General features: G+C 43.4%; 5 protein-coding genes, 1 non-coding gene and 3 pseudogenes across 12 annotated transcripts in view; 5 read left to right on the top strand and 4 right to left on the bottom strand.

Moving 5' to 3' along the window:
* Nucleotides 1-3,132, bottom strand: part of LOC124797885 (peroxisomal membrane protein 11B) — a 112,785-nt gene extending 109,653 nt beyond the window's left edge. For 3 of the 4 annotated variants that reach the window (XR_007016893.1, XR_007016892.1, XM_047260983.1), the window contains exons 1-2: nt 2,811-3,132; nt 529-644 (exon numbers count right to left, since the gene is read on the bottom strand). Coding sequence is in view for 2 of the 4 variants with exons in the window: in XM_047260983.1 (XP_047116939.1) it covers nt 529-644; nt 2,811-2,866 (172 nt within the window). In the remaining 2 variants the exon portion in view is untranslated. The remainder of the gene's footprint in view (nt 1-528; nt 645-2,810) is intronic. The other variant, XM_047260982.1, reaches the window with a different exon arrangement.
* A 29-nt stretch (nt 3,133-3,161) lies between these two features.
* LOC124797886 (modifier of protein aggregation 4) lies at nt 3,162-4,850 on the top strand. The gene is made up of 3 exons (XM_047260985.1): nt 3,162-3,313; nt 3,879-4,002; nt 4,296-4,850. Exons 1-3 carry the CDS (start codon nt 3,307-3,309, stop codon nt 4,360-4,362), a joined length of 198 nt encoding a protein of 65 aa, XP_047116941.1. The 5' UTR covers nt 3,162-3,306; the 3' UTR covers nt 4,363-4,850.
* Nucleotides 4,851-32,583: 27,733 nt separating this feature from the next.
* LOC124799267 (glucose-6-phosphate 1-epimerase) lies at nt 32,584-270,765 on the bottom strand. Its single transcript, XM_047262831.1, has 8 exons — nt 270,683-270,765; nt 270,386-270,437; nt 51,760-51,818; nt 51,386-51,542; nt 40,460-40,640; nt 38,554-38,710; nt 35,947-36,098; nt 32,584-32,783 (listed from the first exon to the last, which is right to left on the bottom strand). Exons 1-8 carry the CDS (start codon nt 270,750-270,752, stop codon nt 32,775-32,777), a joined length of 837 nt encoding a protein of 278 aa, XP_047118787.1. The 5' UTR covers nt 270,753-270,765; the 3' UTR covers nt 32,584-32,774.
* A 564-nt stretch (nt 270,766-271,329) lies between these two features.
* LOC124798705 lies at nt 271,330-749,485 on the top strand. Of its 4 annotated transcripts, none has more exons than XM_047262215.1 (2): nt 271,330-271,523; nt 748,640-749,485. In XM_047262215.1, the coding sequence occupies exon 2, from the start codon at nt 748,668-748,670 to the stop codon at nt 749,037-749,039; it is 372 nt and encodes a 123-aa protein (XP_047118171.1). In that variant the 5' UTR covers nt 271,330-271,523; nt 748,640-748,667; the 3' UTR covers nt 749,040-749,485. The 4 variants fall into 4 exon arrangements, with proteins under 4 accessions (XP_047118171.1, XP_047118174.1, XP_047118172.1 ...); XM_047262218.1 differs by lacking the exon at nt 271,330-271,523 and adding an exon at nt 499,322-499,375; XM_047262216.1 differs by lacking the exon at nt 271,330-271,523 and adding an exon at nt 594,805-594,904.
* LOC124798704 lies at nt 289,731-293,636 on the top strand. The gene is made up of 2 exons (XM_047262214.1): nt 289,731-290,893; nt 291,012-293,636. Exons 1-2 carry the CDS (start codon nt 290,716-290,718, stop codon nt 291,224-291,226), a joined length of 393 nt encoding a protein of 130 aa, XP_047118170.1. The 5' UTR covers nt 289,731-290,715; the 3' UTR covers nt 291,227-293,636.
* LOC124799830 lies at nt 417,660-417,777 on the top strand (annotated as a pseudogene).
* A 28,846-nt stretch (nt 749,486-778,331) lies between the features above and the next one.
* Nucleotides 778,332-778,405, top strand: Trnat-ugu. Its single transcript has one exon. It is a non-coding gene; the product is annotated as a tRNA-Thr (tRNA).
* Nucleotides 778,406-969,112: 190,707 nt separating this feature from the next.
* Nucleotides 969,113-969,230, bottom strand: LOC124799657 (annotated as a pseudogene).
* A 77,316-nt stretch (nt 969,231-1,046,546) lies between these two features.
* On the bottom strand, nt 1,046,547-1,046,664 carry LOC124799605 (annotated as a pseudogene).
* Between the last annotated feature and the right edge of the window lie 106,769 nt (nt 1,046,665-1,153,433).

Here is a 1,153,433-nt window from a genome sequence, read left to right on the forward strand (position 1 = left end):
CTCTACCTGGGGAAAATGGAGGAGTATATTATACAAAATATACCTAAGAAAATGTGCACCTTAGCAACTTATCTCTTGATATTACATTAATTGGTTTTGTCAACTCCCAGCCACACTGAAAATTTTCAATCATACCCTTCACCTCCACTACAATACTTTATTAGTATGCAAGGGTGCACTCAGAAATGCACAGGGGAGGGAGGAATTTGCCTATACCCTTCTCAAAGGAAATATCTGGTCATTTACCTTAAATGATTTATGAAATTCATGGAAAACATAAGTGCGGGTGGCAGGACAGATATTTGATCACTGTCCTCCTCACCAACAATCCAGTGTCCTACCACTGGTTCACATCACCCAGTACCTGGTATTACATGATCACCAGATATCACTGAAAAATGACAAGCTCTACAGTGAAACAATGATTTCACAAGCTTGTTACAAACACCATTCATTTGATTATATGTTTATTGATGATTACAATATGAGCTGCATGGTATCTAGGACACCTAAGTGAAAAATACTTACATTTTCTGAAGGAACTAAATGTGTACTCCAGATCCTTTAATCGATCTACTGACTGTTTGCTATGCTGCTTTTCCTGCATATAATGCCAAGCGAATTTGCTCGTATACTGCAGTAACCTGAAAAATTACACTGTCACTCATTCATACATACATACATAGCCTTTTATTAATCCTATCAGGAAGAATAGTCTTTGGGGATGTGGGATGAGTCACATTACACTTTAAATAGCAGGGGCGACCCATGTAGACTACTTCTGTAGGATACAATAGTGGCCAAATTGTTATGGTGAAGCTGTAGTATCAACATGTTTTGAAATTCTGTGTTTGATATACGTTTTACATAACCAGGCCCGATAAAATTGTTCTGATGTGCACGTGGGGCATCTGGCGCTAAGCTTCAGCATTTTTAGAGAGTGTTTAATTATATAGGTTGGCTACAATGACTGACAGCTGAAAACCAGGTGTTTTTGCAGCCCTAGTTACATTATCCACGGTGAATTTTTTTCAGTGTTACAATGAAATGATTGTTGGGGATATTAGCCATCATCTGTTGTTCTATTGCTGATTACTTCAGTGAACTACTTAGAATTAAATCCATGTAACAGATCAGGGGTCAAGTGAGTGATTTAATTCAGTTCACTTGGAGTCATACAATTATATGTTATGTGTAGGAATAAATATGTCATCCACAACAACCACTACTCTTAGGACACTTAGCAGAAAGGTGCAACACACAGCATCAAATTGCTTTCAGACTAGGATTTCACATCAGACAGTGATCAATATTAAAAAACACAAATCCAAAAACTTTGTTGATCAGCAGCAACACACAGGCAGATGTGGAAGAAAACAAACATTGAGCCCTAGAGTTCAGTAAAAATTGACAAAATATCACCATTTCCAATCATAAAGCTACAAGTACACAACTCTCTGTGCAGCTGGATTATTACGGAATGACTGTGTCAGCTAGAACTGGAAGGATAGAGTTGTACAACATTGGCCTGTCAGTGCACACATCCCAACCTAAGCCCAAGATCACTCCAAGAACGGCCTCAAAGCAGTTAAACTGAGGAAAATCCCCACAGAATTGAACTACTGATACTGCCAAATGATGATCTTGAACATTTGTGGATATACTCTATACAACTAGCAAAACTTGCCTATGAATAGGACTGTCACTTAAAGTTTTTAGTGATACAAGGTGTGGTAGTAATAAAAGGCTTAATATTTTCTTTTAGGGGTAGTTCACCAATCAATGTTCTGCATCACAGAGGAAAGCAGCCAGTATGAGAAGAGAAGGGAATCACAGAAGTTTCATCAAAACTGTACACCACACTATGAAGCAACCCACCCCTCTTCAATTATGGTCTGGAGTGTCCCCCCTCCCTCCCCCATGGCTGGTACAGGAAACCTGTACACTTTCATTGTTAAAAGTTCTATGAATCAAGGACAATATTTCAAAGTGTTAAAAGAGAGACTTCTGCAACAGGGTAGGGAATGGTTTAATGGCGAAGACTGTTTTTATGCATGATCGAACACCATGCCACAAAGCAAAGAGTCTGGGAATGCTTTTGGACGAAAATGGTGTCACTGTGCTCCCGTGGCCTGGGAATAGCCCCGACATGCACCCAACCGAAAATGTTTGGGCAGCAGTTAGGATGAAAATCAGATTACGGAAGACACAACAAAGGATGGTTCGATTGAATTCATGATAAAAATGGTTACATGACCCAGGTGTTTAAAACGGCTATAAAATTAGTAGAAAGTACGCCTAAATGCGGCCAAGATGTTAATACAGGCTAATGGAATCCACACTGTAAACTTACACTGAATTTATCATAATTTTCAATAAAATTTGGGCTTCATGCAACTTTATCATAATAATATGGCCACTTCTGTATAACCTATTTACGACTAGTGCAATGCACCCATACTGATAAAAGGCACCGTGAAGCTGAAGTTTTGATCCAACAGTTTAGTTCATACTAAGAAGATATGTAACTTGCACAAACGCCATCAGCTAGTCACATATTTCGAAAGTTTTTTTTAAAAACTTTTGCTAAGTCAACAGAATTTCACATGCTCAGGAGTAATTTTTCGAGTGCCAATATATTCCTCCCTCGCTGGATTTCAAAGGCTCGAAATCCGTTGTCATAATAAATACCATGAACTGTCTACATCTACATACTTGACATTACTTATGCTCTTACTATTTTCGCAAAACTGATTAATGACAAATGTTATAAAATTCGTAAATAGGGCTTAATTAAATGTGTAACTCACCTAACAAGTTTATCGCGGCCGGCTGTTTGCGAATTTAGCTTAACAATTACCTCCATAGCGTACACTACTTTATAAATGAAAAATAAACAGATGAAAAAGACAACTGATGCTTCTAAAATATCCACGACTGTCGTTATTTATATAGCCACAGTAATCTGTTTCAATATCTTATCACCTCAGGACTTTCGACTTCGGTTAGGTTAGCCGGCTACATCGTACAATTTTGGTTTTCATCCGAATCGGACAGATCTTTGACAGTTGTAAACCAACGATATAATACCACCTCAAGCCACCGTCAGCATATCGACGAAGCAACTTCAAACGGAATTGAGGTCGCTACTGTCGTCTTTGCACATATATTTATTGGGCGTTAGATGCCGCGAACGTTATCTTTGGGTAGTGTTTCCAGTACAGTAACGTAGTTGACGTCGGTGGCCTCCAGCCATTAATTTGGTTTTTTTTTCATTACTGCTTGATAGTCGGAGACCAAGTAAAAATGACCCGTAAGTCTAGTTCTGCTTGTTGTTAATATTTCTATCAATTTTCAATTTAAAATTAGTAAATTGTGAAACTCTCACTATGTCTGCAGTACGTTTTGCTAGATCTTTCCACAAAAAGCTTCCGTGGAATGTTTGTGATAGTATACTATTGTTCTTGTGCTTTCAGTTGTATCTGTAATGTGAGGATTTGATTTAATGTGTAGTAAAAGTGAAATAACCTTCTATATAGAAAGCCTTGATTGCGTGTAACTCTCTCACAAATAACTGTTAATGTTGTGAAAGTTGTTGTTCAAGGTCCTACGTCAATGCTACACATTCTTTAGAGTTGTTTACTGAAAGAGGCACTAGATCCTGATTTTGATTTCTGGAGCTGTGAAAATTACTATTAAACGTAGTTTTTATTATAAAGTTTGTAAACTGCATTGCATAGATTCGTTTATGGAGGTACGACGCTAAGCAGATTGGATTGTAGGAAATGAACGCCCGGATTGTAATAAAGATTTTAAAGAGTCTTCAGGTTGGATTTTTTTTATTATTCATGTTATAATATATTTCTGTTGGCGAAAAGGTGGCAACCAGCGTGAATTGGCACGTTTGAAGAACCAGAAGAAAATGCAAGAAATACAAAAGAAGAAAGGTGCAAATGATAAAGATTCTAATAAAGGCCTGTCACTTGAACAGCGCAAACAAAGGTTAGTATCCTGAAATTTGTAATGTGGTTTTTTTTTTTTTTTGTGTTGCGTGGCATTTGTGCTAGTACTTGATACTTCTGTCGTGAGAGTATCAGTAACATACGATTAAAATTTTTGCCAGGCAATCCTTACTACTGTCTTTTGGGAGGTGAGATTTCAAAGAACACTTGCCACCCTGTTGGAATGTTACCAGATCGCTTTCATTCCATTCCAAATAGGAGATAATTTGTATATTGATGAAAACGTTTTTATTGGTTCAAAATGCTCATAAAAGAAACCTTTCACTGTTACAGGGATGCAGAACTTATGCGCCAAAAACAAATGAAAGCCCTTCAAAAGGAGGGTGCTGCTGCCAGTTAAACATAACTATTACTGACATTTCTACATTATTACCAAAAAATTATTTTTTACTAACATTTGATGGCAGGATCTCTTCTTCCAGTGTGATTTGGCATGCTGAGGCAATTGATGGAAATTCGCATTTGTTCTACTTTTATAATAAAAATGACTGTCAAGAAATAAAGATTGCAATAGTGCCTAAAGAAATATGACTCTAAACACATTCGTTTTGTTCTGTGTGCAAGGTGCAGTAAATTCAATAAATATTTAACTGTAAGGAAATATTCCAATTCAATAAAGATATGCACATGTGGATAAGTATAAAAGATTTTTTTTTTTTTTTCTAATGGGTTCATCCTTAAATGCTTTGATAATAGTAGATTTAAAAATGCATTTGTGTAAGTAAGATACCCTACTCATTTTTAATGTAATGTTGGATGTTGTTAATATTGTTTACAAATTCTTTTTATTGTGAGTGTACCAAAAATTAATAAATCTCATTAGTGTTACATGATTGTTGTACTTCGACCCACCTATGGTAAGAAAAAGTAGTAAGATTTTTGTGGAGAGCATTTTCTTTCTCTACTACAAACTGAAAGGAAGATTCATTTACAGTAAACAGTTTTAATCTGCAGAAGCAACTCGTGAATGTTCTGTCTATTGCTAGAGCCTTGCCCTTGAAAAACTCCATTTGTTATAAACTTTTGTTTCTTCGTGACATATGTTTATTCTCGGTGATATTTCAATAATGAAGTATTATTGGTAAGAATAATGATTAAGAGAGGTAATTATGTTGTAATGTGAAGTGATAAACTTTCCAAAACTATTAGCTTTTGTAGTCATTCTTGGAATAAAACTTAATGTTAACACAAGCTGAGAAAGGCAGGTGTCAAAATGTGTTAGTGTAAACCAATAGACAAATAATTTGAACAACTGCATGTTTGCTGTAAGCTGTATACATTCATTATTTATTTTCTACCAGTTTTCGTCGTAGCAGTCATCTTAGAGGAAGGAAAACAAAGTTGTGCATTGGTTGGATATGCAATTCAACTTTCCAGATGACAAATTGAAAACCATCAGATTTACAAAACATTTAGATTCAGACTGTTTTTTATTCATCCAGTGAAAAGTTGAAATGCGTATCCGTATAATGTACAGATTTGTCCCCCTCCCCTCTTTTGAAGCTAGTTCCTACAATTGAAACCAGTAGAAAATAAACAATAAATTTGTACAGCTGATAAAGAATACGCAGTTCTTCAAATTCTGGACAGTTGTATAGAGTCACTTCATTAAACTGAGACATTAATAAGTCTGTAGGTTTTCTTTACTGTGGTGCAAACTCCAGTCGGACGTAATGTAAGAAAAGTGAAATTCTGAAACCGTATAAGCCCAAAATAAACTGAAAACTTACCTTCTGTAACACACTTATAAATTGTGGGACACATTTATTCACTATAAACATGTTTCTATTCTTCCATGTAGGTTCATGGTACGTGTTAGTATGGTCATGTATTATATTACCTGCAGTAGGAAAGAGCACTCTTGTAATAAAAGTAGTACATTTTTCAAATTAGTGGCTTCCCTGCTAATTCTATATGTGAACCTTACTTTGAGTAGTCACAAGGAGTTTATGCATTTTTCTAACACTAGCTTCCCTGTGTTAAGATGTACTGTGACCCACTCTGCTTTCATGACCAGATGTAGGGGATTCATGAATGAAGTGTGGTAGATAGTTACAACCACATTGACCATTCATACTATTTTGGTATCTAAATGGCTGATAGTATTACAAAAAAAACAGTTGGTTTTTTTCCAGATGTACTTTCAATTGCTGTTCCCCTAAAACTGCTTAAAAATTGCATAAGGTATGTCTAAGTTACAACTGATAAGTGATGGCAGGTAACCACTATTTTGAAAGAATAAGAACTTTTTCTGTCTTATAATTTTTGCATAATACTGGCATGACTACATCAAATTTTGTCATTACTATTACTTACATCGTCTGTCTGTTGGTTCGGGTACAGTACAGCTTACTTTCTGGCATTGGACATCTTGAAGTAACACTTTAGCATATTCACGTTCATTTACATTTGCACATTCAGTGTCTTAAGTTGTGACATCATTCTAAGTGCAAGATCAGTGAGTGTGTGTCTCTGCTGTGATGTCCATTATATGGTAGACCAGTGATACTATGCTTTGACTGAGAGACCATAATATCATTTGCTAATAAAAGTGTGCTGTAGGAGAGCTACCCCATAATTGCCTGCTCATTTATGCAGCTTTATGGGCTCCTTTGGGCATCACAGCTGTTACTCATCTTTGAATGTTATGTGCCATTTTGTGTTACAATGGATACTCATATTTTACTCACTGAAAATTTAAATCTATTGTTTTATTGTTAATAGTTCACATGTTTAAGTGAGACCAGTCACTGAGTAGACTTTTTTAAAAAAATGTCCATGAATACCAGAATGCTGTTTGTATCAGCCTTATTGAACAGATGTATACATGCTATAAGAATAGAAGGATGTTTACAATCAATGCCAGTGTTTGTCACACAATTAACAATCCTTGAAAGAGGCATCTTATTCAGGATTGACTAATGTATGTCTTTGCATGTTGTTCTGCCCAAAAATAGAACAGAGGTCACATAGAGATTATTTTTATATTTTCTACTGATATTGTCTGTTGAATTTTATTTAAAATGAGAATTTTCTGTAAGCCCCAATTAACATTTACTTTTTAAGGTATCAGCATGGACCTTAAGTCCTTGAAGATGCTTCTGCAGGAGGTTCAATTACCAAATCTAATGTATTTCTGGTTTATTAGTTTTTCACTATTAAGTGCATTGTTGATATGATCTGCATTTTCATTAAAGATTGTGCTGTGAGACAACGGAGTTTGAAAGATCAAAAATATTGATGGCATTTTTGTCTAGAAGTCGAATACTGAAAGTTATGTCCAAGCACAACTCAAACTGAATTGACTCTTTATTTAGATAGGTTCTAAATATGTTCGTTAACATGGTTTATATGTTGAGTCCCCACAGCATAAACAGCAGTTGCTGGAGGTATGTGATGAACAAATTTCCGACCAACAATGTTCACACATATTCAATGGGTAACGTGTCATATGAACAAATGGAAGCAGTGGTATTCAGCACACTGTGGAGGAAGTTGTTCTTGTACATTCCTCACAATTGGTTAGGCATTGTTGTAATAAATTGTGGCCTGAAGGAGGAAATAAATAATAATATCCTTTGAATGGTATGCCACAATAGTGGATCAGGAAACACAACACTTGTAATACTGAAAGTTTTCAGGTCGCCAGTGGAAAATCTCCCAATTTAAAACAAAAAAAAAAAAAAATCTAGTTGTTATATCAACAAAGCTAATTAAAAAGTGTTCTTATAATTTAATAAAATCCAAAATTATTTACATGGCCTGTCATTTATCACTGGAACACCATGATTGTCTCAAATGTGTTAAAGTTAACTGTCATTATAAGAAAAAGAAGTAAGAAACACCATAAAAATCTATTCATTCTTACTTAACCATCTTTCTCAAAACTTTAGGAAAAAACTTGACCATCTGACCTCAAATATTTAAGAAAAACTGAATTTTCTGGATAGAGCAATACTAAAATAAGGGAAAGGCAACCATCCGCCTATAGCAGATGGATATGTAGAGCACAGTCACTCATAGCAAACAGCATTCATTCTAGCTATTGAGCTATTTTTCTAGCAATAGTTCATAAAGATCAGGTACTCAAAAGCTAGACTGTGAATGCTGATTTCTGTTATGTTACTTTGCTCCACGCATTGATCCGCTATAGGTGTATGGTTACCTTTTCTTTATTTTACATATTGACCTCAAATAGTGTATTGTCCATGTCACGATTTAGATTTCACATGGATTTCAGTATTATAAAAACATGTTTATACATACAACAAATTTACTTAATTTATTTGCCCAATAAATTATAATGGTTTCACTTGTTACAGGTTTTGACAGTGTGAATCACATCCTTTTAAGCAAGTGAGAAGGGTGCAAAATGGTTTTCATCAAATCTCTCTTCATGAAAATGTTAAAATCCTGATTCCACTGGAACTGTAAACTATTTTGTCAAAAACTCAAATTTGTCATGACAAATACAGTGGGCAAAAGAATATTTACACCTTTTACAAAAACCATACTGCTGTTATAAGAGTCAAAAGGAAAGAGTGTTGTGAGGCAAGGATGTAGTCGATCCCTTGTGTCATTTAATCTGCATGTAGAGTCAACAATAAAAGAAACAGAAGAAATATGAAAAGTGAATTGCAGTTCATGGAGAAGAAATGAAAGCTTTAAAAGTTTTGATGATGTCTGTCGGAGATGGCAAAGGAGGTGGGAGATCAGTTGGCTAACATCTTGAAAAGGGACTATAAGCTGAAAATCAATATAAATAAAATGGGAGCAATATGGTGTAGTCAAATTAAGCCAGGTGGTACCGGGAGAATCATATTACGAAGTGATATGCTGGAAGTAGTAGATTAGTTTAGTTACTTGTACCGCAGAGTAACGGGCAACAGCAGAAGTAAGAAGGATATTGAATGCAGATTGACAACAGCACAAGCTTACCTAAAAAAAAAGAGACATGTTAACATCACACCTAAGTTTAAATGTTAAGATGTCTTTTTGGGACATATGTATCTGAAGCTTAGCCTCTATTGAACTGAAATGTGGACAATAAGCAGTACAACCAGAAGGGAAGGGAAGATTTTGAAATGTGGTGGTATGGAACAATGCTGAAGAGTAGTTTGATAGGCCAGGTAACTAATGAAGAGATACTAGGTCAAATTGGTGAGAATAGAGATGTACTGCATAACCTGACTACAAGAAAGAATAGACTGGTATGACACACTTTCAGACACCAAGAAATAGTCAATTCAGTAACAGAGGGAAGAGAGGTTAGAATTGTAGGAGACTGAAGCTTGAATAATAGATGCAAGTAGGTATGCTGAGATGAAGGGACTTGCAAGGGATTTACTAGTGTAGGAAGCTAAATCACACCAATCTTCACACAGTAACAACAGTTTTCTTTCATTGCACTAACAGACTGTCATTATCATAATGTAATGTTACTACACATGAATGAACTTGGGAGGCTTGGATATTTAAAAGAGAATAAAATATCTACCATTTATACATTGTATACCATTTCCCACTGATCAACATAGAAATTTCCTAACCCAAATTTAACATAGTACTTTTTTTTTTAACTAACTACTGCTTGGAAATAAAAATAAAAAAGTAGACTTTCCTTAGCAATATTATTTTTACATGAAAGGCTTTACTTTATTGCTCTTTTCCACATAATTACTACCTATATTAAGGCACTTATTGTATCATACAACTAGCTTTGAATACCATCCTCGTAGAAATCTTATGCCTGAGCAAAACTTTCAACAATTTGAACGTTCTTTAATTGCATGAAACAAACTTCTTGGCACTTGAGGAAACTCCTCACACAAAGTAGAAATCATAAAGCATAAAAGGTCTGTTCACTCTCACTTTTTCATCAACTTTCCACACTTAGTTGTCAGTAATGACTGAAGCTCTCCCACTTCATTCCTCATTGTGCACACTTGCACAGTCATCTTTAAAAGCTCTCACCTATTTTCATACCATGCAATCGCTCATAAGTGCCGTGTGTGCTTTGTGCAACTGTTGCACAATGTTTCAATTATCGAAAGTTATGCTCAGGTGGCATATTTCTATGAGAGTAGTATTTGAAAGCTGGTTGTAAGATATGGTAAGTGACAATATTGATGGGGATTATGTAGAAAAGCAGACTGAAGTGTAGGCTTCCATGTAGAAATAAAATTGCTAAGAAATGTCCACTTGTTTTATTTTTATTTACTCAAAAAACATGCCTTTGTGATTTCACAACTGACATCGTCATCTTAAACATAGGGGAATTACACATCCGCCTGTTTGGTCTTCACAAAGGGTGTATCCATTTTCTTCCTTGTTTGACCCATTGCCCTCTTTCCTTTCAGGCTGTAGTTAAGGATTTTCTTGGCTAGTCTCTTATTTCTCATTCTATTCACATGTTGTTTCCATCTGTGTCTGTATTCTGTTATATCCTCATTAATGGCATGTACATTCAACTCTGCTTTAATGTTTTTGTTTATTGTCCCACTATTGTGAAGCCTGAAATTCATTAAAATGCAGCTGACTTAGAAACATTTTATCAATGAATATTGGACAATGTTCTTTTATGTCGTCATTGGACAAGTCACATACTAGGTTGGACATAGCTTGAAATTTACATAAGCAATACTATCTTCTTTATACATTTGCCAGTGGTTTTATGAAGTGTGAAACCTTTTGCATTGGTGGTGGCTTATTTGAAGATGATTCAGTAAGTTCCCCTGTTTGAAGACTGGTGTTGCTAATTCCAGCTGGTGTTGCAGTCATGTGCCACCCCCTGTTACGTAAAACTAGAACAATAATGACTCTGATTAATAGTTTGTTTATGGCAGCTACTTCAGCCAGCTGTTCTACATGGTTTTTGCCAAGATAGAAAGTACAGCATCATTCAGTAATTATCTTTTTACATCTGGATGGGAAACATTATCAGTTTATGAGACCAGAGCAGCTACTTTTCAATCAAGTAGCACCTCAATTTGCCTCACAAGGGCTGAGTGCAGTCCACTTTCCAAAAGTGCTTGGCAGATCCAGATGGGCACCCATCTGAGTGCTAGCCAAGCCCAACAGCACTTAACTGCTTAACTTTGGTGAGCTGACCTGTCAATTATCATTGCGGCAAGGCCAATGACAATCCTGTAAACCCTACCTTGGTTATTTTCAAACTTGACCAGTATGGTGCTAGGGGCATTGCCCTATAATTGTTCAAATCCTAGTTGTGGAACATAAAGCAAAGAGTCAGCATTACTGTAAGTGAGGAAAATAACTAGAAAATAACATCCCAGTGTTCCACAAGGCTCCATAGTAGACCCAGCCCTATTTCTGTTCTCTGCAAATGATTTACCAGCAAATATTAGCTAAGCATCAGTACTGTTTTCAGACAGTACTTCTGTGTTAATTGAAAGCAGAATGCAGAAAAAATTTATGAATCATTGGGCGGTATCCTTAGTTCCTTATAAACCTGATTTCAGCTGAATGGGTTGAGTCTAACACATGATGAATCTAAACATGATATAATTCACACTCAAACAGTCAAAAAGTAAGCAGATTATAATTATTCAGAGCAACTAATATAAGGAAGAAAAACACTCAGTCAAATTTTAAGGATTACATATGGATAAAAATTTGAGCTGACAGGCACACTTTGAGTACCTAGCTAACAAACTGAGCAATTTTGCATTGAGACTGTTACCTTTTCATATACAGAACAGGAAGCTTTTGAGGGAAATTACTTTGTTCACATACTTGACACAAGAAACAAAGAAAGAGCTTCTCACCCACTACCTCATACTGTATACAAGGAAATGAAAATGTATTGTTGATGGAGATGAATTCACGTCCTCTGAAAAGAAAGCTACACGAGGCACAAGTACTGAAATGCTATTACTTAATGATGAACTCATGCAGGACGAACTGGTAATTTGAGTGCGATACAACTTATTACATATCCCATTAAATATATAAATATGTTCACTGAAATTTCATTTTAATGTTATAATACTATTTATTAGTGTAACAATTATTGTAATTGTAAGATAAATGTTTGACATGTCTCCTGGTTGCAGACCAGTTGTATTGCAAGTGTGAGTCATGATATGAATAAATCACAATTCATATCTCAGCTTCTTCACTACACCTGGTCTTTACTCTTTTCATCCAGGTTATTTATCTGACCAGTGCATTGTTCATAACCCCAGCAATGTTTTTATTACTTTTACATTCAGTGATTTAGACTTAACTATGTACTATGTTCAGCTGCCCGCCTCTCTCTCTCTCTCTCTCTCTCTCTCTCTCTCTCTCTCTCTCTCTCTCTCTCTCATATAGAATAGTAATAAAACATATTATTATAAATGGAAACTCCAGGTTGGAATATCAACAATATTAGGAAAAGGATAGATTGCTACTCACCGTATAGATGACCCATTGATTTACAAACAGGCACAACGAAAAGACTTTTGCACATTATAGCTTTCACCAAAAACGTATTCAGCCAAGAAAACACACACACATTCACACAACCAAGCACATGACCGCTACCACTAGCAGATGAGACTTTCACATGAGTAGCAATCTGGAGTGGGTTAGGGAAGTGGGAGGGACAGCAGGGTATGGGTGATAGAAAAGAAGAGCGCTGTCTGGTGGGGTGTGCAGGGACTAGATCGTGGCGTGATGAGACTGCCAGGTGCAGTGTCGGGAGGTGGGATGTGGGGCAAGAAGCAGGGAGCAGAAAAGGAGAGGAGCAGGGTAGGAGAAAGGATGGGTGATATACAGTGAGCGTGGGGGTGTGAAAAAGGAGGAGGTGATGGGATGGGACAGATACTGTTGGGTGGAGTTTGTGGGGACAGTAGGTTACCATACGTTGAGGCTGGGATAATTTTGGGAGTGGAGAATGTGTTGTATGGATAACGCTCATCTATGGAGTTCCGAAAAGGTGGTGCAACGGTTGTAGCAGAGCTGGTATATGAGATGACTGCTTTCACAGGTGGCCCGGTGCAGCCATGTTGTATAACTTCTCTGCTGCAATCATTGCACAACTTGTTATGTTGGTATGACTACGAACCAGCTATCCACTGAGATGATTGGCCAATGCCGAACAGTGGCCAATCATCTCAGTGGCACAACATGCAGCGGAATATAGCATGCTTGGTTTCAATGGCTGCTTCACAACCTAGGCCATCTCGATCCTCCCCCCCCCCCCCCTCCCCCCGCCCCTCCCCCACATTGCCAGCCCTGCAAAACTGCACAAAAGTGAGTTATCCTTGCAACACATTCTCTGCTCCCGAAATTATTCCACCCTCAATTGACAGTAACCTATTGATTCCCGCCCCGCCCTCCGCCCAACAGTATCTGCCCCATCGTTTCACCTCCTCCCATTTTAAATTACCTCACCCTCTTTGTGTGCTACCCTTTGCATTTACCCACCCATTGTTTCCCTTTCCCTCCTCCTCTCCTTTTCCACTCCCTGTCTTTTTCCCCCACACCCCACCTCCCGACACTATGCCTGGCGGTCTTGTCAAGCCGTGATCTAGTCCCTGCACGCTGTGCCAGACAGCACTCTTCTCTTTCCCCATCCATACACTGCTTTCTCTTCGCCTTCCCTCTGCCACTACAGATTGCTATTCACGCACAGTTGCATCCCAGTCGGAGCTGCCGGTTGTAGTGGTCATGTGTGCATTAGGTGTGCTTGCTTGTGTGAATGTGTGTTTGTGTTTGTTTTCTTTGCTGAAGAAGGCTTTGGCCAAAAGCTGTAATGTGTAACAGTCTTTTTGTCGTACCTGCCTGCAACTCAACGGGTCATCTTTATGGTGAGTAACAATCTATTCTTTTCCTAACATTGTTGAAAACATATGATTGCACATTCAGAAAATTCTTCTACGGAGTAGGAGTTGTCAAGAAAATATGATTTGTGTTTTAAGTTAATTTTATTATCTATGAAATACTGTAAATCACTGGGTAGCTGATTAAATGTTCTTATGTTTGAATATTTTACTTCTTTCTGAGCCACATTAATGCTGAGTGGCTAACAGTCTAAGTCATTCTAGTATTAGAATGTGTGTTTTATTATTATTTCTATGAATCGTACTGTTGGTTTTGAATTGTGATTGACTGTTGACCACAACCTTCCTAATGGAGTAAATTTACTGTGACTATCTACAAAATGTTGTAGAGTGGATACCGTATTTTACCTTTAGTATATGGTTTAGTGATTGAAAATAGGGGAAGTCAGTCAACTTTTTGACATTTTCATCTCCAAAATCAGATGATATCCATAATGCAAAAATTGCAGAGATTAGATATTTAGAATATCAGCAGCATGTAACTTCTGATCCTGTGTAAACACTGAAGAATTTAGAATATCCTGTTTCATTTATAAATTTACCCTTGTGCATCTTTTATGATGGTTTGGTCTTACATAATCAATCATGAGGCCTGGACAAGCCACAGAAAATATCATCATTTGGCAGTATCTCTTTCTCTTAAATTTTGTATACTCTGATTCACGAATTCAGAAATTGCACATTCTCTGGAGAGACCATTTTGAAACCCAAATTGTGACTAAGTATCTTATTCAGGTTGTCATGCTTCTTGCATACATAAACTTTTCCAGCAACTTCAAGCGGGAGGTAAGTAATTACCAATATCTGTCTTTCTTATAAAGGGGTCTGACAATAGCACATCACAGTCAGCCTACAGATATATCCTATGATAGTGGGATATTGCATGTGCAACTGAATACATTGCTTATACGTGTAGAACAGATTTTTTGTAATTTACTTGAGATATGTTAAATCCTGGCATTTGCTTATGGTGCTGTGGATCTTGGTGACATCCTGATACTTCCAAATTTCTTTAGAATGTAAAGAAAATTGAGCTGGTGGTGAATGGTGATGAATCAAAACATCTCGTGTCACGCTCTCCTTCCCTCCACTGTTGTTAATGGACATACCTTTGAACCAGTTCAAGAGTTGAAGTACTTGGGATCCACAGCCTTATAGACTAATGAAAATGAAGTGACAGAGGAAGTGCACCCCAAATAATAAATGATAATTGCTTGTTATTTAGCCTGAACAATTTATTCATGTCACATCTGATATCACAGAGGAATAAGGTTCAGCTGTACATGACATTAAAATGGCCAGTACTTTTATATGATTGTTTAACCTGTGTGACATCAGCAACAACAGAAGAAGGAATCTGCACCTTTGAGTAGTATCTGCAATAACTTGGAAGGTAAATGGGAGCAAAGAAAGAAAGATGACCTATCCCAGCAGTTTGGAAAGCCACACACTGGTCAAAAATTAGGGCAGAAGAGGCTACAGTGGTTTGGTCACATCTTTAGAGCCGATGTGTTCCTCCCTAACCAAGTCCTCCATTCTCAACTTGCTGAAAAATGTCTAAGGATGCAATGAAAGGCTCGAGCACTGACAATCCTCAAACAAGCATAGCTGACAGTGGTGGAAAATGAAGATAGAGATTTGAGCTTTTTGTAATGTGTGTCTGTAAAATTTGTGTAGTGTGTATTTACTATTATTTTCATTCTGCAGTGTGTTTTTTTCTTTTGTTTCTGCTTTGTGCCTTAAAGGCCCATTAATGTGATAAATGATGATAATGATGACCTGATTGCTATAATTTTTTGTTTGGCAGTTTTCGGTAATAACAAAGTCCTCACATTCTTTAACTGCTTTCCCAGTTTCCCTTTTAAATACTGATCATATTCTTGTAGATTTAATTTTATTATCAAACAATGGAAAATCCAGAATGGAATGTAACAATATTATGAGAAGAAAAACTGCTACACACCATGTAGCAGAGATGCTGAGTCACAGATAGACACAACAAAAAAAACAATTAAAGCTTTCAGCCATGGGCCTTTGTCAACAATACACACACATATGCGCGTGCACACACACCCACGCAAATGCAACTCACACACACGAAATGCACTCTCAGGCAACTGAAACGACATAGCATCTCCATTATGTGGTGAGTAGCAACTTTCCTTCTCATAATATAAATTTAGTAACTTCAGCCATTATGCAGAGCTTTAATTTTTTTAAACACTTTCATTAAGGCAGCAAATTATTTCTTGCAACATGAAATCAGTCCTATTTCTCTGTTTGTCTTAATCATTTCCTGTGATTTCCTTTTCGTTTCACATGATGATTTGATTCCTTCTGTAATCTAAGGTGTTTTGATGTTTTATTACTGCCATATTTTGTTTTCTTGGGAAAGCTGCTGCTGAAGAATGATATAAATACATTAAACTTGGAATTGACTGGTGTCAAATTATACACATCTCAGCCCAGCCTGCAGGGCTGCCTTTGAACTTTGTCAGTTTAACATTAATTACTCTGTTTTCCATTGTGTACTACATTCCTTTGTAATTCTGTTGGGAAATTCCAAATCATTTCTTCCAGAATATTTAATTGTAAATAATTGTTCCAGTGCCAGCTAGTTTTTATGATCACAGGTTTACAACTTTTGATCTAAGCAAGAAGTACACATTAATGATTTTCTACTCTCCGAATATGCTGTGTGTCATTTTGTTTGGTGGCAACTCTCTTTAAAGACTTGTACATAACAACACCTCCTCAGTCCCACAATTCACTACATTGATTCAATGAACTGCTATTAGGGTATTCACTTGTCTGTCAAAGTCATCTGACTTCAGTCATACTGATTACATCTAGGTAGCAGTGAGTGTTACACTTGCCATGGACTCTTGCTCAGCCGATCTCTGTGATGCTAACTTGTGCAATCTAGGAGAGTGATAACAGCTGTTATGGATCAGAATGACTCTTCACTAGCCTTCTGTGTCCTGTAGAGTCACTGCCAATACACGTTGCTTCAATGATCGGAGTTAAGGGAGTGGTGCTATATGATACTTGGGAAGTGTGTGTATCACAATTGTTAACATAGCTTATAATTTCATCAAATTTGTGACCTGCTTATGTTTGTAGCTCTACAGACAGTGAGGCATCAAGTCACATCAATAACTAAGAAATTATGAAACTGAATTGCTAGCCAGTACTTACCTTTAAGAGGTGAAATGTGTAGAATTGCTGATACACATACGAAAGTAAAACAGACACACTACCCAGCTTTTGGAACTAATAGTTCCTTTCTTCAGGAATAGAGATGGATATTTTATTTTGTTTTATTTTATTTATTAACATTACAGAGTGACCCCATCACCTTGGTAACTATAGTGGGTTGTTTGCTACTACAAACCAGCCAATTTCCAGAATTTTGTTAATTTTATTGTTTTTTAATAATTAAATTGTTAATTAAAAAGAAAACAAAATAAAAAAAACATGAGATACATAAAGCACGACTTGGAAAAGGAAAGAAAAAATTTTACTATATTCTTAAGAAGAAAAAATACACAAAACGAAAGATTTAAATAGCAAAGGATGCCCCTTTACGTGGCTGTTTTAAGTGGGAGGGCTTCGATAAACATTTTGAGCCTGTTTCACCTGAATTAGCATATTCTATTCTACTACAGCTACTACTATATGTATATATGTTGTGATGTTAACTCTATGTAATTTACTATTTTTTACTACAATTGCTTCCTCCAATTAACTGCGCTGTAAGCAGGAGAGGAACCTCAGGAGCTGACCTCGAGCTTTGTCTCCACGTAGAGCACTTATTGTCGATGTTGTGCACTTGTGTTAGTGTATTTACATCTTATTATACTGCATATGTACATTTATGCACAATTTTATAAAGTTAATGATTTACAGTTTGCATTTTGTACATTTCACAAATTACACAATTGCATATTTGAAAACAATGATACAAATAACTAAATAATTACTTGTTTTACTTGCATAAAGAGAAAATTCATTGTTTTACTTCTATTACCAACTTATTTTTAAATTCCATGTATGTATTACTCATAGTAATGTTGCAGTCATGAGATCTGCTACTATGCCATATACGTATCTGGCAATATTGGAGTGTTCGTGCCATCATCTGTGCCTATATGTTCACCTGTTTCCAAATCAGTGTTTGGATCTCTTTAGTCCCATGCATCATCTACATCTATACTCCGCAAGCCACCTGACGGTGTCTGGTGGAGGGTACCTTGAGTACCTCTATCGGTTCTCCCTTCTATTCCAGTCACGTATTGTGATTTTATCCTCATGGTCTCTTCGCAAGATATATGTAGGAGGGAGCAATATACTGCTTGACTCCTCGGTGAAGGTATGTTCTCGAAACTTCAACAAAAGCCCATACCAAGCAACTGCAGAGTCTTCCACCGGAGTTTATCCATCACCTCCGTAATGCTTTCGTGATTACTAAATGATCCTGTAACGAAGTGCACTGCTCTCCGTTGGATCTTCTCTATGTCTTCTATCAACCTATCTGGTATGGATCCCACACCAGTGAGCAGTATTAAAGCGGTGGGCAAACAAGTGTACTGTAACCTACTTCATTTGTTTTCGGCCTGCATTTCCTTAGGATTCTTCCAATGAACCTGTCTGGCATCTGCTTTACCAAGAATTAATTTTATATGGTCATTCCATTTTAAATCACTCCTAATGCCTACTCCCAGATAATTTATGGAATTAACTGCTTCCAGTTGCTGACCTGCTATATTGTAGCTAAATGATAAAAGGATCTTTCTTCCTATGTACTTGCAGCACATTACACTTGTCTACATTGAGATTCAATTGCCATTTCCTGCACCATGCGTCAATTCGTTGCACATCCTCCTGCATTCCAGTACAATTTTCCATTGTTACAACCTCACGATATACTACAGCATCATCCGCAAAAAGCCTCAGTGAACTTCCGGTGTTATCCACAAGGTCATTTATGTATATTGTGAACAGCAACGGTCCTATGACACTCCCCCCCGGGACACACGAAATCACTCTTACTTCGGAAGACTTCTCTCCACTGAGAATGACATGCTGCATTCTGTTATCTAGGAACTCTTCAATCCAATCACACAATTGGTCTGATAGTTCATATGCTCTTACTTTGTTCGTTGAATGACTGGGGAACTGTATCAAACGCCTTGCAGAAGTCAAGAAACACGGCATCTACCTGGGAACCCCTGTCTATGGCCCTCTGAGTCTCGTGGATGAATAGCGCGAGCTGGGTTTCACACGATCGTCTTTTTCAAAACCCATGCTGATTCCTACAGAGTAGATTTCTAGTCTCCAGAAAAGTCATTATACTCGAACATAATACGTGTTCCAAAATTCTACAACTGATCGACGTTAGAGATATAGGTCTATAGTTCTGCACATCTGTTCGACGCCCCTTCTTGAAAACGGGGATGACCTGTGCCCTTTTCCAATCTTTTGGAACACTATGCTCTTCTAGAGACCTATGGTACACCTCTGCAAGAAGGGGGGCAATTTCCTTCACATACTCTGTGTAAAATCGAACTGGTATCCCATCAGGTCCAGTGGCCTTTCCTCTTTTGAGCGATTTTAATTGTTTTTCTATCCCTCTGTCATCTATTTCGATATCTACCATTTTGTCATCTGTGCGACAATCTAGAGAAGGAACTACAGTGCAGTCTTCCTCTGTGAAACAGCTTTGGAAAAAGACATTTAGTATTTCGGCCTTTAGTCTGTCATCCTCTGTGCTGTACCATTTTGGTCACGGAGTGTCTGGACATTTTGTTTTGATCCACCTACCGCTTTAACATAAGACCAAAATTTCTTAGGGTTTTCTGCCAAGTCCATACATAGAACTTTACTTTTGAATTCGTTGAACGCCTCTCACATAGCCCTCCCCACACTACATTTCGCTTCATATAATTTTTGTTTGTCTGCAAGGCTTTGGCTATGTTTATGTTTTCTGTGAAGTTCCCTTTGCTTCTGTAGCAGTTTTCTAACACGGTTCCTGTACCACGGTGGCTCTTTTCCATCTCTTACGATCTTTCTTGGCACATACTCATCTAATGCATATTGTACGATGGTTTTGAACTTTGTCCACTGATCCTCAACACTCTCTGTACTTGAGATAAAACTTTTGTGTTGAGCCGTCAAGTACTCTGAAATCTGCTTTTTGTCACTTTTGCTAAACAGAAAAATCTTCCTATTTTTTTTTAATATTTCTATTTACAGTTGAAATCACTGATGATGCTGTAACCGCTTTATGATCGCTGATTCCCTGTTCTGCGTTAACTGTTTCATATAGTTCGGGTCTGTTTGTCACCAGAAGGTCTAATATCTTATCATCAGGAGTCGGTTCTCTGTTTAACTGCACAAGGTAGTTTTCAGATAATGCACTTAAAAAAATTCATTGGATTCTTTGTCCCTGCCACCTGTTATAATCGTTTGAGTCTCCCAGTCTATATGTGATAAATTAAAATCCTCACCCAAAACTATAACATGATCAGGAAATCTAATCAAAATATTTTCCTTCAGGTGTTCTTCCACAACAGCTGCTGAGCCAGGGGACCTATAGAGACATCCAATTACCATGTTTGAGTCTGCTTTAACCGTGCCCTTCACTGAAATTATTTCACATTTTGGATCTCCGTCAATTTCCTTCGATACTATTGCACTTTTTATCGCTATAAACACACCTCCTCCTTCACTTTCCATACTGTCTCTGCGGTATACATTCCAATCTGAGTTTAGAATTTCATTACTGTTTACATCTGCTTTCAGCCAACTTCCCGTCCCTAGTACTATGTGGGCATTATGATCGTTCATTAATGAGAGCAGTTCTGGGACATTTCTATAGACGATCCTGCAGTTTACTTTTACCACACTAATATTGTCATTCTCTGTTATGTTTTGCCTACTGCTATCTTGTCGCGTCTCAGGAGGCATCTTGTCGGGCCTAGTGAGGGAATTCTCTAACCTAAAAAACTCACATGTGCACTCCACATGTAATCCGCTACCCTTGTAGCCGCTTACTGCGTGTAGTGCATGCCTGACCTATTCAGGGGGACCCTACAGTTCTCCACCGATAGCGGAGGTTGAGAAATTTGCACCCCAAATCTCCGCAGAATCATCTGAGCTGCTGGTTTAAGCCTTCCAATTGGCTCTAAACCAGAGGACCGCGATCGGTTCTTGGAACGACACTACAAATAGTTAGCTCAGATTCCACCCCATGAGCGAGACTTTCCACCTTCACCAACTCCACCAACTACCTGTATGAACTGAGGATGACCTCTGAACCCAGACGGCAGGAGTCATTGGTGCCGACATGAGCAACAATTTGCAGTGCGGTGCACCCAGTGCTCTCTATCGCCACTGGGAGGGCCTCCTCCACATCTCGGATGAGACCCCCCCCCCCCCCCCCCCGCACGCCAACAGAGTTAACACTGGCCTTCTTCCCCAACCTTTCTGCTATCTCCCTAAGGCGCTCCAACACCTGCCCAATGTTGGAGCTCCCAATCACTAATAAACCCGTCCCCCCATGTGCCTGCTCGGACCTTGCTGAAGGAGCGGCCACATGTCCACTCACAGGCAGAGCGGGCATTGCCACACAGCCAGCCTCCACATTGACCCTCGGCCTGGTGTGACACGAACGCCGTTGAACCCGCCACTCGCCTTGGGGAGAGAGTGGCCCAACTGCACCCGGTACCTGTGAAGATGTCTCGACAGCAGGGACCGTGGGTGAAGCTTGTTAACACCTTGGATGTACCATGTGACGCAGCAGACTCCCCACTGCCGCTACACTCCGAGGCAGCAGCGTGAAGATGGCTGACCATGGCCATCAGCACTCTCAGCTGTTCACAAACAGTGGCCAGCTCCTCCTGCGTCCGTTCACAGCAGTCACACATCCTATCCATCCTAAGAAATCAATTTACTGTAGAGAGTTAAGTAATCAACTTTTAACTAGACTGCTATTCACTAAAGGCGGCTGATAGCTGACTAAACTGTGGTTACTAGACACTTCTTGTTGGAAACAATGAAAATAAGCACTGTCTGTCTCTGGACTGTATTCAAAACAAACACGAAATCTATGGAACACTATTACTAGTACTCGAAAATTAAAGCTTCCTAAAAGCAGAAACACATGGAAAAAGAAATGACAAGTAAGAAAAACACGGTTAATACTTAAAAGCTTGCTGCAAAGGAGGTGTGAAGCAGACAGCAGTTACGATGACACTGGCAGTCATGCTGTGGTGTACGGTGTGTTTCAGGTCGTGATCTGGTATGTGGTCGTCGCTCTTATAAGCCTTGTGTAGCGCTCATGATATTTCGTCAACGATGTAATTAAGCATGCTTCAGTTATCAGGGTCTCTTAAAGCTTGATTTTTGATGTGTGTGTGTGTGTGTGTGGTGTGCGCGTAGGTGCATGCGTGCACCACGTTTTAGTGTTATGTGTTCGGGGGGACCCACACTGCCCAAAATGGCCAAAGTGGTGCAAGTGTGTTGGGTAAGGGCCATGGTCCTTCAGGATACGTCCCATACCATGACTTGGGTCAAAGTGTCTGAGCCTCAACTGTTCCCAGATGTTTGGGAAGAAGGAGAAAACCCAACAGCCCTTGTCAGACATTTCCCATTCTCTTTGCCATGTCTCGACCTCCCAAAAGTTTAATTGGTATTTTTCTGTTATATGCTCCCCTGTTATATAACTTATCCAGTCTTCCTCTTTTCAGCCATGCTCTGTGTCTAATGGTTATGTCAACAGAGTATGTTGCAAGTGCAACAGTAGGAGTTCTACTACGGTCACGGTGTCAAGTGCCCCTGGCATTCAGAGCAATACACCTCCTTGTCCATGCCCCACAATGGTTTTTTGGATTGTGAGTGAGACTCAATGCATCCAGGCACTTGCTGTGAAATACATTACGGATTTAAAGAGGGCTATATGATGCATTCACAGTTTCTGTAATGTGTTGAGTTTAGTGTGGCAAGTTGGTGCATTAGTCTTGTCATGTTTTCAGTTGTAAGTCTTACGTGCTCACCGAATGTGTGTGCTAGTGTTGTTCAGCTTAATGATGGGTTTCTCTGCAAGGCCCTTTGATCAATAAATATACTGCCTTGTATGCCATAATTCTGAGCTTGTTATGCATGTACCAGTCACATGTTTTTATAAGTAGTTGTGTAGCATTGTTTTCAAGTTACACTCTCGAGTTTGCAGTTATTACTACTAGAAAATCGTCAGCATAGGCTACTGTAGCCTTCACCCTATCTTCTTTGTTCAGATTGTTTAGGAGCCGTTCTATAGCAATATACCAGAAAATTAGCCCCCAGATGGAGCCTTGTGGGCATCATTTTGTTATTTTCTTGATAACTTTCTGTGTTCATGCTTGCCATTGCACAAACCTATCTTTGCAGTAATCAAGTAAGCTATTGTATAAGACTGTCGGTGTCTGCATCTCTCGTAGCTGTCCGAACAAGGCAGGCCACCAGAGATTGTCGAAGGTGCTTGCTAAATAGGGGTAATACGGAGAAGATTAAAAAGGAAGGGTAAGATGAGAGGGACCCATGTGCAGTGAGGACAAGGACAGACAAAGATGAAAGGGGATGGCATCACGGAGAGTAACTCAAAGATAGTGGTACTTTGGTAAGCAATGTGCCAGCTTCAGTCCAGAGACGATCAGGAGAGAGTGAGAGCATTAGTTAAACCATCTTACCAATTATCTGAGCAATTTTGGTCTTCACAACATTCTATGTCATTCACTGTAATGATCCAAGTATGACATTGTAGCCCAGAAGGCAGATATCATTTGCTCCAACATGCGCCGCTGTCTGCCGTTTGTTGCACCCTGTTCCCTCAGTGTTTGCCGGAACAGCCTCTTCAACATCATGAGAGAGACCACAAGACACACACAGACTGTCCAAAGTGATCCTTCCCATTTCTTGTTGCAATTTCCCTAAGCAGTACCAGTACTTGCTGTTCATTCAAACTGCCAGTGATTAACAAACCCTTGCTGTTTCGCACTTCCCTCCCCCTTAACAATGGACACACCAGGTTTCCCACCAGGAGAAGTATGTTCCACTGGCTCAGTTTCAGTGAAAGACAGTACCTCAGACCTATTGGTTTGAGGGATGGGTGTAATACCCTGAGACTCCCTGGTCCCTCTTCTCCCCCCCCCCCCCCAATCCCTGAGCTGTACTTCCTGTAGAGAAGACTGTATCAGTAGGAGAGGATGGTTCTTAAGAAATTTTTGATATCTCAGGTACATGTATCTCAATGATCCTCTCTTCACTCCCATTCAAAGCAGGTATCAGTGAAATGAAATGATCATATGGCATTGATGGCCAGGAGTCCCCATCCGGGGAAGTTTGGCTGCTGAGTTGCAAATCTTTTCAGCTAACGCCACATTGGGTGACTTGCATGTTGTTGTTGTTGATGAAATGATGATGAGGAAAACACAACACCCAGTCTCCGAGTGGAGAAAATCACTGCCCTGGTCAGGAATTGAACCCGGGCCCGCAGCATGGCAGTCAGACTATGCAGTCATTCAGCCGAGGGGCGGACAATGCTTCCCCCCCCCCCCCCCCCTTTTTCCCTCACGACAGTACATTTTTGGATGTGTTATGCTGCAAGTTCCCTCCTTTAAGAACTGAAAGGATTAAGAAACCCAGGATAAAAATTTACTGATTCGCAGAAGATATTTTAACTTTGAGCCACACCCATATTTTCTTTCTGGAATCATGCTCACATAACAAATTTGAGAATAGTGAAAATTTATGATAAATGCAGACAATAAACACTGCTATAGAAAGGGGAAACTAAATGAAACACACTGCAACTGTTGTAATACACACTGAACACACTATCACACCACAGTTGTCAACTTCGTAATGTTGTGATCAAGCACATGACTAGAACAAAATGACCAACGAGTTGAGTTTGTTTCTTGTTAGAGGACCAAAGGATCTTGATATCAAAACGAAGCACAACTAGCTCAACCCAGTGTGAAACAGCTGATCTCAATTTTTTTTTTTATATTGATTCAGCTGAGCATTTTGAATTTTTGCCTCTATATCAGACAGACATCATTATTGTGCATGATTTTGAAAAGATTGGACAGTGAAATTCACAAAATGAGACCACAGCTGTGGTCCCTACAGCATGACAATTTGCTTGTCCATTCAGCTTTGTAACAAATAAGGCAACCACCCTTTCCCAGCCACTCTTCCCCTCTAAGACCTGGATACATATTACTTTCTTTCTGTTTTCAGGAATAATTTATGTTCAAGGAGATCATTTCAATCAACTGATGACAGTAAGGGAAAAGAAACTGTTACAAGCGATGAAAGCATTTCAGAGCGAACTTTTTAGGATTATAAGACAAAATTAATAAAGGAGGGACTTCATTTGAAAGAAACATGGACTACACTTCTGCAAAGTTAATTCAAATATAAAAGTGTTTCATTTTTGACAGACATCATATTCATTTACAGAAGAGTAAGTAAATATCAGACACAGAATGGTGTGCCACTGTGAAATTACAAATATGAAAAAGTAAATCACTGATGTTAGTATTTAGGTTATGGATTTAAGAGTCCTTGCCTTTGGTGCAGTCACCTATGTCATGCGACAGTTATTATCGATTTCTGAATATGCAGATTTGCAGAGAGAGAATACACACAGTACCAGAAGAATGTAGTCAGCCAGCTCTCTCTCTCTCTCTCTCTCTCTCTCTCTCTCTCTCTCTCTCTCTTTTTCATGCTCAGTTCTCAGATACGTCAATGGTTACCTTTACACCTTCCATTGTTGTATGTTCCCTAATTGTAAGATTAGAGTACATCCTCCTGGGTAACCAAATATTTAATCTCCCTTTTAGTTCCTAAGCTGTTGTTATTCAGATTAAAGATGAAAGAATGTTTGTAGCAATTTCTGTAATGTCTAATTTACATGAACAATTATAATGAGCAATTTTGTGTGAAATAGGTAAGCAGTTACAGAATGTTTAAACTTCTGATGCGATCTTATGGAGATGAAACTCTAGGCTGAAGACAGTATTATCAACAGTCCTCCCAGTTAACTCTCTCATGCTACAGACATGCTCACTGCATTCTGGGCTGTGTGCAGCTTTGTTGTGGCCGTACTGCTTGACAAATGCTGAAACCCATGCTGACAGTGTTCCGGCTACTATGAAATACCTATCATCTAATTTTAAGAAAACTACCTGCTGACAAAATTTGATTTATGCACATCTTAAAGTTGACACCTATGTTCAATAAAGGACTCGATTTCTTTTCGTTACTTGTCATTGTTACTGCACTGCATCAAATTAAGTAAAACATTACAAACTATTTTAAAGAGTTTGCAGAGGTAAAAACACATTGCATAAACTTTGCATACGATTGATTTTAGCTCACACAGTGCATGAAATGTAGATAAGATATTGAAATTTTATTTAAAATTGAGAGCAGAATGATATCTCATTTTGTTCGAATTACCAATTTTTATATTCAGCGGACAGTTGTGTGTGGCGTGCCCATCCAAGTCCTTGTGCATCACGAATCATGTGGTCATAACAACCATCTTACCCCAGAAATGATATCGAAACGATGTTTTTTTGCAAATGATAGCATGTGGTGAGGTTCACATGTTGTATGATAAATATTTGAATTTTTTTATTCACTGAGATATGAAAGTAATTGAATAAAGCAGTGAGAAGTCAGTGGTTCAGGATGCAAACACACTTCACTAGCACTGACACATCCACAGCGCCTGGGGAAGGGCAGACCAGGATATGTACACATATCAACAACAACAAAAGGGTCCAAAAGTAGCTCTAAATCAATGGAAGATGATCTTCAACGACGAAAGCCTTCAATTGATGACCCTCACTCTTACAAAATGAAATATCTTGATTGCACCAAAAAGTCATCTGTCACCTAACTTGCACAATAGTATGGACACACTATGGGTTCATGTCATAGGGGTTAAAGAGAGAGAGTTCCCTGTTTCATAACCAAAGGATCTCCACGCCAAATTAAGCACCATAGTCTCAAGTCAAAGAGATGCTCAGAACTTTTCTTATTTCAGTGGAATTGTGCATTTTAAAATCTTGCCTCAGAGTAGAAAGTGCATCATTTTGAAAAAGACTGCATTAGCAGATTCAAAAAATAAGACCATATCTGTGGTTCCTACATTGTGACAACACACCAACCCACTCAGCTTTGTCAAAAACATGACTGCCCTACCCAGTTCCTTCACACCCCAAGACATTGCTCCATATGATTTTTCTTTCTTCAAGAGTAATATACAGGATATAACAAGCTATGCATGCAAAATTTTTGACGGTTTAGAGGAAATAAAAATAAACATTTTATACGTCAAAAATGTCACAAGTGCACAGTTTCTTTGCTAGTGTCCATGAAGGTTGTGTCATAGACAGGGTTCAAACTACAGTTTGATGAACACTGTTTTAGAGATGTTCCTGAAAATGTTGTCCATTTACACTAATGCAAATTGACATCTGCATGTTAATTATTGTCTGACATGCTCAAAATAACCAGATGTTTCATGAATAATGGTTGCAGCTTCAGCCAAATGGGCAACCAGCTCTTCGGGAGTTCTGGTGTGCCTCTTACACCAAACACTTCACCCCCCACCACCCCACCCCCTGCAGATCCCGTCCGTTCCCCTGCAAATAAGAAATCTGTAGGTCAGCAACATCTCGAACAATATTCTTGATCACCACCTCTTAACACCACTGGCAACAAAACCTTCTAGGACTCCTGGTGAGGAAACACTACACCTTTGACATTTTCATTACACTCAATAAGTGTTTTTTATCATCACAAAACATTCTGAAATTTTTGTATACAGAATTTTGTTTAAAGCCTTTTTTTGCTGAAGGAACAATATCAATACTATTGATAACATTCAGGAAAAAAATTATTGCACGTAATGAAGGGCATTTCAAAAGATCAAAGCCCATACACTGAAGGTTTGATTTGGTTTAACAAAGAACACATAAAGGGAATTATTAAAAAAGAATGTAAATAAATAAATAAATATGCCTTCAGAGTCATTGCCTGTGATGCAGCTTCCAAGGTCAGGCAGAGTGGTTACAACTTTACACGTCTGTACGAAATAGCACCAGTGATATCAGAACCATGTAAAAGAAATAAGCAGTTGGACAAATAAGGAGAAATAAAAGTTTCCATAATTTGATTTATTCTTCTGTTCAGAAAGAAATAGTGTTACCTAGAATTTGTATAAAATTTAAATTATTACTGTTTATTTCAAACTGTCAAAACAGTAGACACTAATGACTTAACATCCCAAAGAGACATTCATTCTCTCAACAGGACATTACGATGTGGTACATTAATGAAAAATTAAAAGAAAGAAATTCTGAAAAAGCTTTATTGCACCAATCCCATCTACATGATCAGAGTCAATTCACCAAAATGAACGCTATCAAACAGATTATTACAATACAGATATTCAGCAATCAAAAACTATAAAATGAAATTTAGCTTTCTGACATGTCCTTATAGAAGTCTTCATGAATTACACAGGTGCAACATCTGCACAAGAAATTGTGTCTCACATGACACACAGAAAAACTTACTTGAGATAACTGTGTATTCTATATTATAAGCATGTAGGTTTCATAGGAGTGGGGAATGTAAACACTATTACTTTAAGAATACCTTCAAATAATGCAGAATTACTGAACAAAATAGATTCCTTCACATTTTGTTGTCTTACACAAAACAAAACAGATTACACTGTTTTGAATGAATGCTGGAGACTAACAACATATGGTATGCTGCGTTATGTATGTATAGTACCCCAATCATCATTTAGTTACCGTGGCACTGATTTCTCAAGCTTCACATTTACATTAAGCACTGTGAGATATTCTACATGTTCTTGCTGTATTACTTACACTACCTTCATGTTCTCCTCTAAAATTTGTGTATACTCACTTCACCAACAATAATTCATTTAAAATCAATATTTTCCCTCATTTATTATCATCCATTCCTCACATACTGCTACAAAAGCTGATGAACGTATCAACAATTTAGAAAATGCCTCTTGCACAATTTCATTCCAACATACACAGAAAATATACAAAATGCCTATTTCTGACAATTACAGCAGGAAAATTAACTTAAAAGCAACAACAAAGATCAATCTTGCTAAGTTTTTAAGCAGTATATTGCTTCAACACTCTCTTTTGTCATGTGCCCCCATCACCTTATTAGATACGAATATTTCCGTTCACAATGCAATGTCTGTCTTTGAGCATGGTAAAGAATAATTATCAGTTTGATTCAGGCGTGCTCAGATACCAATGAGGACCATTATCTTTTTCCTATGGACATAAATAGCACTATTAATAATACATACATATTCTTTTCTGTGCTGCTCTTTTTCTTCTTCCCAAAGAAAAGAACAGCATACAATAATGAATCTTTGTATAACCTTGTCAGAAGTTCATGAACTTTACAGCAAAATAGTACATCACATTCCAGTTCCAATTTTTGTCTTTTAGGTACGGGCAAGAAGCAATTTTGTAGTTTTTTGTTTTCTTTTTTGGGGTTATATGTTGGGTACAAAACTTAAGGCTGACCAAGAAAACTGTATTCCTGGCAACGAGGGCAGCATGGTGCCATACTGTACTTCAGACAGAAATGAGTAGAACACAGTGTACAACCTTTAAGGTATCTACTATTGTCCTCTGTGGTGGAAAAAAGAAAGGACAAAGAAAGGAGGAGGAAGATGAAATACACTTAGCTTACAATGAGGTAATTCCAAAAAACACAGTGTTCTTCCATGCATACATTTTGATTGGTCAGACTATACCAATATATTGTCAGTCAAAATTAATTCTGATGGATAGTTCAAATATTCAGCAAGAAGTTCAATACATTATACACCATGCGACATGGTCAAAATAATTTCAAAAGAACAAACAAAGTTTACCTACAGCTATTTACTGACAACATAGAATCCAAGAGAGCCTCAGCAATCACAAGAGCAAAATCTGTATAAACACTCATACATTAAATTATTGTCTGCCATTACATACTTCAGGCATCCTCCAATAAAACTGTATCTCACAAAAGTATATAGTTATAACAAACTAAAAACAAATATGGATCACATTTCATCAGTCAAGAGCAGCACCAGTCAGCACACTAGCCTCTTTTGGAAACTAGTTAGTACAAAATGAAGATAAAATTAGTATATACTGTTGCTACAGAATTTTAGCAGAATGCTATTAGAGAAATTTCATTCATTCAACTATTTGAGTGTCTCATCTTAAACTTTTCTAAATAGTCAGATTGACATGAGAATATAGTGTATATAAAAATTGAATTCTTTCACACTCTTTGCACCTCTATATCATAAAAGTACAAAATATCTTAATAGGTTATTTATTCATGACTGGAGAGTAACGTGTAATTCTAACAATTATTTCAAATTTAATTATTGCAGAGAGTAGTTTAATCACAGCAGTCAATGATCCGAGTTAAGTTACTAAATTTGTTACCATCAAAAAGAAATATTTGAAACATCTGTATTCAATGCTAAGTATTTAGTAACAGTATTCTTACAGAAATTGATGGTACACATTTCATAAGACTTCAAAATCTGAATGTTTCTACAAGATACTAATAGAGATGCTAGAACACTAACAATAATATTTAATATATATAACATGGAATATTAAACACTATACTATACATCAGTAATAACTGAACAATTTAAGATGTGTATGTTTAGTGAAACAGCAAATGATTTGATAGATTTCATATGAATGTAACAATGATGAATGAGTATGACTGAAATTTATTTAAAGTATGAATTTATTCATGACAGGTTTAACTTTAAAATTTGTATTCTTCAAACCCACATATTTTTGTTTTGTTTCCAATTTTAAAAAGGCATAATTGATTTATTTGTGTATTTTTCCACTTTCCAAAGTCACTGCTTTAATTCATAAAGTTCTGCACATAAAAATGTGTGTGATAAGTCAGTTACTCTTTCCAGAGGGCTGTGATCCCTCAGGTTTTTTTTGGTGCGATCAATTAATAATGTCCTTCCAGGTGTTGGGCCAAGTTTTTTTCCATTTTATGCACCACATTTTGATGACTGACCCAGCCATCTTCTTCAGGTGCAGCGAGTTTTACTATTATGTTTACTCGCTGCCCAGATTTCAAACAGCAACACTCGCAGCACCTGAAGAAGATAGCTGGGTCAGCCATATTAATATTGTACATAAAGTGAAATCAACTTGAAAGAACACCTGGAAGCACTCTATTAACTTTCTTCAGTGGTTCTATGTAGATACAGGTATTCTTTTATGGCAAAACAGCAATTATGTTTGAAATGTGAGAATCATTTTGGTAACATTTTTCATAATAAAAAAAAGAGTTTAAAATATATTTTTCAAAATTCTTCAGCTTGTTGCATTTTTGTTGGAAATCTAAAAATAAATAAATCCATAATTTCAGTGACTGAACTGAAATACTATTCCATATGTTACTTATTTTAGCACATTAACAATCCAAATTGATGCTCAGTATATTCTGAAGTAGCTTAGATGTTAAAGTTAACTGCTGCAACATCAGAAGTGGTTTTTTTGTGAGGGGGAGAGTTCCATTATCAGAAAATAAGGAAAATCTCAAAGAACAGATGACACTACAAAAGTGTTCTGCTGCACACACAGAACAAAATTTTACGAACAAACTTTCACTTCCTGCTATTAACTGAACAGGAATATTGAATAGTCTCTTCTCTATCTCAAATCCCTCTTTGCCACATACAGTAATTTGAAAATTGCTGCTACTGTTTGCATAGATAGGCATCTGCTGACCAACTACTCTGTCTAAAATTTGCATCACAAATGTATCTATACTTTTTTTAAAACACTGAAAGCTGCAGTTTCATATTTCTGAATAAATACAAAATTATGTAACATATTAGTCTTTCTTGTTTTTGCTTCAAATATGTGCACATCAGATATTTAAGTTCTGGAAACTTTAATTTGTCTTTGAATTTAACCATCATGACACACACAATGTGAGCCTACTAAGAAACTTCCGAGTTCACAACTAGTGCACACAAGAGAACAGATTAACACCCAATATGGGAAGGTGGCCATACATAAAATACTCCTCAAACACAACAAATTGCTCTTGTCTTTTACACACACACACATACACACACACACACACACACACACACACACACACACACACACACACACACACACACACACTATACATATGTATTCTCCAAAAATCATTTCAGAGCAATAACTCCTACACTCTAATAAAAAATAATACAACTCCAAGTCCATCGAAGGTAGAAGTGCGATGCACAGCAAACGCAACTCTGCCTTCTCTTAAAGTCACCGTCAGTGGAGGATGGGGGCTACAGGTTGAGTGAACAGATGCTACATGGAGACGCGCACTGGTGTGGGTGGTGCTCAGGGGGCTGCACGCCGGAGCTGGTCTTGCCGTGCTCCAGCAGCAATCTGTGATGCAGCATTTCACCCACATACATGTTGTTCAGAGCCAGCCAAGGGGCACTATGAGGCCACAGGATATCCCCACTAGTGGAGGCTGATGCCTGAGCAACTGCCAACTGCTGCTGCTGCTGCTGCTGTTGTTGTTGTTGCTGTTGCTGCTGGTGGTGGGGGTGATGGTGGTGATGGATCTGCTGCTGTTGCTGCTGATGTTGCAGGTGGGGAAGCTGCAATTGCTGCTGCTGTTGCTGCTGCTGTTGTTGCTGCTGCTGCTGTTGCTGCTGCACATGGTGGCTAGAACGGCTTGATGAACCCCGTCGTCCTCCAGTACCACCTGCAGCCCCGCCCTCCACTCACATCACCTGAACATCAAGACACCAGTAAAAAAAAAAACAGAAGCAAGGTGTGGAACAGTTGAGCTGGTGAAACAAAGAAGGAAAGAGATTCAATGCAATTGTACTGATGGAAGCATGTACAATATTTTATAAATAGGAAGCTAGAAATGAATAATAGTTTGCACCTTCTTGCAAGAAAACAATTTTAAGGTTTGCTAGAGACAAACATATTTCACCACAGTTGTGGAATAGTCAGTGAATGTGTAGTTAATTCCTCTCAAAAGACTTTCTGATTTCCTTTGGCTGCTTATCCACTTCAGTCACACTTTATAATTGTTGTTGTTGTTGTTGTTGTTGTTGACCAGCTCAGCCCTGTTAAATTGTTTATTAACTCTTTTATATGCCTCACTGCTACATTTGTATGGTAACACTAGCAACTATTAACACTAGTGTCCAACATGTCTGGTTAAAGATAAACATAGAATTGTGTTGTTCTGTAAGATGGACCCTGTTATCACTATTTTCTGCAAGAATAGATTTTAAAGTCGAGGAAGATTAAAACCAACAGCTACTGACATATTTGTTCAATTACCGGCTCTTTCCGCTCGTGGACATGCATGCGCGTGCTCACGCACACACACAAGACATTTTAATTTCAGTATGCTTATGTTCTCTAGGGTAAATTGTCAATCCACTCAAAATCTCTAGGGCACACTGTCATTTCCACACAAAATTTAGATGACCTACGAACTTTTGGCATGTGTTCCTTTGTTGATGAAACAGCACATCATGAAATACCGAAAATGCTGTGAATGACTCTACAGCATACTGCATTTCTGACTACACACTGCAATACAAACTGTATACTAGCACAGGAAACTTTTACAGTATGTATACATCACACTAAGACAGAGGACCAACTTTATAGGTACATGATAACACGTAACATGGAAAAATTTTTCCTTGTCTCTTCATCCACTCTGAGAACACTTGAAGTTTGTTGAATTCTTCTTCATTTTATTCTTACTGCTCACTGGGCATGCAATCCAGTTTTAGAGCACATGGCAGTCATCCACTGCTGAAGCAGTTCTGCTGTAACTGTGCAACAGCAATTTCAAAATTTTTACTCTCCTCTTGCGTCCTTGCATTTTGGCACCCCATTGATAAATGAACTATTGGGTGGAAGTTTTTGACTTGCTAAATAATTTTCCACAGGTACAAGCTGTGACAGGAGCTCCAGTACACCTGCAAGTTATGAATGGTGACTGCATCAAGTTAACTTTGCAAAGAGTGAGTTACTGAAGCACTGCGAGGGAAACAGAAGAGCAACACAGTGAATACATCAAGGAAGGAGATGAAAAATTTATCTAGTCATACAAATATAGTAATTCTAGTCTTCGGTCTGGTAGGGTGAAGTCTGACTATTAGGCATGGTGAGGATGTAGGAAGTGCTACATTTTGAATAAATGTGTTCCTTGACCTGTCCCATACAGCTATAGGTAGCCTTCCATGCTGGAATCATCTAACTTTATGTGAGGCTGTACAACAATTATATTGAGTCTTTCCTCACTGTATTTTATAATCTAAGTGTTACTTCGTACATTTTAAAATACCAAATACAAAACAGCACAATTTCATATACACTTTCATTTAGAGATTCCTCACAGTTTGAGTCAATTTAATGTAGACATTGTCTGTACACAGTTTGACCCTGAGTATCTGAAAATGCAGCTAAAGTTTGGAAAGAAGTTATTTGTTTTGTTTTGTTATCCATTGTGGAAATGGCTTATTCTTCACTTTTACAACAGTGGACTCTCACATGGATACTTTCAATGATTTGCAATACGACAGGTGGAAGCCATCCTGACATGTCACGAAGTTTACATCCTAAAACAAGCACATTTACTATACTCTGAACATAAATTGTGATTACTTGGTCTTGAAATTGTGTAATTTAAATAAGTTTGCCCTCATGCTAATACACTGAACACGAAGTGTTACTTGATTACAGATACTTTGCAAGCAGTTGGAATATCACAGACAAGTGCTGTTAACAGTGTTTTTGTAGATCAAGAAGGGATCATTGTCCTTACTTCAAGAAGGAGAATGAAACCGCAGAGGCCACTGGCTAAAATAACTGTATTATTTATGCATATTAAGGAACACCATTTATATATATAATCCTCCAAGTCTACATAACTCAATAGTCACCACATGGCAAAATGTGATACATTAGTTACATTACTTTGTACATCACATGAGGGAACAGCACCGAGTACTTGTCGGTTTGAGTTTTCTCTTGCAGGCAACCGTTAACTTATAGAAACATTGTTTTGGCATGTCATTCAAGAAATCATTGTGCAAGGATTTGATACTGAGGAAGTTAACAATCAGTGCAGTAGTGGCAGAGAGCTGATTGCAAACTTTAATGTTCAAAGCAGATCAGTTTTTGAATTAGAATGGTCAATTTTAGGTTGTGGATTTCCCAATAAGGTTTCAGGTCCTCTGAGCAATGAGAAACAGGAGATCTGTATATGTTAAAGACATTGTCCTTTCTATCTGCTACAAAGCTGGCATCCAATTATCTAATCAGTGGAAATTCATGAGCATATTCATGAGCATGATCTGCTTTGAACATTAAAGTTTGCAATCAGCTCTCTGCCACTAATGCACTTAATTGTTAACTTCCTCAGTATCAAACCCTTGCACAATGATTTCTTGATGAAATGCCAAAACAATGTTTCTATAAGTTAACAGTTGCCTGTAAGAGAAAACTCAGACCGACAGTTACTCAGTGCTGTTGCCTTATGTGATGTATAAAGTAATGTAACTAATGAACCACATTTTGCCCTGTGGTGACTATTGAGTTATGTAGACTTGGAGGATTATATATATATATATATATATATATATATATATATATATATATATATATATATATATATATATATATATATATATATATATATATATAAAAATGGTGTTCTTTAATATGCATGAATAATACAGTTTGGTTTTGTATACAGCACCTTAGTAGTTGCAGGAGAAATCTATGTGATCTATGTTATGAGTAACATGATCATGTAATAGATTAATTGAGTACACACAGTATTTGAAGCAAACTATGAACTACAAAAATTGTGTTATTCCCAAATACACAATAAACTAAGGGAAACATGTTAGAATCTACCTGCAAAATCTGACTTGCTTCAAATGCAGTTCCTGGCAAAAGGATTACAGGACTGGAAACATGGCCAGATTCTACACACACCATGTTAGGAAACTCATCATCTCCAAAATCTGTTATTTCTTTGGCCTTCTCAATCCATGGATTCCACACAACTGGAAATGTAAGAACATAGTCAAACTGTAAAATTTGTTTCATAAAAAGAATAAGAAAATCAAAACTGAAATTTTAAAACATGTAGCCATACAAAATCTTTCAAAACTTTTTTTATGATTAAGCACCTATTTATTTGGTAATGCCTTTCTATTTCACTACTGATTTGGTACACAGGCCAACAAAAAATATTTTGTTTACTTTCTGTTAGATAATAATCTCATGGTTTATATCCGACATCTGTCTTTCTACCCCCACCCCTCTCTCCCACAGGCTTTGTCATAACGTAACTTCATTACAAACTAGAAAATAAGGAAAACACAGATAATAAATGTAATGTAATTTTTCAATATGAACTAAGACTATACCAAATACAAAAATGAAAACTCCTCTTCATTACATATGAATTATGTGCCCATTGTCTGATGTTTCCTTTCCCTCCTCTTCTTAAAGCAAGTGATATAGCTTTTTCTCCAACGAATTGCTTGTTGTATGTCCAGGTGAAGTGATAGACAGTAGCCTCTCAACATATTGATATTCTAGAGTCCCTGATAACTTCTTTTATTCACTTTCATGTCATGATGAAAGACCTCAGCTTCTCCCTCACGGGCATCAAGTAAATTTAGTGTGTGTGTGTGTGTGTGTGTGTGTGTGTGTGTGTGTGTGTGTGTGTGTGTAAGGTGGGAATCAAGACTGTTCAAAAAGTGAATCTCAAGGCTCATCAAATAGCCTCATATCTTGAACTTTTCCCATCTGTTGGCAGCAGCAGAAATATGTTGTGCATCTTTTCTAAGCCTACAAATTTAGTAACAACCTTCGTCAGTGATATCACACCATCCTCTCACAGTTGCTGTCAATTCGGAATCCAAAATCTAACATTTTTCAAATGTCAGGTCCAACAAACATGTCCATTTTCAATTCTCCATCTCTATGGAGGGCTTTCAACATCTGTTTTACTAGGCCCAACCTCTTAAGTAGAGGTAGTAATAGATTTGTTTTAATCAAAATAGGTCTTCCCATACAATGAAGTGGAGGAAGAATAAAAACCATAAGTGCACTGAAGATATGACTGTGCTAGCAGAAACAGAGGAAGACCTCCAGGAAATGACGGAGAATATTGTGATTGTGGATAAAGAATGTGGAAGGAAATTGAATGCTGGCAAGATCAAAGCAATGAGAATCAGCAAAGATGACATGATTACTATATCACAAGATGGAATGGCATTAGAACAGCAGTATTTGGGAAGGTTGATAAGTTCCTGTGGAAGTTGCCCAAAGGAAGTGAGATGCATAATCTCCATGGGAAAGAGAGCATTTGGGGGAGTGAAAGGTTTGTTGGCAGCCTGAAGCATCTCCATTACACCTAGGAAGAGGTTCGCGAAACATTCTGCATTGAGAATGGTGTCTTATGGTTCTGAAATGTGGCCAAATAGACAAAAAGAACAGAAATAGTTAGAAAGTTTTGACATTTGGTTATAGAGAAGAAAGAGGAAAGTGAAAAGGTCCAAAAGAATGGGAAATAAGGAGGTGCTGCACAGGGTAGGAGATGAGAGGAACTTCATGAGGATGATACAGTAGAGGAAAACATTTTGGATGGGACACATATTATGCAGGAATTGTATATGACAGAGAATGATGAGAGGGAGAGTAAAAGGAAAAAGAGGGAGAGGAAGGAGGACAGGAGTGCAAACAGAAATGAAGAGAGGAAAAAGTTACAAGAAAAATCAAGGAGGATGCTCAGGACAGAGATATGTAAGATGGCCAGATGATACCTGCCTGAGGGGCGCTGAAGACCATGCTGTCGTGCGCCCACAAAACCCCTCTACTACTCTACTACTACTCTACCTGCCTGAGGAGAGATTTATAGAGAGAAGGAAACAGTTTGCCCAGTAGTTATGTGCCACCTAATTTTCAGTTTCATACTTTCGTTAATTTAAATAGCATGTGAAATACATACTATTAAAAAAATCACTAAAAATTTCCATTTTCAAATACTGACTGTTAAATGTAAAGAAGTAAATGTTAGGTTATATGGCTCTTTTGTTATCATATTAGGATTCAACATACTAAAAGCTAAAGGAATAAGTCACCTTCATTAAAAATGTTTTTTCATCATTGGCCTGTGTTATAATGTTTTGGATGCCAGCAAAAATTGCAACATCTCATAAAAATATTAACAAATTTAAGACTCTGCTGTAAAAATGTTACAAATTTAACAATTTTTTAAAATTATTTGTTTGCATTGAAGTAGTTACGAAAAACCTGATTACACTTTAAACCATTTTTTAAACTGAGAAACAATGAGTGTGATGCTTGGAATATGCAGAAACTCTAAACACTGGTTTATTACACTGACAGGCTTCTATTAATTTTCTACATTAAAATAATTTCTTCAATACGGAAGTACCTAAGAAACAAAATTCTTAACATTAATTGTGACATTTTCAACTGAAATACCTGTGTCAGGGAAATTATATTTCTGGATTCTCATTTTACGTCCCGAAACTACATTGGTTATTATATGTTCTTGAGGAGTGTTCTGGTATATGCGATCAGTCCATTCTGAAATAGTTACAACATCACGGCCTTCTTGGAAAATGGCACCGTCGCGTGTCTGTTAGGACAAAATACATTAAAAAGTTAAATATTGCAATATGTATGTCATATGTTACCATATGTTACTTTATACATGTGAAGTTCAGTATATGGTCAGTCTATATAGGGTCTAACAAAAGTGTATAGCACAAATTGCAGGACACATTCCTCACACTTAGATCATGAAATTATGTTATATAAACATGGGTCTGGGAATTTTGTTTCCATGTTATAACTCATTTTGTCCAACTCATTAATCATGGGAAACACATAGGAACAGAACATTAAAATAATGGGGAACATGCGTTCTTGGTGATGTCTGGTTATGTTGTGCACTGCCAGTGTTTCGTTTTACATGTCCCTGTTTCCACGTGATGTACATTATTGCTTGTTTACAGGTAAAATCGACTGTTCTAACAATCAGTACGACTGTTGCAAGCACATAGGCTAGTACGTAGAGTTAATCACAGACCTGATTCATGCAATGGCAGTGTACACAAATGCAGAGATGTCAGATGCCCATTTGATGAATGGATTAGCTGATGGCAATGCCACTTGTACTCGATGTTAGTACCGGGAGAGATTTCCAGGATGAAAGTACCCCGACAGGAATATGTTTGAAGTCACTGATCATCGACTTAGAGAACAAGGGGCATTTAAGCCTGATACTTGCAACCATGGGAGCCTCGAAGGACGAGGACACTGCAGTAGGAGATTGCAATTCTTCATGCAATTGACGACAACCCTAGTGTCAGTATAAAACATGTAGCTCCCACACTGAATGTTAACCACACGACTGTCCGGTGTCACATGGGAACCATTTGTATCCACACCATTTATAGTGTGTGAAGGCACTATCAGCAGCTGATTTTCCTGCACAAGTACTCTTATGCAAATAGTTTATTCAACGAAGTGTCAACCCCAATTTTAGTGCAACGGTGCTGTTCACAGATGAGGTGGAGTTTAAAAGAGATGAGATTGTAACTTTTTGTAATTGACATTCTGACAACTGTTGAAACAAGTCATCAACAAAAATTTTCTGTCAGTGTTTGGGCTGGCATTGTTGGGGACTGGTAGGGCTTCACTTTCTGGCACCCACGCTCAACAGAAAAAGTTATCATAATTTCGTACAGAATGTTCTACATGATCCTTTAGCAGATGTGCATTTAGCTGTGCAACAAAACATGTACTTCAGGCAGGATGAAGCAACTCCTCATTTTAGTGTTAATGTCAACTGGCTTCTAAATAACAGATTCAGTGACGGATGGATAAGTAGATATGGACCAATTGCCTGGCCTCCACACTCTCCAGACCTAAATCCACTGGACTTTTATTTGTGGAGGCATTTGAAAGCTATTTTGTATGGAACCTCGGTACAAGATGTTCAGAGTCTCTGTGCCCATATTATGGAAAGCTCCGAAACGATACGCAATACTCCAGGGATACATCATGTCTCCGAGTTTCACTATGACAGCAGGTTGATGCACGTATCAATGCCCACGGAGGGCATATTTAACACCACCTGTAAGAAAGAGTTGCCTGTGGGATGCTGGTGCTTTCTGTTCATGTGGGTTTCCCGTCACTAACGAGTTGGAGAAAATGAGTTGTAACATGGAAACAAAGCATTTCCAGACCCATGTTCATATAACATCATTTCTTAATCTATGTGTGAGGAATGTGTCCTGCAATTTGTGCCACGCAGTTTTGTTACACCCTTTATATCAGCAGCTAAATAGCGCTGAATTCACAACGATGATGCATCTCTTACCTTATCAATGAATGTGCAGCCATGTAACCCCGTAATCTGGCAACGTCGTACATCAGGAACTTTAAAATAAGTATGAAGCAGTAAATTGAAACTGAATGTAAGGTCTTTGCTAGGATTGTATATGCCTATATTGAAATGTAGCTCCTTTTCTCGTAGTATCAGTCTGTATGTGAGGCGAAATCTGAAATGAAAACTACTGCTATGAGATCTTTTACATTCTAACAGAATGTTGTCTATTACTTTTGACCAAAATCTTTTAGAGGACCACAGACAGAGGAGGAAATGAACATTCCAATATTAATGTGTAACATTATAATTTAACAGTTATAATTATACACACACCCAACTTAAATATAAAATATATAATAGATACGGTTCACTCTGGAAGTAGACTTGAAAATCAGTTACTCTAATAACAACCTAATGGATAATTGACATACCAGAAAAAAATGTACATATTAATAATGAAGTCGTGAAACCACTTAAAGTTGGTTGTATGTAGACTTAGTCAATTGAATAAAATAATCTTTCCAAATGCTTGCTTGTTGACCACAATGGCACTAAAATAGAAGCTGATAAAATGAAAGCTGAAATATTAAATTATGTTTTCTAAAATTCCTTCACTGATGATAAACATGCAGTTCCCATGTTTGACCATACTGTGATTTAAAAATAAATGGGGGGCACAAGAAACTGCTCGATAGAGGAAAGCCACAGGATGTGACAGGATGATCACTAAGTTCTATATTGAATATGCTTATTCTGCAAGACATTCAAATTTATAAGAAGTATCATAAGACTCCCCCATATGAAGCATGGACCATGGGCCTTGCCATGGTGGGGTGACTTGCATGCCTCAACAATACAGGTAGCCATGCCATAGGTGTAACCACAATGGAGGGTATATATTGAGATGCCAGACAAACGTGTCATTCCTAAAGAGAGCTAGCAGCCTTTTCAGTAGTAGCAGGCCTTTTAATTAACATCGACCAACATCACGTGGCTGTAATGGTACTGCAAACAGCTGTAAGCAAAGGGAAACTACAACTGTTATCTTTCCTGAGGAGCTATAGCTCTACCGTATGGTTAAATGATGGCATCCTCTTGAGTAAAATATTCTGGAGCTAAAAATTGTCCCTCATTCGGATCTCTGGGTGGAGTACAGAAACATACAACAGACAAGTTAGCACAAATTATAACTCATACAATGTGCAAAATTTTAACTGAAATTTCTTACATGAGAGATCACCCTGTGAATCAGTGACTGTTTGTTCAGAAGTGACTGTCATGTTGCAGTTAATCAGCATTAGGAATTGTGTCAAACTTCAATAACGATCATCTATTGTGACAATTGGATCAAATTGAACTGACTTGTTATTTCCAATAGTTATTGACAGTGCATGTTGTTTTCTTACTGATTTGAATGTTAAGAGTCCAAGAACAGTGATTTAAGAGCTTTATGCAGGAACTGTGTTAACAATTGACTTGCCACATGTTAATAATGGTGTTCAATTTCTTTAGTGTTATGTTACTGCACTCAATCACGATACAGGACATTAATCGAGCGGTAGTATTTGGCTAGCCAATTATCAGTGCATAAACTGTAATTAAGTGAGACTTGATCTGGCCGCAAATTGTAAGTTATTCAACAACAAATTGCAGTTAAAGTGTTTAAACTCCAAACCTGGTGTGGACCACATCATCTGAAATAGCCTACTTTAGACAAACACTTTTCAGCCATATTTGACGGAGGCACAGCTACTGATGGTGCATTTGTAAAGGGAAATACGGCTACACTTCAATGGAGGTTAGAATGTTTTAAAAGAGAAATGTGTAGGTTGAAGTTAAATACAGTGGCAATTAATGGTTTTTGGTGTTAGGAGAATTGGGTAATGCTGGAGTAGGTCTAGTAACAACACTGGTCCAAAAAGTTTTACTTTTTACAGAAATAAAACTAGTGATACTCTAAGATTTAGACGCATCAAACACCAACATCAAGGCTGAAACAGTCTACTACCTTTGGGTTACAAGTAAGTAACATGTTTACATTTCAGAGTCGCCCTTTTGGGACATTATAAGAACTACATGCAAAGGCATTGTGACAAGGTTTCCTCTGCCCTAAGTTAGTGAGGTGGATGCTTCCTGTAGAATGAACAATGCCTTACACATGACTGATGTTTGCACCATACAGTTGCTTGAGCATTATCAAATGTAGAAACCAGATGCAATTTTAATTGTCATTTGTGGCAGCTGTGAGTTGTTGTGCTGATTTAGTTTACCTGGTTTTTTTTGGAAAAAGTGTCGTGGTGGCTGGCAGGGAACGCATGTCAGGTAAAGTGTTGAAATTTAAGAACACTGTTATTGTGTGCTTGTAAGTTTTGACAAATCGTCGCATCTGGAGTAACAAAACTGATACCTTGTGTAACATTTGTGCACATGTTATTTATAGTGCAGGAAGGCAGTCATTAACTACAGCAATGAAACAAACAGATGTCTTGTAATTAGGGTGTATAGCTGGAGACCAAGATAAATCGTTGGCTCCACATATCTGTTGCATGTCACATTCATCTATGCTGAATGCTTGTATCCACAGTAAAAGTATCTCCATGAAGTTCAGTGTGCCCACTATTTGGCATGAACACACAAATGAGGCATCGGATTGCTATTTTTGTATGGTACCTAACTTGAGGAAAGCAGTCAAAGCTGCAGGAAGAGGAATCATCAATACCCTGACATACCATCTGCCATACATACTGTGGCTCATAACAAAGGATTGCCAGTTCCTCTTACCCCACATTTATCACCATTAAGCAGTGACAGCAACAATGCTGAACTGACACATACAGCCAAAATCAAACAGTGTGAACCCAATGGTCTGGTTAGGCAATGAGATCTTCCAAAGTGCAAAGCTGAACTCTTGGCCCCATGACAGCAGCAATGAAACCACCTCATTGATACACGTTTGTGTGTGTTTCAGGAGCATCAGAAAAACTTTAATGTCGTTACATTATTGAAAGCAAAGGCAACATTACACCTCGCAATTACACTGACGGTATGGTATTGATAACAACGATGCCACGGAATAGTTTCTCAAGTTGGCACCATGAGAGACACAGACGACAGCGCCCTCTAGCCGGTGCTGTTGAGGTCTACGAGCTCCACGACTGCTTCAGCCATTTGATCAGGTGCAGCCAGCCAGGGCACTTCACTTCAGCATCGCACCTACGTACAAAGTTATGTAATCGTTTATCACCTTGTTCTTGCACCAGTAAACCACATTCTTGCAGTACCAACTTAAATTACCTTTTCCTGTTCCTACCCATGCACCGCCTCCCAGGCGGGATACAAAAGACGGTTTGTTGAAAGACTGAACATTAAATACAAAGCAGACAATTGGAGACTCTTTATAGATGGTTCAAGAAGAAGCCTGAAGGCAATGCTGTTACACAATAGTAATGAAAGGCTATCTACCCTTGTCACATATACTGCCTTAGGTGAAGAAAGCTTGAGATCCTTTGTAAACCGTTTTGATTACAATAAGCAGGAATGGCTGGTACGTAGAGATTTCAAAGTCATTGTGATGCTGTTTGGTTTGCAAGGGCGTTACACTAAGTTCTGCTGCTATCTGTGGGAGTGGGACTGTTGCACACAAGAGAAACACTACACAACATATATATTTATAAAGCAGAAGAACCTCTAGTGAATTTGAACGTAATTGTTTTCCCACCATTGCACACTAAATTGAGATTGATGACAGAATTTGTTAAGGCCGTGCACAGTAATTAAGCAGCATTTCAGTATTTGTGTAAGAAGTTTCCACAACACAGCACATAGAACAGAAAAGGGATATTCATTGGTGCTCAGGAATGCCAGCTGTTCAGACACACATGTGCGCAATGGAGGAGAGAAATGGAAGAGAAAGCCACGTGGTAGAATTTTGCACAGAGCATAAATTAATTGTAACTAACACTTCGTATACTAATCGCAAAAGAAGGGTGTATATGTGGAAAAGACTTGAAGTAACAGAGGTTTCAGACATCAGTCTGAAACCTCTGTTACTTCAAGTAATGGCAACACTAACACAAATTATTTACAGAAGAATGGAAACGCTGGTGGTAGCCGACCTTGGGAATGATCAGTTTGGACTCTGGAGAAATGTAGGAACATGAGAGGCAATATTTCTCTTAGAAGATAAGTTAAGGAAAGGCAAACCTAAGTTTATAGCATTTGAAGACTTAGATAGAGCTTTTGACAATGTTGACTGGAATATTCTCTTTGAAATTCTGAGGATAGCAGCAGTTAAATACAGGGAGTGAAAGGCTATTTACCACTTCTACAGAAACCAGATGGTAGTTATGAGTCGAGGGGAATGAAAGTGAATCAGTGGTTGAGAAATGAGTGAGAAAGGATTGTAGCCTATCCCTTATGCTATTCAATCTGCACAATGAGCAAGCAGTGAAGGAAACCAGAGAAAAATTTGAAGCAGGAATTAAAGTTCAGGGAGAAGAAACAAAAACTTTGCTATCTCTGAAAGAATTACAATGCCATTGGCAGACCTTGAAGGACTTCGATGAGCAATCGAATGGAATGGACTGTGTCTTGAAAGGCAGATATAAGATGAACATCAACAAAAGCAAAACCAGGGTGATGGAATGTAGTCTAATTAAATCAGGCAGTGATGAGGGAATTAAGTTGAGTAGTAAAATAACTGATGATGGCTAAAGTAGAGAGGATGTAAACTATCGACTGGTAATGGCAAGAAAAGCATTTCTAAAGAACATCAAACAATGGAAAACCAGGATGGAATGTAACAATATATGAGAAGGAAAGTTGCTACTAACCATACAGCGGAGAGGCTGAGTCGCAGATAGGCACAAGAAGAATAAGAGAATTTTTTAATAATAGGAAGTCTTTTCTGAAGGTATTTGTCCGGAGTGTAGGCCTTGTATGACAGTAAAATGTGCACAGTAAACAGATTAGACAGGAAGAGGATAGAGGCTTTTAAAATGCAGTGCTACATAATAGTGCTGAAGATTAGATGGGTAGATCAAGTACCCAACGAGGAAGTGCTGAACACACTTGGGGAGAAAAGAAATTTGTGGCACAATTTGACTAAAAGAAGGATCAGTTGATGCGATATATTTGAGGCACCAAGGGATTACCAATTTAGCATTGAAGGGAAGTGTGGGGTGTAAAAATTATAGAGGGAGACTAAGGGAGAATACAATAAACAGGTTCACAGGATGTAGCTAACAGCAGTTATCCAGAGATGAAAACTGCATTAAACCAATCTTGCGTTGAAGACTGCAACAGTAACAACAACAAAACAACTCTGATGTGCGAACTTATTTCACTCATGACAATTTCTTGTAGAATGACGAAAAACATTATACTCATATCTGTTGACTTTTCTGGAGAGCAGTCACTTCTATGTTGGAATCGACACGATTTCCATAAGAATCTATCAAATGAAATCCCTGTTGTTCTCTTCATTTACGAGATCTATGAGGCAGTTGGTAGTGGAGCTCAGGTTGATTCAGTGTTTCTCGATTTCCAGAAAGCCTTCAATACAGTCACACAGCATCCCTTACAAATCAGAATACATACATATGACCTGTCAGCTAATATCTGCAGCCCTATCAGGCTGTAAAAGGAAGGAACACAGTTGTACACAGGGAGGTGATTTTTAGAAAATACAGAGACACTTGCAGATTGCTTCCCGATTCAAATGCTGGCAGCTGACTTATCGTTTGACAAAATTATTGTGATCAGTAATTGGAATTAGTTGGAGCCTGGAAGTATCTAGGAGTATCCATGTGAGCAATTTAAGGTGACATGACTATGTAAATTTGTAAATATAACCTTGGAGAAGGTCGACACCAGATTCAGATTTAAGAGAAGAAAACTATGCATGTGTACTTCAAATACGAAAGGAATCACAAAACCGTCACTCAACCGCTTGTCCACTGTTTTTCATTGGTCTGGTACATTTACAAAATTGGGTAATGGGAAACCTACAAAAACTTCAGAGAAGAGAACCTTCATTTGCAATGTGGCATTTATCTCCTGTGGGTGTGTCACGTAACAAAAGTCTCCAAGTTTATGAAACAAACTAAGTCAAACATATAATTTAAATAATATATTAACTAACATGATTATCACAGCCCTACAATTAGAGAAACCCGTGACCGTAAAGAGATCTACAGACAGCCTTTAGGCCTGTATCCCATATCCAAATGAAATTGGGACGGTAGGAAATGATACTTGTAAACCATTTATCCTCCATCATGGTGGCTTGTGGAAGACACACAGTAAAACAAATAAACAAAAGATTAAAAATGTCACTGACTGATTCTAGTACAGGATAATTTCCATGTCAATTTATTGCACCCCCCAATCCGATCCATTCACATTTCTTTAAAATTTGGCACATTCTGTGATCCAGATAAGAGACACGAAACTATGGTACCTATTTGCGGATATATATATGATAATTGTGAAGAAAGTTGCAGGTCTACTAAGTTTGAAAATTGTGTGAAATTTACACACACGTTTCAACATAAATGACTGTAATTGTGGTTCTAATCCAGATACAACAATGAAACTTACATAATTGAAAATCTAATGAGTAGAGCTTTACATTGTGTGCAACATGATGGATTTGTAACAGTTTTCACACACAACGTCATTGACCTTTACTTTTCATCTCAAGTATCTCCAAACACACACATTTATTTTATTTCGTCTCTTTAAAGTTTTATATTGTTCTGGTATGTTATTATAAACATGGCACACCAAAGGCTTAATGTCCAAAACTGTATTTCATCTACATCACTACACTAAGCTATTTATCCTATTTTACAGTCCATCAGTTTGCACTCCACTATTCACTATTCTTTCATGAAAGTAACTTGGGAGGGGGGGGGGGGGGGGCAAAGCAATACTGTTACTTATTATCTGTATAATTAATAGTTACAGTAACTTTTTTCTAATGTATTTGTCTTGAGCGTCATTTCAGACACTCACCAGACGAATGTTGTGCAACATCATATTTGTATAAAATTTCTTGCCGTTAGCAATAATCTTAGGACAACTCTTAAGCTACCCATTCACAACCTGAGCGGTGTGCCAACTTGCTCACCAGTCCGCTTGCACACCCTACTGACTGTGGGGGCAACAGCGACTGCTTGGTGGACCCTACCTGCCTGCACTGATGGTGTGTGGCCTGGTAAGTAGCAGTCCCAGCTAGCAGGTAGCTGTTTGGCTTTAAACCAATGCATCTCACTCACACACAGATGAATGGGTCAAGCCAGATCTGCTTAGTGGGGGAGGAGGGGGGAGGGACATGTGGATGGGGGCCTTTAGTCCCAATTTGATTCCACTTTAGTGTCTCTGTGCCATTGTCTTGCCAAATACTTGCCAGTCTTGTCAAGTTTGACTACTGCGTAAGCTGAGAACTCAACCAATACCAGTCACTGACATTCTGACCAATTAGTGAACATTTCTTGTTTTTACCTGACAGAGACTTATTTAACCAAATATCAGTAGCTTGTTTCCTGGATGCGGCTTTTTTTCTCAAACTGCACTATACATGTGCTATGAAGTAGTATTTGGTAGTAGTTCATAAAAAATGGATTTCAAGTCAACATTGTAATTTTTGCAAACTGTTTAGAGAAGGAGGTCACGCACAAATGCAAAAGATTTTGAGGAAAGTTCAGATGCAGGTGGTATACAAGTTTCCTTCAGTGAATTATATGCTGTTAACAGACATACACAGATTTGTTGCCCCATATGATAGTCATTGGTGGGTTGCATATGTCATAATAACATCTACATCTACATCTACATCTATACTCCGCGAGCCACCTTACGGTGTGTGGCGGAGGGTACTTATTGTACCACTATCTGATCCCCCCTTCCCTGTTCCATTCACGAATTGTGCGTGGGAAGAACGACTGCTTGTAAGTCTCCGTATTTGCTCTAATTTCTCGGATCTTTTCGTTGTGATCATTACGCGAGATATATGTGGGCGGTAGTAATATGTTGCCCATCTCTTCCCGGAATGTGCTCTCTCGTAATTTCGATAATAAACCTCTCCGTATTGCGTAACGCCTTTCTTGAAGTGTCCGCCACTGGAGCTTGTTCAGCATCTCCGTAACGCTCTCGCGCTGACTAAATGTCCCCATGACGAATCGCGCTGCTTTTCGCTGGATCATGTCTATCTCTTCTATTAATCCAACCTGTAAAGAAGCAGATGAGCTACAAGCTGGCTTCTTACAGTCACATGGGCCACGCTCATCATTTATGTTTCCTGCCAAACCAAACATTTGTGTTATCAAATAACGTGAAATTCTCACAAGATGGATCCAGAGACGCCAAATGGAAAGACATATTCTCCTTGCATCAGATCTCATGAACATTAACAATTTAACTGAAGACTTGAAATAAGTTGTAACCAATTTTTACTGCATTTTCATTGAAGCTACACTGTAAATGATTTGTAACAACCCTACAATGATGTGGAACATATTTTTGTACAACGTAAGTTATGAATTTTACTTTTCAATTATTTGTATTTCATATTTATGTGCTGCTTTACTGCATTTTGATGTGTAACAATGTAAATAAAATAATTTTTGGGTAAGATGATATCATATTCACAGTAACATACTGGAGGAAAAAAAAAAAAACTGAAGGTGGTGTATTTTGAGATATTCAGTGGTCAAAGGTCAAAATCAAGGACACTGCAAGTAAAAATTCATAGAAATCCAACGTTTTGCACATGGAAGCAGAGCTCTACTCATCAGATTTGCAATGATGTAAGATTAATTGTTGTATATGGGTTATAACTATTACAATAGTCATTGATATTGAGACCGATGCGTAAATTTCACGTCATTTCCGAGCTTAGCTTACCTATAACTTTCTTCATGATTGTCATATACCTCTGCAAATTTGTGGTTTTCCATTTCTTATAAGGAGCATTGCATACCCCAAACTGAGATGAGATGATCAAGTTGAAAACGATACTTTTCTTTGTCGAACTGACATGGAATTAGCCTAAACTAAAAAGGGGTTTCAATGCTAAGCTTCCACAACCTACAGTGTAACACCATTGGTGACTTGTGACTACAGACACGCAATTTTAATGTAAAAACCATTCAAATATTGTAGTTGCTCAATAAACAGTGAGAGAGATACATGTCAGAAATTACTTAGAGCATCCGGAAAACAAAGAAAAAGACAACATGGTAACAGACTAGAGTGGCAGATATAAGTACAATAGCAATGAAAATGAAATGGGGATGGAGTGTACACATGAGGAGATGGTAGGTGGACCAAGGGAATTCTTGGCTGGACTCAAAATGGATAGATAATATTAGGAAATGTATTGGAGCAACATGATTATGTACCATTATAGGTCCTAGTGCATGGAAAAGATTAAGCACAGGAAAGTTTAGGGTTAGCCTTCATCCAGATGATACAATTGACTTTTCAACTTACGAGTTCTATTTACTTCTGCATTAATAACTAAGCTTGATACCACCTCATTTACTTTTTTCTTACTCCTGGTGACTGGATTCACCTGAACCTTCTCCAGACCAAGCTGTAACCACTTTAAAGTGCTATTTCATCAAATCTGCCAAGGCTAACCCTCCTGAAGGACATCTCAGTGTTTAGATGGTCTAATCAAAACCAGGCACTATGAATAAATAAAAGAGCAGATAGTTTACTTTTTGATCATCATACTGTCTCAGTCAGTCATGGTGTGAAATGGTCACACTCTAAATTTTCCTATAGCATAATTAAATTTTTTTGTTGTCTTTAAAGTTTTCTGAGTGTCCCATTAGAATGGTAGAAGTGTCTAAGCTTGGCTAATTTCAAAGTTGGAAGCTTCACTTACGAGTACACAAGGCACATGTTTCTACAGATTTCCTCCTCCTACTGTCATGGTCCTCCCCGTCTACATCACCATATTTCTTGCATATCACAGCATATTTCTTACTTTCTTTGGAGACGTGGGGAACCCCACCCCCATCAGGCATCTACTCATTGTCCATCACATCATATTCCTCAACATCTCAGCTAACTTTGCATGTTACTTTCCCTATGGTTAAGCAGCCCACATTACTGTGATTTACTGCTCCGGGATTTGGATCTTGACTGGTCAAGTATTCTCATTTTTATATATTCCCCACCACTTTGCACTGACACTTCTCTCCTCACTTTTGAAATATTTTAAGTTGAAGTTTAAGATTTGGACTAATTACCACTCCTATAGTTGAGTCAGTGTAAGTTGATCCCTGACCGTTGCAGTGGGTTGGGTGCAACAGCTTTGCGCACCTACCTCAACCAATAATGTAACACGATGTGAATGTCTCTATGGGAATACTTCAGTGTTGTAACACCTCTGCAGACAGCTATTGTTATGACCTGCAGCTGTTTGCACTTCACAGCTGAAAGCAAGCAACAGTGCTGAAAGCTGCCAGGGATCATCTTATGCCGTCTCAACTACAGTGTGTGGATAGCTCTGAAAAATTCCAGTTTTTGAGGGTATGATTGTATTTATCTCAATAAAGTAGTTAATATAGATCAGATTTTAGGACTGCAGGAGGAGAGGCATTTAGGCAGTCCTCCTCCTTGTGGTCCATATGTGAGTGGATCAAGAAGAAACCCTAATAAGTAGTATTCCGGGACATACCCTCTACCATGCACATCATAGTGGTTTGCAGAGAATGGATGCAGATGCACTTCCAGATCCACAACTCCACTGCATGCTCACATTATTGTAGTATGTTCTCAATGCACTGCCGTAAAAGTGGAAACAATTATTTGTGGGACATAATTTCACTGGAAATTAGTTTCCAAGCAATCTTTCTATGCAGAACTCACAATAATAAATTTTGAGACCAAAATTTCACTCACGGGTAGTTCCACATAGACCGAGTGAATTCACTGTCCATAATGGAGAAGATGGCTTCCACATCTCCACTTGGCAGCCTTTCTGGTGCCTTTTCTAAATTCCACCGAACAATACGTGCAAACCCATGCTGGGGGCCGAAGGTCCACTGTCCAAACTGAGCTGTGAATAGAGACAAAATTCTGAAGCATAAGAACTTACGAGATAAGCTTTACTCTATTAATCTCAGTTTCATTTACAGAGTAGTAGCTAGGTAAAATAAAGAAATTTAACAGAATCGATAACTTGCTGCAAAATCCATCACTCTTTCAGAGATACTGGAGTCAAGAGTTTCTATCTAATGTAGAAATTGTTTTAACCTTGTAACAATGATACTTACGAAATACAAAAGGAATGCCACCTCTGATTGGTTTCTTCCCATCAAATATGGCTTGTTTACTGAAATGAAAAGAAAACAAAAACATTAATTTGTTATCACAAATAGGCCATTCACAATTTGACAAAAATAACAATGGCAGGACTAACCCATAAACTACAGTTTTTGTCACATATGATTAATAAATAATAACCACAATGTGGAAGCTTGAAAAGTAATGAAATATGCTACAATCCAAAGAGTAGTTCTCACGAGCCATTAGTGAAACCAAACTATGAAGTTGCAGAGCTCATTTCATGCATAGCTTTGAAACCCTTCCGTAAATCACAAAATGCCTTAACCTGGTGAAAAGCATTGTTTGTAATAAAAATAACTTTGCAACTGAGACTGACTCACTGTATAGTTATGAAATTGCATGTATATCTATTTTGAATCTTTGAACAGTGCATCTGAAACACCAGATATGTTCCATATCATCTACGCAGCATATAAATCGTTTTACATTGTACAGGCGGAACAGCTAATAAGATACGTATAATCCTTTGGTTACAATTGTTTTGCAACATACAATGTTTATCAATAAACAAACAAAATTAACTAGCAAGGAAAGCAAAAGATCAGAATGGATATGCTGTCAGCAAGATTATTCTCTTTCGGTAGTTACATCACAACTCCTCTCTTATACAAATACCAAGTTAGCCACCATATTACAATTTGCATGTAGTTTTGGAAGTGCTTTAACATTTATGGTTCTTGCACTGTCTGCTTATAATTACTTATGATGCTATAACATTGCAAAAATGCTGAAACTTAATTTGTCAATAAATACTCCCACCTTTAAGTGTAAAATGCTTAAGCAGCTCAAGCCAAGACGTGAAATAACTAAAAATGTATTTAACAGGTAAAAAATTCACTCTGTCCCATTATGTAATAAATATAAAGAACAATGAATTCTAGAATTCTACTGTACAGTAGATGAAGTTCTCAACTTGAAATGCACAAGGTGCAGCAGCAAAGACAGGCCACTCCAAACACATCCTCAAGAAGTAAATATATTGGGTTGTGGTTTTTACTACATTCTAGCAGAGATGATGAGGAGAATTTTCTGAACTAACCGAGTAGCTTTACTCTTTACAACTGTCATATTATGTGATTGGCTTTTATCAATGGAAGTGTGCACTTTTTCTGTGGCATTGTAAAAAACTTTCAGGAAGGATTTCAATTATATGACATGTGGATCTTGATTAAAATAATAATAATAATAATAATAATAATAATAGCAGCAGCAACAAAACAGCATCTCAGACCATCGTAGCACTGTCAGGAGAAGAGGGCACACTAATGTGAGTCCATGTTTTGTTTTCTAAATAGCTGCAAGTACGCGGTACCGACACGACATGCCTTGCCCATTCCACACATAGAATTACAGACTTTCTAAATCACTAAACCAGATGTAATCTAACTTAGGTTTGGTTCATATGCTTATTGTAAGGCTCACTTAAATATAAATGTGAACTTTTTTCATTTCATTCTCTTAGTGACGAGAGGAATTACTCGCGCATGAATGGAGATGGAATAGGCACACCCATAGCTGACACTCAGGTACGCCATTTCAGTATCACTGAGTGAACAGTATGTACTAGTGTCAGTTGTGAAACATTTAATTATTCATTTTCTCACCAGTGCACGGGTGAAATCAAGTGACATTTGAACAGATTCCCAACACAATTTGATGATGTTACTCTGAGCAAAACTGAAGTATTAGATTGGTCCCAGAAGTATAGACATGGTCGTGAGAAAGTAGAAAATGCCATTTCTTAATTAGAGTCACTTAAAACAATATTCAAACAGTGTGTGACCTTGTGGAAGGCTACAGTCACATTACTTTTGTTGAGACTGCATGATAGGTGAAGATGTGTATGAACGTGTCCACATCATTTTAGTGGATACGCTTGAATACTACTGGCCATTAAAATTGCTACTCCATGAAGATGACGTCCTACAGACGCAAAATTTAACTGACAGGAAGAAGATGATGTGATATGCAAATGATTAGCTTTTCAGACCATTCACACAAGATTGGAGCCGGTGGCGACATCTACAACGTGCTGACATCAGGAAAGTTTCCAACCGATTTCTCATACACAAACAGCAGTTGACCGGTGTTTCTTGGTGAAACATTGTTGTGATGCCTGATGTAAGGAGGAGAAATGCGTACCAACACGTTTCTGACTTTGATAAAGGTCGTATTGTAGCCTATCACGATTGCCATTTATCTTATCGTGGCATTGCTGCTCGCGTTGGTCAAGATCCAATGACTATTAGCAGAATATGGAATCGGTGGGTTCAGGAGGGTAATACGGAACGCCGTGCTGGATCCCAACGGCCTCGTATAACTAGCAGTCGAGATGACAGGCATCTTATCCACATGGCTGTAACAGATCGTGCAGTCACGTCTCGATCCCTGAGCCAACAGATGGGGACGTTTGCAAGACAACAACCATCTGCACCAACAGTTCGATGACATTTGCAGCAGCATGGACGATCAGCTCTGAGACCATGGCTGCGGTTACCCTTGACGCTGCACCACAGACAGGAGTGCCTGCAATGGTGTACTCAACGATGAACCTGGGTGCATGAATAGCAAAACGCCATTTTTTCAGATGAATCCAGGTTCTGTTTACAGCATCATGATGGTCGCATCTATGTTTGGCGACATCGCGGTGGACGCACACTAGAAGCTTGTATTCATCATCGCCATACTGGCGTATCACCTGGCTTGATGGTATGGGGTGCCATTGGTTACACATCTCGGTCACCTCTTGTTCGCATTGACGGCAGTTTGAACAGTGGGCGCTAAATTTCAGATGTGTTACGACCCGTGGCTCTACCCTACATTTGATCCCTGCAAAACCCTACATTTCAGCAGGATAATGCACGACCGCATGTTGCAGATCCTGTACGGGCCTTTCTGGATACAGAAAATGTTCAACAGCTGCCCTGGCCAGCACTTTCTCCAGATCTCTCACCAACCGAAAATGTCTGATCAATGGTGGCCGAGCAACTGGCTCGTCACGATACGCCAGTAACTACTCTTGATGAACTGTGGTATCCTGTTGAAGCTGCATGGGCAGCTGTATCTGTACATGCCATCCAAGCTCTGTTTGACTCAATGCCTAGGCGTGGTTGTTCTGGGTACTGATTTCTCAGGATCTATGCACCCAAATTGCGTGAAAATGTAATCACATGTCAGTTCTAGTATAATATATTTGTCCAATCAATACCTGTTTATCATCTGCATTTCTTCTTGGTGTGTATATATAAGGGAAACATTCAATAAAGATGATGAGACTTACCAAACATAAGCGCTGGCAGGTCGATAGACACACAAACAAACACAAACATACACACAAAATTCTAGCTTTCGCAACCAACGATTGCTTCATCAGGAAAGAGGGAAGGAGAGGGAAAGACGAAAGGATGTGGGTTTTAAGGGAGAGGGTAAGGAGTCATTCCAATCCTGGGAGCGGAAAGACTTACCTTAGGGGGAAAAAAGGACAGGTATACACTCGCATACACACACATATCCATCCGCACATACACAGACACAAGCAGACATTGCTCGTGTCTGTGTATGTGCGGATGGATGTGTGTGTGTGTGTGTGTGTGTGTGTGTGTATACCTGTCCTTTTTTCCCCCTAAGGTAAGTCTTCCCGCTCCCGCAATTGGAATGACTCCTTACCCTCTCCCTTAAAACCCACATCCTTTCGTCTTTCCCTCTCCTTCCTTCGTTCCTGATGAAGCAACCGTTGGTTGCGAATGCTAGAATTGTGTGTGTATGTTTGGGTGTCTATCGACCTGCCAGTGCTTATGTTTGGAAAGTCTCATCATCTTTGTGTATATATATATATATATATATATATATATATATATATATATATATATATATATATATATATATTCCTGGAAATTGAAATAAGAACACCGTGAATTCATTGTCCCAGGAAGGGGAAACTTTATTGACACATTCCTGGGGTCAGATACATCACATGATCACACTGACAGAACCACAGGCACATAGACACAGGCAACAGAGCATGCACAATGTCGGCACTAGTACAGTGTATATCCACCTTTCGCAGCAATGCAGGCTGCTATTCTCCCATGGAGACGATCGTAGAGATGCTGGATGTAGTCCTGTGGAACGGCTTGCCATGCCATTTCCACCTGGCGCCTCAGTTGGACCAGCGTTCGTGCTGGACGTGCAGACCGCGTGAGACGACGCTTCATCCAGTCCCAAACATGCTCAATGGGGGACAGATCCGGAGATCTTGCTGGCCAGGGTAGTTGACTTACACCTTCTAGAGCACGTTGGGTGGCACGGGATACATGCGGACGGGCATTGTCCTGTTGGAACAGCAAGTTCCCTTGCCGGTCTAGGAATGGTAGAACGATGGGTTCGATGACGGTTTTGATGTACCGTGCACTATTCAGTGTCCCCTCGACGATCACCAGTGGTGTACGGCCAGTGTAGGAGATCGCTCCCCACACCATGATGCCGGGTGTTGGCCCTGTGTGCCTCGGTGGTATGCAGTCCTGATTGTGGCGCTCACCTGCACGGCGCCAAACACGCATACGACCATCATTGGCACCAAGGCAGAAGCGACTCTCATCGCTGAAGACGACACGTCTCCATTCGTCCCTCCATTCACGCCTGTCGCGACACCACTGGAGGCGGGCTGCACGATGTTGGGGCGTGAGCGGAAGACGGCCTAACGGTGTGCGGGACCGTAGCCCAGCTTCATGGAGACGGTTGAGAATGGTCCTCGCCGATACCCCAGGAGCAACAGTGTCCCTAATTTGCTGGGAAGTGGCGGTGCGGTCCCCTACGGCACTGCGTAGGATCCTACGGTCTTGGCGTGCATCCGTGCGTCGCTGCGGTCCGGTCCCAGGTCGACGGGCACGTGCACCTTCCGCCGACCACTGGCGACAACATCGATGTACTGTGGAGACCTCACGCCCCACGTGTTGAGCAATTCGGCGGTACGTCCACCCGGCCTCCCGCATGCCCACTATACGGCCTCGCTTAAAGTCCGTCAACTGCACATACGGTTCACGTCCACGCTGTCGCGGCATGCTACCAGTGTTAAAGACTGCGATGGAGCTCAGTATGCCACGGCAAACTGGCTGACACTGACGGCGGCGGTGCACAAATGCTGCGCAGCTAGCGCCATTCGACGGCCAACACCGCGGTTCCTGGTGTGTCCGCTGTGCCGTGCGTGTGATCATTGCTTGTACAGCCCTCTCGCAGTGTCCGGAGCAAGTATGGTGGGTCTGACACACCAGTGTCAATGTGTTCTTTTTTCCATTTCCAGGAGTATATATATATATATATATATATATAGAGAGAGAGAGAGATCATCAATAAAGCTTATTTGAATGACCCTCGTATTATGACTGCCACATTAAATGCTGAAAATTTTGACCTTGAGCACCGATACATACTACACAGCAATGCAAGCAGGCAATACTACATGCAGAATTTCATCTGGAATTGCAGGACAAGCATGTGTTTCCTTTTAGACCTTTTGCTTTAGCAGTCCAGAGCTGTTAAGCTGGTGAGCATGCACGCCATTTCATGTTTCCCAAATGACCCATTCAACAGTCTCCAAATGTTCTATTTAGCTCAGCAATTTTAAGTGTACAATGGGCAAGACGTCAGTCACATCAGTGCTACATTAATATTTCAAGTGGGATGGCTTCCAACACCTGTGGCAGCATACCTGTTAGCAATTAACCGAAGCACTAAAGAAATTGGTATAGGCAAGCGTATTCAAAAACAGGCAGAATACGGCGTTGCAGTCGGCAACGCCTATATTAGACTACAAGTGTCTGGCGCAGTTGTTAGATCGGTTACTGCTGCTACAATGGCAGGTTATCAAGATTTAAATGAGTTTGAACGAGGTGTTATAGTCGGCGCATGAGCGATGGGACACCGCATCTCCAAGATAGCGATTTCAGAAGTGCACCGTGAATATCACGAATCTGGTGAAACATTATATCACCGCAATACTGCAGCCGGAAAAAGATCCTCCAAGAATGGGACCAACAACAACTGAAGAGAACCGTTCAACCTGACAGAAGTGCAACCCTTCCACAAATTGCTGGAGATTGCAATGCTGTGCCATCAACAAGCGTCAGCATGCGAACCGCTCTACGGAACAACATCGGTATGGGCTTTCGGAGCTGAAAGCCCACTCGTATACCCTTGATGACTGCACGACACAAAGCTTTATGCTTCACCTGGACCCATCAACACCGACATTGGACTGTTGATGACTGGAAACATGTTGCCTGGTCAGACAAGTCTCGTTTCAAACTGTATTGTGCGGATGGACATGTACGAGTATGGAGACAACCTCATGAATTCATGGACCCTGCACGTCAGCAGCTGACTGTTCAAGCTGGTGGAGGCTCTGTAATGGTGTGGGTGTGTACAATTGGAGTGATAGGAGATCCGATATATCTAGATACCACTGTGACAGGTGACGCATACATAAGCATCCTGTCTGACCACCTGCATAGATTCATGTCCAATGTGCATTCCAATGGACTTGGGCAATTGCAGCACGACAAAGAGACAGCCCACACGTCTAGAATTGCTATGGAGTGGTACCAGGAACACTCCTCTGAGTTTAAACACTTCCGCTTGCTGTCAATCTCCCCAAACATGAACATTGAGCATATTTGGGATGCCTTGCAACGCGCTGTTCGCAAGAGATCTCCATCCCCTCGTACTCTTACGGATTTATGGACAGTCCTAAGGATTCATGTCCCTCCAGCACTGCTTCAGACATTAGTCGAGTCCATACCACATCGTGTTGCGGTACTTCTGCATGCTCGCAGTGGTCCTACACAATATTAGGCATGTGTACCAGTTTCTTTGGCTCTTCTGTGTATATACACCAATTAGGCTAAATAGTATGACCACCTGTTTAATTGCGTGTTGTTTCACTTTTTCAGCACAGTAGAGATTCTGCTTGGCATGGATTCTACTATGTCTTGACAGGATTCCAGAAGTATGTGACGCCAGATGTCTATGCACAGGTCAAGCAATTCCAAAAAATTATGGGATGGTCACACAGCTGGTACCCGATATGTGTTCCAGCAGGTACAGATCAGGCATACTTGCTGGCCAAGACATCAATGTGAGTTCACTACAATGCCTCTCTTACCACTGTAGCATATTCTGACATTGCAATACTGAAAGTTATCCTGCTGGAAGTAGTCATTGCTGTAGGGGGATTTCAAGCATGAAGCAATGCTGATGGTCCGCAATAATGTTCCTGTAGCTCACAGCTGTCATGATGACTTCAGTTACTGCCACAGATACCATGGAAGCACAACTCAGGGTACCCATAGCATAATACTTAGGTTAGGTTAGGATAGGTTAGGTTAGGTTGTTTGGGGGAAGAGACCAAACAGCAAGGTCATCAGTCTCATCGGATTAGAGAAGGATAGGAAAGGAAGTCGGCCGTGCCCTTTCAAAGGAACCATCCTGGCATTTGCTTGGAGCGATTTAGGGAAATCACGGAAAACCTAAATCAGGATGGCCGGACGCGGGATTGAACCGTCATCCTCCCGAATGCGAGTCCAGTGTGCTAACCACTGCGCCACCTCACTCGGTCATAGCATAATACTGCCCTCACGGGTCTGCATCTGTGGTGCGGTTTACGTTTCATGTAGTATTTTACCTGGATGATGGCATGTAAGGACCCAACCATCAACCTGGTGTAACAAGTTTTTTCGACAGGCAACTTGTTTCTATTGATCCACAGTGAAAACTCAATGGTGTTGTGCCCAGTATAATTATAACTAACGATGTCATTGGATCAATGCAGGAAGACATTGATCATGTGATGTGTAGCTCCATGTTCAACAATGGCCTTTGAGTGGTGTGCTCCAAAGCACTTGTGCCTGTACCAGTATTGTACTCTGTCATTAGATTTGGCACAGAGCCGGCCGTGGTGGCCGAGCGGTTCTAGGCGCTACAGTCTGGAACCCCGCGACCGCTACGGTCATAGGTTCGAATCATGCCTTGGTCATGGATGTATGTGATGTCCTTAGGTTAGTTAGGTTTAAGTAGTTCTAAGTTCTAGAGGACTGATGACCTCAGAAGTTAAGTCCCATAGTGCTCAGAGCCATTTGGCACAGATAGCTGTCTACCCTGCATTAAACAACAGGGGATCCTCCGAACTCTAGGTTTTGTGATGAAATGTGATCGTCCAATACCATGCAGCTTACTCAGTATTTCACCATCTTTTAACAACTTTCCACAAGCGCTCGCGACAGTAGCATGCCAACCTGCGACGAAACTTGCTGTTTCAGAGATTTTTGTTTCCAGCTACAGGGTCATAACAATGTGCCCTTTCGCTTACATTCTTCCTTTACTGCGTCACTTGCCTGTAACACTACCAAGACATATTCAGTCTCACGGTGGCTAGGGGTATAATGTTTTGGCTCATTAATATACAAACTTGCAGCTATTGAGAGTCTCCTCAATAAAATGAGGTCCATTTTTGTGATTCTTGAAAATCCCGTACCATGCCTTGACAGACCAAGTTGCCCGTTATACATTTCTCTCAGTCAGTATGGATTCACAACTGACAAATAGTGTATACTGTGAAAATTGATTTTCCCATTCTTTGTAAACAATGCTTCATTCTTAAACAAAAACCTTGCACAGAATTGCCAAATCACTTTTCAGTTTTTGTAACCAATTTTGAAAAGCACAGCCATGAAGCTGACAGTGGTTTGTGGAACAGATGAAATGTGTTGGAGCACAGTATTTGCAGTAAACTTAATAAGATGATCCCACTTACACGTTCACAGTATCTCACACTGACATGTGGACTGTGTGTTACAGCCGCTATAATATTAGCTGTATTGCCCTTATCACTTGGCGTTCTTTCACTGGTGTAACTTAATCATTACACTTCCAATTTCTTGATTTTATAAAAATAAGTCTTGCAAAGAGATTGTGAATGCTTGGCATGATCAAGATATCATTCATACATACAACTGCACTACTGTTCTAACAGTCTGGCAACATTTGCAAAATCCATATCCACTTTTTCGATAGTTAGAAACAAAGGGTAGGGAGAGTTTCAATAATATGGTCAAAAAATAAAGTTACCTAATAAGATTTTGTTTGTTTGCAACTACATGTGTGCAGTCCTGGTAAACACTGAAGTCTCTATGCCACAGTACCACAACATGCAGCAAGATCCAAAAACAAAATGATGCAGATCATATGCATTTTATTCATATGGCTGTATGAATATCTATATCATTTTTACAATATATTTCTTTCTTCCTGAGTGGGTTGGAGGTAGCAGTGCAAAATATTGGTATCGGTAACCTGTGACTCAGCAACTCCGCTATATAGTGTGTAGCAACTTTCCTTTTCATAATATCGTTACATTCCATCCTGGATTTTCCATTGTTTGAAAGTTTGTGTATTTAAGTACATGGGAGTCACTTTTCTCAAAATGGAATAAGCACACAAGACATCACGAACAAACCTGAACAAGGTGGGCAAGGAGAAAAAGTAACTGGCTAACTTAACTCCTTGCTATGGAATGACAAAATTACGAAGTGAACAAAGGTCTTGCTGCACATGTAAGTCATAGAGAGTAGGCCTATCACCAAATATGGCACTGAAATATGAGAGCTAATAAAGGGGGAAAATAAACTGATGTCCTTCGAGATGGCTTTTTCGTAAAGATCTTGTTGCATCTCCAGACTACAACACATCAGAAATGAAAGAATATGAGAAATTATGGGAGAAAAAGACACTATTTTTGATGCTAAAGGTAGAAAAATATTGATCTGGTATGGCCGTGTCCTGCAACTGATGGCCAAAAAGGAAAAGCGGAAGACTATGTAGAAGACGGACTCAGTGAATGCAATGAATTCCAGGGGTCTTCAGGAAGAAGATTGGACGGATAGGAAACTGGATGGATTTTAATGATGTGAATGTTCAATTCTTCTGGAACTCTCCAGCTATCAGCATCATGTGACACTTTGTACTGGTTCGTAGTGCTTATGTGATAATTTTACACTAACTCTGTTGATTTCCCATCTTCTAATTCTTCTGCTTGCAGTTTCATGGAATTACAATTACTAACGTTCACATATTAGTCTGCAGTACCACTTTCTCTTGTATTATGACACACACAGCTCATGGCAGTTTATAAGTACGTCCTGAAGTATTAACTGACACGTGTTTAAATCAAATCAAGTGCGACTATTATGTGGAAGATAAATTTTGGATAACTGACTTCTCTACTCTGCAATTCTATTACATGTTAAGAAGTTCCCTTACTCGTCACCTGTAATCTATCCACTTGTAAATGGTGTGTTTGTTAATTAGGAATACACAGCGCAAAAAAGTATCTCTTCTTCAAAGTCACTTAATTGTCTCCTATTGCTATGCACGAGTTTGAAGTTTGGCTCAAAGGTTTCTACAACCTTCTTTTGTAATGTAGCAAAAGCGTGACGGTCTGCAACATCCCCTCATGCTCAAATATGCTCAAACAGCAAGATGTCGACAAATGCGAGAAATACGGCTCAGCTCAGAAGTTTATGTGAGGTTTAAGGTGGTTAACGATGACACGTTGGCACCAAATTTCACCATAATTCTGCCGAACGCCATCATTGACATGTCACACAATGGAAGATCGTTACACCTCCTCCTTATCTACATTTCTCCACTTCTTTTGACGCTTCTGCGCTGGAGGTCAGAACCAAACGTTGAAATCATTGTTTTCTTATAGGTGACTCTGGAAGACATTTCAGACACACTACCACTCACAATCGAAACGAAGAGGAATTTGGAAAGGACATGAAGGGAGTCAATGAAACTAACCCTTTCTTGGGGTGTTTATTTCTTTATATTTCTCGCCTAAGGGGTGTCGAAGGGGTTGCCTGTCCTCAGGGCTGGAGCAGCTAGGGGCACCACTTGGCTTTGGGTGTCGAAGTCTGACAGGAAAATTTTTAACGTGCTCAACAATGGTGCGTGGATGGCACCGAGGGTGTTTTCAAACTGATGACTTTTAGAGGAACTCTACGCCCTTCTATTGATTCAAATGTCAAAGCTGCATCCCTCCGTCATCACACAACAAGACGGCTGGGAAAGCATCAGCATTCTTTTCTGCTTCAGACCACGTTGAAATTTCGTCGAATGATTTTGAACGGTCTCTAGTGGTTCCACCCTGCATTGTTGTTGTTGTTGTTGTGGTCTTCAGTCCTGAGACTGGTTTCGTCCAGTAGAGTATCGTTGAATCGTCATTGTGGGGAGGGGGAGGGGGGGACTGTCAGCAGTGTCTAATGTGGTCGAGACCGCCGCCCTGTTGTTCACTGCACTGTGAACTGTCGTTTTCGACCGCTAGATGCATGGGAATCAACGCCCCAAGGAAAGGTGTGGTTTCTTAATGCCTTTTACGCTACCTCCTGAGCCTTTTCATGTCAATTCCGAGCGGCGGTGTGTCTGAAAGGCTTTCCTCACCCACCCATGAAAAACAGTAATTTCAATGCTGGTCGATTCTGTTTTGACCTCCTTCGCAGAAGCATGAAAAGAAGGGTGAAATGTAGGTAGTAGACCAATTTCCCATCGTATGATGCGCCGACAGCGGCGCTGGGCAGAATTATGGTGAAATTTGGTGCCAATGTGATAGTAACCCGCCTTACACGCCATATGAACTTCTCAGCTCTGGCCTTTTTTCGCGTATGTCGACACTTTGCTGATGGCAGCGTCGCCGAGCCTGGGGGCGAAGTCGCAGACGGCCACGCTTTTGCGCCTTTAGAGGGGAAGGTTGTAAGCACCTTTCTGCCAAATTTCAAACTTATGCGTTGTAATGGAAGACAATTGCGGGAATTCGAAAGAGTGATACTTTCAGAGCACGATACTTCCTACCACAAAAGTTTGAGGTGAAAAAAACATCCCTCTCCTCTCTTTAACTGCCGCAAGCAAGAACACTGATGGAGTGTGAACGAATCTCCGGTAGCTGCCAAAACGAGATAGCAGAAGGCGACCTACATTCTTTTTCCTGTCCTTACCCCGCATGTTCATTTGTATTTGGTAATGTATGGTAAAGGATGGGCTGATGCCCTCCCTGTCACCACGCTTGACTACTCGTGTGGCGTGCTACGGCATTGTGGCGCCAGGATTTCAATGGGTATCAGAAATGCGGTCATGTGCCTACAAACAAACAAAATATTAATTATATTACTTCATTTTTTATTACATTATAATTACCCCTCGTATAAATACTTCCAAGGACACTACACAAATCTGTTCTATTTAGAGTCGGCTAAAGCAGCGTTCTCAAACTGTGTCCGCGGAACACTGGTGTTCCGCTGGAAACATCTACATCTACAGTGGTGGAAATATTTATTGCATCACCATGAATTACGTCGTCTTTTTTGTCTTTTGCAGCAGTTTGCTTCAAGTTATACCAGTCCCATTGCTGCTACACTTTGTTGACATATTGTTGCCTTAATAATCTGACTTCTTCACGCATGTTTTCCAACAATACGCAACTCCTTGTTGCTGCCGTTTGGTTTTACAATCAAACCAGTGTTTATACTGCCATTTTGAGTTGAGACTTTGGTGTGAGAAGATGGGCAGTTCAGCTGAATTAATGCCAGAAAAGAAAGCTGCTATACTTGCTTATTCGTCTGTTGGTCTCAGCACCAGAGAGATAGCCTCTAAGACAGGATTTAATGAGTCTACGATTTCGTGTTTACTGAAGAAATGCAGGGAAAAAGGAAATGTTGATCGTGAGAAAGGAAGAGGTCGGAAAAGGGCTTCTACTGCCAAACAGGGCAGGGTATTGAAAAGGCTTTCGCTTAACGATCGTCGCCTGTCATCAACTGAACTAAAACGAGACTGGGAAGAAATGTGTGACATCTCAGTAACCAGTAGAACTGTAAGAAGAAGACTACTGGAGGTTGGGCTCTCAGCCCGTCGTCCTAGAAGGAAGCCTTTATTGACCAAGATAATGCGACAACAGCGACTAAAATGGGCAAAGGCACATGCGACATGCACACCAGAGATGTGGAACAAAGTAATCTTTTCAGATGAGTCCAAATTTAATCTGCATGGCCCAAATGGAAAAGTGTTCGTACATCGAAGAAAAGGTGAAGTATTTTTGCCATCATGCATAACACATACAGTCAAACACCCACAAGGGCAGATAGTCTGCGGGTGCATTTCCAGTCACGGAATAGGTCATCTGGATTTCATCAATAGCACTGTCAACGCAGATGTCTACATAAGAATACTTGAAATGAAGCTTATGCCAACCATTAGAGACCAGTTTGGAGATGTTTCCAATTGCATTTTTCAGAATAAATCCGTTCCTTGCCATAGAGCTTTGAAGGTGAGTCCTATGACTAATATTTGTACCAAACACGAAGCAGATTACTTTCTTGATTAATTATCACGTACTTCTACATTTCAGGTAAAATCTTTCCTTCGACAGAATGGGGTTCGAGTATTGGAGTGGCATTGAAACAGCCCTGATCTCAATCCTATTGAGAACTGTTGGAAGGTTATGGGAAATTCTATCACCAAAAAGAAGCCACGGAATAAACGTGAGCTGTTGGAGACCCTTGTGCGTGTGTGGTTTCATGAACTGAATGAGAAGTACATCAAAAAGTTAATTCTTTCAATGCCTTCACGATGCCAAGCGGTGATTAAGGCTGGTGGTGGAGCAACAAAGTATTAAATGCAACAGTGTGTTCATATGAGGCAATACAAACACTAAAATCCACCAGTGTTACGTTACAACATTAATATGCAGTGTTTCTTTCAACATTAGTATTCATATTTCAGAATAGCAAACAGAATAGGTGACATATCCACTTACACTCATTTTTCAGGACAGTGTTAAATTATATAAAAAAAAAACATTTTTATAGAAACAAAAATTAAGATTAAAAACAAATTGCAAAAAGTATTGTATATACTCATTTCTGATAGAAATCAAGAGAAATCAGGCAAGTTTGGTTCAGTTATTCAATGATTGTAACAAAAATTGTTAATTGTAAGAGGTGATGCAATAAATATTTCCACCACTGTACATCGATACTCTGTGATCGACCATACGGCGCATGGCGGACGACACCCCGTACTTCTACTAGTCATTTCCTTTCCGGTTCCATTCTCAAACAGAGCGAGGGAAAAACGACTATCTATATGCCTCCGTATGCGCCCTAATTTCTCGCATCTCATCTCCGTGGTCCTTATGCACAACATTCGTTGCAAGCACTTCAATCGTTCTGCAGTCAGCCACAAATGTCGATCCTCTAAATTTTCTCAAGTGCTCCCCGAAAAGAACGTCGCGTTCCCTCAAGGAATTCCCGAAACATGCCTGTAATACTTGCGTGTTGTTCGAACCTCCCAAAACAAATCTAGCAGCCCGTCTCTCAGTTGCTTCGGTATCTTCCTTTAACCCGACTCGCTACGGATCCCAAACATTCAGCGGAAATCAAGAACAGGTCGCACTAGCGCCATATATATTTTCTCCTTTGTCTTCCAACAACCGAAGTCGACTATTCGCCTTCCTTACCACAATCCTAAAATGTGTTAAGTGCTCCGCGAAAACTATTAATAACATGGATTTTTCCGACATTTTGACGGAACTAAGTGTTAAAATTTATTATGATTTCTGTATGATTAGTAACTATGTAAAATTCAAGTAATCATAGAATAATAAAAGTTTTTTTCACGTTTTAAAAATTTTATCAACTTTCAAAATAAACAAGGTGTTCCACGAATGTACTAGGGTTCCCAAATGGTTCCGCCAGAGAAAAAGTTTGGGAGCCCGTGGATTAGAGAGAAACGTTTTCTTACCCTGCAGTCCAAAGTCTCTCTTGCTGCATTCTCTGTTTGTTTTTTTCCCTTCACACATGTTGCAAACACAGCTAAACCGAATAGCGTACTCTCTTGGAAGTTAAGTTAAGCAACGTCAATAAACTCGAAAACTACGTGTACAACAGCACACACTATCGACACGGCGCTAGCAGTCGTACTACGAACCCCTTACTGAAATGACGCCCGTCCCAGTTGCTATTACCAATGTGGATGTCTGTTGGTAGATTCTACGGATCTTTGGTTATTGCTAGTGCGTGGGCATCGACCACAGCAATCATGACGACGACATAAGAATAACACTCCTTGCAGCTTATCTGTAGTGTAGTAGTAGCAGCAGTTGTCAACCGTAAACTGCTTTTACAAGGACACTGGACGCAACGAGGTATTACAATTTAAGAACAACTAAAACGGAGTAATTGGTATACATAGACATTTATGTACTTCAGGGTCTAGTTTGGCAAGGATGAGACAGGCAGTCGGTTGTTGCCTTACAGGAAGAACCACCCCAACATTTGTCTGAAATAATTTAGGAAAACTACGGAAAACCTAAATCAGGAAGGCCGGGTGAAGATTGGAGCCTCCGATCATCCCAAATATAAAGCCACTCCGTCTAAGACAGCAGTATCTCATGTGGTGTATCCCTAGCGTACAAAACTGCTTTGTACATAAATTATTCAATAATGCAACTAGTTCATAATGTAACACTACTCACACTATCAGCTGAATGACGACCATAGCGACGTCATTGGTTTTCATTTTATGTACCGCACTGAAAAAACGTGTCAGCAGCCCTCTATAACGAGTCAGATACTGAGTTCAGAAACAGGATAAAGTCTTAGCTTATACACCGCATAGCTTCGGGAAAAAAACCAACAGAGTGAAAATGTTAGGTGAAACAATAGCCGTTTTATCATAATCATCATCATCATCATCATCATCATCATCATCATTACTACGATGGCCACTACCCAACCACCACGACCACTTATATTTTTGTTACTTTTTTTGCCAGCCACTTAACTATGTTATCTAAGTAATACTTCATTGTACAGAACGTATTGCTTAACAGATACTTTTAATTGCCTTTTTAAATAATTTGCCTGCCAAAAAAGTTAAGCATGCAGGAGGAAGGGAGAAGGAATCGAAATTAAACTTCACGGGTTGAGAGAGTGTGAGATAGTATTTCAGTAATTACACAATAGAGTCAAAATTGCAATGAAATTGGCAGTATGGGCACACATGTAAGTACGATGTTGCACCGCATCTAGCTTGGATACTTGAAATGCTTGGGTTGGGAACGGTATCAAAGCCGTTACATCCTCTCCTGAGGCAAGCTGGCCTGTAACTCTTCCTTGATATTCATGGTACTGGCACTGGGACAGAGATGATGTCCTAGTGAGCACGCACATCTTATATCGGGGTCAGATCTGGGCATCTTTCTGGCTTGCAGAATACCTGGACATCACGCAGACAGTTCATGGAGACACGAGCCATATGCCGTGCGGGATTAGCCGAGCGGTCTCAGGCGCTGCAGTCCTGGACTGTGCACCTGGTCCCGGCGGAGGTTGGAGTCCTGGGGTGTTTGTGTGTTTGTCCTTAGGATAGTTTAGGTTAAGTAGTGTGTAAGCTTAGGGACTGATGACCTTAGCAGTTAAGTCCCATAAGATTTCACACACATTTGAACGAGCCATAAGTCTTGCTGAAAAATGGCAACACGGTACAGTCGCATGAGAAGCAACACATGGGGATACAGGATGCCCGTGACGTACCGTTGTGCAGTCAGATTTCCCTCCATCGCTACCAGCCGTGACCATAAGTCTTACCCGATGGCTCCCAACGTCATGATGCCAGGAGTAACACCGCTGTGCCCCTCTAAAACATTCCCCAGGTCGCGGCTATAATCATGCAGAATTGCGATTAAGCGGCAGTCCATGCTTGGGGGTCACTCCAAACGCAGTAGTTTGTGTTGTGTTAACGACAGCCTAATACAGCTGCCACCAGTCTCCGAGCAAGGCCGCGGGATAACATAGAATGTTTCATGGAGTCAGTAACCTGTTCTCGGATGGCAGGCGTGGTTGTGGAGGTGTTAACATATACTTCTTGGGCAGACGTAGTCGACCGGAACCTTAAGTTCCCGCATAGTCCAACATTGAGCCAGCGTCACGCCCGAGTAACCCACAAATCTGGATATTGCACGATTCGACCAGCCGACCTAATGGCGACATTATGAGGGCCCTTTCAAACTCTGTCAGGTGCTGATAACACCTTCTCACATTAGTAAGCCATCTCTGTGCGCTTCAGTGGTCACTAGACACCTGACACTATTCGCACCGCTTGTATGCCCCACCATGCCTGGGCACAACACAACTGTACTCAGTCATTACACACACTGTGTGTACGAGTACTGGGTGCTTCACATTTGTTGTCTGGCAGTGTAAGCTCTCTAATCTCATTTTATTGTACATTTTTTCCCATTGGCAGGAAATGCTGTTTTAAGTTTTATGTTTATTCTTGCTCGGTGACAAATTTTGTAGCGCGTCACTCCGGTCCTGGCAGTGTCTTCCTTAGGTGCTGGATGCCTACCTGCAAAGACAATTCTCTACCTCTGTTGGCCACGTCAGGTACTTAGCTGCTCTGTGCGGCGCAAAAAGCTAGGAGAAGAATGGAGCAGCGGGGGCGCTCGGCAAAAAGCGTCGGCAGGCGGGCGGGCAGCTCGGAGCACTGGCGCGGCGCGGCCCGGCGCTCAGTTTTTGCGACGCCGACGCCGGCGTCTGCCTGGCCGCTGCCCGGGACAGCGCCCCGGCGGCTGCAGCCGCCCTCGCGCAAAATACGCCCTCAGCGCGACGTCGAGAACAGCCCACCTAGCAGTCCGCCGCTCTCCACAGGCAAAGGAACTCCACAATTCGGAAAATAGCTCTTTTAGTTATGAATAAAACGCTAACACCTGCAACGCATTTGTACTATATATATGTGGTTCGGTACCTCAGGAGTAAACCGCAAAGTTATGGATCCAAAGGCATGGGGTTAGAACCCCTACCAGCCGAAGGATTTTAGTCTCGTTTATTTCTTTCAGCTGCGGAAACAACTGGTAACATGAAGAATACTGAATACAACCGTGGACCGGAGTTCACGTTAAATTGTAGTTTCCTAATAACTGGCTATGTAAGGCCTAATGTCCACTGGGTGCGTAAACTTGCGACAAAGCGTCGTACGTTTCTGCACGTGCGCTGGTAAACCAATCACGTGCATAGGAATGGGAGCTCTACTACTGTGAGCGAAGCGATCGTCTGTTGTAGTGCATCGTCGCGCGCGACCATGCACAAGCTTCAAACTAGTTTGAACTTCACGAGCCAAACGCGCGACCCGGTGACAGAATGCGAGAAGCAAATCAGCCTGGTGCAAGCGTGAAGTTGTTCGTGGGGCCAAAAAAAGCCTCAGTATCACAGAAGGATCTTTACCTGCAAGCTATAGGAGGTGGGAGCAATGGAATTAGAGGAGACAGCTGATTTTCTTTACTCTAGTGTCTTTACATGATTCTCCCTAGTTTGTTCCACATCCCTAAAAAAGAGGTTTTTGTTATATTTAGAGTATTATTACGGTAACAGTACTTGCTGACGTTAAGGAGGAAGTGTAGTCAGTCGAGTTCTCTTCCCCTGTCCGGTAAACTACCCTAAGTAAAAATTAACTAAAGCAGGTATTGGGGCGTGCTAGGGTCACATGCCAAACCTGCTGAGGAATATGCGGGTGCAGCTTCATTGCCAAGTACTTTCTTGGAGCACTTCTGAAAGAATCTAACAAGTTTATGTTTAATTACATTTATTTCTAGACAGCAGAATGCCAGAAGTGTTTTGTAGTAAAAAAAAAAAAATTGTCTTGCCCATCACGCTGGCCCGCGCCCTCTGCAGTCACTTGCGTACGAATTTCGTCGGGGTAAACGGTACGGCAAGGGGTTAAGTTGTTTTCCGTCGAAACAACCCCGATACAATTAGGGAATTTCCATTTGCACCGAAATTTTCTCTTGAGCACTGATAGTGGAAATGGCATTTGCTAATTGTGTAAAACTTCCCATGCCAAACGACAAGTTTTGTGTACGGCCCTCCCAATTGTAACTTTGGACAGTCGAAATGATTAAACCAAAGATTTGAATGACGAACCGGTTGCGAAATACCTATAAAAGGAATCACAGATTGTATCCATAAGTAATAGACATCAGATAACCCTGAAAGACTGGTTCAGGGTGGGGCGGCGGAGGGGAGAAGTGGACTGCGGTAGTCGTCGTGGGGTTGTGGACCACTGCGGCTGCGGCGGGGACGGAGCCTCTCCGTCGTTTCTAGGCCCCCGGTTAACATACAATAAATACATACAATACAGTAGACATCAAAATGGTGTTATCATTTTGTTGCAGTTGCAGAAGAGATGAAGTCTAAGGGGTTTATTTCGGGGAGAAAAAGAAAAATATAACGGTAATAAATCTGGCAAAGACGCGAATATATCTAAACTGTGGCCTCCACGACTCAGATGATCTTCCTGACGGACACCAAAAATCCAAACACCACTCAAAGAATCATTAATTATGAAACGTAAAGCACTATTTTTGATGAAGATACATAAATATCAGGCTGACTTGAATGAAACCTGCCGCAGAGCAGTTTACCAGTAATGGAGATTATACAGATGCTATTCAGACACAGGAGTCACAGCCTGAAACCCAAGCAAAATCTACAATGTAAGACAAGTTTCAAGCTCCAGTGCAAAAAATGTGATTCAGAAGGTAAGTTAGATGGAGAAACTACCTGAAATTGAAAATAAGAAGTTTTCCTTTTTTCATAGAAAGCCCTCACAAAGCAAAGACAGTTATAAATTTTTGGCAAGTGTGTTGCTGCACCTTAGTGAAGTTTCTTCGTCTAGCAAGTCCTGGTACGTCCATTGCATATGCCACATAAAAAGTAAGTCGGAGAGATGCATTGCAGCCTCACTCGCTAAAAGACCGATTACTCTGTTTAGTCAGACGACATCGTGAGCAAAGGACGCGGTGTTGTCGAGCGATAACGTGACGCACAACTGTCGCATACTTCCGCATCCAGTGGACAGCCAGCCTACGTCAATTCACGGGTCCGAGGATGGCACTATGGCAGGGCCGGCCGCGGCGTCCCAAATTTCACGCGGATAGAGTGTGCGAGCCGCGTGCGGGCCACGGCTCGGCCTGTCTCGGCTTTGCACGTTCCTTCCGGAAATACTCTGTGCAGCGCGACATTTAATTTCGTGCTGTTGTGTGGCACTTTTCGATCGGCACAATTCTCTTCAGTTCCGCAGAATCGTGGTGACAGCGCTGTCTACACTTCGCTATTTGTTCGTGGTATGAAGAACGTTCACAGGTCCAGCGGCTGAAGCAGCCCAAAAAGAGGCAGTCTAGTGATTTATTGCCACTATCCTTTACAAATGAATGGGGATGAAAAAAGAAGGGATGGGAACTCTCAATGTGTATTATGCAGTCAGATAACGAATGGGGACTGCAAATTCGCTATGAAACGATACTACAACACCATGCAGAAAGACTGTAAAGATTTAGTTGACAATGAAAGAGCATACAATTACAACGATCGAAGTCGCGAATTTTGCAGGCATTCAGACGAAGAAATTAATGGTATGAACAGGAATTACTGCAAAGTTCGTGAAATCATGGGGCTTACCTAGGACGATTTTTCGATTTTAAACTCGCTATTGTTGAATCTATGACGAAAAAACGGATGAAGGAACGAAAATTGGAACATCAGGAATAGACTGCAGATGCCGCATTTTAAGTGGACTTGACCGCACACTCCCCGCAGTAAGACCTTGAAGGTGAGAGAAAATTATTTCTAATTGTTTCTGATCTGATGAGGATACATGTCAAAAGAAAATCTAATTGTGGAACGGTAAAATTCCAGCAAAAATCACTGCCCATTTCTCTAGGCACACTGACCGTAAAGAAAAAGATGTTTGAACAATTTACTGTGGTCTTGAAAGAACTACAAGGCTAGTTTTCTAAACGTTTTGAGGACACTGCCAACCTTACGTTTCTCTTCGAGCTGTTGTAGAGATTATCTGCCATTTCAGTTGAAAGTGCCCCTGTGTATGTGCGGATATAGCTGATCGATCTGCAGTGTGAATCCAGTTTTAAAGACAAATCCTTCTGCGTTAGAACTGTCCAAGATGTCTACACTTATTCGTCAGGTAGAGTTTCACCGCCTCCTTAATGAGGTTACAAAAGGACTATAATTTGAACAACATCTGTGTGAAAGACCTGTTTTCGATTTTGAAACAAAATAAGTCACGGTTAAGTGGCAATATGTGAGTGAAAATATATGAAATTGTTTGAGTCTGCTCGTATGCCTAAAGCTTCTACCAAACAAATATTGTATCATGTCTTCAGTGTGCCAAAAATAATTGAATATAATTTGTTCTGTTTGTGATCTATGTTGTTCTGAAATGTGAAACATAAAATCAAGTCGTATTCAAAGTGACTGCAATGCCACTTAAATGCAGCACGTTCACAGTTTCACCATCTTCACATTCACACAACGTGGCTGACGCTCGGGGAGGAGGGAGGGGGGTGGCGGAATGTGCAGAGAGACTGAAAACTGCAGCACTCGTGCTACGGCACCGCTCGTGACTCAAAATTCTTCGCCGTATCTGTTTTAGGGATTCCCACTTGAGGTCACGAAGCATCTCTGTAATACTTGTGTGTCGATCGAACCTTCCGGACAAATATAGCAGCATGCCTCTGAATTGCTTCAAAATCTTGCTTTAATCCGACTTCGTGGGTATCCCAAAAACTCAAGTAGTACTCACGAATGGGTCGCACTAGTGTTCTGTATGTTGTTTCTTTTACAGATGAACCTCACTTTTCCAAAACTCTCTCAATAAACCGAAGTCGAGCATTCGCATGCCCTACTACAATCCTTACATGCTTGTTCCATTTCATATTGCTTTGAAACGTAATGTGTGGTATTTAATACACGTAACTACATCAAGCAGCACACTACTAATGCTTTATTTGAACAATATGGGATTGTTTTTGTTACTCATCTGAATTTAACTTACATTTTTCTATCTTTAGAGCTGCTACATTATCGTGTTCAAAACAACCTAAGGGCTGACGACAGCTCACTGGACAAAATACTAGGCGCGCTCATAAAAGAGCACACTGGTCGTTTTGGAACACTGCGGATGGTGTAGAACTCTTACCAGGTGGCTGTTTGACTCTTCACTGTTAACGTAAGATATGGCAGTGAAGTAGTGCGTATGTGCCAGTCTGCTGTATGATAACAGCACACTACGATGAGTTTATGTGGAGACATGACGGAACGGCACAAGGAAGCTACCGTGTTTGGACGTGCCCACCATCGGTGAAACTATCTGATGTGTTGACGTATACAAGCAGACTGTCAATGTGTGTGGCGTACTCAGGCTAATATGTAATACATGTAAAAAGGTCCTAACCGACAGGGATTGGAGACGAGCGTCCTGCTTGTAAATGGTAATCGGTTTAAAACTCGACAGAAATTGCCACTATCTGAACGGAGATCCACATCAGCCAGCTCCTGAACATAGCTAGGAACTTCATCCAGTGGATATTTGGGATCCGGCATCTCGCAAACGGCCACTGCATCACAAAGCACCACATGTTCAATGGCCCCAATAACACACGAACTGGAAGCGTTTAATGCAGTCTGACGAACCGTCATTTCGGTTCTTTTCGAACGATGCAAGCCGTCCACTGCACGGACGGTCCAGTGCAGCGTTTAACCCGCAGTGTGTGGTCGGTGTACTTGACGCCAGAGTTGATTCCGTGGTGTTCTTCGTAACTCATAGGAGGTACTACAAACACGATCCAGGATGTTTAATTGAAAATTCTCGGTGACCAAGTGTTGCCCTTTTTTCAAAATCTTCATGATGAGTAACCAGCGGACACTCTCTTCTTCCTGGTTTGGCGAACACTCGTGCATCTAATCGCACCTCGACTGTCCCGTTACATTCCCGGATTTGAATCGCATAGAAAATATCTGGGTCTATTTGGAATAGTTTGTGGTAAAGTAGCAATCAACATCCTGGCAATGTTGGTAGCTCTATGGGATTTAATCATCAATCAGTAATACCATCACTACAACTGTGATTTATGTTTCATACGGAAAATCTAACTTCACTACAAACAGCGAGCTTGCTTTCCGAGGAGGAAACGTTGGTAGCATCCGCAATGACCCACGAACTGCTTGGTCACTCGTCTTATATCCTGGCACAAAATGGCCCAACACACCAAAAAGGAATGCAACATTGCATTCAAGAATAGCTACGACAAGGCTGCTATACGACAAGGCTGCTACGCACAGGATTGCTTAATTGATAAGGTAGGCAGTGGGCGGTTGCGAAACACACATGTTTTCAAGTATTGCGACTTGTATCGGTTTTCAATTAGTGAGCAATGAGTTCAAGACATAGTTTACCGATTGTAAATGCTGACAACGCATACATATACGACCATAATGTATTATTTTGATGAATGAAAAGTAGAGACGTTTCTACAATTCTGGGGGTGGAGAGCAATCCTTATCCAATAATACTACCAAATATTTCTCTAATGGCAGATACCAAGCTAGGTGGTTCAAATCCCTGTCCGGACATCCAGATTTAGATTTTTTGTGATTCCCCTAACTCGCTTCTGGTTATTGCCGAACTTTCTTGAAAGAGAAGAGCTTGTGCTTCAGCTCCGGTCACCTCGTCGTCGACGGGACGATAAGCCCTAATCTTACTGCCTTCCTTTTGCAATAACAGACACGCGAATGTCCTTTTCCGAAGCAGAGATCCATTACTCCACTAGTGCGTTGCAGCACAACCTGGTGGGAGAGGATTCGGACCATATTAGTGCAAGAACTTTCATCACAATTTTAGAGTTGCAAGGGGGCGAAGAAGGCGGAGAACGTTTTTAGGTCACCCGCATGTTCACAAACTTTCTAGATTAGATGTCGGACTTCTCCGGAAACACAGCACTCGATTGGCCCACCCGTCTGACTGGACGTTACGCTCTGCGATCGCCTTATGTGATATTCGAGAGTGGACTACGCGCCTTCCTGTATTGTACTCCCCTTCTTTTTCACATGCAACATTCTACATAACAAAAACATAATCGCCACACGCGACAGTTCTCTTGTCATACTCATATAAAAGATTCATCCACACGCTTGGAAATATATAGTGAAGCAAGGAGAAGGAAGCTGCCTTGTATTTCAGTACATCCCACGAATACCCTGAAAACGGGTGTGCGTTCAGGGTGACTAGACACGATCATTGATACCCACGGCTCAGCCATGAGTAGCTGGCGTCTGTTTCTGTCGCCCATTGCAGTCCGGACACTTCACTTCAGAACTGGAAAGATGCGCTCCGGAGGCACCATTCCAAGGTGGCTGATGGATCTCACCGCCAGTTGCTATTACAGACGTCGCATGTCGCGCTAAGGTTGCCTGTAATTTACGTCCATCAAGGATATTTCTCTCATAATTTACTTTCTCGGAAAAATAAACGGCCAAAAGAGTCGCCACGCTCCGTGATTCTTATACACGGCTCCGCTGCAGAGGTGCGCTTGAAGCAGCACGCCGTTGTTTCAAGTCATCCGGCATCATCTTGAGCAGCAAACGACGTCAGCCCACTGTTTCGGACAGCTCATAGCGTACCCAACATGATAAAAATATACCATGCACAAGCTGACATTCTGGTGGGTAGCCACGTTGATTAACACGCTTCAACGATGTGCTACATCACTAACTACATTTACCATTAGACGGTGGCTGATACCCAAATTACAGATTAAACATCGTGTCTCGATGAGCCCTTTCATAAACACTTTGCTCTTGTAACCTGTACAGCATCAACAGCAACCGGCAGCTCGCTCGAGCATTGGAGGGTAAAAGGGGTAGGGCGGGGGGGAATAGGTACCTCGCCACAATGAGTAGACTTAACGTGTTTATTTATGTCGTCGCAATCTGTACGATCATATGCTGTACTTACAGCCAAAATGGGTTACAGCATCATTGAAAGAATAAGTATCATTATTTTGTTTGTTCAGGAAGGGAGGAAGACAGATTAATGGAGTAAAACAATAAACGGATAAAAAGGAGACAATTCCTGACAGAAAAATTTTCGCAGAACATTTGCGACGTATTTTTTTAATTTATGAACTTGGTTTGTCCATTCGATGACAATACGTCTTTGACCTTTTTTAACAAAGAAAAAATTACCGATACAGTTAAACTGCGCGTCCGCTCCCGAACAGAAAGGCACGGTTTGGTTGGCAGTAACAATTAGTCCTCGCGAAGCTTCGTGTTAGGCAAATTTTCAGTTCGTATTTTACGTTCATCCAAATTGCAGAACGAGAACTGACAGCGAGATTGTTGTCTCCTATAGAGAATGTAATTAGTCACTTACTAACAGTAACGCCTTACGTTTCTCCGACTAGGATTTCATCGCATTAAAAAAAAAGTAAGTCAACGGAAATTTTTGTCCATGTAAAGTTTGTTACATTTTCCGCTTGTCAATACAGTCACTAACACCGGTAAAAAATCATAACATCATTTACGACATGCTTTCATCACAAAAGCATGTAGTCTCCTTTATCATAACACATTTATCACACCACGACTGCTGCTCACGCCTTACGGCCACCTTCTGGTTCATCCAGCGTACGACAGAATCCTGGACCATTCCATCCTGTAGTTTAAGAGGGACCATCGTTTTACTGCCGGATTTTGAGCGACTTTGGCTGCCACTGCCCTAATGGCAACTTGCTGCGAACTGGCTGAAAAGAACAGAGCTTAAAAGCATCCCATCCTAACTCCTTTGGCTACAAATAAAGCGCGAAAACACTCAAATTCTCTCCAAAGAAATGTTGCGGTGCATCCTTGGCTCCCAATGTAACGTCAGTTCTTAATCATCAAGCTCCGTTTATGACTGCTGTTCACAGTAACATATTGCAAATTTGTAGAATTTAAAACAGTCTCTGATCGTAGAAGTTTCTTTTGTTTCATAACCGGTTTCAATGAGTGTGATCATGCCTTGCTAAATTAAGACACATCTGATGACATTCGCGTAGATGCAAACCGAGGTTATATTCTACAAAATGTAAACAGTGGATCGCTGTGTTCTTCGTTGTGATTATGTCACAATGCTTCTACTGCAAAGACTGTAATTAGTGTCATCGGTTATACCACTTTCTACCAGCACAAATCTCATCACATCTCACACTTAACATTCAGTGGCACTGGCTCAGTGCCACATTTTTTAAATTTTTATTTATTTTTATTTTTATTTATTTTTTTTTTTTTTTTTTTTTGCATCTACCACATGTGGTACGAACTGCACTATGCACACATCTGCTCTTAACTGCATACAGGACAACTATCAAATGAAGAGGAAAACTATATAAATAAAAAATTAAAAACCCATCAGGCATGGATATCGACAGATGCTCTTCAGTTTTCCGATAACCATCGTACTTTTCGCACTTTTGCGAGTTTGTGCAGCGACCTAACGTTGGTACGGCGGGAGGATCCTCGTGCGTTAATCCAGTGGAAACGGAGAATTAATAATTCTGCTTTGTATTTGTATAATGAATGAAATGTTCTGCTCCATTCATTGACTTGATATAGTACCAGAACGTTTTAAAATTTCCCGATACATCTTTCGCCAGGCTCTGGTTGTGGAAAGTTGTAGGCTACGCGTAGCCGTTCTTACAGGATGTCATGTGTAGACAGAGTGTAATTTTATTTTCGAAACATTCTCCGCAAACTGCCATAAAACTAAGTCAGATAGGTCTATGTAGCCATTTTTTCCTTACGTGGTACGTATTATTCTAATGTAGTATTTATCATATGTTGAAGCTTTACAGTAACTAGTTTAATGTTTGCCGGAATTGAACTAAATGCGACTTGTTGGTCACCAACAACCTAGGCGATCATTTTAATTAATAGACTGTAAATATGCTCTTAGTCATTTTAACTTTTCGCTTTTTTTTTGACTGTCATCGCTGCGTTAGCAACATGGCCGACAACCCCATTCTCGCACGAATCATCACAACGAAAAGGAGCGTTCAGCACTATCGGTGTGACTCAAGTTCTCTTTACTTCGTGTAAATTAAATAAAAAATTGTGTTTGTACAGAAATGGAAGCGAAATCTGGGTTTTCCAGCATTTTTTTTGGATCGCTTACGAAATCTCACTGTAAATAATGATATACTGTCGTACAAAAAAAGTAAAACACCAGAAAACGTGGTCGGATGTCAATGTAACATCGTATACGTCACGTTGTCGGCGAGTACGTAAATGATTATAGTCGCAATTCTCTGTGATAGATAGCTGACGGATGTTGGTCGGGGACTAGCAGCAGCCGGACTAGGAAATTACATTCCCATATGTAGGCTGTGTTAAGACTACGATTTAAAAAAAACTGCAGCATTTGGAATGGTGCCGAGGCCGGGAAACACGGACTGGAGATACTGGCGTCGCACTGTGCGTTCTGCTCTACCTAGGATGACCATCGTCGGCGAGTACGGAAGAATGGGACCCCTCTACAGGTCGACGCCTAAGTTTTGAAGAGGCAAACTGGTGTTATTCTCGCTGACACGGTGTGAGGAGCCATCGGGTATGACTTCAAGTCATGGCTGCTAGTGACTGAGGGAAATCTGACTGCACAATGGCACGTCAGTATATCATGCGTCCGCGTGTGTGACCTCTCGTGCGACAGTGTCGTGTTGCCGTTTTTCAACAAGACAATGCTCGTCCATACATGGTACGTGTCTCCTTGAAATGTGTGTGATGTTGAGGTACTCTCCTGGCCAGAAGACGTCCAGATCTGCCCCCGATAGAATATGTGTGTGACCAGCTCGGACATCAGCTCTGTCCCAGTGCAAGTATACAGGGTATAAGGGACCTGTTACTGGTCAGCTCGCCTTAGATGAAGATATAACGGCTTTTCGCCACCCTTTCCAAACCAGTCAGTGCACGTATCCAGGCCACAGGGAGTACGTGATACCGGTAAGCGGGGGTCAGACTGCCAAGTTTTTTGTTATTTTTTGACTATTTTGGAATCACTGAAATAATCCACCACAGCAACGGCCGAGCTCGCGAAAGAGCTTCCTGAGGGCATCCGAGAAGCTCACCATTTCACCGGAGAAGGCGGCTGAAGTAATGGAAGAAGTCGACGCCTCACCTGCGCAGATGGATGCCAGAAGTTGCAGAACTACCACTTGGACACAATGAGAGCTGGCTTGTGTAGAAATCTTTACACACATTACGACCAGGAGTTGGGCGATCCAGAGACAACCTGAGGAGATGGAGCTTCAGTAACCGAAGATACGTCCTGTGATTGTGGACAAGGGCAATCCACAAGCCATATGCTTCAGTGCCCTTTGTGCCCTACATCCTGCACGATGACTGATCTCCTGCAAGCCACTCCAAGCGCCTTGGAGGTTGCAAAGTACTGAGCATATATATATATATATATATATATATATATATATATATATATTGATGTGTATCCCCAACAACGTGTAAAAGGCTCAAATTGCCACGAATGAAAATGTAGTACCAAAACAATCCAAAGAGTTGGCATGCGGTGTAATAGCCACTGCTATTAACATATGTAAGGTTCCGCGCGATTACTCTTCAGTGTTAAGATAAAATGGCGGAGGCAGCAGGTTTGTAACAGTTTGAGTGTGGAAGGAAACGGCGAATCAAAAGGGAAGATGCTGTGGGAGCAATGAGGAAAAAGCTGAAAATGGAGATAATTAATAGATAAGTTCAAGTAATAAATGCATTCCTGCAAAAAGCTCATCCAGCGCAGAAGGGAAGTCTCGTTACTGATCGCTAACCTACACCGTAACTTGGCAGACTGTTTATACTTTAGTTACCAAATGTATTTTTCCAGAAGATGAAAAGAGCATGATATAACACTCAAGACAAAGCCATTTATCGTCAGCAACAGGAATGCATTTGACTTCTTAGGTTTCAAGAAAGCTCCAGAATGTAATATAAGCATAGCAAATCTAAACATATCCGAAGTACAGTGACTTATGGTTGGACAAACATATCCTGCATGTAGTTGAAGCAAGGACAAGCTTAAATGAAACTCAGGTCTGAGAAGGCATCCCTATTTTGAAAAAAGGTGTACAGGGCGTCAAGAAAATGCAACTGCCTGCCCTGGATGTTACGAGCCACATCTGCGAAGAAAAGAAGAATGATATGATTGAAATGGTGTAGTACCTGAAAATGACCACATAGTGTTTTACAAAAGCAGAATGAACCTTTACTGACCAGTGAACTATGGTACTTAAGGCTTTTCATTGCTTTTTCACTTTCAGTAAGTTTTCGTACTATTATGTTTGTAGTTTCCTTTGGACACTAGATCCGTACTATGCTTAGCTTTCAAATAAAACACATTAATAATGCAATTATAATCATTAACTACCTAGTCTACTTAAAACTCACTTTCCTTAAATTCTTGATTTTGGCACTTAGAACCTTTTTTACTTCTAGTTTTCAATTATAATTGTACTCCTATGCTTACAACCTAGCGACTGCCGTTTAAAAAAACATTGATTCTAAAGCATAGTGTTTACTTACGGAGATATAGACACAACTTTCAATTTTCCAGCAGCCTTGTTAATCGATTCTTAATTACGTAGATGTTATGACAAAAGTCTTTAAATCTGCATTAATGAGCTTTATGCAAGCACTTTCACAGAAAAAGAATGTAAATGTCGTATAGCATTGTTGGGTCTCATATCTCACAGGGGGTGTTCAGCCGTACAGAAAATCTGTATTCTCTCAGACTGTTATTAGCAGTTAAATGCCTGCACGTTTTATTAGAATTATGAGAATAACAGTGCTAATGTATCATTATCTGGAAAGTGAGATATTAAGTGGTTGCGGAAGCGAACAAGTTTTCGTAATAGACTACTGTGCTAGCACTGTGTGTAAGTCTGGTCGCCATTAATACGTTGGAAATTTATTAGCGACTTGAGTCACGTACACACATCTGGCATATGCATCGCCAGCAGGTTCGCGAGGCAGCAAGGGCGAAGGGCGCGTTGGCTCCCTACGGGACGACGCACGCAACGACAAAACGGAAGCAGGAGCCAACGGGCAAAATTAAGCGCCACAGCAATAAAACACACCAGTGGCGGACGCCGGGGAGGGCATTTTTCTGTTTTTTTCCCCGCCCTCGCCCGGTGCACTAACGTCTCTTCTGGCGCACCTTTTTTCTCCCACTTGCACACAAGACGGGTGGGTGCGCAGCCAGAAATCATAAGCCGCGAGGGAGCCGGCGCCCAAGGATACTGCGCGAAAAATGACCGCCGAGGAATATCTTGCGCAAACACTGCCGCCCGAGCAGAGGTGTGCGAGCTTTCTGCTCTGGTATAGCGACCTCCAAATCTGCTAGGGCAACAGCAGTCGCCTGGACATGCACCGGTAAGTTACAACAGGAGACAAACTTATTTCGTTAAATTATTTCCATAATGGCTCGCTTGTGATTGTGATTATGTATACACACACGTCGGAGGCAGCATTTCGCTAAAGCTTTGTGGAAGAAACAGCTTTTATTTTGAACTGAATGGGTAAGATGGAGGCATGGCGGCGTTAACATTTTACCATGCAATACAAACTAAAGCAAGTTTCATCTGTTTACAGGGCCACAGCAAAGTTTTGCAAGAAACATCCTTTCTTTTCTACATTTTGCCAATAGTTCCAACTACTATCAGTACATCTTTTGATCACTGGTAACCACACATCTTTATTTTGCGGATAGAGTTATTTATCAAGGCGCTCTATGCAAACCCATCTACGTATGCTTTACCCCCCACATCGCGCTGCTATCAGATTTCTAGGTTATAGTGCTACATTCGTGTGTGTGTGTGTGTGTGTGTGTGTGTGTGTGTGTGTGTGTGTGTGTGAGAGAGAGAGAGAGAGAGAGAGAGAGAGAGAGAGAGAGAGAGAGAGAGAGAGAGGAGGGGGGGGGGGGCAGTTCTTCACCACAGAAGCATCTGTTGAGCCCATCTTCAAAGAAAAATCCCCTCACACCTTCCCAAGGGCGGCAACTGAGGCAGGGCCGCAACGCCACTGATGCCGCGATACTTCTACGAGAAGTAGCATCGGGTCCTGAACAGAACGGTGTAAGCATTTCCTCCAAAGATACACTGCAGCCCCTATACAAGATGATGGGACCTGTTGGGTGGCTCATATGCGGCACTATCTACTAACCACCACACACAAATAGAAAAGCTAATGAAACAGGATATGTGAACCAAACAAACGTGAAAAATACACTGGAGGAAAATCGTGTTTGGTCTACACACTAAAGGGACAGTAGCACCTCAGTAAATATTCCGACTCACAGGAGCTCTACATCTTTGACAACTACGTCTGTTCAGATATGTCTTCACTTCTGGCCGGCAGAAGTGGCCGTGCGGTTAAAGGCGCTGCAGTCTGGAACCGCAAGACTGCTACGGTCGCAGGTTCGAATCCTGCCTCGGGCATGGATGTTTGTGATGTCCTTAGGTTAGTCAGGTTTAACTAGTTCTAAGTTCTAGGGGACTAATGACCTCAGCAGTTGAGTCCCATAGTGCTCAGAGCCATTTGAACCATCTTCACTTCTGGAAATAAGAAACCCACACGGGACAGGATCAGGGCTATACAGTTCGCACTGAAGACTTCATATATATCGTTTTGGGTGCAGCAAGTTCAAATTTTTTACCGTGTGGTGAAGGAACTTCACAGTCTTGATTCCTGGACATTTAAGAACCTCTACGAATTATGATACAAGATGTTCTACATACTATTTGTTCGAGCCTGTCTCTCAGAGTACAACAGCACACAAATATTTCCACTATGGCAAAAGGACAGTGATAAAACAATAGACTCGCACCCGCGAAGAAGATAGGTCGGCCCACCCAGACTTTGGCTTACCTAACGTATGAATACAAATACCGGAATGGTTCCTCTTCAACAGGACACGGCCGATTTTCTTTCCTAACCTTAACTTGTGATCCGTTTTTAGTGTTCTCACGGTCGACGGGACAAACCCTTAACCTCCTGACCTCCTCCCGCCCCTCCCAAATCCTACACTTTAACAAGTTTATCGAAATGGTAACAGAATCACTTTTAAAAGTCCGAAGTGAAGTACATAATTATAATTACAAACTGCAAAGAATAAAAAACAATGTTTCATAAAATTTCGGGCGTGCAGCGGCATAAATGCAGCTTCTTCAAATATTTCGGCTGAATACCGTCCAGCCATATTCAGAGTAAGCCGAGGTGACTAACTCTCCAGCACTTGCTCCGTCCTTTTACACCCGAGGACCGAACCACAGCGTATGCCGGCAAAGATCTTTGGCCGCATACCTGTTATGCAATACATTTTATACATTGAAGGATTACTTAGATAAAACAGAGTAGGGATTTGGTAAAATAATGTTATACAAATACATAATAATAATAATGATTATAAAACATCCAACTTTCCACATAACACCTTCACATTGTTTTTTTCTTCTTTTTTTCCTTTTCTAGAAAAACTCACCCCCAAGCTATGCACTCCACAATACTAACACCTCTTCCTCTTTCTGAGGTCTAAATCTCACTCATAGATGGATGCTGACTCAAGTTTTTCAGGATAGCAAATGGGAACTTGGGGTACAGAAAATGGCACAGAGATCACCAGTGTGTGTGTGTGTGTGTGTGTGTGTGTGTGTGAAGTGTTATGAAACAGTGTGTGTATAGTGCGTGCAGTGACTGGTAGTTAGATATGAGTGAACAGTGTGGCATTACATTATTTAATAAGTTATTTGTAAAAAAAAAAAAGTATTGTATACCAGGAGTAAATCTAATGATTGTCTCTAACTAGAAGTCTGTAAATGTATGTGTATACGAATTAGCTTATTTTAAAAGGCGCCTCGCATGACCAGGGTGACCATGTTGTCTTCGGTATTTACAGACACAGTGGTGATTTACACGGTTGCCTGTTCCCAAGGTGGAGGTCGAAACAGACATCGTACCTCATTTACAACCTGGTATCCCTGACAGTTACTCACTAAAAGCTTCGAAGGTATGCACTTAAATAACTATTTCTCTCGGGCATGAACCAAAGAATACGAGAGAGAACTTTACTGTATGGTTTATCGAAGCGCTCTTTTGGTATTTCGATGTACTTGTGAAGTTGTTCCAGTATTCCATTATAAACGTTTGTGGTTGAGTGAAGAAAAGACGTACAAATTATTCTTGGCCATAGATAATACGAGTTATTTGCAACAGTACATTCTCTAGTAATCATTCCATTCACAACTCTAACGTGCAAAGACACGACCGGGGGACGTGACCAGTAATAAAAGTTTCGCCTCGCTGAAAGACAAATACTGTACACAGGCAACCTAAAAACCGAAATGATATTGCGTGTGGCGATGCTACGCATTTACACGTAATGAGCAGCAGCACTACTCAAGACAAACTGCCCAGGCCTACCTTTTCTAGTAAGACCACAAATACTTCCATAATACGGCTACTGACAGAGTTTAATGAAGAAATAGTAATCCCTGTATTATTGTCAACCAAGTGTACCAGTCGAAATGCAACACAAACTAGTCGATAGTATTAACAATAAATTTGCGTAATGAAGTCCAAAGCTACATCAGAAACCGAGAGAAAACATCCATTCTAAAACAGTTTCGTAGTACTGACGCTACGAGTACATATAGTTGAAAGCGTAGATGTGCTTCAATGCGAAAAGATTAATTATTTCGATGGAATTCGATGCCTAGTCAACGGCAAAAACAAGGTCATGCGAGGAGAATATTCTGAAGTTGGGTTTACCATAAATACATTGTGTTCTTGTTGTGGTCTTCAGTCCAGAGATTGATTTGATCCAGCTCTCCATCCTACTGCATCCTGTGCAGGCCTCTTCATCTCCGAATAACTACTGCAACCTACATCCTCCTGAATATGCTTAGTGTATTCATCTCTTGGTCACCCTCTTACGATTTTTACTCTCCACGCTTCCCTCCAGTACTACATTGGTGATCCCTTGATGCCTCAGAACATGTCCTACCAACCGTTTCCTTCTTCTCCAAGTTGTGCCACAGATTCCTCTTCTCCCCAATTCTATTCAGTACGCCCTCATTAGTTACGTGATCTGCCGATCTAATCTTCAGCATTCTTCTGTAACACCACATTTCGAAAGCTTCTATTCTCTTCTTGTCTACACTGTTTATCGTCCATGTTTCACTTCCATACATGGCTACACAACATACAAATACTTTCAGGAAAAGACTTCCTGATTCTTAAATCTATACTGGATGTTAACAACTTTCTCTTCTTCAGAAATGCTTTCCTTGCCATAGACAATCTACATTTTAGATCCTCTCTACTTCGACCATCATCAGTTATTTTGCTCCCCAAATAACAAAACTCATTTACTACTTTAAGTGTCTCATTTCCTAATCCAATTCCCTAAGCATCGCCTGATTTAATTCGACTACATTCCATTATCCTGGTTTTCTTCTCGTTGATGTTCATCTTATATCCTACTTTCAAGACACTGTTCATTCCGTTCCACTGCTCTTCTAGGTCCTTTGCCGCCTCTGACAGAATTACAATGTCATCGGCAAACCTCAACGTTTTTGGTGCTTCTCCATGGATTTTAATTCCTATTCCAAATTTCTCTTTCGCTCCCTTTACTGCTTGCTCAATATACAGATAGAATAACATCCGAGATAGACTACAACCCTGTCACTCCCTTCTCAACCACTGCTTCCCTTTCGTGCCCCTCGACTCTTACAACTGCCATCTGGTTGTTGTGCAAATTGTAAATAGTCTTTCGCTTCCTGTATTTTACCCCTGCCACCTTCAGAATTTGAGAGGGAGTATTGCAGTCAACATTGTCAAAAGCTTTCTCTAAGTCTAACCTTAGCCTATGTTGTAAGATAAGTCGTAGGGTCAGTATTGCCTCGCCTGTTCCAACATTTCTACGGAACACAAACTGATCTTCCCCGAGGTCGGCTTCTACCAGTTTTTCCATTCGTTTGTAAGGAATTCGTGTTAGTATTTTCCACCCATGACTTATTAAACTGGTAGTTCCGTAATTTTCATACCTGTCAACACCTGAGGTCTTTGGGATTGGAATTATTATCATATATTCTTCTTGTAATCTGGAGGTATTTCGCCTGTCTGATATATCTTGCTCGCCGGATGGAAGAGTTTTAAGAACTTTTAAATACACTACTCTCCTATAGTCTCGTGATAGAACTGCGATGAATAATTTTCATTATCCGACACGATCCTCATCTAACTGAAGAAATAAGTATGTTGTTTGCATTATTACATCAGCCGAACACAATACAAAATTTTGTGTAAATGGAAACATCTCTGTGCACTGAGCTTCTGCAACTCTCTAAGCGTAACAACAACATGACAGCTGCATTATGAGTCAGCAGTACGATACCAGTATAACAATGGCATGCTATCAGAATACCATTTGTTAAAACGCGAACGAAGGACACATACACACTTACTTTCATAGAATCATCCGACTGGAATCACTTACGACTCATTTAGCGGGCGAGTTTCCTGGGCACAGAATATTTTCATATACTAAACGGAGGTGCTCCTTTGCAACCAACGAAAATCTTCATTGTGAGGCACGAAAGTAGACAGCAGATGTGACAACGTAAACTAAAGTTTCATTGCTTTGGAAGGACGACTTTTAGGCATTGAGTACGGGCTAGAGATTAGGAATATGAAATCTTCAAAGTTCGACAATTTATGTACTTTATTATCTGGTTGATAATGTACGTTTTATTTCACTTCTCGTTTGTTCTGTTATGGTGCACCCTCTTAGAGACGGCTAAATTACGACGTATCCATTCTGATACGTAGAAACGCTGATTAAGATCAGTAACAATTTAATTTTTCTTGTTATTTAAAGAACCTGGGCAGATGCTGCCGTTAATTGCAACGTTTATATTACTAAAAGGTTATCGTGGTTCATGGTGCACAATCCCAGTTGCAGGTTGTCTGTCTACCTGCTTCCAGAGGTAACAAATATTTGATTTTCAGTATTTCATATAAGTACTGGCCGAATTTCAAACTTTAAAATGCTGTCGCCGTCTGTTCATTAAGAGGTATAGACTAATGTTAAAGGTTTACCACAGTAAGACAAGTGAAAATCGTAATTTAAGAAAGAAGTTTTACTGTGTGTGTGTGTGTGTGTGTGTGTGTGTGTGTGTGTTAAGTATTTCCAGATGTGTCCACACTTGAGCCGGAATGGCATGCACACTTCCTTTCGTTCGTGCTTTGTTTGGAAGTTGGAATATTACAATACTTTCAGTTAGATCGTCACTCAAATGTGTCACTTAAGGAGATGTTACACGGCTTTCTCCAGCAGTTTAATCGAAATGATGAAATAAGGTAATGCCAGGAATTACGTAACTTAACAATCTTACACCGGCAGTTTATTTGTAATGGGTTAAAAACGTAAAATTAAACGGAAACTCAGGATGTCACAAAAACGAATCACACACTGATCAAATTCACACTCTTGTCCACAGCGGGGAAAGAATCCACGACACTGTTGTGAGATCAACAAACACATACATTGTACTTTGTTTTCAAAAATCACCAAGTCGTCTCTGGGAAAGTCGGTGGGAACTGCAGGCTTTCATGTCGTGGATGTGTTAGAGTGATCACTACCTTCAGGTACGGCGGACGCCCCTCACGTCTGAAACGAAGTCACCCAATCAAAAACGGCATTCGACTCTATTTGCTAGACAGACTTCAATACAACAGCATATTTATTCAGATCTTGCGTGGACATTAACTCCGCTAATTACGATTTTATGGACTTCATGAACAAATGGACCAAGGGAGTTTCACAAGATTGGTGCTTATGCAACCCGGATGGTGCGTACAGAGGAGTTACAGAGTCATGAAAAAAGTCTCGTAGGCAAATACATAATATTATTCCAAACCAAATAAAAAGTTTAAGTCGGTGAAGCTCTGTGCTTTCGTGCGACGATCTATTTTTAAAAGGCTAGAACTGCCTGTGCCATCACGATCAATTTTCAGCTGGACATACCTAGGGAAAATAGGACTGTGGCGATCTGGAAAAAGCACGCACACGAGAGTCCCGCAACAAGGATAATCTTTGAGCCTTGAATGGACAGTGATATCATGCCAGCCATAAGTATAAAAGAAAATTAAAAAAAAAGTATTGAGATGAGCAAAGCAACAGATGAGGGTGTAGCTGCGTTCCCAGAATGCCCTGCGAATGTGTGAGAGGAAGCTCTCGGTCGGTTAGTGGCATCTGCGGGCTTCAGACGCGGACATGCCGATATGTAGCCGGCAAGAGCGGTGTCATCGCAAGGGCTCGCAACGGATGCCGGGAATCCGTGGCAGGCGGCACGGAGAGTGGCCCCCGACGGAACGCGTGGCGTGGGGGTTCCCGCTCATGACAGGACCTCCGGCAAGCGTAAATGCTATGCCGACTGCCGGGCGACCAGATGAAACAGCTAGGTCTACAGATTCCTACCTCTGCATACCAATACCGTACGTTTCGCTAAAAATTCTCACATCCATCTACGTGTCATATTGTACAGTCTACAGTACTTCCATCTTTTTCTTGAATTAAGTTGCTAAGTTTATTTGCCAACAAATGTGGACTTCTTTATTCACTGATACCTATAAAGCAGTGAGTATGTGATTTTTTGAGTGTAAATAGCAGCTCATGTCAGTTCTGAACCAAATGTAATGCTTTTCATCTGGAATTTCTAAATACTTCATTTCGCTGTTTTCACGTTCTTACAGTATTATTAACTGTGCCAAATTCTTCGAAATCTGTAAAATGCTGTTGAAATACCACATAAATGAATACATTCCAGTTCATCGGTTTCCTAGTCAACAAATATGCACGTAATCAGTTGCTTTCCATTTGAACTAATAACTCTTAATACAGCAAACGTAACCTTATTGTGCTGGTACAAAGTGAAGTTCAGCGCGCTGCTTCACAGTTGAACCCCGCTCGAGAACCATGTCTCTTTAAGTGCTACATGTTCAAGTAGAAAACATTAAACAGAAAAAAACTGGCCAGGTGCGATTAGGACTCGAGCACTGAGAGTTCCGTACAGACTTAATTATGTACGTAGGTAGTTCATCCTTTCCGGACAACGGGAATATCTACGATTTTTGCCTGTCATCGGCACTGATACTCTCGAGATATCGGTCTCAGGGATTGTTGTAATTACAGATTTGTAGCAGAATAACAAATGAAAAGACATAGAAACTCACATTTATTATATCGCCAAGCGACTACAGACCTCAGTATGAGACAAATTTCGTAGCTTATCCGTCTACCCACTCCTGAGAAAAAGAATTTTTGAAAGTCCGTCAGACATACAAACGGACAACACAGTGATTCTATAAGGGACTTAAGTGCCGATTTACCGATTGAAGTACAGAACCCTAATCAGTCACGGGCAGAATTCATTCCAGGTATTATGGTGTACATGCCGAAATGTTCGTAGGTACAGGATGACACAGAATAACAGGAATGTTTGAAATGAGTAGTGGCACCCACGGGCAGGTGGCAGCACTGCGGGTTTGTGACAGTCAGCAAGTAAACAGTCTGCAATTTCAGTAATCATGGATCAGTGGAATGGACAATAGCGTGCGTTATCCATAAAAATGTTTTATAAAAACAATGGTAGTTTGTTAGTGGCGCAGAGGGAGTTGCGATGTTTATATAATTTAGGACGTCATGATGTCGTTCCATCGAAACATGCGATAAAATATTGAATTAATAACTTTGAAGAGACTGGATCTGCCCTCAAGAAGAAACCAAGAGGTCAACCAATAAGTGTGCGTTCTCCAGCGAACATTGATTTTGTACGCGAGTCTGTCTTAGCGGAGCTCACGGCGTTTAAATCGTAAGCAAGCAGCAGTAGTTGGAATGTGCGGGGAGAGATTTCGCAGAATTCTTCATCTTGATATAAAATTTCATCCGTACAAACTACATAGGGAGCAACAATTGAAGGACAACGATTACCGGTTACGATAAGGATTGTGTCAACAAATGATAACAAAAATTATACAATGAAAATGAATTTCTAAACAAGTTGTGGAAGTCAGATGAGGCACACTGTCATCTCTCAGGTTATGTGAATAAATATTACTACCGTTACTCGGCAAATACAAATCCTAATGACGTTCATGAGCGCCGTTTACACGCTAGTAAAGTGACAGTATGGTGTGGTGTTTCATCACATGGGATTATCGGACCGTACTCTTTCGCAAATGAACAGGGAAACACAATAACTGTCAATGCCGATCGTTATGTGGAAATGTTACGAACTTTGGTCAGACCTGCACTGAACAACTTTCCAAACGTTCAAGAAGCCTGGTTTCAACAGGACGGAGCGACATCACACACTGCACGGCAATCAATGGCACATGTGCGAGAATTGTTTCGCAACCGTGTCATCTCACGATTCGGTAACATTCCCTGTCCCCCTTGATCGTCAGATTTATCCGTTTGTGATTTTTTCTTGTGGGGCTACCTCAAGAGCAAAGTCAACACGACTTGACCAAGAACCCTGGATGAGTTACAACAGAGAATTCGCGATGCAGTTCACAGTATCCCAGCTGAGATGTTGCAGCGGCCAACGAGGAATCTCAACAGCAGATTTCACGAACGTATTCGTACAGGAGGATGCCATCGAAACGACATAATTTCTACAAAATGATAAATGCCATCAATTTTTCGTAACTGGCGAAGTTGTAAGGTATCAATTACTATGAATGAAATTTCTTTCATTTATCACTTCTAGTTTTATTTGATTGTGGAAATGTTCCCATTTTTCTGTGTCACTCTGTACTTGAGAAAGTACGTTACACATGACGACCCACGATAAGACCGTTGCGCAACAAGATCGGCGCAATGTCAGAAGAGAGTAAAAGTTCCAGGCTCCCTCTTGACACAGTTCTGCTGAGGTACGCGTAACAGGTGCATCACAATGTGGGAATGAAATGGCGAGGCAACTGGATACGTCCTCCATGGTTAACGCTTGCAATTGTGGGCCAAATTGCACATAGGTTCAGCGTGAAATTCTAGCAGTATCAGGACCAAACGCAATATCTTGTCCAGCCGTTGTGAGATAGTTCCAATAATTTGATCTAGGCCGCACAGATGTGGGTGACGTTGATCGCGAAATCCTGATCTTGTACCCCTACGCTTTCCATCTTTTCATCAAGCCGGAAAAACATCTGGGCGAAAGAGATTTTGCAACATCGAGGGCGTTCACACAGCGGTTCTCCAACGGCTCCGGAGCGGTTTTCTATAGTCGCGGATTTGAATGATTGTCAGAACGTTCCGACCATTGTTTACAGGTACTTAATAACTCTGATGAAAAACAGTGTTATGTATCGGAGTCGCTTTGAAGTATGCTGCAGCATACAGCAGAAGATGCTTGATCGGCCGTCACAATGTGTAACTCAACTTTTTGGAGTGTCCTCGTATCTCCAACCTCTCACGGTGTACATTTTCCCACCTTCTCACGAAAAATAACTCTAAACTTCTATGCTGCTGTACAATGTTCTTTAGCCGAATAACAGAGAGGTCTGCAGAACAACACCACATAAACTTACAGCAGTCAGACCAATTTTCTGCACTGATGTCATCAACAATAATGTGGATTGATTTCTGCCGTGAGTCCTTTAACAGACTGTTCAATGTTCTTTTACATGCAATATCCTTATAATTATCTCGCGCGGGAAATTTGAATCTGAAGTAGAAAAGAAACAACGACTACAGCTGAGTTTGAACACGACTTGCATTTCAATACACAAAATTTTTATTTGCAATAATTTAAGACTCATATTTACCTGGTAAAAACCATACGTAACACAGGACTTACGCTAAACCATGTCTGCTTAAATGTCGTTTGCGATGTCTTCTTATTTCAGATCATCTCGGTAATTTTAATTCCCTTGAGAGCTGCTACGAATATACTCCATCCTATCAATTTTTGCAAAGAGCTTACTTCCATTCAAAAATTAGAAGAACTGTTTTATATCATGCTTTTTTCATTTATTACTTAATATGTGATTTATCACAATACCAAATTCATAATTATAAAAATTACAGGCAGTATTATAGCCCTTTTGCATTGTATTCTGGTGCTTCCTCACGCTTATGTGTGTGCTGAACTCTCCAGTAACTGGAAACCTTTCACAAATACTTAGGAGGACGGCGTAGTTTCCCATAAAAATATTTCGGAGAGTTCTGGGGACACATTTTAACTACATCGCCTTAATATACTACAGGAAACAAAAACGACAGAGCTTTGAAATGTACGATTACGTGAATGAGATAAAATTATTTCCTACTATTCATCCCAGTCGGTACAGGGTCTACACAAAGTCCGGGAACACTTTCAATTATTTATTGCACAAGAACCAAACATTGTACAGATATCATACATATGTCATTTTGAAGAGAAATCCTGAAAGATTTTTTTACATGTATACCGCTACAGCGTAGTTTGGTAATTTGCCGATATTCAGCCCTAGTCGCAAACATGGCGAGTTCAGGCGCGGAGCGAGCTTTCTGTGTGTTGGAGTTCGACAAAAACAAGAGTGTTACTGCTGTTGAACGGATGTTTAGAACCGAGTACGGTAAGGAGCCAGCAACAAGGAAAACCCCTTACCACTGGCACAATAAATTCGCTTCGACGGGTTGCTTGTGCCCGGCAAAGAGAAACGGACGTCCCAGTGTGAGCTATGTGAATGAGGAGCGCGTACGAGACATATTCATAAGGAATCCAAAGGAATCGGCGCGTCGTGGATCCCGTGAACTCGAAATGGCTCCAATGACAGTGTGGAAAGTCCCGCGACAGAAGCTGTCTATGAAACCACTCAAATTGCAACTAGTGCAGAAGCTAAATCACGACGACAAAGACAAGCGTTTTGAGTTTTGTTCGCAGTTGCAACAATTGAATGAGGATTGGGATGGCACTGTCGATCGCTTAATTTTTAGCGACGAAGCCACTTTTCCCACTAATGGGAAAGTGAACAGGCATAATTATCGAATCTGGGGTACAAAGCATCCAGACGAATGCAGATAATTTCAGCGAGATTCCCCAAAGGTAAATGTTTCTTGTGGCTTGTCACGTCGAAAACTGTACGGGCCATTCTTCTTCGCCGAGAGCACTGTCACTGGAAATTCCTATTTGGACATGTTACAGCAATGGCTGATGCCTCAAATGGAATCAGACTCTCCGTTCATGTTTCAGCATGATGGGGCTCCATCCCATTTTCACCGTGAAGTTCGAGGGTACCTGAACACGGAGCTGTCGCATCGATGGATCGGCCGTGCTACAGAAGGCGTCAGCTGTTTCATGAAATGGCCACCCCGATCACCAGATCTCACTCCGTGTGACTTTTCTCTGTGGGGACACATTAAAGATCTGGTGTATGTACCGCCTCTACCAAGTGATGTAGCAGAGCTCCGGGAGAGGACACGGGAAGCAACTGCCATAGTCCACAATGCCATGCTGGGACGGGTATGGCAAGAATTTGATTACCGTATTGACGTCTGCCGGGTCACTCATGGCTCGCGTATCGAATGTTTGTAAAAAAGCCTCCAGAATTGCTCTTCAAAATGCAATATGTATGACATCCGAACAATGTTTAGTTCTTGTGCAATAAATAATTGAAAGTGTTCCCCTTTTTGCACTCCATTCTTCTTGGTGTCACGTACAGCGGAAGTTATCTGTCGCTGTAGAGGCAAACCAGTACACGAGTATGGGCTGCTATAATAACGTATTAGGGTATTTTTGGCAGATGCGTGGTCGCGAGAGTTATGCATTAGTATGTTGGTCAGCGACAAAACTACTAATAACTTTAATGGGCAGAACAAAATTCTTAGAATTTTCTGATTCTGTCCCTAATTTCTGTGCATTAATCGAGAGCCTATTTAGCCTACGCAGTCAGCCGCCTTTGAGTTCCCCGTTACCAATATATCTCGCTAATTTCACTGGCTCACATCCGCAGTTTACAATTAGCGCTCTTACTTTTGCACAGCCTCATATGGACATGCGTCTTCCATCCACAGGTGAGAGCAGAGAATTCTGGGACCATACAGCTGTTCTTAACTTCTTTAAACCTCTACTGATTATTTTATAATCGGCTAACAATATCAAATAATCAACAAATCATTAACTGTTGTGTCACATGAACTTAAAGAATGGCCACTAAGCAGTACATGTCGATTTTCTGTAAGATATCCATGAAACTATGAGTTACATTGTAAAAATTTTTTTCTCTTTTTGCATGTGAACTGACAAAAAGGGCACTTCCATAAAGCCCTCTACGAGATCCAATATTCAGTAATGCTAGGGCTAATGAGAGACATGCAAATCGCTGAGATTTTCAGTTAAGTGCTGATGCCTTTAGTTGAATAAACAGTAAAAATCTAAAGACTGTTGTGACCAGTTGAAACTGTGTGCCAGACTGTCACTATAATCCTACCGTAGTTAGTACATTTCCAAAAACGCTACACATGATCGCCTCGTGGACTCACCACAGTTTCTATTTCTCACTTTTTTCCTATCTGCACAAAAATCTATTTTATGGCAAGGTTTTAGTAACGTCCTACCTGCATGGATGGGTTGTTCTCCTCACATCGACGCCAAGAATTCTTTTGAGGATGACTCATTGGCAAACACGAATAACTGGCTTCCGACGAGAGATGGTAAGTTGGCCTGAAGAAACACTTCTTTCAAGAGCACACAAAAATGAATGCACTGTATTAGACAAACAGAACCACATTATCTTACAAAACAGTAGGGAAATGGCACTAAATCGGAAATAATATTTTGAAGAGCTGTAATATATAATATAAAATACCGAAAGACGTTTACAGGAAAGGAAAGATATGACGACTTTCTAAGGTCACACCACTAAAAAGTTATTTCGACTAACCTTGGCAAATACCGAACAACGGAGAAGTCCCAGCATTTTTGTAGATAGCTGAAGAAGTAAAAGCCGTCCTAGTCAAGACTACAGCGTAGCTACCACAGTATTAGGGCCACAGAGCGACTCCGAAAGGTGCATTAACATCATCACACTGCAAACATTAGCACAACGCTGGAACAGTTGCTTGAAGATATACTTCAACAACAGTTCGAGAGCAGAAAAATAAATTATAAATCAGGAATAAAGGATCTCTGTGGATCCAGTAAAGTGACAGTGAAACAAGCCCTTGGACTAACCCTACAGAACCGTTTACAAAAATGAGAGGATATCTACAATACATTACGAGGTGGAGTGGTGACAGATACTCAGAATAATATTAGTGTTATAAACTATTTGCAGGGACCGGGAAGTGATATGTACAGAGAGGAAGAAAGCTGGGATGAAAGCGATGAGGAATTACAATGCTCATTGAAAGCCACTGAAACTACCGTACACTACATTATATAAAAAAATTAAAAAATGGCAAAGTGCGTGTAGGACAGGCGCACTGAGGGTTCCGTACAAACTTAATTATGTATATACATAGCTCATCCATCCTGGGAATCTAGAATCTGAACGATTTTTGGTTGACAGACATCGATACTGGCAAGATATCATATCAGATTCTCTACAGTATTTCCTCATTAGAATAGCTCAGAAATACAATAAGAAGCGAGCAGGAGTCTTTAGTTTATCTATTCGGAGAGAATGGATATAATAAAACGTTTTTTATTTACTAAAACATGGCTGCAACTTACGTACATAATATTATGTTCATCTAATATGTTTTTGACGGATGATGAATGCAATCTATGTTCAAATGGCAAGAAGATATATTTCATGTGGTACAGTTACAAATAAAAAGATTTTTTACTCTACTTGTATTGTAAAACCTTGCTTCATGTCAGATTTTCATGATTTTAGGTCAACGGGAAGTACCCTACAAGTTTTGATGAGTGAGTTTGTAAGTTTCAAAATATGTGACGTAACAAAGGTCGCATCCTTTGATTGCATTGACTCATAAGTTTAAAATGTTTGCATTGCCAGGGGGCCACAGACCTTCACATGGGATAAATTTGAAGTTGATACGTCAACCCGTTCCTGAGGAAACGGATTCTTAACAGACTGACAGACGGACGGACGGACAACAAAGCGATCCTGTAAACGGAAGGTTCCGTTTTTACAGATTGAGGCATAGATCCTTAAAAAATTAAATTAAAAAAATCTTGTTAAGTGGCAGACATTATCATGCTATGTAAGGAGGGGGTAGGGCAATTTAATTGCATGAACAGTTCCACGAAAGGTGACAGCTCACTATCTGAATTATATTTACAAGTACACTGGAAAACTGAAGATGAAAACATTCTTTTGAGAAAAACTGAAGGTTCTGGAGACAGTTTACGTGAACAAACAGATGGTATAATTAAGGAAGGCCGAGATAAGTGGGTGGCTTTAGGATGGGGATTATGGAAGGGCAGACGCGAGGCGCCGCTGCATGACTCGCACATCTGCGGTGCATTACGTGGCAGCATCAGCTTTGCTACACGTATGCTACGTCACTGCCCTCACTGTGCAAGGCAGCTTTTGCGCACAGTGCGCTTACAAATTAGCACACACTTAACCACACAACGTGCTCATAACGTCCTGCATTCACAGCACTTAAATTACCAACTCGTTCATTAAGTTATTGAATTAATTTTAAAACTGCATTATTGCGAAGTTCTCGGTAAAAATAAGCCGCGTCAAGCCAAAGATGAAATTCAAATTTTCAATTATCATCACTGTCACCATTGTAAAGAAATCAAACTTTCAGTTGGTGTGTCTCTGACAGCGGTGACTGACTGCCTCCATTACACTACGGTCCTCTGAGGACCTTGACCTCCTCAATCACATATTTCCAATCGTCTCGGACTTCAGCACGCCTGCGTCACCTCCTCACTCCCACTGCTACAGGCCACTATTTCTGCTGGTCTCGCAGTCCAAGCAGACAATCAGCGAGGTGGCTGATGGGAGCCACCGTAAAGGCGCAATGCCCTTATTGTCACGCCCATCCGCCACTGCGCCGAGTGAGAGCTTGGAATGTACGAAAATATTGCCTGGTGCAAACACTCGTCTTATCTTCGTACGAAGTGTGAGTGTAGTGAATCAGGTGTCTGTGGATCAGTAGTTACGACAAGGACGGAGCGGGACCGCCACCAGCGACGCCCAGTCAAGTCCCACAGAGATAGAATACCGCAGAGAGGCAATACAGCGATCAGAGTGAAGCAGATTGAGCAACCCTCTGCCATGTTTTCGGGAGTCGCAATAATGGGGGATGTGGTACACAATAGTGCGTAAGGAAATTAGGAAACCTAACCTAAAATACTAAATTCAAATTTTCACGTTAAGTTACACATATGGTAGTTGTTTCTGTACTGGTGTGTAAGACAAATGAACAAAATCACCAACAGATAATACTTTTAAACAGTACGCACATGAAATGACATATTCGTGGTTTTACTGCTTTTTTGCGTGCAGTTACACACTGTGCAAACTTTAGGCACGATTTCGAAAAGAAATTCGGCAACTACATATCTTAAAATTCGCACACGTACTACCTCGCTTTTAAAACCACCACAGAATGACGAGTGACTAAAACGAGGAACCCAAATTCGCTTTCGACTGGCATTCGTCTGAAATCGGAAATCGGTCACGTGGCGTTCCACGCTCGTTAATTTTAAGAGGATTCATCGTATTTCGTTGTTTCCGTACTACAACTTGCATGTTATGACAGTACACTGTTTCAGCGCAACGATGCATTGAAGATTTATCACAAACATGTCAGTCTAGGTGCGATCTATTATAATTAAACGCCAGTTAAGGACATATCAACTGTAAAAGCCCTCAGGAGATTCTAAGATGAATTTTCGAAACTGTAACCGATCGCTTTGGTCGTGCGGTTAGTGTAGGCCTGTACTGTGATAGGGCCAGCAAAACAACAAGGGGTACTAGCCCCCTCCTTGAGAAACACGACCACACCATAACACCACAGCGTCCGAATTTTACTGTTGGCACTACACACGCTGGCAGATGACGTTCACTGAGCATTCACCATACCCACATCCTGCCATCGGATCGCCACATTGTGTACCGTGACTCGTCACTCCACACAACGTTTTTCCACTGTTTATTCGTCCAATGTTTACGCTCCTTACACTAAGCGAGGCGTCGTTTGGCATTTACCGGCGTGATGTGCGGTTTATGAGCAGCCGCTCGATCATGAAATCCACGTTTTCTCACCTCCCACCTAACTGTCATAGTAGTTGCAGTATATCTTGATGCCGTTTGGAATTCCTGTGTGATGGTCTGGATAGATGACTACCTATCACACATTACGATCCTCTTAAATTGTCGGCGGTCTCTGTCAGTCAACAGACGAGGTCGGCCTGTACGATTTTGTGTTGTACGTGTCCCTTTACGTTTCCACTTCACTGTCACATCGGAAACAGTGGATGTAGGGATGTTTAGCAATGTGTAAATCTCGCGTACAGATGTATGTCACAGGTGACACCCTATCACATGACCACATTCGAAGTCCGTGTGTTCCGCAGAGCGCCCGATTCTGCTCTCTCACGATCTATAATGACTACTGAGGATGCTGATACGGTGTACCTGGCAGTAGGTGGCAGCACAATGCACCTAATATGAAAAATGTATGTTTTGGAGGGTTGTTCGGATGCTCTTGATCACATAGTGTATAGCAGGCAGTCGATTTTGCTAACGTACGCTTCGAAACGCATTACTTCATTACGTGCTGTAAGCATTTGCCTACTATCTCCAAACATGACTTCTTCTCAGCCTGTATTTATTATGTGTTCTGTACCTGCTTCATCAGTATGCTTAGGCGGCCTCGTAGTAACGTAGTCAATTGGAAATCCAAATAATCCACAACTACAGAAAGCTACTGCTATTTACAAAGCCGAGCATAAGTCATTTCGTGTAAAAGTCTGACCCTTCTGATGAGACTGTTTGTGTGATTGTTTCAGCAGAACTGCCTGAAACTGGTTAAGATCTTCCGCGTACCAGTAAGTGCAATGGAGATGGACTCTGACGATATTATTAACTTTATATTTAATGTTCTAAGGCTAGGTTATGAAATTGTTTTGAAATTATACAAGGTATCGTTGATAACGTGTAACTTTTCGTTCTTCAGAAGACAATAGCGAAAATAGTCGTTAAGTTATTGACACAAAAATCTGGCGGAATCTCGTAAATAACGAGGCCGACGATGTTTACTTTCAGATCGTTAAGACTATGTCGATTGGTGTAGACCTAACAGTTACGTAACATAAACAGGACGTATGCAGGTATGACAAAGCGTCTCATAGCCAACCCCTCGTCTGATAGCCGCATTTGGCGAAGTAATGTAATCAGTTAAGCTCATTACCACCAAATAACTTTTTTGCTATGAGATTGTGACTTCTTATGTTGTGCTGAAACCCATCTAACTTGTCTGCATTTCACGCCACGGAAGAAAAGGAAATGTACTTAAAGTGTAATACTCACCAGATACTCACATACTCTGTGTCGGAATTTCATAGTTGGACCGGTGTTAATTTGTAGAGGAGCTATTGCGGTCCTAGACAAAAATTTGTAGGTCTGATGCACAGGAGCATTTGTACTGTGTGTGGGAGTCAATTCGATGATATGCTCGGTATGCAGAGGAATGTAGGCCAACATTTTTTTTTCTGTTAATCATTATCGTTAACTCTACCAAAGAGTTGAGGCCAATTTGTTGTAGATGGTTCATTGAGGCCACATTCAATTGGAAACATTTGTATTTGTCCATACGGCTGACAACGATGGAAAAACTTCTGTAAAGATCGGTCGGAAATAGAGAAATTGAATAACTGTTGTTTCTGGGACAATTTGGTGCGTCCCTTCAGGCGTGCTACGTCATGCAGCACATTCACTATGTTATCTTGCCGCCTTCGTGCATAAGATAACTAGCAAATGACAACAGAAGTATAATTTATATTATAAGAATTATTGCAAGAGCAGAACAAGCATTCAGAAATAATAATAATTTATTAGAAAATATGCACCTTAATGCGGAAACAAGGAAGAAATCCATCAGATCATTTATTTGGAGCGTTTTAAATTGAGGTTGTGAAAGGTGGACCATGGGGAAGCAAGAAAAGAAAAGGGAAAATAGAAGCATCACAGATGTGGGTATGGAGAAGAGCCACAAAGGGCCCTGGACTGAAAGGAGATCCAATGAACACACACTGAAAGAAGTTAAAGAGAAAAGACATCGGGTAACATAATACAGAGGAAAAAAAACTGAATTAATTTCGCACCTAATTTGATATAACTGTTTCATAAACATGCTAGAAGGAAAAAATCCTGAGGAGAAAACTCCGAAACAGGTCCAGAACATCCATATTACCAAGTGGTATCAGGGGAATGAACTGTAACAGCTGTAACCAAATGGTGTAGATGACGAGGGACAAGGACATCTACATCAACAAGGCGTTGCCTTTAGTATCTAATGATGATGATGATGATGATGATGATGATGGCCGCTTTGACCGAGCGGTTCTAGGCGCTTCAGTCTGGAACCGCGCAACCGCTACGGTCATAGGTTCTAATCCTGCCTCGGGCATGGATGTGTGTGATGTCCTTAGGTTAGTTAGGTTTAAGTAGTTCTAAGTTCTAGGGGATTGATGACCTCAGATGTTAAGTCCCATAGTGCTCATAGCCGTTTGAATTTTGATGATGATGATGATGATGATGATGATGATGCAGTGTGATTGCGGAGTTATTGGTAGCAGCAATCATTACTTTCAAGTTCTCTGTTAAAATGCGTCAAAGGTAAAATTAATGTGCGGATAAACCGCAACGAGTCGCGTATTGTTTGTTATATGTGACTGTATTCGCTCATCAAGCGTGAGTACCCTCAGGTATTCATTGCCCCCATGGCAACACGTTAAAATTAAAGCTCTCCTGGGATCATTAACATTGTCGCACCAGCCGCTGGGGTACCACATCGAGCAGTCAAATCTTCACAGCTGTACACAATCTATGCAGCTGACTTTCCTAACTCTCGATGGTGGAATGAAGGCAACGCCCTAACATGCGACAGAATTAACGAATAAAACAACGACTGTATAATCGGACCGGATTTTCGGCTGCGCAAGTAGAGGATAAGACCTAACCCCACAAAAAGCCAGTTGACACTGTTTCCAAACATAAACGTCGTGATTTTGCAAGCATAGAAACAACAGAAACTAAATATTCGTCTGTGGGGACAAGAATCACCCAACCCAACAAGCACACACAAAATGTCTCATTGCGCTAAATATGGGCTAAATAGGTTGAAACCAGTAAACCCACGATACTGTGAAGAATGTAACTCCTATGCATAAAACAGCTCCAAACTACTAATTACTTTACAAATAAGTTAAAACGTTAAAATTTGAGGTTAAGAATGTAAGCGAGGAAAAGTTTGACAAAGGTTTGAAACTGTGTGTAAATTTTGTTAACAGGCGCTAAATGCTCTCATTCACGAATACTGGATGAATCAAGTCTAGGTATTTGCGCGCCGGGAGTTACGCTGCCTCAACGTATACATGCAGTTTTTAACTGTAATACTTCATGTGGCGTGTTAATCCTTTAACATAAGATTACACATCTTAATCAGTAAATGTTGACAACATTTCAGATGTTTAAATCCGGTCAGTAATTACATGAAACACTGAAAATAAAATTTCTCTTGGCCCCGAAGGCTATTAGAGGTGCACCTTCAATGGGATTAGCCCCTCAGTAATCTACGTATATACTGTGTCTCTACAAATCTCTCCTTCAGCAGGAACCTACTAACTATCCACACTTCAAACACATAAACACGCCCCTCACGTCATTCTCGAAACTGCATCATGCGTTCCACCAGTCACTAGTGTAACAGCACTTAATAACAATCAGACGGTACAAAGCAACAGAACACAAAATGCCTTGGCACAAGACAAACTGTCCCACCACAGGCTTTTCTGTAGGGAGGTTAATCATCATCCTTAAGGGGAATGCCAGGAAAAGAGTATATAAATATATTCCTCTCTACCACCAGCATTACGTACTGTTCGTAACCAATTAGAAGCCATGGGTAAAAACAAAGAGTACCAAAATAGCAGAAAACTGGTTGAAAATGCATCTGCCTTACCACGATCCACCACCTCCTTCAGAGATGGAGTGAAATATTTGTGAAATCAAAATAGGATAACCAGTTTATGGCCCGTAAACATTCCTATATTGATACAAGTCGTTGAAATCTTCACCAAGTGTTCTTCAACAGCCGATCATACCGTTTCTCGTAGCATGTGTAATTAAGGAGGCAGTAGAAGTTCGTCTGCGTTCTGGAAAAGTTTGACATAGATGTCGCTGCGTTATTCGGTAGGACTCAGGTAGAGGGCGACTATATAAGAGGGAGAGGGGGGGTAGGCTGACGAGAGGGAGAGGGAGAGGGAGAGGGAGAAGGAGAGAGAGAGAGAGAGAGAGAGAGAGAGAGAGAGAGAGAGGAGTGTACGCTTAGAGGGGCTGTGACAGATTGTTCACCGAGCTCTGAGGTGCCACACTGTACTGTTATTATCCATACTTTCGTAAGTCGTTGTGTACGAGTAACTAATATGAGGAAGAATTGCCGCATCCAACTGGCGTTCGGAAATCGGTCACGTGGCGTCAGTTGCATGCTGTGTGGTGCGATCTTTGTCTTGACCGCCAAATTCATGAAAGCAGTGTTAAGGGTTCGATGTCAGCCAAATACGTGACAGACAAGACTATAAATGAGTGATGCTTGTTTCAATCACAGCAATTCAAGCTGTGCTCTTGGGAACCTTCCTAATCACACTCCCGGAAATCGCACCATATTCGGAAGTAAACAGCAAAGTAGTTGTGAGGTGCAGGAATATAAATGTCATAAATTAGATTAGATTTCAGTTTAACCACCCCTTTGAATATATATATATATATATATATATATATATATATATATATATATATATATATATATATATATAATAGAAAGAATATAAACGTCATTGTCGGTTGTTTCACTCGCTGCCGTCATCTTTCGTTTCATAATCCTAATGAAGCCACGAAATCGAAGAAAGTCATTCCTGATAGAGCACGTTCTTATATGAAGATATCGAACGTTGCTCAGTATAATTCTGTTACGCGAGTAAGAAAGTCCCAGAGTGAGTTACAAACACCAATATAAAAATAACAATAATAATAATAAAGAAGCGTGTACAAGGACTGAGTGACTTCCTTCCACTCCCCTGTTGCACATCTCTAACCGCACGACCAAAGCGATCGGTTACAGTTTCGAAAATTCATCTTAGAATCTCCTGAGGGCTTTTACAGTTGATATGTCCTTAACTGGCGTTTAATTATAATAGATCGCACCTAGACTGACATGTTTGTGATAAATCTTCAATGCATCGTTGCGCTGAAACAGTGTACTGTCATAACATGCAAGTTGTAGTACGGAAACAACGAAATACGATGAATCCTCTTAAAATTAACGAACGTGGAACGTCACGTGACCGATTTCCGATTTCAGACGAATGCCAGTCGAAAGCGAATTTGGGTTCCTCGTTTTAGTCACTCGTCATTCTGTGGTGGTTTTAAAAGCGAGGTAGTACGTGTGCGAATTTTAAGATATGTAGTTGCCGAATTTCTTTTCACCTGTGACATACGTCTGTACGCGAGATTTACACATTGCTAAACATCCCTACATCCACTGTTTCCGATGTGACAGTGAAGTGGAAACGTAAAGGGACACGTACAACACAAAATCGTACAGGCCGACCTCGTCTGTTGACTGACAGAGACCGCCGACAATTTAAGAGGATCGTAATGTGTGATAGGTAGTCATCTATCCAGACCATCACACAGGAATTCCAAACGGCATCAAGATATACTGCAACTACTATGACAATTAGGTGGGAGGTGAGAAAACGTGGATTTCATGGTCGAGCGGCTGCTCATAAACCGCACATCACGCCGGTAAATGCCAAACGACGCCTCGCTTAGTGTAAGGAGCGTAAACATTGGACGAATAAACAGTGGAAAAACGTTGTGTGGAGTGACGAATCACGGTACACAATGTGGCGATCCGATGGCAAGATGTGGGTATGGTGAATGCTCAGTGAACGTCATCTGCCAGCGTGTGTAGTGCCAACAGTAAAATTCGGACGCTGTGGTGTTATGGTGTGGTCGTGTTTCTCAAGGAGGGGGCTAGTACCCCTTGTTGTTTTGCTGGCCCTATCACAGTACAGTCCTACACTGATGTTTTAAGTAACTTCTTGCTTCCCACTGTTGAAAAGCAATTCGGGGATGGCGACTACGTCTTTCAACACGATCGAGCACCTTTTCACAACCCGCGGCCTGTGGCGGAGTGGTTGTACGACAATAACATCCCTGTAATGGACTGGCCTGCACAGAGTCCTAACCTGAATCCTATAGAACACCTTTGGGATGTTTTGGAACGCCGACTTCGTGCGAGACCTCACCGACATTGATACTTCTCCTCAATGCAGAACTCCGTGAAGAATGGGCTGCCATTCCCCAAGAAATCTTCCAGCAACTGATTGTACGATTGCCTGCGAAAGTGTAAGCTGTCATCAAGGCTAATGGGGGGGCCATACCATACTGAATTCCAGTATTATCGATGGAGGGCGCCACGAACTTGTAAGTCATTTCTAGCCAGGTGTCCGGATACTTTTCGTCACATAGTGTAGGTTTGCAATGTGTTTTGACGCTACGACTTTCATAAGAGAACACTACACATTTCTTATACGCTTCTCGCGGCATTTCATAGTCTGGATTAACTTTTTCCGCACTTCAACTCACTGAACGATGCACATCATTGGATTACGTTAATAACTGACAAATAGCTTGACTTTATCGAACTCTTGAAAATTCGGTCAGTCTCTGATCATCGTGCCCTAAAATTTCCCTGACTAACGAAAAATACCACCGGCAAAAATGTTCCTCGTTGGTGTTCATTAGGTGTACCCAACTGAGTGCAACAAAAATAAACCAACCCCAAAGCTAATAGCATAGTCCTGTCTACTGGAAAAACACTGAACATTACGCCGTCATTGACTGTAGTTACGAAATCATTCTAAAATTTACAATTGCAGTTGTAACAATTCGCGGTTCCCGCAAACTGGTACTGTCAGCATAGAGTCTAAAATAGGACATTTTGTATTTTTTGTATTTACATTCCGCTGGAGACATAATTGTAATTAACTAGGCTAAACTATAAATTATGACTTCCTTTTAATAAAATATGGGACAGCTAAATTTACGCTGGTTTGGTAACAATGTAGCATTTTTCCACCTTTATTGTTCCAGGGTTAACAAATTATAGAGCAATACGAACACTTCAGTTATTTCGCAAGAGGAAACAACTGCAATGAAATACTGGGTACACGATATGAGGATTATGTATCACAAACATTGCGAGAATAAATGATTGGACATCGTGAATACATTGGTCGAAACGAGGTCCGTAGAGTAGACTACATACACACTCAATTGTTGAGCTCATTGCCACACCAAAATTATTCCCCACAGTATGCAAGATATGAGACATGCGAAATACTCTCAAGCTTCAAGAGAATTTAATTCATAATCCAAAGAAGGCAGAAGCTTGTAGAAACAGACCTCAGGAAAGATTAGCGAGTTCCGAAAGAATACAGAAATAGGCGAGGCAATACTGACCGTAGAGTGAATAAAGGCAAATCTACGCTTAAAGTATTTGTAGATTTAGAGAAATCTTCTGATAATGTTGACTGTAATACAGTCTTTGAAATTCTGAAGGTATTCCGAACGAAGGAGCGAAGGGTCATATATAGATTGTACAGATACGAGACTACATGTTTTATAGCCTCTCCCGAAGTTTTATTTTTTTTTTTTTATCTGTACATTGAGCAATGTGTGAAGGAATCCTAGGAGAAATTCGAAAAAGAATTTAATTCCAGGGAGAAGAAATTAAAACGACTTTGTGGGTTGTTTGTGACTGATGACCTTGCAATTCTAGCAGAGACAGCAAAGAACTTTATGAGGGGTCTAACGGAAAGGACAGTGTCTTCAAAAGCGGTTATAAGACGAAAATCAACGGAAATAAACAATAATATTGGAAAGTTGACAAGTTAAATTAGGTGATGGTGAGGAAATTAGATTAAGAAGTAGAACAATAATAGTAGTAGATGAATTACGCTATTTGGGCAGCAAAATAGATATAATGGCCGAAGTAAAAAGAACATGAAATGTTGGCTCAACTGCAAAGAAAACTTTTCTGCAAAAGTAGATAATCTAAAACAAATTGAATTTCAAGAAACCTTTTCTGGCGGTATTCATCTGGAGCGTAGCCTTCTACGGATGTGAAACGTGGGCAATGAAAAAATGAGGAAAGAAGCATGTTTGAGACCAGTGGGTAGGTTGAATAACTAATGAGGCATTAAGGAATCGTCAGTTTAGCACTGAAAGGAATAGGAGAGATGGGGGTGATGGGGGGGTAAAAATTGTAGAGGGAGACCAAGGCCTGACTACAGTACGCAGGTTCAAATGTGTGTAGGCTGCGGTAGTTAATGCAGAAAAGATGCGGTTTGTACAGGATACACTAGCGTGCCGAGCTACATCAAACCAGTTCGCCTCCTGAAAACGTCATTATCACAAACATTACGAACGTGAAACAGAATTCTTCCCACCTATTCGGTTACAGAATACTTATATGACGAGGCGGGCTATATGACACATTATTTCGTTCCAGATAAGCGTCAGTATAGGCGATTACCAAAAATATCATGGTGCGACTATAGGAATAACACAACACCGTTCTATTTCATTCAACCCAAGCTTCTGTCCACACTATGTGGTAATTTGAGAATAAACAGCAGTTTGTTACAGTATAGTAGAATTCCTACGAAATTTGTCCATGGACAAAATACGTAGTGCTCTTTCCAAGTGGACTCACAATATGGAAAAATTCAAATACAGCTGAAGTATATTGGCAAAAACATTCCAGAAAGTATATTCAGCATGGATGCTAGATAGGCTCCAGTCTGATCAGCGACAAATTAAGTTCAACTCTCAGCTTTGCTTCAGATACCGGGACCGCCTCCACAGCTGTGTGGTCAGCGCGGCTGAACGCCATGCCAAGCGGCCTGGGATCGACATCGAGCCGGGTCGAAGATTTTCTCTGCTATGGGACTACGTGTTGTGTGGTCTTCATCATTTCATCCTAATGGAGACGGCCATGTGCCACACTGAAATGTGTGGGGGCACTTGTATTTTAAGAGGCAGAGGTCGAGTTGTGACAGTAAATTTTCGACCTCCCTACCTCGGCCAGTAAGCATGGCGCCATCCCATAAGGGGTTATGGGCATTAAAATCTCCCAAAAGTAGTTTAGGGAGTTGATCATTCAGAGCAGCCAAAATGTTCTGGGGTACTGCACCGTCTGGAGTAAGATATACATTTCAGACAGTTATTCCCTGCGTCGTCCTTATGCTGTCAGAAACAGCTTCAAGAGTGTTTTGAAGGGGCACAGGTTCACTAGATACTGAGTTCAGGACATAGACGCAAACTCCACCTGACACTCTGTTATAGTCACTACAGTTCCTGTAATATCCCTTATAGCTGAGGAGGGCATGTGTTTGCATTGCTGGGAACCACGTTTCCTGGAGGGCAATGCAGAATGTAGGTGTAAAGCCTAACAGTTGCTGTAGCTCAGCCAGGTGGTGAGAAAAACCACCGCAATTCTTTTGGAGGACTACGTGATCGTGAGACTGGGAAGGCATGAAACACTCAATGAGGCAATCTATGCCTCAGGGACACCTGCTGCCACCAGATGAGTACCTGTGCGATCGACATCCATAGTGTCTGAGGGGCCTGCGAGATCTCGGTCCTCAGCAGACGCCAGAATCTCCACCTCATCCTCTGACAGAGCTTATAGGTAGTGGTGGTATGGGTGCCACCGCAGTGTCTTGGTTCTTGACGGTCTCCTTCTTTTTAGGTTTCTCTCGATGCTCCTTAGGTTTGTCCGGCTGGGAAGGCTTCACTGATTGAGTCTCAGGGACTGCGGAGGACTGTGAAGCCCTACAACCAGCTACCTACGGTTGCTTCAGCCACTGGCAGGTGTCAGCTTTGCCACTGGTAGGAACATGGGAAGGGAGTGACCCAAGCGATCCCTTCCTGGCGAGAGGAGCCGAAGAAGACTTACGCTACTCCAGCTGAGAAGTGGGGACTGGCGTCCCCTATGGTGGGGGCTTTGTTGCCCCTGAAGTAGGTTGTGCAGGAGCAACAAGGAGGGAAGCGGCCCCCATCATCAAGGGGGCAGGTGGAGTATGACGGCTAAGAGTCAACTGTACACGGCGGAACGGAAGATGGCAGAACCGTTGTCGTAGCGGCGCGGCGGCGTACGTTGACGTCATATGCACAGGATGTAGCCTCTCACATTTTCTTTCAACCTCAGTGTAGGTCAGTCGGTCCAGGAACTTTTATTACATTATTTTTCTTTCTTTCTGGAGAATCCTGTAGTCTGGCGAGCAAGGCGAATGGTGCTCTCCGCAGTTGACGCGGATGGGAGGCGGGGCACACGGAGTATTGGGATGTGAAGGATGTCCACAAACACGACAGGTGACGCTCGAAGTACAGCGGGAAGACATATGGCCGAACTTCCAGCACTTAAAGCACCGCATCGGGGGAGGGGTATATGGCTTTACGTCACAGTGGTAGACTATCACCTTGACGTTCTCGAGTAATGTGTCACCCTCGAAGACCAAGATGACGGTACCGTTGGCAACCTGATTACCCCTTGGACCCCGGCGATCGCGCAGGACGAAATGGACACCTCGCCGCTCTAAGTTGGAGCGCAGCTCATCGTCAGATTGTAAAAGAAGGTCCCTGTGAAATGTGATACCCTAGACCATATTTAAGCTCTTATAGGGCGTGATGGAAACAGAAACATCCCCCAGATTGTCACAGGCGAGTAATGCCCGTGATCACGACTGACCCTGACCACATTTCGGACAAGCCCTCCACCTCCCAGAACTTTTCTTCTAAATACTCCACAAAAAACTGAGGTTTCATTGACAAGAAAGATTCCCCATCAACTCTAGTACATACGAGGTACCGGGGTGAATAAGCTTCGCTGCCATCCTTATCCTGGTGTTCCTCCCATGGTTTGGCCGGGGGGGGGGGGGGGGGGAGGACGATTTGGGGTCGTATTTCTTAACATTGAAAGACCTTGACCGCTTAGAGACTGCTGGTATTTGACCACCAGCAAGAGATGACGTACTACGCTTCATGGCGTGCCATCCGCCCTGATGCCACCCACTCCGACCAGGGGGCCTCCCCACGGGCATCACCCAGCCGCAGCAAAGGCCACCTGGCAGGATGGCCATTGCCGGGAGACCCGATGCCCCAGGGTGACGGGCATCCACCCCTTGGCATACGTGAGGTCGTTAACGGCGCAGGCATCAGCAGAGCGATCCCGGTGTGGTCAGGGGGCTACTCCCAACAGGGTACATAGCGGTCCCACAGCGGACTGGCTACCGTGTTGGATATCAGGTGCAAACGAGCTAAGAAGTCCATTATTGTCGATAGCGCAGAGAGAGATACTGCACAGAGGATGGAGGAGGAAAACGCACACAGGAGGGTCGCCCAACAGCTGCAGAATGAGCGGAAGTGCAGATCCACGTCGACGAAGGATGCGAGAGGTCTCAGCGCATGATGTACACTATGCACCATGTAAGGCGCCCTTTCCCAATTGGCTCGCTCTTAGGGAAAATTTTTAACAATGGAGGTCAAACCCTACAGGGAACAATCGCCCCCCTTATGACAGGCCGGAATACCTCGGGCCTATTCTAGCCTCCAGACCCGCAGGGGGTAAATTCTGAAGTTTGCCGATGACAATGTAATTCTGTCCGAGAGCAGCTGAAAGGAATGTACAGTGTCTTGAGAGGAGGCTATGTTAGGAACATCAACAAAAGCAAAACAAAAATAATGGAATGTACTCTAATTAAATGAGATGATGCTGTGGGAATTAGATTAGGAAACGAGACAGAAAGAAGTAGATGGGTTTTGCAATTTTGGCAGCAAAATAACTAATGATGGACGAAGTAGAGATGAAACAGAATGTAGACTGGCAAAAGCAAGAAAAGCGTTCCTGAAGAAGAGAAATTTGTTAACATCGAATACACATGTGAGTGTCAGGAAATCTTTTCTGAAAGTGTTTATATGGAATGCAGCCATGTATGGATGTGAAAAATGTCCGATTAATATTTTAGACAGGAAGAGAATACAAGCTTTTGAAATGTGGTGCTACAGAAAAATAGTGAAGATTATATGGTTAGATCACGTACCTAATGTTGAGATACTGACCAGAAATGTGTGGCACAATTTGACTAAAAGAAGCAATCGGATGATTGATTAAGTTCTAATACACCAAGTGATCACCGATTTAATATTGGAGGGAAGTGTGAGGGCCGGCCAGTGTGGCCACGCGGTTAAAGGCGCTTCAGTCTGGAACCGCGCGACCGCTACGCACGCAGGTTCGAATCCTGCCTCGGGCATGGATGTGTGTGATGTCCTTAGGTTAGTTAGGTTTAAGTAGTTCTAAGTTCTAGGGGACTGATGACCTCAGATGTTAAGTCCCATAGTGCTCAGAGCCATTTGAACCATTTTTGAAGTGTGAGGAGTGGAAATTGCAGAGGGAGACCAAAAGATGAATACAGTAAGCGGATTCAGAAAGATGCACGTTGCAGTAGTTATTCGGAGATGAAGAGGATTGCACAGGGTAGAGTAGCATGGACATCTGCATCAAAACAGTCTTTGGACTGAAGACCACAACAAAAAGAACAACAACGTGCAGCATCTCTTCATCGATGCGGCGCTGTTAAATGACTGAAAAAACTGGGCATGTTGCATGGCTTACACGTACTACATAGTCATGTCATGTACAATATTGCAATCCTTACACGTTTAATTGTGCCTTTTGGTGTAGTGGTAAAGACTGGAAACCGAGAGGACGTGGGATCGAATTCCAGTCGAACCACGGAATTTTTTCAGTCTGTCTTTAATCTAGACCTCAGCTCTCATTACATGAAGATTCACCAGACAACAATATGTGATTCATAGGAAATATGATTGTTTTTGTTATGTATTCCACGTTAAACTGTAAGTTCCCTTTCCCTGGTAAGATTACTGGGACAGATTATGTGCACACAAGTCGGACAAGTGGCGTACAACTGAAAGACTTGCCGCAGGTCACTGGTCCTCCCGAAATTATTATTAACAACAATCATTATTTGTGCATAGTCATGCACTTAATGTGTGGTATGAACTTCATTTTAGCTACATATTGCTATTTTCACAAACCTTAGTAAAGGTACGACATTGCAGCGCCTGTGCTGTTCAGTAGTACACTGCCATGTTCCTTCGTGCATGCCTATATTTCAGGAGGAACAGCCACTACCGCCGTTACGAAACGCATGAAATGTATTCGTAGCTGGGAATGTGGACAAGCTTCGCTGTATGATGGATTGTCGGCATTCCATTATAGAGCTGATGGTTGCCCGCATTCGCAACTGCGAAATCATTTAATATAGTTAGTAAATTTGGTAGGATTAAAAAGCAATCTCTCTGCCCATTTGAGTGATTTGAATACGATCTACGCGAACGTATACAATTGCAGAAGTTATCCACTTTTCCCGCATGCCTGTGAACACGTGTGGGTTTACATTTAAGGCAGCTGGCAACGAAAGAATAAACCGTACTAAACTGAAAAAATAACTTCTGCTGTAAAATAAAAACCCAAACTGAAGGCTATCTGTCTGAAAGTGCACAAATGTGAAACCAAAACTGCGTCTGGGTAACAAACACTGCCGTGTTGCTGCATCCCGTGCACTGTAACATGACTGGATCGTCATTGGCATGTTTTCCAAGAGATGGCGACAGGATTTAGCAGCAACGGCCCTCCCGTGGAAATCCCTTGTGTGGGCCAGCGACTAATCCCAAACATACCCAATCGTGATTCATTTTATCAGATACGGCAGATCATTCGATACTGTTGATCCATACCTGTTGGTGTAGCCGAACACCGCATGACTGGAAACGGGGAGGTTATGGGATAAATTCCTGGCGAAACACGGAAATTTTCAATGTGATTTTAATCTATCATCACCTCTCAAAGATGTGGGGAGTCGCCAGGAACGACACGTAGCCCTTTCCCCGAACGGATAACAGTGATGGTGTGCAATAGAAAGACTTGCACTCGGCCATAGAGTCACAAGCGATTATTGTCTCCTGCAGGAACTCTTCCACGAAATGGGAGTGATGTGCACACGCCTTATCGTCTTAAAGACGAACCTACCTGCTAAATTTTCATGGAAGAGCCGGACAATGTTGTTCAAGATCGTGAATCAACACTGCACAGTCCTCCGATTACCATCGACAGCGATGAAAGGCGTCTGATAAACGTTACCGGCCGAAAACGTGACTGAACCATCTCTGTGTGGAACCGCTGAAACGCATGCCTAGGACGTCGCCTGGTATTTGGCAGCCTCCAAGCGTCTGACAATTTCAGCATTTGTCTTTGGAAGAGTACCTGATCCAATGATCCACGTATTCATTTATCCCTTCCTTAGCGTATCATGGAGCTGTGTGCTGTGAAGTTTCTACTGTTGTTTGTAATGGTCGCCTCCAAGCCAAATTTATCATGTGGGGACCGGGCGTGTTGCCTTGGCCGACACAGTATTCTCAGTTGCCTCCAAAATGGCAGCGGGCAGTTTTGTACATTCTCCGTTCTGTAGCTATGAGTCATAATTTGTAGATAGCGGTCGTCGGCTGGTGGTGGTGGTTGTTGTTGGGATGTTTAAGGGGGACTAAACAGCTAAGGTCATCAGTCCCCCATTCCAAAAACAAGCGAGACAAAGTCGCAGAGCAGATAAAACCCCAAGGGGAAGGAGACCGCCCCCCCCCCCAGGTGCTAAAGAACACAAATTAGGCAACGAACACTACAGAAAAGAAGAGTACAGACGAACACCAGACAGAAAGAAATAGAAGAAAAGAAGATGGCCGGAGACTGGTTGACTGACCACGACAACAAAAAAAGGGAAAGAGTCAACCAACCAGCAACAAATATGGAGAGACGCGAGGACAAAAGACACAGAAACGGAAAAGTGCAGGACCCCCCTAAATGGATCCATAAAAAGGACTAGCACGGATAAAATGTAAAACATTGTCAGCCATGGAGGCATCGTCGCATAAAATCAAAGGCAAGGTGCCGGGAAATTAAAAGACTGCCGAAGGGTGCGCAGTCGGGGACACTCCAATAAAATGTGGGCGACCGTCAGCCGGGACCCACACCGACACAGGGGGGGATCCTCCTGACGCAAAAGATGGCCGTGCGTCAGGTATGTATGGCCGATGCGGAGCCGACACAGGATAACAGAGTCCCTGCGAGAAGACCGCAGGGAGGAGCGCCACACATCGGTCGTCTCCTTGACAGCCCGCAGTTTATTAGGCATTGTCAAGCCTCGCCACTCAGCAGACCACATCCCAAGCACCTTACGGCGCAACACCAGCCGCTGATCGGGAGCCGTGAGGCCGATCTCCAAAGCTGGGGCGTCGAGCACCCCTTTGGCCAGCCTGTCAACACGTTCGGCTGGTGGTGGTGACCGCAGCCGCTGCTAACATGCAGATCTTGCACGTTCAGTCTCTCACGAATGCGGTGTACACTGAAGTAACAGAAGTCATGGGATAGCGATCTGCACATACACAGATGGTGGTGGTATCGCGTAAACAAGATATAAAAAGGCAATGCACTGGCGGAGCTATCATTTGTACTGAGGTGATTCATGTGAAAAGGTTTCCGAAGGGATTATGGCCGCACGATGGGAATTAACAGACTTTGAACGGGGAATGATAGTTGGAGCTAGACGCATGGGACAGTCCATTTCGGAAATCTTTCGGAAATTCAGTATTTCGAGATTCACTTTGTCGAGAGAGTGCCTACAATAACAAATTTCAGGCATTACTTCTCACCACGGAGAACGCAATGGCCGACGGCCTTCACTTAACGACCGAGAGCAGAGGGGTTTGTGTAGAGTTGTCAGTGCTAACGAACAAGCAACACTGCGTTAAATAACCACAGAAATCAATATGGGGCATAAGACAATTGTATCCGGTAGGACAGTGCGGTGAAATTTGGCGTTAATGCGCTATGGCAACAGATGACGGACGCGAGTGCTTTTGCTAAGCCTGCAGCACTTCTCCTGGGCTAGGGACCATATTGGTTGGATCGTGGACGACTGGAAAACCGTAGCCTGGTCAAATAAGTCTCGATTTCAGTTGGTAAGAGGTGATTATAGGATTCGAGTGTGGCGCAGATCCCACGACGCCATGCACTCAGGGTTGTCAACAAGGAACTGTGCAGGCTGTTGGTGGTTCCATAATGGTGTGGACTGTATTTACATGGAATGGACCAGGTTCTCAGGTCCAACGGAACCGGTTATTGACTGAAAATGGTTATGTTCGACTCCTTGGAGACCATTTGCAGCCATTCATTGTCTTCGTGCCCCCCTAAGAATGACGTCATGTTGTTCGCGATTGGTTTGAAGAACATTCTGAGCTATTCGAGCGAATGATTTGGCCACTCAGATCGCCAGACATGGATCCCATTTAACATTTATGGGGTCAAATTTTACACCGGCAACACTTTTACAATTACGGACGGCTGTTGAGAGAGCATGGCTGAAGTCCATGCCACGTCAGTTGAAGCATTACGCCGTACGAAAGGAGGTCCTACACGTTATTACAAGGTATTCAGTGACTACTGTCACCTCAAGTGCGCCGATTCGGCGGTAAACTTCCCAGGCTGTCAGCTCCTCATGCAAAGAAGTGACAATGCGTCCACGTTCTATGCTTGAAGTAATCCTGGAAGGCCTGTTCACAGACTGTACAGTGTACCCAAGACGCACTGTCGTCGACGAGGCGCTCTACAGAACTGCTCGGAAAATGCACATTTATTTTGGCCCCACTTGCACAGGAGTCTGTACGAAGCTATTTACTGTGGCCAAAATATTATTGCGGAGATGGTTTCCGACCAAAACAAATCGTAAGAGTGGAGCAAAACATTTTTGAAGAGTTTGCTAGGTAGCTCAATGACACTTTGGGATTTTCTGCGACAGCGAGTGACAAGCTTGAGATTGGAGCCACTCAAGTCGACCGGTGGCATCATCTGGGACTTGTGTTTACCCCAGGATACGTGAACGGAGAGAAAGAGCGTGGAGGTACTTTCGCCCGCGGGGGAGAAAGTGAAAGGAAGGATATATTTATAAGCGTGGCCCGTGGCGGTGGCTGCGGCGAAGGCCGGCTGGGCCCTGGGGCGGGGCGCGGCGGGCAGTGCGGCGCTGCCACAGCGGCGGCGGCGGCTGCTGCACAGTCATTAGACAGCAGAAGGCCGACACACAAAAAACGCCGCCGGCAGCGCCAGCCGGGAGCCGGGAGCCGCCGCCGCCGCTGCAGCCTCCAGCGGAGCCCAGCATGGCGTGCACCAGTTTTTGCGCGTGGCCGGGCGAGCAGCGCAGAGGCGGAGGGTAGCGGCTGCTGCTGCTGGCGGCCTGGTGCCCGCTCGTCAACTGCACGGGCTCGGCGACGCCCCCGCACCCGAGGCCCCGCATTGCCTTACAACTACATAAGTTCTGTTCTGTATTCGACGGCGAGGTGTGGATCGATACTGCTGCACAATTTCGTGCTCAAGTGCACTTACTTTTACAACATTTCATTGTCTGCACAATCCGCAACATCTGGAAATACTATCCTGCTCATATTCAGCAAGCCACCTTACTAGGGTGGCAAACGTCCGGATAAATCTGGAATTGTCCTCGTTTTCATCTCTTTGTCCGGGGTCCGAGCAGGTTTTTATACTGACCTCCTTTCCCGCAAAGTTGACCTTAATAAAATTATATTTGCAATTATTCCCGTTCTACTGCCCTTCTCTTACATACCTTATCTACAAATGGCAGCGCGAGTTTCGATTTTATTCATTTTTCACTACCGATCATGGATCGATCCATAAAATTTCCGTTTCGTATTTTCAGTTCTGGATTCATACTGTCTTGACTTGGCATTATGGGTTTCATGACATGTAATCAGTACTCGTGTGTGGTTCTAGGCGCTCCAGCCCGGAGCCGCGCTGTTGCTACGGTCGCAGGTTCGAATCCTGCCTCGGGCATGGGTGTATGTGATGTCCTTAGGTTAGTTAGGTTTAAGTAGTTCTAAGTTCTAGGGGACTGATGACCACAGCAGCTGAGTCCCATAGTGCACAGAGCCATTTTTTTTATAGTACTCCTGTGTGAGTGTGGTTTCCTGTTTATTCTAACTGAGGGAGTTTTATAAAAAATCTGGCATCAAGAAAGTTCGTAATTACTTTTCTATTTACACTGTCAGAAAGGAACATCATCTGAAAACTAGGTGGTTACCTCTTTTCCCAGGCACTGAAAGGATAGTGGAAATGTAGCCTACTCTGAAATCGTACTTTCTGTCTAAAAGCAAGGCATCAAAGGTAGTTTTACAGTTTTTTGAGAATACGTCAAGTGACGCGTACTTATGGCATATACATTCATTGATGTCTGTGTTAAAATATTTTGCAAATAGAAAAGGAGGACAATTCTGTGCTTGAAATTTTAGATTCTGTGTCTAAGGTGCTTCAAAACGGTTGAAAGTTTGGATCAAAGGTACTCTGATGGTCCAGTATAATTTAAAAGAATTTTCCTGTTTATCTTTTTAGAATTATCTGCGAGCCTACACTTCTACACAAAATTTTATCATCACAGAAGTACCAATAAAACTTTAGGAACGTAAGTTATGTCTGTTGAGTCATTTATTAAACTTGAACGTGTGTTTCTGCGTGCCCTCTTTTTTCTAACTTTCTCCTCCTTTTTGAAGCTGTTTGTCCTCTTGTTTATACGACTGCATTTGGTCACCCTACACCTTACAGTGTTTGATGGCCTAACTATTAGCGTTTCCCTCCTTTCCAGTTTCTATTCGCGAATAGAGCATGAGAAGAAAGATTGTTGGTAAGTTTGTGCGCGAGCTTGAAAAATCTAATTTTACCGTGGTAGTCCTTTCGCGAGATGTACCTAGATGAAAGCAATACATTAGCTTGTTTTTCTAGTTACAGATTCTCTCGGAATTGTTAACAGTATATCACTGTGTGAGTGACAACGGCTCCCTTCTAGCATCTGAATCTGTGGCGAAAAGCACATCTCTTCTCTGGTTTTTCTCTACTTCTTGTACCATCCTATCTAGTACGGGTCCCAGGCCGACGAGCAATATTTAACTATCGGGCGAGCGATGCTGCCTCCTCCGTGGGTGAACTATAAGGTCTGATGATTCTACCAGTGAAGTTTAGCCTGCCAGCTGCCTTGTTTTTACAGAAGTTCGTAACGTTCTTCACAAGGCTAATAAACACAACAGATATACATAAATAGGCGGAAGGACCCATTATTGTTCGATGACGCGATTTTCGAACGATCACTGGAAGCAGTCACGAAATTAAATAATAGACTGTTGCATAAGTTCGTAGCGTTTTTGTTTTGCATATTGCTATTTCGGTCGCTATTGATTTATTTATTGATTATCATTTTCTATTCCTAGTCCACTGTTGCTGTTTGAGTTCTCATTTTGTCATGTGGAGATAGTGAGTGGAGCTGTGAATGCTACAAGGTGGAGTGTCAAGTGGAGAAATTGGAACATTTTCGACATATTCTTCTGTTTGAGTTCAACTTGGAGGTGACAGCAGCGGAGGCAGCCAGAAACATTTGCGCCGTGTATGGGGATAATGCCAGTGGACAGAGCACGGCAAGAAAATGGTTTTCCCGTTCAGGAAAACCTTCGGGATTTGATGAGGATCGTTTAAACATATTGTGGATTAATGTCCACTTCAGTGTACACGATAACCGGCAATTGTGACGAACTGTGATCATTCCACCAGAGTGCGACATTTGCATGCAATGGAGAAGATTCAAAAATTGAGTGCATGGGAACCGCATGCTCTAAACCAAAATCACAAAAATCAGTTGGTGGCCCATAAGTGCATCTCTGCCTGCTCGTCATCAACTGGCTGATGAACACAACCAACCACTCCTATCTTGTTTCCTAAGTGGTGACTTTATGCTGACATAAGACAAAGAAACGGTTGGTTGGGCACAAAGAAGCAGCAAATCCCCGTACAAAGACATGCGGGCATCCACAAAAGATAATTTTATGCATCTGGTGGAACAGCGACGGTGTAGTGTACTACAAACTGCTTCACCGAGATGTCACCATCTCTGCTGATATTTATTGTCGACAACTGAGACGTCTCGCACACGCAATTCAAGAACAACGACCAGGAAGACTGCGTGAAGTGATTCTACTCCACAATAACGCCCGCCCGCATTCTGCTCGTCTGACAAAGAACACTATACAGGAGCGGGTTGGGAAGTCACCCCGCACTCAACTTATTCACTTAAACTTTCGCCATCAGATATTTACTTTTTCCACGCTGTAAGGTATTACATTCAAAGAACTTTCTTTCCGAATGAAAATGCACTCCGCACATAACTCTACGAGTTTTTCGCCTCAAAACCACGTGATATCAATAGTTAACCCAGTGTTGGCACTGTTGTAAACAGTGGGGGAAGAATGTATTATTGATGATCGAAGTCGTTGTTAAGTGTATCTGTAAACTTATCCAAAAGCGCGACGATATTATGCATCAACCCAATGGATGAACTACGGCGAAACGCACTTCGCTTCTTTGGCTTTTGTCAATTTTCTGTATCATTCTGTTTCGTACGCGTCCCAGGCCGACGAGCAATATATACCCATCGAACGAGGCTGTCTCCTTCGTGGGTGAACTACACTTTCTGATAATATTCCAATGAATCTTAGTCTGGAAACTACCTTTCCTGCAATTAGTTTCATGCGGCTATTTCCATTTTCATATGCTCCGTACACAGACTATCAGATATTTAATTATATGACGGCTTGCAATGATCGTTCGAAAACGGCAACAAACAATAATGGGTCCTTCCGCCTCTTTATGCGTAATAGTGTACATCCGTTTATGTTGAGGGCCAATTGCAAATCCACTATCAAGCGACGATCCTCAGCAAGACTTGCAGCAATTTTTTAGCGTTGCAATTTCTCTGTACACAACCGGCATCATCCGCAGACTCATGGAACTTCCACGTTAGCCACATAACGTGGATAGTAACGGTCCTAGAATGCTTCTTTGGGGTACGCCTCAAGTTACATTCACATCTGCACATTTCTCTCCGTCGAGAACGGCATGCATGTTCCATTTGGCAGGAACTACGTTTTTGTTTTTCTCATGTGCTTTTCGAGGGTGGAGCGGCAAAGAAATAGTGTGAAAGTCGTTTCATGAATCCTCTTGCAGACACTTAAGTGTGATTTCATATTCGATGACGAACTACAGTTTCAATTGTTGATATTTATTCCTAAAATTCAACTTAACCGTAACAGGTTGTAGATATACTACCTTAATGAATTAATATTCTACGAGAATAAACAGAAAGGTGTGTGACACTTGTAAGTTCGGGTCGGATAGCCTGAGTTATAAGGTAACAGCTGCAGATAAGCGCGAAATACTGGTTCGAGTCCAGGTTCGACAAAAATTTTCATATGTTGCTTTAGATAGTAGATCTATATCTATCACAGTTAAGTTGAATTTCATGAATAAATTTCAGCTTAAGTGTGAATTGTAGAGTAATCATGTAAATGCCGAAACTCTTCAATCAAACCACGAAGCTTGTGTACTATTCCGTGCGCTCTCATTTTGTTCGATAGGGCTATAGTACTGAACTGAAACTTCCCAGCGGTAAAAAATATGTCTTGCATAGCTATCTAGGTCACCAGAAAAATGTAATCCTCCTCTAAGCTGCACAATAATAATAAACATGCGTAGTCCTCAAGCCACTCCACACTAATATTCTCCGAAGTCCCATTACATTTGCGAAAGAAGCGGGGGAAAAATGGCATTGTGCCTCCATATGAGTCCTGATTCATCACATGGTATTCTCATGATCTCTGTCAGAGATAAACGATGGAGGCAGAAGTAGTTTTAATAGGTTACTCGGTGTACACAAGTTCTATTTTTCTTCTGTTGAACAGTCGTCATCCAGTGCTTTGTGCAAACCCCGAATAACTTTTTAAGAGGGTCCTGCGTCTAAAATGTATTTTGGTTATCGCTCGACAAGAGAACCTAGCACAGTGACCTCTCCTTCGGTTTTCGTCTTACCTAGAACTTTGAGGTCAGAGACCGGACATCAATTTCCTAAAGTGGTGCGACGCGATTTTCAAAATAACTTTACGAAATAGGTTTTGTAGATTAGATGATTTCTGAGCGCTGGTAATTAAGAAACACCTGGAGGTTAATACGCATAGCGTATTCGGATAGTAAACGTGGAGCTGCTGGTTCAAACCTTGCTGACAGCAACTACTAATAAGACTAAGATCTTTTAATGACTATTCGCATAAAAAATGAGAGTCTTAATGGTAAATTAAAATCTGGTACAAAAATTCGAAATATAGAACACAAAAAATACTTTTGTTCTAATGGATAAAATTACAAACTACGTTTTTTTTCTTTTTACTTCTACAGATTAAACAGTACTACTGAAGTGTGTTACCTTTTTTGTTTAGTGAAAAGGAATTTCGTTTGTTTGTAAAACGTGACCATTAATTTACAGCAAAAGATGTTATTTTTATTAAAAATTATTTTATAATAAATAAAGAGTTAAAAATTAAAAAAATATGCTTCTAGCAACACTCGAACCAGAAACTTCATAATAATTATCATCCGACTACGTTACGCGCAGAGCTATCATCGGATTTGTTAATAATCTCCACGTGTTTTATACTTACAGTGTGCGGCAGTCTTCTCTTCTTCAAAGGCGATTTTTTCGAGTTCTTTTGAGAAATGCGTCGTACTGTTTTAGGAAACTGCTGTCGGCTCACTGAGTTTCAAGTCCTTGTAAGCTGAGTGTCCTTCGGAATTCACCTGTCTGCCTGCGTAGACCTATATCTTATTATAATTCCACTCAAATAATGACAAATTTTATCGGTTAGCGAAACGACATCATCTGCTAACAGTCAGCTCGGAACTGCGAGTAACAGTACCTATTAAGCCATACGTAACATGAAAAAAGTCCCCACCAGATATCCTCGGGGATACATAAATTACTTCGAGCCCTTTGGACACTCCCCACTGAGTTTTGCTTGTCAGGAAGTCCACAGGTACATCAGATATTTTTTTTTAAAGGTAAACACATTTAAAACTTTAACAATGTAGAACAACATTGAATCCATAGCTATTGGAATATTTTGCGCAGCAAAAGTAGATCAGTCGCAGTTATGCAATGCACCTAAACGCAAGTCAAGCGGTTCCTACCCCGACAACGGACCATCGGCACTTCCTCTGTAGATAGTCCCATGATCTGTTGAAGTACCATGATGTAACCCAACTGGAATGTACCTCGTTCAAATTACACCAAGACACGAGCTATAGTATACGCTGAAAGCAACGACTCCAGTATCATCTCCCATCACGAAACTTTTCCCTCTGAAAAAGCTGATATTGCCGTAACCTAAGCACCTTTCGTTGCCAGTGGAGATAAGTGAATACGCCTCCTGTCATCATTTAAAGGTTCAGCTCTAGGGTACCACTATATAATTTTTTCCTTTATTATTTTGTTTTATTCATCACGTTCAGCAATAAATGTTAGTACATTTAAATAGTACAATAACAACGACAACAACTGCGACATTACAAGAGTTCTATCATCACCCGCAACAAATTTATATCGGAATGAAGATATTATTTTCAATGCAGAAGCGCCAAACACGAGCGTAGCGCGTCATCGTCGCCACATTATCTCGAAATCCTGCAACGAGGTGAGTTGCAGCCAATGCGGGAATATTAAAAAAGAATGCTAAATGCCATCAGGCTCTCAATTGCAAAAGTAATGTAGTACCTGTCTTCTCTTTAAAACAAAATGATGTTCCAGTGGTAATATTGTAATTTGTCAATCTATGACATTGCCGCCGCAACAACGTCAACACCAGCGGAAAAATTCTCCTATTGGAGAAAAACAAAAGTGAATGTGGTCCTGTTTAAAAGACTGTCTGAAAACTAGGATACCTGCTGCCTCATTCTAGCCTCTTCAACACCATTAAATATTTTCCCAAAAATTTTAGCATGCAAACTTATTCGCACTATTTTTAACATGCAACTCACCTCTCACTCCCATAAGCCCCCCTAACTCGCTAGCACCCACTATTCAATCGCTGTTCAGTCGCTAATACCCATCCAATTCCACTTGTTAATTCTCATTCTGCCCAACTCATTGTCATTATCTGTCTGTCTCCATGTAACTGTCACTGTCTCACAGTCACAGTCTCCATTTTTCTGTCCTACTACTTTCTCTTCTCACTGTCACTGTCTCCCTCTTGTTCTCTCTTACTGCTACTATCTCATTCATTGCTTCCCACTGCTGGTGTCTCTTCTCACTGTTACTACCTCTCTCTTCCTCGTCGTCATTGTCGAAGACTATCTTATCGCTCTCTCGCCCACTTCCTCTCTCTCACCCTGCCATTCTCTTCTTTGCTCTTTCTATAGAACAACCACTGGCTGCTATCCTCCAGTATTTATTACTTCTCCGCCTCTTTCCCGCTGCCACTGTGTCATTTTCTGTCAGCACAAAAAAAGCGCGAAAATGGTAGCACGCCAAAACTTTGAAGGTGCCGAGGGAGGTAGACTGAGGCAGCTGGTACCTCATTTTTCAGTCAGAGTCTTTCAAATAGGGGCATATTATACTTTTTTGTGCTCCTTATGAGTATTTTCCTGCTGGTTCCCTGCTTTTCTCTGCTACAGCAGACATCCCACCCAATTTGTTTCCTGATTATTTGGTAAAAGAGTATTCATATGTGCTCTCATTCACTCAGTACATTAACCATGATAGGCAGATTCTGATTTCAGAAAATAAATATTTTTCTGAAGTGAGCATATTGGTTAATTGCATTTGCATGATGTGAGCCACAACCTATCATAAATGCGCTTTGTTCTGACGGGCCAAGAACGGCAGCCCGAACAGTACTGAAATTTAACAATTGGTGTATCCTGGTTTGGGGATAGTTTGTTTACAATACTATTATGCCCGGACCCCGAACAAGGAGATGACAAGGAGGACATGTCCAGATTTATCCGGACATACGTATGATATCTGTACAATGTTCGCTCCTTCTGCAATAAATAACTGAAAGTGTTCCCGGATTTTATGTACACCCTGCATATTTCTGGGGGCATCGAAACACTTCTTATTCACAAACATTGGTACTATATGCTTGTGGGAAATAAATTTAATGTTATAGAATGATGTTTCTCTCGTTTTCTTGCTACTGTTTTTTTGCATGCAAGTAGAGATACAGGCCGAGTATGCAGGGACACTAAGAGTTAGTCATTCTAGGAGTGAAGTTAGCGCGGCAGTATCAACTTGGCGTAGTCTCGGAAAAACTGTAGTTGAAAAATATTATGGACTTACAATGAACAACAATAACCACTGTAATTTTCATGCGTACATCTTAACTCCCTGTAGGTCTTAAGCGATACTGTTTTCATTGCACGTTGTCACTAATTATTAAGTTGCTTACAAATTAAGGTGGTATTCCAGAGGCTAGGTGTCCAAAGCACAGTTATTATCTACGAGACACTTTATCGGACAGCGTGACATTCCGCTCGGCAAATCATCTGTGCTCAGTGCTTCCACTACTTGGTTTCCACGTTAAACAGTGCGGTCCCAACAGCTGGGTGGATGATCTAACGACATCATATCAGGCAGGCAATGGCCAAAATCATACGGATTAACATTCCTAGTGAAGGACTGTGACGATCAGAACAAGCTAAGGGTCAGTGGGTCTACACTACACCATAGCCAGTGAACAGGTATTACTTCCTAGTACCGTAGAGGTGGTCCTTTGAGGACTGTTTTCTTTTGGTAGATTTCTTGCCTTTCAAGAAGTATACTTCTCATTCATTATACATAGTAAAGAAAAAGTGCAGAGTAACACGAATTACGAGCCTTACTTTGTGATATGTCCTTTCGGCCTACGACTCACTAGCAACAGAAACAAACCTCACATTAATGAGATGGAAGACATCTGCACTCTGACAGATAATCCAAGATAAGAGAGTGTGATTCAGCCGTTTATCAATGGTAACACACAGTGCGCATAAATGAGGACTCATGTTAGAGAGAACTAGGTGGCTACAGGCTGTTACGTGTGAAAGAGATTTAGTAGGGCCCGGTGTGGCAACAGCGATAAACTAACCTCACAATTCAAGTGGAGAGAAAATTAACTCGAGTACAGGGCCCGCAGCGCTACATTTGTAGCAGATCGGGAACCTGATCTACAGATACAACGCCCAACAACAGTGCCGCGTTAACCAGCTACAAACGGTTTCACAACGACGCCAACTTGCTCTGGTCGCTCCCAGGCAGTAGTTCTCCGCGCGATATTCTCACGACGTGAACACTAAGAGGCACTAACCAACAACGACTAACGTGTGTTCCGGCAGGCAACACAATAATCATTAGTTTCGCTTCCGGCACAATTGTGGCGAAAGGAGAAAGACGTTCACTGAAATTACGGATACCTAGAACATGGGAGGAGCAAACTCGTCGAGTTGCCGTGATTCCCCCCCCCCCCCCCCTTCTCCTTGGGTAAGTGGGGCAGGAAAAACAACCTTAATAAAAAAGAAAGAAAAAGGAAACAGATTAACGTTCCGCTGAAGTAAATGCCAGATACCGCACAAGCTAGGTTAAAACAGAAATCTGTCATCTCACTGCGGGAACCAAACCAAAATTCGCCTGACGTACCACCTCTACAGGCTGTTTTTTATTATTTTAAAAGAACACTATTTCAATATTTGCGATCTCGGTTCCTTCGGCATTATCTAGCTACATTACACCGAAAGTTACGTTATCCTTACAGCATGTTAATGAACCACACAGCAGTGCGGGGAAAGCAATAAGTGTTCAGTACGGTCCCAACTATAACAAAATATATGGTTCGTAGGAGCTGCACCTTTCTCATTCCACATATAAACGTCACATCTATGATGCTTGTACCCCTACGTACTACGATCTTGCTGAGCTCTCATCAGGGACACCACCAGCTGTTTTTTCCACACTGTTTTACAGATAACGCGCTGTAAGCGTAACAGTTTTTTCCGTTATGTAGTTTGATGAGGTACAGGGCGGGGAGGGCAAAATTAGCTAAGCCCTAATATTGAAATAAAGCATTTATTTCTATTTTTCTACAGCGGCCTATCCAGGAAACCTACTGAAAAAACTTGTAATAACTAAAGACTTATAATAAGAACTACTATTAACGGAATCTGCTACGTTTCCCAGACACTTCGAATTTCACAGGAAAATACACACTTGACTGATGAATTTTAATGATAAGTCTTTTCCCATTATTATCCGTCTAAATCTATCGTCAAGAAGCAACGTTTCGGTAATTTCAGCTCATTAACTTCAGGCGAAGACTGACTTCGCCGGAAAGGAAGCGTAATAACTGTAGGGAGGACTTTTCGTAAAGCGCTCGCTCTACAGGGGTTGGCTCAATATTTATGCACCATACAGTAGCTATGAGGAAATGTTCTATGCGTATTCTGAATTAGAAGCAGAAGATGACATAACTAGACACACTTATTCACATCGGTTAAGAATTTTTTTTTTTAATGGCTCACTCGTTTACTGTCACATCCAAATGGTCTGCTAATGTTGCCTTGCTCTCCCTTCTGGACAAGTTTTTGATGTACGGTTAGGCTTTATTTGTACATGTAAGTTAGTACTCGGATCACATCTTGCTTACTATCACTGACATGCTCCGCTTACTTCCAGATACAACATCGTAAGCGAGCAGTTAACCTCCACTAACCAAAGATACCACTGATCAAATACAGCTGCCTAGTAAATTAAGTTTGTCTGTGGTTTGACGATGTTGTAGGTCAGGCACACTTTAGCCTCACAGAGTAATAACAGATGAGCACCCGCAAGTTTCACACACGCAGCCTGTCATGTAGATAGTTCCCCACGCTGCCGTTTAATAGCTTTATCTCCTGGCTTGCCAGCTCCGTGTACCTGTCAGCGATTACTTTTTGTAGTATCACTCAGAACAAGAGTAAAAAATGGAGATATACCTTTCTGACTTACATCGTACAAGCAGGCTGGCGTTCAGTCCTGTCAGTTTAGAGCACAGGTGCACATAAGCATACATTGCGTACCTGAAAGAAATTAGAGCTACGTCAACTCAATCTGAGAACGCTGAACATGTGACTCCACTTATTACGTCCACAGTAGCTTATCTGACACAGTAAAATCAAACATGAGACGGCAAAACAACATGTCTGTCAATGAAATACTTCCAACGATAGAAAAAGTTACAATACTAACTACACTTGGAACAGATAAATTCTGACAGTTTTTCTGCATCTAAGAAACTACTTCGTAAACTAGACACAAATCATGCAAAATATTTCTTAAGCACTATATATTTTTGTATTAACAGTGAAGGTTTGTAATGAATGTCACTTTTGACACACAAGCGTCGACAAAGGCTGCTTGTATTATTTTCGTTTACTTATTCAAGCTTTTTGGTACCCGCCAGGTTAGCCGAGAGCGCTAATGCGCTGCTTCCTGGACTCGGGTAGGCGTGCCAGCCCCAGATCGAGTCCGCCCAGAGAATTAACGATGAGGGCCGGTGTTCCGGCCAGCCTGGATGTGGTTATTAGGTGGTTTTCCACATCCCACTAGATGAATACCGGGCAGGTCCCCACGTCCCGCCTCAGTTACACGATTCAAGCTTTTTGGTCTGACTAATTTCGGGCATTAGCGTGCTATGTCTGCTTCTAGAAGACATATAACCAGCGATTATTCAAATTCATTATCTGCGCAGTTGCTTATTACAAAGTCTCTTATGTACAACTTCTTGTATGCATGTGAAAGGAACTGCTACAGAGTTACCGGATTCTGGACGTTATGGCTCGCTCTTAGTAGGATGTTTTCCCACAGCAACATAGATCATACGTTTCAATAGGCACTGACTGCACATGTTCTAGCCGTAGATGATAGGCCCGACAAAGAAGGGAATATTTTTAGGTAGTAAATATAAATATAGCATTTTTACAGTGAAAGCATAATGTTTTATTTCAACTACGTTAACAACAGACGGCAGCAAACATGTAGACACGAAGAATAGAAAAGCGTTAAGGGTTTTCACACACAAAATTTTGAGGGTATCACTTTTCAGCATGCCCTCGTATAAAGTTTATTTCTGCCAATGCTCATATAAATTGCTTAATGCCTGTACTCTCCTTGGCTGAATAATCCTGCAAAGCACCTCAAAAACTTTTGTAATTTTTATTTGAAGAAAACTCTTTTGATTTTGTTTCAAAAGCTACATAATTAAAAGAAATGACTATAGCTGAAGAGAGAGTCAGCCCAGTGCTCTGTGTGGTATGCGGAAACCAATTCACCTATTGCTGTATAAAGAAATTTCTAACTGTATTTCAAAGGGGGCCAGCAGACGTTAAGATTTGGTATGACAATGTCCTAGCCACTGTCCTAACCACGGTTCTGGCAGGAAATGCACATCTGATGAAGTGGTAGATGAAATCTGAGAGACCTACCAAAGAAGCACAGTCAATCAGTTTGCCGAGCATCACGAGAACTAAACGTCCCTCGCTCAGCGGTTCACAAGATATCGCATAAACGACTTCGCTCGCACGTTTACGAAGTTTATGTTAGGCAAGCAGTGATGCAAAACGACTTGCAGTATCACCACGAATTTTCTATCGAGATGTTGGACGGGATCGTGCAAAACCCTAACTATCTACGAATTTTTTTCTTTGACGAGGCAACTTTCACGCGTGTAGGAAGGTTAACCAGCACAACGTTCATATCTGGGGTTCGGAAAAAAACCCACAATTTTTAGGAACATGTCTGAGATAGCGACAGAGTGTGCGCTTTTGAGAAACAGCGTAGTTGGACCATTTTTCCTCATCGAGCAAACAGTAACAAGAACCGTCCACCTGGACGTGCTTGAGCAATTTGCCGTACCGCGTCTTCGCCCCCTCAGCCAATTGTGATCTTCCAGCAGGATAGTGCACCACCGCACTTGAGTATACATGTTAGTGACTTCCTGGACCGAACATTTTCACAACGATGCATAGGACATAATGTACATGTGGCGCCTACTTGACTCCTCTGGCATGAGGTGTTGACAACGACTAACCAGTTGGAACCACTGCAGCCATTAAACAATTTGAGCTTCGACAGAAATAACATTTACAGTAAAAAAAGTGCTCAGTGATGGTCTCTGCCAATAACTTGACGAATATAAACACGGCTGAGAATAATACATTCCAAAGAAGTGCTGACAAATTTGTCACTTGAGGATAATTTTAGTAGACACACTTATATGAACCTATGCCGAAACGGATGTAACCTGCAATGAAACAAGTTTGAAAAAAAAATTTTTAATGTCGTCGCCGTCTCTGACCTTATTTACAGACTCCAGTATTGCAGTTCGGCCTTTATTTATTTATGCATTTATTTCACCTGACTAGATTAGGGCCTTGAACTTATCTCTTACATGTGATCAGACTTCATTAATGAGCAAAAATTAGAGTTTGTTTTGCTCAAGAGCGATATATACGTAATTTTAAAGATAAAAAAAGAAAGTCTGTGGGGGACAGCCAGTAACTGGACCAATGGCCTTACTGCATATAGAGTACCGCCTTTCTTCGCCGCGGCACTTGGAGAGGGAGCGTGTCAGGCACATCGTTCCGACCGGCTTTTACCTCCTGAAAACAGTCCCAACACATTTTATAACAGGGTAATTGGACTTGGGACCGTCCTGGAGGGGCTGGAACGAGGAGAAATCCCCACCCCTAGCCGTGATTGAACTCGGGACCTCCAGGACTCTACCTCCTAGACCAGATTTATAAACATAGCAATAATAATAATAATAACAATTATTATTATAATTATGAAAAATAGAGCAAATATCAGACACGATGAGGAAGAGGAGTTAAATTCTATGGACCAATAAAAAGGGTAGAAGAATACAGGATAACGGAAAGAATTTTTAACTTCTTCAACAGAAAGCCCAAATCACCAATAGTGTCGATGAAAGAAAGTAAAGCAGGCCTGAGGGAAATGGAGGAAGAAACAGGAGAAAAAGAAAGGTGCGAAGCAAAAGCAAAAGGTTTCAAGGGCTACCAGGAGCAAACAAAAAGACAGGTACAATATGGGCGGAAGAAATAAGAGAAAAACATACGGAAAGAATTAAAAGTAACTGGAAGGAAAGAAATGAGATAAGAAAAAATACTTTAGTTACTTCATGTGGTCCTTAGTTGGCCAAATCAATTTTAAAACAATATATTATTAATGTAACAATGTCTACAGTAATTAATATGTGTAATTTAAGCTATTATCAACATTAAGCAATTTCCTCCTTACGTTTGGGTCGAATGTGAGTGGTCACATCCAGAGAAACGTATGGCAACAGTACAAATCAGTGTGGAGAAGAACTTAACTGGACAGTGAAAGTGAAAGAAATAATAGGGGGGGGGGGGGGGGGTCCACTGAGGGCCGAACCGCACAATAACCCTGGGTTCGGTGTGGGGCGGCGGTGGGGTGGGTGGACTGCTGTGGCCTGTTGTGGGGTCGGTGGGGTCGAGAACCACTGAGGGCTACGGCAGGACGAAGCCTCTCCGTCATTTCTAGGTCCCCGGTTTTATACACAATACATACAATTTACGCCCATGTTGGACCATTTGTTGGCTGACCGTGTTCTAGCTCTCCCACCTTCTGTCTCAACTGGTGAAATGCTGAGATGCCGGCAGCCCAGATCTGACCAGGTGCCGTCCGTTCATACTGAGCAGATATTCAGCGTGGGCCAGGCCTGTTAATCGCGGCGACTAACATGAGAAGAACTCCGCAACCCGACTTCGTATGATCGGCAATAGAACGCTTTGGGTTACGTTCGTTCGGTGTTCTGATCTACGAACGACCGAGGTGTACAGTCGTTTTAGGCACGGTCCCACAGTGTGATGCCAACAAACTTGTTTCGATGTCTTGATAGGCGCCCAGAGACAAACGGCCATCACGAACGCCAAGGCAGAATCTGCTCTGGTCACTAAAAACCACTTTGCCCTATTCATCCCTGCAGTTGTGTCTTTCGTTATATCATCGGGACGAGCTACACAGTGAGAAGGTGTCAAAGGAAACCTAGCCTCCTGCTCATCCTCTCCCGATTGCAATACACTGTTCCTGATGCAGTAAGCTGACACTTAGAGGAACACTGGTCTCAATATGTGCCACGGACGCCATTGGAACAGTAAACACATCTAAAATGACTGACAATTTCTCAGGAAGATCTCTGCATGAAATAATAGGGGGGGGGGGGGGTCCACTGAGGGCCGAACCGCACAATAACCCTGGGTTCGGTGTGGGGCGGCGGTGGGGTGGGTGGACTGCTGTGGCCTGTTGTGGGGTCGTGAACCACTGAGGGCTACGGCAGGACGAAGCCTCTCCGTCATTTTGAAGAAGCGCATACAATCTTTACTAACGCAGTACAAAGTTCGAAGCAACAGGTCACTGCCTGTTCATGTGACAGTTCTCAGTCCAGCTTTTCCGCGAAGTGTATGATTCTTAATCCATCCACAATACGTTTCAGTTCCGCATGAGGCTACCTTCCAAACAAATGATTTCAGAAATGACTTCCTAACATTTAAATTAATACTCGGTACTAATAAATTTCTGTTTCCTCAGGAAAAGCTTCGACGCTACTGTCAGTCTACATTATATCCGCTTCACCTCTGACACAAATAGCGAAACTACTTCTTCCAGTGTCTTCATCTCGCAATCTAATTTCCTTCGCATCATGTAATTCGAACCTCTCCATTATCCTAGTTTTAATTTTGACGCTGTTCATCTAATGACCTCATTTCAAACACTATCCGTTGCGTCCAACTGCTCTTTCGAATCTTTGTCTTCTTCCTGAATCATAATTGCTTAAAAAAAAAGAAATTCTGGTTGTCTATAGCGCGCAGAATAATGGAACTAGACTGAATAGCGTGGGGGATGGGAGAAAATCCTGCCTCGTTCTCTTCTCAATCAGTGCCTCTCATGTCCTACAACGCTGGTTTTTGTAAAAGTTTTAGATAACCCTCCGCTCCCTGTATTTTATTCCTGATTCTATCAAATATAAGACTACGACAGTGTAGCATATAAAATAAATGGAAACTGGTAGTAGATCCAGGAATTACATTATGAAACAGTGTCTATTTACACAGTGTCAATCTAAACACACTTCTATTTGCAGACGATTATATATCGATTCAGGTAAGCGAGACAAAGTTACAGCAGTCCTTATATCTTTTAAATAATTTATGTACCGCTTATAATTTTAAAATTCCAGTCAATAAACCGAAAGTGAGGGCTTTTACAGGAAACGATCTAGTCAGATCAAAGATAGTGCTAGAATACAACATTTTAGAACTAGTAACTTATTTAAAACAGTGCCTTGGCTGTGACAAAAATTTTCATGACGACACGGTCATTGAGCAAAAAGTTCGCAAATTACAAGCTGTATGTGAGACAATTCAAAAAACTTTTCATAATGAAATTAGCAAAGAAACGAAAAGTAAACTGTATGCAGCAATTGCTTTAACCACGCTTTTTTATGGCAGCGAAGTCCGGGCTCCTACTCAAAAGCAACTGAGGAAAATACAATCAGCACAAATGAGATTTTTGGAGGAGGAGGAGATTAGAGTTTAACGTCCTATCGATAACGAGGTCATTAGAGACGGAGCAGAAGCTCGGATTAGGGAAGGATGGAGATGAAAGATGGCCGTGCTCTTTCGAAGGTTCAATTCAAATGGCTCTGAGCACTATGAGACTTAACTTCTGAGGTCATCAGTCCCCTAGAACTTAGAACTACTTAAAACTAACTAACCTACACACATCCATGCCCAAGGCAGGATTCGAACCTGTGACCGTAGCGGTCACGCGGTTCCAGACTGCAGCGCCTAGAACCGCACGGCCACTCCGTCCGGTTCCTTTCGAAGGAATCATCCCGACATAAGCCTTAAGCAATTAAGGAGAATAACAGAAAACATAAATCAGGATGGCCGGACGCGGGTTTGAACCGTCGTCCTCCTGACTGCGACTCCAGTGCGCTAACCACTGCGCTACCCCACTTGATGTGAGATTTTTAAGGAGTGGTAAATGGTGTACGAGGGCGAACAGGATACGAAATGAATATTACGAAACAAATGTAAAGTAAGTGCAAAATAAAACATTAAATAAAAAGCAGAATTGGGCCGCGAGGAAATCGCGGAAAACCTAAGTTAGGATGGTCGAACGCGGGTTTGAACCGTCGTCCTCCCGAATGCGAGTCTAGTGTGCTAACAACTGCGCTACTTAGCTCGATGAGTGTGCCCACGTCGCTCGGTCACACGCTGGAGACAACAATGATAACTGAACGGACGAGAACGCTTAATATTCATGAAGTGCAGAAGACTATACCCTCAGAATTTTAAAGAGAGTTTTCCCGTTAACATTGTGAAAATCTTTCGTTAAATCTGCAAATACTGGCCGTGTGGGTCTGAATGTTTTGCAAAGTAATAACTCTGAACATAATGGACATTATTAGTTGCTATTACTGCAAGCACGCAAAACCTGATCAAACTGTAGGCATTTATCGTTAAAAGTGTCTGATAACAGGACACTCACTAATATATTGCAAGTCACATTAAGTGTAGACTTCGTCTACATATACAGGGTGGCGCACGAAATGTGTTACCAATTGTTTCTTTCACAATGCACGAAGCACATTAGATATCCCGCTGGAATCTCCACAGCAGTACCAGCAGACCTTGAAAAAACAAATGAGTTACGAAATGACGTGTAATTCACGATACTGCCGCTAGGAGACTAGTAAGCAGCAATGGCTGATAATGGAAGACTGACGACGCGGCAACGATCGGCAACTGTGTTACTTTTTCATGAAACGAAAAGCCTTATTGTGACTCAGAGGCGTTTTCGACAACAGTTTAATACACGAAGAGTCCCTTGCAAGAAGAATATCCACAGGTTGTACGATAAATTTGTACAGGAAGGAACAGTATTGGAAGCGAAGCGACCTCGACCTAAGCTTGTTTGTTCGCCGGAGAATATTGAAGCGGTACGAGTTGCTGTACAGAGAAGTCCCGGGAAATCGTGTACAAAGGCAGCAGTTCAACTGGGAATATCCAGACGCTCCGTTCAACGCATTCTTAAAAGTGACCTCTATATGTACCCATACAAGATGACCTGTGCACAGAAGCTCACTGAAGAACACAAGCAGCAGAGACTACTGTTTGCTCAGTGGGCGGAGGATAGGGAAGAAACTCTCAACAACGTTTGGTTTTCAGACGAGGCGCATTTTCATTTAGACGGTGTGGTTAACAAACAAAATGTACGCTTTTGGGCCACTGAAAACCCACAAGTGCTTGGGCAGCAGTTTCCAGTCACGGACTTATTGGATAATTTTTCTTTGAAGAAACTGCGAACAGCGAGCGTTATTTGAGCAAGCTTCGCAATAGCTTCTTTCCACAGCTTCTTGCTACTGCCTTGCCCTTCAAGACGCAGTGGTTCGTGCAAGATGGAGCAAAGCCACATACTGCAAACACTGTTGGAGTTTTTACACGAGCATTTCGACATGCGGATCATTTCACTCAGGTTTCCAGGTCGCTTCAATGACGGACAAAATTGGCCCCCCAATAGTCCAGACCTCAATCCATGTGACTTTTTTCTTTGAGGGGACCTAAAGGAAAAATTTTTCCCAAAATGTCCACGTGATTTAATGGAGCTCAGAAGACTTATTCTTCAAGCTTGCAGTGAAATTGCGGAAGACATGTGCCGTAGGGTAATCACTAACTTCACTGTTCGTTTGAAGGAAGTTACGAAACGAAATCGTGGACATATTGAGCATGTGCTGAGTTAGAACAAATCTCCATGGACGGCTCTTCATTGTAGTATATGTTCCTTTCTGATTGTATTGACAATAAAGTTTATATTCAAAAACAAAATGGTAACCCATTTCGTGCGCCACTGTGTACGTATGTTTTTCCGATATGAAGTCCCAGCTCGCTTTGCTGACACAGGTGCCGCATGTATCCTGAGATGCGAATATGAGGGAGATGATCCTAGCTCGTGGCATTTTCATTCGACTGTTCTGACTCCACCCGATTTCTTCTGGTGGATCACGTGAAAAGTCTTCAACACTAGAGAACTGTTTGTCAAGAGGATCTGCTATCAAGAATCACTGCCTTTAAAGAAGCCCTACATCGCAACATGTGTAAATATGGCGTTTCTGAGTTAGTCTTTGCAGGCGTTCATTGAACCATTTCCCGCCAGTGAACAAATTAAATGTAACATTTCGTAGAAGGTGTGACATTACTGCCTTTTCATCGACGCGCCCTTCCACGTTTCGATAACGGTGTCTCGGCGCGAGCGGGAACCTCTGCGCACACGTCAGTGCCAGACAGAAGGAGAGGAGGCAGTACCGGAGTGGCGAGGCGGGGCCCGCGATGGCAGTTTCATTATAAATGGCAGAGACACGGGCAGGCCGGCCGCCGTAAAAAGCGCCACCGGCCCACATTCCCAGATCGGCGAGCGCGGCGCAGCCTCCAAACATTTGCTAATAACGTCTGTCGTCGGATGGCTCAAAGTGAGCCGGCTTCTTGCACGCCGGTAAGTAATTGCAGCGACTGTTCATAAAACAGGGACGGCGTTCTTTTAAATTCATGAATTCGGCCGTAACAAAAGTAACCAGTGTTCGCGTTACCGAGAAGCTGCGCTTCTTTCTTTTTTTTTTTCGGGGTGGACGAAAAAGCCGGTGTAGCTTGTATAACCTTTTACAAAGGGCCGTTCGGGAGGCGCTGCGCCATAAAGCAAGCCGGCGACCGGCCGCGGACAATGGGCGCCCACTTTCACACATGCCGACCAGCCGTCCGAATTACACGGCGCGGCCTTAATCAGGGCAATGTCGAGGGCCCGGCGCAACCCGACATCATGCGCGTCGCAGCTCTTCACGTTCAACGCAAACCGACATCTGTATTCATACTCGGCAATTCACTGTCCGGAACACAACGGAAGAAAGTAAAGAGTTTTCGGAAGAGTCACCATGTGGTGCTACGCACACTGTAGTTCAAAGGAAAGCATCAATGAACTACAGAAAGTAATTTGTATAGAGAGACAACTACGAGTAGTAGTCGGAGATTTAATCATTACCACGTAATGTTAATTTTCTGTTTGTTTCTTTGTAGGAAAATGTAAATTAATGCGGATGAGCGTAACGGTGCAAAGTGTGATGAAATGGATCGAGCATATCTGGCCTGTGGTAGGGAAGGCGATTGGGCGATTTCGGTTTACTGAAAGAATTTTATGAAAGTATGGTTCATCTATAAACGAGAACGTATACAGGAGGCTCGTGCGACGTATTCTTGAATACTGGTCGAGTTTTTGGGATGCACACCAGGTCGGATTGAAGGGGGACATCGAAGTAATTCAGAGTCGGGCTGCTAGATTTGTTACTTGCAGGTACGAACAATGCATAAGTATTACGGAGATGCTTCGGGACCTGAAATGGGAATCTCTGGAGGGAAAACGACGTTCTTTCCGTGGAACACTACTGAGAAAATTTAGAGAACCGGCATTTCAAGCCGCCAAAGGTTCATAGACAGTCGTTTTTCCCTCGCTCTATTTGCAAGTCGAACAGGAAACAGAATGGTTACTAGTGGTACAGGGCATCCTCCGCCGCGTACCGGAAGGTGACTTGCGGAGTATCGATGTAGTTCAGATTACATATCTGCAGTGCTGGTGATATTAAAGACCCCACGCCACACCAGCGCAGCAACGCCGCTAAGGAACCAAAACTTCGTGGCGCAGCCCATCGTTAAAGTAAGGTATCGTGCGGTAACTCTTTTTCTGCAATGCAACGGAAACAAAGCTGAAACTCCCTATGCTCAGTTGGTGGAAATTTGTGACAACAAGGAACCATCATATAATCGTATATGGTGGCGCAGTCCTTTCCAGTGTGGTAAAACAAATCTGAATCAGATAGAAGCAAGTTTTGCAGGCCATCTCTCTGTGAAAAACTGGGAGTCACAGGAGAAATAGAAGCTCTGGTGCTAGAAGATAGCCGTATCATAGTCGAGACGATAGTGTAAAAAGTGAAAAACAGCGATGGATTAGTTTCCAACATGTCATACGACAATTTGAACGTGATCAAATTCACGGCTGCTGGGTTTTGTGACTGCTCACACACAATCAAGAAGTCCGCCGAACTAGGGGGGTAGCGGAAATGTTGCAGCTGTTTCAGGCTAATTCTGATGACTTCTTTAGCCGTCAGGATTGACCTAACACAGTTGCAACATATGCGTTGCTACCTAAAACGAATTACCGTGCGATTCTTTAGTTTTCCAGTAAACAGTCCGATTTTGTTTAGGTCCTCTACAGTTAGAGTAACGAACGATGGCGGATAACTTTAGGCTTGTTCTGCGCACCTACGTCACTCATTCTCAGACACCCAATGAGCGTTCAGTAGTGATCTGAGTGCTCTGCTCTGAATGTCGTGGCCAATGCGAGCATTAAACGTGATCTTAGCGAGTTATGTAGTGAATTTTTATTCCGTTTGTTCCAAGTTGTCATCGCTAATGGTGGCGGTAAGCAACAAATTTTCCATACGCAAGCGAGAGACATGTTTTGCAGGATACAAGCTTCCTTCAAGCGTAAAGCACTTGTATGCGCGTGCGGCACCCGTCGCTTGGAACCGGCAACAATGCAATCCGGGTCCAGCCATCGTTCGTCACTAGGATTATAGCGGCGTTCTACGGTACTGCGACGCGGGGATTTCAGTGTGCACCAGGCCAGCAGATAAGTTCCTTCAAACAAACAAAAAATTAATTATGTAACATAATAATTAAAACTATATGATTACTAGATGTAGTTTCGGTCAAACGATCGTCTTCAAGCCACGGATCAACACTACATCACGTTTAAGGGAGATCCCTTGGCGTCAAATACATGATTGTTCTTAATTGTAGTATCCGTACATAACCGTGCATCTGATAGGTTTTCCAAGTGCCACAAAGTGCAAATATGTATAGTCTATTGCAGTGCTCAACATGTTGTCTGGCCAAGATCGTACTACAGATTTTGTAGTCGATGCAGTAAAGAACGTGCATAATTATTAGTAACTTATTCACGTACGTGAGCTAAACAAAATAACATGATCTACCCGATAGACAATTTTCGGAGTTCCCTATTGTGGAATTTAAGGATGACAAAAAATGTTAAATCTAGATCGACTTCTTTCAAAATGCGAATACCAGCAAAGGTCCGTAACCTTCTACGAAATTATATCATTTCCCGAGTCTTTTTAAATCATGCTATGTGACTATAAAACAATGATGCAGGCATTTCAACAAGAAATTGCATCTTCCAGCATACCTCTTCCCTTGACAGGGCGGAAAAATGACCGTGATTGGCATGTCGAGCACGACACCCAAATAGATTTCCTACCCCCTCCACTATCGCTGGATTTTAATGTTATGGAGCTTTTAGGGTCTGTATTAGCCAAGCAATTAGAGACTGAAACCCTTTCAAATGGCTCAAATGGCTCTGAGCACTATGGGACTTAACATCTTAGGTCATCAGTCCCCTAGAACTTAGAACTACTTAAACCTAACTAACCTAAGGACGTCACACACAACCATGCCCGAGGCAGGATTCGAACCTGCGACCGTCGCAGTCCCGGACTGCAGCGCCTAGAACCGCACGGCCACCACGGCCGGCAAACCCTTTCAAGCATCGGATTTTTTTAATGTCTTGAAAAATCCTACTGATGATAATTCAGATTTGTATGCATTGATCGCCAACGGCCTAGCCGCAGTGGTAAAACCAGTTCCCGTCAGATCACCGAACTTAAGCGCTGTCGGGTTTGGCTACCACTTGGATGGCTGACCGTCCAGGCCTGCCGGCTTCTGTTGGCAAGCGGAGTGCAGTCGGCGCTTGTGAAGCCAGTTGAGGAGCTACTTGAGTGAGAAGTAGCGGATCCGGTCACGAAAACCGACAAAGGTCGAAAGAGTGGTATCTTAACCACATGCCCCTCCATATCCGCATCCAATGACGCTTATCGGCTAAGGAAGACACGGCGGTTGGCGGTAACGATGGGCCTTCTGAGGCCATTAGAATTCGCTGTTTCGAGAATTTTATCGTTCACAATAATTAAGTAGCTTTCTTTCCACGTGGAAGTTGCCTTGTTCCGTGAGTCTCGTACTAGGCTGGGTTTTAGACAGCTACATTTCAACTCGGGATTGGCCACACATATACCAGAACAGAGTGAAATATCGTCGCGAGTTTAAATAATCGATAGTGCCGTTTGCCCATCGTCAGAAGACATGCACCATCATTGGCAATGCTGCATGGGTTCCACTGTCATGTTTTCCATTACCACATCTTTCATCCGCTGCTGCCTGCAGTTTGATACATCAAAATCAAATACCCTCCATGTTAAGAGAACGAGGTTGTGATTACATGGATAAATAATTTGTCTATGTCACGAAACCAAAAGAGACGACGCTTTCAAGATTAATAACTACGAAACAGTTTCGAACGCATTTTCACACACGAGACACAGATTTGCATGTAAACGGATATGAAAATAGGCCAACCTTACTGTGCAATCGAACAAAATAGGTGAATTTGTACATGATTTGCCTAATGGGCAATTGTGGCATGCACTAAGTTACACGGATGTTATAGTACCGGTTTTAGTTGAAGAAAAATGCGCGAAACGTGTAGATATCTGGCACCTGTTAGCTCTTCTACAAGCCGCAGAACACGGACACGTTTTTTACAAACCAACGCATTTCAGCTTTGAGGTTTGAAATGCGTTTAACGAATAATTTAGCAGACCAACGGACTAGCAGTGGGAAAGGTGTATAACGGACACTTCAGTGTCGGGGTTGTACCTTTATCTGTAGCCATTAAAAGAGCGTTGAAACACTACGACTGTGCCAGCCGCGCGGGACCATCCGAGCGGTCTAAGGCGCTACAGTCATGGACTGTGCGGCTAGTCCCGGCGGAGGTTCAAGTCCTCCCTCGGGCATCGGTGTGTGTGTGTTTGTCCTTAGGATAATTTAGGTTAAGTAGTGTGTAAGCTTAGGGACTGATGACCTTAGCGGTTAAGTCCCATAAGATTTCACGCACATTTGAACATTTTTGAACGACCGTGCCATACAGTGACTCCAACACGGATGCCTGTCTTTCGTGGGCAGTGGTCTAGAGATTACGCCTCACGGACCAACGTAGAATTTCAAAATGTCACGGGTTTCTCTTCTTTTTTTCATCTAGCACGCGAACAAGACTTACGCTTTTTCACGAGGTATTTGTACCTTGTCGTCTCTTGTAGTTTTTCATTCTGAATCACCGGGTATAGGTACAATAGCCGTTTACACGACTCTACCTGGTGCCTTATTCATATCATTTTATAATATGTACACTCCTGGAAATTGAAATAAGAACACCGTGAATTCATTGTCCCAGGAAGGGGAAACTTTATTGACACATTCCTGGGGTCAGATACATCACATGATCACACTGACAGAACCACAGGCACATAGACACAGGCAACAGAGAATGCACAATGTCGGCGCTAGTACAGTGTATATCCACCTTTCGCAGCAATGCAGGCTGCTATTCTCCCATGGAGACGATCGTAGAGATGCTGGATGTAGTCCTGTGGAACGGCTTGCCATGCCATTTCCACCTGGCGCCTCAGTTGGACCAGCGTTCGTGCTGGACGTGCAGACCGCGTGAGACGACGCTTCATCCAGTCCCAAACATGCTCAATGGGGGACAGATCCGGAGATCTTGCAGGCCAGGGTAGTTGACTTACACCTTCTAGAGCACGTTGGGTGGCACGGGATACATGCGGACGTGCATTGTCCTGTTGGAACAGCAAGTTCCCTTGCCGGTCTAGGAATGGTAGAACGATGGGTTCGATGACGGTTTGGATGTACCGTGCACTATTCAGTGTCCCCTCGACGATCACCAGTGGTGTACGGCCAGTGTAGGAGATCGCTCCCCACACCATGATGCCGGGCGTTGGCCCTGTGTGCCTCGGTCGTATGCAGTCCTGATTGTGGCGCTCACCTGCACGGCGCCAAACACGCATACGACCATCATTGGCACCAAGGCAGAAGCGACTCTCATCGCTGAAGACGACACGTCTCCATTCATGCCTCCATTCACGCCTGTCGCGACACCACTGGAGGCGGGCTGCACGATGTTGGGGCGTGAGCGGAAGACGGCCTAACGGTGTGCGGGACCGTAACCCAGCTTCATGGAGACGGTTGCGAATGGTCCTCGCCGATACCCCAGGAGCAACAGTGTCCCTAATTTGCTGGGAAGTGGCGGTGCGGTCCCCTACGGCACTGCGTAGGATCCTACGGTCTTGGCGTGCATCCGTGCGTCGCTGCGGTCCGGTCCCAGGTCGACGGGCACGTGCACCTTCCGCCGACCACTGGCGACAACATTGATGTACTGTGGAGACCTCACGCCCCACGTGTTGAGCAATTCGGCGGTACGTCCACCCGGCCTCCCGCATGCCCACTATACGCCCTCGCTCAAAGTCCGTCAACTGCACATACGGTTCACGTCCACGCTGTTGCGGCATGCTACCAGTGTTAAAGACTGCGATGGAGCTCCGTATGCCACGGCAAACTGGCTGACACTGACGGCGGCGGTGCACAAATGCTGCGCAGCTAGCGCCATTCGACGGCCAACACCGCGGTTCCTGGTGTCCGCTGTGCCGTGCGTGTGATCATTGCTTGTACAGCCCTCTCGCAGTGTCCGGAGCAAGTATGGTGGGTCTGACACACCGGTGTCAATGTGTATATCAACTTAGGTAAACACAGCGCGGCGGATTTGTGTCGAGGTCCGGTGAACCGGCCAGTCTGTGGATGGTTTTTAGGCGGTTTTCCATCTCCCTCGGCGAATGCGGGCTGGTTCCCGTTATTCCGCCTCAGTTACACTACGTCGGCAATTGCTGCGCAAACACGTTCTCCACGTACGCGTACACCACCATTACCACGGAAACATAGGGGTTACACTCGTCTGGTGTGAGACGTTCCCCGGGGGGGGGGGGGGGGGGGGGGGGGGGGGTCGACCCGGCGCCGAACCGCACCATAACCCGGAGTTCGGTGTGGAGCGGCGGAGGGGTGAAGTGGACTGCGGTAGTCGTCGTGGGGTTGTGGACCATTGCGGCTGCGGCGGGAATGGAGCCTCTCCGTCGTTTCTAGGTCCCCGGTTAACATACAATACAAATAGGTAAAAACTGCTCCGAGCATTCCCGATTTATGGTTTACATGTCATCTCTCCTTACTGCCGCCTCCGCCTGTAGGGGTTAAATATCAACAAGGTGTTCACCTATCAGTCCAGCAAGCTAGAAAACTGTGGATTCAATACTGACGTCAATAGTTCTCCATTTTTGTTTTACATGCCATCGCCCCTTCACATGTGCTTCCCAGCACTAGGAATGCTAGCAATGGATTATGCCAACGGTAATTTTATTGCAGACTATAGTGGTACACGGACCATGTTTGGGTAAATTGCGTTTCAGAGTTATGCTTGAATGTCAACACCCACATTACCATCCCAACCTCCAACCCCAAAGACAGAGGTGTTTCGGATGTCTTAACCAGTATTTTTTCCTGTTATTAAGCTGTATGTGTACTAAGTTTGGCTGCATTCCACAGTAACGCTTAGAAGTCAGCCCTCCCCCACTACCATACGTCGGAGTACTAGCGATATCCTAGACAGCCTTCCACAGGTGTACTGTAACGAACGAACACACACACACACACACACACACACACACACACACACATACAGGGGGCAAAGACAGTTGACACAATGCGATCTACCACAGACAGCTGAGGACAACTGCACACACACACAGATGCAGACGCGCTGCACGAGAGGCTGCCATCAACAGAAAGAACAGAATCAACAGCAGGGAGTGTCATCTCGGCATACGGGACACGATATTGATCCGCTGTAATGTCATTACCAGTAGGTGGACGCGCGCGCTACGGTAACGTAACGAGCGTGACCGCCAGAGTAATCTGGTTAGCAGCGAGTGCCGGGCGGCGTGAAATTTTTCGGATGCGGGTCCCAGCTTTGGGGACAATCAACTTGTGTCCAGCGGGACTAATCGATAGCCTATTTGACACGGCGCAGCGCGTGCACGCGCGCATTCCGCACCCGCAGCATCCTCGCCGGCGTAGCCCACAGCCTCTGGCGGTGCAGCCAACACCGTTTATTCGCACTGTGCGTCAGTCAATAGGCAATTTTTAAAGTGATAACTGACAGCTTAAGAGTATGTGCACTGGATTCCTAAAAAACGCTGCACCTCTATTTGCCATTAGAAAACGCTCAGGTGAAAATAAACAAGTGACTCTGGTAATGATGGTAAATCTTCAGAGGAATGTGGGTGCCGGGAGGGGAAAAATAACCCTACCAGTGGTATTTGCAATGTCCGTCGGATTACAACGTTAACTGAAGTGAGATTACACCGCTTAAAATGTGCCCTGATAATTCTCTTAGACAAATACACTCCCCTCCCCCTCCCTACACTTACGGAAATACAATAGCAGCCGCGTGGTGCTGTGGTCGCATCATGGTCGCTAACCTCTGCCTCATTGTAATGACATTATCGAGCTATGTGATTTCTTTCTAATCATAATACATTTTGTGTATAGTCTGTCGCACTTTTTGTTCCTGTGCGGCTGGTCCCGGCGGAGGTTCGAGTCCTCCCTCGGACATGGGTGTGTGTGTTTGTCCTTAGGATAATTTAGATTAAGTAGTGTGTAAGCTTAGGGACTGATGACCTTAGCAGTTAAGTCCCATAAGATTCACACTCATTTGAACATTTGAACTTTTTGTTCGAGACATTTCTGCGCAAACTGTCTCAGTTTTCAGTGCATTGTGTCTTGCAACTCTCAAATATCGGCGACCTGCACAATCATTCCTTCGGCATCAGAAGACGTCCTAGTTCACCTGACGTCAGCCATAGCGTGCACACCTGAGACGCTACCCAGACAGATGTGGGCACCGCGGAACTGTCACGGACCTGAGGGCTCTTGCTGGGCCACCGCGACAAAAAGGAACGCTGAACATTACCGCTGTGACCCCAGTTCTATTCACTTAGTGGAAATTACACGAAAAATTTTAAGGCGTAACACCGAACTGCTGAGTTATTCACAGAATGCAACTATTTTAGAAAACTTACTCTGCAGAGGAGCAGAAGCACGCACACACGCGCGCGCGCGCACACACACACACACACACACACACACACACACACACACACACACACACACACATTACAGCAACATAATGTACTAAATTCTTCAAACAGTTTTGTGCCTGAGAGAGGGCAGAAATTAAATTTTAAAATCATATCTCATCAAACTGGAAAATGTTGCCGCTGAAATTAATAATTATCCTCTCGTCAGGTTATACGATACACTCGATACACTTTGTTAGAACGCGATAAACTGAAATACGTAGAAATACCACAAAGTGGTGGGTCTCCCCTCTTCCGTGAAATTTACGGATCAAGGCAGAACGCCCTAAAAACAGGGTCAACAAAACATAGGAATTATGTACCGGTACAATATGTGTCACAACGGACTGTCTGTTTCACCGAGAGGAGTATTTTTTTGTCTCGTTACCAGTTATTGGGTTTCCTATTGGCCGGAGAGAAGTCTAGACTTACGAAAACGTGTGCTTCACTTTTGGTTCATAATCGTCCCTTCTACATATCGGGTGTTGCTGACGATAGGTTATAACGTAAGAAAAGGTCCCCAGCAGTGGGATCAACTTTTTGAAATGTAATGTAGTTTAAGATTCCAAGTACCACACTCTGCTGCCATTCACCTAGTGGTCCCTCGTTTACAAGTAATCGTGAGGCATTTAGAATTTCACATGGTGCCCTTCAGCTATGAAAAGAAAAATTTAACAGACTGTTTGCGCAGTGTTACGTTAAGGTATAGGCCTGATGAACAAGAGGTCACGAGTTCGAATCTCATCAGATGCTTCGGATTTTTTTATTTTTAAATCTTTATCGAAATGACTGGTTATTATTTTATTCAGTTAATTTGGTTCAATGTATTTTTTTGTTTCTGTTCCTTTGTCAAATTATTTTAATCAACATGTTAATTTTTTCAGTTGCTCTCATTTTTTCTTCCCATCATTCATTTTCCTTGATCTTTGTGCATGTGAATTTAATTATTTTCATTTATTTATCATAATATTTAAACAGCTGAAACTGCCGATATATCGGTAAAAAAAATGCTCTATTCATACTGACTGTGCAGTGGTGTCAAAAATGTAATTTTCGTTATAAGATGTACTTTTTTTTAATGGTTAACTTCATATCAACATTCAAAATATTAAGTCCTATTCCACTATGGACAAAGAAACGCAGATAAAGATTCAAACGAAAGAAGGGATTATACATAAAACGAAATCCAAGTAAAATGAGTAACGGAAATACTGAATGTGATAACAAGGACAAAAATGTAGGATGTTAAAATGGAAGAAATTAAATCGAAGTTCATACAGAAAAGTAATTAAAATAACATGCACAAAGACTCCAAGAGGGAAAAGAGTGGTAGGAAGAAAAAATGAGGGAAATTTGAAAAAGGTCATTAAAATGGCGTGAAAAAGGAGCAGAAATAAAAAATTACATTTAAACAGATTGAATAAAAATAATGAGCAAATTCATTTCGATAAAAACAAAACATTTCAAACCACCTGACAAGATTTACCCACGACTTCTTGCACACGATGCCAGTAGCTTAACCGTTACTGCAGAACCAATCCTTTGAATATCCCTTTTCTTAAAGCTGAAGAGAATTAGGTGAAATCTCGATTTTTTTCCTTCGATTACTCGCAAAAGAGCTCCCGCCGCAATGAATGTCTTCAGGGTGTTGAACTTGGGCCCTTAAACTACATCACCATATAGATTATTTCAAAGAGTCGACGCCACCGCTAGGGACCTGTCCTTTTAAGTCTAGCCAACTCTGACGGATGGGTCCTCTAAATAAATGACGTAAGAAATGCAATTCACTTTTTGGAGGAACATAAGATGTAGGTTATTTTCGACATTCACTTTGGGAATTTGTATATACGAAGGTTCAAAAATGGTTCAAATGGCTCTGAGCACTATGGGACTAAACTTCTAAGGTCATCAGTCCCCTAGAACTTAGAACTAATTAAACCTAACTAACCTAAGGACATCACACACATCCATGCCCGAGGCAGGATTCGAACCTGCGACCGTAGCGGTCACGCGGTACCAGACTGTAGCGCCTAGAACCGCTCGGCCACCCCAGCCGGCTATACGAAGGTATTTCAGGAAGTGTGTTACATATATCGTCGAATGCTAAGACCGCTGCGTAAACAGAATGGCGCTTTGTCAGAAGGGAGTACATGTTGCGAGTTTCCTGCACACACAGTTCTGCAGCGGTACGGATAAGAGTGTGCAAGTGACACAGACAGGGTGGCAACTACAAACTTATTACAATGTTGAAGTACGCGGGACAGTACGATTCTTGTTGGGAAAATGTTGAAGTTGCATGTAGATTTGACTAAGTTCTGGCGGTGTGTGGACCAAATTCAATGTCACGCCCAGCCATACTGAAGTGGTGCCAACAATTTGAATATGCCCGCACAGACATGGATGATGCTTATCGAGAACGTGGGCCATCGGCATCAACCACAATCGACAATTTCCACACAATCGGGGCACTGTTTCGCAGCAATCGCAGTCTTTCCCGATTATGAGGACGTTCACGAAGTGTTTCTCTAATGGCTCCGTGACCAAGGAGTGCGTTTCTCTCGAAGAGGAATTTAAACGATTGGTAGAATGTTCCGACCGTTGCTTACGGAGACTTGGTGACTAATGACAAATTTTGTTTTGTACCTGTGTCACTTTGAAGTGTAGCGCAGCTTTCAATAAAGTTACTTGTCCTTCCACAATAATATGTAACTTATTTTTTGAAGCCCCCTCGTAAGAGCTGTTTCACTGAGTACTTCACAACGAAGACACGTCGTTGTCGACTTGCTCATAAGCTGTTACAGAGCCTGACCGCAGTGGCAAGACACCGATCTTGTATTCAGGATGACAGCAAATAAAGTCACCGTCCGGCCATCCAGATTAGGTTTTCCATGACTCCTCTAAATCGTTTAATGCAAATGCCAGGATGGTTTACCTGCAAAGGACACAGCCGATTTCCTTATTCACGCTTTCCCATTCCCAAACTGTCCTGAATCCCTAATAACATGGTCGCAGACGGGAAGTTAAACACAAATATTCCTCCGAAATCATATACCGGATTAACGACTGCTTTTGTTAAGTCTGCCAATCTATGGTTAGTTTCTAGTTGGCTAAGCCAATGCTGCGCTGGTTTCCCACATCAGCTTAAAAAATACAACCCAAAAGTAGTGAGACGCAGAAAAAACACGCAATAGTGCTTCCACAATTCACAACAAATGATGTAATATACTGCCCATCAGATTACATTTCACTGTTGCATTGTCAAGGATATCCGCTCACAGACAGGTGTTAATTCCACGATGTACAAGGGATCATCAAATGCTTACCTTTAATTATTCAAAATACTCCAGTAAAAGGTGAAAATCTGAACGGGGCAAAGCAGGTTAAAAGTGTGACGAAGTTACGATTACATATGAAGGTGTCGGCGAAAGAAAGTGCTAATCTGATTACGTTATCTGTTTTGTAACCGAATGAAATACGCTAACAACATGTAGCTACTTATGTACCACTAAAAAGCATTGTCCACTATATAAATTGTTTTATCTTTTTGTATCTATATTTAGTCTTTGAAGTTAACTGAATATATAATGTGCAGTAATTCAAAAAACTGCTCTTGTGGGTTACGACTCTTCCGCAGACTCCATCCCATTTTTCTTGGTATACGGCGGAGTGTTTCATTAAGAGCACCACTGTTAGATTGAGGTTTTCTTTAAACACAAACACCTCAGCGGTTGCAATCTTCATAACGAAGTAATAGAAATTCGAAGATCAGCATTTGCTCTGCAAATTTTATTATAGATTCCACACACGTTTTATTATATATTCGCCACACGTTATACTAGAGAGATGTCGCTAACTTTCAGCTTTTTCTCTTATTGCACCAACGGCGGAGTTCCATGTCATGGAAAGTGCTCTGTAATCCACCTGGACACCAATTAATAACTGCTGCACTGGTGGACAACTGACATTTTGCATGAATTACGGCAAACTAAACGGAATGGACATAATGAAACTTAAGAACACAACTGTGTTTCACTACAACCATTAATTAAGCGCCATTAGAATATATTACTTGGATGAAATAACACTGTAGCCTTGGCAAAAGAAGTCTTACGAAGCAACCGTATGAATTTTATTACGGACAGCAGATTAAACTTTATTTATCGGAGATGATCAACGAAGGGAAGAGTAGCCGAGAGGCTCATCCGTCTTCGTCATTTTTTGAAATGTTTTCTTCTAAACCATTCGATTCGTAAAAGTGGGACTACTCTTCAGCTTTTATCGTGCCAACTACTTAAGAAGTAAGATGGTTACCGTCTAGCCAGACAAACTCCCACACGTCGTTACAGCAGCTCTCTAGAGCATAATCGGCATTATAATAATTTGAACATTTTTATCTTTAAATTAATCGAACTACAATCACTGATTTTACTTTTACGATTACCAGTTTCAGCAACACTCTACAGCTGTCTTTAGATAATGTTGCAGCATAATGAACCTCGTATCACAGAGTCGCATGCGTAGTCTTATGCGGTAACATTGATCTCAACGTGACGATAGATTACAATTACAATCACAACAGAAGTAATGCCAGAGATTATAGTACAGCTAAATGTAAGAACAAATAAACATTGCTTTTTCCTCCACGACATTTTCCAAAGTACAATGACGTCGCATTTCACAACAGTTTCTTAGACTACATATCTTATATTCAAAGCGTCGTCTTTTGCAAAAAAACTGAAGGAAATGTGCCACATTTACGGCTGTTCGTCATCGGGAAAAACAACTCAGATCTGAACTGTTGAATGAGGACACCAATTACACACAGTTCTTCCTTCCTTATGCCGAAATTTGATGACCCAAATAATTGGTAACTATGGTTCTGGTTCTCTCTCTCTCTCTGTCTGTCTGTCTGTCTGCGTGCGTGCGTGCGTGTGGGGGGGGGGGGGGGGGGGGGGGAGTCTTTACAGCGTCAGCAGTATCCCTCGGGCGTCCTGGCAGTTAATTTCTCGTATACACTGCTTCTAGACACTTTATTCCTTCATACATCTTCGTATGCAAAAATCAAACGCTGTTTGATGTGAATACCTTGATGGCCAAATATCTTTGCCTCTACGGCCAACCCATCCGTTAGGGGTTATTATAGGTTAAAATGTTGGGTGGTTACATCACACTACTGTTATGAATTCCGCACAGCCAACGGAAAGTCCGTTTCTGTTTCAACGAGCATATTTTTCCACTTCCGCCTCTAACAGTTTTTATTGTGCTACATGCAATTCCGGTTCATCCGCCACTGTCAAGCATAAGTTTGAATATCATAGTACGGCATAGAAATTGGTAAAAAATTCATGCACCTGCAAATACAAATCTATTTATCATCCTTTGCGTGTTTATGATAGCAGCCGCCGACTATTGCCATCAAAGGTCACACAGGCCTGCGATGACGTTATTTTTAGCAAGCTCGACGCCGTAGTATGACATCGGATCCTATGCTTCACAATGGCACGTCAGCCAAAAGCGGAAGATGCGGTCATTTAAATGACTGAGTTCTGCCTTTCACTGCTCAAAAGTTGTAGGGCCACGTATATATTACTTATTACACAGCACCGCCCATTTGTGTAAACACGAGTTGATCAACAGTTTCTACTTTTATCTTGCGTTCTTCGCAAGTTACGCATATTGAAAGAAAAGAGAATATGTGGGCGAGATAGAAACCACAGTGTTCCCGAAAAAGTGAATGTATTCCACATAAGTTTTATCTCTGAAATTATTAGTAATAGATCACATGTGTTTTGAAATTTAGTGATTCTAATTACCGTTTCTGTCATCACAAGGATATCTTCATTTTCCGGAAATACTTGCAACAGTTACAACTGTCCAGACGGGCATTTGATGTGTTTCTGATGTACTTTCGAACAAGCTGTAGCTGATTCCAAACTGACTTAGCAGCTGACAAAAGAATGTATCCTATACTCGTACAATCAACGAAATATGAAAGTGGCGCATTAACTCTGACAACAGCTTTCCAAACATTACAAACTGTCACCCTGATACATGCAATCCCAAGCAACAGGGCGGATACAAGAGCGACTTTCAGACAGTTTGGTGTTCAAGAGCATTTTATTATTTGTCATAACGAACATGACGAACAGACCACGATTGCACGTGCGATCAGACATATGGTGCATTGGCTAATAATCTATTTTTGCACCTTTGTGATTTCGCATGAGCCGCTGGTAAGGCACCGTTTTTTTTTAATTTTATTTATTTATTTTTATTAAAAAAGGGTGAGAGAGAGAGTTTCGGACCCCTACCCTGCCACTTGAACTTCGGTATTCCGAGGTTACGCAAAGTCATTTTACATGAATGCAGGGATTGGTTTCTTTGCAATGGGAAAGCCAACAGTCTCTTTCACACTTCTCAAACTGACCTACCACACACTCTCCAATTATCTCGATCTCGTTAAAACATTGCCTGTATTTCTACCAGCATTTTTGGCCCAAACTTTTCGTGAAACTTAGCCTTAGAACAACGGTATTTATTCGAAAACCAAGCGATACAAAATACTCTTTTGCGCAGGGCATACGACTATATGGAGTGATGAAGTTAGCAAGAGGGTACACGGGACAAGGGAGGGCGCTGCCAACTATGCCGATTTGTTTTATAATATCTTGATGGAAGAGACTTACAAATAACTTCCTTTTGTGCGTGGAAAATAGGTAACCTGCTACCGAATGTATCCGTAATACTGACTAAGATAAAGGACGCGTTTAGAATGAAACGGAGATAATTAAACCGTCGCTTGGATTTAATCTCGTCCTACGAATGGATCTACTGGTGCATATATTGACTAACTTACGTGGAACACACCATCGAGTTTATTACATTGTTGAAGAGAACGTACTTCTAGTCGCGACTGTAAATTTCGTTTCGTTAAACTGCAGGCGCTATCTCACGCATTCGCAACTCCTATTGGCCCTCTCCGTGTGAAGTGTAAAGAAGAAGCAACCGCTGTTCTCGTAATTCTAAGAACTGAGACTTTACTTAAGAAAGATGTTATAATCATCTCCAGATATCGTTTTCGGGCAGTTTACACTGATAATAGGCAAAAATGAAAATTTCTGACAAATGTGATGGAGCACAAACCCAGCAGAAAGTAGTCGTCTGTTTCTGATGTCCAGCACAAAGCGACATAAGAAGACCAAGCAGAAGCCCAGTCTGGACGACAGTGAGGCAACTGATGAATCAACGCCGAATCGGTGTATGAAGAGGTCGTTGCTGAATTCCAGGATATTTTACCAGTGCGCAACTGTGTTCTGCCGCTGCACCACTTCCATCGGTATGAGTCGAACTTGCTCCGAGCAAGTAATACAGGTCGAGCTGGGTGATTCCGGTGCTGATTTATGATGTTCATTAAACGCCATGCGAACGAAGTCGCAAACGTTAAGTGACGTCGAAAATTTATGACTTTTTCAAGAACTCTCAGGAATAAATTACGTATATGCAAGTAGCAACTAACAAATACTGCAAAGCTTCCTGCTCTGATGATGGATGAAGTACAAAACGTAACAAGAAGCAGAACGCAGAGATACAGACAGAAGACTCGCCTCTCAAGCCTCAACTACATCGAAATTTTCTTCCTAAAGTATCTTTTAAGTATATTTTATGACGCCTCTCTCAGTTTATTGCCCTCCATCGACGAGGAACAGCAACTCTGATAGATCGGTCCTCCTATACTCTGAAAGCAATTGCAAGGAGACAGTGCCAGCAAAAGCAGAGGATAGAATCTCGTGCACAATTGCGAGCGAGGTAGTCTGAATTCCCCTAACCTTCAGCGATTTGGCACAGCTTAAAATGCTCCGGCATGTACCGATAAAAGTGAAGAAAAATGCTGTTTTCTTATTCGCTCTTTCTACTCAGTGGCTGTTTAAATTCGATTCTGTTTATAGTCTCACTAATAGTAACTTCCTTATTTTGATTTATTTATTTTTCTACAACTTCTGAAAATATGTAAGCACTCTAAAGTAGGTAGTCCAAATGAAATGTTTTAATGGTGGGTGTCTGGAAAAACTTCATATTAAGTTTTAAATTTGTGCGGCAGGCCCAGACATACTTCCGCAGGTACAGCGCTAATTGCACTACTCGAGCTGAACTGACTGATCGACGGAAAGTGTCAATCTTCCACTGGCTGCTTTGCATTTTTTTAATCAAATGACGCTGTATTACTAACCCTTCATATATACAGACGGGAAAAATTCCTCGGTGCATCCAACGTCCCATAACCAGTACTAGTCTCACACTACCATGCGAAAGCTTCTGCGGTATTTGGACGAAATGTGGAAGCTTTGAGTCCGTCTATGAGGAAAACTCGGTAGCGACGATCATATCAAATACATTTAAATGTACGAAGTGTATATTAATCTGTAATTTCGACTCTTCATTCTGACATTTCAATACCTATAATGCCGTGGTGACAGGAGTCCACGGTTTTGCAAAATCACATCACTTCAGCGGTTAGCAGGTGTGGTTTCTATAGTATCCTTCCTCCCCCCCCCCCCCCCTCTATTAACAGCTAGAAGTATGTGGGAGGAAGGACTCAACCCGACGTAAGTCTTAAACGTCGTACCGAAAACCTAAATTCGAGCGTCCGGGTGTGGATTAGTGCTCTGCTCCTCCCGAATGCGAATACAGTGCCTTCACGCCTCTATACCGCCTTCCGACAGAAAAGTAAAATTCTAATATTCCTTCTGATTCTGTTGTCAAGGGTCTTATAACGGAGGTTACAAGAAGACGAATATTATTGGAGAATCACTCTTTCTTCTCTTGCCTGTCTAGTGTCTGCACGAAAACAATGTGGGATTTATGGATCCACCTTTATACAAGAGCTTTCCTTATTTTCCTCTAACCAATTTTCTAACCACGAAGAGCGCCCTCATACCGCAACACCGTCACCTCCGTACTACACATGATGGTAGGTAAAGTTCTCCAGGCATTCACCACGTCCAAACCCTGCCATCAGATTGCCACATGGTGAAGCGTGATTGAAAAACCACTCGCTTTCAATGAGCCGGTGTCCAGTGGCGTCGCTCTTTGCAACATTTCAAGCGTCACTTAGCACAGACTACACAAATGTGTGCCTTATGAAGAGCTGTGCAACGACTGAACTCTTTCTTTTTAACTCTCTATGCACGATCTGTGATTTCGACTCTTCTTTTTACCTTTAAATACCCACAATGCCGTGATGACGGACAGTCATGCTGGACTGCTGGTAGCAATTTGAACTCTTGAGTGATTCCTTCTGCTGATTTAATGCTATTTTTTGCATTCATCCTCCGCAGTGCTCGACGGTTCCTGCCCGTCAGTACGTGAGGTCTGCCTGTCTTGGTATCCCTATGGTTGGAACTTTAATAGTGGCAACTATTTATTTGCATCTCGTACAAAATAGATGTGTGTTTCAAAGTTTTACTGACGTTCAAAGTAGTCAATTAGCATTGTGTATAACCCGTTGCCAGCGATGTGGAAGTCGTAGATACTCTTAGCAGTGCCAGTTGCGTTTACAGTTCGAGCGGTGCGGTCTACTGCCCGACGAATTTGTAGCAGTTCTGAAGCGAATGCCGTGAAGTGTTTCCTTCAGTTTAGAAATGGTTCAAATGGCTCTGAGCACTATGGGACTTAACTTCTGAGGTCATCAGTCCCCTAGAACTTAGAACTACTTAAACCTAACTAACCTAAGGAGATCACAAACATCCATGCCCGAGGCAGGATTCGAACCTGCGACCGCAGCGGTCGCGCGGTTCCAGAATATAGCGCCTAGAACCGCTCGTCCACTTCGGCCGGCTCCTTGAGTTTAGGAATCGAGTTGAACTTACGAGGGCTTAAGTCAGGGTAGTGCAGTAGGTGGTATGGCACTTAGCAGCCCCATCAATCAAACAAATCAGTAACAGCTTGCACTGCACGTGCTTGAGCACTGTCCTGCAAAATGATGGTCAGATACTGCAGAAAGTGTCATCTCTTCTGTCTCTATGCTGTTCATTTGTGGAACACGACCTATGACAAGCTTCGAGACAGAAGTGATGACACTTTCTGCAGCATCTGACCATCATTTTGCAGGACAATGCTCAAGCACATACAGTGCAAGCTGATACTGATTTGTGCGACTGATGGGGCTGCTAAGTGCTATACCACCTACTGCACTCCCCTGACTTAAGCTCTCGTAAGTTCATCTCGATTTCTAAACTGAAGGAAACACTTCACGGCATTCGCTTCAGTACTGGTACAAATTCGTCGGGCAATAGACAGCGCCGCTCGTACTGTCAACACTACTGGCACTGCTAAGAGTGTCCTACAACTTCCACGTAGCTGGCGACGAGTTACACACAATGCTGGTGACCACTTTGAAGGTCAGTAAAACTTTGAAACACGTATCCATTTTGTGCGAGCTGTAAATAAATAGTTGCCACTATTAAAGTTCCAATCCTTGCTATATGCGGCTAGAGTGTGGCAATTTGGCTTCGATTTACTATATAATTGCTCTGGAAGTGTTTTCAGCTGCGTTAATACGCACTATCAGACGTCTTAGTTGCTTGTTGTGGCAGATGGTGGCTGGATAATCATCTATTCGCAAGTTACACCAGCATGCAATATTTGGGTGATGCTGCACGTAGAAACAGGGTTAGAATGAACTTATCTGCCGTAGCCCTGTACACATCTACTGAATGACTTTCTGTTCCTGATAAAGTAGCTGTAAACACTGTTTCACTGGCATCCGAACAAGTTGCAGACCAACGTTCCACTCTGATGTCATCTTTTTACGTTACGTATACCGTGAGAATTAGAGCTGAAATCCGGCAATTCCGGTTATTAGAAACCGATCAGAAGAACTGAGAGTGACAGGTGCAATATGACAAGTGGGACATTCTATTTCGAAAGCTTAAAGACTTTACCTCCACCACGGCCGCGAAGTGAGCTACTATACCTGCTTTAACAATAGTTAACACTAACATACTGAGCGCAAGCGTCCTCGCTACCAAACAGCATTGCTTCAAACAACATCCTCATCCATGACGGACATTTCAGAAAAGAAAAAAAGGAATATTGAATGACGTCTCGAGAAAATCGAGCATTCATTTCGTCATAGTAATTTATGGGAAGAAATAGACCACGCCTTACTCAGTGAAGAAAGTATCCTGGTACACACTTAAGTGATTTTGACAGGCTGCAATTCAGAACGCGTTAAGACCCGTTCATAACTAACTAACATCTTGATTTGCAGAGGTTCAGTTCATCGTACAGGCATCCTGATTTAGGTTTTCCGTCGTACCCCTGAATCACTTAAAGACAATGCTGGGATGGTTCCTTCAAAAAGAACATACTAGATTTTCTCCCCATACGCCAATCCGAGTTTGTGCACCGTCTACAATGACCTCGTCGTCGACGAACCATTAAATCCTAATCAAACTTTTTCTACAACCTAAATCGTTAACCCAAATTTGCCTAGAAAAAAAAAACAGAGATAGGCTACAAAATGGCATAGGAAAGGAACTGATCATTTACTGTGCCTTTAGACCCTGTGGACAGTATCTACGCAAATAACAGGGTTCATTTCATAGGCCGATGTTAGGAAATGGACGATTGTCTTTGAAAGACGTTGTTTACGAGATGCCTCTGGAATACAACGCATTTATGTGGGCAACATGAGTTTGGACAAATAGGGTGCATCGAGCTTTACAAAAATCTCGACACGAATCGTCGCAGGCTTGTTAGACGCATAAGTGTGTAACGGAAATAAAGAAACATTAAAAAAACAAGCGCGGTTTATATTGTGAAATTCCAAAAGCCGAGTTGCAGGGCGGAAAGTGCGAATATTCTTTAGGTGCCAACGTATCGATTCCGTGAAGGCACCAAAGATAAAATTAGACAGCTCGCACAAAAGCACGTAACATTACTGCTCCCACGCTCCGTCTGTGTACGGAACGAAAGCCCGCATCTCGTGGTCGTGCGGTAGCGTTCTCGCTTCCCACGCCCGGGTTCCCGGGTTCGATTCCCGGCGGGGTCAGGGATTTTCTCTGCCTCGTGATGGCTGGGTGTTGTGTGCTGTCCTTAGGTTACTTAGGTTTAAGTAGTTCTAAGTTCTAGGGGACTGATGACCATAGATGTTAAGTCCCATAGTGCTCAGAGCCATTTTTTTGTACGGAACGAAAATAAATTTGAAAATACGGTACAATGACATGTCCGCTCTACCACGTACTTGTGTAGTGAGGACAGATGTGGAGTATGACTTTGAAGCTTGAAATCTGACCACACATTTTTCTGCCTTTCTGAAATGCAACGTCACTACCATACTGAGAACAGCCAAGGGAAAGATGTGTTAATACTAGAGAATCGTTATGTAATCACAGCCGTATGTGTTTGTATCGGTTTTTACTGTTTCAAGACAATCGCTGTAAAACCTAATTGGTTTCTTCCAGAAGAATTATCCATCTATCAGAAATAAACGGAATTATTAATTTTGCCCTTTAAGAGTTCATCAGTACGAGGAGTTACCGCTCACACACAGATCGATTAAATTTTCGCCACCGTGAGATCACGATTACACATTTAAAAAAGAGGAAGAAATAAAGAAAGAACCTTAACTTTTCATTTAACAACTTCGCATTCCAAATAAAGCACGCAGATTAGTTCTGTAACGTATCCAATGTACAACGAACTCTACTTATTTCGGAGGGCAAAACCACACCAATCTGCGGTATTTTCCCTGTTATTCAATTGTTAAAGTTGCGGTCGGGTTTAGGAAGACGTCAACCCGTATCCGTCATTCAGAACACGGCGAGCGCCCGGAGGTTGCTAGCTGCCCTTCCGTGAAACGGTGATCCTGGTGCCCCCCCCCCCCCCCCTCTCTCAGGTAGGCCTATCGAATTACACGCACACACCAAACGATCCGCTCGTTCTTCGCTCTCTAACCCTCACTTCACTTACAAGAGCTTCGCAACTGTGCAGCAAATTGTTGGCATCAGTGCAGGCGCAAAAGGCAGCGTAGAAAAGTTACCATTCCTTTTTAAGTCTGGAGTGAATGGGGTAGTCCTGGGTCTTCACTTATCAGTGGTTTGTTACAATTTTCTCCTCTCATCCTCCTTAAGGGCAAAAGGAAACTTTGACAGCATGGCCATAGCATCATCATCATCATCATCATCATCATTATCATCATTATCATTGTCATCATTATCATTATCATCATCATCATCATCACCATTAGTATCGTCCATCATGTCCATGAATAAAGCTTAGGAAGAAAATACAAACTGTAGGCACTGGTGGCAATAACCAGGTACGTGAAATTTACGTACTTCGAGTGACGCACAAAAAGTGTGCAAAAACTGGAAAAAAAATATTGATCAGCGTTGCCTTTTCCCATTCTCCATAGGCCACACGGACACCCTAACAGCTTATCACATAACGAAGTAAAGATTTGTTGTGATATTTGTTTTTTTTAATTAAATTGTCTTGTATTGCACGACTTTTGTGGTGAAGATGACATCAAATGAATGAACAATTAACTATTAACACTTTACAAGTTACTGGATATCATCAGGAGTCAGAATAATAAAAAAGATGGGGTGATGGGGCGGGGAGAGAAGAGGAAACCCTAATACAAAGCATAGATTCCGATGTACTAGATGCGGCATCCGTAATAGTTCCGTCACAGACCAACTTTTTATAAAATTTGATGTCTGAGGATGGCACATAGTTCCTGGCAAGCTTCATGACCTCTTTATAGTTCTTATATTTAACTGAGGTACTTTACAAAGTTTTTCCTCAGGAGAAGTCCTTAAGATTTTCTGAATGGTGAAATGATAAGCTACGTTGTGATAATTATGCAATACAGCGATCTACCTTCTTGTGATCGGTGGAGTGTTCGAAGAACCTATCCTTTGAAACAGTAAACTGTTCATTATCAGCACTCTTAATGGTGGACCAAAACAGCGTTTTTAGGTGGGACAAGGAGTCTGTACATTATACATACACAGCTGATGAAAGCGCACAAATGACTGCGTCATGTTCTACACCTTTCATACGCCAGAATCTGAGTAGTGTTTGGTGGAACGACAGGTGACGGACATACCTTGTTCTTGCCCTCAACAGCCGACGTCGACTAGTCCATTCCGTACATTAGTCCCATGCGTATCACTCTTGCACCATTCGATCAGCAATTTTCAAACTATGCAGAGGTGGTAAAATTTCGTTTCTGGCCAAAAGTGGACATATCTAGTTATTGCACCAATGCCTTCAATTAGAGGAATTAAATCTTAAAATTTTGGAGAAAATTTTGGCTCTTTCTATGTTACCACAGATAACTGTGACCACTGTAGGACCTCCTAGCGAGACTTAGAACAGCTTGTAACGTGGTTTACAGACTGCCCTTCATGACGGGCGTATACCAATTTCTATTTTGGAAGAACACCCACTTGTCCCAGATACGCCAATGCGTCCACGGTTCAGGGCTTCCAGAGTAGGGAAGTACCGCTAACATCCATTTTGAGAAAGAAGCTGTGAGGTTTTCAGCTATCATACGTATCGTCTCCTCAAGCGAGTGTGCAGACTCTAGTGCGAAATGTTGCACGTCTAAATGTTCGCTAGAAAGAGAAAGGTAACGCAGGGCGTGTTCCAAAGAAACGTGCGTCGGTTCAATAGTACGAGCCGCCCTGTCTGAATGAGTAGCACTGCCAGATCGTTTAACGCAATCCAGAAAGACCCGCACAAAATTTCCAGTTTCACAAATCTCAGTTCGTGGGATCAAACTCTGCCTTGGGCGTGAGTGAGAGTTTTAAGTACACCGATATTGCTTACCGTCCATAGCTGAAAATGTCATGGGGGCGAATGTAGATATTGAACATGTTGAAATATAAGAAGTCTCAGTCTCATATATTTAAAAACAGTATGCAGAACATCCAGGATTCACACCTGTGTCGAAGTTGGTAAACAGCAGTTTATCTCAAATTCACACAAATGTAAGATACTCCAAGTAAATGAAAAAGCATCTAGCTGCACAGCATTAATAATGTCTAGATTAACATGTCGACTAATATGTATAATACAGGGCGCATAAAATAGAATCACCCGATTTTAAAAATCATTGAGACACGTGCGTGACCAACGTCCTGTTGAAAAGAGCAAACACTCGAGTTTTATATGGTTCCCGCTAGGTAGCAGCAGTGTGCGCCCACTGCAGTTTTAGTAAAATTGGTGTCGAGAGCGTTGTGTTTTCTACGTTTTGCGCAGTGCGGGTCAGTAATAACTGTTCAACGTGACTTTCGTACTAGGTAGGCTGTGGCTTTTCCTACAGCACAGAGCATTATACGACGGCATGAACAATTCCCAGAAACAGGTTGTTTGTGTAAAGCCGTCCCCGAGTGTCTGACACAGACGTCGAACGCATCCGCCACAGTTTCACAAGGAGATCGCAGAAATCCGTTTGCCGTGCAGCTAAACAGCTCATCATGGCCCCGATGTCCGTCTGGCGTGTGTTGCGTCGACGTCTACACATGAAACCACCCAAAATTCAGCAACTGCTAGCTCTTCGTGAATGTTCGGTCGCACTGGACCAAATAATTCAGCCTTATATTACTGGCCTCCAAGATGATGGGATCTGCCTGTATGTGATTATTTCTTGTGGGGGTTTATAAAAGACTGTGTGTCTCCGTTACCAACAACAATGAATGAACTGAGATATCGCATAACGGCAGTTGAGGAAGCTGCGATTCAAGGCATGCTCGCTGCAGTGTGGGAACAACCTGAATACCGCATTGACATATGTCGTGCATCTATTGAGGGCATATTTAACACCTATGAAAAGGTATGCAAAAAAGCTTTTTGAGTTTCCCGTTCATCAAAAAACAAAATTCATTGTATACGTTTATTAGTTTCAGAAATATAGACGTGCCAAATCGGATGATTCTTTTTGATACACCCTGTATTATGAAACGTTACTGCTCCTTTGAAAGAACAGCGAAAGCATGATTGCGTCATATTGTAATTCTGGGAAAGGACAGCGCGTATATAAAGGAGACTGCATACAGACACTCGAGCTGAGTACTTCCTAGAGTGTTTGGCATCCTCATGAAGACAAAGCATCTGCAGGAAGGGATTTAAATAATAATAATAATAATAATAATAATAATAATAATAATAATAAAGTGTGCACCAAAAGTTTTAACAGCCTGCTTAGTTCAATCAAAATAACTGGGAGGGGGAAACGTAGAATGACAGTTACCCGGTGAGTAACATCAGCTTACCGGTATCAATATCGTTCCGCGTTTTTCTCTAAGTATGTATCTACGGACAGGCCAAGATGGATTAGGAATCTTGCGAAGACATTCAGTAGCTCCTTATGGACGCGTTGTGCAGTGGCTCCCACTCTAACTTAATTGTATGTGTGTGTATATGGAGGAGGTGGGGGAAGGTGGGACTAGGCGTGTTTGGACGCAGTTACAGATACGTGTGAAAAATTGAAAATCGTAGTCATGTCGTTGCTCCGAAGTTAAGCCACTCACAGCACATCACACAATCCACAAGCCCATTGAGTTATCACTGAACTGTTCTCTCAAAATTACAAATATTTAAATATGAATGAAGTAGTCACTAGGCAGTATAGAGGCGAGAGGTGCAAAGAAAGGAAAGGAAACTATGAGAAATATGACAATGTGGCAGCGAGAAATATAGTGCTTATTTGAAGATGTGAAACGATTATTTGAGAATACGGTAGCGATGGTGACAAATTTTAAATAGTAAAGATTATATAAGTACCTAAATTTTAACATTAGTTTTTTGACATTTGTTGTATTGCCTGCGACAAGTCACTGTCATCTGTCTTGTGTATCTATGAGATGCAACCAAACGTTCTTCGAGTGTCACAGAAGCCCAAGCGACACTCCCCAGTCCAAATCTTTCTCGAACAGCTGATAACTATTACTGTGAACAATAATGAAAAATACATGATGTTTCCAAAAACGAAAGGGACAGAAAATCATAATACTTTACATGCCCCGTAAGTAATTTTTATTGAAGAATGAAAGACTCAGAGTTCAATTCTAAGTAGTCACATCTACGTCTACATGTCTACTCTCCAATTTACATTTAAGTGCTTGGCAGAGGGTTCACAGAAGCGCTTTCTCGACTGATTTATTTTATCATGATGCTCATTTCTCCCTATGTAAGAGAGAGTAAACAAAATATTTTCGCATTCAGAAGAGAAAGATGGTCACTGAGATTTCGTGGAAAGTTCTCCCCGCAACGAAAAACGCCTTTGTTTTAATGATTGCCACTCCAACTCTCATCATATCCGTGACTCTCCCTCCTACTTCGCGATAATACAAAACGAAAAGCCCTCCTCTGAACTTTTTCGATGTCCTCCGTCAGTCCTCTCCGGTAAGGAGCCCAGACCGCACACTACTCCAGAAGAGGACGGGCAAGCGTAGCGTAGAGAGCCTCTCTAGTAAATTGTTAAATCTTCTAAAGGTTTCCCCAATAAAACACAGTCTTTGGTTCATCTTTCCCACAACATTTCCTATCTATGCGATGGTTCCAATTTAAGTTGTTCGTAATTGTGATCACTGGGTGTTTAGCTGAATCTAAAACCTTTAAATTTGTATGATTTGTCATCAACATATTCTACACAATATTTAGCAGAACTTTTTTATAGTTTCTTTCTATAAGGAGTAACGTTTTCGTCTAACGGTATGTAGACTTATGACTTTTTGGTAACGCTCAATGTTAATAGGTTCGTAACAGGGTCGGGCGAAAGTCAGCCGTGTGGAGTAACTGCTGATATCTATCGCGTCTTTTGAAGTGGCTGCAGGTGGACGGCGAGGCTGAAGCACTAAATAACGCAACCATGAACCTTCTCAAATAGCTCTCTGATTCGACACATCTTCTCTCAATGGGCTGCAGTGCAATGCAAGAACGGGTAACAAGATCTACGCATTAATGACGAGAAAACTAAAGCTATCGCTCTTTGAGCGTCATTTCAGCTGTATGCCTTAGTTCTTTCTCGAGTGGTCCGATACAAACAAAATCAATGTACTATACAGGGTGGTCCATTGATAGTGACCGGGCCAAATATCTCACGAAATAAGCATCAAACGAAAAAGCTACAAAGAACGAAACTCGTCTAGCTTGAAGGGGGAAACCAGATGGCGCTATGGTTGGCCCGCTAGATGGCGCTGCCTTAGGTCAAACGGATATCAATTGCGTTTTTTTTTTAAATAGGAACCCCCATTTTTTATTACATACTTGTGTAGTACGTAAAGAAATATGAATGTTTTAGTTGGACCACTTTTTCGCTGTGTGATAGATGGCGCTGTAACAGTCACAAACGTTTAAGTACGTGGTTCACGTAACATTCCGCCAGTGCAGACGGTATTCGCTTCGTGATACATTACCCGTGTTACAATGGACCGTTTACCAATCGCAGATAAGGTCGATATCGTGTTGATGTTTTAGCTGCTGTCGCGGCTAATCTGCACATCAGTAGCAGACAAACTGTACGAGAATCTGGAATCTTAAAAACGTCGGTGTTGAGAATACTACATCACCATCGATTGCACCCGTATCATATTTCTATGCACCAGGAATTGCATGGCGACGACTTTGAACGTCGTGTACAGTTTTGCCACTGGGCACAAGAGAAATTACGGGACGATGACAGATTTTTTGCACGCGTTCTATTTAGCGACGAAGCGTCATTCACCAACAGCGGTAACGTAAACCGCCATAATATGCACTATTGGGCAACGGAACATCCACGATGGCTGCGACAAGTGGAACATCAGCGATCTTGGAGGGTTAATGTATGGTGCGGCATTATGGGAGGAAGGATAATTGGTCCCCATTTTATCGATAGCAATCTAAATGGTGCAATGTATGCTGATGTCCTACGTAATGTTCTACCGATGGTACTACAAGATGTTTCACTGCATGACAGAATGGCGATGTACTTCCAACATGATGGATGTCCGGCACATAGCTCGCGTGCGGTTGAAGCGGTACAGAATAGCATATTTCATGACAGGTGGATTGGTCGTCGAGGCACCATACCATGGCCCGCACGTTCACCGGATCTGATGTCCCCGGATTTCTTTCTGTGGGGAAAGTTGAAGGATATTTGATATCGTGATCTACCGACAACGGCTGACAACATGCGTCAGCGCATTGTTCAAATGGCTCTGAGCACTACGGGACTTAACATCTGTGGTCATCAGTCCCCTAGAACTTAGAACTACTTAAACCTAACTAACCTAAGGACATCACACACAGCGCATTGTCTACGCTTGTGCGAACATTACGGAAGGCGAACTACTCACTGTTGAGAGGAGTGCCGTTACACGTATTGCCAAATACATTGAGGTTGACGGACATCATTTTGAGCATTTATTGCATTAATGTGGTATTTACAGGTAATCACGCTGTAACAGCATGCGTTCTCAGAAATGATAAGTTCACAAAGATACATGTATCACATTGGAACAAGCGTAATAAAATGTTCAAACGTACCTACGTTTTGTATTATAATTTAAAAAACCTACCTGTTACCAACTGTTCGTCTAAAATTGTGAGCCATATGTTTGTGACTATTACAGCGCCATCTATCACAAAACGAAGAAAGTGGTCCAGCTAAAACATTCATATTATTTACGTACTACACGAATATGTAATAAAAAATGGGGGTTCCTATTTAAAAAAAACGCAGTTGATTATCTGTTTGACCTATGGCAGCGCCATCTAGAGGCCCAACAATAGCGCCATCTGATTTCCCCCTTCAAGCTAGACAAGTTTCGTTCTTTGTAGTTTTTTCGTTTGACGCTTATTTCGTGAGATATTTGGCCCGGTCACGATCAATGGACCACCCTGTATACGGTACAAAAGGGTTTTCGCAAAGAGCTCACACTAGAACTTTGAAGTCCATGAAAGTTTCGTAAAAGCGACTGACTGACTTAACATACAAAGAAATACCGTTCAACGCGTCTTTCATTCGATGGCCAGTGTCGACGGAATCCGTCGGTTTGTTTCCCGTTTCAAACAAAATTATTTTTAAATCAGAATTTTACGTACCCATTCGATACAGCGCTATCAAATTAGTCTAGTGCGATATTCGTTTTAATGATACGTTATAACAGGAACACAAGAATAATCAGTACTGCAGCAGCGTGCTCCTGCATGGCGGTAGCTATCAGCGCGGCCAGGGCAGTGCTGTCGCTGCTGGAATACTGGTTACTGGTCGTGTTTTACTCTCGCTCTGAATACACATCGATAAAACTAACATCGCACTAGACTAACCTAGGACCGGTCTATCGGATGGGCAGGTAAAATACCGCTTTAAAAATCATTTTGTTTTTAACGGGAAACAAACAGACGTTTTCCATCGACGCTCGGCGCCGCACGATAGACGTGATGCGCAACATTTGTTTGGGCTGACTCCAGCTACAAGTTGAAAAAACAAAATTGCAAATATCTGTCGAAACACCAGGGAAAATGGGGGCTAACGATTCTTGGGAGAGACACCATCAAAATTATTATGCTATTTCGGTAAAGCTTTCGATGACCAATCAAACGTCAAGATAACGCAGGATCACCTACAACCGAACACATGGACTTCATATACTTCCGGACCATGGAATAAGTTAAGTATAGTAAGCAATATCATAGCGCGAATTATTTCATCGCTCTCACAAACAGAAGTAGTTTGAAATTTTTAAGCGACTGTCACTACTGGAAATACGAAACATGTATATGCTGACATTGTGTATGTAAGCCTTTTTACCTAAGAAGATACTTTCCCCATTGACACAGAACGTTTACCGAATAGGATACAGAACGAAGCAGCGCATTCAGACAGCTCGACTCTGACCAAAAAGATTTTTAAATCCTATTAGCCGAATGCCAAGATGATTTCTTCAAGTCCTTCGTTTATTTTGTTTCCTATCCTTGTCCAACGCAGCTGACAAATAATCTCCGTCGATGGCACATTTTCCTTCCAAAAAGCTTTTGCCTGTAGCAAGGAGCACACGCAGCACAATAATGTTTTAGAGTTTGTATTTTCTAATGCACTGCTATGCGAACTTGACGTTATCACGTCTTAAAGCTAAAGTTTCGTTTCGTTACAAATAACTAGTGTAAAAACTGTGAAGCCGGCCGCTGTGACCGAGCGGCTCTAGGCGCTTCAGTCTGGAACCGCGCGACCACTAAGGTCGCAGGTTCGAATCCTGCCTCGGGCATGGATGTGTGTGATGTCCTTAGGTTAGTTAGGTTTAAGTAGTTCTAAGCTCTAGGGGACTGATGACCTCAGATGTTAAGTCCAATAGTGTTCAGAGCCATTTGAACCAAAAAACTGTGAAGGCAAGATTAGGCTTGATACATCCGCGGGAGACATTTACCTACCTGCTGCCAAACTACTAGGTGGCCGCTCGAAACAGTTTTCACCGTAATTATCTAATTCAAAACGCTGGTCGCTGAACATTCGGGCACGGAAGCGCGCTCCAGCACTCTTCTTTTTTTTTTATGGAGGTTACTCAAAGCCAGACAGCGTCGCTCACATTTATCAACGTCCGACACAGTTCTGCGCTTGCGGATTCTCGGAATTAACATGCACTTAATCGCTTCCGAAATGTGAGGCCGCTAATGGCGGAACCGCACAAGAGCTTACAGAACCCACACGTTTTGACATGGCTCTAGCCGACTCAACCGTAACAAAATGATGTGTTGGTGTACATCCAATAACGAATAAAATACTGTACAACGAATTTAGTTAGGAAATACTTCCTCTTTTCGCCGCTCTTTTGCAACAACTGTACACATCTAAATGATACCTTATTAGTGGCTCTCAAGATCACTAATAGTGAAATGTCATGAGCCACCTTTGTTGAGTATTTTACGTGTCACGTAACATTTCCGAACAGGTATAGACGACTACTCAGAGACGTAATGACGATAATGATACGGTTCCAGTTCGAGCAGCTAAGTTTCAGCTGGCGACGCGTTCTTCCTCTCTCTATCTCTCTCTAAAAAATGGCTCTGAGCACTATGGGACTTAACATGTCATCAGTCTCCTAGAACTTAGAACTACTTAAACCTAACTAACCTAAGGACATCACACACATTCATGCCCGAGGCAGGATTCGAACCTGCGACCGTAGCAGTCGCGCGGTTCCGGACTGAGCGCCTAGAACCGCTAGACCACCGCGGCCGGCTCTCTCTCTCTCTCTCTCTCTCTCTCTCTCTCTCTCTCTCTCTCTCTCTCACCCCCCTTTTTTTGTAACTGAAAACTGATGGGCAGGCCTTCCCAAACACACGTAAATTGATTTGGAAGGACTCATGACACGTTATGAATAATATGGTCATATGACACCAAGCTCGTTTCAGTGTTAATGCATTTTGCGCTTACGCCAGATATCTACAAAATAACGTGAGAATTCCTGCCAGGTGCAGTGCTTTCCGAGAATGGCAAACTTACGAAACAAATACTTTTAACTAGCACTGTGTGATCACAGATTAATCGTCTTGAAAACTTATCAGAATGGAGAGATCTATCATCCAAATTTCTTAACTGCCACGGAGGAACTGGCCGCGTATGATGTTCGAATTTCACTACCCAAAGTTAACGTTAGAGCGGTACACGGTGGTCAGTGTTCTCTCAGGTACTGCAGTGTCCTAACTGGGAAGTGATGTATTGGTGATCAATGGTTTACGAAGATCACTGAACCGGAAGGTACTCGGTTGGCGTCGCTAAAGTGCTGCCCAGACACTGTACTCTGTGATAAGGCATTTCTATCATTTACCTTTAAATGTGCATGGGTTATCAAAAGACTTACGTAAATGCACGTTCGTATCAACACAAAGCAAGCATAGTTACTTAGTGTCATCTCATTCCAATCAGTTACTTGGGAAGTTGTACCCTTTTCAAGGGGGCATTCGGCTTACGCTGTTCCTGGAAACCGGTGGAAACCTACACTATGTGATCAAAAGTACCCGGACACCCCTAAAAACATACGTTTTTCAAATTAGGTGAATTGTTCTGCCACCTACTGGCACGTACTTCATACCAGCGATTTCAGTAGTCAGTAGACATCGTGAGAGCAGAATAATGCACTCCGCGGAATTCACGGACTTCGAAAGTGGTCAGGTGATTGGGTGTCACTTGTACCATACGTCTGTACGCGAGATTTCCACACTCCTGAACAACCCTAGGTCCACTGTTTCTGATGTGATAGTGAAGTGGAAACGTGAAGGGACACGTACAACAGAAAAGCGTTCAGGCCGACCTCGTCTGTTGACTGACAGAGATCACCGACGGTTGAAGAGGGTCGTAATGTGTAATAGGCAAACATCTATCCAGACCATCACACACGAATTCCAAACTGCATCAGGATCCACTACAAGTACTATGACAGTTAGATGGGAGGTGAGAAAACTTTGATTTCATGGTCGAGAGGCTGCTCATAAGCCACAAATCACGCCGCTAAACGCCTTGCTTGGTGTAAGGAGCGTAAACATTGGACGACTGAACTGTGAAATAACGTTGTGTGGAATGACGAATCACGGTGCATTATGTGGCGATCCGATGGCAGGATGTGGGTATGGTGAATGTCTGATGAACGTCATCTGCCAGCGTGTGTAGTGCCAACAGTAAAATTCGGAAGCGGTGGTTTATGGCGTGGTCGTGTTTTTCATGGAGAGGGCTTACACCCCTTGTTTTGGGTGGCAGTATCACAGCACAGGCCTACATTGATGTTTTAAGCAGCTTCTTGCTTCCCACTGTTCAAGAGCAATTCTGGGATGGCAGTTGCGTCTTTCAACACGATCGAGCACCTATTCATAATGTGCACGGCTTGTGGCGGAAGTTGGTACACGACGATAATATCCCTGTAATCGACTGGCCTGCACAGAGTCCCGACCTGAATCCTATAGAACACCTCTGAGATGTTTTGGGACGCCAACTTCATGCCAGGCCTCAACGGCCAACATTTTCAGTGCAGCGTGAAGAACGGGCTGCTATTCCCTGCGAGAGTAGAATCTGTCATCAAGGCTAAGGCTGGCCAACACCACATTACCGACTGAGGGCGCCACGAAGTCTTAAATCATTTTCAGTCAGGTGTTCGGATGCTTTTGATCACATAATTTAATTCTCGATGGCCGGACAGGTTCTGAACAGCTGTCCACTCGATAAATAATCTATTGTCTTACAAATGGAGCAAATTAGTTCTCTTTTCCGATTGTTAGAGGAAACAGAGACGGTTTCAAGAGAGGCATCTCGGTTAAACTGCCACCTTAAAAATAAAGATAATGGTGCAACGTTTCGAGTTCGGTAAACAAGTAGACACTATTACACGGCAACTCACCTGTCGGCCTCCGTTGACTGGTACTAGCGTAGTATCGCTCAAATCTGCGGTCAGCAGTGTCGATGACGGTACAATTAGAAAAGAAAACGTGTACAGTGACGGAATAATCACGGACTTTGCACAAAACTGTCTTGGCAATCGGCTGAAATTTATTTAGAAAACGGATAACAACTTCACATCAAGTACGATTCGACGGAAATTGTAACCACCATTAAATCACATTCATGACAGCAGAGCAATTTCATTCAGATCCAAAGGTCCAAATGAGATATTAATTACCATGTTAATTAATAATACTGCCCCCAGCCCTTGTTTGAAACTTAATATTTTTTAATTACAGTGTGTTCAAAATCTCGCTGACCACCCATAACATTTCAAAATCAACGGGGTTTCCGATAAGACACAATTCGCAAACGAGAGACGATTTTACAGCGTGTTAACGCTCACTTACTGATTAATCCTGAGGCAGTGAGGCAAATACGGCTATTTTATATTTAACTGTACACTTGTTCTTAACGACATTCGAGAAACCTTGAAGATGTGACTATACTGTTAACACGCTTATCATGTTTTGCTGCATAGCGTTGCGCAAGGAGTTGATGACTGGGCTAAATATAATGCGAAGACATCGGGTACAGAAAAGGTCGACTTTTTTTTAGATGGACGTAGGGCAATCGGGGAAAATATCGGCTATGCCGACAGTCTCTCTTTGTGGGAACTCTGAAAATCAGATTTAGCCCCTTTTCAAGATCTCTCGAACGTCCTATTAAAAGTACATACTTCTATTGACGTAACCAAAGCACCTTCAGTATTTCAGCCGATGAAGTCCCGAGCATTAACCACTCGCTTCTTTCTGTGTTAATCGCCTGTATAAAACCTTGTAACGATATCTTTAACAAATTAGGAGTCTCCATGGTAAGTGGAATATGTTGAATGTTTCATAATGACAACAAAGACTTTAATGCGTAATAGGAGGTACCGGGAGTAACACACCAAAAGTAATGATCCATGTCCGCTAACCTCATCTAATGACACGACAGAGCACTGAGAATATGGGGTTCAGCCTGAAACACATGAAAAGCCGCTATGTTACCTTTGTGTTGTGTCCGCTATAAAGCTGGAAACGGATGCTAAACAACTCTTGTAATTCTGTTTCCTTTTAGCGTACATTACACTGAAGGGTGTCTGCTTCTTCAAGCTGCTACTTCACTGATCTGCCTATCGCATTAGGTAATTTGTATTTTTTAGTTACTCATTTGAATCTACTAGAGAGAAATGTCGAATTCTTCGCCATATACTGTCAACTGTGGAGATCTAGACAGTGCAATGTCCACTGGCAACTATGTCGTGAACTGCCAGTCGGATAGCGTACCGGGAATTTCGGTGTTCTGGAAGTGTAATTACTTCTCTTTCTGAAGACAAGTTTCTATCTTTAAATAGTTCCTGCAGGCCCCATCTGCATTGCCATCAAATTTTTCAGGGCAATTTAAAAGGTAGCGCATATAATAAAACAAAGCAGTTCCCGATCTAACTTTATTATTCTGGTAACTTCAGATACCTGCACAAATGTACATATTACATAAATTAGAATACCCTAGGAACGTAGTGGAAATATAAGAGGTACAAATTTTTGTGTCTCATAAATTCGGAAAATATTTGATTCAAGAAGACAATACGGCAAGGGGTCTCAGTGGAAATCACGCCGATCATCAGGATTTCGGAGTGGCAATCACAAATGGGTTTCCCCCATACCAGTTAAACGCTGACTCACCAGCATGCACACACCATTCTCGCTGTAATTAGAGAGAGCGTGAAGTGGCCAGTCGGTGTGTTCCCACGGCCGTCAGCATCTCGTAGCGACCGACTGATACGATGGAATTAGACGCGCGCCTGGGAGGAGAGTACACAAAAGGGCCCGTCCCCGCTCAGCTGCGATGCCTATCTGCGTCTGCCGCGGCCCGCAGGTGCCTTGCCGTTAAGAGCTGCTATCGTTGTTTTACGCTGTCAGTCGACGTACATTCACTTACGGCCGCAAACATTTGCCTGGAAAATTCTACTGAGAGATGCATTTAAGTCGCATATAAAAACAACAACGGTCTATTAACAGACGATGCTCATCGTTCTAATCACATTTCATCTGGCATTTGTTTTACAGTGAACTCACCAGACAATGAACCATCTGCGTCTACTCCAACTGACCAAGCCTGAAGGTAATATGAGAAGTCACAGAAAATATATTTCATTTCTTTCGCGTAACCAGATGAGCGCTTTTCGGCTCTCCCTCGTATAAGGCCAGGGTTTTACACACACACACACACACACACACACACACACAAATTGCACCATAGTTGAACATAATAATAACGATAATAGTAGTTGTTGCTGTTATTTTGTGGTCGTTACTGTTACAAGCTGTGTCTGCAGAGTTCAGTGAACTGTCTCAGGCAATAAAAGATGCGAAGCTACAAACCTTTACTGGTCTCCAAAGTCATCACCACCAGTTTCAAAACCTTGATTGTTAAGCTGTTGGAAATTGTCGGCAAACTCTTGTGGAATCGCTCGAAGCACCGTGATCACGCGTTGGTTATCCGCAACATTTGCTTAGCCTAAGTCATTCTGGGCTCGGAGAAACAAAAAGGAATATGCCGGCGCCAAATTAAATAATAAGGAGTGTGTTTCAGAACTGTCACCTTGCACTGAGCGATTTAATTGCACGAGGATCGCGGGGCGTGGGTGGGCATTGTCGTGGGGGAAGTTCCCCTGACTACTTCTTGTGGAATCGCTCGAAGCACCGTGATCACGCGTTGGTTATCCGCAACATTTGCTTAGCCTAAGTCATTCTGGGCTCGGAGAAACAAAAAGGAATATGCCGGCGCCAAATTAAATAATAAGGAGTGTGTTTCAGAACTGTCACCTTGCACTGAGCGATTTAATTGCACGAGGATCGCGGGGCGTGGGTGGGCATTGTCGTGGGGGAAGTTCCCCTGACTACTTCTGTACAGCTCCGACCGAACCCGCCAGATGCGTTACAGCAGCCGTTTCAAAACTTTCTGCTAAACTTCCGCGCTGGCAGTTTGACCCTCTGATAAATTCAGGATGGGTCATGCCCTAAGGCGATCATCATCATCATCATCAGCATCTTGTATTTTGTCATCCGACTTCTTTTTTAGGTGGCGGGGAAAACGATGACCATGTCATTAACTGTCACTTCGCTTCCCGATCGTATTGGTAGTACCAGGTCTCATCTCCTGTAATGTTTTCCAAGAAATGCGGACGCCGGTCAGACATTTCAATGAAATCTCCAGTCGCTTCCATCTGCCTGCCAGCGCGTGCGGAACAGACCATCTTCGTCCTTTTCAAATGTTAGTGAACAATAGGCAAAGACAGTCAAGCGCTATATTCAACTCTTCTGCTATCAGTCTCAGTCTCAGGGATAGGCGCCGATCATCCGCAAGCAAACGTCGCACTCGTTCAATGTTGTCTGGGATCGTGCTTGTTGACGATCGACTCGTACGTGATGCATCCTCGATACCTTTCTTTGCATTTCTAAGGAGTTTAAACCTATGCTCCATTTTGTGGTGACACAATTTCTCAGACTGATTCCGTTAGTTTGCTCGCAGCGTGTACCACTGCTTCACTTCGGTAATTTGCTTGGTAGGGGGCGCTTCGTGTGTTTCTCACTGCGTAGGCGTGGGACCTCGTCCTAACCAGCGCGGTTCTTAACATGTGGGACCATTCACCGAACTTTCCAGACGCACCTTTTATTTTCACTTTTATTATTATTTATTATTAGTTGAACAGTGACACGGAATCCGCGTTTAACGCGGACTTCCCCAGTGCCTGTCACTGACATGTAGATTCAGATGTATGAGGAAGTCCCAGCATAACAGAACTCGACGTAATTTTCTTCGCTTTTTTTCCTTTTTTCTTTCCCCCAGTGTATTTTGTAACGTAATGACAATGAGTGACAATGAATATCGTGAAATATTTTAAGATTCTACATTTTTTATGTGTAACTGCGTGGACATGGATTATCTAAAGATGTTTTTATTAGATGATGGAGTCGCTCTCCATGAATGTGATGAAACAACGCAAGCGAAGAGTTAATAATAATTGCTGGTAGAGGGCAGCAACAGATCCTTTGGAAACTCATGAGAAGCGAAAGATGACAGGTAATATTATGTAAAATATAAAATTGTATGCTAGGTCTATTTTATTTATTTACATGTGGAAATATTAAGAAGCTATATTTCAGTCAGTAATAAATGTTAAATGATGTGCATTAAACTAGTTTTACTAAAGCCTCATCTCGTAATTTACTTATCAAGAAAACCGAAATTTTTCACATTTTTGCTTGTAAACGAACTTTGAAACAATTTTCATATTAACGCAGTCTTGAGTGTGACGAAGCTGCGTGGGTATCATCGAAGAACAGTTCCACGAAATACGACAGCCTCCTTGCAGTACTGGAACGCTGTGAATAAAGTACGATCAAATGGCACCTTCGTGATTGAGTGTTTGGAGCAGATTAAATACAGCCGTGATTTCATTCATCGTACTTACTAATAGGGCTGGTGCTGACTTGGTATCTCCAAGGTAGCGCTTCTGAAAATGCAGTTGCACCAACTATCTGCGTTAGGAGAATTAGCGCCGACAATATAGTGCTACGATTCTTAAAAGTATATAGGGTATACACATTCCAAACATACTTAACAAATGATGATGACATGACAATACGGCCGGCCGCGGTGACCGAGCGGTTCTAGGCGCTTCAGTCCGGAACCGCGCGACTGCTACGGTCGCAGGTTCGAATCCTGCCTCGGGCATGGATGTGTGTGATGTCCTTAGGTTAGTTAGGTTTACGTAGTTCTAAGTACTAGGGGACTGATGACCTCAGATGTTAAATCCCATAGTGCTCAGAGCCCATTTTTGACATAATACGGAAGTGTTTGGTTCTGCAAACTGCGGTGCTATCATAATGCGGAACAATGCTGCAATCAACATTAGGATATACTACTGCACGCTTTTACGAGAACGGTTGTTAGCGTTCCTGCGCACACACACACAATCAGTACTCTGCGGTTTCCTCATTCACTTTACGTAAATGCTGCGATTGTTTCTTGTATAAAGGTAACTCCTTGCGTTACGTAACTTCAACAGCTCTACAGCTGCGTGTCTCATGCCAAAGCAGCAAACGGGACGTCTGAAGTAGATCCTACCGTCCTTTCGCTTACAGGCGGTTGACGTCAAATAGTTCGTATTACAAGGTCATACGCATGTTAATAGCTCTTAAACTTTATGCAGAAGAAGGAACAGCTGAACAGAAACGTCACAAGTGTGTATTCTGCAACAAAAAGGACACAACTTTTCTACTAATCGTTAATGCGCCCGGCGTCAGAGTTATAAATCTTTCGTTACAGCTCAGCTTTCCGCTAGAGGAATATCGTCGGCTTCTTATACTGTACTCAATCACGGGGTGTAATTCTTTCCGCCGGCCGAGGTGGCCGAGCGGTTCTAGGCGCTACAGTCTGGAACCGCGCGACCGCTACGGTCGCAGGTTCGAATCCTGACTCGGGCATGGATGTGTGTGATGTCCTTAGGTTAGTTAGGTTTAAGTAGTTCTAAGTTCTAGGAGACTGATGACCTTAGAAGTTAAGTCCTACAGTGGTCAGAGCCATTTGAACCATTTTTAATTCTTTCCAGTAAACGAAGTCAAGAGTGCGGCGCTTCCCCAGAGCACCACAAGTCTATCCCTCGTGGTTGCGAACACCCTTCGTCACGTATAAGAGAACCCGACAAGGCCGACAAGTACTCGAAACATAGGCCATGCCATGGGCTCCTATAGAGCACACTGATCAGAACTCATTGTTTCCGCCACATGCAGATCGTGACGAGGGAGATTTGAAAGTAATCCGATCTTAAAATTTATTTTGTATCCAGACGGTGCATCTCCGGGCATGGGTTGGTTATCAAAACTTTATCTACGAAGTCCCCTGTAAAAACTTCAAAAAGCCTTTAACGGGAAATGTGAAACAATTCCATTTTTGTGCCAAATTGTATTTTACTATGAATACTCGCAATTTCAAGGAATTAGTAATAATACATATGCTGTTTTTACTAAAAAAAGTTGTTAATATATTTCGTTTTAATTAATTGGTTTAAAATTTGGAGATCCTCAACAACTTTACGTTTGCCGCCCTCATGTAAGAGTATCAGATACATTTGCAACTAAAATGTTCCTATTTAACCATAGCAGAAACGCACACACACACACACACACAATGGGTTGATAAGAGATCGAAATTATTTATAACGGGAAAGTTCCTGACGAACGTCTGTGACGAGAAATAACATTTCTTGGCTGGTTGACTCGACGAAATTAGATGAGCCACTCACTCTACAATGAACCTGAAAATTTGAAATTCTGTCTACATCTTCGTCTAGAAAACTAGGTCGCCTGTCAAACATAAGGACGCCCTGTGTTCAGTATCTAACATACGGTTATTTAAAACGCACCGCACTTCTACGTCAAAACCCCACCAACTGGTAGAGCCCCTGGCCGCATACATGTGATGGCAAGGCCCCACACACAGTCCTGGCAGGATCAGCCCTCCCACAGTCCTGGCAGGATCAGCCCTCAATACCTGCGTTGCTGGTAGCATGTTTCCCAGGTAGTTTCCGGATAGTTTTACTGAGGAATATTCAACTGTAATTTTATACCTTGAGCCATTCTACTGGCTACTGACATTTGAACTTTCCGCCCAAACCCTTCAACTGTGGCAGCTTTCCGCTCCCTTTAGTTTCCGCATGCTCTAGTACCCAACAGAGTGACTAATTTAGCTAACTACAATCTTGAAACATTTCATCTTCTGCCTATTTTTGCGTAATAATGGGTCATTTGGGCAATACGAACAGACTAGCTACTCATTATTTTAGCGAAAACCTTATCTGATACAGTATTTTCAGGGTCCCATACAGCTCTGCATATATGAACAAATGGTTTTGGGAGGTAGATCTGGAAGGCACAACCGGGAGAAAATCACTGACATCCAACGCTGTCCCTTCACTTTGATCCATCAGTGTAGGCAACAAAAACTGCGGTGCCCGTCAAAATAGAATCAAAAATAAAACAATCAGAATAAAACGCGTGGCTTTTAAAAGCCGTAAATCTAACATTAAATCTAAATCATTAGAGTTCAACACTTCTCAATCACAGGTCGTTTTATTGGAGTAAACCGAAGTGAGTTTGTCTTCACCTGCCATAATTTCACTTGTAGACTAATAAAGAAACGTTACATTGTCCATTCTCGCTTGCAGGTTAAGAAATTCGTGAAGCGCATGGGAGACAGTTACTGGTCGCAAGTGTAACAACGCTGGTCCGCATGTTGTGTGATGTAGACTTGGCCACTGTTTCTATGTTTCGATACAGTGTATCGATACGTGGAACTGTTTCAGTCTTTCGGAACGGCTGTGGTTCACTGTTTCGAAACAGTGGTGTTTCATTCCGCCCCTGTCTCGGATAACCGGACCAGATTCGATCTCGAGCCAGACACAGAAACTGTATCGCTGTTTGCCGGCCGAAGTGGCCGTGCGGTTAAAGGCGCTGCAGTCTGGAACTGCAGGACCGCTACGGTCGCAGGTTCGAATCCTGCCTCGGGCATGGATGTTTGTGATGTCCTTAGGTTAGTTAGGTTTAACTAGTTCTAAGTTCTAGGGGAGTAATGACCTCAGTAGTTGAGTCCCATAGTGCTCAGAGCCATTTTTTTGTATCGCTGTTTCAAAATAAGGCTGTTTCAATCCACCTGTGCTTGGAACGGAATAATTGTATCGAAACAGGGATGTTTCATTCCGCTCTGTGTCGGACGAGATTCGGGTTCGGCACAGGTACTGAAACACAACATACCACTTCATGAAACACTTTCAAGGGTGTCGAAATCTTTTTGACAAGAAATAGCATGAAGCTTAAGATGTCCGAAAATAAAGCTTCGTTTCTAGTTGACTGTCCTATTCCGAAATGGCGCAACATCTGCTTTATAAACACTAACAAAACAATAAAACAACGCATACTATTCACATTCAGAATAATAAATATGTGAAAATCATTCATTTAAATTACGCTTCTCTGTTCATGTACAGTAATCATATTAAGAAACGCAAGTAAGATTACAACATTTTGAATAAAAAAAAGGCGTAGAGTGACAGTTATTAGACATATACATAAATTTGATGTAGGTATAATTGCAAGCAATCTGTCTGACATATCACTGATAGTGTAATGGTGAACGAGAAGGACTGCGAAGAATGGTGAATTTATAGTAACGGTTCGTATCACCTTGAAAGACAAAATTTTTTCTGTTATATTTTGTTATTTATTCGCATTATTTGTGAGTCTATAGTCACTGTGCCTATTATCGACAATGATTCCCTTTGTGTGCATGGACATTAGCAGGATAGGTATATTACTCATACTAACGGAACGTGGGAATCCCAGTAGCATACCCGTTGTTTCCGGAGTTTGCTCCCACCTCCAGTTCCGTTCGTGGTGGTTCTTCTATCTTCAGCTACGGCTGTCCTCAACCAATTGAAAAGTGTGAAAGTCACACGACACGAAAGCAGCGCATTTGCTGCAGGAAATACGAAACTGCCAAGACACCTAGGTGATAGTTTCGTACTTTCTGCGATATGATTAGCGCTCTCGCACCTCATTTGTGTTTATATGGACACACTTATTACAGCAGACATTCAAGATGATAAAATGTGTAGGGATATTAGATTACAAAACACCAACTGTTTCACTGTTTCGAAACAGCGTATCGAAACATTACATTGTACTGTTTCATTTGTTTCGAAACAGTTACGTGTTTCAGTTTGCCCATGTCTAGTGTGATATGGTGTGGTGTGGTGTGGTCATTAGCTGGGAGTCGGCAGTCGGCAGCCCCGCCGGCCTCCCGTTGGCGGGTTCCCACAGCGGCGAGGCCTTGACCGGGGGAATGCGCTGTGAAGGGAAGGGAAGGGAAGGGCCTGGAAGGGGGATGAACATCTGCCTGCCGGCTGCTCCCTTCCCGGCCACATGACCGGCGCGCCTCCGCCACTCTCCAGTCACAGACCAACACGCAATGGTGTTCCTTCTCCACAGGTCCCAGCACCTAACCGAGGACCACCGGCCAGATGAAGCACAATTCATTCAGGCCTCTTGCAGTGTCTATACACCAGTTTTACGTTCATCCAGTCGGTTCCATGGAACCCTTATTGCTACAGTGGAACCAAATCCCCGATCCCGAGTTCCTTTTTCCACTCCACATCCCATTTTTTAGTCTCCCCTTCATAGACTTCTTCTCATTTGAAATAAAAATGAAAAATGGGCTATTTACTGTATAATTAAGACATACTTCTTATTTCTTCAACTGAAGACGCTCCAAAAGCTGAAGTGTCTTTTTTCCTTCTACATTTCTGCCATGGTCACACAGTAATGCTCGTGTCTAACTTGCGATATTTGCTGTAACACCACACATCTCTTTTTCTTTTCAGAAATCTGGTTAGCCGTGCATCATAGTAGACCGTGATCGAAGCGGTGTCCTCCAAAACCTTGGAGACATGTGTAATTTCCTGTCGATGCTGCGTTCATAAGGGCACTAGCAGAAGACATTATGTGAGGAATTCAATATAGTCTTACAGAAGACGCAGTTTCAACTATCGCCGTGAACGAATCAGGAAAACGATGGAGATATTAAGTCTGCACAATGTACGGTTTCCTGACCCTCTCAAATAACAGCCAAATGCCTCAAACAAACACCCATGGCTTAGACGTACTGCGTTATGATTACCTAAAATGTATACTAGCCACCTAAGTACCCCTATGAAAATAAGGTATTTTATTGCGATCAGAGCTATTCTATCCTGGCGCAATTGAATACAAAGAGAAATAATATTAGTGAACTTTGCAGCTGTAGACTGTACGGCCGGCCGGGTGGCCGAGCGGTTCTAGGCGCTACAGTCTGGAACCGCGCGACCGCTACGGTCGTAGGTTCGAATCCTGCCTCGGCATGGGTGTGTGTGATGTCCTTAGGTTAGTTAGGTTTAAGTAGTTCTAAGTTCTAGGGGACTGATGACCTCAGAAGTTAAGTCCCATAGTGCTCAGAGCCAAGCCTGTACAGCACATTTAAAGCTATCAGCTTCATGTAAGGTATGCAAACAAATGTATGCATCCTCTTTACTTTCAAACTTCCTATAAAACTAAAACATTCAGACACGTCGTAAATGAGCAACACAGGATGCCTCAAATCACTTATATATGCTCAACTTTGAACTGTATACAAACTAATGTAGTACTTTGTGCCAAAAATTTCATGGAACTCACACCATGTGCAATAATTTTGTAGAAAGAAAATAAATGTGAGTGAAAACAACGGTGTCTTGCGTATTCCTCTCCAACCGGGAAAAAATATTTCATCGTTCCCCAAATGTTGATTACAAACACCAACGTAAGTGCACTGGATGGCGATACTAGAAGCATTTCCGTGTTAGGTAGAAGATCTGACGTCAGTGTTCAGTCGCAAGCAATAGAAAAATAATTCGAGACAACTGACACTTCACTGTTTCCGTCTTACATGCATCTATAAGCATGACTACACTCACACCGTGTGTTGTACCCGACTGGAAACGCATCCACTCGGCATCGTCACTGATAGCTAAATCGAAACAACAGCTAAAAAACTTTTACATTGAATTTGAAGAAAATTCTCCCCTAATTATTCTTCATTGAACCATATAACAATTACTCTTTGTGGTAGAGGATTTAGCAGGGCGCCATACTGCTACACAGAGGGCGCGAGTTTGACGCCAGGGTTACGAACATCAGATGCTGAGAGACCTTCAGGGAACTGCAATTACGATTTGAACTATCTGAAGATGATTGCTACAAGTTTATTGTACAATTTTTTTTAAATTTTAATAACTTTAACACCGCTGTCTTCTTTCCTTATCATGCCAGGCTTGATAATTAAAGTCCTCTCTACAACTCCTAGAAGCCTGTAATAGGTAGGAACTGTGAAATTTCTTGTGCCATATTTTAATACTATGAATACCCGCATTTTCACGTGATTATCAATTAAAAATAAAAAAATTACTCAAATTAGAAAATTATGATTCAGTATTTGTAAAGTAACATTTTTTTTTTTTATAATAAGCATTTCATTCAAATAAAAGTGCAAAAGGACACTTAGCGATTACAAGGGGAGTATGCTCCAGCTGCGGCTAGCTGTCAAAGTTCGGCATTTGGTTTTGAAGTAACAGTGCTCGCAACTTTTCGAATCCATTTTCTGAGTTGACAAGTTTCCCAATCCATTTTCTGGGCTGACAAATTTCCGAATCCATTTTCTTTCGATTGTTTATGAGAAGTGCAACGCACTGTTTTTGGAGATCAATGTCCGGGTACTGCCTTCATATCTGAAGTGCAGGCCCACAAGGTCCCGTTGTCAGTGGAGCACGAGTCGTCAACAGGTGTTGGTGATGTAACCGCATGTGTGTACTGGAGAAAGATTTAGTCGGTCTCCACGGCGGCAAGGCGTGCCCTGCCCTATGACACCAGCGACCCGGAAACGGCTGCACGCCAGATGTCCCGCTGAGAAATTCCGGAGGGTCGGGAGGGACTCCTCCCACAGCTAGCTGGCAGCTAGGAGCTCCCTGCCGCTGTGCGTCTGGCTTCTACTCACACAGCAATGCGCATGTCCACCACAACAAAATATTCTCTTCAAGGAGTCGGTGAACAGTATCTATAGTTTGTCAAATGATATCAGTAATCAGCGGGAGAGGCGATGCAGTTGTTATCACAAGAACGAATAAGAGTTAAAATCTCAGTTCTGTCACCCTGCTTTATATTTCTGAAGTATCGGGAATCAGTTCTGAGCAGCGTGGCTTGTGGATTGGACTCATTCGGGAGCACGACGATTCAAATCAGCATCCGGCCATCCTGGTTTAGGATTCTACGATTTCCCAAACTCGCTCCAAAAAAATACTGGGATCGTTCCTTTGAAAGGGCACAACCGATATTCTACCCCACCCACAACAAAACAATCCGAACTTGTGTTCCGTCTCTACGGACCTCGTTGTCGACAGAGCGTTAAATCCTAACCTTTATTCTTTGTTCTACCATGCTTGAGGCCACTTTGCGGATTATGTTGACACTGATATTGATCTCCATTGTTACGTTAATTTTAGTTTCGCAAGCGTGTCCAGCTTGTTTTTTACCCCGTTCCTTAGAGTAGCCCAACAGGAAGAAGTCTTTAGACTAAATCGGGAAAACATGGGAACTCAAATCCTCTAGAGATGATTCGATCAACAAAATATTCACTTACGAAATGAATTGTTTACTAGGTGTGTGACAAGTACAATCGACCTGCAGTAACCAACAACAACGTTTTATCTGCGAATAAAACTTTTAATGATTTCTTGATATACAACACTGTTCACTGTAGTTTCAAAGAAAATGGAGTATACTACTCTACGAAGGGATACGGCACATCACACTCAAATTTTCTGACAGAGCAAAAAGGTTTCACGAAAGACACGTAATTTTAGGTTGATCAAACTCTTATGTTTTGACCATTCAAGTATCCACTAACATGAAATCACGCTTTATCAGCGTAGAAACACGGTCTAGTTCTGAGATTCTATGGGTGCCAACAACTGATAGAAACAATGTACATTAAACTAAACGCTTTTATTTATATGGCGCCTTTAATTCCTGCACACCAGGAACATAATCTGTACTAAATTTTGAATTCTGCACCGCTTTCTGATCACTGTGATACGAAATCTGACACTGGACTGAGTCTCCTCTGACTTTTTTCAGGGGAACGCAGCGTCACATCCCTCGCCTAAGCCAGTTTTGAGTCCGTCAAAATGGCCGGTCTCTCGATTCTCTTCTTTTCTATTACTGCCCAGCATTCCCGGAAACGGGCGATTCATTTCGTTGTTGTTGAATTGTTCGGCGTTGCTGCATCTGGATATTTGCCACGAAATGCGTCTACAATACGTACAAAATATTGAAAAAATACGGTTCACAACAAAAACTCGTTGTTCCTGGGAAAACAGCATGTTTACTAACGAGGAGAACAAGCACGTGTCATAACCCGACTTCCAAGAGACTTCACTCAGTGGAAGAGTGGCCAAAATAACCGAACACGTGTCTCGGCTTATCCGTAAATGCTCGACCGTTTCCAAAAAACGACGATCGATGTTTTCGAGGTATTTTTTCCAGACACTTTATGTGCCTTTTACCTTGCGATATCCTCACACGAAATAGGGGTACAATGATTAGCATCACGGCTTCTTATTTTTGCGGTCCTTGTTCGAAACCCGAATATTACTTCTATTTTTGTTTATGACAATATTATGAAAAGCCGCGCGGGATTAGCCGAGCGGTCTGGGGCGCTAGAGTCATGGACTGTGCGGCTGGTCCCGGCGGAGGTTCGAGTCCTCCCTCGGGCATGGGTGTGCGTGTTTGTCCTTTGTATAATTTGGGTTAAGTAGAGTGTAAGCTTAGGAACTCATGACCATAGCAGCTAAGTCCCATAAGATTTCACACACTTTTTTTGAACATTATGAAAAGCATAATTGCTACACACCATACAGCGGAGATGCTGAGTCGCATAAAGGCGCAACAAAAACGCTGGCAGAAAGTAAGCTTTCGGCCAACAAGGCCTTTAATAGGCTTAAAGCTTACTTTCTGACAGTCTTGTTGTTCAAACCTGCGACTCCGCATCTCCGCTATATGATGAGTAGCAACTATCCTTTTCATAAAATTGTCATATCCCACCCTGGACTTTTTTATTTTTATTTTTCATTTATATACCCGTGTCTGCAGGAAGATTATACACGAATGTTCTCCAGTGTATACGAATACAACACTGTCCTTGTTCGGCTACTAAATTGTACGTCAGATGAATGAATTAAAAGAGAGAGAGAGAGAGAATTGTCTGAAATTGTTTTCGGTGAAATTCCTGTACTGTGGTGTATCTTGATTCATAATTGCAAGCGCCAGTTTTCAGAAAATTGATCCGTTATGTATGGTTTGCATCGAAATTATTGCCAACGCGCGAAATCTTCACCAATGTTAACGACTTTTTTTTCCGAGCGAGATTCGTACAAGGAAGCGAAACTGTGACAATCCTGCCTTCGCGCGATGCTCGTGGTGTTCGGAATGTCTGTGTTTCAAATGTTTCTAAGGCGGGCATCGTCCAAGGGAGTGGACCAAATCTTCCTGAAGAATAAAAATACGAATAAAACATAAGAAATAATGTAAAATTGGTATCTCATTGTCATATCAGACTATGAATATTTGTAATCTCTTAACATACCATACACACACATTTTATATAATGAATTTTCGACACTTACTGTGAAATATAGTTTTAATTCTACAATTAATACACCGTCACTGTAACCACTGACTTGGTAAGAAACACTCGTGTATTAACATTCTAAGGACATAGGTAGATAAACGAAAACAATACAAATAAAATACAATAAGGTTTCGAATACGAGGCGCAAAATTAAGAAGTCTTGGCTCGAACCACTGAGCCACCATTTCGTCTGAGGATATCGCATAGTGAAAGGCACATGAAGTAACTCTAAAATACCTCAAACATATTGAATGTAGTTTTTTCAGAAACGGTTGAGTATCTGTGGATAAGCCGAGACACGTGATCGCTTATTTTGACCGCTCTTCTACTGAGCGAAGTCTCTCGGAAATCAGATTATGGCACTTGCCGTGTTCTCGTAAACAATGAACTGTCGGATACTTTAGACGTCATGCGACCTTTACCCCTTACACCGGCGTCTTTGTTTTTTTACTGTTAGCGAGTGTGATGCTATCTTGCGGTGATTGAGCGAGCGCCACCGTATTAAAATACTGCTGCATAAGCGCCCTTGGCGGCAATTCGCACGAAGCGGTTAAATACTCCCAATAGGGGAATGAGCGTAATGAAAAAAAGATGTTCACCAACTCATCAGCAAGAAACAACAAGGAAATATTTCATTTTCCAAACTCTTAAACGAGTGCTGGAAATTTAATTCTGTGATTATCAAGATTCTGGTTTTGTCTAAAGCTTCTCTTTAGTAATTGTAAAAGTGAGAGTGAGTGCCCTTAGGAACACACCTGTATGGAAATTTTCCGAAAGGTCGTTTGACCATGTCGTGCTGTTTTGTCCCACTCGTTTTGTTAAAACATATCTTCTGCAGTATCTCAAAATCAGAAATACATTAAAAGGTGAATATAATGGTTTATGAATTTGTGAAGTTAAAAATATGGCGTGCTGAAATTTAACACGTTGATGATCGTAACGTCAGTAACTGGACGGGATAATACTTTCGGCTCGAGCAAACAGCGACGTCTATAAGGAGTTGTTCAACACTAAACAGGAGGCCTTCTCTACTGGGAGGGGGCCAGCACTGCAATAAACAGATGGAGACACGCGAAGCTGTCAGAAGCACTCCGCAGCGCACGAGATGAAACGCGAAACGGCCTAGCCAAGGATCGCACCCGTTACAGAACCGGTGCCCCGCACGCGAACACGCATCCTGTGTCTCCAAACTCTGCAGGAGTAGCCGTTATTGCCAATTCAACGTGCAACAGACCAGGTAACACCATGACACACCCGTCATACAGCGACCAATTTAAAAACGATATCCGTCCGACACTTACACACTAACTATCTGTATCTGCGCCAGCAAAAGGAACGAAAGCCACACACATCTTCAGTGGAGGTGAATACAAAGTTGAAGTTTCAAGTAGTAGCAGGATTTTCTTGAACAAGACTGACGACCTGGACACAGCTACCGAGTAATGATATCTTTTCCAAGAATCAAGAAGACAAAAGGGACTGAAAAGACAGAAGTTCAACTTTCCGTCCAGGCCTATGTCATTAGAAATGACAAGGAATATACATGTGTTTTCAGTAATCCATCCCAGTATTCACTCTTAAGCCATTCACAATACATATATAAAAATAGAGAGAGAGAGAGAGAGAGAGAGAGAGAGAAAGGCGAGTCGACACAGTTAAGAAACACTAAGACGGCAAGCACAAAAGTGAACAGCATCTTTGGAATCAAAGCGAACAACGTTTTTTTTGTTTTTTTTTTTTTGTTTTTAATGGCTTTACAATCACCTGAGCAAATAGCACACGAAAAATCCGGTGGCATCTGGCTGAAGCAAATGTATCGCCACAATTCGAATACACCAGATGACCCTTTCAGTGTTATCTATACTGTAGTTTACTAAGGTCGGAGAAGCTCTGCAACTTCGCTTTATCGCGTGCCGTGAAGTGTGTGGCAAGGTCACATGCGACCACGCGGAGCTCGTTAAGCGCAAATGTTTCAGCAGTTCACGTCCCATTCTTGTAAGTTACAATGTGTGCAGCTGCTACTTCAAACTCGAGAAGTGCTGCCAGTACGAATCCACCAGGAAAGCAAATCATCTTATTTTTATTCCCGATATGGTAATGCGCGTACATTAGTGTTCCGGAAATAACTTTTCTACGCACTAGTGCGTGGGATGGGGTCTGGTTGGGATCGGTGGACTCTTCTCGAATAAAAACTAATACAATGTGTGAGAATGTAGGCTATATAGGTGATTTCCGTGCATGAAATCATCTCCATCGGCTGAGTAACAATATCCTCTTTGAGCTACATTTCAAATAGTGTCCTACTGATTTCAGAAAGTTTCCTACAAATATTAATGAGTTTCCAGCTTAGCACGGAAAGATGAAGAGTAATTACTTGCGAAGTGTTGCTGTTCCGAGGCTGGCAATCAGAGAAGACGTCATCAAATATACTGTGGGCTGCATATTTACTGCAGAAGGCTGAAGAAATTTAAATTACGTCAAATGCGCAAAATTGTTAAGTAATTCTATTTCGTCAGCAGAAACGCCCAAAGCTTTACTTCTGCCAGTACCTCTGAGGACGGGGCGTGAGTTGTGCTTGGGTAGCTCAGTTGGTAGAGCACTTGCCCGCGAAAGGCAAAGGTCCCGAGTTCGAGTCTGGGTCCGGCACACAGTTTTAATCTGCCAGGAAGTTTCAAATCAGCGCACACTCCGCTGCAGAGTGAAAATGTCATTCTAGAAACGCCCAGACATTGAGGCGTCGTTAAAAAGTATATCCCGTTCCACAGAAAAGAAATTTTAATGTAACAACTGGAACACATATGAATGCAATTTACATCACATAAACCAGCAACTACCTAACTTGGTTTTTCTTTGAAGGTCGTAGCATTCCGTCCTTTTTGGAAGGAGTATATCGCTTTACGTGAGTTTTTGCTTTGTGAAATGTTTCTAATCCCGGACTGAAGGTTGGACAAAGTCTCGCACAATAACGGTAGTTTAATAACGTTAAACATAATTTAGCTCTTTGGGTAACTAATTAACTTCATAGTTTACGAAAACCAGGCTCTGATTGAAATCTTTCTCAAAGACTGCTTCACGACTGTCGTTCCAGAATTCAAAATTAAGCCAGATTCCTAGGTGTAACAACAATTTTCATAACTAGTCGGTTTCTTGGCAGTAAGAATAGCAATAATACGTTCGTTTTGATTTATTTGTACAATTTCGAGTCCGACACGTGAAAGCCTCTGTCTCACATCAGATACAGGGATTGGATAAAAATATGGATACAATGGAAATACAACACAATACCATGCCAAATACGGTGTAGGAAATTCTTTGCCATTCAAAACAGCTTCCACGCCACTCTGAATGGATGAATACAAGTCCTGTATGGTTTTCATGGGAATCTCACACCACTTTTAGAACAAAATATTGGAAAGTTCAGGTAACGATGGAGGTGGTGGTGGCGATGGGTTTGTGGGGCGCTTAACTGCGCAGTCATCAACGTCCGTAAGAAGTCCCAATTTTGACACAGTCCAATTTTGACACAGTCCAATTTTGACACAGTCCAATTTTGACACAATCCAATCTAGCCACTGTCACGAATGATGATGATGATGATGATGATGAAATGATGAGGACAACACAAACACCCAGAACGATGGAGGTGGACAGCAATCACGCACACCTTCTTGAAATAACAACACAAAATTACAGTAATAATGAGATCTGGTAGCTGTGGTTGCCAGGGAAGATGCGACATTCATTCTCGTGCTTACTAAATCAGCCCTGGACAATGTGGGCTGTGGGTACAGGGGCCCTGTCGTCTTGGTACTGTCCCATGGGATGGACCTTATCAGTCAAAATGGTCACATAATCCCCGGCTATTAATGCCATTTTCAGAGTAACCATGAGACTCACGGAATACCACGATAGTCGCTAGTCACAAACATGGCGAGTTCAGGTGCAGAGCGCCGGCCGCGGTGGTCTAGCGGTTCTAGGCGCTCAGTCCGGAGCCGCGCGACTGCTACGGTCGCAGGCTCGAATCCTGCCTCGGGCATGGATGTGTGTGATGTCCTTACACTTAGTTAGGTTTAAGTAGTTCTAAGTTCTAGGGGACTGATGACCATAGATGTTAAGTCCCATAGTGCTCAGAACTATTTGAACCATTTTTCAGGTGCAGAGCGAGCTTTCTGTGTGTTGGAGTTCGACAAAAACATGTGTGTTACAGCTGTTCAATGGATGGTAAGAAGCCACCAACAAGGAAAGCAATTACCACTGGCACAACAAATTCGTTTCGACGGGTTGCTTGTGCCCGGCAAAGAGAAGCTGACGTACCATTGTGAGTGAAGGCATGTGGAGCGCGTACGAGAGACATTTATAAGGAGTCCACAGAAATCGGTGCGTCGTGCATCCCGTGAACTCGAAATGGCTCCAATGACAGAGTGGAAAGTTCTGCGACAGAAGCTGTCTATGAAACCACTCAAATTGCAGCTAGTGCAGAGGCTCTATGACGACGACAAAGACAAGCGCTTTGAGTTTCGTTCGCAGTTGCAACAACTGAATGAGGATGGGGATGGCATTGTTGATCGCTTAATTTTTAACGACGAAGCCACTTTTCACACTAATGGGAAATTGAACAGCCATAATTATCGAATCTGGGGTACAAAGCATTCAGACGAATGCAGTGAATTTGAGCGTGATTCCCCTAAGGTAAATGTTCCTTGTGCCTTGTCACGTCGAAAACTGTACGAGCCATTCTTCTTCGGCGAGAGCACTGTCACTGGATATTCCTATTTGGACATGTTGCAGCAATGGCTGATGCCTCAAATGCAATCGGACTCTCCGTTCATCTTTCAGCAGGATGGGGCACCACCCCAGTTTCATCGTGAAGTTCGTGGGTACCTGAAGACGGAGCTGCCGCCTCGATGGACCGGCCGTGCTACAGAAGGGGACAGCTGTTTCATGAAATAGACACCCCGATCACCAGATCTCACTCCGTGCGACTTTTTTCTGTGGGGACACATTAAAGATCTGGTGTATGTACTGCCTCTACCAAGTGATGTAGCAGAGCTCCGGAAGAGAATACGGGAAGCGACTGCCATAGTCGACGATGCCTTGCTGGGACGGGTATGGCAAGAATTCGATTACCGTCTTGACGTCTGCCGGGTCACTCATGGTTCGCGTATCGAACATTTGTAAAAAAAAAAACTTCCAGAATTGCTCTACAAAATGCAATATGTATGACATCTGTACAATGTATAGTTCTTGTGCAATAAATAACTGAAAAGTGTTCCCGGACTTTATGTTCACCCATGACAAGACCTGCCGTAAGGCAGAATACCATACTACTACTATTCCCCAATCACTATCTGTCACGGTCACTTAAGCACACTTTCGTCCGCTTTGTGATTTAAAAGATGATGTTTTCCCGCTATTCTTGTATGCAGTATGAATCTTTGATACGGTCCCTCTTGAAACACGAAACACTTTGGCTACCTTGATTACCGAAGCACCCGCCATATAAGCACAAACAATTTGTGCACGTTCAAATTCACTTAGCTCCGACACAATACGCTCACTACTACAGAGAATACTGTTCTGACCACGACTAACACCTGCAACATACTGAACAACGTACAGGTGCCGTTAGTGGTCAAACACAACACAACCACCTGTAGTCTTTGACAGCATCTGCATTTATATTCAAGCATTCATTTCTGGTAGTGGTTCCATATTTTCGTCCAACCCCTGTTGTGGCAGTCCTCGCGAAGGAATTTATTATTCACATTTTGAACTAAATGCGAGCTACAGTGCTGAGTTACAATACAAGATCATTATTTGCGTGTTTCATATGCTGCTGAGTCGGATCGCTTAAATGTCTGAGCTATTTAACCACGCAGAGCTCGCGAACACTCAGCACCTGAGTCAACCCTGCCACCTGCTTTCAGTTAAATGGCGACACCTCTCATTTATGCAAATGCGGTATTACAGCCTGTAGCCAATATCGTTAGGTTTTAATATTTTTACATATCAACCACTGACGCCTAAGAAACTGATGTCAAATTGCAAAGTTATGCATTGAAACAACTTTCATGCTAACTTAAAATTAAGTCATTTACTCAAGATGTACAAGTAGGAACGTAAACCAGATAGCCAGCATTATGCAGTTGTTAGCGACGGCCGCTACAAAAAGATACTGTAGTGGATGAAAATGGAATGGAAACTGTATTGTCGAAATCAGGGGAAATGTGGGAATAACACATCGGTGTACTGCTCACGATTTTAGTGTAGTAGTTATCTTTGCCTTCCTCTGGCATGTTATGAAATGTAGAGTTTTAAGCATGTCGCTTGGCTGACTCGTTGCAGCTTTTACATTATTGCCGGGTGTTAACGTTCCTACATATGATTAGAGGATGAAGGAGATAAGAATACATGAAGGAGATAAGAATACATCCACTCTGTGCTCATAGGCAAGCGTATCAACCTCCTTCCCTCCAACTGACATTGCCGGATTTATACCGTGGCGCTGGCGCAAGGACTGGTAATCATGAACGTAACGCCATTATCTCTTCTCTACTTGACCAAGCATTGTTTTAAAAAATTCCATTACCAGAATTCGAACACTTACGTCTCCGATGGGCACCACCGTAGTTGAATGCGTCAGTGGGCTCTACTTAAAAGATTGTTCGGAATGTTGTCTTTTTGAGTCCGAAGATTGCTCTGATTCAGTATACCCGAACCATGTAGCACCGTAACAACTACACTGACGAAAGAAAAAAAAATCTGAAAACCAAGGAGGAGTTGTCTGACGAACGAAAGTTGGTAGGCGTGTTTCTACATCTGAAAGATGACATATATTCAAATTTCGCGCCAGTCGCCTAAGGGTGACGCTAGTAGCGTGACTATGACACAATTCAGATTTGCTTTAAATAGAAGCTCTAAAAGTCGTACGCGTTAGTTACCTTTGAGATTGGACGTGGTGAGTTGATGTTGGTCAAGAATGCCTTTAAGGCGACAAAGATGCCATTATCAACACCTCACTGAGTTTGAACGAGGTCGAGTAATAGAGCTACGAGAAAACTTGGCAGTAATGTAGACACTGTACATGACTGCTAGCAGCGGCGGTCACGGGAACGTACGGTGCAAGAAGACCGGACTCCGGACGGCCACGTGGCACTACCGAGAGTGAAGCCCGTTCGGCGTATGGTTCTGGCACATCGTATTGCATCTGCAGAAGCAATTCGAGCAGCAGTTGGTACCATAGTGATACAAAAAACTGTTACAAGTCGGTTTCTTCAAAGACAGCTCCAAGCCAGACACCCTGCAGCTTACATTCAACTGACCCCAAACTACCGCCTTTTGCGACTTAGTGGTGTCCAGCGAGAGCTCATTGAAGGGCAGCGTGGATAGCTGTTATTTTCCGATGAAAGCTGAGCTGGTCATGCCTCGGGTGCCACTGATGGCCGTCTATCGGTTAGGAGGAAGCCAGATGACGACCTGCAACCAACCTGTCTGTGCGCTAGACACAGTGGATCTACAACTGGTTATCCCACGCACCCTGAATGCAAATTTGTACGTCAATCTGAAGATTCGACATGCCGTGCTGCCATTCACAAACAGCATTCCACCGCGTGTTTTCCAACAGGTTAATGCTCCCAGAATGATGGTAGAGCACTTGCCCGCGAAAGGCAAAGGTCCCGAGTTCGAGTCTCGGTCCGGCACACAGTTTTAATCTTCCAGGAAGTTTCAGATTAATGCTCGCCCACGTATTGCTGCTGTAACCCAACATGCTCTACAGAGTAAATTTTGTGGCCTGCTCCATCACCAGATCTGTCTACAATCGCGCACAGATAGGAAATCATTGAACAACAACTCCATCATCACCCAAAAACAGCATTAACCGTCCCTGTATTATACGGCCAAGTGTAACAGGAATGGAACTCCATCCCACCAAGTGACAGCTGGCACGTGTACAACACAATGCATGCACGTTAATGTGCTTGCATTCAACATTCTGGCGGTTACACTAGTTATTAATGTACAATCATTTCACATTTCCAATGGCTTATTTCGCGCTTTAATTGAACTGTGATCTTGCAATTTAATCACTTAAATATTGCATTCAACATTCTGGCGGTTACACTAGTTATTAATGTACAATCATTTCACATTTCCAATGGCTTATTTCGCGCTTTAATTGAACTGTGATCTTGCAATTTAATCACTTAAATATGATACCCAGACATTTCTTTTTCTGTCGGCGTACGACCTATAGCCACACGAACCTGCGTACTGTAAGTCAAACCCTTGTCCCCCTCGACCATTTAAACACTCGCTTTCTATATTCCAATATCGGAAAATTAATTTTTCCTCGATACCACAGGATATCATATCAACCTTTCACCGCTTTTAGTCAAGCTGTGCCGTAAACTGATTTTCTTCACAATTCGATTCAACACATATTCATGAAGCATTCGATCTCTCATCTAATTTTCAGCATATTTCGAAAGAGTCTATTCTTCTCTTGCCTATGACGTTTACCACCAGCCTTTCACTGAAATATAGAGCTACGTTCCAAAAACAGTTTCAGAAAATACTCTGGAACATTTAAAAATTGATGACATTTTCGGAAACGCTATTCTTGTTTTCTCCAGTCTGCATTTTATGTCGTCTTTACCTCTTCTGTCGTAAATTATTTCGCTGCCCCAAAATCACAACTCATCCACTACTTCTAGGATTCGTCTAATGCCCTCGGCATCCGATTGATTTTATTCGACTACTTTCCACTGTCATTGTTTAACTTTTATTGATGTTCATCTTACAAATCCCTTTTAAGACCCTCGAAGTCCTTTGCGTCTCTTAACTGAATTACGTCATCTACAAACAACTTTTTTTCTTGTCATGGATTTTTTATTCCTCCTTGGTTTCCTTTACAGCTTGACCTGTGTGGAAATTGAATAACATGGATGATAAGCTAGGACACTGTTCCACTTCCTTTTCAACGACCGTTTTCCGATCACGCCCTTTGACTCTTAGACCTACATTTTGTTTTCTGTGAAAGTTGTACAAAAGGCTTCGCTCCTCCTGCTTTATTCCCAGTCACTTTAGATTTCCCAAGCATGTTTCACATTGGTGAAATCAATTTTGTAATATCCGTCGCAAGTAAAAGTTGCGCTAAGGTTTTAAGCAAATGTTTAATTTCATACAGATATGATTAGATTGGTAGATGCGGCACCTTACTGCTGGTTATCGTTGACAGCGTACTGTACTGTCAAATATACCCTGTTGTAGTCACCTGATGGTGGGGTAGAGAAAGCACGAAAGTTACAGCACTTTTTCCATCATTAATTGTTGGGTCTGATGAGCTAGGACGAAGCGCGCGCCTAGAAACCGGGAGATCGTGGGATTGAATCGCCTCCATATCGCATCAGAATGACGCCACTGGCATAGGATGGCACGCGGTCGGCGGGTCCCGATTGTCTCGTCTGGGCCAGAAAGCGGAGCTTTGCTTTGGTTGCTTCAACGATGTGAGGAGTCGCCAGGGACGACAGGCTGGTCGGATTGCACGTCAAACTGCAGGCTCCTTTTCCCTAGTTGGTCAACTGGGGTAAATTAGAGGCACTCAAGTCGCCAAAATCAATTTAAAGACTTGCACCCGGTGACTGAGCACAGGACATCATCATCATCATCATCAACTGTGTTACTAGTGAACTGCATAAATCTGCGAGATACGAGAGATGAGATCGAGGGCGAATGGCAGCAATGAGGGTATCGGATACAGAGGTCAGCTAATTTTCAAGTTCCTGTTTTGCAGAAATGCAGTTTATGAAGACACGTAGTATGCGAGGTACCACTTCCGCAGCTTCACAACAGAATTTGTCACAACGTGGAAAAACAGAATCATCATAAGCCTTTCCCTTAATATCTTCCATGATTATTCTGGTAGCTGCTTGTTTGTCTCTGCACTGTGAAGAATACCACACAGTTCAAAAAATGTTCACCTGAACTACGAAAGCACACACCAGATTTTTGTTGCGAATTGTGCTGAGAACAATGCGGTCCCCTTATTTCTTTCCCATTCTGTCCTTGACGCTCTTTGCCAGTGGTATTGTTCCCGAAACGTGTTCGAATAGCTCGTTTAAGGTGAACTGGCAGCCTTTATTTCCATCTATGTAACTGAATACCTACTCCACTGATTCAAAATTTTCTTCGTCCTCAGAACGTTCCCTTTTTCTCAGTGACTGAGCATACAAAGAACTTTTTATAATAATCCAGGTGATCCTTTGCATTTGGAGTGTGTAGATTCTCAGCAGAGCACATGGTATCTACCCATTCATCTTTCCTGTCTTGTCCAAAGAATGTAATACGCTGTCCGAACTGAATGATCAAACACTGGAAACTTTTCGCCGCAATCGTTCGTATTTTTGTCTTCCATTTTATCGTGCATTCACTGTCAACTGCTTACGCACGAAACACACGGATTTAAAGCTGAATTTCGCTGCAGCTGAACGCAAATGTGGGATTCCGTGTAATGCTGAAAGCTGTTCTCTGAAGGAGCTTCTCGCAAATTCTTAACAGAGTCGGCTCCGGTGTACTCTTTTTCTGCGTGACGCAAGATATTTTTTGTGCCTATCATTTCCAGTGTTTGCCTCTTTTTCCACATAACTTAAATTTACCGATCCATTCCCTTCAGATTCCCGGCGGGGTTAGGGATTTTCACCTGCCTCGAGATGACTGTGTTGTCCACATCATTTCATCATCATTCATGAAAGTGGCGAGACTGAACTGAGCAAAGGTTGGTAATTTGTACGGGCACTGATAACCGCGCAGTTGAGCGCCCCACAAACCAATAATCATCATCATTCCCTTTCAAGTGACCTTTCCGGAAAGAGCGCTTCAACTGCCGTAGAAGATAACTAAGAATCAATTTCCGGTCTAACAGTGTAGAGCAATGTGCAGAGACTTACGGAGATTCTGTCAGTACGTATTCCTTCCATTTACTAGTAACTCAAGTGTAGTGCTAACGCATTTTGTGAAAAAAAAGGGGGGTGTGGTTGGTCGTCACTATTTTACAAGGTGCGCTGTAGAAGGCTTGGTGCAACTGAAACAGCGTGTAGATGCTCCTTGTGACGTTGTGTGGTAGAGAGAAAGGGAGGGACTCGCCTGCTCAATCTTCAATTTTCACGTACACGAATAAGGGAAGCTCTTGACCTAATTCCGGCGACCTGCCCTCACTCACGGTTTTACATTTCATCACCCGCTCCCCGACCCTCATCTACCAAGCCTCTTAATGCGGCTCTATTGCCCTTACGTTAAATATAGCACAAACATTTAAGATTAGTTCTTAACCCACTTCAGTTAACAAACAATTTTACATAACTTAAACACTATTTTTAATAATTTGTCATTTTTCAATCCCCTTAATCTTCCAAATTATTAGGCCTAGAGATGAAATTAACAGGAGCTTTTCTGTAGGGAATTTAATGTAATTTAATATTGTACCGCGACATGTTTGCTCAAGAGGCAGCGGTTTTCGAGTCGTTAACGAAAAACGTTGAAAGTTACTTTCAAACGCCCCCACCAGTCAGGGTTTTTTTTTGGTGTGTTGTTCATGGCACTCTCTCATATCACTGTACAAAAACGTGCGACTTAACTGTTTCAGTGCTGGCGCTAGGCGTTTGACGATAGCCTGTTCGCGTTTGGCCACGCCGATACACTACAGCCCAGCGAATGAACGCACATGGGCAGCAAACTGAATAATTAGCACCTGTATACATGCTCTGCTCTCACATTACACGTATCTTACAAATTTACAAAATATACAGACACCATTAAAGTAGAAATAACGCATAAACACACAAATATGCTCTAAAATACAGGGTGTTTCAAAAAGAATATACGAATTACAAAGTGTTATTTTGCCCAAACTATCGATCACTACGCCTCGGCTCGGCTATTGAAGAAACGAATACATAGTCTAGTTTACATTAATAGACGCTAGATGTCAGTTGTCTTCTGTTTTGCTTGCTAAACGTCATATGTTTAAAACGGCTACTCCGCAGCAGAAATCATTTTGTGTTCTCGAATCTGCGAAATGCATTTCCTTGATTACAGTGCAAAGACGTTTCAGGTTGAGATACCAAATTGATCCTCCGAATGGGTGGAACATTCGCAGATGGTATCGACAGTTTCTAGATACAGGATGTGTATGTAAAGGAAAGAGTCCTGGCCGCCCTCGTGTTCCTGAGGAAAATGTTGCACGAATTCAAACTGCTTTCCAACGTAGACCTTCAAAATCAACTCGTCGTGTTTTGAGACGTCGGTTGGTTATGAAGCCGTACAGGTTACAGTTGTTACAAGCTCTGCGCCCCGGTGTCAAACGCAAACGTGCGGCATTTTGTAACGAGATTCTTGATGCTATTGACAATGATAACACTTTCGCACAACACGTCGTGTTCCGTGATGAAGCGACTTTCCATGTTAGTGGTCAGGTAACAAACACAATGTTCGAATTTGGGGCCTACAGAACCCACATACAGCCACTGAACATGTACGAGATTCGCCCAAAGTCAATGTGTTTTGTGCGATATCCCGATCATCTGTTTACGGTCCATTCTTCTTTGATGGAAACACAGTTAACGATCAGCAGTAGCTCGTCATGTTAGGAAACTGGATGTTTCGGAGGCTGCACGAAGGCAACTTCCATTTTTCAACAAGACGGGGCACCCCCTCACTGGAGTCGCCAAGTGCGTGAATATCTTAATGAAACTCTACCGAACAGCTGGATTGGTCGTCAAGGGAGCTGGCAACTTAGCATGTCTCAGCTGAGCTCCAAGGTCACCGGATTTGACACCCTCTGACTTCTTCTTCTGGAGTTTCGTCAGTGACAACATTTATGTACCACCACTCCCACAGAACCTGGAAGAGTTGAAGCACCAGGTCCGTACTGCCATAACATCAGCTACGAAGGACATGCTTGCCCGAGTATGGCAGGAATTTGAGTATCGATGTGCTGTTGTTCGTCTCGCTAATGGAGGACATACTGAACATCTGGAATCTGAACTTGAGAGGTTCGTGAATATGTGCGTGAAGTTTCATACTCGTATGTCTTAAAAGTTTAATAAATATATGCATTCGAAATAGGTATATTCTTTTTGAAACACCCTGTACTTTCCAGGTCGCTATTTACTCGTTAAACCGCAGATCCTCTCTTAATTGGTCGGGTAAGTTGGCTCACTGATCGCAGAAAAGCGAAAGGCTACGCCTTCTAAGGGGACAATGTCTTCGAAAATCGTGTCGTGCTTAGCTTTGGAGTTAATGACATTATTTTTTATGGTCTCCGATGAAATTTAGATATTTCGTCGATGTATAGTGGTTTGTCGCAAGAATGGTGTCCGCCTCTCCGGCGACTATAAATGAATCACAAACAAAGGGTCCTCATTCCGTGCCAACTTTAGTACAAAAGGTGCATGATGGCCGCGGTGATTAACGATCCGCCACGCACTGGGACTAACTAGCAGCCAGCGAGGGGACCCGGAAGTTGGCTGATGTAAGTCCTCCCCTCTATCGGGATAAGGCGCAGTGACGCCTTAATCTCCCCTCTGAGAAGGGCTGCCCACAGATTTTTCTTTCTCCTCGCAAGATTAGCGAGACATGGACACACCCCCGAATCCCCCAACGAGTCCGCGGACGAAGGGATGTACCCGAATGACGCAGAGGACATTACCGCTGAGCGCGACATTCACGGCAACATGACAACAATCGTCATCCCTTCCTAAGTTGCATTTCTCCTTTGACATGTGGTTGGCGGTTACCTCCCTCAGGCAGAATTTAAGGCCTCCAGTTTCCCTATCATTGGCAGCCTCATCCTTCTATGCACTGTGAAGTCACATCACTATGGACTCCTAACCGTAATTAGCAGGTACACGAGCTGCAAGCACTCTTTCAGGTACCGACAGGTCTGCACGTGTATCTGGAGTCATACCGTAAAAGTACCTCTCACAGATGATTGCTGGCGTGTGGCATTCACTTGAAAGGGAGAACAGTCGAGACGATCTTCAAAAATGTTCAGCCGATTACAGCTCCTAAGAACCAAACATTTTGGTCTCCAGCGAACATTACATACTTTGTATATTCTTGATGTGTGGTTTACTACGCGTCGTATTAAGTGGTAAATATTTTTAACAATCGCCATGGCATTTGAGGGAAACTGGAATCCAACAGATACATGTAATTTTTGATGGATTTATTTAATTTATTAAATACTTATGTTTAACGATTCAAATCTAATCGAAAGATATTACAATTCGTTACCTAATACTACATGACAAACATTTCCTGTATAAAATTAGGTTAGGTAATACAGACTGATGTGAATCGAGCATAAAAATTATACAGATATAGTGTTCTTTTGTAATTAAAAACAAACTGGAAAAAAATTTTAGAACCCAAGAAGAACAATGTGGATTCACGGCTGGGAGATCATGTGTAGACCATATTTTCACATTACGACAGATTTTGGAGAAACATAGGGAAAAATCAAAAAATATAGGATTAATTTTCATAGATCTAGAAAAAGCGTATGATACTGTTCCAAGAAAATTACTTTGGAGAGCACTACATATGGCAAACATAAACCCTTCCTTGATTAAAATAATACAACAGATGTATAAAGATAACATTTGCCAAGTGAAAGTTGGTAATAAACTTTCACAGAAATTTAGAACAAGCAAAGGCCTTTTACAAGGCTGTCCCATGTCACCATCATTATTTAAAATCTATATAGATATTAGCCTTAGAACATGGTCTCGTAAATGTAATAGTATGGGATTAGAAATAAGAGATGGAGTTTACCTACATCATTTATTATTTGCTGATGATCAAGTAGTCGTAGCACAAGATGGGGAGGATGCTAACTATATGTGCAATCAACTAGCAGTAGCATACAAAACTTGGGGTTTGAAGATTAATTACCAAAAAACAGAATACTTGACTAATGATTCAGATGAGCTATACATTGAAGGAAAGAAAATCAAAAAGATAAACACTTCCTGTTATTTGGGATCCATTTTAGAAATCGAGGGAAAATCAGAGTCAGAAATCAATAAAAGAATTAGTAGCGGACGGAGGGTCATTGTGATGCTTAACTCAGTCTTATGGAGCAGGAAAGTAATGAGCAGAACTAAAAAATTAATATACAAATCCATATTAGAGAGTGTGGTTCTGTATGGAACGGAGACCTGGACAATTAACATGAAGCACATTAAAAAATTACAAGCTCTAGAGATGGACTTTTGGAGAAGATCGGCAAGAATCTCCAGGATAGAAAAGATAAGGAACACCGAAGTAATAAGGAGAATGGAAATAAAAGAAAGAATATATGACGTAATGGATAGGAAGAAATTACAGTGGTACGGGCATGTACGACGAATGGAGAAAACCAGAATACCAAAATTGATACTGGAGTGGGAACCGGAGGGGAGAAGAAGAAGAGGACGACCTATGACAACCTGGCTCCAAAATGTACAGCACATAATGAGGAGAATGGGCGCAGAGGAAGAGGACACACAAGATCGAAACACCTGGAGAAATATTTTGAGATTATAGTTTAAGAACTTTTATTGTTTGTATTGTAATTTCCAAGTAAATTATTATGTTGGAGATAAGCCTCTGTAATGAGGGAAAGCTCAAAATAATAAAAAAATAATAGTTTTCTTTTGAATATTTTGTGTACAGAGTTCACATCTGATGAGGAGATGCGAAGTTCTAAATGGATAGTATTCCCTAAATCTACTAGTCCCACTGGGTAGTCTGTTATTAACTGCTACCAGGGAGCCAAAGATTTTATCACTGGCAAGTTCTAGGATTTCTGTATGTTACTTATCAATTCCTTCACCTCTGGCGATATTTGGTAATGTGATAAAAGTCAAGCTGCGAAGTGCTTACAAGTCCACGTTGAAATATATGCCCCATATATAGGGGTTGGTCCATCAGTTAGGAAGTCGGAGGCATGCATGGGAGTATCACCTTCACATGAACCATACCAAGTAAAGCACTGTTGCGTTGAAACCAAGCTGCGGATTGATGACAGTTACCTTACCCGTCAGTCACTAAAATTTATCTAGTAATTTAAATTTTGTATTCATTTTGACATAACATAACCGGGCTAGCGTGGAATGCAACACTAAGTGAAGCATCCAGAATACGTCTACAATCTTAAAACACCGGTCTTCTCTTCTGCAGTTTCCGAAACCAATTTCCACTCCTTTTAAAAGAGTTACATATACATTTTTTCATCCTTTTGAAGAAACGAGCCGAAGCGCCAATCTTCGGTGCGTTTGAGTTGCTTCGAGGGCAGCTGGTATGCGTCAATGCCAGAACAGCGTCCCTTACAGCACGACAAAAAATTTCTCCTCCGGTAACAATAAAAGAAAAATGCTCCGTCCTCTGTGACATGTTTCCGCTAATTACTTCTTATCGTTATCACTGACGGGTGTAATCACAACAGCGATACTTCTTTGTGGGATACGCAGCGTCACGCCTTTTTTTCTTAGAGCATTTGTTTTTACTGACGAACATAGTACAGTTGCTAGTTTTAACGAGCCTGTGTAATTGGTTCCTATTGCTAGGACTTCTGAGAAGGGATACTGTTCGAACTGCTTTATCTAAATGATGCTTCTTACTGTGCAAGAATGTTGCTAAGAAAGGATACTGTCTTCTACATCATATTGCTAGCTTGCTTATCGCTAAGCTTTACATCATTCGTTTTATCTACAAGACTGTGTTAGCTGCTGATTAAGTAGGAACGCTTCACAGACTGCGTTTTCCTCAAGTTGTTTTTTCGCACTTACGAGCCACATCTGGAAATTTAAAATACAAGTTATCTAATCTTTCCACCTAATTTTAATTCTGTTCTTGTCTTCACGACATGCAAAGACAATTTCAACATTTTGTTTTCCGCATGACATAAACGTAAAAATAATTTAATCAATTAATTCGACGAATACACGACGCCCCACGGGACGTGGACGCAAGTAATTTTCATAAAAAGTTCAAGATATCTGAGCACATAAGTTAGTTTGACGTTTCGCATGACGTTGCAGTCGTTAGAGACTGATTGCCGGCTTGGACAGGATAAGGATTAAGTAGGAAAAGGGCCTTGGCTAGCTTACCGGTTCATCTCTGAATTTATTTGAACTTGTACATAGAATTCACATGATATAAGTGCGGTAGCCAGATGTAGCTTTTTAGTTGGCCCTCACGAATAGGGTATCTTGCTGTATTGGAAATGCTCCGAGCTTTTATACTTTACTAGGATAATGCTCTGAGCCTTTATACTTTACTAGGTTACTGAGGCAAAGTTTTTCTTTCAAAAGGTTTTTTGCAACGGTTTTCGAAAATCTAAAGAGAACTAAAATGGCACAACGTTTTGTGAACTATGTTTGGTGACAGAACGTTCGTTCAGTACCAACCCGTTCTGTGATTGCCGTTCAAATCTCAGTGAATCATAATTTTCATCGCCAGTACTTGGTCTGCCGCCGGTTATGCAAAATATCACTAGGCTTTAAGTCAAAGACCCGTCTCAGAATCCAAACATCTCCAGCACGTCTCTTGGAGTCAGAACGGGGATATTAAGATTGGCACGGAGCTTTTTGTTATTTGAGCACAATAGCTTCTGTTCTAGCATCGAGTTTTTAGCATCTCGCTTATCATATGATCGTCATCATAGTTGATGATGACATGATATACACTGCCGGATAATGGTCTTTACTGAACTGCCATGCATTACAGCCTTCCGCGATAAGCATTCATGTTTCTTCTGGAGCTTTGTTAGTGATATTCCACTAGACTGTTCTTTTGGTTTTGAAACCAACGAAAACCATCTACCCATCTGCACAGCTACGCGCCTCGCCCTTCTCCGTTTGTTTTATTACAATCATAATTACGACCTGCAGTCAGCCTGTTCACCGACCCATTGATTAATTTTCAGCCTCTGCTAGTAATAGAGCAGTGATTATGTGCCGCCCACTCTGCCTGAAATTCATAACTTTTGGGGAAGCTTTTGACTCAGTTTCAACAAAAATCGGGTTAACAATCATTGAGAAAGGCAGTACTGATTTACTACGTTAGCATACTGGAAAATATACACATCAATGCTACAACTTCCACTACACTTTATCAGAACTGTAAGAGATTTGTAATACGAAGAGGGGTCGGGCAGATTCCGGATCACCAAAATTATTCTCATCAGAAACAGGTAAAGTTTTCAAACACTTAAACTGGCACATGATGTACAGGGACGCTTCTTACTGAGACATGTCTGAACCACCTTCGTTTTGCAATGAAATTAACTCCAGCGGCGAATAAACAAACTTAATAGAACAAGCAGTAAAGTTGGGCCGAAAATCATTTTTATTAAGACTGTATGTCTAATCACCACAGAAAACTGTACTAATTAACAATGAAGTCATATAAAAAGTCAATGATTTTTTTTCATTGATGACTGCTGAAGACATTGGTCCGATCGACACAAAAGAAAGAAGAAGAGATAATACCGGAAAAGTGCGAGTTAGGACACATACAGGGTGCGTATACAGATATACGTTTTAATGACTGAGTTTGCGACTATCACAATGTGGCAAATGGTCGCTTCTTTTGATTGCACTGACTCGGAAACTTAAATTTTTTATACCGCCAAGGTACCGTACAACTCGCCTCATTATGTGACTTAAATTTCAACTTGCTATCTCTACTCATTCCTGAGAAAAAGGGTCTTAGCAGACGGACAGACAAAGTGATCCTTTATGGGTTCGGTTTGTACCGATTGAGGTACAATAGCCTAAAACCGGATTAAAAATGGCCGAGTATGTTTTTAGCATTTTTTCTCCAGAGTTAAGCTTTTGGTGAATCTGGAAAATAAATTTTACTGTCAATTTGTATTATCAATTTTCGCACGGGGCAGCGATACATGGATTTCAATTAAAAAAGTATAAAAATTTAGCGCTGCTCAAGGAACAAAAAAGATGCACAAATGTGTATATGATGTGCCGAAAGCACTTTTACAAACCAATGAGGCAAGAGCCCTCACACAAAAAAAGAAAGATGTCCATACAAACATATGTGGGAATATAATAGGTTTTTAACCACTGCGCATAGTAATTAATTATTCTGTTTTAAATTACAATTTTTCGTAATTTAGGGGAAGTTCATAGCAAACATGCAGAACAGTTCTCCAACCTCTGTGTGCGTAATATTTGGCTTAAGACGCTGCCGGCCTAATAAAAATGCAGTGCCCTCGCAGTAGCTATTTCGTTCCACGACCTTTGTATTGCCATGTCCTGGAAGGTAGTCACAGAATTGTAATACACCGCCACATCCACTGAGGTCGACTTATCACGCTCATCTTTAATAGAATAATGCGTGTGAGTGAAAAGAATCATGTCAGAGATGACGGTAATATTACGCTGTGGGGCGTGAAAATTTCGAACTAACCGACCACCACCTCGTCACCCGCGATAAAGTTACATCACACTCAGTCTATGTATGGGTGATATAGAGTGGCAGTTGTGTGTACCCTGTACTTGTCTTTTCCGCCCTGTTGCGCGCCTGTGGTTTGTTTTGTTTTTTGGTTGTAATTACATACAGTATTTCTCGTGAGCATGTGACTGCAACCAAAAAAGATCACACCAAATATGCACAATAGTGCGAAACGGGTAACTACAGGACACACACCACTATTACTCTCCACGAAGTATTTGAAAATTAGTAACTCTATCCTAATTCTTACGACTATTTTGCAGATGAGATAGTATCAAGCCATAAAAAGACTGTCCGCCCATTGCCGACAACTTATCACGTTTCACGTAACATTATAGTGACATGATTTAAGTGACAAATGGGCAACCAAGTATACAGACATGGTACAAGAGGGAGAATTTCCTTATTTTAACGTTACGAAATATGTTACAGGGTGGTGAGATAATTGGGCACAACGCCACGAGCTGGGAACCTGGTCACTGACGGTGTATAACGGACTGCCAGTCGAGGATGCTACAGACGCCAAAGAAAAAGATTATCGACGGCCGCCGCTGAAAATGAATTTAACACACAAAAGTAAAGAGACAGTTGTGTGTCTTCTTTGTCTCTAAAATTGTTAATCAACGCCCAGATTTTCTTTAACTGAATCTAAATTTTGATTAAAGATTTTCAAGGTAGTCAGGGATTTGACGACGCACTTGTACGGCTCACGTGAAAATACAAACAGACGGTCTGTTCAAAAAAATTATGGAACTCTGTCCACAAATTTTTTCTGTGGTTACGTTTTATTTATTGTGCATCGTCTGCTACGAAATGCTATACTCAACAATTGTTAACACCGCTCCCAACGCCGTTTCCGCTTCCGGAAGCAGTCTTGGTACGCCTCTTGCTGGATCAAGTGGAGCGCCTTCTGCGGATTTTCTTTTATCTCGTCTATCGTTGCAAATCTTCGTCCACTGAACGGGGTTTTCAACTTTGGAAATAAAAAAAAAAAAGCATCCACAGAGACCAGGTCTGGGGAGTACAGAGGATGAGGCAGCATAGTGATTTCGTTTTTTGTGCAATAGTTACGTACCAACAGGGATTAATGTGCGGGTCCGTTATCGTGATGCAAGAGCCGTGAACTGGCTCGCCACATTTCGCTTCCTTCTCATGTCGAAGGGTCCTGAACGAGGGTCACGTTTAACTAACGTCCAGCCATTTTCAAAAAAATTGTTCAAATGGCTCTGAGCACTATGAGACTTAACATCTGAGGTCATCAGTCCCCTAGAACTTAGAACTACTTAAATCTAACTGACGTAAGGACATCACACACATCCATGCCCGAGGCAGGATTCGAACCTGCGACCGTAGCGGCCGCGCGGTTCCAGACTGAAGCGCCTAGAACCGCTCGGCCACTCCGGCCGGCAATTTAGCAGTTACAAGTACTGATGTGACAGAAGAGCTGCGCTAGATTTATTCTGAGAAAGAGAATTATTCTTTGACTTCTGTGAATTTTTCTACGCGCGCGCTTGAGATTCTGCACTAGTGGAGGGAGGAGCAGAATATTAACGAGGAGAATAATATTAATATTTAACGTCCCATCGAAAGCGAAGTCATTGAAGACGGAGCACAAACTAGGTTTAGGGAAGGATAGCAGATTCAGAAGGATATAGGCTGCAGTAGTTACTAGAAGATGAATAAGCTTGCACAGCATAGAGCAGCACGGAGAGCTGCATCAAACCAGTCTTAGGACTGAAGACCACAACAACAGAGAAGCATAGCGGCCGTGCCCTTTCGAAGGATCAATCCTGGCACTTGCCTTAAGCGATTTAGAGAAATCACGGAAGGCCTAAATCAGGATGGTCAAACGCGGGTTTGAACCGTCGTCCTCCCGAATGTGAGTCCAGTATGTTAACCATTGCGCTAACCCAGTCGGCGTTAGTCAAGTTCTTCTGATTAGACAGAGTTAATCAGGACCCGTTCACAATTTTTTGTTAATCGTTTATGTACGAATGAATTACGTTTTAGTAGTTTAGCTCCTAATTTGTGTTGGTTCCCCTTAAGGCCGTAACTGCAACTAGAAGCCCTCATGTTTCAAGTACCTCGGACGGTGGACACTATTTCCGAAGCAGATACAAGACGGGCTGATAAACCGAACCGGCCAAAGGCATAAATGCGAAATGATCTTTACACATCAACTTTCACAATTTTACAGTTTTTGATGAACAATCAAAATAAAATTAAAAAACGCACACGAGATAGTTTTTAGGCGCGATACACAAGGGCAGCCACGAATTTTTACAAATTTTTTTTACAGAAATAAATCGAGATTCAAAGGTGTCAAGCAGGTCTCGAAATATGTTTGGCTAAACAGAAAAAACTAATTGTGCTTTGTAAGAGGAAGAGTTTAAAAAGCCAAATTTGGATCTGTCACGTTTAGTGTACAACAGACAACAGAATCACTGACGTAGCTTTGCAATAGAACTCGGTGGAAATGAAATAATGGCCGCAATTTAAAAAGCTGGAGTTAACAGTTCGGAGATGTAATCCATAACGATGATATGAGTCGTAACTTTATATAAGAAACAAACAACCAAATACGAGGGGACAACTGGAAATGACGTAAAGCAATACGGCGTCTCCTAAGCGCGTGACATAGAAAGCGATCTTGCGCTTCATTGTCCATGTTCGTACCCACGCTGCAAAAATCGGACGCGTCTAATTTGCGCATTCACGCCTGGGAATGTTCCGCGAGGTGAATTTCTACGTCGTGACATTACAAATCTCCAGATATGCTTTTGTTTTCACGTCCCGTGTAAGGACGGTTTTAGGGAAAACGTGCTGAAAGCAAAGAGTAGCAAAGTATTCGGCGCGTCACCGACGTGAGGAAGCACGAGCTCGTGCATCCCGCCCCTGGCTGGTCGCGCCGCGACGGTGAACACCGGCAGCTCGGCACGGCTCTGCGCTCCCGTCCCCAGCCGGCTCCTTTGGCGTGCCCGGACCCCAGACCCGTCCCTGCAGGACGCCGCGCCAGGGGGTAACTCGACACCTGCGCTAATGAATAAAATATATCCCCGTTACCCTTCTCTTCTGCCGTGACATCCACACGGCTTGTTTGTACGGCCTGTAGGGAAGCCTCTGGATTAGCCCCCTCGGTACGGCACATTGTAAACAGTTTGGGTCACGAGTAGCTCGAATTTTAAAAAAGCAGTTTCAAACTGTTCGGGGTGCCATTCAGCAACCGCGCAGGCGGTGATCGCGGTTGCTGGTGGTGGTATACCGAGGACGTGTGACCCCACCTACAACGCATTCACAAGTCTGTCGACAACGGCGGGTTGCACCTCGTCATACTCCTGTGAAGCACTGCAGTGTAACGATATTCACCCCATAACACAGTTCTGACACCCCATAACACAGTTCTGACCTCAGTGAAGACAGCTTCAGTTACTAATGAAAACCTTGGGCTTTCAGCGTCTCATTCATAGTTCCGATACTGTAAGGTAGCGGCCCTATCTTTCGTCACCTTATATGTCAGGCACTGTATTAGTGCTGAAAGATTATGGGACAGGTTACAAACTGGTACATGTATTCCTAAAGTTATTCTGCACTTATAGTCAAGTTACAGTAAAACTTCAACATCTTAAAGCCAGTATTTGACATAAACGTCAACGCTGCAGAAACAGAAATACAAATGTGTTCGTGATATCGTACCCCACAAATATTCTCAAAAGAACGATTATATTAAATGATTTTTTTTATTCTAACATTTTCAAACACTTATTATTATAAAGCACATGAAAGCCGTGAACCAACAATGTTCTCAAGTTATTTTCAGCTCTGTAAACATGTCAGACATGAATTTTTATGTCTGCCTAGATGAAGGACATGTTTCGTGATAACAATCCAAGCATTTCGTGCAACCAATCTATTTCTCTCTGCTTGCGTTTTTCCATATGAAAAGAGTGAAATATTTATAAACATTAAATAAAATCCATTTTAATAACAGCTCCAAATAGCGTCACCGGGACGAAATTACGAACAACCTCAGATTTATTATAACGTCCGATACAGCAACATAGGCCAAACTTTTGACTATAGCGCCTATACGTCAGAAACTACATCACACGACCGAAATAAAGCCCAATAGTTTAAGACAAATCAGTCCTCATTCTAGGAATGACTGATGCATTAACTCAGCCGGCCGGAGTGGCCGAGCGGTTAAAGGCGCTACAGTCTGGACCCGCACGACCGCTACGGTCGCAGGTTCGAATCCTGCCTCGGGCATGGATGTGTGTGATGTCCTTAGGTTAGTTAAGTTTAAGTAGTTCTAAGTTCTAGGGGACTTATGACCACAGCAGTTGAGTCCCATAGTGCTCAGAGCCATTTTTTTGCATTAACTCGCCTCGGCGTAAAAAGGCGAATTCTCTCGTATACGGAAGCTAAACGAGCTCTCAACGACACAATGAACTGAAGTCACGTATGAACACGCAGTTAAACATTTGTTTCCAACTCGGGGAACTGGAAATTACCAGGTCGGGCGAAATTAATAAACGGGACAGATAACTGAAAATGGGTAGTAGGTTTCAAAACAGTATTTCTAAGGAACTACATGAGATAGAACAATGCGAAGGTCACTGCATACGGAAAATTTTCTGCCCCTGTGTGACACGACAAAAATCAGGGGAATACATTATTTCTTGAAAAAAGCGCAAGTAGCTTGTACAAACTTACTGAATTCATTGACTAAAAAATTCAACGTGCAGGGCCAAAAAGAGTGCCACTGTCTTTTGTATATCTTCAAAGAGAATCACGTTAAGTCTCGTGCGTTGTGAGGCAGCCGACAATGAATATTATCTTGACCACATCTTCCTATTCAATACCCTAACGTAATCTTATTCTGGCAACGTCGGACTTCAATTTGAAATTGAAGCGAAGCGCCTTCTTGCGTGAGATGAAGCCCTTCGAATCACCTTAAGGCTGGTCTATTATTAGGTATGTCATTCTCTTCTGTGGTTTTCACAAAAAAACCACGTACGGAAGTAATACAGATTCATACGGAATTCTTCATTTTTCATAGCCAAGTGTTCTTCCACTTTCTCTCAAAATTACTGGGAAGTTTAACGTTCTCTTGCACTTATACTGTGCTTTCAATAGCTACAAGTTGCAGGGATTCATAATCTGCTTCAGAACATGTACCACTGATCCATAACATTACGGGAATTCAGGTGCAACCAAACTTTGACTGCTGTTAACATTACGGCTGTAAACCGTTCAACCATCCTTGGAGCGAGCCGGAAAGACAGGGAAAGCGCTCCCGTCCCACCTTACATAACGATGGGGCGAGCCAGCTGCGCAAGCGTAAAATGCTTAACACGGTGGAAGAAATACCAAACGGGTGGCAGAGAAATATGCCACCATGATATCTCCACGCAGCTCCCCTCGTCGGAGGTTCGAGTCCTCCCTCGAGCATGGGGGCGTGTGTCGTCCTTAGCGTAAGTTAATTTAAGTTAGATTAAATAGTTTGTAAGCTTAGGTCCCGTAAGACCTTACCACAAATTTCCAATTTCCCCCATGATATCCTTGGTAACGGATGTTTTGTCACAAATACTAAGCGATAGCAGTCAGGTGGCTTACAGGATTTAACTATCGCCAGAGCTGGATTCCACATTTTTTCAGGGTAGTGTTCCCCTGTCGACCAGAAATTGACAACATTCTTCACAGTAGATCTCGCAGTAGCATATACTTCTGCTACTCGTGTGGAATTTCTTCCACTGTGATTCGCCGTGCACGCATGAACAACTGGGTCGCCCTACCATCATTAAAATGGACGGGAGCTGTTTACCCTCAGTCTCTCTGGCTCGCTCCGAAGATATCCCAACGATTTACACCCAAAATATTGGCAGCTTAATTCCCACATTTTTATAGATCAAGAAATACGCCATGAGAACATTTAGACTGCCACATCATTCATTACTTGGGAAATCCTAATCTTTTGCTAGTCTATGATTTAAATGTAAGATAACTTCCGAACTGTGTCAGCAGATACATCTCCGTTCCATCCTCGTCCCGCCATCCTGATTCCGCTTTTTCTTCGAGGACTGTTGTTTGAAAAGGACATGGGTCATTTCCTTCCCCATCTTTTTCATACCCCGCTTTGTGCTCCGCCTCTGCATGTCAAATACGTGTATGCTTAGTACTGTATGGTTGGCAAGTAGTAAGGGAACAGCAGCTACAAACCTACCATTTATACAAAGCCCTGCTTTAACGCCTCCTAACTTCCGACCTCGCGAATGTTAACTAACGACGATAAGAATTCTCATACTACAGTTATGAAGAGCCATCAACACAAATTTACAGCGAACCTGTGTGCTGGTACAGTCGTTACTAGTCACGTACCTGCCTTCTGTCCACGTAACTGCACCTGTGTACACTGTCTTTCAGTGGAATGTAGTCCTCACACTATAAAAGGTACCTCACTTTAGATTCGTACACTCATCTCTTGGAGCTCCTGCTGACTGAACACCTTCCTCGTGAACGCACTAGTCAAATGTTCTCTCGAAGGTGGATAGGGAGACGTCCTGTTTCTGCCTAGCTTATTCACCTGATACGAGCTCAGCTGACTTCGTACTGTGAGGTCATATGAAGAGTGTGTCTTGAAAGGAGGAACTGAGCTGAACATCGACAAAAGCAAAGGGGTAATGGGATGCAGTCTAAATCAGGCGATTCTGAAGTATAGATTAGAAAAGGGGGCACTAAAAGTAGTAGATGAGTTTTGCTATTTGGGCAGCAAAATAATTAATGATGGCCGAAGGAAAGACGGTATAGAATGCAGACTGGCTCTAGTAAGGAAAACATTCCTGAAAATGAAGTTGTTAACATCGAATACAAATTCAAGTTTTAGGCTGTCTTTCCTGAGGGTATTTGGCTTGCGTGCAGCCTCGTATGAAATTAGAATGAGAGTGATAAGCAGTTCAGACAAGAAAAGAAAGATGCTTTTAAAATGTGGTGCTATAAAATAATGCTGAAGATCGTGTAGACACTGGGTGGATAGTGTAACTAATGAGGAGGTACTGAATCGAATTTGGAAGAAAAGATATTTATTGCCCAACTTGATTAAAAGAAGGGATCGATTGTTAGGACAAACTCTGAGGCATCTAGGAATCACCAATTTAGTTTTGGACGGAATTGTGGGGAGTAAAAGTTTTGTAGAGGGAGACCAAGTGATGAATACAGTATGAAAGGGATGTAGGCTGCAGAAGTTATTCGGAGATGATGGTGCTTGTAAAGGGTAGAGTAGCATAAAGAGCCATAGGAAACCAGTTTCGGACTGAAGACCACGGCAACAATGACGACAACTGTTGTTACTGTAGGACCTTGTATACTAATTTTAGTCACAGCTCAATGGAAGCAAGCTGGCAGTATTAATTAAGCAGTTTAAGAAAACAATTTCGATCAGCTGCATTTCTAATGTTAAACAAAATCTGACAACACTGAAACTGACTTGTTTCGAAAGTACAAAATTCGATCTTCAATTTTCAACAGTAAAAAGAGCCAGAACATTAACGAATAAAAGTAAAAATCAGTTTACTTCCCTTGGCAGTCTCCTTGTCAACCACGGTCTCTGTTGTGACCAAACACTATGATGAATTGTGCATCATCCCAGCCCAATAGCACTTGTCACGGCTTTTATCAACTTGTTTTCCCTTTTGTTCAGCGTACCAGCATTAACGCATACACCACAAGCACACATCTGAAGATCAACTGCTTCTACTCATTGATGCTGTCTGAGTCTTCTGATAGTATGTGTCCGAATTTGGAAGCTCCATCTTCGGAAAAGAGTCAGTTTTAATGATTAACATTCTGAGAATGCACGTCAGTAGCACAGCAATGAGTCGGAGTGAATTGCGGACTGAAGAGAAAGTGGAGAAGAATAGAATCGGGATGCTACAAAACGACGTCGAAAATTAAGTCTGTCATTAAGGCAACAACTGAGGAGGTTCTTCGGCGAATCGGTGACGAAATAAATACGTGGAAAACACAAGAAAAGGACAGGGTGATAGATCGCGTATTAACACAACAGGAAAAATTTTGTATGATATAGCGTAGTTTTCACAAACTTTTTTGACACAATTACATCTGAGTGCAATCAGATATTAGTTACTATCCCCCTCTCTCCTTGCCATCATCATCAACAACAACAACAAAACATCGCCTCACTAAATTTTAGAATCAAACAGAATTTTCTTTGAACACATTCATTTATAAAATGACGAAAGATAAACGATATTTAGTTTTTGTAAGTTGTTTTATTAAACCACGAACAAATTAATCCGTGAGACAACTAGTAGTGCTTAACTCTAAGAACATTTTCTTACTGAATGGTTAAGCAATTATCAAGTGCACCGCACATGCTACCTACATCTCCCTCTCAGAAAAGAAAGCTAACTATCGACATCGACGGTAGAGAATAGTTTAAAATACACATGCTGCCTCTTCTTCTTAGCGGCATTTGCCTTACCAACACCCTGCACCCCCATTTAAAATCAACCCAATTAAAATGTGTGCATCACACTTAAACCGTCTGTTTGAAGTCACTCGATTGCTGGACTCCTCGCTTCTGGTAGTAACTGGAATACTTCAGCCTACCACTGCTTTGTGTCTTTCCACTGACACTAATAATAATAATAATAATAATAATAATAATAATTGAGTGTAGGACCTATAGCTGCACTGTAGCCATTAAATAATCTCTTACGTTCTGCCGTCAGGTTGTTTATTCTTCCGATGTGGGTAATGAAGCAATTTCTGATATTTTGCGGGAACTACCTACAACTCATTGTGCGCATTTTCGTGATATATTTAAGTATGTTATGACGTATATGTCTCAGTTTTAGTGTCACAGATGCATTGTGTAACGTATGCGTGTGTAGTGGGTAAATTATGTGAGAAAGATGTTCATACATTAGCTTCACAACCTGTATGTAACCTGTACCACATTGTATCAGGCGTTAATGCTAATATTTGAAGATAAATGCAATTATTTATATTGGGTTCGCGCATAATTTTGTATTGCATATTGGTATTCAGGTTGCTATGCCTTTATTTATCGACTGTCTTTTTTATTTGAAGTCCACTGTAGTTATTTGAGTTTACAAAATTCAGCTGCATATAGTGAGTACAGCTGTGAATGATACAAAATGGAGTTCGAAATGGGGAAATATGAACATTTCCGACATAATCTCCTGAGCTCAATACAGGTGTGACACCACTGGAGACAGCCAAAAAAGTTTGTGCCATACGTGGGGATAGCGTCACTGGGCAGAGCACGGCAACAAATAGTTTTCTAGTTTTAAGGAGGATCGTTGCGACATTAGTGACTTTCCACGTTCAGGAAGACATTCGAGGTTTGATGAAGACTGTTTAAAAGCATTAATCCACAATGATCCACCTCAGTGTACTCAAGAACCGACAAATGTGATGAACTGTGATCATCGTGCGACATTTGCATGCAACGGGGAATGTTCAAAAATCGAGTGTGTGGGTACCGCATGCTCTAACCCAAAATCACAAAATCAGCGGGTGGCCATATGTGCATCTCTGCTTGCTCGTTATCGATTGGCTTGTGAACAACACCGATCATCCGTATCCTGTACCGTTTCTGGTGACGAGAAATGGTGTCTTTACGCTAACGTACGAAAAAGACAGGAATGGTTGAGCCCAAACGAAGCAGCAAATACCCGTACGAAGATCCGTGCGCATCCACAAAAGATTATGTTCTGCAGCTGGTGGAACAGCGACGGTGCGGTGTACCACGAATTACTGCCCCGGGGTGTAACCATAACTGCTGACATCTACTGTCAACGACTGAGAGGTCTAGCAGACGCAGTCCAAGAACAACTACCGGTAAGACTATGTGAAATGATGCCACTCCACGATAATGCCCGCCCTCATTCGCTAGACTGACAAAAGCATTCACTATACAGTAAATGGTTTGGGAAGCCACCTTGTTCGTCTAATCTTGAGCCCCCAGATTTTCACCTTTCCCGCGCTCTACCGAACAACGTTCAATGAACTTCCTTTCCGGATAAAAATGTGCTCTGAAATGGCTCGACGAGTTCTTCGCCTCAAAACCACGTGATTTCTTAAGTCAAGGAATCGAAAAATTACTCCAGCGTTGGAAGACTGTTGTAAATAACGAAGGAGAAAATATTATTCGTGACTAAAGCCTCTTATGTGTGTGTGTTGTGTTTATCAAACTTAGGTGTGTGTTGTGTTTATCAAACTTAGGAAAAATGCTGCGAACTTAAGCACCAACCAAATAGCTTATGTAACCAATATTACAGCCTTACAAAATAGTCATCATAATAACGATCTTTTAAAAGTAATTTAGTTTCTTGACCGAAACAGAATTCAACACTTTTGTTTTCAACCCACAGAAAACTACATTTTATCAAAAATGGTTCAAATGGCTCTGAGCACTATGGGACTTAACTTCTGAGGCCATCAGTTCCCTAGAACTTAGAACTACTTAAACCTAACTAACGTAAGGACATCACCCACCTCCATGCCCGAGGCAGGATTCGAACCTGCGACCGTAGCGGTCGCACAGTTCCAGACTGTAGCGCCTAGAACCGCTCGGCCACCCCGGCCGGCTACATTTTATCTCCCAGGTTGGGAACCACTAGCAAGAGGTATCCGTAGAGCGCAAGAACAACAGGAAAGACAGACTGGAATATGTACAATAACTAGGTAAGATGGTTGTAACTGCTACCCTGAGACAAAAAGCCGTGCCGGTCAGCATAAAACAAGGAAATACCTATATATAGCATTGGCTCCGCTGTGATGAGACAGAATGCGTACATAGTGTTACGCCTGTGTGTTATTTGTAGGCTACCTTCGGAACGACTAGTATTTACTTTCCTCAGGATGCATCGACGCTAATTGTGCGCAAGACGTTTCAGCATTCTTTGTGCGGTGAACATAAAAGATGGTGCGCATTACCTCTTAGAAAGCCCGGCAAAATTAAGATTCTAAGCGATTATCACTTAATGTAAATTATTAGCAGTTTCATAGCAGATCTCAGCGATACGATAAACACATGGAAATGAGAAACCGGGAATACATCGTGGAAGGAAGTGGAGCACGGGAACGAGGCGTCGCGAAAAGCTGTGGAAGAGGGAGAGGGACAGAAGGGAGCCTTTTGTGGCTGGACTCGAGTCTTAACAAAGAGGGTCGGCTCGGCTGCAGGCAGCGGCGCTGGGAGGATGGATCGGGACGGATGGACGCTGGCAGATGTCCCCCCGCCAAGGCCGCGCCTCGCCGCCTCCGGCCACGCCGTGCCCCGGGCGGCTGGGCAAACAACCGACTCACCACCACCTGCCCCGCCGCCCAGTCTACGTACCCATCGCGCAACGTTCCTCCGCATTAGTACGGCCCTACTGGCGCCTTACCACTCTACTGTTTGATTTAAGGTAACTAGCAGCGCTCTCAATTACTCCACCCTCCATAACACTAATGGAAGCCTGGCATTTCGGCTCCACTGTGTTGCTACTTTCGCACTGTGCCTGCCAGAGGTGGGCCGTTCGCGAAGGAACGGATCCAAAAGAGTGCTGAAGAATGGCCTTAAAGTCTCGTTCACTGTTCACTTCCGGTCACCCGCTTCGGTCTCATTCTTCAGGGTGAGGTCATTCGCCGGCCAGGGTGACCGAGCGGTTCTAGGCGCTAGAGTCTGGAACCGCGCGACCGCTACGGTCGCAGGTTCGAATCCTGCCTCGGGCATGGATGTGTGTGATGTCCTTGGGTTAGTTAGGTTTAAGTAGTTCTAAGTTCTAGGGGACTGATGACCTCAGAAGTTAAGTCCCATAGTGCTCAGAGCCTTTTTTTTTTTGAGGTCATTCGTTCCTCGTTTCAGTTCCACCATTCCTCATTCTGTCTCGTTTGGCCAGTCTGATTCTTTTTCGGGTAGTCACTCCTTTCAATTCCAACTTCTTCGTTCGTACCGAGCCGTAGATCATTTCGTCCTATGCGTCCATCCGTTCTTGTTCTTCTTCAACCCGTTCTTGAAATCTCAACTTCTAGTTTCCTGCATACACCGTTCAGCGCTATCAACAGGTAATTTTTAACCCTGATATAATTATATATTACAATCAAAACAAAGTCACAATTCGCCAGAACTCTTTTCTTACACATAATGTCCCAGGTAATTGAGAACAAAGTTACCAACTTTCTTTAGTTCGAAATTCGAATACTTCTGATCGCGCCTGAGTTTAACCAATGTAATATGTTTATCGAAATATTTCAATTTTTTTAAAGTCAATGTTTTGTTGGAATGGAGCACGTGTAACAAGAGTAAGTTTTCAAATAGAAATATATCATGAATTGTCACTTTTAAAAATTTCTGCTTCACTTTTTAAACAATATTCTTCAGTTAAAGGATATGGGCTTACCAAGCAGAGAGAGGAGGAAAGGGGAGGGCAGTGCTTTTCAACATCCGTTCTGAAGTATAGACGGATGTAGTGCCTTAGTTGCGATACTGAGTTCGCATGGAGGAGTTGGGGGATTGGGAGGGTTGGTGAAGTCGCAAAGTTTCTTTCCCGGCTTCCGTATACAGACTTCCCCAAACTTCCGTATACAGACTTCCCCAAACAGATGAAAGCGAAGCCAAGATAATTGTCCAGTCTGAGCTTCTAATCTATATCTAATAAGATCAAGGTAATCACTGATCTGCACTTTAAAAAAATTTTAAACCACAGTTACATTAAAAATTACCTCATGCACATACACGCATGGCATGGAAATATACACGTACTGGTAGATTCAAAAATAAGCTAATAGCTGTATTGATATGGCTACCAAGGCACGTACAGTTGAACACTATCATCTTGACAGCAGTGCTAGCTGCAATGAACAATAACTAAACCCCGCAGTTACCTGATTAAGAAATATAAATGAGAAATTGCCAAGGACGTATCTAAATATCAATGCGAAAATTTTTATCAGTGTGCGAAAACACGCTTGGCTTTCAGATTATCGTAAGGAAACATGCAATGGTCTTATGCTTAAATGATGAGATCTGAAATATTTAAATTTACTTAGTTCATTAGTAAGTCACACTATTCGTAAATGGAGACATATGTTGCAAGAACGTTCTGCCCACCTCTGCTAGGTAGTTAAGATAAAAAACAGAAAGAACTACAGGGATGTGTTGCACTCTTTATTTACTTATTACAAACACCACAGATTGAAATTAAAACGTCTCAGGTTTAGAACTGAATACGGTTGGACTAGACTGATGGGGTTAAAGTGACCAAACCATGAGGTCATCAATCCCTCCATCGCCGGCCAGAGTGGCCGTCGGTTCTAGGCGCTACAGTCTGGAACCGCGAGACCGCTACGGTCGCAGGTTCGAATCCTGCCTCGGGCATGGATGTGTGTAATGTCCTTAGGTTAGTTAGGTTTAAGTAGTTCTAACTTCTAGGGGACTAATGACCTCAGAAGTTAAGTCCCATAGTGCTCAGAGCCATTTTGAATCCCTCCATCCTGTATGCGTCACGCCGAGAAGAGTCCTCAGAGACGAAGGATACAGAAGAAAAATATGAGGAACCCCTACTGTAACTGGAGAGACACAGGATGAGGGTGCTGCTTGTCTGGCAGCAGGTTGGGGATCTACATCTCTCAAGTGGGTGTAGGGGAAACAGTAGGAAGCACCAGGGCAGTGGGTGTAGGCGACCGGCTCTGAGGGCCCAATGTAGAAGGCGTGAATGGCCAGGGTAGCGGTACTAAAGAAAATTACATCGTTGCCGCTATATCAAATGTTATCACATGTACGGGACGCAAATGATCGTATTTCTTCTTGGCCTCCTAGTACTTTAGTCAGAAAGAGTACTGTATTCTAGGTGCTCTTTAAAAAACAGTGAACAGGGAACATATAGTGAAGGATGCCGAAACAGAGGAAAGAGAGTGTCCAAAATCATAAACCAAATCAAAGCATGATCAGCACAAAGAAGACCACCCAATGGAAAGAAAGGGTGGAGAAAACAATAGTAGAAGGATAAACTTGTAGCACAGCAAGCGAAGTACCGCTGCAAGGGTCGGAAGCCCATGTTGGCCAAGCACGTATTCCTAAAAGAGATGTTTGAAGATGTACATACAATGCACACACATGGAAAACAGTGGCTAGTATACAGTAAAGGATTAGCTTCGCGGTAACGTTACATTAACTACAAAATAACGTTCAGAATTATTACTGGCATGTTCTAGTGATTAAATATCTGACGCTTATTTAGTCTCAAACAGTGGCGCTCCAGCAGGAAATGTGTAATTATTGTTACAAGGAAAAGCGAAAATTTATCGGCCTTGTGTGTATTTCGTTCGAATAATATCATGCTTATTTTTGGTTTTACGCCAAACCAAATTTAAAGTCGGTCGATATTTATACAGTATGCGCCTACTTTTCAGCAATTAAGAGACGTTTGGCAAACGAAACGTCTGAACTAATTAAGAAAGAGAAAAGAACGAAAACCGCAAAGTCTCAAAATCATTCAGTACGAATTAAACATCTCTTGGCTCGAGAAGGTGTGTATAAATCAGTAATGTTGGTAGTTTTATGTACCAAGGTGTACCCACCAGAGAATTCCTGTGCTGTTACATTCTCGTGCATCAACGTAAATTAAATGTTGTTCAGTGTGATCTCCGTGCATAGTAAGACAGACTCGAATATCAAATTTGATCCAAGTTTGATTATGCTATAACTCATACTAAGGAAACCACAATACAAACATTATCCAGAGAACTACAACTGTCAGTAATTACGGACAACGGCTCCGAATGGTTTTGCGTATTTATTTACTTAACATCGTCGATACTGAACAGCAAACCTTCTGTATGACATTAAAATGAAGCTAATGAAATAGTGCAAAACACCATTACCTCAACAGTATCAGCTATGGTTAAAACCGGCGTGTTAACAGTACAATGGTTCTACAGCTTCTCATCCATTTATTTATTTATTTATTTGACTTTGTCATCTGAATATTAGGCTACTGACAACCGTTTTCTATTTGTATTACTATATGACAATCCACTAACAAATCGTAATGAGAAGGATCGTGGGAGTAACAAAGCTTTCCACATATGTCGACAAAAGCATTGTTTACGAAGGGGCCTTCGAGTTCTTGCAAACTGCACAGCAATGCGCAATAGATTTTCCACGAATTTGCAGTGGCGTGTACATGTGTGTTTTCGACTAGTAAACAGAACTGTTTATGTAACAGTGGACGCTCCAACACGCAAAAACTGCCCAACTATATAAAATTGGGCGGGATCGTTACTTTTTGTCAGCTGCAGAGGGAATTCTACACAGCAATGCAGCGCGCGCCCGAAGTCCCAATGACGTAATTGGAATGTTCACCGGAAAACACTTCACAGAAGGAAATTTTCTGCGGTAGGCCAGGATTACCACAATTGCGGCCGTTGTGTTGTATCTAGCTCATAAAATACACAATTTTTCTAACAACATACAATTTACAAAAAAAATGTACTTCCATCGCAAGCACATTTCAACAATAGTAGAATGTTAATAAACTTGAAAACTCGCGTGGGATTACCAACTAAGATTGCACGGTGGAAAATCCTAGCACGGGAAATTGTCATTACGAATGTCTAAGTGGAAAAACCCGTGCTATGTTGTTACATAGATAATAAGCAACAGACTTCGTTATCTTGGTAAAGAATTCATCGAGCCCTCGTTTGAGAGAAGGGAAATTTGTACGCACTTAAATGTCATTAGCAAATTTCTCCTTATTGTTAGTACGAAAATCGTAGTAGTTGGGATGATTCTTTTGTTTAGCTATGGATGATGAGCACAGTGAGCGTTCCAAGTTACTTCACGGCAACAGTACTATGTTAACTGCTCAAATCTCTGTTCTGGCGAGATGCATATGGATGAAGTTCAAGTCTAAATCATGTTTTGAAGATTATGTTTAGTAATGTTAGAGTATTAAATAAAATGAAAACTAAGAATTGTCTTGAGAAGACGATAATTTATGCCATAGACCTCATTGTCTTGAAAACACCCACGAGAAATGCTTGCTGTGGCACAAGATTAATTCTGTATTTAATATATGTTTATGTTTGATATGTTTATATCTCTCAGACTAATATACAGGGCCATTATGAAAATGTTGCATGACCACTACTGTAGTAATTATTTGAAAATAAAATGTTTGAATCTTTTAGGACTCTCTCCTTGTTTAACTGACATGATACTTCAGGAGAATTTATACATCTCATGTAATTCAATGACACTCGGGTAATGAAGAAGAAATATGTAAGCGTATCATAGGCATGCGAAATGAAGTTCCTTCTAAGTACGATAGGAGTAAAAAGGGGAGGGAGAGAGAGAGAGAGAGAGAGAGAGAGAGAGAGAGAGAGGATAAGGACTGAAAGGGTAAGGGAAATAGTGAACGAGGTACTGTTGCAGATCAGGATAGAAGCATCGAGGCTATGATGGAGGGATCACTTAAAGTGAATGGAAAACAAAATGATACCCAACGAAATATATTAAATGGAGGTGCAAAGTAAACGACCAAGAGGAAGACCGAGGAATAGATGGCTGAAAGGTGTGGAGAATTGTGTTGAAACAAGAGGCGTGGTCTGGATCAGAGCGAACACAGAAAGATGGTGGGAAAATAGGACGAGATGGTGAGGCATTGCGTTCCAAACAGACCCAGCCTGAGGCTGCAAACTGTTCAATATAATAATGTAACTCGACGTTTTCCTCATTTTCTCGGAATTTTTGTAATATCAAACTTCGTAATACATATGGCGAGTAACTTTTATAATTTTTTTTATTCTTTAACCGAAGAACCCGTTCCACAGACTCAATGCCACTGGCGACTAAAGGAAAAACACTATAAATCTTTTTCTTTCTTTACCTTCTTTGACATACCAGAGACTCCAGAAACATACACGTTTTTTTCCCGTCTACATACATATACAACGATAACCTCTCACCAGAACATTTCGATCATCACTCACCACGAATTTAAATCGATACAACTGTTTCATTAACATCTTTATTACGATAAATGCCTTGCGGGTTGCGTGTTTCCCCTATTCGGTACAATATACAAAGATTTTGGTATTGGTAAAATTATGTAATAAATGTGTAATTTGACACTAACACCTCCTGTAACACCGAATAAGATGATACAGTTTGGTAGTACCGGACTTCATTAAATTACCACCTGGCCATCCAAATTTAGGTAGGTTCTCTTGGAACAGCCACAGCGAAATTTCTGTCCCATCGTCGTTTCTAAGCATATATCCCACCATGCCGTCGACGAAACTTTCAGGTCTAATTTTCGCATCTTTCTTCTTTACCGGAGCTGAAGATCTACCTCGTCTCAGAAAAAAATTCACGTGCTGCCTGCGGCATTCTTCGAGAGCCCAGATAGAACGACATCCGCAAAGGGCAGAGAAGCAACTGACTGCGCACAAGTTACAGCGCGCAATAGGAACTTACGAACAGGCCGTCTTCGATTTTTTCACATTGACAAGATTTGAAAGTCACTGCAAGGAAGACAGTTTCCTACAGCGTTTCTCAAAAACACTCCAAAAATTGACTTAAGATTTATGTGCCCTTTAACTGTTACAAAAATTGTATGTGTTTGTAACAGAGCTCTAGGCTTGCAATTGCGAAGCAGCTGGTACGAGTCTTTCCAGTAGCAACTTATTTATTCATCATCATCATTTAAGACTGATTATGCCTTTCAGCGTTCAGTCTGGAGCATAGCCACCCTTATACAGTTCCTCCATGATCCCCTATTCAGTGCTAACATTGGTGCCTCTTCTGATGTTAAACCTATTACTTCAAAATCATTCTTAACCGAATCCAGGTACCTTCTCCTCAGTCTGCCCCGACTCCTCTTACCCTCTACTGCTGAATCCATGAGTCTCTTGGGTAACCTTGCTTCTCCCATGCGTGTAACATGACCCCACCATCTAAGCCTGTTCGCCCTGACTGCTACATCTATAGAGTTCATTCCCAGTTTTTCTTTGATTTCCTCATTGTGGACACCCTCCTGCCATTGTTCCCATCTACTAGTACCTGCAATCATCCTAGCTACTTTCATATCCGTAACCTCAACCTTGTTGATAAGGTAACCTGAATCCACCCAGCTTTCGCTCCCATACAACAAAGTTGGTCGAAAGATTGAACGGTGCACAGATAACTTAGTCTTGGTACTGACTTCCTTCTTGCAGAAGAGAGTAGATCGTAGCTGAGCGCTCACTGCATTAGCTTTGCTACACCTCGCTTCCACTTCCTTCACTATGTTGCCATCCTGTGAGAATATGCATCCTAAGTACTTGAAACCGTCCACCTGTTCTAACTTTGTTCCTCCTATTTGGCACTCAATCCGTTTACATTTCTTTCCCACTGACATTACTTTCGTTTTGGAGATGCTAATCTTCATACCATAGTCCTTACATTTCTGATCTAGCTCTGAAATATTACTTTGCAAACTTTCAATCGAATCTGCCATCACAACTAAGTCATCCGCATATGCAAGACTGCTTGTTTTGTGTTCACCTATCTTAATCTCACCCAGCCAGTCTATTGTTTTCAACATATGATCCATAAATAATATGAACAACAGTGGAGACAGGCTGCAGCCTTGTCTTACCCCTGAAACTACTCTGAACCATGAACTCAATTTACCGTCAACTCTAACTGCTGCCTGACTATCCGTGTAAAGACCTTTAATTGCTTGCAAAAGTTTGCCTCCTATTCCATAATCTTGTAGAACAGACAATAACTTCCTCCTAGGAACCCGGTCATATGCCTTTTCTAGATCTATAAAGCACAGATACAATTCCCTGTTCCACTCATAACACTTCTCCATTATTTGCCGTAAGCTAAAGATCTGGTCCTGACAGCCTCTAAGAGGCCTAAACCCACACTGATTTTCATCCAATTGGTCCTCAACTAATACTCGCACTTTCCTTTCAACAATACCTGAGAAGATTTTACCCACAACGCTGATTAAAGAGATACCTCTGTAGTTGTTACAATCTTTTCTGTTTCCATGTTTAAAGATTGGTGTGATTACTGCTTTTGTCCAGTCTGATGGAACCTGTCCCGACTCCCAGGCCATTTCAATTATCCTGTGTAGCCATTTAAGACCTGACATTCCACTGTATTTGATGAGTTCCGACTTAATTTCATCCACCCCAGCCGCTTTATTGCACTGCAATCTATTGACCATTTTTTCCACTTCCTCAAATGTGATCCTATTTCCATCATCATTCCTATCCCATTCTACCTCGAAATATGAAACATTACTGATCGCATTTTCACCTACATTGAGCAACTCTTCAAAATATTCCCTCCATCTGCCCAAGGCATCCACAGGATTCACCAGCAGTTTTCCTGACCTGTCCAAAATACTTGTCATTTCCTTCTTACCTCCCTTTCGAAGACTGCTAATTACACTCCATCCCACGATTTCTTCTTGGATGCTGCAATTATCTGTTTGGCTTTGTTTCTTTCTTCAACATAACTTTCTCTGTCTACTTGGGTTCTGGTATGTAGCCATTTTTGATACGCCTTCTTTTTCCTTTTATAGGCTGCCTTGACTGTATCATTCCACCAAGCTGTTTGCTTCATCCTACTTTTACACACTACTGTTCCAAGACATTCTTTAGCCACTTCTAGTACTGTGTCCCTGTACCTTGTCCATTCCTTTTCCAATGACTGTAATTGACTACACTCAACTAACTGGTACCTTTCTGAGATCGCTGTTAGGTACTTGTGCCTGATTTCCTTATCCTGAAGTTTCTCCACTCTTATCCTCCTACATATGGACCTGACCTCCTGCACTTTCGACCTCACAATCCCAATTTCACTGCAGATTAAATAATGATCAGTGTCATCAAAGAATCCCCTGAATACACGTGTGTCCCTCACAGCCTTCCTGAATTCCTGATCTGTTATTATACAGTCAATGACAGATCTGGTTCCCCTGCCTTCCCAAGTATACCGGTGAATGTTCTTATGTTTAAAAAAGGAGTTTGTGATTACTAAGCCCATACTGGCACAGAAATCCAAGAGTTGTTTCCCGTTCCTGTTGGCCTCCATATCCTCTCCAAATTTACCCATAACCTTTTCATACCCTTCTGTTCGATTTCCAATCCTGGCGTTAAAATCACCCATGAGCAGAACACTGTCCTTGTCCTTTACTCTAACAACTACATCACTGAGTGCCTCATAAAAACTATCCATCTTATCTTGATCTGTCCCTTCACAATGCGAATATACTGACACAATCCTAATTTTCTTGCTGGACACTGTCAAATCTATCCACATCAGTCGTTCGTTTACATACCTTATTGCAACTACGCTGGGTTCCATTTCTTTCCTGATGTAAAGCCCTACACCCCATTGTGCTATTCCTGCTTTGACTCCTGACAGGTAGACCTTGTATTCTCCCACTACCTCTTCTTTCTCACCCCTTACCCGAATATCACTAACAGCTAAAACACCCAGCCCCATCTTACTTGCAGCCTCTGCCAGCTCTACCTTCTTCCCAGAGTAGCCCCCTTTGATATTAATAGCTCCCCATCTCATTACCATTTGTTTGCTAAGTCGTATCTTAGGAGTCCCTGGTTTGTCAGTTAGAGGTGGGACTCCGTCACCTCCAAAGGTCCGAGGCATTTTGCTCTGATTGTTGCCAGCATCATATTTAAAGTACCAGGGAAGCAGGTTGCTAACCTTACTTGCCCCGAGTCCCATTGGGTTTTACCCCTAACGGCTAAGGGACTAACCGGTGGATTTGGTAGTCTTTGCCGTATGAGCACAAAGGTGACCACGACTCAGAACATGTCCGAGATGCCCAGCCTTATTCCAAAGTAACTGGTATCCCGACTGTCGGGACCACTTACTTGGCCACTCATACGTTGCCCGTGGTTCATGAACTAGGACATGACTTTTATTTGAATTCTATGTTTATTATCATAATGAAATGATACACTGCCTCCGTAGCCGCATCACCAGGATTCATCTACTGAAAATCACGGCTGGAGGGATTGACGACGTACCACATCGTAGGCAGCACTCTGAACTGACCTAATGTCTAATCCGTGACTAGTGCTTACTTTGTTTCTATAGTAGTTAACAGATATTGAATCGTAATTTTAACAAGCATTTTACAATTACTGACTGGAGCGCCCCCGGTAGCTGAGTGGTCAGCGCGACGGAATGTCAACCCTACGGGCCCGGGTTCGTTTCCCGGCTGGGTCGGTGATTTTCTCCGCTCAGGGACTGGGTGTTGTGTTGTCCTAATCATTATCATTTCATCCCCATCGACGCGCAAGTCGCCAAAGTGGCGTCAAATCTAAAGACTTGCACCAGGCGAACGATCTACCGAATTAGATGCATCAATAATATTGTTCAGCATCTAGAAATATCTTGTTACCGGTAGGTTCGAAAAAGACTCAAGTGTTCCGGAGATGTTTCGATAACTCAAATGGGAATCCCTGGAGAGAAGGCGACGTTCTCCTCGAGAAACACTATTGAGAAAATTTAGAGAAATGGCACTTGAAGCTGATTGCCGAACATACATTGCGGGTAAGGACCACGAAGGCATATAGACAGTCTTTTTTCCCTCGCTCTTTTCGCGAGTGGAACAGGAAAGGAAATGAGTAGTAGTGGTACAGTGTACCCTCCGTCAAGTACCTAACGTGGCTTGCGGAGTATCTATGTAGATGTAGAATATGATATTTTATTTAATGTTTCACATTTTGTAATTTAATTTATTATGAAATAAATTACTAACCACACGAAAAAATAATAAAGCAAATAGATGTAATTTTTATTGAAATATGTAATTAGATATTTGTTAATTAACATTTCGATTTAATAAATATATAATTAAAATCGAAGTAAAAGAAAAAGGACACTTCTACGTCAGTCGAAACAGCGTTTTTTTTTAGGTATTTTTGAGAAGTGAATCGTTCTGCTTTAGGAAACTGATGCACGGGCTCTGTCAGGTACGAAGAGAATCGAAGATAGTCATTCAATAAGGAGCGCCGTGTCAGGAGGACGTAGAGTCTGGACGGAGACGGCGTGGCAGAAGCGACAGTGGCGCGTCCGCCAGGGTTCAGTCGCGGCGTTACGTAATGACGCCTGGGGGCGTCGCGTCCATACGCATCGCAGCACCAGAGACAGTGTCTTTCCGAGGCGCAAAGGGGGCACACGGCCGGGGGGCAAGAAAGCGCCATTCCTGGCCAGCACAAATCACTGTCCAGGCGGCGGACAATACGGACAGGACAAGCATATCTCTGAAGTACAAAAGACTTCCGGTCGACGAGTCAACTTCACAAATGTCTCTACATGATCTTTCACTGCTGTTGAAACTTTTGCAGATACCCAAAATCGATGGATTAAGTAAAGTTTTCGGGAAAACTTTAGTGCTTGTCAGGTTTCATTCCGCAGCGACAACATAAGCCCCCATAAAAAGTTTGTGACTTCCACTAACCATCACGAGAACACCGCTAAACCCCACCTTGGCCTTGATTTTTTGTCATCAGTCTTCTGACTGGTTTGATACAGGCCTTTCTCGTGCCAACGTCGTCATCCCAAAATGGCACTTCTAAACTACCTCCTCAAAGAAGCATTTTGTCTTCCGATCTCCATCTTTCCCTACAGTTTCTATCCTCTACAGCTCCCTCTATAGTCCCATTCACGAACGATGGCGGTTCGCGTGGGTCACGGCACAGACGAGGGTTGCATTGTTGCCGATCCCAAGCGACAGTTGTGGTACCGGCATTCAAGTGCTCTGCACTTGATGTGAGCGTGTACCCTGTAAATTCTGTCTCTCGCTTGCTTATGTCAAATTTGTCTTTTAATGCGACCATCAGCGATCACAACTGACAACAAACGGAATAAAAATTCACTAAATAACTCGCTAAGATAAAGTTAAATGCTCGCGCTAGTTACGTCGTCCACATCAGAGCACTCAGGACATTTAAGAACCATCACACGATGTAGGTGCGCACAACGATACTAAACGTGTCCGCCATCGTTCCTGACTTACTATAGCAGCATGGGCGTACCCTGGTGTCTTCACATATCCTACCATCATCATGTTCTTTCTTATCAGTATTTCCAATATGTTCCGCAGATTATGCGGAGAACCTTTTCATTCCTTGTCTTATCTGTCAATAACAGACTTGATAATGGTCTCAATTCGGCGAGGAAGTGAACCCCCAAGTCTCTTAGGGTATGCTAAATGCAACCGAAGCCACCCAATGACGATTAGATTTTGTGTAGCTAGCAACCTGCGGGGATGTCGATTAACGCGCTTTATCCGTTGTTCCAAATACTCCGCTAGGAACGGATGATATAGCGGGGCATTCGAGGTGTACTGAGGTGCCAAATTGTTCATCAAGAAAGGATGTTATGAGTGCAGACCTGTGAACACGGCTGTTATCTTTATAGATGGGATTGTCCATAGCATACTCGTAATGAATATGTAAAAGGCTGCCGAACACTTGTCACTGAGGACGATTGAACAAGCATCTTCATTCACGTTCACGGTTACCTGAATGAGCGGAAGGAAGCCATAACACGAATGCAATCGAAAGTCATAAAACCAACTCCAGTAGCAGCTACACCCTTCCACCATTGCGGATTACACTGCATATTGTGATGTCCATGCACTCGATGATTGTATCATTTGAAAAGAGGCAAAATTGCGACACGTCGGACAACACTAGATGCCTCTAACCAATTACTGTCTGGTTTCAGTATCTTTTGACCCACTGAAGACGTCCAGTTTCATGTGTCCCCGTGAATAATGATCTTTTCCGAGATACCCGATTTCCGAACGTCCACTACATGCAGTTTACTCAGAAACTGGTTGAGATGGATCCGTGTTCAATAACAGCAATTCCTCTTGCGTGTGATATCGTCTGTTAAGGACAAGGCGTGACGCTCGTCCCCGGCCTTTGTCGTTTAAGATAGTTTTACGGCCACAATCTTAACCCCTGTTACGTGACTGGGAGTGTTACACCATTACTCGTAGACTCATTGTAGAGTCCGAGATAATAACCAACAAATCGGGCAGCTTCTTTTACGGTGTGGAAGCATGAGCACGTCCAATGAAGATAGCTCTTCTCGCATTCTGTCAAGTCTCCACGTCGACCCATCTTACTGGGCTGATTCCAGACACCGACTGGCACATAGACATCACTTCATTGTTATGACAAACGTCAGTGGTGGAATGGCACATGAACGCCTGGTACCAAATCTACGCCATCCACCACGCACTAAAGCGACCAGTGTCCTTTCTTGGGCGGGGGTTTGTGACTAATATTTTGTCCGTTGACTTAAACTTAGAATGTGCTCTGGTAGTTGTATCGATTCAGGGGCAGGCAATGCGCTAAAACTCAACGGTCTCTATATATCCATTCTAATCCTGCCGAAAGCGAATTTGAAAATTACGGATCTTTGGTGTGTTTCTTTGTGTGCTGTAATTATATACACGCTATGATAATTTTTCACTTCATTCATTATTTCAAGTTTTCATACACAAAAACAAGAATTTGAAAAACGTATAATGCCAAACTCATCGAGAGATGTTACGTTGGAAAAAAAACATTGTCTTCTGTAAAAGACGTAGTTTTAAGAATACATATTAAATACGCGAATAAGAAAATGCAACAGCAGGAACTTTCAACCTCAGCAAGACGATTATTAGCGATTACTTTCCATTATGTGTAATCGGGATCTGGCACTCCTGGGAAGTATTATGTACCTCTGAATAGATTCAGATAGTCCTCAATAATATATACATGCCATCATTTTCCTGTATCGCTAAAAAAGGAAGAATGCAGTAAAAATATGGTTTATAAGCTCACTTTACGTTAAGATGGTACGTTCATGAAAGTGTCCAAAAATTACAATTTTCAATTTATTTTTCATTTATTAGTAGAACTCATGGACAGTAAGTTCCCAAAGTTTCAATGATGAAACCACATCCGAAGCGTCTGAAAAATAATTATATGTGTGACGCGACCTTCCTCCCACGACCTCTTTTCGAAGTAACACTTCAATACTAGCATTGTGAGCAACGATTCCGTGGATTATTTTCAAGCAAACATGTACGGGATATATCTAGATGCTGTATTATATATATTCTTTGATTTTATAGATCATATGTGACTCTGTTCCATATCTTAGAAACAATAACAAACCAGCTGGAAGACAGAAAGGGCACTGGTGGACACAACAGACACACAAAGAAGATGACCGACACTCTTCAAGTGGATTATGACGAGGCTATCAGACTAATTCTCCAGCGTGAGTGCCATAAAAAGTGCAGTATGGGCTACACATTTTCACATGATGTCGACAGATGAACATCCCATTCATCAGCCGTGCAACATTAGCTGATGTAAATATCTACAGGCTCAGAGGGATAAGAACCCCTACAATTACAAAGAGAGGCTTCCAAATTGTATCCTGAATGTTGTCCTGAACTTCTAAGAAAGTGTGTTCAAAAAGCCGGAATACAAACGAGCCAATTCACTCATATGGAAACGATGCCCTGACAACCGTTTTCATCTGTCACAGTTGTCAGAATTGCAACTTGTGATGGAAACATAGGGAGGATGAAGGTATTAGAAGGAAAGGGCTTTACGATAGAAAATTTCACTCAAGGCATCTCGATAAAAACAGATTTACAGCGCGCTTCGGCAGCTGAAAACTGTGTTGAGCACCTAGTGAAGGAAAGAACGCAGCAAACAAGAAACCAGAAGAGCAGCCTTGACGGAAAAGAAGACCTTGAGTACAAATGTGGGGCCTTCTGAAGAGGTGACGTAAGAAAAACCTTTATGTTGAACTTTACATTGCCACACCTGAAAACCATGTTTTGCCTACGCAATTATATGTTTTAAAAGTTTATGTACTTTTTCCCCAGAGCATATGAAGACTAAAGTACGAAATTTTGTACAATTATTTCTATAAACCCAATAAATGTTGTCTCAAAAGCAAATTTTGAAATTCTGAGTGTGAGCTCAGATACGAGGCGAAGTGCTTCGAATTACTCATGAATTTTGTATTATATGTACATAATTAAAAATTATTAAAATTCTCCTATTCGATATATTCAAAACACCTCCTGAGAGAAGCTTACTATATATAAAGATATTAAACAGAAAATTTTGTAGAAATCGCTTTAATAGTTTCTGAGAAAAGACATTTTTTGAAATTTTTGAATTCCATAAAAAAGTAATATACAAATTTAATCTAAAGAACTTAACACTAAATGTGTTACTTTCATGGAAAGCATAGCACAAAATTTAATCGTTGTAGCTTCAAAATTATGGTTTTGGTGCAGCTTTTAAGTAGTAGTCTTTTTCATGAATGTGCCCTCTTAAGCTAGTTATTCGTCAACTCGATATCTAATATTCTTCTTGGGTACACTGTCATCTGTATCAAAGTTCAGTACCTTGCTTCTTATTCCTTATTTCATGGAGCAAAGCTCCTTTAAAAGGCAGGTCTTTAAGGAGCATGTACACGCCCCAGTGGAGAGCGACTTCAATCCAAGCCCTGATCCTCGTATATGAAGCGACAGGCACTAGAAACAAATGGCAGCTAAAGATGTAACGTACTTTTCTTTTTTCGACAGAAGGCGGCTCGAAGGCCCTCGCAGCATTTGCCTGCGACTCTCTGGAACGAATACGAAAGAACCAGTATGTCATAGGGGCGTAAATTAAGCACTAATGGGACTTCGCTCTAAGCGTGATTACACGGCAAAATGCCGCCAGAAAAAAAAGAAGATGCAGCTACCGTAAAAACGAAGAGCAAATGCAGTAAAAGCCTGAGGTCTTATTTTTTATGTGTTACCAGCAAGCAATGCGTATTCTTCATTTTTTCTCCAGAGGAACCTGCTCAGACACGTCTCCGTGTTAGCAGAAACGGTTGATAGACAACGGTAAAGCAGGTTGATCTCCCACGAATCTCTCAAAATTAACAAGGAATTTGGAAAAAAAATCACTCGTTGGGTTTGACTTCGTGGTATTATCAGTATTCATAAATCCAGTCACGAAAAAGATACAAAGATGAGGGTACATGCCGTGATCACTAGCGCTATTTGTCCAGGAGAATGCCTTGCGGAAAAAACTGTGTTAACGGGAAAGGAATAGAAATATTCGCCACATATAACCTTGGAGGAAAGAATTCTCGTCACAGATGTCATAGCCAATAGCAATCTCTTGCGGTTCGCTGATAACGTGACTGTCAATGGGTAAATGCATCTACATCGATACTCTACGAATAACTATGAATGTGCGTCAGATGACACTTTATATTACCATATATTAAGGTATCTTCTCGTTTCATTCACATACAGACCATGGTGGAGAAATACTGCTTGTGAACAACTACGCGATTTCTCATTTGACTAATATTCGTTGTCCCCTGTTGGTCAAACATGATGTGGGGCCATACAATGAAGCAGTACTTCAGTATACGCAGCAGGCGTGTTCAGTGTACAATTTCTTTTGTAGAGAAATGTAGTTCACCAGTTCCTACTGCTGCAAAGTAGCCTGCCATTTTCTTTACTTACAACTAACCCAATACGATCGCTCCACTTCTTATCTCTACCCACTTATTACTCCCAAATGATTAAATCCCATGTCCAATTGTGGCTCATTAATTCCGTAGTCGAAGGATACCACGCTTACACGTTTCACGAACTGCGCAACTCTGCATTTCTCTGGACTAATAGCAAGTTTTAACTCTGAAATGGTTCAAATGGCTCTGAGCACTATGCGACTTAACTTCTGAGGTCATCAGTCGCCTAGAACTTAGAACTAATTAAACCTAAGGACATCACATACATCCATGCCGGAGGCAGGATTCGAACCTGCGATCGTAGCGGTCGCTCGGCTCCAGACTGTAGCGCCTAGAACCACACGGCCACTCCGGCCGGCTTTTAACTCTGAACCTGGTAGACTTTTATAACACAAAAAAAAATTTGAAATCAGCAAACTTCTTTGGTCTGAAATCAGTCGGTAGTACAACTACAGGTAGCAGTGTGAATCTCTACGGAGATTAGAGCCAACGACAGAGTTTAAATGCTGCAGTTTTAAGAAAACTTCTGGGAATTAATAGCGCGCCTAGGCAGGAGACTGCGCCCTGCATATTTTATGACGTGTTCTTTGTTGCCTCTCGGGTTTTTCTTAACCAACACGCTACTCTGGAAGATCAAGATGATTAGCGTTTGACTTTTCGTTGACGACTTGGTTTATGAGAGATCGACAATAACGAGGAAACTGATCACAGGGTATTCACACACCATCCCAACAGTCAAATGAAAGGATTTATGGAACCCAAGAAAAACTTAATTCTAGACGGCTGGGCGGGGATTTCTAAAGGAAGAAGTCGAAGAAAGTGATAAGCGCATTGCAACAGTTATAAGCTGCGCGTACAACCAACAGGAGACTGTTACTGAGTTACGAAAAGTCGTTGACTGGGTGACAATTTACTCATGAAGGGCAGATACTTCAGAGTGACAACAAAAGCTATCGCTTTCCCATCTTACGCTTCGCGAAAGTACAACAATAAAATGATCAACATCTGTATTCCGCAAGTCAATTTATGGCGTGTGGCAAAGGGTAATTCTGGTACCGCTATCTTTCCCTCACTTCCATTCGCGAATGTCGAGTGGGAAAGAACGACTGCCGGTAAACTTCCGTATGAGCCCCAGTTTCTTGCCTTGGTCACTCCACGGGACATATATGAGGCTACGTAATATTTTGCCCGACTCTTCTTGGCGCGAACGCACTCAATTTCAACAACTCTGCGTGATTTAAAACGCCTCTTTTGTAGCGTCTGTCACTGGAGACTACTGACCATCTGCATAATGCTCTCGCGCTTACTAAACGGTTACACGACGAAACAGCGTCTACACTCCACAAGCGACCTTGTGGTATGTGGAGACATGTACTGTGTGTACCTTTGTTATTTCCTCCACTGATACTTACCTGTGCGATTCGCGAATGGCCCGTGCGAAGAATCTCTGTGTGAGCTCAAATCTCACTAATTTTATCTACATGGTCTTTCCACGAGACATACGTAGAAAGATGCAGCATACTGGCTGACTACAAAACGCACGCTCTCTGACTTAACAGTGAACGACACAGTACTGGTTGGCATTCAAGTCGGATGAGCATCTCCGTGATGCTTTCGTGCTTACTAAACGAACCTGTGACGAAATGATCTACTCTTCCTTAAATTTTCTCCATTCTGTCTATCTATCCTATCTGCTACGCTTCCCAGATTGGCTGGCAATACTCAATTCGCCTTTTCATGTGCAGTACGTTATATTCGTTTATGTTGACGGTCTATTACCGATCCTGCACTAAGCGTCGAACCTGGTCTTGCTGCATTTTGCTAGAAAATGCCTGTCGGTTGGATAAGGGAGAATCACGTGCGTACCAGACCGTGTAGTCAGGTCTAGGACAGCAGTGCTCGAATATTCTCAAGGATGCGCACGTAGCGGTGGCCGAGTTTCTTCTGACGAAAGGACACGGACAGTCCCTCCAAACCTCGAGCTTCAATTAAAAGGGTCGGAGGAAGGAGTGCTAACCCTCTATTCAACGAGAATTTGCCGACCACGTTAACAGTCGTGGTTTCAACTGCACTACACGCTGTCAACAAGAAATTCCATTTGAACTGCTAGAAAGCATTTGTCAGCTATATACTTCGTCTTGCCTTACCGTATTTATGTTCTTGTCTTTGTATGAAAACAGTGTCGTGCCCGTGTCAACATAGCAGTGACGTCGAAATTTTGTGATCGAGTAACGAAATGAACGTTGGTGAGGACTTAACGAGAACTGTGTTCCTTTTTCATGACAGTGTTGCAGATCCTAATTACACACCAGAAAATTTATGAGATATTGAAATACCGCAAATGTGGCTTAGCATTACACTGCCACCAGTCCAACCTCTTAGCATTTGTTAAAATTTTGAGCAAGTCTTTAATATCAGGAGTATATAAATGCAATGTCATACATATCAAAGAACACCTTTCAGGTTGTTGTAATCACTGGTTCGTTTAACCTTGTAACAACAGAGAAAACAATAATGATGGTAGACATACTTTTGGTCTTAACGTTAAACATTGTGGGTTAGCACTATTTTCACCCCGAAAATCTTACTGTATACAGGTATACTGCCTATCTTTAGGAAGGAGCTCAATCTAAATCCCCTGAAAGTGCAGTAGGAAGCAGGTGATAACGTCAGTCAAGGTCCAACATCTAGCGAATGCAGATCTTTCGAATGTTTCATTATGAACCATGGACCTTGCCGTCGGTGGGGAGGCTTGCGTGCCTCAGCGATACAGATGGCCGTACCGTAGGTGCAACCACAACGGAGGGGTATCTGTTGAGAGGCCAGACAAACATGTGGTTCCTGAAGAGGGGCAGCAGCCTTTTCAGTAGTTGCAGGGGCAACAGTCTGGATGATTGAATGATCTGGCCTTGTAACATTAACCAAAACGGCCTTGCTGTGCTGGTACTGCGAACGGCTGAAAGCAAGGGGAAACTACAGCCGTAATTTTTCCCGAGGGCATGCAGCTTTACTGTATGATTAAATGATGATGGTGTCCTCTTGGGTAAAATATTCCGGAGGTAAAATAGTCCCCCATTCGGATCTCCGGGCGGGGACTACTCAAGGGGACGTCATTATCAGGAGAAAGAAAACTGGCGTTCTACGGATCGGAGCGTGGAATGTCAGATCCCTTAATCGGGCAGGTAGGTTAGAAAATTTAAAAAGGGAAATGGATAGGTTAAAGTTAGATGTAGTGGGAATTAGTGAAGTTCGGTGGCAGGAGGAACAAGACTTTTGGTCAGGTGAATACAGGGTTATAAATACAAAATCAAATAGGGGTAATGCAGGAGTAGGTTTCATAATGAATAAAAAAATAGGAGTGCGGGTTAGCTACTACAAACAGCATAGTGAACGCATTATTGTGGCCAAGATAGACACAAAGCCCATGCCTACTACAGTAGTACAAGTTTATATGCCAACTAGCTCTGCAGATGATCAAGAAATTGAAGAAATGTATGACGAGATAAAAGAAATTATTCGGGTGGTGAAGGGAGACGAAAATTTAATAGTCATGGGTGACTGGAATTCGTCAGTAGGAAAAGGGAGAGAAGGAAACATAGTAGGTGAATATGGATTGGGGGGAAGAAATGGAAGAGGAAGCCGCCTTGTAGAATTTTGCACATAGCATAACTTAATCATAGCTAACACTTGGTTCAAGAATCATAAAAGAAGGTTGTATACCTGGAAGAATCCTGGAGATACTAAAAGGTATCAGATAGATTATATAATGGTAAGACAGAGATTTAGGAACCAGGTTTTAAATTGTAAGACATTTCCAGGGGCAGATGTGGACTCTGACCACAATCTATTGGTTATGAACTGCAGATTAAAATTAAAGAAACTGCAAAAAGGTAGGAATTTAAGGAGATGGGACCTGGATAAGCTGACTAAACCAGAAATTGTACAGAGTTTCAGGGAGAGCATAAGGGAACAATTGACAGCAGTGGGGGAAAGAAGTCCAGTAGAAGAAAAATGGGTAGCTCTGAGGGATGAAGTAGTGAAGGCAGCAGACGATCACGTAGGTAAAAAGGCGAGGGCTAATAGAAATCCTTGGGTAACAGAAGAAATATTGAATTTCATTGATGAAAGGAGAAAATATAAAAATGCAGTGAATGAAGCAGGCAAAAAGGAATACAAACGTCTCAAAAATGAGATCGACAGGAAGTGCAAAATGGCTAAGCAGGGATGGCTAGAGGACAAATGTAAGGATATAGAGGCTTGTCTCACTAGGGGTAAGATAGATACTGCCTACAGGAAAATTAAAGAGACCTTTGGAGAGAAGAGAACCACTTGTATGAATATCAAGAGCTCAGATGGCAACCTAGTTCTAAGCAAAGAAGGGAAGGCAGAAAGGTGGAAGGAGTATATAGAGGGTTTATACAAGGGCGATGTACTTGAGGACAATATTATGGAAATGGAAGAGGATGTAGACGAAGACGAAATGGGAGATAAGATACTGCGTGAAGAGTTTGACAGAGCACTGAAAGACCTGAGTCGAAACAAGGCCCCTGGAGTAGACAACATTCCATTAGAACTACTGATGGCCTTGGGAGAGCCACTCATGACAAAACTCTACCATATGGTGAGCAAGATGTATGAGACAGGCGAAATACCCTCAGACTTCAAGAAGAATATAATAATTCCAATCCCAAAGAAAGCAGGTGTTGACAGATGTGAAAATTACTGAACTATCAGTTTAATAAGTCACAGCTGTAAAATACTAACGCGAATTCTTTACAGACGAATGGAAAAACTGGTAGAAGCGGACCTCGGGGAAGATCAGTTTGGATTCCGTAGAAATGTTGGAACACGTGAGGCAATACTAACCTTACGACTTATCTTAGAAGAAAGATTAAGAAAAGGCAAACCTACGTTTCTAGCATTTGTAGACTTAGAGAAAGCTTTTGACAATGTTAATTGGAATACTCTCTTTCAAATTCTGAAGGTGGCAGGGGTAAAATACAGGGAGCGAAAGGCTATTTACAATTTGTACAGAAACCAGATGGCAGTTATAAGAGTCGAGGGGCATGAAAGGGAAGCAGTGGTTGGGAAAGGAGTGAGACAGGGTTGTAGCCTCTCCCCGATGTTATTCAATCTGTATATTGAGCAAGCAGTAAAGGAAACAAAAGAAAAATTCGGAGTAGGTATTAAAATTCATGGAGAAGAAGTAAAAACTTTGAGGTTCGCCGATGACATTGTAATTCTGTCAGAGACAGCAAAGGACTTGGAAGAGCACTTGAACGGAAGGGACAGTGTCTTGAAAGGAGGATATAAGATGAACATCAACAAAAGCAAAACGAGGATAATGGAATGTAGTCAAACTAAATTAGGTGATGCTGAGGGAATTATTTTAGGAAATGAGACACTTAAAGTAGTAAAGGAGTTTTGCTATTTAGGGAGTAAAATAACTGATGATGGTCGAAGTAGAGAGGATATAAAATGTAGACTGGCAATGGCAAGGAAATCGTTTCTGAAGAAGAGAAATTTGTTAACATCGGGTATAGATTTAAGTGTCAGGAAGTCGTTTCTGAAAGTATTTGTATGGAGTGTAGCCATGTATGGAAGTGAAACATGGACGATAACTAGTTTGGACAAGAAGAGAATAGAAGCTTTCGAAATGTGGTGCTACACAAGAATGCTGAAGATAAGGTGGGTAGATCATGTAACTAATGAGGAGGTATTGAATAGGATTGGGGAGAAGAGAAGTTTGTGGCACAACTTGACTAGAAGAAGGGATCAGATGGTAGGACATGTTTTGAGGCACCAAGGGATCACAAATTTAGCATTGGAGGGCAGTGTGGAGGGTAAAAATCGTAGAGGTAGACCACGAGATGAATACACTAAGCAGATTCAGAAGGATGTAGGCTGCAGTAGGTACTGGGAGATGAAGAAGATTGCACAGGATACAGTAGCATGGAGAGCTGCATCAAACCAGTCTCAGGACTGAAGACCACAACAACAACAACAACAACAACAAGAGTCAATTCCTACCACTTCGAGTTAGCAAGAAAATATGCTAGACCATTTCCTGTCCGTAACAGAAAGTAATTACTTGCCACATACCTCCTATAAATCATTACTATTTCGAAACCCATTAAGTGAATAGTGAAGAAAACGAAAATCCAGGATTGCTTTATTAGTGTTTTGACTACACTTAACAAAAACTTTGCTTCTTCTTGAGTGTTCTATACATACTGAATTGTACTTTATTTATGTGAAAGGTTTGATTCTCTTAGTATTCTGTTTTCTAACACAAGAGAACACGAAAGTTCGGGAATACTCTGTGTGGTAATTCAGTCACTACAGAAAAACCTTACACTGCTACTTTCTTAATATTACTGTAACAGTTTTTTTTTCCACTCTTGTGTTTACCGTATCTAGTATGCTAGTCTGATGTAAGACAGTAAAACTCACATATCTGGTCTCTCACTTTCCAAGATACGTCTTCACGAAGACAGAGCTAACACACAATAGTAGTGACACTATCACAAGCAGATAATTTCCTAGGACCCATTAACAATTTTTTAACCATATGGAAGATCGCATATATTGTTGTGGTCTTCAGTCCGAAGACGGGTTTGATGCAACTCTCCATGCTACTCTAACTTACGCAAGCCTCTTCATCTCCAAATAACTACTGCAACCCACATTCTTCTGAATCTGCTTACTGCATTCATCTCTTGGTCTCCCTCTACGATTCTTACCCCCCCCCCCCCCCCCCACACACACACACAAATTTTCCTCCAGCACTAAATTGGTAATCCCTTAATGTCTCAGAATGTGTCATATCAACGGATCCCGTCTTTTGATTAAGTTGTGTCACAAATTTCTTGTCTCCGCGATTCTATTCACTAACATTCTTCTGCAACAGCAAATTTCAAAAGAGTCTATTCTTTTCTTGTCTGAACTGTTTATTGTCCATGTTTCAATTCCATACACTTCAGACAAATACCTTCAGAAAAGACTTCCTAGCACTTAAATCTACATTCGATGTAAAATTTCTTCTTCAGAAACGCTTTTCTTGCCATTGCCAGTCAACATTTTATATCCTCTCTACTTCGACCACCTTCAGTTATTTTGCTATGGAAGGTTACATAGCTAAAAAAATAGTGTAACAGTTCATAGAAAAAGTTACAGATAAGTCCGCTGTCATGCATGATTTACATATTCCACGAAACACATAACACACACTAACTCAATATGCTCTCCTGGATTAGCACTTTCTTTTACTGATCAAGTCAATTTGATAAAAGCAAGCGGCCAGCGTCCATTCACATTAATGTGGCCCCCAGTCAAAAGCCTAACTAACCATCTTTCGCAGTGCGGACCGCTGCAAGACGTGCAGGAAAAAGAGTCAGTTCCTGGAAGCTACGCACAGGGATGTGGAGCCAAACAGACTAGTGTCGTGGCCAGCTGTGCTAGATTCCTCAGTTGAGGATCCGTGGTGCGTACAGCTTGATAGAGGAGGCCACACAGATTTTCGATTGGGTTTAAATCCGGGGAGCTTGGTGGGCAAACTCATCCTGGCGTTTTTCGCATCACGGACGTACTCTGCGAGTTGTAGGATACATTGACCTACTGGTAGATGCCATCTTGCCGAGGAAAAACAAACTGCATGTAGGGGGCGGACATGGTCCTCACGGATAGATGTATACGTCTGTTCAACCACTGTACCTTTCAAAGTGACGAGTTCACACAGAAAGCAACTCGAAAATATTCCTTGTACAGTAACGTTTCCTCCTTCGGCCTGGAACCTTGAATTTTTGGGACAGCTGAACCAGGCGCCTGCTGCGGGGGCCCAAACGCAGCAGCGTTCCCCATAAGGTCGTGAGGAGACACTGTTCGTAGCCGTTTGGTTCATCTGGGCAGTCAGCTGCTCAACAGTTGCAGATCTATTCGCCGGTATTTGTCTCCGCAGCCGTTGTTTAGCCTGTCATCAATGGCCCAGCCTCGATTTTGGATAGCGCCATTTTGCAATGTACGGAACGTGGACAGTTTACGAACTTAGCCGTTTCGAAAATCCTTCCACATTTGGGCCGAAAGTCAATGATCACGTCGTTTTGCACGTCAGATAGGTCGCTCTGTTTCCGCATTGCAACGACTGCACTGTTACCGCCTCCCCCCGATTGGTCATTCCACGCTGCCGTCCAACAGAGAAGGTGGTCACATTAATGTGACTGGACCGTGTGCAAGGGCTGCCATTCGTGGCAGTCACAATGAAAAACTTCGTGGCTAGAAGATAGCTGGGTGTTCAACCCAGTCCATCGGCCACAGGCGGCGGCAAATGTCGGCATTACATTAAAGGTATTTTATCCAGGGTGAGACAGCCCAGCGATAAATTCAGGTGGCACCACGGGCGCGCCGAAACCAGCGCAGTCATCGACCGGCAATTAACTACGGTCAACGGCAGTTAGCCATTAATCAAGCAGCTGGAAGGCTCAGGTTGCATATATTTTAATATTGACCGCTCGCCATAGTCCGCGGTGGCCCTGCCGTCACCCAACCCGCGTGACAATGGTGCAGTGAGGAGTCGCATGAGGGGGACAGGGCAATTTCCCACTGGCTGCTGGTACACGAAGCGCGCACAATGTGTGTGTGTGTGTGTGTGTGTGTGTGTGTCTGGTGGCGGCGTGGGCCGCTGCGCCTGCCTTTGTGCATTAAGATCGCGCCGGAGGTGGGGGCAGTCTCACAGCTTGATTGCTCTAATTGTGGCCGGTCTCACTCGGTGGCACTGCGCCGCTCTGTGTCCTCGCCTCGAGGCTGCGCGCCCGAACAATGCGGCAATAATGCGGGAGGGGGGAGAGCACCCGCTGCCGCTACAGCTACCGCACCGACCGGTCCCTGTCATTGTCATTTTCCCCCACCGCCGAGACCTGCGCATTCCTCGCCTTCTTTTTGGTGCCGGCGTCCGTCGCGGCCAATGATGGACATGTTTATAACAATTTATATCTGCAGGGCGGCGCTCGGCAGCAGACGGGTCGGGACGAGACAGGCCTCCGAAGCGCCGGCTCTCTTCCTTTTGCTGTGCTGGCGGCCGTCGTCCGTTTCTTTCCACCGCACTGGACACGCCAGAATCGCATTCTTTCGCAGAGATCAAGGCGATCCCATCAAGTGCAAGTTGCATTGCTGCACGGTTTCGCTTCGCTCATTTATTTCAGAGCTCCAATGTCATATGTGCTATAAGCAATACGCTCTTTCCTCTATGCAATACTAATGAGGATCGTATTGTATTATACCGTGACTGCTGTTTGCGACTCACACGAAGCCCGAAATTTACCCAAAACTTTAAATACCGCCCTTACCCGAACTCCACAACAAGCAGTAGATCTGCTATTTTGTCCTGGTCATTCCTCGCCACACGTCAGTAATCCATATTGATAGGGGTGAAATAATAACCTCTACAGTACTATCACATTCTCCTCCTCCTCCACTTGGCCCGTTGCGACTTCTGGATCGATCTATCCTCTCTTGGGTTTACCAGAGTTCCTTCTTTTAGAGATGTACTGTAGCAAATATTTTGGAATGTACATAGTTTTCTCCATGCATGATTAAGGAATACAGGAAATATGCAAAGTAAATATAGAAAGAATGGGCGACGAACGTATTTCAAAACATGTACTGTAACATTTTTATTGCAAAACTAGCTATCCCCGGCCACGCTGTGCCGTGGCTCAATCTGCTTAAATGGAAAAGAAAGGAATGAGAAAGCACACGTTTCTAATATCTATGGGAATTGGATATACGTCCCAATCTCTTTCTCCCAACTGTCTCTGTACCCCTCCGCCTTTCTTTGTTCATCTCGTGCTGTTCCCCCCTCTCTCTCCATATCCTCCTTCCCCCCTCTCTTTCTCCCCCCCCCCCCCCCCCCCGTTTTCTGTGTCCATTTCCTCCGAAATACCCGTACGCGGCCTGCTACCTGAAGGGCAAGTTTCGAAATTCGGGCACGGGGATTAGTGGACTCTTCCACTATCTTTCCTGAATTGCGGAGTTCGTGTCGCCAGCTGTTTTGTTGTTCTACCTGTTACTTTTTTCGCAGGATACTCAGCTCACAATTATCTCACATTTAACCTGCACCAGCGGCTAGCATCGTCAAATATTTTAGCCTCTGCCGGCTCTTCTTGCCTGTACATATGCTCGTGTAGGTTAATGGACAGACCGCTAGCTTGTGAGGCCAGTGAGGCAGACCCGGGCAGAATCCGTGCGCCCAATTAACGTCCGGTACACTGGCCAGCACGAACGCGGCTTTTAGATGCTCTTCTACTCTCATTTGCGTACAACACGATACCCAAACAGTTAATATGCGATAACACAAACTAAGTTTACGCCATTCACAGATAAATGGGGTGCACGATTCCGTTCCTTTGCATTAAATGATGGAAAGAAAATAATAATGACTATATCATGAAATAGAAAAGAGAGCTCTCTGGCGATTGGACAATCGCTAGGAGAAATAAGAAAATTAGAAGCCCATTGCAAAACTCTGCACTGAACAAGTGAACCTAAGACGAGAAATTACAGGATTAAAGAGGTGGCTAACCAATAACGTAAATGATTTAGAAACTATGGCGATACACATTAAAACTTTCTCACCCAACAACTTACGTACGAGTGTGCATAATGTTTTACTGTCGCTAGATCGTCTAACCGCCACCTGTAATGAAGTGTATGGGCGTCATAACAAACAGGATGAACAGTGGATACTGAAAGTACACGAACTAGGGTAGCACGAATGCTGACAGCTTTGTTTGACCCACCGGAGAGCGTCATGGAGATGTTGCACAGCCTCCTACGTACAGATCACGAAGACAAGTTCATACTAAATATAGTGCGCACAGAGCCATTTAAACACTTGTCTTTCCGTGTTCCACATACGACTGGAACGGGAAGAAATACTATACAAGGGGAAGTACTAGCCCTGGCTTGTGATGTATAGCCACTAATGTACAATGAAGGGTACGTCAGTTACTAACTATTGGGGTGACTCCTTGTCACTAAACGAAATATAGTACACTCACATCCGTAAAATGAGCTATCTTCGAGGCCCGTGAAATAACCTTCTGTCGCGGCTAAACATTCGTTGTAATGTGACAAAACGCACAAGCCCGTTCACTGTGTTTGCAATTTTCCATGTGGATAAAGTGGTTACAACGGAGTTATGTGCATCAGGTACACACTGTTCGTGTTGCAAAACGTTTTGACGTCACTGTGCGTGGCTGGGTAATTGACAAAACAGTAACTGGGCAGACAGCGAGAGGTTCAGCAAGGTTTCACATGATCAGTAACCTCATATCAAGACTGCTCATTATTCCAAGAGGGAGGAAACAAGCAATGGAAGCACTGACAAAGTCGACCGCGTGCTATATATCGAATAAGTAACCGAAGGCCTGCCATCAGCTCAGCTAAGAACTCTTAACGAACAATAGTTCACTCACTCGTGTATCGCTGACTTCGGTAAGTTGCTCTGTTTGCTCGGCGACGTGGTTGGTTAGTTAGTTACTCTTAGATGAAGGTCACGTAGCTTCGCGTGTGTGGTAGCTTCCCTAACTAGGTTACATCAAGCATGGGGTGTACTGTTCACGAATGTGTCGTCGTACAATCTGGAAAGTGATACTCGCCGTCACTTCGTCTGGTATAATCAGGGGACACGTCACAAACTAGCCAATACTAAGCAAAGAGATCAAATGACGATCTGCAGCTCTTATCTGGAATGTGATCACGCATTGAATACATACGCTACTGAAGGTTCTTCCTTTTTCGTTGTGTAAATGTTCATAATGTATGAAAATGGCATAGAAGAGTGTCTGTGTCATGAACACCTAAAGCTATCTAGAGCGAGCTGATCGCTCGTCAGATTTCAGTTCATTTGAACATATCTCTGATGATCTTAAGCCGAAGGACTGTAGCGCTATTGGCACCAGCGACCGCTACTGACTTCCAGATAGGGTATATCTAATAACAAATGGAGACGTTACCTCAAGCCTTGGTGGACCGCCTGATCTACAGCCACTGCCCACGCTACGGCGAGACAGGCTGTATCGGCTTCCTATGTGCCACCGACGAGGGAACACGCCACACAGTGATACTTGCGAGCCGTTGTCTTTTTTCAGAATACAGTGAGTCCGTAACACCATGACCACGTGTTACTATATTTGTAATTACCGCTGAGCCTCACGTTTTCTGGCTGTCCAATCTTCCTTAATATACAGACATGAGTAAGTCAATGCGGTGTACCAAAAGCAGTATGTCACAAAATTAAAGCAAAAATAAATTATTGTTAGCCGGGAGTCTCCCAAGGACACGTTCAGCCGTCAAGTTGGAAACATTTTTTCTTCCTTCGCGCACAATGGCACAATTCCTTCGCAAAGTGTGAGAGTTGTGCGTTTAACTGCATCTGATAAGTGTAAGTAACCGTAATGGGTGTATATTTAGTGTGGTGTCATATTTGTGTTGGAAGATGATGAGAGAAGGGAGATTGCGAACCCGGTGCCGGCACATAGCCTACCCCTTTCGAGCAGCACCAAGCGGACAGCCGAGCTTAACGTCACATCCAACTGACTGTTCACCATCAAGTGTCACGTGCCTTCATTTCATGAAGCACTACGGAGAGTTTTGGAATTTAATCCAAAACATTGGCGCAAAATTTGGTGATTAGGAACTTTACGCTAACCCCCTGTCCCCCCCCCCCCCCCCCTTCCTTTCTCCTTTGTCGTAAAGGCCGTACATAGGGAAAGCAGCCAATAGCATGTGACGCAGCCAGGCGCTTCCCGTTCAAGTACTGGCCACGCTCGATGTTGCTTAATTTCGGTGATGTGACACGAGCCGAAGTATTCAACGAGGCAAGGCCGTTGGCAATACGGCACAGCAGTATATGTCAGTGAACTCCACTGTATTTAGTAAACAGGGAGAAGAGAGATGGACAGCTCCAAGTAGAAAGACAAGCGATTGAAAAATAAATGAGAAAAACTAAAAACGGGGTGATTCGAGATTTGTCACTGAGCTGAAGGAAGTCCGATAAACAAGCGGTCGTGGCCTCTTCATTGTTCCGTCAAAGTACTGCCTCAGATGGCTTAACGAACTCACGAAACTGCTATTAAGACTTAAAACGGGGATTTGAGGCCCAATTCTCCCGACAGAGTCCAATGTCTTAACTCTTAATGTCTGTTGGTTTCTGCTGTATAGCCGCGACGATGAGCACAGAAACTGCTGTCCTGCCTGCGTCGCAGAGAACAAAGCGGGTGACAGGTAATGCGGCGCTCGCGTGCCTGCTTCGTCGTCATTAGGACTGGCGACAAAGTCTCACCTCGCCTGGACCCACAGGCCAAAGGCCTTCTGCCCAACACACGGCTCATGGCCACCTCCACGTCACACATAAAGCACTCTCAAATTAGTGTATTTCAAACGAGAGGAGAGGAAATTGATCAAACTAAGTATAAGACAGTGTTTTCGGTAAACGTACGTTTATTCTGCGATGGAGTCTGCTAAACATGGTGTATATTCTACAATTTGTTTTTAAAATCCCTTATTTTAGGCGTATAGAACTAGCAGATAGGTGAGCAATCTTTCCTGAAGATTGTTGTTGGTCAAAAAGGAATCCAGTTATCTAGTTACTATTGGACTGGATTGCGATCAAGACTTGGAATCTGTTATACAGGTCGCTGGTGTCTCCCTCTCCAAGCGATGTCAGGTTTGGCTATTTAATGACGTTAAAAGTAATCCGTCACCGTTGACCATAAATGCATTTTCAGCGGCCCCTTTCCATGCTTGCACTGCGAGATAACAGCGCGTACTACTTAGAACTGGAGTCTGATCCTTCCAATTAGTTCCTTCAATGTCTGGGTGTGCAGTTCGAATTGTCGAGTGATACAGGATGGTGGATGGGAGACGGGCAAATTTTGAAATCACCTCAAATTTTCAGTTTTGACTGTACACGGTTGAAACTAAGCCCAATGTATACAACAACTCGGTACATTTAATTATCAGAAGAAAACCAAATCACGTGTGGACAATAATGTCAGGTAATGACAAACTTCGTTGGCACAGCACTCCTAGTTTCCGATGGCGTTCTTCGGTTCTGTTACAGTTCGTGGCTCATCGACATACACTTTAGACTTCAGATAGCCCAAAAGGAAAAAGTCACAGGTGCAAGACTTTTTGGCATAATCCCTAACTACTTACACGGACGTTTTGAAGGTGTCCACCGCTAATCTTATAAGATGCTACTGTAGGGTTCGTAACCTCTGTTAGAGGATTTATGTTATTATATTAGAACAAATAAGCCCTCGGTCATAAATATTAAGTCAAAATTGACCAGGTTTCGACGCTACTATGAGCGTCGTCTTCCGAATTAAACTAACTGTTCTCAAACATAATAGGTATATAAGACATTAATAAACTAAAGTGTGTACTGACTGGAAAGAGATGCAGTACTTACAAGTCACATTCTAAGAAAATCTAAGCCGAAAAGGCGACGCCATGAAAAGTTGTAAATAAGATAAGATGGCGAGCCGCTAAGGGCTGCTCGTACCTGAGTGAACACGGGTATTGTTGCAACCCGTTACTGCAGACTTTACTTCATATAGTTCAATTATTGCCACCCTGTATCAATACCCAACATACGGTAAGCGCTATATGGGCTAAAATGTAGGGTCCCAAAATTACTTAACGTGAAGTGCAGGATACATTGCGGACAGAATTCTCGTACTGCGCATCTGAATGCTCACTCCATAGATATGTACACTGATCAGCCAAAACGTTTATGACCACTGCGCACCGCGACTTTGGATGCCGCCCGTTGGCGTTGCGGGCACGTGACGCGGCAATGAAAATATTTAAGTGGAGCAGCCACGGATCGCAGATCACTCTGGCAAAGATATGGCCTGCAAATGGGGAAATCCATTGTGATACGCGACTTTGACAGAGTACAGATTATTATTACGCAGAGCTTGTGAACGACTCTCAAAAACGACGAAGCTGGTAGAATGTTCACGTGCTACTGTCTTCAGCGCATATGGAAACAGGGCACTAAATGGTTGGATGTCCATGACTCTCGCCGAACGTGGGGTTCGTAGGATAGATAGTGATCTGTGGCATCTCTGCCGAAAGAACACAATGCTGGCGAACGCTCAAGTTTTTCGAAGCACACCGTTCATCGTACATTACTGAGTATGGAACTACGCAGCACACCACTCCAACGTGTTCATATGTTGAGCCAACGACATCAATTACGATTGCAGTGGGCACGGGACCATTGGGATCCGATCATCGATCAATGGAAACGTGTCGGCTCTTCGGGTGAATCACCTTTTTGCTACTCTAGGTCGAAGGTTGTCTCCATAAACGCCGTCACTGAGGTGAACGTCGGTTCGAAACGTGCAACGCGCCACGGATGCAGGCTGGTGGAAGCAATATTATGTTATGGGAGACATTCTCCTGCGCTTGCATGGGACCTGTGGTAGTAATCGAACACATGCTGACAGCTGCGAACCACCTGCACCGCTTCATGTGATGTTTTCCCCTATGGCGATTTCATCTTTCAGCAGTACATATTGTCCGTGTCTCGAAGACAGAACTGCGCTACAGTGGTTTGAGGAGCATTATAGTGAACTCACGTTGATGTCTCGGCTATCAAATTCGGCTGAAGTAAATTCTATGGAACCCATCTGGGTCGGTGTCTGGAGCCCTCACCGCGTGCGCAAATCGGCGGCCCGTTATTTACGCAAATTACATGACCTATGCGTAGACAGCTAATGCCGCACACCTCCACAAACATACCAACAAACTGTCGGATACTGATACGCAGAATCAGTGATGTACTTCGTTCCAAAGACGGACAAACAATCTTTTAAGCAGGTGGTCATACTGTTCTGACTCATCAGTGTAAATTCTATACTTACCGTTACGGACAGCTTGGTCCGAAACAGGAACAACAAACAGCATTTAACAGTATTCGAGTCAGGTTATATGATATCGCTCGATGCTCCTGCAAAGGCTCCATATTGGATTTCATCGTATTTGGTTTCTTTTTGTATTACAAATTGTGCGTCACGACAGTATGCCGTTTGAAAGCAATTGTGGATAGTCATTTAACGACACTTCAGTAGAGACCCTATGATAAACAATGCTTTTCTCTGATTGTTGTTGTTACATGGTTAGAGACATGTGGCTACGGTAGGGAAGGAAGCAGGTTCACCTCCCGCTATATGCAAATATTTTGTTTCCCTATTTTCGCATTTGTAAACAGATTCTGGTTCTTGCTTATTGACGTAATAGAAGTATAATTTGCAGTGTTTGATATTATTTCCACATAACAGGGTATTGTCTTTGGAACGAGTTTCTTCGATTCTGTGACTTCGATCTGACAAAAATAAACTTCAGTGAAACGACCAGTAATGATAATTGTTTTCTAGCTTGTTATTGTTATGTCGCAATTTACGAGGGTGTAGATAGGCAGGAACCTCAGAGGACAGCGTAAATTGCTGCGAGTGGAACAAGCAGCGATCATATTTTTAGTCTTGCTTGTCAGAAATACTTATACTTGTTATTCCGAATACACAGCGATTTCCGCGGGCATTGTTAGGTAGGAACTTACGAGCACAGCTTGAACTTCTGTGACTGGGAAGAGCAGCAATGACATTTATAATCTTGCTTGTCACGAATATTTAGGTGCGATCGAATCGTTAGCAACACTTTCGTAAATCTGCGGCCAAGAGGAACACCGTATCACTGATAATGAACTTTGTACGAAATACAGAATGGACATTCATGTCATGGTGTCCGACTGATTTGTACCATTATTTCCACACTTCAAGTTTTACGTCTCGCTAAATGATCTTTTAAATATGAAACATTCATTTAACTGTAGCAAGCAACACTATTCACCAAGACAACCATTCAAAACAAATTGTGTTACAAATGAAAAAAAAAAAAATCGGTACATCATTACAGCAAGTCTGTGTTTCAGAAGCAGAAGGCAGCGACAGGATCACACACGCAATGAAAATATGGACCAAGTTTCATTTTCCTCTCCCTTTTCAGAAAAAATTTCAATGACAACATGTAGTATTCCATGAACCATTTGCTGACAAATTGTTCCGGTAATGTTTCACGCGTAAAAATTAAACTTTCGTTATGTCTGTCAGAGCCCACAGAACGCCAAAGATAAAAATGTCTCCGCCAGACCCACAGACATACATACATTACTACACTGGCAATACTGTATATAGTACCACTGATGGCACTGAAGCCATCCCATAAGAATCGCAATGTGGCGACGATCACACAGGACGCGAAAACAGCTGTTTACTTATTGATAAAACAAACGTAATAAATGAGTATAAACTGATATAACTGTGTTACCTTTAGAGTTTTGACATAATGGTCCACATGCACGTCGTGTTTAGTTGTAATTTTTCGGATAGCAGAAGGACGATACAAGGAAAGTAACAGGTCTCAATGAAAGCGTAACTAGGAACATGCTACGTATTTTTGCTTTTGTGCTATTTGTAAGGCTAAACAATTACATTACAGTTTGTTTTATCTGAAATATTGGCAGTTTTTAAATCGCTTGCTTATATTTTAAGGGTTTTAATACATTCAGTATTAACAGGCGTAACTTAATTATGTGTTTTTAACCAATTTTGATCAGCTTCGGTTTTTCTTCGAATAGTATGTTAGTTATGAAAGTGCTCCTATACGTAGAACATGCTACTTGTCGCTGATAACAAGTGCCTTTATTCATTTGAGTGCTGTTACAGAAACTACATTCTGCTTTAAACGTGTGTGTGTATGAAACTTTACGTTCTTCTCGTAATACGATTCTACAATGTTGTATGTGTTATATTCAAGTAGTACACAAATATTCGCTCCGCTTCAGAACTTGTTTAGAACACCTAGTAAATCTTATAACGTCATTTCGTTTCAGAAAATCGTAGTGGAACAACATACAAACTGCCCTCTTACCTCACTATATGTCAGGTTTCAGTACAAGATGCACCTTTGCCAGTCTAGTAACGTATGTCTGTGGCCAAACCGCACACAAGCTCATCCGAAGCGAAGCAATCCTATTGGCTCCCGCTACCCTGAAATGCAACTGGTTCTTCAGATTTCGGGCCGAGCTGTTCCTAAAGCCGTCGGCACACGGACCGTGCATCCGAACGTTGAGCGTGCCGAGTTGCTGACGTCATGGCGTGGAACAGCACGGTCGGGAGTCTTTCCGAACGTGCAGAGCAATATCGTGGCATGTCAGATATAATGAGCGTGCGTCTGAGCGTTGACCAATGAGATGGCATAACGCCACCTACGTCACACGCACGCCGTCTCCTTTCAGCGCAGAGTTGTGAGGCGCCATGTTGGCAATCATTTCAAGCCTATATGTATATATGCCGTTTCTGAACACCAGCGAATTGAGAATCAGTGGAAAACTCGTTGTTACTTGTGTGATGCGTTGCAATAAAATAATGAGAAACATCATATTCGTGGCAAAAGAATTATTGTAACTTGCGTATTATGAGAGTTGGCTATTTGAAGGCAGCGACACACTGAAGATCCACCCAAAACGCATTGCTCTTGGTACAATTTGTTATAATTAAATTTCAATTAGTAACATAATTATCTACGATTAACGTTTTTAGCAAAGGGTAACACAATATGTTTACGTCCAAGGAGCCTAATGATGGTTTAGCGTAATGAGTAGCGTCCCAGACTGGTCAGGAATCTTCATTTGGGCGGTGGTTCGCGCCTCAACACTTCCAACGATTTTTTTTTTCCTAACATTTACGTATTCATTAGGTTCTGATACTTTATTAGTTTAATATTAGTATATGCTATAATATTTGATGTTATGGAAATATAAGTTCACCTTTTTGACTTTGTTCGATTGGCTTAATCTACAGGACAGTTTGCACTACTGGTATAAAGATATTTTGCTCCTTTTTCTTTTACGCTTTCTAATTCATATGTTACAATGGTTCTGCTACTGGGTAGGAACAGTGATCAAGTAAGACTGACCTTTGGGTTTTACTAAAATGTGGGAGTGATGAAATAATGTTTATCTTATGCGGAGAAGTATTCCAAATTTGTACCGCACTGTTTGTAATGGAACTTTTATAAGCCTGTGTCCTTTTCGTGGATGATGGAGGAAATGTGCGTTTTAACAGAGCTAACGTGGGAATTTTACGCGCGCCCGTTGAGTAAACAGTGTGATTTACAAACTAGAAACATCCCTCAACTGTCGCAGGAGTGCGTTGCGATCGCGTATACCACGTTGGGGCCGCGCGTACCGTATGCACAAGTCGCATCGCTCCTGAGCAACGCAGCACGTTGAACATGGCACGCTCAACGTTAACGTTCGACAGCACGGTCCGTGTGCCGACGGCTTAACGCTAGATACTTCATGGCCACAGCTCTATCTCTTTGGTAGCGCTCCAGAGGTAAAGCGGCGCGGCGCGGAGCTGTAGGGCTGGCAGAGCGGCAGCATCCCCGCAGCAGAAGCAGCGGGGTAGGACGGGACAGCGCAGCGCAGGACAGGCGGCGTTGCCAGGGGATGCTGGCGCCGCGCCGCGCCGCGCACACCGGACTGGTGCCGCCAGCGCAGCGGCGTGGCGTGGTGTGGCGTCACGCATTAGGCCCGTCCACCCCGTCTCGGCTCGCCAGCCCATTCCCCCCATTAGGGAGCAGAGCTGCCGCGTTAATGAATTCTGCGCTCTTTCTGCCGACGCACTGCGCTCTGTTCTACTGTACGGCATAGTCGCGTCGCTCTGCAAGTGACGCCGAATACACCCGGAAACGTCCGCGTCACCTTCTACAGTCCCACAGCTCACAGTGTATGACATACAGCACATACTTCCAGTGTATTCGTTCTATTGGGTGTATAGTGCTAGGTTATTATCAAGGAGGCCCCTAGGAAGTATGACAGGACCGCTATATAAGGTGAATATTAATAAAACCGACCAGAGGCAGGCACCAATTCCTGACTGGAAATGGAGGAAAAAAGGTCCTACGAACATGTGTCCGGAAATGGACGGTGTGCGTGCAACGACAACAAATCGTCCTCGAACGCAGTACGGAGCTATATCGTATCCACGTCACAACAAATGTTCAAAATGGCCCGCGTGGAATGCAATGCATTTGTCCACACGTCGCATCATGGATTGCTGCACTCTTTCGTACGTTCCGGACACTCTCCGAATAGCCTCACGGGCGCCATGAACACGCTGTTGAAGAGTCTGCACATCAGATGCCTCTACAGGTAAAAATCCTGGAGTTTTTAGTCAGGTGATTTAGCAGACCTTGCTACCTGGCCTCCGCGTCCTATCCAACATCCGGGCAAGATGCCACTGAGGCGTCAGTGAATTGTAACGAGGAAGTGGGGTGAGGCTTCGTCTTGCAGAAACCACGTAGCATGTTGTATTTCCAAAGGCATATTCCCAAGCAGCCCAGGCAGAGTGTTCCGCCGGAAGTCCAGATACGTTCCTCCGTCGAGCAGTTTTGGAAAAATAACCGGTCCAAGTATGTGGTCCCCAAGAATACCTTCCCTCGCATTGATGCTGAACCGATGCTGATGAGACGCCTCAACCATTCTCCTGAGGACTCACAGACGACAAATATGCAGATTGGTGACGCCAGTTCTGGTAAAGGTTGCTTCGTCGGTAAGGAGGACTGGTGACAAATCTCATAATTGTCGTGGTCTGGTGCAAAAACCATCGACAAACTCCTTCTCACAGTGGAAAATCCGCTGCTGATAATCCTCGCCCTCGTTGCAGGTGTTAGGGATAGTAGCGGTTGTCACGCACGATACATATAATCAGGCTTTGGCTTACATGATGTTGGCGGGGCCGCTTGCCTGGACCTTGTACTAGGGTTCGTCTCAGTATCCTATAGAACCAGGTCACTAAATCTGGTGTACGCGTAGTCCGACGCCACCCTGCACGTTCGTCTGTCTGAAAGGATCCATAATCACACAAACGTCCAAAAAGGACTTGAAATATTGTGGGATGTGGTTGGTGTCCATGAGGGAAGTGTTCTGGTACGGCTGTGCTCTCTCTCGACCGTTTGCGAGTGCACCATTTCAACTTGTTCCCAACATGAATACACTGCGTCAGTCACACAGCCTGCAAGACGCGCGGAACGCACGGCACGTGGTCACAGAACTTTCATTGGTCGGCGTCATCTAGCGTGGAAACGACGCATTTTCTGACATGTTCATAGGACCTTTTTTTCCTCCAACTTAAGTCAGTAATCTGTCCGTGCAGTTTGTCGTCTTTATTAATGTTCACCCTGTATATAGGGTGTTTAAAAATTACACGACAAACTTTAGAGGTAGGATCCTTACACCAATACAAGAAAAAAAGTCTAGTAAACACGGCCTATAAAACGTATACCGTAAGAGCAACGAGCACTTGTTCATCTTCGATACTACGAAACAAATCTCTTCTACTGCAGCCTCTTTGCTCTCCGTATTTTGGGAGGAGGTAGAATGGACCAAAACCAGAACAAAGTATACTAAAAGTGGACTCTAAAATGCATGCCTTAAGAGCTATGAGTTCTTGATCAAAAGAGTGTTTCACACTAACGAAGATGGACAAGTGCTCATAGCTCTCAAAGTATGCATTTTAGACCCAATGTTTATCGGACAATTTTTTCCTTGTTTAGGTGTAAGGAACCCGTCTCAAAAATTTGCCGGTGTAATTTGGTAACGCCCTGTATAAAAGGCAACTCACTGACTCACCATCGCCCAGCCCAAACTGCTAAGGACAGAAACATCTTATACTGCAAACGCCGTTTACGGAGTTTTTTTCGAAATTCCACCCGTAAGTGAACGAAATGGGGGATGAAAGGTTTTTTGAAAGTATTTCGCTATTAAGGCAACTATGAAATAGTCCAACGAAAATTGGTATTTGGTTTCTCTGTCAGATATACAGAAACGCATGTTTCTACAATTTTGGAAATTGACCTCTGTGTGGGTGAAATTTTTAAAATACTTTATTAAAGAACTACTAAGGTTTTTATAAAGCTACATCTATGACAACTGGTATTCGACTTTTCGATTACAAATTTAAAAAATACGTGTTTCAATGTTTTTGGCAATTCGACCACTAACGGGGTGAAATAGAGGATGAAATATTTTATGAAAATATTTCATTATAAAGGCATTTTTAAAACTAAATCTATGAAAATTTGAATTCGGCTGCCTCGTGGCCGTTAACGTCCCGGTTACTTGCCCTGGCCGTTGACGTAAATTTCAGGCAGTGTAGTTTCCTCATCGTGTTGTTGCTGTCCAACACGGTGTATAGTTTGACAGCTCTATGTATGATTGGTTGTGGGCGCCAATATCTTCTACGATGTTCCGTTGAAGTCCCTGTTGTGCCCTGGTCGGGTGAAGTGGAAGTTATCTTCTTGTCGGTGGGTCCGTTGACTGTCGGTCGGTTGGGTTGTCGCCGGATCGAGAATGGTTGGCCCGACTGCCTGTCTCACCTAAGCGAGCGTTAGTGTTTGAATTCCAGGCCGACCCTCGGAACTTCTGAGCGCCCTTGTGTGTACTGCGTTTTCTTGTTTGTTCTTGTTGTTTGTACTCGTATGGCTTCTAGCCGATTTTAAGATAAAGGTTGTTTTGCCCTTAAGGCATGCCGGCCGGGGTGGCCGAGCGGTACTAGGCGCTACAGTCTGGAACCGCGCGACCGCTACGGTCGCAGGTTCGAATCCTGCCTCGGGCATGGATGTATGTGATATCCTTAGGTTAGTTAAGTTTAAGTAGTTCCAAGTTCTAGGGGACTGATTACCTTAGAAGTTAAGTCCCATAGTGCTCAGAGCCATTTGAACCATTTGAACCTTAAGGCATAAGGTTATTTAGGCTTTCAGCGTAATTTAAAGAACTGTTTCACGTAAGACCTTTGGCATTTTAAAAATTTTAATGATGTTGAATTTTAAGTGTTGGACCTTCAACCGATTTTGAGTTGTTTTGCTCTTAAGGCCTTCAGCCTAAATTAAAGAACTGTTGTAAGATAAGGCTTGCCTTTTAAATTTCTGATTATGCTTGCGTTTTAAGTTATTGGCCTTCAGCCGTTTTTAAATTAAGGTGGCTTTTAGCCAATAATTAAGTCCCAAAGATTAAAGCTCTGTGTTTAAAAAAAATTTTTTTGGGAGGCTCTTGTAATGTTTGATCAAATAATATGTATGTTCGAGTGTAACTGACAGCCCTTTATTTTGGCCCCTTTCCACAATTTATTCTATCTGTCCTGTCCTGCCGGTCAAGCTAGGCGTTTCAGTGAGTTCCGAACAAGTTGCACAGTTCCGTGTATATAAACCAATTACCCTACTCCCTTCGTTGCATAGCCTGATTGTAATGTTCACGCTAACACCGACGATGCTTCCCCCAAGTGGATTTGTGTATTGTTAAATCTTCAACTCTTAATGAGTTTTCATCGAACGATTTTTACGTGTATCACGTAAATCATCCAACTATACAGTCACCCAAGCTGTTAATTTCAAATATTTCCAGAATCGTTGAAGCAAACCTTAAAATTCGTCTGGATGAAATTAGAAAGCCGTCGCTAAATTCTGTTCATTCTATTATATTATTATTACTATCGCTATTATATACATCAGCTTCGAGACACTCATATGGTGTCGATACTGGTTTCGACGTATTATCAAGTAATCATCAGATGATTTGAACACGATAAATGTAAACTCATTAACTGAAGAGGCGTGGTGACGAGTTACTACGAAATGTATTCAAATCATCTGACGATTTGGTAACACGTTAAAACCAGTGTCATTACACCATTTGAGTGACCTATAACAAAAATGTAAAAGACTGACACTATATTTCCCTATGACAATATGCCTAGTCTGTTTATCTAGTCTTTTTACACAGTAGTATCAAATATAGTATATTTGTTTTAAACTTCGTTGCTTCCTTTCAAATGGAAGTAAGGTAGTTTACGCTGCTAATGTCGTAAAGCTGAAAGAGAAGACTTTAACGCGTTAAACTGGTGCGCTTCCCGCGCCCGAGTTCCCGGGTTCGATTCCCGGCGGGGTCAGGGATTTTCTCTGCCTCGTGATGACTGGGTGTTGTGTGATGTCATTAGGTTGGTTAGGTTTAAGTAGTTCTAAGTTCTAGGGGACTGATGACCACAGATGTTAAGTCCCACAGTGCTCAGAGCCAAACTGGTACGTAGTTTCGGGGAACTTCGCAGCTGAAATAACTGAAATTCCTGGATAAATACGAGGTTGACAATATTGCTGTGATTAATACTGATGTGACAGAAGACTATATGTCGTTTAGTAAGGGCTTTCTTATAATCTGTCTGGTCAAATATTGACTTACGATGATTAAGTGGTTCTTTCAAAAACATGTCAACTGCTTAGGTGGCTCAGCCTCACTATAGTGGTTGCTTACGGTGCAGAGTAACCAAAAACAAATTAATATTTGTTGTATTAAAAAACCATAGTTGTCTTGTTTGCACAAGTGTGCTCTACTACGCATAACAGAGCACCTATTTAGACAGATAAAAGTAATTTTTATTCACTCCCGTTAGCATTTACATATTATAAAATTTAATTCTACATATTTGTTTCGAGAACCCCTCCTTAGTTCTCATTTACTTCAACGTGGGGAGATTTCTTTTTCTATTTGTTAGCAGATGATACATCGTAGTGAACATTTGTGGCAGGATGCACAAATTACAATCATTTGGGACAGGTGAAAATTGTGTGCCGGATCGGGACTGACCTGGACCATGGAGCTTCGGGTGCAGTGCTACTGTCCATATGCTCTTGTCTCCAACGCTTAACAGAGACCCTCCTGCTACGCTGCTGGATTGGTACCTCTGGCAGCAACAATACGACGGAGAGTTAGGCTTACTGAAAACCGCAGCATCATAAGTGTTCGGGATCCATTTATTTTTTGGCGAATGGGAAGTTGAATCGGATGAGTGCGTGACTTTCATGCCCAGATAGCGCAATTAATAGCGCCTTCCTGGTAATTGTGAGGATCCTGGTTCTACAGCCGGCCGAGTACACAATTTTAACTTCTCACAAAATTCTGCAATTTCAAAATGTTTTTAGAGAGAAATAACGTCAGATTGTACTGAATCGGCCGTGAAGTGTTTAAGGATACTAGGTTTGCAAGATAGCAAAGGCGTGGGTTCGTCTCCCGATTCACCACACGTGTTACCTGTCAGTCGGTTTTACTGCTGTTTTATCGAAACTAGGGGGTTGAACAATGAACAATTTGTGGATTATAGTGGTGAGAAGGAAAAAAAGCGCAACTACCTTTCAAAGTCTAGATATTGTTGGTTGATGGTGATATAATGCATTGATAAAATCTGTTTACACTTTTTCCCCAACATCCATAACCACTTTTCGTTGTATGTATAAAGACGTAGTCCCCGCTAGTTAATACACTTCGTGTGGCGGGGACTGTAGCTGTTGATATACACCAAAGAAGATAAAAGCCGGCTGATGAAACATTTTAGAAAAAGTTGCCTAAGTCCCGGCGCTTTTTACTACAAATGGGAGCAGCCAGCTGTGGATACGTGTTTTCGAATCCAACCACGAACAGATAGACAAAGCTTTAATTACTATGCCTGCTGAAAATTAAGTTTAGTGCGGCTGGCAAGTAAATGTGATTATGTTAGCATAACTATGTGGCAGCTAGTGTAGTTTACTGGGTACTGTTACGTTTCGCAAGAGAAGGCAAAAATTGTAAAACTCGACCCAATTTCCGTTTTTCTAAAACGCCTACTGTCTGATTTTTGTGCCTTGTCTGAGATGTTTATAATGGAGGCGACTTTACAACACTGAACTTCACAGGTAGTTTTATAATGGAGAGCGACTTTACAACAGTGAACTTCACAGGTAGTAATCTGCTGATAAAATGTCAATAAGTACATCAGCCGCTCGTCTTGCTACGTTTCAAGTATCGTGCAGGTGTCTTTTCATTCACTGGCTTGCGAGCACTTCTGTCTGACTCGAGTAGAGTTTTTGGGAGCCTCCTACCCGCCGCCCACGTTACTTCAGTGGGGAAGCTTGAGGAGTCGTATCGTAAAGTGTGAAACAATATCCCAACTTTCTCACAAATCAGTTTTTCTTGGATACACAGTGAGATCAGATATTATTGCTTGATGAGATCTTTTAGGTCTGAAGTGGTCGACCCGATATTCTTGTTGCAAATCATCAAAATAATTGTGGAATTATGCCAAGAGGCTTGTTTACTGTTCAATGGCTTTCTTGGGCTGCAACACATCCCCCCCGAATGGACGTCTCACGCACCGCGCGTTGCTAGCAAAAAATGAAAGACGGAGGTTTAAGGAAAACCGCTTAAAAAAAAAGGAAAATCTGAAATACGAAATATTAAGTCCGCGTATTATTTAAATACAGAGCACGGCTCAAAGTTCCCGACACCGGTGTCTTCCCAGAGACATTTCTTGGGATATTTTATCAGTGCCACATGATAAGCCGACCTTGTGTAGGCCAGACGTTTTCAGTACGACTGAAAACAACTTCATCTTCCTGTGCTTGTGGTAAAAACATTTTGCTGACCCGCAATATGCCAAGGCTGTCACATCCAGACCTCTCGGGAAATGCTGCAAAAAAGGATGTCAGTCAAAAAGGAATGTGTGGTTCATCACACAAAATACTCCGCTCGTGTCTCCAACATTTAGTGCCTGTACAAATCAGAACTATCATGAATAGAAATATACGTAATTATAATTTTGTCCTGGCCACCGTACGAGTGGTGATAAGTGCATTCCACAAACAGAATAAAAGCGGCAGACGCATTTTAGATTTAGATGATGGTCCATCTTTGGAAAGTGCGAATGATAACAGCATTATACATTCACTGTCGGATCGATGAGATTACCGGTGTTGAAGCGACACAAAGATCAACTGCTCGTGGGTTTACAAGAGAGAACAGCTGAGAACTTGGGAATGATGACGCGCGAAGTCAGTTAGCCGCCCAAACTGAACGAGAAATTGCTGGAAAAGCAACGCTGGTGATTCCGTAGCGATGAAGAACTATGTGTTTATCATTTTATCGGTGGTACGTATAATAATTCCAATACCAAAGAAAGCAGGTGTTGACAGATGTGAAAATTACCGAACTATCAGTTTAATAAGTCACAGCTGCAAAATACTAACGCGAATTCTTTATAGACGAATGGAAAAACTGGTAGAAGCGGACCTCGGGGAAGATCAGTTTGGATTCCGTAGAAATGTTGGAACACGTGAGGCAATACTAACCTTACGACTTATCTTAGAAGTAAGATTAAGAAAAGGCAAACCTACGTTTCTAGCATTTGTAGACTTAGAGAAAGCTTTTGACAACGTTAACTGGAATACTCTCTTTCAAATTCTGAAGGTGGCAGGGGTAAAATACATGGAGCGAAAGGCTATTTACAATCTGTACAGAAACCAGATGGCAGTTATAAGAGTCGAGGGGCATGAAAGGGAAGCAGTGGTTGGGAAAGGAGTGAGACAGGGTTGTAGCCTCTCCCCGATGTTATTCAATCTGTATATTGAGCAAGCAGTAAAGGAAACAAAAGAAAAATTCGGAGTAGGTATTAAAATTCATGGAGAAGAAGTAAAAACTTTGAGGTTCGCCGATGACATTGTAATTCTGTCAGAGACAGCAAAGGACTTGGAAGAGCAGCTGAACGGAATGGACAGTGTCTTGAAAGGAGGATATAAGATGATCATCAACAAAAGCAAAACGAGGATAATGGAATGTAGTCAAATTAAATCGGGTGATGCTGAGGGGATTAGATTAGGAAATGAGACACTTAAAGTAGTAAAGAAGTTTTGCTATTTAGGGAGTAAAATAACTGATGATGGTCGAAGTAGAGAGGATATAAAGTGTAGACTGGCAATGGCAAGGAAATCGTTTCTGAAGCAGAGAAATTTGTTAACATCGAGTATAGATTTAAGTGTCAGGAAGTCGTTTCTGAAAGTATTTGTATGGAGTGTAGCCATGTATGGAAGTGAAACATGGACGATAACCAGTTTGGACAAGAAGAGAATAGAAGCTTTCGAAATGTGGTGCTACAGAAGAATGTTGAAGATAAGGTGGGTAGATCACGTAACAAATGAGGAGGTATTGAATAGGATTGGGGAGAAGAGAAGTTTGTGGCACAACTTGACTAGAAGAAGGGATCGGTTGGTAGGACATGTTTTGAGGCATCAAGGGATCACAAATTTAGCATTGGAGGGCAGCGTGGAGGGTAAAAATCGTAGAGGGAGACCAAGAGATCAATACACTAAGCAGATTCAGAAGGATGTAGGTTGCAGTAGGTACTGGGAGATGAAGAAGCTTGCACAGGATAGAGTAGCATGGAGAGCTGCATCAAACCAGTCTCAGGACTGAAGACCACAACAACAACAACAACGTATGTCTCATCGGATTCGCAGAAATCAGTGTTAATACATTACTCTAAAGTCTTCCTCGACGTCATTGCCTCAAGAACCAGCAGCGAATCCTGTCTCCGTCTTTCTGCGTCAGCATTTTTTTTTTTTTTTTTTGGCCTTCTCATTCCGGGTCTCCCAAAAACTGTTTTTCCATGTGGTATATATTTCAAGACTTAGTGGTAATCGCCGGTCTTACTCAAAAGGTAAATAAGTATAGCTTTCATCGATCCTAAGGTTGTCTTGAGGACCCACAGTGCTTTACTAGGCTTGCTCCTATTGGAGGTGGTACATCCTTACCTTCCTCCGACCTCAGTACCCAATTACACGAAGACGTGAAGTTCAACGTGGAATCAATCACGGTGCAGCTCGTAATTTTACACATTAACAAACATTTTCAGAGGTGAAAGAAACGATAAAAATCCCAGGATTGACTAGGGATCAAACCTCAGATATATAGATCTGTAGATTGGCATTTCACCACCTAATAACACTCTAAAGGTATGTCAGTATAAAAGACATGGTTCTGGTCCTGCGCCAGCTTCTAAAGTGTCTAGTACAGAATACTACATATCCACATTAGTGATTTCGAACCTTAGCTGATTCCTAAAATTAGATTCCGACAAGCTTCCCTAGCGACTGTATATCAGCATAAAGGGTGGGTTGAAAACTTTTAATACTAATAAACCATTTACATCTCATAAGTCGATGTTTCATACACTCACAGACACTTCGATTAGATATTTCAAGGCGACGAACACTCAATGATGTTTCAGTGTATTAATCTATCAAGTTGCTTACTTGCTACAAGAATTATCCCTCCTGTCAATCGACATCAAACAAGCTGTGAACTAAATTTCATGTTTAAAACATTGCGTCACCCACTAGAAGCAATGACAACACATATGCTTATTTTTGTTTTGGAAATTTGTACGCTATTCATAATATTCATAAATCGAGGGCCGTGTGCGTCTTATCACTGATGTGATTATCAGATATGTTCCACCGTTTCGCTTCGTTTCGGGACCGGAAATAGGCGGGCGGTAGAGTTCAGGTCTCTGACGTGTCATTCATAACTGAAATCAAGCACTGACTAGGAAAAAAATAAATAAGTAATAACAGCCATAGTAGACGCACGAAAGTTAGATAGGCTTATCCATAAACATAGTATTACGCGTTCTGTGGGTTCGTGATTATTTCAGTGGAAGTCTGATTACAGCATACTATCTGGGTTTGCGTAAGGATGGTCCTCTTGGTATGATTACAGGCAATAATGACGTGTCATTGTTCAGCCCGGTACTCTACTCCGACTAGGAATAATGAAGTCTTCAAGAAACTGCCACCTGACACGTTGTGCAGTATTATTGCACCCGACAATTCTGGTCCCTGTCTAAATGAAAAACAAATAACAATAGCGACGATTTTTTTTGCTAGCAAATTTAATGCAAGTAGATGGGTTATCATCTCATGGAAGAGTCAAGCGCAACGCCATACGCTGTTCTTATGATTATTCAGCCCATTCTCTGCCTCTGTCGTTACGGTACTCCAGGAGATACTAGTTTAATATTTTTGTTAAACTGTTACTCTCCCACAAGACTTCTCATGCAGGAAGCACTGTATGACCACTTATCTAAATACAGTCGTGTGGATAACAGTTACTACACGTAAGATAAGAAATCGCTGCGGGCCGGAGTGGCCGAGCGGTTCTAGGCGATACAGTCTGGAACCGCGCGACCGCCACGGTCGCAGGTTCGAATCCTGCCTCGGGCATGGATGTGTGTGATGTCCTTAGGTTAGTTAGGTTTAAGTAGTTCTAAGTTCTAGGGGACTGATGACCACAGAAGTTAAGTCCCATAGTGCTCAGAGCCATTTGAACCATTTTTGAAATCGCTGATAAATATTCGATCTGCGGGTCACATTGGTGAGAACGAACTAAGTTGTACACGTGCTTAGCAAATAAGTTATTAGTGAAAAAGGGCTGAAGTAATGCTGTGACTGATGGACGATAGTTCGAAGTATAAAGCAAAGGAAAGTCAGTGGTTGTTGTTTCTTTACGAATCAACCGCTATTATAGAATACAAAGTTCAATGTTCATTCACAACACTTTAAGGTATCCTCTGCTATCGTTAACAGTTGCAGCGTTTATTTTTGGAAGGTGGGAACAGTATATTGAAGGCACATATTGCAGTCGACAAAATTTTGCGCAAAAAATCATTATTGCTGATATCTGAACATGAAACATGTTAGGATGCAAACGACATTCCAGAGATGATAGAATACAGATAAAATACCCTATTCTAACAGCAAATCCGCTGTACTGAAGTATTGTGAAGAACCACATCTCAGTTGTCATGGTTGCGCGCATTACCTTCCAGATAGTAACATCATGTTTTTGAAGGTTGAAATTAAAGTTTTGGGTTGTAATTTATTACCTTATGTGCCACTGTATATGCATCAAATCTGATACAAACACCTTACATTTTCCGATTTTCAGAAGAACGCCGCCAAGTACTGGTCCGAATCACTTCGGCATACCGCCAACTTTCCCCAGCTACGGGCTCACAGTTTTCAGAAATGTCTCTTACACGATGCTGGGATTGGAGAGCGCAATGGCACTGCCTCCCAGCTTTTTTGACAAAGGGCAAATGAGGTATGTTTTACAATTGCTTACCTCCAACCTATTAATGTGACTGTAAAAAAGGATGCATGCTATAAATGTAGTGTTGTGCGTCGTTATGAGCGGACCTGGAATGAAATGGAGAAGAATCCCGGTATCTACTCCTCTCGAAAGGCACCAAAAAGGCAGCAGAGTTCAACGTCCCCAACGAATCGCCGTCAACTGCCTCAGGTAAGCTCACTGTGAGCGACACAGTGAGAAGCGCAGCGCTTGAAACTCGACAGTCTGTGTACAGTTTGTTACGAAAAGCTCCACACGTCTGGTTTTTCATCTTGGTAGGCAAATACTGACAGTCTTTCTTTTTTTTTTTGGCTGGTTCGAACACTTTAGTGCTTTTCTAGGCAATGCGCTATTGGAGATAAAAAGTGCCTTTGCTTTCGCCAACTTCTGAACCGATCTGTCCAGTCATTTATATGGGGAGGAGTGGGGGCGGAGTCTACGGCTTAATATGGACTCCGAACTCTTTACGTAACTAAATTTTTCAAATATAATTTGTTAAGAGATAAGAGTGGAATATTTGCTTGTCGGATGGAGACGTCAAGCCCGGTGTCCCCTTGGTGTTATTGCAGAAGAGTAGATTATGTGCTGGTAGCTGGTTTCACCCTATCCCTGTCATCATAAGACACAAACACAACACCGAACTATAAACACACCCATTACAGTTACCTACACTCAACAGATACACTTACGACACAACTCTCTCACGTCGCGAGGCAAGAGTCCATTTCGCGCGGAGGAAGCAAATTGTTCCCAGTTTACAGGCTCCTGAACACCCATCGGTGTCTCCCAGCTAGTAATACATTATTTTCTTCTTTCTATATGACTACCTCAGTGGATACTTATGGAGAAATGATTCTGACTTCGTTTAAATGTGCAGCAGAAGTTAGGGCACGCTTACGCTTCGCGAGGGATAAGTGTTGTGTACTTCACAACCATTGCTTAATATTTTTATAATGGTAAATATTCCTTACATCCCACATAGCTCTTCGTGTTCTACTGAAGCATTCTGAGAAATCAACTATTTTATGAAAGAAAATAATTACTTTCCACGCCGCCTCAGTTTTGGAACCTTACGACCCATTGAGTAATTGAGTGAGTGAGCTTCCGTAACACTACAATAAACTGAAATTTGTCCCGGGAATATAAAGTGACGGCGTTACAAAAAAACAAGGGATGCGACTAGAGCACAGCTACCGGCAGCGTTTGGCTTCTTACCAACGGATCTCTTAGGCAAACTAATATTTACAGCCAGATTGTTTATTCCTGCTTCTTTTATTACGCTCACACAATTAAACTATAGTGCGTCTGAAGTTTTCAATATTTCCTGCACGATGAGTCATCATAATAACGCGCCCGACAAATCTGAAATCCAAGATGACAGTGCAGGGCGTTCGGCCAGTTTCCTTTACGTGCTCTAATTCGTTACAAAAACAATTTATCCTGTGGCAAACTTACACAGCCATATATCGTCGCTGCCCGAAAAGTTATTGTAAGTCTGTGAAATCCCCCCCGAGCATAAGAAAGAGCAACATTTATTTGGAATTTCCCGTCTTTTCTTGTAAGCATAGTGATTCACCTGCAAGCGAGCTTTATCGTCAAATTATCGCGGTGATAAAGCACCTGTGCACTCACTGCACACGAGATAGTGCACTAAAGATGCACACAAAACAAGGTAGTTGTTTGACACTGCGTGAAGTTCCGATCGTTAAATCATTAAAAAAGTTATTGAAACCTTTGGTTCTCGTCACCTAACGCCATCCACTGAAAGACATCCGGATATCCCGACGTCCTCTTCCCCTCACTAACTGTGCATAATCCCTAGCTTTTCCCCAGTCTGCCACAATATGGGCGAGCCACGTTCAGTGTGGAGCAAGGCCTGGGGGCGACTTTGGCATTCAATTGTCCTTAAGAGCGGTTCTACGTTTCTACTTTTTTCTGGCGTTCGTTGTTTCACAGCCCAGCGAGCACCAGCAACTGATCCCCCCCCCCCCCCCCCCCCACTTCTGTCAACCGTCCTCCGTCTGGCACCACAGGTGAAACTTTTCTTTTTATTTCACGGAACGTAGGTCAAACTTTATTTCACGTTTCGTGTCTGCAAGGGCACACCAAGTGCAACAAGGCTAAATCTGAATTTCGTCGGAGAAATTATAGAATCAAAGCTGAAAATTATATTTTATAGTCTCTGTAACGCTTTGTATATCGACAACTTGGATTCAAATTCTTAACATCAAATTACGCAGTCCACGTATCACCGTCCGCTGTGTCTTTACGGAATACAGGGTGTTCCGAAACTCTTCGTTCAGATTAATACTGGAGGTAGAGAACAAAAACAAATATATTTACATAAGGAACATACGGTCTCTGAAATCAACTTGTAATGTTAGAGAACATTTTTTTGTGGTACTGAAGGAAGCTGTTGTCATTGTAGCTGGCTGCTAATGTGTACTGACATTCAAATATCTACAATTCGCATGTTTGGGTATATGTGAATCCACGAGGTACTCGATCTCACGCTTATCAACAGCGATTCGGTGTTAGTGTGTGGGCCGGCATCCTCGTTGATAGGTTGGTTGGATCATACGGTCTTCCGTATCACCTCAACACACGGAGATATCCCATCTTCATGGAACGTGTGTTGCCAGAGATGCTGGAGGATGTACCCCTGAACGTTAGACAAAACACGAAGGGGCGCCAGCTCATTTCAGCATTGCTGTAAGGAACCATCTGAGGGCCACCTTCTGGAATCAATGGATCGGCCAAAGTGGCACCGTGGGTTTCGTCATCCAGGTCATCTGATCTCACGTGTCTGGACTTCTTCTTCTGGGGGCATAAGAAGCAGCTGGTGTATGGAACCACTGTCGAAACAGACCAAGACCTCGTTGTTAAACTTACCTTGTTGCTGGTACCATTGTGGACAAGCTACAATTACTGGTCCGACGAGGTACTGCTTGCATACAGGCCAATGGTGACATTCCTGTGAATGCCACTGCTGTAATTAGCATCAGAAATTGCCGTCAGAGATCATATATACCAGGACTAAATAGATTTGTTTTGGTGTTCTCTACCACCGGTATTAATTTGAACTAATACTTTAGGGACACCCTGGATAAATCAATATTTGTTCTATAGCAAGGCTTTCACTATAACGCAGCAGTTTCCGTAACATACAACGTAAGAACAGTTCACAACGTAAGCACGTATGTAGGCTTCCGCGTCTCGTACTCATTTCATGAAAACCCTTGCGGGTAAACTGCCTTTCAATGTATTCCAGACACTATAAAATATACTGTTCACTAGTTACTGTTGTAATTCACTACAATCTTCTGGTAAATGGTTCACAAGCATCTTATGTAGGCTGCCGGCCAATTTACACACGATTCTGCGAATTGTGTTTAATTACTTGTTTCACGTCCATGCAGCTATGGGTCAGAGCGCTCGCACATGTCTTTTTGCGTACACACTCATCCCCGCCTTCTTTTAGGGACATTAAGTGAAACCAAAAGCAATATGCTATATCAATATATCATCAGATCATCACGTATTCCATGGATTAAGATGGTATGATTATTTAACTACTTCATATGGCGGGAGAAGAAATGAGTTTCCGTACGATGGCACTTTGAAATCCCTCGTAAGAAATGCATTTAAAAACAAACAAGCGTCAGTAATTATGCTGTTTAACCATTTCTGTTTATAAAAATATTCTACTTCATGTTGATATTCTGGTGTCATTGCTCTCGTTCTCTTCTGCAACAGGAGACGGTGACGGTAATAGAAATGCCACTGTTTTGGATAGACAACTGCCTCGATCTTACAGCTACATTTGGTTTGGCGTTTATGATTATCACTTGTTTCTTTCCATAACCAAGCGATAAGCTTTCATATCAGGATCCCACCCAAACAATTGCGGCAAGCAGCAGCACAGAAGATAAGAAAAATTTAATCGATTTATATACCTAAATAATGATCGGCGAAAAGTTAAGAAACCTACTTTCATCTTCCAAATTGTCCATAGGCGCCACCACCACGGATTAAATAACATATGAACAATTCGTAGCGTAATTAAAATACAAATACAAATGGAAAGTGGCATTTTTCAGTGTATCAAATAAGATGCTAATACAGGCTAGATCTCATGACACTGGATGACTGCAATAGTGCTTTCACTAATGCCTGTGTTATTTAAAATATATATTTATGCAACGGCATTTTAATAACGAAATATACGCTTTTACATGAGAATTACGACTCCTTGGCAGACAGTTAGGCACGGGCATGAGCGTAGTTCCGCGGTACCCCAGGGCAGGGAGAGTTCTATTCATGTTATGAGGCTAAGCTATGATAATAGCCAGTCATATTTTGATCAAAGCAAACTTCTTGGAAAGGCAAGAAAGTATGCCTTAATTTAGAAAAAAAATCTGCGATTGTTAACTTAACGAAATGGAAAACTTCTGAGGAAGAAAAAAGGAACCTTCAGTTCCACATACAAGATACTTTAAGAGCTAACTGAACATGCTCGCTTCACTCACGGGATTGTACAGTAAGGTATGACGGAATATTTTAAGCAGCCCTCAACTGAGGGCGAGGCGTGGATAATTCAGTCGTCCCAGTCTGGTACAGTTTTAATGTCAGGAAATTTCAGTTCAACGCATACTCTGCTGCAGAATCGAAAGATACTGCAAAGTCAGTCTAAATCTTAGCCTACGAATCTACGAACATTCTCCAGCCCCCTAAACACAGGTGCTACAGAGAAGGTGTGAGTGATGCAACCCTTACAATTCTTACGTGATACGGAATCCTTTCAACGCTCCACGTAACTAGAAGAAAAGTCGAACAATTACTCAACTGTCACGTACAGATCTCCGCAGAATGCAATTGTTGGGTGGGATACGAATTCTGACTTGGACGGCTACGACAACATAAGCTGTTTCCTCTGTTTTTAATTTTTCTGACCATCCAGTATTTCAAAACAGCGCTGCTGACGTTGATTCAGAAAGTATATAGCTACAGTCATCGCAGTTGCTGGCCGATTAGAGGCACGCAAACAGACGCCCGCGCAGAGAAGCCCAGACCACGACGGTCGTGTGCCCCGGTGTCCTTCCGTGGTCCAAATATCCGAGGAACGCCGACGCCGCAGGGGCCGAGTTCCGTTTCGCCAGGAATCTTGACCTGCTGCCTGAGAAGTGATGAATCGCTGCACTCTGCCGACTTTTAAGAATGCAAAGTGGTCGTATATCAAAGCCAATTTTCGACCATGCTTTCCTCGAGAGCTGAATATATTTATCGCCTTCTATACGCTGTTCATAGAAGCCGACATTTCGACTATCTCTCAACTGAAAAGCGGAGTGGCCTCCACGAAGTGGCGCTTGATTTCAGATCAAAGCTTAGGTGCGCCGGCTGAAGCACATCAAATATCACGAACATAAAACTCCGATGGTATCTGTAAACTCTTAAGACAGTAGAACTGGGGAGCATTTGGATGGCTCAGTGATTCATGCATGTCCTTTAGCTTCACTTCATCTGTAGCAGCGTTACTTTGCCTTTCGATGATTATTTGTCCTTTTTCAGCTTTACTGCAGATTCAGAAACAGCAGCTGTTAACGTCATGTGACCAGATCCTGCTGACATGTCAAAGGCACAATTGTCATTGAAAAGACTGGTTCCAGCATCCTAAAGGATGCTTTACGTTCCATATTGGTCTAGTAGACATTGTTCCACGTGGTAACGACGGACCTGCGTTTTTCAGGCTCCTCAGACCGCCATCCGGCCATGTAGGCTGAAACTACAGCTTTACACGATGTACCACGTTTCATAAAACATCTCGCATACATGCTGCATTGGCTCAGTTATAAGACAACAGACCAAGAACATTTAATTCCCCATTAGCATTACAATGTTGGTGACTTCTGTGACCCCAAGCAGGATTAATAGCATTTTACTACCTGCTGCACTAAGGTGGTGAAAACTGTACGTTTCGGAGAGATTCACAGAACATTACAACAGCTTACTGTGATTTATACAATTCCTGTGAGATCAGACATATATCGCCAGATATACTAGAGCCGGTAAAAACTAATGCACAATCCATTGAGCTCAGCAATGAATACCACTACGGAAATGAACTTCCATGGGTAGAAACAATGGTCCTTCACTACCTAACTTTTACCTAACTCCTCTTTCTTGTTTGGGTGCGCCGCCTGTTACGCAAACGTGCCGTAATTGAGCTTTTATGTCAATCCGGAGACAATTAAGTCGGAACATGTTCAGCTCAAAAAAAGATCTCATTTATAAACTCATCAGGACTCATCCGTGTAATGACAGAGGCATTTCAGATGCGTCGCACCTGAAGAACAAAAGGCCATAATTACAGGCAAACACAGAAACATCAAGTTGCATATCACGATGTCGGCAACCGCATGCTCCACTTGGCAGTGGAGATGATTCACGAACGAAGCTGGACTGTGTTCAAGTCCTACCACGCTCCCAATTAAGCATCACCAGAGTCTATTTTGTGAAAGGCATTTCAGAACCGCTAAGAGCTGCCAAGGAAATAAATCTTTATTGACAGCAGGATTCCATCATCAGCTATCCTAGAATATGCAAAGCGCACACCACACCTAATGATGAAATCTGACCACAGTTGCCTCAAGATAGTTACTGTTTTGATGCACCAGTAGGAACGTTGCCACCCAGGCTGTTAATAATTTTATTGTTGATGATGGTCAGATGATCGAAAATGGTAAAGATTTATTTCATCAACAATTGGCAGTCTTGATGTACGATCTTTTTCTCGAATATTTTGGAGCCATGGAGCACCACCTACTTTGGAATTTCTAACTGTATACATAATTGAAATCTCCAGTGACAAGCTCAGTACGTGTGAGAATAAGTTGTGTTATGATCAGCCTCCAGTTTCGCAAACATGCATTCGCGTCATTGAACTTACTGCAACCTACGAAAAATGGGTGGCATACATAGATATTTCAAAAGAAAACACCAGCATTTCTAACCACAAAATATCATTTGTCTAGTTCTTGAGATTATCGAGCCACGGTGGTTTACGCGTTATTTTTGGACCGACACGAAAGTGAGCAACAATTCTCAAGTTCGTGACAACTTTATAATAAGATACTCATTTGAACTCCGATACTAAGTGAACTGTAATTAATTTTCCGGGCTAAATACATCATAGATCAGGCCAATGGCTAGTAAAGCAAACTGTCGGGCATAGAAGCTTAACACGCTGCTGGACGTTTCTCACAAATATTGATCCACAGGACAGCCACATTAGGGTGACTAAAATTCATCCCCTGCGTATGACAGGTGATAATTCATAACGCCCGTGGGTGTCGTGCCATTAGCGTCAAAGTCCATGCGCGAGAACTCCATGCAGCACCAGCAGACGCTAATCCGTCTCTGGGTTTCTTTCTCGCTTGAATTGCCACATACAAAACATTACGCAGAGTTATCACTAGCACTACTGAACCATTTTTAATGATGAGTACAAAAGTTTTATTCCCATCGTTTTTTGTTGGGACTGGTCGAAATAGTGAACGCATAATGTTACGCGTAGACGTCAGCAAAACATTAAATTTGCAAGTGCAGGATGCGAGCAACTCCCTAGGTTGCCGAAATCGTGGATGGCATCTTCAGGCAAATTAAATCACACTCGGAAAACAAGAGAATACTCAACGAATTTTTTTTCACGTTTTCCTCTCTTGTGTCATATACAACTTAGCAAACTTAAAAGAGTAATCTTTTATTGTAATGCATAAGTGCAAACCGTGCGTCGACTCAACAACACTTAGAATTACACATTGGACAGATCATACGCGGACTTGAGTTAGCTGCGTTCAAGGCATCGATGCGACAAGTATTGCTTCCACGCTATAAGCAACGAAGCGACCATGAAATTATCTACCAACGTATCGACTACCTGAACAGCAAACAAAAGCTCACAGAAGATGAAACAATTATGTCTAGAACGTAGACCTTACCATCAATTCTCGATGCTATATCAAAGTATGAAATGTTATAAACAACAGTTAACTACGTTTTCGCATTTCTATGCCCACACAACCATACAATGACGGAAAGCAACAACTGGGAAGTTCAAAATTTGAAACTGTTAACACAGAAAATTGCGCACTCCTGACTCCAAGAACTACTTGTCGCCGCCAACCGTGACGTACGGACGAAATCTTAATACATCAGGTAATGATACAAAGCGCGAACAATATTTGGGAAGTTACCACTCCAGTAATCCTTGTCAAAACGATACGACGAGCGAAACAAAAATTCTGCGCCTTGAATATCACCTCACAGAATGCCAATAAGCGTCACAACTAATTTACACCTCCGCCGTCCGCGCGGTGTTTGCAGTGAACGTGCTATGTAAGATCGTCTAGACACAGCATCGTATGCAAAGTCACAGTCAGGTTTTAACCCAACTGCAAGAAACCAACATATATGTAAGTGCGATTTGGTATTAACATTCCGTCTTGGAAAGCAAAGTCCACTTGTGATGCTGAGAAACGCAATTGAACTTCTCGGTATCACACAGGTTTGCTTAAGACCCGCTTTCAGGTCAAGCACTTGAGATGCCAACAATTCGCAAGACTCGTCCTAATTTCTCTGAAGGAACACACAGGAACATAGCTGTATACATAACTATTACGCAAGTCCGCAAATGGACATAAAATTAATATGAAGCACGATCAAGAACAACTAGAACAGCGCACATTAAAATCCAAACTCATCACCCAACGAAGAAATTTTTTTCTAACTGTTCCAGAACATCACGAACCAAGTAAGAGCGCAGTTCCACGGACACTCATGCACACTTTGTAACTCGCCGCAATGTTGCAGTCGTACATGAGACTAAATACGCAGTCCACAGAATATCTGTACCGACTTACGAAAAATCGATGGGAACACTTAATTCCATTAATCTGTAGTACAAGTGAAATCAAGTTTATTAACTTACCTCACGAACAGCTGTTCTTGATTATTCACACGCCACGAAACGACTGTTGCACCTGCACATGCAAAGCAAAGCTAAGTGACGCAATATTTTTTAGGGTAACCATGAAAATTTACAACAATACTACATACAGTACGCAAAAGCACTGTTCAACTACGGCTTATGCGGCAGGCATGAGTGCAATGCCACTTGATATTTCCGTGATATACCGTCACAGCAGTAAATTATTTCAGTAATTCGTAATAAAACATGTAGAACATACGTAATACTATCACTGCGCCGTGAATCGAGCTCCCTTACCGTGTAAATTTATGGTGCACGTCGTATTATTTCCCCTGTCAAGCATAACAACACTCGTCGCCGCTGCCATGTTTGAATCTAAAACCGCCTGTTCGGAATCCTTTGTTAATTGATAGCAGAAGCTGTGAGCGAAACAGTGCTACCAACGCTCTCATGGCGGGAGAAGTTAATTCAAATACTTTGTATTTAAATGCTAATTTCAATACAAAATAACACTTTAAGTGATAAAAAATTATATGATATAAAATGAAGAGTATTTAACTAGTACATAGGTATTATTTTTCTTTTTGTATAGTATTTAAGTCGATATTTCTCTTACAATGACAGAACTTCGACACAGAAATTTCTCATACCGGTTCGTTCCTTCTGACAAATGGCGGCGCAACCAACCACAGTTTATGTTTTATACACAACCGTACAAAATCACCTTATTTCTCATACTCAAACTACATTTCGTGCAAGAAAGTTGCATTTAATTTTGATATATTTTTAGATTTATACGTTACATGTAGACGAACAGGTGTCATTGCCAAATAACGTGCGAGAGTTTTAGTTTTATGGACCGTGCGTAGTTCATTACTACATTCCTCCTGATTCGTTGACGTTCCTTCTGTTAATTGTCAGAGTTAACCATAACATGGCAAAGATCTTACAAGTTTCGACGGAGCGTGGTAGTGTGCCGAAGTGTATGTGCAAAAAGTGACGGAACGCGTTTTAAACAGTCACATGTACCATAAATACGAAGATGCTAAAATTTGGAAGCAAAAGTGACATTAATGTTAGTTATAAATGTACAGTGCGCTTACTGGAGGACACCGAGATCGTGGAATGCGAATTTCAGGTAAAAGTAAACTGTAAATCGGGCTATATTGCATCTTGTTTGACATTTCGGTAACGTAGATGTTTGTTTACTGTTTGTATGTTCTCCCAGATGGTAAAGTAGCGTGTAGTTGTATACTAAATAATGGAAAATATACCTATTTACCTTCAGTAACACACTAAACGACTTCAGTTCTGTAAGCGAATGTGAATTTACATGAAACCTGTTCGGCGTACCAAATCGTATTTACTCGTTTTTCTAGGATATTTACGAGTCAGTAGGTCGTAGCATAACTCTGTGTGCGTTCTTTCCTGTAATAGGCTAATATTTACCCTGACGTGGGGTAACATAGTAATCCAAACATAAAATAAATAGGAAGATGAAATTGCCGGTGCGAGGGAACCAACGAATATTTAAATTTAAACAACCGCATTGTTTAGTTGCTACTCACTCATTAGTGTTTGCATGAGACCATTTTTAATTGCCTTCGAGTTTAAAAACATGAAGAAATTGTGAATCTATACGACCGTGATAATACGTTTTCCGATACATACCGTTAGTTTGAGTTAATGGTAATAAATCAACAGTATTTTATTTAGTAAATTACGATGTGGGTATATACAAGTTCCATGTCAACGTGTCACTGTATGTAAACATATATTTAACTGTAAACAATGCATTATCTTAGCTTTAGCCTTTAAAATTTTGACCACTGTCTCAGATTAAAGCATGTCATATCTGATTATCAGACTGCGAATGTTAGCATATATATCTGACAACCTATTCAAGATGTTAATAATACCGTAGGAAAGAATGTATTTTTTTAGTGAGTTAACTATGTTTGATGGTGTACAGTTTTGTTGTGACACTAAGTTAAAGGGCCAGTGTAACTGTTACTTAGTTCCATGTAACCTTTTATACATATGACCTTTTGAAAATCAACACCATCCAGTTGTCAGTATCTCATTCCTGTTTGTTTTGCCCTGATATTTCCCACTGGTTTGTACTTCGTTGCAGTATAGTGTATATAAAGTAGCAAACGAAATGCATTGAGCATCCAGTCCTGTGTAGTCCATAAAAATGTTCTTTCTATTATACAATTTAGATTGAACATAACAGTGCTTTTGTAGCCTGTGCAAATAGTTCAGGGTAATTTACTGAGATTCAGATTGAATGACAACTTGCTTAATATTTCCAAAATCACAAAATCCTCCATTACACAATTGCACATTCTTTATTATTTGATTTTTTGATAGTTTGAATGTGAACATAAGTAGGCCTATTTGTCGTTGTTTACAAGCTGACTTATGTCTATAGTATGATCATAAGTTGTATCAAGTAGTAATTTACTCAATAGTGTTCCATGTTTATATCTTAGTAGAAAGCAGTTTCGTTTTGCTTTATTGCCTTAAATATAATTTTTATGTTGGTTTATGAGGATGCCCATAAATCCAAAAGGCATAATGACATATTCTGTGGAATGTGAATCTGTTCAGCCAGTGGCCAGTCTTGTCTTTTGTATCTGTGTTGGTGAGATAGAAATTACAGAAAATAATTAGTATTTTAAAAAAATGCTACTCTGCGTCTCAATATACAAAATGCACGCATTTTGTCTTCTTTAACCATATATGGATTCTCTTTTACTATCAAACATCAGAAAAGTATTCAGTTACTGCAACCATTAATTTACTGTTTTACCTGTTCGTTTATTTGTGCTTCTGTGTTATCAGGGGGCAGTTTGGCTGTAAAATTGTGACGGAAGGGCTGGGTTACCATATTTGTTATTTATTCATCTGTAAGCAAATTCTGGATATTACACTGATTTTGTCGTGCACTAGTTTTCACTGTATACATTCATTATTTATATTGAAATAGTTTCACATTGTAAACTTAGAAATACTGCCATCTTTTCTCAACTGTCTGCTGTGTTTGATGATATTTGCCATAAGAGAGGTGGGTGTATATTCCACCTTCACTATCAGCAAGTCAGTTACGGTAGCGGAATTGACTAGCAAACAGAGGAGCAGTGTCAACTCAACCTACCGATACCAGGAGCCGGCTTCATCTAAGTGCGTAATGTTGGTGTGGTGTGGAAGAATATAGGTATGCAAACAGAAAGAGAACAGATACTGACAATATTTGTGTTGCATCCATCTTATTTTTTGGAATGTAGGTTGTAGTGATGCTGGTCTTTAGGTTGGAAGGTGATAGTTTGGTTGTGAGTTGGTGAAGCCGATGAATGTAAAAGCCAACTGAAACTGAAGGTTGTGGTGAGAAGCTGACAGGTAGCGCAGTCCAGTGTTTACATCTGTGCGATATTGAAAAATGCAAGGGCTGGGGGGGGGGGGGGGGTGCAATATATAACTTACTGCCATGCAAACAAATTTGAATGCAAAATCTCAATGTGGTGACATATTGGTCTGTTGTGTTACTCATCTAGATCAGATTGAAATCTGACAGTTATGTTGAGTGTTAGCAAATCAATATAAAACACTTCACTTAATTTGAGGATCAAGTGAAAACAACATAAACCGTTTTGTGCCTTATTTGCAGGATAGTGACGTACACTGTCCCAGTAGTAAACATTTTGAATTAATCTATATCGTAATAGCTGGTAAAAGTGTATAAATACTAATAGTGTTTTGTTAATAAAACATGTTTGGTGTGGAAACTTCTTGAATATGTCTTGCTGTTTCTCTTTTGCTTTATTGTAATTGTGTAATGAGTGGTGTTGGTTGTTGTTGTGGTGGTGGTGTCATGTTTCATTTTCATTCTTTCCATACTCGTCAACAATGTAGTCCACTAAGCTTTAGCATATTAGTTACATCTGTCACTCAGTTTTCATAAGTGGTTGCTAAAACAACGCCACAGGTGATTTCAGTTCCTAGTGATCTCCTTTTCTGAGCCTATACTCCATCTCTAATGATGATAATAATAATGGAATGTACAACTATCAACTTCTTTACCTTAATTCCTCCCTTCCTTGCTCAGGTTGGTGAATAGACACAGAGAAACTTTCATTCCTCTTCCATCTTTACCATGCATGTCGATGCATCCCCCCCCCCCCTACCTTCTCTCAGAAAACACTCACACACCCCTCCTCCTCCTTTTTATCCTTCTCCCCCCCCCCCCCACTCTCTCTCTCTCTCTCTCTCTCTCTCTCTCTCTCTCTCTCTCTCTCTCTCTCTCTCTCTCTCTCTCTCTCTGCCGGCCGCTCTGGCCGAGCAGTTCTAGGCACTTCAGTCTGGAACCGCGCTGCTGCTACGGTCACAGGTTCAAATCCTGCCTCGGGCATGGATGTGTATGATGTCCTTAGGTTAGTTAGGTTTAAGTAGTCTAGGGGCTGATGACCTCAGATGTTAAGTCCATAATGCTCAGAGCCATTATCTCTCTCTGTTTTGCAAATTCTTTTGAGACAATTGCAAAGAGTGTAAGCATTTCAGTTCACTTAGAAACCTGTTATTAATATATTATTTTTAATTATATTAATATACGGTATAATGTTGTTGTTAATATTAGACTGCTCCTATGGGGACTTTTTTGGTAAGTTTCCACTTATGATTGACTGTATATCAGTTCCCATAGACTTGTACTATTATAAGACTCAGATGTTAATCTCTGTACAGTGCTGCTGCTACTACTACGTGATCAGGCCCAGTGGACCGCACGCATCTACAAGTTTCCTCCTCTACTGTATTCTGTCCGTTGCTGCTATCTGCCATTCGTCCATATCTATTGACACTTGGTTTAAATCTTCATGGAGTCCATCCCTCCAACGCTTCTTGGGTCTCCCTGGCAGTCCCCTTCCTGTAGGTGTGAAATCCAGGAGCTTCCGAGGCCATCTGTGATCCTCCATCCGGGCCACATGGCCGGCCTACTGCATTCGTTTGACAGTTCCTGCTATATTGGGCTGCTGGTGTAGTTCCTCTGTACAGTGCTATTTAATAAATTCTATTTTATTGCTAACATCTTTGTAATTAGATCTGCAGCCTCTGTTTGGATGTTAGAGAGGTCAGAAAAGTAACCACTTACGGTTTTCTTCAAGGAACAGTGATACTGTTTGCTAGAAGTTGTTGATCAAGACTGCGACACGTAAATCAGGATACCTATGTAGACAAGTTTTTGCACTCCCTTCCTAGATATTTTAACCACTGTGAAAGAAAATATCTTGTGTGTTGAGAATAAAACATAATTAAATATTACATCATGATTTACGTGTGGTTGGTTATGTTCCTATTGAGGGGAACAAAGTAAAAAATTATTATTTAAGCGGCACAATTATATAACCATTTTTACATGATACAAGTGTATTCCATTTGCAATGTGAGGAAGGAGTGGTGTTAGAGTCTGTAACCAAGACTAACTAAAATTCCTCTCCTGGTCAAAAAGGGGCAGTAGTGATGGGTCCTCCAGCTATATATCTCAGTCACACAGAAGTATCACTTAGGTCAGACTGCTTGTTTTCATAACACTATTTTTTGTGTTTAGCAATTATTCTGTTTCCTATAAAGTCTTCCCTGTAAGGTCTCTTTCCAGGGAACATAAAAATATCATATGTGGAGGGTACAGCCAGAGCTAGGGAGTACGGTGTGTATGAATCCATTTGCCTAAAAAGTCCCATACGCTTAGCATTGTTAGATATCATTACTCTTTAATTATTTCTGTAATGGCATATTATTTGCTTTTGACTTACCTTTCTCTTTTTAATACCCTCAGCAATGGCTGATATCAGTCATGGCTTAGAGGCACTACAGCTCTCGGTTGACAATTGCTGCCAGGGGCAAGTGAGGAATGTCACATGGGCTGAACCACATGTAGCAGTGGTGCACACCAGACGGCCTGATTGAATGTAGAGCAATCCATTGCAAGAGCTGCTATCAAGCATGCCATTCTGCTTATTGTATTTCGACCCACATTGTGCCTGCTCTTCTTTGTTCTTGTTATCGGTTTTTGTTCAGTGTTCTCTCAACAGACTTGGCTTTATTTACAGATTACATGTTTGAATTGGGAACAGACAGAAAACTCTCATCTCCCTATTATTTTACAAGCAAGTATCGATTATTGGGTGTACTCAAATGTCTGTTATCACTTCTGTTCAATCCATCGCATCCAATAATTAACTGGTACTCAACATCAGTATTTATTGTTCTGTGTATAATAAATAGTAGTGCTTTGTATTAGGTTCACCAACACTTCTAAATTCAGCTAAGTCATTTATTTAGTCATAGCCTTCTTCAACAGATGGAAACTTTTATTACAAGGACATATGAAATACTAAATGAACAATAGTTTGACATCATTCAAAGATACCTAAATATCACACATTCCGTAGTCATATTCAGTGGCACCCTCATGGTTCGCAGCATCAACTAGTTGACGTGTCCTGCCCCTTACCGAGCATCATAATCAGATGTTATTTACACACAGTGTGTGTCCACACCACACCACTGGGGACATCCGGAAAATTACCAGTAGACCAGAATAAATTGCAAATGTTATTGACTTAAAAGATTTTATTCGGTGGTTGGCTGACCTCACTTAAAAATTTGATGTGAAGGATTTGTATCTGTACAACACTGTGTGGTTGGAAGAACTGTCTTGATGAACAAGCCATTCCTTTTATAGCCACATTTCAGGCTATTATATCAATTTACAGTGTCTCGCACAGTCTTTCACATTTGATGGTATTTATTCCGATTAGCTGTGCTACTTTTGGCAACACATCCATGCAGAGGTTATCCTCTTCATTTAGGAAAATCAAACCAACATTACTTTCCCATCAGGGGGTTCATGACTCTTTCATAAGTACATCTGAGATGGGCATGGGGTTCCAAGCTATTGTACCACCTACATTGTTTCTGGTTGCAGTCTCTCATCCTTTACCATCCTTCATTCTCTTATACTTTTTCTGATGGTGGCAGTTTTTTAAGTCGACCTGGCTATTCTAAGTTCAGCTTTCTTTCCTTGGAACATTCATTCATTCATTTACTTTACATCACGTTTTGCCTAAGGTAATTTTTGGTTGCCTTCTGCATTTGACATCCATTTTCCAAATTTTTCTGTAGTGTAGACGGACTGGGGAGGAACGCCTTAAATAGTGCTTAGTGCGTACAGAGTTAAAGATCGTCTGTGCACGGCGCCTATGTAGACTGTTGTTTGTGCTTCTAAGCCAATACATTAGCCAATCCAATGTGGTGGGCTTGTTATTTCCCCTTCTCAGGAACCCTCTGACAACACAGGGATCAGGCTTCTGGTACCAGAGCTGCTAATTTCCCATGTGTACCAAGCAGTAGATTCCCGTATTCCTTGAACATCAGGACTCTGAGGATTGGGCATTATGCCAGATGGCCTTTGCTGCGGCTGGGTGGTACTCGTGGGGAAAGCACTTGATCAGAATAGGTGGCATCAGGGCAGACATTATGCACCTGGAACATAGCAAACTACGTGAAGATAATGGTCTATCTGATCCAACTGTCTCGTCACACAGGTATAGAAATTTCAGTGTGGACAGTTATAAGTGGCTATCCCATGGGAAGAGGGACAAACCAGATGTCGGAGTTAAACATTTTATCCAGTGCTTAGTATGTACTCAAAATGTTGGATACTTTTACTGTGACAAAGCCATTAATTTTAGTGGAACATATTAAAGATAAATTTTAAGAAGCTGAATCATTGGAAAAAAAATAGCAATGGATTACTAATGATTGAAGTCTCCTTTGGTGCAAAATTTATGGCTGTTACAGAATGTGAATGTCGCGGTGTCATATCAGAGACCATTGTCTCATACAAAACTTTTGGGTCAAGGAATCATCTCCTACAAAGACCTATGCTCCAAACAGACAAGAATTCTTGGGCTAATCTTGACCGACACGGCATACATTTTGTCTAACATATCCGAGAAAGTCCTAAGGATACCTGAACATATACAGGAGCCTTTTTCTTAGCCTTTGAAGGGAATGTCCCCCAGTAGAAATAGTCATGGTGTATAGATGTGATGTGAAACTGCCCATGGGGTGCTTCCAATGCTTTTGTTTTTGTCATATGTATATCATCCCACTGTGCAGTGGACCCAAAATGCGGTAATGAAGATAGAGCTTGTGAACAACCACCTTTGTAGGCGAGTTACACAGAGCACCATCCTCCATGTTCACCACTTTGCCCAGTTTTCAAGAAAGAGAAGAAAATTCAGGAATATAAATCTATTTACCACATCTTCTGTACTGTGCCAAGAAAAAAATGTGGATGCCTACACCCTGTTGATATCAGGACCAATTGTGTGAAAGTCACAGGCTTCCCTCCCACTACCCCAATTTTTTCCAAACCAGTTCTCCCATTTCTGCGTCACCATCTTAATGAACTACTGCTGGGTCGACAGAAGCATCCGATCTCACGCGTCGGCTTTGACCCGTGACGTAAGGGTGTTGTCGTGTGTGACGTCATGACGGCGCGGAGTTTGGTTTGAGTGTGGCTGTCTCCAGTTCTGTTTTATCTTATTTTATTTACTTTTCTGATCTGTTCGTTCTATCTCGTGAGTTTTTTTTTAATTTAAAAACATTTATTACTTATTTTAAATATCTGTTTCCTTGAATTTCTGTTTTAGTTTATTATATTTATCTTTCTGATCTGTTAGTTCTATCCCGTGAGATCTTCTATGGGTTGCAGGGGTTACGACCCCTGGGGAGGTGGGTGGGTATTCATGCATGGCTGTCTTCACTTACACGTTGTAGCTACGCAAGGCGTCTAAATTTGTTTATATTTAGTTTGCCCCCCACCCAAAACACCCCATTTCCCGCGCTTGTCCCGTTATTGTCATTAGGCTTCTTGTGGAAAGTGTGTGTGTTTGTTTTTGTTTCCACCATATTTGTGACGTCATGGGTCAAAGCAGACGGGCGGGATCGGACGCTTCCGTATTTCCCTACTGCTTACTTATGGCCAGAGTAACAGCTTCCTTTTCTCGCATGTACTAGTGACAGGGCTCTGTCTCAGGACCCCTCTTCCCGGAACTGCAGCCTGTGGGTCCCATGGCTGCCAGCTCTTCATCTGTCTCCACATTCATCATGGATGGGCCTTTGCAAGAATTACAGCCAGTAAAGGCTGTAAAGGAGGTGGAGGAGAATCAGGACAAGGCTTCTCCGGTGAACACAGATGCCTCACGTCCCCCCATGATGTCGTGTTCTGAACCTATGCTCGTTAATGGTTTTCAATCCCAGACTCTCATTAAGGAGGACTACAGTTCAATTCTGTGTTTGGCTGTCCAGATTTAGCTTTTCCATGATTTCCCTAAATCACTCCTGACAAATGCTGGGATGGTTACTGTGAAAGAGTATGGCTGATTTCCTTCCCCATCATTGAAGCATTCTGAGCTTGTTCTCCATCTGTAACGCCCCTCAGGGGCTCAGCATTCATTTGCTGAGTATAGGCTTGGCTACCTTGGGTTTCTTGAGTTGGGGACTGGTAAGCACCACCAGTCCTCTGTCACCGTAAGCTCTGGTCATACTTCAGTGACCACCATGCGGCGCAGCTGTGGAATGCTCTGTGGTTCGGAGAACAGCGGTCTTGGCTTCACCACCAGGACTGCGAGGAAGCTACACACCTCTATAAAAAAAACCTCAACCTCAAGGTTGCTACGTGCTGAGGAGGTGAATGGCTGTTGAGGTAAAACAGTTTTAACGGGCAACCTCTGGGGCACCTGGGGCCCCCCAGTTGCATAAGGCTTGCTCATGCATGCAGGGCTCTGCCTGAGTCGACGTTTGTTTCCCTAGCATCTCATGGGATCCCTATGGAATTGTCTTATGAAACTACTACTCCTGATGGGACGGGTGTACTGTCAGGTAGCACCTACAACCACTCATCAAAGAGAGCTCAGTTGGTGAGTCCTCCAGAAAAGAAGCCTCAGAATAATAGTAAGAGGGCATTAGTGTGCCTCAACACTTTCATTGTAATCAAGCGAAATGGTGGAAGCTTTGAGAAGATATCCCCTTTCTACATTCACAAGGCATTCGAAGGTATTGCCGGTTCTCTGAAAAGTGTCAAACGACTTCGTAATGGAATGATTTTAGTTGAAACTGCTAGTTCCAACCAAATATCTAGCTTCTGGGATGTAAGGCCATAGGTGACTACCCAGTCAAGATTGAGTTGCATAACACCTTAACTTTAGTAAGGGCATGGTTACCTGCTCCGATATAATGGAGGTGGACCCTGTGGAGTTGTGCTAAGAGTGGAAGAATGTGGGCGTCATGGAGGTGCAGAATTATATGAGGAGAGTCAATGGCAAATTGGAAAAATCGGCAATGTTTATTCTAACATTTAGTACTCCAGAATTACTGGAACATATCCTTGCAGGCTATATCCGCCTTAAGGTTTGCCCTTTTCTTCCTAACCCCATGGGATGCTATAAATGTCAAAGATTTGGCCATACCACTATTGGACGTAACGGGAAGGCTACATGTGACAATTGTGGAGGCTCCAGTCACGAGTCAGGGACTTCTTTTACACTTCCTCCGAAATGTGTAAACTGCTCTGGTGATCCCCCAGTGAGAAGCAGAAAGTGTGGAGTTTACAAGGAGGAAAGGAAAATTCAAGAGTTGAAAGTAAAGAGAACCATACCCTATGGTGAAATTAAAAAGACTTTCAAAGCTATGCAAGAACCAGTTGTTGTTACTTCTTTTGCATCAGCCCTTAAGACACCAATTGCTAAGGGTGATGCCTCCACACAAACTCAGACCACAGATTCAAGTATGAGCACATGCACTTGTTGATGTAGCTGTGGGGGAAATTCTCCACTTGCAACTGATGTCATTCAGAAGCCGTCAGTAGTATGCTTACCACTTGAGCCACATACCACTCCCCAACATCAGAAGCCAACTAAGCTACCCTGGCAACCCAGGCAACTGCATCCTCCTGTCAGCAAAGAAAAACGCCCTTCAAAAAGTAGTTCTAAGTCCAAGAAAGCAGTAGTTATACCCTTGGATCGACGAGCTCTCTCACTTTCTGATTGAGACTATGCCCTGAGGATATGGACTTCCAACCAGAGGAACCAGAGAGCATGGAACCGGCTAATATTCCCCTGACCTCCCTGGTAAATTGCTACCTCCGAAAGAGAACGAAAAGAACCACCATCACTAACCAATGGCTTCCACAGGGACTTCTGTGTTAGAGTGGAATTTGAATGAATATTGCTCACATTTGGAAGAAGTGCAGCTATTGGTCCAGGATAAATCTTTCTGCATCTGCTTACAAGAAATGCATCTTAGTCACAGACACACCTGCATTATGGGGCTACCACATATACAGGAAGGATAATACTACTGGAGACAGGGCTAAAGGTGGAGTGGCTATTTTCCTTGATGATAGATGCCACTCCTCCCCTGTCCCTCTTACCACGACCATGCAAGCAATTGCTGTGAAAGTTCTCACACCCTTTACTATCACAGTGTGTTCTTTTTACCTGTCCCCCCCCCCCCCCCCAATGATGTTTTGGATGCAGACTCACTGGCAGACCTCTTCCAGGCACTCTCACGTCCATTCCTCCTCGTGGGGGACTTCAATGCCCACAGTGTGCTACGAGGCTCAACTACTACTTCCTCCGGGGGTCGGATGATCGAGCAACTCGTCAATTCTAAGAATATCTACCTTATGAATGTGGGTCAAATGACTCACTTTTCCATAGCTAAAGGGTCTTTTTCAGCTACTGACCTTTGCCTTCATTCCTCAGCTATTGCAGACTCAGTTCAGTGGGAAGTGTCTCCAGATTTACATTCTAGTGACCACTTCGCGGTGTGGATCTGTCTGCCGACTGGGACAGTGACCAGCAGGAGTCCGCGCAGGTTTATGATACAAAGGGCAAATTGGTTACAGTACAGTCGACAGGCTATTTTTGAACGAAAGGATTGTGCACAAGAGGTGGTGGCCCATGTCGCTCATGAGATCCGAAGGGCTGTCACAGAGTTTATCCTGGGTCTAGTAACCACCTCGGACGACAGCTTGTACCGTGGTGGAATGTGTACCGTGGTGGAATGACGACTGTTGATTGGCAATCAGGGCCAGATGGATAGCTCTTCAGAACTTCAAACAGTGTCCAACTACAGACAATCTTCATGCCTTCAGGTCTGCAAGAGAACATGCAAAGCGAGTGGTCGAAGAACGGAAGAGACCTTCCTGGAGGGAATTCACGACTTCCATTAATCGGTCCACTTCCGCTGTGCACGTTTGGGAATCAATAAGACGGATTTATGGCCTTGTCAAATAATGGGGTCGTGGTGGACTCACCAGAAGACATGGCTCACATTTTAGCAGAACATTTCTTTACTGTTACTTCGTCATCCAGACAAGCTCCTGCTGTTCAGATATTCCATTGGATTGCAGAGATGAGGAAGCTCAATTTCTTCCCACATAACTAGGAAGTCTAAAATCTTCTGTTCTCCATGTGGGAACTGGAATCAGCATTATCTGCAGCCAGAGACTCTGCTCCAGGACCTGATCAGATCCATTGTACCATGCTTCGTCATCCGTGCCCTGAAGCGAAAGGTCAGCTCCTCTCTTGTTTCAGTCAGATCTGGTTTGATGGACAGTACCCCACGACTTGGAAGGAGGCAATATTAATTCCATTCTGGAAACCAGGCAAGGACCATAGCGCCCCTAACAGTTATCGGACTGTCGCCTTTACCAGTTGTATGGGTAAGACTCTAGAACGCAAGGTCAACCACCACTTCGTCTGGCTGCTAGAGTCCTGAGGTCACCTGAGCCACTCCCGGTGCTGTTTCAGGTGCTACCGCTCCACTCTTGACAACTTAATTCTACTGGAGACGGCGATACAGAGTCCTTCTTACGCCAAAACCATTTAGTTTGTGTGTTTTTTGACCTCAGAAAAGCATATGACACTACTTGGAGGTACAACATCCTTCGCCAACTTCATGAATGGGAGCTGCGTGGACGCCTACCGCTTCTGATCCAATCCTTTCTCGAGGACTGGCGTTTTCATTATCGCATAGGCCATGCCATGTCCAATTGCTATGTTCAGGAGAATGGTAGTTCCAGGGCAGTGTCCTCAGTGTCACATTGTTTGCCATCGCTGTCAGTGGCATTTCCTCCACAGACAGGAGCCCTGTCAAATGCTCTTTGTTTTCTGGATGACATTGCAATCTTCTACTCTTCCTCTGATCTTACGACGACAATGAGGCAGCTACAGCTGACAATTAGGAGGCTGGCAACCAAGGCCCAGACAACTGATTTTCGGTTCTCACCTGAGGAGGTTGTGTGTGTCAATATTAATTGTGTTCATCGGAATTTTAACCAACTAGAGCTTACAATGGGGGACCGTATTTTTCGTTTTCAAGTCATTGTGCTCTTATTGGGTTTATTATTTGACAAGAAATTAACATGACTCCCATACATGAAAGGCCTACGAACAAAGGGCTTCTGGTTGTTGAACATTTTGAAATGCCTTGGCGGAAAAATATGGGGAGCTGACAGGTCTCGCCTCCTGCAGTTTTAGAGCGCATTTGTTCAATCACGCTTCGACTATGGCAGTGTGGTCTACAGATCGCCCCGTCCTTCCTCCCTCCGGATGTTGGATGCTGTCCACCATGACAGCATTTGGATATCAACTGGAGCCTTTCAGACCAGTCCAGTTCAGAGTCTGTGTGCAGAGGCTGGTGAACCACCACTCTGGATTTGGCGGCGTATCTCTTTGGCTCAACAGGTGCTGAAAATCTCAGCGTCACCTCTGTCATTGGTATTTAGTTCAGTGATCCAACCCACCTTCAAACGAATGTTCAGGAATCGGCCTCAAGCAACCCAGCTGTTTGGTATATATGCTACAGACTGATTCAAAGATCTGGATCTGTCACGCATGCCCCTACCATGGGTCCGGGGGTTAGAGCAGGCCGGAGGTGTTCCTGCCTGCTGTAAGAGGTGACTAAAAGAAGTCTCACATGCTTTGGCCTTTATGTGATGGTCCCCTGTAGGGTTTGACCTCTATTTTTCAAAATTTTCCTGAAGAGCGAGCCAATTTAGGAAGGGCGCCTTACATGATGCATCGTGTCCATCAGGCATTGAGCTCTTTAGCCCACTTCCTCATCGTCACATTTCATTCCTGCCCATTCTCCATCACCTTCATGGGTGCGTTTTCCACCATGCACTATGCAGTGTCGCTTTTTGCGTCGACGATGAGCATGGACTTCTTTGGACCTGATATCCAGCACAGTAGCCAGTCTATTGTGCTGGAGTAGCCATGTACCCTGTTGTTTGTAGCCCCCGGGCCACACAGAGATTGCTCTTCTGATGCCTGCGCCGTTAGCTCCCCACATATGCCAAGGAGTAGATGCCCATCTCCCTGGGGCATTGGGACTCTCGGCAATGGCCATCCTGCCAGGTGGCCTATGCTGTGGCTGGGTGGCACCCATTGGGAGGACCCCTTGTCAGAGTGGGTGGCATCAGGGCGGATGACACGTGATGAAGCGTAGTCCATCATTTCTCGCTGGTGGTGAAACACGAGCAGTCTCTAAGCAATCACGAGCTCAACTCAACACACAGAAGTATGACCCCAAATCGTTCCGCTCCCTCGCCACACCGTGGAAGGAACTTCAGGCTAAGGATGGCAGTGGATCTTATTTGCCGTAATACCTTTCATGTTCGAGAGCTGATTGGGAACCTTTCATGATGATGAAGCCTCAGTTTTTTGTTGAGCGTTTAGAGGACAAGTTTGGAGAGGTGGTGGGCTTGTCCAGAATGACATCTGGGTCACTCTTCATCAAAATAGCATCCTCTGCCCAGTCACGGACGTTACTCGCTTGTGACAAGCTGAGGGATGTTTCTGTAACCTTCACACCCCATAAGAGCTTAACTATGGTCCAGGGTATCATATTTCACAGGGACTTCTTTTGCAATCTGATGATGAGATGCGCGCCAGTTTAGAGCAGCGAGGGGTACATTTTGTCCATCGTGTCCACCCGTGTCTGAGGGATATTCAGGCTGCCACCGGTGCCTTCATCTTGGACTTCGGGGGTGATACATTGCCCGAGAATGTCAAGGTGATGGTTTACCGCTCTGATGTAAATCCCCATATCCTTCCCCTAGTGCAGTGCTTTAAGTGCTGGAAGTACTTCCAGTGTCACATGTCGAGATTGCAGACGCCCATCACATCCAAATACTCCATGTGTCCTGCCTCCCATTTGTGTCAACTGTGGAGAGCACCATTCGCCTTGCTCGCCAGACTGCAGGATTCTCCAGAAAGAAAGTAAAATCATGGAGTACAAGAACTTGGATGGACTGACATCACTGAGGCCAATAGGAAATTTGAGCACTTACATCCTGTGGCTATGACCAACCCCAATCACCTCTCAGAGCTGAAAGACTATACCTGCCCCCTTGATGGTGGGGGGCGTTTCCCTTCCTGTTCCTCCCAAACCACCTACATCAGGAGCAACATCCCTCCCCTCCGTCCAACCATCAGGGACTTCCGCCCCCACTTCTAAGCCAGAGAGGCATAAGTCTTCTTCGGCTCCTCTGACTAGGAAGGGGTCTCTTTAGTCACTCCCTTCCCGGGTTTCTGCTAGTGGGAAAGATGACACCCACTAGTGGCTGAAGAGCTCAAAAGCATCTGGTCGTAGGGCTTCACACTCATCCTCCATCCCAGAGACTGAGCCAGTGAAGTCCTCACAGCCAGGGAAATCCAAGGAGCAGCGAGAGAAATCCAAACACAAGACCCATGAGACCAAGGAAATTTCGGTGGCACCCACACCACTGATACCTACAAGCTATGCATCTTTGGATGGAGTGGAGATTCTGGCATCCACTGAGGACCTAGGTAACGCCAGACCCTCAGGCACAATGGATATAGACTGCTCAGGCAATAAGTCGTTGGCAGCAGGTGACTCTGAGGCATAAACTGCCTCATTGAATGTTCCATGCCTTCCCAGTCTCACGATGACGTCATCTTCCAGTGGAATTGCGGTGGTTTATTCCACCACCTGGCCGAACTACGGCAACTGTTAAGCTGTACACCTGCTATCTGCATTGCCCTCCAAGAAACCTCGTTCCTAGCAATGCAGACCCCTGCCCTCTGTGGCTATGAGGGGTATTACAGGAACCGTAGCAACTATAATCGAGTGACAGGTGGAGTTTGTGTTTTCATGTCCTAGTTCATGTCCTAGACTCAGTCTGTAGTGACACTGTGCCCTTGAAACCCCTCTTGAAGCTTTGGCTGTCAGAATAAGGACGATGCAGGAGATAACTGCCTGCAATGTAAATCTTACTCCAGATGGTGCAGTACCCCTGAATGTATTAGCTCCACTGATTGATCAACTCCCTAAACCTTTCCTAGTTTTGGGAGATTTTCACGCCCGTAACCCCTTGTGGGGTGGCACCTGCTTACTGGCGAAGGCAGAGATGTCGAAATTTTACTGTCTGAATTCGACCTCTGTTTCTTAAATACTGGGGCCGCCACAGATTTCAGTGTGGCTAATTAATTTATCAATTTGCAGCCCAGGACTTCTCCCATCTATCCACTCGAGAGCACATTATGACTTGTATGGTAGTGACCACTTCCCCATCTTCCTGTGAGTCCCCGGCGTCAGGCCCACGGACACCTGCTCAGATGGGCTGTAAACAAGGTGACTGAGAAACTCGCACCTCTGCTGTCACCACTGAATCTCCCCCACACGGAAACGTAGATGTGATGATTGAGCAGGTGACTACAACAAACCTTTCTGCTGCAGAAAACGCGATCCATTGCTCTTTAGGGTCCCCCTGGCGAAAGGCAGTCCCTTGGTGGTCGCCGGAAGTCGTTGAAGCAATTAAGGAGCGTCAGAGATCTCTACAGCGGCGTAAGCGGCATCCTTCCCTGGAGCACCTTACAGTCTTTAAACGACTCCATGCCCGCATTCCCCAACTTATCAAACGATGGAAGCCGGAGTGTTGGGAGAGAGACCTCTCGACCATTGGGTGTCATAAGTCACCTTCCCGAGTCTGGGCAAAGATCAAACGTGTTTTCAGGTACCAGACCCCAACAGGTGTTCCCATTGTTACCATATATGGCGTGTCACCTACTGTGCCCTTGCACATTGCCCTGACACTGTTCCTGGGCCTGATCAGATCCACAGCCAGATGATTAAACATCTGTCATCTGACTACAAGCGACATGGCCTCATCATCTTCAACTGCATCTGGTGCAATGTCGTGTTTCCATCGCTATGGCAGGAGAGCACCATCATTCTGGTGCTCAAACCTTGTAAAAGCCCGCTTGATGTGGTTAGCTATCGTCCCATTAGCCTCACCAACATTGTTTGTAAGCTGTTGGAACATATGGTGTGTCGGCAGTTGGGTTGGGTCCTGGAGTTGTGGCTTACTGGCTCCATATCAGGGTGGCTTCCGCCAGGGTCGCTCTACCACTGATAATCTTGTGTCCCTCGAGTCAGCCATCCAAACAGCCTTTTCCAGATGCCGACACCTGGTTGCCATCTTTTTTGATTTATGAAAAGTGTATGTGGGGTCTCCGGGGCCCACTCCCGATTTTTATCCAAAATTTCCTGTCACTTTGTACTTTCCATGTCCAAGTTGGTGCCTCCCATAGCTCCCTGTATTCAGCAGAATGGAGTCCCGCAGGGCTCCGTATTGTGTGTGTGTCTATTTTTACTGGCCATTAACAGTCTAGCAGCAGCTTTCAGCCCTCCATCTCTCCTTGTCTTTATGCAGACAACTTCTGCAACTTCATCTTTGTCCACAGAGGCCATATTGAACAGCATTCCTTCCTGGATGATTGCAGTGTATTCACTGCAGAGCTGGTGGCCATATCTCGTGCACTTCAGTACATCCGTTCATGCCTCGAGGAATTGTTTCTTCTGTGTACTGACTCCTTGAGCAGCCTATAAGCTATCGACCAGTGCTACTTTTGCCATCCTTTGGTGGCGTCCATCCGGGAGTCTGTCTATGCCCTGGACCAGTTCCATCGTTCAGTGGTGTTTGTGTGGCCACCAGGACACGTCGGAATCCCAGACAGTGAACTCGCTGACAGGCTGGCCAAACAGGCTACACAGAAATCGCTTCTGGAGATGGGCATCTCTGAACCTGACCTGCGTTGTGACTTATTCTGCAGGGTTTTTTCGGCTTTGGGAGATGGAATGGCATATCAGTATGCACAGTAAACTGTGTGTCATTAAGGAGACTATGAGTGTGTGGAAGTCTTCCATGCAAGCCTCTCACAGGGACTCAGTTGTCCTCTGCCGGCTCCACATTGGCCACACTTGGGCGACCCGTGGTTGCCTCCTGTGCCGTGAAGACCCCCCTCTTCTAAGCCAATCTTGGGCATGAAAATACACACCCAGGGATGGAACGCACTGCTGCCTTGGTGTCTTCAGAGGCCCAAAGTGATTTTAAGATTGAGACAGTACAGGAAAAATTGCACCCCAGATTTGGTTTTTACAACTTTGTTTTCATCTATTTTAAGTATGTGCCATTGTTTATCGTTATTTATACAGATGGATCCCAGCAGAGGAATGCACTCGGTTGTTCTATGGTTTTCCCTTATAGGGTTTTTAAAGTTCGTCTTCCAGAACAATTTACAAGTTATGATGCGGAGTTATATGGCATTCTGATGGCACTGGAGAGGGTTCACAGACATCACCGTACGAGTTCTCTTGTCTGTTCCGACACTCTTAGTATGCTGCAGGCACTTCACCAAATGTATCCAGTAGACCCGTGGATTCAGCTCATCCATGACTCCTTATGGCAGCTAGAAAGCCGTGGCAAGGTGGTGATCGTTTGCTGGGTACCTGGCTACATTGAGATACAGGGTAACAACATGGCTGACAAAGCTGCCAAGGAAGCATGTTGGGATAGTACTCTCCATCAATGTCCCATCCTATTGCACGCCATTATCTCATTCTCTGACAGATGCATCATGCATCAATGGGAGACTGAATGGTTGCAGGTGACGGACAACAAACTGCAGTTGCTCAAATCGACCACAAAGGCTTGGCGAACTTTTTCAGCCTCGCCGCTGGAAGGTTTTGTTTACCACACTGCGCATCAGGCATAGTCCTTTGACATGTGGCTTCCTCCTCCCGTGGGAGGATCCACCATTCTGTGAAGTTTGTGGCATGTTGCTTTGAGTTCAGCATATTGTGGCTATGTGTGTCCTGTATACGGATATTAGGACAGCCCTCGGTCTCACTGGAGATATGCCCACCATCCTCACAGATAGATACCGATACCAGTGTTACAGGAATAGTGAAATGTTGGGAACGGTCAGGCCTCATCCCTAAAGTGGTGGGGAAAGGCGGCAGACTTTAAAACATTATAAACTACTCCACATGTGGGTACAGCCATAGTCCCCACCCATGAGATTTGCATGTTGACTTCTCGTCAGCACAATGGTGATGTCGAGCGTCCCCTCAACCTAAATAATCGTCATCATCATCCATCTTTAACGATCATGATGTCGACAGGTCTTTAAACTCTTAACATGGACACTGAGTGAGGTGACACAGTGGTTAGCACACTGGACTCGCATTCGGGAGGACGACAGTTCAATCCCGCGTCCGCCCATTCTGATTTAGCTTTTGGCAGTAAAGAAAGGTCACTTGGGCTATCTCTACTAGGGGGGGATTGGACTACCTAAGTCACCTCTTCCTATGAACTGGAGGGGGGAAAGGACTCGAACTGAAGTCTTTATTTCATGCAGTACAGCCATGCAGTGTGTGTGCTCACCAGAAGCTCCAGATTTCAACTGACTTAGTACACAGTACCACCACCAGAGAGCGCTGTCATCTGTTCCGTGACATAATCCAAGATGGCTGCCATGATGTCAACTGATGACACAAGTACTGTTAGCCAAGATGGCTGCAAACAGTGGGTTCACCACGAGGTCCGACCCTAGTATACAGTACCACCACCAGAGAGTGCTGCCGTAACATGAGCTGATGATGTGACTACAGTTATTCAAGGTGGCGGCATACATTGTGTTCACCACATGGCCTAGTGCCCAGTAGTCACCAAAGGGCACTGTCGCTTATGACATCATCTGATGATGTGAGTACCGTTACCCAAGATGGCCGCATACACTGTATTCACCATGAGGTCTAAGTGGTCTAGTACATACTGCCACCATCAGAGCACGTGATCGTTCATTCTGTGACGTAACCCAAGATGGTGGGTGAAATGGTGGGAACTAATAGGAGTACTTAATCTGGTCACATGCTAGACTTCAGCCAATAGGATGGTAGTATCTGGTGATGTCATTGTAGGAGACATAGGTGAGGCACAGCAGCTCTGGGGCCTCAGTCTTGTTCAGTCAATTAGCAGCATCAGAAGAAGAAGAAGAAGAAGTAAAACAATGTGGCATCAGCAGCAGTCGCACCACAGCACAGTCATGCTGAACAGGATTAAATGGAAAGGTAAGTATCCCATATCACATCATTCTCTCTGCTTAGCCTTAGTATTATTATAATTATTATTATTCAAAGTTTTCATGTCTTGGTCCATATCTAATGCTTCCTCGTCTTTGTTCAACAGGGTCGAGGGCCAACATGCCAAGCTCTGTGGCCACATCCAGGCCTGTAGCCACCTCGGCTGCCATCTCATCGAGACCTGCAGCAACAACCTCCAGCGTGTCTGAACCAGTAGGGGCCACGTGGGATCCGGTAGCGCACATGGCACAATTGATGGAGCAGGACAAGAAGTTCCTGTTGTCTGTCCCAGACATTGATTTGTGTGATGAGGACAACTGATCTGCACCCGACACATCGAATGCTGTCGCTGGTAGTGTTAAACAACAAGATGGAGGTCAGTACTGGTCACCAACATATGGCCCATCCTGGCAGAACATTTCTGTGATAGTGCAACCACGGAGTGCAGATACTGTGGATAAGAAGGTGTCGAGTTCACCTACACGTTTGACCTCCACATGCAATTTAACTCCAAGTGGGTCGAAATGTGTGAATGTTGCTATAGAAGAGCATCATGTCTGGGGGTTGCATGTGAGAATGGAGATTGAAAATGTATCCAAATGTGTTAACGTGCCAATTTCTGAGTTCGACTGGGATGAAATATGTTGTGCAGAGAGTTCCATCAATCAGCAGATGACTACAGAGTATTATCCAACTCGTTCTCCCCAGACATTCGCCTTACTGGTGTGACACTTTCTATTACAACAGGGTATGATGACTGTGCATTATGTGTGAAATTGGGTGGCAACTGTGTTTATCTAAGACATGCCTAAGTAAATAAATGTCGTGTGACTAGGGCCTCTTGTCGGGTAGACCATTCGCCGGGTGCAAGTGTCTCGATTTGACGCCACTTTGAAGGCTTGTGCGTCGATAGGGATGAAATGATAATGATTAGGACGACACAACACCCAATCCCTGAGTGAAGAAAATCTCTGACTCAGCCAAGAATCGAACCTGGGCACTTAGGATTGGCATTCCGTCGCACTGACCTCTCAGGTACCGGGGGCAGACGTGCCTCAGTTATGAAGTTATACAATCTGGACACTGCCATTCGTCTTGCACAGGACAGTCTGAACCATTGGCTGCCAGCATAGACTCTGCATGCAGTGATGTTGTAAACTCCCTACGTATGTATAGTATACATGTTGACAATCTTAAGCAACACCTTTGTTCGCAAATGAATGCTAAACCTAAAGAGAAACAGATTAAATTGTGTGTGTGTGTGTGTGTGTGTGTGTGTGTGTGTGTGTGTGTGTGTGTGTGTGTGTGTGTGTGTGTGTGTGAAAAACCTGAGTAATCTGAGTACTGTGAGTCATCGGGATAACGGAAGCATCCGATTCCACCCGTCTGCTTTGACCAGTGACGTTACCAATATGGCGGAAACGACCATTCACAACTCCCATACTGCTCCTAGGATGTCATCACATGAACATAACAAACACGAAAAAAGATCGAAAAACCACCAAACAGACATTCCTCCAAAAATATAATGAAACTAATGGGACAAGTGGGGGATATTGGGGGTTTTTGGGTGCGGACAAACTAAATATAAACACACACCACAACACCAAACGACAAAAAACACTAAAATAACAAGACCCCACAACCTTCCCAAATTCCACTACACACAAAAATCACCTGGAATCGACCACTTCCCTTGACCTATATAGGTCAACAGTAACATCCAAGCTGCTCGGGATTAGCCGAGCAGTCTAAGGTGCTGCAGTCATGGACTGTGCGGCTGGTCCCGGCAGAGGTTCGAGTCCTCCCTCGGGCATGGGTGTGTGTGTTTGTCCTGAGGATAATTTAGGTTAAGTAGTGTGTGAGCTTAGGGTCTGATCTTAGCAGTTAAGTCCCATAAGATTTCACACACATTTGAACAGTAGCAACCGATATCACACCATAAATCTCAAAATTTTCACCACCACCACACTTAATCCTACCCCAAAAAAAGCATCTAGAAAATCAAAATTGGAATTGAACTCTTTCCTTGACCTGTTATCCTTACGACATCTCCACATGTAGCTGTCCCTGGTCCAAGACGCCGTAACTTTAGTAAGCCTCATTTCTGAACAACACGCTGAACACTTCATGACTTCAGCCAACAGGCAGAAAAGCTGAAGAAATTTTATTAGAGACAACACACTGTCCCCCATCATCACTGACAACCGCAAACTGTTGACCTTGTCAGTCATATCCATACCTACCAAAGACATAAACAAGCCATTTACCAAAATTCACACACGATGAACAGAAAAAAAAAGACTACACTAATGTCGACATAGCAAAACCAAAATCATTATCTCTCTGAAAAATATACCGCTGAAAGCACAGTCACCACCGTTACCACACACATGCAATGCTACCACGCAAATGAACCCCATACGCCACATAACATGCTACCCATAAACACACCACCAGAGATCACCACCAATCACATCAAAACAACAACTACAAACACGCCACTCTCACAAACTAAACTCCGCGCCGTCGTGACATCACACACAACAGCCATACGTCACGGGCCAATGCCAATGGGTGGAATCGAACGCTTCCGTTGACCCGAGTCATCTATTTGCTTTAGTGGGATACGTGCTGAATTTATCACTTGTCAAAAAAGTTTATTTGGTAAATACTGTACAGGTGTAAGGAAGAAGATACATGCAGATTGTAATGATATTAATGTAATACTCCACCCCATGTATGATATTTAAATAAATAATTTATGTATATATAATCTCAAACCGTGTTTGTGTTTTATTTCATACCTCTCTCATTATAATCGAAGTATTACAATGCTATATGAGTTAGTGAGATGATCCTTGATGAAGTTACTCTTCATGGGTAAAATATATAGCTGTTTTCTCTGTGTAGTCAATATAGCTCAGTCGGTTAAGTGATGGAACTATAGTGGCTACACATATTATTATCCTTTCAAGTGTATTTTTCTATATATGCCAACTACTTGTCTGTACCTGGCATAGTTAGTATCATGGCATGCTGGGTGAAACACTCTCGCCACAAGGACTTTGTTGTCGGTGACTGGTCCTGTGAAGATGCAAATTAAGACCTGAAGAAGAACGGAGTTCTCCTTCCTGATAATATATGAGCCATTATTGTAGGTCCATCCAATTGTGGGAAGACTAATGTCCGCATGACTCTGCTAACACATGTAGATGGGGTTTGATTTGAACATGTTTGTGTATTTTCAAAAACAGTTTCAACCCAAGTGTCAGCTGTTGCATGAGATATTGTGCAGTGTAAATGGTGTTAGATATGACATTCAGTGAAAGTGTTGATATTCCACCACCTGAAAAAGCAAAGCCAAATACTGTCTTCATACTTGAGGATGTTGCTGTGGAAAACCAAGATCAAATTCCCAAATATTTCTCTTTCGTCTGTCATATGGGTGCTGATGTATTTTATCTAAGTCAAACATGTTTCAGAATCCCCAAACAGTTGGTTAGGGATAACGCAAACCTCATTATAGCCTTCAAACAAGACAACTGGAATTCAAAACACATTTACCAGGCACATGTCAGAACGGACATGTCGTTCAATGACTTTGTAAAGGTATGTGCAGATTGCTGGTATCATTCACAGTATGGGTTTCTCATTATTGATAAAACAAGAAAACTGAATGATGGTGGGTACAGGCGAGACTTTCAGGAGTTTTTGCGAATATAGCACAGTAAGAGAGGTTGGTACATCAGTCTGTGCTACACCATGGACAAATTTGCGCGTATGTCTCCCTCTCAACCCGAGAGTATAGGTGTACACAGACAGAACATTCGCCTGTACATGGATGCGATAATTAGGCAATTGGGCATAAAGTTGCAGGTATGCGCAGGGAACTAGAGACGTTTTACCAGACTCTTCTGAGAATGGTGAATACATTAAATGGGCTAGTTAATCAAGCCAGTAAGAAAGTAACGTACTTAACTGCAAAGGTCAAGGCTATTGAGGGGAAAATAGATGTAGACTTCCGTGTTGTTGAGAAGGGCGATCGGGATCATAGTAAGAGGAGGAAGAAAATGACTGGATATATAAAGCCTCACGCTGCAGAGATGTCTGATTAGTATACACAGAGATGTTGATGAAGCAGAAAGTGATTCAGGCCCATAAAACAGTTCGTGAGAAATTGCAATTGTGGTTGCCAAGGTTAGGGCATACGGATACACAGCAAGCATTAAGAGAGATCTTTAAGCCGGTTACTGAATGTCTCTAACAGCTCTCAGCAAAAACAAAAACACACGGTAATGAGGGTGTTGCCATTGATGAATTCATTATTCATCACACCCCCGGTCAGATAGATAGAACATTCGGCGTCAGCAGGGGAAGACCGTACATGTAGGGTACACATCCTATAACTTTAACTGATGACACAATACAGATTGGTGATAGGTAGTTTGAGAGAACACCCAGCTCAATGAATCTTATTTTCCTAAGACCTACCAAGAAACCTATAAATTATTCAGTTAATGATAGGGAAACATACCGTGAAACACTGCACATGACTGGTGTATGCAAGAACACGAAAAGCCTGAGCAACAAAAAATATAAAACCAATACGTGAAGGCGAAAACAACAACAGCAGCAGCGGTGATGGTATTGCCATTGAGCATAAAGCAGTGAGCAATCGAATCCCGCAGTATATATATTATGACGACTCGAACGTACTAATAGATCGACTACGGCTGCTCATGACATCAGCTGTTGCAGGTAATACAGCTCATTCGAATGAGGTTGTCTCGATAATCTCCGAGTTTTGAGAGAGAGGTATCATCGAATAAGTATGGCGACAGTAGTTCGAGAACTGCACAAACCTGCACGAAAAACATACCCTCACCCGCATGTTATGATTAAAGGTTTGGATGACTTTTGGCAAGCTGATCTTGTAGATATGAGGGAATATTCACATGAGAATAATGGATTCAAATATATTTTAATGGTTATTGATACATAATCCAAATTTTCCTGGGCATTACCTGTCAAAACAAAAACGGGTCGAAATGTCACCGATTTTTTTGAGCGCTTGCTACAGACAGGGACAAATCGATGCACAGACAACCTCCAAACCGATCACGGTTGGGAGTTCTACAATAGCTGTTTCAAGACAGTGATGCAGCGGTACGGAATACATGACTACTCAACATACACTCACTTGAAGGCAAGTATCGTGGAGCATCTGAACAGAACAATAAAAGGTCGAATGTGGATGCATTTTAACCTACACGGCTCATGCAAATGGATGGATATCCACCCAGAAATAATTGCTTAGTATAATCGAACCAAACATAGCATAATAAAAATGAGACCAATCGATGTTCGTGATAATAGACTCATGGATACGGTGTACTGTTGCCTTAAGATGCTGAATCCACGTAAACAGAAATTTAATGTAGGTGATTTGGTGCATATCTCAAAACACAAAACGGCATTTGAGAAATCATACCAACCGATCTGGTGAACTGAGATATTTAGTTTCAAAGGTGCAAGGAACAAATCCTAGAACTTATATATTGAAGTATAGTAAAGGTGAAGAAATTGCAGGCTGCTTCTACACTGAGGAGTTGCAGAAAATCTCAGAACTGGATGTTTTTTCCTCACTGGTTATGAGATAGGGAAATAAAGCACTAGTCAAATGGCTTGGTTTTCCTGCTACACAAAACAGCTAGATTGACGCCGATGACTTGCTATATTATGGGCATGCATAGTCCACAACCACCACAGTAGCATAACATGCATGCTAGGACACGCATTAGAGGAGGTGGTGGTATTCTAGACAAACTACCAGTGGATTTACACATCCCTGGGTATAACTACTGTGGACCTGGGACAAAACTTCAGAAACGCTTGGCGCGAGGTGATAAGGGTGTTAATCTGCTCGACGAAGTGTGTTGGAACACGACATTGCATACATTGCAAACAAAGAGCTATCAAGTCATCACATTGCAGATAGGATTTTAAATGATAAGGCTAAGGCGATACGGAGAAGAAAGGATGTTGGTATAGGTCAATGCATCACAGCATTTGCATTTGATAAAAACCACGTGTGGAAAAATCAGTTTGGGTTTAGGAGTGATGAATTTCAAGTGAGTTATGAATGCTGGGCGTTGTGCACTAAACAAGAAGAAGAAGGGCGGGAAGCAGGGCTGTTTGAAGAACTGTATCCTGACAGCGATGTATGCAGCTAAAAACGAACTGAAGCAGAAAGATGCAGGAAGAAGAGGAGGATCGTTTAAAGCACCTCGAGTTCTACCAATACCCAAGACATCCAGTGGGTTTATTCCATTTCTCATTGCAGCCCTCTCCACAGTCTCAGTGATAGGTTCCCTTGCTGGTGGTGCTGCAGCTATTGCTCGAACGGTCAAGAACGTGCAAAACTCCCAAGCACAGTTAGAAGAGGCAAGAAGACAACAGCATGATGGAAGCCGCAGCCATTCGAAAAGAACTATACTTGAAACCATACAGGAAAGGGCTTGGCCTATTCATAAATAAAAAAAAGCCTATTAGCCATCCTACCAGATCGACCAATCACTAATACAGGTCATCTCAAGTTTGTTAGAGATAAATTGAAGATCCTAAGATTCCGTAGTGTGTTTATGAGGGATCCAGTACCGAAGACAATGTGAAAAACTGGTGAATGCGGCATTGTGAATTTGGATGTTGCTGGAGGCCCTGGCACCCACTGGGTGTCATATGTTATGAAAAATGCAGATACCATCTATTATTTCAACTCATTTGGTGACCTGCAACCACCAGAAGAATTACAACGTTACTTCACTCACAGAAGATGAGACGTGTGCTCTACAATTATCGACGCTATCAGGACTTTAATACCCACCTCTGTGGACATATATGCATCATGTTTCTCTTGACATTCACAAAGAAGAAGAAGAAGCATGCTATATAAGGATGAGGTTTAAACATTCATTCATCAGTTGAGGTTCAGGTGCAACGTCATACACTTTGATGTTAAAAGAACGATCATCTTTATTGCATGTGAATTACTTCCCACCAATTGATTTGAGCATTAGTGAATGGAGTATTGCATTGATTGGACTGGAGAAGTACAGCAGCATCCCAAATATCACTGAGGCTAACAGTAAACTGCATGTGGATATTAATGGTGAAAAAGATATTGTGGAAATAGAACCAGTTGCATACGATATCAATGATTTAAATGAAGTCTTAAAACAGTCTGGAAAAGGTATTGAACTAGGTGCAAACATCAGTACACTTAAATCTGAAATAAGGACTGTAAATGCAGCAATTAACGTTAACCAGAAAGGTTCAATAGGGCGCCTGCTGGGTTTCACAAAAGAGCAGGTTTTGAAGAAGGTTCCAAGTAAATTGTACAAGTCAGATGAGACAGTGGACATAATCCCTGTCAGCACAATCCAATGTTGAGTGTAACATTGCAACGAACTCCTATCTCAATGCTAGTCTGATTCACACTATTTACAGATTCTTCCTGTCAATTGCAACAGGGTGTAAGACTGTTGAGACCCTTGCCAGTGCAATATACCTTCCAGTGACAGATCAGGCTTTGGACTATTTGGAGCTGCGTATTGTGGACCAGAATAATCAACTTGTCGACTTTCGTGGTGAGGAAATCACGGTATAAAACAAGTGCACACAATCCACAGCATCGCACCTCGCTACTGAACAGCTAAGTGATAACACATGCGAACTACGAGTTTCTTAAATCAGTTGGCCTGAAGCCATGCAGTGACGTCCTCATTCAATATAACCAGGCCAGTAGAGTCTGATGAACCAATTATATGTCAGGAATACTTCTCTCATAAGCGTTACGCTTCAACCACGTTTAACAAGAACGATGAAATCAGGATTGACATCCAGCACCAAGATGCAGTCACGCTTCCATGCAAGAGTTTCATAGATCTAGGGGGTCATTCAAGAAAACTGACGGCAGCAACACATAACGCTTTAGCATTCCTGTTCCAAGAGAAACGTTATGAACTCAGTGGATCTGAGATCGAACATATACACAATGACAGCATAACATACCTTAAAATGTATGTCTCGGCATCACCAACAGATTTGCATAGTTTAGAAAATGCAGGATGCTTCATAGACGATCCAGAGGGTAGAACGGTAGCAGAGTACAAGCAATTTACAGGCTGCACCTCTAATAATGCTTATGGGGTACTTTGAGGACATGAGACAGCTTATAACGAACGCTAAACAGGAACTCCTCCTTGTACAGAGTGCGGCGGACAATAACTCATACGTTCAAGGAGCTCAAGAGGAGAATATGATCACAAGCAGCAAGATAATATGGAAATTGCCTCACACCAGTGTATCAGACGACGAGCATTTGAAGCTTTTAAAAGTCCTGAATTGAGGTACTCTTCTGTCACTGAAATTTCGCTCGCGGAAGATTTTCGAGTACCCAGTGTTACCGACTGTGAGCAGACAAACATGGGCTATTAAAACCTCCAGCCATCTAGAGACACCTAGATTCATCTTACTTGTGTTTCAGGCTGATAGAAGAGGTAATACAGCAAATGATTCCACCATGTTCGACAACTGCAAGTTAACTAATGCCAAAATCTACCTCAATTCAGAATTCTACTTATATGACAATGGAATCAAAATGTATACAGTCTAGCATATGACATGTATGCAAGGTTTCGCACTTCTTACTATGAAACTGCTGAAGAAGAGGGAGGAGAGTGTCTACTCAGTGCATGTAAGTTCAAAGAGCTTTCACTGGTCTTCGCAATTGACTGCTCAAAACAGAACGAGATAAAGTCTGGACCTATAGATGAGCGAATTGAATTTGAATCATCGACAAATTTCCCAGGACACACTGCTCTGTATGCTCCTGTGCTACATGACCGTGTGATCAACTACTGCCCGCTCACAGGTGTTGCGTAACGAGCTGTATAAATGAATAGGTGCTGCACTGTACCTAGAGCATTTCACAATGACATGTCATGCTGTGAACATCATTGCGGATGCTCAGGGTTTCTATGACGGTGAGCGTAGACAGTTCATATTTAAAGATGTTGCATTTGTAGCGTACACAGAGCATGCTGGAATAATAGAGACATTCTCAGCAAACATTGCATCACCAAGATCTTTCAAGCATGTGAGGTGCGCTAAGACAAGGAAGAGTGAAAAGTAGTTAACACATTTCTACCATGGAGTTCATTGGAATGATCCTGGCATACCCTATAAACATATGGTGACTGCGCTTGAATTATTCGATCTCATGGACACCGTCGTCTACGTGAATGGGAAGGAAGGACAAGATCTCATGGAAGCGTCGAATCTTTAAATTTGCTTCTATTCAAGACCTGGAATTCTACGGCTGTCCTATCCATAGGCTCAAGAACATGTATGAAAAAAGTGCTGTTGTATCTGCCTATGAAAATGTAAAATTACTTTTAAGTTGGATGAGAAATAAATAATTTGTCTTCCATAAAAATTATTGTATACTTTTTTCTTTTTGACACCTACGTCCTTAGCAAGTAAGTTTATCCTTGACACTACACCTGCCTCCATCTATACATGCATTCCACTGGAACTGTCTGACCCACTTACCACAGCCTTTGTGCACTGTCACGTGGGGAGTAGTGCTACCTGTCCTATTAATAGGTGTACTTTCACATTCCTCAACCCCTCGCCTGCAAGGAAGTCTCTGAAAATGTTTGTGTTAAAGGCGCTACGTCATGTAGCCATGTGTGCAATGCAGATGTAACTGCAGAATGTACACAGATATATTTTAGCAAAAACATAATGATTAGGGTTTTTTAAAATGCAAATTGTGATGTAGGGTAACGAATTTTTTCTTTTATTGATTTCTATTTAGTTCTTGAGTTTACAATTTAGTTACTGATGAGTTCTTGAGATGCATTTCAGTTCAATGCAGTGACACTCTTAACTTATTATTATTACTAGAATCCAACACATGTTGGAGATTCCTCTAAGGGAATGTCGGTTATAGAGCCATACTTAAAACTAAAGCAGAGGTATTGACTAACTTACTTACATGCTAAGTACTATTACTAATGAAATTCCACCCAGACAGACTATATTGAACCAAGCTGCTCTGTGGATTAACGTTCTCCTACTTAACTAGATGGCTCTAATTTTTGTTTTGTTTTGAAGTAGACATTTTCTTTGAAATAATTAATTAATTGAGTGGCTTCAACTTAACGAGACAAGTTATATATCTGTGTGTGTGTGTGTGTGTGTGTGTGTGTGTGTGTGTGTGTGTGTGTGTGTGTGTGTGTGTGTGTGTGTTTGTTTGAAATATACATTTATCATTGAAATACTTTAATAACATCAACATTTAATTGGATGTTTCCAACTAAACTGAGCAGCTCTAAATATTTTTTGAACTGGATGGCACTAGACGTTTTCCACCACAGACAGCTGAAATACTTTTATTAAAGTAATTGGGTGGCTCCAAAGCATCCAACACAAACAGCTGTACTAGAGAAAAAAATTATTTGGATGGAAATAAAACTACTTTGACTGAATGGTTAGTGGCAGGTGAAAAACTTGAAAGCTATTCCATTTAAAAGAAATATGCACATGGTGCGTAGATATATTTACAGCATAGAAATGCGTTGTCTATCAACAAATATATGGATATGTAATTTTTTTCTATTTTTCAATATTTTCTTTTTTGTTTTCACCATATGGTGTGCAAATATAAACATAAAATTTTATTCTTTTTTTACGTTTTACCCTCTCTCTTCCACACACATTCTCTCTCTCTCTCTATGATACATGTGTATATAGTACACAAAAATATTGCACACATTCTCTCTCTCTCTCTCTCTCTCTCTCTCTCTCTCTCTCTCTCTCTCTCTCACTCATCAGAGTCCCCAAACCCTTCTCTCACTACAAGTGGGTAGTGTGAGTCCAGACGAGCTTCAATCCCGTCATTAAAAATGACCCTTTTATTGTCATGAGGTGACAAACCATTCTTAGACTGTAGTACAGTGTACACCTTGTGTCCTATCAATCGAATACTGGTCTGCCGTACCGTATGCGGTGCAGCACTGCGAACACTGCCGCGCAGGCATTGCAAATAGTGTTCAATAGATAGGGCTCTCGATGCTGTGCGACGCACACCCTTAGCCTGCCTGTGGGTGGCAACTTCCAATGTGTGATATGCATACATTTTTGACTGTAGATGTACAAACTCCACAATCAGCAATCCATTTGACTCATCCTTCATAAGACCGATAACCCTCTTGTTGTGCAGGATAACAGCATAAGGACTATCGGCCGCATATGAGGATGTGTCGAATTCATTACCGTGGCACCTACTTACTTCACATGGATCGCAGTTCTTCACCCAATAGATGAAGCTATCTGTATCCATATAAAGTAATTTATGATCTGTGAAATGAGTTTTCGCGAACTCATAATGAAATCGGTACATGTGGAGTTTGGATAGGCCTAGTATGCACATCCCCACATAGATAGGTTTAGTAAACTCTACTGCAGTTTTACCCATCTCCACAGCAACAAAGTTCTTATTGAAAGTGGTGAGCCGTTTAAAATGTGGTCTGGCAATGCATTTTCTTACGCCATAACGCCCATCCCATTGCGTTCTAATAAAAATTTCAAGTCGTTTCCTCAAATTCTCCATAGTTTTACCGAAAATTGAATTATTCATTAATTTATAAAAATCTTTCTCAAAGTCAGACAACGCGGAAGTTCTCTGTCTCGTATTCAGATCAATATACTCGTTCAACCAGGGGGACTGCTTGAAGGAGATGGCCCGGGTGATTTTAACCAGCTCCGTACCCAAGCTGAGGCATTGCTGGAGGTTACGATAATGAATAATGTACCTCTGCTGGCCCCCCACCATTGTCATCAGTTTCAGTGTGGAGCCTTCTCGGAGAATTAGTTGCTCTGGACACAGTGGCAAATCGGTATGTGTGTCATGGAAACTAATAGGGTATGTGAGTTCTGCCTCATACCCTACATCAGAATCGGCGGCCATCCCCCCCCCCCCCCTGGATTTTTCCACCTAATCCCTTGCATTCATCTTTGGACAGCCATCAAAACTTGCCAATCAGCAGCGATTGCTTCTTGGTGTGTCCGTATAAGTTATTCATGTCGAGGTACATTATATAACTTGAATCAAGGGATGCATTGAACCTGTCACCCATCCGTGGGTTATTTGCATTCATGTGCCTATGAACACATTGGCAAAGTCCCCCACGGATCCCTCACTTAAAGAAAAGAAGCATGCCAGGATCAGTCAATAATTCTATGCTGCACTTGTTTTCTTGAGCATTGCATCCCAAGACAACCCAGGTGCCTTGTAATAAAAGGCGGGATCCAGAAAATATGTGGTCATACATAGACTCTGGAACTTCTCGAAAACGTCCGCAAGCAAGCGTACGTCTTTGTCCATGTAAAGCCATGTGGGCTCTCCTAAAGTGGAAATATTGAATTCCCACCATACCTTCATGGCATGCTCATTCTCTTCATTCGTTATGGCGTCGCCTGTGAGGTTGCTGGAGAATGCAGTTATGCCAGGTAGCCTGGTTTCATTGAGTTTCGCCATACTATCTACATAATCATATGGGAAAACCACCTTCCTAGTCACAAGTTGAAACTTTTCCTCGTCGGGAAATGCAGCTTGAGTGATATGAATATCCCCCCAAGGTAGAGTTTCAACACGTTTCTGGAGTGGTGCCTGCATAAAACGTAGCATATCAAGGAAGTGGAGCGTAATTCCTGGCATCAATACAAATCATATACTTCTCGACACTCTCAGGTAGGACACTCACCTGACCTTTCTCCAAACCGAAATCAGCTAAGTGCTCAATTAGAAAGTAAGCGTCATGCCCACTTAAATTGTGGAAGAAAATGGGTATGTGTCTTGGTAACTGATACTTCAAATTGCATGCATTGTGAGCTGTGCCACGGAACTTACCCGTAAGATGACAGTGGTCCCTACAAGGAGTTTTCTTCGCTTTTCTGTCTAAAGGCAGCCCACAAATATGACAGTCAGTTGCGTTATTATACAAATCTTCATTCTCCTTCGATTTGGTCATGAGAACGTTGCCATTGTAAAGCTTATCAACCTCCCTTGAAAATTTTTCAAGTTCAGAGAGCAACCAAACTGCAGGACGGTCCCCGATGTAAGATTTGTATGGGTTAAGGTTGGAGTCATATGACGATACAGTTTGGTACGTTGCCGAATATGTTACGTGCTTCTCTGTAAAGGTGGTGTGTGGGGTTGTAGGGTCGCCTTCACAGTGGGCCACAGGACCGAGGAGGCATTCAAAGTCGGTGTATACTACAAATGGGCATCGCTCCTGGTGGTGAGCATTCTTAGAGTTTATGAATTTGTTTTCCTCAGTTAGCATAATAACACGTACAGGATCCTTGGAAGCACAGTCTACTAGATGCATAGCTAATAACTTGTCTGAGGAGAAATAATTGAGGCACCTTAAGCAAATGTTCTACTTACCATTAAGATTACTTAGTTGGGTGGAAAGGAGTCGGGACACGTCTTTGATCCAAACATAGTGATAATTATCACCTTCAGAGAAGAGCAGCATGTTGACGTGCAGCTCACGCGTACCGGCAAATTGTGAGAAATGGAGGGGCCGACAACTATACGCTTGTCCTGCTCATCTGACGTGCTTTTCTTCTCCAGGCAATAAACATGAACTGATATGCAGATATTCTGGGCCTCAAATTTAGGTATGTCCTGGATCTTGACAGAGAACTCTGAACCATTAAAGTTATAATATGAATGAATATTAGTGCCTACATGGTATGTACTGGGACGCTCAGGATGATCTCTGTAATTGTACTTTCTCACGCAAGCCAGGATTGACCATGCAAAACAAGCCTGATCTTTTCTATTTTCGACATTAATGCATTCCTGCTTATTAGCTATATCTTTTGGGAGCTTGATATAGCTAGACACTCCATTTACCGGATTGTAGACATGTATATGGATGTCCAGGTATAGAATTCTGCTAGAGTGCTTTAGCTGAGCCTTTCACTTCCTTCTCTGAAAACTGGCCCAATATAGCACTCAAGGTGGATTTATGAATCGACTCAGCGATTGATGTGCTCCACGTTATAACACCATTTTCCCCCCAAAAATAATGAATACTCATCTCTCCAACGCCAGACTCAACTTTGGAGGGTGCGATAATTCAATGCAAAGCACTGTACTTCACTGCATTTAATGATGGGATACCACGGATCATTGAGTACCTTGAGGAGCTCTGTTTCCACAACAGGACGGCATGCGCTTAGAAATCCAACAGGATTGCGGTACCCTACTGCCGAGTTTTCGATCCTGGTGAACGAGATTCACTCCTCAAAGGCGTTGGCAATCACCAAATACTGCAACTGCGGAATGGTGTCACTGATCTGATGTCTTTCACTAAAAGGACAGGGGAGAGATCTGCTACTAGCCACAAAATCTTCACTAATACTGTTATAACTAGAACTATTTGATGGAGTCGGTGAGGTGGACAGGCGTGAGTGCTGTACCTCATGTGACAGTGCAGGAGGAGATGCCTGCGAATCGAGCAAGCGGCAGCCAGTGGAGGCCAGAGCAATAGGGTGGCGGCCAGCCCCCGGTGAGAGCAGACGGAGCGAGGTTGAGCCCCGATGCAGCAGCCATGGCTGCTGCGATGCACACTTCATGCACGGTGACTATCGGTGCCATGATAGATGACGTGCCCATTTCCAGACGCCGATTTGATGAGCGTTTAGCCGCCGCCAGTACGCGTGCGACGCCATGTTGAGGCATGACCGCTGTAGAAGAAGAACAAGTAGAGATAAAATAAATAAGTACATTGTCTACAGCTGCTGACTCAGTGAGGAAAATGAATTCTAATGATCACGCATGGTTATAAGGAGGGTGAGTAATTATTACCTTTTTCGCTCTGGTGGCTCCAGGGCATAAACAATTCGTCAGGTGGCTCCACCACCCCCTAAAAAAAAAAGTAATCACAATCGTCAAATAGGAGTGATTTATCTTGTGGATCATCGCCTAGAAGAAACAAGATATATACACTCCTGGAAATTGAAATAAGAACACCGTGAATTCATTGTCCCAGGAAGGGGAAACTTTATTGACACATTCCTGGGGTCAGATACATCACATGATCACACTGACAGAACCACAGGCACATAGACACAGGCAACAGAGCATGCACAATGTCGGCACTAGTACAGTGTATATCCACCTTTCGCAGCAATGCAGGCTGCTATTCTCCCATGGAGACAATCGTAGAGATGCTGGATGTAGTCCTGTGGAACGGCTTGCCATGCCATTTCCACCTGGCGCCTCAGTTGGACCAGCGTTCGTGCTGGACGTGCAGACCGCGTGAGACGACGCTTCATCCAGTCCCAAACATGCTCAATGGGGGACAGATCCGGAGATCTTGCTGGCCAGGGTAGTTGACTTACACCTTCTAGAGCACGTTGGGTGGCACGGGATACATGCGGACGTGCATTGTCCTGTTGGGACAGCAAGTTCCCTTGCCGGTCTAGGAATGGTAGAACGATGGGTTCGATGACGGTTTGGATGTACCGTGCACTATTCAGTGTCCCCTCGACGATCACCAGTGGTGTACGGCCAGTGTAGGAGATCGCTCCCCACACCATGATGCCGGGTGTTGGCCCTGTGTGCCTCGGTCGTATGCAGTCCTGATTGTGGCGCTCACCTGCACGGCGCCAAACACGCATACGACCATCATTGGCACCAAGGCAGAAGCGACTCTCATCGCTGAAGACGACACGTCTCCATTCGTCCCTCCATTCACGCCTGTCGCGACACCACTGGAGGCGAGCTGCACGATGTTGGGGCGTGAGCGGAAGACGGCCTAACGGTGTGCGGGACCGTAGCCCAGCTTCATGGAGACGGTTGCGAATGGTCCTCGTCGATACCCCAGGAGCAACAGTGTCCCTAATTTGATGGGAAGTGGCGGTGCGGTCCCCTACGGCACTGCGTAGGGTCCTACGGTCTTGGCGTGCATCCGTGCGTCGCTGCGGTCCGGTCCCAGGTCGACGGGCACGTGCACCTTCCGCCGACCACTGGCGACAACATCGATGTACTGTGGAGACCTCACGCCCCACGTGTTGAGCAATTCGGCGGTACGTCCACCCGGCCTCCCGCATGCCCACTATACGCCCTCGCTCAAAGTCCATCAACTGCACATACGGTTCACGTCCACGCTGTCGCGGCATGCTACCAGTGTTAAAGACTGCGATGGAGCTCCGTATGCCACGGCAAACTGGCTGGCACTGACGGCGGCGGTGCACAAATGCTGCGCAGCTAGCGCCATTCGACGGCCAACACCGCGGTTCCTGGTGTGTCCGCTGTGCCGTGCGTGTGATCATTGCTTGTACAGCCCTCTCGCAGTGTCCGGAGCAAGTATGGTTGGTCTGACACACCGGTGTCAATGTGTTCTTTTTTCCATTTCCAGGAGTGTAAATCGATTTGTAAGAGAAAAAAAAAACTCCCTACACTACTACTACTACTACTACTACTAGCACTACTATTAGAGAAAGGTAATCTTTTTTGTTAAACCTACAAGTATGCCGCTTGGCAATCTCAGTATTATTTGCTGGAAGCTTCTCCTGCATCTGTCGATGAACAGCCTTCAACTGTCTATCCATCATATGCAAATAGTCTATAGCTGTTCCTGTAACAGGATTAGATATAATTTTATTTATTTTGAATGCTTAGTTACACTGAAAGATCATACACATGGATATTTCTCTCTATACTTATGTGAGTGCTGTTCTCGGTTATCTAGTGCTGGGGGCTGAACACAATTATGTAGTGCAGCAGTGCTACATGGAACATCCCCCAGCCCTGCCTCCAACAGTATCTGAATTTGCCTTAAGTGATCTAGAAACAGAAAAAAAGAACGAAATAAGAAAAAATCTGAATAAGTAATATAGAAGAAGAAGAAGAAGTGCAAATTAGAATGAAAATTATGCTCACAAGGCAATTCCGAGTGTGCATTGAACATGTCCAGACTGCTCCTCACACTCGAGGACAGAATCCGTGAGTTGCACTATAACAAGGAGACAGAATTAATAAGGGGAATTTAACATAAACACGAAAATTCACACTGAAAATAGAAATTATTTACTCATTTGGCAAACCCGTATCCTGGACTATTAAGTCTCTTCCCAGTAGACTCTGAGGTGTTGTTGTTAACTCCCTTCGTCTCTGCAGAAAAAAGAAATAGCTACCACACACACGAACAAATGAATGATGTGATGAACAAAGTATGATTGAGAAAGAGTGCCGGAGAGTGACTCCTTTTATGGACGTGATGACATAGTATCACATGATCTCAGTGTGAACCACTGGGTGTTGAACATTTTGGGGTGGTGGGGGTGAGCTCACTAACAATCCTAGTGACTGAAAGCTGAACTAGCCAGATGCTTCCAGTACCTCAAGGAGAGCTGAGCCTATGATAATTTATCAATTAACAGCTAAATAATTCATACTATGAGTGAAGATGCTGTTTGGAATACACACCGTATGATATTGAATTCAATCTTTGAATCTATAGCCATTATGCGTGTATATTACGAATTCGTCTGAGGAGGATGCAGTTAGATATATTCTTGATCAAGGATTTATTGCATCTCGCTCGAAGTCTGTGAGCTTAGTGATTTTTTCGAATATGAATGCTACCACTGCCAGAGAGTGCTGCCATGACACGAGTACCATTACTCAAGATGGCGGCATACATTGTATTCACCACATGGTCTAGTACCCAGAGGGCGCTGTCGTTCAAGATGGCGGCAAACAGCTTGTTCACCACAGGGTTTTGTACACAGTACTGACACCGGAGGACGCTGTCATTGCTTAGGTTAGTAGTAGAGATAGCCCAAGTGACCTTTCTTTACCGCTAAAATTCAAACTTGGCGCCATTTCATAGGATGAGGCGGCAGTCGGTGGACTTAGGTTAATTGAGGTACCCCTGCTGAACTATTTTCCCTCCATTTTCGTCGTGAGTTGCATTATCCTGTTGGAATTTGAGCCTCCCACCATTTTCTGGGGGAGGGGGTTAGGTTAGTGGAGGTAACCCAATTGACCTTCTTCCTGTCAAAATTCAAACTTCCCACCAAAAGCCGTTATCTTGAATGACGCCATGGCCGCCATCTCGGATGATGTCACGACCTCCATCTTGGATGATGTAATGCGCTGTTGCCAAGGCTACACGCCGCCATCTTGGATACATCTGGCAACAATGGAGAGTGGGGTGGCGCTCTCCTACTCCCTCTACTGTCGTTTCCTTGCCACTGCCAGACAAACTGACTATGTTAGACCCTTCACAGAGTCAACTTGGGCTCTGTATGCCTCTGGTGTTACATTCATTGCCTCTCTGTCATACCGTATTGATGAGGTTGTGCAAGGTGTCTCAGATGTGATCATCCATGCTGCTGGAACTGCTACTCCCCTTTCTATCACCCTCCCCTCACTGTCATCTTGTGCTGTGGTGAATCAAAAACACAGCAAAAGCTATTTGGAATCGCCAGCGAGCCCCCCAGTGATTCAGATGACAACCTTTGCAGACCAACCTTATCACTTTTAAAGCAACTTTTCATTGACGCTTGCTGTCTAATCAAACACAGTCAGAAGGGATGCTGGGAACATTCTCTCTCTTCCCTGGGAACAAGTGCCTCTCCATCTCAGGAGGGAGTTGAAGCCAGTGATCTTATGGGCTGCTAGTGATCAATAGCTGTTCTGGGTCTTATCCTACAGTATGATATTTGTACCGATTTATCAATTCTTGCAGAAACACTTAGCAACCCATTTTGCAACGACATTGGCATCCTTTTCCTATATGGCTACCTTTCTATTGTAGAAGCTACTAGTTGAAGACATCCTCTTGTTTTTCACTCCCCACTAGTCCTGTAGTGAACCCTTCACTGATTGGGAACTACTTCATTCTCTTTGCTTGTCTGACTACACAACTACAGTCCCTGGTTCAATTCAGAATCAAATGATCCAACACATGAGTCTTCCCCAAAGGTAATATCTCCTGTGTGTTTTCATCCGTCTTTGGCTCCAAGGTACCTTCCCCTTGCAATGGCAAGATGTTGTAGTTGTCCCAGTCTGTAATCCAGGCTAAAACCCAATGTCTTTTGACGTTTGGGGGAACCATACCTAAGAGTGCACATTTAAAGAATAACCTTAAATACCTGGGTTATTGTCAATAGGAAACAAAATCATTTTGTTTATATTTACTAACACAATATCTACATGTTCAGAAAACAACAATGTCAGGGAGGTAAAAAATAGGTAATCCATACTCTTTTGTTCACCTGCACTTAAGAATACGGAAAATATGGCCAAAGAGTATGCATTTAGCAAATGTCACAGACAAACATAATACAACCCTTCAATGAAGAGCACAGTTCATGCCACCGTTTCTCACACTTAATGCACTGAATGCAGTCCTCTAGAATTTGCTCTTCATACTGCTCATCACATCCTGGGCAGAGAAAAACTGACCTGCCTGCTTGTCTCTTCAAGTGCAGTAGGCCTGTTCCGTCTGGAATGGGATTCCTCCTCAGAAACAGTGTTCTTTAATGTGACAGGATGCCTCTCTAATAATAGATCTATGGTATGTGCATTCTGTTGGTATTTCTCTCCAAAATACAATTTTTATATGAACATCTGGCTAGTCACTTCCTCCTTATTGTTTGTTTAGCTTTCGATGCAGGCAAGATTTCTGCTGGATACACTACAGTTTCTGTTGTGTCCTCACTTCCTACAAATGGAATGTTTCTATCTGAGTCACCATTAGAGGTGCTGTTCAGATCTGCCTCTTGAGATGGAAGTTCTTCTGTTTCTCCAGAATTCTGGATTACATCTCCTTGCGGTCAATTAGCTCCAGTACATGGAAGAAATTACTCTTTAAAAAACACGTAGTGGTTAAATGGGTGTATACCTGTTGCATGGAAGAAATGCTTCGCCTTCAGCAGAATTGTAACTCGCTCCTAGGCATTACAAAGTACTATGCAGATGTCACTCAGTGAAAATGCAGTCCCTGGGTGCTTATGCATCCATTTGTCAGCTTCAGCTTCATAAGCAGTTTTCAGTGGTCCAAAAAATCCACAGTCTAGGGGCTGAAGTTTATGACTGGCGTGTTCTGGTAGGTATAACAACATTACGTGATGATCTTGATAATAGAGAACAGCTGCTGCAATATCAGTGTGACTGTCGAATATCCTACCGATACCATTGAACGTAGCATCAAGATCCCGGATGTGGTTTGACAATTCATTTTCCACCTCATTTGAGAAAATATTTTTTAAACATCCCAGTGACACTGGTACAGTGTGTCTCAAAATGTCCCGTGTAGTGTCTTGTCATGTCATGTCATGTCCTGTCCTATCCCATCCCATACTCTCCCTTCCTTTCCTTTTCCTCTCTGTGACTGTGTGGATAGCAGAAGACCCTTGGAAACCAGGACGACAGTGATGCAAACAGGCCTTATTGCGAAGGGATGGATACTGTTCTGCGATGAAGACAAGCTATCTAAGGGCTACGGACCTGAAATAAAACCTTGGCAGGTGGCTGGGCCATGAGGTGGCAGCCCCACCAGGACACTCAGGGGCTGTGGGCTGCTAACCCACACCACCAAAATACACATATCACAGAAACTAGAAGGGGAAACAGCCAGATGGATCTTAAGGATATGACCTTTGGCCTGAAAAGGAAAACCCAATTGGTTTTTGTAATGTAAGGATGTTGAGAGAGGCAGGAAGGCTAAGCCAGGTTGAAAAAGAGATGGAGAACTACCGATCAGATATATTGGGACAAAGCAAAATAAGGTGACCAGAATCGGGGGAATTCCAAACACATAATGGTGGAGTGCTGCTGTATGCTGGTCAGACAGGTGAGGACACGATGCATAGGAATGGTGTAGGGCTCTTAATATCTAAAAGCAGCAAGAAGAACTTACTGGAATGGAAACCAGACTGGATAATAACCACATGCATTAAAACAAATGTGCAGTATGTTACTGTAATTTAATGCTGTGTACCTACTGAAATAGCTAAAATATATTTTATACAGAGCATAATGGAGTCCTTACACAAACAAATTCTAGGGACATAAAAACTTTAATTCGGGACTTGAACGCAGAAGTTGGTTCAGAAAATGAAGGCCTGAACATATCACGGGTGTGCATGGCATGGGGATCAAAAATTTAAATGGTGAACTGTTGATACATACATGCGCAGAATATGACCTAGTCATAGGAGGCACATTGTTTCCACAATGTAACTGCCATAAGATAACGTGGATTTCTCCAGACCACGTTACTGAAAATCAAATAGACCACTTAGCCATAAGCCGCAAGTTTCGACACTCTCTGGTAAATGTCAGAAATAGAAGAGGAGCGGACGTTGGAAGTGACCGCCGCCTAGTTTTGGTGGAATTCAAACTGAAGTTGGTGGCAAATAAAATCAAGCTCAACTACAGGAGCAAGAAAATAGATGTGGCAAAAAAATCTGCCCTTCAGCTACAAAACAGATTCCAGGTCCTCTCTGAAAAATACTTTATGGAAGAGGGAATTGAAACCCGTTGGAAAAAAATGTGGGAGAAAAAATAGTAAGATTTAAGGCACATCAAAGGAAGGAATGGATCTCTGATGCTACATGGAATGATATCAGCCATAGGAAAGAACTAAAACTTAAGTTAAATCTTTGTAAGATAAGAGCCCAAAAGAGCAAAGCGCATAAAGAATACATGGAGGTGAATAAAAAAAGTGAAAATATAACTATGTCGAGATAAAGGAGATGGACAGATAAACAAGCAAAGGTAGCAGAAGAGGCAGAAAGAGCTCTACAATATAACCAAACAGTTGTCAATGAAGAACTTCAGACATGTAGGACCAGTTAACAACAAGGATGGGGTGATGCTTATAACTCAACAGGCACAGCTACAGAGATGGGAGGAGCACTTTAAGGAACTGTTAAATTGTGAAAACAACCAAGAAGAACAGGTAAGAGATGTTGCAGAGGAAGTCGAAGATTAAGATATAAATCTGCAGTGCCCCACAGCGGATGAAATAAGGTTGCTTTGAAAACCCTAAATAATGCAAAGGCTTCAGGCCTAGACAATATAACAACGGATCTCTTAAAGGCCGATATTGAAAGTACTTTAAAATGCTCCATACCTTGCTGAAGCATATTTGGCTTGAAGAGAAATCTCCAAAGGAGTGGAAAAATGGTTTGGTGCTAAAGCTCCCAAAAAAAGGAAATTGGTCAGACTAACAATTGGCGTGGTATTACATTGCTGTCAGTGCCCAGTAAAGTCCTCAACAGAATTATTTTAAACAGAATTAAATAGTCGCTTGAAAATCGACTGCATAAGAACAGGTCAGTTTTAGGGCACAACGCAGTTGTGTTGATCTTATTAACATGCTTAGGATCATTTCAGAGAAAAGCGAAGAATTCCAGGCAACCATGTACCTGGCATTCATTGATTTTCAAGAGGCCTTCGATTCTGTGAAACATAAAGTGCTCTGGCAGGTGTTGCGGAAGTATGGTATACCATAGAAGATCTTAAACATCATAAAAGATCTGTATGATGGCTACAAATGTTGCGTACTCTGACAGAGCCCATAAAAGTAACAACTGGAGTTCAGAAGGGTTGCGTTTTATCACCAACACTTTTTCTACTTGTTCTGGGCTCAGTTATGAGAAGAGTCACAGCAGGCAGGAGACAAGGAATCCAATGGGCGATCCGTGAACATCTGAAGGATCTGGGTATTGCAGACGATATAGTTTTATTAGTTCAAAGGCTGAGAGATATGCAAGCTAAATTAAACTTTCTGAAAGAAGAAGCAGAGACTGCTGGCCTCAAGATAAATATTGGCAAAGCAAAGGAAATTAGAATAAATTCAAGGAACATGCTGGTTCCACTGTTAATAGGGGAGCAGCGGGTGGAGACTGTCAACTCATTCCTGTATGAGGGTAGAATAGTTATGGAAGATGGTGGAGCTGGAGATGACGTGAAAAACCGCATTAAAACGGCAAATGCTGCCTTCATACAATTACATTCAACATCCAAAAACAGAAATATTGGATACAAAACAAAAATCCGTATTTTTAATACAAATGTGAAGGCTGTCCTGTACGCCATTGAAAGCTGGAAAATGGATAAAAAGATAACATCTCAGTTACAAAGCTTCATAAATAGTCTCCGATGCATCATGAATATCTGGTGGCCAGAAAAAAATATGTAATGAGGAACTCTGGCGAATAACAACCCAGATCTCTATAGAAGGCCAGATATGAGAGAGAAAGTGGGGGTGGTTGGGAAAACGAGATGGAGCCATCGAGAAAAAAAGTATTGGAATGGAATCCCCAGGGAACAAGGAAGAGAAGAAGACCCAGGGGTACATGAAAGAGGACAGTGGAAGGGGAAGCACAGAGAGTTGCCGAGACCTGGACAGAATTGAGGCGAATGGCCAAAAACAGAGACGGATGGCGAGCCCTCCTGGATGCCGTATTCCTCCACAGGGGCCAAAGGAATTAAGTCAAGTGGATATGTAATTCTACAGGCTTTCGTTGGCGTTGTCACCGAAGTTAAAATCTTCTGGGTTATTAGGCTACGTCATATTTCTGCGAAAATGATCGACGTTTCGACCCCTCTGCTGGGATGTTGCTCAGGATCCCATATTATAAGCATTTACAAAAAAATGCAAGCATTTGAAGCACTGTTGAAGTACTCAGAGCAGAGAGTTAACTAAAGTCATAAATCGATAGTAGGTAGCTCTTTGAAGCAAATCTGAGTGTCTATTGAAAAGTCACGACGCATGGAATGTAAGGTGGTGTATTTGTAGCAGTAGACTAAGATAGAAATTGTGTCTGAATGCAAAATGGGGGGTAAAAGTTTTACATGGACTAGAGTGACTTCCTAATGGGAACACAGTCACTGTCTTGTAACTAGAATTGTTTTTGGGGTTCCGTACTTCAGGTGGTAAAAATGGAACCCTTATAAGATAATTTCGATGCCCATCTTTCTGTCTGTCAGCCCAACTGTTAATATGTCTTTTTCTACAGAACAGGTAGAGGTATCAACTTGAAAGTTGTTACATAATGTCTCGGTCCCTTAGCAGTGTGTGCTGTCCTTAGGTTAGTTAGGCTTAAGTAGTTCTAAGTTCTAGGGGACTGATGACCGTAGATGTTAAGTCCCATAGTGCTCAGAGCCATTTGAACCTTAGCAGTGTAGAAAATTAAGTCACTGCAATGTAAAGATACAGCCATTTGCCATTTATTGATACTCACGACCTCACTCACTCATCAGAGCGTATAGGGTACTTCCTGCTGACCTGGAATCATAATATTTGACAGAAAGCAGGCTTTAACAGGTACAGGTAAAGTACAAAGTCCGAAAATTGTCAATTTATAATTATATCACGTAAATATATTTTTTTCGACAGCAGACTTACTTTCCGTTAGTAATCCGCCAAAATCTCAGGAACTACTATAGGGATTTAGATCTGGTTTCCAGTACGAGGTAGAGTGACTCCCGATGAAGCTTTGTGTGTGTGAATTACAAATGTTTCGTGCTAACTAGCTGACTTATAATGAAGTTAAGTCCTCTGCCGCTGTGAAAACGTTGCCTTCTGTACCTATGACAGGAGTAAGACTGCCGACTTCTGCCCCACGCCGGCTCTTTATACTCACAAACATTCCCTGACAGAATGACATTTTCACTCTGCAGCGTAGTGTGTACTGATACGAAACTTCCTGGCAAATTAAAAGTGTGTAGTGGACCGAGACTTGAACTCGGGGCCTTTGCTTTTCGCGAATAGTTGCTCTACCGACTGAACTACCCAAGCACGACTCACGACTCTTCCTCACAGCCGTAATTCTGCCAGTACCTCGTCCCCCTACCTTCCAAACTTCATTCGCTGACAGTCTGTTTATGCTTACGACACATACAGCAGCTATAATGTTTCAACGCAAAATAACACTCATAAATGATGCAGATCACACTCCCATAGTTTGGAACGACGTTCCAATATCCTACAAAATATCCATTGAAATGTTCCAAAGATTAATCAGACATTTCTTTAACAACAGTAGCCCCCAGGCCGGCTGTACCATTTTCGTCTGTAGGGACTTCTGTCAGATCGTACCAGAAGTCGCAAAAGGGACGAGAGCAAACAAAGTCAAAGCATCTGCAATTGCCGGTTAGGAAAGCATTGTACAATGTCTCCCAAATTAATAAAATAAATGAAAAATTACAATAGCGAATGCGAAATCACACAAAAAGTTTTAAGAAACCGAAAATTAATACATTCTCGAAAGTCTTGGAATTCCCCCGACTGATATCTTGGCAGTGTCGATATCGATAACGGAGAGGAATCGTCGATTTTCTCGATTCTTGGGATGAATTAAGTAATTATATTCATAATTAAATTTTTACAGAACCCTCAGAACTCGAGTCGTACACTTATTTTTCCGTTTTTATCATAATTTCCACCCTTTTGTCACACAAACATTGAAAAATGTCAATATTGTTTGGCGTCTGTTAGGCAGGGGCCCTAACCACAAGGAAACAATGGCACAATATCGAGATGAATATAAATTTACATCAATACTACTGTCCATCTTTCTTCCCTCTCTGCACACCCATTCATACAATCTGCTATGTCCCCTGCAGGCCCAGAGGTTTGAATAGCCCAAGATATTCCTGCCTGTCGTAAGAGTCAACTAAAAGAGGTCTCACACCTTTCAGCCTTTATGTGATGGTTCCCTGTAGGGATTGACCTCCATTTTTCAAAATTTTCCCAAAGAGCGAGCCAGTTGGGGAAGGAGGCCTTGCGTGGTGCATCATGTCCATTGTGCATTGAGATCTTTAACCCACTTTCTTGTCGTGGCATTGCAGTCCCGCTCATCCTCCATCTCTTGGGCGAGGACACCTTCCTCGGTGCGATTTCCTCCCTCCACCCACTATGCAATGTCGTTTTCTGCACCAATGATGACCACGGAATTCTTTGCACCTCATACCTAGCATGGTAGGCAGTCCGTTGTGGTGGGAGGCGCCATGTACCCTGTTGGTTGAATGCCCCTGACTGCACAAGGATCACTCTGCTGATGTCTGCGTCCTTATCTACCCACGTATGCCAAGGATGCCCGGCACCCTGGGGCATCAGGACTCCTGGCAATGTCCAACCTGCCAGGTGGCCTTTGCTGCGGCTGGGTGGCGCCCATGAGGAGGGCCCCTGGTCGGAGTGGGTGACATCAGGGAGGATTATGCACAATTAAGCGTACCACGTCATCACTTGCTGGTAATCAAACACCAGCAATCTCTAAGCATTCCAAGTCTCAGTACAATGCAAGGAAGTATGATCCTACATCGTTCCCCAGGCTAAGGATGGCAGTGAACCTTATTCACCCTGGTACCTCATATGTATGAGAGCTGATGGGGACTCCTTTGTCTTGATGGAGCCTCAGTTTTTTGCAGAGCATTTAGAGGACAAATTTGGGAAGGTGGAGGGCTTGTCCAAAATGCGGTCAGGGTCAGTCTTGATAAGAATGGCATCCTCTGCTTGTGACAAGCTGGGGGATGTTTCCATCACGCCTCATAAGAGCTTAAATATGGTCCAGGGTATTATATTCCACAGGGACCTTCTTTTGCAGTCCGACGATGAGCTGCCTGCCAACTTAGAGCGACAAGGAGTTCATTTCGTCTGGCTTGCCCATCGGGATCCAAGGGATAATCAGGTTGCCACCGGTGCCTTCATCTTGGCCTTCAAGGGTGACACATTACCCGAGAAGATCAAGGTGATGGTCTACAGCTGTGATGTCAAGCCATATATCCCTCCCCCAATGTGGTGCTTTAAGTGCTGGAGGTTCAGGAATATGTCTTCCCACTGTACTTCCAGCATCAGATGTCGTGATTGTGGATGTCCATCCCATCCCAGTACTCCATGTGCCGCACCTCCCATCTGTGTCAACTGCGGAGAGCATCATTCCCCTTGCTCACCAGACTGTAGGATTTTACTGTGAGAAAGGAAAATAATGGAATACAAGATCCTGGACCGTCTGACCTACACTGAGGCCAATAGGAAATTTCAGCACTTACATCCTGGAGCTATGACCTCCTCTTATGCCACCACTACGAGAACAGTTGTAGCCCCATCAGTTCCGCGAGTTCTAGTCGGCTCTCAGAGCCATAAGACTACACCTGCCCCCTTGATGGTGGAGGGCACATACCTCCGTGTTACTCCCACACCACCTACCTCAAGAGCACTGTCCCCCCAACCATTGGGCACACCTGTCCCCACTTCTCATCCGGAGAAGCTTAAGTCTTCTTTGGCTTCTCTCACCAGGAAGGGGTCCCCTTGAGTCACTCCCTTCCCAGGTTTCTGCTAGTGGGAAAGATGACACCTGCCAGTGGCTGAAGCGCCCAAAAGCAACCGATTGTAGGGCTTCACGATCATCCTCAGTTCTGGAGACTGAATCAGTGATGCCCTCCCAGTCAGAAAAACCCAAGGATCAGCGAGAGAAATTCAGAAAGAAGACCCCCAAGACCAAGGCAATTGCAGTGGCACCCACAGCACCGCTGACTGTAAGCTCTGCGTCTGAGGATGAGGTGAAGATTCTGGACCTAGACCTCGCCAGACCGTCAGACACATTAGATATAGCCTGTTCAAGAAATAAGACGGTGGCAGCAGGTGACCCTGAGGTGTAGACTGCCTCATTGAGTGTTTCATGCCTTCCCAGTCTCACGATCAAGTCATCCACCAGTGGAATTGCGGCGGATTTTTCCAACACCTGGCTGAGCTACAGCAAATGTTCAGCTTTACACTTGCTTTCTGCATTGCCCTCCAGGAAACCTCCTTCCTATGTCACAAGAACCATAGCGAATATAATAGAGTATCAGATGGAATTTGCATTTATGTGATGAACTCGGTATGTAGTGAACCTCTGCCGCTTCAAACTCCTCTTGAAACTGTGGCTGTCAGGATACGGACGACACAGAAAATAACTGTCTGCAAAGTGTATCTCCCTCCAGATGGTGCGGTACCCCTGAACGTATTGGCTGCATTGATCGATCAACTCTCTAAACCTTTCGTACTTTCAGTTGATTTTAACGCCCATAACCCCTTGGGGGGTACCACCATGCTTACTGGCCGTGGTAGAGATGTCTAAAACTTTCTGTCCCAACTCGACCTGTGCCTCTTAAATATTGGGGCCGCCACACATTTCAGTGTGGCTCATGGTGGTTACTCGGCCACTGATTTATCAGTTTGCAGCCGAGAACTCCTCCCATCTATCCACTGGAGAATACATGACGACCTGTGTGGTAGTGACTACTTCCCCATCTTCCTGTCACTCCCCCAGTGTCATTCTCACAGACGCCTACCCAGATGGGCTTTAAACAAGGCAGACTGGGTAGCCTTCACCTCTGCTGTCACCGTTGAATCTCCCCCTGTGGTGCCATCGATGTTTTGATTGGGCAGGTCACTACAACGATAATTTCTGCGGCGGAAAACGCGATCCCTCGTTCTTTAGGGTGCCCTTGGCGAAAGACAGTCCCTTGGTGGTCGCCGGAAGTCGCTAAGGCAATTAAAAAGCGTCAGCGAGCTCTACAGTGTCATAAGCGGCACACTTCCCTAGAGCACCTAATAGCCTTTAAGCGGCTCCGTGCCCGAGTTTACCAGCTTATAAAACGACGGAAACAGGAGTGTTGGGAGAGGTATGTGTCGATCATTTGATGCCATACGTCACCTTCCCAAGTCTGGACGAAGATCAGACGTATTTTTGGGTACCAGACCCGACGCAAACGCGATTGCCGAGCATTTTGCTGAGCACTATGCTCGAGCCTCTGCATCAGAGAACTATCCCCCAGTCTTCCACACCCTTAAATGACGGATTGAAAGTCCTTTCGTTCACTGCACGCCACACTGAACCTAATTATATATATATATATATCAGTTGTTATCTGATTTGTAGAAAGAGTCACCTTTCGATATGATAATGCCAGAGTGATAGTTGGATCATTAAATCATTATAATCTGGTCAGTCCTGTAGTGGCCAAGGCTGTGACATCGCATCAAGCTAGCAGTTCCCACAGGAAGCAAAGGACTTGGAAAGCACCCCATTATGACTGAAATGCAATACAGCCTAATGCAAAGAAGCTCTGGATGTAACTGAGTTAGATCTTGCACTCTGGACTCGGTAACTTAAAAGAAGTGCACATATGATCTAAAACTGAAGTGAGTGACATCATGAGACCCATATTTTGCACACAAGAGAGAACTTCTGTATTTCTGCTGCATTTTGTGTACTTGTAGTTGGTTTAACAGATTCGAAGTAAGTCAATACATCTGCAAAACAGTAAATTGTATTAAATATCGGAAATATTAACACATCACTGACGTAAAAGGGCCCAGCAACTTGTGGTAAATGTAGCAAAGTAGGACACGTAACTGGTATGTAGTATACTACCCTAAGCACCGTCTGTATTGTTTGGATGGTCGTCGAGTATTAAGTAGAGAGTGTACCATCTTCCTGGGAGATACGGAAATAGACCACTTCATTTGCAATATCACTTAAAACTGTCGTGGATAAGAATACTCCTTGAAGAAGGGCATCAGTCTGAACAAAAGTCTTGAAAACATAAAACATGCTCATACCAAAAAACTTGCAAAGTTGTTGCACACTGTGTCTGTTCTGATGCCTCCAGTTCAACTACAGCAAGTACAAAAGCATTGCCAGAAATAGCAGCAGGAAAACAGCAACCCTGATTTCCTCCCCAAGAAGGAAATATTAAAATCAAGCAAAGCAAAAAAATCAGAACAGTGAAAAGAAGCATACCACGATATACCATAATCGTGGCTTTTGGAGGGTTTATGGTGTGAGGCTGCACATATTTGAATTTCGTGGGATGCTTTGTTCCACAACCTGTTGACTTCCATTCTCATTCTCTAAGGAAAGGAGGTAGAAGAAATCAGACTGTTAAATACTTCCTATATTGCAGTGGATCATTAATGGATTCAAAACTCGTATGAAGGAACCTATCATCACCAACGGCCTATACTTCCTAGCGGAAGATTCATGTAGCACTATCCAGGCCCTTCCGTTGGTGACTGGGTAGTTCATTGCGAGAGGCAAGTTTACGTCACCCCAAAGGAGCGGTCCGTCGGAGGCGCTTGTTTACACGCTCGTTTCACAGCTATGTAGTTGAGGTAGGCGCCGTCGTTGGAATTCCTACTATCCTCGACGACTTCGCATCATCTGCTGCGGTCTTCGGAGAGCTGATCCCATTTGTCGCAGTTGATTTTAAATGCGTGCATATCGCACTTGGTGCACTCTTTAGAGTGCAGTGCAGGTTTTCTAGGCATTGTCTTGGCAAGTGATATTTCTCTAAGATGTATGCGTTGAGGAAGACCGGAGTGATCCATATGATGTCAATACCCATGACATCGCAGGCAACGTTCCTTGAGAGTGGCGGTGATATTCAGTAGCTTCACAATATTCAGGACCATCTCATTTGTCACATGATCTCACCATGTTACGCCTAGAATATTTCGTATGCCCCGCAGAAGAAAGGTGATGAGTTTACACTCTTCTTTAGCATACGATGTGCAGTTCGCAGATGGAGGAGCTAAAACTTTTAATTTAAGAACGACCACTCCGATCCTTTCTGTACATGTTGCCATCTCAACCTTCACCAAAAGGATGACATCTGTTGATAGAGCCATTGATGGAGTAACCTTCAACGTGAATTATATATAGCTTCCCAAGGAATAGCAGCAAATAACCAAGCACTTTCTGTAAAAAGTGAACATTCCGTCCAGGATAACTTTCTGTATATTTTTATTTCCATCCTAAGAAACCCCTGACAGAGATTATCTCTCTTGTCTGATTTCAGAACGTCTTCCAGTCCCTCCTACTTTTAGGAGATTACATGGAAGTGCTTCTATATAACTAGAGTTATCAACAAGGGTTTTGTTTACTCAAAATTTCATCTATCACCAAAGCGCTAGGGTCTGAAGTAACAGCACATGTTGAAGAGAAACGACCAAAGAAAAATATGCCTTAGCCTAAATCGACATCATCGAAAGCAAAGAGAGATGAAAAACAACCAACGAAATTCCAGGAAAACAAGGTTCACAACTAGCGGACCATAAAACAGACGTTACCTGAGATGGTGACAACTCAGTGATGCGCATCAAAATCACCTCGACTGAACAGCACAGGGATGATCTTAATGGAGACATTGCTAAAGGTGTGGTGGCCATCTACTTCAGTACGACTGGTAACACTGAAGTGCTGCAGAATTCACTATCGACCTCGTATACTGCTCTGCTCTCCTTGGAGACACTACTCAGATGACCAGCTCCCTATCTTAATTCATTTGTCTGCCAGATCAGTCTTCGAAATGACATTGCCCTGATGGATCCCCAGCAGAGAAAACTGGACCCTGTACCGCCAGCTGACTGTTTTTGAACGCGTGTAGAACCGATAAGATGACATAATAACCATTATAATCATGCAAATGTCCTCAAAATCCTCAGGCGGAATTCCCGGTTCGACTATGGATGGCTGCTTTACGACTTACCTGAAAATCATCAATGCTATTCACTTTGAGGAGATTTGGCTGGTAACAGGGGCATGTAAGAAAGACTTGCCTGATTTCCAACCTGTGTGTTGAGGCTGATGAGCCACCACCTGCCATCTGTGAACAGCATCCCATGGAGATGAGTGTTTTGGTGGACGGAAGTATGATCTCTCACCTTGTTCAGTCTCTTGATTTAGATTCTGTAGAGTCGATAAAGGTACTGAAGTTGTTGATTGTACAGTGTTTCAAAACAAAATTACAACAATATTTTAAGAATGGTTAAAAACGGTATACTAAGAGATAAAAAAATCTCCGACTGAAATCGAATCCTCTCTGATTCAATCTCTTTCAGATTCACACAGAAGCATACTAAGAGAAACATTCGCCCTATAGTCATTGTTTGAAAACTATTTTAAAAAAGAATAAAGCACCAATGCAGTTGCTAAAAACTCTGATAAGCTCTGTCTCTGGATGATTACCAAGGAAAGTACGAGCCAACCAACCTGTACACATACTGAAATCTTTTAGACAGTTGGTAAAAAGTCCTAAAACCTCGACCGCATTTGTCTCTTTGCCACCTGAAACAAGGCCATTGGTTACTGAGTTGGTTGCTGTCGTATCATGATGTAAAACTAATGTCAACTTAGGATCAATGTTGTACAGTACAAGCACTGCATGTTAATAGACCCTCTCACTGGAGGAAGAACGTATGTGTCACAGGACAGTACCCAAGAGCAAGCAACGAGAATAACAATCTTGCGTCAGTGGCCTGTAGAAGGAACCCGATTGCTGAATATGCCAGTCGACTACTCGTAAGTCATTGTTCCTCGGTCACAGACACCAGTCCTCTAGTGATGGTGACGTTCCTTTACATCGAGGTAAGGGGATGGCGCTTTGTGCCACAGTACATGTCATGCAAGAATCTCGAATTTCTCTTCCTGAATTAATGCTGTGGTATCCAGCAAAATGACATCACCAGCCTCACCGCTCTAGGAGAGGATGGATGTCTGGACTTCATTTGCTGGGTACAGGCCACAGACAGCTCGTGGGTAACTGGAGCTAAAGAAGAATCCCTTGTCACGAACATACTATGTCCCATTTGGTCCAGTGCCCTCAAGCTCGCATCTGATTTGGCATAAGAAACAGTAAGTTCTATTTGGTCAAAGGTTTGCAAGAGTTCATTCTTGAACAACTTCAGGTAACAGGGAGGTAAATATATAGAGTTGCATGATGAATCACTGCGTCTTCCTCATTTTATCTTACACATTACACTTTAAATCGTCTTTTTGGAGATGGCAGACCACTGTGTTCCTCATTAAGTATGTTGTCAACACTTTATTGACGTACCATATAGTATCTATCGTTGTATCATTGACACACACACACACACACACACACACACGCACGCGCGCACACACCTGATATGTTCACCATAGACAGCAATTGATATTCAGTGCAGTCAGAAACTATACGAAAAAGGATTTCACTCGCATTGTATGTACCAGTTTTCTTGAAGATTATAAGGAACGACTTTTAAGCATCTCCATTGCTATTTATTCTAACGATGAAGTCTGTGTGTTTCTAATGAGTCGCATTAATCGATACTCATTTATACTCGTTCGACTGCTGCTACATTGACTGCAAATGAAACTTTTTAATCAGACAGCCAGGACATTATCTGGCTGGTTTGTTGTATAGTAATTGGGTGTAATTTCGATCCCTATCCTAAGGCCAAGGAATGACAGTGAAAATGTGTTACTCTTACTGATTGCTTAGAAAAATTTTTCGTGCTCACAGTCATCTCGCGTCTAATTTGGGTCTTGGAATCCAGGAAATTAGTCTTTTCTACAGGTGTGGCTGCAGAGAGAATTGCTCCAGCCTCGTCAGCATGGCCATGCTGGAAGGGGCAACCGAAAGCATTTCTCTGCGTTGGTAACGCCATGAAAGTTTTCAGTTCAGCAACTGCTGCTGTGGCTCACGACATTCTCGGTCAGGCCCACAAGTGGGTTTTCTTTCCATCTAGCATTTTTCAAACTATTTTCGTGTACGTAAATTTTTAGCTCACTTAGTTAATAGTTTTGATTCTCGAATTATTAATTCATTTAAAGCCAACATTTGACATTAATAGTAAGTAGGATGGAATGGGTCGTCACAGCTGTTTCTGAGGTAGAACTACAGTTTTAACAGAGGGCACACGAGAAGTCACGCACGCAGTTAATCAGCGTAATGTAAACATACGGATCGCACGCTGTATCGTTTATTACAAGATGTTATCGATAGCTGAAGACATTACCAACCTAACAAAAGCTGCAGCCACCACAATTTAAAGTTTTACATTTCGACTTTCGTGTCGAATGATACCTCAAAACTCATCAGGGGGAAGATTGTGTGTTAGCAATAAGTAAAAAAGACGGTTCTCACGTTTCAACAAAAAGAAATAAAAATTAGGGGTAGATGTAAGGCAAAACTGCGAACAAATTCTATTTTTGTATTGTGTAAGTTTCATAATCGAATTCTGGTCAGAAATATGTTTTAAAAAAGTATGATTGGGTGTCTGCGCCTGCCACACCCCCTTCTTCTACGCTGTGGTCCACACCTTCTCTACGCTATCAATTTGTGCGTTAATTTTTCGTTCACACAATCAAAACGAACTGCAGATGAGTCTAGAAGGCTTTGAGAAAGATTCTTTGCTTACAACGTGGTTTTTTAAATAGTAAGTGCTACGAACTAATTTCAGTTTTTAGTTTCAACCTGTTTCGCTCGAAATGGGTCGTAACAGTAAACACATATTCCAAAAAGTGAGGAAATGTCGAATCTCACGTGTAGAAAGTACAGTGTTACAGATACTGCTCCTCAGTGTGAAGAGCAATTTTCGACAAAGCCACTGAGTTCATCGGCCGGCCGCTGTGGCCGAGCGGTTCTAGGCGCTTCAGTCCGGAAACAAACTGCTGCTACGGTCGCAGGTTCGAATCCTGCATCGGGCATGGATGTGTGTGAGGTCCTTAGATTAGTTAGGTTTAAGTAGTTCTATGTCTAGGGGACTGATGACCTCAGATGTTAAGTTGCATAGTGCTTAGAGCCATTTGAACCATTTTTGAGTTCATCGAAGAAGAAAGTAAGCGAAGAACGAGTTTTCAGGTGGATTTAGGCTAACTGACTTAGAAATACTTGCCCATATGATTAATGTTTCATGTGCATGTGGTAATTGTGGATCCAAGGGTCTTAGACTCTATGATGACAGTGACAGAATTGGCATTACAAGTAATATACGTATTTTGTGTCAACTTTGTAAATATGATGTTTAGTTCAAGACTTCTGGTCTCCATGGGAAGCGGTAGGAGGCGAATACAAGACAGTGTTACGCCGTGAGATGCTGGGTGTAGGGAGAGAAGGACAACATTTGTTTTGTGGCGTGTGAACGTGCTTCCACCAGTGACTAGATTCAGTGATTACAACAGAATAATCCTCTGTGCTCTTGAAGTTGAATGCAACGAGGATATGAAAGCAGCATTTGAGTAACACAAAAAAACGTGCAGCAAGAACTACCAGGGGTCAAGTGGTGGGATGGAAGCAGCTGGGATGAAACTAATGTTCCAAAGATCAGTTGAACAATATGGTGTTAGGTATGTGAAGTATCTAGGTGATGGGGATTCCAGTGCTTTTAAGATTGTTTTAGAGAACAATCCTTATGTCTTACAAACTAAAATTGAAAAACTGGAATGTGTGGAGCATGTTTCAAAATAAAATGGGAGGTGGACTACTCAGATTGAAGAAAGAAATGAAAGGTAAGAAATTAGAAAATGGAGGTGTTAACAGACTGATAGATAAGGAAATTCACACTTTACAAGTGTATTTTGGAAAAGCTGTCAGGTATGACTTACACAGTGTGAAAACAATGCAGCAAGCTATGTCTGCAATATTCTTTCGAAAACTTTCCACAGATGATAATCCTCAACATTCCCTTTGTGATATATAGTGGTGCAAATACCTTCACGCAGAATCGAGTGGAAGGCCATGCACCCACAAACATGGTTGCCACTTGCTGCTTTAGATGTTATAAAACCAACTTTCAGGTACCTGAACTGCTGAAAAAATGTGTGTATGTGAAAACACAGAATACAAATGAGAGTTACCATCACCTTATACGGATGCGTTGTAGAAAAACAGTATTTGTGTCCTCAGTTATTGTGAAGATAGCTGCATGTGATGACTGTCTAGTGTTCAGTACTGGAAATGTAGGTAGGATTAAGTGCCTGTAGAAACTAGCCTTCCATCCAGGTGCATTCACACTGAAGATACTCAGAAGCGTCGATGAAGTATGACTGGACAAAGCTCAGGCAGCAGAAGAAAAAAATTCATAAGTCGGCTAGGCAGGGGAGGCAGAGGAAGAGATTACTCCAGAAAGACGAGAAAGAGAATAAAAATCAAATGGCTCTGAGCACTATGGGACTTAACAGTTGAGGTCATCAGTCCCCTAGAACTTAGAACTACTTAAACCTAACTAACCTAAGGACATCACACACATCCATGCCCGAGGCGGGATTCAAAGCTGCGACCGTAGCTGTCGCGCGGTTCCAGACTGAAGCGCCTAGAACCGCTAGACCACTCTGGCCGGCAAGAGAATAAAGATTATGAATACGGACAGCATTAGTCACTGGAGGTATAGCAAAATTGTCAAAAATTGATATATAAACTTTAAATGCGCATTGTCGTAAACTGGTATAGTTCTTAATAATTACTTAGTGAATAATTATGTGCAGCACTTTTTTTTTCTTTTTTGTAGACTTTAAAATTTGAGAGAAATAGAGCATCCCCAGATAACATAAAACAGAACAATTAATTTCGAAGCAACTATGACCTTAAACAATAATATGTTCCATATGTATTATTAGCCTGTTACGCAGATGTAAACTGTGAAATTCCAGTTTTATTGCTTGATTAGTATACGAGAAAAGGCATTTTATAGAAACAATGGTAATAAAAAATTGAAATACTTACAAAATGTATGTCGATGTGCATTTTCCAACAAAAGTTGCACCATGTATCAAGCGTTATCTTGTACAAAATAGTCTCAAGTTTTACTGTTTTTAGCTGTAATATATTTGGAGACATATGTGTAAGTACAACAAAGCATTTTGCCCTACGTCTGCCCGTAAGTGATTTCAGGCTCTACGTAATGTTCAGCAATGCCACGAAGGGAAAAAAAAACACCGGAACAAATTGTAGGGAACTGATCCAAAGGCCAAAGAAATTTTTGGCTCCGTGTGGCCTGGCTGGGGATAAAGCGACTAGCTTCGAAAGTTCTCGCTGGAACGCTGTATCGAATAATACTTGGCAGGCGAAGTAGGTCAAGTATGGCCAGAAATGGACTGCAAACAGTTTGACAGAATGAGAATGATACTGGACACCTAGCACCCCAAAAACAAGGAGAAACTATCACCAAGCAACGAGTAAAACTTAACGTTCTGCATAGGATGCTACATATTGAGAGTTGAGAGCGGCGGCGGGAGCATTTGTATGGAGTGGGGGTGGGGGGAGGGGACGTGCTACACAGCCCGAGACGCCCTGGGTTCTTTTCATCATATATGCACTTTTAGATAAAGAGAAACGACACCACAAGGGTTGCACTGAATTTAACATAAGAGTTAACAAGTATGCTCGCTACAATGCCGTCTTGTGTAGTGTGATGCTAAAACCAGTGTAATAAGTTATGAAGCAGTAACATGAGAGAGTGGATCAGTCATGGATCGTACTCGTGCACACAGCGCCTTTTTAATGAGTGGATTCGACATCTGAGATGCCTTAGCTTTTGTTAATGGTTCCTATCCAGCTCCGTCTTCTGTTACAGCCATCTTACTGTTCATTTAATCCTCACCTTTCGCTGTTTCACTCTTCTTGGCTGTTTCATAGCCGTGATTGTATTTCTAACGTTATTATTTCTAACTTTAAAGTACAGAAAGCTAGTAACAAAGCATTTCCAATTATTTTTATTATGTGTATGTTTTGAGAATAATGTCTTAACTTCAGGCTTGAACGAACATGCATATAGGTTGTAATTTTTGCAGAGAATAGTTAAAGCGAGGTCTGCTTAAGAATAATCATCAGTTCCGTCGCCATATAAAGTACGTAGTGGTACTGTAATTAACAACTGCGAGATGCAGATTGGGGCGTGTTCGGGGTGGCGGCAGGAAGGGCATCCGGCCACCCTCTGTAACTTAACACTGCCAAATCCATAGTAACACGGCCGACCCCGCGTTGAGGCGGAACAAAGGCCCCAAGAACGAAAGAAAGAGAAAAAAGATGTAGATTGTGGCGAGATGATTGCGTCCACGTAAACATCTGAAGATGATAATGTCTTAAGGCTCAATGGTCTGATGAAAATCTTGGTATTCGACGCCATTTCAAGGGCTTTGATGTCCCTGAGCCAACGGCATTTATTTTAATTAAAAATTAACTTTTATGGGAAAATTTTTAAAATTGCATTGTTACAATACATTGTTACATACAACCTAGGTTGTGCAATAACAGTTCCCTTGAAAGCAGAAATAAATCTAGAAGAGCAGCCGCCTTGTTAGTGCAATGGAATGTTGTTTAAATCAAAATTATTTCTGCTTTCAAGGGAGCTGTTATCAGCAAGCAGATGGTCTGGCAATGAGTTCACCTTTACCCCCTTACTATCGAAAATGTTCATGGACAAGTGGGAGACTGATTTTCTTAAGAGAGAACCACTGGCAAAACATGTTGTGTGTTGGTACAGATGTGTATATGATATTCTTTGTATGTGGAAAGGTTCCAATAGACAGCTCTATAAATTTGTGGAAAATATGAACCAGTGGCACACTAACATAAAGGTCAGCATGGAGCGGGGGGGGGGGGGGGGGGGCAACATAAATTTCCTGGACATCAGCTTAAAGATAAAAACAGTAACCATACATTCAAAATTTACCGAAAAGATTCCTTCACTGCCACTTTTATCTTTCCTTCCTCACAACATCCTACAACCCACAAACGTGCAGCATTCCATCACATGATCCACTGTCTCCTTTCTATCCCTATGTCCCAAGAAGACTTTTACCAGGAACTTAACATAATAAAAGCGATAGCCACAAGTAATGAATTTGACCCCAACACCACTCATAAAATTTTAGGTAAAAAGATAAAGAAGCAAGCCAGGTCCCTACAGTCCCCATTGAAAAACACAGACAAATAGGAAAAGAAATGGTGCAGATTACCTTTTATAGGGAAAATATCAAATAACGTAAGTAACATCTTGAAGGTAAAGGGTTTCTCTGTGTTTTTCTATGTCCCTCAGACAATAGGTAGTTTCTTGTTCAATGCAAAAGACAAACAACCAGCTATCACAAAAAGTGGGGTTTATAAAATCACTTGGCATGAGTGTCAGTCTTGCTACATTGGACAGACGGGAAGGTCAATCTGTACCAGGCTTAAGGGACACCACAGATGATGGAAATTGAGGAAGCCTGATTCAGCCTTTGCAGAACATTGCCTGAACAGCTATCACAAATACACACTAGATGTACAATTCCTACACACAGAGGAAAAGGGGTCCAAACTGGACCAATTAGAAATTTTAGAAATTAAAAATCAAATGGGTATATCCGCACACCTATTTTCAAAGGAGCAAACCCAATTCAATTATTCATCTCTTTTAGATGAGACCTCAACCCCAGGATAGAAACAAAAATTTGGTCTCCAGTCCATCATAGTTAAAATATCTTGGCTGATGCATAACTTTAGTCCGGTCACTGTAGTATAATTGGTGAATGTATAATAATGTATTTAATTGGTTAAGAAATGGTCATTGATGTAATTGTACGTTAGGCTATGGATCGATACCTTAAGAAATTGAGATTATCTTTGCCTTTCCATCATGTTTATCTCTGCATTATCATGTATGGGAATCAGTAATGTACTTGAAAATGGGCTTATAACCCAAAACCTCGGTTGTGCAATAACATTAATAATTAATTGTGAAACGAGGCTAAAACAGTATTTGTTTAATTAATTCCAAAAGAATTCTTATCGTTTCATGTGGTTTCATACTGTTCTTTTGTTTTCCAAGCCTTTTCTGCGATTATCTTTTGCTCGATATTCCTAAAACGGAGTTCATTAATTGTGCATATAGTGGATGACATTAATAGAATTTGCTTGTGGAAAATATATTGTGAGAGTGAAGGCGTTAGATTACTCGTTTCTAGTCATTCATGAGTGTATTGAACAGACCGAAATTAAATGATAGTGTATAATGTGAAAATATACATGTCTAGCGTTGCGTAGGTATTTATTTATAGCTGTGCGGCCACGACCGTACCACGCGGCGTACTACGCCCTTGGGCTTAATGGTTATGACGTTGTATCTCGTGAACTGTTTGTCGTACAACGATATAGTTGTGTAGGTACATTCAACGACGTACATGGATACTGTCTGCGAAATGTGTTGCGAATGGAGTTAGTAGCAACGAAGTAATATATATAAACTTCGTACATGATGCAACAGTTTTTCACGCGTCTCATTTTTTATGACGTCATATCTCCTGAACTACCTGTTGTAAAATGATATAATTTTGCAGTTGTATTCAGTGCTACATGTGCGTACCGTCTGAAAAATGTGTCGCGAATACAGTAGGTAGTAAAGAAGTAATATATCACTACATCATGCGATACTATTACTGCATGAACAGTGGAAAAATAGTAAACAATCAACTTTTTTGCTATCATCATTTATAGGGGTTTCAGCGAGACAATATTTCGTAAAGGTTTAAAATTATGTTTATTGCTGCAAGTCGGAAGTGCTCTCATTCTCAAATACTTGGTGAATAACGTCTGGGAATTGGCGCGTTGCGGGCTACACTTTTTTCGCCCCCACAGCGATTGTTGCCTGACAGTAAGGTAAATGTGTAGCTAGTTTGGTTGAAATTGATCCAGTGATTGAAGACATGTATCTATGGATAAAGAAAATATTTGAGTAGCAAGAACCAATTTTTGATGTTACTGCATTGTAATTTAAGACACAGTTAAGAGTTGAATGTTTGACCTATCGCGTATGAAATGGCATAAACTGACGCGACTTTGAAACGTATTTTGGAAAAGGAAAAAAAAGTATACAATTGCATAATGAGGAAAGCAAAATTTTGTTAATCGGACAGTACATGGTAAATATAGTTTAGGAAGTGGTACTGATATTATACCTATTTAGACGTTTGCCTAAATATAGGATGAGCGAGAGAGCGCGCGCGTTTAGCACATTTACACATAGAAACACTGTTTAAAAACAATTTATACATAAAAAGACCTTTCAGATACACCGATAAGCTGTAGTGATGACGAGTTATTCATTAAAGAGCACTCGGAGTTCCCAGGCGGCCTCCCACCCAGAAGTACAATCCGGGCCCGATGCTGCTTGACTTGGTGATAGCCCGTCGTGGGATTTCACCGACGACCGACATCGGCCGATGACGGCCTGTTTTCAAGTCAGTACACCAGTACGTGCGAGGTCACAGCTCACTTTGTATCAACGCCAGAAGGACCAGATTTCGGACAATGGTCGGTGGAATTTATATCAGTTTGTTTTCTTCGGTCGACTTGGTCAAAGTCGCCATGCGCAAAATATGCATTGTGAGAAACTATTAAGTTTAGTACAAGAAAGAAATTTTGCTGCGTCCTGAGCATGAGAAGTCTGATAACTGATATATGTCTACGAATCTATGGTCTGAAATCGTTTTCTTCGAAACCACAAGTTTCGAACAACTTAAGAATTTAATCATAATTTATTAAATATTACCTTATAATACATTGTGCATCTTGTGTGGCTGTCTAGCCATTTCCGCCTCATGTCGATTTTTAATACATCATGTCATCTATAACACATGCATTGTACTGGAAATATTAGGCCTAGATTATAATCTCAAAAGATTATGTGTTCACGCGTCAAAGGTGGCGTATGTCCATTTTGATGCTTAAAGTTTCCGTAGTGGATCTTTTTTGTGTTTGTTAGATGGACATTAGCTGTTTGTAAATTATTATTACTGGCGTTTTTTTGTTATTAGGATGGTGATTCTATTATATGATGTGGTTTGCAAATATTATGTATGTGTTTCCACTTTGCACAATTTTAGCTGATCAGAATATTGAAGTTGTGCAGAGTGCTTGCTATCATGCTTTTGAATGTCACCACGAACCGTACCAAGGATGTAACAGAACGTTTCTCTCTTCATCTAATATATTCCCTTAAACGTGTCTGACTATTTCAATAATTGAGAAAAGAGATTCTAACCTCCTTGATGGACTAAATTGTATCCTAATCTCCTTAATCCCTCCAAAAACGAGCGAATGAGTTTGGATGCACTGTGACCAAACTATCGACTGATGTTATCGGTCGACTCCTTGCGACGGGGTCTGGCCACGGTTGTCGATGCCACCGTGAACGCACCGTACTTCCGAAGATGAGAGGCCATTACCGAAACTGGCAGTGTTTTACAACTATAATGTAAATGGACTGGCGTAGTGTATGTTTTATAACGAAACGCACTTTCATCGTTCCCACAATCTCCTTGTATTAATCACCCAGTCAGAGTCTTCTCCACGAGATACCTGTGGCTGTATCTGTTACACTAAATTACACTTTTCAGAAACCATATTCAGTGACGTACAGCGGCAGTTTTAAAAGAATCCTGACCATCAAGGTTGTCGAAAAGAATGGGTCTAAATATTACACTGTCCTCATTCAGAAACTGGCGAGGTGGCGCAGTGGTTGCACACTGGACTCGCATTCGGGAGAACGACGGTTCAAATCCGCGCCGGCCATCCTGATTGAGGTTTTCCGTTATCTCCCTAAATCGCTTCAGTCAATGCCGGAATGGTTCCTTTGAAATGGCACGGCCGATTTCCTTTCCCATCCTTCCTTAACTCGATGAGACCGATGACTTCGCTGTTCGGTCCCCTCCCCCGAATCAACCAACTAATCCACCAAACAATATTTGCCTTGTTGTTCTTGAGAGCCCAGAAATATATCGATCGTTAATTAAACACATTCCAGTTGTAATTTTATTTTAGGCAACATAAAATGTTTCTTGAGAACTTGCAAATGTAACAAACGTGGTTTCGTTTGTTGTTGTCAATCACGATTTCTTTATTTGTTCAAACTGTCTACAGCATGACGTTCAGGTAATAGTTCCCACTGTCAGCGTGGTGTTCATTGCTTTATTAGAAAGTCTTAACTGATATGCCTGCTTTACTTGAACTGTGTCCTTGTGACTTCCTCATAATGTTAGCGCACGAAAATTTTTTCTTTGAAAGTAATTGTACTTAAGAAATTTATTTCGTCTCTTGTCATGCAGAAACTTTCACGTACTAGTCTTAAAAATTTAGTACTTGATTCGAAATAAGCCTTTTTGAAAGCTAAATATAGCGCCAATACTGCTTTTTATGCGCAAAATCGGTAGGTCTTGAAGAGATGAACTTTTTGACACCTCATTTACATAGCTGGCAGCAGCCGCTCGTAAAATATTTATATTTCCCTCCTCAGATCGCTAAGTTTTCCATAATTACTGTGATTACTTTCAAGCAATTAATTTTTTTTTCAAAAATAGACCTCACACTGGTCCCTTTGATACGCCATTTGTCCATTTCCCACTCTTTGTTTGGACAGGAAAATTCCCACAAAGACCTATCGTGTAATTTACACGGAGTCTTGTTTCCGCTCGGCTCAAACATTTGACCAAAAATGAGTAGTGGGTGAATCCTTAGACAGGTGAGAACAAGACTTACACACGTGAAGACATTGACAGAATAAGATTCTGCACGTCCTCTACTGAAAGACATAGCTTGTGCGAGCGCACGGTGGTTGACGTCTGTGAACATGTTTCCAGGAGAGCAGGTTCCACAGCTACGTCCTGGATGAATGTTTATGCCAAGGAGTGACGCTATCTCATTTTAATTTAATATCTCGTTGATACATCTTGCAGCGTGGAGCAGTCGTCGATCTGCTGGAATATCGTGTTCGCACAGCTTTGCGAAACAGGCCTTCATCGCATTAATACGCAGTGCATTATTTTCTGTTGACTTGAGTCCGTAGACGTGCAGTATTTTAGAAAGGACAACATTTTTCAGCTGGACTGTTTTTAAATGTATTTACTCACCACAGTCTCGATTTCTGCGTAGTATGCCATTATCAAGCGACAGCTCACTAGAAAGCCCATCAATGCATCATATCGTTACTTTTAATAGGACACAGCCCGTGTCTCAGACATATTTACGGTTCCGTATACCCATTATAAGTCCTCGTCATTTATGGAAAAGAATATAACACTTCAGTGATAGAGTTGGAAACAGACAAAAATTTGAGAAGAATAATAATCAGTGTCGATTGACGTTTTTGAAAGTTATGATTCTTCGAAGTCATTAGGCTAAATCTTAAGGAAATGAAATAGTACGTTTTTCTCTCACAGCTTAGCTATTTTTTCTTCTATACCTTTATAGAAGACTGAGAAGATCGTGGCGCTTTGTCATCTTTCAGTATGAAACTCATAATTGGACAACGATTGAGATCGCCAATTTTCTGTAACTTGCGCTACCAGAGAGAAAGAGAGAGAGAGAGAGAGAGGGGGGGGGGGGAGGGGAGGGGTCAGAGATGCTGACAGTCGCGTGCAGCAGGTAGAGACGGAGCTGTGAGGAGCATCGAAAGGGCAGATTTCCATACACAGTCGGCAGTTTTCTATCACAAAAATGCACGTTAACACGGTAAAGTGTTTAAATACGGGAAAGTTGCATGTGTAGTCGTACAGCCACCCACCCACCCACCCACCCACACACACACACACACACACACACACACACACACAGAGCCGGCCGGGGTGGCCGAGCGGTTCTAGGCACTACAGTCTGGAACCGCGCGAACGCTACGGTCGCAGGTTCGAATCCTGCCTCGGGCATGGATGTGTGTGCTGTCCTTAGGTTAGTTAGGTCTAAGTAGTAAGTAGGGACTGATGACATCAGAAGTTAAGTCCCATAGTGCTCAGAGCCATTTTTGAACACACACACACACACACACACACACACACACACACACACACACGATACCTGACGGCTCAACACAAAAGTTTTGTCTCAAGTACAGATAGTGTTGAGGATCAGTGGACAAAGTTCAAAACCATCGTACAATATGCTTTAGATGAGTATGTTCCAAGCAAGATCGTAAGAGATGGAAAAGAGCCACCGTGGTACAACAACCGAGTTAGAAAGCTGCTGCGGAAGCAAAGGGAACTTCACAGCAAACATAAACATAGCCAAAGCCTTGCAGTCAAACAAAAATTACGCGAAGCGAAATGTAGTGTGAGGAGGGCTATGCGAGAGGCGTTCAATGAATTCGAAAGTAAAGTTCTATGTACTGACTTGGCAGAAAATCCTAAGAAATTTTGGTCTTATGTCAAAGCGGTAGGTGGATCAAAACAAAATGTCCAGACACTCTGTGACCAAAATGGTACTGAAACAGAGGATGACAGACTAAAGGCCGAAATACTAAATGTCTTTTTCCAAAGCTGTTTGACAGAGGAAGACTGCACTGTAGTTCCTTCTCTAGATTGTCGCACAGATGACAAAATGGTAGATATCGAAATAGATGACAGAGGGATAGAGAAACAATTAAAATCGCTCAAAAGACGAAAGGCCGCTGGACCTGTGGGATACCAGTTCGATTTTACACAGAGTACGCGAAGGAACTTGCCCCCCTTCTTGCAGTGGTGTACCGTAGGTCTCTAGAAGAGCGTAGCGTTCCAAAGGATTGGAAAAGGGCACAGGTCATCCCCGTTTTCAAGAAGAGACGTCGAACAGATGTGCAGAACTATAGACCTATATCTCTAACGTCGATCAGTTGTAGAATTTTGGAACACGTTTTATGTTCGAGTATAATGACTTTTCTGGAGACTAGAAATCTACTCTGTAGGAATCAGCATGGGTTTCGAAAAAGACGGTCGTGTGAAACACAGCTCGCGCTATTCGTCCACGAGACTCAGAGGGCCATAGACACGGGTTCACAGGTAGATGCCGTGTTTCTTGACTTCCGCAAGGCTTTCGATACAGTTCCCCACAGTCGTTTAATGAACAAAGTAAGAGCATATGGACTATCAGACCAATTGTGTGATTGGATTGAGGAGTTCCTAGATAACAGAACGCAGTATGTCATTCTCAATGGAGAGAATTTTTCCGAAGTAAGAGTGATTTCAGGTGTGCCGCAGGGGAGTGTCATAGGACCGTTGCTATTCACAATATACGTAAATGACCTGGTGGATGACATCGGAAATTCACTGAGGCTTTTTGCAGATGATGCTGTGGTGTATCGAGAGGTTGTAACAATGGAAAGTTGTACTGAAATGCAGGAGGATATGCAGCGAATTGACGCATGGTGCAGGGAATGACAATTGAATCTCAATGTAGACAAGTGTAATGTGCTGCGAGTACATAGAAAGATAGATCCCTTATCATTTAGCTACAAAATAGCAGGTCAGCAAATGGAAGCAGTTAATTCCATAAATTATCTGCGAGTACGCAGTAGGAGTGATTTAAAATGGAATGATCATATAAAGTTGATCGTCGGTAAAGCAGATGCCAGACTGAGACTCATTGGAAGAATCCTAAGGAAATGCAAAGTAGGTTACAGTAGGCTTGTTCGCCCACTGCTTGAATACTTCTCAGCAGTGTGGGATCCGTACCAGATAGGGTTGATAGAAGAGATAAAGAGGATCCAACGGAGAGCAGCGCGCTTCGTTACAGGATCATTTAGTAATCGCGAAAGCGTTACGGAGATGATAGATAAACTCCAGTGGAAGACTCTGCAGGAGAGACGCTCAGTAGCTCGGTACGAGCTTTTGTTAAAGTTTCGAGAACATACCTTCACCGAAGAGTCAAGCAGTATATTGGTCCCTCCTACGTATATCTCGCGAAGAGACCGTGAGGCTAAAATCAGAGAGATTAGAGCCCACACAGAAGCATACCGACAATCCTTCTTTCCACGAACAATACGAGACTGGAATAGAAGGGAGAACCGATAGAGGTACTCAGGGTACCCTCCGCCACACACCGTCAGGTGGCTTGCGGAGTATGGATGTAGATGTAGAGATGTAGATATCAGCCAGAACATTACGACCACGTACCTAATAGCCGGTTTTTCCACCTTTGGCACGGATAGCAGCGGCGACGCGTCGTGGCATGCAAGCAATAAGGCCTTGGTAGGTCGCTGGAGGAAATTTGCACAACATCTGCACGCGAGTCACCAAATGCCTGTAAATTCCGCGGAGGGAGGCGATGACCTCTGACGCCACGTTGAGTCACGTCCCACATATTTTCGATCGTTTCAAGATCTGAAAAGATGGAGGCTAGCACATCAATTGGAACTCGCCACTGTATTCCTCGAATCACTGTAGCACACTCCTGGCCTTGTGACATACATTATCTTGCTGAAAAATGCCACAGTCGTTGGGATACATGAAGGGGTGTACGTGGTCTGCAGCCATTGTAGGATACTCCTTGGCTGTCATGGTGCCTTGCACGAGCTCCACTAGACCCATGGATGCCCACGTGAATGTTTCACAGTGCATAATGGAGCCCCCGCCAGCTTGTCTCCGTCCTGCAGTACAGGTGTCAAGGGGCTGTTCCCCTATAAGGCGACGGATTCGCACCCTCCCATCGGCGTGATGAAGAAGGTATTGGGATTCATCAGACCATGCAACGCTCTGCCACTGCGCCAACGTCCAATGCCGATGGTCACGTACCCATTTCAGTCGTAGTTGTCGATGTGGTGATGTTAACATTGGAAGATGCATGTTTCAGCGACTGCGGAAGTCCATCGTTAGAAGTGTGTGGTGCAATGTGTGTTCAGACATACTTTTACTCTGCTCAGCATTAGGGTCTTATGTTACTTCCGCCACAGTTTGCTGCTGTCCTGTTTTACCAGTCTGCCTAGCCTACGACGTCCGACATGTGTGATGGGCAGCCGCCCAACCCCAAGACGTCCTGACGTGATTTCACCTTGGTTTCGCCACGTGTCGAACATCCGACAAATCATGCAGTTTCAGAAATGCTCGTGCCAAGCCTCTGGACATCACGATCTACCCTCGGTCAAACTCAGGTATATCGTGTGCCTCCCCCATTCTACACACTGACAGCACGCTCACTGATACTACATGCACCGTTCGTGTGTCTGAGTAGTAGTCATTTCTCGCCAGGTGGCGCTGGTCATAATATTATGGCTGATCAGTGTATATTGCAGATGTCTGGAATGCAGCATATAATTTTAAAATGTTTTTTCATTTTTCTCTGGGCACCTATTCTGCTGGTTTTACTCATTCGTAGAGTTTGTGTGCATCTGTAACATTACAGTAGATTTATACAGAACCTGTCTTGCTGGTAACAAGAGGAATGGGTTGGTTGGGTTGTTTGGGAGAAGAGACCAAATAGCGAGGTCATCGGTGTCATCAGATTAGGGAAGGACGGGGAAGGAAGTCGGCCGTGTCCTTTCAAAGGAACCGTCCCGGCATTTGACTGGAGCGATTTAGGGAAATCACGGAAAACCTAAATCAGGATGGCCGGACGCGGGATTGAACCGTCGTCCTCCCGAATGCGAGTCTACTGTGGTAACCACTGCGCCACCTTGCTCGGGTATCAACAACAAGAGGAATGGGTTCTTATTTCAGCACTACAGATTTGAAGCTGGACGCCAGTTAAAACTGGCCCACGTTAAAATACTGGAATTGTGATGGGCACAGCACATCATGAGAAGATGTGGCAACAAACTGGGCAGGCATTTCTCGTACTCCATCCTTATAGCAAGGTATAGTATAAGTGGGAGACGAATGTGGAGGCTGGGATGAGCTGTTAACACATCTTCATACCACTTTACCACTATAATGTTCCCTCTTTCTCTTATCTTGAAAAACTTACTCTAAAGCTCTGCAAAAGGTAATAATAACATCTTATATTTTTCCTAGCCTAACGTCTCACTAATTGTGGAGGAATGCTGCTTCAATTTTTCAGGTAAAGTTGCGGTACACAAAAGGTAAAACTAAACAGTCGTCACCATAACCTTAATGTCAGCGATTGTATGTGTAGTATTACGTCGTGAGATAATGTATTTGTAGTGTGTGAAGAGATATGCAGTGAAATTAGTTAATAATTTGGTACTAGCTTTTTATATTATTAGACACATTTTTTTCAAGAATGTATTATGTAAACCTTATCTTATGCTAGGGAATAAACCGAACGAGGTCTCGCTATTTAAAACAGGCTGATATTGTATTTGGAAACATCGAGGCTCCAAACTCCATCCGGCCATCCTGATTGAGGTTTTATGTAGTTAATCTAATTTACACCAGACAAACGCTGGCTTGGTTTCTCCTATAAGGTCACGACAGACAATCTGCCCCAACCTTGCCAATATAGACCTATAAATATGTAAATGCCAGTATATATGAATTGTGTTTTTGTGTTTTGTTCCTTAACTTCAATACTGCAACATGGCCAATATCCTAGTATCCATGGATGAATAAAGTTACTACTATAGCTACTACCACCACCACCACCGCCACCACCATTTTTGAAAATGTACATTTTTAGCACATCATTGTATGGTAGTGAATCAGGAACTATAGGAAAGAAGAGAATAAAAGCGTTTGAGACGTAGTAAAATGTTGAGAATTAGGTAGACTGATGAGAGAAGGAATGAGGGTGTTCTCCGCGGAATCGGCGAGCAGACGAATATATGCGAATCATTGACAAGAAGAACGGAGAGGATGATAGGATATGTGTTATCTCATCAGGGAATAACTATCATGGTATCGTAGGGAGATGTATAGGGATAGAAACTACAACGGAAGACAGAGTTTATAATACATCCAGCAAGTAATCGAGAACATAGGGTGCAAGTGGTATACTGAAGTGAAGAGATTGGCACAGGAGAAGAATTCGTGGTAGGCCGCATCAAAGGGGAAAAATCGTGTACACGTACATTTATAGTGCAAAAGCCACCTTACAGCGTGTAATGGAGGGTACTTTGTGTACCACTGTCACTTCCACTCCTCCCCTTACCTGTTCTGGTCGTGAATGATGCACCGAAGAAAGATGATAGTATCCCTCCGTGCAAGCGTGAATCAAATTTTATCTTCGTGGTTATTTCGTGAGATATACGTATGAAGAAGCAATATATTGGCTGACTCTTCTAGGAATGTACACTCTCAGAATACTAACAGTAAACCACACTACTCGATAACTCTTGCAGAGTCACCTGCTTTCTGCATTGCCCTCCAGGAAACCTGGGCCGGCCGCTGTGGTCGAGCGGTTCTAGGCGCTTCAGTCCGGAACCGCGTTGCTGATACGGTTGCAGGTTCGAATCCTGCCTCGGGCATTGATGTGTGTGGTGTCCTTAGGTTAGTTAGGTTTAAGTAGTTCTAAGTCTATGGGACTGATGACCTCAGATGTTAAGTCCCAAAGTGCTTAGAGCCATTTAAAGCAGGAAACCTGATTCCCGGCAATGCCGATCCCTGCCCTTCGTAGCTACAGGGGATATTACAAGAACCGTTGCGAATATAATAGACTGTCAGGTGGAGTTTCCGTTTATGTCCTGAACCCGGTATGTACTGAACGTGTGCCTCTTCAAACACCTCTTGAAGCTGTGGCTGTCAAGATATGGACGATGCAGGAAATAACTGTCTGCAACGTATATTTCCCTCCAGATGGTGCAGTATCTCAGAACGTATTGGCAGCACTGATTGATCAACTCCCTAAACCTTTCCTACTTTTGGGAGATTTTAGCGCTCATAACCTCTTATGGGGTAGCACCAAGCTTACTGGCCGTGGTAGAGATGTCGAAAACTTAGTGTCCCAACTCGACCTCTGCCACTTAAATACTGGCGCCGCCACACATTTCAGTGTGGCTCATGGTAGTTACTCGGCCACTGATTTATCAGTTTGCAGCCGAGAACTCCTCCCATCTATCCACTGGAGAATACATGACGACCTGTGTGGTAGTGACCACTTCCCCATCTTCCTGTCACTCCCCCAGTGTCATTCCCACAGACGCCTACCCAGATGGGCTTTAAACAAGGCAGACTGGGTAGCCTTCACCTCTGCTGTCACCGTTGAATCTCCCCCTGTGGTGCCATCGATGTTTTGATTGGGCAGGTCACTACAACGATAATTTCTGCGGCGGAAAACGCGATCCCTCGTTCTTTAGGGTGCCCTTGGCGAAAGACAGTCCCTTGGTGGTCGCCGGAAGTCGCTAAGGCAATTAAAAAGCGTCAGCGAGCTCTACAGTGTCATAAGCGGCACACTTCCCTAGAGCACCTAATAGCCTTTAAGCGGCTCCGTGCCCGAGTTTACTAGCTTATAAAACGACGGAAACAGGAGTGTTGGGAGAGGTATGTGTCGACCATTTGATGCCATACGTCACCTTCCCAAGTCTGGACGAAGATGAGACGTCGTTTTGGGTACCAAAGCCCAACAGGTGTCCCTGGCGTTAACATCAAGGGCGTGCTACCTCACCTTCGTTAGCATAAGTGGGAGTGCTGACAGCACTTCAATGCTCTCCGCTGCCTGAGCAACACCAACTGGGGTGCAGATCGCTCTACGCTGCTACAACTCTACAGATCCCTTATCAATCTCGCCTTGACTATGGGTGTCTGTTTATGGTTCGGCAGCGCAGCGCCCTCAGCGTTGCATTTACTCGACCCAGTGCATCACTGTGACGTTCCCCTAGCGACGGGAGCTTCTAGGGCGAGTCCGGTGACCAGTGTCCTGGCGAAGGCCGGAGGCCCTCCATTGCGGATCCGACGTGCGCAACTGCTCACCAGTTATGTTGCACACATTAGTAGTTCTCCTGAGCATCCGAATTACCGTCTCCTTTTCTCACCCGCGGCAGTTCATTTCCCGCATCGGCGGCGCAGGTCAGGGCTCACGATTGCGGTTCGCCCAGGACAGGTCGGAATCCGAGGCAACGAACTTGCTGACAGGCTGGCCAAACAGGCTATTTGGAAACCGCTTCTGGAGATGGGCATCTCTTAATCTGACCTGCGCTCTGTCTTGCGCCGCAAGGTTTTTCGGCTTTGGGAGATGGAGTGGCATAAGAGTATGCACAACACACTTCGTGTCACTAAAGAGACTACGTATGTGTGGAAGTCTTCCCTGCAGCTTCTCGCAGGGAATGAGTTGTCCTTTGTCGGCTCTGCATTGGCCATACGTGGCTCACACATGATAATCTCTTCTGTCGCGGGGACCCACCTCAGTGTCGCTGTGGCTCCCAGATGACAGTCGTCCACCTCTTGCTGGACTGCCCATTTTCAGCCGCTCTGTGGCGGACTTGTAACTTTCCCAGCACCCTACCTTCGACGTTGGGCGACTATGCCTCAACAGCAGCTTTAGTTGTACGTTTTATTCGTGAGAGTGGGTTTTATCATATGATCTGAGTTTTAGCGCATGTGCTTTGGTATTCTGTGTCCTCCACCTTAGGGATTTTAGGGTGGATGTTTTAATGTGTTGCAGAGTGGCTGGCTTCTCCTCTTTTATTCTCATGGGTAGCCAGCCATGGTAATCTGCTTTCTTGTTTTTATCCTCTTCTCCCTGTTTCTTGCGTCTCTCTGTGGTTTTCTTGTCCTGTTTTGTGCCTTGTAATGTTTGATGGTCTTCTGCCCTTCTTCTGGTTCTTCCTTTCTCCTATTATTGTGCCGTACGTCTTCTTTGTTTTCTTCGTCCCCTTGGATAATTGTTCTGTTGGGAACAAGGGACCGATGACATCGTAGTTTGGTCCCTTCCTCCTCCCCCTCCCCTCCCCTCCCCTTTTAAACCAACCAACCAACCTCCTGCAGTGTGTGCCACTGGAGTCAGTTAAACATCCCAGTGGCGCTTGTGCACTTACTAAACGAAACTATGGCGGACGCGCTGCTCTCCTATGGATCTTCTCTATTTCCTCGATATGGCCTGTCTGTTACGGGACCAGAGTAAGGGGCAGTACTCAAATACGGGTCGAATGAGGGCTTAGTAAGCTATTTCTTATTTCAATGAATCTGGCAGCTGTCGTTCTGGCGATAAGTTTTCTTTGGTCGAACGCTGCAAAACTCCCCCAGAGATTCAATGAATGTGACTGCTTCCAATGATTATTTCACAATCGCGTCATTATATCGTAGCGAGTTTTCCTCCTGCTTATGCGCATTTGTTTATGGGGCGGATCAACTTCTAACCCCTGCATCAAATATCGATTCTTGCCAGGTCTTCCTTCATTCCGCTACAGTTTTGTAGCGTTGTGACTTCTCTGAATACAACAGCATCATCTGTCAGCACGACACTGGAGCTTCTGACTTGTCATTTATACGAGGGCTATCCAGAAACTAATAAACGCTTTGAAAAATAAAATTATCATACGGAAAAGCCAAATTTTATTATATATGTTTTAAAGGTACACCCTTTAAGTATTTTAATACATCATCACCATGCTGTGGCACAAGTTTTTCAATACGTCTCTGTAGAAATCTGCCGTCTGCGATTGAATTTTAAGAACCCCCCTAGCACAAAATTTTTGCTAACCAAGCTTCTTTCCCTCTGCCGTGTAGGTGGCTACAATACACCCGCGGCCATTCCTTGCCTGTCGTAAGAGGCGATTAATAGGAGTCTTTTCGTCACGTTTTTACCTTCGTATTTTGACTATTCTTTGTACTTCTGAAGGTTTTCGCTCTTCTCGCTTTTTTCCTCATCTTTTTAGGCTTTTTATATTGTGATGCCCATTTTGGATTTGACCTCCAATTTTCAAATTTTGCAGAAGGGCGGGCCGTTTGGGAAATGATGCCTTACTGTGGTGCATTAACTCTCCAGTGCGCACTGTTATCTTGTGCACCTACCAATCAAGTGGATCTATCTTTGCATCCAAAATCCAGTGCAGCAGCCGGTCCTTCATGGTGGGGTTGTCATCTACCCTCTCTGTGGTAGCCCTCTAAGAACCCAGGGATCGCACTGCCGATTCCTGAGCCATAACTTCCCCGTGTCAGTCAAGAAGTAGGTACCTGTCCACTTCAGGGTACCAAGACTCCAGGCAACAGCTAATGTGCCAGGAGCCCTTTACCTTGACAGGGTGGCGTCCATGGGGAGAGCCTCCTATCAGAGTGAGTGGCATTGCGGCAGATGATCTACAATGAAATGGACCAACTTAAAGGTGGCTGTGCCAGCACGGCCGTCTCAAGTGTCAGGAACAGTGATTATAATGCAGAGGTTTACAATCATATGGCATTTCTCTGACCACGCCTCAAGGCGAAAGTCAGGTAAGGAGAAATGGAAGTGGACAGTTTGCCAAGTTCTTGATTTGTTCCTGAACTTCTGGCGAATCTTTCGCTACAACGAAGCCACTGTTTTTCGTTACAAGTATTGAAGATTGGTTTTGGGGAAAGGGGGTGGGGGGAGCGGCTTGCTGCAATAGAGAATATGAGAAATGGATCTGTGCTGATCAAAACATCGCGTGCCGACCAATCACGGGAACTTCAGGCCTGTGTCGAGATTGGAGAAATGCCAGTCACCATTTCTCCTCATAACAAGCTCAGTAGAATTCAGGGTGTTATCTTTCATCGGGATCTAACGCTAAAAACTGCCGAAGAAATGTGTCGTAATCTGGCACGAGTTGAAGTCCATTTTGTTCGCTGCATCCATCGGGGACCCAACGATAATACAGTGGACACTGGAGATTTTATTCTAGCCTTCAAAGGCAACATTTTACCCTAGAAGGTCAAGGTCATGATAATAGGTGTGATGTCAGGCCTTATTTTCCTCCTCCCATGAGATGATTTTAGTGCCAAAGGTTCAGACACATGTCCTCCCACTATTCCAGTGAGGCTCTCTGTAGGGCATGTGGGCGGCCATTCCATGAGGGCAGCCTTTATGACCATACCCTCAATGTGTCAACTGTGTGGAGCTGCAACCTCCTCATTCACCGCAATGCTCACTGTTCAAGAAGGAGAAGAAAATTTAAGGGTATAAAACGCTTGACTGCCTGTCTTATCAAGATGCAAAGAAAAAGTTTTAAAGACATTATCCGACTACATGATCTCAAATTTTGCGACTGTTGTGTCACAGTCCACACCTCACGCGATGTCGAGGTCTAACACGACATCTCATGGACCTGGTCGTATTCCAGAGCCTGCCCTACAGTTTGGGCAGGGAGTTTCAGCTCCCTCGCCCCCTACCCCTGAAGGACTTGTGGTTCCCACACAGTCGGTGCAACCAGAGATACCTAGTCATCCTTTGGAGTTGTCAGAGACGAGGACACCTGTCAGAGTGCCCCCCCCCCCTCCCTCTCTCTCTCTCTCTCTCTGTCTCTCTCTCTCTCTCTCTCCTCTCTCTCTCTCTCTCTCTCTCTCTCTCTCTCTCTCTCTCTCAAAGTAGCTGCAGGCTGAAGTAAATTATGGCCTTCTTCATTCTTGGAAGATAAAATAGAAAAATCTTCACAGAAATCAAAGTTCCAACAGGATAAGCAGAAAGATAAGCTACTTTCTGAGGCTTCAGATATTCCGATCCCCATCACTGCAGAAATCTAACCTATGCACACTGAAAGTGGATAACACAATCAGGTGGACTATGACCTGGCAGGGAAATAATCACACCCGTTTTATCCATTTGCCGTTTTCGCAGAAATGACTCCAACGCTCCTTCATTGGAACTGTAATGACTGCTGTTGACATCTGACCAAACTCCATCATTTAATGTGTGCGCACTCTGTAATTGGAAACACAGTTTAATGTAGCACACCTTCCTACTTTGAAAAACTACAAATCCTACTGTACCAGTCACACTGGTACTGAGAGAGCTTCCAGTGTGGAGTGTACCATCATATGCTCTGATACTTTCAGTGAGCAGGTGTCCCTTACCACTGTACTAAAGGCCGTGGCTGTTGTTGTCTACCTGTCATTTTTTAGGACAATATGTAACGTTTATCTACCCACTGTCAAACCTTTCCAATATCATGAGCTGTTAGAGTTAGTGAACAGCTGCCTCCTGCCTTCCTCATGTTGGGGGACTTTGACGTCCATAATTCTCTATGGGATGGCGACACTATGTCTCATAGGGCTGAGTACTAGAACACCTTCTTTCAGAATTGGATGTCTGCCTTCTCAATACTGGAGCTGCAACATGTTTCAATGCGGCCCAAAGAAAATACTCAACTGTTGGTCTCACAGAGTGCAGCTCGAGTATCTTACCCCTGATTCAGTGGCGTGTCCATGGCGATCATTGTGACAGCGACCATTTTTCTATCGTTCTCTCCCTCTCCACTCAGTCATCTGGGAATGTTCCACTTCGGCTGCTTCCGAAAGCTAACTGGCAGGCTTTCTCCACTACAGCCACTTTTGCAGCCAGTCGTACGACGGATAGCGAAAAGTGGTACAGGTTACTGTTGAGACTATTATTCATGGTGCAGCAGCACCTTTCCATACTCCTCCGGGTCATCCCGACGACCGCCGGTACCATGGTGGTCTGAAAATATAGCCACAGCATTCAGGGAACGCCGCAGTGCGCTTCAACGGCGCAAGCGCCGTCCCTCAAAGGATAATGTAATAGCATTGAAGAAACTCGAGGTGAAATTGCAGTTTTTACTATAGAAACGGAAGCAGGAGTGTTGGGAGCAATATGTATCATCTATGCGTTCGCACACTCCATTGTCCCGAGTGCGGACTAAATTACCCCGCATTTGCGGCCATCCACCAACTACAGCAGTTCCTGGCATCCTCGTTTATGATAACATTTTTACTGTTCCAGTGGTACTTGCCGAATGTTTTGCGGCACACTTAGCTGAAGCGTCCGCTTGCAATAATTACCATCCTAATTTTTTGACCCGGAAACACCTTACTGAGTGCCGCTCGTTATCCTTCCATGCACACGGCTCTCTATAATACAACATCCCCTTTACTGAATGGGAGCTATGCAGTCTGACGAATGGGCTGTGTAAGCTATTCAAATGAATGGACAACAGCCGTCTAGACGATAAGCGGGCAGTCTGGCAGCTGGGGGCCCAGTATGGGGAACTATGCTTTATAAATTTTTTCAAACTGTTGCATCCTTGAGCCCCCGGTTCGAGATGTACCCTTGTCCGGTTAGTGGCTGTCGCTACAGATCTTTATTTATGAAAATATACAGTACAATCACCAACAAATTTTACATATTCACATACACCTTTACCTTTAATCCAAATAAATACAAACTCATTAGGATTGAGTTTTCTTTTGTTACGTGTATGCAATACAAGTGGAGAAGTAGAATCATAAGCAGCAGATTTACCAAAGTCTTTATTAGCAAGTTCAAACATATGGTAGGTACGATAGGCAATTACATCTCTATCATTAAAACTTTCAAGTCCAGGTACACTAGACACTCCACTACTGAGCACTATGGGACTTAACATCTGTGATCATCAGTCCCCTAGAACTTAGAACTACTTAAACCTAACTAACCTAAGGACATCACACACATCCATGCCCGAGGCAGGATTCGAACCTGCGACCGTAGCAGTCGCGCGGTTCCGGACTGAGCGCCTAGAACCGCGTGGCCACCGCGGCCGGCTCTTGTTCCCAGATGTTGTAGTTAGTTCAATGTTTTCTATGTTTGCAGGAGATATCGACGTCGTCGTCGCACAACAGTGTACAAAAACATAGAAAACATTGAAGTAACTACAACATCTGGGGACAAGAAGAATCGCATTCCAGCGAAGAGTGTCGCAGCCCACGCCCTCATCGATGGACCTTCTGTATTTCTAGGATGTTCTCTTAATTTTAGCTTGGATATTAACGACACTTTCTCACATGGAAATGGATGGTTCACTGACTAGACCACATATATCACGATTCCAAAGTGGATTTCGGGCTTTTAGGTACACCACAGATCATGTGGAATCTACAGTGCGCAATGCTTTCGTGCGTCACCAACATCCGACTGTTGTGTTCTTTGACCTACAGAAGGCACACGATACCACCTCGCCACATCACATCCTGTCTACACAGCGTGAGTGGGGTTTACGGGACAGATTACCCATATTCATCCAGAATTTCCTATCTCTCTGACTTTTTCAGGTCCAGATAAGTTCGACTTTTAGCAACCAATGTATACAGAAAACTGAAGTCTTTCAGGGATCGGATCTGAGCGTAACGCTGTTCGCTGTTGCCATCAATGGTATCATAAATACAGTGGACCCCACAGTCTCTCTATGACTGGACTTGTGCACTCGCACCCAGAAATTTATCTTAGTGACCAGTTATTTGAAGTCGTTGAAACTTTGCAGGTCTTTGGTATTTTATTTGGCAAAAAGTTAACTTGGCCGTCATATGTCTACTGGCTTGTATGAAGAAGCTAAATGCTCTCCATTTTCTTAGTAACTACTCGTTGGGAGTGGATCTGATAGTTCTTCTGAGATTTTACAAAGTGCTGATTTTATCCTGCTTGGCCTTTTGATGTGTTGCCTATGGGTTGCTATGGGTCAGCAGCACCATCCGTTCTGAGTGACCCTGCGGTTGACAACGAGGGCCTCCCTTATGAGCCCTGTTGACAGCCTCCTGGCAGAAGTGGTATCCCACTGCTGCAGGCTAGACGACAGCAGCTTCTGACAAACTATGCAGTCACAGTCTCTCAGATGCCTACTCACCCGTGCCACCTCAACTCTGTTCCACAAGCAACAGTTCAGATCCTTTGCACATAGCCCAAAACTGGGTAGGCCAGCTGGTGTCAGACTCGATACTCTACTACTGAAGGACCTCCAACAGCTTCCTTTAGTATGAGTTCTTAGAGCTCCCTCTCGATACCCTACCCCTCATGGTCTGTACCCTGTCCTGTGATATAAATGGATCGCTTTTGTGACTCCAAGAAGAATGCTGATCCTACCGTTCTCCAACACCTGTTTCGTTCGATGCTCCACATTTATTCTAATTTTGTATGCATTACACAGATAGATCGAAAATCAATAACAGTGTTCGTTATGTTTCTGCATATGCAAAGGGACACGAGAGGCACTATCTGCCCAGTGCCTGCAGAGTTGGTTGCCATATCACAGGCTTTGCGTCAAAATCCTGGCTACGACGAACTACTGATCTGTAGCGATTTCGTGAGTTGTTTAAAAGGAATATCTCTGTGCTGTCCGAAAAATTTTCTGATTATCGTCTTCCAAGGACCTAGGGGTTGACTTCTACAGCTCTGGAAAGACAGTGACCATCTGAACACCAATCCACATAGGCACTTCAGTAAATGAACTCGCCGACCACCTGGCTAAAGAAACAGCTACAGGAGATCAACTTGACATTGAAACAATGGGCACCGACGTATGATTACAACTTCGACGCAATACTTTGAGGCTGTGGGAACTGGAGAGGCAGGCTACTACCGCCCAAAACAAGTTGAGAACGAATAAAGGGTCCACTAAGGTGTGGCATACCTCTTTCGGTCCTCTCGGAAAGATGTCATTGTTTTGTACCGACTACGCACCGGCCACACAATACTCATTCACGAGTTGCTTCTGCGTCGGGAGGATCCACCTCACTGCAGCTGCAGTAGCCTGCTGACGCTGGCGCATGTTCTTGTTGAGTGTGCCCTGCTGGCCGATCTGCAACACAGTCTCAGGTTGCGTACCTCACTACCTTGGGGATGATGAGAAAGCCACTACTAAAGGTTGCATTCCCTGAGGGAGAGCGGATTTTACTCTAAACTCTAATACTCCTCGACTTTCAGTATTAGGAGTGGTTGTAGGGGGAGAGCCTCACCCTGCAACAGGTACACCCCATGTGACTGTGGGTTACATTCTTCCCTCTCATCTTGTTATGCCTTTAGACCCTCTCGTGCAAGATGCTGCCTGGTTTATCTTTATTTTCTCTTACCTATCATGTTACAACCACTGTCACACCCCTTTTCAAACTCTTTGATTTGCTTATATAGTTGGAGGAGCCATGTCTCCACTTTTTTCGCTTTTTACATTTTTAGTGTTTGTCATGAAATGGAGGAACTGATGACCCAGTAGTTCAGTCCCTTTAAACACATAATCATCACCATCATCATCAACAACAACAACAACAATCACCAAGCTACTTAGCCATATTTTATGCACCAAACCTTTTGATATTTGGGGAAAATGTTGCGAAACTTGCATAATTGTGAAACGACAATTTTTTTTTATTTTCAACACCAGTTCATCAGTCACAAGGCTAGGTCTACCATTGAGCTCCTGTCCGCAGCTCGTAGTCTAATGGCTAGCGTTGCTGCCTCTGGATCACGTGGTCCCAGGTTCGATTCCCGGCCGGGTTAGGAATTTTCTCTGCTCGGGGACTGGGTGTTTGTGCTGTCCTCATCATTTCATCATCATCCTCGTCATCATTCTTGACAGGGGCTATATTGGATTGTGTAAAAAAATGGACTGTGTAAAAATTGCGACTTTGTACAGGTGCTGATGACTGCACACAAACTAAACATTATCGTTATTGAGCTCCTCATTGTGAACATTTGTACGGTCGTTTTTAAGTCAATACACCATTGTCTCACTCGGCCTTCACCCATTAGTATTTTTCTGTACATGTCGCAAAAGTAGCGATAAATTCGGTTTGCAGTTTTTTGTCAATAAAAACCTATTGACAGACCGCACCTCACGAGTGGCGGGATTTTCTATTGGAGCGGGCTTTTAACACATCACAGAAACTAAAGTAGCAGAGACACAGACCACTCGCTACCACTGCTGGATGCGTGCTGAATGTAGGACCGTGATGGCACCAAGGTGGCGGCGGCTGTAGTCCTGCCCACCACCGCAATAGACCAAAACGTCAGTTGCTTTCTGGATAGCCCTCGAATATATCGTGAAAAATAATGGTCCTGTAACACATGCTTGTGACACACCCCAGGTTACTTTCACGTCTGAGGATTCCTCTCCATTGAGAATGACATTGTGTGTTCTATTTGCTAGAAAATCTTCAGTCCGGTGACAAAGCTAGTCTCTTTTTTCCATATACTCCTATTTTATTCATTAGGCAACCGTGCGGAACTGTATCGAACGCCTTCCATAAGTCGGGGATCACAGCATCGTCCTGTGCGCCGACGTTAGCAGCATTGTGGGTCTCGTTCAGTTGAGACTAGATACTGGTGTGCTCTGTGTACTGCCGAAGTGGTGTACGGCCAGTGAAGGATGCGTGGCGGATGGTGAAGAGAGCCGTCAGCAGGTGTGTGAGCCCGGGCACGGCCCTGCTTTTGTGACCTGTTAAACAAAGCCCGCGGGCGCGCGCGCGCGCCCTTTGTTCTGGACGACACTGATTCAATTTCCTGTCCGCTCATTTTGACACAGGCTCCCCTTTGTTCCCCCAGATTGCATCGTGCGAACAGCGACCTTCATCTTTATACCGATCATCGCTGCTCCTCCCTCCCTGCTTAATTACCAAGGACGAAAAAACTGGGAAACCAGATGAGTATGTTCCTGTGGTAAGACCGGTTAGCACCCCCGAGGGAAGCGTACGTACACCGACCGTCCGAAATGCACCGGGGCTGATTTTATTTCTGACTTACAAGCGATGTCAACGCAGTATCTGCGATGACAGCTTGAATTAACATCTGTAAACAACAGATGTCCTAGCGATTAGACAGTTAAGTAGCGGACGTACGACCGTAGTGTTCCAACGTTGTTATGTCACAAGTCACAATGGAGCAACATATCTAAATCAAGTGTTCAAGACATTCTCCAGGAAGTTTTGAAGAAGAGAAAAGCGTGTGCAAAGTTTATCCCACACACCTTGACTCACGAACAAAAAGCCGGCCGGAGTGGCCGAGCGGTTCTAGGCGCTACAGTCTGGAACCGCGCGACCGCTACGGTCGCAGGTTCGAATCCTGCCTCGGGCATGGATGTGTGTGACGTCCTTAGGTTAGTTAGGTTTAAGTAGTTCTAAGTTCTAGGAGACTACTGACCTCAGAAGTTAAGTCCCATAGTGCTCAGAGCCATTTGAACCATTTGAACGCGAACAAAAACAACGACATATGGACACCTGCCGCGACTTCATTCAAACGCAAAACACAGTTAACTATTTTTGGAAGAAATCATCACTGGTGTTGAGACTTGATGGTTATAATAGGAAGCTACCACAAAACGACAAAGTGCAAAAATTCACATGAAGGCTCAACGCTTTGACGACATAACCGACAGTCAAGCCAATGCGACGCCCTAGAGGAGGGCTTTTCTGACAAATTCACATGGTTGTATGAAGAAGGTTCTGTTCGTAACGCCTGAACTATTAAAACCATTTTTTTAACGGATCTAAATTTCTTTATTAGTACAGTTTCGAAACTTTTAGGAGTGATGGGGCTACATACACCGTTAGTCACCATATTTTGTATGGCGGAGGGTACTTCGTACTACTACCACTGCTTCTACCATCATCACCACCACGACCACATCCAATACCAATCATTTTCTTTCTGTTCCACTCGCAAACGGAGCGAGGGAAAGACGATTGTCTATATGTGTCCGTACGAACGCTAATTTCTTTTAGCTTGTCTTCTCAGTCCTTAAGCTAATTGTTCATTGGCGGCAGCAGAATCATTCTGCAGTCGGCTTCAAATGCCGTTTCTCAAAATTTTCTCAATAGTGTTACGCGAAAAGAACATCTTCCCTCTAGAGGTTCCCACTTGAGTACACGAAGCATCTCCGTAGTACTCGCGTGTCAATCGAACCGTCCGGTAACAAATCTAGCAGCCCGCTTCTGAATTGCTTTGACGTCTTTCTTTAATCCGATTTGGTTCGAATCCCAAATACTCTTTTATAGATGAATCACACTTCCCAAGATTCTCCCAATAAACTGAAGTTCCCTACTACAGCCCTTACATGCTTGTTCCATTTCGTATCGCTTTGACATCATACGTCAGTCAACAAGACAGAGTCAAGCAGCGCACTGCTATTGCTGTATTCAAACATTACGGGATTCTGTTGTTCAAACAAATTTCGGTCTTGCAGTCTGTCGTTTAATACATTCCACGATATTTCGTCTGGGCACATGCCAGTCATCTTCAAGTGAGCCATCGAAGACTGACACATACTTGCTCCGTTCCACAATGAATGGCGCGCTGCATGTATTCTGCGCTTGCGTCAGAATCAAGTTGACACACGAACCACACTTCCCGGCGATAGCCCTCGCTAGTGGAACCACGGAACTCAGTTGTCTACATTACCGCTCGCCACGGCCGGTGGCACACACTGTCGTCTTCGATTAGAATAAATCATCCGCAAGGCCTATTTCCACGGATTCTTTCATAATGGTGTCCCAAAAAGATGTTGCTGTGGTCATAATCATAGTTTCGTCCTACTCCATTGAGTGTCCAGTGGAAATGTTTTCCATAGAAATCTTCATTAACTTACATTTTTCTACATTTAGGATTCCTGCCATTCTTCACACTAATTAGAAATTTTGTTTGTCATCTTGTATCCTCCGACAGCCACTCACGACGATACTTTCCCGTATACTACAGCGTTATCAGCAAATAGTCGCAGTTTGCAGCTCATCCTGTCCGTTAGATCATTTGTGTACATAGAGAACAAGAGTGGTCCTATCATACTTCCCTGAGGCACTACTGACAATACCCTTGTTCCTGACGAACACTCCCCGTGGAGGACAACGTACTGGGTTCTACACTCATGCTCATAAATTAAGGATAATTGCAGAATGTGGTGCTACACAGCGTGGCACTACACAAAACTGGCGCTAATAGCATAGGCACATAGGGAACACACACGACACAGATCTGTATGTCCACGGTATTGGTGATAAGTTGAGAAAACCGTCCCGAAACACATGTGCTACAAAACGCCACTTTTCCTGCGCATGTACCCCGATATCAGTATGGGATATGATCACCATGCGCACGTACATAGGCCGCACAACGGGTTGGCATACCGTGGATCAAGTGGTTGAGCAGCTGCTGGGCTATAGAATCCCATTCTTGCACTAGTGCCCGTCGGAGCTTCTGAAGTGTCCTAGAGGTTTGAAGTCGTGCAGCGATACGACGACCGAGAGAATCCCAGACGTGCTCGATGCGGTTTAGGCCTGGAGAACAGGCAGGCCACTCAATTCGCCTGATATCTTCTGTTTCAAGGTACTCCTTCACGATGGCAGCTCGGTGGGGCCGTGCGTTATCATCCATCAGGAGAAAGGTGGGATCCACTGCACCCCTGAAAAGGCGGACATACTGGTGCAAAATGACGTCCCGATACACCTGACCTGTTACAGTTCCTCTGTCAAAGACATGCAGAGGTGTACGTGCACCAATCATAATACCACCCCACACCATCAGACCACGACCTGCACACAGGTTCCTTTCTAGGACATTAAGGGGTTGGTATCTGGTTCCTAGTTCACGCCAGATGAAAACCTGGGACCACTGTTCCAATGACCATGTACTGTGTTCGTGACACTAGGCTTTACGGGCTCTCCTGTGAACAGGGGTCAGTGGAATGCACCTTGCAGGTCTCCAGGCGAATAAACCAAGTCTGTTCAGTCGTATGTAGACTGTGTGTCTGGAGACAACTGTTTCAGTGTATGCGGTAAGGTCCCAAGCAAGGCTACCTGCAGTTCTCTGTGGCCGTCTGCAGGCATTGATGGTGAGATATCGATCTTCTTGTGGTGTTGTACACTGTGGACGTCCCATACTGTAGCGCCTGGACACGTTTCCTGTCTGCTGGAATCGTTGCCATAATCTTGAGATCGCACGTTGTGGCACACAGAGGGCTCGTGCTACGACCTGCTGTTTTTGACCAGCCTGCAGTCGCCCTTGTATTCTACCCCTCGTAACGTCATCAATATGTGTTCTTTGAGCCATTTTCAACACATATTCACCATTAGCACGTCTGAAAACGTCTGCACACTTACTCACTGCACCGTACTCTGACATGCACCAACACATCTCAGCGTATGTGGACTGCTGCCAGCGCCACCGTGCGACGACCGCAGGTCAGATGCACCGCATGGTCATACCCCGAGGTGATTTAAACCCGCAAACCGCCCACCAGAGCATTGTTTCACCATGTATCAGCATTATCCTTAATTTATGAGCATGAGTGTGTGATATAAGAAGTCTTCGAGCCACTCACATATCTGTGAACTTATTCCACATGCTTCGTTAAGTCTGGAGTGAGGTTCTGTATGAGACGCTTTTCGGAAATCTAGGAGTGTGGAATCTGCTTGTCGGCCTTCATCAGTAGTTGGCAGAGTATCATGTGAAAAAAGGGCAAGCTGTGTTTCGCGGGAGCAATGCTTTATAATATAAACAAATTTTGTTCCTTATTGGTGGAATTATCCAGCGTTGTCTGCTTTCCTACCTGTTGTATTACAGAGCGTTTCATTTCGATTCCAGAAGTGACTGATTCCAGAAGCAACAGTTCATAATCGCTCAGGCCGCTCGATCATTTCTGTACTCCACGAAGATACGTTTACTGTGTGGTTTTTAAATACAGCCGTTAACAGGACCTTCGACAGCTATCGGTGAATCATCGTAGGGGGAAAAAAGTCGAGAATCGAAAGCAGTACGGATAATGTTGTAGTATGGAGCCTTAGCCGGCTGCGCTAACGCTGCTGCTCTCCTAGAAAAACTTTGAACCTCGCCTCGATTTCTCTTGAGATGCGCATCGTACTAAAGCTGCGTTTATTAGATATGAGTATGTACAACAGTCGTGGGGCAGATGAGCAAAATTCCATATTAGTTCTGTCCTACCGACTTCATGAATGTCATTTATAGGAGGTAGTGTACGCCTTTCATATCGGCCCGGATAGCACTGCATGCTGAAGCGCCGCTTCTGGCCCGGCGAGGTGCGCCAACTCTGGATCTAATCAGCCCGACGGACTAACGACAAGGATCGGTGCGCTTGCCAGCTTGGATGTCATTTTTAGGCGCTTTCGCGTATCCCACAAGGTTAATACCGGAGTGGTGCCCAAGTCCCGCCTGACTTACACGAGTTGCAAACATTTAGAAAACTTTCACACAGTTTCACGTGTATCACACTGGATGGAGTCATTTGGGTAGACGCATTAAGTTTTGGCGGGTGAGGGGATGACAGGAATTGCATCCTGCCGCACTTTAAATTAACCATTCCAGATCCGTTAAAAAGCATGCTGACCCTGCGCAGATGCGGGACAAAGGCAGAAGAAAAATAAGTGTCGGTCTGTCACGGCTCGTGCTTTCTTTTTAGATGCTTACGGTGACTCGTTTCTTTGCACGGAAATCTATCCGATGGAGCGGATGTCTGACGCTGTTAAACCCTACCGTCCCACCGAACATTCCTGTTGTTTTTGTGTGAAGGGAGCGTGAAAATCATATCTTATACATATGTAATCTCTAAAGTGACATGACAGTGGCTATATTTTATTGTGACATAATAGTTTATTAAGGTTTCTTCCCGTTTTATTAACGGGCGAAGCGTGGGAAGAATGGCTGTCTATGTATGATAGGTAGTAACAAAGTTTCAATTGTGACCTTGTAAAAATAAATTGAAGTAATTAAAGTGTTTTTTCTTGCAGGTACGTGTCTCCAGTCCTGGTTGACACTAAATCCCAGCGTCACAGTGCCGTAGCAGGTCGGTGGAGAATCGAAAATAAAATGTCTTGGCGCACTGATAAAATGGTGTACCGTATGGTGATTCGTTTTCTGCTTTTGATGGATTTCTTCATTGCAACAACCTACGCTGAGTTGGTGGAAGTCTGCGGCAAAAATGTAGTGTCATATGACACGGTTGTTGGGCGGCGCGGAGGCGTCCAGTGTGGTCAACGAAGTCGGAAAGACGAAGAACGACGTTTTATAGACAGCCTCTCTGAGAGAAATCGGGTATCGCAAGAGAAGTTGTTTTCTCAACAGCCTAATCTCTGTTGGGAGTTCTGGGAGTATAACAATAATCCCGAAACAAAGAAGCAAAACAAGCAGTGGAAACTTGTGAATTGACCACCGCCGAAATAGGCCAAGACCCAATCATCATGGGGCAAGATGATGCTGATTGTATTTTTGGGACTGCCGTGATGTTGTACTAACAGATTATGTTCGTAAGGGACAAACCGTCACAGGAGCACACTATCGGTATGTCATGAAGAGGTTAAGGCAGGTGGTCAAGACGAAATGTCTCGAGAACCTAACCTGTCGAAGGCCGTTGTTTTCCTCCATGAAGCCGCAGCTCATTTACAGGACTCGGTCACAGTCTGTATGCTGCTTGCGTTGGGCTCCCAAACTTTGCCTCCACCCTCCCCCTCCCCCTCCTCCCTGTATTACCCTGACATGGACCCCAGTGAGTTCTGCCTCTTTCCTCTGATGACGAAACCATTGCCTTGCAGGCATTTTCAGAATGGCAACGACGTTATTTTCGAGGTGGAACTTTTCTGAACAACCAAAATGCAGACTTCTGAGAGCAAAATATTCTCAAAGTCACCCATCGTTGGAAAAAGGTGTCGCATTTGAAGACTGGATATGTAGAGAAACACGAACACCGCCATTTACTTTTAGGATTGCAGATTCGTTTTTAGGGATGTTAATAGTTGTTGCATATCTTAAGCTGTCTTCATCATCTTGACGGGAGAGGCAGGTTTTAATCCGATTGCCTATTTAGGGTGTGACTTTCTGATTAGCTTATCATTACAGTGGTGGTAGTGGAAAGTCAAGGTACAAAAAAATAGACGTCACCTATTCGTACATAAAGTAAAAAATGATGCAGTAATAATTGTATGTTTGTCACTGTGAAATGTTCAATTTCTTGATCCAGTTGATTGCGTCAGATGTCAGCGCGAAGAACTTAGCTATGTCTCTTGTATATGATGTGATTTTGCACTTCTGTGCGATATGGTTTGTACTTTTCTTAACAATTACACAGTCACATTCAACTAATGGCGGTTTGTCTGGTTTGCTAGCAAATTTTCACTTCTTCCACGCGCAGCGTGAGGGCTGTCGCTTACAGCGATCTTGCTTACTCGCTTTGAGATTCAATCCATTACGCGCTGAATTTGTCACTACTTTGTAAGAACTGTTCGTCAGAACAATCTGTTTCTATAATCCCTCAAACTTAGGACCTACATTGCAAATTAAAAGTTTTCAGACAGAGCTCCCCTGCAGCCCTTAATGATGATCGTAGGGACTTAAGCCTCTGACTTATGTCTGTAAGTACATAACTGGTTGATGCGCTGTTTTTTTTTCTGGAACTGCTGTATCACAGCTGTGTGTCTTTTAAGGTGGGAAAGACCAATATCCGAATGTTGGCAGACAAAATGTAGGCGTAAACTGAATACAGCCCGTGACGGTTCACACTGTGGAGTTCAGTTGGGTGTCACGTTTTCGTTTATGTCTGCTGCTCGGTAGTTGATGTGCTGCGTGCACCATTACTATGCGGACAAGACCTAACGCTGGGCATCTCAGAAAGTATGCTGTTTTTCTCCAGGTGGTACGTCACAATTTCTACAAGACGTTCATTGCTTGCGTCGTAGGTGAAGTGTTAAAAGGATGTTACTCGAAAGTCAGAGTTCCATCCATAGGAACTGTCAAATATGTCAGGGTAGGACTTTGCCCAAAGGTGGCATCGTTAACCAGTTGACTGGGGGCTGTCGCAGCAGTCGAAGCACGCTACACCCCGTGTACGTTCGTTTGCTGTGGAAGTTATTCAGATTCAGTTTTTCTATTGCTTAGCTGCGACTGACCTCGGTGCCAGTTCCGTTGCAGCGCTACTGGGATTCCCTAAGCGCTGTGGCATTGGCTTCAAACCCAGCGAATGACGTTTCAACTCACAGTATGTCGCTGTCGCCCCTATGTCTGCACTATCGGCGGATTCTCCCCGCAGTCGATGCTTTTCTCTCGGCTCAGCCGATAGTATTTGAAGCAAAGCTGTGTTGTAAAATATGAAATGAAATACTTTCATTTTCTGTGTTTCTAAACGCACAAAAAAACTAATTACAAATATACTGTGTGTATGTGTGTGTGTGTGAGAGAGAGAGAGAGAGAGAGAGAGAGAGAGAGAGAGAGAGAGACCAGTAAGAACATATCCTAAAATGGTACTTCCTGGCAGAGTAAAACTGTGTGCTAGACCGAAATTCGATCCTAGGAAACGTCTTATCAAAAATGGCTCTGAACACTATGGGACTTAACTTCTGAGGTCATCAGCCCCCTAGAACTGAGAACTACTTAAACCTTACTAACCTAAGGACATCACACACATCCATGCCCGACGCAGGATTCGAGCCTGCTACCGTAGCGGTCGCGCAGTTCCAGACTGTAGCGCCTAGAACCGCTCGGCCACCTCGGCCGGCGAAACATTTTAGCATTAAATGATAAATAGAGGTTTTAGTTTTTCATTCCACTCTACAAAACTGCCTCCATTTGGATTGTATATTGTATACTCTCAGTAGGTGGTGTTGTGGTCTTTGGTCTCTATTCTGTGCAAGCCTCCTTCGTCTCCGAGTAATTACTGCAACATACATCCGTCTGACTCTGCTTACTGTGTTCATCCCTTGGTCCCCCACTACGATTTTTACCCCCCATGCTTCCTTCCAGTACTAAATTGGTAATCGCTTGATGCCTCAGAATGTGTTTTACCAACCAATCCCTTCTTTTAGTCAGGTTGTACCCCAATTTTCTCCCCCTGTTGGTCTGGGGGTTAGAATAGGCCTGAGGTATAACTGCCTGTCGTAAGAGGCGACTAAAAGGAGTCTCACACGTTTCGGCCTTTATGTGATGGACCCCTATAGGGGATTGACCTCCATTCTTCCAAATTCTTCCGAAAATTGAGCCAATTGTGGAAGGGAGCCTTACATGGTGTATAGTGTCCATCATGCGCTTAGACATATCGCATCCTCCGTCGACGTGGATCTGCACTTCTGTTCATTCTCCAACTGTTGAGCGAGGTCACCCTCCTGGGTGCGTATTTTTCCATCAACTCTGATGTATCGTTTCCTACGCTGACGATGATAATGGACTTGTTTGATTGGTTGCACCTGATATCCAGCACAGTAGCCAGTATGTTGTGGTGGGGCTGCCATGTACCATGTTGGCTGTAGCTCCTGACCACACAGGGATCGCTCTGCTGATGCCTGCGCCGGTAACTCCCCATGTATGCTGAGGAGTAGATGTCTGTCACCCTGGGGCATCAGGACTCCCGACAATGGTCATCCTGCCAGGTGGCCTTTGCTGCAGCTGGGTGGCACCAAAGGTGAGGGTCCCTAGTTGGAGTGGGTGGCACCAGGGCGGATGACATGCCATGAAGCATAGTACGCCACCTCTTGCTGGTGGTCAAACACCAGCAGTCTCTAAGTGTTCACAGGCTCAATTCAACGCACAGAAGTACTGGCCACACCATGGGAGGAACGTCAGGGTAAGGACAGCAGCGGCTCTTATTCACCCCGGTACCTTGTATGTTCGAGAGCTGATGGAGAATCTTTCATGATGTTGAAGCCTCAGTTTTTTGTTGAGCATTTAGAGGACAAGTTTGTGGAGGTGGAGAGCTTGTCCAAAAAGAGATCTGAGTCAGTATTGATCAAAACAGCATCCTCTGCCCAGTCATGGGCGTTACTCGCTTGTGACAAGCTGGGGGATGTTTCTGTAACCATCACGCCCCATAAGAGCTTAAATATGGTCCAGGGTCAACTGCAGAGATCACCATTCGCCTTGCACCCATGACTGCAGGATTATCAGGAAAGAAAGGAAAATCATGGAGTACAAGAACCTGGACAAACTGACCTACACTGAGGCTAAGAGGAAATTTGAACACCTACATCCTGTATGTATGACATCGTCTTACACCGCCACTACAACAGTTCTAGCCCCATCAGCTCCACCAACCCCAGTCTCCTCACAGAGCTGGTAGACTATACCTGCCCCCTGGATGGTGGGGGGCACTTCCATCCCTGTTGCTCCTACACAACCTGTTTCAGGAGCAACCCCCCCCCCCCCCACAACCATCAGGGACAGGGACGCCAGTCCTCACTTCTCAGCTGCAGAAGCATAAGTCTTCTTCAGCTCCTTTCGCTAGGAAGGGGTTCCTGGGGTCATTCCCTTCCCAAGTTTTTGCTAGTGGGAAAGATGACACCTGCCAGTGGCTGAATAGCTCAAAAGCAGCAGGTCGTAGGGCTTCACGCTCATCCTCAGTCCCAGAGACTGAATCAGTCCTCCCTGCCACGGGAACCCAAGGAGCAACGAGAGAAATCCAAAGAGATCCCCAAGACCAATGGAATTGCGGTGGCAGCCACACCACGGCTACCTTCAAGTGCTGCATCTGCGGATGAGGTGCAAATTCTGGAGTCTGCTGAGAACTTAGATCATGGCGGACCCTCAGACACAATGGATATAGACCGCTCAGGCAATAAGTCGGTGGTAGCAGGTGACCCTGAGGCGTAGGCTGCTTCATTGAATGTTCCATGCCTTTCCAGTCTCACGATGACGTCATCTTCAAGAGGAATTGCGGCAGGTTTTTCCAACGCCTGAATGAGCTACAGCAACTGTTCAGCTTTACACCTGCTATCTGCGTTGCCCTCCAGAAAACCTGGTTCCTGGCAATGCGGATCCCTGCCCTCTGCGGCTATAAGGTATATTACAGAAACCATAGCGACTATAATCGAGTGTCTGGTGGAGTTTATGTCCTAAACTCAGTCTGTAGTGAACATGTGCCCCTTCAAACCCCTCTTGAAGCTGTGGCTGTCAGATTAAGGACGATGCAGGAAATAACCGTCTGCAATGTGTATCTTCCTCCAGATGGTGCAATACCCCTGAATGTATTAGCTGCACTCACTGATCAACTCCCTAAACCTTTCCTACTTTTGGGTGATTTTAAGGCCTGTAACCCTTTGTGGGGTGGCACCCTGCTTACTGGCGAAGGCAGAGATGTCGAAACTTTACTGTCTCAGTCTGACATCTGCCTCTTAAATACTGGGGCTGCTACACATTTCAGTGTGGCTTATGGTAATTACTCGGCCATTGATTTATCAATTTGCAGCCCAGGACTTCTCCCACCTATTCACTGGAGAGCACATTATGACCTGTGTGGTAGTGACCACTTCCCCATCTTCCTGTCAATCCCCGGCGTCAGGCCCATGGACGCCTGCCCAGATGGGCTTTAAACAAGGTGGACTAGGAAACTCGCACCTCTGCTGTCACCACTGAATCTCCCCCACAAGGGAACATAGATGTGATGGTTGAGCAGGTGACTACAACAAACCTTTCCGCTGCAGAAAACGCGATCCCTTGCTCTTTAGGGTGCCCCCAGCAATAGGCAGTTCCTTGGTGATCGCCGGAAGTCGTTGAAGCAATTAAGGAGAGTCGGAGATCCCTACAGTGGCGTAAGCGGCACCATTCCCTGGAGCACCTCATAGCCTTTAAATCGCTCCGTGCCCGCACTCGCCAAATTATCAAACGACAGAAGCAGGAGTGTTGGGAGAGATACGTCTCGACCATTGTGTGCCATGTGTCACGTTCCCAAGTCTGGGTAAGGATCGAGCGTGTCTTCGGGTACCAGACCCCAACAGGTGTTCCCAGTTTTAGCACAAATGGCGTGTTATCTACCGACGCAATCGCGATTTCCGAGTACTTTGTTGAGCACTGTGCTCGAGCCTCTGCATTAGAGAATTACCACCCACCCTTTCACCCTCTCAAACGGCGGCTGGAAGGGAAAGTCCTCTTATTTACTACATGCCATAATGAATCGTATGATGCCCCATTCACAGAGTAGGAGCTCCCCAGTGCCCTTGCACATTGCCCCGACACTGCTCATGGGCCAGATCGGATCCACAGTCAGTTGATTAAAGATCTCTCATCTGACTACAAGCGACATCTCCTTCTCATCTTCAACCGGATCTGGTGCGATGGTGTCTTTCCATCGCAATGGTGGGTGAGCAGAGCCATTCCAGTGCTCAAACTCGGCAAAAACCCGCTTGATGTGGATAGCTATCGACCCATCAGCTTTACCAACTTTGTTTTTAAGCTGCTGGGACGTATGGTGTATCGGCGGTTGGTTGGGTCTTGGAGTCATGTGGCTTACTGGCTCCATGTCGGGGCGGCTTCCGCCAAGATCGCTCTTCCACTGATAATCTTGTGTCCCTCGAGTCTGCCATCCGAACAGCCTTTTCCAGACGCCAACACCTGGATGTCGTCTTTTTGATTTACGAAAAGCGTTTGACACGTCCTGGCGACATCATATTCGTGCCACATTATACGAGTGGGGTCTCCGAGTCCCACTCCCGATTTTTATCCAAAATTTCCTGTCGCTCCGTACTTTCCTTGTCTAAGTTGGTGCCTCCCATAGTTCCCCCCCCCCCCCCCATATCCAGGAGAATAGAGTCCTGCAGGACTCTGTAATTAGCGTATCTCTATTTTTAGTGGTCATTAATGGTCCAGCAGCAGCTGTAGGGCCGTCCAACTCACCTTCTCTGTATGCAGACGACTTCTTCGTACTGCTCCACTAGTACCGGTGTTGCTGAGTGGTGCCTACAGGGAGCCATCAACAAGGCTTTAGCCCACGGTTTCCAGTTTTTGCCCGCAAAGTCGTGTGCCATGCATTTCTGTCGGCGTCGTGCTGTTCATCCGGAACCAGAACTTCACCTTAGTGACGATCCAGTCACTGTAGTGGAGACATATCGATTCTTAGGACTGGTTTTCGACGTCCCATTGACTTGGCTTCCTCACCTTCGTCAGCTTAAGCGGGAGTTCTGGCAGCCCCTCAGTTCCCTCCGCTGCCTGAGCAACATCAATTCGGGTGCAGATCGCTCTACGCTGCTGCAGCTCTACAGAGCCCTTATTCAATCCCGTCTTGACTATGGGAGTCTGGTTTATGGTTCAGAGGCGCCGTCAGCGTTACGTTTACTCGACCCAGTGCACCACTGTGGCGTTTGCCTTCAAAAAAATGGTTCAAATGGCTCTGAGCACTATGGGACGTAACATATGAGGTCATCAGTCCCCTAGAACTTAGAACTACTTAAACCTAACCAACCTAAGGACATCACACACATCCATGCCCGAGGCAGGATTCGAACCTGCGACCGTAGCAGTCGCGCGGTTCCGGACTGAAGCGCCTAGAACCGCTTGGCCACCGCGGCCGGCGGCGTTTGCCTTCGACAGGAGCTTTTAGGATTGGTCCGTTTACCAGTGTCCTGGTGGAGGCCGAAGTCCTCCATTGCAGGTTAGGCGTGGACAACTGCTGGCCAGTTACATTGCACACGTTCGTAGTTCTCCTGTGCATCCGAATTCCCGTCTCCTTTTCCCACCCACAGCGATTCATCTCCTGCATCGGTGGCCCAGGTCAGGGCTTCCAATCACAGTTCATGTCCGATCCCTTCTTTCCAAACTGGAGTCCTTGATTTTACCACCTATACTTGAGGTCCATTCACGTACACCTCCATTGTGCACACCTAGGCTGCGCCTTCGCATGGACCTTACACTTGGACCTTTCACATGGCCCTAAGGACTCAGCTAACCCCACGGCTCTCATCTGCCACTTCCTCTCGATTCTTGACATTTACCGAGGCCATGAAGTGGTTTACACCGACGGATCGATGGCTGATGATCACGTTGGCTTCATGTATGTCCATGGGGGTCATATTGAACAGCATTCCTTGCCCAATGGCTGCAGTGTTTTCACTGCCAAGCTGGTGGCTGTATCTCGTGCTCTTCAGCCCATTCGTTCGTGCCCTGGGGAGTTGTTTCTTCTGTGTATTGACTCATTGAGCAGCCTACAAGCTATCGACCAGTGCTACCCTCGTCATCCTTTGGCAGCGACCATCCAGAAGTCCATCTATGTCCTGGAACAGTCTAGTCGTTCAGTGGTGTTTGTCTGGACCTCAGGTCACGTTGGAATCGCAGACAACGAAATTGCTGACAGGCTGGCCAAACAAGCTACGTGGAAACCACTTATGGAGATTGGCTTCTCTGCAACTGACCTGCGTTCAGTACTACACCCAAAGTTTTCCGGCTTTGGGAGACAGAATGGCATCACCTCAGTATGTAAAACAACTTGCATGCCATTAAGAAGACTACAGATGTGTGGAAGACATCCACGGAGGCCTCTCGCAGGGACTCTGTAGTCTGTCGGCTCCGCATTGGCCACGCTTGGGTGACACGGCTACCTCCTGCGCCGTGATGACCCACCTCAGTGTCAGTGCGGCGCCCGGCTGACAGTGGTCCATATCTTGGTGAGGTGTTCTTCTTTGGCTGCCCTGCGACAGACTCTTCAGTTACCGGACTCGTTACCATTAATTTTAGCTAAAGACGGCTCATCGGCTAATTTAGTTTTACGTTTTATACGTGACGGTGGGTTTTACCATTCTATATAATTTTTAGCGCATGTCCTTTGTCCCTTTGCGTTCTGCACTCCAATGCTTTTAGTCTGGATGTTTTAATGTCTCGCAGCGTGACTGGCTTTTCCTTTTTATTCTCGTGGTCGGCCAGCCAAGGTCATCTGCTCTCTTGTGTTTATTCCTTCTACCTGTTCCTTGCTTATCTCTTTGGTTTTCTTTCCCTGTTTTGTCCATAGTAGTGTTGGTTGTCCTTCTGTCGTTCTTCTAGTTCTTCCTTTCTCCTGTTATTGTGCTGTACGTTTCCTATGTTTTCTTCTTGTGTAATTGTTTTACTGGGAACAAGGGACCGATGACCTCGCAGTTTGGTCCCTTCCCCCCTCTTTTAAACCAACCAACCAACCACAAATTTCTCGGTAGGTACGGTTATTATTATTAAAATCCCCCGCCCGAATCGTTGGATGGAGAAATGAAGTAAGAGCATGCAATATCTAGGTAGCTGATGGTGTTTTGTACGAGCACTATGCGGAAAGTAGACTACGTTTTGGTATTTTTTTAAACAAAGTATAGGAAAAAATGTTTTATTGGTTTGGAAGCGACACTAAAACACTGCTGCTCAACATAGTTTCCACACAAACTTTGTCACTTATCGTAACGGCGAGCAAGCTTTGAAATTACATTGTCGTAACATTCTGCCCCCTGAGGCTTCAGCCAGTTAGTCACGCCCTCTCGCAGTTCCCGTTCGTCGTCAAAACACTGCGTTCGATAGCACCGTCTTTGTGAATCGAGCCCTCCAGATCCCGTAACCTGCACTGTCACAGGTAAATGCTAGAGAGCCTTTTGCGCACCAACATCCCAACCCTTCAGCAGCTTGGTTGTATGGGTAGAATCATTGTTAAGCAAGAAAGCACTCCTCCGCATATTCCACAACAACAAAAAAAAAACTGCTGCCGCAGACACATTTCGGAAATTATTAACCATCTTTTCCCTACAGCCTGATGTTAATCCGTGTGACTTCTGGCTGCGGGGTTATCTGAAAGATGGTGTGTTCGGTGCTCCAATTACGAACATAGCTGAACTGAAGGCACGCATTGCGCAATGCTTCTGAACGTGACCCCGGAGACATCCTATTTGTTGCGGAACAAGCTGTTTCTTGATTTCAACTTCAGAAACGGTGTACAGCACATTGAACATGTCTTGCGGCAGTCTCACGTCAGTTAGAAACCGATGTCATTTTGCTTTTTATGCAGTTTTTGGTCTAGAACAATTAAAAATTGATGTCTTTTGTTTTTATGCGGTTTTTCGTCCCAGGACATTTAAAAACTGATGTCATTTTGCTTTTTATGCCGTTTTTGGCCTCAGAACAGTTCAAAATCGATTATTCCGATACGACCTGGTACGACCTTGCTGGGGTGGATGGGCATACCTAACTAACAGAGCAACAACTGTTAACGGTCGAACTTGTGCAGTCATGCAAACTTTACAGTGTGGATGGTGTAGTGTACAGCTATAACCATAGCCGTCCTACTGCGATTTGTCTGTCATTTGTAGCCGACCCCATTTACGTTAAGACGTTTACAGCACCATCTATTGGCAAAATTTTCGTTATTCTTTTTTCTGTTCCATGACGTTTCCCCCTGTGTCAATATAAAAATTGAATATAATCTATACTTATATAGTTGCTACCCAAGTTCAAACTACTCTCGTACCTGGACACCAGTTTCTTTATCCCTTCATCAAAGGTTGGTGCCACCTGGTGCTTCAGCCTGTTGGTGGACAGCATCTCTTAGTTCATAATTGATCGTGAAATGCTGAGTAGCCAGCCAGGCATTTATCATGGGGAAGAGATGAAAGTCGCTTGGTGAAAAGTGTGGATCATAGGAAGGATGTGGAAAAGTCTTCTAGTCAAAAAATAGGACTTTTTCCTTCGTTCGATTTGCGGTAACCATCATACACCATTTGCTTTGGTCTGGCCTGTGGGGTTTTGTAATTCTCAAAATAAAACCTATGCTCTCACAGTATTTTCTCGTGTTTCTCTTGTGAAATCCGTTGTCAAAATTTCTTCGCTGTTCCAAAAAACTGTATCTAACATTTCGCAGTTTGACAGCGCCTGGTTGAATTTTTTGGACTAACTGAGATAATGTGTGTACGTCCACTGCTTGGTCTGTTCCTTAGTATTATACTTCAAATAGTGCGAGGATGTCTCATCCCCAGTCACGATTCTGTTCAGAAATTATTCCTCCTACTCTTCCTCCTCTTCTTGGTAGCTCTGAAAGAAAGGCCTGACCCGTTCTTTCAGTTTTGTGAACATCAAGACACATTAATACCCAACGTGCACAAAACTTATTTTAGTCTAACCTCTTTGTGACAGTGTTAAAGAGGGCTCACCTTGAAATCTGAGGTACATCTTCAGAAAATTCGGAAATAGTGTAGCGACGTCTCGAACGAACCATTTCGTCAACATGTTCCACAAGCACGTCAGTCAAATCTGAATGCAATCCATGAGCACTTTTACAATGCACATCTCCGTGGACAACCTTGAATTTTCTGCACCGCTCTCACGACATCATCTCTCGTAATCCCAGCCCCGTACTCACGACACAACTGACGGTGTATCTCGTTGGCATTGACTCCTCCTGCTTGCAGGAAGCGAATGACAGAATGTACGCCACAGCAGGTGGGAGATGCATTATCGACGCCCATTTCGGCCACTTGCTACTTACACACTGACGAACGCAATATGGAACTGAGTGATGCGATGTAACCGTAAGTCTCCTTTTCCAACCACAAGTACGGCTTGAAGCTAAAAGTATTTGTTCATTTTTAGTAGCCAGTCGGATGTTAATTTATGAATCGGAGATCCGAAGATGGCTGGTTGGCGACCGTTCTGTCCCTGGTTGGCGGCCATCCTATCCCTGCACCACGAGAAGTCGCAGCGGCTTGTAGGCATGTCAGCTGGCGCCAACGCCACAGCCTAAGCGGCCAACATTGGCCACTTACCACATCAACAGTGCAGCGCATGACATTTGACTACTTGTGTTGTGCAAGCAGACAAGGTACTTTGCTCCTTCTGTACTCCTCGTCCCACTGGCAACGGACTTCTCGGAGTGCGGTGCCAGAATACTGACGGATCAAAAATGCAGCATCCTCAAGGAGAAGGTCATTTTATTGACAAATAAGGTGGCAGGTATTTCATCATTGTAGGAGTATATGATAACGAATTCAGACCGAATGAAATACACACGACACAGTGAAGTGTGCCCAGTGTAATGTAACGGGCGAGTTGTGGCGCCCTGAAAATATTCTAAGTTCGGAGTTGGAGCAGGCGCTCGGCAGGCCGACCGTGTGGTGCCAGACACAAGGGGTAGCCCCAGAGTGTGGTCCAGTCACCGCGTGGCTGGGAATTCCATGGTGACGCTGTGTCGATGGAGGAGAAATGCCGGGAGTGTCAAAGATGGCGCACTATGTGAAACCTTAATGGCAGACATTTCAAAGTTCGTATAGAAATTAATAGCCAGATGAATCATGATACCTCAAAAAAGAAATGTGTACATTACCATTATTTGCACGACGATTCTTATGGTGTAATCAGATTTTCAACGTCTGTATTAGTCTAACGTTTTGTATCTGACGATAAATTATACAAGTAACACCCAGCAACGAATTTCCAAAATCTAACCAGTTCATCCGATTTTGTCGATCGACGTGTCTTTAGAAAGCTATTAGTGTAAACCTAAATTTGTATAAATTACAGGCATGTAACTTCAGTAGTTCATGAGTTAGTTATTGGAGGTCAAAGTGGCCGAATACTATCGATCGCGTCAGGCCATAAGTACTCCACAGTTAAACAAAAACGGTAGCAGTATGCTTATAAATATATTTAGTCGTCTGTGTCTTTGTTTATATCCGCTATATACTATTCATGATGAAATTGGCTAAATATTTACTGTGTTTTAGAAAGCGCAGAGACATTAGGCTACTGGCCTACCTTTTGTTGCTATTCCTTTGATACATGTTTATTTAATTGGCTGTGTATTTAATAATTTGTGTTGGAGCGTGTTTATCGTCCAGCCATAGGAATATTTATTCAATTTCAAGTTATTTAAATGTAAATCCAGTATTTCGAATGTGTTTCATTATGTTTGTGAGTGTGCGTTGGCTTGGAGACATGGCAGGGGCGCTCTAGCCAATCACAGTGCTCGATAATAGAGAGATTGTATGGGAGTACGGGAGAGGGCACAAGGCAGTTCTGGGCAGTGTGGCACGAGGAACAGTATGGGAGAGCACAGGAGAGAGTGCTGGATGGGAAGAAGCGATGGACAGTCGCAGGAAGAGACTTGGAGCGTGTGGAGCAGTTTGCGTGTGTTCGCAGTAGATAGAAATATTTCGTAGTGCTGACTTGTGCGTTTGTGAGACTTCCGTGGCTTCTGCAGTGAAGACGCAGTATGCATTTAGAAGTGAATATCTCGCAAGCTATGTTGTTCATAGCTAATTACGTGAAGTAGGAATCTATTATTTCCCTGTTATTCAACTTATATCTTATTTAATTGCTGGACCATCGACACCAATAAGTGTTTTGCAGTAATAAACGACATTCTAAAAGGTACTTCTGCTATTGTACTCATCATTTAAATTCGTTAAGATAGTACCTACAGATTTTATTTAATTGCAGTCTTTCATTTACAGATGTGTATATTACCTTCAAAATTCGCAATTGCGAATGATAGGAACCTTCGACCATTCGATTCATGTGTATATTCATATTTAATACTGTAGACTCATCAGTATTTGGCTTGCAATGCGGCAGCTACGTATCCTAGCCCCTAGACAACAAATACAGCCAAAACTTTTGATATTGCATCTCTGAGTCTGTGGGTACGTAGTTGAGGGCCACCACCACACATTTCATTTTTATTTTGAAAGCCTGCACCAAACAGTCGCATCAATACACAGTGAGCTTCCCTCTGGCGATAACGCAGGTGTGCCTCCCCAAATCGATCATAAAGTTGCCCAATGGGATCCTGCGATAGATTGACCCAAGAATCTTGGGCCGTTTGTTGCAATCCGGTAATGGTTCTTGGGGGGTCCTGGGGAACAAGTAAGTTCCCACTTTATCATGATCCATATGTGTTCAATTGGCGAGAGATCTGGCGATCTTGCTGGCCAGGGCAGTTGTTCTACACCACGAAAGTAGCCATGCTAGGCCGTGTTATGGTGTCAGTGGTAGCCTGACTAGGGGCACACGTGATCTTTGTCCTGCTGCAAGCAGACGGTTTCCAAAAGTCCCTGATGACACAGCAGATGCAACATGTGTCCAGATTTCTTCTCCAGATGATGTTAGGTTGGCTACAGCTGCTCAGAGAATGCGTCAGCCTTGACATACATCTGTGCTAGATGAGCGTCAAGAACGTAGTCTTTAGTTGTCGGAATGTTCCACAGGCCATTTCTGAATGCAGCGATACACCACCGATACATTGCGCCCAACATGTGTAGCAGTCCAGCGATACGTCCATCCAGCTTCCTGCCAGGCCCGTAGTGCGACCATGCTGAAATGGCTGAGGTTATTCAACATTAGTACGCACTCGTCGGTGGGGCATGGTTGTACCCTAGAATGAATGTTGCAACTCCAGCTGATCTCCAAACTCGGCGCAAGTACTATCAGCACATTCCAAACAGAGGACGTGCAGGCAGGCCTCATGATTGCCAACTGTTCGCTGATGACTGTGACAAGTGATTCACTAACTCTACACCCTCTCAGTATGCACATGTTATACCCTGGTGCCAGTGAACACGGTCCTTGAGAGAGCTAGGTTTTCTCCGACTGTGTATAAGCTTCTACTACGAGGAGGCGAGCTCATCTGAAGGGTATCCATGCTGTCTGTCTGGAGAACTGGTTCTTATAATTTTTCTAAGTAGGTGTAGCGGAATATTAGGTGTCCTCTTTAGACTGTCTAAGGTAGCTCTTTGGCAGCTGTGGATAGGACGGTGGACTCGTATTCTGGTACAATGTGGATAATGTTCCTCTCAAGCCATCCTAATTACTTCGGGTGAATGGTTGTATCATTTCTTAAACAGTTCACAACCAATTCCTTGTACAGGCTTTTATGTTGCTCCATCTAGGTCCGTATATCCATTCATTATTTCCATCTGAGGTAATGCTCCATTTCTTTGACATCAAAGACAATTTTAAATATAAGTTTCCTTTCTTCATACGAGTGCCTCTCAGTTCGAGTTCAGGGTATCTGTAACTGTCTCCTGCAGACATATCTGCCATCATGGGCGCGTGTGTTAGTTGATGGTGGTTGGAACGACATGTGGAGAAAGAAGCTGTATTGTGTCTCTTCTGTTTTACTGTGACCGCAGCTGTTAAACTCGCTGGCACGCATGAAGCACCTTATGAAGTTCTGGGTACATGATGGCTATTTCTGTAGCTGTGTTGTAGTCGTACAAAGCTGTCCTGAGGACGAAACAGTTTGGAGGAACTAAATCAGACCTGCTGCATGCCTAACTAGAGAATCACACTTGTATATGTATTAATTACTCTTTAACTGTGGAAATAGCTTACTTTTGGCCCAAATGTACACCTAACATTTAAACAACAGTCACAAGATAATGTAAACATGTTGCATATAAACCTTACATATATACCGTGCCAACATTTGTTAACGAAAGCGCCATTGAATAAGGTATCAAACAAAATTCGTGACAATTGGGGATGTCTTAGTAGGGGCCGCGCAGCATTTTATCTTGGATGGAGAGTCGTTGGCTGAAGCAGGGGTAACTTCGGGCGTGCGTCAGGGAAGTGTGCTAGGACCATTGCAGTTCCTGTTGTTGTTTAATGACCTGGCGTCTTGCAGATGGTGCGCTTACCTATAACGTACTATATGTAAAGGCTACAGAAGTATCCTGTCATATCATTAAAAAATTTCAAAGTGGTGCAAAGATGCACATTTTTCATTAAATATACTGAAATGTAAAACTTTGCGCTTTAGAAAACGCAGTAAAGTGTTATCACAACAACATCACAAATGAGTCACAATATCGGGATTACTCAACTGATGCAACAAACTTAGAGTAAAATTTGTAGGGATGTGAAGTAGAATGGTGGCTTAGGCTCACTCACAGGTAAGTGAGGTTATGGTGGCCCACGGTTCATAGATAGGATACTGCAAAGGCAGCCAATCCGCAAAAGAGATTGCGTAGAAATGAATTGTGCGTCACAGCGTCCCATCTTAAGACACTGCTCTCGTGTGTTCGATCTATGCCATATATGACTAACAGGGTACACTGAACATACAGAATGAGCGACAGCAGGAATGGTCACAGCTTTGTATGATCGTTGAGAGATGCATAAAAAAACTGAACTGGCAGAATCTTCAAGAAAAAAGCCCATATCTACATCTACATCTGCTTCTACATATATACTCCGCAAGTCACCATACGGTGCGTGGCGAAGGGTATTCTGTACCACTACACGATGTTTCCCTTCCTGTTCCACTCGCAGGTAGAACAAGGGAGAAACGAGTGTTTATAAGGCTCCGTATGAGCCCTATTTCTCTTAATTTCATATCCCTTACGCGAAATGGATGTTGGCGGCAGTAGAATCGTTCTGCAGTCAGATTCAAATGGCTATTCTCCAAATTTTCTCAATAGTGTCCCTCGAAAGGAAGTCGTCTTCGCTTCAGAGATTCCCATTTTAATTCCCGAAGCATCTCCGTAACACTTGAGTGTTGTTCGAACCTACCAGTAACAAATCTAACAGCCTGCTTATGAATTGCTTCGATGTCTTTCTTTAATCCGACTTGGTGCGGATCCCAGCACTCGAGCCATACTCAAGATCAGGTCACACTTGCGTTCTTTACGCGGTCGCCTTTACAGATGAACCACACTTTCCCAAAATTCTCCCAACAAACCTTAGTCGACCATTCGACTTCCACACCGCAATGCTCACTGGTTGTTCCATTTCATTTCGCCTTGCAACATTGTGCCCAGATTTTTAAACGACGTGACTGTGTCAATCAGGACACTTCTGATGCTGTACACGAACATTACCGGTTTGTTTATCCTATTCACCCACATCAACTTACATTTTTCTGCATTTAGAGTCAGCTGCCATTCATCACAACAACTAAAAATTTTATCTCCTACAGTCAGACTTGGAGACTCTCCCATACACCACAGCATCATCAGCAATCAACTGCAGATTGATGCCCACCCTGTCCGCTAGTTCATTAATGTATACACAATATACACTCCTGGAAATGGAAAAAAGAACACATTGACACCGGTGTGTCAGACCCACCATACTTGCTCCGGACACTGCGAGAGGGCTGTACAAGCAATGATCACACGCACGGCACAGCGGACACACCAGGAACCGCGCTGTTGGCCGTCGAATGGCGCTAGCTGCGCAGCATTTGTGCACCGCCGCCGTCAGTGTCAGCCAGTTTGCCGTGGCATACGGAGCTCCATCGCAGTCTTTAACACTGGTAGCATGCCGCGACAGCGTGGACGTGAACCGTATGTGCAGTTGACGGACTTTGAGCGAGGGCGTATAGTGGGCATGCGGGAGGCCGGGTGGACGTACCGCCGAATTGCTCAACACGTGGGGCGTGAGGTCTCCACAGTACATCGATGTTGTCGCCAGTGGTCGGCGGAAGGTGCACGTGCCCGTCGACCTGGGACCGGACCGCAGCGACGCACGGATGCACGCCAAGACCGTAGGATCCTACGCAGTGCCGTAGGGGACCGCACCGCCACTTCCCAGCAAATTAGGGACACTGTTGCTCCTTGGGTATCGGCGAGGACCATTCGCAACCGTCTCCATGAAGCTGGGTTACGGTCCCGCACACCGTTAGGCCGTCTTCCGCTCACGCCCCAACATCGTGCAGCCCGCCTCCAGTGGTGTCGCGACAGGCGTGAATGGAGGGACGAATGGAGACGTGTCGTCTTCAGCGATGAGAGTCGCTTCTGCCTTGGTGCCAATGATGGTCGTATGCGTGTTTGGCGCCGTGCAGGTGAGCGCCACAATCAGGATTGCATACGACCGAGGCACACAGGGCCAACACCCGGCATCATGGTGTGGGGAGCGATCTCCTACACTGGCCGTACACCACTGGTGATCGTCGAGGGGACACTGAATAGTGCACGGTACATCCAAACCGTCATCGAACCCATCGTTCTACCATTCCTAGACCGGCAAGGGAACTTGCTGTTCCAACAGGACAATGCACGTCCGCATGTATCCCGTGCCACCCAACGTGCTCTAGAAGGTGTAAGTCAACTACCCTGGCCAGCAAGATCTCCGGATCTGTCCCCCATTGAGCATGTTTGGGACTGGATGAAGCGTCGTCTCACGCGGTCTACACGTCCAGCACGAACGCTGGTCCAACTGAGGCGCCAGGTGGAAATGGCATGGCAAGCCGTTCCACAGGACTACATCCAGCATCTCTACGATCGTCTCCATGGGAGAATAGCAGCCTGCATTGCTGCTTAGGTGGATATACACTGTACTAGAGCCGACATTGTGCATGCTCTGTTGCCTGTGTCTATGTGCCTGTGGTTCTGTCAGTGTGATCATGTGATGTATCTGACCCCAGGAATGTGTCAATAAAGTTTCCCCTTCCTGGGACAATGAATTCACGGTGTTCTTATTTCAATTTCCAGGAGTGTATTATCGATCGTATCACACTTCCCTGGGGCACTTACGACGTAACCTTGTCTCTGATGAATCCTCGCCGCCGGGGACAACATACTGGCTTCTATTACATAGGCAGTCTTCAAGCCACACACATCTGGGAACCTACTCCGTGTGCCCGTACCTTCGTTAACAGAGTGCAGTGTAGCACCGTGTCAAATGCTTTTCGGAAGTCTAGAAACGTGGAATCTGCCTGTTGCCCTTGGTCCATAATTCGCAAGATATCACGTGAGAAAAGGGCAAGCTGAGTTTCATCCGAGCGATGCTTTCAAAAACCGTGCTAATTCGTGGACATAAGCTTTTCGGTCTGTAGGAAATTTGGTATATTCAACCTTAGAATATGTTCTAGAATTATGTAGTAATTCGATGTTGAAGACATTGGGCTGTAATTTTGCGGGTTAGTTCTTTTACCCTTTTTATATACAGAAGTAAACTGAGCTTTTTCGCCGCGAAAGCGTACTTGCACCGAGCGAGGTGGCGCAGTGGTTAGCACACTGGACTCGCATTCGGGAGGAGGACGGTTCAATCCCGCGTCCGGCCATCCTGATTTAGGTTTTCCGTGATTTCCCTAAATCGCTCCAGGCAAATGCCGGGATGGTTCCTTTGAAAGGGCACGGCCGACTCCCTTCCCCATCCTTCCCTAATCCGATGAGACCGATGACCTCGCTGTCTGGTCTCCTTCCCCAAACAACCCAAAAGCGTACTTGCAAAGTTTGAAGAACCAATTTCTTCACCCGCAGAGACCGCGAAGACAAGATTAGACAAATTACAGCGCGCACGGAGCCGTTTATCCAGTTTCTCTTCACATGCGACTGCGGAAAGAAACGGTTATGTGTAGTGCAATGCTAAGTGCTCTCTGCCAGGCATCTCACAGTCGTCTGCAGCGTATGTATGTAGATGCAGATGTCAGTGTAAAGTCACCGTATATTAGTCAGAGTCCCTTCGGATGCTAGTTTTCAGAGAAGTGAAGCCGAAAGAACACACGTTCGCATGACCACCAAGGCGCATCTTATGAGAACGACCGCGGCCGGAAGTCATCCGTGTGGTCTCACGTTCCTTTCTTCGGAGCTTGCCCACAGTAGCGCAGTGACGTTCCCAAGCGAACAGGAGGGGCGTGTTGGACGAAATTTAGCCAATTACGGTAGCAAGTGCTGTGGCGGAGCACAATTACCGACAAATTGTTGCCGAGGCACGCCGCCCTCCTCGCACTCGCGCCACAAGGCGAGGCGACGGTTGGGTATACGTGCCGCTCTTTCCACAGCACTTCCCTACAGCAAGGAGCGGCCGGCCGTACTTTTAGTGACGAAATTTGTCAGTCACCCTTCTTTCTCTGTATCATTTACATAGCTTTTAATGCGTATAGTGAGGCGTTATCTCTGGTATAACAAAAATACAATCACAAGTTTGTACAGGGTCTATCAGAAAAAAATCATCGGATTTGGCACGTCTATATTTCTGAAACTAATAAACATGTACAATGAATTTTGTTTTTTCATGAACGGGAAACTCAAAAAGTTTTTTTCGATACTTTTCATGGGCGTTCAATATGGCCCCCTTGAGATGCATGGCAAATGTCAGTGCGGTATTCAAGTTGTTCCCACACAGCAACAAGCATGTCTTGAGTTACAGTTTCCACAGCTGCTATTATTCGATGTCTCAGTTCATTCATTGTTATTGGTAACGGAGGCACATAAACAAAGTCTTTGTTTATGAATGCCCACAAGAAATAATCTGATACAGTCAGGTCCGGTGACCTTGGCGGCCAGTTATGTAAGGCTGAATCATTTGGTCCAGTGCGACCGATCCATTGTTCAGTAATATTTTGATTCAAAAAATTCCCACACTTCCAGATGCCAGAGAGCGGTGCACCATCCTGTTGGTAAATGAAGTCATTCGAATCAGCCTCCAACTACGGGAAAAGAAAGTTCTCAAGTACTCGAGATATGTGCTTCCTGTAACAGTGTTCTCGGCAAAGAAAAATGGAGTATACACCTTTCCCCGTGAAACTGTACAAAACACATTAAATTTTCGAGAGTCCCTTTCATGTTGTACAACTTCATGTGGTTGTTCCATGCCCCACATTCTCACATTATGAGGGTTCACCTTTCCATTTAAGTGGAATGTTGGCTCATCACTAAAATTAAGTGTGGAAGAAAACTGTCATCCTTCCTCCTGCCAAGAACGAAATTACAGAACACCACAGGTTGTTGTTTGCCACCTTCACGAAGAGCTTGTAGTAGTTGAATTTTGTATGGCTTCATGTGTAAACGTCGACGCAGCACACGCCAGGCGGACATCGGGGGCATGTTGAGCTACACGACGAACGGATTTCTGCGGACTCGTGAAACTATGGCAGATGCGTTCGACGTCTGTGTCAGACACTTGTGGACAACCCGGCGATTTGCCTTTACACAAACAACCTGTTTTCCAGAATTGTTCATGCCATCGTCTAATGCTCTGTGCTGTAGGATACTGTTGTCCGCCACCATTTTTACTAGAACTGAAGTGATCGCACACTCCTGCTACCTAGCGGGAACCATATAAAACTCGAGAGTTTGCTCTTTCCAATAGTGCGTTGTTCACGCATATATTTCAAATAACATAATAGTTATGATTTTTTTAAGGAGTATTGAAATGAAAAGGTACGAAACGCCTTCACAACCAAGCCGTTTGAAAATTTCCTATGTTGCTTTGGGATAATGCAGGGAGACATCTAGGGAAGCGAAGCACGCGTCGTCACCTCCCCATACAAAATTCAAAGCTGTGCCCTCAGCAGGGAGATGATGCTCACCGTCTTTTTTGATGTCCGAGGTCCTATACTCATCGAATTCCTCGCGCCTCGAGCACGGAAAAACCATCAACAGTAGTGTGTACTGTGAAACTCTTCGTAGCCCACGGAAATCCATCAAGAGCAAACGACCTGAAATGCTCCTGGAGGGAGTGATTCTGCTCCACGATAACGTGCATCCACACGCCTCAAGGGTCACACAAAGTGTAATGACCAAGTTTAGGTGGGAGCAGCCTGAGCATCCTCCCTACAGCCCGGACATGTCGCCCTGTGACTTCCGTGTGTTTGGTACGCTTTAAAAAAAAAAAAAAAAATACCAAACTGAAGCACTTCAACTCGGACGACAAACTGAAAGACACAGTGGAGGATTGGCTCCTGTCATAGCCGCAGAAATTTCAGCAACAGGGTATCCTTCGGCTCGTGAAACAGTGGGATGGTTGTGCTCAGGCCTCTGGTGATTACTTTTGAATAAAGACTTCAATGACACCCACAGTGTTGCCCCGTACCTTTTCTTTGGAACACCCCTCATATATCTAACATAATTTTTATCACTCTTGCGGTATATAAAAACTTACAACCAGATCAGGTAAGTTTGATGTACTATGATAATGTTACTGATATAGCTGTACACTTAAGAAACATTGCTACTTCAATTTTTACACCCAACTTTAGTAACTTACGTAGGAACATACCGAATGAGCAGTGGAGATTCGAAAGAAGGAAGATGAGAAGTTTACGTCCCGTCGGCGGCGCGGTCACTAGAGACGAAGCACAAGCTAAAATTACGGGAAAATGGGGAATGATAACGGCCTTGCCTTTTTCAAACGAATTATCCCAGCATTCGCCTGGATCAGTGTAGGGAAATTACGGAAAAACCAAATCTGGATGGCCGAACAGGGATTTGAATCGTCGAGCTCCAGAATACGAATCCAGCGTGCTGAACATTATGCAATTTCGCTCAGTAATGTGAGTAAATATGGACAACAGAAAGTGTCGGCAAACAGAGGATTTTCTTTCATTTGAAATTCTGCAGTCACAGGTGTCAACAGTGTGATTCAGTTCGATTTCTTCTACGTCCTAGGAATTAGTTTCGCGACCAACATTATCTTCTTCTCCTTTATAATTTTAAATAGCTGGAAATTTTTGTGGTCGCATCATAGTTCGTATTCCATATTAAACTATGTAAGCCTCTACATAATTTGTTAGGTTTCTCCAGGACGTACAAAGATCTGTCATATACGTTAAGTCCATATTTAATAAATTGCCGTTGCATGTGAACGAACTGTGACGCTGTTGACTGATTCAAACTGTTACTACAATTTGTTTGTGACGGACTCTCTTCTCACACATCTGCATCTACGTACACTGTGTGATCAGAAACATCCGGGCAGCCCCAAAAACATACGTTTTTCATATTAGGTGCATTGTGCTGCCACCTACTGCCAGGTACTCCATATCAGCGACCTCAGCAGTCATTAGACATCGTGAGAGAGCAGAATGGGGCGCTCCGCGGAACTCACGGACTTGGTACACAACAGGTGATTGGGTGTCACTTGTGTCATACATCTTTACGCGAGATTTTCACAGTCCTAAACATCCCTAGGTCCACTGTTTCCGATGTGATAGTGAAGTGGGAACGTGAAGTGGCACGTACAGCACAAAAGCGTACAGGCCGACCTCGTCTGTTGACTGACAGAGACCCCGACAGTTGACGAGGGTCGTAATAGGCAGACATCTAGCCAGATCATCACACATGAATTCCAAACTGCATCAGGATCTACTGCAGGTACTATGACAGTTAGGCGCGAGAGGTGAGAGAATTTGGATTCCATGGTCGAGCGGCTGCCCATAAGCCACACATCAAAATGCCAAACGACTCCTCGCTTGGTGTAACGAGCGTAAACATTGGACGATTGAACAATGGGAAAACCTTGAGTGGAGTGACGAATCACAGTACAAAATGTAGCGATCCGATGGCAGGGTGTGGCTGGGGCGAATGTGTGGTTAACGTCGTCTGCCAGCGAGTGTAGGGCCAACAGTAAAATTCGGAGACGGTGGTGTTATGGTGTGGTCGTGTTTTTCATGGAGGGGGCCTGCACCCCTTGTTGTTTTGCTTGGCACCATCACAGCACAGGCTACATTGATGTTTTAAGCAACTTCTTGCTTCTCACTGTTACACAGCAATTCGGATATGTCGACCGCATCTTTCAATACGATCGAGCACCTGTTCATAATGCACGGCTTGTGGCGGAGTGGTTACACGACAGTAACATCCCTGTAATGGACTGGCCTGCACAGAGTTCTTACCTGAATCCTATAGAACACCTTTAGGATGTTTTGCAACGCTGACTTCGTGACAGACCTCACCGACCGACATCGATACCTCTCCTCAGCGCAGCACTCCGTGAAGAATGGGCTGCCATTCCCCAAGAAACCTTCCAGCACCATTTGACAGACACGATCCCTGATCGGATAAGGAGTAGAAAAAGTTATACAGATATATGACGGAACATGCGTTCCAAGGGAAATACACCCAGTTGAAGGTGGAAATAAAAGACCTTTGACAGTGACGCCGTTATCAGCAGCAGACAGGTGGATACTAGCATGGGGTAACCCAGGCGACCGCGTGAAACACAGTCCACAACTGCCGCCATCCGTGTCACTTACAATGCGTGCATGCCATATTAACTACTGACTTGCTTCCGTGACGACTGTTTTGTCGCTGGTTCGTCACACAGACCACCAGGGTGCTGGGATTTCTGTCATCCATCCTATTCACAGATGAGGCTATCTTCATGGGGGAGGGGGGCGGGGGAGGGGTGCTGTCTTACCTTCATAGAACCCACTTACGGGCTATAGAGAAGCACCATGTGATGGTGGTAACCAACCATCAGCACTGGTCCATTTCAATGTTTGGGCGGGGATTATTGGCGACTGCCTTGTGAGACCAGTCATCCATCCACAACGACTCACAGGTAGGTGATCCTTCCTCCCTTGTTGGAAGACGTGCCTTTCGTGATATTAAGGGTAAGATGGCTACTACGTGATGCTGCCCCATCTCTGTGCCCTCATGAGTGTGGAGCTAAAACACTAGTGCAGACAGGACACTACCACTTGTTCTCAAGAAATCTTTCAATCGCTGCAACCAATACGGTCAAAGACTTGTCTCCGCCTTCAACTGGGTGTATCTCCCTTGGAACGCATTTCTGGTCATACACGGTCCAGTCACATGTATGTGACCACCTGTCAAAAACCTGAATAACCACCTTTTGCAGCGCAGACGTAGAGGAAGAGAGTCCACGATGTTCTGGAAGGTGCCGGCAGGGATATGGAACCATGCTGACTACAGTGCTGTGGCCAGTTGCGCTAGGTTTCATGGCTGAGGATCTGTGGCGCGAACTGCGCGATCGGGCTGGATCCACGGATTCTCTATTTGGGGGAGCGGGGTTTGGTAAACAGGAGAGTAAGGTAAACCCATCCTGATGCTCTTTGAACCATGCCCGTGCATTGCAAACTATGTGACATGTTGTATTGTCCTGGTGGTAGGTGCCTTCGTACCGAGGAAAAAGAAGCTGTGTGAAGGGGTTGACGTGGTCCCCAAGGACGTATTCATACTTGTGTTGATCCATTATACATCCGATAATGTCAAAATCATCAAGGGGATGTCCGCGGCTCGTGGTCTTGCGGTTGCGTTCTCGCTTCCCGCGCTCGGGGTCCCGGGTTCGATTCCCGGCTGAGTCAGGGATTTTCTCTGCCTCGAGGTGACTGGGTGTTGTGTGTCTTTCATCATCATTTCATCCTCATTCACTCGCAAGTCGTCGTAGTGGCGTTAAAGAACTTGTGGAGCGGCGGCCGAACCGCCCCGCGAGGGGTCTCCCGGCCACCAATGCCATACGCTCATTATTATTATCAAGGGGATTCACGGAAACATTCCCAAGGCCATAACTCTCCAACCTCCGGCCTGAATCCTTCCGACCATTGTTGCAGGGCCATACACGCCAAAGACCATCTGTCCGATGGAGCATAAGACGTGATTAATCAGAAAAGCCCACCTATCGCCATCCAGTGAACGTCCAGTTGCGATAATGGCGTGAAAATCGCATCCTTCGCTGGCGATGACGAGCAGTAAGCATAGGTGCATGAATAAGGCATCTGCTGTAGAGGTCCATACGCAGCAATATTCAATGAACGATCGTTCAGGAGACCCTGCTGGAAGCCCCTTGGTTCATCTGGGCGGTGAGTTGCTCAACAGGAGTGCGTCTATTCGCCCTTATACATCTCTGCAGTCATCATTCATCCCTGTTATCTATGGCCCGTGTGCACTACAGCTACGTCAGCGACTGTTTCGGATAGCGCCATTTTGCCATGCACGGTATATACTTAAACCACGACGGCACGCGAACAGTTTACAAACATAGCCGTTTCGGAAATGCTTTCACCCTTGGCCCGAAAGAAAACGATCACTCCCTCATGGAGGTGAGATAAATCACTGATTTTCCGCATTACGACAATGACTGCACTGTTTTCCCGCGTTGCCCCGACGCGTTTTATATACCCTCCACTGCTGGCGCAGCCACCTACCGTCTGTGAGAGCTGTTGCACGTTGACGTGCAACGTGGATGTGGCTGGGCTGTGTGTATCTTTATTACCTTATTTGCTCCTTATCCTCTGATGGAGCGTTTCTTTCAACTTCTCTCCATTTACCAAATCATCCTGTAATGGATGAAGGCATAAAGGTCACACATTCTTCTTTGGGCAGATATTTTCTAAATTTATCGAACAGGTTTTCGCGAGAACTAAGTTGTCTTTCCTCCAAGGATCCCCATTGAAGTCCACTGAGGATTTCTATTGCACTACGATAAGGGGTATACTGATCTGTTACGATCATAGGAACGCGTCTCATAATTGGTTCGATGTATATTGTCACACCCATATTCGATAAGAACTCCAAACACAGCAACTTTCGCAGAACGGTGTCAGATACGTTGTCTTAATCAGACCAAGATAGCGTTACTCTGAATCTTTTGCAACTCGTCAATGTTCAGCAGCGAAGACAGTTGAAAAATGGGAAGAAATGTAGTATACTAGGGCAATGAAAGAACTGAATGAGTATTCCGATCGTTTCTAGAACATTTACAAAATGTGTCAGAAGTGTTTCTGTATTGCGTTCGACAAAGTTAAGACAACATTCCAGAAAAAGGAAGCAATTGAAGCCAAAGGAAAGGAAAAGTTCAATCTTTTTGCAGCATATCTATTCAGCAGCACATTGTCAAGGTGAGAAAATCGTAGAATACTTATTTGGTATGTTAACATCAAAATTCAGAAGTACAGCGCTATGAAAAATCAAGCACGTGAAAATAAAAGTGACTGTAAATAGTTGTTGTACTGCATTCGTTCGATTAGCGACCGCAAGATAACACCACAACGACAACACATGGAAGACGCCGATGTAATGGTTACAGTTCACACATTTTAGTATTGCGCAGTTCTTTTGTAAGCATGCTTCCAAAGAGCAACTAGTTTTCATTGTGAAAGGTATTTTGCCGATGTCTCACGTTTGTTGTAGACGCGTTTCGGGGGAAGTATCCACATGCCGCAAAGCTGAACGATTCAGCAATAACAAGATGAATCGTCCGTATCCAGGAGGGCAGGACAGTAGCAGACAGAAAGGAAACCATTTTGATGGACACTTAACGTGTTAAAGGCAACGGCCTTGCCGCACTGGATACACCAGTTCCCATTAGATCACCGCAGTTAAGCGCTGTCGGGCGTGGACGGCACTTGGATGGGTGACCATCCGGGCCACCATGCGCTTTTGCCATTTTTCAGGGTGCACTCAGCCTCGTGATGCCAATTGAGGAGCTACTCGACCGAATAGTAGCGGCTCCGGTCAAAGAAAACCATCATCACGGCCGGCAGTGCTGACCATACGCGCATCCTAATTGCGTCCACAACTGAGGATGACACGGCGGTCGGATGGTCCCGATGGGCCACTTGTGGCCTGAAGATGGAGTGCTTTAACTTGTTGAGGTGAGGGGCGTAAAGTTGCATTCACCGTCAAAAAGTTTGAGGAGACTATTCGTCTGATCTCAGTTTTCGTGTCGCAGTGCTCAGAAGGCGATGCAGAATTCAGAATTTTGTGCGTACCATGTTCCTGATGTGCAGGAATTGAAGGACCGGATAATAAAATTGTTTGGCGTACTGTACATGGTTTGCATAATTAGTTGACATTCATGGAACCGCAGAGTCAGACCGTGTTTTCGTTATTGATAAGGTGTGGTTTCACCTCAACGGATACGTAAATGGGAAACACACAAGAATTTGGTCAACAGAAAATCTACATATCATTCATGAAAACACCTTGCACTGTCAGAAATGGCTTCAAATGGCTCTGAGCACTATGGGCTTTAACATCTATGGTCATCAGTCCCCTAGAACTTAGAACTACTTAAACCTAACCAACCTAAGGACATCACACAACACCCAGCCATCACGAGGCAGAGAAAATCCCTGACCCCGCCGGGAATCGAACCCGGGCGTGTGCACTGTCAGAAAATAGGAGTGTAGCGCGCAGTATCGCGTCGTCGAATAGTGGGCTCAACTTTCGTTGAAACTACAGTCTACAGTTTTTGTGTACCAAACCATAGTTTATTTCGCTACTTAAGACAGGTGAATGTTGTTGCTCATTGCAGCAGGACGGTTTCACATGTCACACATCTAGTGACATCGATCATTTCTTTAGCGAATTTTTAGATGAATGGATAATTTCTGAAGAATTATGGCCCCCATGTTCTCCCGATGTCTCAAGACTTCTTCTGATGGAGCTACCTAAGGAAAGGGTCTATAGAAAGCACGCTGCACATAGTGACGAAACTGAAGGTTAACGCTTGTGTGTGTGAGAAGAAACAAACACACACACACACACACACACACATACACACAGTCTCATTTGCAATTTCGGTTCCGAAACATGAGCTGTAGTGGGCCAGAACAAATACCGCTCATAACGTCTTTCATTCGACGCCCAATGTAAACGGAAAGCGTCGGTTTGTTTCCCGTTTTTTAAAACGGGAATGTTGCGTGCCTATTCGTTAGAGTGGTCCCAAGCTGGTCTAATGCGATATTCAGTTCAGCTGTATGTATTGCCAGGGACAGTAAAACACGAAGAATTTTCCCCGTCTCGTGAGCCGCCCTGCGCCGCACAGTCTGCTATAGGCGTGCAGCAGCCCTTCTCGGTCGCTGCAGGGGTACTGTGTATTCTTCGTGTTTTACTGGCGATGTTAATACATATCGCTAAACCAAATAAAGCAGTGGCCTAAGTTGGGATCGCTCTGTCGAATGGTCATATAAATTTTTGCTTTAAAAATAATTTTGTTTGTAACGGGAAACGAGCTGACTTTCCCGTTGACTCTGTGCGTCTCGTGAAAGCGTGATGAGCAGTATTTATTTAGATCGACTGCATCTACAATTGTAGAAACGAAATTGTAAATGTCTGACGAAACACCAGAGAAAATGCGCCTGACGGCTCTTAGGAAAGAGAGAGAGAGAGAGAGAGATGGTTCAAATGGCTCTGAGCACTATGGGACTTAATTTCTAAGGTCATCAGTCCCCTAGAACTTAGAACTACTTAAACCTAACTAACCTAAGGACAGCACACAACACCCAGTCATCACGAGGCAGAGAAAAGAGATGGTTCAAATGGCTCTGAGCACTATGGGACTTAATTTCTAAGGTCATCAGTCCCCTAGACCTTAGAACTATTTAAACCTAACATGCCCGAGGCATGATTCGAACCTGCGACCGTAGCAGTCGCGCGATTCCAGACTGTAGCGCCTAGAACCACTCGGCCACTCCGGCCGGCGAGAGAGAGAGAGAGAGTTTATTTGTTGATGTTGAAGAAACCATACGACTCTAAAATACGCATGTTAAAAAATATATTTGCATATAGTTATTAAAACGCATTTCCACTTCATTTAAGGACATATATAGCATTCATTAACAAGAAATAGCATCATTTGTGTAACATAACAATGGTCAAACGCGATTGTTTAGGTACTGTACTTATGACTAGCGCTGAAACAAATGATTGTGATGAGAACTGATTTCATCACATAAAACCGTGTGAAACTTCCGAACTCCCTCAAGTGGTAGTTGTTCTTACGTACATTTGCATTGTCCTGATCGCGCGGCTCCACATGTGGCCCACGAGTGAAACTAGCAGCGCACCACTTGTACGTCTGCGCCACGCATGACCCCTGACATGAGCAGCAATCGTGAACAGACGTGTAGCTCCCACCCTACCTGCATTTTATTTTTTTATTATTATTTTTTTTTAATCAAGGCGTTCTCGCCACTCTATTTCTGTGTGCACTGCGCACGTGATCGTAAGTTGCGCAGCGATTTAGGCCACTGAACACAGACTCAGGAGGCGCAGGTTCCAAACCCCATGCGAATATACAGGTTTGCTCATGGTTTCGCTAGATCATTAAGGCGAATTCCGAGATCGCTGACGACTCGTTGAATCCCAGTTTTCCTTCTTCCGCTATTGAGGAACTTCTTCGTTTGACCTTTCTGCAAAGTATTATCGAAGCCTGCAGGATGCTACAGACTGCACGAAATTGTTGCTAACACGTCCGTACTGTGAACAGAATCGCCGGATTGTTGTATTGTCGGCAGAGATCCGATTATAAACTCTGACAAGCAACGAATGGATCGACACGTTTCGACGAGCAAGTCGTTATCTTGCGCCACCATTCATGTTAATTGCTTAAAAGCTGTGTAGTTTGTTTATTGACGATGTTTAATAGCGGCGTTAGATGTACATTTAATGGCACACGCTGTTCCATAATGGACAACAGAATGGCCTGCCTCCCAGAAATACGAAGATGCATTGTGTACCGTAACTCTTTTCCACAGTTTTATCAAACATCAAGAGCCTTCATCTCTGTGTATTTATCGAATCGATACGTAACTTTGAGACCGCTGCTTGCTGTATTCTAAATACAGCACTGCTGCAGTATGTTGCGATCGTCGTCAGATTACTTACAACATCCTTTCTCTTCTTGATACTGACACAAAGGTTCATGAGAAGTCAGTATATGTGTTTATACGTAACAGTAAAACACTTTGGAATGCCAAAGTAACAGGACGAATTAAAGTACAGCGCCTGAACATCTAGTCTTTTAAGAAACAAAGCTGTTTTCACTGAATACACCATTTACTTTAAAGTTAAGTGTCTGGCACCTCTATAATAGAAAGTGAACTGGTACAAAGCATACTAGGAAAGTTTTGCAGTACAGCTTTATTTATTTATTTTTTTCGGAGTGCGGGCCCGTGTGGCCGAGCGGTTCTAGGCGCTACAGTCTGGAACCGCGCGACCGCTACGGTCGCAGGTTCGAATCCTGCCTCGGGCATGGATGTGTGTGATGTCTTTAGGTTAGTTAGGTTTAAGTAGTTATAAGTTGTAGAGGACTGATGACCTCAGAAGTTAAGTCCCATAGTGCTCAGAGCCATTTGAACCTTTTGTTTTTTTTCGGAGTTATTTCCGCCACATTGAATGCACCTCTCTATCCTCCGAAACCAACCCCTAAACCAGGTTTCCCCGGTTAATGTAGGGAATAAGGCACAATCATTACTTCAGGCACTCAGGAGGCCCTCATCACTTGAAGACTGCACTCCTGTCACCTTCATTTTCACATGCGGGAACAGTGCAAGGTCTGCACTGTAAGGAAGGTGCTCAAGAGGTTTCAGTCTTGTACCCCGCAAACATTCGGTTCATGCTTTGGTGCGGTGAGATGGAGCGTTGTCATGATGGAGAAACCAAGTGTCCGTTTTTTACTTTGGTGGCAGGTTATTCAAACATTGGATGACTTTGAGTGGGCACTGCCAGTGTACCACTTAGTTGTGACTCTCTTCTGTGTGTCCAAAACAACGCGCTTCACAATTCCACTCGATTTCTTTACTGAGAGCTATTGGTTTGTCGTCATCTTCAAAAACCCAAACTTTGTTTTGAGACTTAGTCGGAACGTTATAACCATACAGCCAAGTCTCGTCATCTGTCACAATGTTATTCACACACCGACATTGTCCCTTAGAGATCTTGTCCTGGTACCAAGTCACACGTCGTGTCATCTGCTCTGCCATTAGCCATGCGACACCCAAAGACAACAAAGTTTCTTTACTTCAAATAACCATGCAGAATCGAACGAATTGCTGGTGCATTTAGCCCTAAGGTATCCTCTATCTGTTTATAGATCACTCGTCTGTCTTCGTCTAACATTTTCCTTACAGCACCAATGTTTTCCTCCGTAACTGATGATTGTGGCCTTTCCTCCCTCTCAGCGATCTCCAGAATGAAATTTCCCCTTTGGAATTCTCTGAATCTAGTTGTATTATGTGGACACACATCACCAAGTGCAAAAGTCATTTCTTCAAAGCACTGGTCTATGTTTAAACTACGCGGGAAGTTGTACCTCAAAAACTGCCCGAATCTCACTTCGTGACCTCGATGCCATAGCAAGCACTTCAAACTAACCTTGCTAGTGAATGACTGTCACCACAGCAACTACAACGCAAGTATGAAGTATTCTCAGAACACAGCAAAAATCAACATCCTGCGACTTACAGTAGCGTCGTATTGCAAAACGTTCCTAGTACCCTTTGTAAATGTAGAGAGAAAGTCTAGTCTACCGACCACCGAGCTAGGTGGCCCAGGGTCAAGACACTTGACTGGTATTCGAGATAGCAGTGATTCCAGTTCCCGTCCGGCCATCCTAAATCATTAAAGGCTAATGCCGATATGGTTCCATTGAAGAATACGTTGTCAGTGTCGATCCCCAAACCGAGCTTCTGCTTCGTCTGTAATGGCACCGTTGTCGGCAGAAAATTACACCCTCCTTTCCTGTTTTTCTTATCGATCAGTAGATCCAACTGATATGGTCTAGCGAATGTACTTTTACATTGTTCCCTCACTGAGGATGTTCTTACTTTCGAAGAACATCAGGCGAAACGTAGTATCCAAATTGTTTTCTCTGGACTGCGATGAATGTATCGTTTTGTCTATAATATCGTGTTTTTCACTGGATCTCTTGTTGCATACTATTTTACGAGACCATGTTTATTCAGTAACACCATTGTAGCTCTTATGAGGGAGTTGGAGGTTCCAGTGTAATACCTCCCACCCACAAAGATTAGAATGAACTAACATGTTTTATCTGCCAACTTAAATCGCCAGTGTAAGGTTCTAGCAAGTGTTTGTGCTCGGAATAACTCTCCCATTCAGACATTTAAAAAGAGAAAAAGAATTGTTGTACCTGCTCTGTAAGCGAAATTGTTAATAACGCTTCAGCAGTGGGGCACGACTCAAAAGTAGCCACTTCGAACCCTGGTAGTGGGAAACATCTCACTATCAGTTTTGGTATTCTTAGACGGGAACAGGTTATATTACGACACTAGATTCTTCCAGCTTCTTTCCTTTCTTCTCTAACGTCACAAATACAGCATTTCACATGAAGGCAACACTGTGACCCCTATGAAGCTGATACGCACATGTCGGAGGGAGTCATCGCCAACCCATACCGTTCAGGAAGTTGCCCAGAAAGTCAATGCGAGATTCCCGCATCTGCCATCAGCGTCCATTTCTGTAGTATGGGATGGCCTCTATCTCAGTTTGATTGCCAGGAGATTAGAAACTCTGTTCTTGTCAATGCAAGGCCATCCTGTTGCATCGTGACATTTCGCAGGCTAACACAAATGAGTTGCGCATTGGCACAACTCGCATAAGAGCACAAACGACGGTGTCGGAGCCGCGAGTAGGCGGCGTCTGCTTAGCGTCATGTAGCGTAGAGGCTTGAAGTTCAAGTGGGCTGTCTGGCTGCCACCAGCCTTCCTATATTACAGTGACAGAGGGCGTTCGTGGTACCGAGCCGAGGCGTGGTTCAGTGGGCGTGCTGCATTGGGTCTGCCGGATTCCCCACGACTGCTATTGGCGTCTGATGGAAACTTGAAATCCCGTTGCGAACTATGACGCCCGTTGGGTGGTATCGATACCACATAAAGGCTGCTGTAAATATTTTCATGGTACCTGAAGATGGTCGAAACCAGCAATACCGTAATAAAGATTTATTAGCCGCTCTCGGCGGTTCTAAAATACGACTTTTTCTCAATTTCTTGTGTGGCACCACCTGCACGAGATATATTGGAATTTTTATTCATTCACATGTTTCAAAATGTCAGTAATAATAATAATAATAATAATTATTATTATTATTCTTTGTGGCTCAGTACGAGGTCCACATCTTTGAGAGGTGAAAGATTAAAAGCAAAATGAAATATTCTGTGGTCCGGGCGGTATTCGACCCGCCTACCTTCGGTTTTCAGACACGTGTTGTACCACAAGGCTCCCAGGCCCGACAAACCGGCAGTGTAACTTTCAAATAAATTATTTACAGGTAGAAAGTCAGCCAAAAATGTGTGTGCCGGAGCGGTGCCATGTGACGAGAGAATGGTCAGCAGAGGCAGTAGCTATTCTGCTCGGCTCGCAGCTCCAGATACGTGCGACGTGCGCACTCCGGTTTGTTGTTTTGGACGCAGCGGGTCGAGATAAAGCTCTGAAACAGAGCGCCGAGCCGGCCTGGACGCCGCTGATAGCGGGCGCGCTGCGCCGGGCAAAAACAACCGGAAACACGCGTTACGTATTTGTTCCCACCAATAAACATTCGTTTCCTCTCTTGGCTGCAGTCCAAACGTGCTCATCACCAGCTGTTGTTATGCTACAAAATAATCGGCCGCATCGAGCGGTATGAGAGGGAGCTGTGCTGTTAACGACCTAAACAAAGAACTTCGACGCAAAACTAATATTTGGCTTGGAGTGCTTCAGCATTAATGGCTATTTATTTCACTTTCTTTATAGCCAATGTGCATGCGCATTTCTGTCGGAAACGTAATACATGATTGATTGTCAGTAAAGACAGGCTGTAACTATCCGTAACATGTGCAGTACATAGCCTGTATAAAGAGTGAGTGGCTGTAGGTGAACGCGTTCTTGATTGGCTGACCAATTGCAAAGCCATAATTCGTTCGCGGGTCTCTTTCGGTGTTCGCATTGCTTTTCTGTGTTGGGATATTGTTTTCAAGTCTTCTGAAAACGATTGCAACGTATTTATTGTCAGGTTTATTATGTGCTCTTGCGAACGTCAGTGCCCAGACACCACTCTTTAAAGCAGTAGGACTCAGTTCCAAAAAAATAAATTAGATTTTCGAGTGCTGTTAAGCACAAAACGTATCGCACATGTTAACATAATTGCCGGTAGCTGAGCGGCCGGCGTCATCCGGTTGGAATTCCGTTATTGTACACTTTTTTTGCTTTTATTTAAACTCTGTGCTTATATATTATTGAAGTTATAATACATATTTCATCATAATTTTATAAAAAATATATCTTTATAGTAAATGAAAATAAATTAAATTTTGACGCAGACATGTGAAACGACTCTTTGTTTAAAGAAGCAATTTACGTATCAGTAATGCCTTGAATTGGGAAAGAAAGATTTAATGCTCATTTCCCCGGAATGAGGAAAGAAGAAATACTACGCATTTGCAATAAATATAGGAAATATAAAACACAAAGGGAAAGTGCATTTCAAAATTTTGCACGTGGCTGTAGCAGCAACTGTAGGATGAAACCTTCTTTAACGGATAATAGAGAGCCAGTCAGTCGAAAAATGGAAGATGTATTTAATCCATGATTTAAAACTCTATAAGAACGTCTTCTTCAGAAGGAAATAGTGATCACTGGGTTACATATTGTGGCCTTTTCGCTATGTTTTAAAGTATCTCTGCCACGAAGTGTAACCCAGTTGTCACCATTTCTTCTAAAGAAAATGTTTTTGTAAACGTTGAAACAATGGTGAAGGGGTTTAAATAAACCTTCCATTACGCTATTGATTGGCTGTTTATTATTATTCCTTCAAGATGAAATAACCGCAGTGGCCAGTTGTCACCATTTCTTCTAAAGAAAATGTTTTTGTAAACGTTGAAACAATGGTGAAGAGGTTTAAATAAACCTTCCATTACGCTATTGATTGACTGTTTATTATTATTCCTTCAAGATGAAATAACCGCAGTGGCAGTTATCTGAAATTTCTGTAGTTACTGTCCTGCCTTTTGAATACGTTTTGGCCGGCCGGTGTGGCCGAGCGGTTCCAGGCGCTTCAGTCTGACACCGCGCGACCGCTACGGTCGCAGGTTCGAATCCTGTCTCGGGCATGGATGTGTGTGATGTCCTTAGGTTAGTTAGGTTTAAGTAGTTCTAAGTTTTAGCGGACTGATGACCTCAGATGTTAAGTCCCATAGTGCTCAGAGCCATTTGAACATTTTTTTTTTTTTTAATACGGTTTACGGAAGAAGAATCTATTAGATTACTCACCTGAGGAATGCCTGTCACGATAATTGCTTGCTTCTTTATTTTGCTCACAGTTACTCTCAAAATTTCAGATGACTTTTTTTGTTTTTTCCTACATACACTATTCGCACCGCCCTTTATTCTAATGTACTTCCAGAATGAATTTTCTCTCTGCGGCGGAGTGTGCGCTGATGTGAAACTACCTGGTAGATTAAAACTATGTGCCGGACTGAGACTCGAACTCGGGACCTTTGCATTTCGCGGACAAGCGCTCTACCTCCGGAGTTACCCAAGCACTACTCATGACCTGTTCTCACAGCTTTACTTCCGCCAATACCTCGTCTCGTACCTTCCAAACTTCTGCTAGGTAGTTTCATATCAGCCTTGGAGGACCAGAGAGGCATTAAAACTGAAATACGCTGTATTATTGTACCACGATAATATTAACTGTATACATTTTGTTGAACGATGTTCGTGAGTATATAAGTTTTCAAACTCAATGTTTGACTGACCTAACAAGGGAACCTCCCCATCGCACCCCCCTCAAATTTAGTTATAAGTTAGCACAGTGGATAGGCCTTGAAAAACTGAACACAGATCAATTGAGAAAACAGGAAGAAGTTGTGTGGAACTATGAAAAAATAAGCAAAATATACAAGCTGAGTAGTTCATGGGAAGATAGGCAATATCTAGGACACTGGGAACGCAGGAGCGCCGTGGTCTGGTGGTAAAGTGAGGAGCTGCGGAACGAGAGGTCCTTGGTTCAAATTTTCCATCGAGTGAAAAGTTTAATTTTTTATTTTCAGTTTATGTGACAAACTCTTATGTTTTCATCACTTTTTTGGGAGTGATTATCACATCCACAAGAAAACCTAAATCGGCCAAGGTAGAAGAATCTTTTTACCCATTCGCGAAGTGTACAAGTTAGGTGGGTCGACAACATATTCCTGTCATGTGACGCACATGCCGTCACCAGTGTCGTATAGAATATATCAGATGTGTTTTCCTGTGGAGGAATCGGTTGATCTATGACCTTGCGATCAAATGTTTTCGGTTCCTATTGGAGAGGCACGTCCTTTCGTCTACTAATCGCACGGTTTTACGATGCGGTCGCAAAACACAGGCACTAAACTTATTACAGTGAACAGAGACGTCAATGAACGAACGGACAGACAATAACTATGCAAAAATAAAGAAAGTAAAATTTTCATCCGGGGGAAGACTTGAACCAAGGACCTCTACTTCTGCAGCTGCTCACGGTACCACGGGACCACAGCACTCCTGAGCTCAGGTTGTCCTTGATGTTGCCTATGTCGCCCATGGACTACTCAGTTTGTATATTTTGCTTATTTTTTCGCAGTTCCACACAACTTCTTCCTGTTTTCTCAATTGATCTGTGTTCAGTTTATCAAGGCCTATCACTGTGCCAAGTTATAACTAAATCTGAGTGGGGTGCGATGGGGAGGTTCCCTTGTAAGCATTTCGGACTACATATGTTATACAGATATTATTTATAAATCTCTGAACTATACACAATCTCATATTGAAATGTACATAAAGAAGGTATGTATCTGTAAACATTATATATATTTGCACTCAAAGGTCAGAATCGTTCACCAAGCGGGTATTGGCAGAGGCTGCTATAACAATAGACAAAAATCTAGGTTGGTGCATGTAATGAACTAAGATTAAGCAGCAGAGGAACAGAGACAGGGAGAGGAGTAGGCAGTGCAGTGAGGGGAGTGGGAAACAGGTACATAATTTGCAACAAGCATATCGCAGAGCGATAACAGTCTCAATAGGCACCGCAACAGGCAAGTCGTGCAATGTACTCCTCAGAGGGGTCTGTGGTACCATGCCAACCGATACCGTACTGATGATCCTCGAGGTCTACCCAGTAGGCACTACGGTAATGTGTTGTAAAGCGGATCTGACAGGAGTGAAACAAATCTTGACACAAAAGTATAACTACAAAGGCGAAGTGAGTGCATGGCTGAACGACTGGGACAACAGTACAGTGAAATGTTCCGAAGAGTCCACCGTCTTTTCCCTAGCGTTTGCGAGCGCCTAGTCCTCGTCCATGTAAACCCTATGAACTTAATAGCACACAGTCCATATTCAGTTTAATTGTACAGGTTCGACAGGAAATGCGATGAGAGTACCCTTTGCCATGCATTTCACGTAGTTTGGAATACAACGACAGTTGTAGAATGTTAATCATCGGTGCAAATTGTTGACGGTTGAGAATTCTACTCTGTAACACAAAGCTGATGAAATTTTGTGAAATGTTTTTGAAACATGGGACTCAGGGAACGACAGGATTCGGTGTGGACGGGGCCTTACTCAGTTTCCGTTGGTTGCTCAGTTGTTGTTCTTTTTTAATCACGTACACTTTATTTGGAACCAATTGGAAATGAGGTTGACAATAAGGAACAATTATCAAATCTGACTATTAAGACACAATGTCTAATAAAAAAAAATTCTCAAGCAAGTTGCACTCACGGCTGAAGGCCTTATTGACCAGAACTTTAAATTATTTGTCGGCTGACGGCCCAAACAGTAATAAATCAAAAACAATTTGACGGCTGAAGGCCTGGATAGAAAATTTTTAAAAACGGTTAAACTTCTCGAAGAGATATTAAAATATTTTTAAAGAAAACTTGTATTATAAAGAGACAACATCTAATTAAAAATTCTTAAGACAAATTGCATTCATGGCTGAGGCCTTGTTGACCAGAAATTCAAATTATTTGTCGGCTGAAGGCCCCAATAGTAATAACTGAAAATTAAAATACTTTAAAAAAACAATCATCACAATCTGATCAAACCAAGAGAGAGGTGGGCCTCAGACAGTGCTCCAAGGATTGGCCTGGGAAAGTCACTCAACTTCGTAAATGATGAGACAGGCAGCCAGTTGTATTCATTTGACCGGATGCCAACTCAAACTAGTGACAGTTTAAACGCAGACTAACTAACACTCTTTCTAAATCTACTTAATGTCTGGTAACCAACACAACGATGGAATAACCCAGGCAAGGCGGAACCGGCAGACACCACTGTGTCTTCAGAATCCGGTGTTTAGAACATCCAGAAGCAGAAGGAACCACTACGACCAAAGCAGTCCAACAGAAACAACATATCCGAACCACAATCAAGGAGGCTGTCTAACTACACGCCTTGCTGGACAGCAGCGGCAAGGCGAGGAAAAGTACACTGCCGCGAAAATACGCTAACCTCCAGGGCAGGTAACTGGGGCGTTAGCGGCCACTAGGCAGAAAAATAGCGCTGGTTGAACTTCACCAATAAACACAAGGGATTCAACGATTAATAATAAGAAGCGGAGGACGGCTAACTGATTTCGTCAACTCCAAACACTCCACTCGTTGCTCTTCGTCTCAGCGACCCTGCAAGCAGCAACGCACGAAGAAACGGCGTGATTTCAAAATAGTGGAAGTTTCACCACTGGGTTAGTGTTCACTCAACTCAAACGTCCTGGGTCCGGTGGACAACGAGGTTGTGGCCCTCGCAACTACAGCCCCTCGTTCCGGCAGTGCCTGCGTGCTGTCAGCGGCCCCTGCATGTTCTCGCACTGCCAGACCTCACTGCTGCTCCGTCCCAACCGAACTTCCGACACACCCGACGCGGAAAACAGTTGACGTCCTTCCAAAGATAATACCACGGTACTAGATATCGATAAACGCTGCTGCTGCCACTCGCGGACAGACAACGCTAGCAAACGTAGTGGCGCTAGTAAACACAAGAAGAAAACGAGACGCCACTATCCCTATTACACAATGCCAAACTACCAACGGCACCAACGCGAGCCGCACTCAGTTTTTCTATGTTACCATCCATTAAAACGATTACGTGTTGTTCCACTTGAAACGCCATTTTACTCACACTAATGAAGAAAGTTCTTGTAAGCCAGCTAGAGAAATTACGGTTTTGATGCTTCATCTCTCTTGCCATCCATAACTTAATGCACTATATGTTGCGAACATTAGTTTTGACGTTGTGAGACCGCTCAGTTGCAGACGTAGTAAACGCGGACAGCTATCAGCCAGAACATGATGACCTCCGACCTACTACAGCAGCGTCACCTGGCGAGGAATGATTGCTTGTCAGACACACGCACGGTGCAAGTAGTAGTATGAGTGAGCGTGCAGTCCTTGTGCGGAATGGGGAAGTCGCGCGATCTATCTGAATTGGACCGAGGGCAGATTGTGATGGACCGGAGGCTCGGCGCGAGCGTTTCGGAAACAGCACGACTTCTGTGTGTTCGAGGACTGCTGTGGTGAGTGTCTGCAATACGTGACGAAACCAAGGTGAAACCACGCCGTGGGGTTGGGCGGCCACCCCTCATTACAGATGTCGGACGTCGTAGGTTGGGTGGACTGGTGAACCAGAGTACAAATGTGTCTGAACACACAGTGCACCAAACACTTCTAACGATGGTCCTCCGCAGCCGACGACACATGCATGTGCCAATGTTAACATCATGACATCAGCAAGTGACCATCAGCATGGACGTTGGCGCAGCAGCAGAATGTTGCATGTTGTGATGAATCCGGATCCCTTCTTCATCAGGACGATGGGAGGGCGCGAATGAGTCGTCTTCCTGGGGAACAGCTCCTTGACACCTGTACTGTGGGACGGAGACGATCTGGCGGCGGCTCCATTATGCTCTTGGCAGCATTCTTGTGGGCATCCATGCGTCCAGCGGAGCTCGTGCAATGCACCATGACGGCCAAGGAATATCGTACATTGGTTGCAGAGCATATACACACCTTCATGATGATCATATTTCCAAATGGCAGTGGCATTTTTCAGCAAGATAATGCGTCACAAGGCCAGGAGCGTGATGGAGTGGTTCGAGGAACACAGTGGCGAGTTCTAATTGATGTGCTGCCCCCCCCCCCCCCCCCCAACTCGCCAGATCTTTAACCAATCGAACACATCTGACATGTGTGAACCTGTGCGTGCGGGTGTGGTGCCAACTCCTTCCAGCAACCTATCAAGGCCTCACTGCTTCCTTGCCACGACGCATAGCCGCTGTTATCCGTATCAAAGGTGGACATACTGACTATTGTCATAATGTTGTGGCTGATCAGTGTATACTTCACTCGTGTCTGCATTGTAAGTAGGTAAGTTTTCTATCTACCTGCGTTTAGAGATTCAGTCTTCAGATATACGTCTCTTAAATTTAAGAGGATTTAATCTACGCTACCGACAGAAATTAGTGTTTTCTCAGGGCGTTAATTCTTCTCCGCACTTAATTTGTTTTCTGTTTCCCTCTTTCCATTATTGTCGTAATCGTACAATTGGCTCCCATAAAACACTGATAATGATGGTCCATTGACGAGGTGCTCAACGAGGCACCAACTTGTTGGTAGCACTTAGCTCGAGCGCCACATTTGGGACAATTTGGGTGGCACTTCGAGACATGCTTTGTAGCTGACATTCTTTCCGTCTGGACTTGCTAAGAGAAATAAACAGATCACGGCTCAATATATGCTTCTACGGCTATTGCTGATAATGAGCGATTACAAAACAGTTATACGAGGAAAGAGCAGAGTTTTTTTCTTCGACAATAGAATGCTACGAACAGAAACACAATTGTTAACAAAGCATCTGTATTACTAAACGCCTAATATAGTGTACAACTTTGGTTGCAGGTTACCCATCTAACGGCTTAGAGGGGCGTTAAGAGCTGTAATGTTATGCTAAAAGTGTAACAATAAGTCAAGTATTGGAGTCAGAAACTGCGTATATTTCTTGATATAGCGTTAACTCACGGTGCGGATTACCCAGACTTTATTCATCCAGTATTTGAGAATGAGAGCACCTGGCGACTTCCAGTAATCTTTACACACAATTTTAAGCCAGTATGAAACTTTTTCTCACCAATACCTCCCACAAAGTGATGAAAGGGAAAAAAGGTTACGGCTTACTACACTTCCGCTGTTCATGCAGAGGAACGACAGCGTCAGGCATAACGTTTTAATTTATTACTCCTTTACTACTAACCCTATCTGTAACACATTTTGCATACGGTATCCACGTATATCATCGAATGTACAGTCATGTTAGAAAAATAGCCAACCTTGAACGACTAGAGATAGGACGTTCATATTAAGGGGACTTGTACATTAGTATGTTCTGCAGAAACTATTATCATTTCAGTCATCTCGGTTCAGCATGTGTCCTGTTGCCTAGTAGGCACAGGGTCCGCCATGGACCCTGATAATTTGTTCCAAGTGTAGTGGCATCAATGCGTATAAGGTGCGAATGGCGTCCTGTGGTATAGACATCCATTCTGTATGCACCTGGTTACAAAGTTCATCTGTGGGTGGTTAGCATTGGGTTCCAGCGCTGCACCTATTATTTCACCGTGTCCCACACGTTTTCGACTGGCGACAAGTCACTGGTCACTGTGCCCTGGACACACACCAACTGTGATTTGTTGTTGTACCCAATAGCATCCCACACGATAAGGCCTCGAGTTGGCCCTGCATGTCTTACGCAAATGCAGTCACTGTGATGCCGCTCCGCCGGTCCGCGGCGAACTGAAATTCGGCCATCATTTTCAAACAAACAGAACCTTAATTCGTCGGAGAACACTATGAGGTGCCATTCCTGACACCAGTGATGCCTTCCCAAACACATTGCCGTCTAGCATGTTTCTGCATATTCGTCAAAGGTAGGCGGAGTAGTGGACAACGCGCACGTAACCCATGCAGTAATAAACGGCGACGGACTGTCATCCCTGGTAGTGTACTATGTGTTACAGTGTACGATGTGTTACACTGTTCCACCTTTACCCCAGAGACGAGGAGAACACAGATCTGTCCTGCAGCGTCATTCGGGTGAGGTGTGGTCTTCTCGACGGGTGGTATGGGTGGTGCGATCTGACCCATCTCGCTGTGTTCTGCGGCTTTCCGTGAACCATTCAGCGCACACCCGGTGCACTGCCGAAACACTTCGTCCCACACGACAGCAGTTTACTGGATGGAGTAATCATATTTTCTCACTGATTTGATAGTACGGTTCGCGCATGCGTCTGCGAGACATCCTGCACGTCTGCTCAAGTCACACTGTTCCATTACCTTCGGTTTATAGCAACGACGAGAGCCGCAGGCAAATTCTACCGGTAGGTGGTGTTGCGCCACGATATCGATGTTAATCCTGAACCCGTGAGTCGACACGGTTCAAATGCTAATCAATTCTGCAGAAGATACTTATGTACATGCCCTGTAAACATAAATGCCCTATCTCTAGTCGTTCAAGGTCTTCTACTTTTTCTTAACGTGAGTGTACCTGAAAAACTGACACGTCGTTAAGGAGATATGACGTCATAAACATTGAGATGTGTGAAATACCAGGAAGAGAGTACAAGTTACCCGGACTACGCGCAATTCACAACAAGAGTACTTAGCAACTTCCAACAAGCTTTAAAACATAATGCCAAACCTTTTATAAACTTTTCTTCGTTTACATGCTTAAGGTCTATCGTTTAACACCTTAACATAACTTTAAAGTAATCAGACGTTTGAAGCTGTCTTATACATGGGAGTTCTATTCTTTAATGAACTGGCGTAGTCGGATTTATTGCTTAATCAGATCTGTCTAGTTATCGCCACATGAACGTATGCTGCGCTCTGCGATTTGCCTCTGAGGAAATGAATCGAGCGTCGAGAGAAGAGTGCCATGCAGCCAACCTCCTGAATGATGGATAGCTTCATTAGCCCTCGGCTTGGCGCTCCAGGCACAGTTCGTGGAATATGAAACTGTGCAGCGTATAAAATCGTTGGGAACCGAAGGGAGGTCATTGGAAACGAGCCAAGCTCTTCTATTGTAATCTGATATACATACAAAGAAACAGCTAAATGTCCTAACTGGTCACAGTCTCCCACAGAGCTCCACGGACAAAATTTCGGAGGTTGTTCTGTGATATTTTCTGAGTGTTTTGATATAAGGGACCGTTAGTCTCAGATGTCTCATTATAGAGCAATAATGTAGTTAGGATTGCTTCGGTTTGTGACCCCTGTTTGTTTCTGTGAAGATCAAAACAATGAAAGCCTGTAATATGCAGTCATGAAAACTACCGTCTATCACTCTTAACGTACAACAAACACTGCGAGAGGAATCGCATTTTTAATGGTCAAACAAGGTAGGGGATAGTCACTCTTGTTACCTACAAAAGCATATGTATTAACTGCTCAGTTGTGCGACGTTCACCACGTTATTCTCCAAATAGTTGATTCACAAGTCGACAGAGTCCGCCGCCGGTAGCTGAGTGGTCAGTGTGACAGAATGACAATCCTAAGGGCCCGGGTTTGATTACCGGCTGGGTCGGAGATTTTCTCCGCTCAGGGACTGGGTGTTGTGTTGTCCTAATCATCATCATTTCATCCCCATCGACGCGCAAGTCGCCGAAGTGGTGTCAAGTCGAAAGACTTGCACCTGGCGAACGGTCTACCCGACGGGAGGCCCTAGTCTCACGACATTTATTTAAGTCGCCAGAGTTCTGATATGCACTGACTCGACGAGTGCTCTACAGTCTCGTAAGAGGGCATCCGAGGCAAAAACTGTAAATCCCTTGGCAAACAGAGAACTCTCAACAGATCGAAGGACCTGCATCAGCTGTTTCATCTTCAGTAGGTAGCGCGACGTATCGATATTAAGGCCAATGAACGCGTAAACCAACTGTTCAAAATGGTGTAGCACGTATTTCATACCGACAAACCCTGCCGTACCATAATTTCCTTAGTACGTTCGAACTAAGCAAAAACGGGATCTTCATTGTTAGTAGACATGGACCGTAAGGCCAAAGGCACATAGTGTTCGGAGATTCAGCTACAGATTCCATAGCACCCTTGATTTCTCAACTCAGGGCTCACAAGAAAATAAATTATTATTAATAAATTAGGAGCTCGAAATTTTGGATAAAATAATTTTGGGTACTGGCCTTCTCATTTTAAAGTAGTAAAACAACTAAACTGCCGACTTGTTGCCGTCCTCTTCACGGTCGAGACATCAGCAATTAAGTTGTTTTAGTAGTTTCCACTGACGCGGCCCAGTACCCAAAACCATTTTATTCAAAATAACACCGGCCACGAAAACCTACGAACATATTAAACTGAAGAGCCAAAGAAACTGGTACAACTGCCTAATCTCGCGTAGGGTCCCCGCGAGAACGCAGAAGGGCTGCAACGCGACGTGGCATGGACTCGCCTAATGTCTGAGGTAGTGCTGGATGGAATTGACAACATGAAGCCTGCAGGACTGCCAATAAATCCGTAAGAGCACGATGGGGTGGCGATCGTTTCTGAAGACCACGTTGCAAGGCGTCCCAGATATGCTCAATAATGTTCATATCTAGGGAATCTGGTACCCAGCGGAAGTGTTTAAACTCAGAAGAGTGTTCCTGGAGCCACTCAGTAGCAATTCTGGACGTGTGGGGTGTCGCATTGCCCTGCTGGAATTGCTCAAGTCCGTCGGAATTTTCAACGGACATGAATGGATGCAGGTGATCTGACAGGATGCTTACGTACGTGTCACCTGTCACACTCGCATCTAGACGTATCATGGGTCCCATATCACTCCAACTGCACACGCCCCACACCATTAGAGAGCCTCCACCAGCTTGAACAGTCCCTTGCTGACATACAGGGTCCATGAATTCATGACATTGTCTCCATACCCGTGCAGGTCCATCCGCTCGATACAATTTGAAACGAGACTCGTCCGACCAGGCAACACGTTCCAGTCATCAACAGTTCAGTGTCGGTATTGACGGGCCCTGGCGAGTCGTAAAGCTTTGTCTCGTGCAGTCATCACGGGTGCACGAGTGGCCTTCGGCTGCGGAGGCCCATATCGTTGGTATTTTGTTGAATGGTTCGCACCCTGATACTTGCTTATGGCCTAACATTGAAATCTGCAGCAACTTGCGTAAGGGTTGCACTTCTGTCACGTTGAACTATTCTCTTCTCACTCGTCGATGGCCCCGTTCTTGCACTATCTTTTTCCGGCCGCAGTGATGTCGGAGATTTGATGTTTTACCACATTCCTGATATTCACGGTAAACTTGTGAAATGGTCGTACAAGAAAATCCCCACTTCATCGCTACCTCGGAGGTGCAGTGTCCGATCACTCGTGTGCTGACTATAAACACCACGTTCAAACTTACTTAAATATTGATAACCAGCCATTGTAGCAGAATTAACCGATCTAACAACTACACCAGTCACTAGTTGTCTTATATAGGCGTTGCCAACCGCTGCGCCATATTCTGCCTGTTTACGTATCTCTGTATTTGAATACGCATGCCTTTACCAGTTTCTTTGGCGCTTCAGTGTGTAAGAGCTGGTATCTTGAATATCAATAAAACGAGACATTGTTGAAACTTACACCGTCCCAATTGTGATTCTTGCGTTACTGAACAGCAGGTTATACATATATTCGTAGAATGTGTTAATCATCATTCAAGAACAAATACACTGTACAATATTTGAAAAGTTCAGAATTTATTTTCTCTTAAAGTAACTGTTAGTTCCACGAATAGGTTTGTTGCCAAATGTCTTGGCCATTTGATCTGTCATTGTAAAAGGAATTGTAAAATTTTGGGATATTTTCTTACGTTTAATTACGTGTCCTTCTCAGGTATATTTTATGTTAAAAATTTGTGTATTTCATGTAGTCGTGCCATCTGATTGATCTACTTCTCAGACTAATTATGTCACATAGTTGTTCGTTTATCTCCATGGAATTTGATTTTATAAAATACATTGTGTTTTACTCTCCCTGACAAAAAAAGGAGTGCAGGAAACGAAATGAAACTTCACGGGTTAAAGAGGGTATGTGATGTTTTTTCAGTGATTGCAAAATCGAGTCAAATTTATAAGAAATTTGGCTGTATGAGTCCACCTGTCAGTATGACGTTGCACCCCTCTGGCCTGGATGTATGCAGTGATTCGGTTCGGTAGTGTGTCATAAAACCGTTGTACCCTCTCCTGAGGCAAGCTGGCCCACGACAGTTGTAACTGGCCCTTGATGTACTGGATACTGGGACTGGCACGGAGTTGACGTCGAACTGGTCCCGCACATCTTCTATCGGAGACAGATCTGGGCACCTTTCTGGCCAGTCGAGTACCTCAACAACACGTAGACAGTTCATAGAGACACGTGTCATGTGTGGACAAGCATTGTCCTGCTGAAAAGTAGCACCATGATACTGCCGCATGAGAGATAACACATGAGAACGTAGGATGTGCGTGACATATTGTTGTGCCATCAGATTTCTGTCAATCACTTCTAGCCGAGGTCTGAAATCATACCCAGATGACAGGCGCAGATGTGGACGGGTCCGATGTGCTTGTTACACGATAGGGCGTTCCTGCCTTGTGGTGGTCGTATGTGGTCAACCGGAACCTCCTGCCTTCATATTCCCATATAGTCCAACACAGGGCCACTGTATAACATCCGAATTCCCCACAAAACTGGACATTGCGCAATTCGACCAAATGATCGTAGTGAGGCTCCTTTCAAACTCTGTCGGTGCTAATAACGCTCTGCCACACGAGAACGTGCCGTCTCCATGTCCTTCACAGTTATCAGTCAAATATGACGCTGTTCATGCCCCTTATACACTACCGCTCAGAAGTTCTCCATCACCTATCACAGTAATGCATTTGTGGTTAAAATAGGGATTTCGTTTTGAATACTCTGTCATATCCCCATTCTGATAATAAAACAGGTATAAAAATGTAAAGACTGATCGACTCTATTGTGTGTTTGTCTGGATGTTAGCATAGAGAGGCGCTGGTGAATATCCACAACAATACTGACATGCCTTTACCTAAGACCGTTCCATTCTAATAGGTGTCATTCCTTCAGCTGTCTACCAATGTAGCAATTAATTCGCGGTACATTGTATTCATCTAGGAGTGTGTTTGGATATATGATCAGGTTCATACCATATTCTCTCGTGACGGGATGGAAGCAGGAGACTGGAACTGAAAAACTTGCTGTACTTGTAGCTCTGTATCAGGAAGGCTACTCTAGTCAGACAGTAGCAACAAAAGTTGGCGTAGCCAAATCTGCAGTTGTGTATACGAGTACACTGCAACGGTTCAAGCAAACTGCCAGTGCAAGTGTTCCGCGATATGGAAGACCCCGAGTAACATCATAAGGGAAGCCCGCCCGATTAGCCGAGCGATCTAACGCACGGCTATCCGCTGCGGGAAGGAGCGCCTGGTCCCCGGAACGAATCCACCCGGCGGACTTGTATCGAGGTCCGGTGAGCCGGCCTGTCTGTGGATGGTTTTTAAGCGGTTTTCCATCTACCTCGGCGAATGCGGGCAGGTTCCCCTTATTCCGCCTCAGCTACACTATGTCGGCGATTGCTGCGCAAACAAGTTCTCCACGTACGCGTACACCAAATGGTTCAAATGGCTCTGAGCACTATGGGACTTAACTGCTGAGGTTATCAGTCCCCTAGGACTTAGTACTACTTAAACCTAACTAACCTAAGGACATCACATGATCACACACATCCATGCCCGAGGCAGGATTTGAACCTGCGCCCGTAGCGGTCGAGCGGTTCCAGACTGTAACGTCTAGAACTGCTCGGCCACTTCGGCCGGCACGCGTACACCATCATTACTCTAACGCACAAACATAAGGGTTACACTCGTCTGGTGTGAGACGTTCCCTGGGGGGGTGGGGGGAGGGTCACCGGGGGATGAACCGCACAATAACCCTGGGTTCGGTGTGGGGCGGCGGAGGGGTGAGGTGGACTGCAGTAGTCGTCGTGGACCACTGCGGATGCTGCGGGGACGGAGCCTCTCCGTCGTTTCTAGGTCCTCGGTTAACATACAATACAATACAACATCATACGGGAAGATCAGTGCATTATGTACAGAGTAGGTGTCAGAGGACTCATACGGCACGTGAAATTCGGGAGGAAGCAAATACACTCCTGGAAATTGAAATAAGAACACCGTGAATTCATTGTCCCAGGAAGGGGAAACTTTATTGACACATTCCTGGGGTCAGATACATCACATGATCACACTGACAGAACCACAGGCATATAGACACACGCAACAGAGCATGCACAATGTCGGCACTAGTACAGTGTATATCCACCTTTCGCAGCAATGCAGGCTGCTATTCTCCCATGGAGACGATCATAGAGATGCTGGATGTAGTCCTATGGAACGGCTTGCCATGCCATTTCCACCTGGCGCCTCAGTTGGACCAGCGTTCGTGCTGGACGTGCAGACCGCGTGAGACGACGCTTCATCCAGTCCCAAACATGCTCAATGATGGACAGATCCGGAGATCTTGCTGGCCAGGGTAGTTGACTTACACCTTCTAGAGCACGTTGGGTGGCACGGGATACATGCGGACGTGCATTGTCCTGTTGGAACAGCAATTCCCTTGCCGGTCTAGGAATGGTAGAACGATGGGTTCGATGACGGTTTGGATGTACCGTGCACCATTCAGTGTCCCCTCGACGATCACCAGTGGTGTACGGCCAGTGTAGGAGATCGCTCCCCACACCATGATGCCGGGTGTTGGCCCTGTGTGCCTCGGTCGTATGCAGTCCTGATTGTGGCGCTCACCTGCACGGCGCCAAACACGCATACGACCATCATTGGCACCAAGGCAGAAGCGACTCTCATCGCTGAAGACGACACGTCTCCATTCGTCCCTCCATTCACGCCTGTCGCGACACCACTGGAGGCGGGCTGCACGATGTTGGGGCGTGAGCGGAAGACGGCCTAACGGTGTGCGGGACCGTAGCCCAGCTTCATGGAGACGGTTGCGAAAGGTCCTCGCCGATACCCCAGGAGCAACAGTGTCCCTAATTTGCTGGGAAGTGGCGGTGCGGTCCCCTGCGGCACTGCGTAGGATCCTACGGTCTTGGCGTGCATCCGTGCGTCGCTGCGGTCCGGTCCCAGGTCGACGGGCACGTGCACCTTCCGCCGACCACTGGCGACAACATCGATGTACTGTGGAGACCTCACGCCCCACGTGTTGAGCAATTCGGCGGTACGTCCACCCGGCCTCCCGCATGCCCACTATACGCCCTCGCTCAAAGTCCGTCAACTGCACATACGGTTCACGTCCACGCTGTCGCGGCATGCTACCAGTGTTAAAGACTGCGATGGAGCTCCGTATGCCACGGCAAACTGGCTGACACTGACGGCGGCGGTGCACAAATGCTGCGCAGCTAGCGCCATTCGACGGCCAACACCGCGGTTCCTGGTGTGTCCGCTGTGCCGTGCGTGTGATCATTGCTTGTACAGCCCTCTCGCAGTGTCCGGAGCAAGTATGGTGGGTCTGACACACCGGTGTCAATGTGTTCTTTTTTCCATTTCCAGGAGTGTAGTATGCGACCAGCTGCAGTCTCTGTCTCAACAGTGCAATGCCATCTTCGCGAAAATAATTTAAAAGGTTTCATATTGGCCGAAAAAAACCCTTTATAACACTAACAAGATCAGGTGAAAAGATTACAATGGTATAGCAACATAAAAACTGAAGCGTGCAGCAATGGACTGAGGTGTTATTCACGGTAAAATCTTTTTAAGTTGGAAGTATTTGGAAGCCATGGTCGAATGGTAGTTCGTCGACTTCGTGGAGAAAGTATATAAAGATGCGGTGTGTGACGCCAACGGTGGAACGTGGTAGAGGGTCGGTGATGGTGTGGGGATGCTTTGTGGGTGGTAAAGTCGGTGATCGAGTGAGAAATAATGGAAAGTTAGAGAAGGAAAGATATCGTAGGATATTAATCAACAATGCAGTTCCATCTCACAAGAAACTTATCGGTCCTGGTTTTGTTCTGAAGTAGGACAATGCTATGCAAGAGTATGTCAAAAGAAAAGACAAACTTGGGGAACTAAAGCATATGATGTGGCCAAGTCAGTTACCAGTTACCCCACTTAACTCCCCTTGAAATATTGTGGGATGAACTTGACAGGGAGGTCGAAAAACTGAGGTCATCTAATGTTGTAGAACTATGGAACGATTTCCAGACGTCTAAGACTGGAATATCTGCAAACACGCTACAAAGCTTTTTTCCAGAATGCCAAGAGTTCGTGCGCTGTTTGAAGGCAGAGGGTGGATACTTTCAAGGCTAAAATCGAAACCATATTGTATTGTACTTAATGACAGAGAGAGAAAATACTTTTCTGTTGGTCCTTTTAGTTTGTACGATGTGTTTGTACATTGAAATAAAGTATACTCGTTTAGTTTCATTGCGGGTGATCGAAACCTTATGACCAGTAGTGTATACCCTGGCAGATCTGGTAACAACACTATACATGAACAACACTAATGGACTAAGGTGCCCGCTCTACCTGTCGCAGAGGACTGCAACTCCGATCATTTACATATCCGCTCATTTACATACCCGCCGGTGGCGCGCGCGCGTCAGCAGGTTATCTGATTGCGAACTAAATAGGAATGGAAAGCGTCGATTTGCAAGAGTTATCGATAAAAATTTGCATTTGATTTCGTATTAACGATTTACTTACAGTGGCTGAATGTTCAGTTCGCCCGAGGTCTGTTTTATAAGCGCCTGTTAGATATTTAATGAGGGACGAGTGTAGTTAAAATAAATAGAGCTTGATTGACGAAATGATACTTAATTTAAATTCTACTGGATACACTGTGGCTTCATCATACAAAATACCCAATTAACCGGAGTATGGGCCGTGTTTCAGCGCTCCTCAAAAGGGCGCATAGAACGGTAGTCAGCAGTCGATGTATTTAGCTAGTTCATCAGTGACAATACATTGGAATAACCATTCACCTCATTAAATTTCATCATTAGGATCTTAGAATCCTTAACAACATACAAATATCCAAATATTTTTCATAGTTGCGTGTAGGTGGCAGACACGCCCTAGGTGAGGAAGAGAGGTCAGACTCAGAGACTACGTTCTTCGTACGACAAGAATACACAAATAGCATCATGGCGAATTTTCCATTCGCGGACGTGGAGCGTGTTTTACGCGGCTAGAGGATTGAGTGCAGAGGCCACGTAATTGCGTACACCTGTCGTGTAAACTATACATGATGTGTAAGAGCGTATGGCTGCCCAGTCTGCGACAGATACTGCACGCAGTTATGTGGCCTGTTCACGTGCCGTCGTTCCGTTACTTGTAACATGGCCTTTAATCCTGTCGTACATGCGAGGATATGTTCTCGGTCGATACGTGGCTGTCCTAAGCGTTGCACATATTGTGTTACTGTATGGTTTCAACACCGCATTACTCCAGTAGGGCCGCGCGGAATGGCCGCGCGGTTTGAGGCGCCATGTCACTGATTGTGCGACCCCTCCCGCCGGAGGTTCGAGTCCTCCATCTGGCATGGGTGTGTGTGTTGTTCTTAGCATAAGTTAGTTTAAGTAGTGTGTAAGTCTAGGGACCGATGACCTACGCAGTTTGGTCCCTTAGGAATTCACACACATTTGACTCCAGTAGGCACGGTCCCGTTGGATGAGGTACGCCCTTTGTCTCTGGCCTTCAACCACAAGCATCCGACCGGGGGAGGTGACGCAGTGCTTAGCACGCTGGATTCACATTCGGGAAGACGACGGTTCAAACCCGCGTCCGGCCATCCTGATTTAGGTCTTCCTTGATTTCCCTACATTGCTTCAGGCAAATGCCAGGATGGTTCCTTTGAAAGGGGACGGCTTATTTCTTCTCCGTCCTTCCCCAATCTTAGCTTGTGCTCCGTCTCGTTGTTGGCTGAATGTGAAACACTAATCTCCTCTCCCATCCTCGAAGCATCCGTGTTGCTCCTACATGGGTTCTGATGTCATCTACCAACCTTTCATCAGTTTATCATTTCACATTTCCTTATCTCTTGTAATCAATCAAAGAACTTCCTTGGTCCACCTACCATCGATTTGCATGTCCCGCCCACCACCGTTTAAATTTTGCTACGGTCATCGTTGCGGCTTCTTCTCGGTTCATTTCCCTGATCCACTGGTGTCTTTCCTTGCCTCCCATGATCATTCGCAGCATTCGTCTCTCCAATGTTCGCTGATCAACCCTCAGTTTCTGAAGTTTTCGCCTTAACTCAGTCTGGAAGCAGCTCGAATAGGACTCCAGCAGCTGCAGTTACTCAGGCGGACGGCACCCGAGTCTTGCTCTGTGTTGAGTCCCACATTGCTTTCGTCTGCTACTTGTGTCTCCATTGACCCACTGCTCACAATTAGCGTGAATTTCGACGACAGCGATGTTTTCAAAGCCCTGGAGGAAGAAGTCGGTGATTCGAAATCAGAGGAGGAAGATGGTGATTCTGATACTGATCCAGATTTCTGTGTGGCTGAATGTTTGGATAAGTCATAAATAAAAGGAAATAATATAGGGAAGCGTTTGAAATATTATAAGGGCGAATCAAAAGTCCTTGGACACCTTCATAAGTTGGAAGATTAAAGGGATAATTGAAATGTGATGATGGGAACATAGGTTTGATGTGGGCCGCAACTTTTGGAGTGAATGTCATCCATGGCCGCCATCTTGAAATCCGCCATTTTGGACTCAAGTCTTTTTTTTTTTTTAATGTGAAGGGGGGTGTATGCCACATCAAATAACACTCGCTTGAGCTCTGGAATTTAGTGGTGTAATTTGTTTGTGTCTATCTTGTACAGTTTAGAGGTTATTAATATTCAAAGTTGGGAAATTACCTTCATACCGACTGCTACAATACATGTTCTACGTGTTGTCCATCCCGTGCAATGCACAACTGTAGTCGCCGCAACCACTCTGACGCCACACGAAGGAGTGTGTCTCCTGCAATTTGGTCACGGGCGTGTTGTATGCGATCCTCCAGGTGTCTCAAATCACGGATGCTCTCAGCAAACACTGTCTGCTTAAGATGTCCCCATGCATAAAAATCAAGGGGCGTTAAGTCAGGGGATCTGGGCAGCCACTCCACGGGACCACGGCGACCAATCCACTTCCCTGGCAGTTGATCCTCCAGCCATTCACGGACGTCAATGCCATAGTGTGGAGGGGATCCATCGTGCTGAAAATAAGATGGGAAAATGCCGTCAGCGTTTAGTGTGGAAGGGAACACAAGGTCCTGCAGCAGCATCAGATACTGTGGTGCAGTTAAGGTATTGTAAATAAAAAAGGGCCCAATGATGCGGGTGTCCCATATGCCACACCACACCATCACCTTCGCAACCCAGTACGGATTTGCGTCACTCCAGTATCGACAATTATGTCGATTAACCTCCCCGTTCAAAGTGAAATACGCCTCGTAACTGAACAGTATGCCCTTAGAAAACGAAAGATCCAGTTCGTGTTGTTCAGTAGCCCACAGGCAGAACTCCAACCGGCGACCAGGGTCATCCTCGTTAAGTCGATGTTGCATCTGCAGCTTGTAAGGATGCCACTTATTGGTGTGCAATATCCGGACAACGGAGGTTTGGCTTATTCAAATGGTTCAAATGGCTCTGAGCTCTATGGGACTTAACATCTGAGGTCATCAGTCACGTAGAACATAGAAATACTTGAACCTAACTAACCTAAGGACATCACACACATCCATGCCCGAGGCAGGATTCGAACCTGCGACCGTAGCGGTCGCGCGGTTCCAGACTGTAGCGCCTAGAACCGCTCTGCCACTGCGGCCGGCGTTTAGCATATTCCACATGCTAGGGCCACACAACGGGTACTTCGTTTATGACTTTTCACAAACGACGCAACAACCGCAGTTGCAGTTTCCTCGTTGGTGGCAGTCCTTGGTCGCCCACTACGTGCCCCATCGTGAACAGACCCCGTGTCCGGGAATTTGGTGATCACGTGAGCCACCGCGCTGTGCGATACCTGTTCTCTGTCTAGGTGCCCTCTGTTGTAGTCAGCTGCTATTGTTCGGAGCTGCGTTTCCCTGATATAAGGATGATTTCGATCTTCTGTTCATGTGTCAGACCCATTTTAGATCACCTGGAACAAAGAGAGACATGAGTCGGTATGAGGGTAACTTTGAACATCAATAACTTCTAAACTGTACAAGATAGACAAAAACAAATTACACCACTTAATTCCAGAGCTCATGTGAGTGTTATTTGACGTGTCATACAACCCCCTTCCCATTTAAAAAAATAATGAGTTGAATCCAAAATGGCGAATTTCAAGATGGCGGCCATGAATGACATTCACTCCAAAAGTTGCGGCCCCACGTCAAAGTTCCCATCATCACATTTCAATTTTTCCTTTAATCTTCCAACTTATGAAGGTGTCCAAGGGCTTTTGACTCGCATTTTACGTGAAGTAACGTACTTAAAACAACTCCAGGAGTAAAAAGTATCATAAAAATCACCACGCAACACGTGTCTGCAAAGCATGTTCCGAGGTCAGTTAGAGCCAAAAGAGAGAAACGTGCGGATAGAAATATCATTGTGGTGTCCAAATTGTGTTGCATCTATCTGTATGCCTGAACGTTCCAAAAAGTACCACACTCAGGCAAATTGTGTATAAGAAACATGTGTAAATGTTTTTTTTTTTTCGTAGTAAACCCATCATCCAATACAAAATTTCGTGTGCCTGCTAATTTTCGTATTTCATAATAAGATTTTTAAGAATAGGTAAATAAGGATGCATCATTTCAAATGAAACACCATGTACACTTATTGGATTCGCTGTTACAAAGCAATGATTTTCGAAATATGTGTTAAACTCGGCAGCCCAGCCGCCCCATCCAGGGCGACTGAGGGCAGTATTGATTGTGTTAAAAAGTTTAGGTCTCACTGCTCACTGCCACCAAGCAAAACGACTGATATACATTGATTGTAAACCTTCCGTTTACAGACACCTCGAGACTTCGTCAGCAAAATCCTGTTGAATTTGCCGAAAGCAGTACAAAAATTTTTATTGTCATGATTTTTTTTGAACCAGGTTTGTCTGAAAATGTGGTGAAAAATTTATTCCTCATCCTTACAGTATCAGAATTTTACTAAGTTCTTGTGAACGAGACGTTTATCCCTAAACTTTCATCCATTTGGATCGAGGTGCATTGCATACCATGTGCAACGAATCCACTCATGCATAATTCGTAAACGACTGGTGAAGAACGCAGCTGTTTGCGAATGAAATAAAGCAATTACGGTGACTGTTAGTTTATGTGATATTACGTCTGTGCCGTGACAATTGTTGCTAGAGAAAGATATGTATGCTATCTGGACAGCTGACTTCATCTTATTTGCCAATTATGAAAACTGCTGCAAGTAAAATAACATTTCTGCTTACTGTCGTGACACCGTGATCTTCAGTTTCCTCATCTTTCGTGTGGACAACGAAATATCTGGCGTTTCTTGACCAATTAAGAATTTCATTTCGCAAAGCACATCATGATGCTTTCATATACGTGTTCCACACTTTTTTCGTTCTTCCAGAAGTTCGTTCGAAGCGAATTTACTTTCTCTCGTTTTCGGCAGAAACTGTAGCGTGTCGCGCGTCGTACTGCCATTACACGGTACACTATCTTCCCAATATACTGAGAGAGCGTCAATAGTTTTAAAGCTCTGCAGTCTCCTCTAACAAACTGCGCAGATCGTTAACACGGATTTCAAACGGTCAGTATTATTGCGCGAGGCTTAGTATTATGCAGTAAATATTGAGCGCGTGAGGGCCGCTTTATCGGTGAAGAAACCCGTAACTTGTAGTAGGTTCCGACAGAGCCGCATTTATCGTGAAATCTCCCAACTGTTTCATCATTCACCGTGAAACTAAAATGAGTTGCAGACTCCCTCCCTTCTCAACCCCCCCCCCCCTCCAAGCTCAAATTCCGAGTAGCGGTTGTCTGTGTTTGACTTACCGTTGTTTAAACTTCGTTGGCGAGATCGTGAAACCACCTACGTGTATAAGCAGTAAGGCCAGTTGCGCCAATGTATGCGCCGGGATGGAAAGGGCCTAGTGAAAGGTTAAAACTAGATACAAAATTACTTGAAAGTGAAGTAGAACAAAGTCTGAGCCACTGTCTACATGAAGGTCATTACAGATTTGAGAAGTTGATTTGAATGGAAGGCGATGACAAAAGACGTAGGTAGCTTGATGAACGATGTGCTTCAACATTCGCCTTACATGATTTAGGAAACCGCAGTGCACCTAAATGAGAATGGCATTTGAACTCCGCCTTTGCAGAATATTAATCGAGCGTGTTAGCTGCGCTACCTCACTTGGCTAAATTATATTTGAACGAAACTTACACGGATCTGTGCACGTTCTACAGATAATGTGTACACCAGATCCAGTTTCCCGAAGCCAGTGGAAGAAGGCTTTCTCCCGCGTGGAGATGGAGGGGCGGTCTTTCCTTGATCCACATAAATGGGGTGTGGTGGAGACCTGTGAGGCGGTCCCAAGGGCGAGTGATTTTTGTCAGGAAATAAACTCTTTTGAAAAGCCCTGATTAGAAAGGGCATTTTGCTGTGGAGTGTTGTTAGCGTGAGCAGGAAATGGCAAATGAAATTGTATTGGAGCTATTGAATCTGGTTGCCTGAAGGCATGGATGTTATAACACTTTTGCAGAACTGTTTAGAGACTGCAAAATCGGGGAGTTGGCTTGCAGCCCTCGTGGGGAATAGACACTGTGTGCCACTTGGCGAGATCTAAATGAAGCAAATAAATCGTATTTATTTCCATTACAGCTAGATCATTGTGTTTGGCCCACAGCCCGTAGCTAAACTGACGGCCTGTTTCAGGTAGAGTGCAGCATTTCCTCGCCACGGCGCTTGGAAGGGGAGGCTGGCGGGCTTGTTACCCCTGCTGCTTTTATCGCCTGGAGAGGGCCCCGGTACTCATTTGAGAGCGAGCTGAGAGGACACATGGCCGCACCGGAGAACTGAAACGAGATCGAACCCAGGACTCCAGGGCCGGGGTTTTCGCTGTACGCACTAGAACACCATGGCCACCAAGATAGCTAAAGGGCATTGATTTTGGAGTAGTGACAAGTTTAACATTGTCTTGCGGGTCAAATCGAGGTTGGCCACCCTTACTTTCACTGATTCTGTAAGTTTAGCAGTGTAGTGTATTGATCTTGGTCCGCCGGTAAGTCTACGGAGCAATACACCGCGCAATTTCGCTGGGGATCCGCACATCACAAGAAGTGCGTGGGTTATGACGCCCATTCGTTTATCCTCGTAAGGGTGCTGATAACCTAGTCGTTGAGCGCCCCTAGCACCCCCCGCCCTCCTCTCTGTCTCTCTCTCTCTCTCTTTCTCAGACACACACACACACACACACACACAGATAATTCTGGCCGTGCCTGCGAGGGGAGTTTCGCGTCTCACCTCGTAAGCTCCGAGGAAAGGCGAAAGGAACAGATCTGTTTCATAAAGAGACTATTTCAGCATAAACCGGGGCATAGGTGATGAAAAATACGAAGAATAACAAGCGAAACAATGAAGCGAGGAAATCGCCCTAAAGCTACTCTCATGCAGTGTTATTTATTCTGAGCAGTTTTATGTAGTTGACGGTCAGCTGAGACAACTAATGCGTTATCTCATAATTATTCAGTTGTGTTTCGCTGTCATGCACACGAGGAAGTAATTAGCGATGATAATGTTCTGAAGCAGTCACGATCGCTGCATCGGCGGCAGGACGTGTGCTCCCTTAATTTCCTCGGTGTGCCATTACGCCAGCAGGCGGGGCACCGTCAGCTCGCGGCGTTAACCGGACAGCTGCGCGTGACCGTGGGCGCCTAACGCGGCGGCAGCACGCAACACACGTCCGCTGCCAGAGGCGGAGGACGTCTGCTTCAGCTTGGACATGAAGTCGCTAGCAGGACACAGAAAGTAGCGCTCTCTCAACGGATCGACGCATTTGAGCACACTTATAAACTTCACCAAATTCAGATAGTCGTGTATGGCGTGTTCTGCCATTTTTGGAGATAATTCGGCGTTACTCGCAACTTCTGATTACGTCAGCCATCTAAAGTCAGTACAATGAACAGATCGTTACGCACGCACGTGATACGAAATAGGAACAAAAGAGAAAACTTATGTTTTATTTTATTTTATTGTCATTTACTTGATTGGATCCATTAGAAATGGTATCCGAAAGCCTGCGACTGTGAAGATATTGTGTTTGTTTATAAATGACGTTTTTGTTACCAGTCACGATTTTTTTACTTATATGTTACACGATGATTTTCAGGAAATGATTCCCATTTTCAAGTGCGTTTTTCTGTATCTAGTACTCCATTTTTTCGTACTTTTTTGATTGTTCTGTTGCCTTTAAGTTTTCTCGTGCTGCACAAGTGCCGAGTCTCACGCATGTACTATTTTCTTTGCACAGTATGCATCGAGAATAGCAAACTCTTATGTAATACTAATTAATTGGGGCTGTAGTAAGTAAAAAAACGCTTTTTTATTCCGGCGAAAAGGACGATAAACGTTGTTTTCCACTATTTTTTAACTGTATGACTGCTAACTAACATGTCAAGATTACACCTTTCAACAAAGTGATGAAGTCTAGAAAGATAGGACTTGAAAATTATAGATTTAACATAATTAGTTTCGTTTCATGCCCAAATAAAATGCGAACATAATCCGTACAGAGGTTTTGTGTATTTATATTTTTACAACAGGCAACACATACAGAAGCACAAGTATTAGAGGAAATCAATTCCGAAAATACATATTGTGAACATTATTTTAAAATGTACCAGTACAATAAATAAGGAAAGTGGTGTTATAATTTTTAATGTTTTCAAACTTATCCTGTGTATTAATAACCGCTCAGCTGTAGTTAGTCCTTTATTATTCTAACACTACTGGTTTCGTAGCACTAAAAGCCACATTTTTCAGGTGAATATATGACTAAAACATTAGAGCGGAAGGGGTCGGCTGAAGATCTGGTTTTTAGTGCACGAAACCGGTAGTGATCCAGTAATAAAGGACTAAATACAGCTGAAGCGGTTATCGATACCCAAGATGACTACTCCTAGTTGTTGTTGCCCTACCTACAACGTTTTTAAATTTACTTTACCGCACAAAGGCCAGAGTGATTTGAAATGTTTCCATGCTATATTTTGAGTAGAGTTCTATGCTATATAAATCATAAAGTGGCTTTACATACCTGTAACAATGCAGATGCTTCACAAACAAATATTTACTAAGAGTATAAAATGAACTTGAACCACTCCACGCCAGAATTATCAACGGTCTATCTAACTGGTCGCGTACAATAGCTAGATACAACATAATACACATTCTGTCCAACAGGCGGCATCTCCATGCAAATAGTTTGCTCCATATGTTAGTACTAAAATTTAAAGGCTGTGCGATTTTTAAGATTCTACTCCATACAGGGTGTTCCAGATGAAATGGACAATATTCAGGTATATGACAAGAACGCTCATTGGAAGTAAAAAAGGCTAGTAAACACGGGCCCTAAAACAGATACCTTAAGAAATATGAGCATTTACTCAGCAGAAGAGGCCTGTTTCACAGTAGCGAGGATAAATAAGTGTTCAGAGCTATTAAGGTATCCTCTTTAGGAACCGTGTTCGCTGGACTTTTTTTTCTTGTTTTGGTCCAGACAGCCACCTCTCAAAAAACGAAAATCAATGAGACAGCAGTAAAAGAGATTTGTTTCACAGTATCGAAGTTTAGAAGTAGTGTCCAAATCTGTTAAGGTACGCATGTTAGAGGCCATGTTTACTGGACTTTTTCGTTTCGAATGATCAGTCCTGTCATATTCCTGAATATTGACCATTGCTCCTGCAACAACTTGTATTTTTTAACTTTTCGGTTATTGAAACAACTTCGGTTTTCCTAATGTGGTGATGTACTATATTTAAGGGTTTTGAATATCTAATGAGACTAATACTACAGTTGTATTTGGACATATCATGTCTGAAGTGAAAGTACACAAAAATGTCTAAGCGTTATGGCTCCGACGATGAAAGAATGCACAAGTAATAATATAAAGTCAACAGCCTTGCCGCAGTGATAACACCGGTTCCCGTCAGATCACCTAAGTTAAGCGCTGTCGGGCTGGGGTAGCACTTGGATGGGTGACCATCCAGTCTGCCGAGCGTTGTTGGTAAGCGGGGTGCATTCAGCCCTTGTGAGGCAAACTGAGGAGCTACTTGATTGAGAAGTAGCAGCTCCGGTATCGGAAACTGACATGCGGCCGGGAGAGCGGTGTGCTGACCACATGCCCCTCCATATCCGCATCCGGTGACGCCAGTGGTCTGAGGATGACATGGCGGCCGGTCGGTACTGTTGGGCCTTCATGGCCTGTTCGGGAGGAGTTTAGTTTTAGTTTAATAATATACAGTTCAGTGTCGCACACATGCAAAAAAACTGTTCAACATCTGAGGTTATCGCGGCGTATCGAAAGTTGAATTAACTTACGCGACTGCAGCTTGATAACGTCCTCGACAAATGCTTACATTTTGGCAGATGAACATGCCGTCAAAAACATTGTTAGCATATCTCTCGAAATATCAGCGGTTGTCGAGGACGTCCAACAGACTGATGGCATTTTTGCCTTGAAAATGTCAGAATCTTTGTCTGTGGAAACATCAGCGGCTGTTCAGAATGTTACCTAGCTGCATCACGTAACCTATTTGAATGTTGAGGCTGCGACATGCACATGTGATACCATAGCGTATAGTCTTGAAGTGAGACTAACGCAGAACATTGCCGTTATTTATGCTGCTTCCCCATGAACCATGGACCTTGCCGTTGGTGGGGAGGCTTGCGTGCCTCAACGATACAGATGGCCGTACCGTAGGTGCAACCACAACGGAGGGATGTCTGTTGAGAGGCCAGACAAACGTGTGGTTCCTGAAGAGGGGCAGCAGCCTTTTCAGTAGTTGCAGGGGCAACAGTCTGGATGATTGACTGACCTGGCCTTGCAACATTAAGCAAAACGGCCTTGCTGTGCTGGTACTGCGAACGGCTGAAAGCAAGGGGAAACTACGGCCGTAATTTTTCCCGAGGACATGCAGCTTTACTGTATGGATAAATGATGACGGCGTCCTCTTGGGTAAAATATTCCGGAGGTAAAATAGTCCCCCATTCGGATCTAAGGAGGACGTCGTTATCAGGAAAAAGAAAACGGGCGTTCTACGGATCGGAGCGTGGAATGTCAGATCCCTTAACCGGGCAGGTAGATTAGAAAATTTAAAAAAGGAAATGGATAGGTCAAAGTTAGATATAGTGGGAATTAGTGAAGTTCGGTGGCAGGAGGAACAAGACTTTTGGTCAGGTGAATACAGGGTTATAAACACAAAATCAAATAGGGGTAATGCAGGAGTAGGTTTAATAATGAATAAAAAAATAGGAGTGCGCGTAAGCTACTACAGACAGCATAGTGAACGCATTACTGTAGTCAAGATAGATACGAAGCCCACGCCTACTACAGTAGTACAAGTTTATATGCCAACTAGCTCTGCAGATGATGAAGAAATTGAAGAAATGTATGATGAGATAAAAGAAATTATTCAGATTGTGAAGGGAGACGAAAATTTAATAGTCATGGGTGACTGGAATTCGAGAGTAGGAAAAGGGAGAGAAGGAAACATAGTAGGTGAATATGGATTGGGGCTAAGAAATGGAAGAGGAAGCCGTCTGGTAGAGTTTTGCACAGAGCATAAGTTAATCATAGATAACAATTGGTTCAAGAATCATGAAAGAAGGTTGTATACATGGAAGAACCCTGGAGATACTAGAAGGTTTCAGATAGATTATATAATGGTAAGACAGAGATTTAGGAACCAGGTTTTAAATTGTAAGACATTTCCAGGGGCAGATGTGGACTCTGACCACAATCTATTGGTTATGACCTGTAGATTAAAACTGAAGAAACTGCAAAAAGGTGGGAATTTAAGGAGATGGGATCTGGATAAACTGAAAGAACCAGAGGTTGTACAGAGTTTCAGGGAGAGCATAAGGGAACAATTGACAGGAATAGGGGAAAGAAGTACAGTAGAAGAAGAATGAGTAGCTCTGAGGGATGAAGTAGTGAAGGCAGCAGAGGATCAAGTAGGTAAAAGGACGAGGGCTAGTAGAACTTCTTGGGTAAAAGAAAAAATATTGAACTTAATTGATGAAAGGAGAAAATATAAAAATGCAGTAAATGAAGCAGGCAAAAAGGAATACAGACGTCTCAAAAATGAGATCGACAGGAAGTGCAAAATGGCTAAGCAGGGATGGCTAGAGGACAAATGTAAGGATGTAGAGGCTTATCTCACGAAGGTTAAGATAGATACAGCCTACAGGAAAATTAAAGAGACCTTTGGAGAAAAGAGAACCACTTGTATGAATATCAAGAGCTCAGATGGAAACCCAGTTCTAAGCAAAGAAGGGAAAGCAGAAAGGTGGAAGGAGTGTATAGAGGGTCTATACAAGGGCGATGTACTTGAGGACAATATTATGGAAATGGAAGAGGATGTAGATGAAGATGAAATGGGAGATACGATACTGCGTGAAGAGTTTGACAGAGCACTGAAAGACCTGAGTCGAAACAAGGCCCCCGGAGTAGACAACATTCCATTAGAACTAGTGATGGCCCTGGGAGAGCCAGTCCTGACAAAACTCTACCATCTGATGAGCAAGATGTATGAGACAGGCGAAATAACCTCAGACTTCAAGAAGAATATAATAATTCCAATCCCAAAGAAAGCAGGTGTTGACAGATGTGAAAATTACCGAACTATCAGTTTAATAAGTCACAACAGCAAAATACTAACGCGAATTCTTTACAGACGAATGGAAAAACTGCTAGAAGCCGACCTCGGGGAAGATCAGTTTGGATTCCGTAGAAATATTGGAACATGTGAGGCAACACTGACCTTACGACTTATCTTAGAAGAAAGATTATGGAAAGGCAAACCTACGTTTCTAGCATTTGTAGACTTAGAGAAAGCTTTTGACAATGTTGACTGGAATACTCTCTTTCAAATTCTAAAGGTGGCAGGGGTAAAATACAGGGCGCGAAAGGCTATTTACAATTTGCACAGAAACCAGATGGCAGTTATAAGAGTCGAGGGGCATGAAAGGGAAGCAGTGGTTGGCAAGGGAGTGAGACAGGGTTTTAGCCTCTCCCCGATGTTATTCAATCTGTATATTGAGCAAGCAGTAAAGGAAACAAAAGAAAAATTCGGAGTAGGTATTAAAATCAATGGACAAGAAATAAAAACTTTGAGGTTCGCCGATGACATCGTAATTCTGCCAGAGACAGCAAAGGACTTGGAAGAGCAGTTGAACGGAATGGACAGTGTCTTGAAAGGAGGATATAAGATGAACATCAACAAAAGCAAAGCGAGTATAATGGAATGTAGTCGAATTAAGTCGGGTGATGCTGAGGGAATTAGATTAGGAAATGAGACACTGCAGAGTAGTAGTTTTGCTATTTGGGGAGAAAAATAACTGATGTTGGTCGAAGTAGAGAAGATATAAAATGTAGACTGGCAATGGCAAAGAAAGCGTTTCTGAAGAAGATAAATTTGTTAACATCGAGTATAGATTTAAGTGTCAGGAAGTCGTTTCTGAAAGTATTGGTATGGAGTGTAGCCATGTATGGAAGTGAAACATGGACGATAAATAGTTTGGAAAAGAAGAGAATAGAAACTTTCGAAATGTGGTGCTACAGAAGAATGCTGATGATTAGGTGGGTAGATCACATAACTAATGAGGAGGTATTGAATAGAATTGGGGAGAAGAGGAGTATGTGGCACAACTTGACAAAAAGAAGGGACCGGTTAGTAGGACATGTTCTGAGGCATCAAGGGATCACAAATTTAGCATTGGAGGGCAGAGTGGAGGGTAAAAATCGTAGAGGGAGACCAAGAGATGAATATACTAAGCAGATTCAGAAGGATGTGGGTTTCAGTAAGTACTGGGAGATGAAGAAGCTTGCACAGTATAGGGTAGCATGGAGAGCTGCATCAAACCAGTCTGAGGACTGAAGACCACAACAACAACAACAACAACAACAACAACATGCTGCAGTGTGACATCGCAACTACATAACATTTAAAGAGATGTCGCAGCAAGTCCCTGTACCACTTAATAAAAAGCGAGATGAAACATATGCAGTCGTCGTTCAATCGACTCATCTGTCTTCAATGAAATCCATTTTCAAAACAGCAGCGGAACTTCGAGTACCTCATCCAACAATGCAGCCTGCGTTTGTGAACGAATTATCTGACAGCGACATGGAGCCGTGCTTTGTAGCCATAATTTCCAAATGCCGTGCCTCGCTGAAGAAGTTATCTTCTGCTGAATGTGGGATATATCGCAATTCACACAGGAGAAATGTAGTTTTATGGTCTAGGGAAATTATTTATTATGTGCGGAACCCTCCTGATGTTACATTGTGGGCAAGGATATCATCAGGATACCTGCCCAGACCTTACTACGCCAGTCAACTCGTTATAGGAAGTAGCCGCGTGCCATGTTGGCCAATGGCGGTACACGGCTAATCAAGAACTGCGCAAAAGTGTTGACGAAGCTATTCGAAGCATAAATGCTACTATGTTCAGCAAAATGTCATGGAGGACATCGAGATAAGTACGATATTTGATGAAAAGTGTTTGGACACATATTAATGGTCATTAATATGGGATGTACCCACCCTTCATCTTTATGATGGTTTGATTCTGCTGGGGACACTTTCAGAGAGGTATCTGAATGTCTGTGGAGGAACAGTAGCCCATCCTTTCTCAAGAACCGAAGCCAGAGACGTTAGTAATGCTTGACACTGTGGCCTGGAGAGAAGCAGAACGTTCAAACTCATCCCAGAGTTGTTCCATTGGGTCCATGTCGGGCCTCTGGGTAGACCAGTCCATTTCAGGATCGTCATTACCGTTCACAAACCATTGCCTCACGGATGCTGCTTAGGGTGCATTGTCATACTGGTGCAAGCAGTCATTCTCTCCAACCAGTTTCTCTACTGTACGCAGTACACAGTGCTGTAAAATATGTTGATATCCTTCCACATTCAGTGTTTTTTTAAGCACAACAAGGGAAAACACACCCATACCGTAACACCACCTCCTCCGCACTTCACTATTGGCACTACACATGATGGCAGGTAAGGTTCTCCAGCCATTCTCCAAACCCAATCTCTCCCGTCGCTTTGCCATAGGGTATAGTGTGATTAATCACGCCAGATCACTCATTACCAGGCATCTACTGTCACCTGGTGTCGGCTTTTACAACAGCTCAAAAGTCACTTAGCATTGACTACAGAAATGTATGGCTCATGAGGAGCTGCCCGACCACTGTACTCCATACTTTTTAACTCCATAAGCAGCGTCATTGTATTAGCTGGACTGCTGGTAGCTCTTTAGGACTAAATGTTCAAATGTGTGTGAATTCCTAAGGGACCAAACAGCTGAGGTTATCGGTCCCTAGACTTACACACTGCTTAAACTTACTTATGCTAAGAACAACACACACATACACACACCCAAGCCCGAGGGAGGACTCGAACCTCCGGCGGGAGGGGCCACACAATCCGTGACATGGCGCCTAAAACCGCGGGACCACTCCGCACCTCAGTTTAGGACTAAAATGCGGTTTCTTCCGCTGATTTCTTGCGTTTTTTACAACCATCTTCTTCAATGTTCAATGGTCCCTGTCCACCAATACACAATGTCTGCATGGTCCTGGTTTTAGCTGTGGTTGTCCCTTCATGTTTCCACTTCACAATCACATGTCCAACTGCTTCTCTATTGACAACACACTACACCACTTCACACAACCTTTTGTACTGACGGATCTGCCTCTTGTGACATGTAGTGGATAATATACAGAGTGATAAATCCTTAAAGCAAGCACCTGTAGGGGATATTTTCTCCCCGCTGGCATCCAAACGGCGGCGGCGCTGGTGAAGCGTATATTTCCCTCCGCTACGATGCCTTTGTTTGTGTGGAAATCTTGCGCAGATGGCATATGTTTGTTGGCGACGCAGTACAGTGTATCGAATCAAAGTGTTTCAAGTAAACCAGTTTTTATTAAATATGACATGCTCCCACTATTATTTACTGGCCTTTTTACAAGTTGATTTTACATCTGACATTACGTGGGGAGCGCATATTTTTCTTAATTTACGACCAATTTTGAGTTTGATGTCCTACAATACATGTTAATGACATAAACTCAATCACTTGAAAATGGCATAAAAGACCTGGATCGTAATTAAATAAACAACAATACAGTCAAATGGCGGTGTGTTCATTTAAAAAATGTTTCAAGTAAAATGGCGGAATACAAGTACAGTGGAAACTCGATTAACCGTCATCTTCGGGACCGTGGTCGTGACGGTTGAGCGAATAGACGGATAACAGAAACACTGTATTCCTCCAAAACATAACCTCAATCAATTATTTTATGTATAGACACATATCACTCTCACAGTAATATAATAATATTTCGGAGCGAAAACAAATTAAACACGATTGTAATAGCAAATAAAACTATTTATTACATGATGGCTCTGAGCACTATGGGACTCAACTTCTGAGGTCATTAGTCCCCTAGAACTTAGAACTAGTTAAACCTAACTAACCTAAGGACATCACAAACATCCATGCCTGAGGCAGGATTCGAACCTGCGACCGTAGAGGTCGTGCGGTTCCAGACTGCAGCGCCTTCAATCGCACGGCCACTTCGGCCGGCTATATTACATGATAAAAACATCCGTACAGTAGCTATAAAAGTTGCAAAATACGTAATGTACAGTACTGTACTGTACTATAAACTTACAGGTGAAATAGTTTATCTAGCTTGGAAATAGTCAGTCAGTTTCTTCTGCCTTTTTGATGTTCGAGCTTTCACCGCGGGAATATTTCGTATTTTTCGGAGCAGTAGTGCCTGGGTTGCATTAGCCTCTTCTTGACTTTCAAACCATTCTATACACTTGGACAGCATTGTTTCGGCCTCTGAATGGCTAATAGTTTGTTTTTCTTCATGGTTTGAACACTCGTCTTCATCAGCCCCTTCTTCTTCTTCTTTGGTGGCACTTAACGCTGGCAACAATTTCGTCATCACTCAAAATTTGAAAACCCCCGTCCACTTTGTCACACTCTAACCACTCTGATACTTCTTCTGACGTCAAATTTGTGCTGATTTGTAAATTACTGCACAAATTGACCATTTCGTCAACTGTCACACACTCAGGTTCCTCCGATTCTTCATCTCTAGGTTGAGGCCAAAGTTTATTCCAGCCGTTCTTGAGATTTGACACTGACAAATCACTCCATGCACTGGCAACATTGAAAATTGCGTCTTTAATACTGTAAGACCTCCAAAACTGTTTTACAGATGTTGATTCATCAGATGAGAGCAAACTGTCGATAAATATTTTTCTATAACGACGTTTCATGTTTTCGATGATTCCCTGATCTATGGGCTGTATAAGTGAAGTTGTGTTTGCTGGAAGGAAGAGACATGTTATGTTGCCGTCGTCACTTTTCATTTCACAAGTAGGGTGCGTTGGGGCATTGTCTAATAGCAATAGCGTTTTCTGTGGCAACTTTTTTTCAGCCAAATGTGCTCTAACTTGAGGTACAAATTGTTTGTGAAACCAGTCAGAAAAAATTGATTGATCAATCCAAGCACCCTTCTGGGCGTATTATTGTGAAGGGTGAGCATTCGAATTCAAATTCTTGAATGCACGAGGTTTTCTTGATTTCCCAATCACAAGTAGGGGTAGCCTATGATTGCCGCTCGCATTTGCGCGAACCATAGCAGTGATGCGATCTTTTTGTACTTTGAAACCTGGAGCAGCTTTTTCAGAGAGTGATGCTAATGTCTTTTGTGGTAAAGCCTTCCAATGAAGCCCAGTTTCATCACAATTGCAAACTTGCTCCCTAACAAGATTCAATTCAGCCATTTTTTCTTTAAATTGTTCCCGGAACTCAGCAATTACAGAGCTATCCGCTCTGAGTTTTTCTCCACTGATATCAAGTTGGCGAATGCCATGACGAAATTTAAACTTGTCGAGCCATCCGATATTTGCTTTAAAAGACGAGTCACCATCAAGTTTGTTGTTCATTTCAACAGCCTTGGCCATTATTATAGGCCCTGAAAGTGGAATCCCCTGACTTCTTGCTTGTATAAACCATTGGTACACTGCAGTGTCCAGTTCATCGTATTTTGCAGGTTTCATTGTCTTTCTTGTTCGCACATCTCCATCCATGCTCTGCGTTGTTGACACATGTTGTTCTATTTTATCAGCATCACGTTTTATATCGTTAACTGTTGTTCTTCCAATACCATAAATCAGCGCTACACTTGTCACAGTTTCGCCCTTTCTTAAGCGTTTTATAATTTCAAGTTTTTGATTAAGTCCTAAAACAACACGTTTACGTTTTCCAGACATTTTATCAAGTCACTGTATCACACACACCTGCACTAAATACGGTAGTGTAAAATATTAGCCAATAAAGCTTATTCAAGTGGAAAACACGTAACACGGCACAGCCCGCTAGACACACTGCGACAATTACAGTCTTCTCGTCACAACTGGAAACCGACCCAGTGGTGACTGTTGACTCACAAGTGAGACAAAGACAGGAAAAGGGGGAGATGTGTTAGCACGTCAACTGAAAGTCATATTTTATGTACCATTTTACGGCGCGCGGGTACAGTCACTTCCCACTAAAATAGAGTAGGCCGGCCAGTGTGGCAGAGCGGTTCTACGCGCTTCAGTCTGGAACCGCGAGACCGTTACGGTCGCAGGTTCGAATCCTGCCTCGGGCATGGATGTGTGTGATATCCTTAGGTTAGTTAGGTTTAAGTAGTTCTAAGTTATAGGGGACTGATAACCTCAGATACTAAGTCCCATAGTGCTCAGAACCATTTGAACCATAAAATAGAGTAAATAAACAAAGCGAACGCGTCACAGCACCTTAGAGCATTCTGTTATTACAGTATTATTATGCTGTTACAGCAGTGACGGTTAACAGAAACTGACGGTTTAAAGAGTGACGGTTAATCCAGTTTTTACTGTATTCTGTTCGCCAGACAGTTTTCATGTATGCTTCATACATGCCCACAGAATCAACGCGTGCAGTAAGGAGGTTATTTCAAGAGGAATTTCCTGATGTTCCTAATATGAGTACGATTCATCGATTGCTAAATAAATTTCGTGAAACTGGAAGTGATCTTGGCAGTAAATATGGTCAACCACGTGCAGTACTCACAGTAGAAACTCTGGATAACATTGGGCATGCTCTGCAACTGTCTCCTAGTAAATCAGTACGTCTTTCTACGCAAATGAGAACTTCATCTAGGCGCCCCTGCAAAAAGGTTGCGGTTTTGTGAATGGATTTTGAAAAGAGTGCATGACGGAGAATGTGACTCTCACCTTAACTTTCTTATCTGACGGATCATGGTTGCACCCCAATTCATAAAATAACCGTTATTGAAGTTCTGGAAAGCCTGATACAATACACGACACAACTCTGCGTCATCAAAAACTAGGAGTGTCGTGCATTATTTGTGGTGAGAGAATAACAAACCCTATTTTTTCTAGGAAATAATAATTAACGATAACAGATATGTGAAAAGCATTCTGCAGCCAATTTTTGGCCAATTAACTGAGAGAATGTGCTTTTACGACCTTTCGGCGGTACTCTGCGATGACACATACAGCCAACTTCTCATTAAAGAAACGTACGGAGGCTCATTACAAATGGTGCACTTGAAATAGAGTTCAGCTCATACAACAGGAACAACAATGATGTTGGAACCGCGACTAAGGCAGCGTCTGCGTGGCGTCCGGTAGCGAAGTGACTCCAAGGGTGAGTGGCTGAGTCGCTGCCGCCGGCCGTCCTATGTCGCGGCTGCGTAGGGCACTCGTGGTACGGAGCCGCTGGAGGCGCGGCTCAGGGGACGCGGACGGCTCCGCCAGATATCGCGCGACCACTGTCGGCGTCACACAGAAACTTGCAGTTCCGTTGCTATAAGGCCCTTGGGGTGGTATCGATAAGTGATACCATAACTGCAACAATCAAAATATATCATTCCTATAATACACTACTGGCCATTAAAATTGCTACACCACGAAGATGACGTGCTACAGACGCGAAATTTAACCGACAGGAAGAACATGCTGTGATATGCAAATGATTAGCTTTTCAGAGAATTCACACAAGGTTGGCGCCGGTGGCGACAACTACAACGTGCTGACATGAGGAAAGTTTCCAACCGATTTCTCATACACAAACAGCAGTTGACCGGCGTTGCCTGGTGAAACGTTGTTGTGACGCCTCGTGTAAGGAGGAGAAATGCGTACCATCACGTTTCCGACTTTGATAAAGGTCGGATTGTAGCCCCAACGGCCTCGTATCACTAGCAGTCGTGATGACAGGCATCTTATCCGCATGGCTGTACCGGATCGTGCAGCCACCTCTCGATCCCCGAGTCAGCAGATGGGGACGTTTGCAAGACAACAACCATCTGCACGAACAGTTCGACGACGTTTGCAGCAGCATAGACTATCAGCTCGCAGACCGTGGCTGCGGTTACCCTTGACGCTGCATCACAGACAGAAGCGCCAGTGCGATGGTGTACTCAACGACGAACCTGGGTGTACGAATGGCAAAAAGTCATTTTTTCGGATGAATCCAGGTTCTGTTTACAGCATCATGATGGTCGCATCCGTGTTTGGCGACATTGCAGTGAACGCACATTGGAAGCGTGTATTCGTCATCGCCATACTGGCGTATCACTCGGCGTGATGGTGTGGGGTGCCATTGGTTACACGCCTCGGTCACCTCGCATTGACGGCACTTTGAACAGTCGACGTTACATTTCAGATGTGTTACTACCCGTGACTCTACCCTTCATTCGATCCCTGCGAAACCCTACATTTCAGCAGGATAGTGCACTACCGCATGTTGCAGGTCCTGTACGGGCCTGTCTGGATACAGAAAATGTTCGACTGCTGCCCTGGCCAGCACATTCTCCAGATGTCTCACCAATTGAAAACGTCTGGTCAATCAATGGTGCCCGAGCAACTGGCTCGTCACAATACGCCAGTCACTACTCTTGATGAACTGTTGTATCGTGTTGTGCATGGGCAGCCGTACCTGTACACGCCATCCAAGCTCTGTTTGACTCAATGCCGAGGTGTATCAAGGCCGTTATTACGGCCAGGGGTGGTTGTTCTAGGTAGTGATTCATCAGGATCTACGCACCCAAATTGTGTGAAAATGTTATAACATGTCAGTTCTAGTATAATATATTTGTGCAACGAATACCCGTTTATCGTCCGCATTTCTTCTTGGTGTAGCAATTTTAATGGCCAGTAGTGTATATCATTCCTATAATGAATAGCAACGATGATGTCTTTGAAAAAGTCTGCATTACCGTGGACCTCAGCTATGACAAGTTAATCAGAAAATCTAGTTAGGCAGGAGGACAAAGGCATATTCTGACGTAATCGGACTCGATAAGCTAGGCAAAAACTGAGGTGGACGGGTGTCACAAATCAGGACGACCGTCGCTCTGGAAAACCAGCTGGCCGGGGCGCGTTCATCGTTTTGGGCGGCCACGGAAACCGCGGGTCGCCGTTGTGCCGGGCACGGCCCGCTGCGTCCGCAGAAAGGCGTCCAGCGGGGCGCTGCGCTCAAGAAGTACAGGGCCGGCCGTTCTTGTGGCCGCTGGCCGCCGGAGACCTTGTTTTGCGGTGGCGGCGGCTGCGGCCGCGGCTGCTGCGGCGTGACGGACAACACCCTCTGCTCCGCGCCTCGGCTGCACATGACAGGCGCCTCTCCCCACTCTCCCTCTGGACCTTCTGTGTGACCTCAGAATCGATCCTCTACCCCTCTCCCCTCTTCACCCACACACTCCCGTCCGCCGTCTTTCACCGCGCTCAGACCTGTGTAAGGAGCTAATGATGAAGTGTGATGCTTCACGTACTTCACTGCGGATTCAGCTGCACACCGCGACTGTCGCCTTTCATGTAGACCAACAAGCAGAAGTCTGCGTTTATGTCTGTATCAGCAAAAAAATGTTCAAATGTGTGTGAAATCTTATGGGTCTTAACTGCTAAGGTCATCAGTCCCTACGCTTACACATTACTTAACCTAAAGTATACTAAAGACAAACACACACACCCATGCCCGAGGTAGGACTCGACCACCGCCGGGATCAGCCGCACAGTCCAGTACTGCAGCACCTTAGACCGCTCGGTCTGTATCAGTGGAGGTCAGCAATAATAACTACTTTGATCCGAATGTTGGAAAACATATACGAATATTAATTACTCTATGTCCGCAGTTCGTGGTCTCGCGGTAACGTTCTCGCTTCCCGAGCACGGTGTCCCGGGTTCGATTCCCCGCGGGGTTAGGGATTTTCACCTGCCTCGAGATGACTGGGTGTTCTGTCGTCTTCATCATCATCATTCATCCCCATTACGGTCGGCGGAAGGCAATGGCAAACCACCTCCACAAGGACTTTGCCTAGTACGGCGGTGTGGGTCTCTCGCATCGTTCCCCTACACTCTGTCAAGGAGTATAGGACTTCATCATCATCAATTACTCTATAATTATAAGTTGTAGGACAGTGTAGGTGTTATGGTTTTCGGCTATTGCATGCCATCGATAATAAACTATTGGGCAAAACTTAAGGACGAAAGCAACATTCGCACCATGTGTCACTGTTAAGTAAAAAAATGAAATGATCGTGTGGCATTGTTGGCCGTGAGGCCCCGTCTGGGAGGTTCGACCGCAGGGTTGCAAGTCTTACTTCAGGTGAAGCGACATTGGGCTTCTTGCGCATCGGTAATGATGAGGACAACGCAACACTCAGTCCACGAGCGCAGAAAATCTCCAATCCGGCCGGGAATCGAACCTGGGTCTGTTGCATGGTAGACAAACACGTTACCATTCAGCTAAGCGGGCTAGATGAAACTTGGACCAAAGATAAAAACAACTGCTTGACGTATTCTCGTATGGCGAGAGGTCGGAACACCTAATTCAACAAGGAACATTGTTGAATACGATCGTTTTGGTGATCCATGTGGTGTGGGGAGGCATAATGTTGCGTGAGCGTAGTCCAAATCCCTGAATATGGTACAGCCGGACGTTGTGGCCGAGCGGTTCTAGGCGCTTCAGTCCGGAACCGCACTGCTGCTGCGGTCGCAGGTTCGAATCCTGCCTCGGGCATGGATGTGTGTGATGTCCTTAGGTTAGTTAGGTTTTAGTAGTTCTCAGTCTAGGGGACTGATGACCTCAGATGTTAAGTCCCATAGTGGTTAGAGCCATTTGAACCATTTGAACATGGCACACTCACGGCGCAACGTGATTGTGACACTGTTCTCCTTCTCCATGCCCGTATTTCAGACCTGCATTCAGCTCTGACATCACTTTTATGTTGATGGAATAAGAATCCGCTTCCGTTGTCAGTAATTTTCCTTAATTTATTCCACGACCGGTTTCGAAGCATAAAGCTTCATCTTCAGGTGCCAAAAAATGATTATGGGAGCATAAATGTGTGGCGACTGGGCCAGCCACTCGTGGTGGATCACACCCACTATAAAGAAACGCGTGGGAGCGTAGGACTAGCAACCACAGCGCGCGCCTGGACAGCACGACACAAGTGATTCTTTGATGATTTAAAACCTGGAGTTCCACCTGGTACCAAATCTGCTATTTCATACAGTGGTTGATGAGACCGACCCAGATAGCCGTGGCTGTTAAAATGAAACCTCTGAGACGGGAGATGTGCCGACCTCGAATCTAACCCCTGGTGCATCTACGACGAGGGATGAGATTTTTAGGCGGTTTCCCACATCCCATATGTGAATACCGGGCTGGATCCCAAATCGCGCCGGACGGAGTGGCCGAGCGGTTCTAGGCGCTTCAGTCTGGAACCACGCGTCCGCTACGGTCGCAGGTTCGAATCCTGCCTCGGGCATGGATGTGTGTGATGTCCTTAGGTTAGTTAGGTTTAAGTAGTTCTAAGTTCTAGGGGACTGATGACCTCAGAAGTTGAGTCCCATAGTGCTCAGAGCCATTTGAACCATTTTTGAATATGATGCTTGGAACTTACCATAACACGATAGGAACTTGTGTTACTAATACTGTAAAATTATGTTTAAAATTCACAAAAGTGCTGTATTATACTAAATGCTCCAGGACACTGGTAAGTCTTGTACGAGACTGAAAGCCAGAAATTGTTCTATCGTACTTTCTGAGAAGCTGCTGGCACGAAGTAGTAGCAAGAATTGCTATAATTATACCTTGTCTTCCAATTGCGAGTATATCGTATGAGTGCTCTGGCCAGAAAGACTTTATACAAAACCGCATCCGTGACATTGCTAGCGAGTCTGCTACACAAAAGTTACGAAATTGTTTTTAATCGTTTGTAACAAATTAATTTCACAATATTGCAGTTGACAATGTACAGCAAAGAAACAACGAGAAAATTTACATCCGTGAAAACGAATAGAATTTAATAATTCAAAATTAATGTTGTGACATTGTGTTAAGTATTGTGTTGTGTCACAAACTGGAATCAGAAGCCTGCCCCAATAACGACGTCTTTATAGTATGTGTTGTGTTCTTTTACCCTTTATTTGCTGTAATTGTAAAAAATATAGAATAAAGGTTCAAAATTTTTACTTTAAAACTCGATGAATTATTATTGAATTAGCAGAAAATTATTATATTTCAAAATGACAAAATCATTAAAATTCATAAAACGTCCAGAGGTCTTGTAAGTCACAACAGCATCATACAGGCAAAGCAAATCGAGGGACTGAGAAAGCCCAAAAGAATCATACACCTAGTGTTATTCGTTCTGGATATTTACTTGTAAATAATAGATTTTAGCTATCAGTCGTCCTTTTTAAATTTTATTGGCAAATCTAGATTTCAGCTATAAACTAGCCATTCTCAATGCACTATCATTTACGATCAATGCATGTAATGCCTATTGGTCGGGCTTCATCCACAGTTCATTGAATATTCACAGATCATTGGATATATTCATAAAACAGTTCATTTTTCCATTAACACATAACAGATGTTACACTCTGAACACTTTCAATGTCTTTAGATTTCATTTTGCAGATGAGGAAAGTTCACATCTGTCTCTTGAATTGACAAGTGTTGACCAGTAAGATCCTTGGTATCAAAAATGATGTCCTTCTTCTCTCTGGAGTTGAAAGAGAAGAAACTAGATCATTTCTGGGCCTCCCCCATTTTGTGGACATTGGCATTCCATGTGCGAGTAGGCCAAGTGTAGTTCTACGTTTGAAATCATTCAATGGAAGTGTCTCTTTTATGTCACAGTATAAAATATACCGTAAAAATTCACAATTCCACCATTGCAAGAAACAGTCTATACCAGTACTTTTTCGGCTTGCTATCCATTTCATAAAGAGACCTTAACCTGTCAGCTTTATCTACGCTGCCCACGTGTTCATTACAACCTTGTACAACTGTCAGTGCCCCCACTTTAATCCTTATTCCATCTTCCTAGGTTCTAGATACACTGTACAATTCATTTCCATGATAATGTGTCCATACACTTAATAAACAAGAGGTCCATGTCTGAGAATCTAAAATCACTCTCTACCCTCTTCAGACATTTGTCTACTGCATGCTTTGGAAGTCTTTTGCGGTTTGGTCATACAGTACCACAGGCATACATGCTAACATCCTTCAGCTGCTCAAAAAGCTGAGGAAAGGAAAAATAATTGTCCATCGTAATAACATGACCTTTTTCTTCTAAAGATTCTATGAAATTCAGAACTGCAGTACACTCTAAACCACAGCCTGAAACGAAACAAAATCTTACTAAGCTCGTTAATGTTTGACAATTAACGCAGTATTTCTATTGTTTCTTTATCAAATGAAACGCCAGTGATATGTTTTTATTTATAAAAGTTCCTGAAAGAAGAAAAAGCTATAAACATCAAGTCAGTTTAACCTCAACTTCTGAAGTTCAGATGGTTCAAATGGCTCTGAGCACTATGCGACTTAACTTCTGAGGTCATCAGTCGCCTAGAACTTAGAACTAATTAAACCTAACTAACCTAAGGACATCACACACATACATGCCCGATGCAGGATTCGAACTTGCGACCGGAGCGGTCGCTCGGCTCCAGACTGTAGCGCCTAGAACCGCACGGCCACTCCGGCCGGCAACTTCTGAAGTCACTACCCCGTACCTGACCCACTGCTAAATCCGAATCATATTTAACGTTATAATTTAAAATTAGTAGGGTAATGTATTGATATTTTACCAAAATCGACAGTACTATGTACAAAGGTAACTAAATAAATATTATAGCTGACTTCAGTTCACATATAAACCTCATTTTTATTTATACAACTTGGCAGCGTGTTTTCACATTCCAGACAGCCATTTTCAGTACAGCTGCTCACATTTCGGGCTGACATATAGGCTTCCGAATGGCATTTGGGCTATGCTGATATCCAGCGCAGGAACACGAACTGTATGGAATGGAACATGTCTGTCACTACAGGTCTAACGGGCTACATAATTTTACACAAAATCTACCTGGACTCCCAAGTCCCGCCAGTAAATAAAGTAAATAAAGGGTTAACAGCCTTCCGCACTGACGATTATGTTGGCGAAATCCTTTAGAACATTTGAAACCCAAGAGGTAAATAAGGTAGAGCGCACGACTGACATCGGTGCAGTGGGATGCTGTCAGCAGCTCGTGGTCTGAGTCTGGATCATGGGACCCCGGGTTCCATTCCTAGCCGCGTCGGAGATTTCCTCCACTCGGGACTGAGTGTGTGTATTGTCATCATCACTGACGCGCAAGTTGCCGTAGCGACGTCAATTAAAATGACTTGCACCAGAAGTACGAACTCCGCAGAAGGGGGCTCCCAGCCAAATATGCCACATTTGCATTTCACTGGGACGCTCACGTTTTGTGTATTACATGAGCAGGCTGACAGCCAATCTATGAGGAGGAACAAGTAAAGGAGTTTCATTGAAACTTCTTCCTCATAAACATATAATTACAATTGAGGAATGTGTGGATCGCTTTTTTCCCCATTTCGAATCATCCATCTTTGGGATATGTCAGATCAACCACTTCTTAGATGCTTGTGCTCTCTTGTTCTCCCAATAGTTCTTCATTCTGTCTTATCTCTTCTTTCCTTCCTCCTCTGATATCTGAATCGGTTTCCTGGTGTTGATCTTAACTTCGAACCTCCTAGTTTTGTGTTTGGTCACAGTCTTGGCTGTACCATTCTTTAACATAACTTCGGTAATCTAGAGTTCTCTCAAATCCTTTTCCACTTCCTTAAACCAAATGGGTTTAGTCTTTTTTTATATAAAAGAAGTCAAAGATTTGTTTAGTTAGTCTGCTGGGATTCATTCGGAGTATGTGTCCATAGAAATCAGTCCTCCTTTTCTTCATGGTTTCCGAGTGTCTCTTCGACTTTGCATAGAGGGCTTCGTTTCTATGCGAAACGTGTTTGTTATTTTGGAATTTGGGACACAAAATCTTTCTCAGAATTTTCCTTTCCTTGATTTCCAATTTCTCCATTTGCCCTTTCCTCCCCATGACTTGTGTCTCTGCTGCATAGAGTGCTTCCGGCTTAATTACTATGTCATAATGCCTTATTTTGGTGTTCCAAGAGATGACTTTCTTATTGTATTTGTTTTTAGTTTTCTGGAAAGCTAGTTACATTATGGTCCTTCTTGCTTCCATTGCTTTCCCTTCAAGGTTGTTCCATTCAGTCCATTCCCCTAGGTACTTTAAACTCCTAACCACCTCAATTTTTTGAGCTCCTGCTTTAATTCTCTTAGGAGTAGCTATATATTCATCAAATCTTCGTTTTTTCATAAGAAATCTTTAGTCCTACCTTCCCTGCCCGCTCTTGTAACTCGGTGATTTGTTCTTTAGCTTCATCCCACGTTTCCACGAGCAGCGCCAAGTCGTCAGTAAATGCCAAATACTTAACGGTGATTCCTTTGTTTTTTGTTCCAAGTTTATTCCCCCTCGCGTTCTTCAATTCCACTCCCTCACAACTTTCTCGAGTGCACAGTTAAACAGCAGGGGTTAGAGACCATCCCCTTGTCGGACACCTGTTCTGATCTCAAAAGGTTTTGATAGTACACCCATGAATCTCACTTTAGAGGACGTATTTGTGTCTCCTTGATGATGTTTCGGGTTTTCCCATCCAAGCTAAATGGCTCTGAGCACTATGGGACTCAACTGCTGTGGTCAGTAGTCCCCTAGAACTTAGAACTAGTTAAACCTAACTAACCTAAGGACATCACAAACATCCATGCCCGAGGCAGGATTCGAACCTGCGACCGTAGCGGTCTTGCGGTTCCAGACTGCAGCGCCTTTAACCGCACGGCCACTTCGGCCGGCCATCCAAGCTAAAGTCCTCCAAAATATTGAACAATAACCCTTTGTCTGTGGAATCGTAAGCTTTTTGGAAGTCTACAAAAGTCACTATATACGGTCTCGCCCTCTGCTTCTAATATGCTAAAATGTTTCTGAGGCTTCTGTTCAGGGCAGGACCTTCCTTTGCTAAACCCTGCTTGATACTCCCCAATTTGACAATCCAACTGAGATTCTGCTCTTTCTAGTAAAGCTCTGGACAATATCTTGTAGGTCACACCCACCAGGGAAATCCCTCTATAGTTGTTGGGATCAGATTTAGGACCTTTTTTGTGAAGAGGGTGTATCAGGGCCATTTTCCATTCCTCTGGAATGATTCCTTTCTTCCATATCTCCTCAAAAAGTTTCTGGAGTAAGACAGTTGCATTTTTGCTAGCATAATTCCATAATTCAGCTGTTATCTGATTTTCCCCTGATGCCTTGAAATTGTCCATATTATTTAGTATTGCCTGGATCTCACTTACAGAAAGGAGTTTGACTCGAGGTTGAGGGATGACTTAGGTCCACCATCAAACGCCATCTTTTGGTGTGGCTCCTCGCAGTTTAGAAGTTCCTTGAAGTATTCTGCTAGTATCTTACAGTTGCCTTTATTACTATACGCCACGTTCCCTTTTTTGTCCTGAAGTTGGAGAGTTGGGGGGTCTTATCTGTTTAGCTTCTCCCTGAAGATCCGATAATAGTTTCTCATGTTGTTCATAGCAAAGTCGTCATTTATCTTCCTGGGCAGTTGGTCTTCTTGCGCCTGCGCCATGTCGTCAGTAAATGCCAAATACTTAATCGTGATTCCTTTGTTTTTTGTACCAAGTTTAGAGACCATCCCCTTGTCGGACACCTGTTCTGATCTCAAAAGGTTCTGATAGTTTCTTGATCTCCTTGGACACCATCTTTCTAGTTTCCACAAAGTGCTGCCAGGCACTCTCGTCCTTTTCGGTTTGCCAGATGTGCCACGCCTTTTTCCTCAAATCAAGTAGTCTATCACACTCATCGTTCCACCACCTGTGCTTCTTCATTCTGGTAACAGGACCAAGCTGCTCTGTCTTGGTTATAAGACTCTTATCCATCTGCTTCCAGTCCTGGTCTTCTAGGTCGCTGGTTAACTTGCTCCATTCCTCCTTCTCCTTTATTTTCTCTGGATCATATCTCCATCGTGCAAGTTTTTTCCTATGAAGGTTACTCCTGGGGATGATATTCAGTTTCACCGTAGATAGGTAGTGGTCAGAGTCGAGATTGGCCCCTCTGAAAACCCTGACATCTTGGATTTCCTTATGAAATTTCCGCTTTATCGCAACATGATCTAATTGGAATTCTCCCAGGAGAGGGTTAGGTGAAATCCACGTCTTCTGCTTTCTTAAGCTAGTGGACTTCAGTACCAAACTGCGCGCCTGGCATAATTCGATGAGCCAGATACCATTTTGGTTCGTCCTGTTATGTGCCGGCTATCTCCCCACTATATGCCTGAACCTTTTCTCTCTTCCCACTTGAGCGTTAAAATCCCCTAGAAGGATGACGTTATGTTTTGCGGGGGTCTTTTGGATCGTGTCATCTAGTTTGTCCCAGAGTATTTCCACCTTATCCTTATTCTTTTTGTTGTCAATGTTTATAGGGGCGTGAGCATTTACAACGGCATATACTTTGTTGGTCGACTTAAGCGTGAGTGTGGATAGCCTTTCAGAGGTAGATTCAAAGCTTATAACGGAGCCTAATACTTTCTTGTCAATTACGAAACCTGTCCCAAGGTGGGGAACATTTTTCGTAACTCTTGTCCCCGTCTTCCCCTTAGGTACCCTGAATCCTCCCGATTCAAAGCTGTCCTCATCCAAGAACCTGGTCTCTTGCATAGCTGTAATGATGATTCTATGTTCCTTTAATGTGTCTGTCAGATTATTAAGTTCCCCCACTTTCAAACGTGAATTTGCATTAAAAGTTACTAAGTGGTTTCCTTTCCTGTATTTTACTTTGTTTGAGGTTCCAAGACGCTCCGATTCGTCTTTGCGTGACGGTGAAGACTCCTCAGAATCCGAATGTCTGCTTGCGCACTTATGTGCGGTGGATTGACCACCTGGGACAATTAGTTTCACATCACACTTTCCCATGATTGATAATTCTTTGAGTTCTGAGGGTGACTTCTGGAGCCACCTTTTTTCACAACCGAGGTTGTTAACCACGGAGGATTATTCGCAGCCGCCCCTTACATGGAGACAGACGCTGATCAAAAGCCGCCCAATTCGAGAACAGTCGTTTTTGGATTTTGATTTGATTTTTAATTAATGGTTAACTCCACTACGCTCTTCAGCTCTCTCCGCCGTTGGTAATCAGATTCCTCTTCCACCTTCGAGACCGTTGACCAGGTTTCACCTAGTAACCCAAGGCAAGGGCCCTTACAGGGTGCTGCCATCCGGAGCCAGATGGACCTAGGTTTTTTTTTTAACGAGGTGGTACTCCTCCCCCTCCTCCTTCCTCATCACTTGCGAGATGAGGCCCCGGACTTGGGACCATCAACGGCAGAGTTTGTATCGCGTTTATTATTGGGCTCTGAGCACTATGGGACTTAACATCTATGGTCATCAGTCCCCTAAAACTTAGGACTATTTAAACCTAACTAACCTAAGAACAGCACACAACACCCAGTCATCACGAGGCAGAGAAAATCCCTGACCCCGCGTTTATTATTGTTATTACACATTTTGCCTCCAGGATAGTGTTAACTTGAAAGTTGCTTGGTTATTCATTTTTTCCTTTTTCTTTTGCTCATCCCAAAACCTCCTCATTTTTGGGCTGTGTTCCTGTTACCTTCGCTCTGCCCGTATTTTGCCTGTCTTCGTCCTTTCTTTTACTTCAAATTTCGTGTTCATAATTTTGTTTCTGAAAGTGTCTCTTTCATTTATCATCTCAATACTGATCCCTGCTTGTTTTAGGTGTTTTAGGTACTCTTCTGTATCTTGAGACCAACTGTTTTTTCTGAGTGAATTGTTTGCATAAAAAAATCTCTTCGTGAGTCTGTTGTTGTTCATTCTATGTATGTGTCCATAGAATGCTAGTCGGCGTGGCTCAAAATGGCTCTGAGCACTATGGGACTTAACGTCCGTGGTCATCAGTCCCCCAGAACGTACAACTACTTAAACCTAACTAACCTAAGGACATCACACACATTCATGCCCGAGGCAGGATTCGAACCTGCGACCGTAGCAGTCGCGCGGTTCCGGACTGAGCGCCTAGAACCGCTAGACAACCACGGCCGGCTAGTCGGCGTGTCTGTGAGCCTGTGTGTTCATATAATTCTTTGCTTGGTCTCTTCATCCATATACCATCTCTGTATACGGCTCCAAAAATTTTTCTGATAATTTTACTTTCTATTTTTTTCTGTCTCTGTTATGCCTTATGCTCCGATTATGGTCGCTTCTCATGCTTCTATTAGTACGACTGTACGGTAGTGCCTGAGTTTAGCCTGTCTTGAAATATTTCTTTTATTGTATTGCGTCCATGTTGTTGCTCTTTCATTCCATATATAATTAATGAATAAGGACAGTAATATACATTACTTATTTCCCATCTTCACAAGTAGGCCTAAGAAATAAAAACAATTTTTATCAAAACGTATTTCTCCTAAAGAGTGTATGAAGGGCACCTTTTATATTACACGATAGAGGTTTACTATATCAGAAGAAAGACAAAAGCGATCAGCGTTTCGAGAATGCCTAATAACAAACCGAAATACTTTTTCTGTGACATAAGAACAATTCCCTAAACGTAAGGACCTAAACCGACATTAAAAGGTGTCACAGGAGGCGACAGCAACAGAAGTGTGTAGAACTTAATCCGGTTGTCTGGCAGAAGCGATGATAGCTCTCACTTGTGTTGTTGCCTTAAAGCAGAAATGGTCCTATTAAAGCGATGACAGCGATTCTTACTGAAATTATTGCTAGAGCATTTAACAAGCATCATTCTCCGTGTGTGTGTGTGTTTGTGTGTGTGTGTGTGCGTGCGTGCGTCCGCGTGGCTCCCTCGCTTCACAAGAATTTGATTGCGTTGGCATACGATCCGCCGCTTAAAATCCGAACGCAGCCGCGGCACGTAACCCGCCGGAAAAAGATCAATGATGGAAGGCCTCCCGGCCCCCATCAGTGGAATTCTGGCCAATTAGCGTCTGCTCCAGCTTCGAGAGGATTCCCCGGTTTAGCGATTGTCGGGGGCCTCCCACTCTTCCCCCTTCCTATAACTGTGCTCAATAATGATTTACAGCGAGCCGGATTTACCCACAGAATTTGACGTTTCGCTTCTCTTATTAGCATTGATACCCCATTCTCTCTCTCTCTCTCTCTCCAAGTAATGGTATGTCATGAAACACGCAGTCTGGCATTTACATTTCCCAAAATGCTGTTGCTGTGGCCTTGCACATAGTGTCAGTTCGAATGATGAATTACCACTCATGTGATATTCAACGTATTCTGGTTCTGCCCTGTACTTAAACATCCGCAGATATATTTAGTCATAATGATGACTGGAATCAGGCACAGCGTCGCAATGGTTGAAATTATACTCAAATTAGAAGAAGCAGAAAATGCTTAAGTTTTCGGTTCTTTTTTAATTTTTTTTTTTATGAAGAGCTCTTAACGGTGAGTTAGTTGCGATGTTGGTTATTGATTGAGGGTGACAGCGTGAAATTTCTCTGTAGAGGAATCATCGGTTTAGCCATATCGACGTTGAACATATTTTGCTGCATATAATTGAATCACATTTTTCGGTAATCGGTTTTGGCGAGTGTAATGTTTTGTTGATTTCATGAACTTTCATGTCATACCGAAAAATGACGAAGTACTGGCATTAGTTTTATCGTAGTATGCTGTGAGCTTGTGTTTATTCGCAGATTAATAAGAGGCGATAATATCTTCGCAGATGAGAATAATAATAATAATTTTTCACTTGCACAATTTTGCTTTTATTGCATTCAGCTGTATACACTGTCCATGTGATTTATTAGTACATATTAAAACACAAAGCAATTACAGACATTGGCTGAAAGCGGGTATTGACTGAAATCAAAGGGGAACGTTGAAAATTTGTGCCAGACCGGGATTCGATCCCAGGTCTTCAGATTACTAAGTAGATCTTCCGACCATTAAGCTATCCGCACAGTGGTCATTGCAACTGGACTACCGTAGCACTCCTTCTGCCAGACCCAAGTTTCCACTTATCCACACACTACTAACATGCGGTGTCTGTTATTTCGGACATCTATATGAACCCTCATTTATTTGCTCAGTAGAAACAGAACGTTCCAAACAGTAGTGGAAACCATATGAGAAGAATCAGTAATCCTAGTGTTAAAGAAATTTGCATGATACTATGAGAACGTCGGCGCCGGCCGAGGTGGCCGAGCGGTTCTAGACGCTACAGTCTGGAACCGCGCGACCGCTACGGTCGCAGGTTGGAATCCTGCTTCGGGCATGGTTGTGTGTGATGTCCTTAGGTTAGTTCGGTTTAAGTAGTTCTAAGTTCTAGGGGACTGATGACCTCAGAAGTTAAGTCCCATAGTGCTCAGAGCCATTTGAACCAAGAACGTTCAAAAATGGTTCAAATGGCTCTGAGCACTAACTTCTGTGGTCATCAGTCCCCTAGAACTTAGAACTACTTAAACCGAACTAACCGCTGCTAGCTATTCAAAACTGTTATTGCCATTCTTCATGTGACCTCCGGATATAACACGATAAGTCTGAGGCTCTTTTCCAGACGGAAAAATTTCTCTCGTTCAAAACAGCATAAGTCGTACCCTAATTAAAATAAAGAGCTGACTTTTGAAATGCTTAGAAAATGCTACACAGATCTATAAAAATGCGCGAATTTCAGACTTAAGTGGTTTTTGTACGTGATAGAGCTTTTAAAGCGATTTTCTGTGGCGGAGAGCTGTGGCGGCTGATTGCTTACAGTCCTTTGCGCGATAACGGCTCAACTTTGGACCTTAAACGACAGATGACGACTAATTTAAATGAGACTGTAGAATTACTTTTATCAATTTTGATTAGAGAACACCGCAGCTGTTTTCGTAAATACATTGTAGAAGATACTGCAACAATCCACATTTTTTTAAATTCTTTTATTGTACTGTTACTAATTTCGGGCCTGATCTCATCATCAGACGATAGCGTTGACTACTTTGCATGTTTTATTTTTGCGTCCTAAAATATAACAAAGTTTTTGTCTTTGCATAGTTTTACACTTATATGTGCTCTATACATTGTATTTACTTCATGAAAAGCTCTCCTTTACATATTATAAGGCAGAGATTTGGTTTTCTTTTGCTATCCATGGTGATCAATGAACTGAACTAAACACGAAATGGCCGATACATTTGTTTATATCGGCTGATCATTTAATGCACCAACGAACGTGGTATATGCACAGATATGGCACAGTTCTGGAGCTAACGCAAGAAAACTTCTTCGTAGTACAGATAATTTTACACAGTTATACATTTAATTATGTAGGGATGAAAGATGCTATGGCCAATTAAGAATTTTCTTTCTGTTAATTTCATTATTACGTCTATCATTTCAAATTATAGGAGCTTTATGAAACTTTGTAGGTACATTTGGTTCCTTAATTCTAGTTGATCATTCAGGATGCAGTCAGGTTTACTGTGAATGTGGTTGTACGAGGGTTGGAACTTTAATAGTGGAAACTATTTATTTACAGCTCATACAAAATAGATACGACTTTCAAAGTTTTTCTGAGCTTCAAAGTAGTAACCAACATTGTGTATAACCGGTCGCCAGCGATGTCGAAGTCGTAGAATACTCTTAGCAGTGCAAGTTGTGTTGACAGTTCGAGCGGCGCGGTCTATTGCCCGACGAATTTGTAACAGTTCTGTAACGAATGCCGTGAAGTGTTTCTTTCAGTTTAGAAATCGAGTTGAACTTATGAGGGCTTAAGTCAGAGGAGTGCAGTAGGTGGTGTAGCACTTAGCAGCCCCATCAGTCAAACAAATCAGTAACAGGTTGCACTGTACTTGCTTGAGCATTGTCCTGCAAAATGATGGTCAGGTCCTGCAGAAAGTGTCATCGCTTCTGTCTCTATGCTGTTCATTTTTGGAACACAATCTACGACCAGCTTAGAGACATAAGTGGTGACACTTTCTGCAGGATCTGACCATCATTTTGCCGGACAATGCTCAAGCACGTTGACTGATGGGGCTGCTAAGTTCTATACCACCTACTGCACTCCGCTGACTTAAACGCTCGTAAGTTCAACTCGATTTCTAAACTGAAGGAAACACTTCACTACATTCGCTTCAGGACCGCTACAAATTCATCGGGCAATAGACCGCGCCGCTTGAACTGTCAACACAACTGGCACTGCTAAGAGTATCCTACGACTTCCACATCGCTGGCAACGGATTATACACAATGCTGGTGACTACTTTGAAGGTCAGTAAAACTTTGAAACACGCATCTATTTTGTACGAGCTGTAAATAAGTAGCTGCCACTATCAAAGTTCCAACCCTCGTATATTTGTATTTCCTCTAACAAGTTCGTCTAGCAGTAGTGGACACCATAAGATCCTGAGGAAGATCCCAGCAGAGGGGTCGAAACGTCGAACATTTTAGAAGAAACATGACGCGGCCTAATAACCCACAAGATTTTAACTTCAGTGACAAAGGCCACGAAAGCCTGCAGACTTACATAAGTTCGTCTATACTTCTCTTTCGGCAAAATGTAATATCTCGCAAGTTTTCTTCAGTGCTTATCTCTGTGTTTCCGTGTTGACCCAAGTGAGCAGCGAAAATTGTCTTATTCAGATTGTTGGCATGTGGTACCGGGTATTTTGAAACTCCTACCAGTTTGGCTCAGGCTCTACTCAGTACAATAAAATCATTTAAAAAACTTGTGGCTTGGTGCATTATTTCCTACAATGTAAAGAGACCATAGTGCTTCATAACTTAGCAGTACGATGCTGTCTACGCGTTATGCTCTTAACTTTCCATCCATTCTGCAAACAGAGCGAACACAGAGATGAAACGTCTCAGCTACGGAACAGACGTGACACCAACAGAGCAGATAATAGCACCAGGCAGGTTGCGTTATTGCAGTGGAGGTGCGGACATTAAAGTCGGCAGTGGCGCCATAAATGTTGGCCCTTGACGAACGAACAAGGGCGGCGGCGGGTTTACACAGCCAGTTAAGAGAGCGGGCGGACGGTCGTGAAGCGGGACAAGGGCCGCCATTCACAAGCGCGCCGAGCCGAGCTCAGCCTAGGGCCAGTCAACTGGCCGTCCGGCAGCCCTCGCGGCGGGGGAGGGCGGGGGCGGCAGCGGCCGGCGCAATTATCTCCGCCCCGTGGAGCCGTCCCATGCTCTCCAGATAGCCGACGCCCTTTTCCGGTCGCCACCGGCTCTCCGCTCTAATCTCTGACCCGCGGTCGGTCGCTTCAAAGGCGCCTCTCACAGCCCAGCCAATAAGGACGGCCACTGGCACCAGTCGGAAACACTGACGTACCACCTTCCAACATCTTCCTCATTCATACCTCCGGCAGACGCTTAAGACCACAACAGCATGGGCAAAATTTATTGTTGTTGTTGTTTTTGTTGTGACCTTCACGGCTTCCGTGACCCTTTCGTGCAAGAAGCTTTCGGTCCACTCTGCAGTCCTACCTGTCCAAGCATCAGTTCAACAAATCTGTATCTACAACATCTGATCAAAAGAATCCGCTCACCTGTTAATTCACATTAATTTGAGTTGGATATTAATATAAGCTGTGTCCACCCTTCTCCTTTATGTCGACTTGAATTGTACTGCCGCGAGGGATTAGCCGAGCGGTCTGGGGCGCTGCAGTCATGGACTGTGCGGCTGGTTCCGGCGGAGATTCGAGTCCTGCCTCGGGCATGGGTGAGTGTGTTTGTCCTTAGGACCGGAGACGGTCGTGATGTTGGACACTTTGGTCCGGAGTGAAGTCGACGTTCCAACTCACCCCAAAGCCACACAGCTGCTGCCTTATGTGAGGGTGTGTTTTCATGCTGATACAGTCGTCGTCTCCAAACTGATCCTCTGCTGTACACAGTACTCTATGCTGTAAAATGTGTTCATACCTAACCACCGTGCTGTAACATCACCTCCTACGTATTTCGCTGTTGGCAGGTAACGTTCTTCTAACCAAAACCCTTCCAGCGGATTGCCGCAAGGTATAGTGTGATTCATGACTCCAAATCACTCATTCCCAGTCATCCACTGTCTAGGCGTCGCTCTGTGCACCACCTCAAGCGTCGCTTAACATTGACTACAGAAATGAGTGGCTTATGACGAAATCCTAGACCATTGTACCCCTTTATTTTTAATTCCCTACACACAGCCGATGTGTTAGCTGGGCTCATAGTAGCACTTTCGAACTCATCACTGTTTCTTTCCGCTGATTGCGTGCAATCTCTTGCAACCACATCCAGACTGTCAGTACATGAGATCTCTCAGTTCTTGATTTAGCATCGGTTGTTCCTTCACGTTTCCACTTTACAATCACATCGCCAACTGTCAACTTAGGCAGCTTTAGAATAGCTTAAATGACCATGATGGATTTCTTGCACACGAGACAGCCTGTGAATAGTCCACATTCGAAGTCACTGAGCGCGCCTTCTCCCGTTACTATCTCTCTACTGGCAACACAGTAATCCCCGCGCCTCCTTCTACACTAGCGGATCCACCTCTGATGGCACTCTGTGGTGAGTTCCGCATTACGTAGGGGTGTCTGGTGTTGGGGCCTGCGGTAGATGACAGTGGCTGGGTTCATTTGAGGCAGTGAGTTGTTGTCAGGATGGTGACCGGTAGTTGCTCAGAGAAACACACATTTTATTGAAGAACAAAGTCTCGAAACGACTCTCTGCTGAGGCAACATCCTCCTGGCGAGCACTGTATGTGTGGTGGTGCGTGCGTCGCCGTGGGGCAGCTTTTCAGAGTGGAACAGCGCTGTGGTCCTTGTGGATGAAGGCGGTCCTCCGTAGGAGTGGCTATCCTTGCGAGCAGAGGTGTACGGCGACAGTATGCCCCCGCGGCCGGAGATTGTTGCTTGGGTGCACCACTTTGGTCTCGAACAGCTGCCCACAGGACAGAAAGAAGGGTGGCAGTGGCTGGGAGTAGGCCCACCAGTTGGAAGGCGCTAAATCCACAGCATCGCACTCACAGTCAGCAGTAGGCCGGAGTTATTGGAGGCCATATGGTGGCAGCTTGTAGAACTTTGTCGCCTCGCGGACCGGCATTGACTTCTCCTCATAGACGGTGGCTGCCAGACTGTGGTCCTTCTGAATAAAAATGAAGTTTATTTATACTGGTTCGGTGTGTATTTGTTTTACTGCTGCATCAGGTCTGGTCACGTAGGCCGTAACAAACCTGCAGCTCTCGCGTGAAGTGACCGGTGCGTCTAGACTGTGGTGTATTTGCCTTTCTGCTGCCCTCTCCTCTTGGCGACGATGTGAGATATCCACCCTCCCCTTCGACAGCCGCGCTCCCTACATCGCTGAGTTAGCCAAGGAAGACGTCTTAATATTACCCAGCTGCACCAAGTAATTTATTTGTGGCGCAACACTGGATTCCCTGCACCAGATAGTGTATACTCCGCAAGTCACTCGACAGTGTGTGACGTCGACCCTTGCAGGTCTACTTGCATGTCGGTACAGTTTTCTGGCGTTGCAAAATGGTTCAAATGGCTCTGAGCACTATGCGACTGAACTTCTGAGGTCATCAGTCGCCTAGAACTTAGAACTAATTAAACCTAACTAACCTAAGGACATCGCACACATCGATGCCCGAGGCAGGATTCGAACCTGCGACCGGAGCGGTCGCTCGGCTTCAGACTGTAGCGCCTAGAACCACACGGCCACTCCGGCCGGCTTCTGGCGTTGCAGTTTTCCTGTATACAACAGTATCATTTTCGCCCTTCCCTCTTCGTGACTGTTGTGTGAGGAGAATGACTGTCAGTAAGCTTTCATATAAGCTCTGATTTCTGTGTGTTGCCGGTCTTGATCACTTCACGAGGCGTATATGGGAGAAAGTAACACACTTTCGCACTCTTCTGGGCTGTATGCTGTCGGAATTTCGCTAGTAAACCTCTGCGTAATGTGCAACGCGTCTGTTGTAGCATGGCGTTATAGTTTGATGTACTCGTACAACACTGTAACGTGAATTCTTGCCAGGGGATTCTCTTCAGTCTTGGACCGAGCGAGTTGGCACAGTGGTTAGCACACTGGACTTGCATTTGGGAGAACGACTGTTCCAATCCGCGTCCGGCCATCCTGATTTAGGTTTCCCGTGATTTCCCTAAATCGCTCCAGGCAAATGCCGGGATGATTCCGGTAAAGGGGCACAACGATTTCGATTCCCATCCTTGACACGATCCGAGCTTGTGCTCCGTCTCTAATCAGGTGAGTGAGTTAACCACGAAACAGGACTACTCCTTCGTATCCATCTGTCGTTCACAAGCAAGTTATGTAAAATGAGCTGAGGCCCCATCATATTGAAGCCAAATCCGCATATGCAGATAGAGTACCTTCCATTCAGTAATGGGGGAAGGGGACGGAAGGGCGCTGGGCTTAACTAGCTCTCAGAAACACAGTGTACACTGGTTCAGTTAAAGCGGAGTATTTCGGGAGGAGGGGGAGGGCGAGGGAAGGAATGCCTGTTAACTAAGTATTGATTATACCCTACCCCTGAAATGTTGTTAGTGGTGACACCGACCTGTAGCATTACCCGTGTTCTACATTATGTTGGAGGGTGAAATTATATGTAAATAGTGTCGAACATCGCAGAACGCACTTTTTAACTAAAACTGCAAGATAAATTCGGTGAAGTTATATTAGATAATAGGGAAGTCTAAGGCGAGTGTTTTGATGCATATGATGTACACACACACACACTCGGAAATTTGTGACAAGGAATAATGTCCTGCTATTGGTTTCACTCGCAACAATGTAATATTCAGTTTTTTAATCAGACTGATGTCATTAAATCCGACAAAGTCACTCCTGAGAGAGAGCGCTCTTATTTGTAAATAACATCCAATATTGACGAACAAAAAAAATGGTTCAAATGGCTCTGAGCGCTATGGGATTTAACTGCTGAGGTCGTCAGTCCCCCAGAACTACTTAAACCTAACTAACCTAAGGACAACACACACATCCATGCCCGAAGCAGGATTCGAGCCTGCGACCGTAGCGGTCGCGCGGTTCCAGACTGTAGCGCTTAGAACCGCTCGGCCACCCCGGCCGGCTATTGACGAACACATTTTTATTAAATGGATACGGAAGTCCGAGAATCTTTTACGAACGCAAAGGTGGAAAAAAACTTAGAACGTGGTCGGATGCGAACCTTCTTTCTCCTGCTTCTAAACTGCCTGCCACTTCGCGCTATGCTATGTTAGAGCTACACATAATTGGACTTCACCTTTTATGTTAAACACGAGTTGAAGATTTTTGACACTGATATGTCACTAACCGACCTTTAATTACAAGAAAATGTAAAAAAAGGGTGACGTGTTTGTGACCATAGTGTGTCAATGTTGTTGTGGTCACAAGTTATCAATGGAGCGACATCTCTGAATCAAGTGTTCAAGATGTTCTTCAGAGTGGTTTGGAGAAGACAAAAGTGTAAGCAAAGTATGCCCCGCAGATTTTGGCTCCCGGGAAAAAAAAGAACCGTGGACGCCTCCCGAGGCTTGACTGAAATGTAAAACGTGAAAAATAATTTCTGGGAGAAGACTTGGTGTTACCCCTACAAACCGTCCTCAGAATGAATTTTTTGGAAATTTGTGGTAAGTTTCTATGGGGCCAAACTGCTGAGGTTATCGGTCCCTAGACTTACACATTACTTAATGTAACTTAAATTAATTTACGCTAAGGACAACACACACACACCCATGCGCGAGGGAGGACTTGAACCTCCGACGAGGGGAGCCGCTCGAACCTTGGCAAGGCACCCCGCGCGGCTCCACAAAATGACAAAAGTGTAGAAATTCACATGAAGTGTCAACGCATTAATGGCATAACCGACTTCGAGCCAGTGTGACACGCGAACAGCATCTCAAAGAAGGACTTTTCTGACAGATTAACAAGGTTGTATGACGCTCTGTGCGGCGTAGAGGTGAACCGAAGTGGCGGGGGGATGACGACGAGTATGTAAAACACCCGACGCATTAAAATAACCACATTATTTAAGTTCGTAGACTTCCACGGCTACTTTCAGTTTGAATAAAATAATTTTGATTATTAGGCCTCGTCATTTTTAAACACTAAAGCAGCTAAACTGCCGACGTTTCGACCGACTTGCTGCGGTCCTTCTCAGGGCAGTTAACTGCTGGATACTGGTGAATGACTTCTCCTATATACTGCCTGTTTCGGTTATCTGGTAGCTACGGACGTCACTTGTCTGGGATGTCATTGGATAATCTGAAGAGAGGTTGCTACGAAGGGGGACGGCTGTACTGTGGGCTATTGCCTATGCAACTCTGGTGGCTGATTGAAAGGCAACACTAGTACGTGATTGCTGGGAAGTAGGGTATCGGCTGGCTATTGCCTGTAACATTGTAGTGAGTCATTGGCAAGTAATTCTCATTGGTGATTGGTAGGCAATAGCAATTCGGCGACTTGTATCCACCGGGTAGTATTTTCCTGCAGCAAAGCGTTAAGGCCGCACGGCAGTTCTCTCGAGGCCTCTGTTTATGCTTCATAGCAACCTCTACAAATTGTCCAGTGACATCCCAGATATATGATGTCGACAGCCACCAGATAAATTTAACCGCCCTGAAGACGACCGCAACAAGTCGATCGAGTCGTCGGAAGTTCAGTTGCGTTAGTGTTTTGTAATGACGAGGCCTAACATCCAAAATTATTTTATTAAAAAACATCATGTTTTTGGTTCTCTATTGTTTATTCATCCAGTCTCGAAACTTTGTGGATCGACGGTGTGGAGCGGTTCTAGGCGCTACAGTCTGGAACCGCGCGACCGCTACGGTCGCAGGTTCGAATCCTGCCTCGGGCATGGAAGTGTGTGGTGTCCTTAGGTTAATTAGGTTTAAGTAGTTCTAAGTTCTAAGCGACTCATGACCTCAGAAGTTAAGTCCCATAGTGCTCAGAGCCATTTGAACCTTTTTTTGACGGTGTGGTAAAAGTGTTCAGAATCAATTTTCACTTTGCAACGGAGAATGCGCTGATGTGAAGCATCTCTGTACATTAAAACAGTGTATCGGAACGGTACTCGAACCTGGGATCTGTGTATCTTTCGCGGCCAAGTACTCTACCAGCTATCCAAGTACTACCCGCGACTCACTTTCACAGCTCTACATTCGTTAATACTTCACCTTTATAAATGTGTCATTAGGCAGCAATTTCTGCACTGTTATGCATAATACAAAGAAATGCCAGTTTTTGTGAAATCTTCAGAGATTTTGTCGCACGGACTGAACTTCAATGCTAGCATTGAGATTATGAGACTAATTATTCCGTTTATGAGATTTGGTTCTAAAAGTTGCCTGATTAAACGAGTCGTCGTGTACAAGAGTCACCATATGATAGTTTGCAGGGAGAGCAGGAGGTGGGGGGGGGGGGGGGGTTGAAATATTTTTAAAATTTTGGAAGGTGAACGACGACTTGTAAGTAGTCGTAAAAAGTTCCAACACTGACTCTGTTAAAAACCTGCGTCACACGATCCTTTAAATCATTTTCTTAAAAGAAAAACACCGGATTCCACTATATTTTTCTCTTTTTCTGGGAGTTAGACGGGGGGTGGGGGGGGGGGGCGCGGCCCCCGTTGCCCCCAGTTGCCCCCGAGTGTGGGCGCCCTTGGGCGAAACGACGTAGTATTTTTAAAAAAGACAAAGTTCACTAAATTTTCACGAAAACTTGAAGTATCACAATTAAAGAGCCAGTGGTTCATTGACACAAAAAGTGAGTTCCTACACATTACACAACAAATCTAGTCAAAACGCGCGAGTACTGTCAAAAATGCCTGTATGTGCCGTACAGGGCCTTGACCTATAGACGTGTAGCGTGTGACAGCGCTCCACTTATGCTATACCTTCCTTCCTCGTTCCTCAGGCTTAAATGTGACGGTGCAGCCGCCCTGGACAAGTCTTATGTTTTCTTTGTCATTTAATACAGCCTGTGATTGTATAACATCATTGAATATAATATTATTGAAAGTAAAATCGTACATTAGTGTTTTATTAATGGAATGTATGGTCTGTTAAAGTACCATGACGACGGCGAATGAAGTTATGCAGGAAATAAGTAAATAGGTAAAATTATCAGCCACACGGACCATTATCAGTGACAAAAACTTGGAAATTATTATAATCCATTATAACAGAACCTAAGTGCAAAAATAAAAATGCAAGATGTTCAAATAACCTTCACCTTGGTAGGATGGTGCGACGGTTCCGCCGTCTTGATACGCACTTTTAACTTTCAGCTGGCGGAAATCCCCACTTCAACCCAGAAAACTGCTTTTTACAAAGAAGAACTGTTCAACTGTTCTCGCAGATTATCTGGTATTATTTGCTAGATTACAGACCTGAATTCGCAACTCAAAATTACAAATTGTTAATAATAGAAGTATGACTGAACTATTCCAAGGCTATTGGCAGAATCCTCCTTTACTTCATTCTACACTCTTAAGTCAGCATTGATCTTCGTCATGGAAGTTCATCATGGAGTGCTACATGTCGCGACGCAAGGCGCTGCAGACTCTGTGGCTACTTGCGATGGTACGGTTTCATCATAACATGGTCTTTCTCCGCTGCACGACATCCCACGCGCACGTCTAACAAGAAAACCAAACACATCGAACCTAAAATCGATTCAATACTGCGACTAACCCTAGTAACATAACTAAAACGTGATTACCTGCCATCTAGCCACAATTTCTCAGTTATAGCAGTTTTTACGGGGTCATGTGTTTTGTGAACTGCGGAATTATTAATTCGCGTCTTTGTACCCTCACATTGGATCCCTACTTTCAGTTTACCGAAATCGCACTATACCCCAAGAGTTTTTTTACAAGCCGCTTCTTACGCTTGTCGCTGACCACGGCACACGGATTGGGCCTCAGCCCCGATCCGACTGTTCGCTACCAGGCAGCACGAGATGCGATCCGTCATCTTGGATCACGTGATCAACATGTCCCCTGTCCCTCCATCCATTACCGCCAGTAGATGAATTCTGGTGGTGCCGCTGTCTCTTTATTCCAGCAGCTCCTCATTTGACCGCACGAGGCTGAGTGGTCACCGTTCCAGACCTCCCTACCCAAAAAAAATCTGAGGAGGTATCGCAAATCGAACCGTAGTTCCTTTTGCACTAGAAGCGGCGACGCTAACCATTTTTTTAATATCCAGTCATTATATATTATTCATTTTGTTTCTATGAATGATCGTAATCGTCTCATGGCACGTAAAGGCTTCGGGCTGCTCCTTGCGTCGCCCAGGTGAAGATTCAATACGGTAAAAGAGAATTTCGCGCGAAAACCAATCGTTAGCTTGTGTATCAATTGTCCTTCCGAGCTACAGCTGTAAAAATGTCTCCTCCGAGCCGGATTCGAGCTGTCGACCTATGGATTTCTCCTTAGGTAGCCTCTATAGTCCACAATCCATCTAAATTCTTCAAGTCTTAGATCGAGTTTTATTTTATTTGTAAGTACTTTGTCGTTTTTCGTTTGTAATTACTTGCAGTGTCACCTAACCATCGTGCGAGGGATGACATTTCAGGGTTCTGCTGAGGCCTTCACGGCTACCACACCGGCCTCGGAGCCCTCGAAGTCCCCACCGTACTTCACCAACAGCTATCCCATATACGCTAAACAGCAGTAAATTGAGCAGCTACATGTTTCTTATCATACACCGGACTTTCGGAAATGGATGTTTATCATATTTGCAAATTGTAGTTTGTGATCTTTTAATGAGAGTGTGCGAAAATACACTTTTTTGATATACGTTTGGAACTCCAGTAGGCTGTCATCTCTTTTTTTTTCAGACTGTTTTCCACTTCTTATCTGAATATTTCTGTTCAATTTTGTTCCATTTCATACCCTGCATTATCATTTCCGCTCTAAATACACGGTGCGGCAGCGTTCATCGTAGGATATAAAACACATCAAGCAGTAAAGGTAATTTATTTATTACCTCTTATGTCCATTAATAGTTAAAGGTATGCCATTTACTAATGTGTAAGTCATTGTCCATTGCGCGGATTACTTTTTGAATATGACTCCTGTCAAATGATGCCCCCTCTGCACAACACATTCATCTAGGCGGCGCTGGAAGCTTTCTATAGCTCGGCGTAACGTATTCCCTGGGATGCGATCCTTCAACTCAGGAATGGTGGCACAACGAGGTCGGAACACTTCTTGCTTCAGGTAGCCCAAAAGTAAAATGTCTGCACATGAAAGGTCAGGTGAGCGAGGCGGCCAGGAAATGTCACCAAAACGGAAAATTACTCTACCAGGAAATGTCTGTCGCAAGAAATCAAGGGAAAATCTGGTGCATCAACTATGAAAACTGTCGACTCAGAAGTCAGTATTTTCCCCAGAACATCACACTCGAGATAATATTGCGACACAACCTGGCTGTCTGATAACTGCGTCTAGCTGTTTGAGACCGCTGTTGTTAATGACACAGGCTATAAAGTGGGCGCACAAAGATCTTGTCCGTGCAACTGCCTCGAATTCACGAATAATGAACGTCGTTACAATCAGAGTTTGTTTTGGCGACATCGACAGTTCTAGGGATCGAGTGCGTGAAGGCATCGTCTTGGCGATAATGTACTTTCCACGAGTTGGCTTTTCGGTGCATGGAAGAGTAGAAGCCGACTAGACGATGAACGGACGAGGGCCACTAAACAGCCGCGGACAGTGGAGACCTTCTGGTGAGTTACGAAAGCCGCTTAAAATGGGGCAAAATATAGCTCCGGCGTAAATCTGACGCTGCGTGCGGCTGATAAAAGCGTTCGGACGAACAGGCTCGTGAATAAAATCGGTAGATTACAGAGTTACAAATAAAAGAGGGCGAAAGGGAAAAGCGGGGGAGTAGTTGGCGTGGCGCACGAGGGGGGCCGCTAGAGAGGGGGTTGGAGAGGGAAGGGAAAAAAAAGAGCAGTTCGGTGGTGGGATGGAGGAGGGGTGTCTGGCAGACCAGTTGACACTGTAAACCCGAAAGCCGTTGATTTGTGAGGCTCGATAGAGGCCTGCGCGCTTTTCTATGCCGACGCGTTCGAGGCTCCACACCCACTGAAAAACTGCCCTGCACAGGCAGTTGGAGTGCCGGGGGGGGGGGGGGGGATTTAACTGGAGGGAATTCCACACGGCCGCTCAATGACAATGCGAGATGATGTGTTCGTCACAAATTGAGATGAAATTGTCGTCGTAAGAGGACAGTGAGAGCATAGGATTATATCTGCTGAAGTTCCGAAGCCCATTTACGAGGATCTTACTTGTGTTGGCCTCAGTAGACTGAGGGTATGTCGAAACATTTCTCCAATTTTGTTGTTATAATTTCGCAGCAGGACACTACTCTATCTCATTTGATTGTACAGAAAGGGGGAGACTATTGTTCGCCTGGTGTTACCGAGGGCTACTCGATGATCAAAACGAAACTAACGGAATATGAAGTCATGTAGGCTTTAATTACAATCCCATTTTGGAAAGTAATTTGGCGGAGTTCTCGTGGACGCTGTAAGTACAAGCCTTTCTTGGAAATTTATTTGAAATTTCATTTTCTTTTCCTCTTCATGCCTTTTATGAAAATATTAATAAATGCAGTATATTGAGCACTATTTCGGTTTATGTTCAGGGTAGTTACGGGATAATTGAAAACAAAAAAATTAAAAAAGCTTCCTCATAGGGACTCGACCGCACGACCCTCGGATTACCGTTCTGTACCCCTTTTCGCTGCGCCAACAGCTGCCTGTAAACTATTCTAACAAAATTGGCTGACGCCTCGTCCGACCCGCATCCAAAACGCTATTTCTTCTGAAAGCTTGGCTATCTGGAGCTCCCATTCCCGCCACTTTCGTTTGTGGCCAAATCCTACATATACCATAAACTCGAACGAAATCGGTGAAGGCGAGCAGGTGTGGTGCCTTTGTCAACCGCATTCTTGATCACACAATACACAAATACATGTAACTAACAAGTAATGTAAATGATTTACGAGAAACGAGTGGCGATAAAAATCAATATTTTAAAAACAAATTTAACTTTGTCGTTCAGATTCACAAAGAGGTTTCATATACGGGGTAAGTCCAAAAGGACTTTACAAATTTGGAATGACATATAAATTTATTGAGATAACTTACAGAATCGTTACATGTCTCATTTTGTAGCAGAGAACCTCAAATTTTACATAAAAGTGTCAAGTGTCATTTTGGTTCTTTGTGAGTACCGTTTGTGATGCGGCAAACATCCCACATGCAATCAAATTCTTCCACACTCGTTGCAGAAAATCGAATGTAACTTGTGCACCGGTAGCGTAGATTCGATTTCTCGGGTCGGCCAAATTATTTGATAGAGGACATACATGCACATGGTCGTTAATGAAAGCTCAGTGAAAGAAATCCAGTGGTGCCGTCTGGGGAGCAAGGTGCCATGTGTTTAGCCCTTCATGGGCAATCCGCCATCTGGGATGCGATTATCGAGAAAACCTCGAACTTCCATTCGGAAATGAGGTGGTGCACCATCTTGTGGGTAATAAACCATCCCATCTCGGTCATCTTTATCGATCTGTGGCATTAAAAAGTTTTGAAACATATCCAGATACACAATACCAATGACAGTTTTACCCATGAAGAAGAAAGGGCCGTACACTTCCAGTTTGATTTGGGGCTGCCACGAACGTGTTCCAGGTTTGCATGTGGGTTTCATTTCACGCCGAACAGTTGTTACAGAATTCTTTTCGTGAAACTAAAACCCATAGCGAGCACGCTCCGCATCAGTGAAAGTAGCCGTTTTAACAGAGCACGACGCTGGCGCTCCTGGTGGGGGAATGGGGTACTGTTGCACTGCGTGAATCGAACTTGAGGTTGTTTGCTACAAAATAACACATCTACCGATTCTGTAAGTTGTCTCAATAGGTTTCTATAACACTCCGAAGTTGTAAAGTCCTTTTTGATTCATCCTGTATAATATCCCAGCAAATACTGAGTAAGGTTTTCCCGATCGTACACTGAAAAGAAGACGTTTTCATCTCGATTTAACTGATACTGATTTGGAAAAAAAAAAATTTTTTTAATATATCATAGAACGATCCTAGAGTTGAACTTGCGTTATTTTAATGTTTTCATACCTTCGATTTTAATATTTAAACGTTTCGTGATTTATTTTGTTCGATACTCTTTCCCACAGATAAAAGCGAGAGCGTCAAACGCAACGACAGCCACTTGAAAATTCACATATAATGGGGAACAAAGTATCGACTTTAAATCTGCTAGGTATTATTGTCACAAAAATACATTCGGTCTCCTTCGCCTCATCAAATCTGTGAAGCTGTGTCTCTGCTGCAGGATTAACGTTTCTTAGAATTGCCTGCTTTCGCGACGTGGCCAGTGTAAACGGGAAACTAATTTGAAAGAGCGCCCGCCGTCCTTTACGACTCGTGGCGCCATCGATGCGAGCCCTAAAGGGCCGTGCCACGGGTCAACACGCTCCAAAGCGTCGCCTGTGCCTCGGCCAGGACTCAAAAGCGCCCAGATTCATCCTCGTCACAACCGATCTAATAAAAATGTGACCCACGGGAGCCTTTTTATATGCCCGGCACGCACCGGCTGTGGAGCATTTTTATCTTTGAAGAAAAACGTAATTTTGTCCAAATAAATCACTTTATTGGAAGTCTGCAACTATGCAAATATAAATTCAGAGGAACAATAATAAATTCAAAGGAACAAAAAGAATTTTAACAGTCAAGTTCTTTGCGCTGAGCACGACACGTTTCAGCTATTTATTCCCATTTTCAAACAACTGCGGCAATGATTTGTTTCTTTTTGAATCTACAGCGAGAAACGTTTCTGAAACTGGTTCTAGATCGATCATCTCGTGCAAGCGAATTGGCGTATTAAATGTTATAAATTATGCATGTCGTTTAACATATTCTCAGTCCTGCCACGACAGCTGACGTTGGCATGTATAATCGAAACTGGTCGTGAATGAAAAATTATTTTTATATAATTATATCTGAATATTACTATGAGTGAAGTCGTAGAGGAAGCATAGCTATGAAATGAGCTTTCGGATGCGAACACCAGACCACTTCTTTTTTTCGCCAGCAGCGGCTTGCCTCCAAAACCACTAAATTTGTCGCTGAAAGTAGCAGTTCTTCCTTTCACGTATTTTGATTTTGATCGGGAGTAGTAACAATTATTAACCATTATTATTATTATTATTATTATTAACTTTCCTTTCTCAGACGTTATGTATTATTATTATTATTATTATTAATTATAATAAATAAATATGTGAAAACAGACCGAATATGTGCAACATTAATTTTTCGGTGTTCGTGGCATTTATAAAAATACAGTGTTATACTGAAGTCACGTGACAATTCTGGTGGTGGTGTAGTAATGGCAGCAGTGGTAGTATTCACCCGTAGATCTGTTGTACAAGGATACTGGACATGTCTTTCTATTACAATTTAAGACAGCAAAAATAAAGTATTTCACATAGATAGGCATTTATGTACTTTAGTATGATAAGGATGGGAGGGGTAGTCTGCCGTCGCCTTATAATGGGAACCATCCCGGCATTTGCCTGAAGTAATTTAGGAAAACAACGGAAAATTTGAATCAGGATGGCTGGATGAAGACTGGAGCCCCACGTCTCAAATACAAGGCCAGTCTTTCTGAAAACAGTGCCAGCTAATTTAGTTTATCCGTAGTATACGGTATTGATTTACAAAGAAGTTATTTAATAATATTAAACCTAGATTACTAAGCCCTTTTAAAATTTACAATTGCAGTTGGTGCCAATTTGCGGTTCCCGCCAATCTGATATTAGCAGCATAGAATGTAAAACAGGACGTTTTGTACTTATTTTGTATTAGACGTACCACAGGAGACATTATAACTATAATTACCTAGTGCATAAACTATAAATTATGACTTCCTTTCCATAAAATATTGGTTAGTAAAATTTAAGATGGTTTAGTAACAACGTAACATTTTCCCCCTTTAGTATTCTAGGGGTAAAGATTAACGTCAACTGCTCATTCATTTATCGCTCCCGGTCACTCTTCACACTACACGCACTATACAATATCGTTTCATGACACTACACACACTATCAGCTGCTGGCACGACCATTTTGTGTACCACAACTTCCTATTTGCTAGCCCGAAAAACTGTTGAGCTCAGAAGAGGATAAGGTGTTGAAATGTCCCCTTTGAAAAATTATGAATGACTGTGCTGGTAAACTTCTACGTTATTTGATTTTCAGACAGCTGAACAAAACTGAACGCATTCAGACATTTCTCTCTTTACTTATTCTGATCATCACTAAACGGACACATAATATTTTTAGCGCAACGCAGTCTGACTTTCAATAATGCCCACAAAAGAATGGCCCTGACTAACAATAACCTATACCTTTCATGAATCACTTACCTCACAAAAATCTTCGTTACTCGAACAAGTGCTATACAGCGAGCGCCAATACTGTCAGCTAAATAAATAAAGGCTATTTACAATTTGTACAGAAACCAGATGGCAGTTATAAGAATCGAGGGGCATGAAAGGGAAGCAGTGGTTGGGAAGGGAGTGAGACAGGGCTGTAGCCTATCCCCGATGTTATTCAATCTGTATATTGATCAAGCAGTGAAGGAAACAAAAGAAAAATTCGGAGTAGGTATTAAAATCCATGGAGAAGAAATAAAAACTTTGAGGTTCGCCGATGACATTGTAATTCTGTCGGAGACAGCAAAGGCCTTGGAAGAGCAGTTGAATGGAATGGACAGTGTCTTGAAAGGGGGATATAAGATGAACATCAACAAAAGCAAAACGAGGATAATGGAATGTAGTCGAATTAAGTCGGGTGATGGTGAGGGAATTAGATTACGAAATGAGACACTTAAAGTAGTAAAGGAGTTTTGCTATTTGGGGAGCAAAATAACTGATGATGGTCGAAGTAGAGAGGATATAAAATGTAGACTGGCAATGGGTAGGACCGCGTTTCTGAAGAAGAGAAATTTGTTGACATCGAATATAGATTTAAGTGTCAGGAAGTCATTTCTGAAAGTATTTGTATGGAGTGTAGCCATGTATGGAAGTGAAACATGGACGATGAATAGTTTGGACAAGAAGAGAATAGAAGCTTTCGAAATGTGGTGCTACAGAATAATGCTGAAGATTAGAAGGGTAGATCACATAACTAATGAGGAAGTACTGAATAGGATTGGGGAGAAGAGGAGTTTGTGGCACAACTTGACTAGAAGAAGGGATCGGTTGGTAGGACATGTTCTGAGGCATCAAGTGATCACAAACTTAGTATGGATGGTAAAAATCGTAGAGGGAGACCAAGAGATGAATACACTAAGCAGATTCAGAAGGATGTAGGTTGCGGTAGGTACTGGGAGATGAAGAGGCTTGTACAGGATAGAGTAGCATGGAGAGCTGCATCAAACCAGTCTCAGGACTGATGACCACAACAACAAATAAAAGATTCTAACTACTGAAGGCACTAACTGCTGATAGGCATAGTTAGCAAATGAATGATTGTGAACAGCGTTCAAAAGTCATACTATATATATATATATATATATATATATATATATATATATATATATATATATATATATGTATATATATATTTAATTTTGTGACATCCAAATAAACAAATTTCCTTTTTATGACGGACACACATCCAGTTCGTCCGCTCAAAACTCTGGCATCTCTCTCCCCACATCCATCAATGCTGATGCCTCACCTCCAACTGCCCAACGCTACGCGCTGTTCACATCCATCTGCCCAACGCTACACAAGCGAATATTACAACAATGAGTCGAACCCGAACCAGCCACAGACTGCACACAGCGAAGACAGCGATTTTCATACAGAGGATTACGTGGCTAAACAGCTTACTTACAGTGTTATACACTGCAAAGCATTGGGAGTAACTTTTTCCGGTAAAGAAGAAAAAAGAAAGAAAAATATAGTGTGAAAGGATTACTTTGAATGAAAGAAGTTTTATTACATCTACATCTACATTTATACTCCGCAAGCCACCCAACGGTGTGTGGCGAAGGGCACTTTACGTGCCGCTGTCGTTACCTCCCTTTCCTGTTCCAGTCGCGTATGGTTCGCGGGAAGAACGACTGCCGGAAAGCCTCCGTGCGGGCTCGAATCTCTGTAATTTTACATTCGTGATCTCCTCGGGAGGTATAAGTAGGGGGAAGCAATATATTCGATACATCATCCAGAAACGCACCCTCTCGAAACCTGAACAGCAAGCTACACCGCGATGCAGAGCGCCTCTCATGATGCAGAGTCTGCCACTTGAGTTTGCTAAACATCTCCGTAACGCTATCACGCTTACCAAATAACCCTGTGACGAAACGCGCCGCTCTTCTTTGGATCTTCTCTATCTATTCTGTCAACCCGACCTGTTACGGATCCCACACTGATGAGCAATACTCATGTACAGGTCGAACGAATGTTTTGTAAGCCACCTCCTTTGTTGATGGACTACATTTTCTAAGGACTCTCCCAATGAATCTCAACCTGTCACCCGCCTTACCAACAGTTAATTTTATATGATCATTCCACTTCAAATCGTTCAGTACGCATACTCCCAGATATTTTACAGAAGTAACTGCTACCAGTGTTTGTTCCGCTATCATATAATCATACAATAAAGGATCCTTCTTTTTATGTACTTGCAATACATTACATTTGTCTGTGTTAAGGGTCAGTTGCCACTCCCTGCACCAAGTGCCTATCCGCTGCAGATCTTCCTGCATTTCGCTGCAATTTTCTAATGCTGCAACTTCTCTGTATACTACAGCATCATCCGCGAAAAGCCGCAAGGAACTTCCGACACTATCTACGTTATTATTGTTTATTTATGTTTCATTTTCTACCAAACCTCACTTTGTATTATTCAAGTATTGCTCCACAGGTACTTTTAACTGCCTTTTTGAATAAATTTGTCTTAGTAATCACTTTAATCTCCTTAGGCAATGTATAATACATATATGAAATCTTCACGGGTTGTCAGCCGAGTAGCGTCGTCGTCTCGTAGCAACGTTTGGATGGAATGCGTCTCCATCATCTTCAGGCGAAGATGTATTGTACAACTGATTGGTAAATGCACTCACACGGAGTAGCTCGAATCCCCAGCGTTTTGAACAGCTCTTTACAGTGAGCTCCACTATTATTTTTGGTTGTTATTGTTATTGCCCTTTACTTCAATTGGAAACCCGTGCTTATATTTTGGGTATTTGTTCCCCAGCAAAGAATTCCATAGCTAAGAACTGAGTGTTGGTATGTATGGTACGTAACTAAAAAACACTGGCAGTTACACATTGATGACAGGAGTTTAAGGGAATAACATACTGGTGACATTGTGTTTGCAAGTATCTGTGTGTGTTCACGCCACTGCCAATGAAAATCAATATCCGTTCCTACATATTTTGCATTTATTATACAGTCTATATGGGCGCCATCTACATTTAATTTAACAGTGTAATTTTTCCATTTCAAACTGAAATTCATGGCATTTGTTTTCTTTATATACAATGTCACTTGATTGGTTATTGACCAGTAAATTGTTTCATGGTGTCGACAAGCACACTACGCTATATTCATTCCTCAGTCATTCTTACTCTGTGAGCGAGGTCACTGGTAATATGAGCCGTAATGGCCCTGCCACATTCCCTCAGAACATACTCGAGGTTATTTCTGTACTAAGATCGTATCTTACGTCGCGATAATGTGCAGCTGCGTTCTGCCCGCCAAGAAATTCTCATTCTAGTTAAAAAATTGGCGAGATCTCTCATAAGGAAGTGTGTTATTTGCTAGAAGTTTATTTGGCGTTAAATCGAAATCTTTTCGGAAGCCCAGAAACACAGAGCTCTCCTGGTTGCCAGCGGAATCGAACTGAATTTTTTTATACGATGTAAAGACAGCATTGAATGGCCGTTATAGCGTTGATCGAAAGTTTGAATGTGTACCGCATTTAGTGCGTATTTCACGAAGAGGATTTAGTTTGTTTAATAAAAAATAAAACGTATCTTGTTGTACTGGAATTAAATAAAAATTCGCTTGACGCCATCCTAAGAGATAGTTTCCACTCAGTCCAAATTAACAGTGTAAGCGTAGGCCAGAGGTGGCTTAACTTCAGAGAAATAGTATCGATGCAATTGAGAGCACTATATCAAATAAATTAATAAAAGACAGAACTGATTTCCTGTGATACACAAAACAAGTCAGAATTCTGTTGCAGAATCAACAAAAAAAGCATACCAAATTTAAAATAATGCATGTCTCCAAGGTTGGCGATGTTTTAAACAAGCTCGAAATTTAGGACAGATTTCAGTGTGAGATTTTTAATAGTTTTCAGACTGAACTCTGTCTTAAAATCTGGCAGAAAATACAAAGAGATTCTAGTAGAATATAAAATACACCACTGGCAAAACATAATACCTTCACTGCGCCGGCCGGGGTGACCGAGCGGTTCTAGGCGTTTCAGTCTGAAACCGCGCGACCGCTACGGTCGCAGGTTCGACTCCTGCCTTGGGCATGGATGTGTGTGATGTCCTTAGGTTAGTTAGGTTTAAGTAGTTCTAAGTTCTAGGGGACTGATGACCTCAGAAGTTAAGTCTCATAGTGCTCAGAGCCATTTGAACCATTTTTGAACCTCCACTGCACGATAACAATGATTATGTTACCGATGTCAGTGCCACAAAAGCCGAGTTACTAAACACAGTTTTCCGAACTCCCTTCGCCGAAGAATACGAAGCAAATATTCCTGAATTCGAGTCAAGTACAGCTGCCGACATGAGTAACTTAGAAGTAGATACTCTCGTTGTATCCAACATGCGGTATTGTCATTGTATGAAATGATAGACTCTTTCTATAGCACAATCTCAAAGAGTGGAGGATCATACATTTATATGAGAAAAGGAGTGCAGTCTAAATCAAGACATGGAAATAGTACAGTAGGTGAAAAAAAAAATATTTTGAAATATCAGGCATTGAATTAACAGAGACTGACAACACCACGAAAGTAATTTTTTGTGTGTTTTTATTGATGTCCCAGTGGTATTGTGTGTTTTTATCGATGTCCCAGTGGTATGTGGACATTTTTTCAATAAATTAATAGTTCTAAATAAAGTGAACATAATTTTATGTGGAGACATAAACATGAAAACAAATATCATAAATGCACTAGAAACACCCTCATAAATATCCATCAGAGTTTTGGAATGTCCTTGTTGATCAACAGTGCATCAGTAATCGACCATTTGGTCACAAATATGGGCTGGAAAAAGAGTGGTGTACCTATAAAAGATCTTGGACCATCAGACCATTTCCGCGAAGTAACAACAGGAAAATTGGTTATAAGAAAATCAAAAAACTGCAGGCCTACAGTAGACATTTATTGAAAATCAGATTCCACTAGCAAATCAAACTTGGGATAAAATGTTTAGAGAAGCCACTGTAAAGGCAAAATTCTTTATGTTATTGAAACTGAATTATAAAATGATAACTGTATCAAACTTAAAAAAAAAAAGAGTTATAGGAAGGTGCTGACACTGCTCCAAAAAGCCATTCAATGGCAAAATAAAATAAAATGAAGAGAATAAAAGTAAAGCAGTGTGGGAAGACATTAAAAAGGAAATAGGAAAAGACAAGCAAAGACATAACAGCATACTGATAAAAAAGGAGGATAAAGTAATAATTGATCCACACAACCTATCAAATTATGTGAATCAGCGTTTATCAAGTATTGCAGAAAAATTAGAATAAAAATTCCCTAATACCAATGTATGACCTCTACATAGTCTTGCACTAAGTAGTACATTACTACCAACCACTTAGTATAAAGCGAGTAAACTGTACAAAACCGAAAAAAATGGCGATGAAAGAGAAATACCGACATCAGCTGCGTGAGGGCACTGAAATAATACTCGAATTTCCCACTTTACACGAGTCCACCTTAACCACTTTAGCTATTCAATCACGCTTCCCGTCCAACCCAAATTCCCAGCTCGTCCCATTACTTCTGTTGTGACCCTTACGTATACTGATTTAAAGTCTCCAGACTACTTCTTGTGGGTCTACCTTAAAGGAAGGATCTATAAAACAGGCCGCACCGACTGGCAGAACTGAAGAATTACATTATCAGCGCCAACGTACTTCACAAAATGGCCTCAAACATGGTTATACGAGTTTCTGCATTCAGTACTGAAGAAGAACACCATTTTGAGCATGTAGCGTACGGCACAGAGGGTGGAGTCAAATTCAGATCAAATCTATTCGCCGGATTAACGACCGGTAGAGGCGAAATCCGGTTAAGTGTCACATTTCTGCCTCGGAAACAATGCAGTTTAAATGCGAAAACATGTGGAAAAGAATTTACACCATTCTCAAACAGGTAGTGTACACGACGCACATCGACGTTATGTTAAGGTGCTAATGTGGCAACAAGACTGTTATAAGATCAAATGTAATTCAATCCGGCATGAACGAATGTCAATCGCATACAACTTTCGAAGAAGCCGGAATAACAGCGAAGGAGAAAGAGAAGAGGTGGAGAACTGTGAGAAAATTTAATCTGTCTTTCCTGATCATCTCTATTAAAATGTTTTATCATGGAGTATCACGTGATGCAGTCCACCTCTTGACTGCATCCAGCTGTGGAAACCTTGAGCAAATGATTTCCAGTAGCCCATAAGGTGCAGTTGCAATTTAACCATGAGATTGACACACGCTCCTTGTTACTCACATTTTTTCTTCCTTCCCTGCCACGCCCCTCCCTCTCCCCGCCTTGAACCACCCTTGTAGTACCGATAGTCTCAACACAGCCCCGCTTCCTGAGCTGCGCCTCTTTAAAGCTGTCTGCTCCGAGAAGGTGTGCGCCGACGTGTCGTGGCCGCGGCCGTTACCCACCGCCTCATTACCGTAATGGATCTGGTTTTATGCGCTCCTCTTGTTTGCCCGGGCGACGTCACACTCGGCACGTTCTTGGAGTCACATTTCGGTAGAATTAACGGCCGTACTTCACTGGGATATCCGACAAACACTGCGAAATCTAGAAACAGACAATTCCCAGCCATTCATTACGCAGTGGTGCCATCCCTAATCTTGCGCTGTGCTCTAAAATAGTAATCGGCGTGTTGGCATCAAGGACGCCGCTGGTTTTCGTGTCATTAGGGGCAAAACGTTTCCCCCAACACATGTGATTGAGTAATTTTGAGGACATTGTTATCTGCTCATTATTTTCATTAGTTACTACAGTGCACTTGCACTGCCTGGTCCTTCTTACAAACATAAACAAAACAAGCTAACAGTAAGCTATTTAATCAAAAACTGACATTCTTAGCCCGTGGCTGAGTACAAAATATAGGTTGAGTCTTACATAGAAGATAACAGCAACCAGCCACTTTTTACAATGCTATTTATTTATTTATTTAAATAGCGCCGTTACCGGTGTAGAACCGACATTTTCATCTTCAGACAGCTAGTTCACGTTTTACATTAGCTTTCGCCTTTTGTTTTACCAACTGATGAAATTTCCTTGGGATGGTGGTGCCCTACAACCAAAACAAGATGTGAGACAATGTCTCTTTAACTCTAATTGTGTCTCACAACGATTTTTAGGGATGTAAACAAATTATTAAAAGGAAGATGTTTCGGTTACTTACGAAGAAAAATCCGCCCCATTATGTTCCAGTGCAGACTGCTTATGATCTTGCAGCAGCGAAAACTGTACGATGCATTTTTTTATGTATATGTATGCACATCGTGTAAAACACCACACATACAAGTTTCATCACATGGAGGTATGTATACAAAGATGGCGATATCACAACCATAAAAATGCCAAAGACTTCTACTCGCAGAGATTCTTCGTTATATACATGTATGTGACAGTAGAAATGTACATGTGCTTTCAATGTTTGCCATAATATGTACATAATGTGTCCATAGTTGTAATATTTATTTATGTGCATTCGGCCCTTATCATTTACTTTGGTTCTAGTGTATACCATAATATTTACGTAATATCACTGCAGTAACACTTTATAATAAACTGACTGCTTTATTTGTTTATCTTAATTTTAATCGGTCCTCTTTCAATGTACGTAGGAAGTAATGTAACATTAGTAATTTGTAAATTTCTACTGTCACATTATTTTACGTGTATATAACGAAATGTCTCTGAGAGTGGAAGTCTTGGGCATTGTTATGGTTGTAATATCGCCATCTTTGTGTACATACCTCCGTATGGTGAAACTTCGTAGTGTGTGAGTGGTGTTTTACATTAAGTGCATATATATATATATATATATATATATATATATATATATATATATATATATAAAGAAGTGCATTATACAGTTTTCACTGCTGGAAGATCATGAGCAGTCTGCACTGGAACATAATAGCGCAGATTTTTCATCGTAATTAACCGAAACATCTTCCCTTTAATAATTTGTTTACATCGCTTAAAATTGTTGTGAGGCACAATTACAGTTAAAGAGACATTGTCTCACATCTTGTTTTAGTTCTAGGGCACCACCACCCCAAGAAAATTTCATCGGCGGGGAAAAAAAGGCAAAAGCTAATGTAAAACGTGAACTAGCCGTCTGAAGATAAACCTGTCGGTTCGAAACCGGTAACGGCGCTAGTTAAATTAATAAATAGCATTGTAAAAAGTGGATGGCTGCTGTTATCTTCTATGTAAGAGACAACCTATAAGCTAATAGCATAATTTTAGTAAAACCGAGAATAAAATGGTTGTGGGTAAAACATGTCTCCGCGATATCCTCCCTCTTCCATGAGAGATAAGCCTGGAAGTCTCTCAGAAGAACTTCTGTGAAGTTTGGAAGGTAGGAGAAGAGGTACTGGCGGAAGTAAAGCTGTGAGGATGGGTCGTGAGACGTGCTGAGGTAACTCACTCAGTAGAATACTTGCCCGCAAAAGGAAAGGTTCCGAGTTCGGGTCTCGATCCGGTACACAGTTTTAATACTTCAAGAAGTTTCGTAGTAAAACCTGTTTTTACATTCCCAGGTTTTATGTTTTCCCACCATTTATTATTTTCTGTTGGTCCAGTCAAAAGCCCAATTCTCTCAGTTAACTGTTTACGTACAATTAAAAATTACATACAATGTTTTCCACAGTTTGCGTTTTTTAAGCACTGCCACAAGCTTGAACATCAATTTAATTTGATTCAGTCATTCGCAGTTACTACGCAACGTAATTGTAGAACATTGTTGTTAAGTGCGTTCAACGCACTGCAACGAAAATAAATCTGTCCAACTTTATAGAGATGATGTAATGACCTTTTTTTTAATTCTTAATTTCAGTAAAGGCAGCCAACGAAAAATTTGGAGTAGGAATTAAAATTCAGGGAGAAGAAATAAAAACCTTGAGGTTTGCCGATGATATTGTAATTCTGACAGCAAAATATCTCAACACATGATATCAGCACATTACTCAACATTTCACCGCGAGTAATAGTCGCTGGAGACCTGAACGCAAAACACCCAGAATGGAATTCACGCATACGAAATCCCAACGGCAAAAAACTGTACGAACATTCGCTAGGTAGAAACTACATTATACTAGCGCCGACTGAACCGACGCACATTCCCTGTCATAGGGGACACAGACCAGACGTGATAGACATGGCCCTCATCAAGGGCATTACAGCGACACTCAACGTGGCCGTTGAAAACGATCTGCCCTCAAACCACGAACCTGTAATACTATACATTGAGGACACACTGCAGCACACGGAACAACGCAAGATGTTGGACTACGGGCGTGCGAATTGGACATTGTTCAAGCAAACGCTTGATAGCCACATCCCACCTATACACGAAATTAACGAAACAGGACAAATTGACGAGGCAGTAGAAACCCTCACTAACGCCGTCCGGGACGCAATGCCAGGCACCATACCTGATCGCACCTCACAACAACGCAGTGCGGCCCTGCCCCAGGAAATCCTGGGCCTAATCTCAATGCGGAATCGCCTCAGGAGACAATGGCAGCGCACCAGGCGTCCGTACTTTAAACGGCACATTAACAAACTACAGGGCATCATACACGATAAAATACAAACACATAGAACACAACAGTGGAATCAAAAACTCGAAGGGCTGGACACCGCACGGCCTGGCGTGTGGCAGCTAGCCCGACACTTCACCAGGGAGAAAATATACACCCCAACGCTTCAAGGGCCTGACGGACCTGCATACTCAGCGGAAGAGAAAGCAGAACTAATGGCTCGAACACTCGCAGCGTCATTCACACCGAACCTGGTACCATCAGATCCAGTGTTCACATTTGCTACTGACCAAGAGGTTACACGCATTCTAGCCCAACCATCGCGCGACGACATTCGACATGCTAGCACAGCCGAAGTCTCCTGGGCTATAATGCATTCCGCTGCTAGGAAAGCCCCTGGTCATGATGGCATTCAAAACCGTGTCCTCCAGGAGTTCACGGATAAAGCAACTGAGTACCTAACACACATAACGAATGCCATACTAAAACACCAACACTTCCCCGCCTTTTGGAAGACGGCCAAGGTCCTGATGTTCAGGAAGCCGGGGAAAGACCACAGCCTCCCACAAAATTACCGACCCATCAGCCTTCTGAGTTCGCTCAGTAAGATTGTTGAGAAGGTGATTCTCAAACGCATCACTAGGCACTGCATAACAAATGACATCCTGAGACCGGAGCAATTCGGCTTCAGGAATCACCACTCCACAACACAACAACTCCTACGGGTCGTTGAACATATAACACATGGCTTCAGCATAAACAAAGCTACAGGGGCAGTGTTCCTGGACATCGAAAAGGCTTTCGACCGTCTATGGCACAACGGCCTCATCCGCAAACTCAGCGACGCGGGATTCCCTGACGGGCTGCAGCGTCTAATACACTCGTACCTCACAGACAGGAGTTTCAACACTGACGTGCAGGGAAAACAATTAACACAACACGGTATACACGCGGGAGTACCCCAGGGAAGCATCCTAGGGCCCCTACTGTTTAACCTCTACATAAACGATCTCCCAACCACACACAACACAATGATGGCAATCTACGCGGATGACACAGCCATCCTTGCGCAAGATTGGAAACCATCAAACATTACGTCACGCCTACAGACTGCACTCAGAGTGGCCGAGCCTTGGTTGGAGAAATGGCGTGTTAGAGTAAACGTCGACAAGTGCGAAGCCGTCCTGTTCACTAGAAGACCGAAGCAACTGCGCAAACACCGCTACTGCAGACCAATAACTCTACATGCACGCCCAATACGTTTCCGTGAGAAAGTCAAATACCTCGATGTCTGGCTGGACCGGAAATTACTCTGGGGGGACCACATACAACACATGACCAACCGAGCTAGCGCGAGGCTCAAACAGCTCTATCCTATGCTCAACAGGCGTAGCACACTGAACAGAAGGGTGTCGAGGTCCATGTACATGACACTTATCCGACCCCTGATGACGTACGCAGCTCCTGTCTGGGGATACGCTGCGCCTACACGTCTGCGCCGTCTGCAGCTCATACAAAACAAAGTACTCAAAATCATAAGCAATGCTCCACGATACACACGCATCGCGGACCTTCACCGGGAACACCGACTTGAGACTCTCACGGAGGTAATCCACAAACTCACCACAAGACTATACAGAAACTCCAGACATTCGCAGAACCCGTTTATTCTGAATCTGGGGAACTACGACCACAACCATAGATGGAAACATAAAAGACCAAAAGACATACTTGTAAGAACATGACATCTATGGCCAAGCATACGCAAACATAACGGCACAGGCGAGCCCCTGTTAATCAGACCCATTACTGGATATCCAGCTGGAATACACTGCCGAATAACTGGCACCACACAGGGAAGCCGTACCGTACACTGCATGCAAACAAGCTCCACACATCCCCCACACAGTGAGACGATCTATGGCCGATCTCCCACTACTGTATTGTTCCAGGAATGCAGCAGCAGCAACAACTGGGACACATCGCCATCGCTTGTCATGGCAATGATGCATGATACCTATACTAACAAATCCAACCTTGCATGAACTATCGCAGCTAGTAAGCCACTACTGCTCTTACTACCCTTCCCACTGTCGCAGAGGTTTTTTTCCCACGGCACGGGCCATGGCACTTTTTTTCCTCTGCTCTTCAAATCGCTACCCTCACTCGCGTTTCGTCCACTATCTATCACCTGATGGACCGTGTTAATGCGTAGCCTTACCCAGACGCACGGACAACATCACAGCCCAGCATCCTGTGATCCACTTACTAGACAACTAACATGTTTACGGAGGTGACAGTAGAACCTTTGGTTTGGTCACCACGTTGGTGCGGGCGTGGAGGGGCCCCATCTCTAAAAGCAAAATACTTGGAAGACTAGTTGAACGGAATAGACAGTGTCGTGAAAGGAGGATATAAGGTGAACATCAACAAAAGCAAAACAAGGATAAATGAAGGTAGTCGAATAAAGTCAGTTGATGCTGAGGGAATTAGATTAAGAAACGAGACACTTCAGTAGTAGACAGGTTTTGTTATAGACGCAAGCGATAGGAAATATTTTCTGTGGCTATTTGTCTGGTGTGTAGCCATGCATGGAAGTGAAACATGGATGATCAGCAGTTTAGACAAGAAGAGAGTAGAAGCTTTTGAAGCGTGGTGCTACAGAATAATGCTGCAGGTCAGAAGGGTAGTTCACGTAACTAATGAAGAGGTACTGAATGGGAAGGGGGAAAAAAGAAATTAATAGCACATCCTGAACACATTCTGACAGGATGGAGCAGCATTGAGCAGTGCATCAAAGCAGTCTTTAGACTTCGGACTGCCGGCCGTTGTGGCCAAGCTGTTCTAGGCGCTTCAGTCCGGAACCGCGCTGCTGCTACGGTTGCAGGTTCGAATCTTGCATCGGGCATGGATGTGTGTGATGTCCTTAGGTTAGTTAGGTTTAAGTAGTTCTAAGTTCTAGGGGACTATTGACCACAGATTTTGAGTCCCATAGTGCTTAGAGCCTTTTGAACCATTTTTATATACGTGAACATTAATTAATTAAAGGAAAAATCATTGATCCTGTTATATTCATTCTGTAATTACGTGGAATGTTGAATATGGAGCAATTTGATTGTTTACAAGAGAATTTATTTACGTGTTTCTTGGAGCTTGACAGATATCGAAGTATAGCGGCTGTCTCTACTATGGGTTATCTGGCGCATTTTCTCTGGTGTTGCAGATATTTCCAGGTTCGTATTTGCAATGTATAGCTGGTGTCAGCCCAAACAAATGCTGCCCATGACGCCTTTCATACGGCACCCAGCGTCGACAGAATGCGTCGGTCTGTTTCCCGTTCCAAACAGAAAGATTTTTAAACGGACATTCTGCCTGCCCATTCGATAGAACGTCACCAGATTAGTCTAGTGTGATATTCGTTTTACCGATACGTGTTAACAGAAAGAGTAGAACATGAACAACCAGTGCTGTAGCAGCAACTGAGCTGCGCGTCTCTGCAGGACGGTAGCAGTCAGCGCGTGCCAGGGCGGTGCTGTTGCTGCCGGAGTACTCATTATTCCTTGTGTTGTATTATCAGTGAAACTAACATCGCACTAGACTAATGTGGGACCACTGTGTCGAGTGGGCACGTAAAATTCCACTTTAAAAATCATTTTGCTTGTTTCTGGAATCAAAGCGACTCTTTCCATCGTCGCATCCAAGACGTGATGAGGAGCTTTTGTTTGGGATGTCACCACATACACGTTGCAAATACGAAACTGCAAATATCTGCCGAAACACAAGAGGAAATGCGCCTATCGACTCTTACGAGAGACGCCCTATATAACTTCATTGCGCAATCGTCCGTTTACCGTGCCCAAAAGAATAAATACTCGCACAGAGACACTGTGCACTTACGTTGGCGTGAGTTATGCAGTATGGAATGTATAAAAATGAAATGTGAAACTTTCACTGGTACATAACCTGATAGTACAAATATTGGAGTTGAGTTGCGGTTGATACAACTACACTACTGGCCATTAAAATCGCTACACCAAGAAGAAATGCAGATGACAAACAGAGCTTGGATGGCGTATACAGCTACAGCTGCCCATGCAGCTTTAACACGATACCTCAGTTCATCAAGAGTAGTGACTGGCGTATTGTGACGAGCCAGTTGCTCGGCCACCATTGACCAGACGTTTTCAATTGGAGAATGTGCTGGCCAGGGCAGCAGTCGAACATTTTCTGTATCCAGAAAGGCCCGTACAGCACCTGCAACATGCGGTCGTGTGTTATCCTGCTGAAATGTAGGGTTTCGCAGGGATCGAATGAAGGGTAGAGCCACAGGTCGTAACACATCTGAAATGTAACGTCCACTGTTCAAAGTGCCGTCAATGCGAACAAGAGGTGACCGAGACGTGTAACCAATGGCACCCCATACCATCGCACTGGGTGATACGCCAGTATGGCGATGACGAATACACGCTTCCAATGTGCATTCACCGCGATGTCGCCAAACACGGATGCGACCATCATGATACTGTAAACAGAACTTGGATTCATCCGAAAAAATGACATTTTGCCATTCGCGCACCCAGGTTCGTCGTTGAGTACACCATCGCAAGCGCTCCTGTCTGTGATGCAGCGTCAAGGGTAACCGCAGCCATGGTCTCCGAGCTGATAGTACATGCTGCTGCAAACGTCGTCGAACTGCTCGTGTAGATGGTAGTTGTCTTTCAAAGGTCCCCATCTGTTGACTCAGGGATCGAGACGTGGCTGCACTATCCGTTACAGCCATGCGGATAAGATGCCTGTCATCTCGACTGCTAGTGATACGAGGCCGTTGGGATCCAGCACCGTGTTCCGTATTACCCTCCTGAACCCAGCGAGCCCATATTCTGCTAACAGTCATTTGATCCCGACCAACGCGAGCAGCAATGTTGCGATACGATAAATCGCAATCGTGATAGGCTTCAATCCGACCTTTATCAAAGTCGGAAACGTGATGGTACTCATTTCTCCTCCTTACACGAGGCGTCACAACAACGTTTCACCAGGCAACGCCGGTCAACTGCTGTTTGTGTATGAGAAATCGGTTGGAAACTTTCCTCATGTCAGCACGTTGTAGGTGTCGCCACCGGCGCCAACCTTGTGTGAATGCTCTGAAAAGCTAATCATTCGCATATCACAGCATCTTCTTCCTGTCGGTTAAATTTCGCGTCTGTAGCAAGTCATCTTCGTTGTGTAGCAATTTTAATGGCCAGTAGTGTATACGCCACGTGGGGAAATGATGTAATAGCGGTAACACAAAATAACAAGCGATCCCGTTGGAAACAATCACGGTAAACATACGACGGGAGAAGTGTATTCACAAAATGATATAATAGTATATTTAGTAGAAACAGGGCGTACTGTAATGATAGAGTAAATAAAATGATCCTTTCTCTCTCTCTCTCTCTCTCTCTCTCTCTCTCTCTCTCTCTCTCTTTCTCCAGCGCGCGCGAGAGAGATAGAGACAGAATAAATCATTAGCATTCACATAATACACTAAGGAGCTACTGAGGTTCATTAGGTGGATCATGAACTGCCGCACCTTTTCGCGAAAGCACCGCTCCAGCAAAAGCACTGTTATCATAGACAGCGACGTCATGTTGAGGTACGGTACGCTGTGGGGACTTCCTAAGGTTGGAGCGATTGAGGTGCCACGGTATTAAAGCTAGTGACCTCGCTTTCAGGAGAAAAATAGCTACAATCCTAGGTCAGTCGTCCCTATTTAGAGAGTGTACCTTAATAAAACCGACAAGCTGCAGGGACAGAAATGGAGGAAAAAAGATCCTTTGAGCATGGGTGAGGAAATGCGCCGTTGCCACGGTGGCTGTGACGAGTGATTGTTCCCCTGACCACGTGTCTTATGTGTTGTAGGCTGTGTGATTGACGCAGCGTACTGCAAGCAGCGGGATGTCCGGTATTCATGTCGGGAATAAGCCGAGAAGGTGGTTGCGTACGGCCAAGCAAATGAAAAAGGTCGAGAGCATGCACGGCTATACCAAAAATAAACACCAGTCACATCACATTTCAAGACTTTTTGGGCATTTGTGTGATCATGGGCACTTTCAGGCAGGGAGGCGGCGGACTGTTCGTATACTAGATTTGAAGCTTGTACCAGAGTTCATCTCAGTATCCTGTAGAACCCGGTCCTCCAAATCTGGTGTACCCAGTTCGCCACCTCCCTGCACATTTATCTGTGTGAAAGGACCCGTGATCATACAAACACCCAAAAATTGCTAGAAATGTTGTGTGATGTAGTACGTGTCTGTGGGGGTACTTCTTTTGGTACAGCCGTGCTCTCTGTCTACCGTTTCCATGTGCTTGGCCGTGCATAAATATCGACGTGTTCCCACATAAATACTGGACCATTCTGCTGCTTACTGTACGCAACGTCAATCACACAGTCTGCAAAACACAAGGAACACACGGCACATTGTGAAAGGAACTTTCATTCGTCAGTGTCATCTATCGTAGCAACGATGTTCATAGTACCTTTTTTCCTCCATTTTCAGTCAGGAATCCGTCCCTGCAGTTTCTCGGTTTTGTTAATGTTCGCCCTGTATATTTAACACGCTTTTTTTTTAAATTGCTGTCAACGAATGCCGACGTGATACAACAATGCTCTTTCAGGTATCACAATCCATAAGCATCCAGGTGAACTAGTGCTCAATCTGTAAAGAATCTCCGTGTCGATAGGACGTTAAGCGTGAGCACGCCTCGCTGCCAAAAGCTGGCGTAACTAACGTCTAGCGGCACGTACAACTTTCTGTGGTATTGACTGGCACCTCTGCCACTCCCTCGCAGCTACCTCACGGCGCCCGGACGTGGACAAGTTGTGGCAGGACTCTGAATTGATGCAGACTGACATGAAAATTCGATTCGCTGCCGACGCCATAAACAAGATATTTTTGTGTCCCGGTGTCACGGAAGGCGTAGCGCGATGACGCCTACAGCCCTTACACACAGGGAATTTTTGACATCGCCGACCTTCAGGTATATTTGGGAACGTCCAGAGATAGCTCTTTGCGATACAGCTATTTTGTTGCTCTAGTGGAGCGAACTCATCTTTCATATAATGAGTGAGACGTGCTCTCTCTCTCTCTCTCTCTCTCTCTCTCTCTCTCTCTCTCTCCCCTCTCTCCCTCTCTCTCTATATCTCTCTCTCTCTCTCTCTCTCTCTCTCTCACACATACACACTGTATCCATCACCATTAGTGTACGGTGGCTGCTTTTTAGCGTAGGATAAGCATCATAAGCTGGGATTCTATAACGCAAAAAAAAGAAGAAAACTTGGGGCATATGAAACTAATAGTGGTAAGATCCGTGGTCTACTTTCATAACGGAGCTAAATTTTATAACGTCATATAACTGCTATACACCGTGTCCGAATGAGCAATATTGTTTAAAAATGATTCACATGGCTCTGAGCACTATGGGACTTAACATCTATGATCATCAGTCCCCTAGAACTTAGAACTACTTAAACCTAACTAACCTAAGGACATCACACAACACCCAGTCATCACGAGGCAGAGAAAATACCTGACCCCGCCGGGAATCGAACCCGGGCGCGGGAAGCGAGAACGCTACCGCACGACCACGAGCTGTGGACAGCAATATTGTTTTACTCGATGTTGTCACACAGAAACCACAATTACGACCAAATCCGAAGGCGGGCTTGTCAGTGAATTATTACGCTTAGAATTGAGAGCGTGTTCATTACTGACACCAACGTACAGCCAGAACAGAACTGAACTCGTGGTCGAGAAGCGGACCTATTTATGCAAACACTGAATATTCTAGAATTAAGAACCATTAAAATTATCAGCTATTTCAAGAACATTGCAGGTATTGTAAACTAAGCATGGGCAACCTTTGTTGGCCCACATCCATAACTAATGTCGCGGGCCGCCTCATCCACATGACGCGACAGCAGCGCCCCTAACGCATGAAGTCTAAATTATAGCGTCCGTGACGTTAATGTTCACCGGGTAATGTACCGATATGAGTGGCACACATTGCCCGACACACGACGCCATCAAATTGTGCCTGAAAACACGCGTTTCATTCATTTTATTTTAACCCCATATTCAGATGTTTACATTTATTAACATGTCGTGAATATGATTTCTTTACTTACGACGTTTTACAGTAACTGTGTTAAAAACTTTCGCTGCAAGATTCTGCAACACCTTTAGAAAATAAATAGTGTTCGCGTAAATACAAAAATTGAAACATCTAAAGATGGGGTGACAAACATCTTGAACTCTCACCTTGAAAAAATATACATAAATAAAATAAGAAAAATAAAACGCCAACAAAGGCAATTGGTTGCAGCTAGTTCATTATAAGTAAGCTTCAGTTTCAAAACTTGCAGTGCTACAACCCGTTCACAACAGACAATGATTATTTACTACTGTTAATACGAGAAAGAACAGAACAACAAAATACGGCAAGGAAATAGGCAATCCAAGTCCACATGCAGTGAGGAACGACTTTGCGATTTTTGGTCACAGCAGATCATTCGCGTGTCTGAAATTTAGTGCGTTAATATTGACAAACACAATTAAAAAGCATTTTTTAGATATTGGTCCGATAACACTTTTGGTGATTGATGGCATAGCCATGGGTTGTTTATGTGACACTAAATAAAGCCATCATTTCTTTTTCAATCTTAAAAAGTTTAAAAGCATAAATCACTTGAACTTACAATGTATCGACTGTGTTATACACAAGCCAAAATGGAAAAATGCGACACAACAGAATGACGAATTGTCAAACGGATAATTCTCGCTCGTGGTCGTGCGGTAGCGTTCTCGCTTCCCGCGCCCGGGTTCCCGGGTTCGATTCTCGGCGGGGTCAGGGATTTTCTCTGCCTCGTGATGACTGGGTGTTGTGTGATGTCCTTAGGTTGGTTAGGTTTAATTATTTCTAAGTTTAGGGGACTGATGGCCATAGATGTTAAGTCCCCTAGTGCTCAGAGCCATTTGAACCATTTTTTTGATGGTCGCATCCGTGTTTGGCGACATCGCGGTCAATGCACATTGGAAGCGTGTATTCGTCATCTCCATACTGGCGTATCACCCGGCGTGATGGCATGGGGTGCCACTGGTTACACGTCTCGGTCTCCTCTTGTTCGCATTGACGGCACTTTGAACACTAGACGTTACATTTCAGATGTGTTACGACCCGTGGCTCTACCCTTTATTCGATCGCTGCGAAACCCTACATTTCAGCAGGATAATGCACGACCGCATGTTGCAGGTCCTGTACGGGCCTTTTTGGATACAGAAAATGTTCGACTGCTGCCCTGGCCAGCACATTCTCCAGATCTCTCACCAACTGAAAACGTCTGGTCAATGGTGGCCGAGCAACTGGCTCGTCACAATACGCCAGGCACTACTCTTGATGAACTGTGGTATCGTGTTGAAGCTCCATGCGCAGCTGTAGCTGTACACGCCATCCAAGCTCTGTTTGACTCAGTGCCCAGGCGTATCAAGGCCGTTTTTACGGCCAGAGGTGGTTGTTCTGGGTACTGATTTCTCAGGATCTATGCACCCAAATTGCGTGAAAATTTAATCACATGTCAGTTCTAGTATAATATATTTGTCCAATGAATACCCGTTTATCATCTGCATTTCTTCTTGGTGTAGCAATTTTAATGGCCAGTAGTGTATTATGACGTTACTTCGTTGCGGTATGAGGCAGCGATTAGTACTTCAGCGGCAGGAGACAGCGAGGGTGTCGCCCGTGAGGAGCGGCGAGTGCAAGCGCCGCGGCGCAGTTTGCCCGCTGGTGAGCTAACAGGCGTCCGTGACACGTAGGGCTCCGTCTGACTCACCGCCGCATTCGGAGCTAAGCGCGTAGGAGACGGCCGCGGCGCGCCCCCTTATCGAAGCCGCCCAGACCGTGTGGCCTGGCCTGCTCTCCGCTGATGTTTACCAGCGCCGCCACTTAACTCTGTCCGCGGAACGAGATAAATCTTCCCTCTCCCTCAACTCGGGGCCAGAGCCGCTGCATCAGGGCCTTCTTTCCCTCCCCTCTGCTGCTCGTAGCGGCCCGTCGTTCCCACTGGAGATCACGGCGATAATCCCACTTCTCCATCCTGCAGACAATGCTGCTGTTTATGTAGAACAGGTGGCGGAAAGAAATCGAGGAAACTTCCGCGCTTAATGCAGTGCTTGGAGACTAACATCTCAGAGAAAGGAAGTACAAAGTACTATTCGAGCTTCAGCTGCCGAAATACATTTTGATAATATTCTTTTGAATGGTGCTGCCGCCATTTGACTGTAATACTTTTCTATTTTATTGTATACGATCCAGACTCCAGACTTAGATCGTTTCCAAGTACAAAAACTTATTTATGTGTCAAAAGACACCAAACTAGTATGAAATTCAAGTCCTTGTTGAAAAATCGTATCTGGTCATACAGGTAGAAGTGAGAACATCTATAAAACACCTAAATATATTGCAGACTTTCATTTTGTAAGTAGGCTGTTTAGGTTTTCTTATTGGTAACGCCACGTAGCGCTCTGTGTGAGAATCACTGGCTGTGCTGTGTGCAGTCTGTGGCTGGTTTGCATTGTTGTCTGCCATTGTAGTGTTCGGCAGCGGCAGCTGGATGTGAACAGCGCGCAGCGTTGCGAAGTTGGAGGTGAGCCGCCAGCAGTGGTGGATGTGGTGAGAGAGATGGCGGAGTTTTGTAATTTGTCATGAACAGCTATATATATTATGACTATTAAGGTAAATACATTGTTTGTTCTCTATTAAAATCTTTCATTTCCTAACTATGCCTATCAGTAGTTAGTGCCTTCCGAAGTTTGAATCTTTTATTTAGCTGGCAGTAGTGGCGCTCGCTGTTTTACAGTAGTTCGAGTAACGAAGATTTTTTGGTGAGGTAAGTGATTTGTGGAAGGTATAGTTAATGTTAGTCAGGGCTATTCTTTTGTAGGGATTTCTGAAAGTCAGATTGCGTTGCGCTAAAAATATTGTCTGTCAGGTTAAGCACAGTCATGTATAATTGTTCATAAGGGGACGTTTCATATGTCGACCCTTAGCCGAGGATACCTCACTGGAATCTTCTGATTTTTTCTTGTAGTTTGTGTAATTAGTGTAGCTATTGTTTATTGCTAGTGCGTAATCGTAGAGAGAATCTCCTTTGTAGTTGCAGTCTTTCATTGTTGTACAGTAAAACAGTTGTGGCATGCATGTAGATTTGCACCAAGTATTTCGCAGCTGCGCTTGCAATTAACGAGATATTATTTTCAGTGCTATGTGAATGTGTTCTCTTATTGTTGCTCTTCAAATTGTGTTTTTCTGTGTTATCGTGTGAAATATTGTGACAATAATGGCGTGTGAAAAACGTAATACTAGGCTCCAAAGTAAACTGAGAAATGACAGTGAAGACGAAATCAGTGTGTTAGCGTCACCGAGTAATCAATTAACAAATGTTCAAAGTAGTAATTTGGTAATTGTACATAGGGAAATGGAGCGGGCTGCAAACAATGGTGTAGACAGTGAAACAATTAGTGAACAGGGAAGCATTATCGATCGATCGGTCGGCAACAGCTTGCCTCAGGAATCCGAAATGACAGGACACAATCTTGCAAATAATGTAGATTCAGGTTTTGCGTCCTCACCCTTTTCTCAAATAAGTGAAGACACATTTTCTGCTTTTCAAACTGCGAATATTGCCGGTTCAAATGCATTGCCGAATAGCACTGAGGAACATGTTTCAGACACCAGTGCATTGTTATTACAATTAATGCAACAAATGGAACAAAAGCTTCAAAAGTTAGACACAATGGAACAAAATCTTCAAAAGTTAGACACAATGGAACAAAATCAGAGACAAACACAGCAAAAGCTTCAAAAGTTAGACACAATGGAACAACGCCAGAGACAAACACAGCAACAGTTAGACGCAATGGAACAAAATCTTCACACCACGCTTGAACAAACACGTGAAGATTTAACTACTGAGTTACATAACATCGAATCGAAACGTCAAAAAGTCTGTAATGACGTAAAAACACAAATTTGTGAGCATTTCCAACCTATTTTTTCGCGGCATGAAAGTGCATTACAGAATCACGAAGCAGCCATAAAAGAACTGCAAACTATTGTTCATCAAAATCATGAGACCCTGCAAGCTAAAATTGACTCAGTTGCATCTACCGATTCGGTTACGCAACTTGTAAAAACTCAGGAAAACTTAAAGGATACAGTAGATACTCTGAAAATTGGTTCAGAAAGACACATGGAGGAAATTAGTTCATTATCAGAGAAAGTACACTCCTGGAAATGGAAAAAAGAACACATTGACACCGGTGTGTCAGACCCACCATACTTGCTCCGGACACTGCGAGAGGGCTGTACAAGCAATGATCACACGCACGGCACAGCGGACACACCAGGAACCGCGGTGTTGGCCGTCGAATGGCGCTAGCTGCGCAGCATTTGTGCACCGCCGCCGTCAGTGTCAGCCAGTTTGCCGTGGCATACGGAGCTCCATCGCAGTCTTTAACACTGGTAGCATGCCGCGACAGCGTGGACGTGAACCGTATGTGCAGTTGACGGACTTTGAGCGAGGGCGTATAGTGGGCATGCGGGAGGCCGGGTGGACGTACCGCCGAATTGCTCAACACGTGGGGCGTGAGGTCTCCACAGTACATCGATGTTGTCGCCAGTGGTCGGCGGAAGGTGCACGTGCCCGTCGACCTGGGACCGGACCGCAGCGACGCACGGATGCACGCCAAGACCGTAGGATCCTACGCAGTGCCGTAGGGGACCGCACCGCCACTTCCCAGCAAATTAGGGACACTGTTGCTCCTGTGGTATCGGCGAGGACCATTCGCAACCGTCTCCATGAAGCTGGGCTACGGTCCCGCACACCGTTAGGCCGTCTTCCGCTCACGCCCCAACATCGTGCAGCCCGCCTCCAGTGGTGTCGCGACAGGCTTGAATGGAGGGACGAATGGAGACGTGTCGTCTTCAGCGATGAGAGTCGCTTCTGCCTTGGTGCCAATGATGGTCGTATGCGTGTTTGGCGCCATGCAGGTGAGCGCCACAATCAGGACTGCATACGACCGAGGCACACAGGGCCAACACCCGGCATCATGGTGTGGGGAGCGATCTCCTACACTGGCCGTACACCACTGGTGATCGTCGAGGGGACACTGAATAGTGCACGGTACATCCAAACCGTCATCGAACCCATCGTTCTACCATTCCTAGACCGGCAAGGGAACTTGCTGTTCCAACAGGACAATGAACGTCCGCATGTATCCCGTGCCACCCAACGTGCTCTAGAAGGTGTAAGTCAACTAACCTAGCCAGCAAGATCTCCGGATCTGTCCCCCATTGAGCATGTTTGGGACTGGATGAAGCGTCGTCTCACGCGGTCTGCACGTCCAGCACGAACGCTGGTCCAACTGAGGCGCCAGGTGGAAATGGCATGGCAAGCCGTTCCACAGGACTACATCCAGCATCTCTACGATCGTCTCCATGGGAGAATAGCAGCCTGCATTGCTGCGAAAGGTGGATATACACTGTACTAGTGCCGACATTGTGCATGCTGTGTTGCCTGTGTCTATGTGCCTGTGGTTCTGTCAGTGTGATCATGTGATGTATCTGACCCCAGGAATGTGTCAATAAAGTTTCCCCTTCCTGGGACAATGAATTCACGGTGTTCTTATTTCAATTTCCAGGAGTGTAGTTGAACTTTCAGATCAGCTAAGTAATTTATCTACGAAGGTAGATGATAATCTGAATGACACAAAACCGGTAGTCTTTAATGACACAGAAGAGAGCGAACAAATTAGGAAACTGAAACAAAATCTGAATCAAAGTAATACGCAATACAAAAGAGAAATCCGGGAAGTACAAGATCAGTTGGCACAAGTAATACAAAAATTTCATATTTCAGAGGACACTCGCGCTCCAACACGGGAAGAGGGACATAGAAATACGGAACAACCACATAATAATAACACAGGACACTTCGGAAATTATGAAAGAAATTGGCAAGGCGCATTGGATTTTGAGATGGAACCGCCGACACGACGTAACAATTACCGATATGCTACTCGCCGACACGATGATTTTGACTATAAGCTGTTTATTACTACACGTAAATTCAAAACATTTAAGAATTCTGCCAACGACATTCATCCACAAGCGTGGCTCCATCAATTCTCTCATTGTTTTCATCCCAACTGGTCATTGGAGCACAGGTTAGAAATTATGTGTGGCTACTTGGAGAATGAACCAGCTGTAAGAATGCGATCGGTCATTCACGATTGTCATAGTGAAGGAGAATTTTACCATGCCTTCCTCTCAGCATATTGGTCTCAAGCTTCACAAGACTGAGTAAAACATAGCATCATAATGATGAAACATTTCGAACAATCTGAATTCTCCAGTCTTGTGAAATATTTTGAAGATTTGTTGCACAAGAATCAGTACCTGTCAAACCCATACAGCCCCTCAGAACTCACTGAACATTTACGACATATTATTTTGGCAGGACGTTGCAAAGACGACATTGAAGCTTTTCAGGGACTCTTACAAGAATTAGATATTGACACTGACAATCGCGGAACGCAAAAACAGGAACACAACAATTACAGGTCACATCCGTCGCAATTCCGCGATGAAAGAAATAATAACTGGACACGACAGGTCTATTCTTACAACGCAAATCGTGACCAAAATAGACACCACCCGTACGACAACTGTTGGCAGAGTAGTAATAATTACAGGGAAAGATCACCTCTCCGCGGTAATGACTATCACAGAGACAATCAGAGAAACAGACAATATGGCAGCCAGAACTATTATTATTACGGGAGACAGAATAACTTTAGACGCAACGGTCCAGCGCGCAGTTACGATTCAGGGAGAAATTCTCCACCACTTAACCGACAAGAAAGAAACTACAGGAACTACCGACATGACGACAGACTATGTGATCGTAACGACAGACCTGAATTGCATCAGAACTGGCGGGATTTAAACAGGGCAGGGCCCTCTCGGCAAGGTGAATTTGTAGAAGCTAGGTCTCCTAATCCCAATAACGACACGCGCCAACAAAGGAACAGACAATGACTCGCACCGCAGGCAGCCACCTGCGCCGGCTGGCTCAGAGAAAAATAACACAGAAGCTAACCTTGAGAAAAATTCCAGTATTCTTTACCGACGTATACTGCATGATAATTGCGTTAAAGCTGAAACTCTGAGTATTTTGAAGAGTAAAAGATTGTACCACATTTCAAATGTAAAACCGTTTATTGAAAGCTAATCTGCTTTTTAACTTTGTCTTTGCCATATAACTTTTCACTTTACATTACTAGTATGCTTTGTCAGACTTAGAATCTGTTAATATGCAACAATGTTTGAAGTTAAATATCCAATCAAGAACCAAGAGAACTTATTTAAACAGAAATTACGAATGCATTGTTATAGTGAACAGATGTCACAGTGTTATTGTGTGTGTACATTCTTGCTTGTTAGTTGCACGATTATGTAACGACCATACGGCTTACATACTTAGAGCATTTACCAGTACTGCTAATGAGATTTTAATGCAACATTTTGGTTTACTTGAAATTTGGTGTATCATGAGGTAAGTACATTGGCTTCTGCAGAATTTAGCTTTCGGAGGACGATAACTACGACACTTCCACATAGATTATCTTACAGCAAGACGCACATTTAGCGCTACAGGACACGTATTTGAGTGATTAATTTCGCACTTAAAACATTTATTTTTTAAGATATTTGAAGTACAATGATACAAAGTTTTTCCGTGATACATTTCATTCCATTGCAATAATCTGTAACACCTGGGGGTATAATTACATTAATCCTCAGGGGGGTACACGCTTACTTTGTGTACCATGTGTTTGGCAAACACAAGGAGCCCTAGCTAATATGGTATTTGCTTATACAACTTTACACAGTGGTACCATATTTCTCTAAGACAGAATTACACAGCTATCTGATCATTTAACTGAGAGAGACAAACATTTTTTGTACTACATCAGTGACACATGTTTACGCAATTACACAGTTGGGTAACTTCACACTTACGAAATTGTATTTTGTCTGTACTTTGTGAACTGTTCATATTTTTTCGGAACCATTGTGATACTATGAGAGCTTTGAATGATGTATTTGGTGTGGGATCATAATTTTTAAAGTACATTTGAGGCAGATGACACTTTTGACATGAGCAGAGAATTTTTTTTAGGTTTTGAAATTATTGCAGAAAGCTACGACGTTTTCGAGATTTGACTGAGGTGTTATGATGTTATTTTTACGACGACGATGTGTATTATGCTTTTGAGGTATGTTTATGATCAATAAGCTGATGCTATATAAGGAATGTGATTACGTGTTTATATGTATATGAATAATGAATAGAAGTTAGGGACTCTGGTTTGTGAAAAAGGATGTTGGAAACCGAGAATCGTACTTTAAGAGTTATTAAATGTATGTAAATGCGTGAGTGTATTACAATGCCGACGAAAATTTCTTGGACACTGTTATATCAATAGGAGTTTGTTTCTACACATTTGTAACGCAAATTCTCAACCCGTGATTTTTTTTTATATGAGACTGCCACTGTAGCGGAAACTGCCGTCGTAAATATTTCAGCAAGAAAGGTAAGTGACCTTGGTGTAATGCGTTTTGGGCGCCCAGCTGAGAGGTAGACGTCTGACAAAAGAAAGCCATTAGGTGCAAAAAAAAAAAAAAAAAAAAGGGAGGGCATTATCCTCGCTATTGACATTCCTTTGTAGAAAGCATCGCAAATACGACACGCTCGAACTTGAAAACATATGATTACACTGTGGAGCTCTTAATTTATGATATTTACTAAAATGCCTAATGAAATGATGAGAAACATTTTACATCCATTGTCTTTCTAGTTGAGAGATCGCTCATTTTGTTTAATATCTAGTTTCTAGCTGCACTGCAGCATTGGTTAAAATAGAATTTTATAGATGTACTAATATAAATATTTTCTGTCTACAGATCGAGTAAATAATAATTTTTTCAAAAAAATGAGGGAGCACAAAAAGACATTTACCTTCACAGGAACTGCATTCATAATTTTCTTTTCAAGCACTTGGTAATTTCTTTTGTAGAAATAGTTGTGGTGCACCACTTTAACTACATAGACATTAAGATGTGAATATACATTTCCCTTGTCTGCATTATTGTCTTTAGTGTAATGTTTTTTTCCTGCTTGAGCTATGTCATGTTTAGATATAAGTTATTTCATTTTCTGCTGCTGGTTGCCAGGCATAGTGCTACTGAATTATAATTTGTGTTACTCTGCTAAGGCAGATTTATTTTTCTTGTTTGCTGCGCATTGCCTCATATTAGTTGTAATGGTGAATTGCTTGGTAATTTAGATTTACTGTAGCTTGCTTTGCAAATTTCCATTTTTTTATTGCTGTTTGTGTTAATTGTTCTGTGCTGCTGCATTGCCTTTGTCATGAACTGCTATATATATTATGACTATTAAGGTAAATACATTGTTTGTTCTCTATTAAAATCTTTCATTTCCTAACTATGCCTATCAGTAGTTAGTGCCTTCCGTAGTTTGAATCTTTTATTTAGCTGGCAGTAGTGGTGCTCGCTGTTTTACAGTAGTTCGAGTAACGAAGATTTTTGGTGAGGTAAGTGCTTTGTGGAAGGTATAGGTTAATGTTAGTCAGGGCCATTCTTTTGTAGGGATTTCTGAAAGTCAGATTGCGTTGTGCTAAAAATATTGTCTGTCAGGTTAAGCACAGTCATGTACAATTTTTCAAAGGGGACGTTTCAATTTCTTGGCCCTATAGCATATATGTTATATGAAACTGCTAGCCTATAGCGTGGCGCGTGTCTGTTTATTCGTTAGCAGCTAAATAGAAGCTAGATACCATACCATCCAGTCGAAAATTTTAACATGAAAAGAATTGCAACAAGCACTGGAATCGAACTCGAGTCTTCTAACGCAGAACTCTATCCACTGCGTTAACAGGGCAGCTCAGCTAGAGTATTGAATGAAAATATTTGTCGTTCATGTGACATTGTTGCCAGATTGCCTTTCCTTTACATTCATTTTCTATCGAATACATCAACTAAACTCTGTCCGAACAGGCCTTGGCGGCCTAACGATACGGACCGACAGTAGTGTCATCCTCAGACCACAGGCGTCACTGGATGCGGATACGAAGGGGCATGTGGTCAGCGCACCGCTCTCCTGGAGCTGCTAATTCCCAATCAAGCACCGCCTCAATTGGTGTCATGAGGGCTGATTGCACCCCGCGTGTCAACAGTGCTCGGCAGACCGGACGATCACCCATTCAGGTGCTAGCCAAGCCCGACAGTGCTCAACTTCAGTGATATGACGAGAACCAGTGTTAGTAATGCGGCAAGGCCATTGGTCCATCGAACACATACACTTGAATAAATTTTGTCACAGACCTGGTTGTGATGTTAGTATAGGAGCATTCGCGTTGTGATGTCCGAGGGCGCCAAATTTGAACCACCCTGTGTGCGTGCGTGCGTGTGTGTGTGTGTGTGTGTGTGTGTGTGTGTGTGTGTGTGTATGTGTGTGTGTGTGTATGTTCAAATGGTTCTGAGCACTATGGGAATTAACATCTGAGGTCACCAGTCCCCTAGAACTTAGAACTACTTAAACCTAACTAACCTAAGGACATCCCACACATCCATGCCTAGGCGTTATTTGAATCTGCGACCGTAGCAGTCGCGCAGTTCCAGACAGAAGCGCCTAGAAACGCTCGGCCACCGTAACCGGCTGTGTGTATGTGTTTGTGTTTGTGTGTGTGTGTGTGTGTGTGTGTGTGTGTGTGTGTGTGTGTGTGTAAGGCGTCATCCAGAACTACTGGCTTTAATCATTTCGTGTCAGAACTTCTCGAGAGCCACCCAAAATTAAGTACCGTTTGCAATCGTGGACAATTAACATATTACCTATATTATGCCGATTGTCAGCATAACTTCCGGAAGCAACTCTTCCGCGATCCGACCTCGGGTGGATGTCCTTGCATCGCGCGTCTGACACCTACTACCGGCAGCGCCTCCAGAAGTCTCTGTAACAAACCAAATAACCTCACAAGTACCACTGAGTACCACGTCTCTTACGTCTTAAATACGCTGAGGTAACAAAGGTCATGGGTTAGCGATATGCACATATAGAGATGGCGATAGTATCGCGCACACAAGGTATAAAAGGGCAGTCCGTTGGCAGAGCTGTCATTTGTACTCAGGTTATTCTTATGATAAGATTTCCGACATGATTATGGCCGTACGGGAATGGTAATTGGAGCTAGACGCGTGGGACATTCTATTTCGGAAATCGAAGGGTATTCAGTATTCCGAGATCCACATGGTCGAGAGTGTACCGAGAATACGAAATGTCAGGCACTACCTCTCACCGCAGACAACGCAGTGGCCTACGGCCCTCACTTAACTATCGAGAGCACCGGCGTTTGCGTAAGTTGTCAATGCTAACAGACAAGCAACACTGCGTGAAATAACCGCTTATATCAATGTAGGATGTACGACGCACGTATCGGTAAGGACAGTGCCGCGAAATTCGACGTTAATGGGCTATGGCAGCAAACGTCCGTTGCGAGTGCCTTTGCTAACAGCACAAAATCGGCTGCAGCGCCTCTCATGGGCTCGTGACCATAACGGTTGGATCCTAGACGACTGGAAAACCGTGTCCTGGCCGATGAGTCCCGATTTCAGCAGTTAAGAGCTGATAGTAGGGTGCAGACCCCACAAACCCATGGACCCAAATTGTCAATAAGGCACTGTGCAAGCTGGTGGTGGCTCGATTGTGGTGTGGGCTGTGTTTACATTGATCATTGCCTACGAATGGTTATGTTCGGCTACTTGCCGACCATTTGCAGCCATTCGTGGACTTCATATCCCCGGACAGCTATAGAATTTTTATGGATGACAAGCACCATGTTACCTAGCCACATCCGTTCGCGATTGGTTTGAAGAACATTGTGGAGAATTCGAGCTAATGATTGCCACCCAGATCGCCCAATGTGAATCCCATCGAACATTCATGGGACGTAATCGAGAGGTCAGTTCTTGCAAAAAACCCTACACCGGCAACATTTTCGCAGTTATGACTGACTGTAGAGGCAGCATCGCTCAGTATTTCTGCAGGGTATTTCCAACAAACTGTTGAGTTCATGCCATGTTCAGTTGCTGCACTATGCCAGACAAAAGGAGGTCTGTCGCGATATTAGGAGGTATCCCATGACTCTGTTCACCTCAGTGTGTGTGACAGTAACTGCATAGCAGTAAACTTGTATTTTATTTTTCTATGCTGCTTTGAAGTGCACAGGGCCCAACGAAACAGATAATTTACTGTGAAAGAGTATCATGCTGTGCCTAATTGTCTTGTTTGAAAATGGAACACGACCAAACAAATTTATGATGATATCTATAGTCCTTTCGGTGGTAACTGTCGTTCGTCGTGCACTATTAAGAATTGGCTTGCTGCATTTACATCAGGGTATTTCAGCATTGAAGATAAACAGCGTCCCGGGAGGCCAACTTAATCCACAGTTCCGGAAGCCAATACATTCCATCCGTGATCCGGGATGATCGCATGAGAACTGCTAAAAAAGATGGCAGAGGCCCCGAGAATATTCCGAGGACAGGTGGGCCATTTTATTCGCGAGACTTTGGACATGAGAAACCTCTCAGAAAAATACAATATTGCAGTGCCTGTGTTATTCTGATTACGATGCAAAGTTGCTTTGGACATGCAGGCATGTACGAAGGAACAGGTACCAATATCGTATTTCTCTGCCGATACCGGGCAAGCGACTTTCAAGTACAGCGTGTGACCTGTACGGGAATAAACATAATGTATGTACGAGTTCAGGTCGCAGACGCATAGTTGACGACATATGAAAGTTTGGGACTGCCCGTGAGTTGTGCACGGATAGCCAAGTGGTAAGACGACCTCTCGGGATAAGCGGGAAATCCGGGTTCGAATATCGGTCAGGCACAAAATTTCACTGTAGTCATTCCATTCTACAGCTAATGGTTGTCCTTCTTCGCAAACGCGAATATGTTTGATGTATCTCAGAAAAGTGGTTTACCAAATGTCTCAATGCATAACAAAAGCGTGAACATGTGATTGCTTCACAGTCCATTTTGGTCCATTTTCGCCAGGATTCCGTATGATTTTGGGATCGTCTCGTTACCATGGTTGAATCCCTGGATATATATATATATTCTGGATCCACAGGGCAAAGAACAGCCCAAAGAATGGACACAGTGCATCTCCACGTCCAAAGAAGTTCGAGACACAAATACCAGTGGAAGTTGCTCGCATCCGTCTTTAAGGATAAAGATGGACTCCTACTTATTTAGTACATACAGCATGGTAAAACCATCACGCCAAATTACTATGTTGAGCTTCTCGACAAAATGAAGCAACAGTTGGTCTATAAGTGCCGAGGAGAGTTGAGAAAAGAAATCTTGTTTCTGCAGGACAACGTCCCGCCACACAAAGCGGCCATCACACAGGGAAATTTCGCAGAGCTTCGCTTTGAAATTCTCAAATATCCACCTTGTTCACATGACTTGACCCGCCTCAGACTACAATATATTTCGAAATCTTAAAAAACATCTTAGGGGAAGACGATTTCTGAACGCTGAGGAAGGAAAAAAGTCTACAGATGAATTGTTTTCAACACAACCCGTTTTTCTATCTGGTACGAAGATGTCATAAATGTGTTGAATTCTAGGGGGAACACTTCCTTTTCTTTAGCGTTTGTCCCGCCTGGTGGCAGGGTCCGCTGAGTGGATTCGCTGTCTCCATTTTGTTCGAGTGTGGATCATATCTGGATGAACATTTACATCATTTAGGTCGTTGTGCAGAGTGGCGCTCCATCACTTTCTTAGTCATCTCTTGGGTCTGTTTCCCATGACGTCCACTGTGTATGAAGCCTAGTGTATGCAGTGGTACCGTCCTGTGCACGCACCACATGTCCAAACCATCGCAGACGTCTTTCTCGCATTTGCTCTGGATCGGTGCGACCCCGAAACGTTTCCTCATAGTGTCGTTCGAAACGTGATCCGGTCGAGTGGTGCCACCTGTCCATCTAAGCATCTTAGTCTCTACGACCCCCAGTCGTCGTTCTGCCTCTTTTGTAGCTCCCCAACACTCGGTGCTGTGGAGAGCAACAGGACGTATGACAGTCCGATATACCTTTGACGTCAGATGAACCTTAATCCAACGATCACAGGTGACGCCTGTTGTCATTCGCCATTTCATCCATGCTGTCTATAGGCTGACCATCACTAGAGATTGTAGAATCGAGATAACCAAACTTTGATACTTTTGGTAGATATTCTCCGTGAATTTTGGTGATCCAAACTTCTCGTAGCTCTGTACTCAGATTTCTTTTTGTTGAGCCACAGGCTATACCGCTCAAGTCGGTCGTTCCGCTCTTGTGTTTGGTGCTGGAGCCAATACGACATCATCAACACACAGCAGTGGCCATGGTAGTGAGCTGTGCCGGTTTGATGTGACAGTGTCCATCACAAGAATAAACAGCAGTGGTGATAAGGCCGAGCCTTGGTGGATACCTGCTGTGATGCGAAAGCCATTTGATGCTCCTGCAGCCTCTTGGACAGAGTTCCTCGGTTCTGTATACAGAAGCCGTACCCAGTGAACAAAGTACTCTGGAATGCCATGTTCTCGAACACTAGCCAGATTAGATCATATGGTACCTGATAGAAAGCCTTTTCGAGATCTAGAAAAGCAAAGTGCAGTAGCTTGTCCTTTTCGCGATATTTTTCAACCAGCAGCCTCGCAGCATGGACTGCGTAAGGTGTGCCTCAATTTTTTCACAAATCCGATTTGGTTCCTTGTAATTAGTTGAGAATGCGTTCAAAGATCATCATCGTGTGGCACAGTAATTTCATCGCGCGGTAATTAGAACACTCAGCTGGACTTCCTCTCTTTTAGAAGATTGGTACAGTAATGCACTGCTGCCAGTCTGTTGCTATTTTACCTTCTCTGATAATCTGCTTGAAAAGATCTATTAGCCAACCTGCTCATTCTATTGTTCAGGATACCATAATTCAGCTGGGATGTCATCAGGACAAGAAGATTGCCCTCTCTTCGACTAGTTCTGCAAGTTTCGCAGGAGAGCTTCTGTGAAGTTTCGAAAGGAGGAAACGAGGTACTGGCGGAAGTAAAGCTGTGAGGAAGGGGCGTGAGTCGTGCTTCGGTAGCTCAGGTGGTAGAGCACTTGCCCGCGAAAGACAAAGGTCCCGGGTCTCGATCCGGCACACAGTTTTAATCTGCCAGGAAGTTTCTCGGGGTAGTTTACGTCTATCTTCAAGATTCTTCCAGTTCAGTTCGTTCAATATCTTTGTGACACACACACGGATCAGACAAACCTGTGACCATTCGTGCTGTCCTTCTTTGTATAAGTTCAATATCCCCTTTTATTTCTATTTGGTAGGGGTCCCACACACACAACATTCCGGTCGCACGAGTGATTTGTAAGCAGTCTCCTTTGTAGACTGATTGCACTTCCCCGGTATCCTACCAATAAATCGAAGTCTAGCATCTGCTTCACCCACGACTGAGCTTGTGTGATCATTCCATTTCATAACCCTACAAAGTGTTACACCCGGATATGTGTATGAGCTGGCGAATTCCAACTGTGACACATTGATACTATAGTCATAGTACACAACTTTTTTTTTCGTTTGGTGAAGTGTAAAATTTTACATTTCTAAACATTCAGAGCAAGTTGCCAATCTCTGCACCACTGCTGGCCGGTGTGGCCGTGCGGTTCTAGGCGCTTCAGCCTAGAACCGCGTGACCGCTACGGTCGCAGGTTCGAATCCTGCCTCGGGCATGGATGTGTGTGATGTCCTGAGCTTAGTTAGGTTTAAGTATTTCTAAGTTCTAGGGGACTGATGACCTCAGATGTTAAGTCCCATAGTGCTCAGAGCCATTTGAACCATTTTTCTGCACCACTTTGAAATCTTATCAAGATCTGACTGAATATTTATGCAGCTTCTTTCAGATCGTACTTCATTATAGATAACTGCTTCACATAAAAAAAACTTGAGGTTATATTAATGTTGCCTGTTAGGCCATTAATTTACAACACGAACAGCAACAGTCCCAACACACTTCCCTGGGACACACCCCGAAGTTACTTGAACATCTGACGAAGACTCTCCATCCAAGATAACGTGTTGCATCCTCCCTATCAAAAAGTCCCTAGTCCAGTCACAAGTTTCATTTGATACACTATATGATCGTACTTTTGACAAAAGGCGTAGTGTGGTACTGAGTCAAATGCTTTTCGGAAATAAAGAAATACTGCATCTACTTGGTTGCCTTGATCCAAAGCTTTCAGTATGTGATGTGAGAAAACTGCGAATTTGGTTTCACATGATCGACGTTTTCAGAATTCATGCTGGTTGGCAGTGAGGAGGTCATTCTGTTCAAGACACCTCATTATATTTGAGCTCAGCAGTTTAGAATGTTAATAACACCAGAGTAGTCAGCATTTTGTGTACTATAACATGACGAAAAGTTTTTGTATGGAATGTTAGTGACGTCCGCATTGCGTGGGACAATAGATGTTTATGTCTGAGATCACGCCCCGTTTAAAATAATCTTGATTCCCGAGTTTGCAACTCAGTCGATATTATTTTTTCGCACAATATTTCGACATCGTTCCTGGCCGTCTTCTCGCGTCTCAACGGCAAAGACGATTACTCGGTCGTTGAACTCCAAACTGTCGAACTATCGTGAGAAAATTGAAACACCAGCTCATCTACAAACTCTGAAAGCTGGATAATTTCTTGTTCCTCCGATAAGTGCTTCATTTGCTACAGGAAGGTCCTACTCCGAGAGACTCACTAAAGGCAGAATGTGCTGCATTGCTTTAAATTCTGCTTCGTCGCCTCGGGGGGAGAGTTAGGAGGCGAAGGGGACAGTGGACAGAGAGACAAACAAGTGTCTTTAAACAACTTGATCCTTTATTAAAGAAGATTAAGTCCCTGTATCAGTCAAAGAGTGGAGGTATTGTAGAATTTCATTTGTGTCAGTAAAGGAGTTGGTTGCTCTGAGGCAGACCATAACGAACATTACCTACTCGGGGCTACTGAAGGCGACCTCACTCAGTACTGTGACTTTTGTTCGTCAACAACGACTACAACCTCCGGAAAAAAGTATAGTCAGAGAAGTCTAGAGTACTAAAATCGTACTAAAGTAATGTATTTTGTATAACGTAGCAGATAATGTGTATAGACTTGCCATATTTCCTATCTTATTTCGGTCTACAACATTACCTGTATGTCAGTTATCTTTTACATGGTCACCTGACGTGATCATTCAGTACAAGAAGCAATCTATAATTTTGTATTGTAGTCTTCTTTTTAAAACAAATTTATTTGTCAAGATTATTAGTTTCGGCAATATGTATTGCCATCCTCAGATCCACAAAACAGGGCAGAGGTAGTTGCATCGTGCAATGCTTACACTACTCTGCCACATGAGAACTATACAGTATGGCTCGAATTTTTTATGCATACATGCATGCATGCATGCATGCATGCATGCATGCATTCATGCGTAATACCAGTTATGTTCTTCCAGAAAAACACGTTTGCATTCTAAAACATAAAACCACGAACTTGTAATAACAACCTCAACTGCTGTTGCTTTGCTACAGTTAAATAGAATATACGCGTACACCAAACAACTAAATTAATTAAATTGCTAAATAATTAATATTGGATGGGTTGGTTAGTTAACGCTTTGTAACATAGCTGGTGGGAAAAGATGAAACATACAAAAGGAAAAAGGGATCTGTGCTTTGTGCTACAATATCCGAAAGCTAATCAACGTAATAGCGTTAACTGCAAATTTCTCTCTTGGAAAGCAAAGGGCTACTGAACACATCGCGGTTGCTGAAAGAAACAGCGTCTGCTATTATTTCGTTAAAACCACGGTGGTGTGTGGATCGAGATTTGGAGATATAACATAATGAATTACAGTCGCGATAATTGATTTTTCCGTCGCTGCCTGGTAGAAGAACTTCATATTTGTTAGTGAAAAGCACAAAATTGTGTATGTTCTCTAGTACAAAATTATTTAGTTCAACGACTTTGATTTATGTGGCTATTAGCAGACTACTGTATAACTGTGTATCGTCGTGAAAGAGGTGAGAGTGCAGGTAAACAACACTGGGAACCTTATTACACACTGAGAGTGCCGTACAAAGACAGAGTAAATATCATCTTTGACCATGCAATAGTAATATACATGAAGCGCCAAAGAAACTGGTATAGGTACGTGTATTCAAATACAGAGATACGCTGCGGTCGGCAACGCCTACATACGACAACAAGTGTCTGGCGCAATTGTTAGATCGGTTACTGTTGCTAAAATGGCAGGTTATCGAGATTTAAGTGAGCTAAAACATGGTGTTAAAGTCGGCGCACGAGCTATCGGACACAGCTTCTCCTAGGTAGCGAGGCATTTTCCTGTACGTCCATTTCAGGAGTGTACCGTGAATATCAGGGATCCGGTAAAACATCAAATCTCCGACATCGCTGCGACGGGGAGAAGACCCTGCAAGAAGGGGACCGACGACGACTGAAAATCGTTCAAAGTGACAGAAGTGCAACCCTTCCGCAAATTGCTGTAGATTTCAATGGTGGGCCATCAACTAGTGTCAGCGTGCGAACCATTCAATGAAACATCGTCGATATGGGCATTCGCAGCCGAAGGCTCACTCGTGTACCCTTGATGGCCTCACGGCACAAAGCTTTACGCTTCGGCTGGGCCCATCAACACCGACATTGGACTGTTGATGACTGAAAACATGTTGCCTCGTCGGATGAGTCTCGTTTCAAATTGTATCGAGCGGACGGACATGTACGGATATGGAGACAACCTCATGTATCCATGGACCCTGCATGTCAGCAGGTGACTGTTCAAGCTGGCGGGGGCTCTGTAATGGTGTGGGGTGTGTGCAGTTGGAGTGATATGGGACCACTGAAACGTCTAGATTTGACTCTGATAGGTGACACGTACGTAAGCATCCTGTCTGATCACCTGCATCCATTCATGCCCATTGTGCATTCCGACGGATTTGGGCAATTTCAGCAGGACAATGTGACACCCCACACGTGCAGAATTCCTACAGAGCGGCTCCAGGAACACTCTTCTGAGTCTAAACACTTCCGCTGGCCATCAGACTCCCCAGACATAAACATTACTGAGCGTATCTGGGATGCATTGCAACTTTATGTTCAGAAGAGGTCTCCACCCTCTCGTACTCTTACGGGTTTATGGACAGCCCTGCAGGGTTTGTGGTGTCAGTTCCCTCCAGCACTACTTCAGACATTAGTAGAGTCCATGCCACGTCATGTTGCGGCACTCCTGCGTGCTCTCGGGAGTCCTACACGATATTAGGCAGGTGTATCAGTTTCTTTTGCTTTTCAGTGTAAATGCTTGGTGCTGAAGTTATAGAGCATGAATAGCGAAAATATAGTAAACGATAAACCTTTTTCCTTTCGTTATTTTGTGGCGGTGTTGGCGAGAAAAAATTTCGGTAAGGTTTGAAATTGTGTGTAATGTTTGTTGGAAGTCGCTAAGTGTTCTCGTTCCCAAATAAATAGTAAATAAATGTGAATGTAAAATACAAAAAAACGTGTGTGTGTGTGTGTGTGTGTGTGTGTGTGTGTGTGTGTGTTTGTGTTCGTTTGAGAGAGAGAGAGTTCCCTTTACACTTGTTTAATGTTTAATTTCATCATCTTGGGTTATGTTAGTATTTCACTGTCGAAGGTGAGACTTATTCCGTTTTCACGCCACGCACTCGGTGTTTAATTTGTTTTTCAAATTTGTTCACCAGCAGTGTACTCAGACAACGATAGTGAGTGATGGCGACCTTGGAAGCCAAAGCCACATAAATGAAACACTATCTGATCAAAAGTACCGGGACACATCTATGCAGTGCGGAATCGATCGCTAGAAGTAATGAGAAGCGGAACCGCCAGTATAAAAAATAGGTAGGGACTATCTTCTTGTCAGAAGAGAACCAGTGACAGCAGAATGGTTCGGCCGGGAGAGCCCAGAGACTTCGAACATGGATGTCAGATGCATAACAGAGCCGTGAGATACCTTTCAACCCTAGGTAGCCGAACCGACTTTTGGTGATGTGACCATGAGGTGGAAATGTGAAGAAACAACATGCAGCCGGCCGATGTGACCGAGCGGTTCTAGGCGCTTCAGTCCGGAACCGCGCTGTTGCTACGGTCCCAGATTCTAATCCTGCCTCGGGCATGGATGTGTGTGACGTCCTTAGGTTAGTTAGGTTTAAGTAGTTCTAAGTTCTATGGGACTGATGACCTCAGACATTAAGTCCCATAGTGCTTAGAGCCATTTGAACCAACAGGCAGATCTCATATACCGACGGACAGAGGTAGTCGAGCATTGTGGAGGGTGTTGTAAAATATCGTATGTAATCTGCGGAAGGAATTACTCGCGTGTACCAAAGTGCTACCAGCAGTCCAGCTAGCCTATTGACTGTGTGTAGGAAGTTAAAAAGAATGGGGACAATTCTCGAGTAACTATTAGCAAGCCACACGTTTGTGTAGTCAGTGCAAAGGGTCTGTTCTGTAGCAATCCGATGGAAGGGTTTGTGTTTGGCGAATGGCTGGAGAACGTAAGCTGGCGTCAAAAAAATGGCTCTGAGGACTATGGGACTCAACTGCTGTGATCATTAGTCCCCTAGAACTTAGAACTACTTAAACCTAACTAACCTAAGGACATCACACACATCCATGCCCGAGGCAGGATTCGAACCTGCGACCGTAGCAGTCGCACGGTTCCGGACTGCGCGCCTAGAACCGCGAGACCACCGCGGCCGGCAAGCTGGCGTCATTTGTAGTGCCAACAGCCAGGTACGGAGATGTGATGTATGGGAGTGCTTTTCGTCGGTAGGGTGTGCTTCCCGTATTGCTTAAGAAAATGTTAGATGCGAAAGGATATGATCAGATTTGACAGCACTTTGTGCTGCGTACAGTAGATGGACTGTGCTGAGACGATGATTGTTCTTTTCAACATGACAATGCACCTTTTCATAAAGCAGCATCTGTTAGGCAATGGTTCGTGGATAATATCGTTTCTGAAATGGACTGGCCTGGACAGAGTCGTGACCTAAAACCTATGGAACACTTTTGGGATTAGTCACAACGTCCACTTCACCCCAGACACCAGAGTGGCTGCCATTCCTCCACGGACATTCAGATACCTCATTGAAAGTGACCCCGACAGAGTTCAAGCAGTCATAAATGAGAAGTGGGGACACATGCCAAATTAATGTCCACTAATAGATGTCGCGATGCTTTTGATTAGGCAGAGTACTTTTGCACAGCCATAATTCTGTGCTTTCATGTATAAAAAGAGTCGACCTCTCAACCATAGCAGTGTCTAACAGAACATCAGATACAGACCAGCCTCTTTCGTGTTATACAGAGAATCATTTGTGCTGAATTTGTCGTTGCCATTGATGACAAGGGCTGACTGGTGGTGAGCTGGAAGCGAGGCTGAGCAGTGAGTAGGGAACAGAGCAGAGGGGTGAGGGGGCAGAGGCTGGGGTGCGGCCCCCGCCGTGCCTCGCCCCCCCCCCCCCCACATCCCACCCCCCAGGTGTCCCCGCGCTTTGGCGCTGCCGCCCCCGCCAGCTCTCTCGTTTGACCGGCGCCTTTTACCTCATTAGCCTTTCGGCGCGGCACGCCCCGTGTTTATTCACGGAGCGGCCTTATACTTTGAGCACAGCTTCAGGAATCAATATCGACACGCGGCGTTTGGCCGCTGTGTGCTACATCCGCCTCCCGCAGCCTCTGCTGGGGCGTCCACCTGTGCCGTGCCAGCGCTCACCGGCCACCAGCAGCAGCGGTAAACAGCTGCAACAGGAGCCGGGCACAGTGGGGCAACTACTACTTCTGTTTACTTGGGGAAGAGTAACTATTTAATAAAAATGAATTTATAATACACCACTTTTTATATTGGACTAAAAAGTATAAAACTATTTTTCTAAGCCCATACAGACAGATTCGTAACCCCATAAAGATAGTTCTGATAATTTTTAATAGTTGTGAAAATACATGTAATATTTAAAATAAACAAACTTGGGGCGCATGCAAAAGATAATAGTAACGAGGAGAACTATTCATACATCAATTAGTAAACAGTGTAAAATAGTAAGGAAATGATCTATTCACGCATAATTGATGTGTTGCATGTGCCCGACGTTTTTCGTTTTAAATCTTATGGGTTTTTTCATAGCTATTAAGGATTCACAGTCACAAACTTTTAGGACTATCAGTATGCGGCTAGGAGATTTATTTTATACCTTACAATCTAACTTAGAAACGTGAAATACTAAAAATTCATTTTTATTTCAGTGATTATTTTATGTTTTTAGTCTTCTGTATGTGAAATTTTTCAATCGCTTTCAAACGTTTTAACGAGATTAAGCGGAGACATGTGGTAAATTTCAGGTTTATTTCAGTTTCTCTTCAGCTGAATTTACCACGTGGGATACAAAAAATTCATTTTTATTTCAGTAATTATTTTATGTCTTTTAGTATTCTGTATGTGAAATTTTTCAATCGATTTCAAACGTTTTAACGAGATTAAGCGGAGACATGTGGTAAATTTCAGGTTTATTTCAGTTTCTCTTCAGCTTAATGTACCACTATATTTCTTCCTCCTACGCAGACATCGCAAAAAGCCCGTCAAGCTAAAAATTAGAGAGATTCGAGCTCACACGGAGGCTTACCAGCAATCGTTCTTCCCGCGAACTATACACGACTGGAACCGGAAAAGGGGGAAATAACAGCGGTACACAAAGCACCCTCTACCACACACCAGACGACAAAACTAGCTAATATTGCTGTCATCCAGTTCCGAGGTATGTTAAAAAATTCAGTTCTGTAGCTTATTAGGAAGTTAGTTTAAGCACAATAGGCAAATTTTGTACCACACAGACAGACTGAGAAGAAAGCAATATCCATCTTCTTTTCCCTACTCTCTCTGCTCTGCCATACCCATCGCTCAAATTCCGCCTGGAACGGATTCAAATATGTCCCTCACGATCCTTCAGGGGATAAAAAAAAAAAAATGGTTCAAACGGCTCTTAGCACTATGGGACTTAACATCTGAGGTCATCAGTCCCCTAGAACTTAGAACTAATTAAACCTAACTAACCTAAGGACATCACACACATCCATGCCCGAGGCAGGATTCGAACTTGCAACCGTAGCGGTCGCGCGGTTCCACTCTGAAGCGCCTAGAACCGCTCAGCCACCACGGCCGGTTTCAGGGGATCAAATATCTCATGTGTTACCAACCCTTTTTCACCCCCATTCATACATCAATTGCAAAATCTGAACTGAAAGAGAGACAGACATATTCCATCACACTTACTTATGATCTCAAACCAACATGTGGGTCTGCAATAAACTGGAATTAGTAAATGAAGAAATATAGGGTAATTCCAACAGAGACGGCCCATCTTTTTTTAAATGCGATTCAAGGACGTCCCAACCATCTTATAATAATTAAAACGACACATAGTTACAGGAAAGATTTCTGAAAAGTGTCAACTAGGACACTAGCGTAAAAAAATAATGAAAAAAATTTGTTACTGGTCCATCTAACCTGGACCATCCGTGTGAGATGGGTCAGTGATTAATAGGTAACAAATTCAAAACAGTCTGTGAATGTATACAATGTTTTATTGTTTACAACAGGAAATAAATCGACAAAACAGTGAAAGTAAAGAAATAAGCCTCTGGTCGGCGACAGAAGTCTTTCCAGAGCCGTTCACCGTTCAAACTGGTAACTTTTAAATATTATGACACTCAGCAAAATTTAAAATTTGTTTGCATCTCAACTTTACCACATGCGACACAAATGTTATCGAATTTATTTTGCGCAGCTTTCATGCAACCAAAAGCTGCAGATACATTTGAGCCCATCAGCTTTGCTGGTCGAGCAATAGTAGTCTTCCCCACAGCCTGCACGAACGTTCTCGCCACAGTCTTCCCTGTCACCCAAGTTGGGACCAGAGTCTTCTGAGCTACAGGTGTGGCTCCTACAGCTCTCCGCTGATGGAGCTTTCCGCTTCTTCACTTTTCGCCTCTCCATCTCCTTGTTTTTTCTCTTAGCCCTATTGGTTTTGTCAGTTTGTAGTTTAATGTTTTCCCTAAAACTTAAAATTCTAGAAACATTTGTAGCAGAAAATTCTAGAAACATTTGTAGCAGCACCTGCTGGCCTGATTTCTCTTTCACCACCACGACCGAAGAGGTTTCATTTAGGATGACTTGAAAACTGTTTGAAAGAGACTGGTAGGTTTTCTACTGGTGATAGGAGGTGTTGGGTTTAGTGTTGATTCTTCTTGTGCTGATTCTTCGGTAGTAAGATACGCAAGCTCTGAAATACTTCCTATCCCAGTTGTCCTAAATTCAGACACAGCATTCGCTACTATTGCTGCTTTCGTCCAAGCAGAGCCCAGTAATTCTTCGAATTGAAGCATTATTATGGTGTGCCAGTGTTCATGTAGATGACTGGAACAAACAGCGCACAAGAGGCTGCAGGAAGTGGGTCGCATGATTTGACAGACTTAACAGTATAACATAGCCTCTGCACACACTAGCATGTCCATCATTGAGCCGTGGGAGGCATGCAAAATATGGACGTCGTTTCCACCTGGTTTCCTTGGAAGAAAATGATCTCTAGCCAAGCATAAAATATATAGGAAGTCACATAGGCTGACTTGTCGTTCATTACAACTTGTGACACAGGTGGCATCCCGTCAGTAAACTCTTGTTTCGTATTCTTCCCCGTGAAAATTGGGAATGTACAGCCCTTCACCACTGAAACTAGCAAGAACTGAAATTGTTTCGCGTTTTTTGAGCCTCTCTTCGCTATTACTTGCTTGGGTTTATTATTCAGCTGTAAACCACTCTCATTTGAATTAAAAATATCACCTGTTTTCCCGACTAAATCACTGTCCCGGAGGATTCTTTCCAGCATGGTGAAATAGTTTTCTACTGTTTTCTCATTCATTCTTGCAGCTCTGTTTATCGACACACCTTCAGCATTTCTAACTGATAACTTGGGGTTGTATGCGAAGGAACTTTCAAGCCAGTCATAACCTGCTTTCTGGCGTTCCTTATTAAAATTATGGATAATTTTGAGGCTTTGAGCTAATTTGGAAGCCATCACTCGAACTGTGCCTCTACTAGGAGTAAAACCACTAGACTGCAATTTTATTGTGTGCCTCACCATTTTTTCCTCATCACCTTCCCCAATAATAGTTGCTCGTTCAAGACGAACCTTCGACACATTGCCGGATTTTGATCTTCTTTTTAATGTGGTTGACGGTATCTAGTAATGTCTGGAAGCCGCATTGACACCCATTACTCCCATCTTCACAGCACTGTAAGCCTTCTACAGAGTTTCTTCCCTCTAACATCCCCTTACGGAACCTGACTTTCTTTCATAACGTTTGTTGCGCAAATAAGAACATAACAAATTTAGTAATAACCTGCATTTTCATTTAGGCTATTACAATGAGAAGTTCAGGTGGACGATTGTACATTATAACACTAATTTCTACCAAACTATAATAGCAAATCAGCAGTTACATTAACTGTCTGCCGGCCGCGGTGGTCTAGCGGTTCTAGGCGCTCAGTTCGGAACCGCGCGACTGCTACGGTCGCAGGTTCGAATCCTGCCTCGGGCATGGATGTGTGTGATGTTCTTAGGTTAGTTAGGTTTAAGCAGTTCTAAGTTCTAAGGGACTGATGACCACAGATGTTAAGTCCCATAGTGCTCAGAGCTATTTGAAACATTTTTGAATTAACTGTCTAATTTTAAAAATAAAAGTTTATTTAATATAATTCAACTACAAACAAGAATAAATAAAAGACTGATTCTAAATAAAAACTATTTAAAACACAAAGAACGTGAAAGCGCTAATTTTACTTACGTTCTTTGAAGTTTTATTTATGAAGTTATAATAGTTAAAGATGGTGCTCCAAACCACACTTTTGCATAACAATACTGAGCAGTTTGACCAGTCTAGTGGTCCACCTCTCCCGAGTTTTCGGGAGAGATGGACCAGGCCGTCATGGCCGCCCTGTTACAAGGAGACGCTTCTAACCTCACAACTAGAATCGAAGGTACGTGACTGAACGAATACTGGACGCTAGTTAAGCTATGCAACATGATGCTGGTGTGGAAAACTTTCATTGGAGGTGAAGGGAAAACTTCCACGTACCTGAATTCACATTTACGCAGTTTATCGACAGAAACCGTGCGGAAAAAGAACGGATTAAAAACACAAGGCGCGCTTATCTCGCCCACGTTGCTAGAAGACCGCCGGTGGCGCATTCAAACAGATTAGTTAGAAACAAACGTGCCGGTCCATCTTACCTAGTCCTCCATCTCTCCCGGAATTACCCTATCGTAGCTTAACTATCCAATAACAAAAACGTCGTCTCTCAAGCTTGTACAACCTCGGTACGTCCTTTTGACAGCTGGAAGATTAATGTACCAAAGTAACCTATGGCATGTGGTAACCACCGCATTATCCTAACAGTAGAAACACTGAATATACCGCCTTCTCAAAAATCTACCAAATACCTGCATATGCCTCATGAATGATTAAAGCATTTCATACTGTAAACTGGTTGTAAGTTTATAATGACTCTGCTCCAAAAATTCTGAATGAAACAGGGCTAAATTCAAACGTAAGTGTTATTGACCTGTGCTCTTTTGACGATCATTGACATGAAAACGCCCAGAACTGAAATTTCAGATGAAAATATTGAAATATTGTTGATCGATTGGCCGTTAAAAAGTCTATAAAACAGCGACACCATAGCCAGGTCGGAAGAAAGATAACGGTATATTTAGCATAGAACAATTTTCTATGAGATCGCTTTCAGCATTCATTCGTAAACACATTTTTCGATAGTGTTTGCATCGTTTTACAAAGAATGCATTGGTTATGTGCGCCGATTTGTTCTGTGGAAGAGATGTGGATGTACAGAATCGCGCCAGACAAAAACACAGCAGTCGAAGCCGGCGCTACTGCAGTAAATCGCTCGAAGTTAATTTCATCTCCTGAAGAGGCTGTGGCCATTCTCAGAAAAACGTTTCAGAAAATGTAGTGATGTAGAAGAGGACTTCGTCGAGAAATAAACGTGTCTGATTACTTATAAATCAATGTCTCCCGGTGCCGAGCCGTTAACTTGCCACCTTGCTTTCCTAGAAGAAGCTGCGGAAAATGCTAGGGTGAGAAAATAAAATAAATACAGGCATAACATACCCACAGCTCATGCGATTCCCCCACCCCCCTCTCCCCCAGCCACACATCCCAATTCTTTAAAGAATCAAACTCTGTTTTAAGAAAAGCTAAATTTTCGTGAATTTCCAAGCTTATGACGCAATATCTCTTGAAATATATATAGTACAATGATATAATTTTACAGGTACGTTCAGCAGTAGATCATTTATGTGGATACTGTCTGGAATGTATTGCGAGAAAAATTAGTGTTAATCCGTAAATATTATAAAAATAGGTGTGTGTGTGTGTGTGTGTGTGTGTGTTTTCCACATCTCCTCCTAAACCACTGGAGCCATTTCAACGAAATTTGGAACACATACATCTTACTGTCAGGCCACAAGCGCTGTGGGGGCAAGAACCACATACCAATCAGAAGGATGGAATGGGTGTGAAACAATAGCGTAGCCAGCAACGCGTGGATTCCCCGGCTTCATTCAGCCAGTATTTGAGAATGATAGCACTTGGCGACTTGCAACAAACTTCACACATAATTTCTAATAACGATAATAATAATAATGGCGAATTTTTTCCCGCTGACAACCCCTACAGAATGATGAAAGGAAAATGCTTACCACTTATTACTTTTCCGCTGTTCCTGCAGTAAAAGCACCACATGAAACACAATGCTACAATTCATTATTTCTTTTCTACCAACTGCATTCGCGACAAAATTTTGCAGATACTACGAACATATACAGCTGAATATATGCGCACAAGTTATATCATTGTATGACACATAGGTTAGGAGATAAGACGTCATAAACAATGAGACGCGTGAAAAACTGTCACACCTTGGATGACATTTAAATTTACTACTTCTTTGCTACTAACTCTATTCGCAGTAATTTTCGCAGACAGTATCCACATATGTTGCTGAATGTACCTGAATATTAAATAATTGTACGATACGTAGACCAGAAGATGTTGTTGTTGTGGTCTTCAGTCCTGAGACTGGTTTGATGCAGCTCTCCATGCTACTCTATCCTGTGCAAGCTTTTTCATCTCCCAGTACCTACTGCAACCTACATCCTTCTGAATCTGCTTAGTGTATTCATCTCTTGGTCTCCCTCTACGATTTTTACCCTCCACGCTGCCCTCCAATACTAAATTGGTGATCCCTTGATGCCTCAGAACATGTCCTACCAACCGATCCCTTCTTCTGGTCAAGTTGTGCCACAAACTTCTCTTCTCCCCAATCCTATTCAATACTTCCTCATTAGTTATGTGATCTACCCATCTAATCTTCAGCATTCTTCTGTAGCACCACATTTCGAAAGCTTCTATTCTCTTCTTGTCCAAACTATTTATCGTCCATGTTTCACTTCCATACATGGCTACACTCCATACGAATACTTTCAGAAATGACTTCCTGACACTTAAATGAAATGAAGCACAAGGCCAGACACTGTGTGGTAGGGGCGTGGACGCACGGCAATAAACAAATACCTGGACGACGCCGTGTTTCTCCACTAGTAAGCAATAAATTACGCCACGCCTGATGCTGAAGTTATAGAGCATGAATAGCGAAAATATAGTAAACGATAAACTTTTTTCCTTTCGTTATTTTGTGAGCGTGTCTGCGAGAAAAAATTTCGACAAGGTTTGAAATTGCGTGTAATGTCTGTCGGAAGTCGCTAAGTGTTCTCGTTCCCAAGTAATGGATGAATAAAATCTGAGTAATCTGCGCGGCATGAGTTGCACTGCCTCAAGCTATTTACACATTCTCCAACTATAATACTTGCGTTATTGTATCAAACCTTTAGCGTAAGATTATACCTCTTAATGCGTAGGTTACGACAGCATTTTCAATTTTTAAATTCGGCCAGTAATTAGTAAAAGATCGAATATGAAATTATTATCGCCCTGGTGGACGCTAGACAGGCAACCTCAACAGGACTGTCACTATTTTAGCCATTTAGTTATACAGATGTGCAGCAGCCATGATTTTTATGGGGTTTTATCGTCCTATTACGTGACGCTGATGGTCCATGTGACTGCACTGTTAGCCACACTCGTACTGAGCCCTCACTGTCATAGTCCAGTGCAGTGTTCCATTGCTTCACTGACACTCTTCAATTCTCCAATCCGTAAAGCTATGTTCCTAGTGATTCGTGTGATGCATATTGAGTGCGACCATTTATATATAATATTTGGGAAGATTAGCCAATAATGTTCAACTGTGCCCGCTTGCCTAAAGGTGGAAGTTACTGAAGAAAGCACTACACCCAGCCACACTTTTTGTTGACTGGCTTATTTTGGCTAATTAGTTATCCGGCCCGCGGAAGAAATTCGTGAGAGAGATCATGGCGCTTGCGTTGTATCCCGCCCGAGACGCATTTTCAGATATTCGCCTTCCTGATGTTCGCAGTATTCCGGCTGTGTTTTTGTATGTTACTGCCAATATATGCTAAACTCAAGCGACTGAGACTTTCAAACTTCTCACAGTGAACAAACAAGTGATGGCTCAATTTATTTAGTGTCACAGAAACAGCTCATGCCTATACGGTCAGTCATCACAAGTATTTTTGGACAGATATGTTAAAAATTCTTGCTAATAGTGTTTCTGGGTATTAACACAATAAGTTTTAAAACCTCTAATGACCTACCTGTGGCCAAAAATCGCGAAGTTACTCCTAATTGCTTGTCGACTGGGATTACCAGTTTCATTGCCGCATTTTTGTTTTGTTTTGTTTTTTTGTTTTAACATCAGTAAATAAATCATGCCCATTGTGCACGTGTCACATCGCTGTAACTGTTGAAATTGAAGGTAAATTATATTTAATTAGCTACAACCCATTGCTTTTACTATTAGCGTTAATTTTTCCATGATGATATTTCAAGATGCGTGGCATCACGTCTTCAGAAGTTTACATTTATTTTCCCATCTTTAACGTTGTGCTTTATGAAAACCGTTGCAGAAATTTGTAACGGAAGCTTTTAACGCAGCTAGTGTAAAACATTGTAAGTAAACAAATAATATTCACGACGCTTAAACAAATGTGAACATCTGGAGATTGGGAACATAAAATGTGCAGTTTCAGAAACGCGTGTTTTGAGCCACATTTTGGTGGCACGGCGTGTCGGGAAAGGGGAGCCATTGATATGGGTGCATATGCGTTGACAGCACGGACGCTATAGTTTTGACTTTATGCGTTAGGAACGTTGCTGCCGCATCACGGAACGAGGCAGCCCGCGAGTTGGGAATCAGGTCCGCGGATCAACAGAGGTTGCCCATGTCTGCTTTGCAGCATAGGGGTTTGGCTCATTGTTATGGAGCATTCTGAGCATGGGGTTGACGATAGACAAGATGGCGGACTCGTGTTGAGCACATGCTCCACAGCAATGATGCAAACCCCTGCGTGGTAAAATATCGAGAAAAACTTTTCCTCAAGACAAAAATGTGACATTTGCGCAATAAATTCTCGCTGCCGTTTGACGATCGACCATGCGCCGAAACTAGCCAGGGCGGAATAAACCATTCATTAAAAAATTATGGATGGCTGCACATTTTCTTCAGTGAAGTTTACAAAAGCCGTGGTGTTATCAAACCGTCTTAAGTGAAATAATATCTACAAATAGATTTTCTCTAGAACATTAACGTTAGATGGAATCTCGTACTCAATACCTTTGTCGTTATCTTCTTTAACTATGATAATAATTGACATTCTTACTGAAAAGCAATAGAAACTTACCCCTGTATGAAGACATATTCTAATATTTTGTTTGTTTCTTTGCAGGTTGGTGTTTCATAACTTTTCTTTGGAAGCTGTTTACACTTCGCGTCAGGTAAGATTAGTAAAATTTAGGTCCACACTGGTACTAAATTCTTTGCTTTGTAGATTCGGCCAAAGTTCGAAGTCCTTACAGTCCTTTCATAGGAAGAAGTACTGGAAATGTGTGCTTAAGATGTGAATATTGATGAGACTCCCCAAGTTTATTTTGAACGCGGCGTCAACACATGCCTTCCCATCGTGAAGAAGTTGGACGAAAAATTGTTTATCGGTTGCACCGAACTTTAACAGTCCTTTTGCCGCGCATGGTAGCCGCGTTTTCTTAGGCGCCTTGCCACGGTTCGCGGTGCTCCTCTCGTCGGAGTTTCGAGTCCCCTCTCGGGCACGGGTGTGTGTGTTGTCCTTAGCGTTAGTTAGTTCAAGTTAGATTAAGTAGCGTGTAATTCTAGTAACTTACCACTAAGGATATAAAATGAAACAACAGTCCTTGTGTCGAAAAACATAAACTATAACGTATGGGTACTGCTTTGTCATTAATGGAAATATACATCAATGAAAAATAATAGCAATTGTCCCTCTTTGGGCAAGTTTCGTTCCTGTGTTGTACAGGTTGAACACTGAGTTATGTTCAGAGTGACAGGGCTGAACACATATGGGCAGATTCTCTTGGAGAAGAAATTCAATACTCGCATCTACGGTACAGTCTCGGAGTGGTGCTTGGTGACGATTAGTGAGACGTCGGAGCATGAGAGATAGTACCAATGGCGCTGTTTTCACTGCTGCTGTGACTTGTCAGCTAACGAAACTGCTAATGGAGACCGCGGCATCCTACTACATCCCAGATGGGCAACAGTCTGATTCCGTATTCCTAGATTTATGGAAAGAGTTTGACACAGCGGCCCACAGCAGAAGGTTCGAGCACATGGGTTAATTCTGAGATACATGTGTGGCGCAAAGACTTCTTAAGTAACAGAACCCAATACTTTGTCCTGAACGGTAAATGTTCATGAGAGACAAGGGTACCGTATGGAGCGCAGCAGAGAAATGTCACAAGACCACTCTTGTTATCTATATACATAAATGACCTGACGGATATGGTGAGTAGCAGTCTGCGACTTTTGGCTGATGATGCTGTAGTGTACGAGAAAGTGTTGTCGGTAAGTGACTGTAGGACAGTACACGATGACTTGGACAGAATGGCAGCTATTTGGTCTGATGAATGCCTGCTTGTTCTAAATATAGAAAAATGTAAAATAATGCAGATGAGTAGTAAAAATAAGCCTGTAATGTTCAAATACAGTATTAACAGTGTGTGTTGACAGTCAAGTCGATTAAATATCTAGGCGTAATACTACAAAGTGGTATGAAATGCAACAAGAACGTTAGGTCGGTAGTAGGGAACGCGTTCGGTCGACTTCGGTTTATTGGGATAACTGTAATAAAATGTACCTCATTTACAAAGAAGGCTGCGTACAGAATCTACAAACTAGGCTGGGTACAGAATACTTGTGCGACCCATTCTTGAGTACTGCTCGGTTGTTTGGAATCCCCACCAGGAGGACAGCGAAGCAATCCGGAGGCGCGCCACTAGATTTGTTAGTGGTTCAAATGGCTCTGAGCACTATGGGACGTAACATCAGAGGTCATCAGTCCCCTAGAACTTAGAACTACTTAAACCTAACCTAACCTAAGCACATCACACACATCCATGCCCGAGGCAGGATTCGAACCTGCGACCGTAGCGGTCGCGCGGTTCCAGACTGAAGCGCCTAGAACCGCTCGGCCACACCGGCCGGCATTTGTTAGTGGTAGGTTCGCTCAACATGTGACTATTAACGAGATACTGCATCGGCTCAAACTGGAAACCGTGGAGGGAGAACGGTGTATTGACACACAGTCAACGCGGATTTAGAACACATAGTTCTTGTTAAACACAACTAGCTCTTTACTCACACGAAGTGTTGAGTGCTATCGACTAACAATTTCAAATTGATTCCGTATTTTTAGATTTCCAGAAGGCTTTCGACACCGTGCCTCACGAAAGGCTTGTCATCGAACTGGGTGCTTATGGAATTTTGTCTCAGTTATGCGACTGGATTCGCGATTTCCTGTCAGAGAGGTCACAGTTCGTAGTAACTAACGGAAAGTCATCGAGTAAAACAGAAGTGATACCTGGCGTTCACAGAGGTAGTGTTATAGCCCCTCTGCTGTTCCTTATCTTCAGAGACGATATAGGAGACAATCTGAGCAGCCGTCTTAGGTAGTTTGCAGATGATTCAATCTATGACTGAGGGTTCTGAAGATTTGTTTAATAAAGCTTGGCGAGAAGCCAGAGAACTTTAGAGACGATATAGGAGACAATCTGAGCAGCCGTCTTAGGTAGTTTGCAGATGATGCTGTCATTTATCGTCCAGTAAAGTCATTATAAGATCAAAACATATTTTAAAACGATTCAGGTAAATATCCGTATGGAGCGAAAATTGTCAATTGACCCTAAATAATGAAAACTGTGAGGTCATCCACATGAGTGCTAAAAGGAATCCGTTAAACTTCATTTACGCGATGAAGCAATCAAATCTAAAGGCTGGAAATTCAACTAAATACCTAGGAATTACTGTTAAGAACATCTTAAATTGGGAAGAACACAGATAATGCTGTGGGGAAGGCGAACACTTCGAGCAGGCAGCAGATCTACTAAAGAGACTGCCTACAGTACGCTTGTCCGTCATCTTTTGGAGTACTGCTGTGAAGTGTTGGATTCTTACCTGACAGGGTTAATGGAGTACACCGAGGAAGCTCGAAAAAGGGCAACACGTTGTATATTATCAAGAAATAGCGGAGAGATTGTCACGGGCACGATAGAGGATTTGGGGTGGACTTCATGAAAACAAAGGAGTTACTCGTAGCGTCGGGATCTCCTCACGAAATTTCAGTCAGCAACTTTCTCCTCCGAATGCGAAAATATTCGTTGACGGAGACCTACACAGGGAGCAACGATTATCATAATAAAATAAGGGAAATCAGAGCTTGCGCGGAAAGATGTAAGTGTTCCTTTTTTTGCATGCGCTGTTCGAGAGCGGAATAATAGGGAATTATTGTGAATGTGTTTTGATGAACCCTCTGCCAGGCACGTAAGAGTGATTTGCAGAGTATCCATGTAGATGTATATGTAGATGAAGATGAAGACGACTTTCTTTTCGCAAGACACTATGGAGAAAATTGGAAAATTTGGAAATTTGTGGTAAGTTACTATGGGACCGTAACTGCTGAGGTCATTGGTCCCTAAGCTTACACACTACTTAATCTAACGTAAACTAAGTTACGCTAAGGACAACACACACACCCATGCCCGAGGGAGGACTCGAATCTCGGATGGGGAGTGTAATGGGGGGTGGGGGGAGCAATGCGAACCGTGACAAGGCGCCCTAAACCGCGTGCTACCCCCGCGCGGCAGAAAATTAGAGGGCCGTCATTTGTAGTTGGCTGCAGAAGATGCTACTGCCAGCAACGGCCATTTCTCGTAAGGATTGCGAAGACAAGATAAGAGAAATTATGGCTTGTACGGGGGCGTATAGATAGTCGTTTTCCCCTCGCTCCATTTGCGTGTGAATCAGTAGTGATCGGTATTGGCACAGAGTGCCCTCCGCCATGCACCGTGTGTGGCTTGCGGAGGTTGTATGTAGTTTGTAGATGTGCTTAATAAGCGGACAGGGACGGAACTATAGCTGGAGTCATGAACGATGGCGGTCGAGTTTAGGCTTGTTCTGCACACCTACATTACATATGCTCCGAGAGCCAATGGGCGTTCAGTATGTTCTGAGCGCTCCGACGTGAATGCCATAGCTAATGGTAGGATTAAACGTGATCGTAACGAGTTTTGTTGGGAGTTGTCATCGCTGATTGTCGTGGTAAGTGATGAATTCTGCGTAAGTAAGCGAGAAACATAATTTACCGGATATATGCCGTCTTCAAAACGGAAAGCACGCGCACGCGCTTACCGCAACTGTCGCTTGCATTCGTCAGTAATGCAATCCCCGTCCGTGCCTCGACATGCGCGAACCGCCATCGTTCGTGGGTCGGACTGTAGTACTCGTGTTCGCCCAGAGGGCTAGCGAACATCAGGTGTAGGACGCCGGATGGGAAAAAAAAACACATGTCGCTATTGCTGTAGGAAACGCAACAGAATGATCTGGACGTAACCTGTTTAGTTTCGCGTACCGGCAACAAATGACAGAGGTGTGCAGTCCCTTTTGGCTGTGGTTTCCACACATCGTGATGCCCGGTCGAACTCGGATATCGTTGCGTGATACAGTACGTTAACTTGCGCTCTCCGGTTGACTCTGCAGTCGCCGACACTGATCACAGAGGACAAGGAAAAATCCACTCAGAGCACTACACAGACCTTGGTGCCATTCATCCCTAAAATTACGGTTTACGTTACTACATTGGCGGGCGGCTGCCACAGTACAGCAAAGGGTTGCGATCATCCTGACTGACGCTCAGGTGTAACATTTGCCCTAATATGAACTAGTCTTACGCAGCAGCCTAAGTATGACCATGTATGCCATTTCTCGTAAGAATTGCGAAGACAAGCGATGAGTAACTGCACATTCCTTGGACTACTGGCGCCAACAGTGGTACACGGCTGTCGCATTACGTCCAGGGTACTGGCAGTTTTCTGAAAGACCATCCAGTATTCCACAGGCACTCAAAATTTGCTCCCTGAGTAATACAAATTCTGCTCATCGACGACGTCCTGATGTATCTACTATGTTTACTGGCCCATCATGATACCGAAAACAAAAGATCTTAATTTCAGCTATTCATACACAGTTTTAATGGCTTCAGCTTTTCCTGACGATACGTGGAACTTACACCGTTCATACCGCGGCTCGTGGAATGGTTCAAATGGCTCTAAGCACTATGGGAATTAACATCTGAGGTGATCAGTCCCCTAGACTTAGAACTACTTAAACCCAACTAACCTAAGGACATCACACACATCCATGCCCGAGGCAGGATTCGAAGCTGCGACCGTAGCAGCAGCGCGGTTCCGGACTGAAGCGCCTAGAACCGCTCAGCCATAGCTTTGATGTCTTCTGTCGGTGACGCAAGCAAATTTGGGGTTTCTGCGCCACATCTGTTAAAATTTCATTTTCCCTTTCCTTCTGGTGTACGTCACGATCGATGCAGCCAAGGCGGTCACTGAGATACGAAGCAGCAGAGGTGCGCAGTGGCGCTGCCTCAGTCAGTCGGTGTTTACGCAACAGCACGTGACGTGACGCCCACTGGACAACCAACCGCTCGTTTGTAAGGCGGCGTCAGGTGACTCGTTGGCCTCGCGCGTACCTAAGCTGCAGTTAATCCCGTTTGCTGCGAATACTACACAAGGTACTTCGTGTGCCGAGATTCATGAGCGACTGTAGCCCTTTCGTACCAGGATCTGTTTGGAGCATCATCTTCTTCCAGGTGGAGATTTGGAAACTGCAAGAACCAATCACAGCAGGAAATGCTTATTTCGTTTTTTCTTCCATATTGAGATCTGATCATCGCCATACAGCCACCAATCAAATATACTCGTTGTAAGCCCTCCTTCATTACGATAGATACGTGTGGTGTCCTATTAATCGTCCTATTTTTTTTCCTTTTTATTATTAAAAATAATAGTATTCTTATAACCACTCTGACTGTTTAAAGATCTCACAACTTGGACGAGCAAAAATTATGTTCTGAAGCTAAGCCTTTTAAGGACGTGCTTATTTAATTACCTCTGGCATGCGAGAATACCTACACAATGCATCTCTCGCAGCAGCATAGGTCGTCTGTATTATTGGACACAACCACTGAAAATCTGTTACGAGATACTTAAACGAAAAATAAATAAGGTAAATTAACAATTCTTCAAGCATTTCTAACAGATTACTTTGAACCTATTGTTACTAAGATTAGTAACAATAGGCTCAAAGTAATCTGTTAGAAATACTTGAAGACTTTTTAATTTACCTTATTTCTTAATGATTATTTATCATCATGTAGTGGTTATAGTTAATGAGCCGTTAGTCAGTAAGCCTTCCAATAGTATAGAAAAATATGTACAATTACGATAGGCGCCAAAATTGCATACTGCTCGCTGGTACGTCCGGACAAGAGTATTCATCAACAAAGTGTAGTGATAAAGCCGGTCGGTGTGGCCGAGCGGGTTCTAGGTGCTTCAGTCCGGAACCGCGCTGCTGCTACGGTCGCAGGTTCGAATCCTTCCTCGGGCATGGATGTGTGTTATGTCCTTAGGATAGTTAGGTTTGCGTAGTTCTATGTCTAAGGGACTGATTACCTCAGATGTTAAGTCCCATAGTGCTTGGAGCTATTTGAACCATTTGTAGTGCTAAAACAAGCGCTGAGCGACGTATTCACACCTCCGATTTAATATCTTCGTCGATAAGGATTGTATTCATTATAACAGTCATGGAGTAATCAGGCAAAAATTACATAAATATGTCGACATTGCAATGGATACTACATAGTATACCACCTGCATTACAGCTGGAAGTTCCTGATCCGTATGAAATACATACATAAGCTGCATAGCTGTTCGTATTTAACTACCTCTGGCATGCGCGGATACCTACACAATACATCTCTCGTAGCAGCATAGGTCGCCCGTGGAAAAGAGAAACATGTAGAGCCAAGTCTGATGCCGCAGTGGAAGTAGAAAACTGCCATGTCGTTTTAGCCAGAAAATTATTGCACAACTTATTTGCTCGTGGGCTAAGGAATACTTGTTGTTTGCACTTTTTCCCCTGAACGTTTTTTTCCTCCAGTCATTTCGCAAAGAATCACAGCCTGAGTATTTAACGGTTGTGGTTCCGTCAAGCTTAGAAAGTATATATGAATCCTTTTCAAACTACTGTTGAACTTCCGCTACATACATCCAAACGATAGTCGTCTTTCTGTTTCCACATCGAATAATCGTGATACGGAACTGTCCACAGTGTTCTAATTGTTTATTACTTCTTACCAGCCTGGTGCGTGTGTGGAGAGCATACACCGTTCAAAAGACTTCTGCGGAATCCGGTTACTACAGTGGTTGCTCTATTACGCAATATACGACTGGAGTATTGCGAATGTTCGATGTACTGGGGCCTGCAGAGGACGCCACTAAGACGTTGTAACTAGTAAAACTAAATGAAGTGTCCAAAATAACGGCTGATGGAATATATTTATACAACAGTTCGACTGGCCGCTGTCCCTCATTCCATTATGAATTTACGATTACTGTGACATTTCTGAACACCAAAAATCTCCTTTGTATAAAACAACAGTGGTTCCGAAAACAGAGCTGGAGTGAAATTCAACTGGCTCTGTTCGTCCACAAGACCCAGCAGTAGGTACCGGCGCCAAGGCAGATGTCGTGTTCTTTGACTTAAAGAATTCGTTCATACAGTTCAGCACTGGCTGCCGTCTAATGGACAAAATACGAGAGTACAGAATATCAGACCCACTGTATGATTGCACTGAAGAGTTTCTACCCAACAGAACACAGCGTGTCATTCTGAACAGAGAGAAGTCTTCAGACGTAAAAGTTATTTCGAGCTTGCTCCGAGGGAGTATTACAGGACCATTACTTTTTCTGCATATACAAGTGGCCCAGTACACAGCATCGGAAGTTCCATGAGGCTTATGGAGGATGATGCTGTTGCATGCAGAGAAGTCGCAACGCTAGAAAACTGCAGGGAAATGCAGTAAGACCACCAGAGGATCGACGTTTGGTGCAGAGTGTGGCAGTTGATCCTCACTAGCGAACCCGGCAGTGCTTTGCGGTTGCTAAATATGTGTAGTAAGTCCATACCCCCCTCCCCCCCGTCCATCTCTGCTTTCTCTCCTCTCTCTGTCGATCATCTCCTCTCCCATCTCTTCGTCCAACTCCTCCCATGTCTCTTTATCCATCACCTGCTCCTGCCCTCTCTCAGTCCATCTCCTCCTTCCCCCTCTATCTGGTCTTGAGCGATGTTTATTGTTATTGCCAGCAAAAAAACTTGATTGGGAATTCAAGTCCCTTAAAGTGACTGGTTCAAATGGCTCTAAGCACTATCATGCCCGACAACGTGCTTCTTGACAGCTGCCGTTTCGTTTTCTATCTTACAGTCAATTTAAACCATTAAGTTGTTTCTGCCGTATATATTCTATTTTTCAACAAAAATTGTATGCACAGCTACGTGCTGTTTTGTTTTCTTGCTCGCATTTGGTTTTAACAGAAAACAGAAAAGTTGTATTTATGGTTTATTAGGGTATTATTAGAATACTACTGCGGAGTCTGAATAGTCTGGAACTTTGTAATCCTATCCGTTTGCAGATTAAAACTATGAGAAATACTGTCATCGAAGCTACTATTCTCACAGAAGCAGCTGGAAAAGTCTCTTACACTCCGTATTCCAATGACCCCAAAGCCATTTAACCATTCATTTTGCCAGCCGCTGTGACCGAGCAGTTCTAGACGCTCCAGTCTGGAACCGCGCTGCTGCTACGGTCGCAGGTTCGAATCCTGCCTCGGGCATGGATGTGTGTCATGTCCTTAGGTTCGTTAGGTTTAAGTAGTTCTAAGCCTAGGGGGCTGATGACCTCAGAAGCTAAGTCCCATAGTGCTCAGAGCCATTTGAACCATTTTTGAAGTAGTCAAAATTGTTCAGTGTTTGTTCGAATTCTGCGTTTATCATAATAGGGAAATAACAGGGAAATCGGTTATTTCATAAATCGGTTATTTTGAGCAGTTTTAATAGTACGGTTAAACTGGTTTTTAAAAGAAAATGGTATAACCGAAAATCGGTTGTTTTAAGGATAACCGCCATCCCTACAGCTTACCTGCTGCTGGGTGATGTTCCCTGTGTTCCCCTCTAACCACGCGTCCGATCACAAGAGGGGTGTCGCCCTGCATCACGCAGAGCGCGTGTCTGAACTCATTTTCAGTCATAGGTCGCAGTTAGTCGTACTCGTGTCCAATGTTAGTCGTACTGGTGTTCATTAATAGACCAAAACACACTGCTGTTTCCCAGTCCTTCTGCTAATTATTTTCCAAAGATTTCAGAAATAGAAGTAATCATAAAATTGACAAATTTTGACATAGAGTGCGATTCACGCCTAGCATATATTGATTATACGCCCCTGGTATAGTCTACGATAAGTCAGTGGTCGTGTCGCAGCGGCTACGAGGGTTCCTGTCAGATCACCGAAGTGAAGTACTATCGGGCTTGGCTTGCACTTGGATGGGTCGCCATCCGGTCTGCCGAGCGCTGTTGGCAAGTGGGGTGCGCTCGGCCCTTAGGATGCACATTGAGAGCTACTTGATTGAGAAGCAACGGCACCAGTCACGAAAACTGACAATTTGGGAGAGCGGTCTGCGGATTACACTACCCTCCATATCCGCATCCACTGACGCTTATAGGCTAGGATGACACAGCTGTCGGTCAGGATCTTCCGAAACATATTTGGACCAGCCACTGCGGCCGAGCGGTTCTAGACGTTTCAATCCGGAACCGCGATGCTGCTACGGTCGCAGCTTCGAATCCTTCCTCGGGCATGGATGTGTGTGATTTCCTTAGGTTAGTTAGGTTTAAGTAGTTCTAAGTCTAGGGGACTGATGACCTCAGATGTTAAGTCCCATAGTGCTTAGAGCCATTTGAACCATTTTTGACCTATTCTGGCGGTGTTTACTTTAGTTAGCCTACGATAAACAAAAAATGGCTCTGAGCACTATGGGACTTAACATCTAAGGTCATCAGTCCCCTATAACTTAGAAGTATTTAAACCTAACGAACCCAAGGACATCAAACACATCCATTCCCGAGGCAGGATTCGAACCTGCGACGGTAGCGGTCGCGCGGTTCCAGACTGAAGCGCCTAGAACCGCACGGCCACACCGGCCGACCCTACGATAAACGAAAACCACCAAACTGTAGTTTAACTCAATACAGTATGGGCTCCTCAGTTCCGCTTCTGAGGTAAAAACGATGTCGCATCTCCTGGCCACGTCTCTCTCCACGAGGCAAAAATCTGAATGCGAGATTCTTTGTTTTATGCTCCGCGTTGTAGTGAACGTGGAAATCCATTCTCTGCACCTACTCGTCCACGGGCATTTTCTCGTCCCGTGTGAGGACGGCTAAGTTGGTTTGCGGAGTATAGTGTAGACGAACACTATTCGTCATTAATATTGCGAGCATTTCGGTGCAACTGAAAAAAATAGGCCTTAGTAAGGCGATCTACGTTCTGTGTATAAGGAGAGATTACGAAGTGGATTTCGTCTCGAGAAAGCGAATTTGAATGTTGGTTGTTTATGACAGTGGTTGCGAACCTGAATGAAATTTTCTGAGGGGGAAAAACTGTATGATTCGATTCTGTGTCAGTCACGCAACTACACTACTGGCCATTAAAATTGCTACACCACGAAGATGACGTGCTACAGACGCGAAATTTAATCGACAGGAAGAAGATGCTGTGATATGCAAATGCGCTTGCAGCAGCATGGACTATCAGCTCGGAGACCATGGCTGCGGTTACCCTTGACGCTGCATCACAGACAGGAGCGCCTCCGATGGTGTACTCAACGACGAACCGGGGTGCACGAATGGCAAAACGTCATTTTTTCGGATGAATCCACGTTCTGCTTACAGCATCATGATGGTCGCATCCGTGTTTAGCGACATTGCGGTGAACGCACATTGGAAGCGTGTATTCGTCATCGTCATACTGGCGTATCACCCGGCGTGATGCTACGGGGTGCCATTGGTCACACGTCTCGGTCACCTCCTGTTCGCATTGACGGCACTTTGAACACTAGACGTTACATTTCAAATGTGTCACGACCAGTGGCTCTACCCTTCACTCGATCCCTGCGAAACCCTACATTTCAGCAGGATAATGCACGACCGCATGTTGCAGGTCCTGTACGGGCCTTTCTGGATACAGAAAATGTTCGACTGCTGCCCTGGCCAGCACATTCTCCAGATCTCTCACCAACTGAAAACGTCTAGTCAATGGTGGCCGAGCAACTTGCTCGTCACAATACGCCATTCACTACTCTTGATGAACTGTGGTATCGTGTTGAAACTGCATGGGCAGCTGTACCTGTACGCGCCATCCAAGCTCTGCTTGACTCAATGCCCAGGCGTATCAAGGCCGTTATTACGGCCAGAGGTGTTTGTTGTGGGTACTGATTTCTCAGGATCTATGCACCCAAATTGCGTGGAAATGTAATCACATGTCAGTTCTAGTATAATATATTTGTCCAATGAATACTCGTTTATCATCTGCATTTCTTCTTGGTGTATTAATTTTAATGGCCAGTAGTGTAAATTATTTTCAAAATGTCATTACTATTATCATAATTTTGTAAGACTCTAATAATAATTATATGAGTTACAAATGATTACTTTTCCTCAGTTAGTAGCATTAATGCGGTGGAGGTTACAGGTTCATCACACAGTCCACCCACTACGCACATATATTGTGATTTGCCCTGTACATGACGGTGAAAGTAATCGCATCTGTGGGCGGTGAGGAAGGGAACGCTTCTGTATCGGACTGGATGAGAACGGGGCTGTGTCGAGAGTGCTCCCGGCTCGGCTCAGGTGCGGCTGCCCGCGGCCGGTAATTGCACAGAGTGCGAGCGGTACATGGCAGCCTTATTTAAGTGCGTTACTGGCCGCAGTCTCTGAAACTTGTTACCGACCCGTCACCTGCTACCCCGCCAGCTCCCATTACGTAACGCGCTATGGAATTGTCTCACAGTACGCCGCTTTTCGTGAATATCGAACAGCCGCGAGAGCTCGATTAGAGTTTCATTTGTTTTACTGTCCTTCCAGTAATCCTAACACACTGTAAGTGGACGAAAAAGTACTGTTTTTCTTTTTATTTGATTTGTGGCGCTCATTGCTTTAGTAGACAGCGTGTGCAATGCTCCAGTGCTGTTCGAGTAGGGGAGGATTGCCAAGAGGGCTGGGGCGTGTTAGGGTAGTCCGTGCAGTTGCGCAAAGCCAATGTGCCAGGGTGGCGTAGTGGCTTGTGCATCTGCCTAGTGAGTACGAGTCCCAGGTTCGGATACCAGGCTTGGTACAAATTTTCATTCGTCGCTTCAGTCTACATACATACATCGTAGTTATTTGAGACTTAAAAAGAACGCTCGGACCATATCGTTCCATTTGATTAAACATACTTTTTAGCCCTTTAAGTGAAAAAATGTCTCATCCAGCACATCAGTGAAAAACGTGGCAGTATGTAGATTTTGAGATTAAGAACCACTAAAACTGATAAAGTTACTATGGATTTTCTGAGTCTGTAATGAGTTACGGGATAATAAATATTAATACTAGTGAATCAAAAGCACAAAATCTATACTGAAAAAGCTTGAAAAAAAATCTGCAGCAAATTTGCGATGTCAACTTCTCTTACAAGAAACCCCTCACGTAAAAGTGTTGTGTTAACAGTTACGACAAAAAAAAAAAAGAAGTGTAGTGTAGGTAGTCTCCTTCGTAGGTCTGTTACATTTTCTAAGAGTCCTGCCAATAAAACGCAATCTTTGGTTAGCTTTCCCCACAACATTTTCTATGTGTTCCTTCCAATTTAAGTTGTTCGTAATTGTAATACCTAGGTATTTAGTTGAATTTACGGCTTTTAGATTACACTGCTTTATTGTGTAACCGAAGTTTAACGATTTTCTTTTAGCACTCACGTGGATGACCTCACACATTTCGTTATTTAGGGTCCACTGCCACTTTTCGCACCATTCCGATATTTCTTGTAAATGGTTTTGCAGTTTGTTTTGATCTTCTGATGACTTTATTGGTCGATAAACGGCAGCGTCATCTGCAAACAACCGAAGACTGCTGCTCAGATTGTCTCGCAAATCGTTTATATAGATAAGGAACAGCAAAGGGGCTACAACACTAACTTGGGGAACGCCAGAAACCACTTCTGTTTTACTCGATGACTTTCCGTCAGTTACTATTCCATAAGCACGCAATTTCACTACGAGCCACTTGTACAGTGTCAAAAGCCTTCCGGAAATCCAAAAATACGGAATCGATCTGAAATCCCTTGCCAATAGCACTCAGAACTTTACGTGAATAAAGAGCTAGTTGTGTTTCACAGGAACGATGTTTTCTAAACCCATGTTGACTGTGTCAATAGACCGTCTTCTTCGAGGCAATTCATAATGTTCGAACACAACATCTGTTCTACAATCCTGCTGCAAATCGACGTTAACGATATGGGCCTGTAATTTAGTGGATTACTCCTACCACCTTTCTTGAATATTGGTGTGACCTGTGCAACTTTCCAGTCTTTGGGTACGGATCTTCCGTCGAGCAAACGGTTGTATATGATTGTTAAGTATGGAGCTAATTCATCAGCATACTCCGAAAGGAACCTAATTGGTATACAGTCTGGACCAGAAGACTTGCTTTTATTTAGTGATTTAAGTTGGTTCACTACTCCGAGATTATTTTACTTCTTCGTTACTCATCTTGGCAGCTGTTCTCGATTCGAATTCTGGAATATTCACTTCGTCTTCTACTGTGAAGGCATTTCGGAAGGCTGTGTTAAGTAACTCTGCTTTGGCAGCACTGTCTTCGATAGTATCTCCATTGCTATCGCGCAGAGAAGGCATTGATTGTTTCTTCCCGATAACATACTTCGACATACGACCAGAATCTCTTTGGATTCACAAAGGTTCGCACCATCAAGATCGAAGGCGAAAGCCCAGGAGTTACATACCATGCAGGACATTCAGCTAGATATTCACTCGTAAAGAATGCATATATTGCTGTAACGGGATGGTGGCAAGCAACCCAATGCGAAACGGTATGTCGTGGAACGTACCGTGAAACTGCCTATCTTTTAAGACTTAGCTGGAGATAGTTCGATAATATGTTTTGAAGGCACTGAAAAAACAAACATCCAGAGGCCGAATTTGTCCAGTGGTTCCACGTGTTACTAATTGCAGTGTCACTCGCTTTTCGGGAGGGATAGTTTGCTCTAAAGGAGTTCTACACAGACCAAGAATCAAGAAAAAAATGGCTCAAATGGCTCTGAGCGCTATGGGACTTAACTTCTAAGGTTATCAGTCCCCTAGAACTTAGAACTACTTAAACCTAACTAACCTAAGGACATCACACACATCCATGCCCGAGGCAGGATTCGAACCTGCGACCGTAGCGGTCACGCGGTTCCAGACTGTAGCGCCTAGAATCGCTCGGCCACCACGGTCGGCAATCAAGAGAAAGCAAGTTCTTCTAACTAGCTAGTGGGCAAAAGCAGTGCTCATGCCGTAGTAGTTGTTCTCTTATGCCCATTTTCCCAATCTTGCTTGCTGCGAAGTAAATATTCCCTACTGCCTTTGCAAGATCACGCATACGAGAAAGAATCGTAGGGGACACAGCACCTCCAACTTCTTTCAGCACAATAAATAACTTTCCAACCAATTTACCATGCAGATTAACTGTCGGTACAACTGAATACGAATGCGATAAGACACTGATGTTAGTTGATCTTGATACAACTCTCTTGGTATGACTAAATTTCAGTGTTCCTTGCATATGCATTTGCTCTTGGAATCTCGATTTCGATTTGTCGGCGTTTAACACAAATTACTTACTGAACGAAGGGTTAATTTTGTTTATCTCAGCTACAAAATTTTCGGGCAGATTCCACAGTTTTCTGTGCATCTTGAAGTCGACGCTTCGTTTGAAATTTCGTCATCTTACATCATCCAATTCTGTAGCACTGTTTGAAGTTATGCAGCCATCCACTGCTTCCCTTGAAGTCACTGTAATCTATGTCGCTCTCAATTTGATGTGCATAACGTAGTAGGTCACTATCATGAACATCCTCCAAAGTGTGTCAAACATTCTCGAAAGGCGCAAACACCATTTTTTGTAAGACGTTCACTTTGTCCTCCCTTGAATATCCGTAGTGTTTCTCATGAATTACACGGCCATTGTGCTGAGGACTTTCTTGAAATCTGTTCATAACTTTTCATTTTTTTGCTGAGGATGATCTTCCACGTAGTCGTTATGTTCAGTACCCGACACTTGGACAACGACTGTCATTTACTACGTTTCTCTGGAAACGGAATTTCTAGCTCCCTGTCCGACAAGGATGATGAGCTACATGGCCCGGCACTTATTTCATTATCACTTTCACTTGTTAAGCACGTATCGTCGTCATTGTACCTTTCATGTACACTGTCCGCACAGTCGACCGTATACATCACAATGACTCATCTTGCAGAAACGCATATATTTCATCTACCTCTTCTTTCTCAATTTGCGAAATTCCATGGGCTTCCTTCTGACGAAATGTCAACTTCGGCAATTGTTGCTGTATATATAATGGAGTGTTTGCTTTGTTTATCGTTGCCATTGCTCTGCTTTGTGTATACACCACTAACGCTGTAGCACTGCTGTGTTACTCGTCGACTAAACAGTTCAACTACGCTCATATTGTGCTCACCATCGGATACCTTTATTCCCGCCCCCTGTTGCCAGTAGCAGCCAATATTGTGGTTGCATGGTAGACAATATGTGGGCGTCGAGTGCCGTAAACATCATTGGCCTCACACTCAAGGGGTTCCTTGTCAGTGAAGTTTCTCAAACAAGTGACACTATTACTCAAGTACTCTGTTTTTCACTGAATGAGCCTACTGATGGGCAGTACTAGTACAACAAGCGATACAGAACAAGACGATGTTTCCTTTACTTACTTGCGATACAAAACTCACTGGAAAGTATGAATATTCTTTTGTGGTTGTATGAAGCTGAAATTTTTGTCGTATGTTACAGCCTTGTAAAATATGAACTTTTTACATAGAATTTATTGCAAATATTGAAAAGTTATTAATAAAACCAATAAGGAAACTGCTTTGACACAGTGTACTGTATTTAATTTTATTCTGTGTATCTCAGAGTTGTTGTTGTTGTTGTGGTCTTCAGTCCTGAGACTGGTTTGATGCAGCTCTCCATGCGACTCTATCCTGTGCAAGCTTCTTCATCTTTCAGTAACTACTGCAATCTACATCCTTCTGAAACTGCTTAGTGTATTCATCTCTTGGTCTCCCTCTACGATTTTTACCCTCCACGCTGCCCTCCAATACTAAATTGGTGATCCCTTGATGCCTCAGAACGTGTCCTACCAACCGATCCCTTCTTCTAGTCAAGTTGTGCCACATATTTCTCTTCTCCCCAATCCTATTCAATACCTCCTCATTAGTTATGTGATCTACCCATCTAATCTTCAGCATTCTTCTGTAGCACCACATTTCAAAAGCTTCTATTCTCTTCTTGTCCAAACTATTTATCGTCCACGTTTCACTTCCATACATGGCTACACTCCATACAAATACTTTCAGAAACGACTTCCTGACACTTAAATCTATACTCGATGTTAACTAATTTCTCGTCTTCAGAAACGCTTTCCTTGCCATTGCCAGTCTACATTATATATCCTCTCTACTTCGACCATCATCAGTTATTTTGCTCCCCAAATAGCAAAACTCCTTTACTACTTTAAGTGTCTCATTTCCTAATCTAATTCCCTCAGCATCACTCGACTTAATTCGACTACATTCCATTATCCTCGTTTTGCTTTTTTTGATGTTCATCTTATATCCTCCTGTCAAGACACTGTCCATTTCGTTCAACTGCTCTTCGAAGTCCTTTGCTGTCTCTGACAGAATTACAATGTCATCGGCGAACCTCAAAGTTGTTATTTCTTCTCCATGGATTTTAATACCTACTCCGAACTTTTCTTTTGTTTCCTTCACTGCTTGCTCAATATACAACCCAGTCTCACTCCCTGCACAACCATTGCTTCCCTTTCATGTCCCTCGACTCTTATAACTGCCATCTGGTTTCTGTACAAATTGTAAATAGCCTTTCGCACACTGTATTTTACCTCTCCCACCTTCAGAATTTGAAAGAGAGTATTCCAGTCAACGTTGTCAAAAGCTTTCTGTAAGTCTACAAATGCTAGAAACGTAGGTTTGCCTTTCCTTAATCTAGCTTCTAAGATAAGTCGTAGGGTCAGTATTGCCGCACTTGTTCCAATATTTCTACGGAATCCAAACTGATCTTCCCCGAGGTCGGCTTCAACCAGTTTTTCCATTCGTCTGTAAAGAATTGGCTTTAGTATTTTGCAACCATGACTTATTAAACTGATAGTGCGGTAATTTTCACATCTGTCAACACCTGCTTTCTTTGGGATTGGAATTATTATATTCTTCTTGAAGTCTGAGGGTATTTCGCCTGTCTCATACGTCTTGCTCACCAGATGGTAGAGTTTTGTCAGGACTGGCTCTCCCAAGGCTGTCAGTAGTTCTAATGGAATGTTGTCTACTCCCGGGGCCTTCTTTCGACTTAAGTCTTTCAGTTCTCTGTCAAACTCTTCACGCAGTATCATATCTCCCATTTCATCTTCATCTACATCCTCTTCCATTTCCATAATATTGTCCTCAAGTACATCGCCCTTGTATAGACCCTCTATATTGAAAGGTGGCTACACTGAGCCACAGCGCCAGAGATTGCGCCAAAGAGTATTATTCAGCCGCCTCCACTGGCAGTTCTTGTCGAGAAGTCGTCGTAGAGAGTGCTTATTGAGATGTAGCAGTGCTGAGTCGTTGTTGAGAAGTTCCCATGGAGAGTGCTTGTTCAGATGTTGTCATATTGTTTTGATGGGCTAGACACCAGATATTGTTGGATTGGGGATGCTGTAATGATCAGAATGTGCTTTTTGTCAATATATATGAAGGTAAAAAAATTCCTTTTTTTAATTTTTATTATTTCAATGTCTTAAACAATAATGCCTCTTGGTCACAGGTTCAGTCAACAAAGCATCTGGCTCGTGTTCTTGTATTAGACTGTATTTCTGGTTTCTATGTGCAATTATAGTATTTCTGGTTTTTTTTAATTACTTCAGTATAAATGGTGTTTAAAATATCTGGTCTTATTGAGGAAGAACCGTGCCAGATGTGTACGTTGAATCACACTTCCACACACAGAACAGCTACACTTGTGTTTTGTTGTTTCGTAGGTTTTATAGTTGCTGGGGACTTAATTAATTAATTGTGTTAACGGAAGTTTTCTTTCATTTCTTGTTGTTATTCTATGCAGTCAGATTGGGGAGTAATACTAGTCAGGGCCAACCGGTTACGAGACTTCGTAATCGGACGTACAGCGACGAAAATTAAAAAGTATTTGCATTCATTATATAATTAAGCCCCCATGCAATATACTCCTTCCACCTCTCTGCTTTCCCTTCTTTGCTTAGAACTGGGTTGCCATCTGAGCTCTTGATATTCATACAAGTGGATTTCTTTTCTCCAAAGCTATCTTTAATTTTCTTGTAGGCAGTATCTATCTTACCCCTTGTGACATAAGCCTCTACATCCTTACATTTGTCCTCTAGCCATCCCTGCTTAGCCATTTTGCACTTCCTGTCGATTTCATTTTTGAGACGTTTGTATTCTTTTTTGCATGCTTCATTTACTGCATTTTTGTATTTTCTCCTTTCATCAATTAAATTCCTTATCTCTTCTGTTACCCAAGGATTTCTAGCAGCCCTCGTCTTTTTACCTACTTTATCCTCTGCTGCCTTCACTACTTCATCCGTCAAAGCTACCCATTCTTCTTCTACTGTATTTCTTTCCCCCATTCCTGTCAATTGTTCCCTTATGCTCTCCTTGAAACTCTGTACAACCTCTGGTTCTTTCAGTTTATCCAGGTCCGATCTCCTTAAATTCCCACCTTTGTGCAGTTTCTTCAGTTTTAATCTACAGTTCATAACCAATAGATTGTGGTCAGAGTCCACATCTGCCCCTGGAACTGTATTAAAATTTAAAACCTGGTTCCTAAATCTCTGTCTTACCATTATATAATCTATCTGAAACCTGTCAGTATCTCCAGGCTTCATCCATGTATACAACCTTCTTTTATGATTCTTGAACCAAGTGTTAGCTATGATTAAGTTGTACTCTCTGCAAAATTCTACCAGGAGGCTTCCTCTTTCATTTCTTAGCCCCAATCCATATTCACCTACTACGTTTCCTTCTCTCCCTTTTCCTACTACCGAATTCCAGTCACCCATGACTATTAAATTTTCGTCTCCCTTCACTATCTGAATAATTTCTTTTATTTCATCATACATTTCTTCAATTTCTTCGTCATCTGCAGAGCTAGTTGGCATTTAAACTTGTACTACTGTAGTAGGCGTGGGCTTCGTGTCTATCATGGCCACAATAATGCGGTCATTATGCTGTTTGTAGTAGCTTACCCGCACTCCTATTTTTTTATTCATTATTAAACCTACTCCTGCATTTACCCTATTTGATTTTGTATTTATAACCCTGTATTCGCCTGACCAAAAGTCTTGTTCCTCCTGCCACCGAACTTCACTAATTCCCACTATATCTAACTTTAACCTATCCATTTCCCTTTTTAAATTTTCTAACCTACCTGCCCGATTAAGGGATCTGACATTCCACGCTCCGATCCGTAGAACGCCAGTTTTCTTTCTCCTGATAACGACGTCCTCCTGAGTAGTCCCCGCCCGGAGATCCGAATGGGCGACTATTTTACCTCCGGAATATTTTATCCAAGAGGACGCCATCATCATTTAACCATACAGTAAAGCTGCATGCCCTCGGGAAAAACTACGGCCGTAGTTTCCCCTTGCTTTCAGCCGTTCGCAGTACCAGCACAGCAAGGCTGTTTTGGTTAGTGTTACAAGGCCAGATCAGTCAATCATCCAGACTGTTGCCCCTGCAACTACTGAAAAGGCTGCTGCCCCTCTTCAGGAACCACACGTTTGTCTGGCCTCTCAACAGATACCCTTCCGTTGTGGTTGCACCTACGGTACGGCTATCCGTATCGCTGAGGCACGCAAGCCTCCCCACCGACGGCAAGGTGGGGGGATCTCAAGAGTAACAGCTAGTATACCAACAGGTGTTACCGATTACCCGACCCAGTTGTAAATTTCTAGTCTGAGATTCTCTTCCACATAGTTCAAAAGCGATGTGAACTGACGACTACTAGATATGCATTGAATCTCACTTCGTCATGGATTAAGTAGTTCTTAATATGTTCAGCGCGTCCTTATTCTCTCTGTTCAAAACACATTGCTAACTGTTTACCTGCCGTTTGCAAAATCTGGAGCAAATAATCATCCTCTTCAAATATATATTCAGTCATCAGCTAGCCGAGGAGAGTCCTTTTCTCCCTTGCAATCCATCAATAACGCACAGTATATTAGCACTTTGGTAAAGTAACAACGCTTTGTTTAAGCAGTTTTCCCAGACAACACAAGCGGACTGAATGGTTAATATACTTGAGGTTTCATTTTCTGGAAGAACACAATTGCGCAACGTATTTTGCAGCTCTGCCGAACGAAATCGCCATGATCTGTTCGCTTGGCGCAGAATACCTGCTCCAAGGAAAGCCCGGCCTTAACCTGCCCTACATGCGCAGTGCAGCCGCGTTGCACTGAGTTACCGGCGACGCGCGTTGAGTTTACGTGCCGTCCACTATGAAACACTTATCCGATTTTAAGAAAACTGTTTGGTGAAAAATTGTTTTATTTCACATCCTACAACCAAATATTTTCGTTCAATAAAGGACAGAATATCTTTCTTTATGCATCATAGTTACTGTGCTGCATCAGTTTAAGTAAAACACTGTTGGAATTTTAGGAGTTTGCAGAGGTAAAAATGCAGTACGTAGTTTTTTTGTATGATTCATTTTAGGTCATACACTGCTGCTTATGAAATGTAGCTAACATATCCAAATTTTATTTTAAGATAAAAGCAGAGCGATATCTGTCTCCGAGATATTGGCTTTTTATATCTGCGGGATGATCGCAACCACCACACCCAGATTTGTCCGTGTGTAATTTAAATCATATGGCTGTAACACCCTTCGTATTTCATAAACTGTTCAAAATATCGAAACGAGGTTTTTTTGCAAACAATAACACCCAAAGATGTACGTCTTTTGCCGTATCATAAATATTCAAAACTTTTTTTGTCTGTCGAGATAAGGAAGTAACTACAGTTCTATTCGATGGAACAGTTAACCTTTTTAACAGCATTTAATATTTCTTCAAAGAGGAATTTGTGACATTGCACATTTTAATATTTATGATATTCTACGTAAGTTACTTAGCTTTAATCGAAACCTTTTTGTTGCTATGTCTCAAGATATAATCGCTAAGTAACAACATGTTTTAATTATTTCAGTTTCCGATCAAGACCTTTTGTTTATTTACAGTCTTTAGAATACTTTATTGCTACATGTAATGATATAACCTTGTCTTCTAGTTTCTCCAGCAACAGCACTGAAATTGTCTTTATGTGGAGGCTTTTGACACTCTAGTTCAGTTTCTTTTATCCAGTGATGCCAAGTATCAAGTATAATTGCCTGGCACATCTTCTGAATTCGCAAGTCCTGTAGAACAATACAGCATACTACATGAGCACTTCCACTTATCAAAGACTGATTAGTAGCAATGCAGGGCCAAAATCAGCTTTAACATTTCAACTGTAATGATATGACACTAGATTCGTCACTTCACTGCCAAAATACTAAAGACACTTCTGATTAACCTGTATGCCCAAGACAGACAGTAATTAAAAATTATTTCATGTAGAATTAGTGTTCTCTTTGATCGACATTTCTATGGGTGCGAAATATTTGGATTCAACAGGAAAAGCTCCCATGCACAAAATACGTGAGCGTAACGGGAAAAAGCCCTAATAGGTGGTACAGTGGGACGTATCCTCTGCCATGCACTTCACAGTGGTTTTGCAGGGTATAGATGTACATAACGTTCTTGAACGGGGCTGATCAAAATGTTAGACAGTGTAGCTTGAAACACAAACTGCAATTCGCGTCTCCTTCGTACGAAAACAGCGGACTAACTGATCGCGTCCGCTTGGTCGAATCGAACGTTGCAGGATGCTCCGCGTATGCTCTCTCACGAAGGGCAATTTTGCTGCTGGCATTGTCTGAGATTTTCGCGCGGCCGCCGCGCCGCGTCTCATTCGTAACAATTCGCTCATATTGGATGATGGACGGGCTCCCCGACCTGTAGCACCACGTACGAGCTGGAATTTAGTGACACACTCACTGAAGATCACTAGAGAATTTTATACACCTTCCCCCGTGACGTTTTAAGACATATCACAGAGAAAGATGTGGTCTGCCTCCGCCATTACGTGGGAACTAGTGCCCCACTGGCAGGTTCCAATCACCACATGACGCTCTGGGGCGTATCTATATTAGCCGAGAACAACACTAGATGTATTAGGACCGGCCTTGGAGAGAAATCCGAGGAAATGGTTGCGCCTTTCAGCACTTCGGACTGATGTGTCATTATCACCAGCTCACAGGACTGCACAAACTCAAACTTTACAAAGAAGCAGTAGTGCATAGACTGACCAATCCAGTTGTTTTTCGACATCAGTTCTGCAACTGGCTATTGCAGAAGGAATTAGGTTGTAGCGTTTCTCCAAAAGTTTAAAAAACACAACAGTTGTACATAAAAGAGACTGTACTCATCAGCAATATATTCTCCTTCACTATTTACAACGGTCTCCAACGCTGGGGTATCTTTTCGATTCCGCGTCTGTAGAAATCATGTGGTTTCGAGGCGAAGAACTCTTCGCCCCATGTTTGGAGCGCATTTTCATTCGGGAAGAAAGTTCCTTGGAGGCTGTTCGATAGAGAGCGGAGAAGATGAAAATCTGAGGGAGCAAGATCAGGTAAATAAGGTGGGTGCGGAGTGACTTCCCAATCAAACTCCTGTGTAGTGTTCATTTCCAGGCTAGCAGAATGAGGGCGGGCCTTATCGTGGAGCCGGCCGGTGTGGCCAAGCGGTTAAAGGCGCTAAAGTCTGGAACCGCGTGACCGCTACGGTCGTAGGTTCGAATCCTGCCTCGGGCATGGATGTGTGTGATGTCCTTAGGTTAGTTAGGTTTAAGTAGTTCTAAGTTCTAGGGGACTGATGACCTTAGAAGTTAAGTCCCATAATGCTCAGAGCCATTTGAACCATTTGAACCTTATCGTGGAGTAGCATCACTTCAGCCAGTCTTCCTGGTGATTGTTCTTGGACTGCGTCTGAAAGACGTCTCACTTGACAATAAATAAATGTCAGCGGTGATGGTTGTACCTCGGGGAAGAAATTCGTAGTACACCACATCGTCGCTGTTCCAACAGATGCATAACATTATCTTCTGTGGATGCGCGGAAATCTTGGTACGGGGAGTTGCTGCTTTGTTTGGGCTCATCCATTCCTTTCTTTTCCTTATGTTAGCAAAAATACACAATTTTTCCTTACCAGTAAGGATATAGGGTAGCAGTGGTCGGTGTTGTTCAGCAGCCAGCTGATGTCGAGTAAGGAGAGAAGCACGTATGGCGACCCATCGATTTCTAAAATTTTGGATTTTTTAGAGCATGCGATACTCATACACCCGATTCTGGAACCTCTCTCATTCCACGCAAATGTCGCACGATGTGGAATGATCAGATTTTATCTCATGTGCCAGTTCTCAATACACTGACGTGGATCATTGTGAATTAATGCGTCTAAACGATGTTCCAACCCCAAAGGTTACACGAACATGTAGAGTCACTAATGTTAAAACGATCCTACTTAACGAGAAACCACATCTTGCCATGCTCTGCCCCATAGCATTATCCCCATACACGGCGCAAATGTTTCTGACTGCCTCCGCTGCTGCCACCACTCCTTTGACCACCTCAAACAGAAGAATATGTCGGAAACGTTCTGATTTTCTAGTGTCCACGGCTCCACTCACTGTCTCCAAATGACAAAACGGCATGTAAACACAGCCGCGCGGGGTAGCCTCGCGGTCTAGGGCGTCTTGTCACGGTCCGTGCGGCTCCCCCCGTCGGACGGTCGAGTCCTCCCTCTGGCATGGGTGTGTGTGTGTTGTCCATAGTGTAAAGTAGAGTCTAGGCTTAGGGACCGATGACCTCTGCAGTTTGGTCCCATAAGACTTCATCATGAATTTCCAAAATGTAAACACAAACAGCAACAATGAACTACGAATAAAAAATTACAATCGATAAATAAACCTGTAGTAACTGGAATACCAACATGCAAAACGAAACCGCTACGAAATTATGCACCAACCTAATGCATAATGGGGAGGTTGATCCCGAAATATGTTTTTTTCTCATGACGCATGGCTACATTTATCGGAGTAGGTCAACTCATATAACAATCGACTCTGGTGTTATGAAATCCTCATGTTACACCATGATGTGAACATAGGAGTGTGATGTGCAAATCATAACCTCTGATAGGCATGCCGCTATATCCTTTTCTTTGAGAGAACTAATACCTAATGAAAATACCTGCCGTTATTTCAAGCAAAACTCTGCAAGAGCACACACCGACGATGCGTCTTTCACGGCATTACGAGGTACTTTTATTGACAGGATACTTGGTTATGAGCTAAAGTTATTCCGGCCTCTTTCCAAGGCCGCCACCAACCTGTCTGTTCTCAGCTAAAACTGATACTTGACGCGCCAGACGGTTCGAGCAAAAGGCTGGAGCGTTTTGCGATGAACTGTCTATTGACACACTGTCAACACGGATTAGAAAACATCGTTCTTCTTCTTTTTGGTTGGCTCTACAGCCCTTGAAGAGCCTTTGCCTCTTGTATCACCTGCCTCCATTCTTCTCTGTCCATCGCCTTCCTTCTCCAATTTCTTATTCCCATCGCCTTTAGATCCTCTTCCATATCGTCCAGCCACCTTTTCCTGGGTCTACCTCTTCTCCTTCTCCAGTCAGGTTTCCCCATGAAAACTTTCTTGACACTCCGAGTTTCTGGCGTTCTCTGTACGTGTCCTGCCCATCTTATTCTTCCCCGCTTAATTTTAACAACAATATCCATGTGTCCAAAAAGTGTTTGTAGTTCTTACGTTAGTCCTTACTCTCCAGCCATCTTCCTCTCTCACTGCTCCAAAAATACTTCTCAGTATCTTTCTTTTCCACCACAGTAACCAATTTCCTCCTTTAATGTCAATGCTCAACCTTCTGATCCATATATTAATAGGTCTTAATGTAGTCGTGTATATTTTGATTTTTGTATTCCTACTAACACTCCTGAAATTAAATACATTCTGCAAGGCAAAATAGCGACGATTTCCACTCGCTATTCTTTCTTGTATTTCTACTGCTACTTTATTGTCCTCCGTTATTACAGAACCTAAATATTTAAATGTTTTCACTCTTTCATATTCTTTCCCACTCATTACTATTGGATTCTTTTGTCTGTTTGTATTGCCCCCCCCCCCCCCCCCCCGAATCACCATATACTTGGTTTTGTTTATGTTTACTTCTAAACCTACTTCTCTTGCTGCTTTCTCTAACGTATCGTAGTTCCTCTTTAGTGCCCTTACACTCCTTGCCATTACTGCTACGTCACACAACTAGCTCTTTATTCACACTAAGTGTTGAGTGCCATTGGCAAGGGATTTCAAATTGATTCCGTATTTCTAGACTTTCAGAAGGCTTTTGACACTGTACCACACAAGCGCTTATGGAATATCGTCTCAGTCGTATGACTGGATTCGTGATTTCATGTCATAGAGGTCACAGTTCGTAGCAATTTATGGGAAGTCATCGAGTAACACAGAAGTGATTTCTGGCATTGCTCAAATTAGTGTTATAGGGCCTTTGTTGTTCCTTATCTAAATAAGCGATTTAGGACAATCTGAGCAGCCATCTTAGGTTGTTTGCAGATGATGCTGTCGTTTATCGACTAGTAAAGTCATCACAAGATCAAAATAAATTGCAAAACGATTTAGAGAAGACATCTGTATGGTGCAAAAATTGGCAATTTGACCCTAAATAACGAAAAGTGTGAAGTCATTCACATGAGTTCTAAAAGGAATCTGTTAAACTTCGGTTACACGATAAAGCAGTCAAATCTAAAGGCCATAAATTCAACTAAATATCTAGGAATTACAATTATAAACAATTTAAATTGGAAGAAACACATAGAAAATGTTGTGAGGAAGGCTAACCAAAGACTGCGTTTTATTGGCTGCGCACTTAGCAAATGTAACAGATCTACTAAAGAGACTGCCTACACTAGGCTTGTCCGCCCTCTTTCAGAATACTGCTGCGCAGTGTAGGATCCTTATCAGATAGGATTAACGGAGTACATCGAGCAAGTTCAAAGAAGCGCAGCACGTTTTGTATTATCGCGAAACAGAGGAGAAAATGTCACTGAAACGATACAAGGCGTTTTTCGTTGCGCCGGGGTCTTCTCACGAAATTTCAACTTTACTCCTTTCACCGAAACAAGAGACGTACTGTAAACACGGCAAGGCGCGTGACCAGAGCGCTGCCGTCGAGGGGCGTCAGAAATTAAAAAATGAAAGTCGTGTTTTTTATAATTTGGCACCTGAACGTGATAAAGTGATCCGAGAACTACCTTCCGACACCTTTTTTTACGTTACATTAAAATTTATTGTCACTGAAAAAGAGAAATATTTAAGCTTTCAGGAAAAGTTGTTTTTTTTGCGTTACTCTATATTTATCACGCCTTATTTCCTAAACTGTGTGTCGCACAGCAAAATAATTTTATAATTGCTTTCAGTACTATATGTTGATGACGTCTGCAAATTTTCTGCCGAATAGAGTCAGTAATAGTGAAGTAATAAATTAAAATCTCACGTCTGATGCAAAACTTTTACCAAATCATCATCCGAAATATAGTAAGCGACAGACTTTTCCCCTTTAAATTTTGTTGTGGGGGTGTAAGCGAGAAAAGTTTCAGAAAGGTTTGAATTTAATTTTGTAGTTTGTTCGAATGCGATGGGTGCAACCGTTTGTCCTTTATAACCGATGCATTATGCGGTTCGCAGACGCGGCGCTCAGTGAGTGTGGCCGTCTCAGTTGCAGGTGTGAGCTCGTTAGTGGGTGTTGTACAGCGGCGATTTCAGGATATCTTAAGTTCATCTGTAAAGACGCTTGAAACACTAGTTGTTGATTATTAGAGTAAGTATATGTGTTTGTAGTCACGCTGAGCATTCACTGTTTATGTGCGCATCCAATAGCATCGCATGTTTTCTTATTTTATGTATTCACTTATTTCATTAGCGTCACATACGGCTGTCCTCATTATGTCATCCACTGATTCAGCTAATGAGGTCGACGTGTCAGTTCTGAGTCCACCAAAGAAGCGAGAAAAGAAGAAATCATCAAGTTCTTCTGAGAAGCACATGGTGCTCAATGTGTATAAAACGGAACTGTTACCTCCAGAGCAGTCGATGAGTGACATTGTTTCGAAAACAGCTACAGCTACAGGTGTTGGACTTCTTCAGCGTATCGTGTGATAAGTGAGTACAAGGCCACACACTCTTTGAAGTCCCCCAAGAAAGGAAAATTACGACAGAAACTTTCTGAAAGTGTTGATGACTTCGATAGAAATACAATACGAAGGAAAGTACACGAATTTTTTTTTCGTAACTTATTGCCAACAGTTGACAAAATGCTTACAGTCGTGAACGAAGATGCAGATCTGGGCAATTTTCGGAGAACTACATTTTATAAGTTATTGAGAGAAATGAATTTCAAATGAGTCCGGCGTGGGAGCGATAGCATGCTAATAGACAGGGATGACATCATTTTATGGAGCGGCGTTATCTTCGAACCATTAAACGGTTGAGAGATGAAGGCAGACCCATTTACTATTTGGACGAGACGTCTGGGTAGATGACGTCTGGGTAGATGACACTATAAATTTCTCAAAACAAGCGTTTCTGTCCGGATTATCCACCGGAAGCAAGGGCCCATCAGGTAAAGGGAAACGTCTGATTATCGCACACATTGGCAGCAAAGCAGGGTTCGTTGAGGGATGTTTTTGGACTTTCGAATCCAAGAAAAGTGGAGATTATCATGAGGAGATGTGCGCCGAAACCTTCGAGAAGTGGTTTGAAGATGTTCTTCCACGGCTTCAGGAAAATGCAGTTATTGTTCTTGATTACGCGCCGTACCATTCTCGGAGAAAAGAAAAAGTTCCCAATGCGAATTCCAATATACACGAAATATCAGATTGGCTAAAATCTAAAAACATCGATTTCGAAGACGGTATGTTGAAGAAAGAACTATAGTTAAAAATCACAGAACAGCGCACAACGAATACGCAATAGATGAAATGGCGAAGAATGCAGGGGAAACTGTTCTCAGAATTCCTCCGTACCAGGTGAATTAAACGCCATCGAGTTAGTGTGAGCCAGAATCAAAGGCTATGTTGCAGCGAAAAAAAAAAAACATACAAAATGCCGGAAGTTAAAGTACTGCTAGAAGAAGCAGTGAGAACAGTGACTGCAGAGGATTGGAACGAATGCGTCCTCCATGTCGTAGGAAAAGTGGAAACTCAAATGTGGAAATTAGACTAGACTGCATTATAGAGGAGAGAGAGGAGCGGTTTGTTATAAACCTCAATGAAAACAGTTCAAGTTCGACGGAGTGAACCTTGTTTCGTCCTTTATCATTATTATCACTGGTATTGTTATTAAAATTAACAATTAATTGTGTTTGAAAGGAGCGTTTTGTTAGCAACCCGAATGAAAATAAATCTGCTTCGACAGAATGAACTCAGTTTAACATTATTTTAACGTTATTGTTAAACTTATTTCCTACATTGTTGCCCAGGTTTCTCACGGTCCGCTGTGACAGCTCGGCAGCGAGCCGAAAGCCGCCAGCTGCAAAGCGTGCGCCAAGGATTTTCCACACCCCCTACGTATCACGTGAACACCGAATGCTTTCTCTGGAAACGAGCGTAGTCGCTCACGTGACACTGTTTATGTTTCGTCAAAGCTCTCGGTGAATAGACTATAGCAGCTTTCTCCTCCGAATGCGGAAATATTTGTTGACGCTGATGTACACAGGGAGATACGTACGATTGTCATAATAAAATAAGGGAAATCAATGCTCGCACGCAAAGATATAAGTGTCCGTTTTTTTCCACGCGCTGTTCGAGATTGTAATAATAGGGAATTGTTGTGAAGGTGGTTTGATGAACCTTCTGCCAGGCGTAACTGTGATTTGCAAAGTATCCATGTAGATGTAGATGAAGACGAAGACGACGTTCTTTTCGCAAGACAATGTTGAGAATATTTAGAGCCGTCATCTGCATGGTCAGCACACTGCTCTCCCGGCGTATGTCAGTTTCGAGACCGGAGCCGCCACTTCTCAATCAATTAGCTCCTCTGTTCGCCTCACAAGGGCTGAGTGCACCCCGCTGACCTGCAGCGCTCGGCAGACCGGATGGTCACCCATCGAAGTGCTAGCCCAGCCCGACAGCGCTTAACTTCGGTGATCAGACGGGAACTGGTGTCACCCCTGCGCCAAACCGTTGGCTCGTATTAAACAGAAGCCCATCTGTTGTGGATCAATGGAAGCAACAAAGTGTAGTTCAGCGCTTTTTGTCGCATTGGAAAAATGTACACAACCCATTTGTAGTCAGCGAAAAATGTAATATTAACAACTCGATGATAAAATTCTGTGGACCAGAGCATTCTCAAATTAAAGAAGTGTAGTGAGATACCAAAACAACCCGTCACGTTAATAAATAGCATTCACGTTTAATCTATTTGTTGAGATAAAGATAATGGTACTGTGTTGCGAAATAAGACCGTTCAAAGAGTGAGGAAATGGTGTAATTTTTTATAATCCTCACTCTTGCATGCTTTGGTAAGTAGAAGAAACTACGTTTCTGTACATGTGCAGAGGTTGGTCAGAGGTCGACTTGACCTTGCCGCTAGTCTGCGGACGCCAGTGCGTGGCTGAATCTCTTGGCAAATACTGAGCTTCCTTTCCAGTAGGCACTCCTGCCTACTGCTCCATCGTTGTCACTGCTGTGTCTCAAGGCATGACATGTCTGATAAAATAGACTAAAGGAAATAAAGAGAACGACTGTTTCAAAATTTATGGAAAATCATTCTAGTTACTTGAGCATTACCGAAAAAGCCCACATTGATTCCTTAAATAGGAATATCAATAATCACAGTACAATCAATTAATTTTTGGCTAGATTTAACGGTGACTTCGTTAAGGTTGACTCCATTTTCCCTGATTCATTTTGTCTGTACTCTGCCACGTAAAAGAATATGCTGAACACACCAAATGATTGCGCGTTGGAAGCGCTTTTCCGAAAGCTGTAACGACTGTAAATGAGAAATAGTTAAATTTTGTTTTCAAAAGAAAAAAGTTTTCTTTTGAGCAGTGTTGTCTGTTGCTGTTGTTGCCACAAATCGTCAGTCTTTTCCTTGTTGCGTAACATGTAGCGTATGACGCTGCGTAACAGTAAGCACACACACACACACACACACACACACACACACACACACACATTGAGGCAAGATGTTCCAGCCAATCAAGCAATGAATATCGCCTCCAGTTACCTACTGCTTGTGACTAGTTGCTACTGCGTTGAGCTGCCAACTTCTGCTGTTAAAATGTTGACCGCTTCTGATGTGTCTCTATGAATCGATCAACATTCACATGGCTTTGGCTCTGAGCACTATGGGACTTAACTTCTGAGGTCATCAGTCCATTCACATGAAAAAACTGAATACTGTTTTGTCGTTAGAAAGCTTTCAATTTACGAAAAGACAGCTGTACAACTGCTGTTGAACGCAGCGAGTTGTTTCAACTCGGCCCATCTTCTCAGTGGCAACGTGAAAGCAATTTACTACGAGTGCACACACGTACTTGCGCTTCGCCGGAAGGTAAAATTAGCACAGCTCGGGCGCAGCCTCAAGGCAAGCATCATAAGAGTTTTGATAAGTGGAAGAAACTAATGCAGATCTGTGTGGTTTCTAATTGGTTATATGTTGGAGGCGTGCATCACTAACTAAACATATTTAGCTGAGTACACTAATTTGCAGCATCAAACTAGCTTTTGTGTTGGACCTCGTAAACGAATTTATGCAGTCAAGCTTAAAAACATTACTGGGCATCCACTGCCAGTGAATTTATCGAGCCGTTCGAAACTTATGCCAGGGTAAGACACAGTTCAAGTTCGAATGCAGTCACATACTAATAATACTACGATTCCTTAACAACACGAGTAGTCCCTCTCTCTCACCCCTTTTTATTCTTTTCTCTCGGTGACCTCTTATTTCTTTAAAATAGTGTGCGTTTGTTCCCAGACCGTCTGTCAGAGGCCTTGGGAACGAAATAATGTTCACAAAATGAACGGGCGTTGCTTGACAATAAGATGGACGAGGAAAGCGTCTAAGTTGCAATCTCCAGTCTCAGCTCCTATCATTTCTGTTGGAACTAAACAACTCAAGAGTTAAATAACAAGGCTAATGCTTTCATTGGGTAGACCAACTAAAATTTGTAGCAAGCCTTGTAGTATCTGAACTCTTTATAACGTCTTATCATTTTTCGCTTACTAACTGATGCTTAATAATTTTTTAAGCTTAACACATGAAGGACACTGATTCCGTTCAGTGGTTTTATGTAAGCAGAATATTGAGACGTAAATCACTACGCGCCATCACTTTAGCCTCTACATTCTCGTAGTCGTTAGTTTTCATATGTATTCATTCTGTTGGGCGCATGGCTGTTTGTTTAGTTTCTTACAGAAAGCTAATCTTCTTTTCTCATTTACGATACGTTCTCATATTCAGAAAAAGGGCGAAAAACAATGAAAAATGATATCACACGTAACAAATCGCAGAACCTTCCTGTTCCCTCGTTTGCGTACTGATTTGTACTGTTGCGGTGTTAAAGTAGGGTTTGTGTTATTTGACATTCTCTTTTACTTCACTGTGGTGGCTGGTACTGTACTAGATTATTAAGTCGAGTTCAGCCATTTATTATCTGCTTATTAACCCCGAAATCGCCGGGGTGTTAATCACTATTTGTTCTACTTACTCTAATATTTGTTTGAATGTACGTATTGCTCTTTTTTCTTATCCGTGATACTCCGTGTGTGCACCTACGTGTTCAAAAATGTTCAAATGTGTGTGAAATCTTATGGGACTTATCTGCTAAGGTCATCAGTCCCTAAGCTTAAACATTTCTTAACCTAAATTATCGTAAGGACAAACACACACACCCACGCCCGAGAGAGAACTCGAACCTCCGCCGGGACCAGTCGCACAGTCCATGGCTGCAGCGCCCTTGACCGCTCGGCTAATCCCGCGCGGCCGCATCTACGTGTCCATACCCACTAATACCCACGATCAGTCTAGATGATTAATTATTGCTTTTATTAGATGTTCGTCCGCAGACATTGACGGGGCACTTTTTCCATTTGTTTACAGGTCAATATTATCCGCAGGAACTCTTATAGTGGACTCTTTGAAATTACGAAAAGTGGAAACGGAGCCAACATAGACAAACAAGTGCACCAAATAGATTCCACATGCTACGACAAACGTATCTCAACAGTTAGGCGGAGAATTTTTCCGTCAGTGGAATACATTTTACTCGGCATTAAAAGGGAAAATTATAATGGACAGAACGCTAAAGTTCCATGTCTGTCATGGAGACCATACTCTTACGTTGTACTTATTAGCATTATACGTTTCCTATTCAGTGGTTAAAAAATCTTGTTAAATTTGCGCAGTATTCACGCGCCGATTCCGGGATTAGTGCAGGTGCGCCGGCCACGGATCGGATCCGCCCGGTGGATTAACGATGAGGTCCGGTGTGTTGGCCAGTCTGAACGTGGTTTTTAGGCGGTTTCCCACGTCCGACTTTGTGAATACTGGGATGGTCACCAAGTCGCGCATCGGTTACACGATTCGCAAACATTTAGAAATCTTTTGCAGACTTTCACATGAATAGCACTACATGCAGACGGTTGAGGTACACATATTCCTTCCAGGGGACAACAGGGTGGCTACTGGAAGGGCATCCAGTCGGGCCTTTAATTAACTATACCAGTTCCGTAAGTAGCCTTGTCGACAGCCGGTTTCACTAGTTTAGCCCAGATTCGGTTTAGTTAGCCAAAGAAAAAGATGATGATTCATCAAAATACCCTTTTCTGAGGGTGTACTGAAAAGTAATGCCTCCGAATTTTTTATGTGAAAACTCATAAAGCTCTATAAATAAAACAAATTTTATTGACATGCTGCATCTTTATTTTTCATGTCTACATACGTGCAGCCTCTGTCGCTAGAGATCTCCGAAGTGTATCGTGTAACATGGCTGTGTGTAACGCAACTAGTTGGTTAGTCACATGTTCCCTGAATCAATCACTTCACAAATTAATTTGTACATACAGTTACATTCTGAACATTTCTAAGGGTCTTTTTTCTTTTTGTATAGAGATGTGAGTTTATAATTCCTAAGCGCTACCTTTGAAAATTCCCCTTTGAATATTAAGGAATGATAGTGCTGGAAAAATTCTTACATTATTTGATTTTCAAACAGCCGAGCAAAACTCAACGTACGCACAGTTTTGTCATTACTTATTCTGATCATCACTAAACTGACACACAATATTTTAGCGTAACGCAATCTGACTTTCAATAATCCTTACAAAAGAATGGCCCCGACCAACAATAACCTATACCTTTCATGAATCACTTACCTCAGAAAAATCTTCGTTACTCGAACTACTGCAATACAGCGAGCGCCAATACTGCCAGCTAAATAAAAGATTCTAACTACTGAAGGCACTAACTACTGATAGGCATAGTGAGCAAATGAAAGATATTGATAGAGAACAAACGCTGTATTTACCTTAATAGTGTTCAAAAGTCATAATCAGTTCATGACATCCAGTTTGACAAATTTCCTTTTTCTGGCGGACACACGTACAGATCGTCCGCTCATATTAATATCTCAAAACTGACGTCTCACTCCCCACCCCACATCCACCACTGCTGGCGACTCACCAACTGCGCAACGCTACGGGCTGTTCACATCCAACTGCCCAGCACTACACTAGCGAGTATTCCTACAATGAGTCCAACCAGCCACAGACTTCACACAGCGCAGTCAGCAATTTTCATACAGAGCGCTACGTGGCGTCACCAACATAAAAATCTGAACAGCCTACTTACAACATCAATATTCCAGATTTTAGTAATAATTAGCGAACTCCGCAGTGCTTGGCAATTGCTAAATATGTGTGGGAATCAGATATACATCTTCTCTCCCCCCCCCCCCCCCTCTCTTTGTCCATCTCACCCTCGTCCCTTCTCTCTCTCTGTGCATTCCCTGCCGCCTCCCCTCTCTCTGTATATCTCGTCCTCCCGCTCCCTGTATACATCCCCCCCCCCCCCTCCTCGCTCTCTGTCCTCTCTGACTTTGACACTTTTTTTATTGTTATTGCAAACTAAAGCTTTATTGGGAATTCAAGTCGCTTAAAATGAATGGGTAAATCGGTTGGGATCATTATTGCATCGGTTATGACAGAGACCTCTGCAGATGCTGAATCTGATGGATAATAGGTCCAGTGACCGTATTTCACATAGTTTTAATTACAAAGTTTCGAACGATTCAGATTCCATGTAGTTGTCTAATTGTAAGCCAATAAGCAGCAACTACTCCATTCCTTTTCTCTCTCTCTCTCTCTCTCTCTCATTCTCTTTCTCGCAGGCGGCGTTAATAGAAGATCTGTACGGTGTCATTTAAAAAGCATATAGACTATGTCCGTCTGAACGTTTATCAGTGTATCGTGTAAAATTGGAAGGAAATCGGTCAAGAACTTTTCAACATTTTTGCTAATAGCATTTCCGCTGTCTATAGTAAATATATATTTATATATTATATACAGGGTAATTATAATTAAAATAAAACTTTCAAACCGCTGCAGAAATAACACCACTGGCCAGAATGACGTCAAATTGCAACGGAATATTATCGGGGAAGGGAGAAAACGTATGGCAGAAGAAAAATAAACAGTTACAAAATGTAGCTGTGGATGGCGCTGTAAGCATCATACTTTAATAGTGGTCGACTACAAATGACAAATGTCACACAGCAATGCCTACGACGTACGTTTCACCTTAAACTGTAAACTCAGTGTGCATGGGTGTACAGGTGCGATTTAGTTACTTAAGCCCATCCACCACAGCAAGGTCATATCACATCAGATGCGAAAAATTTGTTTTTAATTGTCCTGAGGCCAAAGACCGCATAAAAAGCATCAATCACATCGGTTTTTAATGCGCCTGAGGCCAAAAATCGCATAAAAAACGTCAATCAGATTCAAATCGGATTATTAATTTCCGTATGACGGGCGCAAAACATGTTCAATGTGCGCTGTCCACCATTTTCTGCAACAAATTGCAATCAAGAAACAGCATGCTCCACAACTGATCGAGGTGTTTCCGCGGTTACTTTCAGAATGTGTTGCGCAGTGTGTGCCTTCAATGGAGCTAAGTTTGCAAACGGAACACTGAATAGCCCCAAATAGCATATTCAAGGCCACACTCGCTCTCTCTCCACCAGGCAACCACCGGCAATTGATCAAGGTCACCCAAGCAAATCTGTCACGTGATACTATTGCTTTTGTGAGGTTCCCCTGCATGATCTTCACCAATTCCCAGTGGTTCCACAGGGGAAAGGGAGTGGGGGCACCAAAAATACCGTCTGTAACCTGACATCAGATGTCCTTACCGGTAACCTCGAGATATGATGGTTATCTGGACAAAAATGCTCAGTGCTGTATTACTCAAGATAATTATTTATTTCTCCTTTCCTTCATGCTTCTCCAAGGCCTTTTCACTTTCTCAGAATGTGCTCTTTCCCTCTCATCTGACCATTTGAGTCCAGTCCTTTCAATTTCTTGGGTTCTAGTCTGAATTAGTCTCTGTTGAGTAGGTTTCGTGTTGAATCTGCATTTGTTCTAAGTCCCTTATTGACTTACGTCGCCACCTGTTCTTTTGTCTTGGAACAATATGTTTATCATCTTTGTTAATCTGTCCATTCACCCTCTCTAGTAGATGTCCATAGGGTGTAACATGTCTTTCTTTTGTTTCATCTGTTATTTTAGAGCAGAGTGAGTATATTTTCTTGTTTCGTCTAAAAACCTTATTGCTGTAGTTCTTGTGATTGGACCTAACACTTTAATATGATTTTTCTCTTTTTATTTTTCAATTTTTCTAATCTCATTTCTTATCCAGATAAAAGCAGTGTTTCTGACCCATAGAGGACTTCCAGGTATACAGCCGTGTTGTAATCCCTTAATTTAACGTATTTAAAAAAAAAAAAAATTTTTGTTATACAGATGTCTCACTGTCGTGTGTATTGCCTTACTTGGTGAATAGTACTGTCGTTGGCCGCGTATTCTATCTTTTGGACAAATACTTGTAGAATTTTCTTTTCAGCTGTCTCTTTCGGAACCTCTTCAGTTTTCTTTGCATTTAGTGATGATCCGTCTACACTGCTCTGCGAAACTTAAGACGAGATAGGTAAAGTAACATAACATATTAACACATCTGTGAAAACGAGTGAAAGTGCGGGAACATTGCCAGAGAAATCACAGTCGTGCACAGGAAGTTGGACGTCACGTGGCGTTAAGATCAGCGTGACTGTATCGGCCAAATGGGCTACATAAGGCAGTTACAGGAACGGGAAAATACTGTGTCAATCAGCGAATAGTCACGGCGCTTGTGGTGGTGTTCTTCATTACGACAGGTGCGGAGACAGCATTTAGGTGACTTCAAACGGGGAAGAATCGTCGGGACATTGAAAGAAGGACGAAGTGTGACAGGAATTTGGTATTGCTCGTAGCCTTGTTTCTCGTACATGGGGAGCTTTCCGAACCACAAGCACTGCTGCTCGCAGGAAAGGAAGCGGTCGACTACGGTCAACTACGGCAGCAGATGACCGCTACGTTGTGCAACAGAGAAGAAAGGACTCGCTCGCCTCATACAGCGAATGAAATTTCATTACATTACATTGATATTTGTTCCATAGATCATGAAATTGCAGCTGCATTTAACAGGCAAGGCAAGGCGTGCAATTTCACTCTTCACAGTGGCACGGCGACTGTCTGGGGACGGTCTCTTTGCGGAGAACGGCGCGCCGTAATCCTTTGATACCCGCACATCGGCGGCGCCGTTTGCGATGGTGCCGAGAGCATAGTGACTGGAGCAACGAGGAGTGAAATCGTGTGTTAGAGTAGATTGAGTCTAAGTAGTGATTCCAGACGCGCCCTCATATGACGAGAGGTGGGAACACGTAATACCCCCGAAAACATTGTCGAACATTGTCATTTTGGTGGTCCATATGTTACGGAGTGGGCAGGCATTATGTTGCGAGGGCATATCGAGCTCCAGATATTTGAACACGGTACGCTAACCAGTCAGCGTTATTGTGGCGCTGTACTGTACAATAATGAACTCTTTTTTTTCAGATACTCAAATTACAACTCTTGCACCACACTCACACGGTAGGCTTCTAATTTCATACCTTTTAGTACACAAGTGCGAGATACACCGACCTGCTGCGATAACCTCCTTACCGACTTCCGTGGACTTCTCGTAATGTCCACGCAAATTCTGTCTATAATTTGACGGGTCCTCACTGTCGGTTGCTTATTCCTGCACATTTGAACGGATCCTACAGCCCTCCATTTCTAAAACAGATCTCGGATAGCGCTAGTCGTGGAGAATCTCCTACCAGGATACTTCGCTTGAAAAAATCTCTTTACATTCCTTGATGGATCCTATCTTCACGAAACACTCCACAATATCATTTCGCTGTTCTGATGCAAACTGCCCCATTTCTGTAACAACTCAACAATACGAGCACACAGCTGCACGCAACTTATCGATAAAACGCATTGTAGCCAACTTTCGAGACAGTGTTGCCACTTCACAAGCAATTCGACTAGAGATGATTAACCGGTACGTGAGGCGTACCGGTTTTATGTGGGACACCCCTGTAAAAGTATTCTTAAAGCGACGAAAAAACAATGCCGAGGACAGCGTTAATGAACAGTGCAAGGGAGGACACGAGAAAGTAGAAATTCAAATAAATGGTAAGAACAATATTCGAACTTCGGTTGTTTTCTGGCAAAGAAATGAAATGAGTATATGGCATCGTTGGCCGGGAGGCCCCATCCGGGGTGATGTGTGGGATTCTTTCGACACACCGAAATTAAACACACAACCTGTTCGTAGTTGCCACACACATCTTTACTGCAAACATATTGCTCTTATCAAATTAACAGTAACAACGATTATAGAAAGTTTCAAAATTTGCTTAACCAACTTTCATTAAACAAAAGAATATCCATAAAACCATTATTAATAAAATATAACTGCCATAACTAAACCTCACAAGCTTCATAACTTACATTGAACTGTTTTTCGTATAATTCACTTCAAAACTCTAAAACTACTTCCACAACTAAGGGGGTGCATTAAGTCCAACAAATATAGATCTTTCTAAATTTGGTTAGCCACCTTTCATTAATTAAAACAATATTCATAAAACCACAATTAATCAAATCTCAAACATGCTTCAACTAACATAGAAACTGGTTTTCATGTAACTCAGGACCTAGCTAAGAACATTGATCCACTTAAGTCCAGTAAGCTCAGATCTTTCCAAAATTGGTCTTAAAATTTCTGACAAATTAACAGGATTATAATACATTCAATATAATAATAACATATGAAATCGTCTTAACATGGGACCGCCACAAGTTTACGATAAATTGGTGATGGACGCGAGCAGCAAACCGAAAGGTTCTAACAGATACAGGAGATGCACGGGCTAGAAAGTGAAATAAAAATATAGTCAACTTTGATCTACAAGTAAACCACAACGCTCCACCTGCAAGATGGAATTGCCGCACGTTAACAAAGTAACCATAGACACCGATCCAGGTCCTTAATTTTCACTCTTGCACCGTGATACCCCGATCGGAGCTTGCTCCCGTCGACCACCGCCAATTATCTGAAACATAAATACATCAGCGGCAGACAACATTCTGACGCAACAGATACACAAGGATATTAACCCAACCAGTTATCAATAAACCTTTAATTCTGCGCGGCACAAATGAACCTGAAGCAGACTTAACATACGTGACAGTGGCTCGTAAGATTTGATTAGAAAACCTCTAAAACAACGAATAAAATAATAAAACAGAAAAGGAATTAGCGAAAATATTTCGGCCCGCTTCTGAACGCCAGGCACAAACTTACGCACTACTTGGTAAGCATTAAACACGGCTTCATGTCTATTGGTTGTGCGTCACTAGCACTCCCTTAAATGCCGTCAACATATCAGGCATCAAGATCAAAGGTAACTGAAACAGCCAAGATAGTTTTCAGTGCACAGGGGTATTCAATTATCATAAACAGAACCCACCGATTAACACTTCGACGACTCCAATTCATTTATTTTAAATCACATGCAAGAGACTCGAAGGAAATCTGTCCTTCACATATCGAAGAAACCTCAATCACCATCGGCAGCGGATCTGCATTACAACGGCTAAACACGCGGCAGCAGCGGCCCACGCTCCTTCGTCCAACCGACTGGGCCACTCGTCACGCTGCATACAGGCACAACGCCACACGTGACTGTCGCTGACACAGCTGATACCCGAACTGAAGACCCAGAGAGCGCACGCGCCGCAGTTACACTACTGGCCATTAAAACTGCTACACCAAGAAGAAATGCAGATGATAAACGGGTATTCATTGGGCAAATATATTGTACTAGAACTGACATGTGATTACATTTTCACGCAGTTTGGGTGCATAGACCCTGAGAAATCAGTACCCAGAACAACCAGCTCTGGCCGTAATAACGGCCTTGATACGCCTGGTCATTGAGTCAAACAGAGCTTGGATGGCGTGTACAGGTACAGCTGCCCATGCAGCTTCAACACGATACCACAGTTCATCAAGAGTAGTGACTGGCGTATTGCGACGAGCCAGTTGCTCGGCCACCATTGACCAGACGTTTTCAGTTGGTGAGAGATCTGGAGAATGTGCTGGCCAGGGCAGCAGTCGAACATTTTCTGTATCCAGAAAGGCCCGTACAGGACCTGCAACATGCGGTCGTGCATTATCCTGCTGAAATGTAGGGTTTTGCAGGGATCGAATGAAGGGTAGAACCACGGGTCGTATCACATCTGAAATTTAACGTCCACTGTTCAAAGTGCCGTAAGTGCGAACAAGAGGTGACCGAGACGTGTAACCAATAGCTCCCCATACCATCACGCCGGGTGATACGCCAGTATGGCGATGGCGAATACACGCTTCCAATGTGCTTCAAGAGATGACCGAGACGTGTAACCAATAGCACCCCATACCATCACGCCGGGTGATACGCCAGAATGGCGATGTCGGCTACACGCTTCCAATGTGCGTTCATCGCGACGTCGCCAAACACGGATGCGACCATCATGATGCTGTAAACAGAACCTGGATTCATCCGAAAAAATGACGTTTTGCCATTCGTGTACCCAGGTTCGTCGTCGAGTACACCATCTCAGGCGCTCCTGACTGTGATGCAGCGTCAAGGGTAACCGCAGCCATGGTCTCCGAGCTGATAGTCCATGCTGCTGCAAACGTCGTCGAACTGTTCGTGCAGATGGTTGTTGTCTTGCAAACGTCCCCATCTGTTGACTCAGGGATCGAGACGTGGCTGCACGATCCGTTACAGCCATGCGGATAACATGCCTGTCATCTCGACTGCTAGTGATACGAGGCCGTTGGGATCCAGCACGGCGTTCCGTATTACCCTCCTGAACCCACCGATTCCATATTCTGCTAACAGTCATTGGATATCGACCAACGCGAGTAGTAATGTCGCGATACGATAAATCGCAATCGCGATAGGCTACAATCCGACCTTTATCAAAGTCGGAAACGTGATGGTACGCATTTCTCCTCCTTACACGAGGCATCACAACAACGTTTCACCAGGCAACGCCGGTCAACTACTGTTTGTGTATGAGAAATCGGGAACTTTCCTCGTGTCAGCACGTTGTAGGTGTCGCCACCGGCGCCACCCTTGTGTGAATGCTCTGAAAAGCTAATCATTTGCATATCACAGCATCTTCTTCCTGTCGGTTAAATTTCACGTCTGTAACACGTCATCTTCGTGGTATAGCACTTTTAATGGCCAGTGGTGTAAGTAGCCATCCGCCAAAGATACGAAGCGATGCAGGCGTTGAAAATCGACTCAGACGATCGTGATGAAAATAGATGGAGATTAGCGCCAGCAGCGCACCAGCTCACGGGGAAGTTCGGCCGCCAAGTGCAAGTATTATTTCGGTAGACGCCACATTGGGCGACTTGCGCGTCGATGATGAGGATGAAATGATGATGAGGCCAACACAACACCTAGTCCCCGAACAGAGAAAATCCCCAACCCAGCCGGGAATCGATCCCTGGTCCGCTTGCATGGGAGGCGAGCACACCCCGAGCACGTTACCACCCAGCTAAGCAGGCGGACTTGTGGCAAAGAGTATTAACTAGTCACAAATGTTCAGCGCAGCACATACTGCGGCAAGAGCAGCAACACTCCAGCTCAGTAACAGGTGTGATGCAGAAGTAAAATCAGACCTTCCATTAGTTCATTGGTCACAAGGCTACTGGTCGTGTAACGGGAATGCAGCACCAGCAGCCAGAGTGCGCAAGTGTATAACCGCCCCCGTTGCTGAGCCGGCGATGCAGCCTGCAGCCGGCGCGGCGCAGTGGCGCTAGCAGCAGTAGCAGCGGCAGCATGTAAAATTCATGGCTCTGCGGTCTGCCGTAGCCCCACAGCCCACTCACTTCGGGCACGTGCCAGCCTTTCCCTGTCCGAGTCCGTGTCCGCAAGCGACAAGTCTGCTGCCAAGTTATCCTCCAAACTTAATGAAACTGCCGCCACTCCAGCGCCGAAACTAACACTGCGTGACGGATTCAAATGCACTAGTGTCCCTGTAAATTCCCGATGCCTGATTTTGTCCAATGGAAACTGGCGAAAAAACAGAATGGTTTTTGGCTTGTAGTCAACATAATAGTAATAAATCTTAATATTATTATTACTGTTGTTAGCTTTAATTCCCCGTTAAAGGGGAATGCTAAAACACTATCAAAAATTCATGGCTTTTTTCTCTTTCTTTTTTCTTCCCAAAAACCTCTCATATATTCACTGTGTTTCTTCTTCCTCTCTACTGCCCACTTTTTTCGTAAAACATTAATATCCTAAATTGAGTCAGCCTTGAAGCAAAACACCTTGTTATTCGTTTATTTCTTTATTATCCAAAACTAGTTACACCTTTATTGCTGACATACGAAGTTCACCTTTTAGTATTTTGTTTACTAACAGCCGCTCACATGGTTGCAGATGACATGATGTTCGCTAAGTAAAAAATCGGCAACAGGAAGAGAGCACAGAAAATATGTCGCAAACAGCGCCAATAATTGCTTAAAACATACTGTAACACACAATAAATAAGGTAATATGAAAGTATCCATAGAAAACTTTATTTCAAAAGACGAATAGTAAAAATGTAATAATACTTTACTGTGTTTGTAGAATGATGCTATTTTCTGCATATTTTAGATTTAAAAACCCCACTGATGATGGTGATATTTGTCACCGAAACTACTTTGGGATGATAAAGAAATAAATGAATAACAAGGTGTTTTGCATCAAGGCGGATTCAATTCCTGATATTAATGTTTTGCTATGCAAACACGGACCAAATGGAAGAGTTCCAAGATAAAATCATTCACTTCTTTCGTGTTTTCTGCTATTTGTGCGCTTGTTGAAATTTCTGGTTTCTGATTTTTTCTCTGTATTTTTCCCTGTCTGTCATGTCTTCTGTGGAGATGTTCAGTTTCTTGCGGTCTTCCATGGTTTCCTTTACCTAGTTGGTTCTTACTGTGTTAGTTCAAAAAATGGTTCAAACGGCTCTGAGCACTATGGGACTCAACTGCTGTGGTCATTAGTCCCCTAGAACGTAGAACTACTTAAACCTCACTAACCTAAGGACATCACACACATCCATGCCCAAGGCAGGATTCGAACCTGCGACCGTAGCAGTCGCACGGTTCCCGACTGCGCGCCTAGAACCGCGAGACCACCGCGGCCGGCACTGTGTTAGTTGTCAATATGTTAAAAATATTCTTGGTCAATCTGTTTTCGTTCATCCTACGTGCCTGTCAGTAAAACCTTCTCCCTCTTTTCCTGATGTTGTTGTAACCGTCTCTGTCTTTTGTTGGTCGCCTTATCCAGATCTGTCCGCAGCTCGGTAACGTTCTTGCTACCCGCGCACTGGGTCCGGGGTTCGATTCCCGGCGGGAGCAGGGATTGTCCTTGCTTCGAGATGACTGGGTGTTGTTATGTCGTCTTCATCATCATCATTCATCCCCATTACGCTCGGAGGAAGGCAATGGCAAACCACCTTCGCTAGGACCTTGCCTAGTACGGCGGTGCGAGTCTCCCGCATCGTCCCCTACTCTCCTCGGAGTACGGGACCTCATCATCATCCAGCTCTCCTCTTTGTGAACTGGCTCGTAGACGCAAGTCGCCCAGGCTGCGTACAACCGGAAGGCATTGAGCCATATATTAACTGTTATTATTATTATTTTATTATTGTTTCTTCGAATAGGCCATCTGAGAACCACATTCCAATTTCAATTCTTTGTTCATTTCTTTTCTTTTCTTCTATTATGCTTTCATCTGTTCACTATGTTCTTCTTTATCTCTTCAGTCCATTTTGTATCAGTCTTTTTAGCTACTCTGCATTGGAATCTGTCAATTTCAAATACATTTAAATGCGAACATTTTAGGTTAGGCTTTTCCGTGACTGTTATTGACATTAAACGAAACAACAAGTTTACTGTTACCAGTCACCGCATGTTCGTTTCCGACAACTTTTTATGACTTGTGTTCCCAACTGTTTCTTGCCATCTGCAGATGTAATTTTAGCCTAAGTTCCAGTGGACCATTCTCTGTTGTTTATACCTTCTCTTTTTGTATTGTTTATGTTATATTATTATTGTTATTATTATGATTTAGTACAGTTAGCACAGGAAATGGGTTCACTATTCCGGATTTCGTATTTTATCGCTAATCGGACACTTCTCAAGCGTCTAGGTCTGCGTGGTTTATCGGCGGATAACTCTTGCAGATACCAGGAAAGAAGCTTTTTGTAGTTGACGGCTGGGTATTTTATCAATACTAGTGGTTTCCAAGTGTCCATTACCAACTTTTGACACCAGCTGTGAGAACCACTGCGACCACTTTCACTTGTTTGCGCCAAAGATGCTGTAGTTGGATTTTCGAGCCCTCGAATGCAGCAAGTTTTCAAGTTGTTTCTCGTCGATCCTGCTATTACCTGGGATGGCAATGTCAATGATACGCACTTTCTTTCTCGCCATATTTGTGATGTCTGGAATATTGTGTTCTAGCAGTTCGATTAGTCTGAAGTTGGAAATCCTACAGTAATTTGGCATGTTCGTTTTCGACAACTTTTTTATGACTTGTGGTCCCACCTGTTTCTTGCCACCTGCAGATGTAATTTTAGCCTAAGTTCCAGTGGGCCATTCGTGCCATATCATCGTGCCTCTGTTTGCAACCAGTCTGTGCGATCTTATTGCAACACCCCCGGATATGGTTAGCTTCTTTGCGGAGCCTGAAATTGTGGGTCTTTCGCTGCTTTTCAAATGTTGGCTTTCATGGCGTTAGCTCTGATGGCTCGTTCCCGTGCAGCAAAAAGCAATTAGTCCTTTATTTTCGTTCTTTAGGGTTTCGTTGGTCAGCCAAAACCAAAATTTTTCTTCATCTGTTTTGTCTTCAACCTTCTCTAGAAACTGCCCAAGGAATGTTTTACTGCACAGGTTCTCTCAGCTGGCATTGTAATACAGCTTTCCGGTATTGATTATTGTTATTATAGACTGCCAATCCATACTTCTCTGCCTGCCAGAGTGGCCAAGCTGTTCTAGGCGCTACAGTCTGGAACCGCGCGACAGCTACGGTCGCGGGTTCGAATCCTGCCCGGGCATGGCTGTGTGTGATGTCCTTAGGTTAGTTAGGTTTAAGTAGTTCTAAGTTCTAGGGTACTGATGACCTCAAAAGTTAAGTCCCATGGTTCTCAGAGCCATTTGAACCATACTTCTCTTCTTCCATTGTCTGCCTCAGTTGCAAGACTCCGCTACCACCTGCTTTTCGGCGCAAGTGCACCCTATTGATATCGGTGCGGGGGTTGAGTTTATGGTGAACTGTCATCAGTTTTCTTGTTTTCCGTTCCATATTACTCAGCTCTGCGTATGTCCAAAATGCCTGCAGTGTTTCTGGTGACAAGTGTGGCCCACGTATTGAATGCCTTGATGGTACTGACGCCATTCTATTTGTTTTCCATTCTATTTGTTTTCCAAAGCTTCCCAGACCCTAAGGGTGTCCGTTTTTCTGACCGGACTTTTTTTATGCTCTGCTGATATGGTCCAACTGCATAATACCTAGGTATCTGAAGGCGTCTAGCTGGTGGCACTCGATGGTTTGTCCGTCTGGTATCTTTCTGAGAGTTTATCCTATGATGTTGTTGCTGTTATTATTATTATTATTATTATTATTATTATTACAAGGTGATTTTTTCCACCGTGTACGAACTACAAGAATTGACCGATGAGAGGATACGAAAGAAAGAAGCGTGTAAGTATTTATGTCCGTAAAGGCATGGTTCCCATGCTAGAGACCATTTATTTAATTATACTTTGTTACCGAGACTGCGGTCTAATACGCGCTGCACCATGCAGTCACAGTTGTAATATGCATGGTTTCCTCCTAGAGGCGCCTTCTCCTGCCATAGTAATGGATAATGTGGTGTCCTATTCACTTTTCTTGCTCACTCACCTTTTGGTGGATGTGATACAGCGTTGTACACAATGGTTCCGTATTCGAATCGAGAGCTTGCCGACATTGTGTTTACGTGCGGAAAGTCAAATGGCAACGGGCGGCAAAATATAAATGTCGTGTGACTAGGGCCTCCCGTCGGGTAGACTGTTCGCCGGGTGCAAGTCTTTCGATTTGACGCCATATCGGCGACTTGCGCGTCGATGGGGAAGAAATGATGATGATTAGGACAATACAACACCCACTCCCTGAGCGGAGAAAATCTCCGACCCAGCCAGGAACCGAGCCTGGGCCCTTAAGATTGACATTCTGTCGCGCTGACCACTGTTTTATCCCATTTTGTTCTATATTGTTCGTTGAATTTGTTTCGGGGCGGGCGTCCGATGACACCCATTTAGGTTCTCCGTTGATCTGCTCACTCAGTTTTTTTGTTACAGAGGGTAGTTAACCCTCTGACCGAACACGCTGAGCTACCGTGCCGGCTGACCACTCAGCTACCGGGGGCGCACAACGGGCGGCGGGCAGCAAGGTTGTGTCAGGAGACCTATCCCCACTGACAACAGCAACAGCCAGCATTCAACAGTATTTCGCCGTTTGTCTTGGACAAGGTCATTTAAGGAAACAGGAAATCATGAAGGACGTACCCGAAATGTGCGGTCACCAGACTTGGAGGAAACTGTGATTAATACTGTGGAAGGCGACCGCCGTGTCAGTACAAACCAGGCAGTTGGTCCGACAGTATAGTCAGGGAAGCCAGACGACCGTATGGAACATTCTCCGTGACAGTTGTTACTATCCTTGTCGCTTACAGCGTATGCAGGGCTTACTAGCGACAGACTTTCCACTTCGGGAGCAGTTTTGTCACTTGTTTCTTCACCAGACAACCACGATTCAGGGATTTGTGTCATCCATCCTATTCACAGATGAGGCCATCTTTACGCGGAGTGTGATGTCCTTAGGTTAGTTAGGTTTAATTAGTTCTAAGTTGTAGGGGACTGATGGCCACAGATATTAAGCCCCATTATGCTCAGAGCAATTCGAACCATTTTTACGCGGAGTGGTATCTTCAACTTTCATAACACTCATCTGTGGGATAGTATGCAGAACCCCCATGGTATGGTGACGGCGAATCATCAACATCGGTGTAGCCGGAATGTGTGGGCCGGTCTAATTGGCGACCGTATTTTGGAACCAGTAATCCTTCTACGTCGCCTAACAGGCAGGAACTATCGGCGTTTCTTGTGAGTGACTTTGCCTCCCCTGCTGGAAGAAGCGCCACTGATGATTCGAAGGGTTATGTGGCTGATATATATTGGTGCTCCAGCCCACTCCACCGGTAACGTCCGGACATGTCTTCCCTGGTCGATGGGTCGGACGAGGGGGTCCAGTTGCATAGCCTGCTCGTTCACCGGATCTCAACCCGTGCGATTTCTGGTTACGGGGCCATCTCAAAAGTATTGTGCATGCAGATCCTATTCCAGATGTGGAGACGCTGGAGCAGCATATTCATGCTGCCTTTGATACAGTTCGGATGCAGCCTGGCCGATGTGAGTGAGACAGAACATTGCGTTGAGGCACATGGAAACCATTTTCAGCACATGCTGTAACTGTAGCTGCATGTTACAGCGCGTGATAGACCGCAGCCTCCGCAACAATGTATGATTGAATAAATGGTCTCTAGGATGGAAACCAAAGCTTTTTTGTTCCGTATCCTCTCATCGATCGATCCCTAGAGTTTGTACACAGTGGGAAAAATCACCCTGTACATTGTCATTACTACTATGTGCGACTGGACCCTATCGGATGACGCAAAACTTTATAATATTTCCTGAGTATCAGTGCAGCCGTCATTTTTTTCGCTGTCTGTTGTCTTTCTTTCTTTAACCTATTTTCTTCCTCTTTTTTGTCTGTACGAGTTTGATTCTAAAACTTCAGAAGACTTTATTTGGGCTCTGTCCAGACTTATTTTGATTTTTTGAGTTCAGAACGCGTTAAAATGTTGTGGGTAACTCTTGTAAGTGTCTATAAATTCTTAATCTTGTTTCACGGATGCCTGCCGTGAGGTTGGATAATATTCTTGTAGTTTTCCAGGATTTTCGTCTGCTGCCATCTTCGGTTCTGTTTGGACCGAGAACATTTCTCATAATTTCACAGTCCTTCTTCAAGTCGCCCTGTAACTAGTAGGATGAATAAATTCAAAGGTCGAAGGAAGCATGCCAGCACCTGTAGTATCATGCGTAGTTTGAAGAGTAGTCACAAAGTAGCACCGTGAAAAAAATAAAGGTATCCAGAGTCGAATCCAGGATTTCTGTATGGGCGGAGGAGGGGGGAGGGGAACGGCCTGAGCTCATAAAAATCTTGCATCATCGTGCCGTCTCCAAATTATCTAGAGTAAACGAAGATATTTCCTTAATCAATTATAATACCAACTACAATAGCGAGAAATTTTTCGAGACTGTTAAGTGTGAAAGCTATGTTGCAAAGAATCTCTCTTTCTTTTTGTAAGGTTAAGAAGAAACAGGTGTAGTTCTGTGTGTGTGGGGGGAGGGGGGGAGATGCTGCCCCATAGCCCACACCTCACACCCTGGATTCGTTTCTAAAGGTACATAATTATTTTCTTGTTTATTTTCAGGCACATGTTTGCAGTCCTGGTACAGTGTGGCGCGAAAGTTTCAGTATTTACCAGGACTGAGTCGTTTACCCTAAAACTAACAAAACATTAATTATGTAATTTTAATTCTTCGATGTTAATTAAAACTTTACTACTACCTCTCACATAGCTCTGCTGTGACAAAACAACGCTCAGGATTGTAGACAAATTTAAGTTTGAAACTTCCCGGCAGATCAAAACTGTGTGCCGGACCGAGACGCAGAATCCTGCCTTCGTGGACCACAATATCGACTGAGCTATCCAGGCATGATCCAACCTTACAGTTTTATTACCTCCAGCAGGCCCTTTACGTCTCTTCTAGTTTCTAAAAATTCACAACACGTTTCATGCATACCTTGCAGGATTAGCACTTCTTCCCTTCCTCCGGTATTTTATGTACTCATATTGAGGTCACTGGAACGGCTAGCATGTATATGTTGCCTCCCAGACGTGCGTGTTGCTTAGGATTTGGGCGACAGAGATCGGAAATAGGGATACTCTGATGGCCGAAGTGAGAGGGAGTCTTGACCTGACTATGGTGTTAAAATTCTCTTACTAGAAAAGATAAGGTTGGGAATAATTACTGGAATGACAAACAATATGAATGTTTCACAACTTTCCACTTTATTCAGAGAACAGTATCAACTCCTGTTATACTTACTCGAAAGGAATTGTTCTATACAGTTTTCCCTTCGCCCCCGCCAGTCCCTTGCATGGCGTACTGTCGAAGGGTCCTCACTGTTTCGTTGACTCTAATCGTCCACTCTTCTTCGTAGGCTAAGTGGACCTAGTAGATAGTGTCGGAAGTTCCATGCGGCTTTTCGCGGATGATGCTGTAGTATACGGAGAAGTTGCACCATTAGAAACTTGCAGCGAAATGCAGGAAGATCTGCAGCGGATAGGCACTTGGTACAGGGAGTGGCAACTGACCCTTAACATAGAGAAATGTAACGTATTGCGAATACATAGAAAGAAGGATCCTTTATTGTATGATTATATGATCGCGGAACAAACACTGGTAGCAGTTACTTCTGTAAAATATCTGGGAGTATGTGTGCGGAACGATCTGAAGTGAAATGATCATATAAAATTAATTGTTAGTAAGGCGGGTACCAGGTTGAGATTCATTAGGAGAGTCCTTAGAAAATGTAGTCCATCAACAAAGGAGGTGGCTTACAAAACACTCGTTCGACCTATATTTGAGTATTGCTCATCAGTGTGGGATCCGTACCAGATCGGGTTGACGGAGGAGATAGAGAAGATCCAAAGAAGAGCGGCGCGTTTCGTCACAGGGTTATTTGGTAAGCGTGATAGCGTTACGGAGATGTTTAGCAAACTCAAGTGGCAGACTCTGCAAGAGAGACGCTCTGCATCGCGGTGTAGCTTGCTGTCCAGGTTTCGAGAGGGTGCGTTTTGTGGATGAGGAATCAAATATATTGCTTCCCCCTACTTATACCTCCCGAGGAGATCACGAATGTAAAAGTAGAGAGATTCGAGCGCGCACGGAGGCTTTCCGGTAGTCGTTCTTCCCGCGAACCATACGCGGCTGGAGCAGGAAAGGGAGGTAATGACAGTGGCACGTAAAGTGTCCTGCGCCACACCGTTGGGTGGCTTGCGGATTGTAAATGTAGATGTAGATGTAGAGAGTGGCGTCTGTCGTTAAATCATGCCTTAATTCTGCTATCGGCTCTTCGTGACGTATACGTGCCCCCTCCAAAGGTACTCTCTCTTTATTCCTCTCTAATACTCACTCTTGTCTGCAGTTAGATCACTCTTGTTTTTACAGTTTATAGTGTTACGCTATACGCAATCATCGCCACCCTTGCACCCCTGGTGAATGTTCTCCCCGATGCGACCCTGCCTTTGACATTTAGTAAATACCCTCCAAGGTCTGCACGTTGTCGCGCGTCGCCGACCAGTATCTGTTGTCTCTGTAACACGCCCTTAATGTTTCGAACTCACAAGACTCGACGCACAGTGCGTTAGCTTGCAAGACAGTGAATTGGTGGCTTAATGACGATGTGCTAGTACACCAGCAGGGTGAGTAAGGGCATTTGGCGGTTTGCCACTCTCATTCAGGCAAATTCTGGGCTGGTTCTCAAATTCCGCCTCAAAGCCTGCTTTACAATCAATATTGCCAGGAGGGGGGGGGGGGGGAGGAAGTGGGGCGGTAGACCTCGCTTCATATTTTTATCTATATTATAAAAACCACTCCTCTGTCTGGAATCGAGTTCGCTCAGTTCTTTCGGATTGCCGGAGCAACTGTGTGCATTTTTTAATGGACGTTCCATTTGGTCGTGATAGACTGTGTCGAAAAGGTTATTTCTCAAGTGTGGCATTAGTTTCTTACCGTATAAAACGGAAATTTGCACACGACCTGTATTAATTTGGACGCTAGTTTGAGTTAACGGCTTTCGCTTTATTTCTTCATTGATTGCAATTGCTATTTGGTAGGCAGTAATTGATGATAACATTAAGGTTTAGATTGCTATTGGCATTAGATTAACACTTACACTACAATGTGGTGCAGAAAATAGTGGACATTTCCTTTATGACGACCACAGAGTAGGAATATCAATGGAGCGAATATTCTGATTCGCAAAACAGAATTTTTGTGTTCTATATACGTTACCACCCTGGTCACGTGACTTCTTGGTACTTATTTACGAGAAGTAACTGTTCCTCCTTTCATGTACTGTCTTTCGATCTACATTAGAAGCAGAAACAGTTGCTCAGCATAGCTGTAATAAATAAATAAATATTTAAAACCGGGGAATATATAGGCAATACTAAATTTTCCGCCCTAGCGCGAGATGTAAACCAACAATGTGGCAATTCCGGTCTGATTTGGTGAAATTCACAGTACGCGATTGATATTGTTACTATACGACCACGGCAAAGGCTGCCTCAAGGTTATTAAAAAGGCTACCTCTATTATTGCTGAAACGGCCAGAGATGATATATGCGTTGTCGGTGGTGGCAGAGCATCGTGAAAAGAAGTGCGTAAATAGTCATATCACTGCTCTTGTTGGCTACAGTTGTTGGGAAGACGAAAGGTATGTAGCACGAATTTTTATCCGCCATTGATTGTTGGTTTGCTAGTTCGATATATTAGGGTCGTACCAACGTTATTTTTAGTGTGTATTAAATTTTATTCGCATGATCTTCAGTTATTAGTCGTAAATTACATGATCTCAATGGGCTGTCTAAATTAATTAACGAACTAGGGCTCAACCTTTTGATTTGCAACTCGCCTGAACGTCTACGCTCTGGATTGCAAACTATTATGAAATGAGCAGCAGTGGGTACTTCACATTATAGTGTTTATGCGGTTAAAGTGCACTTACCGGAGTCGGCAGTTTTTACGTGACGTGCAGATGTTGGTTATGTGCACTTTTATCAAAGAATCCGTAAATTGTGTTCAAATACGCACGCTTTTATAATCGAATTGCGCGTACTCTCCCTTTGGAAAAGAAAAGATGGACAGAAAAAGATGGAAAGTTTAATGACGCGCAACAAGCATGTCCTCTAACCGACAGGGAATAATATCTTAACGCATAAATTTTGTTTCCAGCGTTCCGTTGTTGACTTCCAAAAGTTTCACCTCTATTGTTGACTTAAAGTATTCGATGATAAAACCGATTTGTATTTTTTGTTGCGTCGGAACCCATCACTTACTGACATTAAACTCATCGATGCTGGGTGTATCGACGTTGCACCAGCACGCTGGTGAAAATCAAAGTAAAATTTGTAAATAGCTAAACATTATTTATGACATGATATATGGTATGGTAAAAATAAATATACTTTCCGGCTAATTGAAGTTTGATAGACAAAGGAGGACATATTGAGCACAAATAAAAATATCGCACATTTTGCACCGATTTTTAGTTTGCCGTTCTGCACGTCGTGGGCGCAGTTCCCACCGTAATTCGTTTTGTGCTTCTCAATTTTTGAAGGTGTACGTATTCCTGGAAATGTACAAGATGTTCCTTGCAAGACTAGATCGCTCCCGTAGGCGTGTCATTTGTTCTCTACGACATATTTCCTCTGGATTTTTCTAGACACCGCAAAATATTGACAATGGTTACCCCAGGTTTGTTCAGTAGCGATTAAAATATTGGAATTAGCTGTCTTCTGGTTCGCCTGGATGCTGATTAATTGCAGCGAAATTGATACAGCCTTAGTGTAACTGTTTGTTTATACCGTGTCTTACTTGCCATTTTTTCGTCTTCTTTCTTTATTCTGGCGGATCTTAAATCGCCATACATCCCCCCAGTTTTATACAGGGGCAGCGTCACGCTCTCAATACGGTCAAATCTGCTGTGCCCACAGAACGTTTTCGATTACGTTTAAATTAAGGTGGCATGTGTGGTTTGTTTGTTTTGACAGCACCCGACACACAATCAGACGATTTTCAGTAAATTTTCGCATCGGTGCTTTGGACGGGAGTAATAAGCTTCTGGGTTCTGAAAGTACATGGATTCGTTGTTTCTCTCCGGTACTTACAAACGTATTATATAAATAACAAGCGCGGGCATCACATAAACACGTTATTTTTGTGGCTTATTTCGCCAAAAGTGGTGTTCTGTCAAGGTTTGTACTAAAACTTGCAGTTACCAATAAATTAATCCTATATTATGATAGAGTGGTCCAACTAAAACATTCATATTTCTTTACGTACTACACGAATATGTAATAAAAAAATGGGGGTTCCTATTTAAAAAAAACACCGTTGATATCCGTTTGACCTAGGGAAGCGCCATCTAGCGGACCAACCATAGCACCATCTGGTTTCCCCCTTCAAGCTAGACAAGTTTCGTTCTTTGTGGTTTTTTCGTTTGATGCTTATTTCGTGCAATATTTGGCCCGGTCACTATCAATGGACCACTCTGTACATTGAACGCGCGGCTGTCATGGTGGCACATATCGGTTAGTTATTGCTTTTGTTTACAGCACTGATAACAGAACATCTTGTGCTAGTGATCCTTAGTATAAAAAAAGACCGACGTTGATTCCCCTGTTTGAGCAGTATTTTGGAATATGTATTGTGTTCGAACATTGTGAATTACCTCGAAGGGAACGATCTATTGACGTGTTCTGAAACAATGTATTGATCCAATATTAATGCTCAATAAATACTGACCGTGTGATGGCCACTTAAGATTAATGATGTGTCTTCTTGGTTTGTGTGCCGTCGTAATTTTAGAAAGTAGAATTTAAGGTGTACCGTGCATGAAAATACTAAATATCTCACGCTATAGTTGCTACCTTGTATAGGGTGCGCAAAATAAAAACAATTTTTTACGCAACCAGTTTGTTATTTCTTCACATCGGCATCCGTCAAAAACAGTTGCTGAAAATGAACAAAAATCTGAATGACAAGGGGGAGGCAGAGACGTCTGAGGGGAAATGGAGACGTAATCGGCACGCGGCGGTACCAACAGAAACTGCAAATTTAGCTTCACCACGCAATTCTATCACTACAACTGCCTGGTCGCTGGCGTTGTCAGAAATGGGGAAAATAAGGGAAGCCGACATGAAGTGCTGTACAGCTCCAAAACCTGTAGTATATTTATAATGTGCAGCCGATATTTTTGTAGCCGGTATGTCGAAATTTTTTTCTTCAATGTTTCGAAATACCGATAGTTTTTATCGATGTATCGTGAGCCGGTAATGAATTTTTTAAATATCACTATATCGGAATCCCGATATTTTAAAAAATATCAACATTCCTAGTTCCGAGTACTTCGTTGTGTTATTACGTGTGAGTGAGAGCAGCAGACAGGTTAAGTGACAATTTGAATGCAATACAAAATTGTTCTCACGATAATACATTGCATGTTAAATTTTGAGTGTTACGCCAAGCATAATTCGTGAATGCGTGCGCAACTGTTTGTGCACACGTTTACGGCTGGCCCTGTTTTGGCAAAACCTTCAGCAAAGTATGCAACGTAAAACTTAGCGACAAAATGGTGCGAAACTGTGTCGGTTTCCAGCATCTTGTGTGTCATTCCAACCATCCCGGAAATACCTACTGTCAGAGTAGCGCTGTTTTACCAACTGCCTTGTGTGCGAACTGCAGTTGCTCGTTCGCTATTCCTGATGTTAACGGTTCTATGAGCTGGATTACCTGGAAATAGTGCACGAACAATGAGCTTGAACGAGAGCTGCACTACGTGGTATCAGAATATTCAAATGTTTTAAAAAGTTGTCCGTATCGTTAGCGTCTTTCTCTGAGTTGTCTCCCGAACAGAAAGAGAATGAAGAACGATTTCTGTCTTCTCTTATAGACGCGGCACGTTGTTTTCTGTACGTCGTCATACTCGTTAAACGCGACGTGGCTGTGTGTGGTCTTACATCTGAATAGTGATGCGTCCATTTAAAAGCAGGGCACGTCGCATGTCTCCGCTTATCAGTTTCTGCCTCGCCGACGGAAAAGCGCGTTATTAATCCCGTCCCCTTCCGTCTCCACCCTTCCTCCCTCCTTAACCGCCTCTGCTCCACTTTAGCTAAGGGATGCCCCAGAAAATTTCGACCAGTGTTGGACTTGGTATTTTTGCTCCCCGGCTGCTTTGTACCTCCGAACTATATGGCAATAAAAAGCCTTCTGACGAAAAAAGAGGCCGCCTTTGTTCTCTTATCATGCGACAGAAGGAGCTGGTACCAGTAGGGTTGCCATCAGTCACGATACATCGGTACCGTCACCGTTATGGATCTTCTTGCCCCAACATCCCGACAAGACCCAATTTTATCCCGATTTTGCAAAATACTGTCACAAGCTTGGCTCAAGTACTGAAGTAACGCCATCTGTTAGTGCAACATGTAAATGCAGCCTCAGTTTTATTTATATCAACCAGTTCATGTTGACAAGGTCGTCTCACAGATGGCGCTGCATGTTGCGTATCCTGCATCTTCTAGGTCTAGTGCCATCATTCGAGAAAATGCCAGATCAGTGTTTTAGAAACTAAACGTAACTCGGTAGAATGAAAGACTAAACACTCCGTGAAAGCAAGATGGATTTAGTTACTTTTGGAAACTGAAAATCCTGAACTCAAATGCCAATTGTTAAAACTATACAAGTGTTTGTTTTCTATCCCTGCACATAACAGCGCTGTGGGAAGAGTATTTTCGCTGATGTCGCCCCATTCGACTGATGAAAGAAATCGAATTCTACCAGGGACTATAAAATCAATCTCACAGTGTCAGTTTACTACAAGCTGAGTTGTATGGAGTTTTATAAATACGTATCAGGGAGAACAGACTTGCTGAAAAAGGTGAAATGTTTTGATAATTATAGTAAATAATTTTTTACTTCATTTCTACATCCCATTGTCAGGGTGTCCCGACGAGGTCCCAGTTAGATACGGCAACCCCAGGTACAAGACAAGAACTATGTCGTCTGCAATTTTCTTTAGTACATCATTTTACATTAGGTTTCGATTTTGATGTCGTTTTACTATGTTTGGAATTTTTTGTTCCTGTCCATAATGCACTGATTGTTAAATAACACGAGTGCTGTTTACTACGCGCAGCAGTATCTCTTCGTCTTGGATCGGTTATTCGCAATCCGCAGGTGTGTGTGTGTGTGTGTGTGTGTGTGTGTGTGTGTGTGTGTGTGTGTTTGTGAGAGAGAGAGAGAGAGAGACAGAGAGAGAGAGAGGGGGGGGGGGGGAGGCGTTGTTTCAAAATGGTTAAATATCGCGAATATCACTGTTCCTGAAACTTCCTGGCAGATTAAAACTGTGTGCCCGACCGAGACTCGAACTCGGGACCTTTGCCTTTCGCGGGCAAGCGCTCTACCATCTTTTTTTTTTTTTTCAATCTCATTTTGTTCGCTTTTGTTCGTTGTATATGCTCGGGGCGGACGTCGTAAGACATCTGATGAAGTTCATTGTTGATCGATTAACTCAGTTTTTTTATTACAGAGAGTACGTAACCCTCTGACCGAACACGCTGAGCTACCGTGCCGGCTGACCATCTGAGCTACCGTAGCACAACTCACGCCCGGTACTCAAAGTTTTGCTTCTGCCAGTATCTCGTCTCCTACTTTCCAAACTTTACAGAAGCTCTCCTGCGAACCTTGCAGAACTAGCACTCCTGAAAGAAAGGACACTGCGGAGACATGGCTTAGCCACAGCCTGGGGGATGTTTCCAGATGTTCTGTTAAGAGGTAGTATTGATGTTGTATGGTAACCGGGGGCCTAGAAACGACGGAGAGGCTCCGTCCCCGCCGCAGCCGCAGTGGCACACAACCCCACGACGACTACCGCAATCTACTTCACCCCTCCGCCGCCCCACACCGAACCCAGGGTTATTGTGCGTTTCGGCACCCGGTGGACCCCCCCCCCCCCCCCCCACCCCCCAGGGAACGTCTCACACCAGACGAGTGTAACCCCTATGTTTGCGTGGTAGAGTAATGGTTGGTGTACGCGTACATGGAGAACTTGTTTGCGCAGCAATCGCCGACACAGTGTAGCTGAGGCGAAATAAGGGGAACCAGCCCGCATTCGCCGTGGCAGATGGAAAACCTATTACCATCCACAGACTGGCCGGCTCATCGGACCTCGATCCAAGTCCGCCGGGCGGATTCGTGCCGGGGACCAGGCGCTCCTTCCCGTCCGGAAAGCCGTGCATTAGACCACATGGCTAACCGGGTGGGCTAACAGGTAGTACTTTCAAAACAGCTGTGCCACCCGTCCGGGTTCCAAATTTTCGCGACGACAGTTAACAGTCCATTTTTTTATCTTCTCTCCTAATCTTCTAGGAAACGTACAATTCTAAATCCACTTCTAGAATGGTTTAGAACAGTTTATGACAGCACAAAAAAATGGTTCAAATGGCTCTGAGCACTATGGGACTTAACATCTGAGGTCATCAGTCCCCTAGAACTTAGAACAACTTAAACCTAACAAACCTAAGGACATCACACACATCCATGCCCGAGGCAGGATTCGGACCTGCGACTGTAGCGGTCGCGCGGTTCCAGACTGAAGCGCCTAGAACCGCTCGGCCACACCGTGAATGCCGGACATTTGCCACACCGGACATTTGCCACGCCGGACATTTGCTACACTTGCCCCTTCGCCGGGTAGCTTGAGTAGCGATCTCTCAGGTAAGGGACGCCCTTTCCCGCACTACCTCTGTCCGCTTTCAAACCGCCGTCTCCACATCTTACTCGATACAACCAGTACGTAAGGGACCTTCTTCTTCGACATCTTGGCCAAATACAGAGCCTCTTTTCCGAAATCGAAATATTTATAACTTTTGGGAAACGAAAGCAATACCGACGATTATGGCAGTATGTAATTAGTTCTGCCAAGTATAAATATAGATTCCTCTGTCTGTACGGTAGCTTCCTTTCACGCTTACTGATTGCGATAGAAACAGTCCATCGGCATGGGAGCAACAAGAAAGGAACGATGAAACGAGAACGCAAATGTACGCTAATCATTTCTTTTTTATCACTGCATTTATGCCTACTTTAATTACTACAACTGCATACCCAAAAGACAATAGGGAAAGAATAAATGGGTTTGTGAATGTTTGAAAAGAAGAACGACATACTCAATATTAATTTACTCTCTAAAAACATTAGTTAATAAAATGTAGCGGGACAATGTTCAAAACAACTGAAAACACGTTCACTAAATAGAGATAAGAACATCTATGATTGACATGTCTTCTAAAGTCGACTTACAGTTTTAAAATGTTAGAAATAAGGAAATGAAGTAATACAGAATGCTACACTTGTAACGTACGTTGTTGTTCTACATTGTTTAGCTATGGTATTTACAGGGTCACAGAGAAAGCATCTTAGGTTCTGGAGGGAAAAGCCGTAATTGTAATTATCCGCGCTACAACAGAAACAAGAAGGACAACTTAAGGAAAAATAATGTAAGCTCACAATCGACTTTGAATCAGATAGTTCCTGTGACTTAGTATGGGCAGAGGTTATACTCGACAACCGGAATAAATTAATAACTGGCTCCTTTTACCGACCCCCTGTCTCAGATGAAACAGTTGCTGAACAGTTCAAAGAAAAGAAAACTTGAGTCTCATCACAAATAGGTAACCGACTCATACAATTATAGTTGGCAGTTACTTCAATCTACCTTCCGCATGTTGACAAAAATACATTTTCAGACCGTATTGTAAATAGAAAACAACTTCCGTAATTGTTCTAAATGCTTTTTAAAAAAATTATTTTAACAATTAGTTGGCGAGGCCATTCAAATTGTAAAGGGTTACGAAAACACACTTGACCTCTTAGCCACAAATAATCCTGAGCCATCACGACGGATACAGGGATTAGTGAACACGCAGTCGTATAGAGGCTCACTTCCGTAACAAAGAAATTCACCAAAACTAAACACGACATATATCTATTTATAAAAGCAGCTAAAAATTCAGGTGACGTCTTTCTAAGAGATAGTCTCCAATCCTTCCAAACTATGTAAATGGAGACCATATGTGGCTTAAGCTCAAAGAAATAGTATCAACAGCACCCGAGATATTCATACCAAATAAATTAATAAGAGACGGAACTGATCCCCCATGGTACACAAAACACGACAGAAAGCTGTTGCAGGAGCACCGCAAAAGGGGCACTATAATTTAGACGAACGCAAAATATCCAAGATTGGTGAAGTTTTACTGAGGCTCGAAGTTTGGTGCGGATTTCAATGCGAGATGCATTTAATAGTTTCCACAACGAAACTCGCTCTAGAAATGTGGCGGAAAATCCCAAGAGATACTGGTCCCACGTTAAGTAAACCAGCGGAAAGGCTCAGTAAGTACCTTTACTGCGCGACAGCGACGGTAATGTTACTGATGACAGTGCCACTAAAGTGGAGTTAGTAAATGCATTTTCCGAAATTCCTCCAACAAAGAAGACGAAGTAAATATTCCAGAATTCGAAATGAGAACAGCTGCAAACATAATTTAGAAGTAGATATCGCTGGTGTTGCAAAGCAACTGAAATTACACTGTCAGTGACAGAGGAAATGATCAAATATATTTTCAAAAAATCTCTAATGTATAAGAAAAGTAGGTCTAATACATTTGTTTCTGATGTTATTTAGTAACAATTAGTTTTCAGTAGTAAGCTTCTTGCTTTTACTGACCTGTTTAAAGATAATCAACAATTTAGTAAGAAATTTTAATTTTTAAAGGACTATATCTAAATGTACGTAAGTAGATTTACATCTACTATAAATGTTTGCAGCTAAACTTAAATAAAAAATATTTGAGGTGCCAAAATTGTCTACCTTAGCATCAGATCAGTTTTGGGATGTCAATTTTAGGTGCAATTCAAACGTTCAGTTCCCATTTTCTTTTACGAAAGCGTATACTATCAGTTTAACAAATCATATTTTAGGTGATAGTTGAGATTCTGAAGCTTCAGAAAATTATTTTAGAACTCACAATTATTTAATAGTATGGCCATAATATTGGAAGGCAGAAAAAAGTTATCTTAACGTGACAACAATAGGGATACTTTTGTGAGGCTTGAAACACTTTTTAATTTTTACGTTAAAGGCCGATTCGCATCACACTTTGCACAGGCTTTGGACCGTGAAAATGATAAATTACCATCTACCATTCTGGCGTGTGTAAAATCAGCCTTAACACACTGAACTAACGTACACTCTATTTACAATTACAACTTAATATTAGCTCCGATAATGCTGCTTCAATGTTTTAATAATTTTATGTCAGTAACCTGCGAGGAAACGGTGGTCTTCATATTTTTAATACATTATTTTTAACGTATTTTAGTCCAGTTTCTGAATATGGGCAATGGCTTTCAAGCAAGGCCTAATGTTGCCAGTCTCTTCATAATTCTTTATGATTCTCTCTATCCTGTCGTCCAGCTTCAAGTACTTCTTCTTCCTCTTCTTACCTTCAAGATTCTTCCTTTTTCAAGCACTCCACCAAATAGTTGATTTTAGGGTGAGGGTTTCCAATAATACTATTTATTTTGTTGTGCCACCCTTCAACAGCATTCGTCGTTCGGTGCCTTTTTCCTTAACAGTCCCACATTTCTATTGCGGTATCCTCATTCTCTAACCAGTTATCCACAAAGTAGTCAAAAAATTGAGAGAACCTTCCGTTATCAGGAGCTTCTGCATGAATCTCAATCCATCCATTGCTTACGTCTTCCGGTTTTACAACTGCCAGCGGTGCACACATGCTGACGTGAAGTCTTAAATCCTCGTTCTAACGGTACTCCTCAGTTAGACCGAGAACTCGAGTTCTTCTCCATAAACTCTTCTTCATATGGAAATAGAATCCATTTATTTCAGTTGTGGGAAAAACTTGACGAATGGCCGATATCGCAGCTGCCTCAAAGTCCATCTTTACTTGTTTAGGACACCACTCAGAGACTACCTGTTTTATCAGACGAAACAGACGAACATATGTGTCTTTCTTCTTATTAGGGAGCAGTGCAAATACAGTAGAAAGAATGTTTGTTTCTTTAATCGGGCCTCCTAAGTCTACGTGTATGGTGTAGATCTGTGCAAACTGCTTGCTGCATCTCTTAAATGTTCCATCCATAAAAAAATGGGAACATGTTTTTAAACTTTCTTTTTCTTTGCTTCCACTAAAAATCATTATTCTCACCTCTAATCTATCGTCTTCCAGAAGAAAACTACTGCCATCTCCCATTTTTAATAGATCTTCATGAAGATCAATTTCATAAGAGTTTTTAGGCTCTTGTCGATTCCCCTACTCTTGACTCCATCGACGACGCACGGTTCTCTTCATAGATTCTGAATTAGGCATCACTGTAACAAAGTCATAAACTTTATTATGTAGATTTCCCATTTCATCCGCGTATATCTCCGATAACTGTGTAGTTTTTCTCGAGACCTTCTCTTCGCTCTTTCCACTTGCTTTCTCACTTTCAGAGCTGCATCGTCAGGTGGTCCACAGAGATATTCTAATACGCTCAACACTTCTCCGTTCCTCGAAAGCAACTTTCCCTTGCAATGATCCGCTTTTCGGCGTAAGCACATCCATGTAACAATACCTTCTTTAGATTCCCTCTGTTTAAGATACGCGTAACCTTTCTAATGAGCAGGAGGCCTGCCCTTGTTCGTTGCAATAACTTCCATACTGATGGTCACGTTAGGAACTTCGAAAGCAAACTGGGCGGCCTGGTGAGCAGGAGGAGGAGGAGGGGGTGGGAGGGGGGGGGAGACAAGGGTCCGAACCCTTCGGAGCAGGTAAAACCGTGGCAAATGTCCGGCGTGGGAAATGTCCGGTGTGGCAGATGTCCGGACACCCACACCGGCCGGCTATGACAGCACAATCACCCATAATTTCGTGCTAAAGTGCCGTGACGCAAATCCTATAGCACCGTAGAACGTTTACACTTCAGAGCTCTGGGAAACATAATGGCGGATGCACCAACTCGTACTTGTAGGAGCCTTAGGTACGACTGTATGGTTGTTCCACATCATATCCCAACACTGATAAGAATCTTAGTCTGACATTTGGTGTACCTACAGGTACGACTGTATGGTTGTTCCACATCATACGCTAACATATTGTTAATCTCAATTCATACACACCCGTTCCGTGACCTGTCCGTGTCCCTTCCGGCAAAGTTTAAAATATTCTGTCACCCAACTCGTTAACGCACGGGCAGGCTGGCGACTTTACCGTACCGCGAACGTCAGATTTCTTGCGGACGACATTTCTTGTCGATCGCCGTCTCCTATTTTTCTTTCACGTCCATGCAACTCGTGCAGTATTTTGAGTTTTCTGCTCGCAAATATTTGTACAATGTAACTGACGCTAGCTGTGACTCGTGAATCCTGTAATCAGATGGTATCGATATTTACATTTTCTGAAGCGCACACCGTTACAGGGTGTATACGCCCCAGGACAACTGGAAAATGCAGAAAAAATCCGGGAATTTTTTCATCCGGGAGAAAATCGGAAAAACCCGGAAACTTCTTAGAATTCCGGGAAATTTTCAGTGTTTCAGTTGTCGGTTAATTTTTTTTTTAAATTTTGACTGGTAAGAACTGATAACACCAACAAACAATTTTATTATTTCCCGTTACTGGAGAACAATATTGCAGGAGTAAAACATAAACGAGAGAGAACAAAAAATAAAACCTAAGTTGCGAAGGAAATTCGTCATTACAACAACATAACACAATGCGCACAGAAGCGTCTGCCAACAGTAAAATGTGTCAAAGGCTTAAGGACGAAGACAGTGCAATACTTCGTAACAACAAACTGCTTCCGATGAGCGTAAGGTAACAATTTCTTACATTAGGTTTGTTTCAGTTGTTGCCTTGGCTCATGTGCATGCGCAGTTGAGTCGCGCATGAGCGGTACCTTCCCCTGCTTCTGGCTACTTGGAAGTGTGGCCGTTATCTTATCGACAGTAGCAACAAGCCGCCAGGTGCTACCCGGAAAAATTTCCCTGGCGCGCCCAACTTTACAGACTCGCACATACGTAGAGCAGTCGGAGTTGCAGTGGGGAGGGGATAGTTTCCTCGTGACCCCTGTTTACTTATAGTGATTGTGCTGTTTCCCATTCGTTTCAAGCTGCTGTTTCCCTTTCGTTTCAAGCTGTCACGTCAAACTAAAACAAAACAGATTTCTCTGGCCTGGCGCTATCAAGGGAATTAAATTACATTCACATAATTACGGAAGGCTAAAATTAGTTTCTGATTCCTGATTTTATTTTATTTCCACGTTTTTGGCAATCAAGCGCAAATCACCTTGCAGAATAATGAAGCTATTTTTGTCTGCTTGCTAAAGAAATGTGGCTTTTATTAATATTTTCCGCTAAGGCAGTCAAATTATTTGAAAAGAAGTGCATTTTCATCTTCTGGCACATGTGGCATTATGCTATAATAAAGAATCAAACATGAGATAATATAGTACTGGTACTCCAAAAAATTTTACACCCAGATAACTGCATGGAAAAGTTTAATATTTGGTTGCTGCCTACTGTATTGTGAATCTGGGCATATGAATGTGCACATTAAGCCGAATTATGCATTTTAGTGTGGTTTATGAAACTCAGATTTTCTTGGAGTAGCATCTGATGTCCTATATCTTTTATGACGTAATGAAAGATGTCTTAATGCTTTTTACTTAAGAACAGACGGGCTAACGTCATCGTGGCCGCACGGGGTAGCCGCGTGGTCTAGGGCGCCTTGCCACGGTTCGCGCGGCTCCCCGCCCCCCTCCCCCCCCTCCCCCCTACCCCGTCCGAGGTTCGAGTCCTCCCTCGGGCATGGGTGTGTGTGTTGACCTTAGCACAAGTTACTTTAAGTTAGATTAAGTAATGTGTAATAGGAACTTACCACCAAACTGTCATCGTAGCTGCGCAAGCGCAGAACGCCTGTTATGTGGCGCTCCCTGGCAAATGTTGAAACGAACCTATTTCTACAGGTTGGGGGAAATATTGTGAATGGTGGTTTCAAAAGCGTTACTTTGTAAATTTCCTTTTACACAAGATGAATTATCTTACTTGTGAGCTTGTTGGATGAATTTGTTAAATCACAGAAAGTTGGACTCTCATTTAAACTTTTTGAGGATCAGCCTGGCTGATTACATCATGTGTCCTGTGCTCTGGGTCATGGGCTGGCGAGCTATGATTGGTTCCCAAAAGCGCATCGCAATCTCGATTTCAATGCTTCAGAAACTAATGTGCTGAGTTTGGTGCAATTCGAGGTTAAACTTTCGGAGTACGAAAATGTACAGCGTACATGTTGCTGCACATCAAAGATCTTTCCAAAATATCCTTTTTTGTTTTCGTTTTCTAAAGTGCAGGGAAGTTCTACGCCGGCGTATAAAATTTAAGCATTCAAGGATGGATAAGTTTTACAGTCCCGAGGGAAAGTGTACTGTCACTTAAAACGGAAAAAGTGTATTTTCACCGGGGAAGTGTATGGGAAATCCTAGGAAAATCCGGGATTTGTTTTCCTTGTCCGCGTATACACCCTGCGTTACCTTCTCTACTTTAAAAGCTCGTTACCTGTCTGTGTGCCAGGTACACATTTTGTAGAATTCGAAATGGCTTGAACTGCAATATGTACTACGCAGAATTTTCTCGTAGATAACAGCATTGATTGGTCTAAAAGCCAGTGAATGCGACTAATGTCCAGTAAGTCATTAGTGCGTGATCCTACGACACTCCCCTGGGGCACACCGATTATTACTTCAGTCTCGAGAGAAACTCTCCATCCAAGACAACACATTACGTCCTACTTGTTAGGAAAACATCGAATGGACCGTTAATTATGTTGCACAATAATACTGTGCACAATAATATTGTGCAATACTATTAAAATTCTCCCTAGACTGTTCAGTAACATTGTGCAATATCATGTTTCGTATTGTTATGAGATAACGGCCTTGCTGCTATGTTAATTGTTCTACTTTGTTGCTAGCAGAAAAAAAGGATGATGAGAATATGTTGAAGGAGCAACAAAGATTACTCAGGAAAACTTGTTGAGGGAATTGAAGTTGGACTAAAACGAAATTATCACAATACTTTACGTGTTGATGGATAAACATTTGATACATTACTGGAAATGGTTGTCCCCATACATAGGCACATGCGTGCGCCTCCTGCTCCCCCCCCCCCCCCCCCCCTTGGAATCAGGGCTACAGACTTTTTATTCCTTACCAAATTCTCATACGCTCCTAGAAGTGATTTACCGTGATTCGCTGTGGCCGAAAGCTTATATGTAAATGACTTTTATTTGAGCCTATCTGCAACTTAGCGTGCTATTTTTACAGTGGGTAACAGTATGTCTTTTCCTACAGTGTTGATACTCCGCTAAACCTCGTTTAGCCAAATGTATCTCAACGTGCTGACAAGACTATGGCTATCGCAATTACTGTATGGCCAGTATTCTTTGCCGGCTTTAGGTGGACTACCATCAGTTCTCTGGGACAAAATAATGTTTGTGTCACATGGAAAGTTTAGTTCTTGTGGCATGACACGACTCGAAACTGACCAACTCATTTACGAGGGTAATACCAAAAGTAAGGACTGCAATTTTTTATAAGTACATAGACCTGTTTATTTCTAAAATGGTTTACATCAGTTTACAGCTTGAACATTTAGCTATTTTTCGAATAATCACCATTTCTGTCGATGCATTTTTGTAGACGCTGTGGCAGTTTTTGTATGCCCATGTCATACAATCTCGCCTCCATGCTGTTCATAAAGTTATGAACCTCTTCTTTCACCTCGTCGTCGGAGCTGAATCGCTTTCCGGCCAAATGTTCTTTTAACTTAGGGAACAGGCGATAGTCACTGGACGCCAAGTCAGGACTATAGGGTGGGTGGGTGATTATGTTCCACTGAAACTGTTGCAGGAGAGCAACGGCTTGCCGAGCGATGTGTGGGCGAGCATTGTCATGGAGAATGTGTACGCTCTTGCTCAACATTCCTCTTCTCCGGTTCAGAATTGCCCGTTTTGAGTTTTTTTTCAGAGTCTCACAGTACCTGTCAGTGTTAATTGTGGTCCCAGTGGGCATAAAGTCGACCTACAATGCCCCTTTCCGATCCCAAAAAACGGTTGTCATGACTTTACCGGCAGACTGAGTTTGTTTGAATTTCCGCGGCTTTGGCGAAGAAGGATGCCGCCACTGGCATGATTGTTGCTTGGTCTCAGGTGTAAAGTGGTATGCCCAGGGTTCGTCACCCGTGACAGAAAGTTGGCCTGTTCGGCTGCACGGCGGTGAAGAAATGCCTGGGAAGCATGCGTGGCACCCATCTTGCGCACAACTTCCCGGTAGTTGTGAGCGGTGCTTCGGGAAACTTCAGGAACCAACGTGCAGAAATCACCCAGGGTGATCCGCCAATCTTCAAGCATGCTTTGTTCAACCTTCAACACTGTCTTCTCAGAAATTGACGCTCTTCCGCTGTTTTGTTCGTCGTGAATTTCGGGCTGCAAACACTCTGCACCACTTACGAACATTTTTGACCTCCATGCACGACTCACCATACACTTCCGTCAATTGGCGAAGGATTTCAATCGGCGCAGTGCCCTTTGCGTTCAGATACCGAATAACTGCGCGCAATTCGCACTTGGCGGTAACATTCAACGGGAGCTCCATTCTCAACGGCTGCCAAGCCAAGACTGAGCGCCTCAATGTGCGGCGTGCGCATGTTTACACACAGCGCGTGAAGCACTCTTCATAACAGTGTGACAAACTGCCACACAAATAGAGTTCTCTACTTATAAAAAAATAGGAGACCTTCTTTTTGGGATTACACTCGTATATAAAAAACGGCAATTTTAGAGTCTTGTGCTTTTCCCACCCACCCTTCCAGCACCCCTCCTCCCATCCCACCCACCCACCCACTCGTACAGGATAAATTGCTGCGGTCGCCCATATTCCCATATCAAAAAGCAAAATACTACCAGGAGGCACTCAATTCCATCAAGTCACCGCCGGTCTGTCTCCCTGCAGTCTATATACGAGGGGCGTTCAGCAAGTAGTGCAACACTTTTTTTTCTGAAAGCAGTTTGTTTTTCTTCAGAACCCAGTACACCATATTATTTCCCACTATTTGGTTACAAAACCCTCTTTTTTTAAAAATAATCTTTGTACAGTGGGACGGCGTTACGTCCACCTTACTGGGAGGGCCTCTATGCCCGCATGGTACCACTCTACTGATCATTGTCGGAGCCAACGTCTTACTGCATCAAACCCTCCACATCATCTACGTACTGCTTCCCGCGGAGTGCATCCTTCATTAGGCCCAAGAGATTGAAGTCCGAAGGTGCAAAATCCGAACTAAGGGTGGATGAGGAAGAACATTCCTATGAAGCTTCGTGAGCTGCTCTGGCTGCTCAGATTTATGTGAGGCCTTGCGTTGTCATGGAGAAGAGGAAGTTGGTTTGCATTTTCGTGGCGACGAACACGCTGAAATCGTTTCTTCAGTTTCCAACATTGCAGGAGCTGTGTGCGGCTGTCTGGCATGCGGGAGTTAGGACAAGTTGGCGCGACCTTGTTGCGACGATGACAAGACACCTCGACTAAAGACTCACCGTGCTTTTGTTTACTGCCAGCTCCCCATAGACTTTCTGCACACGCCCATGAATGTGTGCGATGCTGTTGTCTTCCGCCAAAAGAAACTTAGTGACAGCTCCTGCTTGGAAGGCATCTTCGTTACAGGCGCCATTTTGAAGGTTACGTATAGCGCAGCCACTTATCGGAACTTCATGGAACTATAGAGACTGGAGCGGAAATAATCCACTGTATCCAACTACAAATTTTGCCTTTTTTCAACCGAAATTGGCCAAGAAAAAGAAACCACAACATTGCATTGCTTATGCAACGCCCCTCGTACTTAACAAGGGCAGCACGCCATCTCGAATCGTTATAACTGTTTTTTAAAATGCAGAGAGATATTTGCTACCACTAATGGAGGTGATAACAGCTGTAAAGTTATGCAATTATGCTCCATCGATTTTTAAAAGTAAACAACTTATAAAGACCACACAAGTACAGGTCGCTGAGGAAACAATACTATCTAACAAAAAATTACGAGCAGCAGAATCACAAGTCTCATAAGCGAGGTATTATTTTGGCAAAAGACTAAACATTTGTCTTAAACACTATACAGTAACACTTGAAGTTCATAACGAGCCATATAAGCCAAATAAAAGTTCCTGTTTTGTCGTATGCTATTTCCGTATTCGTGATCGAAGTGCAAATGTGAAGTTTCAGGGAAGTGATACAAATAGAGAGGAATGATGAAAAGATATGCAGTACGCACATCTGGCAACGGTATCGTGTGGACATGCTACATCATTTTCAGTGGATCCGCACTGCAGCAGTCCGATTTCAAAAGCCACGGTGATCTCATTATCCAGGTTTGCTGTGATTCTGAAGCAAGATGCACACATATGCAGAACATTACTACAGGAGAAGGTTGTTTCAAGTTCCTGAACACAATTTTTAGAACCACTCGAAAATCAAACCTCTTACATTAAGACTTTTAACTTTGTTTTTGGACAGTTTTGTCCTTGAACAGAAATAATTTTTTCTTCCTTTTTACCCAGATATGTTTCGCTGAAGGTGCACCATTATCAGTGGGTTTCTCATTTGGTTTCTATGAAATAACAATAAAAATTGCTTTTTTCTGACTGTGCTTGTGTTATTTCAATTTTTAATAAAGTAGCCACAAATATGAAAACTCGCTTTTTTTAATACCTTATTAACATATGCTGTGGCTTATGTAGATCTGTAGTTTGCGTAATAGATGTTTTTTCTTTCATAGTTTGTCATCTGCATCCATAGAGAATTTCATATAGGAAATTTACTTACATTGAAAATTTGGTTTTGAAATGTTAGACGTTGTAGTTTACATTATTTTAGTCTAAGTATGGGTAAAGGTATACGCATACTCAATATTACGCATAGACTAAAATAACGTAAACCACAACAGTCTAACATTTGCAAAAGTAGTTATCGATGTAAATAAGTTTGCTATGTTCAGTTCTGTGGTCCCAGATTACGAACTGTGGAAGAAAAATAACTGTAATGCAAAGTGCAGAAAACTACAGAAACCACAGTATGCGTTAAGAAGGTATAAAAAAATCCTTTTTGTTATTTGTGAATGCTTAAAAACTGAAATTATATAATGTACAGGCAGTAAGAGGCAATTTTTCTTGTTGTTTGATAAAATGCAAATAAGAAAACCACTGATTTTGCTGAACTCCAGCGAAACATGTGTGGATAAAAAAAGAGGATAAAATTGTGTTTGCTCGAGTCGTACCCTATCCAAAAACAAACTTTTTTTGTGAGTAAACACGACAAAAGAATGAGCTTCAGCTTCGAGATGAGTATTAGGACTTAGTTTGATTAACCTCGCGGATCCAATGACATTTGATAAAAAGAAAAAGACTGCGAAACTTTTAAAAAGAGTAGTAAGTTTGTACAGGTTCATGACATTTGCTTGGACGGAGTTATTGGTAGCTCACTGCCTACAGTAGGATGGAATCTTACTCGAGCGCAGATAATATACACTTCCTGCCTTATCTTTCACCACAATTAACGTTCTTATATCCAAACACGAAAGAAACATCAAACTAACAAAATCTGAAATTTTATTCCAATTCATTGTGCGCGGTGGTACAGGAACCTTCTATTGTAATCAATATTGAAAGATAGCCCTAGGTTGCAGAATGCTCTTTATTAGCTCAAAAACGGCGCGTTTCACCCGGGTAGGGCGTCTTCAGGATATCTCGTGCTATGTGTGTCATCAGTCACAGCAGCACAGTGTTAAGACCACGCTCATTAACTACATAATGTGAGCGCGCAGATCGGCCACCGACAATTTGTTCGGGGCCTTGTTTACAGTTGATGAGCGTGGTATTCAAAAAATGGCTCTCAGCACTATAGGACTTAACATCTGAGGTCATCAGTCCCCCAGAACTTAGAACTACTTAAACCTAACTAACCTAAGGACATCACACACACTCCATGCCCGAGGCAAGATTCGAACCTGCGACCGTAGCAGTCGCGCGGTTCCGGACTGAAGCGCCTAGAACCGCTCGGTCACCACGGCCGGCAGCTTGGTGTTATTCTGCGCTGTCATGACTAATGAGCCACATCGCATGAGATTACCTGATGATGCACTACCTGGTGAAAGGCGTCGTTTTTGACCCAACAAAGAGCATTCTGCAATATAGAACGGACTTTTAAATTTAAACAATATCTTTATTCGGTTTGTAGTTTCCGCTTTACCAACCGTAAGCAGAAAAAGTAATTTAGTGAACGAACAACGCGCACTTACTTGGCTTTTCCTTTATTTACATGTTCAAGTGGAATATTCTGTCTCCAACAGCATCTTTTGAGAGGAAATCAGAGAACGACCTCTTTCGGAGCACAAGAAAGATTGACCTCTTTAAATCTGCATCTTTTGAGAGGAAATCAGAGAACGACCTCCTTCGGAGCACAAGAAAGATTGACCTCTTTAAATCTGTACTTGCAATTGACTATCACTAGTGTGTGACGCCTAGAGTTTCGAAGTCCCGTAATGCTCATCTTTTACTGGAGCACCTGCCCAGAACGCACGCCTGACCGTAACTCAAGCGCAGCCGGTGCCTACGTACTCGCGCGGCCTTCCTTGGACAGGTGCGCATAACGAAACAAGATAATCTTACCTTCAGACGAGATTGGTAGAAAAAAAGGATGCGTCCCGTTGCCCCTTCTCTTCCCCTGTTTCAGAACTGATTTTACTGGCCGGTGGGGAAACCCGCGGCTAGCCTTGGGCGGGCAGTGAACCTGTCTTCCTAGCGCCAGGGGTGACCAACCCACCCATCCTTCACGCTGCCTCGCCAGGGCTTTCGTTTTCTTTCTCGTGGTTCCGCTCCACAGCACTTTCCACTACATGACTCATTTCATGGTGTAATCGCTGGGCAGTCGGGCAGCAACGGAAGACACTTGCGGTTTCATTCTCTATCGGTAGATACGTCGTGTAGTAACGTGAACAGGGCGAGGAAGTTTTCCATCCTGTCTTGATTTCTTCCGTAGTACTTACCTCCAGGAAACTAGAATCAATTAAGGTTAACGACCGTAACACAATTCTGCGAAGGTCGTCGTTGATTTGTTTTATTAGTTTAACTGCATAGGTTTACTTCGTGTGTGGAGAAACTGCACGACTGTAATTGTGTTCGTATATAGTAATTACATGCTTATCTTTTGAAATATTTTCTCATGACCAGCCGGTTCTTCTCGTTATCATGTGTAGAGATCAGGATACTATTCCTAGATATAATTATTCGCGCTTGAAGATCGAAAATTCGTGAGAGATGAAATGGTTCAAATGGCTCTGAGCACTATGGACTTAACATCTGAGGTCATCAGTTCCCTAGAACTTAGAACTACTTAAACCTAACTAATCTAAGGACATCAAACACGTCCATGCCCGAGGCAGGATGCGACCGTAGCGGTCGCGCGGTTACAGACTGAAGTGAGAGATGACTTATAATCCAGTGACGATGTAGTCAAAGTTAGACAACACTTGTGGACAGTCTTTACATTCAATACACAGTGTGAGCATAAAGTCTTCTTCACAACAGAAATCTATTTCTAAGTAACTGTGCTAGATACAGCTATGTGGTTTGTTGCAAATAGTAGCCCAACTCGTTAACTTTTTATCTGAATATGATTGAACTTTATGTTGTACCTCAGTTACAGGACTTTCAACAATGGGTAGCATTCGCTTGTTTTTGGATGAAACCTCTCCGGACTAAAAAAAAGTGAAATGCCCAGGAGGCCCCACTCGGGGAAGTTCGGCCGTTGAGTTGCAAGTCTTATTTCAGGTGACGCCGAATTGGGCGACTTGCGTGTCGGTGATGATGAAATGACGACGAGGACAGTACAACACCCAGTCCACGTACGGAGAAAATCTCGAACCCTGGCCCACTGCGTGGTAGGCAAACGCTTTATCACTCAGCTGAGCAGGCGGTTTTTTCCGGACGAATGGGTGGGTAGAGACAGTCCAACATCATGGGCACCAAGTTCACCAGCCATGACCTGTCTTCACGGTTTTTGGGGCATTACATTGAGGATGACGTGTTCAGTTCACCAGTGCTATTGTGCAAAATCTCTTGAGGAACAAATATGAAATACGGTAGAGGATAGTGACGCAAGAGAAGTTGGCAAAAACATGCAGAGAACTTGATTATCGCCTAGGCGCTCTACGGGCAATAAACGGATCACATGTGTGGAATTGTGTACACAAAAAAAAGTTTGACAAAAAAATAGTTTGAAAAAGTTTCGTCCAAATTTATGGTTTATAAGAGATAGGAGTGGGAGCTCCAGATGGCAAAGCGGAAAGAAAATCCAACAGCCTTTTTGGCGCTGATCGGCCGACTGATGAGCCTTTTATGTTTCGGAAGTTTCCAGGCAGTATTCATCCTTTGGATACGCAACTCTTGTCTTTATTCCCGTGTTTGCAGTCAAATTATAGCATATAGGTTCCGCCTTTATGCAAGTAAACCGAGAAGGAACGAACACGCAACACACACACAAAACCTTACACAGCACACATCAACACACACACGCACATAAAAAAAAAACCAAAATGTCACATACCAACCTACAGTAACAAAATTGTCCACAGAACAGGCAATATATTGAAGAAACGGGGACTTCAAATAGGATACAGGACAGACAACACAACACAGAAAAAACTCAGAACAGAGAAGTTACCCACAGATAAATTCAACAGAACAGGAATATATGAACTCACATGCAACACTTGCTAATCAGTATACTAGGGATGAATGAAAAGCAATGCCTCCACCTTCATTAATTGGGTTTGGATGGGAATATTTTAAACAAACGCAGAAATAATCCTTCGAATGTGATCTTTAATTAACAATATTCACTTTTCCACATAATCACCAGCCAATTGGATACATTTCTGCCAACGATGAACAAGTTTTCTGAAACCGGCATAGAAGAAGTCGAAATTTTGTTTCTGAAACCACAGTCTCACAAGTTCTCTCAACGTCTTCATTTTTTTCTGGAGCGAGTCTTTGTGTCGATATTCCATAGACTGACGTTTCGTCTCCGGGTTGTAATGGTGTACCCACGTTTCGTCTGTCACAATTGAATGGAGAAAGGCGTCACCTTCATTCTCATAACGCGGGAGAAGTTCCTGGCAAATTTCAAGTCTGTGCGCTTTTGTTTCCGGAGTCAGCATCCGGGGTACCCATCGTGCACAGATCTTCCTGTAGCCAAGCAAAGCAATAATGTGACCCACACGTTCTTGTGAAATGCCGATTGTGCTTGCAATTTCTCTCTGAGTGATACGATGATCATCCTGAATCAATGTCAACTTTTTTCCTGTGAAACTCGGTGGTTGCTGTCACACGACGTCCAACTCTTTTTTTGTCACCAGTCAGATGTTCCCGTCACAACATCTTTAAACTTACTCGCTCAACGACGCACAGTACTCACATCAACACAATCACCATAAACTGCTTTCATTCTCTGATGAATCTCTTTGGGGTAACATCTTCTGCTGTCAAGAATTGCTCGTTGCTTAAATCGCATTGAGCGGCCGTCTGCTCAGGGTTCCATACTTTACACTGTAACAACACAACCGTTCAATGATAAGGCTGCCTGTCAACTGGAGCTGTAGAGAAGATGCTACGGAACAATCCAGTACATGCCGTATACCAATGCTGCAACTGTTGAAGAGTTGCTAAGCTGGGGGCATTACTTTTCAGTCAGCACTCGTATATAGGACAAACATGCAGCAACTTTAAAACAAGAGACTCAGAACACTCATAGCCCAAAAAAGTAACAGCACCCATATCACATAAGCGGACCACCTAATAGCCCCTATCTACCACCCAACTACAGTAACAACAGATTTAAAAATACTGAAATCCAGCCACAGACTGACAATAGAAGAGAACTTCATCATACAGGAGGCAATAAATGAAAACATTAGACTCTGTAAAGGCACGTTATTTAACACATTAAAGGAATTATACAGAAAAGGCAACATAAACACACGTAGAAAGAGAAAAGTAAACAAAATTCAAATTCGGCACCGAACACTCTTGGGAACAAATGAACGCCGTCGGGGTTAGGAAACACCACAACATATTGCTCACCACATTTTTCGAAGTGAAAAGGCGTTTATAAAATACGAAATTACATGAAGTACATTAATATGTGTGTGCAGTGCCCTCAGAACGCAAAAGAAAAAGGATCAGTCAGAGAAAAACGTGAATAATAACAAATATATACGCAAAACAATTTGCCACGACAAAATCACGTTAAATTAAAAACATTGCAATGGAACCTGTAATTAACGTAATTTAATGACCAGTGAACTTTTGAGAGCTGGCTGACGGCGGACCCAACAAAATACGACGGGAGAATATTTACTGAAAAAGCAATACTTCACTTCGAAAGCATTCAGCAATTTATATTCCTGAACACGAAATTATTTGAATTCCTTCGAGGTGAAAAATATTAAATGTAAGGTGAGCAAAAAAGTCTCCTTGTTAATGAAACTGTATTTCTAAGAACTGTGCTGGATACTGCCGTGCTGTTTGTTGCAAATGATAGCTTAGCTAACAAGGGGACCGCACCTATTCGCCATCGCCGATTTTGTCCAAATTCATGGTATATGGGGCCAGAAATGAAGGTGAAAGGAACAGGAGCTCCGCGTGGCCAAGCGTTTAGGAAAAAAATAGCATTCATGGCGGGGGTCAGGCGAGGCAAGATGCCCGAGGCAGGATTCGAACCTCCGACCGTAGCAGTCGCGGCGAGGCAAGAGACATTTATGTTAGCACAGATACCATGTAGCGGTTGGTACAGTGGAAGGAATACAGAGCGGTAGTCCGAAGGCAGTGGGGTCGAGTTCCTAAGCGGAATCTTCTTTTCTTACTTTTCTATTCAATTTTTACGTTACTTGGCCGCGCGGGATTAGCCGAGCGGCCTGAGGCGCTGCAGCAGTGGACTGTGCGGCTGGTCCCGGCGGAGGTGTGTGTGTTAGCCCTTAGGATAATTTAGGTTAAGTAGTGTGTAAGCTTACGGACTGATCACCTTAGCAGTTAAGTCCCATAAGATTTCACACACATTTTTTTACGTTACTTACACTGCAAATAAAGTAAATAATTCTCAGTGTGTTGTATTTATTAATATTGTCGTAAAAAGCATGAGAAAAGCAAAAGAAATTTGGGATTGCAAATAAATTTCCAGGAAGGCATGGTAAAGCTTACACGAGAATTTCTTATACAAATTAGATGCCTTTATATCTTACACTTGATTAATTACACGTGCAGGATGATATTCTCCGTAAAACAAGGGAAGCAGTAATTTTCTCTGCATCTTTATAGTTACATGGTTGTTTTAAACTTTCTACATAAAAACTATGCTCCCACTGTATTCTCACAACGTTCTCGAAAAATTAATATTAATCCGTAGCCGTAGCTATCGTTGTCCCCAACGGCCGATTTAACATGCACTGGGGATCTAGTTGCGTGCAGCTGTGGAAGGCTGCTCCAAGTCAAAATGAAACTAAAGGAATACGAAGTCCTGTCCACATTAATTACAACACTTTCTGTGGAAAGTTATCTGCAGAGTTCTCATGGACGCCCTAAGTACTTTCTTCGAAACTTACCTGCAGTACCAAACTTACCTTCGCCTTTCCTTTTCATGCCTTTTCATTGAGCATTATTTCCGTTTATTTGCAGTATAAGTAACGTAAAAATTGAAAATAAAAAAAAAATCTCGCATAGTAATCGAACCCACGACTGCCTAGAAATTATAAGATACAAGTACCGCCTTTATGTAAAAATAGTTTTTTTCTTCTTACCCAAACATCTTTCGGCACCTCTGTGCCATCATCAGTGGGTTTTGTTTATTTAAAACTGTAACAAGTGAACATATTTTAGGTTGTAACTGATCTTACAAATAGAGGCCTATAAAAAGCTTTCGGAGGACAATCTGTATGGTGTCCTGCACGGATAGCTTGTCATTTGCAAACTAAACAGTGTAAATGTGGATTTCATCGGCGAGCCAACACATCCCTTAATTAAAAAAAAAAAAAAAAAAAAAAAATACGTGGTTTTGCCGTGGCAAAATGTTTTGCTTATATATTTGTTATTACTCACGTTTTCTTCTGACTGATCCTTCTTCTTTGGCGTTCTGAGGGCTCTGCACACACACATGAATATACTTCGTGTAATTTCGTTTTTTATAAACGCCTTTTCACTTCGCAAATTGTGGTGAGCACTATGTTGTGTTTCCTAACCCCGACGGCGTTCATTTGTTCCCGAGAGTGTCTGGTGCCGAATTTGAATTTTGTTTGCTTTTTGTCTCTCTTTCGACGTGTGTGCGTGCGTGTGTGTGTGTGTGTGTGTGTGTGTGTGTGTGTGTGTAAGCTCCTTTAGCTGTTTGTTTTGCCTTTTCTGTAAAGTTCCTATAACGTGTTAAATAATGTGTCCTTACAGAGTGTAGTGCTTTCATTTAAAACTTGTTTGCCTTCTGCTATTGCCTTCTGTATGAGGAAGTTCTATTGTCAGTTTGTGATATAGGCTGTGGCTGGATTTCAGTATTTTTAAATCTGTTGTTATTGTAGTTGGGTGGTAGTTATGGGCTATTAGGTGATCCGCTTATGTTCTATGGGTGCAGTTACTTAATTTCATTAAGAACTGACATATTGTCAAATGGAAGCATGCTACCTTATAAATGTTTACACAGCGATTAATTACAATATCACATATTTAGCACAATACTATTTCCACTTTCGGAGCGGAAAGGCCGTTGTTCGATCCCGAATACCTTTCAGATTTTTTCTGAGGTGGGAGGTCTGGAACGGGATCGACTCAGCCTCGCGAGACCAGATGAGGAGCTGCGTAAATAAAGAAGCAGCGGCATCACCAAGATTAATCTACTGACAGTAATAGCTGGAGGGACTGGCTAGAAGCTGATCACATGTCCGCACGCCCCTCGTACCTGCAGTACGCCAGCCGGTATAGGTCTAAGCCGTAATCCGTGAGTAGTGTTTTCGTTTACTAATACATTAGTTGGCCGGCGAAAAGGCCGTCAGGATCTAGTGTGCATCCGGTTAAGAGGATAGTTAAAAATAGATTATTCATACTGTAAAAGTGGCCGAATCTCCAACATTATCGCTAAAGATTACCGGATACTTTGCATATTTCCAGCATGCTGTATGTTATGGGACAGCCAGAGTTGTGAATAAAATAGGTGTTTACACAGTGAACAGTGGGACCAGACATACAAGGTCTGTTCAGAAAATTCCGGAACATTCGTAATCGATGGTGTGTTGGAGTGAAAAGCAGTTGACATCCCTCCACACGTCTGCGTGTAGTGTGTAACTCGGAAGTTTCATTGCTGTGTGTCTGTTATTGCTCGGTGCTGTTAGAGTAGAACGTTGTGGCGCACAGTTGACGAATTTCGAGATAGCGGGTTAGAGAAGCAGCGCGAGTGCATTAAACTTCGCGGGAAGCTCAAGAAAACCTTTACAGAGACACGCCAACGCCAAATGATGCAGGGAGCCTACGACGATGAGTGTTTAAGCCGTACTCGGTGTTACGAATGGTTCATACGGTTTAACAAAGACCGTATGGAAGTTAAAAATGACCCTCGTTCTGGACGTCCTTCGACTTCTACAGACGACGCTCATGTCAGTAACGTCAACGAAATTGTGGGTGCCAATCGAAGACCGACAGTCCGAGAGACTGCAGATGACTGTAACGTGCCAGTTGGATCATGTCACGGAATCCTGACAAAGCATCTTGGAATGCTTCGTGTTGCCTCTAAATTCGTCTCACGGCTCATGAGTCAAGACCAGAAAGACCTTCGCATGACAATCTGAGAAGATCTTTTGGATCTCGCAAACGAGAACGAGGTGTTCCTTAAGAGAATCATACCTGGTGATGACACGTCGGTCTACGATTATGATGTTGAGACCAAGGTTCAGTCTTCGCAATGGATGGGAAAAGGTTCTCCAAGGGTAGGTAAAATGTCAAAGCCATGCTGACAGTTTTCTTTGACTTTGAGGATTAGTTCATGCTGAATTCGTGCCACAGGGACAAGCTGTTAATCGATAGTACTATCGGCACGTGTTGTGACGCCTACGAGAAAATGTGCGAAGGGAACAGCCTGAAATGTGGTGAGACAATTCATGGCTTTTGCATCACAATAATACACCTGCACATTCGTCCTTGCTGGTGCATGACTGTTGCACAAGAAACGAAATCACTATGTTGCTTCATCCTCAGTACTCTCCCGACCTGATCCCTCCGGACCTTTTTTATTATTTTCAGAGTTAAAAACCCCGTTGAAACGACGAAGATTTGCAACGATAGATGAGAAAAAGGCACTACAGTCTGGAACCGCACGACCGCTACGGTCGCAGGTTCGAATCCTGCCTCGGGCATGGATGTGTGTGATGTCCTTAGGTTAGTTAGGTTTAAGTAGTTCTAAGTTCTAGGGGACTTATGACCACAGCAGTTGAGTCCCATAGTGCTCAGAGCCATTTGAACCATTGATGAGAAAAAAAAAATCGTGGACTGCTTCGCGCGATGCAACGAGACGTGCTAAGACTACTTCCGGAAGTGGAAACGGCATTGGGAGCGGTGTATCAATTCTGGAGGAGAATATTTCGAAGAAGACCATGCACAATAAGTAAACGATAAGCATAGAATCATTTTGTGGACAAAGTACCGGAATATTTTGTACAGACCTCGCATATGTATCGGCATTAAATAATGTTATTTCGTACGTACATTTAACTTTGCAGGCCTTCGTCGGGTTGAAAATGCGTATTAACCAGAAACCGGTCACGTAATGAATAATTATGTTTTATTCGTAACTCTGGTTGTCCTTTTGCATTGCAACATCAACGGATACATCATTGCTTGGCGAGGCTACCGGCAGATTGAGTGGACGCGTTGTCCAAGAGGATATAAAAGGATCATTTGCTTGGGTCGAGAGCTGTCTGGCAAAGGCAGGCAGAGATCTAGGCTCCATTGAGCTCCCCAGTTCGCAAACGGCCCCTCAAGTGACCATTTCCAACCCCTTGATTGGTTGACTATTTCTGCCGACGCGTTACCTCATCATTTACTGCAGCTAAATAGCCGTACAAGCTCAAAGTACAATTATAAAATACACGAAATTAGGAGTTTTCCATATTGTGGTTTGCGTAGTCACCTATTGACCGTGTCCTTTTTGTTCACAGCTCTGTATGGTACCGCTCGCTTTTTCGATGAAACAGTTTACATTCACACGTTGCGCATGTTTCGTGATACACTATGTGATCGAAAGTATCCGGGCACCTGGCTGAAAAAGACGTACAAGTTCATGGCGCCCTCCATCGGTAATGCTCAAATTGAATATGATGTTGGCCCACCCTTAGCCTTGACGACAGCATCCACTCTCGCAAGCATACGTTCAATCAGATGGTGGAAGGGTTTCTTGGGGAATGGTAGCCCATTCTTTACGGAGTGCTGCAAAAATGGTTCAAATGGCTCTAAGCACTATGGGACTTAACATCTGAGGTCATCAGTCTCCTAGACTTATTACTTAAACCTCACTTAAGGACATCACACACATCCATGCCCGAGGCAGGATTCGAACCTGCGACCGTAGCAGCAGCGCGGTTCCGGACTGAAACGCCTAGAACCGCTCGGCCACAGCGGCCGGCGGAGTGCTGCACTCAGGAGAGGTATCGATGTCGGTCTGTGAGGACTGGCACGAAGTCGGCGTTCCAAAGCGTCCCAAAGGTGTTCTATAGGATTCAGGTCAGGACTCTTGTGCAGGTCAGTCCATTACAAGGATGTTATTGTCGTGTAACCACTCCGTCACAGGCCGTGCTTTACAAACAGGCGCTCGATCGTGTTGAAAGATGCAATCGCCATCCCAGGACTGCAATTCAGCAGTGGGAAGCAAGAAGGTGCTTAAAACATCAATGTAGGCCTGTGCTGTAGTAGTGCCACGCAAAACAACAAGAAGAAGAACACGACCACACCATAACACCACCGCCTCCGAATTTTATTGTTGGCACTACATACGCTGGCAGATGACGTTCACCGGGCATTCGCCATACCCACACCCTGCCATCGGATCGCCACATCGTGTACCGTGATTCGCCACGCCACACAACGTTTTTTAACTGTTCAATCGTCCAATGTTTACGCTGCTTATACCAAACGAGGCGTCGTTTGGTATTACCAGCGTAATGTGTGGCTTACGAGCAGCTGCTAGACCATAAAATCCAAGTTTTCTCTCCTCCCGCCTAACTGTCATAGTACTTGCAGTGGATCCTCATGCAGTTTGGAATTCCTGTGTGATGATCTGGATATATGTTTGCCTATTACACATTACGACGCTCTACAACTGTCGGCGGTCTCTGTTAGTCAGCAGACGAGGTCGGCCTGTACGCTTTTGTGCTGTACTCGTCCCTTCATGCTTGCACTTCACCATCACATCGGAAACCGTAGACCTAGGGATGTTTAGGAGTGTGGAAATTTCGCATACAGACGTATGATACAAGTGACACCAAATCTCCTGACCACTTTCGAAGTCCGTGAGTTATGCGGAGCGCATTCTGCCCTCTCTCGATGTCTAACGACTACTGAGGTCGCTGATATGGAGTACCTGGCAGTAGGTGTCAGCACAATGCATCTAACACGAAAAAGTATGTCCGGATACTTTTGATCACATAGTGCATGATGTGTTGTTGGAAATAAGGTGATGGAAACCATGGAGTGCCGTGTCACATCTTATTTTTTTTCTTTGTCCATGTTCGGTGAATCAGAGAGCCCGTGCTATAGAATTCTGGAGGTGTGTCTTCCTTTTTTTCCTGCATTGCAGCGGTTCGGTAAATCTACTAAAGTAGATTTCCCGATCGCTGGTGTTGGGTGGCATCCATAGGTCTTTAAAGAGGAAGGATTTCCCGCTATCTGGTGTACGAATCTAGATCGTGTTGTTTTGGGCACTCCAGTCACTTTCTTTATACAGGTCGCCTTTATTCTTTCTCGTCTCGTTAGGTTTTTTGCTGTGAGATGTGGTCCCATGATTTATGTGCCATATCGGTACTGGCGAGATTTTGTCTCTGAATAGCGTCATTGCTCATCAGTTTTACCAACCATGTGAGTGGGGTTTGCCCTTCAACACGTGAACAGTGGCTCAAATGGCTCTGAGCACTATGGGACTCAACTGCTAAGGTCATTAGTCCCCTAGAACTTAGAACTAGTTAAACCTAACTAACCTAAGGACATCACAAACATCCATGCCCGAGGCAGGATTCGAACCTGCGACCGTAGCGGTCTTGCGGTTCCAGACTGCAGCGCCTTTAACCGCACGGCCACTTCGGCCGGCACGTGAACAGTACGTGGGCTGGTGTTGGCGTTCGCTCTGTATGCGGTACCAGCCCGCCCAGGTCCAGCCAGGGCTCAAAACAAAATTTACGAGTACTGCAGAACGGAAGACCAATGAAAGATTTAAATTTACTGGAACGCCTCTGTGAAAGTACAGTGTATCGCCGTGTATCGGTAACGGAAGTTGTATACAAGTCGCTGATGCGGCCACCTATAGAGTATTGGCCAAGATTTTGGTTTCTTTTGCCAAGAAGGCCTGAAAGCAGACATCTAACAAATTTCGCCTATAGAGAAAGATTATATGACAGTTCTACTGTGCATATACATGTATTCATTTTCCCTTCCCCCAATACGCAGATGGAATATGTACAAAAAAAAGGTAAACAGTGGCTTTCCAAGTGTGCATGAAAATGTGGCTTCAGTTTTCTGAGTTTCTCCTACATCACTTCCGGTGGTGGTTACTTGGAAAATGCCACAACCGAGTTACTGTCTCATTCTTAGATCCTGACCTCGTTATTGACGGGACGTTAATCCCTACTCGTCCATTCTTCCTCGCCACTGCTAACGAGATAGGTATCGATTGAGCTTACAGCTCATTATGTAATACAAAGGTCGCTGGAAAATCAGTGGTGATACAGCTGCGGATACACGGTTTATTTCGGGAGGGTGAGGGAGGTCATAGTTTGTTAGTCTAGTCTCTCCCTCCGCTCCGCTCTCTCAAATTTCACCTGTTTTTAATCCTACTGATAGTAACAGAGGCACCTACGATTACAGTAATAACAACAATAAAAGACGTAAAATGTTCGATATAATAATAATAATAATGGCTATAATGGGCTATTAATTGAAGATTACAGGCTTTAGATATTTTCTTATGCAGACGACGTAGCATTAGTGAGAGAAAGCGGACAAGATCTTGAGGAGATGTACAGAAAGGTCGCCATAAGAGCAAGTGAAGTAGCACTTCTCATCAATGAAAAAAGAACACACGTATGCATATAGACAGAACTAAATATGCACAGGAGCACGTCACAGTCAACGGAGACGAGTTCAAGTCTCTTGATTAATTCAGGCACCTGGAAAGTTGGTACAGTTCTTATAATTAAATAGCTGTTGATGTAAATGAAAACATTTATGCTGCTCCACATGTCTGTACGCCATCACATATACGTTCAAGTTTAAAGCCATATCATATTCTACGAAAATGATGATTTACGATGCCGTTATACGCCCTATTGTCCTCTGTGGTTGAAAAAACTTGAGAAGAATCTGGAACTCTGTGGGAGACGGAGATACTTGGAGAACAAAAAGAAGAATGAAATTTATGAGATTGTGAACCAACTCAGTCTTTTACAATATCAAAAGAGCAGACGGCTCCGATAGGTAGTTCACGTAATCCAGATACCAGAAACTGGATTTTCTGAGGAAGCTTTCATTGTCCACATTACAACAAATTTATTTCTTTATTTATTTCACTTATGTCATCCAAGTACATTTCAGCGTTGAATTACATTATTCCTAAACACATACTCTTGGGTAGGCCAAGAAACGGATGGGAAGACGACATAAAGAGACACGGAAGCTTTGAATTTAGTCAGCGGGGAGGAGAGAAGACAGCAAGGGACAGAATGCAGTGGAGATTCGTGGTTCACGCAACGTAGGTCCACATAATTTATCGGATCGTTTTATCCATGATGCATTCTAAGACCTTCATTGTGTGTGTGACAGAAATACTAACTTACCTTTGTTGACATGCCCCCATTGTTTGGAGGATTTCGTTTCTGTAAATAATGTGGAGTACTTGCTTGTTGTTCTGTGAGTCTCACGTTTGTCATTTCTCGCTTGAGTTAGAGGTTTCACCTTTGTTGATATTCCACTATTATTTAGCTTATTTCGTTTCTGTAAATGACGTGGAGTACTCACATGTTGCTATGTGAGTCTTGTGTCTTGTCATTTCACCCTTGAGTTAAAGCAGGGCTTCCCAACCTGTGGTCCGCGGACCCCTTAGGGGTCCGCCGGCTCTTTCTAGGGGGTCCGCTGTCACTTTTCACCAAATCGTGTAAAATAATGAGTAAAATTATTGAATAAAAATGTGAAAATAAAATTCATCACTATTTTTTTTTTTCGTGTGAAAAACGTGTACTTTTACTTCAGGTCGTATCCCCAAGCAGCCTTTGCGGTTCCTAAGTGAAAACATATACACAGTTTAATGCCGGAGAATGCGGCTTCTCTGATCGACTGTTTAGCAACAATACGGGGGTCGTTTGTGCGCTGGCTCACGGCGCTAGATGCGCTGAAACCTTTTACGCATGCGCGGAGCGAGCTTTGTCGACCAATCACAGCGCTCGCTGGCACGTATGCGACCCCAGGCATCATTAAATGTTAAACTTGCCTTGTCAGTGCACTACCTGTTTCATAAGTCGATTTTTGACCAGTTTATTACTTCTAACATGGATCGGTGGCTGAAGTCAGGATCATTGAAGAAGGCTGCAGTTTCTCCATCGCCTTCACAGCAAGGGAAGTTTCCAGTTGAAATGAGGAGGGAGGACGACCAAAGGAAGACTTTACATACATTTGAACATTTTTCTTTGGATTTCACGAAAAATCACACACACACACACACACACACACACACACACGACTGTTACGAAATATGCATGCTCCTTAGACAACAGTAGCCAAATAGTGGAAGTGAACAGACCATAAGCGACAGCTTGTCAACAGCGAATAGTTTGGACGTGACATTAAAAAAAAAATGGTTCAAATGGCTCTGAGCACTATGGGACTTAACATCTGTGGTCATCAGTCCCCTAGAACTTAGAACTACTTAAACCTAACTATCCTAAGGACATCACACACATCCATGCCTGAGGCAGGATTCGAACCTGCCACCGTAGCGGTCGCGCGGTTTCGGACTGTGCGCCTAGAACCGCTAGACCACCGCGGCCGGCGGACGTGACATTGATTGCTCTTGGAGGAAGACAGCTCCAACGTGTGAAATGTCAATTACCAAGTAATTTTAATCACGGTATAGTGTGTTGAACAAAGGGAATAAGTCCGCAGCTCGTGGTCGTGCGGTAGCGTTCTCGCTTCCCACGCCCGGGTTCCCGGGTTCGATTACGGGCGGGGTCAGGGATTTTCTCTGCGTGGTGATGACTGGGTGTTGTGTGCTGTCCTTAGGTTAGTTAGGTTTAAGTAGTTCTAAGTTCTAGGGGACTGATGACCATAGATGTTAAGTCCCATAGTGCTCAGAGCCAAAGGGAGTAAATCCACCAATAAGTGTCTGGATACAGTGCGAATTCAAATTGGATCGTTAATTTCAAGTTGTTTTCATTCATCTCTAAACGAAATACTATTGATACTTGGGGGGGGGGGGGGGGGGCATTGGGAACATGGCACCTGCATTGAGAAGCTTTCAGTTCCCATGGGTTTCGCTCTGAAATTTGAAGTTACTGTGCCCTTGACTGACTAGGGGTCCGCCATGGATTTTCGACTGAAGGAAGGGTCCGCCAGCTGAAAAGGTTGGGAAGCCCTGAGTTAGAGGATTCACCATACCAAGCACTTTGGCTGAGAATTAAGAGACAGAAATCTTAATACGAGAAAAAAATTGCCTTCAAATCGTGGTCTGTGAATATTGACTTTAACTGTATGCTGTTTTCTTGGATCACAGCACGTGAACGCCCGATGGCCCTTTAACAGACCAAAGGCATAAGGAAACGTACTTGGACAGATCTCTCTTTTTTTGTGTGTACTAAGCTCGGACTGCGTTTGGAAAGGAGCAGCGTTAGGAAGAATATTGTGAGCCTCCCGGCTAAAAGATCGACAGATTCGTTATTCAGTATACTAGGCATAGTGCTTAATGGGAACACTTTCACCGTCCTGTAAACAAAGTTCTTTTATTACGTCTTTCCAGCCTCGGGAACACAAACGGCGTCTTTACCGATGATATAAATATTTTACCCATTGATTCGCGGCAAGGGAGCGTACAACAGTTCGTTAAAAGTTCGCCTGTTCTTATACCGAAATGCTGTACGTATCTTTTCGACGAGTTGCCACGTAACGTAATCAAATCATGTGAGACCAAGTTCTGAGAGGTCGAAACCACAAGTTACACCATTTTTTGTGATCTAGGCTTGTAAGATACATCTTTTGCAACTCTGTCTTGTATTAACATGTTCGAATGCATCAGTAGCAAGTAACGAGCACGTACACACACACACACACACACACACACACACACACACACACACACACACACACACACATACATACATACACACACGTCGCTGTAATCATCGTTATCACTAGTTAGGATCCTCGTAACGGCATAAGTATTCTTTTATGTGATTATTTGGTTGTAGTGTATCCAAGCACAATTTTCGTGGCAGAACATCATTTACTGCTAAGAGCGGTCTTCACTACTAACCGAGAACTTTTATTACACGTCGTTACTGAGACCTCGTTTGCTGAGAAGCATTACTGCCTGTGTTCCATTGTCGTTAACTTCAGTGCCTACTGCCTGCTGCTGGGATTTCTGTTCTAACATTTACGGCCCTCTTTGGTTTGATCCTTTTACTTGCCCAGTTTTATAACTGCCAAACGATTCAACGTCAGCGTGAGTTCTAATTCTTCATAGATACTCTCATCTGTTCCCTTCAAATTAGCTCTTTTGCCATCCAGAGTCAAAGGTTGAACGGAGAGCTGCGTCAACCCCGCCGGAATGCCCAAAATTACGTTCTACACTCGCTCCATAATCTCTGCAGATATCTGATATTTCGCTTCTCTACAACAAACTAAAAATTCACTGCGGCTACGGGACACTGTAATCCTTTGGTTTGCTAATCGGACTTCGAACAGTGAAGACAACAAGAAATCTATAGTACATTCGCTCCTATGAGAGAGCCAACAGATTGTATCGTTAGAACAGAAGACATTTTAACAGACTGTATCGTTAGGACACAAAACATTTTAAATCACTGATTCTAGAAATTGTGCAGTATGAATGTAACAGACAAGTGTATCATGAAACCTGTAGTGTCAGTTAATGCAGTTCAGATGGAATGGCAAGAGCTGCACTTCTGCATGTTTTTTCCCGGGACAAGTATAACATTTTCACAAGCTCATAGAATGTGAACGTTTATAACTTGCATAGTAATTAAATACGCTGAAACGCAATAACAATAATAATAATAATAATAATGCAATATACTATATAGTCTGGGCAACCGTACCTGCGAATCTGCATCTTTTTATTGGACCCACCACCGGTTTCCTGGCATTACAACCACATCTTGAAGTGATCATCTAGATAAAAGTACATAAATATTGTATTTACTGTATGGTATAAGTTCTCAGTATTAAAATGTGGGTATAATAACGGGTAATCTCATAACTCTCATAGGATGAGCAGTGCTGGTATTGTGTCGAAGACTACGTTCGTCATCAATTTAGAGTAAAAACTAAACCGCCGAAGAGGCGGTATGTCAAAAATAAAAGCTGCTACTAGCTATCCGATCCCCGGTTAATTGGTATGATCTAATAAAGATTACGTTCATTGTTCCCATTCAGGTTCGTATATTAATAATTGTAAGGAATTCAGTCTACCTTCCTTGTTGAATTTAACGCGGCCAATTTCGGGCCGTTTCGTGTTCACGACTCTTGCCGCGGCAGCGCGCGCACCCTTGTGTAAAGCGCATGCGCCTGACTTCTTAGTCAGCTGATTACTTTCGCGCCTTTAGTGTTGGACCGTTCGTGATGGTGGGTCCAAGAACCTGAATAATGGCGAGTTTTCTTAACCGGGTTCGTAGTTTTCACTGTTCCTCCCTACCGTCATCATAGTCATTTTACTTCTAGGTACTGGTTTTTCTACTGTGTAAATCCAGCATTGGACCTGTGACTGGTTTACGCTATTTGTCTTCCGAACCAGTTGACGGATATACCATCAGATTGTAACTTTCGGTGAGTTATTTCTATTTGATCCTATACTTTTAACTTGCTATTTCACTACAGAATGTTCGCGTGATTCTGTCGTTTGTCACGCAGCATTTTTATTGCCTTTATATCAAGAGCTCAGATGGAAATCCACTTCTAAGCAAAAAAGGGAAAGCAGAAAGGTGGACGGAGTATATAGAGGGTCTATATAAGGACGATGTACTTGAGGACAATATTATGGAAATGGAAGAGGCGGTAGATGAAGATGAAATGGGAGATATGATACTGCGTGAAGAGTTTGACAGAGCACTGAAAGACCTAAGTCGAAACAAGGCCCCGGTAGTAGACAACATTCCATTAGAACTACTGACAGCCTTGGGAGAGCCAGTCCTGACAAAACTCTACCATCTGGTGAGCAAGATGTATGAGACAGGCGAAATTCCCTCAGACTTCAGGAAGAAAGCAGGTGTTGACAGATGTGAAAATTACCGAACTATCAGTTTAATAAGTCACAGCTGCAAAATACTAACGCGAATTCTTTACAGACGAATGGAAAAACTGGTAGAAGCCGACCTCGGGGAAGATCAGTTTGGATTCCGTAGAAATGTTGGAACATGTGAGGCAATACTGACCCTACGACTTATCTTAGAAGAAAGATTAAGGAAAGGCAAACCTACGTTTCTAGCATTTGTAGACTTAGAGAAAGCTTTTGACAATATTGACTGGAATACTCTCAAATTCTGAAGGTGGCAGGGGTAAAATACAGGGAGCGAAAGGCTATTTACAATTTGTACAGAAACCAGATGGCAGTTATAAGAGTCGAGGGGCATGAAAGGGAAGCAGTGGTTTGGAAGGGAGTGTGACAGGGTTGTAGCCTATCCCCGATGTTATTCAATCTGTATATTGAGCAAGCAGTGAAGGAAACAAAAGAAAAATTCGCCATAGGAATTAAAATCCATAGAGAAGAAATAAAAACTTTGAGGTTCGCCGATGACATTATAATTCTGTCAGAGACAGCAAAGGACTTGAAAGATTAGTTGAACGGAATGGAAAGTGTCTTGAAAGGAGGATATAAGATGAACATCAACAAAAGCAATACAAGGATAATGGAATGTAGTCGAATTAAGTCGGGTGATGCTGAGGGAGTTAGATTAGGAAATGATACACTTAAAGCAGTAAAGGAGTTTTACTATTTGGGGAGCAAAATAACTCACGATGGTCGAAGTAGAGAGGATATAAAATGTAGACTGGCAATGGCAAGGAAATTGTTTCTGAAGAAGAGAAATTTGTTAACATCTAGTATTGATTTAAGTGTCAGGAAGTCGTTTCTGAAAGTATTTTTATGGAGTGTAGCCATGTATGGAAGTGAAACGTGGACGATAAATGGTTTGGACAAGAAGAGAATAGAAGCTTTTGAAATGTGGTGCTACAGAAGAATGCTCAAGATTAGATGGGTAGATCACATAACTAATGAGGAGGTATTGAATAGGATTGGGGAGAAGAGAAATTTGTGGCACAACTTGACTAGAAGAAGGGATCGGTTGGTAGGACGCGTTCTGAGGCATCAAGGGATCACCAATTTAGTACTGGAGGGCAGCGTGGAGGGTAAAAATCGTAGAGGGAGACCAAGAAATGAATACACTAAGCAGATTGAGAAGGATGTATGCTGCAGTAGGTACTGGGAGATGAAGAAGCTTGCTCGGGATAGAGTAGCATGGAGAGCTGCATCAAACCAGTCTCAGGACTGAAGACCACAACAACAACAACATTAGGTCTCACCAGTTAATCGGGGATCGGATCGCTGTGTGCAGTTTTTATTTTTGGCTTATCGTCTCTTTAGTGGTTTAGTTTTTACTCTGAATTGATGATGAAAGTTGGGTCTTTCATATAATACCAGTGTCGGCCATTGATGACCTGAAATGTTTGAGTGCCTGCTATTACAGCTACATTTTAAGACTCAGGACTTATAGTATAGGGTAAAAATTATGGTTATGTGATTCTACCTAGATGATAACCAGAAGATGTGTTTCTAACGCCACGAAAGCGATCGGGGTCCAAAAAATGTTTGTCATACAAGTAAAATGGGTTTCAATTTTCCAATAATAATAATAATAATAATAACGTGACTGCATAAGAAGTAAATTAAAATTAATTACAGTAGGCAGGGAATGCGGATGCTGACGGCAGTGGCCTGTTGTTAGTAACTATACCGGCAGTGACCTGGAATTATGTGCGAGATCCAAAAATACGATGGAAATTCAGAGGATAACTAATATCTGGCCAACAGCTGACACTGTCTACCACATAAATTGTCCCCTGCTATCCACGAACGAACAAAACTCGCAAGATAATTTCTCTCCTCGTCTAAAAGTTTATACTCCTGACGACTGAAAGGGCATCAAAGATGAGGAACACTCTTAATCTTCAGGAACACCGCGGAAGCAACCCAATTCGAACATAAAATCATCGCCTGATGAGAGATACACACGATACATGAATGGAAGTGGTTGATTGTGCTGCCGGCCGAAGTAGCCGAGCGGTTCTAGGCGCTTCAGTCTGGAAGCGCGCTACCGCTACGGTCATAGGTTCGAATCTTGCCCCGGGCATGGATGTGTGTGAATTCCTTAGGTTAGTTCTAAGTTCTAGGGGACTGATAACCTTAGTTATTAAGCCCCATAGTGCTCAGAGCCATTTGAACCATTTTTTTGATCGTTATTGGAAACCTTCTCCTCCACAATTAGAAAGAAGAAGCGAAGGAAATTTAGATTTAACGTCTCTTCGACGACGAGGTCGTTCGAGACGGAGCACAATCTCGGTTTAGGCGATGTATAAGGTTGCATATAGCATTTCGGAATGTACACATAACGATGTACAAAAACTACGGAGTACCTAAATCTGGTGGGCCGAGCGGGAATTCGAATAGTCGTTTTCTCGACTGCGAGTCCAATTTGCTACCAATTACGCCACATCGGTCGGTTCCTGAATTCGACTCACACCATTTACCATTGCACCAATGTGTGTTCTGTGATACACGCGTGGGAAAGACAATCGCGGTCTTCTTCGTCTAATAATCACGCAAAAGAAAAATTCACACCTGAAAAAGAAAAAGATAATCAAATAAATTTTCTTGACATTACAATAAAAAAAGAAAACGGCAAACATACATTTAACATCTTTAGAAAACCAACAGCCACAGACACAATAATACATTCCACATCCAACCACCCCCACAGCCAGAAACTTGCAGCACTAGACACATGTTACATAGATTAAACAGAATCCCACTCAGCAAGAGAAACTATCAACAAGAAATGAGTATAATCATAAAAATAGCTAGAAACAACGGGTATGACACACATGTGGTACACAGGCTCAATCAAAAAATAAAAACACAAATACAGAACAAACATAACATTTCGAGAATACAAAATAACTCACAAGCTGAAAACTTACAAACACACTCAACAAACACACATAATGACAACACCACACAGAAAAGAACCAGATGGTACACCATGACCTACACACACAAACTAACACACAGAGTTGCAAACATCCTAAAGAGACAGGGCTTCAAAATAGCATATAAGCCTGGGCAAACCCTCCAATCACATCTAAACCAGCCAGCTACCAAGAGGGACAAATTCCAACAATCAGGAATATATAAACTTGAAAGTCAAAGTTGTTATGCAGTATACATAGGAATGACATGCAGGAATTTTGAAACAAGATACAAAGAACATATCAGATGTTGGAAGTATGAAACAAACCATTCCACATTTGCCGAGCATTTAAAACACCATAACCATCATCCTACAAACGTGGCACAAGAAATGAAAATAATAAGAATAAGCAACCATGACAAATATCTTATACAAACGTAAGAAAACTTCCACATCCAGGAAGCCATAGCAGAAAACAAACATGTGATAAATGAACAAACACACATCAGCACAGGCTCCTTACTACACTTAATAAAGGAAATGATAACACAAAACAAAAAACTCTTCCCCACACCATCTGGACACACACACACACACACACACACAGCCAAAAAAAATTATACCACACAAAACCACACACACACACAAATGCATACACGAACATATCACAGATACTTCGATAATTACACTCGAAAGTTTGGCAATAACATCCGATCTTTGACAAAAACATTTGACAGTCGGCAACAGAAACCAAAACATTGCATTGAAACAAGCGTTCAGTTCATAGTGCTGTGGAATGTGGGAAAAAAGCCGCAAATTGGCATTTATAAGAAGAAGAACAACACCAAAAATGCAACAGGAGCGTATTATGTAAGAAATTGTCCACGCAACCTGTAAGTACAGTTCAAAACATTACTACTTAATAGGAAATACCAACCACCAGAACTGTTTATAACCTATAGGCACAGTGACAAAAAATGTAAATTAAATAGCTAACATAAATAGGAAATACCAACCACGAGAACTGTTTATAACCTATAGGCACAGTGACAAAAAATGTAAATTAAATAGCTAACTTATGTACATATTCCAGGCCACTGATGATGCCTTGGAGAAAATAAAGGCGAAACGCGTATGGCACTAAAATTGTGTTTTGTTCAGTTGCTGTCAGACGGTCCATACGTAAAAATTATCAATATACCGTAATATTACACGCAACTGAGGAAGACAGGACTAAAAAAATTGAAGACGCAAAAGAAGGTTTAAAACAGATACTTACATTTTAATAAACATATTACAGTAAAGTATTTATGAGGAGCATTCAGTAAGAACGCAACGCATTTTTTCCTCGGCCAATTTCGGTTGACAACAAAATGCAGAATTTTTTGTGAGACATCGAATACTCCCGCTTCAGCCCCTGTAGTTGCATTTAGTTCCGATGACTTCTGTAACGGCGTTCCAAGCAGAGACCTGTCATTGAGTTTCTTTTGGCGGAAAACCAGAGCAGCGCAGATATTCATAGACGCTTGCAGAATGTCTACGGAGACCTGGCAGTGAACAAAGCGCGGTGAATCGTTGGGTGAGCGCCTGTCGATCATCGCAGTAAGGTCACGCAAACCTGTTTGACCTACTGCGTTCAAAAATGGCTCTGAGCACTATGGGACTTAACTGCTGAGGTCATCAGTCCCCTAGAACTTAGAACTACTTAAACCTAACTAACCTAAGGACATCACACACATCCATGCCCGAGGCAGGATTCGAACCTGCGACGGTAGCGGTCGCGCGGTTCCAGACTGTAGCGCCTAGAACCGCTCGGTCACCCCGGCCGGCCCTACTGCGTGTCGGCCGGCCGCACACAGCTGTGGCTCGCGCAATGTTGGAAAATGCGGACACTCTTATTCGAGGTGATCGATGGATCACAATCATAAACACCTCATTCCACAACTGGACATCTCTGAAACACTCGTGGCGTACTGAGAGACTTGTGTCCGCTGGGTTAAAGAGCAACGAAGAACCATATGTGTGGAATTCATTGCGCGTTACGAGGCAGATCGTGACAATTTTTTTGTCGAACATCGCCACAGACGATGAATCATGGGTTCATCACTTAGAACCGAAAACAAAACAGCAGCTCATGGAAGGGTGCCAAACATCCTCTACTCCGAAGAAGAAGTTCGAAGCAGCTCCTCAACCGGTAAATCCTGGCGACTATCTTCTGGGACTCTGTTTGATGGACTCCCTCATGATGCAACTTCTCCTTCTCCATGAAAATACTAGGCGCATCAGAGGGGTCACATTGAACTATTCTCCCTCATCCACGCTATAGCCCGGATCTCGCACATTCCAAAGTTAGGTTGAGGGAAAAAAAAGGATTTTGTAGCAAAATGAGTGGGGAATATTATGGTTATTGGAATTCTGACCAAAACCAACATGATTAAAGAAAAAAATTCTGCTGTATTAGTTACTGAACGCCCCTCACATTCGTCATAATTTTGAAACTATTGGTCGGAAAAGAAATTTTATTGTAACATCATGGATAAAGCAGTTGATTGACGGTTGCCTGTTAAACACTTCAGCTTGTCTTTTCAGTGTGGTAAAGATAAATCGTGTAGTAGTGAAAATGCCAACACAGGTTCCCCTTCGTTGGGGCTTTTTGAGGATGTGTGTATCTCCTACAGCTCACAAGACACTCGTGTGATTTGTTCTATAACGTATTGGGTCAGGTTCACTGAATGACCTCACACGGTCTAAGTGAGATGCTTTATTTGGTCAGTACGCAAGCCTTACAAAGATGGTCAGTAAACTCCAGGTCGAGACCTTGTCGGTGCACCAAGTATTACTTTTGATCTGCCTTCAAGAGATATTCGTAAACATCAAATGTCGGTAGTCAACGTTCACGAAGAAAATTAAATACTAAAATGTTGTGTTGCTGTAACGAACCAGATTCAAATAATATTATAGCAGCCGGCCGCTGTGGCGGAGCGGTTCTGGGCGCTTCAGTCTGGAACCGCGCTGCTGCTACTGTCGCAGGTTCCAATCCTGCCTCGAGCAGGATGTGGTGTCGTTAGGTTTAAGTAGTTCTAAGTCTGAGGGACTGATGACCTCAGATGTTAAGTCCCATAGTGCTTAGAGCCATTTGAACCAATATTATAGTGACCTCATACCAGCTGGACAGAAATTTCAATTACATTGATGAATACGAAGATTTAAGGTCCACAGATTGTCTACATCTCCGCAGCCCTTTGGGCATAATGTGTGTGGAAACACAATTTTCATAGAGCCCACTGTCGCAAATGTTAACAATCACAGACAAAAATAATGCCATTCTGCTACCAATTTTAGCAAGTAATTTCCATTACTTCGCTGCGTAATGATCTTACAGATACAGGGGCTAGGCAAATGGATGCCTGAACATAAATGCAGATGGTAGCCAAGCCTGCTATATTTGACTAAGATCAGCACCTGTGCAATATTATCGATGCGTTGCAAGTATCAGTCGTTGCCAGAATTGTTTTCTCTGTGGTAGTGAGTGCATTATGTCGGAGCTAAGTGGATTCGAGCGTGGGCAAATTCTTAGTGCTTGGATGGTGGGTCCTTCCGTAACCACGGTAGCTGAAGTGTTCGTGTTTCAAGGGGCACCATGTTGAAGATTTTTACCACAGTCGGGGAAAGCGGAAAATTATCAAACGCTAAGTTACAAGCAGACCGAAACGTTTGATGAGTGAACCTGATGGACGGTCGTTGAAGCAGATTGTGACAAAAAGTAAGAGGACAACAGCTGCAAATGTCACTGCAGAACTGAATGTCGCGCCGGCCGCTGTGGCCGAGCGGTTCTAGGCACTTCAGTCCGGAACCGCGCTGCTGCTACGGTCGCAGGTTCGAATCCTGCCTCGGGCATGGATGTATGTGATGTCCTTAGGTTAGTTAGGTTTAAGTAGTTCTAAGTTCTAAGGGACTGATGACCTCAGATGTTAAGTCCCATAGTGCTCAGAGCAATTTCAACCATTTTGTGAGTGCTGCATTCTATATCAAGTTTAGTTTCAATATTGAGAGAATATTGTTGACATGTACAGTTGACTCTCGATAATTCGAAGTTCAAGGTGCCTCAGGAAAGGTGCAAATACTTGGAAAATTCGATTTGATGTAAATTGGGGTAAGGTGAAATAAGCCCGCCCGGCTAGCCGCGCCGTCTAACGCGCTACTTCCCCAGCGGGAAGGCGTGCCGGTGCCCAGTGTCGAGGTCCGGTGTGCCGGCCAGCCTGTGGATGGTTTTTAAGGCGGTTTTCCATCAACTTCGGCGAATGCTAGGTGGTTCCCCTTATTCCACCTCAGTTACACTATGTCGGCGATTGCTGCGCAAACACTGTCTCCACGTACGCGTACACCAAAATTATTCTACGACATTTGGGGTCACACTCGTCTCGTATGAGAGCCGCACAATAACCCTTGGTTCAGTGTGAGGGGGCCGCGGTGGGGTGGGGGGACTGCTATGGCCTCTTGTGGGATTGTGAACCACTGAGGGCTACGGCGGGACGAAGCTTCTCCGTCGTTACTAGGTCCCCGGTTTAAATACGCAATACATAAGGTGGAATAAGGAAACCTCAAAGAAAGGGTATAATGCACGTACAAATGTTATTGTAATGGTACTGTGACTTCAATAACATTCGTATTATTTTACGGACAGAAGCAAAACAAAAATTAATTTTAATATATGATGCTGTGATTTCAATAACATTCGTATTTCTTTACGGGTAGAAGCAAAACGAAAATTAATTTTTTACGTGTTTTATTAATTTGTGCGTATTTTAACATTTCAGTTGAAATGTAATATTATCCGTTTGAAGGATGTGGGGGTAATTGATGTTACGTTTTAACAGTAATAATTCTAAGCGTTCAACGGTATTTCTGCCGTACACACAGCTCAACAACGCGTTTCGGGACACAACATGGCATGGCAAAATGGCGCTATCTGAAACTGACGCCGAGGGATCTGTCGTGCACCACGGGTCATAGCTCATTGGGTGAATGACGGCTGCGGAAATGTATGCGGGCGAATAGACGTGCAATTGTTGAGCAACTGACCACCCAGATGAACCAATGGGCTTTCACCAGTGCCTGCAACGACCGTCCAGCGAACGTTGCTGCGTAGGAGCCTCCGTAGCAGGCGCCTCGTTCATGCACCCATGCTGGCTGTTGTTCATCGGCAATGGAGGCCGGAATTTGCACGCCAATACTGCAACTGGGCGTCCATTGTGTGGCGACAGGTAGCCTTTTCAGGTGAATCTCGTTTAATGCCCTATCGGACAGATAACCGTTGGTGTGTATGGCTCTGCAACGATCATCTTAAGAGTCGAGGAGGCAGAGTTATGGTCTGCGAAATGTCTTCATGGCATTCCTTGGGTGATCTCGTCATTCTGGAACGACACATTGGATTAACAGATCTATCCTAGGGGACCATACCCACCTCTACATGTAGTTTGTTTCTCAACACGATGTCATCCGCCAGCATGAACATGCAACGTGTCACACAGCTCGCATTGTACGTGCGTGATTCGAAGAGCAACATTGTGAGTTTACCATGTTCCCCCGGCCACCAGACTCGCATAATTTAAACCCAATCGAGAAGCTGTGGGACCACCTCCATCGGACTGTTCGCGCCAAGGATTATAAACCGAGAAACCCAGCACAACTGACCACAGCATATGGAGTCGTCATGGCTCCACCTTCCTGTCGGTACCTTCCAGAGCCTCAGTGAATCTCTTCCTGTACGTCCGCGCTGTCAAAGGTGGTTATTGAGGCTTTTGACAGTGGTCACTGTGATTTTATTGGACCGTGTATACGACAGATTTTAATCTGCCGACCTAATTGAAAAGTATGTAATAATAGTCAAACAGTACTTGAATTGTGCAACTGGAAAAGCAACAGCTTCATATGAAGTAACGGCCTTTCTGTTATGTACCATGTTAATTTCCGTGCTCTTAAAAATATCACTCGTTATTAATGTAATAATTAGTGTAATCTACCGAAACAGCTACACCACATAATACCGGCGTATTTCTGATAGCGTTTGTTTTGCCTTGACCCATATCCCTTTGAGTGCACTGTGATTGTCGTTATGCGATCCGATTAGTGAATGAATATGGAGAACTTATCGTATCACAAGTGTCTCGCAGAGCCAGCAACATTCTAACTTTACCAAGTAGGTTATACTGGAGTTTATAAAGGAAACGAAGGAGGACACTCATAAGTCTTTGAAGAAATACTGTAATCTTCCTGTCCCCAAGGATTGTATGCTGCTGAACTAAAGAAACTTTTTTATCAAAAGCATTGTGAAGCAAATAACCGTGAGTGGAATAATTTAAACTAATGCTAAGGATATTCACTCTGAATGTAATTAATGTTAAGGATATTCACTCTGAATCTAACTTCGGTTATTAATGAACTCCTACTATCAATCTCCATCTTCTTCTTCCTCCTTGCCTCTTCCTGTTTCACTACGTGGTCGGGGTCTAGAGTAAGCCTCATGATCAGTGTGAGAACGGTTTCGAAATGTCGCGTAGCGTGTATCTGAGGCAGGAAGTTTGTACCAACCCATCCTCAAACCCACATCCAGCCTTGGCAGTTTACCACCACTGGTGGTTAATCCGCTAGGCGGATTCCATCTGGAGCACGCTATACTCTCCGAGCTCCGGAAGCGGCGCATTAAGGCGCTAAGCTATCGGAGCGGGTTAGGAACCCTTACTTCGTTTACTAATCCCTTGATGGTGTTACTATATTCCAACATTTTGTAAGAAAGAAGTTCCTTCGTAACCACACTTTCGCTGCAGACAGCATTCAGAAAACAAGCAATTGTGGCACGCACGTATAAACAGTAGCAAGCATCCTTAACAAGGCAGTCTCGGTACGCGACTATGTTGCAGTAGACTCACTCACCACGCCCACTTGATTGAGAAAAAATGTTTCGTGTAAAAAGGGTGTTAGGCGTATCACAAGTGCCCGTCGGGAAGTGGCTTGTAGATGAAAAAGAAAAGGCCGTCTGCATTGACCAAGGCCGTATGGACACATGTGGCAACGGCGCAACTCAACGCAGACCGCAGGTACCGCTGGCGGAAGCAGCCACGTGTCTGCAAAACTGACCTAGGTTGCTCCTGCCGCCCCTCCCCTCCACCCGCACGTAACACACACACACGCGCTGCCTCCCGCCTGCTTCAATACACCATGCGCCTGCTCCAACACAATTGCCGTCGTGTTGATCAGAATGTGCATACTGTGGGCAATCGCTTGTGGGAATAGTTATTTTAGGTTTATGTACTGTTTTGTAATACAATAAATGTGCAATTTTTTCGTCTGCTTTGTTACACTGTCCCCCAAGTTCCGTCGTATATGACAATGCAGGCATTGTCGTTCTTCACTTCGAGTCAGTTCATGAAGCAATGCTCTGCAATCTACATCTACATGGATACTCTGCAAATCACATTTAAGTGTCTGGCAGAGGGTTCATCGAACCGCCTTCACAATTCTCTATTATTCCAATCTCTTATAGCGCGCGGAAAGAACGAACACCTGTATCTTTCCGTGCGAGCTCTGATTTCCCTTATTTTATCGTGGTGATCGTTTCTCCCTATGTAATTCGGTGTCAACAAAATATTTTCGCATTCGGAGGAGAAAGTTGGTGATTGGAATTTCGTGAGAAGATTCCGTCGCAACAAAAACGTCTTTCTTTTACTGATGTCCAGCCCAAATCCTGTATCATTTCTGTGAAACTCTCTCCCATATTTCGCGATAATACAAAATGTGCTACCCTTCTTTGAACTTTTTCGATGTACTCCGTCAGCTCTATCTGCTAAGGATCCCACACCATGCAGCAGTATTGCAAAAGAGGACGGACAAGCGTAGTGTAGGCAGTCTCCTTAGTAGATCTGTTACATTTTCTTAGTGTCCTGCCAATAAAACGCAGTCTTTGGTTAGCCTTCCCCAAAAAATTTTCTATATGTTCCTTCCAGTTTAAGTTGTTTGTTCAAATTGGTTCATATGGCTCCGATCACTATGAGACTTAACATCTATGGCCATCAGTCCCCTAGAACTTAGAACTACTTAAAGCTAACTAACCTAAGGACATCACACAACACCCAGTCATCACGAGGCAGAGAAAATCCCTGACCCCGCCGGGAATCGAACCCGGGAACCGGGGCGCGGGAAGCGAGAACGCTACCGCACGACCACGAGCTGCACACTAAGTTGTTTGTAATTGTAGTACCTAGGTATTTAGTTGGATTTACGATTTTTAGGTTAGACTGATTTGTCATGTAACCGAAGTTAAACGAATTCCTTTTAGCACGGATGTTCGGGGTACACTCAGCCTCGTGATGCCAATTGAGGAGCTACTCGACCGAATAATAGCGGCTCTGGTCCAAGAAAACCATCATAACGATCCGGAGAGCGGTGTGCTGACCACACGCCCCTCCTATCACATCCTCAACTGATGATGATACGGCGGTCGGATGGTCCCGATGTGCCACTTGTGGCCTGAAGACGGAGTGCTTTTAGCACTCATGTGCATGACCTCACACTTTTCGTTATTTAGGGTCAACTGCCAATTTTCGCACCATTCAGATATCTTTTCTAAATCGTTTTGCAATTTGTTTTGATCATCTGATGACTTTGTTAGTCGATAAACGACAGCGTCATCTGCAAACAACCTAGAACGGCTGCTCAGACTGTCTCCCAAATCGTTTATGTAGATAAGGAACAGCAAAGGGCCTACAACACTACCTTGGGGAACGCCAGAAATCACTTCTGTTTTACTCGATGACTTTCCGTCAGTTACTAAGAACTGTGACCTCTCTGACAGGAAATCACAAACCCAGTCACATAACTGAGACGATATTCCATAAGCACGCAATTTCACTACGAGCGGCTTGTGTGGTACAGTGTCAAAAGCCTTCCGGAAATCCAGAAATACGGAATCGATCTGAAATCCCTTGTCAATAGCACTCAGCACTTAATGTGAATAAAGAGCTAGTTGTGTTTCACGGGACCAAGTTTTCTAAACCCATGTTGGCTGTGTGTCAATAGGCAGTTTCCTTCGAGGTAATTCATTATGTTTGAACACAATATATGTTCCAAAATCCTGCAGCATATCGACGTTAACGATATCGGCCTGTAATTTAGTGGATTACTCTTACTACCTTTCTTGAATGTTGGTGTGACCTGTGCAATAGTTAATTAAGTTAGTTTCTTCACTCTTTGATCGCTACGTCTTATGCAGCAGCGCTTGGTTACTCCAACACACCACATGCCCGCTAACATGAGATATACACGTATTTTGCAAGTGACTGCATCTGTAACAAAAGCGTAGCTGACCCCTTACTGCCAATGAACGAATCGCTGAACAATGGACATTATATTCCGTCCGTGTATGGAAGACATGCGACCGTATCTCCTTGCAAGCGACTCTGTATCTGCTTCTTCTGCAGGCGTTGTTGACTCGCTTCGCAGCGTAAGTTGTATGCTTTTTCTCCGGGTACATGTTCTTTTTCAAAATTTCTCTCAGGTGCAGCAACTGTTCGGCGGTAAGGGTGGGCTTTCTGTGCACACGAAGTCAGAAGGCCTGTGTTAAAGATGTTCTGGGTCTCCGAATTCTGGGTTTATAAAATATCATAAAATAATGGCTGCGTTGGGCAAATTATAAGAACTTTGGAACGACGTTGTAATTAACACAAACAATTCATCTGGGAAATACGGCAATTAAATCGTCTTCGCCCAAGCATGATACGAAATACAAAGCAACCAGCATCGCTTCTCGGATGACTTGCTTAATACATTTGACCTCTTTCAAGGTGTGGATTGTGAAGGTAGGGGACTGTGAAGTGGCGACACCGTCTCGAAAGTTGGATAGACTGCGCTTTATCGGAAAGTTGAGTGCTATGTGTTTCTGCGTTAGTTGTGAGAAGCTGGTATTGTTGAGTTGTCACTAGGGTTGCCATATCTAGCTGGGAGCTCGTCGGGACACTCTTAGACGGGGCTGTAGACATGAAGTAAAAAATTTATTTAACATAATTACTTTTTTATTTAGAACAATTACATGGAACTTGTTGCGGCAGAAGTAGTTGATGCACCCTATTTTTCGGACACATTAGAGTTGTGTGCGGGAATAGAAAACAAATACTCCCGCAATTTTAGCAGTTGACATTTGCGTTAAGGATTTTCGGTTTACTTAAGAAAGTAAAGCCACCTTTCTTCCACTGAGTGTTTACATAGATATCCGTTCTTCCGAATCCATGCTTAATTCTAAAACGCTCATCGGGTACATATATTCATGAAAACGATAGTCGCCTGAAGTATTCACTAAAACGCTCTTCAGCTACAGATATTCGTGAAAACGATAGTCGCCTGAAATATTCACACCAATTTTTGTTGTTACTTTACTTGATGTTTATTAAAAGAAATAGCCCATTTCTCTAAGTAATCAAATGTTATTGTATAGAAAGCCATTGCCTCAATTTCGAAATCAAATTAATTATTTCTTGGTTTGGGTTCCCATTCTTTAATTTATTCAAATTCATCTTGGTTTATATGCCATTAAAATTGGCACCTTTCTTTCATTCAGGCATCTTTGAGTGTCGATTAATATTATTTCTTATTTCAGTTATCGAGAGTTTATTCTTCTGCACTTTTTTTTTATACTTTTTCAAACAGACTGCAGAAGCATTAGGTAATTTTCACTGATCGGACTACTGAAAAAATCTGAAATTATTTTAGGTGGCCTGTCCACAGCGTCAAAAAAATTGTTTTAATGGAATCCAAAGCTTAAGAATCCTCTCAACTGCGGGCGTTAACGGCAGCCATCTTGCTTTTGAGCACGCCAGAAGAGTCTAATGATTGACATCAACGTATAAGCAGAACGCTTTCACTTTCTCTGGCTTAACGTGTATATTGAAAAATAATTAAATATTTTGATGGTGGCTATTTCAATGTCGACAGACCCCAGCAGCGCTTCATGTAGAATTGTGGAGAATATGGCCAGGGCATTCAATTCCTTTTACTTTTTTATGTTCTTCTTTAATTTTGGTGAAACATAATCCGCTGGCTGCGTCGATGAAGCCCTCCGAAGTTGGTATTGGTACTGTCTCCACAAAAAACGATTAATTTATCTAATGGAATTTTTAGTTGTCATAAAGTGTCTAGACAAAACTTTGCAATTTTCTGCTAGGTTTCGTTATTCAGCGAATCAAACTTCAACAGCTTCTGTTGCGTCCTGTCAGTTTCAATAAAGTATTTAATGACTAAAGGAAACATCTTTTCAGACTTGCCCGTTCGATGCTTCGGTGGCTATGCCGTAAAATAAAACGTATTGGAATTTTTTATGCATTCGCACGTTGTGATGCGATAATATTTTTAACAATCGCTGTAGCTTTCATCCTGACCGGTAGACTGCTTTGTGGCGTCTTTGCTGCATTCAGTTTTACGGTACAATCAAGAGAACTGAAGGACCGATGACGCTTGACAGCTTTATAAGCTGTTGTTAGTTCTGCAGCAGCAACGAGCAATTCTTCCTGGGTATCTTCTTTAATCATGAAATAGGCTATGAGTTCGATGCTACCGCGAATCTGTTTATATGATTCTTCGTAGAAATGTGGTGCCTTACGTCTGACTTAACCTCCGTGAGTTACTGGGATGAAACGCTACAAAACTCACACAATACTTCCTGAACCTACGTTCTCTCTTGGCAACCACTCTTTTGTGTAATCATCCGGAAAGTGACACTTTCTCTTTCCATTCTTTGGCTTTTTCATAAGCTATGATAAAATCTGCTTGTTAGGTGGCAGACAGTTGACAATAACACTTCAGTCATCGAAGTACACGTCTCTATACACTTGACGCCGTATGTACCCGTAGTAAACGCTTCAAGCATTACTAACTTGCTTCCGTTGCTCGTATTACGTTTAGAAAGAATCGTCTTATCAGATCGATATTCAAATAGGAACCGCCCGATTTTTCTGCTGCCGCGCGGTCTGAGGCGTCTTGTAACGGGCCACCCGGCGTACCCGTCGAAGGCTCGAGTCCTTCCTCGGGCATGGGTGTGTGTGTGTCGTCTTAGCGTAAGTAAATAGTGTGTAAGCTTAGGGACCGATGACCTCAGCAGTTTGGTCCCATAAGACCTTACCACAAATTTGCAAATTCGTCTGCTGCGTAAATAATTCCAGCCTCGTACTACTGGTACTTTCTCGAATAATGTCGCTAGATCTAGAAGGTGCTTGTATCGTCGATACAGAATAGGCAACATGCATGCTGAGGTCATCGGTCCCTACATGTTACGCTGACAGATGGCGTTACTTCAGTACTTAGCCAAGTTCGTAACAGTATTTTGCAAGATCGCGACAAAACTGTGTCTTGTCGGAATGTCGGGACACGAATGTCCATAATAGTGACGGTCCCGATATACTGGTGTGGATGGCAACTGTAGTTTCATTGGATGGTCGTAGGAGTTACTCCCCGAGCCTAGGCATCCGTCTTCAATATGTCATTTTCATATTTTCATCTGCTCTCAGAACTGAGCCGGGTGCCGGTATCCTTCCTTGCAATTACTTGTTCCTCCTCCAGTTTGCAAATCTACTTTAATTTTTGGTGACAATTAAGTGACGACAGAAAGAGGTTAAAGGAAATATTTTGCTGAAGCTGCGGAAGTTTATAAGTGTCTTCGAATGAAACTGCGTGAAGTACAAAATGACATTGTGGGACCGACGAAGTAGGAGAGATGTTAGTAGATATGGATCTTCAGTAATAATAATTCAAAACTGTGCACGGTTTTTAAACAACAAAAATACGGAAGTGATTGTTTGTGGCTTTTATGATCATGCTTATTAATCTCATTCTTTGGTTAATTCAACTTGGTAAGGGCCAAAGACTGATGAACAGTAATTAAAAATCAGTGAGACGAGATATACCTCGCCCATTAATGAATTGAATTTCCTCAGGAATCGCCCATTGAATCTAAAACTGCCTTCTTTCTTGGACCGAACAAAAATTTTATAGTTGTCATACCTGAAATCGCAATGAATCATAATCCGTAGGAATATGATTGCTATAGCTGATAACTCCACGATTTAGTCCAACACCAGTATTTTTGGCTGCGCACGCACATTATATTACATTTGCGTGTAGAATCTGGGACCATTAACTGTTTGGAAGCATTGATATGCAGTGGGGGATTTACATATAGGCCCACTAGGAACGGGTAAGGGGGGGCGGCGTTTTTTGCTGTGTACTCATTTTAACCTTTGACGTTTTAAAGTAACTCCGCTTACAAACGAAAGAATTTTTTAATATTGTTAAACAATTTGCTAGGTTAAATAAGCCTTAAGAACTAAATTAGACAATACAAGCTTGGAAATATATTCAGTTCCCTTGGTGACTGAGTATAAATTTAACACTGGGTTTCTGTCTGGTGTTATCTTCATGATTGTTCAAAATATTTTGAAGTAAGCTGTCAGGACGGCAATCTACAATACAAGGTTTGAAACGTTATTATTCGGAGAATGTTGTCGGCTTCTACTGAACCCTACCATATTTTCCCCGTGAAAATACCGGGACCCCTGAAAAACTTTGATAAACTAGTCAGCAGTTTCTTACATACTGTAACATGTGTGGGCCTTAACATGTGTGGGCCTCAGTATGTAAAACCCGATTCTACTTAAATTTTTTTAGAAATTACCAGAAAATATCAAGTCAACCATCCATTACTGTAATTAATGTGAAAGCTCTGTGGTCTTCAATATCTGAACTTTGATTTAATGACACCTGTTTAACAAAACATGTTGATACTGGGAAGTTTTACATTTTTAAACACATGTTTTCACAAACAGAACATAAACTGAACATCTAATAATGTATGAAATACACTTGACAACAGTTTAAAAATTTTGTTTATTTACTTGCTTAGTTATTTGTTTTTTGGCAAAAAAAGATGAAACCAACTTTCGTTTGTCTCATTTATTGCGTTGCAACCTGCACGATAGCAAAGCAAAGGTCCCACTCTGTGTAATCGAGTTGTACGTGGCAGTGCAAATTTTATATTAAACTTCTTAACTAAGCTTTTTTTGTTTGAGGAAAGGTTATTTTTATTTTATGTTGGAACAAAAGGTGCATTTGCGTGTAGACATAACAGCAGTGTTCACACAAATGACAACACACCACATCAACTGCCAACAAGACTACTTAAACTTTGTAGTCTGTCTTTCTGCCCACATAAACCGCTATAATGTTTTAAGAATAAGTGGAAGAAGAGCCGATCCAGCACCCCTCACTGCAAGAAATTGCAAAAATTATTTGCATTTAAATTGAAAAGAGTGTCCAGAATATTCAGAACATATTTACGTCCCAGCTAAAATTCTGGCGACGTGGGAAACAGAATCCAAAAAAGGGACTGTCCCGTTTTATTTACGAGACGAATTCCAGCCGGCAGGTGTGCTTCTACTGTTCACTGACAACAGAGAAACAGGCGACAATGAAAGTATTCTGTATTATCGTTCTTTCATAGCATAGTTACGTCGAGTAATCCGACTTTATCAGTTCATCGCTCCGTGTTTAAAGGAAAAATCTTTGTGCTCGTGTGCCGTGTTTAAAGTAAAAAGCTTTGTGCTCATGTGCTGTGTAGTACGTTTGGAACTGGATACAGTCATTCCTTCTTTCCTTTTGCAAATTTTTTTCTTTTGTTTTGACTGTTGGTTGACAATATTTGTAAGTGCCTTAACGTGAGTAACAGTGAAAAAAGCAAACGTGCAAACTTTAAGTGGGGCGGCATTACGGGAATTATCGAGAGATCAGGCCGCGATTCTACTAATGGTATTGCAGATTGGAAAAATATTTCTAATATTTTATCTCATCATGAGAATTCACTTGAACACAAAAATTCTGAGTTATCACTCTTAACAAGAAAAAACAGATAACCGTTTCGAGTCATATGTTGAGACAGAAAAAATGTATTGGCGCAGTGTGTTGAAAAGGGTGTTTGCAGTAGTGAAGAAGTTAACAAGTCGTGGACTTCCCCTATGTGAACACGTTGAAAGATTCCATTCATTACATAATGGTCAATTTATACTGTGTCTTGAATTTACAGCCTAGTTTGATCCTATTCTCGCAGAGCACATTGAACGATATGGAAATCCAGGGCAGGGACATACGAGTAATCTTCTTTCAACAATATGTGATGAAATAATAGAGCTTCTTACTGAACGAATAAAAAGAATAATCCGAAGTGAAATAAAACAGGTCAAATATTGTGGAGAAAGCCTTTATAATTTTTTCTCTACTTCTACTCAGCGCTGGGATAAACTTATTTCTTTCATGAAACCAGGAAGCAAAACGGTAAAAAGTTTATCAAAAACATGTTGATCAGTAAGAGAGGAAGTAAGTCTGTATCAGCAAGAGAGGAAGCAAGTCTGTATGAAAACTGGGAGGGCGTTATCAATGTTCTCTCACAATTGCCAATAACACGTTTGAAAAACCACTTGTGCGAAATGAGGCTTCAGTTTTGTTGAATCAACTCAGCAGACTAGAAACAGTATTCATTATGACAGTTTGGAAGGACATGCTCCAGAGATTCAATAGTGTAAATCTGAAATTGCAAAGTGAAAATATTGATACTAAAATAGTGCATGAATTATACGAATCACTTGTACGGTTTATTGCATCTATTCGTGACATGTTCGACTATTGTGAAAATAAATCCATGGAGTTTGTGACTGATATAGAGTATGAATTCACCTATAAAAGATCACGAAAACGCAAACTTCATGATGACGAAGAAGCGGACTCAGAAGAAGTTTTTCTGACTGGAAGGGAAAAATTTAAGAGTCGAAAACATATCTCCCAGTATTCGACAACTTGTATGCCGAATTAGTGAGGAGGAAGGAAACCTATAGAACACTGTTGGACTCCGTCACAGATTTCAGTAACCTTAAGAAGAGTTCACCTGACGATATTGCTGAACGTGCAGCAAAACTCCAACAAGCGTAATATGACACAGATTTTGCACCTTCCTTCCGTAGTGAATGGGTACATTTCGCGGAACTTTTGAAATCTTTTGAGATTAGTGGTATACCCGTCGAAATGAGTAAAATTTAACGAAAAGAGAGGTTACAGTCTGTGTTTCCAAATGTTGATATTGCTCTTAGAATATCTATATGTATGGCCCTTACAATTTGTTCAGCAGAACGCTCATTTAAAAGACTGAAAACTGTACCTACGTTTTACGTTGTCTGAGGAGAGATTGAACGCCTTGTCCATTCTTCACATCGAAGCCGACCTCGTAACTGATAACCGTCTGAACTATGAAGATATGATCAACGAGTGAGTTTGTTTATTTATTCGTATTGGTTTTAAAAATTTAAGATTACAGTGTGATTTTTATTATAACTTAGAGCGCATTCATTGGATTTAAAAGCTTCGTATTACCTGTTTATTTTACAATTGCCGATGGCAGAACGCGGAACTAAACCTCGTTTACGAGTAGACGTGATCGAAGGCGCCCGACAATACTAAACAGTACCCGACTGACCCAGGCCGCTCGGAGCTGTCCAGTCAAGTCACACTGATTGTAGTATATTACAACTAATGTGCATTCGTGGCGTCTGCTGAAATGTATAGTTATCGCGGAAATATACGTTATCGGAGAGTACACTCAGATGAAAAAGTGTTAATCAGTAACGTAGTTCAGCTCTGTCGATAAATACGCAAAAGCTTTGCTAATACCGTTAGAAAGAGATATGGTGAGAGCAGTAGCTGCAGCACAAAACTGTTCAGCCCTTACATGGATTACAGGTATTGTGTACACTTATTATGCAGCATCTAGCTACACAGACCCCAATGCTTTACTCGTTAACTATTAGATTATAAAACAAATTTGGTTTTTGCACACTAGTCTGTAAAATTATGTAAAAGCAAATCCAGTCCTGTGTTTGTTCGTCTGCATTTAGGTATTAGTTAATGCACCGAAATCTCTATTTAATTTTAATTTCTTACGCTTTCCTATAGATTGACGCATCAATACCGAACGTGTTTTTTACCTGCTACACATTCAAGTTATTAGATCGTAAAACGGCAGTTCAATTTTAATTTTGAACTCATCTCTGTAAAAGTACGTACTAATTTCTAATGCATGACTTGTGTTCGTTTATGTTGTCTTTCGACAGAAGAATGTGTTAAGACAATGCAGTTTTAAGTTTGTTTTATCTGCTGGCGTACACCAAGTACAGTTCAGAAACCATATTACATTTTGATTGAGCGCGACTAGACCGCTGACGCGTCCTTCAGAACAACGAATAGCAGAGTACGGAAACAGCTCACAGCGCCGCCAACCAAAACGGCAATTGTGAAGTGATCGGGTAATAGTAATTATTTAAAACATGTTTTTTAGGGGGTTGCATCTAATATGGTGTGCCTAGGGGCTCAAAATTTTTAAATCCGCCATTGTCGATGTGGTGCCGATTTTCCTGTATTCCGCAACAGCCTTCTAAAAGATATCCATGTTGCTTCCAGCAGGGCGCAAGCATTTCTGTTTGACACAATTTATTGCTTGTCGATTTCGCTGGCTCTTTACTTCAGCAACTTTACATTCGACATCATGAGGGCCAGGACCTGCTACACTGGCGGACACTAACCACGCAATTTAGAAACGGTCGAAGAAGGGACCACTAATCTACACGGATTCCGCAACTTACCATTCAGGTAGAAGAGAGCGTACGTATGCACGAACGAGTTGACCAGTCCTCTGCGATTTCGAGAACCACAAACACATGCCGAAGTTTACGCTCTCGTTCTTTACTCTTTGTTTGAATCGGTTCACCACCCAAACATTTACATTTTTGGAACTTGAGGAGAGTATACTCGGCTAAATAGCGTCGGGTCCTGTTTTGTATCAAAAGCAGACAAGAAAAGCAAAGCCAGACAGAAAGTATTCGTCCTTTGTACAGTGGCAAAATGGTACAGATTGTAGTTTTTGAAGTATATCGCGCACAAAGACTGAATGTTATCGGCAGCTTAAAAATTTCTTCTGAATAAAACTAAACTGCAATTGAAGCTCTTTATTACGTACGATCTTGTCTTTAAACACTTTTTCGTCATCATTCTGCCACTCAGGGGCTTCAAGATAATAATTTAGCTTTTTTTTAAAAAAATTGTAATAAATTTATAGTGGTCGTGTTTTAGAAATTTATCAAAGGTATCCCATTCTATATCTTGTAATATCCCATTTTTTTACTTTCTGTTTCATTATATACCAGGGCAAGTCAAAAATTATCTACACTTTTCATTCTACCGTTTATTAATATGAAGCTAGGGGTATACAATGCACATCATTTTTCTGCGTAATTTCCCTCCTTCTCAATGCACTTGGCCCATGGTCAACGTGCTTACGTATTCCTTTCAAATTAAAGGTCTGCTGTTTGTCGTGAAGCCACTTTCGCACCGCATTTCGTACGTCCACATCTGAAGCAAATCGGCGTTCACGCAAAGCATCCTCGAGTGGCTCAAACAAGTGAAAGTCACTTGGAGCAAGGTCTGGGCTGTAGGGAGGGTGTTCCAATACAAAAAAATTTCGTCTTGTTGATGGTTTCAATAGTATGATGGGCCGTGTGTGGCCGCGCATTGTCATGCAACAACAACGCCTTTGTCAGCAAACCTCAGCGTTTGGTGTGAATTGTTGGCTTCAGTTTCTCACCAACAAAAAAAATGTTCAAATGTGTGTGAAATCTTATGGGACTTAACTGCTAAGGTCATCAGTCCCTAAGCTTACACACTACTTAACCTAAATTATCCTAAGGACAAACCCACACACCCATGCCCGAGGGAGGACTCGAACCTCCGCCGGGACCAGCCGCACAGTCCATGACTGCAGCGCCTGAGACCGCTCGGCTAATCCCGCACGGCTCTCACCAACAATTCACTATACCCCGCACTATTGATTGTCGTTCCCTTTTCCATGAACTCTGCCAGTATGGGTCCCTGTGATTCCGAAAACATGGTTAACATAACCTTAACCTGCGGATGGCCCCGTCTTGAATTTTTTCCTCGTCGGCGAACCAGGGTGTTTCCACTGCATTCTCTGGCGCTTTGACTCAGGCTGTAGTGATGCACTCATGTTTCATCCCCGGTGGCAATTCCGCTCAAAAATGCATCACCTTTGTTGTTGTAGCGAGTGGTTAAGCGTTGACAGACCCTAACATGGGTGAGCGTATGGTCGTCGGTAAGCTTTCTTGGTACCCACCGAGCACAGACCTTATGGAAACCGAGCTCGTCGTGGATGATGTGATGGGCGGGGCCATGGCTGATGTTTAGAGAGGCTGCTGCCTCATCAATAGTGATTCGCCTATTCGCCAGAAACATCTCTCGAGTTTGCTGAATGTTGTCGTCTGTAGTGGAGGTTGATGGTTCAAATGGCTCTGAGCACTATGGGACTTAACATCTATGGTCATCAGTCCCCTAGAACTTAGAACTACTTAAACCTAACTAACCTAAGGACATCACACACATCCATGCCCGAGGCAGGATTCGAACCTGCGACCGTAGCAGTCGCGCGGTTCCGGACTGAGCGCCTGAACCGCTAGACCACCGCGGCCGGCGGAGGTTGATGGCCGTCCCGCTCCCTCTTCATGCGTTACACTTGTTCGACCACTTTTAATCTTCTCGATCCATAAAAACACTGTTTTACGTGATAGTGCACTTCTCGCATATTGCGATGATTGTCTGCGATGAATGTCTGCCCCGTTGACACCCTCCGACCAGAGGAATCGGATCACGCCCGTTGTTCCTCTTTGGTGCACACTTCTAATGGAGCAGCCATGCTATATCTGCAACAGAAGGAAGATCAATGGCGGAAATAAGCTCAAACTGCCACGGCATTAGCTCAACAGTATAACAATGGCATGTGCGAGGACAGAAGACAACTTGCGCAATGAACAAAGATAATGGCAAAAGTGTAGATAATTTTCGACTTGTCCTGGTACATTTAGTTTCTTTTGGCTGTAACTGGTATTTTACTAGAGCCGATCATGCTAAACTTTATTTAATTTGCAATTATGCACACCTGTTCTTGTTCTTGTATGTAATTTCTACACATTTACTTATTTTAAGAATCTATTGATATGCTTTTGGCCGACCGTTGTGACCGTGCGGTTCTAGGCGCTTCAGTCTGGAACTGCGCTGCTGCTGCAGGTTTACATAGTTCTAAGTCTAGGGGACTTATGACCTCAGATGTTAAATCCCATAGTGCTTAGAGCCATTTGAACCATTTGATATGCTTTTGTTTATGTTTTCTGAGTTTTGTCCATGATGATGGTTGCAAAGCCGAAACGGAACTTCAATTTTGGTAACGTGATCCGGTACAAAGGTCACCAGTCTCCTTAAGAGGTCCAACCGGCGTCATTTCGCGTAATAGTTATCTTTGACTTAATATTGCAACATTTCAACATGGCTTACGGACGTATTGTGTGGAGCGGCCAAGAGAAAATGGCATGTTTGCGGCCAGTTACCGGTAAGGGTACTATCAGGAAGGGCAGTTTCGGGCAATAGCAAGTCATCGTTACAGTCGCTCAAATGTATAAAATTATTCACTTTATCGGTTTCGGCAAATACGAGGGGGGATCGAAAAGTTTCTAGCCTAACAAATAAAGAATGACAGAAATTTAATAATACCAATTTATTTTTCAGTATAATACCCGTGCACACTAATACGCTTGCGGCGAGTCCAACCAAGCGTTCACTGCATCGTCATTGTCAAATCGTCGTCCTGTGAGGCCCTTTTTAGGTTTGGGAAAAAAAGTCTGATTGAGCCAAATCTGGAGAATATGGTGGATGACGGAACAATTCGACACCGCAGTCAAGCAGTTTCCAGTGTTCCGATGGCTTTGTGTGCCGGTGCGTTGCCCTGATGCAAAAGAACTCCGCGCGCCCATTTTCCGCGTCTTTTTTTTTTCGCTTCTCTCAAACGACGCAGGAGATGGCAGTAGTATGACGCATTTTTGATAGTTACTCCTTTTTTCAAGTAATCCACCATAATTACCCCTTCTGCACCCCGGAAGACCGATGCCATCACCTTACCGGCTGATTTGCATCCGGAATTTTTTTGGGGTAGGGGATGAAGAATGTTTCCATTGTTGTGACTGTTGTTTTATCTCAGGATCAAAGTGGTGAACCCACGATTCGTCGATTGTCACATACCTTACAAGAAAACCCTCTTCACCCGCTTCAAATTGGCCGACGATTTATTCACAACACTGCACACGCTCCCGTCTCTGATCTGCATTGAAATCTTTCGGGACTCACCGAGATGAAACTTCCCGCTTTCCCAAAATATCCATAACAATGTTATGACACGTCCATGGGAGATTCCAAATGTGGTTTCAATGTGCTGCAAAGTTGTTAGGCGTTGCTGTAAAATCGTGAATTGCAGTCAGTGTTTCATCAGTGGCAACTGTGACAGGCCTTCTGCTCCGTGGCGCATCTTCCACACTCGTTCTTCCATGTCTGAAGTCAGACACCCAGTTTTTCACTGTTGCATAAGACGGACCACTGTCCTCAAGTGTATTCTGCACGCCCTCCGCAATTTGCTTGGGTGTCATTCCCTTCAAATGAAGATATTAAGTCACACAGCACGGTCCTTGTTTCTCTCGATATTCACCATTTTGCTTACACTACGGTGTACAACGCATCCTAGCGGAAAAACTAACGAAGCTGGAGCCGCGAAATATGACTTGCATACCCACAAAGGGTCACCATAAATGTAGGTAGGTGTTGTTGTTTGTGCGAGACATTACGATAACTATCTCGAGCTAAACTTTTCGACCACGCCTCATAGTTACCGTCTTCAGATCTGATTAATCCACAAAAAAGTTTCGTTAAAACGTATATTTAATACAGTTAGGTACTCAGAACATGTTAAGTAGTCTAAAATATTTGACTGAATCAATTTAATTATATCGTCACGTGATGAAAACTAGTTTTTGTCATCAGACGATATGATGTTCTTCCAGTGAACCGTTTTGGACAACTTAATACAGTCAAAGTGCCGTACTACATTTGTTACATACACTACTGGCCATTAAAATTGCTACACCAAGAAGAAATGCAGATGATAAACGGGTATTCACTGGACAAATATACTAGAACTGACATGTGATTACATTTTCACACAATTTGGGTGCATAGATCCTGATAAATCAGTACCCAGAACATCCACCTCTGGCCGTAATAACGGCCGTGATACGCCTGGGCATTGAGTCAAACAGAGCTTGGATGGCGTGTACAGGTACAGCTGCCCTTGCAGCTTCAACACGATATCCACAGTTCATCAAGAGTAGTAACTGGCGTATTGCGACGAGCCAGTTGCTCGGCCACTATCGACTAGACGTTTTCAATTGGTGAGAGATCTGGAGAATATGCTGGCCAGAACAGCAGTCGAACATTTTCTGTATCCAAAAAGGCCCGTACAGGACCTGTAACATGCAGTCGTGCATTGTCCTGCTGAAATGTAGTGTTTCGCATGGATCGAATGAAGGGTAGAGCCACGGGTCGTAACACATCTGAAATGTAACGCCCACTATTCAAAGTGCCGTCAATGCGAACAAGAGGTGACCGAGACGTGTAACCATTGGCATCCCATACCATCACCCCGGGTGATAACGCCAGTATGGCGATGACGAATACACGCTTCCAATGTGCGTCCACCGCGATGTCGCCAAACACGGATGCGACCATGATGATGCTGTAAACAGAACCTGGATTCATACGAAAAAATGACGTTTTGCCATTCGTGCACCCAGGTTCGTCGTTGAGTACACCATCGCAGGCGCTCCTGTCTGTGATGCAGCGTCAGTGGTAACCTTAGCCATGGTCTCCGAGCTGATAGTACATGGTGCTGCAAACGTCGTCGAACTGTTCGTGCAGATGGTTATTGTCTTGCAAACGTCCCCATGTGTTGACTCAGGGATCGAGACGTGGCTGCACGATCCGTTACAGCCATGTGGATAAGATGCCTGTCGTCTCGTCTGCTAGTGATACGAGGCCGTTGGGATCCAGCACGGCGTTCCGTATTACCCTCCAGAACCCACCGATTCCATATTCTGCTAACAGTCATTGGATCTCGACCAACGTGAGTAGCAATGTCGCGATACGATAAACCGCAATCGCGATAGGCTACAGTCCGACCTTTATCGAAGTCGGAAACGTGATGGTACGCATTTCTCCTCCTTACACGAGGCATCACAACAACATTTCACCAGGCAACGTCGGTCAACTGCTGTTAGTGTATGAGAAATCGGTGGGAAACTTTCCTCATGTCAGCACGTTGTAAGTGTCGCCACCGGCGCCAGCCTTGTGTGAATGCTCTGAAAAGCTAATCATTTGCACATCACAGCATCTTCTTCCTGTCGGTTAAATTTCGCGTCTGTAGCACGTCATCTTCGTGGTGTAGCAATTTTAATGGCCAGTAGTGCTTTTTACGAAGCTTTTAATGGATTAATCACGTGTGGAGATCTTAACTGCTTGCCGAAACCGGTAATGTGAATATTTTCGTGCACTTAAGCGATCGTGTCATTATAAATTATTTTACAAACATTTATAAAGGTCGCTTACTTCCAGTTGATAATATGCCTTTCTTTTTTGTTTTTTTTTGTTTTTTTGTTTTTTAAGTTTCGGCGAAGTCGTATAGTTCGCGTGTGGAGCAAATAAAAGTTCCGGAGTCACGTGAGCCGTGCTAGTCAGTAAAGCGAACCACTAGGCCACGGTTGCAGTTTGATTTTCTGGTGGTGCGACTTCCGTTTATACAGGGTGAAAAGTATTTAAACCGACAAACTCTGGGAGGTTGTAGTAGACATCAAAACAAATATTTTTTCCTAATGTCATTTTTTCCTATGAGGATTATTTAAACCGGTGGAGGCCGTATTACGCTCTTCAGTTGTAGGCAACTGTTGTCCACCAGTGTAGTAGTGCATTGTCTCTGTTTACTAATGGAGCGATACACCTGGAGTGAGTACACTGATATGGTTGGTGCGTACTATGTAGCACAGGACAACGGACGAGCTGCACAGCAGGTTTATCGACAACAATATCATAATCGCCGTATCCCGCATCATACGACCTTTGATGCTGTGTACCAACGTCTGCGTGAGAGCGGGTCATTTAGCAGATTAACTGGACAGAGACGCCGTCGCACGGTAAGAACGCTGCAGTTTGAGGAAGCTGTCTTGCAGCATGTGGAGCACATAACACGGGGACGAATCAGACGAATGTAAGAACAGTCCTTGGAGAGCAATTGTTACGTCCATTTCACTCACAGCGTGTCCACAACCTGGAACCAGTTGATTATCCACCCAGAGCACAGATTTCGCAGTGGTACTTGGAACAGTGTGAAATGCATCCTACATTTCCATCCCCTGTGCTCTTTACCGATGAAGCAACGTTTGGGCGTGATGGAGTCTTCAACATGCACAATTCGCATGTTTGGAGTGAGGATAACCCACATGCCACAGTTGCTAGCGCTCATCCAATGCTGTTCTTCGTTAATGTGTGGGTCGGTGTTGTTGGGGACTGTTTAATTAGGCCGTATCTGCTACCTAGTTCATTAAATGGCAGGTACTATTACAATTTTCTCGCCAGAGCATTGCCAGAATTGCTGGAAGACGTCCCGCTCCCTAAAAGACGATGCATGTGGTTCCAACATGCCGGGGCGGCGGCACATTTCAGTCGTCGTGTGCGTCGATTCCTGGACCTACGGTTCCCAGAAATGTGGATTGGCCGTGGCGGTCCTGTACCATGGCCTGCTCGATCCCCAGATATGTCCCCTCTGGACTTTTTGTGTGGGGAGAGATGCGCAACCTTGTTTACGCAACTCCTGTTGCATCAGTAGAGGATCTGGTTGCCCGGATAGTAGCAGCAGCAGGAACAATTCAGGTACTTCTGGGGTTTTTGCCCGTTTCGGACAGAACATGATCCGACTGTGGAACCTTTGTTTACGTGTCAGTGGAGGCATTTTTGAAAATCTACTGTAATGGGTTGTGTTAATATGTTGTCTCTTAGTCATAAAAAAATGGAAAAGTGTTTGTTGGCTTAATTAATTTGCCGCCAGAGAAATCTTCCTGTACCGATTTAAATACACCTCATAGGAAAAAATGACATTCGGGAAAAATATTTGTTTTGATGTCCCCTACAACCTCCCAGATATTGTCGGTTTAAATACTTTTCACCCTGTACAGCAGCTTTAAGTACGCGAATAGCCAAAGAAAGTTACGAAGGTTGTGCGCCGAGTAATGTTTTCCGCCCTGCTTGAGAGAAGTAAATTGAAGTGTGGAGAAATCTGCGTGGTGTGGTGTGGAGGGTGCAGACGCGTCGTTGCCCCGAGGGCTGCGTGCAACGGGCAGCGTCCCTCGGGTGCCGCTTCCATCTACCTGCTGTGCCCTGGTCGCGTTGGCCTCTGGTCGATACCGGCCTCTGCCGGCGCGCCCGGGGCCGGGGGCTGGCCCGCACCGCCGTGACAAAGCCCTGCTGGAATGTACCCTCCCCTGCCTTTCAGCGCTGACGTGACGGGCCGGGCAGAGCGCCTGCCCTCCGCTCGTGGAGAACGCCCTTACTCCTTACGTACGAACAGTAACGCGACACGGGGATACTAAGCGACAGTGTCTAGACCTACATGTAGACTTCGTGGTCAGAGAGTTGGAAGAGCGGCTGTGAAGTTCAACCGCCAACATTTCAGGTTAGGCATGACCAGTAGTGTTACGATTATAACTGAGAAAATAGAAATTTCTGTATCCAGTCACTTCTATACTCTCCCACTACGTGTCTCGCAAGATAGTAAGGCTGACATAATCTGGAGGAAGATAAGTTTAGAGGAATGTAGGAACAGGTAAGCAGTACCGATCCTACGACTTATTTTAGAAGATAGATTGAAGAAAGGCAAATTAATATTTATAGCATTAGAAAAAGCGAGCTTACAAAATATTAGGCTGGTGCATAAGTTCGTAGGGTTTTCCCACAAGCCGGCCGTTGTGGCCGAGCGGTTCTAGGCGCTTCAGTCTGCTACCGCGCGACCGCTACGGTCGCAGGTTCGAATCCTTCCTCGGGCATGGATGTGTGTGATGTCCTTAGGTTAGTTAGGTTTAAGTAGTTCTAAGTTCTAGGGGACTGATGACCTCAGATGTTATGTCCCATAGTGCTCAGAGCCATTTGAAACATTTTTTCCCACAAGATTAATAAACCAACAGATACAGACAAGAGAGACTTCAGTCAGCAACGGTATATTCTCATTCAGTACTTACAATAGTTTGCCAACGATGCGGTAACTTTTCGATTCAGCGAATGTAGAAAAATGGTTCAAATGGCTCTGAGGACTATGGGACTTAACTTCTGAGGTCATCAGTCCCCTAGAACCTAGAACTACTAAAACCTAACTAACCTAAGGACATCACACACATCCATGCCCGAGGCAGGATTCGAACCTGCGACCGTAGCGGTCTCGCGGTTCCAGACTGTAGCGCCTAGAACCGCTCAGCCACCACGGCCAGCGCGAATGTTGAAATCATGTGCTTTTGAGCGAAGAACTCGTCGAACCATTTTCGGGGCGTATTTTTATCCAGAAAAGAAGTTCCTTGAAGGCTGTTCGATAGGGAGTGGTAAAGAAGAAAATCGGAGGGCGCGAGATCGGGTGAATAAGATCGTTGCGGAATGGCTTCTCAGCCCAACTCCTGTATAGTGTTTTTTGTCAGTCTAGCAGAATGCGAGCTGACGTTATCGTGAAGTCTTCACGCAGTCTTCCTGGCAGTTGTTCTTGGATTGCGTCTGCAAGACATATCAGTTGTTGACATTAAATGTCAGCAGTGATGGTTACACCTCGGGGAAGCAAAAAATGGTTCAAATGGCTCTGAGCACTATGGGACTCAACTGCTGAGGTCATTAGTCCCCTAGAACTTAGAACTAGTTAAACCTAACTAACCTAAGGACATCACAAACATCCATGCCCGAGGCAGGATTCGAACCTGCGAACGTAGCGGTCTTGCGGTTCCAGACTGCAGCGCCTTTAACCGCACGGCCACTTCGGCCGGCTCGGGGAAGCAACTCGTAGTAAATCACACCGTCGCTGTTCCACCAGATGCATAACATTACCCTTTGTGGATGCACGCAGGTTTTGTTACGGAAGTTGCTGCTTTGTTTGGGCTCAAACCACTCCTTTCTTACGTTGACAGAAGGACACCATTTCTCGTCATCAGTAACGATATAGGATAGGAATGGTCGGTGTCCTTCATGAGCTAATTGATGACGATTAAGCAGAGATGCACATATAACCATGTGATCTTGGCTTAGAACATGCGGTACCCATGCTACAGATTTTTGAACCTTCTCCATTGCGTGCAAATGTCGCACGATGGTGAGATGATCACAGTTCATCATAACTGCCACTTCTCGAGTACACTGACGTGGATCATTGTGGATTAATGCGTTTAAACGATCTTCTTCTAACCCCACAGGTCTTTCTGAACGTGAAGAGCCCTTACTGTCAAAACGAACCTCCTTAAAATGAGAAAACAATTTTCTTGCCGTGCTCTATCCAGTGGCATTGTTGTCATACAAGGCGCAAATGTCTCTGGCTGTCTCCGCTGCTGTTACCCCTCTATTGAACGCAAACAGAAGAAAATGTCGGCGGGTTTCTCCACTTTGCACTCCATTTTCTGACACTGGCAGCTCCACTCACTATCTCCGAATGACAAGATAACAATGTGTGAACTCAAACAGTGGACGACAAATAAAAAATAACAATCGATACATGAACCCATAGCGACTGGAACACCAACATGCAAAACAAAAACTTTGCTTACGTACGCATCAACCTTATACCGCAGTATCACGCATTATTTACGAAAGCGTGGAAACTGGTAGAAGCCGACTTCGGGGAAGAACAGATTGGTTTCCGGAGAAATGTAGGAACGCCCGAGTCAGTTCCGCTTACTTACATTAGAAGATAGTTTGAAGAAAGGCAAACCTACTTTTACAGCATTTGGAGATTTAGAGAAAGCTTTTGACTCTGTTGACTGGAATACACTGAAATTTTGAAGGTAACAGTGATAACATACGGCGATCGAAAGGTTCTTTACGATTTTTACAGTAACCAGACAGCAGTTATAATAGTCAAAGGATAGGAAATGGAGGCAATAATTGAGAAGGGAGGCAGTATTTCAGCCTAACACCGACGTACAACATGGTGTATCTGGTACAGCAACCGTGAATGGTCTTTCAAAAGATAAACTGTCTTGCATTCAGGGGTAACAATAGTTTTATTAACGCGTTTCACCTTCTGGGACGTCATCAGAAAGTCCATAACAAAAAGAAAACAGCATACGTCAAGGTATGACCCTGTCTTCCAAAGCTATACTAGAAATTAAAATATCTAGTAGAGAATATACTTTAATACACTGCAAAATTTGCATTTGTCACTTCCGTGTAGACCGTTGTGTGAACTTAATGGAAAAAGAACGAGACGATTCTGCTACTGAGTACGACGATTCTGCTGCTGAGAAAATCGCAAAAAATTGCTCGCAGCAAACATTGCCTTAAAGGCACCGGAGTCAGTGTATACATTGAGAAAGCTGTGAAGGAAACCAAGTAGAAATTTGGAAAGGGGGATTTATAGAGAAGAAAAACTTTGAACTTTGCCGATGACATTGTAATATAGTTGAATAAAATCAGCTGATGGTTATTGAATATGGTTAGGTAATGAAGCACGGAAAGTAGTTCCTGGGCTCTGGGCTTGGTACTTGGTAGCAAAGTAAATGGCGATGGACGAAGCAGAGAGAATAGAAAGTGCAAACTGGCAACAGCTAGAAAAGGCCTTCAGAGAAATTTGTTAACACCGAACGCAAATTTAAGTACTAGGAAGTATTTTCTTAACCGTGGAGCACTAAGGGGGTAAAATGTAAATTTTGATAAATCATCATAAATTTTTAATTCAAATTTTATTCAAAAGAGGTCATAATTTATAGGTTATGCACTAGGTAATTGCAATTATTAGATTTCCATCGGTATGTTACATACAAAATAAGTACAAAATGTCCTGTTTTTTACTATATACTAACAATTTCACTGCTCAAAACGTTATTGGAAACGAAGACATAATTTATGTTATGCTCTAGGTACAATTTGTTTCAATTGCAGGCGTTTTTTCCACGCAAAATAAGTAGAGAGTGAAAAGCCGAAGACACTAGTATTACAGTCTAAGCAAGACCTAGCTCGTTCATCTTATTATCATCCAGGGCTGCTTCTTCCAATTCCTTGTATATCTCACTTGCTGCTTCAAAGTCTGAGTCCGCTGCACAGCCATATGCACATACAACATTAATTTCTTCAAGCAAATCTTCCTCTTCAGTCAATTCTCCATTGTCTGTGTCTTTATCAGCTTCTTCACCAAATCACCCGTATGTTATTGTCAAAATGAGGAGGTCCAATGTGATATAAACTAACACTATTCTAACTGTAACTGTTGGTATTTTAGTAAGATTCCACAATAAGATAAATGTAAGCGATAAAACAAATATACCAACTGTTAGAAAACAGGCACACCATTACTAAACATTCGCAATATTTACGACAAGGGTCTCAGCAAATCGTTGGAATGAGGCAATCAGTAATTCACCCACTGTTAACAACAATTTTTGCCCTGAAGGTACCCAAGAGTTCACTTTGGTATTGTCTCCAGATTGGCGGGAACTGCGACAAAATATGAATTGAAATCGTAAACTTTACGAGGGTTTACTAATTTGGGGTTAAGGTATTTTTTTGGCGGCCAGCCTTGTTTACAAGTGGCCGATTAATGATACAGACAAGAAGAGAACAGAAGTTTTTGAAATGTGTCGCTACAGAAGAATGGGAAAGATTAGATAGATAGATGAAATAGCTAGTAAAGACGTACTGAATCGAATTGGAGAGAAAAAAAGCCTGGTGACACAGTCGAATAAATAAAGGTTATGTTGATAGTACACAGCCTGAGACATCAGGGCATAGCTAATTTGGTAATGGAGAGAAGTTTGTGTGTATTTGTAGAGATAGACCAAGCCTTTATTACAGTGAGCAGATTCAAGCGAATGTATTCTGCTGTAGTTATGCGGGACGAAAAGGAAGAGGCTTGCACTGTACTGACAAGCATGTAATGTAGACCTGTATCAAATTAGTGTTCGGGCTAAAGACCACAACAACAACTCGTAATTTGGTTGCCAGATAAGAAAAATCAGGTGCACCTACATGGACAAGGCTAAGAACTCTTGTCATAGCATTGGAAGTTGTGCTTACATTTAATTTTTCGTTTAGAAATGACTTTCCCTTTTCATATGATGTGCATGTAGTGTTATCTCTTCCATATATATGTAGCCAATTCTGTGCCATATTGCAAACGTGGCTCGTTTTTTTCCCACACGTGGCTGACTTTTTCGCACACGTGGCTGACGTATTTCATCTGTTAACAGTTTTGGCTCTTATTCACAGTATGGGCCATATTCAAGAGAAGTGTGGCTACGTATGTATCCATTTGGCTATTACTGAACTGTTGGAAAACAGCGGAGGAAACTCCCGATTAAAATTTCACCATCTTAAAATTTATGTTGGTGATTAATTTTCCATTACGAATTTCGTGATGGAAAGGTATACCAATTTATCAGTTCGGACCAAACACGAGAGTACTTTAATAAATAACACTTACGATATGGCACAACGTAAAATTTTGTTTTCACTCACATTTGTGCAGAGGCAAGTAAAATAACTTTGGTACGAAGGGAAGTGAACAGATTCAAAAATGTAAATATGTTTAAGTAGGAGTGGGTAGTCAGACACTAATCGGGTGGGAAAAAAGCAATAAAGGTAAAGAAACGGAACATACTGAAAAGACCAAGAATACCGTACCAAATTGTTTACGAGCATATAAATCTAATTATTACTTAAATAGAGCATCGATTATTATGAAGGGAAATTGTCGTCCTCTATTCTAAATACAAAATACTAATCAAAATGTGAAGCATCGAAAGTGTGCAATATAACACTTACAAGCTCGTTCGCTATTCCTACGTAGGAGGTTGCCGTGTGTGAGAATCTAGTGCCATACTCTCAACCGTGTTAAAATCACTTCTTTCCAACTGTGTACAGGCGGGATGTTTTTTAAATTGATGCTGTATTTTTATGACCGGTTGCCCAATTTCTTATTTCAGGCCGTTTAGGTCTCCTAGCCGTTGGGCTTAGCACTGAGGACTGAGGTTACCAAGAGGTCCTCCCAATCGTAAACTGCCACGTGCAACGTTACCCATCCCACGTGGAGGTATACCTTTTCTATTTTTTTGCACCATTTATACTTTGATTGACAAAAATATACATGATTTGGGAAATAGGAAATTATAATAATTGTTCTTTAAGAAGAACAAAAGAGGATAGGACAGAGTATAGAATAGAGGTTTGTACCACCACTTAGCTTTCGGAGTTCAAAGCCTCGGATGTTTCGTCGAGCCATTGACGTCCGTTCGGGCGGATTGGCAACCTTTGCAAGAGGATGTCAGTGGCACCAAAGTTTGTGTCCATCCACTCATAGATGACACAGGAACTGAAATTTACAGTAACAAATCAAAACCCGAAGTGCTAAACTGCGTGTGTCTTCATTAAGGAAAGTACAAAAGTACTATCCCAGTTTGCGTTTCACACCTCTGCAAAGATGAGTGACGTAGATATTAGTGTGACTAGCACTAAGAAACTGCTAAAGTCGCTAAAATTAGACAAGGCTCCAGGATCTGGTAAGATCCATGTCAGATTCTGTATGGAATTTGCAGCTTAGTATACTTCCATTTGAATCATAGTATACCACAGATACCTCGAACGAAAAACAGTGATTGGAAAAAAGCACTGACTACACATGTTTACAAGAAGGTTAGCAGAACTGGTGCACAAAACTGCTGTCCAGTCTCATTAATGTCTATCTGTTGTAGGATCCTGGAGGACATTCCGAGCTCAAACATAATGAGGTACATCGAACAGAATGACCTCCGCCATGCAAGTTAATATGAGTTTCGAAAACATTTACCACGTGATGATTAGGTAGGGCTTTTCTCTCGTCATCCTGAAAGTCGCCCGAAGTCTACCACCGGCGTCACATACGACTGAGTCCTTGTGGGCATTCCCATCCACACCCTTACACATTGTTACACCCGGGTATTTGAGTATATCCACTGATTTTTGTTGTTAATCATTGATGTTGTTGTACTTCATTTTTTGTTCCGTTTTGTGTAGGATACGCTTTTACATTTCCATACGTTTAAAAGAAGTTGCCAATAGTGGCACCACTTTGACATCTTACCAAGTGAGTATTTCTGCAGTATTTTCCGGATAGTACTTCATTATAGATAATTTCATCATCTACTAAAAGTCCCGGGTGTTATTATTAATATAATAGGACATAAAAAATAAGGATCGCAACACACTGCCTTGGAGTTCGCCTGTAGTTCTTCATTGTTTCCCCATACAGCAAGATAACATGCAGCATCCTACATTCCAAGAAATCTTCAATCCAGTCACTCTTTTTTTGTACTTTATGTAATCGTACTTTTGTTAATAAACAGTGTGGCGCAAAGCCAAATGCTTTTAGGAAGCCAAGAAATACTGACGGGTGAGTACGCACACTTTTTCCTATGTCATATTACCTTACAGCCTTCGGCTGTATATGTTATCACTATTGTATAGTAAAGACATGAATGGTGGTCGTAGTGAAATTGCAGGACGGTATACATAGAGTGTGTGTACAGGTTGTCAGGCGTAGAAGTGAGTCGAAATTTCACGAGCACAGCCTTAACCGCAACCTCACTTGATATCAGATCACTGGATGGCATAAATCTTGTGGGTTCGTGTCGTTTCGTATCGCCAGAGATATATAGCATTCAGGTATTCAGAGTGGCGAGACTGGGAACCCCAGCAAGCGACGCTGGTACCAGGCTTTGCTGACGCTCGTGTCAGCTGATAGTCCCTGTGCCGCAACGCATCTGTGCCCCAAGGATATTCACATGTCACAAATAGCTGCGTTTTAGCGTAAATAATGGCCTCTTTCCACAAAGAATTTAAGAAGGGAGGATAAAGTTGAGTTACGAAATTATAGTCAATTTGTCAGAACACTTGTGTGCCCAAAGACACATTTAAGGAATAGCTCCGTCTTTACTATGAATAATGGCCGTTTTCTACAAAGAATTTAAGAAGGGAGGGTAAAGTTGAGTTACGTAAAGTAACACGCACGTTTTATTGTTTTCTTATGCTTACTCGCACTTGCATTTTGGTATATTTTTTGAAATAATATTCCCTGTAGTGCTGTATGTTGCTCGTAAGCAATGTGTTACTTTCCTCCAGTTTACGTTTGAATTTGCGGGTTTAAGTTATCACAGCTACACCACTAATGAAGTACCAAAATTGTTTAGGATGCAATAAAGAAGTACGATTTTGAACGGAAATTTCTTGAACGTAATGACGCCAACAAGATAGCCATAACCGTTCGGCTCCCCCCCCCCCCCCCCGCACTCCCCCTCCCCCGCTTTTCGCTTTTCTGAACAATACGACTGGGTGTAGCAGCTTCACCATGCAGTGGTGCAGTGGTAACTGGAGCCTATGACGTTACGTACGCATACAAAGCTAGCCATTGGATCTACTTAAAAGTTATAAACAGCATCATCAACAGAAAATTTAGGTGACTAGTTATTAGAGGTCATAGCAAGAATAGTTTTATTTTGGCTGTTTATGACCTATATTTTAAGTAAGATATTTGTGCCTTGTATTCTCATTATGGCGGCGGAAGCTGTGTGTCATTAAATAGGGCACGACTTGCATCTAATATTATTAATAACTTTTATGTATTAAACGTATTTCGTGTTTAACCAGTAATTAGTAACGAACCTTTAGGAAATATGTGTCTAACATGAAGAAAGTAGAATAAATCAAGTGAACTGATAGAAGGAAACGTTAATCCAATATGGGTTTGTGTAGATTGTGCTTGTGTGCCTGATTGTATTCTTATTTCAGTACAGGTGATCGTTTTAATACAATACGGCAATAAGCAAAATACTGCGAGGCCGTGGAAATAGGACAAGAGCAATTACACCCACTGATTGTTCCCAGGAAATTGGCCTCGAATATCTAATGTGTGTGCGAATCAGTACAATCTGGATGATAAAGATGAAGTTTTAATGAACAGTTTATAAAAGATCACGATCTGTGTCGTCACTAGTAAAGATCTGGAAAAGTAATATACCAAACTCAACTGCAGTTAATTAGAAGTAGTGTGCAACCCAGTTAACGAAGACCAAAAAAGATCGATTGGAGGAAATAATTAGAGTAACTGCAATTTTGTTTTCAGTGGTAGGAGGGAGTGTCATGAATAACATACCGTACTAAAACTCCTGGCCTTTGGGGGATGGGGGTAGAGGTTGGGATCGTTTGAAGGTCACTTTTTACGTTTAACTTGAATAACTCGAATAACATGGACTCTAGAGAAACGTGTTTTAGTACAAAATTAAATAGTACTAATTTTCGTACAAAATAATGGCCTCATTATTTTACTAGCGTTATTTTATCTCTAGGACTAATAGTTTGCGCTATGTAGGGAGTTGAAAAATCGCAGGTTATTAAAAATAAACTTTAATTATGTAAGAGTAGCGTTTGTTGGTAAATGAAGTGGTTTAGGACGAAATACTAATGGTGTGCCGTAGTCAGGGATATTCTGGGGATGTTTGTTGGTCGGTGGGGGTGGGTTGGGGGGGGGGGGGGTAGGGGTTGCAGGGTAGAAGCGCGAGTGAAGGCAGGTCGCCGGAATATGGTCAAGTACTTTCCTCCGTAGTGCGTCTGTGAGCGAACAGGTGAACTCCACTCTCTGCATCTCACTTCGTCACAAGATACAACTGCAGGGTGCGTCACAGGTATATCGACCGTTCGCAGCGTGCATTATAGATCAGTGGCGAAGACACACGCGTGGGGGTTGTTTAATTCTCCACAAAATTCGTTAACGCTACACGGAATACAGATATCAGTTACTAAAAATGCTAACTTGAGAAACGCATACGGACAGCATCTACGTAAATCTCTGCACACTGCTCTGCTCTGCCAAACGGGAAACTGGTTCTTAGTCACCTTGTACTGCAGTTGTAGCGTTCTTCTGCAGTTATAGCGTTCTACCGTAAAAGTCTATCACAATTCCCTCCCCCACAAGTACTGCTCACTCTTCAGTTCACAGACATACCTCCTAGGCATTTCCCGTTCAGTTCTCCTGTGTGAATAAACAAAATAACTTCTCTGTGCTCGTGTTTATGTAGTGGAATTATTTTCAGTTATAGACTGAAGCACCAAAGAAACTGGTATAGGCGTGCGTATTCAAATACAGAGATATTTAAGCAGGCAGAATGTGGCGCTGCGGTCGGCAACGCCTATATAAGACAAGTGTCTGGCGCAGTTTTTAGAGCCGGCCGTTGTGACCGAGCAGTTCTAGGCGCTTCAGTCCGGAACCGCGCTGCTGCTACGGTCGCGGGTTCGAATCCTGCCTCGGGCATGGATGTGTGTGATGTCCTTAGGTTAGTTGTGTTTAAGTAGTTCTAAGTCTAGGGGACTGATGGCCTCAGACGGTAAGTTTCATAGCGCTAGCCATTTTAACCATTTTGAGCAGTTATTAGATCGGTTTCTGCTGCCACAACGGCAGGTGATCAAGATTTAAGTGATTTTGAATGTGGTATTATGGTCGGCGCACGAGCGATGGGATACAGCATCTCCGAGGTAGCGATGAAGTGAGGATTTTCCCGGACCACCATTTCACGAGTGTACCGTGAGTAACAGGAATCCGGCAAAACATCAAATCTCCGACATCGCTGCGCCCGGAAAAGGATCCTGCAAGAACGGGACCAACGACGACTGAAGAGAATCGTTCAACGTGACAAAAGTGCAACCCTTCCGCAGATTGCTGCAGATTTCAGTGCTCGGTCGTCAACAAGTGTCAGCGTGCGTTTCAGATTGTATCGAGCGGTTGGACGTGTACGGGTATCGAGATTACCTCATGAATCCGTGGACCCTGCATGTCAGCAGGGGACTGTTCAAGCTGGTGGAGGCTCTGAAATGGTGTGAGGCGCGTGCAGTTCGAGCGATATGGGTGCCCTGTTGCGTCTAGCCGGCCGCGGTGGTCTCGCGGTTCTAGGCGCGCAGTCCGGAACCGTGCGACTGCTACGGTCGCAGGTTCGAATCCTGCCTCGGGCATGGATGTGTGTGATGTCCTTAGGTTAGTTAGGTTTAAGTAGTTCTAAGTTCTAGGGGACTGATGACCACAGCTGTTAAGTCCCATGGTGCTCAGAGCCACTTGAACCATTTGATGCGTCTAGACACCACTCTGACATGTGACACGTGGGTAAGCATCCTGTCCGATCACCTGCATCCACTCATGTCCATTATGCATTCCAGCAGGACAGTGCGACACCCTACACACCCACAACGGCTACAGAATGGCTTCAGGAACACTCTTTTGAGTTTAAACACTTCCGGTGGCCACCAAACTCCCCAGACATGAACATTGTAGAGCATATCTGGGATACCTTGCAACGTGCTGTTCAGAAGAGGTCTCCACCTCTCGTAAGATATATGGACAGCCGTGCTGGATTCATGGTGTCAGTTCTCTCCAGCACTACTTTAGACATTAGTCGAGTCTATGCCATGTCGTGTTGCGGCACTTCTGCGTGCTCTCGAGGTCCCTACACGGTGTTAGGCTGTTGTACCAGTTTCTGTGGTTCTTCGATGTATTAAATGAGTGCTTATTTCCAGTTATTTATTTTTTTATGTAAAAAACGCGCCTTTAAACAATGGCTGAGAAGTGGGACAGGAAAGGGACTGTATTGGTAAATGAGGCTCCTTGTTGCTGGCTAACGTTGACAGCGTATTGTAAAACGGTGAGCAGAAGTATTGTTAGCACTTAGAATGTTACTGTACTTCTTTCACCATTATTTATGTTATTGGATGACTGCATTAATACCTTCTGTGCAGGAATTACTGGTATTTGTGGAGTGGGCTACGTTGAGAGGAGTTACTTACCACCGTTCAAAGTATGTCTTCTAAGGTAGGTGACAATGTGCTGGATGGAAGCGGACTGATCACGTTAATGTCTAGAACAGCCGTAATGCATTGCTTGTCCGATGTTCAAGTATCTAACGTTCCGTGACACTTAGGTGGTCTGCTTCTGTGGAACCGGTTTAAGCCTCTGTGGACCTCTTCAGACGATGTAACATCGGAGATTGTGTGACGCACTTGGTGGCCCCTTCCCACTCCTCTCCACCGAATGATATGAAAAGTATTCTAATCATTGAAAGTAGAGGTAATGAAATCGACATTGTCAAACACATATTGACAGAATTTCACAGTTGGGGCAGCCTATTGTGTATGGTAGATTCTTGATAGCTCCAGCTGTTGAGCCTCGTACTAAGTTATACTCAATCCTAAAGCAGCAGGCAGATTCTTATAATTTTTGAAACAAACTTCTTCTCAATGCAGAGAGCGGCACAGTGTAGGCTGAGACACATGACTGATCGGAGGCGAATGACAGCAATGAGGGAATGGCATTTAGATGCACCTTATTTTCGGTTTTCTGTTTTACCTTTTTTCGCTGTAATGTAGTCCAAACAGAGTATATGAAGGTAAAAAACAGAATTGTCATACGCAATTTACTCAGTATCTTTCAAGTTTATTGTGGCAGCTCCTTTTACGATTCTTTGCCGTTTTATTTGTTCGTCTTTTCAGTTTGAAGAGTACCATATACAACTCAAAATTTTTCTCTCAAGTTAGAAAAGCACATAACATTTTACTGGTGCAAATTGTGCTGAAAACAGTACGATACCCTTTCTTTTTATTTAACCTTCTGTCCTTGACTGTTTTTTTAAAAACTTGCTCCAAAAACGCATCTAATGTAAACTGGTAGTCGTTGTTTCTTTTTACATAATTATCTCCCGCACTGATACAAGATTTCCTTTATCCTTAGGGCTCCGCTTTTTCTCAGTGCAGATGCTGAGCTTATAAAAACCTTTTAGAGTAATCCTCGTGATACTTTGCATCTGCAATGCGTAAATCTCTATCACAGCAGATACGTCTTCGGATGATGTCTTTCTAGTCATCCTTCCTCTCATGCAAACAAAACGTAATTGTATTGTTGCTACAACTGCCATAAAAGACGACGAGGTCGAGTGGTTCTAGGCGTTTCAGTCCGGAACCACGTGGCTGCTACGGTCGCAGGTTCGAATCCTGCCTCGGGCATGGATGTGTATGATGTCCTTAGGTTAGTTAGGTTTAAGTAGTTCTAAGTCTAGGGGACTGATGACCTCAGATGTTAAGTCCCTTAGTGCTTAGAGCCATAAATACGACGAGAAGTCAATTTCCGTTTAGTAGTGCACAGCAAAATGTCAAGGAATCATAGAAGCTGAAGACATTAATTAAATTTTGTGCAACGGCCAGGACTTGAATCGGGGTCTCCTGCATATTAGGAAGATGTGTTAACGGTTACACCACTGTAGCGGTATAGCTATCTCAGTTGCACAGAATACCGTAGTCCAGTGCCTTCCCTAACACACTCTTAAATTCTCGCCTTCAGCCTATTTTCCCCTTCTTAATATATTTTTTGTCTAGCATTGCAGAGCAGTGTGCAGAGATTTGCATGGATTCTTTTCATATGCATTTCTTGCATCAGTATTAATAGTGGTTAATATCTGTATACTGTGTAGTGTTAATGCATTATTTATTTATTTATCGGATGGCCCTTTTACAGAGTGCGGTTGAATCAATATTTCAAATCTTGCTGTATGTATTCTGCTTCCGGGCAGTTCGATGTTATGACGCTATTTTCTTTTTCTTTCTAATTCGTCCCTTAAGATAACTTTCTGAATTTTGTTCCTAAATAAATTCGTGTTACGCTTGTCCATTATGATGATGTTTGCTTCTTTGAGGTCATTTGGTGTCTGTACAAACCATACTGGTTTTGCCCTTTCAACTTCATAATTTTACTACAAATTTGTTTTGTCAGTCTCATGAGGTCACAGTTGCTGAATCTCGATCGAATCGAAAACAAGCACAATCTAATTCTTACGTAGGGAATGTCCAAGATTGTTAAATTCATTGAAGGTTAAGTTTTTTCGCACCTCGTGGTGTAATTTATTATTGAATAATACTTTTCGACAATGGACATGATAAACTAATATTTATATCTCAATCCATTGTTCTTAATAAATTTCACCCAACCGATCATTAAATAATACTATTGAAGAAACAGTCCATGATCGACGAGCAGAAGATTAATTATCAATGCAGTGAGGTAATGCGGTAGCAGCCTTATAATCTCTGATCATCCATCCTAGTCACATGTCCGAAAAACAGCGTTATATCTCAATCCATTGTTCTTAATAAATTTCACCCAACCGATCATTAAATAATACTATTGAAGAAACAGTCCATGATCGACGAGCAGAAGATTAATTATCAATGCAGTGAGGTAATGCAGTAGCAGCCTTATAATCTCTGATCATCCATCCTAGTCACATGTCCGAAAAACAGCGTTCTTCTTTTGCTAATAGCATGTGTGATATTCTCTAAATGTTCGTAGTTGATTTCCTTGTAAGGTCGTGGCCTGTTGTATCCTGTTTCAGTAGTCCTTGGTCCAAACATGCCTCTAACTAGCCTTCTTTCTATTTACATGATTTTGTTTATGCACCTCTCCATACTGGTTTTGGTGTTGCAGTACCATACAGAGCCTCACTACTGTCTGGTGCCCCATGATAAAGCCTTTTTCTTGTGTACGTTTCTGGTGTTCTGGCAATGCAGTATTCAACTTACGTGCTCTTACCTCTAGACTGCCCTTCCCATTATTGTTTGTGATTTGCAGTTCACCTGAATATTTGTATGCGCTGACTTTCTTGATTTTGTTTTAATTTATGAGTAATTTCTGTTCACAGTTTTTAACGTTTGTTGTTATAGGTACTGTTTGTGAGAAAGAAATTTGTAAACCGATTTTACCTGTTTGAACAGCCACGCTTTCTATTTTGGTTTTGGCATTTTCTGGCGTGTCTGTTATAAAGAAACTTCACATGCTATTACCAAGCAGTCACATTGATGTTACCTTTTTGGTTTCCTAATTTGATACCTTCGTGTGGGATTTTCTCGACTCTGTTAACACCTGCTCCAAGGCGCAGCTGAAAAGCAAATCTGCCTGTTACATTCTCACCGACTGCCTTGTTGTTTTTCAGTGAGCATATAATTTATTTACTTTCTTTTAAATGTGGGGTTGTAGAGTCTTTGTGTTGAGTACAGTTTTTATTAGCAATAAGTTTTAATTCAGATTCGTGACAGTTGTATAAATAGTCATAAAATATTATCGTTCTGTCACAGTTTTCCAATTTGGAATGAGCCGCTTGGTTTATTTTCTGGTTTGCATGTTGTGAAAATATAAAACTGGTCAGTTGCTTCTTAAACAGTTGGTAATATTTTCTCATCTTAGGCTAATTTTTTAGTTGATTTAGCTCATTTCTCATGAATAACTACCTCTCCCTTTCAAAATTCGTAGTGGTTTCTTTCTTCTTTCTAGAAGGTCCTTTCTGTTTTCCAGACTCTATTTGCACTTCCACTTTTCTCATTCTTTCTGTAGTTCTTGTAGAGCGTTGTCGCGTTGATCATTCCAGCACGTCTGTTTTTTCCGTCTAGCGCGTGGTGCCGTTTTGATTGCTTCTTTAATGGTGCCATTTTAAGATCGTTCCCGTTTGAAAGTCCTGCTTTTGAAATTCTGGATTTAATTATCTGAACTCTATTGTATCTGCGTCATATTTCTGGATCCCAGTCCGTCTCTTAAGTTTTCTAGGTATATTAAGTTTAAACTTAAATGTAGGTACTAAGATATTGTGGTCCGATTCGCTATTTGCAGACTTTATATCTCTAACATTAATAATTTTGATGACTCTCTACTTATTGCGAAGTGGTCTAACTGGTTTCTCCCCACATATTTAGTCCGGTGACACCCATGTCGATCTTCGTGGCTTTTAGTACTATGCCGAGATTGGCATATAACTTTGTCAATCGTTCTCATTTCTGTTGGTGCCGAATGTACACCAGCCTTTTTTCTGTATTTTTCCTCTTTTCCAATTTGTGATAATCGCCCAATAAAATAACAGTATGCTTCGATAGTAATTTACTCGTGTATTTAACCATTTTCTCCCAGTATTGAAATTTGCCGTGACACTATCGTTTTCACTTATCTACAAGGCAAATTTAAATGCCGAAAATCTTGCTCAAATGTTTCCCTATACCTTTCACACATGGATGTCGTCCAAGAAAAATTTATCTGTCTCATTTTTTCGTGAAGTACGGGTAAATTTTTCCATAATAAAGATTACTTTTTTTTTTTACTATCCCTCTTCCTCACAGCTACATAAGAGTCATTTTCGTCGTCGCCATCAGATAGGTAAATGTGTTCCACGTTACTCTGTTCTGTACTTTCGTTCCCTTCTCTATTGTGCATCGCGACAGAAGCGTCTGCGTCATAATCTTCACTATCGTGCCCACCGTCGTCTTTATCTGCCACTGATTAAATCGACAATAGTTTGTCAAATTATTGAAACTGCACTTCTCTACACAGATCAGGGTGTCCCAAGAAGAATGGTCAATATTCAGGACTATGAAGAGAACGATCAGTCGAAGCAGAAATCTTGTAAACATGGACTCTAAAATACATACATCAAGAGCTATCAGCACTTGTTCATCTTCGCTACTGTGAAACACATCTCCTCTGAATAAATGCTGGTAGCTCTTTATGTTTGTTGTTTAGAGACCGTGTTGTCAATTTTTTCTTGTTTTGGGTCCTCCTCCAATAATATGGAAAGCAAAAAGTTTGCCAGAGAAGAGATTTGTTTCATAGTATCGAAGATACTTATACTTTATAGCTCCTAAAGTATGCATTTTAAAGCCCATGTTGACTAGACTTTTGTGCTTTGAATTGCTGTTCCTGTTATACCCCTGGATACTGACCATTCGTCCTGGGAGACCCTGTACATTTTCGTCAATTCTATCCCATTTAATAAATTTATAACTATTTTGTTAAAATTGAACAGTAACGTTTATATGTACTTCATTCGCGAATGCGTAACAAGTTTAAGGTAAAAATAATGTGTGAAGTTGTAAAGAAGTGTAACAAGTCCAGTTGTAGGCCTCTCTCACTTACACGGAGGGCTTTAGCGAGAATTGATCTATTTGTAAATAACGATGTAAGCAGAAACACTTATGAAATTAAATGCTAATGCATAATTTTAACTTAATTTAATTTGTTCTGATGTAATAAAACCTACAGAAATAGTCGCGTCACTTCTCGCAGATCCAGTTCTATTCTCAAACACATAATAACGCACCGTTCACAACAGCGACAATATTGCTTCTGTCAGAACAAGCGGCTGTTAAGAGGCTCAAAAGCTTCGGCTGTGGTACGGGAAACTGTCCAGAACACCAGCTACTAAATGCAATCTTGTTGAAGATATAGTGCGTCCCAGCTGCTAAGCATGGTCTTTCTTTCGCTCATAGACCTCACGATTAATGGCTGTCTATATGCAGGCGGCAGAAGTATAGTTGTTACTTGTTTTTATCAGCAGTGGTATCACCGGCCGGGGTGGCCGAGCGGTTCTAGGCGCTTCAGTCTGGAACCGCGCGACCGCTACGGTCGCAGGTTCGAATCCTGCCTCGGGCATGGATGTGTGTGATGTCCTTAGGTTAGTTAGGTTTAAGTAGTTCTAAGTTCTAGGGGACTGGTGACCTCAGATGTTAAGTCCCATAGTGCTCAGAGCCATTTGAACCATTTTTTGAAGCAGTGGTATCGTGTTTTCAAAACAGTAACGCGTGTGATTAATTACTTGTTGTTAGGAACCCCTGCCGACCGTCTGGACGGGGTACGCCTCCTAGTTAGGCTACCTGTGGAGACGGAGAGCAGCGGTTTTCTTGTCTCAAGTCGAAACTATTTAATTTGAAGTTTTATGGGTTAACTGTAGGTGGCAGGAACAACGGGGCGCATCACGATATTGGAGCAGGTCGTTCTAGCCTATAAGAATGGTTGTAGGAGAAGGGCTAAGAACTAAAATATCTATTTCACCCGTGTTAGTTTATTATGTATTATAGAGTAATGTAGAAGATGTTTCGTATGTATGATAACATTTTGTATAAAATTTTTGGTGGCCCCACTACGAATACTCCTGTGGGAATTAGCTCTGACTCGATAAGCCCCCTATCGTCTGAAGCCTTGCTCGATTAGTTCGTTCACGAGATTCAGAAGTAGAAAACAAAAACCAGCTTGATGCACCTAATACAGAGACTGTCATCTAGCGCTGAAGACACACAAACCAGTGATGTAATGTGCGAAATCAGACAAAAAGATCCCACATCGTTGGAGTACACAATCGGTCATGAGACGTTAAAATCATTCACAATCATCGAGAAGTTAGGTGTACAAGTGAGAAGTAATGAGGAACGACCATATAAATTTGATCATGGGGAAAGCAGATGCGAGGCAGATTTATCGGAAGAATTGTTAGGAAACGCAATTAACCAACGAAAGAGGTCGCGTAAAAATACCTCGTTTGACCATTAATTATGAATATAGTCTCTTCGCTAATGAACCACAATCTAATTGGAGAAATCGAAGAGATTGAGAGAGGGGGGAGGAGGGAGCAGATTCGTCACGGTTTGTTCAGTCACACGAGAGCGTAACATAAATAACGAACAAATAACACTGATTGACGCTACAAGATAAAGATCGCATAATGACCACAAAGATTCGTTAGAGGAATTTGGACGTATGTAGATGAGCACCGACATAATTTTTTTCCAATGTGCGATCCGCAAACGACATGAGAAACGGATAGTGTCTTTGGTGCACTGTGGATTATGAATAATGATAATTTTACTGTTTTTAAAACACTTCATTCGATGTTCTAGAATGTGACTCGATATCTTCGTTCATTGTTACAGTTATAAATCAAACGGTTTTGGTTCCGGTTTCCGTTGGGTTCCTGAAGTATCAAAGTTAGATTCGCACATGGCGGTGGATGTGGAAATTGATAACTTGCTTCGTAGTTCTGTTTTGTTCTATTAAACAGTTCATATCTTCGTTAGCTGACAGTTCAATTGATTTTCAGTTAGCGGTGTAGCCATACCCGCTGATGGACAGATGGTGCTTTATACGAGGCTTGGAACTTTAATAGTGGCAACTATTTATTTACAGCTCGTACAAAATAGATACGTGTTTCAAAGTTTTACTGATCTTCAAAGTAGACGAATTTGTAGCAGTTCTGAAGCGAATGCCGTGAAGTGTTTCCTTCAGTTTAGAAATCGAGTTGAACTCACAAGGGGTTAAGTCAGGGGAGTGCAGTAGGTGATATAGGACTTAGCAGTTCCATCAGTCAAACAAATCAGTAACAGCTTGCACTGTGCGTGCTTGAGCACTGTCCTGCAAAATGATGGTCAGGTCCTGCAGAAAGTGTCATCACTTCTATCTCTAAGCTGGTCGTAGGGTGTGTGCCAAAAATGAACAGCATAGAGACAGAAGTGATGACGCTTTCTGCAGGACCTGACCATCATTTTGCAGGACAGTGCTCAAGCACGCGCAGTGCAAGCTGTTACTGATTTGTTTGACTGATGGAGCTGCTAAGTCCTGTATCACCTACTGCACTCCCCTGACGTAAGCCCTCGTGAGTTCAACTCGATTTCTAAACTGAAGCAAACACTTCACGGCATTCGCTTCAGAACTGCTACAAATTCGTCCGGCAATAGACCGCGCCGCTCGAACTGTCAACACAACTGGCACTGCTAAAAGCATCATACGACTTCCACGTAGCTGGCAACAGGTTATGCACAATGCTGGTGACTACTTTGAAGGTCAGTAAAACTTTGAAACACGTATCTGTTTTGTTCGAGCTGTAAATAAATGGTTGCCACTGTTAAAGTTCCAACCCTCGTAATTATATGATACACTTGCGAATGTATAATGCATGTGTTACAACGGTGTGTACCTGAGGAGGAAACCATTGCAAGTTTTGAAATCGTTTGCAATTAGTGGAAAACAACAAATAAACTTAGTTGGGCACAAAAATAATAAAGAAGGGAGTAAATAATTATTATTCTCTATAGTCAGAAACAAGATAGGAACAGATTCTGCTCAGATTTATTTTTCGTGAGGTTACACTATGTCAATCGAATGTATTGTTCGAAATTCATTTAAATACCTTATTTATTATTTATATAGATTTTGTTGTGTGACGAATTTAATATTTGTTAAATACGTGCTATGAAAATACTTCAATTAGTTAACTAGTATAACAAAAAGATTTTTCGTGGGCTTTGTTCACATCAGTGCATAGCGCATCCCTAAAATAGCTAGAAAATCATCAAAAATTTTTACCGTCAGAATGCACACCCATTCACTTACCGTTATGAGTATCCCACTCATCTCTGCGATCGTAAACACAGGTCAGCAGACTATGGCTGTGCGGCTTGTAAAGAAGAGGATGCCGTTTATATCGGTCGTTTCCGCCTGCATTCAGGAAAAGGTCAATTTTTCCATCCTTTTTTTCTTAGTGGAGGGTCTTGTCTTATTCAACTTCTTGTGGTTTGCCAGTTCTCCCCGTGAACCCACGAAATGTGTTGGTTTTGTTACGACAGCCTGTGAATCGGCAGCTGGCCAGAAAATTATCTGCAACTGATCAGGCTACAAGCCCGTCCACGCCAGGTAGCCGTGGGCAAGCATCTGAAACATTCTTGGGTTAAACATAGACGGCAATTTTCTAGAATTTCTGTCGTTTTCATGGACTTAAGTTTTCGTGCTACTGTCTTCTCCGAAAGTTGTCTGGAAAACATGGAACTTGATGTGTCTGGAAAAAAAGATATTTGCTTTTCTTAAGTGTTTTTAGCTTAGAGAAATACGTTGTCTCGCTCGCTTTACCGAAATTAGTGTGGATGTTTGTGTCTGCTTAATTTTTTTGGTTTGTTAATTGGGATACTGAACTATATGTATCTATAACAAAGTACATGTCATGCGTAAGGCTAAGTGGTTTTAGTGGCAAGTTGTGTAATCTCATGAGTTTGGACTGCACAGCACACACTCACACAGACCGCAAAATTTAATGCTGAGAAAATTATGAAGGTTGATATTTCAACTCTTGAATCAATAATTTACTAACTGATGCTGCCAATAAACAGATTTGACCTTTAAAGTAGCTCTTGAGTATGAAATTGACTTTTAAGTGACATAAGTCATAGCCATGAATCACGAGTAATTTCTTTGAATGTCTAAAGATAAAATTCTGAACTGATATTAATTCCGAGCGAAAGAATTATTTATATTTAACTGAATAATCCGTCTCTTGATCACTTATACCACACACGCATTTTGTACTTGCTTGATATCAGGAAATTGCTCCGCCCTCTGAAATTCTCTAGTACGTCACACGCAGAAATAGTTTCTACGCCGTGAAGATAGATCACAGGGTCACCTGGCTGTAATGGTGAAATATCACATATAAATTCGCTCGTGGAGACGAGTGAATCCGATTTGCAATTAAGTTGTCCAATAATGACAAGAGGAATGCTATAACCGTGTAGAAATTGCAACCGAATAACATGCAACCCCAGTCTATAGCGTAGCAGCCGCTAAATGATAACGGTTCTTGGTAAGTCAAAAATTAATTCTGAAGAAATACCTAAACTTTAAAGATGTACTGAGTAATATTCTTACACCACTCTCCATGCATTTGACATCATACTTTCATTTTCAGTTAACTTTTTTTATATGCCTAAGATGGCGCACAGAAGTTAACAAGGAATACTCCTGTGTAGAACACGTCTACCTTCATGTACGATTAAAAGCCAGAGTCGCTCCTTCTGAGTCTTATTACACTTAGCAGTTACATAAAACAAAAATAATGAAGTAGTCAGCGACAGTATTGCACCAAGCGGCGTCTACATAAGTACACTATGTGATCAAAAGTATCCGGACACTCCCAAAAACATACGTTTTTCATATTAAGTGCATTGTGCTGCCACCTACTGCGAGGTACTCCATATCAGCGACCTCAGCAGTCATTAGACATCGTGAGAGAGCAGAGTGGGCCGCTCCGCGGAACTCACGGGCTTTGAACGTGGTCAGGTGATTGGGTGTCACTTGTCATACGTCTATAAGCGAGATTTCCACACTCCTAAACATCCCTAGATCCACTGTTTCCGATGTGATAGTGAAGTGGAAACGTGAAGGGACACGTATAGCACAAAAGCGTAGGGGTACTATGACAGGCGGGAGGTGAGAAAACTTGGATTTCATGGTCGAGCGGCTGCTCATAAGCCACGCGTCACCCCAGTAAATGCCAAACGACGCCTCGCTTGGTGTAAGGAGCTTAAACATTGGACGATTGAACAGTGGAAAAACGTTGTGTGGAGTGACGAATCACGGTACACAATGTGGCGATTCGATGGCAGGGTGAGGGTATGGCGAATGCCCGGTGAAAGCCATCAACCAGAGTGTATAGTGCCAACAGTAAAATTCGGCAGCGGTGGTATTATAGTGTGATCGTGTTTTACAAGGAGGGGCTTGCACCCATTGTTGTTTTGCATGGCACTATCACAGCACAGGTTTACATTGATGTTTTAAGCACCTTCTGCCTTCCGATTGTTGAAGAGCAATTCGGGGATACAGATTGTATCTTTCAACACGATCGAGCACCTGTTCCTAATGCACGGCCTGTGGCGGAGTGGCTACACGACAATAACATCCCTGTAAAGGACTGGCCTACACAGAATCCTGATGAATCCTATAAAACACCTTTGGGATTTTCTGGAACCCCGACTTCGTGCCACGCCTCACCGACCGACATCGATACCTCTCCTCAGTGCAGCACTCCGTGAAGAATGGGCTGCCGTTCCGCAAGAAACCTTCGAGCACCTGTTTGAACGTATGCCTGCGAGAGTGGAAGCTGTCAGCAAAGCTAAGGGTGGCCCAACATCTGGCTGAATTCTAGTATTACCGATGGAGGGCGCCACGAACTTCTAACTAATTTTCAGCCAGGTGTCCGGATACTTTGATCACATCGTGTATGCCGTTTCTGGCGCTTGCTATTACACCTTCCGCATTCAACTTTTCAGGTGCGCGTTAGTCAAGAGCACGTAATGTACTACTTAGCGCCGACAGATCGCATCTCAGTACAGCGTTAGTTGCACTTGTTATGAGTTTAGACATGAAATAAAAGGAGACTGCGCAGAAAGGAGATCATGACCCTCCATGGTCGCGCCCATTGAATCCACGCCTGCGTCAGCAAGATACAGGGGATGGACAAAAATACGAAAACACCACGAGAAATATAAACTTAAGCCGAACCCATAAAACCTGGACTATGGAGCAATGGAAGAATGTAATTTGAATGGATGAGTCTTCTTTCTCATTGTTTCCAACTTCTGGCTGAAGTTACGCCCAATGGTGTAACGTGGGGCTGGGGGTGGCGGGTGGGGGGCTTCTGTGAGGAGTTTGGTAGCCATATCGTGATGGTCATGACGCCCATGGTTACTTTGCGGGTTCGCATTAGTGCCAAGGATTATGTGACCATTTTGGCAGATCGGGTCTGCCCCATCTATCTATATCTACATGGACACCCTGCAAATCATATTCAAGTGCCTGGCAGAGGGTTCATCGAACCACCTTCACAGCCAGCCGGAGTGGCCGAGCGGTTCTAGGCGCTTCAGTCTGGAACCGCTCGACCGCAGCGGTCGCAGGTTCGAATCCTGCCTCGGGCATGGATGTGTGTGATGTCCTTAGGGTAGTTAGGTTTAAGTAGTTCTACGTTCTAGGGGCCTGATGACCACAGCAGTTAAGTCCCCTAGTGCTCAGAGCCATTTGAACCATTTGAACCACCTTCACAATTCTCTATTATTCCAATCTCGTATAGCGCACGGAAAGAATGAACACCTATATCTTTCCGTACGAGCTCTGATTTCCCTTATTTTATCGTGGTGATCTTTCCTTCCTATGTAGGTCGGTGTCAACAAAATATTTTCGTATTCGGAGGAGAAAGTTGGCGATTGGGATTTCGTGACAAGATTCCGTCGCAACGAAAAACGCCTTTCTTTTAATGATTTCCAGCCCAAATCCTGTATCATTTCTGTGACACTCTCTCCGATATTTCGCGACAATACAAAACGTGCTGCCTTTCTTTGAACTTTTTCGATGTACTCCGTCAGTCCTATATGGTAAGAATCCCACACAGCGCCGCAGTATTCCAAAAGAGGACAGACAAGCGTAGTGTAGGCACCTTCCTTGTTAGGTCTGTCACATTTTCTATGTGTCCTGCCAATAAAACGCAGTCTTTTGTTGAATTTACGGCTTTTAGATTAGACTGACTTATCGTGTAACCGAAGTTTAACGAGTTCCTTTTAGCACTCGTGTTTATGACCTCACACTTTTCATTATTTAGACTCAATTGCCACTTTTGCACCATTCAGATATTTTTTCTAAATCGTTTTGCCTGAAGTTTGTTTTGATCTTCTGATGACTTTATTAGTCGATAAACGGCAGTGTCATCTGCAAATAACCGAAGACGGCTGCTCAGATTGTCTTCCAAATCGTTTATATAGATAAGGACCAGCAAAGGGGCTATAACACTACCTTGAGGAACGCCAGAAATCACTTCTGTTTTACTCGATGACTTTCCGTCGATTACTATGAACAGTGACCTCTCTGACAGGAAATCACAAATTCAGTTACATAACTGAGATGATATTCCATAAGCACGCAATTACACTACGAGCCGCTTGTGTGGTACAGTGTCAAAAGCCTTCCGGAAATCCAGAAATACGGAATCGATGTGAAATCCCTTGTCAGTAGCAGTCAACACTTCATGTGAATAGTTGTGTTTCACAGGAACGATGTTTTCTAAACCCATGTTGACTGTGTGTCAATAGACCGTTTTCTTCGAGGTAGTTCATAATGTTCGAACACAATACATGTTCTAAAATCCTGCTGCATATCGACGTTAACGATATGGGCCTGTAATTCAGTGGATTAGTCCTATTTCCTTTTTTGAATGTTAGTTTGACCTGTGCAACTTTCCAGTCTTTGGGTACGGATTTATCGTCGAGCGAACGGTTGTATATGATTGTTAAGGATGGAGCTATTGCATCAGCAATAGCTGAAGACACCTAGCTATGGTGCATTGTTTGTTCCCCAATGGTGATGCTGTGATCCAAGACGACCGGGCCCCTGTTCACGCGGCTCCCATGGTCCAGGGCTGATTTGTGTGAGAACGAGAATGAATTGTCGCGTCTCCCCCGGGCACCACAGTCGCCAGATCGCAATATTACTGAGCCTGTGTGGTCTGCTTTGGAGCGCAGGGTGCGTGATCGCTATCCACCTCCATCATCGTTACCGAAACATGCCACTAGTTTGCAGGACGAATGGTATAAGATTTCCTTGGAAACCGTACAGGACTGTATTTATCCATTCATAATCGACTGGAAGCTATTTAGAATGGCAACGGTTTTGCTACACCGTATTAAGCTTGGTAATGTGTATAGTGTTTGTGGTGTTTCCGTATTATTGTCCAGCCTGGTACAAAAGAGTTGTCTTTGAAGGATTAGGCTGCGGGATATTCTCATTTTAGTAGTTCGCCAGATCAGCTGTAGTACGTTCCAAATGTAAATGTACGAGGGCAGTTCAATAAGTAATGCAACACTTTTTTTCTGAAACAGGGGTTGTTTTATTCAGCATTGAAATACACTAGGTTATTCCCCAATCTTTTAGCTACACAACACTATTTTTCAACGTAATCTCCATTCAATGCTACGGCCTTACGGCACCTTGAAATGAGGACCTGTATGCCTGCACGGTACCATTCCACTGGTCGATGTCGGAGCCAACGTCGTACTGCATCAATAACTTCTTCATCATCCGCGTAGTGCCTCCCACGGATTGCGTCCTTCATTGGGCCAAACATGTGGAAATCCGACGGTGCGAGATCGGGGCTGTAGGGTGCATGAGGAAGAACAGTCCACTGAAGTTTTGTGAGCTCCTCTCGGGTGCGAAGACTTGTGTGAGGTCTTGCGTTGTCATGAAGAAGGAGAAGTTCGTTCAGATTTTTGTGCCTACGAACACGCTGAAGTCGTTTCTTCAATTTCTGAAGAGTAGCACAATACACTTCAAAGTTGATCGTTTGACCATGGGGAAGGACATCGAACAGAATAACCCCTTCAGCGTCCCAGAAGACTGTAACCATGACTTTACCGGCTGAGGGTATGGCTTTAAACTTTTTCTTGGTAGGGGAGTGGGTGTGGCGCCACTCCATTGATTGCCGTTTTGTTTCAGGTTCGAAGTGATGAACCCATGTTTCATCGCCTGTAACAATCTTTGACAAGAAATTGTCACCCTCAGCCACATGACGAGCAAGCAATTCCGCACAGATGGTTCTCCTTTGCTCTTTATGGTGTTCGGTTAGACAACGAGGGACCCAGCGGGAACAAACCTTTGAATATCCCAACTGGTGAACAATTGTGACAGCACTACCAACAGAGATGTCAAGTTGAGCACTGAGTTGTTTGATGGTGATCCGTCGATCATCTCGAACGAGTGTGTTTGCACGCTCCGCCATTGCAGGAGTCACAGCTGTGCACGACCGGCCCGCACGCGGGAGATCAGACGGTCTTGCTTGACCTTGCGGCGATGATGACACACGCTTTGCCCAACGACTCACCGTGCTTTTGTCCACTGCCAGATCACCGTAGACATTCTGCAAGCGCCTATGAATATCTGAGATGCCCTGGTTTTCCGCCAAAAGAAACTCGATCACTACCCGTTGTTTGCAACGCACATCCGTTACAGACGCCATTGTAACAGCTCCGTACAGCGCTGCCACCTGTCGGAAGTCAATGAAACTATACGAGACGAAGCGGGAATGTTTGAAAATATTCCACAAGAAATTTCCGGTTTTTTCAACCAAAATTGGCCGAGAAAAAAAATGTGTTGCATTACTTATTGAACTGCCCTCGTACTTTTACTCACTAATCTTGGGAAAAAAACCAGCAGTCCTTGAAAGATGGAATACTTATGATGTTCATAAGCAACATTCTTGTGGGCGATGTACACTATTGGTCATTAAAATTGCTACACCAGGAACAAATGCAGATGATAAACGGGTATTCATTGGACAAATATATTATACTAGAACTGACACGTGATTACATTTTCACGCAATTTGGGTGCGTAGATCCTGAGAAATCAGTACCCAGAACAATCACCTCTGGTCGTAATAACGGCCTTGATACGCTTGGGCATTGAGTCAAACAGAGCTTGGATGGCGTGTACAGGTACAGCTGCCCATGCAGCTTCAACACGATACCACAGTTCATCAAGAGTAGCAACTGGCGTATTGTGATGAGCCAGTTGCTCGGCCACCATTGACCAGACGTTTTCATTTGGTGAGAGATCTGGAGAATGTGCTGGCCAGGGCAGCAGTCCAACATTTTCTGTATCCAGAAAGGCCCGTACAGGGCCTGCAACATGCTGTCGTGCATTATCCTGCTGAAATGTATGGTTTCTCAGGGATCGAATGAAGGGTAGAGCCACGGATCGTAACACATCTGAAATGTAATTTCCACTGTTCAAAGTGTCATGAGTGCGAACAAGAGGTGACCGAGACGTGTAACCAATGGCACCCCATACCACCAAGCCGGGTGACGAATACACGCTTCCAATGTGCGTTCACCACGATGCCGCCAAGCACGGATGCAACCATCATGATGCTGTAAACAGAACCTGGATTCATCCGAAAAAATGACGTTTTGCCATTCGTGCACCCAGGTTCGTCGTTGAGTACACCATCGCAGGCGCTCCTGTCTGTGATGCAGCGTCAGTGGCAACCGCAGCCATGGTCTCGGAGCTGATACTCCATGGTGGTGCAAACGTCGTCGAACTGTTCGTGCAGATGGTTGTTGTCTTGCAAACGTCCCCTTCTGTTGACTCAGGGATCGAGACGTGGCTGCACGATCCGTTACAGCCATGCGGATAACATGCCTGTCATCTCACTGCTAGTGATACGAGGCCGTTGGGATCCAGCACGGCATTCCTTATTCGCTCCTGAACCCACCGATTCCATATTCTGCTAACAGTCATTGGATCTCGTCCAACGCGAGCAGTAATGTCGCGATACGATAAACTGCAATCGCGATAGGCTACAATCCGACCTTTATCAAAGTCGGAAACGTGATGGTACGCATTTCTCCTCCTTACGCAAGGCATCACAACAACGTTTCACCAGGCAACGCCGGTCAACTACTGTTTGTGTATGAGAAATAGGTTGGAAACTTTCCTCATGTCAGCACGTTGTAGGTGTCGCCACCGGCGCCAACCTTGTGTGAATGCTCTGAAAAGCTAATCATTTAGATATCACAGCATCTTCTTCCTGTCTGTTAAATTTCGCGTCTGCAGCACGTCATCTTCGTGGTGTAGCAATTTTAATGGTCAGTAGTGTACATATTAATGTCTCTTAAATAAGAATTCCAGTTTCTTCGCTCTTCATTTATTACGTTTTACACATATTTCAGACAAAAGCTTAATCAAATATCTGTACATACTGACAAATGCTTCACGGAGTTCTTGTCCCGCAGATTTGTTTTCCTCCGTCCTCATCGTCAATAGATTAGACTTCAATAGGTCGTTAGATAATTAAGTTGGCCGAATTATGCAGTGAAGACGTCATGAAGACACGGAGGGAACTTCCATGTGGTACCAGAGATTATGTCGATGTCTGTGACTGAAGAACATAGGTACCGCTGCTGAGTTCGTTGGTTGGCCGACGACTCAATTGATTTCTCTGTTACCTTTCACCATAAAGCGCCCGTTTCCTTGTATAAACACTCTCCCGGTTAAACTTTTTACACATTCGGATATCAACGACTTCTTTGATGACAGGATTCCAGTAAATAGATTCATGGGATAATATTTTTGCTACGTCAAATATAATCAAGCTTTTGTTCATAAGTCCGTGTGCAAAGCAAGTGATTAAAGTTTCAGAAAAAATGGATGATTCATTCAAGAGAAAGAGTTCCAAAAACGGAGGAGGTTGACGACATATGGAAATTTGGGTCTGGCGGTGAGTCGTGCACGGATAGCCAGATGGTGCCGGCACGGCAACTCAGCGTGTTTGGTCACTGGGTTAAGTGCCCTCTGTAATAAAAAGAACTGAGTTAATGGATCAATGATGAAGTTGAAAACAAGCGTCATGGGACGTCCGCCCCAAATAAACAGAACGAACAAAACGAACAAAGTGAGATTTTAAAAAAAGATGGTAAGGCGACCGCTCCCGATAAGCGGGAAATCCAGGTTCGAGTCCCGGTCCGGCAAAAATTTTGAATGTTGTCAATTCACTACACAACCGATGGTTGTCCTTATTCGCAATGGCGAATTCATGTAATGCAAGATTTCATGTCAAACTTCTGTAAAAGACTTCAGATGTGTTTGAAGGGAAATGGTACCACCTACACGATGTCATTTTCAAGTGATGGATATTTCAAATTGCTAGAATTATAAATTCATACTGTACGTCTGTTATATAACTGTGAATTAATTTGTGTCGCTGGTGGAGGTTTCAAAATCGCCCGTTTCACCTCCACACCTGTTATTGATATTTATAACTGGGGCATTCTTTTATTGACTCCATATACAGTTCACAAAATGGAAACAACAGCTCGGATGAACATCCAGAAGGAGTGCAGTAAACATCTTAAAAACGTTTTCCCTCGACGACGTTCTCTATTCTGCGATTTGGTAGCTCGCAGGCGAGCTTCGCGTGGCCGCGGTGTGTACAACACGAATGTCACCACAAAAGAAGAAGCTTCATTAGAAGTTGGCCGCCGCCTTTGGGGTGCCTGCGAGCGGAAACGCTACGCCGGTGAAAAGCTGGCCCGCGGCCGTTGTCGCCCCGTTAGGTACGCGCCAGCGCCAGGTGACTATAAAGTAGGGCGCACTTCTGGCGAGGGCCCTCGTCTTTCACGGTGGCGGAGGGCGCGCCTGGAACAAACACCGGGGCGGCGCGGCCGCCTCACGCTCGGACACGGGCCGTCTTCGCGCCGGCACCGCCACCCTGGCGCTATTTACATTTCAAATGATCCGCTCACCCATTAAAGCGTCCTGATGAACGTCTTTTATGTGGCGGCGGGCTGCAGCTGCGGCTCGGATTATTTTTGTAGCGCCAGCTTTATTCTTTTAATAACGCGTACGCGTAATCAGGGGGCGCGGCGGCCGCGAACCGTTAGGTCGATCTGAATATGCATCCTGGCCGGGCTCTGCGTGGGAATTGCGGCTCGGAGGAAGCGCAGCCTGTGTCTCAAGCAGCGCGTTGAATGAGACCCGCGGTGCATCACAAAGCCGGGACAACTGCTGGGGTCGGAGCAGCGGTACTGCGATTTACATTTGTTCTTTATGTCCCTGACGGATCCGGATTTCCTCAAATCCTTCCCAGCATCCGTGAGCCATTCCCGTTTGTACACGGGAATACCTGACCCCGTCGTCCAATAGACAAAACAAAACGGAGCGGGGCCGTTCTGAAGATCGTGTCCGACGGTTGATCTCGTACGAAGGTGTAACAGAAGTTAATTGGAAATCCTTGGAAGGAGCTCTAGCGAAACCGTGTTGGAAAATTTGTTCTAAGAAGAATGGTTCAAATGGCTCTGAGCACTATGGGACTTAAATTCTGAGGTCATCAGTCCCCTAGAACTTAGAACTACTTAAACCTAACTAACCTAAGGACATCACACAGCCAGCCGGGGTGGCCGGGCGGTTCTAGGCGCTATAGTATGGAACCGCGCCACCGCTACGTCGCAGGATCGAATCCTGCCTCGGACTTGGATGTGTGTGATGTCCTAAGTTAGTTAGGTTTAAGTAGTACTAAGTTCTAAGGGACTGATGACCTCAGAAGTTAAGTCCCATAGTGCTCAGAGCCATTTGACCCATTTTTGACATCGCACACATCCATGCCCGAGGCAGGATTCGAACCTGCGACCGTAGCGGTCGCGCTGTTCCAGACTGTTGTGCCTAGAACCGCTCGGCCACCCCGGCCGGCTCTAAGAAGAAGCTTTATGTCTTAGATACACCTGTAGCAGAAACTGAAAATTTTGAGGCGAGCACTGGACAGAGACAAGGGGACGCAATTTCACCTGTTTTATTTAATTTCCTTGTGGAGACAATCAATAGAGAATTTACTGAAATTTAATGCACAAGGCATCCAACTGCGGGAGATATACAATACTAGACTTGCTACACAGATGATCTAGCATTAATAAGTATTTCCAAAACAGAAGTGATCAGAATGATGCAAAATTATTACAGGTTCGCTGAGACAACCAGCCGGCCGTTGTGGCCGAGCGGTTCTAGGCGCTCTAGTCGGGAAAAGCGCTGCTGCTACGGTCGCAGGTTCGAATCCTGCCTCGGGCATGGATATGTGTGATGTCCTTAGGTTAGCTAAGTTTAAGTAGTTCTAAGTCTATGGGACTGATGACCTTAGATGTTAAGTCCCATAGTGCTGAGTGCCATTTGAGACAACCAGCTTACTTGTGATGAAGAGAATATAGAATATTTGATCGTAAGTAAGAAAATACGGACTGTAGATGGATTCACTTTCAAGACAGTTGACCCCTTCAGATATTTATAGTCTTTTTAAAAGAGACAGCACAACGGATATATAGACAGATACTCCTCTAGCAGCAGCTAACACATCGATATCTTACGAAAACGGTGACTTTGCACTGACTCTAAAATTCTCTTGTATCAATAAACTACTGTATCGATAACATTATGGCGCAGTACGGAACCGCGGTACTGCTACGGTCGCAGGTTCGAATCCTACCTCGGGCATGGATGTGTGTGATGTCCTTATGTTAGTTAGGTTTAAGTAGTTCTAAGTTCTAGGGGACTGATGACCACAGAAGTTAAGTCCCATAGTGCTCAGAGCCATTTGAACCATTTTTGATAACATTATGCAGATGTGCAGCATTAATTTTAAAAAGACACAACATATTTATTTCTGCACATCTAGGGCTACTAAACCAATGATAAGTGTAACAAATGCTGAGGAAATATTAAATATGGTAGGCTTCAAAATTATTAGGTGACCATATTGATGAGAATTTGAACGGGAAAAAACACGTTTTGGAACTCCTTAAACAACTTAGTTCAGCCACATTTGCGCTCAGAATCATTGCAAATCTTAGAGAGAAACAAATCACTAAGCTTACTTACGTTGCACATTTGTATTCAGTGATGTGATAAAGTTGTGGGGTACCTCATCGATGAGAAAGAAAGTCTTCGTTGCTCAAAAAAGCGCTATAAGAATAATATGTGGTGCTCACGCACGATGTTTAAGGAGTTCGTCATTCTGACTACTGCTTCACTGTATATTTATTTCCTCATGAAGATGTAAATAATCTACTACAGTCCAAAAGATACAATGATGTACATAATTACAGTACCAGAAGGAAAATGACATCCATTACTTCACATTAAGGATGTCTTTGGCACAAAAAATTGGTGAACAGCGCTGAATCTAAAATATTTGAACACTTATCCAGTGATATAAAATGTGTGTCAGACAGCAAAGTGACATTTGAAAACAAACTGAAGAAGTTTCTCCTTGACAACTCCTTCAATTCGGTAGAGGAACTTCTATTATTGTAGTGTGTAAAATATGGTGGGTAGGAATTATTAACTCACGTATGTATATTAAAAAAGCCTTATAAATGTGCAGCATCTAATCATTTGTACAAATTAATTTGCGATGTAAATGTAAAATGATTCGTTCCACATCATTACGATTTATCGTGCAAAATGATCCAAGAACCATGGAACTAACCAATTTAACCATTTAGAAAGAAAGATAAACAACTTTGATATTCGAAAGAAGAATACTAAGAAGTAGTTGATGAAAATAACATGGAATGGAGGATAAGAAAAAAAATGAGCTATGGGAGCCATACAAACAATGTAACATCGTCGAAGTGCCGAATAAAAGAGTGAGCTGGGCTGGTCACATAGCAAGAACGACTGAGTATAGACAATCTGGGATAGCGTCCTGCAGATCAATAAGTGCAACGAGAGTAAATGAACAAACAGCACAGTCGACAGAAAGAAATGGAAGATGCTCGTAGAGCAAGCGTGTGAGCGATAAGCTCTTGTCACATATGAAGTAAAAGTATTCGAAGAAGACTGTGCGACCATTATCGTACCAAAAATGTATATGTAGTGTAGGTTTCGTGAAAATAATACATGTTTGATCACGTGCAGAAGCGTATAGACAGTCAGTTTTCCCTTCTTCAGTATGCGAATGGAAGAAATGGTAATGAAGACGTCCCATGCTTCTTGACGCTCTGTCAATGCAGCGATGCAGGAGACATGCACCGCCGTACTAGGCAAGGTCCTAATGAAAGTGTTTCGCCGTTGCCTTCCTCCAACCGTAATGGGGATGAATGATGTTGATGAAGACGACCCCACAACACCCAGTCATCTCAGGGCAGGTGAAAATCCCTGACCCCGCCTGGAATCGAACCCAGGACCCCGCGCTCCGGAAGTGAGAATGCTACCGCGAGACCATGAGCGACGGACATGTGAATGGAATGGGAAAGAAAAACATATTGGGACGAAGTACCGTCAGCTACGCAGTGTACGGTGTCTTGTGAAGTATAGGTGCCAATAAAGAGCCAAGAAGTCTTACAAATAGGATACAAGATAAAGGCGTTCTTAGCATATCGAGAGTATCGAGCGTAGCAAGGTTAATGAGGTATGGAGAGCTGTAAACTTGCCCGAGAAGAGTGTCTTCTGGCGACTTTTGCGTTCGCCATCGCGTCGACTGCGCATGTGCAGAAGAGAACAGTAGTTTAGTGTTTCTATTATTGTGGAACATCGCTGGGAGAGAACATTTGTCGTGGTGGGAAACCATAAACCGATCCATGTTGTTGTTGTTTCCAGCCCGAAGACTGGTTTCGTGCAGCTCTTCACACTAGTCTCTTCTCTAAAAGTTTCTTGGTCTCTGCACACCTGCATCAACCTACATTCATTTGGACTTGCTTAGTGTATTCCTGCCTTGATCTTCCACAATTTTTACTCCCCCGTACTTCGCTCCATTGCCAAATTAAGTGTTTCTTGATGTCTCAGGATGTACAATAAATTTATTTTCCCCCTAGCTCTCCACACTAGTGTATCGTTTGGAAACTCATCATATATGCATAGCCAATGCAGTCTAAATCCCTTGAATGTGCTTGCTGTAGTCAAGCGATGGTCTCCCTCTACAATTTCTACCCTTCACATTTTCATCCATTACCAGATTTACTACTCGTTGATGTCTCTGGATGTCCTGTTGACTTATCCTTTCTTTCAGTCGAGTTGTGCAACAGATATCTTTCCTTCCCAATTCGATTCAGGACGCCCTTCATTAGTGATCCGATTTACCCATCTGATATTGAATAATTCTTCTGTAGCACCACATTTCAAGTACTCCTCTTCGTAACTGTATTGGTTATCATCCATATTTAACTACCATACAAGGCAACACTCCATTTAAGTACTTTAAGAATAGACTTGCTAAGACTTAAATTGACATTCTATGGTAACAAATTTCTCTTTTTCAGAAACGTTTTTATATCTTCTCTTTTAGTAACTGTCAGTTATTTTGCTGCTCAAATATCAGAACTCGTCTGCTACTTAATTTGATTCCTTCAGCTTCACCTGGTATAATTCGACTACATTTCACTACCCTTGTTTTGCTTTTGTTGTTGTTGAACTTATAACGTCGTTTCACGTCATCATCAGTTCCGTTCAGCTGCTCTTACAAGTACTTTGCTATCACTGATAGTATTTCAAAGTCGTCGGGAAACCTCGAAGTTTTAATTTCTTCTCCCTGAAGTTTAATTCCAATTCCAAATTTCTCCTTGACTTTTTTCACACTTGCATGTAACATTTCACTTCATGTATTTTTTTACTAGTAACATCATTCAAGAAGTGGCTTGCAATCAGCATTGTCAAAATGTTTTTGGAAATCTATGAATTCTGTAAATGTGGGTTCGCTTGTCTTCACTTTATCGTCTGCGATGAGTCGTAGGGTCAGTACTATGTTGCATGGTCTTGCTTTTCTCCGGAACCCAATTAAAGTAAGACGCATAAAAGACTTATTTTGACGTTTTAATATAAAAAAGTAAGAATATCTTGAACACTGTAGAACTATCCGGTAGTGAGCGTTCTAAAGAACCGTGTTTCCTCCATCACGTTGAAGAGCAACAGAACAGACATGTAGCGTACCTGTTGCTGTAGAAAATCCATGTGAGGGTGTGAGGATTCATATTTGTAGAAAATTAACGAGCAGATTTCGGAAGAAACGCTGCAAGTATATGAATGTATGAAAGATGTAATCAGTTTGGTGATGGTCGAGATCTGGTAACAAACGAACTATGCGAGTACCTTCGTGGAGTTATTGTCATTCTGTAGAATATGAAGTATTTTGACTTAAATAAAGTGACTGAGGTTAGAGCGGAGGTGAAAAATAATTGCAGGCAATGTTGAAATAACAATCCATCACATTTGTTCTTCAAAGAAACATCTGCATGTTTGGCCTATGCTTGGTCGGAAGTGGACACGCGTGTTAATTTATCAGTAGCATCTGAGTCCTTATCGATTCGAGTGTCATATTTTTCTGCAATCCTTTATATATTTGTTTGCCGGATGGACTGCCACCATAAAAGCAGATCGCAGCCGTCTGGTGCGGAATTTAATGGAAGCAAAAGGCCTGGGACATTAAATTTGTCATACATGTGGTCTTGCGACAAGAGGTCCCACTATATCATTCTTAAGGATATCGAACGAAACGCCATTTTTGAGGACAGACCTGCTATGCTGTCTACGGTTTTTCTATGATAAAACGCGCTAAGTGGCGCAGTGGTGAGACACTGAACTGAATTCGGCAGTACAGCGGTTCAGGTCCTCGTCCTGCCATCCAGACTGAAGCTTTATGTGGTGTACCTAAATCGCTTAAGATAAATGCCAGAATGGGTCTTTTTGAGGAAAGACACAAACGAATTTCTTCCTCATTGCTCCACAGTCGAGGGTATCGTCGACGGAAGTTAAATTCTTATCATCCTTTCTTCCTTTTTTCGTACCTGACAAAAAAGTGAAGCACCCAGAAGACACAGTAGGATGTCAGTGTAACTTCGTGCACGTATATGTCATCGGCGGGTATGAAAATGATAAAGAGTTGTAATACTCAGTGGCTGGCAGAATGGCCACCAGAGTGGTTTAGTGTTGTCCGTGTTTGGTATGGCTACCAGGCTTGATGGGATATACAGAGTGAACATTAATAAGACCATCGGACACCAGGGACAATTCCTGACTGAAAATGTAAGAATAAAGGTCCTATAAACATGTATCCGGAAATGAACGGTGTGCGGTGCAATGACAACAAATCGTCCAGGAACACAATAGAGACAATACAGGGCTGCAGCGCATCCGCGTCACCACAGATATTCAAAGTGGCCTCCATGGGATGCAATGCACGCGTTCACACGTCGCATCATGAACTGCTTCGACGGTAAATAGGACTGATGACAGAAACCTCATAATTGTGATGGTATGATGCAAAAACCTTCGACAAAATTCTTCCCGTGGAGAGAAATCCGCTGCTGATAATCCTTGAACTCGTTGCAGGTGATGGTTATAGCGATTGTCATGTAGGATACACGTAAGCGTACTTTGGCTTACACCATGTTGGTGTGCGACTTGGGTGGAGCTTTTACTGGGATTCGTCTCAATATCCTGCTGCAGAACCCGGTCCTTTAGATCTGGTGGACGCACTATCCGCCGCCTCCCTGCACATTCGTGTGTCTGAAAGGACCCATGATCACAAAAACGCCCAAAAAGGGCTTAAAATGTTGTGTGATGTAATTGGTGTCTGTCAGTGTAATTGTTTTGGTAATTTTTAATATATATACTTGTTTTGGAATAACCGTGCAACCTGTCGGACATTTCCATCTGCTTGGCCGTACACAAACACCATCTCGGCTTTTTCCGGGCACGAATACCTAACCATTCTCCTACATACAGTTCGCTGCGTCAGTCGCTCAGCCTGAAACACACAAGGAACACACGGCACATGGTCATGGGGACTTTCATTCGTCAGCGCCACATATCATAGCAACAGTACTTTTCCGGGCACATGTTCATAGGAGCATTTTTCTTCCAGTTCCAGTCAGAAATCAGTCCCTGCAGTTTGTCGGTTTTATAAGGAGCGTGAATAGCGTCAATTGTCGAGTGATACCTGTGGAGCGTACAAAGATGACGCGTGCTTGTGAGAGACAGTGTTATCAGCAGGTGAGAGAGTCTGAAAGGGGTCTCATTGTGAGTCTCCATTTGGCCGGTTATTCGAATTGTGCAATACCAAATTTCAGATGTGAAAGTGGCCCATGTTGGGCTGTCTGGGAACGTGAGGGCAAGCAATTCGTGGTGTCGACCACGTCTCACCACCACAAGGGAAGATCGTCCTGTTGTGCCCCAAACACATCTGCTCCAGACGTCAGAAACAAGTTCAAAAATGGTTCAAATGGCTCTGAGCCCTATGGGACTTAACTTCTGAGGTCATCAGTCCCCTAGAACTTAGAACTACTTAAACTAACCTAAGGACATCACACACATCATGCCCGAGAAAGGATTCGAACCTGCGACCGTAGCGGCCGCGCGGTTCCAGACTAGCGTCTAGAACAGCTTGGCCACCGCGGCCGGCCATCTCGAACAATTGGTCGGAGACTAGCAGCAGTCCGACTGGGGAATTACTGTCCCATGTGCCGGCCGCGGTGGCCGAGCGGTTCTAGGCGCTTCAGTTCGGAACCGCGCGACCGATACGGTCGGAGGTTCGAATCCTGCCTCGGGCATGGATGTGTGTGATGTCCTTAGGTTAGTTAGGTTTAAGTAGTTCTAAGTTCTAGAGGACTGGTGACCTCAGATGTTAAGTCCCATAGTGCTCGGAACCATTTGAACCATTTCGAACTGCCCCATGTGTCCGTTGCCACCAAACCACAACACAGACGGCTGCGCTGGAAGTGATGCTGTGAAAGTATGGGCTGCTGATGAACGGTGTCGCATTGTGTTCGGCGATGAATCGCGGTTCCGCACTATTCAGTATTCCACCGTCGGTGAGTGTAGCGGCGACCTAAGAAAGGTCCCATTCTGCCAGTGTGTTGGAGACGCACAGCGGCGTAGTTATTCCTGGTGTTGTGGTATGGGGAGCCATCGCGGATGACGTCACTGCTGGTAGTGAGTGAGCGAAGCCCAACAGCACAACTTTACGTCACGGACGTCATGCGTCTTATTCTATTATCTGTAACGTGACAGTATGGTGGTCCCATTTTTGAAAAGGACAATGTTCGTCGACACATAGTGCATGTGTGTATTTGAATTGTCTGCGTGATGTTGAGGTATTCCCGTGGCTAGAAAAGATCCGCAGATCTGTCCCTGATAGAGCATGTCTGGGAACAGCTCGAACGTCAACTCTGTCCCAGCGGCAATATGCAGGATGTCAAGGAACAGTTACAACAGTTATGGGCCAGTTCGTCTCAGCAGAGGACACGACGGCCTTATGACACCCTTACCAACCGAGTTAGTTCATGCCTTCTGGTCAGAGGTGGTGCAACTTCTTAGCGACAAGTGTGCTCATACTGCAAAGTTCTGTGTAAATACACTACTGGCCATTAAAATTGCTACACAACGAAGATGACATGCTACAGACGCGAAATTTAACCGACAGGAAGAAGATGCTGTGATATGCAAATGATTAGCTTTTCAGAGCATTCACACAAGGTTGGCGCCGGTGGCGACACTTACAACGTGCTGATATGAGGAACGTTTCCAACCAATTTCTCATACATAAACAGCAGTTGACTGGCGTTGCCTGGTGAAACGTTGTTGTGATGCCTCGTATGAGGAGGAGAAATGCGTACCATCACGTTTCCGACTTCGGTAAAGGTCGGATTGTAGCCTATCGCGATTGCAGTTTATCGTATCGCGACATTACTGTTCGCGTTGCACGAGATCCAATGACTGTTAGCAGAATGTGGAATCGGTGGGTTCAGGAACGAATAAGGAATGCCTTGCTGGATCCCAACGGCCTCGTATCACTAGCAGTCGAGATGACAGGCATGTTATCCGCATGGCTGTAACGGATCGTGCAGCCACGTCCCGATCCCTGAGTCAACGGATGGGGACGTTTGCAAGACAACAACCATCTGCACGAACAGTTCGACGACGTTTGCAGCAGCATGGACTATCAGCTCGGAGACCGTGGCTGCGGTTACCCTTGACGCTGCGTCACAGTCAGGAGCGCCTGAGGTGGTGTACTCGACGACGAACCTGGGTACACGAATGGCAAAACGTCATTTTTTCGGATGAATGCAGGTTCTGTTTACAGCATCATGTCGCACATTGGAAGCGTGTAGCCGACATCGCCATTCTGGCGTATCACCCGGCGTGATGGTATGGGGTGGCATTGGTTACATGTATCGGTCACCTCTTGTTCACATTGACAGCACTTTGAATAGTAGACGTTACATTTCATATGTGTTACGACCCGTGGCTATACACTTCATTCGATCCCTGCGAAACTCTACATTTCAGCAGGATAATGCACGACCGCATGTTGCAGGTCCTGTACGTGCCTTTCTGGATACAGAAATTGTTAGACTGCTGCCCTGGCCAGCACATTCTCCAGATCTCTCACCAACTGAAAACGTCTGGTCAATGGTGGACGAGCAACTTGCTCGTCACAATACGCCAGTCACTACTCTTGATGAACTGTGGTATCGTGTTGTAGCTGCATGCCAGCTGTACCTGTACACGCCATCCAAGCTCTGTTTGACGCAATGCCCAGGCGTATCATGGCCGTTATTACGGCCAGAGGTGGTTGTTCTGGGTATTGATTTCTCAGGATCTATGCACCCAAATTGCGTGAAAATGTAATCACCTGTCAGTTCTAGTATAATAATTGGTTCAATGCATACCCGTTTATCATCTGCATTTCTTCTTGGTGTAGCAATTTTAATGGCCAGTAGTCTATGTTTCTTCCTCTGCTTCCGGGTGCTACTTTTTTTTCCCTCCATGCTGTGCAAACGAATTCCTGTTACACGAATTACAGTCGTACGCAGGGAATAAGAAGTGATAGCGTGGAAAAGTCAGTCCGTAGCAGAGGCGGCGGTGACGCAAAGACGTTGTGTGAAGGTTGAAGAGGAAGCTGTGGGGCGGCGTCTGAGGTGGTTGAGAGGACCTCTGGGCCGCAGTATCTCCCTGGCGGCAGCTGGTAGCGCTTTTGTCAGCCGCGGCACGTCGCTTCATTATTTATCCTGCCCGCAGCCCCGCGGCTGACCCCACACTCCGGGGTCAGGCCGAGGCTCTGCGGATAGGGGGGTGTTATCTCCCGCTTGTCGAACCGACCGTTACCGCATTCCCACGACATCTCTACGTCCCGCGGGAGACTGCAGCGCCACACAATTAATTGCGGAAGTCGGTCGGCGTCCCCCTTGTTTATCCGTACTTCTAGCTGGACCGATCAATATTGGGGACGATACAGTAATTCTTTTGTGCTCGTTCGTCTTGTGGCGCTGTACTGTAGTCCGCGCAGTTGTTTACCATCAGAAACAGTGACAAATGGACCACAGGATACACATGTGCAGAAATAAAGCACATCTACAGTTGCATTTAATATGCATTTGTACTCTGCAAGACAGTACGATGTGTGGCGTACAGTATAATTTGCTAAAACCGTTTCGTTCCTAATTATTTCGTTCACGGACGGTTCCCAGCGAAAAAGTAAATGATGCCCGTTCTTGTGAGCTCGAGTCTCTCCAATTTTATTGCCGTGGTCATTACAGGAGACTTGCTAGTTTTTTTTATTCTCTTTGAAATATGGCTCCTCTGAATTTTGAGGATAAGTTCACTTTATTCACTACTAGCTACTCGCCCAGTTTCGCACGCGTAGCGCTGTTTATCAGCTACCGGACAATTTGTCTGGCGTAGCGTTAATGAATTGTATACACGACCCTTCACCCTATCTACTTGTGACAACCGTAACGAAATTTATACAGTAGATTCTGCGATTATCCCTCACGGACAGCAAATTAAACAGTTATCCACAGAAGCAAAGAAGAATTATTTATTTTCCTGACACTTCACTCAAAGTGGAGGCTGTTTACAAGCACTGGCCCGAAATCCGAAACAGGTAGATAGTGTATTCCCAAAATCTTTCATATTTGAGACTGAAGTGTTAATGTATCACAGTATGCACAGATATTCATAGGCCTAGATAAATTTTGTTTTATGTGTTTGTGTAATGTAAAAATTTGTTTCAATAAAAATTCTAAAAAAAGAAAGAACGGCTAGCGTCACTGCTTTCCGTACAGAACACATTTTTTTTTTCGTGGTAGGTAGGACTGGAATGTTGTCCACTCAGCCTCGTGAGGCCAAATGAGGATCTGCTTGAAAAAAGAAGCAGTGGTACCGTCAGATTTGAACTACTGGCAATAAAGGCTGCAGGGGTTGACGATAAGCTGATCCCATGTCTCCACGATCACAGGTCGTTCCTCGTACTGCGTTGTAGGCACCAGTCTGCCAGTCGGAACGGACCTAATCCGTGAGTGGCGTTTTCATCTACAGTTTTTATGAGACAGCTTCTGATTGTGTAATTATGAGGTTCTTTCTATTTAAAAAAATCTGCTAGTAGTCACACTTAAGAATGTTGTCTCACATTGGAAAAAATTTCGTGAAAAACTTAAAACGAGACTGATGTATGTAAAAACGTCTAAGAAAGAGTGAGAAATGAGAATAAATCTTCGAAACAGGTCGTGCTTATCAAAATCGAATAAAGTGACTGGGGACGGGAATTAATTTTCTTTATGAAAAATAATGTTATGTAAGACCATCAACCATTAACAGCGTCTATATGGAGCGTCTTCTGTTGCAGATTGTTGAGAAATTTTATGGCATTCTCGCTATGTCTAAGCGAAAAGCTGTTGATCGACATTACAGTGTTTCATTGGATTTTAAACTAGCTCTCCCATAGATCCATCTTGGTAAGGACCGCAGACAAATGAATATCTCTCTAGAGTGTTTTGTAAGTAGGCTCATATGTAGGTGGGTGATTTCATTTCCTTAGGAACCTTACAAAAATCTGAGTCCGGATGTGCCTTCCCATGGTTAGCTTTATATGGCCATTCCACTTCAAATCATTATGGACATGGAGATGAAGCCTGTAGTTCAGTCCTTGGACTGACCTTACATATTTAGGATCGGCTGTGTGAGTTTGCAGACGCTCGCCCAGCGTGTCGTAAGAGGTTTTTTTAATGACACCCCCCCCTCCCCCCCCCCCAACATTCTTCGATTTCTTATGAGGATAGCGACAAATTATTAGTGGTGCTAACTTGTGAGAGCTACTAGGAAAGGCAGTGAATGAAATGCATGATGCTAGAAAATGAAAGATCAATTACAGTAACTAGACTGTTGATGTTACGTGCAGCAAACTAAAAATAGTGTGCCAGGTTGTGTGACTTTCAGTCAATCGTAGGTGGTGTGAGATTTTTTGATGAAAAGCTGCGTAAGTTCGGGGCCAAATATTTTATTTAACGAAGCTTGCTTTATTCTATAGATTGTTGTTACCAAGATCTCATTCATAGGAGCATCGTATTTCCACAGTGCTAAATTTTCAAACTCCAGCAGCGCAACTTAACAATACCGTAGCTGTTTTCTCCTCATTAACCTGCATGAATACTCTGCAATTCACACTTACATGATGTGGTAGAAGGTTCATCGAATCGCCGTAAGACTATTTTCTCCGCCGTTCCACTCTAGAGCAACGCAGGGCAAAAATGAACACAAACACAATCTATCCGTGCAAGCTCTGATCTCTTATTTTACTACGATGATAATTTCTCACTATGTAAGAGGGCGTCAAAAGAGTATTTTCATATTCTAAGGAAAAGGTTGGTGATAAAATTTCGTGTCAAAATCTCGCCGCAACGAAAAAGCCTTTATTGTAATGATTGCCATCAAACTTGCGTATCATATCCGTGACATTCACTCCCAAATTTCGCTATCGTAGAAAACGAGCAGGCCTTCTTTGAACTTTCTTTTTAAGTCCTCCGTCAACCTTATCTGGTCATGATTCTGTACCACGCAGCAGTACTCCAGAAGAGGACAGACAAGCATAGTGCAGGCAACACTTGGGAGGATTTGTTGCATGTTCTAGGCGTTCAGCAAATAAAACGCAGTCTGTGGTTCGTCTACCCCACAACGTTATCTGTTTGATCATTCCAGTTTAATTTATTTGTAACTATAATCCCCAAGTATGTAGTTGAACTGAAAGGCTTTAGATTTGTGTGATTTATCGTGTAACCGACATTTAATAGAATCCTTTTAGTACTCATACGGATGACGTCACACTTTCCATTATTAAGAGTCAATACAGATATCTTGTCTAAATCATTTTGCAGCTGGTTTTGACCTTCTGATAACATCATTGCAAGCAATCTAAGAGGGCTGCTAAGATTATCTCCTAAATCGTTTGTATGGATTAGGAACAGCAGAGGACCTATAACTACTGCATGGGAACGCCAGATATCACTTCTGTTTGACAGGATGGCGTTCCGTCAGTTGCTACTAATTGTGACCTCTCTGACAGGAAATCATGAATCCAGTCACACAACTGAGACGATATTCCATAGGCACTCATTTTGTTTAGTATTCGCTTGTGAGAAACGGTATAAAACCCTTCTGGAAATCTAGAAATATGGAATAAATTGGAGATTCCTTGTCGATAGCAGTCATTACTTCGTGAGAATAAAGAGCTAGTTGTGTTTCAGAGAACGATGTTTTCAGGGTCCATGCTGTGTGACAATGGATCGTTTTCTTCGAGGTAAGTCATAATATTCGAACATAGTGTATGTTCTAAAATGCAGTTTACTACTTATTCCTTTCTTGAGGATTGGTGTGACCTGCGCAGCTTTCCAGTCTGTAGGTTCAGATCTTCCGTCGAGCGAGCGGTTGTTTATACTTGCTAAGTATGGAGCTGTTATATTAGGTTACTCTGAAAGAAATCTAATTGGTATGTAATCCAAATCGGAAGTATTGTCTTTATAAAGTGATTGAGTTGCTTCGTAATACTGAGGATATCTACTTCTAATTTACTCATGTTGTAGCTGTTCTTGATTCGAATTCTGATATATTTACTTCGTCTTCTTTGGTAAAGGACTTTGAGAAAACACACTTCGTAATTCCGCTTTAGTAGCACTACCATCGATAACATTAACATTGCTATTGCACTGTGTAGTAATTTATGCTGGAGGACGCATACACACACGTACCTAATTAGCTACTTCTCTCCAATTTATTTCATTTTTCGGACATCGGTACGGAAAAGAAACATCTCCATTAGATATTGTCTATCTGGTGTTGTCAGCGTTAGCGGTTAGTTAAAATTTCGTTTTGGCAATTCGACTGAGAACAATAAATGCCGGTCGCGGTGGTCTTGCGGTTCTAGGCGCTGCAGTCCGGAACCGTGGGACTGCTACGGTCGCAGGTTCGAATCCTGCCTCGGGCATGGATGTGTGTGATGTCCTTAGGTTAGTTAGGTTTAAGTAGTTCTAAGTTCTAGGGGACTGATGACCTAAGATGTTAAGTCCCATAGTGCTCAGAGCCATTTGAACCATTTTTTTAGAACAATAAATGAGGTGAACATCTAAAAGTTTCCATTTTGCCTTTACTCAGTCAGGGACGGGGTGTTTGTGTTGTCATAATCATTTCATCTCATCACTTATAGGCAATTAAGCGAAGCTGCGTCAAGTAGGAGGACTCGCGTCAGGTGACCAAACGACCCCAGACGGGGTTTCTCGGCCAAAAGTGCCTTACGATCATTTCATTTCATTAAAGTAAGTCTACTGTTGCCGGTTAGCTGTGTTGGTGGTGGACATTTAAACTCAAAAATATTTAGCGGACGACTTAAAATTTTTCAGTCGCTTTATACATAATCTTAAAGACAATGTGTCATACAAAAGGAGTATTTTGATAATCAGTGGATCCTTCCTTTGTCTTTAATGTGCTTTAGTTGCCTGTAAGAATATATGTGAGATGATGTAATTGCAGATTTCCGAGGGAAAGTACCAAACTAAGGCAACGCAAACCAGGACAATATTGTGGTTTGTGTGCAGCTTGCATTTCAGTTTATCCTACGGGACCGCTAGTGTTTTTCCATTTTTTCCATTCCTGCTTCTTATGGGAGAAGGCGGGCTGCTCAGGAGTGTGGTGAGGATGTTCTTTGTTGCTAGCTGTAGGGAATTTTATTCTGTTTTGCACCTTTATTTGTGTCATCTGAGGCCAGGGGATGGGGCTCTTACATGTCCTGATTGAGAATTTATTTGGAGAGGATTAGTGGCAACGGCTCTGATAGTCACTCTATAGCCAGAGGAAACCCCCAAAGATATCCCGGACGGAGTTGGGAACCACGAATGCTTGGCTGTAGGAGAATCATACCAGTAACATTATTCCAAAATTTAACCTAAGACTGAAAATAGTTCATATTACAACATTTCGACAAGTATTTCCACTGACAACAGTGGTTTATGACATCTCTGTGCATGTCTTAATATACCGGGTGTTAGGAGTAAATAAGTGCAGATATTTTTATTGGTGACTGATGACAGTGTACTGAACATTACATCAGTATTTACTTCATCTGCAGACTAATAATTGTACCTATTACGTTTACGTTGGTTAGTACCTCTAAGTACGTGTGGCAAGAGCAAGCAAGTCATTAATACTTATTTTCCCATGGGCAGCATATCAGACGTTGAAGTGTGGATGCGTGGACGTGGATGCGGTTAGTCTGTAGTGACAGGCGTTGTCCACTTTGCGGTGCCGTCAGGACTGTGCAGAAAACATGGAGTAGTAATTTGTTGATGATGATGATGATGATGAGGTCCCATACTCCGAGGAACGCAGGGTACGGTGCGGGAGACCCGCACCGTTGTACTAGGCAAGGTCCTAGTGGAGGTGGTTGCCTTCCTCCGACCGTAATGGGGCTGAATGTTGATGATGATGAAGACGACACAACACCCAGTCACCTCGAGGCAGTAAAAATCCCTGACCCTGCCGGGAATCGAACCCGGGAAGCGAGAACGCTACCGCAAGACCACGATGTAACGTTTTTGCGAGAAGACTGTTAGATCCAGAAGAAGAAGAAAACCGCTAACACACTGAAGTGGGTACATATTAAGGTACCAATGATCACAGTGTCTGCCCTTATACCCGTAACACCTAGGATATGAAACGTAACTCGCAGAATAATAAACTGTAATTCAGATTAGTACACGGACAAGCAACCGCTGTACGCTGTCATTGTGCGTAGTGTTACACGAAAATTGATAAGATAACATAAAGATGTCGTCAATACGAAGACTGCAAAATGAATCTTTCATTCTGCAGCGGATGTACGCTGTTTTGAAACGCCCTGGCCGATTGAAATTGTGTTCCAGACCGGGAATTGAGCCCGCAACCTTGCCTTTCAGTAGCAATGCTCGTACAGATTGAAAGCTGCCCAAGTATGAGTCACGATCCACTCTCGCAGCTTCGTCTTCAGCTAGTACCTCTCTACTACTGCTCACAGTTTCAAACTGTCAGGAAATTTCAACCCGAATGACCTGTAAAGTGGCCAATAGGCACTCAGTCTTCTAGAAGTAGATGTTTCCATTGGCCTCTTTAAGATAATCGATTTCACTTTTTCTGTCGTCTTATAATCCGGACTTTTAACTCGTCGGTAAGTTTCCTTTTAGCCTTAGGTAAATACCAGTATATGAGCGAGATGTCGCTTTTAAGACGACAGTGTAATTGTAAAGCTATCTGGAGATATGTGTGCGTAGAGAGTATCATGTCCCACGTGTTCTTATTAGATAGTTACAACATTAACATTATGAAGCCACAGCTTAGTTATGTGGAAGATTTATGACTTAGCTTCCATAAGGAAACTAATGATTAAAGTTCGCAGAGTAGAAGTAATATGTTTACCTATGCGCCCGTTTTCATCATACTATCTCTAGCCAGCATTTAATATACGATACCGTCTGCAGATGATATCTTACCATCAGATTATGTGTGCGGGTTTATCGTACCCGGTCGAATTTTGCTGGCTGAAATTTGTGTTGAAAAGTTTTGTTGCCGGTCTTTGTGTAAAGCGCCAGTCTTGTCTGGTAATAACGACTTCAGCTTTAAATTACAATTTGCAATATTTTATCGCGCAAGTATTGCGTGGGAGCAGAAAAACCATTTTACGGCTTAACGTTAATTGCTCCTTCACTGGTGTAACCGGTTCGATAATAGCCTGAGCTGCGCAAGTATGTAAAGCTGCGTCTGTATGAAAAAAGAGCGAATGTCCGTGAGGTGGCTGGGATCCCATTTGTCTTGCGGTATTTTTGCGTCGACGTTAATGCTTTGGAGGAGCGAGTGAGTGCGGGGTGGGGCAGAACTACCATCTTGGCTGGGCCGTCGACTCGCGCTAATGCGTCCTTAGCCCAGCCTCCAGCCATTTACGACCCTCTGTGCTTTTATTTACGTTACCGCCACCTGATCGCGCCCTTGGGGTGCGATATTGCCTCACCTTGTGATGTTAGCATTTTACATCCGCTTCTTTTCAGTGGTTATGAAAGCGTGCCAAAACAAACATGGGGATCGGAACGGTTAAGAAAGGAAACTACCCCAACAGGGAATGTTGCAGACCGGTTTCCGACTAGTGTAAAAGGAGTTAAGCGTTCCTGCGAAATTTTTTTGCCGCCATAGGGAAGGTGTAACCACAGTAAATCGCAGTTGTGGTGTGGCGAAGTCCTTACAGTTTTCATTCGATTAAGAAGAACTGTTCAAAAATCACGTAGTCATCACTGTTAGCCGTTGTACATCCACTGCTGGTTCAAAATGGTTCAAATGGCTCTGAGCACTATGGGACTTAACATCTGGGGTCATCAGTCCCCTAGACTTAGAACTACTTAAACCTAACTAACCTAAGGACATCACACACATCCATGCCCGAGGCAGGATTCGAACCTGCGACAGTAGCGGTCGCGCGGTTCCAGACTGTAGCGCCTAGAACCGCTCGGCCTCCACTGCTGGAATAAAGTCTTTAGCCTGACTTACCCAGACATTACTATCTTGATCTATGTGTAGGGAAAGGTTCCTGTCAATTGGTCACCTAAAGAAAAAGTGGAATAAAATTCCTCGCATATTGTAAAGAAAATTTTATTTTCATTGTAATTTGAACCTAAACTTTCACTTTTTGCTACAGTAGACATAGAACTCATGAATATTCATAATGAAATATTGAGGAAAAATATGTGTAATAGGCCTAATGAAGGCGACTGGTTTTCTACACTGGGCCTGCATCTGTGACCGAGCGGTTCTAGGCGCTTCAGTGCGGAACCGCGCTGCTGCTACGGTCGTAGGCTCGAATCCTGCCTCGGGCATGGATGTGTGTGATGTCCTTAGGTTAGAGTGGTTTAAGTAGTTCTGAGTTCAAGGGGACTGATGACCTCAGATGTTTAAGTCCCATAGTGCTTAGAGCCATTTTAACCCATTTTTTCTACACTGGGCCAAGAAGTGTAATAGCTGCTAAGTACTTTACACCTCCATATAAGTGTAGTACATTTCATATTTTTTTAATTTAAGAGTTTTTTTGCCATCTGAAACAGAACATGTCGATTAAAATTGTTTTGGATGTTGTACCGCGTCGTAGTATAAAATATTGTGATTATAAACTTAAAACCAACGTGTCGACCGTATTACAACGGTTTTCCTTAGGGCAAGACTCTTCATAACACAGGCCGCGGAAACCAACGTAGTCATGTCAGAGCATTTCCATTCCATGTAAACACAGCACACGCCGTTATGGAGCCACCATCAGCTTGCATTATGCCTTGTTGAGTGTTCGGGTCCATGGCTTCGTGATGTCTGCGTCATCAGCTCTTAACAACTGAAATCGGGACTCACCTGATCATGCCGCATGTTTCCAGTCGTCTAGGTTCCAACCGATACGGTCCCGAGCCCATGAGAGGCGCTGCAGCTGTTAGCAAAGGCAGTCGCGTCGATCTTCTGCTGCCATAGCCCATTCATGCCAAATTTCGCCGCACATTGATTCTTGCTTGTCTGTTAGCATTGACAAGTCTAAGCAAACGCTTCTACTTTTGATCGTTAAGTGTAGCCCGTCGGCCACTACGTTGTCCTTGATGAGAGGTAATGCCTGATATTTTGTATTCTCGGCACACTCTTCGTCTAGTGAAACTCGGAATATGGAATTACTTAAGAAACTGAATGTCCCACGCTTCTAGCTCCAACTACCATTCCGTTCAAAGTCTGTTAATTACCGTCATGCGGCCATAATCTCATCGGAAACCCTTTCACAAATGACAGCTCCGTCAATGCCCTGCCCTTTTATACCTTCTGTTCGCGATATTACCGCCATCTGTATATATGCCTTTCGCTATCCCATGACTTTCAGCACACTGTACTGCAGGATACTTTATCAGTCGGCTGCCCCATTTAATTACGGCTCCTGTAGCTTCGTACTATGGTACATTGGCACGGAAATTTCGTTGTGTACCTTGGCTGCAGACGTATAGCTGCAAACACTCAAAAAGTGCTTGCCAAATTTAATTTTTTTTTGAGGTAATAGTTAAAATTTTACCACCATCCCTCGTATGTGACCTCGGTCTTGTATACGGGAAGATGGAGGCTCTAATCCCCATCCAGTAAAGAACTTCCGTAGCCCATTTACCATCTCATGCATAAGTTTGTTCTGTTTCGTTTAGTAAATCCCAACATGCATTTCTCCGTTGCTCATTGAACAATCCGCAATTTTGGAATGGCATTCCCATCAGAGTGCGCATCAGAAACACACAGTGACTACATTTAAGACACACGTACGCTTAGTTTTGAAAACTGTTCTTATGAAACATAATCCACGCTGTTGTTACTCGCCGGCCGGTGTGGCCGTGCGGTTCTAGGCGCTTCAGTCTGGAACCGCGTGACCGCTACGGTCGCAGGTTCGAATCCTGCCTCGGGCATGGATGTGTCCTTAGGTTAGTTAGCTTTAATTAGTTCTAAGTTCTAGGCGACTGATGACCTCAGAAGTTAAGTCGCATAGTGCTCAGAGCCATTTTGTTGTTACTCTTCTATTTTTCTTTTCCTATTCACCCTGTCGTTGTCTTTAATCTCTCAAGATACAAACACAATCTAATGCTTCTTTGCCACATAGTTAATTTGTCCAATTTTCTCTTTGGTATGTTTATTATAAACTATTTTAATCGTATTATAATTGATTTTGGGGGTCTACTTTCCGACTCCTTCAACAAAATTCTTCGATTAATTCTCGAGTTTTACAAGCCCTAGAGGCAAACAGTATGAAGACATTATCAAAAATAAAGTGATTCAGTTATATTTCATTAACAGTTATTCTTTCTTATTTCCCCACTTTAGGGGTTCGAAAAATTATTGTAGGACTGATGAGAGTACTTTTGCCAATATGTAATTTCCTCGCCCAGCTCCTCTTTCAGTTCTGAAATTGTTATTGTTTTTATGAACTGTGTTTAGCAATGGTAGTATTGGCGTAGGGTCTGCATGTTCTCAAAGTGCTAAGCTATGCATATTAATCCGCTCTGTAATTTCCGTTACAGCTTCGAAATACTGCTGTGTGCTATATACATTAAAATGCCGGTTTGTTCCGTTGCATGAGTAAAATCCAGTGGTTTTTTTTTCTCTCTCTCGATGCGATTCGTGGTAATCCAGTGAATATCTGTAAGTTACGGAGACATGGCTGACAAGGCTATAGATTATTTTGTCTTGTCTGTCTCTCTCCCTGTGAAGTAGAATATTACAACAATATTCCTGTTTTGTGGAATTATCTTCCTCCGAAGATATTCCTTAAACAATTCAGCAAGATTCTCTCGTTTTACAGTTCCTTAGCGTCAATAATTTGAGTTGACACAGTTAGTATCTCCATGCGCCTTCCCCATTTCGTCACAGTTGCAGTAGTTGTACACGCATGATCTGCCATTACTTTCAGAATGTTCTTACTTTCACGGTTAATTATCCGTGCTTATGGTTCGCCTATTGAGCACTACAGACATTTAAGAAAATCTTCGAATGTTTATTAAACTTTTAATGCGTCCTAGCTAAAGTTATGAACAATGGTTTCACTATTTGATAAAATGTTATGTCATTACAATTTTGTAGTCTCCACAACATAATTCAGCCAATTAAATAGCTTAGGTAAACTACATGAAGTGTCAAACGGCCAGCTGAAATATTCTGACGATAGTTGAGAACTTGAGACGGAATACAAAGCTGTCACAGCAAGAACTCCTTGAAGCATTTATGCATGCCGCGAAAAACTGCGCTTAGGTCCGAAAATCATAACATATGCATTATTTTTTTAACGGCTCACCTGAAACTACTTTCATTATGGAAGTGTATTTGTACAGTCTGGTTCTTTTTTTGCGTTTTTATGGTTTGACAGCATGTCATCTGCAAACTATTCTGAAGAATTTCCTGAAAGAGTTGTTAGTTTTGAAATAGTTTTTCTTAAGTAGTGGTTGTGTGTGTCCTGTACTAACATGTTCCATTGTAATTACGTACATTGTCCTCCACACCTTTTTACACTTCATCTCACCTGTTTTCACACTTGCGTTACACAGAAACGAGGTTTTGGAGAACATGTATGTAACCTACGCACCGAGAGATGTTGTTTTATATTAACCGTTCACGTTTTCATCATTTTGTTTCTGCCCAGTGTGGCGCTAATTTTTAATATTTCGTGCGATTTTTTATGGTGTGTCTAAGAGGTGGGAAGACTTGTTTGAAGAGAGATAGAGAGAGAGGGAGAGGGAGAGGGTGGGAGGGAGGGGGAGGATTTCGACACTGCTGTTTTTTGGATAACTGAAGATGTTTGATACGCTATGTTTTCTTTTAGCAAAAGTCTTTGTATGATTTCTTAAGTGCTGTAAACAGTGTTATGTTGACTAGTATTGTGCTTTCGTTAGAAACTTGCTTTCCTTGTAATACTGGTTTTTGTAGGTGGTGTATCGCATTTCATGAGGACGGGGATCCGAGAGTAGTTGAGTATTTGCCTAAACGAATTTTGAAAACCGACTAAAACGAACACACAGGCTAGCCGATGGACCTGACTAACGATCCTTGATCGCTGCGCGGATTCGATCGCGATAGGGACCTCATCTCTCGGTCTTGCAGGCCAAGGAACTGCGAGTTCAGCTGTACGGTCAGGTCATGGATGTAAACTCAGTACATATACAAGAAAACTGACCATATCCTTTTCAGAAGATTGGCTTGTAGGTAAACTAAGGATATCCTAAATCTCTAGTATGGCCGCGTTGGGGCTGGATTTGCCATCTTCCAGAATGCGAGTCCAGTGGCTTAACCACTGCGCTACCTCGCTCTGTGCATGTATTGGAGAGTAATGCAATTGCAATCACAGTCCAGCTGTCCTGATATAGGTTTCGGTAAAACACCGAGAATAAAATCCCAAGCGATTAGAATAAGGCACAGGTGATGGCTCTGAGCACTATGGGACTTAACTTCTGAGGTCATCAGTCGCCTAGAACTACTTAAACCTAACTAACCTAAGGACATCACACACATCCATGCCCGAGGCAGGATTCGAACCTGCGACCGTAGCGATCGCGCGGTTCCAGACTGAAGCACCTAGAACCTCTCGGCCACACTGACCGGCAAAGCACAGGTGACTCCCGTATATAAGAAGGGTAAATTTGAGTATCCCAATAATAACAGATCTATATTTCTGACAAATTTTACTGCAGAATCCTGGAACATATTTCCAGTCGGAATATAATAAATTTTTTTGAGACCGACAAGCTTCTGTCCATGTATCAGTACGGATTTGGAAAGGATCGTTAGTGCGAAACTCAGCTTAGCTTTTTCTCACATATATTTCTCTCCAGATTTCTACAATTCTAGAAAGCATTTTTCTCGGTGCCCCACTGCAGACTGTTAACGAAGCTACGAGAATATGGAATAGGTTGCCAAATACGTGCATGTTTCGAAGACTTCTGAAGTAATGGGACCTAGTTCGTGGCCCTTGACGGTGAATGTCCATCAGAGACAAGGGTATCGTTAGGAGTGCTCCAGGGAAGTGCAATAGGACCGCTGTTATTTTCTACGTGTATAAATGATCTGGCGGAAAGGGTGGACAGCAATCTGCGGTTGTTTGCTGATGATGCTGTGTTGTTGAAGTCGAGTGACGTAGGAGGATTCAAGATGACTTAGACAAAATTTCTTTTTGGCATGATGAATGGCAGCCAGCTCGTATGAAAATGTAACTTAATGCAGATGATTAGGAAAAACAAACCCGTAACGTTCGGATACGGTATTAATAGTGTCCTTGAAACAGTCACATCGATTAAATATCTATACGTAATAATGCAAGGCAATATCAGATGGAACGAGCATGTAAGGGTTGTAATAGGGAAGACGAATGGTCGAATTCGGTTCATTGGGAGAATTTTAGTAAAGTATGGTTCATCTGTAAAGTAGACATTGTATAGAACACTAAGACGACCTATAAGTGAGTACGGCTCAAGTGCTTGGGATCCACACCAGGTCTGATTAAAGGAAGACATCGTAGCAATTCAGAGGCAGGCTTCTAGATTTGCTACCGATAGGTTCGAACAACACACAAGTGTTATGGAGATGCTTCGGGAACCAAAATGGGAATCTCTGGAGGGACAGCGTCGTTCTTTTCGAGGAAGACTTAGAGAAGCGGCACTTAAAGCTGACTGCAGAACGATTCTACTGCCGCTAAAATACATTTCATTCACGGACCACGAAGATAAGATACGGGAAATGAGGCTTATACCGAGCCATATAGACCGTCGTTTTTCCCTCGCTCAATTTGCGAGTGGAATAGAGAAGGAAATGACAAATAGAGGCACAGGGTACCCTCCGCCACGCACCGTACGGTGGCTTGCAAAGTATGTATGTAGATATAGATGTAGGAAGCACTTCTTGCGAATTCAGGGGCGATCGCTGCAACAAGACCATGGATGATAGATTCTCGTCCTTGGTGTTTGCTTACATTCTTAGCACAACTTCCCGTTGGCAATGTGAGCACTAAACTCCAGTCTTCCTTTTTTGTAGTTCACTAAATTGTGATCCAATTATTTGCAAAATGAAAATGAAACACACATTCCGGTGTCACCTAGTGGCCAACGGAAAGGGGTATTTCAATCTTACAAGGAAGTGTTCCCAGTCGCACTACAGCCTGTATATGAAGGGGGAAAGACAGGAGGTTGCTTGGATGAGCTGCACATTAGGTGTGATGAGAGACACTCCAGTAACACACACTGATGTGGCAACATATGACCGCGAGATTGAACGCCACCTGGCGGTGTTGTGGGCTCGTGAGGCAGTACGGTGAGCAAAGATGAATGAGGAATCATTCGAGCGACGAGGTGGGCAGCAAATGGGGAAATCCACTGACACAAGCAACTTTGTCGGTTTGGGACATCTCTTAAACGGCGAGGCTAGTCGGCCGTTCGCGTCCTACTGTCGCGGGCATCTGTGGAAAGTGGTTAAAGGATGGTGAAATTACAAGTAGGCGACAGGGAGTTGGACGTTCACGTCTCGTCCGGAACGTGGAGGTCGGAAGCTTTCCTGCTCTGTAAAGCAGGATAGGCGAATGTGACGGTAGGGTAAAAACTCAGGCACAAATGTTTCGGAACACACCATTCAGCGCACATTGTTCAACATGGGGCACCGCAGCAGACGACACCTGCATGTTCACATAGTGAATAGACAACGTCGTCAGTTATGACTGCAATGGGCCGAGGATCATGGTAACTGGACAGTGGATCAATGGAAACGTTTCACCTTGCCGAGTAAATCATGTTTCTTGTTACACTTGGTCAATGATCGTGTTCGGATACGCCGACATCCAGGCGAACGGTTGCTCGAAAAATGCACCCCGGTACGGACATAGATTGGTGGGGGGTGGTATTATGCCATGAGGGACATTCAGCTGAGCTTCCATGGGACCTGTGATAGTAATTTAAGATGCCATAACAGTTATGGAGTACGTGAACATTATTGCGGAGATCCTGCATCCCTTCATACTTTATGTCTTCCCCGACGGCGATGGCACCTTCAGCAGCGTAATTGCCCGTCTCATTATACGGAATCGTGCTACGGTGGTCTGAGCAACATGATAGTGATGTTGGTGTCTTGGTCACCAAATTCGTCGGGTCTGAACCCGATGAAACACATTTGTAACGCTATCGGGCGCCGGCTCCGCACCCACCAACCACAGGTCCGTAGTTTTCGGGAACTGCATGATTTGTACGTAGGCATTTGGTGCCACATACCCCCGGAAACCTAATAAGGACCTGTCAAATCCTCACCACACAGAATCGCTACTGTATTGCGTTGCAATGATTGATCAGCACGCTGTTGCCCACGTGAAATGTTACGCAGTTGCGAAGGAATGACGACATTGAAAATTTGTGCCGGACCGGGACTCGAACCTGGATTTCCCGCTTGTCGCGAGTGGTCGCCTTAACAGCTTCGGCTAAACAGCACGCTTCACGGCCAGATCCAAACTTTCATATGTCGTTGTCCAAGTGTGCACAACCTGTACTCTTATTTCATTATGGATACTCTCGTACGGGTGAGATATTTTAATTGAAAGTCGCTTGCCCGGTATCGGCAGATAAATGCGATGTTGCATGCATGTCCAAAGAAACAGGCACTGCGATGACTATAGCTGTTACGAAATACATGCAATGTATTCGCAGCTACGAATATGAACAAGGTTCAGCTTTATAATGCAATGACAACATTGAAAATTTGTACCCGACCGGGACTCGAACCCGAATTTCCCGCTTGTCGCGAGCGGGACTGGACGTGAAGTGTGCTCGGATAGCCGAAGTGGTTACGACGACCACTGGCGACAAGCGGGAAATCCAGGGTCGAGTCCTGATGCGGCACAAATTTACAATGTTGTCATTCCATTATACAGCTGATAGTTGCAGCGTGGAGGGTAAAAATCGTAGAGGGAGACCAAGAGATGAATACACTAAGCAGATTCAGAAGGATGTAGGTTGCAGTAGGTACTGGGAGATAAAGCTTGCACAGGATAGAGTATCATGGAGAGCTGTATCAAACCAGTCTCAGGACTGAAGACCACAACAACAACAACAACAACAACAACAACAACAACAGTTGCCCAAAGTCGCAACTGCGAATACATTGCATGTATTTCGTAACAGGTATAGTCACTGCAGTGACTGTTTCTTCGAACGTGCATGCACTGCAACATCGTAGCTATTAGGCAGGTAGTAATAATGTTTTCCCTCGTCAATGTATGGCTAGGAAGTCATGAACTTTAAAAAACATTTTCAGTACATCGTATACTCTCTTACACGGACTCAGTTATACGTAGGTACGTTCACTAGACCTTCATATTGTTACCTGGGACGTGTTGTGACAGAAATAAACTAAAAATAGATCCAAGTCTTCGGATCTGACCCTGGTTTTCATCAGGTTAATTCCCCTCAGATATTCGCAGTCTGGAACCCACTCGTTGCCCGCTATGATCTATCTGACAAAGAACGATGGATCAGATCAAAATTAACACGCCCTAGCTTCGAGGTAGAGAATAAAATGTTTCAAAGAAGAACTACGCATCAGCTCATTAAACACACTTGAGTGTTTCTCTACAAACGTACTTTCCTGTTACCACGGGAAATTCTCGGCAAATCAACGACCTGCTTTTGTCGGAAACTGTCTCATTATACGGCCGGCTAAAAATTGTTTTCAGAAGCCTGTTCAGTTTACCTCCAGTCCAATGTTTCATCTGTAATAGTAAAAAAACGTGCTATCCGATACGAACATCACAGACATGTTGTAAAGCACAGAAACTATAAATAATGTGCCAATATTTTAGCTACAGTGCGGTCCACAGCCAAAACAAATTTTTTAAATGATTACAACAATACAGTGACTGTTATTGATTTGATTAAAATAGCATTTTGTTTTACAATCACGACTACTCCATATTTTCCACTGGCGGGCCATTTTCAAGCTGGTGGTGTGCAACCGATCATACGGACTGTGATCAAATTACGCCCGTTTGCCATACATAGCCGAAGCGGAGCAGTATCGGTCAGTTTTATCATTCAATAAACAACCAGTTAACGCCCGATTTTTTAAAGAATCGAACTCTCATGTGTAAGACAGCTTCAAACGTTCAGTTACGTTTCAAATGGGTTAATGTGTTAAATGTTTGAGTTTAAGCTTGTAAACGAGAAAAAAATATTTGCCTTATTGTGTTAACTTTTAACATAACATTATGCTTCCTAATGTAGATTACGACACCATTTTAAATTTTTAAATGCGGCCAATAATTATGCAAAACAGTGAAAATCAAATTTTTTTGTCCGAGGAAGTCGTTATAAAGGCAACCTGCGACTGGTATTGGACTCCGGCATAGCGGTTTAGTAATACATACATACATACATACATACATACATACATACATACATACATACATACATACATACATACATACATACATGCTTGCTTTTGAATACACCCGAGAAACAATTATAATTGTCTAATACGTGTCTTCACATATAAATAGAATAGTGAAATTGAAAGAGGTTTCAGAGTACAGTAATGGAACGAAGAACAAACAGAGAACCAATCAGGCTGAAATCTTATTGGAACTGAATTATGTGAAATGGAATCAAAAGTAATCTTCAAAAAAGATGCTTGATAAAAGAATGAAAAGGTGTAGTGTGTCAGACAGCGAGAAAAGTGATATTAAATAACAAATGTACATTTCCAAGCTATAGGCTGAGAAATAATTTTAAGGACAAAAGAAAATGTAACATCTACATTACGTGAATGTGCAGTAACTGACTACTCCCTAGAATTGAAAGCTATTGCTGTGAACACTGCGACAACTACAAATAACTTGCAGTGAGAAGAGAAAAAAGTACTTTCACACATGGCTAGGCCGCACATAGCGCTCGATGGCTGATTCTGTAATGAGTTACCCATAAGTAATTACGGTCTTCCTTTTCCCGGCTCTGATAGCTGCTTCGTATATCTAGGTGGCGAACGCAAGCGCAATAACTATATTCTCATGATATATGGCGGCACGATAAATAACTACACAGTTAAATTGCAGCCACTTGCTGGTTTTGCTTTGCTTAGTTCATTGCGCCGTAAATAACTCGTGGAGAATAAAAGAGTGATTTATCTTCTACCCTACCATTATATAGCTGTAGATAATGTGCGCACTAGCAGTAGCCAGCACGGCTTCGTTGACGTTCCACCTTGGTCTTATGGAATACGTAGCAGATTCTCGTTTTTGGGAAGATAATTCTTTAACGTGACAAGTACCGCGACTTGTTAAACTAAATTCACAGACTTTCACAGAAGCAACCTTTACAATTAAAATTTTATGTCCCATTGCATCCACGTAGTTTGTGGTGTGCGAGGTTTGATAAAACACTTGCAGTTTTTAGTTCTTCCATAATCTTTATTCCCTCGACGGTATTTTGCTCCCTTCATAGTATCCCCATAGAATACAATACATCGGCGCCAACGCTTTCTCCATTGTTCGAAGCATTTGTGGAGTGCAAGGGTCAATATGGCGTTTAGCTCCTTCAGCGATTCTGTCTATATCTTTGTACTGTTTTACTGCTATGCTGCGCAAGATACCTTAACGTTGTGTCGCGAAGGGTAGTTTTGATACTACGATATTTTTTCGCCCCCCCCCCCCCTCCTGCTCCTGTTCCATTTACGAATGTCACATGCGAAAAATAACTGTCGGTAGAGCTCCGTGTGACATCTAATTTCTCCAATTTTCTCGTCGGGATCATTTCGCGAGACGTACGCCCACGAAAAAGAAAGCACCATGTCCAGTCAGTAAGGACACAGGCTTATAAAAGCCCCATTACAAACAGTGCAATACAAATTTTCAATACTTCTCCACATAAGATAAATATTATTTCATCATTCCCACATTTTAGTAAAACCCAAGGTCAGCCTTACTTGATCACTGCTCCTACCCAGTAGTAGAATCTTTGCAACATGTGAATTACGAAGCGTAAAAGAAAGGGGCAAAATATCTTTATACAAGTAGCGCAAGCCGTCCTATAAAGCCAATCGAACAAAGTCACTCATCAAAAAAAGGTGAACTTATATTTACATAACATAAACTGTTATAGTATATACTTATAATAAACTAGTAATAAAGTATCAGAACCTAATAAAAACGCAAATGTTAGATAAAAAATTTGGAAGTGTCGAGTCGCGACCCACTGCCAAAACATGCTACTTCATACCGATCAGTGACGCTACTCACTTCGCTAAACAAACAACACGCTATTGACCATAGTTAGCACTTGCTGGAAACCTTAATCGTAGATATGTTACTAATTGAAATTTAATTATAACAAATTGTACCAAGAACAATGCGTTTTGGGTGGATCTTCAGTGTGTCGCTGCCTTCAAATAGCATACTCTCATTATACGTTAGTTACAATAACTTTTTTCCACGAATATGATGTTTCTCATTATTTTATTGGAACGAATCACACAGTTTACAACGGGTTTTCCAGTGATTCTCAATTTGCTGGTGCCCAGAAACGGCAAATATGCGTATAGGCTTGAAATGAATGCCATGTACTGAAGGGCTTGAAATGAATGCCATGTACTGAAGGGAGACGGCGTGCGTGTGACGTAGGTGGCGTTGTGCCGTCTCATTGGTCAACGCTCAGTCGCACGCTCAGAATATCTGACATGCTAGATATTGCTCTGCACGTTCGGAAAGACTCCCGAACGTGCTATTCCACGCTATGATGTCAGAAACTTGGCACGCTCAACGCTCAACGTTCGGTTGCATGGTCCGTGTACCGACGACATAACTATGTCGGTGCGTTAGAAACAAGGTGCTGTAATAGTGTTTCGAATTTGAAGAGCTCGTCCACATGTGGAGCATGCTCTTCTTCAGCATGAAAATGGCAGACCACACACGACGCTGCGATATCTGGAACATCCGACGCCTTTTGTTCACTGTCTTCTATTATTCTCCATACAGTATCGACTTGGGTCCATCCGATTTTCATCTGTTTCCAAAACTTAAAGAACACCTTCGAGGTCTTCAATTTGACAGTGACGAAGCGGTGCAAGCGAAGAGGAGGTTGTCACTTCGTCAACCAAGTCAAACCTTCTATAGTGACGGTATCAACAAACTGGTCTCTCATTGGGCGAAATGTGATCGTCGCCATGGTGACTCTACCGAGCTCCTCACCGGAAGGCCACGTCAAAATTCGTGAGCTCAAAACATATTCCGTAATTCTACAACATGTTAACGTCAGCGATATAGGTCAATAATTACGCGCGTCTGTCCTCCGGCGTTTCTTGAAAACAGGACTTAGATGCCCTATTTTCCAGTCGCTAGGTAACCTCCATTGCTCCAGTGACATGTAACAATTTCTCCAAATATACAGTGATACAGATAATAACCAATGTTGCTGGATAGTTATTTATCTGTCGATGGCTGTGAACGGACCAGAGCCCCTAATTAAATGACTATATCTAGAGAAATTATAGTAATTATATTTCAGAATAAAATTTCACTCGTCAGTTGCATAGATATTTTTATTTTTGTAATACACTTCTTATACTTAAATGAATTGGCCCGGGGCTAATGATTTATACTATCCCTGATTTTGTAGCTTTCTGAAGACCACAAATTAAATTGCTGAAATTTTATTCTGAGATAAACACTACAGTTGCTGGCAAAACAGTTAAGAATAAAATAATAGTAATTTCATTTATTTATATGTTGGAAAGTAATAGTCTCTCCATACTTTGGTCTGAAGCTCATTTCTATTTGCATTGATGGCAATATGTGATGATACTTTGTTGTTGTGGTTACAGATTTTTAAACTTAGGACTTGTGACCCGCCCCGGGTTCGCACGGGTAACACTAATTACGTTACGGCTGGATGATTTTCTGATGTACTGTAATTTTGCTTCGGGCCAGTGTGCAGAGTTACGATTAAAATTCAGAAAACAAGGCTAGGTAACTAAATGTTAACTCCAAATTCTAGTATAACTTAAACGATTTAAGTAGCGCACGCCAGGAAACTCCTCAGGAGGCACGATGTAATTGACAAAAATCGTAATAGCTCAGTCAGTTTGCACAAAATTTTTATAAATTATTTACAGAAACTTACCTTGTGAATCAAGGTTGTGGAAACCGTAACAAAGTCCTACAGTAGTTACTGAGATTAATCTGCATCTACAGAAAGACAGATAGAGACAGGAATTACCAGTGGTAAATAAGGGAGCTTTCTTTTAACTTGCGTTAGTATGTCCATTTAGTTGTTTCCATTTTTTCTCTATGTTGTCACCGATTTCTAGAGTGCGCAGTTTTTTGTGTGCTAGACGTAAGTGAACTGGAGAGGTGTTCTTCTAATTACATTTCTTGTTGACAGTCTTCCGTCTCTAATAAGTTGCAGCTCGCCGGTCCCATGAACTGATGAACTGACGCTGGGTCCTTGATACGTTCAGAGGGGCTGACAACTCGGATTTAGAAAACTACCAGTGTCTCACGGAGCGTACCTTCTACAGCGAAGTTGTAGACCCATTTGATTTCAGATAGAGGAATTGCTGGGAAGTGTCAGCGGCATCTTAGCGCGGATGCCTTATTTACGTATCGTAAATACAAAAAAGGATGGTTCGTCACAAAATGACTGCACAATCGTTTGAAAACCATTAGTTTTCCACATAATACCATCACTGAAGATCACACGGCATGCTGTAATAAAAGAAATAAATAAATAAATAAAAGTGATGCCGTGCGTACACAATTACAAAGAAGGGCAGTTAAATAAAAATTAAATCAGGATGCCCCAATCAACTTCTCTTCAATACCTAAAACAAAGCCAGCCGTTGTAACCGAGCGGTTCTAGGCGCTTCAGTCTGGAACCGCGCTGCTGCAACGGTCGCAGGTTGGAATCCTGCCTCGGGCATAGATGTGTGAGATGCCCTTAGGTTAGTTAGGTTTAAGTAGTTCTAAGTCTAAGGGACTGATGACCTCAGATGATGTCCCATAGTGCTCAGAGTCATTTGAACCATTTTGAACATAAAACAAAAATAATGGTAATTGTTTTGCAAAGGCGGGCCTCCAGCAACACATTTCTGTCCTGCAAGTATGAAAGCGGGATACGGGGTTGGTTACACGTTAAGACTTGAATAGTTTTCTTTTGGGAGTTGCGGTTTTATTTGTTTTTCTGACTTAGCGAGATGCACTCAGCCCTTGTGAGACCAGTTGAGGGGCAACTTCACTGAGAAGTAACTTCTCAGGTCACGAAAACTGACAACAGGGAGAGCGGTGTGTTGACCACATACCCCTCTGTAGCCGCTTCCACTGACGCCTATCGGGTGAGGATGGCACGGCGGTCGGTCTGCGCCGTTCCGTTGGGTCTTTCGGGGTCTATCCGGCTGGAAGAAGAGTAAATTACCGATACATCTACATCTACATCTACATTGATACTCCGCAAGCCACCCAACGGTGTGTGGCGGAGGGCACTTTATGTGCCACTGTCATTACTTCCCTTTCCTGTTCCAGTCGCGTATGGTTCGCGGGAAGAACGACTGTCTGAAAGCCTCCGTGCGCGCTCTAATCTCTCTAATTTTACATTCGTGATCTCCTCGGGAGGTATAAGTAGGGGGAAGCAATATATTCGATACCTCATCCAGAAACGCCCCCTCTCGAAACCTGGCGAGCAAGCTACACCGCGATGCAGAGCGCCTCTCTTGCAGAGTCTGCCACTTGAGTTTATTAAACATCTCCGTAACGCTATCACGGTTACCAAATAACCCTGTGACGAAACGCGCCGCTCTTCTTTGGATCTTCTCTATCTCCTCCGTCAGACCGATCTGGTACGGATCCCACACTGATGAGCAATACTCAAGTATAGGTCGAACGAGTGTTTTGTAAGCCACCTCCTTTGTTGATGGACTACATTTTCTAAGCACTCTCCCAATGAATCTCAACCTGGTACCCGCCTTACCAACAATTAATTTTAAATGATCATTCCACTTCAAATCGTTCCGCACGCATACTCCCAGATATTTTACAGAAGTAACTGCTACCAGTGTTTGTTCCGCTATCATATAATCATACAATAAAGGATCCTTCTTTCTATGTATTCGCAATACATTACATTTGTCTATGTTAAGGGTCAGTTGCCACTCCCTGCACCAAGTGCCTATCCGCTGCAGATCTTCCTGCATTTCGCTACAATTTTCTAATGCTGCAACTTCTCTGTATACTACAGCATCATCCGCGAAAAGCCGCATGGAACTTCCGACACTATCTACTAAGTCATTTATATATATTGTGAAAAGCAATGGTCCCATAACACTCCCCTGTGGCACGCCAGAGGTTACTTTAACGTCTGTAGACGTCTCTCCATTGATAACAACATGCTGTGTTCTGTTTGCTAAAAACTCTTCAATCCAGCCACACAGCTGGTCTGATATTTCGTAGGCTCTTACTTTGTTTATCAGGCGACAGTGCGGAACTGTATCGAACGCCTTCCGGAAGTCAAGAAAAATAGCATCTACCTGGGATCCTGTATCTAATATTTTCTGGGTCTCATGAACAAATAAGGCGAGTTGGGTCTCACACGATCGCTGTTTCCGGAATCCATGTTGATTCCTACATAGTAGATTCTGGGTTTCCAGAAATGACATGATACGCGAGCAAAAAACATGTTCTAAAATTCTACAACAGATCGACGTAAGAGATATAGGTCTATAGTTTTGCGCATCTGCTCGACGACCCTTCTTGAAGACTGGGACTATCTGTGCTCTTTTCCAATCATTTGGAACCCTCCGTTCCTCGAGAGACTTGCGGTACACGGCTGTTAGAAGGGGGGCAAGTTCTTTCGCATACTCTGTGTAGAATCGAATTGGTATCCCGTCAGGTCCAGTGGACTTTCCTCTATTGAGTGATTCCAGTTGCTTTTCTATTCCTTGGACACTTATTTCGATGTCAGCCATTTTTTCGTTTGTGCGAGGATTTAGAGAAGGAACTGCAGTGCGGTCTTCCTCTGTGAAACAGCTTTGGAAAAAGGTGTTTAGTATTTCAGCTTTACGCGTGTCATCCTCTGTTTCAATGCCATCATCATCCCGTAGTGTCTGGATATGCTGTTTCGAGCCACTTACTGATTTAACGTAAGACCAGAACTTCCTAGGATTTTCTGTCAAGTCGGTACATAGAATTTCACTTTCGAATTCAATGAACGCTTCACGCATAGCCCTCCTTACGCTAACTTTGACATCGTTTAGCTTCTGTTTGTCTGAGAGGTTTGGTCTGTAATGTTGAAGGTAATGAAATTATTAGTATTGCTAATAATAATAATAATAATAATAATAATAAGCAGTTGTTGCTGTATTACACTGTCGCGTGTTGTTACGGGTATTCATTTGAACTACTTTGAGGTCCGCCGTTTTCTTCGCTCCCGATGGCGTTGATCGTTCTGTGCGACCAGCTTTTTTTTGCGTGCCTGCTTCGTATAACCCCTCAATCCGTAGTCTCTCATTTATGGAGAACCCTGCTAAAGAATTAAGCGATCAGTGTCGCGCGTCGAGTCCGCGCGTCGGCGACATCGATTCGCGTTTCGCTTCCAGAGGCGTCATATATATTCTGGCGGACGCTGTCGTTGGCGGTTTTATGTTCTGCGAACGGCTTCCGTGGGAGATAAACAGCGGAAGAGCGAGCGCCGTATTTTTATTTTGCTCCCGGGAGATACTCTGCACCAGGGAGAATAATTGAGCTGGGTGCATACTGTCCTGCGTGCGCGTATTTATTGCGCCTCAGCCAGCCAAATAGCAATGTCGGTATGTTGTGTAGTCACGTTGCCCTTGTAATGCTCTTTCTTCTAATAGTTGCGCGAGGTAGGATGTACGCAGAACACACACGTGTTACGGCATTTCTGTTTCAGAAAAATGAGTTGCAGCAGCAGTCAGTTACATCAACCGAAACTGTTACATCCAAAACAACACATTCATCTAACCGCACTACTTTCTAGAGGGATGTGTCACAGCGAAACAGCAAATTACACATTCATTACCAGCAATGGTAAATTGTATTCATTACATCTGCTAATAACTTGTAGTAGGGAGGAGAACCGACAAAGTGAAATAAGGTTCGTTTGAGCGGTTGTTAGAGAATACCAGAAAATAGGGCTTACTGCGCAAGCGCAACTACAATGACGCAGGAAGTCCGTGCTGGGTGTTTGCACTGCTCCTACTGTTTTCGTCGCGTTTTTGTTTGGAATTTCGCGTGCTGGTGCATCACGTGATCATGTGCAGTAGTGAGTGCGGCATGTTTTTCAGTGGGGTCATCAGAGTTATTGTACTTTTATTATATTCTGTTCAGACAATGAAGCAGTTTTTGGCATAATAATCATTTCAAAACTAGACTCTACAGCTCAAAGTACCCTAATATTTTACTATGTGGTGACTTTAACATAAATAGACCCTACAGCTCAAAGTGCCCTAATATTTTATTATGTGGTAACTTAAACGTAGATCTTTTTTTATTCGTACCCTGTAATACTGTAATGTAGCATTTCCAATAAGGTTTACATCTACACAGCACTGCGAAACGCTAGTAAGAAAGAATACAAATTTCTTCCAAAACAAAAAAAAGCAGTTGCTTGTTAACATCAGTACTAAGGACTGCAAGTTATTTCGTGACTATTTCAATCTGTATAAAAAGCTAACAAGATTACCTTTGAAGCCAAGAGACTGCCATTAGTACTTTACATTTTACACTAGCAATAAATATAAATCTGTGTGTGGATTTGCAGTGATTAAACATGGTGTGCTGTCAGTGTGTAACAAGTTAAGAACTAACGTGAAGCCTAGAGGAGACAGGTACCAATTTTTGTGATGGAAAAATATTGTGCTTCAGGAATGGCAGATTCGTAAAACTCTACTTAAGCTGTCTGTATATTTGAAACAAACTGTTTTATTCAACAAATTGTTTTATTCAGTACTACTGTCCAAATTAGCCTGCTTAATTATCTTGAAGTGAACATTTACGTATATTCGTACGTATACAGCATTAAGACATCCTATATTATGTGATGAAAGAAACAGGACACCAGAGAATACTCCAACGTAAACTACACTAAAAAAACATATTTCGGCTAAAAGTGCACATTCGTTTGCTCAGATTCACACTGAAATACCTGACATTAAGCTTTTCACTGTGGTTTTCGTGATGCCAATTTTCGTGGGGTACCAGTAATGTTTTGCGACATAATGCCATACGTGCCAGAAAGAGAAAATGTGCCCTTGAAATTGAGTGAACCGTTGAAACTAGCCAACTGTGTGGCATGAGACACTTCGTTTCAAATAAATTGACTGCCTCCCTGGAAAAGCTTAATAAAAGCCGATTTTTTTTACCAAACTGACAAAAATAACTTCATTGTTCTGTAAGACGATTAATGCTTGATTGCTAATAATGCGGAAATAAAATAAAAATCAGAAAACTGAAATTAACAACATATTTGTTTTTATTTGACAGAGCTGTAAACGAAGAGAGAACAGCAAATTCACGAAATGCAAACACGGGTCGCGTGAATATACCCCCCCCCCCCCCCCAGCACCACCACCACTACAACTCGCACTGCTTTGTGCGTGCGGCAGCTTGGGCGCGCCAGAAAAATTTTTCCGGCTAGCATCTGGTTGCTTGCTACTGCCGCTTGCACAGCTAACAGCCGCACCTCAAGTAGCCAGAAGCGGGAGAAGGCGCTGCTCATACACGACTGACCTGCGCTTGCGCGTGAGCCCTCTGGCAAACTGCTCAAACGAACCTATAATTATTGAGTCAAAGGTTTTGATAAACTCTTCTCTTCACCTGGTTCTGAACTGTGCTCACCCAGCCTGTTAATACCTGGATCAGAATACCAAAGTGACAACATGTTGTTTAAAAGGGCAGTTACTACAGCAACAACCAATAGGAAATTGAGCTTTATCGAGTCTTCTGATTTTTTCATCGTCACTTCAGATCTTGGTTTACAACTATAGTCTGTGTTTGCGCCGTTTAACCTAATACTTGCGATTATCTTTCGTTGTTTTTCTGATGGCTGCGTTAGTTCTCACAACAGTGTGTGAAGCTGACCCATCTGACTAGAGTGAACGTCGGACTTCGGACGTCGGACCATTTCTTTGTAAAAGAAAAGACACGGAAGGTTTCCTTCCCAATCCTCCAATCCAGACTTTTGCTCCACCCCCCCCCCCCACCCCCCGCCACACACACACATCTCTGCTCTCGGGCGATCGTTGCCTATCCATGGGTTCTTGCTCTTTTAAAATGAGTACTACATAGACATTCCTCTTTAACAGAAACAAATTTCTCAGTCTTAATCTAGCGCTAAAAGTCAAAACAATAAACTATTCATTCCCATTGAAGGTGATTTCTGAGATCTTTAATAAAAGATTTTAGTGAAAGCAGAAAGAGGGAGCTTTATTGTAGTACTATAACATCAATAAAAATCTGCCGTAGGAAGAACTACAATACAAAATTTCTGTTATTTTTTTATTTAATAAAGGCACGTGTTCCATAATTTACGAATTATTTGTTTCCATCGGAAAAAAGTGGAAGAGAAATAGAAAACATTTCACCTTATTTTATATTGACGTGCCAAACGTAAGACACTTTTAACTGTGTAAATTATAAGTTATGTGTGCGGAAAATTCACCTGTTAGTAATAAAATTTGAGAAAATTTGTGGTCAATCATGATAAGTATGGTCAAAATTATTATGAATGCAACTGAAAAGGAGAACACAAACTTGTCTGTGATGCGAAAGAGAAATATTATGTAGATAAACTCACGCATAAAAGTATAATGCAATTCCTACAGTTGTTCAGTATACGTAGTGGCAGTTTTTCCTCGGATAAAAACAATATATTGAAATTTTTCTAGCCTTTGACTTCAGTGTATTGCTTTAAATAGCTAAAGTTGGCCGCCAATCATTATTGAGAAAGTTCTGTCCTAAGATATGTCTTTTCCAACTTATGTTTTTAAAAACTCCTTTCATCACCAGCAACAGATCTAAGTAAAGTCAGTAGAATTCGTGAGTTCACAAAAAGTCTTGGGGAAAATGACAGTACAACTGCTACCCCTATTTGCCTATGGAGAAATTCCGGCAGGTAAAATGGGCGTTAAGATCATTACTTCATTGTTTAGTTCCTTCCCATTGATGTCGCAAAATCGTCACGATCATTTAATGCAGTCTCAAGAGCCGTCCATGCGATTTTTAGTTTACCATCGTCACAGATCTGCAGATCTTGAATACCGTGCAGAAGATTGAAGTTTTTTCTACAACTGACCATGCGCCCAGATCTATCTTACGGTGAGCAGGTAGCTGTGACAACAATAATGTGTGCCGGCCGCTGTGGCCGAGCGATTCTAGGCGCGTCAGTCCGGAACCGCGCTGCTGCTACGGTTGCAGGTTCGAATCCTGCCTCGGGCGTGGATGTGTGTGGTGTCTTTAGGTTAGGTGGGTTTAAGTAGTTCTAAGTCGAGGGGACTGATGACCTCAGATGTTAAGTCCCATAGTGCTTAGAGCCATTTGAACAATAATGTAGAAAATTTCTACCTTAAACTAATATTCTACGTAACTTTCACCAACAGGTTCATCGTTAGACTTATAGGAACAATGCTCCTTCACTCTCTTTGGACGAATTTTCTTTCCTTTTTCGAAGACTGAATGACATCCAATTTTGCTTTCAACTTGATTCACAGAACGCTATACGTTTACAGCAGCTGTTTGGAAAGCTTTGCTGAAATAGTCGATCCTAATAATAATTTCATACTACACCGCTGTACGACAAAGATATCTGCATTCTTGTAGCTGTCTTGCGTTGTTTCTTCCAAAGGCGTGTAATTTAGAATCTTCATTGTTTCATAACTCACACACTTGTTCAATGTAGCATACTGTTAACTGAGGTGATAAACGTCATTGGACAGCGATATGCTCATATATAGATGGAGGTAATGGCATAAACATGCTATAAAACGGCGGTACATTGCCGGAGCTGTCATTTGTACTCAGGTAATTCCTGTGAAAAGTTTTCCAACGTGATTATGGCCGAACGACGGGAATTAACAGATTTTGAACGTGGAATGGTAGCTAGAGCTAGACTGGGACATTCCATTTCGGAAATCTTTAGGGAATTTCGTCCTCAGAGATCCACGGTATCGGACACTCAGATCGCCTAACATGAATCCCATCGAACATTTGTGGAATATAATCGAAAGATGAGTTCGTGCACAAAATCTTGCACCGGCAACACTTTCGCATTTATCGCCGGCTATAGCGGAAGCACAGCTCAACATTTCTGCAAGTGATTTCCAGTAACTTGTTGAGTCCATGCACTTGCTGCACTATGCCGGGCAGGAGGTGGTCCGACACGGTATTAAGGGGTATCCCATGGCTTTTGATACTGAAGTCCGTGGTGGTACGTGACAACACATTCGCAATCATCTTGCCAACTGCTCGTTTGGGGACTCACGGTTACTAGAGTGTTTTTGCTTCTAATGTCATGTACTTTCACCGTGTCAGTCGCTCATAATTACGATACACCGCGCATAAACGTTATGCATTTGGACGCCCTTGGTGCCGCTTCGAACTTGGCACCCCAAACGGCCGTTAGTATTGCTTTGGCCTGAAACGCGCTGTGTTTGTAGCGACCTCGTCGCCGACGTAACACTGCACCGTAATCTTCTTTGACATATAATAAACATTAACAAGGAAGCGTGTGCTTGTGCCCGGTACCTAGCCACAATCACACTGTTCAAGCAGCTAATGACGAACCGACTACAAGACCTTTCTGTGCTCAGTTGTTAATGGTCTTATTATTTTGGTGGAAGTGTAACGACATTACCACTTGGGGGTTTCACGAACACAAGTTTTGCAATTGGCGAAAGTGGCTTTGTCAGAAGAAAGTCTAGAAATCAAACTGTACCATGACGAACTGATGTTCTATGGCTGAGTGCGCCATGAAGATACCGTATACAACGTGAACAGTTCTGCAAGAGGTTTTACTCTGAGGAATTAAATGGATATTCGGTCATTTGGAAAAGATCGGAAAGAAATGTTTCTTTGAGTGTCGTGCATTAAGACTATGTGAAGATTTCTTACCAGTCTGATCTACTTTCGCTTGCAAGCGATGGAACCATCGCGAAATTTCAGTTAATTAATTTATCAAGTTAGCATGCGGAGCATTAGATAAAGAAAGAATACGTTTGATACAGGATATTGACAAGGGGCGGAACTTACCAGTAGTCTTCTGTAATTACGCAGCTGAGGACTCAGATACGAAGAAATAACGTAAGGTTGATAAGGGTCCTTATTATGTTAATAATAATAGTAACAATAATAATAATAATGATAATAACTAACTTGTGGTACCTCCACACGAAATGGCACATGTAAAAAGCATTTATTCACTGGTGTTTAGTAACATCGGTGGTTAGAAGAGTGTCAAAGACTTTTGGATCAATATCCACAATAAAACTGAACTTACAAATATGTGAGGGATCCGTTTAGGGAAGGAGGGAAAAGAGGATAATGTCTAAGAGTCAACAATTATTTTGTATTAAATGGTACTGTCTTATGATGAACTAATAGGTAGTAGAATACCATAAAGCGACGTTTGTTTCGTAAACCACAACTGAATACAAGTTACGGTGTGAAGTCCAGTGGAATTGGATTTAAGAACGCGTTTCTATGATCTTGATAGGTTAAAACCAATAAGCGGGGGCGCCAACACCTCTTGCCTTTGGTATAAGCTGCAGGCTGTCTGAGATAGCATCTCTGTACGTAGAACCCGTTTTCTGAGAAGCGCTCTGTAAGAGAATCGCCCGCGGCGTTGCAAATGAATTATAGCATGCTTTTTCTCTTCCTTTGGAACGTGCTACGATAATGTTCTTTCTTCCCCAGCCACTCCATGAAAACTTTGTTCGTTGGCTGCAAGCGATGTCCGTGCCATTCTTTAAAGACAGAACATTTTGCTTAACCCATATCACTTTCTGTAAACGTTTCGTGGGAAATATAAATAATTAGACTGGATCTTGTTTCCTCTTCATAGCTGTCGCTCTTTATTTTCTGTGCTTCGTTTGTCGAACTTCAAAGGTATCAGTTATTAGTTTGAGGAAACCTCTTTTCCGTTACATATATATAACAAAAAACACTCTGCTAGGGCGTAATGGGCTTTGTGAAAATCAGCAGAATGCTTTGAAGCGCTAACCTGAGAACTCCACTAGCTTATGATCAATCGTCGACTATGTCCGGAGTGAAATATTACTGCAGAATATACTCCAGAGAAATTGAATTATAAATAAATGCCATATTGCAGAGAACCCCATCGCAGAGATCATGCAGGCAGGCAGCGTATCAAGGGTCTACCGTAAGTAGCTAAATTGGAGGAAAACCACCAACGACAGCAGAGAATCCACAGAAATTAGTACTAGAGACAACAAGATAGTAAAATTATATTTTTTTTAAGCGAACATTCGATGAGTTTGAAAACGTGTCACAACCGTAGAACTTAATTTGACACGAAGTATATAAAAAAATACTGTATCACAAACATTTGATAGTTAGCCACGTATTATTTTTAAAAGGTAGAGTACTTTGAAACCTATAAGAGAAGCATATATACAAAGTACATTATATGATATTCTTAATGCGAATATGGATGTCTCATTTTTCGTGTAAAGTTCTGGAACTACATCGTTATATGGTTAAATGCAGCGTACCCAACAAATTAGGAGACGTGCACAAATTTATATTTCTTCATATACGAATAATGTTAACATTCACCAATGATTAATACGACTCAAAGTAGAGAAACAGGAAATGAATGAAGAAAATGCTTCTTCAACGTTGATGCTATCTATTAACACTTCTTTTTACTTGTAAAACCTCTCATGATACTGGATTTATTTAATTATTAACAAGCGTCCTAGTTTTTAATGTTGATCGACGTAATGAAAGTTGAACAGAATATATTTTGAGAGCTACATTTTTGGATTGTCTGAGTAAAGTGTAACCCAGTGGAGGTGAAAGTAAGATACCTTGTAAAAGAATGTACTGATGACATGTAAAACCAACTTCTAAAAATCTAGAAGTGAACCAATACAATCGTCATCTATCCAGTTTCACTTATGTTATTTTGAAACCATTCCACATTGGCAGTAGATTTCGTAACTCTGTTTCTGCATGTTAACACTGAATTGAAACCTACACAGTCTGAGAAGATTCCAAATTATTTCTGAGGGTTAACATACTGTGAAGGACTGCTGTTGTACCTCATACGAAATAAACGAATTTCAATAGTTTCGAAAAATCAGTGTGCGACCTTTCTTCTTGACGGGCATTCACAAACCATAACTGCATGCCTAAGCCACTACCTTCGACGGAATTAATTATAACGTTTTTTCATCCTTTATTCTCGAATCAAAATTGGTTGTGGTAATTATGATGAATTTCTATTTACAGTTATTTATAACCTCAATAAACCCGTTCTGAGCGTCTGATACCAGGATAACTACAGTTGTTAACATAAAGATCGTTCCTTAAAAGCGACAATGGAACTTTCGTATATGCTTCCCCTTATTTTTACGTCCATATATTTCCCATCTTGGTTGAATGTGTACTGTAAATTTCGAGGCCATCTTAACTATGTGATGAAAGTCTTAAGGGAAAACATCACATTGGCAGAACAGAGTTCTCATAGAAGATTCTGTCGTTGCTAGAGCTACTACCATCAAAAGCTATCTCTTGCTTATCTCGTGCTATTTATCTACATAGGCTGCTGGATGTGGGATGGTGTTTCGCAGCGACCCAGGCGCTCTGGGCTTCGTGTTTTCTCTGGCGGTGACCCAGCTCTTGATTCAGCTGTAATGGCTGTCAGCGGTGATTTATGTGCGGATCCTTGAGGCTGCCTGATGCGTTACGTCCGCCTCTGCCACGCACGGTCAAACACGCTCTGCCGACCATTTGAATCTCTTCAGACCTCTCATATCTACATCTTTACTCGTTTATTAACTGTACTGTCGTTGTTCATAGTCAAGAACAGCAAATCACAACAACGTAGTCTAGAAGACCAAATCACAACAACAAAAATTTCTGATCGCGGCATATCACAACAGCAAAAATTTCTGATCGCATACGAATGATGTAGAATGTCTGACACACAGCAAAGTGAACAAACAGTAGAAGTTTCTCCTTGACAACTCCTTCTATTTCGTTGACCCGTTTCTGTTATTGTAATGTGTAAAAGGCAGTGGCTAGGAACTACTAACAAACATTTGTATGTTTAAAAAATTAATGAATAAATAAAACCATATAAATTTTCAGCTTGTAGCCATATTTGCAAATTAATTTGCTACGTGAACGTGAAGAGAGCGTTCCACATCCTTACGACTCCTCGTACAAAATGATCCATGGAACATAGACCTAACTAACCAACCAAATTTTGCGAAATCATGCATAGTGTAGAATTAAATCACTGCTACTCGTAAACGGACTATTGCATTTGCATACTGTTTATACGAGTGAGGGTAATTATGTAACAGTTGGAGCCATCCAAATCACACAGAAGTGCTATGTTTTAATTTAAAATTGGAACACAGAATACTGAAATGAATGAACATTTTTGCGTAGTAAGATTTTTTGCTGCTTGAACTGCGAAAAAGTGTCGTTGAAGCTTGGCACTACTGTATCCACCTTGATTTATTGGTTGTTCGAAGCAAGAACGACAATGGACATTTTTGCGTAGTAAGATTTTTTGCTGCTTGAACTGCGAAAAAGTGTTGTCGAAGTTTGACACTACTGTATCCACCTTTATTTATTGGTTGTTCGAAGCAAGAACGACGAATGAGATTAAACGTTAGTGAAGCTCTGTTAGCTACCAGCACCTTTACATCAGTAAATTTATCGAAATTATATTTGATATTTTTTCGTACATTTTTCTTCTTTTAGTACAGAAGAAAGCGAAGTGCACACTATGCGGCTCCATACTAAAGGAAGTAAGGATTCATATTCGGGAGAAGATGGTTTCAAATCTTTCTCCAGCCATAAAAAGTTAGATTTTCTTTGGTTTCTAGAAATCACTACTGCATACCTGAATGGTTGCGTAAACGGACGATATCGCTTCCTTCCGTTATTCTCTACCACTGAGATAGTTCACTTCCTCATAATGATCTCGATGAGATGTTAAACTACAGCCCAACTTCCTTCCTACAGGTTGACTGACCCGTTATTATGAATTTGCGGGTCTTACATACACGAGGTTCTGGTCCTTATGGGAACCGACGAACTGTCCACAACGTAAATTTGTGAACGTACACAGAAATGGCAAGAGTCATGGGATACCTCCTAATATCGTGTCGGACCTACTTTGGCCTGGCGTAGTGCGGCATCTCGAGGTGGCGTGAACTCAGTAAGTAGTTGAAAATCCCCTGCAGAAATACTGAGCCTTGCTGCCTCTATAGCCGTCCATAATTGCGAAAGCGTTGCTGTTGCAGCATTTTGTGCACGAACTGACCTCTCGATTATGTCCCATACATGTTCGATGGGATTCATGTCGGGTGATCTGGGTGGCCAAATCGTTCGCTCGAATTGTCCAGAATGTTCTTCAAACCAATTGCCAACAATTGTGGCCCGGTGACATGGCGCTTTGTCATCTTTAAAAATTTCATCGTTGGATGGCTGCAAATGGCCTGCAAGTAGCCGAACGTTCGTGTGGACGAGAGGACCCAGTACACTCCATCTAAAAGCATCTCACACTATTACGGAGCCGCCATTAGCCTGCACAGTGCCTTGTTGACAACCTGGTTTTATGACTTCTTGGGGCCTGCACCGCACTCGAATCCTACCATCAGCGTTTACCAACTGAAATTGGGACTCATCTGACGAGGCCACGGTTTTCCTGTTGTCTAGGGTCCAACAGATATGGTCATGAGCCCAGGAGAGGCGCTGCAGGCGATGTCGTGCTGTTGGCAAAGGCACTCGCGTCGCTCATCTGCTACCATAGCCCATTTTTGCCGCACTGTCCTGACAAATATATTTGTCGTACGTCCCACATTGATTCCTGCACTTATTTCGCGCAGCGTTGCTTGTCTGTTAGCACTGACAATTTATGCAAACGGTGCTACTCTCGGCGGCTAGTCCCGGCGGAGGTTCGAGTCCTCCCTCGGGCATGGGTGTGTGTGTTTGTGCTTAGAATAATTTAGGTTAAGTAGTGTGTAAGCTTAGGGACTGAAAACCTTAGCAGTTAAGTCCCATAAGATTTCACACACATTTGAACTTTTTTGCTACTCTCGGTCGTTAAGTGGAGGCCGTCGACCACTGCGTTGTCCGTGGTGAGAGGTAATGCCTGAAATTAGGTATTCTTGGCACAAGTTTGAAACTGTTTATCTCGAAATATTGAATTCTCTAACGAAATCCGAAATGGAATGTCCCATGCGTGTAGCTCCTACTACCATTCCGCGTTCAAAGTGTGTTAATTCTCGTCGTGCGGCCATAATCAAGTCCGAAACCTTTTGACATGAATCACATGAGAGCGAATGTCATTTCCTCCAATGCACTGCCCTTTTGTACCTTGTTTACGCTATACTACTGCATTCTGTATAAGTGCAGATCGCTATCCCGTGATTTTTGTCACCTCAGTGTATGTTAGGAAATATCATCGTCGTCGTCGTCTGTGGCGTCGTCGTCGGTGTTCCACTCCAGTTGCCCGGATGTGGTTTACGAGCGCTTCCCACTTGTTCAGAATGGTTCAAATGGCTCTGAGCACTAAACATCTGAGGTTATCAGTCCCCTAGAACTTAGAACTACTTAAACCTAACTAACCTAAGGACATCACATGCATCCATGCCCGAGGCAGGATTCGAACCTGCGACCACAGCGGTCGCGCGGTTCCAGACTGAAGTGCCTAGAACCGCTCGGCCACTGCGGACGGATCTTCCCACTTGTATCTTTCCATGTACCGTTCTTCTGGACTGCATCCCAGCCGACTCCTCTTGTTCCTGTAGGCTTCTTCCCTTTGCCAGCCATCTCTTGCTTTGTCTTCCTATAGGTCTTCACCAGTTATATCTGTGTGTTACGATTGTTCTTCTATCCTTCCCTCGTTCATTCTTGTGACATGGCCAAATCATCTCAAATGGACCAATGTCATTTCTTTCTTTCAAGGTTGTGTACACTCCGTCTTCGTCTCTAATTTTTTTCATTTCTTACCCTGTCATTACTAGTTTTCTGGAACATAATTGGTAAGAACTTAATTTCTGCAGCTTGCAATCTTGTCGACCTATTTCGTTTTGGTGCATATTTCTAGTCCATATGTTATTATGGGGATAAAGAATGACTGAAGAAGAGTCTATTTGCTGAAAACTGGCACCGTTACAGATCGCTGTATTCACATTTCGCTCGGCAGATGGCCAACTCGCTATGAGTGCAGTATTTTGTACATGAATACGTGCACATAATGTCAATATGTATTCCAGAAAGAGTGCTAATTTGTTGACTCGTAAAATACCCGAAAGACGGCGATCTTAGGCCTTCTAATACATGCAGGTAAAAACAAATCAATGATTGAAGCAACATATCAGTGCTTCAATAAAAGAAAAGGGCAGAATACTGTAGAACTAGTCTGATGGAGTGGGGTGGCGCAGTGCTTAACACATTGGACTCGGAGTTGGGAGGACGACGGTTCAATTCCTCATCCAGCCATCTAGATTTAGGTTTTCCTTAATATGTCTAAATCGCTTGAGGTAAATGTGGGATTAGTTCCTTTCAAAAGGCACGACCGATTTCCTTCCCCATCTTTCTTTAATCCGAGATTGTGATCCATCTCTAATGATCTCATTGTCGACGGTAAGTTGAACCCCAATCTTCCTTCCTTTCTTATTCCTGGAGAGCTAATTTGTTGATTTGTTTCGAACTCCTCAACTAGGCCTTATGATCATTATGAATATACAATACCTGCAGCGGTAACACATGAAGTGAGGATCAGAATGTTATAGTTGCATAAAGTCTTTAATATCGTGTTAATTTGAAATTTTAGTTCCAGTGGTCTCCTCTTGCAGTGAGATGTCTTGGTTTTACTCACTAACGCTTGATTACTGGCGTGGTGTTTTATTCGTTTACGCACAACTTGCTTGTCACACTTAGTGCTAATTTTAATATTAACGGGTAGGCAAATACTAATAAAAATTTTGATGAATTTATCATCCACCACCTTTCTGTTCCAGACTTTTTGTGCAACAAACTGTACATAAACGACCTATTTTGTGAGATATCTTTGATGCACATTTACATCGAACCGCATATTTTTGTAAAACAAAAATGTATTATGACACTCAACAATAAACGGCGCTTCAGAAAGATCAGCACCAATCACGGGTTTGTGTGTCAGGTGCTGTCCTTGGTTCCCCCGTTATCCATTATAGTGGTTGTTCATAGTTAAGTAACGTAGCGTGTTCGCATGTTGGACAGCTAGAAAACTTATTTGTCTTTGCACCTGAAAGCAGAACATCAACTGTAGCTTATAACAATATGGCTTGAATAAGTTAAATTCTATACAAATAAGATAATTTACTGCTCATTTATATTAACGTGTGGCCCTTGGCTACTTAATTCCGGTAGATGCTGGTATGTGTTGAATGAATTATGTGAATAAAAGGAAGTTACCTACGACTTCGTAGCTGCGAAACAATTTTAATATATATAATTATTGATTCTGTTCGATGGCACATAGGGACTTAAGAAACTAAGTTACACATGCCATACCACGCTAATACTACTGCGAGTAAGTCCCCTGGCATAAGCCAGGTTAGCTGATACAGTGGTAAGGCAGGTGACCCACATTCGGGGAGAGACGATTCAAATCTCCGACCAGTCATTCAGATTTAAGTTTTCCATGATTTCCCTAAACACAATGTGACTAATGCCGGAATGATTTCTTTTTAAGGACGTGACCGAGTTCATTCCTAATCTGAGCTTATGGTCCATCACTAATCGGCACTCAGTTCTGAACTAGCGCCACGTAGAGGACGTTCAGAAACTGGAACCTATTTCTGCTTCCGCCACAACATTTTCAAGTAATCAGCTCCATCGGCCGCTAGTGATGTCAGCGCCCACAAAGAGCGCTGATACATGAAACAATTCTTCTCTTCCACAAAGTAGAGGGCAGATAGAAATAATACCGCCGATCGCGGACACACACATCCATTTTCGGACTCAGTTTGGACGCTTCTATAGTTCCACAGTTGCGGTTCATCACTTCACCCAGCGGCAGTTCCAGTCTAGAGTTGTCATCAGCCGTAGCGGAGCAGACATTTCTGCCATTACAGCCTGACGCTGTGAACAAGGCACAGTCGGATAATAAACGCAGTGTCAAGCGACGGTCATAGATAGAAACAGTCTTATAAACAGTTAGCGGTCCAAACTGAACTTCAGATTAGCTAGTTCACTTTGTATGTGTCACGTTAGATTAATGTTGCGACCTCAGCTCCATTGCCATGCATCAGTTAACGCTCTAAGTTGAGTATTTAACTCTGTATTAAAGCTTTTAATAAATCTTTATTACTTGTTTCATTTTGCATTGCCGTTATTACTAATTTTGGATGTTACGCACTGTGAACGTACAGGGGATAGGCAAAAGAATGTGAACACTTGTACTTACTTGGAAATTGGAAATTTGTTCCCATCGTACCAAACGCTAAGGACAACAAACACATCCGAGGGAGGACTCGAACCTCCGACGAGGGGGGCCGCGGTACTTACTTGGACATGGTTTATTAATAAGGGGTTGGACCCCATTTACCCATAATACAGCTGCAATTCTTCTTGGAACACTGACATACAATGATTGTATAGTCTCCAGTTTAATGTTATGCCACTCTTCGATCAGAACCTCTTCGAATTCCTATAGTCATGAGTCTGCGTTCCAATACCGCCCACAAGGGTTTGATAATGTTCAAGTCTGGGGACTGTGCTGGCCAAGAAAAACGTCGCAGTTCAGTTGCATGCTCCTCGTACCACGATCGTACTGTCCTGGCTGTGTGAATGGGTGCATTTCGTCCTTAAATATGGCATCATTGTTGAGGAACAACAATTGAATCATGCGGTGCACCAGATCACCTAAAAGGTTCATATAATCGTTGGCTCTAACGCTGCCCTTGAGAGTAATGATGGGACAGCAGAATACCATGATATGACTGCCCACACCATCACACTTCCACCTCCATGCTTAATCGTTGGAATCAAGCAATCAGGATTGTAGACTTATTTTGGCGTTCTCCGGACGTAAACCCGGCTCGATGTCGGAAATAACGAAAACATTGACTCAGCGGACCATATGACGTGTTTCCACTGATCAGATGTCCATGATTTACGCGCCTAACACCATGTTTTATGCTTCTTTGCGTTGGTTGTTGTCATTAATAGTTTCGGTATAGCAGATCATCCATAAAAATTCGCTTTATGGAGTTCTCGGCGGACAGTGTCGTTAGTTACGGTGTCTTGAAAATGGCTATTAAGCTCTGCTGTCACTTTAGCCGCCGTAGTTTTGTGTTGTTTTGACACAATTCGTGTTAGCGTACGACTATCTCTGTCATTTAGTCTTGATTTGCGCCCACTATTAAGCTTCCACGATGATGTCTTTCAGCGTTATGTGTAGGCTGTCATGACCTTTGAAACAGTTCCTCTTGAAACATTCAAGTGGCTGTCTTGGTTGCTCCAGCTAATCAGGCCCCCACAATCTGCCTTGTTTGGAACTCTCTGAGGTCTTTCATTGCTCGTCGACCTCGTCCTCTGAATGCAAATACGAAGTGTGCACTACTCGTAAACAACCTGCGCTGGTGCCTAGTCCATGCTGAACATGCACAGTCCAGCGCGACAGGTGCCTTATCTGCGTTTTTGACCGTCAAACACAACAATCCCATTATTACCACTGTTCACATTATTTTGCCCATCCCCTGTATCTGTGGCTAGCGTGTAAGCCATCTGCCTTATATTGTCACTATTACACTAAGGTGACAAAAGCTATGCAATACCTCATAATGTCGTGTCGGATCTCGTTTTGCTCGACGTGACATGGACTCACGTCGTTGGAAGTCCCCTACATGAATTTTGAGCCTTGGTGCATCTACAGCCGTTCCATAATTGCGAAAGAGTTCCCGCTACAGGATTCTGCGCACGAACTGACGTCTCGACTATTTCCCTTGTCGGGCCATCAGGGTGGCCAAATCATTCGCTCGAATTGTTCAGAATGTTTTTAAAACAAATCATGAACAGTTGTGGCCAGGAGACATGGCGTATTGTCATCCATAAAAATTCCATCGTTGTTTACGAACATGGCGTCCATGAATGCTGCAAATGGTCTGCATGTAGTCGAACGTAACCAGAACCTAGTCCATTCCACGAAACACTGCCCACACCATTATGGAGCCACCTCCAGCTTGCACAGTGTCTTGTTGACAACTTGGATCCATGGTTTCGTGGGGTCTGTGCCACACTCGAATCCTGCCACAAGCTCATACCAACTGATATAGGGATATAGGGACTCATCTCACCAGGCCACGGTTTTCTGATCGTCTAGGATCCATCAGATTTGGTCCTTAGCGCAAGACAGTCGCTGCAGACGATGTCGTGCTGTTAGCAAAGGCACTCGCTGCGGTCATCTTCTGCCATAGCTCATTAACGCCAAATTTCGCCGCGCCGTCCTAACGGATACATTCCCCGTACGTCCCACATTGGTTTCTGCTGTTATTTCGTGCAGTGTTGCTAGTCTGTAGCACTGACAACTCTGCGCAAACGCCGCTGCTCTCGGTCGTTAAGTAAAGGCCGTTGGCCACTGCGTTGTCTGTGGCGACAAGTAAGGCCTGAAATTTGCTATTCTCGGTACACTTGGCACTGGGAATCCCGGAGTATTGAATTCCTTAACGATTTCCGGAATGGAATGTCCCATGCGTTTAGCTCTAACTACCATTCCGCGTTCAAAGTCTGTTAATTCCCTTCGTGCGGCTGTAATCACCTCGGAAATCTTTTCACACGAATAACTGGAGTACAAATGACAGCTTCGCCAGTGCACTGCCCTTTTATACCTTATGAATGCGGTACTTCCACCACCTGTAAATGTACATATGGCTATCCCATGGCTTGTCATCAACTCAGTGTACTCTTTAGTAGGGGGGGGAGGGGTGTTTGTTCGCTTCTGCTACCCTGGAAGTCGGACGCTACTAGACGCTTTAGAGAATACAACAAATGGGACAGCTGTCAGACTCATGCCCGCGGCAGTACTCGAACGAGCGGTCAACGACTTCCTCCGGAGCGACGCTACCCCAAGACTACTAGAGCCGGGTGAGTGTGGTCGGCGGAAGCGGTCAGTTTGTCGGTGTTCCCCCACGGTGGCGGCATGGCGTGACCACAAAGCTGTGCCGCTTGGTGCAGGTGGCCGGGACCCGTGCGTGCGCCAGAGTGCGTGCCTGCTAATTAGGCCGGCCGCTTCCACTCAGGACTCTCCATACCAGGGAGCCTTCAACCTCAGGCAGGTAGCAGCTGGCGTGCTGCAGTCGCAGTGTGGGCACTGTTGGCTGCTTCGTAGATTATCCGTTCACGAGCAGCCAATATGGACGTGGCAGTGACTGGTGCCGCCGTTTCAAAGGTAGTCTATCAGTCGACTTTAAATTTCCATTATAACGTAGCAATTACAGCTTGTAAAAAAAGGAATTAAAAAAAAATTGGGACGTCGACGACACGGCGTCTCAACTGAAATATGATAGTCTTAACCGTGCGCCAAGGAAAACAGTGTTGATAGAACTTGGCGATATTCGTCGCTAGACGTACGAGGGGGTACCCAAAAGAACACTAACCTTTTTTAACCTTATTTATTCACATTTTAAGCACGAACCTTCAGTCCCCTTCAGAGTCCTCTCCACTTGTATTAATACATATTTTTTAATTGTTTAATTTCATCTTTTGTGATGCTTCACAGCGCCACCGTTTTTTCTTCACCTCAGATTTCCTTTCATGACTCTTTTCATTCCAGGAAAAAAATTCGGACAGGGGTCGAAGCCGAGTGAGTAGGGGGGTGAGAAACAGGTGCCATAACATTTTCGGTCAAAAATTGTCGTATAGACAGGGCTGCGCGAGCAGGGGTGTTGTGATGGATAAACCGATTGCCACAAGTCAGGCCGCACACTGTTGCATAATCTTTTCAAAATTCGAAGTAGAAAGCCTGGTTAACTGTCTGACCTTGCGGAACAAACTCTGAAGGGAAGACTTCTCTCGCATCAAAAAAACAGAGAATCATTGTCTTAACGTTTGATTTCGCTGACGAACTTTCTTTGCCTGACGAGCTTTCTTGGGAAGATGCGAACTTGGATGTCTTCCACTGGCCTGATTGCTGCCTTGATTCAGGATCGTAAGCATAGCACCAAGTTTCGTCAAATGTGAAAATTTTTGAAAGAAAGTTTGGACCATTTCGGGATCCCATATCTTCAGTCAGAATTTGTTGCACCGAACTCCAAGTCACTCCCGACAGCTCCACAATTTCTTCAGTGGTCCGTCGTCGATCTTCGTTGATGGTTGCAGAAATGTTTTCAACATTTTCATGTATTCTGGCTGTGGAAGGAAGACCAGAACGAGGTTTGTCATCGATTGACGTTTCATCATTGAACCGGAAAAACCTCTAAAAACTTAAGTTTTCCCCATAGCATCGGCCTTGTACGCCGTTTTTAACATTTCAAGAGTTTCTATTTCAGGTTTTGTGAGCAAAATGCATAATTTTACCGCCGCACGATGTTCACGAAAATCAGCCATTGCAATAACGCCAATCACACAAAACGGTTGTCACGAATTTAGTCTGACCTCCTTCAGTGACGGCACTCGTTTGCTGACTGGAATGTTTGCTATATGCGTTCCTAGCGGCAAAACTCGGTACTAGAAAAGCTCTGCCCACCAAAAAATTAGTAAAATTAGTACGGTTCCTTTTGGATACTTCCTCGTATGCTATCTGATCAAAAGTATCGGTGCAGCCCTACGAATTGACCACTAGATGTCACAGCAGACGGATCCTCTAGAGAAGCAGTTACGACAGAATGGATCAGTCAGGAGAGATCACTGACTTCGAATATGGACTAGTTTTTGAATATCACCTTAATAAAAAATTCTTAAGGGACATTTGAACCCTTCTAAAGGCGCCCAGGGCTGTTGCTGGTGATGTGACTGTGACAAGGAAACGTGAAGGAACAACCATAGCTAAACCGAGTCCAGGAATACCGCATGTACGGACGGACAGGGATTGTCGAGCTTTGCAAGGGGTAGTCGCAAAACATCACATAAAATCAGCAGAAGGAATCACTCGTGAGTTCCGAAGTGCAATCAGCAGTCGTGCAAGCACAATGACTGTGCGTAGGGAATTAAAATGAATGGTGTACAATGATCGAGCAGCTCCTCATCAGCCACACGTTTCTGCAGTCAGTGCTAACGAGGGGACCTTCTGGGAGGTGCATCGAGCTATGAGCTCCCACTTCGCCTGCTTATAGTGTGGGTAGCCACCTATCACACGGTAACATTGTAGATGCCAATGTGGCCTCGTTTTTGAAATACAGGGTGTCCGAAAAGTCTTTCCCTGATTACATAAATTGATAACTCAGGCTAGGAGTAAGATACAAATATGAAACTGGTGTCTAATTGGTTACAAACTATCAAAGTTTTTTTCACACATCAGTAAGCTTCCACATGAGCACCCTTGGTAGCACGTAGCACATCTAGGCGATATTCAGTTTCCATTCACACAGTAGCCAACATCACTGGAGGGATCGATTCAACGACTGTGGTTATCCGTTGCCGCAGGGTTTCAAGAAGTCTATGGGGTTATGTCAGGAGAGCGTGGACGCCAAACCGTTGGCCCATCACGACCAATCCATTGCCCGGGAAAGGTAATATCGAGATAGGCACGGACGTCCAAACCCCAATGAGGCGGTGCACCGTCTTGCTGAAACAAGACATCGGGGGTGATACTGAAGCAGCTGAGGAACAGCATATAGTTGCAACATGTCCAGATATACTGCAGATGTGATGGTAGCCTCAGCGAAGAAGAATGGCCCGATAATTCGATCGTGCAATAGCGCGCACCAAACATTCACCTTTGGACTGCCTCTGGTGCACTGCATGACCTCGCCAGGCGGCTGTGAACCCCAAATGCGCACATTATGACGATTCACTACTCCACTGACAAAAAAGGTCGCTTCGTCGGAAAAGGCAATTCGTCTGAGATAACCATCATAGTCCTCAATACGTGATAGCTATTCGCCCGCAAAGTCATATCGATGTGTACTGTCATTGACCAACAAGGCCTGAACGATTTGCACTTTGTATGCACGAAACAATAAACGTTTGTGTAAAATGTCATGGAGAGAGTTTTTTGGCATCTGTAATTCACGTGGGGCCCTGCACACCGATTTCTTCGGACTTCGCAGAAAAGACTGCCTTACAGCTTCTACCCTGTCTGCTGAGGTTCTTGGTCGACCAGACCTCGGAAAGTCAGCAACCGATCCTGTGTTCTTGAACTTCTCATACCAGACTTTAATGCTCTTGACATTAGGTGGATTCCTTCCAAATGTTGTCTGGAAGTGTCTCTGCACTGTGGTTGGTGATCGTGTCTCATGGTACCACAGGACACACTGTGCCTTCTCCTGATTGGTTAACGTGGCTTCTTGGGCACTCCACCTCATCCACTACGTACGTACTGCGAACCTAAAACAGAAAAAAAACTTTGATAGTTGTAAACAATTCGACACAAGTTTCATATTTCTGTCTTACTTCTAGCCTGAGTTATCAATTTATGCAATCAGGGAAAGTCTTTCCGGACACCCTGTATATTCAGGCTATATCATGTGGAAAATCGATGGAATGGTTTGCATTCGGGGAATGGCTGGAGAATGTTACCTGCCAGCATGTCTTGTGTCTACAGTTAAGTACGGAGGAGATGGTGTTACGGTGAGGGGGTGTTTTATTGGTGGTTAGATTGTGGTCCCCTTATTGCACTTAAGAAAACGAAAAATAAGGAAGGATACGAACACTTTGTATAGCATTGTGTACGGCATGCATAGAGGAACAGTGCGGAGACGAGGATTGTATCAGATTAGCAACGCACTCTCTCATAAAACAAGAGCTGTGAGGCGATCGTTCGTGGACAATAACGGTGCTGAAAAAGATTGTCCGAGCCAGAGACCCGACTTGAACCCAATGGAACACCTTTGGTACGAGTTAGCACGTCGTCTTCGCCGGACCCCAACGTAACACTAGCTTGTCTCGTTTCGGCTCTTGAGGAGGAATGGGCTGCCATTCATTCACTGACATTTAGATGCCTGATTGACAGTGTGCCCAGAAGAGTTCAAGCCATCATAAAGATGAAAGGTTGACACAATACTTTTCATTAGATAGTGTGTAAAACAATTCAACACAGCCCCTATTAGCGCATGTGGTTCGTATGTCTGTGCCAGCGCTAGTTATTAAATGAAAGCTAAGTTCTCATAAGAGAGGTTTTGTAAATGGTTGTTGGCTGTGACTCTGTTGTCAGTACTGTAATTGAAAAGTCGACGTAGTCCAACACTTGGGGAATGAGTGTAGGGGAGCAGATGCAGGAATCCTGCATCGCCGCTCATGAAACTTCAGGTGTGTATATGTTTCTTGTTGATGTGTGCGATGAGTGCTAGTACAGTATAGGTCTATACTATTGGTGAAGGGAAGGAAGAGGGCGGAACCACATAGCGTACTCCTCTCTGATACCACCAAGTGCGCCGCCGAGCTTAACGTCTGCATCTCCGAGTGACGAATCGCCTTCACGGAGAGAGCTGGCAAAGTAGTCGCTTGTTTCAGGATATTACCCACAAAACGCGCTTCCATCGACTAGCGAAAGCTTCTATCGGCATTCAGACCTAAAACGTAGTGACATACAAATAGAAAGTAAAATTTTAATTGATTTCTTATCCCGTTCCATCCTATTTAAGCTTTGTTTCCATTTTAGTATCTTACCTGCAATGTTCCAAGACATCCATTCGGAACTCGTTCCCATTCGTGGAGAAATGCACTGGAGTAAAGAAAGAAAAAATTACGTTGCGTCTCCTTATAAACTTGTTGTACCCAGCATGTCGGAAGTATGCCCTTGCTCACTCGCTGCTGACTTCCTCGATTTCATTACACCTTTCTCGGGGTGACTGACATCTGAGTGCAGTCTTCATCTGACTTTTTCATCAGTTTTCAGTTTTGTGTTCATACCCAAAATTGTGTTACCGTGGCAGCGTATTCACTATCACAGAAATTTACAAACAAAGATTTTGAGAGACAACAAGTGGCACGGTTATTGCGTCTACTCTTACCTCGACCTTTGCTTAATTCTGTTCCATGGGCACCTCGTAGAAAGCATAGCAATTAATTTCGTGTAGTCTTATAGTGACTGCACCAAATGACCCAGATTTATGAAGTAGTTCTCTGTACGGCTATCTTCAATTCGATTTTCCATACTTGCTCAGATTTCCTGCGGGTAAAAAGCGATTTCTTCAAGAAAACCACCAAGAAAACCCCTTTTTCGACGGTGTCGCATATGACGCTGCTATATAGTCTTAATGACTGTAATCTAAAAAGTTAGACGTAAGGTGATTATATCATTTGTAAGAGTTGCAATCTTGTCGAAGTGTTGTTTTAGATAGTAAAGCGTTTCGTCACATTTATGGTTTGAAAAATGTTCATCACCTTGGTTTTTAATGGCCGTAGTGTGAGGTGCTATGTAATAGATTTATGATTAAAATGTCTAAGACAGTCTCTCGTGACACTATTTAGATCGTTGTCGCTCGCAAATACATCTCACGTATAAAAAATAAAAAAATAAAAAAAGGGGAGGAAATTTTGCAATGTTGCTGCAATGTATCTTCATCATTTTGTAACCCGACGTATGGCCAGCGACGGGCGATGCGAACGAAAGTGCACCTTACGATGCAGCCGTCGTCTCGTTCATAAATTCATTACACGAGTACGCGGAAGAAGGGCGAATGTGCGTGCGGACGTCTAGGGACTACTGCGACGAGGCAAGTTTCCTCGAGTGCAAAGATCTGTAGTCAGGTGTTTTGCGGGGGATTTGTGCTAGATGACGTCTCCCGTAATGGAGATCGACTCGAGCTTACACGACAGTACTAGTGAGGAGACAGGAGAACCCGCTACGACTCCCCTAATTTCACAGCACGCTCAGATCGAAGCTTTGCTCTTCGTTCTTCAGTGTAGCCACGGAACAGGGATTTGAACATGTTACGCAACTGAAAACCCGAAGGATGTCCTCTCGCGTGGTGGAACGGATTATTACGAGCATTCGTATCGTATTGTCGAAGGCTATCGGGACTGCATATCAATGCAAGTAGTCTTCGGCATTTCGCCTTTCTGCTCTTCCTCTTGTACTCTTGTTCTTCCATTTCTTTTTCCTTGTGGTGGTGATGGTGCCGCCTTTGCCTTAGCAGTTCATTGAGTATTCAGAAGTGAGCCCCTGGAAAAATACCCCCTTCTCCGGTTCTGTCCCTCTTCCCCTCACACCCCCGACCACTACGAGCGTCTACATGGAATCCGCTGCGGAGTGCTGCTCTTACGAAAGTAGGTCTCCCCGCCTTAGCTTGGAGGACCTTCCCCGTTCTGAATGCATGTGAATTTCTTGCTTTTCATATTGGTACATCACCTCGACGTTGATCCAGTGTAGTGATTAACTGATGTAATTCCATAATTTCAACAGAATAGCTTCAGATGGCTTCCAAAGTGTTTCACAAGAGAGTTCCTGTATTAAAGAAGGGTTTCTTTATTCAGACAATGTGTCTCCCAGACTCATAACAAAATACATAGACAAATGTTCAATGCTGGAAGTTATTAATCGCAGATACTACTTCTTAAAACATTAATAACCCATTTAGTTGGAGGAAAAACGGTATTATTTTTAGCGTCCTATTCATTAGAATACAGAAATGCGCAATGAGATTGGTAATAGTGAAGCATTGAAAACGGTATGCATGCGGAATGTACTTCAAATCCTCGCTCCTGGCACGAATTTTCCTTTAATCAGAGGGATAATGAAAAAAGAGTGATTTTTTTGTGACGGAAATACACCGCCGTTAACAGCAGACGAAGAAATGCTTTCAAATCGAATATGTGTACACAGATATGATAATAACTGCCAAACAGATATTGATTAAAGGCATTATTCGAGCCATCTACCCGAAGAAACCTTTGTAAATTTCCAAATATTTCCGTATTGTGTGTGCCAGTATGTAAAAACATAATCTTTTCGATGCCTTCAGATTGGACACTGATACGCCATAACTCAAATATAAATTGGTAAACACAGCACGGTAATTATTTTAAAAATTTTCTGCACGAGGTGCGCTAAAATGAGCGATTATCTAGACGTCAGATGGGCGCTTATAATATCCAACAAGCACGCGACCCTTGTGAGTCTGGTGCGTAGTACCCAGTTAGAAGCCGGATAATGTTCCCCTCTGGGATACAAACGTTATTTCACGAGGTAGGCTAGCCCCGAACGCATGGTTAAGCCTGAAGAACCCTGTGAACCAAAACCACAGATGAATCCGTCTGACAGTTCAGTCCCACCGAGACTGTCACACGGCCTTCCTCTACGTTATTGTCCGTAGTCCGCTGCGTCATTGTCATCTGAGGAGACAGACCTCATCACCGATATACATAACCGATTTACAATTCGTACAATACTATAGGTATTTAAATACAGGCGATAAAACTATTAAAATATTAAACTGAATGAAAAGTCCAATAATCCGCTGTCGCTGTATTTATTTAAGTCGATTACAGACCCACACAATCGGTTTCGCAACTATGAATTTGCGTCTTCTTGTTCATATCTGTACAGAAAATTTTATAAATTAACGTTTTGATAATGCGGAAATGAAGTTACCTGAGACATCTTAAAGTACTGAGTGAATAGACTTAAATAAGGAAGAATTAACCCTTGATTAAAAAACAGTGAATAGTAACTAAAATGGAAATGAAATGGGGACAGTTTCCATATAACGTGGAACAACTGCCAAAGACGGGACTGACCTGTGCTAAAATCACGAAGTGTCATATCTTTACCGATTAAAATATGTTCCTGTCAGCTTATGTCAAGCAGCAACAATGCCCTGGTAACTGTTATCTAGGAAAATACTGGGGGCCCGGAGCGATTGAAGAATAAAAGTTAGTGATGAAAAATAATAGAATTAATGTATTGAAAGCTACTGAACATTTATTCTTAACATGTTTGGTGGACCACCAGTGATCGCAAGGAAGAAGCGTATGCTGACCGTCAAACTTGTCGAAAGCCGACTCCCTATATGTGTTTTTCACCAATATAATAATCGTAACGACTGACAACAGAAGCTACGAGACGTCCTGTGTGTTGCCGGAGGATGTAATAAATTTAAATAAATTAAATAAATAAAGCTACAGCAGACTGTTAGACTTATCAATCAGTTTTATATTTTAATAGTTTTAACACCTGTATTTCAACACCTGTTGTACTCTATAAATTGTCAGTCAGTTACTTATAACTAATTTAGCTGTGGCTGCCCCAATTTTAAAATTATCTTATCAATATTTTCAATCTACAGCATTCTTCAACAACTCAAAAAAAATTATTCTGAGCACTATGGGACTTAACATCGGAGGTCATCAGTCCCCTAGAACTTAGAACTACTTAAACCTAACTAACCTATGGACATCACACACATCCATGCCCGAGGCAGGATTCGAACCTGCGACCGTAGCGGTCGCGCTGTTCCAGACTGTAGCGCCTAGAACCGCTCGGCCACTCCGGCCGGCCTCCACAACTCAGTGACATTCTTGTACACTTTACCACTAGTTAGTCCTCACATTCGATATAATCTTCATTTTCCGTCCACGTCCACGTTTCGTCACATTACATCCTTAGGATGCAAACTGTCATGACATAAACAAATTACGACAAACTCAGTTTTCACTTTACTGCAACTATCACCTCGAAAAATATTGATAGTATTTATTTTTTTTTTTGCGGTTAAGTATAAGTCTGCAGTCCTGAGACACGTTGAAACCATCCCCCCTCCATTTCAACACCGTACCTGTAGCACGCCGCTAGATGAGCTAAGACGAAGTGGTGCAGACAGTTGATAAAGTGGAGAAGAATTACGTCTTTTTGTTTTGCCACGTGCAGTGTGTGTTGGGAAGAGGGATTTCAGTGTGTGCCGATCCGCCCCCCCCCCCAAAAAAAAAGGCAACTTTACTTTAAGTGATAGTTAAAAGTTTAAGCCAACTACACTCCCTCGTTTGCCATTTGATGCAATGTAATAATTCCATGTTGATAATTTTTGCCATGCTCCGATTTCGTAGCCTTTGCCCTAAGCACTGCAGCCAAAGCACACGCTTTATCCCTGATGTCAATTTTCACTGTGAATTTTTTATTCAGTGCGTCATAACTTAATTAGGCAAGTAATGGCATTGCCCACTTTTCATTTAGTTTGTAGCTTTATACAGTTATGCTTCCTAATTTTGACGATTACATTTAGAAACATTGTTGGACGACTGTTGTCTCCCTAGCGGAACGTTTCACTCCATTAAAAAACCAATGAAGTGATAAATTTCAATGCTGGATGCCTAAATTAATTCGTAGGATTGCCTGTTAGCTTTTCCTTCTGAGCACGTTTGCAGGCTACACGTCTTCCGAAAGACGAAAACGAATGTCGGAAACTTTTATTTCTCTGTCATGTTTACATGTTTAAGCGGTCTGAAGCGGATTTGCTAGCCCAGTAAAATATGGCGTTTGTAAAACAGCTGTTCTAGTTTCTGATTTAGTCAGCACTACATCTATTTCTCTTCAGTTAAATATTAGAGGTCGACAATTTCATGCTCGGTCTAATATATCTGCTTCTTCTTCACCGCATGGTAAGTCACTCCGTCCATGTTTTGTAAACAAGATGTAACCTGACAACCGAAGCGCATTTCAAAAACGGCTTTGCGCTTACATGGGAGCGAAAATCGATTTTTGAGTTGGAAAATCGGCAGCTATAAACGGATTTCCAGAATAGATTTTGTTTACATGACAGCCAGAAACGGTTTGTAAAATCAGTTTAGGACATCCGGTTTCGGGAGCCCTACGTAAATGTAGTGAGTGTGTTAACTTTAAGACGGCAGAGTTCAAAGGGGGCATGGTGGGACGGAGGAAGTAAGCCCAGCCCCCACATTGACCGCTGAGGAGTAGGAACAGCGGGGAAGAACCCACGCGTGGCCCCTGCAGTGCTAACGCCATAAACTGCAAGTCGTGCATCGACGAAAGCAAAGTACAATTTGCTTTAAAGGTTGTTCGTAAACGAAACTGAAACCGTCGTTCGCATTATCATAATTAATGAAAATCCTAACTTCAGCAGTTAAGTACACTTGTCGAAGGTAGGAACTGCTAGAAAGCCGCGCGGGGTGGCCCCGCGGTTAGAGGCGCCATGTCACGGACTGCGCGGCTCCTCCCGCCGGAGGTTCGAGTCCTCCCTCGGGCATGGGCGTGTGTGTTGTTCTTAGCATAGGCTAGTTTAACTTAGTTTAAGTAGTGTGTAGGCCTAGGGACCGATGACATCTGTAGTTTGGTCCTTTAAGAACTCACACACATTTGAGCATTTTGAACAGCTAGAAAGAGAAATAAAATGTCCGACGCACTGAATGGCAGGTTCTTTTTTTACGTTTGTTGAAGCTGTCATACTTTTTTGGAAATATTTCAAACAATGTGGTCATTCGAATTCATTGTCTTGACCTTCCGTTTATGTATCAGATTCATCCTTTCTGACATCAGATGTGGCTGTATTAATGACAATATCATGGACGGTGGGACTGTACTGTATTATCAAAGTATTTCGAAGCAATACAGAAACTAGCCGTGTTTGCATACGAACCAATAAGGCAGTACTGAAGGGTACAACATAATGTAATTCGGACGAAACAGAGGGGTCCTTCAAAGCGGTATCGAACAAAATATCCAAAATGGAAACTCATCTTTTCTTTCCGGGCATTTCTGGTGATTCGTCGCGATGATTCTTGGAAACTGTTGGAACCTCCCAATGCTACGCATGCTTTGTCTTGTGTAGCCCTTTGTAGAGCTCTCAAGGAAGATACGTAGATGGGCCGGGGAAATTCTTTCCGCCCCTTTTCCTTTTTTGCAGCATTCAGTCGCAAGCAATATACCTTCGCGAGCAGCGCTACGGAGCAGTGATTTCCTTCAAAGAGTAGGCCTGCCGGCAGAGGTTGTAGGCGACTCCTGGGATGCACCATGAACTGTTTCCTCACTCATTTACATAACGTATTGCTTAATAAAAAACACTCACCACAATGAAGTGCAAAATAATAACAAAAGCAGACGACGAAGGCTACCTCACACAGTAAGGTCAGGTACCTAATGTCGGCGGCAGCCAAAAAACAAATGACAGCCGGCCGAAGCCTTCCGACGTCTACTTCCACCGGTTCAAGACCACGAAGCGGTCTGCCAACTAAAAGTTAACACACTGTACGTTGGCTGCAGCAATCTATTTTTAAAAAAATGTTCAAATGTGTGTGAGATCTTATGGAACGTAACTGATAAGGTCATCAGTCCCTAAGCTTACACACTACCTAACCTAAATTATCCTAAGGACAAACACACACACCCATGCCCGAGGGAGGACTCGAACCTCCGCCGGGACCAACCGAATCTATTTAAAACTGAAACTGTCCTCTAGCGGGAGACTGGGGACAGTAACGCTTTAGTAGGTACGGCTCTACCGAATTTGGAGCGGCTATGCCGTACTTTGAATTCAGCACGGAATTCTAATCTGGAACGACGCGACTTCTTTCCTGACACTTATGGTGGGACGAATATGAAAATCACGCAGTATTTAAAAGCTGCACCAAATCCACAATTTCGAACATACGGCAGTGAAATTTTGTACCATGCTTTACATGGAATTAACACATGTACTGATAAGTTCCTTGGATTAATTATATTTAACTTTCTTAATGAACTTTAAAAATTTTTTTTCAAAGAAAAGACAAGGTGTGCATAAAGTCCGGGAACACTTTAATTATTTATTGCACAAGAACTAAACATTTTACAGATGTCATTCATATTGCATTTTGAAAAGAAACTCTGAAAGTTTTTTTTTACAAACATTCTATATGCGAACCATGAGTGACCCGGTAGACGTCAATACGGTAATCGAATTCTTGCCATACCCGTCCCAGCATGGCATCGTCGACTGTGGCAGTCGCTTCCCGTATTCTCTCCCGGAGCTCTGCTGCGTCACGTGGTAGAGGCGGTACATGCACCAGATCTTTAATGTGTCCCCACAGATAAAAGTCACACGGAGTGAGATCTGGTAATCGGGGAGGCCATTTCTTGAAACAGCTGTCCCCTTCTGTAGCACGGTCGATCCATCGATGCGGCAGCTCCGTGTTCAGGTAGCCACGAACTTCACGATGAAAATGGGGTGGAGCCCCATCCTGCTGAAAGATGAACGGAGAGTCCGATTGCATTTGAGGCATCAGCCATTGCTGTAACTTATGAGCGTCTCTCGTACCTCTTTGCCGGGTACAAGCAACCCGTCGTAACGAATTTGTTGTGCCAGTGGTAAATGGCCTTCCTTATTGGTGGCTTCTTACCGTTGTTGGTCATGAACATCCGTTGAACAGCTCTAGCAGACTTGTTTTTATCGAACCCCAACACACAGAAAGCTCGCTCCGCACCTGAACTCGCCATATTTGCGACTAGCGCTGACTATCGGCAAATTACCAAACTACGCTGTGGCGGCATACATGAAAAAAAAAAAAAAAAAACGTTCAGGGTTCCTCTTCAAAATGACATATGTATGATATCTGTACAATGTTTGGTTCTTGTGCAATAAATAATTGAAAGTGTTCTGGGACTTTACGCGGACTTTATGTACACCATGTATATGTACCCTTTTGTCAGAAACAGGTCAAGAGATTCCTATAAAATTGCCTCTGTTTAATCTCTTTGCGCATAGTAACCTTCTGTCATTAAATTTTGAATAATCGTGCAGGAGAATTTCAATAATTTTTTAATTCTATTTCTGTTAGTAGAATATAAAATTCATGCAAAATTCCAAGCACTTTGCCCCATATCTCAGCGTAGACTCAGAATCTCAAATTTTACTCTTGAAACAACATTTGTTGGGTTTATAAAAATAAGTGTAAAAAATTTCATAATTCAAGCTTTCTTAGACTCGGCGAAATGGTACGTAAACTTTAAAAAACAAAATTTTCAGGAAATGTAGTATAAAGTTAAATTTACCGTTATTCATTATGTCACCTCATCAGAAGGCCCCAGATTTGTACTCAGGGCCCTCTTTCCCTTCAAGACTTCTTTCCTTTACCAGATATTCAACTGACTTTTCAGCTACGGAGAGGCTCTATAAATCCATTTTTCTCAAGACGTCTTGAGTGAAATTTCCTATCTTAAAGCTCATTCTCTCCAACACCTTCATTCTCCCCACGTTCCCCTTATTAAATACAAGAAATCCATCATAATCGAACACATGCGTAAATCTCCTTCAGCAGCACAGGACAAAACAAGAAGTGCTTCTTCATAAATAAATAGCTGGTTTGTTATTGTTTCTAAGATACGGAACAGAGTCACAGATGATCTATAAAACGAAAGAGTATACATCACAGCCTTCTAAATGTATCGCATAGAGAGTACATATCACAGCCTCGTAGGTGCATCCCGTGTAAGTTTGCTTGAAAGTAACCCAGGGAATCTTTGTTCTCCCAGCTAGTACTGAAGTGTTGCTACAAAAAGTGGGCGTGGTAAGAAGGTCGAGTCACACATTTAATTATTTTGAGGCATTTAGGGTGCGATTTCATCATTCGAGCTTCGGGGACTTATTGTCCATAGTGATACCAACAAATAAAAAAATAAAATTAAAATTGACATTTTGGTCAGTTTCATGAACGTCCACTCTTAAAAGTTCTGACATCTACATTGACATCTGTGTTCTGTGAACAACTGTGAGGTGCCAGAGAGTTCTTTCTGTTGTATCTGACACAGTATTGGGGTTTCTTTCCATTCCTGTCGCTGTGGAGCGCGTGAAGAACATCTGCTTAAATCCTTTTGTTAGCGTTTTAATTAGTACACCATTGTCTTTGCGGAAGCAATCCGTTGGTAGCTGTGTTATATTCCTAGATTCTTCGCGTAATACTGCTTCTTCAAATTTAGGAGGTAGGCTTTCACAGGAGAACTGAAGTCTGTCTTTAAGCGTCTTCCAGTTTGGGATTTTCAGTAGTTCCGTGACACTCTCCTGTGGGACAAACCGATCTGTGACGTTAGTACTGCTCTTCTTGGTACACGTTCAGTACGCCCCGCTAGTCGGATTTCATATGGCTCCCACCCAACTGCGCAACATTTTAGGACGGGTCGCACGAGTGTTTTGAAAGTAATCCCTTTTGTAGATGGATTTTGTTTACCTAGAAGTGGCCGTCACGAAATCAGACACTTCAGTCACACCCGCTCCTTGCAATCCACAGGCGCTAAGCGCTGTGATTCGTCCGCCTCATTGTCTTGTTGACGAATATACACAGTTAACAGTTCATTAGGTCAGTGCCACCTAAATGTGCTGTTTCCGTCCGATATCGTGTGTTCACGTGTGGTTCTAGTCCTCCATTTAACGGTGCATTGAAATGTGCTTGGTAATGAGCGAAATGCGGAGGCAAAGGCCTTCGTAGAGGGCGAAAGACACTGGAAAACAATCAAAAATTGTCGTATCGAATGTACTGAAGTTTTGTACTGATCTGGCTAACAGTGAAAAAACCAGGAATAATATAAATTTTGCGCAATTTCGTAAGATGACAGCATACCTAGTTGTTTTGCAGCATCGTCTGTATTCTATAATAACAATGCAGTAACGTCGCAGAATATCTAGACATGATCAGTGAGCATGCGCTTTGGTTCTCCAAGAAAGGCATATAAGTGAAAACGGTAATCTACGGAATTTGACGATTTTGACAAAAAGTTAGATCGTAGAACTGTACTTATATACCACGACCGATTCACTGGGTTCTTGATTCAGAAAGTGTAATGGTTGGTGAAAAATTTAATGGAATGCAGAGACATTGCAGCAGCACTTATTGCTTGCTGAGTACAATAGTCTTGTAATATACTTCGATCAAACTTGGTTTTCACAAAGTAACTCAACTTAACGGAAGTAATGACCTGAAGGTCCTTACAGATATTTTTCTGTATTGTATGTCGGCGGTTTGGGTGATGGGTACAGCGACGAAGGGTCAGTAAGAGTTGTGAAAAACAAATTTTCGGGAGATTGGCAATATTCTCGGTCGGAGCTAAAACCCTGGCGCCGCCGCCGCCGCAAGTTCTCGCCCACTGTCGCCCACGGAGTCTTCGCAAATAAAATGCGTTCGTCGGTGACACGATACACTGATGATGTCTCAGATGTTACCGAAATTAATTTCATAGTTTTCGTAACAACTTTCTCGCTGGAAGCTTCTATAAGGTCCAACAGAAGCAAATTCATCACCGACGACATCTTTCGTTACACAGACGGAACAGTTTCTCACTTCTTACGATATTTTATTTTTTATCTCGGAATACTTTTATGTTTCCATGGCTTTTATTTATTTATTTTTCGTAGCAGCCGGTAAGAATTTTCTTTTAGAAAGTACTGCATCATAACCTAGACTAAAAATAGAGATGTCTAATATTTTTTTCGGAATTTTTACTAACATTTGAAATTGTCACTAACTGTTAATGCTGTGATATGGTGAGTTGACTGTCAGATGCTTTTTTTCGTGACTGCCTTTATAGTATCCTGTCGATATAGTTAATTCTGCCTCTTCTTTACTTGCGACTATGAGTGTATAATCAGTCCATTTCATATCCTCAAATATATTTTGTGATCACAGGAGGCTATGTTTCTGCGGTTTCTGATACGCATATTTTACAGTTCTGAACGTTCAAAGCACCTTGGAAATTCTTACGCCATTTTGCAATCTTATTATGATCTGAATGGATATTTCTGCAGCGGTTTTCGGATAGTACTTCATTAGAGATAACAGCGTAATCTGCATGAAGCCCGAGATTACTATTGTGTATCAAACAATTAATATACGTGAACAGAAAGGACCTCGAAACCCATCCCCGGGACTTACTTAAGTCCCTTCTACTTCCGCCCATGATAATATGCTTTACGTTAGTTAGGGGAGCCACACAAACCGAAAGTGAGGTAGCTGGATGGAAACTTGTAGTAGACTAGTCATCACAAACATTGTGGGGTGTGATATGAATAAAAACTCACAGATCGAAAGGAGTACGGAACTAGAAATAGGGGGCGGGTGACGATGAGAATATTTGCCAGGGTAATGGGAGTGGAATAAAAATTTGGGCTTAAAACTCACAGTTAATGGCGTTGTTATCTACATCTTTCTTCTATGGCTCTAGATAACGTGGTCTCGGCTTCTATTTTTTTTTCTCGTACATAGTTGTTGGAATGGCTTTTTAGTACTCTGATGCTAATCATCAGATTTTGGTTTCTGTTAAAATAGAAGTTGTTTTCGGTCTGGATAACCTTGTGCGTTTCACTCAACCTTTTTTAAATATTTATCTTTGTTTCCAAGTACCAGTGCTATAAAGGGTGTCCCGGCCGAGGTTCGAGTCCTCCCTCGGGCATGGGTGTGTGTGTTTGTCCTTAGGATAATTTAGGTTAAGTAGTGTGTAAGCTTAGGAACTGATGACCTTAGCAGTTAAGTCCCATAAGATTTCACACACACATTTTTTTTGTCAAGGGTGTTTCATTTATCTTGACCTCCCCAAATACTTTTTGTTGAGAATCAAAATAAAAAAAGTCTAGCAAATGTTATCTGCCAAAAGGTTTAACATGCACGATTGCTTTTCTCGTAACTTTGTTTGTTACGAAGCTATGACAACAGATAACAGTGTATCATTTGTGTAAACATGACATTATTATAAACTAACGCGAAATTGGAATCATCTGTACTCGCACGTTGTGTAGGTACCTGGGCCAACATAAGTCACTCATTCGCTGGAGTTGACAGTGAAGGAATTGGAACATGCACACCGATCATTCAGTCAACTGTCTTCAGTTCAAAGGTTTGTGTGTGAAACGGTGTACACAAACGAAGAAAAGGTGATATCTTCTTGAACAGATCTTGTGGAAAGGAAGTGGATTACCGAATAAAAAATATAGGGTCGTATTTAAAAAAAGACGGCCCCGAACTCCCCGTCAAGATTCCGCAAGGAAATTTCCACTTATACCCACTCCGAATCCCTAGTACCCTCACAGGAAGAGATTTGCAGGCATCATTATCCTAAAATTCAGAAATAATAGAGCTTCAGGAGACATGGTATCACTGCAGTACTGTGGAAAATCTGGGACCAAATTACTTCAAATAACTCACACAAAACATGACAGAGATTTGGCAGACAGTAAAACTTCCCGAAAATGGACCTGCTCTCTAATTCACCCAGCGAACAAAAAAGACGACAAAACGGATTTAAAAAAAACTAGAGAGAAATCTCACTTCTACAAGTTACACAGAAGATTCTGTCAGAATGTCTCCTCCGAAGAGTTCAGTAGCAGCTCGATCACAAAACAGGCGAATACCAAGCCAGATTCCATGCTGATTGAAGTTATGTAGAACATATTTAAAATTTAAAAACAACATTAAAATACAAAGCGCTGAAGTTATGTAGAACAAATTTAAAAACAACATTAAAATACAAAGCGCTCAGTAACAACACGATCACGTGCTCTTTTGTGAACCTCAAGAAGGCTTATGATTCCGTCGATCGCCAGTTCCTTTTTGCCATCCTCGAAGAACGAGGATGCGACTCGAAAACACTAAATCTCGTCAAACTCTCACTAGCACAACCACCTAAGTAAAATTCATGGATGAAAACAATCAAAACCATATCTGGTCAAAAGTGATGTTCGGTAAAGCGACAGTCTTGTCTCTTATCCTCTTTAATCTGATTTTGGACAAAGAGAGTGGGAAAAAGAACTTAAAAACCAAAACTATTGGATAACCTTATGACTTGGAAGACGTAAAAATGACGTAAACATTTCGTTCCCAGCTTTCACAGATGGTATGCCAATACTTGCGGACGATGAGACGACAGCGGTTAAATAGGTAGACTCTCGAGGAATGCGGTGAAAGAGTTCGCCTCCATCTGTCCTTCCGTAAAACGAAGTACATCTGCTCAAAATATCTTACTCAATAACTTATCATAAAATACTGACAAATCGAGTGGGTCCCATACTCCGAGTATTTAAGCGAAATCTTTGAACCAGCAGGATGGGGGGGTGGGGTGGGGGGAACTGGTACAGAAAATTCGGGTGCAAAAATCTAAAACAAAAAATGTATGTCCATACACATGAAATTCAACCACTATAACTCGTAGGCTAGCGAAACGCTTTCACTTCACTGTAAAAGTGATGTGGAAGATACCCTAAAAGAAGACATCAAAATTCTAACAAAGGTGCTCGGGCCCAAAAGATCAGAAGAAGGATGCAGACTACATTCGTGAAAACAAACGAGAACCTATCGAACATCGCGGCAGACTTACGAAAGAGAAGACTGAAATTTTATGAGCATGTCCACACACACACACACACACCCAGTAACAAGACTAGCTCTCAAAATTGCGACGTACATAGAATAACTCAAAATAACTGTGTTCAGAAGGTCAAAAATGATTTAGGAAAGGTTCATGAAAGTACATGAGGCATTTTTATCGGAAACCCGTGCAGACAAAAAATCAGTAAAAAGGGAGTACTCCCAGAGAATGAAGTCACCACCAGACCAGGGACAATGTGGACTGAAGAAAGAAAAAAAAATCCAAGGAGAGGGAAGTGAGAGCTACGTAGGAACCCCGAAGAGTGAAACGTAATAGCTCTGTGTGATCTGATAGTGCCCAATCACACCTGTTAATAATAAAGACATACCGCTGTTCATATGTTTGTAACAAAATGTTATAAGAAGGGCAGTCTTGCTTGTTAATTCCCCCCTGGTAGCTAAACAGCATTTGCTTATATAGAATTTATTTTGGTCGGGACAAAAAGTTATTTCAGATGGTCAAGATAAATGGGACACCTCGTAAATTCGATTATTTCCTTCCTAAATTATTACACTGTTTTAAAACGATTCTTCTCTCTTTGATGTACTTTATTTTTCGCTCTCTTCAGTCAGTTCAAAAATGGTTCAAATGGCTCTGAGCACTATGGGACTCAACTGCTGAGGTCATTAGTCCCCTAGAACTTAGAACTAGTTAAACCGAACTAACCTAAGGACATCACAAACATCCACGCCCGAGGCAGGATTCGAACCTGCGACCGTAGCGGTCTTGCGGTTCCAGACTGCAGCGCCTTTAACCGCACGGCCACTTCGGCCGGCTCTTCAGTCAGTGTTTATTTTTCCGCTGCTTCCTATATTTTCGTCATTTTAGACTATTCATCAATTCTGATGAGTGAAATATTATCTGAAGTTACTAGTTGTACATCTAAAAGTTGTAGTCGAGGCTACCATGCCCCTGAAATGTGTTTTGATGGAGCGCGTCGCTGTGGCACAAACACGACTTGTGGTGCAGAGCGCTGCAGTTTACGGAAATGTCGCTTCGTCTGCCGGCGCCCCCACATCCCGCCAGCCCGGCGCCGTCTGCTTCCCCTCCCCCTCTACCCAACCCCCACCCCGTCCCCCAAATGCAGCAGTCCCCTTTCTCTCGGCTGGATCCCTCACGTCTTGCTGAAACTTGGGCTTCTTCCACACAGGCAACCGGCAATGCTTGCTGTGCTGCTGTCACGATCTATTCGTTTCTTGCCCATGTCGTCGTCGCCACGGTCTCTTACGCCATGTTTTTCGTTTTTAGAACGGAAACTTTCTTTGGTTTTGCCACTATCGTGCTCCCAGTATCCTATCTAGCTGTCCTCGACATTGACGAGAAGGACAAAACACAGCCATTCCATAACCAGCAGTCGCTTCACGCGGTACCGTACTTAATGCTCTTAGCCGAATCCCTGCCACATTCTGCTGAATACCGACGAGCATATTTGATTAGAAAACTGGTTGCTTAATTTTTGTCATAATTCTTTGTAACGAAATTGATTTACTTTTTGCAGACAAGTAGCACTTAGCAGATATAATTTAAACGTATAATTCCGAAAAATTTTGCTATGATGATGATGATGTTTGGTTTTTGGGGCGCTCAACTGCGTGGTTATCAGCGTCCGTACAAATTCGCGACCTTTGCTCAGTCCAATCTCGCCACTTTCATAAATGATGATGAAATGATGAGGACAACACAAACCTCGAGGCAGGTGAAAATCCCTGACCCAGCCTGGAATCCCTGACCCAACCGGGAATCGAACCCGGGTCCCCATGCTCGGGAAGCGAGAACGCGACCGCGAGACCACGAGCTGCAGACACATTTCGCTATGGGAATAATATGCATAAAATATTTCCGCATCCTAATTGAATATACTCACTGGAAAAAAAGTCAAGGGATAGCAATATGCACATTTACAGATGGCGGTAATATCGCGCACACTAAATATAAAAGTACATTGCATTGGAGGAGCTGTCACTTGTACTCAGCTGATTCATATGCCGTGATTATGACCGCACGCGGGAGTTGAGCAGACTTTGAGCGCGGGACGGTAGTTGGAGCTAGACGCAAAGGACATTCCGTTTCGGAAATCGCTACGGAATTCAATATTCCGAAATCCACAGTGTCAAGAATGGGCCGAGAATACCAAATTTCAGGCATTACCCCTAGCCACGGACAATGCAGTGGCCAACGGTCCTCACTTAACGACCGAGCGCAGCGGCGTTTGCGTAGAATTGTCAGTGTCGACACACAAGCGAGACTGCGTGAAATAACCGCAGAAATCAGTGTGGGGTACACGACGAACGTATCTGTTAGGACAGTGTGGCGAAGTTTGGCTTTAATGGTTTGTGACAGCAGATGATCGACGCGACATTCTTTGCTAATAGCACATCGTCTGCAGCGCCCCTCCTGGGCTCGTGACCGTGTTGGTTGGACCCTAGACGACTGGAAAAACGTGGCCTGGTCAGAGGAGTGCATTATCAGTTGGTAAGAGCTGATTGTGGGGTCCCAGTGTGGGGCAGATCTCACGAATCGACCCAAGTTATAAACAAGGCACTGTTGCCTCCATAATGATGTGGGCTGTGTTTAGATGGAATGGACTCGATCTTCTGGTCCCAGCACCGATCACTGACTGCAAATAATTGTGTTGGGCTACTTGGAGACCTTTTGCAGCCAGATAACGATGGTATTTTTATGGATGACAATGTGCCATGTCACAGGCCCACAATTGTTCGCGATTGGTTCGAAGAACATTCTGGACAAGTAGAGCGAATGATCTGGGTACCCAGGTCACCCGACAAGAATCCCATCGAAAATCTATGGGGCATAATTGAGAGGCCAGTTAGTGCACAAAATCCTGCGCCGGCAACACTTTCGTAATTATGGACGGGTTTAGGGGCAGCATGGCTCACATTTCTGCAGCAGACTTCGAATGATATGTTGAGCCCATGCCACGTGGAGGTGTTGCACTACGCTGAGCAAAAGGAGGCCCTACACGATATTAGGAGGTATCTCATGACTTTTGTCATCTCTGTGTTCTGTGTCTTTGTTTCTATGTTGTTATGACTTTTTTCATTCCATTTTTATCATAAGGAAGAACAATAAAATTAATACATCGGCATAGCCAAACACATCTGCCTGAACCAAATCGCAAACAGGGCAGCATCTATGTTGCATTTAGTCACTTTCATGCACAGTAGAGAGCTAAATCTTGTTTTCCAGCTGCCTATGCACCGGGCCACAAGTTTCATTCCAGTTACGGCAAAAAAATTAACAAACAAATTTCTACGAAGCTTCCAGTATATTTATTAAAATTATCTTCTTTCACAGTTGTTATACGATTAAATTATAACGTACGTGCATGACTAAAGAAGACGCCTGTCGCTCTGGTGACAAAACGTAATTTATTCACGCCTGCTGTTACTGGGATATCATACAGGCATCTGTTTTGCAAACAAACACAGACGAGCCGATATTAAGTATTCATGCATGCTGCTTTTCGAATTCCGAACGGTGCTTCATATTGCATTTGGACAGTAATAACAAGCACAATGCAAAATTAGTTGTTTTCTGAAAGCATGCAGCTGTGAGCGCCAAATAATATTACACAGAACTATTGTAGTTGATGAAATTGGTGAAGTTTCCAATCAACTACAAACCAGTAACACGTTAATAATTTATGGCGTAGCTAAATGAGAGTAAAATCCGTATTGATTGTATAAAGTGTTAAATTTTTCCCAGTTCCAAATGTGTCATTCGTTCGAAACATTGGCGAGAGCACTGCTGAGAAAGCTCGGAACTCTCGACGAATGTGTTCAGTGTCCACTGACTAAGCGAAACTCACTCGTAAACGAGAAAACTCGGCAGCTGCCCAGAGACTGCTGCGAAGAGAAGATCACTTGCACGCAATCGATTGATCTACCCGTAGACCAAAGAAGAATGACAACGAACTTATTACATGCTTATCGATCTAAAACATGTTTTCAGCACCCAGTGCCGCCATTTATTGTTAGCTAGTGGATTACATGCGTATCGATTCAAAATATATTTTCAACAGAGTCAAGGTTCATCCACAAGGTAATGTTTGAAGGCATCATATTAATATTAATAACCTCATTCTCATTTTTCTTCTTCTCCTCTTCCTCCTCCTGCACTCTGCATGGCGTTATTTGATTAGGAGACTCATCATCAGTTCCTTCGTTTCTCTCGCTTTACCGCAAATCGGCTTTTCCTCTCATTTTGAATCATTCGCCGCTTCCTGCTTGAGCTTGCCCTATGTTTAGCTTTTACTGTTATTGGAAGAGCTCTATTTTCCGCGATAATAGCTGCCCGTGATTTCCCTTTAGTTTTGTTGTATTCTTGACACTTCTTTGTTGTTACGACAAGTGTAAAGGAAGTGTTCCCGTAGGACACATCCGTATAATATTATCTGGAAGCCTCAACGCGTAATTGAAAATGTGTTTGCTCGGGGGCATACATCGAAAAAAATAAATCGTATCTTTAGCAGAGAGATAATTGTGACTTTAGTCTTTCCTGCGATAGACGGAATAGGGATGGGAAAACCGAATGAAAACGATTAGTTCAGTCGACTCATTCGGTAGTTATTTTAAGTGTCGGTTGAGTTATTCATTCATTAATTCATTCTTTTAAGTTCAAATGGCTCTGAGCACTATGGGACTCAACTTCTGAGGTCATTAGTCCCCTAGAACTTAGAACTACTTAAACCTAACTAACCTAAGGACATCAGGCGGCCGGCATTCTTTTAAGTGAAACCAGTCTGTGGGAGCAACGAAATTGAAATAATCGACGCGGTCCGACGCATTCACTTCTGAACGGAAACTTTCTACTTTTTTCCCATTGTTAACGAATTATTGTTGACGTCTCTCTGTTGTCGCTCGCCGTCACAGTAAATGCCGTTTCGGTATCTGCTTTTTATTGAATACCAATAAGCAGTTTTTAATTCAGTTTTTCGTCCATGTTTACGAAAAGGCGTTTACTTAATAGTGAATTTTGTGTCTGCATCAAAAATACCGAAACGCTCAGTGGCGTAGGAATGGAAGAAATCATATGACTGGATAAAAACAATCAGTATGGTATACCGTTTCTGCAAGTATGATTCACATCTGAAACTACTTAAATTAAAGAAATTCAAAGAAAATTAACGAATGATGACAACTATTTCTAGCAAAAGAAGAACTTGCGGCAAGTGACATTATATACTTAAAATGTAAATGATTAATTCACCAAACAAAATAAATTACACCACCGCTCATTAATTTCAATACACCTTGGTATTTCAGATTAACAACACAAATTTCTTACAAAGTATAATTATATTAATTTCCACATACACTGTATAATACAATCACAATCAAATTTTACTTACATCAAAGTATCCTCCTTTGGATTTAATGACTTTCTACAAACTCGAGGCATGCGGTCAATCAATTTCTGTAGGTATTGTGAATCTATATTATTCCACACAGCTTTAACAATATTCCAGAGATGTTCCTTGCTGGATATGGCTCTGAGCACTATGGGACTTAACTTCTAAGGTCATCAGTCCCCTAGAACTTAGAACTACTTAAACCTAACTAACCTAAGGACATCACACACATCCATGCCTGAGGCAGGATTCGAACCTGCGACCGTACAGGTCGCGCGGTTACAGACTGAAGCGCCTAGAACCGCTCGGCCACTTCGGCCGGTTTGCTGGATATATTAACTTCCCTGGTACGTCTGTCCACTTCATCCCAGACCATGTCAATGGGACTACAATCGGGGCTATGGGACGGCCATACCATATCATTCAGTACTTTCCGTTTTTCCTTTGATGCAAAGTAGTTCGTACAGTATTCCGACCAATGTTTTGGGTCATTATCCTTTTGTAAGGTGAACCCTTTCCCTATTAAGCGCAATCAATTCGGATGGCATGATACTGAAGTATGCAGTGTGCTTCTGGTTCATACCTCCTTCTGTTTTCACAATGTCGCCAACTCTATCTCCGGCAAAACATCCCCAAACCATAACAGAACCTCCACCGTGTTAAACTGTAGGTAGAACACACTGCTGGGCTATCCTTTCCCCTACAAAACGGTGAAAAAATGTTCTCCTTCTGGTTCCAAAAATCTCGAACTTCGATTCATCGGTGAATAACACCTTCGTCCACTCTTCCGATGTCCTATTACGATGTTTTCTAGCCCATTCATGTCTCTTCTGTTTCTTTATGGGCCTTAGAAGAGGTTTTCATGCGGTGTCACAACTTTTCTAGCTGGTTTTAGTCAGTCTCCTTTTTACTGTTGCAACAGATATTGTTGTCGTGTTCATTTCTACCAATTCTACACGAATTTGGGGCGCTGTTTTGAATCTATTTCTCTTATTGGTAATTGTGATATATTTATCATCACTTTTAGTTGTTTTACGAGGTCGTCCTGGTCATGGAATGTCCTTATTGCTACCTTTTGTCCTCTGGCGGCGAAGGGTGTTTTGCACTCCCCCTACACACTCACTACAATGTTTCGCAATTTCGCTAATAGATAAACCTGCTTGGCTAAGTGCTACAATTGCAGCACGTTTTTCTATGGATATCTTCACTCGTGGATCCATACTAGCGTTGTGCACACTTCAATGTCACGAAGGAACTGACGTGCAGAAACTACATGTTATGTATCGTAGCAATGCTTGCCATTCGCTACGGACATCACATCACTGCAGGGAGCAACAAATGTACACCAAATGCGGCGTCCGTCGGCAAATAGGTAAACAAACATATCAGGTAGGTACATAACGTTTATACAGGGTGTCCCAGCTATCTTGTCCACCCAAAATATCTCTGGAACAATAACAGCTATTGGAAAACGACTTTCACCGGTATCAATGTAGGGCTGGGGCCCATGAATGTACGTATTTGGAAACATTCTAAAACGAGAGCATATGTGTTTTTTAACACAAACTTATGTTTTTTTAAATGTGCCTCCTATATTTTTTCTTCAGCAATCCATAGCATCACAAAGCACATACACAATGGCGTTGATTGCATCGCAATATTCCCATTACATCCCGAGATACTGAGACGCGAAGTTAACGCTTGAAACACCCGACATGCGCTGCTAGCGCACGTCCTGAGGCTCAGGCGTAAACCCCATGCTGCCCGTAATCGCGATGGTCCGAAACGAATAATACGGTCTGCTGCCATCCTCTTGATAAGTATGGAGGTGTGATTTCACATGTCAATCTCATCGCGATTACGGTCAGCATGGGGTTCACACCTACAATCTTGACCAGCGACTAAAACGCCTCATCTATAAGGGGTATTCAGATGAACCGGAGGCTGTAAAATGAAAACCACTGAAGTGATCGTAATGCCATTGCCAACGGATGAGTGGTGTGGTCCCTGTATGAGCGTCGAGACCCCAAACTCGTCTCTAGAGGAACATCGGCGTGCACCTACGTTGACGATAGGGTGAGCACACGCACTGTTCGTCCGTCCACTCCACATAGTTGTGCAGAAAACAGAGAATTTAAAAAGAGGAGGAAAGGGCTGTAGACGTCTCCTTATAGCGGAAGGAGTACGGGAAACGAAAATTCGTGGAAGAATGGCGCAAGAGTACGGAGAGCACTACATGTCGATTGCAAGGGTCGATGATTGGTGCAAGCGATCCGAGGCAGAACGTATGTCGTTTGCAAGAGCTGGAACGCCACACCGCATCACCGATATCTTTGTCTAGCAGGTGGATGCTGTCATTATTGAAGACCGGCGAGTTACAGCGGCAGCCAGTGCGCTACAGGTCGGATTGGGTGTCTGCATTGCTACTGACGTGCAATGATCTTCGTACACGACGTTTCCCACACTCCTTGCGCAATACGGAAACGCACTACACCCCTTTGCCCTTATTTTGAAGCTCCCATTTCTCCCTTTTAGGCGCTATTGACGGTCGACATATGCACGTGATCGCTCTGTCGTTACGTGGGTGTGCGCCCACGTCCCTCTAGCAGCGACTTTAGGACCTCCACGCTCGTATAGGGACCACACCTTCTTCCTTGAGCAATGTCATCACGAATCCCCTTCAGCGGTTTTCATTTTACAGCCTATGGCTCATTTGTTTTTGAATGTCTCTTATAGAAAGGTAGTTGGACTCGTTTGTCAAGACTGTAGCTTTCTGCGAGGAAATACGAAACGAAACAGGGGAATTTGAAAGGGTGCGACGGAATCTTTCTTGAGACTGGTGGCCATGAACAGAGTAGTGAGGCATGTAATAGTACGTTGCTACCTGTTGGTTTTGATAATGGGGCATTAATGTACATGTGCAAATAAATGTATGTATGAATAAAATGTTCACCTCAATGTAAAGACCAAAATTAAATTAACATTTTTGACATAAAAAACGCAAACAGTATGGAAAGGTGGCAGATATGTTTGAGCGCATTCTTCCTATTACTAGCTACGAAAACATGATAGTATTTGTTTGAAAATGTTCAGTAAAACATTCTTCTTTATTTCCTGCGCACTTTTACAAATTGCCCAACATATTCACTCCATTTAGGGATCCATTGATGTCGGAAAAAAATGTTGTGCTAATCCTTGTAGACATGTTTTCTGTCGTGTTTATCACAGTGAGGGAGGTTGTTGAGACATCAAACTAAAGGGAAAAAATGTGAGATACAGGTGTGAAGAACAGAAGGGATGATATTAAGGATGTCTGTTCTGTAAATGGATTGTGATGTCTCTTTTAACTATGAGTCTATTCGTATCGTTTTACTAAATTACGCCAGCCAGTGAGATGCATATCGTTTCCGTCTCGTAGTTTCCTTTACCTAATTCAGTGTACGCCATAAACCTTTCGAAAAATTCCACCTGCCAGGAAATTAGTTATTTTATATATCTTCCAGATGGCCTTCACTGCTTTCATATAGGCCCTGCTCAGATTCATGGTTTCCTCTCGCAGTCAATAAATGTGGTGCCATCCCACTGATTTGCTTTCTAGCATTTAGCGGCACAGAGACCGCTGTCATTGTCGTTCCCTCCCTCCCTCTTATTACATTAAAAGCTAGTTTGGCGCTAGTCAGACCATTCTCGCATGGCTGACTGCATGATGAACTTCGTAAAGTGCGACAGAGTGTTTATAGAGGATAAACAACGATCAGATAAACTTCCGTGCCTGCAGTTGAATTCCGTTCTACTGCGATGGTGTGTATAAGAAAAATTCGTTAGCCATATGTGGTCTTCGACTTGGTGTCTCTAACTCATTCACAGCCAAGAATTGTCTTTGAATCTCGCAGCGATAAGAGTACGCTTTAGTCTTGGAATTTCCTACATTAGAGTCAATTTGTCTCCGAAGATGCTTGTACTGACGATTCGTTTATCCATGTTTGCTCTGATGTCAAAAGCCTTGTTTTAGAATGGAGCATAACACGTGGATGCTGGTAAGCCGCATTGAGTATTAGTGGCAATTATATTGAGGGAGATGTGTAGAGGAATGTTGTTCCCCAGACGAAAATTTTATTTTTAAAGAATTGTCTTTTCTTTCTTAATTTCTTTCGTATTATCATTGTTCCTTGTAAGGATTCATCATTTACTGGAAGTACCGGAGTTCAGTGTTTACATCCATGTATTCTTTGCCGTGAGATTTATAGCGATATGCATAATAGGCTTGTAAATGGTGATTCTAAAATATACTTAAATATTTATCTGCGTGAAAAACTTGTTACTTCGTCTGAACTCCTTGAGATGCAGGAAGGCAAGAAAGGAAACAAAATGGGGCCACAAGGAGAGCAGTTGCTTTTTTTGCGTACCGTAATACGAAACAAGAGGCAGCAACGTTTTATTTGTTCTCCATTAGTTATTCAGTGTTGCTGTTGTGCATTCTCGCTAAAAAAAAAAAAAAATGCGTCAGGCTAGTCAGCAGTTTGCAGACTTTTAACGACTGCAAATAAGCGTGCACCTTTGAATAGTTGCAGAGTAACTGCTGTTTCATTTGATGAATCCTCTATCACTCGTGTAGTTTTGCCTCTTAAACTCAAGTATGCTGCTTCTTTGCGGGTCGTTATATCGACCTTTTCAAACTGCGAAGACTGTGAGATGTTTATTGTCAGCATTGATAGTGGTACTATTTCGCTCTCTTCTTCTTCATTTGATCTACAAATTCATCCACTCAGACCAAAGAAAAAGACAGCACTGGATGCTTCGTTGGAGGTTTTCTTGAACTCTGCCTTTATGGCTTTCTGTTGCTCTTTCTCTTCGAGTCGGACCACTCGTAAGCCTTCATTAAAATAATCGCTGCCCTAATTACCGCTCTCATTTGTAATGTTTCGCTTTTATTGCGCCTGTTCTGGTCGTGCATTAAAAACTCGTTATAGTTATCAGTGAAGGCGAGATGTCTGCAGCTGTGTGATTTTATGTGTTTAGTAGTCGTAAGACGTTTTTAGTTACAGACCTTGAGCTAAGCGGCGGACCAGACAGCGAGAGTTACTGTACTCGGAATGCCCATCACCAGAGGATTTCTTCCATTCTCTGGACTATTATTTGTGGTATTTCGGGACGTACTTCGAAAAGGAAATAGTAGTAAAGGTATTAACGTTTGTTGGAGCCAGGCTTTAAACTGGTTCCGCGCGGTATCTCGTGCCTTCAAGTGATCATGTTCACTTGCACATAACAAGATCGCTGCTGTACCATTATCTTGGAAGAAATTTTGTTGCAACTATTTCGAACAGGAAAATATGTTATATTTATTGACGACAGCCGTTTCTGTTCTATCCTGTGTCCTCTCATTCTTAACTGGCAGATTTCCGTTTGTGGTAGGTACTAAAGTCACGTAACGGAACCAGTGAAAATAAGTAAGGTAGAGTGGTATCCTTTCAGTAAAGAGGTTAAACTCCGCTGGACAAAGTTTGGTAGAATGGCGGGAAAGGGGGTGGAAGAGAGGGGAGGAATCGAGCAGGAACTTATTGAAGAAGAAATCAGCTCATCATTGACACAAACCGATGTACAGAAATCACATGATATTTAAATGAAGAGATCCGGGCTAGAATTATACCCTAGATCGTTCATAATTGGACTCAAATATCTTAACCACTGTATCACCACGCTGAATTCGCCTGCCCGTATCAGGAAAAATCGTTAAACTGGGATTATATGATGTGACTAAAGACCACCATCTGACATCCAAGGGTCCACCATTCCCCACAGCAGGAGACTACGTCAACCCCTTTGAGAAGAACAAGTGGAGGAGGACACAAAAGAACGGCTTATCACAAGGAAAGATGTTGGTACCAATGCTGTACAATAGCAGCAAGTACCAAATGACATCAGCCAATTCATATACGCTGACGGCACAGTAGTGGCAGCTCAAGATTCGGGAGTCTCAGAGGTAGAAGAGAAACTGACTCACAATTTGAACCAACTCTACCTCTGTTACGATGCTGGCCGCCTGCAAATAATCACCAACGATACGTAGTTCTGCACAGCCGCACTCAATAATAGTATGGCATGCCGAGACTCATTGTGATGTGGCAAAGCGTACGATTCCAGCACTGCTCACAGTCGAAATATCTAGGCGTGGCCCTGGATCACACCTTGACGTTTAAAACAGCGTTGAATGACCGCCAGAGCCAAGGTTTGTACCACGAACCACGACATTAGGTCACACGAGGTGGACTGGGGTGCCGAGCTACGAGTGTTGCGGATGTCGGTTACGGCACTTTGTGTCTCTGCTGCCCATGTGGCACCCATTTGCATAAGGGCAGAAGGTAGACGTTACAGTGAACGAGGCAGTGCGAATTGCAATGGGATGCTTGAAGCCAACACTAGAAACTCTACCTGTTCATTTTCATTGCCCGCTCCCCCGCCCCCCCCCCCCTCCTCCTCCTCCTCGCTCGCGTGCGCCTGGCCACAGGGTCAGATGTGGAGAGGACAAAGATGGGAACTGACTCCTGGCAGCCAATGCACGGATCGCTGCCCGTCGGGAGACGCCTGCGATCCAGCTAAAGTCTCTTGCAAAGATCGTAGGCCCTCGTGGATGCCCACTAGAAGTACCCTGTGGAAAAAACGAGGTACACAACTGGATGATTGGACATCCTTCCAAGAGCTCTTTGGAGAGCTTTGAACGGAGATGTGTTTGGGACTGGCAAGATACAAGATTTGGGCCACCTGATGCAGTGCCACCTTCTGGGTGAACCTTACTTATTAGAAGATCTTTCTAAAGTTAATAACAAGGCCATTTCGCCAGCAATTTTCTGGGAAAAAATTAGAAAACCAGTTTGTTTGAACGGACAGGGTGATAAATAAAATAGAATAATCAGGAATAAAGTCAGTGACTTAAAACAGCACCGAGAGCTCCGTTCCACTGTGTGTTGGTTAATATTATCTCTCTATTTCAGTTTCTGTTTCATCCGCGTTTCCTTGCCTAAAATTTTTATTCAGATCATTCTCTCAACGTCCACTGGTCAGACTGATCATTAGTCATGAAAACTGGTGAAATTTCCAAAACAGGTGCTGTTTATCTGTCGTATAAGAATAAATGTTACTCTTTTTGCTACTATATTTTTGTTTTTTAACCAAACACGTTTCATCTGAGTATTTTAGGCGTATTCAGTGGCTTGTCTCTTCTATTTTCTTTTAAGTCAGTTGCAGCACTTATGACATCAAACTTCTATTTACAATAATTTCCGTTCAATTTTATGCTTTTGTTGCGTTTGACATTGCTGACAACAAACGTTTATGAAGGGAAAATTCCGAATGGTTGCAGATATTATCAATATAAAGTAACGAAGTTTAGGCTTTAATGTCCTTTCGACCGCTGTGGCCGAGCGGTTCTAGGCGCTTCAGTCCGGAACCGCGCTGCTGCTACGGTCGCAGGTTCGAATCCTGCCTCGGACATGGATGTGTGTGATGTCCTTAGGTTAGTTAGGTTTAAGTAGTTTTAAGTGTAGGGGACTGATGACCTCAGATATTAAGTCCCATAGTGCTTAGAGCCATTTGAACAATGTTTGTCCTTTTGACGTCGAAGTTATCAGATACTGGAGCACAAGCTTAAATAAGAGAAAGTTGGTGATGGGAATCAGCCTCTTCATTTTCAAGGGAACCATCCTGACATTCGCTTTAATCGATTTAGAGTAACCACTGAAAACCTAACTTGTTGTGGTTGCATTCTCGAAAGAGTCTAGTGTACCGAACAATGTGTCTCCGCTCTCGATGTGAAGTATACAGCTGAGATCTGAAGGCTACTGTTAAGTGAAATTCTTCTCATAGTGCCATATTAAGTGGTCATATAAACTCATTGTTGTAGCCAATGTCTTAAGGTTTCTGAGTAAAACTTAAACGTCTGCACTTTGAGATATCTCTTTAATTTACTTCCAAGCTTCCTACGGACTAAATGGAAGTTCCTTTTTATACTCCATCTCAGAACATGATCCATTGTAATTTAGCCTGGTACACACACTTTGGCAGTAATTCGGGATAGGTAGCACAGGTTACATAATAGTTTCTTTTGTAGACGGTAGACAGTCTTCCTGCAACATAGTTATGAACTAAAGCATGCCACTAAATGTATTAATAAATTCAAGTATTCCCTTAATTTTATGTGACCCAAGTGTTGTCATATTTAGATAAATGTAACGATATTGCTGCGGTGGTAGTAATAACGTTAGCTTGATGCATAACATTTGATGTAACATATTTGTATAAATGTAGAGTCTCTTGCCTGTGCTCCTACCAATAAACTGATGCTGCCACCTTTATCCTTGATTTAACATGTGGTCGTACTTAGTCGTATTGTTCGGCACTGCTTGTATAAAATGACTAGAGTTATGACTTCTTGATCAAAGATCGAAACTAATATTAACAGCTTATCGATTAATATATAGAATAATACATTTTAATTATGGACCCCACTCGTTACCTCTGCTGTCGAGTTTCAAGCCAGGTGAAGTCTCTCTGAAAGTCTACGTAGTACTAATTTGAAATCGTTTCCTCTAGAATTCAGCACGTACCCCGTTGCCTTGGACAATGAATTTCGGGATACCCCCTAACAAGAGAGGAGAAATTGCTTTTCCCTCTTTGGGTATGTGTGATTTTTCTCTCATTTTCCTTCATTATCTATGGTTTGACATACTCTGTCTCATTATTTGTGCCATTCAGGTATGGCTTCGATTATTCTGTAGAAACGCGCTTTCTTTTTGCAGGTGCGTCGGATAAGAAGCTGGAATGTAACAACTAAAACTTTCAAAAAGGTGATTCACGAAAGTGCTAAGGAATTCAGATTTCCCTGAAACCTCTCTAAAAACTCTCCCTGATTTTCATCAATATCAGAAACTTAACTACAACAACTAAAATGCTTGTATTGTGTATATGAAGAGAATGCATGTGCGATGAAAGTCGTCGAGAACAGCAATTTTCATTATAGGGTGTCATTCTTAGCTGTTGTTTAGCAGTTTCTGTGTGTATTCTTTCCACCAAAATAGAAATCCGTCGTCAGCTGCACAAAAAATTAATTAAACTTAACTTCAACAGATTAATCAGTCAGCTTTAGAAGTTCAATACATGCTTAAATCGTAGGTAAGCCGACGTCAAACAAGGATTTGACGCTAAAGACTCCCTAAACATATTAAAACAAATGTAGAATAATCGGGCATCAGCAAAGTGTAAAAACGTTGTTAAAACGAATGTATAAAAGTTGAAAATCAGAAAAATCACATACCTTCGTTGAACGATAAACTGTGACACGTCGGCAAAAGTGCATAACATTTGCCATGGATAGCAACCAGCTAATTGAAAGCTTAAAGTGAATTAATCACGCGTGTATACAAAGCTGGAGTGCTAACATCCATGGAACCTTTTAAAACTATGTAAAGGTTTTGAGACAGGCTAAGCGTATAAAAAGGTAGTAATACATTAGATAAAATGCTCAACGCCTAGTCAAGTATAAATATATAATTACATGCGAAGGCGAGCTAAATAAAAGATGGGTAAAGAATCCTATTTTACGAACAGGTGATAGTGGCGCGAAAGGCCGATTGAGTAACAGCAATTCATTGTACTCTTCACTCAACTGGTGACTAGGCCGGCAGCCGGACGCGAGTTTTGCAGAAACGCAGGGAAAGTCAGCTGCATCCAAATTACGAACTAGGAAAGCGGAGGGAGCCGTTCCCAGCATTGTTAACTTGAGTGCAGCCGACTTCCCTTGGGTGTTTCTGACGTTGAACTATCGTACATACGTTTTTACAACCTTTTTATACTTCCCTGATGTTCAGCTGTTATTTTTTTTAACAAACGTTATGTTTCTTACTTAATATGTTTACGACGTCTTTAAGTCCGATTCTTTTATTTATGATTTAAGCCTCTATTGATATTTTGAAGATGACAGATTAATCTGTTGAAACTGTTATAGTGAAATTAAAATTTTTGTGCAGCAGAAGACTAATTTTTATTTTGTTGAAAATCTTCCTCTTAGCGTACACTTTATGTGGTGTACCCATGACTGGTTTTTGCCTTCATATCTAAAGTTCAGATTATCAGTAATATGCCCAAAGGCTGCTTCGTGAGCCCGTTGGCGCGCGTGCCTTTGTCAGTGTGTGTGTGTGTGTGTGTGTGTGTGTGTGTGTGTGTGTGTGTGTGTGTGAAGTACACACGTTATTAATTTTATTAAAAATTAGTTTTCATCTGCCCAAAAGAGTTCACAAGGTACATTAGCCATTTTCTACCTTTTCCACCGGGTCTTGCAGGCATTTCTGTTGTGGATTGGTGAGTAATTGACAGACTAAATTATGCACCCTTAATTTAATAGAAATTGTATAAACTTCGTCGCGGACTGATATTGATTGTCAGCACCTTAACTAACGTTCGGTATGTACAACCATTCGTATCTTCAGGAACGAGGATGATCCATCCAAATGTGCCAACTAGGATCCAATTTGTTTCCTTTAACATCTAATTAAGATACGCGAAAGAAACTTGAACTGTGGCTCCCGAGTCTTCTACCAGTTGAATATTACAAAAGTGAATAGGTTGATCAATTCTTAACCCTGAAACGCACCAAATCAAAGGACAAAATGCACAGCAGGCGGTACGCGCCCTGATATGTAGAGACCTACCTGAAAATTATTAGGACACTAGTAGTGATAAGAGTTAGGATCGCAGCAGACTGGATGCTTTGTTCGGAACTCAACCGAGTGTTGTGGTACAAACCAATCCAAATATACCTAAAGGAAGAGAAAAACGAGGTTTTGTTGGACTTAAGGCGCTGAATGTTGATCAGTAAGTGCCGACAGGAAGGCATATTCATAATATATATCTTGTGCATTTTCCTAATTGTTCTTGCTTCCCACGAAAGTATCCGGCAGAATGTGGTTCCCACCCAAATAAATAAATAAATAAATGAGAAAATAGAAAACTGGCTTTGCTGATAAGGACACGTCCACAAACCACAGCTTTCTAAGTTGAGCAAAACTGACTTTAGCCTGGAACTAAAGACAGGCGACCACGTTGGCGATGTAGGCAGAGGTAGCGAGATGTGATTAAGGAGGGTATGAAGGCAGGGTGTGGTTAAGAAGCGTATGGAGGTTATTGACCTCTAATCGAATGGCGCTACTGATAAAGGAAGGTGGCGTAAGCAGGACTTTCTAAAGCGGCAAGTGACATGTCCGACAGACCAGACACCTCTCCCATATATACATTTCTGAAAAAGAGGTAACTTCTCCTCGACGTTTCTTTCAGTGCGGTAGCACTCCTACGGGAATCAGAATTTACGAGTAGGGAGTTTACTGGAGGAGGGACGCTGCATTACAGTGTGCGATAAGTTGGAAATTTGAGTCAGTCAGGAAGCGTTTCCGGATGGCCAAAGCGGTTAAGGCAATCGGTAAATTCGTGTTCGAATCTCAGTCCGACACAAATTTTCAACTTTCGCCATTCCATTGTCACGATGCCCTCTGCGTCTAACCGTCACGATTATCGACCCATCCTTTCCGTTTCCCTTCCTGTATTTCATTCTTACATAGAAGAAGAATATGGCAGCAGTCGTTAAGTGGAGACCGTTGGCCATTACGTTGCCTGTGGTGAGAGGCAATGTCTGAAATTTGGTACTCTCGGCACACTAGTGACACAGTGGAACTCGGAATATTGAATTTCCTAACGATTTCCGAAAAGGAATCTCCCATGGGTCTAGCTGTAACTACACTTTTCATTTGAATCACCTGAGTACAAATGAGAACTCCACAAATACACTGCCCTTTTATACCTTGTGTTCGCGATACTACTGCCATCTGCATATGTGCATATCGCTATCCCATTACGTTTGACACCGCAGTATATTACGTCGAGTCCGGCCTTTCTATTTGTGGACCTGGCAACCACAGATGGACAGGCGGGCGGAAGACTCAACAGCAGCGAAAGAAATGCACACTGTTTTTGTAAAAATACAGTTTTCATTCAGCATGTGTGAAAGTTTTACAGTGTCTAGATACATCCTTCCCGCTTGTTTTCAAACTTAGTTCAACCTGTTCCCGTGAGTGGCGCCGTCACAGCATGTCTTCAAGATGGCTGCTACACTTGACGTTCGTCAGAAGCAACGTGCTGTCATAGACTTCCAGTGCTGTGAAAGCGAGACAGTAGGAGACATCCACAAGAGGTTGAAAAAGGTGTATGGAGATGCTGCTGACGATCGCAGTACAGTTAGTCGGTGGGCAAGTAAGTTACGTGATGAAATCGTGCACGGCAATATTGAGGATTGTCCTCGCAGCGGCAGGCCTCGTACTGCACACACTCCAGATAATGTACAGAGAGTTAGCGAATTGGTGACTGCTGACAGACGCATCACAGTGAACGAATTGTCACGCTACGTTGGGAAAGGGGAAGGAAGTGTTTGCAGAGTACTGAAAGTGTTGGCGTTAAAAAAGGTTTGTGCCAGGTCAGTTCCCAGTATGTTGACAGTGGCTCACAAAGAAACAAGAAAAACGGTATGCAGCGAACTTTTGGAACAGTACGAGAATGGTGGAGATGAATTTCTTGGAAGAATTGTGACAGATGATGAAGCATGGCTCCATCATTTTTCACCAGAGACGAAGAGGCAATCAGTGGAGTGGCATCATGCAAACTCACACAAGAAAAAAAAAATTCAAAACCACACCTTCTGCTGGAAAAGTTATGGCTACGGTGTTTTTCGATTCCGAAGGACTCTTGCATGTGGACATCATGCCAAGTGGAACCACCATAAATTCTGATGCATATGTGATGACACTGAAGAAACTTCAATCTCGACTGAGTCGTGTTCGACCACATCGGCAAAAGCTGGATGTTTTGCTGTTGCTCGACAATGCACGGCCACATGTCAGTCAAAAAAACCATGGAAGCGATCACAAAACTCGGATGGACAGCATTGAAACACCCGCCTTCCAGTCCTGACCTGGCTCCATGTGACTATCATCTCTTTGGGAAACTGAAAGACTCATTTCGTGGACCAAGGTTTGAAGGTGATGACTCCCTTGTGCACGCTGCCAAACGGTGGCTCCAACAGGTTGGTCCAGAATTTTACCGTGCCTGTTATACAGGCGCTGGTTCCAAGATGGCGTAAGGCAGTTGAGAGAGATGGAAATTATGTGGAGAAATGAAAATATTGTTCCTAAAGGATGTATCTACACACTGTAAAACTTTCAAACATGTAGATTAAAAGATGGATTTTTTAAAAAAAAATAGTGTGCATTTCTTTTGAAGTGACCCTCGTACCTCAAAATTTAACCTTGTGATGCAGTTTCCCACTATTGTCGCTTCTTTGGAATTTTTAATCATCCCTGTGGCTGCAAATGCACACATTCCACTCCAACGGGTACACCCTTCTGGTGCTGTGTCCTGCATGCATTTGCAGCCTCTGGACTGATTAAAACGACAAGGAAGCGACATTAACAGCTTCCACTACAATGGACAATTGCGTCACAGTGTTAACTAGCTGTGATATTAGACGCGGAAGTTTCCCTGTGCGATGATAAAACTGAGGAGCGGTCTGAATGGAGAAACGTTTTTAGCTGTGCAGGGGTCTCTACGGGTTGTTAACAGTCCGCAGTTCGAGTCGACGGGGGGAGCGAGGAAATAAAAGAGGCGCTGCTGGCAGGCGTGTGTCGCCGTAAATTACCCCTCCGTGTTGAACACGCGGCCCCGCCGTGTCCGCGTAATTGGCCGGACTTGTCGGCTACCGCTGGTTAGTCACACAGGCCAGCCCGCATAATTTCGACGCCGCCTCCAGTGGCGCAGCAAAGGCCGAGCGGAAAAAAGGGAATGTGAGGCCGCGGTCTGTCTTACATGCGTGACCGCCCGCACACGAGGGAGATTCGCTATAGCCAGTTGTCGGGCTACCACTTGGCACGAACAATTTGCATCACTGACTCAACACCTTTGTCCTGAGTCGCAACCGAGGAGGTAGAAGTTTCACTTGGACACAAATTGCGATCTTCTCTAATCTTTTCCGCAATATCCCTGATGCTGACTGGTGTTACCATCTCGACAGCCTTGTTACCACAGAAAACTTTCGTTTAAACAATCGCTGAAATATACAGCCTGTACGGTAAGTACGTACGGACTTCAGAAAGTAAGCTATCACATGTCGTCCCAAGGTAACAAGGGGACCATCAGACTTGTTACCACAGATTTTAGTAAGACTTCGGTATGTTGTAGAGGAACTGTTCTGAGTACATGGCGGGCGACTTTTCGTGCGACGGCCCCCTGTTACCGAGAAAATGTTATGCGAACTCGTACACTGATGTGACGAAGATCACGGGGTACCTCCAAATATAGTGTCGGATCTCAACGTCAACTCGACGTAGCATGGACTCAAGTCGTCGGGAGTCTCCAGCAGAGACTTTGAGCCAAGCTGCCACGATAGCGAAGTGCGAAAGTGTTGCCAGTGCAGAATTTTGTGCGCTAATTAACCTCTCGAATATGTCCCCTAAATCTTCCATGGAATACATGTCGAGCGATCTGATTGGCCAGATCATTCGCTCGAAATGTTCAGATTGTTCTGACGTGGCGCATTGTCATCCATAAAAATTCCATCTTTGTTTGGGAACATGAAGTCCATGAATGGCTGCAAATGGTCTCCAGGTAGTTGACTATAACCATTTCCAGTAAATGATCGCTTCGATTGGACCAGTGGACAGCACAGACCATTACGAAGCCACTAGGCCCCAATTATTTCCTGGATATATTCCAATTTCTGTCTTCCTCTACATTTTTACCGGCTACTGCTCTCTCTGTTAACATGGATGGTATTCCCTGATGCCTTAACAGGTGTTCTATCATCCTGTCCCTTCTTCTTCCCATATGTTTCTTTCCTCACCGATTCTGCTGAGAACCTCCTCATTCCTTATCTTATCAGTACACCTAAGATTCAACATTCTTCTGTAGTGCCACATCTGGAAGGCTTCAGTTCCCTTCTGTTCTGATTTTCCCACGGTCCGTGTCACACTACCATACAATGCTGTGCTGCAAAAGTACATTCTCAGAAGTTTTTCCTTAAGTTAAGACCTATATTTGATACCAGCAGACTTCTCTTGGCTAGGAATACCTTTTTCGCCAATGCTAGTCTGCTTTTTATGTCCTCCTTGCTTCGTCTGTCATAGGTTATTATGCTGCCTGGGTAGCAGAATTTCTTAACTTCGTCTACTCCGTCATACCCAGTTGTAATGTTAAATTTCTTGCTGTTCTCATTTCTTCTACTTCTCAATACTTTGCTCTTTCTTCGATTTTTTCTCAATCCATATTGTGTACTCATTAGACTGTTCATTCAGTTCCCCACATCCAGCAGTTGTTCTTCACTGTCACTGAGAATAGCAATGTCATCAGCAAATCTTATCATTGATATCGTTTCATCCTCAGTTTTTATCCTATTCGTGAACCTTTCTTTTATTTTCCTCATTGCTTCTTCGATGTATAGATTGAACAGTAGGGGCGAAAGACTACATCACTGTCTTACACCATTTTTAATCCGAGCACCTCACTGTTAGTCTTTCACTCTTATTGTTCCCACTTTGTTCTTGTACATATTGTGTATTACGTGCCTTTCCCTATAGCTAAGCGTTTTTTCTCAGGATTTAGGTCGTCTTGCACCATTAATTAATATCAAATGCTTTTTCACGTCGACAAATCTTAAGAACGTGTCTCGATTTTGTTCATCGTGCTCCCATTATCATCCGCAACGTCAGAATTGCCTCTCTGATGTCTTTACCTTCCCTAAAGCAAAACTGATGGTCATCTAACAGATCCTCAGTTTTCAATTCTTCTGTGTATTACTCTTGTCAGCAACTTGGATACATGAGTTGTTAAACCGATTGTGCGATAATTCTAGCACTTGTCAGTTCTTGCAATCTTTGGTATTGTGTGGACGAAACTGAGATAGTACTTCGCAAGACTCATACATTCTACACACCGACGTGAATAGTCGTTTTGTTGACACTTCTCCCAATGATTTCAGAATTTCCAGTGGAATATTATCCATCCCTTCTGCCTTACTTGATATTAAGTCTTCCAAAGCTCTTTTAAATTCTGATTCTAATACTGGATCCGCTATCTCTTTCCTGTCGTCTCCTGTTTTTTCTTCTTTCACGTTTCAGACAAGTATTCCTCTCGCACGGGCCTTCAATGTACTCTTTCCATAGATCCGCTTTCCCATCTACATTTAACAGTGGAATTCCTATTGAACTCTTCAAGTTAACGCGCTTGCTTTTAATTTTACGGAAGGTCGTTTTGACTTTTCTATATACTGAATCAGTCCTCCCAATAATCATTTCTTTTTCGACATTTTGCCTGTAGCCATTTCACCTTAGCTTCGCTGCACTTCCTATTTATTTCATTCCTAAGTCACTTGTATTTCTGTATTCCTGAAATTCCCTGAACATTTTTGTACTTTCTTCTTTTGTCCACCATCGGAAGTATTTCTTCTGTTACCCATGGTTTCTTTGCATTTACCTTCCTTGTACCCACGGGCTTCTTTCCAGCTTCTGTGATTGCCCTCTGTAGAGATGTTTATTCCTCTTCAACCGTACTGCCTATTGAGTTGTTCATTATTGTAGTTTCTATAGCCTCAGAGAACTTCAAGAGTATCTCTTCATTCTTTAGTACTTCCGTATTCCACTTCCTTGCGCACTAAATCTTCCTGACGAGTCTCCTAAACTTCAGCCTACTCTTCATCATTAGTACGAGGGTGAGTCAACTGAAAACCTTAAATATTTTTTTAAGTATTATGTATTGTTCAGAAGTGGTACAAAGCTGTATCACTTTTCAACGTAATATCCCCTACGCTCAATGCAAGTCCTCCGGCGCTTACGAAGTGCATAAATTCCTTTAGAAAAAAATTCTTTTGGTACTCTGCACATCCACTCATGCACCGCGTGGCGTACCTCTTCATCATCAGAACGGAACTTCTCTCCTCCCATTGCGTCTTTGAGTGGTCCAAACATATGGAAATCACTTGGGACATTCAATTTCCGACTAGACATTATCTGTAACATTAAGAGTGCACACACAGGTGTGTACGAATGAGGAATCAAAACTTTGAGTTATATCTTATCACATGTTGAAAACAGTTTGTTGATACCTAGTATAGTTTTAAAGATATTAAAGTCTTAATTTGGAAGATAATTTATGGATACCCTGTACAACTTCCCTGCTTTTTGTAAAACTGACGGCGAGGAAGAAAACAAAACAGCACATTGTTGTTTAGAGGGTGAGTGTATACGGGAGAAACAATTTGTGTAATGGTTTACATGCCTTGCTGTCGTATTTGAAAGTGACTCCGAGAAAATAAACGAAACCGCATGTTTTCACAGCACACCATGTTCTTTCTCGCAGTCGCTCGTAACAGAAAACTTCAACATATTAGTTAAGAAAAAATGTATAATCAATGACTTCCGCATGTTTGTTAAAGTATCGTGTAAAAATTGTTGGTCGCCCGATGTGGCCGAGCGGCTTTAGGCGCTTCAGTCCGGAACCGCGCTGCTGCTAAAGGTCGCAGGTTCGAATCCTGCCACTGGCATGGATATGTGTGATGTCCTTAAGTTAGTTGGGTTTAAGTAGTTCTAAGTCTAGGGGACTGATGGCCTCATATGTTAAGTCCTATAGTGATTAGAGCCATTTTGAAAAAAAAATTTAAGGGAAATGAGTCACTAACTTTTCGAGATTGTCGGTAACTACGCTAAACAACGAGTAGTCTTTATATAATAGTACAGATAGTAAAAACACTGACTCTGCCAGCGTGTGTACTGCCTTTCTTACAATATTGTTTTCGAGTGATGTGTAGTAAGTTTTCTTACGGTATTGTAAATAATTAGTTGTTGTTGTGGTCTTCAGTCCAGAGACTGGTTTGATGCAGGTCTCCACGCTACTCAATCGTGTGCAAGCTTCTTCATCTCCCAGTTCCTACTGCAACCTACAGGCTTCCGAATCTGTTTGGTGTATTCATCTCTTGGTCTCCCTCTACGATTTTTACCCTCCACGCTGCCCTCCAGTACTAAATTGGTGACCCCTTGATGCCTCAGAATATGTCCTACAAAACGATCCCTTCTTCTAGTCAAGTTGTGACACAAATTTCTCCCCAATTCTGTTCAATACCTCATCATTAGTTATGTGATCTACCCATCGAATCTTCAGCATTCTTCTGTAGCACCACATTTCGAAAGCTTCTATTCCCTTTTTGTCTAAACTATTTATCGTCCACGTTTCACTTCCATACATGGTTTCTTTACAAATTGTAAATAGCCTTTCGCTCCCTGTATTTTACCCCTGCCACCTTCAGAGTATGAAAGAATGCTAGAAACATAGGTTTGCCTTTCCTTAATCTTTCTTCTAAGATAGGTCGTAAGGTCAGTATTGCCTCACGTGTCTCAACATTTCTACGGAATCCAAACTGATCTTCCCAAAGGTCAGCTTCTACCAGTTTTTCCATTCGTCTGTAAAGAATTCGTGTTAGTATTTTGCAGCGGAGGCTTAATATACTGATAGTTCGGTAATTTTCACATCTGTCAACACCTGCTTTCTTTGGGATTGGAATTATTATATTCTTCTTGAAGCCTGGGGGTATTTTGCCTGTCTCATACATCTTGCTCACTAGATGGTAGAGTTTTGTCAGGACTGGTTCTCCCAAGGCTATCAGTAGTTCTAATGGAATGTTGTCTACTCCCGGGGCCTTGTTTCGACTTAGGTCTTTCAGTGCTCTGTCAAACTCTTCAGGCAGTATCATATCTCCCATTTCATGTTCATCTACATCCTCTTCCATTTCCATAATATTGTCCTCAAGTACATCGCCCTTGTATAGGCCCTTTATATACTCCTTCCACCTTTCTGCTTTCGCTTCTTTGCTTAGAACTGGGTTTCCATCAAAGCTCTTGATATTCATGCAAATGGTTCTCCTTTCTCCAAAGGTCTCTTTTATTTTCGTGTACGCAGTATCTATCTTACCCCTAGTGAGATAAGCCTCTACATCCTTACATTTGTCCTCGGGCCCTGCTTAGCCATTTTGCACTTCCTGTCGATATCATTATTGAGACATTTGTATTCCTTTTTGCCTGCTTCATTTACTGCATTTTTATATTTTCTCCTTTCGTCAATTAAATTCAATATTTCTTCTCTTACCCAAGGGTTTCTACTAGCCCTCGTCTGTTTACCTATTTGACCCTCAGCTGCCTTCACTATTTCATCCCTCATAGCTACCCATTCTTCTTCTACTGTATTTCTTTCCCCCATTCCTGTCAATTGTTCCCTTATACTCTCCCTGGAACCCTGTACAACCTCTGGTTTAGTCAGTTTATCCAGGTCCCATCTCCTTAAATTCCCACCTTTTTGCAGTTTCTTCAGTTTTAATCTACAGTTCATAACCAATAGAGTGTGGTCTGAGTCCACATCTGCACCTGGAAATGTCTTACAATTTAAAACCTGGTTCCTAAATCTCTAGGCGCTATAGTCTGGAACCGCGCGCGACCGCTACGGTCGCAGGTTCGAATCCTGCCTCGGACATGGATGTGTGTGATGTCCTTAGGTTAGTTAGGTCTAAGTAGTTCTAGGTTATATGGGACTGATGACCTCAGAAGTTAAGTCCCATAGTGCTCAGAGCCAGAGCCTAAATTTCTGTCTTACCATTATATAATCTACCTGATACCTTTTAGACATTTCTTGCAATATTGTTTTCGAGTGATTTGTAATAAGTGTTGTTACGGTATTGTAAATAATTAGTATAGACAATAAAATGATAAATCATGAGAAAACGCGAAACGAAAAAGTGTGAAAAATATGAAATATTGTTCTGTAGTGTTATAAAGTCTTCAGTGAAGAAACTTAAAGTGCTCCTTTTTGTTGCAGGTAACAGCAGAGCTTAATAGCGTAGACTATGGATAGGGTTCCACTCAGCAGAGAGACTGTGGAGGCGATAAAGACGAAGCGGCAGCTGGAGAGGGCGTGGGAGGAGTACGGAGACCCGGAGGACAAGCGAGCCTTGAACAGGCAGAAGAGACTGGTGAGCCGCCTGGTGGCCGAGGACCGCGGGGCGCACATGCAGGCGCTCGAGGATGAGCGGCGCGAAGCGGCCGCCAGGAGGGCCAAAGCCGACGGGATCCGCAAGATGGTGGCCCGCACCGACGACGACACGCTGTGCGAGTTCGCCGACACCATGTACGGCGTCGTCCAGATGATGAAGTCCCTCGCCGTCGGCAGCAAGAGGCAGCTCGGCGGAGGTGGAGGCGTCCGGGCCATACAGTGGTGACAGACAGTCTCTGTCTGGTCTTTGGCAGAACAAGCTCCATTTTTGCATTTTTTTTTTGAGTGGGGGTGGGGAGTTGAATTCGTGTTACAGTTTAATAGGCTGCTTAGTCCAGTTGATAAGTGCTGCAATGGAATATCTTCATTAGCTCGGTGAATACTGTATTTAGACTTGACTGGGGTCAACATACCATTCCATTTACTTGATCGTAAGTGTACTGCATTTAACTCGTATCAGTTTCAGAATAAACCAAAGGGCTTTGCACATAGTCAGGCGCATGTTATAGTTTTTGTACTAAACGCTGATGCTCTGACTGGACAATAAATTAGTTTTCTTGCGGCTTGCACCGTACGACCAGTAAATGTACTTTTATTTCTTCTCGTGTATCACTAGTATCTGTCCAGTTTGTTCTGTTCGCAGTGTAGAAAACCAAAAAAGTCAATTCGATTGGAGGTACTTTTCAATAAACTGTTTAGTTTCTGATTATGTTTGTTTCCTTTTTCCTCAGTTTTCTTTCCAGTATGTCTTCACAGATTAAAAAAAAAAGTAAATATTACCAAGGCAGATCATTTTTAATTTGAGACATAACGTCAATGGAACTACAGCGATTTCTATGTCTTGATTAAAAAACCCGTCAAATTCATTTGTTTAGCGTTAATGTTGTTAGTGCTTTCGGTCAATAGACAAAACATGAGATTTTCTTACGCCATGTAAGCAATGCAGGTGGTGTTTTCATATGTTTCTCCGTTGTTACACCTGTAGTTTCTCATTGTCACTTAGATTTAACTAGCTTTTAGCTTTTAAAAAAGTGAAATATTTCTGGATGTTTTTTAATTCTTTTATTTGCTACGAATACGTCTTACTAAATTGCATTCCACTGTGAGGCAGAGTGGGTGTAACTTAACCTTTGCAGCCGGTCCCGGCGGAGGTTCGAGTCCTCCCTTGGGCATGGGTCTGTGTGTTCGTCCTTAGGATAATTTAGGTTAAGTAGTGTGTAAGGTTAGGAACTGATGACCTTAGCCGTTAAGTCCCATAAGATTTCACACACACTTAACCTTTGCAACTGCCAAACCTGTGCTGTTGTTACCATCCGGTGTTACCTTGTGGCCCTTCTCACAGCTTCCTTTAGTGAAAGTCGTATCGAAGTTTCTATTTTCACTTTTTATTGTATTTTGCTGTTACTTTATCATGTGACCTCTTATTATCTTTAAACCTTCACTTTGATGGTTTACTAACCAGAAGCGCTAAGAACATTAGCATTAAATAAATGAAACTGAGATTGCATTTTGCAATCATCACATTTTAGTTTCCAAAAACTATGTGACTTCAGAGATCTTTCCAAGTCTCAAACATCTACAATGTATATATGTAGATTGAAGCAACGAATGAAACTCTGTACCAAGGTCGGGATTTGAACCCGGGCCTCCTGCTCACTAGGCAGATACGGTAATCACTAAGCCATCCTGGTAAAGTGGCTTTCCACAACTGCACTGATTACTCTAGCACGCCTCGCTCCCTCCTAAAGGCAGAGTGCTAGGCTGACTTAATGATTAGTGCATTCACCTAGTGAGTAGGAGGCCCGGGTTCAAATCACGTCCTTGGTACAGATTTTCATTCGTCGCTTCAATCCGCATCATTTTTGTTTCCTTTGTGAAGTTGTATGATTAAACGTATAATTGTAAAAAGTAGTGTAAGAGCACTTAAGGCATGACTCATTTGAAAAGGTCCTACAGTCACCTGAAATTTCCTATTTAATTAAATCAACAACTGAGCCACGTTATGCAGAAATACAGCGCGAAGGTGCAATTGCTAGTAAATATTCCGTATGAATGAATTAATGCTGAACTTTGCTGTACCTAATAGTGTGTTTCATGCCCCGGCTTCTTTAGCGAAACTGATGCCATCTCTAATGTAAATTAGTATTTTGTATGTAGAGAATACTCCAGACAGTTTGTTGTAAAGCTGTCTTGAGTCAAAACACTATGCAACACAGAATATAAAACGGCCCTAGTGGAATTAGTGTAACCTTGCAATGACTTATTAACCCCGTGCCCAAGCGATTGGAGACGATGCGTGCGAAATAGGTCAGCGTGATGCGCGACACAATCGCAGCATAAGCCAACATGCGGATACCTGTTATGTAGCTACAAATGGCTCTAAGCACTATGGGACTTAACATCTTAGGTCATAAGTCCCCTAGATTTAGAACTACTTAAACATAACTAACATCTGAGGTCATCAGTCCCCTAGACTTAGAACTACTCAAACATAACTAAACTAAGGACATCGCACACATCCTGCCCGAGGCAGGATTCGAACCTGCGACCGTTGCAGCAGGCGGTTCCGGACTGAAGCGCCTAGAACCGCTCGGCCACAGCGGCCGCCTATGTAGCTACACTTTTAATTGTTTTACGTGATACTGGTCTTATAGACGTTAACGCTAATTTAATTCTTGTTCCTTATTGAGATCTATTTTTGCTATACAGTATTTCAAACAGTACTTCAAAGTATAAATATAAATTTTTACACATAAACAATACTTTAATAGAACTCATTGTCTTCGTGGACATCGTCATATATGACTTCTTCATAAGGAATGTATAACACAACACCAAAACGTAGATATTATGAACAAAAAAAAGTAATTACAAGTAGAAATGCTGCCTTGAACAAATTTCTAATATGAAAATACCTACAGCTGTAGAAATTAGTTGTTCTGAATGGCATGGTAGTTTCGAAAGCATTGTGGCAGACGTAACGCCAATTTATACTCCGTTCAGTCACAAGTCGTTTCGTGCTTCGTGTTTTATGCAAACTTTGCACACTTTTTTTTATTTTTTTTTTATTTTTTTTTTTAAAGGAGTCGGATCGATATGTTTTGAGAAATGGGCCAAATATTGCGATTGGAGTCGAAGATATGGTTCACCAAGTGATGATATTCCAGGGAACTGGCCATTTTTTAACATTACCTCTGCTATATCTGGCCGGCAGTCAACATATTTCCATTCTCTGGATGTCTACTGTTTTACGTATTGAATAGAGCCATATCCGACAGACAAAAAAAGTTTGGCCTGGCTTTCGTTCCCACGAGTGTGACTCGTTATGTTTACGTTTGGTCAGCATTTGTTTCCACCAGTCGTTCTTGTCAGAGTACGGCAAGGAGTTGATGGATATCGAAAACTGAAATTTGTTATGTTATACAATGCACTACAGACGTGGCTCTTCTCATTACATGTTACTGAGGTGGATAGAACATTTTAGAAAGGTAAATCTCCCAGTAGTTGTTGGTACCTGTTAAAATCTGCAGTTTCCCAGCTGTGACGCCTAATCCGCTGAACTACGGTATATACAGGAAACAAGAAAATTCTTGAGTCTCTGAGAATGGTTAAGTTTGAAAACCAAACAACTGCTTTTTCTTCCGTTTTGAAAATAAGTAATTTTTCTTTAGGAGAAAAAAAATGTTTACATATTGGACTAGTTAAGTAAGAGCTAACTTTTTCTTTCCTGACGTTTGTGCCGTCCACTAATCAGGCTGGTTGGTGTATCTACACACGGTCGTTAATCCGCCGCGCGGATTTTGTCTGGGTCAGGCTCACCTCTCTGTCTCGCAAGCTAGTGCGCTGCGCTGTACGAGCAGGCCCAGGATGAGCAATGACGTCATTCGAGAGGTGCCTTCTAACGTAACGAGTAGAAGCGAACAGTTCAGTAAATGATCATCTTTTCAAAAATAGAACAACTCGCCTTTAGGAGTAATTTATTGTTCGATCTATCGGAACTATCACAGCAGAGCGCCTCTGCCTTTGGGGACAATTGAGAGTTTTAAATGTTAGGCCGGAGATTAAACTGCTCTTGCGTACGTGTGGCTTCACTTTTTCGCTGTTCTTTTATACACCTTATGTATACACATAATGATCTGAACTGCGCGAGTCAGTTACCAACTCACGTCATATTTATGCTGGCCATTCCTTCGCCGCGCAAAGCCGAACTCTACTCCTAAGTTCCCCGTCAAACTGCCATATTTGAGTGATGGGCTGCAGCTTATATAAAGTGTAGCTCGTAAAGGTGTGCTTGCACCTGTTCGCCTTGCGGCTTTCCCCGTACCGAAGTAGAGGTGCTCAGTGTGTACACAGGTGTGAATGATATCACTTGCATGTACATGTTGAGGAGTAGGCATGTAACCTACACGCGCGCCTCTGCTCAGCGTGTGGGGCAAGCACAGTCGCACGGAGACTAGGTGCAAGGCGCACGGTTGTACGAAGGTGAGTCAAATGAAAACCTTATATTTGTGATGACAAATCGAAATTGTAAGTTGGTAAGCGTGCTACAAACAGCGTGCAGAATGGCCTCTACGTGGCAGCATAGTGCAGATGCACGCATACCGTCGCAGTATCAGTATAAAGATGGCCGCCCCACTTGCGACTTGCACCAGGGAAGAACAGCGTTCTGTTATTCGGTTTTTGCGTAGTGAAGGTGTGAAACCTATTGAAATTCATCGACGAATGAAGGTTCAGTACGGTGATGCATGTTTGTCACAGCAGCACGTCTACAAAGGGAGTAGGAAGTTCGCAAATGGTGTGACTTCAGTGGAAGATGCTCCTCGTTCAGGTCAGGCAGTCGAAGCCATAGTGAAGGAAATCCGCCAAGTGACACTGAATGACATTGCAGCATGTTTACAGATTAGTCATGGGTCGGCACACCACATTGTACATGATGTGCTCCAGTTTCATTAAGTGTCTGCAAGATGTGTGCCACGGCAGCTGACTCCTGAAATGAGAGAACGACGTGTTGCTACTTGTGAAGAACTTCTTCGGCGCTTTGAACGAGAAGGTGATGGCTTCCTTGCAAGAATCGTTACTGGGGACGAAACCTGGGTTCACTTCCATTTTGAGTGTCTTCCTCATCCACCATACTCACCAGACCTTGCCCCCAAGTGATTTCCATATGTTTGGACCACTCAAAGACGCAATTGGAGAAAAGAAGTTCCGTTCTGATGAAGAGGTACGCCACGCGGTGCATGAGTTGTTGCGCGGACTACCAAAAGAATTTTTTTCTAAAGGAATTTATGCACTTTGTAAGCGCTAGAGGACTTGCATTGAGCGTGAGGGAGATTATGTTGAAAAGTGATACAGCTTTGTACCACTTCTGCATAATAAATAATATTTAAAAAAAATTAAAGGTTTTCATTTGACTCACCCTCTTTACTGTATGATTAAATGATGATGGCGCCCTCTTAGGTAAAATATTCCGGAGGTAAAATAATCCCCCATTCGGATCTCCGGGCGGGGACTACTCAAGAGGACGTTGTTATCAGGAGAAAGAAAACTGTCGTTCTACGGATCGGAGCGTGGAATGTCAGATCCCTTAATCGGGCAGGTAGGTTAGAAAATTTAAAAAGGGAAATGAATAGGTTAAAGTTAGATATAGTGGGAATTAGTGAAGTTCGGTGGCAGGAGGAACAGGACTTCTGGTCAGGTGAGTACAGGGTTATAAATACAAAATCAAATAGGGGTAATGCAGGAGTAGGTTTAATAATGAATAAAAAAATAGGTGTACGGGTAAGCTACTACAAACAGCATAGTGAACGCATTATTGTGACCAAGATAGATACGAAGCCCACACCTACTACAGTAGTACAAGTTTATATGCCAACTAGCTCTGCAGATGACGAAGAAATTGATGAAATGTATGATGAGATAAAAGAAATTATTCAGGTAGTGAAGGGAGACGAAAATTTAATAGTCATGGGTGACTGGAATTCATCAGTAGGAAAAGGGAGAGAAGGAAACATAGTAGGTGAATATGGATTGGGGCTAAGAAATGAAAGAGGAAGCCGCCTGGTAGAATTTTGCGCAGAGCATAACTTAATCACCGAGCGAGATGGCGCAGTGGTTAGACACTGGACTCGCATTCGGGAGGACGACGGTTCAATCCTGCGTCCGGCCATCCTGATTTAGGTTTTCCGTGATTTCTCTAAATCTCTCCAGGCAAATGCCGGGATGGTTCCTCTGAAAGGGCACGGTCGACTTCCTTCCCCATCCTTCCCTAATCCGATGAGACCGTTGACCTCGCTGTCTGGTCTCCTTCCCCGAAAACCACCACCACCATAACTTAATCATAACTAATACTTGGTTTAAGAATCATAAAAGAAGGCTGTATACATGGAAGAACCCTGGAGATACTAAAAGGTATCAGATAGATTATATAATGGTAAGACAGAGATTTAGGAACCAGGTTTTAAATTGTAAGACATTTCCAGGGGCAGATGTGGACTCTGACCACAATCTATTGGTTATGAACTGTAGATTAAAACTGAAGAAACTGCAAAAAGGTGGGAATTTAAGGAGATGGGACCTGGATAAACTGAAAGAACCAGAGATTGTACAGAGTTTCAGGGAGAGCATAAGGGAACAATTGACAGGAATGGGGGAAAGAAATACAGTAGAAGAAGAATGGGTAGCTTTGAGGGATGAAATAGTGAAGGCAGCAGAGGATCAAATAGGTAAAAAGACGAGGGCTAGTAGAAACCCGTGGGTAACAGAAGAAATATTGAATTTAATTGATGAAAGGAGAAAATATAAAAATGCAGTAAATGAAGCAGGCAAAAAGGAATACAAACGTCTCAAAAATGATATTGACAGGAAGTGCAAAATGGCTAAGCAGGGATGGCTAGAGGACAAATGGAAGGATGTAGAGGCTTATCTCACTAGGGGTAAGGTAGATACTGCCTACAGGAAAATTAAAGAGACCTTTGGAGAAAGGAGAACCACTTGCATGAATATCAAGAGCTTTGATGGAAACCCAGTTTTAAGCAAAGAAGGGAAAGCAGAAAGGTGGAAGGAGTATATAGAGGGCCTATACAAGGGCGATGTACTTGAGGACAATATTATGGAAATGGAAGAGGATGTAGATGAACATGAAATGGGAGATATGATATTGCGTGAAGAGTTTGACAGAGCACTGAAAGACCTGAGTCGAAACAAGGCCCCCGGAGTAGACAACATTCCATTAGAACTACTGACAACCTTGGGGACCCAACTTTGAGGTTCGCCGATGACATTGTAATTCTGTCAGAGACAGCAAAGGACTTGGAAGAGCAGTTGAACGGAATGGACAGTGTCTTGAAAGGAGGGTATAAGATGAACATGAACAAAAGCAAGCTCTCAAACCAGTCTCAGGACTGAAGACCACAACAACAACAACCCTCTTAAATGCATCTTATTAGTCGCAAGGCACATTTTCTGTAGTGTTCCGATAGATATTTGCAGTTTAGTTTTTCCATTGTTTACCTGGAATCGGCTCAAACATACACTCCTGGAAATGGAAAAAAGAACACATTGACACCGGTGTGTCAGACCCACCATACTTGCTCCGGACACTGCGAGAGGGCTGTACAAGCAATGATCACACGCACGGCACAGCGGACACACCAGGAACCGCGCTGTTGGCCGTCGAATGGCGCTAGCTGCGCAGCATTTGTGCACCGCCGCCGTCAGTGTCAGCCAGTTTGCCGTGGCATACGGAGTTCCATCGCAGTCTTTAACACTGGTAGCATGCCGCGACAGCGTGGACGTGAACCGTATGTGCAGTTGACGGACTTTGAATGAGGGCGTATAGTGGGCATGCGGGAGGCCGGGTGGACGTACCGCCGAATTGCTCAACACGTGGGGCGTGAGGTCTCCACAGTACATCGATGTTGTCGCCAGTGGTCGGCGGAAGGTGCACGTGCCCGTCGACCTGAGACCGGACCGCAGCGACGCACGGATGCACGCCAAGACCGTAGGATCCTACGCAGTGCCGTAGGGGACCACACCGCCACTTCCCAGCAAATTAGGGACACTGTTGCTCCTGGGGTATCGGCGAGGACCATTCGCAACCGTCTCCATGAAGCTGGGCTACGGTCCCGCACACCGTTAGGCCGTCTTCCGCTCACGCCCCAACATCGTGCAGCCCGCCTCCAGTGGTGTCGCGACAGGCGTGAATGGAGGGACGAATGGAGACGTGTCGTCTTCAGCGATGAGAGTCGCTTCTGCCTTGGTGCCAATGATGGTCGTATGCGTGTTTGGCGCCGTGCAGGCGAGCGCCACAATCAGGACTGCATACGACCGAGGCACACAGGGCCAACACCCGGCATCATGGTGTGGGGAGCGATCTCCTACACTGGCCGTACACCACTGGTGATCGTCGAGGGGACACTGAATAGTGCACGGTACATCCAAACCGTCATCGAACCCATCGTTCTACCATTCCTAGACCGGCAAGGGAACTTGCTGTTCCAACAGGACAATGCACGTCCGCATGTATCCCGTGCCACCCAACGTGCTCTAGAAGGTGTAAGTCAACTACCCTGGCCAGCAAGATCTCCGGATCTGTCCCCCATTGAGCATGTTTGGGACTGGATGAAGCGTCATCTCACGCGGTCTGCACGTCCAGCACGAACGCTGGTCCAACTGAGGCGCCAGGTGGAAATGGCATGGCAAGCCGTTCCACAGGACTACATCCAGCATCTCTACGATCGTCTCCATGGGAGAATAGCAGCCTGCATTGCTGCGAAAGGTGGATATACACTGTACTAGTGCCGACATTGTGCATGCTCTGTTGCCTGTGTCTATGTGCCTGTGGTTCTGTCAGTGTGATCATGTGATGTATCTGACCCCAGGAATGTGTCAATAAAGTTTCCCCTTCCTGGGACAATGAATTCACGGTGTTCTTATTTCAATTTCCAGGAGTGTATACTGTTCATAACGTCTTTCATGCGACACCCAGTGTCAACGGAAAGCGTCGGTTTGTTTTTCGTTACAAACAAAAGGATTTTTAAAGCGGAACTTTACGTACCCATTCGATACAATGATCACAAATTAATTTAGTGTCTTATTCGTTTTGTTCAAATGGTTCAAATGGCTCTGAGCACTATGGGACTTAACGTCTTAGGTCATCAGTCCCCTAGAACTTAGAACTAATTAAACCTAACTAACCTAAGGACATCACACACATCCATGCCCGAGGCAGGATTCGAACCTGCGACCGTAGCAGTCTCGCGGTTCCGGACTGCAGCGCCTAGAACCGCACGGCCACCACGGCCGGCCTATTCGTTTTGTAGAAATTATGAACAGAAACAGCTAAACACGAAGAATAACCGGTACTATATCAGCGAAAGCATCGCCTTTGCCACTGCTGACATCTACCGTCATGCATCAGCACTGCTCATTCGCTACTGGAGTATTGGTTATTCTTCGTGTATTATTGTCCCTGCTAATATAGGGGGTATGTCCACAAAGTATGTTCCGTTTGATTATATAAAACAAACGTGTACAGATACAGAAGAATTATTTATTGTACAAAAAATCTACAACTCTTATTAAACTACTTTTCTACATAGCTTCCGAAATTTTGTAGGCACTTGTCATAGCGTGGCACAAGTTTTGTGTATGCCTTCTTCATAGAAGGTTATCGCCTATGTGTTCAACCAAGTGGTAACATGTTCTTTCAGCTCGTCATCATTGTTGAAGTAACAATTTCATGAATTAGTGATCGTGAGATTTGCGGAACTTCCATAGCAAGGGCACTAAGTGCAAACTTACAGTTTCGCTTAATCTTCTCTTCAATTGTGTGAACCAATTCATCAGTAACCACAGACGGAAGTCCACTTCGTTCTTCATCGTGCACTTGATCACGTCCTTCTTTCAACAGTCTGACCCATCTTCTAACCACTGAATCACTCGTAGCATTTTGTCCGTAAACCTCACAGATTTGCCGATGAATTTCCTTTGGTTTAACTTCCTTTGCATTTAGAAAACGAACTAAAGATCTGATTTCACACTCGGCGGCATTTTCAATTACGGCTTGTCATTATAAAGAAGAACTACAAAGCACACGTCGTCAGCAGCGATCTGAAAATGGCGTAATGTCTTCTCTTTGAGTCAGAGTAACTGCCGCGCATGCTCGAAACTGCGATTGTCGCGCTGCCACGGATAGAAATAAAAACGGAACTTGCTTTGTGGACGACCCTCAATATATAGATGAAACAAATATCGCTCTTGGATAATTTGGCACCACTCTGTCGAATGGACAAGCAAAATATGCTTTAAAAATCCTTTTGTTTGTAACGGGAAGCGAACGGACACTTACCATTGACACTAGGCGTCGCGTCAGCAATATCTGTTTGCGCTGAGTCCAGCTACACATTGTAAAGGTCTTGCAGGATACATTGTGCTGTGAAATAACTGTTTAGAAAAAAAAAATTGGATTCGTTGCGCCGTTTCCGAGTTAATTAGCATTCCGTTGCGCGCGGAAAAGTCGAGCAGCTCGCCACATACAATTTGTTTTCATACGGGGGTGACAGCACACGAGATTGCTCAACCTTGGGCTTAGGTTCGATCTTTACTAGCGTCCCATGTTCAATTTTTGTATCACTCTCTTGTTCGCTTTTTGGAACCAAACGAAGAACACGTTTGGCGACACTGTCTCTGGCGAGCTGTTTAAAATTGCGCGCGCAACGAATGGTTCAAATGGCTCTAAGCGCTATAGGACTTGACATCTGAGGTCATCAGTCCCCTAGACTCAGAACTACTTAAAGCTAACTATCGTAAGGACATCACATACATCCATGCCCGAGGCAGGATTCGAACCCGCGACCATAGCAGTAGCGCGGTTCCGGACTGAAGCGCCTAGAACAGCTCGGCCACAACGGCCGGCCGCGCGCAACGGCCTGATTGACTAACTTCAATGCTAATTACAGGGTGTATACGCCCCCGGACAACCGGGAGATCCGAGAAAACCTGGGAATTTTTTCATCCGGGAAAAAACAGGGTAAAACCCGGAAATGTCTTAGAATTCCGGGAATTTTTCATTGTCTTACTTTTGAGTAAAATTTTTTAAATTTTGTCTGGTAAAAACTGATAGTCTAACAAACAATTTTACTTAAGCCCGCTACTGTAGAATAATACTGCGGCAATAAAACATAAACGAGAGAGAAACACTACTGTAAAACTTAACAGCAAAACATAGTGCGCACGTAAGTGTTCGCCGACAGCAAAATGTGTCAAAGGCTTCAGGACGAAGACAGAGCACACTTCATAGCAACTGCTTTCGATGAGCGTGACATCACAAAAGTTTACATTTCTAACACGTCGCGGGAAAAGATTACAAATGATGGTTTTAGAAGCGTTACTTTCAAAATAAATTTCCTTTTACGCAAGATGAATTATGTTACGTGTGAAAATGTGCAGTGAATTTCTTAAATCACAGAGCAGTTGACTCTCATTCAAAATTTAATACTTTGAGGACCAGCCGCTTAGAAGAGTTTCGGCCCCAGAAGACAAGAAATTGATGTCATCATTTAAAATTTTACTGGCACGTTTGTGTTTGATATATCGTAATGTTAACACTCACAAAAAAAGAAAGAAACAGTATTATATGTGAAAGCTTAGCTTTTCTTTTAGCTTTACTATATGTATATTAATTTAAACCATAAACTTTTCCTATTTGTGTATCCTCTCTATGTAACAGTGATGTAGCTATTGGATGACTACATCAGGTGTCCTATGTTGTGAATATCTGCTTTCATTTGCTGGCGAGATAACGTGACGTGAGCCGTGATTGGCACAATGCACCTAATATGAAAAACTTTTGTTTTTGGGCGTGTCCGGATACTTTTTATCACATAGTGTATAGTGTCCCTCCTAAGAGATGCCAGGCATATTTTCTCTGGTGTTTCTGCATATATTTGCAATTTAGTTTTTGCAGTGTGTGCCGAGAGACAGCCCAAACAAATACTATTCATCCAGTCTTTCATGCGGAAGCCAGCGTCGACGTTACTTTTAAAGTGGAATCTTAGGTGCCCATTCGATAGAGTGGTCCCAAATTAGCCTAGTGCGCGATATTTGCTTTATCCATGTGCATTAACAGGGATAGTAAAACACGAAGAATAGCCATTACTACACCAGCAATAACACCGCTCAAGCCCATGCTGACCGCTGCCGCTACCGCCATACTCTAACGGTGCTGGAGTATTAGTTATGCTTTGTGTATTACTGTCCCTGTTAATACACATGGATAAGCAAATGCGGCGCGCTAGGTTAATTTGGGACCACTCTATAGTATGTAGACGTTAAACTTCAATTTGTCCACACTTTTGTAAATCAAAGCATATGAAATAATCACTCTGATTTTCCCCGCTTTTCTCTTTGTCTAATTCCGCTTATAACTAGATTCTTCGAAACTTAAATGAACTTATTTTCTTCTTATATTTTTGTTTTTTCTTTCTCATTATTGAAATCGGCCGTTCCAGCAGTGGAAACCGTGTAAGATTCTTCACCGATGGGTATATTGGTTGTTGTTGCATGAAGTACTTCCGCGTTTAGAATATGACATTGGTTTTCCGGAAGCCATGTTCATCGTTCCTGTCAAAATTAGAGTTAACTGACGAAAAACTGAGGTTGTTTGTTCTTCCACTATGCCACCGACTGTGGCAGTCAACATGGGGAAGCACACTGTTTCTTCGTGGGACCAGATGTCGAAATATACACAGATTGTAAGATTAGGCATCTGTCGGTGCAACTTTAATGAACTACGGGCCCTGCAGCGGCGTAGTGAAGACGCCGAGTGTCACGTAATGGTGTAGCTTTTGCGGATGGTGGGGATAGTGGGGCTGGCCCGTGGCTGACGAGGCCAGCGGGCAGCAAGCGAGCAGCGCGCCGCGTAATTAGTGAGAAATATTTTATCACCACCGGCCGCCGCGGGTGCAGCTTTTGTTGGCGACTGCGCTGGGCGGCCCTCAGCAGCCATAACGAGCCACACTCCCCAGGGACAGGAGTGCGCCCTCCCACCTCTAAACGTAACACCAGCACACGGAGCAAAAATTCATCGCCCCAGCAGCGAACGCAATTTTTTTTGATCGAAAGCATGCTTCTGGTATCCAAAAGTTCCCGTAATATATTATTTAAAATTATTATGTCTTACCGACGTCTTATTCCGACCATCACCTTCAAAGTAGTCCCTTTGGGAGCGAAAACACCTGTCCCAAAGTTTTTGCTACATCTGAAATACATTCCTGAATCCTTTCTTTGTCAGGGTGTTAAGTACCCTCTTTGTCAGGCTGTTAAGTACCCTCTGCGATTCCGAGTGAATCACCTCTACTGTAGCAAATCGTCATAATTTATTTTCATCTTGAGAAAGAGAAGCAGTCACCCCGGAGCTTTCTCAGGTGGGTATGGTGGCTGGAGAATAAACATCATATTGGCTTTATTCTCTGTATATTTATTCAGGGTGGTCAGAAACTGTATGAAAAGCTTGTAAGGGTGTTGCAGGGGAGATTGTACAGACTAAAAATCGTTAAGAAAATATTACGATTCGTTGCGCCGTTTCCGTGTGTACGCGGAAAAGGAAAATAAAATACTGCCGGATTTTTTCCAGACAAAAATACAGTTTTTCCTGGGTGTAAATACGCATTTTACTGGGTGAGAATATCCCTCGGAACTGCAAAACTTATGAGTGGTAAAGTTTTTATACACCACTTTCAGGCACCCTAGGAAACGAAACCAAGCAAATGAGGCGCGAATTCCACCGAACACAGCACGTTAGTATCCGAAGCACTGAAATCCAGAGTTCTCAGTAAGATTTCCGCACTCCTAAACATCCCTAGTTCCACTGTTTTCGATGTGATGCTGAAGTGAAAACGTGAAGGGACACGTACAGCACAAAAGCGTACAGGCCGACCTCGTCTGTTGACTGACAGAGACCGCTGACAGTTGAAGAGGGTCGTAATGTGTAATAGGCAGACATCTATCCACACCATCACCCAGGAATTCCAAACTGCATCAGGATCCACTGCAAGTACTATGACAAGCGGGAGGTGAGAACACTTGGATTTCATGGTCGAGCGGCTGCTCATAAGCCACACATCACGCCGGTAAATGCCAAACGACGCCTCTTTTGGTGTAAGGAGCTTAAACGTTGGGCGATTGAACAGTGGAAAAACGTTATGTGGAGTGACGAATCACGGTACACAATGTGGAAACCCGATGGAAGGGTGTGTGTATGGCGAATGCGCGGTGAACGTCATCTGCCAACGAGTAAACAATAAAATTCAGAGGCGGTGGTGTTATGGTGTAGTCACCCGCCCGGTTACCCGTGCGGTCCCCGGCACGAATCTGCTCGGCGGATTAGTGTCGACATCCGTTATGCCGGCCTGTCTGTGGACGGTTTTTAAGGCGGTTTTCCATCTGCCTCGGTGAATGCAGGCTGGTTGCCCTTATTCCGCCTCAGTTACACTATGTCGGCGATGTGAGACGTTCCGGGGGGGGGGGGGGGGGATCCACTGGGGGCCGAACCGCACAACTCTGGGTTCGGCGTCGGGCGGCAGTGGGGTGTGTGGACTGCTGTCGCCTATTGTGGGGTTGTGTACCACAGCGGGCTACGGCAGGGACGAAGTCTCTCCGTCGTTTCTAGGTCCCCAGTTCCATACAATATAATAAAATGGTGTGGTCGTGTTTTTCATGGAGGGAGCTTGCACTCCTTGTTGTTTTGCGTGGCACTATAATAAAACAGACCTACATTGATGTTTTAAGCTCCTTCTTGCTTCCCACTGTTGGAGAGCAATTCGAGGATGGCGACTGCATCTTCCAACTCGATCGAGCGCCTGTTCATAATGCACGGCCTGTGGCGGTGTGGTTACACGACAATAACGTCCCTGTAATGGACTGGCCTGCACAGAGTCCTGACCTGTATCCTGTAGCACATCTTTGGGATGTTTGGGAACCCCGAATTCGTACCAGGCCTCACCGACCGACATCGATGCCTATCCTCAGTGCAGCTCTCCGTGAAGAATGGCCTGCCATTCCCGAAGAAAACTTCCAGCACCTGATTGAACTATGCCTGCGAGAGTGGAAACTGTCATCAAGGGTAAGGGTGGGCCAACACCAAATTGAATTCCAGCATAACTAATGAAGGACGCCACGAACTTGTAAGTCGTTTTCAACCAGGTGTCCGGATACTTTTGATCGCATAGTGCAGTTACTATTGTATTGTGCTACGAATTAGTTCATTTTTCCATTGGAAAGTGAATAATGTTAGCAATTTCGCGTCCATTGTGTGAACAACCTACTATTCGGAGAAGTGTTTTTCATGAGGTATTAAAGTATATTTGACGTACATTTCCTAATTAATATCGTAGATGCATGATACAAAGTACAAATTATGTATTTGCGGGGAGAGTATGTGAGGAAGATGTTTTCATACATTCATTTCACAAGCTGTGATCTTCACCGCATAGTGCCACATATTAATTCCGATATAAAAAAATGCAATTGTTAACTTTTGTCATCAGTATTACAGTCTTACGAAAACAATATTAATGATCTTTTTAAAATAATAAGATTTTCTCAGTCACCGAAACATAATTAGAACGTTTAGTTTTTACTCCTGAGAAAATTGTATTTTAACAATAAGAAGGTAATTACCCTCAGATTGGGATCCACTGTTCTACAAAGGGAACGTTCCCAAAGATCGCGGGCAATTTGTCTCCCAGAAATTTGTGACAAAACAACTTCTGTTATGTGAAAGATTACAGATTTATTCAGGGTGCACTTCATTGATGCTGATTATTCATACAACATACGAGGGGAGTTTGAAAAGTCCGTGCAAAAATGAAAACTACTTACGTGTTTGGGTAAACCTTTTTTATTTTTCGACATAGTCTCCTTTTAGACTTATACACTTCGTCCAAGCTGTTCTGATTTGGTGATCCCTTCCGAATAATAGGAATTGTCCAAGTCTTCAAAATAGCTATTAGTTGCTGCAATCACCTCCTCATTTGAATAAAATCCTTGTCCCGCCAGCCTTCCTTCAAATTGGGGAACAAATAGTAAAACGAGGGAGTCAAGTTTGGAAAACAGAGGGGATGTGAAACGAGTTAGAATTCTATTTCCATTAATTTGAAGACCACAGCTGCTGAGGTGTATGCTGCTGAATTGTCGTGATGGAAAAGGACTTTGTACTGTCCAGTCGCCGGCATTTCTCTTGCAGCTCGGTTTTCAAACGGTACAATAACGATGAATAATATGCACCTGTAATAGTTTTACCCTTTTCCAGACATTCGATGAGGATTATCCTTAGCGAATCCCAAAACACAGTCGCCATAACCTTTCCGGCCGAAGGAATGGTCTCCGCCTTCTTTGGTGCAGATTCTCCCTTGGTAACCCATTGTTTAGATTGTTGTTGGGTCTCAGGAGTATAGTAATGTATCCATGTTTCATCCACAGTGACGAAACGACACTTAAAATCCTGAGGATTCTTCTTGAACAGCTGCAAACCATCCTTGCAACACTTCACACAATTCCGTTTTTCGTCAAGCGTGAGCAATCGCGGAACCCATCTTGCGGATAGCTTCTCATGTCCAAATGTTTATGTAAAATATTATGTACCCGTTCATTCGAGATGCCCACAGCACTAGCAATCTCACGCACCTTAACTCTTCTGTCATTCATCACCACATCATGAATTTTATCAATGATTTCTGGAGTCGTGACCTCCACAGGGCGTCCAGAACGTCCAGTATCACTTGTGCCCATATGGCCACCTCGAAAATTTTGAAACCACTTATAAACTGTTCTGATCGAAGGTGCAGAGTAATGTTTAATCACCACACGAAATTCTTTTAGGTCCATTTTTTTGACAATCACTCGACTTCCTTGATCCACACGAATGGCAAACCAAAGAAGTAGACCAATACTGCTGAAACTTGGTGTGCGTTCTTTCCAAAGATGCTACTAACTAAACATGACCTCGATACGTGCCGGTGGTGCCATTTCTCGGTCTTTGCACGGACTTTTCAAACGCCCCTCGTACATGATCGATTTCCGAATACTCATTCCAGCAGCAGATGTATTTGTGAAACTAATTTCATCTATACGGGCTCAATGAAATGAAATACACCTAACCACCTATGTTCTGCCATATCACTTTGGTAAAATCACATAAAGTTAGGCAAAAACTTTTTTAAATTTCACGACTCATTAGAAACACAAACTGATGTTGCGGGATACCAACCGAAACTCCTCAGTTTCACATCTCTTATAATGCATACAGCCAACATAAGGCAATTCGCCATCCACTTAGCAGAAATTTCATACAATGTTTTTGGAAGGCTAATTAAGACAGTGATATAAAGAATTATTTCACACATATGTGTGATGTCGTAGGTCGCTGTGCCGGCACAGCACCAATTAGAGATAATGGTTGCCCGCCTCTGGATCGAATTGAAATTAAAACGCTGGAAACCTTCAAGAGGCGAGACTCGCTAAGTACTGTATATTTTTTATTTGATTTTATAGCCATCAAGAACTTGCAGAAGTAAAGTAATTCTCTTTTTAGCTTCCAGAATTCGCAGAGCAACCTTCACATGTATATCATGTTGGCGTTCATTGATTGATTGCAGTATGTATTGCTTATTTTACATACTTGGATCTCTCTCAGCGTAAGGGAGAAATGGGAAGCCTCCATGTTTCTCTGCTACGCAGAGGTGGAAACGTCCTCCATCTGTTCTTGGGAGTGTGTTAAACCTTAGCACACTAAAAAAGGCGACGGTGTAGAATAAAAGTGAAGTGTTGTTCAGCTGAATAGTTTAAAACCAGGAAACATAATTTGTAGGCTCTCTGTAGTGTGTGATTTCACGACTGCACATAGTGCGAGCCGTGGAGGCAGCCGCTGTACAGTACGTAGATTTGCCTTGAGTCCACTACCCTCAATCGATAAAGTCCGAAAAGGAAGGATAGAATATTAATATCAGCAAAAGCAAAACAAGGATAATGGAATAAGTCGATTTAAATAAGTTGTTGCTGAGGGAATTAGATTAGGACACGAGACACTTAAAGTAGCAGATGAGTTTTGCTCTTAGTGCAGTGAAATAACTGATGTTGACCGAAGTACAGAGGATATAAAATATAGACTGGTCATTCTTCCCCCGCTCCATTCGCGAATGAAACGGGGTAGAGGGGGATCAATTAGTGGACCAGTACCACTATCCACTACACACCGGTAGGTGGCTTGGAGAGTATGATGTGAAGTGTAACATTGACGATACACCGTTTAGCGAGAAGAAAATAGAGGCTTTTGAAAAGTGATGCTGCAGAAGAATGATGAAGATTATACGGATAGATAGCGTAACTAATGAGGAGCTACTGTACAGAATTTGGGAGACAAGAAATTTGTGGCACAACTTGACTTTAAGAAGGGATCAGTTGACATTACACATTCTGAGAGTATTGGAGGGAAGTACTGGGGGTGAATATCGTAGAGGGCGACGAAAAGATGAGTACGGTAAGCAGACTCAGAAAGATGTAGGTCGCAGTAGTTATTCGGAGATGATGAGGCTTGCGCAGGTTAGAGTAGCTTTGGGAGCTACATCAAACCAGCCTTCTGGCTACAAGAAAACATGTGAATTCATCGAAGGACTCTTTTTTTAACGTATTTGTCGTGAAATTAGCGTTATATGTTCATGGTCGGTACTTTGGCTAACGACCTTGCAGTATTCAGACACAATGAGCAACAAAATTTTTATAGCAACGTCGTATCATAACACAGGTCAAGGGAACACAACCCTCCAGATAAGAGACGGGCACACCATGGTTGCTTCGATTACGCTGCAAGAGCTGAGCAAGGAAGCCCTTACACATCCCAATCTCTTCCCATGTGATTTCCATATTTTTGGGGACCTGGCGAAATACATTTGTGTGCATGCCTGGGTACAGTCAAGTTTCAGGTAAACAGAAATATTTTTTCCATGAAAACAATGACCATTTTGTCTCAAGTCGGGTAAACATATTAACTGTTATGGCGATTACTTTTCAAATATTTAACAGTTTACTTACTTTTTTCCAATTATCTCCTTTTCAACTCGTACCTTCTCTCCAGTGCCTGAATTGTCAGTATAGTGAACTTGATAATTTAAAGAATGTATGTGCAAAGAGAACAAAGCAGTTGCCACAGTACCAAGCTTGCTCTTTTCTCGGACGATATCCAGTGAATCATGAATAAGTGCAACAGGCGGAATCCATATTCTTATATTTCTTGAAAGCCTTTGACACAGTGCCCCACTGTAGACTGTTACCGAAGATCCGAGGGTACGAAGGAAGAAAGAGTAGGGTTTACTGTCCCGTCGACATGAAGGTCATTACAGAGAGACCAAAAGCTCAGACAGTTTCAAGGTTGGGGAACGAAATCGGCCCATCCGGCAATATCCTGAAAATTACGGAACACCTGAACCTCGATGACCTCACTTTAATCTAGATGGTTGAACGCGGATTCGAACCGTCGTCCACCTGAATGTCAGTCCAGTGTGATAACCACAGCGCAGCCTCGCTAGGTTCGAACTTACGAAACAAGTTCTCAGATATGCGAGTGGCTCAAAGACCCTTAAGTAATAGAACCTAGAAACTTGTCGTAGTCAGCAAGACCAATCTTTTCTCTGTGTATACAAATCATCTAAAGGACAGGGTGCGTAGCAATCTGCACCTGTTAGCTGGTGACACTGTGGTGTTCGAGAAGGTGTCGTCGTTGCATTAGTTTAGGAAGAGAAAATATGACTAATTAAAATTTCTAGTCAAATGGTTCAAATGGCTCTGAGCACTATGGGACTTAACATCTTAGGTCATCAGTCCCCTACAACTTAGAACTACTTAAACCTAACTAACCTAAGGACATCACACACATCCATGCCCGAGGCAGGATTCGAACCTGCGACCGTAGCGGTCGCGCGGTTCCAGACTGACGCGCCTAGAACCGCTTGGCCACAACGGCCGGCATTTCTAGTCGGTGTGATGATTGCCTGCTTGCTCTACATGTAGAAAAGTATAAGTTAATACAGGTGAGTAGGAAAAACAATTCTGTAATGTTCGAATACAGTACCAGTAGTGACAGACCGAGCGAGGTGGCGCAGCCGGCCGCGGTGGTCTCGCGGTTCTAGGCGCGCATTCTGAACCGCGCGACTGCTACGGTCGCAGGTTCGAATCCTGCCTCGGGCATGGATGTGTGTGATGTCCTTAGGTTAGTTAGGTTTAAGTAGTTCTAAGTTCTAGGGGACTGATGACCACAGCAGTTGAGTCCCATAGTGTTCACAAGGGAACCTCCCCATCGCACCCCCCTCAGATTTAGTTATAAGTTGGCACAGTGGATAGGCCTTGAAAAACTGAACACAGATCAATTGAGAAAACAGGAGGAAGTTGTGTGGAACTGTGAAAAAATAAGCAAAATATACAAACTGAGTAGTTCATGGGAACATATGCAACATCAAGGACAATAGTCCCGCAGGAGCTCCATGGTCTCGTGGTAACGTGAGCAGCTGCGGAACGAAAGGTCCTTGGTTCAAATCTTCCATTGAGTGAGAATTTTTATTTTTTATTTTCAGTTTATGTGACAAACTCTTGTTTTCATCACTTTTTTGGGAGTGATTATCACATCCACAAGAAAACCTAAATCGGGCAAGGTAGAAGAATCGCCAAGTGTACAAGTTAGGTGGGTCGACAACATATTCCTGTCATGTGGTGCACATGCCGTCACCAGTGTCGTATAGAATATATCAGATGTGTTTTCCTGTGGAGGAATCGGTTGACCTATGACCTTGCGATCAAATGTTTTCGGTTCCCATTGGAGAGGAACGTCCTTTCGATTACTAATCGCACGGTTTTGCGATGCGGTCGCAAAACACAGACACTAAACTTATTACAGTGAACAGAGACGTCAATGAGCGAACGGACAGATAATAACTATGCAAAAATAAAGAAAGTAAAATTTTCACTCCAGGGAAGACATGAACCAAGGACCTCTCGTTCTACAGCTGCTCACGCTACCACGGGACCACGGCGCTCCTCAACTTACATTGTGCATGATGCTGCCTATGTGGCCCATGGACTACTCAGTTTGTATATTTTGCTTATTTTTTCACAGTTCCACACAACTTCTTCCTGTTTTCTCAATTGATCTGTGTTCAGTTTATCAAGGCCTATCCACTGTGCCAACTTATAACTAAATCTGAGGGGGGTGCGATGCGGAGGTTCCCTTGTCAGAGCCATTTGAACCATTTGAGGTGGCGCATTGGTTAGCACACTGGACTCGCATTCGGGAGGACGACGGTTCAATCCCGTCTCCAGCCATCCTGATTTAGGTTTTCCGTGATTTCCCTAAATCGCTTCAGGCAAATTCCGGGATGGTTCCTTTGAAAGGGCACGGCCGATTTCCTTCCGAATCCTTCCCTAACCCGAGCATGAGCTCCGTCTCTAATGACCTCGTTGTCGACGGGACGTTAAACACTAACCACCACCACCACCAGTAGTGACAGAGCCACGTCGATTAAAAATCTAGGCGTGACGTTGCAAGGCGAAATGAAATGGTACCAGCACGTAAAGACGGTAGTGGGGAAGGAGAACGGTAGACTTATTGGGAGAATTCTAGAAAATTGTAACTCATCTATAAAGGAGACTGCGTTTGGAACACTGGTACGACTCAATCTTTATAATGCTCGTGTGTATGGGATGCCCGCCAGCTTGGATTAAAGGAAGACATAGAAACAATTCAGGGACGTGCTGTTAGATCTGTTACCAGTAGATTGGATCAACACGCTAGTGTTACGGTGATGCTTCGTGAACTCAAATGGATACCCCTGGAGGGAAGGCGACGTTCTTTTCGCGAAACAGTGTTGAGAAAATTTAGAGAACCGGTGTTTGAAGCTGGCGGCAGAACGATGGTACTGCTGCCACCGAACATCCCGCTTAAAGAACGCGACGACAAAATAAGAGAAATTAGCGCTCCCACGGGGACGTACAGGCAGTCGTTTTACCGTCGCTCCATTTGCGAGCGGAACAGGAAAGGGAATAACTAGTAGTACTTCAAAGTAACCTCAGTCATGCAAATATGGTGACTTGGAAAATATGTTTGTAGATGTCGTTGTACTGGGTGGTTACAATTAGACTGCAGATATTCACAGAGCTGGGCTATTATCGTATGGCAGCGAAACTCAGTAGATATTCTAGTGCGTCAATGCGAAACCGATTTACGCTGGAAGAAAACTACTACTTCGGCCACTAGGTGCAAATCTAGCGCTGTGAATACAATAAAGACGAATATAAATGTTTCCATATTTAGTAAATTAGGAGCGGGGAATGGGCAAAAAAAGGTCAAACACGTGAGAAACGAATGATGAAATTATTAACAGCCGAATGATGTTGAAATTATTAACAGCTGCTTACACAACTATATAGTTCTATATGAGCCCCTGAGTTGTCTACAAGACGCTGCAGAACGCCAGGTTTGCACCTGGTGGCCAACAGTGGAACTAATTTTTTGCTAGGGCAAATCTCTTCCACATTAAAGCATCAGCATATCTACCAAGTTTCGTTGCCATACGATCGATGTTGGTCGAAGCAGTGAGGATATAAAATGTAGATTGGCAATGGCAAGAAAAGCGTTTCTGTAAAAGATAAATTTGTTAACATCAAGTACAGATTTAAATGTCAGGAGAGTATTTGTACGGAGTGTAGCAATGTATGGGAGTGAAGCATGGACAATAAACGGTCTAGACCAAAAGAGAATAGAATTTTTTGAAATATGGTACTACAGAGTAATGTTAAATATCACATGAGTAGTTCATGCACCCGTGGTCTAGGGGTAAAAAAAAAGGGGGGGTAGCGTCTTTGATTCATAATCCTAAGGCCTTCGGTCCTGGGTTCGAATACCGCAGCTGCTTAAACTTTATTTAATAATCAGCATTGGCGGCCGAAGACTTTTGGCATAAGAAGTCACACTCATTCTGCCAACGGCCTTGTCAAAGAGGGCGGAGGAGCGGACAGAGGTTCAGGGCACTCCTAGGGATAGGAAACTGCCCCTAAGGGCGGAAGAATCAGCAATGATCAACGGCATGAGGATGCAGAAGGCAATGGAAACCACTGCATTAAAGATACGTAACGCGTATCCACAGGACATGTGGCCTGTAATTGAAGAAGTGTCATGACGATGTCTCCATTGGCAAAAGATTCCGGAATAGTCCCCCATTCGGATCTCAGGGAAGGGACTGCCAAGGGGAAGGTTACCAAGAGAAAAAGATTGAACAATCAACGGAACGATAACGTTCTACGAGTCGGGGCGTAGATCGCCAGAAGCTTGAACGTGGTAGGGAAACTAGAAAATCTGAAAAGGAAAATGCAAAGGCTCAATCTAGATATAGTACGGGTCAGTGAAGTGAAGTGGAAAGAAGACAAGTATTTCTGGTCAGATGAGTACAGGGTAATATCAACAGCAGCAGAAGATGGTATAACAGGGATAGGATTCGTTATGAATAGGAAGGTATGGCAGAGAGTGTGTTTCTGCGAACAGTTCAGTGACAGGTTCGTTGTTATCATAATCGATAGCAAAACGACAACGATAGTTCAGGTATACACGCCGACGTCGCAAGCTGAAGATGAAGAGATAAAGTATATGAGGATATTGAAAGGGTAATACAGTACGTAAAAGGGGATGAAAATCTAACAGTCATGGGGGACTGGAATACAGTTGTAGGGGAAGGAGTAGAAGAAAAGGTTACAGAAGAATATGAGCTTGGGACAAGGAATAAGAGAGGAGAAAGACTAATTGAGTTCTGTAACAAGTTTCACCTAGTAATACCGAATACCCCGTTGAAGAATCACAAGAGGAAGAGGTATACTTGGAAAAGGCCGGGTGATACGGGATGATTTCAGTTAGATTACATCATGGTCAGACAGAGATTCCAGAATCAGATACTGGATTGTAAGGCGTGCCCAGGAGCAGATAAAGACTCAGATCACAATATAGTAGTGATGAACAGTAGGCTGAAGATTACGACAATTAGTCAGGAAGAATCAATACATAAAATAGTGGCATCCGGAGGTACTAAGGAATGACGAGATACGCCTGCAGTTCTTTAAGGCTATAGATACAGCAATAAGGAATTGCTCAGTAGGCAGTGCAGTTTAAGAGGAATGGACATCTCTAAAAAAAGGCCATAACGGAAGTACAAAGGAGGTAACTGCGAAGAAACCATGGGTAACAGAAGAAATACTTCAGCTGACTGATGAAAGGAGGAAGTACAAAATGTTCAGGGAAATTCAGGAATAAAGAAATACAAGTCGCTGAAGAATGAAATAAATAGAATGTATATGGAAGCTAAGACGAAATGGCTGCTTGAAAAATGTGAAGAAATCGAAAAAGAAATGATTGTGGGAAGCAGTGACTCAGCATATAGGAAAGTCAAAACAATATTCGGTGAAATTAAAAGCAAGGGTGGTAACATTAAGCAACGTGAATTCCGATGTTAAATGCAGAGGAGAGAGCGGATACGTGGAAAGAGTGCATTGAAGCCCTCTATGAGGGGGAAGATTTGTCTGATGTGATAGAATAAAAAACAGGAGTCGATTTATAAGAGATGGGGGATCCAGTATTAGAGACAGAATTTAAAAGAGCTTTGGAGGACATAAGGTCAAATAAGGCAGAAGGGATAGATAACATTCCATCAGAATTTCTAAAATCATTGGGAGAAGTGGCAACAAAACGACTATTAACGTTGGTGTGTGTAGAATGTATGAGTCTGGCGACATACCACCTGCCTTTCAGAAAAGCATCATCCACACAATTACGAAGACGGCAAGAGCTGACAACTACGAGAATTATCGCACAATCAGCTTAACAGCTCATGCATCCAAGTTTCTTACAAGAATAATATACAGAAGAATGGAAAAGAAAATTGAGGTTGCGCTAGATGACGATCAGTTTGGTTTTAGGAAAAGTAAAGGTACGTGGGAGGCAATTCTGACGTTGCGGTTAATAATGGAAGCAAGACTAAAAGAAAAATCAAGATACGTTCATAGGATTTGTCGACCTGGAAAAAGCGTTCGACAGTGTAAAATGGTGCAAGATGTTCGAAATTCTGAAAAAAGTAGGGTTAAGCTATAGGGAAAGAGGGGTCATATATAATATGTACAACAGCCAAGATGGAATAATAAGAGTGGACGGCCAAGAACGAAGTGCTTGCATTAAAAAGGGTGTAAAACAAGGATGTAGCCTTTCGCCCCTACTGCTCAACCTGTACATCGAGGAAGCAATGATGGAAATAAAAGAAAGGTTCAGAAATGCAATTAAAATTCGAGGTGAAAGGATATCAATGATACGATTCGCAGATGACATCGCTATTCTGAGGGGAAGTGAAGAAGAATTACATGGTCTGCCGAACGGAATGAACAGTCTAATGAGTACAGAGTATGGACTGAGAGTAAATTGAAGAAAGACGAAGGTAACGAGCAGTAGTAGAAATGAGAACAGCCAGAAACTTAACATCAGGATTGATGGTCACAAAGTAGATGAAGTTAAGGAATTCTGCTACCTAGGCAGTAAACTAATCTAAAGCAGACTAGCTACGGCGAAAAGGGCATTCCTGGCCAAGAGAAGTCTACTAATATCAAATATCGGCCTTAATTTGAGGAAGAAATTTCTGAGAATGTACGTCTGGAGTACAGCATTGTATGGCAGTGAAACATGGAGTGTGAGAAAACCGGAACAGAAGAGAATCAAAGCATTTGAGATGTGGTGCTACAGACGATTGTTGAAAATTTGGTGGACTGATAAGGTAAGGAATGAGGAGGTTCTACGCAAAATCGGAGAGGAAAGGAATATGCGGAAAACACTGATAAGGAGAAGGGATAGGCTGATAGGACATCTGTTAAGATATGAGGGAATGACTACCATGGTACTAGAGGGAGCTGTAGAGGGTAAAAACTGTAGAGGAATATAGAGATTGGAATACATCCAGCAAATAATTGAGGACAGGTCGCAAGTGCTACTCTGAGATGAAGAGGTTAACACATGAGAGGAATTCGTGGCGGTCCGCAGCAAACCTTTCAAAAGACTGATTACCAAAAAAAAAATTACAATAAAATAAAAATCGTAACTAATGAGGAGGTACTGAGACCAAGAGATGATTGTAAGCAGATTCAGAGGCGTGTAAGTGGCAATGGTTACTCGGAAATGAAGAGACTTGCACAGGATAGAGTAGCATGGAGAGCTGCATGAAACCAGTCTTTGGACTGAAGACCACAACAGCAACAAGAATAACGATAAGTGCAGCCCACGCTGGACCTAAGAGAGTAGCTGTGCTTTAATTATAATCACCCATGTGACCAACATGATTATCGTCCAGTACACCATTACTGACAGTCTTTCTTAGAAACCCGTACGACGTGCCGGGATGGTTCCTGTGGAAGGGCACGACCGACTTCCTTCTCCATTCTTCCCTAATCCGATGGGACCGATGACCTCATCGTTTCGTCCCCTACCCCTTTTTTTTTCTTTTTTGCGTTTGGTCTGGGCGGACGTCACAAGACCTCCGTGCAAGCTGATCGTTGATTTCTTTACTCAGTTTTTTTTTTATTACAGAGAGCAGACAGCCCTCTGACCGAACACGCTGAGCTACCGTGCCGGCATCCCTCGACCGAGCGAGGTGGCGCAGTGGTTAGACACTGGACTTGCATTCAGGAGGACGACGGTTCAATCCCGCGTCCGGCCATCCTGATTTAGGTTTTCCGTGATTTCCCTGAATAACTCCAGGCAAATGCCGGGATGGTTCCATGGAAAGGGCACGGCCGACTTCCTTCCCCACCCTTCCCTAATCCGATGAAACCGATGACCCCGCTGTCTGGTCTCCTTCCCCAAAACAATCCAAACCTATCCCTCGAATCAACCAACCAACCAACCTGTACGACCATTATTTTTCACACTCCGCGTCTTCACATTGTCTTTGGGTTCAGATCCACACGCCACTGAACTGGAGTGGCGACTGAGCGGCAATTGGGTAATCAGATCAACGTAACAAAAACAGAATTTCATTGATAGTTGTTCCACGTGTTTGCAAGGGCGAGTAAGTTCCGTACTGGCCGGTATTTCTTGGTAACTAGTGTGATCTGCGGTTTTCAGCCCGGGGCGGGCCGGGTGGAAGAAGCGGCCGAGTCCACCGGCGGCGACCCCCGCGGCCCGCACCCTGTGGCGGGTGGGCTCGGCCAACGGCGCGCCATCGATCCGTCACACGGCGACGCCGGCACACGCTAATTGCAAAACCGCAGCCGATGCGCAAATATTGCGAAAACCGCAGACAATGCGTGGCCCGCAGTCACGGGGCCCGCAAAGCCGTCCGGCGGGGCCGTGATGCAGGCTCCGGGCTGCGGCGCGCGGCTGCCGGAAGCTCCGGCCCCGACACGCGAGATCGCGCCGCAATCTAGGCTCCTTTACAAACGCGCCTCCTGCCGCTTATCTCTCCCCTTTTGTGTCCTTTCACTTCTCAAACAGCGCATCACCGTCACCATAGTGCTGTATTTTTTTCCCCCTGTCGCATCTCGTGGCGCATGTTGCCCACGCGCGGTATACAGGGTGTTTCAAAACGGATCGCCTGATTTAGGACGGTAATAATTACGAAACTTGGAATTACAATGACATGAACACCCTTAGCTGCTTACAGGCGTTGACATGTCCGAAAGAACAGATACCATCTTAGTATATACAGGGTGTTTCAAAAACGACCGGTATATTTGAAACGGCAATAAAAACTAAACGAGCAGCGATAGAAATACACCGTTTGTTGCAATATGCTTGGGACAACAGTACATTTTCAGGCAGACAAACTTTCGAAATTACAGTAGTTACAATTTTCAAGAACAGATGGCGCTGCGGTCTGGGAAACTGTATAGTACGATATTTTCCACATATCCACCATGCGTAGCAATAATATGGCGTAGTCTCTGAATGAAATTACCCGAAACCTTTGACAACGTGTCTGGCGGAATGGCTTCACATGCAGATGAGATGTACTGCTTCAACTGTTCAATTGTTTCTGGATTCTGGCGGTACACCTGGTCTTTCAAGTGTCCCCACAGAAAGAAGTCACAGGGGTTCATGTCTGGCGAATAGGGAGGCCAATCCACGCCGCCTCCTGTATGTTTCGGATAGCCCAAAGCAATCACACGATCATCGAAATATTCATTCAGGAAATTAAAGACGTCGGCCGTGCGATGTGGCCGGGCACCATCTTGCATAAACCACGAGGTGTTCGCAGTGTCGTCTAAGGCAGTTTGTACCGCCACAAATTCACGAAGAATGTCCAGATAGCGTGATGCAGTAATCGTTTCGGATCTGAAAAATGGGCCAATGATTCCTTTGGAAAAAATGGCGGCCCAGACCAGTACTTTTTGAGGATGCAGGGACGATGGGACTGCAAGATGGGGCTTTTCGGTTCCCCATATGCGCCAGTTCTGTTTATTGACGAAGCCGTCCAGGTAAAAATAAGCTTCGTCAGTAAACCAAATGCTGCCCACATGCATATCGCCGTCATCAATCCTGTGCACTATATCGTTAGCGAATGTCTCTAGTGCAGCAATGGTAGCGGCGCTGAGGGGTTGCCGCGTTTGAATTTTGTATGGATAGAGGCGTAAACTCTGGCGCATGAGACGATACGTGGATGTTGGCGTCATTTGGACCGCAGCTGCAACACGGCGAACGGAAACCCGAGGCCGCTGTTGGATCACCTGCTGCACTAGCTGCGCGTTGCCCTCTGTGGTTGCCGTACGCGATCGCCCTACCTTTCCAGCACGTTCATCCGTCACGTTCCCAGTCCGTTGAAATTTTTCAAACAGATCCTTTATTGTATCGCTTTTCGGTCCTTTGGTTACATTAAACCTCCGTTGAAAACTTCGCCTTGTTGCAACAACACTGTGTTCTAGGTGGTGGAATTCCAACACCAGAAAAATCCTCTGTTCTAAGGAATAAACCATGTTGTCTACAGCACACTTGCACGTTGTGAACAGCACACGCTTACAGCAGAAAGACGACGTACAGAATGGCGCACTCACAGACTGCGTTGTCTTCTATATCTTTCACATCACTTGCAGCGCCATCTGTTGTTGAAAATTGTAACTACTGTAATTTCGAAAGTTTGTCTGCCTGAAAATGTACTGTTCTCCCAAGCATATTGCAACAAACGGTGTATTTCTATCGCTGCTCGTTTAGTTTTTATTGCCGTTTCACATATACCGGTCATTTTTGAAACACCCTGTATATAGTTAAGGCTCACCGGCCACTTCTTCTGTGCGAAGGCACAAACAGTGCCCGAACTCTTACGTGAATCGGCAACGCGCCGCGGGTAATGAGAATAATGGGCGGGGCACTACGAATGTAGTGCGGGACAATACGTTGAGAATGTGGGTTTCGCGGGAGGCGTGCCAGAGATAAATCCCTGCTGTCGCGCTATCCTCTGTGTCCTCGATGGCTCAGATGGATAGAGCGTCTGCCATGTAAGCAGCAGGTCCCGGGTTCGAGTCCCGGTCGGGGCACACATTTTCATCTGTCCCCGTTGTCGTATGTCAACGCCTGTAAGCAGCTAAGGGTGTTCATTTCATTGTAATTTCATTCTAACGAACTGTTTGGGCACCGATGGTATCTGTTCTTTCGGACATGTCCGCAAAAACAGATACCATCTTATTATATATATACGAAACTTGGGACGTGCTGGCAGGGAAATGTATGTTGTTTGAATAGGCGTGGCCTAGAGGTTCATAAAATCGCCGTTAGATGTCAGTCAATGAGTCTTCTCAGTTTGCAACCAGAGAGAAGCAAGACGGCATCAGCTCAACAGAGGGCGTTTGGTGTGTTGCAGTTTGAAAAGAGTGAGTCGAGAGCGCTTTCCGTCGGCGTTCTGGCATTTATCTGCCTACCCCAGAAAATTCGTCGATGGTATCGCCAATTTGAAGAGACAGGATGCATGTGCAACTGTAAGAGTCCACGTCCGACCTCACACTTATGGTGACATGGCGGGAAGAATGCGGCAGATGTTTGAGCGAAGACGACGAAAGTCTACTCACCGTGCAAGCAGAGAGCTAGCAATGCCTCATACGGCTGTCTGGCGAGTGACGAGGTGTCGTTTGGTCTATGAACCATACAGACTACAATTAGAGCACGCTCTTCAGGTTCGTAATAAAAGGAAACGGGCTGAATTCTTCAGCAATGTGCTGCTACAGGAAATGGAAGACGATCCATTTTAACCACGTGTTATGTCAGATGGCCACTTGTTACGACTTCTGCCATACTCGTTAGCAGCAGACACAGTGGCTGCGCCAAATACTGAGACGGCGTGAAGTTTTACAATTATTTATTGAGCTTTCTTTACAATTTCTCCCTCGCCGTCGCTGCCCAGCCCTGGGGATCCTTCCGCCTGGCTGCTGCTGTGTAGATTCTCCGACAATGCGGGCAACGCGCGCCGCTGATAACCCTCGGTAGCCTCAGGCCACCAGTGCTCCGCTGAAGTCAGGATGCCCTGTGGTTGAGATGAACTCGTCGCCGCTCGGCAGCCATATCGCCGTGAGGTCAGCTGCCGACGCCTGCTGCACCGGCGGCTGGGAAGCCGTCAGTCGCGATGTCCGTGAGGTCCCGTCATGGACGGACCACGCGGCGTGGCCGGGTTGCCGTTAAGTCCAAGCGTCAGTCCCCGGCGGCGCCTGTGACCAAGACCGCGCTGCGGCCGGTCCTGCTGGAAGTTCTCGCTGTAGTTAGTCAGCCATGGTGCCGACCGAAGTCGGGCCGACCTCGAGAGCTGAAGTTGACATCTGGCGGCGAACGGATGACTCCTGCGAGCTGGAACAGACTTCCGGAATCGTCACTCCAGGCTTCGCTCGGCGCTCGTTCTGCGTGCGTCCTTGCATCAGCCGGTTGGTAGACTGCAACTGTCAGCAAGGCTACCTGTGCCGCGTCTACTTCGCAATGCCGCGATCGCCGGCTGCCTCTGTTTTGCCATTCTCCATTGCGTGAAGCAACGCTTACTACATGCGGCCGCAACACACGGTTAATTTTCAGTGATGAAGCAACATTTCGTGTTAGCGGCAAAGCAAACCGACATAATGTGCACATATGGGGACTCCTGAACCCTCAAGACAATATTGAGCACGAAAGAGGCTTGCCTAAAGTGAATGTTTTTTTGTGCTATTTCTCGTAAAAAATGTGCACAGTCACTTCTCTTTTTAAGAAAACACTGTGATTGGAAAGAGGTATCTTCAAATGCTGCAGAACTGACTTTTTCTTCGACCTCCGGAGGACTCCAATGACTTTATCCCCAACAGGATAGAGCTCCACCAAAATGACATAACCACGTTCGTCAGTCCGTCAGTGATACTCTACGCTGGATAGGGTGTACGGGACCCCGAGACACTGCCCTTCATTCTTGGACTCATCGCTAACTCTTCTTGTGGGGATAAGTGAAGGAAAATGTCTTCATCTCCCCTTTACCTCGTGACATAGAAGAAGTAAATAACAGAATAACAGCCGCCGTAACTACTGCAAAAGCAGATACATTGTGCGAAAGTTCATGACGAATTTAGCCGTCGCCTAGACACTGTTCGCGGTGCTGCCGGTGGACACACAGACCATTCGTAATAGCACACTTAAAACGTTAACTTTTTGTGAGTAGTTTGCAATCAGTCCCAGTTTTTAGTATGCTTTCATCAATAAATATGGAGTTTCGAAATCAGGTCATCCTTGAAACCCCCTGTGTTTCTCAGAAATTGCACGTATCTCTTTCGCATGACCTCACTATGCGCCACGAAATAATGCTGTGTGATTGGGTATTCAACGAACTAATACAAACGCAAATTGGAAATTTACAATGCGGAAGATGAGATCTAAAGATCAAAAAAATATCTTTTGCAGATGATCCTGCAAGATGCATCGCTCTTCCATCAATTCACCAAAGTAGTTAGGAAAGTTATATCACAGGGGAAATCGACACAACTCCCCCCTTGTCAATAAACAAATCTATGATCATACACGACGAGTGAGTGCAATGCTTGTTACCTTCACTGAATAATGAGTTACTGAGCGTTGAATTTGGACACTGTGCACAACGACAAGACCTTCACTGTGAGAACAACGAACTTAGGTGTACATTAGGCTATATTTGTTACTAGTGGTCAGCTTATCATGGAAAAGCGGTAGGAGCCGGACGGTGTGGCCGAGCAGTTCTAGGCGCTTCAATCTGGAACCGCGCGACCGCTACAGTCGCAGGTTCAAATCCTGCCCCGGGCATGGATGTGTGTGATGTCCTTAGGTTAGTTAGGTTTAAGTAGTTCTAAGTTCTAGGGAACTGATGACCACAGATGTTAAGTCCCATAGTACTCAGAACTATTTGAATTTGAAAAGCTGTAGGACAGTTAAGTGACATCGAAAGTTAAGTCAAGTCTGCTTAAACAGGCTTTTATTTACTCTAATTGAGGAACACAGTTCACAAGAAGTTGATAGAGAGCAGAGTTCTCTAAAATCTTGATTGAATCTACACAAAATGACGCAAACACGGGGGGGGGGGGGGGGGGGTGTAGCAAATTACATGGAAGACTGCAAGGAAAAGCAAGAAGTTATCCTATTCTGGGCCGGTCACAGATTCAGAATTAATGAGACAAGAACTCTTATTATAAGTCTGAGCAATTCAAGTTACATAGCAGAATAAGTAAGTGGCGAGCTGCTCAGGATATGGATTGTGCTACCGCGGGTTGTGACACATCCAAATATCAGTAAAGCCTGTGCGTATCAGCACCAGACGGCGACCAGAATATGAATAGCCACCACTCTTACTTCTCCGCCGTCAGGTCTTTACTTTAGAAAAAGTCCTACATGGAGGGGATATCTTAACGCTGTTGCCAATGTGACAACGTCGCTTATTTCATGAAAATCAGTGGAACACAGCAGAAACTTCCCTTTTTTGGCATGCAAGAAACACGTTGAAAACGATTGGTCGGCTTCTACACAATCAGCACGGTAGTGGGGCGCCACATTCTACTAGCTGATCCATAATTTTTGGAGCAATGAAACTGACTGTCTCACATTGACCAGGTGGTGTGGCAGCATTCGTTCTTTGGTTTTCATGCAAAAAAGACAAAAATGTCATGCTCAGTTATTGTCTGGGGACAGCAGTGGTGGCATAGAGTAGTGTGTCCTCAACAAGGACGGGCACCACTCTGTCCACAAAAGCAAGAGTAGGCTGCAGCCTTACTTCCCCAAAAACTGCCCATCTCCCTGTGGAAGCTTGCCACTCATAATGAGATTCACTGACTGCTCTCTGCCAAGAAACAGGAACCTAAAACCACTACCGGGAGCACACTTTCTCAGCGAGAAAAACGTAACACTTTCCTCCGTAGCAAGCACGTCCAGTACTCACAATAAAATAACCACGAAACAGTGGGAGAAAAATGAAACAATGACGTGCAGCGATACGTGGCAATAATTTCACATTGTACTCAGCAGACCATCAATTATTAACATATTGCTGTAGTGTGTCTTTCATGTCAGGTATAGGGAACACAAAAAAGGTAAAATTCCCTCGCCACTCGTACATTAACATAAAATGAATGGAAAATATAATCTGTGCGCATTCCAAATTGCACGCAACCGACATGCTGCAGAATGACGCAATTGGGCGGAGCGCACATCTCCCTTCGACCTACATCTCTCTAGTGAAGACAAATCTTCAATGCTGATCAGGAAGATGATTTGCATTAACGATGCACAATATTGTAACAATAGCTGAAAAATAGGAAAAAATGCACATATAAAATAGGACGACCGGCGATTTTAGGTGCGTGCCAGACCAGGAGAACAGTAGGGCGCAATTCACATACTGAATTAATTAGGTTACAGTTTTGTATGAGATGATTGCCAAGTTTGTTGAATGTTCGCCAGCAGCAAATGTTTGGGGCAGTGACCGAACGAATCCAACTCGTATCATGCGCTGATTTATTAATGTGGTCCAGATGGTGGTCTAATACTTCACGGTAGGAACACGACTAAATCAGTGAAAGGAAATGGAAGAACCAGCATCAAAAAAATTGAAGTCGAAGGACAGCGTTTTCAGCGATACAAAAGTTATTCTTCTTATCGGTTATGTAATATATGAAAAATATTCTTCTTCTGGATGTTCATTTTTTTCCACTTACGTGTCTGATTTGTAGTCATCAATTGGTTAGATGCCGCCTTGCATTTCTTCTTATTTTTTGTGAACGTTCCCACCTCCATACATGCATGACCAGTGGTTTCTGCCTGAAACCACAGTTTTATTAAATTTTTTGAAGTACCAGTGCCTTTTGCATGGAACTATCGATGCTATTGCAAGACAGAGACACGTAGTGGTACACAGAGGTATTTATAAGAATGTAGTGCATTGTAGTAGTCACTTCCAGCGTTCAAATCAATAACGGGCACGGAGATTGTTTTGCGCGGTTCTAGGAGACCGTGACTTTTTTTTGTGTGGTCATATTGAGGAGATCATTGAAAGTGAAAGTAAGTATATCTAAATTTATTGTAACGTAAATTTGGGTTTGTAGTACTGCAGTTATGAGTGGTTTCGTAATGAAACCACTGGAACGGTATTTATTTCTGATACAAAGATTAAGGAAAGGCAAACCTACGTTTCTAGCATTTGTAGACTTAGAGAAAGCTTTTGACAATGTTGACTGGAATACTCTCTTTCAAATTCTGAAGGTGGCAGGGGTAAAATACAGGGAGCGAAAGGCTATTTACAATTTGTACAGAAACCAGATGGCAGTTATAAGAGTCGAGGGACATGAAAGGGAAGCAGTGGTTGGGAAGGGAGTAAGACAGGGTTGTAGCCTCTCCCCGATGTTGTTCAATCTGTATATTGAGCAAGCAGTAAAGGAAACAAAAGAAAAATTCGGAGTAGGTATTAATATTCATGGAGAAGAAATAAAAACTTTGAGGTTCGCCGATGACATTGTAATTCTGTCCGAGACAGCAAAGGACTTGGAAGAGCAGTTGAATGGAATGAACAGTGTCTTGAAAGGAGGATATAAGATGAACATCAACAAAAGCAAAACAAGGATAATGGAATGTAGCCTAATTAAGTCGGGTGATGCTGAGGGAATTAGATTAGGAAATGAGGCACTTAAAGTAGTAAAGGAATTTTGCTATTTGGGGAGCAAAATAACTGATGATGGTCGAAGTAGTGAGGATATAAAATGTAGGCTGGCAATGGCAAGGAAAGCGTTTCTGAAGAAGAGAAATTTGTTAACATCCAGTATTGATTTAAGTGTCAGGAAGTCATTTCTGAAAGTATTCGTATGGAGTGTAGCCATGTATGGAAGTGAAACATGGACGATAAATAGTTTGGACAAGAAGAGAATAGAAGCTTTTGAAATGTGGTGCTACAGAAGAATGCTGAAGATTAGATGGGTAGATCACATAACTAATGAGGAAGTATTGAATAGGATTGGGGAGAAGAGAAGTTTGTGGCACAACTTGACCAGAAGAAGGGATCGGTTGGTAGGACATGTTCTGAGGCATCAAGGGATCACCAATTTAGTATTGGAGGGCAGCGTGGAGGGTAAAAATCGTAGAGGGAGACCAAGAGATGAATACACTAAGCAGATTCAGAAGGATGTAGGTTGCAGTAGGTACTGGGAGATGAAAAAGCTTGCACAGGATAGAGTAGCATGGAGAGCTGCATCAAACCAGTCTCAGGACTGAAGACCACAACAACAACAACAACAACAACAACAACAGATTTATTAAATTTTAATCTCATTTTTGATTATTATTTAGGACTATAATTTGTTTTAGACATTAAGAGTTCACTGAAGTTTCGAAACGTCTTTAGGAAAAACACGAAATAGCTTTTAAATGACGTAATGGTGGGTGGTTGAAAACCGTTCGTCCCAGTGGTTCCAAAGTGAAACCGCAGCTCTAAAATAATGGATTTTTTTTTTTACTTTTAGCCAATTTTTTCTTGTGATAGTTGCTTATTCTGATAGTAAATGTTAATTTTGGGAAAAATTTTAAAATAATAGTCCAAAGTGAAACCACCTCCTTAAAATAATTGATTGTTTACTTTTTGCCAATTTCTTGGATTATTCGTTGCTTACCGTGATAACAAAGCTTAATTTTGTGAAAAATTTTAGAATAATACTGCAAAGTGGAACCACCTCCTTAAAGTATTTGATTGCTAACTTTTCGCCAATTTCTTTGTTTATTCGTTGCTTACTATGATAATGAAGGTCAGTTGTGTGAAAAACGTTAAAATTTATTTCTTTTATGTTGTTGGGACTGGAAGGGTTAAGTTTCCTTCGTTTCGCACTATAGGATTAAATGGAGATATTGAAAAAATCCCAGGCCACCCATACTTTACTTTTAATGATGCCATCACATTTTGTGTTAATAACATTACAGTTGTTAGCACACTGGTCTCTCATTCAGGTGGACGACGATGAAAATCTGCGACCGGGCGCCCAGATTTAGGCTTTCCGTGACTTTCCTTCAGTCACTTTTCTCCAGGTAAATGCCGGAATGGCTTCTTAGAAAGGACACGGTCGATTTCCTTCCCCATCATTGAAACATTTCGGGCTTGTGCTCTGTTTCCAATGACTCGATGTTGACGGGACGTTAAATCCTAATTTTCTTTCCTTCTTTCCACCCTTCCTTCGTTTCGTACTTTCTGCCCACTTTAGCCTGCTACTGGCTACCAGCGTAATTTTGCTTCTTCAGCAGGATCTCCTATTTTATTGTTAAACATATCACCATTTCCCATTTCAATACTGTCTATTATTTCCTACTTAGATAATTCATTCTTAAAGCAGATCTAGTAAAAAGAATATTCTTCATTCCATTTTACTTGCAGGTCTTCTATATTTTACTTGTATATGCCCAAAAAGCCTGTCATTTACGAACCTTCAGATTGGTGTATGTGCGCTCTTTAATTCTGTTCTGAAAAGATGGCGATTAACTTAAAGATTTCGTCAAACTGGAGGTTGCGTTGAATATATTAGTGCCCTACTGAGAATTTGAGATAGTATTTCCATGTCTGTCTCCGGCCTGTGAACCGATTTACTCAGTCGTGTTAAGTGACTTAAAACAGTTTAACGTGATACACGGACCATTGTGCAGTTAGAATGTGTTACGTGTAGAAAGCACAGTCCAAGGTAACAAAAGCAGTAGGTCGTAAAAAATCCAAGTATCGGTCATAGTCTGAATTTATTGCATTTGTAGTTTAACTCTAAAAGCTTTAGTGTGTGTGTGTGTGTGTGTGAGAGAGAGAGAGAGAGAGATTGATTGGGGTTGTTTGGGGGAAGAGACCAAACAGCGAGGTCATCGGTCTCATCGGAGTAGGGAAGGATGGGGAAGGAAGTCGGCCGTGCCCTTTCAAAGGAACCATCCCAGCATTTGCCTAGAGCGATTTAGGGAAATCACGGAAAACCTAAATCAGGATGGCTGGACGCGGGATTGAACCGTCGTCCTCCCGAATGCGAGTCCAGTGTACTACCACTGCGCGACCTGGCTCGGTGACAGAGAGAGAGAAGAGAGAGAGAGAGAGAGAGAGAGAGAGAGAGAGAGATCGAGATCAGATCGTTAACCAGACTTGTTGTTCCCTGCGTCTCCACATAAAATTAAAAAAAAAAATGAGTTAACACGTGTGTAGTGAGGAGAAAAAAACTACCGATTACGAAACAATGATCGAAATGACTACACGCTTTGACGAGATTATTTACATAATACTACTTAGAGCGTTTTATTTCGGACCTTAGGAAACTTAGGGTCTGGCATCTAACATTCCTTACTAACGAGAACAGAGTAGGCTATATTAGAACTTTTTTTTTTTTAAGGAATCACTCGGTAAACAATATCATGCCTTTATTCATTGTCTGGGGACACAATGTGAGATTGTCTCTGACGGTATAGAAACACTAATTGTTGGCATATGTAGTTTTATATACCTGTGTGAAAGATGTTATGGAAGTCTCATGACGAGACTGCTGTATCCGAGTACTGTCCAGTTAGACGGATACGTACTGTTGATTCGAAGATCTGCGGCGGTTTCTTTAATGCGTACCTCGATTAGAGTACGCGGCTTGGCATAGGGAAACAGTGTACTCCGAATCAATTAAATACTTCAGACTACTACCATACGACTTCCTCTGTACTATCAAACCTGAAATTAGGAAGCCATTGAAAGACAAACTACACTTGCCACAAGGAAGTAAAGGAAAATATTATGCGGCAGTGGTGCCTAAACCAGTCAATCTTTCTTGGAATGAGAAAAATAGTTTTTAAGGTTGAAAAGCAACTGCATTTTGTTAGTTACGTACCTGTTTTCGGCTTATTAGGCCTACGTCAGGTGACAAACGACTAACGTCTACAAGAGACGCTAATGTAGAGGAAATCTGACCTTCAACCAACGCACAGGGTCTTTGGTCTTCAAATGAGGCAGAAAATGTCAAATGGAGTCCTGTCACTTGTATCACGTGTCAGATATGTTACAATAGTTAGTGGCTTAGTGTGATACGACTGTATAAGAAAGAGGATGAAGCTGATAAAATTGCAATGCAGATAGTTGTCACTCTACGAGAGACACATTTGCATATAAATGTCACATAAGTTAACTGCAAATATTACATGCAGGTATTTTCTTTTACACTAGCTTGGACGACACAGATTGTTAATATTGATAACGTAACAATAATGTGTAAGTACGATCTTATAGTATGGGCTGGATAAAGTGTAAGGCAGGTGTAGACATTATAACAAAGCAAAGAAGACGAGAGGCATAAATGTCAATAACCAACAAAATTTTACTTTTTTTCTTTCTGTAACTGGCATGAAAACGGCTAATCTCTATGTTTTCGGGTGTGCTGATAACGAAAATGGCGCAAGATTAGCACTCGTTTTGAAGTTATAACTTTACGTTATTGTCTATATAAGCTTATGCGTGTGTTTTACTTTGGTGTTATCCCTCGGAGGAAGGTAATTGAGTACGCAACCGCTTTCTCTGGCGTTTGTAATTTCCTGCTGCTGATTCCTGATTAGTGTCCAGCAGTAGTCGGCTAACACTTTCCCTGGTGTCTCATTTCCATGTCTGAAATCTGCTGGTAGAAGAGTTCTCCGTGCTCATCGGTTATAACACCACAGTTGTCAGGAAAGAAGTCCAAGTGGAAATCTAGGAAATGTAACTTCAAGGATACGTTGCACCTCTGACCACTGTAACAGAGGAGAAGATTTGCCACGAGATCCTTATAGTTTTCTGCCCTCTTATTGCTCGTTGACATTTGAACAAAGGCGACCCAAGCTAACTTCTTATCACCTGTCATGATGGTGTTGAAGTGCCCATCTTTTGTACAGTTTCGTATCTGGCGACCTACGAAACTCACCTCTTTTACTTTCACCTGACTAAGACATGGAAATTTCTCGCACAAATAGAGAAATGATCCCTAGTTTTGTCCGTGGCCTTAACGAAGTTTTTCATTAGGCCCAATTTCATATGAAGAGCAGGGAGAATTAAGTTTTTGGATTCAACAAGTGCGTCGTGCATAACATTGTGAGATCTTGGTTTACATGTTTGACACATACGCCAATCTTTATTTTTATAATGAAGGGCTTTGGCGCGGCTATCCCAGAGGCACAGGAAGCAGCAGAATTTGGTGTAGGCGTGTTGTGTCCCAATTAATATACTTATGACTTTCAGATTCCGGGAGATATTCCATTTAAACTTGTCAAGTTCAATTGCAATAACAATTTTCCATATTACCATATGTTTCTTTCATGTAAGGTGCACACTCAATACGAATCGGTGGTAACACGTTACCATTATGCAGTAGCACACACTTGAGACTTACTTTGGAGGAGTCGATGAACAACACCCACTGATCATTTTGTAGTCAATGCTTATAGTCTCTGTACATCACTTCAAAATACCAAGTTCTTTTCACTTTCAAAAAATGGAAGGGACGGTATGTAGCGGTTACGGAACACGGTCACATTTACCGTCTTATCAAGAAAATTCCACTGTTGTAGTCTTCACGCCAACAGTTCAGCTTCACCTTTCGGCAATTCCAGGTCTATTATTATGTCATTAAGTTTAGACAGTGTTATTTTGTGAATCTATGTGCACTTATCGTTACACATAAAATCAGGATCTTTCCAAGAACTGGGTTTTGAAGTTAGGATATGTCAAGAAGACTTTTTCTTCTTGCAAATACCACGTGTTAATAGAGTAGTTATACAAGAGTAACAGTCATTCACATGATTTGATGGTTCTCGCCAGATCACAGGTATAGCAAAACCCATGGAAGATCTTTTACGAATCAGCCACGAATGAAGACTCGAGACACAAGATACGCAACACACATGAGGAGCCCAGGGTTTTTCCTGGTCCCCTATTTCACTGCCAAAGTACAAAACGTACGCTTTCCTAGTGTGTGGCGTTATCGGCCTCGTTTGCAATTTCGATGTTGCCTGCCCGCAAATGTAGCAGAAATTGTCAGTATTGTTTAGGCATTTGCGAAGCATATTGAATCACAAGAATTACAATGACCACTCGCGCTAACTACACTTCAGTAAGACGTTCCTCCAGCACGCGAGCAGAACACAGCCTGCAACAGAGTGAAACTACTCTTAAATGATACATGCTCCGCTCCCCTCTTCCTCTTGTTCTTACCTTTGTTGCTACGAGGCCGGGCTAAAAATAACGACAAAATATACACAAATATTCTTGCCTGAAACTTCATTTGTCTGCCTACCATCAGCGGGGTATCGAAAGCTATATGGGAAGGGGATGACAATGTATGCTAATAAACTATAAGTATAGTTAAATGCACCCCCTTTAACCTGGAAATGACAGATAATTCGAGGTTTTAATCGTCGTTTTCGTTATCAATGTGGTCGATATAGTTAACAAACATTATTTCATCGCATAGACATTTTCACTGTTGGCAAGCGTTATGTATAAATCACAGTAAAAAAATTAGTGATCATAAGGTAGAGCAGGGCTACATAGATCAAATAAATTCTAGAAAGCTAAGTCGGGCCATTACAGTGGGAGGAACAAGAAGTAGAAATTGATAAGACCATTGATTGTAAGGGAAGTAAATTAAGGTATAAACGACACCTATATTACAGTACAAGTCTGTGACATGGGGGGTCGATGTTATCATTGGAGCTGAGACCAGGGTGTTTCTGGCTGGTTGACTGGGTCATGTAAAACTTGAAATAGTGGGGATGTGCTCAGTTCTACCTGATAATGTAGAACCAGATAGAAGTTTTGAGGCAGATGTTTACTGATAAGTTATAATCTTCACCTTTTAATTGGTATATGCGACAGTCCCTCAAAAAATATTCAGCAAAAGTGGGGTCTGATGTTTTTTAATCTCCAGCCACATTCAGACTCTGTTAGTTTAGCAGCTACAGCCCTTCCTGTTTGGCAATGTACAGTTTGCTACAGTCAACGCAAGTGACTATTGGGGAGCAAAATAAATGATGATGGTCGAAGTAGAGAAGATATAAAATGTAGACTAGCAATTGCAAGGAAAGCGTTTCTGAAGAAGAGAAATTTGTTAACATCGAGTATAGATTTAAGTGGCAGGAAGTCATTTCTGAAAGTATTTGTATGGAGTGTAGCCATGTATGGAAGTGAAACATGGACGATAAATAGTTTGGACAAGAAGAGAATAGAAGCTTTCGAAATGTGGTGCTACAGAAGAATGCTAAAGATTAGATGGGTAGAGCACATAACTAATGAGGAAGTATTGAATAGGATTGGGGAGAAGAGAAGTTTGTGGCACAACTTGACCAGAAGAAGGGATCGGTTGGTAAGACATGTTCTGAGGCATCAAGGGATCACCAATTTAGTATTGGAGGGCAGCGAGGAGGGTAAAAATCGTAGAGGGAGACCAAGAGATGAATACACTAAGCAGATTCAGAAGGATGTAGGTTGCAGTAGGTACTGGGAGATGAAGAAGCTTGCACAGGATAGAGTAGCATGGAGAGCTGCATCAAACCAGTCTCAGAACTGAAGACCACAACAACAACAACGCAAGTGAGTTTGTAAAATGCACTATTGCTTGTTAATACTATTTCATCCTCGTTGTTGAACAGTATGTGAACTGCGGAATCTCCCACATAAAACGACGATTCTTAGTTGCAAGATTTTAGAGTTTTCAGATAATTTTTTGGATGGCTTTCCTATTTATGGGAAAGTACACCAACTGTTTACATCTGTTGCTTTTGCTGCAGAGGGAGTATAAAGGTGGGAAAAGATCTTTCTTCTTTGTTTCGTGTGTAGGATGCTGTCAACTAAGTCAGAACTATGGCCATGAAACTAACAGTGTCTGGTTGTGTGAGAAAATCTTGTTTTGACGTTGGGATGGATATGATGCACCACTGAATGGAGGGCGGCATGCTAATGTTACTGAATGTTGTGAAATCACTGTGACTGCTGGCGCGAAGAAGAACTCGAACACATTTTGTATGACTGTCTCCGAAAACAGCGTAAAATTACTGAAGTACTGCGAGCTGTAATGTTATCGTGAAACGAACAATCAATGAACATGAAAGGTTTGAGAGCGACAAACGATACGACACTTGTACAACTCTTTACAACAAAGATGTAAACAGAGTTTAGGTACATAAATGAGCAAGTGGTGGACTTGTGTCAAAGTAATTATATCAAACTACGATCCTTAATGTAATAGTTACTTTAAATATAGCTATGCCATGTTAAGTCCTTACGTATTATATTATGTTCCTTGAGAGATAACGTCTGTACTAGGTTAAAGTACATGGTGGCTTGCTGTCCGGGGACCAATAAAGTCCGCAATTCCGTATATCGGGAAGAGGCTTGCCAATTCGGTATCGTCTTGTAACCAAGGGAAACCTACCTAAGATAATCCTCAGAACTTGGGAAATAAAATCTAAAATTTTATTTGTTCATAGCAAAATCTTAACCATTTTTGCAGACAAAAATTGAAAAATGTATGTGCGTGAGTAAACAGTACATGTAAACATGTGAATTTTTGTAACGTAACTTGACACAAATAAGTGGCGCGACGCGATATTTGATTTCTATACATGTACACACACACACACACACACACACACACACACACACACACACACACACACACACAAAATATGGAATATTAATTGTCACATAGTTATCTTCGGATCAGGACAACATTCTGAAATGTAAGACTTGGAAAATACAATTAAGTTAATCTGTCACAAAGATGGACTGACCTAGTGTTTCAGTATGATTCACAGTTATAACTTTGTTACAAATTTGCACAGCTTAATGAGTTTTGTTTTATTCATACACGGAAAAACATTTGTCACAAAGTTTGCCAATTTAGAGAGATTTATTTTTCTGGTTTTCTTAAAATCCAGACATCTGTAGACTAATCTTCAATGGAAAAAAAAAAGAAAAGAGAAAGAAAGAATGAAAGTAATCTACATTAAGCAAAGTAATTAAACAGAACTTTTTAACACTTCCGTATGCATCTGTTCAGTCGAATCGTTTGAGAGGAAAACAGGTCGCAACACTTAAACTTAACGCAATATGCTTTAAGCGAGGTGATTGTAATGGACGATCAAAAAGTTTCCGTTCGAAGGCCATACAATCCATTATCCTTGTGCCAATCACGCAGTATCGCCGTGATCATTGAGGCAATCATCCCACGGACGCAGCTGGTTGAAGATACCCGTCTGCTAACGCACTGTGTCCTGCTGCATGAAGAAGTCCGTGACTGCCTGCTTCACGGCCTCGTCCGACCGGAGTGGTCGACCTTTCAGGGCCTTTTCTAAAGGACCGAAACCGTGATAATCGCGTGGGGAGAGATGAAGGCAGTGGGGCGGGCGACCGAGTGTCTCCCACGTAAGTTGTAATGGATGAGGCTGGCCTTCCTGATCGACCGGCGTGTTATGTCGAATATCAAGCAGCATGGAAATTGGCGCACCATTCCACAACGATAGTTTTCTGTGGACATGCAGCCTCATACACAGACTTCATTCTCTGATGGATGTCTACCGCTGTTTGTCCTTCAGCAGCCAAGAAAAGAGTAACAGCACCTTGTTCCTGTGTAGGCGCATTTTACAATAACATCGCCACAGTTCACGTTTCCGCATTTATCGCCTGCTCGTCGGACAGACACGAATGCCACCCTTTAGCTGTATGTCGAAGCTTATACACCGGCATGGGAGTCGCGCTGTGTTGTGCATAGACTGCACTAACGTCCTCAAACGGAAACTTTTTGATTGCCCCCTTACTGTTCAAACTCTTATATACTTATACTTAATTACATTAACCTCCTGCGTCCTTTGTTATCATATTAGATTCAGCAGCTTTATATTTTTTATTTCGTGTGCGTTGATGCTGGCGTATTGGGCCGCTATAGGTTACGCGCTTTCCGTCTGTCACTTGTTTGACATTCTCAACTATCCCAGCATGTGGCAGCCGGGTTCAGTCGTAGGGGATTTTGCACTGCAATGGCATGTGGAACAACAATGGTAAATTAAACAGCTTTATCGATTGCTATTTCTTCCGATGTTTACATGTCTTGTTTTTAAAATATCTTCGAACTAACATGACGCAAAATCCAATGCTGAAAGTGATATTACTATTGCTAATGGATAGTTTTCTGCACGGTATCATTTCGTGCGTGTATCACCCATGGTAGCCCGGGCCTCTATTACAACAATTACATTTGTTAGCCGTATCAGTTTATAGGTGCGCAATGAAATCTTACGCCTAAGTAATACGCCTTTGACGTTAAAATTTTAAAAGCATGCATTTTCTTACGTTGACCTGAACAAACAGGCCTCCTGAAGAACACGAGGACAGCTCAGAAGAAGACGATGAACAGGACGAGCCCAAACGTCCGAAAATACCTCATGCGATGCCACCAGTTCAATCTAGGTCATCAATCGCTTTGCACTTGCCAGAAATAAGCCATTCTCACCAGAATTGCAGATCCAAATATAGGTTCACAGGCTGTAAGCGTTTCACCTTCATTCGTTGTACAGAATGCTAGGTATTTTTGTACATCACAAGTGAACGCAACTTTCTTGAAGTTTCACAGTATTTAATAAAAAACTACATTAGATGAAGTTGAAGCTTAAATTTAGAAACTAAGAACATTATGTCTCTTTTGCTTTTACATCTACATCTACATTTGTATTCCGCAAGTCACCCAACGGTGTGTGGCGGAGGGCACTTTACGTGCCACTGTCATTACCTCCCTTTCCTGTTACAGTCGCGTATGGTTGGCGGGAAGAACGACTCCCGGAAAGCCTCCGTGCGCGCTCGAATCTCTTTAATTTTACATTCGTGATCTCCTCGGGAGGTATAAGTAGGGGGAAGCAATATATTCGCTACCACATCCAGAAACGCACCCTCTCGAAACCTGGACAGCAAGCTACACCGCGATGCAGAGCGCCTCTCTTGCAGAGTCTGCCACTTGAGTTTGCTAAACATATCCGTAACGCTATCACGCTTCCCAAATAACCCTGTGACGAAACGCGCCGCTCTTCTTTGGATCTTCTCTATCTCCTCTGTCAACCCGATCTGGTACGGATCTCACACTGATGAGCAATACTCAAGTATAGGTCGAACGAGTGTTTTGTAGGCTACCTCCTATGTTGATGGACTACATTTTCTAAGGCCTCTCCCAATGAATCTCAACCTGGCACCAGCCTTATCAACAATTATTTTTATATGATCATTCCACATCAAATCGTTCCGCACGCATACGCCCAGACATTTTACAGGAGTAACTGCTACCAGTGTTTGTTCCGCTATCATATAATCATACAATAAAGGATCCTTCTTTCTATGTATTCGCAATACATTACATTTGTGTATGTTAAGGGTCAGTTGCCACTCCCTGCACCAAGTGCCTATCCACTGCAGATCTTCCTGCATTTCGCTGCAATTTTCTAATGCTGCAACTTCTCTGTATACTACAGCATCATCCGCGAAAAGCCGCATGGAACTTTTGACACTATCTACTACTTTTATGTACATTGTGTAACACTTGAGTCATCAGGTAACAAATATGATAGCACCCATAAAATTTTACTAAAAATTAAAATAAAAACAAAAATATTTTGTGTTAATTTATGCATTTAATAGTCCAGAAATAGATTTTTATTAAACTAAGAGACTTTATGTGCCCTCAGGATGCAGGAGGTTAATATATTTTTAGTACATCGCGCCTCTCTTGCTCTTACCCCTTCATTTTGCGATTTTATCTTTTTTCACTCTCTCTCGTCTGCTGCAAGTTCTTGACCAGCGTCAGATTGCCACACGTCTTTGTGGCTGCCATCGTACAGGCTGGCCTCAGTTCTGACCAGAGATAAGCAATAAGTGCGCTCCACATGACAGCGCAGGACATTTCCAGGCGCTTCCCGCTCGCCGAAAACACAGTTGCTGGCGTCCTAACATAAAAGGAAAAGAATGTTGCCCGCCTTTGTGTGCTGCTCACGTTTACAGGACCGCGCAGATAAGCACGAAACGTGCGGACAATCTTCCTTTGAAAGCGGCTCCTCGGATGAGTTATCTCGAATGGCAGCGTCTGCGAATGTGAACGAATCTTAGAATATCTGACCTCATTTTGCAGGTCGCAGATGATTATTCATGTGTGTATTATACAGAGGGTGTCTAACTTCGGGCAACTAAATACCTCGAAAACGACGCGTCGTAAGAGCAAAATTTTCAAGGTGAAAAGTTGATATTAGTAAAAGGGACATCTGTTTGAACAGCGTTTTGGCTCCCGACTGTCTGAAACAGTCAAAATACGGAAGCAGCAACAGAAAGATTCTTTGCGTGAAAAACGTATTGAACCATATCACACGGATCATTGGACAACGCACTGGAAGTTTAAATCAGTCCCCAGCATATTCAATGGTGTTCGTGACAGGTCTCTGTAGAAGTGAATACGTATTTCGCGATACTATAGAGACCCTTATATATTAGCATTTTTTTACTCAAATATACGAGTGTAAGGATCATCATCTTAGAGCATAAACATCACCAGTATTCATCTAACAGATATGAATTACGTGCTTGCGAGTCTGAGGGTAACCGAGACACCTGTGCTCATTCGACTCATCTCTAGGAACGTTACAACATCGTTAAAAAGATACGTATCATGTCATCTTATCATTCAATATGATGGAGCGACAGAACACTCCAAACAACATCTGAAAAAATTATCAGCTATAATCAGAACTAATCTGATTCAAAGCTGGCCAATACATCGAAACTTTAACAATTAGCACAGCAGCTCTCGGGCAGTCAACCGCAGAACAGTATGATCCTGTCTGGATCAGCAGCTGCCATATCACCCTTGTCGCCACAAAGCTAAAACAGCCAATGATAACTATAACAAGAAGTGTTAGGAAAACTCCGGTCCAGTGGCTTCCATTACTCAGTAATATCCCCCCCCCCCCAAACTAGACGACTGGCAGCCATCAAATCACAGTTGGAAAAATGTAATGCCAAACCATCCCTCCCCATTCATTTCTATGCAGATTCCCTCACACAGCGACAACTGAGACAGAAGGCAAGACATCCACCTGTAGCAGTCGCTGACCAAAGCAAAGACTTTCGCATCAGTTATCAGTGGACATCACTTTGACATGACCAGAATGACACGAACTCTCACTCGTGACAGATCCGACTTTGAAGGTGCCACGATTTTCTCTTCCCAGAAGACAGTGGTGGAGCATCAACAGGATGTCTATCAGAAGCCAGAGTCACTGGGGAGTTTCTGAACGTTCCTAATGCAACCGATGTGGAGCTGAAGACCAAATAGTCTCCCGCCTGACCCTGGTTTGCCCCCATGTATCTTTCATGTTACATGACATGCACAACCTTACCACGGAAGCACTGGAATGGCTGACCCACAGCGACCTACATTTGTAATTAGAAAAAAGTATAATGGCCAGAATAGTTATCTGTTCCTTTAGTTTAAGTTTTGGAACGGTATTGTAATTTTTAATTGATTAGTCGCCTGGTATAATGCAGCATCTTGCATCCGATACGAAAAAGTGAAGCTACTTCCATCCCACATCAAAGGATCTGACGTCTCCACTTTATCAACGAATACCCAAACAAACGACATAAATTGAAAAAAAAGGGAATGCACTATGTGTTGTGTTGGCAGAAGAGCCAACACCGTGTTACTAGAGGAGGCCGAAATGCACGCGTTTTAGCTCACGCAGGCTGGCGTGAGGAGGGAAGAACTATACTGACGTGAGGTTTGGAACATGACAAGGAATTAGAATTCAGAAAGCGGACGTAATTAGTTTGATACTTAACTTTAATCCATTAATGATGAACGTCGCTCTTGACGGTACATGATTCACAATATTATCTGTTCAGAATAGTAACTGAATATGGCGCCTTGCTAGGTCGTAGCAAATGACGTAGCTGAAGGCTATGCTAAACTGTCGTCTCTGCAAATGAGAGCGTATGTAGACAGTGAACCATCGCTAGCAAAGTCGGCTGTACAACTGGGGCGAGTGCTAGGGAGTCTCTCTAGACTAGACCTGCCGTGTGGCGGCGCTCAGTCTGCTATCACTGATAGTGGCGACACGCGGGTCCGACGTATGATAACGGAACGCGGCCGATTTGTAGGCTACCACCTAGCAAGTGTGGTGTCTGGCGGTGACACCACACTATGTCCACAGCTGCCAATGTCTGTACGGTTCAGCGGTTCAAGGGGAGCAGGGGCTGCAAGACTATATTTCATTAGACTGAAAATAAGTTATTCTAACAATAACAAAAAAATTTCCTTTCTGTCCGAAGGTGTGCATTTTAAAATCAATATCCACTGCTGGAAAACATTCAATGCTCAAATAATCCAAGCCATGAATTGTAACAAATTTGGCCCTCCTTGGCACTATGTCCACAAAGCTGCTGCAGAAGCCTGTCCCATACTTCGACCGGGTCCCTTCCGAGGTCATCCGTTGTGTGAGGAGGGCACCTGCGAAGACGCAATGCGAGATTCAACGGGTCTCCAGCATGCTCAATCGAGTTCATGTCGGCAGATACCTCGGACCACTCCCACAGGTTGATTCCTGCCTCCGGGAGGAAGGTATTGACAAGGTGGGCGTTGTGCGCTTGTCCATTATCATCATGAACGAATTCCAGACTACCAAAATGTTGAATGAAGCTCTGGATTATATGCTGAAAAATCCTGTCCTGATTTTCCCATCTTTCAAATTATCCTCGATAACTAAGAGGTGCCTTCGAACTCTGTGTTATAAATTGGCCCAAAACACGACTGACTCACATACGAGCTGTATGCTTGAGATCTGCTTTGGTACCTGATCGCCTCCAGACACTTTGACAATCATCAGCCACTCATCTGCGAAGAGAACACAAAGCCATTGATCCAGAGGTTCTATTGCCTATGTTCCCTTCCTCAGCTTCATCGAACACCGTACTGCTGGGCAAATGTGTACCTGGTCGTAATGGGCATCTAGAGACTAAATCGATCGGGTGAAGATGGCTGTGCGCTATCTGCATCGACATAGCATTCTCAATTCCTGTCAGACTCTATACTGAATTTACGGCTGGATTAGACCTTCCTTTAAGTACAAACTACCGTAGATCTCTCAGACAGAATACCGCTACCAGAAGCTGGAAGGAAGCACAGGTCACACCCGTCTACAAGAAGGGAAGCAGAAGTGACCCACGAAACTACCGTCCAATATCCTTCACTTCGATTTGTTGTAGATTCTTACAATATATTCTGAGCTCACATGTAACGAGGTATCTTGAACAGATGAGTCCTCCATGCCAATCAGCACGAGTTCCGAAACATAGATGAAGTGAAACCCAAGTCGCACTATTCTCACATTAAATATTGAAAGCCTTGAGCCATTGCACTCAGGTAGACGCAGTATTTCTCGATTTCCGAAAACTATTAACCTCGTTATCACATCAACACCTATTATCAAAAGTGCATGGGGTATCATGGGAAATTTGTGACTGGATTGAAGATTGTTTTGTAGGGAAGACGCAGCAAGTTATCTTAGGTGGAGAGTCATCAGCACATGTAGAAGAAGAGTTTTCGGATGTGCCCCTGAAAAGTGTGTCGGGACCTTTGCTGTTCATATTGTACATCAAGGGGGAACGACAGGGTGACGGGCGGAAAAACTCGAATTTTTTAATTACGGAACTAGAATGTATGTACATCGAAGAATTATTCTCCAAAACATTATACGCTAACTCCAAAAAGTAAGGATGCTGTGAGAGATTGAACCCGAACGTGCACGGCACGCCTCGGCGTTAGAGAACCGCTTCGACGTTCACGCTCCTTTTGTTGCGTCCGTGAGATTCTTAGGGTTTTGAGTAAACCTGATTTGCTGCAGCGTTGTTTGGGCGGTTTTAATCAAAATGTGAGCGAACGTTTCACTAGTCTCATTCGAAGATATGCTCCAGAAATATCTACACTATACTCCGAAAGCCACTTAATGGTGTGTGGCGGAGGGTACTTTCGGTACCACTATGTGATCCCTCCAACCCTGTTCCATTCGTGAATAGTGCGAGGGAAGAATGATTATCGATAACCGTCTGTATTGGCTCTAATTTCTCGAATTTTCTCCTCGTGGTCAATACGCGAGATGTATTTGGTGGGAAGTAACATATTGTCCGACTCCTCCTGAAAAGTGCTGTCCCGAAATTTTGATACTAAATCTCTCCGTGATGCACAACGCCTCTCTTGCAACGTCTGCCAGTGGAACTTGTTTAGCATGTCCGTAACGCTCTCTCGCCAGCTAAACGATCCCGTGACGAAACGCACCGCTCTTCGTTGGATCTTCACTATCTCCTGTATCAGGGATCCCAGATAGATGAACAGTACTGAACAATCGGGCGAACAAGCGCCTTACAAGCCACTTCTTTCGTGAATGAGCTACATTTCCTCGAGATTCTTCCGATGAATCTTGAGTCCGATGTCTGCTTTTCCCACTATCTGTTTTATGTGGTCATTTCACCTAAGGTTAGTTACGCCTAGATATTTTACGGCAGACGCTGTCTCCAGCTGTTTGTCATCAATAGTGTAGCTGTACAATAGTGGATTTCTTTTCGTATGTATGCGCAATATGTTATATATATTTGCGTTCAGGGTCAACTACCAGAGCCTGCACCATTCATCAATTCTCTGCAAGTCGTTTTGCAAATTCTTATTATCTTCTGGCGTTGCTGCTTTGATACAGACAACTGCATCATCTGCGAATAGCCTGAAAGAGCATCTGACGCTTTCTACTAGATCATTTATATATATTGTAAACAGCAACGGTCCCATCACACTTCCTTGTGGTTCTCCGGATATTACCTTTACATCTGTCGATTTTGTTCCGCTAAGAGCGACGTGTTGAGTTCTATCTGCAAGAAAGTCTTGAATCCAATTGCACGTCTGCTCCGATACTCCATATGCCCGTATTTTTTCATTAAACGGCAATGCAGCACGGTATCAGATGTCTTACTGAAATCGAGGAACATGGCATCAATCTGAGCGCCGCTGCCCACTGCGCTGTGGATCTCAAGGAGGAACAGAGCGAGCTGAGTTTTTTATAGAGGAGATGTTCATTTTCCATAAACGTCTTAATCCTTGAGCGAAAAGCATCTTCCATAATTCTACAACAGATTAACGTCAACGATATAGGTCTATAATTGTGTGGATCTGTCTTACGGCCTTTCTTAAAAACGGGAATCATCTGTGCTTTTCTTCCAGTCGTTAGGTACCTTTCGATGCTCAAGCAATCTACGATAAATTACTGCTAAAAGAGAAGCAACTTCTTTCGCATAATCCAGCGGAGACGAAATTGTCAACAGTGCTTCAAATATGGCCGTATGTCTATTCCTTGTAGGTCATACTGCATTAATGCATGTGGCACTGTCCTTCAAATCAAAATCGGCGATGAACTGCGCCGATTCTGTGAAGACAGAGACGCCTGCGGTAAAGCGCTCAGCGACGAAAAGGGATCTGAGGAGGAAAATGAGGGCTTATAAGGTCAAAGTAGCAGGAAGCGGCCATCCACTAGCCGGGGCGATAGTTATTATGGACCAGGCATCGATATCTTTGTCCATTTTTTATGCGTTAATTACTTGTCGAACTTTAAACGCGTTTTTCACAAAACAAAATTCTTCGGCATGGTTATCGTCGCCCACGCTACAATTTTCATTCGATTTTAATGATTTTTGGTCTCCCTTAAAGGAAACTGAATTCTCTTCAGTTCATCGCAGCAGATTTTTTATATGTTCATACTTCGTATTTTTTCGGCCAAAAAAGAAGGGTCCAAAAATTACCATTTCCTTCAGATATCTATAATTTCGTCAAAATTTTTTTTTACATATATCCTACGGTGAATTAAAATTACGTCTGTAAGTACCAGTGTGATATGTTAGTTGCATGTTTCAGATAACTACAACCGGAGTTACAGCGACAGCCGTCGATCTACCTCCTTTAAGAGCTGCCTCGGGACAATCCCAATTACACAGCGAAGATATTAACATTTTTCAATAAAAAATACAAATAAAAACTTCAATGTATGCTTTATTCATTACAGCAAACACCATTTGTCCACTACATTCAAATACGGAGGAAAAAAATCCTGAATTTGAGCAATATTTTCGTCTTTCTTCCCGACGTTCTCGCTAAATGACTTTGTGGAAAATGTTAATAGTAACCTCATACTTTTCGCAAGTGACGCAGTTATCTATAATGAAGTAATATCTGAAAGGAGCTGCACAAATATTCATACAGACATTGATAAAATTTGAGAGTGGTGGATAGGTTGGAAAATTGCTTTAAATGTTCAAGCATGAAAAATTGTGCTCTTCACAAAACCAAAAAACGTAGTATCCTGTGACTATAATATCTATGAGCCACTGTTGGAATTGGTCAAATCATACAAATACCTGGGTGTAACACTTTGTATGGATACGAAATGGAACGTATGGGTAGTGTGTTGTGGTGCTTTTAGGCGTATGCCTCTTGATGGAAACAGAGTGGCTACTGGTGTCATTCTGTAACTGATAGTCACACAATCAGAACTGGAGCCAGGGACAGAGACTCTTGTGACATTATCCTGACTGCCTTGTCCGAGAATTACTTCGAGCAGATAGTTAGAGAACCAACTCGTGAAGCTAACGTTTTAGACCTCATAGCAACAAATAGACCGGAACTTTTCGACTCCGTGAATGTAGAAGAGGGTATCAGTGATCATAAGTCAGTGGTTGCATCAATGACTACAAGTGTAATAAGAAATGCCAAGAAAGGAAGGAAAATATATTTGCTTAACAAGAGTGATAGGGCACAAATCGCAGAATATCTGAGTGACCACCATCAAACGTTCATTTCTGAGGAAGAGGATGTGGAACAAAAATGGAAAAAATTCAGAAACATCGTCCAGTACGCCTTAGATAAGTTCGTACCGACTAAGGTCCAAAGCGAGGGGAAAGATCCACCGTGGTATAACAATCATGTACGAAAGGTACTACGGAAACAAAGAAAGCTTCATCATAGGTTTAAGAGTAGTCGAATCATAGCTGATAAGGAAAAGCTGAACGAAGCGAAAAAGAGCGTAAAGAGAGCAATGAGAGAAGCATTCAACGAATTCGAACATAAAACATTGGCAAACAATCTAAACAAGAACCCTAAAAAGTTTTGGTCATATGTAAAATCGGTAAGCGGATCTAAATCCCCTATTCAGTCACTCGTTGACCACGATGGCACCGAAACAGAGGACGACCGAAGAAAGGCAGAAATACTGAATTAAGTGTTCCGAAACTGTTTCACTGCGGAAAATCGTAACACGGTCCCTGACTTCAGCCGTCGCACGGACGCCAAAATGGAAAATATTGAAATAAACGATATCGGAATTGAAAAACAACTGCTATCACTTAGTAGCGGAAAAGCATCCGGACCAGACGAGATACCCTTAAGATTCTACAGTGATTATGCTAAAGAACTTGCCCCCTTTCTATCAGCAATTTATCGTAGATCGCTGGAAGAACGTAAAGTACCTAGCGACTGGAAGAAAGCGCAGGTCGTTCCCATTTTCAAGAAGGGTCATAAATCAGATGCGAATAATTATAGGCCTATTTCGCTTACGTCAATCTGTTGTAGAATAATGGAACATGTTTTGTGTTCTCGTATTATGACGTTCTTAGATAATACAAATCTCCTTCATCATAACCAACATGGATTCCGCAAACAGAGATCATGTGAAACTCAGCTCGCCCTATTTGCCCAAGAAATTCACAGTGCCGTAGACACTGGCGAGCAGATTGATGCCGTATTCCTGGACTTCAGGAAGGCATTTGATACGGTTCCGCACTTACGTTTAGTGAAAAAAATACGAGCTTACGGAATATCGGACCAGGTTTCTGATTGGATTCAGGATTTCCTAGAAGAAAGAACACAACATGTCATTCTTAACGGTTCAAAATCTGCAGATGTAGAGGTAATTTCGGGAGTACCGCAAGGAAGCGTGATAGGACCTTTATTGTTTACAATATACATAAATGACTTAGTTGACAACATCGGTAGCTCCGTGAGGCTATTTGCAGATGACACGGTTGTCTACAAGAAAGTAGTAACATCAGAAGACTCGTACGTACTCCAGGAAGACCTGCAGAGGATTAATGCATGGTGCGACAGCTGGCAGCTTTCCCTAAACGTAGATAAATGTAATATAATGCGCATACATAGGGGCAGAAATCCATTCCAGTACGATTATGCCATAGGTGGTAAATCATTGGAAGCGGTAACGACCGTAAAATACCTAGGAGTTACTATCCGGAGCGATCTGAAGTGGAATGATCACATAAAACAAATAGTGGGAAAAGCAGGCGCCAGGTTGAGATTCATAGGAAGAATTCTAAGAAAATGTGACTCATCGACGAAAGAAGTAGCTTACAAAACGCTTGTTCGTCCGATTCTTGAGTATTGCTCATCAGTATGGGACCCTTACCAGGTTGGATTAATAGAAGAGATAGACATGATCCAGCGAAAAGCAGCGCGATTCGTCATGGGGACATTTAGTCAGCGCGAGAGCGTTACGGAGATGCTGAACAAGCTCCAGTGGCGGACACTTCAAGAAAGGCGTTACGCAATACGGAGAGGTTTATTATCGAAATTACGAGAGAGCACATTCCGGGAAGAGATGGGCAACATATTACTACCGCCCACATATATCTCGCGTAATGATCACAACGAAAAGATCCGAGAAATTAGAGCAAATACCGAAACTTACAAGCAGTCGTTCTTCCAACGCACAATTCGTGAATGGAACAGGGAAGGGGGGATCAGATAGTGGTACAATAAGTACCCTCCGCCACACACCGTAAGGTGGCTCGCGGAGTATAGATGTAGATGTAGATGTAGATGTAGATGTTGGTGTGTTCTCTGGTCCCAGCAGGTACTAATTGCTACGTCAGTGTAATTATGTTGCTTCTTCGTTGATAGGCTGCAGACCCAGAGAGGACAATGGTGGTTGTTGTTGGGGGTTCGGATTCCCATATAGAGTTGGTGCTGTGAGTGCATCGAGAACATTTCGTACAACAAATGCGTCGTAGAAGACTTCTTGGTTGACACAGTCAGCAGCCTACGTAGTTTAGCAGCACCTCAAACTTGTAACGCAATTCCCTGACAAGACCATCCGGCCAATCGAAAGGCCACACTTTGACCCCTTTCAAGCTCGTTCAGTTGGTTGCAGGAAACATGAATGCGTCTCCACTGCTTGGTTGCCTGCTTGTTTCTCACGTCTGCACCACACTGAGCCTTTTGGCTGTGAACATTTCCTATTGAAAGGTAGACACAGATGACTCGCTGGTAGCTATGCCACCACTATGCTATCTGTTGACGAACGGTGTTGAAACCATTTTCAGAATATCTACTATCCCCAGATGGCATATGCCGTCATTGAATCAAAATCGACGTCGTCTTTCCAGGTGGACTTTTTTTTTTTCAGAAGTGTGTGTGTTCGACTATGAGAAAGCTGAGAGATTTAACGTACAGATTGTTACATCCACTATGTTCACCAGATTTAGCACCCTCTCACCTTCATCTATCCCAGATCTTACGACATTTGTGGCAGGAGAACGTTTTGAGTGGTATGAACTTATTGTGGTAATTGTATATGGTTATTATGCAAAACTTTTATAATGAACACAATGAATTTTTCTGAAAGGGACATAGGTCGAAAAATTGGGCAAATTTGAGCAGAAAAACTTTCGGATAATTTTTACCGCTCCTGTCCATCATTGAAATGTCACATTATTTCCACGTTCGTGCCAAATTTTAATCGCTGACTTTGCGCTGCGTTTAGTTTGTGTTGTTGTGTTCTTCAGTCTAAAGACTAGTTTGATGCAGCCTCCATGCATGCTACTGTATCCTGTGCAAGCCTCTTCATCTCTGAATAACTACTGCAATCTATATCCTTCAAAATGTGATTATTGAACTCATCTCTTGGTCTCCCTCTACGATTTTTAATAACCCCCCCCCACACACACACACACTTCTCTCTAGGACTAATATGATGATACCTTGATTTCTCAGAATGTGCCCTACCAACCTATCCCTTCTTCTAGTCAGGTTGTACTACAAATTTCTTTTCTACCCAATTCTATTTAGTACGTCCTCATTTGTTACGTGATATACGCATCTAATCTTCAGTATTCTTCTGTAGCACAGCATTTCAAAAGCTTCTAGTCTCTTCTTGTACAAACTGTTTATCGTCCATGTTTCGCTTCCATGCACGGCTACAGCCCAAACAAACACCTTCATAAAAAGACTTACTATCACTTATGTCCATATTCGATGTTAACAATTTTCTCTTCTTCAGAAACACTTTTCTTGCTGTTGCCCGTCTATATTTTATATCCTCTCTACTTCAGCCGTCATCCATTATTTTCTTGTCCAAAGAGAAAACCTGTCTTCTACTTTAAGTGTCTCGTTTCTTAAACTAATTCCCTCGGCATTACCTGATTTAGTTCGATTACATTCCATTATCCCTGCCTTGCTTTTGTTGATGTTCATTTTACATCCTCCTTTCAAGAGCCTGTCCATTCCATTCAACTGCTCTTAAAAGTGTTTTGCTGCCTCTGACAGAATTACAGTATCATCGGCAAAGCGCAGAGTTTTTATTTCTTCTTCCTGAACTTTAATTCCTACTCCAAATGTTTCTTTGGTTTTCATTACCACTTGCTCAATGTATAGATGGAATAACATCGGGGGATAGGCTACAACCCTGTCTCACTCCCTTCTCAACCACTGCTTCCCTTTCATGCCCTTCGACTCTTATAACTACCGTCAGGTTTCCATACAAGTTGTAAATAGCCTTTCGGTTTTCGTATTTTACCTCTGCTACCTTTAGAATTTCAAAGAGAGTATTCCGGTCAACACTGTCAAAAGCTTTGTCTAAGTCTACAAGTTCAATAAACATAGGTTTGCCTTTCTTTAACCTATCTTCCAAAACATGCAGTAGGGTTAGTATTGCCTCGCGTGTGCCCACTTTTCTTCGAAAACCCAACTGATCTTCCTCGAGGTCGGTTTCTGCCAGTTTTTATATTCTGCTCTAACGAATTGGTGTTAGTAGTTTGCAACAATGGCTTGTTAAACTGATTAGCTTGGCAATTTTCGCAACTGTCATGACGGTTGACTGAAGCGAAGAGGTAGGGAAATTATGCTGTTCGAGGACGTAACGAGGTACAAGTCGACAGAAATCATCCCAGAAAGAGGGCAGCACTTGGGATAGCGGCGTCAGACTACGGAGCAGCCAGAGATCGGTAGATCATAAGTCGTGACAAGGCGGCGGCAGCGCAAGAAGTCGCGCGGCGCTGGTTTTACGGCGCTGGTGCCCCTGCTGGCTGTGGCGCGCGCTGTTACAGCCCATAAAGGCGACCTGCTACCTTCTGCTTGCTGCCTATTTCCGCGAAATAATCCCGCCGGCTAATTTACTGCACCCAACCCACACCATTACGGCAGCCGACTGTTGTCCTCGTTTCTAATGGCCGTCGGAGCCGTGTTGCAAGTGACTACTTTCTGCTTATTTCCCCGACGTGTAGACGACTTGCTGTAGAGTAGCGGTCATGAAACTAGAGAACAGTGCATTCAAATTCTAATTTTGTTGAGGCTAATTGAATAACTTCTTCATTTATCCGTCATTTACTGCCCCCACGTAGGAGGAGGGAGGGGGGCCGGCTGGCAACGACCACATTGCTTCATTGCTACGAAGCGACTTCAAAAAGTAAGTTACACACTATTACTGAATCGTGCCACGATAAATAGTCGCGTCATACCTATAAATTTGACCTTTGCATAAGAATGCGGAAGGATGGTGGGACTGCCAGAACGTGTGGCGACCTTCAATGTGTGCCTAGCCTTTCAGGCTAGGTATTTGATTGTTTAATTCATAAATTTCGGGCGTATTATAGTATTTGAGAGTTGTAGCATCGCGTTTTAGTACCTGAATAGTGTAAAATCGCGTAGTCTTCTTCCGCCGCCGAGCAGTGTGTCAGCAGTGCGTTAAGTAGCAGCATTAATGCATTTACTAGGATATCTTGTACTTTAATAACAGTTTAAATTTTGTGTCGAATTGTTTGTGCTCTCTGTAGATTAGTTCAGACGTTCTTTGCACAACAGTTTTTAGCGTGGATAGGGACTGCAACTGCTGTGTTCGGATGCAGGCTGAGTTGGCATCCCTTCGCTCCCAGCTTCAGGCAGTGTTGGCTTCGGTCACACAGCTTGAGGCTGTTGCCAATGGGCATCACTGTGGGGGTCCGGATCGGGGTTTGTCGGGGACGGCCAGCTCGTCCCACGCATCCCCCGATCAGACTACGACTGTGGCTGCCGGGGATACTGCCCACATTGAGGCTGACCCCTCACCTGTGGTAGAGTGGGAGGTCGTCTCGAGGTGTGGCAGGGGGCGAAAGACATTCCGGAGGGCTGAACAGAAGGCCTCTCCAGTTTGTCTGACGAACCGGTTTCAGGCTGATACTGATCTTCGGCCGGACATGGCTGCTTGTCCTGTTCCAGAGGTCGCCCCTCAGTCTGCAAGATCCGGGCGGTCGGAGAGGGTGGGCTTACTGGTAGTTGGGAGCTCCGTCAGGCGCGTAATGGGGCCCCTTAGGCATATGCCAGCAAGAGAGGGGAAGAAAACCAATGTGCACTCCGTGTGCATACCGTGGGGAGTCATTCCAGATGTGGAAAGGGTCCTTCCGGATGCCATGAAGGGTACAGGGTGCACCCATCTGCAGGTGGTCGCTCATGTCGGCACCAATGATGTGTGTCGCTATGGATCGGAGGAAATCCTCTCTGACTTCCGGCGGCTATCTGATTTGGTGTAGGCTGCCAGTCTCGCTAGCGGGATGAAAGCAGAGCTCACCATCTGCAGCATCGTCGACAGGACTGACTGCGGACCTTTGGTACAGAGCCGAGTGGAGGGTCTGAATCAGAGGCTGAGACGGTTTTGCGACCGTGTGGGCTGCAGAGTCCTCGACTTGCGCCATAGGTTGGTGGGGCATCGGGTTCCGCTGGATAGGTCAGGAGTCCACTACACGCAGCAAGCGGCTACACGGGTAGCAGGGGTTGTGTGGCGTGGACTGGGCGGTTTTTTAGGTTAGATGGCCTCGGGCAAGTACAGAAAGGGCAGCAGCCTCAAAGGATGCGGGGCAAAGTCAGGACATGCGGTGGCCAAGCAGTAATCGGTATTGTAATTGTAAACTGTCGAAGCTGCATTGGTAAAGTACCGGAACTTCAAGCGCTGATAGAAAGCACCGAAGCTGAAATCGTTATAGGTACAGAAAGCTGGTTGAAACCAGAGATAAATTCTGCCGAAATTTTTGCAAAGGCACAGACGGTGTTTAGAAAGGATAGATTGCATGCAACCGGTGGTGGCGTGTTTGTCGCTGTTAGTAGTAGTTTATCCTGTAGTGAAGTAGAAGTGGATAGTTCCTGTGAATTATTATGGGTGGAGGTTACACTCAACAACCGAGCTAGGTTAATAATTGGCTCCTTTTACCGACCTCCCGACTCAGCAGCATTAGTGGCAGAACAACTGAGAGAAAATTTGGAATACATTTCACATAAATTTTCTCAGCATGTTATAGTCTTAGGTGGAGATTTCAATTTACCAGATATAGACTGGGACACTCAGATGTTTAGGACGGGTGGTAGGGACAGAGCATCGAGTGACATTATACTGAGTGCACTATCCGAAAATTACCTCGAGCAATTAAACAGAGAACCGACTCGTGGAGATAACATCTTGGACCTACTGATTACAAACAGACCCGAACTTTTCGACTCTGTAAGTGCAGAACAGGGAATCAGTGATCATAAGGCCGTTGCAGCATCCCTGAATATGGAAGTTAATAGGAATATAAAAAAAGGGAGGAAGGTTTATCTGTTTAGCAAGAGTAATAGAAGGCAGATTTCAGACTACCTAACAGATCAAAACAAAAATTTCTGTTCCGACACAGACAATGTTGAGTGTTTGTGGAAAAAGTGCAAGGCAATCGTAAAATGCGTTTTAGACAGGTACGTGCCGAATAAAACTGTGATGGACGGGAAAAACCCACCGTCGTTCAACAACAAAGTTAGGAAACTACTGCGAAAGCAAAGAGAGCTTCACTGCAAGTGTAAACGCAGCCAAAACCTCTCAGACAAACAGAAGCTAAACGTTGTCAAAGTTAGCGTAAGGAGGGCTATGCGTGAAGCGTTCAGTGAATTCGAAAGTAAAATTCTATGTACCGACTTGACAGAAAATCCTAGGAAGTTCTGGTCTTATGTTAAATCAGTAAGTGGCTCGAAACAGCATATCCAGACACTCCGGGATGATGATGGCATTGAAACAGAGGATGACGCGCGTAAAGCTGAAATACTAAACACCTTTTCCCAAAGCTGTTTCACAGAGGAAGACCGCACTGCAGTTCCTTCTCTAAATCCTCGCACAAACGAAAAAATGGCTGACGTCGAAATAAGTGTCCAAGGAATAGAAAAGCAACTGGAATCACTCAACAGAGGAAAGTCCACTGGACCTGATGGGATACCAATTCGATTCTACACAGAGTACGCGAAAGAACTTGCCCCCCTTCTAACAGCCGTGTACCGCAAGTCTCTAGAGGAACGGAAGGTTCGAAATGATTGGAAAAGAGCACAGGTAGTCCCAGTCTTCATGAAGGGTCGTCGAGCAGATGCGCAAAACTATAGACCTATACCCCTGACGTCGATCTGTTGTAGAATTTTAGAACATGTTTTTTGCTCGCGTATCATGTCGGTTTTGGAAACCCAGAATCTACTCTGTAGGAATCAACATGGATTCCGGAAACAGCGATCGTGTGAGACCCAACTCGCTTTATTTGTTCATGAGACCCAGAAAATATTAGATACAGGCTCCCAGGTAGATGCTATTTTCCTTGACTTCCGGAAGGAGTTCGATACAGTTCCGCACTGTCGCCTGATAAACAAAGTAAGAGCCTACGGTATATCAGACCAGCTGTGTGGCTGGATTGAAGAGTTTTTAGCAAACAGAACACAGCATGTTGTTCTCAATGGAGAGACGTCTAGAGACGTTAAAGTAACCTCTGGCGTGCCACAGGGGGGTGTTATGGGACCATTGCTTTTCACAATATATATAAATGACCTAGTAGATAGTGTCGGAAGTTCCATGCGGCTTTTCGCGGATGATGCTGTAGTATACAGAGAAGTTGCAGCATTAGAAAATTGCAGCGAAATGCAGGAAGATCTGCAGCGGATAGGCACTTGGTGCTGGGAGTGGCAACTGACCCTTAACATACACAAATGTAATGTATTGCGAATACACAGAAAGAAGGATCCTTTATTGTATGATTATATGATAGCGGAACAAACACTGGTAGCAGTTACTTCTGTAAAATATCTGGGAGTATACGTGCGGAACTATTTGAAGTGGAATGATCATATAAAATTAATTGTTGGTAAGGCGGGTACCAGGTTGAGATTCATTGGGAGAGTCCTTAGAAAATGTAGTCCATCAACAAAGGAGGTGGCTTACAAAACACTCGTTCGACCTATACTTGAGTATTGCTCACCAGTGTGGGATCCGTACCAGATCGGGTTGACAGAGGACATAGAGAAGATCCAAAGAAGAGCGGCGCGTTTCGTCACAGGGTTATTTGGTAAGCTTGATAGCGTTACGGAGATGTTTAGCAAACTCAAGTGGCAGACTCTGCAACAGAGGCGCTCTGCATCGCGGTGTAGCTTGTTCGCCAGGTTTCGAGAGGGTGCGTTTCTGGATGAGGTATCAAATATATTGCTTCCCCCTACTCATACCTCCCGAGGAGATCACGAATTTAAAATTAGAGAGATTCGATCGCGCACGGAGGCTTTCAGACAGTCGTTCTTCCCGCGAACCATACGCGACTGGAACAGAAAAGGGAGGTAATGACAGTGGCACGTAAAGTGCCCTCCGCCACACACTGTTGGGTGGCTTGCGGAGTATAAATGTAGATGTAGATGTAGAGTGGCCGGCTTATGGCTTTCGACGGTGAGACTGCTGGGTCGAGTTAAGAGGCGCCGATTGCGGCGTGTATGTGATCGTGTGGCACTGATAGCCTGGAGTCCCCATCTGGCGAAGCTCGGCCCCCGAGATGCAATGGGTGACTTACATGTCGACGATGATGAAATGATGATGAGGACATCACAACACTCAGTCCCGGAGCCGAGAAAGTCTATGACCCTTCTGGGAACTGAACGCGCTGACCACTCTAACAACCCTACCAGAACAAAGGTCAAAAATTAATTATGATTGTAGTGTTGCTCACGCTGCTAAATATTGCATTTTCGGGCAACAACAAAGTTACATTATGTGGCAGGTGTCATTAGAGCACAGTTAATAAAGTCATTTCATGAAATAATGGATAAACTAGGCACTCATCTTTTCGTGTTTCCCACGCTGGTCTCGTTGTGAACTCATGGCTCAATCGTCGAAAATCTGGGTGGTGATGATTCCAAGCTCGAATGCAAAGAGGCCTAGGTGTTATTCTGCGATATTCAAAAGTTTTATAGGTGTGTTTCACAAACCATTCTTGAAGATTAAACCTTTGAAAGTTAGCACATTGGTGATGCAAAAAAGTAATCAGCACTCCGAATTTAAGTTACACTTCTTTTTTATTACTTTTGTTGCAATATCACGTAACTCACAAAACATCACTTCACAATATAAAACATACTTGAAAATTTCTTCCTCACTGTTAAAAGTTCACATTTTATAAACTGACTACAATTTGCGTCTTTCCAACATGACGTCCAAGACTTGGCTCTCTAATCACTGCCTACACGCCCAAAAATCGGAGTTACAAGTACGTCAAAGATCATAGTGACAAAAGAAAGAATTCACATAAGAATAATATCATTGCAATATAAACACATCGATGTATCAAAGTACCTCTACATTAATGAAATCAAATCTGAATGTTGTCTCAGAAATATGTTAACTACTTAACAGAAACACAGTAGAATATTGCTGGTATCGAGAGGCTGAGGTGAGTCGCCGCAATGGCCACGCAACTCAAGTACCATTACACCACTCAGCTAAAGGGGGCGGACAGTGGCGTGGAGAGTCTGCTACTTATTTGAGACCTGCGGGGCGAGTTCTTGTGTAGACGAAGAGACGTTTCACGACGGGGCTCGGGTTACTCGCGTCTTCCCAGTGGAGTTTTCAGCCGTTTTACGCCGCGTTTCTCTCCCTGTACCTCTTCGTTGCTGGTATCAGTAGTCACATGAACATTCTCACTCATGTAGACGAGGTTCTGGACGTCGACATAGCACACGCGCCCGACAGGATCGTCGTATTGTAAGGGGAACAGTGACAGATCGTACAGTTACCACAGCACAGATAAGAGGGCTTGTGAGCCCAGATGTGTCAACACGAACTGTTGTGAACCAGTGACTGACAATGGGACTACGGGCACGCACACCTCCAGCCCATCTTCCACTCACGCTACAGCATCGAAGTGCATGGCTCGACTGGTGCCGTCAGAGGATCACTTGGAATGGCGCGCCGTTGTCTTCAGCGATGAAAGCAGATTCTGCCTGCACACGATTGATGGTCGCCTGCGTGTATAGCGCAGATCTGATGAGCGCTGATGAGCGCTGTTTCGTAGTGTGCATTCGTCCAAGACATTCTGGCCCCACACCAGGCCTTACGGTAGGGGTGAGATAAGCTCCAACTTTCGTTCATCTTTGGTGTTTCTGGGGGGGGGGAGGGGTGTCGCAGAACAGCGCTCAGTATGTGCAGAATGCTGTTAGACCCTTCTGCCGTTCTTGCAACAGGAAGGTGATGTGTTGTTCCAACAGGATAACGCTCGCCCACACACTGACGATGAAACTCAACGTGCTCAGCAAGGCGTGCAGCAACTTACGTGGCTAGCACAATCTTTGTACTTGCCTTCGATCGAGCACATGTGGGATATGATAGAACGAGGAGTGACATATGCGACTCTTCAACCAAAGCTCTTACAAAACTACGTGAACAGGTCGAGCAGGCGTCGCGCAGCGTACCCCAGGATAGTACTCCCCATCTATGAGATCGAGTGGATGCCAGATTCGGCGCCTGGACTGCCACCTCTGGAGGCCACATCACGGACAAATATGGATGTTTCAACACGGGTCGATAACATAGTACCTCAGAATCACTTGTGCTATTGATGTGTAAATGTATAATGTTTATGTACTCCATAAGCATGTTGCAACAATAAATCTTGAGTGATTTGGAAACCTCTAAAAGGGTGTATTAATTTTTTCCTGCAGTGTGTAGGGACACATGCTTTGCCCAGGTAAACCGGGTTACAGGACTCTTCTCTGGTTGTAATAAGAAGCTTTCCTAGCACGCGCGCACACACACACACACACACACACACACACACACACACACACACACATGTTGAGAGGTCTCAATGTTTATATTTTGTTCAGCCTTACAAAGTAACAGACTTGGAATATTTAGGTAATGTGAAATCCAAGTACATTTTCAGAGTGTAACAGAGACGATGACTCAGATGTCTGTAGCCACGGGTAAAATTTGATAGGCAAATTTCACCGCCAAAAATCATTTTTCCAGCGATTTCTAAGGGTCCAACGTATTGTCAAGGTAAAGGAACATACGACGCGATCCGTATACTTAACAGTTTGTGTAAGACAAATTAGTAAAATAGTCCCAAGACGGCGGGTCTATTGAAGAGGCTTGAGCTTCTGCATTCAAACTTTAGTTCATAGCTACGTTTCCGCGGATGGAGACGCTGTTTTTCGCGTGGGTCCTGGTGTGGCATCTCCTCAGAATGACCAACTTTACGCCAGGGATCTCTCCCGCGTTTTCTCCTGAACCGCCGCTGGAGATACACAACTTCCTCTCTGGTCAGGTCCACAGGATGGAGCTACTTCTTTTTTTTCAGAGTAGCCAGTTTGCTGTGACGCAACCGAGGTAATAAAACCGAGACGCGCTCCGGGGCCCAATCTGAGATAGCATCTAGACGCGGACGGTTAATTTTCGGTACATTGGTAAGAGCGGCGTGCAAGTCAGCCGCTTTCTAAGTTGCAACTTGTTCTGGGCTTCATCACACTTGCATTTTAAGAACTTCTTAAGCAGTCCTCCGGCTGCTCTTTAATCCGTCTGTGGTAAGCAGCGCGCCTTGTTTCCTTGTGTCAGTGACTCTCTGGACTCATTAATTATTTCTATATTTCCCCTTGACTGGGTCTCTCAATATCTCGAGTATTTTACTGGAAAGGCTGGGCGAACTGTCACATTTATTTCATCGTCTAATTATTTTTTTCCGTGGGTAGCTCGTTTGTGCCAGTAGTATTCCAGAATTGTGGATTCGTGGCTATTTCTACATTCTGAATGCTGTCCCACTTTTTCTCATTTTCGTAAGAAGAATACACAGATTTTAATTCAGCTGCAGCCTCTCAGCAACCTCGCCCTTGTCCCTGTCTCTAAATAATCTGATCGCGCCTCAGCCGAAGCACATGTTTTCGTTTGCGTGATCCAATGCCAAGGAGACAGCTAATTTTTCAGTTAAGCACTAATTTATCTCTAAAATTTCATGGAGGAATGATTGAGCTGCAGGTACTTTTCTGATCAATCTTACCCCACCTTTTCATTTTAATTAATCTCACAAAAAATGATAGATGACGTTTTTAATTATTCGCCAGTTCATGTTTATCTTTGCATAGGTAGTCAACAAAGGATCCATTTTACACGTCGGTCGTAACCTTTCTAACAAGTCAAATCGACATCGTCTTCCTTGGTGCAGCGTATCCGGCTTCACCAACTGCAAAAATTCCCGTTCGTTTCGCAGTGCAGTGGTGGACCCACATCTGAGCTACAGTAACAAATCAGTTTATACCTGTGAAACCAATTGCTTTTTTCTTAAAATACTTCTAACGGTGCCGAGAATCGTTACACGTTTTCTATTTGTCAGCATTTAACAAATGCGCCATCCATTTCGCTCAATATTTTCCCATACTTAATTCTTCGCGGAAAATGTAGTGCATTCTTTCTTCTGATAAGTCTTATGTAATCAACTATTTTACACACTCTTCGTCGCCAGTCATCGTATACCATGATGTGTACTTACTGCCACTTTACGGCAAGAGGAGTTATTAGCTCCTGAAGCTATCCGCGGAAATGGGTTACACCAAGCGCTCTCATCTCAACACCAGCTGATCACTGCTACTGCAAATTATGGCTGATAGGAGAATAAACCGATTGCACATGGCCTTCTTCGGGTAACTGTGAGGACTGTGTTGCTGCAGACAGGACGCAACCGTCTGACAGTTTGACCATCAGACTACTATTGCGAACAATAGCATAACCAGCCCAGTATCGTGGTGCGTGAAGAAGTCGGGCGAGGGGACACCCGGGCCGAAATCAGGCTCAGTGGCTTCCCGTTGAGCAGCTAGTGGGAGAGTTGTCTGATGCGAATAGATCGTCTCAGTAGAGAGTGGTGGGGCCCGGTGCCGATTAGGTCTAAGACATGCAGTCTCACGTATTCAGCAGTGACATGTATCAGTCGCGTGTTCAGCTGGTACGATGTCCGTATCTCGTACGGTTGTCATCGCTGTCGACGTATAACAGTTAATTTCTCAAACGGATGAGAGAGACTGCAGCTGCCGCCATCTCCTTAAAAATACACAGCAGAAATATGAAAATTAATATGCTATTAGCAATTGGAGGAATGAATACGTTATGTATAACGAATCCATATATGGGAAATAATGAATTAAAATGGCCTACCCTGTAATACCACTTCATAATTAGCCAATTAAACTGCAGATCAGTCACCCATCTCACTGCACTGTCCTCCACTTCTACTTTCGTCACATGAAGTGAGACAACAGTGGTATGTTTAATTAAATTAACAGTTATTTTGCAAATAAAGGCCGGACAGTTGCCTCTTTATTGCTGCAGTAAAAAGCGTGCTGGTTTTGACCAATAGGCGGAGGGATATCAAGAGCCCAAACAACAAGGCGCCAAGAGTGCGGAATACAATATACACTGGGCTGACAAAAGTAATGGGATAGCGATATGTACGTGCATAGATGGCGGTAGTATGCACACAAGGTGTAAAAGGGCAGTTCATTGGCGGAGTTGCCATTTATGCCATATGAAAGGTTTACCGACGTGATTATAGCTGCGCGACAGACTTCCAACGCATGGGCATTCCATTCCGGAAATCGTTGGGAAAGTCTCTATTCCGAAATCTACAGTGTCAAGATTGTGCCGAAAATACCAAATTTCATGCATTACCTCTCACCACGGACAACGGCGTTTACATAGAGTTGTCAGTGCTACAAGACAAGCAACACTGCGTGAAATAACCAGATAAATCAATGTGGGACGTACGATGAACGTATCCATTAGAACAGTGTGGCGAAATTTGGCGTTAATGAGCTATGGCAGCAGACGACTATCGCGAGTGCCGTTGCTAACAGCACAACATCGCCTGTAGTGCCTCTCCTGGGCTCGTGACCATATCGGTTGGACTGTAGGCGTCTGGAAAACCGTAGCCTGGTCAGATGAGTCCCGATTTCATTTGGTAAGAGTTGATGTAGAGTTCGAAGGTGGCGCAGACCCCACAAAACCATGCCCCAAAGTTGTCAACAAGGCACTGACCCAGTTGGTGGCGGCTCCAAAATGTTATAGCCTGTGTTTATACGGGATGGACTGGGTTGTGGTTATGTTCGGCTACTTGGAGACCATTTTCATCCATTTATAGATTCAAATGGTTCAAATGGCTCTGAGCACTATGCGACTCAACTTCTGAGGTCATCAGTCGCCTAGAACTTAGAACTAATTAAACCTAACTAACCTAAGGACATCACATACATCCATGCACGAGGCAGGATTCGAACCTGCGACCGTAGCGGTCGCCCGGCTCCAGACTGCAGCGCCTAGAACCGCACGGTCCATTTATGGACTTCATCTTTCCAAACAATGATAGAATTTTTATGGATGACACTGCACCATGTCACCGGGCCACAGTTGTTCGCGATGGGTTTGAAGAACGTTCTGGTCATTTCGAGTGAATTATTTGGCCACCCAGATCGCACGACGTGAATCCATCGAATCTATATGGGACGTAATCAAGAAGTCAGTTCCTGCACACATTCTTGCACACTCTCCCAATTACAGATGGCTATAGAGGGAAATTCAGGAATACAGAAATATAAATCACTGAGTAATGAAATCAATAGGAAGCACAGAGAAGGTAAGAGGAAATGGCTGCATGAAAAATGTGAAGAAATCGAAAAAGAAGTGATTGTCGGAAGGAATGACTCAGCATACAGGAGAGTCAATACAACCTTCGGTAAAATTAAAAGCAAGAGTAGTAACATCAAGAGTGCAACGGGAGTTCCACTGTTAAATGCAGAAGAGAGAGCGGATAGGTGGAAGGGGTACATTGAATGTCTCTATGAGGTGAAAGATTTGTCTGATGCGATAGAAGAAGAAACAGCAGTCGATTTAGAAGAGACGGGGTCCAGTGTTAGAATCAGAATATAAGAGAGCGTTAGAGGACTAAGAGCAACTAAGGCAGAAGGGATAGGTAACATTCCATCGGAATTTCTAAAATCGTTGGGAGGAGTGGCAACAAAACGGCTATTCACGTTGGTGTGTGTATAATGTATGAGGCTGGCGACATACCATCTGACTTTCGGAAAAGCATCATCCACACAATTACGAAGACGGCAGGAGCTGACAACTGCGAGAATTATCGCACAATCAGCTTAATAGCTCATGCATCCAACGTGCTAACAAGAATAATATACAGAAGAATGGAAAAGAAAATTGAGGATGCTCTAGATGACGATCAGTTTGATTTTAGGAAAATTAAAGGCACGAGGGAATCTATTCTGACGTTGCGATTAATAATGGAAGCAAGACTGAAGAAAAATCGAGACACCTTCATACGATTTGTCGACCTGGAAAGGGCTTTCAAAAATGTAAAATGGTGCAAGATGTTCGAAATTCTGAGAAAAATAGGGGTAAGCTACTCGTATATGGAGAGACGGGTAATATACAATATGTACAAAGTAGGAGATGGAATACTAAGAGTGGACGGACAAGAACGAAACGCTCGGATGTAAGACAGTGATGTAGTCTTTCCCCCCTACTGTTCAATCTGTACGTCGAAGAAGTAATGACTGAAATAAAAGAAAGGTTCAGGAGTGGTATTAAAATTCAAGGTGAAAGGATGTCAATGATACATAGCTATCCTGAGTGGAGTACAGAGTATGGATTGAGAGTAAATCGAAGGGAGACGGAAGTAATGAGAAGTATCAGAAATGTGAACAGCGAGAGAGCCAATATCAGAATTGCTGGTCACGAAGTAGATGAAGTTAAGGATTTCTACTAACTAAGCAGCAAAATAACCAATGACGGACGGAGGAAGGAGGACGTCAAAAGCAGACAAACACTGGCAAAAAAGGCATTCCTGGCCAAGTGAAGTCTACTAGTATCAAACATAGGACTTATTCTGAGGAAGAAATTTCTGAGAATGTACGTCTGGAGTACAGCATTGTATGATAGTGAATCGTGGATTGTGGTAAAACCGGAACAGAAGAGAATCGAAGCGTTTGAGACGTGGTGCTAGAGACGAATGTTGAAAATTAGGTGGACTGATGAGGTAAGGAATGAGGAGGTTCTGCTCAGAATCGGAGAGGAAAGGAACATGGGAAAACACTGACAAGTAGAAGGGACAGGATGATAGCACGTCTGTTAAGACATCAGGGAATGACTTCCGTGGTACTAGAGGGAGCTGTAGAGAGCAAAAACTGTGGAGGAAGACAGAGATTGGAATAAGTTCATGAAATAACTGAGGACGTAGTTTGCAAGTGCTACTCTAAGATGAAGAGCTTGACACAGGGGAGCAATTCGTGGCGGAACGCATCATACCAGTCAGAAGACTGATGACTCAAAAAAATTAATTAATTGTTATTGTGTTTAGTAACAGGGGTCTCAAGGAGATACCGCACCCCTTGCAAGACACGACGTATAAGAAATCCGGTTTCAACAAAATCGCAGGACATGCATCTCACCTGCATGTATGCAATCTCACCTGCTTGTATGCAATGAAGGCCGAATTGCTTGTACAAAGGATAAATCACGTAATCAGCCTCATTGCTTGCGAATTAATTTGACATGCCCGGCAACGTGTCCCTGAAGACTACGTTTTCCTTCCAGCTACCACTACTCGTCTCCTCATCCTCCCACCACGTTAACAGGACAGAAGCTTCCAACTTTGTAGTCAGCCGTACGGTCAACACTTCGGTAATGGATTCGTCTAACAAGAGGATAATGCAGGAGCAAACCTGCGGACATGAACACGATTTGGCAGGTTGCGACCAGTTGAAATTTGCAGTGTACCCTCGCAGGAATCCTCCCCACACATTGGGTGACCTCGGAGGACAGCGAAGACTGACAGGCTTGACCAGAAGCCTGTTGACCGTTTTGTGAACAGCATGCCAAAGAGGATCCAAGATGTTACTATGTACTTACTTGAATAACACTGTGTTGAGCTATGCCCAGCAACAGAGCCTGATTGCTAAGATGTGCACTTTAGAAAAGACTGCCTATATTCTTTTACGGTAAACATACGTCTTTAGTTTCCTGAGGGCTATTTTTTTGGTCCCTGCTTCCCTTGACTCCGAAAGCACAGACATCTGCAAATATTCAGATGATACAGGTGGATCGCTCATGAAGGAATGGTTCTTTTAAACGAGATTGTAGTGAACCTTTTTAAAACAAAGTGCCCACAATTTTTATTTTGTATTTACAAATAATAGCTATAAACGGCAGCATATATATATATATATATATATATATATATATATATATATATATATATATATATATGAATTTGACCAGCTATGGACCGCATACAACTTAAGACATCCATAGCACTTCCCTGAACCATCTTCACTTTCCAATTTTTGAGGCGTAGTTGGTAATTTTTCTTCGAAGGTTCTTAAGGGTAGTCGAACTACTTGGAGTTTATTCTAATCTGTGTCGTTCGCTCAAATCACCAACTCTATTAGTTCGAATTTCGAAAATTTCTAATCCCTCGAGTTTGACGTATGTACGATATTCATCTAATAAGGCGACCTCACGGACTGGCCCTCTTCGATTTTCGTCGTACATACAGGATTTGATATTCAGTACCGACACATCATTTTGCTAAAGCAGTACCATGCAGCTCTCGAAATACTCCGTAAATGGCTTTGAACAATTTACAACTATCAGCGTAGTTGCTGGTAGCTGTGTTTGTGAGTAAGTTTTGTAACAATGAAGTCGTTAGTTCGAGTCACCTTAATCAATGGAAATGTTAAATAAAAATTACTGAATTACAATTTTTTGATAAATATAACGTGTTCAAAAAATGCTCAAATGTGTGTGAAATCTTATGGGACATAACTCCTAAGGTCATCAGTCCCTAAGCTTACACACTACTTAACCTAAATTATCCTAAGGACAAACGCACACACCCATGCCTGAGGGAGGACTCGAGCCTCCGCCGGGACCAACCGCACAGTCCATGACTGCAGCACCTTACACCGCTCGGCTAATCCCGCGCGGCAAAATAACGTGTTCCTGTCTTCCGTTACCTGTACTGATAATACGGAAATGAATTAAAATTTGATGTATATGGTATTACACAAGTAGATAAAAAAGGATTCGTGAACGTGTAAAAACGAACAGGTTTCAAACAGGACGCTTCACCAGTGGAAAAGTTCTCTGAGAAGATCGACTTTGCGGAACACTAGCAGATATTGCAGGCACCATTCGCAATGTGCTTACGACGCGGTATAAAGGAGGGGTTTCACTGCAGGATATTGCTGGATGGTGCATATTGCCACAACAGAGTGCCATTAGCTATCAGGAAATCATGCTAACGTCGTAGGCGCTTGCGATTGAAGCATGGGGTTCTTTTCTCGCAGTCGATACACGTCAAATCACATATTTGAGTGAGCACTGTGGAGTTTTGAAGAACTGTATCCTTCCTTAAGAATCCTCAGGCGCGTTTACCCAGATGTTTCAGCAGATAATTGCAATTTTGCTCTCGCGCTGTGCAGCTGGACCCATCCGTCCGCCTCGACCGAGGGGCTCAGGCGCCCCTGCCCGGATTCGCGCCGCCGCCACTGCCGCAGGCCCGAATCCTGCCTCGGGCATGGATGTGCGAGGTGCCCCTCAGGCTAGTTACGCTTAAGCAGCTCTCGCACTGTGTATCTGGACCCATCCGGCTGAGCGGCCTCAGCCACCCCAGACAGGATCCGCACCACCGACACTGCCACAGGCTCGAATCCTGCCTCGGGCATGGATGTGCGCGGTGCCCCCAGGCTAGTAAGGCTTAAGGAGCTCTCGCGCTGAGTAGCTGGACCCATCCGGCCGAGCGGCTTCAGGCGCCCCAGACCGGAGCCGAGCCGCTGCCAGGGCCGCTGGCCCGAATCCTGCCTCGGGCATAGATGTGCGCGGTGTCCCCAGGCTAGTTAGGCTTAAGCAGCTCTTGCGCTGTGTAGCTGGACCCATCCGGCTGAGCGGCCTCAGCCGGCCCAGACCGGATCTGCACCACTGCCACTGCCGCAGGCCCGAATCCTGCCTCGGTTATAGATGTGCGCAGTGCCCCCAGGCTAGTTAGGCTTAAGCAGCTCTCGCGCTGTGTAGCTGGACCCATCCAGCCGAGGCGCCTCAGCCGCCCCTGCCCGGATCCGCGCCGCTGCCACTGCCGCAGGCCCGAATCCCGCCTCGGGCATGGATGTGCGCGGTTACCCCAGGCTAGTTAGGCTTAAGCAGCTCTCGCACTGTGTAGCTGGACCCATCCGGCTGAGCGGCCTCAGCCACCCCAGACAGGATCCGCACCACCGCCACTGCCGCAGGCTCGAATCCTGCCTTGGGCATGGATGTGCGCGGTGCCCCCAGGCTAGTTAGGCTTAAGGAGCTCTCGCGCTGAGTAGCTGGACCTATCTGGCCGAGCGGCCTCAGGCGCCCCAGACCAGAGCCGAGCCGCCGTCAGGGCCGCAGACCCGAATCCTGCCTCGGGCATGGATGCGCGCAGTGCCCCTAGGCTATTTAGGCTTAAGCAGCTCCAAGTCTAGGGGACTGATGACCCCATATGCTAATCCCATGGTGCTTAGAGCTATTTCAAACATTTTTTGACCACCGCCACTGCCGCAGGCTCGAATCCTGCCTCGGGCATGGATGTGCTCGGTGCCCCCAGGCTAGTTAGGCTTAAGGAGCTCTCGCGCTGAGTAGCTGGACCTATCTGGCCGAGCGGCCTCAGGCGCCCCAGACCAGAGCCGAGCCGCCGTCAGGGCCGCAGACCCGAATCCTGCCTCGGGCATGGATGCGCGCAGTGCCCCTAGGCTATTTAGGCTTAAGCAGCTCCAAGTCTAGGGGACTGATGACCCCATATGCTAATCCCATGGTGCTTAGAGCCATTTCAAACATTTTTTGACCACCGCCACTGCCGCAGGCTCGAATCCTGCCTCGGGCATGGATGTGCTCGGTGCCCCCAGGCTAGTTAGGCTTAAGGAGCTCTCGCGCTGAGTAGCTGGACCTATCTGGCCGAGCGGCCTCAGGCGCCCCAGACCAGAGCCGAGCCGCCGTCAGGGCCGCAGACCCGAATCCTGCCTCGGGCATGGATGCGCGCAGTGCCCCTAGGCTATTTAGGCTTAAGCAGCTCCAAGTCTAGGGGACTGATGACCCCATATGCTAATCCCATGGTGCTTAGAGCCATTTCAAACATTTTTTGACCACCGCCACTGCCGCAGGCTCGAATCCTGCCTCGGGCATGGATGTGCTCGGTGCCCCCAGGCTAGTTAGGCTTAAGGAGCTCTCGCGCTGAGTAGCTGGACCTATCTGGCCGAGCGGCCTCAGGCGCCCCAGACCAGAGCCGAGCCGCCGTCAGGGCCGCAGACCCGAATCCTGCCTCGGGCATGGATGCGCGCAGTGCCCCTAGGCTATTTAGGCTTAAGCAGCTCCAAGTCTAGGGGACTGATGACCCCATATGCTAATCCCATGGTGCTTAGAGCCATTTCAAACATTTTTTGACCACCGCCACTGCCGCAGGCTCGAATCCTGCCTCGGGCATGGATGTGCTCGGTGCCCCCAGGCTAGTTAGGCTTAAGGAGCTCTCGCGCTGAGTAGCTGGACCTATCTGGCCGAGCGGCCTCAGGCGCCCCAGACCAGAGCCGAGCCGCCGTCAGGGCCGCAGACCCGAATCCTGCCTCGGGCATGGATGCGCGCAGTGCCCCTAGGCTATTTAGGCTTAAGCAGCTCCAAGTCTAGGGGACTGATGACCCCATATGCTAATCCCATGGTGCTTAGAGCCATTTCAAACATTTTTTGACCACCGCCACTGCCGCAGGCTCGAATCCTGCCTCGGGCATGGATGTGCTCGGTGCCCCCAGGCTAGTTAGGCTTAAGGAGCTCTCGCGCTGAGTAGCTGGACCTATCTGGCCGAGCGGCCTCAGGCGCCCCAGACCAGAGCCGAGCCGCCGTCAGGGCCGCAGACCCGAATCCTGCCTCGGGCATGGATGCGCGCAGTGCCCCTAGGCTATTTAGGCTTAAGCAGCTCCAAGTCTAGGGGACTGATGACCCCATATGCTAATCCCATGGTGCTTAGAGCCATTTCAAACATTTTTTGACCACCGCCACTGCCGCAGGCTCGAATCCTGCCTCGGGCATGGATGTGCTCGGTGCCCCCAGGCTAGTTAGGCTTAAGGAGCTCTCGCGCTGAGTAGCTGGACCTATCTGGCCGAGCGGCCTCAGGCGCCCCAGACCAGAGCCGAGCCGCCGTCAGGGCCGCAGACCCGAATCCTGCCTCGGGCATGGATGCGCGCAGTGCCCCTAGGCTATTTAGGCTTAAGCAGCTCCAAGTCTAGGGGACTGATGACCCCATATGCTAATCCCATGGTGCTTAGAGCCATTTCAAACATTTTTTGACCACCGCCACTGCCGCAGGCTCGAATCCTGCCTCGGGCATGGATGTGCTCGGTGCCCCCAGGCTAGTTAGGCTTAAGGAGCTCTCGCGCTGAGTAGCTGGACCTATCTGGCCGAGCGGCCTCAGGCGCCCCAGACCAGAGCCGAGCCGCCGTCAGGGCCGCAGACCCGAATCCTGCCTCGGGCATGGATGCGCGCAGTGCCCCTAGGCTATTTAGGCTTAAGCAGCTCCAAGTCTAGGGGACTGATGACCCCATATGCTAATCCCATGGTGCTTAGAGCCATTTCAAACATTTTTTGACCACCGCCACTGCCGCAGGCTCGAATCCTGCCTCGGGCATGGATGTGCTCGGTGCCCCCAGGCTAGTTAGGCTTAAGGAGCTCTCGCGCTGAGTAGCTGGACCTATCTGGCCGAGCGGCCTCAGGCGCCCCAGACCAGAGCCGAGCCGCCGTCAGGGCCGCAGACCCGAATCCTGCCTCGGGCATGGATGCGCGCAGTGCCCCTAGGCTATTTAGGCTTAAGCAGCTCCAAGTCTAGGGGACTGATGACCCCATATGCTAATCCCATGGTGCTTAGAGCCATTTCAAACATTTTTTGACCACCGCCACTGCCGCAGGCTCGAATCCTGCCTCGGGCATGGATGTGCTCGGTGCCCCCAGGCTAGTTAGGCTTAAGGAGCTCTCGCGCTGAGTAGCTGGACCTATCTGGCCGAGCGGCCTCAGGCGCCCCAGACCAGAGCCGAGCCGCCGTCAGGGCCGCAGACCCGAATCCTGCCTCGGGCATGGATGCGCGCAGTGCCCCTAGGCTATTTAGGCTTAAGCAGCTCCAAGTCTAGGGGACTGATGACCCCATATGCTAATCCCATGGTGCTTAGAGCCATTTCAAACATTTTTTGACCACCGCCACTGCCGCAGGCTCGAATCCTGCCTCGGGCATGGATGTGCTCGGTGCCCCCAGGCTAGTTAGGCTTAAGGAGCTCTCGCGCTGAGTAGCTGGACCTATCTGGCCGAGCGGCCTCAGGCGCCCCAGACCAGAGCCGAGCCGCCGTCAGGGCCGCAGACCCGAATCCTGCCTCGGGCATGGATGCGCGCAGTGCCCCTAGGCTATTTAGGCTTAAGCAGCTCCAAGTCTAGGGGACTGATGACCCCATATGCTAATCCCATGGTGCTTAGAGCCATTTCAAACATTTTTTGACCACCGCCACTGCCGCAGGCTCGAATCCTGCCTCGGGCATGGATGTGCTCGGTGCCCCCAGGCTAGTTAGGCTTAAGGAGCTCTCGCGCTGAGTAGCTGGACCTATCTGGCCGAGCGGCCTCAGGCGCCCCAGACCAGAGCCGAGCCGCCGTCAGGGCCACAGACCCGAATCCTGCCTCGGGCATGGATGCGCGCAGTGCCCCTAGGCTATTTAGGCTTAAGCAGCTCCAAGTCTAGGGGACTGATGACCCCATATGCTAATCCCATGGTGCTTAGAGCCATTTCAAACATTTTTTGACCACCGCCACTGCCGCAGGCTCGAATCCTGCCTCGGGCATGGATGTGCTCGGTGCCCCCAGGCTAGTTAGGCTTAAGGAGCTCTCGCGCTGAGTAGCTGGACCTATCTGGCCGAGCGGCCTCAGGCGCCCCAGACCAGAGCCGAGCCGCCGTCAGGGCCGCAGACCCGAATCCTGCCTCGGGCATGGATGCGCGCAGTGCCCCTAGGCTATTTAGGCTTAAGCAGCTCCAAGTCTAGGGGACTGATGACCCCATATGCTAATCCCATGGTGCTTAGAGCCATTTCAAACATTTTTTGACCACCGCCACTGCCGCAGGCTCGAATCCTGCCTCGGGCATGGATGTGCTCGGTGCCCCCAGGCTAGTTAGGCTTAAGGAGCTCTCGCGCTGAGTAGCTGGACCTATCTGGCCGAGCGGCCTCAGGCGCCCCAGACCAGAGCCGAGCCGCCGTCAGGGCCGCAGACCCGAATCCTGCCTCGGGCATGGATGCGCGCAGTGCCCCTAGGCTATTTAGGCTTAAGCAGCTCCAAGTCTAGGGGACTGATGACCCCATATGCTAATCCCATGGTGCTTAGAGCCATTTCAAACATTTTTTGAGTTGGTGTCAGCGCAAACAATTACCGCCCGTCACGTCCTTCATGTGATACCGACTGTGGATTTGTTTCCCATTACAAACAAAATTATTTTTGAAGAGGAATTTTGGGTGTCCATTCGACAGAGGCAGTCCCAGGGTAGTATAGTGCAGTATTCGTCTTATCGATATGTATTAACAGCGACAGTGAAATACGATTAATAAACATCAATCCTGCAGCGTCTCAGTAGAGCTGCATGCTTGGCGGTAGCAGTCAGCGCGGGCCAGGGTTATTGGTCGAGGTTTACTGTCATTGTTAATATATGTCGATAAAATAAATATCGCACTAATCTGTGACCGCTCTGTCGAATGGGCATGTAAAAGTCTGCTTTGTAAATCGTTTTGTTTGTAAAGGGAAACAAAACCAAAGCTTTCCGTCGAAGCTGGACTTCGTATGGAAGACGTAATGAGCACTACTTGTTTTGGGCTGACTCCATCTACACAATGCAAAAACGAAATTGCAAATGTCTGCTGAAACAGACAAAATGCGCCCGGCGACTCGTAGCAGAGACACCCTGCATATTAACGTTATTTACGGTCTTGGAGGGAGAAAAGCGATAAGCAATTTTTCCTCAGTTACAGTAACAGCGCTTCACTTCTCGCTCCTGAACTTTGAAGAAAGTGACTCGGAAGCTCTAAAATGTTTATTGAGACTGATTAACGATGTAGAGAATTATAAGGGGCGGTCAAAAAGTTTCCGTTTGAGGGCGCTGCAGCAGCTTGTATGCAACGTAGCGCGACTCCGATGCGGGTACATAAGCACAGCCGTTTAGGCAGGAATTAGTATGGCATTCGTGACTTTCCGAAGAGCATGCGGTAAAAGCGAACACGTGAACTATGGCGACGTTATTACCAAACTGCGTCCAAACAGGAGCAACGAACTGTTATTCTGTTCTTCGCTGCTTGAGGACAAACTGCGACTGATATCCATCCGAGAATCAAGAATGTATATGGGCAATTAAGGCGAAACGACCGGGAAAACTGCGATAACGGGGTGCTGCTGCTTCATGGTAAAGCACGTCTCCATATCGCAACTGTCATAATGCAGAAGTTACACTAACTAAAATAGGTGACAGTCGAGCACCCGCCCTATAGTTCTGATCTCACCCCATGCTATTAACACGCCTTAGGCCCATTAAACAAGGCCTTGAAAGGTCAAAGATTCCTGTCAGTCGAGGATCTGCATCAGGCATTTACGAACTTCTTCACGCAGCAGGACATGTTGTTTTAGCAAATGGCTATCTTCAACCTAGTACGTCGGTGGGATTATTGCTTCAATGCTTACGGCGGTTTTGCCTATTCGCTTACCGATTCTGGACTGTACGGCCTTCGATTGCCCGTTGCACAGTGGAGTATTTACACCAAAGTGTATTCAAAAGACTTGACGAAAACGCGAGGGAGGTCGTTGAGTTTTAATTATCATCCCAAAAAATCAACGTGACCGGTTGAAGACTGGTTGTAAAAGTGTGCACTTTCGTAGGTCAGGAAACTTTCCCCTTGAAATTTGTGGAAATATCTGTCACGTAGTTGTTAATACGAGGAAAGAGAAGTCACCGGCTGGTATTAGAGGAGAATATAACTGAAGAGGGAGGGAGGTGAAGAAAAATTTGACAGTCCAAGGAAGCAGCGTATCTGACTGCATCCTGTACTGATAAGAGCTGCGGCGTTGTCCTCAAGCAGAAACAACCCCTTGGTGAGTTTCCAGCTACGCTTCGTCTTAAGAGCCTTCCGTAACGTCGTCATGAGATTTCGGTAGTGTGCTCCAGTGATGATTTGTTTATAACGAGCATAATCCGTTAGCACGACACCGTGGCAGTCTCAGAAAACATCATCTTGTTGGTTGGTTCGTCGTCTTTTTCGGCGTGGTGCATCCGCATGTTTCCACTGCTTGCTTTCCTCCTTTGTCTCGGGGTCGTAGTGACACACCCACTACTCGTCCTTGGTGTTCAGGCATATAAAGAAGTCATCATGACTGGTATGAGACAGCTGCAACATTTTCGCTTTTGCCTCGGCTCGGCTGGCTTTGCTGAAGGGCGTGGACAGTCACGGAACCCAGCGGCTGCGACCTCCGTCGTGATCAAAATGTCGTGCAAGATATTGTGAAAACTAGTCCACGACTCTTTTACACTTTTTACATTATCGCAGTTATTGTGATATGCCGATCTTCGAGCACCAGGACGTGCATGCACTCCTCTTGCTATTCTCAGTTCTTCAGCGAGAGATGCTGTGTCACGCCCTTCTTCGGCATTCACACTTGTATGACAGTACTGAAGGCGTTTCCACAACGTAATCAACTGTGGCATATGATGGTGCATTGTTGTCACACGCTTCGACTAACTCAGCATGCATTATTGCAGTGCTTTTCCTCTTCAAACGTAGATATGAAGACTAATTATGATATGAATGCTGATATTACTAAAATTATTAATGTTCTGCATGATCCAATTCAGTCTTCCGTGGATGCATTGATTTTGCCTTAATTGATGCTATTGAAGGTGGACAGGCTTGGTTGACTGTTGCCGTTGTTTGTATTCATTCAGCTTGAGAGGCACCCACGTGCCTTGCTCATACTGTGGCATCAAGCAGTCAGGCCTGCAAGATGAGTGGTCTGCCAAGCGAGTGGATTCATTCTTATTTATCGAGTAATATGAACTCTCGTACTCTCAATTAAGTTACAAATTATCCTCCTGTATGAATAATACGCAACGGAAACGCATACCTGACTATCAGTAATTTACAGAACTCTGACTGTTCACTACGCACTGGCAATACCACATTTTCTTTTTGTCTTTTATTTAACGGCTTTTATCAACACGTGGCCACCGCACTGAATATGAATGGCGCACACATTATAAATTCGGGACATCATGACAACATACAATTCGAAGGAACAGTCCACCAATCTTTTTCTTTTCACTATCTTATTTATTCCGATAAATTCTATAACCTAAACACACAAATTCTATAACCTACAACAATAACACGTGAGAAATTCCGCCCAGTGGGCATGGCTTTACATTGGTGAATCTCTATCTTATGGTCTCGTAATTATTTAACGCTACAGTGCACTTTCTGGATAGGATGGTGGATCTTTTATTATATCTCACACTTCGACTCTCACAATCATCATCACGAAACTTTCCTCCAGATCGAGTGGTACAGAAGGAACAAGCATAACCCACTACCTCTGAAACTACCTTGCTACTCTGCCATGCGAACCACATATACTTAAATTACATGACATACACCACACTTCAACATGAAATACAACACAGGGAATAGTCACAACATCATCACTTTCAGCTTTCCCACTTCAATTAATATTTATCCCAGTTTCACACGACACTGCCCCACTTCGTAATTCTACTTTCCTACTATGAACTTTGGAGATATATGCACGTCTTCCTGTGCCATGCAAGCCAAGTGGCGTTGCTGGATAGACGGCTGACTCACCTTGCTTCTCTCTCAGAGTTTGAATCAAGCGTCACACGGAAACATATCACGCAAAGTAATATTAAGAACATATTCATCACACATACGAGTCCTCAACTGATACCATGGACGAGTACTTCTCTTTATTCTTTGTCTCATACACAGATTGAGACTCACACAGTACGCACCACATGGAAGTACTCGTCTCTAATTTCAAGTCCTGCACACGCTAGTACACACGCTAGTACACACGCTAGTAATTCAGCGTAACTTAAGCACACGGAAGTATTTCAACTTATTGCTACACGTGGTTTCATTGTGACCGTTGGTCACTTCCGAAGATTACTACGATCCCATTAATATTACCTGCCTGACATTTAATTCTCCCCACAAAAGTTCCTGAAATAGAGAAATTATTATTTCAAACTACTCTTAAATATTCCACATGCATACCATGTCTCCACTCTTTTGTATTTACGGAGCACATCTAAGACAGGTCTTAACAGCACAAGATCCAGCGGCAGAGTGCTGAAACATGGCCATTCTTCAGGTCACCTCGCACCTCTGTCGAGGTGGGGGAAGACCATGCTACCGTATTGGTCAGCCACATTTCAGGCGCTCAAAGCTCAGGTAAATTTCATCTGTTTGGTCCCACCAAAGGTGGCCAAAGGATCGTCTCAAAGATGATCATATATTCACATTCACTATCTGCGGTTAGCAGACGACCATACATTCATTCATTTCACAGATCTCACCAAACTGGATGTAGGGATTTATTTTGTGGGAGTGCACATGTGATCAATTAAATAAATAAATTGTCATTCTTTCCCACACTGGTATCCGGCTTCACTGTATTAATTGAAATTGAGTTATTATTAGAAAAAATATGTTGTTCTGACAAAAATAATGAAGTATGTTGTACCTATTTTCACTGTTGGGCGGTACTGTAGCCTTTCAAGCTCTTTGTTCTTTGGCAAATAGTGTGGAGAATTTTCCTCCTCATGACGTCACTGCATACAAAACGTTTATGGTTGCCCAGTCGTATGCTGTTTACGAGAAGTGATATGTTAGTTGTTTTTTTATTGACAAACCTGTGTGTAGGGACTCGTCGTATGTCTAAACTTTCGAAAGATGACCCTTTGTCTATATTTAGTACAGGTCGTAGGACTGACAGGAAATTTAGTTTTCTTGGTGATATGACCGTGTAATATAGTGTCTAAGATCTATAGCGTCAACCACAAACCGGCCATTGGTAAGTCGAAAATGTGTAGATAGAAGGACGTAACAGATTTTTTGATAAATACGAGTATTTCATGTGTCAACAAATAATTGTTTTCCTTTGTAGCCACTCTGCCTCTATTTTTTGTGTATTGCTGTGTGGCTGAAGTATGACTTTAACAATAGGCTGCACCTCACACGCCGTGCTATAGTTCTGTCGTGCGAGAATTTCCATCTTTAACATAACTACGAACATACATCTCTAAATAAAAGATAAAGAAGTCCAAGTAACTACATTTTATCCGAAATGACTTTATGACTACCACTCGCTACTCGTTTCTTGCCCGGGAATACTCAAGTCTTGTTCATAAGAGTGGGAAAACGCTCCTGTCGGATCTCAAAAATGCGAATACGTTCCTCTGTAAAAGACTCTGACAGAAAAGTGGGAAACCAGCCATCTCATTCCTTATTCCACCTCCCTCAGCAAAATTTTTGGCAGGCGAATATATTCGCGCACTTTTAATTTGAACATTCTACATCAGTCTACTTTTGTAGTTAAGCCTTTATATGAGTATCTCCCTCTCACTGCCATCATTTATCCGTTTATGTATGTCTGTCTCTCTCACTGTCTTCTTTATGTCCCACTGACTTACGGGATATCTCTTGCCAGTGTTTTCTCTCTCACGTACACTGTGTCAGGTTTTGTTGTTGTTGTTTTGTTTTTTGTTGTTTTTTTTTTTAGTTCCCTCTGCCACGGTGTCTAGCATACCTCAGCAGCTCAAAAATCTGGGGGTCCACCATTTTTTCCCCTATACCCACGTGTTAAAAATTTCGGACCAAAATGCATCCTCCCCTATACCTGTTGTTGTTGTGGTCTTCAGTCCTCAGACTGGTTTGATGCAGCTCTCCATGCTACTCTATCCTGTGCAAGCTTCTTCATGTCCCACTACTTACTGCAACCTACATCCTTCTGAATCTGCTTAATGTATTCATCTCTTGGTCTCCCTATACGATTTTTACCCTCTATGCTGCCCTCCAATGCTAAATTTGTGATCCCTTGATGCCTCAGAACATGCCCTACCAACCGATCCCTTCTTCTTGTCAAGTTGTGCCACAAAATCCTCTTCTCCCCTATTCTATTCAATACCTCCTCAGGTTGTTAAGATTTAAGTGACTTTGAACGTGATGTTATAGTCGGCGCACGAGCGATCGGACATAGCATCTCCGAGGTAGCGATGAAGTGGGATTTTCCCGTACGACCATTTCACGAGTGTACCGTGAATATCAGGAAACCGGTAAAACTAAAATCTTCGACATCGCTGCGGCCGGAAAAAGATCCTGCACGAAGGGGACCAACGACGACTGAAGGGAATCGTTCAACGTGACAGAAGTGCAACCCTTCCGCAAATTGTTGCGGATTTCAGTGGTGGGCCATCAGCAAGTGTCAGCGTGCAAATAATTGAACGCAACTTCATCAATATGGGCTTTCGGTGAGGAAGGCCCAATCGTGTACTCTTGATGAGTGCTCGACACAACGCTTTACGCCTCGCCTGGGCCGTCAACGCCGACATTGGACTGTTGACGACTGGAAACATGTTGCCTTGTCGGACGAGTCTCGCTTCAAATTTTATCGAGCGGATGGACGTGTTTGGGTATGGAGACAACCTCATGAACGCATGGACCCTGCATGTCAGCAGGGGACTGTTCAAGCTGGTGGACGGTCTGTAATGGTGTGAGCTGTGTGCAGTTTGGGTGATGTGGGACCTCCATGTCTAGATACGACTCTGATAGGTGACACGTACCTAAGCATCCTATCTGGTCACCTTCATCCATTCATGTCCATTGTGCATTCCTCCGACGGACAGTGTGACACCCCATATCTCCAGGAACACACTTCTGAGTTTAAACACTTCCGCCGGCTACCAAGCTAAATGGTTCAAATGGCTCTGAGCACTATGGGACTCAACTGCTGTGGTCATCAGTCCCCTAGAACTTAGAACTACTTAAACCTAACTAACCTAAGGACATCACACACACCCATGCCCGAGGCAGGATTCGAACCTGCGACCGCAGCAGCAGCGCGGTTCCGGACTGGAGCGCCTAGAACCGCATGGCCACCGCGGCCAGCGCTACCAAGCTCCCCAGACATGAACATTATTGAGCATATCTGGGATGCCTTGCAACATGCTGTTCAGAAGAGATCTCCATCCCCTCGTACTCTTACGGATTTATGGACAAACCTGCAGGATTAATGGTGTCAGTTCCCTCCAGCACTACTACAGACATTACTGGAGTCCGTCCACGTCATGTTGCGGAACTTTTGCATGCTCGCGGGGACCTTACACGATATTAGGCAGACGTACCAGTTTCTTTGGCTTTTCAGTGTACTTTGACATATACAAAGGGCGTTCAAAACGTTTTGCACAGTCGTCTCTAATTTTTTTTTTATTTTTTGCATGAGGGTGTCATGAAGACCTTTACTGAAGAGTGGAAACAGGATTTTGGCGGCGTCATTACCCAGGATGAAAACCGGTTGTTTTTGTCCGAACCTGAGAGCAAAACCCAATCCATGGAGTGGCGTTGTCTGGGTTCCCCTCGGAAGAAGAAACCAAGACTTTCACGAACAGCTGCTTGTTCTGGGGTTAGTGTGACGTCATTTTCATTGACTTTTGGAACCTGGCTCCACAATTAACCGGGACCGTTACCGTTTGTCATTGGACAAGCTGCGACGTGCCATCAAGACCCACAGACTACAGCTTCAGGGTCAGCTCCTCAGACTACACCATGACAATGCCAAACCCATACAGCCCTTATGACGCAGGAGAAAATCAGGAAGATGGATTGGAAAATTGTTCCTCATCCTTCATTCAGTACGGACGTGGCTCCGTCTGATTTTTACCTCTTTGGTCGTCTGAAGGCCCACCTGCGCGGTAAAACATTTGACAGTGAGAAAGACCTTATTTCCTGTGTCAAGCGATGGTGTAAAAGTCAATCCCCAGAATTTTACCAAAGTGCATTTACATAATGGAAAGAACGTTGGGCCAGATGCATCACAGCTGATGGAGGCTACTGAGCAGGCTCAACGTATAGCTAAATGTTCCAAATATGGTCACAAAAAATTTCATTCTCCTCCTGCTAAAAACAAAAAAATCAAAGACTGTGCAAATCTTTTTGAACTCCCTTTGTATAAACTACAAATAAGTACGCGTAATATAAGATGAACACACAATAGTTTGCTTTACATTTTTTCTGGATACTTCGCTCATCGATCGCAATTATGATTTGTATGTTAATAGAGTTAAAATGTCATTGAAAATATGTTACTGAAGTTGTAGTCCTTTCGGTTTTACATAATTTTTGGCAGCCATTCTGAGGTCTTTCCACACATGTTAAGACTCCGTCACATTTTTTTCTCACTGCATTACCACTTGGGGCGTATTTGTATGAGCGTGAAGTGTCCATTGTACAAAGACAACGCGTCTTAAAGTTTTACTGATGAAAAAATTCTGACTAAAAGCATAGTTTTGTGACCACAAACCCTTGCGATTACCTGGAACCCTTTGCGTGTTCACTACATCAGTTAAAACTACATATGCATTTCAGACCGGCTATTTTACGTGCCTAAGTACGGTAACTTTGAACCTTGGACTTCGGTAACGGCTAATGATATCCAAAAAAGTTTCAGTTTACCCGCGGACCTCATCTTCTACGTCTACATCTACATGGATACTCCGCAAATCACACTTAGGTGCCTCGCAGAGGGTTCATCGAACCACCTTCGCAATAGTTATCTGTTATTCCAATCTCGAACAGCTCGCGGGAAAAACGAACACCTATATATTTCCGTTCGAGCTCTGATCTCCCTTATTTTATTATGACGATCGTTTCTCCCTATGTAGGTCGGCGTCAATAAGGAGGAGAATGTTGGTGATTGAAATTTCGTGCGAAGATTCCGCCGCAACGAAAAACGCCTTTGTTTAAATTTTGTCCACCCCGAATCCTCTATCATGTCAGTCACACTCTTTCTCCTATTTCTCGATAGTACAACACGTGCTGCTCTTTTTTAAACGTTCTCGATGTACTCTGTTAATACTATCTGTTAAGGACCTCTCAGCGCAGCAGTACTCCAAAAGAGGACAGACAAGCGCAGTGTAGGCAGTCTCTTTAGTAGATCTGTTGCATCTTCTAAGTGTTCTGTCAATAAAAGGCAGTCTTTGGTTCACCTTCCTCACAACATTTGCTTGTGTTCTTTCCAATTTAAGTTGTTTGTAATCGTATTTAGTTGAATTTACGGCCTTTAGAGATGACTGATTTTTCGTGTAACCGAAGTTTAACGGATACCATTTACCACTCATGTGGATGACCTCACGCTTTTCATTATCTAGGGTCCATTGCCAATTTTAGCACCATATGGCTATCTTTTCTAGATCGTTTTGCAATTTGTTTTGATCTTCTGTTGACTTAAGTATACGATAAACGGCAGCGTCATCTGCAAACAGCCTAAGACGGCTGCTCAGAACGTCTCCTAAATCGTTGATATAGATAAGGAACAGCAGAGGGCCTGTAACACTGCCCCGGGGAACGCCAGAAATCACTTCCGTTTTACTCAATCACTTTCCGTCAGTCACTAAGAACTGTGACCTCCATGACAGTTGGCGCTGGCGTGGTTATTGCTATTAGAAGTAGTTTACTTTGTAGCGAAACTAAAGTAAATCGTTCCTGTTAGTTATTACGGGTAGAGTTCGTTCTTGGCAACCGGAATAAAATAATGATTGGATCTTTTACTAACTTCCCAATTCAGATGATGCAGTTCTTGAAAGATTCAGAGAAAACTCGAGTTTAATTTCCCACACGTATCCGACTCATAAAAAATTAGTTGGTGGTGACTGTAATTTATCCTCGATATGTCGGCGTAAATACATGTTTAAATCACGAGGATACGCATAAAATATCACCGGAAATGTGCTAAACACTTTCTCTGAAAATTATTTCAACCAGGTAGTTCATGAGCCCACACGAATACTAAACGGTTGTGAAAATACACTTGACCTCTTAGCAACAAATAATCCTGACCTAATAACTATCATGAAAATGCATACAGAGATCAGTGAACAAAGGGTTGTCGAAGTGTGATAGTATACTGTAAACCCCCAATCCACCAAAAATGAATGAAAAGTATACCTATTCAAAAAAGCAGATAAAAATTCACTTGACACCTTCGTGAGAGACAATCTCCATTCCTTCCAAATTCAGGTTCCCTATCAGGTAGGACTGATAGAGGAGATAGGAAAAATCCAACGAAGAGCGGCGCATCTCGTCACGGGATCGCTTAGCTGGTGAGACAGCGTTACGGAGATGCCAAACAAACTCAGCTGGCAGACGTTACAAGAGAGGCGTTGTGCATCACGGAGAAATTTACTATTGAAATTTCGGGGCAGCACTTTTCAGGAGGAGTCGGATAACATAGTACTTCCCCCACACATACATCTCTCGTGTTGTCCACGAGGAGAAAATTCGAGAAATAGAGCCAATACAGAGTCATGTCGACAACCATTCTTCCCACGCACTATTCGCGAGTGAAACCGGGTTGGACGGACCAGATAGTACCGAAAGTACCTTCCGCCACACACCTTAGGTGGCTTGCGGAGTTATGATGTTGATGTAGCTGTAAAAAATGGTTCAAATGGCTCTGAGCACTATGGGACTTAACTGCTGAGGTCATCAGTCCCCTGGAATTTAGAAATACTTAAACCTAACTAACCTAAGGACATCACACACACCCATGCCCGAGGCAGGATTCGAACCTGCGACCGTAGCGGTCACGCGGTTCCAGACTGTAGCGCCTAGAACCGCTCGGCCACTCTGGCCGGCATGTAGCTGTAAGAACAATGTAAGTGTAGACCAGATGTAGCGTGAATACAGAGAAATAGTATGGATAGGAATTGTGAGATTTATACCAAATAAATTAAGAAACGACGGAGCTAATCCCCTTGGTACACAAAACTGGTCAGAACACTGTTGCAGAAACAACGAAAAAAGCCTGCAAACGCGACCGCTGCGGTCGCAGGTTGGAATCCTGCCTCGGGCATGGATGTGTGTGGTTTCCTTAGGTTAGTTATGTTTAACTAGTTCTAAGTTCTAGGGGACTGATGACCTCAGAAGTTAAGTCCCATAGTGCTCAGAGCCATTTGAACCAAGCCTGCAAAATTTAAACAAACACAAAATCTCCAAGATTGGTGATCTTTTACAGAAGCTCGAAATTTAACGCGGACTTCAGTGCGAGATGCTTGCGATATGCTTTAATAGTTTCGACAACAAAACTTTGTCTCGAAACCGGACAGAAAATCTAAAGAGATTCTGGGCGTAAGTAAAGTGTGCTAGCGTCAACACACAATCAATGCGTTCTTAAGAACATATGGTAAAAATTTCGACGATTTGCCATGAATAGAAATTATGGAAGTGACCATACCCACAATTAGTACTTTTGGCATCCAAAATTCATGATTTTCGGATGTATCTTGATAAAGCATACAGATTTTCGTAAATGAGAAAGTGGTGTTTCTAGATGAATGTCAAAGGAATGTACAATTAAAATTAAATCCATCTACTATGGCCAGTTATTAAGATAATCGCGGCTTCGGCGCAACAACGGCTAAAAAATGGTTTTTCTGTTTTCTGCAAAAGTTACGGTAACTTTGAACTTCTGGGTCTCGGTAACATATAGTGACTAATATCGAAAAAAGTTTCGAACTTTTTTGGAATATCATCATAAGAACGTATGGTAAAAATTTTGACAAGAAACCACAAACAGATACTACAGAATAGGCCATCCCCATAATTGGTACTTTTCGTACCCAAAAATCATGGTTTGTCGGGGTTTTCTTAAAACCCGCCTGTGAACAAATGGTGCTTTTAAACGTCGCCTAAGGTCCTCAACCTAACGTAAAAGAACCAATCGATTTGCACAGTTGGCCTGGTTGGAAGAAATGTGTAATGTGTAACTTTGACCCCGTACTGGAGGGTAGCCACAGTATGCCCTTTCTACCGACAGGCATACGAATGATCGCTAGACCAAGGGCTATCCAAAACAGTTGATCCCTTATCTCTGTCATCAGTAGAAACCGAGATATGCTGTTTGGAACATACTGGCATCGCCCATTGTCGCAGACGAGACGATTTTGGCACCTCCTCAACTCACAGCAATATAAGCGATGCATTCTTCTAGACGGCAGTGAACAAACGGATGCAGCTGTTTCCGTTTGTTAATTGGGTTACAGCGAGACTTCTGCAAAACAGCGACGACTGGACGGCACTGTACAGTACCGTCACCGGATAACGACTTTCTCCGCGATGCTAACATGGGAACCTCCCCATCGCACCCCCCTCAGATTTAGTTATAAGTTAGCACAGTGGATAGGCCTTGAAACACTGAACACAGATCAATCAAGAAAACAGGGAGCGCGGTGGTCTCGTGGTTAGCGTGAGCAGCTGCGGAAGGAGAGGTCCTTGGTTCAAGTCTTCTCTCGAGTGTAAATTTTAATTTTTTATTTTCAGGAAATTATGAAAGTTCAGGCACTTACACATAATCAACTTCACTCTCCAAAATTCCAGGACATGTTCAGATTTGCTTGGACATACGCAGGATTTGACGGTCTACACACGGAAAAATTCGAAAACGCTAAAAACATATGTTTTGACAGAGCACAGGGAAAACTGTGCGACTGTGAAACTGTTGCATTCATTTGTTGCAGTTTATGCGGCAAACTCTTATGTTTTCATCACTTTTTTGGGAGTGACTACCACATCCACAAGAAAACCTAAATCGGGCGAGGTAGAAGAATCTTTTTACCCATTCGCCAAGTGTACAAGTTAGGCGGGTCGACAACATATTCGCGTCATGTGACGCACATGCCGTCACCAGTGTCTTATAGAATATATCAGACGTGTTTTCCTGTGGAGGAATCGTAAGACCTTGCGATTAAATGTTTTCGGTTCCCATTGGAGAGGCACATCCTTTCGTCTACTAATCGCACGGTTTTGCGGTGCGGTCGCAAAACACAGACACTAAACTTATTACAGTGAACAGAGACGTCAATGAACGAACGGACAGATAATAAGTATGCAAAAATAAAGAAAGTAAAATTTTCACTCGAGGGAAGACTTGAACCAAGGACCTCTCGTTTTGCAGCTGCTCACGCTAACCACGGGACTACGACGCTCCTGACCTCATATTGTCCATGATGTTGCCTATGTGTCTCATGGACTACTCAGTTTGTATATTTTGCTTATTTTTTCACAGTTCCACACAACTTCTTCCTGTTTTCTCAATTGATCTCTGTTCAGTTTATCAAGGCCTATCCACTGTGCCAACTTATAACTAAATCTGAGGGGGGTGCGATGGGGAGGTTCCCTTGTAAGCTGCCTCTATCCACACATTACGCTCACGGGCAGCCGTTTGGCCGCGGTCAGCGCGGCATGAGTTACGGCGGAATAAAACGGCCCTCGTATGTAACCACAAAAAGTGGCGCGGCCGCGATTTAATGCCTCTGTAACGCGCGTGGGTCGCCGTGGAATGGCGCCAGCACTCGGCTCGCGAGGCGCGAAGCGAAGCGACAGGCTGGGGTGCTGTTAAGCGGCCGTTAACACTGCGCTGCCCTGCTGTGCAGCTGTCTATTGTTATGATTAGCACCGGGCCGCTGTGGACACTGCACTCAGTGCGCGAGTCTAAATGCGACTTGACCCCACTGCTGATAGAGGGCTATAGACCAGGCCGTTACACGGCGAGCGCGTAGCTATTGCACTGACAATTTCCGAGCTGGAGATGGCAACTCGGAGTTCAGAGCTCTCTAGGGAGAAAACTGTATTGTAACTCAATGAAATCAGGAGATACCGAGGGAGTGCTTGGATATCTCGGAGGTATTTAGTAGAAGCAAAAAGAAAATATATCATTACTTTATAAAAAAAATGTTCAAATGTGTGTGAATTCCTAAGGGACCAAACAGCTGAGGTCATCGATCCCTAGACTTGCACTACTTAAACTAATTTATGCTAAGAACAACACACACACACATGCCCGCGACAGGGCTTGAACCTCCGGCGGGAGGGGCCACGCAATCCGTGGCATGGCGCCTCACACCTCGCGGCCACTCTGTGCGACATCACTTTACACCAGTGGTTCCACGTGAGAGGTTAGGGTTAAACCAAAAGGTTTGAATTGTTTTTCGGTCACGAAACGAAAGTAACATCGTTATTATAGTCACTATTTCGCAAGACTGTAATACTGATTAGATAAATTACCAATAATTAATTTTTTTCAGATACTACTATTAACACCTGTCACAAAGTGGTGGAGGTCACAGCTGGGAAAAGAATTTATGAGCAACATCTTTCTCCAGCCGCTACACATATTCTTTGAACCATACATATATGTTTGTAAAATGTAAACATATACATCACATACGCTTAAGGGGGGATGTTCATACAATTGACCGAAAATGCCAATTTTCAGCTTATTTTTTTTATTTATGGACAATGGGTTCCCAAAGTTTCAATGATGAAATCGCGTCCAAAGTGCCTGAGAAATAATTAAATGTGTAAAGCGACCTTCCAGCTAAGTCCACTTTTCGAAGCAACATTTCAATGTCTACAGGCTCAAAGAGGTAACAACACCCACATTCATAGAAGGGGCTTCCAAATTGTATCCTGGATGTTGTCAAACCCACTTACATATTTCTGGCCGATCCTGAACTTCTAAAAAAGACTGTCCATAGCAACATCAACATTCCAAACGAATCTCTAAATTCACTCATATGAAAAGAAGCGCTAAAACCGCTTTTTCACATGCAACAGTTGTCAGAACGCGACTTACGATTCAGTTTTTGCATTTAATGATGAGAACGTAGGGACGATGAAGCTATTGGGGAGAATGGACTCTCTGCAGCTGAAAAGTCAGTTGAAGATGTGGGAAAGGTAACAAGGCAGAAAACCAGAAGAGAAGCCTTGAAGGGGAAGAGGACTCTCGGTACAAATCTGGGGTGACATCAGAAAAAAAAGTTGGGACGAGCTTTAAATTACGTTTCCTCAGAATCTATTAAGGCTAGAATTACGGAATTTTGTACACGTATTTCTATAGACGCAATAAATGCTGTCTCGATAGTAATTTTTGAAATTCTGAGTGTAAGCTGAGGCATGGGATAAAGTGCTTGGAATTTTGCATGGATTTTATATTATATGTACAGAATTATAATTAAAACAGTTATTAAAATTCTCGTATTCGATGTATCTAAAAAAACTTCATGAGAGAAACTTATTATACCCAAGGAGATAAAAGAAGAGAAATTTTTTTAGAAATTTCTTGAATAGTTTCAGACAAAACATACAAAAATCATTTTTTGAAAATAAATTTTTTAATTCCCATAAAAAAGTTAAATATACACTCCTGGAAATTGAAATAAGAACACCGTGAATTCATTGACCCAGGAAGGGGAAACTTTATTGACACATTCCTGGGGTCAGATACATCACATGATCACACTGACAGAACCACAGGCACATAGACACAGGCAACAGAGCATGCACAATGTCGGCACTAGTACAGCGTATATCCACCTTTCGCAGCAATGCAGGCTGATATTCTCCCATGGAGACGATCGTAGAGATGCTGGATGTAGTCCTGTGGAACGGCTTGCCATGCCATTTCCACCTGGCGCCTCAGTTGGACCAGCGTTCGTGCTGGACGTGCAGACCGCGTGAGACGACGCTTCATCCAATCCCAAACATGCTCAATGGGGGACAGATCCGGAGATCTTGCTGGCCAGGGTAGTTGACTTACACCTTCTAGAGCACGTTGGGTGGCACGGGATACATGCGGACGTGCATTGTCCTGTTGGAACAGCAAGTTCCCTTGCCGGTCTAGGAATGGTAGAACGATGGGTTCGATGACGGTTTGGATGTACCGTGCACTATTCAGTGTCCCCTCGACGATCACCAGTGGTGTACGGCCAGTGTAGGAGATCGCTCCCCACACCATGATGCCGGGTGTTGGTCCTGTGTGCCTCGGTCGTATGCAGTCCTGATTGTGGCGCTCACCTGCACGGCGCCAAACACGCATACGACCATCATTGGCACCAAGGCAGAAGCGACTCTCATCGCTGAAGACGACACGTCTCCATTCGTCCCTCCATTCACGCCTGTCGCGACACCACTGGAGGCGGGCTGCACGATGTTGGGGCGTGAGCGGAAGACGGCCTAACGGTGTGCGGGACCGCAGCCCAGCTTCATGGAGACGGTTGCGAATGGTCCTCGCTGATACCCCAGGAGCAACAGTGTCCCTAATTTGCTGGGAAGTGGCGGTGCGATCCCCTACGGCACTGCGTAGGATCCTACGGTCTTGGCGTGCATCCGTGCGTCGCTGCGGTCCGGTCCCAGGTCGAGGGGCACGTGCACCTTCCGCCGACCACTGGCGACAACATCGATGTACTGTGGAGACCTCACGCCCCACGTGTTGAGCAGTTCGGCGGTACGTCCACCCGGCCTCCCGCATGCCCACTATACGCCCTCGCTCAAAGTCCGTCAACTGCACATACGGTTCACGTCCACGCTGTCGCGGCATGCTACCAGTGTTAAAGACTGCGATGGAGCTCCGTATGCCACGGCAAACTGGCTGACACTGACGGCGGCGGTGCACAAATGCTGCGCAGCTAGCGCCATTCGACGGCCAACACCGCGGTTCCTGGTGTGTCCGCTGTGCCGTGCGTGTGATCATTGCTTGTACAGCCCTCTCGCAGTGTCCAGAGCAAGTATGGTGGGTCTGACACACCGGTGTCAATGTGTTCTTTTTTCCATTTCCAGGAGTGTATAAACGCAAACGTATTAATTTCATATAAAGGATGGTGCAAAATTTCATTACCATATCTACAAAATTGTGTATTTGGTGCATCTATTAAATAATGTGTGTTTTTCATGAACGTCTCCCCTTACATTTATCATGGAAATGCTTTCTCAGAGTTGTAGTTAGCTCCCACAACAGACTGGAAATTTCTTCATTATTCCCTTCGGTACAGTAAATGAACTAATTGAGGGCAGAATACAACAGTAACTATGTAATGGCTACTACAATGCTATAGGGCCTACACAGTATTATTATTATTAACATTCTTACTATTATTATTATTACTAGTGGCCTCTGTCAGACACAGAGCACTAGGAGATTGAAGTCATCCACTTTTTGTCGGTATAGAAGTAAGGAGCTCAGCAACCAAGTGATATACAAGTTGTAAGTAGGCTGTTTAGGTTTTTATGTTGGTAACGCCATGTAGCGCTCTATATGAAAATCACTGACTGTGCTGTGTGAAGGCTGTAGTTGGTTTGCATTGTTGGAGTAATATTCGCCATTGCAGTGTTGGGCAGCTGGCTGTTAACAGTGCGTAGCGTTGCGCAGTTGGAGGTGAGCCGCCAGCAGTGGTGGATGTGGGGAGAGAAATGGCGGACTTTTGAGAGCGGATGATCTGGACGTGTATCCATCAGAGACACAGTAAATTTGTAAGACTGGATGTCATGAACTGCTATATATATTATGACTTTTGAACACTTTTAAGGTAAATACATTGTTTGTTCTCTATCAAAATCTTTCATTTGCTAACTATGCCCATCAGTAGTTAGTGCCTTCAGTAGTTAGAATCTTTTATTTAGCTGGCAGTATTGGCGCTCGCTGTATTGCAGTAGTTCGAGTAACGAAGATTTTTGTGAGGTAAGTGATTTGTGAAAGGTATAGGTTAATGTTAGTCAGGGCCATTATTTGTAGGGATTATTGAAAGTCAGATTCCGTTGCGCTAAAAATATTGTGTGTCAGTTTAGTGTTGATCAGAATAGGTAAGGAGCGAAATGTCTGTGTACGTTCAGTTCTGCTCAGCTGTTTGAAAATCAAATAATGTAAGAGCTTTATCTGCATAGCAATTCATTAAGTTTTCTAAGGGGACGTTTCAAAGTAGCAACTTGGTTGATTTTAAAATGGGTCAAGGAGCAGAGCGTGCGTGAAGCAAGTGCCGCTTGGGAGGGGAGTGGTGCAGAGGAAGCATGTTTCGTAACATGTGCGTACCCGCCCCCTCCGCCTAATGAGGATACTTAGCTTTCTTTTCTAAGAATGAGCTGTAGCCCAGGTGGCATATTGTGTCATCGGATCATAATCGACGTCGTTTTTCAAAGTGTTCTGATTTTTATCCCGCAGTGTACTTGTGCACGTGAGTAGTACCAAAGTCGCGAATTGTGTCCGGAGTATGCAGTGCTGGAAAACAGTTTAGACTCGCCATGAATAATCCTCCACTGTCACTGACTGGACCTTCTGCGAGAGACATGATCACGAAGAACACTCTACATTTAGCGCGCCAGGCGCTTAAAATCTGTATCACTTGACAAGTCCCCCTTCGAATTGTCTCTAAACGTCCTCCTAATAGGTAACTGCTCGAACCGATTGTCGATGGCTACCATCCATTTTTGACACCTAATACCGGACAGGAAAGCAGATTAACTGATACAGTATCGAGAAGAACTGCAATACGTACACTGAAATGTAACAGGCACAGGGAACACACTTCACTGTATGCACACTCCACAATTTTGGAAACACTCCAGGGAGAAAATGAAACTGACTTTGCAACTGTCCGGTCTCTCTTATGAGGAGAACACGGCAAGTGCCATAATCCGATTTCTCAGAAACTTTGCTCGTGGAAGAGGGATCAAAATAAGCCAACACGTGTCACAGCTTGTCCGTAGACATTCGACCCACTTCTGAAAAAACTGCGGTCAAAGTTTTCTGGAATTTTTTAGGTACTTTATGTGGCTTTAACAGCGATATGTCCTGAGATGACATGGTGACACAGTGCTAAACATCACAGCTTTTTAATTTTGCGCCCCGTGTTCGAAACTCGATTATTACTTTTATTTTTGTTTTTCATTTATATACCCACATATGTAGAAATTTCGTGTAGTAATGTTTTCCAGTGTATACTGATATAACGTTGTCCTTATTAGTCTACTAATTGTACGTCACATAAATGAATTTAAGAAAAAGGAATGAGAAGATTTTTTGAGACTGTTTTCGGTAAAATTCCTTAGTGTATTCATAATCAGGTGCAAGCGCCAGTTTTCGGAAAAATGATCCGTTATGCATGATCTACCGCGAAATTATTGAAAACGCGAGAAAACTTCACCAATGTTAACGACGTTTCTTTCCCGAGTGAGATTTATACGAAGAAATGTCACTGTAGAAAACCTACCGTGGTGCGATGTTTGTAGTGTTCAGAACATCTGTGTTACGAACGTTTCAACGATCGGTATCGTCCAAGGGTGCGCACTAAATCTTCCTGAAGAATAAATATGTTGTTGTTGTTGTGGTCTTCAGTCCTGAGACTGGTTTGATGCAGCTCTCCATGCTACTCTATCCTGTGCAAGCTCTTTCATCTCCCAGTACCTACTGCAACCTACATCCTTCTGAATCTGCTTAGTGTATTCATCTCTTGGTCTCCCTCTACGATTTTTACCCTCCACGCTGCCCTCCAATACTAAATTGGTGATCCCTTGATGCCTCAGAACATGTCCTACCAACCGATCCCTTCTTCTGGTCAAGTTGTGCCACAAACTTCTCTTCTCCCCAATCCTATTCAATACTTCCTCATTAGTTATGTGATCTACCCATCTAATCTTCAGCATTCTTCTGTAGCACCACATTTCGAAAGCTTGTATTCTCTTCTTGTCCAAACTATTTATCGTCCATGTTTCACTTCCATACATGGCTACACTCCATACGAATACTTTCAGAAATGACTTCCTGACACTTAAATCAATACTGGATGCTAACAAATTTCTCTTCTTCAGAAACGCTTTCCTTGCCATTGCCAGCCTACATTTTATATCCTCTCTACTTCGACCATCGTGAGTTATTTTGCTCCCCAAATAGCAAAACTCCTTTACTACTCTAAGTGCCTCATTTCCTAATTTAATTCCCTCAGCATCACCCGACTTAATTAGACTACATTCCATTATCCTTGTTTTGCTTTTGTTGATGTTCATCTTATATCCTCCTTTCAAGACACTGTCCATTCCATTCAACTGCTCTTCCAAGTCCTTTGCTGTCTCTGTCTCGACCATGAAATCCACGTTTTCTCACCTCCCACGTAACTGTCATAGTACTTGCTGTGGGTCCTGATGCGGTTTGGAATTCCTGTGTGATGGTCTGCATAGATGTCTGCCTTTTACACATTACGACCCTCTTAAACTGTCGGCGGTCTCTGTCAGTCAACTGACGAGGTCGGCCTGTACGCTGTACGTGTCCTTTCACGTTTCCACTTCTCTGTGTCGTCGGAAACAGTGGACCTAGGGAATGTTAGGGGTGTGGAAATCTCGGGTACAGACGTATGACATAAGTGACACCCAATCAGCTGACCACGTACGAAGTCCGTGAGCTCCGCGGAGCGCCCTATTCTGCTCTCTCACGATGTCTAATGAGGTCGCTGATATGGAGTACCTGGCGGTAGATGACAGCACAATGCACCTAATATGAAAAACGTATGTTTTGTGGTTCCGGATACTTTTGATCACATAATGTGTATTATATAATAAATATGTGACATTTATTGTGAAATTCAGTTACAATGGTAGAGCACTTGTCCGCGAAAGGCAAAGGTCCCGAGTTCGAGTCTCGGTCCGGCACACAGTCTTAATCTGCCAGGAAGTTTCATATCAGTGCACACTCCGCTGCAGAGTGAAAATCTCATTCTGGAAACATCCCCCAGGCTGTGGCTAAGCCATGTCTCCGCAGTATCCTTTCTTCCAGGAGTGCTAGTTCTGCAACGTTCGCAGAAGAGCTTCCGTGAGTTTTGGAGGTTAGGAGACGAGGTACTGGCTGAATTGAAGCTGTGGGGATGTGTCGTGTGAGTCGTGCTTGGGTAGCTCAGATGGTGCCGGCACGGTAGCTCAGCGTATTCGGTCAGAGAGCCGGTTGGCTTCTGTAATAAAAAAAACTGAGTGGATGGATCAACAAACGAACTTGAACAGATGTGATGTGACGTCCGCAACGACCAAACACAACGATTAAAGAAAAAAAAAAAAAAGGTAGAGCACTTGCCCGCGAAGGGCAAAGGTCCCGAGTTCGAGTCTCGGTCCGGCACACAGTTTTAATCTGCCAGGAAGTTTCATTTAGCTCCATAGTTTTTTAAGCAACAGTATACAGGTTTTTCGTTAAAATCGATTGCGAGAAAGAAGTGCTGCGCTGTGCTACGAAAATGTGCGATTTTGTTTTCTTTTTTCCCAGTCGGCTTTAACTACAGTAGCAGGGCATTTAAACTATTAGCCAAGACTTTACTGCCATATACGTGTATTGATTCTCCGTATATATGATTTTAAAGAAAAAATTTATACACAACATTGTGCTGTTTTGTTCCCCTCTTCACATTTGGTTTTAACAGAAAACCTATGTATTAGGAAAGTTGCACTTTATGACTTATCAGCTTACGATTATAATACTACTTCCACAATCTGAATAGTCAGAAACTTTGTAATGGAACCCGTTCGCAGATGAAAACTATGCGGAGTAGTTTCATTGAAGCGACTATCCTCACAGATTTTGGAGCTCGAGAGATCTCTGTGTTGCCCATTCGGGTCCCCGGGCGGGGACTACTCAGGACGACGTCTTTATCAGAAGAAGCAAAACTGACATTCTACGGATCGGAGCGTGGAATGTCAGGTCCCTTAATCGGGCATGTAGGTTAGGAAATTTAAAATTTTAAAAGGGAAATAGATAGGTTGAAGTTAGATATAGTGGATATTAGTGAAGTTCGGCTGCAGGAGGACTTCTGGTCAGGTGAATTCAGAAGGTTGTTTGTTGCAGTAGTTACTCGGAGCTGAAGAGGCTTGCACAGGATAGAGTAGCATGGAGAGTTGCATCAAACCAGTATTTGTACTCAAGACCACGACAACAACAACAATTCGTACTTGCTGCGTACTTCATTTTTGCGCCTATACAGCTCTGATAACTCAGCAAAAGTGTCGTTCTTCGTTCAGGAAGCATGTGATGGTCGAAATTAGAGATCAGGCGTTTCTGTTCGTGTGTTATCACATAAAAAACGTAGTGTCTCAGCTTTAATGTCAACTGGCATAAAAATTTCTTACTGTTGTTTTGTCGAAAAGTGATAATTTTCATATCGTGGATATAAGCAAAATGTGATTCTTGCAGAGAATAAAACAGCAGCGAGCCACTATTAATAACGGTATTTATTTACAGAAAAGGCGCCGTTACCTGTTTCAAAAAGACACGTTCATCTTCAGACGGTTCTCCACCTTTGTATTATATTTGTTGTTGTATATATTAGTTGTTGGCTCTTTTTTTCCTACAAGTAATGTGAACAACAGCAAATGAACTACAAAGGTGAAGAACCGTCTGAAGATCAACTTGCCGGTTAGTTGTCGGTAGCGACGCTATATGTACAAATAAGTAACATTGTCAACAGTGACTGGTTGCTGTTTTCTTTTTTTGCTAGAGTTTTTTTGTAAAATCTTTCTTATTGGCACTTAGAACCAGTCAGTTTCCTGCTATAGGACTTCGAACGTTCATAATAAAGTATTTGCTTTCTAATTTATCTCATTAGCATTCCAGACGGAAGCACAAAGACAATGCGCCATCTACCAACGCTTGTTCGAAAGACTTTCTCCATGGTTTGGCACCTGAGTCAAGTCTAGGAACGTGAAGCAGAGTATTGAAAACACTGTAACACTGAAAATGCGCTTTGTGAGAGAACGCCACGTTTCCCATTTCCACTCTTCAAACCCTCGTTGCTTGTAGCTCCATTCGAAATGTTTGCTCGGAAATTGTGTGAAATGGACCTGCATTCATTGACAGCAGCAGTTCCTGCAGAGTTCAGACAGAGATCGATTGACGAGGCGTGACACTTACGTCCGGTCTCTACCGGATGGGGAATCCGCGTTGATACACTAGCGGATCGGGCAACTTATTTCAGCGCCGATCTACCACCATGGCTTATGTCAGCGATGGAAAATCAAAAGACCGCCTGTTATCAGTTCAACACCACCTGCACTTCAAAACGACGGGAATGCTATATTAAGAGGGTAACTAATATTTTTGCGGTGAGCCTAGTGAGCGTTTTCGGTAAACAGGAGAAAAATGGAAACTCGTGTCCAAAACTGTCAGCCACCAGGGCAACAGAGCATTGCATTCATAGGACACAAGGTCTCTCTGCACATCTGGTAGCCCCGTCCTTAGCACTGCTCATCGTGGCTCCGAATAACAAGCAATATTGCAAGACATTCCGTCTACTATCCGTCAGCGTACGAAGTCAAGTTTGCTGCCGAAGGTGTGGCCTGGCGCCGGATGCTGGCGCCTGTAACTTTGACGCTCTGTAGCGTCGTTCTATGATGTTTCCGGACTGTGGGTCCTATCCTCGATTTGTTTTCAAGACACCCTCTACAACCCTTCGAAGTTTGTCGCACCATGTCTGGTACTTTACTGTGACATGTGGGTCTGAGCAGAAAACACAGGTTGCTGACGTAATTACTTCGGTCTAAAGATGTAATTTAATTAAAAATATGCCACTGAGGCTGAACAATAAATGAGAATTATCTTAAATATCAATACAGTTGCCGTTTCTCTAAAAATGTGTGCGTCAGCTTAGTGATTTCTGCGACATCTCGTATACATGGGGTGTAACAGCGTGACGTTTTAAAAATTTTGGAAGTCGTAGAGGATGAAATTTTGAACTTTTTGATGTAAGGATCCTTTGCGGGAAATTTGAAGTTTCTGCAGCCACCACTGGGCTCTTGAAAATATACGCACTACCCATACTCCTTGACAGAGCATAGGGGACAATGCGGGGGACCCGCACCACTGTACTAGGCAAGGTCCTAGTGGAGGTGGTTTGCCATTGCCTTCCTCCGACGGTAAGGGGGATGAATGATGATGATGAAGACACAACAACACCCAGTCATCTCGAGGCAGATGAAAATCCCTGACCCCGCCGGGAATCGAACCCGGAGCCGCGTGCTTGAGAAGCGGGAACGCTACCGCGAGACCACGAGCTGCGGACCCTGTACGAGAAGATACTGGATAAGATTCTCAGCGAATATTTGGTCTGATATGTTTCAAGTTCACTTGACCCGCTAATCGCACCAGATCGTTTGAATGGTGCATGGTATTTGAAGTTTCTGGACAATGCCTTGCCAGAACTTCTAGAGAACGTTCCCTTGCAACTGTACGATAGTCCGTGGATTCAGATCGATAGTGCACCAGCGCACTTTGATCGTGGAGCCAGTGCATATCTCGCAGGCAACTTCAGGCAGAGAGTAATTGGAAAAGGACGCCCAGTCTCTTGGCCTATGCCCTCCCAGGACCTCAGCCCTTGTGACTTTCACCTCTGAAATGATGTTAAGTCATTTGAGTACTCAACGGCAGTAGGAACAGTACCTGAGCTTATTGAGCGCATCTTTAGAGCATTCGGTACCATCAGAGGGGAGCCCGGAATTTTATAGAAAATCAGACAAAACATGGTTCTTCGTCATATTGAACATTTATTTCCCTGTTCTGCGGTCATAGGTCCACCGCGGTGCTCGGGGGGCGACAGCACCGAGTTACACCTGAAGATGGGCTTATAAGAGCCCAAAACCGGTCGTGTGATAATAAAAGACCTTTACAACTCAAGTGGTATATTCAACTTCTGGTTTATTTTGCAGTAATGGAGCGAGAGATTGGGTTACGGTATTTGATTGTACTCTGCTATCAATAAACGTTTTCGGAAATACAGCAATCTGGTGTTTCATTTAACCTACCGAATACGTAGAAAGTGTGTCTCCCAAATTTTTAAAACATTATTATATTATATCCTGTGTATCTGTTACCGCTCCACGTATTAGAAATTTCAGATTCCCGCAACTCTTAACAGATATATTTATCCATGTAAATCGAAAGCCGTTGAATGTACTGCCAGAGCCGAAATTTCCACACACATTGTATTGATACACTGCATACGTTGCACATAGAGACATCTACGGAACGACGTAATTTATGTGACGGGAAATTTATAGAGCTGTTTGTGGGTAGTCGCTCCCAAACGCCGTCCCGTGATTGGCGGTGACAGCTGCAAATATATCGGGTTTCACAGAGTGAATGAATCTGTAACTGTCGCATTTATAACCGCAAAACATGGCGGACATCTCATCCAGCTGTTTTCTCACAGATGCAGAAGTGCTTCACAATTGTTCATTTGATTATCATACTTTCGAAGCGATGGGCCAATAATTGATTCTTGCTGATATTCGTCACAGTTTTGCATATTCATTGACATAACAACCCACTAAACTTTTTTTTAAGTTAGTTTGATTATTGCGTTGGTTACACATTAATTGCTCGCGTCTTTTGTAGACAAGTTGCTTCGAAATTTTCTGTGGTACATGTGTCCACCCTACAAGAAGTTTCTATTTTTGTATTGAACATTTTATTACTATGTGCGTTATTAAAATACGAGAGGCGTTCAGTAGGCTGAAAGCAGGCTGGTTTTATTAAGGATTCCCATTCACCATTTTATTCCCCACCCTTTTGCTACAAAACCCTGCCTTTCAACGCAACCTTCGTTGAATAGGGAAGTTTTACGCCACCTTACAGGGAGAGCCTTTAAGCCTGTGTGCCACCGCTTACTGGACGACAAATGGTTCAAATGGCTCTAAGCACTATGGGACTTAACATCTGAGGTCATCAGTCCCCTTGACATAGAACTACTTAAATCTAACTAACCTCAGGACACCACACACATCGATGCCCGAGGCAGGATTCGAACCTGCGAGCGTAACAGCGGCGCGGTTCCGGACTGAAGCGCCTAGAACCGCTCGGCCACAGCGGCCGGCTACTGGAAGACGTCGGAGCCAACGTCTTGCTGCATCAACAAACTACCTACCATCCGTGTACTGCTTCCCGCGGAATGCATCCTTCGTTGGGCCAAACAGATGGAGGTCGGGAGATGCGAGATCCGGGTCGTAGGGTGGATGAGGAATAACAAGTCATGTTTTGTGAGCGGTTCGTGGATTCGCATACATGTGTGAGGCCTTATGTAGTCATGGAGAAGGATAAGTCCGTTTGCAATTTTGTGACAACGAACACGTTGAGATCGTTTCTTCAATTTCCTGAGCATAGCACAATACACGTCAGAGACGATCGTCGCACCGTAAGGGAGGACATCAAACAGAATAACCGCTTCAGGGTCCCAGATGACCGTCACCATAACTTTACCAGCTGATGGTGCGTGTTTGAACTTTTTCTTCGGAGGAGGGGTGGGTGGTGCCACTCCATGGATTGCCATTCTATTTTCGGCTCGAAGTGACGAACCAATAGTTTCATCGGTTGTGACGAAAAGTTGTTACTATCAGCCTCGTAACGCGCAAGCAATTCCTTACAGGTGGTCCTTTGTTGCTCTTCATGGTCTTCTGTTAAGCAGCAAGGAACTCAGCGGGCACACACCTTTGAGTACCCCAACTGGTGGACGAGTGTGTCAGCACTGCCGAAAGACACGTCGAGTTTTGCAGAGAGGTGTTTGATTGCGATCCGTTGATCACGTAGACTGAGGGTGTCTGCACGTTCCAGTATTGCAGGAGTCACATCGTGTGCGGCCGCCGGCACGTCGGAGATGAGACAGGTTTGAGCGACCTTGTCGCAATGATGACATACGCGCTTCCAAAGACTCACCGTGCTTTTGTTCACTGCCAAGTCTCCGTAGGCGTAGACCCTCTGCAAGCGCCTATGAACATTTGTGATGCTCTGGTTTTCCGCCAAAAGAAACTCAGTGACAGCTCGCTGCATGGAACGTACCTCCATTTTGGAGGCTACGTATAGCGCCGCCACCTACCGGGACTTCATGAAACTACAGCATTTTTTCAAGCGAAATCGGCCGATGAATGAAATGTGTGGCATTAGTTATTGAAGGCCCTTGTATCACGCAGAGAAAGTGAATCATTAGCTCGCGCCGGCCGGTGTGGCCGAGCGGTTCTAGGCGCTTCAGTCTGGAACCGCGCGACCCTACGGTCGCAGGTTCGAATCCTGCCTCGGGCATGGATGTGTGTGATGTCCTTAGGTTAGTTAGGTCTAAGTAGTTATAAGTTCTAGGAGACTGATGACCTTAGATGTTAAGTCCCATAGTGCTCAGAGCCATTTTGAACCATTAGCTCGCTTCAACATTTAAAAATAAATCGTTGATCCGAAAAAGTCACGGCTTGTCATGGATGTTAGACTCCACCTGGCAACAGCTTTCTCGAACAAATGGAACTCATTGAAGGTGGGTCCATACTGTGTGGTCTTGGACTGACTCGATTCCGCTTGCAGGTGTGCATCTAGCAGTCACTTTTGCCATTGAATTAGCGAAGCTAATCGTGGGGATGTAGGCGAACAGGAGCCGCAGTATCAGAATCAGAACATTGGGACGAGCTTAAATTCGACTGCACAGCTGAAATTTATTCTGCCTGCAATATTTACAAAGAAACAGAAAATGAATATTAAGCACTGAAATCGGGAACATAGAGTACAATAGAGTTCAATAGCAAGTTCACGCATTATCGATCATCAGTTAAAATAAAAGTTACTATAAAAGAATCGCTGAAGTCCCTATAAGGCTGAAATGAGCAAGAGAGAGAGAGAAATGCTAGTAATGAATAGCAAAGTGGAGCATGATGGCGTGTTACCCAGCCTGTAAGCCATAGCATCTCGCCGTGTTGTGCCGATGGCGGCTGTCAGTTCTCCACGAGTTCCTCTGTGATTGACACGGACGCTACGTGTTGAGTGCTCCAGGACAACGACAAAACTGAGGCTGAGCGAACCTGCTGGGTCCTACAAGGGTTGTCCAGAAAGTAAGTTCCGATCGGTCGCGAAATGGAAACCACAGTGAAAATCAGAAACGTTTTATTTGCAACAGTTAGGTATACCTTCCACCAATTTCTCTACATAGTTGCCGCTCCAACTTCGAGTGTTGTCGTAGTGTTGTATCAACTTTCCAGTATCCTCGTCATAGAAAGCAGCCGCCTGTGCTTTCGGCCAGTTATCTGCACTTGTCTGCAGCTCGTTGTCTGTGGAAAAAAATTGTCTTCATAGCCAGCGGTTCTTGTGAGAACAGATGAGACTCAAGGGGAGCCAATTACGGACTATATTGTGGGTGATCAAACACTTCTCATCGGAAACGCCGCAGGAGCATCTTCATTGCCCCTGCAGTGTGCGGCCGAGAATTGCCATGAAGAAGGAACTGTTCGACAGTTGTGCTATGTGGGCTGCATGACACAGGAGAAATCTCTAACCAGGCCCTCATACTTGGCGGGAGACGCTATTTCCTACGCATCTTTACGTCCTCACTGTTCACTCAAAACTGAAAAGAGCGACGGAACACGATCGACGGGCATACTAGAGACACTGCCTAACACATTTGTGCAAAGCTTTATCAGATATTCCCAGTGGTTTCCATTTCGCGACCGATCGGAACTTACTTTCTGGACAACCCTCGTATTTGAAAATTCTGTCCAGCAGGGAAACAGAAGACTGTCAGGGTAGGAACTCTGTTTTATCTCCTCCCTAACCGACCGTTCCCTCAAAAATCTATGTCTGTCTTACCAGCGAATCCTGAGGAAACTCTCCAGACCAGTTATGTTAACATTACTTGGTGTGTGCACTGATTTGAAACTTCCTGGCAGCTTACAACTGTCTGGCGGTGCGGGAATCCAAACTCGGAAACATTGCTTTTCGTGGGCAAGTCTCTAGTAGGAGCTACACGGGCATTGGTGGAGGTAATGCTGTGAGGGTGGGTCGTGAGTGGTGCCTGGATAGCTCATTCGGTAGGGGACTTGCCAGCGGAAGGCAAAGGTTCCGTCCGAGTCCGGCGGCCGGTCCGGCACACTGTTTTAATCGGCTTCCGATCAAATGGTTAAAAGAATAAGCGCGACCCCACAATTTAATCTAACAAGCGTTTATGGTTGGATTGTCAGTTAACACGTTATGTAATTATATTTGTCTCCTAATTAAAGGTGCGCGCATGAATCTGAGATTTCGGGTTGGGACCATATCTATCTTTTTAAATGCAACCGCAACTGATGCAATTGGTCCCAATGAAATACACCGTAAGATCCGTGTAGACAGTGCGAATCCTGATGGTGAAAGCAATTCTCGTGGCCGATATCTGGATAGCACTGCAGTGGAAGGAGAGATAATGCGAAGATGCTAATCATAAGACTACGTGCCGGCGCCTTGTGCTACGCCGTAGAACTCTCTGCCCAGTTCAAATGGATGGCTCTGAGCACTACGGCACTTAACATCTTAGGTCATCAGTCCTCTAGAACTTAGAACTACTTAAACCTAACTAACCTAAGGACATCACACACATCCATGCCCGAGGCAGGATTCGAACCTGCGACCGTAGCACAATATTTCTTGGATTAGACATTACAGAACTAATTATATATTATTTCATTCATAATATTCATCCTCTGATACATCTGTGTCTACCTCTGCATTGTTTGATCTTAGATCAGTGCAAATTAGCACAGACTAGGTCAGTTACACCAGTGTTTGGTAGCCTTGAGTGGCAATGTATGGTTGTTTACTGGTCGAAGCTTATCTAGCTTCGAAATTGCCTCAAGTTGCGGGTTAAAAATTCTCTCTGATATTGAGATTACCAGGCTAACACTGTTCCTGCACAGAGTCCTGTATTGTCAACGTTTAAAAACTTTTCCGACCTGGGGTAATCGAGTACGAGGTAATACGAGGGGCTTTCAGTAAGTAATGCAACACTTTTTTTTCTGAAAGTAAGTCGGTTTTATTCAGGATCCCAGTACGCCAGTTTCCCTCTTCCGGCTACAAAACCCTCTAATCTCCTTTCAGTGCGAAGGCTGTTCGCCACCATAGCGGGAGGGCATGTGTGCGGGCGTGGTACCACTATTGGAGCCAACGTCTTGCTACATCAACAACCTCCCCATCATCCACGTTCTGCTTGCCACGGTATGCCTCCTTCATTGGGCCAAACAGATGGATGGCGAAAGGTGCGAGGTCTGGGCTGGAGGCTGGATGAGGAAGAACAGCCCAATGAAGTTGCCGCGCGTGGGGTAGCCTTGCCACGGTTCGCGCAGCTCCCCCGCCCCCTCCCCTCCACCCCCTGCCAGAGGTTCGAGTCCTCCCTCGGGCATGGGTGTGTGTGTTGTCCTTAGCGTAAGTTAGTTTAAGTTAGATTAAGTAGTGTGTAAGCCTAGGGACCGATAACCACAGCAGTTTGGTCCCATAGGAACTTACCACAAATTTCAAATTTTTCCCAATAACGTTTCGTTAGGTCCTCTCGGGTGCGCAGAATTGAGTCAGACTTTGAGATTTCATGGAGAAGGAGAAGTTGGTTTGCATTTTTGTGGCGACGAACACGCTGATGTCGATTCTTCAGTTTCCCGAGGGTAGCATAATACACTTCAGAGTTGATCTTTGCACCATGAGGGAGGTTATCACATTGAATGTGCCCTTCAGAATCCTAGAAAACTGTCAACATGACTTTACCAGCTGAGGATCATCTTTGAACATTTTCTTCGGAGAAGAGGTGATCCCGCGCCACTCCATGGTTTCTCGTTTTGTTTCCGGAGTGAAGCGTTGAGTCCATGTTTCATCGTCTGTGACACCGTTCGACAAAAAATTGCCACAGTCAGCCTTGTAACGCACAAGAAACTGCGTTGCTCTTCATGCTATGAAACGAGAAACCAGCAAGCACACTCCTTTGAATACCCTAATTCGTGGACGAGTGTGTCAGCACTACCGACAAAGACGTCCTGTTGTGCAGCGAAGTCTTTCACTGTGATCCGTCGATCACCTCGAATGAAAGTGTACGCACGTTCCAACATAGCAGGAGTGGCAGCTATGTGCGGCCGGCCTGCACGCGGGAGATCCGACAGGTGTGCGCGATCTTCTTGTGATGATGACTGACGCCTCGTTCAGCGACTCACCGTTCACTGCCAGGGCTCCGTAGACATTCTGAAAACGGCTATAAATATCAGCGATGATCTGGCTTTTGCGAAGATGGGAAAAATCGAGATTCGAGTAGTGAGTAAGTACTTCGTAAAGAAAGGTATGAACGCAAAGGACATTCATGCCGCTTTCCACAATACACTGGGGGACTCTGCTCCTTCATATTCAACTGTTTCCAAGTGGACAAATGAATTTAAATTTGGTCGGGAGAGCTTAGATGATGATCAGCGCAGGGGTCAGTCGAGATGTGTCACTACTCCAGAACTCATTGCAAAAGTGCACAAAATGGTCATGGAGGATCGCCGATTGAAAGTGCGTGAAATTGCTCACGCTTGCCAGATGTCATCTGAAAGCGTGTATCACATTTTAACTGAAGAATTAGAAATGAAAAAATTATCTGCAAGATGGGAAACGCGACTCTTGATGCTGGATCAAAAACGCAGGAGAATGGAGGTATCGGAACATCGTTTGGCCCGTTTTAGGAGAAACTAACAAGATTTTTTGCGCCGGTTTGTGACCACAGCTGAAACTTGGGTGCACTATTATACCCCAGAGACAAAACAACAGTCAAAGCAATGGAAACATACTGATTCTCCGCCACCAAAGAATGCAAAGACAATTCCTTCGGGGGGGAAGGTAATGGCATCAGTGTTCTGGGATGTGAAGGGGATTCTGTTCGCAGATTATCTCCCTACTGGACAAACATTTACTGGAGAATACTATGCAACCTCCTGGACGAATTGCAGCAAAAGATACGCGAAAAAGGGCCAGGTTTAGCAAGGAAGAAAGACATCTTCCAACACGGCAATGCGCGTCCGCACACATGTGCCGTCACCGTGGCAAAATTACACGAACTAAGGTATGAATTGTTGCCACGCCCACCTTATTCACCGGATATTGCTCCGTCAGACTTCCACTTCTTCCCAAAACTGAAAATTTTCTTGGTCGACGAAGATTCACTTCAAACGAAGAATTGATAGCCGGAGTTGACAACTATTTTGCGGGCCTGGAGGAAACTCATTTTCGAGATGGGATCAAGGCACTGGAACATCGTTGGTCCAAGTGCTTTAATTACAAGGAGACTACATTGAAAAATAAAAAAAATGTTTTTTCTACTCCATTCTGAGAACTTTTCACACCACCCTCGTATCCGCGAAATTATATCACTGTACGACGTATGATTCAAGAGATATGACGTCATAAACATTTGAGAACCGTGAAAACTTGATATGACGCCGTAAACCTTTGAGAAGCGTGAAAACTAGCTTTTGCTTAAAAGGGAGTGCAAATGACACAAACTATACTCAACCAGTGTTTGATAATGAGAGCACATAGTGACTTCCAACAAACTTTAAACGTAACTGTAAATTTTGTCTAACGTACTTCTCGTTTATACGCTTGACGCCATGTATTTAACACGTCAACCCCTTTGTAAAATAATCAGACGTTTGAAGGTGTGTTATACGTGAGAGTTCGATTCTGTAAAGAACTGGGGATGAGGCTTTATTGGTTGACAACTGTTACGTCTGCTGCAACCGCCATCTGTGCTCACAGTCTTTTCTAACCCTTTGAGCACCAATGGTATCTGCCTGAAGCCACCATCTTGCTAACTTATTTTTTTTTACAGTACCAGTGCCTTTCGCATGGAACCACTAGGACACTGCAAGACAGAGGCATATGATGGTATACTGAGGTACTTCTACTTACGTACGTACGTTGTGGCGTTCATTTACAGCGTTCAAAACAACAGGAGAGTGTGCTGCGTGATTGTAGGAGACCGTGACATGTGCCTTTCTATTATAATGATCATATTTAAGATCATAGGTAGTGAAAGTAAGTTTATAGAAAGTTGTTGTAACGTAAATTTGAGTCTGTACTACTGCTGTTACGGGTGGTTTTGAAATGAAACCACAGGAGCGGTATGTACTTTTGATGTAAATATATTACATATTGGCCCATGTTTGCTTATATTGAGGACTACATTTCCTTTTAGGCATTATGAGATCAGGGAAGTTTCCAGATATTCGATTGTATCAAGGGAAAATGTGGAACTGCTTTGAAATATGTCTCACGAAATGGTAGGTGGTTGCAAACAGTATATCTAAGTAGTTTCAGAGTGAACACACAGCTTTAAAACAATTAGTTGTTTACTTTTTGCCACTTTCTTGTTGTATTCTTTGCTTACTATATTGATAAACGCTAATTTGGGAAAAATTTTAAAATTATATTACAAAGTGAAACCACCCCTTTGAAATAAATGATTGTTTACATTTTTCAATTTCTTTTTGTGTTCGTTGCTTACTATGATGACAATGGTCAGTTTAGTGAAAAATTTTCAAATTAATTTTTTTGTGTTATTTGGATTCAGACGGTGAAATTGCGCCTCAGAGCGAACATGACTTCAGTGCGTTGCAGCAGTTTCGGCTTTCGTATCATTTGCAGGCGTAAGGTTTCATGTAATACACTGAGATGACAGAAGTCATGGAATAGCGATATGCACATACATAGATGCAGGGTATAAAAGGGCAGTGCATTGGCGGAACTGTCATTTGTACGTGATTATGGTCGCACCACGGGAGTAAACGTACTTTGAACGCGGAATGGTAGTTGTAACTAGACGCATAGGACATTGCATTTCGGAATTCGTTAGCTAATTGAATATTCCGTGGTCCACAGTGTGAAGTGAGTGCCGAGAATACCAAATTTCAAGCATTACCGCTCACCACGAACAACGCAGTGGTCGACGGCTTTCACTAAACGACCGAAAGCAGCTACTTTTGCGTAGCGTTGTCAGTGCTAACAGACAAGAAACACTGCGTGAAGTAACCTCAGAAATTAATGTGGGGCCGCGCGGGGTAGCCGCGCGGTTTAAGGCGGCTTGTCACGGTCCGTGCGGCTCCCCTCGTCGGAGGTCCGAGTCCTCCCCCGGGCATGGGTGTGTGTGTTGTCCAAAGCGTAAGTTAGTTTAAGTTAGATTAAGTAGTGTGTAGGCTTAGGAACCGATGACCCTAGCAGTTTGGTCCCATAAGACCTTACAAAAAAAGAAATTAATGTGGGACGTACGACGAAGCTATCTGTTAGGACAGTGCGGAAAAAATTTCGCGCTAACGGGCTATGGCAGCAGACGACATCGCCTGCAACGTCTATTCTGGGCTCGTGACCTAATAGGTTGACCCTACACCAACCATGAACTGGTCAGATAAGTCCCGTTTTCAGTTGGTAAGAGCTGATGGTAGTGTTCGAGTGTGGCGCCGACTCCATGAAGCTATGGATCCAAGTTGTCAACAAGGCACTGTGCAAATTGATGATGGCTCCATAATGGCGTAGGTTGTGTTTACATGGAATGGGCCGGGTATTCCGGATGTTCGGTTACTTGGAGATCATTTGCAGCCATTCATGGACGTTATGTTCCCAAACAACGATGGAATTTTAGTGGATGACAATGCTCCATCTCACCGCGACATACTTGCTTGTGATTAGTTGGACAATTCGAGAGAGTGGTTTGGTCACCTAGGTCGCGCGATACGGATCCCATCAAACATTTATGGGACATAATCGAGAGGTCAGTTCATGCACAGAATCCTACACCGGCAACACTTTCGCAATTATGGACGGCTATACAGGCATCATGGCTCAGTATTTCGGTAGGGGACTTCCAACAACGTGTTGAGTCCATGCCACGTCGAATTGCTGCCATACGTCGGGTAAAAGCAGGACCAACACGACATTAGGATGTATCACATGACTTTCGACACTTCAGTGTAACATGTCATAGAAATAGGTTAAAAACATCTTTTTTCTTGGGTACATTGATATGTTAGTACCACAACCGTTGCCTTGCTGAATTCGAAAACCTGATCATTTAAAAAATCTATAGAGGCTGTGGCCCCATACCCCAAGAAGCTAATGTTCTGACAGTGAGTGGAGGTGAGTATGGCGGTGAGTATGCCGGGAGGCGATGCCGCCAGGGGCGCCGTCTGCTCTTTGAGCGGACAAGACAGAGTGCCCAGTCCCCGCGAGAGTGTTCTGCCGGACAGCCCGAGGGCCGCCAGGCGTTTGTTTCGGTACGTCGCGCTACTTACTGTTAACAGATATTTACGAGCTCTGGCCAGCGCCGGAATTACGGCTGTCCGGACCTTGTCGGCAGCAGAAACGGCCTAATCTCTGGAAGTGAGCAGCGGCTAAATAAGCTGGGACGGTGTAGAGGAGCGTAGCCCGCCGACCACTTAGAAGTCGCGCGGAGAGCAATGTAACAGCATTTCCGAGGTGTCTCGACTGCTGGGGCACTTTTATTTCTAACTGCAGTGCAAAACAGAGTGGTCACGGGGACAGGTGTGACGGTAGATTCGCATAGACGAAGTATTTCGGCTGCGATTCTTTGACGATAATTGTTAGCATTCCAAACGTTTCACACACTTAGGAGATCCCTTAAATTCTTTGAAGTTGGAGTCATCACTAACGATCGTTGGTGTCCATTGCAACTTACCGGGTGTCTTACTCTTCCTAGACAGTCAGCAGTGCGAGTTAGCAATAAGAAGCAGTATTGGGGTATGCAAGGCAGTAACTGAAAATGCGGCGGCGGCAGGTGTGGGTGGCCGTGCGATTAAAGGCGCTTCCGTCTGGAACCGCGTGACCGCTACGGTCGCAGGTTCGAATCCTGCCTCGGGCATGGATGTGTGTGATGTCCTTAGGTTAGTTAGGTTTAAGTAGTTCTAAGTTCTAGGGGACTTATGACCACAGATGTTGAGTCCCATAGTGCTCAGAACCATTTTGAACCAATAAAAAGCAAAACACATTTGTGACCATAATAAATGTTCTCTTTCCACGAAAATAGGTAAAGTCTATTTTCTTTTAGTTTTATGAGCAAAATCGGTATAGTTTTTACGTTCGACTGCATTCGTATCACATTATTTTGTGACGTCCAGCGAAGTGTACCACCACCGGTCACAAATGATCAGCAGAGACAGGAAAAAAAACTTCGACTATTTTGATGCGAGAACTGCTGATCACCGCAGAATGTCCTCGTTATTTCGAAACCGTCATCAGTGTAAAGAAAAAGTGAGAATTTAAACTCCAAAGAAAATCTATATTATGCAATTTCTTCCAGCTTGTTGAACAAATTACACGACCTGAGAGTGTATCTGCCATTCAGTGTCTGCCAGTCATGAACCACCTGCTTCAGTAAACCAATGCCTGTATATTAAATAGAATCGTCACATATGGTTGGGTGAAAGACATGAATGCACCCTGAGAGACACAGATGTCCTTCGGACTACTTGTATGTAGTTTGGAGACGTGTCGCAAAAACTTTGTCCTTCCTCCATGCCATGTATGATTTTCCCAACAAGAAACACCACCGTAACTGCACGTACTATCTCTTCTACTACCTTGCATTGCAGGGGAAAACTTCGTTTGGCACCGGCCTTACACACTGTACACGGCTGGCGGAGCTATGGCACCATGTTCCCACTTCCATCGAGTCGTCAAAACGCGCTCCTGTCGCATTAACTCAGCTCGTGCTGTTTCCCCACAGATGCAGTAGGTCTTAGATATAGCGGTCTCCGACTTCGGTGCAGGTCAGAGTTAAACTGGGACGATCACATGGGCTAACCTGCAGGAGCAGTTATAAGATGTAGAGAGACCGTCTAAAAACAGCGCTGGAGTTCTTGGTGTATGGGATCCTCAGCAGATAGGTACGAAACAAAAGGTGACTCGCTTCGAGATACGAGAGTGGCACGAATATGATTCACCAGAGGCTGTAATCATTAAAAGATGTATCTAAGTATCCAACGCAAGTATGTGGTTAAATGGATATACCTGTTTCCAAATTGCAGCCTGCATTTCTTACAGCATTTCTGCCTGAAAGTATAACACAATCAGCGACCGTGTGTACCTGTAGACTGAAGGCCGCTTTTTATGCTGGGTGATGGTAACAGGCGTTACGATCGTGTTTTTTTAATAGCACAGTCCTTACGTGAAATGTATGTTGTGGATTGTACAATCTCTCTATGGTCAGCTTCAGATGTCATTTCTCAATAGTGTTCCTCGAAAGGAACACCATGTTACTTCCATGGATTCCCTGTTGTCCTACTTGGCGAGTGTAATCCGACTGCTGAAAATACAGTAACTCGCCGTATAGAGTGACTCTCATGATCAATTTAATTAATTAGCCTAACAAATTGATATCAATGACGTGCCGCCTGGCTAGGGCACCAGAGAATGACTCTTGACAAAGGTTTCTTTTTTTTCGTTCTTTTAACGAAATTTCAATCTCCCACCTACACGGGGCGATACAGGATCTCACGATTTGTTTCGTAAACGCTAGTGTGTTATTGCATCGTATTGGTAAAAGTGGAGCTGTCATAGTGTACAAAACAGCTACGTTCTCTTGAATTATAGCTTCTTGTTGTCAAACGTTAAATGAATGTGTTTTGTTTGTAATAAACACGTGCATGAGAGTTTATTGGTAGACACTGAATGCGAGTGACACTCTCAGGTCGTGTAATTTGTTCAACAAGCTGGAAGAAATTGCTTAATATAGATTTTCTTTGGAGCTTAACTTCTCGCTTTTTCTTTACTCTGATGACAGTTTCGACATACCGAGAACATTCTGTGTTGATCAGTAGTTCTCGCATCAAAATAGTCGAAGTTTTTTTTTCCTGCCTTTACACAGGGTGGGCTGCTGATCATTTGTAATCGGTGGCGGTACACTTGGCTGGATGTCACAAAATAATGTGATGCGAGTGCAGTCAAATGTAAAAAACATACCGATGTTGCTCATAAAACTAAAAGAAAATAGACTTTACCTGGAAAGAGGACATTTATTATGGTAGCAAATGTGTTTTACCTTTTTTAGTAGAAGTGTTGTGTACATAGTTCCGCGTAGTCAGCGCGTACACAACTTTCCCACTAGAGCGCGCCCCGATAAGCACAACAGCGCAGGCGCAGCGCTCGTCCGTCTCCGCACTACGAGATGGCGCTGTCTTAGAGACGGACCAAATTCTGCTTCCGCCGATCCGCGTATTAATATGTAACGCAGCCAATGAGATTGCTGCTAACGTAGAACCTTTTCTCCTCGCGGATCACACTCGCGCAGTGATACATGAACGCGCGAGGTATTATAACGAGTGTACAGACCTCCGATTAGTCAGTCTGCATTTGTCTGTACCAGTCTGCATTAGTCTGTACCAGTCTATAGTCAAGTTTCAGTCTGCGCCTAATACGATATCATATTCCTGTACATAGCCATGAAGAGAAATGTATAGACATAGATATGTGAGAATAAGATTAACGTACCAAGACTAAAGGAACTTCAGATTGCCAATTGTAAACAGCATCCAGAATCAAGTTACGTAATATCTATGCTTTTTATTATTTTAATAAATGTGTGTGAAAATTAATCAAGTTCTGTTTAAAGTTGGTCACCGTCAATCTGCTACTCTAAGCGTGCAAGTGGCATTTCTATCGTCTGACCTAACGGCAGAAGATAAACACGCCACGATAAGTCCTTTTATCTCCTATTGTTTAGTTGACTACGTGCAGGCGTAGGAGCATTGCCTTAAGGCGGCGGCTGAAAGCGCCGAGTGCGGGCAGCGGCCTAAGAGGGTGGTAGCCGGGGCACAAGACACACGGTGGAGCATCGTAGACGGGGGGAGGGGGAGGTGTGAGGGGAAGTGAGAAGGCCTTGGTTTTTGGCAGTTTGTGATTGTACATCGAGCAGAACGCACATTCAACTACCACCCCCTCTGTACTCTGCAGTCTTTTAGGACGACAATTTTCCCCCGGTACATGTCCTGCTTTATGACCCATTCATTACGAGTGTTGATTTTTTCACGACAATTTCGAAGTGTAATTAAAACTGTGACGCATTTTTCCCATCAGTTGTGGTGGCGTGCATTGGCTTGGATTACCTGGGCTGCAGGATGGTTTTTGAGCATGCGTCTGTAGCGAACTCTGACGTCAAACAGCGATACATTATGTACGATTACAGGTAATACACTTTTTAAACTCCTCTCTGTCCAACATCAGCACCTCGTCAATTGAACGTATTTCCCACCAAAAAGAATAAGATAGTACCTTACGTCCTTGCCTTTTTCCCGCCAGCTTGTAGGCGTAGGGTAAAGCTAGAGTGTGTCTGTCGCTAGTATCGAGTGGTATTGCGAAATTTTTTCCCAGCAGGATAACAGCAGTTGTATGGTATCGTCAGTTTTTGAGCTGTATTACTCTTTTATGCTGTCCTTGTGTAGTGCTATGGATATAGTCGTGTAATTAGGCCCAATCTTTATGATTAGTTATGTAATTAGGATCGATCTTTGCGTCAGTTTCCCAACCAAAAATAAGTAAAGTACACTACCTAACCTTCCTCTCCTACATCTGGACAGTTTCCATGTGTTAGTGGGTGCACTTGAGCTTTCCATCCAGTAGAATCTGGATTCGAGTCCCAGGAAGGACACAGCTATTTTAATTTCCTGTCAATTCCAAGCGCCTCTGGTGGTTGAAATGTGTTAGGAGGGTACACATGATCTTTCTGCCCAGGAGGACGAGGGTTCGATTCCCAGCAAGGGTACTGCTAATTTTTATTTCCCATCAATTCCTGGGTGAGGTGTAGGGTGGGTTGTCAGCACAGCCCTGGGATAAAGTAATTCCCACCAAAATTCGGAATTCCCACAAAAATTCGAAATTCCTTCCAAAATTCGAAATTCCCGTCATAATTCGAAATTCCGACCAAAATTCGAAATTCCCGGCAATAGGCAGGTTTGGGGGAGGGGGAGGAGGTTCTGGGGGACACGTGCAGCCAAGAAATAGACGTGATGTCATCCAGGGGCGGGGGTGTGCGTGATCGAGGGCGGTGATGGGCGGGGTCTGGGTGATTAATTGATCAATTTAATTAATTTGCGTATCAATTTGATATCAAAAGTGTACTGACGCCGCCAACTCCCTACTACTCTCACAAACGACAAGGCAGAAAATCATAAACTTAATTAATTCACTTTTAAAATGATCATTGAGTTTCCTGTCTAAAAGAAGCTTGTTGATCGCAAAACGCATGAAAAAAAAACAGTTTCTGATAAATGTGATGATCTTAAGTTTGAAATTATCTCCATCAACAATGTTTTCAAAATTTGTAGAAAGCTTTATGAAAGTGTGGACTGATGTAAGAACCCAAAGATGTAAATCTGATCTAACGCAGAGCTTGCACTATTCAAGAAATGAAATTGGAAAGTTTTTATCTTATATACACTCCTGGAAATGGAAAAAAGAACACATTGACACCGGTGTGTCAGACCCACCATACTTGCTCCGGACACTGCGAGAGGGCTGCACAAGCAATGATCACACGCACGGCACAGCGGACACACCAGGAACCGCGCTGTTGGCCGTCGAATGGCGCTAGCTGCGCAGCATTTATGCACCGCCGCCGTCAGTGTCAGCCAGTTTGCCGTGGCATACGGAGCTCCATCGCAGTCTTTAACACTGGTAGCATGCCGCGACAGCGTGGACGTGAACCGTATGTGCAGTTGACGGACTTTGAGCGAGGGCGTATAGTGGGCATGCGGGAGGCCGGGTGGACGTACCGCCGAATTGCTCAACACGTGGGGCGTGAGGTCTCCACAGTACATCGATGTTGTCGCCAGTGGTCGGCGGAAGGTGCACGTGCCCGTCGACCTGGGACCGGACCGCAGCGACGCACGGATGCACGCCAAGACCGTAGGATCCTACGCAGTGCCGTAGGGGACCGCACCGCCACTTCCCAGCAAATTAGGGACACTGTTGCTCCTGGGGTATCGGCGAGGACCATTCGCAACCGTGTCCATGAAGCTGGGCTACGGTCCCGCACACCGTTAGGCCGTCTTCCGCTCACGCCCCAACATCGTGCAGCCCGCCTCCAGTGGTGTCGCGACAGGCGTGAATGGAGGGACGAATGGAGACGTGTCGTCTTCAGCGATGAGAGTCGCTTCTGCCTTGGTGCCAATGATGGTCGTATGCGTGTTTGGCGCCGTGCAGGTGAGCGCCACAATCAGGACTGCATACGACCGAGGCACACAGGGCCAACACCCGGCATCTTGGTGTGGGGAGCGATCTCCTACACTGGCCGTACACCACTGGTGATCGTCGAGGGGACACTGAATAGTGCACGGTACATCCAAACCGTCATCGAACCCATCGTTCTACCATTCCTAGAGCGGCAAGGGAACTTGCTGTTCCAACAGGACAATGCACGTCCGCATGTATCCCGTGCTACCCAACGTGCCCTAGAAGGTGTAAGTCAACTACCCTGGCCAACAAGATCTCCGGATCTGTCCCCCATTGAGCATGTTTGGGACTGGATGAAGCGTCGTCTCACGCGGTCTGCACGTCCAGCACGAACGCTGGTCCAACTGAGGCGCCAGGTGGAAATGGCATGGCAAGCCGTTCCACAGGACTACATCCAGCATCTCTACGATCGTCTCCATGGGAGAATAGCAGCCTGCATTGCTGCGAAAGGTGGATATACACTGTACTAGAGCCGACATTGTGCATGCTCTGTTGCCTGTGTCTATGTGCCTGTGGTTCTGTCAGTGTGATCATGTGATGTATCTGACCCCAGGAATGTGTCAATAAAGTTTCCCCTTCCTGGGACAATGAATTCACGGTGTTCTTATTTCAATTTCCAGGAGTGTATTTTGTATGCCAGTGCTGGAACCCTGATTGTTTGTTGTTTATTCTGTTGGATACTTGATGTAGGCGGTGCCTGCATCTGAAAACCTGCAAATATTTTGTGACTACTTAGAGGATACTTAATAGACGAAAACGCACTCTCTCCTCCAACCACGTGGGCAGAAGTAAGTTGCAGTAGACAGAGAATCATCAGTGCTTACGAAAGTTTCCACAGCAGGTACAATGTTCTTGTCCTCAGCCCAAATCTTTGCAGATCTCTTGAGGTACTAAAGCGAATTCAGCTCGACACCAAAATTGCAATCATTCCTCAAAAATCAAGAATTCTGTCTGAGTTTAGAATTCATGAAGCAGTAAGTACCGAACTTCAAAGCTGGAAAAATTACAGGACTGTAACATATGAAATTAGTTTCCTTTAAAATAAAACCTGGAAGTGCAAACTAAAATGATTGTCAGTTTTGAAGATGGGCATACAGAGAACGCCAAAAAGCCAAAAAACTGTAAATCTATTTCAAAACAAAATATGTGAATTTGTAAATATTTTTGGGTGTTGGACTGTACAGGTATGCTTCCTCTGGGAAACGCTACACTAGTTGGTAGAAAAACTACTAATTTATAGTTAAGCATTAGAGGCTCATTTTCTTTTGATCTGGACATGTAGGATAAACAGAGCCATTTTTCCTTGCTACTAACGACAGACGAGAAGACTGTTTTACGGCTTCTGCTACAAGTATACAGAGACCTGCTTTGAACGGGAGACTGGGTCGTATCTCTAACCTCGGGAGGCGTGCATCTAGCGCCCTGTCCATGAGCACGTTTAAAGGACAAGAAGAACAAATTTCGCTTTTAATCATGTTTACTTACGAGAGAGGTGACGAAGATCTGTGCGCAGATGTTCACCATGTGCAGAAACAAAAGAACGAAGATGGGCAGGTTCATTATAGCCTCCAGTTCCTTGACACATCGGCGAAAGATAATCAAAAGCAGCACTTTAGGCGTAACTTATTAAAACAGTTGTTAAATATATAGAAGTATCCGAGACAACAAATGAAAACTCTTCATGCTCAACGATTATAGCAAAAAGTCAGTCGCAAGTTCTGAAACCCTTTACTTTGTCCAGGCTTTGTCGGTAGAGCTGCTTTGGTGGGTGTGTTGACCGACTGTGTCACAAAGCTTCTTTTCCCGGTACAGTCCGCTGCGTATTGTCAACATGAACCAACTTGTCTCCACGCCACTGTTGTTTGACGCTTCAAAAGGTTGTTATCGACTCAGTACCACTTAAGCGGAGTTACTAAATACGGTTCTCTGAAATTATTTCACCAAATGAGATGCAGTAAATTTTTCAGAATCCGAATCACGAACTGATGATAACATGTGTAATATCAAAGTAGACACCTTCGGTGTAGTGATGCAACTTGAGTCACTTAATAGAGGCAAGTCCTCCAGTCCAGATTGTACACCAGTTAGGTTCATCCCTGGGTATGCCGACGAAACAGCTCCATTTTTAGCAATCATATACAACCGCTCACTCGACAAAAGGACCGTAGCTAAAGACTGGAAAGTTGCACAGCTTGCGTCAATACCCAAGAAAGGAAATAAAAGTAATCCGCTGAATTATAGACCCGTAGTACTGACATCCATATGCAGTAGGATTTTGGAACATCTACTGTGTTCCATCATAATGAAATATCTCGAATATAACGATATATTTAGACATAACCAGCTCGGATTTACATCGTTCTTGGGAAAAGGAACTAGCTGTATATTCACACGAAGTTGTGAGGGCTATCGGCAGGAGATCTCCGGCTGATTCCTCATTTCTAGAATTGAAAAAAGCTTTTGAATCCCCTCCACACAAGCGGCTTCTAACCTGATTACGTGGTTATGGACTATTGCCTCACTTATGCTACTGGATTTGTGATTTCGTGTCAGAAAGATCACAGTTTGTAGTGACTAATGGAAAGTCATCGGGTGAAACAGAACTTCTCCAAGGAAGTGGTACAGATCCTTCGCTGTTCTTAATTTATACAAATGATGTAGGATCTGAGCTGCCCTTTTAGAGTGTTTGCAGATGAGGCTGTCATTTGTCGTCTAGTAGAGAGAAAGAAGATCAAAACTAATTGCAAAATGATTTAGACAAGATATCTGCAGGGCGAAAAGTATTTAAACCGACAAACTCTGGGAGGTTGTAGGGGACATCAAAACAAATATTTTTCCCTAATGTAATTTTTCCCTAATGTAATTTTTTCCTTTGAGGAATATTTAAACCAGTAGAGGAAGATTTCTCTGGTCGCAAATTAAACAAACAAACACTTTTCTATTTTTTTATGACCAAGAGACAACACATTAACACAACCCAATTTCAATTACATTAGATTTTCAAAAATGCTTCCATTGACACGTAAACAAAGGTTACACCGTCGGATCATTTTCCGTCTGACACCGGCATAAACCCCAGGAGTATCCTGAATTGTTCCTGCTGTTACTACTATCCGGGAAACCGGATCCTCTTCTGATGCATCAGGTGTTGTGTAAACAGGGTTGCGCATCTCTCTCCACACAAAAAAGTCCAGAAGGGACATATCTGGGGATCGAGCAGGCCATGGTACAGGACCACCTCTGCTACTCCACGTTTCTTGGAATCGTCGGTCCAGGAATCGAAGCACACGACGACCGAAATGTGCCGGCGCCCCGTCATGCTGGAACCACATGCGTTGTCTTGTAGGGAGCGGGACGTCTTCCAGCAATTCTGGCAAAGCTCTGGCGAGAAAATTGTAACAGTGCCTGCCATTTAATGGCCTAGGTAGCAGATACGGCCCAATTAAACAGTCCCCAACAACACCGACCCAGACATTAACGAAGAACCGCACTGATTGATAGATCCCGCTCCACATGCTGTAAGACAGTTCCTCAAATTGCAGCGTTCTTACCGTGCGACGGCGTCCCTGTAGAGGTAATCTGCTAAATGACCCGATCTCACGCAGACTTTGTTACACAGCAGCAAAGGTCGTATGATACGGGATACGACGATTAGGATATTGTTGTTGATAAAACCCGCTGTGCAGCTCGTCCGTTGTGGTGCGCTACGTAGTACGCACCACCTAATCAGTGTACTTACTCCAGGTGTATCGCTCCATTAGTAAACAGAGACAATGCACTACTACACTGGTGGACAGCAGTTGCCTACAGCTGAAGAGCGTAATACGCCCTCTAACAACTGAAGATCGTAATATGGCCTCTAACAACTGACGAGCGTAATACGACCTCCAACGGTTTTAATAATCCTCGTAGGAAAACATGACATTAGGGGAAAATGTTTGTTTTGATGTCCCCTACAACTTCCCGGAGTTTGTCGGTTTAAATACTTTTCACCCTGTATACTGTACGGAACAAAATGGCAATTGACTCCAAATAATGAAAAGCGTGAGGTCATCCACACGAGTTCTAAAAGGAATGAAGAACTAAATACCTAGGCATGACAATTCGCACCGGCCGGTGTGGCCGAGCGGTTCTAGGCGCTACAGTCTGGAACCGTGCGACCGCTACGCTTGCCCGTCCTTTCCTGTACAATTACTGCGCGATATGGAATACTTGCTACACAGTATCGATGGAGGACATGGAGCAAGTTCAAAGAGGGGCAGCTCGTATTATCGCGAAATAGGCCAGAGAGTGCCGCGGATATGATTAGCGTGTTGCTAATTTTCAATGCGGCGGAATCGTTTCACGAAATTTCAGTCTCCAACTTTGTCTTCCAGATGTAAAATAGTTTATTGAAATCCATCACGTAGGGGCAAAAGGATGATAGAAACAAAATATATCAGAGCTGGCACAGAAAGATACAGGTGTTCATTTTTCCCACGTACTCTTCGAGAGTGGGACGGTCGAGAAATAGTGTAATTCTGTGAACTGTCTGCCAAACGCTGAAGGATGTATTCCAGAGTGATAACGCAGATGTAGATGTACCAACAATCAAAAAACTCTGACGTTGATTATTGACCAATCAGTTGGCCAACCTAGAAAAATGGAAGAGGAAATTTCATCTGCAGACTGTCTGCAGGTGAGGTTCCCATACTGATCGAAACGTTCCACTGTGTAACTGCAGGCGCGACTCGAATATGGAAGTAAATTCATTGTCCTTTAAAGCCGAGGTTCTGTTTTCGAATTGCGGTCTAGTTTCAATATGTAAAGAAGTTGAAAATACAACAAACAGTGCATTTCAATCTAGAGCTAATTAGAGGCAGAGTATGTTAGGAAAAAACTACCCATCAGATAGATGTTAGCACTTCTGATCCTAAAAAAAGTCTCACAAAAAGCAAACACAGTTATAAGAGATGGCTGCACTGCGTTATACACTTAAGACAGTACTATTTATATGTAACATTCAGTCACACCCTGAGTTGGTACGAAAAAATGAAACACATATCAATATTAACTGTAGTGAAAAACTATAAATAATGTCTGTCGATGACGCAAGACCTTCATGGAAGGCGTTTTACACCATGAGATCAAAGGCGAAGGTTGTTGATGTGATTATAAATATATAATTAAACTGTTTGCAGTAGACTAAAAGAACCTTAGGATCTTGTGTGTCGCAATCAAAGGAGATTGACCTTTCAGCACACAGATGAGTTACGAAATTATGTGAAGAAAATTGATAATTTTTGTTAACTCTGTAGCCCTCTTGATGTTTGGTACATTTCGTTTGAAACATTCAGATTATTCAGACTACTCCACCAGGGAATTCATTCCATTACCGTGTCTTCTCGTTGCAGTATTAAAAAAGTACCGGAGACAGCACTGATTAAAGAGAAGAGGTAAAACTTGAGAGAGCCAGAAAACTGTGTCGAATATTTGTAGTAAAACGCAAATTAATCAAACGTTCTTTCGTTCCTCTGACGATACAGGAAGCATTACATTGTTCATTGTTTAATAACAGGTGCGGAAAAACGCAATTTCCGAGTGTAACTGGCACAGTTTAGAGCGTTCCTTTAGATAGCGCGCCTGGCGGGTACAGTACATTTGTAAAATTGTCAGAGCGCCAGTCCGTTTGGAAAGTAATTTATGCGCCTATCCCGGTGCTTTGCAATTCATGAAGTACCGAACGTCACAGAACAAGCGTTTTTTTTTCTTTTTTATCACACACTGTTCGCTTGCGCGAAAAATATTGCTTATTCGTTATTGCTTGGTCGTGTAAGGGTGAAAAACATGATAGTCACAGTAAAACACTCCCTTCTCAAAAAAGGAATGTGTATGCGATGATTATTTTATAACACATATTCTGGATTGTTCCACAATAGTTTTGATACTAGGTAGTATCACATTTATCAGCTACGTATAAATTGTTTGTAAGATGAATGTGATACTGGACTTTATGACAGAAAGCGAGTGAAATTTCAACCTGTTTGTAAGACAAAAGACATTCGTAATCTGGGTTTCAGGAGCTTTCCGTTGTGAGCTGGACCGCCACGTTCACCTTTCAAACAATTCATATGTAGATAACGATTGTATTAACTAGGCAACACAGTCTGTGACGGCAAAGGATAAAAGAAAAAGATGTCATCTTTTATGAACTGTGTTAATGATTCACTATTTTAGTTTGTAGAGTCTTTTTAATCGTAGTACGCATTGCTAATGAACTTCGGCACTCATCGTGATGTTTATAGACTTGTCTTGGCCGTCTTTTCGTTGGACTGTTCAATATTTAGGGAAAACAATTAATGAATACGGACACCGAGAAACAATAACTTTCTCTCCATCAACGCCGTATGGATTATAAACTGAATTTTTTTTCCGTTGCGTGAAAATTAGTCACACCGCAGCTGTAATCTAGAACGATTATTAAAATGTAAACCTTCAAGATTTCTCAGTGTTGTGAATAAGAGACTGTTTCGCCCACCAGGCAAAAAGTTGGTTTTGTTTTTGTATAGTATTTCAAGAGATGCTATAACGGTAATGTTTGTGTCGCTATGAATATTAATGTTAGTCTTACTCACAGCACCCGACGATTATATAAATAATAATGTTGTGCGGAAGGCAAACCAAAGATTGCGATTTATTGGCTGAACACTTAAAAGATGCAACAGGTCTACTAAAGAGAAATCCTGCAATGCGCTTTTCAGTCCTTTGCTAGAATACTGCTGTGCAGCATAGAATCCTTACCAGAATGAAATGATGGAGGACATCGAAAAAGTTCAAAACAGGGCAGCTTGTTTTGTATTATTGTGAAACAGGGGAGAGAGTGTCGCGGATATGAAACGCGAGTTGGAGTGGCAATTATTAAAACAAAGGCGTTTTTCAATCTCCAATGTACTCCGAATGCGCAAATATTTTATTGGCACTCACTTACATAGTGAAAAAGGATCATTGTAATTAAATAAGAGAAATGAGAGGTTGCACGAAAATACAAGCATGCTCATAAATTAAGGATAACTCCAGAATGTGGTGCCAACAACGTGGCACTACACAAAACTGGCGCTAAAAGCATAGGCACATAGGGAGCACACACGACACAGATCTGTAAATCCACGGTATTGGTGATAAGTTGAGAAAACCGTCCCAAAACACATGTGCTACAAAACGCGACTGTTTCCTGCGCATGTACCCCGACATCAATATGGGATATGATCACCATGCACACGTACACGGGCCGCACAACGGGTTGGCATACTCTGGATCAGGTGGTCGAGCAGTTGCTGGGGTATACCCTCCCATTCTTGCACCACTGCCTGTCGGAGCTCCTGAAGTGTCGTTGGGGTTTGAAGACGTGCAGCGATACGTCGACTGAGAGCACCCCAGACGTGCTTGATGGGGTTTAGGTCTGGAGAACGGGTAGGCCACTCCATTCGCCTGATATCTTCTGTTTCGTGGTACTCTTCCACGATGGCAGTTCGGTGGGGCCCTGCGTTATCATCCATTAGGAGGAAGGTGAGACCCACTGCACGCCTGAAAAGGCGGACATACTGGTGCAAAATGACGTCCCGATACACCTGACCTGTTACAGTTCCTCTGTCAAAGACATGGAGGGGTATACGTGAACCAATCATAATCCCACCCCACACCATCAAACCACGACCTCCATATAGGTCCTTTCAAGGACATTAAGGGGTTGGTATCTGGTTCCTGGTTCACGCCAAATGAAAACCCGGCGAGAATCACTGTTCAGACTATACCTGGACTTGTCCGTGAACTTAATCTGGGACCAATGTTCCAATGACCATGTACTGTGTTCTTGACACCAGGCTTTACGGGCTCTCCTGTGACCCCAGGGGTCAGTGGAATGCACCTTGCAGGTCTCCGGGTGAATAAACCGTGTCTGTTCAGTCGTCTGTAGACTGTGTGTCTGGAGACAACTGTTCCAGTGGCTGCGGTAAGGTCCCGAGCAAGGCTACCTGCAGTACTCCGTGGCTTTCTGCGGGCACTGATGGAGAGATATCGGTCTTCTTGTGGTGCTGTACACTGTGGACGTCCCGTACTGTAGCGCCTGGACACGTTTACTGTCTGCTGGAATCGTTGCCATAATCATGAGATCACAGTTTCTGGCACACGGAAGGCCCAGTCGCCCCAGTATTCTACCCCTCATAACATCATCATGTCTTCCCTATTGAGAACGTTTGGGGAATTATGGGCAGGGCCCTCCAACCATCTCGGGATTTTGACAACTAACGTGCCAACTGGACAGATTTTGGCACGATATCCATGAGAGCGACGTGAAACAACTGTACCGGTCAGTGACAAGCCGAATAACTGCTTGCATAAGAAAGCAGAGATGGACCAATGCGTTACTGATTTGCTGAATTTGTGAAACTCTTTCTCCTGAATAAATCATCAATTTTTTCTGAAATTGTAATCATTTGTTTGTCCGTACATGTGCCCAGTTCTATCTATTTCCGGCTCATTTGGGTAATTCCTTCGTAGTGCGTCCTTTTTTTTGTCTTAGAGTGTATTTAAGAGTTCGTTTTTCCCGCGCGGTATTAGAATGGAACGTAGAGAAGTAGTGTCAAAGTGGTCCGATGAACACACCGTGAACTGGAGAGTAGTAATGTAGACGAAGAAGGAGGCAGTTAATATAACTTAGTAGACGAAATACTGTGCGAAAGTGAAACGTCTATGGGGCTTTGTGCTGAAAAAGGTTTCTATTACAAAACTGCAGTTTCAGCATCGCGTCAGATGCACTGCTGGCAGTTATAATTATAACTCAAATATTCAGAACAAATTTGTTTTTTTTTTGTTGTTCTTGACACCAGGCTTTACGGGCTCTCCTGTGACCCCAGGGGTCAGTGGAATGCACCTTGCAGGTCTCCGGGTAGGCAGATACGTTATTAAATATAAAGATGATTTGGGGGTATGCAGGGTGTAGAATTCAATAGACGGCTGCTGCCACCTCTTGCAGCAACAATAGCAATCGAGTCTGCCTGATCTTGGATGACAGGTACTAGTACGTTATTCCATACTGCTTCACGTCTAGGCCAGCGTTCTTCAATTGCAGTGGCTCCAGTCTCTTGGCACACAATGTCAGATGCCTTCAATGGGTGAGACATCTGGAGAATGTATTCCAGGCCAACAGTCGAACACCCTGTGACTGAGGTGGGTCAGAGCAGCACGGGCAGTATGGGGTCTTGCATTGTCATGCTGAAAGCGGGGACATTGGTGATGGGAATCTCAGCAATGTAGAAGAGATATTAGTGTGTACTTAGTGGCCCCTCGCACCATCACACCTCATGCAGGGCCTACCTCGCGATGGCGACTGCAGTCTGGTGACGTTCGTTCTCCTCTGAGCCTCCATAAACACGTAAGTCCTTGGTGCTGCAGGACGCAGGACAGCGACTCGCGTAAAAAGACGCCGTGCTGACACTCCCGTATCCTCTGTAGGCTCCACCATTGTGGGCGCCCCTGTCTCTGCTGCCGCATCTACGGAAGCCGTGACACTGGTCGCTGTGCTGACTGCCCGTGGTGTTCCAGACATCGTGCAATGTCCGTGTGAATGCTGCAGACACGCCCACTGCTTTTCGCAACGTATGTGACGGGACAGTACGACCCTGCAGAGATGTACGAACAGTAAGTGCACCCTCTGGGATGCTAGTTGCACGGGGCCGCTTCAGATCCTGCATGGCGTTTGAGTATGGCCCTCCTGAAGACATCGAGTACATAATCGCTTGACAGTTCTGGGATCCCGAGCAGCATTATCACGGAACGATAAATTACATTCTCTTAATGATTTCAGGGTATATATTTATATATAAGATACTTTTTTACATTGTTTGTAAAAGTTCTGTGTGTTCTCCCCTCGTCACAAAGCACAAATATACTGAAATGCCAAAGAAACTGGTACACCTGCATAATATCGTGTAGGGCCCCCGCGAGCACGCAGAAGTGCCGCAGCACGACGTGGCATGGACTCGACTAATGTCTGAAGTAGTGCTGGAGGGAACTGATACCACGAACCCTGCAGGGCTGTCCATAAATCCATGAGTACGAGGGAATGCGGATCTCTTTTGAACAGCACGTTGCAAGGCATCCCATATATGCTCGATAATGTTCATGTCTGGGGAGTTTGGCGGCCAGCGGAAGCATTTGTACTCGGAAGAATGTTCCTGGAGCCCCTCTGTTGCAATTCTGGACGGGTGGGATGTTGCATTGTCCTGTTGGAATTGCCCAAGTCCGTCGGAATGAACAATGGAGATGAAAGGATGCAGTGGATCAGACAGGATGCTTACGTGTTACCTGTCAGAGTCGTATCTAGACGTTTCAGGGGTCCCATATGACTTCACTTTACACGCCCCACACCATTATAGAGCCTCCACCCATGCTGCCATGCAGGGTCCATGGATTCATGAGGTTGTCTCCATACCCATACACGTCCATCCGCTAGATACAATTTGAAACGAGACTCGTCCGACCAGGTAACATGTTTCCAGTCATCAACAGTCGAATGTCGGTGTTGACGGGCCCATGCGAGGCGCAAAGCTTTGTGTCGCGCAGTTATCAAGGGTACACGAGCGGGCCTTCGGCTCCGAAAGCCCACATCGATGATGTTTCATTGAATGGTTCACACGCTGACACTTGTTGATGGCCCACCACTGAAATCTACAGCAGTTTGCGGATGGGTTGCTCTTCTGTCAAGTTGAACGATTCTCTTCAGTCGTCGTTGGTCCCCTCCTTGCAGGGTCTTTTTCCGGTCGCAGCGATGTCGGAGATTTGATGTTTTACTGGATTCCTGATATTCACGGTACACGCGTGAAATGGTCGTACGAGAAAATCCCCACTTCATCACTATCTCGGAGATGCTGTATCCCACCGCTCGTGCGTCGACTATAACATCACGTTCAAACTCACTTAAATCTTGGTAACCTGTCATTGTAGCAGCAGTAACTGATCTAACAACTGTGCCAGATACTTATTGTCTTATATATGCATTGCCGAAAGCAGCGGGATATTCTGCCTGTTACCATATCTCTGTGTTTGAATACGCATGCCTATACCAGTTTCTTTGACGCTTCAGTGTATAATCGGTCGCCCAGTTCTGTACATACCTGACCCAGCATATTAGGAGTGACAGTAATAACATCTGCTGTGATGTAGTGTCGAAACTCTTTGTAGCACTGTGAGAGAAGTGGGACTTTAACGCTATCCTTGATGTAACTCCACAAGAAAGCATCTCATTGCGTCAACAGTGGCCATTCGAGTAGCGCTAGTTCAGCAGCCGCAACACGTCCTGTCCACCGACGTGGCCAGTGTCTTATTGTAAAAACGTGGAGGGGCACCATCATGGTGAAACGTGAAATCCCTGCTACTAGTTTCAAGTTTTGACATGAGCCACAATTGGTGCATGTCGTGAACTGTGATGCCATAGACAGTTACTTCGACAAGGATGGTTCCAAGACTGTCTTGTTGACATTTCACAGGACACGTCAACTTTCTCAGAATCTCGGACGCGTTCAGCCGTTGCGTGTGGATTTCCTGTCCTCGATATGCGTGTATATTGTTTCGACTGACGTTTCCCAAAAGATGAAAAGTGATTTCGTCGCTGATGTTTAATTTGCTCGCGAAATTGTCATTCCCAAGAGGTTCTGCGTGTCAATGCAGAACTGCAGATAGCGCAATTTGTCGGCATGGCTTATGGCTTGGAGGAACTGCAAATTTTACAGCTTCCCTCTAAATCACTTACGAAGGATTTCACACGTTGTTGCCTGAGAGATGTTCAGTTCTGCACTAGCTGCATAGCTAGATTTTGTGCGACTTCGCAACACTACAATCCACACAAAGTCCACTTTCTTTTCGAATAGTCTCTGGTGACCGGAACGCTTTGTATCAGAGAAACAACCATCCTCGTTTAATTTCTTGTACCACGTAACTATGCTGGTGTAAACTGGTGATGTCTTGTGAAACAAGCCACGGACACTCTTTGACCACTCACTACTGATTGGCATCTTCTCTATCTACTTCGCCGCCATTTTCAGTCCCAGTCGGCAGTTTTCCAAACGATCTTTCCGGCTCTGCATACAAAAGTAACTTTGAGAGTTTGTCTTTGACATACTGTATAACTTGTTGCAGTATGCTAAGCCATTTACCAATACCCATTTTTTGAATTGTTTATCGGACTTTGTAATTACCCTGCATGTGACCTAAAGGGGAAATTAATTGCAGTTACCACAGAGGGCGTATTAGAGGCCGTGTTACGCTTACACGTAACGCAGAGAACCGTTATTGGAAGAACAGAGGTTTAACTGTACACTAAAGTGCACTGCAATCCTTCAGATGTACGCTTCATCCCTGAATGGTATGGAGTGGGGAACTGTACTTCATACGGTTAAAGACGTGCCCTGGCGGCTGGCAGTGTTGTCGGCTTTTAACTGAGAAACACAAAAGCTACCGAAGCTACGTGACTGAGAACAATAGTCGTCTGTAGAGCTGCAACAACAATGAGGCGCTGCCATAGAAACCTACACAAAATCGCATTACGTGATGGGTAGTGATAGGTACACGAAGTTGCCGCGCCACTTTTAACCGCCCGGGTTCTTTTTTCGTAGTACCACCGTCGGATATCCTCCACCACAAACCATGCGGTGGATTGCGAGTAGGACTGCCGATATTTTTAAAAATATCGGGAATCCGATTTATCGATATTTAAAATTGTGCCATTGTGGCCATCGATGTATCGGAAAAAGTTATCGATATTTTGGTACATAGACTGAAAAGATATCGACGTACTGGCCAAAAATATATATATATATATATATATATATATATATATATATATATATATATATATATCGGTCGCGCATTTTAAATATGTGTACTGCCAGGTTTAGAGCTGTATATTTATGTGTTGATTTATTATTGGATATTTTGTACATCATCAAAGTAGCAGCCCGCTTATCCCCCTTAGACCAAGAATTGAAAGGAATACTATGCACGTTCACGCTTGGCGATAACCACTTTGCTAACAATAGTAACTGCGGGTAAGTGGCACAATAATAGGTGTCCGATGGGTCCGTCGATCGGTTTCGTCACATACTGTATCGGATATGTCTGCAACACTTCATGTCGACTTCCCTGCTTCTTCATTTCTGCAAACGCCAGTTATAGTGTCAAAATTGCGTGATGAAGTTAAACGTTGCAGTTTAACACCGAGCGCCGATTACGTCAGCCTTTCCCCTCACACGTCTCCGCCCACCACAAAGACAAATGTTGGTCTTCTGTTCATCAGTTTCAGCAACTGTTTTTGAAGTATGTCGATGTGAAGAATTAGCACACTAGTTGTGTTAAAATTTGTTTTTTAAGGCAACTGGTGTGCTACTTCTTCACACTGGATATCTTTTTATTCCATTCACATCGCCACCTCCCAGTGGAAACGGACTTCTCCTTTGGTCATCTATAGTTGCTTCACAGAGTTAAAGAGAAAGAATGGACGTGATGAAAGCACAAAATGTAGTAAGACTCCTTCACTCAGTGAAAGGCAAACTGCGTTCTACTACAATTTCAAAAGAACAGTTTCAAATATTTGTCCTAAATGCGAACAAAATATAAAATAAAAATATCGGCACCCGATATTGCCATTGCAGTATCGATATATCGGTGGAAGAATGTCCATGTATGTCGATATTTCCTGGAAGAGAATTCTGTGTATCGATATATCGAAATTTTCACAACGGCACCAATTGCGAGATAGAACACAGATGCAGAACATTCAGGTACAAAATGGTCGGGAACGACATAGGACGAGTAAATTTGACGGCACGCAAAAAACGTCGCGCTCTTGCCGTGTTTGGCGAACCCTGGCGGGTATTTCTTTAAAAATAATGGCCGCGCTGGACGAACACCCTCAGAAATGACATTATATCAGCTGTGATCGTACCCGTTGGTCTAAAGAGACGTTTTTCATATAGTGTTCTCTCAGAGCCTAGTGGCGTTTGGTGTGCGCACACCGCTTGGCAGGACAAACAGACGCGTGTGGATTCAGACAGCGCCGCAGAGCTGAGCTCCGGCTGTCGTCAGCTGCCGAGTCTTGGGGCTTTCACTAAGTCCACTCCACAGCACGCTGCTGGGTCGCGAGAGCCGTGACGCAAATGCTGCGTCCGTTGTGAGAACCAACGGGTCGCGCTTCCCTTCTTGGAGTAAGGGTCGCGTCCAAAGCGGCGTAATTAATGCTGCAGAAAATGTGAAGCACTATATTCCGATTAAAATTAGTTGATAGTTGACGTCTGTCAGTTGCCGCTACTAATGCCACATCTGCTGCCGACTACCACTCGACTATAGGCGACGCACAAACACGGCGGGTCACTTCACAAACGACGTTAGCGTTTAATGCTGAGCAATGTTGGAAGCGGGCACTGCGAGACATGACGGATATTGGAGATCCTCTGTCGGCAGCTGATTTTAAGTGACCGATGACAGACGACGCGTTCTGTAGTCCTGAATTTAAGCTTATATCTTAACCTAACCGCAACGTCGTGATGTTCCATTATCCGAGAAAACGGCGACCAACAGGCTGCGGCAGAACTGAAGTCACGATCGCCTTGTTCATGGCGTTTAAGGCTAACCTCTACGAGCAAACTCTAGACACAAAAATTTCATGCGTTTCTTTGCATAGCCATTTTCCGCAGCAAAATTTCGGTTTCAGCGGTGAAAACGAACTGTAATTTGTTTCTGTTACCTGAAACTATCCTCGTACTGGCTACGCAGCTACACAAGCTACCTACCGCGTTACCAACCGATGAGCAGTTCTGGTTGGCACTTGGTTACGGATTATGGGCGACAGAAGATTCCAGACGAAAAAAGAATGATAGGAAAAAAGTAAAAGAAAATAAAAAAGTCAGTACGATGATGAAAACGACAAGCAAAGTACTAGAAATAAAAAAAAATATCTTTAAACCAATTAACTGAATAAAAATGATAATCAAATTATTTTGATTAGATTAGAAAAATAAAATTATGCATTTGATGAGGTTCGAGCCTACTTCCTTCTACACATCAGGTTTATACGTTAACCACCACTATGCTGTGCCATCACACTGCACAAGGTTGGCCGGCCGCGGTGGCCCTGCGGTTCTGGGCGCTCCAGTCCGGAGCCGCGCTGTTGCTACGGTCGCAGGTTCGAATCCTGCCTCGGGCATGGGTGTGTGTGATGTCCTTAGGTTAGTTAGGTTTAAGTAGTTCGAAGTTCTAGGGGACTGATGACCACAGCAGTTGAGTCCCATAGTGCTCAGAGCCATTTGAACCATTTGCACAAGGTTGCATTTATGACTGTACTGACCCACTCTTAACGATTAACTGCAGCCTACAAAAATTCAGCTTCATGCAATGTGAAGCGAAGCTTATCTCGTTGTGTGTGTGTGTGTGTGTGTGTGTGTGTGTGTGTGTGTGTGTTTGTGTGTGTATGTGAGCGCCCTCTTGTTTGGTGCGGTTATTATGTGTGATGAAATACGAAATATAAGGGTCAGACCCAAGATTTGGGATCCAAACACGTCAAGGAATTCGAAATGAACTAATTGTTGTGGCAGCTAGACAATAGCGAAAGGTTCGGACATGACGTTGAGCGCTCTCATTGGAGGAAACCAGGTAAACGCGTGAAATGTCGACTATCGAGTAATTTTAATCGGAGTGCAGTCGAAACTCTAACACTTACGTTGAGTTAAAATTGTACGTTACGACTCTGTTGCACGAGTCAACAATTCTTGCCTGGACCAAACCTCTTTCAGTGTAGGCCCCAATTTTGCGTCAATAGCAGCTGAATAAGATTCTCTTGCCCTAATGGGACTAATAGACTGGAACACATGGGCGTGTTTGTACAGCAAAACAGGATTCATAGTTATCTATGAAATTAATTATAGGACAATAATCAAATTTGAAAAAGAGAGACCAGCGTTTCTTAAAGTCGAAACCTCTCTTAATGCATTTTATTGTCGAACTCCTGCATATGTTTCTAAGGGATGTGGTTGATATAACATTCTGTAAATTAATTATTTCCTGCAACAATGACTATTTCAAACAATGTTTATTTGCTTCAAAAAGTAATTTCAAAATTAACCCAAGTGTTCTTAAGGCAACTTCAATTTAAAATAACACAATCACGGCATTTAAATTTTAATGACTTCAATTCTAGACCTCCTTTCTTTTATACATATACTTAATATTAGGCTTTATGAGTGAAAGTTGGATGGTCATGAGAGGCTCAGCATCGAATCCACTACGGTATTCATTTTTTGTCGACACATAGCCAGAGAACGCACAGTTTCCTGCATACACGCAGTTACAAATGGTCATCGTACCATTACGGCTTTTTACGTCACTTTGGGACCTTGTGAACTGTACCAGAATTCCGCCAGCGGCATTAATTAAAATTCTTCTTCATACAGTGAATCAGATATCAGTTCATTAAAAGTTTCGTATTCTTCTGTTGACATGGTAGAATATCATGCATTGACAGTATACTATCTGCACAAAAGAGTGCATACACACCTTTATAATGCGCAGACGTTACGAGAGACGGACCTGCCACTGTAAGGAGCTGGGGGAGTTCTGTGTTGTTAGTAGACAAGCTGTAGCATCAGATTATACCAGTTAGGAGAGCTCAGTAACTTTGAATGTCGACTAGTAACTGGATGTCACCTGAGTAACATTTCCATCACGGACGTATCAACCCTTTTACAGCTGACGAAATCGACTGTTGGTAATGTGACTATGAAGTGGAAACACGAAGGAACATACACAGATATACGAGGCATAGCGGATGTGGTTGCAAAACAGACAAATGAATCACTCATGATTTACAAAGATCTACCAGGAGTCATTGTTTCGCGAATGAATTTCTCTCTTTCCAAGCATTAATCGCGATCTGTGGGGTCTGCTGGTTAATCGGATGTGGCATGTTAATTTGAAGGGGTGGCCAGATGCCGTTCCTGTCACCACCCCGTACTCCCTGGGAAGGAAATTGTGTACCCCAGGTGTCTGCATCTAGTGTAATCCAAGGAATAATGCGAATATGGTCAGATGTCTGCGAGCTGTGTAACTGAGGCGGAACGTGGGGACCAGCCCGTCATTCACCTAGCGGGATAAGGAAAACCGCCGGCACACAGGCCCCGTCGTTAATCCGCCTGGCGGATACGATCCGGGGCCGGCGTGCCTACTCGAGTCCAGGAAGCAGCGTGTTAGCGCTTTCGGCTACCCTGGCGGGTTGCTTCGCGAGTGAATGTTCCTGGAAAATTAAATCTGTGTGGCAGACCGACGCTAGAACCTCTAATTTCAATCTAGAAGTAAGTTTCAAATTAGCGCCCACTTCGCTACAGAGTGAAAATTCATTCTGAAAAAGGCAGACCACAGAAATGGTTTAATTCGTCTAAAACTTCTTAAATTCTTTAGACATTATCTGCTTTGGAATCCAGAGATAAGTAAACAAGTAGTTTTTTCTTTCTTTGCGCTGAGTGAACTCATTAGCTGTCGCTGTTGCTATCTCCTTTCCCTGGCCTCCTTCAAAGAGTAGGTTTTTTTTTTTTTTTTTTTTGGGGGGGGGGGGGGGTGTAGTGTCAGTAGCAGACGGCGGCCGAAGAATACCTCTACTGTCGCCACCCCTTCCACTGGCCTTTTACTGCGTTATTGAGACTCATTATAGTATATGCTTCCTATTGCTTAAAGTAACAATGTAGCATACATTGTAACTTTCATCAAAATCTTTGTGAAAACAAAAAACCTTTTTATTGTATCGATTCCCTTCCTTCCCTTCGATGGAAAGTCGCCTAATTACTACAAATCCGCGACCAAGCATACCAGCTATAAAGGGTGGTTCCGTGCTGATGTTACAAACTTTTAGGGACGATAGAGAAGTGAAAATGAGGCGGGATTCGAACCTGCGACCGTAGGGGTCGCGCGGTTCGAGACTGTAGCGCCTAGAACCGCTCGGCCACCCCGACCGGCCCTGGGATTGTCACGAATACATTCCCCAGACCAGAACACTCCCTTCTCCGCCCTGGACCCTTCCGCCGTCTGTTGCAGGGTGTTTTCTTTCAGTCCGATGGAGCATAAAACGTGATTCATATGGAAAGGCCACTCGTTAGACGTTCAGCTGCGATATTGGCGTGCAAATTCCAGCCTTCGTCGTTGGTGAACAGCAGTCAGAAAGTGTCCACGGAGTAGGTGTCTTCTACGGGGGCCCGTATACACCAACTTCCGCTGAGAGGTCGTTGAGGAGTCACTGTTGGTAGCCCCTTGGTTCATCTGGGTGGTGAGTTGCTCAACCGTTGAACGTCTATTCGCCCGTACACGTCTCCACAGTCGTCGTTCACTCGTGTCGTCAATGGCCCGTGGTGCACCACAGTTGCTTCGACGCCTGTTTTGGACAGCGCCATTTTGCCTTTCCCCCTCCTTGTAGTTGATTCGTTGCTTTACGTCAATTTTTTTTATTGTATACTTTTATCACGGCGGCACGCGGACAGTTTACAAAATTAGCCATTTCGGAAATGCTTCCACCCTTCGCCCTACAGCCAATGATCATGCCTTTTTGGGGGTTAGATAAATCGCTGCATTTCCGCATTACAACTACTGCACTGTTTTCCGCGTCCCACGACGCCCTTATGTAGCCTCCACTGCTAGTGCTGCCACCTGTCGTCTGTGAGTGGCTACTGCACGTTCAGGTCGAACATAGGCGGTTATCACGTTAATGTGAATGGACGGTATATTTGTAAACAATTGCCTTTGTGAACTGATTGTACGTTTCCGGTGGCCTACAAGTGAACCGAAATATGTCATTTGCATTACCTACGACTGAACCTATGACACCATTACTTTCCATAGCCCCACAAACTGTTTCGCTTAGGTTTTTTATGAGGTGACTGATTCCAGTCGTGACTCCTTGATCTTGCAGTCATGGGATAGTACGTTTTTGCTATTTGGGAAGAGCACAGTTTTACATTTCTGAACATATAAAAAGTTTGCCAGACCTTGCATCACTTTGAAATGTTGTCAAGATCTGACTGGTTATTTGTACAACCATTTTCCAGGTAGTGTTACAAATAACTGCATCATCTGCAAAAAAAGTCTGAGGTTGCTGCTACTATTGTCTGCCGTATCGTTAATGAACAACATGAACAGCAGGGCGGCCAACACATATATATGGGGCACGCTTGACCCTACGTCTGCGTCCGTAGACGATTCTCCATCCTAGATAACTTGCTGTGCCTTCCCTACTAAGAATTATTCAATCCAGCCACAGATTTCGCTTCATAGTCCCTCATGATTCTGCTTTTATTAGTAAGTGTCGATGTGGTACTGAATAAAATGCTTTTCGGAAGTTAGGGAAGTTGCATTACTAGTATGCCTCTCCCCCTTCGACATAGCTTTTTCGTTGCTCTACGTCTTTTTTTTATTGTCATCGTAAACGACCCATTTTGGTACCTTTGTTGTTGTTGTGGTCTTCAGTGCAAAGACTGATTGATGCAGCTCTCCATGCTATTCTATCCTGTGCAAGCCTCTTCATCTCGGAGTAATTACTGAAACCTACATTCCTCTGAATCTGCTTACTATATACGTCGCTAGGTCTTCCTCTACGATTTCTACCTCCATGCTTCCCTCCAGTACTAAACTGGTGATCCCTTGATGCCTCAGAATGAGACCAGCTAACAGATCCCTTCTTCTGGTCAGGTTGTACCAGAAATTTCTCTTCTCCCCAATTCTTTTCAGTATCTCCTCATTAGTTACGTGATCTACCCATCTAACCTTCAGCATTCTTCTGTAGCACTACATTTTAAAACCTTATGTTCTCTTCTTCTCTAAACTGTTTATCGCCCATGTTTCACTTCCACTAATGGCTACTTTCCATGCAAATACTTTCAGAAATGACCTCGTGACGCTTAAATCGATACTCCATGTTAACAATTTTCTCATCGACTATAGATTTGTTAAAATTGTACCATAAACACCTTAAATCGTTCGTTTTCTTACGTTTCTGCAGCGAATGGTAGACGAATACACGATTGGTCCTTTTGACGCCTGCCGACGTTTGCTCTATTGATACGTTTAAGCGAGAAACATCACTTTGCAACCTTAAATGTTTATTTGAACTTGTGTTAGATACATGTACTGCTACAGCGGTATTTCTTGGCAAGAGTTCAACGATTTTTTAAATCTTCTCTACGATTCTGCCTTCGAAAATGTTTTTTAATAAAATATCATGTGTAATTAAGTGTCCAATGAGATATGTTTTGCGTTGACCTGTAACTTTCACAAGTTCTTTCTTCTCTCATACTCGTATTTCTGGTAGAACCATCTCATTCATTTTTCTGTCGCTCCAGCAAGGTCTTATAATTCTCCTCCAGGTTCGAGGCGAGCTTCTTTCTGCTTTGCTGACGTCCAGGTTTCGCATGCGTGTGCCAGGAGGTCCCATACAACCCTCTTTTCTTAGTGTGGAAGCTGATATGCGTGTTGAGAAGAAGGTTCTTCTTATTTTGAAAGGCGGTGTTGGCAGATGCTATTCTCTCTTGGTTTCTTTGAGACGTCTTTTGTTCTCCTTTACATTGCTACAGTGATAACGAAATCTGGCTACTTGCTGGAGTTGCTCATTGCCTATTCTTCTGTCAGCCTTACCTTCGCCTCCTTTCTTGTCAGTAGGCAAGACTTTTGTCTTCTTGGTATTTATTTTTAGTTCTAGTCTTGTTTTCTCGTGAAATAAGAACCTAAGCATTTTATTTTGTTGCTTCTCTGAGATTTCTACTCTAGCAATGTCATCGGCAAATCTGATGCAGAGAATGCGAGTTTTTATTCCAGTCATCTTTTCTTTCGTTTTGTTAGTGCCTCCTCGATGAACATTTTAAATAAGTAAGGTGGCACCCCTGTCTCATCCCTTTCTCATTTTAGCTTTTTTCTTGCTATCCTCGATATCCAGTTCAGTACTTCGACTTTCAATACTCTTTTCCGTCAAGTCGTACTTTGCCATTTCTTTAAATAATAACTTCAATCACACATATGAAATGCCTTTTGTACATCAATCCAGAATTTAACGTAGTGGCAATATTGCTTCCCTTGTTCTTTTTGCTGCTCTGAAGCAAATTCGCCGAGCTTCAGCCTAACTGAAATACCCTATCGTTTTCGCTTAATGATTTGTAAACGAAAAAAGAAGGCTCGAGTTCAATATTTACCTCGTGTTTTACAACGTTGAAAAACACAGTAGATCGATGATAACCTGAGGTTCTTTAGCGAAGAGGTGGATTTACAGCAAGAAAATCGTGTGGTTCGAACTAAATTATCGTCAGTAATACACATAGGAACTACTTTCGCCGCCGTACAAGTTATTGAAGTATTCTCTTGAAATGTACGTTTCAGTCAGCCGTGAGAAACAGCTCAATTCTCGTTCTAAATCAAGTCTTACGCGAATCAGCTCGTGACACGTATGGAGTTGGGGTAGTGTTCTCTCGACTTGGCTGCTCCACTTTGGCCCTCCCTCCTCCACGCAAACTAAGCTGCGTGTCGTGTGAGATCTGCGCCTCTAGGAGGCTCAAGTGGCGCTCGCTAGTGGATCCCGGTGTCATCTGGCTTTTTGTGCCGGCGCTTTGAGCTGAGCCGAGATATAGCCACTCGCCGTGCGCAAGCGCCCCACGCCAGCCTTTGTGCCGGCGCTCAGCTGACAGTGAAGGATTTGCCGCGCAGGTGGCGGTGGCGCGTCACGCCCACGATTCGCCACCTCCGCCCTCGTGCGTGAAGATCCAGTCCACCCCCACCCCCGACCTGCCCCTTGCCGCGCAGCTTCCGGTCGCTAACGACCCGGCCGTAGCCGGCGGCCCGACTCTCACCCCAGCAGGCGCCCCCCCCCCCCCCCCCCTCTCTCACACCGCGGCAGTCTCCATTAATTCCGTTTCATTCTTTGTTTTTTGTTTCTAAAATTAAAGAACAAAAGAGAAGCGCTGGACGTAGGTTCTCCGGAGGGTGAGGTCAGGAGACGATAGACGACGCGGGCTCCTTTGTTTCTGCTGGAGCGCCGCCAGGTGAGGCAATTTGGCCGCCTGCGGACTCCTCTCCAGACCTGCGCCACCGACAACTCCCGCCGCCACTGCCAGGCGCCCGGCTGTGCACGGCTCTACTGCTAAAGCGCACCCCCCCTATACGCTCAATAATACTGCGCAATATTTCATGTTGCACAATAGTGTTGAACGTCTGTGGATGAGATTGAGAGGCTGCGCAGTAATATTGAGGACATCAAAACTATTGAAATATTTTGCCGTCTGTGGGCAGTATTGACAATATCCTTGACATTCTCTCACGTGCTGCACAGACCAACGAGGTCTGTGAAGAAGCAGGTTAGTTTACATTATGTTTCTTGTTACTTAATGGAAAATCAAAGCAAGACGAAAGACCATTATTATGACAGTGCAACGAAATTTACGAGCGGCATTCAATAAGTAACTCATTTTCTGTCTCAAAACAGATGACCGCCTGCTTAGCTGAGTGGAAAATCAACGCCGGTAAATGCACCTTTGTCAACATTCTAGGATTAGACGCAGTTAGTATACATTGGGCGAAGCGTATCGAAACCCACACCACTCTGGGGATGATTATCGACGGATGCCCGCTAAAAATAAATGCAAAAAATTGGAAGCAGGTCACCAATAAAATGTAAGGTGCCATCTATGGAAACAATTGGCGGTCCGTTAACATTTTCCATCGCATACGACTCCTCAGCAGTTATATATTCAGTAAAGCGTACTATATGGCCCAACTATTTCCAGTCCCCAAGATGCAGGCCAAACACGTGATGAAACTCTCTAATAGATTTATCTGGCAAGGGCATCAGTTCAAAGTGAAATACACCACGCTGACGTCTTCCAGACAGGCCGGCGGACTAAACATGCCTGACATTAACCGAAAGTGTACTGCGTTATATATTAAACGAATCACCCATTTGTTGGACAAGGAACCTCTCAGCATAACCAGTTGGCTCTTCCGAACCTTACAACCCACCGATATGCATCCACCAATTGATGTAGGTAAAACATATTACGAACTACGACATGTCAAGCAGTTTTTTCTTGAAGTAAACTATATTGATGGACATTATTTCACACAGGATTTACCGACGACGCACCTGTTATTAAAAAGATGGACATCTCCAATAGTCCGGAATCCCATTGAACTTAAATACCCGAGTGTTTATTGGAAGGCAGTTTGGGACAACATAAGTTTAACTGTCCACACTGCTGAAATGGCGTCCACATGGTATAAAGTGTTATACCCACTAATGAAAGGTTGCATAGAATCGGTTTAAGTGACAGTGATAAATGCGTCCGCTGTGGTCTGGTCGACACCTTACGCCATCGCTTCACTTGTGGCGGTCATCTCATTAACTGGAAATGGGTGCAGCAGAGGATGGGCCTGATTACCCGCAGCAGCCGAGTTAGCCACTGCACCGACATCCTGCTCTGGCCGGACGCGAAACACTTTCCCGCTACCAAGAACAACACCGTGATGTGGATGTTAGGACAGTTTGTGACATATATCATCATCCACAATAGTGAAGATAATCTCATTAGTTTCGAGGCTTACATGAGAACGGCACGCTGGAAGATGAAACGTTACCCAAATTTCAGGAAGATGTTTGCTAACATGTTAGACATAATTTTTGAAAAACAAGGCGTAGGGTAAATCACATGCAAGACTATGTAGCGAACAAAATACACAACGAATAAGGGGTTATACCAGTTCCTAGGACTACTCCCGACTTCTCAATTATCTTATTAACTTCATTATGACGTTTTCATTAATTTATGTTCCTGTGCATCTTTTGTTATCCGTTTGTGTGCTCCAAATGACTTTGAGTTTGGACGGTTATGAATCAAATGACAGAACTGTCATTCCAGTTAAGACAATCAATTATATATATGTTTGCGTTTCGGTTCTATGTCTCTGTCTGGACTGAAGAGGCTATTGTCAGTTTACTATTTATGTTCTATTTTGTAAGCTTACAAATGGCACTATATTGAAATGTGTTCTTTAGTCTATTGTAGGATACAATTCGTGTTGAATCAGTTACAGCACTTCAATATTTTGTTTTTGTGCTTATGTACATATATGCCGGCCGAAGTGGCCGCGCGGTTCTGGGCGCTGCAGTTTGGAACCGCGAGACCGCTACGGTTGCAGGTTCGAATCCTGCCTCGGGCATGGATGTGTGTGATGTCCTTAGGTTAGTTAGGTTTAAGTAGTTCTAAGTTCTAGGGGACTGATGACCTCAGAAGTTGAGTTCCATAGTGCTCAGAGCCATTTGAACCATTTGTACATATATGGCGGTTTTAATAAAGGAAAAGAAAGGTAAAAAAAAGTGGTAACGTGCTTGCCTACCATCTAGCGGGCCCGGGTTCGGGGTTCCCGACCAGGTGGGAAATTTTCTCCGCCCTTGAACTGGGTGTTGGGTTGTCCTCATCATCATCGTCTCATCACCACCGACGCACAAGTTGCCCAATGTGGCGTCACCTTACATGAGACTTGCACCCGGCGGCCGAACTTCAACGGACGGGGCCTCCCGGCCAACAATGCCACACTCATCTCATCTCATTTTTTTTTAGCGGGTGGTTTTATTGAGGGTTCCAATACAGCATATTATCACCGACTCTTTTCGCTACAAAATCATATGTTTTAACACGATCTCCGTTATGAGATTTTCGCTCTGCAGCGGAGTGTGCGCTGATATGAAACTTCCTGGCAGATTAAAACTGTGTGCTGGACCGAGACTCGAACTCGGGACCTTTGCCTTTCGCGGGCAAGTGCTCTACCATCTGAACTACCCAAGCACGACTCACGACCCGTTCTCATAGCTTCAATTCTGCCAATACCTCGTCTCCTACCTTCCTAACTTCACAGAAGCTCTTCTGCGAAACTTGCAGAACTAACACCCCTGGAAGAAAGGATACTGCGGAAACATTGCTTAGCCACAGCCTGGGGGATGTTTCCAGAATGAGATTTTCACTCTGCAGGAGAATGTGCGCTGATATGAAACTTCCTGGCAGATTAAAACTGTGTGCCGGATCGAGACTCGAACTCGGGACCTTTGTCTTTCGTGGGCAAGTGCTCTACTATCTGAGCTACCCAAGCACGACTCACGACCCGTCCTCACAGAATTGAAGCTGAAGTTTTGTGAGCATCTCTCTGGTGCGCAGACATGTGTGAGGCCTTGCGTTGACATGGAGAAATTCGTTTGTATTTTTGTGGAGGTGAACGCACTGCAGGAGTTTCAGGTGTGTGCGGCCGGCCGGCCTGCGGGTGATCGGCTAGGTTTGCCCGACGCTGTTGCGATGATGACAGACGCCTCGTACATCGACTCACCGTGCTTGTGTTTTCTGATACGTCTCCGTAGACATTCTGGAAGCGCCTATAAATACCTGCAATGCTCTGGTTTTCCGTCAAAACAAACACAATTAGAGCTCTCTCCTTGGAACGCGCCTACGTTCAAATGGTTCAAATAGCTCTAAGCACTATGGGACTAGACTTAGAACTGCGTAAACATAACTAACCTAAGGACATCACACACATCCGTGCCCGAGTCAGGATTGGAACCTGCGACCGTAGCAGCCGCGTGGTCCCGGACTGAAGTGCCTAGAGCCGCTCGGCCACAGCGGCCGGCCGCGCCTCCGTTACAGGCGCGATTTTGAAGGTTGTGTTTAGCGCCGGCACCTATCGGAAATGCATGAAAGTTTAAGGGTCCCAGCGGCAATATTCCGTGATATTCCACAACAAATTCTGCATTTTTTCATCCGAAACTAGTCGATAAAAAATGTGTTGCTCTACTTATCGTATAAATCATTGCTGGTATCGTTGGGTGTTCGGAGATGGTGAGTGCAAAAACAGAAGTGTTAAGAATGATGAATCGTATGACTTGTTGTTTAGAAAATAAAGGGAACGGCAAAAAATGGAAGATACTCGTATTTTTAAAAAATTAATTAGTGCAAAGTTATGAATAAAAGTGTATATAGATTTTTTCTGTGTCTATACATTAGTTACCCGAATATAATCCTTTAATGCAAGCATTATTGCATGACACGTTTCCACAGCTCTGTTTCAAATACTGTAAAGTGACACTGGACTTATTAATTTCAAGTTTTCGAAAAAAGCGCCAGTAGCAAGGTATCGTAGCGTAATAGACTTGGTGAAACTGTGTCTCTCATTGCATTATTTCATTTTTAATGAGGGGTAATGGACGACCACAGAAATTTATCCGGAGAGGGGGGAGAGGGGGCTTGCGATGTATGTGGACACCAGTGTATGGGGAGAACCATTTCCAGTCATGTATAAAACGTTAGACCATCATCACACAAATAATTAAGATAACATTTTTGTTCTCGTTCAGCCACAGTTGTCTCCACGTGTTTTCCTGAGTGATCTTTGACGCTCCTCGAATCAATTTTACATCACCTTTTTTCTGATTGGAACAAAGCAATTATCACAGTAGCAGTGTTTTTGTCGTCCAACATCCAGAACCGCAATGTTATTGCGCAGTATTGTGTTGGGTTGGGATGTTTGGGAGAGGAGACCAAACAGCGAGGTCATCAGTCTCATCGGTTTAGGGTAGGACGTGGAAAGCAGTCGGCCGTGCCCTTTCAAAGGAACCATCCCGGTATTTTCCTGGAGCGATTTAGGGAAGTCACGGAAAACCTAAATCAGGATGGCCGGACGCGTGATTGAACCGTCGTCTTCCCGAATGCGAGTCTAATGTGCTAGCCACTGCGCCACCTCGCTCGGCCGAGCAATATTATTGACACCATAATTGACAATGTTAGAGAGCAGTCTGAAGAGAATGTCCATAATACTTAACAGATTTAATATGCAATATTATTTACCGTTTAGGGGCCGCTTAAATCTATACATCAGAAGCCTCTTTAAGCCGTCCTTACACAAGAGGCGTTCCCTATCGTTAACCACGGCAGACGTTTTTTACACCGTGGTTGGTTCACGCTTCGAAAAGAGCTGGCGCATCACAGGGAACGTGCTTCTCCCTCTGATTTGCGAGAGCAGCGCTCTTCAGCGCCAATTGTCTGCTGTATGTGGCTCGCAAATTACACGGCTTTTTTACGAAAATGGAAGGGCGTAAAATTCTATTACAACGCACATTTCCTCCATTGTCCATAAACTAGCCACCTTGTTCTGTCCGTAGAATACGTAACTAAAAACTTCAGTTCCGTGAACTCATTATAAGGCAAAAAGGGAATTGCCACGTCAGGTCAGTAAGGATATCAGCTTAAAAACGTTTCAGTGCAAATAGCGCGACGTGTAAGGAGGGGCAGTTAAATGAAAACGTGACAGATGGAGAAAAGTAAGTAAACTGTTTATTATTTCAAGTAATCGTCATAAATGTTAATACATTTATCGCACTATGAGACAAGACGATCAATGCGTTCATAGAAAAATGTTTGCGGTTGCCTACTGATTGTACCCAAGCGTGCAACTCTTCGTTCTAAACAAGAATAGGGAAACCGCATGGGGGCAGATCGGGACTATATGGAAGATGTCTAAGAGCTTCCCAGCGAAACTCGTGCAGCGTAGTCGAAACAACAGGCACGCCGGCTTTGGGAAAGACATGATGATCTTTTTCTTTGACTGCAGGGGCCCGCTGCTCATTGACTTCCCGCAACACGGCACCACAGTTGACGCACCGTAAAGTGCAAACGCTCTGGAATGTTGATAGACGGCTTCATAGTGTTGAAGGATAATGCCCGCCCAACTTGTTGTCAAGATGTTTCGACTACGCCGCAGAAGTTGGATAGGTTTGGCGTGCTCACTTCCTGAGACTTCTTCTTATGAACCAGTCTGGCATCTGCCTTTCCTGACAAGGGAACCTCCCCATCGCACCCCCCTCAGATTTAGTTATAAGTTGGCACAGTGCATGGGCCTTGAAAAACTGAACACAGATCAATCGAGAAAACAGGAAGAAGCTCTGTGGAACTATAAAAAAAATAAGCAAAATATACGAACTGAGTAGTCCATACGCAAGATAGGCAACATCAAGGATAGTGTGAGCTCAGGAGCGCCGTGGTCCCGTGGTTAGCGTGAGCAGCTGCGAACTAGAGGTCCGTGGTTCAAGTCTTCCCTCGAGTGAAAAGTTTACTTTCTTTATTTTCGCAAAGTTATGATCTGTCCGTTCGTTCATTGACGTCTCTGTTCATTGTAATAAGTTTAGTGTCTGCGTTTTGCGACCGCACCGCAAAACCGTGCGATTAGTAGACGAAAGGACGTGCCTCTCCAATGGGAACCGAAAACATTTGATCGCAAGGTCACAGGTCAACCGATTCCTCCACAGGCAAACACGTCTGATATATTCTATACGACGCTGGTGACGGCATGTGCGTCACATGACAGGAATATGTTGTCGACCCACCTAACTTGTACACTTGGCGAATGGGTAAAAAGATTCTTATACCTTGCCCGATTTAGACTTTCTTGTGGATGTGATAATCACTCCCAAAAAGTGACGAAAACATAAGAGTTTGTCACATAAACTGCAACAAATGGCTGCAACAGTTTCACAGTCGTACAGTTTTCCCTGTGCTCTGTGAAACATATGTTTTTAACGTTTTCAAATTTTTCCGTGTGTAGACCGTCAAATCCTGCATATGTCCAAGCAAATCTGAACATGTCCTGGAATTTTGGAGAGCGAAATTGATTATGTGTGAATGGCTGAACTTTGGTAATTGAAACACGACCACGTAAACAATACTGCTCTGTGTACCTGTGCAGCTTCGCAAAATCATAGTATGTTTTCACAAAGTTACCTATCATCGGACGGACGGACAGATAATAATTGTCTGAAAATAAAAAATTAAACTTTTCACTTGAGGGAAGACTTGAATCAAGTATTTCTCGTTCCGCAGCTGCTCACGCTAACCACGGGACCACGGCGCTCCTGAGCTAATATCATCCTTGATGTTGCCTACCTTGCGCATTGACTACTCAGTTTGTATATTTTGCTTATTTTTTTCATAGTTCCACACAACTTCTTCCAGTTTTCTTGATTGATCTGTGTTCAGTTTTTCAAGGCCTATCCACTGTGCCAACTTATAACTAAATCTGAGGGGGGTGCGATGGGGAGGTTCCCTTGTGAGATATGCTGTGTGTTGTCCTCTCACTTTAAATTGCTCCTTACGCACACTCACAGATGTTTGACGGATAAGATTGTTTTCCTGTGATGGTCCGACAATCATGTAATCAAACTATAACTAATCTTTAATGCTATCGACACTTTTTTTTTTGTATTCCAGTCCATACAGTAAGCATCCATCTATTACAAACCTTCGTGCTTTTCGTTAACATTTTCTACCGTTGCGACTTCTCTGTGCACAATAGAGCTATCCGCGAACATACAAACTCCTGGAGCTTTTGCTTTACCCATTTGGCCATTTATATTCAAGGTGTTTAAAAAATAATTTACAAACTTTGGGGTCAGGTTTATTACACCAAAAGTAGAACAAAGTCCATATTGACATATGTCGAAAGTTTACAATTTGCGTGACTGCTGCTTGTCATCACATAAACTCGTAATAAATGCTCTAAATGTACTCCTTTGCCGGCCGCTGTGGCCGAGCGGTTCTAGGCGCTTCGGCCCGGAACCGCACTGCTGCTACGGTCGCAAGTTCGAATCCTGTCTCGGGTATGGATGTGTGTGATGTCCTTCGGTTAGTTAGGTTTAAGTCGTTCTTAGTCTAGGGGACTGATGAACTGAGATGTTAAGTCCCATAGTGCTTAGAGCCATTTGAACCATTTTTTTTGTACTGCTCTTGCTTCTAACATCCATCCACTCGTCGATTCATGGACTGTCGCACCCTCTTAAATATCCCTGACGGTTTCGAATTTTTTTGCAGGCATCCATGACACATCGGTGAAGAGTTTCCGCATCCGGGTAGTATGCTGCAAAGATCATTTGTCTAAGGTAGCGCCAGACATAATAATTCATAGCTTCGAGGTCAGGGGAATGTGCAGCCCGCGATTCTGATCTTCGTCTAGCTATCCATTTGTCATAAAAGTTGGCACGTTCTTGCAGAATGTAAGTACTTGTGATGGAGAGCACTCTCCGTAAAGGAGAAGCGCTGAGTTGTGGATAGGCACACACAAAATAAAGAAAACTTGCTAGCTTTCGGAGTTATCCGTTTACGAGCTGGAGTAAAAATACACACAGAAAACATAGACACATACGCATAGACTCGCCTTTGCCTCTACATGATACCAGAACGGAAATTGCATCGTAAAAATTGTGGTTAAGTACTCGTCACTTTTCTTTGGCAGTATAAAGGGTATTTTTGAAAGAGTATGTTTTCCACTGCGAGTTATAACAGGACTGACGTTCCAGGTGTAGATCATTAAGCTCACGAAGGAGGCATCAGAGAATTTGATTTTCCCGCTAACATATGTATCAAAGTCCGTGTCAGAGAAATTTGTAGATGTTGCAATGATAATAAACATATGACACAGAGAAAATAATCAGTCGTTAACGTGAATGAAGTATATCATTTTCAACCGAAGTGATTGGTAGATCATTTCGTACCCTATACTGCAGGTCGGTAAAGCGAACAGGACGAACAAGGAAGTGCGAAATGGTCAGGTAGTCGCATATTTGAACGTCTTAATCGTTCGTTTTTGTCCAGGTATTAACCGTTCTGTTTCATCTGCTACTTCTAAAGATCTATGGAGGCCGGATATTTTGTGCTCGAAAATGGCGTCTCCTATTCGGAATTTCCAAAGGACTTGCTAGATCAGCCATCTGAGATACGACGTCGGTATTTCATTCGGATCTGTAATAAATTAGCAGCTCCGGGGGTTTCTATATAACGAAGGGAGTTTCGAAAAAAGTGGACAGCCCGCTGGTCGATATTTCAAGTCTGCGCCGAATGTAAGACGGGAGCGCAACGGCTTTGCTGCAGGGTTTCGGGTTTCGGGTTTCGGGTTGAGACCCGCTCGGCCGTTTTTGCAGTGCGTGCCCGGCCAGCGCCAGGCGGGACTTTAGCACCCGACCCGCAAAAACGGCTTCGGCCCTTTTAATTGCGGCGCGTAATTAATCAGCTCCGCTCCGCCAGTTAATGCAGATCCGCCGACTACAAAGTTCCGACGCCGGTGCCGTTTTTGTGTCTCGCGCTTCGCAGTTTGAAGGCGATTCATTATGCAGAAACGAAAGCGCGCCCATGATTTATCGACACTGCCGTCTCGGGCGCGTGTTCTATTTAGGTCATGTATACGCATTTCAATTTCAACCGAGAGAAGATTCTTTAAATCCTTTCAAATTGCTGTTATTACACACACTTCATTTTATCTCCAGTTGATATGTAGATATTTTACTGATTTTATCTTCAGCAACTATTTCAAATTCACCCCTCACTTGGCGAATTGTACCTTCGCGTCGCTTTTTCTCTCTACTGTACAGATTACCTGAGAAGCGTGATAATTACGTTACTGATATGCTTTGCATTTCACACAGTTCTGTGACTGGAAACCTCACCACCTATTATGAGCGAAGGAGCATTAGTCAAGTTCTCCCAACCGTTCGGATTGATGTCAAGAGGGACCTTTTCCGTTTATTATGTCAGTTTCTTTTTAATTTTCAATTAGCCACATGTACAGTATGCGACCAAAAGTTACCGGGTACCTGTCAGTGGACATTAGTACAGGATGTGTCCATTCTTCAACTTTATGACGGCGTGAACACTAGTGATGACACTTTCAGTGAGGTGTCTGAATGTCAGTGGAGAAAAGGCATTCCATTCTTTCTCAAGAGTCGAAACCAGAGAAGATTGTGACGTTGGAGACCGGGGTCTGGACCGAAGTCGACATTCTAACTCCTGCCAAAGGTGTTCCATTAGGATGAGGTTGAATGTCCGGGCAGGAACGTTATGGTCCTCAAAACGGAGCATCACAAATCGTTTTATGACAGGTTGCACTGCCATCCTAATATAATCATCGTCTCGGAACTGTTCTTTTACAGTAAGCAATACACAGTGCAGTGAAATATGTTCATATCGTTCCGTATTTAGTGTTTTTCTTAAGCGCAGCAAGGGTTCACATTCTCACCACGGAAAACACCTCCATACCCTAACACCACCTCCTGTGTATTTCGCTGTTGCTTCTACACATGGTTGCAGGTAACATTCTCCAGGCATTCACCAAACCCAAACCTTTCCCGCGGATTGTCGTGCGCTATAGCGCGATTCATCGCGCCAAGTCTCTTGTTTCCAGGCAACCACTGTCTTGTGATGTCACTTTACACGTCCCCAAAGGTCTGTTAGAATTAACTACAGAAAAAAAAGTGACTTGTAAGGAGCTGCTCGAGTATTCTTGCCGGCCGGTGTGGCCGAGCTGTTCTAGGCACTTCAGTCTGGAACCGCGCGACCGCTACGGTCGCAGGTTCGAATCCTGCCTCGGGCTTGGATGTGTGTGGTATCCTTAGGTTAGTTATGTTTAAGTAGTTCTAAGTTCTAGGGGACTGATGACCTCAAATGTTGAGTCCCATAGTGCTCAGAGCCATTTGAACAATTTTTGAACTCTTCTTCTTAATTCCCTACGCACGTTCATTATTCTAGGTGTGCTGCTGACAGCACTTTGAAGCTCACGAGTGATTCCTTCCGCCGATATCAAGCGATATTTTTGTTACAAGCACCCTCCTTTGTGTTCGACGGCGCCTGTCCTACTGGGGATCTGCTTGGTCTTATTTAACTGTGGTTGTTCCGTCGGGTTTCCACTTTACAATCACATCGCGGACAATCGAACTGCGGAGCTTTAGAGCTTTAGAAGGGCTGCGATGTTCCAGTTGGATTTGTTACTTAAGTATCATCCAATGACTAGTCCACATTCGCAGTCACTGAGGTCTCCTGAGCGACCCATTCTGCTGTTCCTGCTTCTCTACTGACAGTGCTGCTGCTGCTGCCTAACAGGGACAGATGAGCACCTGTGGGTCGGTGGAGTCTCAGCCGGAAGGCTATTCCTCCAAACTGACGGTGCGTGTGAGTTGTCCTTACTTCTTGTTTTATGTCCTGTCAGTCTGCTGGGACGATGTTCTGGACGTGCTGGCAAATTATTGGTCGTGAAGCAGGTGGAGTCATCTGGTCGCGTTAAGACGCTGTACCCGGTGGCCTAGTGCTCGAAGGAGCGGATTTTCGGACCGCGCGTTCTTCTCGTAAAAGAGCCGTGCAGCCTGACGAAACTTGTCTCGAACAGTTGGGATGTTGGAGACGCGGTTAAGGTCGTCCGACGGGAAGTCCCGAGGGAGGTGCAATGCCAGACGTAGGGTCCGGTTCTGAAGTCGCTGGAGTCGGTCGACGTGGGTCGCTGCAGCATTTTCCCAAAACACAGCGGCATAGTCGATGAGCGGGCGAATGAGTGTAAGATAAAGTGCAACGCCCAGTTCTGGTGGGAGCGCAGGTGTCGGATTTAGGAAGGGGTAGAGTTGAGTCATTCTACCCCTGACCTTTTTGACGATGTCGTCGATATGTTGTCTCCATGTGAGCCCTCTATCCCGCGTCACACCCAGGTACTTGGCTGTATTGCCCCAAGGTACGGCTGTTCCCCTGATGGTGATCTGCGGTAGGTCGGCTGGGATATGCTTCTTGGTGATGAGGAGGGCTTGCGTCTTGGCCCCATTGAAGCTGAGGCGCCACCTCCTGGCCCACTGACTGAGTGTGTCAGCTGCTGCCTGCATGCGTCGTTGGAGCAGAGCTGTATTCATGCTTTGTCTGTACATCGCCGTATCATCCGCGTAGAGGGCGAGGTGGACCCTGTCCACTCGCGGCATGTCTGCGGTATACAGGATGTACAGTATGGGGCCGAGGACGGAGCCTTGTGGAACTCCAGCCCTGACCCGGCGGCGCGTCGACAGGTCCTCCGTGCGTACATGAAAGCTTTTGTCGGCGAGGTAAGATTTTAAGAGACGTACATGTGGCAGGCGCACACCGAGGTCTAGGAGCTTGAAGAGAAGCCCCTCATGCCATACAGAATCGAACGCCCGTGAGACATCCAGGAAGATGGCCCCGAAATACTCCCGACGTTCGATGGCATCAAGGGCCTCTTCAACGAGTCGAAGCAGTTGGTGCGTTGTTGCGTGTCCAGGGCGAAAACCAAATTGTTCGTCCGGTAGGAGACGTTCTTCCCTGATGTGACGCAGGAGGCGGCTGAGATACAGACTGACTGCTGGTAGCAAACTGATGGGCCTGTAGCTGCTCGATAGACGAGGGTCCTTCCCAGGCTTCCGGCTGGGGACTACCTCGGCGTGGTTCCATTCCTGAGGATAGCGGCCAGTGCGGAGGATGCTTTGAAAAGTCGAGCCAGGTGTTCAGTGGCTGTTGGTGGCATCCGTCGCCGCATTTCATTTGTAAGCTGGTCAGGGCCTCCCGCCTTGCGTTTGTTGAGCTGCCGAAGTTGATCGGAGACTTCATCAGCATCCACCTCTTCGATACGTTCGTCACCCGTAGGGGCAGCGAGGAACACCGGGAGACGTTGAGCAACTAGTCGAACGTGATCCGGATCCATGGGGTCCATGATGGGCTGGAAACATTGTTCAAAAACATCAGCAATTGCGTTGGCTTTGTCCACTGAGCTGCTGACGATGTTTTGACCAACTTGTAGCGGCGGAATCACTGACAATGCGATACTCTCCGCCTCCTTTTATACTGACGAATCCTCTCTGGTGACATCTAGTGGTCAACTCGACGTCACATAGGCGTCTCCGGATTCTTTTGATCAGATAGTGTATCCTGTGCGGACTCAGTTCCGTTGATTTTTGACTGTTTCGCAGGTGTACTCGATGCGTCAGCACAAAAAGAAAGCAGAGAGAGCACAGGTGCACTCCATTTCGACTGTAGTACGCTGTTAAACCGGCGAATGGCAGCTGCATCCTTTGGTTTGGAGCGCTCGGCGTAGCGGTGAGCTCACTGGTTTCCGTTTCCTGCCGCTGAGTTACGCTGCCAGGAATGGCGCGGTCTCCACAGCGCAGGGCAGGGCTCCATCTTTAATTACGCGGATGAGAAACGCGTGGCCCGCTGGTCCCCGTCATATTCCAGAGGGCCCGCGCCCGCTAGGCCGGGATTAAAGGGGCTGCAGCCGTCACGGCAGCACGCCACCGCCCACACCAGCTCCTGTTTGACTGCGCCACGTCTGTTTTGAGACACGGCAGCCACACGTGGACCTTCTTCGCACCGTATTCACACCCTTGCAGATCCCTCCGACCCAATCTTTTTTTCTTTCCTTCCTTTTTCATTTTATTCATTTACTTTCGGTAATCAACCGTCTTAGAGCACATTCCGGGAAGAGATGGGCAACATATTACTACCGCCCACATATATCTCGCGTAATGATCACAACGAAAAGATCCGAGAAATTAGAGCAAATACGGAGACTTACAAGCAGTCGTTCTTCCCACGCACAATTCGTGAATGGAACAGGGAAGGGGGGATCAGATAGTGGTACAATAAGTACCCTCCGCCACACACCGTAAGGTGGCTCGCGGAGTATAGATGTAGATGTAGATGTAGATGTACTGCGATATGCACATATACAGATGACGGTAATATCGCATACTCGAGGTATAAAACGGGCAGTGCATTGGCGGAGCTGTCATTTGTACTCAGGTGATTCATGTGAAAAGGTTTCCAACGTGATTGTGGTCGCACGACGGGAATTAACAGACTTTCTACGCGGAGTGGTAGTTGGAGCTGGATGCATGGGACATTCCGTTTCGGAACCCACTAGGGAATACAGTATTCCAAGATCCACAGCGTCTAGAGTGTGGCGAGAATACCAAGTCTGAGGCATTACCTCTCGCCACGGACAATGCCTCCACTTAATGACCGAGAGCAGCAGCGTTTGCGTAGGTTTGTCTGTTGTGTTACTAGAGGAGGCCGAAATGCACGCGTTTTTGCTCACGCAGGCTGGCGTGAGGAGGGAAGAAATATACTGACGTGAGGTCTGGAACATGACAAGGAATTAGAATTCAGAAAGCGGACGTAATTAGTTTGATACTTAACTTTAATCCATTAATGATGAACGTTGTTCTTGACGGTACATGATTCACAATATTATCTGTTCAGATTATAGTAACTGAATATGGCGCCTTGCTAGGTCGTAGCAAATGACGTAGCTGAAGGCTACGCTAAACTGTCGTCTCTGCAAATGAGAACGTATGTAAACAGCGAACCATCGCTAGCAAAGTCGGCTGTACAACTGGGGCGAGTGCAAGGAGTTTCTCTCGATTAGACCTGCCGTGTGGCGGCGCCCGGTCTGCAATCACTGATAGTGGCGACACGCGGGTCCGACGTATACTAACGGACCGCGGCCGATTTAAAGGCTACCACCTAGCAAGTGTGGTGTCTGGCGGTGACACCACATTGTCAGTGCTAACAGACAAGCATCACTGCGTGAAATAAGCGCAGAAATCAATGTGAGACGTGCGACGAACGTATGCGTTAGGACAGTGCGGCGAAATCGGCGTTAATGGGCTACGGCAGCAGACGACTGAGGCGAGTCTTTTGCTAACGGCACGACATCGCCTGCAGCACCTCTTCTGGGTTCGTGACGATATCGGTTGGACCATACACTAGTGGAATACCGTGGTCTGGTGGATGATTCCCGTTTTCAGACGGTAAGAGCTGATAGTAGGGTTCGAATGTGGTGCAGACCTCACGAAGCCATGGACTCAGGTTGTCAAGACTTTGTGCAAGCTCGTGGTGACTTCCTAATGGTGTGCGTACCTTTTAAATAGAATGGACTGGTTCCTGTGGTCCAACTGAACCGAAAATTGACTGGAGTAGACCATTTGTAGCCGTTCATGAACTTCAAGTTCCCAAGCGACCGGGCCGCAATCGTTCATGATTGGTTTGAAGAACATTCTGAACAATTCGACCGATTGATCCAGTCATCCAGGTCGTCCGACATGAATCCCATCGATCATTTATGGAACATAATCGAGAGGTCAGTTCGTGAACAAAATCCTGCACCGGCAACACTTTCGCAGTTAGGACTGCTGTAGAAGCAGCGTGGCTCACTATTCCCGCAGGAGCCTTCCAACGAATTCTTGAGTCCCGGCCTTGTCAAGATGCTGCGCTACGCCGGGCAAAAGAATGACCAACACGATATTACGAGGTATCCCATGACTTATGTCACCTCAGTGTACAAACACGCATAGAAGAACTGTCAAACCTTTATAGATGGCGCCCCACCGCACGCATGCTGGCTCTATGTTTGCGTAAGGCAGCAGCGATCAGTGAGGCTTTTATGTTTCTAGCAGACATCGTATGTAAGCACGGGTAAATGTGAGGACATCATCTGCGCAGCTAGTTGGCGAATAAACTTGTACTACTGTGGTAGGCCTGGGCTTCGTGTCTATCTTGACTACAATAATGCGTTTACTATCCTGTTCGTAGTAGCTTATCCGCGCTCCTATTTTTGTATTCATATTAAACCTACTCCTGCATTACCCTTATTTGGTTTTGTATTTATAACCCTGTATTCACCTGACCAGAACTCTTGTTCCTCCTGCCACCCAACTTTACTAATTACCACTATATCTAACTTTTACCTATCCATTTCCCTTTTTAAATTTTCTAACCTATCTGTCCTATTAAGCGAGCTGACATTCCACGCTCCGATCATCAGAATGCCAGTTTGGATTCTCCTGATAACGACGTAGTCCTGAGTAGTCCCCGCCCGGAGATCCGAATGGGGGACTATTTTACCTCCGGAATATTTTACCCAAGAGGACGCCATCATCATTTAATCATAGAGTAAAGCTGCATGCCTTCGAGAAAAATAACGGCTGTAGTTTCCCCTTGCTTTCAGCCGTTCGCAGTATCAGAACAGCAAGGCCGTTTTGGTTAGTGTTACAAGGCCAGATTACTCAATCATACAGGCTGTTGCCACCACAACTGCTGAAAAGGCTGCTGCCCCTCTTCGGGAACCACACGTTTCTCTGGCCTCTCAAAAGATGCCCCCTCCGTTGTGGCTGCACCTACGGTACGGCTGTCTACATCGCTGAGGCACGCAATCCTCCCCACCAATGAGAAGGTCCATGGTCCATGGGGGGATTACCATAGTACCCGTTTTTAAAGGGGGTGGGGGGACGCCATCCGTTTTTGAGACTCCTTCCCGACCACTCATTCAGTTCTGGAATTTTTTGCAAAAGTACCCGTTTTTAGTATACAATGAAAATATGTTCTTTATTTATCATTTCAGTCCATTATGGAAATTTATCACATTTTTTATAAGTGTTTTGTATGTATTTTGCTGTGATTTGTTTGCTCAGTAGTGGGTTTTTGCTGAACTCTGCTTAAAGTTTAAAGCACTCTTTGTTACCTCTTGGCTTTTGTCAAGACGCAGTAAACAAGAGACACTTCACAGTACCGTCTTCAGTTTATCTACATATTCTGAAGTCTGAACCGACTAGTATATTAAGAGATATACGGTATATCGTTATAGAAACCAGGATGCCAAAAGATAACTACAAGTGCAAGTTTAAAATTATTACAAAACTGAATTCCCTTTTCTGCGCCAGGGTAAAACCGATACACAAGCAGAAGATAGAATAATTTATTTTTATAATAGCATTGCTAATTATTTATCTGTTCGATTATACAGTTTACGTTGTTAATATTATGTATGTGAATACCTACACGTAAATACTGTATTCTTGTTATTAACTACGAAATTTTTCTCACTTTGATGGATCCATATGAAGCTGCACTGTCGCTATTGTGACGTGTTGTATATACATTATTATAAAAAAGTACCAGTTCCATCTAGGACCTAAATAATTTCTTTGTAATACAGCACAGTATATAAATGAGTATTATTAAAATACTTTGGTATTAAGACGGGGTTTTAAAACTTATTCTTGTTTCAGCTGCTTTTCCTAATTCCGCATACAGGGCGTTCTGATACATTAACCCATAATATGGCAACCAAACACGAGAAAAATAAAGTTGCACAGCATGCAACTCGAAGTGTACCACGTTTTTCCCCAAAATCATCTAGTGAAACTGATCTAAAAACTGCAACATATACTGCTCATTCATAAACTCACTGTTAAAAATATGAAGGAGTTGGTGATTGTACTGAAAAATGTAACATGTATTCAGTATTATGATAGAATTATCTGAAAAAAACATTTCCTGAAAATAAACACAATCAAGTGAAAAATTTTTGAAATAAATGACGTTATCTGAATTCCCCAGTTTTTGGACATTAAAGCGTGGTAAAGCGTGGCATCACTGGCGGGGAAAAGGTGTGCTGTTTAGCTTCGTCGTAAGCCGTTCCCAGCTGGAACGTGGCGGCGCCGTCCTCACGTGCCCGCCGGGGTGCGCGTGTGCGTGCACGCGTGCGTAGGGGCTGGTGGCGCGTGTGTGGGAACGCGGCCTAGGCCGCTACATCGACCGCCGCCGGCCCGGACAACTTTTATGGACTAGCCGCCTGCCGCCTCCGCCTCCGGCCCGCTTCTCCCTATCGATCTCCGCGTGTCGCTCCTCCTCCGTCCGCGACCTGCTAGTCCACTGCCACCGATTCCGCGGGGCTGCAGCTGCTCGGCGAGATAAGACGAGGGAAAAGATCTCGCTCCGGTGCAAGCCAGAGTCCCGTATCGGCACTACGTCACGAGTAGAGAGCTGTGTTTACAGCGACGATGTGTATCGCGCGGAACACGCGACTAACGTGCACTGGTGCAACGAGGCAGCTTCACGCGTCAGCCAACTCACGTGATTAGATGACGCCACTCAGTACGGATGACACAAGAATCTCTGGCAAGAAGGAAAATTATGTTTTGACGTCCAGACGACGACAGAGTGGTTAGAGATGAAGCACATGCTGGGACAATCCCAGCATTCACTTCCTCGATTTAGAGAAACCACTGAAAACAAAAATAAATCTGAATTACCGGAAGGGGATTCGAACCCAGCTCTCCCCGAATTGGTCGAGCGGTTCTAGGCGCTTCAGTCTGGAACCGCGTGACCACTACGGCCGCAGGTTCGAATCCTGCCTCGGGCATGGATGTGTGTGATGTCCTTAGGTTAGTTAGGTTTAAGTAGTTCAAATGGTTCAAATGGCTCTGAGCACTATGGGACTTATCATCTGTGGTCATCAGTCCCCTAGAACTTAGAACTACATAAACCTAACTAACCTAAGGACATCACACACATCCATGCCCGAGGCAGGATTCGAACCTGCGACCGTAGCAGTCGCGCGGTTCCGGACTGAGCGCCTAGAACCGCTACATCACCGCGGGCGGCGTTTAAGTAGTTCTAAGGTCTAGGGGACTGATGACCTCAGATGTTAAGTCCCATAGTGCTCAGAGCCATTCTCCCCGAATGGCAGTCCAGAGTCGTACCGCACCAGCGAGTATGGGCGCGAAACGATTTGTAGCTTGTGGTGAAAGATTTCCTCCAACTGGCACTGTGTATACGCCGTATTTATAAGACATCGTAAGTCTATGAATCTCGGTTGATTCGTGCGTCCTACGAAGGCGCGTCAAGATGGGGCCATTAGCTTATGCCCCAGAGGTCAGAGTTCCAGGGTGTAAAGGAACACAGCAGAGGAAAGGAAATACAGTACTAACCTGACTAGCAGATGTTGCAAGTGACTACCATCATCTCTTGGCACTTTTGGGCCCTGGTCAGCAAGTTGTTGCAGGCGGAACGAAGCTGGACTGCTGGAATTGCTGCAATCTCATCCGAAATGTTCTGTTGTAGTTCTTGAAGATTATGAAGGTTGTTGCGATACACCTTAGACTTGAGGGCTGCCCACACAAAGTAATCGTACACTGACAGACCAGGTGACCTGGTTGGCCAGCTACGATCGTGACCAGACTGACCTCTGCTAACAACACTGCGAGGCATGAGGATTGTGTAAAAATGTCCTGCTGTATGGGCAGTCTCTCCATCCTGCTGAAAATAACCGTAGGTCATTTCCTCCTCCATTAATGCTGCCACAAATTCGCATCCAATCGTATCCACTCGTCGGGGCCTCTCTCCTTTGCCCCACCCTGTATTTCAGCTTGTGGTTATGCAAGCGGTATTATTAACAGTTTCGACTTATTTCCAAGTCATTATCGTTAACATCATTATCATTAACGTCATTATTACCAAGTCATTATCGTTAACATCGAGTATGGATTTAAATGTCAGGAAGTCGTTTCTGAAAGTATTTGTATGGAGTGTAGCCATGTATGGAAGTGAAACGTGGACGATAAATAGTTTAGACAAGAAGAGAATAGAAGCTTTCGAAATGTGGTGCTACAGAAGAATGCTGAAGATTAGATGGGTAAATTACATAACTAATGAAGAGGTATTAAATAGAATTGGGGAGAAGAGGAGCTTGTGGCACAACTTGACTAGAAGAAGGGATCGGTTGGTAGGATATGTTCTGAGACATCGAGGGATCACCAATTTAGTATTGGAGGGCAGCGTGGAGGGTGAAAATCGTAGAGGGAGACCAAGAGATGAATACACTAAGCAGATTCAGAAGGATGTAGGCTCCAGTAGGTACTGGGAGACGAAGAAGCTTGCACAGGATAGAGTAGTATGGAGAGCTGCATCAAACCAGTCTCAGGACTGAAGACCACAACAACAGCATCGTTAGACTAATAGGGATATATACACTCCTGGAAATTGAAATAAGAACACCGTGAATTCATTGTCCCAGGAAGGGGAAACTTTATTGACCCATTCCTGGGGTCAGATACATCACATGATCACACTGACAGAACCACAGCCACATAGACACAGGCAACAGAGCATGCACAATGTCGGCACTAGTACAGTGTATATCCACCTTTCGCAGCAATGCAGGCTGCTATTCTCCCATGGAGACGATCGTAGAGATGCTGGATGTAGTCCTGTGGAACGGCTTGCCATGCCATTTCCACCTGGCGCCTCAGTTGGACCAGCATTCGTGCTGGACGTGCAGACCGCGTGAGACGACGCTTCATCCAGTCCCAAACATGCTCAATGGGGGACAGATCCGGAGATCTTGCTGGCCACGGTAGTTGACTTACACCTTCTAGAGCACGTTGGATGGCACGGGATACATGCGGACGTGCATTGTCCTGTTGGAACAGCAAGTTCCCTTGCCGGTCTAAGAATGGTAGAACGATGGGTTCGGTGACGGTTTGGATGTACCGTGCACTATTCAGTGTCCCCTCGACGATCACCAGTGGTGTACGGCCAGTGTAGGAGATCGCTCCCCACACCATGATGCCGGGTGTTGGCCCTGTGTGCCTCGGTCGTATGCAGTCCTGATTGTGGCGCTCACCTGCACGGCGCCAAACACGCATACGACCATCATTGGCACCAAGGCAGAAGCGACTCTCATCGCTGAAGACGACACGTCTCCATTCGTCCCTCCATTCACGCCTGTCGCGACACCACTGGAGGCGGGCTGCACGATGTTGGGGCGTGAGCGGAAGACGGCCTAACGGTGTGCGGGACCGTAGCCCAGCTTCATGGACACGGTTGCGAATGGTCCTCGCCGATACCCCAGGAGCAACAGTGTCCCTAATTTGCTGGGAAGTGGCGGTGCGGTCCCCTACGGCACTGCGTAGGATCCTACGGTCTTGGCGTGCATCCGTGCGTCGCTGCGGTCCGGTCCCAGGTCGACGGGCACGTGCACCTTCCGCCGACCACTGGCGACAACATCGATGTACTGTGGAGACCTCACGCCCCACGTGTTGAGCAATTCGGCGGTACGTCCACCCGGCCTCCCGCATGCCCACTATACGCCCTCGCTCAAAGTCCGTCAACTGCACATACGGTTCACGTCCACGCTGTCGCGGCATGCTACCAGTGTTAAAGACTGCGATGGAGCTCCGTATGCCACGGCAAACTGGCTGACACTGACGGCGGCGGTGCACAAATGCTGCGCAGCTAGCGCCATTCGACGGCCAACACCGTGGTTCCTGGTGTGTCCGCTGTGCCGTGCGTGTGATCATTGCTTGTACAGCCCTCTCGCAGTGTCCGGAGCAAGTATGGTGCGTCTGACACACCGGTGTCAATGTGTTCTTTTTTCCATTTCCAGGAGTGTAGTTCTGGCAACACCGCCCTTGACCTTCTTCTTCTCTGCGGATGCACACATATTCCCTGTACTCTTAAGAGACTTGGTAAGAATGTCTTCCACGAGTAATGAGTGTGTTGGGGTGGGACACTACGAATGTAGTGTGTGGACATACAAGGTGAGAATGTGGGTCTCACGGGAGACGTGCGCGAAATAGTCCCTGCAGTCGGACTATCCTCTGTGCCCTCGGTGGCTCAGATGGAGCCAGCACGGTAGCTCAGCGTGTTCGGTCAGAGGGTTAGCAGCCCTCTGTAATAAAAAAAAAAAAACTGAGTTAATCGATCAACAACCAACTTAAACGGATGTCTTTACGACGTCCGTCCCGAGCAGATGTAACGAACGAAAGCGAACAAATTGAGATTAAAAAAAAATGGATAAAGCGTCTGCCATGTAAGCAGGAGATCCCGGGTTTGAGTCCCGGTCGGGACACACATTTTCACCTGTCCCCGTTGATATATATCAACGCCCGTTAGCAGCTGAAGCTATTAATATAATTCTAATTAAGTCATTATCAGGTGACATTTCCAAAGAAAGAAATAGTGGGATAGCAAAATACTAGGACTCAAATTTACGAATTTAGTTAAAATTTTTTTGTAAAGACAACCGCTGTGTTTCTCTAAGGCAGTGTAGGTGGACGAAACAAGATCAGACTGGAAGTGAAAACCTGCGTTTCACTTTTCAAAGAACTATTTTAGTTACCCTTCTGTCAGTCAGTGCCTTATATGAACTAGTTACTCGTTTCTCCTACTGCGCCTCTGTGGCTGAAATAATAGCATAAAGTACGGTCGGCTAGAATAATGTAACTCTACGATTTCTCTCGAACAGTAACCGCAGATGTTTATCGAAATAGAAATGCTCTGCATCAAAGGGCTTCGGCTCGATTCTACTTGCAGAATTGGGCAGGGATATTGTGACCGTGCGTCAGTCAGTGTGGCGGTAGCAATGCACTATTTGGGTAGGCCAGTTAAAGTAGAATTTATAAATCGTGCTAAAGATTGCTTGGATTCTCAACAAAGTTGTAACGGTAAAAGCGCACAGAAATCCTATGAGCGCGGGAGAAAATTGAGAACAATTGCGACAAGCCTTGTTACGCCCGAAGAGTTTACCTTCAGATTGTAACGTGTGTTGCTGCGGAGACGGCGACCTCAGCGCCACACGGACCAAGCGTCGGTAGCAGATGCTTACCCACTATGGAGACGCTCGCTCAGCACGTCTCTAACACTGTCCAGCGATGATCTGTTCCGTCTAGAAAAACACTGACCTTCTTTGGCGGTTGCTTTGAAAGATTTTCCTGGACTGGCTCCTCCCATGTTACCAACCCAACTGATGCTTATAGACACTCTCCTCCCACAGGCACAACAGAAGAATTTGTAAAGATGTGGTACCTGTTCTTTCGGACTTCTCTTCAGTGCAGATGCTCACCAGGCTCGAACTCTTACGGGAATCGGCGAAGTGCCGAGACTAATGAAGATATTGGGCAAGTGGCAGTACATTAGTAGTACGTGCATAAGTTGAGTATGTGGCTCTGACGGGAGACGTGCTGAGCAGTCCGTGCAGTTGCGATGACCACCGGGTCCGGATGGCGCAGTGGTCAAAGCATCTGCCTAGTAACCGAGAGATCCGGTTTCGAATCCTCGTCCGGCACAAATTTTCAACATGCGCCATTCATTTAGAAGACTTTCTCTTTTCAGTTTTGTGGTAAGGTCGACTTTAGAAGAGGTCCGAGGCTGCCAATCTGTCTTTCTCCATCGCTGAGTTTTAACCTAATGGCCTCACACTCAATTCCTGTCCCAAGAAGCGGCCGTTGTACAAAATTCGTCCCAATACGTGATCAAGAGTCTCGCGTTGACACTAAACAAATAAAAACACAAGGAAAACGCATATCGGCTATTCACTCAACCGTCTTCAGTTGAAGGTTTCTGTGAGTACAATTTGTACCAATGAAGAGAGGGTGGAACTTCTACTCATCTGTGAAGAATGTAAGTTAACAAAACAGAAACTGCAATACTATAGCACTTTTAAATGACATGTAACATTTCTACTTTCTTTTTGTTGGTGTACACTGAACTCATACAGACTTTGAACAGAAGCGGAGTGACTGCGTTTTCCTTGGAATTCCATTATTTTACTGTCAATCCCAACAAGTGGAGACTTAGGTTAGCCCCGTGAGCTACTACAGGAGAGTCAGTGAGTTTTGTGTTGCCTTCTTAAGATGTCATGTTTACGTGAATAGTTCACTATGATCGTTTCTGAGGAGAGAAAATGCACTGGCAAATAAAAAATGTAGGGTTCCATTTAAAAAGGGCGTACTGCTATTCACATTTTCGTAATGAAGAAAGTTGTAAAAAAGGCAGTTATACTGGTTAATGTTCCCCTGGTAGCTAAACAACATTCGCATGATGAATTTTTCATTTTGCTTCTGGAAAAAAAGTTATTTGGAATGGTCAAGATAAATGGGAAACACAGTGTATCTTACGAGGATGACTTATCCACAGTTACTATGCACTTGAAAATGATCAAAGCACTAAATAAGCTGTTAGTGCTTAATGAAATGCTTGCCAGCTGGTACTAGTAGGGTAAAAAATATTAAATGATTAGTATCGCTTTATGGCTGAAATGCGTCGCAAGTAAATTAATGTCATTACCTAAATAATTCTGAATCATTGTTGCGCTACATACATACGGGTATATCCCTAATTATTAGACTTCATCTTAGAATCAACGCACCGAACGATATGACGAAATTATTAATGTCCTGGGCTCATATGTGGGAGGAAAAGAATTCAAATCGATGTCTGGCCAGCCTTATTTGTTAGAATGATGAAGTGATTTTCATTGCAATGTCACGGGCGACTTCTTCGTCTTTCCTTTTCAGCGACGTGTTCGTAAGAACTTACTGTCGACTGGCAGCTTTAAGAATTGGTGATAGTCGACCAGTTATGGGGATTGTCCCTTTTTTCTTTTAGGATGGGGCTGCTTCAGATTAGGATTGATTCGTACGATCATAATTTTTTTGGTTCAGAACAGGACCATTAAAATTTCCACATAGATCTAGACAAACCACAAGAACATTCACGTCATTCGGACTTAGAACGTATTTCATTACAAGAATTATTAATCTTGAAATTTATTCCTGGAATTCAACTTAACTGTAATAGATATAGAGGCACTATCTAAAGTGACATAATATGAAAATTTGTGCTGGACTGGGACCCGAACGACAGTTCAGGGAACGCTGCTGCATCTGGGCCTCCGCACCAGGTTCATACACCCACGCTGACCGCTGTTCATCGGCGACGAAGGCTGGAATTCGACCGCCAGTACCGCAACTCAGTGGCGTTAGCTGGCATTTTCAGATGAACCACGTTTTATGCTGCATCGGAAAGATGGCCGTTGGCGTGTACTGCGTGAAACGCCTGAAAGCAAACACCTCACGACAATTGTCGGAAGGGTCCAGGTCGGAGAGGGGGTGTTGTGGCCTGGGGAATGTTTTCATGGCATTCCCTGGGTGATCTGATCATTCCGGAAGGCACTCTGGATCGACCCAATCACGTATCTGTCCTTAGGGACCATGTTCAATCCTACACGCAATTTTTTCCCTCAGGACGATGGCATCTACCAGCAGGACAATGCAACATGACACACAACTGGCAGTGTATGTGCGTGGTTTTAAGAGCACCAGGCTGAGTTTACCGTTCTCCCATGGCTCCCAAAGTTCCGAGAATATGTGGAACCACCTCGATTAGACTGTTCGCGCCATGGATCCCCAACCGAGTAATTTAGCGCAGCTGGCCACGGGCACTGGAGATGGTATGGGTCCACTTCCCTGCCGGTACCTTCCAGAACTTCACTGATTATCTTCCTGTACGTCTCGCCGCGGTCTGCGCTGCAAAAGGTGCTTATTCAGGCTTTTGATAGCTGTCACATTATTATGACCGGACAGTCTACCAGTAAACCGAAGTTGGTAAAAATTGCTTTATCCTTGCAATGAACTTAAGTTTGCCACCAGCTTAACCACAATTTTTTAGGAACTGACTGATTCTAACTGTGAGTCATTGATACTGTTTCTCTGTTTTGAGCAATGCACAGTTTTAAAGGAAGTTGGCTGTCTTTCCACCACTTATAAATCTTTTCAGAATCTGAATATTTTTGTAATTTTTACAGGTAGTACTTCATTAAGTATAACAGCAGTATGAGAGTTGGTGTAGTACACTGTCGGAAGTGAGGAAATACTGCGTCTACATGACTTCCGTGATCTGTGGCTTTCGGGATGTCATATGAGAAAAGCGCGAGTTGGGTTTCGCGTGGACTATGTTTTCGGTATCGCTGTTGGTCGCCCTGGAGGAGAACTATAACATGGCACCTCTCACTGAGTGTGTTGTCAGAAGTGTTTGCTCAGATCACACTTTGTGTAAGTGCATGTGGGATGAAGTAGTGAGCGGAAATTTGTGAAAAACTGAGTGAAAGCAATGCACTAAATAGCAGCTGATTGAGACACCAACCAGGGACACAAAACAGGACGGAAAATTTTGCAGATGACATGCTGTCAAAAAAAGAAAGAAAAAACAACATCACGACGAAAACGACCGCTAAAATCAATGTATAATAATACAGTTCAGTAGTTCAGTTAGCGATGTAATTTTAAGAATAAAAATTTGACCCACAGAAGATGACACATTGGTGTCAAAACATGTCTGGGTAAGTATAAAAATAAACTAATTGTGTTTGCATAAGGCTGATTTCCAAAACAACCCAGTTTTTAAATCGCAAACACGGAAGAACGAAAAGAGGAGCTTCAAACCTTCGTAAAAGGAGATCCTTCTGTTCGAAATACCTTATTACGTTCGAGCTCATGGTGAGGTCTCATATTCCGAGGAGCGTCGGGGACGATGCGGGAGACCCGCACCGCCGTACTGGGCAAGGTTCTAGCGGAGATATATTTGCCATTGCCTTCCTCTGACCGTAATGAGGATGAATGATGATGATGATGAAGACAACACAACAACACCCAGTCATCTCGAAGCAGGAAAATCCCTGATCACGCCGGAAATCGAACCGTGGACCTCGTGCGCGTGAAGCGAGATCGCTACCGCAACACAACGAGCTGCGGACGTTCGAGCGCAGAGCATGCTCTAAGATCCTGTAATACAGACACATAGTAATACTTATTTCGGTGAACATGATTTGAAGTTTTAGTGCGCTAATACAACTACACGCGCACAGATAGCGTAACGTGTGTGAAGTGTCGGCAGTATACGAGGAGGTCCACAACCACTAATGAAAGTGCGCCGCCGCCGATGTTGTTGACACAGGGTGCCCCAGTGCCGTGACGTGGTCTTCTCTCGCTTTGAGCCATCCTCTCTCGCCGCCGTCGTCGAGTGTTTTCGTAATCGATACTTGCCGGCGCTCATTACGCCAGCTCTCATCGTAACGATACCCAGCGTGTTTGAAGAGGCCCGTCGTTGCAAGTCAGCTGCCGGCGGCTCTCAGGCGCAGCTAAGGAGTCTATCGTAATATCGCTTGTAATATGTATTATAACTTTCTCGCATTTTACGGGTGCTCGAGTGACGGTAATGGGGCCGACAAAGGCGGCTCCGTGATTAAACACTGGACAGCTATTCGGGAGGAAAGCGGTTACGATCTCCGTCTGGCCACCGAGATTCCTGTTTTTCGTTGTTTCCCTAAAGCACTTAATGTCAATGCTGAGGTAGCTGCTTTTACTGAACATGACCTATTTCCTTCCCGAATCCGAGATTGTACTCGGTCTCTAAGGAACTTCTCGTCGACAGGACGTTCAATCGTAATGTTGCTTCCTGTCTACTCCACAGTCGACGTAACCTCGCATACAGTTTCGATTAACAACAATAGGACTACTTTTCAAAAGTCATTACAGCCACCTTTTGCAGCGCTGACCACTACGAGACAAGCAGAAAGAAAGTCACTGGAGTTCTGGAATTTACCGACAGGGATGTGAAGCTATGCATGCCCACCCCAGTGCCTCGATTGAGGATCGACGGCACTTGTAGCCCGATCGTGTCTGTCCCACGGTTCCTCGATTGGGTTTAAATCGGGGGAGTTTGGTGGCCAGGCCAACACGTTAAACTCACGCTGATGCTCTTCAAAACACGAACATACAATGCGAGCTGGGTGACACGTTGCATTGTTCTATGGGAAGGGCCATCATGCCAATGAAAAACAAACTGCATCTAGTGGTGGGCATGGTCCTCAAGGATATATACGTGATTATGTTGATTCACTGTGCCTTACAGAATGACGAGTTCACCCAGGCAATGCCATAAAAATATTCCCCAGTCCATAACGCTCCCTCCTCCGGCCTCTATCATTCGATTGGTTGTTGCAGTTTGTTTGCTTTCGGACGTTTCACACCGATGGAGCATAAAACTTGGAAAGGCGACCTGTCGGCACCCATTTGACGTCCAGCTGCGGTGTTGGCGTGCCAATTGCAGCCTTCGTCACTGATGAACAGGAATCAGCAAGGGTGCGTGAACCGGGTGCCTGCTGCAAAGGCCCATACGCAGTAACGTTCGCTGAAAGTTCGTTGAGGAGACACTGTTGGTAGTCCCCTGCTTCATCTGGGCACGTCTGTTCGCCCGTACACAACTCTACAGCCGTCGTTCACTGCCGTCATCTGTGGCCCGTGGTGCACCACAGTTGCTCGGCGCCTGTTTTGGATAGCGCCATTTTGCCTGGCACGGTATACTTTAACTACGGTGGTACGCGAACAGCTTGCAGACTTAGAAGTTTCGGAAATGCTTCCAGCCTTGGCCCGAAAGCCAATAATTGTGCCCTTTTGGACGTGAGATAAATTACTCCGTTTCTACACTACGACAGCGACTGCACTATTTCCGGCTTCCCCCGGACATGGTAATACTGCCACCTGCCATCTGTAGCGTCTCCTGGCCAATCGTCATAAAAAGCGTGTGATAGAATTTTTTTCGTGTGTGTAAGACCAGGTAACATGTATCGATATAGTGCCACGCACACGGCGAAAGAGAAATAATTTAAACACGAATAAACACGACCAAGTGAAGCAATAAAGCAAGACTGTAAGCATTTCACGAATGTATTATGTGTGTATGTAGAACATTCATAATTATTTGACGTTTTATGCATTTTTTAACTTTGAATCCATGACATATTATTATCTTTGAAAATCGTATTAACACTTGCGTGTTAAGCAAATGTATATGCTGGCCGTGAGTCTTTTGTTCATGAAGCTTGAGATCCGCCATTAGGCGAGTTGTTGTAAAAAGGTGTGCAAATTAATGCATTTTTGTTTGAATATATAGAGTTTGAGCAAATATGTTTTTAAAATAATTTGTAAAGTTGCCAGCCATTCGTCCCGTAAATAATTTTGACATTTTCAGCATTTAATTTAGCGGAAGCCGCTGCACCAATCTGCGGGAGCAACCCGGGCGCAGACGCAGCACATTTAAAAAAAATATCGCAGTCGCCTCGCCGGTAACGCGAGGTAACATAATAATATTTAACATTTTCGTACAGCTTCCAGCTGTGCCGGCAGACTATATTATGTTATTCAGTGCATTTCTCAGTTTGATTTGGAAGGTAATGTGCGACATATTCTATGCGGGCACAAAAATATAACAAATAACTGTGTTATGACTTTATTTTCACATTTTGTGGCAAGGTCTGCTCTGTGAAACTAAAGCAATATTTTACATTTTTCCCTGAGATTAAGAGAACGCGGGCTAGCCGCGCGCCTGTTCTAATTAACAGTATTAAAAAATCCACTGCATAACGTAACCAACATTCAGTGCTGTAACGATCATTTGAATTTCATTACTGACTTTTCTGAATACGATGCAAGGTAGTGAGTGCAGATACAGTTTTCTTTCTTTCTTGATTACATTACAGTAGCAAGTGAATGTTTCCTACATGATTATCCAGAGCAGATGTGGAAAAGCAATAATTGATCCACGGTGTGCCACATTTATGATGAAAGCGTTTATTCCCTCTCCCATTCTATAACCACAAGCCGAATAAAATTAATTCCAGTAGTAAAAAAGTGAGAGGTGGAGTAAGGGAGACGGAATACGTCTGTGAGTGGTTATTGCGCGTTGACGCCGAAGATAGGCGGTGGTAACATTTATCAGACTGCACCTTGTGCAATAATAACAGTAACAGTAGTAAAAAGTAATGGCAGTACCTCTGTAGGCTGCTTTAAATTGAAATTACAGTAGCATGAAGGCACGTGCACAAATGAAAACTTAGCACGAATTTTGCTACAAATTTGACTACGCAAATGATTAGCATTTCAGAGCAGCCGCACAAAGTTGATGTGAGTGAAATGATCTACATTTCTATAGATAAAGAAAATCTATGCAGCGGGTTTGTCATTCTGGACACGCACTTCAGAATTGTTTACTTGTGGAAACACAGTATTATGCTTCGTGTAAGGAGGGGCAACTTCCCGTAGCAAGTGTGGAATTGGACAGCGCCGGTATAGAAACCTCTGCAGTTCATGGATCCGCAATCCCTCGTCTGTGATATGAATATGGTACCAGTGGGGGCCGTGCTTAAATCCATTCAGGATCTCAGTGGCCCCACGGGAATAGAATGTTAGACATAATGTTTGCTCAGCATCCCGTACGGTGAGACAGGAGATGGTCTCGTTTGCAAGAGCACAAGCATCCACAGGGAAGTAGTAGGGCAACGGGGGCATCAGCGTTTTTGTTAGTGCGGGTTGCCTACATCAGGGGCAGCTATGCACTCTGGGACAAATCCTTTGATTGACAGATCATTAACCTATTGTTCTGCTGAAAGGATCCTTCCTTTTGATTGACAAGTCCTGAATCTATTATTCCCCACCCCTCTCCCTCCCTCCCAACCCCTCAGGAAACCTCCAACCCACCCCGTTTCCCTTGCTGATAGAGGTACACTTTCAGGCCTGAGTTATCTGAATAGCCCCCTCTCACTCTTATCAATTTGAATAACTACTTAATTAAATTGATCAGGTAACCAACCCATCCCCCTTTGGTGAACCACCCATCCCTCCCCCACCCCTCTCTCCCTCCCCTCCTGTACCTGGAAAGTGGCAGCTCTGTGGTGGAGAGGGAGAATCCTTTTAGCAAAACAATAGGTTAATGATCTGTCAGTCAAAGGAGAACTATTAAGTTTGCCCCTGAGTGCAACCTGCCCCTGATATAGGCAACCCGCACTACCTAAACGCGCTGATGCCCCTGTTGCCCTATTACTTAGGGAGAGTCCGGCGACGACTGGGGCACCGCACACTGTCAGCCCAGCGACACGGTGGCAGCTTCCCTTGACGTAGTAGCAGAGAAAGGTGTATTTGAGGGTGTATCTACGTGTGGAGTCTCTGATGAGAACGAATGTTACCACATTACATTCAACGTTCTCATACAGGCTCAGCACCTGATGTAATACTATGGGGTGCCACTGGATGCACGACACATTCAGCTCTCGTATGCATAGCGGGTAATTTGGACAGTATCTGTTGCATTTCTGATGTGTTTAGCTCGCTGGCTGTGTCCTATGCTTGGTGTCTCTGTGATGTTATCTTTCAACAGGATAACTGAAGACTGCAGTTGCGTATACAGCCAGCACGTTCTTCAGACCTCCCACCCACTGAAAACATCTGTTCATGTGTTGCTGAGAGTCTGGCGCGCCTCAGCTCGCCAGCACTGCGGTTGATGAAGGCTGGTACTACCGAGTGAGGTGGTGCAGTGGTTGGCACACTAGACTCGCATTCGGGAGGACGACGGTCCAAACCCGTGTCCTGCCATCCTGATTTAGGTTTTCCATGGTTTCTCTAAATCGCTTGAGGCAAATGCTGGGAAGGGTCCTTTGAAAGGCACAGCCGATTTCCTTCCCTATCCTTCCCTCATCCGATGGGACTGATGACGTCGCTGTTTGGTCCCCTCTCTCAAATAAACCAGCCAACCAACGTAACTGCGACGATGTGTGAGGCTGATATCAGTGCCACCTCATAATCACACATTCGCATCTGTTTCGCAAACGGCTTGTTTGCGGATTCATGTCTACTGGAACGGACGTGGTTCCATCATCGTATAGTGTAAGTCGAGTCAATATTCGCCATTAATTATGAGACACACTTAAACAGATTTTGCTACTGGACACCACTAGCGCCCTCCTCTGGTTAGACTCCTGACGTTCAGACGTTTTCACAGTACCTGGTGAATCACAGGAACATAAAATCATTAAGGCTTTCGCGGCCATTTGTTGACAAATTGCCTGTTGGCTTCTGTCTCGGGTTCTTCAGCCGAGTTTGTTTGATAATTCTTTTGGCGTTTCACCAACACAGGGGCTGGCATTGTCAAAGCTTCACCCTCCGTTGCTGGTGGCAGTATGAAATGTATTCGCCGTTGCGAATATGGACAACCATCAGCTGTGTAATGGAATAATGACAATGAAGATTTGTGCCGGACCGGAGTTCGAACTCTGATTACCCGCTTATCGCGAGCGGTCGCCTTACAATTAGTCTATACGAACACGACCCACGACCAGACCCAAACTTCAATACAGGATGTCAAATTAAATACCTTTCAGTCGCCTAGTTGCCAAACTTGTTTTATTTGACTACCAGTTTCAGCGTTTTACTACGCCATCTTCAGACCCTTAAGCGACGTGTAGGAAGATTTTACCTCGGTTCCAGGATCAAAACAAGGGCCAGCAATATTGGTATTAGTAGATTTTTTTCTATAGCGATCGATTCAGCCATCATCTGAATATGGTGTAGTAAAACGTTGAAAGTGGCACCCAAATAAGACAAGTTTGGAAACTAGACGGCTGAAAGGTGTTTAACTTGACATCGTGTGCCGAACAGCCGAGTCCCGCAACCATCTCTAAAAAATAGACATATCCAAACTTCGATATGTCGTCAACCATGTGTCTACAACATGCACATTTACACCCATTATGTACATTTCCGTACAGGGGAGACATTTTAATGAAAGTCGCTTCCCCATCTCTGAAGGAATTTTGCATCGTACTTCTGAACAACACAGGCACTGCAACATCGTGTGTATCCGCCGAAACCGAAAACTTGTAAACTTGTATACTACGTCCACAGGCCATGGAGGACCCAGCGGTACCGACCGGCCGCCATGTCATCCTCAGCCCAAAGGCGTCACTGGATGCGGTATGGAGGCGCATGTGTTCAGCACACCGCTCTCCCGGCCGTATGTCAGTTACTTCTCAATCAAGTAGCTCCTCAGTTTGCCCCACAAAGGCTGAGTGCACCCCGCTTGCCAACAGCGCTCGGTAGACCGGATGGTCACCCATCCAAGTGCTGGCCCAGCCCGACAGCTCTTAACTTCGGTAATCTGACGGGGGAACCGGTGTTACCTCTGCGGCAAGGCCGTTGGCCATCTGCCGAAACCAGGCAAACGATTTTCATTAAAATGTCTCCCCGTGTACGGGAATACACATAATGGATGTATGGGTGCAGGTTGTGGACAAATGGTTGACGACATATCGAAGTTTGGGTCTGGTGGAGGGTCGTGTTCGGATAGTCTGGTTAGGCAACCGCTCACGATATGCAAGAAATACGGTCCGGCACAAATTTTCGTTATCGTCATTCGAACCTACAGCTGACGGTTGTCCACATTCGCAACTGCGAGGACATTTCACATATTTCATAACGGCTGTAGTCGCCGCAGTCCTTGTTCCTTCGGACGTGCGTGCTTGTACAACTGAACAACATAGGCTGTGCAGTATCATATCATATCGCATTTCTAATTGAAGGCCAAAGGTACTTAATAGTACTCAGATATTTAAAAAAGTCTTGAAGAAATAAGTAATCTTTCAGAAGATCAAAAGACAAACTCGAGTGGGATTCTTTCAGAAAGCATCGTGCATTTTGATGGGAAATACCGAATTTATGTGAAATGGAAAACTAAATCGAGTGATTTGATGAAAATAACCTGTCTCAAAAGGAAAATGAACAAGTGTTAGACGATAAATGAAGGTTATTATACTGCTTGCTGACTGCTTAGCAAAATAAAAAAAATACTAGAATGTATATCTGCGGTTACTTACTGTAGGTAAACCGGCCGGAGTGCCCGAACGGTTCTAGGCGCTACAGTCTGGAACCGCGCGACCGCTGCAGTCGCAAGTTCGAATCCTGCCTCGGTCATGGATGTGTGTGATGTTCTTAGGTTAGTTAGGTTTAAGTAGTTCTAAGTTCTAGGGAACTGATGACCTCAGCAGTTAAGTCCCATAGTGCTCAGAGCCATTTTTTGAACTTACTTTAGATTCCATTTATTTATAACAACTGAAGTTGACCAATAATAGAACGAAATTAAGGCTATTACGACTGGTTGTCTTAGTTGCTGGAGACTACCAGCGGCGGCCGCTGTGGCCGAGTGGTTCTAGGCGCTTGAGTCCGGAACTGCGCTGCTGCTACGGTCGCAGGTTCGAATCCTCTCTCGGGCATGGCTGTGTTTGATGTCCTTGGGTTGGTTAGATTTAAGTAGTTCTAAGTCTAGGGGACATGACCTCAGATGTTAAGTCCCATAGTGCTTAGAGCCATTTCTGACTGCCAGCTTTTATGGTTCAAATGGCTCTAAGCACTATGGGACTTAATATCTGAGGTCATCAGTTCCCTAGACTTTAGAACTACTTAAACCTAACTAACCTAAGGACATCACACATATTCATGCCCGAGGCAGGATTCGAACCTGAGACCGTAAAAGCAGCGCGGTTCCGGACTGAAGCGCCTAGAACCGCTCTGTCACAGCGGCCGGCCAGCTTTTATGATCGTGGACTTGTTTGTCCCTGACGTTTCTTGCAGAGCTGTGCTGGACATCTTGAGAGTTACGCCTGCTTCCATGGAGCGTTACTGGTTCATCGGAAGACTCAGCACAGCCAGGATCGTTTCTGAAGATGTCCTGCACAGCTCTAGATGAAACGTCAGGAAAAAAAAGGTCCACAAGTATACAACTTGTTTAAATGCCTGACTCTGTTGCTGATGTCGTCGTAAGACTTCGATTCCGAGTTGGCCCGTTTGTGTCACGCATCATTCTCATCTGTAGTACAGCCAACATAGCACTGCTGTGAGACATGAACATTAAATGAATACATAGTTTGAAAAATCATATTAACCCAAAGAGAAATGGAAAAATCAAAGTTGGGGTGCACAAAGAAAGAGTAAATACCTTGTAACGGCAGTAGGCTGATCATGTCGCACGGAGAAAGGATGCCAGATGTTCGAAACAAATACTAGAGTTCAGCCCAGTTTATGAAAATATATCGAGGGGAAGATCGCCGAACAGATTGCGACAGACTTAAGCAAGACATTTGGAATCAATTGGCAACGGGGAGCTCAAGACTGACAGAGATGGGAGAACCTGCTGGGATCATGTGTTGCACGCCGAATCAAAAAGGGCTCATCACCAAGTGATTCAATTGGGTGATGGTGACTATTGACGACAAGAGAGGAGCGTTGGTGGTGTGAAATTCCAGACCACTAGGCGATATCTGAGGCTAAACCTCAGGTCTCTCTGCACTGACTTATGGAATGAGACTCTGTTTATGGATTTCCATGCGATCGGATGGGCGCACCAAACACTACGGCATCATTATCGCCCATTTTCCTGCTCCGGATATCAGCTCTGGCGCCTCTGTCTCGTCTTCAGCACCAGCGCCAACACCAGTTCAACATTGCAGCCTACACACACTTTTTACAGTCATTTGCACGAAACAGTTACTCGTAAAAGATACAACACTTGCATGTCGTGAGCTTGTGGCACTGAACGAATGTGAAGAAAGATAGCCTCTACGATTTAGACTGCTGAAACCTCAGTTTGTTGCTTGCCATTTGGACGCTATTTTCGTTCATTCTTAAGTATCGAATCATAATGTTCCGTAAAATAGGTCGTGTAAACTATATATTCCTGTGAAATATTATCACTTCCAAAGTACTTGCAGAGAATAATTGTAGAGAGGGATACAAACTCTGAACAGGGTGTAAACGATAACAGTTTACGACGTACCACTGTGGTGTAGGAAAAGTCGAGACGAACAGTTTGATAATGACACTTGGGGTCTATCAAACCGGGAAACTAAATCAAATTGGCGTACAAAAGCCGTCTAAGTTCCCGAGCAACAGGCCGCGCAAAATTTGGATATCCTCTCGTCCCCCTACACCAACGGCTTAGTTGGTCAGATTTTAGAAATTATTTATTTCGTTAACATTAGTAATCTAAACTTTCCCGTGATGGTAGGCCTTTAGAAACGTTGTACAAAAACGTATTACATTTACAATTTTACCTAAAATTACTTCTTACACGCACAGTAGCCTCGTGCTAAGAAGATCGGATAACAAAACGATTTAAGTGTTAACTTTCCGCTGTTAAAATTTTAGGGAGAAAAGAAGTGACCTTCAAATAGTTAAGACCGACTAATCCCGTGGCGTAAAAGATCGGGAGGATACCATATTGCCGGCCGCTGTGGCCGAGCGGTTCTAGGCGCTTCAGTCCCGAACCGCGCTGCTGCTACGGCCGCAGGTTCGAATCCTGCCTCGGCCATGGATGTGTGTAATGTCCTTAGGTTAGTTAAGTTTAAGTAGTTCCAAGTCTAGGGGACTGATGACCGAGCCATTTTGATACCGTATTGAAAATCTCTCACGCAGCTTAAATGGCTTTTATAGACCAGTTCTGAGGTTATTTCTCGGCGTGATAGGTCACAATTACCATGAATAAAATTTGGTTCCGAGATCCCCAACATCCCGGCGGAGGTTCGAGTCCTCCCTCGGGCATGGATGTGTGTGTGTGTTTGTCTTTAGGATAATTTATGTTAAGTAGTGTGTAAGCTTAGGGACTGATGACCTTAGCTGTTGAGTCCCATAAGATTTCACACGCATTTGAACGTTTGAGATCCCCAACACCACTGTGGTACGTTGTAAATAGTTAACATGTATCTCGCCAACTGGAACACTTGTAGAGCGCCATCACTGCTTATAAATATAAAGATTCGTTCGACTGAAATGTTTGTACACGTTATTTGGTGGACTATGGGCAGTTACGGGATTACAACGATTGAAGTGCACAACGCATTCTGCCATCAAATGTTCTAATTCAGTACCGTAGAACAGGAAAAGGCGCATGTTACGACATGAGTTGTTGCTGAAAAACTGCAGTAAGTGGTCGGTGGAAGGACAGAAGAGCAGTGGATGACCGAGATAGGAATTTGTGAGACTGGCCGTCGATGGGGTGTGGTGCAGCAACTATTCTGCAATGAGGAGGGCGACTGGGAATTTAAGAAATGACAATATCGCTTACACATTCAAATGAGTAAATTAATCGTTTTTAATGCTAAAGGCTTTTCCGACGTGCTTTGAGCCTCTTGTATAACAGTGTGCGTGAACTTGTAATCAAATATTTTTGTAATCAAATGTTAAATATGGTGATGCACCTGAGCTGTATGAACTGGACAGCACGTCGTTTTGTGATGAGTTCCGTAACTGGAACACGGTAATTGTGTAGATACTTGTGATTTAAAACGACTGTTCGACGTAAATAATTATTAAAAAGTTTATTTACTATTTTCACTGCGTTTAGATGATGATGATGATAATGAAGTAACGGAAAGCACTCGTGTTTTAGTTTACATTAAATCTAGATACTGCGCAACAAATCCGTTCCCATACTGAATTCAGGTAATGCTTACTAAAATCCTCGTGATGTTTCAGAAACACGCACGCTCACACACACACACACACACACACACACACACACACACACACACACACACGATTGTGTGGGACGAGTTATATACTGTAGGAACATGTGGAATGTAAATTCAGCATTATGTTGTCCTGTGTCCTGATACTTCCACCGGGTTCTGAGCACTTCAGTGGCCTGCGTAATCCTCCCGCTTTTATTGCAAACTTCATCACGTGCAATTAGACTTCATCTTATTTTGTACTCTTACCATTACCAGTCAGGCGTACTAGAACGTACGCATCTTGTCTCTGTAGCTGCAGTTGTCCGTTACACAAGGTGAACATAAAACCTCTATAAATTTCTGTAATACTACACTAAGCTCATTTTTGTTGCTGATAGCCTGACAGAATAGTCAGAACGGAAGAGCAAACCGCTGTTTTTCTGCGCCTGCGTGATGAGAAGATCAAACATGGTGCGATAAATAAAATACTTACTGTAGTCTGTACGCTGCACGTGTTATATCTGAGCGGTGTCCACTGTCACTATAGTTATGAGTGTAGACGTCGTCGTCGTCTTAGGATGACTGTCTTTAGCACCGTTAAAACTGTTGCACGTCACGAGCACCGTGGCAGTGGACAACATTCAAATATAACACGTGCGTAGACTACTGTAGCATATATACCATCGCTGATTTTTTGTACACTAAGCTTTTTTATTAATCCTAGCACATTTTATGATTTTATTTGTTCTGTCTTTGACACTCAACCTATTGTTAACGCACTGATTCCTGCTGCTTCGCACAGATACTTCAGTATAGTCTAGGACCAAAGGTGTACAATAGTAAACAAATAAAGAAAGATTACAGCTACTGGCGGATTCACATCATTCAAACAAAACGTCTAATTCGTTATTAGAAGATCAAGCAGTTTTCCCTGATAAGGAAAACTGGTTGAAAGCCACATATTTTCATGCAGATTCACTGTAATTTCGTAACATAACCTTAATTCAGCTGCCATTTTCGGTGTCTAGTGTGTCATTTGTTTCTATAAGTGCTGTCAACATTTTAGTTATGCGTGTTTATGTGTGTGTATTTGTTTTTTAAATATTTCAAATTAGGAATTGAATGCGACGTATGATTACCTATTGGGATGTTTGCATACTGTGTAATCGATTAGTGTAAAAAATGAGTTGGCTATACTGACACGTTTCTCCTCTCTTAACCTCGAATAAAGCAATCGGAAATATAAAGTTAAAAAATGCCCATTTTCAGCTTAAGTCGCCAAGTATGTGCAGATAATGAGTAGGCGAGAAGGAAAGGCGGCCAATACCTGTTTCTTGTTGCTCCTCGACGAATTTCTTCCTCGTTAAGTATTGTACCTCTTTGAAAATAACAGTGCTGGTTACTATTGGATATGATCATGCTGAATAATATGATTTGGACGTTGCTTCTATAGGTTTCTTCATTGGCTGTTTTTTCTATTTTTTGTTCATTTCACTCACACTTCTACAAGTTTGAACAAATTAAACTTCCATTGTAATACAAACATTATCAAAATGTTGTTTGGCCAAAAGCAAACAAATTCACAGGCCAACAGCTTACGTCATGACTCTACCAAGCCCATACTCACTACTGCATAACTGATTGACTGGTTACTACTGCCAACGGCACACAAATATACAAGTATAAAAGTACATGAAGTCGCATAGCAGATTGCATCAATCTTTTACGTCCAAAGAGTTTCACATAATAAAATACTTGTAAAACGTTTTCAGGATAAATTACACAGATAGGAGTAATGAGAAACTTTCTCACTGTTATAGTTTTAAATAATGACAGTATTTGGAATAAGTGTAGTCATTGGGATATGGGTAGATATGAGAATGAAGAGAAGACTTCTTTAAAAATGGACCGAACGACGTGAAATAATAATCACGAATTTATGATACATCCTTGTACATGCATTTCCATATGTTCAAAAATGTGTTTTGCATTCAGAATGTTTGACCCGGCTTGTGTGATTGGCAAAGACCAGGGTCTGTCAGTAGGGCCACATAAGCTATAACTTTAACTCGACGAACATTTGCCCGCATCTCGTGGTCGTGCGGTAGCGTTCTCGCTTCCCACGCCCGGGTTCCCGGGTTCGATTCCCGGCGGGGTCAGGGATTTTCTCTGCCTCGTGATGGCTGGGTGGTGTGTGCTGTCCTTAGGTTAGTTAGGTTTAAGTAGTTCTAAGTTCTAGGGACTTATGACCACAGCAGTTCAGTCCCATAGTGCTCAGAGCCATTTGAACCATTTTTCGACGAACATTCTGAACTACAATAAGCACGTTAGGCCGTAGTAGCAACAGGTAAACCACAATTCAAGCCGACAATGACAAATATGTTTGTCGTTTTGGAAAGTATATTCTTTGAGAAAAGTTAACTTCTACAACGGTCGGATATCACTATTATTATATGTGGCAATGCTGTGTAGAAAATTCCAGTTAATAAATGCTTTATTTGTTCGAACTTTATTTAAGTTGTATTTGTAATGAGGTAGTATGAAAAGGGCAATCTCTTATTCGTGATTAATAAGATAGGCCGCGCGCGGTGGCCGCGCGGTTAGAGGCGCCTTGTCACTGACTGCGCGGCCCCTCCCGCTGGAGGTTAGATTCCTCCCTCCACCATGGGTGTACGTGTTGTTCTTTGCATAAGTTACCTGAAGTTAGTTTAAATAGTGAGTAGGTCTAGGGACCAATGACCTCAGCAGTTTGGTCCCTTAGACATTCACACACACTTGAACATTTTTGAATTAGTTAACTTCGTAAAATATAGGTATGAAGCTGGCAATCATGATGCCCTTTTGCCTATGATAATTAAAAGTCTCTTTTATGTAAAAATTTTCCACAAATACTAAGTTTTCGCGCAAAATCAGCGTTCAGTGTCAGAAGGTGGTTAAAAACCTTTCTAACCATACTTCGTTCATCCCTGCACGATTAGTATGTGTTGAGAAAAAGGGATGTTGAGTTGAAGAATAATATGTAAGATAATTTTATATTATAATTATAATTTCAAATTAAACTAGGAATAAATCTTGTCATTTTTATATATTAGTTCTATTTATGAAAAAATGTAAGAATAAATTAGGTTTTCAGATTTACGCTTTTGATTCCAGTAGATCGTGTCATATGAGTATGGTATTCTACGGTACGAAGAGAGAGAGAGAGAGAGAGAGAGAGAGAGAGAGAGAGAGAGAGAGAGATGAGCACTGGCCACTTCCATTACAACATCTACTTCGTCATTTAACAGTAGTTTGTTTCCTTGCTTTGTTTTGTACGCGCCACAGTTCTCTTGTAAATTTAACCAGTCAGTCATTATTTATTCTTATTATTTTCATTTCTTTTCAGAAATTAATGTACAAGCCGTGTTTTGAAAGTAAGGTCCGTTTTAACAAAAGTACGGAACGAAAAGTTATTTCAAAAAAGTAAATTTATTTTCAGAAAGTACATACTTCACTCTATTTTCCGACATAGTTGCCAAGTTTGTTGAAACACCTCTTCATAAAAACTTGGCATCTGCTCCGATAACCAAGAATTCACTGCGGTGTTCACGTCGTCGTCATCATTATAACAGTTGCCACTGAGGTGTTGTTTGAGGTGGTGGAACAGATGGTAATCGCTCCGGCGCTAGATCAGGACTGTAGAGTGGGTGGTCTAAAACGTCCCAGCCAAAAGTGCCCAATAAATCGCAGGTCTGACCTGCAGTGTGAGGTCTTGCATTGTCATGGAAAAGGACAATTCCCTTTGTCAGCATACCGCGTCTTTTGTTTTGAATCGCTCTGCGTAGCTTTCTCAGGATTCGGCAGTACGCTTCTGCATTGATAGTGGTTCCTCGTTGCATGTAGTCAACCAACAAAACACCATGCCTACCCCAAAACACCGACGCCATAATGTTGCGCTGGGACATTGTTTGGCCTTCACCTTTACCATTCCATGCTCTGTTGCTTCGATTCGGGCGTGATATGCGAAACCCATGTTTCGTCTCCAGTTACAATATGACTCAAAAAGCCGTCACCTTCTTCGTGATAACGAGTCAAGAACTTCATCGCACACTCAAATCTTTGGTTTTTATAGTCCTCTGTTAGGAGTTTCGGGACCCAACGGGAGCAGAGTTTCCTAAACTTTAGGTGTTCAGAAACAATGTTGTAAAGCACTGATCTCGACACGTCACGAAATTCGTTTGAGAGACCTGTTATTGTGAAGCGCCTGTTCTCACGAATCCTCGCTTCAACTGAAGCCACCAAATCGTCTGTAATCAAAGAAGGGCGACCGGAGCGGTCCACATCATGGACGTTGTCAAGGCCATCTTTGAATTCTCGTACCCACTTAAGCACTTTGCTTTCACTCATAACTGTATCACCGTACACTTCGCAAATCTATCGATGAATTTCTGCAGCAGACAGGTTCTTTGCTAACAAAAACCGTATCACTGAGCGAACCTCACACGCGGCGGGCGAGTTGATAGTCTTCAACATTTTGAAAGCACAGAACAGAACCGTACAAGTTAGCTACAGAGCTGAAACTGAGCACAGTTGTTCCCGCGACATGCCGGTACACGATGCACGCGCTCGCGGTATGCGCGCGAACTACTAGTGTCTACAACAAAACGGACCGTACCAAAAAAACACGCCTCGTATATGGCTACATAGTCCGAATCATTCATTGTTCTTAATGAAAGAGGATGGGGAGAAATATTCAGAGGATGTAATTTGGCCGTTCTTAGTGTGATGTAAGCCGTGTAGTGTGTCAGGATATGCCCGCCGGGCCGCTTCTGTTACACGGCTCACGACCAGCGGGGGGAGTAGCGGCGTCCACATTACGGGCCGGCACTCTGGGGACACGCAGCTCGGTAACGGGCCTCGGATAACACGCTGTGGCGAGCACTCGGCCGTGTCACTCGCTGTCCGCCGATCCAATTAGCGTCGTCGCGAGCGCGGACACGCCCCTCACACACCGCTCTGCGCCTGCGTCTCCTCGCACTGCCCTATGGTTGCCTGCTCGCGTTTTCGGCTCAACGATGCCGCCTTGCAAACAGATGCAGCGCATGACGGACTAGGCTGCTAACAGGCGTACCGCCCGTGGACGCGTCCCACGGCACTTCTGCGTTGCGATTGTGCTAATACTGGGTGCGTCCTCAGGGACATCCACTGTGCATGATAATCCAGTCAGAAACGTGGCCTAGCTGTACCAGTATAACCAACTTCTCGTTTAACTCCTACGTGACAACTGAAAGAAAATTACGTGCGCTTAAGTCTTTTCATAATTTTTGTATGCAGTTACGAAGCACGTTCAATAAGTAATGCAACAATTTTTCTTGGACAATTTTCTTTGAAAAAATGTAGAATTTGTTGTGGGACGTTGTGGAATATTCTCGTTTCAACCCCTGTAGTTTCGACACGTTCCGACAGAAGGCAGCGCTGTACGTAGCCTTCAAAAGTACGCCTGAACGGAGGTGCGTTCCAAACAGAGAGCTGTCATCGAGTTCCTTTTGGCGGGAAACCAGGGCGTCGTAGATATTCATAGTCGCTTGCAGAATGTCTACGGAGACTAGGCAATGAACGAAAGCACCTTGAGTCGTCGTGCGAGGTGTCTTGTCATCATCGCAACAAGGCCGCGCAAACCTGACCAATCTTCCGCGTGCCGGGGCGTCCCCAAACATCTGTGACTTCAGCTATGTTGGAACGTGTGGTCACTCTTGTTGTGTTGGCAAAAGAGCCAACACCGTGTTACTAGAGGAGGCCGAAATGCACGCGTTTTAGCTCACGCAGGCTGGCGTAAGGAGGGAAGGACTATACTGACGTGAGGTTTGGAACATGACAAGGAATTAGAATTCAGAAATCGGACGTAATTAGTTTGATACTTAACTTTAATCCATTAATGATGAACGTCGCTCTTGACGGTACATGATTCATAATATTATCGGATCAGAATACATTCGTAGTAACTGAATATGGCGCCTTGCTAGGTCGTAGCAAATGACGTAGCTGAAGGCTATGCTAAACTGTCGTCTCTGCAAATGAGAGCGTATGTAGACAGTGAACGATCGCTAGCGAAGTCGGCTGTACAAGTGGGGCAAGTGCTAGGGAATCTCTAGACTAGACCTGCCGTGTGGTGGCGCTCGGTCTGCAATCACTGATAGTGGCGACACGCGGGTCCGACGTATACTAACGGACCGCGGCCGATTTAAAGGCTACCACCTAGCAAGTGTGGTGTCTGGCGGTGACACCACAACTCTCATTTGGGGTGATCGTCGGATGCACATGAACTTCTCCATGACAACGCAAGATCTCACACAAATCTGCGCACTCGAGACGAGTACACAAAACTTCATTGGACTGTTCTTCGTCGGCCACCTTACAGCCCGGACTTCACACCTTCCGTATTCCATCTGTTTGGCCCAGTGATGGATGCACTCTGCTCTGCGGGAAGCAGTACATGGATGATGGGGAGGTTATTGATGCAGCAGGACTTTGCATCTGATGTCGACCAGTAGGATGGTACCATGCGGACGTATAGGCCCTCCCAGTAAGGTGACGTAAGGCCGCCGCATTGAAAGCAGATTATGCTGGAAAATAGGGTTTTGTATCCAAAAGAGTGGAGTATAATGTGACGTACTGAAATCTTGAATAACAACAATCTGCTTTCAGAAAGAGTGTTGGATTACTTACTGAACGCCTCTCGTACATTGTTGTAGCAAGTTCCATGTACGTAAAAGACATACGTGTTGTTTATATTTAATTAATTTTTTTCATTTACCCTTCTTAGTTAATCATTTTAATAATTCAGAACACAGCATAACGCAAATATAACTTACTGTCAGCAGTCAAAACAAAGTAATAAAACAAGGAGACATAATTTTCCAGAAAGAAAAAAGCTCAAAATAATAATAATAGTAATAACAATAATTACTAATGATCTGGAAAACTGAAGCTGATGGCAACTCTTATTTGCTCTCCTCTAACAAGTGAAAGACAACAGGCTTAGCCGGCCGAAGTGGCCGAGCGGTTCTAGACGCTACAGTCTGGAACCGCGCGACCGCTACGGTCGAAGGTCGAATCCTGCCACGGGCATGGATGTGTGTGATGTCCTTAGGTTAGTTAGGTTTAAGTAGTTCTAAGTTCTAGGGGACTGATGACCTCAGCAGTTAAGTCCCATAGTGCTCAGAGCCAGCCGCAACAGGCTCGCAAAATAAATTTTCGTGTATTTATGGGAGAAAAAGTCTGCGATAGCCTTTATCATGGAAATAAGAAAGCAGATGGAAAGAAACATCTTCAGTGAATCAGAATCAACAGTTAGAAATTCGTTTAGAATCAAGATACTTAATTTAGGCTACTGTTACAGGAGAAATAAAAGAAGAGGAAAAACGGGAACAACTGTGACAGAAAAAAGAAGTAACTAACACAGAGACAAGATAGAGAAAGAAAACAACAAGGAAAATAGAGCGAATGAATTTGTTACATAATCCCCGTTGAGCAATATGAAGATAAAGAAAAGGGACGTAAAACTCCAGCAACGACACAATATTTTAAAAGACATGATATGTAACCAAATTAATTCAGTACATTTTCGAGCTGTAACGTGAGTTAGTCAAATACTTTGCTCCATACAGATCCAATACTCTCACTGTTGTAGAATATGAATAATTCATCAACTTTTACTACAACTTTAGCTTAATCTATATATTTGACTAAGTTAAAAGTCCCCTTCCGCATTTTTCTGTTTGTACGTGGAAGCTAATCTCAGAAACTGCTGTAGGACTTTTGATACGGTTTTCACTAATGGATATACTGATTCACGAGGTAGGTTTGTGCATGCACGGTTGTCAGAAATAGTTTGAAAAACTTGTAAGGGTATTTCAGGGTAGATTGTGATGAGAAATAATTATTAAGAAAAAATGCGATACACTGCGCCGTTTCCGAGCTAATTGGGACTGAAGTTAGCAAATGAGACCGTTGCGCGCGCGATTTCAAGCGGCCCGCCAGAGACGGTGTCGCCAAACTTGTGCACCGTTTGGTTTCCTTAAACAGAACGAGAGAGCGACTGAAAAATTGAATATACCACGGTACTAAGGGTCAACACGAGCGTACAGCTGTTAGTTGTTAAATTTGCAATTTGTGGGCTTCTAATACCCTATGTGATCAAAAGTATCCGGACACCTGGCTGAAAATGACTTACAAGTTCGCGGCGCCCTCCATACTGGAATTCAATATGGTGTTGGCCCACCCCTTAGCCTTGATGACAGCTTCCACTCTCGCAAGCATGAAGGTTTGTTGGGGAATGGCAGCCCATCCTTCACAGAGTATTGCACTGAGGAGAGGTATCGATGTCGCTCGGTGAGGCCTGGCATGAAGTCGGCGTTCCAAAACATCCCAAAGGTGTTTTATAGGATTCAGGTCAGGACTCTGCGCAGGCCAACCCATTACAGGGAAGTTATCGGCGTGACGTGTAACCACTCCGCCACAGGTCGTGCGTTATGAACAGGTGCCCGATCGTGTTGAAAATGCAGTCGCCATCCCTGAATTGCTCTTCAACGGTGGGAAGCAAGAAGGTGCTTAAAACATCAATGTAGGTCTGTGCTGTGATAGTGCCACGCATATCAACAAGGGATGCAAGGCCCCCCCCCCCATGAAAAACACGACCACACCATAACACCACTGCCTCCGAATTTTACTGTTGGCACTACACACGCTGGCATACGACGTTCACGGGGCATTCGCCATACCCACACCCTGCCATCGGATCGCCACATTGTGTACCGTGATTCGTCAATCCACACAACGTTTTTTCCATCGTTCAATCGTCCAGTGTTTACGCTCCTGACACCAAGCGAGGCCACGTTTGGCATTTTCTAGCGTGATGTGTGGCTTATGAGCAACCGCTCGACCATGAAATCCAATTTTCACATCTCCCGCCTAACTGTCATAGTACTTGCAGTGAATCCTGATGCAGTTTGGAATTCCTGTGTGATGGCCTGGAAAGATGCCTGCCTATTACATATAACGAACCTCTTCAACTGTCGGCGGTGTCTGTCAGTCAGCAGACGAGGTCGGCCTGGACGCTTTTGTGCTGTTCGTGTTTCGACATTTTTGTAATCATCAGGTGGTCTGGAAGCAATTCTTATTTTTTTTATCGCCGAGTTTTGGGGGTGTCCGAATGCTTTTGATCACACAGTGTATGTGTAGCTGCTTTCAGATGGAGTTGAATTATAGACTCGTACTTAATAGCGTGTAGTACCGCTTCTGACCATTGGCGTAATTGGAAATCAGGTTAGACGGAGTATGTGGCAATAGCCGTTCATTCGGTGCACCGTCCGCGAATACAATAGTCCTGGCATGCAATGCGCACTCCACCATATACAGTGCATTGGTTTGGCGGAATAACGGTGTAAATATGGCTGACAGTAAGTTAACAGACCTTTATAGCTATGGTTTACGGTCAGTTTCCCGTTACAAATGGTATTCAGAACTACAGCCGCCAACTTCAATGCAATTTTACGTGTAAACAGATGCTGATAGAAGCTGATGATTATATTATTTTGTAAATGACGTTATTGTCGCTTTTGACTGTAGAAATTATGTACCCCTGATCATCTTGAGTTTCAAAGGTGATTCTTGTTAATATTAACAAACTGCGGTGGTTTTTTATTATTGTTATTTATTTACACTATCGAAATTTCGGGCGTGTGGCCATTATCAAATGGTATAACAGTGCATTTTATAACTTTATAATGAAGACAGTTCACACGAGCGGTCATTTCATGTGATTCATGTAAAACAAACAAACAAACAAACAAACCAAAAAAAAACCTTGGAAACATAGACATATGGATACGACGACGACGTGTATACATTTCCGAAGATTTTTCGATTTTGACATGTACTAAAGCAAAGTTATACCACTTGATATTGACCACTCGGTCGAAATTGCAATCGTAATTTACAAAACTTTCTCAGTAGCATGAACCCCTACCAAAAGAAGTTAATTAGTTTATATTAATTTTTAGGTGCACAGTTATTTGTAATGGGAACAAGAATTTATTTGCCGTTTCGCCAGAAGATCTTTAACAAACTGCATAAAAAAATGTAGTTGCGGCAGGTGAGGTGAAAACAAAGAACTACATTCATGCTCATAAATTAAGGATAATGCTGACAGATGGTAAAACAACGCTCTGGTAGACGGCTTGCGGGCATGAATCACCTCGTGGGATGACCGTGCGGTGCATTTGACCTGCGGTCGTCGCACGGTGGCGCTGGCAGCAGTCCACATACGCAGAGGTGTGTTGGTGCATGTCAGAGTACGGAGCAGCGAGTAAGTGTGCAGACATTTTCAGACGCGCTAATGGTGACTGTGTGTCTTAAATGGCTGAACACATATTGATGACGTTATGAGGGGTAGAATACTAGGGCGACTGGAGGCTGGTCAAACACAGCAGGTCGTAGCACGGACCCTCCGTGTGCCACAAAGTGTGATCTCAAGATTATGGCAACGATTCCAGCAGACAGGAAACGTGTGCAGGCGGTACAGTACGGGATGTCCACAGTGTACAACACCACAAGAAGACCGATACCTCACCATCAGTGCCCGCAGACGGCCACGGAGTACTGCAGGTAGCCTTGCTTGGAACCTTACCGCAGCCACTGGAACAGCTGTCTCCAGACTCACAGTTTCCAGACGACTGAACAGACATTGTTTATTCGCCCGGAGACTTGCAAGGTGCATTCCACTGACTCCTGGTCACAGGAGAGCCCGTAAAGACTGGTGTCAAGAACACAGTACATAGTCATTCGAACAGTGGTCCGAGGTTATGTTCAAAGACGAGTCCAGGTATAGTCTGAACAGTGATTCTCGCCGGGTTTTCATCTGGCGTGAACCAGGAACCAGATACCAACTCCTTAATGTAGTTGAAAGAGACCTGTATGGAGGTCGTGATGTGATAGTGTGGGGTGGGATTATGATTGGTGCACGTACACCCCTGCATGTCTTTGACAGAGGAACTGTAACAGGTGAGGTGTATCGGGACGTCATTTTGCACCAGTATGTCCGCCTTTTTCAGGGGTGCAGTGGGTCCCAACTTCCTCCTGATCGATGATAACGCACGGCTCCACCGAGCTGCCATCGTGGAGGAGTACCTTGAAACAGAAGATATCAGGCGAATGGAGTGGCCTGACTGTTCTCCAGACCTAAACCCCATCGAGCACGTCTGGGATGCTCTCGGCACGTCTTCAAACCCCTACGACACGTCAGGAGCTCCGACAGGCACTGGTGCAAGAATGGGAGGCTATACCCCAGCAGCTGCTGTGTCGTGTGTGTTACGTATGTGCCTATGCTATTAGCGCCAGTTTTGTGTAGTGCCACGTTGTGTGGCACCACATTTGGCAATTATCCTTAATTTATGAGCATGAGTATACATTCTTAGGAGAAGAAAAAAACTTCTTAGCCAAAATCACAATAAAACACTGTATTGTGGATAACCGGTTTCGATAAACTATGTTACCAACATCACAGATTACTATAAAAATCTTGTGCCAGATGCACACAAAATCTTTCCATAACCTGAACGAAGATCTGATGATGGTACCATAGTTATCTGAAGCCGATTATCCACAATACAGTGTTTTATTGCGATCTTGGCCAAGAAGTTTTTGTCCTCCTAAGAAATAGATCGCCCCTTCGTACTCAGTATGAGTAAGCTAAAAGAACTTCATCTAGATCTACATTCCGCAAGCCATCTTACTGCGCGTGGCGGAGGGTACTTTGTGTACCACTCACTTCCTGCTTATCCTGTTCCAGTCGCGAATTGTTCGCGGGTAGAACGGATGTTGGTAAGCCTCTGTGTCAGCTCGTATCTCTCCAATTCTGCCTTCATGGTCTTTTCGCGAGATATACGTAGGAGGAAGCAATATGTTGGTTGACTCTTCTAGAAAGGTGTGCTCTCGGCACTTTAAAAGTAAACCACACTGTGATGGAGAACGCTTCTCTTGCAGCGTGTGCCACTGGAGTTGGCTAAGCGTCTCCGTGTGCTTACTAATGAACCTGCGGCGAAAAGTGCTGCTCTTCTTTGGATCTACTCTATTTCTTCTATTAACCCCATCTTGTACGAAACACAGACTGATGAGCAATATTCAAATATAGATCGAACGAGGTTTTTGTAAGCTACCTCCTTTGTAGGTGGTGTACACTATCTGAGGATTCTTCCAAAGAATCTCAGTCTGGCATCTGTCTTACCTGAGGTTAAACTTATGTGGTCGTTCCACATCGCTTCTTTAGCATACACCTAAATATTTTATGTACGTGACCGCTCGCAGTGACTGTTCTGTAATAGCGCAGTCATACAGTAATGGGTCTATCTGCCTGTTACGTTACATTTCTTTATGTGGACAGTCAGTTGCCAATTCTCTGCAGGTCTTCCTGCATTTTGCTACTTCTCTGAATACAACAACATTATCTGCAAAAAGCCTCATGAAACTTTACTCAAAATGTTCAAATGTGCGTGAACTCCTATGGGACCAAACTGCTTAGGTCTTCGGTCCCTAGACTTACGCACTACTTAGACTATCTTATGCTAAGAGCAACACACACACCCATGCCGGAGGGAGAACTCGAACCTCCGGTGGGAGGGGCCGCGCAGTACGTGAAATGACGCCTCAAACCGCGCGGCCACTCCGCGCGGCAGAACTTCACTCTGAAACTTATCAAGTGAACGGTAAGCCGTGCTGCACATATGCTTGTCTACCTACCCAAGCTTTATTTCATTGTAACTCCAATTATATGTGTTATGACAAGGATTGAGTCCAGAGCCTTCTTGAAGTTACTGAAAGTTGACATTCCGCTTAGGCTGTACCAAAAAATATTTATTGCTTTTATATCACCACTGCAATTTCGACTTTTTGGCATCACAGGTGGTCTGGAAGCAATTCTTTTTTTTTTTATCGCCGAATTTGTAAACTTTTTGTAATTTTTTGGGGGGCAACTGATTTCCTCCAGACCACCTGACGATGACAAATTGTCGAAATTGAAATCGTGATACATAAACAATAAAGATTTTTGGTACAACCAAAGTAGCATGACAACTTTTGGTCTAATTATTTGTATGTGACATCGTGACTGGAATTTGTTAATCATTAACTGTTAGAAAAAACACTTGAGAACTACCTTCTGGTAAACCTTCCGGGATGTAAGGTCGTGGTCCATGAAACTCTTCAGCTCCTAACGTTTCGTCCAGAGCTGCGCTGGACATCTTCAGAGGGGTGTTTCTCCTCCGGTGACTCACCGGAGGAGAAACACCCCTCTGAAGATGTCCAGCGCAGCTCTGGACCAAACGTTAGGAGCTGAAGAGTTTCATGGACCACGACCTTACATCCCGGAAGGTTTACCAGAAGATATGTCATCCGGTCGTGAAAGCCTTCATACTATGACTTGAGAACTACATTTTTTATCTTCTCGGTACTAAGATTAATTATGATTTACTCTTTAAGCAAATAAGTTACATATTTCATTCAGTTGCAGTTTTCACAAAGGGCCGCCTAGAGGCGTCTTTTCGTGCACCAATCTGTTTAGGGATGGCAGATGAGTCAGTAAACAATGCGCCGCTAGTTGACCTTTCTTCCGAGGCATGGGTGGAATCCGAGCGAAAACCCGTCCTCCGCCCTCTGCTGTGTGTTTTGCGCCTACTGATGCGTTCGCACAATGCCGCCTGCGCCGTCATGAGTGACTAAACGCGCAGTAGCGTGCCTGGAATAACACCAGCATCCCAGAGCGTGCCTGACGTCGATATTCATTGACACTGCAGTTTTTGAATCACTCTACAAAAACGTCAGTATTTTTGAGACTCAAGCTTTTCTGTCAAAGCATATAATAATCTTTTTCTTTGATAAAATTTCCGTTACCTCCAGCAGTACCGTGACCCTGACTGCGCATCGTCCAGATAATGTTCCCGTTACACCTCCATCTGATGATGAGCCTGTAGTGGCTTGAGGATTAGTAAATCGTAGAATACATCGAATGAAAAATTAAAAAAAAGCCGCTGGTTGCATATTTACTGATATAAATCGCCAAATAAACAAAATTGATCAAGTTCACACCTGGTTCTTACCCCGTACTTATTTCAAAGCTCGCAACATCTCTTCCGTTCGTCTTCAACTTTCTTACGACAATATAGTAAATTTAAACTTAAATTTGTTCAAGTTATATGGAATGTTTCTGAGGACTGCGACTGTATTGTAAATTTATGAAATAAATTCTACCGCTTCAGTCACTTTTTTACTAACTGAAAGAACAGTTATAGATCAGAAGGCTGTGAAAACCTTAAACAAAGTAACAAGGCTCACCAAGATGACGAAAAAACACCCAAAGATATAAATAAAGAGCTAAGTTACCATGAAGCATAATCATCAAGGCGGAAAGGAAATTCTTTGTGTGTAATGAAAGAAGAAGAATACATAAGGAAAACATTGCGTTTTTCACTAATAATGGCATTACTGAAAAGAAGAAGACCCCACAAAAGCGTTTTAGACAAAATTAAAATCAGAGCTAAAGAACACATACACATTTCTTGTTGACTGTGAAAAGAGGCATAGCACGATTTTGTATCCACACGCACCGAAGATAAGATTGCAACTAAAAATATACAAGGGAGCTTCCCCAATCCGCGTGATTGTGAGCTCGAAAAACAGCCCAGGTTACGTCGGTTACTTCCGCGATTTGTGTGAAACATTCTCAGTTTCTCCATGTGTAGAGAGCCCGTCAGCAATGTGTCAGAAAATCTTAGAGTGATACATATAACCCCTCGTTTCAAATTTATTTTAGAGCATTTAATGGATTCTTTTGCACAAGTGAAAACCACATTTGAACTTACTCAGCACTTAGTTCTTTTTCTCCCAGCATCTCTTCATATTTCCGCTGTGTTCCTTCTTACATTTTTCTGCGCATCATGTGACTTTTATGGCTATTTTTACAATAAATTTATGTTTGTGAGTTAAGGTTCAGAATTTTGTTGTATCTTGATTGTCTATTACTTTTGAGTCTCTATGAATTTATATTAGCCAGTTCGGCGATTTTTCGTCGATAAAGTTAGATCTAGTTCCTTTGAGAGTCTTTTCCTACACAGGCCTATAGCAGTTAAGTGATTGTAAAATTGTGGTCGCTGTTTCCTGATTTTTTTCTGGTATCGTGACAGATTTTTTATTTATTCCAATTCCACTTTCGCATTTTAACCTCGAGTTTCCTCTCTCGTTTTCCCATGCTTTTAAATGATTTTTTTGTTTAAGATTTTATCTCCGTTTGGAAAGTGTCAGTTGCTTTTGTTTCGCAACTGTCGTACTTTCGCGTTTTGTGATCAAGATGTTTTCTTCTTCTGTTCTAGGTGAGTAGAGTGCTTTAAGAGTTGCAGTTGTGTTTTACTGATTAGACGGAGCGAGGTGACTGTACGACAGACTAGGTAAGTAAATTAAATTTTCTGCCATTCTATGTTTGCCCTACAATTTTTCATTTAGTCGTACGCCATTTAGACGAAACTGTTGCAGCCACATGTCAGTTATTTCATCAACAATGGAAGCTGAAGTGAAGCTAATTGTGCCGTGTGCCCTAACATTGCTTGGTCCGCCATATACTTTATTGTAAGTAGGATGTTTAGGTTTTTATGTTGATAACGTCACCTAGCGCTCTGTATGAAAATCATTGGCTGTGCTGTGTGCAGTCTGAGGCTGATCGGCATTGTTGCAATATTCGCCATTGTAGTGTAGGCCAGTTGGATGTGAACAGCGCATAGCGTTGCGCAGTTGGAGGTGAGCCGCCAGCAGTGGTGGATGTGGGGAGAGAGATGGCAGAATTTTAAGAGCGGACGATCTGGACGTGTGTCCGCCAGAAAGAGTAAATTTGTAATACTGGATATCATGAACTGATATATATATATATATATATATATATATATATATATATATATATATATATATATATATATATATAATGACTTTTGAACACTATTAAGGTAAATACATTGTTTGTTCTCTATCAAAATCTTTCATTTGCTTAGTATGCCTATCAGTAGTTAGTGCCTTCAGTAGTTAGAATCTTTTATTTAGCTGGCAGTATTGGCGCTCGCTGTTTTGCAGTAGTTCGAGTAACGAAGATTTTTGTGAAGTAAGTGATTCATGAAAGGTATAGATTATTGTTAGTCAGGGTCATTCTTTTGTAGGGATTATTGAAAGTCAGATTGCGTTGCGCTAAAAATATTGTGTGTCAGTTTAGTCTTGATCAGCATAAGTAAAGAGCGAAATGTCTGAGTACGTTCAGTTCTGCTCAACTGTTTAAAAATCAAATAACGTAAGGGGTTGAATCAGCACAGTAATTCACTAATTTTTCTGAGGGGACGTTTCATTATTAAAGTGAAAGTTATTGTGAAATATTATGTACCCAATAATATGATTATGCATCATGAATTCAAAAACACGCATATCTACATCTACAACTACAGCTATACACTGCAAACGACAGTAAAGTGCTTGGCGGAGAGTACGTCCCACTGTACCAGTTATTAGGGCTTTTTACCGTTCCATTCACATATGGAGCGCTGTAGGAATGACTCTTTACCTGCCTTTGAGCACTCTGCAATTAACATAACCTTGTCCTAATGATCGCAACGAGAGCGATGCGTAGTTGGTTGTAGTATATTCCTAGAGTCATCACTTAAAGCTGGTTCTTGAAACTTTGTAAGTAGGCTTTCTTCGGTTAGTTTGCGTCTATCAAGTGTCTGAGCATAGCTATTGAGTATTTTCTGATGTGGTAGTTTAATGCAAAAGCAATAGCTGTCATTTTATGCGTCGAGTAATATCATTGGGATACTCTACCACGTGATTAAACAATATAAAGTAAAACTACAAGGCCGCGTGGCGTCCACAGTCGCAATCGCATTTTATGCTCGCAGGAGGCAATGTGTGGGATGAGAGGGTCTAGGGTTCCGTAGCAGCAGTGGGACATTAATGTGAGTCTATATGACTGGGTTGCTTGTATTGGACTACAACTCCAAAAGTCTGTCTTCTTTTTCCCCACAGTACTTGACGCGATTATCGAATTCAGTAATACTGCTTGTATGAAAAAGATGGAACACTGCATGGTAAATAGAGGATAATATTAGCTGAAACAGCTAGTTTGTTGAAAATTCGTTCTCACATTTGCTAGCTTGTAAGCCTCATCATCAGGAAGCGATATAACAATGTATTACTTATGCTTTTTCGAGCTGTTTATCCAAGCTCCGGCTTGGGATATGGTTGATGAGCAAGTAGACATTTCAAGAGAATAAAAAACCGGCGATCGCTGTTTTGTTAGAGTTATCGTTTATTAACTTGAAATCTGTGATGTTTGATAACACTTCGCAGCAATGAATTTGCTACTGGATGAAAATAAAGCGTTATGTTATAGATTGCGCTGATTCCGATTTTGCAATCAGAAATCTTGTAGGGCTTCTGGATTTAAATTTATAGCTGAAAGTTATATGATATTAAAAGCCTGTACATGGGTTGCTATGTAGCTGCATCAGTGAGCCGTATTTGATGTACAATTGTGTGAGTGTGTGTATGTATGTGTGTATATTCAAGACTATGAGAGGTGGCATGAGCCCCCTCTCATATTTCTATCTTACGATTTTCCTCTCTAATTGCATGCAGTGAAAAGACGCTATTCCTTCACACGCGGACTTCCCATGCAGTGTCTCTCGTCACCCGGGTGGTCCGGTGGCAGGCGGGCTCTGCTGATCTGGAAAGGGTTAAGCCGACGGGTGTGAGGAAGTCGAGTGAATGCTTTGCAGACGCCGACATTGTCAAAAGACACGCCCGGAGGGGTCTGAAGTAGCGGCTGGGCTAGAGGTTCCATTACTTCGCAGAAACTTTGCGAAAACACTTTCTGGCGGGCTACCAGCGAGGCGTGGGAATGGCTTGTGTACCCAGGCAGTTGTGGCGGGAAAATTCCCGCGCTTTCTGCAAAATAGTAACTGTGATTGGCTTGCTCAGGGCATAGCTCCGTGACGTAGCAAAATCAGCGCAGAAATGGGCGCCAAGAATCTCCATTGGTGGAATGGTAGTGCTCCGGCAATAGAGTGGAATTTTCCGCCGGTTTTCGAGTTGCTGATTGGAACGTTTAACCACGGCCACTGTCGTGGGGGCGGGAATGTTGTGTGTTTGGCCTGTACGGGTGCTCTAGGTAGTCGGCTCTCACCTTTCGGTCGAGGACGTCGAAGCAACCAGCCATCGCCTCCGGTACGCCAAATCGTGTTCTTGCAGTTAAGAAGACAGATTGGTGAGGTATGTCCGCAGCACCGGCAGACAGGGATTTTCCTAGGTGATAATCAGAGCTCAGCAGAGCGCGCCTGTTCGTCTTTTTCTAACTTTGTTCTGTCTTGGGTAGCAACAATTAATGTTGGGTTGGCTATGTGTTTTCTCTTAAGATTTGAGTTGCAAGGAATTGGCTCCACATACCACTTCGTCATAATCCTCACAATCTAGTTTAGGGACAATTTCACATTCACAGCGTTTGTTTGAGTATCCAATTTGAGCCAATTTGATGTATTGTAAATGTTTCATGTGTTTTTGTTTATTATTTTGTGTTTAGTCTTAATAAATCATATTGTTATTTTGGACAGAACTTTCATTCTGTTAATCGGTAGAGCAACCCTATCATTCCTCACTATGTTAATGAAACCCTCATTTAGTTAACTTATTTATCAAATTAAATTATTGCAGGTGCCAAACTCTCTTCTACTCCACTGGCAGGGTTGATTAGAGTCAGTTCGCGTAATTTTTTTAATCCTTGTGCAACAGCAAAAGTCGGAGTTAGAATAGGGGGGGCTTAGAGCATCATTTACATATGTAGATTCTAGAAGAATTTAGTGTTAAATGCAGTGCTAGCCCCAGCACCTCGCAACTATTCTGCTTTATGCGCTTGTGGAAAGATAAGTGTGCAGTAGAAAGAAGCAGGCAGACTTGGACAAGTTCTGACTAGTCTTCGACAAGTTCTGACTCGTCCGCGAGCTACAGCACGCAGGCAGGTTTCAACATGTTTTATAAAATTAGTTCCTGCGCAATTTCTTCTGTTCGTCCATTAGTCTGATTTGGAGCTGGCTAGAGAATAGTTCGTGTCAGTGTGGCTCTGTGTTTTATTAACGAGCAGTCGCAGTAACAGGCATTTAAGAGATATCATATAAGACGATTCGGTATATGGTGATTCAGTAAACGAAAGAGAAATAGGCACAGTTGTGTGAATTGTCCAGACTGCTTTTGCTACATTCGTGGCAAGTATATGACGTCCGACCAGCGCATGAGTGTGACCAGAAAGCTATGTATAGCTTACAAACACGTCTGCTGCTCACTAGGCAGACGCGCTAACCACTACGCCATCCTGACACAGTGACTTTGCTCAACTGTGCAAATTATCGTCGAATGGCCCCTCCTCAATCCAAATTAGCATTCACGCCACATCCCACTGAGGTATTCCCCGTAAACTAAAAAAGCATTACAGAGGCTCCCCAACTGTATTGGAATGGCACCTCACCATCGAACGAAACGGGGGATCCTGCCTGAAACACAGGCGTAGGTTCTTGAATCAAATGAAAGTAAATGGCTCCAGAGACCTTTTCAAGTCTCAGACGTGTACGATTTATACAGGGTGTCCCATTTATCTTGACCACCCTAAATAACTGTTTGTCCAGATGCAAATTACAAAACGTTTCAAGTAAATGTTCTTTAGCGGTCATGGGGACATCAATCAGCGTGATTGTCTTCGTTGCAGCTTTGTTTTGTACAAAGATATGAACAGTGGTATGACTTTTTTAAATGGCACCCTGTATTTTTTATTCGGTAATTCATTTCCTCTCCTAAAGACCTATTAAAATATATCACAGTGTACCATTCACTGAAACACAACGTTATTAATTACATAACACAACACTGACGTTGACGCTCCCAGCGCTTAGTGCAGATACCTGGAGCAATGGAACACATCCACGTGCTGGCGTTGACAGAGGACAAATGTAAACATAGGTAGAACGCACACTCGTTATTCCGTCAAACATCGTCAGTTGAAGATTTGTGTGAGTAGAATGTACACCAACGAAGAGAAAGTAGAAGTGCTACTCATCTATGGGGAATGTAAGTTAGCAGAATGTAATTGCAATACTGTTTTCTTATGTACGGATATATTTAGTACAGTAGTTTAGTCCTTTGAAATACTGTATTGTACAGTAGGCTTACAATAAAGGCTGTACTTGCTACAAACTGCATCGACATAACGTTTCTTTTATTGTTTTTGTTGTTGTTGTTGATGGTAGGCGAAATGCTACACGGGCAGCGGAACTGTACAGAGAACGATATCCTGACAAGAACCCACCTTCCCGGCGGAAGTTTTTCCTCTTGTCGCGACGCTTCAGCAAACGGGAAGTTTCAACCCACGACAACGCAATCGCCGTAGCACTAGCACACACGAAGCTGCCGAAGTTACTGTTCTCGCTTCGGTTGCTATGAATGCATATGTGAGCACACGACAGTTTGAACACGAGATTAGCATTCCTAAAACCAGTGTACATCGTATTCTTACACGTCACCGCTTCCATCCTTACCATGTACACCTACACACCTGTCAGTGGGCACAGCAGCAAATCCTCGCCAACCCGAACTTCTTCTATTTACCGATGAATGTTCCTTCTCAAACAAAGGACATGTAATACAAGGAACATGCATTATTGGTCCAGCGACAGCCCACGACGGCTTAGACAGGTGGAACATCAGCGTGAATGGAGAGTTAACGTCTGGTGTGGGATGCTTGGTACTACAATTATTGGCCCTTACTTCATCAATGGTAGTCTAAACGGCACAGCGTACGCCAGCTTCCTCAGACGAATTCTTCCTCCTCTTCTGGATGAAGTGCCGCTAACAACCAGAAAACTTATGTGGTATCAACACGATGGATGTCCAGCACATAATGCCGTGCGTGCACGTCGTGTTCTGAACCGAAGGTATCAAATGGTTCAAATGGCTCTAAGCACCATGGGACTTAACATCTAAGGTCATCAGTCCCCTAGAACTTAGAACTACTTAAACCTAACTAACCTAAGTACATCACACACATCCATGCCCGAGGCAGGATTCGAACCTGCGACCGTAGCAGCAGCACGGTTCCGGACTGAAGCGCTTAGAACCGCTCGGCCACAGCGGCCGGCTCCGAAGGTATCCTGCCAGATGGATTGGTCAAGGAGGAACAGTTACTTGGTCTGCTAGGTCTCCTGATTTAAATCCTCTAGACTTTTTTCTTTGGGGATGCATTAAAGACGTTGTCTATCGTGTTATTCCAACAGTTCCAGAGGACATGCAGTAACGTATCGTGCTTGCTTGCAATTCTCTTCGGCAGGCAACACTGGAAGCAGTAAATAGTTCTTTCATTCAACGCGTGGGCCAGTGTATCGGCGTCCAGGGCCACCACTTTGAGCACCTTTGAATGTTCTACTCCTGGGCCATGGTACAGTACAGTCAAAGTCAATTTTGTGTTATGTTTTTACTTGGTTTTCCTTTGTTTTCTGACAACTCCAGCAAGTGGACGAGTTTGTGATCCCGGGCCCAAAGTCAGTGTTCTGTTATGTAATTAGTAACGTTGTGTTTCAGTGAATGGTACACTATGATACATTTTTGAATAGGTCTTTAAGAGAGGAAATGAATTAGCGAATAAAATATACAGGGTGCCATTTAAAAAAGTCATACCACTGTTCATATCTTTGTAAAAAACAAAGCTGCAACGAAGACAATCATGCTGATTGATGTCCCCATGACGGCTAAAGAACATTTATTTGAAACATTTTGTAATTTGCATCTGCACAAAAAGTTATTTAGGATGGTCAAGATAAATGGGACACCCTCTATATGCAGACTCAACTGATGAGTGGTTAGCTAGGCTGCCAAGTGAGATCCAGTTCGAATTGTGGCCTGGGTATAAATTTTCATTCGTCGCTTCAGTCTGCATATATAATTCCAATTCCTGAGAAGACGTGTGCTGACAGGTGTGAGTATTGCCGAACCATCAGTTTCGTAAGTCATTGCTCCAAAATACCGACGGGAGTTATTTGCAGAATAATGGAAGAACTGATAGAAACCGATTTCTGGTGTGATCAGTTTAGATTCCGGAGAGAGGCAAGACTTATTTAGGGTGGTCCAGATAAATGAGACACCCTGTATAAATCGTACATGATTGAAACTTGAAAAGGTCTCAGGGAACTAACAGGAATACACTCTTTTTGAAATTCTGAACACGGCAGGGATAAAATACGGGGAGCGGAAAGTGTAGCCTATCCTCGATGTTATTCAGTCTATACATTCGGTAAGAAGTGAAGGAAACCAATGTGAAAACTGGAGAGGAAATTAGAGTTTAGGGAGAAGAAATAAACACTTTGAATTTTGCGGATGACACTGTAATGAGCAAAAGATTTCGAAGAACACTTGAACGGAATGGATAATTCCTCAAAAAGAGTTTAGAAGGTGAATATCAATAAAAGTAAAACAAGGCTAGTGGAGTGTAGTCGAATAAAATCCAGATTTTCTGAAGGAATAATAAGCAGATGAGTTCTGGCGTTTGGGTAGCAAAATAACTGATGATGGCCGAGGCAGTGGGGATATGAAATACAAACTGGTAATAGCACGAAAAAAAAGGAATTTATTAATATAAATTTAAATGTTTAGGAAGTCTTTTCTGAAGGAATTTGGCCGGATTAAAGCCTTGTAAGGAAAGTAACGTGGACGATACGCAGTTCAGATAAGAAGGGAATAGAAACTTTTGAAATGTTGTGCTACGGAAAAATGTTGATGATTCTGTGGGTAGACTGAAACTAATGAGGAGGTACTGAGTCGAATAGTGGAATAAGGAAACGTATGACATAATCTGACTAAAAGAAGGGATCAGTAGACAGGAGACATCCAGAGAAAATCAGGAAGTAGTCAGTTTCGGCGGGCTGCATCAAACGAGTCTTCGAACTGATAGCCACAACATCAACACCAACAACTAGAACCATTCTCTGAACGTTTTAAAAATGGTTCAAATGGCTCTGAGCACTATGCGACTTAACATCTGAGGTCATCAGTCTCCTAGACTTAGAACCACTTAAACCTAACTAACCTAAGGACATCACACACATCCATGCCCGAGGCAAGATTCGAACCTGCGACAGTAGCGGTCGCGCGGTTCCAGACTGAAGCGCCTAGAACCGCTCGACCACACCGGCCGGCTCTGAACGTTTTAGACGTACGTTGTATAGAGCCGCTAGAGGTGTGTGTGCGTACACTTGGTATTAAACCAGCAGCCGCCTCTGCCTGCACTGTCCGCGATTGCTCAGCCCCGGCAGTGGGTAGCGGCCTGGCTGGAAGAAGTCGCTGGCGGCCACAGCTGCGCGCTGGTGATTGCAAATTGATGGCCCCCGGTGCCAGATGGGCTGCAAACAGGCCATAAATCTCCCACGGGTATCCTCTGGCTGCAGGCCGAGTCACGCACAACACCGCTGCAGGTGCCCGGCGCACACCGCGGGCTGGCTGGCTGGCTGGCTGGCTGGCTGGCTCCTGCGCTCCGCTGTGGGCGGCACCTCCTTTCACCAGTCCATAAATTACTTTCGGTAGCGCCTCTGTCAGTTGCTTATTCTCACGTACGTTTATTTATATAAGACGTCATTCTCCAACAATGTTCCATGCTCGTTCATCATCTTCGCGGAAGTTACAGGAAACTGCGATCGCGATCTTGCTTATGTCACGAATAAAGAAAAAAATTGCGTTCCGGCAAAGTTCTTGAGACGATACGTACGTAATGTTCTGTTGCGATAATCTCAGACATTATTCCTGCTTCCGTTGAACTGGAGATGTCATCTGTGACAACACTACGGCACTGCAGCCGAAGTCGGCTGAAGTCGTTAGAAAAGTGTTTTTCGCATTCCGAAGGTGTGTCAAACTAATAACTTTTTCATAATGCGGGGCCCCGGTCATAATATATTTCTTTAAAGTCAGTACCGCCATGAGACTGTTGTTTATTTACAGTGTTACATTTACACTTACACGATCATGATTTCGGCTTCAAAGTGCCATTATCAAGTGTTTGAAGTGTTATACAGTGCCTAAGATGGCATACTCTCCTATTTTAAATATAACACTTAAAACACTTGATAATGGCACTTTGAAGCCGAAATCATGATCATGTAAGTGTAAATGTAACACTGCAAATAAACAACAGTCTAATGGCAGTACTGACTTTAAATTGTGTCAAACTATTGCGACATCTGAAAGTGCGGGTTAAATCGTCTAGTTAGCAGGATTAATTACGTGCCTGTTATAAGACGTTCAAAGGCAGCAAATTACCGGTTGTACTGTTTTGTTGGACTACTGAAAGCCCAGTGGACCCACTCGTAAAAAGGGAAGGCCGAAATTATGCTGCCGAAACTGTCCGTCGATGGAACCATCCATGAGACTTGACCTTCACGTGCAGTCTCATTCCTGTTCGGCCAATGTTACAAACGTAACGCTTAGTACTCCTAGAGCCTACATTGACAAAAAACAGTCATAGGCTTTTGTATCTAAAATAAAATCTCCAAATAAGCACATATTCCATGATGTTGGCTTCATAATATGGTTCATGATCTCCTCTGTTCTACCTGTGGATGACGTATCAGCCGCAAAGTTACGTAGTACGGCTTATTAAAAGATGAGAATCGTGGCTGAAATTAGTCGCGGGCATTCGAAGTGAGTCATCTGTCAGTGAAGAACTTCCTAAAAATCTGTGTCCGCATAATATCGGCACAGAACTCTATAATGTTTTCAGGTATATTGATTTCGCTTCGCAGGATTTCGGTCAGGTAACTCATTTTCGGGGCACAGTATCTACAGTTTTGTGATTTTCGAGTCGTGTGCTTTCATTTCAAAAATTGGTTCAAATGGCTTTGAGCACTATGGGACTTAACTTCTGAGGTCATCAGTCCCCTAGAACTTAGAACTACTTAAACCTAACTAACCTAAGGACATCACACACATCCATGCCCGAGGTATGATTCGAACCTGCGACCGTAGCGGTCGCACGGTTCCAGACTGAAGCGCCTACAACCGCTCGGCCACCCCAGCCGGCACTTCCATTTCGTTCCTTTACATTTTCTAGGAGTAAAGTTTATAGAAGTTACATGTGTGTGTGTTTATATCTCAGACAAGTCACAATGCATGCTTTACAGAACAACATACTGTTACACCAGTGAAACAAATTGATGGGAACACTTACAACAATTTAATTAAAATGCAAAATGCTTTCGTTTAAACTCCTTACGTATTCGTACAGAATATGGACCCTTTCTATAGGGTCAGTTGGTGAAATTTCATTTTTGCTTTTGCTTTTATTTCCAAGTATGTAAACTTTTATTACTCCCTCAGAAAAAAAAAGCTGGAGATAAAGGAGACTGCAGTATCCAGATTCCTTACGTACTGGGGAGCATTATTCATGAGTCTGATTTCTGATAGGATTGTTATCAGAAGATTTACTTGTTTTCACAAAATGGTGACTACCTTTAAAATGCGCTAGCAATTTGAACTGATCCTTCTTCAAGGAGCCACTGTGACACGGGAAATGACCGTGCTTGCTTCGGTTGGCCACGGCAGGGTGAGGAACCTGTGTGGACTCTAAGACATTGTCTACGTTCTGTGTCCCAGCAGGCAGAGCGTGGCCACTGCTCTTCCGAGCAGCTTGCTTGCGGTGCACGGCCGCCTCAGCCCGCTTGCCGTGGCATCAGCCGTTGCAGTTACACGGTGCACTTCGAAGACGCCGACGGAGATCGCCTTCAGCTGTTGGCACGTGATGCCTTGGGCCGTGATGCACTTTTACTGTTCAGTGCCCGCGATTAAACGTCACTGGTTTGGCTGATTGACACGGCGAGCGCCACTACATTCTGCAAGAGCCTACGAGATTCTGCAAACCGACATCCGGATCACCATTTATTAAGAAGTAACTAGGCGCAACCACCCCTCCCCTTTCGCCACCAAGATCAGTCTCTCTCTAATCTCTCTAATATATCGTGAAATCATCCACTCACAATAACATCAGTGTAGAAGTAGAATATAGCCACCAGTGTCATGGCATGTTATCTGCCGCTCTGTGTCACCGTAGCCAGTTGTAGAAGAGTGCCAGTAACAGCTGTTTCTTTTGTTATCAGTTTATTGTATTTTATTTTCTGTGTTAACTTTTTGGTATCTGAGCTGATGTCTCTCTTTTGTGAAGCTAGCATCAGTACATTTGTGAAGGCTGCTCTCGGCGATGAGAATTAACTTTATTATACCCTCTGTCCAGCCTTCTCTAAGAACACTGCTCTGCAAAAATTAGGGGCGAAATGCATAAAGTAGCATAACTTGTTAACAACTGTATGGAAATGAATAAAACTGCGGAAGTTTGTTTCCAGGGGTTCCAGGAATGCACAGAAATATGGTCGTCACCTGGCGTGAGGTAAACATGACTATAGCGCCAAATGGGGCTGGCTCCGCAACGCGAGGCAGTTGGGGGAAAGGGGAAAAGATAGTATGTGAAGATGGTATCCTTTCGGACATGTCCGAAAGAACTGGTACCATCGGTGACCATGCAGCTCTCTAGAATGAAATGATAATTAAGTCAAGACCCTAAGCTGTCGACAGGCGTTGATATACATCAACGGGGACAGTTGAAAATGTGTGTCCCGACCGGGACTCGAACCCGAGATCTCCTGCTTACATGGCAGACGCTCTATCCATCTGAGCCTCCGAGGGCACAGAGAATAGGATGACTGCAGCGATTTATCTCTTGCATGCTCCCCGTGAGACCCACATTCCCATCTCAATGTCCACACACTACATTCGTAGTGCCTCTGCCCACTACACTCATTACTCGCGGCAGACAATCTTACCGAGTCCCGTAAGAGTTCGGGCAATGCGTGTGCATCCACACAGAAGAAGAAGGTCAATGGCTGGTTAGCCTTAACTGTCTGAAAGAACAAATACCATCTTCATATAGTTAAGGCTAACCGACCATTGACCTTCTTCTTCTGTGCGGATGCACACGTATAGCTTGAACTCTTGCGGGACTCGGTAAGATTGTCTGCCGCGAGTAATGAGTGTAGTGGGCAGGGGCACTACGAATGTAGTGTGTGGACATTAAGTTGGGAATGTGGGTCTCTGGGGAGCATGCAAGCGATAAATCGCTGCAGTCACCCTATTCTCTGTGTCTTCGGAGGCTCAGATGGATGGAGCGTCTGCCATGTAAGCAGGAGATCTCGGGTTCGAGTCCCGGTCGGGGCACACATTTTCAACATTATCAGCACCTGTCGACAGCTTAGGGTCTTGATTTAATAACCATTCCAAGATAATATGTGTCAATTAGCGAGGAGTTACGGTGCGCTGAAGTGGTATTCCTGATTATAAAATGACCCGGAGACGAATTCGGATGAGTTCACATTGGAAGGAATCGCCGGGTAACTGGAAGAAGGACGAAATGTGTCAAATGCAGCCCAGAGCATTGTTTCACGTGCTTGGGGAGCATTGTGAACCGCAAGCAATGCTGCCCGAAGGAGAGGATATTGTCGACCATGGTCTGCTACTGCAGCAGATGACCGCTGCATTGTGTAACAGGCAAGAAGGGACCCACCTCAAACAGCGAGTACAATTGCAACCACATTTAACATGACTGAAAGGCACGCAATCTCACGCTCCACAGCGGCACGGCGACCGCATAGAACGGTTTGTTTGTTCCGTTGACATCCGCTCATCGGCGGCACCGTTTACGATGGTCCCAATAGCTTGGCGACCGGACCAACGATGAGTTGGATTGCTTGCCCTTTTAGAATGAGAGCAGTTTTAGTCTGAGTAGTGATTCTGGGTGTACCTCATGTGGCGAGATGTGGGAACAAGCAGTGCACCTAGGAACATTGTCGAACATGATCGCATTGATGGTCCAGGTTTATGGTGTGGGGAGACATATTGTTTCGTGGGCGTATTGTCCTCCGAATCACTGAAGACAGTACACTCATTGGTCAACTTTATTGTGACACTACTCCTTCCCCATGTACCTCTTTACAGGGTTGTATTCGGCTCCTGACTTAATTTTTATGGATGACGATGCGCGACCGCATCTAAATGGTTCAAATGGCTCTGAGTACTATGGGTCTTAACATCTGAGGTCATGAGTCCCCTAGAACTTAGAACTACTTAAACCTAACCAACCCAAGGACACCACACACATCCATGCCCGAGGCAGGATTCGAACCTGCGACCGTAGTGGTCGCGCGGTTCCAGACTGACGCGCCTAGAACCGCTCGGTCACACCGGCCGGCGACCGCATCTAGCAGCACAGGTGGAGCAGCTCTTGGAATGGGAGAATAATCGGCGAATGGGCTGGCCTGTCCGTTCCCACACCTTGAATTCAGTCGAGCCCGTGTGTGATGCGCTGGTGAGATGTTTTGCAGCTCTTCTGCATGCACCAACGACCATTCAGCAGTTGTGAACCGCGGTGGTGGAGGAATGAAACGCCCCACCACAAAGACTTATTACGAACCTTGTGGCCAGTATAAGAACACGTTGGACAACATTTCTCGCCGTCCGTAGTGCACCCTATTAAGAATCATGTCCTGCGTTTTATGATGTCCCAGAGACCACCATAAATCGCGGTGACTTCAGTGTAGTTATTGTGTGTAAATAAAACTTCCATTTTTGTTCTCTCATTGCGTATTTCTTTCAGTTACCTCCTGTACTACACCGTAGCATTTCTTCCTATGTGTGGTCCAAGTTTCATCGAGCTGTGTTACTTGGCGGTGTCACCTCATGAGACAGTTACGTTTCTCCTCAAGTTTAGTTAGGTTTAAGTAGTTCTAAGTTGTGGGGGACTCATGACCTCAGATGTTAAGTCCCATAGTGCTCAGTGTAGTTGTATTGGAACATCCTGCAAGTAAGTGAGAAACAAATACCGATAACTTTTCTCGGTCAATACTAAGAAAGAATTACTGGATATTTGGTCCGCCTGTTATGCAAACGCCGGCCGCGGTGGTGTAGCGGTTCTAGACGCTCAGTCCGGAACCGCGCGACTGCTACGGTCGCAGGTTCGAATCCTGCCTCGGGCATGGATGTGTGTGATGTCCTTAGGTTAGTTAGGTTTAAGTAGTTCTAAGTTCTAGGGGACTGATGACAACAGATGTTGAGTCCTATAGTGCTCAGAGCCATTTTTTGTTATGCAAACAACTGTTTTTATATAAATCCAAACTTGTTTCGGCACCTTTGCGCTATTGTCCATGGGTGTTCTGTACTCACTTCTGAAGAATGTGAACGTGTTTTGAGTAATAATTATTCTAACGAAATTAGGGCTAAAAGCAGTTTTTGTCTGTAGTTGTCATTACTTGCATTTTTCTACGCCATCAAGCTATGTAGGGCACTCGTACGTTATTGGATATTGATAGGTCGGCTCTGAAGTTAAATGATATTACTTTGAGTTTGGTTGGCGAGTTCACGAATAACTTCATCTCTAAACGTAATTTTGCTCTGCAACAGTGTTTCAACACTCTCTTTTGCAATTAATTATACTTAGTACGCACTCCAAAATTACATTTACAGATTAAGTGATATATTAATTCGCCAATCAAACACACAGTATCATTATTTAATTGGAGATGACAAACAACCATTATCCAATAATTTTCTACATAACCCAATAATGTAGAAAAATTAAGGTCATGACGACTACAGACAAAAACTATTTTAGGACTAATGTAGCTACAATGACATCTACTTAAACACGTTTACATTTTACAGAACTCAATAAAGAATAGCTACTGACGATTGCATAAAGATGTTTGCGTTTATATAATAAAAAACAGTTATTTGCATAACGGATCTCGACGTGAACCAACAGCGTCCACTTCCAAGCTTCCCATTTCGAACCGCCGCTACTCCAAGTCAAGATTTCGCTGAAATTCTCTAATAATCTCGGTTACCATGACCTCGACAGGTAGAATCACTACAGTAATAGCTAGTAGGAACCTCTAGCCGGTCGGCCGGAGTGGCCGAGCGGTTCTAGGTGCTACAGTCTGGAATCGCGCGACCGCTACGGTCGCAAGTTCGAATCCTGCTTCTGGCATGGATGTGTGTGGTGTCCTTAGGTTAGTTAGGTTTAAGTAGTTCTAAGTTCTAGGGAACTGATGACCTCAGATGTTAAGTCCCATAGTGCTCAGAGCCATTTGAACCTCTCGCCAACTCGGGCCGCGGAACGACACTCACTGTGTGTTTGCTTTGGCGGAAAAGCCTGGACTCTGGTTAGCGGTGCTGTTGCTACTTTACGGTGGCTGAAGGTGTCCCTCTTCAGAGCTGCCGCGCCCTCCAGCGGGGTGAATTTTTCTGTCTAGTTTCCGTGGGGATGTCTGCAGATGGCGGCAGCTGCGCCGCGGTTCAGTACCAGCAGCGTGGTTGACTGCGACGGGCAAATTACTCTTTTGCAGTGTGAACGCTTCAGTTTGCACAAACTGTAAAATAATAAAAAATGCACATCGTGTAATGTTCAGGCTATTTAACCTCGACACGCCTGATGTGTAACGTCCCTCACTTCTGCACGAGTAATGTAGTGCGATCTGGTCTCCACAAAGGTAACCCTCCGTACCCTCTCTTTCTACATTCGGCAACGTTTCTTCTTGGAACAGATCTGACATGCATGCATGTCCGAAGCATCATTCGATCGAATTTTACAGACACTGTACTAATATATTTCAACCCAAAGCCAAGGAAACCTGACGAGAAAACTAAATGAGTCTCAAACTCTGCGGAAATCACGTAACTGTGCGAGCACTATTGAAAGCAAACACAGGTACATATAGAAGTTTGGGTCTATCGCTGAAGAGTGTTCGAATAGCCGAAGCGATTAAGGTGACCGCTCGCGTAAAGCTGGAACACCGGGTTCGAGTCCCGCTCCGGCACAAATTTTAATTTGTTTCTAGTAAATTGTATAGCTGCGTTGGTACCGTATTCGCATTGTGCGGATACGTTTCATCATCTGAGAAGGTTCCGTCGCAGAAGACAAGAACAGAGATAAGCTTTAAGCATAACATTTGTAATGCTTTTGGGTTTTTGAAGTAGCGTGACTGGATCTGTGGTGCTGTTATCCCACAGGTGTCGTTTGAGGTGAAAAATAGGCAAATCGATCTTCCACAGGTTTGTGATATTTTTACGGCAATGATGTTGCTTTGAAACAATTGCTGACTTGTACCTTACAACATGTTTTCTTGAGGTAAAGTCCGTTTGTAAAATGCATATCGATAATGTTAGTATAACTACGTTCGATCGAATGGTTCAAATGGCTCTGAGCACTATGGGACTTAACATCTGAGGTCATCAGTCCCTCAGAACTTAGAACTACTTAAACCTAACTAACCTAAGAACATCACACACATCTACGCCCGAGGCAGAATTCGAACCTGTGACCGTAGCAGTCGCGCGGTTCCGGACTGAAGCGCCTAGAACCGCTCGGCCACCGCGGCCGGCTACGTTCGTACTCGATGTCAATGGCGACTCGTTTGGATCAGTGCAGTCCTGCAACCAGCAAAAAGTAAGTCATGTTCATAGTCGAGGGCATAAGCAATTAGTGCTGTGTCTCCAGCTCTGTAACCCGTCTTGGCTGCAGTGAAGTGACAAAGGCGACGGCGATATGGGCGACTACATGCACATCTACATCATACTCCGCAAGCCACCAAATGGTGTGTGGCGAAGGATACTTTCGGTACCACTATCTGAACCCTCCAATCCTGTTCCATTTGCCAATAGTGCGTGGGAATAACGATCGTCGGGAAGCCTCTGTGTTGGCTCTAATTTCTCGAATTTACTCCTCGTGGTAAATACCTGTGATGTATGTGCGAGGAAGTAATATGTTATCTGACTCCTCCTGAAAAGTTCTGTCCTGAAATTTGAATAGTAAATCTCTCCGTGATGCACAACGCCTCTCTTGTAACGTCTACCAGTGGAGTTTGTTTAGCATCTCCGTAACGCTCTCTCGCCAGCTAAACGATTCCGTGACGAAACGCGCCGCTCTACGTAGGATCTTCACTATCTTCTCTATCAGTCCTACCTGATTGGGATCCCAGATAATACTCAAGAATCGGGCGAACAAGCGCCGTAGAAGCCACTTTTTTTTACAGGTAGAAAAGTGGTTGTTTAGTGTCCTACCGATCTATTTAAAGTGGTGTGCTAAGTGAGTTTCAGAATGGTCGGCAAAGGTCTTAATAAAGGAACCACCTCTGAGTCTGAAATGTTTTTGGAAAACCTAAATCAAGAAAAACTAAATCAATTTGTCTGGAGGGAATTTGAACGCCGCCTCTCATTGATGCGAACAGTGTCCTAACCATTGCACAGCTCCACTTGGTGTTGGTCCAGACGAAGCAGCGACAGCTCCATTACTGAGTACATTCCCTACGCCAGAGGTCGGCTAACTTATTAGTCAAAGGAGACAAATATCAACAGCACAACGACTGAAACTTCTTTCTTAATTTGTAGACTCCAAAGCTGGACTTTGCTGTATGAGGTACTTTCGCTGAAGTTGGACCCCTTTGAACTTTCCCACCAACACTCGTCTTGTTACTTGTTTCGTCATCTTCTTTCTTTCATCCTGTCTGCATGGCCAAACCATCTCAGTGCTCTTTCATAGCTTTCTCAAAACTCCAACGACATTCGCTTTCGCTCTAGCATGCTCCCTAAAATCTACTTAATACAGTTTATTTAAAGTTTTAAGTCTTATTTAAGCTTTACGTTCGGTGAATAAAATATGGTATAATACATAATAACGTTATTCTTTACTGACAAAACTAAATTTTTAGATATTCATAAAATTAAATCATGACAGTGACTGCCAAAAAGGAATGTGACAAATGGCCTTCATCTCCTTGGAAAGTTTGGGTAAGCCAGGTTTGTATGTTGTTTTTAATTTTACGCACGATCGGAGGTTCTCAACAATAAGACGAAGTCTTAGTTTACTCCTAATAAGAGTCATGCTTGAACATGACTGCTCACATGAATACGTAGTTCCAAATAAGTGAAGAATAGCCAGTACTATCTTCGTTTTGAAGCACTCGACCAAACATTACGATACACCAACTAAGTATGTAAAAATGAAAATAAAAAAACAGTCTTTTCTAGAAGTACTTCGATTCGTTATTACACAAACTTATATTTTTTTGTCACACTCATCGTCTGTTTGTCTTATTTCTAACTCAGAATTATTATTAAATCGCTTACCAAATGGTACCTCGTTAGGTCGTTAAAACGTTATTATTTCCTTTCACCATATCGCTCGCTATTTCCGCACTTCACAAGAGACTGTACCACACCCTTCGACGGAATAGCTATCCCTTCAATAGCTTTAAGCGCGAACATCACCACGTTAAAAGCTATCTCAAGCACCTTTCTTCGAGGCACTATCCAAGTCGCGCAGGCCGAAAACGGACTTCTGACTGGGGGCTACAAAGTTTCATTCGCACTGTCCGCAAGCGACCGCTCGTGTATTTTATGGAAGAGCCAGACACAAGGGACCAAAGAGCCGCGGTTTGCTCACCACTGGCCTACGCCCTCAAAACACTTGCAACACTCAAACCTTACCATTTACCTTGAGCTCCACAGCGCCGAGCAAATATTCATTGCCGCATATCGTATATTTTCAGAACTATACCTTCTCAAATCCATTTATCAGATTCTAAAGTCACTCATGTATCTGTCTGCTCAGAACCTTTTTTAAATTTTTTTATTTGTCATATACACTTCCTACATTTGCGCTGATCTGTGATATCTGAAAATGTACTCTACTAATTACTCGGGTATTTAAGAAACTACTCTAAAAAATCCATTTCCACTCAAATTTTTACCTCTTAATGTTTTAAATGTGCATAATGTTGGTCTTATTTAAAAGTGCTATAAAAATGATTTGATTACTAAATAAAAACATTTATTACAAAATACGATGAAGAAAGCACCTTAAAAGTGTGACGGAATTATTGTCCTCGACACTTACAAGAAGGGCCGAAATAGCCGGAGCCAATGTCGGACGCAAGGAAGCACAGAGAAACCTGGAAAATTTATGCCGAGGGAAGTAATTTGCACACAAAATGAGTTGAGTACATTATAGCGGCAAGGACTACGAACAAACATGTCGCAGGAGAGCGAAACGACGCTGAACTAATTTTGCGCCAACGCCCCTAAATGCGAGGAACATTAGCATTTAGTGGGTGGTATGTCATTACAGCATTTTCTTATTGCTGAGTGTAGATGACAACGCACTTCATTCCTGAACGGCGATACGGTTAGAAGAAACCCTATTTCAAATGAAACCTGGTTTTATTTATGTTTGCGACCGTTTTTCGGCTTACAATATCACAAATAAATAAAAAAATTTGATTGGTGCATAATTTTCTGTTTACCGCCACTTCGGCGGCTTACGTATCATACCGATGCTTATCTAAGCGACTTTTTTATTTGTCACATGAGGCAGAGTTGATCCCATTCATGGGCTCTCATCACAGAAAAATACGGCGAAACCACCAGAAACCGATCTGGGGATTCCACATCACCAGAGAGGTGAGAGAGGCGGGGGGAGGGGGGGGGGGGCGAACAACTAGACCACGGAGATCAGCTGACGGCGTCGCTTTTTGAAATATGGATATTACAATGGCGATGTTGGTATAACTGGCAGACTAGTACTAAGTTTTGAAAATACAATCATAATAGTAAGAGAATCAAAAAAGTTTTACCCCAGAAGTATATGCCTATACGGGACGTGCCAGATGTGAGGAGTCTGACTGTAGGTTACATTATATTTTATAAGTAAGCAGCTGTGTATTGTTTTTATTAAGTTTTTGAAAGGGGTGTGCACAGCGAGAAATACATTACTGTGACAGAGTCATACACATGTTAAAGACACAAGATTATTAATTAATTAAACATACATCGTTGTGTGATTACAGATGAAAGTAAATTATTTTGTAGAATCAAACTACCTCATCGAGACACAGTGAACTAAATGTATCACAGAATTAAAACATCCTGTAGGAACAAAATAACATTTAAAATTGAATATAAACAGTCACAGTCGGAATAAACTTTTTTATATAAGGTTACCGGTATGTTTTAGACCATCTTCAGACCCACACCATGATGTAGATGGTGACTGTAAACGAAGCAGGCGCTGCACCTCCACGAACGCTAACTGCAGGACTGTTAGGTATAGAGTGACATCTGTACGTTATAAGGACCTCATTATGCAACAGGTGTTTCTAGCATGGCAAGAACGCAATTCTATCTGCACCACTATTCTCATGCAAGACAGACGATACCACATGTCACTTGCGAGGTGAAAGATTTGATTCGAGAAACCTTCAGTAATGACTGCATTATCTGTAGACAATTTCAAGATGTGTGGTGGACTTCCATATACCCCGACATAAATCCATGTGACTTCTCGTTGTGGTGACATCTGAAAGATCGTGTCTATCGAGGATGTGAGCAGAATCTTCTTGGTTTGAAGGATAGCATACGACGACATATCGCTCTCATGACACCGTATGTGCCATCACCGATAATTCTCGTTCGGTAAATACTGATGTGATGTGAACAGAAAACATGAGACTGTTTGTTGACCTCATCATTTGCTTTTTAATCATAAATATTGTCACCTGTTGATAACATTTTTTGCGAAAAACGTGTGCCACCTTTCGTTAGTTTCCTTTGTTTTTTTTTCCTTTATCAGTATCGTTTCATAATACAAATCACCTTTGTAGATGGTGTATATCGCAATGAATTTATATTGAAGATCAACTTTTTATCCAGTCATATGATTTCTTCCGTACTAATTTGTGTTGGTTACATATTTAGGTGATAAACATTGCAAGATCAAAAGTTAATGTAAGCACAAGATAAGCCACTACAAATGTGAAGGGCTGTAACCACCAGAATATTGAATACAAGCATGCTAACGTGCATGCATTTTGTTGTACAGGTGCGGGATATCAGTTTGTGAGATGGAGTTCCACGCCTGTACCATTTGGTCACTCAAAACAGGGACGCGTCATGCTGTTTGCGAATCTCTGGAAATGTCGTCCAAATGATGTCCGATAGCTGCTCGATTCGGGAGATATCTGGTGATGGAGCAAACTAAGGCAACATGTCGATACTCTAAAGCATGTAGGGTTACAACAGCGGTGTATGGGCGATCGTTATCCTTTAGGAAACATCCTTTGGAATGCTGTTCATGAATGGCAACGTAACAAGACGAATCATCAGATTAGCGTACAAATTTGCAGTCAGAGTTTGTGGGCTAACCACGAGAGAGCTCCCGCTGCCATATTAAACCGCACCGCAGATCATAACTTGAAGTGTATGTCCAGTATGTCTGGCACGAAGACATGTTGGTTGCGGGTCTTCAACTGACCTCCAACTAATCAAAACACAGCCATCACTGCCACAAAGGCAGTACCAGCTTTCGTTAGAAAACACGACGGACCTCCACACTAGCCTCCAATGAATTCTCACTTGACACCACTGGATTTGCAAACGGCGATGGTTTGGTGTCAATGGAACGCAGCCGGCCAGAGTGGCCGAGCGGTTCTAGGCGCTTCAGTCTGGAAACGCGCGACCGCTACGGTCGCAGGTTCGAATCCTGCCTCGGGCATGGATGTGTGTGATGTCCTTAGGTTAGTTAGGTTGAAGTAGTTCTGAGTTCTAGGGGACTGATGACCTAAGATTTAAGTCCCATAGTGCTCAGAGCCAATGGAACGCACGCTAAAGAGCGTCTGGTTTGGAGCTGTCCTTGAAGTAACCCGACTTGTAACAGTTCGTTGTGTGACTGTGGTTTCAAATGCTGCTAAAATTGATGCTATAGATGCAGAACGATGTGCCAGAGCTACGCACTGAACACGATGGTCTTCTTTCTCGATAGTGCCACATGTCCGGCCGGGGCCCCGTCTTCTTGTGACCGTACATTTTCGTGACCACCGCTGCGAGCAGTCATGTGCAGTAGCTACGTTCCTGCCGAGTGTTTCTGCAGTATCGCAGGAGGAACATCCAGGATCTCGTAGCCCTATTACACGACGTCGTTCAAACTCAGTGAGGTGTTGGTTTTGGCGCCCTTATCGCCTTAAAGTCATTCTTGAGGAACATCAACTCACCACAAGTCTCAAAGGTAACTAACTCCGACGACCGTTACAGCGTCTTTAGAACAAACCTGATTTGCATCCTCATGGTGGCGGTACTAGCGTCACTACTATGCGACTGGCGCGATATCTGAACAGACATCATCTTTCAGATACAGGACTACGCCGACTAATTTTCCTTTATGTCGCACAACTCCTTTTCTGTGTTGCAATTTTTTTCCCCGTCAGTGTATATTTCGTCTAGTCGTTAGGAAATACACTGCCTGAAAAGAATGTAAAGCAGCCTGAAGAGGATGAGGAAGCATAATGAAACAGTGCCGGCTGAGAGGATATGATGATGATGTTTGGTGTATGTGGCGCTCAACTGTGTGGTCATCAGCGCCTGTACAAGTCCCAATTTTTACACAGTCCAACTTTTCTACACAGCCCAATCTAGCTACCTTCACGAATGATGATGAAATGATTAAGACAACTCAAAGACCTAGTCCCCGGGCAGGGAAAATCCTCAACCCGGCCGGGAATCTTGAGAGGGTATGTGGTGATGTTTCAGTGATTACAAGTGATTACAAAACAAAGTATAGGAAAAACTAAGCAGTATGAGTCCGCTTATCAGTACGAGTTGGACGCCCTCCGGCTTGGATACATGCACTGATTCGGTTAGGAAAGACTTTTATAAAGCATATCTATCCTTTCAGAGGCAAGTCCGCAGCTCGTGGTCGCGTTCTCGCTTCCCGAGCACGGGGTCCCGGGTTCCATTCCCGGCGGGGTCAGGGATTTTCACCTGTCTCGAGAAGACTGACTGTTTGTGGTGTCCTCATGATTTCATCATCATTCATGACAGTGGCGAGACGGGACTGAGCAAAGGTTGGGCATTTGTACGAGCGCTGATAACCGCGCAGTTCAGCGCCCCACAAACCAAACATCATCATCATCATCTCAGAGGCAAGCTGGCCGACAGCTGTTGCAACTGGTTCATGATATCCTGGATACTGACACTGGGATGAGTTGATGTCCGAGCTGGTCCCACACCTGTTCTAGCCGGGTCATGATCCGACGATCTTGCTGGCCAGAGGAGTACCTCATCATTATGCAGACAGTTCATAGAAAGTAGTGCCTTGTGCGGAGTGGATTGCGTTGTTGAAAATTGGTACCACGATGCTGTTGCATGAGTGGTAACACAAGAGGACGCAAGAAGTCCGTGGCGTGCCATTGCGCCGTCAGAGTTCCCTCAATCACTGCCAGCCATGGCTGCAAGTCGCACAACATCGCTCCCGACACCAGGAGGACCAGCGCTGTGCCTCTCCAAAGGGACCTCTCCGCAGCTCGCTACCTCATTGACGACGATCCAGTGTACTGCAGAACCGCTATTCATCGCTGAACCATGCTTCCCAGTCGCAGCAGCATTCCAAACGTAATCGTTTCTGTTGTGCTATTGATGGGTTATCCTACACATGGAATGGCAATTCCCTATTCCGGGTGCTGCTAGTCTCCGATCAATGGTGTGGGATGACGTAGAATGTTGCTGTGGGTCCATTATGTTCAGAATGGTTCAAATGGATCTAAGACCTATGGGACTTAACATCTGAGGTAATCAGTCCCCTAGACTTAGAACTACTTAAACCTAACTAACCTAAGGATTTCACACACATCCAACCCTGGTCCATTATGTGTTCTTGGAAGGCAGACGCAGTTATGAAGGGGTTAGCACGTGCCTTGTGCACAATTCGGCGATCCTCCCTGTTCGTGATGAGACGTGGTCGCCGTTCCAGCATCGAGCAAATGTATAGCTGAATGCCCCACAAATCTGAGCACTGCGCGATTCGACGAGTCAACGAAATGGAGACCCACAGTGACGTCCCTTTCAAATTCGGCTGGGTACTGATAACGCTCTCTCGGAAGAGTGTGTGGTATCTGCAGTGCGTTCGCTATCAACAATCAATACCTGCCGCTGTTCGCGCCCCTTGTATACCCTGCCTGACTTGGTAGTAGCACTGAACACGAACAACTCTAATGGATTCTGGTGGCCAAAATGGTTCAAATGGCTCTGAGGGCTATGGGACTTAACAGCGGAGGTTATCAGTCCCCTAGAACTTAGAACTACTTAAACCTAACTAACCTAAGGACACCACACACACCCATGCCCGAGGCAGGATTCGAACCTGCGACCGTAGCGGTCGCGCGGTTGCAGACTGAAGCGCCTAGAACCGCTCGGCCACTCCGGCCGGCTCTGGTGGCCATTCTACCAGACGCAGAGAATTACATATTAGGCGATGACGTGTAAGTATACGAAGTTTCATTGACACACGGCCATATCCTTTGCGTGCTTCACTTTTTTGCCTGGCAGTGTATATGTCAATTCCAAAATTTTGTCTTTGTATGCCGTGTTTAGTAAAACTAGCAATCACACAGCAAACCATTACATTTATCTGAAAAAAATTCAAAACATACTCTCAGGACCCTCAGTACACTAACAGCTGTACTTTAACTCTACACTTAATCGTCATTCACCAACAACAACTCACATTCACGTAAACAACCTTGTATTCACTCAAAAACGCAATGAAAACTTTATAGTTATGACAATGGCGGGCTGCTGTCTAATTGTAGACCGAGAGAAAAAAAGCGGAACCCAAAGACGGAGTTGTGCGACGTAAAGGAAAGTTGGAAGGCGTGTTCCCACATCTGAAAGATGATGTCTATTCAAATTTCGCGCCAACCTCATAAGAGATGCTCTAGTAGCGCCACTATGAGGATGCAGATCAGGTTTGTTTTAAACATTTAGTTGCCTTTGAAACTGGACATGGTGAGGTGGCGTTACTCAAGAGTGCCTTTAGGGTGCCAAGGGCGCCAAAACCAACACCTCTCTGAGTTTGAACGACGTCGTATAATAGGGCAACGAGAAGCTGGATGTTCCTAATGACTGCTGGCGGTGGTGGTCGCGAGAATGTAGCGTCGCAAGAAGATCGGGCTTCGGACGGCCACGTGGCACTACCAAGAGGTGTATGGCTCTGGCGGATCGTACCACATCTGCAGCAGCAATCTGAGCAGCAGTTGACACCACAGTGAAACAGCGAACTGTTACAAATACGTTACTTTAAAGACAGCTCCGAGCCAGGCGCCCTGTACCGTGCTTTCCACTGACCCGAAACTACCGCCATTTGCAGATTCAGTAGTGTCAAGCGAGAGATCATTGAAGGGTAAGATGGAGGTCTGTTGTGTTTACCGAAGAAACTGTTTCTGCCTCGGTACCAGCGATGGCCGTGTGTTGGTTAGGAGGTCACTTGAAGGCCTGCAACCAACATTTCTGCGTGCCATACACACTGGACCTACACATGGAGCTATGGTCTGGATTGCGATTTTTTATGACAGCAGGAGCTCTCACGCGGTTATCCTGCGCATCGTGACACCAAAATTGTACGTCAGTCTGATGATTCGACCTGTTGCGGTGCTTTTTATGAACATTGAAAGGTGGCTACACTGAGCCACAGCGCCAGAGATTGCGCCAAAGAGTTTTATTCCGCCGCCTCCACTGGCAGTGCTTGTCGAGATGTGGCGGTAGTCAGTGCTTGTGGAGTAGTAGTAGTGAGTCGATGTTGAGATGTTGTAGTAGGGAGTGCTTGTTCCATGTTTTATGCAGTTGTTTGATGGGCTAGACAGCAGATGTTGTTCGAATGGAGATATTGTGATGATCAGAGTGCTTTTCGTCAATATATATGAAGGTAAAAAAATTCCCTTTTCTTTTTATTATTTCAGTGTCTTAAATAATACGTCATTACAGGTTCAGTCAACAAAGCATCTGGCTTGTGTTCTTGTATTAGAGTGTAATTCTGGTTTCCTTACGCAATTATAGTATTTCTATTTTTTTAATTACTTCAATATAAATGGTATTTAAAATTTCTTGTCTTATTGAAGAAGAACCGTGCCAGATGTGTACGTTGAATCACACTTCCACACACAGAACAGTTACACTTGTGCTTTGGTTTCGTACGTTTTATAGTTGCTGGGGACTTGATTAATTAATTGTGTTAACGGAAATTTTCTTTCATTCTTTGTTGTTATTCTATGCAGTCAGATTGCGTACTAAAACTAGTCAGGGCCAACCGTTTACGAGACTTCGTAGCCGGACAGACAACTACTAAGATTAAAATTATTTGCATTGTATTTAATAAAGCCCCCATGCAACATCATTCCAGGGTGTGTTTTCCAACAGGATAAAGATCGTCCACATACCGCTGTTCTAATCCAACGTGCTCCAAAGAGTGTCGACTGTTGCCTTGGCCTGCTCGATCACCAGATGTGTCTCTAATCCAGCAGATATTGGACATTATCGGACGACAACTCCAGCATCATCCACAACTAGCTTTAACCGTCCCTGTATTGACCGATCATTGCAAAAGGCGTGGAACTCCATCTGGTACCTGTACAACGCAATGCATGCCGTCTGCATGCTTGTTTTCAACATTCTGGCTGTGACACCGGTTATTTATATACCAAAATTTCACACTTGCATTGGCTTACCTTGCACTTGCATGAATCTGCAATCTTGCAATGTAAATCACTTAAATATATTTCCTAAACAACTGTATTCCCGAAAATTTTTTACTCTACATTAATAATTTTTTGGTGTTGCGATTTTTTTCCGTCAGTGTACGTTTGACGTACTGGGAACGGGAATGCTGTCGGCTTGGGCAGAGCGTGTAGCGACAGCCCCGGCGTCTCGCCTCGCTGCTGCCAGGCGCAGAGATTGGGGATGGGGTTGGGGTTAGGGCCGCGCTACGGCAGCCTCGCGCCGATGGAATGGATTTCTCCGGATTGCCCCCCCCCCCCCCCTCCCTGCCCTCGCAGACATGGGTTCCGGCTCACAGGCAGCCTCCCAGCCTGCCAGCTTCCTGCTACAAGGGACGTGGCGATGCCGCTTCCTCACCCGACTGCGGAGCGTGGCGAGGGAGCGTCTCTGGCCGCTAAATCGCGTGACGTTTCCAGGCCCCGTAGGCTAGTGAGCGGAAAATGGGAGAGCGCAACTTACCGGGGATCCATTTTTAAATTTTTTGCTTTATTGGTTTCTGATTACGGGTGTCAGCACAAATAAAATTCTTTTTAGCGAGTTACACATTAAAATTCTTGAAAAAGTACACGTTGTTTCGGAAAGATTCAACAGATTTCACAAGGCTACATCTCCTGTGTGAATGAAGAAGTAATCTTGAGGTCAATAGTAACTTACGAATAGTGAATGGTGTATGCAGGATAATGCAGTCTGTTGCTTTTATGCAATCCGGAATGGCTTCAAAAACTGCTCACCCAATCTTGCAAACGAAATTTTCACATTCTCTATGCGAAAACTGTTAGTCCTACAGAAAACAATGAACAGAATCTTATCTATATTAAATATAATATGGTTAAATTTTGTACTGGGATACACGTTTTCGCTAGAGGCTATAGGACTAGTAGTTAACATGTAGTGAACCAGAAAATGTGAAAATGTTGCGTTTGATTGTTAAAGGCATTGCAGGTTGCATGAAACCAATAGGTAAGGGCAGCTAAATTACCATGTACATCATCTCGCTAGCAATGTGTAAGCAATTACTTTTAAATCCCTAATGGAGTGTCGCCCATGTACTAGGATATTCTTTGTAACCTGCTTTTGAAGACGAACATTTTTTAGCACTCCGTCTTCAGGCCACGAGTGGCCTACCGGGACCATCCGACCGCCGTGTCATCTTCCGGGGAGGATGCAGAGAGGAGGGGCGTGGGGTCAGCACACCGCTCTCCCGGCCGTTATGATGGTATTCTTGACCGACGCCGCTACTATTCGGTCGAGTAGCTCCTCAATTGGCATCACGAGGCTGAGTGTACCCCGAAAAATGGCAACAGTGCATGGCGGCCTGGATGGTCACCCATCCAAGTGCCGACCACGCCCGACAGCGCTTAACTTCGGTGATCTCACGGGAACCGGTGTAACCACTGCGGCAAGGCCGTTGCCCTTTGAAGACGAACACTAACTATGTAAGTTACTTTCATTTTGTGTGATCCAAATTAATCTTAACTGTATCTAACTATTTGTGAATGAAATTAAATACAAATAATGGTCATCAATAATGCGCTGAATGGCTTTCTCATGTAACAATCACACACAGTGGGTAACTGTTGCATGTTAAAACTGTGCCCTATTAGTAAAAGGCTTCTATTGAATGTATATGAAAATTTTGCAATTTCATCTCAGAATATTCGTTTGGACCCTACATTTGTTTATTATTTGTGCAACGGATAACTCAGCTCTCCTCTGTCTGCGTACTGCAGTAATATGAACTAATGACCTACATGATCCTGAATAATGAAGCAAATTACTGTGCAATTAATTGCCTCTTGTTTGAGGCTGCTTTTGCAAATAAGAATTTTAGCCTCTTTCCAAAAATGCAGCTAGCTTTCCGCGCAGTAGTGCAAGGCGTGACAGTGCAGTAAAATTGTACTTGTCTTTCAAACAAAGTTGATAAACTTTAGTGAAATATTTCCAAATGAATTAGAGGGTAATTTGAAATTACAATCATGTCTTTTTAATAACACAGAAGTGATTAGTACTAACTATGATTTTGCTCTAGCGTTGTCATAAACCATAAAATCAACTCATACGTATAATATATAAATTACGTAAAATTTATTCTTTGCTTTTCAGACGAAATACTTTTAACGGAAGGTGGAGGGTGAAGAAAAATATCTAAAATTAAGAAAACATGACTGATTATTCGCGGTGGTTCCAAAACGTAGATACTGTTAAACACAAGAAAATCTTTACTCTACAATAATTACAGCAAATAAAACTCAATGTGTATTACCTTTTACCGTAAGTATCGTGTTTCTATAAAATCATCTAAAAATATAATCTATCCTCTATATTCTACTAACTGACTGCCTCACTCGTTCGTGCTTTACTAATAACAGAAACTCTGGTAGCCAAAGAACACATATCACAATGTGTTCATGCTTCCAGAGACGCTTATAGTGACAAACGTTTCAAACTGCCATTTCTCGTGATATATACATCTTTCAATAGGACTACAAAGTTTCTGGGCTGGTCCCGGTGGAGATTCGAGTCCTCCCTCGGGCATTGGTGTGTGTATTTGTCCTTAGAATAATTTAGGTTACGTAGTGTGTAAGCTTTGAGACTAATGATCTTAGCAGTTAAGTCCCATAACATTTCACATACATTTGAACATTTTGAACAACGTTTCTGTCTTCAGAGGAACCATCCTATTTTACAAGGCTATATATTTTATATACGTGCACATACAACTGTTGAGAATTTCGTACAGTGGTATTTCATTAAAAGACGATTCTAATGTCAAATTAGACTGCGAAACGCAAACAGAGTCTAATTCACCTCCAAAAACTCCTATCCTTACTAGGAAAACTAAGCTGAAACTATATAACACAATACTCAGGTCATTACTGCTGTCTGGAGCGGAAACGTGGGATGTGAACCGAAGAGAACACCAGTTCTCAGTCTTCGAAAAAAAAATGTACAGAAAATATATCTTTACTAGGATTTGCCTAAGCAACACAAAGACGGATTTGGATGTCTAATGAAGAACTAGTTAACCTAGACGACTGACGCGCAACGGTGAACACCTTCAAAACGAGTTGTTTCCGGTGGGCAGGCCATGCTGTCAGAATGGACGCTGGCAGAATGACAAGGAAGATGGAAGGCTCAACACCGCCAGGACGGCCAATTATGAGGTAACCTCAGACTGCAGAGTGCTGGCTGTTACTGGCTGGATGGCACGAGACAGGAAGAACTGGGGGCAGATTGTGAGAGCAGCGTGGGATCGTCGCGTCCCAAGGAAGCTAACGGAAAGTCTAAGCGAGAGCCTTTCGTTTGCCCTCCACCAGACGCACGACAAATATCAAGACATCGTTACACACTTTTCCCAGGATATTTTCAGCCACTGCATTCGTTGCTGTTTCTATGTGACGTTGCAGTTCACCCAAAAGCTCTTGGAAAAGGGAGCACAGTCGGATTCTATCACAAACCGGCGCAGGAACAATCACATACCGTGACTTCAGATGATCCTAGACGCCAGTGGTGCAATGCGAGACGCGAGCGCCCCTTAAGTGCACCGATTGATACCGGAAAACGCAAAATACCTTCTGTTGTTATCACCATCTCATTCGACATCACTGGGTAATGAAGGGACGAAACCCCTAGCTTACTGTGACAGGGACACTCCTACCGATAACCTCATGAACCGGCAGCTCAAAACTGGCTCCGAGCTCAATTTTTAGACTCCACGTGTAAATTAAAATTCGTCCCAAGTTTCTATCTTCATTCGTGTAGAACGGACATGGGAAACCTTCGGTTAGCCACAGGCCTGATTCACATGCTTACTTAAGCTTACGGACCGGCTCGAAGCGTGACGCAGCAACTGTACTCCTACCACGTACCATAAAGTCATGACGTTCATATTTATACTGTTACGGGCTGATATGAATGGCACTTTTTTCCAACACGCCACGGCAACAATTTATGCTGCACACATTTTATGTTCACACCCATCTCCTGACTTTATGTTTATGTACACATCGTGAACACTGTTTCTTTACTTCTTACATTTTACAATAGCTGTCATGAAAGCTCCTGTTGCAAAATTCTGCAACGACATCGGTAAGGAAGCAATATTGAGACAGGTAAATGTAAACATCTGAAAATAGGATGCCAGGCATCTTGAAATGTCTTCATGTAAAAATATAGACGAATTTGAAGCCATTTTGACTATCTTTCGACCGTGACTGTCTCAAGAAATATGTAAAGGTTTTCTGAAATTACCGCTACCAGTCACAAACTTTGTCAACTATTATATTACTTATTTATTTAGCGCCATGTTTCGAGGGTTAAACCTCATCTCCAGGCTAAATGGCATTACAAAAACAACTTTACAATAAGGTCATACTGATATTACATAGTCTTTTCCTAAATGCTGTGGTCATCCTGTGGAAGAAGAGAAAACTTAGTAAGAGGCGAGGTCACTTTGGAAGCTGGACTGATATTTGCACGAAAATGTTTTGTAACGGTCACTCACTTTGTTCTTCTGGCGTGGCAGTCTCGTTGTGATGTGTTGCAGTGTACCCATTTCCGTGGCTCTCTTGGTCACTGTTCACAAGTTGTCACTAACATAGCAGTAACTTGGAAACACGATCACAAACAGTTCTGTAGTGCAGTGGACAAACTGGCAGTCGAAATACAGCTTGTTACGATTTTACTATCGATTTGTCGATCTATGTGGTGTCAGATGTTTACATATCGTCTGCACGTCGTGTTATCGTATTACAGAAAGATTTCACTACAGTACTCCTAGAATAAAAGGTACTTAACACGACAGTCGTTTGACTCTAGCCCCAGCAATAGCTTAGAAATGTGTAAAATTAATTAGTTTATATCATGATGTGTTCAATAATATTGTAACAGGCGCTCAAATTGTAATGTATTTCGTCAGCATACATCTGTAATACGATAACAAGACGTGCAGACGACATGTAAACATCTGACACCACATAGATCGACAAATCGATAGTAAAATCGAAACCAGCTGTATTTTGACCGCCAGCTTGTCCACTGCACTACATAACTGTTTGTGATCGTGTTTCCAAGTTACTGCTATGTTAGTGACAACTTGTGAACAGTGACCAAGAGAGCCACGGAAATGGATACACCGCAACACATCACAACGAGACTGCCACGCCATAAGAACAAAGTCAGCGACCGTTACACAACGTTTTCGTGCAAACATCAGTCCGGCTTCCAAACTGACATCGCCTCTTACTAAGTTTTCTCTTCTTCCACAGGATGACCACAGCGTTTACGAAAAGACTATGTAATATCAGTATGACCTTATTGTAAAGTTGTTTTTGTAATGCCATTTAGCCTGGAGATGAGGTTTAACCCACGAAATATGTCGCTAAATAAATAAGTAATATAATAGTTGACAACGTTTGTGACTGGTCGCGGTAATTTAAAAAAAACACCTTTAAATAAAATATAGACGCCTATAAGGCAACTGGTTGCAGCTAATTCTTTATAAATTACCTTCAGTTTCTACAAATGTAGTGCTCTACAAGAATCATTTACTAGAGTTGATACGAGAAATAACAACAAAACAGATAAACACCGTTCGACCAGGCCGTGAAGGTCCAACGGTCCCGACCGGCCGTCGTGTCCTCCTCAGCCCTTAGGCGTCACCAGATTGCAGATACGGACGGGCATGTGGTCAGCACACCACTCTCCCGGCCGTTGTCAGTTTTCGTGACTGGAGCCGCTACTTCTCAATCACGTAGCTCCTCAATAAGCGTCACAAGGGCTGAGTGCACCTCGCTTGCCAACAGCACTCGGCAGAACCGGACGGTGACCCATCCAAGCTCTGGGCAAGCCCGACAGCGCTCAACTTTACTAATCTGACGGGAACCGGTATTACCACTGCGGCAATGAGATAGGCAAACTCGGTCGACAAGCAGTTAGGAGTAACTTTGCGACTTTTGCCCACAGATAGGTCATTTGAGTTTTGTTCAAACGTGGCAGCGGTGAAATGACATTGCGAAAGCGCGGAGTAAGCAAAGTTTTCACTGGTCTCTGTTAAGAGCTGCAAACCCGAGGCGAGCCGAGCGTCGTCGGAAATATACGAAGATCCGTTCCCGGTGGAGTGCAGTGCGAGCCCGTGCTCACTTGCTACCACGAATTTCTTTCGCAGACCCAAATGAAACCGCCCTTTGCCCAATAGTAGTGTCGGAGATACAGTCTGTATAATCTGACTAATCTGTTTAAAACACCCTGTATAGAAATGTCTCATACAGTTTTAAAAGCAAAGTCCTTTATTCCGACCCGAGCACTGTGACTCATCCTAGCAAATACTTGACGTTCGTAGCATACGTAGAAATAATGACGAATGGTCTCAGCACTTCACTCAGTGTAATGTGTCAGGGTGTAACTGTGACGACTGCGCTGAGTATTTGTGCTGTATAGTGTTATCCTGCTAAAAAATGGTTCAAATAGCTCTGAGCACTATGGGACTTAACATCTGTGGTCATCAGTCCCCTAGGACTTAGAACTACTTAAACCTAACTAACCTAAGGACATCACACAGATCCATGCCCGAAGCAGGATTCGAACCTGCGACCGTAGCAGTCGCGCGGTTCCGGACTGAGCGCCTAGAACCGCGAGACCACCGCGGCCGGCTGTTATCCTGCGTTCGCATTGTTACTACTGATGGTGGGACTTTATTAACATTGCGTTAAAAATGTCCTCAGCATGTTCTTGTCCAGTGTGAGTAATGATACCTAACTCAAATATCTGCAGCAATGTGGAAGGAATAGGATGTGGAGACGAAGTTGACTGATCAGGGGAAAAGCGGGAAATAATATTGTAACATTATCAGATGACATGGAAAGAAGAAAACAGAAATAGATACCTGTATGAGAAAAGCATGGCTAGTGTTGACAATCTGCACTAGGATATGGTGAGAGGATATACACGCAGATGATAAAACAGAAAGCTTTAATCTGCCCTTGAATGCAGAATGGTTCTGGATAGGACGCTGATTACAAGATAGTTTGTTCAAAAGTCGCAAGTTAAAATGAAAAAGATGGAGAAATATTTGATGTTGTAAGGGTACAGCCAAGGTGCCGCTACTACATTCATGTAGTGATGATGTGATGATAATGATATGGTACAGGTATTCAGGACACCAGCTATTAAGGAACCTATGAATGAAACAGGGCGTATAAAAATCTCGTCACCCTTCGCGTTACATCACCCGAACTGAACACAGGAAGGACTGACGGGATAAAACAACCGAATCTTACACGCATATCTTAGGCAAACAGTGATGCATAGCTCGAGTCGTCTAGAGTTTGTTGTTGTTATTGTTGTGAAGATGAGTCTCTGAGCTTTTTGTGATCCAACCCTTCCTAATTTATGTGGTAACGAAATTACAGGTGAGTGATGCAGGATGGTATTGTATCGAGCCTTTCTGAACTCGCTGTGATTGCTAGCCAGTAATTGGCTAGATAAATCAGAGACAGCAACTGCATATTGCGTCCAATAGGACTAAGCGCAACAAAACAATGTGGCATTCAGACAATTGGGTGGGTTGAAGTCTATTTTGTTTTGACTGTGACTGCCTGCCGCATTTGGTAATGGTGGTGTCGGTGAGAAAGCATGCTTGTGTTATGTGTTGGTGAGCCTAAGTGTTGACAGAGGTAGGGCTGAAACCTAGAGGAAAGTTAGTGGATAGCTACGTGCCCTGTCTGTCTCTGGTCATCACCGACAACAATTCAATTCAACTTGCTGTTAATAATCAAGCAACTGACACACACAATAAAACACATTGATCCCTTATTGCAAACAAGCACGTTGTGGGAGTACCATAAATGTTTAGTAATCACGGGGGCTGAAATGGGCGTATGTCGTGAGATGATTGGCCCTGAAACCGGCTTGATAATCAGCTTTCTACAGTGCAGTCTTACTAACCTCGAGATCGTAAGAAAACATCAGAGATCACTTCTAACTAAAAGAGATATGGTCAAGAGCTGAAAACGACAGCAAGTTGTACACCCTCATAGTGGACAAGGGAAGCCAGAAATAGTGGTAGGCGGGATTCACCGATTACTGTGTGAACTATATGGACGAGTGTCTCATCACTAACCTATGGTGAAGGTATCATCCAGAGCAAAGCAACGATCACAGTGATGCAAAATTACTTATGTCCCTGATGGGCATTTCAAATAATACAGAGACGTTATGCGGAGTAACGAGTTACCGTACCATTGCAGCCTAGCAACCGACGTGACTTGATGATCTGAGGAATGCCACCTGCATCTTATTAGGCGGAGAGTATTACGACATTAGGGACTTTTAATAAACAATAGTTCATATAATTGGTCACAGTTTTCGATTTTAAGCTTTGGACAACAAATGTCTGTTAATGATTTGATCGGTTTTCACTCCCTACGTGCAGCCAACAATCTCAAACTGATACTTTCAATTTCATGCTGACAGTCCTCCCGTTTATATGGCCATAGTTGAGTGGCCATCCCAAAAACATTAACGTTACACAGGCCGAGGCCGATTTCCAATGCAAACAGCTGCAAAGATACCAGTGGAGATCTACCGAGCGCTTCATGATGGAAAGTCATTATAGAACGTTACTTGGCCAGAAAAGGAATATCCTATCAGGACCTGGTGGTAAAAGCCTGTGTAATATATTTTACTAGATTTGTAAGTCCCCTGAACAGTCTGTGTTTATGTTCTAATTACATGCAGATACCTGACCAATGGTTCAAATAATTCTGTCAGGACTGATGTGCTGTATTAACTTGTTCCGTAAGCAAACAATAATGAAACATATTTTCAAAGTGCAAAGACATCATGCTAGTGATTCTGTCTTGCAAATTACGACGCACAGGTGAATGAAAGCTCTAAATCGTTCTTTTCGTAAGTCTGGTGATCCTTGATCAGATCTAATAGAAAACCAATTGTAAAGTACGAGGGCAGTTCAATAAGTAATGCAACACATTTTTTTTCTCGGCCAATTTTGGTTGAAAAAACCGGAAATTTCTTGTGGAATATTTTCAAACATTCCCGCTTCGTCTCGTATAGTTTCATTGACTTCCGACAGGTGGCAGCGCTGTACGGAGCTGTTAAAATGGCGTCTGTAACGGATGTGCGTTGCAAACAACGGGCAGTGATCGAGTTTCTTTTGGCGGAAAACCAGGGCATCTCAGATATTCATAGGCGCTTGCAGAATGTCTACGGTGATCTGGCAGTGGACAAAAGCACGGTGAGTCGTTGGGCAAAGCGTGTGTCATCATCGCCGCAAGGTCAAGCAAGACTGTCTGATCTCCCGCGTGCGGGCCGGCCGTGCACAGCTGTGACTCCTGCAATGGCGGAGCGTGCGAACACACTCGTTCGAGATGATCGGCGGATCACCATCAAACAACTCAGTGCTCAACTTGACATCTCTGTTGGTAGTGCTGTCACAATTGTTCACCAGTTGGGATATTCAAAGGTTTGTTCCCGCTGGGTCCCTCGTTGTCTAACCGAACACCATAAAGAGCAAAGGAGAACCATCTGTGCGGAATTGCTTGCTCGTCATGTGGCTGAGGGTGACAATTTCTTGTCAAAGATTGTTACAGGCGATGAAACATGGGTTCATCACTTCGAACCTGAAACAAAACGGCAATCAATGGAGTGCCGCCACACCCACTCCCCTACCAAGAAAAAGTTTAAAGCCATACCCTCAGCCGGTAAAGTCATGGTTACATTCTTCTGGGACGCTGAAGGGGTTATTCTGTTCGATGCCCTTCCCCATGGTCAAACGATCAACTCTGAAGTGTATTGTGCTACTCTTCAGAAATTGAAGAAACGACTTCAGCGTGTTCGTAGGCACAAAAATCTGAACGAACTTCTCCTTCTTCATGACAACGCAAGACCTCACACAAGTCTTCGCACCCGAGAGGAGCTCACAAAACTTCAGTGGACTGTTCTTCCTCATGCACCCTACAGCCCCGATCTCGCACCGTCGGATTTCCATATGTTTGGCCCAATGAAGGACGCAATCCGTGGGAGGCACTACGCGGATGATGAAGAAGTTATTGATGCAGTACGACGTTGGCTCCGACATTGACCAGTGGAATGGTACCGTGCAGGCATACAGGCCCTCATTTCAAGGTGGCGTAAGGCCGTAGCATTGAATGGAGATTACGTTGAAAAATAGTGTTGTGTAGGTAAAAGATTGGGGAATAATCTGGTGTATTTCAATGCTGAATAAAACAACCCCTGTTTCAGAAAAAAAATGTGTTGCATTACTTATTGAACTGCCCTCGTATGTTGGTACATATGTAATAATTTGTGATTGGTTAGAAATAAACTCATGGAACCCGAATATATACAGTCAAATTTTGATGAAAAACGACTCTGGACCGCTCCTTTTATTTGCCTGTGTAGTAGCAGGTTCCTGATAATTTCTATTTTTCCTTTTCCCCACTGCAAATTAACGCTCCGAGCGTTCCACAAAACAGCGGCGAAAATCAAATAAAGTGAAAATGATTATTTGGTCCTGCGAATATCGCGCATTACTCCAGTTCAGTTACAAATTCAGAAGTTAAATGGAACAGAACGGCAATTTATTAACAACTAACAAAAGTCAATTACATGTTGGTCTTGTGCAGGATTTTATTTTCTGCAATTTTGTGTTATCAGTGCATTTCGTATGTGATACTGTTTCAGAGTCAATAGACTGTAGGTTTAAGGACCTGGAAACTCTTGATTTAGATTGTGCTTATTCTTATATGGTATGTATTTTTATTGAACTGTTACTATTAATCACCATGTTGATCGCCAACCTTCGGCAGGAGATTGCGTGTTAAGAAGTAGTACTGTTAATCTCGATCTGTATTGCTGTCAGCTCGGATTAATGAATACCTTTTTACGAAAATGGTAACACTATTTTGATTGTACTGTTGTGTTCTGACCATAAAGATAGAATACCATAGAGGCAACTCCGCGACCAGAGTGAAGCAAATTGCACAGCCCTCCGCCGTGTTTTCGGAAATCAAAATAAAGACGTATGGTGCATGTTAGTGAGTAAGGAAATTACGAAACCTTGGATAAAATAATAAATTCAAATATTTACTTAAAGTTAAACACGTGAAATTTGTATCTACAATACCACTAACAGATAAAAGTGCTCAGTTAAAAGAAACATTCGTAGGTATATTGATTTTGTGGGTGCAGTTATACCCTGCGGAAACCTTAAGCATGATTTTGAAAAGTAATTCGGCAATAGCATATTTTACAAGTTCGCAGACATACTATTTCGCTTTGAAAAGAACCACAGAATCACTTCAAAGAATATGACGCATACTAGTTCAGCGTTTCACCGCAAGGAGCGCTAAATAACGTTCCGCAGCCTCTTTAGATTAGCTTAGATTTACTTTCATTCCAATTGATCCGTAATGAGGAGGTCTTCCAGGATGTAGAACATGTCAGAAAAACAACAATACATGACAAATATTTACAACTCAAACAAATAAGCTAATGTACCATTCCACAGGTCCCAAGTGGCATGGTCGTCATTTTTTAATGAACGCTATATGAAAAAATCATTTTACAAATACTAATGCAATGAATTTAAAATAAAAAAGTTTTTTATTTATTTATAAGGTAATAAACGTGTAATACAACTACTAAATACTTATTTACAATGAACACATTACTGCACTGAACTGGTGCAGAAGTTAGATTGTACTTACAGACACACACACACACACACACACACACACAGTTATTTACAATGAACATATTACTGCACTGAAATTATGCAGAAGTTATATTGTACTTATATATATATATATACACACACAAATCAGTTGGTTCTACTGAGAAATTCATCAATGGAGTAGAAGGAGTTGGCCACCAATGAATCCTTTAGGTTTCTCTTAAACTGAATTTCATTGGTTGTTAAGCTTTTTATGGCTGCTCTCTATGTATACTCTGTGTCTTTGATTCTGAGTATACAGTAGAGATATCTCTGGACTGTGCATTGCGTTCTGCGCATGTTGCCAACATTGAGCTGGAATTCTCACGTGATATCGGGACGACGTTGTTTGTTTAAGTCCAATCCCTTAGACCGCCACGTCACATCAATTCACGACACGTCATAATATTTCACAATGCATTTGAAATGGATTCACACTGGTCGTCACATCGCGACATATCGAGGTTTCTCGGGGGAAGTTTTGACGGTATCATCGTCTGTTAAAAAAGTAAGTTAAACTATCTTCGCTGCGCTCATTCATGACTAGCTCGATATTTTTTCCCATTCAGCGAGGGATGTCAGATATTTGGAAGCGAAAAATTATTTCTGCTTTAAAATAACAGAACAGAGCGCACGCCCACCTTATATTCAAGGTGTTAAAAAAAGTGCCGAACATTTTGAGAGGTGGTAGTATTAATCGATTAGAGTCCTGCAAGACCGAGTAGGCGAGCACAAAATACGTAAGAGATGGGGGCGAGCACACCCTAACTGGATAGGCTGCCCGCACTAGTTCTAGTAACCGAGCATAGAAGCCGTGACCGGATACGTAGCAAATAACTGCAAACACATTATAGTGTCATTATCCGTGTGAGACTGCAGCCAGTACAAGCTTCTCATTTGTGGTGTGTCTCTCTCTGTAATCACGAAAGGATTCCTTGTGCTGCTCATTCTACAAACACAGCACTCAGCCGTACTTTCAATGAAGATAACTTCTTGTTAAATCATGCCCCGAACATCGCATCAACAGTAAATACTGCAAAATACATTGTAAGATACATTACGAAAAGTGGCCTCTGCTCGTCTTTGAAATCATCGTTGAAACAAGAGGTCTGCACACGCTGGACTTTGCTGAAATCCTCACACATTCAGTAGAACGAAGTTGCTGCGTTGCTGACGGAAAATGACTCCGCTTACAGACTGCAAGGATATGATAATGAGCTTGCAGGAAAAATTGCGCATTTTCTGAGACCATTTAAAAAGGCCACAGATGAATTAGAAGGCGAAAAAGAAACAACAATCGAGTTAGTTCTTCTTTGGTTTCACAAACTGCAACAAATTTGCAGTGTCAATGACACTGACTGTCAGGTGAGTGATAACTGCAGTTAAAAGCACTGTTTCATTATGATACGCTACATATTGATAAGTAACTAGCATAATTGACGTGTAGTAACAGATATGTATTTTTTAACAGGAGGGACAAAGAATTAAAAATCGAGCCTTGAATTTCGTTTGTGAGAAAATTGTGATCACTTTCAGACATAAAATTGCTACTTTTCTTTGGCCGTCTTTCCGTGATCTTAATATGCTTGAAATAAATGAAAAGCTGAGAATCCTTAGCAATGTGCGACAAATATGTGCTACTTACGCAGGTACAACCTGCAATCATTAACGTAATCGTTTTTTCATAGTTAGTGGATGGTGTCTTACAGAGAAACGGGAATGTTATAATTCGTATAGTATTTCATTACGTAAAACACCTCGTTTTTACGGGAACGTTTCGATGATTTCCACATCAGTTCTGTATTACTAGTTTCTTTTGTTTATTATCATAGATCCTTCAAGTACTTTGTCATCGCGAGCCAGAAAGAGATATCGTTTCAAGGAATGGAGGAACAACAGATCATCCGCAGCAGCTGAAGTAGATCTCTGCATTTTAATGCACCCCAGAGGTGATGATGATGACATCTTAAAGTGGTGGAGCAGACATGAAACAGATCTGCCAGGCCTGGATGCAGTTGCAAGACGTATTTTATGTATCCTAGCAACAAGCGCACCTAGTGAAAGATGCTTTAGTAAAGCCGGCATGTTACTAAAATATGGCCACGCCAATTAAGTCCGGAACGCGTTAGTGATTTACTGGTGATCAACAATAACTATAATTTTGTTTCTGTTACAAACAAATGAAAAGTATGACCAGTTACGTCTGTAAATGTTTAATGTTCTTTGCATGCTTTCTTTATGATGATGGTTGTCTTCTAGATTACGGGAACAGCACTTATTTAATGTTTCCATTAATGAAAGAAAAAATATCTTCTGTTTGGAAGTGAGACTCGTCTTGTATCCGCAGTTGTATTAAAATATCATTTTACTTTCCAAGTGCTTTATGAATTTAGCTGTGTCAAGTACGCTGTCTTGGAAACGTTACTTTTGTATTAAAAGAGAGAGAGAGACAAATACATTGTGTGTGTGTGTGTGTGTGTGTGTGAGAGAGAGAGAGAGAGAGAGAGAGAGAGAGAGAGAGACAGAGACAGAGAGGCGTTGGATTTGTACAGTACAGTGCAGCGAGCCGGGGCGAGGTGAGGTGAGACGTCAGCGGTGACCGGTCATGCTCGGTTATCCGCGTGTCCAGAATCCGGACAACAGGCATGGGGCGAGTACGTGACCGAACCGAGTCGTGTGGGGCCGGACACGAGCGGCTCGGTCCCCACGTCAACAGGCGGGCCGTGACCGGTCAAACATTGAGCGTTGCAGCACTCTATAATCGATAGTGAGTGCGCCATTATGCATGGAACACGTTTTTATTCGCCGCTGCAATGGCACGGCCTCCGTCAAGGCAAACAATACATCAATGAGAAAGTACAGACAATGCGTCCCAGTAAATCTTTGCGGTAGCACGCATGATCGTATTAATCTATCGCCAAATACGCCTGTCCATATGCTGACTGAGGAGCGGTGTTGAAGCCCTCTTTCCTGAATTGCTTGGAGATTTACATCTGCCCATTAATGCTGGTTGTGGAAATTCACAACGCCATCTCTTGTGAACACTGCCTCATAAGTAAACAAAATCTTGAGCGTGAACAGTGGCTCTGCGGCACGCTTCTGCAACAGCCATTGACAGAACCGCCGTGTGCCTTGATGACCTTGTAGCCTTAGGGCCTTAATCCGCTGTAGATGATATGGATACAGCAATTGTTCATAAAGTACCCCCCCCCTCTCCATTCCCCCCGCGCCAGATAAGAGACACACTGGTCCCAAGGGTTTCTTACACCGAACGTAGCGCACGCTCCTCCATGTCAGGCTTGCGGACTGTGCGGGGGCTCCACATGTCTTCTGAGGGGCAAGGGAGTCTGTGTGCCTGAGACGCTGGATATGTATGCCGAATAGCTTATCAGGGGGCACTCTGTTCTGTGGATATTTTTCAGCGTAGAGGGCACAGGCTCGGAGGCTAAGGCCATTTGTTAAACCATAGCACAATATCATATCCGCCATTTCACTTCGAATAGTAGGCTTCCATTGCTAACTAGTGGTGGAAGAGAGAAAATGTGAACGTACTACACTATTTTTACGTATAAACAGGGCAATTACAGTAAACGCATAAGTGAATCCGCGTTTGGAAGAAGGTAAAACACCATGATACGTACCCAGGGTTGACAGTACTGTACAATAATGCACACAAACACGACGAAAACTATCGTAGCCTACAACACGAGTCGAACTACACAACTGACTGCAGACCACTTAATTGTAGGTAGAGTACTGTGAGTATGACATCATAATACGCAGCCGACACATTTGACGGCGTACCAATCTAACGACTGTGCAAATATCCACAGCCAAGCGTCGCGGAGCCCTTCCCTCAAACACATGTTTATCTCGGAAAATATGCATTTCCGGACCCATGTTTATTGGACTTATTTTTCTTGTTTCGATGAGTACTACCACCTCTCCAAGTATTCGACCCTTTTTTTTTTTAACGTCGTGGATAAATAAGATGTAAACGAAGCAATTTCCATTAAATAACGTTTTGAATGAAAAGACCAGCTTTAATGAAGGAGAAAAATAGAGTTGTTTATGACGGTATTAGTTACGTAAGGGGAAGAAACCATAATGAATAAGGTAAACATGCTCCATTTATTCCTTTATAGCTATTGTTTGAGGTGTTGGTATGTACATAGTTTCCTCAGCAAATAAATGACGATGTACTGAAATTGTGTGTCACTTCCCAGCATTTTAACAAACAAAATTGATATGTATGAGATTTAAAACATTCCTGTCAGTATTCACCTGAAGATGACCAGAAGACTCTGCGCCCGAATATCGTGGCAGCAAGTTGCAGACGTCCCCTCAATTCCGATACTATAACTTTTGGAACACGGGTGGTGATTCATAACCTCACTTTCACCGTTGGGCTAAGCGAATTGACATAACGTGACGTGACGGACAGTGTAAATGCACGCTGATGTGACGGTGCCGTTACGTGACGCCGTTTCATTTTGCTCTTCAAAACTAAGAGCGCACTTTATTCCAGGTGTCAAGTGCAGACTGTTATGGTGGCTACAAAACGCCTATACAAAATGCACAGTACCTACGAAGGGGATCTGTCTTTATTATTGATACATTGACATTCAAAATTTATAGGACGCATTACGGACAAACCTACGCCGTCCCGAAATCACATGATCACTCTGGCAATGTATGTTGACAACACACAATCAATACTTCGCATCTGATTGCTTTTTCCAGAGATATTTCTACTCAGCGGTTCTGACCTTTTTTTGGGGGGGGGGGGGGAGGGGGGAGGCGGCGGGGGAGAAGTCGTTCACAGATGTAATAGCTATTCACGCTGAAAACCTCAATTACTATCAACGTATTTAACGTGACCTACAGTAAGTGGTGCATAAACCAAATGAAATCCGTGAAACTGCAAGACGCTAAACGTAAATACGTGTTTGTGCAGTTGCTGTTGTTAACTTCGTGGCGTGCAGCTCAATGACCAGTTATTCTAACAGGAACCTGAAACACCTACAAAAAAGAGGAATAGAGGTGATATGTTTTTTATCTGTGATTCGCATGGAAGTTCGATCTTTTCATCTTAACCGGAGACAGTGCTGCCATATGAAATGCAACAGATGTTAACAAATCTCTGGATACGCACACTGTAAATTAATGACTGGGTTAATCGGTACTTACTGTTTGTTAAAACATACAGAATTAAAGCAAACGGCTTACTACATCTATTTATTTAACATATTTGCTATCGTTGTAACTTGCAAACTCTTCTGTTGGACCGTGTCTGCGTAAATCAAGAAGTTGTCAGAACTCCCGCTACGCTTTTAAAACCTTTTCGCGATACGCGATACAAATAGCGACACACGCGAATAGATAGATGGCGTAATGTTCTGAATTATTGCCAAGATGATAAATTATGTTTTTCTTTGTTCTTAGAGCAACTACAAGCCGCCAAAGTAACGTGAGGACATGACAGGTGTCATGTACCGTAGTGCTCACCGAAATTGTATTCATTAGCGCAACTTCCAATAGTATAATACCAACGTATGTAACTTCAAACTTTTGTGTTTGTTATTAACACTCGCTCATACTGTTCAAGTTGACATGCAGTATGCCAGAAAACGGCAACGAACAGTACGCGATGACACGAAACTAGAAAGGTATTATTTTAAAATACCTTTCTAGTATTGTCTAATATTGTCTAATTTTAATATTCACAGAATACAGTCTGTGGAACCAGTATACATATGATAACGCTTTTCGTAATATTTCGAAACGATGTTAATTTTTCGTGTTCTATAGTAAAGAATCACACTGACGGTGACGATATTTCACTGAAAAAGGTTTGGGGGAAGAAATTAAACAAAAGTGTTTTGCATCAAGCAGACTCACAATCCCATACTGTTAACACATTTCATCATGAACAGGACAAGAGTAGCCAAAGGTATCGATCTTCAGTGCAAGACTGTATTCAGATATGAACACGACTGTTCAGTATGATATACACTCAGAAAAAAAAAGAGTACGCACGACGAAGGAATGATTACAATTTCAGAAAATTTGGATGATTTATTCAAGAGAGAGAGAGAGAGAGAGAGAGAGAGAGAGAGAGAGAGAGTTTCACAATTGAAGCAAGTCAGTGACACATTGGTCCACCTCTGGCCCGTAAGCAAGCAGTTATTCGGCTTGATTGATACAGTTGTTGGATGACCTCCTCAGGGATATCGTGTCCAAGTGCTGTCCAGCTTGCACTTTAAATTGTCAGAATCCCTTGTTGGCTGGAGGGCTCTGGCCATAATGCTCCGAACGCTGTCAATTGGGGGGGAGATGTGTCGACTTTGCTGGCCAAGATAGGGTCTGGCAAGCACGAAGTTAGTGGAAACTCTCGCTTTATGCGGGCGGGCATTATCTTGCTGAGATGGAAGCCTTGAATCGCGCCGGCTGGAGTGGCCGAGTGGTCTATGGCGCTACAGTCTGGAACCACGCGACCGCTACGGTCGTACGTTCGAATACTGCCTCGGGCATGGATGTGTGTGATGTCCTTAGGTTAGTTAGGTTTAAGTAGTTCTAAGTTCTAGGGGACTGATGACCTCAGATGTTAAGTACCATAGCGCTCAGAGCCATTTGAACCTAGAATCTCTTTCTATGGAGGGCAGCAAGACGAGGCGTAGAATATTATCGACGTACCGCTGCGCTACAAGTGTACCGCAGATGGCAAACAAAAGGGGCCTGCTATGGAATAAAATGGTACCCCAGTCTATCACTCCTCTTGTCGCGCCGTATAGCGGGTGACGGGCAGGTTTGTACCTCAACACTGCCCGCAGCGTCTCCACATTTGTCTTCGCTGGTCATCGGGGCTCAGTTCGAAGCGGGACTCATCGCTGAAGACAATGATTCCATTCCATTCAATGAGATTCCAGGCTGAAAACGTGTGTGGAGTAGCGGTGGGATACCAACCTGATTGTCGCCCGGAATGCGGTCTGACAGCTAGGAGTGACAGTCAGGGATGCCACTCCTTTTCTTAGCAGGATCCCTTTGGTTATCATCCGCTGCTCTGATGCAGCACGTCGGTACGTCGATGATATTCTATGCCCCGTTTTGTTGTCCTTCATGGCAAGCTATTCTGTGCTTACGTTTTACCATGCCCGCTCGCACACAGCGAGCGTTTCTACTGTTTGTATTCGTGCTTTCCATGCCCTACCTTGGCCAGAAAGGGTGCCAGATATCTTCCCAATTGAGAATGTTCGGAGCATTGTGGTCAGGGTCCTTCAACCAAGTCGGAATTCTGACGAAGCAACGTGCCAGTTGGGCAGTATTTGGCACAATATCCCTAAGGAGGACATGCAACAACTGTCTGCCAAGGCGGATAATTGTTTGCGTGGGGGCCAGAGGTGGTTCTACTGGTACGCGTTATTGACGTGCTCAGTTAGTGAAGCTCTTTGTCTTGAACAAATCATCCAGTTTTTGATATTCTTAACATTTGTTTGTTTGTACATGTGCATCACATCTACCGATTTCCGTCCCATTCGGCTAATTCCTTCGTGTTGCGTAGTCTTTCTATCTTAACGTATATTATTAAAGAGGTGCACAGTAAGGACTGATATAAGCTACGAAATAAACAATGCGTAAAAGAACACGGGGGGATAAATAAAAATAGATACAGTCACTAATGCAGTGAGCAACTGTGTTGCCTGAAAAGCTACTATTATTCAAGATTCTGCCACTTCTCTCACTGCGATGTATCCCCAACAGCAGTGTCCGAATAAGCTTCGAAGTTTCACTACAGTCAAAGTTAAAACCAGCATCACCCATATTTCTATTTTGTGGGCGTTTTCTGTTCGAATTTGTCGTCAATTGGCTGAACTGCTGGAAAAATCGTTTTGTCTCTAAGAATGTTTCACGCGTGATCATGTAATAGACTTATTTGGCCATGTTTATGTAAGTATACCGTGTACGGTATACAAAGTAATAGAGAGATTTATTAACTTAAAAAAAGCATACAGCCATTGCTAACAACAGAGGGCGTCATCAAAATTTTTCATTTCCGAATCACAGTGTAACACAGATCTCAGATAAGACATCCATGTGGGAACAAAAATTCTTCCATGACTCGATGCAGCTTGTGCGTTAAAATTCCGTGCAAAACTTTTAGCTGTGTACGAAGCCTTAAAGCGACACGAGCAGTGATACTATTGGCCGGAGAAGAAAATAGCTTTGTATTAGATTCGGCGAGTAAGAGTCAGCCGTCCGTTGTGGCCGAGCGGTTCTAGGCGCTTCAGTCCGGAACCGTGCTGCTGCTACGGTCGCAGGTTCGAATCCTGCCTCGGGCATGGATGTGTGTGATGTCCTTAGGTGAGTTAGGTTTAAGTAGTTCTAAGTTCTGGGAGACTGATGACCTCAGATGTTGAGTCCCATAGTGCTCAGAGCCATTTGAACCATTTGAAGTAAGAATCATAAACTCGACGAAGTGATTGATTTCATCGTTGCGCTTGAGAAAGCACGATTGAGTATCAGGCTTATATCCGTATGCAATGGGAGGGGACTATACACAGAAAAACCGACTGCCAGAGAGATACTGTGCTGTCTGAGAAATTTTGCTGCTGATTATTTTAAAACATAGGGAATCACAATTATTCTTTCCATATAACTGTCTGCATCTTTATTCTCGTGTCTATCGGACATTTGCGTTAGTAGGAAACGATACGAGTGATTTTGGGACAAGTGTTAAGCTTCGAGTGTAATTACGAGGGCGCGCTGATAACTGACGCCTCCGCATTTTTTATGTGAAACTTCTTATTGCTTTTTGAATAAAACAAAAGTCATTAACGATCTACACCGTTATTCTTCATGTCTACTTATTTTCTTCTCAGCATAGTCACCCTGGCGACAAACAGACTCCTCCTGACGAGAGACCAATTTGTTGATGCCATCACTGAAAAAAGTTTATCTTGTTGACGGACCCACTACCTCACCTCTGCTTGCACCGCTTCGTCATTATCAGAGTGAAGTCCTCGAAGATATTCTTTAAGTTTTTGAAACAAATGAAAATCGGGTGAGACCAGGTCGGGACTGTATGGAGGAAGATCGACGAGAGTGAACTCAAGGCGCCTCATTGTTGCAGATACCGCAGCGCTCGTGTGTGGTCTAGCATTGTCCTGCTGAAGGACACGGTGTTCCATGTGTGGACGAACTCTTAGAATTCTAAACGCGATTAGAGCACGCTATTTTTCACGCACCGACACAGTTACGTTAACATTGTCATTTTAAGCGTTACAATTCGGTGCCCTCTAGCAACAGTAGCTGCAAATATGTAGACATGAAGAATAAATATCTAGAATATTAATAAAGTCTGTTTTATTTAAAAAGCGATGAGAGTTTTCACATAAAAGATTCGGAGGAATTACTTTTCAGCATGCTTTCGTACACTCACGATGGGGAAGTGTGTTCTTAAGCAATCAAATGCTGCCATCTCAGGTACATGTACTGGCCTTGAAACAGAACCAAACCTTCACAAACACCCTTTCAGCAAAAGTGTGACTCAGATGTTTACTATCAATATGTGCTGAGTAAAATTTGTCACCTCCATATTGGAACCACACAGAATAACCTGACCAGTAGATGCGCAGAGTGCAGGGCAACCAAGAGGAGATAGGTATTGTGGGGGCTGTAGACAGGCGGTGAGGGCGTTGTAGGGCAAATGCCGAGCTGCGGACGGGAAATGCCGCTCTAAATTGAAACCCATGCTCGTATTTTTTGTTAATATTAAGTGGAGCCCCTCCACACCCACACTTGCATGGTGATCATCCAAAAAGAACAATTGTCATCTCTGCTTTGGTTAGTCCCTAAAAAGAATTCCGCTGAAAATGCAACAAAAGCAGCGATTTATTTTCGCCTGCCTTGTTAACTATTTTTTTCAGAGAAGCGCCATCAGTGGCGAATATTGAGTAAAACTTTTATTTGTCTTGTTGTCGTGTTAAAATCTGCTTCTTTGGCAGAACGCAGTGGAGTTTATAGAATGCCATGCAGTTGCGAGAGAATTCTGAAACAGTGGCGCATTAAGTTTATTAAGTGATGAACTGAGGAAAAGTAATGTAACAGCTTGTGAAAGAGCACATCCTCCGGTGGCCGTGCGGTTCTAGGCGCTGGAGTCCGGAACCGCGGGACTACTACGGTCGCAGGTTCGAATCCTGCCTCGGGTATGGATGTGTGTGATGTCCTTAGGTTAGTTAGGTTTAAGTAGTTCTAAGTTCTAGGGGACTGATGGCCTAAGATGTTAAGTCCCATAGTGCTCAGAGCCATGTGAACCAAGCACATCCTCGGTACGAAAGTAAACATGTAATGTCTTCACTTACGTTGTTCCAAAACACACAGCAGTTCTCGTTTCACCAGCAATCTATGGGTCTTAAAAATTTCATTCTTTCATCGAAAAAGTCTGTAGTTAGTGGAATAACACGATAGATAATGAAGTTTCAAATAATAACTGTATGGCGGAATACCGTCCTCTTTGTGTGCCGTCATTTGCCTAGATCTTGTTTGGGTATCTCAAACTGTTTATGAAACATGAGCAGTGTTGCGGCTATTTCATTCTACCTTTATGACGGGCCCCTGCGAACTCTATCCAAGTTTAAAGAAAAATTCAATACGTTAGCTAAATTTCACACACACCAACATGTTATGTAATAGGCACCAAACTCAAAATCGTAGCGACCCCTATTTTTCATCGCAACCTTTTTCTAAGTTAACCCATAGTCTTCATAGAAACAAATATCACTGTAACTATGAGCATTAACTAAATGATGGGCACGTCATCATGCAGCTGACATTGAAAGCTATAAGCAGCTGAAAAATCATTTTTTTGCCGAATAGTTTCTGTAAAATCGTTTTAGAAAAGCGGGAGAGCGTGCGCCTCGATGCCTCGATTCTGTCAGCGCAGCGCAGCGAGCTGCTAAACGGCCGAAAGCGGGTAAACAGTATCGCCCCCTTCGGGCAAATGAAATCGCCTAGCGCTTTGGTTGTTGCGCTAGCCTGCTTGGACTCAGAGTACGCGCTGACCAAACCACGCGGAATACAGTACTGGAATGTCCTATACCCAGCCCCTATGGTAACCAGATATTACAGTGTTAGCAACCACGTGTATTACATGGTGCCAATAACGATTCGTAGTTCCTCATATCCCCCAGGCAGCACTATCCATAACGCGTTTGGCTTCGTAACTTTCTACTCTTGTCCTTTTCCGAACAGTGTTCATCATCGTGTTTGTATACTCGTGAATCCAAAAGCTAGTACGCCAGGAGGGTTATTTCGATGGACAATGCGAATGGTAATGTTCTTCTGAAGTGTATTTAAACTAAAAAGATTATTACATCCAGCCGTCCCTTTCTTCATTGTACAGTGGCTTTCGAAGTCCGTATGTTGGTTGGTTGGTTTGGTGGAGGGGACTAACAGCGAGGTCACCGGTCCCACCGGATTAGGGAAGGATGGGGAAGGAAATCGGCCGTGCCCTTTCGGAGGAACTATGCTGGCATTTGCCTGAAGCGATTTAGGGAAATCACGGAAAACCTAAATCAGGATGGCCGGACACGGGTTTCAACCATCGTCCTCCCGTATGCGAATCCAGTGTGCTAACCACTGCGCTACCTCGCTCAGTAGCATGTAAGTAGATGTAGATTATTAATTTTCACCAAGATGACGGTGACTGTTTGGTAGGTTTCTTTGTACTGAAGAAGACAGTCTCAGCACAAGGATACTTGTACTGGGAGATAGTTGGTACTTAAGAGCAGCCACGTGATGGCAACCTAACATATCTGTACGGTTCCCTCAGAACTCATTTGTCGAAGGGATCGTGCTTTTTCAGGCTCGTCCATTTATGGATATAAAAATAGTACCAACCACGAGAATTTTCCGTTTTCTGCTAGGAGCGTACCTTTAAGTAGGACCCAATAGGATCATTATTTAACTTTTGTTAGCAGTCAACATGTATGGTCCACATTGGGCAATCATTGTCAAACGCAATGAGCCTTCACTCTAGGCGGCATAATGACGAAAGTCTTGAACAGGCTTCACACCAATATTGTATTAATATGTTGCGCGAAGTGCGAGGAGGAGAACGGTTCAATAATACAGGGTATTTATAGATGAATAATGAAAAAAATTAATAATAAATCTGTTTCTTACTCTATATGGGCAATCCTTACAGCATAAACAGTGGCAACTGTTTAAGTTTTTGATGCATTAATCACAATCCTTCAATATGCGCACCTTTGGTCACACGACACACATCTACATGATAATCCAATCCTTCCCATACTCGGTGTAGCATGTTCTCCATGCTGGTCTGCAGCACATGCTTTATCCTATCGGCCGGCGGGAGTGGCCGAGCGGTTCTAGGCGCTACAGTCTGGAAACGCGCGATATTAACGGTCGCAGATTCGAATCCTGTCTCGGGCGTAGATGTGTGTGCTGTCCTTAGGTTAGTTAGGTTTAAGTAGTTCTAAGTTATAGGGGACTGATGACCTCAGAAGTTAAGTCCCATGGTGCTCAGAGCCAACCTTTATCCTATCACACACTTCCTCAAAGGACATGGGCATTGGCGGTACATAAACTCGGTCTTGCACAAGCCTCCATAGAAAGAAATCGCAGGATGTTAAAGCCGGCGAACGGGATGGCCAAGGCAGAAGGTTGTTATCTCCTGTTGCAAGAGGTCGAATACAGTGTTGGTGAAGAAAATGATTAAAAAGTTTCCGTATATTCCTATGAAAATGGAACGGAGCACCTTACAGTTGCAAAATGTAATCATCATAACTGGTGTTCAGCTGGAGGAGCAACCAGGTTTCCAACTTGTCTAGAAATGAGTTACTCTTCACTGTTAATTGTTCAAAAAAAAAAAAAAATGCCCGTGCACTTTCATTCGCAACACCTTACAGACCGGATTCATGCGTGCTCTATCAGCGTCTCCAGCTCTTCAGAAAACTCACGCTTTTCACTTAGTCAGCTGGTATAAGGGGCAGCATTAATCCCACTTTGTACAGTTTACAACACAGCCGCTTATGCAACACTTTCCACAGAGTAATCTTTGGCATGAATAATTCCCTGCTTGCCTTACTAAGTGACCTGGAAGGACTTGATGAAACGCCTCGCGCACTCTTTCGACGTTTGCATCAGACACACGAGGTCGAACAAGATTCTTCCCCTTGTAAGTCATCCGGTTTCCACGAACTGTCGGTACTACCCACCTGTATTGTTCTTGTTGTGTGGCGGGGTCTTTCTGAAACCGTACACGAAACTCACACTGTACCGTGACCACCTCAAAACAGAGCACAAAGAAAGCCTTTTCCTTTTGAGACAGCATCTTGGAACTAGACGGTACGCCTGCGTAGTAAGCATGACGAGCGAACAGCGGGTAGCGCATCAAAATCTTGGACAGTTGCCGCTGCTGATGCTCTAAGGTTTGCTCGTATAACGTAATAAAACGATTTATTATTAATTTTTAAAACCGCACCACACATTTATAAACACCCTGTATTATGCAATGTTATGTCTGGGACGCGTCATTTAGAACACTGTCTTCATAGTGGACATGTAGGCGCTCGACGATGTGGAACTCGCATGTATTGCAGTTGAAATGCTTGACTTGCAAAACAAGAGCAGAACTTATGCAGAACGGACGATAAAACTTCCAATGAACTTTACGATAAACCAGGGGCCCATTTACAGCAGCATAAATTCGTCAACCGCAACAATAGTTAATTCTAAATCATCCAAGTGAAGTGTACAATTCGTCGTGTACATATGCTGTTTTCTGTATATTTCTCTGCTTAACTACTTTTGTAAACGAAATAAAACAGTTACGATGACTGAAAGCTTACATGATCTTATGCCTGTGCTGTGGCAACTGTTGCAAAGAGATTAAACGTGTTTGTACTCTGGATAATTGACCCGATATTTTCTGATTCTGATAAAAGCAAAGTAAGCATATCAGTTTCCTGTAACGATACGAGAATCCTCTGCTGTTGCGGATAATTAGGTTTCTGGATTTTCCTGGCCACTCAGGAATTTTATTTCTCAAAGCAATGCGTGGTGCTTTCGTATTCATTTAACTTTATTTCTCTCGGTCTTGATTGCGCAATACCATCCTTTCACGTTACAACATACTACAGGACTCTTAATATTTTAAAAAGCTCTGTAGTCGTCTTCAATATATTGCGCAAACCGACATCAGACAATCCATGATATTACCCAATACTTAGTTGAACGTACCGCTGATGTCATGTTATGTCGAGAGGATCTCAAGTACCTACATACATATCATAATGAAACAAAAAAGTAAGAAAACCAAGTGATTCAAATGCATTTAATCACATGCCATGCAAAGAGTTGCGATGTAATGAATTATATATTAACGCATAATCGTGATCAACTGTGAGAGAGAAAGACTGCTGTGTTGGAAGCGGAGCACTTCTGTTGCCGTATGCGGTGATGAATAGAGTTTGGGTTGCCACGTTGGTAGGATGCTTTCAGATTCTGGTCTGCGGCATCGGCAAGATGTACATTATCGACGCATTTCATGCGGCCCCGCCACGACTGCTCCAGGCATGGGATGCTCCATTGCGAGGTCGTGTGTCATGGCATGTTTTATTTTATTTCGTCAGTCTTGACTGGTTTGTTTGATGCGGCCCGCCACGAATTCCTTTCCAGTGCCAAACTCTTGATCTCAGAGTAGCACTTGCAACCTGCGTCCTCAATTACATGCTGGATGTATTGCAGTCTCTGTCTTGCCCTACAGTTTTTACCCTCTAGAGCTCTCTCTACTACCGTGGATGTTATTCGCTGATGTCTTAACCGATATCCTAGCATCCTGTCCCTTCTTTTCAGTGCTTTCCATTTATTCCATTCCTCTCCGATTCTACGCAGTACCTCCTCAATCCTTACCTTATCAGTCCACCTTATTTCCAACATTCCTCTGTAGCAGCACATCTCAAATGCTTCGATTCTCTTCTGTTCCGGTTTTCCCATAGTCAAATTCAAATGGCTCTGAGCACTATGCGACTTAACTTCTGAGGTCATCAGTCACCTAGAACTTAGAACTACTAAAACCTAACCAACCAAAGGACATCACACACATCCATGCCCGAGGCAGGATTCGAACCTGCGACCGTAGCGTTCCCATAGTCCATGTCTCACTACCATACAATGCTGTGCTCCAAACGTACATTATCATAATTTTCCTAATCAAATTAAGGCCTATGTTTGGTACTAGTAGACTACTCTCGGCCAGGAATGTCCTTTTTGCCAGTGCTAGTCCGCTTTTTATGTCCTCCTTGCTCCGTCCGTCGTAAATTGCCTAGGCAGCAGAATTTCTTAACTTCATCTACTTCGTGCTCACCAAACCTGACGTTAAGCTTCTCGCTATTCTCATTTCTACTACTCATCATTACTTTCGTCTTTCTTCGATTTACTCTCAATCCATATTCTGCACTCATTAGAGTGTTCATTCCATTCAGTAGATCCTGCAGTTCTTCTTCACTTTCACTGAGGATAGCAATATCATGAACGAGTCTTATCATTGATATCCTTTCACCTTGAATTGTGATTTCGCTCTTGAACTTTTCTGTTATTTGCATCGTTGCTTCTTCGAGGTACAGATTGAACAGTAGGGGCGAAAGAATACATCCGTGTCTTTCACTCTTTTTAATCCGAGCACTTCGTTCTTGGTCTCCCACCCTTATTATCCCATCTTGTCTCTTGTACATGTTGTATATTACCCGTCTCTCCCTATAGCTTACTTTTCTCAGAATTTCGAACATCTTGCACCATTCCACATTGTCGAACGCTTTTTCCAGGTCGACTGATCCTAAGCACCGTATGTATATTGACTCGGCAGAGCTGCCGTCGCCAGAGTCAAACGCCATAAGCAGCCACGTCTGATCACAGGGATCACCGTCGACAATACTGTCTGATCAAAAGCATCGGAACACTCCTATGTACAGCCGAACTGACCACTATAAGCAACGTCAGGTGGACCCGCCAGTATGAAATCAGACGAGGAGAAGACTATTGTGTCATTAGAGAAGCAGTAACAACAGAATGTGTCTGCCAGATACCTTACTGACAACTAACGTGTACTGTAGTCCGGTTAAAATTACTTGATAGGTGACGTCTGTCACTTGGCGGTCCAGTCTTGCCACAGCGACTTACGGCTACCGCTTGGTTATAGCTGACACAAACACGGCGGGTCGCTTCATAACTGCTAATAATGTGTAATGCAGAGCAATATTGGAGGTGGCCTCCGTCAGGAACGTTTAAACTCATGTCCTAAGCCAACCAAAACCTCGTGAAGTGCAATGTATTCGAGAAAACGGTGGTCAACCGTTCAAATGTTCAGATGTGTGTGAAATCTTATGGGACTTAACTGCTAAGGTCATCAGTCCCTAAACTTACACTCTACTTAAACTAAATTATCCTAAGGACAAACACACACACACCCATGCCCGAGGGAGGACTCGCACCTCCGCCCGGGCCAGCCGCACAGTCTGTGATTGCAGCGCCTAGACCGCTCGATTAATCCCGCGCGGCTGGTCAACCGTCTGAGGCAGAATTAAAATCACGATATATGTGTTCACCTTGGTTGAAACTAATCTTCAAGAGCAGAATCAAGACAGAAAAAGTTAAGTTCCAGGGATAAAAACAAACTCTCGCTATCATTGGTTACCTGAAACTACCGTCATACTGGCTACACGAGATGCCGCGTTACCAACTGATGAGCGGTCCTGGTTGGCACTTGGTTGTGGATTATAGTGGAAAGAGGCAGATTTCGAACGAAAAAAGAATAATAGAGAGAAAAATTTGACGAGATCTGAATCTACGATCTTATAGACGTAGAGTTAATGCACTAACCATTGCGCTACGCGCCACATTCCGGAAAATACATAATTCATGACTGTGGAGACCCAGTCACAACAACGAATTGCAGCCGTAAAAATTCGGCTTCACGCGATGTCATGCGGAGTTAATCTAGCATAAACCGGTCTCAGTAATTACAACAGCTGTATATGCGACGCTGAATCGCGTCCTGTGCCGAAGTATTCGGAAGTGTTTGGTTAGTGCTGTGTCTGAAACTTGTGTATTTCATTAACATCGTTGCTTATTTTATATATATATATATATATATATATATATATATATATATATATATAATAAAAGTCATAGACCATGATTTAGGATGCAAACACTTCACGATAGTGTGCCGGACAAGCAACTGGAAGTAAACTAATTGTTGCGGCAGTTTGGCAACGGCGAACGGTTCCTGCGTGACGTTGAGAGCTCTGATTGGAGAAAACCAGCTGCAATGCGTAAAGTGTCAACTGTCAGGTAACTTAAATCGGACTGTAGGCATACTTCACCGTCTGACAAATCCATCACTGACATTTCAACTCCTCTAAAGCTGCCAAAGTCGGCTGCTGCTGATGCGATTGTGAAGTGGAAACGCAAAGGAACAACTACAATTAAACCGACACCAGGCAGATCTCATGTAACACTTTCGCAAATGTGGATGGCAATAGAGGCAGCATGGCTCAGTATTTCTGCAGGGGACTTCCAACGGCTTGTTGAGTCCATTGCACGTCAAGCTGCTGCACTATGCCGGGCAAAAGAAGATCCTACACAGAATTAGGAGGTATCCCATGACTTTTGTCACCTCAATAGTTTGAGGACAATAACGTTGTTGAAATGGACTAGCCTGGCCAGAGGCCTGACCTGAACCCACTCCACCACCTTTGGGGTGAGTTAGAACATTGAGTCCGCTCCAAACCCCAGCGTCCAACATCATTAGTAATTTGTCCGCTCATGGCTGCACAAAAATGTCCCGGTTAACATGATCAAAGAACCTTATTTATAAAAGATTATTAGCCCATCTACTCCAACATGGATAGAAACAAAGCATAAAGTAAGTCCCTTCTCGAAATAAAACCATAATACTTACGTAGGCTGAAGGCCTGTTTGTTTGTCACTGAGTCTAAGTTTGTTAAATACACACTTTATAAGGGACACTCACTTATAAAATACAAATTGAATGAGCAGAGTTTAAGCCCCATAGGGAGCAAAATTGTCTAAGTCCGGCGGGTAACAATTTGAAAGTCAAACTGAATACATTTACAATTCCATATGTCTGCCATGACGACAAAGACCCCGTCCCTCGGTAAGGAGAGCACGAACACTATAAGACCACAGCTGACAACTTCCGGGGTCGCAAAGTCAGACATGATTGGCAAAAACGTCGTGGAGGCGGATTGCGAGTGAGAATCCTATCTCGATGGAATCCTTGCGGAATAGGCGTCTGGCCCAGAAAACTAGATTGGAGTGAATTGATGTGGTCTGGCCCGTGTGCTGTCGTAAATACCACTTGACACCAGGATACAGTCAGGCCTATTTTCCATCCCATGCCTTGCGGACTAGAATAGGTTTGTGTGGCCTGCGGCGTCTAGTGATGATTGGGTCGCCGCCTGGTGAACAGTTGGAGTATAGCCATCTGCCTTCTGGAAAACTGACCCCTGTATATTAAGCATCTTCGCAGCACTGATGTGATGTTGGTTACAGACACCACACGCTTTAAGTCCAAATACAGCAACTACGAGGGTTGGAACTTAAATAGTGGCAACTATTTATTCACAACCGATACAAAAGAGTTACATGTTTGCACCTGTTACTGCCCTTCAAAGTAGTCATCAGCGTTATGTAGAACCCGTTGCCAGCGATGTGGAAGGCGTAGCAGAGCCTGTTCTGTTGACGGTGCGAATGGAGCGGTCTAAAGTTATGGTAATTCTCGTGTACGACTGTGATGGTGTTATAAAAAAAAAAGGTTCAAATGGCTCTGAGCACTGTGGGACTTAACATCTATGGTCATCAGTCCCCTAGAACTTACAATTACTTAAACCTAAGCAACCTAAGAACATCACACAACACCCATTCATCACGATGCAGAGAAAATCACTGACCCCGAGGGGAATCGAACCCGGGAACCCGGGCGCGGGAAGCGACAACGCTACCGCACGACCACGAGCTGCGGACATGGTGTTATCCTAACGCATTACGTTCCTCCGCGGCAGACCGTCAATGCCCAGTATTACTGTTCGTTTTGGAGCATCACCTGCGACCAGCTTTGCGAAAGAAGCGGTGACACTTTCTGCGCAACCTACCCATCATTTTGCTCGACAATGCGCGGGCGCATACAGCGCAAGCTGTGGCTGCTATGTTCGGTCGATGGGACTGGGAAGTGCTGTACCATCCACCATACTCACCGGACTTAAGTCCTTGTGACTTTGATTTGATTCCGAAGATGAAGGAACCTCTTCGTGGCAATCGCTAGAGAACTGTTCCAGAGATTCGACTGGCAGTAGACCGTTCCATTCGCACCATCAACAGAACAGGCTCTGCTAACGGTATTGTACGCCTTCCACTTCGCTGGCAACGGGTTCTACACGACGCTGGAGACTACTTTGAACAGTAACATGTGGAAACATGTAACTCTTCTGCACCGGTTGTGAACAAATAGTTGCCACTATTTAAGTTCCAACCCTCGTATATATTGTGGTTTTGACTCTTGAGAAAGAAATTCCTCCACAGGTATTCAGACAATTCGTTGAAACTGTCATTCTCTCTCACACTTTGAATATTACCCCATCCCATGACGCACAATATCTCTCTTGTAGCTTCTGCTACCAAAATTTGTGGCGTTTCTATGTAACACATTTGCGACGATCACGTATCGAAAATCGCCGCTATTGGTTATATCTTCTCTGTCTGTCTGTCTTCTATTAATCCGACCAAGTAAGGGTATGACACTGACGAGCAGTACCCAGGAAGCAGTCGAACACGGTGTTTTGTAAGCCATTTATCTCGCGTGTGGATTACATTTACTCAAGATCCTTCCAGTAAAACTCAGCCTCACAGTTATTTTCCTACTGTTTGGTTTATGTCTTCATTTCATTTTTGGCTGGACTGGATGATCACTGCTAGGTCTTTTACAGCAGTTATTGTTCCCAGTGATCTGTCGACAATAATATTATCGTACAATAAGGGCGTTTCTTTGCCTATTTACGTGTACTACATTGCATGTATTTACGTTGACAGCAACTGCCAGTCCCTCCACGAATCATTGATCCTCTGCAGGCTTCTAGCATTGCTACCTCCTCGTAGACAACCACATCGTCTGCAAACAGCCTTGTGGAACTTCCGTCGTTACGCACTAGATCATTTATGTAGGAGTATATAGGGTGATTCAGCTCCCCCTACAGATAGGTTTTATGCAGCGCGCAGCGCCTTCAAAAACTATGTGCGACATTTTCATATTTCCTGGTTCCCTACGCGCGAACTATTAGTCCTACAGTAGAAATGAGCAGGACCGTCTTGTAAGAAATTTAATGTATTTAGATTTTGTACTGGATACTTTTTCGCTGAAGGTCCATTTTCGGGCTGTTAAAGAAAACGCGTTTGAAGGTCACTTTTGTACGTTTTTCTTGAATAATTCAGATACTACACTAGCGAAAACGAATCCTAGTACATAATTTAACTACATTAAATGTACTACAGAAAGACCCTGTTTATAATTTCTGTAGGAGTAACAGTTTCCGCGTAGCGAGTGAGAGAATATGAAAATCTTGCATTTGGTACTTGAATGCACTGTGGGTTGCATAAAACACGTATGGTAGGGGCAGCTGAATGACTCTGTATAGTTAACAACAAGGTCAAGTGTCGTTAGTCTTTCGTGGTGGCACGCCTGTTATCTGATTAAAATCTTTTCGGTATTCAAGCCCCATCACTTCGAATCAAGCACTCGATCTTACAGGCTCGATAGCAGCGTCTGGAACGTTTCAGGAAGTGACATGCGCGCGAAGGCTAGTTGAGAAGCCCGTAGCAGCTCCGCTAGTCGCGGGACCGAGTGACGTCGGGTGGTGCGTGGAGCCGGCTCCGCGTTTAAAACAGTCACTCGCCCTGCATCCGTTTCTTGCGTTAGAGTATCCGACGGAGGCATCATCTCTCAGTATGACACTGTCACATGTCAGCGCTCTTTGACTGCACTCCTCCTCTCCCCAAATCACGCATTATGAAGCGAATCGAGTGTCTGTGGGATGTGGTCGACATCCGTGTGCCTTCGATGAACCAACAACCAACTACCAACTACCACGAAGAACAGTTGTAGATAGCACTGAAAGATGCGTGAATCATTATGTGCCCAGAACGATCCCAACACCTCGTGGAATCCAAGCTGCGATGTGTTACTGCAGTTTTGAAGGGTCGCGGGAAAGCCAATGCCTCCCATGACTATTGGCCACTTAGTGTAATACTACTATATGGGGTATTAATGTGAAATTATGTATATTGGACACAACATAGGCAAAAAAGAAGTTGAGCACGGCCTGTCTTTAGGAACCCTGCCAGTATTCGCTATACATGATTTGGGGAAACCGTGACCAGATAAAAGTGTGAGTCTACATCTACATTTCTACGACGCAAGCCACCAAACGGTGTGTGGCGGAGGGCACTTTACGTGCCACTGTCACACTGTCATTACCTCTCTTTCCTGTTCCAGTTCGCGTATGGTTCGCGGGAAGAACGACTGCCGGAAAGCCTCCGTGCGCGCTCGAATCTCTCTAATTTTACATTCGTCATCTCCTGGGGAGGTATAAGTAGGGGGAAGCAATATATCGATACCTCATCCAGAAACGCACCCTATCAAAACCTGGACAGCAAGCTACACGGCGATGCATAGCGCCTCTCTTGCAGAGTCTGCCACTTGAGTTTGCTAAACATCTCCGTAACGCTATCATGCTTACCAAATAACTCTGTGACGAAACGCGCCGCTCTTCTTTGGATCTTCTCTATCTCCTCTGTCAACCCGACCTGTTACGGATCACACACTGATGGGCAATACTCAACTATAGGTCGAACGAGTGTTTTGTAAGCCACCTCTTTTGTTGATGGACTACATTTTCTAAGGACTCTCCCAATGAATCTCAACCTGGCACCCGCCTTACCAACAATTAATTTTATATGATCATTCCACTTCAAATCGTTCCGTACGCATACTCCCAGATATTTTACAGAAGTAACTGCTACCAGTGTTTGTTCTGCTATCATATAATCATACAATAAAGGATCCTTCCTTCTATGTATTCGCAATACATTACATTTGTCTGTGTTAAGGTCAGTTGCCACTCCCTGCACCAAGTGCCTATCCGCTGCCAGATCTTCCTGCATTTCGCTGCAGTTTTCTAATGCTGCAACTTCACTGTATACTACAGCATCATCCGCGAAAAGCCGCATGGAACTTCCGACACTATCTACTAAGTCATTTATATATATTGTGAAAAGCAATGGTCCCATAACACTCCCTTGTGGTACGCTAGAGGTTACGGTAATAATATTTCTCAAAGGCCATTCATTTTAGTAGTATCAGCAATCAAATTAAATGATTCGTAGGTTGTTTGGTTGATTTGGAGGAGGGGACCAAAAAGGGAAGTCATCGGTCCCACCGAATTAGGGAAGGATGGGGAAGGAAGTCGGCCGGCCGGAGTGGCCGTCCGGTTCTAGGCGCTACAGTCTGGAACCGAGCGACCGCTACGGTCGCAGGTTCGAATCCTGCCTCGGGCGTGGATGTGTGTGATGTCCTTAGGTTAGTTAGGTTTAATTAGTTTTAAGTTATAGGCGACTGATGACTTCAGAAGTTAAGTCGCATAGTGCTCAGAGCCATTTGAACCAAGTCGGCCGTGCCGTTTCAAAGGAACCATCTCAGCATTTGGCTGAAGCGATTTAGGGAAATTGCGGAAAACCTAAATCAGGATGGCCGGACGTCGTCCTCCCGAATGTGAATCCAGTGTGCTAACCTCTGCGCCACCTTGCTCGGTGATTCGTATGTAAAGATTACGAAAATAGTTGTAGCGTGCAAACAAGACCTAATTCCTCACTGACCACTTTCAAATTTGATGGAAACCTGTTGAAAATATATGGTGCACAGTAACTCATACTTTCGTGAACGACGGACATGTAAATGATGTCCTACATGTGTTCCTTGAATTTCGACACCATACTGAGCACCTTTCTACTAGAACTACACTCCTGGAAATGGAAAAAAGAACACATTGACGCCGGTGTGTCAGACCCACCATACTTGCTCCGGACACTGCGAGAGGGCTGTACAAGCAATGATCACACGCACGGCGCAGGAACCGCGGTGTTGGCCGTCGAATGGCGCTAGCTGCGCAGCATTTGTGCACCGCCGCCGTCAGTGTCAGCCAGTTTGCCGTGGCATACGGAGCTCCATCGCAGTCTTTAACACTGGTAGCATGCCGCGACAGCGTGGACGTGAACCGTATGTGCAGTTGACGGACTTTGAGCGAGGGCGTATAGTGGGCATGCGGGAGGCCGGGTGAACGTACCGCCGAATTGCTCAACACGTGGGGCGTGTGGTCTCCACAGTACATCGATGTTGTCGCCAGTGGTCGGCGGAAGGTGCACGTGCCCGTCGACCTGGGACCGGACCGCAGCGACGCACGGATGCACGCCAAGACCGTAGGATCCTACGCAGTGCCGTAGGGGACCGCACCGCCACTTCCCAGCAAATTAGGGACACTGTTGCTCCTGGGGTATCGGCGAGGACCATTCGCAACCGTCTCCATGAAGCTGGGCTACGGTCCCGCACACCGTTAGGCCATCTTCCGCTCACGCCCCAACATCGTGCAGCCCGCCTCCAGTGGTGTCGCGACAGGCGTGAATGGAGGGACGAATGGAGACCTGTCGTCTTCAGCGATGAGAGTCGCTTCTGCCTTGGCACCAATGATGGTCGTATGCGTGTTTGGCGCCTTGCAGGTGAGCGCCACAATCAGGACTGCATACGACCGAGGCACACAGGGCCAACACCCGGCATCATGGTGTGGGGAGCGATCTCCTACACTGGCCGTACACCACTGGTGATCGTCGAGGGGACACTGAATAGTGCACGGTACATCCAAACCGTCATCGAACCCATCGTTCTACCATTCCTAGACCGGCAAGGGAACTTGCTGTTCCAACAGGACAATGCACGTCCGCATGTATCCCGTGCCACCCAACGTGCTCTAGAAGGTGTAAGTCAACTACCCTGGCCAGCAAGATCTCCGGATCTGTCCCCCATTGAGGATGTTTGGGACTGGATGAAGCGTCGTCTCACGCGGTCTGCACGTCCAGCACGAACGCTGGTCCAACTGAGGCGCCAGGTGGAAATGGCATGGCAAGCCGTTCCACAGGACTACATCCAGCATCTCTACGATCGTCTCCATGGGAGAATAGCAGCCTGCATTGCTGCGAAAGGTGGATATACACTGTACTAGTGCCGACATTGCGCATGCTCTGTTGCCTGTGTCTATGTGCCTGTGGTTCTGTCAGTGTGATCATGTGATGTATCTGACCCCAGGAATGTGTCAATAAAGTTTCCCCTTCCTGGGACAATGAATTCACGGTGTTCTTATTTCAATTTCCAGGAGTGTATTTCCCGAGCTGCACTACTCTAGAATATTAAACAGTGTGAAATCAAGGAGTGAAATTATACGAGGTGCAGTGTGTTAAGAAACGCTGACAGTGGACTATATTCAGTACATTTTAGTATCCTGAAATCGTTTTCGATTGTGGATCTCCGTGCCAAATGGAATATCGGTCACGAACAGATAATACGCGGTATATTCCAAATTTAAATGGGTGAAAGCGTTGTCGACATCGTCTTGGCCCCGAGTTAACTGTAGAGAGACCTTGCACTTTTATGAACCACATTGAAATTTGTAGACCCAATATCGTGGGCAACGTTTCGTGGAATCGGAGCTCTCTCCGACTAGGGACGAATGCTCCCTGACAGCCGGTTGCGGACCTATTCGGGAAGCGACGACCACAATCACGCAATTCGATCTGGTCGCGTCTGACTAGCTGTTGACCGCAAGCCAGATGGCCGCTCGCTCAGAACCTGCGCGGGTAATTGAAAAACCCCGGTGCCGGGCTATTTAACTTGTCCCACCGCCGTTTGCTTCCTTTTTCTCTTCTCCCGTCTCCTCTCGGCCATTATTCTTCTCGTCGATCTCCTCTCCAGCACGCTGTGAGAAGTAGGTAAGTGGATCTCTAAGGATTTCGGGCAACAAGTGGACGCCAGCAATCGGCCCGTACCAATCGAACCTAACTGCCAACTGCCTGCTCCCCTCCTTGTAGAGACGGCCGCACGTTTTTATTTGCGGCTACTGGAAGGGGGGAAGGGGGGGGATGTCGGTTAGGCCTGGGGGCGACACTTGAAACAGTCTGAGGCGGCTGGCTGGCCGCTCAGTAATAAAACAATCCTTAGGCGGCTGAGAGAGGGTGGGGGCTAGTCGGGCTTAGAGCCTTCCCTTCTCGAGAAGGATAACAAGCGGTGGGTAGCAGGAGGTGTCGGCTCCGATACGAACAGTGGGTGATTCGCCATGTCACTTCGTCTCGTTTCCCGAGTAATTAGGGTCTTTACTCCTTCCACCCACCACCGCCGCCTGTTGTCGTAGCTCTGCCTCGTGTAATACAACAACTGTCATTACGACTCCGTGGCATCCGGTAGTTAGGTGATCGAGGAACTCCCCTCTGCGCTTTAGCAGTATTGTCAGCAGACATTACAAATAGAAGGTGAAGTCTCAAGGTCGGTTCACATCCGACATGAACGAAACTCACGTCACGGAATGGCAACGTCAGCGTCACATCAATGAGTGCTTGGTTCACACAAGAAAGAACATCATCGTCACGTTATGTCATGTCGCAGTTTTCAGTAGCGGAAGGTCGGTGTGAAGCTATAAGAAAACGCAGATCTTGCCCAAGTTAGGATCTAGTTTCAGCGTTAAGGAATTATCAATAGTCGTCGTACGAGGAGTGTTCAATAAATAATGTAACACTCTTCGTAGGCACTCAGTAAGTAATACAACACATTTTTTTCTAAAAGCAGGTCAGTTTTTTTCAGGATTGCAATACACCATAATATTCGCCACTCTTTTGGCTACATGAGGGACGGAGTGGCTTTTGAACATTTTCTTCGAGGGGAGGTGGTGGGTTGCCAATCCATAGATCGCTGTTCTGTTTCCGATTCGAAGTGATGAACTGTTGTGTACATAGTTCCACGTAGTCAGTGCGTACACAAATTTCCCACTAGAGCGCGCCCCGCTAAGCACAACAGCGCAGGCGCAGCGCTCGTCCGTCTCCGCACTACGAGATGGCGCTGCCATAGAGACGGACCAAATTCTGCTTCCGCCGATCCGCGTATTAATATGTAACACAGCCAATGAGATTGCTGCTAACGTAGAACCTTTTCTCCTCGCGGATCACACTCGCGCAGTGATACATGAACGCGCGAAGTATTATAACAAGTGTACAGACCTCCGATTAGTCAGTCTGCACCAGTCTGTACCAGTCTATAGTCAAGTTTCAGTCTGCGCCTAATAAGATTATCATATTCCTGTACATAGCCATGAAGATAAATGTATAGACACTTTTGTCAAGTATCAGAGATATATGTGAGAATAAGATTAACGTACCAATACCAAAGGAACTTCAGATTGTCAATTGTAAATAGCATCCAGAACCAAGTTAAGTAATTTTTATGCTTGTTATTATTTTAATAAATATGTGTGAAAATTAAGCAAATTCTGTTTAAAGTTGGCTTCTGTCAATCTGCTACTCTAAGCGTGGAAGTGGCATTTCTATCGTCTGACCTAACGGCAGAAGATAAACACGCCACGATAAGACCACGAGACATATTGCTGACACTCGCCTACTTCGTTAGAGCGACAGGTCAAATAATCTGATGGCGTGTGTACCAAAGGTCTTACAGTATGCACACCACATGAACCCATGTTTCCTCGCCTGTGATTATGTTCGACAAAAAATTATCACGATCAGCCTGGTAACGCGCAAGCAGTTCCGCGCAGATTGTCCTTCGTTGATCTTTATGATCTTCTGTTAGGCGGTGAGAAACCCAGCTGGTACGCACCTTAGAGTACCCTAAATAGTGGACGATTGTGTCAGGACTACCAACAGAGACGTCCAGTTGAACAGCGAGGTGTTTGACTGTGATCAGTCGATCATTTCGAATGAGAATGTCTGCACATTCCAACACTGAAGGAATCGCATGTTTGTGCAGTCGGCCAGAACTCTGGAGATCGGACAGGTTTGCGCGATCTTGTTGCGATGATGACAGACATCTCTCCCAACGACTCTCCGTGCTTTTGTTCAATGCAATCCTCATTGTAAAATCCCTTCCTGGCCTAATGCGAGAGTTTGTTTGTGTATGTGATGCCGGAAATAAAATTGTTTGTGCGAATTTCCGTACTAACGCTGAATTGTTTATATTTATTCTGATGTTCTCTAATACCATTATCAAGGTACAAATTGAAAGAAATTATCTACAGTATACTCCCTTGCTGTATGCCACCGTTCTTACTTCCTGTTGTTACAAAAACTCAATGGGCAAAATAATAGTTACTCTCTTAAAAGAACACACATTGCTTCGAGCCCTACAGAACTGATACTGTCCGGTCATGTAGTAACCATTCAGGAATCAGCACATTAAGATGGATCGATACGTAGACGTGATGGTATGGCAGAGAGGAGCTATCGTGTCTGGAGGTGCTCACGACCACAACGTGAATGATGATGCCCGGTTTGTCAGTATCAACGCGGACCTTCCAGTACGTCCACCAGGAGCAAAAGCCGGCGCCTGGCTGAGTTGCCGCCTGACACGTCCAGCTCGGGGGTACCGCCTTCCGTCTGAAGCTGCGGACTCATGGAGTGGTCATCCGCAATCCATGTAGAATGGATTGCCATGAGGATTAACAATGTGTGCTGAATGTTGAGACCAGAGTCTGCTAAGTTCCCATGTGTTAAAGAATGCAGATGGACAATGACTACGCTCGGATTTGAAAAGGAAGGGCAGGAGGACTAGAGTTTAACCTTCTGTCGACAGCACGGTCGTTAGAGACGGAGCACAAGCGCGGATTAGGACAGGATAGGGGAGGAAATCGGTCGTGCCATTTTCAAAGGAATTGCCTAAAGTTTTTAGGGAAATCATAGGAAACCTAAATCTGCCTTTGTAGAAGGCAATGACACACAGGGATTGAATCGTAGTCCACCCGAATGCGAGTCCAGTGTGCTGACCATTGCGCCATCTCACACGATGCACAAAACTGTGCACTTCGTGGATCATACACTATCTGATCGAAAGTATCCTCACACCTATTAGTGGACATCAAGTGGGGTGTGTCCACCCTTTGCATTTATGACTGCTTGAACGCTCCTGGGAACACCTTCCATGAGATATCTGAATGCCTGTGGGAGAATGGCAGCCCTATCTTCCTCAAGAGCCGAACCCAGAGAAGGTAGTGATGTTGGGCGCTGGGGTATGGAGCGATGTCGAAGTTCTAACCTACCCCAGTGGCGCTCCCTTGGGCTCTGGTGGGGCGGGATTCAGAGCAGGACAATCCATTTCACCAGTGTTACTGTCCACAAACCATTGCCTCTCGGTTTCTGCTTTATGACCAATGTGCATTGTCTTTCTGATAAAATTGTTGCCTCTGAACTGTTCCTATACTACACAGTGTCGTAAAATGTGTTCATGTCCTTCCGCATACAGCGTTTTTTTTTTAAATTTTTTTTAAAGCGCAATAAGGGAAACAGAGCGTAGCCACGAAAGATGCGCCCACACCGTAATACCACATTCTCCATACATTACTACTGGGACTGCACAGGATAGCAGGTCACGTTCTCCACGTATTAGACAGACCCAAACACATTTACATAGGATTACCGCAGAGCACATCGTGGTTCATCACTCCCAGTCACTCATTTCCAAGCGTCTAGCGCCCAGTTGCGTCGCTCTTTACACCACTTCAAGCGTCTCCTAGCACTGAGTACAGAAATCTGTGTACAGAGCTGACCGACCACAGTACCCCATTCTCTTCACTCCCCACGCACAGCCATTGTGCTACCTGGACTGCTGATAGCACTTTGTAATTCATCAGTGATTCCTACCACATACGATTTTTTACGATCAACCTCCACAGTGCCCGATGGTCCTTGTCCTTCAGTAGCGTACATGAGGTCTTCCTGATCTTAGTTTAGCTATGGCTGTTCATTTCCCGTTTCCACTTCACAATCACATCACCAACATTCTTCTTGCGCAGCTTTACAACGGTTGAAATGTCCCTGATGGATTTTCTACTGAGGTAACATCTACTGACTAGACCACTAAGCTCTGGTCGACCCCTCCTGCTATTACTGCTTCCCTACTGACAACGCAACACACCTTGCCTCCTTTTATATTGGCGGGTTCAACTCTGGTGACATCAAGTGGTCAATTCCGCATTATATAGGGGTGTGCGGATGCTTTTGATCAAATACTGTGTATTTAAACGATTTCGAGAGTTGTTCATAGCTCGCGAAATCTGGGAGTCGTTCGAGTAACCCTCCTGGGAACAGGAGGTGCGATGTGCGCCCTCTGGGGCTGAGTTGATGCCTGTAAGTCTTAGCAAAGTGATAGAAAATGTTAAGGTTGCAAGAGTTGACAACTGCCATCACTTTTATCTGATTTTTGTAGGCAGTCTTGCAAATTAATGCCACCAGACGTGATTTGAAGACGGAGGGCTCGTGTTAGATCATTGAACTGTTAGCTGAGTACAGGAGCTATCGAAGGAAGAGATTTCATTCGAACTAATTATCTTCCATGTTGCCATGGATCTAGAAGCTTTGTGGTTTTGATGTGCCAGTCATCCATCTAGTTTGGAACGGTTGCTCCGTTTGTCTTCGAGGAGGTTTCTGTGGAAGCTGCGAGTCAGCAGTTGGACGTAGTGTACTGACTGTTCGCGTTGTACGTTTCGCAGTCCAGTGTACGATCCTCAGAATTTTTCACAAAGGAGCTAGAGTGTTGGTGTTACAGGCCCTTAATCAATGGTTTTGGGGTAGCGGGTATTTTAACTCTGTCACGTGAGTTAAGTAAAATTAGCGACACATAGTAAGACTTTTATGCGGGTGTAGTAGCGCTGTGAATCGATGTGAGTCCGTCGATAAACACTCTCTACTGGACGGTGCAATGCGCTGTACAGTTTATCTCGCACAGTAGTCTTCTCTATGAGTCCCCCACTGCGGATCCTCCACCTCTTTAGGTGGTGGCAATGTCGGCCACAAACGCGTTCGAGATTCCATGCGACGTCGCTGCATCACAGACAACGGAACGTTTCTTCGAATCACGTAATCGTCGAGTCTGTCCTCACCTCAAAAAGCTAATTAAGAGAGAAAGAGAGAGAGAGAGAGAGAGAGAAGTGAGATGAAATGACTGTGTGGCATTGATGGGCGGGAGACTCTATTCGGGGAAGTTCGGCCGCCGGGTTGCAAGTCTTACTTCAGGTGGCGCCACATTGGGTGACTTGCGTGTCGGTGGTGATGAGTACAACGAAACACCCAGTCCACGAGCGGAGAAAATCTCCAACTTCGCCGGGAATCGAAGCCGGGCATGCTGCATGATAAGAAACACGTTACAACAACAGATCCCCACATTACTGAAGGACTAATTCACACTGTATGTTTATTTACGAGGACATACTGTGACGTCTCCGAATTCTTTATTCTCTACTCAACATCAGTTGAGTTATTACACGTCATGCATATTACTCGGTCTACTTCCCCGCTTCGCTGACGCAAGTTGTAAGCACTAGAGGGCTCCGAATTGTAGCGTGTAACGTGGCGGTGTGAAACGTAACTGTATCGGTGTGTGAGAAGCAGCGTGCTGTAATCGAGTTTCTAACCGCAGAAAACGTGCCTCCATAGAAGAATGAAAGCTGTGTATGGTAATGATTGTATCCACCGTGGATTGTGTCGACATCAGTAACGTACGGCGTTGGATTTTTCGTGGTCGTAATGAATGAAACGATGGTGCTAACCTCAGCGTGCGTGACTGAGCTCGGAATGGACGACAGTGTACTCCAACCGATGAGACTCATCGGAATTTCACGACTATGCTGTCAGCGGGCAAAGTCAATCTCTCAGTATACCGGGATGTTCAGGGTGTGGTATATATGGAATTCGTGCGTAAAGGCAACACCATAAACTCTGCAAAGTACTGCCAGACCCTTAGAAAACTGAAAGCACGAATTCGAAGACTTTGTCCACTCACGGAGCACCCTCTCCTTTTCCATGACAAAGCCAAACCACACATGAGCGCTGCGACATCTGCAATAATCCAACGCATTGGGTTCGCTATGTCATCGATCAACGTCCACACAGTACCGACTTGGCCGCTTCTGTTTCGAAATCGTAAAGAACACCGTCGAGGAATTTCAGTTTGACATACTCCCTTCATCATAAGAATAAACCTGATGTAAACATTACACAATGCATTCTTCTGCATTTCCTTGAATCCCATTGGATTTCGTTTCACGTGGAGTTTAGGCCAAGCTGTTTCCAGTACAGTTAAGTACGACCATATGGATACGTTTTATGCTGTGTTACACGCACATAGACTGAACGATAATGCGGGATAACAGCATGTATCTTGGACAGCACTGGCCAGCTAGCTGACCCATCTAACCTGCAATAATGTAAACAGTTGCAGTTCATTATCCGAATCTGAGAAATGCGTTTCAGTTCTGAAACTGTCATCTGCTACACTGATAGGGATCGATCAGCAACAGAATTCACGAAGCCCCCCAGCCGCCGCATTTTCTCTTCTTCTTTTATGACGAGCCGTTCTACATCCTGCCAGCGTTCGGCAGTGACGTGTGAAGAGCTGCGTGCGTTAGTTCCACTACGTCTGGCAGCTTAACAGTCTTGTTACTTCTCGGGCCAAATCCCGCACCTTGGCTCCAGATCAGTTCTGTTGTATTCGTATTGCAATGGTACAGTGGCAAATGTAAAAATGCAGCATTTGTATAGTGCGCTCGATGCTGTGAAAACGATTGTGTTTCGACGACACTTCCCGCTCTGGTTCGTGTGAGACTACATCTGTGATACAAAACAATGGACATAATCCAAATAAAGACTATTTGGTTTTTCATTTTTGCCCTAAAAAATTAAACTGTTATGTTTTCTTAATTTAAGCAACCTTTATTAACAATATTTCATAAAATATAGACAATTGAGAATTTATATTTGAAATGAAAACAGGAATTTCGCGTGCAATATATAATCAGAAACAAGAAGACGTGCATTAATAATAAAAAAATGATGATGGATTTTCAATTACAAGACGAATGTATTTCAAATTGAATGAAAAAAAGAATAACCAAGAAGAAACTTGAACCAGCGATCCACGAACAACACTAGGTTATCAGTATACTACGCTACCGATTCCGCTATACATCCATAGTGTACTTAAAGATCAACTGTGTTAAATACAACTCCTCGGAAAACTTCAAAGCCGATTTTTTTGTATAAAGTTTTGAAAAACATGAAGAACAGCGCATTTCTCGGCACTTTTTAACCGTGTTCCACATGCTTGTTTCACCACGGAGCAGAAATCAGCCTAAGCCATTTTCATATTGCGCATTAAAAGCGCGACAATCACAGCACAAAAGTACAGAAACTGTGGCTGTGCACGATTTCTGAAATAAAAAAATATATAGCTAAAACGTGATTAAGAAAAACTTTGATGGCTGTTAACAGATTAGAATATCTTAAAGTTTCATTTAACGTAACTTAGTAATAAGGTGTCTAATACATAAGTAGGACCTACTTGCAAGAGCGTAACACGACCAGTGTACGTGTGCTGCGGCTTATGGCCAGTCATCACGTTTGCGTTTGTTTACAACAGATTTATTCTTATGATGAACAGAGTGTAGTGATGAGGTTGGGGCTGAATCAGCAAGGCAAACTTTTATCTGCGACGCTACCAACGAACTGATCTCTCGTTGGGAGAAATGTGTTCGTCGCCAGGGTGACTATGTTAAGAAATAAATATATAGACTTGAAGACTAAAGATATAGAATATTAATAATGTTAGTTTTACTTAAAAATCCGTAGGAGTTTTCAAATAAAAATTTCGGAGGCATTACTTTTCACCATGCCCTCGTAACAAGTTCCGTCCGCAATCTGAGACATAGCTGGAAGTTTTTATATCACAGAATATATCGCTGCATATTCGCCAGCGTCTTCAATAGTTTCAGGTCGGTACCACCCCGCTCCGGCAATCGTTATGTGCGTCATGCATCTCGTCCATCACGGATTTTTTCCTTCAGGGTAGAGATTTCTCCTTTGGATATCCGTCAGAACCTTAAAAATAGTTGACCTTGTTGTATGGCTTGCCTATAGATTGTTTATTTCCAAGTAAAGGAGGTAACTTAAATCACTCTTCACTTCTTTGCTTCTTACTTGCCTTGGCTGGTCTGTGCACAGATAAAGACAATAATAAACCACTTCGTTCGCCTGACGATGTAGAAAACACGGAAAACCTAATTCTGGATGGCTGCAGCAATACTTGGAACCAATTCTGGATAGAATTATTCTGTCACTCAGCCATCTTGCTCGATTCTTCATGGTTGTCGCCTAAGTTATGAAATATACATTGCTTTCCTTGTCATCTACTCAAAATTGCACTCTGTGATCGTTCTGTCCTAGCAATAAAAATAACTTCAAAACTTTCTTGTGGCTTTGCCCCGCTAAAAGAATGGCAGTATCGGACATACGATAGTCGGTTGACTCAGCCCCTTGATGTCCCGCTTCATTCTGCGGTGCCTGTGACACCGTTCCTAGAAGCTTACATACCCTCTGGTGCAGCTCATTTGCATCCAAAACGCACCCCGCCTTGCAGCACGACAGTATCAGCTCCTCATCCTGTGTGCGACGTCTAACGTATTCGTCCGATCTCCCGCTCTGTGTGGCCAAGGCAGCAAAGCCACGCGTGAGCTGGCGCCACATTCGTAGTTCCTTTGCCGCCAGAGACGTTCTCACTCTCGCAGAAACCCTCTATGGAGCACCAGCTGAACGAATGTTCCCTCCTGCTTCTTCGTAATATTGTTGCCACATTGTTCATCGATCGCGTATTTATTTTGTAAATACACTCCTGGAAATGGAAAAAAGAACACATTGACACCGGTGTGTCAGACCCACCATACTTGCTCCGGACACTGCGAGAGGGCTGTACAAGCAATGATCACACGCACGGCACAGCGGACACACCAGGAACCGCGGTGTTGGCCGTCGAATGGCGCTAGCTGCGCAGCATTTATGCACCGCCGCCGTCAGTGTCAGCCAGTTTGCCGTGGCATACGGAGCTCCATCGCAGTCTTTAACACTGGTAGCATGGTGCGACAGCGTGGACGTGAACCGTATGTGCAGTTGACGGACTTTGAACGACGGCGTATAGTGGGCATGCGGGAGGCCGGGTGGACGTACCGCCGAATTGCTCAACACGTGGGGCGTGAGGTCTCCACAGTACATCGATGTTGTCGCCAGTGGTCGGCGGAAGGTGCACGTGCCCGTCGACCTGGGACCGGACCGCAGCGACGCACGGATGCACGCCAAGACCGTAGGATCCTACGCAGTGCCGTAGGGGACCGCACCGCCACTTCCCAGCAAATTAGGGACACTGTTGCTCCTGGGGTATCGGCGAGGACCATTCGCAACCGTTTCCATGAAGCTGGGCTACGGTCCCGCACACCGTTAGGCTGTCTTCCGCTCACGCCCCAACATCGTGCAGCCCGCCTCCAGTGGTGTCGCGACAGGCGTGAATGGAGCGACGAATGGAGACGTGTCGTCTTCAGCGATGAGAGTCGCTTCTGCCTTGGTGCCAATGATGGTCGTATGCGTGTTTGGCGCCGTGCAGGTGAGCGCCACAATCAGGACTGCATACGACCAAGGCACACAGGGCCAACACCCGGCATCATGGTGTGGGGAGCGATCTCCTACACTGGTGATCGTCGAGGGGACACTGAATAGTGCACGGTACATCCAAACCGTCATCGAACCCATCGTTCTACCATTCCTAGACCGGCAAGGGAACTTGCTGTTCCAACAGGACAATGCACGTCCGCATGTATCCCGTGCCACCCAACGTGCTCTAGAAGGTGTAAGTCAACTACCCTGGCCAGCAAGATCTCCGGATCTGTCCCCCATTGAGCATGTTTGGGACTGGATGAAGCGTCGTCTCACGCGGTCTGCACGTCCAGCACGAACGCTGGTCCAACTGAGGCGCCAGGTGGAAATGGCATGGCAAGCCGTTCCACAGGACTACATCCAGCATCTCTACGATCGTCTCCATGGGAGAATAGCAGCCTGCATTGCTGCGAAAGGTGGATATACACTGTACTAGTGCCGACATTGTGCATGCTCTGTTGCCTGTGTCTATGTGCCTGTGGTTCTGTCAGTGTGATCATGTGATGTATCTGACCCCAGGAATGTGTCAATAAAGTTTCCCCTTCCTGGGACAATGAATTCACGGTGTTCTTATTTCAATTTCCAGGAGTGTATTACTTGTTTTGCCTTTAGACCACATTGATCGTACACCCAGCAATAGTTCTAACAATACAAACATAAAATTTAGAGTGAATATACGAGGGCTATCCACAAAGTACATTACGTTTTCGTTTGTGTCCGTTAGGGGCGGGGCTAGCGCGGCCATCTTGGTGTCATGGCATTCCGCCGCTCAATCGGCATCCTGCCGTGCTAGTGAGAGGTTCGTGCTGCACTCCGTTGAGTTACTGTGACAGTTTGAAATGTCAGCGTTAATTGAAAATGCCGCGAAGTGTGAAGTGCGTGTTGTAATAAGGTTTCTGACTGCAAAAAACTGTACACCGATAGAAATCTATCGGCAGCTTTGTGAAGAGTATGGGGACAACATAATCACTAAAGGTGGAGTGCGTCAATGGGTCATAAAATTTAAAAATGGCCGAACTAACGTTCACGACGAAGAGCGAAGTGGAAGACCCAGCATAGTGACTGCCGAACTTGTCGAAAAAGTCGATGCCGCGGTCCGTGAAAACCGTAATTTCACAATAACGGAACTCTCTATGAGTTTTCCACAAATTTCACGAAGTTTGTTGCACGAAATCATTACCGAAAAGCTTGGTTACCACAAGTTTTGTGCAAGATGGATACCAAAAATCTTGACAGAGATTCACAAAAATCAGCGAATGGCTGCAGCGTTAACGTTTTTGGACGCCTACGAGAAAGATGGCGACTCATTACTCGATCGCATCGTTACTGGTGACGAAACATGGGTTAAACATGTGAACTGCGAGACAAAATTGCAGTCAATGCAGAGGGGCCACACAAATTCCCCCCCCCCCCCCCCCCCCCAAAAAAAAAAACCAAGAAATGCATGCAGACAATGTCGGCAAGGAAGGTGATGGCGACTGTCTTTTGGGACAGAAAAGGTGTGATTTTTGTGGATTTCCTGGAAAGAGGCACTACAATAAACTCTCAAAGGTGTTGCCAAACTCTGCACAACCTCAGAAGAGCAATACAAAACAAGCGCAGGGGAAAGTTGGGCTCAAAGATCTTGCTGATTCACGACAACGCCCGGGCGCACACGGCAAATGCCACTCGTGAAGTTCTCGAATCTTTTAAGTGGGAGTTGTTTCCTCATCCGCCGTACAGTCCCGACCTGGCACCGAGCGACTTCCACTTATTCCCAGCAATGAAGAAGTGGTTGGCTATGCAGCGTTTTGATGACGACGCACAGCTCCAAGAAGAGGTAACCATGTGGTTGAAGGCGCAGGCGGCCGAATTTTACGACGAAGGAATTTCCAAGCTCGTCCATCGCTATGATAAGTGCCTTAATTTAAATGGCAACTATGTAGAAAAGTAGTATTTAAGTGTGGCTTTCATCTGTATATAATAAAAAAATTCCAATACTTTATTTATTTTTAATTCCAAAACGTAAAGTACTTTGTGGGTAGCCCTCGTAAAATAATAGTGTAAGCTTAGCTTTCTGGATCAGTGTACTGGGGAGATTACATTATGCACAATTTTATCCTTGCAATTGTTTCATGCAATGAAGTGACAAAAGGCAAGCGGTATCTCCTAATATCGTGTCAGACCTGCTTTCGCCGGCGTAATGCAACCCCTCGACGTGACATGGACTCAACGAGTCGTTGGAAGTTCCCTGCAGAAATATTGAGCCATGTTGCCTCTATAGCTGCCCATAATTGCGAATGTGTAGCTGATGCAGGATTTTGTGCACCAATGCACCAACTAACCTCAGGTTTATGTCTCACAAATGTTCGTTGGGATTCATGTCGGGCGATCTCGGTGGCCAAATCATTCGCTCGAATTGTACGGAATGCGAACAATTGTGTGCCGGTAGCATGACGCGTTGTCATGCACAATCCATCGCTATTTGGGAACTTGAAATCAATGAGTGGTTACAAATGGTCTTCAAGTAGCCGAATTTCGTGTCAGTGATCGGTTCAGTTGGACTAGAGGACCCAGTCAAGAGGATCCAGTCAATTCCGTGCAAACACAGCCCACACCATCATGGAGACACCATCAGCTTGGACTATGCTTTGTTGGCAACCTGGGTCCATGGCTTCGTGGGGTCTGGACCACTTTCTGACCCGACCATCAACTCATATCAACTGAAATCGGGATTCGTCTGACCAGGCCACGGTTTTCCAGTCATCTAGAGTTCAACCTATGTGGTTACGAGCTCAGCAGAGACGCTGCGGACGATGTCGCATTGTTAGCAAAGGCACTGGCGTCCGTCGTCTGCTGTCCATAGACCAAAAACGCCAAATTTCGCCGCACTGTCCTAACGGATATGTTTGTCGTACGTCCCACATTGAATCCTGTGGTTATTTCACGTAGTGCTTGTCTGTTAGTAATGACAAAATGGCTCTGAGCACTATGGGACTTAATATCTGAGGTCAACAGTCCCCTAGAAACCTAAGGACATCACACACATCCATGCCCGAGGCAGGATTCGAACCTGCGACCGTAGTGGTCACGTGGTTCCAGACTGAAGCGCCTAGAACCGCTCAGCCACACCGGCCGGCTATTAATGACACCTCTACGCAAACGCTGCTGCTCTCGGTCATTAAGTGAAAGCCGTCGGCCACTGCGTTCTCCGTGGTTAGAGGTAATCTCTGAAATTTGGCAATTCTCGGCACACTCTTGACATCCCGGAATATTGAATCCCCTAACGATTTCCGAAATGTAACATCCCATCCGTCAAGCTCCAGTTACCATTCCACGTTCAAAGTCTTTTAATTCCCATCGTGCTCTCGTAATCACGTCGGAAACTTTTTACATTAATCACCTAAGTACGCGATGCTACCGCCACCTGTATAAGGCAAATCGCTATCCCACAACTTTTGTAACCTCTGTGTATGGAACATATTGTTCAAGCCCTCCGCCGCCCCTCCACTCATGAACCATGGACTTGGCCGAGGCCAGGTGATGGTTCAAATGGCTCTAAGCACTATGGAACTTAACATCTGAGGTCATCAGCCCCCTAGACTTAGAACTACTTAAACCTAACTAACCTAAGGACATCACCGACATCCATGCCCGAGGCAGGATTCGAACCTGCGACCGTAGCAGCAGCGCGGTTCCGGACTGAGGCGCTTAGAACCGCTCAGCCACAGCGGCCAGCGAGGCCAGGTGACCTGCGTGCCTCAACAATAAAGATAACCGTCCCATACTTACTATCACGACAGAAGTGTACCTGTGTAGAGACCAGACTAATTCGTGGCCGCAGCCTTTTCTGTAGTTGTAGGGCCAACAGCCTAAATGATTCACTGTTCTGGCCTTGTAACTTTAGCCAACATGGTTTTCCTGTGCTAATGCTCCGAACGGCTGAAAGCAAGAGGAAATTGCAATCGTTATAGTAGTCCCCAACAGCATGAAGCGTTACTGTGTGGGTTAATGATGATGGCGTCCTCTTTGATAAAATACTCTTGATATCAAATAGTTCCACATTCGGATTACCCGGGGGGGGGGGGGAAGAGGGACTACTCAGAAGGATTATGTCGTGAGGACAAACTAGGGGTAGCTGTGTATGATAATAGGTCAAAGAATTTAAAAGCATAAATGGATGGTTGAACTGAGAAGTAATGCGAGTTAGTGAAGTGTTGTGTGGTAGGAGGAACAGAACCTCTGCTCAAGTCAGTACAGAGTTATCAAGACAAAATGAAATAGGGATAATGCAGGTGTAGGCTTAATAATAAAAAAGAAAATAAAAGTGCGGTTAACCTACTATGAACAGCTAGAGAACGCATAATATAGCAAGATAGACATGAAACTGACACCTACCACGGTAGTTCAAGTTTATATGGCAACTAGTTCCACAGGTGATCAAGAGAGTGAAAGAATGTATGAAGTGATAAAGGAAATTATACATTCAGTTAAGGGAGATGAGAATTTAATTTTCGGAAAATCAGAAAAATAGATCTTGTGAAAAATACTATTATCTAGCTTTAGCGCGTAGATAATCACAAGGTTTTTATTTTTCGATTACAGTAAAACCATTAAAAAAAGCAAGACTGGAAGGCAAGAGGGGCTCCAATGTTAATAGTTGCGATTGAATGTGGGAATAAATTCCTTAAACGCGTCGTGCTCCTCATGAAATAAAAACATAACTGGTGCAGTGTTTTATTATTTAAATCATTGATCGGCACTAAATTATTCTGCGTGTGAACCCAATTGCCGACTGCTGCTTACTACATCAAATTGTGATTGGCACACTGGATAATGGCGCAATTGTTCCGATAACATTTCGACGTGAATAACAGTTTCCTGTGTGTAGAGCCCGATGTAACAATTACGGCATTAATGCATTAATCTTTTTGAAAAGTTGATGATTTGCCATGTGACTGAAATTAACCTTATGTTAGATGAGAATACACAAATGATTAGGATTAGAGAGCTGTACATGACCTGTGACCATGAGTGCATTGTATGAACTGAATCCTCCGCCTAAGTGCTGCAATCACAACCTGTAAACGTGCCAGCATTACCTCAAAGAGCGCCTACGTTCTTTTCTGAAGATACTCTCTCCTTTTATATTGTATACGAGTTCTTAACGTCCCAAGTGGTGCTGCAGGACCATACATGAACGGCCCAATAGGTGCTGCAGGATCGTACATGATATTCAAGCATCGACCAACTGTATGGCAGACATATTCCATAGATACCGTGTCAGGTGAATAAAGAGGCTCAGGACCAGTGGTACCTCGTGTTCTTCAAAGAAAGTCTGCACGTTCTCAGCCACGTATGGCTGGCATAATCCTAATTTATTTACTTACTCGTATGGCTAGGTGACCCCGTCGGGCAGACCGTTCTTTGGGTGGCGGTCTTTTAATTTGACGCCACTTCGGCGACCTGCAGGATGATAGGATGAAGATGACAGCACAACACCCAGTCCCTGGGCTGAGAAAATTCCCCAATCCAACCGGGAATCGAACCCGGGCCCAGAGGCTTGACAATCCGTCACGCTGACGACCATTCAGCTACCGGGGGCGGACATAATCCTAATAAAATATAGCATGTATAGTTGCAAGAAGGATAGTCAGTAACATAGTTGTAGCTGGAATCGCATTTTGTACACATTGACAACCATACAGTCACGCTTGGAGTTTCTCCCTGCGACCATATAATAAAATAATATCCGTTGGATGTAAGTGCTTAAAAAGATTGAGTGACTGGCTTAAAGTTCATTGGCGTGATTTTGCGTCTAAGCAGTTGGCCAGAACCCCTCACGCTTACCGGTTACTATTCTGCTATTTACCGTCGAATAATTTGCAGACAGGATGCGGCTGCCAAAATAAAAACGTCCTTCTTCACACATTCTTACACTGTCTAGTCACATTAATGTGACCAGCTGAATAACCACCTTTTGCGGCACGTGCAGACGTGCAGGATAAGTCAGTGCGGTTCGGGGAGGTACTGACAGGGATGTGAAGCAATGACAAGTCCAGTGCTGCGGGCAGCTGCTCTAGATTTCTCGGCTGAGGATCCATGGTGCGTACCGACAATCGAGGTGATCCCACAGTTCTCGATTGGGTTTAAATCCGTCTAGTCTGGTGGCCAGGGGAGTACGGTAAACTGATCCTGGTGCTATTTGCACGTACACTGCGAGCTGTGTGACATGTTGCATTGTCCTGCTGGTAGATGCCATTGTGCCGAAGTAAACCAAAATGCATTGGCATGGTCCCCAAGGATAGATTCATAGCTCTGCTGTTCCAATATGCCTTCCATTATGACGAGATCACCCAGGAAGTGCCATGAAAACATTCCCCAGTCCTGAATGGTCCCTCTTCCGACCAGAAAACTCCCGACGATATTGCGGGGTGTTTACTTACAGACGTTTCACGCAGTGCACGCCAGCGGCCATCTGTCATCTGTAAAAGGACACCTGTCGCTTCTCACACGCTACTCACTATCAGTGGACACACAGTTGCGATATTGGCGTGCAAATTCCAGCCTTCGTCGCTGATGAGCAACAGTCAGCATGGGCACATGAACCTGGCACCAGCTGCAGAAGAAGAGGAAGAAGAAGATGAAGATGATCCATTGTGTATATCCCCGTACATGGAGACATTTTACTTGAAAGTCGAATGCCCGGTGTCTGCGGTTAAACATGATACTGCAGTGCCTGTGCTATTCCGAATTGTGATGCAATGTTTCTTAGGACATGCATCGGAGGGCACTGCAATATCTTATTTATCTAGGCAGCGACTTTCAATTAAAATTACATAATGTGCGTACGAGTACAGGTTTTGAAGCAGGAATGACGACGTACGCAAGTTTGGGTCTGGCTGTGAGTCGTGCACGGATAGCCAAAGCGTCAAGGCGACTGATGTAAAGCACGAAATCCTCGTTCGACTCCCGGTCCGGCACAAATTTTCACTGTCGTCATTCTCTTATATAGCTAGTGGTTGTTCCTATTCGCAACTGCGAATACATTTCATGTATGTGCAAACAAATTTAAATAAAATTTCTAGCAATTTTAGTTAGCTAGGAACATTCATACTTTTAGGGGTGCATGCAACGTAGTGTACATATAGTATAATTATGGAAATGTGGTTCTGCCTTGAGCAAAGACAAATTCTTCGTATGCTTGCTCAAGGTAGAACCACATTTCGCAAAATCATATATGTGGAAATAAAAATTAAAAAAAAACGGAGAAAAAGAGAGCTTCAACCCAAGATTGGTATGCTGAACTGAAGTGGCTAACGTACTGGTGTCGATGCTCATTTGGGTGTGATCTGCAAAAGAGATCCCATTTTCCTAAACTGACAACTCGATTCGCCTTCTAAACGACCTCCAGACGAAATGTAAGGTTGCTTGTGTCATGGAGCGACAAGCCTCCTCGACGTGCTGTTTGAAGTGATGTTCGATTATACTGTGGAATGTATCCCTACACTGCCGTACACAAGGCATGCCGGAATGCCAAACAAACGATGTCCTTTGTGCTACGGACCTCGAGGTCGAATAAATATGGATTGCACACACAACGAGTATGTTGACATGTTGCTGATACTGGATGAATGCCGAGACGATGCCAGTGAAGCAGCCTTGGCTTATGCCCTGATATTCTTGGCCGCAGAGCTGCATCAAGGGGTCCTGCTATGAAAAGAAATGGATCCCAGACCACCACTCCTAGCTGTAGGCTCACATGACGGGTGACAGTGAGGTTGTATCCCACCGGTCTTGAGCGTCTAAAGACACGTCATGGCCTGGAATCAGATTGTCTGGAGTACAGTTGTTTTCAGTGGTAAGTCCCGCTTCGAACTGAGCGCCTATGGCCAGCAAAGGCGAGTCTGGAGGCGCCCCAGACAGCGGTGAGGGATACCAACCTGATTGTAATAATATGCAGTGCCCTTTCATTTCATAGCAGAAGCTCTTGGTTGTCATTCGCGGCAGTCTTGCAGCACAGTCGTACGTCGGCGGTGTTCTGCTCCCCGCTTTGTTGCCCTTTATGGCAACACATCCTGGGCTTACATTTAAACAAGAGATGCCCGCTCGCAGCGAGAGTTTCTACTGCTTGCCTTCATACTTTCCAAACCTAAAAATTATCAACAGTGTCGTTGTATCTTTCCCCAATGGAGAGCAGTAAACCATGGCCTCATATCAGCTTACGAGAACTCGTTGCAGTCACTAGTATCAGTATTGCATTTGTGTGGTGAATAGTGCACAGTTTCTAGCTTCATCCGTACCACTTGTCACTGACAGAGGAGTTGGATGGAAACGATTTCAGTAGGAGAGCTAATTTGTGGATAATTTCACTCTGTATTCTGTATAAAGTGTTATGTCCTCTGGTGGTTCCACGTTCACATATTAGGAACAGCGAACCTTCATAATAAGCATTACTAGTATCGGACTTCTATCATCGGCAGCTTCGGTGCTCTCCTTGTAAATGTCACTCCGGACATTACATATCGCACGTGAATGCAGCACGATGGCCTCGACCCCATTTTGTGCATTAAGTTGTGCGAGAGTTGAACAACAGATTTCCTGGGAGATGTTCAGGACGTCTTCAGGAATGGCGCTCCCGATCGCCAAATTTAACACCAGATTTTTTTAAAGGACTATTTAAAGAACTGTCTTTACGTTACCGAATCCACGACACCAGATGACTTCGAACAGTGCGTCGTGGAAGATTTCGCTCCGTCCCACCAGCAACTTAACATCTCGCCCGCGCGTCATTTAGAAGACGCAATCTGCACTCAAGAAAATGGGACTTAAATTAACTCTCTGCCTCCAGAAAATCCACCTGAACACAGCCATTAATAATATATAGAATGTTGCATCCACACCTAAAACTTTGGAAGCTTCTACCTCTCACCTAATACTGACAGAAATTTCATTTAAATTGATTTGCACGTAGAGCTGTAAATACATGAGTACAATTTGAAAAAAAAAAATGCTCTACTGAAAAAGTTATAGGTCGTTGCTTTGTGTTTCTAGAAAATACCTAGATAAACTATATTCGTAACTCCGCAGAGAGAGTAAGTATGTATCAAATTAAATATTTCTTTAACTTATTATTTGGAAAGTTACGGAGAAAATCAGCTTAGCTGAATCATGTTCTCTATGACCAAGTAGCCGCCATATGTGCTGCCGTAATTTTAATGGCGCGTGCAGCTATCTGTGTCCCGCGTCACAGACATTACTGCTTTCTTGTAGTTTTTGTACAGCCTGTGCGGAGTAATATCACCCCTTTTCAACCGCACTTCTCTTTCCCGCATTTTTATGACTCCAGTTATTGAAAAGATCAGATGTGCCTTGAAGAGTGTGTAATCATTTTGTTGATAGAGGGAATGGCCGCAAATTGCTTGCCGCAGTCCAGCACACACCTACAATCTGTATGATGACCCATAGCGCTGCAGACAGAAGTTTGACGCAGTTTCACAGATGAATTCTACACCTGAACCTTCCCTATACCGTCTTGGTTTGTGTGGATAACAATACCGGGTATTTCAGAAGTAATTACAGAATTTTTGTGGGATGATAGGTTGGATATAAGTAACCATTTTAAGTATACGGACATGGGGTCTCTGACCCATAGTTAATGCGCTAGACAACGCTGAAGTGCATTCGCTTTGCTTGGGGATAGCATCACTGTACATTGTGATTACTACAGTAAATATTCGAAGTGTGCGCCATTTACTTGATGGCATAACTCAAGCCGTCGAACCACCGAACGGTGGACATTGGGTAATTTTTCATTGGTTTGATATCGGACGTCTCCTGCAGCAACGTCAGTTCGAGCTAAGATAAAAACCGAGTGGTGTGAGATATGGGGATCTTGCAGGCCAATGAACAAGTCCATTACATCCAGTCCAGCGTCCAGGGTATCGTCTATCCAAGAATCTTCTCACGCGATTTGTGAAATGGGAAGGTGCCCCATCATGCTGGAAGAACATTCGTCTTCTCGTTTGAAGCGGTACATCTTCGAGAAGACCGGGAAGTACGTGTTCGAGGAATACCCTGTAAACAGGACTAGTTGGGCGGTGTGGAAGACTGTAAGCCTCCACAACTTGGTTGTGGACAATTCCAGCCCAAACATTAACTGAAAATCGTTCCTGAAAATAGTGGATAGTCGTATCTCGAAGATTTTCACGGGACCATACATGGGAGTTGCGTCTGTTGAACATCCCTTCGGCGGTTAAAGTCGATTCATCAGTCCACAGAACAATGTTTGAGAAGTCAGGAGTTAGCATTGGCTCAAATGGTTCAAATCGCTCTAAGCACTATGAGACTTAACATCTGAGGTCATCAGTCCTCTAGATTTAGAACTACTTAAACCTAACTAACCTAAGGACATCACACACATCCATGCCCGAGGCAGGATTCGAACCTGCGACCGTAGCAGCAGCGCGGTTCCGGACTGAAGCGCCTAGAACCGCTCGGCCACAGCGGCCGACGGAGTTAGCATTCGTTGCTGCAAAAACCACTGGACAAAGTCTTTCCGAATTGGAAAATCAATGGGCAGCGGGTCTTGTACGTTACACAACTTGTAGGTGTGACGATGATGATCACGCAGAGTTCGCAGAACACTGCTAGGACTAGCATTTAGAGCACGACCAATGGAACGTACGCTATCTGCAGCATTGTTGTCGAACATATCAAGTACTCGTTCCTCGAAACAAGGATAGCATACACTCCATGGTCGACCTCGAGCATGGAAATCTCCCTCTTGTATGCCCATTTCACGGGGACGGCGATCCACATCAGAAAAATGTTCTGTGATTTGGTATTCATCTGTTTGGATAACGTTCTACGTACAAACGCCATGTTTCTTCCATAGTTCCTGCAGCAGCAATGGCCAGTGCATGTCTGCAAGTTCATTCTACTTGAACCATTCCGTGTCCTACGCGTGACAGCACAGATTAAGCAATCTTTTTCATTTGCAAGTGCTTACCATTCTTCCATAACATACTACCTTACGTTTGATACAACACTTGATTACGAATTACGTTGAGGTGGAAGCGAAGAAGACAAGCGACAGCTCACTTCAGGTACAGGGCACCGAATGAGGACTAAGGGAACTAGTACAGTAAGCAAGGGTCAAGGGTGGGTTAAAAATTCAAGATGAAAGTATATCACTGTTAAGATTCGCTGATGACGTTGCTATCCTCAGTGAAAGTGAAGAAGAATTACAGGATCCGTTGAACGGAATGAACAGTCTAATGTGTACAGTAAATGGATTGAGGGTAAGTCGAAGAAAGACGAAAGGAATGAGAAGTAGCAGAAATGCGAACAGTGAGAAACTTAACATCATAACTGGGTGATCACGAAGCATATGTCAAGGAATTCTGCTACCTAGTAGCAAAACAGCCCATGACGGATGGGGCAAGGAGGACATAAAAAGAAGATTAGCACTGGGGAAAAGGCATTTATGCTCAAGCTAGTGGAGTAACAGGCCGAGCGTGGTGGCACAGTGGTTGGCACACTGTACTCGCATTCGGGAGGACGACAGTTCAAACCCGCGTCCGGCCGTCCTGATTTAGGTTTTCAGTGATTTCTATAAATCGCTTAAGGCACATTCAGGGATGATTCCTTCAAAAGGGCATGGCCGCTTTCCATCTCCATCCTTCCCTAATCCGAGCTTGTGTTCCGTCTCTAATGACCTCGTTATCGACGGGACGTCAAACACTAATCTCCTCCTCCTCCATCTGGAGCAACAGCGCGAGAGAACATTCAAAATCTTGGGCGGCGTGAATGAGCTGTAGGTTAGGTGGCTTTTATAGGCCAGTGTTTCCCCGGTATGATAGACCAAAAGTGTTCGGTATCAAAACTATTCGTCTCCCCTTCCCTACACCAACGTGATGCGTTGTAAAGCGTATATCGTTCCTCCTTAAATTGATGCAATCTCTGGATATATCGCGGTTTCGCTGCTGTATAGGGTGATTCAGCTGCCCCCTTACCGAGCGAGGTGCAGTGATTAGCACACTGGTCTCGCATTCGGGAGGACGACGGTTCAGACCCGCGTCCGTCCATCCTGATTTAAATTTTCCGTGATTTCCCTAAATCGCTTCAGGCCCTAATCCGATGGGACCGATGACCTTGCCAAACCAACCACCCAATCAGCTTCCCCTACCGATGTTGTGTGCTACGCTCAAATTTGCGCACACAAATACAGTATACGATAAAAACAAAAACAAAACGATGCGCTACGAAAGAACTGTCCGGATGTGACGGAAATCGGTGAATGTGATGTACGTGTACAGACAAACAAATGATTACAATTTCAGAAAAAATGTTTGATTGAAGACAGTTCTACTTCAGTCAGTGATATTCCGGGCTAAAGATGTGTGTCGAGGCGCCCCAGACAGCGGTAGGACACCAACCTGACTGCCGGCCGGAGTGGTCAAGCGGTTCTAGGCGCTTCAGTCTGGAACCGCGCGACCGCTACGGTCGCAGGTTCGAATCCTGCCTCGGGCATGGATGTGTGTGATGTCCTTATGTTAGTTAGGTTTAAGTAGTTCTAAGTTCTAGGGGACTGATGACCTCAGATGTTGAGTCCCATAGTGCTCAGAGCCATTTGAACCATTTTTTGAACCAACCTGTCGCCAGCCGTGCGGCCCGACGACCACTGGGGTGTCATTTCTTTTCATAACAGAACACATTTGGTTGTCTTCCGCGGCACACTTACAGAACAGCGGTACGTCGACGATATTTACGGCCAGTTTTGTTGTCCTTCAAGGCAAGCTATCCTGGGCTTCATTTGAGCTAGATATTGCGCGCTCGCACACAGCGAGAGTTTCTGCCGCTTTGTCTTCGTGCTTACCACATCCTACCTTGGCCAGCAATGTTACGAGACCTCTCCCCAACTGAGAACATTTAAAGCGTTATGGTCAGGTCTCTCCAAACAGCTCGGGGTTTCGACGATCTAACGCGCCAGTTGGACAGAATTTAGCACGATATCCTTCAGGAGGACATCGAGCAACTCTATCAGCCAATGCCAATAACTGCTTGTATAACGCCCAAAAGTAGAATAATGCGTTATTGGTTTGCTCACTTTGTGAAGCTCTTTCTCTTGAATAATTCATCCAATTTTTCTGAAACTGTAATCATGTGTTTCACTGCAAATGTACATCACATCTATCGACTTCCGTCCTATTATGATAATTCCTTCGTACTGCCTCTTTCTTTACATTGAATATTAGAATTCGTTAACTATACTATTAAGGTAGGAGAAGAGCCATTCACAAAAGTGGAGACGCGCAAAGTAAATATTGTAACCAACGACTTCAGATAACATTAGTTCTAAGTCGATACACGTCATTACAGCGGTTAAAATGTCGTAAACGTACCCCTTGGAGTGCTACCGATCTTATTTTAACGAGACAACTGGGCAGGATCGCTGACATATATGAAGTAGGTCACACAAAGAACGTCTGAAAACTATATTATCTCACGAGTCGCTGTTTATCGGCAGCTGAAGCAGCACGTATCGTATCAACTTAAGAGTGGAATGGCAACGAAGCATCGGACAAGTATGCACCAGTGCAACCAACACAAGATTTATTTATTTATTTAGAGTCATCAGGCTTCTGAACGGTTTCATGCGTTCCGCCACGAATTCCTCTCCTATGGCAACCTTTTCATCTCAGAGTAGCACTTGCAATTTACTTTCTCAATTATTTGCTAGATGTATGCTGATCTCTGTCTTCCTCTGCAGCTTCTCTAGTACCATGGAAGTTATTGCCCTGTCTCTTCTACTTGTCAGTGTTTCCATATATTCCTTTCCTTGTCTATTATCAGGAGAACTTTCTCATTCTTTACCTTATCAGTTCACCTAATTTTCTACATTCTTGTGTAGCACCGCACTCAAATGCTTGTCTCCAAAGAGACATTCTCAGAAATTTCTTCCTCAAATTAAGGTCTATGTTTGATACTAGTGGACTTCTCCTGGGCAGAAATGCCTTTTCGCCAGTGCTAATCTTCTTTTTATGTCCTCCTTGCTCCATCCGTCATGGACTATTTTGCTACTTAGGTAGCAGATTTCCTTGACATCTGCTTCGTGATCACCAGTTACGATTTTTCGCATTTCTGCTACCTCTCATTCCTTTCGTCTTTCTTCGACTTACTCTCAATCCATATACTGTACTCATTAGACTGTTCATTCCATTCAACGGATCCTGTAATTCTTCTTCACTTTCGCTGAGGATATCAATGTTAACAGCGAATCTTAACAGTGATATAGTTTCATCTTGAATTTTTATCCCACCGTTGACCCTTACTTTTATTTCCGGTATTTTTTCTTTGGCGTTGGGACTGAACAGCAGGGGTGAAAGACTACATCTCTGTCTTACACTCTTTTTAATCCATGCACTTCGTTCTTGGCCTTCCAGTCTTATTGTTCCGTCTTGTTTATATTGTATATTACCTGTCGCTCCCTATAGCGTATCCCTATTTTTTCAGGATTTCGAACATCTTGCACCATTTCATATTGTCGATCGCTTTTCCAGGGCGATAAATCCTGCGAAGGTGTCTCGATTTTTTCTTCAGTATTGCTTCCATTATCAACGGCAACGTCAGAACTGCCTCTATTGTGTCTTTACCCTTCCTAAAGCCAAACTGATCGTGATCTAACAGATCCCCAATTTTCTTTTCCATTCTTCTGTACATTATTCATGTCAGGAGTTTAGAGCCGACCGCTACGGTCGCAGGTTCGAATCCTACCTCGGGCGTGGATGTGTGTGATGTCCTTAGGTTAGTTAGGTTTAAGTAGTTCTAAGTTCTAGGGTACTGATGATCTCAGTTCTTAAGTCCCATAGTGCTCAGAGCCATTTGAACCATTTTTTCAGGAGTTAAGATGTATTAGATATTGAGGTGACTGAGCGTTAGTTTCCGCACTTGTCGGATGTTGCAAAATGGTTCAAATGGCTCTAAGCACTATGGGACTTAACATCTGAGGTCATGAGTCCCCTAGACTTAGAACTACTTAAACCTAACTAACCTAAGGACATTACACACATCCATGCCCGAGGCAGGATTCGAACCTGCGACCATAGTAGCAGCGCGGTTCCGGACTGAAGCGCCTAGAACCGCTCGCCCACTGCGGCCGGCTTCGGATGTTCAATCTTGGATACTGCGCAGATGACGTTTTTTCGAAAGTCTGATGGTATATCGCCGATTTCATACATTCTACGCTCGCCCACAGCGGCCGGCTTCGGATGTTCAATCTTGGATACTGCGCAGATGACGTTTTTTCGAAAGTCTGATGGTATATCGCCGATTTCATACATTCTACACTCCAGCGTGAATAATCCTCTTACTTTTGTATTTTTTGTATTTTTTACAACTTCCCTAAGTGATTTAAGAAATCCCATTGGAATGTTATCTATTCCTTGTGCCTTAATTGATTTTAGGTCTTCCAACGCTATTCCAAATTCCGATTCTCTTACACAAGATTCTATCACACAAGATAACGCGGTTATAAAATGGCAACGCATATACTTTTCTGTCCTGTCCCGGTTTTGAAGCGACTTGCCCAGCGTGCGGCGTGGCGGGCTCGGTCAGCGAGGGACAGTCAAAGTCTTTGCTGGGCCCGAGTCCCCCGATATAGCGGCGCGCGCTATCGACCCGCTGTTCGGAACGGAACGGTCGAACAGCGTGGACTGTGTGTGGGTGGTGGGCGCCGCCGTGCCGCCACTGCTGTCCCCTGCGAAGAGCTCAGAGGCGCCGGTCAGCCGCCTGGGGCGCCGCGCTGCTGCTACAAAGGCTCCGCCTGCTTCGCCTCGCCTCGCCTGACGTGCTGCGGCCACTTCCCCACCTGACACACACTGCCCCTCACCACAGCGTATTTTGAGACGATGCAGTACACTGCACAGCACTACCCATAAAAGTTTGGCTGTTTTTTTTTTGTGTGTGGCTTCGCAAACCAGTAATGTTGGACGACGTCTTATTGCGGCTTTAAGCCAGAGAGCGCAGTTAAGCCGCCCTCACACATCGTGAAGCCCGCCAGACGTGGTTTCCGTCGCGGTTGCCAACCCTTCAAAATGACTTTCTACATCTCACTGAACATAACGTGCTTGTTCAGCGTGATTTGCGACCGCAGCGCTCTCCGGCGGCAGTTGTCGGTTGCATCTGGCGCGCTAATCACTCAGTTTGTTTACCAAAATGAACTACCGTAAAATAGTTACATTAGTTTTGTTAGCGATCTTCGAAGAGCAGTTGAGAAAATTCGAGGAAGATTCTGGACTTGTCGATGACTTGAACAGCGAATTTCCCATAGAGGAACACTACACATCCTGCACAGCGATTTGAGATACATACTGCGAGGGCATGCTGAGAAGTAATGCCTCCGATATTTTTATCTGAAAATTCTTAAACATTTTTTAAAATAAAACAAACTTCTTTAAGATTCTTAATCTTCATTCTAGACGATTACATTTTTTTTTTCTCAACATAGTCACCTCAACGACGAAACAGTATACTTTCATAACACTAGAAGCATCAAGTACGAGAAGCCTGTAATTACCGATATGTAGGTTGCTGCCATTTTGTTACAACACGTTTTCGAGAGATCCTCAGTATTCAGGTGCTTTGAACAGCTTGTATTGAAACCAACTAGGCTATAATATGAAAACCACCTTATACAGAGTTAAACTCCGTATTAGTTAAGTCAATATTGTGGCGTAAAACCGATGTTGAATTCTCATTGGCTATGCTCCTCTCCACGAGGCAAATATCTGACATGGCAGATGCTTCCTTTTACGCTTCGCAATATCGTGGAACGTGAAATTCGAGCTCCTCGTCGATGAACTTTTTCACGTCCCGTGAGACGACGCCTCTATTGGGCAGAGAAACGCGACTCCCCTAAGCTGTTTACAAGGACTTACACTGAAAAAAATGGTTCAAATGGCTCTGAGCACTATGGGACTCAACTGCTGTGGTCGTCAGTCCCCTAGAACTTAGAACTACTTAAACCTAACTAACCTAAGAACATCACACACATCCATACCCGAGGCAGGATTCGAACCTGCGACCGTAGCAGTCGCACGGTTCCGGACTGCGCGCCTAGAACCGCGAGACCACCGCGGCCGGCACTTACACTGAAGGGCCAAAGGTATGTATTTTGGAAAAAACGACATTTTGTATGGTCGAAACCGGTTATGACTGCGTCATAAAAATGTGATTGCGTCTATAAATTAACAAAAAAAATTTACGAAAATCTTTACAGAGGTATGTAAACAGGCAGAATACGGCGCTGCGTTCTGCAACGCCTATATAAGACAACAAGTGTCTGGCCCAGTTGTTAGATCGGTTATTGCTCCTACAATGGCTCGTTATCAAGATTTAAGTGAGTTTGAACGTGGTCTCATAGTCGGCGCACGTGCGATAGGACACAGCATTTCTGAGGTAGCGATGAAGTGGGGATTTTCCCGTACGACCACTTCACGAGTGTACAGTGAATATCAGGAATCCGGTAAAACATCAACACCCGAGATCGCTGCGGCTGGGAAAAGATCCTGCAAGGACGGGATCAAAGACGACTGAAGAGAATCGTTCAACGTGCCAGAAGTGCAACCTTTCCGCAAATTGGTGCAGATTTCAATGCTGGGCCATCAACAAGTATTCGCGTGCCAATCATTCAACGAAACATCAGCGATATGGGCTTTCGGAGCCGAAGGTCCACTCGTGTACCCTTAATGACTGCACGACACAAAGCTTTACGCAACGCCTGGCCCCGCCAATACCGACATTGGACTGTTGATGACTGGAAACATGTTGTCTGGTCGGACGAGTCTCGTTTCCAATTGCATAGAGTGGATGCACGTGTATGGGTATTGAGAGAGCTCATGAATCTATGGACCCTGGCATGTCAGCACGGGACTGTTGAAGCTGTTGGAGGCACTGTAATGGTGTGGGGCGTGTGCAGTTGGAGTGATATGGGACCATTGATACGTCTAGATACGACTCTGACAGATCACACGTACGTAAGCATCCTCTCCGATCTGGTGCATCCATTCATGTCCATTGTGCATTCCGACGAACTTGGTCAATTCCAGCAGGACAATACGACACTGCCGCTCGGGGTAGCCGCGCGTTGTGAGGCGTCTTGTCACGGTCCGGGCGGCTTTCCCCGTTGGAGGTTCGAGTCCTCCCTCGAGCATCGGTGTTTGTGTGTTGTCCTTAGCGTAAGTTAGTTTAAGGTAGGTTAAGTAGTGAGTTTAAGGTAGGTTACGTAGTGTGTAAGCTTAGGGACCGATGACCTCAGCAATTTGGTCCCTTAAGAATTAAAAAATAAATAAATGAGAAAATGCGACACCCCACAGGTCCAGAATTACTACAGAGTGGCTCCAGGAACACTTCTGAGTGTGAACACTTCCACTGGCCGCCAAACTCCCCCAGAAATGAATATTATTAAGCATATCCGGGATGCCTTGCAACGTGTGTTCAGTAGAGATATCCACCCCTCGTACTTTTATGGGTTTATGGACAGCCCTGCAGGATTCGTGGGTCAGTTCCCTCCTACACGGCATTAGGCAGGCGTACAAGTTTTTTTAGCTCTTCAGTGTACATGCAGCACTTACGTGCCAAGTGTTGATGACCAGAACAGTAACGGTCTTACCACGTGTATTTTTCATGGTGTGTTTCATATGTATGTGAGTTTGAAAACACTGTAATAATTTTTTGAGAAATAAGATATGAGGATCTTTCTTTAAGCTTTTGCAACTCCGTGTGATAGAGTTTAGCTGAAATTGAAAGCTTGCCTTGTAACTCTATCTTATCTGCTTACAGCCATTTCTCAGAAAGGACCCTGGTAACGCTATATGACTCGAAAGCGCAACGTTAACTCCGTTGATGTGCTTCTGAAGGAGACAGATTAGCTGGTATTAGCAGTGAATTCTTCAAAACTGAAGAATGTTTCGAGTAATGAGAGCCATCTTTAGATGTATACTCGTGCAATGCAAATGTATGTGCTGTCTGAACGATTTGAACTTAACTATCCAAGAAAATGAACGCTTCAACTCTAACGCTTATCGACAAAGTTTCGTAGAAGAATGATCAGAAAACTTTGCTGCCGGAGCAACTGCGTGCACCAACAAACTGCAACACTTATTCTGACCGTGGAACTGAAAACATCCGTGGAGCTGAAATATTAGTAAGATAAGAGAATAAAGCATGGTGGTCCAAATTAGTTGCGTTTCTTGTTGATACAGATCCGTCAGACGGGTCCAAATATCATGAGAAGGCCAGTACTGGTAGTGAGTATGCAAAGCCGCGTGTTGTCATGCTCAAAGGAAGGGGATTTGTAATGGAAAGGACGGACACTGATTCTGCAGCAAATACGAACATATGTTCAAGAACTTTGATTACAGGACAGGACGATTAGAAACCGTCACCAGTATGGCATGAAAGCCATAAAATCCCGTTTTACAACACGAACAGTAAATATCATAATCGAAGCAATTTTCTTACGAATAGTTGGGACAGATACGTCTTTGGAATGTATAGAGCCTCTATCATAAGGTCTTTGGGCAATTCAGAAGTAATGGGGTTGGCATAAGTGTGTTTGAAGCCGGCCGCTGTGATCGAGTGGTCCTAGGCGCTTCAGTCCGGAACCGCGCTGCTGCTACAGTCGCAGGTTCGAATCCTGCCTCGGGCATGGATGTGTGTGATGTCCTTAGGTTAGTTAGGTTAAAGTAGTTATAAGTTCTAAGGGACTGATGACCTCAGATGTTAAGTCCCATAGTGCTCAGAGCCATTTTTGTGTTTGATGTTTACAAGAAATGGCTGTTCACACATAGACAGCAGTAGTAACCTTCCTACCACAAGGCGGTGCCGTATCCTACACGTCTTGTTTGTCTTAGTTTGCACAGGAAACGGCGCTAGTATGCGCTAGTGTGTGTTTGTAAGTAAACCAAATAAAGCTGATTTATAAGGGGAAAAAAGAGTTATTTTGCTAGCAGTCGTATACGACGTGGCGTTGTGACATGTATTCTGATGTTCACCCTGTGGCAGGGAGGATAAGATGGAACATTTTAAGAGTTTCATTGGGTGTTGCAATATTGTGCAATGCATAGCTGAATACCTTTTTGGGCCCAAAGATGGTCAGATTTATAATCGAAATCGATCGTCTTTAGTAGAAATAAAGTAGCACAGCTGTGTATTAATACCTTAATCTAAGCTTGTCCAGTCTTGTACACTTTGGCGTATTGGGAAATAGTTTACCGCTTCTCCTTTTTTTAATAAAATTAATAATAGATGATGCTTTGTCAATATTCTAGGCTGCTCATAATATTGCAACGACAAATTACAGTATATAATCATTGGCTTTATATGTTGGTAATGTCATAAAAATATTGTTATTTTGTATTGATTTGATTCGATACTTGTGACTGGAAAGATCTCCGAGGTGGCTTGTGCTGGTCTGAGCACCGCTGCGACGTTTGACAGGCCGCGAGGTTTGAGGCGCCATGCCACGGATTGTGCTGCCGCTTCCGGAAGAGAACTGTCTGAATCAAGTCCTCCCTCGGGCATGGGTGTGTGTGTATTGTTCTTAGTGTAAGTTAGTTTAAGTAGTGCGTAAGTCTAGGGACCTATGACCTCAGCAGTTTGTTCCCTTAGAATTCACACACATTTGAACATTTTTTACGTTTGACGGGGCCCTCGTGGCAGTATTGCACGGACGAGCCGGTGGTGGCAGACCCTCGTGCTGCTTTCAAATCTGCCAGCCTCTTGACGTGACGTCACGAGAGTTGTTACCAGTTCTTGGAGCGTAAATCACTGAACGTACAGCAGAGCACAATACTCCAAACTAGAGAGCTGAATAAGATGATTATTTTGGTGTATAGACTGATCTTGGAAGTGAAGTATTTAATTGGTTAATAAGTGGAAAAGGAATCTGTAACGGCTTTTTGCACTAACTGTGGTAACATTTCCACTAATTAAGCCACATAGAAAATCGATCTACCATATAAAAGCGCTAATTGCAGCGAATCGAACGGGCTACTCACATGTCTGTTTTTGTGCTTAATTAGAGGATGAGAGCTGTCTGAATCAAATGCTTAATGAAAGTCAGCATTACTAACTATACAAAACAGCTGTAGAAGTAGCACTGCAGCTTGTTTTGAAACGTGAGCACACATCATGAACAACATTTAGGTTAGTTTTCAGTTTTTCACTGCCATTTTTGATTAATTAATAAGATTTTTTCATAGTTTTGCCCGTGATTTTAATTCTAAAATTTGGATGACAGCTTCAGAAATAGCAGTTCATTTCTTATACGACTGATGTGCCACTGGTATAAATGGTGGAAATATTAAAGACACAGTTAAAAGGACTGCCGTGAATGTTAAAGCGCCGCTTCTGGGACGAGGAGGCGTGCTGGGCCAGACCCAGGCCGCCTGGTGGGTTAACGAGGAGGGTCGGTGTGCCGGTGAGCCTGTGTGGGGTTTATAGGCCGTTTTCCGCATCCCACGATGTGAATACTGGGCTGGTACCCAGGTCTCGCCTCAGTTACAAGATTTGCAAACATCTAGAAAATTTTCGCTCACTTTCACCTGAATAACAATATGCGCAGACAGTTGGTGTACACATATTACAGTTCGTCCCACAGGAGGGGGTGGGTGGGGGGGGATAGTTGATAGAGTGGCGACAGGAAGGGGATCCGGCCACCCCGTAAATTAATGATGTCAAATCCTAAATTAACCACTCCGACCCTATGCAGATGCGGGACAAAAGGAGAAGAAAATTAAGACGATGCAAGACACGTTAAGTAAATGTTGGTCTCGTTCTCGTTGTGTAAAAAGTGCTGGCGCCTTAATTGCGATTTTGGACGAACTATTAATCCGGAAATGTATTATTTTAATAAGCGCCTCTGTGCGCATCTTTTTGTACCTGAAAACTTGTAATTTGGACTCGCGTACGATCCTGCTAGTTGTCTGTCAGGACTGAAAGGAAACCCAGATCAGAGTGTTACTGGCCACGAGCCATTGCCTCACAAATGCTGCTCTCTGACAGGTGCCCTGCCATTGTGGTACAGCCATCGCCTCACAACTGTTCCTCTGCTGTACACAGTACACAGTGCTGGAAAATATTTTCACATCCTTCCGCCTGTAGCTTATTCTTAATCCCAATAAGGAAACCGTACTCTAACGAAAAACACCTCCGTTCCGTTCCACCTCCTTCGTACTTCACTGTTGGAATTACGCATGATGATAGATAACATTCTCTAGACGTTCACCAAGCCCAAACCCTCTCATCGGAGAGCCACAGGCTATGGCGTGATCTTCAGTTGAGATCACTAGTTTCCACTCATCCACTGTCCAGTGGCGTCACTGATTACATATCTCAAACGTCACTTAGCACTGACCACAGAAATGAGCTGTTCAATCGCTGTACCCCATATTTCTTAACACCCTACGCACTGTCATTGTGCTATCTGTACTCTGGTAGCACCTTGGAACTCACGAGTGATTTCTTCCACTAATTCCAAGCGGTTTTTACACAGCCACCCACCCCAGTTTTTCACAGTCCCTGTACCTGGTCTTCGTTCAGTCGTGGTATTCCTTTGGCGTTTCCGCTTCACAACCACATCACCAGTCGTTGACTTGGGCAGCTTTAGAAGCGTCCTTGGGTGGTTTGCTAATCAGGTGACAGCCAGTGACTGGTCCACGTTCCAAATGTCTGAGCTCTCCCGACCGACCCATCAGCTGTTACTGCTTCGCTATCGACAACAAAGAAATACCCACGTCCTTCGTTGCTGGCGGGTCGGCATTACATAGGAGTTACCACATACATTTGATCAGATAGTGTACTTGTGTGAATAAGCAACTTTCCGAGGATGCTGATTGCAACAAATGGCCCGTTAAGGAGAACCGTTAAGCAGTGCGTGGCATCCCGTCCAGCAGTCGGATCAAGAGTGAAGGCGGCGACCTCCCAAACAGCCATATGAATGTAGTACAGGACGCTAATATGATCACTCATGTATATGACTGATCATTTTATCGTTCTGTACTATATTCACATGACTGTCTGGGAGGTCGCCGCCTTAACTCTTGATCCATAGACCAGTAGAATTATTCCCCGTGTCAACCTGCATTCGATTGTTTCGTGTAATGAAACTGAGTGCAACTGACTGGCTCTCACGTGGTGAGATTTCGACAACATGGGACGCAAAAACATTTAGCAACGTCCTAAATTTTATCTGTAATACACTTACTCGAGAAACCGAAGCGTGACAAAAGGACAGAATGAAAATCCTCAGGCTACCACTAGCTAGAATTTCATTGCATAACACTTTACGTATTTAATAGTTAGCGAGATTAGGTCTTTGGAATTGGGCACCCTGCAGTGCTCCGTATTAAAATATGCGGTGACTGTTGAAGCGAAGCAGTCATCGTGTTTGATAGTGGTGCCGCAGGATCCTGCATGAATGCGGCGGAGTGCTCCAGTAGAATTGCAAATGAATCCGAAAGGCAGAGGGCGGTTAATTATGAACACAAACGCTCGGAGGCTGCACAGATATACGCCGGGTCTGGGCCTAGCTCTCAGCTCCTGCTATTTGCATCGCCACGCTTCGCCAAGTCGACGCGTTCTTACCAGGGGAGGCTGCCACATTGGCGTCACGGATTTACCTCAGACTTAGAACACTTTTATTAGTCCTTTCGCCGGCCGAAGTGGCCGTGCGGTTAAAGGCGCTGCAGTCTGGAACCGCAAGACCGCTACGGTCGCAGGTTCGAATCCTGCCTCGGGCATGGATGTTTGTGATGTCCTTAGGTTAGTTAGGTTTAACTAGTTCTAAGTTCTAGGGGACTAATGACCTCAGCAGTTGAGTCCCATAGTACTCAGAGCCATTTGAACCATTAGTCCTTTAGGACAACATGATGTGCAAGTAGTAAGGCGTACTACTTAGGCGATATCGAGAAAATCGCAAGAGAAGTTTTACAGTCATTGATGTACCAGTGCATTGCGTCCCCGAGCACGAGCTAGCGGCGGTCATGTGGTTACTCTTCAAGCTCGGCGTTATCCTTCGAGAAGACGTGCCGGACCTCGTCTGCAGGACAAAGGGATCAACTTGTAACCACCGGCATAAACTTATCAGCCAGAACATTGTGAGCACCTACCTAATAGCCGTTACGTCCAACTTTGACACGGATAACAGCGGCAACGCGTCGTGGCATGGAAGCAGTGATGCCTTGGTAGGCCGCTGGAGGGAGTTGGCATCACATCTATACACACAAGTCGTGTAAATTCTGGGGAGGGGTTGGGGGCCGATGAGCCCTACCGACATGTTCAATCACATCCCAGATTTGTTCAATCTGGTTCAAATCTGCGAGTCGGAAAGCCAGTATACCAACTGGGACTCGCGACTGTGTTCCTCGAACCACTCCATCACACTCCTGGCCCTGTGACATGGCGCATTATCTAGCTGAAATATTCCACTGCCGTCGGGAAAAATGATCGTCAACCAGTGTACGATACTCCTAGGCTATCTTGGTGCCCTGTACGAGCTGCAATGGACCCATGGATGCCCACATGAATGCTACCCAGAGCATAATGGAGCCGCCACCAGCTTGTCTCCATCCTGCAGTACAGGTGTCAAGGACCTGTTCTTCTGGAAGTCGACGGATTCGCGCCCTCTCATCGGCGTGATGAAGACGGTATCGGGCTTCTTCAGTCCATGCAACGCTCTGCCGCGGCGCCAACGTCGATGGTCACTTGCCGATTTCAGTCGTTGTTGCCGGTGCGTGGTGCTAACATTGGCACATGCCTGGGTCATCGGCTGTGGGAGTCCATCATTAGGAGTGTTCAGTGCTCTGAGTATTCAGAAAGTCTGATGTCTGTTCCACCACAGTTCGTCGCCTGTCCTGTTTTGCCAGCCTATGACGTCCGAAATCTGTATTGAGGGGTGGCCGTCCAACCAAATTACGTTTGGACGTGGTTTCAGCTTGGTTTCACCACGTGTTGAAGACACTCGCCACAGCAGTCCTCGAACACAAGAAAGTCGTGCAGTTTCCGAAATGTTCGTGCCGTGCCTTCGGGCCATTCCAGTCTGTCCTCGGTCAAACTCAGATAGATCGCGCGCCTTCCCCACTCCACCCATGGACTGGACGCTCACTGATGCTACTACCTGCACTGTGCGTGTATCTCACTAGCAGTCATTTCGCGCTAGGTACGGTGTTATCGCCCGGGCAGGTTTATATCGCTAGGAGATCGATAGTGTTCTGGCTGATCAGTATATAAGCGCGGATGTTCGGCCTTTTTTATTGTTACGCAGGGAGAACGGTTTATTTCTGTCGTTCATTACTGTATAATTACAATGTGTTGTTTTTGTTTTCTTACCACAAGGAACCAATTTTGCAACATAACATTTACGCATTAAAAGAAAAAAAGAGCTCCATAATAGGTGGAATAAAAAAATTTAAAAAAATGTAACGTAGGAGTCCGGTGGTTGAAGAATTTCTGTTTCTGATCTCACAAATAAATAAATAAACTCGCAGCGCGGCAGCTTACGATACGGGAGAATTAACCAGACCCTGTTCGAAACCGCGCCCTGAAAAAAGCTTGTAACCTCCCCACAAAAATTTTGAAAAGTATGGACAATATTATTTAAGAATCGCTAATGGACATTGCACCAAGTGTAACCTGCCCACAATGAAATGTACTGACAATGGCAACAAAAATGTGAAATTCGCAATCTGACTCTGGTGTAAGCTCGCACAAAAATAATGAAAAACAATTTAGTGCTAATGAAATTCAATTAAACCGAAATATCGGTCTTTGGCCCTGTGCAAATCAGAATTAAACTCTTACCTCATTGTAACTGCAAGTCAAATTTCTGCTCTTATTTTTGCACACGGCTTGGAGGAACTGCATTGCAAATAATAATATTCCTTTTTTTTGTGATTTTACTGAAATTTTTCTTTAACGAAAGTGGAATGAAAGGGGAAGTGCAATTAAATAAATTTTGTTTTGTAAAAACTGCTTTGGAATAAAAAATTATTATTGGGGCACTTGTTGGAAATTAATTACAATTAATAAACTTTACATTATCTATTGATTACCTTAATTAAGAATATACCTCATTTATCCTCTTGACCAGAATGCCATGTCGACGCTTGCCGACTCCTTACACACACAACTCCGCTCGACTGCTATTACCGACCGACCGCTCTGCATGACGACTACTAGCGTACTGCACTGCACGACTACTACTAGCGAACTGCTCGCAACACTCGCGCGGTCAAGCGCAGACTAACTACGATAAATGGCTCTCTGGTCAGAGACGCTGCAATGCCTCGCCATCGCTGCTGCGTTACATACGTGTTTCATAGTAAAAATTTATTTATTGTAATTATTCTCCAACAAGTGCCCCAATAATAATTTTTATTTCAAAAGCATTAAAAAAAAATGTATTACCAGTCCCACATGATGTCACTAGTTTATGATAATTCTGAATAATACTGATTAGCTCTGAATAGTATGTCGCTTGAGTAATGACTTCTTAATGAGACAAAAAAAAGTATATATTTAAAATAATGCTTTATTACTAGCTAATAACTGCCACTGTTTATTGTAATGAGACTACTTATAATGCCTGTGATTATTAATGCTTTGTTTGTAATTAGCTGATTTTTAATAATGACTTTGTAATGATCTGAATAATACTGAATGATGACTCTATTCAATACTTGCTGGCCACTGAGTGCCAATAATTAATGTCAATCAACGAATTATGTTATTAATTATGCCATTAATTAGCTCTTGTTTTCAATGTAATGATGCTATGCTTTGTAATTAGAAGGCTAATGAATCTTAAGTACTGTTTAATAATGCTTTGTAATTAGGAGAAGGCTAATAATTCTTACTATATTGGAATGACAAATAATTAATTAACGAAGCCATACTTTGTAACTGGAAAGGAATGTGACTGTTTAATAATGCTTTGTAATCAGGAAAAGGCTAATGATTAATACTATTGGAATGACAAATGATTAATTAACCATGCTATACTTTGTAACTAGGAAAAGAAGGTTACTGATTCTATGTAAAACAATTAATGAACATTTTTCTGTAATACTACATACTTGGTACAGAAATGTTCAATAACTGGGCTATGAATGCCACAAACTACTAATGAAAACTGTAATTGTCAATATTATGTGACTTAATGTCCTTCACCTCATGAGCTAACTACCCTGAATTACTGCAATGTCCATTTTGTCCTGTTTATCCCAGTGATCATGGAGCACTATCTTTGGTTTTGCACTAATTCTACGTTGGTGTGCCTTGCAAGAGCGTGGTGTTGACACGACATGCTGTCCACCACCGTGAGCGATGAAGACGTTATTATGGTCCCACCGTTTGGTGTACCTAATGTACTGCCAAAATGAAAACATGGAATATTACTACGACAATTCAGTGTCTTGGGTACGCTGATAAATTCTGATGGGAAAAGAACTTCAAGTTGTGTCACTTGGTGTTGTACTTCTGTGGAAAGATATGGACTTTCAGAACAGCTGTGTGCAATCTAAAGTGCTACAACCATGATGCAATCCTTCCCTTTCCTATCCTAATTTTTGTCACATAATGAAAATCATTTTTTGGTAACATCATTTATGTTCGTGGGTTATACATTTTTTTTCGATTCGCTGAACTCCAGTGCGAGTACACTTATGTCACTGGTCGACATGATGTTTTGCCATTATGTTTATTTGTTGTGAAAATGCTAAAGACATTTTTTCAGTGCGTGTGCACTTTGGACATGATTTTTTGCCATTATGTTTATTTATTGCGAAAATGCTAAAGATATTTTTTTCGATTTGTTCTGAAGTACAGTATATGTACACTCTTGTCTTTTATATTGTATATACATTTTTATTTTAATGATCTGTTCTGAACTACAGTGCATGTGCACTTATGTTACGTGTTAATATGTTTTCTATTGAACTTCAGTGCCTGTGCACTTTTCTCATTTTTCAATATGATTTGTACTATTCTGTATATTCAATACTTCAATGCGTATGCACTTATGTCATTTGTTACTAATTGTATATACATTTCATCACGTACTGATATGTTCTCAACTGCAGTGCATGTGCACTCATGTCACTTGTCAACATAATATTTTTTGCCAGTCTGTTTATTTGTTCTGAATATGCCAAAGAATTTTTTCAGTGCCTGTGCACTTCGTTATCTGTCAAATAATTTGTATATACATTTTTCTGATTTGCTACTATGTTTTGTACTCATATGTTGTCTTTGTCTGAAATGTTTTGTACTCTGTGCATGTGCACCACATTTAATTCATGTATCTAAACATTCTGTAAATTGTACTAGTTGACTAATTAATAAAAAAATTTGCCGCGATTGGCAAGTCCAAATGACTCACCATCGCTGCCAAATTTTTGCCCCCCCGAGTGGAGGGTTATGAAACACGTATGTAACGCAGCAGCGATGGCGAGGCATTGCAGCGTCTCTGACCAGAGAGCCATTTATCGTAGTTAGTCTGCGCTTGACCGCGCGAGTGTTGCGAGCAGTTCGCTAGTAGTAGTCGTGCAGTGCAGTACGCTAGTAGTCGTCATGCAGAGCGGTCGGTCGGTAATAGCAGTCGAGCGGAGTTGTGTGTGTAAGGAGTCGGCAAGCGTCGACATGGCATTCTGGTCAAGAGGATAAATGAGGTATATTCTTAATTAAGGTAATCAATAGATAAGCACAAAAAGCACAAATGCAAAAACAACACACAAATACAACAGAGCAACGAATTGCCGTTGACCTGTAGAAAGAAAGTCACAAAATTAGTAAAAGCGTAGCGCCAAATCCTAATTATACCTAAGCAAATAAGAGCAGATATCTGACTGTTTTTCAAAAGATTCACAACGAAATACGATCCTGGCAGGGTCGCCAAGTGTAACCTCCCCACCGTAATTTAAATGAAAAGACAATACTTAATACAAATGGGAGCCGAGTGTAACCTCCCCACAAAAATTTTGAAAAGTATGGACAATATTATTTAAGAATCGCTAATGGACATTGCACCAAGTGTAACCTGCCCACAATGAAATGTACTGACAATGGCAACAAAAATGTGAAATTCGCAATCTGACTCTGGTGTAAGCTCGCACAAAAATAATGAAAAACAATTTAGTGCTAATGAAATTCAATTAAACCGAAATATCGGTCTTTGGCCCTGTGCAAATCAGAATTAAACTCAAAAAGTGTAACCTCCCCACCGTAATTTAAATGAAAAGACAATACTTAATACAAATGGGAGCCGAGTGTAACCTCCCCACAAAAATTTTGAAAAGTATGGACAATATTATTTAAGAATCGCTAATGGACATTGCACCAAGTGTAACCTGCCCACAATGAAATGTACTGACAATGGCAACAAAAATGTGAAATTCGCAATCTGACTCTGGTGTAAGCTCGCACAAAAATAATGAAAAACAATTTAGTGCTAATGAAATTCAATTAAACCGAAATATCGGTCTTTGGCCCTGTGCAAATCAGAATTAAACTCTTACCTCATTGTAACTGCAAGTCAAATTTCTGCTCTTATTTTTGCGCACGGCTTGGAGGAACTGCATTGCAAATAATAATATTCCTTTTTTTTGTGATTTTACTGAAATTTTTCTTTAACGAAAGTGGAATGAAAGGGGAAGTGTAATTAAATAAATTTTGTTTTGTAAAAACTGCTTTGGAATAAAAAATTATTATTGGGGCACTTGTTGGAAATTAATTACAATTAATAAACTTTACATTATCTATTGATTACCTTAATTAAGAATATACCTCATTTATCCTCTTGACCAGAATGCCATGTCGACGCTTGCCGACTCCTTACACACACAACTCCGCTCGACTGCTATTACCGACCGACCGCTCTGCATGACGACTACTAGCGTACTGCACTGCACGACTACTACTAGCGAACTGCTCGCAACACTCGCGCGGTCAAGCGCAGACTAACTACGATAAATGGCTCTCTGGTCAGAGACGCTGCAATGCCTCGCCATCGCTGCTGCGTTACATACGTGTTTCAAGCTCCATAATGAATGGATCGCTGGATCGAGTTCCCCTCATGCTTTTTCTTTAAATTTATGTTTTTAAACACTACGCATATTATACATATTATATTTGAACGGTAATATGATGAGAAGACACTTTTATTTGCACGAACAGCCGCGAGGGGTTAGCCGAGCGGTCTTGGGCGCTGCAGTCATGGACTGTGCGGCTAGTCGCGGCGAAGGTTTGAGTCCTCGGGCATGGGTGTGTGTGTTCGTCCTTACGATAATTTAGGTTAAGTAGTGTGTAAGCTTAGGGACTGATGACCTTAGCAGTTAAGTCCCATAAGATCTCACACGCATTTGAACATTTTTGCACGCACTGTTATTGAATTTCCAATGTTAATTGTTTGTTTGCTTATTTTTTATCACAAGTCCGGATGGACATGTAAACGACCAAACGCTTAAAGTTTTCCTGAAAATGTATACCTGTCGTGATTTCCGAAATTCCTTATACGTGCAACCGGATAAGGTAGCGAGAACAGCTTTGCAACTCGACGCTTCCATGTAGACGAAGTACAGGCTTGGAAGGCCCAGGTCAAACATCGATAAATAAAGGTATAAATAACTTTATTCAATAATACAATGACTTACAATGTGCTAGAATATGAGGGTAATGTACTATTACCGTCGGATGAGCGTCGGCATTACGTGTTGCAGGATGATATTCTTCATACAAGCACGGAAAACATACATTAAAACGGCACCTACTACAGCGAATGAATGTAATTTTCTCGCATGCACAAGGAATCTACAGAGTTTCGAAAAAAAAACAAAGCTCGTTGTCAATATTTTTTTATAAAAGACGTCTCATGACATCTTTGACAGTGTACTAGGGTAGTCCGTGCAGTTGTGCAGTCACTGTGCCAGGGTGCATAGTGGTTAGCGCATCTGCCTCGTGAGCGGGAGACCTGGGTTCGAATCCCTGCCTTAGTCTAAATTTTCATTCGTCACTTGAGTCTGCATACATAAATCGTAATCGTTTGAGACTTGAGAACGTCTCTAGAGCCATATAGTTTCATTTGTGTCCTGCTTTCATAAAAGTTAAAGCATGGTCCTGTCTTTTGTCAAAGGTTTGTCGAAGAACTCTAACAGTGTACGAGTAATATAGGCCATAGCACTGTGACTGCCACCGTGCGTTTCCGTCTCGCTATGGGTGATGCAGCTGGCGAGCAGCAAAATTTTATAGCCGCAGGCATTCTGCCTCGTGTGAATTGCTACATCTACCGCATGCACCGTAGCAGGGCGTCCGTTTACCGCACAGCTGACTTTCCGCAAATATTCCGCTCCTAGAGCCCGGCCTATCCGGTTCAGCTAGTGCTGCTACTCGAGGACAGGCGCTGTCGTATGGCAATCGACAGACTCCAAAAATCTAGGTCTCGATTTCTTGAAATCTCTTGACGAACGCATCGTACTAGAGCAGAATCTGATACATTTTAGTATGGACTACAACCGTGAGAAATAAGAGCAAAATCTATTGAGAATGTGCTTGCCTCGTCAGTAAAAAACAAAACGATCGTGTGGCCTTATGGCTGGGAGGCCACACCCGAGGAAGTTCGACCGCCGGATTGCAAGTCTTTTTGCAGATGACGCCACATTGGACGACTTGCGCGTCGGTGATGATGAGGACAACACCAGTCCATGAGCGGAAAAAATATTCAACTTGGCCGGGAATCGAATCCGGGCCCGCTGCATGGTAGGCAGACACGTTACCATTCAGTTGAGCAGGCGGCCTGCCTTGTCAATACAGTACAGGAATAATACACTGAGCCAACAAAAAGTCAAGGGTTAGCGATATCAAGTAAACTCCTCTCGATCAGGGCATGAAGGCCCAACGTTACCGACCGGCAGCCGTGTCATCCTCACCCATAGGCGTCACTCGATGCGGATATGGAGGGGCATGTGGTCAGCGCACTACTCTCCCGGCCGTATGTCAGTGTCTGAGACCGGAGCCGCTACTTCTCAATCAAGCAGCTCCTCAGTTTGCCTCACAAGGGCTGAGTGCACCCCGCCTACCAACAGCGCTCGTTAGACCAGATGGTCACCCATCCAAGTGCTAGCCCAGCCCGACAGTGCTTAACTTCGGTGAACTGACGGGAACCGGTGTTACCAATGCGGCAAGGCCGTTGGCGGATAGCGATAAACACATATACAAATTGCGATGTTATTGTGTAAACAAGGTATAAAAGGGCAATACATTGATGTATCTGTCATTTGTGCTCAGCTGATTCATGTGAAAAGGTTTTCACCGTGGTTATGGCCACACCACGGGAGTTAATAAACTTTGAACGCCGGATGGCAGACACAGCGGACATTCCATTTCGGAAATCGTTAGGGAATTCAGTATACCGTGATCCATGCTATTAAGACTGTACTGAGAATACCAAATTTTAGGCTTGCCTTTCACCACAGTGGACGAGGGCCTTCACTTAACGACCGAGAGCAGCGGCATTTATGTGGAGTTGTCAGTACTAACAGACAAGTAACACTAAGTGAAATAACCGCAGAAATCAATATGGGACGTACGACGAATGTATCTGTTAGGACAGTGCGGCGAAATTTGGCGTTCATAGACAAGAGCAGACGACCGACGCGAGTGCGTTTGCTAACAGCACGACATCGCCTGTAGCACCTCTCCTGGGCTCGTGACTATACTGACTGGACCCGTGACAATTGGGAAACCATGGCCCGGTCAATTGAGTCCCAATTTCAGTTGGCAAGAGCAGATGGTAGGGTTCGAGTGTGGCGCAGACCCCACGAAGTCATGGACAAAGTTGTCAACAAGGCTCTGTGCAAGCTGGTGGTGGCTCCATAATGGTGTGGGTTGTGCTCACACTGAATTGACTGGTTCCTCTAGTCCATCTGGAAATTCGGCTGCTTGGACACCATTTGCACCCATTCATTGGTTTCAATTTCCCAAACAACAATGGAATTTGTAAGTATGACAATGCGCCATTTCACCGGGCCACAGTTGTTCGCAACTGTTTTGAAGAACATTCTCCACAGTTCGAGCTAATGGCTTAGCCAATCATATCGCCCAGCATGAATCCAATCAAAGATTTATGGGATATAATCGAGAGATCAGTTCGTGCACAAAATTCTGCATCGGAAACACTTTCGCCATTATGGACGGCTTTAGAGGCTGGCCGGCCGGTGTGGCCGTGCGGTTAAAGGCGCTTCAGTCTGGAACCGCGTGACCGCTACGGTCGCAGGTTCGAATCCTGCCTCGGGCATGGATGTGTGTGATGTCCTTAGGTTAGTTAGGTTTAAGTAGTTCTAAGTTCTAGGGGACTGATGACCACAGAAGTTAAGTCCCATAGTGCTCAGAGCCATTTGAACCATTTTTTTTTTTATAGAGGCAGCCCAGCTCAAAATTTATGCAAGGGACTGCCAGCGACTTGTTGAGTCCATGCCACGTCGAATTGCTGCACTATACCGGTCAAAATGAGGTCCGACACCTCAGTATATGTCAGAGACCTGCAGTAGATCATCTTGCCACGATCACTCGACTGAGACAAAAATGTCGACCGTGTTTACAGGTGTTCTTTATCAGGCTGACAGTGGAGGTCGGGACAGATAGCCGCGGTGGACGCGCTGGGTTCTGCTAGCCAGCGCAGGCGACGCGTCCGAACCAGGATTCATTAGCGGCTGCGACAGCGCCGGAGTCCATTTATTTGTGTGGAGTCGTCGTTATTAATGCGCCGCTGTCCGCATTTATTACTTAATTAGCGGCTTACCTGGCGTCCCACCAGTAAATATCTCATCCTTAAGTCGTTCAGACAGCCGGCCAAGCACAAAAAAGCCGCTCACTTAATTGTTTACGGTCGCGGGACCGGCACCAACGCGTGTTTTCCACCTAGCTGCCGGGAGTCGGCGTGATCCTGCGCTCACCTTTCGTCATTACTGCTTCAGGTTACGCATTTCTCTTCCTAGCAGGTTGCACGAATGAAAAGCCTGCTTGCTGCTGGCATATGCTTTTTTTGTTTTGTTGCTTTAATAGCTAACGTTTGGATGGAATTACAAGCCAACGTGTAGCAATAATGGAACACTTGAGAAGTTTTGAAGTTGTAGTCGGAATATTCTTACTTAGGCGCTCTGTGATATCTTTACATAAACTAGTGGCTTTTGAAATCATTACCTGACGATAAAGGCTCAGTCCAACACCTGCCCGAGTAGCCATTTGTGTTAAAGCGCTGCTTCCTGGAGGAGGAGAGCTCACGCCCTGGATCGAATTCGCCGGCGCACGTAGGGTTGTTTCATGCAAAGTGTTGACCAAAATTAGTGTTTGGTATTTTTTATTTATTTTATTTTACACGTCTAGTTTTGTAGGACCAAATTGATGAGCAAATCTCCGAGGGCATGGAACGTGTCAGTAAGTGAAATTACAAGATAAAAGTAATTACAGATAAAATAAAATGTTTATGAACCCAAAAAAGACAAGCCGTAAGTTTATGTGAACGCAATCACAATATAACACAGGAACCAGCTTAATTTTTTTAAGGAACTCCTCGACAGAATAGAGGGAGTGACCCGTGAGGAAACTCTTCAGCTTCGACTTGAAATCGCGTGGATTGCTGCTAAGATTTTTGAATATTTGTGGTAGGTTACTGAAAGTGGATGCAGCAGTATACTGCACACATTTCTGCACAAGAGTCAAGGAAGTGCGATCCAAATGCAGATTGGATTTCTGCCTAGTATTAACGGAGTGAAAGCTGCTAATTCTTGGGAATAAGCTGATATTGTTAACAAGAAACTACAATAAAGAACATATGTATTTGGGGGGGGGGGGGGGGGGGGCAATGTCAGAATACCCAGACTAGTGATCAGCGGTCGACAACCGGTTCGCGAACTTACACCATTTACTGCCCGAACTGACCGTTTGTGAGCCAAAAATATCCTTTGAGAATGGGAAGAGTTACTCCAAAATATAATGCCATACGTCACAAGCGAATGAAAATAAGCAAAGTAGACTACTTTTCGTGTCGAACTATCACGTCAGATATTGTTCAGGCAGCAAAAGTGAGAGCACTAAGTCTTTGAACAAGATCCTGAACGTGGACTTTCCACGACATTTTACTATCTTTCTGAACTCCAAGAAATTTGAACTGTTCGGTTTCACTAATTATATGCTCCTTTGGTGAAAATAAAACGTCGAGTTTTGTTGAACTGTGTGTTAGAAAATGTAAAAACTGAGTCTTACTGTGATTAAGTGTTAATTTATTTTCTACGAGCCTTGAACTCATGACATGAACTACAATATTTGAAACAGTGCCAGTGTAGCATACAGCATCCTTTACCACCAAGCTAGTGTCATCAGCAAACGGAAATAATTTTGAGCCACCTGTAATACTAGAAGGCATATCGTTTATATAAATAAGGAACAGTAGAGGCCGCGGTACTGTTCACTGGAGCATCCTCCGTTTGGCCGCGCCCGACATACTGTGACACCCTAGAAAATGTATTTGTAGGATAATAATCTATTTATATACTTTATAAAATGAAATAATATGGTATTTTTATTACTTCTTCGTCTCTTAGCCACAATACTAAGTATTATTCGGATGGTGCCTCCCAGTCTTGTTTATCCAAGTTGTCTGTTTCTATTGGGGACTTCTCTTCATCATCATTTTCAACTTGAGGGCCGAACCTAAGCCATCCTTCACTTCAGAGCAGTAAATGTAATTTTTATTTTCAGAAAGGTTTGCTTATTTTCTTTGTTTCGGTCTCATACCTGCTGCTGTGACTTTTTTTCCTCAGTAGTAGCCTGTTTATTATGTGCAGATTACATTCCTCTCGTGAAAATTTCCTGGCAAACGTTTGTCTGTAAGAGCTTACTCCGGGCCTGGGCTGCTTCATCTGATAAACTGCCTGTGGGTGAGAGGGTATATTCAATGATCGTTGGGACATCCACCAAAATCTTGTGTGCAATAGGAGGCACAGGATATTAATCAACAAACAGTCTTCCTGTTTCAACTGTGTAAGTAGAAAATTCGTCCATGTCTATCTTAGGTCCATTGGAGATAGCTTCTAGAATAACCTTGAATCGACAGATGAGTTGCAGATCTACACCTGTTATTTTTGCTGATGTTTCAGGGTCCGCAAAAAATCTTCCGCTGGTATTTTCATCATTGAGCTGTTCATAGCCTTGCTTGTGAACATCTACGAATAAGCCCAGTCGATATCAAAACATTTCTTGTGTGACTTTTTTTCCCTCTTGAACAAGTTTCTTTTCCTCTTTTGAACGGATTTGCCACTTCTTGATGTTTATTTTAGTGGGCAAATGCAACAAATATTCGAGAAATCTGATTCGGGCGTGGAATATAGACAGGTCGAAATGAAGAGCTTCTGCACTTACTACTTTGGTTTTCGACAAGTAATTGGAGTTTTTTGAGGTAGCTTTACAAAAGTAACAGCTTATTGTCGGTGCTCTCTCGGTTGCTCCATTGGAGACCTTTGCATATACTGTAGCTATCAGTAATATGTGTTTTATGGATAAATCATCCTCTGTTCTTGCACTTCGTGTTTCATTGTAATATTTCAATTTGCCTGTTGATATAACCATTTTCTTCATTAGTTGTTTCGTGAATAAATCTGATTCTTATTGGTCCGCAATAGGAAGGAGATGCTGGTATAACATGTTTCACATCATTTGGAAGATCATTTAAATATAATATTAATCGCTCACATGTATGATTAACAAAGGCAGTCACCTAACATGATTCGGTCACTAGGTAGCATTGCCTTTTAGCTTCGTGAAGGATATTTATGTATTGAACTGGGGACCTAGAAACGACGGAGAGGCTTCGTCCCCGCCATAGTCCTCAGTGATACACAACCCTACAACAACCGAGCGAGGTGGCGCAGTGGTTACCACACTGGACTCGCATTCGGGAGGACGACGGTTCAATCCCGCGTCCGGCCATCCTGATTTAGGTTTTCCGTGATTTCCCTAAATCACTCCAGGCAAATGCTGGGATGGTTCCTTTGAAAGGGCACGGCTGACTTCCTTCCCCGTCCTTCCCTAATCCGATGAGACCGATGACCTCGCCGTTTGGTCTCTTCCCCCCAAACAATCCAATCCAACCCTACAACAGGCTACAGCAGTCCACTCTCCTCACCGCCACCCCACACCGAACCCAGGGTTATTGTGCGGTTCGGCCTTCAGTGGATAAATGAGCTACATGGATAAATAAGCTACACACCCGGATCTTCGGAATCCATGTAGCGTTTCACCACACTTCAAGTACACACTTTTAGGCCTTCACAAACGCAGAGTGATTTCGAGCCAGCAGAGAAGCTTTAGATGCACTGCAAGCGAGACGTAAATACGGACTCGCTGTACCGCTTATCACTGCGCAGTAAGCAAATAACACAATGCCTCAGCAGTGCACCATTTATCAGACTATCGTAGGAGGTATTACATTCTGAGAATTACTCACTTTTTAAATAATGGACATTTGGGCAGCTTTTAGTAAAAAGTATCTCTATGCGCGGCGAATTAACGACGAGGATCGGTGTGCCTGGATGCGGTTTTTAGGTGGTTCCCCACATACTACTAACTGCATACCGGCCCGGTACCGAAGTCCCGCCTCAGTTACATGACTCGCAATCAATCAGAAAGCACCTAACCTTCCCAAATCTGTTAATAATCATACCGAACCTAAACAGATGCGGGACAGAGGCAGAAAAGAAAAGAAGAAGAAGAAAAACAAGAAGAAAAACACAGTCTGCTGCGGCGCAGTGATAGCACACTGGAACAGAATTTGCGAGGACGGCTGTTCAAATCTCCGTCCGACATCCAAATGTAGGTTTTCCGTGATGGCCCTAAATCGATTAAGTAGAATGCGAGGAATGGTTCTCTTGAGAAGCGCGGCCGCGTTCCCAGTCGCAGCTATTGCCCCGTCTTAATGATCTCTTTGGCGACTTAGTTGGATAGAACATGCAGTCAGTCACTCTATTGAATTTTTGAACGATTTATTTTCTGTACCTCTAGTCTTGAAGCCACAGCAGTCTCGTCATTATTTGGAACATTATCTGGATCACTTGCACCTGGACGCTGTGGTCGTGGAGCAGGCGGAAATAACGGAAATTTAGCTACCGGAAACGAAAAGTTTATGAAACGAAAAGATTGTTATGTTTTTGGACACTTGCAGTACACAGCCTCGTTGTATCCATGGCAAATTCGTTCTGATAATGTACGTTCTGCAGGTTACACACACGCATGCACATTATTTAACTGCACATGGTTTCACATTCAATTCACAGTAAGTAAACACTGAACGTAAGTATAATGAACAAGAATTTGCTAGATGTCACACTTTGCCACATCGCCATCTCTGACTTGAGATACATTGCATTACAGAATAAATGTTTACAACCACAGATAATGAATGTAAATGAACATTGCAAGCTGAACATGTAATATTGTCCAAAAAGTTATTCAAAAGATAAACAAATAGAGTGGAATATTTACTACGTAATTAAAGAGTGAAAGAGTTTCTACCTTTGTGGTAGAGCTTTTCTTCCTGGGACCATTCCAATAAAAATAGTAAACAGCAAAAAAGTTATGAGTAACCAGAGTATCGTAGTAGTTACATGTATAAGACGATAATAATTTATGGATGAGAATGAATATGTCTTATTATCGCCGTTTTGAAAGAAATTCGGTGCTAGGATGTCTTCGAAATTCTGTAAGAAAAAGTTCTGCGTTGATTGAGTTTATTCGTTTGGTAGTTTTTGAGGTCATTTTATCTAGTGAATGTAAATCGCTAATTGTTCGAGGAGATCCATATAACCCTTTGCAGGAATTGTATCACTCAAAAGATGTCATTAATATCACCAACAGAAACTACATCATGGGAAATGTAAGACGCAAAGCTGGACGTTTTTAAGTTTATGAGCCGGAGAGCATCCATATGTTCTTTGTAGTATGTTACAGATACTCCCTCTTTGTCCTGTATTGAAGCAAGAATAGAAACATGCGAGTTTTTGCAGTATGTGCCTGACTTCTGATTTATCATTGTGAATAATTTTATTTTGTGGTTCATTGTCTTCATGGAAAATATATTTATATTATGTAGTCTGAAAATAGAGAATATTTTGACCCACATTCACAAGACACTGTGGCATGGAAACTCCTTCAAAAAAGACGATAATTAGATATCCACTGCCTGACAAAAAGGTGAACCATCCAGAAGATATGGTTGTAAGTCAGTGTAACTTCGTACACATATTTACACCATCAACTGTATGTAAAGAATTAGCATGTTAATTCTATGTGACAGGTTGACAGCCATCAGAATGAATTAGTGTTGTTCATGTTTAGTGTTGTTACCAGGCCTGGTAAGGTGTATAGGCGTGTAATACCATCAAATGTTAGAGTAATCACTCTGAAGGACACGGAGATTTTGCATACAGCCTTACCAATATACGACGGAGTCTGAAAGGACAGTCTTGTCAGCACCTGACAGGGTCACAAGGACAGCCGTATCAGCACCCGACAGTCTGAAAAGACAGCCTTACAAGTATATGACAGAGTCTGGAAGGACAGCCTTATCAGCATTTGACAGAGTCTGGAAGGACAGCCTTATCAGCACTTGATAGAGTCTGAAAGAACAGCCTTACCAGTACCTGAAAGAGTCTGAAAGGACAGCCTTACCAGTACCTGAATGAGTCTGAAAGGACAGCCTTATCAGCACCTGACATAATCTGAAAGTGTCCTTATTGTGAGCCTCCATTTGGTTGGCTGGCCGAATCATGCAATATTCACATTTGTGAGACATTTACCCACCAGTGGACTGCAAGGCAACATGAGGGCACGCGTACTTGTCGGTTCCGGTCGACCACATCTGATCACCACAAGGGAGGATTGCTGTATTGTACATCAAGCACATATGACCCTTTTACATCTGTAACTGCCAACTAAGAACATTTAATGGATTCCCTGCAACATTCTGTGTCGTCTCACACCATTGACCAGAGACTAACAGCAGCTAGACTAGGGAATTACCGTCCCAGGCGTAGCTGCCGTTATCACCACAACACATAGAGTTGTGTCTGGAGTGCTCCCGTGACCAGGAAGCATGGTCTGCTGATAAAATCCTACGCATTGTCTTCAGCGATGAATCGCAGTTCTGTACTATCCCAGATGACCATCGTCAGTGATTATGGCGACGACCTGGCGAGAGGACCAATTCTGCCAGAGTCTTGGAGAGGTCCAGATGTATTACTCCTGGTGTCATGATGTGTAGAGCCATCGTATATGACTTGAGGTCATGACTGTTACTGGCAACGGGACGTTGCTCGTCCACATGTGCCACTTCTCTCTCTGAACTGTCTACTTGATGGTGGCGTGCTTGATGGTGGCGTACTCCCGCTGCAGAAGATCTCCAGACGTATATCTGATAGCACATGTGTGGGATCAGCTAGGACGTCAATTACGAGTCAGTGCTAGTATCCGGATATGAAGATCCAATTACAACAGTTGTGGAGCAGCGTGCCTCAGGACAGGATACAACAGATTTATGACACCATTTTCAACAGAATCAGTGCACTCATCTAGGTTCAAAAATGGTTCAAATGGCTCTGAGCACTATGGGACTTAACTACTGAGGTCATCAGTCCCCTAGAACTTAGAACTACTTAAACCTGACTAACCTAAGGACATCACACACATCCATGCCCGAGGCAGGACTCGAACCTGCGACCGTAGCGGTCGCGCGGTTCCAGACTGTAGCGCCTAGAACCGCTCGGCCACTTCGGCCGGCTCACTCATCTAGGTCACAGGCGGTAGAACGTCATACTGGTAAGTGGGCTGATACCCCCAAGTTATTTGTGAAGGTGAGTCGATATTGTAGCGAATGAAATAATATAAGATACCTTCTGCAGTTTCATTTCATTTCCTCCTCTCCTTTTGGGTGCTTCGACTTTTTTTGTCAGGCGTGGTATTCATTCTGCTGCATTAATTATGATTATATTGTAACAACTACGTCACTCTGTTTGTTCACTCAGAACTGTTCTGCTCCTCATTATTTAGATCGCCATGGATGCATGAAGAAAAGCTGTGTCACATGTAGCAGTGTCTCATTCACTCATTAATTATGTAGTAATTATTTCGCTCTATTTGTTATCTGCAATGTACCTTTTACATCAATATTGAATGTATACTGTCAACGTAAGAACACACCTGCTGCTTGCAATATTCAGTTACATCTCGTATCTGTGCTTCTAAATATTTATTCCGTAATGTGAAGCATCTCATGTCAAAGACTGCGATGTGGCAAATTGTAATATCTAGCATATTAATATACTTTGTACTTACGTTCAGTGCGGCTAGTGTTTCCTTACTGAGAGTGAGACTGAAATCAACTACAACTAAATACCGTGTATTTGTGAAAAACCAACAAAATGTACGTCATCAGAATGAATTTGCCACGCATACCGCGAGGCTGTGCATTGTAAGTATCCTAAAACGTAACAATCTTTTCGTTTCATAAACTTTTTGTTACCGGAAACTAAATTTTTGTTTTTCCTTCCAGCACCATGACGGAAGCGTCTAGCTGTAGATGATCTAGATACCATAACATGATTTCAGTATTACATCATCAGCACAAACTGTTCCATAAAGCAACAATACTGGGTTGGTTGGTTGGTTTGGGGAAGGAGACCAGACAGCGAGGTCACGGTCTCATCGGATTAGGGAAGGACGGGGAAGGAAGTCAGCCGTGCCCTTTGAAAGGAACCATTCCGGCATTGGCCTGGAACGATTTAGGGAAATCACGGAAAACCTAAATCAGGATGGCCGGACACGGGATGGAACCGTCGTCCTCCCGAATGCGAGTCCAGTGTCTAACCACTGCACCACCTCGCTCGGCAACAATACTGGGCTAGAGATCGTTAATGCGAAGGGATTGTCAGTGCATGAAGATCATGAAATGCTTGTTGTATCAGCTCCATCTGAAGATGACGCTGCATAGCTTAGAAACTATTAAATGATCAGAAAATAGATCAAAGTTCAGAAAAGTGACTGTTTACATTTTGCACCTAAATAAATCATCTATTTAAATCATAGCTACAGTTCGCCATCCACAATGGAGATAGTGAATAAAATGATTACGTCGTCGACGAGGTGTTAAAACGTAATCTTCCCTTTGCAACAAGTTTTCGGCGTGGGTACTTTTATTAATCGCTCTGTATTTTTATAAGATGTCTTGTCCCGAAAGGGAGTAAGGACATGTGTTAATTACAGATGGCATCGAAGGGCGGCTTTCGCATGGCATGCTGGTAGAACTCCACCCTGTCAAGAATCTACAAGTTAAGAGGGTGTTCAGAGACACAGAACTTGGTGTAAATCACAACGAATCTCAAGTTGTATATATGAAGATGGTATCTGATCTTTCGGACATGCAGCTCGTTAGAATGAAATTACAATGAAATAAATACCCTTAGCTGCATACAGGCGTTGATACAAGTCAACGTGGACAGTTGAAAATGTATGCCCCGACTAGGATTCGAACCCAGGCTCTCCTGCTTACATCTACATCTACATCTACATCTACATTGATACTCCGCAAGCCACCCAACGGTGTGTGGCGGAGGGCACCTATACGTGCCACTGTCATTACCTCCCTTTCCTGTTCCAGTCGCGTATGGTTCGCGGGAAGAACGACTGTCTGAAAGCCTCCGTGCGCGCTCTAATCTCTCTAATTTTACATTCGTGATCTCCTCGGGAAGTATAAGTAGGGGGAAGCAATATATTCGATACCTCATCCAGAAACGCACCCTCTCGAAACCTGGCGAGCAAGCTACACCGCGATGCAGAGCGCCTCTCTTGCAGAGTCTGCCAATTGAGTTTATTAAACATCTCCGTAACGCTATCACGGTTACCAAATAACCCAGTGACGAAACGCGCCGCTCTTCTTTGGATCTTCTCTATCTCCTCCGTCAACCCGACCTGGTACGGATCCCACACTGATGAGCAATACTCAAGTATAGGTCGAACGAGTGTTTTGTAAGCCACCTCCTTCGTTGATGGACTACATTTTCTAAGGACTCTCCCAATGAATCTCAACCTGGTACCCGCCTTACCAACAATTAGTTTTATATGATCATTCCACTTCAAATCGTTCCGTACGCATACTCCCAGATATTTTACAGAAGTAACTGCTACCAGTGTTTGTTCCGCTATCATATAATCATACAATAAAGGATCCTTCTTTCTATGTATTCGCAATACATTACATTTGCCTATGTTAAGGGTCAGTTGCCACTCCCTGCACCAAGTGCCTATCCGCTGCAGATCTTCCTGTATTTCGCTACAATTTTCTAATGCAGCAACTTCTCTGTATACTACAGCATCGTCCGCGAAAAGCCGCATGGAACTTCCGACACTATCTACTAAGTCATTTATATATATTGTGAAAAGCAATGGTCCCATAACACTCCCCTGTGGCACGCCAGAGGTTACTTTAACGTCTGTAGACGTCTCTCCATTGATAACAACATGCTGTGTTCTGTTTGCTAAAAACTCTTCAATCCAGCCACACAGCTGGTCTGATATTCCGTAGGCTCTTACTTTGTTTATCAGGCGACAGTGCGGAACTGTATCGAACGCCTTCCGGAAGTCAAGAAAAATAGCATCTACCTGGGAGCCTGTATCTAATATTTTCTGGGTCTCATGAACAAATAAGGCGAGTTGGGTCTCACACGATCGCTGTTTCCGGAATCCATGTTGATTCCTACATAGTAGATTCTGGGTTTCCAGAAATGACATGATACGCGAGCAAAAAACATGTTCTAAAATTCTACAAGAGATCGACGTAAGAGATATAGGTCTATAGTTTTGCGCATCTGCTCGACGACCCTTCTTGAAGACTGGGACTATCTGTGCTCTTTTCCAATCATTTGGAACCTTCCGTTCCTCTAGAGACTTGCGGTACACGGCTGTTAGAAGGGGGGCAAGTTCTTTCGCGTACTCTGTGTAGAATCGAATTGGTATCCCGTCAGGTCCAGTGGACTTTCCTCTATTGAGTGATTCCAGTTGCTTTTCTATTCCTTGGACACTTATTTCGATGTCAGCCATTTTTTCGTTTGTGCGAGGATTTAGAGAAGGAACTGCAGTGCGGTCTTCCTCTGTGAAACAGCTTTGGAAAAAGGTGTTTAGTATTTCAGCTTTACGCGTGTCATCCTCTGTTTCAATGCCATCACCATCCCGGAGTGTCTGGATATGCTGTTTCGAGCCACTTACTGACTTAACGTAAGACCAGAACTTCCTAGGATTTTCTGTCAAGTCGGTACATAGAAGTTTACTTTCGAATTCACTAAACGCTTCACGCATAGCCCTCCTTACGCTAACTTTGACATCGTTTAGCTTCTGTTTGTCTGAGAGGCAGACGCTCTCTCCAGCTGAGCCACCGAGGACACAAGATGATAGTGCGACTGCAGGGACTTATCTCTGGCACATTATCTGTATGTACATGAAGATGGTATCTGTTCTTTCGGACCATAGGTGACCATGCAGCTCGTTAGAATGAAATTACAATCTTCATATATATATATATATATATATATATATATATATATATATAGTTGAAGCTCACCGGCCATTTGACTATCTTCTTCTGTGCAGATGCACAAACAGTGTGCGACTTTTACGGGAATCGGCAGTAAAGCCGCGAGTAATGAGTATAATGGGCAGGGCTACTATGAATATAGTGTGGGACAATAAGTTCCGAATGTGGGTCTCACGGGCGGCGTGCCAGAGTTAAGTCCCTGCAGTCGCACTATCCTCTGTGCCCTCGGTGGCTCAGATGGATTGAGCGTCTGCCATGTAAGCAGGAGATCCCGGGTTCGAGTCCGGTCGGGGCACACATTTTCAACTGTCCCCGTTGACTTAAATCAACGCCTGTATGCAGCAAGGGTATTAATTTCATTCTAATCTCAAGTAGAATTAAACTCCGAATAACAAAGTTCAGTGACAGATCATTTCAGGCACTACTGACTTTAACTCATTTGTTCAATGCACGATACTACTGCACGCGGCTCACTCAGCTCTAACAATCGGCTGCTTCCTATCTTGCGGTCCTGACACTATCTTCTCCGTACAATCTCGTCCCCGACACTGCTCTAAATGTTCTAAGTCCTCGGCCTGGCGACGACCAGCACAGGGTAGCGTCGGCAGACGATTTCCTGCTGTGCTCTCCATTGGTTCAGGGAGAGTCTCCTGCTCCTAGCGCTCGCCACATTCCCTCTGACGCTCATCGCCAACGAGGGAGTGTACATTACCCTATTTGGGGCAACTTGTGATGCAATTGTGTCACTGTGACGCGCTGCTGTACGGGACTCGGGACAAGCGCTGGCTAACCGTAGTCCGTCTCCAAACCTATACAGTCCATGTACCGTCCGTCGCCAGCCCGACGCTGTTTGAATAACCCATTGCACCAACGCTTCCGCCGTCTTTTCTGGACAAGTCATAGCTACAACTTCAATGTAATGCCGTATTTCCTCCCTTAATATTGGAATCCACGTAGAGAGAGTGCAGGATCAACAAGTGATCGAATGAAAAGTATTTTCGTCATGTAATTGCACTATTGTTTGGATTCAAATTTGCTGAATTTCTTATACGAACCGAATACTTTCAGTGAAGAACTGCGTTTAGAAGAGATTATTACAAACGAAACAGGATGTCGCGGGCGTCGCCAGTCGTCGTAAGACTTTTCATGTGCTCTTATCATGCCTGTGTTTCACCTGTGGTCTCCTACCGACGTTGTACGAATTATCCCAACCATCCCTGACAACAAACTGTAACGTCGAGGTCGAAACATCTACAGTAAACCAGAGAAGGAGCAACTACGGGCAGCGTGAATATACCTACTCGAAATTTATGGCACCGTAACAGAAACCAAGTTCCCAAAAGGATGGATTAAAGATATAGAAACTTTTTGTATTGAGTTTGCGAAATGATCTTGTTACCTTGATGACGTCACTCAGAATTACGTGAAATGAGACTGTCACGTGAAATTTGTGGTGGGAATTTGGGGAATTCTGAGTGAATAGAACTTCTCTATGGCTAAAGAAGCTCGTAAGATGTCCATACGTCAATATCCTGTAGAACCCGGTCCTCAAAATCTGTACGCAAGGTCCGCCGCCTCCCTGGACGTTCGTCCGTCTGAAAGGCCCCATGACCACACACACGCCCAGAAATTGCTTGAATGTTGCGAGATGCGGCTGGTATCTGTGAGGGTACTTGTTTTGGTACAGCCGTGCAGTCTCTCGACCGTTTCTATCTGCTTGGCCGTACAAAACAAACAGTATCTCAGCTTGTTCGCGGTTTGAATACCGGACCATTCTGCTGCTTACAGTACACTGCGTCAATCACACAGCCTGCAACACACAAGGAACACAGAGCACGTAATCAGAGGAACTTTCACTTGTCAGCGGCATTTATGTGGCAACGATGCATTTCCGGACACATGTTCATAGGACCATTTTTCCTCCATTTCCAGTCAGGAACCCGTCCGCCCAATTTGTCGGTTTTATTAATGTTCATCCTGCATAGAAAACAAAGAGCTTGCTGTGGAAGAGATTTATTTCACAGTATCGAAGATGAAGAAATGCTCATTGCTCGCAAGGTATGCATTTTAGAGCCCATGTGACATTTCCGCTTCGAGTGATCGTTCCTGTCATATCTGTAAATATTGGCCATTCCTCGTGGGACACCCTGCACAAGGAAAGAGTACGCAGCGGTTTCTCATTAAAAATCTCCTTTCAGTGTTGTTTACGAGTTACGCTTCGCCTACGAAATCGACAGCAGCACTATCGTGGCCTGTCAAGACTGCTGTTTATCGTCCCGCGGTGTAGTCGGGATTCCAGGAGTTGTCACGCGAATAAGGAACCGATGGTTTCAGGAGGGCCATACTCAACGCCTTGCGGGGTGTCAGCGGTCCCATCTGACTAGCATCCGACAGGACAGACGAACTGTTCCCTCATTCGTGCAGAATTGTACAGCCACGCCATGTATCTTTAATCAGGAAATGGACTCGTTTGAAGCTGGACAAGTATACACGAGGACTGTGCGACTATATCTGGCGCTCCACGGACCCTCAGCACGACCAGCATTGTTGCAGCAAAATAACTGATGGTGGACGACGAGGAGAGGATATCAACCTCAGACTGACTATAGAAAGAATAACATTTCTTAAAAAGAGGAACTTCTTAAAATAAAATATACATTTAGGTGTTAGAAAGGCTTATCTGAGTGCACTTGTTTGGAGTGTAGCGTTGTACGGAACTGAAACATGGACGATAAGCAGTACAGATAAGAAGAGACGTGGTGCTGCAAAATAATGTTGAAAGTTCGATGGATAGATCGAATAGCTAATGAGTTGGCACTGAACAGAATTCAGAAGAAAAGGACATTTATGACTTAGCCTGATTAAAAGAAGGGATCAGTTGATAGCACACATCCTGGGGCGTCGAAGAATAGCCAGTTTGGTAACTGAGGCAGGGAGATGGGTAAAAATTGTGGAGGCAGATATAGGTGTGAAGGCAGTAAGCAGTTTGAAACGGATGTGGGCTGCTGTAGTTATTCAGAGATGAAGAGGCTTGCACAGGATGGCAGGATGGGATGACAGGGAGAACTCTACCAGGCCAATCCTCGGACCGAAGATCGCAGCAGCATATTCTATACCTCAGATCTCAGGAGCATTGGTCCGTAGCGGTAGTCGGAAAACCACCACGGAGTTTAGATTGGTAAGAGAGAGGTAGTGGTAGTTTGGGCTGAGACCAGGTCCGTGCAGTGCTGAATTGGAAGAGCACGGTGTGGTGTGGATATCTAGATCCCGGCCTGCCACACAATTTTAACTTATTTTGAGTTTCCATACGAGTGGATTCAGCGCCTGTTGCCCTAAATGGAGTTGCCTACAGCATTCCTCAAATATTCCACGCGAGACTCTGAAACTTTCTTACCACAGTTTGGGAAACTAAATCGTAGTATAATGCCCAGGTGTGCTCAAGAATAATGCTTGTTATATTAGGAGGAAATAGACACTATGCGGAAATTATCATAATATGGACGTTGTTGCGAACGGTTATATGGACACTTTGTCTACCGCGTACAGAAGGACCATCCATTAAGTATGGCAGATACGATGAAACACGTAAAAGAATAAAAGAAGCACACTTGACTGCAGGAGGATATGTTCAATACGAAGTTGGGTGGACCAGCTGCTGTAAATAAACATTAGGCTGGCGAAAGATACGTACAAGTTTTTCAACAAGAACTCTCACAACAGCCTGGGCTGTGGTCTTGCCAACAAGCTACTGAATGATGAAGCCGCGCTCCTCTGCATTAATAGCGTTCTCGTACATTCGACTGGCCCGTTCCGTAACCAGTCGATCGATCATAGCGGCGTCGTTCCCTCGCAACCAGAGTTGACGCAACTCACAGTCACAGATTTTTTTTTCTTTTTGTTTTCTTTTGTATCTCTCTCTCTCTCTCAATCTAGCGCTCTCACCCGCTCTCCCCCTTCCTTTCCGTGTTGCCTCACTTGAATTCGTATGATCAGCAGACTGATCGGCCTGGTATAGAATATTGCTGTCTGCGTCAACAGTTATTTCAAGCCCCTTTTGCGCAAACTGTATGTTTTAACACCGAAATAGAACAGCGTGACGTAGACAATAGAATGTTCAAAAGTTATTGGCTCTGAGCACTATGGGACTCAACTGCTGTGGTCATAAGTCCCCTAGAACTTAGAACTACTTAAAGCTAACTAACCTAAGGACATCACACACATCCATGCCCGAGGCAGGATTCGAACCTGCGACCGTAGCGGTCGTGCGGTTCCAGACTGTAGCGCCTTTAACCGCTCAGCCACTCGGCCGGCTCAAAAGTTATTGTTTATTACACGTTTCTATACTGTGTGCCACGGGAAAGTGTTTCAAATGTGAAATTTCGTGAAACATTTGTGATGTGTTCTACATCTGGGACTTTTATAGAGAATGCTGTTATCACCTAAGCTATTCAGCCACTCTCCGTGCCTTTTCTCAGAGATTTAACATGTCGGAAAGTTCACAAAAGCGCACTTTCGCTGCAGAGTGAAATGTGTTTGTTTTCTATCACAGTTCATGTTTGATGTCTATTTTATAAGACTTTGATAACTGTCACGAGTAAGTGTAATGTCAGTATGTTCGCTTTTACGTACGGTCGTTAATACTGCCAGTTGGCTGAATATAAAAGGTTTTCCGCGCACCAACCTGTTGCTCTATCTGTGTTGACACTGTGTTCCCGTGAAGATAATAGTATAAAAGAGATGTGTTCCACAGTAGCAAAGGTGAAGAAGTGCTCATAGCTGTCAAGGTATCCACTTTAGAGCCCATGTTTACCAGACATTTTTTTCTTGTTTTGATCCATACTATCTCCTCCTAAAATGTGGAAATCAAAGAGCTTCCAGCGGAATATGCCCATTATCAGAACGATTTCGTTTATATAAGTTTCGACTCTGTCGTTTGAGAATCAGGGTCCTTTACCTCAAATTGATCAATTGTTAATTCATCACGGAATCACCCCGTATACTCCGCAACAAACTTATGGCGTTTGGTCGAGGATACTTTCTCAGTTTGGCATCTACTTTTCCTACGATTTGTTTCATTTGTTCCAATTAAAATCGCTCCTTACATTTACTCATTGATATGTAATGGATATCACTTCTCCTAGTAACTGTTCAGCAATCCAGAATGAGATTTTCACTCTGCAGAGGAGTGTGCGCTGATATGAAACTTCCTGGCAGATTAAAACTGTGTGATGGACCCAGACTCGAACTCGGGACCTTTACCTTTCGCGGGAAAGTGCTCTACCAATTGAGCTACCCAAGCACGACTGACGCCCCGTTCTTGCAGCTTTACTTCCGCCAGTACCTCGTCTCCTACCTTCCAAACTTTACAGAAGCTCTCCTACGGAAGTAAAGCTGTAAGGACGGGGCGTGAGTCGTGCTTGCGTAGCTCAGTTGGTAGAGCACTTGCCCGAGAAAGGCAAATGTCCCGAGTTAGAGTCTCGGTCCGGCACACAGTTTTAATCTGCCAGGAAGTTTCATATCAACGCACACTCCGCTGCAGAGTGAAAATCTCATCTGGAAACATCCCCCAGGCAGAGGCTAAGCCATATCTCCGCAATATCCTTTCTTTCAGAAGTGCTAGTCCTGCAAGGTTCGTAGGAGAGCTTCTGTAAAGTTTGGAAGGTAGGAAACGAGATACTGGCGGAAGTGAAGCTGTAAGGACAGGGCGTGAGTCGTGCTTGGGTAGCTCAGTTGGTAGAGCACTTACCCGCGAAAGGCAAAGGTCCAGATTTCGAGTCTCGGTCCGGCACACAGTTTTACTCTTCCTGGAAGTTTCATATTTAAGAATCCTGTAATCATACAATAATGGCTGTTTCAGCTATTTATGTGCAATACATTACAATTGCTTACGAAGGGAGTCAACCGCCAATCCCTGCCTTTCGCATTAACTTCCTAGCGTAGCACCTTCACTAAACACAACTGTACCATCGGCGAACAATTTCCGATGTTATGCACTAGGTCTGTGTTCACTTGGTGCTATATCTGCGTGTCACAAAACTGGAGGTAGAAATAATACAGCGTTTGTACCCTCTTCGGCTACGTCCCGCAGTCGCTGAGTGAACCCTTGTTATTATGACGAATTCAAAGAAGGGGTGCTACAGAGAAGCGAACGTAGAGGGATGATCGCCGTCCCTTCAGCGCCGCACCTCTGTCGCCTGCCGGTATTTGTCAAGTGCTGGCCACACAGCCCACCTGTGTGATAGATTACCGCGACTATTTATGCTGAGGCATGCAGTTATGCGCCGACAGCAGTGCCACACCTCTTCTGTGGCCGCTACAAAGGATACAATCGCACAAAAGCTTCCTGCCCGCAGATGCGGAAGGCGAGAGGGGCCCTCTTCGGATTTAATGACGGTCCGCGGCGCGCGCTATTCAGCCATTCAGAGGCGCGGACCCAGGGAAGGCCAGAGGTTCGCGCGCCGCACTTCTCGCGGCGCTGCATTTTCATGAGCAGCGCCTTTCCTCCTTGTCTGGCGAGCAGTGGCAAATAGTGCTGTAATTGTGTCACGTCTCGCGTTCCCCAGCTGAGAGCGACGGCTACCTGCCTTTTAATCGTTTGTGCGGATCTGGTGAGCTGCTCTGCTTACATTGAGCTCGGATGCGTATCTGCGAATCTGAGAGGCACCTTAACGCTCAGCGCTCATGCATATTTCATTAATTATGACACTGATGGATCTAGTGACGAGTCAGTTCTGTTGGCGCTGCTTTTCGCAACTCGGCGTTGTTCGGGGAGGTTGATTCGCTGAACTCGTGCTCGATCTAACTGCTGTGATTAAAGATACTCGTTGTTCTTCTTGTTCCTACATTTGCTCTATTTTGTTTCTTTCTACATATTTATCTTGCACTCAAAGCTTAGCAGTAACAATCTTGTTAACTCAATTACATGTCTTCAGCAATTGCTTTCTGCTGAGACGTTTTGATATTATATTAATTTCTTGAATTTTTCCAACTTGTGAGACAAAATATTGTCCTTCCATATTTTCTTTTTCCTGCAGTTTTTCCTTAATAGCACACAAGATGAGACCACTGCCTTATCTTCAAACTTACCCAAAATAATCAATCGCATAGCAACGCAACGGCCATTAACATTTTATAAAATGCTCATTGTTATTTCTTTCTTTTTCGGAGTGGGATATCGTTACGACGTTTGCGATATGGGGATGTGCGTCATCATGAAGCGGCAGAATCCCTTGTCGCTGTTTTCCAAAAGGGTGGTTTTCGACAGACATGCTGCGCTATGCCGGTCGGAGTGGCCGAGCGGTTCTAGGCGCTTCAGTTTGGAACCGCGCGACCGCTACGGTCGCAGGTTCGAATCCTGACTCAGTCATGGATGTGTCTGATGTCCTTAGGTTAATTAGGTTTAAGTAGTTCTAGGGGACTGATGACCTCAGATGTTAAGTCCCATAGTGCTCAGAGCCATTCTTGAACCATGCTGCCCTATACACATTCTTGATTCTGCGATGGAGGTTCAAAAATGGCTCTGAGCACTATGGGACTTAACATCTGAGCTCATCAGTCCCCTAGAACTTAGAACTACTTAAACCTAACTAACCTAAGGACATCACTCACATCCATGCTTGAGGCAGGATTCGAACCTGCGACCGTAGCGGTCGCGCGCGATGTTGATCTACTGGTGTTTATTCTTCAGCATCCAAGATAAGAAAAAAAAGCTCGTTAGTTCTATTTGGGCGCATTTGGTAATAAAGCCGCCATAGTTCTCGTTTCCGCACTATTCCCTTGCCTACGTGTCGGTGCCTTTATCCTGTATCGGTGTCGTGCTACGTTACATATTCGCTGCAACAGCGCCCTCAAATGGAAAATTTTTCATCGTCCGTTACAGTACCTTCGGTATGGGCAGCACGTCTATGCCTTTTGAACTAATTCCCACAGTCCAGAGACTTGCAGGTTTTCGCTTTTCGCCAAAAGAGATGCGGCGATACGAGTTTGTCATTAGTTTTTCGTCCTCTCTCTTCCAGCAGTTGCGATACCAGTTCTAGAGACTCAGCTTCGTGCCAGGCGATGCGCCAACTTATTACGCGTAATGTGGTTGCTTGTTTTAGATTCACAGCACACACAAAAAAGAAAACTGTGGAAGTTTTGCTTCTAAGAGCTTGCTTCCTTAGGCATCTCGATGTTGAAGAAATGTTGCATGGAACGAAAGAGGAAGTTAGCAACTAAATAGAAATTAACGAGACGCAGTCGGTTTCAATGGCACACGGAAACTCTAATATTAAAACACAAATTGGCCCCTAGAGGAAGGCAAAAAGAATATTTAGTTTTGCATATTGCGTTATGAAACAGCTTCAGACGTGGATTGTCGCTACGACATAAGACAGGAAAGTATTGTAAAGTATCTGTTACTGAATACCGGTTGGTTATATTTAAACTTTCCGCATTTATCATCTTATAACATGGTAGCATTAATGTCAAGGACATGGGGAAGAGAAATAACACAGAATCAAAACAATTGAAACACTTTCAATATGCTGCTACGTTACATCATGGCATTACGTACTGGTACCATTACTGCTGCAAAAGGGGCTCAATATGGCGCTCATTAGTATCCAGAAGAGTCTGAAAGAGCAGGATTGCATTCTGCACAGCAGAACGAAGCATGTCCGTAGATACGCTGGCTATCTCTCTTGATATGCTGCGCTTCGGATTAGCACATGTGTGAATGTTCCCCTGGTAAACGCTCTGCTTCTGGTAGCCCCACAATCAGAAATCACAGGGAGTGAGATCAGGTGATCGTGTTAGCAAAGCATTTAAAAACGATCGGCTGATAATTCGATCGTTTCCAAACGCATTCGGAGGAGCAGGTGAACTTCACGGTGATATGCGGTGGGGCCCCATCTTGCGTGAAAACTGTTGAGTTCAATGCGCCTTTCTCCTATAGAGCGGGTATGACACGATGACCACTGACACTGCACGTATTTGGTCCTTCAGCGCCAACCTGTTCAAAAAAGAATGGACCAATGATGAACGTAGCCGGGAAGCCACACCATACGGTGACACGCTTACCATACAAAGAAACATCATGGACAGTGACTGGAGGTGAAGGCCCCACATTCGGCAATTCTGTGTGTTCACCTCACCCGTCAGAGAAAAATGAGCTTTGTCTGTCCATAGGATGGTCCAGGGCCAGCCCTCGTCAACTTCAATCCTTGCGAGAATGTGGAGAGCGTAGTCAACACGTCGTTGTGCGACCTATGGTGCAAGCTGCTGTACAATATGGATATTTTACGGATACCATTTGAGAATGGTTCTAAGCACCTTCCGTACAGTGGACCACGGGATGTTCAACTGTCATGACACTGCACGCGCACTGCCTGACGATCGGGAATTGCGCGCAGCGTTTTCTGCTACAGCAACAGCGATTTCATCTACCAGCTGTGGTGGAACAGGTCGACGGCCTCTTCCCGGAGCGACGCTCAGTTTTCCAGTTAATTCGAACTTCTTCATCATGCTCCGCGGAGCAGCGATATTCTTGAAGTACAGCTGTAGCATTGCTGTTGTTTTGATAATAGAGTTTCACCAGTAATGCCCTGCTCCTTTTGTCCAAGCTCATGTTCACACGTCAACAAGTGCACTGTCACTGGTCAGGTGTGTGAGACTGTGAATCACGATGACTGACCACGGTACGTGGTGGCCGTAGTTGGAACTTGACGGTGGTGCTGTGACGCGTGGAAATCATACACCCCGAACTGTGGACATTAATGCTACCAAATGGTTCAAGTGGCTCTGAGCACTATGGGACTCAACTGCTGAGGTCATCAGTCCCCTAGAACTTAGAACTAGTTAAACCTAACTAACCTAAGGACATCACAAACATCCATGCCCGAGGCAGGATTCGAACCTGCGACCGTAGCGGTCTTGCGGTTCCAGACTGCAGCGCCTTTAACCGCACGGCCACTTCGGCCGGCAATGCTACCACGTTTGGTACTTGTACGGGAATTAGTTTCCGTGTTGTAACATGTTAAGTAGGGAAAGTTTAACTATATCCCTATGAATCAAAAAACACACGGCACTGGTGTAATGTTCTACAATATTTATTATTTTACAAACTGGTTTTTGACCGTTACGGCATCGCTAGCTCTCATGAAGAGCTTTGAAATTTTTGTGGGATCAGACGTTTTCAACTACTGCGTGTATAGAGTATATCAGTTGGTTTCCAGAGATGACAGTTCCTGACGTTGATTTAGCACTAAAACTGACATCTGTCGATGCGCTGATTGAAAATCTTTGATCCTACAGATATTTCACAGCCACACTTATTTACCCCCTGTACCTGACGATGGCGTGACAGCCGAAAACTACAACAACAACAACAAGCAGCGCCGTTCTGTCTACAGACACGTCAGTGGGGCGTGACTGACCGCTGCGTCATCCTGAGCCAACAGGGTCATCGAGATGATGCGTTACGGAGGTGCTTGGGTTCTGTACATCGCCCTCCCGACCGTAGTCGGATTTGGAGGGCAGGTGCCGCAACTACACAGTCTGGTAGCTCCTGAGTTGGCACCAGAAGCTGGGTGCACCCGTTCCAGTCCTCCCACTAAGGTAAAATTTTCTACAGTTCCGGGAATCGAATCAAGGTCTCCTGCATGCTGACCATTCAGCTTCGGAGGCAGGCAACAGCCCAAAACTGGTTTGTAAAATAATGAATATTGTAAAATATTACACCAGTCTAATGTAATGCACTGACGGAAAAAAACTCACAACACCAGGAAGAAGTTGCACGACATAAACGAAAGTTGGCAGGCGTATTTCAACAACTGAAAGATGATTATTCGAATTTCGCGGCGGTCGCAAAAGAGTGGCGCTAGTAGTTCCACTACGAGGACGAAAATAAGCTTTGCTTTAAATGCACGCTGTAACTGTCGTTGTTACCTTTTAGAGTACGCTTGGTAAGTTGACATAAGTCAAGAATGTCTTAAAGGCAACAAAGACGCCATTATCAACATCTCATTGAGTTTGAACGAGGTCATGCAATAGGGCTACGAGAAGCTGAATGTATTGTTCCACAAAATTTCGGGCGAACTGCCTGATGTTTACAACTTCCTGCCATAATATTTCGGTCCAGAGTCTTCTGGCCATCTTCAGGTGATACTGGCAACTACTTTGACGTAGTTTCACTTTTTACAAATGTACCTCTTGTGCTCACTACATCTGATTGGCAATGGGTTTGGAGCTGATATTACAGCGCTGTTTGAGAACACTCTCTCCTCTACATATTTTTTATTTAACAACGAGTTTTATCAGCAATCAGACGGTGTCGCCATGGGGTGTCCTTTATCTCCCCTGGCGGCCAATCTTTTTATGGAAGATTTGGAGGAGCGAGCACTCACCTCAGGCACTTTTAAACCAACGGTATTTTGGTGATATGTTGATGATACTTTTATAGTTTGGCCTCATGGTTTGGATCGTCTGCGAGAGTTCCTACAACATCTGAACTCCATACACGAAAATATAAAATTTACTATGGAGTTAGAGAAGGAAGGTTGCCTGCCGTTTTTAGACGTATTGGTGCGACGTAAGAACGATGGCACACTTGGTCATCACTATATAGAAAGCCCACTCACACAGACCTTTACTTGCAAGCCGCTAGTTGCCACCATCCGGCACAAACGATGGGTGTTTTGAAGACATTGATTCACCGAGCCCACGTCATCTCTGGCGCCGATAGTTTGCAAAAGTAACTGGATCACCTGCAGGCTGTATCTCTGAAGAATGGATACTCGTCCCAGCAAGTGGAGAGAGCGATGCAGACCTGTAAACGACGGAACAAAGAAGAGGAAGAGGCTTTTGAAATGACTGCCTATTACCATATATTGGTAATATTTCAGCGCAAATAGACAGAATACTAAGAAAATATAAAGTGAAAGCAATCTTTCGCTCTCCTGCAAAAATTTCACCGCTGTTGGGATTTGTCAAAGACGACCTAGAGCTGCGCAAGACATGTGTTTACAGGGTTCCGTGTGAATGCGGCAAATCTTATACAGGGTGTTACAAAAAGGTACGGCCAAACTTTCAGGAAACATTCCTCACACACAAATAAAGAAAAGATGTTATGTGGACATGTGTCCGGAAACACTAATTTCCATGTTAGAGCTCATTTTAGTTTCGTCAGTATGTTCTTCCACCTACGCTCAATGGAGCACGTTATCATGATTTCATATGGGATACTCTACCTGTGCTGCTAGAACATGTGCCTTTACAAGTACGACACAACATGTGGTTCATGCACGATGGAGCTCCTGCACATGTCAGTCGAAGTGTTCGTACGCTTCTCAACAACAGATTCGGTGACCGATGGATTGGTAGAGGCGGACCAATGCCATGGCCTCCACGCTCTCCTGACCTCAACCCTCTTGATTTTCATTCATGGGGGCATTTGAAAGCTCTTGTCTACGCAACCCCGGTACCAAATGTAGAGACTCTTCGTGTTCGTATTGTGGACGGCTGTGATACAATACGCCATTCTCCAGGGCTGCATCAGCGCATCAGGGATTCCATGCGACAGAGGGTGGATGCATGTATCCTCGCTAACGGAGGACATTTTGAACATTTCCTGTAACAAAGTGTTTGAAGTCACGCTGGTACGTTCTGTTGCTGTGTGTTTCCATTCCATGATTAATGTGATTTGAAGAGAAGTAACAAAATGAGCTCTAACATGGAAAGTAAGCGTTTCCGGACACATGTCCACATAACATATTTTCTTTCTTTGTGTGTGAGAAATGTTTCCTGAAAGTTTGGCCGTACCTTTTTGTAACACCCTGTATAGGGCAAACGACGCGTACTGTGCAGGATCACATTATAGAACATCAGTGGCATACTTGCCTTCTTCAGCCTTGTAAGTCTGCCATCGCCGAACACTATTTTCTCTGGTCATGCCATGAATTACAATGAGACAAAAATTGTGGGCCATACGTCAAACTTTTGGAGTTCTATTATTAACGAATCTGTGGAAATACGGCTGTCTGACAATGAGTCTCTTATTAATCGTGACGGCGGTTACCAGTTGAATTCGGCATGAAATCCAATTGTCGAAAAACTTCGCGTCCTTCGTAGCGGGCGTAGGTCTGTGATGGAACCGCAGGAAGACAATCGAATTAATATCGATGCGGCGAGTTTTCACCACGGAGAGCGCGCGGCGCAGCAGAATCGGACGCGCTCAAGTAGCGCACGCGCAACACCAAGTGAATCCACCACGCATGTGCCGGAAGGCCCTTAAATACCAGAGCTCAGGGAGTTTTCGCCAGTACCACCTGAAGATGGCCAGAAGACTCTGGGCCGAAATATTGTGGCAGGAAGTTGCAAACATCCGGCAGTTCGTCCGAAATTTTGTGGAACAATATGTACGCCGGCAAGGTTTTAAATCTCACAGCTGAATGTATCCTCAACGATACTGCAGAAAGACTTGGCAGGAATGTAGTCACTGCACATGATTGCTGGCATCTTTACGAGAGTGTGCTGTTGCCAGAAGACCGTGCTTCAGTCGTCCGCGTGGCACTACCTAGAGGGAAGACCGTCGTATTTGGAGTATGGCTCTGATGCATCGTACAGTATCTGCAGCGTACAATATCTGCAGCAGCAATTTGAGCGGCACTTGGCACCACAGTAACACAACAAATTGGTACAAATCGTTTACTTCAAGGACAGCTCCGAGACATACACCCTGCAGCGTGCATTCCACTAACCCCAAACTACCGCCATTTGTGACTTCGGTGGTGTCAAAGGGAGAGTTCAGTGGAGGGCAGGGTGGAGGTCTGTTGTGTTTTTGATGAAAGCTAGTTCCGCCTCGGTACCAGTGAGAGGCTACCTGAGGGTCCGCAACCAACCTGTCTGCTTGCTAGACACACTGGCCTACACCTGGAGTTATGGTCTGGGGTGCTATTCCGTATGACAGCAGGAGCACTCTCGTGGTTATCTCACGCACCTGACTGCAAATTTGGACGTCAGTGTGGTAATTCGACCTGCTGTGTTGCCATTCATGATTTTCCAGGGCATGTTCTCCAACAGGATAACGCTCGCCCACATACCGCTGTTGTAACACAGCAGCTCTACAGAGTGTCGACATGTAGCCTTAGGATGCTCGATCACCAGATCTGTCTCCAGTGGAGCACATACGGGATATCAGCGGATTTTTCGGAACTTCACAACAGTGACAGAATTAAGCGCCACAATACAAACTATCAGAGATTTTAATTGGCTAGGATATGTGGATTTACTGATTTCGCTTTGTATATTAAAAACATAACGAAATTGCTTTGCTTCTTTCGATTTTTGTATTTGCCTTCTTTACTACGAAAACGAATTTATTGAATTAGTGATTTGGGTGCCTATTTATTACATTTTGATTTCGTTCCGTTTACGAATATAAATGCTTAGAAAACGGTCGAGTCTTTCTCAATACACTAGAATGGCTTAAGGACAGGATTACAAAATCTAAAGAATCCAATGGAGATCGTGAGGTGAGATTTGCTTCGGCTTCAGAACATCACCCTTTAACTCACTCTCTGAAAACTCCTTCCCAAACCGAGTTGCGACATAACTCTGATCGAGTGCGTCATACATTATCTCGTTCCTCAGAACCCATCACTCACAGAAGTTTAAACTTACTTCTCCTCGACATAACATCGTAGGAGCGGAAATTTTGATGGGAGATGGTGAGCAAGTTTGGTACCCAGAATCGCACTTATTCCTAACAATTTACCATTTTACTTTAAAACTGTACAATTTCCAATTAGCTTTTGTAATGCCATGACCATAAACAAAGAACAATGCCAGACGCTGTGTGTTTCGGGCGTGGAAATCAGTGTTGTTGGTTTTTTTGCACCGAGCGAGGTGGCGCTGATTAGCACAGTCGACTGGCTCTCGGGAGAACGATCGTTCAAACCCGCGTCTGGCCATCCTGATTTAGATTTTCTATGATTTCCCTAAATCGCGTAAAGCAAACACAGAGATCGTTCCTTTGAAAGGGCACGGCCGATTTCCTTCCCCATTCTTTCTTAATCCGAGCTTGTGCTCCGTTTCTAAGATCTCGTTGTCGACGGGACCGTAGGCACTAACTCCTCCTCCTCCTACGCCGTTTTTTTCGCGGGCAGCTCCTCGTGTCTCTCGCCCGTGCTAGCATAGCAAACGAGCTCTTCGCTCATGTCCCCAATCATACTACTTCGAGCGTTGTATGCAAAGAAGCTTTATACACCTAAGTCATAAATAAATTTCAACGTGTACAAAATCTCGAGCACAGCTATAAATAAATATCCTGGCAATGCCAGGTTTGCCAGTTAGTTCTATAATATGCGCATTTTACTTTTATTAAAAAGTACCATTATACTTTTATTAAAACGTCAAATGACGGGAGTTGTGATAGAAAATTTGTTTTATGCTATCGATGACAAGACCCTGGAAAAGAGGTTATCTTATTTTTTCCGTTAGCGAAAATCAATGATCACTATAGTAAGTTTGTCAATTTCGGACGTAAAACAACACGACTGATAATGATTTGTTTCGATAAAACGAAACTCGTTTGGTGAAAATAATACGCATTTTCTTGTAGTATCTTTAATAAATGCAAAGCAGCTAAGGGCATTACGACAATAAAAATTAAAAATTTCGATAGTTTAACAGTATACATGGCCGAAGTTGGCAGGGGTTCAAATTTTGTTCAAATTTATGATGCAGAGCCTTATCTTTTGTAAAGGACAAGCTAGCACTAAGTTAGTAACATTTTATTAGACATTAGGTTCCCATTTTGTATGGAAGTAAAATAGAACGCTTAAAAATACATATATGACTAACTGTATTAATTGACTGTTTGGTCGATTCTTGGTAGGTTGTTTTATACCTTATAATGGGCAAAGGTCCTAGCACGTGAATGACCATAAGGAATAGTGGAGCACAATATGTGTAATTCTATCCGATCTGCGATTCGAACCACGGCTGTCCATACACAGCAGCGCCACGCTACACAGTACTGCTGGTCGTGTAGGCACTGTCGTAGAATGATTGTTTTACGTATGTTCGAAGTGCATATGCCGTTCACGTTGGACTGTGGTTTGGAAACGGCGACTACTTATACATCATCGTCATTACCATCATCATGTACATTTTCGGGTTGGACATCTTTGCCTGTTCCGAAACTAGGCAATTTCAAGGTGATCGCACCATTTTCTTCGTTGCCGTCCTATCCTTCATGTGCCCTCGGGTGTCTAATCATAGATTTTCCTTGTTACGCGGCTTTCATCCATACATACTAGATTGTCATGCCACTCCATTCTCTGTTGTTGGATTTTTTCTAGTATCGGTAGAACATGGGGCTCTTCCCTTATCACAGTGATCCATTTGTGATATTCTAATTTGTATCTTGTCAAAGATCTTCGAAGACTCTTCTGCTGCTTCGATTCTCTGAAACTGTTTGGTCGCTGAAGTCCGTACTTCGAATCCAGACAGTAGTAAAGGTACAGCTTAGAAGACTTTTCTGCTGCTTCAATTCTCTGTAACTGGTTTGATCTCCATATTTCAGATCCAAAGAGCAGTAAAGGTACAACTTTTTATGACATAAAAGGTAAATGAAAACTATTTACAAGAAGTCGTAGGTTGCAGAATGTTCTTTATTAGCTTAAGAACGACGCGTTTCGCCCGGACAGGGAACATGAGGCTACCTGAAAATATAAAAGGACGACTATATTGCAGTAAATCCGACATGGTCCTACCTTGGACTACTATAAAAGCAAAATAACCTTCAAAAACCAAACGAATATAATTATATGGAGAAACGTAATGTAGGTCACGTTAATAAATCAGAAATTTGCCGCTAAAAAGCGTCCGTCAAGAAGGCATGACACCGCATAGAAGGTACACAGCTTTTGAGCATAAGGGTTTTCTGTGTCTTTGTGTATAGCTTTCGATCTGCCATGTCCTGCATGACGTATATTCACGTATGCTCTATTATGTTTTATTTATTTTTTAATTTATCCATTACTATTTGAATTTTACGCCGTTATCATACCGTATACCCGACGGCAGCGCTGCATGCCGACTGTCATTTCTACTAACCTAATATTTTGCATGAGTTCCTATTATTCGTATGTATGTACTACGTGAATACGGACGGTCCTCTGGGGCTGTTCTAGCGTACAGCTGTTTACAGTTCGCGCACGAGGTCCTGTTGTGTCCTGCTGTGCCTGTCGTCGCCTCCATGAGGTAGTACACATTTTTCGATTTCTCCTTCGCTTTCTACTCGCATCCGATTTTATTTCCTTAATTTTTAATATTTTTTCCAAATAGGTTGCCTTCTAGTACGTTTTATGCGGAATCATGCCTTCTTGACGGATGCTTTTTGAGCATAAAATTTCTGATTTTTTAATGTGAGGAGCATTACGTTTCTCTATTCAATTTTATTCGGTCGCTTTTTGAAGCTTACTTTGCTTTCATAGTAGTCCAGGAAAGGACCACTACGGATTTATCGTAATATCATCGTCCCCTCATATTTTCAGATACCCTGATAATGCCCTTTACGGGCGAAACGCGTCGTTCTTAAGTTAATAAAAAACATTCTGCAACCTAAGATTTTTTTTAAATTGTAGCAACAGCAAGTTGCTGTACCATCACGTCAAGATACACTGAAGCGCCAAACAAACTGGTATAGGCATGTGTATTCAAAAACAGAGATATGCAGACAGGCAGAATACGGCGCTGCGGTCGGCGTCGCCTATATATAAGACAACAAGTGTCTGGCGCAGTTGTTAGATCGGTTACTGCCGCTACAATGGCAGGTTATCAAGATTTAAGTGAGTTTCAACGTGGTGTTATTGTCGACGTACGAGCGATGGGACACAACACCAACATAGCGATGAAGTGGGGATTTTCCCTTACGACCATTTCACTAGTGTACCGTGAATATCAGGAATCTGGTAAAACATCAATTCTCCGACATCGCTGTGGCGAGAAAAAGAAAACTGTAAGAACGGGACCAACGACGACTGAAGAGTATCGTTCAACGTGACAGACGTGTAAACCTTCCGCAAATTGCTGCAAGATTTCAATGCTGGGCCATCAACAAGTATTCGCGTGCCAATCATTCAACGAAACATCAGCGATATGGGCTTTCGGAGCCGAAGGTCCACTCGTGTACCCTTGATGACTGCACGACACAAAGCTTTACGCCTCGCCTGGGCCCGCCAATACCGACATTGGACTGTTGATGACTGGAAACATGTTGTCTGGTCGGATGAATCTCGTTTCCATTTGTCTAGAGCGGATGGACGTGTACGGATATTGAGACAAGCTCATGAATCTATGACCCTGGCATGTCAGCAGGGGACTGTTGAAGCTGGTGGAGGCTCTATAATGGTGTGGGGCGTGTGTAGTTGGAGTGATATGGGACCCCTGATACATCTAGATACGACTCTGACAGGTGACACGTACGTAAGCATCCTCTCTGATCACATGCAATCATTCATGTCCATTGTGCATTCCGACGAACTTGGTTAATTCCAGCAGGACAATGCGACACCTCACAGGTCCAGAATTACTACAGAGTGGCTCCAGGAACACTCTTCTGAGTTTAAACAGTTCCACTGGCCGCCAAATTCCCCCAGAAATGAATATTATTGAGCATATCCGGGATGCCTTGCAACGTGCTGTTCAGAAGACATCTCCACCCCCTTCTACACTTACGGATTTATGGACAACCCTGCAGGATTGATGGTGTGAGTTCCGTCCAGCACTACTTCAGTCATTAGTGGAGTCCATGCCACATAGTGTTCGGCACTTCTGCGTGCTCGCGGGGCCGTACACGATATTAGGCAGGTGTACCAGTTTCTTTAGCTCTTCAGTATAGAATGGAATAAAATTAAACGACTGCGTCTATCAGTCACTATGCAACAAATGTAATTGTATTGTACACTGAGATCACGAAAGTAATGGGATAGCGATATGCACATATCCAAATGATGGTAGTACCGCTTACGCAGGGTATAAAAGGGATGTGCTAGACGCATAGGGCATACCATTTCGGAAAATCTTCGGGAATTCCACGTTCCGACATCCACAGCATCAAGAGTGTGCCGAGAATACCATATTTCGGGCGTTACCTCTCACTTCAGACAACGCCGTGGCCGTCTTCACTTAACGACCAAGACAACTGCGTTTGCGTAGAGTTGTCGGTACTAACAGACAAGCAATAACCGCAGAATTCAATGTGGGACTTACGACGAACGTATCCGTTTGGGCGGTGAGGCAAAATTTGGCGTTAATGGGCCTTAGCAGTACACGACGTACACGGTTGCCTTTGCTGACAGCACGACATCAACTGCAGCTCTCCAGTGCTCGATTGGAGGCTAGACGAATGAAAAACCGTGAACTGGTCGGATAATTCCCGGTATCAGTTGGTCCAGTTGGTGAAAGCTGATGGTAGCATTAGGGTGTGGCGTAGACTTTACGAAGCCACTAATCTACGTTGTCAACAAGGCACTGAACAAGGTGGGCACGGCTCTATAATCGTGTGGCTTGTGTTGATATGGAATGGGCTGTGTCCTGTGATCCAACAGTACCGATCATTGACTTGAAATGGTTATGTTCGGGTACATAGAGACCATCTGCAGCCGTTCACGGACTTCATGTTCCCAGACAACAATTGAATTTTTATAGATGGCAATGTGCCATGTTACCGGGCCACAAACGTTCGCAATAGGTTAGTAGAACGCTACGGACAATTCGAGCGAATGATTTGGCCACCCAGATCGGCCAGCATGAATCCCATCGAACATTTATGGAACATAATCGAAAAGTCAGTTCATGCTCAAAATCCTGCACCAGCAATAATTCCACAATCATTGGACGGCAGAAGAGACAGCATAGCTCAGTATTTCTACAGGGGCTTCCAACGACTTGTTGAATCCATGCCACGTCGTTTGCTGCACTACCCTGGGCAAAAGGAGGTCCGAAATCACTGATCCATCTGAAGACCTCATGTTGGAGGATGTCGCTTCTGAAGATACTTGTACAGAAGTGGAGCATAGGTGGTAAGTGGTTCAGACAAGAAAAAAAATACAAGCTTTGGAAATGTGGCGCTACAGAAGAAATAGATAGGTGGATCAAGTAACTAATGAGGAAGTACCGAATCGAATTTGGGGAAAAAGGAATTTATGACACAACCTGATTAAAAGAAGAAGTTTATAGGAGACATCCTGAGGCATCAAGAAATAGTAAATTTGGTAAGGTGGGGAAGTGGGGGCTAAAAACTATAGAGGGAGACGAAGACTTGATTACCGCAAGCACGTTGAAGTGGATGTGCGAATTGGTAGTTATACAGAGATGAACAGGATCGCACACAATAGTGTGGAGAGCTGCATCATATAAATCTTCAGACTGAGGATCACAGCAACAACATAACACCGAGGAGAATGATGGGAACACACTGTACTGTTGTGAATACTATCCTACTAAAACAAATGGGCAGTGTCTTGAAAGGAGGATATAAGATGAACATGAAGAAAAGCAAACCGAGGATAATGGAATGTAGTAGAATTAAAGCAGGTGATACCGAGGGAATTAGATTAGGAAATGAGACACTTAAAGTAGTAGATGGGTTTTGCTATTTGGGCAGGAAAATAACTTCTGATGGTCGAGGTATAGAGGATATAAAATTTAGATTGGCAATGGCGTTTCGGAAGAAGAGAAATTTGTTAACATCGATTATAGACTGAAGTGTCAGAAAGTCTTTTCTGAAAGTATTTGGTATGGAGTGTAGCCATGTGTGGAAGTGAACCCAGGACGATAAACAGTTTAGACAAAAAAAGAATAGAAGCTTTTGAAATGTGGTGCTACAGAAGAATGAGTTAGGTGGGTAGGTCAGATAACTAATGAGGAGATACTGAATAGAATTGGGGAGAAAAGAAATTTGTGGCACAACCTGACTAGGAGTAGGAATCGGTTGGTAGGACGATTAAGAGACATCAAGGGATCACCAATTTAATACTTGAGGGAAGCGCGGAGGGAGGGGGGGTGAAAATCGGAGACCAAGAGATGAATACAGCAAACGGATTCAGAAGGATATAGGTTGCAACAGTTACTCAGAGTCTGAAGAGGCATGTACAGGAGGGAGTGGCACAGAGAGCTGCATCAGACCAGTCTTTGGAGTGAAGACCACAACAACAACAACAGCAGCAGGGTTCAGCCTGGAACGTATTACTTGCTTAATAGGTATGACCCAGTATCGGTGACCGAGCGAGGTGGCGGAGTTGTTAGCACACTGGACTTGCATTAGGCAGGAGGACGGAAATTTGTAAATTTGTGGCAAGTTCTGTGGGACCAAACTGCTGAGGCCATCGGTCCCTAAGCTTACAGACTACTTAATCTAACTTAAACTAACATACGCTAAGGACAATACACACACCCATGCCCGAGGGAGGACTCGAACCTCCGAAGGGGGGAGCCGCGCGAACCGTGGCAAGGCGCACCAGACCGCGCGGCAGAGGAGGAAGTTCAGATCGCGTCCGGCTATCCAGATTTCACCATATCGCTCCGGGTGGACGCCGTGATGGTTCCTTCGGAAAGGACACTACCGATTTCTGTCTCCACCCTTTCGTAATCCTAACTTGTGCTCCGTCTCTATCTCACTGTCGATTGGACGTTAAATCCTAATCTGCCTTCCTTCTTCTTTGGTAACAATGTCATTTTGATAATGACGTTAATTATCGCCCATTCTTACTTATATGGTCGCAAGAGCAGTTCGTTGCATAGTTCGTCTGGCGCTGTGGGCAGCTAAATGCGGATATGATCGCAGTACTCGGTACATAGTTTATCCTTTCGGTGGAGAGGCAAAGACAAAAATGATAGCTGCGTTTCGGCAAGGCGCGTGCGACAGTAGAGGAGGACGATGTCTGCAGAGCGCTCGGCGGTTAATGGCTAATGGCCGGCGGCCGCAGCACACAGAGCACGGCGCACGGCGCGCCCGCTAAAACTTGTAATGGAAGCCCCGCCGCTCTGCTCACAGCGTCAAACATTCATGCCGCACCACGTGTTCTTCGACCTGCGCGGCGCGGAACACCGGCCAAGCCATACATACGTCCCGTTCGCATTGTCGAGCCAGAAACTCCGGCGGCCAGGACTATAATCTGTCTGGGCAGTATCCTTGAATCAGACAATGAAGAAAAAAAAAAAAAAAATTCTTGGGGAGTTATTAGTCTTCTGACGTGTTCGATACAGCCTGCCAAGACTTCCTCTCCTTTGCCCACTTATTCATCTCACGGTATCACTTGCACCCTGTAGCCTCAGTTATTTGTTGGATGAATTTCAATTTCTGCTTCCTCCTACAGTTTGTACCCTCTGCAGCTCCATGTAGTACCTTTGAAGTTGTTCCCTAATGTCTTTCGACATGTTCCTTTCTTCTTGTAATGGCTCTCTTTACGTTTCTGCGCTCGCCGATTCTGTAGATAATCAGCTCATTTCTTACAAGTCGACCTAATGTTCAACATCCATATACACTATGTGATCAAAAGTATACGGACACCTGGCTGAAAATGACTTACAAGTTCGTGGCGCTCTCCATCGGTAATGCTGGAATTTAATATGATATTGGCCCACCCTTAGCCTTGATGACAGCTTCCACTCTCGCAGGCATCCTTTCAATCAGGCGCTGAAAGGTTTCTTGGGAAATGGCAGCCCATTCTTCACGGAGTGCTGCACGGAGGAGAGGTATGGATGTCGGTCGGTGAGGCCTGGCACGACGTCGGCGTCCCAAAACATCCGAAAGGTGTTCTGTAGGATACAGGTTAAGACTCTGTGCAGGCCAGTCCATTACAAGGATGTTACTGTCGTGTAATCACTCCGCCGCAGGCCGTGCATTATGAACAGCTGCTCGATCGTGTTGAAAGATGCAGTCGCCATCCTCGAATTGCTCTTCAACAATGGAAAGCAAAAAGGTGCTTAAAACATCAATGTAGGCCTGTGCTGTGATAGTGCCCCGGAAAACAACAAGGGGAGCAAACCTCCTCCATGAAAAACACCACCACACCACAACATCACCACCTTCGAATATTACTTTTGGCACTACACACGCTGGCAGATGACGTTCACTGGGCATTCGCCATACCCACACGTTGCCATCGGATCCCCGCATTGTGTACCGTGATTCATCACTCCACGTAACGTTTTTCCACTGTTCAATCGTCCAATCTTTACGCTCCTGACACCAAGCGAGGCGCCGTTTGGCGTTTACCGGCGTCATGTGTGACTTATGAGCAGCCGCCCAACCATGAATCCAAGTTTTCTCACCTCCGCCTAACTTGTCATAGTACTTGCAGTGGATCCGGATGCAGTTTGGAATTCCTGTGTGATGGTCTGCATAGATGTCTGCCTATTGCAGATTACGACCCTCTTCAACTATCGGCAGTCTCTGACAGTCAACAGACGAGGTCGGTCTGTGGGCTTCTGTGCTGTACGTGTCCCTTCACGTTTCCACTTCACTATCACATCGGAAACAGTGAACTTAGGTTGTTTAGGAGTGTGGAAATCTCGCGTATAGACGTATGACATCAGTTACACCCAATCACCTGACCACGTTCGAAGTCCGTGAGTTCTGCGGAGCGCCCCATTCTGCTCTCTCACGATTTCTGCTGACTTCTGAGGTCGCTGATATGAACTACATGGCAGTAGGGGGCAGCACAAAGCACCTAATATGAAAAACATATGTTTTTGTGGTGTCCGGATACTTTTTATCTCATAGTGTATATCACCGCGTCTCAGACGTATCGGTTCTCTTCTTTTCTGTTTTTCCGTAGTCCACGAGTCATTCTACATAATGCAGCGCCCCAAACGCACATACTTAGAAATTTCTTCCTCAAATTACTATCTGTGTTTTCTACTAGTCGACTAGTTTCGCCAAGGAGTACCCTTTTTGCCCTTGCTAGTCTGGTTTGAATGTACTGCTTGCTTCGTCCTTCGCGGATTATTTTGTATCCGAGGTAGCAGAATTCCTGCACTTTACCCACTTCGTGGTCATCAGTTTATCGTTAATCTCATTTCTACTACTCCTCATTTCTTTCATCCTGTCTCGGTTTATCCTCAACCTACGTACTTTACTCATTAGACTGTTCATTCCATTCAACAGGTCTTGCAGTTCTTCCTCGATTTCACTGAGAATAACAGTGTCATCACCAAATATTATCTCTGATATCCTTTCAACCTGAATTTTAATTCCACTCAGAAACTTTTTATTTTGTTTTCATCATTCCTCTTTTCATGTATAGACTGAACAGTGCTGCCTTACACCCTTTTAAATCCGAACACTTCGTTCTTGGTCTTTCATTCTTACTGTTTCCTTTTGGTTCTTGTACATATTATATGTTATATATTACTCGTCTTTCCATATAGTTTAAACTTTGTTTGCTGAGAATTTTGAACATCATGCACTACTTTACATTGTCGAATGATTTTATTTTTGTGGGTCGACGAATACTATGAACATGAAAAACATGTTTGTTAAGTCTTACTTCGGTTATCTAATAACGAATGATAATGAAACTAAAGTACCAACTTCCAAAGAGCCGCGTACAAAAATGAAAATAAAAAGAACATTTGACACGATGTCCCATTGGAGGCTGTAAACGGAGGTACTAGTGTATGAAAAAGTTCACATTTATGAGAGTAGCTTGGAAGAATTCTTACGTAATTAAACCCAATATGTTTTCCTCGGTGTTGATTGTTCATCTGAGACAATGGTATCGTCAGGAGGGCTCCAGGAAAATGTCACAGGACCGCTCTTATGCTGTACACACATAAATGATACGACGAACAGGATGGGCAGCAATCTGCGTTTGTTTTCTGATGACGCTGTGGTGTACGGTAAGGTGCGGAAGTCTAGTGACTGTAGGAAGATACAAGACGACTTACACAAAATTCTAGTTGGTGTGGTAAATGGCGGCTAGCTCCAAATGCTGAAAAATGTAAGTTAATGCGGGTGAATAGCAAGAACAAACTTGTAACGTTCGGATACAGTATTACTAGCGTCCTGCTTGACACAGTCAAGTCGTTCAAATATCTGGGCGTAACGTTGCAAAGCGATATAAAATGGATAGAGCATGAGAGAACTATGGTAGGGAAGGCGAAAGTCGACTTCGGTTTATTGGGAGAATTTTGGGAAAGGGCAGTTCGTCTGTAAAGGAGACCGCATATAAGATGCTAGTGCGACCTGTTCTTGAGTGCTGCTCGAGTATCAGTCGGACTGAGAGAGAACACCGAAGCAATTCAGAGGCGAGCTGCTAGATTCGTTACTAGCAGGTTCGACCAACACTTAAGTGTTACCGAGACGATTCGGGTAATCAAATGGGGTTCCCTGGAGGGTAGATGACGTTCTTTTTGAGAAACACTATTGAGAAAATTTAGAGAACCAGCATTGGAAGCTTACTGCCACATGATTCTACTAACGCCAACATACACTATGTGATCAAAAGTATCCGAACACCCGCAAAAACAAACATTTTTCATATTAGAGAAATAATTCAAAAGCCAAGATCGCTTAAATACTGTATACTGAATAACCGGTTTCAACACACTAAAGTTGCCATCATCGGATCTGAATGTACATTAACATTTATAAACCATTGCTAAAGTTATCGAGAGGCTTGTATATACAAGGTTACTGCAGCATTTAAATTCACATAATTTGCTGTCAAATGTACAGTTTGGTTTTAGAAATGGCTTAACAACTGAAAATGCTATATTCTCTTTTCTCTGTGAGGTTTTGGACGGATTAAATAAAAGGTTGAGAACGTTAGGTGTTTTCTTTGATTTAACGAAGGCTTTTGACTGTGTTGACCACAAAATATTACTGCAGAAGTTGGAACATTATGGAGTAAGGGGAGTAGCTTACAATTGGTTCGCCTCCTACTTTAAGAACAGAAAGCAGAAGGTAATCCTCCGCAATATTGAGAGTGGTAATGATGTTCAGTCCCAATGGGGCACTGTTAAATGGGGCGTTCCCCAAGGGTCGGTGCTGGGGCCACTGCTGTTCCTTATTTATGTAAATGATATGCCTTCTAGTATTACAGGTGATTCAAAAATATTTCTGTTTGCTGATGACACCACCTTGGTAGTGAAGGATCTTGTGTGTAATATTGAAACATTATCAAATAATGTAGTTCATGAAGTAAGTTCGTGGCTTGTGGAAAATAATTTGATGCTAAATCACAGTAAGACTCAGTTTTTACAGTTTCTAACCCACAATTCAACAAGAACTGACATTTTAATCAGACAGAATGGGCATGTTATAAGCGAGACGGAACAGTTCAAGTTCCTAGGCGTACGGATAGATAGTAAGCTGTTGTGGAAAGCCCATGTTCAGGATCTTGTTCAGAAACTAAATGCCGCTTTATTTACCATTAGAACAGTATCTGAAATATTTGACATTTCAACACGAAAAGTAGTATACTTCGCATATTTTCATACGCTTATGTCATATGGTATTATTTTTTGGGGTAATTCTTCTGATTCAAAAAGGGTATTTTTGGCTCAAAAACGGGCTGTTCGAGCTATGTATGGTGTAAGTTCGAAAACCTCTTGTCGACCCCTATTCAATAGTCTGGGAATTTTGACATTGCCCTCACAGTATGTATTTTCTTTAATGTCGTTTGTTGTTAGCAATATTAGCTTATTCCCAAGAGTTAGCAGCTTTCACTCAGTTAATACTAGGCAGAAATCAAATCTGCATGTGGAATGCACTTCCTTGACTCTTGTGCAGAAAGGAGTGCAGTATTCTGCTGCATCCATTTTCAATAAGCTACCACAAGAACTCAAAAATCTTAGCAGTAGCCCAAACACTTTTAAGTCTAAACTGAAGAGTTTCCTCATGGCTCACTCCTTCTATTCTGTCGAGGAGCTCCTGGAAGAGATAAAAAATTAAGCAAATTCCAGTGTTACATTCTTGATTTTCTTTATTTAAACTAACGACTTGTTTCATTTTATGTGTTTCTACAATCGTGTTATAATTTCATGTATTGACTCGTTCCATGACCATGGAGACTTCTCCTAAATGTGGTCCCACGGAACAATAAATAAATAAATAAATAAATAAATAAATATAACGACATACCAGGCAGACTAGCTGACATAAATTCATTGTCACAATTTTTCATATTAGGTGCATTGTGCTGCCACCTACTGCCAGGTACTCCAATCAGTGACATCAGTAGTCATTAGACATCGTGCGAGAGCAGAAAGGGGCGCTCCGCAGAACTCACGGACTTCGAACGTGGTCAGGTGATTGGGTGTAACTGATGTCATAGGTCTGTACGCGAGATTTCCACACTCCTAAGCAACCTAAGTTCACTGTTTCCGATGTGATAGTGAAGTGGAAACGTGAAGGGACATATACAGCACAAAAGCGTACAGGCCGACCTCGTCTGTTGACTGACAGAGACCGCCGACAGTTGAAGAGGGTCGTATTGTGTAATAGGCAGACCAACACACAGGAATTCCAAACTGCATCAGGATCCACTGCAAGAACTATGACAGTTAGGTGGAGGTGAGAAAAATTGGGTTTCATGGTCGGGCGGCTGCTCATAAGCCACACATCACTCCGGTAAACGCCAAACGACGCCTCGCTTGGTGTAAGGAGCGTGAACATTGGATTACTGAACAGTGGAGAAACGTTGTGTGGAGTGACGAATCATGGTACACAATGTGGCGATCCGATGGCAGGGTGTGGGAATGGCGATTGACCGCTGAACGTCATCTGCCAGCGTATGTAGCGCCAACAGTATAATTCGAAGATGGTGATGTTATTGTGCGGTCGTGTTTTTCATGGAGGGGGGCTTGCACCCCTTGTTGATTTGCGTGGCACTATCACAGCACAGGCCTGCACTGATCTAATCACCTTCCTGCTTCCCACTGTTGAAGAGCAATTCGGGGATGGCGATTGCATCTTTCAACACGATCGTGCACCTGTTCATAATGCTCGGCCTGTGGCGGAGTGGTTACACGACAATAGCATCCCTGTAATGGACTGGCCTGCACAGAGTCCCGACCTGAATCCTATAGAACACCTTTGGGATATTTTGGAACGCCGATTTCGTGCCAGGCCTTACCGACCGATATCGATACCTCTCCTCAGTGCAGCACTCCGTGAAGAATGGACTGCCATTCCCCAAGAAACCTTCCAGCACCTGATTGAATGTACGCGTGCGAGAATGGAAGCTGTCATCAAGGCTAAGGATGGGCCCCAGCCTACCTCTAAAGCACACCAGTAATTTGGTTAATATAAGGGGGTTATGGATTTTTTTTATCCTCGACGGAGGACCTCCTGTGCTATTCGCTAGGATTATGCAACATTCTGTCCTTCATGTTCAGTGATTCGCCTTCGCCAGTTTATTCCATAAAAGCAGTAATAATAATAACGCACTTGCTACGCCGACCCATCATACCTGTGTCTAGCGCTTTAGCACGGATAAATGTGGACTTGCAGGGACTTCATTGTGAGGCGATAAAGCCTTATATTACGCGTCGAAACAACGCGATTTGAAAACAGCTCGGCCACGTACAGGTGACCAGCAATGCGAGTACATTTGCGTGTGTGCAGGCGCTCTGCGATAGGCGAATACTGACACCAGTGATAGTCAGGATTCCTTAGTAGCGGCAGCTCTTGCTCGTGTGCGCACGAGACGTTTGCGTCCAAGCCTGTAGCAAAATGGTTCAAATGGCTCTTAGCACTATGGGACTTAACATCTGAGGTGATCAGTCCCCTAGAACTTAGAACTACTTAAACCTAGCTAACCTAAGGACATTACACACATCCATGCCCGAGGCAGGATTTGAACCTGCGACCGTAGCGGTCGCGCGGTTCCAGACTGAAGCGCCTAGAACCGCTCGGCCACACCGTGCGGCAAGCCTGTAGCCCTCCCACGAATCATTTTAACACTAATAAATCAACAACCAATGGGGTTAACTTCGTCTTAAGTAGACAGGAAATTGAATTATTAGCCAAAAGTAGGAGAACACGTCGGTCTTACCCATAGCAAAGGAACCATCCCAGCAGTCTTTTTCTAAATCTTAACACATAGCATTTTTATAACAAAGACCACTTTTCAAAGAGTTCATCTCGATGAAAATCGGAAGGAGATGATGAAAAGAACCTCACCGTTACACTTAAAGATGGAGTCGCAGTGTCAGGATTAAGTACTGCAATTCAATTAGAAACGAGTATTTGTCGCTTTAAGCGATATTTGTCATTATTCCTGTGCAGTACTTTTTTTCGTTAGCAATCCGTGTTCTCGAACTCAGAGCCTGGCTAGATGCAAACATTTCCAGTCCCAGTAAATGGAACAGGGACAAGACTGGCATAGACTACTAGAACTGAAATGTGCTGCAACCTCGGTCAAGCTGAAGAATGCTCATTTCGCTGTTCTCCACTCGCCTGGCTGTCTGAAACTATGCAACCCGCGAAGCAGCGGGGACGGAGGCTTGGATTGCAGCCGCGCTGATGCAAGCGGCGCCCAGAAATTTCGCCAGACAAGTAACTCTGCCCTAATTACATTACGAATGCAGACCGCTGTGTAGCTGTCGTACGTAGTTATAGCGTTTGACGATATACTCTGACTCGTTCTATTTATTTCTCAGGACTTGTAATTGTCCTTACTCTGCTAAGTAACTTCGACAGCATCTGAGCCTTGGTAGAAAGGGTTTTGCGAGGCTCATTCAGATGGACTTCATACCAAATCGTCGGGAATTAAGCAAGATACAATCACACTGAGTATTTTTGCAAATATGTGACTACTTCGATGAATATTTGACTAATACACTGAAGAACCAAAGAAACTGGTACACCTGTATAAATCGTGTAGGGTACCTGCGAGCACGCAGAAGTGCCGCAACACGACGTGGCATGGACTCGGCTAATGTGCCAAGTAGTGCTGGAGGTAATTGACACCATGAATCCTGCAGGGCTGTCCCTAAATCCGTAAAAGTACGAGGGTGTGGAGATCCCTTCTGAACAGCACGTTGCAAGGCATCCTAGATATGCTCAGTAATGTTCATCTGGGGAGTTTGGTGGCCAGCTGAAGTGTTTAAACTCAGAAGAGTGTTCCTGGAGCTGCTCTGTAGCAATTCCGGACGTGTGGGGCGTCGCATTGTCCAACGGTAAGGACGTGCAGAAAAACTTGGACAAAATACGCTCTTGGTGTAATGATTGTATTAATCTCTTTAAACGTAGATAAATGTAAAATAACGCCTATAACAAAGGGAAAAGTCCAATAGTATCTCTATTACAGGATTCGTGGTGCGCTCTTGAGCACATCATATCGACTAACTATTTAGAGGTAATACTACTAATAGTTCTGGAATGGGACGACCACGAAAATCAGCGTTAGGGAGGATGAATGACAGATTTAGATTTGTTCGAAGGGTTCTGGTAAAACATAATGCATCTGCAGTTGCGAATCGCTTCTGTTGAACGACTGGATTCGTGATTTCCTGTTAGAAAGGTAAAAGTACGTAGTAATAGACGGAAAATCATCGGGTACAACGTAAGTCATATACGGCATTCCCCAAGGAAGTGTTATAGGCCCTCCACTATTCCTAACCTACATGTACGATATAGGATACAATCTGAGCCGACCTCTTAGACTGTTTGCAGTTGATGCTGCCATTTACCGTCTAGTAAAATTATAAGAAGAATTACATAGATACGATATCTGAATGGTGTGAAAAGTGGCAACTGTATCTGAACAAGGAAAAGTGTGAGGTCATCTAGATGAGTACGAAAAGAAATCCATTAAATTTCGGTTAAACGATAAATTACACAAATTTAAATGCTGTCAATTCAACTAAATACCTAGGAATTACAACTACGAAATACCGAAACTGGAACGTTTTTCAACTCCGCAAGATTAAAACGGAAACTATCTTGACTTAACTAGCCATACGTAACTTTCCTGTTTTTTGTCAATGATGCTATGACAGCCTACACTGAAATGAAGCTCCAGCATTCACTGACTTGAGGACGTAACGTCTGCAGGGCATTATACGAGGCCTGTTCAGAAAGTAAGCTCCGATTGATTGCCAAATTGAAACCACAGTGAACATCAGAAATGTTTTACTTGTAACAATTAGCTACACCTTTCAGCTACTTCTCTACGTAGTCGCCGTTCTGACTTAGACTTTTGTCATAGCGTTGTACCAACTTTTCAATATCCTCATCATAGAAGGCAGCCGCCAGTGCTTTCCGCCAATTCTCCACGCTGGCCTACACCTCGTTGTCTGTGTCAAAATGTTGTCTTCAAAGACAGCGGTTCATGTGACCAGAGATGAAACTCAGGGGGAGACAATTGCGGACTGTATTGTGGGTAATCTCACATTTCCATTTGAAAACGATGCAGGAGCATCTTCATTGCCCCTGCAGAATGCGGCTGAGAATTGTCTTGAAGAAGAAACAGCACGACAGTTATGTAATGTTAGCTGCATAGCTTCAGGCGAAATTTCTCACCAGGCCCTCGTACTTGGCGGCAGACACTATTTTCTAGACATCTTTACGCACTCACTGCGAGCTCAGAAATGAGAAGAGCGACGTGATGCTAACTGGGGTTATACTAGAGACACTACCCAACACATCTGTGCAAAGCTTTATCGGATTTTCATAGTCGTTTCCATTTCGCGACCGATCGGAGCTTACTTTCTGAACGCCCCTCGTATATACTCCGCAAGTCACGGTTCTCAGGACTGCGGGGAGAACCTCGTACCAATTTCAAAACGTAAAAATTTACACGCTTCGGTGCGCACCCTTATCGCTTTCGTGTTGTTCTCTGTGTCCCTATCCAAAGAAGTTGTGCATTAGGGAACACAACTGGGTTCACATTTGGGAAACCAGGTTTCAAATCGCCGTCCAGCCATCCAAATTTAGATTTGTTTTGGTTTTCCTAAATCGTGTAGGACAAATACCGGTTTAGTTCCTTTAAAAAGGACACAAGCTATTTCCTTCCCAATCCGCACCATCCGAACTTGTTACATCTTAAATGACCCCACCATAGGTATCAATTAAAAAACTTTTCGTATGTAATGTAAATCTGCTTCGGAAAAACAGCTAGAAACGTATTCATATTGATATTTACGTGTGCAGCCAAAGCGTCCACGTAACTAAAGGGTTTCGGAGTAAAATTAACTCTTGCAGGCGTCGTTTTGATATTATTTTATTATATTGCAGCCTGTTCCGGTGTGTCAGTACACAATATTCGGGCATTAACTGACGCTAAGGGGGGTGAACTGCAGTCGTATACAGACATCGGTGATACAGTATTCTACGGAAACCAGTTCATAGATGTTGGCAACTGATGGGATCGTCTATACGATCGGAGTCCACCCCTCTGCGTCAGTTAAGCCAGAAGATGCTGTACTGAGTCACCGAAACTGGTTGCAGTATAATAAAATAACATCAAAACGATGGTTGCAGGTGTTTCATTTTACTATGTAAGTGAACGGCCGGAATCCCACAGACCATCAGTCTGAAGAAAGGACACACAAAAACATAAAGTTTCCGAGCCACATATAAACAAATTTGTTTTTCGAATTTTGCTGCCAGTCAGTATTTGTGACGTAATGCCTACACAGACGTTTTAATAAACTACAGACACTAATTTCAGGCTTGTGAGAAAGTTTATTCCTTCTTCTGTGCATGCGTGAGTTCGGAATTTTTAAAGTTTATTTTAAGTCATCAGTCTTCGGAATGGTTTGATGCGGCGTGCCACGAACTTCTCCCCAGTGCCAAACAAATCACCTCAGAGTAGTAGTTGCATCCTACGTCCTCAATTATTTTTTGTATATATTCCAATCTCCGTCTTCCTGTAGACCTTTTATAATCTACAGCTCCCTCTGGCATAACGGAAGTTATTCTCCGATGTCTGAACACCATCTTCTTCTTTCTTCTTGTTTGTGTTTTCCATTACGTGCCCTTTGCTCGCCGTTTGTGCTGATTGCTTCTTCGTTTGTTATTTCATCAGTCCACCTAATTTCCAACATCTGTCGATAACACCATGTCTGAAACGTTTCGATTCTCTTCTTCCCGGTTTTTCCACAGTCCATGATTCAGAACCATGCAATGCAGTGCTCCAAACGTACATTCTCAGAAACGTCCTCGTCATATTAAGGCATATGTTTTATACTTGTTGATTTCTTCTGCTAGAAATGCCCTCTTTTCTGGGCTATTCTGCTTTTATGCGCACCTTGCTTCGCCCGTTATGGGTTATTTCGCTTGCAAGATAGCAGAGTTCCTTCACTTCGTCTGCTTCGTGGTCGCGACTTTTATCTTCATCGGTAGTCTCATTTCAGCTACGTCTCATTACTGTCGTCTTTCTTCGGTTTACTCTCAATCCACAGTGTCTGCTCATTAGATTGTCCATTCAGTTCAACAGATCTGCAATTCTTCCCCACATTCACCGTGGACAGAAAAATCACCAGCGAATCTTATCATTGATATCCTTTTACTCTGAATTTTAATCCAAAACTGAACCTTTTTTCTGTCGTATACTCTTTCTAATCTTAGTACTTCTTTCTTGGTTTCCCATCCTTACTTTTCCCTCTTGGTTTTTGTACATACTGTGTAACAGTTGTATTTCCCTGTAGTTTACACCTCTTTTTCTTACCATTTCGAACATCTTGCGCAGTTTTACATTGTGGAACGCTTTTTCTAGTTCTGCAAAATTCTATGAACATGACTTGATTTTTCTTCATTCTTGCTTTTATTGTCAAGCGCAGCTTCAAATCTGCGTTTCTGGTGCCTTTATCTTGCCTAAATCCAAACTCATCACCATCTAACACAGCCTTAATTTTATGTTCCAGTCTTCTGTGCTTTACTATTGAGATGTTAAGCTGAGTGTGTAATAATTTTCTCACTTACCTACGCTTGCTATCTTCGCAGATGATTTGGTGCTATTTTTCTGGATACCTGCAGATAGATTCTACAGTCCAACTTGATTAATCGTTTGGTTGCATCTTCACTCAATAATTTCAGAAATTTCGAAAGAATGTTATCTATGCCTTCCGTCTTATTTGATCGCAATTGTTTTTAAGGCCTGTTAAAGTTTGACTCTAGCACTGGAGTACGGCTGAACTTCTTTAATAGTGTTAGCTTGGCACACCATTGGGTGCAGCAGCAGACTCGAGAATGGGACTGTTGCAATTGGGCTGACGCAGCGAAGGTGGAAGTTCAGCGCTAACTCGGCACTTTGTCAGATTTCCCGCCCTCTGTCGCTCACGTCGTATGTCTCTATCACTTCGTGCAACGCTCCTACAGGTGGTCTGTAAAGAAAAAAAAAAGTCGGATCTCGACAGAAGGCGCTGATTGATGGCGTTTCGTCGCTCACATTAACCAGGCTAGATTCACAGTGAAGATATCGTTCACTCCCCCTTACCTTTTCCCAGAATATTTCAGCCCTGTGCTTTACCACCTCGTTTTCCCCGCAGGCAATGCATTGCGCGTGGGCGTGCTTACCTCATACTTCGCCGCGACGTATGGGATAAATCAGAATTAACTGCCACTGCCACGGGCGTGCATGGACGCAAGCAGCGCCGCCGAGAGTGTTGTTGAAACTCTGTGTGGTGGCCGTAACAGCACCGTCGTTAGACTAAGAGGTGGCAACTATAGCGGGGATTTAGGTCGGTGTAAAACCTACCTGACAAAATGTGAGGCACATCTTACATTTTTAAAGTGCTTTGCTGCTTAAATTCGTAGTTCGTGAAAAAGTGTTATTATGTCAAATTAGTGCATCAATGATACAAACGAACATTACTTTGGAGATCACAGAACTGTCGGAACTAAACTAAAAATATACATAGATTATAGATACCGCTCACTTCCCCTTACATTTTCCCCGAATATTTCGAAGATGATTTCTTTGGATATTGCCAGTAACATTGCCTGAGGCAGCGAGAACAACTTTTACGAAACGGCTATGTATCTTTAACACGTACGGATATGTTGTGTACCCAGAATATTTCGAAGATGATTTCTTCGGATATTGCCAGTAACATTGCCTGAGGCAGCGAGAACAACTTTTACGAAACGGCTATGTAACTTTAACACGTACGGATATGTTGTGTACATAGTTCCGCGTAGTCAGCGCGTACACAACTTTCCCACTATAGCGCGCTCCGCTAAACACAACAGCGCAGGCGCAGCGCTCGTCCGTCTCCGCACTACGAGATGGCGCTGCCTTAGTGACGGACCAATTTCTGCTTCCGCCGATCTGCGTATTAATATGTAACGCAGCCAATGAGAATGCTGCTAACGTAGAACCTTTTCTCCTCGCGGATCACACTCTCACAGTGATACCTGAACGCGCGAGGTATTATAACGAGTATACAGACCTCCGATTAGTCAGTCTGCATTTGTCTGCACCAGTCTGTACCTGTCTGCATTAGTCTGTACCAGTCTATAGTCAAGTTTCAGTTTGCACCTAATAAGATTACCATATTCCTGTACATAGCCATGAAGATAAATGAATAGACACTTTATCAAGTATCAGAGATATGTGAGAATAAGATTAACGTACCAAGACCAAAGGAACTTCAGATTGCCAATTGTAAACAGCATCCAGAATCAAGTTACGTAATGTCTATGCTTTTTATTATTTTGATAAATGTGTGTGAAAATTAATCAAGTTCTGTTTAAAGTTGGTCACCGTCAATCTGCTACTCTAAGCGTGCAAGTGGCATTTCTATCGTCTGATCTAACGGCAGAATATAAACACGCCACGATAAGACCAAGAGACATATTGCTGACACTCGCCTACTTCGTTAGAGCGACAAGTCAAATAATCTGATGGTGTGTGTACCGAAGGTCCTACAGTACGCACACCACATGATATCTCAGAAAAAAAAAAACGTATGTAACACTGCAGTGCGGGCTCCCTTAAACTAGTACTACAATTTAGCGTACCCATTGCTTATTTAATGAACTGTGTAAAGAAAGTAACACAGTTGTTGCCCGACAAAACAAACTGAAGACCTGGCGAAGATGGCAGCACCGTCGTGTTTACGCCCCAGAAACAGGAAAGGGAGACAGTTATAGCACACACTCCAGTCTTCTTTGCAACTAGAGCACCGCACACATTTATAAGCCAATGTCGTACCTTGTGCAATAATTAAATGTTGACTGCAGCTTTGTTTTTCAATTCTCATAGCATATATACACAGAATAATGTGTTTGAAGCTGCGCGCTTTAATTCTGACGCTTCATTTTTTCGTAAACGTTTACTGTAGGGGAAAGTGGCATACAAAAAAGTTAATTGTCTTTCACGGCCCATATTTGCCAATTAAAATTATGTAAATGCAATTTTATAGTAGCATATGCATAATGAATTCAGTATACAATAATTGGTTTTGCTATGAACTCACAATTTCAAAAACGTTGTCAACGTGTCATTTTGGGCTACCCGGTGGGACAAAATGACACACCTTTTCTAGCAGGATAAATCCTTTATTTTTACTAATAAATTGCTGGCATAAGCATAAATTGTAGCATGAACATATACTATAGTTTAATTAAGTCTTAGAACTGTAATCCTACCAAATTAAGAATATGCATTAGTAAAATATACCAAAATATATTGCAAATTATTTCCAGCACGGTCAGCATGGCTCCATTTTGATCAGCTCATAGACTTCAGCCACACTTCCCTTTCTCTTTTTCGGCTGTATAAATTGTGGTGTCACCGCCAGACACCACACTTGCTAGGTGGTAGTATTTAAATCGGCCGCGGTCCGTTAGTATACGTCGGACCCGCGTGTCGCCACTATCAGTGATTGCAGACCGAGCGCCGCCACACGGCAGGTCTAGAGAGACTCCCTAGCACTCGCCCCAGTTGTACAGCCGCTTTGCTAGCGATGGTTCACTGCCTATATACGCTCTCATTTGCAGAGACGACAGTTTAGCATAGCCTTCAGCTACATCATTTGCTACGACCTAGCAAGGCGCCATATTCTTCAAGAATGCATTCTGAACAGATAATATTGTGAATCATGTACTGTCAAAAGCGACGTTCATCATTAATGGATTAAAGTTAAGTATCAAACTAATTACGTCCGCTTTCTGAATTCTAATTCCTTGTCATGTTCCAGACCTCACATCAGTATAGTTCTTCCCTCACGCCAGCCTGCGTGAGCTAAAACGCGTGCATTACGGCCTCCCCTAGTAACGCGGTGTTGGCTCTTCTGCCAGCACAACATAAATCACAACACTAAATACAAGCTGCGTCCTCTTCTTCATCTGTACTGAGTTTATATCTGCTACTTCTTCATCTTGGGGGGGGGGGGGGGGGGAGGAACTATGGCCAAACGTCCCTTCACAGTAGCCCGGTTTGATTTTCCCAGCTCCTTTTCCCTTTTCTGGAACTCCTTTTCCTTCAGAACTTGCAGATTTGGTGTTGCAGTGAGCTGCTGCCAGCCTTCGCCAGCTCTGCGTTTCTTAGGTATGCCGGAACTGGAAGGAGTTGGACAAATCTCGTGGAGGATTGTCTCTGCAGTCTCTGTGTCATTTTTCCCTCTTCAACAAAAGCTTAATCTTTGGCCGTAACTTCGAAAATTAACGAACACACCATCAAAGTATTGCCACAGATTTAAAGACTTAACTTATGAGATGTCCTCCTGATAGTAAATTTTCCACGCAAATAATCGACGCTGCACAAATTTGAAAGTTTATTAATAGAAATGTTGGTTTCCTTGACTTCAAATATGGCTTCCCGCGTTTCAGGTCAACAAAAAAAAGCAGAGACAGATTGATGGCTTGTGGCCAAAATGTAGCCACCACAAGCTATCAAGCAAACCAAAGATTATGATCCTGTCAGTAGCCAAATTTAAAAAAAAAAGCCACTATGTCATTTTGCCCTACTATATCATTTTGGGCCACTTTCCCCTAATATGCACTTTTTGAAACTATATCGCCTCATTCACACACATGACGACTCGTTCATTCTGGCTGTTTCTGAAACTTTTCCAAACCAAATCGGATGGAGAGATCAATTTTTCGTAGAGTTTCGTTGCTAGTCTTGAAGTACAAGCTGTCAAGTTTTCTCAAAGTTCGTGTTTCATCGTACTGTAAATAATAATAAGTTCGCGTAACCCAATAACCAAGTGCAAGTCTTTTTAGTGGATGCAACTTCAGTAGTCTTTCGTGTCGCTAGTCAAATTTACCTGGGAAAGGAGACCTGCAGTTCGAATTCGAACCAAATATTTTACCTGACGACTCCTAACACCGTTGGGATGTGAAGGCTAGGTTAAAGGTAGATTGAAACATTTCTGTGAGCCGAGCAGGATTCGATCCTGCGACACGTGCTTTACCGCTAGACCACGTGGCTAGAACTTGGTATTGTTCATAATATCGAAGACCTTATAAGGCATTTACCCATTCTGGCAAGGATGTATTTATTGTGTACACTTTGCTTATACTTCTTTGCGGTAGTCACTGGAATTCCATTCTATTCAGCATCGTACGCTCCTTTTGTAATTTGTGTGCCACTGATTTATTCATATTTGACATTTAGCTTTCACATATCGTCAGATTTTCCATCTATACTGGCACTGTATCTTTCTTCTCATCTTCAGCAAATTTAATGACGTTATCAGCAAGCTCACGAAATCATTTTCTGCGGTAACTTGCCATGCTTGTCGGTGGAATAACAACACGCAGTGCTTTGAATTGGAAAGTAGCTGTATCAAGTGACGTGGTCAACCTACAAGGAACCCCTTCAGTGCGATGTCGCATGTTCAACCTTTAGTAAGGCGTATCTGAAAGTGTTGTGTCAACAATTATGGCAGGAAACATATCAGCTGCTAATGACTCACCGTGTGCATTAGGAAGGCGATAGGAATTGAGTTTCTGGGAGATGTAGAGATATCCTTCTGTGGGATGTATGAGGTTATCCTGAAAGTAATGCACCCCATTTTCTTCTTCTACAATTCTTTATTGAACATAATGATAATTACACACACGAAAAATGGTGTTTTATCTTCACACCCTATTTTTCCACGTAATCTCCATCCAGTTCTATGGCCTTCCTCCAGAGCGAAACAAGGGCGTGTATGTCCTGTTGGTACCAATCCTTGTCCTGATGGTGGAGCCAGTGCTTCATTGCGTGGATCACATCCTCATCGTCCTCAAAATGTCTTCCACGAATGGCATCCTTTAATGGCCAAAACTCGCGAATGAGAACATCACTTCGCTGCAACATGTCAGGTTTGACAGCCGTGGATGGTCTCCGGCACCCTTTAATGGCCAAAACTCGCGAATGACAACATCACTTCGCTGCAACATGTCAGGTTTGACAGCCGTTGATGGTCTCCACGATCGCTGCAAATCGAGGAGCTTCGCCGAACCACCTTCTGATGACCTCAACCCCCCAGCGACTAACTGTGCTTCTGTCGACAGCAGATGCTCCATAGACTTTGCACAAGCGTTTGTGAATATTCCCCACAGTTTCTTTCTCTGCAGTGAGATTCAATGAAGGGACGTTGCTTCTAACGTACACCACCTACAGAGGCCATTTTGAAACTGTCCTGCAGCTACGCTATCTTTCGGAAGTGACGAAAACTTGGCGCGCTCGCTCAGGAGACTTCAAATTATACACACGTAACGTTTCGCATTCGTAGCATTGTTTTCCGCTGAGAAAAAAATGCGGTGCATTACTTTCTGGGCAACCCTCATATGTATTACACTTCACGAAATTGACATCGCCGAAATTCAAGAACTGTTCCAAACAAACCCATAACTTGCACCATTAACACCGAATGAAAAATGGGGCGCTACAGCGATCGCAGAGATTCGCGCCATCAGGATCGAAGGAGAATTCCTTGAGAGTTACAAACCGTTTAAGACGTTCAGCTAGATATCAACTCTTAAAGAATGCATACAAAACCATGTTAGTGTAATGGGTTGAAGGGGACTTATGGAATGTGGTGGCATGCAACAGTCTCTCGCGGCCGGCCGCTGTAACCGAGCGGTTCTAGGCGCTTTAATCTGGGACCGCGTGACCACTACGGTCACAGGTTCGAATCCTGCCTCGGGCATGGATGTGTATGATGTCGTTATGTTAGTTAGGTTTAAGTAGTTCCAAGTTCTAGGGGACTGATGACCTCAGATGTGGGCCCTTAGTGCTCAGAGCCAGTCTCTCGCGGAGTCTATGCTGAAACTTGAGGCGTAGCTCCAGATAATCCGATAATATGTTTTACGGCCACGGAAAAAAACAAACATTCAGAGGCCGAATTTGTGCAGTTGTTCCAGGTGGTATGAATTTTAATGTCACACACTTTTCAGGAGGGATAGTTTGCTGTAAAGGAGTATGATTTTTATACGCAGACTAGGAATCAAACAAAAGCAAGTTATTTCGGTCAACTATTAGCCAAAAGCAGTGCCCACACCGTAGTTGTAGTTCTCTTACGCCCATTTTCCCACTATTGCTTGTTGAGACGTAAATATTTCCTACTGGTCTTGCAAGATCATGCACACGAGAAAGAATCGGAGGGGGCAGAGCACCTCCAACTTTCCATGTTCCTTTCATATGCATTTTCTCTTCAAATCCCGATTGGTCAGAGTTGCAAACAAATTCCTTACTGAACGATGGCATAAGTTTGTTTACCTTATCTACAAATTTTCGGGCTGATTCCACAGTTCCTTGTGCATCGTCAAGTTGACGCTGTGTTTGAAATTTCGTTATGTTACTTCTCCCAAGCTTTTTAGCACTGCTCGAAGTTATGCAACCATCCACGGCTTCCCTTGAAACCACTATAATACATGTCACGCGCAATGTTATGTGCATCACGTAGGAGGTCACCATCATGCACATCCTGTAAATTGTATCGAGCATCATTGAAACGTGCAAATGGTGCCGTGTGGCTAGGGCCTCCCGTTGGGTAGACCGTTCGCCTGGTGCATGTCTTCCGAGTTGACACCATTGCGGCGACTTGCGTGTCGATGGGGATGAAAAGATGATGGTAAGGACAACACAACACTCAGTCCCTGAGCGGAGAAAATCTCTGACCCAGCCGGGAATCGAACCCGGGCCGTTAGGTAAGACATTCCGTCGCGCTGACCACTCAGCTACCAGGGGCGGACGAAACGTGCAAATCTTTTCACAGTTGTTTTTTTATTATGCTGAGGATGATCTTCCACGTAATTATTATGTTTAGTATCAGCCCCTTGGACAACTTTTGTCTTTCACTGCGTTTATCTAGAGACTGGATTTGTGGCTCGCTGTCAGACAAGGATGATGAGCTAGATGGCCCGACACTTGTTTCAATATCACTTTCACTTGTTTAACACGTATCGTCATCAGTGTACTCCTCATGTACATTGTCTGCACAGTCGAGCGTATACGACACCACACATTCCGTTGTCTCATTTTGCGGAAGCACTAATATTTCATCTGTTACTTCTTTTTCACTCCGCGAAATTCTTTGGGTTCCTTTTTGACGAAATGTCAACTTCGGGAACTGTTGTTCTAGATATAATGCAATGTTTGCGTTGTTTATCGTTGTCATTGTTCTGGTTTGTGTCAACACCACTAGCACTGTAGCACTGTTGTGAGTTACTCGTCGACTAAGCAGTTCAGCTACTCTCTGTAGCCTCATGTTATGCTCACCGTTGGATACCTCCAATCTCGCCCCTTCTTGTCACTAGCAGCCAATATTGTGGTTGCATGGTAGACAATATGTGGGACGACGAATGCCGTAAACGTCATTGGCCTATTGCTACCTCGCGCTCAAAGGGTCCCTTGTTAGTTCCCGCTACGGCCGGCTCTGCGATGCGCTTTGTTTCTTTTTCTCTGTGATCAGTCGCAGATGTTGCCCGTAGAAGACTCGGTTATGTTTACAGTGCAGTGATTTGCTATCAAGTCCTCTTCTCGCACAGTTCTCCCTCTTGTTGAACACCGTGCAGAACTACGGTTGTACTTGTAGCGTATAGCTGTCGTATCAGACAGCTTGTCCGAAATTAGCAAAGCTGACTAAAGTTAGTGTTTAATAATTTTGAGTAATCAAAAATAATAAGCCAGTTAAAGAACGTAATCTTCCACATATAAATATTCTATTATAATTTATACGTTAAAATATGTTTAGTGTTTTTATCACTAACACTGTCTGTGAATTATATACACGAGGAACATTTTATTAGTTGCCAAAAGTCGGGTAAAACCATCTAAGTACGGTGCCTTGAGTTGGTAGTGATGAGCCCCAATGTATGATGTGTGAGATGTGCTTGAACTGTGTATGTTATTCATTTCATTTCATCGTCATGTCCTTACTGCTCTCTTAATCATATCTATCTTTCGTTTCAGGTAAATGCCGATTCCAGAGTGCATCGCCTTTTAGTGAGTATATCATCGTGATGCTCGGGTCTGCTGTCGCGACACACTGCTGTCATATATAAGTTAGGTCTTATTTGTCTGAAGTGATTTTTGGAACTTTCTCATGTAAGAGAGCTGAGTGTGCCTCTTGCCTGACTGCGTAGGCTTGCGTAAATATTCTGCCATGTAGTCGGATTCTACCTAATTGTGTATGCTGCTAAATTTGGGTAACCATGTTCTCTTTGTAATATAATGTAAAGCGTTGTTGACGAGTTAAATTACTAACACTAAAATTACTAAAACTTTCATGAATGCAACTTCCTGTATCAATTTGCATCTATACAAATTCTCTGTATATTTATTTTCCGTGAAGGATTATAGGGTGTATTTCATTGTTTCTTTCCATTAATGGTTCTTCTCATTTCATTTGCGACAGGAACTGGTAAAGACAACTTCCTCATAAAATTAAGCTAAACTGAATTATGTAACGTGTAGCTTCCTGAATCACACGGATTTCGGAGTCAACGAACCTGCTAAGGCATAGGCTACAAAAATCCGATTTCTCCATTTAGAGGAATCTATGGAGGGCCACTAAGACTAGGATAGTGTGATTTCTGGTAAAGCGCACCGCCAACCATTCTGTCGTAAAACTTGAATCTATTGTTATACGACTTGTTCAGCACGTTAATTAATCATGACATTTTCAGTGCGTATTTTCTGAAAATATGTACATGAAAGATGGTTGTATGGCGAATAGGCTGAAAACCCGTAAGGAACCAAAAAAAAAATGGTTCAAATGGCTCTGAGCACTATGGGACTTAACATCTTAGGTCATCAGTCCCCTATAACTTACAACTACTTATACCTAACAAACCTAAGGACATCACACACATCCATGCCCGAGGCAGGATTCGAACCTGTGACCGTAGCAGTCCCGCGGTTCCAGACTGCAGCGCCTAGAACCGCACAGCCACCGCGGCCGGCAATAAGGAACCAATAATAATAATAATAACAGAATATAATGCTTCGCTTGTGTTGTGAACTGGAATTTGTTCATGCTTAAATGATCTTGAACTTAGAAGTAACATGGCGAGAGGTCGGAGACACGACGTGAATATCTGTTCTGCTACGAGCGTAACTGAAGTTGCAAAGTTTTGGTAAAGAGTAGTGTAGCTTGATAATTCTTTTTATCATTTGCTTTTAATGGCAACAACCATGTGTTATTTTGTTTCTGATTCAGTAAATAATAATATACTCTGACAGAAAGCATGTATTTTACATAGTGTGATAGTTACTTTTTAGTTCATAGAGCCCTTTCATTCAAGTATTCCGGAGTACACCGTAGGGGCGGTTCGTCACGTGTCGACAACCATATTGCCTACAATCTGCAGCGTCATTAGACACATGGCACATGCCGAACAAGTCATGAATTTCACTCTGTTATAAACAAATACAGTTACACATACGCTAGATTTCATATTTCTGGCTGCGACATTTTAAATTAAAAACAGTCTTCATCTCCTGGATCTGACCAAGGCTTTTGTGCGGTTTCCCTTGATTATACGCTAAATGCCGTAGCTGGAAATTCTCTCCTAAAAATTCCCGATTGTGACTTCTTTCGTCACACTACCAGTGAGTGTGATATTTGCTCGAAAAGACTTAACTCTCACGCGGTGAGGACTAGAACATTCCACTCTACTTTAGGAGCAGAGCATGAAAAGTCTGTTAGTGCAGTTTGTTGAGTGTTTCCGTGACACTTTAGCACTTATTAAATGCTAACGTGACTAGATGTCAGAAAATAGCTCCACGTATACTCACATTAAACTCGCCGGTGGGTGATACGGCGTCATCACTAAACTCACCAGCTCTATGTCCTCGGAGACTCGATTTGAGAGCCTCTGCTGTTGCTCTTTTACTGAAAACTCGTCACCTGAGTCTGTTGTTTGGTGGAAGTGAACTGCACTAGCATAGAAACGAGAGTGAGTACACGAAGACTCAAATATAACAGAGGACTCAGTACGTTACTACATTCCCACTGCCGGCCAGGGTGGCCGAGCGGTTCTAGGCGCTACAGTCTGGAACCGCGCGACCGCTACGGTCGCAGGTTCGAATCCTGCCTCGGGCATGGATATGTGTGATGTCCTTAGGTTAGTTAGGTTTAATTAGTTCTAAGTTCTAGTGGACTGATGACTTTAGAAGTTAAGTCCCATAGTGCTTAGAGCCATTTGAACCATTTTGAACATTCCCACTATGTACACAACTGCTGGGCATGATGATTACTATACAGCAGTACAATAACTGATGGGTTAGCAGCGAATACTGTTGATATACACATCTATATATCCTAATACACATATTGCTGCAAATATGTATGTATGTCTGGGAAATCCTCGCAGGCCGCTAGACTGAAGTGTCCCAATGTGGTGCACAAACTGTGGACCAATATAGATCATTTTTTAACGGTCTAGCTCTAATATTTATAGAGATACAGACAAGTGACATTTGTGAGCTGCCTTTGGGTTGTCCTTGGTGACACAATGGTCTATTTTATTGATTTTAGACTTTAAAGTTTCAACACTTTTAATGTTTTTGTTTTTTGTTTTTTTAAAAATATAGAGCTCTCCAGTATCCGGATAGCATAGGTAGAACTGGGGCAATTGTCGTGCCACTAGTTTATATAAGGAATATATGAGGTATAACCCATATGTGTGTTTTGCGATTTTATGAAAATGTTCTTCCTCTCACCATTAAACTTTTTTCCATGTGGCAGAGGGGTGTAAGTTGTTGTTTGAAGGCTTCTATTTGGGCAATCATGGCCCATGAATATCACTTGGCTGTAAATCAATAGACTGATGGCTGCCGCCGACGTGGTTGCTGTTGGCTTCAACAGATGGCGCGTAAGACGTTTGCGTACGCGAGCTGATTACAGAGTTTTAGTTTATAATGGCTATTGTTGGTTATATTTAATTTTGTAGTATTCTTTTAGAGATTTGGGAGGTTGAAAGGTTTAATCATGAAGGACCCCACCCCTATTATTTGTTTTACATTGACATATGGTTTGAGTTGTGCTTAGTGCCACTACTGGTTATGGGTATAGTATGGCAATGTATAAATTTTGGAGTTTTTAAAAATGTCCTTTAGTGTTAACGTGTACGGAAGTATCATTCCGGTTGCTAGTCGTAATTACACCCTGTTAGATGTTACATGCTGAGTATGTTATTATTAAGTTACATGTGAACGCATGGAGCACATGGCCATGCAGCGCCCCATACCGAGGGCACTTCGCAGCTAGTTGACTTGTTTAGCGTCAGTATACGCTTGTGTCGCAGTTATAGACATATGTTATTGGACAGTTTGTTTGAGCTGTCAAGGGTGTACGCCTGGTTGGTTAGGAAGGAGTTGAAGTTTGTGGTATGTAACTCATATGACCCGATCTCATTTCTGTAACGTTGACACGTGTTGAGTGTGCTGTTCACTTATGTTTTGTATTTTTTTGTAACAGATGTCTGAAGATGGGTGTAATCCCGAAACGCGTAACATGTTCTAATAAAAGAGTCAATTGAACATCTCATGACTTTATTGCGATTGTACAGCATTGGTTGCCAATTATTAACATAAAAATGATCGCAGGCCTCAGACGGGATTTTATGTCCTGTATATCACTTATTAATTCAGCCACACGGCTCGTCTGATATTTTGTTCATTAGGCAGTAGTGCGGAACAGCATCTAACGTCAAGGAACAAGGTATCGGCGCGAGCGCAGGGTATCTACAGGTTTATGGGTTTCAGGACGAAAAGAGTGGATAACGTTGTATGTGTGGTACTAGAGAAAAAGTATCCATCACTGTGATATCTGTAGCTGGAAGCGACTGTTCATTTGAGATGTGAAGAGGATAAGGAACGTGCTATTATGGGCGAGAGCACGAAAGTGCATTGCTTATTTGCCAGATGAAAAGTTATAAAACGATCATATACGTGACTGTTTGCCTAGGTGTAGAAGCACTTCTAGTCGTGCGAGAGGGGCCGCCTCAGGTCGGCGGTGGCCGGCGGCTGACCAGCGCGCAGCCCCAGCTTATAGGCTGCCCGGCCGCCGCTGGCCTCGGGCCATAACCATTCCCGCTCCATTGAGCCGTGCCGCGGCCAGTAAAACCGCCGGCCCCCATAAAGCCAGCAACTTGCTCCCCAACTCTCCCAAGACGCCGCCTACGACTTGCAGTTTGCTCCACTAAATAATTCCGGCCACTAACTCCGCCTCCTTGGCCGGGCACCAACAACCTTGTCTCGCAACGGAAAGGGCGGAAAATATGCCCCTTCAGGCGAACACTTTTCCTCTTCGTTATCTCCACTTCGTCTTTTTTTCATACAAAGGTCGCGCGAGTGTTCCGCGTGAGATGGCTAGCAGAGCAACTGTGGATGCGAACCGGAGGGTCGGCACTCGCTCTACAGGCTGTTCGGAAATTCCCGTTACAAACTTCTAGAACTTCTAGAGGGGAGTGAATAGGAACCCATGTGCGGAAACTTCCTCCAACGACGCTTCAGAACATCAAAACACAACGGCGCCTCTAAGTGTATGTATACACGGTGAACATTAATAAAGTCGACCAACTGCAAGGACCGATCCCTGACTGGAAATGAAGGGAAAAAGGTCCTATTAACATGTGTGTAGTGTGCGTACTGTAAGACCTTCAGTACACACACCATCAGATTATTTGACTTGCCGCTGTAGCGAAGTAGGCGAGTGTCAGCAATATGTCTCGTGGTCTTATCGTGGCGTGTTTATCTTCTGCGGTTAGGTCAGACGATAGAAATGCCACATGCACGCTTAGAGTAGCAGATTGACGGTGACCAACTTTAAACAGAACTTGATTAATTTTCACACACATTTATTAAAATAATAACCATCATAAACCTTACTTAACTTGATTCTGGATGCTATTTACAATTGACAATCTGAAGTTCCTTTGGTCTTGGCATGTTAATCTTATTCTCACATATCTCTGATACTTGACGAAGTGTCTATACACTTCTCTTCATGGCTATGTACAGGAATATGATAATCGTATTAGGCGCAGACTGAAACTTGACTATAGACTGGTACAGACTGATGCAGACTGACTAATCGGAGGTCTGTACACTCGTTATAATACCTCGAGCGTTCAGGTATCACTGCGCGAGTGTGATCCGCGACGAGAAAAGGTTCTATGTTAGAAACAATCTCATTGGCTGCGTTACATATTAATACGCGGATCGGCGGAAGCAGAATTTAGTCCGTCTCTAAGACAGCGCCATCTCGTAGTGCGGAGACGGACGAGCGCTGCGCCTGCGCTGTTGTGCTTAGCGGGGCGCGCTCTAGTGGGAAAGTTGTGTACGCACTGACTACGCGGAACTATGTACACAACAATGTGCTCGGAAATTGACGGTGTGAGTGAAACGACAACAAATCGTCCCGGAACGCTGTACAGGGCTGCATCGCATCCACGTCACAACAGATGTTAAAGTTGCTTCCATGGAGCGCAACGCACGCGTTCACATCGCATCGTGGATTGCCATGCGGGGATACTCATAATCGTACTTTGGCTTACAGCATGTTGGCGGGACAATTACCTGGAGCTTGTACTAGCATTCGTCTCAATATCCTGTACAACTCGGCCCTCCAAATCTGGTGGACGCACGGTCCGCCACCTCCCTGCACGTTCGTCTGTCTGAAAGGACCCATGGCGTACGATGATGTGGTTGGTGTCTGAGAGGATACTTGTTTTGGTATAGCCGTGCTGCTTCTCAACCGTTACCATTTGTTCGACCGTACACAAACACCGTCTCGGCTTCTTTCCAACATGAATACCGGACGATCCTGCCGCTTACAGTACGTTGCGTCAGTCACGCCGCCTGCAACACACAAGGAACACACTGCACTTGGTCAGAGGAACTTTCATTCGTCAGCGCCATCTACACTGGCGACGATGCATTTCCGGACACATGTTCAGAGGCCCCTTTTTTCCCTCCTTTTCCAGTCAGGAACCCGTCCCTGCGGTTTGTCGGCTTTATTAATGTTCAGACTGTATACAAGGTGATCCCGTCACGATGTTACAAACTTTCAAGGATGATGGAGACGGTTGAATGTATGAGTTTGAGGTAAGGTTATAACACTAATGTCCGCTACTGTTATATTATAACTTCAAAGCTGGAAGCAAATTGTATCACGAAATTATTAGTCAAAGCAATTATAGCATAAAGAAGCAGAGCAGTGTTACCCTCTGGAAGGAATTTTGTTATGTTGACCGTGATGTACCTAACGGAAGTGGCTTATCGGAAGGGAAAGTCATAATTAAGTAAATGTTTAAATGGTTCAAATGGCTCTGAGCACTATGGGACTTAACATCTATGGTCATAAGTCCCCTAGAACTTTGAACTACTTAAACCTAAAGAACCTAAGGATATCACACAACACCCAGTCATCACGAGGCAGAGAAAATCCCTGACCCCGCCGGGAATCGAACCCGGGATCCCGGGCGTGGGAAGCGAGAACGCTACCGCACGACCACGAGCTGCGGACGTAAATGCTTAAACGGTGACAAGATTTACCTATCCACACTGTACAAATGATAAAGAAAACGGTCGCCAGCCTAATTAGGCATAAGAATAACATTCCTATTCAAGAAAATGGATATGAGTAACTTTAATGGACAAACACAACCTATACTTTGCCACACGAGAGTGCAATGAATTCTAGCACAAGCATATGTTAAAGTTAAGGTTGGAGCTGATAGTCAGAGAAAAACAAACTATTTACCTAAGTACAACAGATACTGACACACACTATTGTCTCCAGTTCTTAGTCAAACAGGCTGGTCTCAACAATATTACTATTAATATTCACCACAGAATCATAAATTGGACATAGGTTCTGTCTTACTTTTCAAACATTTTCCTTTCTAACAAAAAAAATTTAACCATAGTTCACTATAAAATTATGAATTTGGCATAGGTTAAGTCTCTCTCAACTAAATACCTTTCTACTTAGAGTAAAATTTAAATGAAATGCACTGACAAACACTTTCTCACTGATGTATGACTGAAAGCAGTTACTGTAATCATAACAAATGGCCTATCTATCAAATGTTTCCTGCTAGTGAGCACAATAAACAAACTGTAGGCCCTATTACACTAATGATATGCACTTTCCTATACACATAGGATCCTTATTTTAGCAAACATAACCATGAAAGTTTCGTCAGTAATTTGACCTGTTACTGCAGTAAGACACAAGTTAACATAAAACATCAGGCATTGTCTCACCTGGTACAGTGGACAAAAAACTGTATTATTCATTTACTGAACAAAATTTTGTAGCCTCAGTATGAGTAAATATTCTATTAGCTTTGAAATAACAGGAAATTGTTTTAAGACCTAACTGAATTTATCTGCTTCTATATTTTCGATAATTCTTTGAAAAAACGTAGATTTTTAAGCAACAACTTTGACTGCAAAATTTACTTCAACAAACAGTTGTCATGGCACATTCTTTATCCACATTAATTGAAACCAAAAATTTTAATGTTTTAAAGAGGCCTTTTAATATAACACACTGGGCTTTGATATTCTTTCAATTAGGATACTCGGTAAGCACTTTAACATGGGAAGGACCCTGATTGGATAAGTGACTGAGGATAAAAAATCAGGATAGGTACAAGTATTCAGATATAATTTACCTTATATTTGAGCTCACTGAAAAATCCAATGACCTGATCCTTCACTGTACAATCCTACTATTTCCTGGTCCCTTTTCAGTGATTGCGCAATGTGGCGGCGAGTGCATGTTGTTGGATGGAGATGCAGATTGACAAGCTGTACTCTGTCATTTCTTGGTGGCGAAGATAGATATTAATTTCAAAATATTGCCAGCATATTACTACATTCATCCGAGGCTTTGACGCGTATTAAAACGGCAGCCCCTCTCGGCACCAGCACAAATCACAACCTTTACATGAGCTGTTAGCGGATGAGTAGCTCGTCTCCGACTGACTCTTCGTTCCACCTTTCTAGCCATGCCAACCACATTTTGCACGCGCTACACAGTTCCGTTCCCAAGGTGAACCACACCACATTGTACATACAAATTAACTAAGAACACTAAGTGAGGATCTGCAATTACATAACAGCAACCAAACATATTAAATAAAATAGATCAATTACACTTACTGGTATTTCTACAAAAAAATATTCACACAGATATCACAATTATATACAGCAAAGAAACATATTAAATAAAATAGATCAATTACACTTACTGGTATTTCTACAAAAAATTATTCACACAGAAATTACAATTATATACAGTAAGTTTTGTCCCCTCCAAATGAGGCAAACAATTTAAATAATGAAGAAAATACATTCATTACATATGATTAAACCAGGACATCAAAGTTTCTACAAAAAAAAGTACACATTTTTATACAGTACCAAATTAAACATAGAATAATTACAGAAGCTCAGCAATGGACTGTTGAACAAAACAGAAAGCAAAATGAATCAACAAAAGGTACGTAGTGTCTAAGCTATGGTGTTACAAGGTCCCTGTACGAACGAGTCGAAATGTGTAAGGGAAAACCGTTCTGTTAGCTATGACAGTGAAATACGTTTACAGGTACTGTTGTTGCTAAGATTATACGGTAGATAACTTGCAGAGTTGGTAGTATGGACCAAAACAAGAAAAAAAGTCCAGTAAACATGGACTCTGAAATGCATACCTGAGATCTACGAGCACTTGTTCATCTATCCTAGTGTGGAACACATCTCCTCTATTAAACAAGTGCTCATAACATTTTAGACCCCATGTTTACTCTGAAAGTTGCCTACCCTACAATCTTAGCAACAACAGTACCGGCAGCATGTACCCAACTGTCAGAAGCGTCAGAACGATTTTCCTTTATAACATTCGGCTCGTTCGTTTCCGGTACAACGACAGTTACCTCAAATTGATACATTTATCCTTCTCCATCATTCTTGAAAGTCTGTAACATCATCAGGCAATCAACCTGTACATACATACTTTTACAGCACAGGTGCCTGTATCTTTGACGCTCTGTGTGTAGGGTGACGTTTCCGGACGTGGGCTCCTATTCAAAATGTTATGTACTCACACCTCTCCAGAAGTTTTAGAAGTATGTATCGGGAATTTCGGAACATCCTGTATATGAAATGTCGATTGTGAAACGCCATTGCACTGGCCCCATCCGACTTCAAAATGTGCTGGTGTGGTCCAGAATGTAGCGGTTTGGAGAGTGTACTGTTTAAATACTTTTCATAGTGTTTCTGTGTGTCTGTTAATCTCTGGAGTGTCAGTATGGGTCTCATATGAGAAGCTTCAAGAGGTCATTGCGTAAACTTTGCAAAAGGAACAGGGGGACGGGGGGCGGAGAGAGAGAGAGAGAGTTGGAGGTTTTGATAAAATTCGACTGACTTTTTCTGTATGAGGTACAAGCCACTAGATTGTTTTAACTGTTCTCTGATGTGTATGTTGGGAGACGTAACTGTTGGAGACGTATCTGGCAGCTCCTGTGATTGTACGGCAGGCTTTATTTGGGAGGGTTTAATGGCGGGAGAGGTTGCTGTTTGGCGCCATAAGCCTCACTCTCAAGCCATTCAGATCGACCGCGAGAGTGGCGTTTTGCAGTCAATGTTTTGCCCTTGACTTTCAACAAAAGACTACCGTCTAAATAAGACCGTTCCACATTTACTTGTGGCACTGACTATGCGTTTGTTCTAGGTGAGCTGTCGATAAATTTTTAGGCCTTAACATGTTATCGAGTCACGCCAAGGCAAGTCACCGCCACCATTGAACAGATGGTGGTTAGAGATTGTGCTTGCTCGTGAAATAAATGGTATGGCTTTTCCTCGGGTTAATTGTATCTTCCGAATGGTACATTGCTGGCTAATTTTATCCAAGTGCTGCTATAGTGTCCGCTACACCAGTTATACGAGGGTTGGAACTTAAATAGTGGCAACTATTTATTCACAACCGATACGAAAGAGTTACAGGTTTTCACCTGTTACTGTCCTTCAAAGTAGTCACCAGCGTTGTGTAGAAACCGTTGCCAGCGATGTAAAAGGCGTTGTATAACGTTAGCAGAGCCTGTTCTGTTGATGGTGCGAATGGAGCGGTCCACTGCCTGTCGAATCTCTGGAACAGTTCTGAAGCTATTGCCCCGAAGTTGTTCCTTCATCTTCGGAATAAAATCAAAATCACAAGGACTTAAGTCCGGGGAGTATGGTGGATGGTACAGTACTTCCCAGTCCGAAGACAGCAGCCACAGCTTGCGCTGTATGCGCCCGCTCCGGGGCGTGCGAAATGATGGGTGGGTTGCGCAGAAAGTGTCGCCGCTTCTTTCGCAAAGCTGGTCGCAGGTGATGCTCCAAAAACGAACAGTAATACTGTGCGTTGACGGTCTGCGTGGAGGAACCTAACGCGTTAGGATAACACCATCACAATCGTACACGAGAATCACCATAACTGAAGACCGCTCCACTCGCACAATCAACAGAACGGACTCTGCTAACGGTATACTACGCTTTCCACATCGCTGGCAACGGGTTCTGGACAACGCTGGTGACTACTTTGAAGGGCAGTAACAGGTGCAAACATGTAACTCTTTTGTATAGCTTGTGAATAAATAGTTGCCACTATTTAAGTTCCAACCCTCATATATGGCAGAGTCTTCGACGTCTATTGCAATTTCGCTGCCACCCATTTACGTAAGTCGTTCATGCAACCGGTGTACAGAACAGGCCTTTACACTGACTCTTGTCGTACTCTTGCCTCAGAGGGCGTACGACTCCTATATCCCACGAGGGCTGCTTTTTCATTTCGCGAACTCCAAACCCGCTCCCGAAATTATTTTAACATTCAGTTGTAATTTGTGTGCCACTGATTTATTCGTATTTGACATTTAGCTTTTACATATCGTCACCTTTTCCATCGATATTGGCACTGTATCTTTCTTCTCATCTTCAGAAAATTTATTGACGTCATCAGCAAGCTCACGAAATCATTTTCTGCTGTAACTTGTCTTGCTTGTCGGCAGAATAACAACACACAGTTGTGGTGTGAGATTTTTGGGGACCATTTTTGCAAAAATCTTTCTCATACCAAGATCTTCAGTTATTATTAGACAAACCGTTTCTCGATTGATGTTCAGCTCTTCTGCAATCATTTTCACGGATAATCTTCGATCAGATCGTACGAGTTCACGCACCCTGGCCAAGTTGACATCCGTCCGTGAGGTTGATGGTCGTCCAATGCGGTCTTCTTCTTCAACATTCGTTCTGCCTTCACTAGACATTTTACACCAACGAAAAACTTGAGCTCTTGACATAACCTCCTCTTCAAAAGCCTTCTGAAGCTTACCGTAAGTTGTCTTCGCATTTTGACCCAATTTAACGCAAAAAGAAATGGCCATACCGTTACGCAATATTATGTGTTTCCATTCCGTGACGAGAGACACAAGCACGTGTAAACTTATTACAGCACAACTCACGACTGAGCAGTTGCATCGATGTGCCACTTGGACTAGAAGCGGCTTATAGACGAAGGTCAAAGATATTGTGCCTACACAAGCCTGCAGGGTTGCCACATCTTGCAAAGAAAATCAGTCTCATTACTTTGTCACACCTCACGAGTCTCATACATTCTACAGGGTGTTACAAAAAGGTACGGCCAAACTTTCAGGAAACATTTCTCACACACAAATAAAGAAAAGATGTTATGTGTACATGTGTCCAGAAACGCTTAATTTCCATGTTAGAGCTCATTTTAGTTTCATCCACCTACGCTCAATGGAGCACGTTATCATGATTTCATACAGGATACTCTACCTGTGCTGCTAGAACATGGGCCTTTACAAGTACAACACAACATGTGGTTCATGCACGATGGAGCTCCTGCACATTTCAGTCGAAGTGTTCGTACGCTTCTCAACAACAGATTCGGTGACCGATGGATTGGTAGAGGCGGACCAATTCCATGGCCTCCACGCTCTCCTGACCTCAACCCTCTTGACTTTCATTTATGGGGGCATTTGAAAGCTCTTGTCTACGCAACCCCTGTACCAAATGTAGAGACTCTTCGTGCTCGTATAGTGGACGGCTGTGATACAATACGCCATTCTCTAGGGCTGCATCAGCGCATCAGAGATTCCATGCGACGGAGGGTGGATGCATGTATCCTCGCTAACGGAGGACATTTTGAACATTTGCTGTAACAAAGTGTTTAAGTCACGCTGGTAAATTCTGTTGCTGTGTGTTTCGATTCCATGATTAATGTGATTTGAAGAGAAGTAATAAAATGAGCTCTAACATGGAAAGTAAGCATTTCCGGACACATGTCCACATAAAATATTTTCTTTCTTTGTGTGTGAGGAATGTTTCCTGAAAGTTTGGCCGTACCTTTTTGTAACACCCTGTATATACCAACGTGAATAATAACCGTTTTGTTGCCACAGAGTATTACAACTTCATAATTATTTCCTGGCGATGTTACCTACGTGTACGATGTTACATGGACATCCGACCATGTCTTGTGGGTGGTTCACTCTTTTTGTCGGGCAGTGTATTAATCACATCTCGCCCGCCCTCCCTTAAGAATCACACGTAAGAATCTATATGCAAATTTGCACACTCATTGATTAGCAAAGTTTCTGAATTAATTGTTGCCATCAACTGCTTAAATTTCATTAATTTAAGTGATCATGAAGTCACCAGATTCACACTGGTAGTTTTTTTGTATGGAGGTAACACTTTTTGTATGGAGGTGACACCTTTTGTATGCAGGTAACACCATCCACGTTAGCGGGACAATTTTGACGGTCATCTATGTGTTTACTCCCCATACTCTTTCCATTTGCCTCATTACCTTGTAACATTATGCGTATGTAGGCGAGCTAATCGGCTGCCTGGAACTGATACACGGTGAGATTAATTTGTTGCACGGCTGAACGGTAGCGGGCCTGCGGCTCAGGTCGGGCCGTCGTGGCCTCTCCGGGCGAGCCAGGTGCGTCAGTAAAGGACCGTATGTGGTCAATCCCAGCACAGGGAATTTTGGAGACGGACAATCGTTTAGGAGAACAGACTATGCTCCAAGGAATGGCGGAGTGTTGGTTCAAATGGCTCTGAGCACTATGGGACTTAACATCTAAGGTCATCAGTCCCCTAGAACTTAGAACTACTTAAACCTAACTAACCTAAGGACATCACACAACACCCAGTCATCACGGGGCAGAGAAAATCCCTGACCCCGCCGGGAATCGAACCCGGGAACCCGGGCGTGGGAAGCGAGAACGCTACCGCACGACCACTGCGGACTGGCGGAGTGTCAAAGAATCTTAAAGATGGCTAAGTTACAGCTCTCTGTGGGACCGATGGCCCTAGCAGTCTGGACCCTTCAATCCCACAAACGAACCAATCAACCAACAGGTCTCTGTACTTCGACAATAAATCACAGTTACATATTAATGCAAATTTGAATACATTGACGATCTGAGATAAATAAGGCGCATCCAGTGACACAACAATATTAACAATATTTCAATATCTTTAAAACTACAGAATTTAATATTCCACAGTGAATAACATTTACATAATGAATCTCAGAATTGAAAACTTTTAATCTCTTCACGCAATTTCAACAAACGGTATCTCAGACTATAGCTGTGATACTGCAAAGCCACTCGTCCTTATCTGTATTATATATTGACTTATGACGTATTTTATAACTTTCTTGCTACGGAAATGTTTGTCAGATCGTCGTATTCTCCACATTCACACAGCTAATGAATACAGCATGAATACTTATTATATTGTCATACTTGTGCAATTATTTAACGAAGAGTTTACTATTTTACCAGTAACTTTATTCAAATGTTGATTGCAAGTCTGTTGAAAATTGTGCTAATTTAAAATTGGTCAGCTGCATGTATTAGAGCACACCACAACTGAAGAGAGAGCCAAAACACGCTTCTGTCAAGAAGGCAAAAATAATTATTTAAATAAATACACTACTGGCCATTAAAATTGCTACACCAAGAAGAAATGCAGATGATAAACGGGTATTCATTGGACAAATATATTATACTAGAACTGACATGTGATTACATTTTCACGCAGTTTTGGTGCATAGATCCTGATAAATCAGTACCCAGAACAACCACCTCTGCCCGTAATAACGGTCTTGATACGCCTGCGTTCAAATGGTTCAAATGGCTCTGAGCACTATGGGACTTAACTTCTGAGGTCATCAGTCCCCTAGAACTTAGAACTACTTAAACCTAAGTAACCTAAGGACATCTCACACATCCATGCCCGAGACAGGATTCGAATCTGCGACCGGACCGGTCGCGCGGTTCCAGACTGAAGCGTCTAGAACCGCACGGCCACACCGGCCGGCCCATATGCATATCACAGCATCTTCTTCCTGTCGGTTAAATTTCGCGTCTGTAGCACGTCATCTTCGTGGTGTAGCAATGTTAATGGCCAGTAGTGTATTTAACGACAATTCGTTGTCATCTAATGTGAATTCACTTGTGTAAGAGCATAGCTTATGTATTTATGAACAATCCTTTATTTGTGATTATTGTGAATGATCTGAGTGTGACCAAATATTTATAATATTTTCTTATTTAAATATTGTTGTAATATATTAGTTTAGTCCTGGAAGTGGTCAGCTTGAGTCAAGTCATGTCTGTAGAGCTTAAGAACGATGTATTTTTAGTGGGAACAGGCTTCAGTCAATGGAAAAGCAAACAATATTGGAACACTACAACAGCCAAATGGAGATGGGGAGTTCTGGAGTGAGCAGCTCAAGGGAGTGCTGGAAGCAGGCAGAGTTGCCTGGAGTAAGGAGGGATATTCGATCGCGGAGGTGTTTAGTTCTGAGCAGTGGACGGTTGCTACCACATTGCCGAACGGATTTTGTATTTCGAGAGGTCTGAATATGCTCCAGAGAAGACCTGTTAATATTTGCGCTTGACTTACGGAACTGAGAATAGACAGAGTATGAGTTACTATTCTTTGCTCAAATGGTTCAAATGGCTTTGAGCACCATGGGACTTAACAGCTATGGTCATCAGTCCCCTAGAACTTAGAACTACTTAAACCTAACTAACCTAAGGACATCACACAAGACCCAGTCATCACGAGGCAGAGAAAATCCCTGACCCCGCCGGGAATCGAACCCGGGATACTATTCTTTGCATTGCATGTGTTAATTTGTGAATCGTCATGTTGACCTCTGAACTGTTTAGGGTGGGTGAATATTTTATGTATTGTGATTGCAAAATGAACTTAGTTTTCGCTTGTATTTACTGAATATTTAGTATGGGGAATTTTCTGTCATTCGGGTAAGGCTCTCAGCTTAACTTTACTGCCTTTGATAAGGGTATTTTCTTTCTGTACTTCAACTGAATATCGTAGCGCCTCCTCCGATTTATTTGAGATGCTCTTTCTTGAATAAATATTATCCATCATACTTCTCTGTTGTTTACGTTAGTTACAGACGTTAGAATAGAAGCCTTGTTAATGAATTATTCATTTAACTTTTATTCCGTATTTCTGTGTATTTTATCAATTCGCAATTCCACCCAATGCACAGACTATTCGACTGAGGGAGCACTGCAGTGAATTAGCTGTGCGGTATGGAAGCAGACGTGCGCGGGTCGACCTTACGACTACATCGAACTACTCTTTTTAAACAGAACCGTGCATAGCCCAAGTACCTAAAGCACGAGTAACCACACGAAAGACGCAACTGGTTTTCTCGTATGGGATGCTGTTTGGTAGAACAATTACTCAGCAGTAACCGTTAGGTACCGTCGCCACCTGTTATTCCCAACTTTGGAAACCTGCTGCACAAGATACGGAAGGAACATGTACGCATAGAATGTAATCTAGGCTCTTCTCATAGAATGCCGGCGCGGGCATAATTACAAAACCGACAGCTGAGGTTGCAGGTAGGAGCGCAGCGAGGCGACCACCTGTGGAGGGAGGGGGGTAGGAGTGCGTGCCGCCGGCAGGTGGAGCTGTCCGCTGCCGCACATTCCTGCGCGCCCGGGGCCCGGCCAGCTCATTTGCCTGGCGGCGAGGCGGCAGCCCGCGGCGCCGCGACGGATTGATTCAGCCACCTGCCACTGCCACGGCCCGCGGCGTTGCCGCTCGGCGCCGCATCCTGCCCGCGCCAGCCTCCTCAATGACGCCCTCCCTCTCCATTCACTCTACCGCGCCACTCACCCACCGTCTGTGACGTCGAGGCATCCACACGTAACGCCTGTGAAAGCTAACGCTCGCCACTTCAGATACAACACTCGTGTCCTCCACTTTAGGGATCTACAATGTCTACATCTACATTATATGATCAAAGGTATGCAGCTAGTAGATAGTGTCGGAAGTTCCATGCGGTTTTTCACGGATGATGCTGTAGTATACAGAGAAGTTGCAGCATTAGAAAATTGCAGCGAAATGCAGGAAGATCTGCAGCGGATAGGCACTTGGTGCAGGGAGTGGCAACTGACGCTTAACATAGACAAATGTAATGTATTGCGAATACATAGAAAGAAGGATCCTTTATTGTATGATTATATGATAGCGGAACAAACACTGGTAGCAGTTACTTCTGTAAAATATCTGGGAGTATGCGTGCGGAACGATTTGAAGTGGAATGATCAGGTTGAGATTCATTGGGAGAGTCCTTAGAAAATGTAGTCCATCAACAACGGAGGTGGCTTACAAAACACTCGTTCAAGCTATACTTGAGTATTGCTCATCAGTGTGGTATCCGTACCAGGTTGGGATGACAGAGGAGATAGAGAAGATCCAAAGAAGAGCGGCGCGTTTCGTCACAGGGTTATTTGGTAAGCGTGATAGCGTTACGGAGATGTTTAACAAATTCAAGTGGCATACTCTTGAAGAGAGGCGCTCTGCATCGCGGTGTAGCTTGCTGTTCAGGTTTCGAGAGGGTGCGTTTCTGGATGAGGTATCGAATGTATTGCTTCCCCCTACCTATACCTCCCGAGGAGATCACGAATGTAAAATTAGAGAGATTCGAGCGCGCACGGAGGCTTTCGGGCAGTCGTTCATCCCGCGAACCATACGCGAGTGGAACAGGAAAGGGAGGTAATGACAGTGGCACGTAAAGTGCCCTCCGCCACATACCGTTGGGTGGCTTGCGGAGTATAAATGTAGATGTAAATGTAGATGTAGATGTATCCGGACACCCTATTTAATGCGAAATTGACCATTGAATTGAAATTATCGTGAGAGGTGAACGCCCCGGTATGCACTGAAGTGACCAAAGTCATAGGATACTCCTTTATATCGGGTCGTACCTTCCTAGCCTAGTGGAGCAGATAGACGTGGCATGAACTCAACAAGTCGTTGGAAGTCCCCTGCAGAAATATTGAGCCATGCTGCCTCTATAGCCGTCCATAGTTTCGAAAGTGTTGCCGGTTCAGGATTTTGTGCACGAACTGACCTTTATGTTATGTCCTTAAATGTACGATGGGATTCTTGTCGCCGGCCACTGTGGCCGAGCGGTTCTAGGCGCTTCAGTCCACAACCGCGCTGCTGCTACGGTCGCACGTTCGAATCCTGCCTCGGGCATGGAGGTGTGTGATGTCCTTATGTTAGTTAGGTTTAAGTAGTTCTAAGTCTAGGGGACTGATGGTTTAAGTAGTTCTAAGTCTAGGGTACTGATGACATCAGATGTTAAGTCCCATGGTGTTTACAGCCGTTTGAACCATTTTCGGATTCTTGTCAGGCAAAATGAGTGGCCAAATCATTGTCTCGAATTTCCAGAACGTTCTTCAAACCAATATAGAACAAATGTGGCCTGGTAACATGTTTGGAAACATGAAGTCCATGAATGGATGAAAATGATCTCCTTAGCCGAAGATAAATATTCCCCGTCAACGATCGGTTCAGTTGGATCTGAGAACCCAATCCACACCATGTAAACAGTCCACATCATCGTGGAACCACCACCAGCTTGCACAGTGCCTTGTTGACAACTTGTGTCTGTGACTCTGTGGAGTCTGCGCCACACTCGAACTCTACCATGACCTCTTACTAACTTAAATCAGAACTCATCTGACCAAGCCACAGTTTTCCAGTCGTCGACGGCCCAACCGATGCGCTCACGAGACCAGGTGAGGCACTGCAGGCGATGTCGCGCTGTTAGCAAAGGCACTCGCTTCGGTCGTCTGCTGCCATAGCTCATTAACGCCAGATTTCGCTGCACTGTCCTAATGGGTAATACGTTCGTCACACGTCCCACATTGACTTCAGCGGCTATTTCACGCAGTGTTGCTTGTCTTTTAGCACTGACAATCCTACGCGTACGCCGCTGCTCTCGTTCGTCAAGTGAAAGCCGTTGGTCACTGCATTGTCCGTAGTGAGAGGTAATGCCTGAAATTTGGTATTCTCGGCACACTCTTGACACTGTGCATCTCGGAATATTGAATTCACTAAAGATTTTCGAAATAGAATGTCCCATGTGTCTAGCTCCAACTACCATTTCGCGTTCAAAGTGTGTTAATTCCCTCCGAGCGGCCATAATCATGTCGGAAACCTTTTCATTTTAATCACCTAAGTACAAATGATAGCTCCGCCGATGCACCACCCTTTTATACCTTGTATACATGGTACTACCGCCATCTGTATAAGTGCATATTACTATCCCATGACTTTTGTCACCTCTGTGTATTAGGAGGCGGGGAGTTTTGTGCTGTCACCAGCAAAGCAAGGAAGAGAGATTAGGGTTTAACATACCGTCGACATCGAGATCATTAGAGACGGAGCACAAGCTGGGACTGTTTCAAGAATGTAGAAGAAAATCGGCTGTTCCCTTTCAAAGGACCATCCCGAGATTTACGGTGTGATGAATCACGCTATGCCCTGTAGTAGTCCGATGGATGTGTTAGTGTTTTGACGAATGCGCGGAGAACGTTATCTGCCACCATGTATATTGACAACGTATGAGTACAGTAGAGGTGGTATTATGTTATGGGAGTTTTTTTTGTGGGTAAGGTGTGGGCCATTCATTGCACTTAAGAAAACGCTGAATGAAGAAGGATATGAACTTATTTTACACAATTACGTACTGCGTATAGTAGAGGAATATTACGGAGATGACGACTCTATGAGCATGACAGTGCACCATTTCATTTGTGAGGCACGGTTTGTGGATAATAACATTTCTGAAATGGACTGGCCTGCCCACAGTCCCGTCCTGAATCCAGTCGAACAAATATGGGATGAGTTAGTACGTGGCTTCTCTCCACACCCCAGCGACCAGCATCAATACCTCCTCTTGTTTCGGATATTGAGGAAGAACGGGCAGTCATTTTTCCACAGACATTGAGACACATCAGTGAAAGCGTCCCCAGCAGACGACAACCGGTAATAAAAGCGAAAGGTGGACACACCCTGTGTTGGTAGCAACTAATAGGTGTGTCGATACTTTTGATCAGCTAGTGAATTCCTACATACATCTTAGGGTTTGTCCCTACTCTATTAACGAATGAAGAACAGAAAATGTGCCTGTTTCAGTGTCTCTGTGCGCTCTGTTACTAGTCTTATTGTTTCTTTGCTGTCGCTACAGAAGCAGTATTAAGCGGATGAAAAATAGTTCTTGAAATCTTATAAGTAGGCTTCCGCGGGATAGTTTGCTTCTCTCTCAAGCGTCTGCCAGTTCAGGTTTTTCAGCAGTTCCGCAGTCAAAACAAACCTATCATCGTTCTTGCTGCCTTTCTTTGTATACATGCAACGTTTGTAAGCAATTATCTTTGTAGACGGTCTGCATTATTCCATATTCTGCCAGCGGTCCAAAGTCTACCACACACTTCACCTATGACTGAGCCTAAGGGGTCATTTCATGTCATGTCTGTATAAAAAGTACTGTTACGTCGAGGTATTTGTATGCGTTGATTGCCTCCAACCGTGAGTCACTAATATTGTAAGCATAGAAAACTACTTCGCTACGTTTTGTGAAATGCACAATTTTATGTTTCTGTAAATTAAGGAAGTTTCCCATCTTCGCAAGACTTTACAGTATTATCAAGTTCTACATGGATATTTGTGTAGCTATTTTCAGATGCTACTTTCTTACAAATATAACTGCATCATCTGCAAGAATCTGAGATTACTGTGTACACGGTGGTAATGCGTGCACTAAAATGCGTCCTGCAACATCGTTACACGTGACACAACTGTACGGACAGAGGATACTGTGAAAAAGCGACAGTTGTCGTGAACGGCTCTTACTGTGTGTGGTGTTCTTTCGCCGATGGTATACTGAAGATCAATACGGGGCACTAAGCTCTCGCATGGAAATGCAGGACGTGCACTGGTTCCTCATATCAGGTCTATTACTTCGCTTCCGTCGTTTTGCAATAGCTGACAGTAGCAGCACGTGGTAGTGCAGGTGATAGGCTGAAACACCCCCTTAGAAAAATTAGTGAATTACTGTGATGATAAACCTCTTACGTTATTTGATTTTCAAACAGCTGAGCAGAACTGAACGTATTCAGACATTTCTCTCTTTACTTATTCTGATCAACACTAAACTGACACACAATATTTTTAGCGCAACGCAATCTGACTTTCAATAATCCCTACAAAAGAATGGCCATGACTAAAATAACCCATACCTTTCATGAATCACTTACCTCACAAAAATTTTCGTTACTCGAACTACTGCAATACAGCGAGCGCCAATACTGCCAGCTAAATAAAAGATTCTAACTACTGAAAGCACTAACCACTGATAGGCATAGTTAGCAAATGAAAGATTTTGATAGAGAACAAACAATGTATTTACCTTAAAATATTCAAAAGTCAGTTCATGATATACAGTGTTACAAATTTACTCTTTCTGATGGACACACGTCCAGATCGTCCGTTCTCAAAGTTCTGCCATATCTCTCTCCATATCCACCACTGCTGGCGGCTCACCTCCAACAGCGCAACGCTACGCTCTGTTCATATCCAACTGCCCAACACTACAATAGTAAAATTCCAACAATGCAAACCAGCCACAGACTGCACACAGCACAGTCAGTGATTTTCATACAGAGCGCTACGTGGCGTTACCAACATAACAAACTAAACAGCCTACTTACAAGGTCTTAAGTGTCATATAATAAGCTTAGCCATTTGTTAACATAACGCCATAAAAATAACAGTCGATTTGTGACTGCATCATAATGTTATTCTTGATTTAATACGTGAACTTTCGAGGCCAGTTCTCGTCATTTGCGGGAGGTTTTAATTTTCCGCTTTAAACAAATAAATCTGCGACTTAGGCTCGTAAAATGCTGGCTAAGAACTATGGCGAAGCATCTGTTAGTGAAAGAACGTGCGGAGGATGGTTCGACGCTTGAAGAACGATGATTTTGACGTCAAAGACTGGCATGACACTGAAAGATAGAAACAATCAGAGGAAATCGTTATTGAAAATAGTTGATGCGTTTGAGCCTAGCACTGAAAGACAAACGGCCACAATACAGTGATAGACATGAAAAAGTGGTTTTGCAGCATGATAATGCTCGACTCCATGTCGCAAAACCCGTCAGAGCATACTTGTAAACGTGGAAATGGGAAGTCCTATCCCAGACATTGTGCGCCCTCCGATTACCACCTTTTCCGATCGATGGCACACGGCCTGGCTGACCTGCGCAATCAGCCATATGAACAAGTGTAAAATTGAATCGATTCATGGATCTTCTCAAAAGAGGGCCAGTACTTCGGCCGCGGGTTCGTATTCTGCCCGAACGATGAGAGAAACTTGTGGCCAACGATGGCCAATGCTTTTAATCATAGATTTTTTGGAATTTTCTCGCAATAAAGCCTCGAAATTAGAGAAAAAAAAACAGCAGAAGCGAAGTTTTGGACCTAATGGTATGATCAGTTGGTGCGACATGGCTTTCTGTGACACATACCATTGTTCGGACGCCTTCTGGGAGTAAGCAGTGGTCCATGGTGGCGGTGTTGTGGCTGCCTAGAGTGCCACATGCATGATCAAACTGATTTAAGTCCGGAGCAGGCGGAAGACGGAGCGGGCAGTGAACTGATCACTCTAGGTGAGTGGTGTTTCCATGTTGCAGGTATTCGTCCAGCCGCCAGGCCCAGTGCGATCAGGCACTATAATCTACGATGGAACAAAGGTCCATATGTACTACGAAGAAAAGCACCGTGAGTCGTTGTCTTTAGCAAAAAAATGCAGTGGTTTATGAGCTCCAGACTTAATTACGCTCCAAGTGCCGCTCAGTCGGTCAGAACTGCGAAAAAAAGACCAAAATTCAAAACTTCGGTCTGTGCGGACAATCGATAAGACGGTGATTTTCAACCTGCTAATGAATCTGGCGTCAAAATTGAGAAATTCGAAATGGCAGACCCAAAATCTGAAAAATAGACTATTTTGGTGGAAAATGGAACCTAGCCATTTTTGACAAAGCTAATTACAAATGTAATAGAAAATTTTAAAAGTCAAATTGATAGGATGATAGAATTTAAAAAAATACGAAACTTTTTATTGGACAGTTCCTCACTCTCCAGAACGAATTTTCGTTCTGTTGCAGACGGAGCGCTGACGTGAAACGTCTCGGCAGATTAAAACTGAGTGCCGGACCCAAGTTCGAGTTCCAGTCCAGCACTCTTGCTAGGAAGCTTCAATGTTTTTGTACTGAAACTTCAGTATAAAAAATAAGAGCCTTACCTGCATTGACGACTAGTTTGTCTGAAAATATTGAATTTACACGCTTCGTATTTTTGATGCCTTGTACGTGGCTGAAAATAAAACTTATCTTAGAGCCTTTGAACCGTTCAGTTTTTTTTAAAGCACAGAGAGGCATTTGAGTAGAATGATAGATCAGCTGAACTGTAATTCGAGGAATGTGATCGGTTCTCCTTAGTGGAATAATTCAAATCCTTATTGAGGTCTTTCTGATGAGTTCTTCAAGTTTTCGCAACAGCAGGAGACTAACAATTTAACCAGATGTCGAACTACTTAATGAACTCATTGAAATGTTATCGTCCTTCCGTACGTCTCGTATTGTACGGTGTGCGAGTTGACAGGGCCACAGCAGTCATTCGTACTAATTGCCTGCCACAGTCACATCCCAAGGGCCACTGTTTCCGTTGTGATAGTGAAGGGGAAACGTGAAGGGACACACACAGCACAAAAGCGTACAGGCCCAGCTCGTCTGTCGACTGACAGAGACCGCCGACAGTTGAAGAGGGTTGTATTGTGTAATAGGCAGACCATCACGCAGGAATTCCAAACTGCATCAGGATCCACTGCAAGAACTGTGACAGTTAGGCGGGAGGTAAGAAAACTTGGATTTCATGGTCGGGCGGCTGCTCGTAAGCCACACATCACTCCGGTAAATGCCGAACGACGCCTCGCTTGGTGTAAGGAGCGTGAACATTGGACTACTGAACAGTGGAAAAACGTTGCGTGGAGTGACGAATCACGGTTCCCAATGTGGCGATCCGATGGCAAGGTGTGGGTGTGGCGATTGCGCGGTTAACGTCATCTGCCAGCGTGCGTAGTGCCAACAGTAAAATTCAGAGGCGGTGGTGTTATGGTGTGGTCGTGTTTTTCATGGAGGGGGCTTGCACCCCTTGTTGTTTTGCGTGGCACTATCACAGCACAGGCCTACACTGATGTTCTAAGCACTTTCCTGCTTCCCACTGTTGAAGTTCAAATTGGGGATGGTGATTGCATCTTTCAACACGGTCGGACACCTGTTCATAATGCACGGCCTGTGGCGGAAGTTGTTACACAACAATAATATCCCTGTAATGGACTGGCCTGCGCAGAGTCCCGACCTGAATCCTACAGAATACCTTTGAGTTGTTTTGGAACGCCGACTTCGTGCCAGGCCGACATCGATACCGTTCCTCAGTGCAGCACTCCGTGAAGAATTGGCTCTGATTCCCAAAGAAACCTTCTAGCACCTGATTGAACGTATGCCTACGAGAGTGGAAGCTGTCATCAAGCCGGCCGGAGTGGCCGTGCGGTTCTAGGCGCTACAGTCTGGAACCGCGAGACCGCTACGGTCGCAGGTTCGAATCCTGCCTCGGGCATGGATGTGTGTGATGTCCTTAGGTTAGTTAGGTTTAAGTAGTTCTAAGTTCTAGGGGACTGATGACCTCAGAAGTTGAGTCCCATAGTGCTCAGAGCCATTAGCTGTCATCAAGGCTAAGGGTGGGCCAACACCATATTGAATTCCAGCAGTACCGATGGAGGGCAGCACGAACTTGTAAGTCATTTTTAGCCAGGTGTCCGGATACTTTTCATCACATAGTGTGTACTACAATGGAAACACCGTCACAGCGAGTCGACAGTTCAGTGAGGCAGAATTTGGCTCTGAGCACTACGGGACTTAATGTCGATGGTCATCAGTCCCCTAGAACTTAGAACTACTTAAACCTAACTAACCTAAGGACATCACACAACACCCAGTCATCACGAGGCAGAGAAAATCCCTGACCCCACCGGGAATCGAACCCGGGAACCCTGGCGTGGGAAGCAAGAACGCTACCGCACGACCACGAGCTGCGGACTGAGGCAGAAGTCTCTGGCGATATTTATTATAATGGAAAGGGTCACCTTATCACAACGTTAGTATCTTCAAAATACTAATTTATTTGCTCTCTATTAACATTGTTCGAGTTGAAGTTGGATTAATTTACAGTTACCTTCATCAAAAAGGTAAATATCAATAAGAATTCTGAATCATCAGCGTGATAATCGTCAAATTCAGAAACATAGTATCTGTGCAGAAGGCACCCGAATGCTTTCTGCAAGAATGTAAATTGAGATGCAAATCTGTTTCCGAAGTCTGAGCCACTCAGAGTGTGATAGAGAACTGTCAACAAAAGCAATCTCAAGTTGCAAAACAGAATCGCAAATCTGTGCAAGTCCATCTTTAGCCAGGATGCGGGATCTTGGTTTTTCAATATAAAATGTCAAATCAAAACAACTTCAGCCGTCTATATTTCCAGTTTGTTTCATTTGGCACCGATTTCGGCGTTACGATACGCCATCTTCAGGCCCCTGGCCGTCATGTGGGAAAAATCACACTTCTTGTACAATCGAAATAGAGGCCAGAATACAGTCACTTGTATCCGTAGACTTCCTGACGGATGTATAGGGTGAATCCCACCTCTTGCACAATCGAAATAGGGACCATCATGCAGTCGCTGGTATCCGTGGACTTCTTTATAACAACGCGATCCCTTCGATCACCGCTTGCAGATCGTTAGGGTTTTGCGTCTTCAACTATATACAGGGATTTTACAAAAACGTGCAAGCACCACGAGAAATGAGTGCTTGAACATAAATGCAGATGCTAACCAAGCCTGCAAGTTGCATTGTTGTATTTGACAACGAATGGCATTGTCCTCAATACGTTGCAAGTGTCAGCTGGTATGGTGGGTGCCGCTGTAAACAAGATAACCGAACTTTTATGTGTTGAAACAGGCACCGTATCAGCGATTTATACCGCATTCAGTGAAAGCGGGAAAACATGATCCAATAAGTCACGATGCGGACGAAAGTGTGTGCTGGGTGACCGTGACAGACGGTCATTGAAGAGGACTGTGACGAAGAATAAGAGAATAACAACCACAAAAGTCACTACTGAGCTCACTGTCAACACTAACGAAACACGAAGGGAGCTTCAGAAGCAGTGGAGCAGATGTCTGTAGCAGGAAAACGTGGTGCCGAATCCATAAAACCTGGACAGTGGAGGAATGGAAGAAAGTCACTTGGTCAGATTAGTCGTGCTGCACACTGTTTCCAACTTCTGGCAGAGTTTACGCCCAAGACTGAAACATCGTGGAGTTCAGTGATGATTTGGGCAGCTATATCGTGCGCCCCATGGCTACTGTGCAAGGCTGCATTACTGGCGAAGATTATGTGACCGTTTTGGCTGATCAAGTCCACCCCATGGTGCAGTATTTGTTTCCCAGTTGTGATTCTCTGTTTGAAGAAGACAAGCCCTCTGCTCACTCAGTTTTCACTGTCCAGGACTGGTTTTGTGAACACGAGGATGAATTGTCGCGTCTTCTCTGGCCACCACAGTCGCCAGATGTCAATATTATTGAGCTTTTGTGGTCGTTTTCGAGAGGAGAGTACGCGATCGCCATCCACCTCCATCATCGTTACCTGAACTTGGCACTATTTTTCAGGAAGAATCGTATAAGATTCTCTTGAAAACCATAGAGGAGCACTATTTAGCTATTCCGAGACAACTGGAAGCTGTTTCGAAAGCCAGCGGTTTCCCACACTGTATTCGGCTTGGTAATATGTGGCGTTTTGGGTGATTCCATATTTTTGTTCACCCCCTGTAGGATTTACATGTTTAGAATCAAATATTTAACACATAAAGTCGTTTGCGAAGTAACCAGACTTTAGACGCTGTTTTCCACAGGCGAGTTCGATGCTTTAAAGCAGGAATGGCAACAGGCGACCCGCGGGCCGAATCCGGCACGTAGAAGAAATTGGTGGGACGAAGAGCGAGGCGCTCGCATTATTCTGCGTACGGGACGCATTTTCGGATATATCCGCCGACGCTTGGCTCGCCTCGAGTTTGCAGTTGATGACGCAGACCAGAGAAAGTTAATTTATTTAGTATTTATTTTTAAAAATTGCTTGTTACTAGCGTTCGTCGTTATTAACACACTGAATTTCAAACCCTCGAGTGGTAGGCCTATGCTTGTGGCCAAAAATCGCAAAGTTACTCCCAGTTGCTTTTCCATCTGGGATTACCTATATCTCACTGGCGAATTTTGTTTTTCTAGTCTTTCTGGTGTTAACATAACTCTTGTCTCATATGGACGTATTACAACTTTGCTCTTTCTCGTATTAATGTAACTCTTGTCCGATGTGGACATATTAGAACTCTGCAACTGTTGAAACTGAAAATAATTTATAATGAATTATGTGTAACCAGTTGTTTTTGGAGACATTTATTCTTCCATGATCACACTTCAAGACGCCTGGCATCCTATCTTCCGATGTTTACATTTACGTGTCGTGAAAAGTGTTTCTTTACCAGTGGCGTTGCATAATTTTGCAATGGACACTTTTAAGACAGCTGTTGTTAAACGTTGTAAGTTAAGGAACAGTGGTCACTCAGAGTAAATAAATGTAAAGCTCTGAGGATGGGGTGAACGTAAAATGAACGTACTCTCAAAAACGTGTGTTCTGAGGCACCGTTCGATACCGTGGCGTGGCGGGAAAGGCTTTCCATTCATATCGGCGCGTTAGTTTATAAACATTAACGTCACGGACGCTATAGTTTTGTTTTTAGGCGCTAGGAGCGCTGGTGACGCGTCACGTGACGAATCGGACCGCGAGCTGAAGTATATGAATTTTGCCGGCGGATCACCAAAGGCTGTCCATGCCTGCTTTAAGGAACTGTGAGAGGGGGAGGGGCTGTTGGGGTTACTGGTGCCGTCCTGGTGTGTTAACGGATGAGCCCGCTGCGAATCTCCCCGTGCAGTTATTATAGTCAGCCAGGGCTTTCCACCGCCCTCGCAGATAGGGCTGCGCCGCTTAGACAGGTTGGAGTGTGCACTATGCAGACGTTGTATACACCGCTGTGTGCATTCGCCTCCCAGCGCTATCTCAGGCCTCCAGCCGGCACGCGGCACTAACAACTGCCACCTGCCTGCTGCCTCCCTTCCTTTCCGCGGCTGCACCCAATGCCTCACTCCACACCACGGGACCTTCTCGAACACGGGAATGACCTACTTCCCCAGTGATTGGAAAAAAGGTGCTGTTCGCTCGCGATTTCTAGAACGTCCTAAATAGCTGGCGCCCGTTTGTTGTATAGTTTTGTAACATGTTTTATGCTCCGTTATTGTGAAATTTCCGGTGACCGAAAATCTCCTTTGTAGATACCTACGCCCAGGGTGATTCCGTGTTCTTTGACATATGGAAGGCGTTGATGCAGCTCTTCACTGCTGTCTCATAAAGAAGATGCGTGGATGGAGTATATCAGACCAGTTGTGCAATTGGACTGAAGAGCTACTAGCAAGAAGAACATAGCACGTCAATCTTAACACAGAGAAATCTTCAGACATAAAAGTAACTTCTAGCGTACCTCAAGGAAATGTTTTAGGACCATTACTTTTCACAAAACATGTAACGAACTAGTGGATAATGAAGTTCCATGAGTCTTCTCGCGGATGATGCTGTTCTACGCAGAGGATTCGCAACGCTAGACAATTGTTGCGAAGTGCGGAAGACCTGGAGTGGATCGATACTTTGTGCATGAACGGCAGTTGACCCTCAACACAAACAAATGTAACGTATTGCGTATACGTAGACAGAAAGACCCATTATTGTATGATTACACGATTGTAATACTGGAAGCAGTTATTTCCAGTACATACCTAAGAGTATGCGCGATTTAGGTGGAAAGACCTCATAAAACAAACTGCAGGTAAAGCAGACAGATCATTGGAAGAATCCCCAGAAAGTATAGTCTACACGCACCGGATGTAACTTACAATATTCTCTTTCAGCCAATACGTGAATATTGGCCGTCACTCTGGGATCCGTACACTTAGAACTCCTTACCCACTCCCAAATGGCCATTAGATCCACATTCAACTTTCTGCAACATCCTCCCCGAGTGGCCACAATCACAACCTTCCAAATGTCCTAACATAATGTTAACGTCTCTGCAGTAAAAAATGAATGCACCCACCCATCCACTCAATCACTCTCTCTCTCTCTCTCATCACACACACACACACACACACACACACACACACACACAGAGAGAGAGAGAGAGAGAGAGAGAGAGAGAGGAAAGAGTAATTTAGTTGACTTGACTTACGTAAACAAATAAGGAAAGAGACGCCGAGTCAAATGGCTCTGAGCACTATGGGACTCAACTGCTGAGGTCATTAGTCCCCTAGAACTTAGAACTAGTTAAACCTAACTAACCTAAGGACATCACAAACATCCATGCCCGAGGCAGGATTCGAACCTGCGTCCGTAGCGGTCTTGCGGTTCCAGACTGCAGCGCCTTTAACCGCACGGCCACTTTGGCCGGCAGACGCCGAGTCAACATGCAGTTACGACAGAAATCGCTCACAGTAAAAACCTACATCAAGTGCCAGTTCTGTAGCAGTGTTCTACAGCAGCTAGTTTACAAACTATGAAACCTACAAAACGCAAAAACCGTGACGTGAAAATGAATCGAGTTACATGAATCAAGCGGCAGTGGGACCTGTAGCCTATGATCAGATGAGAGGATACACAGATTCTGGCCGGAAAAACCAATACCTCTATGTTCCAATTTATTAATGTAAAAATTATGACCTGTTCTGTTTTCTAAAGCATGATTGTACTGTTCGAAATTAAATCCATTGTAGATATCTTAACATAAAAAGTGAAACACTTATGGAATATAGATAAACATACCTGTTTACAGCGTGCCTCAGTGGTGTAGGGGAAGTGAAGACGAAACATTTGACACAAGACTCTTCTGGTCTATCGAGTCGGGAAGCAACTTCAGACTGTCCTACAAAAGCCACCTAAGTTACAGAGCATGCGCGCTAAACGAGATTTTCCGGACCATGTCGCTCTCTTACGGTATCAATTTAATCGGATTTTTCGTATAAGTTATTGATTTAAACTTCCGCGTGAGGGTAATGAAAGAAGATAGATTTTTTTTAAACCTTATGCAAAAGCTAATTACATTTACAATTATGTCTAACATTCACCATTGCTAGCACCGTAGTTTCGAAATAAGAAGGCCAGAGGAACAGAATTATTTAAATTTTTAATTTTATGTTGCTAAAATTCGCAATATTTAGAGGTAAAATTTACACGATCTTCAGTTTTACATTTTGTAGATGAAAAGATAATGGTTTCTTTTCGTATTCACGGACGATTTTAGACAAAATCTCGCATGGGTCGCATGCACTGTCGCTTAGGTGGCTTCGGGAGGGCAATTTGAGACCGGTTCCTATCTTGGTGGACCCAAGTGTCCCTATATTAATTTGTTTGTCTCGAGATCCCATACACCACTGTGCTACGTTGGAAACAGTTATTGTTTATTAAATAAAATAATTTTAATGTAAAAAATTATGCATTGACTGCAATTTTCAGTATAAAGTTGAAGCATGAGACTTTTTTCGGTTGTTTTCTATAACCATCTTTACATCGTTCAAATCGTTAAGAAAGGCGGTGGCACGCATTGGAAAACAACATTATTACCTGTAGTCATTCACTGAAATGCGTTCGTGTCATGGCCCATCGAGACTACGGTAGTAAGCAGCAGTGGCGGTTCGCGAGTATATATCCTGGATGTTCACAATTTTGAGATTCAGATAAATATGAGAATGTGAAAATAAGCTTATCGACATATTTAAACAACTACAGTCCCAGCAAATAATAATAATAATAATAATAATAATAATAATAATAACAGTAATAATAATAATAATCTGCATAATTTGTCTGAAAAAAAAAAGAGTTTCTTTTGTGGAATTTTGTTGTTTTGTACATCATTAAGTACGGTTCAGGGCAAGACCGAAATAATGTTTAAGCTTTCACTGCTCCCTGTTTCGTATTTTTGCGTTTTCGTGCTTTTTTATTTTTTCGGACAAATAGTTCAAATGGCTCTAAGCACTATGGGACTTAACACCTGAGGTCAACAGTCCCCTATACTTAGAACTACTTAAACCTAACTAACCTAAGGACATCACGTACATCCATGCCCGAGGCAGGACTGGAACCTGCGACCGCAGCAGCCGCGTCGTTCCGGACTGAAACACCTAGAACCGCTCGACCACAGCGGCCGGTTCGGACAAATGTACATGTATTATTAATGAATTAACTTCCTTGCTGCCGTTTGTGGAAATGATTAAATACAAGTAGTGCTGTCTACAAACATTTGCACTTGACTAGATCGCAAATCAGGCGCTGAGAACCATAAAGACCAAAACCACACCGTATTCGTTCCCACATTGAAGTGAATATCAGAGAAACCAGTCAGACAACTTTTTGTGAATGTTCATATACATAACATGGGCCTACAGTACAGATAAACCTGAGTGACCCTAAGATCAACAGGAGTCAGAAGCATGAATAAATCTCACAATCGATGATGATTTGCTTTTTGGCTCTCAGCGCTTCAAATGGATTACAGTATGATAAAATACTAAACTTAATATATCTCATTCAGAATCCCATAAAATGCGTTTTTCTGTTAGTATAAGTATACCATATACTGATGTCCGATCTAATTTTACTATATAGTGAGTGAATTGGCATATCTGAGGACTGTGCTACCGACTAGCGGTATTTATGCCAAGTTAAAGGGGATAAAAGTCTGCTGCAATATGCTACCACCTTGTAGCATTGACGCAAACTTTTAATTTAATGGTAAGGGGTTGCTGTGTACACCATGAACCGTGCACATTGTTTATCAAAGCCTTATGTATTTGGCCCATAAGGGAATTACGTCACGCCAGTTGCGCATATGCAAAAGCTCCTTAAAACGTGCGCAACTGAAGGTGTGCTTGCAACCTTTGATGCCATGTTTCACGGAATCTAGAGGTTGAGCAGTGTAGCATAGCATTAATTTAGTGCCATGTATTTTAGATTACCGCATCTACAATACGTTTAACAGCATTCAAAGAAAAATAACAAATACATCCGCAAGGTGTCAAAACTTACGGTGTTCAGATGCTCTTGTGATCTTACACAACAAACGTATATCACATGTCCGTGATTTTTAGTTGTACGGTAGGTATTCCAGTGAGAGCAGTACTCGTACATGCAACGGTATAAGAATTGCAGGTGTTCCGTAGCCTGGCTTACAAAGGAGTGGTCCAGCATGGCGTGTAAAATAGTCATCTTTATAAAATATGCACGAGGTTAAGATTAAAATTAAAATGCTAAACGATGAAAAACATCGCACACTGTGCGACTGCATAAACACTGGTATGAGGAGGAGTATGGTACGCGGTTCTTCACTGGACTCGCATTCGGGAGGACGACGGTTCAATCCCGCGTCCGGCCGTCCTGATTTAGGTTTTCCGTGATTTCCCTAAATCGCTCCAGGCAAATGCCGGGATGGGTCCTTTGAAATGACACGGCCGACTTCCTTCCTCGTCCTTCTCTAATCCGATGAGACCGATGATCTCGCTGTTTGTTCTCTTCCCCCAAACAACACAACCCAACGCGGTTCTTCAAATTGGATGTTATTGACGGTTCGTGATTTAAATGTCAAATGGCGCAATTTATTGAATTTTTGTATTATCAAACTAGGATGCGGAGGTCGGAAGTTTTGGGCCACGGCTTTTGAAACAACACTCTGTAATTTTAGAGAAATTCGATTCAAATGTTGCCAGTGTATCTACGGTACTAAAGAGTCGGATTTGTTGCCGAGCCGGTCCCATGGCCGAGTAATGAAGGACCTACTCTAGATTTGTAGAAGAGTCCACATGTAGTTTCTCAGGGCGCTTTGCTCGTGTAAAATTTCATCGTAAAAAGCCAAACTCATACGACATTCGCACGAAAATAGCACATAAAAGACTCCGTTAGAATACCAGTGCCTGTTCTGATTCATCACCAGTTCTCCGCACTATTTACTGACGACGTGCTGTTGTGTTCTTGTTTTGAGTCGAAGTTGATAACTGAATGACAGGTTTTCATTAGCGTCTGTCAGGTCTGTTTTCCGCTCACGGGGCTGCGGAACAACCGACAGCGGAGCGCTCTCGTCGCTTCGTATTGCTGCTGTTCCTACTGCGAGCTGCACGCGAACGCTTACAAAGCGCACACCGTAAGTTAAAATTTGGTTAATGTTATAGAGCAGGGGTCTCCATATTACAAGACCATGACGCCCTCATATCAAGTTTTGAATCTCCGTGGGGTCCTGATAACACATTTTCTCAGAAATTAGAGAAGAAAATTATAACGAAATTATTGTAGTCTTACACAAATACAATATTCAGTAAAAGCTAAGGTTCTCTGTATTGTTCTTTGGTGCACTTAGTGAAAGGCATAAAATTTGTTTGTTGAACCAAAAATTTTTTCAAACTGCGGTCATGTCCTATGAGCAAAATATCTCGTGAATTTTTGTCACTCAGGTTACTGCTGTGTTTAGCGCTTGAAAATTTCACCAAGAAAATATTTCTTCATACCAGTAGGTAGTGTCAAATGCAAATAACAAACTTCGTGCAGTCTTTGATCTTGGGATAGTTTTCTTCTGGAAAAACTTGTAAAATTCAACAACCTTTAACCTTGTGCTTCATGCTGTCACCAGTTTGCAGATCAATGATTTCCGTTTGAAGTGCTGCCTGAACATCATCCACTTCACAAGAAAAGAGCTTTTGGAAATTTGGATCTCCGTGGAATGAGCGTCTAAATCTCAGAACCTGGATAGTAACTTTTTTCTCCACATTACTAAGACACGCCCCTGCAAATAAGAGTGGAAAATTGCAACCATATTCAGTCCTCGACGAATGGCAATTGGCGAAGTATGAGAAAATTTTTTGTCCGGCGTTGTGTTTAAAAAGTATCATTTCCGTCTCAAATCCTTAACAGGTGTGTAAAGACCAAAAATACTACTCAGTCATTCGAATGGAGAGCAACATCAGTCAAGAAAACTATTTTCCATAGGCATTCTTTGTCCGACTGGTCTTCCAAAGGATTACGTTCCTCATTCTGAAATATTTCAATCTCTGTTCTCGAATAAAAGGAGCTTAAAAAACTTTTACCGCATGGTATGGGAGAGACTTGAACTGACATTATTTGAGTCCATGACATCGAATGTAACTGACAATAGAAATTACGGGCTTCATCCTACAGGATATATCAAATTATCGACTGAATTTTGCGTAAAGGGTTTCCTGATGAAGGCTGCAGTACATTGTCAACGGTTTAGTAATACCAACGACTTGATAGTCTCAGTTTAGTCTTCCAACAAAAAATGCATATTTGCCACACACGTTTCTTCCGCCATCTGTTGCCACACGTTTCAGCCGAGAAAGAGGAAGGCATTACTTGTCACCTAAAATTATCAGTACCCTTTGTAAGAAATCCTCACTTGTTATACCGTACACGCAAATTGGATCTGCTAGTTCTGTAGTAACTTCAAATTCTGTATTAATACCTTTAAAAAACAACATGACTAGCGCAGTATCAGAGATATCTGTACATTTATAGAGTGCTATTGAGTACCAAGCAAACTTAGATGCCTTTTCTTGTAACTGATTTGGTAAATTACACGTAATATCACCAATATGGCGCTCTAACTGTATTTCCTGATTAAATTGTTTAGATTGTTCAGTTTTCTCAGGAAAGAGGAAAGATTTCTTCAGTAGCAAGTAGAACGCACCTCTTTATATAATTACCGTCTGAGAATGGCTTGCCTTCTTTCTCGGTTGCATTGGTGATTCATAATCTTACTTTTGTAGTGCCATCTCGTTCCTAAACAAGTTGATACCTCACAACAAGGGTTGGGTTAATTTTGGAAAAAACACATGGAAGGTGGATCCACATACTTCGTTATTTGTTGTTTCATGGAATACACTTTATTGCTTAGCAACAATCATTATGATTACAAATTAAAACCCTTGTCAAAAAGAATAACAACGCTCACAACAGTTTAAAGAACTTGATCAATTCATTAATAACAAACTTTAACAATTTATACCCTTAACTACAGTACTTGAAACCAGGAATATACGGTCTCCAAATACAAGTAAGAAGTCACACCAACTAGGTCTGGCTGCAAGCGTGTTCAACAACCTGAGATTTACCAGTAAATGACTGCCAATAAATGTACTAACAATTAGCACTTATCGATAACACCTTAAACAAATAGACAACACCCAAAACCAACAACTTGCCAACCACGTGCCATCCAGCTAACTGTCAGTACCAGGGCCCGCCAAAAACCAACAACACGTGCTTCGACCAAAGACCCTAGCTCACGACGTATGATCAGGATCGATATTGGCAGCTCAAGTAGTTAATGGCGCCAGCTGGTGTGCCATGCCCCCCAAAATTTAAGGCCGCCACGGCTCACAATTTTCCTAAGAATGTTGTATTAGAAATAAAGACCCGTTCCACTGTTTCGAGTTTATGTTAGCGTAACTTGTCCTTGAATTTATAAAACTGTTTCGTAGTGATGACGAATTTGTATTCTTTAAGAACAGCAATAGGTTCAAAATGGTTCAAATGGCTCGAAGCACAATGAGACTTAACACCTGAGGTCATCAGTCCCCCAGACTTAGAACTACCTAAACCCAACTAACCGGACTGAAGCGCCTAGAAAAGCTCGGCCACAGCGGCCGGCAGCAATAGCTTCCTTACAGATAATACACATTGCTTTGTTATCTTCCTCTATAACAAAATATGTCAGAGATCACACTGCACTGAAAGTATGACAGTCACAATCTAATTTTCTCTTTTCAGGGCCCCCCTTAGAAATAATCGAGTAGGCAGAATCGCGCGCTACTTTACTGCCATTCAAGCGCGGGCCGAATGTTTCACATACCCGCGCCCAGCCCGGCGGCCGTATTTTGGAGATCTCTGTTATAGAGTAACACAGTTTACGTTAACTGCAATACACAAATTTAGGTCTATTACAATATGTGCTGCCGAAATGAAGCAAATATTAATGGCTAAGGAAATATGAAATTTATTAATATTTACAGTTCCTTGCTCGTCAGGCGAATACTGAAATGCTGATTATTTTGTGAAAATTAAATTCTTCATATTAAAATTTTCGTGAAAATCGATAGGGGGGATTGGTACTCGATTCTACAGACCCAGAGTGCAGAGTTTTGCACTCGTCCAGCAGGCTGGCTTGCCATCCGGCTCTCATCATGAGGGCTAGGAAGGAAGATTGCGGTCTATCGTTCTGTCGAGACTTGGTCGTTAGAACAGGAGCGTATGTCCGGAATGCTCAAGGATGCCCTGTCACAGGAGCTGGACAATAATCTCCGAGACGCTTTCGCGCTAACTCGATGAACCTGTGACGAAAGGCGGTACTCGTCTTTCACCTTTATTTCCCGGCTCCTAGATTGACATCGCTCGAACAGTCACCTTCGTAGGTGGACTACACAGCATGAGGATTCTTCCAGCGTACCTAAGTCTGACATTTGTCTTAGCTACAGTTACTTTTATGTGGTCCTTTCAATTTAAATCGCTCCCTATGCACACTCTGAAATATTTAAAGGATGTGACAGGTTAGAGTGAGTATTGTGCAATCGTGTAACGATACAGGAATGCATCTTTCAGCTAACGTATGGGTTATGAGTTACATTTGTTTATATTGAGGGAAACTGTTAATACCTGCACTTAGTCGCACTAGTCCGCAGGTCTTACTCCATTTCGCTAGCCGGCCGTGGTGGCCAAGCGGTTAAAGGCGCTACAGTCTGGAACCGCGCGACCGCTACGGTCGCAAATGGTTCAAATGGCTCTGAGCACTATGCGACTTAACTTCTGAGGTCATCAGTCGCCTAGAACTTAGAAATAATTAAACCTAACTAACCTAAGGACATTACACACATCCATGCCCGAGGCAGGATTGGAACCTGCGACTGTAGCAGTCCCGCGGTTCCGGACTGAGCGCCTAGAACCGCTAGACCACCGCGGCCGGCGCTACGGTCGCAGGTTCGAATCCTGCCTCGGGCATGGATGTGTGTGATGTCCTTAGGTTAGTTAGGTTTAAGTAGTTCTAAGTTCTAGGGGACTGATGACCTTAGAAGTTAAGTCCCATAGTGCTCAGAGCCATTTTCCATTTCGCTACAATTTTTACTAGCGCTGCGACATTTCTTTGAACAGTAGTATCATGTGCACACTGCGTTATACTCTGAAGAGCAAAAGAAACTGGTACACCAGTCTAATATCGTGTAGGGACCCCGCGAACGTGCAGAAGTGCCGCAACACGACGTGGCATGGGCTCGACTAATGTCTGAAGTAGTGTTGTAGGGAACTGACAGCATGAATTCTGCAGAGCTGTCTATAAACCCGTAAGAATACGAGACGGTGGAGATCTCTTCTGAACAGCACGTTGCAAGGCTTACCAAATATGCTCAATAATGTTCATGTGTGGGGAGTTTGGTCGCCAGCGGAAGTGTTTAAACTCAGAAGAGTATTCCTGGGACTATTCTGTAGCAATTCTGGACGTATGGGGTGTCGCATTGTCCTGTTGATGGACGTGAATGGATGCTCACGTACGTGTCACCTGTCAGAGTCTTGTCTAGACGTATCAGGAGTCCCACATCACTCCAACTGCACATGCCCCACACCATTACAGAGCCTCCACCGGCTTGAACAGTCCCCTGCTGACATGCAGAGTCCATGGATTCATGAGGTTGTTTCCACACTCTTGCGCGTCCATCAACTCGATACATTCCTAGGATGATGGTTCGACTTTTTTTCACAAACATTTCGGCAAGCAATACATTTCCCAAGCTGGGCTGCACAAATTGTCTGACGGGCAAAAGTCAATAGGAGTGGAAGCACTGTATTTTTCGTATAAACGCGCCACCGTGATCCATCTTGTCAGCAAACCATCTTCGCAAAGAATGAACGCTTGTGCTACTAGCTCCAAAGGAAGTTCTTGGGGAAGCCTACGCTGGCAAATAGGTCCCGTTCATTTTTCTGTAGGACTAGTGTTTACGTGTAGCGAGAGAGAATATGACAATCTCGCACGTGTTTCTTGAAGGCGTTGCAGGCGCGTGAAACCGATGGATAAGGGTATCTGAGTCACCCTGTCTATATATGTATGAAATACGGGCCAATGATGTGGTGTCCTGCACTACCGTGCCATACGTTGACACACCAGTGAGATGTTCAACCCGACGAATCCAGTGTGGGTTTTCTAGAACGAGCACTGAACTGTATCGCCTCGAACGAGGAGCTGACATTTTAAGAATAATGAAAAGCAGGAGAATAGCCTGGCTTGGATGTGTCCTTAGCATAGATACTAGAAAAACAACTAAAAGCGTTATTGAATGGAGGTCAACTAAAGGAAAACAGAGAGGAGGGCCACGAAAGCAATGGATGGACGATGTGGAAGAAGATACAAAATGTCTCAGAGTAAGAGGATGGCGGATAACCGCGCTGGGGAGAGCAGAATGGAGGAGACTTCTTAAAGAAGGAAGACCCACGCAGGGTTGTAACGCCATGAGAAGAAGAAGAAGAAAAAATAACGCGTGACTGTATCCCCAACTTGACCGGTATCCTTAGGCAGTGCCAAGTTTCATCAAAATTGATCACCCGAGTGGGAAAAGGATCCTTTCGTGACGGCGATCACCACAAATGTAGATTATACGAAAAAAATTAGGACACTGAGGAATTTATTATTGAATTCATAGTAGTACCGACTGTTTTCGATTAGTGGGTTCTGAAGGACTCCCTAGTGCTTATTAGCTAAACGTAACAAAACCTGGATGGTCAACCTAATTTTAATAGTAAATTGCCAGTGTATACAAGTGATGTCAAAGTTCGTTTTGCTTAAAACGTTCCTAATGTCTTAGTCAAAAATTATATAACTTCACGTGTAAAGGAAAAAATTTAAATGAGTGTGCTGTCACATTTAAAAAGCCATACAACTAGGATCATAAATTTGCCCTATACTCCTATTCAAACAACCAAAACCGATCGTCACTCATAAAATCATATAGAAGAAAAAAATATTGTTTGGTGCCGTTAAATTTAATTATCTGCAGACATACAGCTCAAGTAGTGATCGATAAGTGGCGGTAGTGGTCTAGTGACTAACGTACTGACTCTGGCACTGCAGGTACCGGGTTCAGTCCCAGGTAAGGGCGGTGAATATTCTTCTTTCCAGTTCCTCCAGGAAGGCTCCGCTGTCAAATTAGTACAGGAGATGTACAGTCATGCTCAAAAGTATCCGAACAACCTGAATTGCATTTCGCCTCATTTGCATACGACCCGCATAACGCAGCTGTCAAGCAGGTCCTCTAATCGCTCCTCAGTACAGTCGTTTGACTATTGAAAATGGTTCCAACAAGTCACCACTAGAAAACACTGCTCTGTATCGCAATAATTCAAGACGTAAAGTAATACCACGATACTACAGATATCAGGGAATACCTTATCACAGATAAGACTGTCCTTGAGCCTTGTAGGCTCACATTTATTACAATAAATGACATACCTGAAATGTTAGCACGCTCATTATTACGTCAGATAGGTAATGCACGTAGTAAGTTCGTCGTATTCATGATTTCCTCTTCAAAGTAGCATACCGTACTTATTATTTAACACAAAATGACATTAAAATTTAAGTTATTCACGAGCAGCTAGTTGAGAATATGTATGAACTTCTAATGACAAGACGAACCGTCTCGTTCTGCATATGGATTCAAACCCAGGTCATGCAGACTAAGCAAAGATTTCATGACTGACGGAAACTAACAGTCATTCCTGATTAGGCATACAGAGAGTGACATACTTCGAGTTTAGACAGTATCAGTTAGCAAATATCAACTTTAAATTACATAGCGCAAATATTTTTAACGGACGCGAGTAAGCTATGTCACATACCTCTCCGCCAGCTGTGTGGTACTGTGCTGACATCTGAAAAAGCGTTTGTTGTGGTTCGCAGTTCCAGTCTGACTGACCGTTATGTTTTTATCCCTTCTGTGAAAGAGCTACAAGCAGTCAGAGTAAACATCGATAAGGGAATCGCAGAAAATACTTTCAGCTCATAGTGCAATACTGAAAAACTTACAATGCTGCACAACCAATCAAAATCTAAGTGAGTAGTATTTTACTAATTCGTGTCGATAGAGGCACGCTTGTTTACAGATACTCAGTTTTATTAATACAGACTTTCGTCGTAAGGTTATTGTGGGCAGTTTTATTTCATTTCTTATAATACAGTGCACAGTTTTCGTAAGGTTTCTTTTAGCGTTGTTAAAACAATAGTAAACATGAGAGAGAAATTAATCGTCAACGATATATGAGAATTCTCTGACGTTATCTATAACAGTCTGCCAATCCACAGGCATTTTATTGATTACATGGATGTAGAAAACTTGTTTTGTGTTAAAGCTGTCAAACAAGGTTTGAAGAAGAATAAAATGCCACTACCACACGACAGCTAATGTAGAAAATACTTTCCTGACGTATTTTGGAACCATGCGCTCTCCCCATACATAATACAAAAGTTTCGAGATTCATCTGCTGCCTGGCTGTCTATTAAACCTGAAAAGAACAAAATGTCGCAGAAGTTAGCCCTTTTTCCACATGCGACTATTTTGGGTTGAGAAGTGAAGGGAATTATGTTCAAAGTTCAATTGGATTGATAACTTCAGCAGGCAGCAGAATTTCGTTTTAAAAAATGTAACAGTGAACGTACTCGAACTCGCGACATCTTATCTACTGTGCACGACACTTACCATTTCGCTACTAGCTCACACGTAACTACAACCGCTCTAGAACTTAATAACAATTCCTCCAGAACTCCTACATTCCACAGTGCTGTGAGATAATGCATAATGCTGGGTCTACACTTCTGAGAGACAAACAGTTATAGGTTTTCTTTTGTACTGCATGACGTTTTCAACAAACAGATAGCGCAATAGAGTAGCTCAAGTGGAAAGGAACACTTCCTATTTAAATTTATACATCCTACATTGTTGGCAGTTCTGTGTAGGTGGCAGTTACGTGATTTTATTTCGGTGATTACAAAATAGAGTCGAATGTATGCACTGGGTAGCCGAGGCAGCTAGTTCATGGTGATTCGGTCAACCAAGTAAATGACTTTACTGAACATGCTGCAAATTACTACAGGGAGCCTGTGTGTCAGAATTCTCATCAAGTGTGGCGCAACGCCGTTACGATAGAAAAATGAGTCACAGAGAGGAGGATTTCGTTGTCTGTTGGACTGATGATAGGTCCATACACCTATGGTCTGGGTTCGATTCCAACTTCCGTCAATAATTTTAGACAGGGAGAGACAGATTCCATTCTCTTCTTGCTATACCAAATGTAGAAGATATAATGGCATTGTGGTCTGAAATTCACATTAAAGATGATATTCCTTCTCTACCAAGTAGACGTTAGGTTGAACCACAATAAAGTCTGGAGTGGCGACATGTAGAAACTATATCACCAGTAACCTTTCTTATGATAGTCATTTATTTCTAGGCGCTTCAGTCCGGAACCGCGCGGCTGCTACGGTCGCAGGTTCGAGTCCTGCCTCGGGCATGGTTGTTTGTGATGTCCTTAGGTTTAAGTAGTTCTAAGTCTAGGGGACTGATGACCTCAGAAGTTGAGTCCCATAGTGCTTAGATCCATTTGAACCAACCATTTATTTCTAGTGACGAAACAAACGCTATGTAGGGTTACAAGTACACTTATTACGTCTTTTGTTTGAGCGTCTGTATGTTGATAAAATTGGTTCTGAACCGAGTATGCGACTCAGACCGCCCTTAACGCCGAATTTGATCCCTTAGTGACAATACAGCTCGGCTACAATTTGTTGTTCGTTCGAAACTGCAGATTCCTCAACATCTCCACATATTGCGCGTTAATGGGTTCGAAACCTGGCCCGGCACTAAAGATTTTATTATGTATTATCAAGCTCTAGCATGAGAACACCTATCTGCTGGTGGATAATAATTTTGATTTTTAATCTATTTTCATTCTTTGTTAACACTAACGATATCTGACGTTTTTGACTCCCAGTGAGACACAGAAGTATTTGCGAAATCACTGTAAGTTCAAGATGTTATTCCGAGCTGATGGTGGAGAAAAATTCGGTAGCTGACGTCTCTTTGTGTGTAGTCAACAACGATATGTATGGGGCTCTATTCCCAGTCAGCACTGAATTCTCCGTGATATTATTTCTAGTTCTAACATGCTCACATGTCGCTGCTGGTGCAAGAAACCCATATTTAACGTTCGTTTTCTCTGGAATATAACAGCGATAGGTGCCGGGTTGGAGTCCTGGAAGGAAAAATTTAATGTTTCGTCTCGTCATTTCAGTTAAAACATCTAGCTACTGCCGAGAAAATCCGATATGTCACAAGTGCTTGTGCTTCGATGTCAATCCGTTTATGTTCTGGGTTCGAATACCCGTCCAACACAAAGCCTTACCTCACGGCATTTCAAGTAAGTTACTTGTGAAGAAACAATATTTAACGTCTCTCGTAGTTCGTTAACAGGGACAATAGATGCTGGGTAGGAATTCGCGTCCGTTAAAAATATTTGCGCTATGTAATTTAAAGTTGATATTTGCTAACTGATACTGTCTAAACTCGAAGTATGTCACTCTCTGTATGCCTAATCAGGAATGACTGTTAGTTTCCGTCAGTCATGAAATCTTTGTTTAGTCTGCATGACCTGGATTTGAATCCATATGCAGAACGAGACGGTTCGTCTTGTCATTAGAAGTTCATACATATTCTCAACTAGCTGCTCGTGAATAACTTAAATTTTAATGTCATTTTGTGTTAAATAATAAGTACGGTATGCTACTTTGAAGAGGAAATCATGAATACGACGAACTTACTACGTGCATTACCTATCTGACGTAATAATGAGCGTGCTAACATTTCAGGTATGTCATTTATCGTAATAAATGTGAGCCTACAAGCCTCAAGGACAGTCTTATCTGTGATAAGGTGTTCTCTGATATTTGCAGTATCGTGGTATTACTTCACGTCTTGAGTTATTGCGACACAGAGCAGTGTTTTCTAGTGGTGACTTGTTGGAACCATTTTCAATAGTCAAACGACTGTACCGAGGAGCGATTAGAGGACCTGCTTGACAGCTGCGTTATGCGGGTCGTATGCAAATCAGGCGAAATGCAATTCAGGTTGTTCGGATACTTTTGAGCATGACTGTACGTGCCACCCTCTCCCTCCTAGTGCGGCGGCGAAGAAAGGCGGTACTCTTACTGCAGTCAGACCCGTAGCCTAGTCACAGACTTGCTCCACAGAATTTACCTTTTTTTACTGATCGTTAATACAATTTCATGGATTCACAGTGCATTAGTTTACAGGAAAACACTACATAAACTTAAGCAATTCACGTAAAGTTGTAAACAATAACAACAAAACCCATATCCACCAGCCATCAAGCTTGAATACTGCGCTTGTTGAATCTCTGCGCCAATAAGAACACGTCACAGATTATGACAGGTTAGCGCGCACGCCCAATAATGGCGGACAGCAGTTTCCCTCACTTCACAACTGGAAATATTTATTACACTCAGAACTGGCAGTTTGACAATTTTGTAATGTGCGCCGAATCATAATGAGCATGCATGAGTGGTGTTACATAAATTACCAGAACAATTGCAGGAACTAATTTTGAGAGAGTATTAGCGTTGTGGGGGGAGGGAGTGGCCTTTTGGAGCAGTACGTAAAAACAGAGACGAATAAATACAGTGGCTGTAATTTGCCAGTAACTGTTTGGCACCTTTTTATAACACCAAATGATTTTTAAATACTGCTTTCAGGCACTTTGACATTACTGACAAGCATTTGACAATCTGTACTGCTGATGGAATAACATCAACACACTCTCAAAGTAACGTTTGTCAATTTTACATTTAAAAAAAAGTTTCTACCCTAACTGATGCAGCAAATCACTGTTCTGTATGACTTTATGATGTATTAAATTTCAGAAGCAGCCATTCATCAATACAGACAAGGTGACTCTCTCTCTCTCTCTCTCTCTCTCTCTCTCTCTCTCTCTCCAAACACAGACACACACACAACCACCCACCCACCCTCCCTCCACACACACACACACACACACACACACACACACACACACACACTACTTGATTAATTACTTGATTTATTACAAAAGGAACGTTAAATAAAGATCGTGTAGTACACAATTTGCGTGTATGAGAGACTGCTTTCCTATAACGCTACCTGCACAAATGTCTTCGCGGTGGCAGCATTTTACCACTTGGATGATTTCCATTGGCTCGCGATGTCTCTTGAATCCGTTCATTTCAAGTAATGTTCAAACTATTGTCCTTGAATTAATCGTCGAAACTTCAACAGTTCACTCTTCCGGTTTCAAGATGTGCACAACTTGACCACGCGCCACACACAACTAAACGCATAATTGTGCATATACTGTCCCATTCCGTAACAGTGGCGAAACCATATTTGTCTGTTTGGTTACATAACGCAGTTCACAATTATTTCATTTTCTTCTTTCATTTTCACTGCTAAAGGGAGAGAGTTTTTCGGTTTGGACTCAACTTTCTTGGTGGAGAAAAATGGAGGGTTATTAACTTTATTGTCTTTTTTTCTTTTTCTGGTTTGCTTATGGTTTTGGTTTGACGGGGTAAATTATAATCCAAGCATTCGCCTTACGGATGAAGGAAACCGCTCTGAAACCTCGCCTGGGCCTGTTCTGTAGACATTAGATTTGATTGTCATTTTCCTAGTTTGTCATCCTTATAAGAAATGATTGATGTTGCCGGTTAACCCTATTTGCAATTCTTTTTCGTCGTATTCTTCGTCTCTTTTCGTTACGCATTGAACTATTGTATGTGGCTACTAACAGTACTGAAATCTTATAAAATTGAACAATAGTCCGATTTTACTACGACTAGCAAATTCGATGAGTCGTTATTTTAAAGGTTTTGAATTGGCTGTTTCGTATGTGGCGTTGTTTGGCATATGTGAGCTAAATCTTGTAGATATTCTTGGTATTCGTATTCTGGTGCTGAACAGTCATCTTATTTGGTTTTGGTTATTCACCCAGACACGCGCTGTGTATTCGAAAGCTGGTGTAATGAAGCTCTTATATGTATAAACTAATGTTTCTTTTGAAGCACCGATTATGCGTCCGTTGTAAGAGCCCTAGTAATTGTCTTCCTTTAGATGTGATGTTGTATTTGTGAGACTTTATGATAATTTAGTAACCATACTCAGATAATTAGCTTTCGTTTTTGATGTTATATCTCCCTTATAATTTGAATTTTACGCCTTCTGGTGTTTGCTTTTTATTTCTTGTAACGTTTTTGTGCCTGGAGATGACTAGCTGGCTTTTTTTGGGCATTACGTTTTAAGAGCCACAGGATGAGCTGTTTCTCTATTTTCATGATGTACTTCGTGTTCATTTTTAGTAGGCCTCTGTTGTCTTTTTGTGGCAAAATGTACAGTGGTGACATCTGCGTAGAACGCTAAGTCATTGTTTCGGTGAGCTGGAGGAGGTATGTTGGCAGTGTATATACAGGGATTACAATTATTGAACTGTATGGAGTAAAATCGTCATAACTTCTGAACGCTTTGCGTTAGAACTTTCAAAATGCAGGGTTGGCCGCGGGGCATAATGAGAATTAGATGCGGGTGCATCATTTGGTTAGGCGACGAAGGCCACTTTCATTTGGATGGGTTCGTCAACAAGCAAAGTTGGTGCATTTGGGTGGACTGAGAATCCACATTTCGCGAGTGAGATCTCTCTTCACCTCAACGGGTGACTGTGTGGTGTACAATGGCCAGTCACGGAATAATCGGTGCGATATTCCTTGATGGCACGGTGACTGAGGAGCGGTTCGTGAAGGTTTTGGAAGTTGATTTCATCCCCATTATCCAAAATGACCCTCATTTCGACACGATATGGTTCATGCAAGACGGAGCTCGACCCCAGCGAAGCAGGAGAGTGTTTGATGTCCTGGAGGAGCACTTTGGTCACTGCATTCTGGCTGTGGGGTACCCAGAGGCCACTGGCATAGGCCTCGATTGGCCACCGTATTCTCCGGATCTGAACACATGCGACTCCTTTTTGTAGTGCTATATTAAAGACATGACGTACAGCAATAACCCCAAAACCATTCCTGAGTTGAAAACAGACATTCAGGAGGCCGTCGAGGGCATCGATGTTCCGGCACTTCAGCGGGTCATGCAGAATTTCACTATTCGTCTGCGCCACATCATCGCCAATGATGGCAGGCATATGGAACATGTCCTAATCTAAATCCGAGTATGTGTAGTGATGTTTACATGTTGAGTAAAGTGTGTGTACGCCGTGGTTTGTAACTAATTTACGTTTTTTACATACAGTTCAATAACTGTCATCTGTATGTACTATATTGTAATGGAGAGACAATGGCCCCTTGTGGAAATCCAGCTTCCGAGGTGAAATTCGGAGAATGTTTGTCACTTACTGTGACCGCTGTAGAGTTGTCATTTGGGACTCCCTTGATCAGTTGTACAGTTTGGGCGGGACTGGCGAAAGTGATTGGTTTATAGTATAATCCCGGATGTCACCATCTGTCTAATGCCCTTTCTATACTAAAAACGAAGAGCCGATGCGCAGTGTGTGATGTTCATTGTATTTTGTAATGAGGCTACAGATTCTTAGCATGCGATCAATGGCAGAATATGTTTTATAAAGCCGCCCTGTATATCAGGAATTATCATTTACTCTTCAATAAAACGCTGTAGGGACGTGTTTAATATTGTTTCGAAATGTTTCCATGTTACGGGTGGTAAAGTGATTGCCCTAAATGAGTTATGGTTATTGAACGATTTACCAGGGTTTGGTAACATAATTACCTTAACTGTATTCCCCTTAGTTGACGCTTGTTTCGTAATTAATTACAGTCCTCGCGCTGTTCGTATTAAAGCCGTTCACGCGTTGTTTCGACTGTAAATATACGATTGATATTTAACGTTGTCCTCGTCCTCCTGTCGTCCTTAATAATGCAGTTCACACGTTATTCTCAGTCCTGTTGCATTGCGACACGCGAAAACCACGAACAGCCACGCGATACTGTCACGAACTCGCGCCAGACTGTTCACGGCAGTCTTTCCCGATTCATGTATTGTCTCTCAAAACAAAGATCACGAAACTCTATGTTTTAATTTTTCTGAAAGATACATCTACAGTAATTACGAAAAATGATGCTAATAACCAAACATATTAAAAAATAAAAGAAAAAAATTATTTAAAAAGGCTCCCAACAGCTATATTGTTACATAATCGGCTCTGTAACTCGCTTTTGCACCGTTTCGCCGTTTCGGTCCTCTACGCAGTTAATAATAACACCACACTCGTAACCATATTTGGCAAATTACCTACTTTGCCAGGAAAGTTGCCGAAACGTCACAGCAAACATTCTGTGCACGTCATGTAGCGAAAGCTTTGCTTAATGCCACGTTAACTTGACGGGGGAGGGGGGGGGGGGGGGTGTCTAAATAGCTGAAACCCACTACGACTGTCGACAAGTGAAGTATCCCAACTCCCGCGCTGTTTGGAAAGTCTTGCAGGCTGCAGTAACAGCGCTTAAATATAAGCTTCGGGTCGAAATTCTGACCGAATACAACTCGCCTCCATCGGAATAGGAAAATACGTTTACGTTCGTGTACGTCGAGCGGTATTGTTAACGTATTCGCCATGACAGTTCGCAAGGGAAGGTCGTGACGAAAGCACAGTTGATAATGACTGTCAATGTTGTAAGAGGTCCTCGGGTATTTTAATGCGGCATCGAATGTCTGTCGGACAGTGGAACTTCTTCAGTGCCCCTTAACGCTAGGCTTCCTCTCTCTGTAAAGTGAAGATATGACAGGAACGACACTTGGTTCAGACTCCACGTTAAACTCTGAAAGCCAGGATTACTCCGGTAGATTAAGGGCGTGCAAGTCGGCGAAGTGGCTGCCAATTCAAAGACGCACACAGGCGGCTGAACAGCCCTTTCGAGGGACTCCGAGCCAATCATGCCACACGAATTTACAGAACTTATACATAATCTGATCACTGCTCCAAATCAGCAACAAATCGCCGTGTTTCTTTTCGCCAGCCCTGGCACTAGATTTTACTTGGGAAATAGGAGCCAAGCGCTCGTGTCAGGTCGTGGTATCAGTCGCAATAGCAGAGCGAGATGGGATTGCATCCACCCTATTACATCGACAACAACTAAGAGATTTATACCAAATCATTTAAAAAACGACGGAGTTGGCTCACCTTGGTGCACAAAGCGGGCCAGAACACGATTGCAGAAACAACGAAAAAAGCGCTCCAAACTTAAACGACCGCAAAATCCCCAAGATTTGGCCATATTTTGCGGAAACTCTAATTTCAGCGCGGACTTCAGCCGAGATGCTTATAATTGTTACCGCAACGAAAATTTGTCTCGAAACCCGGCAGAAAATCAGAAGAGATTTTGGTCGTATGTGAGGTCTGCTACCGGCAAGACACAATCAATGCCATCTCTGCGCGTTAGCAATGCAAATACTATCGATGACAGTGCTGCTAAAGCAGAACTACTAAACACAGCCTTTCAAAATTCCTTCACCAACGAAGTAAATATTCCAGAATTCGAATCAAGAACAGCTGCCAACATGAGTAACTTAGAAGTAGATATCCTCGGAGTAGTGAAGCAATTTAAATCACATAATAAAAACAAGTCTTCTGGTCCAGACTGTATACTTATTAGGTTCCTTTCAGAGTACGCTAATGCAATAGTCCTGTACTTAACAGTTTTATACAACCTCTTGCTCGCTGAAAGATCCGTACCCTAAGACTGGAAAGTTGCACAGGTCACACCAATATTCAAGAAAGGCAATAAGAGTAATCCACTAAGTTACAGACACACATCATTAACGTCAATATGCAGCAGAATTCTGGAACATATATTGTGATGATCAATTACCTCGGAGAGAATGGTGAATTGACACACAGTTTACTCGGATTTAGAAAACATAGCTCCAGTGAAACACAACTAGGTCTATACTCACACGAAGTGTTGAGTGGTATCGATAAAGGATTTCAAATTGATTCCGTATTTCTAGATTTCCAGAAGGCTTCTGACACTGCGCCTCACAGGTGGCTTGTAATAAACTTACGTGCGTGTGGAATATCGCCTCAGTTATGCGACTGGGTTCGTGATTTCGTGTGACGGCGGTCACAGTTCGTGGTAAATGACGGAAAGTCATCGAGTAAAACAGATTTGCAAAACGATTTAGAAAGGTTACGTGTGTGGTGCAAAAATTGGCAATTAACTCTAAATAATGAAAAGTGTGAGGTCATCCACATCACTGCACAAAGGAATCCTTTAAACTTCGGTTACAGATAAATCAATCAAATCTAAAGGCCGTAAATTCAACTAAATACCTAAGAATTACAATTACGATCAATTTAAATTGTGAAGAACACATAGGAAATTTTGTGAGGACGGCGAACCAAGTACTGCGTTTTAGTGGCAGAATTCATAGAAGCTGTAACAGATCTGCTAAAGAGACTGATTACATTATGCTTGTCAGTCTTCTTTTGGAATACTGCTGCGAGGTGTGGGAACCTTACCAGTTAGGGTTAACGGAGTACATTGAGAAAGGTGAAAGAAAGGCAGCACGTTCTTTGTTATCGAGAAGCAGGGGAGAGGTTGTCAAGGACGTGATACAGGATTTTGGGTGGACATCATTAAACCAAAGGAGTTTCTCGTTGCGGTGGGATGTTCTCACGAAATTTCAACACCAACTTTATCCTCCGAAAGCGAAAATATTTTGATGACGCCGACCTACATAGGGAGAAACGATCACCGTAATAAAATAAGGAAAATCAGAGCTCGCGCGGAAAGATATGTGTTCTTTTTTCCGCACTCTTCTAGATTGGAATAATAGAGAATTAATTTGAAGGTGATTCGATGAACCATCTGCCACGCGCTTAAATGTGATTTCCAGAGTATCCATAGAGACGAAGATGTAGGTTTAAGTAGCTGAAACATATAGAAAACAAATTGTGATAGAAAAAAATCTTAAAAGAAGAAGGGCGATACTTGTAAGAAACCAGCCACACACAGACGGCGTATGCAGACACTGAAGAAGCTCGGGTGGTTTCAGTTCCGCACAGCAGACCATCCAAACCAAAACCTACAGCGCCAGTGCTGCGAGGGACGACGACTGTTCGACATTAGTGAAGTCCTGGACCAAAGATCTGCAGGAACCAAGCCTCGCAAGCAAATTACATGGAATTGAATCTGGTGCAATCAGTAACTAAAATACTTATCAGGAGCAAAAAGAGGATGACATTCACAGGCTTTTGTTAATCGTTATGTTAGGACAGTCTTGCGGCGATCATATGGCGTAAGATGAAAGGACTGTGTAGTACGTATGGTAGCAACAGCACTATACCGCACTTCCAATCATTGTGAAGTACCCCCTGAAATAGATAGCTCCGCATCCAGCCTACCTGCGCAAAAAGGGCACGGTGATTTAATGAGCGTAGAACTGAATCGAGCACTGGTGCATGTCAAATCAGGACGACAACACTCATTACTCCGCGATACCGCACCTGTCAGTGCAATTAAGAAAGCTCGTATGTAGTCTTTTGAATAACATATAGGATGTCAGAGCTGAAATTGCCGACTGGAAGGTAAGAAGAGTAGTTTCTGTTAGAAGTTGGAAGACTCGATAGTGCTCCTAGTTATACTCACAACGCTGCTAAGCTGCGTTCTGCAGCTTGAGAAAATTAACAGACTGTGTCTGGTTTCCAGAAGGACTTTTGACCAGTGAAAAGTCGGAAAGACCATTGCAAATTGATATTTCGTCACTGATTACCAGTCTCAAACTTCGTGTCTTGGAAATTGGAGACGCTGTAGCTGTGGTCACGGATATAGCAAATGCATATGATACTGTCTGTGTGCTTGTATAATCAAGAAACAACAGTCGAACGAAATTCCAGGCTGTTTTTTTGAATGAGCTGCAAAATTCCTGTCTTATATAGTTGGAAAGGGGCACGTAATACTCAAACACGTCCAAGGTGAATTAACAGACTTCTTCCATAGAGCCCACTCTTGTCCCCGCGCCTCCTTAACACATTTATGATTGCTTTAGAGAATGTTTTAAAATATAGACGTAAAGCTTCTACAATTTGCTAACAATCTACGAGTTTATGCAGAGCATGTAACGCTAGCAGAGGGTTTACATAAAATGGACCAGTCGGTAGTTTAATTATTCTCAAACATGGTGACGCTAAAAGAGGACTTACATAAAATGGACAAGTCAGTAGTTAAATTATTCTCAAACCAGGTGGAACAGGTACTAAGTGTCCTTGATAGAACATCTTCAGTAGTCGACTCTGTGACTTTCTGGTCCAGATGGAAATCAAATATCTCTATCATATCATTGAGAGCGCGCTGCGATGGAATTAGCATATTAAAAACGCTACTGAATAATGTGAGAAAGCATTAAATACTCTACGTTTGCTAATGGGAATCAGTTGAGAGCTGACCAAGAGACTGAACTACCGTTACACCACAATTTCGTGCGGCCTCATTCTGATTGTGCCTCTCGATGCTGTGGCTCGACTTATCTGTATTCGGATGAACACTGTCTACAGAAAGATACGCTCTTAAGGGATAATGAAGAGATAACAGAGTTGTGTTCTGGCTCGAAATACAGCATTGGCTAAAGAATCGCCTTCCTCTCTCCTGGTGGACTTTCCGACTGAAAGTTGCAGATTGTACCGCTGAGCTTGCGTTACGGTTGCTAGGAAAAACACACGCAGCCCGTTGATCTTCTATTGTCGTCGCAAGTGTCGACGAGGAGAACACCAACCAGGTCTTCTTTGCCTTTATTCTAGTACCACAAATGTTGCTTCATTCCAGCACCGTAAATGCTCTGAAACGAGACCTAATCTAACTACACACTGATGAGCAAAGATATTATGACCACCTACCTAATATCCAGTTTGTTCATCTTTGGTAGTGGCGACGCTTCGTGGCATGCAAGCAATGAGGCTTTGGTAGGTCGCTGGCACAATATCTTCACACACAATATACCCAATTCGCGTAAATTCCGGGACAGGGCGATGACCTCTGACGTCACGTTCAATCACATCCCATGTGTGTTAGATCGGTTCAGATCTGGCGAGCCAGCATATCAACCGGAACTCGCCACTGTGTTCCTCGAACCACTCCATCACATACCTGGCC

The sequence above is a fragment of the Schistocerca piceifrons genome, chromosome 5, assembly GCF_021461385.2.
Source record: "Schistocerca piceifrons isolate TAMUIC-IGC-003096 chromosome 5, iqSchPice1.1, whole genome shotgun sequence".
Taxonomy (NCBI): Eukaryota; Metazoa; Arthropoda; class Insecta; order Orthoptera; family Acrididae; genus Schistocerca; species Schistocerca piceifrons.

Coding starts and splice junctions, on each gene's coding strand:
- LOC124798705 (XM_047262215.1), top strand. CDS start 748,668: ATGGATAGGGTTCCACTCAGCAGAGAGACTGTGGAGGCGATAAAGACG.
- LOC124799267 (XM_047262831.1), bottom strand. CDS start 270,752: ATGGCAGCGGCGACGAGTGTTGTTATGCTTGACAGGGGAAATAATACG. Junction 270,438..270,682: donor GTGCACCATAAATTTACACG/GTAAGGGAGCTC, acceptor TTGCATGTGCAG/GTGCAACAGTCGTTTCGTGG. Junction 51,543..51,759: donor TGGCATTCCTTTTGTATTTC/GTAAGTATCATT, acceptor CTCTATTCACAG/CTCAGTTTGGACAGTGGACC.
- LOC124798704 (XM_047262214.1), top strand. CDS start 290,716: ATGGTAGTATCTGGTGATGTCATTGTAGGAGACATAGGTGAGGCACAG. Junction 290,894..291,011: donor GAACAGGATTAAATGGAAAG/GTAAGTATCCCA, acceptor TTTGTTCAACAG/GGTCGAGGGCCAACATGCCA.
- LOC124797886 (XM_047260985.1), top strand. Junction 4,003..4,295: donor CTTGAACAGCGCAAACAAAG/GTTAGTATCCTG, acceptor TCACTGTTACAG/GGATGCAGAACTTATGCGCC.